This window comes from Chiloscyllium punctatum, chromosome 22 (assembly GCF_047496795.1).
Source record: "Chiloscyllium punctatum isolate Juve2018m chromosome 22, sChiPun1.3, whole genome shotgun sequence".
Classification (NCBI taxonomy): domain Eukaryota; kingdom Metazoa; phylum Chordata; class Chondrichthyes; order Orectolobiformes; family Hemiscylliidae; genus Chiloscyllium; species Chiloscyllium punctatum.
Genome location: NC_092760.1, coordinates 31839521 through 32852775, shown reverse-complemented (window position 1 = coordinate 32852775; position 1013255 = coordinate 31839521). Strand labels below are relative to the sequence as shown.

The following is a 1013255-nucleotide window of genomic DNA, read 5'->3' as shown; positions in this document are numbered from 1 at the left end:
CTCTCTCTCTCTTTCTCTCTCTCTTCCCCCCCCCTCCCCTTGCTGTCTCTCCCTGTCTCTGTGTTTCTGTCTCTCTCTCTCTCTCTCTCTCTGTGTCTCTGTATATATCCCTGTGTGTGTACGTGTGTGTCTCTCTCTGTCTCCCTCCCTCTCTGTCTCTGTCTCCGACCCTGTCTCTCTTTGTGTTCGTCTCTCTGTATATATCCCTCTGTGTGTGTGTGTGTGTCTGTCTTTGTCTCAGTCTCTCTCTCTCTGTGTCTCTGTACCTCTTTCTGTCTCTCTGTCTCCCTGTGTGTGTGTGTCTCTCTGTCTTTGTGTCTGTCTCTCTCTTTCCATGTCTCTCTCTCTCTCTCTTTATGTAATGTGACCGTAACCACCTTAATTGTTAATTGTGATGATAGTAACAGCAGTGTTCAGTATCATACTGTTAGAAGTGTACCTTTTGCCAACAATCGATTAAATTTCTTCAAAGCTAAAACAACACTGCTCTGTGTGCATGACAAATATCCTGAGTTCAGCAATTATGCCTTGGGCTGGAGTTGTACTGGATAAGCTCTGAACTTTCACTGGCATTGCTTCTTGAAGCAATGCCCTGATGCCTGACTGCTTCATTGAGGGTTCTTGTAGTCTGGTGAGGGGTACTGCTGCTTCTGCTCGAAGGCGTGTTAGCACAAAAGTGGCAGCCTCACCCTGTCCGTTTGTTCTGTGGGGGCTCTTTTGGACTGGCTGAGAAGGTAGGTTCAAAGAAAACAGATGGGCACAGCTAAAATTCCTGCTACAAAGTGCTGCAGTCACAACACGGCAATGCTTTCTGAAGGTCATGTGGAGTGTTAGCAAGATAACCGACCAAACACTGGATGGATTTGGCTTCAGACCAGTTAATGCAGTCATACCTTGGAGTGTTCTGGTGTGTAAAATACCAGAGAGAATGTATTGCTGGGGGTTGGAGCGAATGAAAAGAATCCAGGATTGCTTAACGTTCAAGAGGAATGTTAAAAGAACCAAATATGTAATTTAAGGAAGCTTCTGTCTGAGTGATATCAAGCGAAAGAACAGTCCAAAAAATAATCTCCTTATTGATACCAGAGTTTGCAGACTTACCAAGCTGATGGAATGTGAGCATCCTCGCCATGCTCTAATTTCAAACATCACTCTCTGTCAGAGCCGCTACTAAACGGACAACTTGAGTCTGGTCGGAGCTGGTTTCAGCTGGGCCTGAATTTAGTATGTTACATTTGAACACTGTATCTCACGAGAGATGTGAGGACCTTTGAGGAGATCATAGCAGCAACGGAGAAACCTGGGTGCAGAGCTTGCCAAACTCTGCTCAGCGTGTCCCTAATCCTGAGCCATCAGAGACCTCCACGAAGATGGTCAGTCTGGAATGGCAACAGAAGGAGTGTAAGGTTTTGCCCTTACTTCCAGAGGTGATGTGTGCCTTTTGAAAAGAGAGAGAGAGCAAGATATTGGAGGCTTCCATATCAAACATGAGAAGCCTCAGGCCTATACTCTAATGCTCAGTTCCCATGGAAAGAGTGAGCCACCACAGACCAGACAGAAAACAGAGGCCACGTTTGCCTTGACCCACCCTGCGCAGGGTGGAGACGACCCTCCATGTGGCTGTTCAGTGGCTCACTGAAATGCTGTCCAGCTTCTCGCTGGCATGGGATTGTCAGTGAGACCTTGAGAGGGAAGGTGATGAAAGGGCATAGGGGAGTGGGCATGCTGCTAAAAGGCATCCTGCACTTCCAACCTTCTCAGGAGACCTCTATCCTCTGGAAACCTATGCTGTATGGAGTGATGGGTGTCTCTGATCCTGAATCACACCTTCAGTAACTTTGCACCAACGTGGATTCTGTTTTATTGTAGCTCTCCATGAGCAATGTGGCTTCTTACAGGTGTCAAGAGCCATGTGCTTGGACAATAGCCCTTGACTTTAAGAGACTGACTCTGCTAGGAGTTGCAAAGACCCTTCCTGTGGTCACAATCCAACTGAAGATAGAAGGAGATTCTTTTGTCTTGACAAAGACTGCTGGTTGATCAGAGGTCACTTGGATTATCATGTGTTCAATCTATGACTCTGAACGTGATGGGAATTCAACCATTCCAAGCCCTGTCTGCTCTGCCTGGCCTTGACATTAACAGTTACCTTAGAGAGACACTTGTGCAAAGCAGATTGAAATCTGACAGCTATCAATCCCTTCAGATGAAAATCACGACTGTTGCGATCTTGGCAGCCAATGGCAAGATGTGTCCTCTGGGTGCAGTGGGATAGAGACCTAGTTCCAAAAGAACCCAAATGTTGCCCATGATCTTCCCTGAAACACTCAGACTGGACACATTGCTCGTCCATTATCTTGAGAAAGCTGATTTCTATCCACCCCTCCCCCACTCGCACCAATATAAAAGCCCAATATGTTGAAACTGGCAATCTGAAATCAAATACAAGATGCTGGAGAGCTCAGCCTTATGTGGAGAGAGATACTGAGTTCACATTTTTGAGTTTGATATGACCTCTTCAGAACCTGACTTTGTATATTGATTTAATTGTGACGTGTATCGAAGTACAGAGAAAAACCTTGTTTACAAGCAGTACAGGCAGACCATAGGAAGCAAGGATTTGCAAACCAAAAAATCTTGAACTGAGGCATACAGGTGTGCACTCAACGTGATCCACATTAGCAAGGTCAGCATTATTTGAGGCTAGAGAATCCATTCATCAGTCTAATAATGGCTGGAAGAAGCTGTTCCTGAACCCTGTGTGTGTGTGTGTGTGTGTGTGTGTGTGTGTGTGTGTGTGTGTGTGTGCGTTCGTTCGTTCAGGCTTCATTATCTTCCATCTGATGGAGGAGGTTATAGGAGAGCATTGCTGGGGAGCAATGGGTCTTTGATGATGATGATGGCAGCCTTTCTGTGGTAGCGAGCCATGTAAGTGGACTGCATGGATGGGACATTGGCTTCCATGATGGTCTGGGCTGTGCACACCACCTTCTGTAGTTTCTTACAGTCCTATGCAGAGCAGTTTCCATACCAGGCCAGGATGCACCTGGGCAGTGTGTTTTTCTATGGTGCACCTGAAGAAGTTGGTGAGGGTCCTTATGGACATATCAAACTTCCTCAGCTTCCTGAGGAGGAAGACTCTGTTTTTCTCTCTCTGCTACCTAACCTGCTGAGCTTCTCCAACAATTTTGTTTTGTGACCTCCAGTTCAGGGTCTCCCTCCCCTTGAGTTGGAGTTGTTTCCAGTCTTTTTGCAGTGCGGAGTAGTATGTTTCTGAATCTCTTGCTGTGCGTCGGAGCTTCAAGGGAGTGCTACATAGTTCCTGTGATGAAATGCAGACTGATAATTGGAACATGCATGTCAGTCTTAGTGACATCCAATGTAACAATCATAACGTCCAAAGTATTGAAAGCTCCAAACATGTTCTCTGAGTAACAGCCTGTCAAGTAGGTAGCGGTGGCTCAGTGGTTAACACTGCTACCTCACAATGCCAGGGACCCAGCCTCGGACAGGTGTCTGCGTGGAGTTTGTACGTTTTTTTCCTGTGTCTGCGTGGGATTGCTCTGGTTTCCTCCCACAGTCCAAAGATGTGCAGGTTAGGTGAATTGGCCATGCTAAATTGCCATAGTGCCCATGGATGTGTCGGTTAGGTTCATTAGTAATGGGAAATATAGGGGAATGGGTCTGGGTGGATTACTCTTCAGAGGGTCATTGTGGACTTATTGGGGTGAAGGGCCTGCTTCCTCACAGTAGGGATTCTAGGTACAAGGAACATTGCAGAATTGGTCTTTAACCTCCTTCCAGCCTGACTTTGGTAGAGCAATGATTTCCCACTCTGCTCTCATGGTTCCCCCCCCCCCCCAACAAATCCTGGCATGTTTTGCACAGTTTGTGAAACCCATACGCTGTGTTTAAACTCTGAATTGACTGTATCTTAGAATAATTGAATTAGAGATCTTGCAGATTCACTAGGGCTTCCTGTGCATTTCTGAACATGCCCCAACCAAGGCCAGACGTCAGCAGGACTAAGTCAGAGTTTTGACACATTGGCCCTCCTTTTTGACAGATAAAACTCTGCCTTTTTTTGTATCCCAAATCCTGACTCAAATATACCTGAGTGACCTATCGTCTAGTTGTTATTAATATAGATCTGATAAAATGTCTAGACTGGAATTAAACCATGCCCAGAGCAGACAGGAACCATCTATACTGGTGAGGTTCAGAAATACGGAATTTGTTTATTGTAATTTAAGATTGACCTCATGTGGGCCGGACAGGAACAACCAAAGGGCCGGATATGGCCCGTGGGCCGTAAAATGCCCAGGTCTGCTCTAAACCTTTTCCTATTCATATACCCATCCAGATGCCTTTTAAATGTTGTAATTGTACCAGCCTCTTCCACTTCCTCTGGCAGCTCATTCCATACATGTACATGTGTGAAAAAGTTGCCCCTTAGGTCCCTTTTAAATCTTTCCCCTCTCACCCTAAACCTATACCCTTTAGTTCTGGACTCCCTGACCCCAGGGAAAAGACTTTGCCTATTTATCCTATCCATGCCCCTCATAATTTTGTAAACCTCTACAAGGTCACCCCTCAGCCTCCGACGCTTCAGGGAAAACAGCCCCAGCCTATTCAGCCTTTCCCTATAGCTCAAATCCTTTCATAAAATTGCTCATTGAGGATATATTAGTAGACTTTGAACACACAACACTGAAATTACATTCATCTCCTTCGTCCCTGGGTGGGGTGTCACAAAGAAGGGCGAATTTGATTTTAATCTCCTCGTCGGTTTAATGCCAGGTGAGTCACCAATAATCTCAGGCTGCATCTGAAAGAGAGAAATGCCTGATTGTGTGGATGGTTCGTGCCTCATTGTGAGACATAATTTATAAGGCTTTGAAACTGGAAGGGAGAAACCAGGTTGAACAGAAAAATGAGTCAGCGTTGAGGTTTGGAGATTAAGAGCTCCATCTAAGCTTAAGAGTGATTTTTTTTTAGAAAATCTGCTGTAGTTTCCCTTTTCTGGTTTATGTAACTGAATTTACATTACTGCTTTGTCATCACAATTCTGCATAAACTCCTCCTTCTCAGGTTGTCTTTGGTTAACAGTTATATCAGCTCTTCTTTTTATTCTCCCACCATATGTTATCTCGAGCTTTCAAGTAGCACCTCTGCTACTGAGCAGCTAATTCTACAGATCAGGGATCCAAGTTTAACGCTTTCGATCTATTGGACTTGGTGCCACCCTGCAAGCTTCTTGCCTACTGAGACATCATAGTAACCTGTGGACCTTGCTCTAATTGTATGAATGGTATTAGGGGTTTGCATTATCAATCCAATACAATGGGGGAGGTGACAGCTTAGTGGTATTATCACTGGACTGTTAATCCAGAGAGGTAAAAACAATAACTGCAAATGCTGAAAACCAAATTCTGGATTAGTGGTGCTGGAAGAGCGCAGCAGTTCAGGCAGCATCCAAGGAACAGCGAAATCCTTGGATGCTGTTAATCCAGAGACTCCGGTAATGTTCTGGGAAGCTGAGTTCTAATTCCACTATAGCAGATGGTGGAATTTGAATTCAATGAGTATCTGGAATTCGGAGTCTAGTGATGACCATGAATCCATTGTCAATTGTCAGGGAAACCCATTTGATTCACTAATATCCTTTTAGGGAAGGAAACTGCCATTTATCTGGTCTGGCCTATATGTGACTCCAAACCCACAGCAATTAACAATTAGGGATGAGCAGGAAATGCTGCCCTAATTCCCACAAATTAATAAAAAAGCAACCAAAATGGCATAGCATTGGATTTACGTTAGGGAGTGTTCATACTCCATTTTTCCTCTCCCCCAACCTTCATTTATTAATCTGTTGTCAGTTGGCCACTAAGGACTAGATTTTCATGTCAGAGGTAAGGGTTTAAAGCAGTGTAGGCTCATCCAGTCTTCTGGAGCCCATCACAAGATTGTTGGGAAGTGGGATCTCCTTAGGAGAAGAAACCAGTTTTGCCAGGGGCAGGTCTGTTGTCTTGGATGGTAGACTTGAGGTGGGACGATCCTGCTAGAGAGCCAAGCTCAGCTGCCATTCTCCTTTGGTTCTCTGAAGGGATTGTGAAAATTCGATCACAATAGATAAACACCCAAAATTTGACCTTTTGCTGGAGTTGCCTCCATACCTCTAATCCCTCCTATTCTGAATTCCCCTTGATCTTAACCTCCCTCCAAATGGCACATGAAGTTCTGAAAATCCTCTGCTTTATTTCGTAGAAATCATAGAATCCCAACAGTGTGGAAACAGGCCATCTGGCCCAACTGGCCCACACCGACCCTCTGAAGAGCATTTCACTCTGACCCAATGTTTGCTCTGTATTTCCCGTGGCTAACCCACCTAGCCTGTACGTCCCTCAAACACTACGGGCAATTTAGCACTGCCAGTTCACCTAACCTGCACATCTTTGGACCGGGTCAAAGAGTGTGATGCTGGAAAAGCACAGCCAGTCAGACAGCATCTGAAGAGCAGGAGAGTCAACATTAGCTTCTCCTGGTCTCTGGACCCACCCAGACACCACCAGCCACGCGGCTGCTCCAGCAGTCAGCTGTGTCCGGGCAGTTCCAGAGGCTGGGAGAAGCTAACATCAACTCTCCTGCTGCTCAGATGCTGTCTGACCTGCTGTGCTTTTCCAGCACCACACTCTTCGACTTTGATCTCCAGTATCTGCAGTCCTCACTTTCTCCATCTTTGGACTGTGAGAGGAAACCAGAGCACCCGGAGGAAACCTCTGCAAACGCACACAGACAGTTGCCCGAGGCTGGAATCGAATCTGTGTCCCTGCTGCTGTGAGGCAGTAGTGTGAGCCACTGTGCTGCCCTTTGTTGGGCAGTTTCCTGGCTTTCTCACCATATATTAGTCTGTTCCCTACCGCTTCTCATTCATAGTGGTTCCTGACGTCTGGCTGCCCCTGTGAAAATCCTAAAGGCCTGAGGCTTTGCCTTTTAATAGGGGCACGTGGACCTTCTGCACCCTCATATTTCCTTCACCCTCCCAAAATGGCCACTGGTGATAACTGAGGCAAGGAATTTGTCCACACCAGTTGACAATCAGTTTTTGGGCACTGCCACCTCTATTTGATTCACTTCAGGATTCATGTATTCTTAGAAATGGATACTAGTGCAATTTTATTATACAATTTGACATCTTAGTACTTAGAATCCCTACAGTGTGGAAACAGGCCCTTCAGCCCCACAAGTCCACACTGTCCCTCTGAAGAGTAACCCACCCAGACCCTTTGCCCTCCCTATAATCCTGTATTTACTCCTGACTAATACATCTCACCTTCACATCCCTGAACACTATGGGCAACTTGGCATAGCCAATCTACTCTCAACTGCACATCCCTAGACATTACAGTCAATCTGGAGGAGAAACTGAGGATTGCAGATGCTGGAGGTCAAGAGTCGAAGAGTGTGGTGCTGGAAAAGCACAGCCGGTCAGGCAGCATCCGAGCAACAGGAGAGTCATCGCCCCGGGCATGAACCCCCCCCATCAGGAATGAACTCCTTCCTGATGAAGAGCCCATGCTTGAAACATCAACCCTCCTGCCCCCACCCCGGACGCTGCCCGACCGGCTGCGCCCCTCTAGCACCACACTCCTTGACTACAGCCAATCCACCCTGTCCTGCACACCTTTGGACTGTGGGAGGAAATTGGAGCACAGGGACGAAACCCACGCAGACACTGGGAGAATGTACAAACTTCACACAGTCAGTCGCCCGAGGGTGGAATCAACCCAGGTCCCTGGTGCTGTGAGACAGCAGTGCTTGATTCAATATATTTTCTAACTGTCAAGGCAGCTGTTTTATTACAAGTGTTTCTCAGTATCCCACTTACTGTCCAGTGTGTGCTTTAATTGTTTTAATTAAATCCATACATTGCCAGAAATAAAATATCAGTTCACAGTAGGTTTGGATTTTTCTGGGAAATCTACTGGAAATATAGTATTAGTGCCAATTAAGAACATAAAGTGTAACACGAAGATAATTCATAATTTGTACATACCCATATTGACTACTCAATCATGATTTGATATTTTGTTCTCCCATTTTATATTTTCCATTTCGAAAAGCTGTTGGTAGAGGCAAACATTTTGAGGTGGAAGTACAGATGCTAGGATAAGTTCAAATATAAAAATGTCCTTTGGCACTGACATGAAGAGGTTACCTCCTGTGACCTTCAAAATGTAACTTTTTCTCGATGCACCATCTAGGACTCATGGATTAGACTGCATTTATTGAGTATATTTAAGATTGAGATAGATAGATAGGTTCTTGATTGTAAAGGGAATAAAGGGTTACGGGGAGACAGTGGGAGAATGGGGTTAAGAACCTTATCAGCCACGATTTGAATGGTGAGGCAGACTCGTTAGGCTGAATGGCCTACTTTCTGCTGCGATGTCTTATTAAACGCATTTCTGACTCTGATGTAATCTTGAAGTGAAATGTTAAATCCGTTCCTCTCTCCAAATACTGACTAATCTGCTGAGTATGTTCAGCATTTTAACATTCCTGTTTCAGACTCCCAGCACCTGCAGTGTTTTCCTTTTCATAGTCAGTTGCTTAAATGGTACATTCCTTCCAGTTTCATGAGGAAGTGAACAGAGATAATACATATCTTCTAATCAAGCTGCTTAGAGATGTTTATTACACACCTTTGCAGCAGGCAGGTCTTGACTAGAAACAGTTGCGTTCTATTTTGCCTTTAAACCTCAAACTCAGAGTTGTTCAGGACAAATCCTGTGATGTTTTATAATGTTCATACATTACTGTGTCACTTTAAAAGAAAAGGTAACCTCAATGTCATAATATGAGCAAGGTGTGGTTCACATACTGGTTTCTAAAGCACCAAAGGGTGTGTGTGACTTGATAACTCCTGTGCTGTTTTAAATATGTAGTTTAATGTGGAGTTACTGCTGCTAGGATCCACCACACAGCATGAATAGGACCAACTCATAGAAGCACAGCAGGAAGGGGTACTTAGGCTATTAGTGCAGTGTTTCACAAGAATCTTTACAAGGGACTTGTGTTAATAAACCTAGTTATATTAATGTGGTTTGTTTTGAAGGGAGCTGGGTTAAACACAAGGCTACCATTTGATATTAATTTGAATATGAACTGGTCATCTGATGCCTCTTTTAACAGTTCTCTGTCACATTGTGTTTATAGATTTTGGATATGAATGTCAACATTAATAATTCACAATTCAGGAACAGATACCAATGCTGTGTGTCCACTTTTGTCATTTGTGTAATGCTTATATATTGTTGCATTTGCTACAATGACCAATCTGGGGGTAGAATAGTACTTCAGTCAACAAAAATCAGCCCAGGTCATTTGATGGGTTGAGGTATAAGTTGAGTTGCCACAACAGTGCCGGGATATCCCCAGAGAGACAGATAGTGTCTATCAGTCCAGTTGAGGCCTTCTGGAACCAGTGGACACCAGGGAGGACTGGAATGCATTAACAATCCTGTCAATGTCAACTTATTCAATTCCTTTGACCTTTACAGGTTGTTTTGTATTATAGGTACAAAAATGCCTGCTTAACCTGTTACAGGTACGGCAAAAGAATAATGACTAGGATTTTAAGCCCATGTGGCTCACTCCGTAGAACATCAGACTTCTAATCTGAGATTACATGTCTCAAATCAAGGTTCAGAGACTGCTTGTAAAATTTGAGTCCACAATTATTTTATTTCCTGTGATTGTTTGTTTGAAATTCCTGAGCAACTCGTACAGTGGCTCAGTGGTTAGCACTGCTGCCTCAAAGCACCAGGTTCGGTTCCAGCCTTGGGTGACTTTCTGTGTGGAGTTTGCACATTCTCCCAGTGTCTGCGTGGGTTTCCTCCCACAGTCCAGAGATGTGCGGGTCAGGTGAATTGGCCATGCTAAATTGCCCATAGTGCTAGGTGCATTAGTCAGAGGGAAATGGGTCTGGGTGGGTTCCTCTTTGGAGGGTTGGTGTGGACTGGTTGGGCTGAAGGGCCTGTTTCTACACTGTAGGGAATCTAATCTAACTCATGCTGACTTGTACAGAACGTTTTGTTTTTTGCAACATAGGTTTGAGCTGACTTGTCTAATAGACAGCTGAAGTTCCGCCTCTAAAACACAGAACAAAAATGCTCATTAAAAATAGAATCCCTAAGTGTGGAAGCAGGCCATTCAGCCCATCAAGTCTACACCGACCTTCCAGAAGAACATCCCAACCTGGTCCACCCCCTACCCTAAGCCTATAACCCTGCAGGATTTAGACTATGGGAGGAAACTGGAGCACCCAGAGGAAACCCACGCAGACACTGGAAGATTGTGCAGACTCCACACAGCCCTGGGGTGGTCCATAGTGTTGTTAGGCAGCAATGCTAACCATGGGACAACCTTCGCATAAAATTCTTAAAAAGTTCTTTCATTGTAACTCCTGTACTTAGTATCTATTGATTCATATCCTTACCTTAGGAAGGCTATTTCATTTACCTTAATTTACCCATCTCTGCAGTATCCTGTTAGACTATCCCATTGTTAACTAACCAATGCAGTGTGTTTACCTCCTTTACCTGACATCCAAACCCTTTGTAGAGGGAATCTCTGGATGTCAAACATATTCTGTCAGGCCAAGTTGGAATGTTTGGAGAATGATCAGAAAACTGGAAAGCTGTTTGATTGGGCACAAGTTAAGTGGATGTTATGAGTCTTGGCATTATTGGAAATAACGATGAGGCTAGTTGTGACTTCAGGGTGGCACACGGGATTGTCAAACGTGGAAGTGGAACTCAATGTAGGGAGTATGAACTGAGGCACTTTGTGAGGACTAATGCATTGAACTCTGCTTTCATCTCTGTTTAGGAATCCTGTGGAATTTGTCTTCCAATGAGAATCTGAAGAACACTCTTGCCCACGATACATTAGAGAGAATCACTGAAGAGATTCTTGCCCCATCCTCGGGCTGGAGTAGTAGTGTGAATGTCAAGCCATTAGCTTCAGAGGATGAGGTCTTCTACAATGCCACTGGCTACATTCGGTACTGCTTCATCTTTTGCATTTCTGCCTGAATATTTTGTGTAATTTTGTTACAACTTTCACTGCTAATATAAGTCGTTTTTATGTGTAAATCAATCACTTCAATTTGAACACTTTTATATCACTGCAAGTGAAATCAGAAACAATTAACGTTTCAGAAGAGGAGTCATTACCGGACTTGAAATATTAACTCTTTGACTCTCCAAAGATGCTGCCAGACAACTTGAGTTTCTACAGCACTTTGAAAAATAAACTGAATGAGTTAGAAGCATTGCCAATGCAGAATTTAAATCCCACTATCCTTTCTACTATTGAGGTTAGAGTCTTTCTGACAACTTATTGAAGAACCAAAGCCAAGTTGCATGGATCAGGAGGACATGTACCTTTAGTAATGGATAAGATGGGGTCAACATGCCACGGGCAGCACTGTTATCTCATAGCGCCAGGGACCCTGGTTTGATTCCACTGTCAGTTGATTGTGAAGAGTTTGCACATTCTGCCTATGTCTATGTGGGTTTCCTCCGGGTGCTCTAGTTTCCTCCCACAGTTGAAAGATATGCCGGTTAGGTGGATTGGCTGTGCTAAATCCCATAGTGTCCAGGGATGTGAAGTCAGGAGTTGGTATGGGCTTGATGGGCTGAATGGCCTGCTCCCACATTATAAGGATTCAATGAATTTGGATTGATTTAACATTACAATACAATCAATGGATGAACTTAAACAGCTTAAGATGAACAGTCCTGTACTACAAACTATTATGGGAATTCCATTGAGAACAGCTATGGAGAAATAAAAATGATAACTTCATTGCCAAGCTATCATTTTGCAAAAAATACTTCTGTATTATAATAAGAACAATGAGCCACTGAGTTTTTTTTAAAAGAAAAATATTACACGATGTGGATCTGGATGAGTACTGTGGCAATAATGGCTTTCCCAAGGACTAGTTCAGCCGATGCACTTTTTTCAATGTTGTTTCTCTCCCATTATTTACTTCAATGTGAACGATGCTCTTATTGTTCATCTCCTATTTTGTACAGAAATCTGAGCTCAGGAAAAGAAGAAACACGGCAGAAAATGCGGGAATGTAAAGGTTTAGTGGACTCTCTGGTCTACTACATCCAGCAATCTCTGGATCACAATGCAGCCAGCAAGGTAAGGATGCAATAAACAGAAGCAGGAGCTATCTTTAGGATGCATCCAATTGGGGCCAAACTTGAAAGTCCCCTTTTCTAGTGAATTCAAACCCGCTTCACTGTTGTGAATTGAGGTACTTGTCTACTGTTCATGCTTGTGGTTGAGAAATTGAGAGTAACAATATAAATGAAGCCATCCCCATGAGAGAGTTTCCCAGAGAATGGAAGGATGAAGACTTTCTCAAATTTCAAGGCTGGCCATCAATCCCATCCTGCTCACAATTTACATGGAGTGGGAGAGCCCTGGGGAGAGGTGTCCGCACTCGCTCCAATTGGCCACTTATTGACTGGATCCTGCCCACTTTCTGAGCAGATGCCTAGCAGATTGTCCTACTTGAGCCTCAGACAAGGAGGTGGTGAGGCAACTCTCAGAAAGGTCACTTTTGCCCCTTTAGACACCTCCCAAGGTCTGACCCTTGCAGATCCTTTACCATCTGGACAGCAAGACCCACTGTGAGGCTCATTACCTGCCAACCCACTTGGCTGATCCAGGCCACTAGTCCCAGTGTTCCCCAATATTCCTGTTGCTGGCCAGTCAGATAATGTTTCCTGAGGCAGGGCTTCCATGTGTGAGGTGGGGAAGTCCAGTCTCCAGCCAATTAATACTTCTCGGTGGGGGTGAAGTGCATCTACTGCCATTACTATTGAACAAACTGCATGTGTCTGGTTTTCTGTTTCAGCACTTCCATTCCACCTTTCCCTGTGTTTTGTGGAATTGCTGCGTATTGTAGTTGTTAGATATTTGCTGGATGTACACTTTGTACTTGCTGGAGCTATTTGTGGTATTTCTTCTTTCCAGTGTGACTATTCAGTGTTCAAGTGGGCTTTGTGTGTTATTAGCAATCAGGTCTGAAGGAGCTGCCTGCTTTGAATGATTAGCCATTGGAACATTGAAACATTGGAACATTATCCCATTGCTCAGTCTACGGTATTAATCAGTAACTACATCCCTGTTGATGAGTAACTCGGTTTAAAAAACTGAGAGGCATGATTTTTTTTCAGAAATACAGAGATCTACAAGTCTGAACTGAAGAAGCGTAGTTTTTGTTAAACTTGTAATTTCTAGCCCAGCTGCAGAACCGGTGGATTGTTAGGGTGTGAATTTGTAGCAAGAAAAGATTGTTTTAAAAATTCCCAAATCAATGAATTTATTAAATTGCCATCTGTAAAACGTTGTGTACCTATAAGTTCCAATTTATTGAAAAACAAACTGTATTCTTTGACCTTGGATAATGAATGCTGTGTTGATCACGTAATTGAAAATGACAAGCTTTTCTGAGAAAGCTGTGCTTCCCATGGTTCCTACTGAAACTAGTTTCTCCCCAGTCAAGTACTGAGGCACGGTTAAAAATGATCTGGAATAATACAATTGGGGAGTCTTGCCTTAAATAAAACAGTGCAGCACAGGAACTGACCCCTCCACAACTGGGCTGCCATCTGCCTGCCCTTGATCCATATGCCTCTATTCTCTGCCTGTTCACATGTCTGTCCAAATGCCTTTAAACTTTGCCCATGTTTCTGCTTTTACCACATCCTCCTGGCAGTGCATTCCAGGCATCTATCACTGGCTTTGTAAAAACAAAACTTTCCTCTCATATCTCTTTTTAGACTTTTACTCCTCTCACCAGTGACCCCTATTTCCGCCCTGGGAAAGAGACTCTGACTATCTACCTTATCCATGCCTCTGAAGTATTTTTAGTTTTTGAAAACATGCATACGAGTTTCATTCCTTCAAATTGCAACATTAGTATTTAACACAGAAGAGTACAGCACAGCACAGGCCCTTGGGCCCTCGATGATGTGCCAACCGTTTATCCTACTCTAAGATCTAACTAACCTACATACTCTTCATTTTGCTATCATCCATGTTTCTATCCAAGAGTTGTTTAACTGTCCCTAATGTCTCTGACTCTACTATCACCGTTGGCAGTGCATTCCACACACCCACCACTTTCTGTGTAAAAGAACTGACCTCTGACCTCTCCCCTAAACCTTCCTCCAATCAGCTTAAAATTATGCCCCCTCGTGATAGTCATTTCCGCCCTGGGGAAAGGTCTCTGGCTATCCACTCTATCTATGCCTCTCGCTGTCTTGTACATCTCCATAAAGTCACCACTCATCCTCCTTCGCTAACATTGCCCTGAATTGCACTGATACCCATATTGTAAGTCATAGAATTTATTAGGAGTTTTTAGGAAGACAATATCATCTTTTAGAGAAGGATTATACAAGTGAGCATTTACCCTATACACTAGCCCATGCAGATGATGAGAAATAGGGATACAGCACGTCATCCTATACAGATTGAGTTTTAGATTAGCTTGGAGAGAGACACGATTGGATTCAGTCTATTTTATCTGTTGATGATCCCAATTCATTAGAAACTAAGTTTGATTGGGAGTCCAGCTGCTTGATGTGTGTATGTAGCTGGGGGTCTGAAGACATTAGTGGTAGTCAGTATCCTTTCCCTGGGTGAAATCTCTCGGCTGAATTTCTTGCTGTCACTCGGTAAGCATGATGATGACCAGGGTCTTGTCTCATTCTGAGAGAGGCACCTGGTGGGGTTACAGACTGAGGTTTTTCAGTTCTCTCTGGAAGACAGTGATTGTCTTCAGACAGGGAGCTAATAATATTATGAAAGACCTTTCCCTCTGTTTGTAAACATAGATAACTAGTTGAGGAGCTGAGAAAGAACAGATGTTAACTATACAACAGGCAGCATTGTTTCCAGCCCTTCATGGTAAGTTGCATTTGTCATTTAAGCAAATATCTGAAAGCTGTATCACTATATAGATATAAATCCTATTTGACCTAATATTTCTGCTGTTCCTCCTCTCTCTCAACAGAGTGTAGAAAATTCAGCCTGCGTCCTGCGCAACTTGTCCTACCGGTTGTACGAAGAAATACCATCCTTTTATCAGAACCGACTGGAGGGCCCTGGCAGGAATGACCGAAATGTGAAGAAAGACGATGTTGTGGGATGTTTCACTCCTCAGAGTCGGAAGGTTAAAGAGGTGAGGGAATTGCATTTCCTATATCGTAGAGGTCAACAGACATTGTCTGGTCTACACAGTCTTTCACTGAAATATAATTCAATACTCTGTCCTTCAGAACTATTTGCTTCCCACAAGACCTGATGGTGGCAGAGAGGTTGGAGTGGGCAGGGGTATTATTCACGATCTTTTATTTTCAGTTGCTGCACAGTACACAAAATACTAACAAGTTTATCAAAAGCCATTTTTGTTTCACTTAGCACACAAGAGGAACCTGGATTCATCTGGACTATATTAGCAGGAGGCTGTCATACATTTGATGCCTCCATATTTTTATTTGTATAATGGTGAGCAGAGAGTTCCCCCACCCACACCAAGGGTAACTTCTGCTAAGTTTTACTGTTATGGTTTTTAAAACAAAAAAACGAGCTAAGTGTTAAACTGAAACATGCCCCCAGTTACTCATAAACGATGTAATCTTGTTTTCTTAGATCAATACAGATTCAACAATATTTTCAGAAGTTACAAAAGATCCCAAAGGAATGGAGTGGCTATGGAATCCCGCTATTGTCAGAGTCTACAGTGGGCTCCTGGACAAGAGTGAGGCCAATCAACAAACCGCTGAAGCTGCCTTGGGTGCACTACAAAATATTACAGCAGGGGACTTCAGGGTAAGTTGCATCCATGGCGTTCCCATTTAGCATCAAACCATTTGTTCTTTGGTGTGGCCATCATTTATTTGACTGTTGCTAATGATGTGGTCGTCTTGAACCGCTGCAGTCCATGTAATGTCGTGCTATTGTGTAGGGCCTTTCGGTTTTCTGACTTAGAAACATATTGGCTCTCCTTCATTGTCACTGTCAGAACGAGGAAGGACTTGGAGAAGAGCGTGCAGCCAGTGATGTTCTCACACATCTCTAGCTTTGTTCTACCACTAAGTTCAGAAAGTGTTGTCAAAGGAGCCATTAGTGAGTTGCTCCAATGCATTTTGTAAATGGTAGATACTCTTGTTGCTATGCACTGGCACAAGTAGTGAACATTTAAGGTGGTGGATGGATTGATAAAGCAGGTTGAATTTATCCTGCATGAGCTACTTGAATGTTTTGGAGCTGCACTCACCCAAAGTGGATAGTATTCCACCACAGTGGTGACTAATACTTTGTAAATGGTGGAACAAGCTGCGAAGACTCAGCAGGAGAGATCCTTACTTCAGAATTTACCTCTGATCTTCTCTTGTAGCCATGTATTTGATTGACATTCAACCACTTCATGATACCATGTGGATTGAATTGAATTTGGCTCAAGGGTGGGACTTGAGGTGCAGGGGAATTCAGAAGGAGGCTGAAGTAGATCTCCATCTCTGTGCTGTTGGCTGAAAAAACACGTACAAGCGCTCCGACCTTGCCTTGTGCAGTGTTGTGTTGGGTTCCCGTGACTGAGAATAAAGATTCTGTGGAGCCACTGTTCCTCCTTGAATTGTTCACCACCATTCCCAACAAGACATGACAGGACTGCAGAGCTTTGGTCTGAGTGTTTGCTTGCAGGATTGCTTGGCTCTGTTGCGACTTACTAATATGCTGCTGAATATGCATTTGGTCCTGATTTGTAACCTCGGTTGGTACTCATAGAATTTTAGAAAATCGACTGCATGGTAGCAGGCGATTCAGTTTGTCACATCTGTGCCAGTTAAGTGAAATCTCCCCAGCCCAATGTTGCCTTCCTATGTTAAATCTGTGGTTCTACAGGTCACAGTCCTTCAAGTGGACTTTCAAGAGCCTTTGAAAAATGGTGCAAATTTCAGCCTCTACCTTTTTTTTTCAGGCAGTGACATTAGATTGCTATCACGTTCTGATTAACAAAATATTTCCTCATCCCTCCTTTAATGCTTCGACAAATTACGTCTCCTGTGCTAAAGTAAATAGAGTAAATAAGAAAACAATCTATGGGCCCTCATTACTTTATGGATGTCAACTGTTTAATTGCAACATTTAAGAGGCATTTGGATGGGTACATGAATAGGAAGGGTTTGGAGGGATATGGACCGGGTGCTGGCAGATGGGACTAGATTGGGTTGGGATATCTGGTCGGCATGGACAGGTTGGACCGAAGGGTCTGTTCCCATGCTGTACATCTCTAAGTCTCTAATTTAGACACTCCTCTATTTTCCCTTTGTCCAAGGAAAACAAAGCCATCTTATCAAATCTTTTGCAATTTCAGTCAGGCAACAGCCTCATAAATCTCCTCTACGCTCTCTCCAGTGCAGTCATGGCTTTCCTGTAATCCAGTGACTAGGAAGATATGTAGTGTTTGAGCTGTGGTTTAATTATTGTTATATGCAGGAGTAAGTGAGGACTGCAGATCAGAGTCGAGAGTGTGCTGGAAAAGCACAGCCGGTGTATGCAGTTCTAGCCAAACATCCCTCATCTTGAATGCTGTGCCTCAGCTAATAAATGAATCCTTTTTACTGTTTCCTTTTATAAATTTCAGTGCTACAACTTTGGTTTAACAATCAAACCTTATTTAGTTTAAAAAAATATATTTATTGACCTGTCTTACCCTTAAGGACCTGCAGTCATAAAATCCAAGGACCTTCTATTCCCCTACATTACTCCATATTCTCCCATTTGTCCTATATTTCCTGGTCTTGTGCTATCCAAAATGCATTACCTCTCACTTCTTCATTTTTCATTCTTCTGCTAACCTGATCAAGCCTTTTTCCATCTTGAAGTCTAAAATCTCCCTCTTCACTGTCAACCATGTTGTATTCACACATTTTGTTAAAGGTGGCCCTGTATTTTCATCTAAATGATTAATATAAACTACAGGTTTACCTCTCTTATCCAGCATTCTGTGCGCAGTCCAGCAGCCATTGTGGTCTGGCAGCCACGGTAGTTCAGGTTTAAGGCATTCCCCCTGTCTACAATTCAATATTGACGTTCATTTTACAAAGACAGCACTAACTGGTCTTACTGCTGGTTACAAACAAGGTTTGTCAGTCAATGTCCTGACTGTCTTCTTTGCACTCTCCAAGCTATGGTAGTGGTATTTTGAAACACTTCTTCAAATTCATCTCTTCAGCACTGACACCTCATCTCAATTGGAATGTCAGTGGCCAAGTCTAACATGGCTAGAAAAAGCAGAAGATCAGGCCACATACTGGGCATCGGTCTTAGTGTGAGGGCACTGACTAGGCCGGAAGACCAGGAGGTGGGTGAATTGGACACACTGTCTGCTGTCTTGTGGTCCAGGAAATTGGCTACTCCAACAAAGGCCTGAGGCTGACAGGGATACAACCTGCACACAAAACAAGGAACTGAATATTGAGCCCAATGGAGCCAATTGCTAACAGATCATTGTGGCAAAAAATAACCTGTCAACTATTAATGTTTACTTTGTAAGTTTGCAGCAAGTCAGTCATAAACCAAGCTATATGATAGCCTTTATTGCACGAGAATTTGAGTACACATGCAAATAAGTCTTGCTTTGATTGCATAGACCATTGGTGAGATTGCACCTGGAGTATTGTGTGCAGTTCTGACCACCTTACCAAAGGAAAAATATTCTTGTCATAGAGGAAGCGTAGTAGAGGCTCACAAACACATTCCTGAGAGGCTGGGACTGTCCCATGAGGAGAGATTGAGGAGACTAGGCCTGTATTCTCTAGAGTTTTGAAGAAAGCCTCCTAGAAACCTACAAAATTCTTATTGGGGTTGACGTTAGACTCAAAGGTCATTTCTTCTTCCCATGGGGCCTTGAAGTGGGGGCTGTGGTCTCTAAAACATTTACAACAGAGATGAGGAGGAACTTCTACCCTGAGAAAGTGTTGAATCATTGGAATTCTTTACTGCAGAGGGCTGTGTAAACTCAATCAGTTTCAAAGCTGGGATAGTAGATTTCTAGTTGCCGGTGACGTTAAGGGATATGGGGTAGTGTGGGATTAGAGTTGAGTTAGGTGATTAGCCATGATCCAAGATGGTAGAGGAGGCTTGAGGGGCTGAATGGCCTATTCCTGCTACTGTGTTCAAACTCTGAGCCCAATTTGGATCCAAGTACCCATTCTCCCAGCATATGGAACCTTGTCAAAGGCCTGACTAAAATCTACGTAGATCACATCCACTGGCCCTGCCCTCACCATTCCAAATTTCCAGAAAACACAGATCAAGTTAGTCAGATATGATCTGCCTTTAAGAAATCCATGTTGACTTTCCTTGATTTATCTATGCCTTTCTACGTGAAGCTTTGTACTATGCCTGGGCATTCATGCCAATCATTTGCTCACAGCCAGAGTCAAGCTCACTGACCTATGATTACTCCGATGAGTTCTTCCTCCTTTTTAAAATAGTACAGCATTGGCAGTCTTCCAATCCTCTTGCATCACCATAACTGGGGGAGTTGACATCTGATTATACAGATATCATGCTTAAAAAAACTTGTCGCTGCTCTTGACACAGACATCAGTTTGTTTTTAGAAAAATTGAAACCTGTAACTATTTTCATTTGGAGTGTCATATTGTGGTCAGTCCATCACTTTCCCCCATGTAGCCACAAACCTGTTAATTGAATGTTGCGTATATTGGAGCATGCCCAATGGGAAAAAAACCATTCTAATCTTTTAAGAAAATATTTATTCTAGCTTGAATGTTTGCGTGGCATGGCCAGCATTTGTTGCTCATCATAAATTATCTAATTTCCCTTGAGTTGATTACCTTGCCAGACCATGTCAGAGTGCAGTTAAGAGTCAACCACATGGGCTTGATCAGGTCAAAATGGCAGATCTACTTCTCCAAAGAGTATTGGTAAAACAGATTAGTTTGCATTATGTCAATCATCAATAATTTGGTGGAACAAAAACAGGAGTTGCTGGAGAAATTCAGCAAGTCTGGCAGCATCAGTGGGGAGAAAGCAGAGTTAACATTATCCTCCTTCAGAGCTTATTGAAGCTGGGAAAAGGTAGGTGAATATGCTGAAAATTGGGTGGGAGCAAGCTGAAGGGGTAAACAATAGGTGCTGCTGGAGCCCAAAGAGAGCGAGAGAGAGAACAGCAAATGAGCAGACAGAGGAATGCATAAAGGTCAGCCTGGGTAAAGCAACAGCTGCTAATGGAGACCATTAGTGGCTGACAATGGGTGGTTAAGGTAGCAGCCCAAGTGATGACACGGTCTGGTGTGTGGGGTTGGGGGAAAGACATGGAAGAGGGTGCTAAGGCCCTAAAGTTATTGAACTTGACATTGAACCGCTAATAGTCCCCATGAATACCAGTATACACTGTCAGACAAAGATACATGTTTATCAATTGCACAATAGATTTTCCTTTAGAACATAAGACTACTTTTTGATTAGATTACTTAGTGTGGAAACAGGCCCTTTGGCCCAACAAGTTCACACCGACCCTCCGAAGAGAAACCCACCCAGACCCATTCTCCTACATCTAACACTATGGGCAAGTTAGTATGGCCAATTGACCTAACCTGCACATTTTTGGATTGTGGGAGGAAACCGGAGCACCCGGAGAAAACCCACGCAGACACTGGGAGAATGTGCAAACTCCACACAGACAGTTGCCTGAGGTGGGAATTGAACCCGGATCTCTGGCACTGTGAGGCAGCAGTGCTGACCACTATGCCGCTGTTCTGCCCAGATACGGTTTGTAATTCTTTCCAGCAGTTCACAATTTGATGTGCATGATAGAAGTTCTCTACAAAATGCTAGTCTCTAGTTGAGATATTACCTTCCCGATGTTTCTATTGGCTCTTAGCTCAGTTGACTGGTTCAATTCCCACACTGGCTGAGGTTACCATGAAGGTTCAACCTTCTCAAACTTGCCCCTTACCTGAGGTCTGTTGACTTTCTGGGTAAACTCCACTCACGTCTTCTCTCGAATGAGAGAGCAGCCCTATGGTCCTCTGAGACTATGTGAACTTCAGTTAATTTTGAAGTGACTTTATTGCCTGAACATTGATTTGAACATCTGTGTATGCTCACTCATAAATTTTTCATGATCTGTAAAGGCCATTTTTCTTCTCTGTTGTAGGTGCTTGAAGTGCATAACTGTTTTCTTGTCTTGTCCTGTGCTCCACCCAACAATGCTGGCTAAATCTATCATTATAGAGGTTAATTTGATGCTGAACATTAATATGCCTTCTGTTACTTCATTCTTTTTTATGGCTTTCTTTACTTCCTTCTTCCTAAGCTGTTAATGTACCTTTACCCGAACTGTTAATCGTGTGTTACAAGATTTGAAAACAAAAACAGATGAAAGATTCTTTTCTGAGTTCAGAGAGTTATTTTGCCTAATTTGAATAGCCCATGGCTCCTTCAGCCTCCAGAGTGTGATTATGTTTGTGTCCTTATCTTTTATTCAGTGGGCCTCTGTGATAAGTCGAATAGCAATGGATCAGGACAGAACATGGTACACTCTCATGAGTTATTTGAAGAGCAGCAATGACAATGTGCTAAAGTCATTGACTGGTCTGCTTCGAAATCTTACAGTCCATGCAAGGAACAAGGAAGATATTGGTGAGTAACCACATAACCGCCAATGGAAATCATAGTTCATTTGGATAAATAAGAGCATTTGATAATCTATCCAATAGCTCCAATATCAATGAGCAAGGCATTGGCCCAAGTTATCAATTTTGATACTGTGCCTGAGCTTCAGCAGATTGGTTTCCGTTTGCTGAAAGTGGTTTGGAGCCAGCAGGAGAAAGGAAGATAAATGTTACTCTTAAGATGAATGAAAGGCAGACTGAGGCAAACATGACAAGTTATGTCAGCTATATGAACCTTTTCCTGATTAGTAGGTTATCATTTGGAAGATTTATCTGAGAATGTTGCAAGGTATCAAATCTTTTCACCCACCCCACTCCCTTCCATTATATTGTTTTATAATATCTCTCTGTGTGCAGAACATAGTTTCCAGTGACCTCTCCCATGTAAGCAATCTGTGCCTCAAGTGCAATTCAAATGCAAATGTTACATCTTCAGTTTCCACTATTCTATATGATGGATCATTGCAATTATAAATTGATTTTAAAAAGAACTTCCAAGTTATGTCTTTTCCTCTCCATAGCAATCAAGATCATTGGACCTCTCCTGCAAAAGTTGCCAGAGGAAAGCAGTTCCTCTTCACCATCAAATGAGGTGGCAGCTAACATTTGCACGATACTTAACAATCTGGTGGTGGAAACCATTGAAGCTCCAAGACAAATTGTAAACCATAATGGATTAAGGAAACTCATGAACATCAAGCACAGAAGAGATATGTAAGTGGGTCACTTGCTGTGAAAATGTGAAGAATGAGTTTGTGGAACACGTACAAGATATTTTTATAGATCAGTTAATATTTATTTATGCGGGGATGTACTGGTACTGGCTCGGCCAGCATTTATTGTCCATCTCTAATTACCCATGAAGGTTGTAGAGAGTTGTCCTCTCTTGAACTGCTGCAGTCCACTTGGTATTGATACAGTGCTTTTCAGGATGGAGTTGCAGGGTTTTGACCAGTGACAGTCAAGTTGGTATGTTTTCAAGTGATGAGTGGCTTGAATCTTGATCAGATGGGCAAGTGGGCCAAGGAGTGGTAGATAGAGTTTAATTTAGATAAATGTGAGATGCAGCATTTTGGGAAAGCAAATCTTAGCAGGACTTATACACTTAATGGTAAGGCCCTAGGGAGTGTTGCTGAACAAAGGGACCTTGGAGTATAGGTTCATAGCTCCTAACTACCTGCAACTCTACTTTCAAGGATAGTGAAGAAGGCATTTGCTCTGCTTTCCGTTATTGGTCAGAGTGTTGAATTCAGGAGTTGGGAGGTCATGTTGCCGCTGTACAGGATATTGGTTAGGCCACTTTTGGAATATTGCGTGAATTCTGATCTGCTTCCTAGCAGAAGGATGTTGTGAAACTTGAAAGAGTTCAGAAAAGATTTACAAGGATGTTGTCAGGGTTGGAGGATCTGAGCTATAGGGAGAGGTTGAATAGGCCCTGGAGCGTCGGAGGCTGAGGGGTGACATTATGGAGGTTATAAAGTCATGAAGGGCCTGAATAGGATAAATAGACAAGGTCTTTTCCCTGGGATAGGAGAATCCAGAACTAGAGGGCATACGTTTAGGGTGAGAGGAGAAAGATATAAAACAGACCTAAGAGGCAATGTTTTCACACAGAGGGTGGTACGTGTATGGAATAAGCTGCCAGAGGAAGTGGTGGAGGCAAGTACAATTGCACCATTTAAAACACACTTGGATGGGTGTATGAATAGGAAGGGTTTGGAGGGATATGGGCTGGGTACTGGCAGGTGGGACTAGACTGGGTTGTGATATCTGGTCATCATGGACAAGTTGGACCGAAGGGTCTCTCACTGTGCTGTACATCTCTATGACTCTAAGAGGAATTTGCAGGTTATGGTGTTTCCAAGTATTTGCTGCCCTTCACATTCAAGGTAGTAGTGGTTGTGGGATGCTTCAAAGGAGCCCTTGGTAAGTATGACGAATATTTCTTCATTCATTCAGGGGATGAGGACATCGCTGGCTAGCCCAGCATTTATTGTCCATCCCTAATTGGCCAGAGGGCAGTTAAGAGTCAACCACACTGCTGTGGGCCAGACAAGGTAAGGATGGCAGTTCCCTCCCCTAAAGGGTATTAATGCCCCAGATGGGTTTTTCTGATGATTGACTGGTCATCATTAGGCTCTTAATTCTGGTATTTTCCACTGAATTCAAATTCCACCATCTGACCGTAATTCGAACCCGGGTTCCCGTAACGTTGCCGGAGTCTCTGGATTAACAGTCCAGCAGTAATGCCATTAGATCATCGCCTCTCCTGAATTGACTAGTGAACAAACTATTTAGGATGTATTATTATGTGCTAAGAGCTCATTGAAATGCTTGTTGTATAAGATGTTATGGGTGGCACGGTGGCACGGTGGCTCAGTGGTCCAGGCACCTGGGTTCAATTCCAGCCTCGGGCGACTGTCTGTGTGGCGTTTGCACTTCCATTTTGTGTCTGCGTGGGTTTCCTCTCACAGACCAAAGGTGTGCAGGTTGGATGGGTCACGATTACAACTCCATGAGAGGTCACCGAGATGGGGATGTTCTTTGGAGGGCCAGTGCAGAGTCAGTGGGCCGAATGGCCTCTTTCTGCTCCATAGGGATTCTATGGAAGAGTTTATTTAATAATTTACTGTTGCGTTTTACAATGACTTTTACATCCAAACCTTGGGCCTTCGCTCTAAACAAAAAAAAATCTAACTCAACGAGATGCAAGTTGATAAATTGGGAAACTATATTAAAACTACATTGAAACTATGTAAGAAAAGGCAAGCAATGGTTAAGCATTTAAAGAGTTAATAAATAATTTGCTATGAACATGTATTCATTTAAAATGCAAAGACTGCATGGAAAGCATAATTGATGTTAATGAGAGGAGTTAAAGATAGTATAGATCAAACAGAAAGGCTTATGATGTTGTCAAAAAGAATAGAAAGTCCAAGGATAGGAAGCTTGTTTTGGTAAGGCAAGAAGAAAGACAATATGCCAGCGTAAATGGTGGCTCAGTGGTTAGCACTGCTGCCTCACAGCACCAGGGTCCCAGGTTTGATTCCAGCCTCAGGCGATTGTCTGTGTGGGTTTCCTCCCACACTCCAAAGATGTGTAGATTATGGTGAATTGGCCATGCTAAATTGCCCATCGTGTTAGGTGCATTAGTCAGAGGGAAATGGGTCTGGGTGGGTTACTCTTCGGAGGGTCAGTGTGGACTGGTTGGGCCAAGGGCCTATTTCCGAACTGTAGGTAATCTAATCTCAACCTTTCATAAGAACATAAGATGAACGTACTTTCTATATGTATATGCTCAAGAAGAGATTGGTGAAAGTGAACCTGGGCCCATTAGTGGCCAAGCCAGAAGAATTTACAGTGGAGAATAAGAAAGTAGCAGGTACTTTGTCTGAGTTCACAGTTTAAGACAAAAAGCAATCGTGAAATAATGGAGAGTCAAGGGTCTGGTGAGAATGAAAATGTTAGTGTAAGGAAGGAAATAGTATAGGAGAAATTATCGAGATGAAGTGATGCTAAATCCGGTGGACCTGATGACTGACATCCTGGGGTTTTAAAAGAGAGACCTGTAGAGATAGTGGGTGTTATTGGTTTTCATCTTCGAGAATTCTGAATTGGAAGGTAGTAAGCCTATAACCCAACTGTTTAACAAAGGAGGGAGAGGAGAAACTGGGGACAGGTAGGCTGGTTAACCTAATCTCATTATAAGGCATGTAGAAAATCATGGTAAGATTGAGCAGAGTCAGCACAGGTTTATGAGGGGATATTATTTTTGATGAATTGAATATATGATGATTTTTTTTTGAGGATGCTACTGATGTGGGACCCTGGTGCTGTCCCATGCAGGAGTTGACAACACTAAAATTAGGAGGTTTTGGGATTGGAAGTAATACATTTGCATGACTTAAAGTTTGGCTAATGAGCCAAAGAAGCACAGAGTAGGAACAAATGGGACATTTTTGGGTTGCCAGCATGTAACTAGTGGGATAAGAATCACGTACTTTGACCTCATTACTTTATAAGCTGTATTATCAATATACACTTAGTCCCTTTAACTGAGTTTGCTGATGATATGAAGTTAGTTTGGAAAGTAAACAGTGAGGATGATACAAAGCACTGAACAGCTCTTTTGAGGCTGTGTGAGCACCACTGCGGACGGAATGCAATAAACTAAAGTGTAAAGTTATCCATAATAAAACTAAATTACTGCAGATGTTGAAGCTCTGCAATAAAAACAAAGTGCTGGCTCATACTCAGCAGGTTGGCAGCTCCTGTGGAGAGAGAAACAGAGTTAATGTATCACGTCCAATATGAGTCATTTTCAGGACAGCGTTCTAATCCAGGGCTGTATTACAAGGACAAATTGAATGAATAGACCTCAATTTCAACATTCCCTTGAATTTAGAAGAACAAGAGGTGAGACAAATGAGACATCAATTTGTTAAGGAGGTGGTATTGTGCAAATACCGTATATTAACTTTGCAATGATGTCACAGACTTGCACATTGCTGGGTATAAATACCACAGTGTGGGAGGGGTTAGCACACACTGGCAGTCATGTTCTGTAAGGCACACCAGAGTCTGACTGTTTGGAAGATTCCCAGAAAGCACATGGATCAACACTCAAAGAAGGATCAGTGAAAACTTATGGTGTGGCATAAAAACATATGACAAAAGACCAGGCCGGACAGATGTTGAGAAGATATATCTGTTAGTAGGGGGACTTTGGAACTAGGAGGCAGAAGAAGGGGACACTTACTTAAAACTGAAACGAGAAGAATTTCTTCTCAGAAGGTAATGAATATCTGAAATTGTCTACTCCATAAAGTCATGGAGGCGTGATCACTGAAAGTATTTAAAGAGGAGGAAATATTGGGAACTTGGTGGCTTAGCTGTGAGCTAACATAGAAGAGGAGTTGAGGCCTGGGTTGGATCAGCCATGACCTTGCTGAATGTCAAAGTGGGCTTGAGGAACCAAATGGCCTACTCCTGTTCAGAGTTCTTTTATTGTTAAGTTGCTTCTCTAGGCTGGGGAATCTAGAATGTTCAGCTCCTGAAAGGTATTGGCTGACTGGAACCGAGATATGAAATTTCTTCAATCAAAGGGCTATGGATGTTTGGAGTTGTTGCCCTCATAGTTGTGGATGCTCAGTTGAGTGTGTTTAAGACCAAAGCAAAATGGATTTTTGGATACCAAGAGATAGAGGGGGGTGGAGCAGACTGCAAGGACCAAATAATCTACTCTAGTTTTTGTTTTATTTGTTGAGTTCCTCTTCATTTTGAGAATACCAACCAGTGCATATACTTCAATTTTCCCATGAGTGAATCAATCTTAAATCAGAACCTCCTGATCTGTTGGTAATCAACAGCTTGAAAGATATGCAGATTAAAGGTGAGATTACATTAAATTTCTCAATCTCGTTTTAAACAAGCCCAGTTGTCCTACTTTCTCTTCAGGGTGCACAGTTTTGCGTGCACATAGAGCTCTTCAGCACGGAAACAGACCCTTCGGTCCAACTCGTCCATGCTGACCAGATATCCTAAATTAATCTAGTCCCATTTGCCAGCATTTGGCCCATATCCCCCATAACCTTTCCTATTCATGTACCCAAGCAGATGCTTTTTTAAAAGTTGCAATTGTACCAACCTCTGGCAGCTCATTCCATACACGCATTACCATCTGTGTGGAATAATTGCCCCTTAGGTGCCTTCTAAATTTTTCCCCTCTCACCCGAAACCTATACCCTCTAGTTCTGGATTTTCCCCCACTCCAGGGAAAAGACCTTGTCTATTTACCCTATCCATGCCCCTCATGATTTTATAAACCTCTATAAGGTCACTCGTCAGCCTTTAACGCTCCAGGGAAAGCATCCCCAACCTATTCAGCCTTGTACCCTCTAACTCTGTGGGAAGCTAGGGAAGTGATTGCTGGGCCTCTTGCTGAGATATTTGCATCAGTAATAGTCACAGGTGAGGTGCCAGAAGACTGGAGGTTGGCTAACGTGGTACCTCTACTTAAGAAAGGTGGTCAGGAAAAGCCTGGAGCTATTGACGGGTGAGCCTGACATCGATGGCAAGTTGTTGGAGTGAATCCTGTGGGACAGGATGTACATGTATTTGGGTAGGCAAGGACTGATAAGGGATAGTCAACATGGCTTTGTGCATGGAAAATCACGTCTCGAGTGACACATTAAGATGACGAGAGAGGCTCGGCCACTACACGTAGCTACTGGCTCAAGAAAGTAATTGGGGAACCTGAAATCCTGCTGTTTCCATGCTTTGGTGTCTCATTGGTATTCTGTGGTCAGCATTTATTTCATTGGGCACTTAGACAAAATAAGCTTGCACAATGATAAGAGTAATAAAAACAAATATGAATTTTGGCTAGCCCAGTTCATGTCTGCCTGCTTTTTGTTTTCAGTGAAGCTGAGAAAGCGGTAAAAGCTGCCTCCAATCTTTTGGGAAATATGTGGTATTACAAGTCCTTGCATCGCGACTACAAGTCAGTAAGTATTAATGCGATTAAAACTAACAACTACACCCAGACCAGTTCGACCAGCTCTGTTACTTCACTAAATATTTGCTGACAACAACAATCAGTGAGTTAATGGTAGATCTTTGCTTTGAAACAAAGTCATGTGCCCATGCATAATGATTTCCAATTGGTCTTAAAAGGCTACTGACCCTATTCACTTGAGATCAAAGATGATAAATCTACTCCAAGTCTGCTCCAGGCTTCATTTTTGTCAAACTGGGCCCTCCCCAAGTTGTACAACCCTCTGACAACTCCTTGCTTTTTTAAAACTAATTTTGGCTTTTTGTGCATCAACTTCTTCACTCTACCATTTGACCTTTTTAGATCTCGAATTATCTGGCTAATGCTCTTCTCTTCTGCTTCCTACTTACTCTCTAAAACTTTGTAGCCAAAGCTTATTGTCATTTGTTCTAATATTCTCCTCCTTTGTGTGTCATCAGTTTTGATTACGTCCCCGTGATGTACCTTCCAGCACTTTACTGCTTTAATGTTCCTAATGAATGCAGGTTGCCAACAGATGCTGAGAGTCTCCTTTAAAGCCGGGTTGAACAAGAGACATTTAGCCTATTGGCTGCTTTGTTTTTTCAGGAATGAATTATTTATTTTGGTTTCACTGGAAGTTCAAAATGCATAAAGGAAGGCTTTTGTGGTGATGGAGGAGCACTAATTTAAGAGCCGAACCTTGTGAATGCATCCAACAGACCCGTTATTGGCCCACCGACAACGATCCACTGAGCAAGATGAATCAAATGCGTGCAATAATTTTAAATGTCTGTCTGCCATTTTGTAGCTCTGAAACAACACTGCATCTGGTCGAATGCATTTTGAAACTGTTCTCCTGGTGCACAGCCTCTTACTCTTTATTGGATCAAGAAGTGCAATCTGAGTGCAGTTGAGGGTTAGCAGATTATGGCTGATGACCATTGTGGCCCAGGGGTCAGAACGTGGCTCACCATGCCTCATCCAAGACACGCATACAGAGCTGGCAAATGGATTGGAGATTTTGTTGAACAGCCGCCCATACAAACACTGGCCATTTCTGTCTTGTTTTGGCTGCTGATTTGCTCCAAGTGGTGAAGAGCAGTAAACGGTGAAGATCCGTGACTTCTCTTGAGTTTCTGCAGAGCCTTTAGTCTTTCCACAGTAGGTCATGCTTTTTCTCCAGTGCAGGCACAGCTCCCTGAGATGGCAGCCTACCTAGGGAAGCCACTAGGATGAGCAGTGGCCGCAAACACATGTAGAGTCATAGAGTTGTTCAGCACGTAAACAGACTCTTCGGTCCATATCGTTCATGCCGATTAGATATCCAAATCTGATCTAGTCCCATTTGCCAGCATTTGGCCCTTTATCCCTCTAATTCATAAACTCATCCAGATGCCTTTTGCATGTTGTAATTGTACCAGCCTCCACCACTTCCTCTGGCAACTCATAATACCCACTCACAATGGGTAGCTCGTGGGTTGAACCATGTACACCATGAACCATACACAAATGTACATCCTTGTGCCTTCACACCAACCCAAAGTTGGTAAAATGTACAAATCTCGAGCCCCAGCAGTGAGGCAGGGCAGGAGTGTAAGGGAGAGAAGTGAGGGAGTGGATCAATGTGGAAAGGTGGGAGGCTACGTGTGATCCTGAGACTGTATGAGACATGCACACACACATACACAACCTAACCCAAGAACAACTTGGGCTGAAAGTCCATATTCATGTCATTTCTGCTGAGGCCATCTCAGCAGATGAACCACTGGAGGCAAATGGGAAAGTTGGTATTAGTTTAAACCCCAAATCTAAGCTTTTCCTCAGTCCCTGTCTGCCTGGTGATCAGTGTTGTACAAAGTTCAACCTGTTCTGCTGATGTCTCACTGTGGGTGGAGACGAGGAGTTTTACTCTTGCTTTCAGAGGGAGCAGATGGATCTGTACTAGCTCTCATAAGGTTCCAGTAATGGTATCTGGCCAAATGGAGTTGTACTTATTGTTATCTTGCAATAAATGTTTTTGTTGTCTAAGAACAGTATAATAACTAAATTTCTATGGTATTGTATGATCTACAACTTATGGCTAGATATGCCCAAAGGCAAACAACGATTGGTGTTTGTGTATTATTTGAAGTGACCCTCACCCAGTACACATACTGGTAGAGATAACAAATATCACAAGGTACTCTGGTCATCTGGGACAATACCACAAGCAGGATTTGGGGTCTCGTCTGCCTCTTTCTCCTTAAGTGAAAAGAAAAGATTTAGTTATAACAAGGATAGAGACCCCCGGTCCTCACATGTCACCCCACTAATCTTCAAATCCAGCACACTATCCTCCACCATTTCCACCAGCTGCAGTCTGACCCCACTCCAAAAAGATATTTCCCTCCCAACCCTTATCCGCTTTCCGCAGGGACTGTTCCCTCTGCGACTCTCTCATTAGGTCTAGACTCCCCACCAACCTCTCCTCCACACCTGGCACCTTTCCCTGTGGCTGCAGGAGGTGCAAAGCCAGCTCTCTCAGCTCCCCTCCACCTCCGTCCATGGTCCCAAACAATCATTCCAGGTCCAGCATTTCCTGTAACCTGACTTATTGCATACGTGGCTCCCAATTTGGTCTACTCTACACTGGGGACTGCTTCAGGGAATAAATCTGGGTCTGTACACTCCAATCAACTCCACCTTCCAGTGGCCAACTTTTTCAACTCCCCTGACGACATGTCCACGCTGAGCCGCCATCACCATCAAATTAAGGCTACGTGCAAACTGAAGGAAGTACACCTTATCTTCTGCCTTGGGAACCTAGAATCATACGGCCTCAACATAGAATTCACCAGCTTTCAAACCTCTCCATGCCCCACCCCATCCCACTTCTAGCTATCCCCCTCCACCCCACCCCATTGACCTGACCTAACCTGTCCATCTTCTTTCCCACCCTTCCCACTGACCTATCCCAATCACCACCTACCTGCATCCACGTAGCACCATCCCATCCACCTTTCCTCCAGTCCCACCACCCCATTTGTTTCTCAGTACCCCCCCCCACACACTTTCCCTCATCCCGATGAAAGGTCCTGACCTGAAACGTCAATTCTCCTGCTCCTTTGATGCTGCTTGACCTGCTATGTTTTTTTTTCCAGCTCCACACTTTATCGACTCTGACTTTCCAGCATCTGCAGTCCTCACTATCTCCTAGTTCTGCTGCTTGGCATGTTTAAATGGTCATTTTTATCAGTTCCTCACCTTTTCAAATTGTCAATGTATTGTGTTGTTTTTTTTGAAATTCATGTTAATGCTGAACCTTTGAGATTTGCTCATCAACTCATTGAGTTGGGGGTGTGGGGAAGAAAAGTTGAAACATGGTCTCTCACGCAAAAAAGATTAGACAACTTTGCTATTGATTTAGGTCCTTCTCCTAGGTGTGGTGTACTTGCTTCTTGGTATGATGTAGTGCTGAATGATGCAGTCTACACAGGTCTTAGGCTTCTGCTGTCAAGGTGAATTCAAGTAGATGTAGGGATGCTATAGATTGCCTTAATATGAAGGAAAATAAAATAAGCGAGATGAGATTTACATTTTTGGGTCCCTTGATCAAATGGCATAATGATACTCACTAGTCAGCAACAAACATACAGATGGACAGAGCTTCAGAGTGACCATGCATGTAAGTCAGTGTCAGTCAGGAGAGGAATTAAAGGTGAGAAAATTGGCGGGAGAAGTAAGACTATTTGTAGTTCCTAATACTGTTTATTTCCAACAATAAATATGAGGAATGGCATTTACTTGTTCAATTCAGAAGTTGTCAAAGGCATTATTGGAGCATAAATTCACAAGTTATCCAATACGTCAGTGACCAGGGGAGCTATAAAGCTGCTCAGCATTTGCGAAATGTAGCAAGAAGCACAATGGACTGGTGAACAATCTAATCACAGAGTGGATACCAGACAGCACCTCAAAGAGCAGAGAGGAAAATTAGAAAGATAAATCCACGAGGCATTCTGCGATATGTTGCGGTGAGGAGTTCCAGACTGTCAAGCTGACCTATCCACCCAGCAAGGCCTATTGTATGCTCATCTGACAGAGCGGGGTATTTGGAAGCTTCTGAATGCAATCCCGTGCTGCAATATGTTGATTTCTTTTTTAATTTCCCCAAACTTTAAGCCTTTTTTTCCATTAACTTCAGCATCTTAATTTTCTGCGAACCTCTGCTCAATTGTTGAGATTTACAAGTTTAAAAGAAAGCTCGCTCGGAATTTCTTGCCAGCAAGCTCCCAGCCGTGTGCCCAATACTGCCTCCTGGGGGCTTTTAGATTTGGCACAACGCAGTGACTGGGTTGCGAATGCTCATTGGCAAGCGTGAGCACTTCTCCATGGCACAGAACTTTGAGCTGTGTGTCACAGCAATTGCTTAACAATGAATCACAAAATGTCCCAAGTTTGTGCAACAGGCATTTTTATTTTTGTTTTGAGGCAGTACTGAGGTTCTTTACTGTAAATGGAATGAAAATGGACTATTTATAACCCTCCACCTCCCATTTCTCTCCCTATTTAAGATACTTGGTCTTACCTGATAGATAAATGACACTGCTAATGGTGGAGAGAGAGGCGATTTGAGTTTCTTTCATTTTCCTCCCCTCTTGTCTGTAGGCAAAGATGATTTTTAAATTTCCTTCTCTTCCCTTTGAAATAGAGTGTGGCTTGCTTTCCCCAAACACTGTTCTGTGAAATCCAGTTTTTTTTTTCATGATTTGGAGATGCCGGTGTTGGACTGGGGTGTACAAAGTTAAAAAATCTCACAACACCAGGTTGTAGTCCAACAGGTTTAATTGAAAGCATAGTAGCTTTCGGAGCACCGCTCCTTCATCAGGTGATAGTCACCTAATGAAGGAGCGTCGCTCCGAAAGCTAGTGTGCTTCTAATTAAACCTATTGGACTATAACCTGGTATTGTGTCACTTTTAAGTTTTTTTTTTCAAATGATACTCAACAAACTCCCTTTGGGGTTTAAAGCAGAACTTTGGTTTATTCATGCATTCGAACCCAGAGATGACTATAATCTCTCTCACTCTCAATTTCTCACTTGTTCTCACGTGCGAAAGAAAAGTAAAAGGAGAGGAAAGAGGTTAATATTAAGACTAACTTGTACATCAAAGATACATGCTTTGATTTGTGTCTTAAGTGCAGAAAGTGAGTGTCCAGTGAAGGGCACTTGTTTCTGTGGGAGCTTGGGTTCAGGTGGGTGTAATTGGCTGAAATTACACAATTCCTTTTGATAGAGTAGAGTCGATTTTATTTGTCATTTCTGCCATATACAACTGATACAGTTAAAAACGAGACAGCATTCCTCCAGGACCAAGGTGCTACATGGACAGCACAAACTACACGATCATACAAAGGGTGGTATAAAGTGCATAAGAAGTGCATAATTAATAGACATTGTAGCAGCAATTCGAAGTCATGCAAAAAATTTCTGATAGAAAGATCATACCGTATTAAGGAGCCTGATGGCTTGGAGGAAGTAACAGTCACACAGTCTGGCTGTGAGAGACCAATTGTTCTGGTATCATCTGCCAAATGGCAGGAGGGAGAAAAGTTTGAGCGAGGGGTGTGTGGCGTCTTCCACAATGCTGTTAGCCTTTCGGATACAGCGTGTGCTGTTGATGTCTGGTATGGAGGGGAGAGAGACATCTTAGCTGTCCTCACAATCTGAGACAGTGCAATTCCTGATCCAAGCAATGATGCAGCCACTCCGGGTTGTAGAGCGTGCAGCAAAATGATAGTGATAACAGGATCTTCTAGAACACTAGGCTTTGAAACAGTATTGACTTGAAGCAGGCTAAGCTCAATCTAGATAAATGCAAAATACTGGCAATCTGAAATCAAAGGAAACAACGTGCTGGAGAAACTCAGCAGGTCTGGCAGCATCAATGGAGAGAAAACCACCATTCACATTTTGAGTCCATTAAAATCTCTGTCTCAACATTAACTCTGTTTCTCTTAGCCTTTCATAGATGCTCCAGAGCTGCTGAGTTTCTCCAGTAATTTCTGTTTTGATCTAGCTCAGCCTGGAGAATGGTTTCCTTCAAGGGTCTTGCAGGCAATTTCAATGTTAACAAGCAAACTAGATCCTTATTCATCTGTGATGTTGACCAGAGACAAAATTTCTACCAGTCTGATGTAATGGAGCCCAGAAATTACAGTAAACCTCTCAAGGCTGAGTGACAGGCTCATATAAGGATTTGAATTTCAATTTAGCAATTGATTCCTATCTCTCTCGCCACAAGTCCTGTATTCACCTTGGGACATAAATGGGATTATTAGCATCTCCACAAACATAGTTAAATATTTTCCAATCAAAACCCATCGATTATTGTACGAAGTAAATTGGGAGCAGTTTGTGTCCCTTGAAGCATAATGAGTTTCAATAGTTTTCCTTTATTCTTCGTCCCTATGGGGAGATGCAGTGGCTTCCATTCCTCGGAGTTGGGCGAAAGTGAGGATTGCAGATGCTGGAGATCAGAATCAAGATTAGTGTGGTGCTGGAAAAACACAGCAGGTCAGGCAGCATCCGAGTAGCAGGAAAACCGACGTTTCAGGCAAAAGCCCTTCCTCTAGGTGGCTCTAGAACAGGGGTTCTTAACCAGTGATCTATAAATCCACTAAAGAATTTTTCAAGTGGTCTTTCCTTCCAGTTGCTTTATATGCTGATCATCAACGATATTGCTGTCAATGCCACAGTTCCTCGTACTAATTGTCTTCGTATGGTGGATGTGGTGTTTAAAAGATTAAGAACCCTGTTGAGGATGAATGTCTCAGACAGTATTTTAGTCTGTGTATATAGAAGTTGTGAGGAAGTTTATTTGTCCAAAGGCGCCTTGCTGCCTGACTAGGAGAATGACTAAACTGATGGTCAGCACTACTTTACTTTTCAACACGCCATGAGAGACTCTTCAGGGTGCAGATAATGTCACTTTTGTAACTGACTTAGTAAAATAAAATGTTCAATTTGTGGGCGGCACAGTGGTTAGCACTGCTGCCTCACAGCGCCAGAGACCCGGGTTCAATTTCCACCTCAGGTGACTGACTGTGTGGAGTTTGCAATTTCTCCCCGTGTCTGTGTGGGTTTTCTCCAGGTGCTCTGGTTTCCTCTCACAGTCCAAAAATGTGCAGGTTAGGTGAAGTGGCCATGTAAATTGCCCATAGTGTTAAGTAAATGTAGGGGAATGGGTCTGGGTGGGTTGCGTTTCGGCGGGTTGGTGTGGGCTTGTTGGGCCGAAGGGCCTGTTTACACACTAAGTAATCTAATCTAATTCCTGAAAGTGCCAGAGCATTGTCAATGGAATCAGCAAGCATTTTGCTTGGATGATTTTGAAATGTTTCATTTAATTCTTAACACTACTTTAAAGTCCATGAATTCATTTGCCAGTCAGTTCATAATATGGTAGCAGATTGCTTGGGTTTAAATAAGAACAGCATCCAGGGAATTAGGAGGACAGCTTGATGTTCATTAGCATGTAAGCTATTTGAATGCAAAAATATGTAGCACCTGAAATAATGGCTTCACTTTTCCTGCCATCTATGCAGCAGTCAGTGGTCGTATGTTACAGGTTAAAACCATTTTAAAGCTTTTAAAACCACAAAACACCACCTCAAACAATGAGACCTCCTTTTACCTTGTACCGTTCAGCTATTAATGTTGAATGTTTGATTGGACTGGTTTACTGTTCACACCCAAGAAGGAGAATCCTAATATATCTTCTGAGAGTACCACAAAACATGAGCTTGAGTTGAGAGGGAAATTGGAAAGACATATGGCAATATCACCGAGTTGGGAGTTATTAATTTCCATGTACTTAATTTGTTTTAATACTGCTGTTAAATTTGTTTCATTTTATCAACTTATCGAAACATTTGTTGTTAGCTAACTAGTTCCTTAAATAACTGGTAAGAATCTTCGTTGGTTCAACCTTTTGCTTCGAATGTGGATTTGTAAGTAAAATCTGTAAGTATTAGGAATCTGAAACTTTTGGAGAATAAATGTGGTTCAGTGAGTGTATGCTGCAAGTAAATGGAGTGTATGCTCCGTACATCTCCAATATGCATATTTTCTTTTATTTGTTACTGGGACACGGGTCTTGCTAGTTAAACCAGCATTTGTGACCCATCCCTTATTGCCCTTGAGAAAATGGTGGTGATCTGGTATCTTGAATTGCTGCATTGTGGGTAAGACCACAGTACTGTTGACAGAGAGGCTTTTTGACCAAGCAATTATCATGATGTGAGATCTACACCCTTATGAACAAACAGCAACAGGCTTTATTTAATATAATTATATGCAGTCCCATGTGTGGATGTATCAGTCCCATGTGATCTGATGTCTCCATGACACAGGTCTTTTCACACATGAACTCTATGTTGGGTAAAAGCATAATTCCCTTCACAATGATTGTAAAGGTAGAATGATGGATGAGTTGGAGGGAAGCTTGCAGGTGATAGTAGTGTTCCCATCCCCACGTCTCTAGAGGTCACAAGTTTGGAAATTTGTTGTTGAAGGTACCTTGTTGTTACGATAACGTTTGTAGATGGTATACATTGCTAACAGTGCACTATTGGTAGAGACCGTGGATATTGAAGATGGTGGATGAGTTACCAGTCACACAAGCTTCTTTGATGCAGAGGATGTTGAGTTTCTTGGCTGTTGGAGATTCAGACATCTAGACAAGTGGAATGTATTCTATCACCCTCTTGACTTGTACCTTTTAAGATTGCTGGACTAAACATGGGGAGTCTGAAGATGAGCTGCATGCTGCAGTATTGCCAGTTTTTTGACCTGCTTTTGTAACCATTGGAACTTGCACAAAGCTTGAGCTCCAGCATCTGGTCAGATCCAGATCTTGAATAGGAACATAGGTCCAAGAGAAGGAAGCAGCAGGAAGAATAAGATTTAGCGAGATGGTCAGAAAAGAGGAAAGAGGGTTTGACACAAAAAGACGGTGTAAATTGTAGATCAGAAAGCAGGGTAGACCACACCAAAATGGGGAAGAATGACCTAATTAACAGTCAGGAAATGGTCTTAAATACTTTTGCAGTGTTTCAGGGGCCCGTAATCTCATTGAACAAGGGGCTTACTCTATCTGCTATCTGTCTGACCTCCAATTCACCCGGCCTACTCTAATCTCATATAACCTCTTCTCCTGTGTTGTCCACCTGGCAGAATACCTCAACTTACTTCCAGCTGGTGAGCTCTTTGTTAGTTCTTCTGAACATTTGAATAATATTCTTACTCCTATTTGCAAGTTGGGAAAATTGAACATTTTTGGACTTTGTCATCTTACAATTAGAACAAGGGATTCGCAACAGCTTGGAAAACATGTTTATTCAGGTTTCCAAAGTGCTGTGGAGGGGATCTGTTTCTGTGCTGAACAAGTCTGAACTTTTACCAGATTCCTTGCGTGACAACAAAATTAGCATTTCTGTCGAGCAAGTCCTCCTCTGTTTGTTTAATTTGGCAGATTTTTGATCTGAACACTTTCTTTTCAAAACAGTGACACTTATCCAATAGAAATGAAAAGGTTTGAACTGGAGAAGAGAATAGATATTCTCTGAAAATTTGTTGGAAGCCTGCAGGTGAAAACTTGTCATCTGAAATTTGAAGACAATTTAACCGTCTTACGACATGCAGTAGAGAGGCAGTACTCAGAAGCATGTCATTCAAAACTAAAAGCTGAACAGATTGCATTGAACAGTTCATCATAGTCAAAGGCATAGAAATCTCCTGTTGAATCCTGGCTTTGGTGAAATGTTGGAATGACCTTTCAATTCAGTGTGTATTTTATCTTGTTTATTTTGTGAATTCTTTCTGGAAGACCAAGGTTACCATCTGTGTAAAGTGGAATAGAATCAATACTGAGCCCACCGATCCTTTGTTTTCCAGTTAACTATCAAAATTAACATCCAAAATTAATATTGAATTAATACCCATTCCATTAATGCCCTAACTCCTGCTGTTTACATCCCATTGAGTTGCAAGTTGCCCTCACCCATCACTGCTTCTCTTCCTGGTGTTCCCTTCACATTTAACATTGGCATCCTCCTGTTATCCTCGCACCCCTCATGCACACAGACACATGCACCCCTCCAACCCACTGTTGTTGGCCAAGTTTCCAATATACACCCTACCATGTGAAATGGAATTCTTATAACCTCTCTGCTGCATCTCCTTTAAAGCTGTTTTCAAAATGAGACTACTTTGGCTCGGTGTCCCATTTTAGCTCGATTATGCCACTTCACAGGACCTTATAGCATGTTCTTAGAGGTACTTGGATGGTTTACTGTTTTTTGTTTTAAAAGTCAAAACAGTTTCTTCACGGAAGATTTTAGACCTGCTGAACTCAGTACGACTTCCTTTTTTCTTTCTGCAGAGAGGTTACCACAAAGATGCTTTTATGTCCAACTAAGGTCAAATCTGCTACTACATGCTACAATCAAAACTACAGACAGCTGGATCCTACTGAATGCTCCTCCCCAGGAAGGATAATTTAATCTCTATCTATTCCATTTCCTTTTGTATTTGTTGTAAACTGCTCTCGCGTTGATGGAGACCTGCCTCCCTAGGTCTGGATCTACTAAAACTACGTTAGGACGGACCATCACCACAAGGAGCGTAGATGTTCAATGACTCTGTGAAACTTGTATGTGCTACCAAAAGTTTGTATAATACTAAAGACTTTTTTGTGTCTATACTGTCCTTCAAAATGTAGCAGCAATCCAGATTTTAACTTTTCAAAGTAATACAAAAATTTTAATATTTTAATTGTAATCTCAAGTTCCTGTTTCAACTCCTAGCAGTCTGATACTGCAATAAGCTGTGCGACTTGATAGGATCTTGATTGATATGGGCCAAATTGTTAGCAACTGAATTGAAATGAGCATACCTAAAAGATATAAAATCTTATAACTTCCGAGGTGTCCAATCTATGTATACTACATTTGATTATATAACTATGCACTCAGCTGGTTTTCTGTTGATAAATTTATTTGCTGTGCTCTCTTCCTCACACCTATTTGTTTAAAAAATAGAATTATGATTTATCTGAGTAATTAAGTAATATGGAATGGGCCCTAATGGAGTCAGCAAGCTAGGGTTAATGAGAAGAGGCAATGTTAAAATGCCTAAAAGGCCAATATTAACAAGGTTCATGTGCTAACATAATAAAGGGTAATGATAAATTCTTGGAACAATCTGTGTGAATTAATTGATTTAGATAAGATGGGTGATAAACCTGGTCCAGCCAGCAACACCCACGGACCATGAGTGTTTTTTTTATAAACAGAGCAAATTGGCGGGATTTCAATTATATCAATTCTGACCCTGGTCTTTAACGAGGAGATTACAGGAGAGCAGCAGAACACTTTTCAGATCTAATGAAAGTATTCACGCTACAATTACTGAACAAAGAATCTTTGGGTCTGAAATAGTGTGACCACATATTGGAACAGAGAAACAAAAAATTTGGGATGTTGTAGAAGGTTTGGTGGTGGTTTTCCAATGTACATAATGTTTAGATATAATAGTCTGGGAATGGGATTTTAAATATAATTGTTTATTATCACTTTGAGTATAGTAAATCACAAACAATTAAAAATAAGCTTCTAAAAGAATGTTTCTTTATTTTAGTATGTACAATCTGTACATAAAATGTATATCTGTGTAATAATGTCTCCCTCCCACTGCCTTCCAGAAAGTCCATGGAAAACTTGCTAGGTTTTTTGTAGTGTAATAACTGCAGCAGGAACTTGAAATACATAATCCCATAGCGATTTGCAACTTTCCAAAAAGGTCATTGGCTTGGAGGAGAACCCAAGTCTGCTTTGCCAGTGGCAGATGTTCCACATCTTCTGTCAGGCACAGTGGGACCTAACACTGAGGCTGGGAAATGAGGAGACACCAAGTGAGCACAAGGTAGCAAAGGTAGGCCAGGGCCTGGTAGAGTGAAACCAGATCTGGAGGAAAATAGATGTGAGTGGAAACTGATGCGGACTGTGGAGTTAGACAATGAGGACTGGAACAGTCAGCAGGCGTGTTTACATTAGAGTGGTGCTGGAAGAGCACAGCAGGTCAGGCAGCATCTGAGGAGCAGGAAAATCAACATTTCGGGTAAAAGCCCTTCATCAAATTCCTGATGAAAGGCTTTTGCCCGAAACGTCAATTTTCCTGCTCCTCGGAGGCTGCCTGACCTGCTGTCCTTTTCCGTTCTAATCTCGACTCTAATCTCCAGCATCTGCAGTACCCATTTCAGCCTAGGAGTGTTTACAGTCAGGCTGGGGAGTGGCATAACAGGGCTTGGTCTGTAGTAATTGTGATAAGTTATATGATTCCTATAGACTAAGCAGATTACTAGCAGAAACATTTGTCAATTGTGCATATTTTCCAGATGGCCAGAAAATGACCATCTAAATGAGAGATGGTGATAAGACAAGAAGTGAACAATTCTAATACCATAGATGATTGGGTGAATAATTTTATTCTCTGTAAATGTCAGTATTTTTATAAAGAAACTGTGGTTGCCCTGATTTTATCTGTTAAGCGCCAACTTACTTCGCTTTTATAAAATTGTACTGATGCTTGCTTTATCATCAGCTCAAAAAACAAATAAAGTTTTTTTTATTTAATCAAAAGTTCCACTTTTATTTGTTCATGGGAAATGTCGAGGCAAGCATTCATTGCCTACTCTCATTGCCTTTTGAGATGGTAATGAGCAACTTTCTTGGGCCACTGTAGTCCAAGTGGTGAGATAGGGGGCCAGCGACCATAGTTCTTTTAGATTTAAAATAGTGATGGAAAAGGACAGACCAGACCCAAAAGTTGAAGTTCTAAATTGGAGAAAGGCCAATTTTGACGGTATTAGGCAAGAACTTTCAAAAGCTGATTGGGGGCAAATGTTTGCAGGTAAAGGGACGGCTGGAAAATGGGAAGCCTTCAGAAATGAGATAACGAGAATCCAGAGAAAGTATATTCCTGTTAGGGTGAAAGGAAAGGCTGGTAGGTATAGGAAATGCGGAATGACTAAAGAAATTGAGGGTTTGGTTAAGAAAAAGAAGGAAGCATATGTCATATATACATAGGATAGATCGAGTGAATCCTTAAGAGTATAAAGGCAGTCGGAGTACACTTAAGACAGAAATCAGGAGGCCAAAAAGGGGACATGAGATAGCTTTGGCACATAGAACTAAGGAGAATCCAAAGGGTTTTTACAAATACTTTAAGGATAAAAGGGTAACTAGGGAGACAATAGGGCCAGTCAAAGATCAGCAAGGTGACCTTTGTGTGGAGCTGCAGAAAATGGGGGCGATACTAAAGTATTTTACATCAGTACTTACTGTGGAAAAGGACATGGAAGATATAGAATGTAGGGAATAGATGATGACATCTTGAAAAATGTCCATATTTCCATTTTTTGCTGGATGTCTTGAAATGCAGGAAGGTGGATAAATCCCCAGGACCTGATCAGGTGGACCCTAGAACTCTGTGGGAAGCTAGAAAGATGATTGCTGGGCTTCTTGCTGAGATATTTGTATCATCGATAGTCACAGGTTAGTTGTCTGAAGACTGGAGGTTGGCGAACGTGGTGCCACTGTTTCAGAAGGGTGGTAAGGACAAGCCAGGAAATTCTAGACCAGTGAGCCTGACATTGGTGGTGGGCAAGTTGTTGGAGGGAATCCTGAGGGCAGAATGTACATGTATTTGGAAAGGTAAGGACTGATTATGAATAGTCAACATGGCTTTGTGCTTGGGAAAATCATGTCTCACAAACTTAATTGCGTTTTTTAAAGAAGTAACAAAGAGGATTGATGAGGGCAGAGCGGTAGACATGATCTATATGGACTTCAGTAAGGCGTTCGACAAGGTTCCCCATGGGAGACTGATTAGCAAGATTAGATCTCATGGAATACAGGGAGAACTAGCCATTTGGATACAGAACTGGCTCAAAGGTAGAAGACAGAGGGTGGTGGTGGAGGGTTGTTTTTCAGACTGGAGGCCTGTGACCAGTGGAGTGCCACAAGGATCAGTGCTGGGTCCATTACTTTTTGTCATTTGCATAAATGATTTGAATGTGAGCATAAGAGGTATAGTTTGTAAGTTTGCAGATGATACCAAAATTGGAGGTGTAGTGGACAACGAAGAGGGTTACCTCAGATTACAATAGGATCTTGATCAGATGGGCCCAAGGGCTGAGAAGTGGCAGATGGAGTTTAATTCAGATAAATGTGAGGTGCTGCATTTTGGGAAAGCAAATCTTAGCAGGACTTATGCACTTAATGATAAGGTCTTGCTGAACAAAGAGACCTTGGAGTGCAGGTTCATAGCTCCTTGAAAGTGGAGTCGCAGTAGATCGGCTAGCGAAGAAGGCATTTGGTATGCTTTCCTTTATTGGTCAGATTATTGAGTACAGAAGTTGGGAGGTCATGTTGCGGCTGTACAGGACATTGGTTAGACCACTGTTGGAATATTGTGTGCAATTCTGATCTCCTTCTTATTGGAATGATGGTGTGAAACTTGAAAGGGTTCAGAAAAGATTTACAAGGATGTTGCCAGGGTTGGAGGATTTGAGCGATAGGGTGAGGCTGAACAGGCTGGGGCAGTTTTCCCTGGAGCTTCGGAGGCTGAGGGGTGACTTTATAGAGGTTGACAAAATTATGAGTGGCATAGATAGGATAAATAGACAAAGTGTTTTCCCTGGGGTGTGGAAGTCCAGAACTAGAGGGCATAGGTTTAGGGTGAGAGGGGAAGATCTAAAAGGGACCTGAAGGGCAACATTTTCATGCAGAGGGTGGTCTGTGTATAGAATGAGCTGCCAGAGGAAGTGGTGGAGGCTGGTATAATTACAACATTTAAAAGGCATTTGGATGGGTATATGAATAGGAAGGGTTTGGAGGGATATGGGCCGGATGCTGGCTGGTGGGTCTAGATTGGGTTGGGATATCTGGCCGGCATGACGGGTTGGACCATAGGGTCCGTTTCCATACTGTACATCTCCGTGACTCTATGTTAAACTAGAATTTTGATACTGTAGCAGTGAAGGAAGTGGATATGGTCCCAAAACAGAATAGTTTGTTGTTCAAAGCTAAACTGTAGGTGGTGCTGCTCCAGGTGATAGAGGTTGCAGGTGTTGTTGAAAAAGCCTTGGTGTGTTGTTACAGTGCATCCCACAGAGTGTATGCACTTCTGTGCCATCCACTCATGGTAAGAATAAACGTTTAAAGTGTATGAGGTGTCAATCAAGCAGGCTGCTCTATCTTAGCTGGTGTAGAGCTTCAAGCTGCCCTTACCCAGGTCAGTAGGGAGTATTGCATCACACTCCTGACTGGTGCATTATAAGTGGTGGACAGAGTTTGAGGAGTGAGGGGATGGGTTACTCGGATGTTGACTGAGAAGAATGAATAGTGGTTATCCTATTGAATGACAAAGGGAGATTATTAAATTTTCTCTTGTTGGCGATGGTTAATGCTTGATATTTGATGTGGATGTAACTTGCTATTGATCAGTCCAAGCCTGAATATTGTCCAGTTCTTGCTGTGTAAGGGGCACAGTCTGCTTCATTATCTGGGGAAGTGTGAATGGGATAGAACACTGGAATTAGTAGTAAGCATCCTCACCCCTGATCTTTATGATAGAGGAAAGGCCAGTGAAACAATTAAAGATGGTTGGTTCTGGACACTGCATCAAGGAACTCTTGAAGTTATGAGATTGGGACTATTGCCTTTGAATCTTATCACCTTCCTTTTTATCAGGTAAGTGTGGAGCTTTTCTGCTTTTGGTGCACATGACATACCTGGCCAATCTTCCACATTGTTGGGCAGAAGCTAAATGCCAGGCTGACACAGTTAGACCTGGGAGCAGCTGTTACAGCTGAGATCTTATTGATGCTTAAACTCTTTGCTGTAGTCTCATGCAATCAGACATTTCTTGGTATCACATGGCTGATGACTGATATCTGTGATCTGGGCACCTCAGCAGGTAATTATGGTTGAAGAAATGAGAAAACACTTCAGCTTTGTCTTTTCCACTGTTATCCAGGGCTTCCCCATTATTATAAATGGGAATGAACACGGACATACTCCTTGATTAGTTGGTAAATTGATCACTGTCATTCATAACTAGATACATCAGGATAGCAAAGATTTGATCGGATTCATTGCTTGCAGGATTGCTTGACTTTGACCTTGTATGTTTGTAATTCCATATTGAAGCTTCACTCGGTCTGTATTTCATTTTAAGGTATGCCTTGTCGTTCTCGTGCTACCTCCTCCAACACAGTTCACTGAGCAATGGTTGATCCTATTACTGTGGGTTATGCTAGATTATAAAGTTACAGATCGTGATCGAATACAACTCTGCTGATGATGATGATCCATCGCTCCTCAAGAGTGCCTTGTTTTGAGCTACAAAATCAGTTCTGATCTAGCCCGTTTTACACAATGGTATTGCTACACAACTTGATGGTTAGTTTCCTCAGTATGAAGATGGGATTTCATCAAAATCATGGCAGTGTGACATGGCAATGTTTCTGAACACTTGTGGGTTTGGATGGTGCTGTAAATTGTTGACAATGATTGCACTGAGTAATGACTTCAGTTTTGTCCTTAGGACTTTCTAGAATCTATCTTTGATTTAAGTGACGAGCCATTTGGAACTTGCCAAATCATAGTCTGCCAAGTATTACACATACATTTGCATTTTAATACTGCTGCAATCACTCTTCATCTACTTGGACTAGAAATATTGATGTTCTCACTAAATGAATATTATACATGTGCTCCTATCTTTTCAATCATCTTAAATTAGCTCAATCTGTCATCATGACTTGCACCAAATGTTGTTCATCCATCACTCCTCTGTTGACCTATAAGGGTGGTAAAAACAATGACTGCAGATGCTGGAAACCAGATTCTGGATTAGTGGTGCTGGAAGAGCACAGCAGTTCAGGCAGCATCCAAGTAGCTTCGAAATCGACGTTTCGGGCAAAAGCCCTTCATCAGGAATAAAGGCAGGTCTGCCAATGCCTCAAATATCATATTCTCAACCTAGTTCTCAAACTCCTCCATCCAGCTCCACAACTCCTGAGATCTCTGATCCTCAATTCTAGCCTCGTGCAAATTCTCAATTTTTAATCCCATTAGAGGAGATTGAGCCTGTAACTGCATACTCCCTAACTCTCTATCCCTCTCTGTAAACTTCTGGCCCACAAGAGTCGGCCATTTTGCCCCGCCATTCAACAGGATTATGGTTGATCCAACATTCCTCATGTCACTTCCCTGCATTTTCCCCATAACCCTTAATTTCCTAACTGATCATGAAACTATCTATCTCAGTTTTAAATATATTTGAGCATTCTACCCCCTCAGCCCTCAATGGCAAGGAGTTCCAAAGACACTCAACCCTCCAAGAGAAGTAATTCCTCTTCATTTTATTCTGAAATTGCCATTTTATTCTGAGGCGATGCCCTCTGGTCCTAGACTCTCCGATGAGGGGAAACATCCTCTCAGTCATTAACCTGTCAAGCCCGTTACAAATTCTATATGTTTTAATGAGATCACCTCTCATGAGGTGATCTAAACCCCAATGAGGAGAGTCCTAACCCGTTTGCTTACAAGACAATCCACTGAAACCAAGGAACATTCTAGCGAGCTTTTCAGAACTGCCTCCAATGAAACCATAGATAATTTCTTAAACAAAGGGACCAAAATTGCTCAGAGTATTTCAAATGTGGTCTCACCATCACCTTGTGCAGTAAGACTTCCCTACTCTTATATTCCAAACCCCTTGAAATAAGCACCAATATTCCGTTAGCCTTCCTGATTACCTGCTGCACCTGTGTGCTAACTTTGTGTTTTGTGCGCAAGTCCCTTTGTGTTGCAGCTTTCTGCAGTGTTTGTTCATTTAAATAATATTTTGTTCTCCCTTCCAAAATACACATCCTTGCGTTTTCCCGTGTTATATTCCATTTGCCAATTTTGTGCCCATTTACTTTACCCATCAATGTCTCTCTCTAATTTGTTTGTATCCCTTTTGCCAATTGCCTTTCCACCTATTTTTGTGTCATCTGCAAATTTGGCTACAGTACATTCAGTTCCTTCCTCCAAGTCATTAACATATATTGTAACCAGTTGCAATCCAAGCACTTTGATCTGTGGAGCCCCATTGGTGATCAGTTGCCAACCTGAAAAAGAACCCTTTACCTCCACTCGCTGTTTCCTTCCCGATGAGCCAATTCTCTATCCCCACTAATGTACTATCTCCAGCAGCATAGGCTCTTATATTATGACTTAGTCTTTTGTGAGGGCTCTTGTCAAAAGCCTTCTGGAAGTCCAAATGCAATACTTCTACTGGTTCTCCTTTATTCACTCTGGTTGAAATTTGCTTGAAAAACTCTAATATATTAGTCCGAATCAGTTTCTTTTTCATGAAGCCATGCTGACTCTGCTTGGTTACCTTATAATTTCCCAAATGTGTTTCATTAATAATCGGTTCAAACAGTTATCCAACAATAGGTGTTAGGCTAATTGGCCAATAGTTTCCTGCTTTTTGCCTCCCTCCCTTTTTGAATGGGGTGTCACATTAGTTTTCCAATCCTATGATACTTCTCCCAAATCGAATGACTTTTGGTAAATTGCAACCAATCTATCTCTATAGCTACTTAGTTTACAATCCCAAGATGCGAGCCATCAGGCCCAGGGGTCTTACCTGCCTTGAGCTCTATTAGTTGTCCAATATTACCTCTCTAGTAATGGCCATGGTATTTAATTCCTCCCAATATTCTTTAAGGTTAAATGGGATGTTTGAAGTATCTTCTAATCTAAAGAGTGATGCAAAATATCTTTTGATCTCCCCTGATATTTTCTTATTCCCATAACTTTCACCCTCGATATATTTCCTAAGAGGCTGATGTTCTCTTTGGCCTCTTCCTTCCTTTTTAAATATATTTAAAGGAGCTCTAATTGTTGGTTTGTTTGTATCTTCCTTATTAGTTTGCCCTTGCAGTTATTTCGCCCTGTTAGGTTTTTATTCCTCATTTGTTGAATTTTGAATTTACATCAGTTTGAGGTTATCACTGACTTTTTACCGTCCTATGTGCTTTTTCTTTTAACTTTATACTCTCCTTAACTTCCTTGGCTAGCCATGGTTGGTTTATCCCTCTTTTAGAAACCTTCCATCTTACTGGGATGTATTTTTGCTGTGAGTCATGAATTACCTCCTTAAATGTCTGCCACTGCTGGCTCACTGTCACTCCTGCTAATCTATCTGCCCATTTCACTTCAGCCTACTCTATCCTCATTTCTTTGTAATTCTTTTTATACTGTCGTGGATTGTAGGTTTCACTGGCTGGGCCAGCATTTATTGCCCATCCCTTGTTGCCCTTGAGAAGGTGCTGGTGAGCTGCCATCTTGAACCGCTGCAGTCCATGTGTTGTGAGTAGATCCACAATGCCATCAGTGAGGGAATTTCAGGATCTTGACCCAGCGACACTGAAAGAATGGGGATATGTTTGCAAGTCAGGATGACTTGGAGGGGAACTTGCAGGTGGTGGTGTCCCCATGTCCCTGCTGCACTTGTCTTTCTTGATGAAAGTAGTCGTGGATTTGGAAGATGCTGTCTGAGGATTGGGGGTGGGGATGGGATGTGAACAGATGTGCTAGTCGAGCCAGCTGCTTTGTCCTGGATGGTGTCAAGCTTCTTAAACATTGTTAGAGTTGAATCCATCCAGCCAGGTGGGGAGTATTCCACCAAACTTCTGACTTGTTGCCTTGTCAATGGTGGACAGGCTTTGTGGAGTCAGGGGGTGAGTTTCTCATTGTATTAATCCTATTCCCTTTAAGTTAAACACAATGATTTCTGATCCATGTTTCTCACACAAATCAAATGTTCTATCATGTTATGATCACTACTTCCCGGGGCATCTTTTACTCTGAGGTCATTTATTCAACTTGCCTCATTATCCGTAACTAGATCCAGCATACCCTGTTTCCTGGTTATCTCTCTGAATCTGTCTCGCTCTCTCTAAACCTCTGTCTGTTTGTCTCTCTTTTTCTCTCCCTCTAAACCTCTGTCTCTTTCTACCCATCTCTCCTTTAGGGCATCCCATAGAAACCTATCTCTGACCATGCTGTTAGCCATCTGCTCTATTATCTCCTTACGTGAATTAATGTCAAGGTTTGTTTGACAATGTCCTTGTGAAGTGTCATAAAAATGTGGGTTATGGTGTACTGAAGAATGCAGCACACTTTTATGACAGCATTCAGTGTCTACATATGCACATTACAATCGCAAGCACTAGTGCCTAGCTTCTCATTGTATTCAGGTGGAGTCAGTTCCCCTTATTCAGACAAATCTTGTTCCAGAACTGGTGCACATATTTTCAGCTACTTAATCCTCTCATTCTTACTTTGTTTTTGAGCAGATAATATTCCATGGATGACTAACTTTTTAAGCTAATTTTGTTTTTGCTCCTGAAGAATGCTTCACCTGTCCTGCCAATATAGCTTGTTGCAATATAATCTACTTCAACCAGCACAAAAAAAATCTACTTTGCTCCAGGTGAATTCCAAGGGCTGAGTTTTCACTCCCAAGCACAAAGTTGGGCCAATTCCCAAATCTGACTGACCAGAACATGTCCTGAACAGTCGTTTCTTTGATCAAAGGGGCTGGGTGTTAACTGGAATTGGACTATCTTTGTAAACAGCCCTTAAATCTTCAACGTTCACTCTTCCTCACTCACCTACACACTCCCCACTTCCCAACTTATGCCAGCCACACACTTCCTGTCATATCTTTGATGCCAATACATGTACCTCGACACACGTCTTGGTGCCTCATTTCTTCCATACCAACTTATGACCATCCACTCATACCCATACATTAGTCATTTATATCCCTTATGCAGCTTAGATGTTTCCGGTATGTTGATATGACTTTACACTAAAACCAGATGGTTTTTCTGACAATCCAGTATGGTTTCATGATCACCATTATACCCTTAACTCCAGATTTTTTTATTGAGTTCAAATTCGACCATTTGGAACAAGGGAAGCATAGCCTCAAAATAAGGGGAAGCAGATTTAGGAATGAATTGAGGAGGAACTTCTTCAACCAAAGGGTTGCGAATCTGTAGAATTCCCCACCCATTGAAGCAAATGAAGCTACCTTGTTGAATGTGTTTAAGGCAAAGATAGACAGGTTTTTGAACTGTAAAGGAATTAAGGGCTATGATGAGCGGGCGGGTAAGTGGAGCTGAGTGCATGCAGAAGATAAACCATGATCTTATTGAATGGCGGGGCAGGCTCAATGGGCCAAATAGCCTACTTCTACTCCTATCTCATCTTCTTAGGTTCAACTACCACGGATTCTGCAATAATAGATTAGCAATAATACCACTGGGCTACCACCTTACCTCTGCTTTATCATTTACAGACTTCCGTGGAGTAAGCTTGAGTTTTATTGATTGTCCCACTCCTATCCCTTTTGCCTTGTTCTGGCATCTCTTCTGTTACTTAGTTGGTCCTGTCCACCACATTCACCGAACTTCCCTTGTGTTCTTTCATTCTGTCTTCCTTGTCTAACACCAGCAAACCGTGCTCCCAGTCATTCCCTTCACTGGCCCCATGCCTGGCTCTCTTCTTGCTTAAAATTTGTTTAAACCTCTAGCTTATTCCAGTTCTGAGGAAGCATCATTTGCCTGAACCATCAACATTGTCAGCCTCATCACAGATGCTGCCAAGACCAGCTGAATAGTTACAACATTTTCTATTTTTAGTTTTGATTGCTTAATGTGTTTGATGAGCCAAGTTGGTCTATCTTATTTGGTACTACCTTATGTTCTTATTCCTGAATGATCTGAGGGTGGAAATATTTGCTGATTTGGACAGCCCCTGCCATTGTTGCTGTAAGACTCTGAGGACAGTTCCTTTACATCAAAGGGAACCTTCTTTGGAGGCAAACTTCAAGAAGTTCAATTTTAAAAGGAGCTCTGCATCCCACTCGGACATTTGATCAGGTTTTCCAACACAGCATAGCAGTGGATATGGTCGAGCTTTCACAATGAATCGATTAGATAAATCAAGAAAAAGGACCAAATTTGTCTGTTGCCTCATATCACACAATGGTCGCAAGCAGCTCACAAATTGTGAACCCCAGCAGCCACCTAAACAACACATGCCAAGTTTTACCCCTACACAAAAAACTGTGGGTGAAACAAAAACAGAAATTACTGGTGAAACTCAGCAGGTCTGGCAGCATCTGTGGAGAGAAAGCAGTGTTAGCCTTTCTGAAAGAATGGTCACTGGTTGTGGTTCTGTTCGCCGAGCTGGGAATTTGTGTTGCAGACGTTTCGTCCCCTGTCTAGGTGACCTCCTCAGTGCTTGGGAGCCTCCCGTGAAGCGCTTCTGTGATCTTTCCTCCGGCATTTGTAGTGGTTTGAATCTGCCGCTTCAAATGCCGGAGGAAAGATCACAGAAGCGCTTCACAGGAGGCTACCAAGCACTGAGGATGTCACCTAGACAGGGGACGAAATGTCTGCAACACAAATTCCCAGCTCAGCGAACAGAACCACAACAACAAGCACCCGAGCTACAAATCTTTTCACAAACTTTGAAGGGTCACTGGGCTTGAAATGTTAACTCTGATTTCTCCACGTAAATGCTGACAGACCTACTGAGTTTCTCCACCAATTTCTGTTTCTGCTTTCATTTTCACCCCTGTTGTTTCTGGAGCAGTGTGAGCAGGATCATATTAAAGTGGTGTCACTTGACTTAAGGCAAACAAGAACCAGGTTTTCCCTGTTTAATCCTAGGTATTGAGATTGAGTAGTGACACAGTGGTACTACAGTGGAGGGTTGTATTCAAGTGTCTTCTACTCCAGAGCTGAAATCACAATACAGCTTAACAAGTTTGAATGGAAACAGATTTGGCCTCTCAAAGGTTATTTGGATCAATCTCAATTATAAGATGTCGGAAATACAGAAAACTTATGTCGCCTGTGGAAATTGTGAGAATATGAAAATGTTTTGGAAAGAATTCAAAACCTCACCTGGGAAATAATTGGGAAGCTGGAACTCATGAGCTGCTCCCATATAATGATAGGTAAATTGATGTGACTCAGTTTGCCATAAATCTGGGTCGACTGGATTATACTCTTGAGACTTTGAAACAAATTAATCTTCAGGCACAATGATACCCACCCACTCCTAAAGAAGGTATTTCACCAACATCAAGATATATCAATTCAGGATAGTCATGGTTTATTCACAGTCACGTTTTCTGATTCATTCATGGCTTGGGCAGCTTTTGTGGCCATCACTAACTGCCTTCAAGAAGGAGGTGGTGAGCTGTCTTCTTGAGATCCTACAGTCTACAGTACGTACACTCACAATGCAGTTACAGAGGGAGTTGCAGGATGTAAACCCAGTGACAACCTACTGTGACAACCCACAGTGACAATGGTGATACATTTCCAAGTCAGGATGATGTGAGGCTTGAAGGGGGTACTTGCAGGAAGTGATGTCCCTAAACCACTTCTATCCTTCCAGGTGACAGAGGTTACAGTTTGTAAACTGCTGTTGAAGGGGTTTATTGGTGAATGATTGATGTGGCGTTTTGGAGATGGGACACACTTAGAGTCTTAGAGTCATAGAAATGGGCATCACAGAAACAGACCCTTCGGGCCAACTCGTCCATGCTGACCAGATAGCCTAACCTAATCTAGTCCCATTGGCCAGCACTTGGCCCATATCCTTCTCAACCCTTCCTAATCATATACCCATCCAAATGCCATTTAAATGCTGTAATTGTACCAGCCTCCACTACTTCCTCTGGCAGCTTATTCCATACACAGACCACCCTCTGCGTGAAAAAGCTGCCCCTTAGGTCCGTTTTAAATTTTTCCCCCTCACCCTTAACCTATGCCCTCTAGTTGAGGACTCCTCCACCCCACAGAAAGGACCTGGTCTATTTATCTGATCCATGCCCCTCATGATTTTATAAACCTCTATAATGTTTATAAACACTCCAGGGAAAACAGCCCCAGCTTATTTAGTCTCTCCACGTAGCTCAAACCCTCCAACCCTGGCAACATCCTTGTAATTCGTTTCTGAACCCTTTCAAGTTTCACAACATCTTTCCAGTAGGAGGGAGACCAGAATCAATGTCCTGTACAGCTGCAACATGACCTGCCAACTCCTATACTCAATGTTCTGACCAATAAAGGAAAGCAAACCAAATGTCTTCTTCACTCTCCTATCTACTGCGACTCCACTTTCAAGGAGCTGAACCTGCACTCCAAGGTCTCTTTGTTCAGCAACTCTCCTCAGGATCTTACCATTCAGTAGGTAAGTCTTGCTCTGATTTGCCTTCCCAAAATGCACCTCTGCCACCTGAGCTAGAAGTAGGGGGAGCAGAAATTTGATGTGGTTGATGGGATGCCCATCAAGCCGATTGCTTTGTCCTGGATAGTTTCATGAATATTGTTGTCAGTGCAATCACCCAGGCACACAGCTGGCTTGTGCATTGGAGTTGGTGGTCAGGTTTTGGGAGTCAGTTGATTTTTTTTTGTGCAGAACTTCCAAATTTTGTTCTACTTTTAGAGGAACTATATTTATTTGACTGGCTGGCTTACCTAGTACAGCTTCTGGAGAAAATGGTAATCCCCAAGAGGTTGATAGTGGAGGATTGGAGATGCTGTGGCCATGGAGAGTCAAACAAAGATGGATAGATTCATGTTTGTTGGAAATGTGTTCATTTCTTGGCACTTGTGTGACATAAATGTCACTTTCCACTTATCAGCCCAATCCTGAATGGCTGTCTTCCAACATTTAGACACAAGATGATAAGTTAGATGGATTTGCCATGGGGAATGCAGTATTACTGGAAAAGGATCGTGGGATGGGTCTGTGTTAATTGCTTTTCGGAGGGTTGGTTTGGACTCAATGGGTTGAATGGCCTGTTTCGTCACTGTAGAGATTCTATGATTCCAAAAGTAGGAGCAGGATTCAAGCTCATTAGGTCTGCTCCAGATTGCTTCAGTATCTGAGGAGTCATGTATGGTGGTGAGCATCACCACTTCTGATCTTATACCGGTGGATAGATCATTGATGAAGCGGCTGAATATTTATTGGCCTCAGAAACTATGCTGAGGAATTCATGCAGTGATTATGTGGAACTCAATTTATTGGCTTTCTACAATCGCAATGATCTTCCTTTGTGCTCACAATCAACAATCAGCAGATTTTTTGTCAGCAGATTTTTTTTCCCCACGATTCACACTGACTTCAATTTTGTTCGGGCTCCTTGGTGCTCGACCCAGTCGAATGTGCCTTGTGTAATGTTCAGCCATTCTAATCTCTCCTGTTTGAGCTCTTATGTACATGCATTGAAGAATGCTATACCCAGGCCTGGAGCGCCACTGATCTTGGTGGAACAGTAAAGCAAACTTAGTGAGCAAGTAGTTGTTGAGCAAAGGTCATGAGATTGTACTGTCCACGACACTGTTCATCGTTGTGTTAATGGCTGAGAGTAGCTTGACTATCTCATAATTACTATTTCTCAGAGGGCTTATGTTTTGAAGGTTTGTGGACAAAAAAAAACACCAGTTTTGTGGAAATATATTGAGTAGTTCCTTTAAGAAATGATGATTGAAATGTCACTGTGGAAATTATTTTTAATAAAGTCTCCTAGAAACCACATGACTGGTACAGTTAGTAAGTTTGCAGATGACACCAAAATTGGAGGTGTAGCAGACAGCAAAGAGGGTTACCTCAGATTACAACAGGATCTGGACCAGATGGGCCAATGAGCTGAGAAGTGACAGATGGAGTTTAATTCAGATAAATGCGAGATGCTGCATTTTGGGAAAGCAAATCTTAGCAGGACTTATACACTTAATGGTAAGGTCCTGGGAAATGTTGCTGAACAAAGAGACCTTGGAGTGCAGGTTCATAGCTTCTTGAAAGTGGAGTTGCAGGGAGATAGGATAGTGAAGAAGGCATTTGGTATGCTTTCTTTTATTGGTCAGAGAATTGAGTACTGGAGTTGGGAGTCATGTTGCGGCTGTACAGGACATTGGTTAGGCCACTTTTGGAAGATTGCGCGCAATTTTCGTCTCCTTCCTATCAGAAAGATGTTGTGAAACTCAAAAGGGTTCAGAAAGGATTTACAAGGATTTTGCCAGGATTGGAGGATTTGAGCTATAGGGACAGGTTAAACAGGCTGGGCTGTTTTCCCTGGAGTGTCGGAGGCTGAGGGGTGACATTATAGAGGTTTACAAAATTGTGAGGGGAAGGAATAGGGCAAATAGGCAAAGTCTTTTCCCTGGGGTCGGGGAGTCCAGAACTAGAGGGCATAGGTTTAGGGTGAGAGTGGAAAGATATAAAAGAGACCTAAGGAGCAACTTTTTCACACAGAGGGTGGTACATGTATGGAATGAGCTGCCAGAGGAAGTGGTGGAAGCTTGTACAATTGCAACATTTAAGAGGTATTTGGATGGGTATATGAATAAGAAGGGTTTGGAAGGATATGGGTCAGGTGCTGGCAGGTAGGACTAGATTGGGTTGGGATATCTAGTCTGCATGGACGAGTTGGACTGAAGAGCCTGTTTCCATGCTGTACATCTCTATGACTCTATGACTCTATGACTGCTTGCTTTCCTATAGACCCTGCTGAGGCTGTTTAAATAGTGTCTGGGTGGAGAGTTCTTATTTTTATCTAATGTTTAACTGAGGGGGTGGCAGTAGGTGGGGGCAAGAAGTCTACAATGAAGGGCAACCCAATTGATCTCTCCCATTTCTGAAAAGAAAATTCTCTTAGAGTATGTACAGCACAGAAACAGACCCTTCGATCCAACTTGGCCATGCCGACCAGAAAACCCAGCCCATCACCTAGTCCCACCTGCCATCACCTGGTCCATATCCCTCCAAACCCTTGTATTCATATACCCATCCAGATGCTTTATAAATGTTGCAATTGTACCAGCCTCCACCACTTCCTCTGGCAGCTCATTCCATACACTTACCACCCTCTGTTTGAAAAAGTTGCCCCTTAAGTCACTTAATATCTTTCCCCTCTCGCTCTAAACCTATACACTCTAGTTCTGGATTCCCCCACCCCAGGAAAAGACCAGGGTAAAAGTCTAAACCCATGCCCCTCATGATTTTATAAACCTCTATAGGGTCAGTCCTCAGCCTCCGAAGCTCCAGGGAAAACAGCCCCAGCCTGTTCAACCTTTCCTTATAGCTCAAATCCTCCAATCCTGGCAACATCCTTGTAAATCTTTTTTTGAACCCTTCCAAGTTTCACAACATCTTTCCAATAGGAAGGAGACCAGAATTGCATGCAATATTCCAACAGTGGTCTAACCAATGTCGTGTATAGCCGCAAAATTACCTCCCAATTTCTGTACCCAATATTCCAACCAATAAAGGAAACGCCTTCTTCACTATCCTATCTACCTGCAACTCTACTTTCAAGGAGCTATGAACCTGCACTCACTTTGTTTAGCAACACTCCCTCGGACCTTACCATTAAGTGTATAAGTCCTGCTAAGATTTGCTTTCCCAAAATGCAGCACCTCGCATTTATCTGAATTAAACTCCATCTGCTACTTCTCAGATCATTGGCCCCTCTGATCAAGATCTTGTTGTATTCTGAGGTAACCTTCATGTTCAGTTCTGGGTGAAACCTTTATGTTCCTCTGAATTAATGAGTGCAGGAACTTCTCAATCTTGAATATCTGAGCAAGCTGTGTCTGCAAAGATAGAAAAGGCATTCCTGCGCAATTAGTTGCTTGTCTGTACCTGCCAGAATATCTGAGCAATAGACTCCACCACATTCTATACTTTATCCTTTTGCCTTCAAGAATACCCATTTGCCAAAACATTTTTATTGGAAAGACATTCTTTCTTGTGGAATTCATTACTTTTCTCTATTTCACTGAAGAGAATGTGTGCGTGTGTGTTCTGGCGATATTAAGAGGGATACATTTTCACACTTCTATACTGCTTACTGTTGATAATGACCAATATTTATTGAATAAGTTTTGTTTTGATAATAAATCCATAATTGTGCCTTTTAAAGAAACCTGATTTCAATATAAATAAAATTTTAATTGGTCTTCTAACTGGAAGTACAATCTTTTTATGTTGTGACTCGCATTCTATCTAATTTTTCTTTCCGGCTGCATGGACCACCAATATCTACGTGTGACAGAGACTTCAGAACCAGATGTCAGTGCTGCAATTGGTGTATCAATGCTGACCACCATGTGGAACATTTGAGTGACTGTATTTGTACATACCATGCAGCTTAGAGGGAGTCTTGGCTGTTCCCTGAAGAATTGTGGGATTAGAATGATTGTGTACCCTTTGGGTGTAACAATGATAATTGACCAGATTTGATCTGTCCTACTTTTTAGAGATGGAACATACTGGGCAGTTCTCCACATTGTCAGGTTATAGTAACTCACCTCATTCCTCACTGGATCAATCCATTCAATTCAATGTTTCATAGCATGAAATCATTCTGGGAACATTTTTTTTCTTTTTTTAATGGATCAGACAGGGTTTGGCATTTAATTTGAGCGAAATTACATTTCCTTGCCCTTCGTGTGTGATATCCTTCCATATATTACTCAAGAAGCTGTTAATATGAATCATTGCAATTTAGTTCCTGGAAGTGATCACCCCAAAGTACATCCTGCAGTCAGTCATCATTTAAAAGATCATTAAGATTTAAAGACCTGTCCCTTTATGCAGTACAGCCTACATCCATGCTCTGTCCCTCACACAATACTATGTGCACCTTTAGTTTCATGAAAGGAATATAGCCCATTCTCTACCACATGCTGTTCCTTGACCCATTAATCAATGTACTGTAACTCTGTACTCTCATTCAGAACTGGTGCTTGTTTATACAGCTGACATCTGGCATCATTCTGTATCTAGTCTCATTAAAATCTATACCTCAGCACCATTTGCCACCAACTCCTATGCATGGTAGTGGTACACAATTTTGACTGTTTGTTGTATTGAATACATATGACAATAAATGATGCAGTTCAATCCAATTCCTCTGCTTCAGTCCTGCCTGGATCAGTCTACCATTGAGTATTGTGTCTCTTCACACCTTACATTCTTACACCTCACCACCATACACTGTTAATTACAATTTTATTGCCTATATTCCATTGGCAACCTGGCCCTCCAATGCTGTCAGCCTACATCCAATCAACATTCAATGGATTGTTCTTTTAGAGGGTGTGGAGGTGCCAGTATTGGACGGAGGTGGACAAAGTCACAAGTCACGCGACACCAGGTTGTAGTCCAACAGGCTTATTTGGAAGTACAAGCCTTCGGAGCGCTGCTCCTTCATCAGGTGGAATAAGATCGTAGGACACAGAACCTATAGCAAAAATTATGACGTCATACATTGATGCGATACATTGAGCAAACCAAGATTGCTGTTAAGTCTTTCATCTATTAGAAGGGGTTGCAGGTTTTGATTCATTAATATGTAAATCCCAGAAGTTCTTTCAAGTCACATTCCTGAGATAATTTAAGATTTAATTTAAAAAAGGTGAAATCTCAGCTCAAACAATGCATTAAAGGTGTGAGGTTAGAGTCTGTATGTATTCCAGTCTTGAGTCAGTCTGGTTCTATTTCCAAAGTAGGAATTTCTACAACATCACATGGATTATAAAAAAGATTGTCTGCCTATAGATTGTGTGCTTTTTGAACAAAATAGAATGTATCTGCAAATACAAATCTGAAAATGCAAATTTGCCCCATAGACTTATATGTGTGTATGCGGGCATGTGAGGGGGGGAGAGAGAGAGAAAGAGAGAGAGAGAGAGAAAGAGAGAGAGTGTGTGTGTTTGTGTGTGTGTGTGTGTATTTGATAAAGTGTGTGCCTTGGATGTGACCTCAGATCTTCGGGTGACCATGCTCCAAGGCGGACTTCAGGATATGTAACAACGCAGAGTGGCCAAGCTGAGGTTGATAGCCAAGTTTGGTACCCACGAGGATGGCCTCAACCAGGACCTTGGATTCATGTCGCACTACACATGACCCCACTACACTATACACCAACACACAAGCACACATACACACATATGCACACACACTCTTATATACTCACACACCCATGCAGACCTTCTCAGGCGCACACACACACGCACACACACCATACTCACACCCATGTGCACACCTTCTCACAGGCATATTCTCCATCACACTCACGTACACATACTCACACTCTCTCTGTCCCTCACATGCACACACACACACACACCTACATGTCTAGGGGGTGAATTTGCATTTGCAAAATTGTATTTGCATATGCATTCTATTTTGTTCAAAAAGCACACAATCTGTAGCAATCTTTTTTTTATAATCCATGTGATATTTTAGAAGTTCCTACTTTGAAAATAGAATCAGTTTGACTTAAGATTGGAACACAGACAGACTAACCTCACACCTTTAATGCATTGTTTGAGTTGAGACGTCACTTTTTTAAATAAAATCTTAAATTATCTCGAGAATGTGACTTGAAGGAACTTCTGAGATTTACATCTTAATGAATTGATACTTGCAACTCATTCTAAAAGATGAAAGACTTAACAGCAATCTATGTTTGTTCTATATATCGCATCAGTGTATGACACAAGGAAATTCTGTATCCGAAGATCCTGCTCCACTAGCTACCTGACGAAGGAGCAGCGCTCTGAAAGGTTGCACTCCAAATAAACCTATTGGACTATGACCTGGTGTTATGTAATTTTTATCTTTTAGAGGAGACAGCCTAAATCCGATATGTAATCATTTAGCTGTCATTTACATGGTATACGTAAGCTGGCCAAATCTTGTCAATGGTTTCCTGGAGCCTACCACTCTGCCCTCACTCTCAGCATTGACTGTCTGACATCCCATTCACGTGGTGCCCTCCCCTTCTCACTGACTGGAAAGCAAATAGGTTTTGTTTTGCAGGATTGCTCACTTGACAGTCACAAAATAGCGAATCCGTTCATTATCAGCTGTGGATCAGTACCAGCACTCTTGCTTCCATGTTAAATGATTGTTGATTTAAGTCCATCAGACGTTGCTCTAACACATCAGTGGACGATTGCTTTGGATGAGATCCTAACTACTGTTGCAGGTGGATGTAAAAAATCCATGTTATTACTTGAAAATTCTCCCTATGGTTAAACAGGTGATCTGGCCGGTCCTTTGTTGTGAAAGCTGTGATACCTTGCTGGGCCCAAATTGTCCACTGCCTTTTGACATTGGAAAGGCCCCAGGAAAGTTACTCATTTACCACCTTTCAAGTCACATAGGACCAGAGCACAGAGAAAAGACCCTTCAGCCCATGAAGTCTGCACCAGTCAACATGATTACCGAACTATTCTCATCTAACTTCTGGCATGAGGCCCGTAAACATATATACCTTGGTATTTTTGTACTTTTGATTTCACTGAATAGCCAGGTGTCTGTAGGCCTTTTGGTCACATTAACATAGACTGATCTGCCTTTCTCACCTTGATAGCAGCTGCTTACACCCATGATTAATTTAATCCATGATTCTGCCAGTGATGTGTGATCTGGATTAAGCAGTGCAAATCTAGATAGCTTTGGCAAATAGAATTAAGGAGAATCCAAAGGATTTTTACAAATACAATAAGGACAAAAGGCTAACTAGGGAGAGAATAGAGACCCTCAAAAATCAGCAAGGCGGTCTTTGTGTGGAGCCGCAGGAGATGAGAGAGATACTAAACAAGTATTTTGCATTCTTACTTACAGTGGAATAGGACATGGGAGATATAGAATGTAGGGAAATAGACGATGACATCTTGAAACATGTTCATATTACAGAGGAGGAGGTGCTAGTTGTCTTGAAACGCATAAAAGTGGATAAATCTCTAGGACCTGATCAGGTGTACCCTAGAGCTCTGTAGGAAGCTCGGGAAGTGATTACTGGGCCTCTGACTGCGATATTTGGATCATCGATAGTCACAGGTAATGTGCTGGAAGACTGGAGGTTGGCTAACGTGGTGTCATTGTTTAAGAAGGGTGGTAATGACAAGCCAGGGAACTATAGACCAGTGAGCCTGATCTCAGTGGTGGGCAAGTTGTTGGAGGGAATCCTGAGGGACAGGATGTACATGTATTTGGAAAGGCAAGGACTGATTACGGATAGTCAACATGGCTTTGTGGGTGGGAAAATTATGTCTCAAAAACTTGATTGAGTTTTTTGAAAGAGTAACAAAGAGGATTGATGAGGGCAGAGCGGTGGACGTGATCTATATGGACTTCAGTAAGGCGTTTGACAAGGTTCCCCATTGGAGACTGGTTAGCAAGATTAGATCTCATGGGATACAAGGAGAATTAGCCATTTGGATACAGAACTGGCTCAACGATAGAAGACAGAGGGTAGCGGTGGAGGGTTGTTTTTCAGACTGGAGGCCTGTGACCAATGGAGTGCCACAGGATTAGTGCTGGGTGCACTGCTTTTCATCATTTATATAAATGATTTGGAGGTAAGCATGGTTAGTAAGTTTGCAGATGACACCAAAATTGGAGGTGTAGCGGACAACAAAGAAGGTTACCTCAGATTACAACGGGATCTTGATGAGATGGGCCAATGGGCTGAGAAGTGGCAGATGAAATTTAATTTAGATAAATGTGAGGTACTGCGTTTTGGGAAAGCAAATCTTAGCAGGACTTATACACTTAATGGTAAGGCCCTAGAGAGTGTTGATGAACAAAGAGACCTTGGAATGCAGGTTCATAGCTCCTTGAAAGTGGAGTCACAGGTAGATAGGATGGTGAAGATGGCGTTTGGTATGCTTTCCTTTATTGGTCAGAGTATTGAGTACAGGAGTTGGAAGGTCATGTTGCAGCTGTACAGGGCATTGGTTAGGCCACTGTTGGAATATCGTATGCAATTTTGGTCTCCTTCCTATCAGAAAGATGTTAGGGTGAGAGGGATAAGATATAAAAGAGACCTAAGGGTCATCTTTTTCATGCAGAATGTGGTATGTGTATGGAATGAGCTGCCAGAGGAAATGGTGGAGGCGAGTACAATTGCAACAGTTAAAAGGCATCTGCTTGGGTATATGAATAGGAAGGGTTTGGAGGGATATGGGCCAGGTGCTGGCACGTGAGACTAGATTGGGTTTGGATATCTGGTTGGCATGGATGAGTTGGACTATAGGGTCTGTTTCTCTATGACACTTATGACTCTATGAGGTTATGTTGCTCTTATTAATCTGAGGCAAAAGAACATTAAAGTAATAGTAGCAGAGGGGTTTGTTTGTGGGTTTTAGCTTAAAGGAGCACACTTCAAAAATGTTATAATTTGGAGGAGCCAGTGTTGGATTGTGGTGGATAAAGTTAAAAATTACACAACACCAGGTTATAGTCATAGAGTCGTAGAGATGTACAGCATGGAAACAGGTCCTTCAGTCCAACCCATCCATGAGCAACTTCTGTATCCAAATGGCTAGTTCTCCCTGTATTCCATGAGATCTAACCTTGTTAATCAGTCTCCCATGGGGAACCTTGTCGAATGCCTTACTGAAGTCCACATAGATCACATCTACTGCCCTGCCCTCATCAATCCTCTTTGTTACTTCTTCAAAAAGCTCAATCAAGTTTGTGAGACATGAATTCCCACACACAAATCCATGTTGACTATCCCTAATCAGTCCTTGCCTTTCCAAATGCATGTACATCCTGTCCCTCAGGATTCCATCCAACAACTTGCCCACCACTGAGATCAGGCTCACTGGTCTATAGTTCCCTGGCTTGTCATTACCACCCTTCTGAAACAGTGGCACCACATTTGCCAACCTCCAGTCTTCCGGCACCTCACCTGTGACTATCGATGATCCAAATATCGCAGTAAGAGGCCCAGCAATCACTTCTATAGCTTCCCACAGAGTTCTCAAGTACACCTGACCAGGTCCTGGGGATATATTCACCTTTACCTGTTTCAAGACATCCAGCACTTCCTCCTCTGTAATCTGGACATTTTGCAAGATGTCACCATCTATTTCCCTACAGTCTATATCCTTTTCCACAGTCTATATCCTTCTCCAATATCCTTTTCCACGGTAAATACTGATGCAAAATATGCATTTAGTATCTCCCCCATTTTCTGAGGCTCCACACAAAGGCTGCCTTGCTGATCTTTGAGGGGCCCTATTCTCTCCCTAGTTACCTTTTTGTCCTTAATGTATTTGTAAAAACCCTTTGGATCTCCTTAATTCTATTTGCCAAAGCTATCTCATGCCCCCGTTTTGCCCTCCTGATTTCCCTCTTCAGTATACTCCTACTTCCTTTATACTCTTCTAAGTATTCACTTGATCCATCCTGTCTATACCTGACATATGCTTCCTTCTTTTTCTTAACCAAACCCTCAATTCCTTTAGTCATCCAGCATTCCCTATACCTACCAGCCTTCCCTTTCACTCTAATAGGAATATACTTTTTCTGGATTCTCGTTATCTCATTTTCTGAAGGCTTCCCATTTTCCAGCCATCCCTTTATCTGCAAATATCTGCCCCCAATCAGCTTTCGAAAGTTCTTGCCTAATACCATCAAAATTGGCCTTTCTCCAATTTAGAACTTCAACTTTTAGAACTGGTCTATCCTTTTCCATTATTATTTTAAATCTAGTAGAATTAGGGTCGCTAGACCCAAGTGCTCCCCCACTGACACCTCAGCCACCTGCCCTGCCTTATTTCCCAAGAGTAGGTCAAGTTTTGCATTGTCTCTAGTAGGTACATCCACATACTGAATCAGAAAATTGTCTTATACGCACTTAACAAATTCCTCTCCATCTAAACCTTTAACACTATGGCAGTCTCAGTCTATGTTTGGAAAGTTAAAATCCCCTACCATAACCACTCTTATTCTTACAGATAGCTGAGATCAGCTTACAAGTTTGTTTCTCAATTTCCCTCTGACTATTAGGGGGTGTATAATACAATCCCAATAAGGTCATCATCCCTTTCTTATTTCTCAGTTTATTTGGAAGCACTAGCTTTCAAAGCACTCTTTCGTCATCAAGTGGTTGTGAAGCAGGGCCATAAGACACAGAACTTATAGCAAAAGATTACAGTGATACAATAATACATTGAACAAACCTGCATTGTTAAGTCTTTCATCTTTTGGAATGAATTTGCTGGTTTCGGTTCTTTAATATGTAAATCCCAGAACTTCTTCTAAGTCACATTCTCAAGATAATTTAAGGTTTTATAACAAAAGGTGACATCTCAACTCAGACAATGCCTTTAAGGTGTGGGTTAGAGACTGTCTGTAGCTCAGTCTTGGGTCAGACTGGTTCTATTTCCAAAGTGGAATTTACAAATATTACATGGATTGACTGCCTGCACTGACTGTCTGCAGATTCTGCATTTTTTGAGCAAAACAGAATGAATCTGCAAATATAATTCTGCAAATACAAAATCACCTCATAAATTTATATGGGTGGGCAGGAGAGAGAGAGAGAGAGAGAGATAGAGTGAGTGAGTGTGTGTGTGTGAGTGTTAGTACACATGAGAGTGTGTGTTTGTGTGTGTGTGTGAGTGATGGGGTATAAGTCTGTGAGGGGGGTGCGCGAGGATGTGAGTGTGGGAGGTGTATGTGTGTGTGTATGAGAGAAAACTTGTGTATGAGAGCGTCTGCATGAGTGTGTGAGTACATAAGAGTGTGTGTATGTGTGGGAGAGAGTGTATAGTGCAGTGGGGTCAACTGTAGCATGACATAAACCCAAGGTCCCAGTTGAAGCCATGCCAATGGGTACCGAACTTGGCTATCAGCCTCTGCTTAGCCACTCTTCGTTGTTGCCTGTCCCAAAGTCTGCCTTCAAAGATGGTCACCCAAAGGTCCGACGTCAAATGTCCCTGACCACTGAAGTGTTTCCCGGCTGAGAGGAAACACTCCTACCTGGTGATTGTTGTGTGGTGTCCATTCATCTGTTGTCATAGCATCTGCTTGGTCTTGCCAATGTACCATGCTTCAGGGCATTCTTGCCTGAGATAGACATCATAGGCCAGGTCACATGAGCACATGTCACATACCACCCACAATGTATGCAGCAGGTATTCATGTGACTCTGCCTATGTTGTCTATCTTATTCGCTGCAAGCAAGGATGCCCCAAGGCATGGTACATTGATGTGACCAAGCAGACGCTATGACAACGGACAAATGGACACTGCACAACAATCACCAGGCAGGAGTGTTCCCTCCCAGTCAGAGAACATTTCAGCAGCCCAGAACATTCAGTCACGGACCTTCAGGTGACCATCGTCCAAGGTGGACTTCGGGGCAGGCAACAACACAAAGTGGCCAAGCAGAGGCTGATAGCCAAGCTCAGTACCCATGAGGATGGCCTCAACTGGGACATTGGGTACATGTCACTGTACAGGTGACCCTACTGCACTTTCCCCTCTCTCACACACACTCTTACATACTCACACTCACGCAGACCCTCTCTCATACACAAGCTCTCTCTCATATGCACACACATACACTTCCCACACTCACACCCTCTCACAGCTCTCTCTCATACTCACACACACACTTTAGCAAGCTTGCACACATGCAAACACATACTCTCTCATGTGTACTAACACTCACATGCAGACACTCACTCTGTCTCTCTCTCCTGCACATTCACACACATATAAGTTTGTGGGTGAATTTGTATTTGCAGAATTATATTTGCAGGTTCATTCTATTTTGCTCAAAAATGCAAAATTAATGCAGACAGTCAATCCATATACTGCTTGTAAATTCCACTTTGGAAATAGATCCAGTCTGACTCAAGACTGAGGTACAGACAGTCTCTAACCCACACCTTTAAGGCATTGTTTGAGTTGGGATGTCACCTTTTGTCATAAAACCTTAAATTATCTCTAGAATGTGACCTAGAAGAAGTTCTGGGATTTACCTGATAAAGAATGGAAACCAGCAAATCCATTCTAAAAGATGAAAGACTCAACAATCTAGATTTGTTCAAAGTATTATTGTATCACTGTAATCTTTTGCTATAAATTCTGTGTCTTATGGTCCTGTTCCACAGCTACCTGATGAAGGAGCAGCGCTCTGAAAGGTAGTGCTTGCAAATAAATCTGTTGGGACTATAACCTGGTGTTGTGTGATTTTTTTAACTAAAAAATGTTATATCGAGTTCCATCTCTGAATATTGAGCATCAAATCGTTTTTAAAAAGTTATTGCGGGGAGATCAAGATGGCAGCGACCCAGCAAGTCTGAGTCTATAGTGCTCCTCCCAAGACTTGGGTAAAGTGGGTCACCCTCCTCCACCACACTTACCAAATAATTCAAAATAGTTTTTACTTAATGTAATTAGTTGCTCAGTACTAAATTTAAACAGTCTAGTCTCCTGTAAAAATGACTAGGGAGAAAGGAGCCCGCAGTTCTCAGCAGGCAGGAGCCCCTCCTCCACCCCCTCCAGCTGCAGCAGAGGCCATCTCAGCCGCCGCGGAGACCTACCAACCGTGGTGAGCCTCGTGGAAATAATCTCTAAACTCGATGTGAAGATCGATGCCTTCATCGAAGAGTCCCGGAGCAGATGGGACTCACTCTCGGCCGCGCTGCAAAAGCACGACTGAGACATCAAGGGAATTGAGCGCCGAGTCGGAGGGACGGAGCTATAGGCCGCGACTTCCGAGACTATAGCAGAATTGGCCATGGGTTGGGTCCGGACTGTTGAACAGCGAGTCCGGACCTTAGAGAATCACATCGACAACCTCGATTCTCCAGGCCGTTGAAAAAATATTCGTTTGCTGGGCCTTCCCGAACGGGAAGAGGAAGGCCAGCTTACAGTGTTCCTCAAGCAGTGGCTTCCACAGTTGTTAAATCTGGAGGCTGGATCAGGGTGGAATGGGCCTACCGGGTTGCAATACGCGGGCCCGGCTTGAACCATGCCCCCTGCCCAGTCCTGTTCCGGCTGCAGAGCTATAAGGAGAGGCAGATGCTCTTGGAAGCTTCCAGAAATCTTGGGAAAGATCCCCAAACCATGATTTATAAAGGATCCAAGATTATATTATTCCAGGACTTTTCCCCAGCTCTGGGTCCAAAAGAGGAAGGCGTTTGATGAGGTGAAGAAGTGTTTAAGGGACTTAAATATTCAGTACTCCTTGCGCTACCCAGCGACGCCACGCTTTAACCATGAAGGGTCCGTGTATAACTTTGGATCGCTGGAAAAGGCCAAGGAATTTTTGGACTCTCTTAGATAAATTGTAAGAGTAAATTGATGTTGTTTTGCTCTCCCCGAGTCCGGTTTACATCCCCTTTTTTTTAATATTAATCCTTTTTTTTAACCTTACTGTTTAATATTATCTTCGGGGGGTGAGGAGAGGGATTTATTTATTTGTTCTCTACTTAGCGATTTTCTCCCCTTTTTTTATATATATATACAGGCCGAGGGGTCTAGTTAATATTGGTGGGGGGCAGTGGTTACCTTATCCTATTTTGTTTTTATCTTTAGGAGCGGGGTTGTTTTCCCCTGTTATTTTGTATTATTATTTTTAATTATTACTTGTTGAGCTGTAATTTTATAGTTATATATGTTTATACATGGTATTAACATTACTAAATATATCCAGGTGTTGGTGTGGGTGGGGGGGGGGGTAGGGTGCTCACTGTTAACTCTAGCTCTGTAGTATATTTGAATTTTCTTCATCCTATCGAGGGGCGCCTGGGTCAAGGGTGGGGCACTGGTTGGGAGAGGATATGATGGGCTTTTGGAAAGGAAGTGATAACCCCGGGAACAAGGGGTAAAATCTCTATTTAAATACGTTTTTTAAAATTTCGAGATAGTTTTTTATTATATCGATGTGAGTGTATTAAAGAGCCTTTATTTTTGTGAATTTTATATGCTTTATGCTCGGGATGTTCTGGATAGGGTTTCCCCTCCCGAGGGATCTCGGATTTGCCTGGATGATTATGGTTGATCAGTCGGTTAAGTGGTGCACCTGGAATGTCAAGGGGAGTAATTCGCCAGTCAAAAGGAAGAAAATATTATCAAATCTCAAGAAAGAAAGGGTTGATATAGCTCTCCTACAGGAGACACACTTATTAGATAAAGAACACTTGAAATTATGACAGGGTGGATTTGATCAGGCCTTTTTCTCTTCTTTCAGCTCAAAAAGCAGGGGAGTTGTTATTCTTATTCGGAAGAATTTCCCTTTCAAAATCCTAAATCAGATAAAAGATAAATTTATAACGGAAGCCTTCTCAAAATTGATGGCTCTCGGTGCTCGTCATACAATTATAGGAGGAGATTTTAATTGTATTATGGATCCGGAAATAGATAGGATTCCCCAGAGTACTACAGTAGTATCTCCCAGATCTAGACAATTGATGGATGTGAACAAAGAATTAGGACTAGTAGGTGTACGGAGATGCCTTCATCCACAGGGCAGAGATTTTTCTTTTTACTCCAATCCACATAAATATCACACCAGAATCGATATGTTTTTTGCCCCCTAGATTTTTTAAAAATTCCATATCATCCTGTAAAATAGGTAGTATAGCAATTTCCGTTCACGTTTATATGGAAATCAAGGCGAGGAACAATGAGACATCCCCCCGGTTTTGGCGTATGGACCCCTTCCTGATGAAAGATAGTAAATTTTTAAAGTACTTTTCTCAAGAATTTTAAACTTTTTTAGAAATTAATTCAGGTATGGCTAGCAACCCATCAATGATGTGGGAGACCATCAAAGCTTACGCGCAAGGTTTGATCATCTTATACTCAGCAACCCAGAAAAAATTAAAGGGAGAACAACAGCATCTACTCGAAGCTCACTTAAAAGCGGCTGAACCAGCATATGCTGACAGACCTTCTATTATCAAATTACAAAGGATTACGGCCCTTAGGACAGCTCTAAACACTACACTTACCCAAACGGCTAAGAGGGAAATACTATTTGCAAAACAAAAGTTATATGAATTTGGCAATAAACCTGGTAGATACTTAGCATTTCTCGCAAAGAGAAAGAAGGCCCCTCAAACTATCATGTCTATCAAGGAAAGTACGGGTATTCATGATCATAAAAGGATTAACGCAATCTTTAGAAAATTTTATTCTGATTTATCTAAATTGCAGGATTGTGAAGACAGGACTAGGAAGATGCAATCATATTTTAAAAACCTAACCTTTCCAGACCTAACTCCGGAACAGGTATCAGTCTTGAATGTTCAAGAAATACTTGACACAATCAGGCAACTTCAGAGCGGTAAGGGGCCTGGCCCAGATGGCTTTCAAGCTGAATTCAATAAAGAATTTACAGGAATATTGACTGGTCCACTTATGGACATGTATAACTATTCATACAGTCAGGGCTGTCTCCCACCTTTGCTGAAAGAGGCGAATATCTCTCTTATCCTTAAAAAAGGAAAGGACCCAGAAGATTATGCTGGAAACCAGATTCTGGATTAGTGGTGCTGGAAGAGCACAGCAGTTCAGGCAGCATGTGAGGAGCAGGAGAATTGACGTTTTGGGCAAAAGCCCTTCATCAGGAATACAGGCAGAGAGCCTGAAGCATGGAGAGATAAGCTAGAGGAGGGTGGGGGTGGGGAGAAAGTAGATTCTTGTAGAGAGAGAAGGAAAACTTCTTCAAGGCAGGCATCCTTGCAAGAGGATTCGCAGTAGGGTTAAAATCAACTAGGTAAAAACAATGACTGCAGATGCTGGAAACCAGATTCTGGATTAGTGGTGCTGGAAGAGCACAGCAGTTCAGGCAGCTGCTCCTTGGATGCTGCCTGAACTGCTGTGCTCTTCCAGCACCACTAATCCAGAACCAGAAGATTGCATGTCATAGAGACCAATATCCTTGCTAAATGTAGATTTTAAAATCCTCTCTAAAACGTTAGCATTGAGGCTAGAAAGGGTATTGCCAGATATCATAAAAGAGGATCAGACAAGGTTTATTAAGGGCTGTAGATCATCCAATAATGTTAGAAGGGTTTTGAATGTGATTCAAGCCTGCCATCAGGGAAAGATACCAGGATTAGTAGTCTCATTAGATACGGAAAAGGCATTCGTTAGGGTTGAATGGTCATATTTGTTTTACACATTGGAAAGGTTTGGCGTTGGAAAGGTGTTTACCAAATGGGTCTCAACACTGTATAGTGATCCCAAAGCAGTTGTAATTACCAATGGATTAGACTCGGATAGCTTCAGTGTGGGTAGGGACTGCCGTCAGGGATGTCCTCTCTCGCCATTGCTATTTACGCTAATAATTGAACCACTAGCAGAAGCTATACGGGCTGATCCTAATGTAACGGCCCCAAGGATTGGTACAGGTAAACATAAAATGATCCTTTATGCAGATGATGTTCTTCTATTTCTCAGTAATCCTTTGATGTCCGTGCCTCGTTTAATTCAAGTTATTAATACATTTTCAGGCTATTTTCAGTGTATTTTCAGGCTATAAAATTAATTTCTCAAAATCAGAGGCTATGCCAATGGATGGCTTTGCTAGTATATCCCACTTATTGGACGGATTCCACTTTCTTTTTTGGTGGTCCCTGGAGGGTTTCTTATATTTAGGCATTTTTATTACCCCAGTATTTGGTCAGTTATACAAGGCTAACTTTGTGCATTTACTGGAGAGGATAAGGCAGGACCTCCAGCGATGGGGAGACCTTCCAATTTCCTGGCTGGGTACAATAGTACTAATTAAAATGAAGGTCCTGCCCCGTCTCCTATACCCTATGAGAATACTTCCAGTGATGCTGCCGAGGCTGGCACGATGTAAATTATATGGCTGGTTGGGTTCCTTTATCTGGAATCATAGACGGCCCCTCATTAAGCTCTAGAAGCTACAGCTTCCACAGGCAAGGGAAGGATTGGATTTCCCAGATTTCAGGAAATATCAGTTAAGTTCCCTATTAAGTTACATAGCTGATTGGGTCTTGTCTGACCTGCAATCAATCTGGCTGGACATCGAGGCTTCTCAAGTAAAATGCCCACTTATTAACCTCTTATTTTCAGACAAGAGGAAATCCATCACGGATCACTGTAAAAACCCTATAATACTAAACACAATTAAAGCTTGGAATATAATGCGGCAAAATGAGGGCAACTCACATAAAACATCCCCCTATGCTCCGATAGTGGGAGCATGGGGTTTTCAACCGGGGCTTACAGATGCCACTTTCAAACTCTGGAGATCCAGGGGTATCTCATGTTTAGGGGATCTGTTCAAAGAAGGGGTCCTGATGTCTTTTGAACAGCTGTGTCAGAAATTTGGATTACCTAATGGAGACCTCTTTCGATACTTCCAAATTCGAGATTACATACAGAAGAAGACTACGTTATTAGCTAGTCTTTATAAATCAGATAGAGAACGTAGAGTGCTATGGCCAATGGGGGTATCTTCCGTCAGCACAATTTATCATTTATTACATGATGAAGTATCAGGAGATATGGACAATCTGCTTAAAACATGGGATCAGGATTTGGGACTGCAAATCTCGACAGAAACGTGGAATGACATTTGGGAAAATGCCAGAAGAATCACCGTCTGCAACAGAACTCAGGCCATTCAGTTGAAGATTCTTCATAGGGCCCATATAGCACTGGACCGATTGGCAAAATTTAAGGCAGGAGCATCTCCAATGTATCCCAAATGTAAAATAGAGATGGGCACTCTTGTACATTGCCTATGGACCTGTCATAAAATCCGTAGATATTGGACTAAAGTAGCAAGTGCTCTGACAGAAATCTGAGGAATGGAAATTAGAGTGGACCCTGTATGTTTCATTTTGGGCTTTTCGAACCTTCCCTCCCTGGATATGCACGGGAAGAGATTATTTTCTATTCTCTCTTTCTGTGCAAAGAAAAATATTTTGGTAAACTGTGTGGCTGAGGGCCCCCCTGGACTTTCGAATTGGCACAGATTAATCATGGAATGTATTCCCCTTGACTTCCTTACAAATATAGTGCACCAAAAGACCGCATTATTCCATAATATATGGCAGCCCTTCTTGAATTACATACATACAGATATTTCGGCTATCCTAATAAGGGCTTTTATTTAATTGAGATGGCGAACCTGGCTGGTCCGGGGCCCCTTGGGAGAGGAATCCCGCATGAGTATGGGTTTTGCTATGATTTGATGTCAATTCATTCTGAGCATGTACCTCACTACCCAATTTCTGTGTTGTCCGTCAGGTTTTTTTTTTCTCTTCTTTGAATAATATAAGAGACTTAATTATACACTCTGGTTAGTTGTAGGTTAGATTAGTAAGTTGAGTTTTGTTTTTTTCTCTATCTTTTTTTGTTTGATAAATTTTGGTTATTATTTATTTAAGATTTAATTGTATATCAATGTTTATACTTGGGTTTTTTATTTGTAAACTTATAAAAATATGTTAAATTTTCAATAAAAAATCTATTTAAAAAAAAACGTTATTGCGTAACACGGTAAAGCCTGACTTTTTTTGTGACTGATCAGTGTTTATCAGTGTTGACTTCAGACATACCCAGACTTGCTCGGTCGTGTAACGCTGAATACTGCCTGCCACTCCCACGGCTACTAGAATAACCCTGCATCTGTTTGCCATCAAGCTGACACTCCCTTTTCGTTGCCATGGTCCCCAACTACATGCCCCGCGGGCTGAAATTCATACAAATTCTTCACGTTTTACGTGAAGGGAGTTTTGCAACTTACTCAGATTGAAAGAAAAGTGTTCACTCCCAGTCTCACAGCGGGAGAGGGGAAACATCTGTATATTGAACAGATTGTTCACTTTCGTTTTTTTAAAAATAAATGATAAGGTATATGCGCCTGGCTTTCATTATTCTCATTTCACTACATGATTCACACTTTTGAAGATGAATTTAAAATGCCTGTTCTTCCTGATTGCTTCCTCAGTAGTGAAGTTCAGTTCACTTCACTTGTTTCTTGAAGAACTGATAATAGACAAAACTCTTGCCCACCCAGAGCAAATCTTCACCATTTCTGTGCCCTGTCCCCGTAAAATCATAATACTGAAGACAGAATTAAAACCCAAACAGGAACATCTGTTTCGACTTCAATTATTAACTACAACAGGAGGTCCACCCAATGAGAATGCAGATGTCCCAGGCTTTCGAAGGGAAAATGTTTGTTGTGTTTTAACTGGCTGTGTGAGCTCAGCATAGTTACCGTTGCCAACTTATGTCTCAAATTCAAGTTAATTCACGGACAAGTTGTCGCCAGGGTAACGCACTTTGTTCAGCAGTTTATTGTATTTGCATGTAGAGGGCACTGCAATTTCGCAACTGCTGATTCACCGATATCACAGCCTTGGGTGTAATGCAGAATAATTATTGTGGTTTTTCAATAAGTACCGAGGAAGCAAAGTGGAAACACGTTTGTAAAAGTGCCACTTGTACATGTAAGTTCTCCCAGAAGCCACGTTTAGCAATCTCTCAGGATGTTCTGCTTTCCAATAAACCTGTAGACATCGATCGTGACAAATGGCTGCCACTATACGCTGCAACTCCACAACCCAGCTGGGCTCTGACTCCAATCTCATTTTCCCCATCTGCAGAAAGTAAACAGGACTGAAATTCTAGAGTCTGACAACCCTGTGTCCCGTGAATCTCAGCCATTGAAGCGCAGAGACCGAAGAACCATTGATAACATCTCCCACTACCACGTATTTCTACTGAAAAACTAATAGAATGTGAAAATAAAATGGGCAGTTTCAACTGCTGAAGGCAATTAAAAGCGAATTTGCAGCTAATTTAATCAGAATTATGGATTCGAAGAGGTTCCCTGCTATTGTTGATATTAATCAACTTTTTTTTTATTTGGAGATGCCGGGTGTTGGACTGGGGTGGACAAAGTTAAAAATAAAAAAAAAACAGGTTCTCGTCCAACAGGTTTATTTGGAGGCACCAATTTTCGGAGCACCGCTCCTTCATCAGGTGGTTGGCATATCTTGGACATTACAATATATCATTGATTCTATTTCAAAAGCACTTTATTGAGTATGACGAACGATGTAATGTCTCGAGTTTGTGAGAGGCGCTGAGGCAATTAATCTTTCTTAAATATCTGCTTTCTGAGTTTCATACGCACTCTGGGCATCATATATTTGAACCAGGTGTATTTTTGGTCTGTACTAGTCTATGATTGGAATTTCTTATTACTATAAGATGTAGGAGGAGAAGTAGGCTATTCTGCCCATCTGTTTCACCATTTGTTGTGATTGTGGCTGATGTGATTACTGTTATTTGTAAACACACTAGCTGTTAATGATAGTTTCCAAGAGCTTCCACTTGAAGCTGGAAAAGACAGATTTTGCTCAGGTTGACAAGGTCAATTAATGTGGCTTTTAGTTTGACTCTTAGTCAGAGAGTCATTCTTCAATGACTGAGCATATAATATCTTAACTGGTTCAATGTTTAAACTTGCATTTTGAACCATAAAAGGATTTCAGGTCAGTTCTTCAAATATTGAAACAAAACGCTGGAAATACTCAACAGATCAGGCAGCATCTGTGGATGGAAAATCATAAAAGTCATGAGTTTTTGAGGAGTCTTGCTGAGTCATTGGAATTTTATGCATTTGGTACACACCAGTGCTGCTCTGAATTGGCAGCAGAAGGAGCCAATGTTGCAGGTTTCAGATGAAGTGTCAATCAATGGGCTACTTCATCCTGGATGAATTCCACAGAGTAGTTGGAGCTGTGTTCATCCAGGCAAGTGGGAGTTTCACATCACACTCCTGATCTGGGGGTCTTGTAGATGGTGGACAAGCTATAGACAGCCAGGAGGTGAGTTGGTCATCACAGAATTCCCAACCTCTGATTCGCTATTGTGGTTGTTGTATTTGTATGGCTGATTCAGTTCAGTTTCTGGTACGTTGTATCCCCAGAATGTTGATAATTGGGAATTCAGCTTTGGAACATTAAAGAGAGATGGTTAGATGCTCCTGCTCTGAGGCCTTTTGTACCTGCCTGAACATTGCATGGAATTTGGTCAGATCTTGTTGCACATGGACACAGACTGCTTCAGTATCTGAGGAGTGGTGCTGAACATCCCCACTTCTGACCTTATGACAGGAGGAGGGTCAGTAATGAAGCAGCTGCAAATGACTGGGCCTAGAACACTTGCCTGAGGAACTCCTGCAGAGATGTTCTGGGAATTAGTTGATTAACCTCCAAAACCAATAACCTTCATCTTCTGCCTGGTAGGATGCCAAACAGGGAAGAGTTGGCATCCTGATTCCCATTGACACTAGTTTTGCAATGGTTCCTTGATACCACATTCAATCAAATGATTTGACAAAGCCAGGCACTCTAACCTTACCTCTGGCATTCAACTCTTTTGTTCATGTTTGAACCAAGACTGTAATGAGGGCAGAAACTGAATGGCTGTGGCAGAATCCAAATTGAGTATCAATGAGCAGTTTAATACTGAAAAGCTACCACTTAGTAACAACCCCTTCCTTCACTTTACTGAAGATCGAGTGTAGACTTGATGGGGTGATAGTTGACCGAATTATATTTGTCCTGCTTCTTGTGTACAGGAATTATCCTATTGTCAGGTAAACACCAGTGTCATAACTGCACTGGAATGGTTTGTTTAAGGGTATGGCTTGTTCTGGAACACAAATGCTGTCATTGGACCTGTAGTCTTTGCAATACCTAGAGCCTTTAGCTGCTTATGGATAAATCACATGGTATTTAATTGCCAGCCTTCAGCAAATTCAATTGCGATGCTGGTGAACTCGGGAGGGGACTGAGATGGATTTCCACTTGACATTTCTGGTGGAAGAGGAATGCAAATGTTCCAGCTTTACCTTTTTTTATACTAACATGCTGGTTTCCCTATTATTGAGCTTGCAGACATTTATGGAGCAGCCTCCTCCTGTTAGTTATTTAGTTATCTTTCACCATTAATAACTGTGGCAGGATTGCCAAGCTTAGGTCTGGTCCAATGGTTGTGGGTTCATTAAGCCTGGTCTGTCCCATGCTGTTTTTCTTGTTTGGTATGCATGCAGACCTGTTGTGTAGGTTAAGCAGATTGAAATCCCATTTTTAATACACTTGGCACTGCTCTTGGCATCTTCACTGAACTGGCACAGGTTTTGTGGCTTGATGGTAAGGTGTGTGGGGGGGGGAGGGTGTTTGCCATGCCATGAGTTTGCAAACTTTGGTTGAATACAATTCTGCTAATGGCCCGCAATACCTCATGTTGCATAGTTTTAAGTTGCTAGATCTGTTTGAAATCTGTGATTGAATCACACAACATGGTGGATAATACTGTCAATGTCAAGATGGGATTTTGTCTCCACAAGGTGGTTACTCCTAATCATACTGCCATTGACAGCTACATGAGTGAGGACAAGTCAAGTCAGCTCTTCCCTCTTATAGGCCTAGTCTAGTAGTTATTTCCTTGAACACTCAGCCAATTCAGTCACTCTTGGTTACCAAGCTGCTCTTGAACATATGTAATGAAAAGTGAAGTGCCCCCTCAGGGTGCATTCTTCTCTTGCCACCCTTGGTGCATCTTCCACTTGGTATTCAATATGGAGCAGTGCTAATTCATCATCAGAAGGAGTGGGTAGATGGTAATCATCAGCCCACAAGATGTAGGAGCAGAAGTAGTCTGTTCAGCTTTCAAGTTCATTCCTCCATTCAGTGAGATTATGGCTGATCTAATCGTCCTTCACTGCATTTTCCTGTTTTATCCCCATACCCTGATTCCCTAAGCAATTAAAAATCTATCTTAGCCTCTGACTTGATGTTGTGAGACTTCATGGACTTTGCAATAATTATTGAGGACTCCCAGGGCAACTCCCTCCAGACTTTATATCACTGTACTGCCATCTCCCATGGCTGTGTACTGCTAGTAGAACAGGGCATATCCAGAGATAGTGATGTATATTCATGTGTTATGTTACTTAACACTTAATGATTCTTGTACTAGATTGTTAAAGACCATTGGTTATTTATTATTTTTAAAATCAAGTTTACACTGACCTTTTTGGGGGCAACCTTAACTATTCTAAAGTTTGCTCACTTCTACCTCCCCCCACCCCAACCTCAGGAAAGAACATTGGAAATCTGCCCACTCCCCATACAAAATGGTTGGGCTCCACTAGTTTAGATTTGAGAAGAAGTAGATGCCTAGTTTAAGGAGCTTAGTAATAGTTCCACAAAAGCATTGTTGATTAGATTAGATTCCCTGCAGTGTGGAAACAGACCCTTCAGCTCAACAAGTCCACACCAACTCTCTGAAGAGTGACCCACCCAGATTCATTTCCCTACATTTACCCCTGACTAATGCACCGAACACTATGGGCAACTTAGCATGGCCAATTCACCTGACCTGCACATCATTTTGAAATGTGGGAGGAAACCAGAGCAAACACACCAGAGAAAGTGCAAACTCCACACAGACAGACGTCCAAGGCTGGGATCGAACCCAGGTCCTTGGTGCTGTGAGACAGCAGTGCTAACCACTGTGCCACTTTAAAACCTGGAAGAGGTTATTCAGGTCTGAGAAAACTTGAGTTTCATCACAGAAAATCTTCAAATTCTCCAGACTGGGAGCTGAAATCCCAGTTAAGTTTGGTAATAGGGAAAGAGATTCCCTGGTGTGTGTGCATATAGTAAAAGGATGCTTTTGGCATTTTGTAAAAGGATGTAAAGTTTCTGGGATTTATGGGATACATTTTTTTACCATGTTTTAAATGTAAATAGTTTGGTTAATTCATTTTATCTTATTTTACTTCTGCATGATAAACTTCTGTTTTATTGCTAAAACCTTGTTGAGATCAAAAGGAAAATATGATCTATCAAGCCAGATTTCAGTCAGGGGTCTGACCTGTCGACTCTCTGTGTAATATTGTTGCTCCACAACGTTCACAACCTCCAAGCCTTCTGTGGCAATGAATTCCATAAATTCACTACCCTCTGGCTTCTTACTGTTGCTGAACTCTCAAATGCACACTTTCCCTTTTTGGTAGCCTTCAACCCCAAGTCTCCACCAATTCAGCTACCTGAATCTTCATCTTCCCACTTTACCTCCTCAGCCCCAGGCACATGGAGTTAACATGCCAAATCAAGTTGTGCTCTGTACCCATCAAAGGAGGGGTGCTACTCATTGTTGATGACCACCCGGCTCACATTTATTTACTGACCTGCCTTAAACTTTGAGTTGACCCCTTCTCAATTACAAACCCCTCTGCATTGCAGTGTGTTGCCTCCAATCCCCATTATTAGCTTCCCCAGCTCAGCAGAAATGGCCCCTAATAATCCCTTCTTGACTTTTAGTGGATGGACATGCAAGACTGATGATAGATCACCCTCTTGAGAGAGTTTGGCCTGAACGATGAGTGACCAGAGCCCTGATTGATCTCTGGTCTGTCTTCCCATGACTCCCTGCATTGATTGCACTGAACCCACAGAACAGACTGTGACCCATTCCCAGCACGGTCGAGGTATGGAACCCCTTACCACCTAAGCATTCAATTGACTGTGCCCAAACTAACATCCGATGCTGACTTTTACTTACTCTGTTGGAAGCCTCTGACTGAAAGGTTTCCCCTTCAGATTGACTGAGGACTATCCATAGGCTTTGTGATGTGGCTATTGTATCCCAATCTTGAACCAGACTGATTCTATTTCCAAAGTAGGAATTTATAAAATGTTACATGGATTGACTGCTTGCATTCACTGCCTGCAGATTGTGTGCTTTTTGAACAAAATAGATACAGACAGAGTCTAAGCTCACACTTTTAATGCATTGTCTGAGCTGAGATGTCTCTTTTTTTTATATAAAACCTTAAGTTATTTCGAGAATGTGACTTAAAAGAAGTTCTGGGATTTACATATTAATGAACCAAAACCTGCAACCCATTCTAATAGCTGAAAGACTTAACAGCAATCTTGATTTGTTCAATATATTGTTTCAGTTGCATCATACTGAGATCTTTTGTAAATAATTCTGTGTTTTATTATCCTGCTGTACAGCTACCTGATGAAGGAGCAGTGGTCTGAAGGCTAGTACTTCCAAATAAACCTCTTGGACCATAACCTGGTGCTGTGTGATTTTTAACTTTGTCCACCCCAGTCCGACATCGGCACCTCCAGATCATTTTATTCCATTATTTCAAAACAACACGCGTCGTTCAGCACATTAACCTCCAGACAACTGAATTTGACCTGAAATCTATTAAATACAACAAATTTAAATGGATATTATTCTAACATGCTTTTTTAAAAAAGGAAGAAACTGCATTTATCATTCTTAATGCATCAGCCATTCTAAAGGATATCACAACCAATGGATTAGATTAGATTAGATTCCCTATAGTATGGAAACAAGCCCTTCTGCCTAACAAGTCCACACCAACCCTCCACAGATACCCCATCCAGACCCATTCTCCTACATTTACCCCTAACACTACGGGCAATTTAGCATGGCCAATTCACCTAACCTGCACATCTTTGGACTGTGGGAGGAAACCGGAGCACCTGGAGGAAACCCACGCAGACATGGGGAGAATGTGCAAACTCCACACGATCACCCATGGCTGGAATTGAACCTGGGACCTTGGTGCTGTGAGCCAGCAGTGCTAACCACTGAGCCACCAAAAACATTGCGGGTGCTGGAAATCAGAAACAAAAAATGGAAATTACAGGAAAACGTCAGGTCTGACAGGTTACTTTTATAGTTTAATCTCACTGATTGTGTTATACATTATTGTGCAAACAGTGACTGACCATATCATAGATTTTGGGTTGTTTGAAACTGTTGGTAGGCATAGAATCTTGTTATTTGCTTTTGAATAATTTCAGGAAAGTTTGTAGCCATGAAAGGTTCCTGGTTTAACATAACTTCTGACAATGCATGTAACTCTAGGTAGTTTAATGAGTCCAATGAAGTATTATTATACGTTATGGCCTCAGGCCTATTATGCAATCTAAACAAGCTAACCCCTGGTTTACAGGGGAAAAAACCTGACATAACTTGATAAACTTGTTTCTCCTAAGTTGAAATGTTTGACTTGTTTCTGCTGTCTAAATTATCCTTTTTTCCTAAAAGAAAGGCTTTAAAATTGAAAGAAACCAATTAATAAAGCCTCATATGAGTAGGTGGCATTCCATGTGTTTTATGCCTCAAAGAAATTTCACAGTCAAATGTAATTGTGAGAGATGTACATTTGATTTGCATTATCCCTGGTTAAACTTATATGTCTGACAATCTTGTTCAAGTGCATTAGTCCTTCTAAGGTCATTAAGATAGCAACTGAAGACACTGGAAGTGCATCAGAGCCTGTACGATTTATATTCAACCATAAGATACAGGAACAAGAGTAGGCTATCAGTCCCTCAAGCATTCTCTGCCATTTGATAGGACCATAGCTGATTTGGAGCTCTTCATATTCACTGCCCTGCATATTCCTCAAAACCTGTGAGTCTACAATTGATCAAGAATCTATCTCATTCTTAAGTCTGCCCCACAGCTCACTATGGTAAGGAGCTCCAAAGACTCTCAACCCTCTGAGAGAAAAAATTCCTTATGCTCATCTTAAATTAGCACCATTTTTATTCTGAGACTATGCCCTCTGGTCCTAGATTCTTCCACAAGGGGAAACATCCTCTCAGTCAAACCCTTTAAGAATCCTATATGTTTCAATGACATCATCACCTCTCATTCATCGAAATTCCAGTGAGTAGATTCCCGACCTGTTTAGCCTTTGCTCATAAGGCAATCCCTCCATACCGGAGACTATCCTAATGAATCTTCTCTGAACTGCCTCCAATGAAATAATATCTTCCCTTAGATATGGAGACCAAAACTGCTCACAGTACTCCAGATGTGGTCTCACCAGCACCTTGTACAGTTACAGTAAGACTTCCCTACTCTCTACTCCAACCCCTCTTGAAATAAGAGCCACTATTCCACTCATCTTCCTGATTACCTGCTGCAACTGTATGCTCACTTTGTGTGTTTCATGTATAGATACCCTCAAGTCCCTTTGTGTTGCAGCTTTCTGCAGTTTTTCTTCCATTATAAACAATCTGATTATTGTTCTTCCTTCCAAAATGAAAACTTTTGTGTTTTCCCATATTATACTCCATCTGCCAACTTTTTGCGCACTTATTTAGTCTACCAAAACCTTTCTGTAAACAATTTATAACCCCCTTGCATTACCAACTCTTACCAGGTTTAACATTATTAAGACAGTCAGAGAATAGATATGATGTCCAGGATGTTGCCTGGTATGGTAGGAAGATCGTATGAGGAAAGGCTGAGGCACTTGGGGCTGTTTTCATTGGAGAAAAGAAGGTTTAGGGGTGACTTGATAGAGGTATACAAGATGATTAGGGGTTTAGATAGGGGTGACCATGAGAACCTTTTTCCACGTATGGAGTCAGCTATTACGAGGGGGCATAGCTTTAAATTAAGGGGTGGTAGGTATAGGACAGGAGTTAGGGGTCGATTCTTTACTCAGCGAGTTGTGAGTTCATGGAATGCCCTGCCAGTAGCAGTGGTGGACTCTCCCTCTTTATGGGCATTTAAATGGGCATTGGATAGGCATATGGAGGATAGTGGGCTAGTGTAAGTTAGGTGGGCTTGGATTGGCGCAACATTGAGGGCCTAAGGGCCTGTACTGCGCTGTATTTTTCTATGTTCTATGTTCTATGTCTCATAAAGCTTTTAGATTCTGCAAAATACTGTACACTGCTGTATTGGCTGCTGTTGCTGTTATTTTTTTCTTCTAACAGATTTATTTTAGAGTAGGTCTTCTTTGAAAATCTAGACATTTTCAGGCAAACCCTTGATATTTCCATGATTTGGAGATGCCAGTGTTGGACTGGGGTGTATAAAGTTAAAAATCACACAACACCAGGTTATAGTCCAACAGGTTTAATTGGAAGCACACTAGCTTTCGGAGCCTTCATCAGGTGGTTGTCACCTGACTATCATCTGATGAAGGACTGTTGCTCCGAAAGCTAGTGTGCTTCCAATTAAACCTGTTGGACTATAACCTGGTGTTGTGTGATTTTTAACTTTGATATTTCCAGCAAGTTATATATAGCCCAATGGGTTATCTTCAAAGTAAAATTGTTATCATACAGAGGGAGGACATCTTAGAACATATCAAATCAGGGCTCATTTTCAGGTGTGACCCATAAGAAGGAACACTAAAGAAATTTCTGAGTAATATGCAAAACCATGAACGCCCTCATGACATTCCCTCACACAGCAATGATGACACTTGCTGTGGCTGGATCCAGTGGTAACTGTTCCAGTCAACCAATGAGGGGAATATCAGGATCAGAACAGGTTCTCAGTAATGTGAGCAGTTAGTATCCAAGTTATACTGAAAGGACAGTTTAGCGAAGTCCTCCATGCAATGGGATGAGGGGTGATCATGGACTATGTGTCCAGTGTGTACAGTACAAATCATATTGTGCAAACAGGGTAGGAGATCACAATTTCGTACAATCTTGTTTCCCCCACTCCTTCCGACACCCACATCACCTAATAAAGGCAGCATTACTTATAAGAGCATGTTGGCAAAGACTTTCTGCTCAAGTTGAGAGGACATCAACATCCTGCCCTTGTGCAGCCTATGGGACTTTAGATTGTTGTTGTGAATTGTGACCTGCAGCTGATGTTTTTCAAGCTGCCTGGGATCATCTCTGCCCTTCATCTGTAACAAGCAATCACATTAAGATTGCTTGTGACCAGGATTTAAGTTTCGCTGAGATGGATGCGGCATGCGTTTCACCTTTAGCGCAGTTCCCACCTCCATTGCACGTTTGCATTTTGGCTGAGAATCCAGTCAAAGTCAGGATGGGTGTGACCTTGGATAATATCCCCTCCTGAGTAGCCTGTGTCCCATTGGGCACTATCATCTCCCAACCTTAAATATTGAGTGTATTCCTCTCTTCATGGATGTTCTCACCTCTGTATCCTAGCATGCTGCCTTCAAGCCCTACAGTTGACTTCCAAAGCTTCTCTACTATGGCGGTGGCCCCTTACTTTCACTGAACAGAACCTCAGTACAGAACAAGGCCCACTCGACTCTCTGCCTTTTGAGTGACAGCCCTGAATGAGTGACCAGATCACTGATCCCTGTGCAGCTCCTTGACTGACTAACTTCAAGTGCCCAGACTAGCAGCAATGGAATTGCAGGGCTGACTGTGGCCCACTGCCTGAACATGTAGTGATTTAGACCCTCTGATACCGAACACCTCAAGTTGCCAACTGACTGTGATGAGATTGGATGCTGCTCTTGACTGATTGTGTCAGGACCCCCTTCCGATGATAGTCTTAATCAAGAATTACTTCATTTAGGCTTTGAGACATGGCCACTTGGTTGAAGCACATGCAGCGTGTTTACTGTGTAAGCGCCTGGCACATGCTGCAGGTGTGACATTAACATACTATGGTGTCGTATAACATTTTTATCCCTTTCACCAAAAGGCCAGGCAGGGTGGAGATGCTGCCAAATAGGGGTAGAGTGAGTGCTCACTAAAAAAGCAAGCTAAGAGCCCTGAGGTACACCTTGTTCTAATAATTGGTGGTGTCTGTCCCTGTACAAAAAATGACCTGGCAATCAATTACAATGCAAGGTGTCCACACATTCTCAAGTGCAGTATGGAAGTGGAGATCTGTACTTGCTGTGAGTGAGTTGGAGATTAGATTAGATTCCCTACAGTGTGGAAACAGGTCCTTCGGCCCAACCAGTCCACACTGACGCTCTGAAGAGTAACCCACCCAGACCCATTTCCCTCTGACTAATGCACCTAATACTATGGACACTATAGCATGGCCAATCTATCTAACCTGCACATCTTTGGACTGTGGGAGGAAACTGGAGCACCCGGAGGAAACCCACACAGACACGGGGACAATGTGCAAACTCTGCTCAGACAGTTGCCCAAGGCTGGAATCAAACCCAAGTCCCTGGTGCTGTGAGGCTGCAGTGCTAACCACTGAGTCACCATGCCGCCTTGAGCCATGATAATGTAGTGAGGCTCAGGTGTGTGGACAGGGACTGCAGGCATTAGCTCCCTATAGAGTGTGCCCTGAGATGTTGGGGAGAATGAAGACCTAGTAGAGCAAGCGTCAGACTAGACTTTCCTCCTGGGAATCACCTAGTTTCTATAGGAAATTGCATATGCATGAGGTGAGATTAGATATCAGTGAGATATAAGTTTCATGCAAATAGTCCTGGCATTGCCCATGAGCAAGATTCTCATTTGCAGAGGGTGGAAAAGTAGACTTTTCATTTCTCGATGTCGAGAATCTAATTTTTCCAATCTCGCCATATTCTTCCGATCGACTCACCATTCCCCTTATCACTCAGGAGACATTTCACCCTTCCTGTCTGTACTGTTTGTTTGTGGCTGTACACCTCTTCAGGCATGTTTAGGGTTTCTGGTCTGAGCTTTCAGCTGGCTTCTGCTGAGGTGAATGTCCTTAGCGTTGTGTGTAATACCTGGAATTCCAATCCTGCAGTCTTACCATTGCATTGGGCTCTCAAACTGAACTGTCCTCTTAGAGTGAGGATCATGCCATTGCAGAGATTCAGCTTTATCTTTGAAGATTTGACTTTTGGATAATTTTACACAGGGCTGCGAAGATTATAATGCTGCAGGAAGCAGCGATGTAAAGTGCCAATTATACATTCTTCTAATGCTCTCGCTCAGTTGTCTTGCTTGCATAGTTACAAGCCATTTTTACTCCTTTAGATATTGACAACCTGCTCTAGCTTGTAGAAGATATCATCCAAATCTTCATCGGACACCTTTAGTACTACTGGTGCATTTATCAGGATTGTCATTTGTAAGGCAATTGTTTCTATAGGCAGTATAGGCTTTTTATTTGCCTTCCTTGTTAAACATAGTATGAAAAATCATTCAGCTTCTTACAGTTAAAACACTTTCTCCCCCCTGTTAGAGCTGTTTTCTTTAGTTTTACATGATAATGTTTAGCAATATTCGGAACTTATCCTTCATCATGGATCTTTGCTAAGCCCAGAAATCAAAATTAATCGTTAATTTCATGCAGAAGAGTGGGAAGTGAAAAACAAAGCCTTTATTCACTGTGTAGAGAGAATAGACGAATAAAGAACATGATAATATTGGTGCATTTTGCTAAAGGTCAACATTCTCACAAACATTACAAGGTAATTTTTGGTTGGTGGTAATATTCTAGGTCAACAGTGCTCAAAGGGACAAAGCCAACATTTGAGTATGTATCTCTACCTTTTGGTCTGCATCTGAAAGAAGATGCAATGCGACCAATCAAATGGCAGTCTGCTCTCTTGCCAATGGAAAAAAGAAAATGCATTTCAAGACAATAATTCTATGGAACAAAAGAATGTGTTAAGAAAGATCTTGGAGATATTGGAGAGAAGGGTACATGATCAAATATTTGGACAATTTCTGGTACGATTCAGCCCAAAGTCTCGTCTTTGATGAATTTCATGGAAGCTTTCAATCTGTGAGCAATCTAGAATTTTCACCCACGATCTTCCCAACCTCATCTCATTTCCTATGCACCGTACCCATGTGGAAATCCATTCAGAGTTGTAATGGTGTACAGCATGGAAACAGGCCCTTCAGTCCAACTTGCCTATGCTGCCCAGTTTTCACAGTTCAAAACTTCCACTTGCCACAGGCCAGTGCTGGGACCAGCCAGGATCCCTGGTGTTGGCACTATCTTCAAAGCCCAACAGTGCGCCTGGTCCTTAACTGCCCATGCATGGTTTGTTTCATTTGCCCTGGGCATGTGAGACAGAGGGTAATTGACACCCCGCTCTGTAGGCGCTACCTGGAGGTCTTGCTAGGTGGGAAGTGGTTATATGCGGTTTCTGCCCATTGAGCATGCCCTGAGATATTGGGGACTGAAGGACATGTGAAGGCACAAGCAGCCAACTGGGGTCGCTGGGTTCTGGCTTTGTGTTGGGAATTATCATTGTTTGGTTTCTATCCAGTGAGTGAGAGATTGGGAAACTAGACATCAATGAAGTGAGATGATGTAATAATGATGATGTAAATGCAAAGAGGCCTCTCACTGCTCCCCAACATCTCAGCACCTCAACTCGCCATTCAGTATTAGTTAGAAAATAGGACTTAGTGAAATGAGACTCCTCCCTGCTAATCTTACACAATTCTCCCAGCTTTCTTGCCAATGCCTATCATCCAGTGCCTGGGAAAATGTATCAATGGTACTTTAAAATCTTCATTTTTATTACATGCTTTTAACTCACTACATTCCTTCTCCAGGGCTCTGTTGACTGAAAAATAGAGACCAATGAGCATATTTATACATTATGTTGAAATATGTAGATTTTGCAGCTTAATGGATAGTCACATTATTCATCTCTTTTCCTTGATCACAATAACAATTTGCAATTACTTATTGTCTGTAACATGAAGGAATGTTACAGAGTACTTCACAAAAATGTATTCAGACAAACACTGACCAGATATCAAAGAAAGTTGGAGGCAAAAATAGCACTTAAGGAGTATCTTAAAAAGGGAAAGAACAGGGAGATGAAGGGTTTAAGAACAATATTCCAGAATTGGAAGTCTGGACAGCTGAAGCTGCCTTTGGATGAAAGAAATTAAAGAGGGCAGATTTGGAGCAATGCACATTTCACATTGCAACTTGTGTTTCTACCATTATATCCTGGAGTCCCTATTAGTTACAACCCTATCAGGGTGACATCAACAGTGTGGGGGTTCAATTCTGCCCAGCTAAGGTTATCATGAAAGACCCTCCTTTTACCTAAGGCATGGTGACCCTCAGGTTAAACCACCACCAGTTGTCTCTCTGTAATGAGAGAGCAGCCCTACAATCTGGTTGGATTAGGGTGATTTTACCCCTAAAGACCTGCACAGTCTTGTTTTCTATTTCTCTACCTCTGAACAGAATTTGGTGCCATAACATACTTGATTTTTATCTATGTGACATTCCATGAATCTACGTTAATGAATATTTTAATAGAACTGCTGTGTTTCTGATACTTTCAAGATGTTATGCAAATGAAAATGAGCTCTGAGCTGGTGACAATATCCACAGGTTGATTGTATTCAGGTCTCAGGAATAGAAAATATTTTTGAGAGGACAGAAAATATTTCCTACTGCCTTTGAGGGACCCCAACAGTAACCTGTGTCAAATTTAAGACTGTAAATTTGAGGTTAGTAATTTTGAAGATTTCTGTCTATTTTACAGCTGTATCATGGAGTCCAGACCTAGAAGGCATAGATTTAGGGTGAGTGGGGAAAGATTTTAAAGGGACCTAAGGGGCAATCTTTTCACACAAACCATGGTGTATGTACGGAATGAGCTGCCAGAGTAAGTGGTGGAGACTGGTACATTACAACATTTAAGAGGCATCTGGATTGGTATATGAATAGGAAGAATTTAGAGGGATATGGGCCAAGTGCTGGCAAATGGGACTAGATTAATTTAGGATATCTGGTCGGCATGGACAAGTTGGACCGAAGGGTTTGTTTCCATGCTGTACATCTCGATGACTCGATAGCTTGGCAATTAATTACCTTCTAAATAAACTAATTTCTCATGAGCAATCTATATAAAATGTACGTTTTTTTAAAATCGTCGTTAGAATATAGACATTAGTAAAGACAGCATTTGTTGTCCCTTCCTTACTGCCCTTCAGAAAGTAGTCGTGAGCTTTCTTTTGAAGACCTGGTGTTCTTGGGGTGATGTGTAAATAGTGCAAAAACTTTAATGAGAGAAGCAAATTGTGTCCACATATAATGTGCAGCTTGGAGAGAAGACAAGAGATAGTAATGCTCCCAGACATTTGCTACTCTTGAGTTGAAGTTTGGAGTTTGCGAGGTATTTCACATTGTCACACTTGATTGCCTCTGTGAAAGGCAATCTCAGGTTTGAACCATGATTCACCTTTAGTGAATTAATCCACACAAAGAAGCCATCATGAAAGCCACACCTACAAACTGTCACACAGGATCGTTTTACCTATGCCCTGTTTAAAGTTGTGACGATAGTGTTAGTCACTGCTAAACCCACGCTCATTAGTCACTTATTCACAAATGCAATCATTTCTGGTGCAAAGTTTGGTTTAAAACTGTTCAATTTGCCAAACCATGTTGTATTCTATAACGCTATTTGATAGGTCATCAACTGGGTCAAAAAGACAATTTTAACATGAAACATTTTTGGTTGCTTTTAAAAATCCAGTTGACCATAGAATCATAGAAAGATGTTGTGCAGAAGGAAAGCATTGAGCCCATTGTGCAGTGCTCTTTGCTAGTGCTATCTAATGAGTCCCACTCCCCTGATAGGACCCATACTCTTTCCATCCCTACACCCCCAAAAGGTCCAAATTTCCTTTTAAAAGTTATTACTGAATCTGCTTCTACTGCCTTTCAGGAAGGTTATTTCAAATCACCATAACTATTTGTGTTTAAAAAAAAGTTTCCTTGTATTGCCTCTGGTTCTATTGTCATATATCTGTTTCCTCTCTTGCCAACCTTTGTCACTTATTCACTCTATCAAGCTTTCACTGTTGTTAATTGAGGCCCTGCACTTGTTTGAAGTCCCTAATCACTGGCATCATTCTGGCAAGTCTCTTCTCCATTGTCTATAGTCTTGATGTCCTTTTTCAAATATAATCCCCACAAAATTAAACACACTGCTTCAGCTGAATACTATTCCTATTCCTATTTTAGAAAAGTTCACAATAACCTTCCTTGCTCTTGCGCTTTATGCCTTTTTGTTTTCATAACAACAAGGATCACATTAATTTCTAACAGCCTTATCCTTGTCCTGCTGCCTTGGAAGATTCCTGCACACATACTCCCTCTCTGTTCTTTCCTTTAGAATTGTGTCATTTCGTTTCCATCTGATTTTCTTGCTTTGTTTTTAGCTGAGAAGATCACGTGGAGGGAATTGAACAAACATCAGTATATTCGCAGCTAATTAGCAAAAAAAGTAATTGTCTTTACTTGGACTATCAGAAAAAAACTAAGAACGCATAGAACTGTCGAATTTAAACTCGGAAATATGTAGATAATTTTTTTGGGCATCGTTAGCAGCTCCAGAGTTTGGAGGGGAAAATGTGTTTTTTGTTAAAAAAAGAGTTCAAATGGAGAAAAATGTTTGACTTTGAAAAAAAACAGTTACTTAAACATTTATTTAATAACATAACAATATGGGAAATGGAGCAGGCTATTTACTCTTTGGAGTCTGTTACACCATTCCACCCTTTGGTCAGATTGTTACTGATTTCTGACTGATTTCCACATACCCATTTTTGTCCTAAATTCCCTTTGGACATCTTAAAGTCAACAATTGATCAAGCATTAATTTGCTATTTGAAGAAGGAGGTTCTGGCCTTGTGTGTGGAAGTGTGGTCTAATTTGACTCCTGATTCTAATCTTAATGGTCTGCTCCAGATCCTGAACAGCTCAATAATTTGTTAATGAGTTTCAACCTTAGTTAGCAGACTGACATGGTGGACTTTGCCAAGTGCACTCTGAATAAAAATATTAATGGAAGGAGAAGAGCACCGGATTCTAGGAACATCACCACCTGCAGTGTCCTCTCCAAGTCACACAGTCATCCTGATTTGGAACTGTATCACTAGTCCTTTGCTCTCCTCAGTATAACATCCTGGAGCTCACTTCCTAAGAGTGCCCTTACACTCCAATGACTGCAGCAATTTTTAGGTTCTTTTCCCGAGGTTTCACACATGATATGCAATTCGCACTCACCAACTTCTGCAAACAGGTAACGTTTATTAAAGCTTGTACAAGCTAGGTGACCCCCTTTGACCCTCTTCATGGGCATGCGAAGTCAAGTCAAAGAGGCCCTGAACAAAGAGAACATCCCCTTTGTACAGATCAGTTGTTCACGCTCACAGATACTCTGGCCACTTCCCACAGTCACATGCCACTCAAGACAACTCCCAGCCGTTCCCTCACATCACATGTTACCCCAGGTACAATGGTAGGATGAGATCATCCTCAGAAATAATGCAAATGTAAATGCCGTAATCCTGGGGAATCGTTATGCAAACAACACCCTGACTCAGTTATTCCCCAAGACAATGCAGGTGTGACATACCTAGCTTCAGTGGATGGCTAGAAAGCATTTCTGAATGGAAGAGATTGATAGTTTGATTTGATAATAATACATATAATATAGAACAATAAAGCGCAGAACAGGCCCTTCAGCCCTTGATGTTGCACTAACCTGTGAACTAATCTAAGCCCATCCCCCTACACTATCCCATCATCATCCATATGCTTACCCAAGGATTGTTTAAATCTCCCTACTGTGGCTGAGTTAACTACATTGGCAGGCAGGGCATTCCACACCCTTACCACTCTCTGAGTAAAGAACCTGCCTCTGACATCTGTCTTAAATCTATCATCCCTCAATTTGTAGCTATGCCCCCTCGTACAAGCTGACGTCAACATCCTAGGAAAAGGACTTTCACTGTCTACCCTATCTAATCCTCTGATCATCTTGTATGTCTCTATTAAAATCCCCTTCTTCTTTCCAATGAGAACAGACCCAAGTCACTCAGCCATTCCTCATAAGACCTTCAGTCTAGACCAGGCAACATCCTGGTAAATCTCCTTTGCAACTTTTCCAATGCTTCCACATCCTTTCCTGTAATGGGGCGACCAGAATTGTACACAATATTCCAAGTGTGACTGCACTAGCATTTTGTATAGTTGCAGTATGACATTACAGCTCCGGAACTCAATCCCTCTACCAATAAAACCTAACAGACAGCACTATCAACCTGGGTGGCAACTTTCAGGGATCTATGTATATGGACTCCAAGACCCCTCTGCACATCCACAGTACCAAGAATCTTTCCATTGACTCAACATTCTGCCTTCCTGTTATTCTTCCCAAAGTGAATCACCTCACATTTATCTGCATTGAACTCCATTTGCCACCTCTCAGCCCAATTCTGCAGTTTATCCAAATCCCCGGCAACCTGCAACATTCTTCCACACTGTCCACTACTCCACCGAATTTAGTGTCATTTGCAAACTTACTAACCCATCCACCTATGTCTGCATCTAAGTCATTTATAAAAATGATAAACAGCAGTGGTCCCAAAACAGACCCTTGTGGCACATCACTAGTAACTGGACTCCAGGCTGAATATTTTCCATCAACCACCACTCGCTGCCTTCTTTTGGAAAGCCAATTTCTAATCCAAACTGCTAAGCCACCCTCAATTCCATGCCTCTGCATTTTCTCCAACAGCCTACCATGTGGAACCTTATCAAAGACCTTATGAAGTCCATGTACACCATGTTAACTACCCGACCCTCATCTACATGCTTGGTCACATTCTCAAAACACTCAATGAGGTTTGTGAGACATGACCTGCCCTTAACGAAACCATGTTGACTATCTGCAATCAAATTGTTGTATGCTAGATGATTATAAATCCTATCTCTCATAATCATTTCCAAAACTTTTCGTACAACTGACGTAAGGCTCACTGGTCTATAATTACCTGGGTCATCTCTACTGCCCTTCTTGAACAAGGGCAGATTTGCAATCCTCCAGTCCTCTGGTACTAAACTTGTGGACAATGACGACTCAAGCATCAAAGCCAAACACCTCCCTGGTTTCCCAAGGAATCCTTGAATAAATTCCCTCTGGCCCAGGGCACTTGTCCACTTTCATTCCTCCTAGAATTGATAATACCTCTTCCTTACTAACCTAAATCCTTTCTGGTCTAATATCTCGTATCTCATTCTTCTCCTCTACAACATTTTCCTTTTCCTGAGTGAAAACCGATAAGAAATATTGGCTTAGCACCTGTCCGATCTCCACAGGGTCAATACACAACTTCCTACTTCTGTCTTTGACTGGCCCTATTCCTACCCTAGTCATCCTTTTATTCCTCACATATCTATAGGAAGCTTTATGGTTCTGCTTTGTTCTACCTGCTAAAGACTGCTCATTTCCTCTCTTTGCTCTTCTTAAGTAGGGGGAGTAGTAGCAAATGATTGTCTAAATGGGGTGGGAGTCATCCGCATTTCTGCATGAATGTCGTCCCCACCTATTTTCAGAATGTTCACTCAGTGCAGTTTAACTCTTTAATATTATATTAATGTCTAGAGAGATATTCCCATTTAATCTTATATCATTACAAGTTTATCAGTACCCCCTCTGGGGCTATGCAGGTTGAGCATAAATTCAGGCTTAGCCAGTGATGCCTAAATTCACAGAAAGACAAAAACAAAATTGGCAATATCACCAGTTTGGAAAAACATCAAATTTGTTTTGACCAGTGGAGGAATGGGACCAGAACCAACCTTCTTTGTAACACTAGGGATGACACCAGTCAGTGTAATGGAGATTTTCCCTGGTTCCCATTGATTCCAACATTGCTAGGGCTTCTTATTGCCACACTCTGTCAAATGTGGCCTTGTTGTCAAGGGCCATTAGCTCTCACCTCATCTTTGTAGTTCAGTTGCTTTGTCCATGCTTCATCCAATTTTGCATTAAAGTCAGGAACTGATCAACCCTGGTGAAACACAAAGTGAGTGGCAGGGTATTGATGAGTATATGCCATTTGATTGCTTTGTTGATGACCCCTTCCATGAATTAGTTTTCTGCTGGTTGATAATAGACTGATGCATTGATAACTGGCTGAGTTGGATTTGCCCAGCTTCTTGTCCAGAACATACTTGGAGAATTTTCCACATTGCTTGTGTAATGCCAGTGCTGTGGCTGTACTGGACTGGTTAGACTAGGAGGACTCTATGCTACTTTCTCCCCACCCCCACCCTCCTCTCACTTATCTCTCCACCCTTCAGGCTCTCTGCCTGTATTCCTGATGAAGGGCATTTGCCCGAAACGCCGATTTTACTACTCTATGGATGCCAGCTGAACTGCTGTGCTTTTCCAGCACCACTCTAATCTAGACTCTGGTTTCCAGCATCTGCAGTCATTGTTTTTTACCTAGACTAGGAGGACAGCTATTCCTGGAGCACAAATCATCAGTACAGTTGCCAGAGTGTTGTTGGAACCAAAAAAGTGCAGATGCTGGAATCCAAGGTAGACAAGCAGGAGGCTGGAAGAGCTCAACAAGCCAGGCAACATCAGGAGGGGGTGAAGTCAACATTTCAAGTGTAATCCTTCTTCAGGACTGGGGGTGGGTGTAGGGGGAAGTTGAAGTTAAAGAGGGGTGTGGGTGGTGGAGGGGCAGGGTTGAGGTGGGGATAGGTGAACACAGGTAGAGGGTACAGCCTGATTGGTTGATGGGAGGAATGAATCCGGTTGGTAGTTGGAAGGAAGGGTCAGTAGGAAGAATGGAAGTGGGGGAGGGGCTGGGAAGGGAGTTGGCGATGAGAAGGAAGGTCATTTGAAATTGGAGAACTCAATGTTGAGTCCTCCGGACTGCTGGCTGCCCAGGCAGAAGATAAGGTGTTCCTCCAATTTGCGGTCTGATTCACTGTGGCATTGGAGAAGGCAAAGGATGGTCATATGAGAAAGGAAGTGGGAAGAGGAATTACAACGGGCAGTGACTGGGAGTTGGTCAGACCCTGTGGGCCCAGCTGAGATGCTCGGTGAAACGTGCCCTGAGTTTACGTTTGGTCTCATTGATATAGAGAGAGGATGAGAACATACTTGGATAATTTTCCACATTGCCTGTGTAATGCCAATGCTGTAGCTGTAATGGACTGGGTAGGCTAGGAGGATGGCTATTTCTGGGGCACAATTCGACATCATCGGAATGTTGTCAGAGGCAAAAAAAAACTGCAGATGCTTGAATCCAAGATCGACAAGTACGAGGCTAGAAGAATGCAGTAAGCCAGGCAGCATTAGGAGGTGGAGAAGTCGACGTTTCAGGTGTAACCCTTCTTCAGGACTGGGGGGGTGAGAGTAAAGGATGTTTCTTGATATCACATGGAGTGAATCAAATTGGTTAAATGTTGGCATTTAGGATGCTTGGTTTCTGAGGGGGAGGCCATGATGCTTCATCTACTCACCAGAGCTCAGGTGTGACCATTGGCTATGGAATTGCTTTGCTCTGTCTATCACATTCTCCTTCCTCTACTTGACAGAGTCATAGAGTCATAGAGATGTACAGCATAGAAATAGACCCTTCAATCCAACCCGTCCATGCCGACCAGATATCCCAACCCAATGTAGTCCCACCTGCCAGCACCCGGCCCATATCCCTCCAAACCCTTCCTATTCATATATCCATCCAAATGCCTCTTAAATGTTGCAATTGTACCAGCCTCCACCACATCCTCTGGCAGCTCATTCCATACACAGACCACCTTCTGCTTGAAAATGTTGCCCCTGAGATCTTTTATATCTTTCCCCTCTCACCCTAAACCTATGCCCTCTAGTTCTGGACTCCCTAACCCCAGGGAAAATACTTTGCCTATTTATCCTATCCATGCCCCTCATAATTTTGTAGACCTCTATAAGGTCACCCCTCAGCCTCCGATGCTCCAGGGAAAAAAGCCCTAGCCTGTTCAGCCTCTCCCTGTAGCTCAAATCCTCCAACCCTGGCAACACCCTTGTAAATCTTTTCTGAACCCTTTCAGGTTTCACAACATCTTTCCGATAGGAAGGAGACCAGAATTGTACGCAATATTCCAACAGTGGCCTAACCAATCCCTGTACAGCTGCAACATGACCTCCCAACTCCTATACTCAATACTCTTACCAATAAAGGAAAGCATACCAAACACCTTTTTCATTATCCTATCTACCTGCGACCCCACTTTCAAGGAGCTATGAACCTGCACTCCAAGGTCTCTTTGTTCAGCAACACTCCCTAGGGCCTTACCATTAAGTGTATAAGTCCAGCTAAGATTTGCTTTCCCAAAATGCAGCACTTCACATTTATCTGAATTAAACTCCATCTGCCACTTCTCAGCCCATTGGCCCAGCCGGTAGAGGTCCTGATGTAATCTGAGGTAACCCTCTTCACTGTCCACTACACCTCCAATTTTGGTGTCATCTGCAAACTTACCAACTGTACCTCTTATGCTCACATCCAAATTGTTTATGTAAATGACAAAAAGTAGAGGACACAGCACCGGTCCTTGTGGCACTCCACTGGTCACAGGCCTCCAGTCTGAAAAACAACCTTCCACCACCACCCTCTGTCTTCTACCTTTGAGCCAGTTCTGCATCCTGTGATTAAATCAGGGGCCCCACTTTATTGCTGACCATCCTCTCTAATATAACCTTAAAAATATTGTGTTGACTTTAATATTTCTTTTCTAGAATCCCTGCAGCATGGAAACAGGCCCTTTGACCCTACAAGTCCACAGTCAATCATTCCCCATTTCCCCACACAACACTATGGGCAATTTTGCATGGCCAATTCACCGAACCTAGACACATTTGGATTGTGGGAGGAACCCCATGCAGACACGGGGAAAACATACAAATTCCACACAGTCACTCAAAGCTGGAATTGAACCTGGGTTCCTGGCACCATGAGACCACAGTGCTAGCCACTGAGCCACCATGCCACCCTATTAGTAGCTCTGAACATGGTTTGTCATCCTTTTGGTGATTCTAACTTTCCAATTTGCCTGGATCCATGCTTTATTTTGCACTTTTCTATTTTTCTTTGTGTTGTGTAATGTTTACTTTATATACTCATGACTAGATGAACATGATGGTTAATTTTACTTTTTGTTTTAAAGAACTGTAGCAGAACAGGAATTAACAAAACTATGTCCAGGGATCAGGTGACTTATTTCATGGATTCTACAAAGGTGGGGATTGGCTCACATCTGCATGTATCTCTGGAAGGTAAACTAAATGTAAATGACCTTTTGAAACATCTTCCAGTAAAGAAATATTAGGATCCAGCAGATGACTGGCAGAAAATATGATGTACTCAAATACAATGGATACCACATATTTGCAAACTTGAAGTCCAAAGAAAGGGATATGAAGAAGCCTCTTTATTACAAGGAAGTGTGAATGGAGGTCATTAATTTCCATTGGGGGAATTTTGCTTTTGGACATAGATTATGTGGTCACATGACAGAGACCCCCACCTGTGAGAGCTGAGTTTCTTTATTCTAAGAACAGCTCAGAAAATTCAAAGTGGGCTGTGAAGATTGGTGGGAAGACGTCTTACCCAAAATAGAAAAGAACTCTGTCCCAAAATTTGTGAGGTAGGTGGAGGGGCATAGCTTGGCATGGTGAGTATGGGTAAATCTTTTGTACTTGCCTTTCAAAAGCTTCTGTCACCCACACTATAGTTCATGATATACCTGAGGGGCAGCAGTCAAGATTCTCTGAAAAATCAGCCTGACTCCATGAACATTACAGGCGACTAGGATGCGCTTAACCCCCACCGTGGAGTTAACCCAAGTCAGGAGTTCAGAACTCTTGGATTATAGTCTTGGCTGTAGGCAGCACAATGGCTTAGTGGTGAACACTGCTGTCTCACCTATGTAGAATCCATAAAGTAAGTCACCTGATCCCTGGACACAGTTTTGTCAATTCCCGTTCTGCTACAGTTCTTTAAAACAAAAAGTTCAGTTGGGTTCGATTCCAGCCTCGGGCCACTGTCTCAGTGGAGTTTGCACATTATTTTCTGTGCCTCTGGGTGCTCCGGTTTCCTCCCACATTCCAGAGGTGTGCAGATTAGGCGGATTGGCCGTGCTCAATTGCCCTGGAGTGTCCAGGGATGTGCAGGCTAAATGGATTAGCCATGGGAAATGCAGAGTTACAGGGATAGGGTAGTGGAGGGGTGCGTCTGGGTGGGATGCTGCTCAAAAGGGCATTGTGAACTCGATGGACTGAATGGCCTGCTTCCACACTTGTAGGGATTTTATGATTCCATGGAGTCTCTTCAACTTTGTGAGAATTTTGCATTGGATGGTCTTGTGCTGTTTCTCTGCCGTTTTTGCCATTGCTATGGAGGATTAAAAAAATCGCCATGGTGATTTTTATTCCCAAATCTATACATTTAAAACAAATCATATTGATAAAACACAACAGAGTTTGTCAATATTTAGAAAACAAATACTTGTTAGCAATTTTGGCTGAAGTTCCCCTGGGCTTCCAATAATTCTATTTAAATTGTCGATTTTCAGCATTTGTATGTTCTTTTCTGGCTTGAAACTCTTCCTTTTCAGCATTGTGCATAAGCCAAACCTCAGAAGGACTTCAGTTGCTGAACCGAAGTGGAATTGCTAATTCTTGAGTTGATTTGAAGATAAGCTCACACTTCTGCTCTACATTTGGGGTAACTGTCTGATGTAAGATTCTGCACCCTGAGATAGCCCCTCCCTATGTCACAGAGAAAATTGTTTTTCTCCATCTTGTCGCAAATTATTTTAAAGACATCATTCCCAGTACCTTCATTCTGCGATTATCAAGAAGCATGAGAAGATCAAGTTGGCATTAAAATTAGTAGAGAATGCAAACAGGCTGTCACTAAGGGCTCAGAATATTGACAATCTGCATAAGTCATAGGTAGTTGACGTTTGTTCAGTTTCTCCTATCTTGCTTAGCAAGCAATTATGTAAGTTAGAACAGTGACTGCATTTGTACATAATAGAAGCATGAGGAAGGCAATCCAATTCTTTCCAGCCTGCTTGGTCATTTGATAAGAATGTGGCTGATCTGACTGAGGTTTTGACTCAACTTTCCCATCCGTGCCTTTAACACCCTTGTTTGTCAAGAACCTGTCTACTGCTGCTTTAAAAGTATTCATTGCTCCTGCCTTCATTACTCACCTGTGAAGAGAGTTCAAAGTCTCAAGAATCTCTCAGAGAAAAGCTTTCTGCTGATTTCTGTCTTGAATGGGTGATCCCTTCATTTTAATTGGTTCTAATCTCTCCCACTGGGTCTTTCAGGATCTGCCCTGTCAATGCCTCTCAGGATCATATACATTTCATTAGGATCACTATTCGTTTTTCTAAATATCAGATGGCTATAGGCCCAGCCCGTGTAACCTTTTCGCATAAGGTAACCCATCCGCCCTCATCCCAGTTAACAATTGAGTGAAGGAGCAGGAAAATCGACGTTTCAGGCAAAAGGCCTTCTATTCCTGATGAAGGGCTTTTGCCTGAAATGTCGATTTTCCTGCTCCTCAGATGCTGCCTGACCTGCTGTGCTTTTCCAGCACCACACTGATCTAAACTCTGCTTTCTGGCATCTGCAGTCCTCACTTTTGCCGAAATGAGTGAAGGAGCAGATTACTGCAGATACTGGAATCTGAACTGAAAACAAAAAAAAGTGCTGGAGATCACAGATCACAGCAGGCCAGGCAGCATCCATGGAGAGACAGCAAGCTACCATTTTGAGTCTAGGTAAAAACTGAAAGGACTGCAGATGCTGTAAATCAGCAACAAAAACAGAACTTGCTAGAAAAGCTCAGCAGGTCGAGCAGCATCTGTGAAGGGAAATCAAAGTTATCGTTTCTGAGGAAGGGTCACTGGACCTGAAACATTAACTCTGAGTTCTCTGCATAGATGCAGCACGAGCTGCTGAGCTTTTCCAGCAACTTCTGTTTTCAAGTCTGGATGACTGCCCATCAGAGCTGACATGAAGTGTGGACGGAACAGCATTTTTACAATAGGTGGGGGTAGGGCAAGCTGGGGATGGAGGTGGAGTGCTGTGGGAGAAAGGGTGTTGATAGTGCAGATTAAGAGATTGGCATGTGAGAATGGCAGAACGACGGTGTGTCTAACTGGCAGACTGGAGAACAGACAGTCCCACTGGGCTAGGGGGGTGGTGGGGTGGGGGGAGAGGGGAGACAGGACATGGTGGCAGAGAATATAACCAGTAAAGCTGAAAGGAAGGGAAGGAATGGGAGTGGGTTCACAATCTGAAAGTGTTGCACTCAATTTTAAGTCCAGAAGGTTGCAAAGTGCTTAGTGTTTTGGCTCATCATATTTTCACCTGTTCCCTGAGCATTTTGACCTTGTTCCTTTTCCCTGTAACCCTGAATACTTTCTATTTAAATAACCACCTAACACTCTCTTGAATGCTTCAGTTGAACCTGCCTCCACCACAAGCAGCACCACAAAGGCTTGCTTTGTAAAAAGCTTCTGCTCACCTTGCATTTCCTTCTTTTGCAAAACAATTTAAAGTCTCTCCCCCGAACCTTCACCTCTCCAAGGTAAACAGTTGTTAATTTCTCCAATCTATCCTCAAACTCCAGTTTCTTATCCCTGGAACCTCTTCTACATTCTTGTAAACCTCTTCTACACTGTCTTCAGTGTATTCACTTTGCTTTGCCTTCTGGTGCTCAGAAACGTATGCAAGGCTCCAGTTGAGGTTTAACTAATGTATCCTTAATAAGTTCAGCAAAACATGCAAGCTCTCATACCCAATTTCCCTACTGATGAAGCCTAGAACACCATATGCTATTTTAACAGCTCTGTTTACGTATCCTCCTAGCTTTAATGAACTGTGCACATATAACACCCGGGTCTCTGCTCCTGCGCACCCTTAAGAATAGTACCTTTTATTTATACCAACTGTCCATGTTCTTTGCATTGAAATGTCCTATCTCTCTATTCTCTACATTGAACTCTCTTCATTTATCTCTCAGCCCCCTTGACACCAACCCCCCCACCACACACACACACACACACACACACACACACACACACACACACACTCCTGATGAAGGGTTTTTGCCCAAAGCATTGACATTGCTCTCAATGTGGTCTCTTCTACACTGGGGAGACAGGACACCAAATTGCGGAACATTTCAGAGAACATCTCTGGGACACACACAACAAACAACCCGACTGTCCTGTGGCCGACCACTTCAACTCCCTCTCCCACTCCACCAAGGACATACAAGCCGTCGGCCTCCTCCACCACCAAATCCTAGCCACCTGACGCCTGGAGGAAGAACGCCTCATCTTCCAAATTCGGGCCCTCCAACCACATGGCATCAATGTCGATGTCACCAGTTTCCTCATCTCTCCTTCCCCAACCTCATCCCAGTTCCAACCCTCCAACTCAGCAGCGTCCTCTTAAACTGTCTTACCTGTCCATCTTCCTTCCTACCTATCCATTGCATCTTCCGCTCCAACCTACCACCATCACTCCCCACCTTCACCTACCTATTGCCTTCCAAGCTACCTTGCCCCCAGCCCCACCCTCCTATTTATCTCTCAGCCCCCTTGGGCTGTTTCCACACTGTAGGGTTTCTATACAATACCTTTTATTTATCAATTGAACAAAGAACCATACAGCACAGAAACAGACTTTCGGTCCAACAAGACTGCGTTGACACATAAAGACTTTCTAAGCTTAAAAATCTTTTGCCTTTACACAGTCTATAACCCTCTACTTGTTGCCTGTTCATGGATCTGTCAAGATGTCTCTTAAACATTGCTATTGAATCTGCTTCTATTGCCTCCTTTGGCGATGCATTCCAGGCACTTATACTCTCTGTGTAAACAAAAAAAGCCTTGTCTCTTGCATTTTCTTTAAACCTTCCTCTTTTATCTTAAATCTCTGTCCCTCATAATTGACATTTCTACCCTGGAAAATGAATCTGACTATCTATGCCTCTCAAACTTTAATGAACTTCTGTTGGGTCACCACTCAGCCTCTACTGTTCAAAGGAAAACAAACCAAATTCTTCCCGTCTTTCCTTATAGCTAATACACTGCAATCCAGGCAACATCCTAGTATACCTTTTCTGTACCCTCTCTGAAGCCTCCACATTCTTCTGTTAGTGTGGTGACTGGATCTGTACACAATATTCCAAATGTGTCCTAAATAAGGTTCTATACAGCTGCATGATGGCTTGCCATGTACCCCGAATGATGAAGGCAAGTATACCATATGCCTTCTTGATCACCTCATTCACTTGTGTTAACACTTTCAGGCGACTGTAAACCTGTATGCCTAGATCCCTCTGTATGTTAATGCTTCTAAGGGTTCTGCCATTTACTGTATATTTCCCTTCAGCGTTAGACCTTCCAAAATCTATAGACAAGTATACAATTGCAAATCCTTCTAGTGACTGAGTTTCCATCCTCTTCACCCATGGACTATGTGGTAACTGCCTCACAGATAAAGGCAGATGTGCTTTCCTAATCACCTCATGCCAACTTTTAAATGATTCATTTACCAGGGAGCTCTGATTTTTCTGCATCTCAGAGTTCTGCCATCGCTTTCCATTTAAATAACATACTGCTGTTTTTTATTCTTCCTGTCAATTTGGATAATTTCACAATTTCTGAATGTGAGCCTATCTTGACACATCCATAGTAAAGTGCTATATAATAACAAGCCTTTTTATAAGAAGGATAAGATTTCACAATCTTCATACTGTGGAATGAATGCATTTATAGCTGAGTTGGAATCCCTCATTCATCTCTGTCAAGTTACCTGTCACTAAACACTGCAGGTTAATTCAGGAATAATTTTCACTTTTACCTCAGTTTTAAAGCCTCAGCAGTTACTACGTCAGGAGAGATGGAAAGAAATTGTCTACGTAATGAATCTGAAACTTCAAGTAGACAGTGGGCAATGTCCAAGAGTGAAGTTTTAACCCTTTAATATTTTTTAAACTCGGGTTGATCTTTCGACTGGAACTAGAAAGCCTGTCTTCCGAATGTGTGCAGGGTGGATTAGGTTGGAATTTAACCAGACTGCAAAATTGCACAATATGTCTTTCCCTACAATGCCTGTCTTCCTTTTGATATGAAGATAACATTTGAGTTAACTTGCCCTCTACACTGTTACTATGAGTGAAAGTGACCTCAAATAATGGTTTCCCTTGTCGTTGCGTTGATGGGAAAAACATAAGCAGTAAAGCCCATCTTCAAGTTGGTCTGAAGAGATTCAGAAACGATTTTCAGCTACATTGCAATGAGTAGACCCTTTTCATCATGCCGAGATTGATCTCTGATCTGGGAACAGAAACCATCATGCCTGTACAGCACCTCTGAATATTTGATTTGGGTCTGGTGTCTGTTATGTAATAGAGACTGTGAACCGTCACAAGCTTGGTGCTCCTTCTGTATTGTAGTTCAGCTCTTTCATCACTCTCACAGCAGAAACAGAGTGTCTATTGCCATGCTCACGATAACGATCTGAGCAATCACTCATCCGGGTTTATTTAAACCATTACAAGTTATGATGTAGATATTACAGCAAAGCACCAGATTTCTATCTGTGCAGCTTGCAAACGCAAAGCAGAGTAACTGGCAGGCTCAACTGCAGCACTGTGTACACAATGCACAAACTGCCCTTAGAAAGAGACCCTTAAAGGTGAGGTATGCATACATTATATATTACAGAAAGAGACACTAAGTGAATTGCTTGTTGGGAGAGCTGGTATAGCACTGATGGGACAAATGGACTCCTTTTCAATCTGTGAATACACCACATACATAGAACATAGAACATAGAAGAATACAGCGCAGTACAGGCCCTTTGGTCCTCGATGTTGCGCCGATCCAAGCCCACCTAACCTACACTAGCCCACTATCCTCCATATGCCTATCCAATGCCCGTTTAAATGCCCATAAAGAGGGAGAGTCCACCACTGCTACTGGCAGGGCATTCCATGAACTCACGACTCACTGAGTAAAGAATCTACCCCTAACATCTGTCCTATACCTACCACCCCTTAATTTAAAGCTATGCCCCCTTGTAATAGCTGACTCCATACGTGGAAAAAGGTTCTCATGGTCAACCCTATCTAAACCCCTAATCATCTTGTACACCTCTATCAAGTCACCCCTAAACCTTCTTTTCTCCAATGAAAACAGCCCCAAGTGCCTCAGCCTTTCCTCATACGATCTTCCTACCATACCAGGCAACATCCTGGTAAACCTCCTCTGCACCCGTTCCAGTGCCTCCACATCCTTCCTATAGTATGGCGACCAGAACTGTACACAATACCACAGATGCAGCCGCACCAGAGTCTTATACAACTGCAACATGACCTCAGGACTCCGGAACTCAATTCCTCTACCAATAAAAGCCAGTACGCCATATGCCTTCTTCACTGCACTATTTACCTGGGTGGCAACTTTCAAAGATCTGTGTACATGGACACCAAGATCCCTCTGCTCATCCACACTACCAAGTATCCAACCATTAGCCCAGTACCCCATCTTTTTGTTACTCTTACCAAAGTGAATCACCTCACACTTAGCTACATTGAACTCCATTTGCCACCTTCCTGCCCAGCTCTGCAGCTTATCTATATCCCGCTGTAACCTGACACATCCTTCCTCACTGTCAACAACTCCACCGACTTTTGTATCATCCACAAACTTGCTCACCCAACCTTCTAGCCCCTCCTCCAGGTCATTTATAAAAATGACAAACAGCAATGGTCCCAAAACAGATTCTTGCGGAACACCGCTAGTAACTGCACTCCAAGATTAACCTTTACCTCTGTCTTCTTCCAGCCAGCCAATTCCTAATCCAAATCTCCAACTCACCCTCAATGCCATACCTCCATATTTTTTGCAGTAGCCTACCATGGGGAACCTTATCAAATGCCTTACTAAAATCCATATACACCACATCTACCGCTTTACCCTCGTCCACCTCCTTAGTCACCTTCTCAAAGAATTCAATAAGGTTTGTGAGGCATGACCTGCCCTTCACAAAACTATGCTGACTATCCTTGATCACATTATTCCTATCCAGATGTTCATAAATCCTATCCCTTATAATTCTCTCTAAGACTCTGCCCACAACAGAAATGAGACTCACTGGCCTATAGTTACTAGGGTTATCCCAGCTCCCCTTCTTGAACAAGGGGACCACATTTGCTATCCACCAGTCTTCTGGCACTATTCCTGTCGACAACGAGGACATAAAAATCAAGGCCAATGGCTCTGCAATCTCCTCCCTTGCTTCCCAGAGAATCCTAGGATAAATGCCATCAGGCCCAGGGGACTTATCTATTTTCACCCTTTCCAGAATTTCCAACACCTCTTCCCTACATACCTCAAAGCCCTACATACATCTGCACCATTATAGAAAAAAAATCTTGTTGTAGTCTACAGATTGCATATATTAACATTTTATGAAATTCAAGTCGTCACCATAGTCTTACCAGGGCTACAGTCTCATTGGAGAGAGATGACGGGTGATGGTTTAGTCTGAGGCGCCACCATACCTCAGGCAAGGGGAGAGGTTGAGAAGGAGAGTCCTTCATGGTGACCTCAGTAACTGTGGGAATTGAACCTGTAATATCGGCATCACATTGCTCTGCAAACCAGCCCTCCACCCAGCAATCAATTGAACTATTAGACCCCAATTAGTTCGGGAACAGGGGAAGTCAATTTCTTGGGAAACCAAGTAACTCCCATTCAAGTAATGGATGGAACAAGATTTTAATGCATAAGAAATCTCCAGTCCATCCCCTCTTGGACAAAATGGAAGTGGCTTTTAATTCCTTCCAAACAAAATCTAAAAATGCAAAGACTGAAATCTTCCAATCGATGTCAAAACATTTTGTTTAGTATTCATTCATGTGGGTATTGTGAGCTGTGCCTGTATTTATTGTCTAAACCTAGTTGCCCTTAAGAAGATGGTGGTGAGCTGCCATCTTGAACCATATTTGTTGTAGGTACACCTGGAAAGTCATTAGGGAGGGAGTAATGCTCTCGAGTCACTCTGGGTGGTGGGCATGGAAATCCTCCACCCAGAGGATATTCTAGATGTTTGTCACCCTCTGTATTTTCTATAAGTGGTGCTCAACATGGAGGCATACTTACTTATTTAGCTGAGGGAGCATGGTATGTGGTAATCAGCAGGAGGTTACCTTGCCTGTGTTTCACTTGATGACATCAAGCCTCATGGGGATTAGAGGCAATGCTGAAGACTCTTGGGGCAACTCCCTCCTGACTGTATATCATTGTGTATAGTCAGTGGGACAGGACTTACCCAGAGATGCGGATTGATGTCATCTGCAAAATTTGAGTGTAAAGATATGACTTGCTGAGAATGGACATGTCAGGCTGTTGCTTGACTACTTTGTAAAACAGCTGCAATTCTAGCACTAGCCCCCAGATGGCAGTAGGAGTACTTCACAAGGCCAAGGGGCTGTTGTCATTCCCAGTGCCTTGGTCAGTGTCAGCTGTTCATCCGGCTTAAGTTTTATTTCGAGACTTTCTAACAATTTATGCAACTGTGTGATTTGCTTGACCATCTCAGAGGGCAATTCAGCGTCACCTGTATTGCTGTATGTTTTCAGTCACATGTAGGTCAGAAAAACTAAAGACAATGGGGGGGAAGAGGGAGAAAGAGCAAATGGACAGGTTTGGAGGAAGAGACACTGAGACAGCAGCGTGGTTAGAACAGGGAGAATGGCTGGGAAACCAGAGCACGCAACAGAAATGGGAAGAAAGAGCAAACTCCACACAGACAGTTGCCTGAGGTCGGACTCAAACCTAGGTCCCTGGTGTTGTGAGGCAGCAGTGCTAGCCACTGAACTGCTACAATGTCAGCCAAAAAGAATTAAAAGTGTTTGTTGTGACCAACCCAGGAGGTTGCAACAAGGGGAGGTGCAATTCACCTCTCCTCACCCGGTTATAACAAATTATTCAGAATAAACTGAGTGTTGTGTTAATTGCGCGTAACCATGAATTTCACAACTCCTGACAAACCCATTTGGAACAGATGGATAAATATCTGTATTGGAAGCAGAACAGGAATGCTTTGATAGATCAGTACATTCATATGTCTCAGCATACAAATCCACATTTTTGTATATCTGCTTAATTGCATAATTAATAATATGCAAAGCATAAACAATTGGGCAATGGCATGAAGTTTATCGTGTAGAATGGGTGGAGCTGGAGGCTCATCTGATTGATCCTCTGCCAACAGTTCTGATTGTACATTTTCAGTTGTACGTCAGAGTTACAATTTCTGTGACTTTCATTAGTTCTTGCCTTTTGTGTCTTTCCTTCCTCCCAGCCATCCCCAGTGTGTGCTGTTACGAAACAACTGGATTGTTGCTGGCCACTCCCAGAAACTAGCTGGAAAGACTTGTCAATGTGCTGTTCTGTGCAATGCTGCCTTTCTTGCAGGTGTGGGGAGTAGGTGAGCAGGTAGCAGTGATCATTCATCACATATAATCTCCCACTCGACTTGCATGACAGGACTTGCACTGCATCCATCAGAGTAAGTTTCCCATGTCAGCAATTCACATAGAGGCATCTTGTCGGAGTTCTTCAAGTCTCATTGTTTGGAGGGTTACACTGAACCTTCAGGGGCTGGATGCCTTATGAGGATGGGTTATTAGGAGACATTGGGGCCAGTTAGATCAGTTGGCTGGATGGCTGGTGTGCGATGCAAAGTTCAATTCTACTACTGGCTGAGGTCAATTTGAGGGTCTTGTCTCCTCAATGTCTCCCCTTGCCTGAGGTGTGGTGACCCTCATGTTAAACCACCATCAGTCACCTTTCTTTCTAATGAGAGAGCAGCCCTATGGGACTATGGTGACTGCTTCATTGGGTCAGCTCAGTGGTTAGCACAGCGCCAGGGACCCAGGTTCAATTCCAGCCTCAGGTGATTTTCCGGATGGAGTTTGTAGATTCTCACAATGTCTGCTTGGGTTTCCTCTGGGTGCTCTGGTTTCCTCCCACAGTCCAAAGATGTGAAGGTTAGGTGAATTGGCCATGCTAAATTGCCCCGTAGTGTCAAAGGATGTGAAGCCTAGGTGGGTTATCCATGGGGAATGTGGGGTTATGGTGGGTTTGGTGGGATGCTCTTCAGAGGTTGGTATGGGCTTGTTGGGCTGAATGGGCTGCATTCACACTGTAAGGATTCCATGGTTACCTGCTTGTAACTGACTGACTGGACCCACTACAGCTCTTAAGCAGTTTGGTCTAAGAGAAGAGGAGGTTTTTAGTGGATTTAAAAATAGACAAATCCTCAGCTCCAAATGAATTGTAATCCAGGCTGTTGTAGAAGACAAGGGAGGAAATTACAGGGAACTCGACCCAAATTTTTAAATCTTCTATGGCCACAGGAGAGGTCAGGGGACTGGAGGATAGCTAATGTGATTCCAATTTAAAAGAGGGATGATAGACATAGACCAGTGAGCTTAGCCTCAATGGGAAGGAAGCTACTCTGTATAAAATAGTGAAGGAGGAAATTATTATACATTTCAAGGGACACAGTTTGATCAGGGATTGCCAGCATGGCTTTGTCAGAGGGAGGTCATGCCAGCCAATCTGGTAGAGGTGACACAATGTTTGGATGAGGGTAGGGCAGTTGATGTAGTTTGTATGGATTTCAGCAAAAGCCTTTGGCAAAGTCTAACTTGGGAAACTGATAAAGAAGCTCATGGGAGGTAGGGTAACTCGGCAAGATAAATCCAAAGTTGGTTTAGTTACACAAGACAGAGGGTGGTGGTCGAAGGCTGTTTGTGTAACTGGAGCCCAGTGTGCAGTGGTGTACCACGGGGATCAGTGCCTGGGTCCCTTATTGTTTATAATATTGATAAATGGTGTGGTTGAGAATGTGGGAGGAAAGGTAAATAAATCTATGGATGACAGTAAGATAGTGGGATGATTGAGAGTGAGGAGGAATGTGTTAGGTTACAGGAGGATATAAACAGGGTGGTCAGATGGACAGATTGGTGGCAGATGGAATTTAATCCTGGTAAATGTGAGATGATGCAGTTTTGGAACAAGGAACAAGACATGGGAGTCCTCCATGAATGACAGGACACTAGGATGCATGGAGGAACAGAAGGATCTCGGGGTGCCTGTCCACAGATCCCTGAAGGGACAGGACAGATTAATAAAGTAGTTTAAGAAAGTATGCAGGATGCTAGACTTTATCAGTCGAGGCATAGATTATAAGAGCAGGGAGATTATGTTGGAGCTGTACAGAACTTGGGTTAGACCCACAGCTGGAGTACTGTGTGCAATTCTGCTCACCCACACGAGAGGAAGGATGTGATTTCACTGGAGGGGATGCAAAGGAGATTCACCACGATGTTAGAGTCGTAGAGATTATGGCATGAAACAGACCTTTCAATCCAACTAGTCCATGCCAACCATTTATCCTGTTAATCTAGTCCCATTTGCCAGCACTTCACCCATATCCCTCTAAATCCTTCTTATCCACATACCCACACAGCTGTCTTATAAAAGTTGTAACTGTACCAGCCTCCATCACTTTCTCTGACAGTTCATTCCATAGACGCACCACCCTCTGCCTGAAAAAAGTTGCCCCTTAGGTCCTTTTTAAATTTTTCCCCTCTCACCCTAAACCTATGCCGTCTAGTTTTGAACTCCCCTACCGTGGGGAAAGGACCTTGTCTATTTACCCTAACCATGCCCTTCATGATTTTATAAGGGCACCCCTCTATAAGGGCACCCCTCAGCCTTCAACACTCCAGGAAAAACAGCCCCAGCCTTATCAGAATCTCCCTTTCACTCAAACCCTTCAACCCTGGCAACATCCTTGCAAATCTTTTCTGAACTCTTTCAAGTTTAGCAACATCTTTCCTATAGAGGGAGAGCAGAATTGAACGCAGTATTCCAAAAGTGGCCTAACTCATGTCCTGTACATCCCAACTCCTGTACTCTGTGCACTGACCAATAAAGGCAAGCATGCCAAATGCTGCCTTCACCACCTGCGATGGAGCATTTTGTCTATGAAGAGAGAATTGATTAGTAGCCCAGTGGTCCTCTGGGAGTATGGTGTCTGTACTTACTAGGATGCAAGGACTACCTTCTGTGATCTTTGCTGATGAACTCCATTACAAAATCCTCTGACTGAGGCTGAATGTAGGGACACTGTGAGAGGGTTGGTTTAACTCAGCTGGCTGGATTGTGATGCAGAGTGAAACCAACAGCGTGGGCTCAATCTCTTCCTCTCCCGTTCACCTGAGGTTTGGTGACCTTCAGCTGAAACCACCAGCAGTTGTCTCTCTCTCTCTCTCTACCCCAGGAGAGAGCAGCACAATGAACGAGTTACTTTGCTTTAGACACACTGCCATCCATCCTTCCACCAGGGCCATTTTGGAGCCGACAGTCAGAAGGTGAGAATAATGCTTGGATCTGGGGGAGCCTGGCAGTACACATAGATTGCCACATAATTCTAGCATGTGAAACTGGAGCAGGCAACAAGAGGGCGTAATGGACAGGTAGAGCAACAGCAGCCTTCTGAGGAGGAGATAAGGGCATTAAACAGCAGGAGTACCACTTTCTGCATGAGAAAGCATCACAGTATCAAGCCTGACTGGATTTAACTGGCACACAGTAGATGAGAGCTGAGCGCAGTGGTCATTTGATAACATTGGATTTGTTGTTTTTTGAAAGACCAGCAGTTTCTGTCTCTTCCCAGAGGCAAAGGCAGGTTCTGGTTGTTTGTCGTCCACTTTGGCTGAATAAAGGTGAGTATTTTCCAATGTCTGAAGGCTTCCCAAAATGCCATTGCCTCATTAAACAAGGAGAAGGTGTTGAGCACCACTGGGCATTGAGGAAGGAGCAGCACTCCCTTCGACAGGGTTCTAAGCTGGAATGAGGTAACCTGTGTAACTTGGTTCTCAAATAGTAATATATTTACAAATGTGCACTTGTAATTGCAATAAAGTGTCAGCTGGACCACATCCAGACAGAAGATAGAGCTGGAACAAGCATGGTGCCACAGGGATGTGGTGCTTAAGGTTAGTCAAGAAATAGTGTGAGAAATCTCGTTCAGGCTCAAACAAAGAGGATACCCTCTCTGAACCCTGACAAAATTGGATACGTAGTCAATTTCTGGGTGAAATCCAGCCTTGGTGGCCTTACCTTTTTGAGATGCAGTCATTCCTACAATGCAGGGAAATGGCACAGCAATAAATTTCCACACACATTTACAACTGTCCATACAGTCTAACTTTAACTTTGTCAGTCCAGAGAGAAATTTTGGTCAGGAAATTGAGAAAAACTTTTGCACACGTTCATGGGAACTTTGGCCTGTACGCTCAAAGCAAACGGGGACTTGACAAAATGTTTCTTTCAAAACCCGACACCTCTGGCAGTGCAACAATTCCCCCGGCATTAAGGTGTCAGCCCAATCCTGTGGTCAATATACACTGGAGCGTGATCACAGACCTGGAGTTTCAGTTCTGTCACACACAGGGTCTGAGACATTGTCATGGAGCTACCTCAGGCATTACAGTGCAACCACACCTTCCTTTCCCACTCTGTCATCATCTCAGTTGATGGGGCCTAATTATTTCCCAAGCGCCCTATCACTCCGACTGATCCCGGGATCTAATTACCATCCTACTAACAACTTGGATACCATGCCAGAACAGCAACCTGCCACCATCGTGGATTCTGGATAATACTCCCTCAGATAATAGAGCATAACCACAGCTCCATTCCCTGCTAAGACATTGGGTCTAGGCCGAGGTTTGATTCTTCTACCGTGTAAAATAGCAGACCTAGTGTGCCAGCCCATCACCATGTAAAGTGTAGGACTGTCATCTCCTCAAGGTGCTACTGCACAGAGCTTTGACAAAGGGTCAGTTAGACTCGAAACGTCAGCTCTTTTCTCTCCTTACAGATGCTGCCAGACCTGCTGAGATTTTCCAGCATTTTCTCTCTTGGGGAAAAAAACAACCTGTTTTCACAAAAAGCAAGTAACAGCTAGAAATGATCATACTGATCCTTATTTTTAAAGTATACAAATCAAGTCGGTCCTTCTTGTCTCGTTCGCCAATTTTACTGGGGGCTTTCAAACAGAGCCTTATCAATCAACAGTGGAGGGAGCAATGGCATGACAGTATCATTGTTGCTTCCTTTTAATGATACACATTCTGTATATTCGGGCTGAGATTTGATCTTCTGACCAACACTAATCCCATAATAAATCACATTGTCTGATATTATCTCACTCCTGCTGTGGGCGATTGTACAGTGCGAAGTGGCTGCTGCATTTACTTGGCGCCGCATGAAAGACCGCTTCATCAGCTGTAAAGCATTTTGTGACTTCCTGAGCTTGTGAGAGCTGCTCTGTAAACATAAATCAACTTCTGAAAAAAATTCCCTTCGCCACAAATGCAAGAGTGAACTCTGCCTGGCAATCAGTCAGCTGTAGTTTCAGTTTGAGGTGGAGTTCCATCACATCAATTCAGTCAGCTTGAACCATTGGTGACAGAATTGACTCATTGTACTCAATCATAATGGAAAAAGCATTGTCGTTACCTGCGGGTTTATGCTAATCCTTGGGAGTGTCACATAGTGCAGCACAGTACTCAATTGTTAGATAATTGTATGCCTCTTAGATTAAGTGATCTGATACGTGAGTGTGAATCTGAGGAGCACAGTGCTTTAATATAGAAACGAGAAGCACTCCCCTCCAACTCACTGAGAGCCCCTCTTCTTATCTAAACCATGTAAAGAAATTGCTTTGCAGCAATTGTTTCTTTTTTTCTCAATAACTGGCAATTCTGGAGCCAACAGTGTTACAGCGGCAGCAGCATTACAAGAATAGCAACAGATTTTGTTAGAATCCTATTTCTGGGTCAGCAATAAATGACTACATTGTGAGAACAAATTTAAAAAGTGCTTACACCAATTATTTCAGCAAGTTGATGTCTTTTTGACCCCCTTGACAATATTGATCCTCAAATGCCCCACTCTGATACACCATCCAATAGTCATCCTTCAAAAGCAACTTCTAGAGTATTCAACTACAGGACACATCTGTACTGAGTCCCACGTTACCCTTGCCACTTACCAACAGATGGACAGCAGTCCAGCCAGAAATGTAATAAACTCAACTGGAGTATCAATTATTTCAGCACATAGTAGGAAAAGAAAAGTACAGCACAGGACCAGACCCTTTGGCCCATTGAGACCATGCTGATATATAATGCCTTTCTAAACTAAAACCCTCTTGTCGCTGCCCAGTCCATATCCCTCTATTCCCTGACTATTCATGAATCTGTCACAATGCCTCTTAAATGCTGCTATTGTATCTGCCAACACCTCTGGCAACGCATTCCAGGCACTTACTGCTTTCTGTGTCAGCAAACAAACTTGCCTTGTCACATCTCCTTTAAACTTACCCCATTTCACTTTAAACCTATTTCCCCAGTAATTGATGCTTCTGCCCTGGGGAAAAAGACTCCAACTCTACATTCTATACCTGCCTCTCATCATTTTGTAAACTCTTTAAATAAATTCCCCAATACTGTAGAAACAGGCCGTTCGACCCAACAAGTTCACACCAACCCTCTGAAGCAAAACCCATTCCCCCACCCTGTTACTCTATATTTACCCCTGACTAATACACCTAACCTGCACATGTTTGGACTGTGGGAGGAAACCCACACAGATACAGGGAGAATGTGCAAACTCCACACAGGGGGTCACCCAAGGCGGGAATCAAACCTGGATCCCTGGCACTGTGAGGTAACAGTGCTAACCACTGAGCCACTGTGCCGACCCAAACCAGGTCACCCTTCATCTGTCGTTCAAATGAAATCAAGTTAGGTTTGTCCAATCTTTCCTCCTAGCTTCTTCCCCTCTTCAATCCAGGCAACATCCTGGAAAACCTTTTCTGTACCCTCTCTGAAGCCTCCGAATCCTTCTGATTGTGTGGAGGCCAGAAATGTACACGATATTCCAAATGTGGCCTAACTAAAGTTCTATACGCTGCAAAATGGCTTGCCAACTTTTATACTTTGTCCCAACAGAGGAAAGCAAGCATGCTGTATGCCATCTTGACCACTTTATCCACTTGTGTTGCCACAAGGTCCTCACTCACTTCCTCCAGCTCTATGCATAAATTCCCTCTATTGTCCTTGATTCAACCTACCCTTTACCTTAGCTACTGTCCTTATATAGGTATGAAAAGCCTTAGCATTTTCCTTAATCCTATTTGCCAAAGATTCTTTCCGGCCCCTTTTAGCCTGCCTAATTCCTTGCTTGAGTTCCTCCCTGCTCTCTTTGTATTCTTCGATAGCTCTGTCTGTCTTCAGTTTCCCAAGACTTACATATGCCTAAACTTCCTTTTTGACTGAGCTCTCAAATTCTCTTGTCATCCAAGGTTCCTGAATGTTGCTATTCTTATCCTTCATTTTGATAGGAACATGCTGGTTTTGAACTCCTTATCAACTGGCTTTTAGAAGATTCCCATGGGCCAGATATGGATTTAGCCTCAAGCAGCTCCTTAATCTACATTCTCCAGTTCCTGCTTAATATTGTGGTGGGTATCCTTTCCCCAGTTTAGTGTTTTCACCCAAAAGCTACTCTTAACCTTATCCATAAGAAACTTAAAACTCACAGGATTATGGTCACTGTTGCTGAGATGTTCCCCAACTGAAACTTCTAATGCCTGGCGGAGTTCATTCTCCACATACCAGGTCTAGTACGGCCCCCACACTGAAGCTCAGTCTTCCTGCTCTGGAAGGTTCAGTAGCCAATGTCTTTACTTACTGAGCCTTTGGTGAGCTGAACTCGTTTAAACAATGGTTGTGGAGTCAGACTTTAATTATTCCACTATTGTAAGTGTCACAATTTCCAGTTACAGAATTGTCATGCTGAGAAAAATTAATTGAAACTAAACCATTTGTGGAAGAGAAGGTTGATTGATTATGTAACAGTGGTCCATCAAGAGAAGAAGCTGAACTGAACCTCAGCGATGCCAGGTTAAAATTGGAGGCAGTGGTGTAGTGCTAATGTTAGTGGACTCGCAATCTAGAGCCCCAGGTTAATGTTCTGAGAGTGTGGGTTCAAATCTTACCATGGCAGGTGGTGAATTTTGAAGTCAATTTATAAGCAAATTCTGTAATAAAAAGTTAGCTATTGACAAGCAGGTAACCATTATCAATTGTTGAAATGAACCAAATGGGCTTCTCATGCCCTGTAGAGAGGGAAATCAGTCAGTCTTACCTGGTCCAACCTCTATGTAACTATCCACAATGATGTTTGATTGACTCTTAACTATCCTTTGGGCAATAAGGGTTGGGCAATAAATTCTGGTCTAGCCAGTTATACCCAAATCCTGTGAATGAACACAATAATTAGGTTCTCTCAGACTAAGCCCCATTCTCTGTAACTAGATCCTCAGTTTCCTGACCCACAGGCCACAATCAGTGAAGACTGAGGATAATATTTCAACATCACTAACACTCAACACTGGAGCACCTCAGGAGTGTGTACTCAGCCCCCTACTGTACTCATTGTATACCCATGACTGCATTGCCAAATACCAGACTAATGCCATTTACTCGTTCGCTGATGACACCACCATAGTCGGTCGAATCTCAGATGGCGAAGAAACAGACCACAGAGGGGAGGTGGAAGACCTGGAAAAATGGTGCACTGAGAACAACCTAGCTCTCAATGCCAGCAAAACCAAGGAACAGATTATTGACTTTTGGCAGGATGTTACTCATGCTTCCCCTACACATCAACAGCACAAAGGTGGAACGAGTGGAGAATGTCAAGCTCCCAGAAGTGGTCATCCACAACAAGCTTTCTTGAACTCTTAATGTGGACACACTGGTTACAAAGGCCCAACCAGGTCTCTTCTTCCTCATGCAGCTGAGGAAATTTGGCATGACAGCAAATACCCTTGCCAACTTTTATAGGTGCGCCATCGAGAGTATTCTGTCTGGATGTATCACTACCTGATATGGCAACTGTACCATTCAAGATCAAAGATGGCTACAGAGAGTGGTTAATTCTGGAATTCCTGACCCCAGGGAAAAGACTTTGTCTATTTATCCTATCCACGCCCCTCATAATTTTGTAAACCTCTATAAGGTTAGCATCAGCCTCTGACACTCCAGGAAAAACAGCCCCAGCCTGTTCAGCCTCTTCCTATAGCTCAGATCCTCCAACCCTGGCAACATCCTTGTAAATCTTTTCTGAACCCTTTCAAGTTTCACAACATCTTTCTGATAGAAAGGAGACCAGAATTGCACGCAATATTCCTACAGTGGCCTAAACAATGATCTGTACAGCTGCAACATGACCTCCCAACTCCTGTACTCAATACTATGACCAACAAAGGAAAGCATACCGAACGCCTTCTTCACTATCCTATCTACCTCCGACTCCACTTTTAAGGAGCTATGAACCTGCACTCCAAGGTCTCTTTGTTCAGCAACATCTCCCTAGGACCTTACCATTAAGTGTATACGTCCTGCTAAGATTTGCTTTCCCAAAATGCAGCACCTCGCATTTATCTGAATTAAACTCCATCTGCCACTTCTCAGCCCATTGGCCTATCTGATCAACAGCCTATAGTAATCTGAGGTAACCTTCTTCGCTGTCCACTACGCCTCCAATTTTGGTGTCATCTGCAAACTTACTACATGTACCTCTTATGCTCGCATCCAAATCATTAATGTAAATGACAAAAAGTAGAGGACCCAGCACTGATCCTTGTGGCACTCCACTAGTCTCAGGCCTTCAGTTTGAAAAACAACCCTCCATCACCACCACCCTCTGTCTTCTACCTTTGAGCCAGTTCTGTATCCAAATGGCTAATTCTCCTTTTATTCCATGAGATCTAACCTTGCTAATCAGTCTCCCATGGGGAACCTTATCGAACGCCTTACAGGAGTCCGTATAGATCACATCTACCACTCTGCCCTCATCAATCCTCTTTGTTACTCCTTCAAAAAACTCAATCAAGTTTGTGAGACATGATTTTCCCACCCACAAAGCCGTGTTGACTATCCCTAATTAGTCTTTGCCTTTTCAAATACATGTACATCCTGTCCCTCAGGATTCCCTCCAATAACTTGCCCACCACCGAGGTCAGGCTCACTGGTCTATAGTTCCCTAGCTTGTCCTTACCACCCTTCTTAAACAGTGGCACCACGTTAACCAACCTCCAGTCTTCCGGCACCTCACCTGTGACTATTGATGATACAAATATCTCAGCAAGAGGCCCAGCAATCAATTCTCTAGCTTCCTACAGAGCTCTAGGGTACACCCGATCAGGTCCTGGCGATTTATCCACCTTTATGCGTTTCAAGACATCCAGCACTTCCTCCTCTGTAATCTGGACATTTTGCAAGATGTCACCATCTATTTTGCTACTTTCTATATCTTCCATATCCTTTTCCATAGTAAATACTGATGCAAAATACTTGTTTAGTATCTCCCCCATTTTCTGCAGCTCCACACAAAGGCTGTCTTGCGGATCGTTGAGGGGCCTTATTCTCTCTCCAGTTATCATTTTGTCCTTAATGTATTTGTAAAAATCCTTTGGATTCTCCTTAACTGTATTTGCCAAAGGTATTTCATGTCCTCTTTTTGCCCTCCTGATTTCCCTCTTACGTGTACCCCTACTGCCTTCATACTCTTCTAAAGATTGACTTGGTCTCTCCTGTCTTTACCTTACATATGCTTCCTTCTTTTTCTTAACCAAACCCTCAATTTCTTTAGTCATCCAGCATTCCCTATACCTACCAGCCTTTCCTTTCACCCGAACAGGAATATACTTTATTTGGATTCTCATTATCTCATTTCTGAAGGCTTCCCATTTTCCAGCCATCCCTTTACCTGCGAACATCTGCCCCCAATTCGCTTTTGAAAGTTCTTACCATCAAAATTAGCCTTTCTCCAATTGAGAACTTCAACTTTTAGATCTGGTCTGTCCTTTTCCATCACTATTTTAAATCTAAAAGAATTATGGTCGCTGGCCATAAAGTGCTACCCCTTATTTCCCAAGAGTAGGTCAAGTTTTGCACCTTCTCTAGTAGGTACATCTGCCTACTGAGTCAGAACATTTTCTTGTACACACTTAACAAATTCCTCTCCATCTAAACCCTTAACACTATGACAGTCCCAGTCTATGTTTGTAATGTTAAAACCGCCTACCATAACCACCCTATTATTCTTACAGGTAGCTGAGATGTTTGTTTCTCAATTTACAAGCTTGTTTCTCAATTTCCTTCTGACAATTAGGGGGTCTATAATACAATCCCAATAAGGTGATCATCCCGTTCTTATTTCTCAGTTCCACCCAAATAACTTCCCTGGATGTATTTCCAGGAATAACCTCCCGCAGCACAGCTATAATGCTATCCCTTATCAAAAATGCCACTCGCCCTCCTCTTCTGCCTCCCTTTCTATCCTTCCTGTAGCATTTGTATCCTGGACCATTAAGCTGCCAGTCCTGCCCATCCCTGAGCCATGTTTCTGTAAGTGCTATGATATCCCAGTCCCATGTTCCTAACCAAGCCCTGAGTTCATCTGTCTTCCCTGTTAGGCCCCTTGCATTGAAATAAATGCAGTTTAATTTATTAGTCCTACCTTGTCCCTGCCTGCCCTGACTGTTTGACTCACTTCTGTTCTCAACTGTACCCATCTCTGAATGATCTCTTTCTTCACTATCTCCCTGGGTCCCACCCCTCCCCACCCCACCACCACCTTACTAGTTTAAATCCTCCGAGCATCTCTAGCAAATCTCCCTGCCAGTATATTAGTCCCTTTCTAAGTTTGGGAGAAGATTTGTAGCTCGGGTGCTCGTTGTTGTGGTTCTGTTCGCTGAGCTGGGAATTTGTCTTGCAAACGTTTCGTCCCCTGTCTAGGTGACATCCTCAGTGCTTGGGAGCCTCCTGTGAAGTGCTTCTGTGCTGTTTCCTCCGGCATTTATAGTGGCCTGTCTCTGCCGCTTCCGGTTGTCAGTTCGAGCTGTTCGCTGTAGTGGCCGGTATATTGGGTCCAGGTATATTGGTACCAAAAGAGGGAGTTTGACCCCACCCCACAGCTCACCAATAGGATAAACAACACACTGAGGAGTCTACAAAAAAACGGACAGATAACCAGATCTGACCTACAAAGAATGAAACCTGAAAGCAACAACACCCCCAGATTCTATGAATTACCCAAAGTGCACAAACCAGACATCCCACTCAGACCCATAGTATCACTACCAGGGACACCATCACACAAACTGGCCAAAGAACTACAGCAGAAACTGAAACACCTGATCAGCGGATCCAGACAATCTATACAATCGACACAGGAATTCTTAGACATCATCAGAAATATACACATAGACAAGGAAGAAACTATGGTCTCATTCGATGTAACGGCACTGTTCACCTCCATCGACAAAACACTAGCCAATGAAACAATAGCCAACCTGCTAGACAGATATAACAGACAACAGGACGTTGAACCTATCAACAAAGACGGCATACTTAAACTACTGGACTTGTGCCTCACAACACACTTCACATTCAATAACCAAATATACGAACAAATCAACAGAACACCCATGGGCTCACCGATCTCTGGACTCATAGCAGAAGCAGTAATGCAAAGGTTAGAACAGTCTTACCACAACTTCAACCCAAACTCTGGGTCAGATACGTGGATGACACCTTTGTAATAATTAAAAACACAGAAATAGAGAACACACACCAGATCATCAACGCCAACTCACAGGAATCCGATTCACTAGAGAGGAAGAAAAGGACAACCAACTCCCATTCCGAGACGTGATGGTACAGAGAACACCGACCGGAGAATTCACCACAAAGGTTTACAGGAAAGCCACACACACAGACCAAGTCCTAAACTATGAAAGCAACCACCCCAACACACACAAACGAAGTTGCATCAAGGACACTATTCAAAAGGGCCACAACACACTGCAGTACACCAGAACTACAAAAAGAGGAAGAGGAACACCTATACAAAGTATTCGCCAAAAACGGATACCCTCGCAGTTTCATCAACAGATGCCTAAGGGAGAGACAACGGAACGAGGACATGCCGCAACCCAAAGGACTAGCCACACTACCATACATCAGGAGCATTTCTGAACTGACAGCCAGACTACTGCGACCACTAGGACTCATAACCGCACACAAACCAACAGCCACGCTCAGACATCAACTCACCAGAACAAAGGACCCGATACCCAACATGAGCAAAACCAATGTAGTGTACAAAATCCCATGCAAGGACTGCAGAAAACACTACATCGGACAAACAGGAAGACAGCTAACGATCCGTATACACGAACACCAACTAGCCACGAAACAACACGACCAGCTATCCTTAGTAGCCACACACAGACGACAAGCAACATGAATTCGATTGGGACAACACTACCATTATAGGGCAAGCCAAACAGAGAACAGCCAGGGAATTCCTAGAGACATGGCACTCATCCACAGACTCTATCAACAAACACATCGACCTGGACCCAATATACCGGCCACTACAGCGGACAGCTCGAACTGACAACCGGAAGCGGCAGAGACAGGCCACTATAAATGCCGGAGGAAACAGCACAGAAGCGCTTCACAGGAGGCTCCCAAGCACTGAGGATGTCACCTAGACAGGGGACGAAACGTTTGCAAGACAAATTCCCAGCTCGGCGAACAGAACCACAACAGTCCCTTTCTACTTTAGGTACAATCTGTCCTTCTTGTACAGGTCACTTCTACCTCAAAAGAGATTCCAATGATCCAAAATTGTGAATCCTTCTCCCATACACCAGCTCCTCAGCCATGCATTCATCTACTTTATCTCCTATTCCTGTCCTCACTAGCTTGTAGCACCGGGAGTAATCCAGATATTATTACTCTCGAGAACCTCCTTTTTAAATTCCTGCGTAACTCTCTGTAATCTCCCTTCAGAATCTCAACCTTTTCCCTTCCTATGTCATTGGTTCCAATGTGGGCAATGACCTCCTGCTGGCCCCTCTCCCCTGTGAGAACATTCTGCACCCTCTCTGAGACATCCTTGATCCTGGCACCAAGGAAGCCACACCATTCTGCTTTGTCGCTGCTAGCCACAGAAACATCTGTCTGTATGTTGGACTAGACAGTCCCCTAACACGTCCCCTTGGAAGCCGACGTACCCCTCATTCCATTAGAGCCAGTCTCAATACCAGAAATGTAGTTGTTTGTGTTACGTTCCCCTGAGAATCCATCACCCCTAAATTTTCCAAAACCACACTCTTGTTTGAAATGACTATAGCCACAGCAGGCTCCTGAACTAGCTGCCTACCTCTTTTACCCTTCCTGGAGTTAACCCATCTATGTGACTGCATCTGAGATACTCCCTCCTTCCTGTAACTGCCATCCATCACATACTGTTGCAGTTGCACATTCCTCATTGATTCTAACGTCTCTCCAACCGATCCATTCAATCTGATAAGATTCGCAATCAACAGCATTTATTGCAGATATAAACCACAGTAACCCTTAAACTCTCTTTAAGCTCCCACATCTGACAAGAAGCGCATTTCACTCTGCTGAAGGCCATTTTTGCTCCTTCACAATCTACAGATCCAGAAAATAACACCGTCTTATTCCTCTACAAAACACTGCCCCAGGTTAAATTAATAGTTATGACTTATATTTTAAGTGGTTGAGAAGGACTATCCTTCATGGTAACTTCAGCCAGTGTGGGGATGGAACCCATTCTGTTGACTTCACCCTTAAGTGTATAAGTCCTGCTCTGATTTGCTTTTCCAAAATACAGCATCTCACATTTATCTAAATTAAACTCCATCTTGATGAGAAGGACTTTACATGGTAGTGCAGCAGACTCTCTGTACCACATTGAGTGCCAACCTAATTATTGTGTTCATTCACAGGTTTTGGGCATCACTGGCTAGACCAGAGTTTATTGCCTAACTCTAATTTCCCAAAGGACAGTTAAGCGTCAATCAAACATTGATGTGGATAGTCACATAGAGGTTGGACCAGGTAAGACTGGCGGATTTCCCTCTCTACAGGGCATGAGAAACCCTTTTGGCTTTGCAAACCAACCATCCAGCCAACTGAGCTAGACCCACCCCTGCTGCCAGGTATATCAAGCTGGTGTCCAAGTGAGTCCCTGGGGGTGGCAAGACTGGCATACTTTATGTCCCCATCTCAGTCCAATGAAAGACCATCTGCCAATAATGGACTGCAGGAGCATGAAGGGGACTCACCAGCTCCTTTTCAAGGGCAACTCAGAATGTGCAGTAGGTGCAGGTTCGTAAGTAATGGCTGCACGTCACACAAAACGTGAAAGAAGCTGGTGTTGTCTCTCAGAGGAGAGGTTAATCCTGCACTCTCAGGTGAATGCCTATATTCTCATGGTGCCATTTTGAGAAAGGAGCTGGAAATTGACCTGTTTGTTCCAATCTCAGTTAGTGAGATGGCTGCTTTGTGATGCACAGTTTTGTTAACAACACGGATTCAATTCCCATCCAGCCTTCTCAACCTTGTCCCTCATCTGAGGCATGGTGACCCCCAAGTTAAACTCCCAACTGGTTGTCTTTCTCAGATTACAGCAGCTTTTATGGTCCTCTGGGACTTTTATGACTTTACCTTTAGCCCTTACTAAACACCAGTGAAACAGATCATCTGGTTATTGTCACATTGTTATTTGTTGCTGTTTCCAGATTGGCTCATAATTGCCCCTCCATTGCAGAAGTGGCAAAACTTAATACCTGTGGGCGGCACGGTGGCACAGTGGTTAGCACTGCTGCCTCGCAGCGCCTGAGACCTGGGTTCAAATCCCGCCTCAGGCGACTGACTGTGTGGAGTTTGCACGTTCTCCCCGTGTCTGCGTGGGTTTCCTCCGGGTGCTCCGGTTTCCTCCCCCAGTCCAAAGATGTGCAGGCCAGGTGAATTGGCCATGCTAAATTGCCCGTAGTGGTAGATGTAGATGTAGATGTAGGGGTATGGGTGGGTTACGCTTCGGCGGGGCGGTGTGGACTTGTTGGGCCGAAGGGCCTGTTTCCACACTGTAACTAATCTAATCTAAACTAATCTAATCTAATCTAATCTAATCTAAAGAACAGGCCTGTTTGGAAAGTGCTTTGAGACTTAAGGTTGCACAAGGTGCTGTTAGACTTACTCTGTTAATATCTTGAGGTGTGTAGGTGTGTTCATGGTCTAGAGAGAGCATGGGTTTGTGAAGGGCATGCTTTTCCATGTGTAAATGAGCAGATAGATAAAGAGTCCATAAATGACATGGTGTCTGTGGATTTTCAGCCAGCATTTGATAAGGAGAAATGGTAGAAAATTTCAAGAATATGATAGAAGAAGAGTGTAAAAGATATCCCGAGGATATAGATACATTATTAAAATAGGCTGATGGCTGGTGATTCAATTTCATTTGAGGTAATATATTTTATGAGTGAATCAAGTGATGGAATGTATATTTAATGGAAAGACACTGAAGAGAATGAATGATTTGGAGATTCTGGTGTTGGACTAGGGTGTACAAAGTTATAAATCACACAAATCCAGGTTATAGTCCAACAGGTTTAATTGGAAGCACTAGCTTTCGGAGCGACGCTCCTTCATCAGGTGGTTGTGGAGGACACAAATGTAAGACACTGAATTTATAGCAAAAGTTTACACTGTGATGTAACTGAAATTATACTTTGAAAAATACCTTGATTGTTTGTTAAATCTCTCATCTGTTAGAATGACCATGATAGTTTCACTTCTTTCATATGTAACTCACAAAACTTTTTTAAAAGGTTAACTGTAATAGATATAACTGTAACAATGATATCAATTTACAGTTAACCTGAGAATGTAACTTTTAAAAAAAGTTTTGTGATTTACATACGACAGAAGTGAAACTATCATGGTACAATTGTGTCCTCCACAACCACCCGATGAAGGAGCGACACTCTGAAAGCTAATACTTCCAATTAAACCTGTTGGACTATTACCTGGTGTTGTGTGATTTGTAACTCCAAATATGTTGGTTGAGTATATTAGCAGCAAGAGGATAAATTGATTAAAGGTGAACGACCAAAGTGGCAAATTATGTTGGGAGCTGGAAGGTGTAGATGATTTGAAGGATTTACATCTGTAATCATGATAAGGAAGAACAATGCAGATATAGAAATCAGGGAAAGGGACTAGTGATATGTTTGAGCCAATTATAATTCAGAGGAGGAGGTATAAGCAAGCTTAAAATTGGATAAGTCCCCAGGCCTTGCTCAGATGTATCCAAGCTATTGAAGGAGGCAAAGGAAGAGATTTCAGGGATCTGATGTAAATTTTCAAATCTTCACTGGATGCAGGAGAGGTGCCAGAGAACTGGAGGATAGCTAAGATGGTACCATTATTCAAGAAGGGTGGTTGGGATGAACCAGGGAACTACAGGCCAATAAGTCTACCATCCGTGGGAGGGAAATAATTGGAAAAAGTTTCGCAGGGATAACAGAATTAATTTCTGCTTCGAGAGGGAAGAATTAATCAAAGATAGTCAGCGTGATTTTTCCCAGGGGAGATCATGTCTGACAGGTTTGATGGAGTTTCTTGAGGATGGGTGAATGAGGGTAGTGTAGTGATTGTAGTCTACATGGACTTCAGTAAGACATTTGAAAAGGTTTCGTATGTGAGCCTGGTCAAGAAGGTAAGAACCCATGGGATGCAGGGCAATCTCGAAAATTGGATCCAAAATTGGCCGAGCGGCAGGAGCTTGCCTGGTGGTGTACCTCAGGGTTTGGTGCTGAGTTCATCACTGTTTGCCTTGTGCATTTAATGACCTCGGCCTGAATGTTGGAGGTCTGTTCAGTAATTTCACAGATGACATGCAAGCTGGTGATGTGTGCGAAGAGTTAAAAGGAAAACATTGGACTACAATGCGATAATGACGGGCCGATCAAATGGTCAGAACTCTGGTGAGTAGAACTTAATCCTGAAAAGATCCATTTTGGGAAGACTAACAAGGCAACTGAGTGTACAATGAATGAACAAGAACAAAGAACAATCCAGCACAGGAACAGGCCCTTCGGCCCAGCAAGCCTGCACCAACACCTTCTGTCCTTCCATACTAAAACTGTCTTCACTTACAGGATCTGTACCTCTCTATTCCCATCCTGTTCATGTATTCGACCAGATATTTCTTGAATGCTGCCATTGTATCTGCTTCCACCACCTCCTCCGGCAGCGTGTTCCAGGCAATCACCGCTTTTTGTGAAAAAAATGGCAGGACATTTGGAAGTATCCAAGAATCAGAGGGATCTTGGTCCATATGTTCATAAACCCTTGAAGGCAACAGAACAGATGGATAAGATGGGTAGGAAGGCATATGGGATTTGAGTTGAGACATTGACTATAGGAGAATATGATGAAGCTCTATAAGATGTTAGTTAGCCCAAAGCTGGAGTACTATGTGCATGTCTGTTTGCCATGTGATAATAAGCATATAGAGAGGGTGCAGGGGAGGTTCATCAAGATGTTGCCTGGGCTGGAGCATTTCAGCTATGAAGACAGACTAGATGGACTGGGTCTAAAGGGCACTGAGGGGCAAGTGTCACAGGTATACAAAATTGAAAGGCATAGGTAGGGTAGGTAGGAAGGAATGCTTCGCTTCAGTAGAGGGACCAGGTCACACAGCTTTAAGATACATGGCAGGAGGTTTAGAGGGCATTTAAAACACTTTTTTTTCACCAGAGGGTGGTGGTCATCTGGATCTTGCTGCCTAATAGGGTAGTAAAGACAGGAACCATCACAACATTTAAGAAGTACTTAAACTGATCCCTTGCAGCACAATAGCTTGCAAGACAATGGGCCACGTTCTGGAAAAATGGGACAAGAGTAGACGGGTGCTTGATTATTGGTTTGGAATGGATGGGCCAGAGGTCTTCTTTCTATACTGCAAAACGTGAAGACTGTACGTGCTCTGAGCTTGTAGAGAGTGAATAGTTTATGCTTGCTCCTACATCTAATGCTCTAATCAACATTTCGTAAATGAGAGGAAGAGATGTTTACGTCCACAGTGTTGGAGAAGTAGCGCGGACCTGTGCTTTGTTTTGATAAGCTGCTCGGTCTGATCCACTATGTCAAAAAGCAGCCTAAACCATTCAAGCACATCAGGTGGAGAAAAATAACAGGAATCCACAGGAAGGCCAGTAAGACAAGTAAGGCCAAAGGGCAAGTTGTAAATATTGCAGAAGTCAGCAAATAAAACAAAAAAAACATGTTCAGCATGGGGGAAGCAATGTTTTAGAAAGGATAAAAAAAATTATTTCTTGCAAATGTTTAGCCAGGATGAAGACAAACAAGCCTATAAAGGCTACCCAGACAATTGTTGATGCAAGGATATTGGACAGTGAATGTGACAAATCAAGCCTGGAACTTGGTAGATATAGGAAGATTCAGATAATTTACTGTGTAGCTGTTTGAAATATCAAATCTAAAGGAGAAAAGTGTTTGCAATGAGGGCTTCAGAAGATATCCGAACTAATTAGGCATGTGCCGATGTGTCCTGAAACATGAAGAGCTTTGCAGATCTTTAAGTTATACCAGACAGCAATGCAAACTCTCAAAGATACAGTTGAGGCTCTGGGATGGAAAGATTCTTGTCCCAAGTGGAAAAAGTACTCTGGAAGCCCATGGTTATGACAAGAAACAAGACTTAGAGTTTCAAATGTTACTCAAAGCAAAAGCATCTTGTCTCAGCAGAAGCAAGTTGAAAGCTCAGGGTAGAAATTCTAAATGTGAAACTCTTCTGACACAACATTCAGCACCCCACATCGACTGACAAACAGACAAACAAAACAGCATCGGACAAAGAGAATATGACTGCAGGACAGCAAAAGAAAACTTGACTAAAATAAAACCAAGGACTATGGATGCTGGGGATCTGAAACAGAAATAGAAGTTGCTGGAGAAATTCAACAGGTCTGACAGCATTTGTGGGAAGAAAGCAGAGTGAATGTTTCAATTCGAGTGACTCTTTATCAGAGCACTTGATGCTGCAATCATGTAACAAAAATACTGTCTTGCCAGGCACACTTAATCCAATGAAGGAAGTCAGCAGAGGGAAGACTTTGAAATGGAGCCAGAGAGCACATCATTCAAACCAGCATTCATGGACTAAAAAGTCAATAACCTATATGTGTACCATCACAAGGTACAAACACTAGTAAGACAATCGGTGCAGAGGCTGATGAGAATAACAAACTGTGAATGTATGAAAACAGTGTGCACAGCAGGTAACCTGAGGAACGCTCAATGGAGATGATAATGCATGCCATTTTCTTGTATAAAAACAGGAATGTCTGGGATGGAAATGCAATACTGTACTCATCAGGAGTCATTGAGAGCTCTGCCGTGAGGCACACTCACTGCAGGCATGCATCTTACAAGCAGTTCAATAAAGACACAGTACAAGCAATATCACACTTAATTAAACTTGTAGCAGCAGTCATTCTGCCCCCACTGAGGTCCCTTTAAGTAGATATCCGCTCATTGACAGGAGTGGCTTGCCACCATACCTGCGTTCTGTACCTGGGAAACCCAGAAGCTAGATGGTATTGACATTAGTGATGTTAAGCCAAACATCGAGGGAAGTCTGCATCTCTAACAATGGCTGTCTAACTCATAGCCAATTCAGGCTGTGAGCAGTTTGCTTTGGTCAAATCTCTGGTCTAGATTAAGTGTCATCATCTGTTGACTAAGAGAAGCAAGTTCAGGTTTTGTTGTCTAACTTTAATTACCCTTGTGCTTAGTGGTTTTCAAGACAGCAGTTAAAAGTCATCTGCATTTGGATTAGATTAGATTCCCTACAGCGTGGAAACAGGCCCTTCAGCCCAATCAGTCCACACTGACCCTCCAGAGGGTAACCCACTCAGACCCATTTCCCTCTGACTAATGCACCTAACACTATGGGCAATTTAGCATGGCCAATTCACCTGACCTGCACATCTTTGGACTGTGGGAGGAAACCGGAGTACCCAAAGGAAACCCACACTGACACGGGGAGAATGTGCAAACTCCACACAGACAGTCACCCGAGGTTGGAATCAAGCCAAGGACCCTGGTGCTGTGAGGCAGCAGTGCTAACCACTGAGCTACCATGCCACCCTGTGTATTTATAGTCACCTTGAGGCCAGGCCAGGTAAGAAGGAATTAGATTCATAAAATCATTTCCTTCTTTAATGGATATCAGTGAATTAGATTGTTTACAATAATTGAAGATCGTCATCATTACTGAGACTAGCTTCACATTCCAGATTTATTTGTGAATTTCGTTTCATCATAAACCGAAGTCATCAGAGCTAGACATCTGGGTTATTAGTCCAGTTAAGTTACCAATATATCACTATCTCCCACATTAGATTTCAAAAACATTCTCTTAAGTCTGTAACATTTTAGTTAATATATATTCCACATTAATTGGTTATACAAAATGCCACAGTGCCTCAAAATAGGACAAGTACTTTATTGCAAATAAAATCAGATTTCTGAGTATCCCTCAGAAACTTCCCAAAAGCCCTTTTCTTTCTCTTTCTCTGGTCTCTATAGCTGAATTGCTAACTGTGGCTGGCGATGTCCTTTTGACTCTCCTGAGAATTTCAAGAATTTGTACTATTTTTATTAGATGGGCAAGAGACGTACTTAACTACATGGGCAATCTGTAAAATATCAAGCGTAAAAGATAACTGTAGGGCCCTGCTCCAGAAGGGGATTAGTTGTGCTGTTGTGGTTATGCTTATGGACATACTGCACTAGCCCCTTAAGGAAGAAAATTATCTTGTGAATATTTCCTTTCATTGCTTTGTTATTAGATTTTAAGGCATCCATCTTATCCAAGTAACAATAGTCACTGATCAGTTAACTGATCGTCAGTGTGAAAAGCTCCTTTGGTGTAACATTCACATTTTGCAAAGGACGCTAAGGCTGAATTTTCCGCTGTTCTCTTGCCAGTGTGTTCTCAAGTGAGAATTTGTGGCAACTGTTCACCATGGCCCCTTTGCCTTTGCAGTCTCCCGCTCTTCATCTCATTAATTCTGCAACAATCCTCTTCAGCACATCTCTCATGAAGTCACACGGCAGGAGAGGGAGAAATGTTCTCTGCTGCCAGATCTTTGTGACGTTCACACCATGGGTACCTTATTCGAACCCCTTCCAGCTCTGTGAGTCAGGAGCTAATCCTTCACACTGTGGTCCTGCATGCCTTTCTGAAGATGATGGCCCATTGGTTGCTCCTTGGTTTACTGGAGGTCCTGATGGTTGGAGTGGTAGAGAAGAGGGCTGTGTTTTGTCCTGGTGACTATCCAAGGAGGACTGGCTACCAAACTCATCCTGACTGGAATAGCAGCTCAGGTCAGCGCAGTGTCCCAGTAAAATGCACAGCATTGCAGAGAAAGGTTTAATGATCCTCTCAAGAGTAAAGGCCAGCATCGTTTCTTTGCGATCTCACCCACACAAGTTCAGCAATCACTGTATAATTCTGTAACTGTGCATATCTCTCACCAAGGCTCATGGACTACAACTGCATCACATCCATTCAACAGTGCTCTCTCTCTCTCTCTCTCTCTCTCTCTCTCATCTCGTCTGTCCAAATACTACTTGCCTTTTGCACTTCCTCAGGATGTTCATCAGCATAACCACAGCATCACAGTTAATCCCCTTCTGGAGCAGGGCCCTCGAGTTCTCTTTCATGCTTGATATTTTACAGATTGCCCTTGTAATGCTTGACATCTCTTGTCCGCCCAATAAAAACAGTAGAAATTCTTGAAATTCTCTGCAGAGTCAAAAGGATGTCACGCCACAGTTAGCCATTCTGTCACAGGGATCAGGGATTGAAGGAAGGGGAAGAAAATGGATTTTGGATAGTTTCTGAGGTACAGCTCATTACCTGACCTGTTCCTACATCCCCCATCTACAGCCATCACACTCAGTCCCTACCTTTGTCTGAAGAAGTGACCCACCAGCCAGACAGGGGTCTCTTCAGCATTCCGACTGACTTCCCTATAATCCCCTGACAGGTTACACTTGACCTTCTAGACTAGAATTGGACAAGGCCTCTGCTTGGCTGTGGCGGTACCTCCTGGCTAACCATAGTCTCTCTTTGATGCCGCTAAGGACAGGTCCTCATTGATGTTCCCACACGGCTGTTTGGCTGAACCACATGCGTGTGTTTTCTATAAAAGTTTGCTGGCACAAGTTGGTGCGATGTTGACAAACCACAATGCCACAAAGCAATATGTCCACTCCCTTGACTACTGAGTGCACTGAACTGTGGACTTTCCCAGTGTGCTTAAAAAAAATGCATTAGCAGAGGCTGGAGGCCTGCCAATGACCACAAAGTCAGTGAGTGCTCAGAAACTAAGAGCCGTAAGAGCATCCTGTATAGATGCATAAGACATATGTATGGCCCAACCTTTGAAACATTTAGGAGAGTTATGCAAGTTGTACCGGTGTCTCTGAGCTAAAACATCAAACCCTGAAGGTCTGAAGTGGTGGGAGTCGATGTGAGAGCAAGTGTAATGATCTGGCAAGCCTGGTGATTTGCCATTGCTGACTTCCCTGGATACAGGGCCCACGGGGGAGGACGCAGTGTCTGGAGGATGCAGGGACATTGCAATGAGGACACAGTTCCTGAAGGCACAGAGAGGCAAGCAGCAAGCTGCAGCCACCCAGATAACCACTGACTATGAGATTTGGAACCGGCTTTGTCTGGGGAGGGAGGAGAATCACTAGCTGCATAGAAATGAAACAAGTTGGGCTACTGATGAGAATGCAAATGCATGGTCGTTGCTGCTCAGTAGTGAAATTCTGAACTCACTGTTTCAACGTTAAGGGGAAAATTGGAAACTTCTGTTTTGTGTTGAAATTTTTCAGTTTTCATATTGGCCCACATTTCCAGTCATTGTCCATCCTTCTCAAGGGAGTGGAAAATTCCACGCAGTATGTGACCATGTCAGTGACTTTGCAACATATGTGCATGCTGGTGAAAATGCTTCCCTCACTGTCTTCCTTCACATTAAAAGGTACTCATACAAAGTCGGAGAAACCATTCTGAATGCTATTATTAACCATTTAACTAATTGGAGTGAAATTTGCCATAACACAATGTTATGAACCCATTTATTTTTAAAAAGTCCCTTCATGAAACAGCAATGATATAATGTAAGCACTCTTGTCCCTGAATCAAAAGGCTGAGGAATCCTTGTAAAAGAACTATCAATGAGAGGGCATAAGTGTGACGTGCAAGGGATGCGGGGGATAAAAATCTTTTTCACGAAATGGAATGCAATGTGTGGAAATATGGTGGAAGCAGGTTCAAGAAGATATTGGATAGTTCTTTGGATTGGAATGGAATGCAAGGAAAAGGGGAAAAGGCAGGAGACTGACAACCAGTAATAGAACCAGAACTAGCACAATGGGCTGAATCACCTAAGTCTGCAGCATAATAATGAATAATAATTTCACTCCAGAGACAAGGATTGAAGTGCTGTCATTGGGTTAAAAGTCTAAACCCAAAACCCATTTACTTGCTAAGGTATATGCAAAAAAGTCTCAAGCAATGTCAGAAGAAGGATATGGGACTTTGCCCAGTAGCCTGGACAATTGTTATTGACGGTCATGCTGTTCTGTAATATAGCAAAAGTTTCAAAAATAATTGGTGCACCAAGGCGATGTGATGGGCAAGTATTTTTTCAATCATCAAGCAGGATCCTTTTCAAAGTGACTGACATGGTCACATACTGCGTGGAATTTTCCACTCCCTTGAGAAGGATGGACAATGACTGGAAATGTGGGCCAATATGAAAACTGAAAAATTTCAACACAAAACAGAAGTTTCCAATTTTCCCCTTAACGTTGAAACAGTGAGTTCAGAATTTCACTACTGAGCAGCAACGACCATGCATTTGCATTCTCATCAGTAGCCCAACTTGTTTCATTTCTATGCAGCTAGTGATTCTCCTCCCTCCCCAGACAAAGCCGGTTCCAAATCTCATAGTCAGTGGTTATCTGGGTGGCTGTAGCTTGCTGCTTGCCTCTCTGTGCCTTCAGGAACTGTGTCCTCATTGCAATGTCCCTGCATCCTCCAGACACTGCATCCTCCCGGCTACCTCACCAGGCTTTGAGCAACATTCAGCTAGTATTAAAGAATCTTTGCAAAGGGTCAAAGCTGACTGTTGGAAATCCCTGACATGCGACTAACCAAAATGGTGAAGCTCATTTGAGAAAGCACCCAGCACGCACAGAGACATAGGAAGGACAAGTATCGTTAGAGTCGGACCATCTGAAAGAATGCGGAAGCCTTCAAATACTTCACCTATCCAACCCCCTCCAGCTCCATGTCCACATTTGGGAGAGTCTGGAATTCCAAACGCATCAACCCGGAGTAGTAGCAATTCATCTTGCATTCTGACTGAAAAGACAAATTTCTCTGGGAATTGGCCACTTTCGAGAAACCTTTCTCGAAGTGAATTTTAAATTAGTCTGTTAACAGACTGTTCACATTGGTTACTACAGTTCAGAAGCTTATAATTTCACTCTGGCTGCCAACCTCACTCCTGGAATCTTCTCTGCATTTGGATGGTCAAAAATTGCATTTGGTGCACACTGGTAAATCTCAAGAGACCTTCTGTGATCTAGTATATCCCAGAACTTTGTGGGAAGTTAGGGAGGAAATTGCGGGGCTCCTTGCAGAAGTATTTGTATTGTCTACAAATATGGGTGAGATGCTGAATGACTGGAAATTGGCTAATGTTGTGCCTTTTGGTTAAGAAGGGATGTAAGGAGTAGCCTGAGAACTATAGGCCTGTGAGTCTGACTTTGGTGGTGGGTAGATTGTTCTGAAAGGTAGACTTATATGCATTTGGTGAGGCTAGGAATGATCAGGGATAGTTAGCATGGTTTTGTGTGCGGGAAATAAAACTTGATTGAGTTTTTTGAGAAAGTAGCCACGAAGATTGATGAGAGTAGAGTGGAAGACATTGTTTATTTGGGCTTTAGTGAAGCCTTTGACAAGGTTCCAAGTGGTGGACTAATAAGTAAAGTTAGATCATGTGGGATTTAAGGTAAGCTTGCCAATTTGATACTCAATTGGCTTAAAGGCAGGAGACGAAGGGTGATGGTGGAGAATTGTTTTTCAGATGGAGGCTTGTGAACAATGTTCCACAGGGATCAGTGCTGACTCCACTCCATGAGAATATAGGAGGTATGGTTAGTAAGTTTGTGGATGACACCAAAATTGGTGGCATAGTGGACAGTGAAGAAGGTTATCTAGGAATACAGTGAGATCTTGATCAATTGGGTCAATGGGCTGAGGAGTGGCAAATGGTGTTTCATTTGGAAAAATGTGAAGTATTATATTTTGGTAAAACAAACAAAGACAAGACTCATACAATAAAAGGTGTTGTAGTGTTGGGCAGTGTTGTAGAACAGAGAGACCTAGGGGTTCAGGTACATAACTCTTTGACACTTGCAGCACATTTAAATAGGGTGTTTAAAAAGGTGTTTAGCATACTTGCCTTTATTGCTCAGATCTTTGAGTATAGGAGTTGGGATGTTACGTTGAGGTAGTACAGCATGTTGGTGCAGACTGTTCTGTAGTACCATATCCAGTTCTGGTCGCCCCATTATAGGAAAGATATTATTAAGCTGGAGAGTGTTCAGAAAAGATCGACCAGGATGTTGCCACAAATGCAAGGTTTGAATTATATGCAGAGGTGAGGAGTTTTTTCCTGGAGTGCAGGAGGTTGAGGGGTGATTTTATAGACTTTATAAAATCATCAGGGGTACAGGTAAGGTGACTGGCAGGTGTCTTTTCCCTAGAGTGGGGGATTTCAAGACTAGGAGGCAAATTTGTAAGGTGAGAGGAGAAAGATTTAAAGAAAAGACATGAGGGGCATTTTTGTTACACAGAGTGTGGAATGAACCTCCAGAAGAAGTGTTGGATACGGGTACAGTTACCACATTTAAAAGATGTTTAAGTAAGTACATGAATAGGAAAGGTTTGGAGTGATATGGGCCAGGCAGGTGGGACTAGTTTAGTTTGTGCTTATGTTCGACATGGTCTGTTTGAACTGAAGGATGTGTTTTTGTTCTGTATGACTCTGATGTTATGGCTCTATGCACAGTGGGCTGGACTGTGAAGTGGAGACAGAATAATATTTTTCAGTTTCATAAGTTTACTAAGCTCTGGTTTCTTATTTGATGTGCTGTCTGGAAACGGGGCGATAATTGTTTAGTTTTGATTTCTAAAAAAAGAAGGCACTCGCTGCTCCCAAAACTGGGCTTGATTAAAACCACCGGACAACAGCTCACCGGTTATTAATTCAAACCTGCTGACATTGCACTGATTTGCTTCAGAAGAAAACATGGTTGTGTTTGGCTTGGCAGCTGCTGTTGGTGAGCCTGTACTCTTTACACTACAACTTCCTGAACACACACAGTGAGACAAACTTGCTGTAACGCTCTCTACAGATCAAACCCATACCTTCCAGTTTGTAACTATTGGGTTAAGATCAGCCGAGGCCGACAGTGGGGAGGTAGCAGTACTTTTGTTTTTACTTGAAAACCTGGTTTACGTTCTCTGCTGGAGAGTCCTGCCACACAACCAGCAAGCATCCCATGCCCAAAATATGGGACACATTGTTTCAGGACACCATTGTTCACTGGATAGAGATTTTCAGTGTTTTTTTTACTACCACATTTAGCTACAGTATCTAATGTAGATTAATATTCCCCACCAATCTTTTGAATGTTCTGGTTCCTAATGCAGATACTGGCCACTGACATGTTCTCCCTTGAATTCATGACAAGCAGAGCCATTTCATTAGCATTGAGGCTGTCCCTGTGGACTGTTTAATTGTCTACTTCTCTCCTCACCCATGCATTTGTTGGGGATAGCAGTCCTCACTGGTAATTTCCCTGGAGAAGCCTATTTCCTATAGAGAACAGCTAATATCGCAGGGTCCAAATGCTGAATTTGCCATCGGTATGCATACCATATTAAACATATACAGAGCTAATGTGGGGGCTGGGAGAGGGAGATTGGCGAGGGAGGAAGGAAACGTGTCTTTAACACTAGCCACCCAGTTCAGTCACAGTGACTGACAAATGATATTGTTACTTACAGTGGGCAGTGGCACCGGGCCAAGGGTCTAGCAGCATCAAGGAAGGCCACAGATGTTTTGACAGGAAGTGTGTCTGCCTAGAAACCCATCAGGTTAAATAACAACATGCTTCAACTTTAACGCAGTGAAAGGAGGCAGTTGGGATATCAGCATTATTAAACATTTAAAGAAAATGAGAAAACTTTATGAGGATGCTCTCACAAGGCTCACTATGGACTGCAGTGCCTCTGGGCCTCGTGAATTGTTCAGTCTGACCTGGAGGCACGTTTCACACATTGCACTCCAATCAGAATCTGTGTATGTAAACATCAACAACATTGTGGCGTATTCTCCAATTCTACCCCAAATGCTGCCAGTCTCTTCATTCACACTTCTACTAGTTTTGTACTCAAAAATGTCCTCCTTTTGACAATCTCCCATAAACTCAAATATATCTAACCCCCAGCTGAGGCAATGGGCCAACAAAAGCACCCCCCATTCCCCTCCCCATTCCCCTCCACAGAATGAAAGGCCAGGGAAAGTGAACAAAAAAACTTGGAAATGAACAGACTGGCTCTCCATTCTCAAGTATGTGAGTGGGCAAGTATATCAAATGGGTGTGGCATGGTGGCCCAGTGGTTAGCACTGCTGCTGCACAGTGCTAGGGACTTGGGTTTGATTCCAGCCTCAGACGACTGTCTGTGTGGAGCTTATACATTCTCCTCGTATCTGTGTGGATTTCCTCCCACAGTCCAAACACGTGCAGGTTAGGTGGAATGGCCATGCTAAAGTGTTCAGAGATGTGCAGGTTAGGTGCATTAGTCAGGGGTAAATGTAGGGGAATGGGTCTGGGTTGGTTACTCTTTGGAGGGTTCGTATGGACTTGTTGGGCCAATAATACTTGTTGCCACACTGTAGGTATTCTATGATCAAATGTTATACTTTTTTCTGTTCCTTCTGGGCCATCACCTCTTTTTGAAAAGGTTAGTTAAATTAAGTGGCACTTAGGCACTGAATTGGATGGTGGTCAGAGTGCCTCTGAATCAGCAAGCCCTGAGGCAGATATCCTGCCAATCGAGAGTTGGCAGAGGTCAGTCAAAGTCCAGTAGTTGGACTGGATGGCACTAAAGTGGTGACTGTAGCGAGGGTGATCCCACCTCTTCCCCTTATTCCTCCCATATCATTTCTCTCCTTCACCACAACCATGGTGTGGGAGAAGCAAGAGAGAGAGAGAGAGACAAAAGAGGAAACTGCGTGAAAATATCTGAATGGAGAAAGTGAGGCCAGAACAAAGGAGAGAGAAGCTGTAGTGAAGGGTGAGGAAAATATGTAAATGTAGAGAGAAAGGAGAAAGAAAGAAACAAATGAATAGCAAAGGAAATGAACATAAATGAAGGAGTTTCTGTTTTTGAAATGGACTCTTTCAGTTCCTAACCTACAGTGGCCAGTGGGACTAAACTTTTGAGAATGGAGCTCAGCTCAATATATTCCACAAACACTGATCAGGATCATCCCAGAGGAGAGGTTGGGGTTTGGGAGAACTGGGGAAGTCTTGACATGGAAGACTTTTTTTTTACAGGTGGCCAACAGGCTTGGTTAGGGATGTCGCTAGTGATATTGGCTGGAGGAGGCGATGTAGAGTAGGCAGGTGGGGGTGGGGGAAGGTTGCTATGGGTGGGATTTCCACCCTTCCCTCAGAGGCCTGACTGTTTTGCAGCTTCAACAGCACCACAGAGCTCGGTGGGCAACAGGGAAAACAGGAACAGGAGGCTTGCATTTTGGGTCTGCTTCATGGGGCAAGGTGACAGAGAGCTCTTCCCTTTGCTATGGTCAAGCAGATAGGTCCCGTCCAAAGAGTGACAGCCTTTGTCAAGTGGTTCAGGTTCCAATACTTCTGCCACTCCACGGGAGTCCACAGGGGGCTGCTGTCTCCCCATAGCTAACAACTGGGGCCTGTAGTGGCAGCTGGCAGGCCCAGGAAAATGGTTCTTCATTTGGTCTTTCCATTGCCTATCTTGGTCATCTATCTCCAGGAGATTTGTAAGTGGACCTCTGCTATTCCCATCATTAGGAAAGTTCCCAGGTGGAATGCAGTAGGGTCCAATTAGCTGACAACGCACCAGGTCATAGAGTTACACAGCGTGGAATCAGACCAACCAGTCCGTGCCAAGCATAATCCCAAACTAAATTAGTCCCACTTGCCTGCTCTTGGCCCAAATCCCTCCAAACCTTCCTTATTCATGTACTTATCCAAATGTCTTTTAAACATTGTACCTGTACCCACATCCACCACTTCCTGAGGAAGTCCATTCCACATGTGAACCACCCTCTGTGTAAAAACTTTACCCCTTGTCTTTTTAAAATCTATCTCCTCTCACCTTTAAATGTGGCCCATTCTAGGGAAAAGACAGCTACCATTATCTTTCCCCTTCATTATTTTATAAACTTCTACATTGTCGTCTCTCTAACCCCTACACTCCAGTGAAAAAAGTCGCAGCCTATCCAGCCTTTCTTTATAACTCAAACCTCCCATACCCAGCAATGTCCTGACAAACCTCTTCTGAACCCTCTCCAGCTTGATATCCTTCCTATAACTGGGCAACCAAAACTGGACACAATACTCCAGAGCAGGCCTCACCAATGTCCTGTAAGACCTCAGCATGACTTCTCAACTGCTAAACTCAAAGGTCTGAGCAATGAAGGCAAGTGTGTGAAATGCTTTTAACCTGCCTATAAGAGGCGCAACCTTCAAGGAATTATGTACCTGAACCCCGAGGTCCCTCTGTTCTACAGCACTATCCAGGGCCCTACCGCTAATTGTATAAGCCCTGCCCCTGTTTCTTGTATCAAAATGCAATACCTCGCATTTATCCAGATTGAACTCCATCTGCTTTTTTTCAGCTCATTGACCCATTTGATCAACATCCCTTTGTAATCTTAGAAAACCTTCTTCACTGTCTACTATACACACCAATTTTGGTGTCATCCACCAACTTACTAACCATGCCTTCTATACTCTCATCCAAATCATTTCTATATCACAGGCTTTCAGTCTGAAAAACAACCCTCCACCACCACATGTCGCCTGCCATTAAGGCAGTTATGCATCCAATTGGCAAGCTCACCCTGAATTCCTTGTGACCAAACTTTATTAATCAGTTTACTCTTGGAACCTTGTTGAAGGCCTTACTAAAGTCCTGGTATGGGTGGAACCCCCACAAAAAAAAGCCTCCTGGACAAACAGGGAGGCACTACATCATGACCATAACTTCCCCCTCTCTCCCTCCTCTCTTAAATAGTGGGGTTACATTTGCAGCTTTCAATCTGCAGGAACATTCTGTAGAGTTTTGAGGGATTGCCTATTGTCTCTAGCAATTTTTTAAAACTCTCTGGGATGTGGGTGAGTTCCTGGAGATTTGGCAGGAGGTGGGGTTTGCAGGGACTGTCGTTCAAGATAAGAAAATGAGGGTCCTAGGGTTCTGTGTAAAGATGGGCCCATCTCTGAGAACCAGCTGGCAAAGTGCTTACAGGACTTGAGATCATCTACACCATTTAAATGGCTCTCCATCGATCTCCAACAATGTCCGTTACAGTGCATAGGAGCAAGGAATTTCCTCATGGCATTGGGGGCCAACCTGCAGCACATGGACTGTCATGGTTTGAGGCACAGCTCACTGCCACCTTCTCAATGGCAACTAGGGACAGGCAGTAAATACAAGTCCAGCCACTAACACCTATGTTCCATGAGTACAAAAACAAGGAAACAGGTTCAGCCATATCCCATAGGGTGGTGAACATTTTTATTCATTCACAGGATGTGGGCACCATAGAGTCAAACAGCACGGAAACAGACCCTTCGGTCCAACTCGTCTGTGCCGACCAGATATCCTAAACCGGTCCAGTCCTATGTGCCAGCACTTGGCCCATATCCATCTCAACCCTTCCTATTCATGCACCCATCCAGTTGCCTTTTTCATGTAATTGTACTCACCTCTTCCGTACACACACCAGTCTCTGTGTGAAAAGGTTTCCCCTCAGGTCTCTTTTTTAAAACTTTCTCCTCTCACCTGAAACCTATTGCCCTCTAGTTTTGGACACCCCTCCCCTGGGAAAATTACCTTGGTTATTCACCCTATCCATGCCCCTCATGATTTTATAAACCTCTCTGAGGTCAGCCCTCAGCCTCTGACTATGAGAGTGAAATGATGTGTGACGAACCTGCTAGTGATTTTCCAGGATGTTACTAGATTAAGGGGAACCAGTGACACGGTGTATTTGGATTTTCTGAGCACGTTCTATATGGCCTGAACTTTGGAGATTGCTAAGTAAAATTTAGAGTGCATAGGACAGGTGAAAATACATGGGAATGGATTAGGGATTGGCTAATGGAAGAAAATTAAGAATCAAAATAAATGGATCATTTTCCAGTTGGCAAGCTGTGGGGCACTGCAAAGCTGCTTCTGAGCTTGGCTCCTTACCCATCTCTGATATGGGCACAGTAGCTCCGACAAGCGCCAACTCCCCCCCCCCAACCTAATCTGAACACTGGGGTCCTGCCCCTCACCTGATCACAATGGGCATGCCTCTGCCCTTTGACCTGAGCAATGTGGCACTTCCCCTGACCAAACGGGTCCCTTGAGCCCCAGGCCCTGATGTATACCTCCCCCGTTCCTGGCCTTGTTTGGGGCCCAACTGTTCTCCGTCCTCATGGGACTGACGTAAAGAGACGTCCTGGGAGTTTGGATGGACTGAATGCAGGGTCAAGAACAGTTGGCCTAGAATGTGGTTAACAGTGAGATTGACAACATTGGTAGGAGGAACAGAAGTACAGAGTGTTAAGAGATTAGGATTGACATGCAAAAGCAATTGGGTGCCTTGTTCAAATCTTGCTAAAGCTAACATGCACAGTGCAGTCAGCAGTTAAGAAGGAAAACAGCATTTTGGTCTTTATGACAAGACTATTGGAGTTCAAGAGCAAAGATGTCTTGCTTCAGTTGTACAGAGCCTTGATGAAACCACACCTGGAGCATCGTGTGAAGTTTTCATCCCTTTATCTAAGAAAGGAAAGATTTTCTGTGAACAGGAGGGAGCAGAGGTCAGAATTGTAATTTCGGGTATTTTGAAACTGTCTGATGAGAACAGATTGAGGAGACTTGGCCTGTATTCAATAAAGGCGAAAGTGAGGACTGCAGATGCCGGAGATCAGAGTCTAGATTAGAGTGGTGCTGGAAAAGCACAGCAGGTCAGGCAGCATCCGAGGAACAGGAATATCGACGTTTCGGGCAAAAGAATTCCTGATAAAGGGCTTTTGCCCTAAACGTCAATTTTCCTGCTCCTTGGATGTTGCCTGACCTGCAGTGCTTTACCAGCACCACTGTAATCTAGACTGTATTCAATAAAGCCAGAAGAAGAGGTGATTGCATTGTAACTTGCAAACTTCTTAAAAGGCTAGACAGGGAAGACTCAGGATGTTTCCCTGCAGTCGAGAGGGGACTGGGGGAAGGGATGTTTTAAAGCCAGGGAACACAGTCTTAAGAAGCAAGTCATTTAGGAAGGGAGTGAAGAGAAATCTCTTCAAACAGAGATTACTGAATCAATGGATTCATTGGATTGAATCTTTATCTCAAACAACTGTGGAAGTTGAGTCACGCAGTATGTTCAAGACAGAGATTGAGAGATCTTTAGCCATTAATGGTATCAAAGAATATGGGGTTAGCAGAAGATAGGATCTTTTGAGATAGATGGTCAACCATCATCATGGAAGGGATGCGAAGTTGTCGTGGTATTATTACTGGACTGTTCATCCAGAGACCCAGGTTCATCCAGAGACCCATCATGGCAGATGGTAGAATTTGAATTTAGTAAAAAAACCTGGCATTAAGAGTCTTATGATGACAATGCAACCATTGTTGGGAAAAAAAACCCACCTGGTTCATTAATGCCCTTTAGGGAAGGGAACCATGCTTACCTGGTCGGAGCTACATGTGACTCCAGACCGACAGCAATCTGGTTGATTCTCAAACAGCCAGTGACACCAACATCCCATGAACGAATAATAACTCAGGTTGTTGAATCATCAACTCTTGCTCCTATGGTCATAGTTGCCTATTTTTCTTTTAGATTGGACTACCTACAGTGTGGAAACAGGCCCTTAGGCCCAACAAGTTCACACCGACCCTCCGAAAGTAACCCACCCAGACCCATTTCCCTCTGACCTGTATAACTAGCACTATGGGCAATTTAGCATGGCCAATTCACCTAACCTGCACATCTTTGGACGGTGGGAGGAAACCGGACCACCCGGAGGAAACCCACACAGACACGAGGAGAATGTGCAAACTCCACACAGAATGTCGCCCAAGGCTGGAATCGAACCTGGGTCCCCTGGTGCTGTAAGGCAGCAGTGCTAACCACTGAGCCACCGTGCCACCCCTGTCACCTTTTCGATATTACAAGTGTGAATCCATCGTGGGATAGTCATGTCACAAAACAGCTGACTGAAATTCACCTCCTGCCTGATTAAGTTAGCCTAACTCCATAAAATTCCACGCCCGCACACCCCACCCCCCACCCCTCCCCAAATGTGGCATTTTACTGCCCTTCCCATCTCCTCACCATCTAACCACAAACCGGTAACATTTAAACTCATGACATTTTGTTCAAATGTATTATTTTAAATGTGAGTTGACTCAAGTGAGGCACAGACGTCTGGCCACGTTGTGAACTTTGCTGGTCTCTGCAGGGGACAGGACAGTGCAGTTAGTGCACCTACTCTGGACTACTTACGTTACACCGACATCTCTGATGTGAACACAGAGTACTGGTGCCACATGCTGGCCAGGTCAGGTATGTGCAACTTTTAAAGAGAGATTCTGAGACTGCTTTAACAAATTGTCAAAGAATGTCATAATCGTGGCTAAGAATTTATATCATGTAGGAGTATAGTTACACTAATGTGATAGGTAAGTAAACAGACCAAAAGTTCTGAGAATTTAAGTCAAATCACATCACAGGCCATTTGGTGTAAGTAGCAAATATAATGAGGGGATTCTGACAGACAGGATCTACATGCATTTGGAAAGGCAAGGACTCCTTTGGAATAGTCAGCATGGCTTTGTGTATGGAAAATTGTGTCTTATGAATTTGAATGACCTTTTTGAAGGGTATCAAGAAAGTAAATGAGGACAGTGCAGTAGACATTGTCTACATGGATTTCAGCAAGGTCTTTATCAAGATATCGCAAGGTTAAATCTCATGGGATCCAGGGAGAGCTAGACAATTGGAATCAGTGTGGAATCCACTATTATTTGTCATTTATATAAATGATTTGGACGAGAATTTGGGAGGTGTGGTTAGCAAGTTTGCAGATGGCACCAAGATTGACAGTGAAGAAGACTATCTGGGAATACAACGAGATCTTGATCAACTGGGCCAGTGGGCTGAGGAATGGCAGACGGAGTTTAATTTAGATAAATGAGAGGTGTTGATTTTGGTAGGTCAGACCATGGTGGGACTTACACAGTCAATGGTAAGGCTTGGGGAGTGTGAAAGAACAAAGAGATCTAGGAGTACAGGTTCATATCTCCATGCAAATGGAGTCACAGGTAGACAGGGTGGTGAAGAAGGCTTTCAGCATGCTCGCTCTCATCAGTTGGAGCACTGAGTATGGGAGTTGGGATGTCTTGTACAAGACCTTGGTGAGGCCACATTTGTGTGCAGTTCTGATCACAATATTATTAACCTAGAAAGAGAGCAGAAAAGCTTTGCTAGGATGTTACGTGGACTGGAAGGTTTGAGTTATAAGGAGAGGTTGGATAGACTGTGACTTATTTCCCCGAGCATAAGAGACTGAGGGGAATACTTATAGAGGTCTACAAAATCATGAGAGGCATAGATAATCAACAGCCTTTCACCATGGTAGGGAACTCTCAAACTAGAGGGCACAGGGGAGAGAGGAGAGATACAAAAGGATCCAGAGGGGCAAGTTTTTTCACGCACCCAGAAGTAATGGTGGAGATGAATATAATTTCGTCATTTAAGAAACATTTGGGCAGGTACATGGATGGGATAGGTATGGAGGGATATGGACCAGTTTAATTGTGAAAACTGGGCGCCACGGACAAGTTGGGCTGAAGGACCTGTTTCTGTATTGTAAACCTCTATGATTCTAAGAACTATAAGTAATAAATGATCCAGGAGCAGTTGAATTTATCATAAAGTTTCAACTGGTTAGCTCACGTCCTTTAGGATGATAACATAGCATCGTTATTCAGGCTGGTCCAAATGTGACTCAAATACTACATCGAAATCCCAACAGCACTTAACTGGTCCAGATTTTGTGGGGCTAAAGAGTGTCTTGTTCACCATTTGGAGAGTTGACAGGGAGCCACTGCCACATTTATGGGAGAGAATCAAAAGGCACTTAAGTGGTCACCTTTGACTCTTTCCCCTGCGATTGAGGACCCCAAAAGCAGATGCCCCAACCCCTGAGGGCTGGTGGTGATGCATTTAGTGGCACCACCATTGGGGGTGGAAGCTGAGGGCAGCCCCTGTACCCATCCGTAATGTCATTCGCACTCAGAGTGAACGAGGACAGATCGGGATAATGATGAGAATGTCAGGGATCAGGGGGCACATGGGTAGGAGACCAGGGCAGGATTCAGCATTCGGCAATCCTCTCTCTCTTTTTTGCTGGTTCCACTAGTGAAGCACAGAGTACCTTATAACAATCCCACCAGGAGGCAGCCTTGGGGTATGGGAAAGCTGAGAGGGCCATCCCTGGTGGATCCTGAGGCAGCACAAAACTGTGGCAGCCTCCAAGATAAGGATTGTCAAGTAGCTCATTAATGAGCTGAATTGACATCCACTGGTGGCAGCCATCTTGGTCTCTCCTGCCCACCACCTTAATCCAGGGTGGTTCCCCCACCAATAGCGATTCTTTGATCATTGAGTGGGCCTGACCCACCCTGGAAACTTTCATTAAATCTGGGCTAAGTCAAAACAGAGACTTATTTGATCTCAGACTACGTTCATAGACATATTAACTTACAGCCTCCTCAACCCAAAGTAGATGTCTCTTGCCTTCCCCATGAACAATGGTAATAAATGTCACTTGTCACTTCTGAACTAAGATAGTGATTTCACCGTGTTATTGTGAACATTGCCAGTCAACATAAAATGCTGGCTAACTATTGAGTGGCATGGTGGCTCAGTGGTTAGCACTACTGCCTCACAGCGGCAGGGGCCCAAGTTCAATTCCAGCCTCGAGCGACTGTGTGGTGTTTGCACATTCTTCCCGTATCTGTGTGGGTTTCCTCCCACTGTCCAAAGCTGTGCACGTTAGGTGAATTGACCATGCTAAATTGCCCATCGTGTTCAGGGATGTGTAGGTTAGGTGCTTTGTTCAAGGGTAAATATAGGATAGTAGGGAAGGGGAATGAGTTTGGGTGGGTTGCTCTTTGGAGGGTCAGTGTGGATTTGTTGGGTCAAAGGCTCTGTTTCCACACTGTTGGGATTCTATGATGCTATTGGACACACTGGCATTTCACCCCTGGGAATAGAATGAAAGTCTGGAGGAAATAGTGGTTGCAAAGGAGGTCAGAGTTGCATGTATAATTGGAAAAGATTTCACAGTTGAGGCCATTTGGAAATTGGTGGATTTGTACATAAAAATGTAACATGCAGAGAGATACTGGAATCCAGAGACTCCAGGATTAGTCAGTGATCAAGGCCTGTGGCAAGATTTGAATGGGGTATTGGAGATTTTGGATGAGGTGATTAATGATGTTATGGAGGTCCTGGAAGTCACAACAATGTGAATGGGAGTGTCAGGAGTAATATTTTGAAGATGACCTTGGTTAATTTATAAAAATGGGATTTGAAACTTGTCTCATGCAGTTGGATTTGGCACAAATGAGCAGATGGAGGAGGAGGTGGAGATGGGTCAAATTATGGTCTAGTTTTTTTGGGGGGTGGGGGTGGGGGTGCAGGAGCTGGCTTTGCCTTTTACTGATGCACAAGTCATTGCAACACAATGGGAGCTGAGGAGAGGTTGGACTGAGTGTCACTACATCGTATGTGAAAAGGCTATCGATGTCACCAAAGGGCAGCACAATTGAAACTGAGGGGGCAGGCTTACCTCGAGCCTCATGGCCATTCTGTGATCTATGTTCATGCCTTCTTGGCTGAACAAGGGAAATTGCTCAGATTGGAAGCTACTCTGACACCTTCTCACACCCAACTAATCGAGAAAGTCACACCCACTCAGCCTGGTGAAAATGCCACTGGACTGACACGGTGTAAACCAATATTATAATATCAGGAGGCAGTAATGTTGAGTACCTCACAAGTATGAACTGCTTTCTGTTAATGAGTAGGGTTAAAATTCACCCATTTAATCCTTCTTGTCGGGAATATCCACCACTAGCTCAGCGTGGCGAGCCTAGATTGGCAGAATTAAGCTCTATGAACCCACAACTACAGGATAGGCATAAGCTAATTTAAACCATGTCTGGCTAATTTATTTGTTTTTTGAGGAAGTCTCAACCAGAGTGGGAACCAATAGATGTATTGAATTTGGACTTCCAGAAGGTGTTCAACAAGGTATCTCGCAAAAAGTCATAAGTACCCACAGTGTTGGAGGTCACATCTTGGCATGGATAGAGAATTGGCTTTTGGGCAGGAAAGAGTGTTTGGGTTCTTTTTCAGGTTGGCAACATATACCAGTGGGGTTCCACATGGATTAGTGCTGGGACTGCAGCAGTTTATACAACATATATTTCTGACTTCGAGGAAGCAATTTAATATACTGTCGCCAAATTTGCAGACAACACAAAAATAATCGGGAAGGCAGGTTGCGAAAGGGGTACAAAGTTTGCAAAGAGATAGGTTAAGAGAGTGGGCAAAATGCAGTATAATATGGGAAAATGCAAAGTCATTCATTTTGGAAAGGAGAACAAAAGAACAGAATATTATTTAAATGGAGAAAAATTGCAGAAAGCCACAAGACAAAGGGACAGGGGTGGGGTGGGAATGTTAACCCTTGTTTCAAACAGATTGGAGTATAAGAGTAGGGAAGTCTTATTGCAACTGCTGATGAAATCACATCTGGAGTACAGTGAGCAGATTTGGTCCCCTTATTTAAGGAAAAATATCATTTCATTGGAGGCAGTTGAGAGAAAGTTCATAAAGATGATCCCTGGTAAAGACGGATTGTCTTGTGAGTAAAGGCTAAACAGGTTGGGACTCTATTCACTGGGATTTAGAAGAATGAGAGGTGATCTTATTGAAACATAAGGATTCTTAAGGGTCTTGACAGGGTAATGACTGAGATATTTCCCCTTGAGAGGAGAGTCTAGAACCAGAAGGTCTAGTCTCCGAATTAAGAGTGCCAATTTAAGACTGAGGTGAGGAGAAATTTCTTCCCTGAGGCTTCAGCACACCTTGCCACAAAGAGCTGTGGGGCAGAGTCCTCATGTATATTCAAGGCTGAGCTAGAAGGAGTCAAAGGTTATGGGGAATACGCAGCAAAGTGGATCTGAGGAAAGTAGGATTAGCTACCTTAATAGGTCTAGCTTTCCAGATGCCATACGTTGGCTAGACTAGGCAGTCAATTCATCAACTGAACTCTAACATATAGCCGACCTGCATCAATGAAAGATTGAGTCATTGATAACCAGAGTTCAGGGCCAGCATACTCCTGTTAGTGTGAAGGACAAGGCTGGTAGGAGTGGGGAGCACTGGATGACTTGAAATATTAAGGTCTGGTCAAGAAAAAGAGGGAGGCATAAGCCAGGTATACGCAGCTGGCATCAAGTGAATCCCTTGATGAATATAGGACATGTAGGAGTACACTTAAGAGGAACATCTGGAGGGCAAAAAGGGGACATGAGGTAGCTTTGGCAGATGAGATGAAGGAGAATACAAAGAGATTCTACAAATACATTGGGGGCAAAATAGAGACAAAATAGAGATTTAATAGAGACATACAAGATGATCAGAGGATTAGATAGGGTGGACAGTGACAGTCTTTTTCCTAGGACGATGATGTCAGCTTGTATGAGGGGGCATAGCTGCAAATTGAAGGGTAATAAATTTAAGACAGGTGTCAGAGGTAGATTCTTTACTCAGAGAGTGGTAAGGGCGTGGAATGCCCTGTCTGCTAATGTAGTTAATTCAACCACATTAGGGATATTTAAACAGTCCTTGGATAAGCATTTGGATAATGATGGGATGGTGAAGGGGGATGGGCTTAGATTAGTTCACAGGTTGGCACAATATCAAGGGCCAAAGGGTCTGTTTTGTGCTATGTTCTAAAGGAGTAACTAGGGAGAGAATAGGGACCCTTAGATCAATGAGGCTATCTATGTATGGAACCACAAGAGTTGGGTGAGATCCGAAACAGATGTTTCTCATCAGTATTTACAGTGGGTAAAGACATGGAAGCTAGGGAACTCAGGAAAGAAATAGTGATGACTTGAAAAGAGTCCTCATTACAAGAGTGGAGGTGCTGGAGGTCTTAAAATGCATAAAAGTAGATAAATCCCCAAGACCTGATCAAGTTGATTGCAGGAAATTGTGGGAAGGCTAGGGAAGAAATTTCAGGGCCCCGGGCAGATATTTGTATCATCGACAGCCACGGGTGAGGTGCTAGAAGCCTGGATGTTGACAAATGCCTTAAATTAAGAAAGGCCGCAAGAAAAAGCCAGGGGACTAAAGAACGGTGAGCCTGACGGCAGAAGTGGATAAGTTGTTGGAGAGGATTCTGAGGCAGGATCTCCATGCATTTGGAAAGGTAAAGACCTCCTCTTCCTTCCCACCCATCCGTTCCATCCACCCACTGACCTATTACAATAATCCCCTATTTGCATCTACCTATCATTCTCCCAGCTACATTCCCCCCCACCCCCACCCTGCTGTTGATCTCACAACCCCCTTCCACCCCCCACATTCCTGATGAAGGGCTTATGCCCAAAACATTGACTCTCCTGCTCCTCGGATGCTGCCTGACCTACTGTGCTTTTCCAGCGCCACACTTTTCAACTCTGACTCTCCAGCATCTGCAGACCTCACTTTCTCCTGATTAGGGATAGCATGGCTTTCTGTGTGGGAATCACTAACTTGATTCGACTTTTTGAAGAGGTGACAAAGAAGATGGATGAAGACAGAACAGTAAATGCTGTCTACATGGACTTTAGCAAGGCCGTTGACAAGGTACCGTATGGTAGACTTGTGAGTAACTTTACATCACTTGGGAAGGGGAGTGAGCCATTTTGAGACTAAATTTGGCTTGAGGGTAGGAGGCAGAGGGTTGTTTTTCAGACTGGAGATCTGTGACCAGACATATGTCACAAGGATCAGTGCTGGGTCCACTGTTTATCATGTATATAAACGATTTGAATGAGAACATGGACTGCATGGTTAATAAGTTTGAGGCCGACACCAAAGTTGGTCATATAGTGGGCGGTGAAGAAGATTTTCTACAATGGGATCTTGATCAATTGGGCCTGTGGGCTGAGGAATGGCAGATGGAGCTTAATTTAGATAAATGTGAGGTGTTGCATTTTGGTAAGACAGACCAGGGCAGGACTTGCAGTTAATGGTAGGGCCCAGAGGAGTGGTGTCGAACTGAGAGACCTAAGGGTGCAGGTACATAGTTGCTTGAAAGTGGTGTCACAGGTCGACAGGGTGGATTAGGTTACATTTGGCATACCTACCTTTACCGATCAGATCAGTGAGTACAGGGGTTGGAATGTCATGTTACAGCTGTACTGGACACTGGTAAAACCACAGTTGCAGTACTGTATACAATTCTGGTCACCCTGTTACAGGAAGGATGTTATTAAACTGGAGAGGGTTCAATAAAGATTTACAAGGATATTACCGAGACTAGAAGGTTTGAGTTACAAGGAGAGAGTGGATAGGCTAGGACATTTTTTCCTGAAGCGTAGGAGGGTGAGAGATTACCTTACAGAGTTTTCTAAAATCATGAGGGGCACACAAAAGCTGAATGGGAAAGGTCTTTACCTCAGGGAAGTGGAGTACAAAACCAGAGGGCATAAGTTTAAGGTGAGAGGGGAAAGATTGAAAAGGTTCTCAAGGGACAACTTTTTCATGCAGTGGGTGGTGCGTGTATGGAAATGAGATGCCAGAGGAAGTGGTGGAGGCGGGTACAATTACAGCATTTGGTCAGGTTCATGGATAGGAAAGGTTTAGCGGGATATGGGCCAAACACGGTCAAATGGCAGTAGTTCAGTTTAGGAATCCTGGTCGGCATGGACAAGTTGGACCGAAGGGCCTGCTTCCATGCTGGATGACTCTGAATTATATTCAGAGAGCTGACTTTGGCTCTGAGTTTGCAACACATGCGGCTGTGCCATCTCAAAGCTCCCTTGACCCCATGGAGGATGGTCAACAATTGACTTTCTGAACGGGAATGAAGACAGACGGCAAGTTCGTAAAAGGCATGTTTACTTTTCAATTTTATTCAAAACTAGTTCCACATACACAGGCCAATTTTAGTGTCCTATCAACACCTGACTATAATCTGCACCTAGGAGCATCAAGCTCAACATCCAGATGCATGGGGAAGCCCAACAATCTTTCTTCAGACTAGCCGTCAGCCATTTAAAAACAAAGACTAGAAAGAGACTTCTTTCAAATTCAACATTGTCAATTATGTAATCCGATTACAATTTGTCACTGACTATTTGCCAGTGACAACAGACAGAGATATTTTACCAATTCAATTGGAGGACTGTTATCTGAATAAATAATGTTTTTAATAAAAAATCCTTCATCCAGAATACTTAATAACAAAAGCAATTCTGCCGCCTGGAGTATTTTTGTAAACAATAAATCCTCCTGATGATGATATCAAACAGCAACATTCCTAACTAGCAGTGTGGATTAAAACTGATTTTTCCATTTTATAAGTTCAGAACACATCATTCTAAGAACATCCTAAAAGGTACCATCAATTCTCAACGCAACTAGTGTAACATTTAGTCTCAATGATTCGGTTTAAATATTAATTAAGATTCAATTCCATAAATTAGTTCCGAAAACTTCAAATTCCCCTCAACACCCTGTACCTCTACTCCATGTTTGATTTTCAAGGTGTTTTTTTTAAAAAAAATGAGACAAAGTTGCTTTCTGTAAGATTGGTCATAATCAAGTGAGATGGTGTTTCACAGAAGAAGCTGTGATACTGTCTTTAAAATCACCGTGCAGAACTGATCTAGCTTTTGACACAAAAAGTCCTTGGCATCAGTCCTTTGCTTGAGTTTACTCTTTCCTTGCATGTCACAGCAGATAACAGCTCAATGGGTATGATTACCAATACATGCGTTCAGTAACATGTATGTGTACCCTTGTTGGGGACTGATGATTCAGCTTGGCTTTTGTAATAACCAAAATGGGGATCCCTCTCCAGACCAGGGGCCTCCCTCAGAATAAGGCTTCATTAGGTCAGACCTGAAGTGGCTAGCTTCACTGAGTACATGCACTACCTTCTGAAGGTCAGATAAACCAACCGCCAATGCATCTGAATGGGATCCAGAAAGCCTAGGACAGTTTGTGTCACTGTTGCTTGAGTGAACATTCCCAACAAGCTTGGTCCAAGAAGTAATGATGTGTGAGAGTGAGCATGTGGAGTGTGTGTATTCTTTTTATGGTGAGCATGTGCTCAAAGGCCAGTGATGGTTCCCTTGAGCTGGAGAGGGATGTCATTTGCTCAGAGGAGGAACCAGCTGCATACACTTGTAATCCAATATATTATGCACCAAAAGGAAACCCTGGATAGACAAACCAATATTCTGGTGCTTGTGACCAATGGAAAAAAAAACAGCAACAACTGACTGGATCACAGAGCTGGATCAAGAGGATCAAACTTGCAACAAGGAGGCATACCACGATGTCTATGGATATGTCGCAATTCAAAATGATTCCAATATACAAACTCCTAATCCTTGCCTCTATTCTTCCTGGCTTCTGTCCACTTCTTTACTGGTTGAGGAATAACCAAAACACAAGACTTCTGGGAACGCCGAGAAGAGAAAACAAACAGCGGGGTTCGGAGAGAGAAATTCCATGTGGGGTCAAAAAGGAGAAACACGGTCTTCAATAGGGAATGCTCCTACATGGCTCAGTAATTGGCTGGTTTGCCTATGGAGCATATGTCTGCTGGTTTATGTCCTTTTTCTTAAAGTGCATAGACAAAGTTTCAACCCTCGTTCGGTTCCTTTGTGGTTTTCTTGGCCTGAGAATCCCACATCCCTCGCTTGGAGTGAAAATAATGGTAGAAGTTCCTGAGGCGCAATCGTTCAACCTCCAGGCCGCTCTGAAGAACCCTGGGAGATGGAAACACAAAGGGTTTCATTATGTCTTTGGAATTAATCTGTCTCATTGTTGCTCATTTGCAGACAATGACTGATGGTGCCTAAGAATTCTTTTAAATCGCACTGCTCCCTAAAATACTGTCACCATCACCTCAGTTTTAAAATGTCCTATCTTAGTGCATTATCTTGAGATTATCCTGACCCTCATACACACACACTCTCAGCCACATTTAAAACATATTCTCTCTTTCTGCACCAATGCTGGTGCCCACTCTTGCTCACTGTTACTCTGGACCTTTGCTGGCCCACAATTCTTGACCTAGGCCAATGTCATTGGCTTCATTCTCTCCATCTGTGTCTCTTCCCAGATGCTGTTAGTTCTTTATCCCCTTTTCCATGTTTTAATGCCAATACATATCTCCCAAAAAAACACTTTCTCTCTAGGCCCTACTTATCCACCCTCCCTCTCTCTTCCGATGCTGCTGGCATACACACTCTCTTTCTCCCTCTTCTTCTTGTTGCTTCTGCCGACGGGCTCAAGTCGCCGAGTAACAAAACAAATCATCATAGGAACAGTGAGAAAGGAGACGGCTATTTATCTCTTCAACCCTGTTATGTTGACAATGAGATCCTGGCTGATCTGTGAGCTCGTTCCCTACACTTGCCTTGGCCCCACGGCCCTTTGAAATCTTTGAACAAAAAAATCTAGCCATCTCAAATTTAAAATTAACCATCACTGCAAAATCAACTTCCACTTGCAGATGAAAATTCCAAACTTATCCCAAAGTTTTCATGAGAAACAGCTTCTCGGTTTCAGACCTGAGTGACTTGGCTCTAACCATATGGCTATGCACCATAATGCTCGAGTACCCAATCAGTAGAAATAGGTTACTCTAAACTGTTTTATCAGTTCCTCTGAATATCTTGAAACACTGATCAGGTCACCTCTCTAATTTCTGATGAATGTAACCTGATTTATATATTTGTTGTGAATTTGCAGTCCTCGTGACTTTGCCTCTGGTAAATCTATAGTACATTCCTTCTGATGTCAATATATCCTTTTATAAGAGTTGCGCCCCAGAACTAAACACTGCATTCTAGTTTCAGGGCTTTGCAGATCTATAGCATTATATCGAACCTGTTGTGTTCTAATTTCTAGATTAAAAAAAGGTCAACATTCCATAATGTATCCCTAAATTTCTGCAGTTCTCCACTTTTACTAGCTCTTTGCCACTAAAAATATCCCATTGGATCACTTGTCTAGGTCTGTATATGCCCTCCCACTTAGTGTCATACAGCATAGAAACAGACCCTTTGTTCGTGCTGACCAGATGTCCCAATCTCACCTATTCCCACTTACCAGCACTTGGCCCACATCCCTCTAAACCCTTCCTATTCATATACCCATCCAAATGGCCTTTAAATGCTGTAATTGTACCAGCCTCCATTACTTCCTAAGGCAGCTCATTCCATACATGCACCACCCTCTGCGTGAAAAAATAACCCCTCAGGTTCCTTTTATGTCCTTTCCCCTCTCACCCTAAATCTATGCCCTCTAGTTCTGGATTCCCCCACCCCAGGGAAAAGACCTTGTCTTTTCACCCTGTCACCCTCATGAATTTGTAAACTTCTACAAGGTCACCCCTCAGCCTCTGATGCTCTGGGGTAAAAAAGTGCCAGTCTATTTGGTCTCTCCCTATAACTCAAGCCCTCCAATCCCAGAAACATCCTTGCAAATCTTTTCTGCACCCTGTCAAGTTTCACAACATCCCTCCAGTAGAATGGTGACCATAATTGTACGCAGTATTCTAAAGGTGGCCTCCCCAATGTCCAGTGCTGCTGCAACAAGACCTCCCACATTTGCCTGTGTTAAACGTTTATTGCCATAAATTATCCCATTCACTTAATTTATCAATTTTTTTGTAATTTTAATACTTCCATCTACACTGCCACCATTTATTGCAATATTGCCAAACTTGGATATGTGGCTTTATCTAAGCAGTTAATAAATATTGTGAAAAGTTGATACAGATGTTGTTGGACTGTTTTAATCACTTTCCAATCAGTTAGAGTGTCTGCCTATTATCCCAACTCTGGTTCCCGCTTCTCAGTTAGTTTCTTAATGAGATCAAGAATATTTCTTCAAATGAGAGTTTCACCTTTAGCAAACAGACTTTGGGACTTTATTGAATGCCCTCTGAAAGTCCACTTAATATCCACGTGCATTCTCCTGCCCACTACTTTATGACTGTGAAAATGCTTGTCTCAATCAGTGGTGAAACTATGGAAGATTATTCTTCAAACACTTCCTTGGCTTTAGAGTTAGATCCCTAGAAAGGGCAATTTGTTCTATTGAATTCGAACGGCAATGGCACAAACCAATAAAAAGTGAAAAATATCAAATCTCAGCACAAAATGGAAGAAGCAAACCCATTTTCTCCTCCAATGTTACCTGTCCAGTAGCTCCCAATCCTCTCCACCCCAACGATCTCGGAACTCCTCAGTGTTCATTCCTCCGATCTTGTCGAAATCGCTTTTAAAGATACCAAACAGCCCAAATCCATTTACTTCCCAGTACCCTTGAGGATGTATTGGAAGAAAATGAAGAGTCAGTGTATGGGACACTCACCTTTGTAAACACAAACTGCTCAAAGAAAACCCACGAACCCATAACTATAACTGGTACACTATCAGCAGAGGACTTCAGGCCTGGCTGATCCTAGTCCGCCAGTGCCCTCAGTCAACCAGGTGGCAGCAAGTGAGCAATAAGAACTCTTTCCTATATTCAATCATGGGACGTGGGCATCCCTGGATGGCCAGCATTTATTGCCCAGGTAAAAACAATGACTGAAAATGCTGGAAACCAGATTCTGGATTAGTGGTGCTGGAAGAGCACAGCAGTTCAGGCAACATCCAAGGATCTTTGAAATCGGCGTTTCGGGCAAAAGCCCTTCATCAGGAATAAAGGCAGTGAGCCTGAAGCGTGGAGAGATAAGCTAAAGGAGGATGGGGATGGGAAGAAAGTAGCATAGAATACAATGGGTGAGTGGGGGAGGGGATGAAGGTGATAGGTCAGGGAGGAGAGGGTGGAGTGGATAGGTGGAAAAGGAGATAGGCAGGTAGGACAAGTCCGGACAAGTCATGGGGACAGTTACTGAGCTGGAAGTTTAGAACTAGGGTGAGGTGGGGGAAGGGGAAATGAGGAAACTGTTGAAGTCCACATTGATGCCCTGGGGTTGAAGTGTTCCGAGGAGGAAGATGAGGTGTTCTTCCTCCAGGCATCTGGTAGTGAGGGAGCGGTGGTGAAGGAGGCCCAGGACCTCCATGTCCTGGGCAGAGTGGGAGGGGGAGTTGAAATGTTTGGCCACGGGGCAGTGTGGTTGATTGGTGCAGGTGTTCCGGAGATGCTCTGCCCAACCTAGTTGTGCTTAAAGGTGGTGGTGAGCTGCCTTCTTGTACCAATGCAGTCCCTGTTATCCCTATATGTCAAGTAGACCTTCTATTTTTGTTTATTCCCTTGAAGGTTTATACAACAATAAAGATTCTATAAATGCCTTTAGCCCCATGATGCCTCACTCATCCTGTGTGGAAACCAAGGCCAAAGTGATCCTGCCCTACCCCAGTAACCACATAAGCACCTTTAAACAGAAGTCATTGGATGGCCATCAACATGGGTACCTTCAATCATCACTACATGCCCCCACCACCAATATAGATGAGGAAATCAAGCAGGATCCACTTCATTTTGTTGGGCTGGGTGTTACATCAGGCCTTTCCCAATGGGTTACGACTGGATAAACATTCTCAAAGCTCATTGCTGGAGACTTCATTTCAAGCTTTGAAAATAACTGAACTCATGCCATTCCCCCTTACATCTTTAGTCATTACCACAGGCATAAAGGTTAGGTGACACCAAATGGAGATCACGAGGCAACACAGCAACGAAATCAGTAATTTAATTGGAAAAGTACGTGAAGGAATTCTTCCCCACGACTGTGTCTAATCCTGTGACACTGAAAGAGCTTCAGAAAAATGGGCCTTTCACTTTAGCAATGTCTTCTGCCAACCTGCAATTAAAGCCACGAGGAGACCCCTGATCTGTCTGGTAATTCGAGAGTCGCAGGTCGCAACAGGAAGGTGGGAAAGTGTAGGGCAATAATCAGTGATCCTGTAAAACTGTTGCCTCACTGTAACGTGTAATGTAACAATTCTGCAGCTGGAATAAACACTACGTTACAAAGTGGCAGATCAGAGGATCATCAATCAACTATATCAACTTCTGTCGCTGGTGAACAATACTCTTGCTTTAGCAGAAATATTCCAAATTTGAAACATTACACTCAATCTAATAGGTGGGCTTAATGTGTCCTTGGGCTAATTTCCAGCATCATCCCTCAATAGTGGCATGATCAGTAAGCTAGGCCAGCTCTGTTTGCCACACATTCAGTTCCTATGGAGGCAAGATGCCTAATTACAGCAAGAACACAAACACACTCATGTATTATTATAAAGAATGACTGTAAGGGCTGTTATGATTACTAGGCCATTTAATAAATTGAGTCATGGAGGATTTCCACCAGCCAGGTCCTGATTGACTGCGAATGTGGTCACCACAATCAGTCCCAGAAAATATGGCATGGCTGGGATATTGTAAGAGTAAAACTAAGTCTCTTGATAGGAGCAAGTGGAAGACTGCAGCTGCTGGAGGTCAGAGTTAAGAGTGTAGTACTGGAAAAGCACAGCAGGTTGGGCAGCATCCGAGGAGCAGGAGAATTGACGTTTCGTGCATAAGCTCTTCATCAGGATGGTTGGAGTTTGATGAAGGGCTTATGCCCGAAATGTCGACTCTCTTGCTTCTCGGATGCTGCCTGACCTGCTGTGCTTTTCCAGCACTACACTTTCAACTAAGTCTCTTGATAGGCCCTGAACTGGTCAAACTTTCTGCTAGGGAAACTGTTTTAAGAAATGCTCCCCAGTGTAATTCAAGTAGAGATCACAGGGCCTTCCACACCTAATTGCTTCTTAAATAAGTCCAGAATTTTAACCTGTACTGGCCTACCCATGATTCTGAAGCAAAATATGCTCAGTGTCCAAATTAAAGTAAAATGTGTTCTCCAACCGTATGCTAATCACCATGTACTGCTTAAGACTGAAGGAGGGCTACTTGCCAGGATATCACTTACCATCAGGCTCAACAGGGGAGCTGCCACAGCCCAGTCTCATCACAATAGGGGCATATGCCAGTTTCCCTTCTATACAATGCTTTCTAATATTGTCAATGATGCTGATAGGGAAATGGATGTGCAGGTCACACAGGAAGAGAATTGTGTGGCTGTCCTGAAATTAGGAAACAGAAACAATGGTCACATTAATTATAAGAAAGTAGAAATAAGATGGAAGTATAAAATATCGTAAGTTCTTCCTTGGCTAAAAGCAGTCATTTATCCCTAACACAGCTGACAAAATGACAGCTTCAGCAGCTTCTGGTATGTGGAATAAAGAGCAAAGCCACAGCTCAATGGCTGGGATGCTCATTTTGGAGTTAAAGGATTGAGACCTGAGCACAAAATCCAGACTGAAACCTCAGTGCAATTCTGGGGCAATGATGCACTGTTGAAGGCTTGTCCCCATTACCCAATTCAACATCTAGCCTTCACACCCTAAAACGGATGATCTGGTAGTTTACTGCATGGTTATTTGTGGGAGTTTGCTATGCAGAAATGGACTGCTGTGTTTCCAACACTACTTAACTTCAAACTTAACTTCATTGGCTGAAAAGTGATTTGGAACACCCTTAAGTTATGAAGAGTGCTACAAAAATGCAGGTCTTTCCTTCTTTAAAGTAAGGCAAAAGATGAGGCATGTATTCAATTATGGTAAAAATGAAAACTGCTTTAGAAGATAAGTCTTATTTCATGTCAGAATGAAATTATTAAATGTCTCCTGTTTTTTCTTAAAACCTCATATGTTGTGAACTCCTCACTCACTAAAGACCTACAATTTTGTTTTGGCTCTGCCACCTTAAACCATAAAACCATAAGATATAGGAGCAAAAGTAGGCCATTTAGCCCACTGAATGAGACTATACTTAATCTGATAATCCTCAACTCCATTTTCCTGCCTTTTGCCCAGAAGCCCCTACTAATAAAAATCACTTTATCTCAACCTCTGATATTACTGAAGAATCCAGTCTTGACAGTCTTCTACAGTAAAGATTCACTCCCCTGAAAGAAGAAATTCCTCTTCATTTCTGACCTAACTAGGTGACCCTCACTCTGTGATTATGCCCTCTAGTCCTAGACTTTCCCAGAAGGGGAAACAACCTCTCTGCATCTACCCTGTCAAGCCCCTTGAGGATCTTATCTTTCAATAAGTCTCTTCTCATTTTTCTAAGTACTCCAGTGAGTACAAGCCAAACCTACTCAACCTCTCCTCATAAGAAAATACCTCCAAACCAAGGTTAACATTGTGAACCTTCTCCAGACTGTCTCCAATGCCAGAATATCTTTCCTTTAATAAGGTTATGAAAAGCTGTTCACAGTATTCCATATGTGGTCTAACTTGTGCCTAGTATAATATTTAGCAAGGCATCCCTATTTTTAGACTCCAGTCCCTTTGAAATCATAGAGTCATACAGAACAGAAACAGACCCTTGAATCCAACCAGTCCATGCCAACAATAATCCCAAACTAAACTAGTCCTACTTGCCTGCACTTGGCCCATATCCCTCCAAACATTTCTTATTGATATAAGTATCTAAATGTCTTTTAAATGTTGTAACTGTATCCACATCCACCACTTCTTCTGGATGTTCCTCATACCTCCTTCAACGTGATAAGGGTGACTCCATAGGATGGTAATGCATTATTTACATGTATACGTTAAAGCAGATAGTCAACAGACTACTTAACTGTACAGAAGGTCCTTGAAATATTGGACATACCCTCAGTGAACATTCGCACATTTATTTTCAATCAGGGTCACTGATGCACTAATCGAGGAAAGCAGACCAAATTGATCCTCTCTCCCCCTCCCTTCCATATCTAATTGTTTCTTAAATAAGTCCAGAGTTCTTCTAGCGTGGACTGGCCGACCCAGTGTTTTGAAGGAGTGCATACTCAGTGTCCAAATTAAAGTAAAATATGATCTCCAACCATATGATGACAACCATTAACTGCTGTGAAGTCTTAAGATGGAAAGAGGGCTATCAGCCAGACTATCACCTCCCAGCAGAAGTCACACAGCATCAGGTTATAGTTCAACACGTCTATTTGAAATGACAAGCTTTCAGAGCGTTGCTCCTCCATTGTGATTTCGAATAAACCCGTTGGACTATAACCTGGGTGTTGTGTGACTTCTGACTTAGTCCACCCCAGTCTAACATGAGCACCTCCACACCAAGATTTCCCATCAGCTTCAAAAGGGGAGGCTCCACAGCACAGTCTGTTGCAAAGCTGGCTTTAGTACCCACTGCTAACTCATCATAACGCAGGAATTGAATGTGGTAACTTTTGATATTATATGATGCAGTTGATGCAATATTTTTGACTTTTACTAAACAAGTCCTATTGAGCTACAATGAATGATAAATATCAATTGGCTAATTCCAGCCCATCCAGCTAGAGTTAACCTGCAGTGCTCCCATCACAACTTTCAACTTTTTCTTAACTACTTGTGTCCATCAACTTCAAAGTACATTTTACATACTTTCCAATGTGAAGAATTTGGTGTCTGTCTTTTGTCCGAACCTGTCACTCATAATCTGAAGTAGCCGTCCAGGTTTATGTTCTCTCCTCTATGTATCTCTACAAGATTATCTCCTCTCCAGACCAAAATAGAAAGCAAACACAAAGCTCCAACTATGCACAAAGGCTGCAGTATTAGCAAAAGGCACCATTTCCTGAAGGTTGAAATGGTCAAGAAATTTGTGAAAACCATTGAGAATTGACATTTGCCCATCATTCTCCAGTGATGTATTTTCCCTTTTAAGAGAGAGAGAAAAGGCACATGGATGTAGAGAGTGGTATAGTTAACCTTTTTAGTTCATTTCCTGAATCACAGAAATATTTTTGCTGCTATAGAAATTATAAATGAGAGATCAGAAACGGACACATGAATAAATGCACACTATTCTTTGCAGACTAAATCGATGGAAAGAGGATATTGAATAATTTTCCAGTGGTAACTGAAGAAGCAATGGCTTTTAACACAATACAGGAGCATTTGTGCTCACTGTCATTGGATAGACACACTCAATTTATAACAATTATTATTCACAACTAAACAACACCTTGTGAACAGTAAAGGTCCGTTTAAAAACTTGTTAATCTAGTCAAATAAAAGCAAAAAAATGAAAATAATGCATTTTAGTATTCTGAAAAGTCTCAGCAATTTGATGTTGATTTTATGCTTTAAGATAGAGAATATTACAGTGACTGCAATCCGGGAGTTTATGTACTTATCAAAATGAAGATTTTAAAACTAAAGGAGAAAATAGCAGAATAACGGGCGGCACAGTGGCTCAGTGGTTAGCACTGCTGCCTCACAGCACCAGGATCCCAGGTTTGATTCCAGCCTTAGGCGATTGTCTGTGTGGAGTTTGCACATTCTCCCCGTGTCTGCTCCGGTTTCCTCCCACAATCCAAAGATGTGCAGGTCAGGTAAAAATTGGCCATGCTAAATTGCCCATAGTGTTAGGTGCATTAGTCAGAGGGAAATGGGACTAGGTGGGTTACTCTTTGGAGGGTGAGTGTGGACTTGTTGGGCCGAAGGGCCTGTTTTCACCCTTTAGGGAATCTAATCTAAAAAAATATGCATCTATGTGAGAACTCTAGTTGTACAGTTAGTCTACAACTGAAAGACTCAGTAGAGAATCTGTGCTGAGGTGTGGAAACTGTGTGCAAAATCATCCCTGGGTGAGGAGACTAACTTCAGTTTTAGGTGAAGTAGACCTATAGAACTATTTGATAGTGATGACAGTTACGGTATTTTCCCAGATGACCACTTGTGATAACTTGTAGCTTTTACTGCCTCTCTTAAAAGTTTGCAGTACTGGAAGAAGATAGTTTGAGGCAGTTCACTGTCATCAATCTTCCTTTGACTTGGGCCATCTCATGATTAGTGGTAAAGAGTACACTGCCATAGAGCATCTAAAATAGAACAGTATTCTTAAGACAACAAGAAGGTGTATTGCATGATAAAAATAATATGGCTCCATTTAGACAAATATAATTACTAGGACTCTACAGAGCTGATGCAAATATATTGCTCCTTCTAAAAGGTAAGGTGGAACTCCTTAGGTAGAATCTTCCCAGGCCTGAAGGCTGTGGACATTGGTGAGAAAGTTGGGAAAATCGTGTGAGATGGCCAGAGAGCAAAAGCTCTACTTTCCAAACAAGTGTTGAACAGTGAGATGAGAGTCTCACTGGTGAGTGATGAGTGGCCCATTTGCATGTATTAGCCTCTCACTATTGCCATGTCTCCCCTCATTACTCCTCTATTGCCCATTCTCCCATCTTCTGGATAGAAACACGACAGTGATAATTGCCAAAATGAAAAGCAGAGAGGTAATCTGGTGACTCCAGTCAGTCAGTTGGGGAGCTGCACAGAGATTAGTCAGGGGTCCAAGTCACTCATCAGTTGGGACTGTTTCTCCAAATTGGTCACAGAATAGGTCGTGGTCAGTTCCAGCTCATTGAAATTCAATGGGGCTATCAAGGGACCTCTTGAGAATTTAAATTGGGAAATCAGTGGCAGCGAGCTGGGATGCAGAAGAGACCAAAGTTATGAATAGGGGATGGCTGGCACATAATGCGGGGAAATGATAGTGCATTGGAGAACATGGGCCACTATGGGCAAGAGAGATGACTTATAGATACCACCACTCTGATCTGAATGGGAGACTCTGCAGTGTGGCATTGGGCATGACTGAACTGCAAGGCTTCGACTCAGATAATGTTGAGAGTCCAAATGGCATGTGGGAACATGCCAGGAAGTGCCAGGCAGGAAAAATTATGGAGGCTCTGGCAGGGGGGTGGGGAATACCAGGCTGACCCTGAGACTTACTGCTCCTGGGACAACCTTTCTTGGTTTGTGGTTGTTCTCCTACTATGTGCATGAACAACTCTAGACTGCCAATGCTTGACCAGGGCACCAGAGTTTTTGGAATATTTCAGCAGTGGTGGGTATTTCATGTGTGAATATGATAGGCAGGTGGCATGGGGTGTGATCTTTAAGTAATGACGTGACTTTGGGACGATAGGCTTCACATTGAGAAACCTTCCATAAAACTCACACCAAAAAAAAGAGGCCAGTTTCTGGAAAGATTCAGCCCCCTATCTCCATCTGTAGACTGTGTAGTTTTTGGTGGAAACAATGTAACATGAACCCATTCAGAATACATTAGCTTGGGATTTGGAAGAATAGTAGTTTTCTGGATTGACAACAATTGACCTCAGCAGAGAGCTGGGAATCATTTCTCTGCTGGAAGAGTTTTTATTCCTCAGACAGCCTTCAGCACGTATATCTTTTTTTTGTCGGTGTTGGTCCATTGACTCATCTGAAGGAACTGTAATTTCATCAGTTTCCTTCCTGGAAGGCAGCTGCTCTGTTGAATCAATGCTTTCTTCCTTGTAGTGACCTGAATTCCTAGACCAGGCAAATTATTTCCTAATTGAAAGAGGTAAACTCTTATGTGGCAGTACCTTGGATGCCTAGACTAAGTATTTTCTTCTCCTTGATTCTGTTCTGGATCTGAGGATGGTGGACTAATTCCCATTGAGTCATATGCAGGTCATCTCTCTCAAGCTGTTGATCATATCACTTCTAAATTCTGGGAAAAGAACTTGTTTTCTTGCAATTTAACTTCTGAGAGTCAAAACATCAACTGTTGGATGTCAAGGCTGTATTAGTCCTCTTAGGTCTAATATGTTCTCCTCAAGGCATGGTGGTGCTAGGAATACTTCAGGAATAGACAAACCTTCCAACATGCCTGACGCATTTTGACTACCATACTCTGCATTAGGAATCAATGTTCAGGCATTGTCAGAAATTTGCAGTAACCCAACAGGTTTCTCACTATCATAATTCTGCATGATCAATCACTTAGTTATCTCAGGTGACAAAACGTCAACTAAGAATAGAATGAGCCACCAAACAGGAAAATCATTATATTTCTCATCGGACTTCTAAATGACAGCACACCCAACCACTGTTCCAAGTTTTTACAGCACAATAATATGTCAGTAAAGTTGAAGTATGAGATGGCATTCCCATGTTAAAAGTCATTGTCGATACTTAAAACTCCAATGGAAAAGTCATCATCAATGGAATGTGATAATTCACCGCACAGCCATGGTAATGCGGGGAACAGATTATCTGTTCTGCACTCTGCCTGCTTTCATTTAGAGAATTCTTGGCAGACTACCTCAGGGGAATGGTGGGGTCTCTTGTGGCACAGAGGTAGAGTTCATACCTCTGGACCAGGAGGCCTGGATTAAAGTTCTACCAGCTCCAGAGGTATGTAATAAAATCACTGAATAGGCTGGTAAGAAAATATTTACTTCATGAGAATGGTCAGCTCACTGGCAAGCCTTTCACAATAGTAGTTGAGATTCCAAATCTGGTCATTGAATCTGCTGAATTATTAATTACTTACAATCATACCCACATCATTCCCAGTGATCTGCAAGAGAAGTCATAGAGTCATCAGCACAGAAAAAGACCCTTCAGTCCAACCGGTCCACGCCGAACATAATCCCAAACTAAACTAGTCCCATCTGCCTGCTCATGGCCCAAATCTTTCCTTCTCATGTACTTATCCAAGTCTCTTTTAAATGTTGTAACTGTACCTACAGCCATCACTTTCTCTGGAAGTTCATTCCACCCATGAACCATTCTCTGTGTAAAGAATTTGTCCCTCATGTCTTTTTTTAAATCGTTCTGCCCTCACCTTAAAAATATGCCCCTTAGTCTTGAAATCCCCCATCCTAGGGAAAAGACACCTGCCATTAACCCCACCAAAACACCTCATGATTTTATAAACCTCTATCAGGTCACTTCGCAATGTCCTCTACTCGAGTGAGAAAAGTCCCAGTCTATCAAATCGTTCTTTATAACTCAAACCTTCTGGTAAATCACTCCTGAACCCTCTTCAGCTTAATAATGTCCTTACTAGAACAGGGTGACCAGAATTTTTGCGGATAAAGTGTTGTTGGACAGCCTTTTCATGAGAAGAGCATCATGGGACATTTTGATGATGGTGCATCATAACTGCATCACCTTCAGAATGAAAACGTACTAATCACAGCTAAAGCAGAAGATTAAACAAAGAGCTAAACTTTGTAGTATTTACCAGAAGTTGTATTTATCTGAAACTGAAAAATCAAGAACAAAGTCCAGGTTTGAATCTCGGACTAGCAGTATCGCAAAAATCAGAATCTTGCCAAATTGAGCTTTAAATGAGTTTAAATTGTAGAAAGGCAATAACTAAGGGCTAAGGGTGTTTTATGAGTCTGAGAGAGAAAGAATTACAATAGGAGGCTTGTTTCAATCACTGTTTCCATTTAAACATTTCTGATTAAAGCTCAAATGGTTTGGAAAAAAAATTCTGATTAATTAAGTACATCTTCAGTTGCTACCTCTATCTAGATTAGATTAGATTAGATTACTTACAGTGTGGAAACAGGCCCTTCGGCCCAACAAGTCCACACCGACCCGCCAAAGCTCAACCCACCCAGACCCATTCCCCTACATTTACCCCCTCACTTACCACTTTGGGCAATTTATATATTTCTGTTAGGTTTTTAAAAGTATTTTTGTTTTAATTAATCTCATTGGGAGCCTGAGTCGAGTTACTCAGTCAAAGGAATATGTTGGAGTTGAATTAATATCAGTACTAATCGTCTGAGCCACTACAGTTAGCAGAATTAGTAATCTTTATATAATAGGCCACTGACTGCATGTTAGCGCCCAGGGTAAATATTTATCAGTAGCAATGAAGGGCTTCTGATTTATTTTCACATCAATATTACATGCACATGATGAAACACTGCAATTTGTGTAATTTTTCACTAAGCTACCAGAGGGAGCACTTTTCAATGACTCCATTTCAAGTTTGAAAAACACATCAAGCTGGTCACCTTCTTCCTCTTCAGTTAAAGCTGATTTATATCTATCAACTTGTGATATCAAAATATGGAAAGGTAATGATATATTTCTTTGCCTTTGAAGTTGTTTGCATACACTTTTAAAGGTTCTCTGTTCCTTTCTCTCAGTTTCATCCAATTTCATGCTCACACTGCCTCACATTGAATCAAATTACTTTCCACCTTCTCTCAAGGTGAGATGGAATTTAGATTTATATTTGGTGGTGGAGCTTAATTCACCCGTGCCATCAGCGACAATAGCTGTGTAAGTTTGTGACACTTTCTAAGGCTGAACTAACTTGGTTTCCCATCTGGCCCTCAGCTGAGTTTGTGATCTCTTCTCCTGCCTCAACTCATCCACACTTTTCTTCCCTCCAGACTCGACTACTCTTCTGCTAGCCTCTGTGAACCTCAACATCTCCAAAATTCTGTGGCCTTTAACTTTGCCCACAAAAAGAAATGTACATTTCACTTTAAAATGCTTGTTTTCATATCAAATCTCTGTAATCTATTCTAGTGCTAACCCTCTAAGTTGTCTCTCTGCATCTTTAATTATTCTTCCGGTGGCGTCTTCCAAGATGGCAGCAGAGGAGGACTCGAGAGCTATTTTGCTCTGTCTGTTTCTTCCTAGCTCTTTCATTTCACTTTTCTTTCTTGTTTTATCTCCCATCCTCGAGCAGCATTGGAGATGTCTGGGGTGAAAACTAGCGTGAACCTGGACCCCCGGCCTCAGGGTAGACCCGAACTCCCTGCCTCAGTGCGGACCTGGACCCCCGACATCAGCGCAGACACGGACCCCCAGCCTCAGGGCGAACCCGGAACCCCAGCCTAAGTGTGGACCCAGACCCCCGGCCTCAGCGCGGACCCAGACCCCCGGCCTCAGCGCGGACCCAGACCCCCGGCCTCAGCGCGGACTCAGAACCCCGGCCTCAGCGCGGACTCAGAACCCCGGCCTCAGCGCGGACTCAGAACCCCGGCCTCAGCATGGACTCAGACCCACAGTCTCAGCGTGGACCCAGACCCCTGGCCTCAGCGTGGACCCAGACCCCCAGCCTCAGCATGGACACTGAACCCCAGCTTCAGCGTGGACCCAGACCCCTAGCCTCAGTGCGGACCCAGACCGCCAGCCTCAGCATGGACCCAGACCTCCAGCCTCAGCATAGACCCAGACCCCCAGCCTCAGCGTGGACCCAGACCCCTAGCCTCAATGCGGACCCAGACCCCCGGCCTCAGCATGCACCCAGACTGCCAGCCTCAGCGTAGACCCAGACCCCCAGCCTCAGTATGGACCCAGACCCCCGGCCTCAGTGCAGACCCAGACCCCCAACATCAGTGCAGACCCAGACCCCCGGCCTCAGTGTGGACCCAGACCCCCGGCCTCAGTATGGACCCAGACCCCCAGCCTCAGCAAGGACCCAGACCCCCGGTCTCAGCATGGACCCAGACCCCCAGCCTCGGTGCAGACCCAGACCCCCAACATCAGTGCAGACCCAGACCCCCGGCCTCAGTGTGGACCCAGACCCCCAGCCTCAGTGCAGACCCAGACCCCCAACATCAGTGCAGACCCAGACCCCCGGCCTCAGTGTGGACCCAGACCCCCAGCCTCAGCATGGACCCAGACCCCCGGCCTCAGTGCGGACCCAGACCCCCGGCCTCAGTGCGGACCCAGACCCCCGGCCTCAGCATGGAACCAGACTTCCAGCCTCAGCATGGACCCAAACCCCTGGACTCAGTGCGGACCCAGACCCCCGGCCTCAGTGTGGACCCAGACCCCCGGCCTCAGTGTGGACCCAGACCCCCGGGCTCAGTGCAGACCCAGACCCCCGGCTTCAGCATGGACTCAGACACCCGGCCTCAGTGCAGACCTGGACGTCCGGCCTCAGTGCGGACCTTGACCCCCGGCCTCAGCCTGGACTCAGATCCCCGGCCTCAGCATGGTCCCAGACCCCAGCGTCAGTGCGGACGCAGACCCCCAACATCAGTGCGGACCCGGACCCCCGACATCAGTGTACACCTGGACCCCTGTCCTCAGCGCGGACCCACATCTCTGGCCTCAGCGTGGACCCACATCTCCGGCCTCAGCGTGGACTCAGATCCCCGGCCTCAGCGTGGTCCCGGACCCCAGCATGGTCCCGGACCCCAGCATCAGTGCGGACCCAGACGCCCTGCCTCAGTGCGGACGCAGACCCCTGGACTCAGTGTGGACCTAGACTCCCGGCCTCAGGGTGGACTCGGACTCCCAGCCTCAGGGCGGACCCAGACCTCCGGCCTCAGAGTAGTCATGGACTCCCAGCCTCAGCATGGACCTGGACCTCTGGCCTCAGCATGGACCTGGACCCCCGGCCTCAGGGTAGACATGGACTCCCGGCTTCAGTGTGAACCTGGACCCCCGGCCTCAGCGTGAACTCAGACTCCCAGCCTCAGCATGGACCCAGACTCCCGGCCTCAGGGTGGACTCAGACCCCTGGCCTCAGCATGGCCCTGGAAGCTCAGTCTCAGGGTGGATCTGAACTTCTAGGTGGAGTATGGTGCATTCTGGGTTGGGAGGACTGTTGTTCTGAACTCTAATTCCTCTATGTTTTCTAATATTTTGCTTGACTTTTTTTTTGTACTTTTTTCTCCCTAAGAATTTGTACGTAATAATCTGTACCTTGGTACCTAAGATGGTGCCGTAAGGGGCGACTTGTAAATATTTCAGTGTACCGATGAGAACATGTGACAATAAAGCTGATTCTAAATTCTGCCCTCTTGTGCATCTCCAGTTTTGATCAATCCATCTTGAGTTAACAATGGTTTATTCATGAAGAGATGTTGTGTAGTTGAGTGACTTTAGCAGTAACATAAAAACAACTGCACATATGCTACACAACAACAAAAAAAGAGCAGTCCAGGCAGTTATAACCTCAGCATTTCAAACTCATGTCTTTCTCTATAATTTTTGTTATTCAGCAAACTTGCTACATTTAGACAATGGTCACTAGTGTTTAACTGCAGCACTGGTTGACCTATAAAAACATCTTACTGGTTTACAGCTAGGCAAGGAATGGGCTAATGAAAGAGCTTGTATTTGTATAGGAAGCTCAGGATAAAAATGTTATAACTCACAAAGCACTTCTGAAATATATCTGCTGTTTAAATATTAGGCAATGCATCACAGCAATGTGGTGATAGGGGAATAATCTGCTGGAATGACGTTGGTTGAGAGATAATCATTCAAAGATTCTCCTGCTCTGCAAATAGTGCTGCAGGATCTTTTACAGCCACTTGAGAAGGCAAAATTCCCTTCGTACCTGCTTGGATTGTGTGCTGAAGGACTGGAGTGGGATTAAACCCACAACCTGTTGACTCAGAACTAACAACTGAGTCACAGCTCACACTGAAGCAATGTAAGATGTTTGCTCCTGCCCTGGGTTGGATTAAGTCCAGGGCAAACCAAACACACAGAAGCCTCTCTCTCTGCTGTATGTGACAGGCTGGAAGTGGAATATGTTTGCGGGGTTTCAACTAAAATGTGAGTGCTCCATTCTTGTTACAGAAAACATGTTTCAATTCAGTGAAGAACATACACGTGTGCAAGCGCAGTGTGAAAGAGCTTGTTTTTTAAATTCTTTAATAGGACGTGGGCATTACCAGCAAGGTCACCATTTGCTGCCCACCACTAACTGCCCTCAGGCAGCCCGTCAGTGTAGGTATATCGAGAGCGCTGCAGGAAAGGGATTGCCAGGAACTTGTTCCTTCAAAAGAGACAGTGATGTATTTCTAATTTCAACTTCCACTCTCAGTCACTTGGATGGCAAGTGGCTTAGAGTGGAACTTGTAGGTGGTGGTAGTCTCACATATCTGCTGCTTTTGTTCCTTCCAGGTGTTGGATATTGTAGGTTTAGAATGCACTGTTGAATGAATCACGGTGAGCTGCAACAGTGCATCTTGTAAATATGTAATATCTACATGCTAATCTATGTTGGTGTTTATCAAATGCATTCTGAAAGTCCAAGTAAACCACATCCACTGGCTCCCCCTTATAAATTCTACCAGTTACATATTTGAAAGAAATCCAGTAAATTTATCAAGTAGTATTTCCCCTTTTTACATTTTTGATGACACTGACTTCCTTTGCATTAACTTCTCTCCCTCTCAGTCTCATGCTGTCTGTAAGTTTTGAAATGATGCTCCTGATTGCTGATTCCAACTGATTTTGAGTGAATGGTGAACAATAATGGTCCCAGCTCTGAGTTTTGTTTTGCAACATCACCTCCTATCATTTTGGTTATCTCTATGACTTAGCCTTGTCAGCTATATAACTCATTCCCTGATTCAACACATTCTGACCTTAATCATGATTCTACAATGTGGTGCCTTTATCAAAAACCTTTGAAAATCCAAGTACGTTAGGAGACTGTATCTCCTCTTTTACTGATTTATGCACAACACCATGATTCATGCACAATACCATGATTCTGCCAGCTCTATCGCATGCTTCATCTGCACCACTAAGCTTTGATAGTGGAGGAAGTAAATGTTTGTGGATGTGGCACCAATCGAGTGGGCTGCTTTGTGCTGGATACTGCTGAGCCCCTTGAACCTTGTCGAAGTTGTACTCATCCAGGCCAGTGTGGAATGTTCCAAGACTCTCCTGAATTGTGCGTTGTGGATGGTTTTGGGGAGTGAGGTGGTAAGATAGTTGCTGCGAAATTCACACCTGTTGTTGTAGCCACTGTAGCTATATAGTCAGTCCAGTTCAGTTCCAGGTCAACGGTAACCCCAAGGATGCGGACAGTCAGGGATTCAGTGATAGTAATGCTACTGAATGTCAAAGGGCAATGGTTAGAATTGATAAGGGGGAGCCAGTGGATGTGGTTTACTTGGACTTTCAGAAGGCATTTGATAAACACCAACATAGATTAGCATGTAAATATGTAACATCTACATTGCACTGTTGCAGCTTACCGTGATTCATTCAACAGTGCATTCTAAACCTACAATATCCAACACCTGGAAGGAACAAAAGCAGCAGAAGACAAAAGCAGCAGGTGTGAGACTACCACCACCTACAAGTTCCATTCTAAGCCACTTGCCATCCAAGTGACTGAGAGTGGAAGTTGAAATTAGAAATACATCACTGTCTCTTTTGAAGGAACAAGTTGGCACTTACCTGGCACTTTGTGGTTCGTATGTGATTAGCTGTTTATCAGTCCAGGCCTGAATTGAGGAAGTGAGGACTACAGATGCTTGTGATCAGAGTTGAGAGAGTGCTGCTGGAAAAGCACAGCAGTTCAGGCAGTATCCAAGGGCGCAGAAGAATTGACGTTTCGGACATAAGCCCTTCATCAGGAATGATGAAAGGCTTATGCCCGAAATGTTGATTCTTCTGCTCCTTGGATGCTGCCTGACCTGCTGTGCTTTTCCAGCAGCACTCTCTTGACTCTGAATATTATCCAGGGCTTGTTGCAAATGAATGCTGACTACTTTTGTATCTGAGGAGTTGATAATTGTGGTGGTGGTGAACATCATGGAATCATTAGTGAATTCTGTAGTGAGACTGAAGATAAACAGCTCAGTTGGAGAGTGGTGAATCCTAAAGATACCTTTCCACCCCAGAAAAAAAATCCTGTTTTTAAGAATCCATTAGCAACTACTCTGGGATCCATCACATAATATCATCTAATTGGAATATATCTGCTTAGATAACATAAGTGACAGGTTAATGACTGACCGAATGTCAGTGAGGTGAGAGTTGGATGGTCTTGCATGTTAGTTAGAGGTACTCTTCTTGGGGTTTGAACACAAAAAGCAGGTGCAGCATCAGTCAGTTGGCAGAAACAGCAGCAGCAAAAGTAGTACATCACAGTGGTGCAGATGAAGGCCTGAGATATAGCTGGCAGAATCATGGTGTTGTGCATAAATCAGTAAAAAGGGAAATACAGTCGATGTAATGTACTTGGATTTTCAAAGATTCCACAGTGTAGAATCATTATTAAGGTCAGAATGTGTTTGATCAGGGAATGAGTCGTATAGATGGCAAGGCCAAGTCATGGGGATAACCAATAGTGATGTAGACTAACAAAAACGATAGGAGGCGGTGTTGCAAAACAAAACTCAGTGCTGGGACCATTGTTGTTCACCATTCACTCAAAATCAGTTGGAATCAGCAATCAGGAGCATCATTTCAAAACTTACAGACAGCATGAAACTGAGTGGGAAAGTAGTTAATGCTAAGGAAGTCAGAGTCAGCAGAAATTTATGAAGGGGAAATACTGCCTCATAAATTTATTAGATTTCTTTCAAATATGTAACTTGTAGAATTGATAAGGGGGAGCCAGTGGATGTGGTTTACTTGGACTTACAGAATGCATTTGGTAAAGACCAACATAGATTAGATGTAAATTGCATAGGATTGAGGGTAGTATACTGACATGGATAGAGAACTGATTGACAGATAGGGAACAGACAGTAGGAATAAATGAGTTTGTTTCCAAGTCACAGGCAGTCAAAGTGGTGTCTTTCTTTGTCTGTATGTAAGAATACTAGTGATAGTAGGTCATGTCGTTTGGTGGCCAGTTGGTATTCGTGTATCTTGGTGGGACAGAACACCAACGCTTCACCAGAGGCTCACTGATGATGTTACTTAGCCTGGTAATGAAACGTCTGAAAATGAACCTTCCAGTTCAGTGAGCAAACTTACAACTGTGCTTCAGTGTGATTTGGAGACTGAGTGAGTGAGCAAGTGCATGAGAAATTAAATATTATGTGCATAAATGTAAGCACTTCAGCAAATACAGGAAGGCAGATGGTGATAGATTGGGAAAGAGGGAGCTGCAATAAGATCCGAGAGTCCTTGTATACCAATTGCTGAAAGTAAGCATGAAGGTACAGCAGACACTGAAGAAAGCAAACATTTGACAGCCTTCCTTGTAAAAGGATTCATGTGCAGGACCGTGAATGTCTTTACTGCATTTGCACAGGGATTTGATGGCACCATACCTGGAATCATGTGTGCAGCTTTTGTGTCCTTATCTGAGGGAAGGTGTTCCGGCTATGGAGTGAGTGCAATGAACCTTGACCAGACTGATGTAGGAGCAAATTACTGCAGATTCTGGCATCTGCGTTGAAAACAACAAATGCTGGAGGTCACAGCGGGTCAGGCAACATCCATGGAGAAAGAGCAAGTTAATGTTTCGAGTTCGGATGGCTCTTCATCAGAGCTTACCAGAATGATTCGTGGGATGCAGGACTGACACATGTAAAGTGATTGGATCAGGTAGAAACATATTTAATAAAGTTTAGAAGAATACAGAGAAGCTTATAGAAACTAACTAATAATATTTTAACAGGATTAGACAGGGGAAATGCAGGAAGAATATTCCAATGACTAGAGGGACCAGAACCAGAGGTCACAGGTTAAAGATACAAGGTAGGCCATTAAGGATTGAGGAATAGAATGACAAGCTTGAGGGTGTTTTTTTTTAGTCGGAAAGAGGAGGCCACATCTTCCTTTGAAGGTAAGAGTCCAAATAATTGGTCAAGTAATTGGCTGCTCACCTCTGGTGAAAACGTCCTGTGGCTCAAGGATATCATTGGACTTTACTTTGGACCCCTGTTGCTACTATTTTGCAATGTTTCCGCACCGCACCGGACCCCCCACCCCCAACCCAGACCTCCAAACCTGGGTTATCCCAGCCTTCTGAAATAGTGTGATGACGGAAGACAGGAAGGTATGATGAAGAAGCTGGAAGAATGATAAAATAGGAAGGAAGCAAAGATACCGAAAGGAAGCACTAATACCAAAAAAAGCAAGAGGCATAACTGTCAAGAGCACATGCCATATACTAAAGAAATACAAGTAAATGATCTGGAAAATACAGGGGAAACTGACAAATACAAGGACAGATGGATCACCATCTGTGAACACTTTTCCATTATTCATTGATGAACAAAGGAAATTTTCAACCATTCAAGCCTAGGAACAAGCCTAGCGCTAGGAACAAATCTACCATGCAGAAGGGAGTGATCTGCGTTTCATTGAGTGTTTGATTTGGTTAGTTCTTTGTTTAAAGATCCTAATTTTGTAATCTTAAGTATTTCTAGACGAATTGGATGAGATGGACTGAACGGCTAAGGTTACAACTTTAGTGGTAGACTTGATGGCTGAAGGGCCTCTTCTGTACTGTATGAGTTTATGAACTTGCTGTTATAGATATATATCATACTGATTCTAGAATGTTTCTGATAGACTACAAATGGAAATTATGGTTTTGTCCTTGGCTCATGAGTATATCTAGCTCTTAATGCAAAGTAAAAATAGAACATCCCCATTTTCCCCCAAGTCAGATTACTAAGTGTGAAACCTATAAACAAGAATTTAAAATATTTGAGAGTTTAAGAGTCTGTATTATGTACTGGTGGTACGAGAATCCCTTCAAAACCTGTTATCTTAACATTTCAGAGGTTTGGACTTCACGCTCGGATGTTTTGAACTTGTAGGTGTGTTAGAATCTTTCCTGTTGTTAGCAGGTTGACTGTCTGTCTGGTCTTCTGTATCTTCATTTTCCAAGCTTCATTCTATGAATATTTTGTGCAAAGTGGAAATATTGTACAATTCCTTGAGTTGGCTCCTATTTCTCCTCAATAATGTTCCATTGGATGTTGTGAATTCGTAGGATTTAGTCTCATTGTACATTTTGGAAATGTGTAAGATATATTACTCTGACCTCCTGTCCTGTGGACAGGGTTTGAGGAGAGGCAGGATAGGACGGGATGTTTTTCACTGGAGCATAGGAGGTTGAGGGGTAACTTTACAGAGGTTTATAAAATCACAAGGGGTATACATGAGGTGAATAGTAAAGGTCTTTTCCCTCGGGTAAGGAAGTTCAAAGCAAAGGGACAACATTTTAAAGTGAGAGGAGAAAGATTTAAAAAGGGCATAAGGGGCAATTTTTTCACACAGACAGTGGTTTGTATGTGGAATGAACTTCCAAGGAAGTGTTGGATGGCAGGTACAGTTACAACATTTAAAAGATATTGGGAAAGGTTTAGAGGGATATGGGCCAAAAGCAGACAAATGGGACTAGTTTAGTTTGTGAAAATTGGTCAGCATGGATGAGTTGGACTGCAGAGTCTGTTCCCGTACTGTATGAATTACAACGAGGAACTTTGAAGCTGAACACAATAGGTGACTGAGCAGAATTTCCACATCCAGCTCCTTACTTGTAGAGGACAGCACTCAGTCAAAGAAGTGATTCACTCAGTCATGGCTTGGGGCTGATGTGGCCGAGAATGCAAGGAGCAAATCATCTTAAAGGGGCACAACCTTGATGAGAAAGAGCTTTGGGGGATGGAGAAGGAGCAAGTGAACCATACAGCACTCAGCACAAGAATAGCATGCGCAAGTGTCACATGGTGGCTAATGATGTTTTGTGTACATAACCTCATAAAGGCAAGTATCCCAAATGCTAAAATGTAAGTAGTTCCAAAAGAAGAACAAACTGTGGTAACTAGCCTCGATTCCCAAGTTCTCGTGGTCTGCTTTGAATAAAACTCTTTACATCACTTTCTCTCTTTCTCTTCAAATGGCAGCAAAGTTTTTAATTGCTTTCCCATGCTCACTGGATCAGCCCCTCATATGACAGATTACAACCCTCCCTCCCTGGCTGCTTTTCCAATCTCAGATTCTCTCAGTGTAGAGGCTGGAGCAGTGAGCATGGGTATGGTGAATCTAAACCGTTCAGAAGACTCGAAACATTAACTCTGCTTTCTCTCCACAGATGCTGCCAGACCTGCAGAGTTTTTCCAGCAACTTCTGTTTTTGGTTTAGATTTCCTGCATTCACAGTTCTTTGCATTTATTTTTGTTTAGGGGTGAATCTGTGAGCAGGGGACGGGCAGAATGTGATTGGAGGAGCAGAAAAGAGAAAGAATATGATTGGAGGAGCAGTGAGCAGGAAGAGGCAGAAGGTGATTGGAGCAACAGTGAGCAGGGGGAGAGACAGAAGGTGATTGGAGGAGCAGTGAGCAGGGGAGAGACAGAAGATGATTGGAGGAGCAGTGAGCAGGGGAGAGACAGAATGTGATTGGAGCAGCAGTGAGAGACAGAAGGTGATTGGAGCACCAGTGAGTAGGGGGAGAGACAGAAGGTGATTGGAGCAGCAGTGAGTATGGGATTCTATCTTGCTCATTCTCACCCAATCAAACTTTGCATTCCTCCTGTCCACAACATACGCAGCTGCATGTGTGCAGGCCTATTTGTGTCACGAAGGAGCTATGACGTAAAGTGATATTATAAGAAAGTGAACTTTGTCGAAATTTTGTCCCTTTGTCATTTTGTGAGTCACTTGAAACATGTTCAGAGTGAGTTTGCCCATCGCCACTGTTTATTTTAACTCAGCTTGACACACTTACTTAATACCGGATTTCATGGAAAGCCCGCTAGCAGCCTGCTGATTGCCTGATTAGCTCACTATTCCCCAAGGAGCTGGAGCTGATGGCCAAGATTCTCTCATTGCCTCCCTGAAACTCCACCTCAAATGCCACAAGTTTATCTTCATGGGTTACCACCAGTTTTATCAGAAAGCCCACTTTGGTGCCACAACAATAAGGATCAATGATGTAACTGCTTGGCCTACCCATCAAATCTATCCTTGGTTATCATTATTTCCTCTGATCCAACTGCCTCTTAAATGCACCTGATATTTTGCCTGTAAGACACATGAGCACTTTGGCTATCACTCAGTCTGGAGGTATCGTTGGTATCAGTCCTGAAGTCACAGTTGAACAGTTTGATAACTTGTCCCTTTCTCCTGATACAGATACTGCTCAGATTCACTTTCTCTATTTGCTTCCATATCCTTATGGAACTGACAGGTTCTTTCTTCCATGAGGAACCATTGCATTGTACACAACACAATATGAAATTTTAGGTCTGACATATGTTTGACAGCTATATACCATTTTGATCAGGTGACACATACTATGTAAGTTGAAGAAAAACCAACCTACATTTGCAAACAATATGTTAGATATCTAATGTAAACTGCAGTTTGTCAATGGGGAAAGAAACACTGACAACTGACAAGAGGCTTCCGATGTCCAGAGTATTTCCATTGAAGACTAGGATGCCTGGTCAAGATAATGCATGGAGAAGTGTGACTCATCTAGTTCATTGGTTAAATGTGTACACTCACCTCGATAGCGTCTGCTCCTGCCTGAAGTCCCGCTGAGCGTTCAAAACTCCCTGTTCGTTTCAAATACTGATACCTAAAAAGTAGTTCAGAAACAAAAATTGTAAGGTAATTTATTTACATTAAGGGATCCCCTTCACTTGAAAACCCTCTTATGTCTTTCAACTTTACAGACTCACAGGTTGAATTTTACCTGGATTTACCTGGTAAACCTGATCAACCAAAGTAACTAACTTTAACAGAACAGACAGGGCTAAATATAACTTTTGTTTTGGCTGTGCACCAGTTTCTCACCATGAGGCCTCATGAGATACTTACCAAACTGTCTTCACTAACTACCTACTCCATCCCTACCTTGTCCCACGTGCCTAAGTCTAGCCCCGGCTTACCCATGTGTCATCCTGAGTACAGGGTATCACTGCTGGAATTGACTGACGTTCCTGTCACTGGCCGTTATACACCGTGCACTGTATGGTTCCTGACATTTGGCCTCCTCATGGGAAAGTTGGTGTTCTGCTTTGCGGACAGGGATCTGCAGGTCTTGATGGTTAGGATGGTGCAGACAAAGGATTTCTTCTCCACCCACACACACACCACCCCAAAAAAACCAGCAATGGAGGCCATGACACTAGACCATGCCAATCTTGACTGGATTTCCCACCCATGTAAGTGCAACCTGGGCTGATTGGAGGGATGCCGAACACCACACAACAAAGGTCAATGGCGTTCTTCACTTCGCTAATGTAAATGCAACCATCTTCTCTCTGAATATCGCACCTCCACTCTCTCTCTGCTCCTGCGCCCACCTCACGTCCAACCCCACTCTCACTATTACCTGCAACATCTTTCCTCACATGCTCTCACGCACCCCAAGCCCTGACAGCACCAACGCTGCATGCCCTTTGCACTGCCTACTCACTTGCTTGGGATACTTGCCCACTTGCACCAACAGTCATAGCTGTATCACCCACTTTCATTGCTCTTGATACTTGCCTCTATCACATTGGAGTCAAGATAGCTGAGGGGCTGTCTGGTACTTGGCTTCAAACCTGTCATGGGAATAGCATTCTGACTCTACCTGAACTGAGTGGCTGACTGACCATGTCCTTGCCCGTGGACTGGTATCAGAGGCTGCTCTTGACTTACTGTGCCAGCATCCTGAGTGGTAACTCTCCCACTTGACTGAGGTTTGTGTCTGTGCTAACCAGCACAGTAATGTGAGTCTGGTGTCTCTGGCAAATCTCAAAAAGCCAATGCAAGGCAGGGTTACCATGACTATCTGGGTAGGCTCAGAGTGAGTCAGCATTTGTAAAAACAAGCGAAGAGACCAGAGATTCAGCCTGGCCCAGCCCATGAGCTGTGTGCATATCCCTGAGTTCACAGTGTCCTTGCTGCAGCGTTCCAACGATAGTTGCTATTGGGTTTTCTCACCAAGCAGCTCTGCAAAATGGAAAGCTTTATTCATCTTTACTGTAACATATAAAAGCTGCAGCTATTTGCTGACTGAGTTTTTCAGAGAAGGAAGCAGAGCTTACACCCTGCCTTACATAAATTGATTGCACCGTCAAATGGATCATGTAGTAATTAGACTCCAAAATGTATAAAATGTTATAGCATAAACTATTTGCAGATTCTTCAAATAACTGAGGACTTACTTCTATTCTTCCAATTACTTGGGCAGCATGGTGGCTCAGTGGTTAGCACTACTGCCTCCCAGCACCAGGGAGCTGGGTTCCATTCCACTCTTGGGTGACTGTCTGTGTGGAGTTTGCACATTCTCCCTGTGTCTGTGTGGGTTCGCTCTGGTCTCCTCCACAGTCCAAAGATGTGCAAGTTAGGTGGCTTGACTGTGCTAAATTGCCCATGATATGGATTAGCAATGGGAAATGTGGGGTGGGTCTTGGGGGGAGGGATGCTCTTTGGAGGGTCAGTGTGAACTCAATGGGGTGAATGGCCTGCTTCCACTCTGTAGGGATTCTACCATATTCACATTGTCAAATAGGGACACTGATTTAGTATTAGATTTAGTGCAGTGGTCATAGGCAGTAGAACATCACAAATTACATTGAGAGAGGGTTTAGCAGCATAAGTGGGGCAACATTGGCAACAGACTGATAAACCAACTGGAAGCACATAGTGGGTGAACAGCTAGTAACATGCTAGGTTGAGTGATTCTTTTTGATTCAATGATTGCACTCAAATGTAGAAGGTGTCAGAAATCCTGTTATCTGGCATTATTATGTGTAATTTGTGGCTATTATTCCCTTAGAAGCTGACAAGAGTTATTAAACTGTACTCAGGCATTTTTAGACTACAGGGGAAAGAGATATAAACCAAAGAGGTAAAGTAATAATCAAGCCACCTCTATTAGACTGATGTCAATGTTCTGGAGCTGAATTTCAGATAGAACCAATTATCTTCATCGTGCTCTAGCACCAAGCCACATTTTCTCACTGCCATGCTAACCTCAGTAATGTTCGCTCCATCCCTCCTGCATCACTTCAATTTCTTACACATATTGTCAACTGGGATTGTTTCGCTCAGTTGGCTGGATTGTTGGTGCAGAGCAGTGTGATGTCCACAGCGTGGGTTCAATTCCCATCGCTGGTTTGAGGTTATCGTGAAGTATTCTCCTTCTCAACTTAAATCACCACCAGATGCTTCTCTTTCTAATAAGATAGCAGCCCCTATGCGCTGGTAAGACTAAGGCAACACAACAACTATGATACCAAGTCTCTCCTCAATTCCTCTCCAAATGGTCTTTAATGCTAGAAATCCAGCTGTTTCAAGAACCAAGCTAGATCTGATTAAGGCCCAATGATTGTTTGAAATCTTTAGCAATAATCTAAGCTGCATTTAATCTTCTTGGTTTTAGGTACACGAACGTAAAGGCTGTTCAGTTGGATTTGTTCCATTTTCAACTGTTGAATTTTAATTCCTTAAACGAAATATTACACACTAAAACACAAAAAGCATAAATTGGGTATTTGTAAATTTTCTAAATCATTTTTGTTTGTATGCTTGGCCACAAAGTTTCAAAATGTTCAAATGTTCGTGTTTAAGTTAGCCTGGTGTCAACAAAGCAAAACTACCAAGACATTAGTAATTGTTAAGGCAGTCTCAAGCTGGAGGGGCTTGAAAGGTTTTCCAAGGCTAGATCTTCAAAAGGAAAGAACTGGTGACCCACATTGTTACTTGTTTAGAATTGTAGAGTCATACAGCATGGAAACAGACCCTTCAGTCCAACCAGTCCATGCTGAGCATAATCCCAAACAAAACTCGTCCTACCTGCCTGCTCCTGGCTCATATCCCTCCAAACTTTTCCTTTTCATGTACTTATCCAAATGTCTTTTAAATGTTGTAATTGTATCCACATCCACCACTTCCTCAGGAAGTTCAATCCACACATGAACCACCCTCTGTGTAAAAAAAACTGCCCCTTGTCTTTTTTAAATCTCTCTCCTCTCACCTTAAAAATGTGCCCCTTCGTCTTGAAATCTCTAGAATAATTACTTTGTCTGTTTAGTAAAGCTCTTTGGTTATTATTGCTAATGTGTGTTTTGATCAAGTTTACAGAGTCATTTCTTTTGGCATTTCAATTAATCTCTGGAGTACTGATGCTTATTTTCATCCTTGGTTCTTAAATTATATTCTTAATAATGGTTTGGAGATGCCGGTGTGGGATTGGAGTATACAAAGTTAAAAATCACACAACACCAGGTAATAGTCCAACAGGTTTATTTGGAAGCACTAGCTTTCAGAACGCTGCTCCTTCATCAAGTGGTTGATGAACCTCTTGATGAAGGAGCAGCACTCTGAAGCTAATGCTTCCAAATAAACCTGTTGGACTATAATCTGGTGTTGTGTGATTTGTAACTTTATTCTTGACAAGATTGTCTAACAAACCAGATCTCAAAGTTCTGACATTCTCATATCTGTCCTGTTATAAACTCAGTTTTCAGTCTAACAACAGAGCAGAGGACAACAGTATCAATACATTCTGCTCCAATGTGTTTACTAATCATTGGTACAACACAAAACTCTGCATGATGGTATCTCCAAAAGCTAAATACAAAGCTGGCTGCTATCCTTCTGTTTTCATATGCAAATCATCACTTGGGAGCTTATGGGACAAAATTTGTTTCACAACAATTGACCCAACTTTATGCAAAGTGTGTTTTCATTTCGGCACAGAATGAATAACCAATTATGTCTGTTTAATTGTGGTGGAATTAAATTATCTTAGCTCGAATGTAATGAGTATGATTTTTAATTTCCATCAAAATGAATAGTTCTCCTCTTAGAAGGTGCATACACTTCATGCGCCAGATTAGGTCCATGACAGCAACATGCAATGTATGGGGTCCTTCACAAGTTGTTGGGAATGTTTCTGAATTGAGAGAATGAAGAGTTTAATTTCTGACTCAATGTTAGCACTTGGATTTGACATCCCAACAGGTGGCACCATATATTCAAATGTTCAATTTTTTACATGACTAATTTCCAATGTAGCATGCAACTGATAAATGCCAAACAACCACACACTGATCCTCTCCCAGGACTCAAATTCTCGGAATTCGAACTCCTAGCATCTTGCCTTCCTCTGACAAACACTTAAAAGCCCACCTGATTACAGTGGTTCAATTTAACTCATTGCCTTTACATCTTCTGACTTTACAGCTCAATGGGCTTTCCCTGGATTGGTCAAGGTAAACAAGTAACTCAGCAGATGAAAAAGACCAGCGAATCTCCTTGGCTCCTGCCAGACGATTGGTGCACAAAATCAGCAGACTTTGACAGACCTTGAGAGATAACATTGGAAAAGAAATGATGTATTTATTCTTCCTTTCCCCTGACAAGTAGATTGAATATTGGACTTGATCCTGCTGCCATCCACAGTTGAATTGGCTGAAGATTATTACAGTTTAGGCTGAGACAGAAAGATGAAATTGCAGCTGGTACTTGGGGCTACTTGAGTATCTCGAGTGTAGGACGCTAAGGCATCACCTTATAGAGGTTTATAAAATCACTAGGGAACATGGATAGGGTGAATAGCCAAGGTCTTTTTTCCCCCCAGTGTAGGCAGGTTCAAAACTAGAGGGCATAGATTTTGGGTGAGAGAGGAAAGAGATCAAAGGGACCTAAAGGGTAACATTTTCCACGCAGTAGGTGGTGCATGTATGGAATGAGCTGCCAGAAGAGGTGGTGGAGGCTGGTACAATTACGACATGTAAAAGGTATCTGGATGGATATATGAATAGGAGCATTTAGAGGGACATGGAACAAATGTTTGCAAATGGTGCTAGGTCAGATTAGGAGGTCTGGTTGCCACAGATGTGTTGGACTGAAGGGTCTGTCTCTGTGCTGTATGACTCTAGGAGAGGAAATTGGTAGTAGAGGAGAACAAACAGGCAATTCATAAATTACTTTAACCTCATCAATGTTCTTGTTCCAACTTTATATTTTTCTCTCTCACTCACAATCGTGCAATAAATTGATATCCTCATTACAAGCATGACTTCTGTGGTGTATTCAACAATTAAGTGTAAATGATAACTAAAAATAAGGACACTGAGTGAAAAAAATAGAAGCATAGAATCTCAACAGTGTAGAAAGAGGCCATTTGGCCCACGGAGTCTGCACTGACCTAGATATGGGGAGAACATGTAAACCCCACACGGTCAGTTACCCAAGGCTGGAATTGAATCCCTGACATTGTCAGACAGCAGTGCTAACTACTATACCACCTCAGTTTATGTCTAATCTAGGCTTGAAGGCTGTGATGGCAACTAGAATGTCTTTATACAATTTCCTCCAACACCACATAGCAAAGATGCTCATGTAAGCAAACTCCGAAAGCCTTACACAACACAAAATCAATTCCAGATTAATGACAAGTGATAGATGCTGAATGTACAAACATGGCAGAGTAATCTGCCTGATATGTAAACTGTCGTTTCCATTTTAAATCACAGTTAGGATCACAAAGGCAGACAATAGCTAATGATTAAGGTGAGAGACATCATTCCACTTTGGAGCCTCAATAATGCAATCAAATCAAACTCATTATCTTTGATGCTACTGCAGGGGAGAAAATTGAATTGCACTGATGGAGTTCCAACCACCTGGGCTTTAGTAACAATCCTGTAAGATTGTGCAGTACAAACACCTAAACCCTCAAATACATCCCGCTGAAAGAGTGCTGAAAATGACCAGCAAAATGTATATCATATTTGAGAAGGCTAAAGCTGCACTAAGGAGGTCATTACACATCAAGTTCATTTGATGAGAGGAAAAGCAATAACAGAAGATGAATACAACACAAAATACTTCACAATGAGGTAATCAGATAAAAAAGGTTATTGTAAATTCAGGAATGGATAGCTACCATTAAGCTGCCAGAAATAAAGTAGAAAGGAATTTGGTAAAATAAAAAGTAACATGTTAAGGGTTACATTTCAGTGCTGGTTCTTGATCAGTGAAATGCCCTTATAATTGCTTACTCCTCTGTGCAGTTAAATGTATCCCAGATATTGCATCACCTGAATCAGGGACATACATAGATCCAAAGATCACACCTCCTATACTAAGAACTTGTAATAACTATATCCCCAAGACAGCTTCATCAGTGACTGTATTGCCATTTTATTTATGCACATCAGATATTACATCTTCCCCTTTTGATCAATATAATTGCAAATCATTCAACATATTGCATACATTTCCTTTATGTAGCAATGTTATGTAACAATCTTTCAGTGAAACCTGTATGTAAACATTTATAATGGGGAAATCCCATGTCAACAATTTTTGGTCACTGTTGTCCAGTTTGCATATTATTGTTTTTAAATTCAATTTTTCTATTTTTGTTTTGTCAGTTTTCACTTGTTTTGTACTTCAGTGATATTTTTATTTCAGAGTCTTCCCAACTCACCCTGAGCTACCAGATTCTTATGTTGGATCTTCCATTATGCCCTCCTTTTTCCCATCCTTCTTCCTTCCATTTCAAGGTAACAGTCATTGAATCCTCACTGTGTGTAAGCAGGCCATTCAGCCCATCAAGTTCACACCAACCCTTCAAAGAGCATCCCACCCAGGCCCATCCCCTAACCTTATCCCCATAAGTCAAGAGTGTGGTGCTGGGAAAGCACAGCAAGTTAGGCAGCATCAGAGGAACAGGAAAATTGATATTTCGGGCATAAGCCCTTCCTGCCTGAAACATCGATTCTCCTGCTTCTCAGCTGCTGCCTGACCTGCTGTGCTTTTCCAGCACCACACTCTTGACTCTGATCTCCAGCACCTGAAGTCCTCACTTTCTACCCCCATCGCCATAACCCTACACTTCCCACAGCTAGCCCACTTATACTACACATCCCTGAACACAACGGGCAGTTTAGCATGGCCCAATCCACCTAACCTGCACATCTTTGGACTGTGGGAGGAAACCCACGCTGACACGGGGAGAATGTGCAAACTCCATCCAGACAGTCACCTGAAGGTGGAATCAAACCTGGGTCCCTGACCCTGTGAGGGAGCAGTGCTAACCACTGTGCCACCGTGCAGCCAAGTCAGCTAAATGAATAATCAATCTTAGACCCCTGTCTAATATCTGTCCAACAAAATGGCATTGGAGTCAACACTTTCTTACTCTGAGATGAGGGGCAGTTTTGGATTTCATATTTTTGTCTGTAGTGCCCAGGCCTAGAGGTTACCAGTTTTGATCCTACATCCCACTATGTTGCGGTGCAACACCACAACTTTCCACACACCTTTTTATTTTCTGCAACCCTCCTGTTGCAGACTAAACCACCAACAATTCTCAAGTATTTTTTGTGATTGTATGATGCAAATAAATTATTTAAACCTTTGGTGTCAAAAAGAAACAGACATCTCTTTTCACTTCAAGGTCCTCTTGATTGTGCAATGAAATTCAGCACTAGGGTCTTTACACCTAAAGTGATTCTACAAAATCAGGATCATAACAACTAAAACAAATGGCTACATGAATAGGAAGGGTTTCGAGGGATATGGGCCAAGTGCTGGCAAATGGGACTGGATTAGTTTAGGATATATAGTATATGGACTTCAGCAAGGCATTTGATAAGGTTCCCCATGGTAGGCTCATTCATAAAGTCAGGAAGTATGAGATACAGGGAGATTTGGCTATCTGGATTCAGAATTGGTTGGCTGACAGAAGGCAGAGAATGGTTGCAGATGGAAAGTATTCAGCCTGGAGGTCAGTGTTGAGTGGGGTCCCATAGGGCTCTGTTCTTGGGTCTCTGCTCTTTGTAGGTTTAATAAATGACTTGGACGAGGAGGTTGAGGAGTGGGTTAGTAAATTTTGCAGATGACACAAAGGTTGGAGGAGTCATCGATAGTATCGAGGGCTACTGCAGGCTGCAGCGCGACATAGACAGGGTGCAGAGCTGGGCTGAGAAATGGCAGATGGAGTTCAATCTGGATAAATGCGAAGTGATGCATTTTGGAAGGCTGAACTTGAATGCTGAATATAGGATTAAAGACAGGATTCTTGATAGTGTGGAGGAACAGAGGGATCTGGGTGTGCAAGTACATAGATCCCTCAAAGTTGCCAGCAAGTGGATAGAGTTGTTAAGAAAGCATATGGTATTTTGGCTTTCATTAACAGGGGGATCAAGTTTAATAGCCGTGAGATTTTGCTACAGCTCTACAAGTACCTGGTGAGATCATACTTGGAATATTGTGTCCAGTTCTGGTCGCCCTATTGTAGGAATGATACAGAGATTTTGAAGAGGGTGCAAAGAAGGTTTACCAGGATGCTGCCTGGACTGGAGGGCTTGCCTTATGAAGAACGGTTGAAGAGGCTCAGACTTTTCTCTCTGGAGAGAAGGAGGAAGATAGGAGACCTGATCGAGGTATACAAAATATTGAGAGGAATAGATAGAGTCAATAGCCAGAGACTTTTCCCCAGGGCAGGACTGACGGGTACGAGGGGTCATAGTTTTAAGATATTAGAGGAAAGGTATAGAGGAGACGTCAGAGATAGGTTCTTTATGCAGAGAGTTGTGAATGCATGGAATGAGTTGCCAGTGGTGGTGGTGGAAGCAGAGTCATTGGGGACATTTAAGCGATTGCAGGACATGCACATGGATAGCAGTGGGTTGAGGGGTGCGTAGGTTAAGTTATTATATTTTACATTAGGATTAAACCTCGGCACAAAATCGTGGGCCAAAGGGCCTGTTCTGTGCTGTACTTTTCTCTGTTCTATGATATCTGGTTGGCATGCACGAGTTACACTGAACGGTCTATTTCTGTGCTGTACATTTCTATGACTCTATAACTTACTCATAAAAAGTGTATTTAATATGAGAAACATAATTTTAAAAACGGACATCTGATTAAAGTAGATATTTGAAGAGATGCGCAAAAACCTGGCCTAGTAGGTGTGCTTTAATGGTGAGAGGGAGGCTGAAAGGTGGTGGAGTTTAGGGAGGATATTTTAGAACATGTGTCCTTGCAGTGGGATGATATTGAGAGGAACGACAAGCAGACAGGAACTGAAAGAACAAAGAGTTTGAGGAGAAACCATTTTGTGCACAAAACACCAAATGGTCATCTGACATATATCTTGGATGCAGGCTTGCACAAGCTTAGCTTGAGAACACACACATCCTTCCTGTCACTGATTGTGCACTTGCCATTTGTCTTATCCTGTACCAAACCTTGCTCTTCTTCACCCAGGGTGCTTGCTGATTGACTTCAGTCATCCAGTTTAAAAATTCACATCTTCATGTTCAAATCACTCCATAGACTTATTCATTTTGTCTTTAGGATCTTCCAGACCTATGTCTTTCAGTGGGTGGTGAGTATTTGGATTTCTCTATTCCAAATGCTGTGGAAGCTCAGTCACTAAGTAAGCTCCATACAGAGATTGATAGACTTTTAGTTATTAATGAAATAAAGGGATATGTGATAATCTGACATCGAGGTGGATAATTAGACCATGATGTGGAATGATGGAGTAAGCTCAATGGTTTAAACAGCTTACGCCTATTTCTAGTTCCGAGAGGGAGTTTGACATGATGTTCTTTCTATGAATGAACCAGATTTGGTCAACATAATGAGACCTTGGCATAATTGGCAGAAGCTTGCAGTTCACGTGCAGTACATTTGTTTTAACAATCTGAATACCAAAACAAAAATCAGTCATTGCCTGGCTCATGTTAGTGGCTGGATTGAAAGGAGAGTCTTGGAGATGCTGAAGGTTTTCCTGGAGAATATAATCAGGAATGTGGTCAGAGGGATACTGCTGTTTGTTCATGTTCTATCTCAAGTTGTATCTTCAAACAGTATTTATGTACATGACATATATGATGATTTTGTAGTGGACCTCCCTGTTCTAAGCTCCTGTAGATCCAACCTTCCAGCACAGTCTCTGTCACACTGTGATATTGCTTCTTCACTGCACAGCTCAGAGGCTTTTCTGAATATTCCTTTGATCATTTGTCTACAACTACTAATAATGAAGCATTAAGATTATAATCTGTACCGAGTTGCTGGTCAATCAACTTCATCCTTTAACAAACTTCAAAATCAAGGCTGGTAAGAGATGGGCAGTGGAACTGTTGTTAACTGTGTTTGATGATGGAAAAGTACTGGGGTCATTTGAGGATCTTTTACTCCTGCATGTATTGGGTTTATTTGGTCAATAACAAGGAGACTTTTCTGAAAGATAACCCTGCAGGTTTGCAACTCAGCAACCCTTCAACCCTGCTGATGCAAGATTCTGTGAAATGAATCATGAATAGAACTGGCATTTTAACTTGCTCTTCAAGTTAACTCAGTTAAATCTGCCAAACATCTCAAGGCACAAGGAAGCAATTGAAGTTTTCGTTTTAAAATTTATTGTGTGTTACTGAAACAAGTTTAAGGGCTGGGTTGCTTCACAACTGACACTCATGTCATAAGGCTGCAGCAATTAGATGGTTATTATTAATGTGAAAGCCATCATACACTAATAAGTTCAGATAAAAGATCAGCCATAATTAAACTGAATGGCAGAGTATGTTCAAAGGGCCAAATGCCTACTTCTGCTCCTATTTCTTAAAATTTTATGTTAGTTACCGAAAGGAAAAAGGTAATTATCATGATTTTTGGAAATAAAGTATTAAATAGAATTGTAATTTCAATGGTAAATGTTTAATGACTTGTGACACAATTCATATTATTTCTTCAAACTTTTGTTGAGTCCACCAATGATATATAATCTCGCAATAATCACGCTAGTTATTTTGAGTCAGCCAACAGAGGGCCTATTTTCCAAATCATTGCAGCAATTAAATTGACTAAATCAATGAGTGCAGAAAAAAAGTCAACATAACATGCACCCCAACCAACCCAGCACGGCCTTGCACGGTCACATGGCCATAGTATGTGCCAATATGTATTTCATTATTCACCCCCTTGGTCATCATTAAACGTAGGAAGGAAACAGACAAAGTCCACTTTAATTCATAGGGCTGATCACTGGTGACTAGTGCTAAAGCTTATTTTGATATGGGTGCATGATTTTCTAACAAAGTATCAGGCATTCCAGTTTAAGAGGTGATGCGTTTTTAATTTGTGCAATGACGGAAACTGCTTCTACCAAATGCATCAGCAGGCTAGTTATCCAGGCTATTACTAAGATTGAAATGACCCATGATTCCTAAGTGAAAAACCAACAACCAAGACAGGCCCGGTTGAATTCGCCACCATGAATCTTACTGTACCGAGGCAGTTTGCTGTTCTTCAAAGTTTGTTCCACATCCATGTCACTACTGTCAAAGTCAATGATGATAATATTGAAGCTTTCATCCCTTGTTGCATGGTAGAGGTCTTCCATATCCATAATGAACTGCTGCACCCACCGGGCCTGGTTCTTTACTGTACAGTCAAAAGATAAAGAAAGAATGATTGTTGATCACTTGCCCAATTGGCAGATAGGACCTTTTCACTTCTTTTCACTCCTCTCCGAGATTGTAAGTTATATCAAGTAAGAAATAGGCCAATTTTAGCTGATTATTTCCAAAAAGGAGCCCTCTTACCTAAGTTTTATTTATGCTAAACTTCCCAGTGGTTTATTTAATGTTCTGATTACTTCATATGATCTTCTTTCCTACACTAATTCAAACTATGCATCCTATTCAAATTTCAGTCGGCGTAAGGATTTTCTTTTTAATATTGTTTTATATATCGCACCATCAGATTACATCTTTTCAAGGTTAAGAAGAACCAGTTTCCCCAGTCATTACTCAGTTTGGTCACACTGAAAATGATCTCAATTCTTTATTCCATATAATTTCCATGAATTCAATATCCCCCCTTGTGTCTTTCACTGATGTATAGAAGAACTGGGAAGTTTAACACAAACAAAACTGTTAGGTATCCAGTTAAACAGGTACAACTAATTGAGGGTTTGCACCTGACCCAAGGATTTCCCAAAGTAGAAGCACCTTCCTCTAAAGTAGGTAGAGCATGTGATAAATACTTGGAGGCGATGGCCTATTGGTATTGTCGCGAGACTATTAGATCAGAAACTCAGTTTATGCTCTGGAGACCCAGGTTCAAATCTTCCATGGCAAATGATGGAATTTGAATTGAGTAAAGAATCTGGAATTAGATGTCTAAGGTGACCATAAAACCATTGTCAATTGTCAGGAAAAACCCATCTGGTTCACTCATGTCCTTTAGGGAAGGAAATCTGCTATCCTTACCTGGTCTGGCCTACATGCAACTCCAGACCCATAGCACTGTGGTTGACTCTTAACTGTGATAAGGTGAGGGGAGAGGAGATCAGGAAACAGGTGAAATCCACATTGATCCCGTGTGGTCGGAAGGTCCCAAGAGGGAAGAAGAGGTATTCTTCCTCCAGATGTCGGCTGTCTAGAATTTGGCAGAGGACACTGTGATTGGAGAGGTGGGGTTCAAGGGTGGAGGTATGGGAAAAGGAGGAGATATGTTGGAGGGCATTGTTGATCATGTGGGAGGTGAGACTGTGATCCTCAACCTGCACCCATGCAAATCCTGGGCCTCCTCCACCACCAAATTCTAGCCACCCAACGCCTGGAGGAAGAACATCTCATCTTCTGCCTTGGGACCCTCCAACCACATGGGATCAATGTCAATTTCACCTGTTTCCTCATCTCCCCTCCCCCCACCTTATCCCAGATCCAACCCTCCAACTTGGCACCACCCTCTTAAATGGTCCTACTTGTCCATCTTCTTTCCCATCTATCTGCTCCATCCTCCACTCTGATCTATCACCATTAACCCCTGCCTTCATCTACGTATCGCATTCCCAGCTACGTTCCCCCTGCCACACCCCCTTCCCATTTATCTCTCAGCCCCCTGGCACCCTAGCACCTCCACCCCACATTTCTGATGAAGAGCTTATGTTTATGCTTGAAACGTCGACTCGCCTGCTCCTTGGATGCTAGCCGACCTGCTGTGCTTTTCCAGCACCGCACGTTTTGACTCTGATCTCCAGCATCTGCAGTCCTCACCTTCTCCTCCACTGAACCATAACCCTCAGGCCTGTTTCAATGGAGAGTGCAGGAGGACATGGCAGGCACAGTATCAATCATACCTAAAAACAAGGTGTTTACCTGGTGAAACTGCCAAACAAGGGCTTTTTATGACACAGTTAGCCTGAATAAGAAGTGATAAATATCGATGCTACAATCAACAGATCAGATCTAAGCACTACAATTCTACCACATCCAGTTGTAAATGGTGGTGGAAAATTAAACACAATAGGAGGAAACTTCACAAATATCCCCATCCTCAACGATGGGGGAGCTCAGCACATCAAAGTAAAAGATAAGGCTGAAGCACTTGCAACAATCTTCAGCCAGAAGTGCTGAGTGGATGATCCATTTCAGCCTCTTCCAGATATCTTCAGCATCACAGATACCAGTCTTCAGCCAATTCAATTCATTCAACATAATATCAAGGAATGTTTGGAGGCACCGGATACTGGGCCCCGACAACAGTCTGGGAATATCACTGAAGACTTGTGCTCCAGAATTTGTTGAGACCTGACCAGATGTCGACCTAAAATATGGGAACTTGTCCAGTTATGTCCTTCATATCAAAAGGAGAACAGAACCAACTCAGTTAATTACAATCCCACCAGTCTACTCTCAATTGTCATTAAAGTGTTGAAGATGTCATCAACAGCACCATCAGGCAGCAGCTGCTTAACAATAAACTGCTCACTGACGTCCAGTTTGGGTTTCTCCCTGATGACTTAGTGCTGTCTAATTAATGCTGGCCCAGCCAGCAATGTCAACATTGCCATGAATGAAGAACAGTAAAGATCCTGGTGGGACCATCAGCTTGGACTACCATTGAGCCCTTTCTGGCAAGCAGCAAGTTTGGCTTCAACATGACTGAGCTCCCAGAGCCTTGCAATTCTTTTGCAGTCCTCAATGCATTGCAGGCATGCACTGCTGGAACAGAAAATCTGGGTCATTGCTTTTACTACTGAAGCTTAAGTTTTTCAGCACTGTACTACTGATAATTTGGCATGTTGTTCACTCAGAACTGAATACTCCCAACATAAAGTAACTTTAATGAAAACATGTTTTGCATTTTTGCTTTAATAGTGGAGTACAGGAGATGATTTGGAGTTTTACCCATAGCCTGAAATGACAGGTTGTCAGGGAGTTTCAGAACTGAACCTGTCCAAACAGGAGAGAGATCATTGTGGAAGGTAGAGAGATAAGGGGCTGTGTTCCTTGGAGGGACAGAGCACAGTCTGAGGGTGAAATGAAACAAATAAACAATAAAAGAATAATTTGGTATTGGTGTATAGGTTTAAGGTGGACGTCAATGGCACCAATGGCTTCAAGTCCCTTTTGTGGGGCAGGTGAAGTTGAAAGGAATTTTGAAATATGACCGAGAGATGTTTAATAAAAGACCCCTGTCTAAGGCTGAGAGAGGCCTACAGACTGGTAGGTAAACATGCCAAATTTAGGTTAACACCAAGAAGGGAACTATAACATAGATTGCAAACTCACTGCAAAGAAGGTAATGTAGTTCACCATTTTGCATCAGTATACAAATCCAGCAACTGAAATGCAAATGACAGTTGAACAGTCTAAATTCCTCAACTGAGTATTAAATGCAGCTGTACAATCTATTTTTATCAAATTTCATACTATGTTATTACAATTACTCTCAATATATGTTTTCATAGTTAGAGGGTTGTTGTGATTCACAATATAAATGAAAAGGTAAAAAGATGTAAGTGATCTCCATTTGCTTCACTGATTTAACTTTGATCCACCATATTGACTCCTATTCTTGTGAAGCAGTATACTGATAACCTTATTGTACAACAGTTACTTAATGGTATTTGCCAATCCTGCTGCTTTTCTTGTTATACGTCAGATGGTATGCCGTTTTAATAGGACAAAGTGTTAGAACATGTAAAATGCATGTTTTTTCTCAGCTGTGAAGATGGACCTATGATACTTTAAGGCCACACCACCTGCATGTTCAGTACAGTCAGACCCACATCAATTAACAGTTACCTGCTGTGAGCAGAATGGAAATTGTGTATAAATGCTAGGCTTCAAGAGCTGGTTCTCTGTTTTATAAAGAGGTTGTTTTTCAAGCAATGTTATGTCAGCAGACCAGCAGATGTGTACTAAAGGAAGGACTAATGTGTATTTATAAAATATATACACACATTATTATGGTGTTTGTCCATTTTTATGATATATGAAATTTTAGAGTATTTTGAAAATTGGATTCTGCAATTCTGTTAATTTATTCTATGCAAAATTCTATGGACCTGCTATCTCATATATGCTGTGAGTAATATGTGCTTCACTTTTGTTCTTTACTGCTTACAAATGGAGGATATGCTGTGCCAGTTATAGATAGCTATGTGGAGTTAAGCTGTCCTGGGGAGGAATGGGAATTGGAATATGATGTTTTAATTTTGCACTGTACCTTAATGACTTTGTCCCCCAGAGACATTAACAAACCCACAAAAATTCATTGAGAAAAAACAGACAGGGATTCTCTTAAGAAATGGTTTGAATAAAGGAAGTCGCAGTCGAGAGACAGCTGAGAACTTGCAGTTGAAACAGCGTTTGCCAATGACCACTAGGTGCCTCAAGCTTGTTTCACAAACACACAAATTGAACAGGAGTCCCTTAGCCTGTTTTGCCATTTAATAAGATCAAAGCTGATCTGGCTGTCACTCTACCCTGATAACTTCCCATAAAAAAAGCATCCATTTTTGCCTTAAAAATATTCAAAGATTCTGCTTCCACCACCTTTAAAAAAAAAGTTCCAAAGACTCATAAGCCCCTGAGAAAATTGTACCTCATCCCTGTTGTAAATGGACAATCGCTGATTCTTAAACAGTGAACCCTACCTTTATATTCTGCCAAAAGAGAAAATATCCTCTCCACATCGACCCAGTCAAGCTCTCTCAGCGTCTTGCATGTTTCAATCAAGTTATCGTTTACTCTTCTTAACACCAGTGGACACAAGTTGAGCTTGTCCAACCTTTCCACCTAGGCCAGGCCTCGCATTCCAGGTATTAGTCTCGGAAATCTTTCCTGACGTGCTGTCAACACATTTATATCCATCCTTAAGAAAGGAAGTCACTACTGTACACAGCACTCCAGATATGGCCTCACCAGTGCCCTGTATAATTCATGTGTAACCTCCATGGTTTTGCAGTTAGTTCCTCTCACAAAATATTCTAACATTCTATTAGATTTCCTAATTACAGGCTGCACCTGCATATTAACCTTTTGCCATCCATGCACTAGGACACTTAGATCTCTTTGCATTCTCTTTGTTTCCAGGGAATAAAGTGCAACAACTGTTGTAATATAGGAAACATTATTCCTCACCTGGAACTACAAAATGTACCATGACATCTGGTCTCACATGTAGTCCTACAGGTTGGCAGAGGAGAGGCTTGTGGTAAGGAACATTCAGCTGAGTGGGCTCCTTATCTTGCAATTGTGCAGTCGCTTCAATTCCATCATCTTGTTTGGTTCTGTGCAGCAAGAGGTAGATGTAATCTGTCAAACGGACCACTTTTCTGCCTTTCTCCATCAGTTCCAGTTCAATAAGGTATCTGTTTCCACGAGCTGAATCCCTTCGCTTCTCCACATTAACAATCCGCAGAAGTGTGTAAACTCTGTTGAGAGAGGAAGGAAGACCACATGACACAAGAGATTGGGGTTGTACAGGACATTGGTGAGGCGTCTTCTGGAGTACGGTGTCCAGTTCTGGTCACCCAGTTATAGGAAGGATATCATCAAGCTAGAGAAGGTTCAGAAGAGATTTGCCAGAATGTTACCGGTATGGAAGGTTTAGATTATAAAGAAAGGCCAGATTGGCTGGGCTCTTTCTGACTGGAGCATAGAAGGTTGAGATTGCAAAGGTTGGGGCTCATGATTTTATAAACCTTATAGAGGTTTATAAAATCATGAGCCATATAAATAGGATTAATGGAGGTGTCTGTTCTCTCAGATGGGGGATTTCAAGACTAGGGGCCATATTTTTAAGATGAGGAAGTGGTGGCTGTGGGCACAGTTACAATGTTTAAAAGACATTTAGGTAAGTATATGAATAGGAAGTGTATGGAGGGATAGGTAGGTGGGACTAGTTTAGTTTGGGATTATGTTCCACATGGAGTGGTTGGACCAAAGAGTCTGCTTCTGTGCCAAATGACTCTATGTACAGAACATATGGTATCCAAATCTGGTGCTTGCAATTGTAGAACAGTCACCAGTAGTTACAATGGGGAATTCAGGAGAATCTCCTTCACTCAAAGTGATCAGAATGTGGAACTGAAGTGAGGAGCATAGATGCAGTTAAGGGAAAGTTATAGAATTATATGACAAAGTAGAGAAGAGAAAGGCATGCTGATAGGGTGAGGTAAGGTTGGGTCGGTGAATCTTGAGTGCAGTGTAAATGCCAGTATCAACCAATAGGGCTGAATGGCCTGATACTGCATGATAAGTTCAATGCAATTCCATGTTTCATTTCAAATGAATTTGCCAAATTTATCAAAATATTTGCATCCAGTTAGCTTTCAACTAGTGCCCAGTAGGGTGGGGCTTAAAGTAATAAAGTGAATTTAAAAAAATGTTCTGTATGTATAGCAGGTTTCTCCTTTAAATAAGAAACCCAAGTGAAACTTCAAGGTCTACAATGTTAGAGACGAGCAAGACAGGAAATTAAGTGTGTCAAGAAGAAGCAGATAATTCATTGAAAGTAAGCAAAGAGTAAAGGAGGTTATGATCTACATAGTTTTGTGGCTCAGGAAAAGAAAGTCAGAATGGGAAACAATGGGAGTCAATTGAACCTGGTGTGATAGTGTAGAATTGGTGTTACTGCCTCAAGTCCAAGTGTTATATATTAATTACATGTAATATATATTATTGTATAATTATATATAATGTACATTACATATACTAAGAAGGCATTTAGCATGCTTGCCTTCATTGCTCAGACCTTTGAGTAACGGAGTTGGGATGTCATGTTGAGGTTGTACAGGACATTGGTGAGGCCTCTTCTGGAATACTGCATACAGTTCTGGTTGCCCTGTTACAGAAAGAATATTCCTAAGCTGGACAAGGTTCAGAAGTGATTTACCAAGCTGTTGCTGGGAATGGAGGGTTTGAGCTAGAAGGAAAGGCTTGATAGACTGAGACTTTTGCACTCAAGTGTAAGAGATTGAGGGGTGAACTTATAGAGGTTTATAAACTCATGAGGGGTATAGATAAGGTGATTAGCAGGCGTTTTTTTCTTTAGGGTGGGAAAGTTTCAAGATAAGGGGCTATATTTTGTTGATGAGAGGAGAGAAATTTGAAAAAGAAGTAAGGGGCAACTTTTTTACAGAGTGGTTTGTGTGTGGAATGAACTTCCAAAGAAAGTGATGGCTGTGGATACAGGTAAAATGTTTAAAAGACATTTAGGTAATTACATGAATAAGAAATGTTTGGAGGGATATGGTTCAAGCGCAGGCTGGTGGGTCAAGTTTAGTTTGGGATTATGGTCGGCATGGACTGGTTGGACCGTAGGGTCTATTTCTGTGCTGCATGAATCTAAGTGTCTGTTTTACCTCCCTTCTGATTTTTTTTTCCACTGAGGTCAATTCGTATTCCATGATGTCTACTGGAGCCAGCATCTCCAAATTCCTCACCATTAACACCCAGGGCTTTGGGGATGCAAACGTGGTGGCTCCAACAACAGAGCAGGGATTGAATGCGCAGCAACACACTGTTCACCTTAAGAATGCTCAAAGTCTCTCCTCTATCTACCATGCTCAAGCAGGAATGCGAAGAAGAATGCACTTGATTGGGTGCAGCTACAACGTTTAAGAAATTCAACAGCACAGAGAGTACGCTATTTCATTGCTGCTCTCAGGCTCAATATGCAGCTCTTCACCACTAGGGCACTGTATGTGCAAATGAGAAACTGCAACAAATTATCAACATTACTTTGCCAGTGTGACAAAAGCTAGTCTCAGAAGAGGTTATGTTTTAAATGGTGTCTTTTCATCCAAGCTAGCCTGGAGTGATGAGAGGAGTATGTGACCTCCGACCAGTTACAATAAGCCCATGTAAAATGACTGTCATGTGGATGAAGCCCAGATCAAACCTTATAAAAAACAAGCTTCCAATTATTAATGTGTAAAGGAATGGGCATGTGGTCTTAACACTGCCAGAATTCCTGACACATAGATGCTAGAGAGAGAGAGGGTTGCAGTGATAGAGAGGAAAAGGAGGTGAATGCAGGGGTTAGGGAGAGGAGACAGAAACATGGCTTTTGCTTTGGGCAGCAGAAGGAAAAGCTATTTTCTCTTAGCCATTGGGGATGATGTTGGTGGGAGCTCATTCTCTGGTTGAAGAATGAGGACCTGTGGAGATGAAAGGACACTGGAGAATTAGTCCAGATATGGCCTAGAGGGGATCTTGCAGCTAGAAGTTAGTTCAGGGATTCATCAGAAGATCAATGGAAACCACTTTCAACAGCCACTAGATGTTAGAATTTGGTGAAATGAGGAGAAATAAGCCTATTGGAAATTGGATGCAACTTTGGACTGGTTCCTGTGAAGTCTGAATTCTGTGGAAATTCCAGTGTAATGTATAAATGTGGTATTTTAAATTGTGTTAGGAAGTATAAGAGGATGTCTTTTCTGTAGTTTAGTCAATGTTAATTTTAGTTTGTTACTGTAAAAGCCTTAAAATGTGAAAATTTTGTAATATGATCCTTTGAGTTGGTCACTGGGAATTCAATCGTGTTTTTACAAAAACAGATCACTTCTTTGGGGATTTATAATAAATTGGCTACTTAAGAGTCATAAAGCATGGGAACAGACTCTTCGTTCCAATTAGTCCACACTGACCATGTTCCCAAACTAACCTAGTCCCACTTGTCTGCATTTGGCCCACATCCCCCCAAACCTTTCCAATTCATGTACTTATCCAAATGTTTTTTAAAATGTTGTAACTGTACCTGCATCCAACACTTCCTCTGGCAGTTTATTCCATGTACTAACCACGCTGTGTAAAGAAAGTTGCCCCTTATGTCCTTTGGAAAACTTTCTTCGCTTACCTTAAAATTATGCCCCCTCGTTTTGAACTCCCTTACCCTAGGGGGAAAAAAAACTCTTGCTAATCACCTTATTTATGCCACTCACGACACTTGTCCAGATTGGAGTTAAGAGGCTAAAAACTAGTTGCGGAATTTGAATAAATTCAGGAATTGCTCCTGTTATATAATTTGAAAATTTGCATGGTGCTTAAGTGCTTCTGGAAAGATGTAACCTTTTGACAGATGCTTTCCAACAGTGTCACAACAGTAGCAGAGCAGTTAGGAGTGGATTTAAAAGTAGGGGATAAAAATGCAGTAACTGTCAAGTGTTGCCAAACACCCGAACCTTGACAAAGAACAGAGTGATCTTAATGTCATTTATGTTGAATGGGCCAGAATTCAACTGTATATAAGGCAGCTTGAACTGAAAAAAGAGAACACTTGAATTTGACTTCCAAAGAGCAAATGAACAGAAAAGTCTTTGAAACAAAAACTGGAAGTGCTAGAAAAACTCAGGAGATCTGGCATCATCTGTGGTGGGAAAGCAGAGTTCCGGGTCCAGTGAGGAAGAGAAAGGGAGTTGAGCAAACAGAAGGACTTCAAAGGCTTCAGGACTCAATATTGAGTTCAAGAATTTTGGGGCCTGAACACCTTCTTCCATGTCTTTCCAACTCCAACCCCCCCACCAAACACCCCAGACCTTAATGTTTTCAGCACAGCCAACCATGGTCCCAAGTACAGCTTTCCTCCTTTCTGATTGTCCATCACAAACAGAAGCATATTTAAGACTGAGATAGGTTCTTGAGTATCAAGGTGATGAAGGGTTACAGGGAGAAAGTGGGAAAATGGGGATGAGGATGGTAGAGACTTAAACCTTCATTATATTTAAGAAGTATTTATGTGTGCACTTGCGATGCTAATGCATTCAAGTCAATGGACCAATTGCTGAACAATATTAGATTAGTTAGGCGTTTATTCATTGACCGCACAGACTCCATGGGCCAAAGAGCCTTTTTCTGTGCTGTAGACCTCTATGATTCCAAGTGTATTTGTCTCTTTTTAACCTACAGTCTAGTGCTTTTCATATAGTGAGAACTGCTGTTCCTAATTCATATGTGTTAGTGTCAGATGCGTACAGACAAAGGTTAAAAAATCTAATGAGGAATAAGAACCAGACTTCAATGGAAAAGGAAATTATATGTTTTAGGTGGTGTAGGTCTACAAATAATACCCAAAGTGAGGGAATGTTTAGGCAAAGATGTCAAACAAAACCTCTTCAGGAGTAAGGACCACCTGGAAAACTATAAGACTTCTAAGATGAAAAGTGGTTGTGATAATGTCCGATGCTATTTTTGTTTGCAAACCCTCACAGAAACTGAACAGGCATTAATAGAACATTGGTAATGATGAGGAAGTGTGGCTCTGCAGGGGTTGTTGTGTATATGAGTGAAAGAATTTGGCAGGAAATGTAAAGAAATGAAAGGTGCCCTAACACTCTGCTGTGTGACTTCCAGCCATGCCAATACAATGCTGTGTCCCCTCTCTCTGCTGGTGACTTCATCTATTGCTATCAGAGTTTGTAACCTGGCAGAATCTCCTTGTGTTCTTACACTATTCCTTCCTTTGAGGCAACATAGTACAGTGCATACGATGAGAAAAACAAGATGTGGGTGTGGAGAGGAAAGGGGAACATTGATTTCAGAAAAGCAGCTGATTCTGTGTGTGTACGTGGAGAGATGGAAATGTTGACCGTCCTGTTGGGGCAGAAGTTTGGAAATTGGCAGAATGGAAGGATTGACCCTGCTGTAGTGAAAATGTGCCAAAGCTGCACAGGAAAAAGAGAGAGTTGTGGAATGATGTCTCAACTTGGAAGCTATGGAGTTGCTGCCAACTTTGGCCAAGCTCATTCTGAGAGGGAACATCACGTGCCTCCAATGACTGCATTATATCAAATAGCATTTTTCAATGATGCTCGATATTTGGCTCAGCACTGTTGCCTCACAGGTTCAATTCCAGCCTCGGGTGACTGTGCGGAGTTTGCACGTTCTCCCCATGTCTGTGTAGGTTTCCTCCGGGTGCTCCAGTTTCCTCCCACAGTCCAAAGATGTGCAGGTCAGGTGAATTGGCCATGCTAAATTGCCCGTAGTGTTAGGTGCATGAGTCAGAGGGACATGGATCTGGGTGGGCTACTCTTCGGAGTGTCGGTGCGGACTGGTTGGGTCGAAGGGTCTGTTTCCACAATGTAGGGAATCTAGTCTAATGTAAAAACAAACTGAAAATATTTTTGTGCCTCTCTGATGTTCCTTCTGAGTTGCTCGCAACATAAATCTTTAACTTCTGAAGATTCTGTGACAACCCAGGAGGAGGTTGGAAGGGTGTGTGTGGGGTGGGGGGGGGGGGGGGGGGGGGGTGGAATGTGGAGTGGTTAGCCACCCTAAGCACTCATGAAGTTTATTGTTTCTTTAAGTTCTTGCAGTGCACCTTAGTCCTTAGAATAATGAGTCTGGCATTGACCTGCTTAGTAGGACTCTGGCCATTGGCTACTAACATGCTATTGGATGACAGGAGGTAAAACACAACAATCCTGTTTATGAGCATCTGCAAAGGGGCAGTGGTATCAGTAGAAGAAGGATCTAGGTAACGGCATTTTGCCTCTTGCTTCAATACTTTTCACAGTCTTTTGCCCTTTGGAGAATAACTTGGAATATTGAAAGGATTCACAACCTAATAGGCCACATCCTGATTGCGGTCACCTTTCAAGTCTTGTGGTGGAACTTGGACACAGAACCTTCTGGCTCAGAGGCAGGAATGCTACCAACCGACAGCCAAAGTTTTTCACTAACTGTCTTTGAATGGTGTGCCTCCCATTTAAAGGATTCTTTCAGTGCCAATCTAATTGGTTGAGATGCCATCTTTGCAATTGCCAAGTTGCATTCAAATGAAGTTTGAATATGAAAATTAACTGGGCCTCTGACCAATGTCACCGTTCAAGTAGAGCAGACACCCTATCGACAGTCAGTACATCCGTTTCCAGACATTGGCCCTTCAGAGTCTCTGGGCATCAGGCAATCACCTCTCTAAAGGAGAACACTTGGAGAATTGAATTTTCTCCCATTTTGTCCTCCCAACTAATTGAATGATTTTACTTTTAATTTAGAGCTAATTGTTGATGATATTTTCACTGGGAAGCTGTACAGGTATGATTTGAAGATATTACTACCATTGGATATTAGGAAGCTGAACAAACATACGTGGTTGATGTTGAAGAAGTTTCAAGGTTATGTATATGTATTCTCTGTTGATGCTGAAAAGAAATGCTCCAACAATTGTCTTAAAATTGTCTCAATATTTCCTTGCTAAACTTAGGTTAGCATCAATCCACTATTAAACAGTATGACGCCACATTGTTGAGCATAAGGTAAACACATAAATTCATTTAACAAAAAAAACCCAAAAGATGCTGGAAGTCAGAAATCAAAACAGAAATTGCTGGAGAAACTCAGCAGGTCTGGCAGCATTTATGTAGAAAACTCAAGAGTTAGTGCCTCGGGTCATGTGACCCTTTTTCAATTCTGCTACATACATTTGTTTTATTGTTTTGTGTCAGTTCCTACAAAGGGCATGGCTCCCTTTACAGAAGTTGACCTTTCACACCTTGTTGCTAAAATGAGCATCCAACACAAAGGCATGAGAGTGTGTTTTCCAGGAGCTTTCCCCCCCCTTTCTTTCCAATTTCCTTCACATCATTAACGCTCCAGCACTCATTTTACTCGTACTCTAGGAGGATGGTGTATTCCTTGGTGACAGAGGTGGGGGAACAATGTTCAAAAGGGGATATGTACTGATCCAGTTGGGGAATTCAAAGACAGAAGTTTATTTGCATCACCCTCTTACAGTATAAGCTCCAGGACAAAGTGCAGATCCATTGCACTCCTACATCTCCCATCCAGCCCAACAATAGATTGCAAAAATGGTCTTTCATCACTCCGACATGTAAGTAATACCAATTTGTTTCCTAGTGCCTAGAACATCAATCCATGACATGCTATTTTCCTCAGCAGTAAGACCATTTGCATTGCTGCACTTGGAGATCAGAGAAAGGCAGGAAAATAAATTCCATCAGGATTAAGGTACAGTGGCACGGTGGCTCAGTGGTTAGCACTGCTGCCTCAGGGACCTGGGTTCAATTCCAGGCTTGGGTGCCTGTGTGGAGTTAGCACATTCTCCCCGTGTCTGTATGGGTTTCCTTTGGGTGCACTGGTTTCCTCCCACAGTCCAAAGATGTTCGGGTTAGGTGGATTAGCATGGGAAATGCAGGGTTATGGGGATGGGATGGGTAGGGGTAGGATGCTCTTCAGAGGGTCAGTGCAGATGTGATGACCTGCTCCCATACTTTAGGGATTCTATGATTCTACATTTTTAGTAACAGAACTAGGATTATCATTTGGCAACCTTTAAGGAGAACATGGCAAGAAAGAACAAGAGTTTCCAACACATAAGATGTACATCAGAGCACTCTGAAAATATTTACCCGCCATTTTTCTCATTCAGCTTCTCCATGTACTGGGCGAGAACGTCCACCACCTCACTCTCGCTCAGTTGCAGGTTGCCTGAAACGTTGCACCGGAGGTCATTCCAGTCCGACCGCAGGAGCTCAAAATCCATGGCGCTGACGCTGAACGTCCGTTGCCAGTTTATGGTCTCCTCTGTCCAGCCTCTCTGTGGCTCAGGATCCTCATAACTGTAATCTGACATTCCATCATCGGTCACCTCAAACTGGTCGGTATAGGTTTGTTGTGACTCACTCAGATCGTCAGGCTTCCAGTAGGGCGTCTCTTCAGCGCCATCGCCAACAGCAACGCCGGGTGATTTGAGATCCTTTCCTTCATCATGCAGCGCGGCCTCTTCCTTGCCCAAGACCTCCTCACTCAGAAGGTGGATTTCGGGTGTTGCCACTACGCTGTCTCTGTTCCTGTCACCCTGAGGCTGCTCCAGATTTTCTTGCAGTGCCTTCCAATTTCTCTTTTGGGTGGTTGAACTGCGGAGTGCGCCATTATTGGTATCTGGCACCTCCCCCTCCTCCTGCGAGGTGTTGCTATTGAACCAAAAGATTTTATTCCTGAGGTACGGTGTTGTTTTCCTCCCCCTTGACATCAAGACCATTTTCCTCTCTGTACCTGTGTCTGGCAGTCCCACGATCTTTGTGCTGGGAAGAACGTTCATTCCGGGGAACAACTCCTTGGTCTTCTCAGCCTGCAGTGTCCTTTTCTTTTTCTCCTGGGGCCTGGTCACGTAGATTTTGTTCTGCAGCTTCTTGGGCTCGCCAAATCTTTTTTTATGGAGCCCAGCATGAGCCGAGTTACTCAAAAACTGCTTGGTTTTGCTGGGGACGAAAGGGATAGAAATCTGGGGCTGCAAGTTGAGCACGCTCCCTTTCCCCAGCTTGGACAGAGCTGACTGGTTGGCCGGCTTCTTACTCAACTCTTCCGGGATGAACTTTGCCCAGGTCAGGGACCTGCTCCGCCTGCTGCTTAGCTTGTGAAAGATGCCCGTTTCCTGACTGTCGTAGGCAGCCGCAGATGGGGGCACATTATCTCCCTGAGGAATTGGATTGAAGGCCTTCTTTTGCAATTGCACAGCATGATGCTTTCTGGACGTTGACCTTTTCTTATGGCCGAACGCGTCATCATCAAGGCCATTCCTGTTTTCCGCCGCCAACGGCAAAGGTTTCCTCTCGGCAGTCACTTGGTCCTGATCGAGGCTGCCATTTTCACGATCTCTCACATTACTCTTGCCCCACGTTACCTGACTATCACTGAGTATGGATTCAGTGTCTATGCCTTCCGATTCTTCTGGGAAATCTATAGAACCCAAATTACAGAGAGAAAAAGAAAATGACTGTTTGGAAGTGATAGAGCAGTACCACAATATAAAAGAACTGGATTCAAAATTACATTTGCATCCATTTCCAGACATCCAAGTCATGGATTACAATTGCGCTGTCTCCTAATTTGAACAGTTTAAGTGAACAGCTCAGGGCAGACTATGCTATGGGTTGACCATACTCTTGACACGTAGCCTAACAGTATTCTAAGGCACTGTCCAGTAAGTCCTCAGCTCCAAAAGGCAGTCTTTCTTTTCAAAGGGAAGATGCACTGAAGGAAAGCCAGTGCTACCATTGGAAAAGGAGTTAATGGAACAGGGAGAGAGAGAGAGAGAGAGAGAGAGAGTTCCCATTTTTCTTTCTTCTGTTATTCATTCACAGGATGAGGGCATCACTGGCTGGGCAAGCATTTATTTCCCATCCCTGATTGCCCAGAGAAGGTCAGTGACTGTGCACAGTGTTTGGATGGGATGTCTGCCAGTGGAGGCAGTGAAAGGTGGGTGTGAGGTGTGGGACCAATAGAGTCTCCGAAACATGGGGGTTTAGGGAAGGGAACTGCCATCCTTACCCAGTCGGGCCTACATCTAACTCCAGGCCCACAGCAACCTTTCACTGTCTCCATGTACCACTAGCAGACAAACACTCAAACACATGTAGGCCCGACTGGGTAAGGATGGCAGTTCCCTTCCCTAAAGGGCATTAGTCAACCAGATGGGTTTTTTAGACAATTGACAATGGATCCATGGTCATCACTAGACTCTGAATTTCAGATACTTACTGAATTCAAACTCCCCCAGCTGGACATTGTCTGGGTCTCTGGATGTGATTTTGCTGGCTTTAGTCATGCAGGGTGATGGTAGAAGAGAGGCCGTGTTTAGATTAGATTAGATTAGATTACTTACAGTGTGGAAACAGGCCCTTCGGCCCAACAAGTCCACACTGCCCCGCCGAAGCGCAACCCACCCATACCCCTATATCTACCCCTTACCTACACTACGGGCAATTTAGTATGGCCAATTCACCTGACCTGCACATCTTTGGATTGCACATTTTCTTCTGACGCAAATCACATTTTAGTTTAAGTTACATTCAGAACTGCTTTTGCTCTTTAAAAACAAGTGAACACGTTCTCTCCCCATCACCCGTATACTTTTTTTGGTCAGTTGAAGAAGTCAACTCTCTTCCCCCCCCCCACCCCCGCCGCATGACTTCACAAAACCCAGATGCATATTTTTATTTATTTTTTTCGCTGTTCAAGAAGCGCTCTTCCAAATGAACGGCTTCTATCCCCGTCACTCAAACAGCCGTGTTATTTTTATATTGATTAACACCCACTTGAGTTTTCCAACTGAGTCATTGAACACGCCAAACCCGTGTGCACACTCAAGGTAGATGTAGGACATCCAAATTCAATTTCTTACGTTTATAATTTTAACAACTGCTAACTCTGACCTACCGCTGAGGGAAAAAAAAATCTACAAAGGGGAACACCTTTCAAAGTGAGTGGAAACTGGCGCCGAAAGTGTAGAACCCCAGAAGTATGGCCATGAGGATTAGGCTGCAAGGCTGGAAGAAATTTAATGATCTCCCCATAGTCAATGAATGCACCTTCAAAGGGAATTTCAAATCCACCCCACCACTGACTGCCAGCTTGCTTAATTCACCACCATCCCCATCTGCCATTCACCAGCAGTTCGAAGCATTCAGGACTCACCCCTGCATTTCAGAGACTCTACTGGTCCCACATCTCACACCCACCTTTCACTGCCTCCACGTACCACTGGCAGACACCTTACCCAAACACCAAGCACAGTCATTGACCTTCTGCCCTCCATCGAGGAGAGGTGTCATAAGAACAAAGGTGCAATAGGTGGAGGCGAGGGACACAGTCAGCTTGACAGGAGACAGGCTTCTCTGTATAGCAGCTATGCTGTGGCACAGCCCTTATCATCCAGCAACACTGATATAAACCAGTGTAAGTTCCTGCAACTCAGTTCCCAGCTCAATCTCCCTCTGTTACCTGACTTGATGAGCTCGCTGTGCTGTGCCTCAGACTCTCTTGCCCTTCCCTGACATCGACGTTTCCTGTCTGATTTTCTATTTTCAGGTTCACAAGAACTGCCTTGTGTGCAGCAGGAGGAGGAGGAGGACAGAGAGCAGCGGCCCCTGAATGATGAAGTAAAAACAATAACTGCAGATGCTGGAAACCAAATTCTGGATTAGTGGTGCTGGAAGAGCACAGCAGTTCAGGCAGCATCCAACGAGCAGCGAAATCGACGTTTCGGGCAAGAGCCCTTCATCAGGAATCTGATGAAGGGCTCTTGCCCGAAACTTCGATTTCGCTGCTCGTTGGATGCTGCCTGAACTGCTGTGCTCTTCCAGCACCACTAATCCTGAATGATGAAGGCCTAGTCTCATCACTTGCAGCTCCCAGTTCAGACAGCAGCTTTGCTGAACCTTTAGAAGCTTGCGCAGAGTCCGGCCCTGCACATGATGGGTCACTACACCTGTGGGGAATGGATAGTGAGCACATCAGCTCCCCAGGGAGAGAGGTTAGGGACAGCTCTGACTGAGACAGATCCCAGGTGAGGACTCTGGTGGGACGGCCCATGTAGAGAATGCACAGCGAAACATTTGAGGCAGAAGCAGGACTGCCAGGCAGCTTTCTGTCAGTACAAAGGAAAATGGAAGCATCTGGATCCACTGTGGCACATGGAATAGCTAGAGCTTGGAACTCATCCTTTCCTGCATAGAAGTGATGGCCAACTCTGTACATAACTGGGCACAATGCAACAGCCCTAATGTATAGTGCAGCACAGCCAGAGGCCACCCAATGGCTCAGCACTGCAGCAGAAGGGCAGACTGGGGCCTCAGCTTCCACACTTACTGTCGCCCACACTCGGGTTACTGCTACCACTGACGTGGAGCACCCATCTGCAGCCCTTTCTCAGTGGGGGGCAGCATTTCTGCCAATGACCCTCTTGTCAACCAGTCAGCCCAGGCTGCAGATGCTGTCCAACCTACTGCTTACCCACTGAGGCAAAGTCCTCAGCACCGAGAGCTGGTCAAGGGCTCCTGCAAGGACATCTCAGTGAAAGTCAGTGGTCATGCTGAGAGAGCACTGCTTGAAAACACTAGGACAGGCAGGATTACTCACAAAACAGGTGCTAGGGAAACGTACTAGGAGAATCATTCACTTCATTTGGACAAACGAACATGTCTTTGGATAAGAATGTTACAGAGAGTTTGCTGCTGCCTGCCTTCATTGACGGTCTTGGCCAAGCGGACACTGTAAGGGAGATTCCCAGATTAGTGGTGAGGGGAAGTGTAGAGGAACAATGAGGCTAAAAGAATCTAGTTTAATGGAAGCAGAGGTTGAGCAAGAGCCCCTAGCACACTGAATACAGCATATGTCACCACGTCTCTTCCTTCGCCCAAGGTTGCTTCTGCGCTCCTGTGGTGATGGCTGCCCCTTCATGATGCAATGGAGTGAAGGACTGAGCAGCCTACCAGACACGTGGAGATATTGTCAGAAATGTACTGCAGGGATCCCTCAGAGCCACCCTGGCACCAGAAGTTGCTCAACAGCATGCAAATCAGCTGCATTAAGGTGTTTCTGATGGGTCTCAGTTTTTGCCCATTGCTATTGTCTAGTAGAGAGAAAACATGAGCACTGTGCAGAGTGGGTTGGGATGGGAGGATAGGTGGGGGGGAGGGGGGGGCCTTATTATTCATCCTCAAGCAACTTGTTCTTGGAGAAGCCATGAGAGTGAGAACTACAGACTTCCTCAGATTGAAGATATTATAGATGCCACTATTATAGCAGTTATTCAGGATGTGGTGTACTGTGCACGACTGCATACCAACTACACATTAGTAGAGCAATAACCCTTGAAGTTTCCATACCTCTACCCAAAGGAGCATGTCCATGTAATCAATGGTTCAGTCCACCATCAGCAATGTGGTAACTTCACATAGAGTCATAGGGATGTACAGCATGGAAACAGACTCTTCTTCCAACTCATCCAAGCTGACCAGATATCCTAAACAAATCCAGTGCCATTTGCCAGCACTTGGCCCATATCGCTCTAAACCCTTCCTATTCAAATACCCATCAAGATGCCTTTTAAATGTTATAATTCTACCAGCCTCCACCAATTCCTCTGGCAGCTCATTCCATACATGCACCACCTTCTGCGTGAAAACATTGCCCCTTAGGTCCCTTTAAATTTTTGCCCTCTCACCCTACTTACATTGTGTCTCTCCTGTTGGCTCCTGGATATGTCAATAGGTGGGATACTTGGAGATGTTGCCCACTTCTCGTCGACATGAAAGTTGTGGTGGGTAAAGCTTTCTGTGGAGGGCGCTGCTCCTCTGCCCGATTTGCAGAGCATTCCCACTCTGTTGCTGTAGTGTTTGTAATGAGATCGGCCAGGTGGACCTCATAGAATAGGAGTTCTCTGATTGGGGCAGTTAAGTCTGTCCAATCAGGGAGCCCGGGCTGACAGATATAAACAGGAGGGTCAGAAGTTTGGCTCACTCTGAGAGCTGGCTCTGAGGAAGCTGGATCAGTATCAAGGACTCTCCATGTGTAAATAAAGGGTGACAGGTTATTTTAGCTGCATTAGTTGGTCATCTTATAGACCCTGATGCTGCAACAACAATTCCCAAACACCTTGCAGACTACAGGTGACAAACCCCTCTGTCCTTCCTGAATGGATGCATAAACTCATCGACAAATCTCTGAAAACAATCTCCAGGACTTCCACCCCAACTTTCCAACAGCAGAATTAAGGAGAGGGCACCTTGCTTGCATCTGGATAACTGGCCCCTTAAAGAACGCCAGTCACAGGGACTGCACATAAATGCATGCTCAGCCTTTCCGGATCAGCACAGGTATCCTTCATGAGCTGTAGTAAAACTGGCTGGAAATCCATATTATTTTGTGGCTTTGCAGTTTCTATAGTGCTGTAATCAGTGATGGTACGGTGCCCACTTTGGTGGGGCATCTCTCTTTTGCATCCAGTTGTATGTAAAAACGGTGGGCATGATTTTACCATGGGTTTTGGGACCCCAGTAATGGCTGTAGATGGGGGGATAATTCAGCCATTTTTGTTCTTGCCCATTTCAATGGCTGATCATTCTGGCAGAATAAGAAATGCTCTTTAAGCAAGAAAATACTTTGAAATTATGTGAGTTCTGTGAATAAGTTAAACCATAATAAGTTTAAGAGACTGAGTCACAAGGATATCAAGTAAGTTTTCGCTGGTTTATAAATACTGAAATGCTTGCTAACAAATGTTAATGAGGTTGCGTTATCACAACAACGCCAATTTGCCTTTCAGTGTTTGCTTTTACATTTTTTTTGGTTTACTTTTTCTTTCTGGTAGAGTTTGGAGTTATTTGTTTTTTTTATAACTCAATATGAACCATTTTCCAATTAGTCATCAAATGAGAGAGCATCTACAACGCAGAAGAAGCAACTCACCCCGTCCTATGTCTCTCTCCCTTTTCTTTGTAGTTTTTCACTCTTCAGGTATTTATCCAAGTCTCTTTCAAAGGCTGCAAATGAATCTGCCCCCATCACTATTTTTTCTAGATTTTCCACATGTTGCCGATGGCTATTTTGCTAATTATTTTAGTTCGGTATATTATGGTTCACATTTTTCCACGAACAGCAACAGTTTCTTCCTACCTACTCTGTTTAGAACTCTCAGGATTGTAAATGCCTGGATTAAATTTCCTCCCAACCTTCCATTACCTAAAAAGAACAGCTTGTCCAATCTATCCATGTAGAGCGAGTTCTCATTCTCAAAACCTCAAACCCTTCAAAACCGCAGTGCACAGAATGGGACACAATACTTCAGCTGAAATACATTCATAATTCCATTTATATTTAAGATAACTTCCTGGCTTTTAATTACATTCTATCTCTATTCGTAAATCCGAGATCCTGTTTCTCCCATTTATCTTGACCAGCTGTGACTCCTGAAATTTTATTTTGAGGTTCTTCACAGATGACTGTATTGGAATTTGCAGCTATCTCTCTATTGAAAGTATTTAGACTTTATATCTGAATTATGATGGGGGCATTACAGAGAGATTTCTATTCTGTATTTGATCTAGGCTCTGTATAGTTTCATGCAAATGGTATATGATGCCACCAATAATGGACACATATCAATTAATTCAAAATGTCTCTCCTTTCGAGAGCAGACCAAAGAAGCATATCCAGTATTCCTTGTATTTACTTTGACGTTAGCTTAAGAAGTACATTGCAGGAGAAAGGAATCCAAGAATTTGTGGATAGGAATTGAAGTGGGAGTATACTCATGTGAAGCATAAACATCAACATTGACCCGTTGGCTGCCATACTCAGTTCTACTCAGTTCTGAGTAACCACTGGCTTACCCTCTGGATTGTCAAACATGAATGGCTTGTCTTCCTCTTCATCCATCTTCATGTACTTGTAAAATCCAAATCTATTGGGAGAGAAAGGACAGAAGTTTTGAATCAAAGTGTAGAGTAATTGAGATCTACAGCATGGAAACAGACCCTTCGGTCCAACCTGTCCATGCCGACCAGATATCCCAACCCAATCCAGTCCCACCTGCCAGCACCCGGCCCATATCCCTCCAAACCCTTCCTACCCATATTCCCATCCAAATGCCTTTTAAATGTTGCAATTGTACCAGCCGCCACCACTTCCTCTGACAACTCATTCCATACATGTACCACCCTCTGTGTGAAAAAGTTGCCCCTTAGGTCTCTTTTATATCTTCCCCTCTCACCCTAAACCTATGCCCTCTAGTTCTGGACTCCCTGACCCCAGGGAAAAGACTTTGTCTATTTATCCTATCCATGCCCCTCATGATTTTGTAAACCTCTATAAGGTCACCCCTCAACCTCTGACGTTCGAGGAAAAACAGCCCCAACCTGTTCAGCCTCTCCCTATAGCTCAAATCCTCCAAACCTGGCAACATCCTTGTAAATCTTTTCTGAACCCCTTTCAAGTTTCACAACATCTTTCCGATAGGAAGGAAACCAGAATTGCATGCAATATTCCAACTGTGGCCTAACCAATGTCCTGGACAGCTGCATCATGACCTCACTACACCTGTACTCAATACTCTGACCAATAAAGGAAAGCATACCAAACGTCTTCTTCACTATCCTATCTACCTGTGACTCCACTTTCAAGGAGCTATGAACTTGCACACTCCAAGGTCTGAGTTACAAAGCTTCAGTTGCTTGTGATGCAAATTCAATTGTGGAAAGAAATATATTTAAGGGACTAATCTCAAAAATATCAATATAACTGTGATATGATGGATAAGAATGAAGGAAGCTTGATAAGAGGAGAAATATTTCAATTTACTCTCTCTTGCAACATACCTACAGAACTTCATTTACACTTAAATCCTGCCACTATTTCATATCAAAGCTGCTACCATGTTGTTGAGATGATGACAGACAATGAAGAGGAAATATATTTATGTACAGTAAATAAATTCATCCACAGTGTTTCAAAAAAAATCCATACATCCATAATCTAATTAGCTATCCTCATGCTGCTGATTATTGATAAGAAATCTGTAATGCAAGTCACAGATCAGTGAGAAAGCGAGAGATGTGCAAACAAATTTAATCATCACTCTGTCCCCAAGTGAAAATCTTACACATTTATAGCTAATTATAAAATTTAATCTTCACTATTTTAATTTGCAGAAATGTTCAATTACGTTATGAGTTTCTGAGTGCCTTTGTTTGCATTTTTAGCTGTAGGATTTGAAGCAAAGATGAGGTTTTGATATTACTTTACTCAGGCAATTGTTTGATGGGAACTGCAGAATATACTTTGTGTATTTAATATATGCCAGTTTAAGTATAACATAGGAAAAACAGGTTGCAAAGTCTGATGGGGATAGGAGCACTCAGTAGAATATGGCTTGTGTGGGCAATGTTTGCTGTTGATACATTGCTGACAACATTACTAACCAAACACCCATACATCATAATTCAGAAAGGTTTCTGGGGAATGAAATGAACTTTTTTTTTATTTGAAGAGAAACAGACAGGCCTTGGCTTTCCAAAATGCCCTCCATCCTCTTGTTGGGCTGTCAGGCAGAGGAACAGATCATGGAATTATAGAATCCCTCCAGTGTAGAAGCAGGCTATTCGGCCCATTGAATCCACACGGACCCTCTGAAGTGCATTCCACACAGACCCATCCTATCCGTGTAACCCTGCATTTCTCATGACTAATCCACCTGGCCTGCACATCCCTGGACACTATGGGCAATTTAACATGGCCCAATCCACCGAACCTGCACAACCGCAGACTGTGAGAGGAATCAGGAGCACCCGGAGCAAACCCATGCAGACACGCGAGAGTATGCAAAATCCACATAGACAGTCGCCCAAGGCTGGAATTGAACCCGGGCCCCTGGTGCTGTGAGGCAGCAGTGTTAACCACTGAGCCGCTCCCAAAACCGATTTCACCCCAGATGAGTACTAGGAAGTGTGGTCCATGGCATCCCAGCCTTCCTGCCAATTTTGGGGGCCAGTTTAGTTACAAAAGAAACATATGGGTATTAACTGCATGCAAATAAAGGAACGACGGCTTCTACCATATCTATTCTATTGACTCTTGTTTGAAACAGGCATGAGGGGTCGCTGAAGGAGTGGTTGTGGCTAAAGGTTCACAATGCAGCTGCAGTTCTTTTTATACTAGTTGGGAGGCATCTTTAAAGATGGGGCTGCTCAGGAGTCAACCAAAGAAGTAGAAAGCACGTAGGCTGTGAAGTCAAGGTTACATTTTAGAATTTACTCACAGCCCAATTAAATACCAAAACCTACTCCAAAAGAGGACAGTTAGCAACTCAAATTATAAGGCCCTTGATGATTTTATTAAAGGGTGTCAGATTAATTGACACAAGCAGCACAAAAGCAGCAAAGACAGAATATTTTATGCATTTAAGGCAAAATAGAATGGGCTTGCAAACAACCTGAATTCCAGTTCAATGGATTAATCCTCAACTTTGCCTCAAAGCCAAATAATTCTTCCTATTCAATGCTTTATAAAATAAATACATGCTTTTCTGTTGCACTGTTGTTTCAATCTAATGCCTCTTGCATTCTCATTTTTAAACTTCACTAATGGGTCCTTACTTTTCCAAATACAAAGGGCTCTCCCGGTAGAAACACTTATTCTCTGTTTCCATATGAGTGAGCCTAGTGAAGTCATTTGGATAGACATAGGACAAGTAGACCTGCAAGAGAACACAAAAAACATGGTGAGGACTGTATTCATCCCTGGGATCGGTCTGGAAAACAATGTCTTCCAACTGTACACAATGGGAAAAGTGGAAATCTGTTTCTAAAACATTCTGGCTGTGAAGTTCTGTGAAGGTCTGACTGCAGTAACTCTGGTGGAATCTTCCCTGGAAACGGTGGTAGGTTTGATTATGTCAAGGCTCTGGTCGCCTTTCACCATTTCTATTGTAAGAAGACTGGAACAGCCTCTGGGAAAGTATTGTTATAAATGGAGGGCTTTTCTAATTGATGTCACTGTCAATTCAAAGACTTTATATTTCAACTTCCCTGCCTGTGTTCACTATGACAACTTGCCTTTACATTGAAGAACAGAATTGAATTTCTGTGGCTCATATCGTTGCTTCAGAATGTCCCAAAGCAAATAAAGTTAGTTTTGAAGCCATTGAAGTAGCATTGGGATTAAGTGGCCAATTTGCCCACACCAAGGTTATATAAATAGCAAGGAATAATTACTAAATCTGGTTTTAGAGATGAGGGTTGAGGGATAAATATCAGCCAGGACTCTGGGGAGAAATGTTTGTTCTTTTTTAAATAGTGCCATGGGGTCTTGCAAGATGGGGCTCAGTCTCATTCAAAAGATAGCCCCTCCAGCAGTGCTGTCAGTATTGCACTCCTCAGTACTCTACTGGGATACCAGCCGAGATTACGTGTTAGTCTCAGGAATGCAGCTTGAACACACAGTTCTCTCAGTTTGCTGCAGGGATGCTACCATCAAGCCATGGCTGGCATCTTACATTAAACCAACTGTGGAGGCTCAGCTCCGATTCCCCGAATATTTCCCGCTTGCTACTACACATGGCTTTAGAACCTGAAGAGTCGAAGTTCAATTTCTCATCGTTTTCACACCGATTGCCATTATTCTCAGGATGTGAGGTCACACAGCTATAAAACGGTTCATTGAGAATTTAAAGCTATTCATTTTCAACTGAATGAGCAAAATTGAGCTCTTCGAAGCCATGAAGGGATATGATCAAGATGAATAGTGGTAGCTTGTTTCCATTGGTCTGTGAGTCAGTGTCATAGAATCATATGGAGCAGAAGAGGTCCTTTGGCCCAGTGAGTCTGTACTGCCAAAATTACACTACTTCTTACACTAGTCCTACTTTCCTACATTTGGCTGATAACCTTGGATGTGCTCTTGAAGTGTCATCACATTCAAGTACTTATTAAAGTTTGTGAGGTTTTCCACCTCACCTAACTTCCCAGGCTGTGCATTCCAGACTCCCACCATCCTCTGACCGGAAAAGGTTTCTTTCACCTTAAAATTACGCCCCTTTGTTATTGACCTTTCACCTAAAATGAATAGCTGCTTTCTATCCACTCTGCCCATGCCCATGATAATCTTATACACCTCACTCAAGTCCTCTCTCAACCTTCTCTGCTCCAAAGAAAACAACCTGAGCTTATCCAAGCCTCTATTCATAGCTGAAACACTCCGTCCCAGGCAACATCCTGGTCAATCTTCTCTGCAACCAGTCGAGTGTAATCACATTCTTCCTCCAGTACGGTGACCATAGTACTGCACATAGTACTCCAGCTGGCACCTAACCAAAGTTCTGTATAGCTCCAACATGATCTCAGAGATAGCAAGGACTGTAGGTGCTGGAAGTCAGAGTTGACGAAATGTGGAGCTGGCAAAACACGGCAGGTCGGACAGCATCAGAGGAGCAGGAAAATCAACATTTCGGGGTCAGGACCCTTCACCAGGAAGGGTCCTGATCAGAAACGTCGACTTTCCTGCTACTCCAATGCTGTCTGACCTGCTGCGTTTTTTTCAGCTCAATATTTTATTGACTCCAACATGATCTCCCTGCTTTTATAATCTATGCCACAACTGATAAAGGCAAATGCTCTAGATGCCTTCTTTACTACCCTATTAACCTATCCTGTCATGTTCAGGGATCTTTCAATAAGCATCCCAAGATGACTGTGTTCCCCTGAGCTTCGTAGTGTCTTGCCATTCATTGAGTATTCCCTTGTGTTCCATCTTCCAAAGTGTCTTGCCCCACGTTGCTCAGGATTAAATTCCATTTGCCACTGATCTGCCCACCTGACCAAGCCGTTTATATCTTGCTGTTACCTAACATCTTCCTCCTCACTGACCATCACCCAGACAATCCGCAAACCAACTCATCATCCCCCCTCCCCAACATTCTCATCCATGTCATTTACGAATATCACAAACTCAATATTGTTCCCTGTGGTATGCCACTGCACACCAGGCTCCAATTACACAAACAGAAGTCACCATGGTTTTAAGAGACATCTCTCATTGGACCTCGCATGTTTAACCTGAGGGTCACCGCGCCTCAGGCAAGATCCAAGGTTGAAAAGGAGAGTCTCCCATGGTAACTTCAGTTGGTGTGGGAATTGAACCTACGCTGTTGGCATCACTCTGCATCACAAACCAGCAATTCAGCCAGCTAACCAACATCCTAATCAATTGAATGTTAGTACATAATGAGTTAAACAGGTTAGAAAAACATTGTATAAAAGACGGCTATTGTATCGCATTCCATTTCACAAACTAATGTTGCAACGGGCTCCATAACTTCCTTTAAAAACAAATTTGGTGTTCTTAACAAAGAAAAACATGGAGGTTAGCAGCAAACTGGAATTTAGTTCACAAGAAAAAAGCTACCAGCATAGACTTGATGGACCAAACGGTCTCAGTGTAATGGTTTACAATTCTTACTCACAAGAGATGTCCATTATAAAACTCCGATTTGGGTTTTATGGGGCTTGTCTCCACCAGTTGTTGACACACTGAGGACATCCTTAACAGGCTGAGGGTCAGTTCTGTGCACCTCCAGCTAGGTTTGTCAGCCACTCTTACAGTCCCAGCGTTGGCAGAACTCAATAGTGCCTGCTGCTGGAGCTTCCCGTAGTTGGACAAAGAAGTGTCACAGATATGACAGTCCTGTGCCTTTTTCATCGGGAGGGATTGGGCATGTTGAGGGTATGGGGGTATGGTCAGGGGAAATGTGCGACTGACACATGCAGTACACCCCCCTAAAAAAATGCATTACCACTTTCTTCCCAGCCTTTCATCGACTAGAATGAGAAAATGTTCTTCCCATTCCACTGCTTGGATTATTATGGCAATAGAAGCAGATTAAGGGCATTAAGTGGAGAACAGCTGGCCGCTTACTGGGCGCCTTACTCATCAGCCGCACCTCATGGGGATTGGGTCGAGGTTTGCGGGAAGGTGATGGGCTTGCTACCCGAGCAAAAGCTCGCCTGGCAGGATATCGTAAACTCGAAATCTTTTTTTTATTCAATTTATTTGTAAAAATAATTATCTTCGATGAATGACACAAACCAATGAAATGTGTCCACAGTGCTACATGCTTCTTAGCTGTGCAGAAATTGCCAACAAATAGCAGTGTCTCTATTGGCACCAGTTTATCAACTAATGAGCTGGAGGTGAGGCAAGATTTATGGCAGGGCTGAAACAAAGTCTATTTACTCAGCAAATAGAATCTATTTAAAGCAGTGCAAGGCCAGTAAACTGTCTAGACTGTCTGTCTATTTTAGAAGAGTTCTGCAAAATGCAGCCAACAGAACTCATAGCCAAAACTGCAGCACCTCCTCCCGACTAAAGCAAGTGAATTCTCCAGTAAAGTGTCACAAATGATGGATGGATACATACAAGTTTCGTAATATGAAGTGTGCCTGGAAGCTCTATATCAGTCACTCACAGATGTGCTGGAGTGAGTAATTAAATCATCTCATTCTGCTTGGGAATAGTGCTGTCAGTGTTCTAGCATCCTTCAAAACAGGAAGAAAGGACACCCATTCAGACTGACAATTAGATTGGGATGAATAGGAATAATCAACTACCAATAGGCAAGGCCTCCGTTCAGAAGGCATTTAAAACAGTTCACTTTGGGACGTGTTGGGTGGAGTCGTTGCACGTAGAACAAAGCTGCTACAAAATCCTGAATCATTGCACCTAGACCTTCTTAAGTTGGTCATTGTACAGCTGACAGGATATAGAGGCAACAATGATCATTTAAGGCACCCAGGGATTTAAATTATGAGGACAAGTTAACAACATTGGAGTTGTATCCTTTGAAAACGAGTTGAGCTGGAGACGAGCTCACTGAACCTTTCCAGACAATGATGGCAAATGCACAAGGTCAAGGCAGGCAAAATGTCAATTATATTTTACATGAATTACACATGAGGAGATCGGGATGAAAAGGAAAGTCAGGTAAAAAGAGAGTATTGAAATCTATTAACTAAAGGACATTGAAGCTACAAGTATAAATGGATTGAGCGGTTAATTAGTCACTGTGAGTGTCTGGAGAAAGACATTTAAAGGGTAATGTAAAATGTCCCAAGGGGCTCTACAGGAATATAATCAGATAAAAATTGACACGGAGATGAGGAAAAAGCCAATGAAGGATGATTGAATATTGGTCATTATCCAAACGACTGGAATACAAAGGGTGGAAGTTCTATTACTGTTGCAGAACTCTGGTTAAATTCCATCAGTAGGACTGCATTTGTTTGTACGGAGCACGCCTCATGAAGGATAACTATTAGCTTCAGACTGGTTTCACCTAGTGATACCGAGGCGAAAGGGATTAGATGATGACTTATTAATGACTTGGATGAGGGAGTCGATTAGATTAGATTAGATTAGATTACTTACAGTGTGGAAACAGGCCCTTCGGCCCAACAAGTCCACACCGCCCCGCCGAAGCGCAACCCACCCATACCCCTACATCTACCCCTTACCTAACACTACGGGCAATTTAGCATGGCCAATTCACCTGACCTGCACATCTTTGGACTGTGGGAGGAAACCGGAGCACCCGGAGGAAACCCACGCAGACAAAGGGAGAATGTGCAAACTCCACACAGTCAGTCACCTGAGGCGGGAATTGAACCCAGGTCCCTGGCGCTGTGAGGCAGCAGTGCTAACCACTGTGCCACCGTGCCGTCGAAGGGTGGGTCAGTAAATTTGCAGATGATACGAAGATAGGTGGAGTTGTGGACAGTGAGGAGGGCATTTGTCATTTGCAAAGGGACTTAGATATGATGCAGATCTGGGCTGAGGAGTGGCAGATGGAGTTCAACCCTGCCAAGTGTGAGGTTGTCCATTTTGGAAGAACAAATAAGAATGCGGAATACAGGGTTAATGGTAGGGTTCTTAGTCAGGTGGAGGAACAGAGGGATCTTGGGGTCTATGTACATAGATCTTTGAAAGTTGCCACTCAGGTGGATAGAGTTTGTAAGAAGGCCTATGGTGTATTATCGTTCATTAGCAGAGGGATTGAATTCAAGAGTCGTGAAGTGATGTTGCAGCTGTACAGGACTTTGGTTAGGCCACATTTGGAGTACTGTGTGTAGTTCTGGTCGCCTCACTTTAGGAAAGATGTGGAAGCTTTGGAGAGGGTGCAGAGAAGATTTACCAGGATGTTGCCAGGAATGGAGAATAGGTCGTACGAGGATAGGTTGAGAGTTCTCGGCCTTTTCTCGTTGGAACGGCGAAGGATGAGGGGTGACTTGATAGAGGTTTAGAAGATGATCAGGGGAATAGATAGAGTAGACAGTTAGAAACTTTTCCCCCGGGTACAACAGAGTGTTACAAGGGGACATAAATTTAAGGTGAAGGGTGGAAGGTATAGGGGAGATGTCAGGGGTGGGTTCTTTACCCAGAGAGTGGTGGGGACATGGAATGCGCTGCCCGTGGGAGTGGTAGAGTCAGAATCATTGGCGACTTTTAAGCGGCATTTGGATAGGTACATGGATGGGTGCTTAATCTAGGATAGAAGTTCGGCACAACATCGTGCTGTATTGTTCTATGTTTTCTATGAGGACAAGTTGCACAGGCTAAGTTCATTTTTCTTCAATACAGAAGATCTAAAGGAGGCATTTAAGTGTTTTGAGAAGTTAGAGAGAAAGAAATTCCATTTTTTGGTGGGAGAGTCTAGAATAAGCGGGATTAACTTTAAAATTAAATGCCAGGCCATTCAGATGTCAGGAAGCACATCATCATCAAATGGAAATCTGAATCTTTCATCTCCAAACATTTCTGAGATTGGGTCATTAAAAAAAAAATTTAGATATATGAATCAGTTTTTGTTAGATAAGAGCTTTATGAACTTGGGATGAAGTCGCTAGATTGAGTCACAATGAAGGGCTATCATGATTAACTGAATGGCAGAACAGGTTTGGATGATTAATGACTCACTCCCTTGTCTAATGTTTCTTCCTAGGTTCTAGCGGGAGGAATTACAATATGAGACCTTCCAACAAGTAGGTTTTCACCTGAAAGAAATGCAAACAGGAAGGTTGAGGGTGGAATCTGAGAGTTTAGAGTTTTAATGGCTGAAGGATTGTCTGCCCGTCACTCAGCAAAGAACATGATTGATGTCCAAGACGATGGAACTAGAAGAAATTCAATACTAATGGGGAAGGATGAAGATGCCAGACAGTATCTTTGCAATTAGGTCAATTGTATGTTTTGCGTATCAAATGTTGGAAATTATTATTCGAAGCACATCAGAAACAATAATGGAAGAGAACATTCCACAATGAAATTTAATGCTTTTCTTAATTTTCTTTCCTTATTTTTCCTATGCAGCCAAAACAGCCTCTACTCTTCTTGCAACATCATTCTAATGAGAAAAAATATAATTGTACCATCGCCTTCCTTAAAATCATTCCTTTCCAGACCCTTACAAATTTAGGATTTCATCAGTCTTCTTAGACAGTCCCTTGGACTTAAGAATGACTTGTTTTCACTCTGGTTCAATTGATCCTGACCCGACTGCTAAGTCCAATTCACTGATCTGCAGATTTGCTGCACGCAGGTCAGGTGATATCTGTAGGGCCAGGCAGATGAAACATTTGCAGGTTTGTGTGCTTTTTGCAGTACCTTCAGCTTTGCCTCTACATGTTCCCAATTCCATCTCTTGATGTGCTCAGTGCCTTACTGAACGAACCTCCTATGTTTCAGATGGTCATATGCCAAGGCCTTCTATTGGTCAGTGGGACATGACTGAGAAATTCCCAGACCATCCCTGCTGTTCCACTCATCCTCTTTCAATGAACTGATTGTAAAAACAACACAACTAAGAATTCCCTGATTGAATGTTTCATTTATTTTATTAATTTTAAAAAGCATTTGGTGTCTATTTTACACCACTAACGTGGAGATGAGCAGCTACTGTCACACTACAGTGTTACAGCAATCACCGTAAGAATTCAAAAGCCCTGGTCCAATCACTTCTAATGACTCAGCATTGTCATGATCTCAAAAAGGTTACTTTGATTATGTGGGATCATTAGGCTTTATTATACGTTTAACAGCGCACTGCCAGAGGGGGGCAGTAATGACTGTAACATGAAGAATAAATTAGTTATGGCTTTAATAGCAATGAATACTACACCAACTGCAGTGATTATTCCTCTATGCCCTGCAGTAAAACTCCAGTGCTGTCACTATTTAAAGTACAATAAAATCGTTAGTTAAATGGATGGAAAGAAAAGTTTGAATATATAATAAAAAGGTAGGTTCTGTTGGGATAGCTTAGTGTCAAAGCTGTAGGAAGGACAGGGATGTAACAATTCAGTAGAGTCTATTCATTTTGGCGCCTGTATTTATCCAAAGAAACCGGAATGACCTATGAGTGAAACATTTCAGCAAGGTCTGTTCATACTGCAATAAATCCAGAACAGTTAGATTATGTTTCCACTTTGTGCCAAAACCCATTTAATAGAACAGTTTCACGTAGATTAAAATTACTATTGTGATACAGAGTACTAGTGTCTCCCTATGGCAGTAATTTTTAAAAGGACACAAACTTATATTAAAAATAAAAATTGGTATGGTTGGAGAGTTCAAACAAAGGAATCCCAATTATCCGAATGACACGAGCCGGGAGTATTTTGTTCGGATAATCAAATGTTTGGATAATGGAATGCCGGATAACACTGTTGAGTCAAGTATCGGGACCTTGTGATCTTGTTTGAATAATCCGAAATTCAAATAATCGAAAGCCGGATAATCGAAGTCCCTCTGTATATGACAGAAATGTGAGCTGCATAGAATTTTACTCATATAAAACAGTGGCATATACATTTGGCAACACAGATTTTTTTTTACAAATATGAACCTTTCAAAGTCAAATCTCCAGTGAAGTATTGAAGGAGTGCAACATTGTCAGAGGTGCATTCCTTCAATTCTGTGACTTGGAGCTCCAATGAAAGATTAAGCTTTATTTGAAATGTAAACTGTTCAGGAAAACGCGAATGTGCTATTTTTGGGCCCAATGGGGAGGGGGAGTAGTGTAGACACCATATTAGTGGGCGTTTGGAATTTCAGTTGAATGGGACACATAGGCAGCTAAATTGATCCTGAATTAGCACACACTTTTATTTGCTGTTCTCAAACTGACATAGCCTCTCATTGACTGTGACTTATCAGCTGGTACAGTTTGATTTTGATGGTAGCCTGTGACTTTTATGGTCATAACCTTTCCCTTACACACTGCAGGTAGAGAAATACATTGTCTAATTTCCTCTTATATCACTGCATTAAATATAAACAAGCCTATGCATGAAAACTTTTACATTTTCATTATGAACTGGATGCTTGATCCATCTTGTATGTCATTGTTTTCTTGTCCCTCTTACTATTTTTCTCAGTAAACATGCATCTCTCCTTCTCTCCCATTTACACACACATGTAATTATACACAGACGTGGTTACAATATCCTCTTTAAAATATTTTCTTATTAGTCAGCTACAAGGGTGGTTTCATCAAAACAAAAACAACAAGCTGTTTAGAAAATAAGTACTCACCGAGGAATAACAAGTCACAGCTAACAGTGTGAAAGTTTACATTTATCTTATCCTTCTCGCCTAAACTAAAGTACGTAGACCAAGTCCATTTTTAAACAAGCAGTTTTAAGGATGCAAAATGCAGGGTTAAATGTTAATATTTGAGGATTTTTTCATGGATATCTATATAAAATGTCATGTTTTAATCAAAAGGACAAATTGCAATTTATTTCAAGATCTACAATATCTACAATATCAAAACCTTTACCATCTGCTGACATCCAGATGTTTATAATGGTAATTAAGAAATATAGAGCTGAGGAAAATACTTAATTAATTTATATCTTTCTATCTTGCTTTTCCAATAACTGACACCATATTTAAAGTTTCATAAAGGTTTCATTTATCTAAATACTTTCAAATTCTGCTCATCTATTCAGAACCACCGACTGCTCTAAACTTCCATAATACAGAATTTTTGCAATTTGTCCCACAGTTACATTTGATAAAGGAGAAAATGTTTCTTAAATGTGGTCATTTACATCGATCCCCTGTAAAGATTAGCTCAAATAGTATACGTTGTGTCCTGTTCTGATGATGTTATACAAAACAAACTTCGTTAAAATTATGCTAAATGATTCCAAGTGGCGATCACTGGAATATTATTGGTATCCTGAAAATGCTTTAAAAGTGTTAATCATTGGAAAATTCTCAATATCGACAAAATATTCATACAATCATATATTTTGAATGAACATTTATTAGATCTTGAACAATAGTCTACCTTAACATTTTCACAATAGTTAGTTAATAAATGTATCACTGTCTTTAAACAGATATAGTTTACAAGTCCATATTTTAACCATCAGTTTTATGGATGCAAAATGCATTTTGCTCAGGTTGAATAATACATTGGATGCAGATTGATGCAATTAGATTCAAGCAGCTGAAGTTTCCCAACATTGCCAGGTTCAAGGATTGGCATCAATTCTGGGTACCAACCTCACGCAATGTCACTGCAAAATGCCTGGCAGAATTTAGCAGGAGGCAAGCAATTAGCGTCTTACCTTTGGGATGAATATTCAATTAAGGAGAGTCAAGGCACTCAGAAGGCAGGAACTTGTCAGTCAACGTGTTTGCTTGCAGAGTGTATCATTACCATGAGTGGACTCATGAAGATCAACATCAAGGGCAGGCAGTCTGACAATTCAGCGCACCACCCTCCCAGGTTCTGTTGGAGTAGGTGAGTACCTGGAAGATGGTGTTATTTCCACATGGTGGCAGTAAGAGGCCTGCCACCCCCTTGTGATAAATTGCCAGTGTGCCCATCTCCAAGACAAAATCCTACGCATCATCTTTTTGATCACCAGCAGATTTAACTGAGAAATAAAACATGATTTTCTTACTGTCCCCTCAATAGCATTTAAGGCAATGTTTGCTCTGACTTTTGCTAGACTTAAGAAGTTTAATGGCGAGTGATTTGATGGATTACCAAATTTACGGAAGTTGTACTGAAACTGGTTTTTCACAAGCAGGGAAAACATTGAAATGGAAGTTAGAAGGCTAAGAAAGGTTAAGTGCTTATTTTAACTATAACTGCAATGTATATTGCGGCTGATGGATTAATAGCTTGAGTACAGAGAAAGAGAGGGCACAGTATAATTGTACAGGGAAAAAACACATTTCTACAGCTCCTTATCATGTCCTTAGGCTGTCCCAAAATGCATCACAGCCAGTTAATTGCTTTATAAAGTGCAGCCAGTATTGTAATGAAGCAAACCCAGTAGACAATGTGGATATAGCAAGGTTTCACAAACAGAATCTTGTTTCTGATGGTGTTGATGTGGGTAGATGTAAATGATCCCATGGATCTATTCTGGAAGATGAACAGGCTACTTATTCCTGAGGTCCTGGCCAATGTCTATCCTTCAAAGGATGTCACAGAAAAAAACCCAGATTATCACAATGATATTTAAAGTTAGAATTTGGTGCAGTGCTAATATTCTGGATGCAAGTTTGCTCGCTGAGCTGGAAGGTTTGCTTTCAGATGTTTCATCACCATACTAGGCAACATTATCAGTGAGCCTCTGGTGAAGCACTGGTGGCATGGCCGGCTTTTTATTTATGTGTTTAGGTTTCCTTGGTTTTGTGATGTCATTTCCTGTTCTTTTGTTAAGAACAGGAGATGATATCACCACTGGAAATGATGTCACCAAAGGAAATGACATCACTAATCCGAAGAAACCTAAACACCTAAATAAAAAGCTGGCCGTACCATCAATGCTTCACTGGAGGCTCACTGATGATGTTCGCTGAAAAATGTGTTGCTGGAAAAGCACAGCAGGTCAGGCAGCATCCAAGGAGCAGGGGAATCGACATTTCGGGCATAAGCCCTTCTTCAGGAATTCCTGAAGAAGGACTTATGCCCGAAACGTTGATTCTCCTGCTCCTTGGATGCTGCCTGACCTGCTGTGCTTTTCCAGCAACACATTTTTCAGCTCTGATCTCCAGCATCTGCAGGTCTCACTTTCTCCTCACTGATGATGTTGCCAATAATGGTGATGAAACGTCGAAAAGCAGACCTTCCGGCTCCGTGAGCAAACTTACATCCAGAACCCCAACCTGAGCTACAAATCTTCTCAAAATTTGGTACTGCTAATATCACTGGATAAGTAATTCAGTTAGGAGAAAGTGAGGACTGCAGACGCTGGAAATCAGAGTCGAAAAGGGCGGTGCTGGAAAAGCACAGCAGGTCAGGCAGCAGCCGAGCAGCAGGAGCAATTCAGAACCCCTGGTTTATGGTATACAAACATAGATTCAAATCCCAACACAGCCGATGGTGAAATTTGACTTCAACAAAGTTTGTAATTAAAAGCTAAGTTTAGTAGTGACTATGTAATCACTAGTTGTTGTTAAAGAAAAACCCATCATTTTCACTAATGTCCTTTACCTTTGCTGTTACTTGGCCTACATGTGACTCCAGTTTCTCGAAAAGTGGTCGACTCCAGCTGCTGCCCTTTGAAGTGGGCTAGACAGGAAATCAGCTCAAAGGCAATTTAGGATAAGTAACAAATGCTGGCCTTGCCACTGATGCCCATGGCTCACGTAAAAATAAAAACGAGTTGTGGAGAATTCTTTGTTTAAACAGTATCATGGGTTCTAACAGATTCATCTGAGGCGCGAATCTGTGAACTTTGATTGGAGAGGCTATGTCAAGGAAAATACACCAGATAATAACAATTGACAGTTAACTGCCAGATCCGATGATATTCACTGCTAACAGGATACTAATGTCAAGCCAAAATGCCATTCCGCTTAACATACAAAGGTTAAAAGGTAAATGAATTTCAGTGCTGGTGTGATCCCAGGTATATAGGCTGGATGTCCCAAAGACTGACAGATCATATCAAACAGCATATCCCTCTGATTGTGCATAACAAGCAAGTTATTGACCATACCCAACCAGCCAATGCTCGCAAAATTCACAAAACAGTATTCAATATTAGTTGTGTTTCCACAATTAGACAATTTTTTGGTTAATCCTGAATGTGCAAGCTGACGACCAATTTTGGATTGTGGAGTGGTGCATTGGCACCTAATGAAAGCTACATGCATCAATCCACAGGGTGCAGCTCTATGCAGATGGGTGCTAACAAAGAGCAGTTCAGCATTGGAAAAGGCCCTTCGAGCCTGCACTGACATGACATCTATCTAAACTAAAACCCTTTTGTCTCTATGTGCACCATATCCCTCCATTCCCTGCCAAGTTCTAATGCCTCTTAAACATTGCTATTGTATCTGCTTCTACCACCTCCTCAAGTAGCCCATTCCAGACACTTATAACTCTCTGTGTAAAAAAAACTTGCCTCTCACATCTCCTTTAAACTCATCCCTTTTCACCTTAAACCTATATCCACTACCCTGGGGAAAAAAAGAGTCTGACTATCCATTCTATTCATGTCTCTCATAATTTTGTAAATTTCTATCAGGTCTATGACCTTCAAGAGAAACAAAAATCAAACTTTTCTAATCTCTCCTCATAGTTAATACCCTCCAAACCAGGCAACATCCTTTTCTGTACCCTGTCCAAAGCCTCCACAATGTTATGCTACTGTGGTGATCAGAACTGTATGCAATTTTCCAAATGTGGCCCAACTAACATTCTAGACAGCTGCAACACAATTTCCCAATATTTATATTCTATACCAAAACGAGTGGTGCTGGAAAAGCACAGCAGGCCAGGCAGCATCTGAGGAGCAGGAAAATTGATGTTTCAGGCATAAACCCCAACCGATGAAGGCAAGCATGCCATACACCTTCTTGAACATCTCATCCACTTGTGTTGCCACTTTCAGGGAATTGTGGACCTGTATGCATATATCCCTGTGTAATGCTTGCTACTTACTGTATGCTTCCTTCTGGCGTGAGTGCTTCCAAAGTGCCTCACCTCACACTTGTCCCGATTAAATTCCATCTGCCATTTCTCAATCTGAGTTTCCAGTCTATCTATATCCTACTGTAGCCTCTGGCAATCTTCCTCATGATATACAGCTTTCTTAATCATTGTGTCATCTGCAAATGTACTAATCAGGCACTTACATTCTCCTGTAAATTTTATATATATATCTTACAAACAACAGGGGTTCCAGCGGAACACCACCGCTCACGAAACTTCAGTCAGAAAAACATCTTTCTACTGCTAGGATTTTCTGTGACCAAGCCAGCTCTGTATCCATCTTACCAGCTCACTGCAGATCTCATGTGACTTCTCCTTTTGTATCTGCCTGCCATAAGGGAGCTTGACAAAGACCTTACTAAAGTTCATAAAGACAAAATCTACTGCATTGTCCGCATCAATCATCTTTATCATTTCCTCAAAAAACTCAAAGTTTGTGAATCACGATCTCTCCCACACAAATCCATGTGACCCATCGCTAATAAGTCCATATTTTTCCAAATGTAAGTAAAAGAAAGTGCACATATTGCACCTGTTTCAACTCAACAAAATTGGTGACAGCATTATGCTGTACCATTTCTTTGGGCAATTACTTTTAACAAATTGGAGTCAACCTGCCTAGTTTAAAATTTGAACAAAGTTTGGTACTTAAATGTCAATGATCATTAACTGGTGCATTCTCTATGACAAAGCTTCCACCAATCAGACTCTACTTGCCAACCAATCATCAATATCCTCTTACACCGTAAACTGATCATAGAATCCCGACAGTGTGGAAACAGGCCCTCTGGCCCTACAAGTCCACACTGATCCTCCAAAGAGTAACCCTATCCAGTTCCATTTCCCTACCCTATTACTCTACATTTACCCCTGACTAATGCACCTACACATCCCAGAACACTATGGGCGATTTATTATGGCTAATCCGACTAACCTGCACATCTTTGGATTGTGGGAGGAAACCGGAGCACCTGGAGGAAAACGCAGACACGGGGAGAATGTGCAAAGTCCACACAGACAGTCACCTGAGGTTGGAATCGAACCCGTGTCCCTGGTGCTGTGAGGCAGCAGCGCTAACTATTGACCCACTGTGCCACCCTACATTATATAGTATTTCCCTCAAACTGGCATTCTTGTGAATTGTCCTGATTACTGCAAGATGAAAATTTTTGATAAAATCGACCCCTTTCAGTAATTAAGCAGAGGTTGGTTTGCATCTTTACATACAACTCCATTGTTGCAGCAGGCAAGTGTGAGCTAGGTTTAATTTCTGCCTGTTCCAATGCAGCTAATTTGGCTTGGTAGCCAGTGATAGCATTTGGTTAGGCTATTGTGAGAAGTTCAAAGGTGACCTAGAGGTAAACCAAGAAAACTTTAGCCATTATTGGCAGATCCCACATTAACTTTCTGATGTTGACATTCATGTGTGAGCCATGGCTCCAGTTGGTAGCAAGAACCTCTGAGTCACAAAGTCACAGGCTCAAGCGACCTGGGGTGGGGTGGGGGAATACGGGAGTGGGGAGAGTGTTTATAGGAGCACTGCACTGCTCCTGCTGCCATATTTTGGAGGTCCCATTTTCCTGTTCGGGTGGATGCCAAAGATTCCACGCCACTATTGCAAAGAAAAGCACGGGAGTTCTTCCTGGTGTCCTGGCCAATTCAATCACTATTTTTAGGGAAAAATATGGATTATCTTGTCACTATGACATTGCTGTTAGTGGGAGGTTTCTTTGTGAAAATTGGCTGCCACTTTCCCACATTTTGAAATACCTACACTTCAAACATAGTTCATTGGCTATAAAGTGCAAGATACTCAAGATCATAAAAGTAGCAAGGCAGACCGACAACAATGATCTCATGTTCACCTTCATATGTAACTTTTATCCTTGCTTTAATTTTTAGTTTCATTGCTTGTTACTGAAGTGACTTTCAGTGGTAGTAATTAATTCATGTTTTAATTTGTGTAATGAATTAAGCTTTTATTTTAAAGCATAAAGCTGTGCTGCTGCCTGTTTTTAAGAGTGAAATACTCAAAACTAAAAGCAGGCTACAAAGGAGCTTGTACAAGGAAGCCTCTCTGAAAATGCCTGGTGTGATTGTGTCACTTTGTTCATTAGAGATTTGCTGCATAGTAATCATACTCCCTTCTTTAGACCGTTGAACGCATATAGCAAACAAGTTGAATTGGAATCAATCTGTCTACTATACTGTATTGAGATTTCAAGCACAATTAATCTTTCCTCAAACTATTTCACTGAAGACGTACATATCTCCATTTCACACTTCAGCACCCAAATGAAAGCAGCTTATAAAACAAACTTAAATGTTTTTTGAAGAATTTTCAGATATGAAGGATTCTTTATAGATGCCATTTATATTTATTGACTTTTCTCTCCTTACTCACCTGGTACCCTCTGCTCCACTTGCACTCCCCCGTCTCCTTCAAAGTGTTTGACATTCACTGCCTTATCAAAACACTGTCCATAAGATCAGACAATGGAGTAGAAGTAGGCCATTCAGCCCATCAAGTCTGCCATTTAATGATATCATGGCTGGTCTGTTGATCCTCAACTCCACTTTCCTGCTTTTTCCCCATACCCTCCATTCCCTTACTGATTAAAAATGTGTCTGTCTCAGTCTTGAACTTACTTAAAGCCTCAACCTCAACAGTCCTCTTCAATAAAGAATTCCAGAAATTCAGTACCCTCACAGAGAAGAAATTCCTCCTCATCTCTGCCTTAAATGTGCAACTCCTTACTGCTGGCATGAAATTGCAATTCGCACAATGCTTGGCCTCAGTATTGTTCAGGGTCTTCCAACCCATTCCTGCCATTTGGCAGCTGAAAAATCCAACCCCTGATGTCTACCTTAAGCTGGTCTGGTCAAACTGACTAGTTATTCTGAAGCTATCCCTGGTTAGGGACTCTGTCAATGGTCAACAGTAATGTGTTATTTGAGATTGACAACTTCCTTTAAGTTTGGTTTTCCAGATTGTGTCCTTTTCCCATAAACTGAAGGGAATAATTAGGTCGATGTCTGTTGTAACTCAACAGTTTGCGCGTCCTGTCATTCATTCAGTTACTGCTTAATAAATCAGCCCAGTAGTTAACAATCTAATTGATCCTTTGATGGAGTGTTTACTTATCTGTCAGTTCCAGTTAGCATCTGCATATTCATTGTTCCAAAAGGCACATGTTTACTGGTTGATCTCTCAGCTCATTACAATCACAAAGAATTGGTGCAAACATGGATCTGCTCTGGTTCATTAAAAAAAAAGCCTGAAACCAAGAAACAAATCTAGCCCAAAACTCCAAACATGGCATATGAGAAAAAAGCATGGGACATATAAATTTGACAATGTGGGTACAAGTAGGACAATCAAAGCCAAAAACCTGCAATTTCCTTTTTGCAAATAAATAGGAAGAATTGCAGAAATTGCTCCCAAAATCACAACATTACATACTATGTACTAAAACAAAATGACTGATTCCATCATGATCAACATTCTGAGTGGTTATTTGTGAGCTCTTCCCATTCTGACATGATAGAGCCCTCAGAACCATTCTGAAAGAAGGAAAAAAAAATCCTCTGCGGGATTTTATGTCAGAGTTGACTTTGACTCCAATCTCATCAGAAGTAGTCTGAATCAATTGCACTTTTCACAACTGGATATCTGTACCCAATTGCAGCAATGGCCTATATTTATATAGTACTATAAACTTTTTTAAAAATCCTAAAGTAACTCATGGTATTGTAATAAGGCATCAATTCTATGCTTAGTCGATGAAGGAATGGCCAAAAACCTCATCTGAGACATGGACTTTTAGGAGCATCTTTGGGTGGCACTGTGGCACAGTGGTTAAGCACTGCTGCCTCACAGCGCCAGGGACACGGGTTCAATTCCAGCCTTGGGCGACTGTCTGTTTGCAATTTGCACATTCTCTCTATGTGTGGGTTTCCTCCAAGTGCTCCAGTTTCCAAAATATGCAGGATAGGTGGATTGGCCATGCTGAATTGCTCTATAGTATCGAGGGATGTGTAGGCTAGGTGGGTTAGCCATGCAGTGTTACGGGGTAGGGTGGGGGTTTGGGATGCTTTAAGAGGGTTGGTATGCACTCGATGGGCCGAATGGCCTGCGTCCACACTGTAGGGATTCTATGAGTGTCTCTGAAGATAACAATATTTATGATGAAATTCCAGAACATAGGTCCCAGAAGGCTGAAGACAAACCCATCAACTACAAAGCGAAGGCCAGCATCAGAGGGAAACAGAGTTTTTCCAGACTGGTGATTTGAAACAATTGGGAGGCAATCAGAAAAAAAAAAGAGAAAAATTACCTGACAATGATGTTATACTATCTCACTTCTGAGCTTCCCCAAGTGCCCTGGCCTAAATTCAGGATCAGCAGAGGGCCAGGAGCGCATCTCTCATCTTCCCCATCATCCAGAACATGTGATGCTCAAGACAAATTTTAGATGGGCAGAGAGAAGTCGTTACAAAGATCTCAAAATCCAGTCTGTCACTCATGTCTTACAACATGCTTTATTGTTTTGGCCATTTCCTGATTTCTGTGTATCGGCAAGTGAGTGTCAAAGGCTGTTCCTCATATTCACCATCACTCGCTTTTGCATTTGAAAGCAGCACTCTTGCGGTATGACAGGTTACTCGAAATACACGACGCGACCCTTTCCCGCTTGTCATTCACAAGACATACAGGTAAATCAATTCCCTAAACAACTCATTAAATGATCCTGATTTTAAATTCACGTCATATTATATTGTGTAAGTATTTATTCATTAGAATAATATAAATGCATTTTCTCCTGACAGCTCAAACCACAGCGGCAGATCGATAAATGAAACAGGCATGGAGGTACTGGGTAGGTAATGATTTACAAATCAATACAGTGAGTGCTGTAAGAAGAACCTGCAAATGGGCATTGATACCTTGAGATATTATTAAACATTGTGGACAACTAGAGTCTTTGGTCTGTTTTGTTACTGCTTGACCAAATCAAATTGTCTATCAGTCACAAGTTGACAAAATACTTTCATTTATCATTGCTTAACTGAGCAAAATTTATCAAGTAAATAGCTATTAGACTGCCTGAATGTGCCTTTTAAGCGTTGACATTGTCATCAGCATTCTTGTGTCCTCACAGTTGTTATTAGTTTCCAGCCATCACTAACTTCAATAGAAACTAGAGAGATGTCAGTGCTGTGTATGTGTGACTAAAACAGTACATATATAAAATTGCCATCTTTGCACTAATGACCTTTGCTATAACCATTATTCACAGCACTGCTTCCATCCAGCTGAATGAAGTTTATGGATCGCAGATCCCTGCTTTTCATGAAGGAACACTCTGAAGGATCATCCTTGCCTCCGTTCAAGACCAAAGCCGCAAGATTTCAAGATAATAAACAGCAGTAACAGAAGCTAAATGGATGTGTTGTTGTTTCTGTATCATCATGCTCTTCCCTTAGGGAATAGTGTGAAGCAATAGAAGGGTTTGCAGGTTGATTAACAGTCTGATAGACTGTGATGTGCTCATTCTTCTAACAGGATTTGTGTGGTAGATAAGAAGTCATCTTATCAACTGACAAACTATCGTGCCAGCCAAACAGCGAAAAGATTCACAGCCTGATTAACAGACCATCACCTTCCATGCCTGCTGATAGGTCAATCAGTCCTGTGTGGCAGCAACAGAGCATAAATCTCAGGAACTAATTCAAATTTTCCACATAGTCCTGCTCTAGCCCTGCTTACAGTTCCGTGCATAATCCTGTTCATTATGTTATGAGACCGAGTGAAAATGCAGCAAAAAGGCAACTAAACTGAAAGTTGGGATTAAACCGAGGCATGGACAAGCTGCAGAAGTGAATATATTTAGTCCAAAGAAGAGAAACTTAGAGGATCACCTAATGGAAGTAGTCCTAAATGTTGATGATAAATGAAAGTATTTTGTTAACTTGTGACTGATGAACAATTTGATTTGGTCAAGCAGTAACAAAACAGACCAAAGTCTCTAGTCCTCCACAATGTTTAACGATATCTCAAGGTATCAATGCCCATTTGCAGGTTCTTCTTACAACACTCACCTCTAAAGGGTGTCAATAAGATAAACATTGATAGGTTAATTATTATTATAGATGCTACAGTAACACTATAGGTTTCATATATAATTGAATGAATTTAATGACTTTGGAAATAAAATGATGAAGTATGGAATGGGCTAGCAGAAGAAGGCAGCCATTGTGTTAAATGATATAAAGTTGGATAAGTTCCTGGAGAAAAACTATTAGAGGGTTTGAGAGGCATCAAGGAATATGATGTTTTCTAGACACTGCGACTGGCCTGATAAACTGCCACAAATTTTTCTACCCTGCACATTTTTGAGAGAGAAATCTGAATATTTCTCAGGTATAATCTGAGAGATGGCTGCAATCACAGAATCAGGAGTAGCAGTTTGGAGAAAACTGAAGCAGGAGGACATTGTGGCGATATCAGAATCAGTGTATTCAGAGAAACCAGGCAACAACATGGCATAAAGGAAGCAGGAACAGGAGGAGGCATGGACATGAGAAATAACAGAGTCTGTGGAAGGTTGTTTCATTATGAAAGATAAAGGTGTCCAAAGAGAACACTGAAAATAAAATAAACTTTTCAAGTTGTTTCAGATTACATGGTGAACAATTCCCAGCTCTATCCAAATGCCAGTTAGATCATAGAATCCCTCCATTGTGGAAGTAGACCATTCAGTTCATTGAATCCACACCAATCCTCTGAAAAGCAATCCTACCCAGACCCATTTCCCATGCTAATCCTTCTAGCCTGCGCATCCCTAGGCACTATAGGCAATTTAGCATGGCCAATCCACCTAAGCTGCACACCTTTTGACTGTGGGGGGAGAAACCGGAGCACCGAAAGGAAACCCACGCAGACATGGGAAGAATGTGCAAACTCCACCTGAGGGTAGAATCAAACCTGGCTTCATTATGCTGAGGCAGCAGTGCTGACCACTGAGCCATTGGGCCACCCAGGTCTCTTAGCTGTCACCTGAAAACATTATAGATCCTGCCTGGAATTTTTGTGGAGTACGTATTCACTTTCTTCTTACTTTCCATCCCATATTCATCATCATTGGATACTTGTACAATTTCAGTAATATGATTCCCATATACCTGATAAATGGCAAGTAACATTCACATTACACAGTGTCACAGAATCGTCATCACCAATAATAGAGAAAGCTTACTCACCTCCCTTAAAAACTCAGTGAGATTACCTGAGGATGGCACAGTGGCTCAGTGGTTAGCACTGTTGCCTCGCTGCGCCAGGTACCCATGTTCGATTTCAACCTCAGGCGACTGTCTGTGTGGAGTTGCACATCTTCCCTGTGTCTGCATGGGTTTCCTCCCACAATCCAAAGATGTGCAGGTTAGGTATATTGGCCATGCTAAATTGCCCATAGTGTTCAGGGATGTGCAGGTTAGGTGCCTTAGTCAGGGACAAATGTAGAGTAATAGGGTAGGCGAATGGGTCTGGGTGGGTTACTTTTCAGGGGGTGAGTGTGGATTTGTTGGGCCAAATGGACTGTTTTCACACTGTATGGATTCTATGATGCTCCTAATATGGCTGATTCAACACCCCAGGGTTTACCTTTGACCAAAAATTCAAAGACCTAAAAGCCATAGGCATTAAAGCAGATCAGAGGCTTGATATTCTGTGGTCAGTGGCTTCCAGTTTGACTCCCCAAAGCCTCTCCAGCATCTACAAGGGACAAGTCAGTAGTGTGATGGAGTGCTCTACACTTGTACGGATAGTGCATTTGCAACAATACTCAAAGAAAAAGGGGACGGTTGTGGTTCTATGTTAATGCAAACTTACCAGTCTCACACTAGGACTGGTAAACTATTTGCAGGTTATATTTATTTGAAGCAATATTACAGAATTATTCAGCAGACAGATTCACTATAAAGATTCAGCAAATACTATTACAGGAAATGAGGAGGAATTGCTTGCCCTGGGGTTAGGGAATCTGTGGAATTCTTCACCACAGAGGACTGTTGAGTTAGTGTCTTCAAGGTGAAGCTAGATTTTCAATCAATAAGGGGATCAAGGGTTATAGGAACAAAGCAGGAAATTGGAGTTACGGATTATCAGAGCAGCTTTGATCTCACTGAATGGAAAGGCAGATTTGCTGGGCCAACTGGCCGACTTGTGTTTTGACATCTTAGGTTTTTTAGGTATCAGAGGCATAGAGATGTAGAGCATGGAAACAGACCCTTCGGTCCAACCCGTCTATGCCGACCAGATATCCCAACCCAAACTAGTCCCACCTGCCAGTACCCGGCCCATATCCCTCCAAACCCTTCCTATTCATATACCCATCTCAATGCCTCTTAAATGTTGCATCATGAGTCCTGTTTGCAGGAGGTACCCCTTGCCTCCCGAGCAGCCATCCCTATATGGCCCAAGAGCTGTGCACTTTGATGGAGTGGAAGGCTTCAGTGTTGACAAATGCAGCAGGTTATGATGGGGCAGTCTCTAAGTAATATGGGTTCAGTCGAAAGCACTCTTGCCTATGAGGAAAGCCGGTGATCATGGAGAATCCCAATGCTCAATGCTCCTCCCGTGAAAGGATATAAAAGAGCTGTGTTCTGGATAAAATGGCATTAGTCACATCCCAGAGTCAGTTATCTGTCAGGAATTGGGAGCGGCCATGCAAGTACCCAGTCTTTGTTCAATTCCATTTTTAAAAGTTATTTTTGAATAATTTAAAGACTGTTTTTTTTTATTTTTGTGCTGTGAAATGGAAGAAGAAAGAACTGCTTCAAAACAGGGTTGTAAAGGATTGCTGCATGCTCTGAAAAGCAAGTAACCTGATCCTTGTGGCAAGCATCATGTGAACGAGGAATAATTAGAGTCATCGAGTCATATAGATGTACAGCACAGAAACAGACTATTCAGTCCAACTTGTCCATGCTAACCACATATCCTAATCTAATCTAGTCCCATTTGCCAGCACTTGGCCCATATCCCTCTCAACGCTTCCTATTCATGTAACCACCCAGATACCCCTTAAATGCTATAATTGTACCATGCTCCACCACTTCCTCTGGCAGCCCATTCCATACACGCACCACCCTCTGCGTGAGAAAGTTGCCCCTTAGGTCCCTTTTATATCTTTCCCCTCTCACTCTGAACCCATGCCCTCGAGTTCTGGATTCCCCCAACCCAGGGAAAATACTTTGTTCTTTCCATGCCCCTCATGATTTTATAAACCTCGAATTGTGAGGAATTTCTCCTCTCACAAGGTCTTAAATGTTTGGAATTCTCTTCCACAGCGGATAATTGAAATGGTTCCAGATGAATTGGAGGGTTCTGTGTTTCGATGCAACTGGGTGGCAACAAGAAGTTCATTCTTCTATGGACTGCTGCCAGTTATCAATGACAAGAGTCTTTTGCCTGTCAATAACACATGATTAGTTCACAAGTAATTGAAGAGCTTGGGTTAGGAACGTGATGGAGAAAAGTGTTCTGATCTCCATCACAGGAGCTGTCTCTTCATTTACTGCAGTCATAAACCATTTAAACCCAAAGAGAAATAGCTCATCTTTCCTTCATCACATGCTGTAAGCTAGAACTTTTAATTGATAAGGCAGTGACCTCATAGCACTGCCCAAACCACCCATGTCTCCTGCAAAGCACTGGAAGTATCCAAAGAAAGATGACTGAGCAGCAGCATACTAATCAGCCTAAGGATCACCTCAGCAACCTCTGAATAGGGACCAGTGAGTTATCTTCCAAGTTTATCTTTGTCAATAACCTATTATTATGGGTGTGTGTGTATTTATAAGGGAATTAGAGTTTTAATTTGAATGTCATATGCCAATGGTTTACAATTGATTACCTATAATAAATAGTAGTTCTTGTAAGTATGGAAACCTGGTCTGTGCCTTCTATCAACCTGGATCTGGAAATCAGACTTGCCTTGTGTTCCCTGTGCCCTCCCATATGATATTAGCTCCTTATGTTTGGTGTTGACCCCCTTCCCAGCTATTGTCCTCTTTGTGTTCCAGCATACTGGCTCCAATCCCCTTACTTGAGTTTACCAATTATGCCAGCTCAGAATAGACCATCTCCTAATAACCCCTCCCCATTCCACTCCCCACTGACATTTACAGACCAAAATCCCAGAATTGACTGTGGCCCACTCTTGGACTGATTTGTGAGGACAGCCGTGGCTGAGAACAGCCCAGCCCTGACCAACATGTGTGCAACTCCTTGACTTATTGGTAATCCCTGGACTGATAATGAATTGAAGTGCACAACTGACTGAGTTCCAAGCACCAAAATGGAGGGGCACAAATCCCCAAACCATGACTGAGCGTGGCACCCCACTTTGACTGCCCGCAGTCCCCCTTGACTCTTCGAAGGACTACTTTCCTCAGCCTTTCATGCATGGTCATTTGGTTGAAGTACAGAACATGTCTGCCCCCATGACTGTTTGTTGTTGGCATGCTAGCCAAGCTGCCTGGCTTTCTGTATGTGCTAAAGGGCAAGGCCAAGGCAGGACTGTTGTCAGCTGATAGGTTGTACACAAAACAGTAATAAGTTAAAAGGCAAGGTGAGGGCAAATTAAGCACAAAGTGAATCAGTACGAAGAGAGCAAGCTAAGGGCTCTGATTCCGATGTATGAGATGGGCGTGTGCACCAGCATTGAAATGTAGAATGTCTAAGTGAAATGGTGAAGGGTTAAACTGTACTTAAAGCAACTTCAAGATATGCCACAATGACGTGGTGAGGCTGGTGTTTTGCCAATGCCAATAACTGTGGATGCTGTCTTTTGGTGGTGATGTTGACTACTCATGGAGTGTGCCCCGAGATGTTCGGGAATAATGACCAACATCAAGAAGTCGAGAAGGTACCAGTCAGCTGCAGCACTCTGACTTTCAGGTTCTTCACTGGCACCTGGGAGAACAACCACCTCCATTTAGTGAGGCAGGATTAGCCAGAAGGGATGTGCAAATAAAGAAATAGGCTCCTCGCCACTTCCTCATGAGAGTCTCATGCACGGCTGAAACCTTAAAGGGCAAGTCAGACTTCTCAGCCTGGAGAATCTCAATTTTTCATTCTCACCATATTTTCCCAAATTTCTCGTGATTCAAATGGTGGGAAAATTTCTGCCAAGGAATTCCCAATCACCGAGACTGAAGTCTGCCATCAACTTGAAATTTTATTCTTTCAGCTTCGCTATGAGTTGAAATGGTTTTAAATTGTTATCCATAATAATATATGGGCCATGTCCTCAGAAACCACCTCCTCCTCCTCATTCACACCCCCCACACTCGCTTCCCCCCCGCCCATCCCACTCCACCTTACCCCCCACCCCACCAACCCTTTGCTCCCCCAACCCACCCCAACATTTGCATGTGGGTCTTCTGATATTGTGGTTGATACTTTATGTGCCATTGAATCCCTATTTGCCCCAGGCACTCACACGTGAGGATCCTTTGAGCCCATGTTTGCACAGCATTGGTGATACTTGTGCACCCATGCTTTAATTCAAGGCAGGATGTTGGATCTTTTTGAATGCAGTCAATCACACTAAGTGCAGTCTTGTGTCTACAGCTCTGTTATAGTGGTGTGACTTCTCCAGCGCTGTGGCAACACACACGCTGTTTCTTTTTAATAGCAGGCAAAAAAACATGGGCTGTTATGAGTCCAAAGTTATGTGTTAGGTTGATAAACATGCTCCCCGGAAGCTGCCTGACCTGCTGTGCTTATCCAGCACCACACTCTTGACTCTAATCCACAGTCCTCACTTTCACTTGATAAGCATCCTGTGCAGTGGTTTTTCATACCTCGAGAGTTTGAGACATCCAAAGTGTAACAAGTCGCAAGACTGTATGCTCACTTTAAGACATGATTTGGAGATGCCAGTGTTGGACTGGGGTGTATAAACCTAAAAGTCACACAACACCAGGTTATAGTCTAACAGGTTTAATTGGAAGCTAGCTTTCGGAGCACCGCTCCTTCATCAGGTAGTTGTGATGAAGGTGCCGAACTGACCGGCTAAGAGATGGGCTGGTCCAACATTGATACATGTAACAATTAGCTGTTAAATGGATAGCTAAATTTTAGTTTCTATTTTGACAACAATTCAAATTTAACCAATTAATTTAAATTATACCCAGGATACTAAAACCTGGTTTGAATTTACTGTATTGACAACATCGGACCAGTGAGAGGGTACAATGTTGCCGGTATATCACCAGGGCATTTTGAAAATTTGGTCAGAGCAACTGCCACTGGCTTTCAAGCAAGAGAGCTAACTGCCCATCTAACATCTGGCTCTCAAAGTAATAAGAAGGCACTCTCTATTAAAAGGTATCTTATCCTGTAAAAATATTCACAGTAAACAGAAAGAAGATGACCCAAGGGGATTAGCAGATGGAAGATTGAAGACAGCGGAGAAGACAGAGACTGTGTGGACTTGAGATAATGTAATGTTTAACAATTGTGTTATTGAAGCAGCATTTTTGTAGAGTTGGGGTCAAATAGTAATTAGTTAAGAAAAGGGCAGCTTGGATTTGTTAATAGTTTTGTTTAGTTTTCATTATTAAAGTTAGAAAAATAAAGAGATCGATGAAGGAGCGACACTCTGAAAGCTAGTGTGCTTCCAATTAAACCTGTTGGACTATAACCTGGTGTTGTGTGATTTTTAACTTTTAGCAGATTAGGAGGTGAGGCGAGCTTTTATTGGTATTTGGCTTTAATTAACAGATGGGTTTGACGTCTGTGTTGTAACAAAGATCTTTGTGTTTGGATGTGAGGCCATCACAAGAGAATGAAATTGTTGATGGGAGCCATTTCACCTTTATCTAATACCCATTGAGTTTCCATGCTGCTTGTACCCTACTGAAACCTGGAGGAGACAATTGGTCTGTAAACTCCATTGCTTGGAGACTTTGATTCATCCTTAAACAATGAGTTGTATGAATTTCACAAGTGGCTGTGAGGCTCCTTCATTCAGGCATTGGCTGCAGATTCTATTGTTTACAGCTCAGATGCTGGAAGTCATAGAGTCCAAAGCAGAAACTCTACTCCAGTTCCCCTATACAGATAAATATCTCAAATCTGGAATAGTCTGACACTTCTATAGTATTCCATGCATCAATTTTAATTGCGCAGAACTAAAAATAAACTTACCTGGATAATTCAGGTCGTGTTCACCCATACTACTTATGGGTTTCATTGCTTTGCACACAGATCTCTCCTGCACTCCAAGCGACCCTTGACCTGAACTAAATGTAGCTCAAACTGTCAGATCCAAATTTGGCATGGCCTCAGTCCGGTGGTTGCTGATTTTGAGACACTGCCTGCATGTCTTTCTGTATAAAATTCCCTAATATGGCTAGGATGTAACTCCATTTTGTAAAAAAAGGGTATATTCACTCGTGTCCACAAAGGGGCTGTGCCTGTGGTGTGAAACTGTTGCACAGAGTTGTTACACCTCTCAGAAACATTCATCACACTAAAACATCATATTACTCTAAAATCACTGTAGAGAAAAACTGGCCACAATTACTTGTTTGAAGTCATGTCTTTTCCAATCGATGATGTGCAGTCCAAAGACAAATGTTGACAGAAAGAAAGTGTCCTTTTGGAGAATGAAAATGATTATTTGAAAGGTGAAGGCCTTTTTCTCAGTGATATAATTGATCTTTGCAATTAGAATTTAGATTACATGAACATAATAAGCAAGGCTTCAGTCACAAATTCCAGCCTGCACTATGGTCCACTTCTGGAGTTTCTTACTTTCTCTATTACAGGAACTGGATGTTAGGACTGGCAATCACAATTTCAATCTAAATTGATGTAAATCAGGATAAAATCGTAGTTGAAAATTTATTTTCTAAATATTTGTGCTTAAAAATAGCAACTTAATTTCTCTGAAGCCAACGCTGGAAAGCATCAGCCCAGTTTCAAAATTTCTTGGATGGATATAGAGGTGGAGAAAAGAAATGCGAATACAGAAGCGCATCGACTTAATCCGTTCTGGGACCCGGTTCGCGAACCGAAAAGTTCGCGAACCGAATCAATTTTCCCCATTGTTCGGATATTCAAACGCGCATAGCAAAGCAGAACAATTACAATGAAACCATGGGCTTTTGCGTTTGTACCTTCGTTCATACCTTGAATTTCGTATGTACGTTGAAGCAAACTTTTACGTACAATCCTGTTCGTAAACCGATTTGTTCGTGAACGGGGTCATTCGTATGTCGAGGCGCTACTGTGTTTAGGTTGCCAACTCATAGCCTAGACTGGGGCTCATCAAAGTGGGGGTCTGGACTCTACGTCTGCTCATGTTGAAAGTTTGGGCTCAGTTTGAAATTTCTGCATCAGTAATGGAGATCTGACAATACTTACTCTCTAACAGACCTCCACATCCATCCCAAACTACGTTCACCTTGCCATCCCCAATCTCTCAGTTCAGAGGAGTCATGGCAATTTTCAAGCCTCGGAATAGAGTCCAGTGGATTTAAATATTTGATAGCAATGGCTGACACTGACACTTTAATATAGGGTTGATGTTCTGTGCTTAATTAGAAATGCCATCACTCAAACTTTGGGTGTGACATTTATTTTTGGAGGCATTACAACATGGACAACAGCAAACTGGAAATATTTTGCTTTTCACAATGGAAAGTAATATTGACTGCAAGGTAATACATGCTCAATTTTACCCTTCGGCATTCCCAAAAGATAAATACCACCTCCATGAAATGGAAGTCCTATATCCCTCCTCCAGTGACACAAATTTTGGAAAAGTGTGTAAATTATGTGACGGTTAATGCTAAAATTCAGGAGGACATTGGCTGGTGGAATGGGCAGAGGCACTATGGAAGAATGAGAAGTTTAAACTGACTAGATAAGGAGAAACTGTTCCTTTTGCCATGAACCACAGGATACCACCAGTTTCCTCCCACAGTTCAAACATGTGTAGGTTAGGTGGGTTGGTCATGCTAAATTGGCTGGTAGTGTCCAAGAATGTGCAGGCGAGATGGATTAGCCATGGTAAAAACTACATGCGAGGTTACAGCAATGGTGTGGATCTGGATGGCTTGCTCTTTGGAGGGTCGGTGGACACTTGATGGGCTGAATGGCCTCTTTCTGCACTGGAGGGATTCCACGATTCTATATTATTTTGAGGTGACTGGCAAAAGAACCAAAAATGACATCATAATGCTATTTTTTTAATGTAGAGAGTGCTTAGGATTTGGAATGCATGTCTGAGGCAGTAGAGGAGAAATATTCATAATAATATATAGCGCGATGGGAAAGGGTGGGGAGTGGGTTGAGTTGAATCACTCTTGGAAAGACCCAATGTGGGTTTGCGGAACTGACTGGCTTATGTCTAAGCTTGGACTATTTTGTGATTCTAGTTGGATCTTTAAGGTTCTTTGAGGCTGTCTGTAGAGAAAGAGTGTCCTCCTAGGCTCATAACCCTCCTAAAACCTCTTCTTAGCACCACCAAAAACAGGCAGATAGCTCCATCATGCTGCTATTTGTTGGACCTTGCTGTCTCAAAATGGCAGCTTCATTCATCAGCAAAACAAGAATTCATTGCAGTTGGAAGCACAGCGTAGAATCATACAGCACAGAAACAGGCCCTTCAGCCCAACCCATCCATGCTGATCAGGTTTCCTGAACTGCACTAGTCCCATATCCCTCTAAACTTTACCTATCCATGTACCTGAAATCAATGCAACTGAAGTTGTAGACTCATAGAATCCCCAGAGAGTGGAAAGAGGCCATTCAGCCCATCGAGTTTTCACTGACCCTCTGTAGGGCATCCCACCCAGACCCAACCCCCTACCCTATCCTCATAGCCTTGCATCTATCATAGTTAATCTACTTAATCTTTGCATCATTGAACTGTGGGAGAACCCAGAGGGAACCCACACAAACACAGGGAGAATGTGCAAACTCCACACAGACAGTACCCGAGGATGGAATCAAAACCAGGTCTCTGGAGCCGTGAAGCAGTAGTACTAACCACTGAACCTCTGTACCACCCAAAGCAAGACAATCAATCCATCATACTGATATACCTTCCACAACTGTAAATAGATGTGTGCATGAAAGAAGTTATACCAGGAAAACTAAATTATGAATCTATATTCCTCTAAAACTTCATAAAAGGATTAGACTTTAAACAATGAAATGTGTTCTAAAATACTTTTAGTTCAATTCAGTAAAGGATGGGGTTAATGTTCATGTGAGCCAGGACAGAGAAACAGAAAATGGACAAAAAACTTACAAACTGCAGTCCTTGATATCGGGCGATGGGAAAATCCTTCACAATGTAAGTTGGTGAGTATGCACAGGGCGGAAGGATGTGTTGCACCCTCGATGGATCAATCGGTGGAGCTAGAGAGGGAAAGAAAGCCCCACCTAGATTAGAAAGTACCGTAAATAAAGACCAGCAACTTCACAGCAGTGACAATAAATACTGTCTGATGTAGCTAATTGCATTTCTGATCAACAAATAAAAGAATGACGGAGCATGTGTTCTCAATCCATACATCACATGAAACTGCATATTTACTTTGGCCTAGTCACATAGGCTGAAATGAATTATAATGTAGTTGAAGATGTCAGATATATTTAACTGTGGAAACTGCAGTTAATTGCGCAGAGCAGGGAACTGGCACATTGATCAGTTCAATCATTTGGAATAATCAATCCAAGCCAGTCAAAGTAAACAAGATGACCAATAATGGGCATCTTTCACAGACCACACAAAGGTAAAGGTCAGACAGCATCCAAATGCAGCCTGAATGGAGAGCAGGCACAGGGCTGACATGACTCATCTGAGTCAATAATCTCAGTAAACTGTCAGATAAAGTACACAACTAACAGACAAAAACTGAAAAGCCACACTAAGCTGTGTTGTTGCTGATAAATTTGTGGTTTGTGTACAAAATTAAGAAGAAAGACTGCAAAGTGTTGCACTGACTGGTGCTACACGCTAAGCAAATGTACAACTGAAGCACATTGACCTATTGTCTTGTGTACAGCATTTCCTACTAAACTGAGTGCACATTGCCAAATTCACACCTTTGGCTTGTGGACAGTTCCCAATGATGCTTCGCTGTCTTGGATAAGTAGTCCCCTCTGAGGTTTAGTGAGTCAATAGTAGGTTTGCTTTCCTTCAATCATTGGTGTAGCAGTGGTATAAATAAATAAATGAGTGAAAATAGACCCATACTGTTGAAACCTTTCATCTTGCACTCATCAGAACATTTCACAAAAATACAAACTCAAGGGAAAAAACAACATTTATATTCCATGAGAGGAGAGTAAAGATTGATTAGCAAAGTGGACTCTGATTGGCTGAAGTGTTGCCATGTGGATAGGCACCCATTAATGCTAATTGACAGTTAAAAGTTGGGCTTATTGAATTTAATTAATGTTAACAAAGCCTGGCAAAAAAACAGTTTATACAAAATGTACCTTCTTACAGCGATATTCAAGTTCTGTATGACCAAATGACTCAGTCAGGTAGAGTTGCCTTAGAACATGGAACATTACAGTGCAGTACAGGCCCTTCGGCCCCTAATATATGAAACCAATCTGAAGACCATCTAACCTACACTTTTCCATTCTCATCCGTATGTCTATCCAATGACCATTTAAATGCCCTTAAAGTTGACAAGCCTACTACTGTTGCAGGCAGTGCGTTCCATGTCCCTACTACTCTCTGAGTAAAGAAACTACCTCTGACATCTGTGCTATATCTATCACCCCTCAATTTAAAGCCACTTCCCCTCATGCTAGCCATCACCATCCGAGGAAAAAGGCTCTTACTGTCCAACCTATCTAACCCTCTGATTATCTTATATGACTCAATTAGGTCACCTCTCAAACTCTTCTAATGAAAACAGCCTCAAGTCCCTCAGCCTTTCCTCATAAGACCTTCCCTCCACACCAGGCAACATCCTAGTAAATCTCTGAACCCTTTACAAAGCTTCCACATCCTTCTTATAATGCGGTGACCAGAACTGTACACAATAAGTTTAGACAGTCAGTTTAATTAGATCAATTAAGTTTGTAAAGGAAGTCAGGTCTCCCACTGTCCTGTTCACGGCATAAATGAAAACAAAATTAACGCTAGTCCTACCAATGCAGGAGGGTTCTTGTGGGGCAGCAGTAGCATCCCCATCTCTGAGCCAGGGGTCCTGAGTTCAAGTCCACCTGTTCTGGAGATAGGTGTAATAACATCTCTGAACAGGTTGATGAGAAAGTATCAGAACATTGAAAAGCCTACCTAGTCCCTCCAGAGGGTACTGCTGAACAGGTGTCACATGTTAGCTAGATAGCTAGGCTAATTCTCTAAAATCTAATACCGCTGCATCCAGACAATCAAAGTTCACTTCATTAACACGTTTGTAGAAGAGTTGCAAATATTACACCCCTCTGTTCTAAGGAAGGGAGATGGATAAATCCTGCGATTATAACTTAACAGGACCACTGGAAAAAACAACTACCAACAGATTCTTATTGTCATGTCAAATGCCCCAACAGCAGGGCAGGTAAAGCCTGGACCTTCACTTGGAAGTGGGATGGCTGGCTACATGCAGTCAAAGGTTGTCCAGAGGTAGGTGGGGGCGGGAGGGCAAGAGATTGACGTCCCTGCTGTTGCCTCACAGCATTTGAGTCGGGGCACCACGTTTAAAAGGCAGCTGGACAGACAGACAGACAGACACTCCTGCTAATTCAGCAGCATCAGTCTGGCAGTGCGACCGGATGTATTGAAAGTTGTACTGCTGCACCACACAGCTGAGCTGATCCCTGGAAACTGTGGCCGCAACTGTCTGCTTTTTGTGAGGCATGTTTCAGAGTAAAGAAGAAGTAGTCATCCCATGGTTTATGTCTCCCTGAAGGTTACCCTCGATGTCGTGGTGCCCAGCAATAACAGCAAAAGGTGCTTCTACGTGACTGACGTGTCCAGGAGAGATATTTAAAAATTCATTCAGGGTGTGTGGCCTGGGCCAGCATTTATTGCCAATCCTTAATTGCCCTTGCAAGGGTGATGGTGAGCTGATTTCTTGAACAGCTGTAGTCCGTTTCATGCAGTTCCTCCATAAGTGCTGTCAAGGAGGCTGCTTTGACCCAGTGATACTGTGATGTATTTCCAAGTCAGTGTGGTGAGTGGCTTGGGAGGAAACTTGCAATTCGTGGTGTTCCCATGTGTCTGCTGTCCTTGTCCTTCAAGAGAGAAGAGGTCATGGGTTTGGAAGGTGCTGTCTGATGAGCCTTGGTGAATTTCTGCAGTACCTCTTGTAGATGGTGCACACTGCTGCTACTGAGCATCAGTGGTGGAGGGAGTCAATGTTGTGGATATGGTGCCAATCAAGTGGGCTGCTTTGTCCTGGATGGTGTCAAGGTCCTTGAGTGTTGTTGGAGTTGTACCCATTCAAACAAGTGAGGAATATTCCATCACACTCCTGACTTATGACTTGTAGATGACAGCTGGCTTTGGGGAGTCATGAGAAAAGTTACTTAATGCCTACCTCTCACCTGCTTTTGTCGTGATAGTACTTATAAAACTAATCCCATTCAGTTTCTGGTCAATGGTAACCCCCAGGATGTTGATAGGAACTCAACTATGGTAATGCCATTGAATATCAAGGAGTGATTGCTAGATTCTCTTTCGTTGGAGGTGGTCATAGCCTGGCATTTTTGTGGCATGAAAATTACTTGCTACTTGTCAGCCCAAGTCTGGATATTGCTCAGGTCTTGCTGCATTTGGTCATACACTGCTTCAGTGCCTGAAGAGTTGCAAATGGTGCTGAACGTTGTACAATCATTGGTGAACATCCTCACTTCTGACCTTATGATGGAGTGAAGGATCATTGATGTAGCAGCTGCAGGTGGTTCAGCCTTGGGCACTCCCCTGAGGAACTCCTGCAGAGATGGCTAAAGTTTATCATAAGATAGAACCCCTACAGTGTGGAAGCAGCAACTTGGCCCAACAAGTCCACACCAACCCAATTCCCCTACCCTATTTCTCTACATTTCCCCTTACTAATACCCCCAACCTACACATCCCTGAACACTATGTGCAATTTAGCATGGTCAATTCACCTTAACTGTGCGGGAGGTAACCTACGCAGATATGAGAAAAATACGCAAACTCCACACAAACTGTCGCCCGAAGCTGGAATCGAACCCAGGTCCCTGATGCTCCACCTCTTTGCACCTCTAACCTCCACCTAATCCCTTGCGCTCTCCACTACAGGACCTCTCGGTCAAGAGACTCATCTGCCACAGGTCTGAACTCCACCTCTCATCTTGATGACTCAACACTTATAATCATAGAATTATACAGTAAAGAGGCCCTTCAGCCCATCAAGTGTGTCCTGCCAAAACTACAATAAACTGACACAAGTCCCACTTTCCAGCCATTGTGTTGAATGTTATGACATTTCAAGTGCAAATCCATGCACTTTTTTTAAAGGTTGTGAGGTTTCCTACCTGAACTATCTTTCCAGGCAATGCATTCCAGCCTTGCAGAACAAAAGGGTTTCTTTCTCAAATCTCCTTGAAACCACATGCCTTTCACTTTAAAATTGCACCCCCTTATTATTCAACTGAGGGGAACAGCTGCTGTCTATCCACCCTGCCTATGCCCCTCCTAATCTTAGGCACCTCTAGCAGGTCCGCCCTAAACATTTTCTGCTCCAAAGAAAACAACTTGAGTTTATCCAGCCTCTCTTCATAGCTGAAATGCTCCATCCCAGGCAACATCTCTGTGAATCTCTTCCGCATCCTCTCCAGTGCAATCATATCCTTGAAGGACACATTCTCTACACACAGATAGTCAACCTGGTGGGAATCGTTTCACGATTAGGCTTGGGGTGATTATTTGGTGAATACGTCACAGCACTAAAAGAGGGTGTGACAGCCATGGTCCCTGACAGTCTGAGTTTCACACCGATGACATGCCTCTGAACGGGCCACAAGAAAAGCGATAGAAATGCAAAGAGGTGCAGTGGAACATCTGTCACAAGCTCTGTGTGGTCTTAAACAAATAGTGGAGGAGTTCATCTAAACTATAGGGGGGGGGGGGGGGGCACGGTTGCTCAGTAGTTAGCACCAGGGTCCCAGGTTCGATTCCGGCCTCAGGTGGCTGTCTGTGTGGAGTTTGCACATTCTCCCTGTGTCTGTGTGGGTTTCCTCTGGGTGCTCCAGTTTCCTCCCAGTCCAAAGATGCGCAGTTCTGGTGAATTGGCCATGCTAAATTGCCCATAGTGTTAGGTGGGTCTGGGTGGGTTACTCTTCGGAGGGTTGGTGTATACTTGTTGGGCCAAAGGGCCTGTTTCCACACTGTAGAGAATCTAATCTATGGGGTCTTCCATGATCAGGTTGGCAACCATTGCGGAGACTCAGGTCCAGCAGAAGTTATAATGGCTGCTGGATGTCACTTAGATCGGTATCTTCTCACTTTAGCCTTGGATATTGTACACCATTGGTGAAAGCGGTACATTCTACTCCTCAAGTAGGAGAGGCGAGATCATGCAGCAACAGGGAGGGAAAGCAGTCCAATACGTGAAGCCAACAGGAGTACAAATACATCTGCTCAGGACACCCTTAAGCAGGCCCCTTACCAGCAAAGGACGTACCTGGAAATGGGGCGTAAGAGGTCCACCTCAGTTTCTGGTTTTGAGGTGGATAGGAGAGGCACCAAAGGTATAGGAATAAAACAAAAACTCCTTCCAATGGCACTAATATGGCACAAGTGCCCAATCATTCCGTGATATTGTAGATTTGCCTTTAAATATCAAGTTTTGGGCACTTTATTATTCTGTGCTGAATGATCGTATTATTGGGACTTTTGAAACCACACGATGGCTCTTAAGGGCTTGGTACCTGTTTTAAATAATTAATGTCTGGCATGTGAGTTATCGAGATCCCACCTACTGTGGAGCCTCAGATGTTGTGACGAATTTGAACTGCTTGGAATATGATGGTCTCCAAGTTTGTTGACCATTATAAGCTGGTAGAATTGGAACAGATAAAACAAGCATCTCTCCTCTCAGTGAGTCAAGAGTCTTTGGAACATTCTTTGTCAAAAGTTGGTGGAAGTAGAGTCCTTGAGTATTTTAAATGGAGATGTAGATTAGTTCTTCATAAGCAAGGGGGTAACAGATTGTTTAGGTTAGACAGGATGGGTAAAGAATGACAGATTTCCTCCTACTGATAACACCATGAACGTATCTCTTTGAGGCGTACTGGTATACTGGCCATGAGGCATAACACAATTCAAAGAATCATTTAAAGCACAGATGGAGAAGATGGTGGTGCTTTGGTAATGTTACCAGACTGGCAATCTAGACACCCAGGCCAATGTCCCCACATGCATTCAAATCCCACCATGACAGATGGTGAAATTTGAGTTCAATAAAATCTTCAATTAAAAGCAACAGCAATCACTTAACCACTGTCATATAACAAAACATCGGCTCACTAATTTCTTTCTTCTGAAGGAGGAAATCTGTCATTCTTACCTGGTCTGGCCTACATCTGATTGTCCTCTGGGCAGTTAGGAATGGCCAATAAATACTGCCTCGTCAACCTTCCCTACACTCCATAAATGAAGAAAGAGAAATGGAGGATCTTTGGCCTAGCAAAACCAAGTTGCCTTCAATTTTACCTCGCTGTAAAGAGCAAAATATATTCTACACTGGAGAAAAAAAATCTTCTTCACTGCAATTTGAAATACGAGATGGTTATTTTATATTTTTGAGCACCTGCTTAGAGAAACCTGCTAATTATTTTTGATCAAAATTTTAGACAGTGAATGGTTGAAAGCAGACGTTTTAATGACAATGAGTCAAAGTTGCAATTATATTTAAATTATATGGTTCACTGACAGCTTCTAGTTTAGATATGTTTTTATTTTGATTCCTATTACGTTATCTTCTGATGGTTCTATTGCATTTGAGTGTTAAATTAGCAGTGTAGGAGTTATTCAAGAATGTTATACTGATCAATGTAAGACATCGTAGAGATGATTTAATGTGTAATGTGGGAAATATTACTGTACGCTACAATTGAAAAGCTTTGATGAAATTTTAAATGTGGCTGAATCTTAACACCAACAGTACTGAAATGGTTCATGTCATTTGTCTGGATATGGCAGATAAGGGGAAATGAACGCCCTGCTTTCTGGACAAGGACCTTCAGGTCCTGCTGGATAGGGGGATGGAGAGTGACTGGCAGAGGAGACCACAAGTCACTTCCAAGTCATTGCAGTCAGAGCTACCTGGAGGAACGCCCAGCAGTGTGGGAAGAAGGTCAATGACCTTCTCCACCTCACCAGGAGAGGTCCTACCATCTCTCTGCTATCTCAAACTCACTTTCTTTTTCTCTCTGTTGCTGTGTACACCTTCCACCAAGCCTAATGCTCTACCACTCCCACTTTCACATGCAACATCTTCCCTCACTCCCTCTCACCCACTGAACTGTCCCAAACTGTTAACTCCGAATGGTCTCTCTGCTGCCCACTCCCCATTCACTCGGGACTCCTCACAACCTTCTGCCCACCTGCCACCTGCATTCATAACTGTGCTTCTCACTCAATCCTCCCTTTCTCTCATTCCGGGAGAAAACAGCCCACAGTGAGATGGAAAGAGCCAAGGAGGGTGATGGAGTGCCTGACCTTTGCCCAACACCTCACCCCAATAAGGAGGATATCCTGACCTTGTGATGGATTAAATGGGAAGCAAGTTAGCCAAGGGAATATAATATGGGAAGATGCAACATTGTTAATTTTAGAGGGGAGAACAGAATTTTATTTAAATGGAGAAACACTGCAGAAAGCTGCAAGTCAAAGGGACTTGGAGGAACTTGTGTACAAAACGCAGAAAGCTACTGCACAGGGCCAGCAGCTACTCAGGAAGGCTAATGGAATGTTGACTCTTATTTCAAGTGGATTGGAGTATAAGAATAGGAAAGTCTTACAGCAACTGTACAAGATACCATTGAGACCACATCTGGAGTGCTATGAACAGTTTTGGTCCCTCTATTTAAGGCAAGATTTCATTTCATAAGAAGCTGTTCAGAGAACGTTGACTAGAGTGGTCCCTGGTATTGATGGATTGTCTTATGAGCAAAGGCGAAACAGCTTGGGACTCTACTCACTGGAGTTTAGAAGAATGAGAGGTGATCTCACTGAAACATACAGGATTCTTAAGGGTCTTGACAAGGTAAATGCTGAGAGGATGCTTTCCCTCATGGGAGAGTTTAGGACCAGATGGCAGACTCTCAGCATAAAGGGGTACCAATTTAAGACTGAAATGAGGAGGAATTTATTTTCTCAAAGGGTTGAGTGTCTTTGGAACTCCTTGCCATTGAGAGCTGTGGCAAGGCTGAGTCCTTGTGTACACTTAAAGCTGAGGTTGATTCTTGCTCAGTAGGGAAATGAAGTCTTATGGGGAAAGGGCAGGAAAGAGGACATGAGCAGTGTTGGATCAACCAGGATCCTACAGAATGGTGGAGCAGGCTCAAAGGGCAGAACGGCCTACTTGCATTCCTACTCACTATGGTCTTGACTGACCTGAGTAGCTGAATGACCATGCACTGACCAATGGGCTGGTATTGCATTGATTGATTTACTGTGTCTGGACCCCCTGTTTGAAGTGTATTCTCAATCTGGCTGAGAACTACTCCCCTTAAACATTGAAACATGGCTATTTGCTTAAAGCACCACAGATGCCACTGGCTGGTGGTACAGGTCTGAGACTGATATAGCAGAGCGCCATACAACAATATACCTACCTCTCTGACTGATGACTCCTGAAAACCATGACATGCCTCCTAGCTTTGTGTATGCGCTAAAAGGCAAGTCCAAGTTGGCAGAACTTGCCCCTGCTAGCTCTGGATAAGGGAAGGAAAAGCAAAGCAAGGCAGGGGTGCTGTGAGCATCCTGATGTATGGTAAGGAAGCGGCTGTGAGATGCAGTTTGTTCTAGTCTGTGAGCTGGGCATCCGTCCCTGTGCACAAAATGCCCTTGCATTTCAGTAATAGTTATCCTTGCGCTCCAAAGTGCAGAACTGCCCTGTAAGTGGATCAGCCATGGGTCATGAAGGTGTGGAAAGGCTTGCACATATCAGATGCTAGGGTCCATGGATGGAGTGTGCCTGTGGCCATTGCTCATGACATATACCCTGAGACATCTGTGCCCAGTGTCCAAGATGGTGGTCTGGAGAATTAGTGGTTAAATAGAGTCTTTCATGTTGAGAGTACCCAGCATCTAGTTTCTCTCCAATGGATGGCAACATGTGAACGTGCGTGTCGATGAGATGCGATTAGATAGTAATGAGGGTGATGATGAGCATTAATCCCTGTTAATAAGGCACTTGCTGCTCTCTAGCAAGAATCTTACCTCGACTTCTGGAATTTAGTTGGAAATGTCACTTGTTGCTCCCAATGTTGCGAAATGCCCTCGCTTGACATCTCACTCAATTTGGCGAAAGTAGGTACTGCAGATGCTGGAGATTAGACAATAGACTAAAGGTGCAGAAGTAGGCCCTTCAGCCCTTTGAGCCAGCACCACCATTCATTATGATCATGGCTGATCATCCACAATCCTGCCTTATCCCCATAACCCTTGATTCCACTATCTCTAAGAGCTCTACCCATCCCTTTCTTAAATGTATCCAGAGACTTGGCCTCCAGTGCCTTCTGGGCCAGAGCATTCCATATATCCACCACTCTCTGGGTGAAGAAGTTTCTCCTCAACTTTGTTCTAAATGGCCTACTCCTTATTTTTAAACTGTGTCCTCTGGTTCTGGACTGACCCATCATCAGAAACAAGCTTCCTGCCTCCAAAGTGTCCAATCCATTAATAATTTTATACATCTCAATCAGATACCCTCTCATCCTTCTAAACTCAAGTGTATACAAGCCCAGTCACTCCAATCTTTCACCATATGATAGTCCCGCCATTCTGGGAATTGACCTCGTGAACCTACGCTGCACTCCCTCAATAGCCAGAATGTCCTTCCTCAAATTTGGAGACCAAAACTGCACACAATACTCCAGGTGCGGTCTCACCCTGGAGTACAGCTGCAGAAGGACCTCTTTGCTCCTATACTCAATTCTTCTTGTTATGAAGGTCAGCATGCTGTTAGCTTTCTTCACTGCCTGCTGTACCTGCATGCTTGCTTTCATTGACTGATGTATAAAAACACCTGGACTGATGTACACCTAGAACACCTTTACCTAACTTGACTCCATTTAGATAGTAATCTGCCTTCCTATTCTTGCCACCAAAGTGGATAATCACACATTTATCCACATTAAACTGCATCTGCCATGCATCAGTCCACTCATCTAGCCTGTCCAAGTCACCCTGTATTCTCATAACATCCTCCTCACATTTCACCCTGCCACCCAGCTTTGTGTCATCAGCAAATTTGCCAATATTACTTTCAATGCCTTCATCTATATCATTGATGTATATTGTAAACAGCTGTGGTCCTAGCATCAAGCCTTGTGGTACTCCACTGGTCACCGCCTGCCATTCCGAAAGGGACCCGTTTATCAGTACTCTTTGCTTCCTGTCAGTCAGCCAATTTTCAATCCAAGTCAAAACCTTGGCCCTAATACCATGTGCTCTAACTTTGCTCACTAACAACACGGGCTATGCAGTGTGAAGTGTGGCCAAATTGAGTCAAGATTAGAGTAGTGCTGGAAAAGCACAGCAGGTCAGACAGCATCTGAGGAGCAGGGAAATCAACGTTTCAAGCAAAAGCCCTTCATCAGGGCTTTTACCCAAAACATCCTCAGATGCTGCCTGACCTGTGCTTTTCCAGCACTACTCTAATCTCACTCAATTTGGCCACACTTCACACTTCATAGCAAGCGTTGTTCAGGGCCTGGGAAGATTCCACCCTCTCTTCTTCTCTCCTCAAAAGCCAGACTTGCTAAGGTTTTCCAGCATTTTCAGTTTTTATTTCCAATTTTCATCATTCACAGTATTCTGCTCTTGCTTATCCATTTTAGCGTGTAAGGTGTATGACAGCATTTTACATTGAACAATGTAACATTGAGTATTTCAGTCAATAATTTGGATGTTATTAGTGAGCATTACAGTGAGCAGTGTAAGGTGCATTAGAGAATGTTGGATGAGTTGTGTAAGATCCATTAAAGAATGTTACAGTGAGTAATGTCGGATATATTAGAGAGTGCTACTGAAGTGTACAATAAATATATTGTAGATTTTATAGTGAGCATTGTAGTACATGAGAGCATGCAGTAATCAGTATACAGGATGATCTTGGTTATTCAAACGTCAATTATCCGAATTTCAGATTATCTGAACAAGATCTCAAGGTCCTGTAAAAACATTATCCGTGATCCGAACAAAATACTCCCCGCCTGTCTCATTTGGATAATCGAGGTTGTTTTGTATTAGCGATTTAAGTGGGCAGTGTAAGGCTTATTAGAGAAAACTACAGCAAGGATGCAAGATACACTAGGCTGTGTTACAATGAGCATCAGCAGTAATGCAAACGTTTAGTGCCCCATCCGTAATTGTCCTGAAGATGGTAGCGGCTGCCTTTTAAGCTGCCATAGTACCTGGGCTCTAGTCACAGCCATTGTGTTGTTAATGGGAGTAAGTTTAGGCTTTTGACCCATTGGGTACGAAGAATCAGTGATATTACTCCAGGTCAGAAAGGTGTCTGGGTGAGAAGGAGACTTACAGGTGGCAATGCTCCTATGTATCCGCTGTCCCTGTCCTAAGCCTAAACCTTCAAGGTATAAAGAATAGGGAGATTGGAAAGTATTATCAAAGAACAAGTTGCTGCACTGCATGATTATAGATGGTACACACTACTGCTGCCATGCATCCAGTAGTGAAGGAAATTCACCCCATGGACTTGTATATGTATAAGGGAGAGGAAAAGTGTGCACGTGGAGGAGTGGTGGGGCGAAGTGAGTGTGTGCAAGAAGTTGTGTGCATGTGTACTTGTGGGGTCAGCTGTCATGTGACATGAACCCATGATCCCGGATGGCCTCAACCAGGATCTTGGGTTCTTGTTACACTACAGGTGACCCCATAAGTACAAATACAGACATACTCTCACACATGATTACACTCACGTACTCCCTCTCTCATACACATGCTCTCTCTCTCTCTCTCTCTCTCTGTCTCTCTCTCACACACACACACACACACACACATACACACCATCTCATAGGCATATACTCGCTCACTTGCACACAAATTCTATCAAGGATATAGACACACACACTCACACACACTCTTTCCCTCTCCCTCACACGCATACACACATATGTACATACACATGTAACTCTATGGGGTGAATGAGCATTTGTAGATTTGTATTTGCAGATACATTCTATTTTGTTCAAAAAGCACCCAATCTGGAGACAGTCAGTCAATGTGATACTTTATAAATTCCTACTTTGGAAATAGAACCAATCTGACTCAAGGTTGGGATACAGACAGATTCTAACCTCACACCTTTAATGCATTGTCTGAACTGAGTGTCAATTTTTTCTATAGACTGATAAAACCTTAAGTTATCTTGGGCTGTGACTTGAAAGAAATTCTCTGATTTACATATTAATCAAATGAAACCTGCATTCTCATTCTAAGTGATTAAGGACTTAATCTAGGTTTGTTCAATACATTGCATCAGTTGTATGACACTTTGATTTTTACTATGACCCTGCCCCACTAGCTACCTGATAAAGGAGCAATGTGCCAAAAGCTTGTACTTTCGAATAAACCTGTTAGACTATAACCTGGTGTTGCGTGATTTTTAACTTTGTCCACCCTAGTCCAACACCGACACCTCCACATCCTGATAACAGAAAGTTAAATGACTTTGGAGAAAGGTTTCAGGTGGATCAGAGATGTTGTTTATGGCCCTCTGTTGATGAAAATCTTCAATTTAAAAAGACAATGGGGCCTCTGCATTGATTTCCTTGGATGCTGCCTGACCTGCTGCGCTTTTCCAGCAACACATTTTTCACCTCTGCATTGATTGCTCTGTTTCTGGCCTTGATTTTCTGTATCCACAGACTTAGGTGGTCAGAAGGAAGAAAAATTATGAGCATGGTCTGAGAGTGTTACGAAGAAGGACAAGGGTCTTTCAGTATTAGAGTGATCAGCACAAGGTATAGCAGAGAGTGTAGTAGTGATCCGAACAGGGTATGTCAGAGAGTGCTGCAGTAAGCATGTATGATGTCTAACAGTGTGTTGATGGGATGATTCAGATTACATCAGGCAGTAACACAGAGAGGGGTGTGTGACATTCAGTGAACTGAGCAGTTGGTGCATTTTTAAACAAAGCACACTTGCTGGAAGTGGAGATTCTTGTGTTATGACTCCTGTGTTATAGATTTTATGAGTTCTGTCTAGATCTTTTAATATACCTCTATAAATATAATATCACTGATTATATATTATTCATGAACTATTTTTAGCACCAGAGGACTTAGTAGCTCTCATTCGAGCTATTTATGGCTGTGCTTGGTGTCATTATGCACAATATAAAGGAAGTCTTCGCTTGGTAGCAGTTATTTACTGTAATATCTTGAGTAGATCCTCTCAATCTGCTATTTCTCATTAGAAACATGCTCAGGTTTTGACATCTAACAGATGTAAAGTAGTTTGTGATTTTGGTGGGTTCCAAGGACAACAGGCTGCTGACATAAACATTTATCCATGATCAACAATGGTATAATTTTTAAGACGCTGATCTCCTTCACTCAAAATCACTTTCAATATGAGAATTCATTTCTTAACCACAAATAATCGCAAGGCTGCCCAAAATGATTTCAACAAAGACAACCGAACCTGCAGAATGCATGTTCAGGACTGTTCGCAAAACTTTCTTTTGCAGTCGCAGGACTCAGTTGGCTGGTTAGCTCAGTTGGCTGATGGCTGGTTTGTAACGCAGCGTGCGTTCTATTCCTGCACTGGCTGACGTTACAATGAAAGACTCTCCTTCTCAATCTCTCCCCTCACCTGAGGCATGTTGACCCTCACGTTAAACCACCACCAGCGCCTCTCCCTCTCTAATGAGAGAGCAACCCTCTGGTCTAGTAAGTGTATAACAAACTTATGCTTGCCTTTATTAGCTCTGGGAAAATTGAACAATTTCTATTTTGCTGACGCCAGGTTAATGTCACCATTTTTGTTTCTTTGCACTAGGCATATCGTTCTGTTCACTGTCATCGGTCATATCCAATAGGCAACCTCATTCATCATGCTCTGGAGTGTGCTTTCTGTGGTCCAATAAGCGATAATACTCCTGAGAGATGTGGGCAGCCCACCTTTGTTTTGTAGACTGGCTACTGACACCACCTCATCATTTTAATTTTAGAAGACTCACTAAAAGCATGGAATGGAGATGATACACAACTTCAGCGAGTAATTAACTCTACACAGAATAAAGAAATGTAGGTCTCACAGTGAGAAACGCTAAATTGTTAAACTCTCCTGCAGTGGAAAGCAATAAATATGCAGCTTACAAAACCTCTGACTCACCTCCCCTCACTAAGCTCCTCAAACTAGCTCTCACACACATTCAGAACATAACAAATACAGCAACACCAACAACTTCTATTTACGTAGCACCTTTCATGTACCTCACAGGAGCATTACAAAGTAAGTCTGACACCAAATCACTTCAGGAGATATTAGTGTAGATGAACAAAGCTACGTTTAAGAAGCTCTGACAGAGGAAAGTGAGGATGAGGATTATTGCATTGAGTCTTATTTAGGGAATACTAGATGTAAGGGCCTCAGCAGCCGAAGGCAGGACAACATAAATTATATCAGGGATTCTTCAGAGGTCAATAGTAGAGAGCACAACTATCCTGGAGGGTTGCGAAGTTGGAGGTAATTACAGAGATAAGGAGAGGCAAAAGTCACTGTGGTTTCTGAATGGAAAAATTTATACCAAAGCATTGCTTAATCGATGAGAATGGGGTAATATCAGAATGGGTCAGAACTGAATTAGGACAAGGTCTGTAGAGTTTTAGATAGTCTCAAGATTAAAGCAGTGGATTTGGGAGGGAACAGTGGTGAAGGGCAGTGGTGAAGAATGGGGGGTTGGTTGGAGCTAGAGGTACCTCTTGTCACCCAGCAGCCATCCACTGTGAAGGTGTGGAGGCGTTCAGAACTAAGGCAGCTGAGGATGGCAGAGGATAACAGCATCATGACAGCTCCCTGGAAACTTTGCAGGATCCTCTTATGGCGGTTGCATACCAGCTGCAAGTCAAAGCAATTAGCTAATAGACTTGGCCAGTCCACAGGGACCTTGATCACCAAATGGATCCAGTCATTCAATACCCTGAACCTGAGGAAATCCAGTCATCAAAACAAAGCCTTCAGACTTCCAGGCTTGACTGGGTGCATCCTTTTTGACTTGATGGGATGTTCTTCAGTACAAAGCATTTGTGGCCCAGCTGTGGGCTCCTGAATGTCCACCACCTGGAGTAGTACAGCAGGCAGCTCCTGGACAATTCGGGATGGACAATAAATGATGCTGATATCCCATGAATGAATTTAAAAATAAAAGTTGTCTTCCATGAGGGTGCACACATTAGCGAATATCTGACCAACAAAATCTCCAAGATAACTGCTGCAAGAAGTTGCTCTCCTCAGCATTCGCCTCACCCTGTGACTGGCCCATTTACTGTCAGCTCTCCCTTTATACTATTACACCTCGAATGCTTATTGAAAATTTACCCACTTTTCTGAAATAGTCTGAATTACTGTGGTAAGGAGTAATCATTTTTAAATTCAGTCTTTAGCTAGCAAAACAGAGAGCAGTGAGGAAAAAATGACAACTAGTCATCAAAATCTATCAGAAAAGCAGTCGTAAAATGTCTAAATGGGTTCAAATCCATATCTAACGATGCAGAAAATGTAAACAGAACTCACTCAGAAAGAAGGTGTCCCTGGGATCTGGTTTGAGCATATCAGCCGCATGCAACTCTCGGCGTACTATCTTGTTACCTCCAGCATGACTTGCACGGGTTTGTGGGATATGATCAACACTGTTCATCTTCAGTGACGATTCATCTATGATTAAAAAATGAATTTGCACACTCAGTATGCACAGCTGGAAAAACAATATAGTATTAAGGACATGGGAAGCAGAAGTTATCTGCAATTAGCAAACACATAATTGTGCTGCAGACTTGTCAATCATAAAGAAATATTTCATTTTGATTTGATCTGATTTATTATTGCCACATGTACCAAGATTCAGTGAAAAGTGTTGTATTGCATGCTAACCAGACAAATCATATCTTACATAAGTACATCAAGGCAACAGAACAGAATGCAGAATGTAACATTACAGCTACAGAGAAAGAGCAGAGAGAGGTCAACTCTAATATATGAGAGGTCCAGTGAGGAAGGAAGTGTTCTTGAATCTGTTGGTATGTGTTTTCAAACTTTTGTATGTTTTTATGTGGAAGGTGGCGGAGAGAGTATAACCAGGGTGGGAGGGGTGTTTGATTGTGTTGGTTGCTTTCCCAAAGCAGCAGGAGGTGTAGATGGAGTCAATGGAAGGAGGTTTGGTTTTTGTGATGGACCTGGCTGCATTCACAACTTTCTGTAGCTTCTTGTGGTCTTGGGCAGAGCAGTTGCCAGACCAAGCCGTGATGCACCCGGATATGATGCTTTCTGTGGTGCATCGATAAAAATTGGTAAGAGTCTTTGCGGACATGCTGAATTTCCTGAGCCTTCTGAGGAAGTCGAGGGATTGGTGTGCTTTCTTGACTGTATCGTCGACATGGATGGACCAGGACAGACCGTTGGTGATATTTACTCCTAGGAGCTTGAAGCTCTTGACCATCTCCACCTCAGCACCATTGATACAGACAGGGTGTGTCCTGCCCTCCTTCCTGCTTCCTGAAGTCGATGACCAGCTCATTTGGTTAGCTGATATTGAGAGAGAAATTGGTCTTTGCACCAGACCACAAAGCAGTCTAGCTCCTTCCTGTACTCGGGTCTCCTCGCTACTTCAGATCCGACCCACTATGGTGGTGTCATCAGCAAATTTGTAAATGGAGTTAGAATTGGATTTGCTCATACAGCTGTGAGTACATAAGGAGTATAGTAAACATAAATCTGTCCTTTTGAGTACCTGCCATTCATAGAGAAAGATCAAAGCTGTTTGCTATCATTTAAGGGTCTCTGTTTAACTTGTGAATAGAAAGCAGAAATCATCAGCAGTATTTCGTTCAGAGGCTCAGTAAAGATGTTACCTAATATGCTGATGAAACGTCTGAAAATGAACCTTCCAGCTCAGCGAGTAAACCTACATCCAGTTCTGATCAGTGCTTAATTCTCTTTTGTCTTCTTTCCTGCTGGCAAGGATAGTGAGGTGCAGTTCCACAGGCATCTGCAGTTCTTTGTGAAATGGGTCAACAGCATCATGACTTGCTCACACCCAATACCAATGCAGGAGGGCATCCCAACACACTCGATTCTGTGATCATTCAAAGCAAAACTGAGAGTGACTGAGAAGTTATCAGGTGAGGGAATGGTGACTTCTATTCTGGTCAAGATGACAGGCATTCATTGTGGCAATTGGCTGTTGTTTGGTGATTGGGATGGGTAGGCTTTGGATGGTAAAGAAATTTTAATTTTTATTCACTCACCAAACAACCAGTCTGGTTTACTGATGTACATTTCGAATGATGTCAACGTGTAGTAGTTGGAGGTTCAGAGCAGGCTGAAGGAATGAGAGTGCTTCAAGGAGGGTGGTGAACATGCTGCAGACATGCTGACTGTCGGTGGTAAAGCATGGTTTGGCAGGAGCTGTGTTGGTATAAGCTGTGATTGAGATGGTCAGGTTGAAGTAGTTGGTGATCCTGGAAAGCCAGAGATTGAGGAGCTGGAGAATTCACTACATTACTGGGTGTCTTGCAGGATAGCTAACTTGGACCAGAGCAAAGACTCTTGCTACATCAGGCTCACAAACAATGTTCTAAAAAATTTACCCTACTGATCCCATACTCTTCACATCCTTTTACCTGCTTGACTTCCCAATTAAGGCCAGGAAATTCTGGACAACACCAGTTAAATATAAATAGCGTGCTGAAGTGAAGAAACATAGCCCTCTTTGGATTTTTTCTTCGTGATCAACACACCATACAATGATCAACTGGTAAACTCAGTTAAAACTGGAGGTGGGCTGATTCAATTACCAATTTTTCATTTGATGTTTTAAAAATGTTAACTTATCACACAATCCAAACCCTTCGGTTTCTGTGGTAAAAATTACTTACCTTGGTTTTACAGCCCATGGACTAAGTATATTGGCCCCCTGAGATTATCCAGCCCCAGTGTAGAATTGAGACTGAAAGTTGGTGTCTTAATGGCTGTGCATCACATCATGCCATTCATTTTTATTTAGTTTACCAATAATAGAGTTTGATTGGCTTTTAGCGACAGCAAAAAATGGGGTGCAACAGGAAAACATCTATCAGGGCTTTTTACTGAATTAATTAACAGATTATATTATTAACAGATGGAATGATTGACGGCACCTGAAATGTAATCTTTGGACATACGCTGAGGCGGGGAAATGTTACTTTTATGCCGGGGTCGCATTTATAACTGTGTTGAAATGTCAGCCTAGCTGTTGCCTGAGCTGCAGCCAGAGAGACGCAATGTGAGAGATTATATTTCCTGTTGGGACAGGGACTAACTCATTTCTTAAGCAGAAACAGAATCCTCTAACATACCTCCAAAAGTCTTTAACTTGGATTTCCTAATTTACCAGTGATAGGCCCATTATTCAATCAAGTGCAATGATATAAAATTTGACACAAATAAAACACAATACAACCCATGGTTTTAACTGTACATCTTTGCATGTAGTCGAGAGTGTGGTGCTGGAAAAGCACAGCAGGTCAGGCAGCATCCGAGGAGCAGGAGAATCAGGATTCCCGATGAAGGGCTTACGCCCGAAACGTCAATTCTCCTGCTCCTCCTCGGATGCTGCCTGACCTGCTGTACTTTTCCAGCACCACTCTAATCTTGACTCTGATCTCCAGCATCTGCAGTCCTCACTTTCTCCATCTTTACATGTACCATGATTTAACACAATATGTGCAGTCAAAACCATCAAAGAATAAAATGCCTGTTTCTGTAAGTATAAAATAATAGTAAAAACATCAACTAATCATCCGGTAGACAAAAAAATACTGATTTGAAAAGATGTAACTCGTATGCATAAGGCAGTAAAAAGCACTGACAACACACAATTAGTCCTATCCAATTAATGTGATCCAATAAAAAAAGCATATTGATGTCGGGGGTTGGTTAGCTCAGTTGGCTGGACAGCTGGTTTTACCATTAGTATAAGATACTCAGCTCAATGTGACTGATGTGTAAATTTTAAACAGAGTTCAGAAAAGGGAGGCACAGTGACATATTCCAAAACATCAGATGGTGAAGGGGAGAACTGGAGCCAATCTTTAAATTCTTTTATAAGCATTTTATTTGCAGAGATAAGCACACGCGTGCACTGCTTAACAAAACAACCACACTTCCAGTCTGTTTGTATCTGTAGGAGCACTCCGGCATCGTCAGTGAATGCTCATCACTTGCACATAATGAAACAAAATTAACGTATAATAATCAGATTTTCTTGTCCATCTTTAGTTCAAGACAACAATATATTAAACCAATTATCAAAACAAAGAACTCCATATTAAGTACAAAATATTCTTTTGTGAGATGTCCTTCCTATTGCAACAATTTCTTCATACATGCATTTCCTGTTGCAAAAACCACCCGTCAGTGCATGACTTACACCCTCTCAGATCATATTAGAAATTTTGGGCAGAATCTTAGAGGGGTCAGAGGAATGTGGGCAACAGAGAGATGTGTAGCACATTAGGCGAGGCCCATTTTGGAGGAGATCATCTCACTCTGTCTTCTATACTTTTGACAAGTGGGGTGGTAAGATTCTCGTTAGGCAGGGAATTAATGCTTCTTAAACACAACTCGCCTCATTGGTATTCACAATCCCATTTTTCCAAACTCACCAAACGAGGTGGACGATGGGAGAATTCAAGTCACAGGTAAGTATAGAATCCCTAGTGTGTGGAAGCAGGCCATTTGGCCCATCATGTCCACAGTGACCCTCCAAAGAGCATCCCACCCAGAACCACCTACCTACCCTATTCCTGTAACCCTGCATTTCCCATGGCTAATCCACCTAACCTACACATCACTGGACACTATGGGTAGTTTAGCATGGCCAATCCACCTAACCTACACATCACTGGACACTATGGGTAGTTTAGCATGGCCAATCCACCTAACCTACACATCACTGGACACAATGGGTAGCTTAGTCTGCACTGAAAGGGTGCAGCAGAAATACCTTGCACACAAGGAGAAGCCCTCAGTTCACCCCCGGACTTGGCTGCATTTCAGCCATGCTCGCTTGCTCTTTCAGCGCTTGCTCACGAAGCACCTACCAGATTGCTTGCAGAATTCCTGCCTTGTCTTGTCACGTCAATTAGCACAGTCACACAACCAGACAGGTAACCTTGTTGCTCCCCTTGACTTAGAGGGTTTGCATCCTGTTATGTGACAGTGTGCTATGTCAACCTCACACCTCCTCCATTTGCCAACTACCTACACAGCAAAGACAGCTTGTGCAAACTGTAAAGCAAAGGGAGAGGGGTGCAGTCAATGATCAGGAGCACCCTGGCTTCGAGGAGCAGGAGTGGGCAGTGAATGACCAACCCACACATGGTCACCTTGTACAGCAGAGTTTGGCTGGGAAGCCTAGGTGGGTGGAGGTGGATGTCAGCCTTGGTGGAAGTGTGAACCCTATGGAGTTGACAGGTATATGATGCTAGGAAGGGGAATGTAGATATTTGGGGAGCTCACCCTCAGGGTCAGCTGGGAGCTGCTGGGGGTTGGTGAGAATCGCTAACTGTTGCCTTCCATCATGCTAGAAATTGAAAGTGCGCAGGGGGGGAGGAGGGGATGGGGGGGGGGTTAAGAAAATGGCTGTGACAATTCTCAGAGTGGGTGGGGTGAGTGCCTCAGTGGGAGGATGACTGCAACACACACCTTTCATTGGGCTTTTTAAGGGGTCATGCAGAGGTCACAGGCAATCCCCACAGGTTCCAATCCTACTCCCTGGCAGTGTGACAGCATTGGCACCTCCCTGGCACAGTCACTGCTGGTGAACTCTTTGGCCACTACACCCAAGCACACAGAGGGAACCAGACATGAGGGATCATTACCCAGGAGGGTCCAAGGTGTTAGCAGCACACAGTGTTGTGTGGATGCATTGTTTGTCGCTGTTGTAATCTGCTCTCGGTGCAAACCTCGATCTCTGAAGTCTCTTTGTGGCCGTGAACTGCTGCTGGATGGGGTGAGAATGGAATGAAGTGCCTGGCCAGAGAGACTCACAAGCAGATCAATGGAAGTTGATTTGGCGCGGCACAGTGGCTCAGTGGTTAGCCCTGCTGCCTCACAGTGCCGGGTACCTGGGTTTGATTCCAGCCTCGGTCGACTGTCTGTGTGAGTTTGCACATTCTCACTCCGTCTGTGTGGGTTTCTTCCGGTTTTCTCCCACAGTCCAGGGATGTGGAGATTAGGTGGATTGGCCACGCTAAATTGCCCATAGTATTCAGGGACGTGCAAGTGAGATGGGTTAGCTGTGGGAAATGGAGCGTGACAGGGGGCGAGTCTGGGTGGGATGCTCTTCAGAGAGTTGGTATGGACTTGTTGGGCCAAATGGCCTGTTCCCACACGGTAGGAAAAATCTTCAACGTGCGATGAACAAGAAAGCCTTCTTCACCCGTGTCACCAAACTGCCCTCAACGAGTTTTCTTTTCTCTCCCCCTTACACTAGATCTAAGTGCACTCCTGGTTTTGCAGCTGGCATTGATAGAGGCTACTCTGGTGCAGAGGCCATTGACCATGGAGGTTTGGTTTGATGACCCTGGGAGGGGGTGGCTTCTGACTGGATGAGCCAGGCATCCCCTGAGTCTTCTTGCCAGAAGCAAGTTGACCTTCCTCATTTTGGATTTCCAAAGGTCAGAGGTGGGCAGGCAGGGTGGGGTGTCCCTGGTGGTCAAGGGGCTTGTGTGTGATTTCTCCTCTGACTGTGTTCCTCCTGGCACCATCCTGTCTCCTTGTGAGGAGGGAGGGGTGGGGGGGGCACGCCTGGTCTAGGGTCAAGGGCTTCCGTTTCCTTGTTGACATGCCAGTGGGTAGGGCAATGGAGTACAGGTGTTAGGTATCGCCAGCAGCTGAGGGTACTGGCCCAGGCTTCCAATGCCAGCCACCAACTTGTCAACGGAGCAGACAGACTGTTGTTTGAGGTGTTGTGTTGATTCTCAGAAAGGAGGGCTTTTGTATTCCAAAGCTCCTTGCCACTCCTCCTCGGGCATTTGCCTGAAAACACTCAGAGGTGAGAGCACAGGGGCATCTCATGCCCAGTGCCTGGTCTCTGGCAATCCTGTGAGTGCCAGTGGTCTGGGCTGTTTCTGCACTGGCCAGCTGTAGGCGAGTGGCAATGAGGCAACACACCAGCTGCATACCCACACTCTCTAACTCAACAATTCCCACCGAAGGGTCTGGATCGGAGCTGATGGGAGCTGCAGGGGGGATCCCCTGACACCTCGGTACTCTCGTCCTCAGTGGGCCAGGAGAGCAGTTCTTCCATGGCCTGCCATTTCTTCACAGGGTGTGATAGCAATGCTTGCAGAACCTGCTGGACAAATTCTGGCAGCCAGGGGTTAGAAGTGGTGTGCAATACTTGAGAGTGACAATGGGGTTTTAAAGGGGCAGTGAAAGTGCCATTCAGGACAGTACTCACTCATTAGACATGAGTGTTTCTGCATGCCCACAAGAACAGGCCCAGTCTTCTCCTGAGAGGACCAGGATTTTCCAGAGCCAGGGCACAGGAAGCTGATGTCAGTAACCCCCACCAGTTCCTGTGACCATATTGTGGCTTCATGATATATATGTTTTCCTTTTCTTTAATGAAGAGAGGTTGAAACAGAGGTCATGAGCGGTGTGTTCAAAGCCAATAAACTAAACAAGCCCTGGGTTTTTTATTAATTAAAAATGTTGAAACAATAAAAGCAGCATAAATGGGTGGAGTCAGGCTCCCACAGAACAAGGATTTTAGTTTAGCTTTCAGCAGTTACTGGGTTCTTCAGGCTGGTTGTCAAAGCTGCTACATATTTCTCTCTGTTACAGCTAAAAAAGCTGGGGTTCTCTTCCTGCTGCCAGAATCGCATGTGAGACAATCTATTTTACTGACATTGTCTGTGCCAAGGGTGTGTTTATGGGATGTTAATACATTGGAACAGTTGTTTTTTAACAGTTAAATACTCTATTGTTCTGTTAAGTTTTGCAGTAGGATTAGGTTATTCCAATGCTTCCATCTTTTGATTGCATTTTAACTGTAGAGCAAAAACAAAGTGTGTTTTGCTTAAAGCCGAATAGTGTAACCAATCAAAATACATCTGGATTGTAACACCTTACACCTGTCAGTTAGTAAGAAAAAGTTAGGGTCGAGGTTATCTCGATTTACTGAAAGGAGGTTTGGTCTGGTCCAAATCCACAATCGTACAGGGTCTCTCTCTCTTGACACTGGTATACAATGAGAAAAGGAGGTACAGTGATGGTGAAGGGAGTAAGATGACAGGTGAGTGCCACATTGGTTAGCACAGCTGCATGTGGGGCAAGGTGGTAAGGTGAAGTGGAGGACTAAGGAGGCAGCATTGAGGGCATGCACAGCTATTGGCGTGGGAGGTTGAGTGGGGAGAGGGGCTGTTGGAAGGTGTCTCAGGCAACATTGCGAGGGGTAGGGACTGACTCTTGGTGGAAGGTGTATGCAGTAGCAAAGATAGAGAGAATGTGACATGGCAGAGAGCAAGTTTTTCATCTGGAGTTTACTCAGTCAGGATGGTATTGCATCCCCTTAACAAAATCTCATGTGTTTCACAGATAATAAGAATGTGTGTGAGAGAAAGAAAAACAGTTCTGTTAAAGCTACATGGAAAATTTACTCAACTTCATAGTCAGTGGTCAACTATGGCAAAAAACGATGCAGTTTTCATGGATGAAAAGTATATGAGGCTTATAAAATAGATCAATGAGAATTGTCCAATCTGTAAAATAGTGTCTGATGATGCCACCATCTTCTCCAGCAAGCATTTGAGTGATTTTAATGAGTTTACAATATGGGACAAAGGTGGAAATATATTCTGTCTACATTTCAAAGACCTGACAACAGATTTAGCTTTTCTACAGTAATATGTAGTAAGCTCAAAAGGATCTCAAAATTCACAGAGAACTGGACAGTGACTGAATGTGGGATGCCAACTGAGTTAGTGGTTGATTATGGAGGGGAATTGTCCAATGTTTTAGTTCAGAGACATCTGTGGAAACATCATGGTCATGACCACAGCTGCTGAAAGCTCTTTGCTCGCAGTGGACTCTGTGGATGAAATCATGTGACTAGTGGAAGACTGCATAAAATTTCAGTTGAGCAGCTTCAGACTGCAAGTTACCAACCCTGGCATCGGAGCTGCATGCTAATGATTCACTCCAGAATGTTGGTGTGAATGGACCCTTTAACTGGTGAAACAGCAAAGTCCGAGGAAGCCTTCTGTGCTGTGTGGTACTTCTGCTTTCGAAGTTGTTGCAATTTTTCTGTAGATTTGATCATTGCGTGGAATTAGGTAGCCTTCCATCGGGACCGAAGAGTTGGAGAAAAGTTTGAAAGCACTGAGGTTTTGTATAAGACCATTTGAGGGAGATTTCAATTCAACAGATGTAGGAATTGTTATAGAAGAAGGCATCATAAAAAGGCGGCCAAATTCTAGTCCGGCAAAAGGCTCTGATGGTAAGACAGTAATTGTCAAACATGAGCAATCAAGCCATTCAGAATCATTGTCTTATCATCGGACTTAATTGCAAATTCTTGTCCTCTGAGCAGCTGATAGAAGTAAACAAGACATCTTTTACCTCAAATGCCAGTCTGTTGGTGATGAAAGCCCTAAGGAAAAGAATATGGTAAATCAAGGACTGGATAGAGATTGTGCGAGTGATTATGACACACATAGTAAAGCTGACACATCCACACACCATCATGAGTCTTCCTGGGTAATGTATCCTGGAAGGATGTGACATCTTGTGGGCCATACAGGAAAGCCTACAGCTTGTTTAAATGAGTGTGAATGGTCAGTCTGATGGCACCTCGCATGTCCGTTCTCTGCCCTATCTTATCACACATCACTCCCGGAACAACTTGCCGCTCAGTGAATCATCGCTGAAATACCTTTGCACCCCTGCGATCTTTACAATGCCACAGGACACCAGGACGTGTACTGGCGTTCCTAAACTACCCGGTTAGTCACAGACAGAGTTGCAACATGACACATCGCGATTCTTTGACAGGGACCCTGAGGTTCTGGTTGATGGTGTGGTACAGAGAAGAGGATTTCTGTTTCTGGAAAACTGCTACAGGAGGCCACAGCACCAGATCCTGCATTTTCATTTAGCAGAATGGAGGTAGTCATGGACATTGTTGCAGCATTGTTGGCCATTCCACTACATCCTAGTGCTGGCACTGACTTGGGCAGTGACCTTAGTCCAGGCTGCAGGATCTGGTGCTGTGGCCTCTTGTAGCAGTTTTCCAGAAACAGAAATCCTCTTCTCTGTACCACACCATCAACCAGAACCTCAGGGTCCCTGTCAAAGAATCGCGATGTGTCATGTTGCAACTCTGTCCGTGACTAACTGGGTAGTTTAGGAACGCCAGTACACGTCCTGGTGTCCTGTGGCATTGTAAAGATCGCAGGGGTGCAAAGGTATTTCAGCGATGATTCACTGAGCGGCAAGTTGTTCCGGGAGTGATGTGTGATAAGATAGGGCAGAGAACGGACATGCGAGGTGCCATCAGACTGACCATTCACACTCATTTAAACAAGCTGTAGGCTTTCCTGTATGGCCCACAAGATGTCACATCCTTCCAGGATACATTACCCAGGAAGACTCATGATGGTGTGTGGATGTGTCAGCTTTACTATGTGTGTCATAATCACTCGCACAATCTCTATCCAGTCCTTGATTTACCATATTCTTTTCCTTAGGGCTTTCATCACCAACAGACTGGCATTTGAGGTAAAAGATGTCTTGTTTACTTCTATCAGCTGCTCAGAGGACAAGAATTTGCAATTAAGTCCGATGATAAGACAATGATTCTGAATGGCTTGATTGCTCATGTTTGACAATTACTGTCTTACCATCAGAGCCTTTTGCCGGACTAGAATTTGGCCGCCTTTTTATGATGCTCTCTTCTATAACAATTCCTACATCTGTTGAATTGAAATCTCCCTCAAATGGTCTTATACAAAACCTCAGTGCTTTCAAACTTTTCTCCAACTCTTCGGTCCCGATGGAAGGCTACCTAATTCCACGCAATGATCAAATCTACAGAAAAATTGCAACAACTTCGAAAGCAGAAGTACCACACAGCACAGAAGGCTTCCTCGGACTTTGCTGTTTCACCAATTAAAGGGTCCATTCACACCAACATTCTGGAGTGAATCATTAGCATGCAGCTCCGATGCCAGGGTTGGTAACTTGCAGTCTGAAGCTGCTCAACTGAAGTTTTAATCAGTCTTCCACTAGTCACATGATTTCATCCACAGAGTCCACTGCGAGCAAAGAGCTTTCAGCAGCCGTGGTCATGACCATGATGTTTCCACAGATGTCTCTGAACTAAAACATTGGACAATTCCCCTCCATAATCAACCACTAACTCAGTTGGCATCCCACATTCAGTCACTGTCCAGTTCTCTGTGAATTTTGAGATCCTTTTGAGCTTACTACATATTACTGTAGAAAAGCTAAATCTGTTGTCAGGTCTTTGAAATGTAGACAGAATATATTTCCACCTTTGTCCCATATTGTAAACTCATTAAAATCACTCAAATGCTTGCTGGAGAAGATGGTGGCATCATCAGACACTATTTTACAGATTGGACAATTCTCATTGATCTATTTTATAAGCCTCATATACTTTTCATCCATGAAAACGGCATCGTTTTTTGCCATAGTTGACCACTGACTATGAAGTTGAGTAAATTTTCCATGTAGCTTTAACAGAACTGTTTTTCTTTCTCTCACACACATTCTTATTATCTGTGAAACACATGAGATTTTGTTAAGGGGATGCAATACCATCCTGACTGAGTAAACTCCAGATGAAAATGCTCTAAATCACGTTTCATTTGTACCTGTTTATTGATTAACTCAACAGCATAGGCATCTCAATGGAGACTATATCGATAAGTATTGTTAACACTTATAAAATGGCTTAGGTCAGGTGTTCTATCTGTGTGTTGTCATTGCCAAATCTAAAGCAGACAAATATTTATTCCTGAACCTTGCAATGACCTACAATGCTTAGACAATCAAGTTAATATTGTAACTAATCAGTCCAATGTATGAAAGAAGTGGAAGCATTATTGAGTTGTGCACAATTCAAGGACTCTTTGATTAAAATAATCATCACAGCAATAAAACTCATTGTGATCAGTATAATAGTCATTGCTATCGTCATCCTTTACCTCAGACTGTCTTCAATATGAGATATTTGTAGGGGAGAACGAAATCAGTAAAATTTCTCTCTAACCCATTCACTTTGGTGATTGAAACTAACTGAAGACACCATCCTCACAGGAAGATGATGTTTGAAATTTGTTATGTATCAGATTAACTTCTCTCAGCTGAGCAAATCTTTGCAGTCTGATTCAGAAGCAATAGGTGTATATGTTCAGCTGGTAATTTTAAAGAAATGTTAACAGAATGGCTATGTTAAATTACTTAATTATCGAATGAATCACCCCAAAATGACCAATTTAAAGGCACACACCTTGGTTGACTTGCAGCATGTTTGCCTCTGCAATCAAAAACTGTAGCTTTAAGTCCCTCACCTGAGTCTAGAGCATATACAGCATTGAGGGATTGACATGGTGCATTCTGACAAGTGATTGGATGTAATGTTAAACTGAAGACCTGTCTGTCCTCTGGAGTGAACATAAAACAATTCCATGGTATTATGTGAAAAAGAGCAGGAGAGTTGTCCTGATGGTCTGGCCACTATTTACTGTAAACAACCAAACCGAAAACATTCTGCTTCACACACATTGGCAAATATTTTCAGTGTGACATGAGAACTTTTAGATTAGTGAAAATGAAATAGCTACAAGGCCTGATCCTTTCACTACACAATCAATCAGTGACTGGGAAACATGTGGAGATCCACTGCTTTGATGGCTAACACATACTTATTCATGTGGAACCCTTTCCCATGAGAATTTATTGACTTCTTTTGATGTCTGTCCTATGACAGCTTAAGTGAAGGTCAGTCATCTAAATGATATTATTGAATGTGCCACCAGATGGCAGCAACATGAAAAGCAAATAACATTAAAAATAATCATTAAACTCATACATATCTGATAATTACTGTTTCAGGCATAAAAGCGATTGCAAATTTGAGTCGATATCTCTTGCAATGTGTATTTTGCTATTGTGCCAAGGGAAATTAAAAGCTTTGATGAGGGGTTTGGTGGGCAGGAGCATCCAAAGGATATGCCTTACAAAGTAGTCAGTCGATCAAGTTAGGGTTAGCCTGGCAATGACACCAAAGGATGGCAAGCAACAGTACCCTCTGGTTAACGGTAGGACTAGAAAGATTGCTTTAACTCACTTCATTTCAGAAACACTGCCGGCTAGGTGATACAATGGCTCAGTGGTTAGCACTGCTACCTCACACCCTTGGATGTCTGTCTGTGTGAAGATTGCACATTCTCCCCGTGTCTGCGTGAGTTTCCTCCAGTTTCCTCCCACAATCCAGAGATGTCCAGATTAGGTGGACTGGCCATGCCAAACTGCCCATAGTGCCCAGGGATGTGCTGGCTAGGAAGGTCAGCCATGGGAAATGTGGGGTTACGGGGATGGGGTAGGGGGAAGGTCTGGTTGGGATGCTCTTTGGAGGGTTAGTATGGTCAGGATGGACCAAATGGCCTGCTTCCACACTGTCGGGATTCTGTGATTCTGATTTTCTGAACGTGTTTGCAAGGTACAATGAGAAAATTATCTACAATGGCCAAGTCTTTTGCTTAAGACCCTGACATGGAGTAGGCAACAGGTGCAGAGTAAACCTGATACAAAGAATGGATTTGGATGTCCAGCATATCAAGACAGGTAGATGACATTACAGGCTATCTTGTGCAAGTTTTTCACCGCACTGAAAGCTGATTCTGTCATATAGCTGAAAGGAAACAGCCCATACTGTCCACCTAACTATAGTTTGGATCTGTGAGTAACCGTTGTTTAATGACTAACTCATGACAATCCTCCTTGTAGGCTGAGTATGATGGAGAATATTTTAGTTTTGTAAGAAATGAAGAAATGTGTTGTTTTTCAAGGGGGTATATGAGAGGTCTAGGCAAGTATTAGGGAAATGCATCTTTACTTTTAATGCGGATTAAAAGTACTAACTTTAATGTAGAATTATTAAAGAAATGTTTAAAACTGTAATTTCAGAAAAAAACTAAGATTGCTGAAACATATAAGCGAGGCATTAAAAGATACATTGTTAAGATGTATGTTCAAGAATGGAATGTACCTATGAACAATGAAAGATATTACAAAATAGAAGGGAACATGTTATCCTTATGTCAGCATGTAGAAGGGGGAAAATTGCCAATTTGGAAAGAAGGGGCAATGGGTGTGGAGTATAGATGAGCAGAGATGGGATGGTAAGAAAGATTGGGCAATGTAGGGATCGGAAGCGGTGACCTCACGTAACTCAAAAAGTATAACTGTGTAGTACTTTGAAATCTCTTCACTTCAGTTGCTTTCTGAGCAATTGGAGTCCTTACTTTAGATGGTCTCATCTAAATTTTATTGAATTTTGTTTCTAACAGATTTCAGGTGACTCCAGGGAGGCCCATTTGGGAATGGAACTCTGGAACTGAATTGCAAATTCAATAGTAAACCACATTTGGTTTGCTGAACTCCAGCCAACATTCAAACTAATCTCCCATAGCAGCAAGGTTTGGAAAGATAAAGCTGTCAGTGCACAATATCAGAAAGTCAGAGAAGGCAATGCTGGATCACATTTAGCTTGTTAGACTCCAGCAGTATTAGGAAATTCCTAAATTATGATCCTGTCATCCCCATGTATCTGTATATAGATAAGCAGAAGTGTCCTACTTGGCAGAATGTGTGCATTCCCTAACGTGAAAAAGAATGCTGTCATTTCACAATTATGTGGAATTCTCAATAGCTCAGTTTGTGGCAACTGACATCAGACAAAAAAATAAATCATGTCAAACTGTCTTTGTATAAACCAGTGCACTTCACCAATTTTGACATTGTTTCGCTTGGAGTTCAATTTTTTTTTGAGAGCACTGGAAAACTAGCTGTGATATATATCCATTTTGTTTTCATTATTCATTCACAAAATGTGGGAGTTGCTAACTGGGCCAGATTTATTGCCCACCCCTAATTGCCTTTAAGATAATGGTACTGAGCTGCCTGTTCCAGCTGCTAAATCCATGTGATGTAGGGACACCCATAGTGCCATTACGGAGTGAGTTCCAAGATTTTGTTCAGCAACAATGAAGAAACGGTAATACCTTTCTAGGTCAAGATGGTGAGTGGCTTGGAGGAGAATTAACAAGTAGTGGTTTTCCCATGTATATGCTGCCCTTTTCCTTCGAGATAGTAAAAGTTGCAGGATTGAAGGTGTTGTCAAAGGTCCCTTGGTGAATTATTACTTCTGGGTGAGAGGCCATTCTACATCGGTGATGGAAGGGGCAGATGCTGAAGATGGCATTCCTATCAAATGGCTGAATAGTCTTGGACTTCTTGAGTGTTGTTGGAATCGTGCTTATCACGGGAAGTGGAGAGCATTCCTTCACACTTCTGACCTGAGCCTTGGAGATGGTGGAGAAGCACTGGGGAGTCAGGAGGTGAGTCACCCATTACAGCATACCTGGCTTTTGACCTCCTCTTGTAGCCCCACAGTATTTATTTGTCTTGTCACAATTTACTTCCTGGTCCAAGACGTTAATAGTGGGGGAATTCAGTGATGGTAGTGCTATGTATGTTAAAGATTATCACTTGCTGAGGTAGTTAATGCCTACCATCTGTCTGGTACGAACATTACTTGGTTTTATGATGGAGGATAGGTCACTGATGAAGCTGCTGAAGATAGATAGGCCTAAGACACTAGTAGTCTGAGGAACTCTAGCAGTAAAGTCCTGTGGCTGAGATGACTGACCTCCAACATGCAAAATCATTTTCCTTTGTGCCAGGTATGACTCCAACCAGCAGGGTTTTTCCCTGCCATTCACAGATGAGTTTCTAAGAGCAGTTGAAGTTGCAATTTGAAGGGGCCTGAGTTTGAGTGAGTTTGAGAACCTTGCTTTAGAAGTGGGTGGCATGGTGGCACAGTGGTTAGCACTGCTGCCTCACAGCGCCAGAGACCCGGGTTCAATTCCCGCCTCAGGCGACTGACTGTGTGGAGTTTGCACATTCTCCCCGTGTCTGCGTGGGTTTCCTCCCACAGTCCAAAGATGTGCAGGTCAGGTGAATTGGCCATGCTAATTGCTCGTAGTGTTAGGTGAAGGGGTTGCGCTTCGACGGGTCGGTGTGGACTTGTTGGGCCGAAGAGCCAGTTTCCACAATATAATCTAATGACAATAGAATCCCTACAGTGTGGAAATAGGCCCTTCGGTCCAACAAGTCCACACCAACCCTCCGAAGAGTAACCTACCCAGACCCATTCCCCTACTACTCTACCCCAGACTAATGCGCCTAACCCACACATCCCTGAACACTACGGGCAATTTAGCATGGCCAATTCACCTTTGGATTGTGCAAAGAAAGCTACGCAGGCACAGAGAGAATGTGCAAACCCCACACAGACAGTCAGCCAAGATTGGAATCGAGCCTGGGTCCCTGGCGCTGCGGGGCAGCAGTGTTAACCACTCAGCCACCATGTTGCTTTAGTTCTGATTTGAATCCAATTCAAATTTATGGAGTGAAAGGCAACTCTCCATTACCTGATAGAATTGGACTTGAAATTAGATTGGGTCAGCATTAACTTGGTTCAATGGTATATGGCTCTATGGTCTAGGATTGCCATAATTTAGGCCACAATTAGCAATCACTCTCAGTCAGGTTATGAAGATGGACCATGTAATGAATGTTATAAATGTCAGAGTGCTCTTCTAAAAATGCAGTGAATGATTCACTTTCCGTCTGTGTGAGACCCTATTTGCGTTTAATGCTAACCTGGCTACTGAGGTAAACAAAGCTTTTGATAATACTGAAGTCGATTCTCTTGGTGAGTGTAAAAACGAGGGGACAAAATGGCACAAAATACAATATAAGGGCTCAATATTGGTGCAAGGTAATGCTTCTCTAATCAGAATGTTACCCCACAGAAGTCTCTCCATTAATGGTTCATCTTGAACTCACCACACAGGAGCCATAAGAATGACCCAGATCACTAGAGAAAAGAACCAATAGAAACATTAGGAATTAGAAGAAAGAGACCATTTTGGGCCTGTTCCATCATTCAATTGTATTGTAACTGTTCTGTCTCATCACTATTTTCACACCTTAGTTCTGTAATCTCATTAATATCCAGAAACCTATCAGTGTCAGCATTGACCCATTCTTTCTGGTTGGATGTATTCCAGCAGCATGTCCCATCTTCAACAGCTCTACCCAATCAAATAGCATTTTTCCCACCTCCAGTACTTTAATAGCTAATAAGAAAGTATTTGATGAAAAGGAAACAACTGTTTGTTTTAGGTTCGCTAAAACCTTCTCAAGTCAGTGTCCAATCTCTAATTTGAGCAGACTCCAATCCTGGAGGACTGACGGCCCTAAGAATCCATGCCAAAGATTTCCAAGAAACACAGTGATCAATTTATCCAAAGCTAACAAGACAGAAAGTTCTGCTCATTAATTTAAACTCAATTACTATTTGAAAGGAAAGTCCAGCCTTAAGTATTCACTTACATTGATATTCCAGCATTAACTACATCTTCAGTTGTTTCTGTTTTGATTTTAGGTTATGAACAATTGACATATTTTCTTCTAATCTGAAAATTAATTCCTTCCAATCATCACCACAGCAACAGCTGTGATGTTGCATTGATTAAATAAGCGATTCTTGCATAACCCTCCAATATTGCTCCCAGGCTATCCCAGAGGTGAAAGTTCATTAATTACAGAACAAGAATAGAATCTAATCACAAAAGGTAATAAAAGACAGCCACTTTTCAAATCAGGTAATAGCCACTGGGAGCTAACAGTAGACTAGGCTTGTAAATCGTAAGGGTCCTCAATCCAATGCTCTCACATATTTACCAGTAGGCAGCAAGAGTTTGTACTTAAAGGTGTCTTCAGTGTTATTAGTCACAGGCTCCCTCTGGGATCAATAGCTTGCCCACTACATTTCTGCATGTGCTTTCCCAGCCGTTATCAATAACAGACTGTGACACAAGGAGAGGATTGTTAATTACAAACATCTTGTCTATCGAGCGCCAATCTGAGAACTCGAAGCAAAACCTATTAATAATAATACCATCAGCTGCTGTGTTTAAGTTTTCGATCTATAATATCTATTAAAGCCTACAATATTAGAAAAGGGTGACATGATAGACTGTCAAGATTCATAAGCTAACAATAAGTGGATGAAACATGATTTCCTACTTAGCAGGAAGTTCCTTCAACAAGGTCTCAATTCATCAAACATCACAACCACCTGATGAAGGAACAGCGCTCCGAAAGCTAGTGCTTCCAAAAACACTTGTTGGACTATAACCTGGTTTTTAAATTCATCAAACATATAGCTTACATTTTTTTAAATAAGTAAACCTTTACCAGTGTGCAATATATTTCCAATGGAGAGCTAAGTCAGATAAGCACAATTCCAAGTTCAGAACGAGGACTGACTTCACTAATCTCAGGTGGGTTGTCAGTACAGGTACTTGTGTGAACTCACATGGACAGATTTTCACGACAGACACAGGAAAATAAATCTCCTGGCTCCTCTCAGACCCAGCTCCGTGGAGATGGTTCCTGCATGGATGACTTTTGCTCCAAGGGGACTGGGACATGATCAGGTTGGGCCTGTCACTTTAATAGGAGAAAGTGAGGACTGCAGATGCTGGAGATCAGAGCTGGAAAATGTGTTGCTAGAAAAGCGCAGCAGGTCAGGCAGCATCAAAGGAGCAGGAGAATCGACGTTTCGGGCATAAGCCCTTCTTCAGGAATGAGGAGGGTGTGCCAAGCAGGCTAAGATAAAAGGTAGGGAGGATGCACTTGGCGGAGGGGCATTGGGAATACGATAGGTGGAAGGAGGTTAAGGTGAGGGTGATAGGCTGGAGATGGGTTGGGGGCGGAGAGGTCGGGAAGAAGATTGCAGGTCAAGAAGGCGGTGCTGAGTCCGAGGGTTGGGACTGAGAAAAGGTGGGTGGAGGGGAAATGAGGAAGCTGGAGAAATCTGCATTCATCCCTTGTGGTTGTTGGGTTCCTAGGCAGAAGTTGAGGTGCTCTTGCTCCAGGCGTCATGTTGCCATGGTCTGGCGATGGAGGAGGCCAAGGACCTTGGTGGAGTGGAGGGGGAGTTAAAGTGTTCAGCCATGGGTTGGTTGGTGCGGGTGTCCCAGAGGTGTTCTCTGAAACATTCCACAAGTAGGCGGCCTGTCTCCCCAATGTATAGGAGGCCACATCGGGTGCAGCAGATGCAGTAAATGATGTGTGTGGAGGTGCAGGTGAATTTGTGACGGATATGGAAGGATCCCGAGGTGTGGGCGCAAGTTTTGCATTTCTTGCGGTTGCAGGGGAAGGTGCTGGGAGTGGAGGGTGGGTTGGTGGGGGGTGTGGACCTGACAAGGGAGTCGCGGAGGGAGTGGTCTTTCCAGAATGCTGCTAGGGGAGGGGAGGGAAATACATCCTTGGTGGTGGGGTCTGTTTGGAGGTTGCAGAAATGACGAAGGATGATCCGATGTATCTGGAGATTGATGGGGTGGTAGGTGAGGACCAGTGGGGTTCTGTCCTGGTGGCGATTGGGGGAGGGCGGGGTGCAAGGGCAGAGGAGCAGGAAGTGGAGGAGATGCGGTGGAGAGCATCGTCAACCACTGAGGGGAAATTGCGGTCTTTGAAGAAGGAGGCCATCTGGGTTGTTCAGTATTGGAATTGGTCCCCCTGGGAGTAGATGCAGCGGAGGCGAAGGAATTGGGAGGCATTTTTTACAGGAGGCAGGGTGGGAGGAGGTGTAATCTAGGTAGCTGTAGGAGTCAGTCGGTTTATAATAAACATCCATGTTGATTCGGTCATTCAAGATAGAAATGGAGAGGTCTAGGAAGGGGAGGAAGGAGTCTGAGACGGTCCAGGTAAATTTGAGGTCGGGTGGAAGGTGTTAGTAAAGTGGATGAACTGTTCAACCTCCTCATGGGAGCACGAGGTAGCGCCGATACAGTCATCAATGTAGTGGAGGAAAAGGTGGGGGGTGGTGCCAGTGTAGCTGCGGAAGATGGACTGTTCCACATATCCAACGAAGAAGCAGGCATAGCTGGGGCCCATTCGGGTGCCCATGGCTACTCCTTTGGCTTGGAGGAAGTGGGAGGATTGGAAAGAGAAGTTGTTCAGAGTGAGGACCAGTTCAGTCAGTCGAAGGAGGGTGTCAGTGGAAGGGTACTGGTTGGTTCAGCGGGAAAGGAAGAAGCGGAGGGCTTTGAGGCCTTCGTGATAGGAGATGGAGGTGTATAGGGACTGGATGTCCATGGTGAAGATAAGGCGTTGGGGACCGGGGAAGCGAAAATCATGGAGGAGGTGGAGGGCGTGGGTGGTGTCTGGAACGTAGGTGGGGAGTTCTTGGACTAAGGGGGACAGGACCGTGTCAAGGTATGCAGAGATGAGTTCGGTGGGGCAGGAGCAGGCTGAGACAATGGGTCAGCCGGGGCAGTCAGGTTTGTGGATTTTGGGCAGGAGGTAGAAATGGGCGGTGCGGGGTTGTGGGACTATGAGGTTGGAGGCGGTGGATGGGAGATCCCCTGAGGTGATGAGGTTATGGATGGTCTGGGAGATGATGGTTTGGTGGTGGGAGGTGGGGTCATGGTCAAGGGGGCAGTAGGAGGAAGTGTCCGTGAGCTGGCGTTTAGCCTCTGCAATGTAAAGATCGGTACGCCAAACTACCACCGCACCTCCTTTGTCTGCCGGTTTGATGGTGAGGTTGGGGTTGGAGCGGAGGGAGTGGAGGGCTGCACGTTGCGAAGGTGAGAGGTTGGAGTGGGTGAGGGGGTGGACAGGTTGAGGCGGTCAATGTCGTAGCGGCAGTTGGCTCTGAAGAGATCGAGGGTGGGTAAGAGGCCAGCACAGGGTGGATGGGGTGTGTTGGAGGCGGGAGAAGGGGTCGTCAGAGGGTGGGCGAGGATCCTGGTTGGAGAAGTAAGCGCGGAGGCGAAGGCGGTGGAAGAATTGTTCGATGTCTCGCCGTGTGTTGAACTCGTTAATCCGGGAGCGTAGGGGAATGAAGGTGAGGCCTCTGCTGAGGACTGATCTTTCATCCTCTGAGAGGGGGAGGTCTGGAGGGATGGTAAAAATACGGTAGGGCTGGGAGCTAGGACCTGGTGTGGGACTGGAGCTGGGAGTGGGGGTGGGGTTAGGCATGGGGGCGGAGATCGGCATGGGGGCGGGGTTAGGTGTGGGTGCGGAGATGGGCGTGGGGGTGGAGATCGGCGTGGAGGCATGGTTAGGTGTGGGGGCAGAGATCGGTGTGGGTCGGGGATTGGTGTGAGGGCGGGGATTGGCGTGGGGGCGGGGTTCGGCGCGGGGCGGAGATCGGCGCGGGGGCGGGGACGCATGCGATGTGGTCGTTGTGCAGGCATGTGACGTCACTGGGGGCGGACGGAGATGTGGCGATGGCAACTCTGGGGGCGGACGTGGCTGCGGCGAGTGCAGAAACGGTGTTGTTCCCGGTGATTGTGGACACCGCGGAGGCCGTCAATCTGTCACCGATGGTCTTCCTGGCGATCGCTGAGGCTGCAGATTTCTCCAGCTTCCTCATTTCCCCTTCCCGCACCTTATCTCAGTCCCAACCCTCGGACTCAGCACCGCCTTCTTGACCTGCAATCTTCTTCCCGACCTCTTCGTCCCCAACTCCTCTCCAGCCTATCACCCTCACCTTAACCTCCTTCCAGCTATCGCATTCCCAATGCCCCTCCCCCAAGTCCCTCCTCCCTACCTTTTATCTTAGCCTGCTTGGCACACCCTCCTCATTCCTGAAGAAGGGCTTATGCCCGAAATGTCGATTCTCCTGTTCCTTTGATGCTCCCTGACCTGCTGCGCTTTTCCAACAACACATTTTTCAGCCCTGTCACTTTTAAGAGGCTGCCATAGCGATGGTTGCCAAGAGGAGCTGGTCAAAAGGCCTGCCTCGGTGATCCGAGACCCTGGTGCAATTTCCCCAGCTACACAATCTATTCCCTGTTTCTCCCCCACACCCACCCTCATATCCCCATGCCATCTGCATTTAATCTTGTACCACTTATACCATCTCTGTTGTCACTTAATTTGACCATGCCTTCTCAATTGTCACTCATCTGGTATCCACTGCAGGCAGACCACAGGAGACACGTGGAGATGAAAAGAAACTAACCATCTAATAGAGATACACAATTGATACAGATCAAAAATAAATCGCATTCATGAAACCCATTTTAGGTATTAAGAACCCTCAAGTTCTACAACAAGCAAACCTCCAACTGATAACCGAATCAGTAACAGCTAATCCTTCAAAAACCATTTAAGACTTTCAATTAGAAGGTGAACTCAGCTTCCCCTGTCCCCCACCTTCACCCACGTTGTGAGATGTGCTTTGGAGATTTACTCAGTCAAGTGGTCAAAAAGCACTTAGCTCTAATAACAGCCATTGCTGCTGAAACTGTAGGAGCTGATGGTATTTTTAGAGTCATAGAGATGTACAGCACAGAAACAGGCCCTTTGCTCGAACTCATCCATGCCGACCAGATATTCCAAACTAATCTAGTCCAAATACAGCTCAAGATTGTTGGAACTAGTCACAGTCATGAAAATGTTAATAAGATTCTCACCTGATAAAATCCAGTTATTAGCTAACACTTCAAGGCACTGCTCATTGGAGGGAGAGAATTTTTTTCAATAATGTGTTAAGCTAAGTATGACATAAATGTAACACAAATCTTTCTTGATTGTGCTATAAACAGAGGCAGCAGGAGGTATTTGGCATTTCTTAAAAATTCAACTAACCTCATGGCATAAATTTGGTCACACAGATTTCAAAGATCGAGGAACAAGTCATCTGAATGATTTAGAACTTCTGATGTATGCATTACTCAGAATTAATTTTCTTAGACTAATTCAATTACATATTACAAAAGAGACTTGATTTGGCAGGAAGATGCCTGGTTTTAGCACACTCGCAAGAAATGGGCACATAGCCTTCTCCTTACATTCAAAATATAGAAGTATCAAATGTAAATAGATGATAAAATGAATGATAAATGTTATAAGTGGATAATTCTTTCATGCAACCTATGCCTAACAACAGGTCCTTGGCTCATTGTCTGCTAATTTTGTCAGTGGTAGTTGGTCACTGCCTTTTTGATTCAGAGGCAGGGCAAGGAGGCAAGCATTCATCTACCTCAACCAGAATAGGGATCCAACCCATACCATTGGCACTATTCTAGACAACATGCTAGCCATGAAGCCAACTGAGTCAAGAGTGTGTTGCTGGAAAAGCACAGCAGGTCAGACAGTGTCTGAGAAGCAGGAGAATCGATGTTTCGGGCAAAAGCCCTTCATCAGGAAAGAGACTTGTGAGTCGAGGGGGTGGGGCTGGGGGGGAGGTAGCTGAGAGTGCGATAGGTAGATGGAGGTAAGGGTAATGGTGATAGGTCGGAGGTGAGGGTGGAGCAAGCCAATTGAGCTTATTAGCCCCAGCATGAGGTAGGAAAAGAAAGATATTGACTTCAGACCCCACCCCCCGCCCTCCCCCAACCACCTCCCAAGCTCTGAATTATTTATGTGGCTGTGGTGTTCACGTTAGTCAACAGTGTCAGGTTTGCACCAGTATGAGTCCAGCTGCATAGGTCTGAACTTGACACTGAAAAACATCTCATCAAACCAATACTTCAATAAATCTGGCATTCTCAAGCCATTAAAACTCTCAGAACACGCAGTTGAGAATCGCAGTCGGGCACGCCCCAAGTAAAATTGTGGGAATTTTGGACACGTTTCACAACTAGCCTCAGAAGAGGCAACATATTATTGAAAGCTGTAGTATTGAAGATTTTTGGGACATTAAGGGAAATACTGTACTCAAGTGCCAATTTTATTGTCTATATTAAAGTCTGTCATCAGAACCTTACATAATGTAGTTTCAGAATACTCTTTAAAGAAATTCTGGCATATGAATTCTGACTGCATTGCAATGAGGCAATTGATGCAGTGCCGCTTTGCAAATCCGGGAGAGAAAAAATTATTTCACACATCTAAGACAGTTCTACAGATTTGGTGCATGTTTCCAGTATCCTAGGATTTCTCAAATTGGGCACAGAGCACAAGAGCAAGCAAGTTATGTGACACGTTTGTTTAAAAACTGATCCAGCCTCAATTGGAATACTGCATCGAATTCAAGGCGTCAATCCAAGAAGGACGTGAAAGTGTTAGAGAGAATGCAATAAAGTTTTACCAGAAGGGTTTCAGAGATAAAGAAATTCAGTTACACTGAAAAATTGGAGAAGTTATGAGTGCTTTTCTTGGAGAATGTTGGAATGAATTTGACAGAGGTAGTCAAAATAACATGGAAGCTGGACGGAGTAGATGGGGGAGAAAATCTGAAATATATTGCTTGCGTGCACCCGTAGTGTTAGGTGAAAGAGTAAATGGGTCTGCGTGGGTTGCGCTTCGGTGGGTCGGTGTGGACTTGTTGGGCCAAAGGGCCTGTTTCCCCATTGTAAGCAATCTAATCTAATCTAATACTATTGAAGAAAAGCTCTACAATGGGTAGAATCTTATAGTGTCCCGAAAAATGTAGACTACAATGTGAAATCTGGGAAAATCACAGGAGAAATGGGCACCAGAGTTCAGCAAAAATTGAGTTCCTCAGAAAGGGTATGGAGGAGTTTTATCGAGATGTTACAGCTGATGATGGATTCCAAGCCGTGCCAAGAGGTTGAAAGTCTAGGTCTGACCTTTTTGCAACAGAGAGGATCGAGATGTAACCTAATAGAGATTCCACATTGAAAGATATTGATAGGGTAAATGAAGATAAACCACCCCCACTCTCCAATGGTTAAAGATTAGAGAGTTAAAATAGTGGCAAACTATCGAGCAGGGGGGTGGGGGAAATTATTTTAACTCAGACACTTGCTGAGATCTGGTTTGAAAAGTGGTGGAAGCTTGTTCCATGAGAACTTTCAAAAGGAAATTGTGTGGAGATATTTAAGAAACAAAGTACGGATAAGTCAAGGCTAGACATGATGTTTCTTTCTAAGAGGTAGTTCAGACTTGTTGGGTTGAATGGCCTCATCATTAGGGTGTAGGTTTGCTCGCTGAGCTGTAGGTTTGATATCCAGACGTTTCATTATCTGGCTAGGTAACATCATCAGTGGCGACCTCCAATTGAAGCGAAGCTGTTGTCTCCTGCTTTCTATTTATATCTTTCTCCTGGATGGGGTTCCTGGGGTTTGTGGTGATATCATTTTCTGTTCGTTTTCTGAAGGATTGAATAATAGCATCTAGATCTAGATCTATGTGTTTGTTTATGGCGTTGTAGTTGGAGTGCCAGGCCTCGAGGAATTCTCTAGCATGCGTTTGCTTAGCCTGTCCCAGGATAGATGTGTTGCCCCAGTCGAATGGGTGGGTTTTTTTTTCAGCTACAAGGGAGAGAGGGTCATGTCTTTTTGTGGCTAGCTGGTGCTCGTGTATCCTGGTGGCTAACTTTCTTCCTGTTTGTCCTACGTCGTGTTTGTGGCAGTCCTTACATGGAATTTTGTAGATGACGTTGATTTTGTCCGTGGGATGTACTGGGTCTTTTAAGTTTGTTCGTTTTTGTTTGAGAGTGTTGGTGGGTTTGTGTGCTACTAGGATTCTGAGGGGTCTTAGTAGTCTGGCTGTCATTTCTGAAACTCCTTTGATGTATGGTAAGGTGGTTAGGGTTTCTGGCTGTGTTTGGTCTGCTTGTCATGGTTTGTTCTTGAGGGATCTGCGCACTGTATTTTTTGAGTATCTGTTCTTCTTGAATACGGTGGTTCTCCTCTGTTTTCTGAAGTTCATTCTGTGCTGCAGTGTGTGGTGGCTCGTTGGAATAGTGTTCTGATACAGCTTCGTTTGTGTGTGTTGGGATGGTTGCTGGTGTAGTTAGGTATTTGGTCAGTGTATGTCGGTTTTTTTTAGATTACTTACAGTGCGGAAACAGGCCCTTTGGCCCAACAAGTCCACACCGCCCCGCCGAAGCGCAACCCACCCATACCCCTACATTTACCCCTTACCTAACACTATTTAGCATGGCCAATTCACCTGACCTGCACATCTTTGGACTGTGGGAGGAAACCGGAGCACCCGGAGGAAATCCACGCAGACACGGGGAGAACGTGCAAACTCCACACAGTCAGTCGCCTGAGGCGGGAATTGAACCCGGGTCTCTGGCGCTGTGAGGCAGCAGTGCTAACCACTGTGCCGCCGTGCCGCCCACGGTTTTCTGTATACGTAGGTTTGTAGTTCTCCATTGTCCTTTCTTTCATCATGTGCTTTAAGTTTTTATTTTTTCATGGTTCTATAGTATTGCATCTCCAGGAGTGTTTTATACAGATTAGCTGCTTCCTGAAGCTTCTTTAAGAAAACAGCATATGACACACATAAACCCTTGCAGAGGGAACAGTCATATATCCACTCAGATGAGCCAACTCACAATGTGAGCAGCTTTCAACATTCCAGCAAGGAAATCAAAATTGAATTGAATAAAGAAAAGGTGAATAATTCAACAGGAGCAGTTTTTACCCCTGGGTTTAATTTGCCTCGACCACACACATATATCAACATATCTCAGTCGTTTATGGTGCTTGCATTTGGTTTTTCATTCTGAAATTGCCCACTAGCCATTCAAATCAAATTCACCTGCACATTATTAAATTGTGCAAAATATGTATTTTGTTCTGGAAGAGAAGTGATGTGTGAAAACATTTCGTTTTTTTTTAGTAATTTAGTTCAGGTTCACACTTCCGTGTAGGAGTCCTTGAGGCAGCAGTTACATTCACTCAAAGAGGTTTGTAAAGAGTTCAGGTTAAGGGTTTGCAAATTTACATTTCTCTCAAATCCTAGACAGCCATTTATCTTTTCAGTATGCAGGACCGTAAAGCTTCACAATAGCAATTAAGTGAAGCATTGACGCATTAATAAACTGATGGTCGCACTCCTGGAATGGACTGAAATTTGTACAGAATCCTTTAGAAATGCCAGTTGCTTTTTGTTTGCAGTGGTGGTTTTGAAATTATTTACATTTTCAAAGCTCCTTCAGATGGATATCCTTTACACCAACAATAAATACTGTACAGCCGAGCACTGCAATCCATTTGATAGAATTTTTAAAATTAAATAGAACCTCAGGTGAAAGAAGTTCTTTTTTAAAAAATGGTTAAATCTGAAGAACAAAAGCCGGTAGGTGGGGATGACATTATGGCTGAAAACAGTAGGCAAGAAGATTAAATAAATCCAATGATGCTAATTAGCTGATACCAAGCTTGGACCTTTGTTTTAAAAAGGGTACATGTAGAAACAAGGTAAGACTGATGGAAATGCCATGAATTTCAGATCCTGGGGAGAACTGAGACATTCCTGAAATGTCAATTCTCCTGCTCCTCGGATGCTGCCTGGCCTGCTGTGCTTTTCCAGCACCACACTCTCGACTCTGAGTCTCTCCAGCATCTGCAGTGCTCACTTTCTCCAAGACTGAGATAGAGTCAATCCTAAGCTCGATACTGTCAGGAAGTGCGGAGAAGGATTTCGAAAGCAAACATCAATCCAGGAGACGATCATATTGCAAGGCATCCTCTGATATAACTTGACACTAGAGTCTTCCATTGAGTACTCCAGTGAGTGACTCACACTGGTGTTCTGGACTGGGCAGTTACCAGCAAACAGCAACCAAATGTATTTAAAATGAGGTGCCAACTCTTCTTGTTGGCTGCAGTGCAAAATTGCTTCCCAGGCTGCCCTGTGGATTAGGTGAGTGAGGAGGCTTGGTGGATGGTCCATTCCTGTTGAAGCTTTACTCCTCAACAGCCTGAGCTGAGGATCCATACCTTGAGGTATGTCATCCACTCAGTCACAGTGTCTGAATTAATGGTCCATTTATAGACGTTTTGAAAGCTTCCGTAAAATTTATTTTCCATCTTTTAACTAATTTATCATTAAACACACTTATCCTTGACTCCTTTCTCCCAAAGGAGAAGGTGTGACTGCAGATTCTGGAAATCAGAGTCGAACAGGGTGGTGCTACAACAGGTCAGGCAGCATTGAGGACCAGGAGATTCGACGTTTCAAGCATAAGCCCTTCATCAGGAATTAGCTTATTCCTGATTACTGGCTTTTGCCTGAAACACCGACTGTCCTGCTCCGCAGATGCTGCCTGACCTGCTGTGCTTTTCCAACACCACATTCTCGATTCCTTTCTCCCAAACCCTATCACCCTGGGCTTCCTCGCAACCCTCTCCTTCCCCCAACTCTGCACACACCACCACAGTGTTATTCACAGCTTTACCTACAATCCTACCATCCCTGGCTCTCCACTCGAGATCGGCCCCTCCCCTCCCACCCTGGCTAGCCAAACATCACACAATGTTCAGCATGATTTGCATCTCCTCAGATACTGAAGCACTCCATGTTCAAATGCAACAAGATCTGGATAATATCCAGGCTTGAGCTGACAAGAGGCAAATAACCTTCACACCAAGCAAATGCCAGGCAATGAACATCTTTGGTAAGAGATAATCTAACCACTGCCCTTTAACATTCAATGGTGTTATCATCACTGAGTCACCCTCTATCAACATCCTGGAGTTACCATTGACCAGAAACTCAACTGAATTTGCCAAATAAAGCAGTGGCTGCAAGAGCAGGCTAGAGGCTAGACATACTGAGGCAGGTAACTCACCTCCTGAATCCCTAAAGCCCAATCATCATCTGCAAGTCAGGAGTGTGATGGAATATTCCCCACTTGCCTGGATGAGTGCTGTTCCAACAAGAAGCTTAACACCATCCAGGACAAAGCAGCCCACTTGATTGACAACACATCCGCAAGCATCCATTCCCTCCACCAGCTGCGCTCAGTAGTAGCAGTGTGTGCTATCTACAAAATGCACTGCAGAGATTCACCAAAGATCCTCAAACAGCACCTTCCAAACCCATGATCACTGCTACCTGGAAGGACAAGGGCAACAGAAACACGGGGACACCAGCATCTACAAATTCCTCTCCAAGCCACTCACCATCCTGTCTTTGAACCGTATCACTGTCCCTTCACTGTTGTTGGGTTAAAAACCTGAAATTCCCTCCCTAAAGGAATTGTGGGTCAACTTACAGCACATAAACTGCAGCAGTTCAAGAAGGCAGCTCAACACCACCTTCTCAAGGACAGTTAGGAATGGGCAATAAATGCTGGCCAGCCAGCAGTACTAATGTCCAGGAGTTAAAAATAAATCTGATTAATTTGCAGCAAATATCATGACTGAAAGCATTATTGATCTAATTTAGAAGTGCTTAGGATATATGCGTATAACACACTTATATACAGAGAGAAAGGTTTGGCAAACATGTTTTCTCAAAGGCAATATGGATAAATTTAATTCCTCACTGAAACAGGTGATGCTCGGGTCAGGTGGAAGTAAAAATGTTAAATATTTAAGATGAAAGTAAACCAATCTTGAACCAATCACTTCCAATTTTGATGGAGAAAAGACAAAGGTCAAGTCACTATTCCACTCACAGGGGTAGGTTGGATTATCAAGTTATTTTAAAGCGATTGCATGCCTTCATTTTAGTAAAGTTTCCATGTTCGACAAGCAATGGCCAGTTTTTCTGGACCTCTGGAAAAGTGACATATATAAGGTGGAGAGAAATGTTGGATCAATGATGTGGCTGCTTTTATAGCACTGCTTAAGGCCCAAAGGCAGCAGAGGAATTTTCTTCAGTCCAAGCAGCCTATCCTCAACATTACAATCTTCTGCTTCCACCCCTGGAAAACACCCTTGGCTCCCACATCACTAACTTTCCCTCCAAAAATCACCATCTCCTAAACCAAAGCTCCCTGAACCAATCTGCCTCATGACCTGTCACTTTTTTTTGACACTATCCATTTGCTCCTGGTTATTACCCCACTGCAAACCTTCCCTCTGCCATCTCTGTCCCGTGACTGCGTTCTTTTGTGAAGTCTTCCCTATCCAACAGGCAGCCAAGCTTACAATTAACGTTTCTGGGGAGCTGGAAGAAAAGCATTGGGCACACGTCGGGGTTTAAACTGAACAACCTTCAGGGAAAAGCACACTTCTGGGCTCCTCAAGCTTGATCCACATTGGATTCCGGCATCCGGCACTCTCTGAAACTCTGCCTTAAAGGGGCCAAAGTTAAATGTTTTTAAAAAAAATGGGGCAAAACAAAAGGAAGGGGTGTTGACAGCATACAGGTTACATAGCAATGGAGTCACTGAACGGATGATAATGGCAGTGTGGGCAGGGGTGAGCAGCAAGTGGAAACCTGCAGTGACAGTAACAGATAGGCAGGGCAAGCAGGAAAGGGAAGATTAACAAATACACTGCACCGAGCAAGGTAGAGACAATAGCACTGTATAAATAGTTAACATCTAGTCTATAAAAAGCTCTTAAATATGACCAATACCCAATCCCTGACGAGTGATTATTTGTATTTGCAAAGCTATTTAGTTTCTTACAATGGAAAAAATAGGCAAAGTAAGAGAGTGTTCACCTCATCACAGCACCACATAACCGAAACTACCTTCAGCCTGCGTTGGAAGCCCCATAACCAAGGTCCTAACAATGCCAGAAAGGTAGGGCAAAGAAAGTTGCACTGACTTAGAATCATAGAGATGTACAGCATCGGGAAATAGACCCTTCAGTCCAATTTGTCCATGCCGACCAGATGTCCTAAATTAATCTAGTCCCATTTGCCAGCATTTGGCCAATATCCCTCTAAACCTATCCTATTCATGTAACCATCAGATGCTTTTTAAATGTTGTAATTGTACCTTGCTCCACCACATCCCCTGGCAGCTCATTCCATACACCTACCATCCTCTGCGTGAAAAGGTTGCCCTTTTATATCCCATTTAAATTGAGCATATCTAAGACTGAGATAGAGAGGTTCTTGAGTATCAAGGGGATCAAGGCTTACAGGGAGAAAGCGGGAGAATGGGATTATCAGCCATGATTGAATGGCAGAGCAGAATCAATGGGCTGAATGGCCTAATTTCTGCTCCTATGTCTTATGGTCTAAATGTTTCTCCTCTCACCTTAAACCTATGTCCTCTAGTTCTGGACTCCCCTACCCTGAGGAAAAGACATTGACAATTCACCCTATCCATGCTCCTCATGATTTTATAAACATCGATAAGGTCACCTCTCAGCCTCCGACATTCTGGGGTAAGCAAACCCAGTGTATTCAGCCTCTCTCTATAGCTCAAACCCTCCAACCCCGGCAATCCCATAAAAGCAAAATACCACAGATGCTGAAAATCTGAAACAAACACAGAGAATGTTGGAGAAACTTAGCAGGAAACTTAGCAACTTAGCATTTGTGGAGACAGACACTGAGTTAACTTTTTGTGTCTGCATGTCTTCTTCAGAACACTGATTACATACTTGGTTTTATATTAAAACCAATCAAAGCTGAAAATGATTCACAATCTGCGATGATTTGGATAGGCAGGAACAATAATTTTTCTTTCTGGTCTAATTGTTCATTGCCAGTATTTTGTGTGGCATTTACCGCATTTGCATAGTTACCTTTCAACCTTTCTCCATTGAATTTGGCTATATAACAGGAAGGAAAATACAACAACTGTGTTCCAGTAATCATCATGATAAGGATCTGGAAGCTTTTGGATGGAGCCATTGTTATTTAATAGCAACAAAAACAGAAACTGCTGGAAAAGCTCAGACGGTCGGGCAGCATCGGTGAAGAGAAATCAGAGTTAACGTTTCACGTCCGGTGCCCTTCCTCAGAACCTTTCTCTCTTCACAGATGCCGCCAGATCTGCTGACCTTTTCCAGTAACTTCTGCTTTTGTTTCTGATTTACAGCATCCGCATTCTTTTGGGTTGTATTTAGTATTTAATTGCAATGTTGATGGTCACCAAAATCCACCTGGAATTCACACACCAAGAATTTCATGTAAATGAAACTGAATTGCGAAAGACTTACCGGTGTACAATGAGATGTGCGGTGAACTGATAATCTCAAACTTCACTCCAGGGAAAAATGGCCGCCACTAGAACAGAGACATATAATCAGTGAGCAGGTATAGCTAGTGAGAGATTTTTTGCCAGTGTGTCAATCACAAAGTGGGACCCCAGATGGTTACACAATTTATGATAGTAGAGGAAATTAATTCTCTCTGCAGAAGAAGTCAAAACACTTATTTTATAAGGAAAAACTTTAATTGTTCTTTTATTTGTACTCTGCCGTATAATTGACCTACTTTTTAAAAAGCATAATAAAGCCCCTTTGTCCCTTTCACCTGGACTCATCATGGGATTAGAATAATTTCAGAAGTCCTCTGCTGTCTCATCTAGGTAGTTATTTTTCATGTGTGACCCTAGCCACTAGCGTGGCAACATTATTAACTTGTGGAGGACCCCAGATAATTTAACCCTTGTCTTTATCCAATAGTCAGCTGCGTGTGCTTTCTATTAGGGGTTCAGAAGATAATTAGCAGGAGTGGAATCCCTGCCTTAGAGCATGGGGCCTGGCAGAAATGATTAACTCTGCCTATATTCAGAGAGCAAATGGTTAATCAAAACCTCAACACATTAGCCCATCAATCTCATCTACATACTACCAATCACCCATAACTCATATTAGCAATATTAGCAGGGTTAAAAATCAGATTTCTCACATCATACTTAGAAAGTAACTCTAGAAAATTGGCACGAGTCATTACAATTTGGAGACATTATTTTGCAAATGTTATTACAAAATAGAATAGGTAACTACATTTATACAGCATATCAACACGTTAAAATCCCAAGATGCTTCAAACTCAATGAAGCACTTTCGAAGTGTCATAACTAGTGTTATGTGGACAAACGCAGCAGTCTTTCACATTAGTATCCCATTCACAAAAGTGAGATAAATTGATAGTCTTGGAGCTCTTTTGGTAAAGTGGTAGCATCCCTATCTCTGAGCTGGAAAGTCCAGGTTCAAGTCCCATGTGCTCCAGAGTCAGATATATTCTGGGGAAGGAGCTGACAGGGATGGAATCTGGGGTAGGAAAGGCCAGAGATGGGGTAAATACCAAACTGATAACACTTTGTTGGATGTCCTCTGTTGAGGTACCTGAACCCAGCTTAAGCGACCATCAGTCCCTCCCAGTGAAACATGGAGGCTGGACACATGGTGCTGACCTCTCACCATCAGAGAGAAGATCCCAAGAATGGTGGGAGGAATCCTTTATAGTCGGCACCAATTTGCTCAAGGGTGGGTGGGCCAACCAATGCCATAAAAACGTAAGATACAGGAGCACATTTAGACTATTCGGTCCACCGAGTTTACTCCACGATTCGATCAGGCTGAAATGCCCTCACCAATACTGGATAGACTGTGCCAGGGAGGGCACAGGCATAACATCCATGGTATGCTGCAATTTTTAGAATCTTCCCCGCCTGTCAAACAGCTCCCCGGGACCATGAAATTCAACCCATTGTCATGAAGCCATTAACGTTAATGGGTTATTTATACATGAGAGGTAATGTTGCAATGTATCCTTTAACCAGCACTGCTTTCAGTTTCTTTACACAGTCATGGCAAAAGAAATCAATTGGTTCTACGTTTCTTAGAAATATTGTGTGGTCTTCAGAGGCATTTAATAATTGTGAAATTACTCCGTCCATGTATATTCACCAACTTGCCTTTACTGGTGTTGCCAGAAACCAGAGAAATGTAAGTGGCTCAGTCTGGTAAAGAAGCCCAGTTCACCTCACGCCCAATGTTTACCCATGACAGGAAACAGCCTGCCTGGCTCACCCACAATGGTGGGGCACTATCGATATTTACTAAAACATGCTACCTTCCTTGGAATATAGCACGCTGGCTTGCAATCAGCCTTCAGAACATCCTCTTTATAGCCATAAACACATTCAAAGAGAAACAGAAGCTCAGTCCAACAGCAACAACAAATATTGCACCACTCATCCGACAGCCATTTCAATGAAGTCTCCCTTTGAAAGCCTGTTCATACATTCCAACCAACAGTAAAGAAGTAGGGAACTTTACAAAGGCTTCCTTTGTGAAGAGAACGCAGTTTTGTAAACATTACAGTGCCAGACATCATTTGATTTCAAGTCCTTGCATTCTTCCTTCTGTATGGTTTAAATGTGACAACTTTGCTAGGGTACAACAGACTATCTGGAGCAGATTTCGAAGAGAGTCTCTAGGGGCAATGCTACAAATCAACAGCAAACACACTGTATCATTGCCAAACAAACAGCTTTTGAAAGGTGCACTTGATTTCTGACAGGTAAACCTAAACGCTGTATTGGAATTTGCCTTGACCCTTTAGGGAAAAAGAAACATATTTTCAGGGGAGGAGCACAGCTGAATGCCCCAACGGGAGAATGATAGCTTCAAAGTAAATGTCTTCACCCTAGAGAGAATGAAGACATGTCTATGTGCTGTTTGTCTAAAATTTTATTTCAGAAGATTTTCAGCAATTTTATTTGAAGCCTGTACTTTTAATAATTTGGTTTGAACCATTTGAGATCAAAATACAGCAAGGTCTAAGTACATGGAAAATGGGAAATATTTAGAATCCCTACAGAGTGACAGCAGGCCATTCAGCCTATCAAGTCCACACCAACCCTCTGAAGAGCATCAAGGAAACTGGAGCACCTGGAGGAAACCCATGCAGATAGGGGGACAATCTACAAACTCCACACAGACAGTCGCCTGAGGATGGAATCGAACCTAGGTCCCTGGTGCTATAAGGCACCAGTGCTAACCACAGAGCCACCATGTCCTTAAATACTAAAAGGCAGTGAACTATTTCCTGCCGAATTTTGCAATCTTTTGCCAAACTTATTAAAGGCAGCAAACATTCAAGTGGGTTATTATAAAATAATCCTGAGGTGTGTAAGTAGCAGCAGGGCCTCACAATATTTCCGAGAGGTAATAGTAACACAATGGCCAGATTTTAACTCCGTAAGTAAATGAGTAAGTTAAAATGTCTGAAGTTTTTTTAAAAGTATCACACACAAGGTAATCCTGAGGTACAAAAGTGAACTACAGCATTTGCCTTACTAGCCTGATTTCTATAAAGACAGAAATGTTACATAGTTGCCATTTGAACACATTGCTAATTAAAGAGTGGATAGGAAACTAAACATTTATAATGTCAAACTGAGGCCCTCTCTTAATCTTTCAAGAGCAGAAGAAAAGCAAGGAAACTACTGGTCAATTGGTCTTGACCAATCCCTCAAGTTAGATTCACCAAAACAGATTATTTGGTGGTTTATAAAACTCCTCTTTGTGGAGCCTTGTGGCTACCACATTTTTTACATTATAGCAGTGGTACTGTGTAAGCACATAATTGTCTATGAAGTGCTTCTAGCTATCCTGTTCATCATGACGGACGACATAATATAAATACAAGTCTTTTTCAAAACTGTAGGTCAAAGGAATCAATTATGGAAAGGGGCAGGCAGGAAAGGCCACAAGCAGGTCACCCATGAATGGTGGAATGGGCTTAATGAGTCCAATGGACTGTCCTGCTGCTTTTTCTTTTGTTATATTTGCATGTGGAAATCAGGAAATGGCTACTGTGCGGCTTATTTTCTGAGTGAGCATGTGCCAATCATATTGACATGAACATTGCCTTTGGTGGTGAAGGAACGAAGCTCGCTGTTCATTACCCTTACAGTTTCCTGGTTTTTGTATCAATTGTTGAGCGCATAGTCCATGATTACTACACATCCTGGAGTTCTATGGTGTGCACATATTAGAGTAAGTAGCTATGTATCTCTTCCAGCAGTCACATGGAAGAGTCCTCCCAGATACATTGTACATTAAAATAGGCTCAGTACTTTGGATGATCTCAAATTTGTGCAGGTATGCACAAATTTTTATTGCAACTTACACTGTGTGTCATCCTGGTGCAGATGATGTCACTAACAATTGCCCTAAATGTGTTCCTCAAAGCCCATGATTGTGATATATCAGCAAGGCAGATATATCCAAGTATACTCTCAATTAACCTGCTGGAATATGTCTTTGTGAACAGAGGCCCCAACTGATGACCATTGGAAACAATACTAACCGATGGCATCCTACATGTAATGGGGTTCTTCTACTAAATGAACAGACTAGTCTCCATTCTTCAAAGTGAACTTGGAAAAGAATCTTCTGACAGAAAAGGTAGTGTTTAATTCTTCTAGCAGTGATAATGTGTGTGGACATCTTTTAAAGGTTGAAGTGTCACGGATGCAAGTATTCTCTTGTAGTAGTTACATTTCATGTCAAGGTGAGATATAAACCAGTTCAGATTGCCCAACGTACACAAAGGTCACAATATTCCTCTTGAAGTAAATTTGCATTTACTGAGGCCCACCACCTTTCACGAAGTCCAGAAATAAAGCAAACAGCCAGTATAATCTTTCCAGAAAAGCATTAGAATCCAATTCAGATAATCCAGTGATGTAATGCCTAATACCATCTGTAGAGTCCTGGAGCATTGGAGTGCTGGGCTTGCATTTTCGTCAGTGGGTTTTTGAAATCTATAAGTCCTGAATTTTCTGAAGGCAAGGAAGGACTATATGATTACTGTTGGGCTCTAAGGAATGATCGAGCACTCTGGGATTGCTGGTAGATTCTATCAATGAAGATCCGGCACTGGGATTAGTGGCAAGCAGTCAGGATCCAGCGCTGGGAATATTATTGGCCTGTGAATGACAGTCCAGCACCAGCAGTATTGCTGGATTTCTCCAATAGAGAATAAGCACTCACATTATTGCTGACTGCGATCAATACAGACCCTGAATAGGAATACTGCTGACCTTAAAGTGAGGACCTGGCACTGGGAAGACTGCTTCCCTTTGAATGGGAAAAAAAGTACTCCGCATTGCTGGTCAGCTCTATGCCATTAAAGCTACAAAGTTTCCCAAAACTTTGTCTTTAAAAAGTTGAGAATTCTGCATGCTGTTCCCATCCTGGCAGGCTGGACTTTGGATAAAGCTTACACATTTCAGAAAGAGCTCATTCCATTCACACACATCATCAATCAAAAACAAAATCAGAACGGCCTTTCATTTCCTTCTACTGAGAATAAAAGTTCTGTAGTATATCACAGTGGAACACAATAAGGGTATGTGCAGGCTGAAAAGGAAAGAATCCCTGGTTGATTGTAAAATGCATTCTGCCTGAATACCTCACAGCATGGTTCAGTCTATAGATCATGCTGAAAGGTGTAACAACTGCATGCAAAATTCCTTTGCTAAATCCATATATCAAACATTTGTGCCTGCCATTCTCCAGGCACCAGAATTCAAACACTGCACTTTAATGACACAGGGAAAAATTAGTCAATTTGCAATTACGTTCCTGACAAAGATTTGCAGCAGCTTGTCAATTGAAAGAGAAACAATACTGCCTCAACTGACCTCAGGATATCCTCATTGATAGAAATTGAGTAGTCTGGCCTGAAACAGTCTCCCTTAGCAGCAGAGCATATTCTACATTATACTATACAATACTTTGGTTCTCACAAAACAGTGCACTCACTGATGAAAAAGACATGAGGGGCAACTATTTATTGCACAGAGAATGGTTTGGGTATTGAATGAACTTCCAGAGGAAGTGGTGGAAGTGGGTACAGTTACAATGCTTAAAAGACATTTAGATAAGTACATGATTAGAAGAAGGTTTAAAATCACACAACACCAGGTTACAGTCCAACAGGTTTATTCAGAGGCAGCTAGCTTTTAAGGTGCTGCTTCCTCATCAGGTGGTTGTGCAGTACAAACCCACCGACTCCCACAGCTACCTGGATTACACCTCTTCCCACCCTACCTCTTGCAAAAATGCCATCCCATATTCTCAATTCCTCCGCCTCCGCCGGATCTGCTCCCAGGAGGACCAGTTCCATCACAGAACACACCAGATGGACTCCTTCTTTAGAGACCGCAATTTCCCTTCCCACGTGGTTAAAGATGCCCTCCAACGCATCTCGTCTACATCCCGCACCTCCGCCCTCAGACCCCACCCCTCCAACCGTAACAAGGACAGATCGCCCCTGGTGCTCACCTTCCACCCTACCAACCTTCGCATAAACCAAGTCATCCGCCGACATTTCCGCCACCTCCAAACAGACCCCACTACCAGGGATATATTTCCCTCCCCACCCCTTTCCGCCTTCCACAAAGACCGTTCCCTCTGCGACTACCTGGTCAGGTCCACGCCCCCAAACAACCCACCCTCCAATCCTGGCACTTTCCCCTGCCACCACAGGAACTGTAAAACCTGCGCCCACACCTCCTCCCTCACCTCTATCCAAGGCCCTAAAGGAGCCTTCCACATCCATCAAAGTTTTACTTGCACATTCACTAATATCATTTATTGTATCCGTTGCTCCCGATGCGGACTCCTCTATATTGGGGAGACTGGGCGCCTCCTAGCAGAGCGCTTTAGGGAACATCTCCGGGACACCCACACCAATCAACCAAACCGCCCCGTGCCCCAACATTTCAACTCCCCCTCCCGCTCTGCCGAGGACATGGAGGTCCTGGGCCTCCTTCACCGCTGCTCCCTTACCACCAGACGCCTGGAGGAAGAACGCCTCATCTTCCGCCTCAGAACACTTCAACCCAGGGCATCAATGTGGACTTCAACAGTTTCCTCATTTCCCCTTCCCTCACTGACTTGCTAACGTATCTCCAAATTTTGTCATGTACAGGGGAAGCTTTCAGAATGCATTTAATGGATTTTTTTCTCAAGTTCAGAAAAGGTCTCCAGCTTACTCAGAACAACACCACAGCTGCAGTTCCAAAACTCCCACCCATGAACCCAGTGCCCACCATTTCTGTTAATGAGGTGGGGAGTGTGGTGAACAAACAAGGGTGCATCATAATTTACACATTTGATACTGACAGAGGCAGCTGAGAGTAGAGCTGCCTTCAAACTGAGTCAACTTTCATGACAGGATCCAAAACATGACCGGGGGGGCTTCAGATATTTGACTAAACATATAAAGCTTCAAGAGAGTAGGGTAACCTTTAAGATAGGTCCAAGGCACCTTTTGAAGAACCAAGGTGCACCCTGAGAATGGTAAACAGCCCTTTAGAAACCCTTTGATAAAAGTAGATATGAATGGTTTTTTTTAAGAAGTGAATAGGCTATGTAGACCTGTCATGATTTTGAAGCATTTAAATCTCCTGCCATTTAAATCTAAAAAGACTATGGTTAAGAAAAAAAAAATCATGCAATTTCATTGTCTGTTGCTATAAGTCTGAGTGTTATCATTGTATGATTAATTCTGCATAACTTATCCAGTGGGGAATCTGTCACTGAACCTTTTGATTGTCAGCTCTAAGTAGTGATAAAGGTTATAATGTGTGGTATGAATACAAGACAGCATCTTTCTAAAGTTTGTGGAGTTCTATAAAATGTTTGATTTTGTAAAGGATTAAAAGTAGTTGAAGGAATTTTCAGGCATTGAATGTGTCTTTGTGAATATTTAATTTACAAATAAAACGTTTGCAACAGACACTTAGAACGTTGTTTCATTTCAAGCTCAGCTTGGCTCCTGAGATCCGGCCATGAAGGAGTTGACATGCAAGATCTAAGGACAGTAAATGGTGGGTGTGGAACATGGGTTGGCATGAGTTGGCACTAATTTAGCATAGGGCTTAATAGGGTCATAGTTGGGTAGAGAAAAATTGTTTAGCACAGTGAGGATGAGGAGCAATGAGGGTTGAGTAGAGGGGTTTTGGTTGGTATGGGATATGTAGGGAAATGAGAGAAGGGTGGGTTGCACAACATGACAAGGATAGGGCATGGGCAGTACACGTAGGGAAATGAGTGAACTGAAATGATCTTAGTGTCGAAGAGTGGAGTTTCTTGCTTTAGCTTTTTCTTATACATCCAGGGCATTGGGGTTGACATGTAGCTGCCATCCACACTGTTTAGGCAAACCAGATTCCTGGTCATAGAGTCATAGAGATGTACAGCATGGAAACAGATCCTTTGGTCCAACCTGTCCATGCTGACCAGATATCCCAACCCAATCTACTTCCACCTACCAGCACTCAGCCCATGTCCCTCCAAACCCTTCCTATTCAAATACCCAACCAAATGCCTCTTAAATGTTGCAATTGTACCACCCTCCACCACTTCCTCTGGCAGCTCATTCCATACACATACCACCCTCTGTGTGAAAAGGTTGGCCCTTAGGTCTCTTTTATATCTTTCCCCTCTCATCCCAAACCTATGCTCTCTCGTTCTGGACTCCGCAACCCCAGGGAAAAGACTTTGCTTATTTAACCCTACACCCTCCTCAAATCAAAAATCAGATCACCCAGGTAGTTCCTCAGAAACAAGACTGGAGGAACCAGGAAAGTACTGGACCCTGTGTTCTTCACTTGAGAGTAAAAATCTATGCCTTAATTCAATTTCTGCTCACACAAAAATTTCTATTACGGCTGCATCCAGTACACAAATGTCTGCCTGGTTATTTATCTAAGTTCCCAATGAGCTACCTGTCCTGTGTCCCCAGTGATAATTGCTAGCTAAGTGCAACTACTGATCTGATTTAACAGGCATTCTGTTATCATACAACTTGCCAGCCACATTTTATGATACTTTGCAAAACTGTGGAATCAGTGAGATAACTGAACAGACAAATGGTTTTCAAGAGAGGTTGAAGAGTAATGAGATACAGGAGCTGTGCTTGTGCTGTTAGACTGTTGGCTAAGGATACATACATTTACCTGACCTGCTGTGCTTTTCCAGCGCCACACTTTTTGACTATAAACATTCACCGCCAACTCCCGAAAACCACCAACCTCCCACCTCAGGTACTTGGAGGCCAAGGTATACGTTAGAATATTCAGAAGACATACAAATCATAATGCATAGCTGCCCAAATCAGATCCACTGAATCCATAAATTAACAAGACCATATAGATGTGGCCATGCCTTCAAAATAAGGATGGCATTTGCTCTTGGTAAGAAACTGAGCATGGAGTCTTTTATCATGGGAATGTTGTTGCACTGCAGATACCATCTAGCTCTATCTGACCAGGAAAGTTTCTTACTTAATGCTCAGCACATTTAACTGATTATCAACCTACTTGACCGAGATGTGACTCAACTTCCACTACCCCTCAAGCTGAAACCCAAGCTTTCAACCCAGAGGTAGGGCCATTACCACTGTAGCAAAGGACCTTCCAGTCAGTACCCGTTTCAACCCTATTTGGTAAATGCATTCAGCTGTTGGACTTACTTGACGTCATCATAAAATCTTACACAACTCTTTGAAAGTGGTCAATTGTCACATCAAACCTCATTTAAATTACTGAATTGAATTGAATTTATTGTCACGTGTACCGAGGCACAGTGAAAAGCTTTGCCTTGCGAGCAATACAGGCAGATCACAAAGTTAAGTAGCATAGATAAGTAAATAATTGGCAAATAATTGGCAAACAGTGGCAAAAACAAAACCACAGGTACAGGCAAATGTTAAGAGTTTGTGAGTCCATTCAGTATTCTAAAAACAGTTGGTAGAAACTGTTGCGAAACCGGCTGGTGCCCGTGTTCAGGCTTCCGTACCTTCTCCCCGATGGTAGAGGTTGTAGAAAAACATTGCCAGGGTGGGATGGATCTTTGAGGCCTTTCCTTGACAACGGGCCTGGTAGATGGATTCTATAGATGGGAGGTTGGCCTTTGTGATTGTCCGGGCCGAGTTCACCACTCTCTGTAACCGTCTCCGATCTTGAATGGTACAGTTGCCATACCAGGTAGTGATACATCCAGACAGAATGGTCTCAATGGCACACCTATAAAAGTTGGCAAGGGTACTCACTGTCATACCAAATTTCCTCAGCTCTCTGAGGAAGAAAAGAAATTGTTGGGCCTTTGTAACCAATGCATCCACATGAAGAGTCCAAGAAAGCTTGTTGTGGATGACCACTCCTAGGAGCTTGACACTCTCCTCTCGTTCCACCTCTGTGCTGTTAATGTGTATATATATGTGTGTGTGTGTGGGGGGGTGCGCAGGAGTAACATCCCACCAGAAGTCAATAATGAGTTCCTCGGTTTTGTGGCATTGAGAGCTAGGTTGTTCTCAGTGCATCATTTTTCCACCTCTCATCTATATTCTGTTTTGTTGCCATCTGAGATAGGATCGACTTTGTAATTGGCATTGGTCTGGTATTTGGCAACGCAGTTATGGATATATAGTGAGCACAGTAGGGAGCTGAGTATGCACCCTGGGGGACTCCAGTGTTGAGTTGAGTGCTAGTGACAATGAAATATTGTCCCCAGTTTTCACTGATTGTGGCCTGTTGGTCAGGAAACTGAGGATCCAGTTGCAGAGAGTGGGGCTTAGTCCAATATCACTAAGTTTAGTAATCAGCCTCGGGAGGATAATAATGTTGAAGGCTGAACTGTAGTCAATGAGTCGGATTATTATGTAGCTGTTCTTGGTGTCATGATGTTCCAAGGAGGAGTGAAGGGCAAGCGATATGGCATCTGACGTGGATTGGTTGGTCCAATAGGCAAATTGGAGGGGATCAAGAGTAATGGGGAGGCTGGAATTGCTTAATGCCATGACCAGCCTTTCAAAGCACTTCATGACCACCGAAGTTAGGGCCACTGGGCGGTAGTCATTGAGACATTCTACATGAGCCTTCTTAGGCACAGGAATGATGTTGGCCCTCTTGAAACAGGCAGGGACAGTGGCCTGCTGCAGGGAGAGGTTGAAGATGTGTGAGAAGATTTCTGCCAGTTGATCTGCGCATGCTCTGAGTGCACGGCTTGGTACTCCGCCTGGTCCCATCGCTTTCCTTGGATTCACTCAAAGGAAAACTTATCTGACCGCTGATGCAGTGACTGTTGGGATAGGTTCATCAGGACTTGTCTTTATAGGTGTTACCTCTCTGCTGAAATTCTGCTCAAAATGAGCATAGAAGGCATTGAGACAATCTGGGAGGGATATGTCATCGTCTGCTATCTTGCACTTCCTCTTTTTAGAACCTGTGATGTCATTCAGTCCTTGCCATTGTTGCCGGGAGTCTGTCTGGGTCTCTAGCTTGGATCGGTATTGGTCCTCGGCTCTCTTAATGGCTCTGCAAAGGTCATATTTGGATTCCTTGTACTTGAGTGCTTCTCCTGATCTGAAGGCCTCATGCCTGGCTTTTAGCAGATTCTGTATGTCCTGATTCATCCAGGGTTTCCTGTTGGGGAACACACTGATTAGCTTGCTCGGTATGCAGCCCTCCACACACTTGCTGATAAAGTCAGTGATACTGGTGGCATACTCATTGAAGGTACCTGAACCATGAATATGGCCCAATCAACCGATTCCAGACAGCACTGCAGTTGGTCCTCTGCCTCCTCCGACCAGCACTGGACCTGTATCTGCGAGGGGGTCTCCTACTTGAGCTTTTGCTTGTAAGCTGGGAGAAGAAACATAGCATTGTGATCAGAGTTCCCGAAATGAGGGCAGGGGATGGAGCAGGCATCCTTCACTGTGGTGTAGCAGTGATCTATAATGTTTGAGCTCCTCGTGGGGCAGGTAATGCTCTGGTGGTACTTGGGCAACACCTTCTTAGATTGGCTTGATTGAAGTCACCAGTCACATTAAGCAGGGCCTCAGGGTATTCCGCCTCCAGGGTGTTAGTGGTCGAATACAGCACATCCAGAGCTTCCTCAACATTTCCTTGTGGCGGTATGTACACAGCAGTTAGTATAGCAGAGGTAAATTCCCTTGGTAGATAGAAGGGGCATTTGATGGTGAGAAGTTCAAGGCTTGGGGAGCAATGACTGCCCAGGGTTGCAATGCCCGTGCGCTACAAGTTGTTGATTAAAAAGCAAACCCCTCCACCCTTTGTCTTACCTGAGGACGCTGTACGGTCCATACGATGGATAGAAAAATCATCAGCCTGGTATTAAACAAATGTCAATGATAATACTATTGTATCTTCACGGTAAAATGTTCACAATTTAACTCCTTCAGTTTAAATACTTCACCTTTCCATCTCAGCATTTCCAGAAAGAACAACAGCCTACCAGCATATTCCTGGGAGTTGAACCGCTTTGCAGACTGTGCATGACTCAGTCGGGTATAGATATATGTCATATTTGAACAAACAGTCTTTCTTTCTCTGCATCAGAGCAAGCAGAGTGTTGGAGATTAAATGCATTACCCCTCACCTCTGCCCGACTAATTCACCAAATAATCAATGCTCCTCTAGGTGTGAACACCATTATTTATTTAAAGGGCTGAGATCATCGATAAGGGTATTCCAACAGAGTCCTTGAAATATTCTGTTGAAGAAACACAATCTACTTTGAATGCCTTATCACAACTTAGACATATTAGATCCCATTAGCCACTTCACTTTGCAGGAGTTCCTACACCTAATGGAACACAATGCTTCACATGATTGTTATTGAAACATTTCATCATTTGAAGACACAAGAAGAGTAAAATAATCTGAAAAAGACACCAGGTAGGCCAAAAGCTCACTTTGTTAAAAATAAGAAATTGCTTTTGACCCTAGTTGCATATAGTGCTTTTGAACTATACTATTGGAAAGAAAGAATTTGCATTCATGCAGCAAATTAGCATGTCCTCAGAATGACTGAAAAAAACAATGTGCAGCCAAAAGTTAGTTTTTGAAAATTTGGTTTGGTAGGTAAATATAGGAGCTGTTTTACATGCAGTGGGACCCTGCCATCAATAAATAAGAACAGGCGACCAGCTCATTAATCTCAATGCTTTTGTTTGGGGGATGAACGTTGGTCGAGACAGAATGTGAACTCCCTGCCATCTTTGAAAAAATCATTAAAACACAGATTAGGCCACAGCTAAAATGAAAAAAGGGAGTGTATTTATATTGTGCCTTTCACAATTTGAGGACAGCCCAAGGAATGAATTACTTTGCCATGTTTTTACTGTTTTTTTTCCCCTTTATTCGTTCACAGGATAAGGGTGTCACTGGCTAGGCAGCATTTAGTGTCTTTCCCTAGTTTCCCAGAGAGAAAAGCTCAAGGCTGTGGGCCTGGAGTTGCACGTTGGCCAGATGAGGTAAGGATGGTAGCTTACTTCCCTGAAGGTTTTTTTTCCTGACAAACAGCAATGGATTCATGATCACTATTAAACTCTTAATTCCAGATTTTTAAAACTTGAATTCTAATTCCATCATCTGCCATGGTGGCATTTGAATCTGGGTCCCCAGAACAATCATCTGGATCTCTGAATTAACAATCCTGCGATAAAACCACTAGACCATCACATTTCCTTTACGTTGCTGTATTGACAAACGACAGTCACTTTGAGCACAATGAACTCCCACAAACAGCAAAGGAGATAAATGAGAAATTAATCTGGTTTGCTGGTTTCACTGAAACTTTCTGCTCTTCTTTAAACAGTGTCAAACATTCTTTTGCATGAAGCTGCACAGACAGGTCGTGCCTCCTCAACATATCGTGCAAAAGACAACGCTGATGCCAGCATTCCCTCTGATGTACTGAAAAGCATTTGCCTGATATTATCCAGCAAAATTAATGATTAGATTACTTACAGTGTGGAAACAGGCCCTTCAGCCCAAACCAACCCTCTGAAGAGCAACCCACCCAGATCCATTCCCCTCCACCTAACACTACGGCAATTTAGCATGGCCAATTCACCTAACCTACACATCTTTGGACTGTGGGAGGAAACCGGAGCAAACCCACGCAGACACAGGGAGAATGTGCAAACTCCACACAGACAGTTGCCTGAGGTGGGAATTGAACCCGAGTGTCTGGTGCTATGAGGCAGCAGTGCCACCATGCCACCCAAATGAGAACATTTTCGATGGTATGGTTCCAATAAGTTTGTGATCAGACTGTGGGCTTGTTTCAGACATAAAGGAGTTAGTTTATATCCATGGAAGGTGTAAGGCAGGGAATGATGTAATTTGTGACATGAATTTTTTTAATATAAGTTTGCAGCTTGATCGAAACACCTCAATATTATCTTTTGCAGCAATACCTCACACAACTGGCAGAGTTGATCTTCGACCACAGTAAGGTTAAAGACTGAGATAGGTGGACCCTATACAAATTTGGTTGGAGATGCCTGCTTTATAAGGTCACCACTTCTTCGAGTGAAAAACCCAAACTTTCCCAGTGTTACTTCAATCTCTTAAAGTGTACAAAACCTCCACCTTAGAAAATACAGCTGCAGTGAGTCATTTTCTGGAGTTCCTGTGAATTTTTTCTTTCCACAGAATCAAAATCAACTTAACAATATGCTAATATACGATATGTTAACAACACCTTGAATGAGCTGCCTTGGATGAGGTGCCACCATGTGATTGCAAAATATTTTGAGCCAATTAGTGGGAAATAAAGGTAAAAATGTTCCAAAAGCTGCTGATAAACTTAGCCGCAAAGGAACACTTTACATAGTGACATACCAAAGTAAAAAGCATAGGTTGACGTTGCTCGGGGGTAACTCATCACCACAGCAGCAACCTTGCTCATGATAATGAATTCTCAACTAAATTGCAAATCCTGAGACATATCAGGTGGTTTTCTAGCTGATTGACTGCAGTGACAAACACTAGACAAACAACCAAATGTAACATTAGGTCAGTAGTGAGCTGCATGTAGCCTCTTACTGGACATGGTTGACAATGACCCATACTGTCACACAGTAGAAGTCCTATAGCCGATTAGCATAGAGTTATACAACAGAACCTTAGGACCAACTCATCCATGTCGACCAGATGTCCTAAGTCTCATTTGCCAGGATTTGGCCCATATCTCTCTAATCCTTCCTGTTCCTATACCAATCTAAATGCCTTTTTAATGTTGTAATTGTACCTGCCACGTCCTCTGGCAACTCATTCCAGACAAGCACCACCCTCTGCGTGAAACATTTTGCCACACAGGTCACTTTTAAATCTTTCCCCTCTCATCTTACAACCAATGAGTCAGAGCAAGCTGATTGTTTTTGTAACAAAATTGATGAAATAGCAGGAATAAAAGGGGTCAGGAGCACCCGCTCTGAAAATGGTACCCCCCCATATGGACTCCTCTACCCTGGGAAAAATACTTTAGCTATTCACCCTGTCCATGTAGTACCGTTCGAAGAATATTACAACCCAACTAAGCCAGACATTATCCCAGCTCATTCTGGGCAATTAGTGGGTAAGAAAGGTCAACCCTCTGACAACACCAAGTCTTCTACAGGGAAAAAATAAAATTGATATAATTTGCTGAGCACTTTGAGTTTTATACAGGCACACTTCACCACAGCCATAGCACGCTGAGAATGGGTTGTATTGTCTAATTGTGACCCTTGCTGGGGAGGGACTCCCACATACAGGGGCTGCATGGGCTCAGCAATGGGAACTGCCAGTACTGCAGGGAAGTCAGCACGTGTGAGGAAACTCCAGCTTTGAGTCTAGGGCATTTGGAAAGTTCAGGAGTGGGGGAGGCAGGTCAGGGGATGGGTGTTTTGGAGCAGGTGGGTGGGAAGAAAGAGTGGGGGGGGGTACTATTTTCAGAGCGGGTGCTCCTGACCCTTTTTATTCCTGCTATTTTATCAATTTTGTTACAAAAACAATCAGCTCGCTCTGACTCTGCTGCCAATGCCAACCGCAATTTGGCACGGGCAGTGTCTTTTTAGGGTCAATTGAGCTTTCAAACAAGATCTTGGTCATGAACCAGTTACATACATATGGAGTGCGGGCTGCCAATTTTGGCAGCCACCCAGCTGTATTATTCGGATGAGCTAGAAGGTGTTGGGAAGATGGTGAGCTAGCCATCTTGCCTAGATTACATTACGTGTTCACCAACTGCAAACAGGCACATAATATCCAGCCCTATAATTTGTTAACTCTATAAGACTCTTCTCATCCAGTCAGAAGCTGGCTACTGTTGCACACACTGGATCATATTCGCACCTAAGGAACCTACACACTTAAAAAACAATCTGATACACACCAAAAGGACTGCGGATGCTGGAAATCAGAAACAAGAACAGAATTTGCTGGAAAAGCTCAGCAACTCTGGCAGCATCTGCAGACAGTCATCAGAGTTAACATTTTGAGTCCAGTGAAATGTTCAGTCCAAGTTCGCTCTGCAGATGCTGCCAGACCTGCTGAATTTCTCCAGCAATTTCCATTTTTGTTTGTACAAAAGCTCTCATGCCAACTCCCACACACAACACTGGAGTGCTCCCTCATCTGCATCAAAAATGGCAGAGGCCTCAAAGCACATGACTTACTATTTTAACTGTAAATATCACAGAGAGATCATGTAAACACTAAAATATTATAAAAACTAGCATGAAATCCCATCAAATCTTATATCTCTTAGCACCATAAGTTTGGATTCTTTGTTTTTGAAACCCTCCACGGTCTTTCTCTATAAATGCTAGGATCTTCTTCTGAAGCAATGTACACCTCCTCTCTTGCTTCATTGTCCCACTGGTACCCATGTCACCAACTGCTTAGGGTTGCACTATTTGAGAATCCTTCTATTTCTCCATCGCAACAGTAACTACACTTCAAAACATACTTCATTAGCTGTACAGCCCCTTTGGGACATTTTGCGGTTGTGAAGAATACAGTGTAAATGCAAGATGCCCTTGTTTTATTTTCACTATGTTATTCCTGTTTAAAACCAATGCCTTCAAGTTGCATTCTGCTTCTGCAATGTTGGCAATTAGTTTCCTTCTGCTTCTATGATGAGCTTTGTTACGGCAAAAACACAAGCCAGTGGACGTGAGAAATGTGCGATCAGCCACACTCCTATTGATTGGCAGAATACACTTGAGGAGCCAAATGGTCTACTTCTGTTCCGATTTCTTACAGTATTATGGGACCCACTTAGTTGGAAAGGTGATACATAAATGCACATTGTGGATTTTGTTAAAACATGAAACAAACAACTGAGGAACAAACAAAGCAGTGGCAGTATGGTGGTTGAAAGGGTCTTGCAGACATCAGAAATTTTCAGTGCAACAGAGTGCAAATGTTCTGCATTAGTCAGCAATGCCCACATATTTCATGAATAAATTTTTAAAAAACCAAGGTATCCCAGCAAAAAAATTAAAATTGTGGATAGAGGCCCTTTGTAATTAAAATGTAAAAGACAGCATATGAGAAATGGTACAGCTGTACAAAAAAAATGCAGAGCTTTTGAAACCCAACTCTTTGGAATTTTTAATTGAAAGACCAATACTTCAATCTCCAGTTTCCAAGGATCAAGATGGATCTGGCTGCTTGATGAATGAGTTAATATTCTAACTGAATCCTAAAAGCCTCCAAGGGATTGGATTTGAATATTGAGTTTATTACAAAGTAAAATCAAACTGATTATTTGTTTCATTTTGCCTCCTCTGTTGTGCCTGTAATTGGTTGCCAGGAATGTTGCATTGCAAGCAGAAGTGAAACCTGCTGAAAATTCCACAATGAGGCTTTTGTGCAGTTTTATTACCTACTGATGAATACTTTAATTTCTGCCAAGACCTAGACTTAGCAGCCTAAAATATATCCTCACGTCAGACCACCAATTAAAAAGCAAGACAATGAAGAAGAAATTTGCTACGTGGACCTCTGCACACTCAAAATACTAGGTTAGATAAATTGGTCTTTTCAAATTTCCTTTCTTAAAAAAAGTCCTTATTTAAGACTTATTCTTCTTTCAATATTTACTTTCTAAGTCCATCTTTCCAGAAACTTTTGACCTTGCAAATCTTACCCCCCAGGCCAGGATGCTGAAAAAGCCTAGAAGAATTGCATTCAAAACAAAATATTTTAGGTTGATTGCACAGGTTATCTCTATCCACTTTCCATTAAGTCAGACAGGATGGCACTAATAGAATGTCTCAGAAATCGAGGCAAAGGTTGCAGCAAAGTCCAGCTCCCAGTGACATATCTGTTGATGCCAAATTGAAATGCTGTAAGGGAGAGTGATTGAGAGAACTGAACCAGCAAATGCAGTTGATAAAGCTATGTAAGAACACATATGTTTGGAATAGTAAAACAAACTCACATCACGAGTGTCTGGCATCCACCATGAGATTCCTTTGTGGCTTTATTTTTCTGTCTTAAGAACCTGAGATTGCGCAGTTTTTGAGGTATCACAATATTCCTTTGGGCAAAAGATCTATAGCAGACAGGTTTGCTTGACCTGCAAGAAGGCATCTCTAATGAGATAGCAGAGTGAAATCTAAGGAGACGGCCATCCTCAGATAATGCACCCTCCTTCACTGGTTTGCCTCAAATCACAGCATGTTGCAGTTCTCAAACCCGAAGACTATGTTGCTTATTAAAGTCATTCCGCTAAAGTCTTAATATCTGCCGAAGATATTAATATTTATTTTGCAGGCTGCACATAGCACTCTTCTTAAATCATCCAGGAACCTCAGCTAGGTGAAAGTAGGAATTACTGGCATTCAGTCAGACCCAAAACACACGCCAAGTCCTTTACTGAGAAACAAATGCAATACTCAGAACCAAATAAGATTGCTTTGACTTACAGATGGGTAGTAAATGCTAAGCTTGCCAATGATGTTCCTATTCCACAGACGAATAAAATACAAACATGCCAAATAGAATCTGCCTGCAATGGCAAAATTTGTCTTCAAAGTGAAAATGTCTTTGACAATGCTCCTTGATAGCAGCATGAAGGCAATCATTTATTAATATATGACCACAGGGTAATATTTCACCACTGACACACAGTGGCAGCAGTGTTTACTATTTACAAGATGCAAGGCAATAATTCACCAAAGATTCTCCAACAGCATCTTTCAAGTCCGTGACCTCTATAACCTATAAGCACAAGGACGGCAGATGCACAGGAGTGTCGCTACCGATAGGTTCCTCTCCAAACTGTACATGATCCTGACTGGGTCAAATCCTTAAACTCCCTTCCTAACGGTACAGTGGGTGTCCCTGCACCTCAAGGACTGCAGCAGTCCAAGAGGTCAGCTCACCACCCCCTTCTCCAGGGTAGGTAGAGATGGTCAATAAACGCTGTGGAGTCAATAATGCCCACATCCCATGACTGAATTTAAAAAAAGGATACACCACCTATTACACTTAAAAATGAATAGCTTTCAGAAAAATAAGTGAAGTTCCCAGATTTATAGTTCTCTATAGTGAGTACTCTCTTTTGTTACTAATGGGCGTCTGCTAGAATAAGACTTTAGTGGAATGACTTTAATGAGCAACATAGTCTTCGGGTTTGAGAACTGCAACATGTTGTGATTTGAGGCAAACCAGTGAAGGAGGGTGCATTATCTGAGGCCGTCTCCTTAGATTTCACTCTGCTATCTCATTAGAGCTGCCTTCTGGGCATTACGATGAACAAACATTCTGAGTGTTGCATCTATTTTTAACTTAGAAATAATATAAAAAGACCCAGTGATCGCCCTACAGCTGCATGCTGTTATTCCAACTTTTTTTTATTATCGTCGCATTCTGTTTCCCCATCCAGCAACTGTTCCATTTTGATGATTAGATGACAAATGTAGCAGCTATTATTATTCAGGAGAATTTGAATGAAGAATATCAGAAAGAGAAAAGGCAAATTGGCCTCTCAAACCCTTCAACTGGCTCCAGATTAAAGCACAATCTAACCATTATCTGTCTGTTTGTAAAATCCACTAACTAATGGTAATGATTTTTCATTAGTTAGCTTTCAAGTTTTGATAATCTCCACCAAATTGTCCTTTAACTCTGCTCTGAAAACTTCAATTTTTCAAGTGTTTCTGCAGGACTATGACATGGCAATCCTGACAAAACTTGAGTGGATTCTCATTCCAGCTATTCAATGGCTTCCTTGTCATTCTGGCAGAAATTTGAGTCTTTTTGTCAAGGATTCTCTCAGTATGACAGTCACCTCTGTGAGTGCATCTGATAGGATAAGTACACCTCTCATGATTCAACGACCCAGAAATGCAACAGCAAATCCTTGCTCCATCCGCCATATTCTGAATATCATACTGTGCCAAGTGATGAAGACAACTTCTACCAAATGTTAGTCCAAGGGCTTGTTCATTTTTACATAAATATTTTGAATTATTTCACAATGTAAATGATTATTTCTTACTTTTATTTATGCAGCTAATAAAGGTAACAGCTCAAATAGCTCTTCGAACACAGGTTCATTTTTTTCTGGATAAGCTATTTTAAAGTGCAGAAGTCTTCTATGGGGTGCAGTGGATATCTCTGAGCCAAATGTTCTTGGATAAATGTAAGGTATTGTATTTTGGTAAAATAAACAAGGGAGGTACTTACACAGTTAATGGTCAGGCCCATGGCAGTGTTGTAGATCACAGAGACCTAGGGGTTCAGGTGTATAGTTCATTGAAAGTTTCATAATAGGCAGACAGAGTGGTTAAGAAGGCATTGAGCATGCTTGCCGTCATTGCTCAGACCACTGAGTATGGGAGTCGAGAGTGTGGTGCTGGAAAAGCATCCAAGGAACAGGAAAATCGATGATTTGAGCAAAAGCTCTTCATCAGGAACCATTGAGTGTGGGAGTTGGGACTTCATGGTGAGAGTGTACAGGATGTTGGTGAGGCCACTTTTGGAGTACTGTGTCCAGTTCTGGTCACTCTGTTATAGGAAGGTAATATTAAACTGAAGAGAATTCAGAAGACATTTACCAGGATGTTGTTGGAACTGGGGGGTTTGAGATATAAGGAGAGTTTGGATTAGCTGGGCCTTGTTTTTTTTACTGGAAGTTGAAGGGTGACCTTATAGAGGTTTAAAAAATCATTAGGGACATGGACAAGATATTTGCAAAGATGTATTCCCTTGGGTAGGGGCGTTCAAAATGAGAGGACATAATTTTAAGGTGAGAGGAGAAAGATTTAAAAGGGACCTAAGGGGCAACATTTTCACACAGAAGGTGGTTTGTATGTGGAATGAATTGCCTAAGGAAGTGGTAGATGCAGGTACAGTTACAACATTGAAAAGACATTTGGATGAAAAACATTAACATGAAAGATTCAGAAGGATCTGAGCCAAATGCAGGCAAATTGGACTAGTTTAGCTTGGGAAACTTGGTTGCCAGGGATCAGTTGGACCAAAAGGGTCAGTTTTCATGTTGTATGATTCTAGTTACACTCCTAGACTGGAGGGCCATGGAAAGTATGTCCATGGTGCAGCCAAACAAGGTCTTTGTTAACCTGCAAATCTTTCTAACAGATCTAAAGCAGGCAGTTAATGTAGCATAGACTTTGGTCAGCCATGTTTGATGCAGAGTGATGCCCGTCAAGCTATTGTCTCTGGCTTCACTCAACTGAACTGCTCTAGGACAAGCAAATTATGGAAATAGTTGTAGAGGCTTCTGCTGTATGTGTCTCTATATGTGAGCAGTCTTCCAAGTCTATTCCAAGTCTATCCAAGTGACCCGGGTTCACTTCCCGCCTCAGGCGACTGACTGTGTGGAGTTTGCACATTCTCCCTGTGTCTGTGTGGTGCTCCGGGTGCTCCGGTTTCCTCCCACAGTCCAAAGATGTGCAGGGCAGGTGAATTGGCCATGCTAAATTGTCCGTAGCGTTAGGTAAGGGGTAGATGTAGGGGTATGGGTGGGTTGCGCTTCGGCAGGGCGGTGTGGACTTGTTGGGCCGAAGGGCCTGTTTCCACACTGTAAGTAATCTAATCTAATCTAATCTAATCTATTCTAAACCTTTCTGGAGCCGAACAACTTGGATGCTGCTCATTGACTTTGGGAGTTACATGAGAGACAGAGAGAATGTTTGTACTTTATGTCAGTGCGATGTGGTTTGGTCCACCAAATCAGCAATCCATGTCATCATTCTTATAAAATGCTTCCTCCTTTGTTCTGGGAATACAGAGCGACTAAATGGGTAGCACAGCTAAGGGTAGGGGGCATGGGGGAGAGAGACAACAAGGAAAGATAACAGGGAAGGGGTATTTGGAAGTAGATTGGAAGGGAAGGGAGTGTGGAAGGCAGCTGATAAGAAGAGGGAAGGGAAAAGTATCAAGTACCTTAATGGGGAGAGACTTGGAAATGTATTGCCTCAAAACCCTGATGACTTTCATCAATGGGGTTGAAGGAGGAAGTAATTTGGTAGGTCAGACATTGAAGGAAGGACATCAGTGGAAGGGGCACTGCAAAATTATCTCTGGTCCTGAGTGCCAAATTATATGCCACTTCTTCATATTTTTAGTAGTTAGGTAGATGCCTCCCTAGGTAGATACCAACATAACTGAGAAGGAAGAGAAAGGCTCATCACAGCTCCATCTCTGGGTATATCGGGTATTGCAGACAAAAAAACTTTTATAATAGGGTTTCCACAGAATCAGGTTGCTACTCTATCAGAGTTTTGAAAGCATTTTAAAATAGAATGCTACGGCCCACCTACGATTGATATAATAGATGTAACAACTATTACCTTCTTTAATCTCACTGCGGTTCATCAGTTTTGAGTACTTCATGGTCCATTACTGATTAAGTTGTGTTTTTTAAATCCATGATTCCAATTGTCACTATATAACAGCTCAAAACATGGCAAAAGAAACTGTGTGGCCCATCTACTGACATAATAAATTGGTACTGGATAATGAGACATTGGAAAATCTAGCTCATTTATTAAATCTGGTATAAGCTCATTTTTCAATCCTCAGTTTGCTTGATTTATAATATAAATTTAATTGGTGCAGTCATAGTAATTTGACTTGAAATAGAAACTGCAGCTGAGATGATAACATTTAAGGTATGATTAAATGTTCTTGGAGAGTTACCGTAAAGTCCATAATACAATTCAGAGAGAAGGGACCAATTAATTATATAATGAACTTAAAGTGTGACTCACCACAAGTCAGACACCCTAAACCATTGCCCTCAGAGTAAATACTAATTAATATGAAGCTGTAGTTTCAGAAGATTTAATTAAATACAAGGCATTTTACCTCTATTCATTTCACTTGAAGGTAGGTCATTGAATACTGATTAACTTCTGATCCACTCACCAGCATTGAGGTGATATTTTCATATTAAACATCAGACAATTCTCCTTATATTTTTCTAGTAGAGACATGTGACTGGGTTTAGAAGCACATTATCCTGCCACCTCTTTAAACTGGCATCAAATGCCCTCCTGATGGAATGGAAGTCTCTTCCCAGTGATGGACAGATTGTGCCCTGTCTGAATTGGGAAACTCTTGTGAAAACAAAGATGCACCAGGTCCAATATAGGTCTCTCCCACATTAATGAATGCAAGCTTCACCTCCAAACATTAATTAAAAAATAAATGTCATCTTTTATGACATCATTTTCCAACAAAAAAAGTACTGCCTCTTAACAGAGAAAAAGCTGAAAATTGAACTTAGAGAAAGCAATTGCCACTGAATATGGATGGCTTCATACATTTTAATGAGATCACCTCTCATTCTACTGTGTTTAAGAAACATAGATCCAATTTATTCAGTCTCTATTCAGGAAACAGTGTGGTGAATCCTTGTTGCAATGCTTCCAATGCAAATTATATTCTTCCTTAAATATGGACCAAAATTGCACATAGTACTCCAGATGTGGTCCCACTAAAGGTCCATATAATTATTATGTGATTTAATTTGTTCCTACTCCAATTCCCTTGCAACAATAGACAACAATCCATTTGCTTTCCTAACTGCTTACTATACATGCATGCAAACCTCTCATGTTCCCAAGTACACCCATGTTTTCCAAACAACATTTAAAAGATTCATACCTTTTAAGATTATTTCATATTTGTATAGCCAAAGCAAATAAACTCACACACCTCCCCACATTATACTCCATCGGCAACCATTTTGTCCACTCGCTTAACCTGTCCATATCTCTTTCAGCTCTTTGTGTCCTTCTCACAGCCTGCATTCCCACCCAGTTTTGTATCATCAGCAAACTTCAATAAATTTATTCCTTTCTTCGTCTAAATCATGAAGCTAGATTGTAAATAGCTGAAAACCCAACACTGATCTTTGTGGTACTGCATTAATAATGGACAGCCAACTTTAAAGTACTCCAATTATCTCTACTGTCATGACTCTTGTCCACTAACAAATTCTCTAGCCAGCTCCTTGGATGCTGCCTGAACTGCTGTGCTCTTCCAGCACCACTAATCCAAAATCTGGTTTGCAGCATCTGCAGTCATTGTTTTTACCATACTAGTATATCACCCCTAATCTTACCTACTAACCTGTTGTGTTGTACGCAATTTGTTGAACGCAATTTGGAAATCCAGGTATACTTCAACTATTGGTTCAACTTTATCAACTCTACTAGCTACATGCTCAAAAATGGAAATAAATTTATCAAACACGTTTTTTCTTTCATAAAATCACATCAACTTGTTCAAATCATTCTGGTATTTTCTTCTGAGTGCATTGTTAAGGTTTCCTTAATAATACATTTCCCAGCACTTTCCCAACGACTAGTGTAAAACTAACTGACCTGTAGTTCTCTAAAATTTCTAACTTTTAAGCTATTGGATCAATTCAAGAATCAAGAGTATTCTAGAAAATCATAGGCGGCATCAAATCTACATCCTTTAGGGTTCAAGCAGGTAGGGTATCAGATCCTAAACATTTGTTGGATTTACATCCCTTAGGTTTCTCCTGTTTGTCTTCACTGCTGATATTAATTACCTTTATTTCTTTAATCTTTAACAACCCCTAGTTGTCTCTATTTCTGATATGTAACATGTTTTTCTACTGTGAAGACAGGTACAAAAAACTTGTTCAATTTATGCCTCATGTCCTTTACAATTTCCCAGTCTCTGCTTCGAAGCAACTGACACTTACTTTAGCTACTTTCTTCCTTTATGTTTGTTTATAAAATCTGTTACAATCTATTTTCATATTCCTGACTACTCTCAAAGTATTTTTCCCCCTTTCCTGTTTGCAGGACCTTTGTTGATTTCTAAAACATTGCCAATCCTTAGCCATACTATTGTTCTTTGCAACATTATAAACCTCTTTGCTTAATCCAATACTTTTATTGTATTATAATATTTTCGAATATTATATATTTTGTAAAGAAAGTCAATTTGTGTTTAAAATTGACATAGCCATAAAAATGGTTCCCAGAAGTCACATGACTAACTTAGTGGACCTCAGCTGCTGCCAAGAGCAGACAATGCTTATCTCAGGAAGAAATCACAAGAGACTATTTGAAATTCAACAAACACTTTTAAAACCATCTTCAAGTTCCCTTTCCAAGCCACTCAGCATCCTGGCTCGGAAATATATCACCGTTCCTTCTCTGTCACAAAATATGGGAATTACCTCCCTCATGGTATTGTGGGTCAACCCACAGCAGGTGGACAGCAGCAGTTTGAGAAGGCAGCTCACCACCACCTTCTCAAGGGCAACTAGGGACGAGTAATAAATGCGGCCAACCAACGATGGCCCTTATCCCACAAATGAATACACTAAAAAATACCAGCAAGAAGAAACAGGAATTCTCTGTCAATAGTTCCCATGAACATTTAATAACTCTCCCCAAGAGGGGGAGTGTGGTACAGGGGTTGTGCCTCTATCTCTCAGCCAGAAGACACAGCTAGTGTTGTACCTCTGAACATGCTGCACTGAAAACATCTGCAGAAAAATAATAGCAAGTTAATGGAAAGGCACATACCACTCTCCTCATCACTGTAATGCAATAATGGAAGCCATCCAAGCTAATGGCTGAGATAGTTAAAAGTTAAACATCTCATCTAAAAACAAGCCCCGCATGGGTCAGCACCTGACTAGGAAGGATGATTTGTCAGTTTTAGTATAACAAACATTTTAAGTTGATCTTCACATCGTTGCCTACGAGTAATCAATTTACACAGCATTCCTGAAGAATGACTGACAGACATCCTCAAAGACAGAAATCTCAGATTAAGGTAGCAAAAGCAGAAGGGAGTTCAGAAAATCAACTCTTGGTCTGTTGAAAATGTCAACACAATCTCCATGACCGGAGAACAAAGCCTACTTTACCTACTGAAGCCATTGTATAAGCATCCTCCAACTATTCAGCTCCAAGGCCTTCACTGCTTCTGAATTCCAGCTTCAAGTTTACAATCCCTTCATCTTTGCAAGAGAAATCAAGCAAATTAGCCTTACACTGATGACAGAAGCTGATCTTATTTTCATTTCTACAATAATTTCTTTTTTACCTATTTAATTTCTGTATGGATATTTTAGCGAATGACTGTAGTGTTTTCAATTAGTAACTCTTAGCCATAGTTGTGTATCTAAACTAAACTTTATCGTGTTCAAAGCTATACTGCTAGTTCTTTTTAAAATGAAACACAAAAACTAAAAGGGAAAAAATGAGCTCTAAGATATTGTACTTAATGAATAACTCTGAAGAAGAATCAGGTGTGCTCAGGACAATATACTTTACTTCATTAGTAAGGCACCAATGGATCCTCCTGAATTTTGCCTGCATTTTCAAAATGTTATGGACCTTGGAATATATTTCTTTTACTCCCACTTGGTCACCTTGTAACTGTGTCTCTGTCATTGGCAGATAAACCTGAATCATTCATTTCTATTGGTGCTACCAGTTTTTTGAATTATTGCAGATACTTCACACAGTCAGATAAATTGAGTTACATTTATAATTTTTAACGACTCTTCCCTACATGGGCTTTACTGTCTGATGGACTATTACCATTAAACTCCCTGTTCCTTTCCATTCCAGTTGACTTGTTGTTACTTACATCAGTGTAAAAAGTGAAGTAAATTTGCCATAGTTGCAGAGAACATTGCAGCCAACTTAGAATAATAGACTTCCCTAAACATATTTCATCCTCACAATGAGGTGTCTGATACATTTTCTAATATGCAAAAGCTCCTGGACTCAAAGGAAATCAGGTAAGACTCTAGGACAGGAGCAAATTACTGCAGATACTGGAATCTGCACTGAAAAAAACAAATGCCAGAGATCACAGTGGGTCAGGCAGCATCCATGGAGAAAGAACAAGCTAATGTTTCGAATCCAGATGACTCATTTAGCAAAATGTTAGCTTGCTGCCTCTCCATGGACGCTGCCTGACCTGCTGTGATCTCTGGCATTTGTTGCTTTCAAAACTCTGGGATATATCCTACTCTTAGTCTTAAAGTTTACTCTTCCAACTTAGATGATGCAGTTCTGAACAACTTACAAATATTTTCACAAACAATGCTAAATGAGAATTTAATGCTGAAGTATGTCTCCTAATTTACCCAGTACTGGTGCCAATGTCTCATGAACCAACACCCATTTCTCACACACCTATCTATTTGAGCCACATATTAAGGTCAAGTAATAATTCACAGATTGTTACTTCTGTGGGGATTCTGCTCATTTACTTTATTTTCTGGTTGTTCACACTCCTTCAGCAGAATCTCTTTCTTAGTCCTACCCATACCTTAGGTACCTTGATAAATAGATCTTTCTGCACACACTCCACCTTCCTTTCCAGTCTAGTGGAGATATCTGAAACCGTGGTAAAAGCCAGGCAACACAGCTTTCAGAGCCCATGTTCTTGACTCTAGAGAACTGTATATATATATCTCCTTTCAGGAACAGGCAACTTGAGGAAAATAAATGCAGGCTTTGTAATAACTGAAATAAAATCGGTCCTTTGGATGCTATAGGGGATGCAAAGGACCTGCATCTCAAACAAGCTACATTCAGTTCAAAGTAATCCCAGCAAACTTATTGTCCATTATTTATGCAAATGCTAATGCACAAAATTCAACTAAGGCTGAACCGCAAGACAAAACAAATGATAAGATTCAAAATGTCACAGAATGCTTTGACCTTTGGCACATGTGAGGAAAAAGAAACTATTCATTAATGACTACTTAATGAAACAAAATCCAATTTTAGAAACCTAGGGAGAAATAAATAACTAGTAATTTCATTCATCAAGCTCACATTAGGAATTTTTTGTATCCAATTTTAACACATGAAAAGTTTTTCCAAACATTCCCTTTTTATGGCATGCTGGCAGTATGCTGCATTCATAAATTAATTTTCAGGCCTGTAATGTACATGTGCATTTTAGTCAGGCCGTGGAGACAAACTTTATCTGTATAGTGACCTAGTATAAGTATTGGACTCTCTGTTCAGTTAGAACACAAAGATACCTGGCAAATTGAAACTCTCCTTCCAAAGGATTGTGTCCAATTTTAACTGATATTCACTTCATAATTTTTAAACATTCATTCAAGAATGAGGGCATCACTGGCCAGAATTTACTGCCCATCCATAATTGCCCAGAAGCAATGGGTGGCACGGTGGCACAATGGTTAGCACTGCTGCCTCATCGCGCCAGAGACCAGGGTTCAATTCCCACCATAGGCGACTGACTGTGTGGAGTTTGCACATTCTCCCTGTGTCTGCGTTGGTTTCCTCTGGGTGCTCCGGTTTCTTCCCACAGTCCAAAAAATGTGCAGGTTAGGTGGATTGGCCATGCTAAATTGCCTGTAGTGTTAGGTGAAGGGGTAAAAATGTTGGGGAATGGTTTTGGGTGGGTTGCGCTTTGGTGGGTCGGTGTGGACTTGTTGGGCCTAAGGGCCTGTTTCCACACTAAGTAATCTAAACTAATCTATAAAGCAGTTACAAGTCAACCACATTGCTGTGGGTCTGATGTTATATGTAGGCCAGAGCAGGTAAGGATGGCCATTTCCTTCCTTAAATGATATTAGTAAACCGTAGGGAATTTTCCAACAATTGACAGTGGTAATCAGTAGACTCTAAATTCCAGATTTTTATTGAATTCACATTCCATCATCTGCCGTGATAGGATTCAAACTCAGGTGCCTAGAATGTTATTTGGCTCTCTGGATTAACAGTCCACTAGGCCATCTCCTCCCCCAGTGATGAAGCATCTAATAGAGTCATAGAGTCATAGAGATGTACAGCATGGAAACAGACCCTTCGGTCCGAACGCTTCCATGCCGACCAGATATGCCAACCTAATCTAGTCCCACCTGCCAGCACCCGACCCATATCCCTCCAAACCCTTCCTATTCATACACCCATCAAAATGCCTCTTAAATGTTGCAATTCACCACATCCTCTGGCAGCTCATTCTATACATGTACCACCCTCAGTGTGAAAAAGTTGCCCCTTAGGTCTCTTTTATATCTTTCCCCTCTCACCCTAAACCTATGTCCTCTAGTTCTGGACTCAGAAATCTAGGATCTATCCTACTCTTTACTCTTAGTCTTAAAGTTTACTCTTACAACTTATATCATGCAGTTTAGAACACCTGACAAAGATCTTTGCAAACACTGCTGAATGAGAATGCAATGCTGGAGTAAACTTTAGTTCAATGTCAAAAGTGACACACTCTGAACTTAGACTCACTCTTCACACCAGAGTAAAGCATTATAAGGCAGAATGTGGATGTTAATGCAGTACTGGGCATCATTCATCCTTAAGTGAGTGTGCGCTTATGAGACACAAAGGTACAATGTGCTTTTGCCCTCATTGAAATTCACAGTCATGAATGACAACATAAAATGGCCATACATGTGGAATATGAGTGAAGGAAAGGACTGATTAGAAGGTGCTCACATTAACTTTGATATTAGTAATCTCCTCCCAAGATACAAAGTCTTGGCTGCATCATGAACATAAAGTTTTGAAGAATGTACAAAATTTGTTGCTATCCAGGATACTTCTCAGAGATGAGCATCTCTTGATATTATAACTTTTACTCTCTTTGGCACGTGTCAACAGATTGTTTAACTCTGCACACATATCTTCAGATGCGCTATTTCATTTAACAATGCATTTATACCCAGGCCATCTGCTGCCCCTCAAAGAACTTTCATTCTCTTTGCCTTCCCATTATGTCGAGGTGCACAGCACAGGTTGAAAGAGCATTATCTGCTGTGGATGCTGGAAGATATTAATGGACGAGCCCTGGGAGTTTGTGGCGAGAGGGACCGGTCAGGCTGAGAGTGTCCTGCGCAGAGTCAGGCACACCCTTCCTGGCAGCAATGTCCCCAGGGTTGGGGCTTGCAGGTAGTGGGGCCAGGCACCTCTGGTGTCTCCTGAGAATTCTGGAGGATCTTGATGTGGCTCATCCTCTATTTTGCCGACTAATAGCACCAGCCTGTTCTCTGGAGAAGAAAGGACAACTGCACTGAGGTCCGGGTCTCTTACCCTCTGACGCTGTTTCTCTGCAGCGTGCTGCTGGACATAGCTCGCAATTATAACAGTTAATGGAGACAGTCATACACACGGACAATGGAGCCGACACTGGATCGGTAATGTTGGTGAACTCCTCAAACCTTCAATCCAGTTTGCTAAGTGTCTCATTGCTGTCCCTGGACCTGCCTGTGCATTTACATGAGGTTATTAAACACCGGTGCCCACTATGTCATCTTCTGCTGGGGCCTGAGCAGAGATGCCTGGTCTCCAGCCAAGTGGCCTTGGGTGCCTTTCAACCTTGACCAGTTGCAGAGGCTGGTCCAATCCTGAGTCCAATCCAGAGAACACTCCCATGGAGGTGAGTCTCAGAGCTGGTATAGGCCTGCAAGAGAAAAACTTGCCGGTGCACCCTTTGAGGGATTGTGACTTTCTCTCCAAAAGTCGCAGAGGAATTGATGCCTGGGGAGGCAAGTCGCTTTAGGGTGGAGGCACTGTTGGTGCCTGCCTAATATAAGAGACGGAATTAATTGTGCTACAGGGATAGAAGCTTGAAGAATAAGATCATGGTGGAGGTCATGGGAGAACAGCACAGTATAATGAGGCTTACTTGGTCACTTCAACATGGAGGTCTTAGCATCCCCACAGAAGCAGCCGCAACCACTCCAATAAGTTCAAACGTTTTCTCATTGAGGGGGACGAGGAGAAAAATGTCGACCACCCTAAACTCCACCCCCATGTTTGCCTTAATGACCTTCATTTGGGCTTGTACTCCTACAATGATACAAAGATATTGAGTGAGATTCAAGCGGTTGGAAGAGCTTGTTGGTGGTAATTCATGAGCAGGAGAGGCTGGGCAGTGCCCCAGTGAATGAGTTGGAAGGGCAGGAAGGCCTCATAGCTTGGAAAGGCAAGATAATGAAGGTCATTGACGTCTTATGGCAGCAGTTCAGTTCCTTCCGTTTGTGGAAATAGCACTGATTCCTGGGTGGTTTCACTGACTAAGCTGGCAATGACTGGTACTGTGGTCTTATTGGTAGTTCTGAGGCCTTCCCCTCCGTCCACCAGAATCTCCACAGCTCCTTCAGTGAAACAGTGTGGCAGCTTTCCTTTCTCAACTCTTTTAGAATTACATCGAGCAGCACACTTGCAATGGTATTTCCTGGCTGACAGCGTTTGAACTGGTCTGAAGCGGGAGTTTAGACATGGTGCCAACACCTACAGTGAGGACGCCTGTCTCTGTGACAGGATGGCCAAACAATATGGGCATCACGGAGCCTGAATGCATGAATAATGAGGCGAGTTGTGGAAGTTTGCATGAGCAAAGTCTGGATTGCCCATTGTTGGAAACTCCCTGCAAATCTCCACTTAGGCCAAAATACAGCACAATTCAGCCTTCTGTGTGTTCAAGTATGAAATGAGGTCGGTGTGTTCACTAAGTCTTAACCTGTGCCCGCTGACCCTGTCAGAACCATCACCTAGTCAGTTGCTGAGCGAAGCTAGCAAGAGATCAGATGTCCTCCATCATGATGCACTTTCCTTTAAATTAAAATTAAGAGACAGTACAAACAATAAACTGTTTATAACAATATTATGCTGCTAACATCTCTTCTTGAAAGATCTAAAATTATTAACTGTGTTTTAAATTCACTCGCGAGATGTGGACATGGCTGCCTCACCAGTATTTATAGCCCGTCTGTGGTTGCCCTTCAGAAGGTGATGGTGAGCTGCTACCTTAAGCCATGTAGATGCACAATGTCCTTGGGGGGGGCTTCTGGGATTTTGACGCTGCGGTAGTGAATTAACAGCAAGACATTTCCAATACAGGATGGTGAGAGTGGCTTAGAGGGTAACTTGCAGATGGTGGTACTCCCAAGTACCTGCTGCCCTTGTCCTTCTAGATGGAAGTGGTCATGGGTTTGGAAGATTCTGTCTAAGGATCTTGGCAAAGTAGTGATTTCTACAACAATGTCTGAATGTAGCGCTGCAAACATATTATGAACTAATTCACTCCATGTAGCACAAGTATCTCTCCCTTGTTGTCACATTTCATCATTAAACAGTCTGCCTTGACAGCATTATAAAACTCAATCCATGCAAATCTCAGTTGACAGTTAGAACTTGAAGTTCAATTTCTATGAATTTCAAGTTTCTTCCAAATTGAAGTGAATTTACTATATGTGACTTAATTTTCCATTATTTTCATAGTTAGCACCTTTCTCATTTACGGTGTATTTTACAGCTTTCCCACATTCTGGGTTGGGAAATTGGCTTGGTCTGGTTAACTTTGTCAAGAACAACATTGCTGACCTTTGATAATGTCTTGGGTTTGGTGTGGCTGGCAGGTGTGAAATGTAAACACAGAAGAAATTTTCTGAGTTTGTATTTCTTCCTCTCTGAATTCAATAGCATCTTTACTCCTCTTCAAAACCGGACACCATTTTATCATCAATGGTTATCTTTTAACATTAACTCTGAACAGGATGGTTCAATGACTAACTATGGATCTCTGTTCTCTTCCATAGCTGCGGGATTTGAATGACCAAGTCTGTGAAGGAACTCTCACGTAGCCATAACAGTTGAATTGTTCTCCTCCTGTTTAAATGCAGGTTTACTGTTCTTCAGTAGTTAAAAATCACACAGCATCAGGTTATAGTCCAACAGGTTTATTTGGAAGCACTAGCTTTCAGAGTGATGCTCCCTCATCAGGTAGTCTTCAGATGAAATATGGTTGGGTTGCAGGGGGTGGTAATTTTTCTAGGACCATGTAATTAATTCCACTACAATGTTACACACAAATATTACATACTTTAAATAATATACTAATTTATATTATTTCAAAATAAACCAGAAATCATAACAACTTGAGAAGAAGGTTTGTTTGGAGATTTGGCATGTTTCAGCACTGGTTCCTCAATTGCTGATACACGCCCTAGTGCACCAGTATATCCATGGACAGGAGGCTTATAGGTATCATTTTACCGAATTTAGTTTATGTAGTTTCCACGATAAATGGTACAGAAAGTACAGTTTAGATCTCTGTGAGAAATTCTGGGGATAGTGATAACACCACATCAGATGTATGACTTATTGCTCCTTACGATTTTAGGTGTAAAATCTAAAGCCAGTTCAGAGACAACATAAACTAAGGAAATGTGTGGGCGTTGCAAGAAACTGGAATTATGTCCATTAACAGCAGAGGGTACTAACTGAGCTTTGTGTAGAACTAACAGAAAAGATGGAGGAATTTTAGGCACCAGTCACTTATGTCTGAATTCCCTAAATTTTATGACTAAAATTTGGTAGTTTTGACACTGAGCTTTAAGAATGTTCGGAACCATGAGGCCGAAGCCATTAAATAACCTTTTAAAATGGTGATCAGGATCCGATTACAGGATTTCAGCCCCACTCCCAGCATTGGCAGTTTTGAAGCTTCGAGCTGTTCTGACATCCCAGCCTCACTGCAAGACCCTGACCAATTGACATGAAGCTGGGCTAACCTTGTGATTTATGTCAGCTCAGTGGCACCATGAACCATTGGAGAAGTGTGCTCTTAAATCAGGAACCTTTTAATTTAGATAAATGTGAGGTTCTGCATTTTGCTAAGGCAAACCAGGGCAGGACTTCTACAGTTAATGGTTAGTCCTTGGAGAGCGATGTCGAACAAAAGGACCTTGGGGTGTAGTTACTTGAAAGCGTAGTTGCAGGTAGACATGGGAGTGAAGATGATATTTGGCGCGCTTGCCTTCATTGGTCAGTGTATAGAGTATAGGAGTTGGGAGGTCATGTTGCGACTGTACGGACATTGGTGAGGCCACTTTTCAGATTACTGTGTACAATTCTGGTCATCCATCAGAAGGATGTTGTTAAACTTGAGAAGGCACAGAAAAGAGTTACAAGGATGATGCCAGGACTGGAGGGTTTGAGTTATAGGGAGAAGCTGAATAGGCTGGAACCTCTCCCCACCCCCATCCTGAATGCCAGAGGCTGAGGGGGTGACCTGACAGAGGTTTTTTAAATCATGAGGGGCATGAATATGGTGAACATTCAAGGTCTTTTTCCATGCTGGAGGAATCCAAAACTGGAGGCCACAGTTTTAAGTTGAGAGGTAAAAGATATAAAAGGGACCTGAGGGGTAACTTTTTCATGCAGAACAAACTGCTAGAGGAAGTGGTGAAGGCTCATACAATTACAACATTTAAAAGACATTTGGATGGGCATATAAATAGCAAGGGATTAGAGGGATATGGGCCAAATGCTGACAAATGGGACTAAGTCAGATTGGGATGATTGGTTAGGACAGATGAGTTGGACACAAGGATTTGTTTACAAGCTGTGTGACTCTATAGTTGTGATTAAGTAGCAAAATACAACTTTAATGCATTGATGATAGTGCTTTTTTTTAGAACATAGCCTGTTAAATAAATGAGTATTTTGAAACCAGAGATGTTTTACGATTTATAGAGAACATTATTTCCTTGATACAGTGCTTCTTCACATTAAATGTTGAGCTGATCTCCACAACCACTAATGAATTCAGGTCAGCAGGGGTTATTGAAATAATTACCAAGAGAACAATGAGTTTATTTATATCAACAGCTTTATAAGTTTCTGAGAGTAATTTTTAAAAGGTAGTTTTTAAATGGCTATTATTTGAATGGTTTTATAACTTCTTAATGAGGGTCTTTTGGCACACTGGTAGTGTCCATGCCTCTGGGTTAGAGACTCTGGGTTCAAGTATCACCTTCCCCAGACATATATCATAATATCTTAAAAATGTGTTGCTGGAAAAGCGCAGCAGGTCAGGCAACATCAAAGGAGAAGGAGAATCGCCGTTTCGGGCATAAGCCTATTCTTCCTGAAGAAGGGCTTATGCCTGAAACGTCGATTCTCCTTCTCCTTAGATGCTGCCTGACCTGCTGCGCTTTTCCAGCAACACATTTTTAAGCTCTGATCTCCAGCATCTGCAGTCCTCACTTTCTCCTACATATCATAATATGTCTGAATGAGTTGATCGTATTGGACATTCTGAAGTGATATTGGAATTAATGTCTATTTTTTGACAGTTTCATGAGCATCTCAAACCTTTCAATGATGTATTAGGGCTCCGGAGCATGGAGATAAGGGGGGCATGGAGGACTTGGGTGAGCACAGGACTGAGGGAGACATGGGAGGATGGAGAGGGTATTGGGATTGGTGGCAACTGAGGAGTGTGAGGGAAGTGAGGACTGAGGGGTATGGGCCCTAACACTCATCACATTGAATGGAGCTAGGCCTTTGAGACAGCCATCTTTACTAACTGCCAAACCTTTTGGAGGCAGGACTCCTATCTCTGCCATCCCAACATGAAATCAGCCTGGGCTGACAGAGGGCAGCACTATGACATTGAGGAATCTCCCAACTTCTGTTTCCCACCTCAAGGGGGACAATCTGGCCTGGGACCTTACTGAGATTCAGTTATGTTGGGCCTTAAAGCAGCCCTCATGTTTGATAGTCTTTTCAGCTGGATTAAAGTGAAATGTACACTGGCACAGAATTAGTTGTGGCAGCATAGTAAAATATACTGATCTGAAGGTGCCCAATAGACTATTAGCTCCTGCTAACACCAGCTGTGAACAATCACTCAATGAGCTGGAACTAAAAAGAATCTAAAATGTATCTAAAATCTTGTCACAATAATTTTACTCGTTTCTTTAGCAGGTTTAACAATGATTCATGATTCAAAGTTATTCATAGAGATGCACAGCACAGAAAGAGACCCTTCGGTCCAACTTGCTCATGCCAACCAGAAATCCTAAAATAATCTAGTCCCGTTTGCCAGCACCCAGCCCATATCCCTCCAAACCCCTTCCTATTCATATACCCATCCAAATGCCTTTTAAATGCTGTAATTGTACCAGCCTCCACCACTTCCTCTGGCAGCTCATTCCATACACGCAGCACCCTCTGCGTGTTAAAGTTGCCCCTTAGGTCCCTTTAAATCTTTCCCCTCTCACCCTAAACCCATTCCCTCTCGTTCTTGGCTCCCCCACCCCAGAGAAATTACCTTGTCTATTTACCCTATCCATGCCCCTCGTGATTTCATAAACCGCTATAAGGTCACCTCTCAGCCTCCAATGCTCCAGAGAAAACATCCCCAGCCTTTTCAACCTCTCCCTATTGCTTAAAGATGATAAATGAGCCCTGGTATTATACTGGGCTCTGAAAAGGTTAACAATGTCATAAACCCCAACCATTATCAGGAAATCATATGACTGTGGGCAGAAGAACTAAGGATGTTAAAGGAAGAAGACCTAACATCTGATCTTCCTCAAAGACTCTGAATAAGATCTATCACATCAATGTAACCTGTAACTAGCTGCTGAAATGCAGCAAAATACATTTTGCTCACTAGTTAGGTCTGTTCAAACACACTAGACCAAATAAGTCTTGCAGTTTCTGCACTTAAAGAGGATAGTGCCAATAACTTGTGCGATGAATAGCTGCTCATACAGCATGGTGAGCTGACATGTGCATACAACAGCAGAGAGGGGGACAATCTTTACTTGGATATTTTTGAATGTCAAAAAAAATACAATGATGAGAGACCAGGACAACTGGGATGACTCAGCTGAGAATTATACAAGCTGCATGACAATAATAAAATGTATCGGAGGGTTTCAATTTGCCCGGTCACATTACAGCAACATCTTCAATGAACCATTAAGCTGTTCTCCTCGTTTATAAAACTAGAGTCAAATAGTGGTTTCCAGTTCCATATCTGCCAATTATTTAATTCTTGATGAGGCTTTTCTAAATATTCTTTAAAGTTCTCATGCTTGCTTTTAGCTTCCACCATGGCCACCTTGTCTCTTGTAGATCTTTGTGCTATTGTCCATGTACCTCTTGTATATTCCTGATTTTAATTGCTCCCCATTGGCAGCCATGGCCTCATCTGCCCAGAGACTAAATGCTGGGATTCACTTTTTTAATTTCTTTGCCTGCTAATCTCACTTTCTCCTCCATTAAGATGTTGTTTGAAACCTTTTCTTAATTTTAGTTCCTTGTGGTAATAACTCCTTATGTGACTTGCTGTCACATTTTTGTTTGGCTTTCCTTCTGTGATGTACCATTTTACAACACTCAAGACAATATGTGAATGCAAATATCTGTTGTTTTAAAACAGTGGTCAACTGGAACTGAAATCCTTGGCTGAGGAAGCAAATTAGAAGTAGATATTTTACTTAATTTAATGTAAATTCTAATACATTTTCATTATCAAATTAAGTGCAAAGCTAATGCTACTTTCAAGTAATAATATTAGAATAAATGAGCAACTATATTGTAGTGGAGAAGTTAGGGCAGACAAATAGGGGCAGCACAGCACCAAGGTCCCAGGTTCGATTCCAGCCTCAGGTGACTGTCTGTGTAGTGTTTGTACACTCTCTCCGTGTCTGTGTGGGTTTCCAAAGATTGCACAGCCTCTTGTATCTTCGGCTCAGTGGTTAGTGCTGCTGCCTCAAATGCCAGGGACCTGGTTTCGATTCTCGCCAAGGGCAACTATCTGTGTGGAGTTTGCACATTCTCCCTGTGTCTGTGCGGGTTTCCTCTGGGTGCTCCAGTTTCCTCCCACAGTCCAAAGATGTGTGGGTCAGGCGAATTGGCCATGCTAAATTGCCCATAGTGTTAGGTGCATTAGTCGGAGGGAAATGTGTCTGGGTGGGTTACTCTTCGGAGGGTCGGTGTGGACTAGTTGGGCCGAAGGGCCTGTTTCCACACTGTAGGGAATCTAATCTAATCTAAAATAGAGCTCTTCATAATGCTGAGAGTAATAGTAGGTACAGCAGCCTATGTGGCTCACTGAGCTTTCTCCAGCACTCAACAACATTATGACTGATCTAATTGTAGCCTGCCAGATCCCTATAACCCTTCACTCCATCGGTGGTCAAAATTCTGCCCCTTCCCACCCTTGTGTAATTATGTGAAACAGATAGTTGCATGATGGGAAAACTGGCCAACCCCTGGTTGTAACATAACACAAGTTAAAACTATACTAAAGGTCAAAGCATTGCAGTACTGAAGTAGGCTAAGTCCACATAAATTCTTTAACCTTGGTAAACCTCAGTGGAGCTTGATTTGGCTGGCTTCACATAAATCCTGGGATACTGACTGAGCCCAAATAAAGACATTCCGCAAAATCCTCTGAGCCCCCAACAAGGATGATATTGAGATGATGTATGTGGCACAAGGTTTTGGGAAGTCAATATGATAAACCTTGGAAGTAATAACACAGATCATAATTCAATATCTAATGGATGACTAACCTCTCATGATAGCTACTGATTGCTATTGATAAGTTTCCAATTGCTAAGTGTAAAGCTTCCTGCTATTCTCTCTGTAAGCATGAACTTTTGAGAGAGACTCAGAGCTGTAATCAACTCTCTCTCTTTCCCAAGTTCAGCCACTCTGCCTGCAGTTTCCTTGTTAATAAAGACAGATTGTTTTGTTGGACCAGGTTTTATTGAACTTTTGTTGAATTTGTTTAGCTTTCAGGGTCCTATAGCTGTTCTTAATCCCTTCACCCCACTCTGACATTTCAAACTCAGTCTTGAATATGTCCCAATGACACAGCCTCCACTGTAGAAGAGAATTCTAGACTAATGGTTCTCTGAAAGAACAAATTACTCCTCATCTTCATTTTAACAGACCCTATTTTAACCTGAGTGCCCTAGTTCTGAATTCCATTAGGAGGGGAAACATAATGTCAGCAATTACTCTAACAAACCCCATCAGAACTTTGTTTTCAACAAGGTCACATCTCATAATTCTAAACTCCCAGGGTAGGGGCTCAAATTTTCATCAAAGATAACCCTTTATCCCAGTAATCAGCAAAGTAAATCTGCTTTGAACTGCTTTCAAGACAAGTAAATCCCCAGCTAGGTAACGAGACAAAACAGTACAGAATACCAATGCCACATTTGTGGCAAGACACCTTGACTTGTATAGTCCACCCATCTTGTAGTAGAAACCAATATTCCTTGTGCCTTCTTAATTATTTACTGTGCCTTCATGTGAGCGTTTTGTGATTCGTGTTCAACATACCCATATCTTTCTGCATTGCTACATTCTTGATATTAGAATTTAAATTGGATATGTATATTTTATACGTATTTATTTTTTATGGTCCTCTAAACTACTCAAACCAATGACATTTTTGCTTTATTTTTTTTCTTATCTTCCTCCCCAGCTCCATCCCCAAATTGATACCTTTTGAAGACTACATTCCCTACAGTGTGCAAATAGGCCATTTGGCCTAACAAGTCCACACTGACCCATTTCCCTCTGACTAAAGCACCTAACACTATAGGTAATTTTAGCATGGCCAATTCACCTGACACACACATCTTTGGATTGTGGAAGGAAACCGGAGCACCCAGAGGAAACCCGCAACAGACACGGGGAGAATGTGCAAACTCCACATAGATAGTTGCCCGTGGCGGGAATCAAAACCAGGTCCCTGGTGCGTGAGGCAGCAGCGCTAACCACTGAGCCATCATGCCGAAGATACAAGAGGCTGTGCAATCTTGTAGCTTTATTCTCTTAGTAAGTACTTGGGATCTCAACATTTGTCTACATTTAAAAAAGCTAACTGGTCCCTAGGCAGGCGATAAACATAAAGCCAGCAGCCTGGTCTGATATCATAATTAGGCTTCTGTAACTGCCATTATTTAAGTCCCTAGGTTTAGACTTACAATTCTCATATGTGAAATGCTACCTTGTTGTGAACTAAAACAGAAAGATAGAAATTGCTACGGAAACTAAGCAGTTCTAGCGGCATCAGTAGAGAGACATCAGAGTCAAACTTTTGGGTTCAGAGACCCTTCTTCAGAACTGTAGCTAGACAAAGGTCGATTTATATACACTACTGAAGATGGGGTGGGCGAAGTAGAGGGCGATAATGTAAAGGAGTAATTGATGAATGGAAATAGAGCCCAGATGGAGAGAAAAAGTTAGGCAGACAAAGGGATTAATAATGTAAGCCAAGGAGAAAGAAGAGCTGATAGTGGGCACAGTGAGTAGGGGAGAATGGGTTGGCTGTGCTGAAAGCAAACCACACCATCATTGGGTCTGGGATGTGGGGATGGGGAAAGGACTTGGAAGAAGCAGTCCAGGCCCAAAAATTATTGACCTTAATATTGAGTCCTGAAGGCTGCAAGGTACCCCACTGGCAAACGAGATTTGGTTCTTCCAGCTTGCATTGAACCTAGGTGCTGCAGGCCCGATATAGAAATGCTGGCATAGGAACACAGTGGTGCACTGATGGACAGGCAACAGGAAGCCAGGTCATTTTTAGGGACAGAATGTAGATATTCTACAAAGCTGTCGACCAGCATCCCGAAGTAAAGATCACATGGTGAGTGGCGAATCCAGAGGGCTAGATTGAGTTCAGAGCAGGTAAACAGCCTCCTCATCTGGAATGTGTGACAGGAGCCTTGGTGCCTGCTCTCTGCAGATGCTGAGTTTCTCCAGCAACTTCTGTTACTGCTTCAGATTTCCAGCATCCACAGTTCTTTGTTTTACTTTCATGTTATAATCACTTTTACCTAGAGGACCATTGACTGTGAGATTCTAAATTAATTCTTTACCGTTACACATTACTTAACTGTTCCCTGGTTGGTTCAAGGTGCATTGTTCTGAGGAACTGTTCCAAATACACCTGCTTGAGGTTCTTCACTAATATTGTCTAATCTATGAGGATTTAAATCACCATCAATCATTGCCATGCCTTTCATACAAATCCCAACTACTCCTTGATAGAAACAGCATGTAACTATCTATTGTTGGGGAATCTATAACCTACTTTCACAATTGACTTCTTTGATTTACAATTCCTTATCCATACCAAACTGGTTCTATAACTTGGTTTTTTTGTGCCAAGATCAGTTATCACTTATGGATTGATCTTATTTTTTTGTTCATAAAGTTAACCCAACACCCTTTCCTTCTTCCCTGTTGATCCAAAACATCAGATATCCACGAACAGTCAGGTCTCAGCCTTTCCTAGGACTTAGAATCCCTACAGTGTAGAAATGGGCCCTTCGGCCTAACAAATGTGGACAAGTGTGAGGTGATACACTTTGGACGGAGTAATCGGAATGCAAACTACTGGGCTAATGGTAAGATTCTTGGGAGTGCAGATGAGCAGAGAGATCACGGTGTCCATGTACATAGATCCCTGAAAGTTGCCACCCAGATTGACAGGGTTGTTAAGAAGGCATACAATGTTTTGGTCATTATTAATAGAGGGATTGAGTTCTGGAACCAGGAGGTTACGCTGCAGCTGTACGAAGCTCTGGTACGGCCACACTTGGAGTATTGTGAACAGTTCTGGTCACCGCATTATAAGAAGGATGTGGAAGCTTTGGAAAGGGTGCAGAGGAGATTTACTAGGATGTTGCCTGGTATGGAAGGAATGTCTTACGAGGAAAGGCTGAGGACCTTGAGGCTGTCCTCGTTAGAGAGAAGGTTGAGAGGTGACTTAATAGAGACATACAAGATAATCAGAGGAATAGATAGAGTGGACAGGGAGAGCCTTTTTCCAAGTATGGGGAGGCAAACACGAGGGGACACAACTTTAAAGTGAGGGGAGATAGGTATAAGACAGATGTCAGAGGTAGTTTCTTTACCCTGAGAGTAGTAAAGGTATGGAATGCTTTGCCTGCAACGGTAGTAGATTCGCCAAGTTTAAGTGCATTTAAGTCATCATTGGACAGGCATATATATGTACATGAAATAGTGTAGGTGGGATGGGCTTCAGATTAGTATGACAGGGCGGCACAACATTGAGAGCTGAAGGGCCTGTATTGCAGGGTAATATTCTATGCTCTATGTTCTATGTCCACATTGACCCTTCCTTATTTCTCTACATTTCCTCTGACTAATGCACCTAACACTATGGGCAATTTGGCATGGCCAACCAATCTAAGCTGCACATCTTTGGACTGTGGGAGGAAACCCACACAGACACGGGGAGAATGTACAAACTTTACACAGACAGTTGCTGAATGCTGGAATCAAATCTGGGTCCCTAGCACTGTGAGGCATTAGTGCTAACCACTGAGCCACCATGTTGCCCGTCTCTTTGCCTGTCATGAATCAGGTTGATGTCCTCAGTGCTGTCAGTGTGGCACTGTGTAGTTCTCAGAATTGACATTCCATTCTACCTTCTCCTTCTGGTTGACCCAGTATCTTGTTTCCATATTACTTTCTTTGAGTCAGCAAAAGTAAACTCTTCCTTCCACACCAGCCGTAAATTAGCAGAGCACTTTTCTTTGCTGCTACACAGTAATGTGGACAACAGATTGACAGTTACCATGTTGTCAAAAATATCCACAATGGAGTTGAAATGGGTGGTAAATCAGGCTATGATGAGCTGTGCACTTGGTGAAAAGTCTGTATTTTTTTCATGTATGATGTCCCTTTTAAGGCTAAAGTGAAACTGGGGAGTATTCTGAAACAGGGTTAATTAGTTCCCTGATTATGACATTGCTAGTTTCCAACAAATGCCCATGTGAAATTCAGAACACACATTTTGTGAGTGAAAGATCATAAGAGTTAGAAACAGGAATAGGTCAACTGGTCCATTGAGCCTGAACTTGATCAAAAGTTAAGCTACCAAAAGGTAATTAGCAAGGTAATTGAAACATTGATCCCAGCTTGTCTGGTGACTGGCAGTTCAGAATTACATGTGAAAGGGAGTTCGGAACAAGATCATAAGATATATGAGTAAATGTGGGCCATTTCACTCATTGAGCCTGTTCTTTCATTCAGTAACATCATGGCTGATGCGGCTGTGGACTTAGCTCCTCTCCTGCACCTTCCCCATAACTTTTAACTTCTGTATCAATCAAAAATCTATCTCACCCAGTGCCTAGAGCTATTTGTGGAAGAGAGCTCAAAAGACTAAAACCGTTTGAGAGAAGATATTTCTCGCCTAAATATTAAATGGAAGATTCTCTATTTTGATCTGTACTCTCCAATTCTAGACTCCCCAAGATAGGAAGAATCCTTGAAGTTTCTACTCCGAGAAGCTTCCTTACATGTTTCAAAAAGATCACGTCTCACTTTTCCAACCCAATTAATCTTTTCTTATAAGTAAACCTCTTCAACCCAGGGTTAGGCCCAGTCAACCTCCTCTAAAATGCTTCCAAAGCAATTATATCATTCCTTATGTAATGAGAACAAAACCGTACACAATACTCAAAAATAAGTTGCAAAATTGCTCTGAACAGTTTCACAAAGCCTTCCTTACATTTATACTTCATCCCCCGCACAATTAAGGTCAACATTCTGCTTGCCTTCCTAACCACTCTAGAGTAACGAGACATCAGCAGAATGTATGAAATTAATTAAGTTTACTAATAATGTTAGTGCTACATGTTGACATAGTTAGGACTGAAAGGCAACAAATGTTTTACCAAAATATCAATAGAATATTTGTGTCAATTAAGCTGTAAATAAAGTTTATTTTTAATGGAAAACACTCAGGACTTAAAAAACGGTACTGGGAGTACTACCAATCCTATTACAGTTAAATCCCATACACACAATAAAATGGCTGCTTGCTAACTTCTGTGATTCAATAACTTCTATAAAGCAAGCAATGATCTCCATGAATGGATCAGATTGGAGAAAGTGAGGACTGTAGATGCTAGAGATCAGAGTCGAACAGTATGGTGTTGGAAAAGCCCAGCCAGTCAGGCAGCATCCGAGGAGCAGGAGAGTCGACATTTCAGGTATAAGCCCTTCATCAGGAATAGATGTCTGTTTGATGACAAAGTTAAAAATCACACAAAACCAGGTTATAGTCCAACAGATTTAGTTGGAAGCTCTAGCTTTTGCAGCGCTGCTCCTTCAGGTGGTTGTGGTTAAAGAAGCAGCACTCCGAAAGCTAGTACTTCCAATTAAACCTGTTGGACTATAGCCTGGTGTTGTGTGATTTTTAACTTTGTAAACCCCAGTCCAACACCAGCATCTCCAAATCATTTTTGATGACAATATGACATGTCTCAGAATTGATCTCAGAATAGATCTTGGTACTGAAGCAGAACTCTGGGTACTGTTGTTATGATCCCAGCTGATATTATTACTGGATAAGTCAGATCCCAGATTGAAATCTGGTTTGATCGGCCATTTTTATTTCAGATTTACCAAGGGGATATCTCACTGAAACAAAGGCACACAATACTATAGGTTAGATTCTGACGATAAAACTAAAGCAACTGAAATGAAGATAAAATAGAATAATCCAAACTATTTTCATATAACACAAACCTACAGATTTAGAAATGCAATAAGAAACAATACCATTAATTCCAAAAAAAGTACCTACAGAGATATCTTCTCTGTCGCCTCTATAGGGCATCAAAGGTGACTTCAACTTTCGCTGCTCGTTGGATGCTGCCTGAACTGTTGTGCTCTTCCAGCACCACTAATCCAGTATTTCAGTCTCAAGAGTCTGATAGCCTCTTCCTGGAGCTTTCCTACCTGGAGGTTAAACTTTCTTAATTTCAAATAACTCCTTCAGCGCTTTAGCCAATCACTTCTGATTTGGAACTACTACTGTGCTCCTTATATTGAAGTAATGTATTGTTTAACAATTTTGAACAATCTTCTCCCTTTCTCATGATCAACTGCTTTGTACATTTTTTTTTCAGCTAAGAACCCTACAGAATTGCCTAAGCTGAAACAAAAACAGAAACATTTCTCTCAAAGTTATGGATGTTCCCCCGAAACTAAACAAAAACTCCAAAATCTTTCACCTGAAAGCTTAATGTGCTACACTGTACACTTTGTTTGCATGTAAACTCCCCCAATGTAAACAAAACTCCATTGGTTCCTGGAGGCTGTTTTAAAATAAGTCACCTTGGCTGCAGAAATACTTCGAAGTTAATAGGCCCCTTCGCAGAAAAGAGACCCCGATACACAGAAAATTCCATATGCTACTCATTAAAAGTTCATCTGAAAAATAAGTGGTACAAATACACCACACTTCATACAACACTGTGCATATTATGAAGTTGGAAAGGACAGAGAGCTGAAGACAGGAAAACAGGGCTGTGGATTAGACAAGAACCACTTTGCTCTTCCAGTTTGTCCAGAGCCCATCAGGTCATTTAAAGGAATCAAAGAAATGGGACTCTGGGATTCTTTCTCATCAGGACTGCCATTGCACGAGTGACATATGGCTCTTAGATGAACACCTTTTTGGTGTGAACCGTGCCCGTGGACTTTGGATGGAATACAATCACTGGTGAATGCAACTCAAGAGCTTAAACGATTGACTGAAAGTGAGAGATTCTACGTAGAGCAGGACAAGTGGAAAAATTGAGATTGCGTTTAGTGCCATGTTTGTGTGAGAAGGGATGCAATTGCTTGTGATAACATGAGGTGAACCTTTGATGTATCGCATGCTCAAAGTGAAAATAGACATTCTTATTTGAAATATCTTATGGCAGTTATTGAATGTTTGAATTATATTTATTTTTTGTTGTTCATTTCAGTATAAGTTTTAAAATGTGAAAACTTGTCCATTGAATTTTATTTCATTGGTGTCATGGGGATTGCTTTCTTATAAAGTTGTCAGTTTCTGTGAGGATCACATCACGAACTAATATCATTTCAAAACAAGTTATTAATACATTAGATTCTCCAGAAAAATTCTTCTCCATACATTTTATTTCAGTTCATTTGCCGCCGTTTTCGTTTAGTGTGTTGGTCTCATGTGCTTTGTTTGTATTCTCTTAGCAATATAGGAAGAACTCATTACTATACATCAATGCACTGTGTTATATCAATTGACATAGTTGCATAACACTACATGTTTTGAGAATAAAGACGTTTGTCATTGGTGGGGGGAAGGAAACAAGTGATCAAAGTTATCTTTGATATTATATGTTTCCTTTGGACCTTTGAAACCAATATCCTTTATAAAATGCTAGTGCAACCACGCGTGGAATATTGTGTACAGTTCTGGTCGCCCCTTTACAGGAAGGATGTGGAAGCATTGGAAAAGGTGCAGAGGAGATTTACCAGGATGTTGCCTGGTCTGGAGGGAAGGTCTTATGAGGAAGGGCTGAGAGACTTGGATCTGTTCTCATTGGAAAGAAGAAGGCTAAGGGGGGATTTGATAGAGGCATACAAGATGATCAGAGGATTAGATAGGGTAGACAGTGAAAACCTTTTTTCTAGGTTGATGACGTCAGCTTGTACAAGAGGGCATAACTACAAATTGAGGGGTGATAGATCTAAGACAGATGACAGAGGCAGGTTCTTTATGCAGAGAGTGGAAAGGGCTTGGAATGCTCTACCTGCTAATGTAGTCAACTCAGCCACATTAGGGAGATTTAAACAATCCTTAGATAAGCACATGGATGATTTTGGGATAGTGTAGGGGGACGAGCTGAGAATAGTTCACAGGTCATCACAGCATCGAGGGCCGAACGGCCTGTTCTGCACTGTATTATTCTATGTTCTATGTTCTATAACCTACTGATTCCTCAGTTGAATATGCTTCCACTCCCTTCATTTCTCATAAGAACTCTATTCGAATTTCCAAGTTGCTCCACCTCTACCTGTTCTAGAAATCCAATTTTCTAAACACGTAATGTTTTCTTTTGTCCTCAAACAAGAAACCTCCTCCACTATATATGACAGGATCCTCAACTATATACGTTCTATTTCCCATTCTCTGCTCTTAATCTTTCTTGCTCCTTCCAAGAATTACACTAGGATTCCCCTTATCCTCACCTTTCACCCACCACACTCCATATTCAACAGATTACACTCTGCTGTATCTGCCATCTCTAAAGTAATGCCACCAGCCCTTTGTTTTTCCTCTCATCACTTTGGAGGTGTTAGCTTCTTCACAGTACTCTTGCTGAATCCTAAATGACCACAATATCTCTCCCTTTGCATTGACATTTTCCCATAAATGTCCACCTCTCCCTTTGCAACACTCAAGGCTGCTGCTTCAGATTCAACACTTATTGCAAACACAAGGCTTTATAAGTTGACAATGTTTTGGACTCATGGTATAGTGGAGGAATGAAGCACATCATGTGTTCTGCTTCCAACAACAAGCCCCTGCGGTTTGGTTACGTGGGACAAAAGGACTGAGGTGCGAGGCAATGAAAATTCTTGCATCAGATCCTATATTGGAAAGAAATGGAATAGCAGCTGTTCTAATTGTAGCCATTCGGGTTATAAACAGAGAGAGATGGGAGGCTCTTACAGAGACAAAGACTGCAGTTGTTTGCAAAAATGAGAAGGCTGCAATCCTTTGCCAGCTATGAGGCTGAATGTGGGAGACATGATGGTCCCTGATTGAAGAGATATCCTACAGCATTATAAAGACGAAGCTAGGAGGAAGAAGGACCTTATTGCTGGTGATCAGTTTGAAAATCTTCCAAAAACAGAATGCGTTTTAGTGACCTCTTAACATTTTGACTTGTGAGACATGAACCATTTGGAAACTGGAGTGACTATGGATTATTTCCTATGATGATTTGAATCACAGGGAAGCATGCTGTAATGCAAGTGCCAGTAGAATGGGTGCAATGGTCATATTAAAAAGGGTCACTATTCTGTAATTTAAGTTGATAGCTGACTTTTTTAGATTAGATTAGATTACTTACAGTGTGGAAACAGGCCCTTCGGCCCAACAAGTCCACACCGCCCCGCCGAAGCGCAACCCACCCATACCCCTACATCTACCCCTTACCTAACACTACGGGCAATTTAGCATGGCCAATTCACCTGACCTGCACATCTTTGGAATGTGGGAGGAAACCGGAGCACCCGGAGGAAACCCACGCAGACACGGGGAGAACGTGCAAACTCCACACAGTCAGTTGCCTGAGGCGGGAATTGAACCCAGGTCTCTGGCGCTGTGAGGCAGCAGTGCTAACCACTGTGCCACCGTGCCGCCCACTGTGCCACCGTGCCGCCCACAACTTTGGGTGATGCTTAGTTGCTTTAGTCTGTTTGCTATAGAAAAATTCTTTACTTTGCAAATCATGTGCAGTTCTTTCAAGCTGATCATTGGGAATTCAAGTCTCTTTTTACAGGCCATTGGTTCCCACATGGATTGTAACTTACTGATTTGTAGGTACTACTTCCAATTTAGTAAACCTGTGCTCCTCACAGAATGGTTTCTTCCATAATGGGGAGACAACACAGACTGTGGGACTGATTTGCGGACCACCTGCCTTTACACTGCAAGCTTCCAATCACTTGTTATTTTAATTCTCCGTCTCAGTCGAACATTGATGGCTGTTATCAGTTTCCCAGTGTGTTCCAATGAATTTCAATATAAGTTTGAGGAACTGTCTCTTATCTTTCAGTTCAGACACCTTACTGCCTGACAGACTCAGAGCTGAGATTGACAATTCAGATCATAACATCTGCCTCCATTTTTGCAGGTGGCAACTGTTGGCATTGCCTCTGCTATTTCCCATTCATATTCCCTTTGAGTCATCTTTGTCACTTTATTTGTCCCATTACAATCACATTTTGTCTCACACCATCACCTCTTTTATCATTTAATCTCTCCTGCTTGCTACGCAGTTGTAGACCCTCCTTCTTTGTCCCTTATACCCAGCCATATTTTATCTCTGTTTCTTTCCACTTATGGCAAATGATCACTGGTTAGCACTGCTGCCTCACAATGTCAGGGAGTTGGGTTCGATTCCAGCCTCAGGCAACTATCTGCATGGAGTTTGCACACTCCCCCCCCCGCCGTATCTGCGTGGATTTCCTCTGGGTGCTCCGGTTTCCTCCCACAGTCCAAAGATGTGCAAGTTAGGTGGATTGGCCATCGTGTTCAGGGATGTCATAGAGTCATAGAATCACAGAGATGTACAGCAAGGAAACAGACCCTTCGGTCCAACCCGTCCATGCCGACCAGGTATCCCAGCCCAAGGGCAACCTTTTCACGCAGAGGGTGGTATGTGTATGGAATGATCTGCCAGAGGAAGTGGTGGAGGCAAGTACAATAGCAACATTTAAAAGGCATCTGGATGGGTATATGAATAGAGTCATAGAGATGTACAGCATGGAAACAGACTATCTGCATGGAGTTTGCACATTCTCCCCGTATCTGCGTGGGTTTCCTCTGGGTGCTCCGGTTTCCTCTCGCAATCCAAAGATGTTTGGTGAATTAGCCATTGTGTTCAGGGATGTCATAGAATCATAGAATCAGAGAGATGGAAACAGACCCTTCAGTCCAACCCGTCCATGCCGACCAGATATCCCAACCCTGGTAAAAACAATGACTGCAGATGCTGGAAACCAGATTCTAGATTAGTGGTGCTGGAAGAGCACAGCAGTTCAGGCAGCATCCAAGTAGCTTCTTGGATGCTGCCTGAACTGCTGTGCTCTTCCAGCACCACTAATCCAGATATCCCAACCCTATCTAGTCCCACCTGCCAGCACCCGGCCCATATCCCTCCAAACCCTTCCTATTCATATACCCATCCAAATGCCTTTTAAATGTTGCAATTGTACCAGCCTCCACCACTTCCTCTGGCATCTCATTCCATACACGCACCACTCTCTGTGTGAAAAAGTTGCCCCTTAGATCTCTTATGTCTTTCCCCTCTCACCCTAAACCTATGCCTTCTAGTTCTGGACTCCCCCACCCCAGGGAAAAGACTTTGTCTATTTATTCTATCTATACCCCTCATCATTTTGTAAACCTCTATAAGGTCACCTCTCAGCCTCCGACACTCCAGGGAAAACAGCCCCAGCCTGTTCACCCTCTCCCTATAGCTCAAATCCTCCAACCCTGGCAACATCCTTGTAAATTTTTTCTGAACCCTTTCAAGTTTCACAACATCTTTCCGATAGAAAGGAGACCAGAATTGCATGCAATATTCCAACAGTGGCCTAACCAATGTTCTGTACAGCTGCACATGACGTCCCAACTCCTGTACTCAATACTCTGACCAATTAAGGAAAGCATACCAAACACCTTCTTCACTATCCTATCTAACTGCTACTCCACTTTCAAGGAGCTATGAACCTGCACTCCAAGGTCTCTTTGTTCAGCAACATCTCCCTAGGACCTTACCATTAGGTGTATAAGCCCTGCTAAGATTTGCTTTTCCAAAATGCAGCACCTCACATTTATTTGAATTAAACTCTATCTGCCACTTCTCAGCCCATTGGCCCATCTGGTCCAGGTCCTGTTGCAATCTGAGGTAATCTTCTTCACTGTCCACTACACCTCCAATTTTTGTGTCATCTGCAAACTTACTAACTATACCTCATATGCTCACATCCAAATCATTTATATAAATGATGAAAAGTAGAGGCCCCAGCACTGATCCTTGTGGCACTCCACTGGTCACAGGCCTCCAGTCTGAAAAACAACCCTCCACCACCACCCTCTGTCTTCTACCTTTGAGCCAGTACCTTGTCAAATGCCTTACTGAAGTCCATACAGATCACATCTACCGCTCTGCCCTCATCAATCCTCTTTGTTACTTCTTCAAAAAACTCAATCAAGTTTGTGAGACATGATTTCCTTCTCTAATAGGTACATCCATATACAGAATCAGAAAATTTTCTAGCACACACTTAACAAATTCCTCTCCATCTAAATCCTTGACACTATGGCAGTTCCCAGTCTATGTTTGGAAAGTTAAAATCCCCTACCATAACCACCCTACTATTCTTACAGATAGCTGAGAACTCCTTACAAGTTTGTTTCTCAATTTCCCTCTGACTATTAGGGGGTCTACTATACAAGGTAAAAACAATGACTGCAGATGCTGAAAACCAAATACTGGATTAGTGGTGCTGGAAGAGCACAGCAGTTCAGACAGCATCCAACGAGCAGCGAAATCGACATTTCGGACAAAAGCCCTTAATCAGGAATAAAGGCAGTGAGCCTGAAGCGTGGACAGATAAGCTAGAGGAGGGTGGGGGTGGGGAGAGAGTAGCATAGCATACAATGGGTGAGTGGGGGAGGAGATGAAGGTGATAGGTCAAGGAGGAGAGGGTGGAGTGGATAGATGGAAAAGAAGATAGGCAGGTCGGACAAGTCCGGACAAGTCAAGTAGACAGTGCTGAGCTGGAAGTTTGAAACTAGGATGAGGTGGTGGAAGGGGAAATGAGGAAGCTGTTGAAGTCCACATTGATGCCCTGGGTTGAAGTGTTCTGAGGCGGAAGGTGAGGCGTTCTTCCTCCAGGCGTCTGGTGGTGAGGGAGCGGCGGTGAAGGAGGCCCAGGACCTCCATGTCCTCGGCAGAGTGGGAGGGGGAGTTGAAATGTTGGGCCACGGGGCGGTTTGGTTGATTGGTGCGGGTGTCTCGGAGATGTTCCTTTGGTCCCCCCTAGTCCAGGAACTCCCCACATACGTTCGAGACACCACCCACACCCTCCACCTCCTCCAAGACTTCCGTTTCCCCGGCCCCCAACACCTCATCTTCACCATGGATATCCAATCCCTCTACACCTCCATCCGCCATGACCAGGGCCTCCAAGCCCTCCGTTTTTTCCTCTCCAGACGTCCCCAACAGTACCGTTCCACTGACACTCTCATTCGTTTGGCCGAACTGGTCCTCACCCTTAACAATTTCTCCTTTGAATCCTCCCACTTCCTCCAGACCAAAGGCGTAGCCATGGGCACACGTATGGGCCCCAGCTATGGCTGTCTCTTTGTTGGCTATGTAGAACAGTTGATCTTCCGTAATTACACCGGCACCACTCCCCACCTCTTCCTCCGCTACATTAATGACTGCATTGGCGCCACCTCGTGCTCCCGCGAGGAAGTTGAGCAATTCATCAACTTCACCAACACATTCCACCCTGACCTTAAATTTACCTGGACCATCTCTGACACCTCGCTCCCCTTCCTGGACCTCTCCATCTACATTAGTGACGACCGACTTGACACTGACATTTTTTACAAACCCACCGACTCCCATAGCTACCTGGATTACACCTCTTCCCACCCTATCTCTTGCAAAAATGTCATCCCGTATTCCCAATTTCTCCGCCTCTGCCGTATCTGCTTCCAGGAGGACCAGTTCCACCATAGAACACACCAGATGGCTTCCTTCTTTAGAGACCGCAATTTCCCTTCCCACGTGGTTAAAGATGCCCTCCAACGCATCTCGTCTACATCCTGCACCTCCGCCCTCAGACCCCACCCCTCCAACCGTAACAAGGACAGAACGCCCCTGGTGCTCACCTTCCACCCTACAAACCTTCGCATAAACCAAATCATCCGCCGACATTTCCGCCACCTCCAAAAAGACCCCACCACCAGGGATATATTTCCCTCCCCACCCCTTTCCGCCTTCCGCAAAGACCGTTCCCTCTGTGACTACCTGGTCAGGTCCACACCCCCCTACAACCCACCCTCCCATTCTGGCACTTTCCCCTGCCACCGCAGGAACTGTAAAACCTGTGCCCACACCTCCTCCCTCACCTCTATCCAAGGCCCTAAAGGAGCCTTCCACATCCATCAAAGTTTTACCTGCACATCCACTAATATCATTTATTGTATCCGTTGCTCCCGATGTGGTCTCCTCTACATTGGGGAGACCGGGCGCCTCCTAGCAGAGCGCTTTGGGGAACATCTCCGAGACACCCGCACCAATCAACCAAACCGCCCTGTGGCCCAACATTTCAACTCCCCCTCCCACTCTGCCGAGGACATGGAGGTCCTGGGCCTCCTTCACCGCCGCTCCCTCACCACCAGACGCCTGGAGGAAGAATGCCTCATCTTCCGCCTCGGAACACTTCAACTCCAGGTCTACTATACAATCCCAATGAGGTGATCATCTCTTTCTTATTTCTCAGTTCCTCCCAAACAATTTCCCTGGCCATATTTCCAGGAATATCCTCCCTCAGCACAGCTGTAATGTTATCCCTTATCTAAAATGCCACTCCCCCTCCTCTCATGTTTCCCTTTCTATCGTTCCTTTAGCATTTGTATCCTGGAACATTAAGCTGCCCATCCCTGAGCCATGTTTCTGTAAGTGCTATGATATCCCAGTCCCATGTTCCTAACTATGCCCTGAGTTCATCTGCCTTCCCTGTTAGGCCCCTTGCATTGAAATAAATGCAGTTTAATTTATTAGTCCTACCTTGTCCCTGCCTGCCCTGACTGTTTGACTCACTTCTGTTCTCAGCTGTACCAGTCTCAAATTGATCTCTTTCCTCACTATCTCCCTGGGTCCCCCACCTTACCAGTTTCAATCCTCCTGAGCAGCTCTAGCAAATCTCCCTGCCAGTATATTAGTCCCCTTTCATTTTAGGTGCAATCCGTCCTTCTTGTACAGGTCACTTCTACCCCAAAAGAGTTCCAATGATCCAAAATTGTGAATCCTTCTCCCATACACCAGCTCCTCAGCCATGCATTCATCTGCTATGTCCTCCTATTCCTGCCCTCACTAGCTCATAACACCAGGAGTAATCCAGACATTACTACTCTTGAGGACCTCCTTTTTAAATTCCTGCCTAACTCTCTAATCTCCCTTTAGGATCTCAATCTTTTCCCTTCCTAAGTCATTGTTTCCAATGTGGACAATGACCTCTTGCTGACCCCTCTCCCCTGTGAGAACATTCTGCACGCTCTCTGAGACATCCTTGATCTTGGCACCAGGGAAGCAACACCCCATTCTGATTTTTCGCTGCTGGCCACAGAAACGTCTGTCTGTACCTCGGACTAGAGAATCCCCTAACACAATTGATCTCTTGGAACCCAATGTACCCCTCGTTGCATTAGAGCCATGTGTAGGTTAAGTGCATTAGTCATGGGAAATGTAAAGTAATAGGGTAGGCGAATGGGTTTGGATGGCGTACTCTTCAGAGGGTCAGTGTGGACTTGTTGGGCCAAATGGCCTGTTTCCACACTGTAGGGATTCTATGATCAAGTTGAAATGCTGACTCTATTTGACTCTGCGCAGAAGCTGGCTGACCTGCTGAGCATTTACTATTTTTTATTTCACGTTTCCAACAACAGCAGTTATTTGTTTTTTCTCTTTTAATGATGTTGCAATTGAGTATTGCCCTTTGACCCACCTCAAGAAAGCATGGATTTCTCTGAACATCTTCAGTTTGGCCATCTGTAGATGTGTTGTGATATGTATGTGAGGGTAGGCCACATTAAACCAGCTTCCAAGGATGAAGGTCCAGATTATTTTGTACTCTTCCAATCACAGAAGATGCTGTCACTTGTTCCAACTAGCAAATGGGACCCTTTATGGATATAATATGTGTTGTGGTAAATAGGACTTTGCCAAAAGAAGGCTCTCAGAAGCAAAGAAACCTGCATTTACTTCTTGACTCTTGAAAGTAACCCCAGTTGGCATGTGATGGAGTTACAATGATTTTAAGGTTGGTAGTGGCAATGGTTGACATCCTGGATGAGACATACCCAAATGCTCTAGCTTTATTCCCAGCCAGCCATGTCTTCTAACCTTGCAAGAAATCTGCAAATTCCAAACTTGGAACCAGTTCTGTGCTCAGCCATGGCACTAACGACCTGTATTCTAACACTTGGTGATATAAACTGTTACCATGGCAATGCACTGAGCCATCTCACTTACTGATCTTCCTGTCAATAATCAACTGGCAGTTTGCACATGTAAAGTAGTTAATGTATGAAGTGTGACACTAAAACCGCACAGAAAGATGAGACCATGTTAAAACAGGCATAAATTACTGACAAGCCTTGTCGCTCTCAGTTCTCTGTTTTAACCCATTCTAAAGGCCCTGCTCATTAGAACGAGTCACTCATTTCCAACATTGTCTTAAAAATCAATCTTGGCAATCCAACAATTAACTGACAACATTAATCTAAGCAGATGCAATGAATTAATTTGGCTCATCACTAATTACCCTGCTGATGAGCTCCTCCTCAAGAGAGTTAGCAAGTTATTGCCACTTACCCCAACTTCAACATGGTCTGACCCCTTGTCATCCTGCTTATGGAGTACCTCAAAGTAGTACCTTCTTGCAGAAATAACACTGTGGAGAAAGGAGAAGCATTGATGAGACAACATTTTAGAAGGATAAGCTGGATTTTCACTACTGAGGAGTGGCTAGCTCAGGTCACAGAAACTTCCTGATTGGGATGTTCCAGCACGGTTTAGAGACCTGACAAACTTTTCACTCGGGGGAAACTGGGCTGGGAAACAATCAGGCCAGCCAGAAGCAGAATATAAGCAACCACAGAGGTAGGCTAGTGCAGAGGCAGGGCTGTTTAGGAGGACTACGTCAGTTTTCTCTCAGGTTCTTTAGACATCACCTCTCACAACGCCATATCTCCCACCCATCTCTAAGGCTGTTCCATACCCACACCCCACCCCACTTGTTCCATCAGAATCCCTGGCCCCCTCATTTCGCTATACCACCTCCATATCCACGCATCCAGAATCTATTCTGGGCACAGCCATGTAGAAACAAAAGAAAACTTCTAATTTATGCAACTCTTACTCATGTGTGCCTGATAGTGAAAATCTCCCATTCATTAGACCCATTCAAAGCTTTTCAGTTTCAGGTTGTTAACCTCTTATAAAAACAAATCCTTCAGAACCCCATGCTGAGATAAGTGTAGCTTATGAAACTTATTGAAGCATTCACAATGACATAATAACAACCCTTTGGAAATGTCAATAAAGAACTGTATCAAAACTGCATGAACAGGTGGGAGGTTTTTTTCCCCCTGACTGATACAACGTGGCCAGTCACCATCCTCTGGCTCCTCCATTACCACCTGCTCCCCCCTCTTTATGTGCTGCTCCCCCTCCCCACAACCCCAATCCTGAAGAAGGGTTACACCCGAAAGGTTGACTTCTCCACCTCCTGATGCTGCCTGGCTTGCTGTGTTCTTCCAGCCTCCTGAGTGTCTGCTACAGCAACCTAGCAGAGGGTGTTTTTGTTTTAAACTCCGCTTGACAGTGTGAGCCCGTGTTAGTGGCCTGGATGGTCTGAACAGTGACACTGCCATGCAGACTGCAACTCTGCCCTTCTTTAAATGAGAGGAGGGTACTCTGTATTTCCGACAGAAGATTCTACTCAGCATTCCATAACTCCATTCTGATCATCCTTTGACAGAGCAGGACTGTCAGGGAAAGGCAAACCACACCCCCTGTTGTCACAGCAACTCAGTTGTCGTATTTTGTAAACTTCATGTCTGCCACTTTGATAGCTGCTAGGATAAGAGCGAGTAGATAAGTTAAAGTGTGACGTTAGGGTGCTAGAAGCGTGGGGTGCAGATGGGTAGGGACTAGGGTACCAGGAAGTAGGACCCTAGCTAAGGGAGTGGTAGGGTAACAGAGGTAGCATGTCAGCTGGGTACAGGGCAGGGTGCTTGCTGAGAAGGGTGCCAGCTGGATAGCGAGGAAGAGGGCCAAAGGGGAAGGATACCAGTTTAGTAGGATCTAGGGCACCAGGGGATAGGGTGTAAGCTGGTTAGGATGTCAAGTGGGAAGGGTTTAGTGAGCACCATGGGGAGCATGCTAGGATGCAAAGGTGGCCAAGGGTGCTAAGTGTAGAATAGACCAGGTGAGTGGAATAAATCAAGCAGTGGATGTTGGGTCCAGAAAGGCCAACTCTGGGGATGGGGAAAAGGTGATCAGGTGCAGAGCTGGGGCAGTTGGGTTGTTGGGCATGTTTCGTGGCAGGGAAATGGGGCAAGAGTGTCCAAGGGCAGGAGAAGGGGGTTGCGTACAGATCAGGGGTGGTCTAGTGCATATTGGGGTAAGGCGAAGTGTGTCCATTGGTGGGGGAAGGAGGGTTAGGTAGGCAGTTAGTCAGGTGCTGAAAGGTGTCAGGTCATGGTCTGGGGGGGGGCGGGGGGGGTGCAGCTGTAAATGGTCTGGGGGAGATGCATTTGGGCTGCATGTAGTCTAAGTATTGGGCTAGTTGAATAGTTACTGAGGAGTTTGACTATGTATGCAATAGCTTAACTTTTACTGCAGCAGAAGCCTCCAAATTCTCCACTCAAAATGAAGACTTCCAGAAAGTTCCAGGTGCAGGAAAATTGCCTAGTTGAATTTTCACCTTGCTGGGCAATTTCTTCAGAACATGCTCTGATGGGAATTCCACAGGAATAACAAGTGTCAGGCCAGCAGAAAACAAGGGCCATTGATATTTGAAGTGTGCAGGATATAACGTTAAAAATCACACAACACCAGGTTATAGTCTTGACAGATTTAATTGGAAGCACACTAGCTTTCGGAGCGACGCTCCTTCATCAGGTGATTGTGTTGATGAAGGAGCAGCGCTCCGAAAGCTAGTGTGTTTCCAATTAAACCTGTTGGACTATAACCTGGTGTTGTGTGATTTTTAACTTTGTACACCCCAGTCCAACACCGGCATCTCCAAATCATGCAGGATATAAAATAGCTTCAGTCCAAGAAACTTAAATGGTCTTTGTCTGCCCTATAAAGTGCTAACAACAACTCCATCTGTTGGTGACTTTTATACTGCGTGCCAAGGCCCTGGCAAAAGCTGAATGGTTTCAATGTCTCTGCAGGATTAGATTCCTCTCCTGTGAATCACTCATCCTCCACCATCCTCCCATGCCAGCAAAACTAGACCTGTTCCAAAAAGGGACACAACATCCAGATCTGGGTTTGCGCAACCCGTTTTAAAGGTTTGCAGAGTCAGGGAGACTCTGTGAAACTCCTGCCTTGCACTTCTGAGCTGCCGTTGAATGCCATGGTGCTGTTTCTTCAGGATGGTCTGATCCCAACTCTGATAGCTGCCCACTCATTACGTAGCATGACTAGATTGTCTCTTCCTCAACCTCGTGTGTCACTGCTGGGGTCTGTCACTGCTGGAGTCTGTCACTGCTGGGGTCTGTCACTGCTGGGGTCTGTCACTGCTGGGGTCTGTCACTGCTGGGGTCTGTCACTGCTGGAGTCTGTCACTGCTGGGGTCTGCCACTGCTACTTTTCCTGGCAACATGCCAAAAACAAAAAAAAAGCCAAGAATAGCCCATTGAGGAAACTGGGAAGCAAGATTCTACTGACTAGCCAGGCATGGTCTCATGATCAAAACAATCGGCCACATGCTCACGGTTCACTCGGTTTGAAAATGGATCTCTTCCACATTCCTTGCATGGTTCAGTGATCAATACATACCCCATGAAGGAAAAACAGGAGGAATTCTTACCCCTGGTCAGTTGTGCAGACACTGGGTGAGCTCAGCTATGTTATTGGCTGCATTTTCCTTCATGGTGGAGCAACCAGTTAAAGGAAAAGCATTGCCACTTGGGTGAGGTACCAAATGAATGCCAGAAAGAGGTGTCACCATGATGAAGAGAAAACAACAAATCTAGAGAACAAAGCATGGGACTGGTGAGGAGCAGAGGATTCAAGAGCACAAGTAATTCCCAGAGCTTTTGAGTCAGATGTCACACAAGTTAACACCCCACACACAATAGCACAATATGTGTCTCAACCGCAATTCTGAAAACTTGGAACTCAAGCTTTGGTTTTGCACTGGAAAAATAACTTGAAATTTGAAAACCAATGAGACTGCCATGTGAATATAACCATAACCTTTAAGAACATGACATTTGAGACAAAATCGATTACAATTTGGATAACTGCAACAGCCGACTGCACTGAAGTTTCTGCTGAGCACTGATAGTATTGGATTGTAGCTGTCAGCCAATCCATACTGCAATGTAGGCCTACCAGCGTCACGCTTTTAAACAGAAGGCCACTTTTGGAGCGGCAGCTTCTCAAAGACTAATCAACATCAAAGCAAGTTACTGATTGAAGTCTGAAGCCTACAGTCAATAAATCTGTTTCTCTAAGACGTCTGGCTGGCAGTGGGACAGGGCTGATTGCCCCCGTGTTCTCTCTTTCATTCAGCTCTCTGCCAGTGCCTGCATCAACTTCAAGTTAAAAATTGCTTATTATGCGCATCAGTGCAAGTGAACTTGAATTAATAGCAGTGAGAGCCATTTCACTGGGAACATCTTAAAGTCCCTGGATGCTGTTCTTTAACTCTGGATTTAATTGCGTTTGATGGTGAGAGAAATTAAAGTGTAATAAACAGGTGTAGTTTAATCACTGCACAATGCCTCTTAAACCAGCCTTCCCTTTTGAAAGAGACAAGGCGTAAACGAACCAAGCTATAAAAACTACGCCCTGTGTCTTTTGGTGGAATTGTAACGCTCTGAAATAGTGTTCTATTTACCTTCTTCTGAAGTGCAGACCAGGTTCATCGAAGAACGTAGGATACAAAATAACTTCCGTTCAGAAATTTAAATGGACCTTGTCTGCCCGAAAAGAGTGCTTTCATAAATAAAAGGAAGCTTTAAGTTTGTGCTGGGAGACAATGGCAGTTGTATAAAGCTTTTAAAAAAAAACGCTGCTCTCAAATTGGGCTTGCCATAGTTCACTGGAGAAAGAAAAAGGAGATTCGTTCTGTATATGGGTTGTGAAATAATTGACCTGAACCTGAAAACTACCTGTTAAATTATGAGGACAGTTTCTGTAAAATTTGCTTCTAATTGCTTAACTTTAGAAGGGCAATCTGATTGGTGATTTTAAAATATTAAATGGATTTGATAACGTAGATGCATGTCATATTCTTGTGCTCCTTTACACTCTCATACTGGATTGATAGTAGCATAGGTTCGAGTTACTTGGAAATCATCATCATTTTGAGTTACAAAGCAACTTATGTGCATACCTTCTGTCTAGCCTGCTGCTTCCTGGAGTGTTCATGGCTGCTGGTCAAGAGGTGTCACCCTGGTTCCTTGGTGGCATTGTAACTCATTGGTTAGCCTGTGGAGTTTGCATATTCTCCCTGTGTCTGCGTGGGTTTCCTCCCACAGTCCAAAGATGTGCATGTTAGGTGGAGTGGCCAGGTTAAAAGTTGCTGTGTAGTGCCTAGGGATGTGCAGGTTAGTTGGACTTGCCATGGTAAAAACATCACGTGGGATTGCTGGGTGTGTGTGGAATGCTCTTCGGAGTGTCGGTGCAGAATCAATGGGCCGAATGGCCTCTTTCTGCACTGTAGAAATTCTATGATTATTAACATACTCCACTCTTAACAGAGAACACATTTCCTCTGGTGGAGGAATCGAGAATGAGGGGATACAACATCCAAAATTAGAGCTAGGCCATTTAGCAGGGAAATCACATTCCCACACAAAGAGTAGCAGTAATCTGGAAACCTCTCCCAAAAATGCCTGCTGAGACAACTAAAGTTCACGAGACTGAGATTGATGTATTTTTGGTAGATAAGGCAAACGTGAGGACTGCAGATGCTGGAGATCAGAGTCAAGATCAGAGTGGTGCTGGAAAAACACAGCAGGTCAGGCAGCATCCAAGGAGCAGGAAAATCGACGTTTCGGGCTGGAGCCCTTCATCAGGAAGGTCTGATGAAGGGCTCCTGCCCAAAATGTTGACTTTCCTGCTCCTCGGATGCTGCCTGACCTGCTGTGCTTTTCCAGCACCACTCTGATCTTGATTTTTGGTAGATGTTGATATTCACTTTTTCTCCAAAAACGTACATCTTGTATTGTCCATCGTAGTTGGCACAGAATGTAAAGCTCTCTCCTCAAAATGTATCAAAGGTATCGAGCTGCACCCTTTATTACCAACTCCGATATATTTTATTAGGTGGAGGGAAGTGAAACTATTTTTTCACAGGAGCTATTATTTCAGCAATTTCTAAACTCAAGGATAGAGAAAGTTAAAAGCTTCCCTGCACATTGAGACCCCCAAGCCTGAAGAATGCTGTACATCACAGTCTCACATAACCCTCCACATAAGAATGTAAGAAACAGGAGCATCTCGGCCCTGAAGCCCACTCTGCCATTTAAGAAGATCATGGCTAATCTTTCACCTGGACTCAGCTCCACTTACCCACCTGCTCACCTGAACCCTTAATTCCTTTTCTTTAAAAACATTCAACGAAGTCGCCTCAATCACTTCTCTGGGCAAGGGACTTCCACAGATTCACAACCCTTTGGGTGAAGCAGTTCCTCCTCAGCTCAGTCCGAAATCTGCTCCCCCTTACTCTGAGGCTCTGCCCCTTAGTTCCAGTTTCACCTGCCTGTGGAAACAAACTCTATCGTTTTGATTCCCTTCATAACTGCATATGTTTCTGTGAGATCCCCCCTCATTCTTCTAAATTCCAATTAGTACAGTCCCAGTCTGCTCAATCTCTCCACATAAGCCAACCCTCTCAACTCTGGCGTCAGCGCAGTGACCCCCTTGAGCGCCAGTGCATCCTTTCTCGAGTAAGGAGACCAAAACTGTACGCAGTACTACACTAAACATGGCTGTGATTGATTTAGCATTATATTGTAGCAATATGTCGATGACATATTTTATCACTGACACACAGTAGCTTTAAAAAGAATGAAGCTTTACAAGTATCTTTCCTAATTGTTTTGAAGAAGGCACTTTAAGCACAAATATTGTTTTCTTTATGCTTTAAAACCTCTTATTCTCAAGTTAATAACACTGCTGCTTTATACAACCACTGGGGGAAGACTGTTTGTCGATGGGCTGGCGACAGGATCTGTGTACAAAGTAAGATGTTGCCCATAACAAGTTGCTGATTGGTTTGTGGAATTGTGACTAGTTGGGGATGCCAATGGCCCTCAACCTGATGACTACTCTGATTAGCTTCTGAGTAAATTAACTTCTGGGTGTGAATAATAGAGGCAGGAGCCTTCACACTGCTGTAAGGGTAGATGGCGTGTTTTTCTCTGCAGTGAAATACCTAAAGCCTGAAGAAAGCCAGTTTTTTTCCCCTCATCATTTGCTGTCAGCAGTAGGAGAAAGTGAGGATTGCAGATACTGGAGATCAGTCGAGAGTGAGGTGCTGGAAAAGCACAGCAGGTCAGGAAGCATCTGAGGAGCAGGACAATCGACATTTCGGGCATAACCCCTTCCTGATGAGAGGCTGCTGTGCTTTTCGAGCACCACACTCTTGACTCCAATAGTGGTAGAGAAGGACTCCTTACATAGATATGGATCTGGGAATACTTTAGAATTCATCAGTCACATTCTTAATCCTGAAGCATTTTCCATCCTGCTTCTGAGGTTTAGGAACACAAAAGCGCAAAGGTGAATCACTGACTTCAAAACTTGGAAAAGAGTTCACTCACAATTTGCCTGTGCCCAGAGATGAGCTCCATGTTACAGAAGCACTGCCATTTATAAAGCTCTTTTGATATAATAAAACATCCCAAAGTGCTTGATCACTTGATAATTCTGAAGCAAAATTAGTCACGGAAGGTCATAAAAAGACGTTAGAACAGACAACCGAAAGCTTAACCAAACAGGAGGCTTCTAAGGGGCAACTTAAATGAAAAGAGAAACCGAGAAGCTCAGCGAGAAAAAAAAATCTTGAGTTTAGGGCTCAGGAGGTGAAGACGCGTGCATTAATAATGTTGTGAGTAAAACTGGGGTGCTCAAGAGACCAGAGGTCAATGGGGTGCAGATGTTTCCAATGACTGGACAGGACAGTGATAGAATGGAATGAGATAATGGAGGAATTTGTAAACAAGCATGAGAATTTTAAAATTGAGGCATTGCCTAACAAGGGATCAGAGTTTCAGATGAGCTCAAGATTATGGACAGTGGGATATGAGAAACCAGCAGGAGTGCAATACAGTGGTCCAGTTAAGAGAGAACAAGGCCATGATTGAACATGTTTGCAGCTATGAACTGAAGCAGGGGTGAAATTATGTAATGGGGCTCAATAATGGCATGAATGTGTGGGTGGAAGCTCATTTATGATGGAGAAATTGAGGACTGCAGATGCTGGAGATCAGAGTTGAGAGCATGGAACTGGAAAAGCACAGCAGATCAGGAAGCATCCGAGGAGCAGGAGAATCGACGTTTTGAGTATAAGCTCTTCATCGCCAAACTCTTACCACCTGACGCCTGGAGGAAAAATGCCTCACCTTTCGGATCCCCCAACCACGTGGGATCAATGAGGATTTCAGCAGTTTCCCCTCCCCTCTCCTTATCCCAGATCCAACTTTCCAACTCAGCACCGCCTTCTTGAACTGTCCTAACTGTCCACCTTCCTTCTCGCCTATCCACTCCACCCTCCATCCGACCTATCACCATCACCCCCTTCATCTATCGCATTCTCAGCTACCTTCCCCCCAGCCCCAGATCCCTTCCAATTATCTCTCAGCTCATTTATGAGGTCAAACATGACACCAAAGTTGTGAACAGTTTGAATAGTCTTCTCCAGCTCTGAGGACAGTTTCCTGGAGTTGGGAGCTCAGCCATGGAGTTTTCTGAAAAGGGTGGAAGGAAGTGGAAGAGTCTTCTCAGTTTTTTATTGGGGGAAATTTCTGCTCATCCAACATTGGATATTGGATAAACATCGGATAATTTTACAAAGTGGAAGAATTAAAGAAGATGGGGGGAATGATTGAGTAGCTGTCCTGAGTGTGCGGGTAAATACTAATATTGTACTTTCTTCTATCTATTGATCAGTGAGTGATTCAAGAAAGACATTTCACGTATACATTTTTTCTATACACGTTGGATAGAAATAACATTAAAACGATCAGTTCGGTGAAGTGGGTTGTGGAGTGGGTCACAGTGTTAACCAACTCAAACACACAGAACGTGTCACTTTCTCCTGTTAATTGTTCCAATCCAAAGTGAATTGGTTGTGGTGATCTTAGCCCAATTTAATTGTGCAGTGGATAAAATGGAATTTGTTACTGAGTGCTCGCCTCCAACCTGTGGCTGTATCTTTGAAGTGAGAGGAACCTGGAGAAGAGAGCTTGAAGAATAGAAAATCCTAACAAGCAGAACTATTGTCTCAGAGAACCATTGAACTGTATTCCCTGTTGTTTACCTGTGGTTACAATCTGTTTATTTATTTGTAATAGATAACAGTTCATGTTGAGTGCAGAAACCTGGTCCCAAGCGTTCTGTTAACCTGGATTGATCTGACCTGAAAATTGGGGGCTTTGCACACTTTGAGACTTTTTTTTAACTTGCGTGATTTGCTTTCCAGTGCTTTACCCTGTGGCATAACAGCAAGCTGATGCCCATTCTACTTGGCTTTGTACACTACCTGTCTTTATTGCTGGTGCTCTATTCCTCCTGAATTTGGCCCCAAACCGTTTTCATCCATTCTATGCTTCCAACCTGTCCGGTCACAATGATGCTCAGTCACAACAGTCCCTGCACTCACTGCACGTAAGCCCTGTGGCCCACTGACTGTCTTACACTGAATTCTTTCTATGCCCATAAAGTAGAATTGGAAGCATATACACATTCACCTTACAGTCCTGCTGAGTTCTGTTTCTGTGATTAGGATGGGAAGTCTTGATGCAAATTTATTTGTTTCATTGAGAACGCAATCTGGATGACATTTATCTGAAAGCACAGGATTCATGTGTAAATTTATAGGGATTATTTTTATTGACACGCTAATGACTTTGGGAGTACACAATTTCTGCACCAGCATTTCAATATTTGTGGAAATGGATCTCAGAAATATTAATTTAATGAAATAGTTCTGGAGAAATTCAAATGCTTTCCAAACTAATAATCCATTTAAAGGAAGATATCATTTCTTGTAAGGGCTGATGGGAAATTACGTAATTTCCATGAAAAACGTGCATAATCTTGAGTGACATCTGTTGATGTTAAACTCTGAAAACATCTATCAGTCATTCACCTTGAGAGAAAGTCTAGGCAAACAGGAAACAGCAATAAAGCCAAGGTGTCAAGATCACTGAGAACACTTTTAAGAAAATGAGGACACAGTTTATAGAATCAGAGTTCATACAGCACAGAAAAGGACACTTCAGTTCAACCAGTCCACGCTGACCATGTTCCCAAACTAAATTAGTCCCACCTTCCTGCACTTGGCCCATATCCCTGCAAACCTTTCTTATTCATGTACTTATTCAAATGGCTTTTAAACATTGTAACTGTACCCACATCCACCACACCCTCTGGAAGTTTATTCCACACATGAGCCACTTGCTGTGTCAAAACGTTGCCCCTCATGCTCTTGTTAAATCTTTCTCCTCTCACTTTAAATTTAAGTCCCCCAGTCTTGAAATCCCTTACATTAGGGAAAAGCCACCTGCCTTTCGCCTTATATACACCACTCAGATTTTTATAAACCTCTGTAAGATCATGCTCCTACGATCTAGTGAACAAAGTCCCAGCCTATCCAGCCTCTCCTTATAAGTCAAACCCTTATAAGACAACACCCTGGTAAATCTTTTCTGAACCCTCTCCAGCTTGATCATATCCTTCTTACAACAGGGCAACCAGAACTTGGACACAGTACTCCAGGAGAGGCCTCACCAACATCCTCGGATAACCACAACATGTCGTACCAACCTGTTTACTCAAAGATCAGACCAATGAAGGCAAGCGTGCCTGGTTCACCCCTGACCTTTAGGGAAGGAAATGTGCTGTGCTGACCTGATCTGGACTAGATCCACATATGAATCTTAACTGCCCTTTGAAATGATCCATTAAGCCATGCAGTTTGCCAAATGGAGTGAAAACCTCCAAGGAATATGACTGGACAAATCAGAAAAACAAACCCAGGCACCAGATTTGTACTCTGGTTATACTTGCAGCAGTTCAATTATGCAACTATTCAAGTCCTTCTCAAAGGTAATTAACATGGGCAATAAATGATGGCCCAACTCTCAATAAGGAATAAACAAAAGGTGTATATGACCACCTGACCCACTTCAATCCATCTGAGGAGTGAATGAATTGGTGACTGAAATAAAATTGCTCATATCATGGAAATTGCTCATATTAGGAGTGAATGGGAATGTCTGGGCAGGAAGTTGAAGTGCTAGTTCTCTAAAGCTGGGAAGCATCAAGCTCACTGCAAGCAATGGAGAAACAGTGGGGCATCAAGGCTTTAGTAGCAATAGGAGAACCAAGGGAGTACTGGGTTAGGGTAGTAGGAAGGGAAACTGGCGAAGGCCAAACATATTTTCTTCAAGGAGAGGTAATTTCACACAACATTTCTGATTTATCCAGTCATATTCCTTGGAGGTTTTCACTCCATTTGGCAAACTGCATGGCTTAATGGATCATTTCAAAGGGCAGTTAAGATTCATATGTGGATCTAGTCCAGATCAGGTCAGCACAGCACATTTCCTTCCCTAAAGGACAGTGGTGAACCAGGCACGCTTGCCTTCATTGGTCTGACCTTTGAGTAAACAGGTTGGTATGACATGTTGTGGTTATCCGAGGATGTTGGTGAGGCCTCTCCTGGAGTACTGTGTTCATGTTCTGGTTGCCCTGTTGTAAGAAGGATATGATCAAGCTGGAGAGGGTTCAGAAAAGATTTACCAGGATGTTGCCTTATAAGGGTTTGACTTATAAGGAGAGGCTGGATAGGCTGGGACTTTGTTCACTAGATCATAGGAGCATGATGCCGATAAACTGGGTGCATGATAACACTGAGCACGGAGAACTTGAATAGTTACCAACTCACACGTTGATGAGCAGTTACACTTCCCGAAAGCAGCACAAGCGTGTTGATCAAAACTCTTCTGAAACAAAAAATAAACTGATTTCTAGCGCATATCAGCTATATTTAGATAATTGGAATTTTGTATTGAGTCCAGAAGGGTGTAGAGTTCCCAAGCGGAAAATCAGCTGCTGCTTCCCTCTCCCACCCAGAACTGGAAAAGTTTATCAATTTTGTTTCCAATTTCTATTCCAGCCTCACTTTCACCTGTTTCCATCTCTGTTTCCATCTCCGGGGATAGACTCGCTACCAATATCTGTTAGAAACTCAGCAACTCCCAGACTTACCTTGACTATACATCCTCTCACCCTACTTCTTGCAATAGCTCTATTCTATTCTCCCAGTTCCTCCATCTCCATTGCATGAGTTCCCATGATGCCAACTTTGACAAGGGAGCTTCCAAACTGTTCACTTTCTTCCTCAATCGAGGATTGCCCAGCACCATCGCTGACAGGGCCCTCAACCGGGTCTGACCCATCTCCCATACTCCAGCTCTCACCTCCTGTCTTCCCTCCCACAATAATGATAGGGTCCGCCTTGTCCTTACCTACCATCCCACCATCATCTACATCCAAATGATCGTTAGCTGCCAGTTCCGCCACCTCCAATATATACACTTAATGGTAAGGTCCTAGCGAGTGTTGCTGAACAAAGAGACCTTGGAGTGCAGGATCATAGCTCCTTGAAAGTGGAGTCGCAGGTAGATAGGATAGTGAAGAAAGCATTTGGTATGCTTTCTTTTATTGGCCAGAGTATTGAGTACAGGAGTTGGGAGGTCATGTTGCAGCTGTACAGGACATTGGTTAGGCCACTGTTGGAATATTGTGTGCAATTCTGGTCTCCTTCCTATTGGAAAGATGTTGTGAAACTTGAAAGGGTTCAGAAAAGATTTACAAGGATGTTGCCAGGGGTGGAGGATTTGAGCTACAGGGAGAGGCTGAACAGGCTGGGGCAGTTTTCCCTGGAGCTTCGGAGGATATGGGGTGACCTTATAGAGGTTTACAAAATTATGAGGGGCATGGGTAGGGTAAATAGGCAAAGTCTTTTCCCTGGGGTGGGGGAGTCCAGAACTAGAGGGCATAGGTCTAGGGTGAGAGGGGAAAGATATAAAAGAGACCTAAGGGGCAACGTTTTCACGCAGAGGGTGGTACACGTATGGAATGAGCTGCCAGAGCTGCAACATTTAAGAGGCATTTGGATGGGTTTATAAATAGGAAGGGTTTGGAGGGATATAGGCTGGGTGCTGACAGGTGGGAGTAGATTGGGTTGGAATATCTGGTCGGCATGGACGGGTTGGACCGAAGGGTCTGTTTCCATGTTGTAGATCTCTATGACTCTAAGATGCCATGACCAGACCTATATTCCCCTCCTGTCCCTTGTATGTCTTCCGCAGGGACCATTCCCTCTGGGACATCCTGCACCACTCCCACCACCAACCCGCGCTGCCCAACACCCCCCCCCCCCCCCCCCCCTCCCACCCCCACGGCTCCCTGAAGCTGCAGGTGCAATATTGCCCGTTTACTTCCTCCCTTTTCAGTATCCAAGGGCCCAAACATACTTCCAGGTGAAGTAGCACTTTACCTGACATCACACAATCTAGTCCACCATGTTTGCTGCATACAATGTGGTCTCCTCTACATTGGGGAAACAAAATGTAGACTGTGTGAGTACTTTACAGGACACCTACATCCTATCTGTAAAAAAAAAGACCCTGAGCTTCCTGTTGCCTACCACTTTAACACCCCACCCTGTTCCCTGGCCAACATCTCTATCTAAGGCTTGCTACAGTGCTCCAGTGAAGCTCAGTGCAGGCTGAAAGAACAGCACCTCATTTTCCATTTGGGGATCCTGCAGCCCTCTGGTCTCAATCTTAAGTTCAAACTTTAGGGCTTGAGCTCTCCCATGTCTTTACCCCAACCCTCACATCCCAGGCCTTATTATCACATGCTCTGCTATTACAAATAACCCATTGTTAGCCACCAACAGTCCCCATTAACAGCTATTCAACTTCCTAGCTGGATTGTTATCCACTCCTTTGTCTGTCTAACAGTTGTTCCCTCTCTTTGGGCTCTAAAACCTACCTATTATTTACTCCTTACCCCCTCCTTCCACCTAATCTTCTGCATATAAACTGACATTTTCCTAGCTACCATCAGTTCTGAGGAAGGATCACGTGACCTGAAACATTAACATTGATTTCTCTCCAGTTGCTGCCAGACCTATTGAGTTTTTCCAGCAATTGCAGTTTTTGTTTGTGTAAGGAATTGATAATGGTAAGCCAGAGACAAGTAAAGCTGATTATGGGGACCTACTAATGGGCTGTGCTGAAAGCAAACATTGCCATAACAGGGCCTAGGGTGTGGGGGTGGAGAAAGCACATGGATGAAGCTGTTCAGGCCCAAAAAGTATTGAACTCTATATTGACACCGGAAGGCTGCAGCATCCCCGGAACGGAAAACGTGTTGCTGTTCTTCCAGTCTCACTAAAGCACTGCAGCATGCCCCAGACAATGATGTTGGCCAGGGGAATATGGTGGTGTGTTGAAGTGACTGGGCGTTTTTGTGGACAGACATCAGTGTTCTGCAAAGAGGTTGTCCAGTCTATGTTTTGGCTCCTCAGTGTGGTTGAGACCACATTGTGATCAGCGGATATAGCCAGCTAAATGGAGTGAGGTGCAGGTAAATTGCTACATCGCCTGGAAAGTGTGCCTGGGCCCTTGGATAGTAAGGAGGGAGGACATGTATTGCACCTTCTGCCATTGCATGGGAAGGTGTCATGGGGATGTGGGGAGGTATTGGGGATGTGGGGAATAGAGGAGTGGACCAGGGTGTACTGGTGGGTATAGTCCCTGCTGAATGCTGTTGGTGGGCATTCCGCTGCAAGTGGCAGAAATGGTAACTAATCATCCTCTGGATATTGGTACTGGTGGCATGATAAGTGAGGGTCAGGGAATACTATCACTGCTGTAGGAGGGATAGGAAGGGGTGAAGGCCGAAGTGCGGGAGATGGGTCAGATATGACTGGCGTCCCTGTCAACCACAGTAGTGGGGGGGGGGGGGGGATCCTCAGTTGAGGAGAAACATGTTCTGAGGCCCCCTCTGCAGAAGATAGCTGCAACAGAATAGGTGTGAAGGAGATGGAGAAACTGGGAGACTGGGATGGAGTCCGTACAGGAATCAGGCTGTCAGGATATATAGTCCAGGTAACCGTGGGAGTCTGGAGGTTTGCAATGGATATTGGTGGCCAACCTATGGAATGGAATGGGAGATGTGGAGGAGGGGAAGGGAGGAGTGAGAGATGGACCAGGTGAAAGTGAGAGCATGGGTGGAAATTAGAAGTGAAATTGATAAATTCTTTCAATTCTGAGTAAGAGAGGGAAGCAGCACCGATGATGTCATTGATATACCAGAGAAAGAGCTGTGAGGAGTGGCCCTGTATAAAAGTGGAACAAGGAATGTTCCACGTACCTGACAAAGACAAGGCATAACTGGGGCCCACGTGGGTACCCATGGCCACACTTGACCTGACGAAAGTTAAAGAAGAAGTGGTTCTCAATGGGGAAATGAAACACAGACTGGGTGACTGCTTTGATGAACACATATGATCTGCCCACAAAAATGACCCTGAGTTTGCAGCTGCTTGCCACACCAACACACCACCATGCTCCCTGGCCAACATCTCCGTCTCAGGCTTGCTGCAGTGCACCAGTGAAGATCAGCGTTATCCTGCAACTTTCTGAGCTCAATATCAAGTGAACCCGAACAGCTTCATCCATGTGCTTTCCCCATCCCACACCCCAGGCCCTGTCATGGCATAGTTTGCTTTCAGCATTCCCACCTACTCCCCATCCCCATTTTCATCTCTTCTTTCTCCCTGGCTTACCATTATCAGTCCCTTTGACTGCCTAACTGCTGTTCTCTCCTTTAGGGCTCTGTCTGCACCTATCACTTACTCCTTTATCAGTCTCAGCCCCTTTCCTCAGCATCTTTTCATAGCTGCTATCAATTCTGAAGAAGGGCCACTGGACCTGAAACGTTAACTCTGCTTTGTGTCCAAGGATGCTGCCAGACTTGCTGAGTTTGTCCAACAGTTTCTGCTTTTCCTTCTGATTTTCAATATCTGCAGTTCTTTGTCTTTTATCATAAAGAAAATCAGTCTAACTGTTGCAGCAGTACATATTGCATTATTCATGTCAATAAGGCAACAGCGAGAAATGAAACTGCAAACCTTTAGATAACAGCAATACAACAGCGGTAGCTATAATTCTTGGGTACAGCAGCTGCTCCCAGGCACCAATAATGAAGTGAGGAATGCTACATGCCCTTTGTTGGTCTGACTGACAGCTGACATTAAAAGAAAGTTATTTTTCAAAAATGAAAAGAAATTATATCAAGAGACAAGAGATGGCAGCTGCCACACTAGAAAGGCCAGTTTGCTCGGTCCTAGTTTTGAAATGCCGAAGGTAGAGGAACAACTGATGAATACATCGCCTATTGAGAAATTAACTTTTGTTTCATCGAAGAATGTTAACCGCTGGCAGGGGAATTCAATTCTGTTTGAGGAGAAACACGAGTGAAGAAATTATCAACACCCAAACTGATTCAAGTGGATCAGAACAAAGGTCATTCAAACTTGCGTGAATGGAAGAATATTGTGCAAGTTCTGCAAATGCGTCAACATTAAGGCTCTCTGTGAGCAGGTCAGATTGTGTCGGACAGAGAGACGCGTGTCATTGGCAATACGCAAAGGTAATGAACTGTCAATCTAGTAAGCAGATTGGAATGAACTCTCGACTGTGACACATGGTCTCCGAGCTGTGCAAACACAGATCAGACAGCCAATGGCTCCATTGTTAGTGATGACTCGAACAGCATGGTGCTCAAAGAAGGTGTCTCAGTGGAGATACTAATGAATCTGCACACAGAGTTCAGCCGATTGCAACAAAATCTCTGCTGGCACTGCATCCCCTTCACTGAAACAGTTGCTGATGAAGGACTCCTGCCCGAAACGCCGATTTTCCGGCTCCTCGGAAGCTGCCTGATCTGCTGTGCATTTCCAACACCACTCTAATCTTGACTCTAATCTCCAGCATCTGCAGTCCTCACATTTGCCTCGAAATTGATACTTACAGAGGATGGGTGGACTGATTGACTTGCTTGCTTACATAATGGACATGACACCTGCCATATGCGTAAAGGAGGTTATGGAGTCTGCTCTTGTAGGCGAAAGCAAAGCTGTCTGGTGTTCTTAGGAGGAGCAAGTGGCAACATGGAGATGATTGGCATCAGCAGGCATGTGAATCCTATCGAATAAAATCAAAACTTGGGCTCAGTGCCATACGGCTGCTTCATTAGGACATGACAGGATAGGCCGATGAGTTGTAGGTAATATCTTTAAAAATACTGAGCTCTTGGTCATCTGACTTAATTTCCCTTACATGGCTCAGTGTTGTACTTCGTTTTACATTGCTCCTAGAAAGGATCTTGGCATGCTTCGTTACATTGAAGACCCTATACAACCACAAACCGATCAAGTCTCGGTTCACAAAGAGGATATTGAACTATTCATTCATGAAAACTCTCACTGGGTTTATAATGGGCACATTCATGGGGATGTTTTGGAATGCTGAACTATTCACATCCTTACACTGAGTTCAGCCGGGAATGTTGGTGGTGGGAATGGAGTGGTGATTGTTGATGGGTGTCGTCTCTCTTCCTCTTCTCTCAGTGGAGTCCACGCTCCCTAATGTTTGATGATGCAATAATCCAGGATTCTGGATGGACTAAATGATGGGAACCACATTGTATGGCATTGCATAGATTTTAAAGCACAGAAAATACCATTCTGTTTGGCTGGTCCATGCCAGTGGTTAGACTCCAAACAAGCCTCCCATTCTCTTTCAGCGAGTCCTATATACTAATCTAAGTTAACAAAGAACAGTAGAGCACAGGAACAGGCCCTTCGGCCACATCAAGACTGTACTGGCACATGATGCCTTTCTAAACTAAAGCATCTTTTGCCTCTAATTGGTCTGAATCCCTCTATTCGCTGCCTGTTCATATATCTACCAAGATACCTCCACCACCTCCTCTAGCAGCACATTCCAGTCACTTCCCACCCTCTATGTCAAAAAACCTACCTCTCACATCTCCTTTAAACTTTCCTCCTTTTACTTGTCCCATATTCATTGACATTTCTACTCTAGGAAATCCATTCTATCTATGTCTCTCATAATTCTGTAAACTTCTATCAGGTTACCCCTTACCCTTTGATATTCAAGTGAAAACAAAGCAAGTTTGTCCAGTCTCTCCTCATGGGTTTTACCCTCCAAACCAGGCAATATCCTGTTTCTATACCCTCTCCAAATGTGGCCTAACTGAAGTTGACTACAGCTGCAGCATGACTTACAAATGTTTAAACTCCCTGCCCCAGCTGATGAAGGCAAGCATGCTGTATGCCCTTTCTACCACTTTATCCACCTGTGTTGCCATTTTCAGGGAACTGTGGACCTGTCCATGGCGATCCCTCTCTGTTAGAACTGCTAATAGTTCAGCCATTGTATGTATACCTCCCTCCTGTATTAGATCTTCCAAAATGCATCACCTCACAGTTGTCTGGATTAAACTCTGTCTGTCGTTTCTCAGCCCAAGTCTCAAGACTTTCTATAACCTCTGGCAAACCTTCACTCAGTCTGTAGCTGCCCCAACCTTGTGTGTCATTCGCAAACTTACTAATCAGACCACTTGCATTCTCCTCCAAATCAATTATGTATATTCCAAACCACAGGGGTCCCAGCACTGGTCGTAGATCTTGAGTCAGAAAACACCTTTCCACTGTTACTTTGTTTTCTATGACCAATCGAGTGCTGTATCCATCCAAACAACTCATTGCGGATCCCATGTGACTTCATCTTCTGAATCAGCCTGTCATGAAGTACCCTGTCAAAGGCCTTGTTAAAGTCCATAAAGACAACATCTACCACCCTGTCCTCATCAATTAGTTTTGTCACTTCCTCAAAAAACATAAGGTTTGTGAGACATGACCTTCCCCGCACAATACCAGGCTGCCTATCGCTATATTTTTCTAATTGTGAGTAAATCTTATCCCTAAGAATCTTCTCCAATAATTTACCTACCACTGATATAAGGCTCACTGGCCTGTCATTTCCCAGGATACCACTGTTGTCCTTTTTAAACAAAGGAACAAAACGGGCTGCTCTCCAGTCCTCTCGGACTGCTCCTGTGACTAAAGAGGATTTAAAGATTTTGTACAAGGCCCCAGCAATTTCTTCGCTTGCTTCCCTCAGCATTCTGGGAAAATTCTCATCAGGTCCTGAGGATTTGTCTACCTTAATGCTTTTCAAAATACCCAACACCACCTCCTTTCTTACATTGACATGCCCCAGAACATCAACATATCCCTGTTTGGACTCACCATTCATCATGTCCTTCTCCTTTGTGAACACAATACAAAGAATCTGTTAAGGATCCCATCCACTTCTCTGGCTCTATGTATTAATTCCTTCCTTTATCCTTGAGTGGACCTATCCTTTCACCAGCCACCCTCTTGCTCCTTCTGTATACAATGCTTTCGGATTTTCCTTAACTCGGTTTACCAAAGACATTTCATGGCTCCTTTAAACCCTCCTAATTCCTTGTAAGGGTTCTTTCCTGGTATCTTTGTATTAAGTTGTGGCCTCTGTCTGTCTTCAGTTTCCTAAACCTTGCTTCCTTTATCTTTTTGTCTAAGCTCTCAAATTCTCATCTTCTGAGATTCCTGAATCTTGTCACCCTTATCTTTTATTTTCACAGGAACACGCTGGGACTGAACTCCAATCAATTGACCTTTAAAAGATTCCCATAGGCCAGATATGGATTTACCCTCAAACAGTTGCCCCCAATCTACATTCTCCAGTTCCTGTCTAATATTGTGGCAGGTAGTCTTCCCCCAATTTAGTGATTAATATTATAGATTAAAATTCGTCTTCGAAGTTATTATGCATGAAGGTGAATCAACCAAAAGTGGAATATCACACGGTTAAACCTGTACTTTGCGAATATTTGATTGAGTCTGTCTGATATTGTGAGGCCAGGAAGGTGGTGGCCTAGTGCTTTTATCACTACACTATTAATTCAGAAACCAAGGTAATGTTCTGGGGACACAGGTTCAAATCCCATCATGACAGATGGAAACTGAAGAAGGGCTCATGCCCAAAACGTCGATTCTCCTGCTCTTTGGGTGCTGCCTGACCTGCTGTGCATTTCCAGCAACACATTTTCAGATGGAAACTGAATCCAATAAAAATCTGGAATTAGAGAGTGATGATGACTGTGAAACAATTGTCAGGAACAACAAACTCACTCATGTCCTTTAGGGAAGGATATATGCTATCCTTATCTGGTCTGGCCTACATGTGACTCCAGACCCAACCAACGTTTTTGACACTTAGCCAGCCTCTGTGCCATTAGGAATTGACAATAAATGCTGGCAAGCCAGTGATGCCCTCATCGCTTGAATTATTTTTTTTACCAAGTAGAGACTTTGAGCAACTTTCTAGGGCCTTGAAAACAGATAAAAGGGATAGGCAGTGTTCAGAGGCATTACAATGATCTGATAGGTAATTAAATGTCTTCTAATGAAGTTAAAAGTTGACTGGTCTACTTAACGTGCTAGACATGTCCCTGTTGGATTTGAATTCAGTAGTAATCAGGAATGATTTGTATCCTTCGTCTAATGATGGTCTGTACTAATGTTAAACTGGGACAGATTGTGGAAGTGATGGGGACTGTAGTGGAACTAATTTTACCCATGAATTAAATCAGAATGTTGAAAGTTGAAACATTTTAAACTAATATGCCTCCATTCTCGGCTAATTAGCATTCACACTGACTCTGGCTGCATTAAAATCAAAGCACACAAGACTCATAGAGCACCATAAGGCCCATTATTTTTTAACCTCTCCACATAATTAATTTTTAATACAAGATATAAATGGAGTTCATTATAAAGACTATGGGAACTGACCTATACCCAAACCATCGTAATAATTCACAGATAACCGAGGTGTCAGGTCAAGCCAGTCTCAAGACAAAATACAGTTTATTGATCTTCACAATGTGGAAGCTATTAATTCCCCTACAATTGTAATCTATAATGTTAAATTATTTTCCTCACTCCATACTCCCGTGTGTTAGGCATTGTGGCACTCAACAGGGATTGAATATTTCAGGAATTTAAAAGGAAACACTGCACACAAAAATGTAAATGGAACGTCAGTTAAACAGCAAAATACTGGAACTATGTAATCTATGCTCTGTGTCCATCAGATTTCTACGAAACACACTCTGTTGTAAAGACCTTCACAGATAAATCACTAATTCCAGCATTTTGCTGTTTAACTGAAGTTCCGTTTATATTTTTGTGTGCAGTGTTTCCTGTTAGATTCCAGAAATGTGACATTCCTTAAGAAACATAAGAAATAATTACAAAAGACTCTCCAATCCCTCAAGCCTGCTCCAGTATGTAATAAGATTGGACCTCAATCAGAAATCCATGGATTCCCAACATTCCCTCAGTTCTCTAAAAGTTCAAAAGTCTTAACCTTGGAAAGATTCAATGAGTGACCACAGAATTTCAAAGATTCACAAGCCTTGAAATGAAGACATTTCATCCCATCTGATTCTGAAGTGGCTGGTCCCTGATAATCGTTCCTTCCAGACTCTTGAAACCAGAGGAAACAGCTTCCCAGCATTTATCCTGTCAAGGCTCTGACATATTTCAATGAAATCCTTTACAATTCGGCGTACTGCAGTGCTGCAAGGAACAGTCCTGGACATCGATGGGAGTCCAGGCACCATCCCCAAATGACTGACCTCCCGCGCTCTCTCTCTCTCTCCCCACACTTTCTCTGGAGTTCTACACAGAGGTGTATCCTAACTCTCTTCCTTCCCCAGATAATCTCACCAACATTGTCCTGTACAGTGCAAAAGTGGAACCTGTCAAAAAGTTGTGTGTGTGTGTGTGCGCGCGTGTGTGTGCGTGTCTGTCTGTGTATGTGTACACGCACACATGTGCGCTATTTTGAGACTCACCCCTCAGAGGAAGCAGCAGTTTTGCTGTTGGTGCCCAGTCTGGCTACCTTCTCCATTCCGGGGGCGGAGGTGTGCGAGCAGAGCAAGGAAAAAGGAAACTCCAGAGAATTCCAAGCCCCAGAGGAGAGACATTGAATCAGTTATCCGAATAATCAATTATCCGAATGAAACACTGCCCACCCATCTCGTTCGGATAATCAAGGTTCCTCTGTACATTGAGACAGCATGGGAGGGAGGGAACGAAGAAAGCTATTGAGGGCATCTTGGGGATGCAGTGACAATGAACCGTAAATGATTTCTCACGTTCGTATAAACATTATTATTTTGCCCCAGTAACTGTTTGTTCGAGTCTCTCTGTAACCCTGAATGTAAATGTGCCAGCACAATGCCACAGGATTGATGTCTGTGTTGAGATGCTGGTTAGTACGTTTGCAAATAACACCAAAATTGGAGGTGTGGTGGACAGAGAAGAAGGTTTCCTCAGAGTACAACAGGACTTTGATCAGTTGGACCAAGGAGTTTAATTTAGATAAGCTTCATTTTAGAAAGGCAAATCAACGCAGGACTTATACACTTAATGGTACCTGGGGAGTGTTGCCCAACAAAGAGACTTTGGTGTGTAGGTTCATAGTTCCTTGAAAGTGGAGTCCAGATTGACAGAGTATTGATACGTTTGGTACGCTTGGCTTTATTGGACAGTGAATTGAGTAAAGGAGCTGGGAGGTCATGTTGCAGCTGTATAGGACATTGGTTGGCCACCAGGTGAAAGTGAGGACTGCAGATGCTGGAGATCAGAGTCGAGAGTGTCGTGCTGGGAAAGCACATGCCCAAAATGTTGATTCTCCTGCTCCACGGATGCTGCCTGACCTGCTGTGCTTTTCCAGCACCACAGTCTCGACATTGGTTAGGCCTCTAGCAGAATACTGTATTCAATTCTGCTCTCCCTGCTATAGGAAGGATGTTGTGAAACTTGAAAGGGTTTCGAGAAGATTTATAAGGATGTTGCCAGGGTTGGAGAATTTGAGCTATAAGGAGGGGCTGAATAGGCTGGGGCTGTTTTCCCTGGAGCATTGGAGGCTGAGGGGGTGATCTTATAGAGGTTTACAAAATCACGGGGGGCATGGATAGGGTAAATAGACAAGGTCTTTTGCCTGGGTTAGGGGAGTCCAAAACTAGACGGTATAGGTTTAAGATGAGGGGTGACTTAAAAGAGACCAAAGGAGGAACTTTTTCATGCAGAGGGTGGTGTATGTGTGGAATGTGTTGCTAGAGGAGGTGGTGGAAGCTGGTACAATTACAACATTTAAAAGGCATCTGAAAGGGTATATGAATAGGGAGAATTTAGAGGGATATGGGCCAAGTGCTGGCAAATGGGACTAGATTAGGTTAGGATATCTGGTTGGCAAGGACATGTTGAACTGAAGGGTTTGTTTCCGTGCTTTATAGCTCTGTGACTCTGACTCTATGATTCAATACTGCTATAGCTTCTGGAAGCAAGAGGACCAAGGCAATGTGTCTGACGAACACATCACCTGTCATCCCTTTACTTCCCTGGCTTTTCTATCCAAGAGTGCTGGTGTGAATGAATGGGTACTGATATCCAGAGCAGGGAGGTGTACGGCACACAGTGAGTCAATGTATTAAGATCATCAGGGATTAGGGATCTGCAGGTCCATGTCCTGTACAGTTCCCTGGTCTGTGTGGAATGTTGTTTCCTTTTAACAGGCCTCACATTGTGGGTCCTGCAGTCCCATCCTTCACAGGTGAACACTTACCCTACCCACTCTGGGTGTGGACACAGCCATTTTCTTTCCCATTGCATACTCTGACCTATCTGGACGATGGAAGGCAGCAGTGAGCACTGTTCTGGCAGTGAATTCCAGCCTCCACCAGTGCGTTAATAAGGCCCTGAACATCCACATTCCCTGTCTTGACTAATTTTCCCATCAACCCGATTCCCTGCTCATTTCCCTGTCTTCCCAATCCTGGCATATGAGGTAACCCTTTCAAATGTAGTCATACCCTCAATTAAAGCCAGAGTGTTCCTGGCTGTGGATCCTGCCTGTGCTTTACCATATAGCCATTTACAAATACTGCCACTTTACTCACAACACAGTGAGTCCCCTCAGGATCTTATGCTACAAGTAAGTCATCTCAGATGCTTCAAGACTCCAGAGGATACAGTCCTAGCCTGGTCTTGCCTTTCCTCGTAAGGCAATCTGCTCTTTCCAGGTATTAGGAGGAAGTAAGGACTGCAGATGCTGGAGCATGTGATGTTGGAAAAGCACAACAGGTCAGGCAACATCCGAGGAGCAGCAGACTCAATGTTTTGGGCAAGGGCTTATGCCTGAAATATCAATTCTCTTATTCCAGGTATTAGTCAAGTAAAATTTTGTCTGAACGATTTCTAACATCCTTCCATAGGTACAGTGACTAGCACTGTAACAGTGTTCCAGATCCAGTCTCACCAATGCCCTGTAGAACTGGCACATAATCTCCCTACACTTGTATTCAATTATATAGATTATTTAATTGCTAAACAGCAACTGTTCCAATACAGTAACATCCACATAAACACGCCCTTGGCAAAGGCAAATTCACCAAATAGATCATCACACTCTGTGTTATAGATTCCTCATTCACATGAAACTAAGTACCGCAGAATCCTGCTGTCATAACTGTGCGCTTCACATTCAGTCTGCTTATTTGTTATTTAGTAGAAGATATCACCTTGCACAGGGATTGCTGTAACGAAAGCTTGCCCGATGATTACTGTAAGTATAATCCGCCTCTGAATAGCTTGATTTAGCAGACTGTAGGTTGCATGGAAAAAAATGGTGCCCATTTTGATGGTCTCATGCGATACATGCTTGCAAATTGTACAGGAAGCACTCTATTATTGGGCACTTTGTCAAACAAACTGCCTGAAAACAGCGATCATGCTGAGAAACAAATCGCTTGTTAAACTGTCAATCCTGATCTAAAGGTGACATTTTACATTCAAAATAGGCACAGCCAAATCATACAGTTGAAATGAAAAGCTCCAGACAGAGGCCCTACAGTTGTATTACAAGAAACACTATGTGTCACTGCAAATAAAATCTTCCCAATGCCATTTAATAGATGAAATCAGTCTTAATGGTTTAAGACCACAGCAAAACTCATTATGCTTGAAACTGTGATGGCGTTAACCATTGGACAAAAATCAGAGAATTTCTTGAATTTTAAAAAAGTATACAGAAAAAAAAATCATTCATCAGTTACAAACCAGGAGCTGACCATTACATCATCTGTGTTGTGTTGGTCGATTTTTAACATTTACGAGCGAGTTTCATCAAATGTAATTTCAACCTGAAACAAGGTTTCTCAACCTGCTGCTTTGTGAAGACTTTTTCCAGAGGTCAGTGAAATATGAGCCTGATCTATACGACAGCATTAAAACAATAACAGGACTGAGAAACAAACACAACATGCTTATTGCAGTTCTTCACACATATCCACCAGCTCAGGTAGACAGCGAAATGGAGCCTCCAGGCTCCAGAAAGTTTCTCTGTTATGCTACTCGAATACCACAGGGAAATTTTAGATACCATATGTACTCATGTAAAAGTCAAATGTTTCAGACTATTTTTTAAGGTTAAATTTATGGGGTGGACTCAATTAGATTAGATTACCTACAACGTGGAAACAGACCATTCGGCCCAACAAGGCCACACTGACCCTCCAAAGAGTAACTCATCCAGAACCATTCCCCCACCCTACATTTACCCCTGATTAATGCACCTAACACTATGAGCAATTTAGCATGGCCAATTCACCTATCTTGCACATCTTTGGATTGTGGGAGGAAACCAGAGCACCCTGAGGAAACCCACGCGGACATGGGGAGAATGTGCAAACTTCACAAAGACAGTCACCTGAGGTTAGAATCCAACATGGGTCCCTGGCACTGTGAGGCAACAGTGCTAACCACTGAGCCAGCGTGCCACCCAATGCTGACTATTACGTAGATACTACTTTTGAAGGGCTGGAATTCATGATACAGTCCGAAATACCATATTATTAGTAGAAACCTAATTGATTTCTAAACAAATCAAGAAAAAAACCACAAAGGAAGGTTGTCTTCTGACTCTGACCTGATGTGATATAAACTTTCACGCCAAATTCTTCCATTTCCCTCCATTTTCTCTCATTTTTTGTTGTTTTAGTTTAACAAATTAACAAATTAACTAAAAAAAATTCATTTCCACATCATATTTATGGACAGGATAATATCTTGACTCACAAATGTTGACCTGTTATCTGTGAAGACCTAGGGTTAATTTTTACACAAGGTATATGGAAAATTCCTGATTTTTTTTAGTCAAAAGTAGGGATCAACTTTTACTCGGGTATGTACAGTAGTTGGTGCTTTCCTGTATTAGCTCACCAATCCAAACAGGAGAATCATTATGCTTGGGACCCTCTCATTTTATTGTAATCTCAGGTCAAAGGATGGCTCACATCCCACCTGCTTCAGGCATGTATGATAACATCACTGACCAGGTTGATTAAAAATATCTATTTCAAATCAAATTGGAGGGTGTGGAACAAACAGTTACTGTGTGCCTGACTGGAGAAACAAGAAAGGAATTATAGATCAGAATGAAAAGCACATTCAAAGGAGAAAGCTTTAAAGAAATGGAGAAAAGGGGATTAAGGTGGCTAACAGTGAGCATTGTTCTCCCACCCTTTGTTGTGCTGGCTCCCTCCCAGAGGGAGTGGAAGGTGCAGGTACTGAGAAAAGGTAGAGGGTGCAGGTATACAGCTGGGGGAGAGTGACATTTTAAAAAAGGATATAGATTCTTTCATGGAATATGGGCATCACTGTCAAGGCCAGAATTCGTTGCCACCCCTAACTGCCACAGCTGAATAGTTTATTAAGCCGATTTCAGAAGGTCAGCTGCATTGGTGTGGACCTGGATTCAAATGCAGGTCAGACCGACTGAGGATGGCAGATTGAAGTGATATGGTGGCTCAGTGGTTAGCACTACCACCACACAGCACCAGGGACCTGGGTTCAATTCCACCCTCAAGCGAAATTTGCACAATCACCCAGTGTCTGCGTGGGCTTCCTCCAGGTGATCTGGTTTCCTTCCACAATCCAAGGATGTGCAGGTTAGGTGTATTTGCCATGCTAAATTGCTGACAGTGTGTAGGCTGGGTGGATTAGCCATGGTATGTGCAGAATTACAGGGACAGGTGTGGGTGGGATGCTCTTTGGATGGTCGGTGTGGACTCAATAGGCCAAATGGCCTGTTTCCACACTGTAGGGATTCTATGATTTCCTTCCCAACAACTGTATTCAGATTCCACCCTGCTGTGACAGGATATGAACCTATGCTTCCACAGCATTGTTATCGACATCTGAATTTACAATACAATATTATTACCAAAACAGAGCTGAAAAATGTGTTGCTGGAAAAGGAATTCCTGAAGAAGGGCTTATGCCCAAAACGTCGATTCTCCTGCTCCTTTGATGCTGCCTGACCTGCTGTGCTTTTCCAGCAACACACTTTTCAGCTCTGATCTCCAGCATCTGCAGTCCTCACTTTCTCCTATTACCAAAACAGCACCATCTTGGCAAAATGCTTAGGAAGACTCAAAGCATGATGGGATATAGACAATACCCATGTTGGCAATGATACAGTGCATACTGAATGGTAAAGTTAAAGTGACCAGTCCTGATGCTGAAATCAGAACTGTGCATGTTTCCAACCATTCAGTTTGTTGTGAGCAATGTGATTTGTCAGTGAAATTAAGTATCTCTCACAAAAGTGTTGTTAATGTCAGCAATTTCGGGTGGAAGAAACATTTTCAGTGTATACAACTCCAAGGGAATTGCCTTCAGGTCAGGGGCTTCCTGGGAAATACACATTAATCTCTGACTGCACTGTGTTAAATCAAAATTTAGGGATCATGTTCAAACTATTCTACGAACCAGAGGGGATTTGACAGTACAGAGTAGTTTGCTTTTTCTGGGAGGACAAAATTGTGGCAGTGTACAAGAGATGGGTGATCAGGGTTGGTTATGCCAACATAAAGTGAAAGAGTAAGGATAAAGTGTTCACTGAAAGAGAATTGTGGTTTATGAAGAATTGCCTCTGGGAATAACAATAATCTGTCATTATTTATCAGGTTTATCCTTACTTTTAAACTACCATAGTCTTAGCGTTAAAGATATAATTGCTTGAATATAGGTAGAGAATCTGTGGATATTGATACTGGAACAATTGTGTTTTACAGTCAAGATTAGAGTGGTGCTGGAAAAGCACAGCAGGTCAGGCCACATCCGAAGAGCAGGGAAATCGATGTTTTCGGGCAAGAGCCCTTCATCAGGAATGAGGCTGGGAGTCTCCGGAGTGGAGAGATATCTCTCCACCATGGAGGCTCCCAACCTCATTTCTGATGAAGGGCTCCTGCACGAAACATCGATTTTCCTACTCCTCGGATGCTGCCTGACCTGCTGTGCTTTTCCAGCACCACTCTAATCTTGACTCTGATCTCCAGCATCTGCAATCCTCACTTTCGCCTAATCGTATTTTACAGCACATTCAGATTGCAACCTAACCCTACCATGCATACTCCAGCTGTAAGTTTGGTCTCATGTCTTTTTCTATTACAAAGATAGTTTGCACTGTTGAGAATGGAGCCCCATTGTTGATTGTTTCATAGAAGTAACTGATTGAGTCTCCACACAATGAGTAGGAATTTAACAGAGCAATTGGGGAGCTCAGCACCATCTCTTTTTGAGAAGTTATATCTTTTGCCACTTAGGCATGAATAAGCTGGAAGTGTGCCTTCCTTGGGGACCAAGGACCCTCAGGGCAGAGGTCCTAGTTGGAAAAGGGGCTGCAAGGTGAGGAACATGGACTGGAGAACAGGGAGGGGGACAAATTGGCAGCAGCAAGATGAGGGGGAAGGCTTTCATCTCCCACCTCAGCCATATTTCTTGATGCTAAGTCCCTCACTCAGGCACTGAACAACTTTGAAGAAGGATCACCACTTAGATGCCCATTAGCACTCAAGGGTCTGTTTATTATGCTCCATGTATGAGCCCTATCCACCACCATGTTAATACCATGGGCCTTCCTGCCACAAATCTGATTGGGTGGAGAGGCCACCCTTCTAACTGATTGAATGCCGCCTTGGAGAGCATAAGTTCCTACCCAATAGCTTTGGAGATTGAGCTTGTCCTGAGTCTTAGTATTATCCTCAGGTCTCCATTTACAAATAAATGTGCTTTTATATATGGTTCTTTCACAGTTCTCATTATAGAAGAGTGACCTCTGTTGTTGGTCTCCTGTGTTTTGAATATAAGATGTATTGCTGTACCCCAGCAATAGAACCATCTTCCCGCCAAAACCTAATTTTACAGATCCGTTGACAGGGTAAGGGAGATAGTTCCAGCAATGTGACCCTGTCAAGGCATTGCACAGAGTCACTCTCCAGTGACCAAAACTCCAGAACTAGCAAATATAAAAAGCATGGATTCAATTCTATCTCTTAATCAGCCTTAATTTGGAATGCCCACAAAAGAAGGTACACATTTTAGTCAATGTGTATAGCAACAGACAAATTGTGGGACAGAGTGTAACTTGTTAGGGATTAAATAAGATTAATTAATGAGGCTTATAAACCAACTGTCAATCTATGTTGGTTTGTATTTCAGAAAAAAAATGCTCTTGAATTTTATTTTAAAAGTGCTTGCATTTGAAGAGTTTCCTGATTTACGAGATGCCTCGCTTAATGTGTCATTCAATGTATAGTCATAGGTAACAAGGTTAATTGAGTACTTGAGCGGGTTGAAAACTTGATTCCATGTTAAAATGAGTTATTTTAAACCTGTACGAGACATTGACCAGGGCTGTCCATGCACAATGATGTGCCTATAGTGACAGTCAGAGAAATGAATTGCAAGACTCAATACTGCAAGCCAAGAGAATAGGCTGACAGAATTGAACCTAGCTGCAGAAAATAACTCTGAGATTGCCCTTAAAAACGCTGAAATGTCACAGATGACATAGCCCCAGCTGCATATTTGATTAAAATACATTTCTCGGTGTAGAAGTATGTAGTAAAAAATTAACAAGACTAAGATGAGACTAGAAATGAGAAAATTACCCTTCGCTGTGTAGCAGATATTTGGCAGAGATTCCCAGAAGAGCTCTGCATTACAAATAGACAGAAGGTCTTTGTATAGATCTGAACAAAATGCTCAGCAGTCACCCCACATACAGTTTTGAGAATTGCTTGCCATTAGCAGGCTGCTTCAAAGGACCATTTACCTCAAGTTGAATAACTGCGACAATTCCTTTTATTGAATAGCAATATACAGATCTTCTTACAACCCGTCTAACAATGAATTACATAATCTAACATAAATTGCCTCTGCTTCCATATGCTTGCTTTTGCCATTCTTCGAATGACAATTTCTTTCTTGTGATGGAACTGCTTACCATTCCCTGTCTGTTTACTCCAGCACTTAACTGCTCAGCTCTTGTCAATTTTTCTTCAGACTAAAATAAAATATATACGTATCACCAACTCTTGTTGCATCTCCCAGAAATAAGAAACTTTGGCAATTACCCTCGAGGCATTGGTTCACTTCTCACCTGTATTACCATCTCACCTGGTTTGAGACCCACTTCCCAAAATCAAAGGGGTTTTCCAGTTAAAACGAGAAAGCTGACACCAAGTAGTTTGGTGTACCTGGGACACAGTATCTCTGGTGTATCTCTGCCAGGGGTACTTCTGGGAAAGGGCATGGCAGAGAAAATCGCCCAACATTTCTGGTTGGTCCTCAGTAACATGCTGATGTGAGACTACTAAACAAAATGGGTTGTACATTGGTGAAAATCAGTTGTCCTGAAAGCTAGCTCTTTTAAGGTTCTGGATTCAGACCTTCCACACAGAAGCAAACACAAAAATTAAAGCTGATGCCCCAGTGCAGTGCTGAGAGACCTCTGTGGCATTCCAGTGAGATATTCAAGTGAAGACACTGTTGCTTGCATGAATTCAGGTTCACTAGATAACGGTGGGAGAGGAATGCACTGCTGGTGCACATATTATGAGGCACTTATGGGCTCAGTGGTTGGCACTGCTGCCTCACAGCACCAGGGGTCCACGTTTGATTCCAGCCTTGGGCAACTGTCTGTGTGGAGTTTGCACATTCTCCCCATGTCTGTGTGGGTTTCCTCCCATAGTCCAAGACGTGCAGGTTAGGTGGACTGGCCATGCTAAATTACTGTATAATGTCCAGGGATGTACAGGTTAGATGAATTAATTGTGGTAAACGTGGGTCACAGGGAGATGCTTTTAGGAGGGTTGGTGAAGACTCAATGGACTGAATGGCCTCTCTCCACGCTGTAGGGATTCTATAACTATTGACAGCAGCTCTACAAATTGTACATTTTTATAATGTCTCAGTTTTTCAATAAATCGAAAACTGCGTATAGATCGACTTCTGTTCTCCTCCATCTCCAATTGGGCAACTGATGCATTTGCCTATTTGTTGGCCACAAATGGTCCCATGCATTATTTCAAATAACAGAGAGTTATCCCAGGTCTCCTGACCAACATTAATCCCTCAATCAATGTGAGAGAGGGCAGACTCCCTGTCGTGATTGCATTGCTGCTTGCAAGTGTTTGCTTGGTGTTAGCCGCTGTCTTTCCTGCATTAGAACAGTGACTACACTCTGAATTAAGTTAAAAATCACACAACACCAGGTTATAGTCCAACAGGTTTATTTGGAAGCACTAGCTTTTGGAGTGCTGCTCCTTCATCAGGTGGTTGTGGAGAATAAAACCATAAGATACAGAATTTATAGCAAAAGATTTCAGTGTATGTTGAAAGTATATGTTGAACAAACCTGGACTGTTGTTAAGTCTTTCATCTTTTAGAATGGGTTGCTGGTTTTGGCTTATTAATATGCAAATCCCAGAACTTCTTTTAAGTCACCTTCTCGACATAACTTAAGGTTTTATAACAAAAGGTGACATCTCAGCTCAGACAATGCAATAAAGGTGGGAGGTTAGAGTCTGCCTGTATCGAATCTTGAGTCAGACTGGTGCTATTTCCAAAGTGGTATTTACAAAATATTACAGGTTTTGACTGCCTGCAGATTGTGCATCTTTTGAGCAAAATATAATGTATCTGTATCATCCACTCTGGATATACTTCACTGGCTGAAAAGTGCATTGAGATATCCAGTGGCCATGTAAAGTGCTTATATAAATATTACTCTTTCTTTTCCTTTTTTTGCTGCTGGGAGCCAGGATAGCGAAAGCACGATCAAGGGGAAGATTCCCTGCTGAGCTCAGTGGGGGCATCCTGCTGCTGCCAAACCAGAAGGAAACCCAGTCGGAAACAAAGTTCTTCTTGTAACCCTTGGTCTGGATCCTGAGAGTTTGACAGTGTTTATAAATAGTATCCAAGGCCAGATGATGTGATTGAAGCATTTTAAAGGTGGCCCTCCTCGCTTGCAAAACATTTTTAAAAAGCGATATTTTCTAAGCAACCTGTTCAGATATGTTCTGACATATCTTGGAACAAGATAGGACTTAAACCCAAGCTTCCTCGCTCAGAAGCAGGGACACTATCACTGCACCACATGAGGCCAAACAGAGTCATAAAGTTGCAGAGATGTACAGCACAGAAACAGACCCTTCAGTCCCACTCATCCACGCTGACCAGATATCCTAAATAAATCTAGTCCCATTTACTATCATTTGGCCCATCACCCTCTAAACCTCTCCTATTCAAGTCCCCATCCAGATGCCATTTAAATGTTGTAATTGTACCAACCTCCACCACTTCCTCTGGCAGCTCATCCCACACACTCACAGCCCTCTGCGTGAAAATGTTGCCCCTTAGGTCCCTTTTAAATCTTTCCCCTCTCAACAACAGGGTCTATGATGCACACATGCTAACACCATGATCCGCATACAAACCAATTGCAAGATACAGTCTAAACTTGTCCTGATCAGGGAAGAAATAAAGATTGCATTGCACACCACCTCACCCACAACCAATATTGACTGCCTCTACTGCCTGATTTCTGTCAGGTGAACAGATGACCATTCTGACATAGATTTTCTTTCAGAGGATAAAGAATTTCTAACTAATAGGTGAAGCAAGCCTTTCATGCTGCTACAACTCAAAAGTAACATGAGTGGTATTGCCCTCTAACAGGATGCTACCATCAAGTCAATAAGAATTTCTGCTTATCACACATATGTACGATATGACCATCACTATTGGTGCATTGCCAAGTGGCACAGACCAATTGTAGGCAATGTCACATCCCTGTTTCTGTTTGCAGAGGCAGTAGACTCATCATACTCGACAAACCCTCAACTCAGAACATTGCATCTGACATTAGATTTGATTCTGCCATTATACAGCATTTCCTGAAGAATCGCAAGTGTGCCAAAAATTGCAACAACAATCAATTTAAGATTCTCAGTTGGGATAACTTCCACTTGCTAGAAGTTACATACACTTAAAATAGGGACCTGCCTTCTGTAGACAAAAGCAACATAGATGTGCAGAATAGGTGGCCTGGCCATGGGAAATGCAAGGTTACAGGAATAGGGCGTTAATGGGTCTGGGTAGGATACTCTTCAGAGGGTCAGTGTGGACTCGATGGGCTGATTAGCCTGCTTCCACACTGCTTCCATCTTATGATTCTATAACCTGTCCAGGCATTGTACCCTTTTTGACTGTAACAAAATTGTGGAGGCAATGCTTACCTAATTACTTGACTTGCCAACCAATCAGCACGCTTTCCTTATTCAATATAAATTATTCCTCCCTTTGAAATTTAGCATTTTGCATTTTTCTATTTTTCCCATGGGATTCCTTGGGTATCACTGGTCAGATCCTTGTTACACATTGCTAATTGCTCTTGAACTGAATGGCTTGCCAGGCCCAGTTTGAAGGGCATTTAAGAATCAATCACATGATGTAATAATGGAGACATGTGTCAGCCAGATTAGGTAAGGATGGCAGATTTTCCTCCCCGAAGGGCACAAGTGAACAAGATGGGCTTTTACAACAATCTATTATTGTTGTCATGGTCACCATTACTGAGGTGGGCTTTACATTTCTAGACTTATTAAACGGATTTTAATTCCATCAGCTGCTGCAGTGGGATTTGAACTCACAACCTCAAAGATGTAGCTAATGCCTACCAGATCACTAATTACAGTGATGCTACCGTTCTGCTAACACCTCCCCTAGTTAAGTGCAAGATGAAAACCTTTGCAGCAAGTCTGTCTTTTCAAAACTTTCAACACTTCTTTTTCATTCTAATTTTAACCTATTCTAATTATTTTTACAAGAACACAAGAGTGATAAAACATATCCTTGGGCCTGCCAAATCCTATTAGCAGAAACATTAACAGGGGAGCAGAAGGATTCCATTTTCCCTCTGCTGGTTATAACCTTTACTCTTCACAGCTGAAGACAAAGCATAAACAATCCACTTCCAAAAGTCCTCTGCTCTTTGTCCCATCAAATATCAGTGTATTACTGACAAGAAATTCTTTACATGCAGTTGCGTAAATCGACACAAGCTCCATAAGTCACAGCCAAACAACGTCCTCAGGCTGAAGTTTGCGATTTCATTTTCTGATGTAGCAAAAGAACTTCCTGCAGCAATCCATTATCACATGTTTATGTCAAGCACCCAGTTAACCCACAAGTCTGATGTTTTCAATAAACTCTTTTCCTTATGGAAGATTGATTGCCCGTCAGCATGGAGATGAAGTGCTGAGAAAATATTCAATACTCTCAGGTAATGTTTCGTCAGCTCAAACACAAGAACTTACCCGATTGGACCAAATGAGTTTCTCTTTACAAGCAACTTTTATATAAAATGCTCCCATTGCTTGCAAATTATATACTGTACAGAGTTATTGTTGTTCTGTTATCCATTATTATATTCAAATCCCTTCAACAGAAATGTGACAATAAAATCTAAATCTCAACTTAAATCTAAACTCACAAATCCCAACCACCTTCCAGCACATGAATTATAATTAATGACTTTGCAAAAGACAGCCATTTGGTGCATATATAAGATCCCATACATCCATTAACCTTCTTCTGAGTGTAAGTTCGGTGGGGGAATATTGGCTTGTACACTGACATCGCTCCTGCAATTGAGAAGCACCTTGGGATCTTTTGAATTCATCTCCCCAGCCCATGGAATCTTAATGAATGGCTCTTTGAAAGGACTGGACTTCAAGCAAAATATCAGCTTCTCTATACAGTCTTATACTAAAGTGCCTGGTTGATAGGTGCATGTGTCCTGGCGTGGGACAATGCCCCTCTTGTAACTCAATGGAATAATCCCTTGAGATCATCACTCGCCGTAACAATTGACATTTAAAAATACAATCCAGGCAAAGACACATTCCATGCCAATTTGTAAATACTATAGAATTTTACACAACTGAAAGATGTGGAGCAGCCAATGTTGGACTGGGTTGTTAAAAATCACACAACACCAGATTAGAGTCCAACAGGTTTATTTGGAAGCACTAGCTTTCGGAACTGGACCATAAGACGTAACTGAAAGAAATAATTCAGCTCATTGTGCTTTTGCCAGAGCCTGAAAGAGCTAAGCATTTATTTTTACTCTGCTTTTCTGTCCCTGCTGTGATCCAAACCTTCCCTTTCCAAATCTATTTCCAATTCCCTCTTAAAATTAACTATTAATGTGCTTCTGGCACCCTGTCAGGAGAGGCATTCCAGATCATCACAATCCTTTGCATGCAATTAATGTTGTCCTCATCTCCCATCTGCTGCTGTGCCATTTACCTTAACTGTATGAGCCCAGATTGACAACTCACCTGTGAGTGTGAACAGTGTCTCCTGGCCTGCTCTATAAAAGCCCTGCTGTATGTTCAATTACCGCTATTAAATCTCACCTTAACTTTCTCTTCACAAAGGAGAACAATTCCAGCTTCTCGTTTTGACTGAATTTCTGCATTATGGCATGATTCCAGTCAATGCCCTCTGCATCCCTTGGAGGACTTGTCTTTCTTTCCAAAATGGGCTTTGGATTTAAGAAGATGCAGGGGGGTTTCCAAAGGAGATCACTTGCCCTCCCCAATGCCTAACACCAGTGTACGCATCTAAAGCTGTCAGGATTCAGACATGGTGCAGGCAGCGATCAGGTAGGAGACCTTTGAGTGGTCATGTATTGGCCATTGGAGGGCTTCAATTGTCTGAAGGTGGGAATGACCCATTGACTCTATCAGCTCATGTATTATTGCAGGGTTAGCGACGTAGGCAGTGGATTCAGAGCCCACTTGATTTTTAAGTAGCCTCCCCACCTCCTCACTGGTGGCACAGTGAAACATCCAGCACCCAGGATGGTGGGCACCTTCCAACAAGTAACCAACTGCAGTGCCCCATGAGGAATAACATTCTCCACTGTCTCCAACAACATCAGGCATTGAGAATCCACTCTAAGGATAGAGATCAAGACTGGCAGATTTGCACCAGTGAGCCAACTATGGAACACATTCCGTCTGAAAATAAATGCGACTTCCTTCAGTCTGTTACAAAAGTGGTCCTGCAATTAAGACCTGGTGTTAAGAGGGACAGAATTTTGATGCTGGACTTTGGAGACAAGGTGCTGGAGGACTTAAAGCCACAGTATCCTTGTTTTTTTCAGCAGTTTCCTCATCCATACACTGGCGCGTTGAGAGACTTTATGTGCTATCAAGTAGAAAATAATTCCGAAGAAGAGACAGCCCGGAGGGGGAAATTAGGCAGTGGCTCGCAACGAGTACAACATTCTTTGGAGGGTCAGTGGATGATTATTATGGCGGCCAGATAGGGTGAGGGATAGAGTTAGGAAGGATACAGGGCAGCAATGGGAAGTGATCATTAAAGCAGTCAAGAGTTTAGAGAAGAAGCATTGGTATCACTTTGAGCGAGGAACAGGTTTGTCTGTAAGGAGCAAAGTTGGACAAAGCACTTTCCTGTCCATGTGTCTGAAGCAGTTCCCCTTCAACACTAAATTAAAGCTGGAAGGAAGTCATACCTGCCTCATTGAAATATTACATGACTCGTCTACTGGGCTTAACTGAAGTTTGAAGTGGGTGGGTTGAAGCGGGTTGCATTTGAGTTGGAGATTTAAAAGATCCTGTCTAAATTTCAACAGAATCGAGGCTGGGGAGGTGGGTTGTGCAGAAAGCACTTCCTGTTCTCAGCTCCTTTTCGTTCAATGAGGCTTCCTCACCCCAATGCAATATCAACGCAGCATTAATCATGGAAACTGGAAACTCACAAACAGACACCTTGCTGCAGAAACAGAATCCTCATTGGATTCGCTTCCAACTGAAATGGTCCGTGCAAATAGAACAAAGGAAAACTGCTAATGGGAGATGCTTGACAGCCTGCCGCCAAGCGTGAAGAGACCCTCATTAGAACTCTTCGCTCAGACACAAGTGCATTTACCCCACAGCAGCTGACACATCAATCTAGGTTGTCCCGCTGCATCTCTACAGATGGTCGGTACAATCTTCCTGTCACTGTAGCTATGGAAACAAGACTGATTCGGTGCCTCCCAAGGCTCTAGTGCCGCTTTGCTGCTGCTTCAGGGCTTAGTGAATATCCAAGTCATTTTAATTAGTACTGGAATTTGGAAAACTCGCAGTAAGTAATTCCTTCTGTGAACAAAGTAAGGAAAAGTTTTGCAGCAATGAAACATTTAAATCTTTAACAGTAACTAGTCAGTCACTTAACATGTACGCTGCTCAAACAAGAGAGGTGTTTTTGTCATCGTGCCAGTCTATCCTGAGACATGGTGTGTTTTTTTTTGACGACTGCCTGTCCCAAGATTCTGCACTTCTGGACCAGCATCACATCATCCTGAGGCCATGTCTTTATTGGAGGGGTACATCTCCATCTTGAGAACGGTACGTGTGCACTCCATCCTTACCCAGATTAATCTTACTAACTGAAGTAAGCTCTTTTCTGACAAACATCTAATCACATACTTGTTGCAAGTTTGAGGAAGAATAAAAAATTATCGCTAGTGCCTCTGCAATTGCCATTCACACTTCCATCGGTATTCTAGAATGCTTCCCTCTTAGTGCCATTGTCTCCTCCTCAGCCTTTCCAATATTTCCTTCTTATCAAATTTAAACCTTCTCGCAACTCAATTCCCCCTTTCTCACCAGGGCCTTATTACTTGGTAAAGACAGATACAACATATTGGCTTAATACCTCTGTCACACCTCGCCACGGTAGCCTTTCTTGGGGTTGTCACAGAAGTTAAAGACTTCATCAAAGCACGCAAAATTTCACAGTTTGCCTATCTTTTTAGACCCAGGTTGATACAAACCATGGGACAGTTTTCTGTCCTGAGGAAGAATGACCATTTACTAAGGGTTAAATAGATTCCAGCTTATAGATAAACGATTATGAATTGTCAAAATATAATTCTATTGGTTAAAATTCTAACCCCCTTATAAATTTTCCCTTACATACAGATAGACACTGACAAAAACATTGGTGTTATGGGTGGAGATAAAAACTGGGAAGGCACTTCAATGGTCCCTGTCCACAAGGGTTCATTGAGATCATCCTCTTGGCTTGCCAGGACTTGCCACTCCTTGATCTCTCTTCCTCAGGGATACATTTGCTTCCAGGAGGCACAGAGTTACTGATTCACAACTAATGAAGTCTCTCTACTTACTAACCAGAAACAACAAATCACATAGCACTGAGAACAAATATTCTGATACTATATTTGGAACAACTTTAAGTCTCGGGGCAGCTTTTGGCAAATGGGTAATAGTGTGGTGAAACTTACTTGATACTCAAAAGTTGAGACACATTGTATTCACTTCCTGTCTTCAGTGAAAATCCACTGCTCAATTTTACAGAAGACTGTAGCTAAGTGATACAATTGGCTGCACTGTTATCCATTGAAGCCTCTGCAAACAAATGGCAGATGGGGCAGGGGAATGATTATGGAGAATTAAGTATTCTTGCCTCACAAGAAAAATTTAACCAATTAAGAACATGCTTTCCAAGCTCCGTGTACCTTAATTCTTGTATCAACAACATTAGAGAGGAACTAACTCTCCTTCTGGCTACCCACCCCCAAATTACCATACGCTCGGAAGCATCCCCATTCCCACTTCTACAGGGTCAGTAGCTTCTCCCTGTGTCTGCTCTTACAGATATAGCAACAACTACTCATGCCAGGATCCTGAAGCAACCCTTAATTTAAGCCCTGAGAGTTGGTCACCTTTAGTACATGGCTAAGGTAACAACCCCATGAAAGTGGGAAAAGGGCTTTCCCCAAAGGTTTTTCAGTACAGGTGCACAATCCTTTATCCGAACCAGCTGGTTTTCGGAATTCAGAATTTTTCAAATTTCAGAACAAGTGATAGTTTGATGGTGAAATTTTTTAAAATCTTACTGAGAAACAGACTTACTGTGAGTAAAACGGGCCTTGAACAGAACTGAGGCCCACCAGTGCTGGGCCACACGCACCAACGTCACATCTGAGTGACACGCATGGAGTGGGTGTGGAGTTGCATTAACTGTTTGCATGCCAAACAGCCTTGTTAATGAGAAAAAAACTTCACAAAAAAACCTTCGTACTTTGGAACTTTTTGGATTTCAGATAAAGGGTTGTCCACCTCTACTACATTCAGCAGAAGGATGACCTCCTGGGAATCCACCATCAGGGAATTTTGCAGCTTATTGAGAATCCTTTGCTTTTCCAATACCTCTATTTCTAAAATATGAGTTCATCTAAGGAACTACAGGTCTACCAAAATACAACAGTTCTCACTTGTAGTCATGTTTTTTACTCTTCATCTGAGTCCAATCATTGTGTATGTGATAATGCACATGAGATGTGGTTTAAACCTCTAGGCAAGTGAATATTCTTTATTTTTAAATTTTAAAAAAAATACTGCTGCTAAGATAATTAAAATTGAGACAAACAATCATTTAGGGTGCACATTAATTTCACACATAAATCAACCTGTCAACAAAAACAATAAGGCACATGCCAAAAGTATCTTAGACAGTTTATGATTCTGGAATAATATTGTTTCTGCTTTGATCTCTGCAGGTCTGCCACCAATATTAATCAATGCAAGTTATTTAACACAAGCGCACACATAAATACATGATGAAGTAGCAGCTGGTGTCAGCATTATAGATATATATCTGCTCCAAGTCAGCTTGGACTAGACTATCAACAAAAGCTAGAGAAGTAGCCTCAAATCTTGTACTTCATTGAAACTCTGCAGTGTGGAAACAGGCTATATGACCCATTGAGTCCACACCACCCTTCCACCCAGATCCACACCTCGATCCTATCCCTGCACATCCCTGGACACTATGGAGCTATTTAATGTGGCCAGTCCACCTGACCTGCAACTCTCTGGATTGTGGGAGGAAACCAGAGCACCTGAAGAAAAACCATGCAGACACAGGGAGAATTTGCAAACTCCACACAGTCGCCTGAGGCTGGAGTCAAACCTGGGTCCGTAGTGCTGTGAGGCAGTGGTGCTAACCACTGAACCAACATGCCTCCTAGCTGTACTTGCACACAAGAGATATTGAGAGTGACCATACAAAGGTCACAATCTATCTACTGACTCAAACAATCCCATATTGAAAACAATGAGAACACAAGCATTTTTTAACTCCAAAGAGTAATAAACTTGCAAGTCAGCCACAGTTAATGGTGGTCTATTGGCTAACAGTGTTGTCGGGGAGAGGGGAGGGGGGAGGTGGCAGAATTTTCCACCAGACTTTAGGTAACAAAGTATGTCTGAGGTAGCCAAAGTGAAGTCTTAAATGGAAACAACAGTTTGTCTTAATAACATCTTGGTAAAGGAGTTGAAGCTTGTGCCAGGAACAGCTGACTGAAGGATCAAGGAGCAACTCACTTATAATGAGTGTTTGAACTCATTAATGAGATTGTAGGGTCTGTGGTTTGATGTAACTAGTCCCTAAATTGACCCCAGTTCATACAGTGAGCAGCTGATGGGGAGTAAACTATAACAGTGCCCACTGCATGATGATGTTTTCTCAGTGTGAGATGAGGTACCTCTGCCAGAACACCACCAACAAAACAAAAGCAACTTTTGTTCTGTGAAGTCAATGCTTATTTTGAAACTTGTCTGAGGATTTCACCAAAAGGCACTAATCGCTGAAATATCCATCTTACCAGACACCTTATAGAAATAACCAGAAGGAGAGAGAATGGTCAAAGACAACTGGCTAATAGTCTCCAAACTGGAAGACTGAGAGGAGAACCAGGAAGAGGAGCACCAATGCTGCAGGAAAGAGGGACATCTACCTCCTGCTAATCCTGCCCATATCATCCACTGTGGGCGTAGGACATTACTCTGACTCAGAATGTGCTCCTGAATGTCCTGTACTGCCTCTCACTCAGTCCCTGAGTCATCCCGAAACTGCCATTTTGCATTAGTTAATGCACGAACAACTTCAGTGCAAGTGGACGCGTGGATCCCATATACATTGCTCCGTAAAACTTGTGTCAAACAGCACTGGAGGGCTGAAACTTTAGATGTCTGTTTCAGAGTGTTGTGCAAAGACAAGTGATAGTAGCCTACATTTCAGCTCCAATTTGTGTATTAAAATCAGACTTGCAAACAGGCATGTCTCATTAGTACAGCATCGTTCCCAGCGACGGGATTTACTCTGCAGGCTTTTAACTCTGTTATCATGTTCAGAAGTATAGAAAACTTACAGCAGAGAAACAAGCCATTTGGCCCAACTGGTCAATGCTGATGTTTTAGTCTCCACACAAACGCCTCAGCACCTTACTTCATGTAAGCCTCTCAGTATTTCCTTTTATTCGTTTTTTTTCCCCGGTACACCTACCTAGACTCCCCTTAAACATACCTCTGCCATTCAATTGAAGCACTTGCTATAGTATCAGACCACATTCTGAACTTGAAAGTGTTCAGAAAAGATTTACAAGGATGTTGCCAGGGTTGGTGGGTTTGAGCCTCACGGAGCTGAATAGGCTGGGGCTGCTTTCCCTGGAGCGTCCCTGAGAGGTGACCTTAGTAGAAGTTTATAAAATCATGAGGGGCATAGATAGGGTGAATAGCAAGGTCTTTTTCCTTTTAAAAGGGACCTAAGTGGCAATCTTTTCACACAGAGGGTGGTGCGTGTATGGAACGGGGTGCCAAAGGAAGTGGTGGAGGCTGGTGCAGTTACAACATTTAAAAGGGACCTGGATGGGTATGTGAATAGGAAAGGTTTAGAGGGATATGGGCCAAATGTTGTCAAATGGAACTAGATTAATTTAGGATATCTGGTTGGCATGGATGAGTTGGACTGGAGGGTTTGTTTCCTTGTTGTACATCTCTATGACTCTATAAGGAAAATTCTGAGATCGTTATTTGGATACATGCTGACTTCTCTGAGATTGACACAGAAACTGCTGGAGAAAAAAATCTCAGCAGATCTGGTGACATTTGTGGAGAGTAAGCAGAATTAACTCTTTGGGTCTACTGACCCTTCTCCAGAAGGTTTTCAGGAACATTGATTCTGCTTTATCTCTCCACAGATGCTGCCAGAGCAGCCGAAAGATTTCCAGCAATTTTTGATTTTATTTCGGATTTCCAGCATCTTTAGTTTCTCCGAGAGGTTGTTGTTGAGGGAAAGCAAAATAAAGGCAGGAAAAAGTGAAGCACAGTCTATATATGCTGCACTGGCTATAATCTGAAGTGGCAAACTCGGATGACCGTGCTCTCTGATCTCTTGCGTTAAAATGTTCAAGAATCTTCAATCTTAAAATCTTTTTAAGATTTTAAAAAAGTGAGTTCTGTTTGCTACAATCTGTTGACACCATCTGTCATCAAAAACGCTAGTATTTAAACATGTAAAATCACATGCAGTATCAAATGAATCTGAATCTCCTTTGTAAGGTAACCCTCTGCTAACTGAATTTAACCATAAACCTTCCTGTAACTGTGCTAGCGCAGTGTTACTGTTTGAATGTGATTCATTGCTATAGTTTGGCTGCTAAGTCTACGGAGCTAGCAAAGTGTGACCACCATCCTCAAATGTCTGAACAGTATATCAAACACTGTGCAACTAGAGCATTGTCCCTTTGACAAATCCAAAACCCTCGCTGCTACAAATTGTTTTGCAGAATGTGGCACACCGTGACCATTCTGGAGAGTTTGGTTAGTGCCACCTGAACAGCGCCTCCAGAGATGCCTCGGTATCTTAAGGATATCTTCCATGTGCCAGTGTTGGAATCACACAATTGGTCAGATCTCATTCAGTGCAGTGCCGTCAAATATCATTGCCTGGCTAGTTTGACGTGGGTCTCTGTCATCTGCTAGCAGTCACCACTCAAGCATCCTTTTAGGTCTGACGGTAACAAATAGGGAGCTTAGACTACCACTGGATGAATGCATTATGCCAACTCCCTGGCAATCTTGGGTACAGCACCAGAGCTTTGTTGATGTCTCCATATCAGATACAGATTAATGGATTGGAAGCTCTTGTGATTGAGGAATGCTTCTGGCTGAAAGGGGATGCATGGATGGCTGTATTAGTAAAAGCTGATGGATGCCTTCTACTTTTGCATTCCACTGACTGGGTGCTCTTGGACATATCTTTGACAGTGTTCTGAAGGATTCAGAGGCTAAGACATTGCTGGTAGTGGTCACTTAGTTGCCTCTGATGACAGGTGAGTACCATGCCTTGCAGCCTTCAGACATCTGCCATCATCTAATGTTGTACAACCTGAAACGCTGGTCTTGCAATGTGCCAAGCAAATGCAGCTTCTGTACCCACATGCCCTCTTCTGAAAGCTGGACTCTTCTCCTGTTTATCTCTATGTTGTCTAGTAACAGGTTTCTCATAAGTAAGCTGCTGCTGGTCCCCTCTCTGACTCACAGCTTTTGAACTGCAAGATACTCATGTTGGTTTTCATCCAAAGTCCAAATTAAGACAGTCAAAATGTCTTGATGTTCATTGGAAAACTGACAAGGATAGAACTCCCTTGACATAAATACTGAGCCCATTGTCTTATAACAAGGAACAGACGTGGACACTCACCCAGGTATATCCTGCACAGCAAAACGCAGGATAAATCCAACCTGGCTAATTACTGCCCTGTCAGTCTCCTCTCAATCATCAGTAAAGTGATGGAAAGTGTCATCAACAGTGCTATCAAGCAGCACGTGCTCAGTGATGGCCAGTTTGGGTTCTACCAGGGCCACTCAGCTCCTGACCTCATTACAGCCTTAGTTCAAACATGGACAAAAGAGCTGAATTCCAGAGTGAGGTGAAAGTGGCAGCCCTTGACATCAAGGCAGCATCTGACCAAGCGTAGCTTCAAGGAGCCTGAGCAAAATTGAAATCAATGGGAATTGGAGGCAAACATTCTGCTGGTTGGAGTCATGCCTGGCACAAGTATAGATGGTCGTGGTTGCTGGAGGTCAGTCATCTCAGCTTCAGGACATCTCTGCAGGACTACTTAGGACAACCATCTTCAACTGATTCATCAATGACTCTCCCTCCAGCATAAGGTCAGAAGGGGGGATGTTCGCTGATGATTACACAATGTTCAGCACCATTCACGACTCCTCAGACACTGAAGCAGTTCATGTCCAAATGCAGCAAGGACTGAACAATGTCCAGGCTTGAGCTGAAGAGCCGAAAAGTGTGGTGCTGGAAACATACAGCAGGTCAGGCAACAGGAGTTGACTTTGAAGGGCTTATGCCCGAAGCATTGATTCTCCCATTCCTCAGATGCTGCCTGACCTGCTGTGCTTTTCCAGCGCCACACTTTTTGACCCTGACTCTCCAGCATCTGCAGTCCTTACTCTCTCCATGTGTTAAAGAGTAACAAGTAAACTTGTGCCACACAAATGTCAGACAATGACAATCACCAATAGGAAACAAACTAGCCACTTGCCCTTTCACATTCAATAATGTCACCGTCACTGAAACACCACGATCAACATCCTGAGGGTTACTATTGAACTGGAATTGCCATATAAATACAGTAACTACAAAAGTAGGTCAAAGGCTAGGAATACCACAATGGGTAATATGCCTCCTGACACCTGTTCATCATCTTCAAGGTACAAGTCAGAAGTGTGATGAAATACTACTCCCTACTTGTCTGGATGAGTGCAGATCTGACAATACTCAAAAAGCTTGACATCATCCAGGACAAAGCAGCCCACGTAACTGGAACCACATCCACAAACATTTACTCCCTCCAATTCTGACACTCAGTGGCAACAGCACGTACTATCTACAAAATGCACTGCAGAAATTCACTTGACATCCTTAGACAACACCTTCTAAGCCCACTTCCACCTAGCTCACCAGCACCTTTTCAAGGACAACTAGGGACAAAAATTTTAATAAAGAACTTAGTTAAAATCATTTCTGTCAGGGGGTTCAAATGTCTTTGGAACTTGCTTCATGAAAAGGTGGCAGAAAACAGAAACCTTGTATATTTTTAGGCTGAGGCAGATTGATACTTGATAAGGAAAGGGTTGATCAGTGCAAGGTGGGAATATGAATTTGGTGTTACATCCAATTCAGTCACTATCTCATTGAATGGTGGAGCAGGCTCAAGATTAAAAGAAATCTTCCTTCTAAACAATTCAGTTTTGGCAAATAAACTCTTTCAGTTTTCTCTGGAAATCTCAGGAAGGGAGCATGGTCAAAAATTCTTAAGCTTAATGACTGAGTCAAATTTTGAATAGAATTGGTAAAGATTGCCTGATTGGTTAAAAATGTATTTGTCCATAAAAAAGTCTTCTTTTTTGGGATGAAAGTAATTCAACTCAAAACAACTGTATGTTTTTGATCCATTTTGTTGATATTTTGTGTCAATGGAAGCAAATAAGAAAGGTTAACTAAACTTTATTTAGGATCTAAGGGAAAAATAGAGGCATAGTGGTCACATCACTAGTCTTTTAGATAAACCAAAGGATAATGCTCTGAAACATAGGTTCAGGTTCTACAATGGCAGCTAACGGAATTTAAATTTGATCCAAAAAAATGTGGAAAGTGCATTTTCAGTCACGATGAACACAAAGTTCTTATCGTTTATCATCAAAACTCAACAACTGTCATATAGGGAAGTCTGTGTCATCCTTATATAAACTGCAAAGCCAGAGCAATTTTGTTGAAACTTAATTGGCCTCTGAAATGGCCTTGCAAACTACCCAGTTCCAGGGCAATTAGGGTTGAACAACAAAAGGCAGGTGTGCTCACATCATGCCATGAAAGAAATAAAAAAACACTTCTTTCATTTGCATAATCCGAATAAAACAGATCATTAAATTTTACTGCAGCCCTTTAGTGATTAAAGTATCGTTTTGATTATTTTGGTTGATGACTGGGCCACTTGCCCCACACGAGAACATCCCTCAAACAATGCCATGCAACTATCCGCAGTACTTTCTCAGATGAATTACATAATTCTCACCAGCGTGCCCTCTGACAGCAAATCCAAGTTTAATCTGGCTTATTAACAAACTGCTGAGAAGATAAAACATACCCTTACGGGGTTACGCAGCCCACACCAGTGAGGACTTTCTGCTGGGTGTCAGAATTGTTTTCAAGCAGAACCTAATATGGGTGTTCCACCTCCACAAATCCTCTTCCACCACCACATTTAGAATATGGCATTGCAAGAAAGTACTCCTAAACTGATCAAAATCAGATTTGTTTTGTCCCGCCACTGTGGATTTTTTCCCCAAGTAACACTCGTGTTTCTCTGACCTTGTGGGATTTTGTTTTAATGCCCTCGACAAGTAAGCCTGCTGTTTCCTCATTTGTTTCTAAACAATCGTGTTCATAATCTGTCTTTACGTATTGGGTTGGTTAAATAACGCAAGCACGCAGAGTTAATCATGCTGAAGCTCAGAGGCTTCAAGAGACACCTGGCCTCAGCTATCAATCCATATGGAGAAATGCAAGCATTAAAAAATAATGTTTCTCCTGCATTTCCCAGGGACAATACCAGTGGCTTAAAGTATTCTTCCAAACATATAACACAAGAGAAAACCTTCCAATAATTAAATTCCATCATAAGTCTTAAAGATTCAAAATACCACATATATTTCAACTTTTGTCATCATTGTCTTTTCGGTTTTAATGAATCGAATTCCCTTAGCAATTTGAAGTAAGATTTTCAGCACAAGCAGACCATAATCATTTTATTAATACCCCTGACTCCCACATTATCTTTTAGTAGATGACATTAATGCATCTTAACTAGGCTGTGAATACAGACAAAGGAATCTTCCTGAATGTGGCTTGAATATGTATATACACACACACTCATAAAGCTATTTTACATAGATGTATTGCAGTTCCATTACTGACAAAGAAAATAACAAAATCTTTTGTGAAGCCCATTAACCTATTGACATAATTGGCATATGAGTAAACATTGGGAAGACTTAAACATTCTCAAATTTACTCACTTAAGTCATAGAATCATTGAGAGAAACAGCACAGAAACAGATTCTTTGGTCTAACTTGTCCATGTTGACCAGATATCCCAACCCAATCAAGTCCCACCTGCCAGCACCTGGCCCATATCCCTCCAAACCCTTCCCATTCATATACCCATCCAAATGCCTTTTAAGTGTTGCAATTGTACTAGCCTCCACCACTTCCTCTGACAGCTCATTCCATATACGTATCACCCTCTGCGTGAAAATGTTGCCCCTTAGGTCTCTTCTTTATCTTTCTCCTCTCACCCTAAACCTATGCCCTCTAGTTCTGGACTCCCCCACCCCAGGGAAAAGACTTTGTCTATTTACCTTATCCATGCCCCTCATGATTTTATAAACTTCTATAAGTTCACTCCTCAGCCTCCAACGCTCCAGGGAAAAAAGCCCCAGCCTTGCACAGTTACAATTGAGTCCATAAAGAACGTTAAAGATACACCATTTGTTTTTCCAGAATTCACACACACACGTAAATATATATATTATATATATTATACACATACATTAAAAATACACAAACAAATTTTGTCCATGCTTTAGTTTTCACAATGCAATGGACTCTTCCTGATTATGTGACTTTAGCTATTCACTGAGTATAATATACCAGTCTCCAACTTGGTTTATGGAAGAAGACGGAGATATTACTGCATTAGTCATCCGGAAACCAGGAATAACGCTTTGGGGGGGGGGGGGGGGGGGGGCAGCGCATAAGATCAAATCTCACCATAGCAGCTGGGAGTACTTCAATTACTTTGTAAATATGGGATACAAAAAAATTAGTTTCAGTGACTGCAATCATAGAGCCACTGACATCATAAAAACAACCATTGACCTCCAGGGAAAGAAATCTATTGCTCTTAGTCAGTCTGACCTACAATTGAGTCCATACCCACAGCAATGACTCTAATCTGCCCTCTAAGATGGTCTAGAAAGCTCTTCAGTTGTATCCAGAAAAGTGAGATTAGAACATAACTAGAAGGACCACTCAGCACCAATCCAGATACTACAAATATCAAAGATATTCCCTACCAAATCAACACTGAAAACCTCTCCTCATTATTATTTGGGGACTTGATTTAACTTACACTTGATTGTCCATTCTGAAAATTTCATAAGAAAATTCATTTAGGGAATGTTGCATGTTTATTAAAGGACTTACACATAAGCAAATAATAACAAGAGAGGAAAAGTTACTCTATCACAGAAATCTAACTTTAATTAAAATGTATATTAAATATCTTTAGAGAAGGGCATAGAACTTTTCAGAACCAAATTGTTCTTCACCTAAGGGGTTATAGGCTTATCCCTGAATACATCCAGAAATAATTCTAACTCGAGGGGTGATCCATACTGTTCATGACTTCCTTCAAAACTCTTCAAGAATAGATACTAACAAGGGAAAGCAGCTCATCAATTTATTAAATACCCTTCTTGTCTGGTTTAGTAATCTCTGTACACTGAAAGAGTCTTGCTTTCCTAAGAAAGCCATATCAGGTAGGTTTCCTAAAACGATCAAGTGCAGAAAACAGTTTTGTTGTGTAGAATCAACCTGAAAAGAGTTTTCTGAGACTGTAAAGTCATATATGGCCCTTGGCCATCACATCGATGATAGGTACTGTCCCTGACATTTGGGAATAATCTATCATCATCCCAGTTGCTAAAAAGACATAGCCTGCTGGACTGAATGATTAGTAACTAGTTGCTCTAAAGCCAACAGTGGTGAAGTGCTTGGTGTGGATAGTAGAAGACACCATTTGGACTGCAGCAATCTACGAAGGTGGCTCACCACCACCTTTTTAGGGGCAATTAGGGATGGTCAATAAATGCTGTCATTTTCAGTGGAGCTCATATCCACAGCTAAGCAGTAACAAATTTATTAATAAAGCAACTTTAATATAATAAAGCATCCTGAGGCAATTCTCTGCAACATTATAAAACAAAGCATGATGCAAAACTACACAGGGAAATATTAGGTCAGGTGACCAAATATTTGGTCAAATGACATTGCTCTTAGGGAGCACCTTAAAGTGGGAAAGTGAGAGGGAACAACATGACCTGGTGGCCTCCAGAATTTTAATTCCCTACTCTCACTTTGACATCTCTGTCCTTGATTTGCTGCACTGTTCCACGGAAGCTCAGTGTGAGCTTGAGGAACAAGAATTCCTCTTTCAATTGTGATGTGGAGGTGCCGATGTTGGTTTGGGGTGGACAAAGTCAGAAGTCACATCGCACTGGGTTATAGTCCAACAGGTTTATTTGAAAGCACAGGCTTTCGGGACACTGCTCCGTCGTCAGGTGCAGTGAATGTTAAGGTATGGCACAAAACTTGAAACAAACTTCACCAGTGAAGGAGCTTTGCTCCAAAATCTTGTGATTTCAAATAAACCTATTGGACAGTGTTTACTGTGGAAAACGACATGGAAGGTATAGAATGTAGGGAAATAGATGGTGATACCTTGAAAAATGTCCACATTACAGAGGAGGAAGTGTTGGATGTCTTGAAATGCATAAAAGTGGATAAATCCCAGGACCTGATCAGGTGTACCCTAGAACTATGTGGGAAACTAAGGAAGCGATTTCTGGGACCCTTGCAGAAATATTTCTATCATCGATAGTCACAGGTGAGGTGTTGGAAGAATGCAGGTTGGCTAATGTGGTGCCACTATTTAAGGAAGTAAGGACTATAGACCAGTGAGCCTGACATTAGGTGGGCAAGCTGTTGGAGGGAATCCTGAGGGACAGGATGTACATGTATTTGGAAAGGCAAGGACTGATTACGGATAGTCAACATGGCTTTGTGCATGGGAAATCATGTCTCACAAACTTGATTCAGTTTTTTGAAGAAGTCACAAAGTGGATTGATGAGGGCAGAGCAGTGGACGTGATCTAAATAGACTTCTGTAAGGCGTTCGACAAGGTTCCCCATGGAAGACTGATTAGCAAAGTCAGATCTCATGGAATACAGGGAGAACTAGCCATGTGGATACAGAACTGGCTCAAAGGTAGAAGACAGAGGGTGGTGGTGGATGGTTGTTTTTCAGACTGGAGGCCTGTGACCAGTGGAGTGCCACAAGGATAGGTGCTGGGTCCACTATTTTTCATCATTTATATAAATGATTTGGATGTGAGCTTAAGAGATAAAGTTAGTAGATGACACAAAAATTGGAGGTGTAGTGGACAGCGAAGAAGGTTACCTCAGATTACAACGGGATCTTGATCAGATAGGCCAATGGGCTGAGAAGTGGCAGATAGAGTTTAATTTAGATAAATGTAAGATGCTGCATTTTGGGAAAGCAAACCTGAGCAGCACTTAATAGTAAGGTCTTAGGGAATGTTGCTGAACAAAGAGACCTTGGAGTACAGGTTCATAACTCCTTGAAAGTGGAGTCGCAGGTAGATAGGATAATGAAGAAGGCGTTTGGTATGCTTTCCTTAATTGGTCAGAGTATTGAGTACAGGAGTTAGGAGGTCATGTTGCAGCTGTACACGATATTGGTTAGGCCACTTTTGGAATATTGCATGCAAATCTGGTCTCCTTCCTATCCGAAAGATGGTGTGAAACTTGAAAGGGTTCAGAAAAGATTTACAAGGATGTTGCCAGGGTTGGAGGATTTGAGCTACAGGGAGAGGCTGAAAAGGCTGGGGCTGCTTTCCCTGAAGCATCGTAGGCTGAGGAGTGACCTTATAGAGGTTCATAAAATCATGAGAAGCATCGATACGATAAATAGACAAAGTCTTTTTCCTGGGATGGGGAAGTCCAGAACTAGAGGGTATAGATTTAGGGTGAGAGGGGCAAGATATAAAAGGGACCTAAGGGGCAACTTTTTCACGCAGAGGGTGGTACGTGTATGGAATGAGCTGCCAGAGGAAATGGGGGAGGTAGTATGATTGCAACATTTAAAAGGCATATGGGTATATGAATAGGAAGGGTTTGGAGGGATATGGGCTGGGTGCTGGCAGGTGGGACTAGATTGGGTTGGGACATCTGGTTGGCATGGACGAGTTGGACTGAAGCGCCTGTTTCCGAGCTGTACATCTCTATGACTCTATAACCTGATGTTGTGTTCATTCTGACTTTTTCAATTAGACATTTCCTAGCCTTCTGCTTTCAACATTGAGTAATTGAGTTCATTTCAAGCTATAATCTCTGCTCCATCTTTCCTTTGTGTTTTTATTTAGACAGCAGCACATTGAGTATAGCAGTCCGCTGGTCATGTTAAGGCTGTAAAGAACATTGGTTAGGCCACGTTTGGGATACTATGTGCAATTCTGGTCTCCTTCCTATCGGGACAATGTAGTGAAAATTGAAAGGGTCCAGAAAAAATTACAAGGATGTTGCCAGGGTTGGAGGATTTGAGCTATAGGGAGAGGCTGAATCAGCTAGGGCTGTTTTCCCTGGAGCGTAGGAAGCTGAGGGGTGACCTTATTGATTTTTATAAAATCATGAGGGGCATGGATAGGGAACTAGAGGGAAGAGGTGTAGGGCGAGAGGGGAAACGTATGAAAGGGACCTAAGGGCAACTTTTCATGCAGAGGGTGGGGTATGTATGGAACGAGCTGCCAGAGGAAGTGGTGGAGGCTGGTACAATTACAGCATTTAAAAGGTATCTGGATGAGTATGTGAATAGGAAGGGTTTAGAGGGATATGGGCCAAGTGCTGACAAATGGGACTAGATTAGGTTATGACATCTGGTCAGCATGGATGAATTGAACCGAAGGGTCTGTTTCCGTACTGCACATCTCTATGACTCGATTGCTTTTTGTTTTGTTTCTTGTCTTGCCCTATCTCCACTCCCTTTGGCTTTGGAAGACTAACTCTTCTGCCACTCAATCTCTCCTGTTAATCATGCTATCATATGGCCTGACTATTCTTGGCCCATCCTCCCTCTGTTCAAAACCTTTTGTAGTGCTAATTTTCCCCAGGCTTGATAAAGGCTCATCAACCTGAAACATTAAGGTTAGATTAGGTTAGATTCCCTACAGTGTGGAAGCAGGCCCTTCAGCCCAACAAGTCCACATTGACCCTCCGAAGAGCAAACCACCCTGAGTAATGCACCTAACACTATGGGTAACTTAGCATGGCCAATTCACCTAATCTGCACATCTTTGGACTGTGGGAGGAAGCCGGAGCACTCGGAGGAAACTCAAGCAGACACGAGGAGAATGTGCAAACTCCACACAGACAGTTGCCCAAGGCGGGAATTGAACCTGGGACCCTGGTGCTGTGAGGTAGCAGTGTTAACCACTGAGCCACCATTCCGCCCCTTCTGCTGAACTCTGCTTCTCCGTCGGCAGGTGCTGCCAGAACTCCTCAGCATTTCCACATTTTCTGATTTTGTGCCATACCTTAAAATGCAACAAAGCAACTGGTTACATGAAGAAGAGAAACGCAGCAAATCAATTTCTTCGAAGCAAAAATCCTGACAAAATTAGGGACACAACGGTCCCTGCAATGCAAATGAATGGCTTTTGAAGCACAAGAAGCAGGCAGCTTGACAACAAGAGAACACTTGACAAAATAGCTTATCTTGTCCATAAAGAAAGTCAAGACTTTAGGATAGATGATTTGGGCTGGAAATCTGCCAATTTCAATGGGATGAAAGAGTAACTTTTCTCCAGCAGATTAACAGTTTGCAAAAACAAAATAAAATTGAATAGCAGGCCCACAATAGGAGATTTCTAAAGCGAGATCAATGATCTAAAAAGCTAATACAGTGATTACACTGAATGCCAAAATGGGCCGGTGAAACGCCCGAATGAGGCCTATGATGTCTGTGACAATGACAGGCTCCCGGATTTGCCTGCAATTGCCCTGCTGATGGTACCACACTCTGTGTGCGGTGAACATCTGTACAATTAATCAATGATCGAATCAACTTGATGATCTCCAAGTCACTTTATTGTTTTGACAGGGGTGGGCACTACAAAACGTTTTAAGAACGTTTTAATTTGCAGAAAAATTAGACACACATACTTGGCAGACGAACACCAAAATACTGGCAGTGTTTCACTCTGTTGCTGGGTAGTGGAGGTAATACCGGGTATTGGAGTTCACAATAAATATAACCAAAAATAAATGTTTTCCAATTAGAAGTACAGTGCTTAATGGGGTGTACACAACAGACTTTTAAATATACTGTCGCCACTTCCAGTAATCCTGAGATGTCGTGGCTGTGATGGGTTTTAACATTAGCGGCGGTTTGGAAAATAGGCTGAGGGAGTGCCACAGGGGTAATTTAATGCTCATGGTGGCGGGTTTGGGATGATGTTGCAAGAAACACACTCAACCTCGTGGAGAGCAACCCTCAATAAAATTCACTAATAATGACACTTATCTGATTTCTAGTTAAAAGCACTACTTAATCTCTCTCTCTTTCTGACATTGATCACCCTGTTGCAGAATTTAGGGCAGTTTTGGTTTTTATTTATGATTATGGAAGTAGTCAGCCAGGGGTTCACAGTGGTAAAGTCCCTGATAGTTAGCACATGTTTAAACTCTTAACTCTGCTACCGGTGGTGAGAGTTGATGGAGATGAGGCAATAGCAAGAGGTAGCGCAGCCCATGGGAAGGAATTTCCTGGGAAAGAAACCAAGGGAGTGGTTAAAGTGTGTTTGCTTTAATGCAAGGAGTATCAGGAGTAAAAGTGATGAGCTTAGAGCATGGATCAGTACCTGGTGCTATGATGTTGTGGCCATAACAGAGACGTGGGTTCCTCATGGGCAGGAATGATTGCTGGATGTTCCAGGGTTTAGAACATTTAAAAAGAATAGGGAGGAGGGAAAAAAGAGGAGGGGGTGTGGCACTGCTAATCAGAGAGGGTATCACAGCTACAGAAGTTACCATTGTCGAGGAGGGTCTGCCTACTGAGTCAGTATGGGTGGAAATTAGGAACAGTGAAGGAGCAGTCACCTCATTAGGGGTTTATTACAGGCCCCCCAATAGCAGCAGAGAGATTGAAGAAAGCATAGGTCGGCAGATTTTGGAAAAGTGTGAATGTAGTAGGGTTGTTGTAATGGGTGACTTTAACTTTCCCAATATTGATTGGAACCTCCTTCGAGCAGATGGCTTGGAAGGAGCTGTTTTTGTAAGGTGTGTTCAGGAGGGTTTCCTAGCTCAGTACGTTGACAGGCCGACGAGGGGAGAGGCCATTTTGGATTTGGTGCTCGGCAATGAGCCGGGGCAGGTGTCAGATCTTGCAGTGGGAGAGCATTTTGGTCATAGTGACCACAACTGCCTCATATTCTACATAGCTATGGAGAAGGAGAGGAGCAGGCACAATGGGAGGATATTTAACTGGGGAAAAGGAAACTGTGATGCTATCAGACGTGAGTTGGGAAGCATGGACTGGGAGCAATTGTTCCATGGAAAGGGCACTATAGACATGTGGAGACTGTTTAAGGAACAGTTGTTGTGAGTGATGCATAAATGTGTTCCTCTGAGACAGGCAAGAAGTGGTAAGATAAAGGAACCTTGGATGACGAGAGCGGTGGAGCTTCTCGTTAAAAGGAAGAAGGCAGCTTACGTAAGGTGGAGGAAGCTAGGGTCTTGCTCAGCTCTAGAGGATGACAGGCAGGCGAGGAAGGAGCTCAAAAATGGTCTGAGGAAAGCCAGGAGGGGGCACAAAAAAGGCTTGGCAGGAAGGATTAGGGAGAATCCAAAGGCATTTTACACTAATGTGAGGAATAAGAGAATGATCAAAGAAAGAGTAGGGCCGATCAGGGATAGCATAGGGAACTTGTGTATAGAGTCTGAGGAGGTCGGGGAAGCTCTAAATGAGTTTTTTGCTTCTGTCTTTACTAAAGAAAAGTGAATGAAACCATTGAGGAGCAGGTAAACATGCTGGAATGGATAGAGATTGAGGAAGCTGATGTGCTGAAAATTTTGACAAACATTAAGACTGATAAGTCGCCAGGGCCAGACCAGATTTGTCCTCGGCTGCTTTGGGAAATGTGATTGCTTCGTCGCTTGCGAAGATCTTTGCATCCTCGCTCTCCACCGGAGTCGTACCTGAGGACTGGAGGGAAGCAAATGTAATTCCTCTCTTCAAGAAAGGAAACAGGGAAATCCCCAGCAATTACAGACCAGTCACGTCGTCTGCAAGATGTTAGAAAGGATTCTGAGGGATAGGATTTATGACCATATGGAAGAGCATGGCTTGATTAAATGCACTCAGCACGACATTGTGAGGGGCAGGTCATGCCTCACAAATCTTATTGAGTTCTTTGAGGATGTTACTAGACAAGTTTGATGAGGGTCGAGCGGTGGATGTGGTGTATATAGACTTCAGCAAGGCATTTGATAAGGTTCCCCATGGTAGGCTCGTTCAGAAGGTCATGAGGAATGGGATACAGGGAAATTTAGCTGTCTGGATACAGAATTGGCTGGTCAACAGAACTCAGCGAGTGGCAGTGGAAGGAAAGCATTCTGCCTGGAAGTCAGTGGTGAGTGGTGTTCCACAGGGCTCTGTTCTTGGGCCTCTACTCTTTGTAATTTTTATTAATGACTTGGATGAGGAGATTGAAGGATGGATTAGCAACTTTGCAGATGACACAAAGATTGGAGGTGTCATTGACAGTATAGAGGACTGTTGTAGGCTGCAGCGTGACATTGACAGGATGCAGAGATGGGCTGAGAGATGGCAGATGGAGTTCAATCTGGATAAATGCGAGGTGGAGGGCTTATCTTACAAAAAGAGGTTGACTGAGCTCAGACATTTTTCATTGGAAAAAAGAAGGAAGAGAGGGGACCTAATTGAGGTGTACAAGATAATGAGAGGCATAGATAGAGTTGATAGCCAGAGACTTTTTCCCAGGGCAGAAATTGTTAACATGAGGGGTCATAGTTTTAAGCTGTTTGGCGGAAAGTATAGAGGGGATGTCAGGGGCGGGTTCTTTACACAGAGAGTTGTGGGAGCATGGAATGCGTTGCCAGCAGCAGTTGTGGAAGGGAGGTCACTGGGGACATTTAAGAGACTGCTGGACATGCATATGGTCACAGAAATTTGAGGGTTCGTACATTAGGTTTACCTTACATGAGGATCAAATGTCGGCACAACATCGTGGGCTGAAGGGCCTTTCTGTGCTGTACTGTTCTATGTTCTATGTCATGTTCTACTCACAATTCATAACCTCTGTCATGTTTCTGCCAGACAGAGTTGGATGACATTGTCACCACATAAAGCCTTCTATGATGCAGGTTTTAACCTCACTCAGAGACAGAAGTCAAGGTCAGATGAGATTGAGCTGATCTGGATTAATTCACTTCACATAAGCTCTTCTTGCACTGATGACGCACTAGCTCAATCGTGGTTATTAGGTCAAACTCAAAGCAATCTATAAACATATATGTTTGTGAAGAGAAGTAGTATTCCTTAAAATGAAACACTAATAAAAATGTAAACAAATGCAGACAATGAATTATACAGATACACAACGCAAGGAGCAGCACACAGTCAGACAATAAGAAACACGCAAATAGTTTCTGACAGATATACGTGGCTGACAGTGCAATAGTAATCGGTAGAAACATATCACTGTTGATATGGTATTGTTTTTACATTTGTTAAAAAAAAATTGCCAGGAGCTTAGGTTTGCTATGGCTCTCTCTCACTACGGAATTAATACACTTACAAACCTATTGTACGACTCAAGCAAACTCGACAGAGCTGCTAAGGTGACGGGGCACTTTGAAACTGCTCGTGTTTGATCTCATATTTAAACATGCTTTCCTCATTATCACTGAGTATGGCCGATTGTCACATTATGTGATCAATAACCAATCCAGAAACTAAAAGACAAGGGTCATCAACAGCACAAATAAATAAAAGAAGAATGAACCGAACTGGGACAGACACAGGAAAGCAGACCTAGTAATCTGGGGACACAAGTCCAAATCCCTAATCGCAGCTGGGGAATTTAAACTCGGTTAAACCGAATACATCTATTAAAAGGGTATTTTGAGTAACAGTGCTTATAAAATGAAAAATAAACAATCTGGTTCACTAATACCCTTTGGTGAATTCAACCTGCTGTTCTTACCTAGTCAGATGTGAGACTCCAGACCCACAGCAATGTAGTTGACTCTAAACTGCCCTCTGGTATGGACCATTAAGCCATTCTTTTGTATGAAAATCACTACAGAGAACACTAATAAAACCAGACAGATAACCTACTATTGAGATAGGCATCAGTCTGGACATTACAAAGGCACAACTGGCCCAGTCTAAGAGTCCTCCTCACTAATGTCTGGACGCATATTCCAAAGTGAGGAGAGATATCCTACAGACTAGTCAAGAAACAGCCTGGCATAATTGTACTCTCTGGATTATATCTGTGAGCCAACATCCCAGCCTCCTCCATCACTATTCCTAGGTATATCCTGTCCCACAGCAGGGCCCAGCAGAGTTAGCAGCACAGTTGCATACTGTCCCTACTGTTCAGGCGAGGGAATCAGTATTCCTCCAGGTTGAACACCATTTGGATGAAGCACGGTGGGACAGCCAGGATAAGAATGCACTCTGGCTCAACCAAGTGTGTGGCTTGGTGGCACCTCCTACTGATCGATGTGGCTGAGCCTGAAAGAACACCATTGCCAGGAGCTGGGCCAGCAGCACCAAGTGGTGAGAGAATCAGACAAGGGAAACACCTACTTCACTTCATCCTCAACAAGCTACTGTCAAATGTGCAGTTAAATTCTGTCTTCACAGTAAAGGCACCTTCACTACCATTTACTGGTGTAAATAGAAACACAGATCCAGTCTGGGCCCTGACAGTACCTCAGCTAGAGCGCTGACAATCTCGCAGATTTCCGGCCATTCTGTTCCAGTACAACATTGCCCTGTCCCCAACAATGTGGAAGGTTGTCCCGGTAAATCCTGTCCACAAAGGGCAGAACAAATGCAATTCAATTGCTCCTTCAGTCAACCCTTAAACTTCAAGCAATGTGTCATCACTACTGTTTTCAAACAGCACTTGTAGAAACTCTTCCCCTTGCTCCTTCAGCCTGGCTGCTACCAGAAATACACACGTCAACAACTTGGATCAAATGTGAACAAAATCGCTTAATTCTAGAGGTGCTGAGAGATAAAAGTGACTCCATCTGAAATCAAGGCAGCACTTGGTCCAATGGAAACTGAAGTCCATGGCAATCAAACTCTCCACCAATTGGAGTCATAGTTAGCACAAAGGTAGATGGTTATGATGGAGAAGGCTAATCATTTCAGCTTCAGCTGGAGTGCCTCAACATTATATTCTCAGGCCTGCCAATCTCAGCTGCTTCCTTAATAGCCTTTCCACCCTCATAAGGTTATAAGTGGGGAGGTTCATTAATTATTGCTGTGTTTCAGTTGCATTCGCAACTCCTTAGATAATGAAGCACTGCTTGACAACATTCAGACTTGGGATGATAAGTGCTAACTGACATTTATTCTGCACAAGGCAATGGCCATCTTCAACAAGATAGTGTCTATTTGCCTCCCCTTGACCTTCAACAACACTACCATTACAGAATTCTTCCATCATGAGAGTCAACCTGTAATATAGCTGGACCAGTGATGTATAAACTACAGCTACAAGAGCTGGTCAAAAGCTAGATGTTTTGTACAAGTAACTTGCCATCTCAGTCCTCAAAATCTTTCTGCTGCCTACAAGACAAATCAGGATCACGATGGAATACTCGCCACTTGTCTGCATCTCCAACAGCACTCAATGAGCTCTATACCAATCAAGGTAAAGCAGCCCATTTGATTTCCATCCTATCCATCACCTTAAAATACAATCTTCAGCAGCACATAATGATGGCAATAATGTAAAACTCCCCAAGGCTTCTTAGTGTTAAGACGACATTTTTTATTTCGGGATTTTGTTTTCAAAAGGTAAAAATACACTATTACAAGCCAAGGAAAATGTGGAAGGAGTATCATACCATCGTATAGTACAGAAAAGGCCCTTTGACCCATTGTGTCTACACTGATGAAAAAAGTGCTCTAGATCTACACCACACCCTCTTTTGCTGAGCCGTAGCATTGAACATTACAGTTTTAATCAAGTGACTGAACAGACTGAATTATATTTATGAGGTAAAAACAATGACTGCAGATGCTGGAAACCAGATTCTGGATTAGTGGTGCTGGAGTCCCCATAACTTGTCCGGACTTGTCCTACCTGCCTATCTTCTTTTCCACCTATCCACTCCACCCTCTCTTCCTTGACCTATCACCTTCATCCCCTCCCCCACTCACCCATTGTACTCTATGCTACTTTCTCCCCACCCCCACCCTCCTCTAGCTTATCTCTCCACGCTTCAGGCTCACTGCCTTTATTCCTGATGAAGGGCTTTTGCCCGAAACGTCGATTTCGAAGCTACTTGAATGCTGCCTGAACTGCTGTGCTCTTCCAGCACCACTAATCCATGAATTATATTTACACTGTTCGCTTGTGGGATTCATTGTCTGTGTGGGTGTTCAATGTAGTCCTGCTCAGAGACAGCCTCTTGATGATTTTTCAATTGCATGGGTCAGGGGTCGCCAGTATAACAATGACTCTCTGATTGGATCCTGGGTGGGTGGACAGCCTATGTGGGAGAAGACAGTCTTAAAAAAAAGCATCTCTCTCTATCCTTGCAGAGAAGTGAAGAAGAATTCAGATAGCTAGCCGTTCACAGTCACCATTTGCCGATTAGCTCGAGCCTCTAACCAGTGACTGACAGACTGAACAAGTTAGTGTGCCAATAGCCCAGTGTCTGCAGTAAGGAATTAAAAGGACTTGGAACAAAGAATATTGGAGATCAGAAGGATTCGGAAGAAGCAAAAGGAAAATTCATTAAATCCTGTGGAATGGTCCTATTAAAATGTGTTTCCCTAATTCTTTTTTTCTCTACAATAACACTGACTGTTGTTTCCTTGTCTGCATCCTCCTGTAAGTGCGTGTAGGGGTTTAAGACGGGGTAGTGTTTAATTTAGAACTACGACTCGATAATTCATATTTTGTTTGCCTGTGGTTAGAATTGATTTACTGACAATTGTAGTTGTTTCTTGTCAAGTACAGACATCTTGTCAGTGTTTTCCCTTAATCTAAGCTCACCAGACTGGAAAATGGTGGACTTTAAGTAATTTGAATAAATCTTTGATTTCTGCAATGTCTCTGGGGGCAGTAGGATTCGAGCATCCCTGCACTTCCCCAAGTGGGTGCCAATATTAACTTCTTAGAGAGCACTCTTCCAAATCCACGATCATGATCACAGAGAGAAACAATGCCAGCCAGGAGATGGAAAGAGTGCGACCTGCGAGATCCCCATTGAAATCATGCTTCATTCTGACTTCTCTTTTATTCACTCACGGGATGTGGGCGTCACTGGCAAGGCCAGCATTTATTGCCCATCTCTAATTGCCCAGAGGGCAGTTAAGAGTCAACCAAATTGCAGTGGGTCTGGAGTCACATGTTGGCTAGACCAAGTAAGGACGACAGATTTCCTTCCCTATAGGGCAGTAGAGAACCAGATGGGGTTTTCCAACAATTGGCAATGGTTTGATGGTCATCATTAGACTATTAATTCCAGATTCCTTATTGAATTTAAATTTCATTGTCTGCCATGGCAAGTTTCAAATCTGGTTTCCCAGAACATCTGTTGAGTTTCTGGATTCATATTCTATTGATAATATCACTAAGCCCTTGTCTTAGAAACATATCACCTGTATCCTCACTGTTGTTGGGATTAAATCTTGGAACCCGCTGCCTAACAATACTGTGGGTGCACACACCCCACATGACTGCAGTGGTACAAAAAGGTGGTTACTCACATTCCCACCAGTAACCCCCCGAACTCCTCCTCACCCACCTGCGAGGACAATTAAAGATGGGCAGTGTTCAGGTCTTTCCAGCAATTATCTCATTCCATTAAGAAATTTAGTAAACCAGATATGATGTGCAGAGTACTGATACACCACAGAGTGTGTGTTTTGTACTGGGCCAGGCTGCTGTTTGGGAGAAAGGGCAGCTGATTCTGAATCGGTGCAGATGAGAATACCAGGTGCTCAGTGGCTATGAGCCAATTAAATTTAAATTGACAGTATTGAAAAGTGTTGAGTGATTTGCATATAACAAGTGCTCCACACTGAAAGTTTCAAGTTAAAAGAAAACTACCAATCATGCATCATATTTGGAACAGTTGTTCTTGGTTGGAACCTGATCCCATTCATGCAGCTTTACCACAAGCAGATTCTGGAATAAATGCACTCAAACTTATTCATGGCTAAACCAATTTCAACTATCCTGGGAAATTAAATGTTCCTTAAGCCGATATTTAGCCCCAAAAACAACAAACATGTAACATTCACTCCACAAGATGGCTTTTTAACCACATGGAGTGCTCTCCTGAGGTACTTAGGTATGGACACATATTCTTTGCTACGTCTTTTTAGCAGTTACAGGGGTTCCCCAATTTACAAACGTCCAGCATACAAATGTTTGTATTTACGAATGCAATCCATTACAGGGGTGTAATTTTAAAGCTCAAACATACAACATTCTCATTTCTCACAAATGGTTATTTATATTGCGTTCCATTTTGTGTACAAAGTAACTTGCAAAAGGACATGAGAACAGGGCCCATTCACAATCCAGGGACTGCCTCTAGCTGCAAATACTGTCTTCCTGCGGGCAGATAACTTACAGAGAATTGAAGAAATCCCAGTGACTCAACCCAGATCGACAATACGTACCATTGAAAGGTTGCACCCAATCTTTGGACTCACTCCGAAGTTGAGTGAACAACGTTGCTCCAAAAAGGTGGTCCATCTTACTGCAGTTTGTGCAGAGAAACAGATCGTCTTTACACAAAAGGTTTTGAATTTTGTCTGATTTTATGACAATCGAGTGCCATACCAGGATAGTACTTTACACACATCAATGACAATTTTTTAAGAAGTTATTACTGTCGCTGTTTGGACAGGAAGAGTTCACTAAATCATTTCAATACCGTAAGGGCTAAGTAACTACCTGCCTCTAAATACAAAGATTCTCTCACTACTGTAACAGTAGATCGAAGAATTGAAGACTCCACTTTTACAGTCACAGAGTCATATGGCATGGAAACAGACTCTTCGCTCCAATCGGTCCCAAACTGAACTAGTCCCACCTGCCTGCGCTTGGCCCATATCCCTCCAAACATTTCTCATTCATGTACTTATCCAATTGTCTTTTAAATGTTATAACTATACCCACATCCACGAATTCCTCTGAAAGTTCATTCCACACATGAACCATTCTGTGTTAAAAAAGTTGCTCCTCATGTCTTTTTAAAAATCTTTTTCCTCCCATCTTAAAATATGCCTCTTTGTCTTGAAATCCTCCATCCTAGGTAGAAGACACCTGCCATTCACCTTCTGTATAACCCTCATGATTTTATAAGCCTCTATAAGGTCACCTGTCAACCTCCTAGGGTCCAAAGAAGAGTCCCAGCATATCCAGCGTCTCCTTATAACTCAACCCCTCCATTTCCAGCAACACCCTGGTAAATCTGTTCTGAACCCTCTCCAGCTTAATGATACCTTTTCTATAACAGGGCGACCAGAAATGGATGCAGTAACCCAGAAAAGGCCTCGCCAATGTCCTGTACAACTTCAACATGACATCCCAACCCCAATACTCGAAGATCAAGCAATGAATACAAGTGTGTTAAATGCCTTCTCAACCGCCCTGTCTACATGCGACACAAATTTCAAAGGATTATGTACCTGAACCCCTAGGTCTCTCTGTTCAACAACATTACCTAATGCCTTACTTTTACTTATATAAGTCCTACTGCTGTTTGTTTTAACAAAATACAATAGCTTGAATTTATCTTGGACAGATATGTTCTCCATCAATATCAACAAAAACAGAAGTTGCTGGAAAAGCTCAGCAGGTCTGGCAGCATCTGTGGACAGAAATCAGAATTAACGTTTTGGGTCGAGTGACCATTCCTCAGAACATGCTTCATCAAGCTGATGGTGTTTTGGAAGAATCACTCAATGTTCTAGAAAAAAATACCAGGATACACAGAAACTTCTTCACAAATTTAAACTTTAATCATGCAAAATCAAAGCTGTGACAGCCAGCAAAATGTCTTCCCTGACTGCCCCCAAGCTCTTCATCCTTCTGCAGTTTATACAGTTGTTCCCACACTTATCGGATAACATTAGCATATCCAATCATGCTGGCTTGCTTTGCCTTTCTAGACTAATCATTATCTGCCACACTGGTTCCCTCCATTACACTTAACCTATCACATTACAAAATCATCGTCTTCAGTATTAGCTCATCTATCAGTGATTTAACTAGCCTATCACAGTGCATTACCATTATCTGTTACTGGAGCCCTGGAATATGATCCCGGGCATACATTGCAACATTAAGTTAACTACATAACTGCCAGAATAACTTCCATAATGCTATTATCAATACAATAACAATAATAAGAGAATAGATATCTATTGTTGGGTATGGCATCATCACTTCTCTAGGTTTCAATTGTTTCGTCATTAGAAAAGCTAATAGAATGTTAATCATGAGTGGAACTGAATACCAAAGTGGGAAGGTTACACTTCAGTTATACAGGGCACTGATGAAACCAAGTCTGGAGTACTGTGCACAGTATTGTCCACCTAATGTAAATGCATCAAAGGTATTTCAGAGAATGTTTACTAAACTAATACTTGGAATGGGAAGGTTATCTTAAGAGGAAAGGCCAAACTAGGCTTCTAACTACTGAGGTTTAGAAGATTAAGATGCAGTGTTATTAAAATATGTAAGATCTTGCGAGGTCTTGACAAGGCAGAGGGAGAGAGAATACTTCCTTTCATGAGAAAATCCAGATACAGCAGTCACCGTTTAAAAAGTCCGGCTTCAAAACCGAGATGACACCATTTTTTACTCTCAGAATGTTGAGTGTCTTCAGCATCCTCTCGCTAAAAAGTTGTTGCAGCCTCAAACATTTCTAAAGCAGAGGTAGATGGATTCTCACTAAGCAAGGAGTAAAAGGTCATCAGGGATTAGTGGAAATGGAGTCTGAGGTTGCAATTAGATCAGTCATGATTCTATTGAAGAGCAGAGCAGAGCAAACTCGAGGGGCTGGATGGTCTACTCTTGCTCCTAATTCGTATGTTTGCATGTTCTTGTTGCAAAATTTTACCTTTCTCAAGGCTTCAAGGTAACTAATTACTTAGCTACTGTTCACCCCCTTCTTTAATACAATGACTGTTACATCCATTAAATGTTCTTTAACGACAGGCAGAAAGAATCCACGTCTGGCTACTTTTGCTGTTGCAGGCTTTCAACTCTAATATTTGAAAGGGGTACCTCCCACAGGTTTCAGCAGGAGGCCTTGACTTAACAGTGGAAGGGGAAAAGAAGACATTTACATCTGGGTTCAAACACATTAAATTCAAAGTGCTTTTATACCTGAGCAGTTCCATGGAATATCTGATTCCAAAGATGGACTTGCAAGTGATACTGACCCAGATATCACTGTGATAATGATGGCAAAATTGTCAACGGTTGCCATCATTATTCCAGCAACTGACAGCAACTTTGAAAGTGCAAGCATGGACAGAATATTGCAGAAATCTCTAAGTTGCTGTCAGCGGAGTTATAACAATCCTCTTGAAGAGTTGCAAAGATTCCCACATACTGCTATCTTCCCTCTATTCATGAAATGTCAAGAACTTCCATTCTAAAAACGGTTAGTCTCACTGCAAAATCCTGGAATAAGCTACAAGTTACAGATTTTTCAATGAGGTACAATCAAGTTTTTATCAACAGACCATTATTACTACACAGTCTGAATGAAACTGAAAAAAAAATTTGTTAGTATTGTTAAAAAAATCTACAAATATTAAATAACTTTTCTTTTTATTAGTAAGTTTGTCTAGCTTTATTTCAGCTTCTACCTGATTACAGTCACACTGTCTGAAAACTTTAAGTTATACGTGAAGGATTGTAAGTACTTTAAACTTCTGGATTTACTGTATGTGAACATTTAAATTTAACTGGTTGGCACAACACATCTTTATTTGGCAGCAGAATGTAACTCCTCTGGGGAAAGGGAAATTTTCACCACAGAGGTCACTACATCTTTCTTCAAGGTTGGCAGTGACTAACATTGTTTTGTCATGAAATGCAAATAGGAAATTAATTCCATAATTAGATTAGATTACCTACAGTGTGGAAACAGGCCCTTCAGCCCAACAAGTCCACACCGACCCTCTGAAGAGCAACCCACCCAGACCCATTCCCCTATATTTACCCCTGACTAATCCACTTAACACTATGGGAAATTTAGCATGGCCAATTCATCTAACCTACACATCTTTGGACTGTGGGAGGAAACCAGAGCACCCAGAGGAAACCCACGCAAACACAGAGAGAATGTGCAAACTCCACACAGTCACCCGAGGCGGGAATTCAACCTGGGTCCCTGGCGCTGTGAGGCAGCAGTGCTAACCACTGAGCTACCATGCCACCCATTATTAGAAACTAGTACAAAACTAAACTCGACTCACATTAACGTAAAAGTAAAAGGCCAGTAATTATACCAATAGCAAGATTTTCCCGCCAGCATAACACTGTCAACTTTGACTGTCTCTAAAATAGCTATTTTCTCAGTTACAGAAATCTTCATTAAGCGCACCGGGGAAAAGCTATTCTCACGTCCTAAAATGACAAAGTCGTTGATCTGAACCATTTTCCCAGCCCTGAATAATGTGGGCAATAGTGAGTCAGGTGGGAAAATATGGTGAGATCTGAAAAGAGAGGTTCTTGGATTTGAGAAGGCAGGTTGGATTTCACACACAAGGTTTTAATGGTGAGATGAGAATCACATTATTGAGCAACACAAGACCTATTTGCATGCATTGTTCTTATTCATTATTTCCTGATCTTCCTGTAGATCTTATTTGCTATTGAACCAGGCAGTAGGGAGAATCTAGACAATTTCCGAAATGAAAATCTGAGCAGGTACCTGGCTGCTCCAGCCTGGACTGATCCGAATGAGTGCTTTTACTTTTGGCTGACCATACAGGCTCAATTGCAAGCGATGTGAGGTGCTTCAAAGGGCAAGTGCATTTAATCAGGCACTTTCACAGTATGGGATGAAGGCATCTGTAATCACAATATCCTGCATGTGGAATGCATGCAGTATCTCACTGTGTGGGACTTATATCTCGCCATAAGTAATGTTGACCATGACCATTGGTCATGACATAGCGATCTCTATGAAGCGGAAGTAACCACAAGAGACTTAAAATATATCAACGGTGTGCCACAATTTGAGACAACTCAAAGATTCATAGAGTGCACATAGCGGCTGAATTCCTCTCACCTTACACTGTAAGCATTTGTCAATCAGCTCTAATACTGCTTTTCTTTGGGACTGGAGAGAATGGGGCTGGACAGGAACAAGATTTCAGTAATCCTACAGAATTTACAATGCCTTGCTCTAGCAATATACAAGACTGTCATTTGGGGTATTGTCAGCCTGTGCAATCTTTCAGCGGACAATGCAGAACATTTTACAAGGTCTACCCTGAGTCACTATTTATCTAGATGCCATGCTAATAAGAGGGAAGACCAATAAGGAACACTTAGAGAACTTGGACACAGTCTTTAAACATTTCTCCAATGTGGGCTTACAACCTTAGAGGGGAAAACCGTGGGTTCCAGGCACCCCAAGTGACTTACTTGGGTTACACAGCTGACATAACTGGGTAACACCCATTGGAAGATAAAGTGATGGCGATCAAAGGTGCCCCGGGTCCCACAACTGTACCGGAGCTTAGGTCTTTCCTTGGACTGGTGAATTATTATGGAAAGTTCATGCATAACCTGGCCTCCATCCAGGCACCTTTATGTCAACTCTTAAAACATGGTCAGCCTTGGAAATGGTCAAGTAGCCAAGCCATAACTTTCAGGGAATTGAAGAAGCAGCTATCATCCTCTAAAGGGTCAGTTAGACTCAAAACATCATATCTTTTCTCTCCTTACAGATGCGCCAGACCCGCTGAGATTTTCCAGCATTTTCTCTTTTGTTTACATATAAAGTTCGGGTAGGTGCAATGCTCCTGAAGAAGTAGACTACATAAAAGCTGCAAACTCGCAAAATGCCTTTGCTGGCTGAAGATGGGAATTAATTTCTTCTGAGACACTCCAGGTGGAAGAGGTGATTTACTGTGGATTACACAGCTCCTGCATCTGAGGCAGAGTTGGTGGAACCCGACCCATTGTTAAAACGCCCCAGGCGGAGCTACAACAAAAAGAAGCAACCTTCATCCCCCTCAGACACAAAGGGGGAGGGATGTAGTGATTGTAACAAGATCAGCCAGATGGATCACATAGAATCGGAGTTCCCTGGTTGGGGCTGTTATTCTGGTGCAATCAGGGAGCCCTGGCTGAGATATAAACAGAAATGTCAGACATCCTGTTCACTCTGAGGGAGCTGGACTAGTGTCAAGGACTAACCATGTGTAAATAAAGGGTGACTTAGTTACGGGATACCAGACTCTGAGGAGTTATTTCACTGCTGCGTTTGTGCAATGTGGCTGATCCTGCATTCATTGGAATAAGGACCACTATGTTGAAGGTCTAAGCACATGCATTCCAAAGCCCCCCTGGTGGAGTTATCCTTTCCTGCAGTAAGAAGTACTGGGCTATTCCATCATTTGGGTGTCATGTAAATACTGACTACTCCCATGACTAAGGAGCTGCTTTGCTTCTGACATTTCCCATGTACATTCAGAGGAAGCAAGACCAATGGGTCCAGCCAACACTAAGGTTACTTCCACTGCTGCCACAATGCAATGAAGGTGCAGAGAAACAGAAGGGGAATGCATGCACCAGCAAAACCAGGATCATCAGTAACCTCCAATGGCTGCTGAACAGTCTCCACACAAAAAACTCACCACTGAGGGGCCCTTCAGGAGAAGTGGCCTGCTGCCACTTCCTTCAGATGACTGAGGCACAGCACTGTCACAGACTGAGGATGTCCTGGGATAGTGTCATAGAACTCTGTCATTTGCTGCAGCAGTTCTGGATCATTAAGGGATGGACAGCCATCTTATCCCCACTCACTGGTGTGACGATGCCATTTTGTCCTGGTTTTACTTTTTGAAGAGTCTCTGTAAGGTAGACGCACCGAACTGTCTTTAAGACAGTAAACAATTTGTAAGGCCTTAGGGTTTTTTAAAAAAGTTGGAACAATGGAAGCAGTCTGAGTGCCAACCATCGCATACCAGGCTTTCTAGTTTTATTTCCGTTTTTAGGTTTAGTTTTAAGCAAAAACCTTTGAGGTCTCAAAAGAGTAGGAAGCTTCAGTGAATAGCTTGTAACTGCTGCTGCTCTCTGAATTTCCTCTTGCTGTTTTTTACTTCCTGTATTGGGGAGCTGCAGGTAAGAACCATTGTCTGAATTTGCATTTTTGCCAAGGGATGTGTTTATGGGATGTGAATATATCAGAACAGTTAATTAGTAATAGGCACTGTTATCTATTATTCGATTATGTTTTCCAATACAGTCATTTCTTCTGTAGCGCGATAGTCATGTTCCTGTGTGACCCCGTGCTATACAAGAAACGCGCAATCCAAATAACACTTAAAGTGGTGGTGATGTGATCGTGCTATAACCAACACAAGTTTAAAAGTTTGTGCTTTAGAAACAGTGTCCCCTATTCATCAATCATGTTACAGCAAATTGATGTTGACGGAATGTGCATTCTGGAAGAAAGATCTGTGGTTAAGTTATTCTAATTTCCTCTTTCTTTTAGAGTCATAGAGTCATAGAGATGTACAGCATGGAAACAGACCCTTCAGTCCAACCCATCCATGCCGATAGCTATCCCAACCCAATCTAGTCCCACCTGCCAGCACCCGGTCCATATCCCTCCAAACCCTTCCTATTCATATACCCATCCAAATGCCTCTTAAATATTGCAATTGTACCGACCTCCACCAGTTCCTCTGGCAGCTCATTCCATACACGTACCACCCTCTGTGTGAAAAAGTTGCCCCTTAAGTGTCTTTTATATCTTTCCCCTCTCACCCTAAACCTATGCCCTCTCGTTCTGGATTCCCCCACCCCAGGGAAAAGACTTTGTCTATTTACCCTATCCATGCCCCTCATAACTTTGTAAACCTCTATAAGGTCACCCCTCAGCCTCCGATGCACCAGGGAAAACAGCCCTAGCCTGTTCAGCCTCTCCCTGTAGCTCAAATCCAACCCTGGCAACATCCTTGTAAGTCTTTTCTGAACTCTTTCAAATTTCATAACATCTTTCCGTTTGGAAGGAGACAAGAATTCCACACAATATTCCAAAAGTGGCCTAACCAATGTCCTGTACAGCTGCAACATGACCTTCCAACTCCTGTACTCAACACTCTGACCAATAAAGGAAAGCATACCAAACACCTTCTTCACTATCCTATCTACCTGCGACTCCACTTTCAAGGAGCTATGAACCTGCACTCCAAGGTCTCTTTGTTCAGCAACACTCCCTAAGGCCTTACCATTAAGTGTATAAGTCCTGCTAAGATTTGTTTTCCCAAAATGCAGCACCTCGCATTTATCTGAATTAAACTCCATCTGCCCATTGGCCCATCTGGTCCAAATCCTGTTGTAATCTGAGGTAACCCTCTTCGCTGTCCAGTACACCTCCAATTTTGGTGTCATCTCCAAACTTACTAACTGTACCTCTTATGCTTGCATCCAAATCATTTATGTAAATGACAAAAAGTAGAGAACCCAGCACCGATCCTTGTGGCACTCCACTGGTCACAGACCTCCAGTCTGAAAAACAACCCTCCACCACCATCCTCTGTCTTCTACCTTTGAGCCAGTTCTGTATCCAAATGGGTGGTTCTTCCTGTATTCCATGAGATCTAACCTTGTTAATCAGTCTCCCATGGGGAACCTTGTTTGCGTTTTAACCACAATGTTTAAATTGTGTTTTGTTTAACCAGTCACATCACATCTGGAATACGCACTTCACATCTACCTTCAAAATAAGAACAAGTTCCGGTCTAGGCTACCTTCTTAAAATATTTTGAGGGGGTACTGGTCTAGTCCATAGCAGAGTCAAGATGGCAGTTTCTGCCACTGGCTGTCTCTGAGGAGCCACTGGGGACCTGTGTGGGATCAACTCATGGCTGTCACCAATACAGTTTGGCCCAATTCACAGTGCTTCACTTCCCTGCAACTGCTGCAGCCCCGGCAGTCGGCTTTGTCAACACGGATGTCTTTCCCTGGCTGTCAGCACCAATAGACTCTGCACACATCACGCAGAGAGGGCCAACTTCCTCAATAGGAAATGTTTCCATTCAATAAATGTACAAGTGATCATCAGTTCCACATCTTAAATATCTGGGCTGGGTGCCCTGGGAGCTGCCACAGTACCTGGAAAATACACCTATTCTTCCTGCCAGATTCCTTACAAGATGGTGACTGGGCTCTCCTCTCTAGCCAGGCTACATTGTTCAATTGCCAGAGTAAGGCCGAGTGTCAATAAAATGCAGACATTCTTCAGCCCTTTCTTTATTCATTCATGGGATTAACTGGGTCAGCATTTATTACCCATCCCTAATTAACCAGAGGGCAGTTAAGAGTCAACCACATTGCTGTGGCTCTATCATCACATGTAGGCCAGACCAGGTAAGGATGGCAGTTTCCTTCCCTAAAGGGCATTAGTGAATCAGATAGATTTTTCCAACAATCAATAAGGATTCATGGTCACCATTAGACACCTAACTCCAGGTTTACGCTGAGTTCAAATTCCATCATCTGTCGTGGTGGGATTCGAACCCAGGTCCCCAGAACATCACTTGGGCCTCTGGATTAACAGTCGAGCAATAATACCACTAGACTATTGCCTTCTCTGGGCCATTGTGGAAGATGGCTTGGTTCATTCTTTGGTGGGATGCCTTGCAGTAAACCCCAGACAAGTGTGGCACATAATCCTCACCCTGTACAAGAGAAACAGGCAACGGAGGGATGTGATGGGTGCTGGAGAGCTGGGAGAATAGCAGCATTATCCCAAGGAGGAAGGTGAGGACATTGAATGGGAGACATACCAACTTCACCACAATACAGCAGTGCAATATCAGGCATTTTAAAAAAAGGCAGACAAGACTTATTTGACACCCAATTCCATCTGATGTAAGCTGGATGAGATAATCCCTCAATTTTGTAAAACTGTAAATCTGTTGCCGCTCGAAAGGTGAGTGATCCCTGTGTATCCCCAGAGGCAACCTTTGTTTTCATAGAATCCTTATATCGTGGAAACAGGTCATTTGGGTCAATAACCCTCCAAAGTGTCTCCCACCCAGACCCATTCCCCTACCCTGTTACTCTACATTTATCCCTGACTAATGCACCTAACCTATACATCCCTGAACACTATGGGCAATTTAGCATGGCCGATTCACCTAACCTGCACGTCTTTGGATTGTGGGAGGAAACCAGAGCACCCAGAGAAAACCCACACAGATACAGGGAGAATGTGCAGATTCCACACAGATAGTCACCTGAGGCTCAAATTGAACCCGGGTCCCTGGCACCATGAAGCAACAGTGCTAACCCCTGAGGCACTTTTGCTGTTCTTCAATAAAAGCTTACATTTTCAACTCCTTGAACACTGTGCAACAGGTAGTGCTCCCACCATTGCATAGTGATAAGATGTGATGCTACATTGGGTGCTAAGGAAAGAGCAACACTCCTTCAGACAAGTTTTTAATCTAAACTACGATTGAGGGTAGCTTCATTCTCTCAGCTGCAGTTACTATGACAGTCAATCAGACATGTGCTGATGTAAAGTGGCCATACATTTTTGACTGTGATCATCCATTTCCACCTTTGACATCTATGTGCACTCAGAAGCTTTTCTTTTTCATTTCCCTCCCACTATATGTACTTCAAAGGGCTATAACTAGCTGGCAGCATTTGACCGCTGGGTTTCAAATATGGTGCTAACATGGCTGGGACCTCTCAGCAACAAGTTCTGCCGCTGCTGGAGTGTGAAAGACAGTGACAGCATTGTGCTGTAGAGGTGCAGTGCATACATAATGAGGTGAGCAGTGGGGTATTGTGCCAGATAGCTTGCCAGTGCTCACAGAATGCCACGCTCCAGGAAATGCCCCGATATTGACACGCAGCTAATGCTTGAATATTTCAGCCTATCAACTCATTTTCTCTCCACGGATGCGAGTTTGTCGTAGTTTTTGTGCTTATTTCAGGCTTACAGAATCAGCGATATTTTGCTTTCCGAATACTGCAAGGCTTGTCTATATGGGAGGGCACAGTGACTCAGTGGTTCGCACTGCTGCCTCACAATGCAAGGGACCTGGGTTCACTTCCATTGTCGGGAGACTGTGTGGAGTCTGCACATTTTCCCCGTGTCTGGGTGGGCTTCTTACAGGTGCTCTGGTTTTTTCCCACAGTTCAAAGTTAGTAGGTCGGCCATGCTAAATTGCCTATAGTGTTGGGGGAAGTGTAGGTTAGGTGGGATTGGCCATGGGAAATGCAGGGTAGAGTGGGATGCTGTTTGGAGGGTTGATGCCAACTAGATGGGCTGAAAGGCCTTCTTCCCTGATGTCGAGATTTTATGATTCTTACGATCTCCAAGCCGACTCTTGTACATGCCTTCAGCACACGAGAATTTAATAGCAAGACAGTCTGACTTCAGCTGGCTGACAGAATATTTCCTCAAGTCAGCGAGCCCAATTTGGCTTTCTGTGCCTTAGTCAGGATTATTTGCGAGCAAGGTTTGCACACGAGCAATCCGCATTGTTAAAGAGCCAGGAGGAAAGGATTATCAGAGCTTGAAATGGTTTTGGAGTTCTTATTGCAGCAAGTAAATGTTTCCAAATAAACCAGAGGCGAGAGAGAGAGAGAGAGGAGCTAGTTAGATTGGAAATGCACTGCAAGACTGTATGACTCCATGATCTATGAAAGTGAACCTGCCTCACATTCAGATACAAAATAACTCAAACTTCAAGACAAGGTCAAAAGGCTGACAGATAAATGATAAAAATGAATGAATGTGGTGCATACAGACTGAGGCATGCCGTGAGCGGCATATACTACAATGTACTGCCTAGCTAATAAGCTCACAGCACACAACAGAATACACCCTCTGCTATTAAAATATTGTAAAAGTGTAAGTGGAAAAAGGTTTGCCACTAAACCAAAATGACGTCATTTCCTTTGGTTTCTGTAGCAGGTAGACATTTTGGAAACCCAGCTGTAAAATTTATCCAAACCGATTGCTGATATGTTCCTATACACTACCTAAACTACTGTCACTGAGCGGATTACACACAAATATTTAGGTGGAAACGTCAGATTATTTTTTTCCAAAATATTAGCATTAGGAACCACAAATCTTAAATGCGCCCACCCATAAATATTTCATTATTAACTAGATAATTCAAGTCTTTATTGCTTCATTCATGCATCTGCTGAATCAACAGTCGCATTGATAAAACCAAATTCTTAATGATCTCGTCTTTATTAACAGGAAAATACCTCTGTCCCTTCAAGTTCCCATTCGGCTAACATTCATACTCTGTGTATGTCCACCACCTCTCACTTGGACGCCATCAAAAATAGTCACCTCGCTGAGTAATAACGGGTAGAATCTGCATCTCATGCTGATGGTGAGGTTGGAGGTAGGAGTTCAGTTGGGATGGAGCTGGAGCATACCTGACCTAGCTTTCTGCCCATGTCCACTCTGCCACCAGTTAAGCAAGACTTAAAGACATACTTCCTGTTGTCCCTGATGTAAACCCAGCAGTGGGTGACCCTGTTGCCATGCAGTGCGCATCACAGCTGAAATGCCAAGGACAGCTTGTCACCTCTCGGGGTCTTGGCACTTTGATCAAAAGCACTCAAGGCCTCGTCAAGGGACAGGAAACCCTCAGTCCTTGCTGCTGAAGTCCTTCACCTTTCTATGCATGAATCACTCTCGTAACCTTCCTGGCATTTCTGCGCTGTGGCCTGGCCCACATAGTGTTCTTTGCAAATGGGCTGCACTTCCCCACACCACTGCTGAGCACAAGAGCTTTAAGCCTCTGAATGCTCCTAGGATCACTAATCCAAGGGAAAGCTGACCTTTGGTCTCACTACAGTCTGATTCGTGTAGTGAGATTGGGAGTCTGACCTGCAGCTGTAGAGTTCGACAGAGGCTGCTGCTGCCTCTTTGCAAGACCCACAGAGCCATATGTCAATCAATGGCATGTGGCATAGAAACAATTTAACCAGGAGGTTGGACGTTACTAACCCCCTCTCAATGCCCCTTCACAGGGTATGTTTCTAGCAGGCGAGCACATACAATGTGATGGGTGCCCTGCCCATATCCTCCCCATCCATCCACAACCTGGCAGCCATAACATGGGTAAATCCCCCATTAGGCTGCCTGTTCTTCGTTCTACTGAGTTCTTTTAAATCAATTGACAATTAAACTGCTGACATTGTCATGATATATTTGGCCAACTGCAGCTAGGCCAGATTACAAACATGATTTTTAAAGAGGTTTTTTTTGTAGGTATTTTTCTAATCAACATGTTTAGACATGTTATTACACACCTCTGGGACTTGAACCCAAGGCCACTTGGTTCAAAGGGAGGGACACCACCCCAAAGGAGGGGTAAAGAAGGGGGCACATCAATGAGATGTGGCATCACCCCAAGAAGTCACCTGAACCATCTCCCCACACCCCTCCCCCCCACCCAACAAACTTCATTCCTTGCCATCTGCTCTCCAATATCTGGCCCCCACTATTTACCCCTCCCCAAGCTCTCCAATCTCTCCTCGTCGTCAAATCAGAATCTACCTTTCTCTGGTCAAAATCACACTTTACATGTGTCTTCTGACAGTCCCAGCAGTGCCCACTACAATGATCTGAGCTATTGGGACCACTAGCACTGTTGGTCAAACTCTTGAGGATAGGATATCTATTCACTGGGAGTCAGCAGACCCACCATGTGTCAGTTTAGCCCTCCCTATTAACACTGCTTCTTTGAAAGCCTCTTAGTTTGGGTCCAACTTACCTTTGAAGGGGGGTGCTAGGCCACGGGCAGATCTATTCCGTTAAAATACTGTCATGGGCCATGTTACAGGGCACCAGCAATTAACCTTTCGATCCTAAGCTTTGTTCATTGTGATTTAATTACAGTGTTCATTAGGCTTTACAAATGGAATAAAGTGCTTACTGGACTGGATTGGAGACTTGGGATCTGAACTTGGTAAACTCGCCTGGAGCAGCCCATTCTGTTCCCAGCTGAAAGATAAGCATGGGAAGAGTTAGTCATTTTACTAACATGGTCCAGCTGTGAAGGTAGGTGAGAGACTACAAATGATAAATTTTAAAAAGAAGCCATATTAGCTTGCACAATTAAAAGAACACTTGCCAAACAATCCCAAGTGTGCTAGGAATTACACTACCCTCTTGTTTCAGTTCAACAGTCAGGATTGCAAAGAGGCTCAATTCTGTGGCTATATATTTTCATATGTAATTTCCTGTCCACAACAGAAAAAAGGAATACGTGCAGATATTGTGCCTCTTATTGAATGAAACAAAGCATTGGTGTGTGTGGGGGGGTGGGAGCAAGAGTTTTCTGGTGCATTCCCCCAAGCAACACCTTGACCAATCAAATCAATTTGCAAACCAGATATTCCCATTTTCTTACTCAATAGAAATTGTTGCTCCCTCTAAAATTTGACACCCCCGTATCTCTCCCGGTGAGTGCAAGATGAAAAACGTCAGTGGCAGGTAACTTTACAGCAAACATGGATGGTCAGTGTTCAATATGCACGACTGATATGAACGGTTTTAAAATGGTATGATAAGGCTCATTAACACCTTACAGTAGATGTCTCCTAAGAGAAGAGTAATGAGTCAAGTGTTTTAAAAGAAACCTGCATAACAGGATATGACATTGACTAGAATATGAAGGAATTCCGTTTTCATGCTTAGAATGTGGACACACAGATCACACCCATCAACAAAATAAAATTGGTCTGATCACACAAGATGATGTTTCAGTTCCGCAGCAATGAAAAGCCCCAAATGTCTGTCAAACAAGATAAGTGAGACCCAATTAGAATTCTGTACCTTGCCTACGTGCATCAGGAGTCTGGCGTTTGCAGGACTTTCATCAGAACTGAGCCAAAACTCTGAATTATCATCTGACGCAATTGCAAACTGGAAATCACCTGGAGAAATAGAAATGAAGTAAATAAAGTTGGAAATGTACATAGATGATGATAATAATCTTCAGGACTATTCTGCCTTTAGACAGAGACTATATGATAACCAGGGAGAAAGGAAATCAAATTTTGTAGTACTTTTAACACACGCCAGCCTGCAGTCAATCTACTACCAAAATAATGCCAACATTCACGGTACATGGAAATCAAAACTTGCTGTCCGAGGTGAGTTTGAAAAATGATCAGCTTGTTAATCGATTCCCCTTTGAAAGGTATTGCAAGCTGTGTAATTGCCATGTTTGTTTGGTAGATGTGAATTACATAAAGATAAGACTTTTCAGTCCGTGTATCTTCTTACTGACGTGGTAATTATAAATTATTGCAAAACAACCTCAAATATCAACAATTACAAACCTGAAACCTCATTCCTTTAGGTCTTTAATTGTAGTTGGAGATTTTAAGACTGTTAAAAACTAAGTTTTCTTTCTTTTCTCTTTTATAACCAAACCTTACTTTCCAATTCTTCATTCTCTTTCCCTACCTAATGTACCATTGAACACATTGACTTTAAACCAGAATTTCCTTTCAATCCTTGCTGCGTTAATTTCACAATCCTTCAGTCTGACTTGCTTCTCCTTTTCACACTGGTCTCATCTACCTGGCTCCCTTTGCTACACCATTATCAATTCACAACATATCACTAAAGTTCCACCCAACTTTCTTTTGCTGTGCACTGCTAAATTGTGGGGGACATCAAATTCTCCCTGTGCAAAAAGACCAAGGATGACCAAGAATTCCTGGGCCAAACAACAACAACAAATGGACAAACCTGTGCTATCAGAAGGCAGCTGGAGACAGTGGCAGTGAGCACCACAGGAAGAACGCTGAAAGAGAAATTTAACTGGAGAAAAACTGGATAGAAATTTTAAAGTGACTGACTCGTATTTGTGCTATGTGAGAACTTCAGTGCTGCCTAAAGGAAACCTTGCTTCTCATGCAGCAAACAGAATCCAGCCTAAACACGTCAAGGCAAATTCGCTAAATGATGGACAGAATTAGATATACTTTTGCTGGAAATTACAGTCCATCATGTCAGATTACAAGGCCCATTTCGAATACTTGCTGGATTACTTGTACAACACCTGAGAGAAAAGTGACAAGTAATAAAATTTTTGCCCTGTGGTTTCTGAGCTTGGGGAAGATCTTTGACGTGCTGTGCTCAAAGTTGAATCAAGTGCAAATTAAGACAAAATCTACTGACCACCTGGGCAAAAATCCCAAAATTGTGAAAATCTGACAATTAATGGCCAGTGAAATGGCAAAGTAAGCCACCCATTATGAACGGTATTATAGCTAGACAGTAAATACAGCCTTGCCAATTTCACTCACATCCCCTGAATAGATTCAAAATCACTATACTTGATAATATCCTGCAGTTTGTCAGTCAACAGGGCTTTCAGTCTGGCTTTCATGGACAGAGTGGATAGTGCTCTTGGAGGCAATTGAGATGGCAGCAGTCAGTACGCAAAAATGCTTCCAAGTTACAAATGTTACAGCCCCATCATCAGCATATTTGAAGATTGGTAGGTGTTCTTAAAATGCAAGTGTCTCCCATTTCGTGCGCAGTAGAGGCACTGAGTGACCTGCCTGCTCTATTGGGACCGTTGGTAAAAGGTCTCACCCCAGCATCCCCCAACCCCACCACTCCTTTTTATTTATCTATGGCAAGGCGATGCCCAAGTCAGGTAGGTAGCAAGGCTGGGCAAGCTGGTGTCAGGCAGGAGGGTGCAGAGGGCAATGGCTTTGGAGGTCACCCTGGCCTTCGGAGGCATCCATCCCATATCTCCCCTTTACTTTTCCCCGTTCACACACCACCGTCCTCCACCATTCCCGTTTCATTCACTCAGAGTTGTTAGTTAAGCTCCACTGATATCCCAAACATAGAAAAGAAGGCTATTGAGCTCTTTGAAGCATTCTGCCATTCAATGCAATAATGGCTGATTGTCCCAACTCAGTATCCAGTTCCTGCATTCTCCCACTTGGATCCCTTTAGCTCCATGGACTATATCTAACTCCTTCTTGAAAACTTTCAACATTTTGGCCTCACCTGCTTTCTGTGGTGGAGAATTCCACAGGCTCACAACTCAATGGGTGAAGAAATGTCTCCTCACCTCAGTTCGAAATGGCCTTAGCATCTTTAGACTGTGGCTGCCTGGTTCTGGACTCCATTGTCCTTGAAAACATCTTTTCTGCGTTTACCCTGCCTAGTCCTGTGAGAATTTGAAAGGTGTCTACACAATGTGCCTTCATTCTGCTCACCTCCAGTGAATATAATCCCAAATGATCCAGTGTCCCTTCGTAACCTGATTCAACAAAGCATTGACAACGCTGTCAGACAGGTTTGATGACTTGGCCAACCTTGCCTCACCTATATCATTGATTGCTCAAACCATGAAAAGCTCATCAAATACTGCAGTGATCTCAGAAACTCTCGAGCATTATCGTGATGGCTTCACAGGGCACCAGATTTAAAGCATCACAAAAATAAATGGCAACAAAATAAAAGTGCCCCAGTGACCTAATGGATAAGGTGCTGGCCTCCTGAGCCAGGGATTGTGAGTTCAAGTCCCATCTGGTGTGAAAATTTGCTTTAGGGTGGCTCAGTGGTTATCACTGCTGTCTCACAGTGCCAGGGACCAAGGTTCAATTCCTGTCTCGGGTAACTCTGTGTGGAGTTTGCACATTCTCCCCGTGTCTGCGTGGGTTTCCTCCAGGTGCTTCGGTTTCCTCCCACAATCCAAAGATGTGCAGGTTAGGTGAATTGGCCATGCTAAAAAGCATGGTGCATTAGGTAGGAGTAAATACAGGGTAGGGAAACGGGTCTGGGTGAGTTACTCTTCAGAGGGTTGGTGTTGGACTTGTTGGGCCGAAGGGCCTGTTTCCATACTGTAGGGAATCTAATCTAAACTTGATATTCCACGAGTCTTGGAATGCAATCTTGAACAAGGTCATGATTAATCTGCACAATTCTCACAAAAGCAAAATCCAATCTATTCTGATTATTCCGTCTGTCTCTAAGGTACCCAAAATGTGGCCAGTAACATTCCAATACAGCATCTTAATTACCCACTATCAAACTCAGACATAAAATAGTGAACTACTTCTTTCCTGATTATTTGAACAGATTTCGAAGGTGAGAGAAATCTAGCTGAGAGTTCACTTCAATTATTCTTACCGCAAAATATTCATTGTTGTCACATTTCTTACAGAATATTACATATCTACTGTTATGATTGAAACCATCTCTGCAGGGAACTTTCAGGATTATCCATATATTTGGGCAGATCAGAAAGCAAAGCTCCTACCGAGTCGAATTTTGAATCTCTTTTTATACAATTTTCTGGTCCCTGCTGGATGCATCACAGTTCTGTATTTTATGTAGCTCCATCCCCTACCAACAAAATTGTCAAATAGTGATGAAAGACTTCAGCTCTGTTCACACTGTACTGTAGCTTCTCTATCATTGCTTGTCCCAAGCCATGGCTTGATCCGATAAAACCTTTGATGCATGCTGTGCAGTATCACTGCCACTTGATAGTGCCATAATCTCTGCGCTTCCACTTGCTTCTTCTGTGGGTCTGATTCATCGTAATTCTGACAACCAACTCCCACTTTGGTCCACATTGTCTACGTAACTTCTTTATGCACTTGTCCTTATGGTATGTTTAGTTCAACCCTGAAATACATCTGCCTCCAATGTTTTCACTATTTGGAGACGCCGGTGTTGGACTGGGGTGTACAAAGTTAAAAACACACAATACCAGGTTATAGTCCAACAGGTTTATTTGGAAGCAGCACTCCAAAAGCTAATGCTTCCAAATAAACCCATTAGACTATAATCTGGTGTTGTGTGATTTTTAACTCTGTTTTGATATAACCTGGGTTGGTTAAGAGATTGGACAGGGTCCTGAGGGGATCAGGTCAAAGCCTGGGGAGGGCAAAAGATCTGGTATTAGGATTGTTTCGATGGAGTCTTTCGGAGGTTCTCAACATAGAGGAATTGTCCAGGGTGCGCTAAGATGGGAATATTGCAGGTGCCCTTGTGCAACTCCAACTACGCTGGAATAATCACTACCTGGTAGCAGAAAATTTGCCCCAACAGGTGTATAGAACATACTGAACTAGAACCAAACTTTAAACCACACAACACAAGCATACATGGCAGGGAAAGAGTTGGTAATGTGATACAACCAGGGTGATGTTAAACAACATGATACAGATGCTGCGATACATGCATGGTGAGGTTGGTCAATGTGACACATGCAGGGTGAGGTTGTGCAATATGTTACAGGTCGGGTGAGATTGAAAGAAGTGATAAAGCCAGGGTGAGGTTGGTCAATGTGATACATGCAGGGCGTTGTTGGTCAATGTGATATAGGTAGGGGGAGGTTGGTCAATGTGATACAGGCATGGTGAGGTTGGTCAATGTTACACAAGCAGGGTGAGGCTGTTCAATATGTTACAGGTAGGGTGAGGTTGAAAGAAGTGATACAGCCAGGGTGAGGTTGGTCAATGTGATACAGGCAGGGGGAGGTTGGTCAATGTGATACAGCCAGGGTGAGGTTGGTCAATGTGTTACAGGCAGGGTGCGGTTGGTCAATATGTTACAGGCAGGTTGAGGTTGGTCAATGTGTTACAGGCAGGGTGAGGTTGGTCAAAGTGTTACAGGCAGGGGGAGGTTGGTAAATGTGATACAGGGCAGGTTGAGGTTGGTCAATGTGTTACAGGCAGGGTGCGGTTGGTCAATGTGATATAGGTAGGGGGAGGTTGGTCATTCTATTACAGGCAGGGTGAGGTTGGTCAATGTGTTACAGGCAGCAAGAGGTTGGTCAATATGATATAGGTAGGGTGAGGTTGATCATTCTATTACAGGCAGGGTGAGGTTGGTCAATGTGATATAGGCAGGGTAAGGTTGGTCAATGTGTTACAGGCAGGGTGAGGTTAGTCAATGTGTTACAGGCAGGGTGAGGTTGTTCAATGTGATACAGGCAAGTGGAGGTTGGTCGATGTGATACAGGCAGGGTGAGGTTGGTCAATGTGATATGGCTCACAATGAAGTAATTCAATCTGATTTGGGCAGTAGAGAGATTATGTAAAGTGGCACAGGCAGCAAAAATGTTTTATAAGCCAATAAAGGCAGGTACAAAGTTATAGAGTTAGGAACAAGTCATTGGACCTGACTGGGTTAGGGGCTGTCGATAGCACAAGCACATGAAGCATGATAGGTCATAGAGTCATACAGCATGGAAACAAGACTCTTCTATCTAACCAGTCCATGCCAACCATAATCCCAAACTAAATTATTCCCACCTGCCTGTGCTTGGCCCATATCCCTCCAAATGTTTCTTATTCATGGACTTATCAAAATGTCATTGAAACATTGTAACCCGTTCCCTTCAAGGAATTATGTACCTGAACCCTGAGGTCTCTCTGATCTATAATACTACCCAAGGCCCTAATTGTTTTAGTCCTGCCCTTATTTGTTTTACCAAAATGCAATAACTCGCATTTATCCAAATTAAACTCCATCAACCACTCTTCAGCCCAAGGACCCTCTGATCAAGATCTCTTTGTAATCTTAGATAGCCTTCTTCACTGTCCATTATACCACCGATTTTGGTGTCATATGCAAACTTACAAACCATGCCTTCTATATTCTTATCTAAATCATTTATATAAATGACAAACAAAAGTGAACCCAGGACCAATCCCTGTGGAACACTGCTGGGAACAGGCTTCCATTCCAGAGTCAACATCCCGCCACCACCCTCTGAATCTGACCATTAAGCCAATTTTGTATCCAATTGGCAAGCTCACTCTGAATCCCACGTAATCTGAAACAAAAACAGAAACTGTTGGAAAATCTCAGCAGGTCTGGCAGCATCTGTGGAGTGAAATTAGAGTTAATGTTTTGAGTCACATGACCCTTCCTCAGAACTGATGGTAGCTTGGAGAATGTCGGTATTAATGCAGAGAATAGGGTGGAGCGAGAGGGTAAGGAGTAAACAATAGGGGGATAGAGCCCAAAGAGAGAGAACAACAGTTGGACAGACAAGGGAGTGGATAACGATCCAGCTAGGAGGGTGAATAGCTGTTTATGGGGATGGTTAGTGGCTAACAATGGGTTGTGTGTAATAGCAGGCCATGTGATAACAAGGCCTAGGGTGTGGAGATTGGGGTAAGGACATGGGAGAAAGTTATTGAATTCGCTATGGAGTTCCAATTGTTGAATTCCCAAGTGGAAAAAGAGCTGCTCTTCCATGTTGTGCTGGTGCACTACAATAAGCATGAGATATGTTGGCCAGGGAACAAGGTGGCATGTTAAAGTGGCAGGAAACTAAAAACTCAGGGTCTTTCACCCCATATAATCTAATTTCACCAATTAGTCTACTGCTCTGGATATGATCCACATCCCTGCTCTGGATCTAAGCCACTTCCCCATTCTGGATCCAATCTACTTGCCTGCTCTGGACCCAATCTATTTGCCCACTCTGCACCCAATCTATTTGCCTGCTCTGGATCTGATCCTCTTGGCCCACTCTGCATCTGACCTGGCCTTCAACCCTGGAAGCCAGCTCCTGCCCTTCCTTGAATCCAGATAAGAGACCCCTACATCCACGGGAGCCATTCTCTCCTTCACTTGCTCCTGACCCACTCCCCATTCCCTCAGCCCCACTCACACTTTCAGCTCTGAGCTGGCTCCTTCCTTCTGTGACACCCCCTCCCATTTATGCGCTCCAAACCCAATCGGTTTCCATCCCCACACTGGACACACTCTTCGTCCACCTAGGAATGATCTACCTCAGTCCCTGCCCACCCTTGAGATTCTAACCCCCGACCCCCATACTGTACCCAGTATGTAGCTACCCATGACCTGACACCCACCCTTCTCTGTGTCACTGGAACGGATTTCTCCCATCCTCCCTGACCTACCCGAAACAATACATCGCTTCCTCAGCCCCTTCGTGACATTGTACATTTGAACCCTACCCTGCCCTCTGGCATCTTAACCACACAGACACACATAGAACTGCTTCCTTTCTTAAAAGCCATAGAACAGAGTGGCATTCTGCATGGGACTGGTATGTATTAACTTATTCTGGGAAGGTTCTGTGGTCATCAGAGGCTATGAAATGCACAACATCCCTGAATGTATCTGGATGAAGGAATCGCCTGGAGTAGCCTATGAGCTCACTTGAATGCATCCCCAGTTTCATTCACTTCAGTCCATCACCATCTCAAATGAATGGAATATAAATGTTATGAATGCTAATTTTCATGCTTGAAAATTACCCTCCTGTAATGTGAAAAGGCGACTTGTGATACCTCTCTTGAGATCCACCGAAAAGGTTGATGTGAGCAAAGTGATTAAATGTGCAATCTGTTCTTTTATTTTATAGCTATGAAACTTGGTGCACATTCTGTCTTGTCTGGATAAACAGAACAGCCAGACTCTTCTTGTCTGTATAAGGTTACTTGCATTAGTGTGGCTGCAGTTTTGGCAGACATCTTATTTGTGTTTTTAAAAAGAATCAGCTCTTGTTTGAGCAGCTGGTGTCAGTAGTCTTCACCAGGACGATATGGCCTCACACTGCCCCTATCTGATTACATGACCTGTTCCTGTTGCATCAGAATACAAAACATAGGGAATAATGGATGAATAAAGAATTAAGAAAAGAATCATATATTAGATACAGGCAACTGTATATCTTGAACTACATAAAGACTGTAGGGGCATTCTTAAAGAGGAAGATCAGGAATGCAAAGAGGAAATATGAGATAGCCCTGGCAGATAAGGTAAAGGATAATCCAAAGAGATTCTGCCAGCACATTAAGAGCAAAGAGAGCAACTGGAGAGAGAGAGAGTAGGGCCCTTAAAGATTAAAGACTTCATCTTTGTGCTGAACCTCAGGAGGTGGGAGGGGTACTAAGTGAATATTTTGTGTTAGTATTTACTTGGGAGAAAGAAATGGGGGCTACAGAACATGGGGAGATAAATGTTGATGTTTTGAAAACAGTTCACATTAAAGAAGAGGAAGTGCTGGAAGTCTTAGAAAATATAAAAGTTGATACGACTTCTGGACCTGATCTAGTGTATCCCATGACACTGTGGGGCGTTAGAATGGAAATTATGGGATCCCTTGCAGAAATATTTGTATCATCTATACCTACAGGTGAGATGCCAAGTGAGTGGCTAATGTTGTGTCTTTGATTGGTAGGGATATAAGGAGAAGCCTGGGAACTGTAGGCCTCGGAGTCTGATTTCAGTGATGGGTAAGCTAAAGGAGGTGATTCTGAAAGGTAAGATTAATATGCATTTGGAGAGGCAAGGAATGATTAGGAATAGTCAGCATGGTTTTGAGCAAGGGAAATCTTGTCTCACAACTTTTAAGGAAGTAACCAAGAAGATTCAAGAGGACAGAGTGGTAGATGTTGTCTACGTGGATTTTACTAAAGCCTTTGACAACGTTTCACACGGTGGACTAGTTAGTAAAGTTAGATCATATGGGATTCAGGGTGATCTTGCCATTTGGATACAAAATGGGCTTAATGGCAGGAGACAGAGAGTAATGATGGGCGGTTGTATTTTGGACTGAAGGCCTGTGACCTGGTGTTCACACAGGGATTGGTTCTGGTCCTCTTTTGTTTGCCATTTATATAAATGACTTGAATGAGAATATAGAAGGCATGGTTAGTAAGTTTGCAGATGACATTAAAAATGGTGGCATAGTGGAACTGACGAGGGAGTCACGGAGAGAACGCTGATAGGCGAGGGGAGGGAAATATATCCCTGGTGGTGGGGTCCGTTTGGAGGTGGCGGAAATGATGACGGATGATATGATGTATATGGAGGTTGGTGGGGTGGTAGGTGAGGGCCAGTGGGGTTCTGTCCTGGTAGCAATTGGATGAGCGGGGCTCAAGGGCGGAGGAGCGGGAAGTGGAGGAGATGCGGTGGAGAGCATCGTCAATCACGTCTGAGGGGAAATTGCGGTCTTTGAAGAAGGAGGCCATCTGGGTTGATCGGTATTGGAACTGGTCCTCCTGGGAGCAGATGCGGTGGAGACGAAGGAATTGGGAATATGGGATGGCATTCTTACAGGGGGCAGGGTGGGAGGAGGTGTAGTCTAGGTAGCTGTGGGAGTCGGTCGGTTTATAGTAAATGTCTGTGTTGATTTGGTTGCACGAGATAGAAATGGAGAGGTCTAGGAAGGGGAGGGAGGAGTCTGAGATGATCCATGTAAATTTGAGGTCAGGGTGGAAGGTGTTAGTAAAGTGGAGCAGCTTCTTTCAAGGTCAGTTAATGCCCAAGTCTGCATCCTGTCATCAAGCTTATTATTCAAGATTATATCAAGAAATTCAGCTTGTACACTCTGTTAACTGAGGAATTACCAAGCTGAAATTTGTTCATAACATGGATTAGTATTTAATGTCCGAAATTATTTGCGCCTAATTTCAGGCCATGGTTCTGCCTAATGCCCACAGTTTCAGTTGGAAATATCAGCCATTCTTCCAGGGTATGTTCCCTATTAGATGTGTAGCATCTGCACTTCTTCACCCTGCACATGTAGCACTACACACGCAAAGAATTTTTTGCCTTCGCTTTGCAAATCAGATAATGAGGCAGAAAGGGCCCAAGGTATTATAGCCTGTGTCTGCCGATTAGATTTTCATAAAACCCTGCATAGCAGCCTATGATACTTACACTGACATTCAACCCTTGTACACACTGTGCAGAACTGATGAACCTAGCTAAGCATGTAAAATGAAGTTTGATTTAAACTTTTCACTGTACTCTTGTACTTCTGTACTTGAGTATATGTGATAATAAAGGATATTCTATTTGATTTGATTATCTGAGAGCCAATAGAATGTTGAGAGAGCTACACCCCAGAGACTAAATTGCTTGATTGACAGCACTGACTCTGCAATATATACCACAAATTGTATAGTGTATATTTACACATACAATGAGGTATTACGACCATAAGATATAGGAGCAGAAATTAGGCCAGTCAGTCCATCGAAACTGTTCTGCCATTCAATCATGGCTGATAATGTTTTTCAATCCCATTCTCCCGCTTTCTCCCCATAATTTTTGATCCATTTGATAATCAAGAATCTATCTGTATTTTGAATATACTCAATGACTTGGTTGCTACAGCCTTCTGTGGCAATGAATTCCACAGATTCATCATTTTCTGGCTATACGAGTTTCTTCTTATCTTCATTCTAAAGAGTCATCCCTTTACTCTGTACTGTAAACAGAAGAGCCTTGGGAAGTTGATGAGCAGAGAGACCTGGGAGTTCAGGTCCATTGTACCCTGAAGGTGGCTGCACAGGTGGATATATTGGTCAAGAAGGCATTTGGTACGCTTGCCTTCATTGGACCGGTTATTGAGTATAAGAGCTGGCAGGTCATTTTAAAATTATACAAGACTATGATTTGACTGCATTTAGAATACTGTGTACAGTTCTGGTCGCCACATTATCATAAGGATGTGGACGCTTTGGAGAGAGTGCAAAAAAGGTTTACTTGGATGTTGCCTGGGATGGAAGGTGCTAGCTATGAAGAGAGGTTGAGTAGGTTAAGATTTTTCTCATTAGAGAAAAGGATATTGAGGGGGAACCTGATTGAGGTCTATAAAATCATGAAGGTTATAGACAGGTTGGATAGAGAGAACCTTTTTCCTAGGATGAGGGATTTAATAACAAGAAGTCACACGTTCAAGGTGAGAGTAGGAAAGTTTAAGGGGGATACACATGGCAAGTACTTTACACAGAGGATGGTAGGTGCCTGGAATGCATTGCCAGCAGAGGTGGTAGAGGCAGATATTTAAGGTGCATCTGGACATTTGCATGAGTAGGTGGGGAGCAGAGGGATACAGATCCTTAGGAATTAAGCGATAGGTTTAGACAGTGGATTTGGATCAGCACAGGCTTGGAGGGCCGGAGGGCCTATTCCTGGGCTGTAACGTTTCTTTGTTCTTTGTGTTCTAAGGCTGTGCCCTTGGGTCTTAGTCTCTCCTACCAATGGAAATATCCACTCTGTCCAAGCCTTTCAGTATTCTGTCAGTTGCAGTCCGATCCCCCCTCATCCTTCTGAATCCCATCAAGTATAGCCCCAGAGTCCTCAAACACAGTAAGTGCTTATAGTTTCTGCTATTATGACTTTAGAAGGTGCAGATGATCAAACCGTCACAACAGCTGTACGGAATGCAGGTTTTATTTTTAGGAAAATAGAAAGCTTCGAATGAATGACATTTTCTAAAAACAAAAATCATTTTCACACATTCTGTTATCATAGCATTCAGGGTTCTCTACAGGATAGATGAATGGGAATTGAAATGTTAAAGCTTGACATGGAGGGTACAGGGGAATATGGGGAATTTCAAGAGGGCCTAGATAACAGCCCTTAACAATAGAATGCCCATACTGCAATGGCTATGTGTTTATGGAGATGTAGGTTATGGTTTTCAAGCTGCTCGCACACATTCTTTATGCACCTGTGAAAAGCAGCTTGAACAAGAAGTTAGAAGCAACTGATCTTGAAACAGCATACGGAAGAAGCCTTAATTTACTGGTAGACTCTCTTACACAGCTTATGATGTTAGTAAAGTAAGATGGTGCTTACATTGGGAAGGGCATTAAAAGGGACACATGAGTCCGAACCTTTGGTATTGTGGACACAGTCAGTCAGTTAGCCAGAGCTGAGGCATTGAAAATGACAAGCTGATCAAGGACTGTAGATTCTGCAAAACTGTGGCAAGTCTTCAACATTAGCATCGAACTACAGCACAGGAAATCCACTGATAAGAACATTTCCTTTGGTTAAAGTGTACGAAGCTTCGTAGAGAGAAGATGTGGTTGATGAATCAAAGACAAGGGGGCATAATCTTAAGTTTAGACAGGGAATTTAGAATTGAAATCAGGAGGGAAAATCTGCAATTTCTTCCCGCCCAAAAAGACAGATGCATAGACGTTTGATCAGTAAGGATGTCGAGGGATATAGATGAAAGGGGAGTAAATGAAGTACAGATTGGTTGTGATCTAAATGAGCAAAGCATCAGGTTTGAAGGGCTGAATGATCTAGTCTGCCATCATATGTTCCTTTGCCTCCTTTATCGTTGACATGTGACATGGCTATCTACTTCATAATAAATCGCCTTTCACGTTTGATACTGCCACTGTTCTGAAGAGTTCTGAACTGATCAATAAACGTTTATTGTTCATTGACTTCTAATTTATTTTTGTTCATTGTTTGCTCGTGTTTAGCTTTACTCAGAAGGCAGCTGTCATGTGTGATGGTGCATGAAAGTGGATTTGCACGGCATCACACAGAGAAATTAATTCTAGATTTATGCTCCATTAAGGGTGGGAAAGGTGTCAGTTGATTTAAGTGGCTGAATAATTCACCCTGAAGTAATTCTGATCTGATGAACTTCAGGCTCATTAGTTGCAACTTCTAAAATCAAGTCAGTGGACTAGATTCCTTATCCCCGACACATCAGTTTTGCAAGTGGACCGCCGCTGAATGGAACCACAAAAGTGAAGCCAAAGTCATGAGCACTCTTTTAGGTGTTCCAGTAAGACAGACTGCATCTGGATACATTTTCATCTGCATTCCCTGGACACAAATCATTGATTGGACAGATGTACAGGGAGAAAAATCAGAGATAGTAACAGAGCCCACAGGACTGTTCGCTAATTGTACTCTGCTGTTGAAACAATATGAGGGCAAGTGGGAGAACTGAATTGAGAAACAGTGAGGTGGCAGTACATTAAAATTAAAATTCATTACAAGTTGCCAAGCATATTAGTTTAGGAAAACGAAAAACAAAAGGAGACTATCTAACCGCTACAGCCTTTTCTACGCTTTAATAAAATGTGGCTGATCAATGCTGAAACCCTATTTATCCTTGCTCGATCCCCTTAACCAACACAAATCAATTGATTGCAGTCCTGAAAGCTTCAATTGACCCATCAACCGCAGGCTTTCTGAGGAGCGAAACAGCAGTCAAAATCTGAACTCTCGAAATCTCTGGCAGTTGCCACTGTTTGGTAACATGGCTGACATCATTTCGACCCTGGCAGTTAAAGAACAACTCAGAGAGACGTTGAGGAATCAGGCAAAGAAAAAGATGGACAGCTGTCCAATCAAATATCAATGCCACAGTCACACTCCTTCCTCCTCTCCCATTATATTTTCAGACAGACAGAACAAGTCCAGCACAGTTAAGATAGAAAGGCTGGATACAATGGGCCAATGATGTCCCTGAAGAAGGACTTTCATTCCTGAAGAAGGGCTCATGCCCGAAATGTTGATTCTCCTGCTCCTTGGATGCTGCCTGACCTGCTGCACTTTTCCAGCAACACATTTTCAGCTCTGATCTCCAGTATCTGCAGTCCTCACTTTCTCCCAATGATGTCCCTGTCCACTTCAATGGAAAGCGGCAGCCATTTTCACAGACTTCAACGGGATTGAATAGCAATCACTCATCTGTTGTTTGGGATTCGGTGACCTTAAAGTTGCAGAACCAACTCTACCACAACCCCCACCTCACACTCCCCCTCCCCAATACTCCTGCACTCCATCAACTACCCCTCTCGCCCTCCAACCCAAAGAGTTGCTGGCCAATCAGCCCCAGCCATTCCATGAATGTACGTGTCCATAGCAGATACCACACCAGGCCCTGGAGATGCCACCACAGGAAAGACTCAGGGAGGTGGGGATCGTTCAACACAACCTGTCAAGCAGCAGCCAGCCCTACCCTGCACCCCCAGCCCAGCAGGTAACAGAAGGGAGGGTCGGGGTGATGAATGTACATCTCTGGCCCTTGGAGGACACCTTAGGAGAGGCCATCAGTTTTTTAGTGGGCAACCTCCTAATCTGGTCAATGACAACCACCACCCCCTCCTACCCCCAGCCCACCCTGCATTTCCCATGGCTAACCCACCGAGCCTACACATCCCTGGACACTATGGGCAGTTTAGCATGGCCAATTCACCTAACCTGCACATCTTTGGATTGTGGGAGGAAACCGGAGTACCTGGAAGAAACCCACGCAGATAGGGGGGGGAATGCACAAACTCCACACAGACAGTAGCTTGAGATGGAATCAGACCTGGGTCCCTGGCTCTATGAGGCAGCAGTGTGAACCAGTGAGTAAGCGTGCCACCCCAACTTTAAGTTTAGAAGACTGAAAATACAGGCTCTAACACTGGAAAAAGGACTGGGGAATACACAGTTAAAACCCAGGCCTGTTATTTCCCATTTCAACTTGCAATAAAGCACCACTCTATCCAGTTCTAACTCTTGCTGCGTTGGCCAGTCTTGCAAAGTGAGTCTGATCCACAGTTCACTCATGCACAAAAACAATGAACCGAATTTTCCAGTCGGTGTCAGAAATCTGGATAGTTTCCCAACCCTGATCCCATGATGCGAGCACGGGCAGGGCGAGGGGGTTTTGCTGGAGGTGGGCTTCTCACCCAGTTTATGGCTCTGAGTGTCACCGAGAGTCGGGAGCTCCCTGCCAGTGATAAAGCAGACAGCGGTTACGAGGGGGCTCACTGTTGCCTTGCGAAGAAGAACAGGCAGCATCTTAGAACATCAGCAGCCGCTCTGCATACACCATGGCTAAAATGCCAAATGCATTGCCATGCACAGGATCCTACAGCCCCTGAAAACAGTCAACTCTTTGAAAAGAAAAAAACTTATCAGCTTTGAAGATTACATCTTCACCCTCCCTGATCAGTTATAGACAGACAGGAGGCTGGAGGAACACAGCAAACCAGGTGGCATCAGGGTGTGGAGAAGTCGATATATCGGGTGTAACCCTTCTTCAGGACTGAGACTGGTTATGGGGGGAGCTGCAGACAAAGGGGGAGGCGGAGACAGGGTGGTGAAGTGGGCATAGGTGAAGACAGGTAGAGGGTACGACCTGGTTGGTCAATGGGAGCAATGAATCCGGGTGGTGGCAGGGAGCAGTAGAAGGGAGGGGGAGGGGCTGGGAAGGGAGTCAGGGGATTAGAAGGGTGGTTATTTGAAATTGGAGGACACTATGTCGGGTTCTCTGGGCTGTAGGCTGCCCAGGCGGAAGAAGAGATGTTCATACTCCAATTTGGTGTGTGGTTCGTTGCAGCAATGGAGGAGGCTAAGGATGGTCAAACTCCCAGGCAGGTTGTTTACTTGGAGGTGAGTGGGTTGTAGTCCCAAGGCGTCAGGAGCTCCTTTAAGAACACAGATTTTAAACTGTGCCTGAAAAACCACCCAGAACCTGTCGGTAAATCCCAGCTCCCAACACTATCAGTAATTTATTTTATCAATATGAATGAATCAATTTTTTTTGTCACGTGTATTTTACAGTGGGAAAAACGGTAAAATACAGTGAAAAGCTTTTCCACTGCCATCAGGATCTGGCGCCATCTTGAATAGCTTAAGAATCAGAGAAAAATTGAAAGATATAGCTTTAAGAGAGTGCATCAGCCCTGAGCCAGCTTATCATCAATGCTGTCTGCATCATCATCCCTTTACTGATTCATTGATATTGCAATTCTATCACAATGGGCAGGAACCAAAATGAAGCCAGTCCTTTTAGAACACTGAATACTGAGAATCTCCTCCAACCATACCATCTTTGTAGGGATGTATGTAGCCAAATATCCGAAGCCCATAATTCTTCCATTTTGGTGAAACAGCAATCTTATTCACCGAGGTACGCGTCTGAAACAAAAAGACAACTTTTCATTCCTCATATTTATCCACCGACCAGATGCAGGTACAGTAAAGCAAGACAACAGCCGATCGTGCGACCCAAATTTCGAATGAACCTCAATGTCTTTATTCTTAAAACACAATAATGTCGGAGATATATTTTGTTTACAATAGTGACCATTACTTAATTAACAAAAGACAAACAGCTATATTGTACATCCGTCCACCAACAAGCAAGACTGAAGCAAGAGAGCATGAGAAAATTCAACAATTAGTCTTTGCATTGCCTATCCACATACTCCCAACATGGTTTATGGAGGGGGCCTGGAGACAATTAAGTGGCTGATTAATGTTCATTTTAGGGTTTCATCACACTGCTCTATAATAAGCTTTAAAACTCAATGATCAATTAACACATGAAGGCGGTATTGTGGCTCAGTGGTTAGAACTGATGCCTCATAGCGCCAAGGACCCAGATTTGATTCCTCTCGTGCGACTGCCTGTGTCTACATGGGTTTCCTCCCACAGTTGAAAGCTGTGCGTATTGATCATGTTAAAATACCTAAAATGACCAGGGATCTGCAGGTTAGGTGGATTAACCATGGGAAATGCAAGGTTACTTGGATAAGGTCCCGGATTGGGTCTGGGTAGGATGCTCTTCAGAGGGCCAGTGTGGACTTGATGGGCTGAATGGTCTCCTCCCAGACTGTAGGGATTCTATGTATTCCAGCTCTGATGATGGGGAGGCCCATGGTCATTGGGACACTTGGCAACTTTAGCTGACCGAGCTGGTGTCAGCAAACGGGAAGATGTGAATCTCTTTTGTGGATTTTCTGGACCCATCGGAGGCATGTATCTCTGAAGGTCGTTTCTCCCCTTGGCCTCTCAAGCCCAGCTCTGCTCACTCACCTACCCACCACCGGCCCAAAAGCCCCACTTCCCCCTCCGCACCCAGACATCTCAAGACTTAATCTGGGCTCCTTGGCAGGAGGCGAACTTCCTGGAGTGCCAGTAATGGCCACCATGCCAAGTGATGCTCCTGGCACTACAGACCAGCTGGCATGTCTGAGAGATGGGCTTTCATGGAAGAAGAGGGCAAATCTTCACCTCAAAACAACGAACACTGCTCGCAGTATTAAACCTCAGTGGCACATTGTCGCAACAGAGCGGGCACCCATAACCTTTGAGTCTGGCAGAGCTGGTAGGGATGTGGGATCCTGTACATACCATCTGATTGAAATATAGGATTTTATGACAGTCAAGTAGTTAATTTTGCCTATTGCACCAGTTCTCTAAAGAACTAATGTCTCAGTCCCACACCTCTGGATGCTGCCTATATCCTTTACAATCTCATAAACCTCCTTAAGTGACTGATTTGCCCTTTGTGATCTTGGTTGAGGGATACATATTGACCCACCTCTTTCTCTCCATAATAGTGGCACTGGACTTTTACAAGCCCCTTAAGGTGGCTCTATTAGTACTGTTCTTCAAAATGTCAACACCTCTGGCAGTACTGCACTGGAACCTCAGGCTAAAGTCCAGGCCTTTCTGATCACTAGATAAGGTCACACCCAGTTACGAGGGGAACATGAGGAAAGTTATGCTTTTTGCATAGAGTGGAAGGAAAAACGGAGCAAGTTGCAACCAGGCACAAATATCAGGAGCTGACAGAAATGTAGCAGTGAGCTAACTGCCTCCACTCGTGACTGGGGAATTGTACACAGTGCAGGAGATATTACAAGAGGACTAAAATAGCACAGCACATTGGAATGAGGTTGCAAATCATTCAGAGAAGTTCAGTAATCCTCATGTTCTTACATTTTGAATTTTTGCCTCAAAACCATAAAAGAGATGGCATTGGTTGAAGGTCCAAATCTGCACGTTACTTACATGAGGGTAAAGTGGAAAATGAATATTCTTCCGAAGCTGATAAATGGAAGAGCCGCACCAATCCTCAAAAACATGAAGGTTCACTTTGCCTTTGTACTGCAAAATGAAAAGAAAGTCAACATTTATCATGGCATGCCAGTCTGAATGATCAAACGTACACGAGCATAGACAGAACTACTACTGTACTCAGTTTTTTTTATTCATTTGCGGGACTTGGGCATTGCTGGCTCACCAGCATTGCTAGCCCATCCTTTTTTGCCCTTGAGACGGTGGTGGTGAGCTGCCTTCTTGAATCACTGCAGTCCACTTGCTGGGGGTTGACTCACAATGTTGGTAGGGAGGGAATTCCAGGATTTTGACCCATTGACTGTGAAGGATTGGTGGTATATTTCCAAGTCAGGGTGGTGAGTGGCTTGGAGGGGAACTTGCAGGTGGTGATGTTCCCAAGTACCCGCTGCCCCAGTCCTTCGAGACAGAAGTGGTCGTGGGGTTGGAAGGTGCTGTCTAAGGATCTTTAGTGAATTTCCTTGTTGCTTTAGAGAATACCTAGGGAGCCATACTCTTTCTAAATTCGCTTTGCTGTGTGTGGCTGGGTTTCTTTTGAGATGGAAGGCGATGGTAAAGTTACTGGCTGAGAAATACAGAGGCCCAGGTTCATGTTGTGCAGATAGATTCAAATTCGATCACAGTAGCTGGTAGAACACAAATCAAATTGGAAGCTAGATTCAGTAATGCTGACTATGAAACCATTATCAATTATCATTAAAAAAAATCCCATCAGGTTCACTAATGTTCTTTGGCTAAGGAAATCTGCTGTCCACGTCACTCTAGACCCACTCTTAACTCCCCTTTGAAATGGTGGGGAAACCAATCAGTTCAACAGCAATTAGGAGTAGGCAATTGGCATGCCATCTTGATGGGGTTTCTTGAATCAACCAACAATATACTACTGTCTGAGTATTGTTCTATGTGTTAGCTTATGTAATATATGTCACAAATATAAGATTCTTGTTGAGTCAGATATCTTGAAGTTTATTAACAACAGGGAGGTGGGATCCTAGTGGTATCATCACTGAACTGTTAATCCAGGCAATGTTCTGGGGACCAAAGTTCAAACCCCATCATGGCAGATGGTGCAATTTGAATTCAATAAAAATACAAAATTAAAGGTCTAATGATGACCATGAATCCATTGCTGATCATCAAAAAAAACCTATCTGGTTCACTAATGTCCTTCAATGCCATGTTTACCTGGTTTGGCCCACAAGTGACTCCAAACCCACTGCAATGTGGTTGACTCTTAATTGTCCTCTGGGCAACTAGGGATGGGCAATAAATATTGGCCTAGCTGGCCCATATCCTTCTAAACCTATCCTATCCATGTATTTGTCCAAATGCCTTTTAAATGTTGTTAATGTACTCACCTCAACCATTTCCGCTGGCAGCATATTCCACATACATACCATCCTCTGTATAAAAATGCTGCCCCTCATGTTCCTTTTTATTCTTTCCCCTCTAACCTTAAGTTGATGCCCTCTAGTCCTTGATTCCCTAACCCTGGGAAAAAGACTGAGTGCATTCACGTGATCCATGCCTCTCATAATCTTACACACTTCTATAAGATCTCCCCTCAGTCTTCTGTGCTCTAAAGCAAAAAGTCCTAGTTGGTCCAACCTCTCCCTATAACCCAAACCCTTGAGTCCTGGCTACATCCTTGTAAATTTCTTCTGCACTCTTTTCAGTTTAGTAACATTCTTCCTCAAGCATAGTGACCAAAACTGAACACAATACTCCAAGTGCGGCCTCACCAACATCCTGTATAACTGCAACATAACTTCCCAACTTCTATACTCAATGCCCTGACTGATGAAGACCAATGTGCCAAAAGCCATCTTCACCTCCCTGTCTACCTGTGACTCTATTTTCAGAGAACCATGCACCTGAACTCCAAGGTGCCTCTGTCCCACTACATTCCTTAAGGCCCTACTATTCACCATGAACCTTCTACCTTGATTTGACTTTCCAAAATGCAAGACCTCACACTCACCTATATTAAACTCCATTTGCCATTTCTCGGCCCACTTCCCCAGCTGGTCAAAGTCCTGCTGCAATTTCTGATAACCTTCTTCACTATCCACGATACCACCTTTTTTAGTGTCATCTGCAAACTTACTAATCATGACTTGTACATTCTCATCCAAATCATTGATATAGATAACAAACAGCAATGGGCCCAGCACCGACTCCTGAGGCACTCCACGAGTCACAGGCCTCCAGTTCAACAGACATCCTTCCACTATTACCCTCTGCTTCCTACATTAAGCCGAAGTGTATCCAATTTGCCAGCCCCCCCTAGATTCCATACAGTCTAACTTCCAGAGCAGCTTACCATGTGGAACCTTATCAAAGGCCTTACTGAAATCCATATAGACTACATCTACCACCATGTTCCCTTCAACCTTCCTCGTTACTTCATCAAAAAATGCTAACAAATTTGTGAGGCATGATCTCCCATGCACAAAGCCATGCTGACTATTCCTAATCAAATCCTGTCTTTCCAAATGTATGCATATATTGTTTCTAAGAATCTTCTCAAGTAACTTACCTATCACAGATGTTAAGCTTACTGATCTATAGTTCCCAGGTTTTCTTTATAGTCCTTCCTGTATAAGGGCACAATATTCTCTACCGTCCAGTCTTCCAAGACCTTACCCATGCCTTAATGATGATGCAAAAATATCAGCCAGGGCTCCACAATTTCTTCTCTAGCCTCTTGCAATGTTCTTGGATATATCTGGTCAGGACCAGGAGATTTATCCACCTTCATAATTCTAATACATCCAACACCTCCTCTCCTGTGATATGAACTGTCCCCAAGATATGACCACTAACCTCCCCACGTTCCCAAGTTTTCATGTCTTTCTCCACTGTTAACATATTGGAGAAATATTCATTGAGGACCTCGCCCATCTCCTGCGGTTTCACACATACATATCCACTTTGGTCCTTGAAGGTTCCTATTCTCTCCCTAGTTTTATTTTCCTTTAATATACTTAAAGAACCTCTTTGAATTCACCCTAAGTTTCTCACCCAAGGCTATCTCGTGCCCCCTTTTCTCCCTCCTGATTTCCTTCTTCAGTAAACTTCATTATCCCTGATATATACAGGGATTCCCTTGATCCCAGCTGCCTGTACACGAGCCATGCCTCCTTTTTTCTGGTCAAAGCTTCACTATCTCATCATCCAGGGTTCCTTACTCCTGTCACCTTCACAGGAACATACAGACCTTGAACTCTAGCTACCTCACTTATAAAGACCTCCCACTTGCCAGAGATTCCTTTGCCTGCAAAAAACTATTCCAATCAACCCTGAAAGCTCCTTACTAACTTCATCAAAATTCACCTTGCCCCAGTTTAGAACTTGAACCTATGGACCAGTTTTGTCCCTCTCCATAACTATTTTAAATACAATAGAACTATGATCACTGGCCCCAAAGTGCTCTCTCATTGTCACCTCAGTCACCTGTTCTGCCCTATTTCCCAAGAGTAGGTCGGGTTTTGCCCCTGAGCAGGACCCTCTATATACTGCTTGAGGAAACTTTCCTGAAAACCCTTAACAAATTCCAATCCATCTAAACCCTAAGTCCCAGTCTATGGTAGGAAAATTAAAATACCCTACTATGACAACACTATTGCTTCTGCAAGTCTCCCCAGTCTCCCGTTTCTCTAATTCCCATTGACTATTTGGGGGCCTATAGTACAAACCCAATAATGTCACCATCCCATTGTTATTGCTTAGCTCCACCCACAAAGCCTCACTAGATGATTCTTTAGTTATTTCATCTCTGATTACTACTGTGATACTTGCCTTAATTAAAAATACAACTCCCCTCCCTTTTTCCCACCACCTCTGTCCCACCTAAAGCACCTGTACCCTGGCACATTAAGCTGTCAGTCCTGTCCCTCTCTTCGCAATGTTTCTGTAATGGCTATAATATTCCAGTCCCATTTACCTATCCATGCCCTGAGTTCATCGGCCTTACCTGAGAGCCCTCTTGCATTGAAATAGATGCAATTTAATCCGACACACATTCCTTGCTCCCTGTCGTGTTCCAGCCTGACCTATCTCTTCACCTTACTATTTCTGATTACCGTATCTCCTTCCAGCCTCACACTTGCCTCTCCGCTGTTAAGGATCCCGCCCCTACCAATCTAGTTTAAACCCTCCCTTGTAGCACTAGCAAAACAGGCCACCAAGATATTGGTCCCCCTCCAGTTCAGATGGAACCTGTCCCTTTTGAACAGGTCTCTTCTACCCCAGAAAAGATCCCAATGATCTAAAAATCTGAAGCCCTGCCCCCGCACCTTTTCTTTCGCCATGCATTTATCTGCCATATCCTCCTGTTCTTACCCTCACTAGCACGTGATACTGGATGTAATCTGGAAATTACCACCAATGAGGTCCTGGTTTTTAACTTTATTCCTAGCTCTACATAATTACTCCACAGGACCCCATCCCTTTTCTCTGACTGAAAAACAAAAAAACTATCTCAGCTGTATGTATAGTCTGGTTTCTGTGTTCACTGTGTACAATGCATACACGTAATTGACAATTGAACATATCACACTGACTGAGAGAGTGATTGAAGGCCTTTATACTGGAACCTCACATAGCAGGATGCTATGTCATTGCCTTATTTGGAATCCATGCAGCAATACATTCCCCTTTATCCTTTAAAGAATGGGACCACTTCTCCAATAAGCTGTACAAATCCTTGTTTAGGTACACAGTCATTGCGTATTTAGATAACACTCTGTTGGAGCATGGAATGGCCAAATTTCACCCTTATACAGTTATCACACTTGATTGTGCAGATTCACTCTGCAGTGGGCTGTCTGTCATAGGGGATAGGTGTATATCATTAGTCATGGATATGCTATTGTTTCCTGGCATGATATCTTCAGTACCTGAGTCATCATTTGTGTGACAAGAAACTGATTATATGCAGTTCAGATATTTTGCCTATTTCTCCACTGGCCTTAACCATTGATCATTACAATGGCATACAACCTCGGCTAGGTACAACAAAGCAAAACCATTCCATTAACCCTTGCTCATGTTAAAATCTGAAACTCTAATATCTTGTCCCGATTCAAGCCTGGTTCTTTCCAACAGCATATCCTGTACATGTGGTTGGGTTGTGACAGTGTGGGAGGGAAGGATTGTGCGAATCTCTGCTCCGCACTCTGGAGCTGCAAGGGTGAACCATTGTTTTAAGGTGTACCCCTTGAATTTAACATAGTTTTCTAAAGATTTTGACAAAACACTTTATAGTTGAGTATCAGGGGTTCGACTGTATGAATACTGCATTCTGTAAGATCACTCAACTGAAGGGAATGAGGAGAAGTGATAAATATACACCCCATTTATTATGCGTGTATTGGAAGGGTGCACCAAAGTGCTGCAGACAGCTGTCAGCCACAATTTCTTGAGGAACATCAAACATTACTAATATTGTTTGTTTATATATTTTTATTAATTCATGGGACACAGGTAATTGTGGCTGGGCCAACATTCATTGCCCGTCCCCGCATGCCCTTGAGAAGTGGTGGTGAGCTACCTTCCTGAACCACTGCAATCTACATGCTGTAGGTAGTCCCACAAGGTCCTTAAGGTGGGATTTCCAGGACTTTGACCCAGTGACAATGGATGCTGGGTAATCCAAGATGGAGGACTGGAAAAAAATTATGGCTGTGAGAGCTGCTGTTTTTTGAGGTATTTTAGATGTTGGAGGTGATTTCCTCGAATTCCAGGAGCAGTAATTACTGTTTTATATGCTGTTGCATTGTTTTGGAACTCTGGGGGAGAAAAGATCAAAACAAAGACACAATAAAAAGGAGGAAGAGACCAAAGACAGTGACCAAGTGGTCAGGTAGAGAGAGGAAGAATCCTATACTGCTTTCTGATGCAATAGTGGATCCCACTGCCTTTGCTGTTTTGAGCTCAAGTATTTCAGGACATCAGAGTGTGTCTAAGAAAAGATTAACATGCAGTGAAATTCACAGCTGACCTTGGAGAAACCTGTGTCGGAGAGCTCACTGCACAGGAACAGGTAAGTGCATGGTTTTTAATGTAACCTTGCTGTCTTCTTTTAATAGTGAGTAGAGTAGGTTGTTTTTGGTTATATATTTTATTGAGCTATGTCTCTTGATTAAAATTTAAAAATATAAAACATAGGTATTAAGTTAACCTGGAGCAGTGTTTTTTTTTACAGCAATAAGACTGTGCTATTTTCTATAGGTTGTTAAGGTGCAAAGCTGACCTTCAGGAGAGTGATATGCTCTTCCTGTCAGATGTGGGAGATTAGGGAGAGTTTCCATGTTACTGATGATTATGTCTGCAGTGAGTATGTTTGGTTGCAAATCTTATCAGATGGCATGGATTGGTTGGAGTGGCTGTCAGAGGCAATAAGGAATTTACAGGAGCTGGAGGGGATGGTTGATGGCAGTTATAGGGAGAGAGAACAACCATAGATACAGCCAGGTAGTTGGGACAGTGCCTGGAAAGGTAGGAGATGGAGGCAGGTAGTGCAGGAGTCTCCTGTGGCTATACCCATCTCAAACAAGTATGCTGTTTTGGAAACGTACGGGGTGATGGACTCTCAGATAAATGTGCAGCACAAACAGCCAAGTTTCTGGTACCAAGACTGGCTCTAATGTAACGAGGGGTATGTCAGGTTCCAAGTGATCGATTGTGATAGAGGACTCTCTGGTTAGAGGCACAGACATTCTTCTCTGTGGCAGACAGCGAGAAATCCAAATGGCGTGTTGCCTCCCTGGTATCAGGATCAAGGATAGCTCAGTGAAGGTGCAGAATGATCTCAAAGGGGAGAGGGCCCCAGCAGGAGGTCATTGTACATGTTGGAACTAATGACATAGGAAGAGAAAAGAAGGGAGAACATAGAAAGTTAGGCAAGAATTTAAAAAGGAGGTCCTCGAGAGTAGTAATATCTGGATTATTCCCAGTGCTATTAGCCAGTGTGGGTAGGAATAGGAGGATAGAGCAGATTAATGTGTGGCTGAGAAGGTGGTGCATGGGAGAAGGGTTCACCTTTCTGGATCACTGGAATGTCTTCTGGTAGTGAAGCGGCCTGTGTAAGGAGGAGAGATTGCACCTGAATTGGAAGGGAACGAATATACTGGCAGGGAGATTTGCTTGAGCTGCTCAGGAGGATTTAAACTAGTAAGGTGGGAGGGGAGTGGTGGGACTCAAGGCATTAGTGAGGAAAGAGATCAATCTGAGACTGGTATAGTTGGGCAAAGAAGCGAGTCAAACAGTCAGGGCAGGCAGGAAGAAAGCAGAGAATGAGGTAAGACTGATAAATTAAACTGCATTTATTTAAACTGCAAGAGGCATAACAGGACAGGCAGATGATCTGAGGGCATGGTCAGGAACATGGGACTGGGATATCATAGCAATTACAGAAACATGGCTCAGAGATGAACAGGACTGGCTGCTTAATGTTCCAAGATACAAATGCTACAGGAAGGATAGAAAGCGGAGCAAGAGAGGAGGGTGAGGGGTGTTTTTGATAAGGGATAGCATTACAGCTGTACTGACGGAGGATATTCCTGAGAATACATCCAGGGAACGTATTTGGTGGAACTGAGAAATAACAAAGGGCTGATAACTTTATTTAGATTGTACTATAGACCACCACCCCTATCCCCCACCCCATCCACACCTCCCCCTCCATTCCCCCCCCCCCCCCCCCCCCCCCCCCCCCACACACACACACACACACACACACACATTAGCGGGAAACTGAGAAACAAATTTGTAAGGAGATCTCAGTTATCTGTAAGAATAATAGGATGGTTATGGTAGGGGGTTTTAACTTTCCAAACATAGACTGACACTGCCATATTGTTAAGATTTTAGATGGAGAGGAATTTGTTAAGTGTGTACAAGAAATTTTTCTGATTCAGTACCCAATAGAGAAGGTGCAAGACTTGACCTACTCTTGGAAAATAAGGCAGGGCAAGTGACTGAGGTGACAGTGGGGGAGCACTTTGGGCTCAGTAACCATAATTCTATTAGTTTTAAAATACTGATGGAAAAGGATAGGCAGGATCTAAAAGTTGAAGTTCTAAATTGGGGAAAGGCCAATTCTGACAGTATTAGGCAAGAACTTTCAAAAGTTGATTGGGTACAGATGTTCACAGGTAAAAGGATGGCTGGAAAATGGGAAGCCTTAAAAAATGAGATAATGAGAGTTCAGAGACATTATGATCCTGTTAGGGTGAAAGGAAAGTCTGGTGGGTGCAGAGAATGCCAGATGATTAGAGAAATTGTGGTTTTGGTCAAGAAAAAAAAAGAAGCATATGTCAGATATTGACAGTAGAGACTGTGTGAATCCTTAGTAGAGTACAAAGGCAATAGGAGTATACTGAAGAGGGAAATCAGGAGGGCAAAAAGGGACATGAGATAGCTTTGGCAAATAAGTTAAGGAAAATACTAAGGGATTTTATGAATACATTAAGGACAAAAGGGTAACTAGGGAGAGAATAGGTCCCCACAAAGATCAGCAAGGCAGCCTATGTAAGCAACTGCAGGAAATGGAGGAGATACTAAACGAGCATTTTGTATCACTGTTCAATGTGGAGGAGGACATGAAAGATACAGAATGTGGAGAACTAGATGATGACATCTTGAAAAATGCCCAGATTACAGAGGAGGGAGTGCTGGATGTCTTAAAACGGATAAAAGTGGATAAATCCCCAGGTCCTGATCAGGTGTACTGTAGAACTCTGTGGGAAACTAGAAAAGTGATTGCTGGGCACCTTGCTGAGATATTTGGATCACTGATAGTCACAGGCAAGGTACTAGAAGACTGGAGGTTGACTAACGTGGTGCTACTATTTAAGAAAGGTGGCAAGAAAATCCAGAGAACTATAGATTGGTGAGCCTGACATCGGTGGTGGGCAAGTCGTTGGAGGGAATCCTAAGGGACATGATTTACATGTATTTGGAAAGGAAAGGCCTGAATAGGAATAGTCAGCATGGCTTTGTGCGTGGGAAATCATGTCTCATGAACTTAATTGAGGTTTTTGAAGAAGTAACAAAAAGGATTGATAAGGGCAGAGCAGTGAACGTGATCTATATGGTCGTCAGTAAGACATTTGACAAGGTTCCTCATGGGAGACTGGTTAACAAGATTAGATCACATGGAATACAGGGAGAACTAGCCATTTGGATACAGAACTGGCTCAAAGGTAGAAGACAGAGGATGGTAGTGGTGGTTGTTTTTCAGACAGGAGGCCTGTGTCCAGTGGAGTGCCACAAGGATCAGTGCTGGGTCCACTGCTTTTCATCATTTATATAAATGATTTGGATGTGAGCATAGGAGGTATTGTTAGTAAGTTTGCAGATGACACCAAAATTGGAGGTGTAGTGGACAGTGAAGAAGGTTACCTCAGATTACAATGGGATCTTGATCAGATGGGCCAATGGGCTGAGATGTGGCAGATGGAGTTTAATTTAGATAAATGCGAGGTGCTGCATTTTGGAATTGCAAAGCAGTGCAGGACTTATACACTTAATGGTAAAGTCCTAGGGAGTGTTGCTGAAAAAAGAGACCTTGGAGTGCAGGTTCATAGCTCCTTGAAAATGGAGTCTCAGGTGGATAGGATAGTGAAAGCGACATTTAGTATGCTTTCCTTTGATGGTTTGAGTATTGAGTATAGGAATTGGGATGTCATGTTGCAGCTATACAGGACTTTGGTTCAGCCACTTTTGGGATACTGTGTGCAATTCTGGTCTCCCTCCTGCAGGAAGGCTGTTGTGAAACTTGAAAGGGTTCAGAAAAGATTTCCAAGGAGATTGCCAGGGTTGGAGGGTTTGAGCTATAGGGAGAGGCTGAATAGGCTGGGGTTGTTTTCCTTGGAGCATCGGAGGCTGAGGGGTGGCCTTATAGAGTTTTATAAAATCATGAGGGGCACAGCTAGGGTAAGTACTCAAGGGTTTTTCCCTGAGGTGGAAGAGTCCAGAACTAGAGGGCATACGTTTAAGGTGAGAGGGGAAAGATTCAAAAGGAATGTTAGGGGCAACCTTTTCACACAGAGGGTGGTGCGTGTCTGGAATGAGCTGCCAGAGAAAGTAGTGAAGGCTGGTACAAAAGACATCTGGATGGGTACATGAATAAGAAGGGTTTAGAGGGATATGGCCCAATTGCTGACAAATGGGATAAGATTACTTTAGGATATCTGGTTGGAATGAATGTGTTGGACCATAGGGTCTGTTTCAGAGCTGTACATCTCTATGACTCTATGACAGTGAAGGAATGGTGACACATTTCCAAGTCAGGATGGTGAGTGGCTTAGAGGGAAACTTGAAGGTGGTGGTGTTCTCATGTGTCTGCTGCCATTGTCTTTCTAGATGGAAGTGGCCTTAAGTTTGGAAGGTGCTGTCTGAGGATCTTTTGGTGAATTTCTGCAGTGCATCTCATAGATAATGCACACTGCTGCTATTGGCAGAGGGAGTGGATGCTTGTGGAAATGGTACCAATCAAGCAGGCTGTTTTGTCCTGGATGGTGTCAAACTTCTTGAGTGTGGTAGGGGAGGCACCCATCCAGGCAAATGGGAAGTATTCCATCAAACTCCTGACTGGGCCCTTGTAAATGATGGAGAAAGTGAGCCCTGAAGAAGGGCTCATGCCCGAAACGTCGATTCTCCTGCTCCTTGGATGCTGCCTGACCTGCTGCGCTTTTCCAGCAACACATTTTTCAGCCTTGTAAATGATGGACAGGCTCTGGGGAGTCAGGAGGTGAGTATTCCTAGCCTCTGACTTGCTGTTGTATACACTGTGTTTTCATGGTAAGTCTAGTGGAGTTTATAGTTAATGATAATCCCTAGAATATTAATAGTGGGGAATTCCACAATGATAACACCATTGAATGTCAACAGGCAGTGGTTAGATTGTCTCTTATTGGCAGGCAATTATGTGGTGCGAATGTTACTTGCCACATGTCAGCTCAAGTCCGAATATTATCCAGATCTTGTTGCTTTTAATCATCGACTGCTTCAGTATCTGAGGAGTTGTGAATGGTGTTGAACATTGTGCAATCATTGTGAAAATACCTGAAGTACAGCTATCAAAGATCAACAAGGCCTGGCAAGTAAAAAGGATCATCTGTGTGAACCCTGTGGACAAAGAACATTGAACTGCCTTTCCAGTCTTTCCCTCCCTCCAAAACATCAATTTTTTTGTGCATCTATGTCAGTTTGTGTGTTAGTTCAGGGGGAGTTTCACAAGACGGTCAGAGTTTATCTAGCAGAGGTACATGGTGACAGTCCCCAGTTGATTATCTGAAGCAAGAATCTATTTACTTGTAATAAATAATAATTACTGTCATATGTTGAAGCCTGGTAAATGTTTTCTGTTAACCAGAATCTAGACTGAAACGCACATTTGGTATCCTTTGGATAATTCATTAAAACCTTTAACATTTGTGTCGGCTCCAGGAACAAGGAGGTTCAATTTCCAGTGCACTAACTCAGTTGGTTGGATTGTTAAAATATATTATTCTGGAATTCGAAGTCAGTTACTGTTTAATCTTTGCATTGAGAGCAGGCTTCAGGTTGCCTCAGGCACTCCATCTCTGCCTTCAAATTGCTGGATGGAATGCCTTTGCTGGCAAACCCGGTATCTGCTGTGCCCAGCTCACTGAGGAAGTTATTATTGGACAGTGACCATCCATTGACTCCATCTACACTTCTCGGAGGGCAGCCAACAAAGACTCCTCCCACTCCTGTTATAATCTTGTCCAACCTCTTCTGTCAAGCAGAAGATACAAACGCTCGAACACATGCCCCAACAGCTTCTTCCTCACTATTCTTAGACTGTTAATGTTGATCTTGCTCTTTGTGTATCTTCTCTGTGGCCTTAACATGGTCTTCCTCGCTCTGTTCTATCATCAGATGCACTTTGTTTGGTACTATCTGTCCGTACTGCGCACCAAACAAACCATTTCACAATAATAAATCTTATCAAAAAATCCAGGAACTCACTTGAACTCATATTTTACCAAAAACTGTAAGTTATAACCGATCACCTCTTTTCCGGTCTTCCTTAATTTCCTGAGTGCATGGGTGTGTTAACATAATAGGAAAGCAATGACCTGCATTTTGACTGTTTTGTTAATAAACCCTATCTTTGAATTTATGTCAAAGATCTTTGAAATAACTCACAATAAAGATTGGAATCCAAAAACGAGGGTTTGTGGAATATCTGTTGCCCTCTGTCAGTGAACAAAGAGTGAAGGGAGTAAATCAAACAATAATTAACTTTCTCACACCTAGGAGGGGAAAAGCAACTATTCTTTCCATCCCATTCGCACTTGGCCTGTGACATAAGGTACTTAAACATTCGGAACACCTTGGCTTGTAATTCAATTTTAGTATGCATTATATTGCTGTGCTTTTATTGCCTTTAAATGAAACGTTATTATTTATGGTTCGCTTCAGCTTTTCTTCAGTTCTTCTGTAACACACTGATAAAGTTCCCTGGCTTCCATCCCCCGAATCCCACCTTCAGTTCAATGACAATGAAGTTAGGATCAGATATAAGTACAGTGGAATTCTTCCCAGTGACTTGGTCAATATTAAACTCCTTTCTGGCATCACTGAAAACTGAATTAGCTGGTCACTTATTGCATTGCTGATTGTGGGATCTTGCTGTGTGCAATTTGGCTGTCACCTTTTTGACGCATTATAACAGTGACTGCACTTCTAAACAACTTTATGAGCTATGAAATGCTTGAATCACAGAATTCACACAATGCGCAAGCAGGCCTTTAGACCTATCAAGACCTTCTGAAGAGCATCCCACTGAGACTCAACCCATCCCCCCCAACTCTATTCCTTATATACCATGCCTAACCCAGGTTGTCTCTACATCCCTAGTCACTACAGGGCAATTTAGCATGACCAATTCACCTGACCTGCACAAGTTTGAATTGTGGGAGGAAACCCACGCAGACATGGGAAGAACGTGCAAACTCTACACAGCCAATGGCCAGAGACTGGAATCAAACCTGGGTTTCTAGCGCTGTGAGGCAGCTGTGCTAACCACTGAGCCACCATGCCGCCCTTTGGATAGCCAAAGACAGTGAATTGTGCTAATGTCGCCTTTCCAGTTTGAGGTCCAGGTAGAAACAAACCAACTTTGTATAACCTGGGTTTATCTCGGAGGTTAGTGCAGATTTCTGAAGGTTTTCACTCCGACGTATAAAAACAGCAACAAATACATGAGGTCAAAACACAAGAAAATTGAGATCAGTGCAGAACTGAGCCATTAAATGCCACCTGCTGTAGCAGCAACATAACAACATGTATTAAAGAGAAGTGGATGAACAAGGGCCTATATCGGATGGCATTCAGCTCACCACTGAGCAGAAGGCAAACAAATAAATTAATGAGCTTTGCAGAAGGCACAAGTCTTATACAGAAGCTATAGAGCATGTGCCTAATAATTTGAAGTCAATATGGCAGCACAGGCACAGCAGCGTGGTGCACAGAGTGAGGTAATTACTATTAGAGCCCCAACTAAGAACACAGCAGCTATTATATTTGAATGCACCACCAAGAGCTAATTAACGTGGGCAGGTGAAGCAGAGAAGTGGACAATTCTATTTATATGAATAAGCAAGATGTGGCTCCAGATGAGTGAATCTGCTATTATATAAGATCCTCATGGTTTATTTTTGGTGACGGTTCAAGTTTTTCTTTGAAACAGTAAATGTCTACAGCTCCTGAAATCACCTTAGTGGAGCCTACAAAACCTAGATATCATGTGTGGATGCTGGGATTAAATCTGCACCACCATTGTTACTGGTCAACCAGGTGGCTGATGTGCTTAGAAAGGCAACATAAGATGTTCCAAAGCAATCAACACAGGAGTAGTAAAACCAGAAATTGCTGGAGTAACTCAGAAGGTCTGGAAGCATCTGTGGAGAGAGAGAGAGAGAGAGAAAAGTTAATGTTGTGAGTTCAGTGACCCTTCTTCAGTACCCACAGTTCTTTGTTTTATTAATGCAGGAGTATCTTCTGTTCACCTGCTATGAAGCACACTTTCTAACTTAGTGGATGGATTTTCCAAGGAGTGTCAGTCTACTCCACCTTTATGAAACAATTAAGTTCTGCATTTCCGACAGGAATTTCCAATCGGGGCTCCATCGGAAATGCACAGCCGAACTTCCACTCTGAGAGGCTCCTTTATAGCAGAGAATAAGGAGGGTAGGGAAAGCCATTTCCCTTCTTCAAGCAGTCAGCTGCCGTATTCTGTAATTCAAAGGTCCAGCATCACAGAGAGTCACTGTGACTGCTCCTGTGACAAGTGTGAAAGTAGAGTACTGGGAGGGATCGGTAACAGGTAGATAAGGAGGCAGGATCCCAGGGTGCCTGGTGGGCAAAGTACTAAGTAAGGATATGTGCCAGCTAAATACATTTTCAGGTGGATAAGGTGGCAGGTACATAGGGTGACAAGCAGGTAGTATGGCAAGGTGGCAGCAGTAGGGTTCCAGGCTGCAAGATGGCAAAGAGGCCAGCTAAATGATGGCGTAATTAGCAAGGATCGGAGTTGGTGGGAGATCCATGTTAATATGGATCCACTGGTGGGAGGATGCTGTTGGGTCCAGTCAGGGGTGCATCAAGTCCCACAGTTTGTGGGTGTTGGGGTGCGGGGAGCGAAAGGTAGTTGTTAGGTCCAGTGGCAGGGCATATTGGTACAGGTTCGGCAGGTGGGGTGGTACTGGATCTGAAATAAAAAAGCTGTGTTAAGGTGACCACAGCCAATTGTGTTGAAAATCCATTTGGTTCCCTAATAGGCTTTAGGGAAGGAAATGTGTCATCCTTACCGGTCTGGCATACATGTGACTGCAGGGCCACAGTATCGTAATTAACTCTTAACTGCCCATTGGGCAATTGGGGATGGCCAACAAACACCCATCTAGCTGGTGCTGCCTAGGTCCCAAAAAAACAATTGTTTTAAAAAAAAGAGAAGCTGATGGAAAAGACTGAGCAAGTCTGGTAGCATCTATGGAGAGAGAAATAGTTATCGTTTCAGGTCAACAACCTTTCTTCAGAACAGAGCAGACTAAGCTGACTTCTGGGATTAAGCAGTTGCCTTAAAGGTTCAGCAGGCTGGATCTTTACTCACTGGAACGAAAGGCAAGTGAGTTTATTGAAACAAAGAATTCTGAAATGGTTTATTAGGGTATTTGCTGTAAGATGATTTCCCCTCATGGCTACAGGTCTTCCATTTAAAAGCAGGATGAGGAGGAAATCATTTTCTGAGGGCATCATTTGTCTTTTGAATTTTCTATCCCAGAAAGCAGTGGAGGTTGGGTCATTTAAAACATTCAAGGCTAAATGAGACAATGTTTCAACCCACATGTTCATCAAGGGTTATGGGGAGCAAGTAGAAAAATGAAATTAGAGTTCCTCACAGATCAGCCATATGAAGGACCAGGCTCAAGGGCCAAAGTTCTTACTCCTAATGTTTAACATTCCTACAAACTTATAGAAGACAGGAAATCCAACGAGAAAAGAGTTGGTGTTGCAGTATGAACATACATAAGAACACATCAGTTAGGAGCAGAAGGCAGCCATCGTGAGTGGTAATGGGAAAGTCAAGAAATATAAACTTGAGGAAATGCAGAAATAATAGGGTGATGAAAAGCTGCAGTCTGAAAGCAAAACCATAAGAAAGAAAACCTGCAAATGAATGGGAAACAAAACAGAGGCAGAGGTTACGATCTGAAGTTGAACTGAAGACTGGGTCCAAAAGACTGTATAGTGCCCAGTCAATAGATATGGGACTATGCCTCAAGGTTACACAAACCTTCGCTGCTGTAGGACAAGGCCAGAGAGGTCAGTGTGAGGGTATGACAGAGAATTAAAATGACAGATGGTTGAAAGGTCAGGATGTCACTTGTGCTCTGAAAGACACTGTTTGCCAAATTATATTCTATCTCACCTTCGTACAGCAGACGTCATGAGAGCAGTACACCAAACACAGAGTATCAAATTAAACACTGCATGTAGTGTATTGTTTCACCTGAAAGGAGGCTTAGATTAGATTACTTACAGTGTGGAAACAGACCCTTCGGCCCAACAAGTCCACACCAACCCGCCAAAGCGCACCCCACCCAGACCCATTCCCCTTGCACCTAACACTACGGGCAATTTAGCATGGCCAATTCACCTAACCTGCACATTTTTGGACTGTGGGAGGAAACCGGAGCACCCGGAGAAAACCCACGCAGACACGGGGAGAATGTGCAAACTCCACACAGTCAGTCGCCTGAGGGGGGAATTGAACCTGGGTCTCTGGCGCTGTGAGGCAGCAGTGCTAACCACTATGCCACCGTCCCGCTTGTATTACCATTGAACATGGTGACTCTAATTTTAGGACGTTGGCTTTCCAGAGCTCCAGTAACAAGTACATCTCTCCAAAATCTACAGGTCTGACCAAACAGTCCATCAGCTATATTCCATACTGGGCCTCCTTTAACTCAGATAATGGGTAAGAAATTATCAACTGAAAAAGCTGGCAGGAATCAGGGCAGGCAGAATTTTGTATCAATGACCTTTCATTATCAGAACTGTTCCGGTCTAAGGTTATAGATTGGCCAGAATCTTCTGAAGCTGGAGATGGCAGAGGCCTGAAGGTGGCATATCTAAAAACTAATGCCTTTGCACCTCCCCCAGAATTAAGTTCAGTGTGGAAAGGTCCACAGTTATCCCTTCTGCCCACTTGGCACTCCATGGCATTGTCAAATGGTTCTGGTCTCCAGCTGAGGGCGGCATCTCTGTTGATGGGGCCTTGATTCCAAGTGAGGGCCTTGCCACTGCCTGCTTGGAATTACATTTTATGCCAGGGTCAGTTTTAGTCTCTCATTGGCTCTCCAGCCAATTGGTGAGAACCCCACTGCTTCAACAAGATTAACCACGTCTTTCTTACCACAGATGCTGAACACCTGCAGCATTTTCGGCTTTTCACACATTTATAGCTGACTGACTGTTACCTATTCACTCCTACTGACCTACTTAAAGAGAACTTTTAAAGCAAGAAAAGAATGTTAAATTTCAGCTTAACAATACCCACTCTCACCAAATCCCAGATGCCTTTCTGCTCATAAGCCAATCTGATTAGTAGATACCGTCAGCTCCATGCAGAGATGTCAGACTGAAAGCCTTGAAAAAAAACATGAAAGCCACCTAAATGACTTTCCCCTTAGCTTTACAATGTCTCAAAATTTCAGAAAAAGCTACAATCAGTCCTGTATATTTCACACAACCGTAAAATACATCTCGCTCCTTTTTGAATACTCCACCAGCAAGAAAAGCATCCAATACATGTACCTTAATGACTGAAAAAATCATGCACAGACTAATCAACGCCCCTCAACCTTAAAATCTGCATATACAGCACCTTATGTTGGCATCTGTTCATAAACAACAGTTCCAACACAACTTCCCCCAAATAATTACATTTTTATGACCAAGTCTAGATAATAAGTTCAGTGAATAAACCCCATTTCTGTTCAACCCTACCACTGGTAAAAGAGTTTTTCAAACTTTTTAAAAGCTTGCAGGCCAGGTGCCTTTTGCAGCCATTTCATAACACAATGTATTGGATCACTTAAAGCTGTTTACTTTAAAAGAAAGTCCTAGGTTAATATTTTTTCAATTTAATGAGAATCAACAACATTGAAAATTATGAAGAAACAAAAAACGAGCCAGATTTTTTTTTGAGTGGAACAAAATTAGTGTCATTGTAAGGAGTTCGTGTCCAGTGAAGTATAAGACAAACATATAAAATAAGCTGAAGGGTGAGGGGAGATGGAATGGGAACTAACTTACAGTTCTTAAGTAAAAGAATTATATTTTCAAATTTTAGTTGCGCATGGAGTAGCTGGGAGCTGTGCATGGAGTCTCTGAGGAATTCCCATCTTGGAATACACTGAAGGAATAATCTGGGAAATTGAATTTTTCATAATGCAATTCTACTTTGCGAGCATTGCTTTGAAAATCTCCAATTAAATCGGAGACTTTGTATGGTACAGATGAAATTAAGAAAAATAATTACTCAGGAAAAATTAGACTTTTACACATGTAGTCCAACTTCAGAGGAACTATTAAACAGGTCCCATACATAGCTCACACACTCCAATTACAACTCTCCTACACTCTTGACACAATCCAGACACCAACCTGATCTCACCATCCACCCAGGGTTAGATTAGATTAGATTTTTTTTTAAGATTAGATTAGATTACATTACAGTGTAGAAACAGGCCTTTCGGCCCAACAAGTCCACACCGACCCGCTGAAGCGCAACCCACCCATACCCCTACATTTACCCCTTACCTAACACTACAGGCAATTTAGCATGGCCAATCCACCTAACCTGCACATTTTTGGACTATGGGAGGAAACCGGAGCAGCCGGAGGAAACCCACGCAGACACGGGGAGAACGTGCAAATTCCACACAGTCAGTCGCCTGAGGTGGGAATTGAACCCGGGTCTCTGGCACTGTGAGGCAGCAGTGCTAACCGCTGTGCCACCGTGCCGCCCACTGTGCCACTGTGCCACCCACTGAGACCCTGGACCTGACCATCCCTGTGTCTTCCCCCACCTCAGACCTTCCCACTGAATCTCTGACTGTCAACTACCCAGGACATGATTCCATTCCTCCACACAGGACCTGACCCCCTCCCTCCCCTGTCCAAACCAAGACCTTCTTCACCCCCTGCCCCAATGCCTGATGAAGGGCTTTTGCCTGAAACATCGATTTTGCTGCTCCTTGGATGCTGCCTGAACTGCTGTGCTCTTCCAGCATCACCAATCCAAAATCTGGTTTCCAGCATCTGAGGTCATTGTTTTTACCCAATGCCAATCCAAACCCACCGTTGGAACTGACTGCACCCCTACCCTCCCTGTCTCTGGACTCAACCATCTGTCCACCACTGCCTCTCTGTCAGATCTGACCCAATCCCTGCCCTAGCTCCTTGCTCCATCAGATCAGATCTATACACCTCTTGTCCCCACTCTCTTCACCTAACCAAATGTGACCTGATTCACACTCTCCACCCCCATGACCTCACTTCCTAGGCCAGGCAGGACCAAAACACAGCCCTTTGCCACGAGACCCTGCCCATTCCCCTCCCCCTCCACCCTCCAAAACCCCCCCACCCCCTCCTTCCTCACAACAAGAACCGAAACACCCCAGAGACAACACCCAACCCCACAGCCCCAACCTCCTGCTGCCCATTCTGAAGGAATTCTGAACACTGGATCACTTACCAGGCCCCCTTGCCACCTGACACCCCCCCCTTCCCATGTCACCCTACCCAGCTCATGCTCTGTCTCTGTCAAGCTTGCAGGCCAGGTGCCTTTTGCAGCCATTTCATAATACAATGTATTGGATCATTTAAAGCTGTTTACTTTAAAAGAAAGTCCTAGGTTAACACCTATGATAGGCTTAGGTTAAAAACACTTAACTGGGAGCCTATGGCACCCTAACCAGCTGGCTCCCTGCTTACCTGGCAATTTGGCACCTTACTTATTTGGCAACTTACTTACCTAGCACAATACCCCTCACCAACCTGGCTATCTACCATGTGACACCCTACCCCTTTCCCAGCTGGCACCCTACTTACCTGGCATGCTAAAGCCCTAACGACCTGGCACCCTATTCTCCCCGCACCCTAATACCACACTTACCTTCTATACTCACCACTTGACAGCAGCTGTCAGGACTTTAAGGTGTCAGAACACATCAGCTGACTACTGTGACAAGGGGATGCCTGGTTTACCTTCCCTGACAATTCCGTGCCACAATCAAGATGGGAGATTGGAATTGCAACTCTGCATTTCCCATAGAGTCCCAAGCTGGATCACCCCTCAGAAACACGGAGCACCCTTATTTCATAAAAACAAAGTACCGAAGTGGCAAAGTGCCACTGCCCAGAAAATTCTCTCTGGACATCTCTTTTGTAATTCCCTCTACAGCTTGCAGGTCAAGGTGGCTTTTGTAGCCATTTAAAAATCCAAGGTACTAGATCACTTAACATTGTTAAAAGAAAGTCCCAAGTATTAAATCAGTCAATGGTACAAAAGGTTAGTAGTCTACATTATTGTTTCATGACCACAACAGTTGTAAATGGGGAGTTTATGTACAAACCCAGAGCACTACAACTCATGGATAGGTTTATTCAAAACCTATAAAAGCCCAACACCTGTGTTGCATTGCAGAGTGCCAGTCCCTGACACAGCAATGCTGCAGTGACCTATCTGCAGTTGCACTTGTGATGTCACACCAGCATAATGTTACATTTTAAACTAATTGTAAGATCCGGGAAAACACAGCGACAATTACAATCAGTCTATTTTCTGTCAATGTCTTTATGAATTACCACTTCAGGTGACTGATGAACGACCTCTCGTTTACAATTTAACATTGTACTGCACCTGCACAGAGATCAGGCTATTTAACCGCTTGGTTTAAAGTTGAGTTTAAGAAACAGATGCAGTCTGGACACTCGTTTCCTGCAAGGAATGTATTTTGATGGAACAGACATGGTTGCCTTTGACAGTCAGATGCACATCTCAGCCTTCACACTCGGAGACTGCAAAACACTGGAATAAATGCAACCATCACTTTATGGTTTATATAATCTTAACCTTGATTCCTCACTCTGTAACAAAACATTGCTATAACTTTAAGGTATCTACTTAGCACCTGCAAACTTCTATGTTGTTCTTCAATGATACCATATACAGGTTCCTGGCCACAAACTACACATATAACTATATTCAGAAGCATACAGAATATGGAATATATGTCTAATTTGTTGAAAAATTAATTCAATTTGCTGAACTAATTTGTAGGCATGACTTATTCACAGGATTACCCCACTGGAAGTACTCTAGATGTATTGACTCATACATTCCTGTGGATTTCATTTGCTTTATCCAAAGTTTCCTTTCTATTATTTCCTGCAGTCTCTCTCTCTCTCCCTTTTACATTTCACCAGCTTCCTGACAGGTTCGGCTCTTTAATGAAAAAAATGACTCTCTTCATTCAAATCAATCACTCAGATCTGTTCTGTTCCCTTCAATATTTTTACCTTTGATGCATTAATTTGACTGACTTCGTTTCAACTAGGACTGATGCTTTGAATGCGAATAACAGGGGTTTTATTGCTTCATCACTGTCGAAAGCTATGGGTAGATTCCAACACATTCCTGACCAATCCTTTGACCTCTGATTCAGACAGCAAATTCGAATCCCTCCAAATCGATCCTTGAACCTGAACACTCATTTTATTAGTACTGCCTCTTTAATCTACAGTGGTTCTATTCATCAACTTCACTCATGTCATTCAATCTTGCAGCTGTCACACCCTGTTGAACGTGGGCCTTTCTTCAGTTGTAACGGCATGAGTTAACTCAACTGATTCCATACCCCAGACCTGTCCTCAATTCCAATTTGTTCCACAGCGTACACTGTATTAACAGGCTTCAGCTCACCAAATCAATTTACACTTTTAATTCCTGATTTCTTTCCCAACTGCATTTGACAGGTTTAATTTATTTTTTTTTGCGTGCAGTGTTTACCAATTACAGATTTTTAGTTTTGCGTAAACACCTCGATGGTTGTAGCTCACATATCTACTACTAATATTTAAGGAATGCAAAGGAGGCCATTTTGTACATTGCGGCCAGATCTCCATGGAGTTTAGCCAACTCCAAAGGCCTTTAAAAATGGCAGCCAGGACTTTCTCATTCCTAATGTTGGCTATTTTTACCAGTCTGGGATAAATATGTGAGCACACAGTGTGTACTCTCAGTGTAGAAATATTCTATCCCTATGGTTTTAAAGCAGGCCACTCAGCCCATCGAGTCCATATCAACCCTCCAAACAGCACCCCAGCCAGACCCACCCCCACGCTATACCTTTAACCCCACATTTCCCATGGCTAATCCACCTAACCTGCACATTCCTGGACACTGTGGGCAGTTGAGCATGGCCCAATCCACGTAAACTGCACACCTTTGGACGGTGGGAGAAAACTGGAGCACCCGGAAAATGTGTAAACTGCACACAGATGGTTGCCCAAGGGTAGAATCGAACCTGGGTCCCTAATGCTGTAAGGCCACAATGCTAACCACTAAGCCACCATATATACTAGCATGGCTAGTTTTGTCATGGAAGTCAGCATCTCATACCCACTCACCCACAATTTTCAGCAAATCAACTCAATGTCTTGAGGATGTGTGGTTGAAGCTGTTGAAGGGCACGTTTAAAAGGTCTCATCCCTGTCCCCTCCATTCTCCCTCTGTGTCCTCCAGACCAATTCACTACTAAACCAAATGAGCCATATAATTATAGAAAGTCTTGAATACACTTATTAACAAAAAACTTATTCAAAAATCTTCAAAAAAAAAGCAGAGTTCTTACAACCCCATAAAAATGTCAGTGTCATTACTTCAATAATAAAAACTTTACTTCACTTGACATTTTTTTAACCTGGTCCATTCAAACACATACACATTAAAAGAAACCATTTATTATAAACTTATAATCATAGAGTCCCTACAGTGCAGAAAAAAGCCATTCGGCCTATCGAGTTGCACTGACCCTCCAAAGAGCATCCTTCCCAAACACGGCCCCAAATCTATCCCCTAAACCCTGAATTTCCCAAGCTGAACTCACCTAACCTGCATATCCCTGGACATTATGGGCAATCTAGCATGGCCAGTCTACCTAACCTGCACATCTTTGGAGTGTGGGAGGAAATCATAGCAACCAGAGGAAACCTACACTGACACGGGCACAATGTGCAAACTCTAAATAGACTAAGGGTGGAATCGAATTTGAGTCCCTGGTGCTGTGAGGCAACAGTCAGATAAAGGAACAATAACAATAAATCAAATCAAACACTCCACTTCTGTGAATACTGTTCTCATGTTGAGCTAATCCATTAGTGAGTCTACTACATCAGCTAACTATTCATAATGATGCTATTTTGAGAAATAAATGTCTGCCACTGCTTCTGTTTATGAAGTTCACAAATGTCCTTGTTACGAATGCTTGGCTGAGCTCCAAGACTCACTTAGTGAATTAGCTCAGCAGTAGTTTGTTTTCACAAATTGGAGTAGACTGCTTATTTTGATGATAAAATTACATAATCAATAAAATTATTTCCTGTGATAGAGTTCAAATCCAACAGTGGCAATCAGAATCCCATTCTAAAAAGTGGATATTAGTGCAAGTGTTGGATTTTCATGGGAAAACTAACTGGTTCACTTCTGACCTTTAAGTCTGGTGAGTTCTAATTCATGTTAGAAAGAAAAACAAAGTGCTTCTGACAGGTAAAAGACAGAAAATACAATTGAGAACCAAGGCAAATACTAAAGATTTAAAGGGTACGTGAAAAAGCAAATAGGAGAAGCAAAAAGAATTGTGAGAAAGTACTATCAGCTTACTAACAGAGGAAAATACTAATATCTTCCAAAGACATATACAGAGTAGTTCAACAAGGAGTAGGGCCAGAGATCAAAAAGAGTATTCGCACATGGTGGTGGGGACCCATCTGAGATATTAATTGAATACTTTGCCACTCTTTTTACAGATGTGGAGGATGCTGCGAGGGTCAAGAGAAAACTGGCATTTGAAGGGTTCAAACTGAATAAAGGAAGCAATATTTGCATTGACTGTTAATACTTAAAGCTGTCAAGGAACCAGTAACAGATGAGATAAATCCAAGGATTCTGAAGGAAGTGAGAGTAGCAATTCACACACTGGCCTGAATCTATCAGTCCTTCCTGGAGTTGGGAGATGCCAGAGGATTGTAGAACTGGAAACCTTACAGACTTGGTCAAGGAACATTTTCAGGACAAACCCAGCTGTCAGTTTAACTGTGGCATTGGCGAAGCACCTGGAAGCAATTATTTAGGATGAAAGCAGTAGTCACATGAAAATATGCGGGTCAACTAGGAAAAGTCGGCATGGATCTTTAAGAAGGGAAATTATGTTCAACTTACTGAATTTTTTTGATGAAATTACAGAGAGGCTTTATGAAGCTTACGCTGTTAATGTGATCTACATGGATTTGATAAAATGTTACAAAACACACATGTATAAAAGGGACAGGGGCAATGTGAATACAAAATTGGCTAAGTAACAGATAACAGTAAATTAATGGTCAATGGATATTTTTTGGACTGGAAGGAGGTTTGGTAGTGGAATTCTCCAGAGGTCAATGCTATGATCCTTACTTTTCCTGAAACATATTAATGACTGAGATCTTGGCATGCAGGGACAACTTCAAAGCTTGCAGAGGACATGAATTTTAGAAGACTGCAGCGGAGGAGGATGTGCAGAGCTCCATAAGAACATTGACAAGTTGGTGGAATTGTGGATAGGTGGCAAATGAGGTAAGCCGAGCATAACAGACTTTGACATCAAGACTGCATTTAACCAAGGGTGGCATCAAGGAGCCCTCGCAAAACTGAAGTCAATAGGAATTGGGAGAAAGCTGTCCACTGGTTGTAGCTACACCTAGCATTCAGGAAGATGGCTGTTGGGGGTCAGTCATCTCAGTTCCAGGACAACTCTGCAGGAGCTCCTCAGCCCAACCTAGGCCCAACCATCTTCATCAATGACATTCCCTCCATCATAAAGTCTGAAGTGGGAATGTTTGCTGATGATTTTACAATGTTCATCACTATTCATGATTCCTCAGATACTGAAGCAGTCCGTGTTCAACTGCAACAAGATCTGACCAATATCCAGGCTTGGGCTGACAAATGACAAGAAACATGCATGCAACACAAATGCCAGGCATGACCATCTCCAATAAGAGATGATCTAACCACACCACTCCTTTTCATTGAATGGTGTCACCATCACTAAATTCCCCTACTGTCAACATCCATCACATCCCAGGGGTAACCATTGACCAGATGCTCAAATGGACTCACGATTTAAATGTTGTGGCTACAAGAGCAGGCTAAGAATCCTGCAGCAAGCAACTCACCTCCTGACTCCCCAAAGCCATTGACAATGCACAAGTTGGGCTGTGATGGAATACACCCCATTTGTCTGGATAGGTGCAGCTCCATCTCACAAGAAGCTTGACACCAACCAGGACAAAGCAGCATGCTTAATTGGCACCACACCCACAAGCATCACATCCTCCACCACTGTCACTCAGTATTTACAATAAGGCATACAGCACGGAAACAGGCCCTTCAGCCCAACTTGTCCAAGCTGACCAGGTTTCCTAAATTAAACTAGTCCCATTTGCCTGTGCTTGGCCCTATTCCCTCTAAACCCTGTCTATTCACGTACCCATCCAGATGCCTTTTAAATGTTGCAATGGTACCTGTCTCTACCACTTCCTCTGAAGCTTGTTCCACACATGCAACCCTCTCTTGCATGAGCAAGAAGCCCCTCAGGTCTCTTTTAAATCTTTCCCCTCTCAGCTTAAACCTATGCCTTCTAGTTTTGGACTCCCCTAGCCCAGGGAAAAGACCGTGGCTATTCACCTTATCTATCTATCTATTTGAGAGGGAGTGGGTACAATCTGAAGTGACAATATTTCAGTTGAATAAAGGGAAATATGGAGCTATGAGGGAGCAACTGGCCAAAGTTCAATGGTTTAATACCTTAACAGGGAAGACCGTGGAGGAACAATGGCGGATATTTCTGTGTATAATGCAGAAGATGCAGGATCAGTTCATTCCTAAAAGGAAGAAAGATCCCAGGAGGAGACATGGGCGGCCGTGGCTGACAAGGGAAGTAAAGAAACATATAAGGTTAAAAGAGAAAAAGTATAACTTAGCGAAGATAAGCGGGAAAACTGAGGACTGGGAAGCTTTTAAAGAACAACAGAGGATTAGTAAGAAGGAAATACGCAGAGAAAAAATGAGGTACGAAGGTAAACTGGCCAAGAATATAAAGGAGGATAGTAAAAGCTTTTTTAGGTATGTCCAAGGCAAAAAAATGGTTAGGACAAAAATTGGGCCCTTGAAGACAGAAGCACGGGAATATATTACTGGGAACGAAGAAATGGCAGAGGAATTAAATGGGTACTTCAGATCTGTGTTCACTGGGGAAGACACAAGCAATCTCCCTGAGGTAACAGTGGCTGAAGGACCTGAACTTAAGGGAATTTCTATTTGCCAGGATTTGGTGTTGGAGAGACTGTTAGGTCTGAAGGTTGATAAGTCTCCGGGACCTGATGGCCTGCATCCCAGGGTACTGAAGGAGGTGGCTCGGGAAATCGTGGATGCGCTGGTGATTATTTTCCAGAGTTCAATAGAATCGGGGTTGGTTCCTGAGGATTGGAGGGCGGCTAATGTTGTGCCACTTTTTAAGAAGGGTGGGCGGGAGAAAGCAGGAAATTATAGACCAGTTAGTCTGACCTCAGTGGTGGGAAAGATGCTGGAGTCTATTATAAAGGATGAAATTACGGCACATCTGGATAATAGTAACAGGATAGGACAGAGTCAGCATTGATTTATGAAGGGGAAATCATGCTTGACTAATCTTCTTGAATTTTTTGAGGATGTAACTCGGAAGATGGACGAGGGAGATCCAGTGGATGTAGTGTACCTGGACTTTCATAAAGCTTTTGATAAAGTCCCACACAAGAGGTTAGTGAGTAAAATTAGGGCGCACGGGATTGGGGGCAAAGTACTAGATTGGATAGAGAATTGGTTGGCTAATAGGAAACAAAGGGTAGTGATTAACGGCTCCATTTCGAAATGGCAGGCAGTGACCAGTGGGGTACCGCAGGGATCCGTGCTGGGACCGCAGCTTTTTACAATATATGTAAATGATATAGAAGATGGTATCAGCAATAACATTAGCAAATTTGCTGATGACACAAAGCTAGGTGGTAGGGTGAAATGTGATGAGGATGTTAGGGGATTACAGGGTGACCTGGACAAGTTAGGTGAGTGGGCAGATGCATGGCAGATGCAGTTTAATGTGGATAAATGTCTGGTTATCCACTTTGGTGGCAAGAACAGGAAGGCAGATTACTACCTCAATGGTATCAAATTAGGTAAAGGGGCTGTTCAGAGAGATCTGGGTGTTCTTGTCCACCAGTCAATGAAGGCAAGCATGCAGGTACAGCAGGTCGTGAAGAAGGCTAATAGCATGCTGGCCTTCATAACAAGAGGGATTGAGTATAGAAGCAAAGAGGTGCTTCTGCAGCTGTACAGGGCCCTGGTGAGACCACACCTGGAGTACTGTGTACAGTTCTGGTCTCCAAATTTGAGGAAAGACATTCTGGCTATTGAGGGAGTGCAGCGTAGGTTCACGAGGTCAATTCCTGGAATGGCAGGATTGCCTTACACCGAAAGACTGAAGCGACTGGGCTTGTATACCCTTGAGTTTCGAAGACTGAGAGGGGATCTGATTGAAATGTATAGGCTTATGAAAGGACTGGACACTCTGGCAGGAGGGAACATATTTCCGTTGATGGGGGAGTGCCGAACCAGAGGACACAACTTAAAAATACGGGGTAGACCATTTAGGACAGAGATGAGGAGAAACTACTTCACCCAGAGAGTGGTGGCTGTGTGGAATGCTCTGCCCCAGAGGGCAGTGGAGGCCCTGTCTCTGGATTCATTTAAGAAAGAATTGGATAGAGCTCTTAAAGATAGTGGAGTCAAGGGGTATGGAGATAAGGCTGGAACAGGATACTGATTAGGAATGATCAGCCATGATCATATTGAATGGCGGTGCAGGCTCGAAGGGCAGAATGGCCTACTCCTGCATCTATTGTCTATTGTCTTTTGTCTATTGTCTATTGTCTATGTCCCTCATGATTTTACAAACCTCTATAAAGTTACCCCTCAGCCTCCTACACTCCAGGGAAAAAAAATCCCAGCCTATCTAGCCTCTTCTTATAACTCTAATCGTCCATTCTCAGAAGATACACTGCAGAAATTCACTAAGGATCCTCAGGCAGCACCTTCCAAACCCACAGCCACTTCCATCTAGCCAGACACAGTGATGCTGCACAGTGGCTCAGTGGTTAGCACTGCTGCCTCACAGCACCTGGGACCTGGGTTCAATTCTAATCTCAGGTGACTGTCTGTGTGGACTTTGCACATTCTCCCAATGTCTGCTTGGGTTTCCTCCAGGTGCTCTGGTTTCCTCCCACAAACCAAAGATGTGCTGGTTAGGTGAATTGGCCATGCTAAATTGCCCATATGTTCAAGGATGCATAGGTTAGGTGCATTAGTAAGGGCTAAATATATGATAATGGGGTAGGGGAACAGGTCTGGGTGGATTACTCTTCAGAGGGTTGGTGTGGACTTGTTGGGCTGAAGGTCTTGTTTTCACACAGTAGGGATTTTATGACGAGCAGAGCTGATATATGGGAATACCACCAGCTGCAAGTTCCTCTCCAGGTCACTCACCATCCTGACATGGAAATATATTGCTGTTCCTTCACTGTCAGTGGGTCAAAATCCAATAATTCCCTCCCTAATAGCATTGTGTGTCTACCTATAGTACATGGACTGGAGTGGATCAAAAAGGCAGCTCACCACCACCTTTTTGGAGGTAACTGGGCAATAACTGTTGGCCAGCCAGCGAAGCCCGCATCCAATGAGAGAATAAAAAAGATGCCAAGTGTGAGATGATACACTTTGCTAGGAAGAATGTTGAATGACAATATAAAATAAGAAGTACAATTCGAAAGGGGGTGCAGGAGTAGAGGGACCAGTGTGTATATATGCATGCACAGATTATTGAAGGACTTATGGAGAGAGCAGTTAATAAAGCACCCAGTGTACTCAGTTTTAGTAAGAGGTATAGAGCACAAGAGCGAAGCAATGACATTTAACTTATAAAAGACACGTGTTAGACCTCAGCTAGAGTTTTGTGTACAGTTGAATAGGAAAGATTTGTATGCCTTGGAGAGAGTGTGCAGAAATGATTTACAAAAATATCTCCACGATTGAGAAATGTCAGTTCTGAGGATAGATTGAAGAAGTTGGGACAGTTCTGCGTGGAGAGAGGTAGACTGAAAGAAGATTTGGTAGTGGTGTTCAAGGAGGACTACATCGAAAATGTAGGGAGGACCTACTTACTTACTTACTTACAGTGTGGAAACAGGCCCTTCGGCCCACCAAGTCCACACCGCCCCGCCGAAGCGTAACCCACCCATACCCCTACATTTACCCCTTACCTAACACTACGGGCAATTTAGCATGGCCAATTCACCTGACCTGCACATCTTTGGATTGTGGGAGGAAACCGGAGCACCCACAGGAAACCCACGCAGACACGGGGGGAACGTGCAAACTCCACACAGTCAGTCGCCTGAGGCAGGAATTGAACCCAGGTCTCTGGCGCTGTGAGGCAGCAGTGCTAACCACTGTGCCACCGTGCCGCCTGTTCCCATTCATAAAACGAATGAGACTGAGAGGGCATAGAATTAAAATGAAGTGCAAAAGAGGCGAGGGCAATGTGAGACTAAACTGTTAGTCGTTTAATTCGGAGATGGAAAGCACTGCCTGGTAATGTTGTGGAGGCAGGTTCCAATGGGATGCTCAAGATGACACTGGATGATCATTTGGATAAAAGCATACGGGGAGAAAGCTGGAGATTGGCTCGCTTGAAGAGGCAGAACAGGCACTATGATCCAAGTGGCCTCCCTTGGCGCCGTAACAATTCTGAGACTCCGTAATTCATTCAGTTTCATCCAATCCTCGGCAGTGGTTCAAGATGGCTCACCACAACCTTCTGATGTCAACTCAGAACACAGCAAACCAGGCAGCATCAGGGGGTGGCGACATCGACACCTCGGGTGTTTCTTCACCTCCTGATACTGCCTGGCTTGCTGTGTTCTTCCAGCCTCCTGCCTGTCTACTTTGGATTCCAGCATCCGCAGCTTTTTGGGTCTCTAATAAATGCCTTGCTAGCAATGTCTGTAGTCTGATCATTATCTTTCTTTTCCTAAATATACAAATCAAAACATGCTTCAAAAATAACTGCAATAAAATGAAAGCAGCTTAAACATTATTATTCTTCAAACACTGTCTGCAACATTAGCCATGGTACAGAAGCTTTATTTCAGGTGCTAATCAAATTTTACCAGATAATAGATATGTCAGGCTTAGACAAGCAGCAAACAGATGCCTATGAAATGAGTCTATGAACTGGATGCATCATTCTTTCTTTGAGAAATCATTTCTGAAGCTTTTCAAACTATAGAGATATAGGGCAGAGCAGCTTTGTCATAGCTGCAGTTCAGTATGGTTCAGTTAGTGCAACTGGCACGTAGACTCTGCAATTGAGTTTTATATCTTCAGTGCCTGAGCATAAAACCTTTCCCCACAGGGAGCACGGAGAGATAATTCAGGCATAAACTGACCACAATCTTCCACCCATTCAAATTAATGATGAAGAACTGTGTTCAATTTCTTTGTGACAGGTGCTCCGTTCAAATACCTGGATACTGAAGACAAAATTCTGGACCTCAGTGGTTGATTTGGATCAAATTATGACGAGCAGAGCAGATACATGGGAATACCACCAGCTGCAAGTTCCCCTCTAGGTCACTCACCATCCTGACGTGGAAATATATTGCATCAGAAGTGTACAAACTGAATGTTAGCCCTAAGAATACTGCAGATTCTTGAACTGTCTCAGAATTAAGACCATAAAATGGAGAAGTAGAAGCAAGGCGTTAATCCCATTTATTCTGCTCAGCCGCACAGTGGCCACAGTGGTGAGCCAGAGACCCGGGTTCAATTCCCACCTCTGTGTGGAGTTTGCACATTCTCCCTGGGTCTGCGTGGGTTTCCTCTGGGTGCTCCGGTTTCCTCCCACAGTCCACAAAAAAATGTGCAGGTTAGGTGAATTGGCCATGCTAAATTGCCCGTAGTGTTAGGTGAAGGGGTAAATATAGGGGAATGGGTACGGGTGGGTTGGTTGCCCTTTGGAGGGTCGGTGTGGACTTGTTAGGCCGAAGAGCCTGTTTCCACACTGTAAGTAATCTAATCAGCTATTCAGTGAGATCATGGCTGATCTGAAAATCCACATTTTCCCCAGAATTCTTGATACCTTTACTGATGAAAAATCTGTCAATCTCATCCAGGAATACGCTTGAAGGCCTAGCCTCAATAGCTCTCTGTACTCAGGAATTTCACAAATAACTACCTTCTGAGACACAAAATTCCTCATCACTTCTTAAACGGGTAACCTCTCACCCTGGAATTAGACGTTGTGGTCAGAGGCTCTCCCATAGGGGAAAACAATCTGTCCATATGTCAAGTCCCCTAAGGATCTTACACGTTTCAATGAGCCTTCGTCTCATTCTTCTAAACTCCAATGAGTACAAGCCCAACCTACTCAACCTCTCCTCATAACAAAATCTCATCATGCGATTTTAGAGAAAATTTGCAGTTCAGGTTGTGGATCAGGTTGTAAGTTTGCTCACTGACCTGTTGAGAAAGGCTCCCTCCCAGTTGTGATCAGTTATACAGACTGTGTGCCCCGTTATCTCCCCTTAAATCTATGTGGTTCATTGGGTTTCTGGTATTTCCTTCTGAAAAAGTCAATTGGTTTCCCAATTGAGTAGGTGTGAATGAACTTCAATTGAAATCCAGCTCAGCGAGCAAACTTACAACCTGAACAAAATCTCATCATTCCAGAATCAACTTAATGAACCTTCTCTGGATTGCCTCCAAAACCAGAATATCTTTTCTTAGATACAGGGACCAAAATAGGTCACAGCACTAAAGCTATGCTCTGACTAGTGCCTTTTGTGGTTTTAGCAAAACCTCCCTATTTTTAGACTCAATCCTCTTTGAAGTAAAAGCCATCATTCCATTTGCTTGAATTGAATTGTATTGAATTTATTGTCACGTGTACCGAGGCACAGTGAAAAGCTTTGTCTTGTGAGCAATACAGGCAGGTCACATGGCTTTCCCTGTTACCCACTGAACTTGGATACTAGCTTTTTTATATTTGATTCATGCACAAATCCCTCTGTCCTGCAGCTCTCTGTAGTCTCTCCCCATTAAATAATATTCAGCTCCTCTATTCTTCCTGCCAAAGTGATTAACCATCACTTTATATTTTCCCACATTATATTCCATCCACATTTTTTTGCCCACTCAGCTAACCTGCTCGTATCCCTCTGTGGGCTCCTTATGTCATCTTCACTACTCATCTTTCCACCTAGTTTTGTGTCATTTGCAAAACTGTTGATATTTCCTCCACTTCTGCCATCCATGTCATTAACATACATTCTAAATAATTATAGCCCCACCACCGATCTCCATGCACTTCATGAGTTACAGCTTGCAATTCTGAAAATGTCCCTATGATTCAAACTCTGACTTCCATTAATTAGTCAATTCTCCAACCATGCTAATATACAATCTCGAACACCATGAGTTCTTAGTTTACTAGGTGTCTTCATCTGCAGTGTCTTATCAAACACCTTTTGGAAATCAAAATGTATTCCTTCTACAGGTTTCCCCTTTTCAATCTAGCTTGTTACCTTAAATTTGGCAGGCATAGAACATAGAACATAGAAAAATACAGCGCAGTACAGGCCTTCGGCCCTCGATGTTGCGCCGACCGAAGCCAACCTAACCTACACTAGCCCAATAACCTCCATGTGCTTGTCCAATGCCCGCTTAAATGACCATAAAGAGGGAGAGTCCACCACTGATTTTCCCTTCATGAAGCCATGCTGACCCTGCTTGTGTTATGAATTTTTGAAGACTCTGCTGTTACACCCTTTGTAAATAAACTCTAACATTTTCCCAGTGACAAACTTGTAGGGTGGCTCAATGGTTAGCACTGATACCTTACAGTGCTGGGGACCTGGGTTCAATTCCAGCCTTGGGCGACTGTCTACGTGGAGTTTGCACATTCTCCCCGTGTCTGTGTGGGTTACCTCCACAGCCCAAAGATGGGCAGGTTAGGTGGATTGGTCATGTTAAATGGCCTATAGTGTCTGAGTTAGCCATGGGAAATACAGGGATGGGATGGGATCCTCTTTAGACAGTCTGTGTGGACTTGTTGAGCCAAATGGCCTGTTTCCACACTGTAATGATTCTATTCCATAAATGTTAACACTAACTGACCTACATTGCTTTTGGGCGTCACATGTAACTTGTGGAAAGTACACCACGAATGCTGGAATTAAGTTGTGTATGTTTTAATATTATCACTATTAAATAATAGTATAAATGGACTAGTTTGGAGAGGGCAATGTGACCTCGAGGCTAAACTTCGAACCCATGTGACTGGATTGTGCTGGATCCAGAATCTCAAGTGAAAATGATTAGAAGGCACAAGTTGTAATACTTAAATAGGAGGTGGCTGGTCTTGTTATGTACAGACTCTCAAGACTCTATAGTCAGATTGAAATATTTGAAATATGTGGTATTTTAACAATCAGAAGAAGCACGGTGACTCAATGGTTAGCACTGCTGCCTCACAATGCCAGGGACCCAGGTTCAATTCCCGCCTCAGGCAACTGTCTGTGTGGAGTTTGCACATTCTCCTCGTGTCTGCGTGTGTTTCCTCCGGGTGCTCCAGTTTCCTCCCACAGTCCAAAGATGTGCAGGTTAGGTGAATTGGTCATGCTAAATTGCCCATAGTGTTAGGTGGATTAGTCAGGGTTAAATGTAGGGGAATGGGGTGGGTTGCTGTTCGGAAGGTGTGTGGACTTGTTGGGCCGAAGGACCTGTTTCCACACTCTAGGGAATCTAATCTAATCTAATCAAGAAAAGAACTGTTTATGGGTTAATCACCAAACAGAATGCTAGTGAGGAGAGATTGATCCCGTGTTTGAAGAAATGAAACTTAAGCAGAATTAATGACCAAGGAGTCACCAGAGTGTTTGTGGACTTCATTTGAAAAGTACCCTGGAAGACTCACCCTGATGGGACAGGGAGAAAGATCCTGTCAAAGTTGGGAGAAGCTTGACAATTTATACACAAGACTATATTTCTGTTGGGATTATGGTGTGATTTATAAATATGACATGTACCTTGTATTAAAACTTTAATGGGATTACTTTTTTTCTGCAGTGTAGTTTATTAGTTCTCTACTCTATTTAATAATATAATCAACTGTGATTTAAGTTTACTCGTATTACTAAAATTTTTATAATGCAAAATCCTTTTGTATGTTGATCACTTCAAAAGTTGTTTTTTTTATTGTCATCACGTCTTTGTGGAGATGGTGACAATATCATAGAATTCTTACAATATGGACACAGGCCATTCAACCCATCAAGTTCACACCAACCCTCCAAAGAGCATCCCATCCAGATCACCCCATTCCGTAACCCTGCATTTCCCATGGCTAATCAACCTAGCCTGCACATTATGGGCAATTTTGCATGACCAATCCACCTAACCTGCACATTTTTGGACTGTGGGAGGAAAGCGGAGTACCCGGAGGAGAACATGCAAACTCTACTCAGGCAATTGCCTGAGACTGGAATTGAACCAAGATCCCTAGGACTGTGAGGCAGCAGTGCTAACAACTGAACCACTGTGCTGCTGTCATATGGTAATTGATAATTGACTTTGAATAGCTTGCTGTGGAATAAATGCCATAGAGACCTGCATCACAGAAAAAGGCCCTTCTGCCCACCGTGACCACACCTATCAAAAACAACCATCTAAGTATTCTAATCCCATATTCCAGCATTCCATCCTGCCCAATATGTTAACATTGTGTGGCTCAATGCTGTTTGCAGTTAGTAATGTGTATGTCCGCCTTGCTTTCTTCATATCTAACATCTTAAAAAAAAACACTGACTGATATTGTTTCATCTTTCAACACCTCCAGATTAATATCCTCAACTTCATTTTGAACAGTGTCACATCTTTTATCTACTCTGCATCCAAATCCTCCTGCACCTTTGAATTTTCTCCTCCCCTGCCTTCAGCTTCTCATGTAGGGCCTCATTTTTTCTCCACTGCAAGCAACTGACTCTTGAGACATTGAGACTTCAAACTGATGCAGGGAGCCTAGTGATGGGAGATAAGGAAATAGCAGGAGAACTTAACAAGTACTTTGCGTCAGTTTTCACAGTGGAAGACATGAGTAATATCCCAAAAATTAAAGGGTGTCACGGGGCTGAGTTGAGTATGGTTGCCATTACGAAAGAGATAGTGCTAGAAAAGTTAAAAAGTCTTAAAATTGATAAATCTCCTGGCCCCGATGGGATACACCCTAGAGTTCTGAGAGAGGTTGCTGAGGAAATAGCAGAGGCATTGGTTGAGATCTTTCAAGAGTCACTGGAGTCAGGAAAGGTCCCGGATGATTGGAAGATGGCTGTAGTAACCCCCTTGTTCAAGAAAGGATCAAGGCAAAAGATGGAAAATTATAGGCCAATCAGCTTAACCTCGGTTGTTGGTAAAATTCTAGAATCCATCATTAAGGATGAGGTTTCTAAATTCTTGGAAGAGCAGAGTCTGATTAGAACAAGTCAACATGGATTTAGTAAAGGGAGGTCATGCCTGACAAACCTGTTGGAATTTTTTGAAGAGGTAACAAGTAGGTTAGACCAGGGGAACCCAGTGGATGTGGTCTATCTGGACTTTCAAAAGGCCTTTGATAAGGTGCCACACGGGAGACTGCTGAGCAAGGTGAGGGCCCATGGTGTTCGAGGTGAGCTGCTGGGATGGATTGAGGATTGGCTATCTAACAGAAGGCAGAGAGTTGGGATAAAAGGTTCTTTTTCAGAATGGCAGCCGGTGACGAGCGGTGTCCCGCAGGGTTCGGTGCTGGGGCCACAGCTGTTCGCATTATATATTAATGATTTGGATGAGGGAACCGGGGGCATTCTAGCGAAGTTTGCCGATGATACAAAGTTAGGTAGACAGGCAGGTAGTACTGAGGAAGTGGGGAGGCTACAGAAGGATCTAGACAGGTTGGGAGAGTGGTCCAGGAAATGGCTGATGGAATTTAACGTGAGCAAGTGCGAGGTCTTGCACTTTGGCAAAAAGAATATAGGAATGGACTACTTTCTAAATGGTGAGAAACTTAATAAAGCCAAAGCACAAAGGGATCTGGGAGTGCTAGTCGAGGATTCTCTAAAGGTAAACATGCAGGTTGAGTCTGTGATTAAGAAAGCGAATGCAATGTTGTCTCTTATCTCAAGAGGGTTGGAATATAAAAGCAGAGATGTACTACTAAGACTTTATAAAGCTCTGGTTAGGCCCCATTTGGAGTACTGTGTCTAGTTTTGGTCCCCACACCTCAGGAAGGACATACTGGCACTGGAACGTGTCCAGCGGAGATTCACACGGATGATCCCTGGAATGACAGGTCTAGCATATGAGGAACGGCTGAGGATACTGGGATTGTATTCGTTGGAGTTTAGAAGATTAAGGGGAGATCTAATAGAGACGTACAAAATAATACATGGCTTTGAAAAGGTGGATGCTAGAAAATTGTTTCTGTTAGGCGAGGAGACTAGGACCCATGGACACAGCCTTAGAATTAGAGGGGGTCATTTCAGAACGGAAATGCGGAGACATTTCTTCAGCCAGAGAGTGGTGGGCCTGTGGAATTCATTGCCACGGAGTGCAGTGGAAGCCGGGACGCTAAATGTCTTCAAGGCCGAGATTGATAGGTTCTTGTTGTCTAGAGGAATTAAGGGCTACGGGGAGAACGCTGGCAAGTGGAGCTGAAATGCGCATCAGCCATGATTGAATGGCGGAGTGGACTCGATGGGCCGAATGGCCTTACTTCCACTCCTATGTCTTATGGTCTTATGGTCTTATGGGATGCTAGTTTCTGGAATTCCCTCAGTAATATCCTCTTCCAGCACATCCCCCTCCCTTTCATGAGCCCTCAGAATGTGTTGGTTCTTAACTAATTGTTCCTTCATTTGTTCACCTTTCAATGAAGTGCATTGAGTATTTTCTTTTGACACTAAAGGCCTTTTCACTCATCACACTTGTTCTGTAGGCATCATACATTTAATTACTTGTTAGGTTCAGCCTTAAGATAATGGTCTGGTGTTTTGTAATTTACTCACTTTTAACCCTAACTCTTTGCTCTCCTTTAAGATGTCCTTTTGAATTTTGTTTGAAAATGCCCTTGAGATGCTATCATCTTATATTTCCCTACATTAAAGACACGGTATAAATATAAGTTGCTGCTATTGTTAAACAGCAGAGATTTGATATTCATAGCCAAGTTCGTATAACTGCACAGAGAGTGGAGGGGCACGGTGGGCCCGTTTTCTATTCCATCTGCATCTTCTTAAGAAGATTTTGGAATGTCATCAACATCTGATGTAGGCTTCATTGATAGGGAATAGTCCATACTCTCCATTGGATTGTAATCCTTTCACATCTCCATGTAAACGTCTGCTCATTTATCCTAACCTTTCTCCTAACGCACTGCTGGCTCTGCTCACCAATCTACATTGACTCCAGCAACTACTCAAATTTAAAATTCTCATTCTGGTGTTCAAATGCTTCCCATTACCTTTTGTCTATAACCTCATGTAGTCCTGCAACCCTTTGACATCTTTACAACCCTCTTAATGTGGCCTTTACACATCAACTCCCACCACCTAACCATCAGCAATCATGTCATCAACTTCATAGATTCTTCATTCCAGTGTTCCTCAACACCTCTAATTCTTTGCTCTCCTTTAAGATGTCCTTTTGAATTTTGTTTGAAAATGCTGCTGAAATGCTATCATCCTATATTTCCCTACATTAAGGACACTGTATAAATATATGTTGCTGCTATTGTTAAACAGCAGAGATTTTATATTCGTAGCCAAGTTCGTGTGATTGCAGATAGAGTGGAGAGGCACAGTGGGCCAGTTTTCTATTCCATCTGCATTTTCTTAATGGAAATTTTGTTAATCTCATTAAATGTCATTCATGCCATAATAATGAAGTCGAAGAGATCTTCTCCTACTTAATATAGCAGTGGAGAATGTTGTTGACGTGAGTGTCCTTTAGCTGAATACACTGATCCAGAAGCCTGGGCCAAACACAATTTGTTGTTCCATGGAAGGTCGGGTATTTAAACAAAGCCTTTTAGACCAGGGATCAGCAAACAATCAATAGGAGAAACATTGAGAATTCTGCATACTGCAATAGTGCATTCTAATTTACAGCACAGAATTAGAGAATTCAGTCACTATGTTGATGTTTATATTCCATCTGAGCCTCCACCCATTCCGTTTACTTCATCTTATCTCATCAATGTGCATTTATACTCCTTTCTGCCTTACTCCTTTCTACCTGACATCCCCTAGAATACTAGTTATCACATTGTAGTCATCTCCACAATGCAACAACTCTCTAACTAAATAAGAATCTCCTGAATTCCTTAGTGGATTTACATTTATGACATTAGTTTTGGATTCTTGAGCAAAAATTCTTGAGCACTTTCTAGTCAATATACTACATCTGGAGGGTATTCAATCTTGTGATGTACTGAATGTACCCAAGTGAACACAGTAAGCACTGAAAATGGCCAGATACTCTGTTTCTCTGGTAATGAATAAGCAGTAAATATTGGCCAGGGCATCAGAAATAATCATCCCTCTTCTTCATTGACATTATGTGATGAGATGTTTTACAACTAACTGAGAGGACAGACTGGTATCAATTTAACATTTCATCTAAACGACTGTACCTTCAACCGTGCAGCAGCCCCTCAATACTACACTGGACTGCCATGTACCACGTTTATGTTCAAGCCCTGAAGTCAGCTGTGAATTCATGGCCTTTTGACTCAAGGGCATAAGCGCTACAAAGTGACCCACGGTTTGCATAATGGTTCTTTATGTCCACTCTCACAATCTCCTTCATAATTTTAAAAATGTCTATCATGTCAATCCTCAGCCTTTTCGTTTGCGTCCTGGTTATAGGAATGGGTTTATTTATTCTACACAGCCTGCCACAAAGTTGTGGTAAATCACAAAGTTCCAAATGAGCAAGCTGGATCTTAGGGAGTCCCTCGGCATCTGGTGAAGGAGAAACAGCAAGCTATAAATAGCATCGGTTTTATAGTTTTGAGACAGAATGAGAAAAGAGAAAATGGAAGAGAGATCAGAGTCTATAACCAATTAAAAGTTTATTTGATCCTTATGGTAGGCAAAACATAAACAGATTGAGAGAATAATTCCCCCAAACTACCAGCTATTGACTGGCTTCTATAATTCATGTACTAGTTGTTAGATACATTTAAACAGTGTCAGTGGTTTGCACACTTGCTTCTACTTCACAACTTTATGGAACAGCATTTACAACTACAGGCTGTAGATGATTGCAAGAGAAGATATGATATTAATGTCCAAGAAAAAAATACTGCTTTGAATTTCACAGTTTATCGGACTGTACAAATTGTTGGAGGATGGGATGGGGAGGCATTGAGGAAAATGTCTTATTTCAATTGAAGCGTTCCTTCAGAAGCAACTGAACTAGTCCCTATGTGCTTTTCCTCTCTAATCCTCACCTCTGGTTTCCACAGCAAACACATCTGAGTCAAGTTCAAAGGCTGTCGGGATCCTCTTTGATAATCATCAGGCTCACCTTGCGAAGGTCCACCATATTTGTTTGGTGTGTCCAACTGTCAAATAAAACAGAATACAAGATTTACTACACCAGAGATCAGAACAGAGCAAACACGCGACTTTTTGATGCAATTTGGTAGTCATCAGATTGTGCCACTTCTTAAAAATGTTTCTTCTTTCAAGCAAGTTAGGTGCTCCTGCCAATGCCAGTGTTTATCATCCATCCCAAACTGCCCAGAATACTTTTCCGGTTTTTTAAATCATCATTGCCTCCTCTTCTGGATAATTTTGGATAGGCATCTGAAACCCAAAGTATGCAGATTACATAAGATAAGAGTTTTTTATCCATGATTCGGAGGTGCCGGTGTTGGACCGGGGTGTACAAAGTTAAAAATCACACAACACCAGGTTATAGTCCAACAGGTTTATTTGGAAGCACTAGCTTTCAGAGTGCCACTCCTTCATCAGGTGATTGTCATTAGGATTTATCCAAATAGCTGGGGTTGACTTTTAGACAGGTAAGGTCCCACTGTGAATCTGGACCCGAGATAAGCTGCCCCTCGGCGTAGATAAAGTACATTTTTTGGAAATGTCTGGCATCCTTCCTTATTGATATAAGTAAACATGCTTGTGCGTAAAAATAGATAAATACATTGGGACTGCCAGCTATCAGAGAATTGTCAAAGGGACCTGTCAATATGGTGAATGTATTCAAAACTCCAGCTGGTTAATCACTGGGGAACAGGATCTGAAGAGTTAAAAAAAAACCCTGCTTTCTATTTCCCTCCCTCTGTTGTGAGGAGCCACTTCGTTATGAGAAGGAGACAGACAGCCGAACCAAATCAGCTTTTCTACTTCTGTATTCCCAACACAGTAAAATCCAAACCTTGAAAGACCCTCAATAGTTACCCCAATGGTTACTAACTAGACTTTTGAATAACCAACCCCAGACTTTGTGAACAATTAATTCAAGGCATTGGTCCTGTATCTTAATAGAAAAGCCTTTAATACAAAATAACTTTAGCTGGAAAAAAAATTAAACAAAGTGATATAATTAACGTCTATACTTTAAACTCAAAAGGTTTGTATCCAGCTCCCCTTCACACAAAAGACAGACAGACAAACATGGTCATGGAATAAATAAAATAACAAAATTGGCCTGGTTATTTAAATGGTTTTCACAATGTGTTGTTTCACAGGCATAGATGACGACCCCTTGGTTGCTTTTCTGGACACATCAATCATCTGGGTTACCTTTTCAGTTCATTCAGGTACGGGTGATAATACTTCTCTTCTTTGAGCTTCTGAAAGCTGGTATGGGAGCTCGGCAAGGAACATTCAAAAACTTCATGCTGTGGCAGCAGCAGCCAAACTTATCTCCCAGAAAACACAGTTCAGAAGAACAACTTCAACTCTGGTACTGCCTGGATGCTTACTTATCAGTTAACATCTGCTATCTGCTTGAACTAGGGTCCCTCCCAGACGTGCTGGAATCAACTCACAGGTACTGACTTGGTTACTAGCCATGTTCTGTTTTCTGTTTAGAAACAGTGCTCTTCCTGGGTTTGTAGTATCTGTAGCAACCTTTCTGATAAAGAATCAGCCTGCAATTAACCTCAAAATCTAGTCTCACAAAATGATCTTTTCTCTGTACCACTTTCCCAAAAGCCAAAGTCATCTTCAGCTCCCAATTCTCAGTTCACAGCCTCAAATCAAAAGTGATAATCAAAATAAAAATAATTAGCGTGTATTCTTATACTCCTTTACTAGACTAGTGCTGCACAATTGACTTTATTACAGTCCATTATCATAGTGGTTGACATCCATTTCACAGTTTCTGATGAATCAAGTGGTTTCTGATGAATACTATGAATTCCAATACTTCTTGCATTTAAATTAAACTTTTAAAATAAGATATATAGAGGCAACGAAACGCAACTATAAACATTGCTAATAAACAACATAAAGTTGAAACTTAACTCTATTTTCATCTTGAGTTCGTTAGCATTGGCACACAACAAATCAAATTTGGAAAGGGTTCATCAGATTCTCATACTGCATAAACTGGTGTTCCTTTTGCTAGTGCGATTTCTTTTGTGTCAGTCCCCATGAGGGCAAGAAGAGAAAACTCAACATTGTGGCTCTTTTGAGTTTTTGATTCCTGTACTATTGGTCCCATGCTAAAAGGCAATTTAAACATAATAAATATGATTTCATGAATGAGAATGATTTGTGTGTATATGCCCCCTGCCAGCTGTGTTTTGGATAAACCGACACAATATTTGGAATACTGAGTGCAATTCTGGTCCCCCTCCTCAAGGAAGGATGTTGTGAAACTTGAAAAGGTTCAGAAAAGATTTACAAGCATGTTGCCAGGGTTGGAGGGTTTGTGTTATAGGGAGAGGCTGAATAGGCTGGGGTTGTTTTCCTGAGAGGTGACCTTATAAAGTTTTATATAATCATATGGGGCATTTATAGGGTAAATGGGCAAGGTCTTTTCTCTGGGGTGGGGGAATCCAGAACTAGAGGGCATAGGTTTAAGGTAAAAGGGACCTAAGGGGCAACGTTTTCACGCAGAGGGTAGTGTGTGTATGGAATGAGCTGCCAGAGGAAGTGGTGGAGGCTTGGACAATTACAACATTTAAAAGGCATCTGGATGCTTTTATGAATAGGAAGGGTTTGGAGGGATATGGGCCACGAGCAGGCAAATGGGACGAAATTAATATTGGATATCTAGTTGGTATGGATGAGTTGGACTGAAGGGTCTGCTTCTGTGCTGTACATCTCTATGACTCTAATATAGGAAAGGTGCCAAGCCAACAATGATCCCACTCATCTCAGGTCTCACAACCAAAATAGACAGAATTGGTAGCTGCCAAAACTGCCCATCATTTGTTGATAAATAACTAAATGACATTGGAGCTTGTTAAAGACCTAATTGACCAAATATTATATTGCCCAAAACATCAAGGTGAGCATTCAGGTGAGAGCAGAGCTGACAGCATCCAAGGAGCAGGTAAATCGACGTTTCGGGCAAAAGCCCTTCATCAGAGAAGCCCTGATGAAGGGCTTTTGCCCGAAACATTGCTTTTCCTGCTCCTCAGATGCTGCCTGACCTGCTGTGCTTTTCCAGCACCACTCTAATCTAGACTCTGGTTTCCAGCATCTGCAGTCCTTGTTTTTACCTATTTAAGTGGGAGCAAGCAGACAACTGTTTTTAAGTGTAAGTAAAACAGCAGGAAGAAAGACGTAGGTGCTATCACTAGAACGTGCCTCATGGCCATCAGGTTCACGCAACACCCCTCCCCCCCACATAAAAAAGCACCACCTCTTCCTTCCAGATGTACTAGACCCTGCTCCCCAACCTCTCACATCTCACTCCCAGAGGTATAGAACCACCAGAACTGTTAGTCTTACCTTCCTCCAGCATCACTAAGTCTGGGCCAGTCCTGGCAGTACTCAATGCAGAATGCTGGCACTGCCAGGGCTGCTGGGGCTGCCAACTATTTAGATTAGTGACTGCTTTCTCCAAGTGAGGGGCATATGTTCCACAGGAGCTTCGTTTAGTCTGGCACAGCACTTAATGGCTGTGAGGGGGTGACAATTGCCAACTTCTGTGTTGGATTGGAAAAGGGAGAGGTGATGGCCTAGTGGTATTGTTGCTAGACTATTAATCTGGGAACCTGGCATCAAATCCCATTAAAGATTTTGAATTCAATAAAAATCTGGAACCAAAAATCTAATGACGACCATGAAACTATTGTCAATTGTCAGGGAATAACCTGATGCCCTTTAGGGAAGGAAACTGCCATCCTTACTGGGTCTGGCCTACATGTGACTCCAGACAAACAGCTATGTGATTGACTCTCAACTGCCCTCTGGACAATTCATAGAATCCCTGCAGTGTGGAAACAGGCCATTTGGCCCATTGAGTCCACACTGATCCTCCGAAGAACTTCACACCTAGACCCAACCCACCCCACCCCATCCTGCATTTCCCATGGCTAATCTACCTAGCCTGGACACTATGGGCAATTTAGCATGGCCAGCCCACACAGACGCAGGCAGAATGCGTAAACTCCACACAGACAGGTCCCTGGTGCTGGGAGGCAGCAGTACTAACCACTGAGCCACTACACCACCCAGTTGTTGATGCAGTCTATGGTAGAGAAGCTCTTGATGGAGTTTCAAAGCAAGATCATAAAATGTGAAGAATTGAAATCCCTTCAGAATTTTTAATGAGATTTGGGTACCCAATGTGTCAGACATTTGTGGTGGTGGGGGAGGGGGTGGGGCGGGTGTCACTGAATAATCCATGGGAAAAAAACTTGACTGTGTTTGCTATTTGATGTGGTCTGTGGGATGTTCAACTACAGTGGGTCTGTTACTGTTAGTTGATTTTTAATTTTGCTTTTATTTTTATCAGTTTCGGCTTGGAGCTGTGAATTGTGAGCTGGGGGTGACCTCTGGACTGTGAGCAGCAGCTTGCTTCAAAAAAAAGGAGAACAAACAAATGGATATTTGTTTCTGAGGCCAGGTCTAGAAGTTAACTGCAGGTTGATTCCAAAATGCTGTAGATGTTTTGGTTTCGGAGATGCACTGTGCTCACATAGATGATGTATGGTATCAGAGGCCTCCGGGAGACAAACGTTTGAACAAAGAGAAAGCAAAGTTTGAACTGGCTTTTGAACTGTATTTAAGTCAGAAGCCCATGAAAGCTACAGGATGGACGTTTGAATGCTCCCCGGTCATCCTCTCATTGTCAACTGACTCAAAGCTCAGAGTGTATCATTTTATTTATAAATGAATATACCTCAGAGCCTACTGGAAGTGAGTTCCATTTATTGTTCACTTCAGAAACCAAGGGAGGTGCAAAATCTCATGTTGCTATGATGTTACAGATCGTGGAGCAATGGCAAGCAGCAGAAAGGCTTGAAACTGTTCCTTCCCTGGTGCCCTCAGTTAGGTATATTTTGCTTGCTTCTTTTCAGGAGTTGTTGAAGGAACGTGTACACTCCAACCTCAACCAAGGACTATAAATTACAATATTATATCAGGCAGATGTCAGGTCTTTTCTCCTTTCCCAAAACACCCCACTCAAGGAAGAGCCTGTTGTTAGTTCTCGAATCTTGCAAAGGTTTTGGCTGTGTTCATAGTAGGAATCCATACTCCCAATGAAATGTGCTTCCAAACGCTCACTGTGCTTTATTTTATATTGTTACAATGACTTTATCCTTCAAATTATTTAATTTCACTATTGCCCATTGTCTGAGCCTTGTCAAGAGCTTTCCTCTCTGCTCACTTGGCAGTGACAGCCTTTGTGACTGAGAATTTGAAATGTTTAAGTCATCGAACACAGAAAAAAGGAATGCAAATAACTTTTCATTTGAATCCTTGAAGTGATGCGATGCATTTGTGGTATCAATGCCTCCGAATAATTTGTCCTTGGTCCTGTATACTTCCCAGTTTACAGACTGCCTCTTGTTTCAGAGCTTCCTCTGAGGAGATTTCTCTCTCTTTAAAGGCATCTGTATGTCCATTCATTGTATTTGTATGATGAGAGTTGTTTTTTGCAAAGTCCAGTCTGTGATAAACAATTGTTTCCTGCTCCTACATTTTAATGTTTTTTGGCTCACGTGCAAACTCTTGTCCATCCGATGGCTACTCCATCTCCCCTGTCTGACCACTGCCTGTGGCTCAGTTAGACTGTTTTGTTAGTCGCTAAACTAAAGACCCAGTTGGTTACTCAAAAAACAGGGAATGTTCCTGGCTCCAAAGAGAAATAACTGGATTGGGGGTCAGAGAAGCCAACCCAAAAAAATTGGAAAAGGATTCCTGGTCCTGTATACGTTACTTAAAACACAAAAATTAACAGATATAACATCCTGCAGCCCTCACTCCTCACCCCCTTCACACTCAATGTCTCATCCTTACGAACCCATGCCACTGAATTCCCTATACAATAGTCCCCCCCCCGTACCCGCGGGGCATATGTTCTAGAACCTACTGCAGATAGGAGCAAACCCATTCATTTCCATGGTAAACATACCTTCCCAGCAGCCTCCTGGTCCCTGGTTCTGAAATGTTCCTTTTGTATGTTCGGGCCGTGGGTAAACGCGGAAAATGATACCGCGAATACGGGGGTCACCCTGGTTTCCCAGGATAGGGGAATCCAAACCTACAGGGCATAGGTTTAAGCTGAGGGAGAAAGATTTAAAAGGGACCTAAGGGGCAACTATTTCACACAGTGAGTGGTGTGTGTGTGGAATGTGCTGCCAGAGGAAGTGGTGGAGGCTGGTACAATTACAGCATTTAAAAGGCATCTGGATGGGTATATGAGTAGAAAGAGTTTAGAAGGATATGGGCCAAATGCTGGCAAACAGGACGAGATTCATTTAGGATATCTGGTCGGCATGGACAAGTTGGACCGAAAGCTCTGTTTCTCTGCTGTATGTTTCCATGACTTAGATCCAGCGTATATTCCGACATCCACCTTGACCCTTTGCATTCCCCATGTCAATTTAGTTGCAGTTCATGTTTCCCCCCACCCCTGACGTTTCTCCTTTCACTTTCCAACCAACTCACCTTGTATCCTTAAATGGGCAGATGTCCTGATCCATACACTGATGATTCAAAACAAAGAGTAAAGACCCATTAAACAAAATAGATGGATTGCAAACAGAAATTTAACATTGGGATGAACACTTTTTTTTAATCCTTGAACTATTATGAGTGACCCTGTTGAAAACCTTGCAACATGCCCCAACCCTGTTCCTAGGCAAAATTAAATGCAGCAGATACTGGAGCACCATACTCCCTGAATGTTACAATGTTCACAGATTGCTGGTTTCAGCAAAACAGATACAAAAAGAAATTGATTCCAACACAGAATTTAGAACCACGTGCTGTTCTCCTTTAATGGGTGAACTGTGTAAATTACTAATAATGGAGGCATAATTCTGAACATTTCAGTCGTATCAGAGTTGCCAGTGAATTAAATTGCCAGATGCATTGTCCCTCTTTTAAATTTCATGATATTCCCTGACACTGATTGATAAGGTCTGTAAGCAGGCAGTAGCAATGGATTGCTTCAATTAATTCCTGCTGATATAATCGTCAGGAGACTCACATATTTGTACAGGGAAGAAACTCTAAATTATTACCTGTGTTTCAAGGTTTCTATCAAACCTTCAATCATGTTATCTTTTCCATCAATGTTATGCAATGTTTTATCTCCGGTCCCTGATATTCAGACATAATTTGTTTGGCTAAGGGTTGAGCCCAGTCCACAACGGCATTTCTTCGGCAATAGTAAGGCTCTGGGCAGAGAGCCAGATAACCAATATTATTAAGCCTTTGAGACCAACAATGAACCGTACTTGCAACTAGATGCTGTTTTGCATGCCAAATGCCTAACACGCACAAAGCAAGTGTAAGAAAATAGTGTCAACAGAATTGAGAAAAGAAATGTTTTCCATTTTTCGGCAACCCACAACTTAGACAAGGCTGCTACCAACAAAGGTATAACTGACACGAACAAACCAACTCACTTTCCACTTTCTGTCTCCAAATAACCTCGTCTACAGTCACAAGGAAGAGTCATCCAGAAATCTAAATACAACATTCAAAATAATTACTCAAAGAACACTTAAAATGTTGCACTGGCCACATGCTCCAACTCTGATATTCAGGTAGATGATAGACGTAGCCATAGAAACATTCAAAGTCAGAGCAAGAGGAGGCCATTCGGCCCTTCAATACCATTCAATATGATCATGGCTGGTCATCCTACTCAGTACCCTGTTCCTGTTTTCTCCTTTTGTCTTCAGAAGTCTCCATCTCAATCTTTCTTGAACACAATCAGTATTTTGCCCGCAACTGTTTTCTGTGGCACTGAATTCCATCGCCTCATCAGTCTCTGGGAGCAGAAATTTCTCATCCCAGATCTCTAAGTTGTGAAGTGATGAGATGAAACACATGCAGCACAGGACAACAGGCATTTACCATGCCTGCGCTGAGATATTTTTTTCCCTGCACAGACAACTTTGGAAAGCATCCTTGAATAAAATTCCAAGCATATGTGCTAAGTTTGGAATTTCAACAATATAAACCCGTGATCCCATCATGATCTTCAACATTGGTTCCATCAGGAAACAACAGGCACCCCTGTTAGATGGGTGTGGTGAGGTGATTTGGAAACTCAACTGTTGTTGAGACACAAACTATTTTAACACCCAGGCTTCACATATATTCTACTGCCCAACTTGTGTGGTAATGAATTGGCCAAATCAAATAGAGCTTGCTGCTACAAAAGTGATTACAGTACTGGAATCTGCGTGTTTCTGTCATTGCCAGAGGGGGCTTTAACCTTCTTACCTTCCTCTGGTCTGGTTCACACTTGCTGCCTTCCTGATCAGCATGAGAATATGTGGTGGCTCAGTGCTGCCTCACAGTGCCAGAGACCCAGGTTCAATCCCACCCTTGGGTGACTGCCAGTGTGAAGTTTGCACATTCTCACCGTGTCTGTGTGGGTTTCCTCTGGGTGCTCCAGTTTCCTCCCTTAGTCCAAAGATATGCAGGCTAGGTGGATTGGCCATGCCCAATTGCCCCATAGTGTCCAGGGATGTGTCTGCTAGATAGATTAGTCATGAGAAATATAGGGTAAGGGGGTGGGATGCCCTTTAGAGGGTCAGTGTGGGTCAAATGGCTTACTTTCACACTATAGGGATTCTATGTTTTATTAACCAAAACAAAATGACCGCTATGTTAATTTCAAATGGTTCCACCAGGCAAACTAGTTAATTATGTTGAAATGCCCTGGGGTGTTCTTCCAGTCTTCTGTCCCCTCAGGAGTTTTGAATTCTCAATCCTTTAAAAGAAGCCATGTGTTGTCTAGGGGTTAATTAAATTCTAAGAGCCTCCTTTGGTAAGTTCCTTGGGCTTTGATCTCCCCCAGTGGAACAGACGGTTGTCAGCTGTAACTTCCAACTTAAAAAGGACTTTTGAAACTTAATTTAGAGAAGATTCTTCAAGGCTCAGATTTTAAAGCAGAAATGTTCTTTGAACAGGTGATTTTTCTTATAAAAAAAACCTGGCAATGTCAGAACTGCAGGGTCACGACAGGAGAACAACAAGCTGAAAAAGTCTGTCTACTGGAGCCGGCAGTGTATTTTGGGATCAAGTTTGAAATACTCAATGAGAAGTAATGAAAGATCATCAGCTTGAAGCATTGCCCTGAATTTATGGTGAGACTGCAGGACTCTGGGTGCTCCTGTGCGAAGCAGGTCCTGAACCCATGAGCGACCCACTCGTCGAGTGCACCACTGTAAGGGATGTCTGTAGGCCCCAATTTTGATGACCTGATGCTGCTGGCCTTGCACTCTAAAGCCTCAGCGGTATGCTACTCAGCCTCTAAAGCTATAACACACACTCGATGGAGCAGGCAGCAGCTTCGAATCCACACTCCTAGAATCCCTACAGTATGGAAGCAGGCCATTCTGCCCATCGAGTTCACACCAACCCTCTGAAGGGTATTCCTAACCCTGTAACCTCGCATTTCCCAAGGCAAACCCACCTAACCTGCATATCCCTAGACACTATGGAGGGAATTTAGCATGGCCAATCCACCTAACATGCCTTTGGTAAATGTGTTTTTAATATATGTTTTCATAGGATGTTGGTGCTGTTGCCCATTCCTAACTGTTCTGCTTACCTATTTCAGAGGGCAGTTAAGAGTCAATCAAGGGTCCGGTAGCTCAGAGGTTAGCACTGCTACCTTACAGCACCAGGGTCCCAGGTTCGATCCCAGCCTCGGGGGACTGACTGTATGGAGTTTACACATTCTCCCCGTGTCTGTTTGGGTTTCCTCCGGGTGCTCTGGCTTCCTCCCACTATCCAAAGATGTGCGGGCCAGGTGAATTGGCCATGCTAAATTGCCCATAGCGTCAGGTGTATTAGTCAGATGGAAATGGGATTGGGTGAATTACTCTTCAGAGGGTCAGTGTGGACTTGTTGTGCCGAAGGGCCTTTTTCCACAATGTAGGGAATCTAATCTAAAGTTATAAAGCTTTTTAGACATGTTTCATGGCCACCATCACTGCTACCAGCGTTATATTCCAGATGTATTTGCCAAATTTAAATTTCCACCAGCAGCTATGGAGGGATTTGAACTCATGGCCCCAGACCATTAGACTGGACACCTGGATTCTGAACTCAGTGATGTTACCAGTATACCTATTGTCTTCATGAGACTCTGGCCTTAGCTCCCTGTGCTTTTGTTGCTAAAAGTGCTAAATGGATGGAAATGCAGCATTTTCTAGTCACTCCAAAGTCAGATTGAGCTGAATAAACCTTCTTCCTCAAAACACGGGGTCTTCAAACCCAATCTCAGCACTGTCCAACCATACCAGGAAAGTGCTATTTCTGTTTCCAATGCCAACCATCTGTTTCAATTCAATTAGGAGTAAATTTTGTGCCACTAGCAAATGCATTCAGACTGCTCCATGTTCACTTCCATCAGGTAACAGAGAGATCTTCATCACCAATCTGCAATGGTTGGAAATTCATGTCCCTAATTAATAAAAGCCCAGTGTCTAACTGAATTGCCCCCTCCCCTTTACCTTACTGAATTGAAAAGTAGTCAAAGTCTGTTTGATACATTATTTACAGACAAGCAGATCCAAAATCACTACTTATGTTTAGCTCAGTGCATTAATTGACAGGTCTCTCACTACATATATTTCAGAGTGCAAGTGTTATATAAACGCAGAAGGAAAGTCCTGCTTAAAATCGCTCGTGCAACATGAATGTCACTGGCAAAGCCAACATTTTTCGCCGATCTTTGACCGACCTTAACAAAGCACATCTCAGAGGACGGCCAGAGGAAGCTTGATGGACAAGGAATCATCGAGGTAGACCCACAGTCATATTTAAAACATTAAGCTGTCACTCATTTTCAGGTGCTCACTGACTTGTGACTTTTATGGCTACACTTTTCTGGAAAAACATCATTATTCAGTGCAGAGGAAACATGTCCAATGCCTGCTCAAAATTAGATATATGTGGTGCTGAGACCAATTAATTAATTTCAGCAATTTCACCATTATTTGTAATTCCAGGTATGCAATGATTCCTGCCGTATACAACGGGATTCTCACACCAGGTCTCCGGATGATGATTAATCCACTTCTGGAATTTGGAATGAGGACTGGAAGAACATAACCTGGAGCAAAATTAAAACTTAGGATGTGAAGAATATTCCCTCATCCGCATACTGCTGCAGCTATTCACATCAGCTTGTCACTGCAATGTGAAATATGAGCATACTGGCCATACATTTTCAGATTACCATACACCTAGCTAAATCCATACTTTATAAGCTGAGAAACGCCAATGTGACAGGAACGTCACACAGAAATAGGACTAAAAATGCAATTTTAAAATTCCTGGCTCTCCCATCAGATTTGCAACCAGACACTCCATCTCTTCTAGTCCAACTGTATATTTGCATCTCCACTGCAAAGTTATGAACGTGCTACACCTTTTTGACACTTCTGATCTGAATTTCCCTGAATAACCTTCAACCCACCAAAGGTTACAGCAACTCCAACTCAGAATTTTATGTGAACTTTTCTTCTATTGCTAGAATCCTTTTCAAATAAAACACCCCACACACCTTTCTCAGGAAATAAATAAGTTCTCATTAATAAGGAGCCATGGCATGAAAAGCCTCTCAAATTCTTACATGATATTATAAGAACAGGTACCCAATGAACACAGTCCACCAATTTTTCAGTAGCAAACCCAAACAAAACATGTCCAGAAACCCTAGCCACTCTCCCCTACATCAAAGACATCTCGGAAATGACTGCCAGACTACTCAGACCTCTTGGCATCATGGTAACCCACCAACACACTAAAACAGCAGCTAATGAACTTGAAAAACCCCTTACAGACAACAAGCAAAACTAATTCCAGTTTTCAAATACCTTGCAAGAACTGTAACAAACACTGCATTGAACAAACAGGCAGAAAACTAGCCACCAGGATAAATGAACATCAACTAGTCACAAAAAGACATGACCCTCTCTCACTAGTACCCTCACATACAAATGAGGAAAGACACCACTTCGACTGGGACAACACATCCATCCTCGGACAAGCCAAACAGAGACACACATGAGAATTCCTTGAAGTATGGCATATCAACCAGAACTCTATCAATCAAACACATTGACTTGGACCCTGTTTACCACTCCCTGAGAAAAAGAATAGGAAATGACATTCCCACAGCCAATAACATCACCAACCCAAGGAAACCCAAACACAACGAGAAAGCAAGTCACTAATACCAATGCTTCAATGGAAGCTCACTGATTATGTTACCTAGTGTGGTGATGAAATATCTGAAAATGAACCTTCCAGCTCAGCGAGCAAACTTACATTCTGACATTATAAGTTTATAATATGTGAACTTCAGTTCTTGCATAAGATGCATAGTGTCAAAGAGCTGAATCTTACCAGAGGTTGACTCAGTATCAACTTCAATGAAGTTCACAGAGAGTCTCTCTCTGGGAGCTCTAGGAAGTTTTATCATGCTCTCTTTCCAAAGTGGTGACATTATCCATCTACCACAACCCCGATGGCACACCACTTGCTGCAGGTAGAAGTTACTAGGATATCCTGGCATCCCTGGCACGGGCATCACAGTTGAAAGAATTTGTTCACAGTCAGGATGGAGCTGCCCTGTATAATTTGTGACAATTGCTCTAACAAGAAAAAAAACAGTGCACTGCTTTATGGACAGGGAACAAGAGGCCTTAGTCAATGGGGAAGTGCAGAGGAAGGATGTCCTCTTCTCCCGGGGCTCCAGTTCAGAGCAGACTATATCTACCGGACTCTGCCAGAGCCTGGTTCGAATTTTGCCACCTGGGTCTGTGCTGTGTCCATGATCTGAAGAAATACTTAAGAGTGCAGGCAAGAAAGGTCAATGACCTTCTCCACTTCACAAGGGTAAGTGCTCCTCCAAGCCACTCACCATCCTGAAATACATCACCATTATTTCACTGTCACTGGGCTCAAAATCCTGGGATTCCCTCCCTAATGGCATTGTGGGTCAACCCACAGCAGGTGGACTGCAGCGGTTTAAGAAGGCAGCTCACCACCACCTTCTCAAGGGCAGCTAGGAATGGGCAATAAATGCTGGCCAGACAGCAGTGCCCATAGCCCACAAATGAATAAGTAAAAAATAAGACTCATGGTCCTCCACTCTCAATATTGCATGCAACATCTTTGTGGGCTCGCTCTCTCCCACAAAGCCCATGACATGATCAATCCCACAGGTTCTCTGCACTTGCTGCTCACTGACTGGGGACAGTTCACCCTTTTGCCCCACTTGCACCAGCACTAAGAGTCTTGACAGCCACTCGGATCCCACTCAATCCCTCCCTTTTTCACATTCCAGGAGGAAACAGCCCACAGTAGAGGTCAGGTGGAGAGTGGTAAGACGGGTGATGCTCTACTCGACATTTGTCCCCTCACAGCCGACACTCACCAGAGGATCCTGGCCCTTGCCAATGAAGATGGAGGCCACTTATGGCAATGTTGATAAATTTATACGCAGGCAACCAAGTGAGCAACTTCGACTCTCGCACTATTGCCACTGTATACACATTCCAACACGCCAGAGCTTATCAACACTCGAACAAGGAAATTGAGGCGGCAACTCAATCCTCCCAAGCATGCTATGGCTTGCAATATGAGTATGGCTAATCGGATTTTAATGTCACCTCTACATGATGTGAATGCCTAGCCTGCAGTGCATTCTCTCTATTCTGCCTCCTACAGACACAAATGGCAACTGCATGGTCTTGGCATTCAAAAGGCCTGCACCACCACCTCCTCCAGCCCTCAGGAAGAAGCCACAGATCCCTCAGAGGAAGCATTGGCAAAGCCGCCCACAGTATCCTCCACCAGCTTTCATTCTGACCCCTTGGTGGGGATTTGCACTGCATTAGTGCAGGGAGTGAAAACATTACCGCTACATATTCATAGCTAATTGTGGACAAGACACCCAAGTCACTGGCACTTGGAGGACTGCCAGAGACCTGGTACCATCTCAGCTGCAGGCAGGAGACCTCCGATGGTGTTGGCCATGAACAACTGTATTGAGCAGGCATTGGAGCAGCTGGCAGGTTTGGCTGAGGCACTGGACAAGTTGATACAAAGGTTGCAGAATTGCGCTAAAGCTGATTGGACTATGTTGCTGAAATAATTGCACAGAGGCCAGTATTCTGTCACCAAGTCACCCTTTATTTGAACTTGCAGCGTGGGTTGGTACCTGGGACTTCGATGTTGTGGCTATTACAGAGACGTGGGTAGAACAGGGACAGGAATGGCTATTGCAGGTTCCAGGGTTTAAATGTTTTAGTAGGGTCAGAGGTGGGGGTAAAAGAGGGGGAGGTGTGGCATTGCTTGTCAAGGATAGTATGACAGCGGTGGAAAGGACGATAGAGGAAGACTTGCCATCTGAGATAGTTTGGGCTGAGGTTAGAAATAGGAAAGGTGAGGTCACCCTGTTAGGAGTTTTCTACAGGCCTCCTAATAGTCTGAGAGACGTAGAGAAAAGTATTGCAAGGATGATTCAGGAGAAGAGTGAAAGTAATCGGGTGGTTGTTATGGGGGACTTTAACTTCCCAGATATTGACTGGGAAAGCTATAGTTCGAGTTTGTTAGATGGGTCGGTGTTTGCCCAATGTGTGCAGGAGGGTTTCCTGACACAATATGTAGACAGGCCAACAAGAGGTGAGGCCATACTGGATTTGGTGCTAGGTAATGAACCTGGCCAGGTGTTAGACTTGGAGGTAGGTGAGCACTTTGGGGACAGTGACCACAACTCGGTGACTTTTACTCTAGTGATGGAGAGGGATAAGTGTGTACTGCAGGGCAGGAGTTATAGCTGGGGGCAGGGAAATTATGATGCGGTGAGGCACGACTTAGGACGTGTGGTTTGGAAAAATAGGCTTCAAGGGAAGGACACAAACGATGCGTAGAGCTTGTTCAAGGAGCAGCTATTGGGTGTCCTTGATAAGTATGTACCAGTCAGGCAGGGAGGAAAGGGTCCTGTGAGGGAGCCGTGGTTTAGTAAGGAATTGGAATCCCTTGTAAAAGGGAAGAGGGTGGCCTTTGTAAAGATGAGGCGTGAAGGTTCAGTTGGAGCGATTGAGAGTTATAAGGTAGCCAGGAAGGATCTAAAGAGAGAGCTAAGAGCAGCGAGAAGGGGACATGAAAAGTCCTTGGTTGGTAGGATTAGGGAAAACCCTAAGGCTTTCTATAGGTATGTCAGGAATAAAAGGATGACTAGGGTAGGTATCGGTCCAGTCAAGGATAGTAGTGGGAAGTTGTGCATGGAGGCAGAGGAGATTGGAGAGACACTAAATCAATACTTTTCGTCAGTATTCACTCAGGAACAGGACGTTGTTGCTGATGTGAATATTGAGTCACAAGTGATTAGAATGGATGGCTTTGAGGTATTTAGGGAAGAGGTCCGGGGAATACTGGAAAGGGTGAAAATAGATGAGTCCCCTGGGCCTGATGGCATTTATCCTAGGATCCTCTGGGAAGCTAGGGAGGAGATAGCGGAGCCATTGGCCTTGATTTTTATGTCGTCGTTGTCTACAGGAATAGTGCCAGAAGAGTGGAGGATAGCAAATGTGGTCCCCTTGTTCAAGAAGGGGAGTAGGGACAGCCCTAGTAACTATAGGCCAGTGAGTCTCACTTCTGTTGTGGGCACAGTCTTAGAGAGGATTGTAAGGGATAGGATTTATGAACATCTGGATAGGAATAATGTGATCAAAGATAGTCAGCATGGTTTTGTGAAGGGCAGGTCGTGCCTCACAAACCTTATTGAGTTCTTTGAGAAGGTGACTAAGGAAGTGGACGAGGGTAAAGCAGTAGATGTGGTGTATATGGATTTTAGCAAGGCGTTCGATAAGGTACCCCATGGTAGGCTACTCCAAAAATTACGGAGGTGTGGCATTGAGGGTGCATTACAGGTTTGGATTAGGAATTGGCTGGCTGGAAGGAGACAGAGGGTAGTAGTTGATGGTAAAGGTTCACCTTGGAGTGCAGTTACTAGCGGTGTTCCACAAGGATCTGTTTTGGGACCATTGCTGTTTGTCATTTTTATAAATGACCTGGAGGAGGGGCTTGACGGCTGGGTGAGCAAGTTTGCGGATGATACAAAAGTCGGTGGAGTGGTGGACAGCGAAGAAGGATGTGGCAGGTTACAGCGGGATATAGATAAGTTGCAGAGCTGGGCAGAAAGGTGGCAAATGGAGTTCAATGTAGCTAAGTGTGAAGTCATTCACTTTGGTAGGAGTAACAAGAAGATGGATTACTGGGCTAATGGTAGGCTACTTGGTAGTGTGGATGAGCAGAGGGATCTTGGTGTCCATGTACTCTGAAAGTTGCCACCCAGGTAAATAGTGCTGTGAAGAAGGCATATGGCGTACTGGGCTTTATTGGTAGAGGAATTGAGTTCCGCATGTCCTGAGGTCATGTTGCAGTTGTATAAGACTCTGGTACGGCCCTATCTGGAGTATTGTGTACAGTTTTTTTCGCCATACTATAGGAAGGATGTGGAAGCACTGGAACGGGTGCAGAGGAGATTTACCAGGATGTTGCCTGGCATGGTAGGAAGATCATATGAGGAAAGGCTGAGGCACTTGGGGCTGTTCTCATTGGAGAAAAGAAGGTTTAGGGGAGATTTGATAGAGGTGTACAAGATGATTAGGGGTTTAGATAGGGTTGACAGTGAGAAACGTTTTCCGCGTATGGAGTCAGCTGTTACTAGGGGACACAGCTTTAAATTAAGGGGAGATTGGTATAGGACAGATGTTAGGAGTAGATTCTTTACTCAGTGGGTTGTGAGTTCATGGAATGCCCTGCCAGTATCAGTGGTGGACTCTCCCTCTTTATGGTCATTCAAGCGGGCATTGGATAAGCATATGGAGGTTATTGGGCTAGTGTAGGTTAGGTAGGCTTCGGTCGGCGCAACATCGAGGGCCGAAGGGCCTGTACTGCGCTGTATCTTTCTATGTTCTATGTTCTATTTACATGTGCACTGTACCCGGGCTTTGCCCAGCCAGCTTGGAGTCAGCCCCCGAAGTCAGGAGACTCTCTGAATCCCCAGTCTTTATCTGTCATCCAGGGCTCCCTGATTGGCCCAGGTTAACAACCTCAACCAAGGATCTCACTGTCAATAAGATCCACCAGTTCCAATCACTATATCTGCCTTTGGAATGCGAGCATCTGGCTGTCATGGAGAGCCAGGTCTTACAAACTTGGTGTCTACTGGATAATTGCAAAGACTAACACTGCATTGCTCCATCCATTGGGGCTCAGCGCCAACAGCAAGGTGACAGGTGGCATTGCCTTACACAATGACTGGGTAGTGCCAGTAGGCACCCAGTTGGAGGGGAACCATATACGGGCACTGCCTCACTCCAGAACATTGCTCTGGGCATGCTCCAGAGGAAACTGGCCCTGCCAAAGTCCACCCCTCAGCCACCCAGTGGGACTTCAGGTCCAGGAGGGTGCTCCTGCCTCTGGGCAGGACTTACTCAGCAACTGTGGGCCCTCTGCACACAAAGGCCACAGTGGTCACCCCATCAAAGCAACAGGTTCCACTGTACAGCAGGCTCACTGCACCCCAGCTGTGGACCCTAGGGCTTACCCAGAAGTATCAGGAGGGTAAGGATGTACCCTCTGAGTGAACATAACTGGCACGGACAATTCATTCATTGTAAACACGTTCTCACATTCATAAATGCATGTTCCCTTTCTATCATCAGCTGTGTGGGTGAATGACCATCCAGCAGTAATCACAACATTCAAGATACAAAGCCTAGCCATCCTTAGGGTTACACACATTTAACTTGAGGTGTGAAGCTTGAAGCTCCTGCCCAATAGCCAGGCTATGGGAATTGGAAAGGTGACCGCTACTTTGGCAACCTGGGTCAAACTTTCCAGGCCACAATACATTATATGTGGATCACGGTCATGACTGGGAATGATCAGGAGATAATGTACAAGAGATGGTAGCGCAGTGGCTGTTTTCCTGCATACGTGATCCCAAGGCCCAGGATAATGCTCTGGGGAGATGGGTTCAAAGCCAAGGCAGCTGCTGGCATTTAGGGGAAGTGATGGCCAAGTGGTATTAATGCTGGACTATTAATTTAGAGATCTAGGTAATGTTCTGGGCCCCCGAGTTCAAATCCCGCCATGGCAGATGGTGGAACTTGGATTTGATAAATGCCTGAAATTAAGAATCTAATGATGACCATAAGACATAGGAGCACAAATTAGGCTATTCATCCCATCGAGTCTGCTCCATCATTCAATCATGGCTGATAAATTTTTCAACCCTATTCTCCTACTTTCTCCCCATAACCCTTGACACTCAAGAATCTATATATCTCAGTCTTAAATATACTCAATTATTGATCATCAGGAAAAACCCACTAATGTCCTTTAGGGAAGGAAATGCCATCCTTTCCTGGACTGGACTACATGTAACTCCACACTCACAGCAAGACGGTTGACTCTTAACTGCCCTCTGGGGAATTAGGGATGGGTAATAAATGCTGGCATAGCCAGTAATGCCCTCATCCCATGAATCAAAAAAATCCCTGCATGATATAGAAACAAGTACTTTGAGCCAGAATTTATAGTCCACATAATATGTTAGCAGCTTACAAGCATGGTAGTTCAAAACCACCTTGCAAGTGAATCAGAGCAGAACTATGAAGATGTGGTAAGTCTGCTGCATGTTGGTTGCCAAGGTGATGCTGGAGGCCATTACCCGTGCAGTTTGAAAAAGGTGCGAGTGAGTGGTGTCCAAGATGGAGGCCCAGAGGAGCGAGCAGAGAGCCGGAGCCATCAGTTACCTGCTCTGACTTTCATATCTAGAAATTGTCACCTTCCAGTTTCTATCTGACAGTTGGGATACAGGGAAACTGCATATCAATGAGACATGCAGAGGTAATAATGAGATAGGAACTCACATAATGCATGAAAATAGGCCTCTGACTGCTCAGTGGTGACAATTTCATTTCACCACTCAGCGCTTGGTTAGAAAATGGGATTTTATTTTACTCTCGACGTCATGAAAATCCTGACTGGACATCTCACATGATTTTCCCAAACTTTTCACCAATGTTCATGTTGCTCAGTGCGTGGAGAAGGTTCAGCCCATATTTATGTATATTTCTAATACTGTAGTATATTCTGCATCAATCACAGGGTCAATCTCAATCTCGAGGGTCATCAGCAATTGGACAATGACAGAAACAATTCGAGCAGATGATTCCATTGGCCAGAAAGCATCAAAAATAGAGAGTGGAATTCATTTCATTGCATCATATGGGATTATACAGGAGTCCCTTCATAACATTCAAGCCACACAAGTGCCAGGCAATGACCACCTCCAATAACACAGAATCTAACCATTGCCTTGATATTCGATTGCATTACCATCATTGAATTTCCCGCAATGCACATCTGGAGGATAATCATTGACCAGAAAGTAATTCACCTTCTGACTTTGCAAAGCCTGTCCATCATCTGCAAGGCACAAGTCAGAAGTGTGATAGAATGCCCTCCACTTCTCCAAAAAAGTGGAGTCCAACAATACTCACGCCTGTTGACACCATCCAGGACAAAGCAGCCACTATTGGCACTACATCCAAAAACACCCACTCCCTCCACCCCCAACACTCAGCAGCAGCTGTACATAGGCAAAAGTGAGGACGGCAGATGCTGGAAATCAGAGTCTAGATTAGAGTGGTGCTGGAAAAGCACAGCTGGTCAGGCAGACTCTGAGGAGCAGGAAAATACCATTCTCAAAACACATTGCCAAAGTTCACCAGGGTTCCTTAGAAACCTTCTTCCAAACCCACAACAACTATCATCTGGAAGGACAGGATAGCAGATAAATGGGAACATCTGAAAGTTCTCTTCTGAGTCATGCACCATCCTGACTTGGAAATATAACACTGTGGTTGGGTCAAAATCTTGAAACTCACTCCCAACAACATTGTGGGTCTACCTTCACTAAATGTACTGCAGTGGTTCATGGAGGCAGCTCACAACCACTCTTGAGGGCAATGGAGTGGACAGCTAGCCCAACCACTAGTGGCCACTTCTGATGAGTGACTAAGATGGTTTTTGACCCCAAGTTTCTGACAAGTGTGAAGCCTACTGCAGTCAGTAAAGAAACCAAAGAATTCTTCTCTCAAAGGGATTGAGGGAAAACAGCCTTAAAACATGGTGGAGCATCTTTAAACATCTACTCAAACTATTTCTGCTTATTGGGAACAAATTATTTACTTGGTCTCTCAGCCAGAAAATAACCAAGATGTCACACAGGAAAGCACAAGAGAAAATAAAATGAAAATAGATTTTATGGTGAAATCATACGGAAAGCATTTTTATTAGGTACTGCACGTGCAACACAGGCAAGTGATAACAGGAGGGGAGAAAGGATTTAAAGGATTAAGAGTATAATTGATCAGCTGGAGTCAGTAAGTCAAACAGTCGGGTAGACTGAAGTTTAGAAGGGTGCTGAGGGAGGATAATGTGAGCAGACATAAGGGACTTGACTACAAACACAACAACAAGAGATGGGTTAAATATCTGCAATGTCACATCCAACGTAAGGATGACAATCAGAAGAAAATTGGAATTCAGCCGTGTTGCATTTTCCCTTTGACTGATGGACAGATGTTCACATATGACAAAGTGTAAAAGTCAAACACATTCTGAGCAATGTCTGATGACCAGATGTCACTTGAATATCAAGTCAATCAAAGATAAAGGTCACTCGCTGGGGATTGGATGGGAAAATGGAGGACAAAGGCTTTCGTCCTTTAAGTTCGAAAAATGTCACGCAGATACAGCTCCCTCCGAATCACTGTTCTGTAGTCACATATCAGCAAAAGCGCTGACCTTACAGATCAATTTACGAGAGATGAAAATAGATAAGCTCATTGCAACAGATTGCACTTTCATCTGTAAATATCAAATAAAATTGTCTACTCAGGTATTTTGCACCCTATTCCAGCACCAATGCTTTGACTGTCTCCAATCTGCTTTCTTTTTGTTCTTAAGAATCTGTACATGGGTACCTTTGTACTTCAGTTGGCACTATTAGTGGCAACTGTTAAATGTTTCACTACACTCATGCGAGTACATGTGACAATAAAGCTAATTTAATTTTCCATTTGTACTTCCTCTAACAACGTGTCAGATCAAACTAAGTGCACACACTGCCACAGCCCTGAGTTGCTTACCTTCTCTCCAAGTGCACTGCTTCTACCCAGGCTAGGTTTTTCCATTTTACCTTCTAAATACAGCTCTCTTCAAAAATTTCCAGCTTTAAACCGCCCCTCTTCAGCAATTGTATGCTGATAATCCAGCAGCAGGAAATCAGCACACAATTGGAAGTGCTATGTTTCACACGAGATATTAAACTGTCCATTCAAATAGACAAGAGAGAATATGTGGGACCATTCAAAGAAAATCAGGGAATTCTACTAATGCCCCAGCAAAACAGATTAAATAACCATGTGTACAAACTCACTGCTGTGATTACCTATATAACAAAGTTTCAATGTTATTCCTATGTTTCTGCATAGCTTCAGAACACGTCAAGGGTATTAAAGGTGCTAAATGAATGCAGGTTACTCCTTGTTATCTCAGTTCTTTGGTTTTGTCTATAAAGTGTGTTTGATTAAGGTTCCTGAATTTTTCAGTAAATTATTATTCACATTCCAGGCCTCTGTTCCTCACCCAGGCAGACTTTAAGCGTACCGTGTGAAGGACGTGAAAATGTCAGTATTGTATATTAACATCTCCTACTTTGAAGTTAAGAGCAAAAGCAATTTGTTGGATTTGAATGGAAAGAGCTTGCTGTCCATCCCAATCCCAAACAGAACTTGTGCACAGCATTTAAATTCAGTTGACTCTTCAGCACATTACTTAAGGAGTGCTGCCATGTCAGATGAGTTATGAAACCAGGGCACACCTGCTGGCAGTAATCAATGTTCTGGCCAATTTTTATTCCTCATAGGAAGAACATGGGAAAGTCAGGAGGCCATTCAGCCCCTTGTGTCTGTTCCACCATCAATAAGATCATGGTTGATCTGTAATCTAACTCCATACACATGTCTTTGCCCCATACCTCTCAAATTTCTTTTAAGCAAAGGTATTATCTATCGGAGATTTAACATTAACAACTGATTCAGCATCTTCTGCTATTTGTAGAAGAGTATTCCAAACATCTACCACACTTTGTATCTAGTAGCAATGCTTGCTAACATCTCTCCTGAAGTATGGTCCTAATTCTCAGACTATGCCTCCTAGTTCTAGAATCCCCAGCCAGTGGAAATAGTGCGTCTTTATTTACCCTGTTTTTTTCCTACTAACATCTTGAAGACTTTCATCAGATCACCCCTTGACCTTCTAATTTATATAGATAGCAGGTCTCATTTTTATAATCTCTCCTCATATACTCCCTCCAAGGACAACACATACTTCCTAAGGTATGGTGTCCAGATTTGCTCGCAGAACTCCAACTGGGGTCTAATCAGGGTTTTGCACTGCTCCAGTCTTCTAGAAACAAAAGCCAGCATTTCATTACCTTTCCTGGTAAGTTTTTGCACCTGTTAGTGACACTTTAAAGAGCATTGGACCTAAATACCCAAGTCACTCTGGACATGCACTATATTTGACTTCATACCATCTACAAACATTCCGATTTATCCTTTCTCAGTACAAAATGGATGACTTCACACTTGCTTGCGTAGAACTGCAGATGGAGTTTAGTTTGGATAAATACGAGGTATTGCATTTTGGTAAAACACGGACTTATACAATTAAAAAGTAGGGCCTTGGGTAGTGTTGTAGAACAGAGGAACTTAGGGATTCAGGAACATAATTTTTGGAAGTTTTCACTGCATATAAATGGAGCAGTTAAGAAGATGTTTAGCACGCTTACCTTTCTTGCTCCAACTTTGAAGTACCTGTACAGGAGTTGGGCCATTATGTTGAGGTTGTACAGGATGTTGGTGAGGCCTCTCCTGGTGGCCCTGTCATAGGAAAGATGTTATTAAGCCTGGAGAGGATTCAGAAGAGATTTACCAGGATGTTGCCAGGAATGGAGGGTTTGAGTTATAAGGAGAGGCTGGATGGTCTGGGATTTTTTTCACTGGTGCGTAGGAGGTTGAGAGGTGACCTTAGAACAGTTTATAAAACCATGAGGTGTCCAGATAAGGTGAATGGTAGGTGTCTTTTCTCTATGGAGGGGATTTTAAGACTAAGGGGCTTTTATTTTAGGTGAGAGGAGAAAGATTTAAAAAAGACATGAGGGGCACTTTTTTTTACACAAAGAGTGGTCTGAGTGTGGAATGAACTTCCTGAGGAGCTGGTGGATGCAGGTACAGTTGCGATGTTTTAAAGACATAGGTACATGAATAGGAAAGATTTGGAGGGATATGGGCCAAGCGCAGACAGGTGGGACTAGTTTAGTTTGGGATTATGGTTGGCAGGACTGGTTGGACCGAAGGGTCTGTTTCCAGGATGTATGACTCTATCTGCCACAGTTTTGCCTGTTCAAGTCGTCTATCAATATCCCTTTGTAGTTATATACCCTCGATCAGCATTGCAGAATCAATTCAGATTATCTGGTCATTATCACATTGATCATTTTGGGTGTTTGCTATTTGCATGTTTCTTCACTTACAACAATGACGTCACACAAAGGAAATGTCTCAATGGCTAAAAAACACTTTCGGATGACCACGTAAGGCATGATAAAAATCTCTCTTTCTTTTGCCTTACTCTTTACCATGCTATATCTGAGAAGCAGTGATGCTCGGTTAAAACATAAAACAAAATGTGTCCTTTCCTTCTACTGGAGTGCACAAAATTTCTCAGAACACTCAAAATCAACATCACAGCAGAAAGCAGCTAATACAAGATACTGGATTCAAGCAGACAATGTATGCAACAGCATGATGTGCTATTTGACAGAGGCAACCAAACAGAGTACTCAGGCATAGGATGAGAACCAATTTAACGCTGCCTCTATGTGTGTTCACAATCTGGAATTTACTAAATTTGCAGCATGGGAACACTGTCTGTTCAATTACTGTATTTATGAAACACATTGTTATCCGATGTGGGGTGATCAACAAGTGGGGTGGTGGAAGGGGAGATTAGCCTCAACACTTCGAGGGAGAAATTCATTTCACATATGGATAAGGCAATTCCAATGACAGGCACTAAAAGCATTTCAGTAGGCAGGATGCACCGCTGCGTGATAATCAGATATTCTATTGACCTGGCTTCTTTCTTAGCAAGGATTAGTACCTGCTGCATTGAAGGGACAAAAGAGGATCTAACAATGAAAATAGACAGTCAGGGTGATAATGTTCTGTGCTCAGCCTAAATTAACAGCAATGAAGAGAAAGAACGAACTTCCATTTAATGTTGCTTGATAGTCCATATTGTTCCTGTTCTACTCTTTCATTTCACATTAATATGATTATTTTGCAGCAAGCCACACCTCAGTTGGTTACACATTCAAAATAATTAGGAGTAGATCACTCAGTCCCTTGAGCTTGCATTCGTTAGGATCTTACACGATCCGATTACTCCACCTTCCTACCTACCCCCCAATTACTGTTCACCCCTTTGCTGATCAACTATCTATCAATCTATCCATCCAACACTTTAAAATATGTAAAGTCTCAATGAGATCACCTCTCATTCTTCACAGCTCTAAAGAATACAGACCCGGTTTGCTCAATATATCCTCATAGGACATGTTCTGCCATTCTGACAGCATTCTTTCGATAGCAACAGCATCGTTGCTAAGATAAAGAAACCAAAAGTGTGCGTGGTACATGAGCCCTCATTTTCTGCAATAACCTCTGATGTGGCACCTCATCAAATGCCTTCTGGAAATGGAGGTACATCACATCCATCAGGGTCCCTTTTGTTCACAGCACATGTTGCTTCTTCAAAGAACTCCAATGAATTGGTCCAACATGATTTCCCTTTCATAAAGCTTTTCGAAGTGGCCTGCAATAATGTCTTTCATAATAGCTTCCAACATCTTCCCAATGCTAACTGGCCTGTGATTTCCTGCTTTCTGTTCCTTTCCTATTTGACTATCCATTCACTATCTTCCAATCTAATAGAACCATCTCAAATCTAAGGGATCTATATGGACTTCTGTAAGGCGTTCGACAAGGTTCCCCATGGGAGACTGATTAGCAAGGTTAGATCTCGTGGAATACAGGGAGAACTAGCCATTTGGATACAGACTGGCTCAAAGGTAGAAGACAGAGGGTGGTGGTGGAGAGTTGTATTTCAGACTGGAGGCCTGTAACCAGTGGAGTGCCACAAGGATCAGTGCTGGGTCCTCGACTTTTTATCATTTACATATATGATTTGGATGCGAGCACAAGAGGTACAGTTAGTAAGTTTGCAGATGACACCAAAATTGGAGGTGTAGTGGACAGCGAAGAGGGTTACCTCAGATTACAACAGGATCTGGACCAGATGGGCCAATGGGCTGAGAAATGGCAGATGAAGTTTAATTCAGATAAATGCGAGGTGCTGCATTTTGGGAAAGCAAATCTTAGCAGGACTTATACACTTAATGGTAAGGTCCTAGGGAGTGTTGTTGAACAAAGACACCTTGCAGTGCAGGTTCATAGCTCCTTGACAGTGGAGTTGCAGGTAGATAGGATAGTGAAGAAGGCATTTGGTATGCTTTCCTTTATTGTCAGACTATTGAGTACAGGAGGTGGGAGGTCATGTTGCAGCTGTACAGGACATTGGTTAGGCCACTGTTGAAATATTGCATGCAATTCTGGTCTCCTTCTTATCGGAAAGATGTTGTGAAACTTGAAAGGGTTCAGAAAAGATTTACAAGGATGTTGCCAGGGTTGGAGGATTTGAGCTATAGAGAGAGGCTGATCAGACTGGGGCTGTTTTCCCTGGAGCGTTGGAGGCTGAGGGGTGACCTTATAGAGGTTTATACAATTATGAGGGGCATGGATTTTCCCTGGGGTCGGGGAGTCCAGAATGAGAGGGCATAGGTTTAGGGTGAGAGGGGAAAGATATAAAAGAGACCTAAGGGGCAACTTTTTCACACAGAGGGTGCTACGTGTATGGAATGAGCTGCCAGATGAAGTGGTGGAGGCTGGTACAATTGCAACATTTAAGAGGCATTTGGATGGGTATATGAACAGGAAGGGTCTGGAGGATATGGGCCGGGAGCTGGCAGGTGGGATTGATTGGGTTGGGGTATCTGGTCAGCATGGATGGGTTGAACCGAAGGGTCTGTTTCCATGCTGTACATCTCTATGACTCTATGAGTGTGGAAAATTAAAACTACTGTATCAACTAACTCACAAGGTATGCCCTTTAAGACTCTAGGATGAAGTCTATCAGGACCTGGGCACTTATCAGCCTGTAACCCCAACAATTTATTGAATCCTACTTCTCCTGTGATGAGAATTTTCTGGAGTTTCTCCCTCCCTTCCAATTCCTGATTTACAGCAATTTCTGGAACGTCACTTCATTACATCCATTACCACTCTCTTTCGCTATTGCCTCTTGAGTTTTTAAAATAATTTAATCTTCCCCAGTCTCCACAGATCACAGACTCCTGCGCCCTTCTGTTCTCTCCCCTTTCACTTCTGCTGTCTAAAAAAAACATACATTTCTCTTTTCCTTCAGTTCTGATGAAAGGCCATCGAGCTAAATCGTTAACTCTGCGCTGCCTGACCTGCTGAGAGTTTCCAGCTCCTTTTGATCTCCTGTCAGGTTTTGAGCAGCCACGGTGGTTTTGTTTCATCTAATAGCATACCTTGAAGCATCTTAAGTTCTCAGCCAATTTTAAGATGCTGTCACTGTTGCTTGTGTCAGCATCAATTAGAAAGACATAAAAGAAACGCCACATTTAACTGAATCAATAAGAAAAAACAAGCATCAATACTGACAAAGGTCAATCGAGGTTGAAATGTTCTTAATGTGCTTCAGCTAATAATAACCATTAGCCATTATCATGAGTATTTAATGCTACATTGAAAGTAGGGTAAGTGTTTGGCACTGATGAATTCTCTCTGCCACCTCCATTATAGCATGAGTAACTGATGAATTATTAGTACAAATTGGTTTGTTAATTTAACCATATGGGTAACTGGGAACTTTCCTGCCAATTCTGCAGTGAGAAGCACCTCACCCTAGTTCCAAACTTCCAGCTCAGCACTGTCCCCATGACTTGTCCTGACTTGTCCTACCTGCCTATCTCCTTTTCCACCTATCCACTCCACCCTCTCCTCCCTGACCTATCACCTTCATCCCCTCCCCCACTCACCTATTGTACTCTATGCTACTTTCTCCCCACCCCCACCCTCCTCTAGTTTATCTCTCCACGCTTCAGGCTCTCTGCCTTTATTCCTGATGAAGGGCTTTTGCCCGAAACGTCGATTTTACTGCTCCTCGGATGCTGCCTGAACTGCTGTGCTCTTCCAGCACCACTAATCCAGAATCTGGTTTCCAGCATCTGCAGTCATTGTTTTTACCTCGCACATTGGGAAGGTCCAGCTCTGCCAAACCTGAAAGGACTTAATATCGGCAAAGTAAACAAGGAAGGAAAAGAGTTGACACAAAATTGGTGCATTAAGATATGCAATGATGATTGTTTGACTGATAATATTTGGAACTGGGAAGTTAAAGGAGATGGAATTTCAGAGTGGCCCTAGCTACAACAGCACAGTAAAGAGACAGACAGTTCCCTGATGACGAAACTGGTTACAGCAATGAGCTTGAGCCATTGGGTACTATGCAAAGTGTGAGTTTCAGTTGCTGTGCTGCCCATAGTGGAGGTAAAAACAATGACTGCAGATGCTGGAAACCAGATTCTGGATTAGTGGTGCTGGAAGAGCACAGTAGTTCAGGCAGCATCCAAGGAGCAGTGAAATCGACGTTTCGGGCAAAAGCCCTTCATCAGGAATAAAGGCAGAGAGCCTGAAGCGTGGAGAGATAAGCTAGAGGAAGGTGGGAGTGGGGACAAAGTAGCATAGAGTACAATAGGTGCACGACACGGTTGAAGAGCTTCAGGGCAGAGGAAATGACCTGGGAGTTGCAGTGGGAGAGGGACTCCCTGAGATTCTTGTAGAGAGAGGAGGAAAACTTCTTCAAGGCAGGCATCCTTGCAAGAGGATTCACAGTAGGGTTAAAATCAAAGAGGTATAGTGGAGATGCAGCAGAGGTGCTACAAGTAACCTTGATTAAGAAGAGAGAAAGTGGAAAAAAAATACACAGGGTTTCTACTCTTTATCGACATATAGTGTGGGAGGACATAATCAATTTGAACTGTGATGTGCCCTATAATTTAATAGTCTATCAACACTCAAGGCTGAATTTTCAGGACAACAGGGAACCCAGTCCAAGGAAGAACTACGGATCCTCACATTCCACCCAACCATCGACATTTGCAAATGCTGGCCTCAGCCTCTCGCTTCTCACTTGGTTAAGTCAGGACTGCCGATGCTGGAGATTAGAGTCGAGAGAGTGGTGCTGGAAAAGCACAGTAGGTCAGGCAGCATCCGCGAAGCAGGAGAATCAATGTTTCAGGCAAAAACCCTTCATCAGCCCTTCCTGATCAAGGGCTTTTGCCTGAAACATCGATTTTCCTGTTCCTCGGATACTGCCTGACCTGCTGTGCTTTTCCAGCACCACTCTCTCGACTGTTAAAAGGAGATACAACAGAATGGTACAAGACAGCCCACTTCTGCTTCCTTCCCAAAACCCACAAACCAGACTGTCCCCGTAGGCCCATTGCATCAGCCTGTTTCTGCCCCATTGAGCTCATTTCCTCAGCTTGACTCCATCCTCTCTCCACTTGCCCAGACCCTGCCCATCTACATCTGTGGTTCCTCTGATGCCCTCCACCATACTGGCAATTTCTGGTTCCCTGGCTCTAACCGCCTCCTGGTCACCATGGAGGTCAAATCCCTCTTTCTTTTCATTGCCCACAAGGATGGTCTGAGAGCTCTTAGCTTCTTCCTTGACCAGAGGCCTGAACACTCCCCATCTACCACCACTCTCCTCCACCTGGCTGAACTTGTTCTCTCACTGAACAGTTTCTCCTTTAATCCATTTCACTTCTGTCAAGTCAAAGGAGAGGCTATGGGCACCTGCACATTTCCCAGTTCTGCCTGCCTCTTCATGGGGTATGTGGAACGATCCTTGTTCCAGTCTTACACTGACCTCCTCCCACAACTCTTTTTCTAGTACATCGATGATTGCTTCAGTGTCACTTCATGCTCCTGCCAGGACCTTGAAAACTTCATCCATTAATTTCCACCCCTCTATAACTTTCACATCATCCATTTCCATCATTGCCCCTCCATTCCTTGATCTCACTGTCTCCATTTCGGGGAATAAACTGTCCACTGCCATCCACTCCAAAGCCACCGACTCCCATTGCTACCTTCACTATAACTCGTCACACACCATGTCTGGCAAGGAATCCATCCCATTCTCCCAGTTCCCTCACCTACTTTGCATTCGGTCAAATGAGGCAACTTTCCAAAACAGTGCCACTGACAATGGCTTGCTTCTTCCATAACTGTGGTTGACAGGGACCTCAACCCGGAGCTGACCTATCAGCCGAGCTTCCACCCTTGTCCCTTCCCATCATTCACAATACCCATTGTCCTCACTTTCCATCCCACCAGCCTCCACATTCAAACAATCATTGTCTGCCATTTCAGACAGCTCCAGCAGAACACCACCACCAAACACATCTTCCCCTCTCTCCCCCATCTGCATTTCGCAGGGATTTTCCCCTCCAGGACACCCCAGTCCATTCCACAAACACCAACACCACGCCATCCCTCCAAAGCACGTTCCCATGTAACTGCAGACGGTGCAACACCTGCGCCTTCACCTTCTCCCTGCTCACCATCCAAGGGCTGAAACAGTCTTTCCAGGTGAAGCAGCATTTCACCGGTACCTCCCCCAATCCTGTGGATTGTATTCGCTGCATCCAATGTGGCCTACTGTACACTAGAGAAACCAAACGCAGACTGGGTGACCACTTTGAGGAACATTTCTGGTCTGTGTGCAATGACCCCGACCTTCCCATAGCCAGTCATTTTAGCACAGCACACTGCTCACATGTCCATGTGTCTGTCCTCGGGATACTGCAGTGTTCCAGTGAATCACAGTGCAAACTTCAGGAACAACATCTCAACTTCAGACTACACTTTACAGCCTTCTGGACTTAATATTGAATTCAATATCTTCAAACTGTGAAAATTTCTTTCCTTTCTGTTAGCTTGTTGTCACGTCACCTCCCCCCACCACCCCCCGTCCCACTTACTGTGCATTCATATCTGGCAGGAGACACAAACCATAGTTCTGCCATTCTCACATGCTGATCGCATTATCTGAACTCTCAACATCTTGCCTTCGCTGCAACCCTACACCCACTAACCCCAGCATCTCTCCCCTCCCCAAACTACAGCATAAATGCTGTCCCCTCTACACTTCAGCTCTAATGAAGAACTACTTAGACTCAAAACGTTAGCTTGCTCTCTCTCCATGGATGCTGCCTGACCCATTGTGATACCAGCATTTGTTGTTTTCAGTGCACATTTCACCAAGTGCAGGCATTTGCTCCTAGATATTGCTCCAGAAGTTGGGCAATTAGAGATGTGAGAGAGCCGAAGCGAGTGAGCAAGATTAACAGGTAGAGGGAGTGTGAGAGAGCGAGATCACGTCTCAAAACACCATATTTCTTGTATGATAGACAACTCGCAGAATTGGCTCCCAGAAGCCCACTTCCCTACTCTGTTCCAATCACATTTTAAGCCTGTCAGCTTCGTAGGGCTCTGTCAAAGTGCCTATATGTTGTCTGTCCTTCAAAAATATGAGCCCAGAAAGGACATTTAGCAGTGAACTTGTTGAACATTTAAAACATGAAATGTCATCATTTCAATAACTTTTTCTCAGAGGCAATGTCAGGGGTGTCCTCCATGTGGTCTGGGAACTGGTATAAATATAGTCTCCTTTTGATGCTTCAAGTGTTTCAATTTAGCCAAAATATATCCCTTAAACAAGACAAGAGGTTAATCTACTTCACAGCGATTGCTAAATATTGCTTAAATATGAAGTAACGAACATGTTGGCCAAAATACAGTACAAATGTTTATCATAAGTAAGGATAAAAATTACAAAAGATGATTATGTGCTGCAGGCCTGGCTTGTTTGAAGATTTTCTTTCCAATAATAAGGAGCTTGACATCTGGAGACTAGTTCAGAGGGTGTGATGACATCTGTAGTCGAACAGTCAGAGTTTTCCTTTGAAAGTGGACTCAACAGGCAGAGCAGCTTTGGTAAGGTAAGGTCCAATTTCTTTCCTGATTCTGCCAGCATGACACTTGAAAACTGCCTGGTCTTCAGTGAAACATGAAGAAAGGAGGTATTTGCACTTTCCTCTGTAATTCAAGGTATCAGAGGAAAAGAAAACAACTCTTTCATGCTCACAGTTAGTACAACTGACAGTTATGGCTGCAGGAGTTTTAACAGTTCTCTTGGAAATTCTGTACAAAATGGCTGCTCACAGCCAGACATTTATGCAGTTCAATGCTTCAAAATGTCTGCTATCCTTTTCCATTGAAATATGCTTTCATATTAGCTACCGGCTTAACCTAGGTCTGGACAACAGACTTACCCATTGTACATCAGCTGAAATAATTAACCTTTTGACTGTCTCAGCCATTGACATGAATGGCTTTCATTCTTTCAGGCTTTTCAATAAGATGATATGAAGAGGTATTCACCCCTCCAAGGAAGTCATTAGCAATAAGATTGTGTTTACCATTGAAAGTGTTCATCGAATGTCAAAGGTCTCTTATAGTCATACAGCACAGAAACAGACCTTGGGTCCAGCCAGTCAATGCCCTACATAATCCCAAACAAAGCCAGTCCCATCTACCTGCTCCTAACCTATATCCTTCCAAAGCTTTCCTGTTTAATCATTAATCCAAACGTCTTTTAAATATTAGAATTTCACCTGCATCTACCACTTCCTCAGGAAGATTCTTCTCAAGATAAATATACTTTGGTTCCAAATGCAGTCAAATTCATAAGGGAAGACATATGGCTTCTGGGAACCTTTTGTAAGACTGTTTCAACTTTAAAGGTAGATTGACAGTCTTTACAAAATACATAACATCATAATTGCATATTAATTATTAGTATAAACAACTAAACTGCTTTGTTCTGACAGCTTCCAGTCCCTCCTTAAAACTAATTTCATTGGTTGCCAGCATCCAATTATATAACATAGAATTTTATTCTGTTACATGATGTAAATTGCTGTGGGCTTGAAACAATCATTTCCATATGCAGCAAGACTTGGATAACATCTAGCTTTCGGTTGGTAACTGGCAATATTCATTTGGGTCACACAAGTGTAAAGCAATTTCCAACAAGAGAGAATGTAATCATTGCCCTTAAACATTCAATGGCATTACCATCTCTGAATCCTCACTAACCACATCCTGAGGGTTATTATTGATTTGTAGTTGAACTAGACTGTCCCTATAAAAACCGGGGTTACAAGGGTAAACCAGAGACTAGAAATACTGCAGTGAATAACTCACCTCCTGACTCCCCAAAGCCTAGTCACCATCTACAAGGTAAAAGTCAGGAGTGTGATGTATACTCTCAATTGCCTGGATGGGTGCAGCTCCAACAACACTCAAGAAGCTTGACACCATCCAAGACAAAGCAGCCCACTTGATTGAGACACTGTGCACCATCATCAACATTCATTCTTTTTGTCACCAATGTACAGTGGCAAAAGTGTACCACCCAAAATGAACTGCAGGATCTCATCAAGACTCTTTTGACAGCACCTTCCAAACCTGCAATTCCGAGAAGCAAAATTGCAGCAGATGCACGGGAAAACCTCCAAATCACTCACTATCTTGACTTGGCAGCCACAGCTGCCAGCGAAAGGTCAGGCTGTTCCAATGTAACAATTGGCTGTTAAAGGATAGGAATAATGTGAGTATCCTGGATAGGAATAATGTGATCAAGGATAATCAGCATGGTTTTGTGAAGGGCAGGTCGTGCCTTACAAACCTTATTGAGTTCTTCGAGAAGGTGACCAAGGAGGTGGACGAGGGTAAAGCAGTAGATGTGGTGTATATGGATTTTAGCAAGGCGTTCGATAAGGTACCCCATGGTAGGCTACTGCAGAAATTACGGAGGTATGGCATTGAGGGTGCATTACAGGTTTGGATTAGGAATTGGCTGGCTGGAAGGAGACAGAGGGTAGGAGATGATGGTAAAGGTTCATCTTGGAGTGCAGTTACTAGCGATGTTCCACAAGGATCTGTTTTGGGACCATTGCTGTTTGTCATTTTTATAAATGACCTGGAGGAGGGGCTTGACGGCTGGGTGAGCAAGTTTGCGGATGATACAAAAGTCGGTGGAGTGGTGGACAGCGAAGAAGGATGTGGCAGGTTACAGCGCGATATAGATAAGTTGCAGAGCTGGGCAGAAAGGTGGCAAATGGAGTTCAATGTAGCTAAGTGTGAAGTCATTCACTTTGGTAGGAGTAATAAGAAGATGGATTACTGGGCTAATGGTAGGATACTTGGGAGTGTGGATGAGCAGAGGGATCTTGGTGTCCATGTACACAGATCTCTGAAAGTTGCCACCCAGGTAAATAGTGCTGTGAAGAAGGCATATGGCGTACTGGGCTTTATTGGTAGAGGAATTGAGTTCCGGAGTCCTGAGGTCATGTTGCAGTTGTATAAGACTCTGGTGCGGCCTTATCTGGAGTATTGTGTACAGTTCTGGTCGCCATACTATAGGAAGGATGTGGAGGCACTGGAACAGGTGCAGAGGAGGTTTACCAGGATGCTGCCTGGCATGGTAGGAAGATCGTATGAGGAAAGGCTGAGGCACTTGGGGCTGTTCTCATCGGAGAAAAGAAAGTTTAGGGGAGATTTGATAGAGGTGTACAAGATGATTAGGGGTTTAGATAGGGTTAACAGTGAGAAACGTTTTCCGCGTATGGAGTCAGCTGTTACTAGGGAAAACACAGCTTTAAATTAAGGGGAGGTTAGTATAGGACAGATGTTAGGGGTAGATTCTTTACTCAGCGGGTTGAGAGTTCATGGAATGCCCTGCCAGTATCAGTGGTGGACTCTCCCTCTTTATGGTCATTCAAGCGGGCATTGGATAAGCATATGGAGGTTATTGGGCTAGTGTAGGTTAGGTAGGCTTCAGTCGGCGCAACATCGAGGGCCGAAGGGCCTGTACTGCGCTGTATTTTTCTATGTTCTGTGTTCTATGAGTTTTGGTTGTTGTTTTGACAACAATTCGAATTTAACCAATTAATTTAAATTATGCCCAGGATACTAGAAGCCAATGGAATTTGAATTTTATTGTTTTGACACCTGGAAACCAAAGAAATTATCAGAATTTGATGTATCATAGGGGTATATAAACCCAGTATTTTGGAATGTTAGAGGGAGAGTAACTGTCATCGAACAACAGAGCAACTACTATAGAGCTGGAGAGCGAACTGCCCATCTAACATCTTGCTCTCAAAAAAATTAGAAAACATGCTCTATCAAAAGTACCTTTTCATGTCAAACATACTCGCAGTAAAAGAAAGAGGACGACCCAGGGAGATCAGCAGACAGAAGTCTGAAGACCTCAGAGAAGACAGAGACTGCGTGGTCTTGAGATTTAGTTGATGTGTGTTATTGGAAAAGCATATTTTTATAGAGCTTGAGACAGATAGTAAGCAGTTTAGAAAAGAGGGGTTTAGAGTTGTGAATAGTTTTGTTTAGTGCTCACTGTTAGAGTTAGGAAAATAAATTGCTATTTTCTTTAAATAGTGGAAATTAGGAGTTCTCTGTCACTCACTCACAGTTTAACAGATTACGAGGCGAAGTGAGCTTTTCTGGGTGTTTGGTTTTAATTAACAGAGGGGTTCGACCTCCATGTCATAACAATTGCCATTCCTTCACAGTCCCTGGGTTAAAATCCCGAAACTCACTTCCTCAAGGCTTTACAGATCCACCTTCACCCCAAAGACTGCAGCTCACCACCATCTTCTCCTCAGCAACTAGGGATGGACAATAAATGCTGGTCTAGACAGCGACACCCACAAAATAAAGTAACTCACTTTGAAAAACTGACAGGTATCTATGAGCCTGTTCACCCATGATGGGGAAAATATCATTAAAAGTAAAATCAAGTAATACAACAGAAACAAAGCTATCGTTAAATTTATCCAAACAGTTTTCTTTTGAATTTGTGTTTGAAATATGTGCAATAATATTCTCTTTCAAAAAGCATGAAGCTGCAGTTCATAGATCCATTAGTTTAAGTGAAGAGATAAAAAGAACCAGACAGCAGACTACAACCAGTGTACCAGAATCTCAGTTTGGACTGAGAGATCAACATTGGGAGAAAAACGCAAACTCAGAATTACTGCTTCAGCCTTACAAAAGACAAACCAATTAGAATTTATTTAATGCCTTATCTTGAGGAGAGGTGAGGGCTAAGGGAGTGTATAATCAGACCACATGGCACCCAGGAAGGACCATGCTGCCCTCTTGCCTCGATTGATCAAGATTAGGAACAACCGTGCCCACCCTGGTGCTAACTGAGTCTTCTCAGTAGGCAATTAATACCCACGTCATGGCCTCAACCTATCATGCAGGTGAATTACCACACTGAGAAACCCAGGTGGCACAGTCGCTCAGTGGCTAACACTGCTGCCTCACAGCACCGGAGACCCAGGTTCGATTCCAACTTCAGCTGACTGTCTGTGTGGAGTTTACACATTCTCCATGTGTCAGCGTGAGTTTCCTCCGGATGCTCCGGTTTCCTCCCACAATCCAAAGATGTGCGGGTTAGGGAGATTGGCTGTGCAACATTGCCCATAGTGTTCAGGGATGTGTCAGTTGGGTGCATTAGCTATGGAAAATGCTGGGTTACAGGGATAGAGTAGGAGAATGAGTCTGGGTGGGATGCTCTTCAGAGGGTCGATGTGGAATTGTTGGACTGAATGGCCTGTTCCCACATTGTATGACTCAATGAGAAGCAAACACAGTGCATGATCAAAGAGTCCAATAGGGTTCACAGAACCCCTCAACCTTTCGGCCTGCATCCCTGCACCCCAATTGTCCTCACCACCCTCTATCTGCCCAACAATCAGTGGCCCCCTCCCCATGAATCCATCACAGCCTCACTCATCTCGAGCATGGGTTGCTCAATGATTCTGTATGCCTAGTGGATGCACTGTCAGCAATTAGCACCATTCCTTCCCAGAGACACTGGGGCCAATGAGGAGCTGTTGGCAGACCACTGCCTGCCAGCTTTGCATGGAGTGATTCGCAATGCTCATCACTTGAGTGCCCAAGAAGAACATAAAATGGCAGACCCCTCCACACCACCAAATGACACAGGCTCTTGCTAACAGGCAAGATTCTCATTGCCTGTGTTGAATTCTCCTCATTGAGTTGATGTACCAAAAAGCATTCTAGAAAATGATCAGACTGCAAGATCCATGAGATTAGACAAATGGGCGGTAATTGTTCATTCTACAGCTGATACTGTGATAGATCCAGAGGAATTTCAACTCGGACCCAAGGCCCCATTCTAATAAAATCTGGATTGCAATCATGATTATTTGTGAGTGAGTCCAAAGCTGGGCAGAGAAACATAAGATAGCTGTTAATAAATCAGAAAAAAACGTTCTCATGCAAAATGCAGTGGAAAACTGAAAGTCTCTCTTCAAAAGTGATAGACGCTATCTCACTGGAGTTTCAGAATGCATTAATCAACCTATAGAGAGATGTTATGACACACCTCTGGAGCAAGGCTCCTCAGCTGAGAGGCAGGGACACTACCACTGGATCACAAGAGCCCTCCCAATGGAGTTTTAAACAACAATCAATACATTTTGTTTCAGACAACAGTATGAAGAAAAATGGGGAAGTGGTGGGTGAAAGGAGTTGATGAAAAATAATGAACTAACTTGCTGACAGAGCAACATTGAGGGACTGAATGACTTAAGAGTCGAAGAGATGTACAGCACAGAAGCAAATCCTTCGGTCCAACTCGGACAAGGCAAACTAAATTAATCTAGTCCCGTTTGCCAGCATTTGACTCATATCCCTCCAAACCCTTCTTATTCCCGTTCAAGTGTCTTTTTTTTGTAGAAAAAGCTTGCCAATTAGAATGAACATCAGGATGACTAATTCTGTGTCTGTGTCATAATGAATTGTCTCCCCCTTTCCCCTTTCTCAAAAAGCTGGTCTAATACCCTTCAACTAAGCAATGATGTCTCTACTGTCACTTATGGTTCTAGGTCTGTCTATGCTTCAGCCCTAGAACATCAATCGTTCAAGGAATGTTCTACCTTATCTTTCCCACAACTTTACCACTTTCAGCTGCTCGCTATCAGATTACTGAGCTTGCTGCATTCCTACTTTATCTCAGCTCCAGCTTTTAAATGTTTTACTCCCTGATTCAACGTTTATTGTCTTCCTTGCTACGGTCTATTCCCTACCTTACAAATCCATTCCCCATCCTAACACTGGCTTCTTATTGTAATATGATAACAAAAACACTTTAATACCACTGTCTAATTTCTTTCCTGTCTCACAATCATCTACCATATCCATTGATTGAGAAGGCATATTATCTATGAATTATTGCTATGCTACACCATGTAATATTATCAGCAGGAAAGGAGAGAGAAAAGCCAATCAAAGGAACCTACTGGGCAAACTAAAGGGAATTAGTTTGGCTGGTAACTACAACGATGAAAAGACTTCTATAAGTGACAAAGAAAAGCGAATTATATTTGGACTACTGAAAGTCACAGAACAAATAGTCTATCTCACTGCGCAGCCTATAACTTATAGTGTCACATATTGATTGCTATTTGCTGACAAAGAAATGTGAACTGCCAAAAGGCTGTTAGTAATCAACAGGCCCACCTTACTTAATCCTCTCTGCAATTGGCAGTACACACTAACTATACCATCTGTAAATAGTGCCTGATTGCTTACAAAGGAATGGGTGCGGATTTTGAAACAGGAGTTAATAATTGGCCCAGATTATACTGAAGAAATAATTGTGCAGCATCCTTAAGACTCAATTCTCCAGTAGCTATTGTAACAGCATGTCACCAAGTGACTGAGCAATGGAACACACTGAATGGTGGTATACTCAGCTAACATCATCAGAAAACATTCGGGTGCGTCCAGTAAGAATAAACTTGCAAGTCGTGATCACTGTTAAACTTTGGCACAAAAAATTAAATGTATTCAATTGAACGTAGAGTCTAATTTCTTCAGATAAAAATTCTTGTTGGAGATCTAAAATAATAATTATTGCACTAACATACCTGATTTTACATTGAATTCGATATTGGCTGCACTGCTGATTAGCAATCTTCAAACTAATCTGCCAAAAAGACACAGCAAAACTTGTCCTATTCACAGTGCCCTATCATGGGTACCACACTGGTTTTGACTTTATAATAGACAGTGAAAAATGGTGTTTTCAGTCACTGCTGATGTGGAAGTCTGGCCCAATATTTCATATGACTGACCCAGCATTTTATTTTGTTTCCAAAAAGAGACTCGGATTGTTTTGGTTGAGAAGAGTATTGCAGAAGGGTGCATTTCTGAGATAGCTTTACTACAAAGCATTTGTCACCTTCGCATGTTAACCCAGAAGACAGATGCTTTTTGCATTGCGGTGTTGATTTGTACACTTTTGAGCATCATTTTGCAGCTGCACAGTCATGCAAGTATCCTCTTTGTACAGTAACATGGCAAAGAATCTTACAGGATGCTTTACCAGAAAACTCTGCAGACACTGCCTGATTTACTTTGAGAAGTGCCCTTTTGATTCTGTTGAAAATTTACAGTTCTTGATCACCTCAGCAAGCTATACTGACTTCATCTTCACCCTGGGCACTCCCTCAGGATGGGGATAGCTTGTTTCCACACTGGTCCGATGGGTTCACAGATGGCTGATCCATTCAATACATATAGTCTGTGGATCCTGCCACATATGGATGCTTCGGGGTTCAGGTGGATGACTTGTTGGGAGGTTTATGTGCTGTCTCTGACACCTCAGAGTCACTTGCACGCGGTCTCAAAATGAAACTTCTTGTTGCCTTCCCAAATGAACTTTTTCCATTGCAATCGGCCATAAGCCGGGGACTCCCATAGTCAGCGGGGGATGTTTGACTCCATCAGGGATGCACTGAGGCTGTCTATCTGCTCTTTCACATGGCAAAGCACAAAGTTCACAGAGTCTCAAGCTCTTTCAAGTCTCAAACTACCTTCAGGGTAGCCACTACAGCCAAGTGGAAATGAATCCAGTAAGACTTCCACTTCAATCAGTAGATCTACCTTATGAGCTTGTCTTCCAGCCCCAGAGCTCATACATGTTCAAGGTATCAATAACTCTTTGAGTACAAGGCCTGACATTTTAACAATAAAGCTGATAAACTCGTTCTTCAAGTTCCTTCCCTGGGCACCTCAATCCGATATTTTATCAGTGCAGCACAACACTGAAATACTTATTGCTACAAAGATCTCTTCTGCAAAGACTCTTCATCAAACCTGCTGCCAGTCAGCTTAAACTCAAAACCAATTGAGGACAACTTTCTTGACGACAGGCATTAATTGAACACGTCCAAGATAATTCATTACCTCCACAAAATCAAAAGACATGAACAGATTTCCTGAAGATAGCCTCAAATTCTCTTCATCTTGGCTCTTCGAGTTGATCATTATGCCAATTGCAAACGTAGGAATAAAAATACAATATTATCCACTGGTAAAGATGTAAACTACCATTTAACAAATGGCCAAATAGCTGCAAAAACATACAGTCCCATGCAGACATCCTTCCTTCTCTTCAACACAATCCAATCATCCAGCTTTCCACACAAACAAGATACAGTCTGCATTTATACCGAGTGCCATTATATACCTGCAATCGAATTTACATGTGAACATATCAGAACATTCAACAGCGGATCTATATACATCAGCATCATCAACAACAATATGTAACTTCCAGAGAAATGGCTCAATATCATTAAGCATTGAAGGCAGTTGCTCACTCACTAAATTGAATCATGTGTTCTTTCACTTTTTGATGAAATTAAACCTCTGCTTTTTAATGGCTCGTCTCCTCTCCTTGAACTACTGATTGCTGGCGTTATTGCAGTCTCAGTCATGCAGTTATTCTTCAGACTTGGGTACTAGCAAGTTATGCCAACACAAGTTGAAAGCTACAGGTCAGTACTGTGATATCCAGGGTTAAAGACTTTGGAAAGAAACAAAAACATATAGAGCTAAATCATCCCACATTTGAGCCAGGTGCCATTTCCTTTGAGCTTCATCAAGGGTTTTTCTCAATGAGGCATCTACATCAATGGAGCTGAGGTGGAGAGCATCAAGTTCCTCAGGGTAATGATCACCAACAGTCAGACCTGGACCACCCACATTGATGCGACGGTCAAGAAGGCACAAGGCATCTTCTTCCTCAGGAGGCTAAGGAAATTCAGCGTACCCAACTTTTACACATGCACTCTAGAAAGCATTCTATCTGGGTGCGTCACGGTTTGGTACGGCAACTGCTCTGCCCAGGAATATATGAAACTACAGAGAGTTGTGAACACAGTTCAGACATCACACAAGCCAACCTTCCATCCATTGACTCCACCTCTACTTCTTGCTGCTGCCACAGAAAAGCAGCCAACATCAAAGATCCCTCCCATCCCAGTTATTATCTCTTCCAACATCTTCCATCAGGCAGAAGACCCAAAAGCTTAAATATACATATCAACAGATTCAAAACCAGCTTCTTCCCTGCTGTTAATTGACTTCTGAACGGACCTCTCAAATTTCAAGTCTAATGCTGATCTTGCTTTTTGTGCACCTTCTTTGCAGCTGTAACTTTGTATTCCTCGATCTGTCCTATCACCCAATGATCATTGTATGGTGTGGTCTGCCTGTACTGCACATAAAGCAAAAACCTTCTCACTGTACTTAAAGCACATGTGACATAATAAATCAGATTGAAATGTTTTCTCATGAGATTGTCCCAAACTTATCTCATTAACTACTTATCACATCCCTGTGGTGCCCTTCTCATCTGATTCCGCATTCACACTGTCAGAATATCCTTGGTGCCACATCTAAAAGGCTATTGCACATGTGGAGAAGCACTGGCAATCCACAGCTGCCCTGCACATGTGCAGACCAGGGATAACTGGCATCCCATTTTACGGATAGGTCCTGATGGATGGGGTGAATGTACAGGAGGGGATGGCCTCATCCCTCGGGACTGACAGAAGAGGCCGTGACATCAAGCCTGGTCCAAGCTCACTACCTTGGTCATTGAGGCCTCCACAATGACCCACCCAGCAGCGAAGCAAGGAGGCAAATAAGCTTTTCTGCTCTATCAGGGGGAAATGCCAGCGCCTGCTTTCTGCGATACCACTGCTTCTCCAATACCACAACCTCCTCCCACTTGGGCTCGTGTATTTCCGTTCCCATAACTGCATGCTACGCCGTCCTTTGTGTGCTCTTGTACACACAAACCACCCCACCCCACCCCACCCCATGCCCTGTGTGCCCTCTGCACTGCTTACTCACTCAGGACAACTTGCCACCTTTCCCCAACCAGCACCAGCAGATGATACACATGCTTTAAGCTCACACAATCCCTCCCGTGACCAGAGAAAACAGCCCACAAAAAGGGTCAAAAGAGCCAGGATCGGTGGTAGGGTGCTGAGCATTCGCCTCCTATATCCCACGAGAAGAACATTTTGCCCTCAGTGGCAAGAATGTTAGCCTTAGAGATTTCAAGTGCAGGAGCAGGGATGTGTTATACAGGGCCTTAGTGAGGCCACACCTTGATATTGTGTGCAGCTTTGGTCTTCTTTCCTGAGGAAGGATCCTCTTGCTCTCGAGGGAGAGCAGTGAAGGTTTACCAGGCTGATTCCGGGGATTACGGGACTGACTATGAGGAGAAATTGACTAGGTTAGGATTGTTTTCACTGAAGTTCAGATGAGTGAGGGGGATCTCATAAAGACTTATAAAATTCTGACAGGACTAGACAGATTAGATGCAGGGAAGTTGTTCCCGATGGTGGGTGTGTCTAGAACCAGGGGTCACTGTCTGAGGATGCGGGTAGACTGTTTAGGGTGGAGTCGCAGAGACATTTCTTCACCCAAAGAGCGGTCAGCCTGTGGAATTCATGACCACAGGAAGTAATTGATGCCAAAACATTGAATGCATTCAAGAGGCAGCTAGATATAGCCCGAGGGGCAAATGAGATCAAAGGTTATGGGGGAGAAAGCAGGATTAGGCTGTTGAGTTGGATAATCAACCATGATTGAGATGAATGGTGGAGTAGGCTCAAAGGGCCGAATGGCCTCCTCCTGTTTCTATGAGAACCGAGATTGGTCTCATGTGGTGATGAGGAAACCTTCGGTTGCCAGCCAATAAGAAAGAGCTCAACATTGTGCTGCTCTCCCATTAGCCTGTGGTGAACTTGCTCACATGCCACAACCTCTAAACTTGGCTCACAACTCTTCCACCCTTTTGTCTCCTGCAGACACCAGAAGGATATCCACAGTGAATGTGGTCAAGATTGCTGAATCACAAGACATGCCCTCCTCCAACTCCATGATGGGCTGCATAGCTACCTCCTGTATCCCTCACTAACTCAGGCACTGTACTTCATCTCGATTAAAACTGGGAGCCCCTGGTGGTGAGCACATCACTGCCATAGACTCAGCAAACAACCAAGGCAGAAACAGCCCAGTGAAACCTGGAGGAATATTGTGTGCAGTTTTGGTCTCCCTCCCATAGGGAGGATGTTGTGAAACTTGAAAGGGTTCAGAAAAGATTTACAAGGAAGTTGCCAGGGTTGGAGGGTTTGAGCAATAAGGAGAGGCTGAATAGGCTGAGGTTATTTTCGTTGGATTGTCAGAGAATGAGGGGTGACCTTATAGTGGTTTATAAAATCATGAGGGGCATGGATAGGGTAAATAGACAAGGTCTGTTCCTTGGGCTGGGGGAATCCAGAACTAGAGGGCATCGGTTTAGGGTGAGAGGGGAAAGATATAAAAGGGACCTAAGAGGCAACCTTTTCACGCAGTGAATGGTACATGCATGGAATGCGCTGCCAGAGGAAGTGGTGGAGGCTGGTACAATTACAACATTTAAAAGGCATCTGGATGTGTATATGATTAGGAAGGGCTTAAAGGAATATGGGCCAAGTGCTGGCAAATGGGACTAGATTAGGTTGGGATACCTAGTTGGCATGGACAAGTTGGACCCAAGGGTCTGTTTCACTGTTGTACATCTCGATGACTCTATGACTGACTGGAGACCAGGCACCAGCTGCCTTAGGCATGTGACCAGCTGCCCAGCTCCATAGCTTGGTGGCTGCCAGGCCCACAGCACCAATGGCACGGTGACAGGTCAAGGAGACCTTGACCTCATTCCAACTGCCCCTTCCTCACCAGGAGACAGGGCGGTACCAGGAGGTTCCCAACCATACCCAGGTCCCCCAGAAGTCCCCTGCAAGGTCACTTCACAGGTGTCTAACTTCCCATCTTCACTCTGCGTGTGACACCCCTTGGCCCTGTGAGAGTTCAAGCCCAGGTGGGTGTGCCTCTCCTGGGCAGGAGACACTCCGTATGTTCGGACCTTCTAGACAGAAATGCCCCCGGGGTGGATCGATCAAACCTCCCAAATCAAGAGGCACCATTGGAGGACAAGCTCCAGTGTAGGACAGGCTCCCTCCACCCTAACTGTGGAACTCAGGAATACAATTAGACTGAGTGAGTGGGAAAGGCAGACAAAGATCTTCAAAGGCCACATGGTTAGAACGGGTGGCATATCAATGTAAATAAGTGTCCACTTTTAAAAATATATATTCACTTTTCACCATTAGCTGTATGTGCAAGTCTCTGTTGATCATAACTACCACAAAGATGTATAGCCCCCCATCCTTAGTGTTACACAGTGGTCTGCAATGTGAAGTGAACTGCTCCTGCTCCTGCTCCTGTCAGTGGGTATCTCACACTTTATGATTGCTACTTTGGCGACTGGGCTCAATCTCTCTAAGTGCACAAACATAGCTACTGTATCACAGGTATTAGTGGGATTCAGTCATTACTTTGCATGATGTGATCAGGAGCGACAAGGATATGGACTGCACACCGTAGGTGAATGTCAAAGATTCACAAAGCACTTATGGCTGACTGCTCTGTTTCAGCTCCATAGTGCGAGTGTCTGGGTGATGCCGTTACCCTCCGAGGGGCCTTTCATGGTTTGAAATTGATGTCCCCTCTCTCACAAAATGAAGCACTTCTCCGCCCCTCCCCCTCCCCCTCCACTCCAGCTGTGGTCACAACCATTTTCACTTCAATGGCGCCTTTGCCATTTCCAGTACGATGGAAGGCAACAGTGATAACTCATTACACAGCGAATCACAAGCTCAACTTCTTCAACTTGGTGAACCTTCAAACAAATATTCCCTTCCTGGTAGGCCCCTTCCTGTCATCCCCTTTAGCTTTTCACTTTCCCAAGTATTCACCCAACCCATCTAATTATATTGGGTCATCTGGCCAACATCTCTGTCTCAGGCTTGCTGCAATGCTCCAGTAAAGCTCAGTGCAAACTGGAAGAACAGCACTTCATTTTCTGCTTGGGGGCATGCAGCCTTCCTGACTCAATATCGAGTTCAATAACTTTAGGGCCTGCACTCCACCATGTCCTAGCCTTCTATCTCACACACCAGGCCTTGTTATCCTGTAGTCTGTCATTACACTTGACCTATTGTTGGCCACTAACAGTCTCCATTAACAGCTATTCACCCTCCCAGCCAGATCGTTATCCACTCTTTTGTCTGTCCAACTGTTCTTCTCTCTCTTTGGGCTCTATCCCCCATTGTTTACTCCTTACCCCTTACCCCTCACCCTATCTTCTGTAGACAAACTGACATTTCCTAGCTATCATCAGTTCTGAGGAAGGGTCACCAGACCCGAAACATTACTTTGATTTCTCTTCACAGATGCTACCAGACCTGCTGAGTTTTCCAGCAACCCCTGTTTTCCATTTAGTTATATCTTCACCTTCCCATTTTTACAACCCTCATCCAGCCACAGGCATATCAAGTAGACACAATTTCCTTTCCACTGAAACACATTGCCTCTGTTAGATTCAGTGGAACATTTGTCCAATGCTGGATGTTAGGCTAATTGGCCTATAGTTTCCTGCTTCCTGTCTCCCTCCCTTCTTCAACAGGGTGTCATATTAACAGTTTTCCAATCTGCAAGAAACCTACTGGAACACAATGGAGTTCTGGAATATTTTGATCGATGCCTCCACCATCTCTGCAGCCACTTCCTTTAAAACCCTTGGATGCAGACCATCAGGTCCTGATGACATGCCTGCCTGCGGACTCATTAATTTGTCAAATACTTGGTGATGGAAACTTTACAAGAGCTTTCCAGCCACTTGCACCTGGCTTATCTGAAAAGGCTTCGCAAAATCTCTTAAACATGCTTTTGGAGCAAATTTCATGTCTTCTTCAGTGTAATCACTGTGTGTTGTGCAAATGTGGGAGTCAGTTTATGTACAACACAAGCAACTGAGATAGTGACCAGAAGTCTTGCTTTAGTGACGCTGGTTGAATGGTAAATATTGGACATGACAAGCATGGTTTCTGAGTGACTGTGGCCAGCTACAGTGCCCTGTGAATGCCTTCATTGAAAAGAAACTAATTTATGAAAGGAACAAGAGAATTTCTTCAAAATCAAAACATATACAGAAGTGAATAATTCAGATAAGAAAATAAACAATTCTTCAAAACAAAAGGCAGGATTTATGCTCATTATTCTAACATTCACTGCTTATATGAGCAGCACAGGATAGGAAGAACAGTTGAGGACATTATTTTCAAATTGCAGAACAAGACTTGGCTGCATCAATCAGATCAGGGCAGAAATCCAATATCGGGATTCAGATAATATTAATAAAGCACTCGAGCATTGTGACTGGAGCTTATTTCCACAGAGTTACTTCCAACTGAATGACAGCTTAAAAGTTGACTGCCAGACATTTTTATCTGAGCTCAAATGAGAGTTTCACTGGTGAAGATACAGCCTAGGGGCTGGGCTGCATTGGATATTGCGCCCATTATTCTGAGACACTTGCCACTTGCTGGGAGCAAGGAATGTGGTTTTCAGCCCATCATGCTGTTTTCAAGTCAGAAATAATCTGTTGTTCAAGATTATAAAAGAGCTGGGTAACAGGATCTCAGAAGCAGAAGTTTGAGTAATGCGAGAGAAGCAATTGTCTGGGGACAACTCTGACGTTGGTTGGCTCAGGTTGGGCATGCATTATTCAGTTGCTATTAAAGTCTTTCCATCTCTCTTGCAGAGCTCTTCAAACCAATTCACTGTACAGGAAAACACATCTTTAGGATATTTTACAGGACAGCAGTCTTTATTAAAAGGTTTCGTAAATATTCTGTTCGAAAGCCTTCCAGCGTTTACACTGTAGTAATACGCAGAACGGGAGATCAAAATGCTGCAGATGGTTTCCAAACAGTTACACTATTAACTGCAACTCTCCATTGTTCAGTTTGTACATAAATAAAACATAGACTATTAATTTGGCACTCTACTCAGGGAATCAATTAAACCCATCACAGCACAGCATTACCTAACTATTTCTCATTCGGAATTGGCACTGGTTGAAATGTAAGCAGAACAGAAGAGAAAGGTATGAATTTCTGAAAAACAGCTTCAATTCTAGTTGGGAACCTGATTCAATTATTGCAGAGCTTCCCAAAGTACAGGGCATGAATCCAAGTTGGGTCACCTATGAAGATTTTAAGGTCACAAGTCTATAAGAGCAAGTTAGAGGCTAGGAATTCTGCAGCAAGTAGGCACTGTATTCATGTGGCTGGTCCAGCTCAGTTTCTTGCGAATGGTAATCTCCGGGGATGTTGATTAGGGGAGTATCAGCAATAGTGATGCCAACGAGGACAATGGTTATGTTCTCTTTTTTGCTTGGAAATGGTCATTGCTGAGCATTTATCAGACAAAGCCTCAATGTTACCCAGGTCTTGTTGTATATGCACACAGGGCAGCTTCATTCCCGAAGTATTGCGAATAGTGCTGAATATTGTGCAATCCTCAAACATCTCCAGTTTTGCCCAGATGATGGCAGGAAGGTCATTGATGAAACAACTGAAGATGGTTGTGTCGAGGACACTACCCGGAGGAATTCCTGCAGAGATATCCTGGATGATTGATCTTCAACAATCACAACCACTGATGTGTCAGTTCTAAATTGGAGAAAGGCTAGTTTTGAATGTATTAGGCAAGAACTTTCGAAAGCTGATTGGAGGCAGATGTTCGCAGGTAAAGGGACGGCTGGAAAATGGGAAGCCTTCAGAAATGAGATAACAAGAATCCAGGGAAAGTATATTCTTGTCAGGGTGAAAGAGAAGGCTGGTAGGTGGAGGGAATGTTGGATGACTAAAAATTAAGGGTTTGGTTAAGAAAAAGAAGGAAGCATATGTCAGGTATACACAGGATAGATCAGGTGAATCCTTAGAAGAGTATAAAAAAAGTAGGAGTATACTTAAGAGGGAAATCAGGAGGGCAAAACGGGGACATGAGATAGCTTTGGTAAATAGAATTAAGAAGAATCCAAAGAGTTTTTATAAATATATTAAGGACAAAAGGGTAACTAGGGAGAGAATACAGCCCCTCAAAGATCAGGAAGGCAGCCTTTGTGTGGAGCTGCAGAAAATGGGGGAAGATACTAAATAAATATTTTGCATCAGTATTTACTGTGGAAAAGGATATGGAAGATATAGACAGTAGGGAAATAGATGGTGACATCTTGCAAAATGTCTATATTACAGAGGAGGAAGTGCTGGATGTCTTGAAATGCATAAAGGTGAATAAATCCCCAGGACCAGATCAGGTGTACCCTAGAACTCTGTGGGAAGCTAGGGAAATGATTGCTGGGCCTCTTGCTGAGATATTTGTATCATCGATAGTCACAGGTCAGGTGCCGGAAGACTGGAGGTTGGCAAACGTGGTGCCACTGTATAAGAAGGGCATTAAAGACAAGCCAGGGAACTCTAGACCGGTGAGCCTGACCTCGGTGGTGGGCAAGTTGTTGGAGGGAATCCTGAGAGACAGGATGTACATGTACTTGGAAAGGTAAGGACTGATTCAGGATAGTCAACATGGCCTTGTGCGTGGGAAATCATGTCTCACAAACTTGATTGAGTTTTTTGAAGAAGTAACAAAGAAGATTGATGAGGGCAGAGCAGTAGATGTGATCTATATGGACTTCAGTAAGACATTCGACAAGGTTCCCCATGGGAGACTGATTAGCAATGTTAGACCTCATGGAATACAGGGAGAACTAGTCATTTGGATACAGAACTGGCTCAAAGGTAGAATACAGAGAGTGGTGGTGGAGGGTTGTTTTTCAGACTGGAGGTCTGTGACCAGTGGAGTGCCACAAGGATCGGTGCTGGGCCCTCTACTTTTTGTCATTTACATAAATGATTCGGTGCGAGCATAAGAGGTACAGTTAGTAAGTTTGCAGATGATACCAAAATTGCAGGTGTAGTGGACAGCGAAGAGGGTTACCTCAGATTACAACAAAATCTGGACCAGATGGGCCAATGGGCTGAGAAGTGGCAGATGGAGTTTAATTCAGATAAATGCGAGGGGCTGCATTTTGGGAAAGCAAATCTTAGCAGGACTTATACACTTAATGACAAGGTCCGAGGGAGTGTTGCTGAACAAAGAGACCTTGGAGTGCAGGTTCATAGCTCCTTGAAAGTGGAGTCGCAGGCAGATAGGATAGTGAAGAAGGCGTTTGGTATGCTTTCCTTTATTGGTCAGAGTATTGAGTACAGGAGTTGGGAGGTCATGTTGTGGCTGTATAGGACATTGGTTAGGCCACTGTTGGAATATTGCGTGCAATTCTAGTCTCCTTCTTATCGGAAAGATGTTGTGAAACTTAAAAGGGTTCAGAAAAGATTTACAAGGATTGGCGGATCTGAGCTACAGGGAGAGGCTGAACAGGCTGGGGCTGTTTTCCCTGGAGTGTCGGAAGCTGAGGGGTGACCTTCTAGAGGTTTACAAAATTATGAGGGGCATGGATAGGATAAATAGGCAAAATCTTTTCCCTGGGGTCGGGAGTCCAGAACTAGAGGGCATAGGTATAGGGTGAGAGGGGAAAGATGTAAAAGAGACCTAAGGGGCAACTTTTTCACGTGTATGAAATGAACTGCCAGAGGATGTGGTGGAGGCTAGTACAATTGCAGCATTTAAGAGGCATTTGGATGGGTATATGAATAGGAAGGGTTTGGAGGGATATGGGCCGGATGCTGGCAGGTGGGACTAGATTTGGTTGGGATATCTGGTCGGCGTGGACGGGTTGGACTGAAGGGTCTGTTTCCATGCTGTACATCTCTTTGACTCTATGACTCCAACTAGTAGACAGACCATTACCTTAACACATATGCAAGATATCATTTGTTTTGGCTAGATCAGCAATAATTGATGGTAAGATATTCATTTGATTGTATTCCTGTATTTTAAAAACTGAGTAAAACATGTTTCCAAGACACTATAATTATTCACTAGGCTGATAATATTCGTACATTGGTAACAGAGTTCAATCAGAAACAGTACAATGCAAATGTGGGTTTTCCACATTTAATAGCAGAAGCATTCAGGCAGTAGAACTGAATCAGTGAGTGTGACATCAAGGAGCCCTGGCAAAACTGGAATTAATGGGTAGACGGGAGCAAACTCTCTCCTGGTTAGAGTCATATCTGGCACATAGAAATATGATCAAGGTTGTTGAGGTCAGTCATCTCAGCTCCAAGACATCTCTGCTAATGTGCCTTGGGTAGTGTCCTCGGCCCTATCATCTTCAGCTGCTTTATCAACGACCTTCCCTCTATCGTAAGGTCAGAAGTGGGGATGTTCACCGATGATGGCACAATGTTCAGCACCATTTGTGATTCCTCAGATACTGAAGCAGACCACGTTCAAACACAACAAGAACTGGAGCATTGCTGAAAAATGTATTGCTGGAAAAGCGCAGCAGGTCAGACAGCATCCAAGGAGCAGGAGAATCGATATTTTGGGCATAAGCCCTTCTTCAGGACTTTTGCCCGAAACGTCGATTCTCCTGTTCCTTTGATGCTGCCTGACCTGCTGCGCTTTTCCAGCAACACATTTTTCAGCTCTGATCTCCAGCATCTGCAGTCCTCATTTTCTCCAAGAACTGGAGAATACCCAGGATAGGGCAGACATGTGGCAAGTAACAGTTGTACCACACAAATGCCAGGTAGTGATCATCTCTAACAAGACACGGTGGCACAGTGGTTAGCACTGCTGGCTCACAGCGCCAGAGACCCGGGTTCAATTCCCGCCTCAGGCGACTCTCTGTGTGGAGTTTGCATGTTCTCCCCGTGTCTGCGTGGGTTTCCTCCGGGTGCTCCGGTTTCCTCCCACACTCCAAAGATGTGCAGGTTAGGTGAATTGGCCATGCTAAATTGCCCGTAGTGTTAGTTAAGGGGTAGATGTGGGGGTATGGTTGGGTTGTGCTTCAGCGGGGCGGCGTGGACTTGTTGGGCTGAAGGGCCTGTTTCCACACTGGAAGTAATCTAAAAAAAATAATCACCACTCCTTAACATTCAATGGTGTTACCATCACTGGATTCCCCCACTATCAACATCCTGAGAGTTATTATGGACCAGAAACTCAACTGAACTTGCCATATAAACACAGTGGGAATAAGAGCAGGTCAGAGGCTAGGAAAACTGTGGCAAGTAACTCACCTCCTGACGCCCCCAAGCCTGTCTACCATCTACAAGGCATAAGTCAGGAGTGTGATGGAATACTCCCCACTTGCCTGAATAAGTATAAGAAGCTTGACACCATCCAAGACAAAGCATCTCGCTTGATTGGCATGACATTCACAAACATCTGCTTTCTCCACCACTCAGTAGCAGCAGTGTGCACCATCTACAAGATGTACTGCAGAAATTCACCAAAAATCCTCAGGCAGCACCTTTCAACCCACGATCACTTCCAACTGGAAGGACAAGGGCAGCAGATACATGGGTACACCTACACCTGCATGTTCCCCTCTAAGCCAATTATCATTGTGACTTGGAAATATATAAATCCTGCAACTTCCACGTCAAGGACATTGAGAATCAGCCTACAGCACGTGGACTGCAGCCGTTCAAGAAGGCAGCCCACCACCGGCTTTTCAAAGGCATCTAGAGACGAGCAATAAATGCTGGCCCAGTCAGCAATACTCATGTCTGAGTGAATATCAAAACATTACCACACCAGAATTGCCCTGAGGGATGTTGTAACGCTGATTCTCAAGCTAGTAGGTGTGGCTAGAAACTATAACAGAAATCCAGGATGCTTAGAATTCAACATAGCAGAAATTTTGATTGTCCTGACAGGTTGTTGAATAAGGGTCAAGATTAGCGTGGTGCTGGAAAAGCACAGCAGCTCAGGCAGCATCCGAGGTGCAGGAAAATTGATGTTTCGGGCAGGAGCCTTTCATGGTGATGGGCTCCTGCCCAAAACGTCAACTCTCCTGTTCCTCAGATGCTGCCTGACCTGCTGTGCTTTTCCAGCACCACGCTAATCTTGACTCTAATCTCTAGCATCTGTAGTCCTCACTTTCGCCAGGTTGTTTAACAAGCAATGTTAGGAAAGATGACCTGACTCCTCTCCTCAGTCCATCCCCAAGTTAGGGACAACAGAATTGGCATTGAAAAGAGAGACAATACTATATATAACTCAAGAGGAAAAAATTAGCTAGCTAAGTCCCTTAAGTTAACCAGTTAATTTATAAAACTTGCTCAAAACAAAAGTAGAAATTAACAACTATTGAGGCTGAATAGGCTGGGGCTGTTTTCCCTGCAGTGTCGGAGTCTGAGGGGTGACCTTGTGGAGGTTTATAAAATCATGAGAGGCATGGATAGGATATGTTTGGAAATGCCGGTGTTGGACTGGGGTGTACAAAGTTAAAGATCACACAACACCAGGTTATAGTCCAACAGGTTTAATTGGAAGTACTAGCTTTTTGCAGCGCTGCTCCTTCATTAAGTGATTGTGATAGGGTAAATAGACAAGGTCTTTTCCCTGGAGTGCGGGAGTCCACCTTTAATGGCCCCATGTGCTGTGTGTAAACAATGTTGCGTCTCTGCCTGGCTGTGAGTCTGCAAGCTGCAAGTTGGCTTGCTGTAACGTCCACTTCAAAACTTGTGGTGGGTTTTCAGTTACCTAACCTACAAAGTTAATCAATTCCTGATGAGCAATTGTTCATTTGATCATTATCGTTAACATAACCAAAGTCAGGGAAGAAAATTGCTCTCAGGTTGTACGAAAGCTTACTTCCAACTGAAGGGCCATTTGCCTTACAGTAGTTGTTGATACTGGAGTTTCTTATTGGAGGAGTTAGTCTGCAGTTTTGCCTGAAGTGATTTATGTGTTCTTTCGGAGACAGCTAGAGTGGTTTTGGAATTCTCCTGAAAGAGCTCCCTGCTTGCAGCAATGAGAACTTCAAGTAGGCCTTATATATCAGCAGTTCCGCTTTGGTGAGCGAGACTTTAAAGAGACTACGAGAGGGCACTCCCTTCCATGCTGTGACAGTTTCTCTTTCTCTCTTGACGCATAGTTCAAACTCCTGTAGCCTTTACATTCTCCTCAGCCAGGTCATGTAACCTCTCTGACAACTTCCCACCTCCCAAAAAGCTATTAGTGTCCTTCACCACTGTGGAATGTTCGCTACTGTCAGCAAGCGTCCCTTGCTTTGAAAAATGATCCTTTCAAGAGTTTCACAACATCTAGACGTTGTCATTAAAACTCAATATTTCAGTTAACACATCTTCATAACAGCAACATGAACTTCTATAGTGTAATGGACCGTGCTATGCAGAAAGGGAGCAACAACACACTTGAGGAATATCAGGACAACTATTAATTTTTAAGGTGGATGGTAGGGGCGAGATAGAAGGGAAGGTGGTTGCCTGAGGTGATCAATGAAAAGCAGGAAGGTAAGGGAAAGGAGGGGTGTGTGCCACTAAGTTGGTCCAAGTACTGTACTTCAGGAAGAAGCAACTGAGCTAACAGGAAGTAAAGATCAGAAGAGCAAATCTGTAACAGGATTGATATTTAAGTGCTAACAGAATAACTAATGAAAAACTAAGCTGGAGATTATTGTAGTTTCTTAATGTTACAACATAGTATGGAGATCAGAACCATAGCTGAAAGGTAGAAATATAGTACCAGAGGAGTATGGGTGGCACGGTGGCACAGTGGTTAGCACTGTTACCTCACAGCGTCAGAGACCCAGGTTCAATTCCCGCCTCAGGCGACTGTCTGTATGGAGTTTGCACATTCTCCCCGTGTCTGCGTCGGTTTCCTCAGAGTGCCCACAATCTAAAAATGTGCAAGTTTGGTGAATTGGCTATGCTAAATTGTCCATAGTGTTAGATGAAGTGTAGGGGAATGGGTCTGGGTGGATCGCGCTTCGGTGGGTCGGTGTGGACTTGTTGGGTCGAAGGGCCTGTTTCCACACTGTAAGTAATCTAATTTAATCTAAAAAAAAGTGCTGCTGTCTCATTAGACAGAGAGACAGAGAGATGACTAATGGGGATTTAACCTGAGGGTAATCGCACCTTAGCTGAGGGGAGAGGTTGGGAAGGAGAGTGTGTCATGGTAACCTCAGCTGGTGCAGGAATTGAACCCATGGCATCAAGTCAGTTGTCCGACTAACTGGATAGAATGAGCTGCCAGAGATAGTGGTGGAGGCTGGTACCATTAAAATACAGCTGGATGGCGACAAGAATTGAAAGGGTTGAGAGGGATATGGGCCAAATGCTGGCTAATGGGAAGAGATTAATTTAGGATATCTGGTCGGCATGGACAAGTTAAACTCTGTTTCCGGGCTGTAACTGTGATAACCAACCACACGGCTGAAAGAGCAAAGTGGAAAGTTCCACCGACAGCAAGGTGATAAATGAACTGTCTGTTTTAGTAGTGCTGCTTGGGATAAATATTGGCCCGGCCACTGGAACACCACCCTCTTCTTCAAACACTGGTGTAAGCTTTTATTGCCCTAGCAAAGAGGGTAGAATCACTGCTGGTTTATCATCTGAGCTGAAAGGTGGCAACTCTGACATTGCAGCGTTCTCGAAGTACTGAAACGTAACAACCTTGATTGTTCACTCAAATCTCTGGAATGAGACTTGAACCAACAACTAATCGACAACTCAAACCATTCTGATGTGTGCATCCAGGCTCCCATCAGATTTATACAGGAGAACAGCAAAGCACCTGGACCTGATCTTCAAAAGCCTCACGATAATCAGAATGGATTGATCAGACAGTAGAGGTAAAGTTGATCAGACAGAACATATTGATCATGCCAAGGTACACCTATTGATTTAACAACATGATTTGTCAGTGATTGATGCTTCACTCTTGCTGGTTGCACTTTGCCATCAATCACCATCTTTTTTTCCTGTTTCTCCACCTTCAGGCTACTCAGCCTTTCTGCAGAACTTCAAATTCCAGAAACTTCATCATCTTTGAAAAGTGAAACCACAGAACGAAAAGTAGCAACAGTTATTTATCAGCACCTTATTATAGAGGAGCACTTCCATGATTTGACGCCACATGCGAGTCTTAGCCCAGTCATTAGCACATTCGCTTCTGAATTAAAAAGCTCTACTCCAAATACATCAGAGCATAGAATATAGGAACAGGAGGCGGCCATTCAACTCTATGAGCCTATCCCAGCATTGATTAAGATCATGACTGATCTGTGGCCTAACTCCATATACCTGACTTTAGCCCATGTCCCTTAACTTGTTTGCTTAACAAAAAAGTTATGTATCAGAGATTTAAAATTAACAACTGATCCAGCATCCACTGCCATTTGCGGGAGAGTTCCAAACCTCTACCACCCTTTATGTACCAGAGTGCTTCCTAACATCTCTCCTGAAAGATCTGTCCCTAATTCTCAGACTATAACCCCTAATTTTAGAATCCCCAACCAGTGGAAATAGTTTAGTTTTATCTACTTTGACTTTTCCTATTAACATCTTGAAGACTTCCATCTGATCACCTTTTAACCTTCTAAATTCCAGAGAAAACAGGCCTAATTTGTATAATCTAGTCTCAAAACATAACCCTGAAGAATCAGATATCATTCTTGTAAACCTATGTTGTACTCCCTCCAATGCCAATATATCCTTCCACAGGAGTTTTGCCCAGATCTTCTCACTGAACTTCAAAGGGGGGTCTGAAGAACAATATTGACATCTTTCTTGAATGTCTTCAATGTTTTGGCCTCAACAGTTTCATATGGCAGAGAATTTCACAAGGTCACCACTCTCTAGCTGAAGAAAGTTCTCCTCATCTGGGTCCTAAAAGTCCTTTGCTATTTGCCTTCTTCACTGCCAGCTGCACCTGCCTGTTTACTTTCAGGTATACAAGGACACTCAGGTCTCATTGTACCTTCTCTTTTCCCAATCAATCTCCACTCAGAAACTGCTTTGACTATCAAATTGGACAACCTCACATTTAGCCACATTATACTGCATCTGCCATGTATTTGCCCACTTACTTGACTGGTCCAAATTACATTGAAGCTTCCTCACAGTATATCATCTGCAAACCTGGAGGTATTACATTGAGTTTCTGCATCTAAATCATCAATATAACACATTGTGAATAGCTGGGGTCTAAGCACTGAATTCTGCAGTACCCCACTCGTCACTGCCTGCCACTTGGTAAAAGACCCTACAAGCAGTTCTCAAATCCACTTCAGTACACAATCCTCAATAACAGGTGCTTTAATTTTGCATGCTAGTCTTTTATGTGGGGCCTTATCGAAAGTATTTCGAAATTCCAAGTAAACCACAGCCACTCACTGCATCCCATCCACTCTATCGGTTACATCCTCAAAAAATTCAGCAGATTTGCCAAGTTTGACTTCCCCTTCATAAATACATGCAGACTCTGAGAGATCCTGGCACTATCTTCTATCTACTTTGCCACAACATCTTTTGTAATGGACTGATACATTTTTCCCCCACTATTGATGTCAAACTAATCATTCTGGAATCCAACGTTTCTCCTTGCCTTCCTTATTAAATAGTGGAATTATATTAGCTACCCTCCAGTCCATAGGAACGGTTCCAAAGTCTACAGAATTTTAGAAAATGATGACTAGAATCTAAGTTAGACTGTGGGAATATTCTACGTCAAAGTTTTCATCCTGTGAATGAGGCAGCAAACTGAAACACCCTCTAATCCATGGCTTTAATTAAGGATTTCCTCTGGTACCTTGCTCAACATTTATACACCAATCAGCACCACTAAGCAAAATATCTTATCACTTATTGCTGTTTGTAGGGCCTTGTTCTGTAAATTAGATTTTCTCCATATTACCTCATTGACTGTGGGGTACTTTCAGTATGCACAGAATGCATGAGATGCAAGTTCCTTATTTGTTTTCCCTTTCTGCCTCTTTCAGTCCTTCTATCTGTGTTCTGCTTCTGCTGCTATGTCATTCAGCACCACCACAAGTTACAGGTGTTTCACTCCATTGTTAGCCCTGGTTCTCCTTTGCTTACCTCGACATTTGTTGTACCAGTGATTGGATATCACGAGTTTCTTTTTTTCCCCATTATTCAAACAGCTTTTGCAAAGGCCGAGGAATAAAGTATGCACGTTCAACCTGTATAAAAACTATCAATACTCTCATTTCCATTTATGGTAATTTTTCTCTTCCTGTTTGCCAAGCTCACAGCACCAAGTTCCATCTGGGGTAGCAGCTTACCCACACATTGTCAATGAAGCTGCCCATTAGATTAAACTCATCTATGGGTTTGAGATTGCTACATATGGAGAGTCTTCACTAATTAATGTTGATTATTGGGGCCAAGAAAGAGAGAGAGAGCAATTTGGTCATGAGAAATTACCCACATAACAACAGCTTTGAACAATATCGGTTCCAGATTTTTTAAAAAACATGTTTGACGTAGAAACCCCACAATGAAGCTAGAGGCCATTCAGCCCAGTGTCTGTGCCAACCCTCCGAAAAGCATCCCACCCAGACCCACCCCCCTGTAACCCTGCATTTCCCGTGGCTAATTCACCTGACCTGTACATCCCTGGACACTAAGGAAAATTTGGCATCGCCAATCCACCTAACACGCACAATGTTTGGACTGCGAGGAAACCGGAGCACCCGGAGGAAACCCACACAGATACAGGGAGAATGTGCAGACAGTCACCCAAGGATGGAATCGGATCAGAGTCCCTGGCGCTGTGAGGCAGCAATGCTAACCACTGAGTCACCATGTAGTCTGGTTCATGAATGTAAAATAACATTGGACATGAACCAGGATTCAGCATTGCTGTGAACTAACAGCCAGCGGCATGGGTTTGGAAAGGTCAACTGCAAGAGGACAAGTCGCATTATTTGGCAAATCAATTCCAGAGATTACATGACTAAGGCTTTGCTCAGCATTGAATTGAATGCCTTGGGCATATTTGCTGATGAGGTGCTAAGGTGTAATTGTTTTTCAGAGAAGCAAAGACCAAATCAAAGTCGCAACCATACTTTCAGAACCAGATTCAATCTGACCCCATGAAATGTGAGGCAGGTAAGAGGCAGAAGGCTGGCCATTGACATGGGAGGACTGATTCGGACAAAGACCAAAATAATATTGTGAGATTCAGCCCAGATAGGTGACAAGTATGAAACAACTTTATCAAGGAGGATAAGAGGATTGAAAATATTAATAGGGAATGCTACTTTAAGGTAACCATGACAGTACGACGGGGATTCAGCCTACAACCAGTGGGAAGCAGGTTTGGCAACAATACAAGCAGTTCTTCCCAACAGCGTGATTAAAACATAAATTTTACTCACCCCCCCCCCACCCAGAAAATAAATAAAGCCAACAAACAGTGTAACCCTTCCCCACCCAAAGGGGAAAAAAAGTGACATTGGTCCAAACATGGTAAAACAAAAACAGCTTGAAAATAAACTCACGACACGTTCAGAAGGTATTAAATCCAACTTGGAACATTAACGAGTAGCACAACCTGTCGGAATTCCTTGATACAAATTGGGGCCATGGTAAATACATAGCGCTAGCATCATTCTTCCTGAGGGTAAAGAAGGACACCAACTTAAACAAAGCCGAGTTGACAATCAGAAAACAGTGTGAGTGTAAATCAGAGTTAGAGGGAAAACCAGACCATTTTTTTTCACAACCACAGGACTCTTCAAATTATTTTACAATGAGGTATTCTTTCCATAATGGAAAAACAAACCCTGCAGCCAATATGCACGGAGCAAGTGAAGTGATAATGACAATCAATCATTCTAATCATAGAATCATTGCAGTGTTGAAGCAGGCCATTCAGCCCTTCAACTCCACACCAAACCTTCAAAGAGCATCCCACCCAGGTCCACACCCCTCTCCTCTCTCTGTAACCATGCATTTCCACCTAGCCTACTCGTACCTGGACACTACGGGACAATTTAGCTTGGCCATTCCACCTAACCCGAACATCATTGGACTGTGGGAGGAAACCAGTGTACCTGGAGGAAACCCACCCAGACATGGGGAGAATGTGCCTAGTCCACACAGACAGACACCCAAGGCTGGAATCGAACCCAGGTCCCTGGCGCTGTGAGGCAGCAGTACTAATCACTGTGCTGCCCCAGTTTTCAGTGGTGTTGATTGAGAGATACCTGTTTGCCAGGATATCCAGGTTCACTTCCTGCTCATCTTCAAAATCGGGCAGTGAAATAGTTCACAGCCAACTGACAGAGCAGACAGGACCTAACCTTAAATTCCTTTCTGAAAGGCAGCACCGCTGATTGAGTGTTGCACTATCAGTAGTGAATGAGACTGTCTGCTCAGATTCTTAGCACCAGGTGCAAGGGTGGGATTTGAACCAACAGCCTTCTGACTTGGCGATGAGAGCAAGACCAACTGAGCTGTAGTTGGAACAATGACCTGGACTACAGCAGAGAATTACGGCCATATAGGAGAAAGGAACAGTGGAGGGAAGAGGGTCAGCATGAACTTGATGGAGGGAGATAAAATTCAAAATTGACTGAACAGAAAAAGATGCCAAAAGTAAAGTAATAAAGGAGAGAAATGTAGCACAATAAAAATAGAATAGACAAGAGGGGGAGAAAAAGATTACAATTGTGAAAATAGAAACAAATTGCTTCTCCAGTTTGGGGTCGGGTGACCAACACAGGGCACATAAAATATCATCATCATCGGCAGCCCCTCACAGAGAAGGATGACTCTCTCCAATCTCAGGCTCAGTCTGTAGTGGCTGTACAGACAAACACAGCTACTGCAGGCTCTGTTACAGTTGGAGCCGGCAGTGGTCATGGGAAAGGGTGGGTGGGGCATTGGTGTGGTTGTACACTCCTCTTACTGCTTTTGGCTGGCTTTCGTTTCTTTTCCGCATGATGCCCTTCCCAGATGCTCCTCCTCCTTTAGGACGGTGTTGTGGGAATGCTGCACTTCGCCAGTGAGGCCTTGAGGGAATCCCTGAATCAAATCCTCTGTCCACCTGGGGCTTGCCTGCCGTTTCGGAACTGGGAGTAGAGCTGCTGCTTGGGGAGTCTCGTGTCGGTTATGCTGAAGATGCTGAAGATATTGCAGCCAATCAAGTGGGGAGGGTGTCACCACCTCGATGCTAGGGATGTTGACCTGGTGGAGGACGCTGGTGTCTGTCTTCCCAGTGGATTCACAGGACCCTGAGCAGGCAGCATTGGTTGGACTGCTCTACAGCCTTGACTTGTCTGCTGCAGACAGTCAATGTCCCAGAGCCATTTGGAGGGCAGGAAACACCACAGCCCTGCAAACCATGATCCTGATATTGGATCTGATGTTGTTGTCCTCAAACCCCCAATATAAATCCACTGGCCAGCAAACTTTCTTCAAGATAAAAGGGAACGTTCCTAACATTTTACTTCCAGTTGTTTGGTATGGAAATTATTTTACCTCAGACTGACCTCCACTGCACCACAAACCCCGCCTTTTTTAAATTGAGCAGCTAAAGATCTTTTCTTGGTTTTCCAACCTGGCATACAAAGGGCCAAATTATATAGATGTCTTTCTCCTTTTATCTCCCAATGTAACCTGTTGCATTTTATGTCAGTTATTCTGCCGTTCTACCTCAAAGGAATACAGGCAGCTCTGAAGAAGCTACTGAGTCTCAGAGCTTGAACAAAGGTTAAAAAATACTCATCAAAAGAAAGACCATAAATAAAATAAAAGCAGCAGGGAAAATAAATTTTAAATGTCTTGAATTCTCAAACATTATGTGTAACACAAACTACATCAGCACCAGGAACGACACCAGAGAATCTGAACTCCATGAGAAGTCTGTGTGTGTTTCACATAGTTATTAATGTAAAAAAAAACCCAACAACTGACTGGTAACATTTTTTTAATTTTCTGGTTCAGATTCACAAAGATCCTGAATCTTTCTCCATAAAGCATGAATAGTCTGACTGCAGACTTTTAATTAATGGGGAAAACACGACAAGGCAGCAGTGGAAATCTACAATACGATTCACTTAAATGAAATGAAATTGCAATACTACCTCTCCACTGAGACCAATTCAGTTGCTTTTGCACTGTGTTCTATTCTGATAAACATGTTCCAATCACCAGGAACGTTGCACACAGGAGGTGCGATGAATATAAATTTTTTAACAGCCCTGCTTCATGTAAGGAAATTTTGGGAAAATTGGCCGCATTACATTATCAGGGCAACGCTGGCAAATAATTCAAGAGCTTATAAAGTTATTTTAACTTTAATCGTTCAAGTAAAATCCAATTTTTCTTTCAACACACAATGTAGCTTTATTTGCAGAAATATATTTCAAACATTTCAGTGACAGATGAATAAAACAGCTACGAGGCTGGAACAGCTTTTGAGTTACAAGACTCAAATTGAGGAGTGGATAAGAGGGAAATAGGCCTGAAGGGCAACTTTAAAATTTTCCCTAGCCTCCACTCTATCATTGACCATTCATTTTATTCTTTCTATCTTTTTTTTTCCCCTTTCACTTCATCAAAGCCGATTATATCTTTGTGCGATGCCACCAGGCACATCCAGCCTGAGTAAGTTCCTATTATGCTGGAAAAGCCCAGCAGGTCAGGCAGTATCCAAGGAGCAGGAGAATCAGGATGCTGCCTGTTCTGCTGGGCTTTTCCAGCACTGCACTCTTGACTCTGATCTCCAGCATCTGCAGTTCTCATTTCTCATTTCCTATTATACCTATTCATAGAATCCCTACAGTGTGGGAACAGGCCCTCCGGTCCAACAAGTCCACACCGACCCTCTGAAGAGAAACCCACCCACACCCATTCCCCTACGACTTTACATTTACCCTTGACTAATGCACCTAACCTACACATCTCTGAACACAATGGGCAATTTAGCATGGCCAAACCACCTAACTTGCACAAGCTAAACCAGAACACCCAGAGGAAGCTCACGCAGACACAGAGAGAATGCGCAAATTCCACTCAGACAGTTGTCCAAGGTGGGAATCAAACCCAGGCCCTGGCACTGTGAGGCAACAGTGCTAACCACTGAGCCACCGTGCCATCCCAAAGTCTATTCTTGGCTTCCATCTACTCAGTAGGTCAATAATTTACTCTTAATTCAATGAGCTCACTTCAGCACCAGTCTCTTATGAGAGATTTTATCAAGTGCCATTTGGCCATCTAAATTACACCCATAGACATCCCACTGTGAACTGCATCTCACAAAAACATCTTTCAGGTTTGTCAACCATCCTTTAAACATCCATTTCTCTAATCGGCTGTCAATTTTCATGTTATTAAATCATGCTATCCTTGATTATAAATAAGCAATTTACTAATTATATCTGCTAGGCTAATAGGTTTATGATTCCCTGGTTTGCCTCTGCTATTTTTCATAAGTAATGGAGGAATTCGCACAAAGTTCCAAAATGGAGGACCAGTTCCCAAATCAATTGGACTATGGAAGATTATAGATAAAGCAACTACAATTATTTCATAATCTAGAATAATTGGGGTATACTTTTACAGTAGTAGTAGGCCATTTAGAAGCAAAATCAACTACTTCCTCTCACAAACTTTGCAATCCAAGTTGTGGTTGGTAGAACAACGAGAGACCATTGGATTTTTGATAGAATGTATATCAAGGTGTATGGGACAATGGGGGAAAAATGGGGTTAAGGTATGATTAGATTACTCACAGTGTGGAAACAGGCCCTTCAGCCCAACAAGTCCACACTGACCCTCTGAAGAACAACCCACCCATACCCATTCCCCTACATTTACCCCTTCACCTAACACTATGGGCACTATTAGAATGGCCAATTCACCTAACCTGCACATTTTTTGGACTGCGTGAGGAAACCAGAGCACCCGGAGGAAACCCACACAGACACGGGGAGAACATGCAAACTCCACACAGACAGTTGCCTGAGGCGGGAATTGAACCTGGGTCTCTGGTGCTGTGAGGTAGCAGTGCTAACCACTGTGCCACCGTGCATCAGTTAAGGTGTACATGAATTGTGGAACAGCACCAACGAACTGAATGTACTACCCCAATGCTTTCTTGAGATGCTAAGACTCCAGTATAATCGCTGATATTCAATGAATTAGCTCAATTCAGCCAGAGCAACAGCTGCAGTGGGAGCTTTTGTTTCTGGAATATTGGGGGTTTTCAGGGAAGTGAAGGGGATGCCATTTGGAGGAAAGGTGGCTGCAATTCACAGTTGCTACCCAGTGACTGTTGCTGAAGGAATGAGGACAGGATTCAACTTGGATGAAGCCTGCATTGAACATGACCTTCCAATCAAAGAGCGTGACCTGGGCCAGAAACCACAGCAAAATTTCAAATTAAAACAAAAAGTCTCAACGCAAGTGCAGACATTGCCCAGCAATCACTTGAACAAATATGACACTTGGAAGATACATGATGCTGTGTGTCTGTGTGTCTGTCTGTGTGTTTGTTTTAATCCTTTCATAATCTTCACACGCTATATCTAAATGCCATTTTTGTGATTATTCAGCTTAGAAAACTCAAGATCAAATGCAAATATAACAACATGGATTAATAAGGTTTGCAGGAAGGAATACTTAACACCACCAGTAATAACTGTTGTGGTTTTTAATGCAAACCATTTCAGAGTCAATAAAGCATCAATAGGTTAAGGGACACTTACAGCTCAATAAAGGAGACTGCAGGCTTCTATTTCTGAGTAGGTAAGTGGCATCCAATTTCCAAATACGCTCAGAAGGGATGAAAATGATTTATGTGACCGAGTTCCCTTACCTTGTTAGGATGCAACAGCAATAGCCAGTGAGAGCTTCTTGTCAGAATTAAATCAATTGTTTCTGAAACATATTTAGGCTAATAAACCATCTAGATTAAAACATCACAAACTCCAGTTGTCAAAAGGCCCTGGAGGTCTGCAAACTGCTGCACGCTCCAGCTCTCTCTCAATTTCCACCAGTTCAGGATTCTACTTCAGTACTGGAATCAGTGATAATGCTCCCTTTTCTCATGTGGTCTTTTATTTGACACTAAATAATTTTAATGTTCTTCATGATCCCTGCACACTTTCACAAATGAACAATGAGCTAATCTTTCACAGCCACTGAGCGTCATGGGGGATGGTGTGCCAGTCGGGAAAATGTGCTAAGTTTGGAAAAGGTAACATGCTTGACACTGAGAACAAATAGTCTGATTTTCCAACCCAGGTTAGAATGGGAAGGTGAGAAACTCTCTAATACAATGGAGAAAGGCCCATGTGTATGCATATACATCTCACCAGTCTCTGTTTCACCTCATTTATATTGAAGTTCCTCTTCACCGCCATGGCAGAGTGGGCCAGACAGCCACAATTCCTGATATGAAAGTCAGAGCAGACACCTGGTGGCTCCAGCTCACCACTTGGTTAGGCCTCCATTCTGTCCAGCACTCCCCAATATCTCAGGGTAAACTGCCCCATAGCGTCCCACGGATGTGCAGGCCAGGGGGAATCGGCTATAATTAATGCCGCATTATGGGGACAGGAGGTGGAGTGGGACTAGGTGGAATGCTCTGCAGTGTGTCAACACACACCCAGTGGGCCAAATAGCCTTGATCTAGGATCTGCAGGGATTCTACGGTACAGTTCATCGGCAGGAACTTACCATCCACAGAGGTTGGCATCAGCAAAGCTCTGGCGTCACTCTAGCTTGTCACATGTTGCCCTTACTTGGAATAGTTTACACACAGGGATGGGTACCCAGCTCATGCACTGGAGCAGGCTGCATTGCAGGGCTCTTTATTTCCTTTCTGAGCAATCACTCCAGATGCTCACAGCATCTCTGTTTTGTCTCGTCTTTTTAACTCTCATTGAGAACTTAAAGACTCTCAGTATTTCTGTCTTGCTTTGCCATTTAGTGCAGGCACAAAGCCAGGCAGCTAGTCTTGGTTGTCATCAAAGATCAGTCACAAGAATGGATATGTTACTGTACATCCCCGTGCTATGTCAATGTCACACCTACAGTATCTATTACCCAGTCAGCACACAGCATGGCCATGTCAGCCAAATGGCCATGTCTCACAGTCGAAGGGAAGTGCAGTCCTTGGTCAAATCAAGGGAGACTGTTGTCCCAGAGGCTGTCACCACAATCAGTGAAGGGCAGTGCCTGATCTCAGTCCAGCGGCTTGGACATCGTCAAGGACAGCTACATCAGACTCTAATTTATTGCCACAATTCAAACCAAACTCACCTCCAACTCTGAAACCTAGGTCTCTACTTGCATGTCTACAACTGGATCCTCGATTTCCTGACCCACAGACCGCATTCAGTAAGAACAGGCAACACCACCTCCTCCACAATAATCCTCAACACTGATACACTGCGCTCAGCCCCTTACTATAATCCTTATACACTGTGTGGCCAAATTCTGCTCTAACTCCATTGGTGATGACACCACCGTAGCAAGTTGGATCTTAAACAGAAAGGAGATAGATTGCTGAGGGGTATCGCTCCCTCAATGTCAGCTGGACACCAAGTAGACGACAAGCCTCTGTGTGTATCACTGATACTGAGGTGGAGATGGTTGAGGCCTTCAAGTTCCTAGGAGCAAATATCATCAATCTGTCCTGGTCCATCCATGTCAACCCTACGACTAGCAAAGCACACCAATGCTTCTACTTCCTCAGAAGGGTAAGGAAATTCAGCATGTCCACAGAAGCTCTCACCAACTTTTATTGATGCATCACAGAAATCATCCTATTCGGATGCAGCACAATGTGGTATGGCAACTGCTTTGTCCATGATTGCAAGAAATTACAGAAAACTGTGAACACAACCCAGTCCATCACACCAACCAGCCTTCCATGTATTGTTTCCATCTACACTTGCTGCTGCGTTGGGAAAGCATCCTACACAATCAAAGTCACCTCCCACCCTGTTTGTACTCTTTACCACCCTCTTCCATCAGTCATAAGATACAAAAGTTTGAAAACATGTACCAACAGATTCAAGAACAGCTTCTTCCTCGATGTTATCAGATTTGTAAATGGACCTCTCATATATTAAAGTTGACCTTTCTCTGCACCTTCTCTGTAGCTGTAACACTATATTCTGCATTCTGTCCTATTACCTTGATGTACTTTGCATGGTATGATTTGTCTGGTTAGCATGCAATACAACGCTTTTCACAGTGGCATTCCTGATGAAAAGCTTATGCCCGAAACGTCGATTCTCCTGCTCCTCGGATGCTGCCTGACCTGCTGTGCTTTTCCAGCACCACACTCTCAACAGTGACATGTGACAATAATAAATCAAGTCAGTCAGCACTTGGGGTGGTCAAGGTCAGGGGCTCTGCATCACTATAGGCAGGGGAGTGGACTACTATCTGTCCACTGCAACCAGTCGAGAGATTCATAGTTAGTCAGTTAGGATCTGCTCACTGAAAGGCAAGGGGGCAATCAGGGCTCACGCTATGAGACACAAGTTAGAGAAGTCAATTATAGGAATTGGAGGCAGCATGCTGGGATGCAGAGGAGGCAGCAACTGTGAAGAGAGGCAAGCAACATACAAGGATCAGAGATAATAGTGCACCCAAGGATTGGGATACTTCAGGAAGCAGGGTTGTAGACAGCCACCACCACCCCTGATTTCCATGGGGAGACAGTACACCATGATAGCTGGCATGATTAAGCTATAGGCCCAGTGCTCAACTGTAACGTCAATGATGAAGACAGAACCTAGAGAGGTGGGTGGGAATGTGAGGAAGCAGTGGGGTAGTGGTCATGTCACTGGACTAATAATCCAGTGCCTTTGACTGAGGGCATGGGTTTGAATCCCAGCATGACAGATGTAGAAATCGGAATCCGATAAAATCCTGGAATACAAATCTAGCATCAAAGGTGACCGTCAAACGTTGTAAAAACACCTCTCGTTCACCCGTGCCTTTTGGAAAGGAAATCCATATCTGGTTATATCCATATCCATGTGACTCCAGACCTACAGCAATGTGAGTGACTCTCTACTGCCTTTCTACATAATGAATGGCTACACTCCATGATGAAAAGACCTGGTCAATAGAGTTGACAAGACATGCAGGGAAGAAAGGAACATGAAGGATTGGCAGTGAGGGTCTAGGTAATCAGACTGAGCTGGTGACTCATTCTGTGCAGACCTCCAGTACCTTCCCCCTGCTCATGGACCACTCCAATTCCTCATTCACAGCCATCTAATTCATCAGTGACATTTCAACTGGGTGCTGCCTGGCCAAAGCCTCGGCACGGCTGTCTATGTCCTGCACTCCAGGACAAGGGGGAATGGAGCAGCCATTCAGGGGAGCAGTGAGTTGTTGCTTCGGGCAATGGGGTGGGTGGAGTGATTCACAGGGTAGTTGTTGCAGGGAAAGGAGCCAGGAGGTTTTGAAGCCAGGACGCTCAGCTGACCTCTACGATGGCAGTTTGATGGCCATCAGATTCTGCTACCTCACGGAATCAATCAATCAATCAATGCCTTCCCACCTCTTGGTTAGCCTTTGCCAGGTGAGGATTCGACCCATAGTCTCAATGTCATGAAACTATCACTATCACTGATGGTTGTCGTCAAAAGCCAACTTGTCCACTTTCCATTAGAAGGAGAACATTTGCTGCTTTGCGTGACCCCGAGCCCACAACAACGTGGTTTGCTCTCAAGAACAGACCTAGCGAGCCACTCAGTTGTCTCAAACCATGACAGAATAGCCTTCCCTGAGCCTTCCAACAATGCTGCTTTCTCAGAGTGATGCGTTGAAGTGTCAGTCTAGCGGTCATGTTCTGGCTGTACTGAAATATGCTGAGACCTAACGTGCTATTCTGCAAAACAGGGCTCCAGTGACCTTTTTATTCCTAGCTCTTTACAATCCTCCTAACATAATAATACATAATTACTTTGTGCTTTTTGTTGTGACAATCTTCCAAATTCATGCAAACAGCAGAAAGCGATTTAACCCTCTGAGTGGGCAAGCTGCCCCTTTTTCATTTCTTCTTCAACATTTTCAGATTAGTTCTGCAGCTGGTAAGCAGTCAATCCCATGGGGGAGGGGTTAAAGTATTTTAAAAGTTTGTTTTGGGATGTGAGTGGCATTTATTGCCCTGTCCCTAAACGTCTTTGAAAAGCTGGCGAAATGAGTGCAACTGAGTGGTTGGTTAGGCCATTTCAGAGGGCAGGTAAGAGTCAGCCATATTAGTGTGAAACTGGAGTCGCACACAGGAAAGCCAAGGTTAAAAACAATACAGCTTCTCCTCTGAAAGATATTCTCAATGGGCTCAGGACAACAATCCAGTGCTTTCCATGATCATTATTGACGAAACTAGCGTTGTGGTTCACATTTGTTCAATCCTTTTCTAATTACGCCAACTGCTGTGATGGGATTTGAACACGTATTTCTAAAGCGCTGGTCCAGTTTCTGGCTTGCTAATCTAATCACACTACTGTTAGACTTTGCCAATATAATTCAGTGATAGCCTGGACAAATTAACTTATTTTTAGTCTGTGCTCATTACTGGCAATTACGTGTGTTTAGTCATTGCTGACTAATACAATCACAGTGATGTTTCCATCGCTGCATACACCGGTGTGTTGGTGCTGCAAGATCACAGCCATGACATAACTGGGAACCACTGCTGTCACGTCTGCAGATGCCAATGCAACGACCACAACCAAGTACCAGCAATCTCTTTCATGTACCCAGAACTGCTACCCTCTCCAAATGCCAAAACTGAAAGGAAAAGGACAATGAAGATTAACCCATGAAGGTGAGATGAGACCTTTGTCAAAAAAGATGTCTTGAAATTTTTCTCCCTTCCCTTTATTTCCCAAAATCACTGGAAATGCATGGTCAAGTGCACTTCAGTGTTTGGCTCTCTCACACTCGAGCTGCCCAGCAAGATTTCACATGTTCCTCTCAGCGAAGTGGGTAATAGCAGCTTGGCTTCTTCCTGATCCAGAGTTCCATGTGTCCCACTTTCTCAAAAAGGATCTTTGTTTTGTCGAGATCAAGAACTGCCTAGCTCAAAGATGTTCCTACCTATTAAAGCACCATTAACAAACCCTTTTCATTTTTCGTAAAACTGAACTAGAGTTTCTACATTCCTGATGGCATCACTAAATAGGAATTGTTCAACATAAAGCTCAGAAATGATTTACAAGGATGTGGCCAGGGTTGGAGGATTTGAGCTTTAGGGAGAGGTTGAACAGGTTAGGGCTGTTTTCCCTGTAGCTTCGGAGGTTGAAGGATGACCTTATAGAGGTTTACAAATTCATGAGGGACATGACAAAGTCTTTTCCCTGGGATGGGGGAGTCCAGAACTAGAGGGCATAGGTTTAGGGTGAGAGGGGAAAGATATGAAAGAGACCTAAGGGACAACATTTTCACACAGAGGGTGGTACGTGTATGGAATGAGCTGCCAGAGGAAGTGGTGGAGGCTGGTACAATTGCAACATTTAAAATATATTTGGATGGGTATATGAATAGGAAGGGTTTGGAGGGATATGGGCCAGGTGCTGGCAAGTGGAACTAGATTGGGTTAGACCATAAGACCATAAGACATAGGAGTGGAAGTAAGGCCATTCGGCCCATCGAGTCCACTCCGCCATTCAATCATGGCTGCTGGGCACTTCAACTCCACTTACCCGCATTCTCCCCGTAGCCCTTAATTCCCCGAGACAACAAGAATCTATTAATCTCGGCCTTGAAGACATTTAGCGTCCCGGCCTCCACTGCACTCTGCGGCAATGAATTCCACAGGCCCACCACTCTCTGGCTGAAGAAATGTCTCCGCATTTCTGTTCTGAATTTACTCCCTCTAATTCTAAGGCTGTGTCCACGGGTCCTAGTCTCCTCACCTAACGGAAACAATTTCCGAGCATCCACCCTTTCGAAGCCATGTATTATCTTGTACATCTCTATTAAGTCTACCCCTAATCTTCTAAATTCTAATGAATACAATCCCAGGATCCTCAGCCGTTCCTCATATGTTAGACCTACCATTCCAGGGATCAACAGTGTGAATCTCCGCTGGACACGTTCCAGTGCCAGTATGTCCTTCCTGTGGTGTGGGGACCAAAACTGGACACAGTACTCCAAATGGGGCCTAACCAGAGCTTTATAAAGTCTCAGTAGCACAACGGTGTTTTTATATTCCAACCCTCTTGAGATAAGTGACAACATTGCATTCGCTTTCTTAATCACAGACTCAACCTGCATGTTGACCTTTAGAGAATCCTCGACTAGCACTCCCAGATCCCTTTGTACTTTGGCTTTACGAATTTTCTCACCGTTTAGAAAGTAGTCCGTGCTTGTATTCTTTTTTCCAAAGTGCAAGACCTCGCATTTGTTCACGTTGAATTCCATCAGCCATTTCCTGGACCACTCTCTCAAACTGTCTAGATCCTTCTGCAGCCTCCCCACTTCCTCAGTACTACCTGCCTGTCCACCTATCTTCGTATCATCGGCAAACTTCGCTAGAATGCCCCCATCCCTTCATCCAGATCATTAATATATAATGCGAACAGCTGTGGCCCCAACACTGAACCCTGCGGGACACCGCTCGTCACCGGCTGCCATTCTGAAAAAGAATCTTTTATCCCAACTCTCTGCCTTCTGTCAGACAGCCAATCCTCAATCCATCCCAGTAGCTCACCTCAAACACCATGGGCCCTCATCTTGCTCAGCAGCCTCCCGTGTGGCACCTTATCAAAGGCCTTTTGGAAGTCTAGATAGACCACATCCACTGGGTTTCCCTGGTCTAACCTACTTGTTGCCTCTTCAAAGAATACCAACAGGTTTGTCAGGCATGACCTCCCCTTAGTAAATCCATGTTGACTTGTTCTAATCAGACTCTGCTCTTCTAAGAATTTAGAAACCTCATCCTTAATGATGGATTCTAGAATTTTACCAACAACCGAGGTTAGGCTAATTGGCCTATAATTTTCCATCTTTTGTCTTGATCCTTTCTTGAACAATGGGGTTACAACCGCGATCTTCCAATCATCCGGGACTTTCCGTGACTCCAGTGACTCTTGAAAGATCTCAACCAATGTCTCCGCTATTTCCTCAGCCACCTCTCTCAGAACTCTAGGATGTATCCCATCGGGGCCAGGAGATTTATCAATTTTAAGACTTTTTAGCTTTTCTAGCACTATCTCTTTTGTAATGACAACCATACTCAACTCAGCCTCCTGACTCCCTTTAATTGTTGGGATATTACTCCTGTCTTCCACTGTGAAAACTAATTAGGATATCTAGTTGGCATGGACAAGTTGGACCAAAGGGTCTGTTTCCGTGCTGTACATCTCCATGACTCTAAAGCATTTCCACCCTGTGATTGGACAAGTCAGAGACTCACAGGAAGTTCAGCAAACCCTGCATTGAAGACATTGAATAACAAGATGTCTTGAGAAAGAACAAAAAAATCTTGATTCTTCAGATTAAATTTCTTCCAACATCAGGGGAATTTGTAATTTTCCAAAAATACACTTGAACAAGCAGGAAGTATTTCAAGATATCCATTATCTGTAACTTTAATAACTCTCCACAACTTTTGCGCCAGGGGAAGCTAGAGTTTCAAAATTGTAAGCACATAAATGATAACCTAGTCTCAAAACTCGATTAAATGTCATTCTTGGGAACACCTTCAAAGCAAATACTCTATCCTGTTTTTCTCCATAATTTTGCATCCGTCAAAGAGGTCTTAAAGGCCCTTTGGTCCATCGCATCTAGTGCTAGTCAAAAGAGATCACTTAACTAGTCTAATCCTACTTCCAGTACTTGGTCCATCACCTTGGCATCACAACTGCACATTTTAATACTTCTTCAATGTTATGAGGGTTTCTGCCTCACCTTTACATGGAGTTCCAGATTCCCATCACCCTCTGGGTGATGAATTTTTTTCTTCACATCTCCTCTCAACCTCTAACCTTTACCCTAAATCTATAGCCATTTATCTCTCCAAGGGGAAAAGTCCTTCTTGTCCACCCTATCTATACCCCCCCATAATTTTATACATCTCAATCATGTCCCTGCTCAATCTCCCCTGCTTGAAGGAAAACAAACCCCAGTCTGTCCAATCTCTCTTCATAACTGAAATTCTTCAGCCAAGGCAACATCCTGGCAAATCCCCTCTGTACCCTTTCCAGTGCTATCGCATCCCTCCTCTTGCATTGTTTCCAAAACTGCACTCAATAATCTAGCTGTGGACTAACCAAAGTTTTATACGGTTCCAGCATAATCTCCCTGTTCTTAAACTCTATGTGTCGACTAATAAAGGCAAATATCCCACATGCCACCTTAATGTATCCACCTGTCCTGATACCTTAAAGGACCAATGTCCTTCAAGCAAAGGCCCCTCTGATCCTCAGTACTTTCTAGTGTCCTACCATTCGTCATGTAGGTTCGTGGCATGGTGGCTCAGTGGTTAGCACTGCTGCCTCACAGTGTCAGGGACCCATGTTCGATTCCAACCTCGGTTGACTGTCGACATGGAGTTTGCACATTCTCAGTATCTGCGTGGGTTTCCTCCCACAGTCACAAAGATGTGTAGGTTAGGTGGACTGACTGCGATAAATCACCATGGTGTCCAGAGACATGCAGGCCAGATGAGATTGGCCATGGGAAGTGCAGGGTTGATCGAGGTGAGATCCAAATGTGTGCAGGTTAAGTGAATTGGTCATGCTAAATTATTCATAGTGTTCAGGGATGTATAGGTAAGGTGCATTAGTCAGGGGTGAATATAGAATAATAGGGTAGGGGAATGTGTTGGGGTGGGTTACTCTTCAGAGGGTCAGTGTGGACTTGTTGGGCTGAAGGGCCTGTTTCCTCACAGTAGGGATTCTATAACTAAAAAAAAGTAGTCCTTTTCCTCATTTGCCCTGCCCAAGTGCATCACATTACCTTTATCCAGATAGATGCGGATTATCGAAGTGAGGAATGTCACTGCTAGGGATTGGAGGATGATATCAATTTTGCAATAGAGTCAAGAACAGGTTCAGTAGAAAGGAAAGCTCTCTACCCCACCACTCTTCCAAATGCTCACTAGCCAAACACTGGCAAAGTTATAATAAAAAGAAATGTGGTGAATTTTCTTTTGCAATGCCTCCAGCAGAGAACCCCCCCAGATTCAAAACACAGATTAGAGATTAGGTCAATTTAACGAGTTGAAAACTGGGGGGTTCATGCGTTTTACAAAGCTGATTACAGTTCCCACAATTGCTGAAAGTGCCACTTTAGGAAGAAAATTGTTGAAGTAAAAGCTGCATGAAGCTGTAAGCTGGGGGTGGCCAGGATTAAAAAGAAAAGCATTAACCTGCTGCATTGCTATTAGCTAGTCTTTGATAAAGCTAGTGCTAAATTTGAGAGTCAAATGAAACGAGGCATGGAAGAGGTTAGGAAGAGGTTTCAAAACAGGATTCAGAATCGCTTTTTTCACCAGTACAGACTCAAAGGTCTGCTTCTGTACTGTATGATTGTAGGTTTTTGAGGCAGACCTCTGCAATATTTAAGATAGAAATATCAAATTTTGTTCATTTTTCAAAGCCACATTGAACCCTTTTTATTTTTCATAAAACTGAACTGGAATTTCTTCATTTCTGATGGCATCACTAAATCGGAATTGTTCAACAGAAAGCATTATGTTAATACCAGAATTAAATACTCTCAAACTTGTAGAAAGTGAGGACTGCAGATGCTGGAGATCAGATTCGAGAGTGTGGTGCTGGAAAAGCACAGCAGGTCAGGCAGCATCCGAGGAGCAGGAGAATCAACGTTTCAGGCATAAGCCCTCCATCACAAATGCTCAAGGGCTTATTCCCAAAATGTTGATTCACCTGCTCCTTGGCTGCTGCCTGACCTGCTGTACTTTTACAGCGCTATTCTTGAATTTACCTATCATTCCAAAGTTCTTCCGAAACTTTCGAAGCTGGATCCACAGAGTCAGAGAGTTATACAGCACGGAAACAGACGTTTTGGTTCAACTTGTCCATGCTGACCAGATAACCTAAATTAATCTAGTCCCATTTGCTAGCACTTGGCCCATATCACTTGAAAACCTTCCTATTTATATATCCATCCAGATGCCTTTCACATGTTATAATTGTACCAGCCTCCACCACTTCCTCTGCCAGCTCATTCCATACACGCACCACCCAGTGTGTGAAAATGTTGCTCCTTAGGTCCTTTTAAGCCGTTCTCTGTCGCCCTAAACCGATGGCCTCTAGTTTTGGACTCCCCTAACCTGGGGAAAGGACCTTGCCTATTTACCCTATCCATGCCACTCATGATTTTCTAAACTTATGTAAGGCCACCCCTCAGTCTCCGTTGCTCCATGGAAAGCAGCCCCAAAGTACTCAAACCCTCCAACCTTGGCAACATCCTTGTAAATCTTTTCTGAACCCATTCAAGTTTCACAACATCCTTCCTGTAGCAGGGAGACCAGAACTAAATGCAGTATTCCAAAAGTTGCCTAACCAATGTCCTGTAGAGCCGCAACAGAATCTCCCAACTCCTGTACTCAATGCTCTCACAACTAATGGCAAGCATACAAAATCAAGGATGCCAAATCTTGTTTCTCCTCTCTTTGAAAATAAATTCTTAATTCCTTTTTACTCACATTTATATTCTAGGGATTGTGGTTTAACCACTCACAACTTTGAATTCCGTTCCCTCTGTGCTTTACTTATTAATGGATTTCAATCCTTCAATAAGAAAGATTAAAAGCCATCCTTTCCACTCAATCACCTTGACTACTTCTGTTAGATCTACACAGTGCATCACCTGAAATACAGGATAAAGAATGCTGAGCTAAAGTTATACGCAATTACGTGATGATACAACCTTTTGCCATGGCTTTCAAAGAATCCCTACATAGAATCATACAGTGTGGAAACAGGCCCTTTGGCCCAACAAGTCCATACTGACCCTCTGAAGAGTAACCAACCCAGAGGTATTCCCCTACCCTAATACTCTACATTTCCCTTGATTAATGCACCCAACCTACACATCTCTGAACACTATGGGCAATTTGGCACGACCTGCACATCTTTGGACTGTGGGAGGAAACCGGAGCACCTGGAGGAAACCCACACAGACACAGGGAGAATGTACAAGCTCCACACGGACAGTCGCCCGAGGCTGGAACTGAACCCGGGTCTCTAGCGCTGTCAGGCATCAGTGCTAACCACTGAGCCACCAAGCCGCCCACACCGGCAATGAACTCTGGATTGTTTATCTGTTGTCCTCTCCACTCTTCCAGAAGTAGGATTCAAAAACTATTGACAAAAACTGAACAATTATCAATCTCATAATCATACAATTCCAGAATGCTCAGTGATATAAGGGGTGGACAATCGCTTAAATAAACAATCAGGAAACCTGAAGTCAGTTTTCAATTGGGTATTTGTTGTCATTAACAAGTTCTGAGCTGACTACTTCGTAAACCTTCCATAGGTAACTGACACTTTTATTTCAAAGCAAGGGGCACGTCTGCCTCACAACCAGCACCCAGAATGTAAATACATGAGGAGGGCAAGACTGCAGGTGAACATTGCAATGCTGACCATCCAGTAAATGCAGGATACTCGGTGGGAGAGGCATCATTTTTCCCCTGCTAGCCTTAAACATAACCTTGCTCAATACTCCCAATGGTAACTTTTATTTGATAGTAATTCTCAAGTTTCTTCGGAAATTTCACTAGATGAAAGGCATAATAATAATGCAAATTGAGTTTAACCTTTCAGTTCCATATGGATCAACACTCATCCCAGTGGATGTCAAGTGAACAACTGGACCAACTCAATTAGGGGTTGCAGGTCTTTCATCACTGAAATTTGGTCTTGTTGCACTCGTCTTACAGGTGCAGTGAGGCTAAATGTCTATCAAATAAACTACTAAAGCCAGTTTATAATCCATGGCAGTTCACACTCACCAACATATGAGAGAGAGAGAGGGAATGTGAGTACATGAATCTGAAAGAGTTAGAGAGTGTGTGTGTGTATGCTTGTGTGTGTATAAATGTGAGAGAGAGCGTGTGTGCATGTGAGAGGCGGAGTGTGCACGCGATAGAGAGCGAGAGTGTGAGAGACAGCACGTGTGAGTGAGTGAGCCGGAGTGTGCGCGTGAGATAGAATGACAGAGAGTGTGAGTGTATGTGGGAGTGAGTTTGTGCTAGAGAGAGAGAACGTGTAGGGGTGAGCTTGTGTGTGAGGGAGTGTGTGCATGAGAGAGTGTGTGCAAATGAGAGTGCATGAAAGAGATTACGAGAGAGTGAGTAAGTGAGTGTGTGGAAGTGAGTTTGTGTGAGAGAGACAGCATGTGAAAGAGAATGCATGTGAAAGTAGGTGAGAAAGTAAGAGTGCATGTGAGAGAGTGAGATTGTGCAAAAGAGAGGCAATGTCAGGTTGTGTGTGTGAGACAGAGTGGGAGTGAGTGTGTGAGAGAATGAGAGCATGTGAGAGTGTGTGTGGGTCTGAGAGTGTGAGAGAGAGTGTATGATGAGATTAGGTTAGACTAGATACCCTACAGTATGGAAACAGACCTTTCAGCCCAACAAGTCCACACCGACCCTCCAAATAGTAACCCACCCAGACCCATTCCCCTACCCAAGATGAACCTTGCTGCACTTGTTGTCTGAATTCTGCTGCACGTCTCACCGCAGCCCAATGTCGCTCAAACCCTGATAAGATTCCAACTATCATTTTCTGCTTCTTTCTTGATCGCTATTACCACTCCCTCTGGCCCCACTCTGCAAATCTTTTTGTCAATTAACTTCTTGCTGGTGTCAAGTCTACCACAGTCTCCATCTCTTCTCCCACGTTCTTTTTCACACTTGGCCCATTTCCTCTTGTTTAAGGCCGACGATATTTGAAACTTTTCCCTGTTCACCAATCTGAAATTTTAACTCTGTTTTTCTCTCTCTGTGGACGCTGCCTGATCTGCTGAGTATTTCCAACTTTCACTTCATATTAGCTCCCCAAGTTCATGGCAACTAGACATGGCCGAATGTAGCTATACTTACCACTGTCATTCTATAAACCCTCTTGTTATCTAAGAAGAGTATGATCTTCTAAGAAGAGGAGATACCAGAGCGTATGGTCTCTCAAGGCCAGACTGTACAACAGTTTCTTCCACCAAACCATCAGGCTTTTTAACATTGTCTAATCGGAATCTTTCTCATCTGAAATTATTTTGTATTGCTGCTAGAAAAGTGTCAATTATTCATCATTCTTCTGTTACTCTATAACTTGCATGTTTTGCACTTAATATGCACCTTATGCCATATATGATTGTGTAGTTTGTGCTGTCCATGTTGCACCCTCAGTCCTGGAGGAACACCGTCTCGTTTTTACAGTATCAGTTGTGTCTGGTAGAAATGACAAATAAAAGGCTTCTCTACTCTACTTCTCTGTGGACCTTGTGCAATAGACGATCCTCAGCCAGCCTCTGCAGTTTGCTTTTGTACGAACATTTCTGTTCTTGGCCAGAAAATTTCACAAAAGCAGAACTAAAACTAACTCAGTGGATAGCACTGCTGTCTCACAGCGCCAGGGGACCCAGGTTCAATTCCCACCTCGGACCACTGTTTGTGTGGAGTTTGCACATTCTCCCCGTGTCTGCGTGGGTTTCCTCCGGGTGCTTCGGTTTCCTCCCACAGTCCAAAAGATGTGCAGGTCAGATGAATTGGCCATGCTAAATTGTCCATAGTGTTAGGTGCATTGGTCAGGGGTAAATATAGGGTAGGGGAATGGGTCTAGGTGGGTTACTCTTCGGAGGGTGGTGTAGACTTGTTGGGCCGATGGGCCTGTTTCCATACTGTAGGGAATCTAATTTAATCTAATCTAATGAAACTGCAAACAATACAAGGCCTGGTATGCATTGCTCACCTTCCAATGTGTATCTAGTAAATGCAAATCTCTGTCTTGGTGTACACCTGTAATACTCCCCACCCCAGTCCCGATTACAGGGAACCTCCATGCTGCAACCATGACATTTATTTTATTTTCTAATGGTCTGATGGGTGTAATTTTTGCTCTGCTTGATAGTGAAGAAGTCAGCAGATGTCCCTGCTTTGTATTCATGTTTCCTCATGAATATTGACAAGTAGGACTGAATAAAATCCTGAATCTGAAGGAAAGAGCATAAGGGAAAATCAAGGTGACTGTACAAAGTGACACTGGTTGATCAGTCATCTAGATTCCCATTAGATATGAACTCTGAAAACTGTTATTAGTAATACGAGCTGCATTTAAAATCATCTACTGCAGAACGCTAAAGCAAGTGTCTCATGTGTCCATTACAAATTCTTAAAGCACAGTGTACATTTCAGATGAAACACTGGACACAAGCAAGATATTGTTTTTTCAGTTATAACAGAGACGTCTATTGTGTTCATCGGATTTATCAGCAAACAGGAAGGCAAATACAAAAATGTTCCTCCTCACTGTGATGACTTTGATCATTTCAGAGATAATGAACACATCAATAAACTCACATCCTGTTGACAATGTAAATGGTCTCCCTGTGAGATCTTTTCCCTGATAACCACTCCTGGTATCTCGCAGTATTTCTCACCTCTGACAATATGTGGTACTGGTCAAGAGCAGTTTAATGCCGCTAATCTTCCTAGGCCTTGGGCCTTTTATGATAAACACACATGGGACATGGGCATAACTGTATTTAATACCAATATTTATGGCCAGTATTTATTGCCAATCCCAAGTTGCACTTGAGAAGGTGGGAGAGAGCTGCTTGAACTCCTGCAGTCCATGCGATGAAGGTTGACCCATAACACCCTCAGGCTTTTGACCCAGCAACAGAGAATGAAGTCAACATATTTCCAAATCAAAATGGTGAGTGGCTTGGAGGAGAACTTGCAGGTGGTGGTGTTCCCATATATCTGCTGCCCTTGTCCAAGATCGAAGCGGTTATGAGTTCAGAAGGTGTTGTCTCAGGATTCTTGGTGAATTTCTGCAGTGCATTTGTACATAGTACACACTGCTGCTACTGAGCATTGGTGGTGGAGGGAGTGGATGCTTGTGGATATAGTGTCAGTCAAGCGGCTGCTTTGTTCTGAATGGCTTCAGGCTTCTGGAGCGTTGTTAGGACTGCACGCATCCAGGCAAGTGGGGAGTACTCCACCACACTCCTGACTTGTGACTTGTAGATGGTGGACAGACTCTGGGGAATCAGGAGTTGAGTTACTCGCCACAGCATTCCTAGCCTCTGACCTGCCCTCGTAGCCAGTGTATATGTGCCAAGTTCAGTTTAGTTTCCAGTCAGTAGTAACCTCCAGGTGTTAATAGTGGGGAATTCAGTGATGGCAACACCATTCAATGTCAAGGGGCAGTGGTTAGATTGTCTCTTGGTGATGGTCATAGCCTGGCATTTGTGTGGCGTGAATGTTACTTGCTACTTGTCAGCCCAAGCCTGGATATTATCCAGATCTTGTTGCATTAAAACTTGAAATGCTTCAGTATCTGAGGAGTCATAAATGCTGCTGAAGATTGTGCAATCATCGGTGAACATCCCCACTTCTGACCTTATGATGAAGGGAAGGTCATTGATGAAACAGCTGGAGATGATTGGGCCTAGGACACTACCCTGATGAACTCCTGCAGAGATGTCCTGAAGCTGAGAAGACTGACATCCAACAACCACAGCTATCTTTCTATGTGTCAGGCATCACTTCAACCAGTGGAGAGTTGGCTCGCTGATTCCCTTGGATTCTAGTTTTTCTAGGGCTCCTTGATGCCACACTTGGTTCAATGCAGCATTGATTTCAAGGGCTGTCACTCTCACCTCACCTTTTGAATTCAGCTCTTCTGTCCATGTTTGAACCAAGGCTGTGATGAAGTCAAGAGCTGAGTGGCCCTGCTGGAACCCAAAATGGGCATCACTGAGCCAGTTATTGCTTAGTAAATGCTGCTTGATAGCACTGATGACACCTTTCATCACTTTACTGATGATGCAGAGTAGACTGGTTGAACGGTAATTGGCCAGGTTGGATTTCTCCTGCTTTTTTTATGTACAGGACATGCTTGGGCAATTTTCCACATTTATTGTACTGTTATTGTACTGGAACAGCTTGGATAGGACAACAGTAAGTTCTGGAGCACAAGTCTTCAGTAATATTGCTAGAATTTTGTTAGGGCCCATAGTCTTTGCAATATCCAATGCCTCCAATCATATCTTGATATCACGAAGGGTGAATCAAATTGGCTGGAGACTGGAATCATCCACTTGATACATCTGGCTGAAGATTTCTGCAAGTGATTCAGCCTTATCTTTTGCACTCATGTGCTGGGCTCCTCCAACATTGAGGATGGAGATATTTGTGGAGCCTCCTCCTCCAGTGAGTTGTTTGGTTGTCCACCACCATTCATGAATGGGTACGGCAGGACTGCAGAGCTTAGACCTATTCCATTGGTTGCAGCATTGCTTAGCTCTGTCAATTCCTTGCTAATGATTAATGACTAGTTGTTAAGGGTATACCATTGCACAATATTGTGATGATACTGTGGTTTTAAGAGATGCATTTTGCTCTTTTGTTTGAAGAAAGGTTGTAACAGAGGTAATGAGCAATCTGCTTAAAGCCAGTAAACAGTTTATGAGGCCTTAAAGGTTTTTTTAAATGTTAGAATGATAGAAGCAGCCTGAATGGGTGGGGTCAAGCTCCCAGAGAACTGGGATTTTTAGTTTTAGCTTTCTGCAGTTGCTGGGGTCTTGAAGCTGGATGTGGAAGATCTTATTCTTCTCTCTGTTATGGCTAAAGGCTGGGGTTCTCCTCCCACAGCCAGAATTATATGTGAGACAATCTATTTTACTGAATTTGCCTTTGCAAATGTTCATGGGATATTACTATATTAGAACATTTAATTAGTACTAGTTAATATATATGTTATTTTGTTAAGTATTTCAATAGAGTTACAGTTAAGCCAATTCTTTTATTTTAGTTTTATCTTGTCTGCATTTTCACTGTAGTATAACAACAAAGTGCGTTTTGGTTAAGTTGAGTAGTTTGATCAATCAAATTGCATCTGGAATGCACTTACCTTTAAAACAAGGAAAAGTTAGGGGTCTTCTTAATATATTTTGGGGTGGGGTGGGGTTTGGTCTGGTCCAAAACAATATCCACAGAAGCAGCACTGTTCTTGGATAAAAGAAAGGTTTTATTATATCATTTAAGTTCAACTGTATTTGATAAGGCATAATCACGAGGCACCTGCTACTGATCCACATGTTCCCTCCAAAAGCTGGAGGGAACACACAAACATATAGATCCGAAATAAGAGAAGCCATTGGCCCCTTAAGCCTGCTGTCCCATTCAATAACATCATGGCTGAACTAAAATCATGGCACACTCCCACTTACTCCTGATAACCTTCAAATCTCTTGCTTATCAAGAATCTTGTTGTCTATCTCTGCCTTAACAATACACAAGGACACTGTTTCCACTGCTTTCTGTGGAAGAGAATTCCAAAGACACTCAACTGCGGGAAAAAAAACTCCACATCTCCTTCAGAAATGAGTGATATTTTATTTTAAAGTGATCCCTAGTTCTAATTTCTCCCAAAAGAAACATCCTTTCCGTATCTTTCCCGTCAATACCCCTCAAAATCTTCGATGTCTGAATTAGGTTGTCCTTAACCTCTCTAACTTCAGCTGATACATTCTAATCTGTCCAGCCTTTCCTCATCAAACAACATTCCCCTTCCAGGTATTAGTCTATTTTGCCTTCTCTGACCTGCTTTCTTCCAGACTGTTTTGTGACCTCAGTAGAAAGAGTTGAAGAAATGCAACATGAACATTAACTCCCTCAGAGCCATAACCTTACACCATGCCCTGCTAATTTGGTGTCAACTTTGTAAATATCTATTGAATTTCCCCACAATCAATAATTGGCTATCCATATTTCAAAGAATCCAGACAACTAAAGGCCTCAGTGCAGGGGGTACAGAGACAAATATGACCATCGTACTCTTCATAATTGAACATTGCACTCAAGAAGGAAACTTGTGTAAAATGAGTGACACACAATTGAGCTCAGAGAGGGTAACCATCTCTCATAGGACCAATTCCCCCACTCTGTCAACATCTTTGAGGGTGGTTGGCAGAAAGAAAGATCAGAGAAAGCAAAACAAGCGAGACCCAGAGAATTCAACTCTATTCAGTTCAGTTCTAAACTCCTTCTCAGAAGTGCATCAAAAATGATCGAGTTCGACATGCCACCTACAGTAACCCACTCATTTCATCCTGAATAATTTGACTTGAATGTAGTGGGAGTTACTACAGAGTCTGGTGACAAGCATGTCTACTTAATATTCCTGTCAGCATTGAAAGCATTTCCAATAAAATTGAAAATATGGTTTGAGATGGGCTCATTTTTTCTATTATTACAAATGAAGTCATCGTATTCCAATATCGAGTCTCATTACAATATCAGCCAAATGTTGATTCTAATTTACCTCTCAACAATGATTCTGACCACATGTTTGTCTCCCACAATAATCTGTCCCAGATCATTACATCAGCTTCCAAACGAAAGGGCACACCAGCTAGTGTTAGCTATGCCTTGACAGTGTCCTGCTTCTCAAAATATGCCAGCATATCATTCGGGAATGTATCTTTTTTTTGCTTTTTCATGTTACATTGTGATCAAACTGATGCCATGAAGTTAACTTTTAAAACAACAGTCACACAGTGTAGCTGTATGAACATCTTGTTTATTCACAAGGTACACACTGTAACAAGATTGTATCAACCTTCTACTGTGGTGATTATCAACCTTAATACTATCAAGCCACTTCTTAAAAATATAGTCAAAAAATGCAGTAATTTCAGAACTACAATGCTGTTACAAATACAAGTGATAAATAGAACAGAAACACATTTCTTCTTTGTAGCCATTTCAAACCCTCGAATTCTCAGTATTTTGAAAATTTAATTAATAAGTTGACCTGTACAGTATTACTGATGAATGTCACAAACCTTTGCTCCTTGTAACACAATTTTAAAAAGCTACAAAACAACCTCAAAATAAGAGCCAGCATTAGTTCCTTCATGAGTGTACATGCTTACAACAGCATATTAGTGGTTTGAATGTCTAGCAGACGATACATAAGCTGTTGGCTTGTGATGACCAAACAGGGCTTACATACCTTGTTTTATCTTTCGATCCTAGCAAGTTTCCAGTAGCATTTCAATGTTTTGTGATTAAACATGACTCAAGTTGTTGCGATTATCTATTAAAATATCAAACAATTTTTTTAAGAGGTCTGATATCATTAGGAACAAAAGCAGATAACGAATTTCTAAAAATCAATAGTGAGGAAAAAAAACTGAGCTTGATCAATCCAGGTTGGAACCTGCACAAGTCCTTAATGAGCTGTGAATTGTTAATTCCTGTCCTTAAGTATGAACCCTTCCTCAGAGAAGCCCTTGTTCACTCACAACCACTCGATGTTCTGAATTTGCAGTGTTTTCCTCAGAAATGCGAAAGATTCCTTTGCATGCTTCATGAGCGACAATGAGAAATTAAGATCTTTTACAAAACCAAATAAAAATCAAATGGAACTGGGTGCTTCAATTTGTTGTGAGTAACATATGCCCTACCAGCTATTTTTGAACCATTCTAAAACTTGGGAGATTTTGTTTAAGGAATCCTTGATATATCATAAAAATAATAAAGGATGTAAGTTGAAACATGCATTTTCAAAATTACAGGGCTCCCATTAATGGCTGTCCACTATTCAATGTTTTTCAATCCTTTAGTCTGTCACAGACCATATCCATTAAGTCATCATCCATTTTGATAGCCATTAAATTCTCCTAATGTAATCTAGTGAAAAGTCTTCTGAACGTACAAGTACATAAATTTAACTGAGCTAAGAAATGGCGGATAGATTTTTAATGCAGATTGCTGTTGAGTCACACACAGAGCAAATAACAGTAAACAAGTGTCTAAGTTGGAACCAACACTGTTGGGAGAGGGCATAAAGAAGATGACTTAGAAATAATCATTAATCACACACTGAATGTAGACAGTCAGTGTTTGACAGTTATTAATATGGAAATCAGACACGAGGGTGAATCTCAAGTGTGTTGAACTACAAGTCAGAATAAATCACTCAGACAGTATGCAGACTGATAGTGAGGCCAGTTCTGGAAGATAACCACCCTCGGGCGACTGTCTGTGTGAAGGTTACACATTCTCTCCATGGGTTTCTTCCAGATTCTCTGGTTTTCTCCCACAATCCAAAAATGTGCAGGTTAGGTGGATTGGCCACGCTAAATTACCCATAACATCCAGAGGTGTGAAGATTAGGTGGATTAGCCATACAAAGTGTGTGGTTATGGGGATGGGGATGAGAGGGTGGATATAGGTGGAGTGCTGTTTGGATGGTTGGTGTGGACTCGATGGGCTGAATAGCCGACTTCCACACTGTAGGGATTCTGTGATTCTATATTGTGCCATTTTGACCATCTTACCATAGAAGATGTAGAAAGGACTCAGAAAATGACAATGGGATTGTTGTAAAGAATAGCTCAACTAACAAAAATTATTTTCACCAAAGAAGTCATGATTTCAAAAAACAAATGAAGGGTCAAAGTAAACAGCCTGCTCGGCTTGCACAATAAGCATTCAATCCAAGGACACAAGAACAAGATTCATAACCTTCCAAGAAAATAAGGGATTAGAAGTAGCACTTCCCACAGTAGAATGGATGTGTAGGTGTAAAGCTCTCAGAATGCAGCTTCGTTAGGATTAAATGTCATGTTTAAAAAGGAGACCATTTGTTTGCTTTGAGGTGTGCGTTTGAGGATTGTGGAGATTTTTCAAAAGCGCTATTTGATGCATTCAGGAACATGTGAAGCAGACTAGGTGGTGTGTGAGGAACGTTGGGAACACTGGTGAAGTAGACCCTGAGGAGAGTGTGTGTGTGTTTGTGTGTGTAAGAGAGAGAGAGAGAGAGAGCTGTGAAGCAAACCTAGGGGAATGTGAAGCAAGACAGGATCACTGCGGAGCAGGTCAGGAGGAGCATGAGGTAGGTCTGGATCACTGGGAATCAGGCCAAGAGGAGCATTCAGGATGAAGCAGACGCAGAGCAGTGCTAAGCAGGTCAGGGTTCCTGTGAAGCAGACTGGGAGGAGCAAGAGGTAGGTCAGCATCACTGTGAAGCAGACCAGGAGGAGCAGTGTGCAGCAAGTCAAGATCCTATGAAACAGACTGGGAAAATTTAAGGAATAATGCAGAGAGACAATACAAATTAAAGGGCATATTTCTAAAAAGGGTATGGGAACAGAAGTTCTTTGTGTGTATACATGCAGAAATAATTAGGACAGGAAGAAAGCAAATAATAAAGCAATTGTTCATCTCTATGACTCTATGTGCCATCCTGAGCATTATCAATAATGATGTAGAGTACAAAACAAGGAAGTTATGTTAAACCCATATAATGCACTGGTTTAGCCTCAACTATTGACATAAATAATAGAATCAAATTACATTTTCTTGCAAAACTGTTCTAGGCGCCACATGAGAAAGGGTTTGAAGGCCATAGAGTAGGAGCGGGTAAGATTCACAAAATTGATTCCAGGGATGTGGAAATTCAGCGATATAGAAAGATGGGAACTGTTCTCCTGGGGGAAGTTTGAGCTGAGATTTGAAAATCATGAGGGGTCTAGACAGAGGAGAAATGGAGAAACTGTTGCAGCTGATAGAAGATCAAGAACTGTACGGTAGAGATTAAAATGAGTTGACAGCAATGTGTCAGGAGGAAAATCGTTTCCAAGTAGCCAATGGCTAGGATCTGCAATGTGATCATGGTGCAAGCAGTCAAAATGGAATTATTTGCAAAGATAATGTAAGACTGCAGGGAAAAAGCAAGGGAGGACTACGAGGAGATTTGCTACTCCAGTAGGCGAGCACAAATACGACAGACAGCTGTGAAGTCACCATTCAATGATTCTATGATAAACAAGGGAGGATGTAAGGAGAAAGTCAAGGTGCCTTTGATAATTATCTGAGACAAAACATACATATCAATGCCTTAGTAACCAATTAAATCTCAGAAAAATCTGGAGAAAGCACCGTAAATCAGGACGATAAAATTATCCCAAATTACATGAATCACAGTTTATACTTCAAAGATGCATTTGTTCAAAGACCCTTTTTTTAAAAAATACTTTCAAATGGGAAAACCATTTGAATACAGAAACACCAGCATTACTGCATCTAAAATTGATTTGCTGCTAGTGTCCTTGGCGCAGCAGCTCTAAGGGAATATAGATGCTCATTATCTGCTGAAACTTGGCTACAATGGGTAAGGTTCAACTTAGTCAAACAGGCAATTAAATTGGAAGAAGTTGCTGCCTGTCAATCAGCGCAGTCCTCTCTTAAAGTAAACGGCCATATTAATTATTTGCTAAATATGACTCTACATTCCACCAAGAAAATGTCACCTAGACAGATATTATAGTAGTGAGGAGGATGTAAATTATGAATCTGTAAATCCGTAGTCGATGCCATCAGTTTAAGCCCTTTATTCTACCAGGTTGTGGTCCAACAGGTACATTTGAAATCACAAGCTTGCGGAGTGCTGCTCCTTCATCAGCTAAAGTGAAGTCACTCTGAAAGCTTCAGATTCCAAATAAAGCTGTTTGACTATGACCTGGTGTCATGCGACTTTTGACTTTGTCCTCCCAAGTCCAACACCAGCAGCACCCTCACTTCATTTATTCCACCACCATCAGGTGTTAAAAATGGAATCGCCATCATGAGCTCGAAAGGTGGCTTGACAGTGGGCAATATCTCTGAAGATGCTGAGGCAACATAATACGGTAATACAGGTTCAAAATGCCCCATGCAGAACTTCCTTGAGCTGCCACAGCTCCGCACCATACCTTTGTTGGAATCGGAGCTGAAACCCCAAAACAGCAAAACCAGCCACTTGTCAGGAAAATATCTGAACTGCCTTAGATTATAAATTCATATCACAAATTTTCTGCATGTTATGCCATGTAAGGCTAAAAACTCCCCCAATGCTCAATAATGGATGCAAGGCTCATAATTAACCTGTGCCTATTATAGGTAATGCAGGCAGTAAGCAAACATCATGACCCCTTCTTATTTCCATAACAGTGGTATGCAACTCAATGAGAAATGTACTGCTGATGGACTTTCGCCTCAAACAGGAACCTCATGGTTCAGCCTCATGGTTAGTAATATCAGTATGCCTTAGTAAGTTGTAAGTAGGAAACCATAGTAGCCAGTCAACATCAATTGCATGCTGTACGTACAGCCAATATTATTGTTATGGTCAGCCAAGTGCACCAAGTCAAGCCGTGGATTCAGTCCCGATCCAGGGAAGATCAAAAATGTTAAGTAAATGCTGAGTGCAGAGGACAAAGGATATGCGATGTCATCTCAGACCTTTTTTTTTAAAAGTCCTCACACTATATAGTTCCAAACTCATGGTAAAGTATCTCCACAGAGATTTGTGTGGCAACGTGATCACTAAAATGCCTTTGATTCTCTCAAGGAGATTCTGACAGCCTCCTGCGATACTTCAACACCAAAGAAGACAGAGTTGTCCACGTGGGCGCATCACTAAAAGGCCTAGATGTGTTTATTTTGCAAGGTTAAAGACTGATTGCTGTTGGTTTGAAAATGCTGTCATTTGTGCAAGCCAACTATTCCCAAAACAGAGCGCAAAACATTAACTCTGGTACTTGCCATCACTCGTTGTCACACATACTTAATTTGCAACAAATACACTGTGGAAACAGAACATCAGCCACTGGAAATTATCTGCTTCAAACCACTAATGAATGCATTGCCACGTTGGTAGCATCGACTTGTCAGGGTGCGAGGGTATGACTTTGAATTGAGATGTAAACCAGGGTGACTAGGCCTGACCACGCTAAGCAAATGACCAACCCATACAAAGACTACGATGTTCTTCTTGATCTGCACATTGATGCTCCAGACTATGAAAGTGAAGATATCTGTTACACTTTGGCCAGAGTCAATGTCAAAAGTTGCAATCGGCAGATGAAAGTGAGCAACTGCAAGGGTTGTAGAAGACCATTACCCAGGGATAAAGTGACAGTATTGAAGAAATACCTGAGAAAACCTGTTCATTTGGCCATGCAAAGATGATCTTGGCACATTGTAAGTTATCTTCAAGGGCAAACATACACCAAAAGCACCACACCAAGGTTATAGGATGGACACAAGGGCATTGAGTGCACAAGACAGCTAGCACATGCCTGCCAGCCAGGGATGGATCAACATAAGTCAACAAATTGTGGAGCCATGCCAAACACACTGACCCTGGCAGGAGATGGAGCATATACATCCACATAGTGCTCCATCCATTCCTTGCAAAACAAAAGTAGAAACAGAGCAGATTTACAGTACATGGAGAAATCTAACACCACTTAAAGCTCAACTGAACTTCTTTAAGCGAACCACAACTCTCAAAGGGGAGGCAATTAGGCTATTGCAGGCTGTATTCAAGGCCTTAATTCTGGAGCTTGAAAAGAAGAGAGGAGTGTTCTATTTGCATTGGCCAGCTGACCCTCCAGACAAAATTCCTGAAGCCAATCGAAACAGTCAGAGAGGACAATGCCAGGAATCTGGCCCCATTGCTTTGGACACAGTGGTAGAAGAAGTTCAATGGCCTCACAAAGAGTGGTCAAAGTCAGCAAGGCCATCTTCAAATTCCATATCCCAAGGAACTGCACCACCAACCTCGCTCAGTGTTCAATGCAACACCTCTCCAAATTTCACATGCTTCATGTTCAGGGCTCCAGCATAGAATTAATATATTCTAGCTCACCCTCATACCACTGCTGCCAGCTTCATCTCACAGTTCCCACATACCACTGACAGTTTCAGCTATGACTGGCATAGAACCAAAACATACTAATCCATGCCCTCTCGCTTGAGGGCAAACTGGCACATATTCAACATCAGCAGCAGCAAAGTATTGGGGAGCAGACTGACTGGATAGCTACAGGGACCGGCACATGGTGGATCACCAGGCACAAGTATGCTGCAGCCAGGGGAAGTGATAACAAAAAGCATGTGTTGGGAAATTGCAGATCTGCCAATCAGCCCAAAGTCACTATCAATGAACATAGTGGAAGGTGGTCCTACTTTTGGCATGGGCTTCCTGCAGAGCACATTATCCATCCTTTCCAGAGTGAAATCCACTAGAAAGTTTGATGCACAGTTTGATGTTTAGAGTCATACCGCACTGAAACAGGCCCTTCAGTCCAACTCGTTCATGCTGACCAAGTTTCCCAAACCAAACCATTTACCAGCCTTTGGCTCATAACCCCATAAACCTGTCCCATTCATATACCGTCCATATGTTTTTTAAATGTTGTAACTATATCTGCATCTACCACTTCCCCCGGCAGTTCAATCCACATATGAACCATCCTATGTATGAAAAGGTTGCCCCTCAGGTCCCTTTTAAATCTTTCTCCTCTCACACTAAAACTGTGCCCTCTAGTATTGAACTCTGCAACCCTAGGGAAAACACCTTTGTTATTCATCTTATCTAACCCCCTCATGATTTCAAGGACTTCTATGAGGTCACCCTTCAACCTCCTATGCTCCAGCAAAAAAAGTCCCAGCCTGTCCTCATAACTCAAACCCTCAAGTCCCGGTAACATTCTGGTAAATCCTTTCTCCACCTTCTCCAATTTAGTAACATCTTCCTACAGCAGGGTGACCAGAACTGTATGCAGAACTCCAAAAAAATGGCCTTACCAACTTCCTGCAAGGTGACATCTCAACCTCAATGATCTGGCCAATGAAGGCAAGCCACTCAGCCTCCCAAACTTGCTCTGCCATTGAATAAGATGGTGGCTGATCTGCTTGTGTTTTGAATTCCACATTCCCAGTGACCCCACAATCTTTGATTTGCTTTACAAACAATGATCCAAGTACCTGCGCCTTAAGAGTATTTAATGAACCTGCCTCCATTACCTTCTGGATTGACAGCCCAATGACCTTATCACTACATCACTGCCTTGCCCAATTCTGAACTCTTTAATAGCTCACTGGGTCTTTAAGGAAAACATCCATACTTATATCTGTAAATTGTATTTCCTAATATATATAGTCTTCTATTAGCTCTCCACGTGAACGCTCAGCCAAAAACTAAGAAGAAAACTGCAACTGATGCCCTTTGTATTAATTCTGCCAGAAACTACAGAAGAAACGTAGAATCCCTCGTGTGGAAACAGGCCATTAGACCCATCAAGTTCATGCCGACCCTCTGAAGTGTAAACCACCCAGACTCATTAGCCAACCCTATTTTTTCCCCTGACGAATGAAAAATTGGTCTATTTACTGATTTCCTAAAAGTATCTGGACCCTTCTCAAAGGTTTCCTTTCACCCAAAGGCAAGCAAGCAAGAACTTGCTGTTTGCAAAGTTCCTATCACCAATTTATCCTCCAGGACATGGTCAAATTCAAATGAAAAGTTACAGAAGAAAGGACTATTTGAGCTTCCTTTATAAAAGCACATTAGTATTACATGCAATTTACCCATTGTCTTACTTTGCCAATCTTTAGACTATGAAAGATGTCATGATTAAAATCAATTTCAACAATAACTCTCCTGCTATTTCACTGTGCACTTGGCAGAGCTATAATTGTTCTTCAGAAATTTTCCATGGGCATCTGACATCTAAACTATCTGGCACGGAAGTTCATATTAGAAACTATTGTGCAAGGAAGAACTTCTGTTTATCTCATTCCTGACTGGCCTGTTGATAGGAAAGGTGGACAGCGAAAGTTATAATGGGGAACAAAGGGACTGCAGATCAGTTAAATACATATTTTGGCTCGGTTTTCATAGAAATCAGTATTAGTAGGGAACTACTGTTAGAAAAATTGATGGGATGAACAGCCAATAAATTCCCTGGGCCTGGTCATCTACACCCCAGGATTCTTAAAGAAGTAGCCGTAGAAATAATGGACTCATCTCAAGTGCCGAAAGACTCTGGAACAGTTTCTATGGATTGGAGGGCAACGTATTTAAAATGAGAGGAAAAGAGGAAACAGGCAATTACAGATCAGTAGTGGGGAAATGCTGCAGTCCATGATAAAAGACTTAATAGCAGAGCACTTGGAAAACAGTGGCAGGATCAAGAGTCAGCATGAATTTACAAAAGGAAAATCATGTTTGGCAAATCTGCTGGAATTTTTTGGGGATGCAACTAGTAGAGTGGTTAAGGGGGACCCAGTGGATGTGGTCTTTATGGACCTTAGGAAGACTTTGGATAAGATCCCATCTAAGAGATTAGCATGCAAAATTAAAGCACATGGCATTGAGGGTAATGCTCATGGATAGAGAACTAGTTGGCAGACAGGGAATAAAGTGTAGGAATAAATGGGTCTGTTTCTGAGTGACAGGCAGAGCCTAATGGGGTGCCACAGAGAGCAGTGTTTGAAGTCCAGCTATTCACAATTTATATTAACGATTTAAAGAAGGAAACTAAGTGTAATATCTCCAGGTTTGCAAATGACACAACGCTGGGTAGGAGGGTGACCTTTGAGGAGGACATAGAGATGCTACGGCATGATTTGGATGAGTTGAGTGAATGAGAAAGTGCATGGCAGATGCAGTGGTAATGTGAATAAATGTGGGGTTATCAACTTTGGTAACAGAAACAGCATGTCAGATTATCTAAATGGCAATAGATTGGGAAAGAGGGAGATGCAACAAGACCTGGGTGTCCAAGTACACCAGTCCCTGCAAACAGCCAAGAGCCAAATGGTACGTTTGCCTTCATAGCCAGAGGGTTTGAGTCGGATATGAGTCATAGAGACATAGAGAAGTACAGCACAGAAACAGACCAGTCGGTCTAACTCATCAATGTCGACCAGCTATCCTAACCTAATGTCATTTGCCAGCATTTGGCCCAAATCCCTCCAAACCCTTCCTATTCATATACCCATCCCGATGCCTTTTAAATGCTGTTATTGCACCAGTCTCCATCAGACTACATCAGGAATAGTTTGTGCAGTTTTAGTCTCCTCATCTGAGGAACAATTTTCTGGCTACACAGGAAATATAACAGAGATTTGTCAGACAGATTCCTGCGATGGTTGGACTTACACATGAATAGAGACTGGATTGGTTAGGACCATACTTACTGGAGTTGAGAAGAGTGGGGTGGGGGGTGAAATCTCATATAAACCTCTAAAATTCTAAAAGGACTAGATAGGATAAATGCAGGAAGGATGTTCTCATTGATGAGGATTCCAAAACCAGGGGTCACAGGTTAAAGTTTTGGGTGGGCCATTTAGGAATCAGATGAGGAAAGATTTCTTCACCCAGTGTTACGAACCTGTGAAATTCTCTATCACAGAAAGCAGTTGAAGCCAAAATATTGAAAGTTTTCAAGGACTTACATCTTGTTCTAGGGGCTAAAAGAATCCAAGGGGATGAAAGAAAGTGGGGAACAGTGTATGGAGTTAAATAATCAGCTATGATCATACTGAATAGTGGAGCAATTTGGCTGACTGGCCTAATCCTGCTTTTATTTTCTATGTTCCTATGACAGCAGAGCTGAGTCTGGCAGAATTTAAATTGTGTGTTCACTGTTCTACTTTTCAGACATCACAGCACAACATATTAACATACCTAATTAAAAATGCATCTGTACTGCATCCCATATCGAATTACTTCAACACAGAAAAGAAAAAGACTGAAATTGATCATCTTTCTGCTTTCTCTCAAGTCATTACTCTGCCTTCTTCACTATTCTGTTCCAGAGAAATAAATTTTCAAAATACTGAAGGGTGAATAAAGACAGTTTCAAATTAAGAACATTTATTGTCCTCAGATTTTGCTTTGAAAATGTATTTGTTTGTTCATGGATAACTGCATCGCTGACAAAGCCAGGATCTTTTGTCCATTGACATTGAGATGATTTCTTCAACTATTGCCGTCTGCGTGGTATAAGTGACAGCACTGTTGAATGGAGAGCCTAAAGATTTTGACCAGTGACAGATGTGCCAGTGAATACATTCAAGACTAAGTTCGACAGATTTTTGTTTGGTAAACAAGTCATTGGTTATAGGAAACACAACAAAAAGCTGTACAAGTTACCATAAGAATGGAGAGGCGATGGCCTAATGGCCTTATCACTGGACTGTTAATCCAGAGACCCAGGTAATGTTCGAGGGATCCAGGTTCAAATCCCACCACGGCAGATGGGGGGGCGTTTGAATTCAGTAAAAATCTGGAATTAAGAGTTTGGTGAAGACCATGAATCCATTGTCAGAAAACTCCATCTGGTTCACAAATGTCCTTTAATGAAGGAAGCTGCTAAACTTACTGGTTTGGCCTACATGCGAATCCAGACCCAAAGCAATGCAGTTGACTCTTAACCCTGCCCTCTGGGCAACTAAGGATGGGCAATGATTGCTGGCCTAGCCAGCGATGCCTTCATCCCGTGAAAGAATAACAAAAAAGATCAACAATAAGCTTGACTGAATGGAGGAGTAGAATCTATAAGCTAAATGGTCTACTGCTGCTCCCATTCATGAAGATTACTTTTCAGTGATCTCTGCTAAAAGCCTGATGAACACTGACTCAGGCTCAATTCTGTATGACCCTGTGGTTGAACCCCTCTTCAAAGTTCATTATTCAGTTTACGCTTGATCATCCACCGGGAAAGATCCAGAGAGAAACTCAGTATCTATTTAATGATATTCCAGTGAGGAATCAATGCCTTTGGGAGAGGAAGAAAGAACAGTGAGAAAATAAAGACTGCGCATCTAATTGGTGCCTTCCCTGAGCGAGAAGCAACTGATATCAATAATTGATGTAAAGTGGAAAAACACCTCAATCAAGTAGACAAGCTGGAAGAGATTTGGATGTGTGTTAACAGTTAATTCTTAGTGGAATGGAATCTCGGGCAACCCATTAAATACCCACTTTACATGATAGTTTGCAATCAAATAATTGCGCCTAATGTTACAATTGCTGGGTGGTGGAAAAACAATCAAATCTCAGTCCATTAGCATCGGGCTAACTTAGCGTCTGCTCAGGATGAAAGTTCTCTCCCATCCCCACCATGGTGAAGGGCTTCTGATAAAAAAAGTGGTGGAAAGACAAACACACAGAATGTTTCTGGTAGCTTCATTGCTCCATTATATGAAGTGTTGGTGGGAGGCACTGGTATATCAAGCTCCTAGTCCACATCCTGGTGCTCATCGTGTGTTTCGTCTATGCTAGAACAGGATCAACTCGTACTTTCCTTTGCTAGGTATGTAGCTCTGTGTATGAAAAAGTACCTGTTGCGTTCTAGTGTAAACATCACAACCATTCAAGGGTTGACAGAACAATAACGTGGCCTCTTAAATGAGAGGATATGTGTAACACATCAGGTCGATAAGAGCTACTGCTTAGTTTTTTGTAGAGAGCACGTGAAACTGTACATCACATTCAATGGATAATATTGGACAGCAGTTTGATATACTGGGAGAAAGTGGAGGACTGCAGATGCCACTTAAAAGGTAAATTAAGGCAGTGGCCACACTGAAAAGTCTAGAAATAGAAATGTGATTTCACTTATTATATGTTACATTAAGAGAAGAGAAAACCATTAAATTAGAAACTCGTAATAAAATTACATCAAATGAGTGATCACACAATATATTAGAATGCAAAGAGGTTAGGGGAGGTGATAGCCTAGTGGTATTATTGCCAGACTGTTAATCATGGTCATGATCTGGGGACCCAGGTTCAAAGTCCATCATGACAGATGGTAGAATTTGAATGAACTTTTTAAATATGTGGAATTAAGAGTCTAATGACCATGAGTCATTGTCAATTGTCAGGAAAACCCCCATCTGGTTCACTAATGTCCTTTCAGCAAGATAATATGTCATCCTTACCTGGTCTGGCCTACCTGTGACTCCAGACCTCACAGCAATGTGGTGGAGGCTTGACTGCCCTCTGGGTAATAAATGGCAGCCTCATTCCATGAATGAATAATAAAAAAGCAAAACCCCTTATTTATTGGCATACAAGCCTTTTTAAAAAAAAAGGCTTTCATTTTCAATAACCAATCATGAAATAGAGCTACATGCTTCTGTATGTGCACAGAAATCTAGAACACCACACCTATTCCTTCATGTTGCGCATTCTGGAGCATTTCCAAAGTGCCCAGTGAATGCAAGATTTGGAGTAGGAAGGGCAATTCTAATTGTCAACCGATAACAGGGTAGCTAGGGAGCAATGGGCAAATTGATGTCCTCTGGGTTCAGACTAAGCCCTTTAAACAACCAGAAGTGATGTGGGAAAAGCCAGTGGAAGAAAAACAACTGCCAAGGAAGGGGATGTCAGCCACATTATACTCAGAATCTCTGAATGCAAGAAAGGGAGAAATTCGAGCTGCGTTGTTGTACACACTGTCCATCCAAATTGTCTAAATGAGAAGCAAAGGTTTTCTTCCTTGGTTATGTAAATGCAGAAGAGGGAGGTGGACTGGGCTGTCATTTGCTGGTTAGAAAGGTAAGTGATAATCCCAGAAAACCGATACACAGGAGATGTGGGTTTTCTTTCCCTTCACATTAGCTGTTCGTTGGGAATGTATTATTCAGAGGAGTAATTTGCAAAGAGGTCTTCTGGCGAGGAAAAGATTAAAGAAAATAAATAAAAGAGCCACATTATTAACGCTCCCAGCTGAAACTGAGTTTCCAGTTTTTATAATAATTGCTAATGGATTTTCATTTTCGGGTTTGAACACAACTTTTCTGTGCAGCTGCCTGGAAGCTTTTAAAGTCTGACTGGGTCATTATATCCCTAATACAGTCTGTAATTGTATGGCATAAAGTATGAATAATTCTCCAAATTTGACAACGGAACGTCAACCAGCTCCAATTCTTCCCATGTACCCAGGAGGCTTGTGTACATTTGAGCATATCCTTACCTTCTCATCAGTCCTCGCGTAAGATATCAAACAAAAAGATTACTATTCATTAGGGAAACTATTTCCAAATGTTATTGAGTGAACTTCCAAATAGGACTCTACATTAGCTAAATAATGAAATCAAAATAAACCCTCTCCTCAGTCTGCTTTGTGCACCTTCCTTACAGCCATAACTTTGCATTCCTCGTTCTGCTCAATCATTGTTTGTATGTTATGATCTGCCTGTACTGTACACAAAACAAAAAAAAACTTTTCACGATACTTCAGTAAATGCGACAACAAGAAATCAAATCAAACATGCTCAGTTCTGGCGAAGAGTCATGATGAATCTGCTGGGTTTCTCCAGCATTCTGTTTGATTTCCAGCCTTGGCAGTATTTTGCTTTTATCAAACATTCTCTTCTCTCTTTTTAAGTGTGTGAACGCTATACAGTGGGCACATGGACAGCGATGTGTGATTAACCTGCACCAGTTGATTGCAATGCAGGTAGGGCGACCTGCTCACTTTCATCATTGCTCCAGCATTCTGGGCACTTCACTGGCTTCACGCATCAGTAGAAAGCCCAAAACTATGAGTAAAGGTACCCAATGCTACTTAAAAGGGTGACGGTATCATCGTTTCTGCTAATGCTGAGGTTATCCAGATGCTGTGCTTTGGAGGACCATGTTGACCATGCTGGATGTTGCGCACTGGCCTGAAAATCTAATGGCATATGTGGAAAGGAGATGGCCTGCATCCTCAGGATGGCCAGGAGCAAGAAAACAGTGACATGAAGTCATGGTGGGGTCAATGTCAGGAGTGCAATCCCAAGGACCTAATACAGTGCAAAATCTCACCTGAGTTGGTAAAATCTAAAATCCATTTTCAAGTGTTATAACTACATCACAGTGCTACTCTCCTGTTCAATTTATTGTACTCCATTATTTACCTAACAGCAATCTCTATTAGTCAGAACTCAATAGTTTCTTAGATCCAGCCAAACAGAATCCAAACGTTAAAGGACCATGGATGCTCTCCTGTTCTGACACAGAGTTCCTGAACCTGAAACATTAACTGTTTCTCTCTCCACAAGTGCTGTTGCACCTGCTTAGTTTCTCCATCTTTTGCTGTGTTTGTTTCAGAGTCCACCCATTTTTCTTCCAATCTCAGATGCTCCCTTCCTTCCTGACTCCCTGAAATCTGCTTTCAAGCCCTTATCCTGCTTCCCCACCGCCCAATATCGTCAGTACCAATGTGGGCTGTGACTTCCAGCTGATCACCTTCCTGCAGCTGCTCTGTGAAATTCTCAACCCCAGCACCAGGGAACAGCCACAGTGTCCTGAAGTCATAGTTAATGCTGTAAAAACGCCTGTCTGAATCCTTATCCCTTTTTCTCTTCCATTCACCTTCCTCCACCCAGCTAAACATGCCTCTGCTGCCAGGGACTTACTCTGACTGCACTCTCCTGAAGAACCATTCCCCTCTCCAGTTTCCAAAACAGCACACCATTTTTACAAGAGGGATTGACTTAAAGTGCTCCTGCGTGGCTCTCCTAAGCTCTCTCCTATGATCATCCCTTCCCTCTCTGCCTGGACGTTTCTCGCCTGCAGCGTACCACCTTCCTACATGTGCTAGTAACATGGATCTATACCTCGTCAACGCACAATAGAAACTTCAGTCATGGGATCCATAGAATCCCTACAGTGTGGAATCAGGCTACATGGCACATCGATTCCATACTGTCCCTCTAAACAGCATTGCACCTAGACCCCCATCCCCCCAATCCCTTAACCCTAGATTTCCCACAGCTAATCCACCTAGCCTGCACCTCCCTGGACACAACGGGGCAATTTAGCATGACCAGTACACCTAACATACACATCTTTGGACTGTGGGAGGAAACCACAGCACCGAAGGAAACCCACACAGACACGGGGAAAACGTGCAAACTCCACATAGACAGTCACCCGAGGCTGAAATCGAACCTGGGTCCCTGGTGCTGTTAGGTAGCAGTGCTAACCACTGAGCCACCTTACAGCCCAACTGAACAGCAGAACGACAGAAGTTGAGTGTATAATATTAGTAATCAGAAAAATGGAGCCTCTGCACAAAACAAAAACAGATGTTAAAGGCAACCAAAAATCAATGCATAGAATGGCACAGCATGAAAGAAACCATTCTTCCAAAGAAATCCCACAAGTTTTTAATTAACTTTAGGACTGGTAACTTAGCTTTAGGAATCCAATCAATGGACCAGCTAAGTGAATTAGTTCTGCAGGTTTGACAGAAATGTTTGTGCAGAGTTTACACAGTATCATGAAAATGGCTCCCTATCACAAACAAGCTGTTGTTGGCTAGCAACACAGCCTCATTCGGGTGCATCATCTGCCTGAATGCAATCACAGCATGTGGTGAGGCAAGTACACCTCCCCAACCCCAATCAACACTTTCTGGGATTCTCCAGAAAACCCTGTGCTAGAAGCCAGCACTTCAGAAGCTCCGGAATCCACTCAGCCAGCCTTTGCAAATCCCTGACAATGTTTCCTGACGCCAGACAGCAAGTGTACATTTGTCGTTCTTCACTGAAAACTGGGGTCCTCAGCGACAGTCATGAAATACGGCAGCGAAAGTTTAACTTGACACTCTTTCTTTCAAAAAAAAAGTGATTATTTATGAGGCCTATTGCTGTTTACAAACCCTCCTGGGCCAGAGCTCAAGGTGATCAGCTTCATCTCCTGAATTTTTGATGCTTTCATTCATGTGAATGCAGAACGTGAGCTCTTGATGTATTGTGCAAAGTAATCACAGACAGTTTTCTCATTATAGGTCATATCTCAAGAACAACTTTCAGCTTTTTGTAATTTCCAGTATGGTATTGCATGCTGTCATCATGCATCATACTACAATGTTAAGCAAAGTCAGAGAAATAATAATAAAAAAAACTATCTTCACCACTTCTGTCCCAATTCTTTGTCCAATCTGAGCTATTTCTTCCATCCCACCACGCCGTGTAATGTGCTTATTAATTTCCCCCACTCATACCCCGCTCCCTCAAAAAACAAACTCTACTGTCACCCAAGATGATTTGATCCTCTACTTAGCTCTACTGCAGACTCCAAGGCTGCTGCTCCCAAAATGCCTCTAACTAATATAGGTCACCTCTCAGTCGCAATGAGAATGGATGCAGCAGGGAGATGCCTATAACAGAACCTTATGCTAAGGGTACGAAGTACTGTAGAAGCAATAGTTGTGATTCAGTGTTAGCATTGTCAACACTCAGTCAGAAGCTGTGGATTCCGATCTCCTCCCCGCAGAGTCTAAATTTGAGGCTTACACTCTAGCGCAGTACTGTTGTGGGTGCACTCTCCCTGGATGAGATGTTCAGCCAAGACTCCGTCTGGCCTTCAAGTAGATCCAACATGGCTTGACAACATTGTGAAGGCAACCATGTGTCCTAGTCAATATTTATCCCTCAAACAGCACCTAACAAAGGGTCAACGCAAGGTTAAGGAGTCTGCTGAACTGTTCCAGTGAAGCTCAATGTGAACTGCAGGAGTGTAGCTCATCTTGTAATTAAGACACTTTCCAACTTGCTGGATTTAACATGGAGTTTAACAACTTCAGACCGTAACCTCTGCTCCATTTTCTTTCCCTTGTCCTGGCTACTTTTTTATTTCGTCTTTCAGGCCATAGCTTTTGTTTCTTTGCTTATTTTGTTGTTCCATCACCATTCCCTTTGATATCGGAAAACAAGCTCTTCCGTTTTTTAATCTATCCCATCACAGACCCTCCTTAATCTCCTTAATCCCTGTGACATCTCTAACTTGTCCGGTCCTACTGAAAGGTCATCGACTCCAAATGTTAACTTTTGTTTCTCACAACAGAGACTTTCATAATCTACTGAGTATTTCCAGCTTTTTGTGTTTTTTATCCCTAAAGGAAAATGATTTTGACATTATCACATTGGTATTGTTTAATACCTTACTGTGCTGAAATTACCTGCTGTAATTCCTATGCTACAACAGTTATAAAGGGTATAATTTAACCCACGTAGGAGCGAATTACTGAAGATGCTGGAACCTGTGCCAAAAACAACAAATACTGGAAAACACAGTGGGTCAGGCACCATCTGTGGGGAAGAGGGTCAAGAGTATGATGCTGGAAAAGCACAGCAGGTCAGGCAGCATCCGAGGGGCAGGAGAATTGACGTTTTGGACATAAGTCCTTTATCCATAAGGAAGCAAGCAGGCTAACATTTCACGTCTAGATGTCACTTCATCTGACTCGTCATGTAGACTGGAAATGTTAACTTGTTCTCTCTCCATGAATTCTGCCTGACCAGTTGTGATTTCCAGCATTTTCTTTTGTTATTTTCAGCGTGATTTACCACAGTTTATTGCAGCAAAACACATGGTGGCCCAGCCCATTTAATCTTGCGGCAAGGCCATAGGTCAAGACTTCCAGTGGTGCAAAAAGCCTCCCGCAATTAAGGTGGGAGTGGGAATAATCCCAGCAATTCGAGTTGACAGTCCAACACAGGAGGGAGGGAATACTGCAATGTCAAGGTGCCATCTTTCAGACATATTAAAATCTGGCCTGGTCCAGCCTCTTGGGGGTTTTAACTTAAGTAATTGCAACAAGGTCAGCCAGGTGGACCTCATAGAATCCGAGTACCCAGACTGAATCAGATTAACAGTCCCAATCAGGGAACCCTGGCTGACAGACATAAACAGGAGTGTCAGGGGTTCTGTACACTCAGAGCTGACTCTGATTAAGTGGGATCAGTATCAAAGACTTTCCATATGTGTTAAAGGGTGACTTGATGACAGGATACCAATCTCTGTGACATTATTTCACAAACAATCTTGCAGTAGTACTCAGAAGGGGGATGCATTACACCCTGTGAGCTGGCCAATATTTTTCCAATTAATCAACATCACATAAAGCAAATATTTGCTCATTATCACAGTTTTTTGTGGGTTTTCTTGTGCATGAATTGGTTGTCTTTTTCCTACATTGCAACAATGACTATACTCCTAAAATATTTAATTGGTTGCGGACATTCTCTCGTCATGGAAGATGATGCACAAACATGAAACTTTTTAATGACACGTTATGCATTTCTCCTCACTGAAGTTGTTGACATGGATTGTATCCAGTCAAGATTCGAACCATGGCCTCACTGATGACAAAAAAAACACCAAAGACCTTGAGCAATGCTGACAACACTGTCGGAAAGCCTAAGAATATCACACAGCTGCAAGATTACCTTCGGATGGAAATCAATAGATTTGATTGAAAAGCTGAAGCATCCAGCAAGTTACGAGTGGCACAAATGCTTCGGAAAAAAATAAAAACCAAGTCGTTTGAAAAATCCAATTTAGAATTTATTTCTTGCACTGCTCAGTAAATTGCAGGACCTTGGGATTAAAGGGCAAAGCATTGAATTAAGCCTGTTGATGGGAGTGGGATTGAGTTGTGGCAGCAGCATACAAACCTCATGCTGCCTGTTCATCAACAGGATTGTAGCCTGTTGTTCAGAGCAGAGCGTGTAGTTGACTGGCTGCATGCACAGCAGCAGGGGGGCAGCTACCAGATATACAACGAGTCTGCACTTCTTAGAAACATGACGTGAGGGCTACTCAGGCTGCAAAATCTGGTGGAAAGACTCTGCAGGAAGGAGGGCTTCCAATGGAGCATGGTAAAGAAGACCTCATGAAGGTGAAGTAGTTGTTGTATGCTCACTGTCAAAAGGTAATCCCTTATGTCTTAGCTGAATGGAAAACCAGCTGAGATCTGCCAAAGATACTGAGCAAAAGCATTGGCACTACTGTTTCTTTGGTGACCTTGCATATCCTGAAATACATCCTCACTCAGGGGTGCGGTGCTCTGATTTTGCTGTAAAACATTTCACTTGGTTGAAAGAGCTGTAGGATTTACACTCTCTAACCTCTTCCAAAACTATTCCACCTCTCTCTGCAATTAAGATCATCTGTAAAATCTCCCTGTACTATCTTGACTTCGCCTTACATGGTTCGGTGTCAAACTTTGCTTGATAATACTCCCATGAATTTCCTGGGAACATTTATGATGTTAAAGGCACTATATAAATGTAGCTTGTCCGATTGCTACAGCAGCATGCTGTCTTGGAGGCTTGCACTGATTTCTCAAATGGTAGGTTCACAAACTTGCTTTAAGGTTGGTGGAAGATGCCTAGAATTGTGTTTCTTGATGTACATTGCTTGATAGATTAGCAATTGTTGAATCCAACAATTATTCCTCTGCAGGAGAAGGTTGTTCTGCCCCTTATGTCTGCACTGGCTGTCTGACCATTTTAACTTAGGGCCAATCTCTGCCTTTTCATCATAAACCTATTAAAATAGGTTTATGATGAAAACCTATTAGGGTTATTAAAATATTCTTTCTATTTTAATAACCCTCCAATGCTTCTTGAATGCCTCAATTTAACCCATTTCCACCATGTTTCCAAGCAGTGCATTCCACACCCTGTTGTGGACCAGACCAGAGCCCCTCAAAATATTAAGTAGGTAGCCTGGACTTTAACTTTATTTTACTTTAAAAGTAAATGTGAGGTGCTGTGTTCCAGATGCAATTCGATTGGTCAAACTACCTGATGCTAAACGAAACACAATTTATTTCAAATACACTAGTTAAAATACTACCAAAGAAAGAGGAACTTGGAATAACTTAGCTCCTTTGGAAAACTTTACAGAATAATAGATGAGTTTACCACTAAATAGTAATTGTCCCAATGTAGTAATATCACCTCAATACCCCCTTGACAAATGGCAAATTCAGAAAACGGAATTGTCGAACATGCGCCTTCTGTAGCCCAGGAGGGAAACAAAATCCAGAGAAAACTCAGACAGGAAGTATAGCAGCTAGGAGAGATTCACTGCCCTCCAACCCTGCTGAGACCCCAGCAATTATTGCTGAAAGCTAAATCTAAAAATCCTGGTTCTGTGGGTGGGAGCTTGACCACACCCATTCAGGCTGCTTCTATTGTTCCAACTTCTTAAAAATGAAACACCCAAAGCTTCACAAGGTGTTTATCTTCTCATCGACTGCTGCCCCCCAATCTCTCTCAAAGAGACACCAGAACAAAGTGCACCTCTCAAAGCCACAGCATCGTCTCAATCCTAACTACTTGCCGAATGAAAAATAATTTCTCATTTTGCATTTGCTTCTTTTGCTAAACACTTTCAAGCCATGATTTATCATTTATGATTTATAATTTCGTGTTCTCCACTCTATTCCAGGCAGGGTCACTTGGGTATGACTGCTTCTCACTGGATAGTCTGCTCTGGCAGGAGCATGGAGCAGGCTGGAACTCAGTGAGGGCTGAAACTAGTAGAAAACATGGAGGCATTGTTAAAGGAGCGTGGGAGGGCAGCAGTACTAGAGAAGTACAGCACAGAGAGAGTCTGAACTTGAACTAGTACAGATTTAGGGAAGACCAAAGTACAGACAAAGCAGGAAGCCAGAGAGAGAGAGACCATGCAAGGAGCACAAAGAGACAAAACACCTCTCAGTCACCACTCTCTTACTCTTGACCATATCACCCTGGCTAATTACTGACTTGTGAAATTGCACCCTGCTTTGTGAATCTCTTCGAATGATTCTGGAGAGCCCAGATTGATCCTTTGGCCTACAGTAAATCCAGGCAGGCTGAGTGAAGGTGCCTTGAATTAGACTATTTGGTCAACCCCTCTTCCCAAAGAACTCTGAACAGTTAGCTATACAAGACACATTGGCAAAGCAGCTCACCTTACTAACTACCTCAGCAGGGTGGTTAAACGCATTAATCTCGTTTGATGTTCATTTCTCTCATCTCCGGACACAAAATTAACCAAACAAGAATGAAGATGTGGTTGTCAGGCTAAATTGATATAAATATTCTAGAGAAATTTAGCTGCCTGTCTTTGTTTTCATCAGAAAGCAAACGCAATCTTGCTTCCATTGTGAACAGCTAAATCGTACACAGCAGTGAGCAAAGTGGAAGCTAACAGCATAAGGCAACAATAAACAGCATTCCTCAAACGCAGCTTTAAGTGACAATAGAAAATGACTTCCAAACGCAGCCCTGTCAAATTGAAAATTTCTGCACTCAATGGAATAAGTTATAAATAAAGAAAGAACCATTATGTTCATTCTATTTATCTGCCAAAACTGCACTCTGCACAGACACCAGTTCACCTTTATTCTAAGTATTCTTATCCCAACACCCAAGCATTTGAACCAAAGCTTTCAACTCAGTGCATGATCAAGGAATTCCAGGTTCAACTTTTTTTCTGACAGCTTAATCCATAAATTCAAAACAGTGCTGGAATTTTAAAATATTGAATATTTTAAATCCCCTGCTGCTTCTTAGTTAATGAGTCTATACTTAACTTTTAGTTTTTCTACTTATTGAACCCAGTCCGAATAATAGCCCAATGATTTATTTTCGAATGCTCCATAATTTAAAGAATCTTCAACCAGATTTACCTTTGATCTCATTTTTTGCTATGCAAACTAACGTAGGTCCTCTGAGCTTTGTGCACCAAGGTTCTATTTCTTATTCTTCCCTTGCCTCTTATACTTTGTGTGAGTTCAACTGATCAAAACTGGATGCAGTAAGCCAAGCACAAATTCATAGATTCTTTGTTTCTCTGATAACATCAGTAACACTTCTCTTGATATACACACTTTGCACCTGGCAAAATCATGATGGATGGTCACTCACTCTTTTTCAGATTGAGTACAGGAGTTGATGTTGCATAGGACATTAGTGAGGCATCTTCTGGTGTTCTGTGCCCAGTTCTGGTTGCCTAGTTATAGGAAGGATATTATTAAGCTAGAAGGGGTTCGGAAGTGATCTACCAGAATGTTGCTGGGTATGGAAGACTTGACCTCTAAGGACAGACTAGATAGGCTGGGACTTTTTTCACTGGAGCATAGCAGGTTGAGAGGTAACCTGATAGAGGTTTATAAAATAATGAGGGGTATAGACAGTGTTAATGTTAGATGTCTTTTCCCTAGGATGGGGAAATTTCAAGACAAGTTGACACATTTTTAAGGTGAGAGGAGAGAGATTTTAAAATGACATAAGGGGCAATTTTGTTTTACACAGAAGGTGGTTCGCGTGTGGAATGATTTTCCTGCATCACTGATCAAGCGTATCAACAAAAACAGAAGTAAATCTGTTAGCTTCAGAAAAGGGGATTGAAGCTTATATTGAAGTGGTGGATGTGGGCACAGCTGCAATGTCTAAAAAGACATATAAATAAGAACATGAATAGGAAGGGTTTGGAGGGATATGGGCCAGAAACCAGCAGTTGGGACTAGTTTTGTTTTGGATGATGGTCGGCATGGACTGGTTGGACCAAGGGGATTGATTCTATGCTGTATGACTGTATAGCTAATTCCCCAATTAAAATTATTACACTTGCTAGATAGCAGAGATCCTAAACACTTCCCTAGTCCCTGTTGCCCAGCTCAACTTAATTCCAAATGTAGCTACCTTCCATTTTCTATTGCTAAATAAACTCCCTATTGAACCAAAAATGTCACTTTTTGAATTGCTGCCATTAAAAATCTCATCTAAAGCTTCCTGGGTGATACAGGGTTCCGTGCACCTCCCTGGGTGATACGGGTCTCTATGCCCCTCCCTGGGTGGTACAGGGCTCTGTGCACCTCCCTGGGTGATACAGGTCTCCATGCACCTCCCTGAGTGATAGAGGGCTCCATGCACATTCCTGGGTGATAGAGGTCTCCATGCACCTCCCTGAGTGATAGAGGGCTCTATGCACATTCCTGGGTGATAGAGGGCTCCATGCACCCTCCTGAGTGATACAGGTCTCCATGCACCTTCCAGGGTGATAGAGGGCACCATGTACCTTCCTGGGTGCTAGAGGACTCCGTGCACATTCCTGGGTGATACAGGTCTCCATGCACCTTCCAGGGTGATAGAGGGCACCATGTACCTTCCTGGGTGACAGAGGGCTCCATGCCTGGATGATAGAGGACTCCATGCACCTTCCTGGGTAGTACAGGGCTCCGTGCACCTTCCTGGGTGATAGAGGGCTCCATGCACCTTCCTGGGTGATAGTGGTCTCCATGCACCTCCCTGAGTGATAGAGGTCTCCGTGCACCTTCCTGGGTGATACAGGTCTCGGTGTGCCATCCTGAGTGATAGAGGTCTCCATGCACCTCCCTGGGTGATACAAGGCTCCATACACCTTCCTGAGTGATAGAGGTCTCCAGGCACCTTCCTGAGCGATAGAGGTCTCCATGCACCTCCCTGGGTAGTAGAGGGCTCCATGCACCTCCCTGGTGGTACAGGGTTCTGTGCACCTTCATTGGGTGATACAGGACTCCATGCAGCTTCCTGGGTGATAGAGGGCTCCATGCACCGTCCTGAGTGATACAGGGCTCCATGCACATTCCTGAGTGATAGAGGTCTCCATGCACCGTCCTGAGTGATACAGGGCTCCATGCACATTCCTGAGTGATAGAGGTCTCCATGCCTGGGTGATAGAGGGCTCCATGCCTGGGTGATAGAGGGCTCCATGCACCTTCCTGGGTGATACAGGTCTCCATGCACCTTCCTGGGTGATAGAGGGTTCCATGCACCTTCCTGGGTGATACAGGTCTCCATGCACCTTCCTGGGTGATAGAGGTCTCCATGCACCTTCCTGGGTGATACAGGTCTCCATGCACCTTCCTGGGTGATAGAGGGTTCCATGCACCTTCCTGGGTGATAGAGGGTTCCATGCACCTTCCTGGGTGATACAGGTCTCCATGCACCTTCCTGGGTGATACAGGTCTCCATGCACCTTCCTGGGTGATACAGGTCTCCATGCACCTTCCTGGGTGATAGAGGGTTCCATACACCTTCCTGGGTGATACAGGTCTCCATGCACCTTACTTCACTGATCAAGTGTATCAACAAAAACAGAAGTAAATCTGCTAGCTTCAAAAAAAGGGGATTGAAGCTTAAATTGACATCTGTCTTAACCTTCAGTCCCAAATTAATCGGAGTGTCATCGTAACCTCCAATCAGCCTTGTTTCTCTCCACCTCATTGATATAATGATGACTCTACAAAATTCCATAGCAAAATTTACAAAATGTAACCCAAGAATATAAGGAAGGAGTAGGCCACTCAGCCCTTATAATCTGCCCCGCCATTCCCAGGGCCTACTTGATTGAAAGCACATTAATTATTTCTTATCTTCTGATGTTATCTTCAAATCGCTTAAGAATTTCAGACCAAGTCGATCAATTTCTCACAAATATTATCAGTTCTTTTCTGTCCTACTCAATTTCGATCAGACAACTAAATAATTGCAATTATTAACAGTAACTTTTTTGCTAAGCTCTTCAATACTGAACGGAGGTATCCCTGACTGACATGGTCCCAGGATGAGAGAGAGAAAACAATTACAATCTATTGATGTGGATCCTGATGAGAAAAATATAAATAGCTACCAGTATTATTCTTATCTACAGTATTGTACACCCAACCCCGTATCCTGGAGGGCTCAATGTGCCACTTAATACCCAGTGAACCATTTTAATCACTCAAATGCCTCCAGCTGAACTTGCATTTTTACTCTTAATGTCCATTCATTAGCTCTTCATTTACATTTGGACTCTTTCCAAGGCACCTCGCCTTCATAAATCCCTAAAGCAGATAAAGCCAATGTGGGCAGTTAGCAAATGGATTTACCCATTTTATCCCATTTCAAATCTGTCATTCCAGTGAGAGATTATGCTAAAGGAACCAATTTGCTGTCACAAGGCTTCTTGTCTGGCTTCTTCTTGATACTGTTCTGGCGACCAATGAGAAAATTCTCTGCTGTCTGCCATGGACAGGAATTCCTGGACTTTCTGCCATGTCAGGAACTCTAACTTATCAGACTTGGAGGGAAGCAACAGCCCCAGATAAGAGTGCCCATGCAGATAAGGAAACTGGAGGGGCAAAGGTGCCTCTGTGAAGCAGAGATTGGGTGAAGAACGATTTTACTGTTCGAGGTGTGTGATAGTGGTAGCGTGTATTAATTGCACATTCCAAACTGTCTGAAATGGTAGTGGCAGAACCCTTTTACAAAACGATTACTGTATGGTGAACTCCTTTTGCCTTCAGAAGTTGTCAGGCCATTTTAAAGGGTGTTAATAGCATCAATGGAAATCACATGCATGTCAGCACTGGTGAAGCAAGATAGAAAGTGTTCTGATCTGAGGAATAATTGTGAACCAGTTGGGATTTCGCAACAACATGTCAACTTTCCTCAACATTTATTTTCACCAAGTCCCAGACGAGATATCAAAACATTCGTGATGACGGAACAAAAGAGGTGAAATAATTTTCAGATTAGGTGACTTGTTTGCCACACTCATCCAATCCTTAGAATCCCTACAGTGTGGAAACATGCCCTTTGACCCAACAAGTCCACACCAGCCCTCCAAAGAGCAACCCACCCAGACCCATTCCCCTACCCTATTATTCTATATTTACCCCTGACTAATGCACCTGACCTATACATCCCTGGCCACTATGGGCAATTTAACACGACCAATCCACCTAACCTGGACATCTTTGGTTTGTGGGAGGAAACCGGAGCTCCCGGAGGAAAGCCCCGCAGACATGACCATTGCCCGAGGCTGGAATTGAACTTGGTCCCTGGTGCTGTGAGGCAGTAGTGCTAACCATGCTGCCCCAATCTGGCTGCAAATCCATCCAGCTTCTCTAACAGCACCTCCCATTCACTTTCTGATGTCTGCCACTGGGCTCATACACTGCCTATGAAGCTCAATTCAAGTCACAAGAAAAATACTGTATATCTCTCTCAGATACTCTAACTCTCTCGCTTTTGGAGCACTGACCTCAAATAACTTCAAACTTTAATTACAGCATCAATTTCAAACCTTTTCGATATCATTCTTGATTCACAATCTAGATTTTCCATTTCCTAACATTTATCCCAGCCTCCCAAATCCATAGCTTCCCAGTGATTTTGCAATGTATTAACGTGTCTTTTACTTGACTGAGACCATAGTATTAAGAGATGGGGAAGAAATCAATGAAGTTAAAGAAAAACAAAAGTAATGGGCTGTGTGGGGGTTTGAGTGGTGGGACACAGACCGTGGGATTGTTCTTGTATTGGTAGTGGTTGGCCTTGTCTGCGTGAGGCACACTTGGAAGAGCTAAGCTCTAAGAATATTGGCAGCTAGTTGTGACCCCCCAACTTCTGCTCAGCAGCTCACCCTAGCTGCCAGTTTTCAGGCAATAGCGTAAAACCTTGTGCTTTATGCTGTTTCTGATGGAAAAACGCTTCTCAAAATAGGCTGACTTTGCAATGGCGATCAGATTCATGAGTCAGATTTGAGGAGTACAAAACGAAAGAACTGTGGTTGCTGTAAATCAGAAACAAAAATAGAAAGTTGCTGGAAAGCAGGTCTGGCAGCTTCCATGCAGAGAAATCACAATTAACATTGCAGGTTGAGTTTGTTTTTAAAGGACAAAACTCTTGCTTCCCATTACCCAGTGGAAGGAAGGCAGCTCAGTGGACTAGTGCATGATAAAGAAATGAAACGAGAACACTTACATTGCAACAGCACTTTTCATGATATCAGGAAACTGTGCAATATTTTGCACTTTTGCAGTGTCTCAACTGTTTGGAAATACAGCGCTAGTCAACCCACCCACTGCAAGGCCCCCCACACACAGAAGTGATCATGTTGCTTGAAAGGTAAGTGTGACCAGGAGACCAGCAGGAGTTAGTGAAAATAGTATAATAGAATATGCACTGGAAGGGAGATATTAAAGCAAGACCCAAACTCAACCAAAACTTTCACAAACTTGCCCGTATATATAAAAAAAGACATTTACAAAAAATAGAAAAGGGAAAAAAAAGTCCCTACAGTGTGGAAACAGGCCATTCAGCCCATAAAGTTCACACCGACTCTCCAAAAACCATCCCACCCATCACCCCGCCTCCGCCATCCTATCCCTGTAAGCCTGCATTCCCAATGACTAATCCATCTAATCTACACATCCCTGGAACTATGGGCAGTTTAGCATGGCCAGTCCACCTAACCAGCACATCTTTGGATTGTGGGAGGAAACCAGAGCACCCGCTGGAAACCCACATAGATTCATGGGGAGAGTGTGCAAATTCCACACAGACAGTCGGCTCGAGACTGGAAGTGAACATGGGTCCCTGGTGCTGTGAGGCAGCAGTGCCAATCACTGAACCACTTCCAGTGGTGAGCGACACGGATGTGCCAACAACAATTAGAAAGCTTGCATTCAACAGGCAACTCTTCCATTTTACCACTTGTCCCCTCTATGTGTGAGATCAATATGCTGTGTTGCTGAGCTACCCTGAACCTTTACTTGTCATACCCTCTTTTTTCTAATAACCATACTTGGTCTTAGACAAGTTTTCAACTTGCACAACAGACTGTGGATCGATAGCCTGGGAATTTAACTGTGTTCTGTTAGCTTGTTCTGACAGTCAGGTCATTGCAAGGTTGATCGCAGCCGACTGCTGTGCCAGTTAATTAGGCTGACTCAAACCATGCAAGTGGTGCCTGCAAGACCCCCCCCCCCCCCCCCCGCCCCGTTATAATCAGCACTCTCAGACAACCTGCACGATGGGAGTGTATATAATCCACATACCTGAAAACACTGCGCATGCTGAGGTTCAGTTAACTCCTGATCTGGTGCACTGCACCTTCTCAGTTACAAACCCTCAGCTACCAGGGACATTGTGAGAAGTTCAATTATTTGCTCGTGGGAACTGGCTGAGCACTTGGAACATGATAAGTTAGACGGTAAAACAGTCAGCAACTCAGAACTGCTGGACAGCGCATTGACTTGACTTGCCCCATTTTACAAAGCTGCAAGATAAGTTTTACCCACCCTCATCTCTTCATAGAGGACTCTTCAATATTTTGTCACATACTTAGAGATAACTCAAGAAGAGATATGGGCTGCACTCACTCAATTTCCCAGCCCCTTTATTGCCTTTGAGTTCGAAGCAGTGCCAGAAATGAACAAGCCCTGTCATTGACTGACTGCGAAATCAAGTTCAAGTGCAGGTGGTGAAGAGTATGTGTGGTAACACTTCCTCCCATCTACTCACAGGAAGAATTAAAACAGCTCTGGTGAGATACAAAATCTGCATCTAATTATAAGAGATATCATATATCATAGCCTGTAGACATTAATTAGCTTCTTTCAATAACTAAACACAGTTGCCTTACATCCTTCCAAATTCACTGCTGTTTCTAGTGATCCTCCTAGGAGCACCAGTCAATTTGTCCCTTTGTCAGTATGTTCTCCAAAACATCTAGATTAATTGGCAACTAATCTTATCTTTGAATCTCCGGTGGTTGCAATTCCTTCCAGTAACACGTTGGCTGAAGGGTTATGTAGGTCGTATAAAAGCAATTGTTTGAACGTGTTCATATTCCTGTTACATTGGTTCAACCCATTATGCTAATGTCACAGAACACAGCATGTGGACACAGACAGAAACCTGTACTTTAGATTGCAGAGGGAACAGACAGATCTGTACTTGCTCTTATATAATGCCAAATCAAATGCTTATTGTAATCACGCGATAAACTTCTTGTTTTCAAGAACAGTTCCTCTTCAGTAGATACTCTATGGTGATGGGTCTTCTGTCACTAACATGAGATACACCCAACACAAAGCAAAAGGATCAGGTAATGATCTATCTCAAAACACCTTTGCCCTGTACCATATATAGTTAGAGGTGAAAAGTCTCACCTGGGACTATGAGCAGTCATCTGGGAATATGCCACACTGCAACAGTGGTACAGATCTGACACTCACCATGACAAGATGACGTCAAGAGAAATAAGCAAAAAATGTAACTCATTATCACTTTAAGAAAACTACCACTTTAAGAAACAGCAGCTGAAATATGATTATTAAGGACAAACAACCATGGACACATCAAAACAGCAAGCTCACCACGACAAAGGCTAAGCTTTATTCAGAAGCTGGTAAGAAGATCTGATGCAAGAGTATGGGCTCGGAAGAGAGAGAAAAACTAGACACGTTTTGAACCTACAAAGAGCTTCATGAAAGTGGCTCTGAAGAAAGTTGAAGTGTCAAGGGGTAAGATTAGAAATCTCTATGCGAAAAGGAGTAATATTATGAAAAATGATACAAAAATCAGAAAGGGAAGACAAAGGATTATCAAACAGAATTCACACCTCTCCCAATAAGCTTTCCTACCATTGATATTAGGCCAGGAAGGAAATTCTACAGAATTGGAAAAATATCAGAAATTATTTATATTGAAACTGAGCAAATTCAAAGAAACCTAGTGAAAAAGTCTAAAAGAAGAAAAAGGTCGAAACAAGTTAAAGATTCATAAGGACCGATACTCAGTTATTAAGCTGCAATCCCAACAGGAAGATTTAAAATGGCTGCAGCTAGAGATCTTTTCTCTACACGGTTTTTTTAAATAAATGGTTTGGATTTTAAATTTGTGAAAAGAGGGTAAAGCATTCTTTTCACCTGGGAAGAAGTTGGGAAACATTATCCTGGTGACAGAGGCCAGGGAAACCCTAGAAAATGCACGCACCCATCATTACAAACAAAAAGTTAGGAAAACCCTGAAAATAATAGGGAAATCAAGTATCACAGTGAAACAGCACTGCAAAGAACAGAGCTTAAAAAGCTTAAAAAGCAGTAACTTACCACACAACAGCCAGTTCTGAAGATTTCAGTTCTCTATTACAGAAATACAGAATTGAAAAGACACGCAAATGAAGGGAATCGTACAGAGTCGAACAAGTTCTACAGTCCTTCAAGACAAAACATGAATTTTAAGATTACAAGAATAAATTGAAAGCAATAAGGGAATGATATGGACTTGCAAAACCTTTGCAGTAATAAGATTAATCAGCATATTGTGAAGATATGGAAAAAGATATACTTTCTAGAAGACTCAAAGACGGCAGACCATTCAGAATATAAGACTGGACTTCACAAAGGTGACAGTTCTTAAGGTATAACACTTCCTCAAAACTAAACACAAAGAGTGAAGCTGACAAAGTTAATATAGAATCGTATTCAGTGGGTCTGATTATAGTTGTTTCACTAACAAACAAAACAAAAAATGTACAGCCACCTGCAAAGATGCTCTCAAAGTTTTTGACACGCACTTCAATTTAAGAAAAAATAAAGTTCTTGAACAAAGCAGATTTAGAAGCGTTCACCTTCCAGGAGAATCCATAGACAATTTCATTAATGACCTCGACAGATCTGTGGAGAATATTGAGCTTTGCAATCAGAATTCATACAGGTCAGAATTGTTGTTGGCAGCCCCCACACTGCCAAGGGACACTAACCAAAAAGAATTATATTTAGATAACACCTTTCACGACCACAGGACTTCTCAAAATGCTTCACACCCCATGAAGTACTTTCACGGGTAATCCCTGACGTAACGTAGGTAAACATGGTAGATAATCTGTGCACAGCAAGACCCCACAAATAGCAACAAAATGACGACCTTGAAGGGTTTTACTTTTGTTAAATTATGCTAGGTGAGGAGCAAATATTGGCCAGATCACCAGGAAGACTTTGTGGAATGATACCATGGAATATTTGGCATCTACCAGAGATTCAGTTCAAAATCTCACCTGAAAAACTATAGCTTCGACAGTGCAGCATACCACCAGTGCTGCCTATGGAGCAGTCACCTGGATTAGGGGTTCAAATCTCCAGTCCTGAATCCACAGCATTTTGACTCAGAGGCATGAATGTGGCCAACTGAGACAGAGGCTAGTGTGTTTTGTACAAGAAATGTCTGCTGCAGATCAAGTGACATTACTGCAACACCAGGCTGTTTATGTTAGCTGCTCATGTGACCTATGGGAGTCTCAAAGCAGATCTCTACTATCCCTTTTTAACATTGCAACATCATCCCAGCAACCCCTGAAGCACTTGCACATTGGCAGGGCTGTTGACATCCAACTCTGAGAAAGAGAAACATTTTGAGCAAAGGTTGCCCAGGGACAGATTGGTCATCGAGAAAAAAGGGCAATTTCCTGAATGCCCAATCCCAAGCTTCCAAACAAACATAAAGAAAAAAAAAGACTTGCATCTTTCCTAACCTGAAGAGGCCCCAAAATACTTCAAGCAACGGAGCACTGTGTGACTAATGGCCAACCCTACTTTCCCAATAATCCACAGCCCTTTCTGGGCAGCCAATCCATGCCACTTGCACTTGTCAACAGATGTGGACTTTGAATACATTATGTGGAATTTTTAACAGAAGATACACACAAGTAGTAGGGAGGTTAGTAATGGATTAGATTCTGGACAGGTCCCAGAAGGTTTGGAAGACCAATGTAACATCCTTAATCAAAGAAGGGATAAAAACAATAAAACAAGTAACTATACGCCAGTTAGCTTTATGTCTGTCATTGAGAAGATGTTAAAGTCTATTTCAAAGAATGCAAGAGCAGAGCATTTGGAAATATGCAGGCTCCACAAATGGGAAACCATGCCAGACAGATGGTAGATTCTTTGAGGTGGTAACAAGCAGGCTAGACATAAGGGAAGCAGTGGAGTTGGGTGTAATATATTTGCATGAATAGAGGATGAACTAACAAATACTGGGATAAAGGTGATAACCTGCAGCAATTCGAGTACCACAGGGATCGATGCTCAGGACACAATTATTTAAAATACATATAAATATTAATGAATTGGATGAGGTACTTTAGTCAGGTTTGAAGATGATGCAGAAATAGATGAGAAGGCAAGTGGTGAGTGTGACTCAAAGAGGTTACAGATGGATGTGGACAGTTTGAATGATTAGGCAAAAATTTGGCAGATAGAATGTTATGTGGTAACGTAAGTATGTGGGAGGAAGCATAGAAGAGCAGGATATTATTTAAATGAAGAAAACTTCATTAAGGTGCAGCACAGAGGGGTTTGCAAGCTCTCATACAAAAATCACAAAAAGCTAGTGAATAAATTCAGCAGATAATAAGGAAGGTTTATAAAAATAGGGACGTTTTGGTAAAATCATACAGGGCACAGGCTAAAGCACAGCTGCAATACTGTGAAAACTTTTGGTCCCTTAATTAAGAAAAAATATATTGATATAGGAAGCAGACCAGAGAAGGTTCACCAGGCTGATAGTGAACAGCCTAGGGAGGGACTGTCTGAGGAGAAGTGGTGGAGTAGGTTGGGCCTGTACTTGTTTGAGATTAGAAAAGTGAAAGGTGATCTGATTGAAACATGGATGATTCTTAGGAACTTGACAGGGTAGATGTAGAAGGTTGTTTCCCCTTCTGGGAGATTCTTGAGCCAGAGGTATAATCTTAAGGTATAACACTTCCTCAAAATTAAGTGGTTGCAAATATAAAGACAGATGAGGAGGAATTTCTTTCTCTGAATGTACTAAACTTGTGGAATTATTTACTGCATAGGGCTGCCCAGGCTGGTTCATTAAGTACACACAAGGCTGAGATAGTCAGATTTCTAATCAGGAACGATTACGGTTATGAAGAAAAGGCAACAGAGTGGAGTTGAGGATTATCAAATCAGCTATGATTTCACTAAATGACAAAGTTGACTTGATGGGCTGAATAATCAACTTCTGTTCTTCCATCTTCTGGTCTTATCCTCTGCCCATGTGCATATTCTGCAGATCTCTGAGTCCATGTGCTTTTTCCTATGGTTGAGAAGGCGTCCCAGGCAGGTTTGCAGGTGATCGGTTGCTGTTGGGTAAGTTACTGAAATAGTTAAATCCTTAATTAAATCAGGATTTAATCCAAAACTCTGGTCTTAATAGCCAATACATGGGTGTCTCAAGTTGCACGGAACTGGTAGAGTTGATGGCCTACTGATATTATCACTACATTATTAATGCAGAGACTCAGCAAATGTTCCAGGAATCCGGGTTTGAATCCCACGATATATGAAATATAGAGGTTGGGGGGGGTGGGGAGGTGTGTGTGGGGGGTGTTGAGAGATAAATAGGATGGTAGGGGTGGGGCTGGGGTGAAGATTGTTGGGAAGGTGATAAGTATCTTAAGATGGGGTGAGATAGTGATAGGTCAGAGTGGAGGGTGGACCAGATAGGTGGAAAGGAAGATGGACGGGTAGGACAGTTTAAGAGGTAGGGGCCAAGTTGGCGGGTTGGATCTGGGATGAGGTGGGGGGAGGGGAAATGAGGAAACTGGTCAAGTCTATGTTGATGCTGTGCAGTTGGAGGGTCCCAAGGGGGAAGATGAGGCATTCTCCCTCCAAGCATCAGGTGGCTTAGATTTGGCAGCGGAGGCAGCTCAGGATTTGCATGTTCTTGGCAGAGTGGGAGAGAACACAAGCACCAAACAATCCCACCGTCCTGTGGCCAACCTCTTCAACTCCTCTTCCCACTCCGCCAAGGACATACAAGTCCTGGGCCTCCTCCGCCACCAAATCCTAGCCACCCAGCACCTGGAGGAAGAACGTCTCATCTTCTAACTTCAGACCCTCCAACAACATGGCATCAATGTCAAAGTCACCAGTTTCCTGATTGCCACTCCCCCCACCTCATCCCAGATCCAACTCGGTACAGCCCTCCAGAACTGTCCTATCCCTGTTCATCTTCCTTCCCACCTATCCACTTCACCCTCCCCTCCAACATCACCCCCAACCTGTATCTAGCTATTGCCCTCCAGCTATGTGTCCCCCAGCCCCACCCCCACCCCCACCCTCCTATTTATCCCTAAGCCCCCTTCCCATCCACCTCCACCTCCCAACATTCTTGATGAAGGGCTTCTGCCTGAAATGTCGACTGGCCTGCTCCTCGGATGCTGCCTGACCTGCTGTGTTTTTCCAGCGCCACGCTTTTCGACCCCGACCTCACTGCAATGAGAGCAGGTTACACAAATCCACCTTGGACCTCTGATGAGGAACAGGCAGAGCAGCAGCAGTAATGTCAGGAGCATCAGAAGAGACAGGAACAGGCCTGTCTAAAGGATACAAACAGATACTGGGCATTCTGTAAAGCATAGGAATAGTGGGTGGCACAGTTGGTTACAACAGCCCAGCTGAGTACACGACATACTTCCCCAGTTGCTTAAAAAACCTTCCAAATTGTTCAGGATGTTTCTTGGGCCTGTCTCATTAAGATTGCTTCATTTGAAAAGGTTTCAGGAGCTGACGTCCCCCTGCTATGCCAAATACATATAAACATTGGTGGAAACTATACGGAAGGTGCCCGAAAGATTGGGGTCTTCCTGATCCTATGCAGAGGTTGGCTTGAAGACGGAGTAAGTGGAGATTTCGATCAGAACCCAGGAGGCTTGCCAGTGCCCGGCTGAACGAACCCCACTGGCATGGTGGTAGTGTCCCTACCTCTGTACCAATAGCCCTGAATTCAAGTCCTCTACCAGGAGTTATTGGCAGTGCAAATTAGGTTCGTGGTGCAGTTCATCGGGCAGATAGTCAGCCCTGGAATACATCCACCCTTTGCTCTCTAATTTCCAAAGTGAAAAATAAAAGCATGTTTGTAAAGATACAGTTAATAAAAAAAGGAGATAGCACAAATTAGGGGGTCCTAGTGGTGATGTTCGGCCAACATGTGAACCGGGTAACTGTTTACTTTTTGTCTAAGGTCACACTTTTTCAGACAGTGCGAGATTGAAGCATGAAGGCCTTCCCTGATCATCCATCTCTGACTATAGCTTTACGGCGCCAAAAAGCTGCCCGCCATCTTGAACTGAGCCACGGAGACTGAGATAGCCCCTGAAATCAAAACGGAAAGTGCTGGAGAAACTTCACAGGCCTGGCACCATCTGTGGAATGAGAGTCAGTGTTATTGTGGATTCTTCATTGAATGCCTGCACTGCAGAAAGAAGCCATTTGGCCCGTTGAGTCTGCACCCACCCTCCGAAAAACTTCCCATTCAGACTCACCCTGTCCCTGTAATCCTGCATTTCCTAGGGCTAATCCATCTGGCCTGCAAATCCCTGGCCACTACAGGGCAATTTAGCATGGCCAATCTACCTTAACTGCACAGAGTTACAGGGACGAGCAGCATAGAGACTGACACTTTGGTCCAACTAGTCCATGCTGACCAGATATCCTAAATTAATCTAGTCCCATGTGCCAGCACTTGGCCCATATCCCTCTAAATCTTCCTATTCATACACCCGTCCATTTAGATGTTGCAATTGTACCAGCCTCCACTACTTCCTCTGGCAGCAAATTCCACACATGCACCACCCTCTGTGTGAAAGAATTGTCCCTTAGGTTCCCTTTTAAATCTTTCCCCTCTCACCTTAAACCTATGTCCTCTAGTTCAGGACCCCTCCCCCTCCAACCCTAGCCCAGGAAAAAGACCTTGTCTCTTTCCCCTATCCACGTCCCTCATGGTTTGATAAACCTCTATAAGGTCACCCCTGACTATCGCCTGTCAGCCGACCTGTCTGCCACACCTACCCAAACCACTTCCTTATTTCTCCTGTCTCACATCCAATGAGTTTGAGATTTGCTTCTGGCCTGGACTGTGTTCTTCCTGCTGAACCGCTGCTGTCTATACAAAAAGGAATACAGCTTAAATGAATGCTTTCCAGTTTCTGCACTCAGCGTATCAGTACAGTATCAGATGTAACCTCGAAGGGTTTTGTTCTCTCTCTCTCTTCCCCAGCCCGACGATATAAATTTCTGTAATTAAAACCCACATCTTGTTAATAAACAAGTAATTATGAAGGCCAACATAAAACTCATTATCGTTTCCAGTGATCAGCAGATATAAATTCTCCAACTGCCTATTCAGAGAGGCCTCTCCTCCGAGGCGAGATGTGAGGAGGGGGACAATTTTCTGACTCATTAATTCCAATTTGCATTGTCCGACTCCTGGAGGAGAAAGACGGACTGGGAAATTACTGAAAACACCAGTGGCCCCAGCGCGACACTATGCTGTAATTAACACATCTGCGAAAACTCTTTCAGGCAAGAGGGCAAATGGGACAGAATAAATGACATGGTAGGAGAGGCAGAATTGAAACTGCAATCAATGCTAATAAATTATTCCAGTTCACAGGAGTCCTATGTCAGCAAGGAGCTGTTAGTGAGGCATTTGAACAGAGATGAGAGAATGATCCACAGCAGGGACAGCCCCATGTAATAGGTTCGGAATTGTTTGATCGAGGGTTACAAATGCTTCCTGATTGATATTTCAGTACTGCAGAACAGTCTTTTGGACACTGTTGGTACATTTGCCCAATATGCCCAGGGACCCCTGGTCCCATTGGGTGAAAACGTTTCTCTTAGTTAGCTTGGTTGTACTTAGTAAATCTAAGTACAAGAGCTACTAATCAATCTGCTTTTGCATTCAAACGTTGCAGAAACCTACTGATAAAGCTTTCGCCTACAAAGAGAGGACTCAACTCTTGCCTGCTCAGCCTGGGAGTTAATACCCTCTCCAATGGAGGGTGAGGTGTCCACCAATACTTTTGAGTCCCACACACTCCGATTCCCATGACCCTGACCAAAATTACAGGGCATGTTTTCTTCAATTCTTCTCACTCGCAGGAGACTATCCTTCAGAATCACTGTAATTCATAAAACCGAACAGAATTCAGCTCCCACTCTGGTAACTGGTGCATGCATGGTTTCTCCCCTTCAATCTGCATCGCTGTTGTCACCATTGAGCATCCACAAGCTATCATCTGCTATCTGTGTCAAAAGTGTGGCGCTGGAAAAGCGCAGCAGGTCAAGCAGCATCCGAGGAGCAGGAGAGCTGACGTTTCGGCCATAAGCCCTTCATCAGTCCTCACTTTCTCCTATCATCTGCTATCTATCCTCTCCCGCTCACAAATACACATTCCTTACTCTTCCCCTTCTGTCTACTCCTTCCCTCACTGCAGCCTGCTCTCTATTACTCTGCTTCCTACTCCCCCGTCTGCTCCTTAATGCTGCCTCTGCAGCCTACTCCCCACCATTCAATTTCCCACACTGTTTCCTGTTTCTTTCCCCCCCACCTGCTCCCCGCTGTTACATTTCCTGTTTCTCTCCCCCCCACCTGCTCCTCGCGGTTACATTTCCTGTTTCTCTCCCCCCCACCTGCTCCCCGCTGTTATATTTCCTGTTTCTCTCCCCCCCCACCTGCTCCTCGCGGTTACATTTCCTGTTTCTCTCCCCCCCACCTGCTCCCCCCGTTACATTTCCTGTTTCTACCCCAACCTGCTCCTCGCTGTTACATTTCCTGTTTCTCTCCCCCCGACCTGCTCCTCGCTGTTACATTTCCTGTTTCTCCCCCCACCTGCTCCTCGCTGTTACATTTCCTGTTTCTCTCCCCCCGACCTGCTCCTCACTGTTACATTTCCTGTTTCTCCCACACCTGCTAAATGCTGCTACATTTCCTGTTTCTCTCCCCCCACCTGCTCCTCCAGTTATATTCCCTGTTCCCCCTGCCTGCTCCCTCAAGTTATATTTCCTGTTCCCCTGCCTGCTCCCCACTGTTATATTCCCTGTTCCCCCTGCCTGCTCCCCACTGTTATATTCCATGTACCCCTGCCTGTTCCCCCATGTTATATTTCCTGTTCCCCCTGCCTGATCCCCCTGTTATATTTACTGTTCCCCCTGCCTGCTCCCCACTGTTATATTTACTGTTCCCCTGCCTGCTCCCCACTGTTATATTTACTGTTCCCCTTGCCTGCTCCCCCCTGTTATATTCCATGTATCCCTGCCTGTTCCCCCATGTTATATTTCGTGTTCCCCCTGTTATATTTACTGTTCACACTGCCTGCTCCCCACTGTTATATTTCCTGTTCCCCCTGCCTGCTCCCCACTGTTATATTTCCTGTTCCCTCTGCCTGCTCCCCCAGGTTATATTTCCTGTTCTCCTGCCTGCTCCCCCCCTGTTATATTTCCTGTTCCCCCTACCTGCTCCCCACTGTTATATTTCCTGTTCCCCTGCCTGCTCCCCCCTGTTATATTTCCTGTTCCCCCTACCTGCTCCCCACTGTTATATTTCCTGTTCTCCTGCCTGATCCCCCCCCCCTGTTATATTTCCTGTTTCCCCTACCTGCTCCCCCCTGTTATATTTCCTGTTCCCCCTACCTGCTCCCCACTGTTATATTTCCTGTTCCCCTGCCTGCTCCCCCCTGTTATATTTCCCGTTCCCCTGCCTGCTCCCCACTGTTATATTTCCTGTTCCCCTTGCCTGCTCCCCAGTTATATTTCCTGTTCCCCTACCTGCTCCCCACTGTTATATTTCCTGTTCCCCTTGCCTGCTCCCCAGTTATATTTCCTGTTCCCCTTGCCTGCTCCCCAGTTATATTTCCTGTTCCCCTACCTGCTCCGCCCTGTTATATTTCCTGTTCCCCTGCCTGCTCCCCACTGTTATATTTCCCGTTCCCCTACCTGCTCCTCACTGATATATTTCCTGTTCCCCCTGCCTGCTCCCCACCGATATATTTCCTGATCCCCCTGCCTGCTCTCCACCGTTATATTTCCTGTTCCCCCTGCCTGCTCCCCCCTGTTATATTTCCTGTTCCCCCTGCCTGCTCCCCCCTGTTATATTTCCTGTTCACCCTGCCTGCTCCCCCCTGTTATATTTCCTGTTCCCCTGCCTGCTCCCTACAGTTATATTTCCTGTTCACCCTGCCTGCTCCCCCGTTATATTTCCTGTTCCCCCTGCCTGCTCCCCCCGTTATATTTCCTGTTCCCCTGCCTGCTCCCCACTGTTATATTTGCTGTTCCCCCTACCTGATCCCCACTGTTATATTTCCTGTTCCCCTGCCTTCTCCCCACTGTTATATTTCCTGTTCCCCCTGCTTGCTCCCCACTGTTATATTTCCAGTTCCCCCTGCCTGCTCCCCCCTGTTATATTTCCTGTTCCCCTGCCTGCTCCCCCCTGTTATATTTCCTGTTCCCCCTACCTGCTCCCCACTGTTATATTTCCTGTTCCCCCTGCCTGCTCCTCACTGATATATTTCTTGTTCCCCCTACCTGCTCTCCACTGTTATATTTCCTGTTCCCCCTGCCTGCTCCCCCTTGTTAAATTTCCTGTTCCCCTGCCTGCTCCCCCTGTTATTTTTCCTGTTCCCCCTACCTGCTCCCCACTGTTATTTTTCCTGTTCCCCTGCCTGCTCCCCACTGTTATATTTCCTGTTCCCCTGCCTGCTCCCCACTGTTATATTTCCTGTTCCCCTGCCTGCTCCCCACTGTTATATTTCCTGTTCCCCTGCCTGCTCCCTACTGTTATATTTCCTGTTCCCCCTACCTGCTCCCCACTGTTATTTTTCCTGTTCCCCTGCCTGCTCCCCACTGTTATATTTCCTGTTCCCCTGCCTGCTCCCCACTGTTATATTTCCTGTTCCCCTGCCTGCTCCCCACTGTTATATTTCCTGTTCCCCTGCCTGCTCCTCACTGCTGAGGTCTCCCACAGAGCGTGCTAAGCCAGGGACTCAAAGATTGCTGAACTTTTAACTTTAGTCTTTTATTTTCCTGCTTTGTATTAAGGAAGTCTTTAATGTTAACAATTACCTTATAATTCTATTCATTCTATGATAATGCTTCACTGTTTAAAACTCTATTTCTTTGTCCTGCTTTGCACCTGTGTTTTATGTAACCAGAAACCTTTGTACCTAAGATGGTGCCATATGTCGTGACATTCTACTCTTTTCACTCCTGGAATCAAGTGCACATCTCAATAAAATCTAAATCTAATATAAAATCCCACCCCTGATCGCCATTATTTCCCATAATCAGGTTGAGCAAATCCTTGTTTCTTGTGATATACCTATAAAGAAAACTCTCCTCAACCTACAGGGTTTTAAAAACTCTTCCTTTTCCCTGCCCTTTACTCAGTGAATGTGTAGATATAACTGGCTGCAGATTATTTGGCAAAACTCAGTAAATGGAATCGCAGAGGTTGATAAAGTGACTGTTTTTAGGTCCCAAAGTGAGACTAAGAGGATGAGAATTGTTTGATCCCACTGGCCATGGAATGCTGTACATTTTCAGGTGGAAGGCTTCACTAAATACTGGATAGCCCCAGGTTGGCTGCATCAGCACTGTTTCACCTCAAAATGACACATCATATTCGCCACGAGATTGCCAGCAGAAAAGAAATTTCAATTCACCAAAACGATTTTGAATTGTAAGAGACAGAAGTTTTATTTGGAAAGGTAATTTAGTTTTGAGACACAAATCCAAACACTCAATGTGGTCCAAATCGGGCTAGTTGGATTAATCCACCCTATTTTGGGGGTTAAGGAATGATGTTATTTATAACACCTATAACATATAGCATGTTAATTGTAACATAGGTTCAGAATGCAGTGAGGACATCATACAATGCAAGTGAATATCTGGTGAAAGTGTATAATCGTCTCCTGCAGACCATACAGTGAACAATAGAAATAACGCATTTAATAAAAAGCAATAGTCATATTCCATGACCTACTAATGCTGGCAACGCTGCTGTCTCAACCTGGTCTTTTCCTTCAAACTCAATGTCAGCAGTTAATATCCATGCCGTGATTATTTGTCTGCAACATCCCAATCTTCACCACAGGAACAAGTGGAATGAATATTAATAAGGTTTCACCTGAATTAATCTGAACATCATTTGTACTTTATTTGCTTTCAGCATCTAATAAGGTTTATGCATCTAATAGGATATTAACTGTTCCATCAAAATAACACACATTTGGTTCCCCTCCAAGCAATATCTCTGCACAAGTCATTCAAAAAATCTCCAATCAATGTCAAAACTCCTGAAAGAAGTTTACACTTAAGATATGTTAAAGCAAAGTTAACAATAAAAGTCGCTATGATACAGGGGTAATATTATTGCCTTTGGATCTATGGCTTCAAGCCACACTCAGAAAGGGTAAAGGGCAAATTCTGTTGCTTCAATATGGGGTATGCAGTGTATCGATTCCCAGACGGGCTGGGCTGTCATTTTGGCGCAAGTGCTAACATGGGGTCAGTAAGCAGCCATTCCCCAAAAACCAGAAGTGCAGAGGCAGTGACAGGGACTGCTATGATAGAGGTTAGCTGAATAAAGGGCCCACTTTGGTGCTCTGGGACAGGATCCAAATTTTAATTTTTAAAAAACTAAGGCCCTCTAGCCCCCAGCCGTTGCCCATCCTCACATCCAAACACTCATCATGCCTCTCATAGCTGCCAACTCATGTCATCACCTACTCTCCATTGTTCATAACCTCCCTGCCTCTCCCCGTTGGCTTTCCATACACTCCATACCAAACTATGCTCCTTGCCTCACTTCTCAATGGCCTCTCACACTGTCCATGCCAATACATGTCCCTCACTCAACCCCCATAGCCCTTTAGAGCCCCATGCTAACAGTACTAATTTCCATATACTCTAACAACCTTTTAAATTCCCTTTGCCAACTCATTAGGAATCCATGGTTCCTAGCCACCATCTTTTCTCTTGCACCTCCCATCCATCCATGTGCAGACTCAGAAGCCATGAAACAAAATAAAGTTCTATTTGTCTATTGCAGCCATCACTATATTATCTAAAACATGCTCATTGAAAAAAGCCCATCCAATACGTTTAAACTGCTTCACATACTTAAGCCCTAATAATAACAAACTTGTATTCAAATCCACTTACAGCCACTTAATGCTATCAACTAAATCACGAATTTACAATTAAACCGGCCACTGTGATAATGATAGGTTGTGGAAGCAGTCAAACAGCACAAATTCTATAATGATAACTCTCAGCTTTGTGTCAATAAGTACCTACTAAAATTGCAAAAACATTTTTTTTAAACTGAAAGCTTTTCATTCAGAATTTAAGCTTGGGGCATTTAAATGTTGTGGCATTTTGACAGACCCTATTCATTTTTATACACATTCATGTCTACTTGAAAAAAAATCCCAAAGAGGCATCTGACCTCTTGGAAAAGGTACTACATGGATATGTCAAAACTGGCAAATAATTGTCAGCTATGTAGAATGCAACTGTTTTCAAAACTGCTGAGCTAAAGGAATTTCAATGTTATGATTCTTTTTTAAACCAGTGTTTCTTTTCAAAACAAAGTAATATCATCAAGAGAATTTTTTATTAATGTCAGCATGGCTCGTGAAGCTATCCCCCGATTGTTACTCGGTGAGGAGGAGTGCAATGTGTGGGAGTGGGGAACATGGTTGCCCCGAGTTGGCACTAAATTGGCATCAGGGCATAAACAATCTGGTTAATGAATACAGGAGCAGAGGTTAGCATAGGGGCTATAAAGGCTCAGAACCAAAGACTGGTAAAGGAGGGATGAGGGGCAATGTGGGGTGAGTAGAGAGATATAGCCTGGCTTGAGATTCTAAATGACCATGGGTATGAGGGATCATTATGGAACGTGTACATGGGCATAGAATAGAATGGAAGATATGAGGTGGCATAGGTCAAACATAGATGGATCATGGGGATATGTGGGGCATGTGGATGAGTGGGGGCAGGTTGGAGGGAGAATGATGGTTTTAATTATTTAACTGTAGTACCGTGCCAGTGCACAGAGGTATGTTTCTATTCAACCAGCAACTGCAGCCTCCAGCCTCCATTCAGTGTGTTAGCCTGGTATCCTGCCATCCCAGAATGAAAATCCCACCTCCAGGGCACTTTTTACCCGGTCAGGTTTCTGACGATCACAACATGGGAATGTAAAATGTTCAGTTCAGTTCTGTATTTTGAGTCGGACATAAACAATCCTATGGCATTAGGAAAGCAGCAACTCCCTGGAGCTCAAAACAGCATTTGCCCCTCAATCGCCAATACCGAAGCAAAAAATCCTCGTTATTTTGTTGAAATGGCGTTTGTGGGATTTTTTAATCATTTTAATTATTAATTATCGAGGATTCAGCTTATTTCTTTAGATACATAGTTGTCCTGTCCAGTCATCCAGTTTAGTCAATATATTTCTTCAAGACAAAAATAGCTCACTTTTAGGAAGGGGACCAAGAACTGAATTGCAGTCTGAGTGCAAGGATCAAAAGGGTTCAATAAGATCAAGAATGAGTCTGATCAAAATGCTTCTCTAAAAGGTCAGCATTCAGCTAATCTAGGATTTCACTGCATTGCAATCAAGATTCTGTTGAAATGCGGTCAAATCTTGCTGCATCTACTGAGGGGTCATTAGTCAGTTGGATGGATGGCTGGCTTGCTTGCGATTCAGAATGACCCCAACAGGGTGGGTTCAATTCACTGAATGACGTTATTGCAAAGGACCCTCCTTCTCAAATACTTTCATGTTGCCCCTCAGGTTAATCCACCACCAGTCATCTTCCTAATGAGAGAGCAACCCGGGACAATGGGGACATTGCTTACTTAGAGTCATAGAGATGTATAACACAGAAACAGACCCTTCGGTCCTACTCATCCATGCCAACCAGATATTTTAACCTAATCTAGTCCTATTTTTCAGCACATGGCCCATATCCCTCTAAAACCTTCTTATTCATATACCCAGCCAAATGCCTTTTAAATGTAATTATCCCAGCTTCTGAGGGAGACCAGAATTGCACACAGTATTCCAAAAGTGTCCTAACTAATGTGCTGCAACATGATCTCCCAACTCCTACAGTCAGTGCTCTGTTCAACAAAGAAAAGCATACCAAATACCTTCTTCACTATCCTATCTACCTGTGACTCCACTTTCAAGGAGCCATGAACCTGCACTTACTGAGATATGAGGCTTTCAAACACACAGAGCTATAGAAATTTGATAGAAACTTTCATTTACATTGTGGATGAAAAGCAGAGGATTCAGCTATAGCATAAGACTTACTAGGTTTGCTGAGATGATTTGGAGATGACGGTGTTGGAGTGGGGTTTACAAAGTTAAAAATCGCACAACACCAGGTTATAGTCCAACAGGTTTAATTGGAAGCACACTGGCTTTCGGAGCGACTCTCCTTCATCAGGTGGTTGTCACCTGATGAAGGAGCGGCGCTCCGAAAGCTAATGCTTCCAATTAAACCTGTTGGACTATAACCTGGTGTTGTGTGATTTTTAACTTTAGGTTTGCTGAGGGTAAGGATATATCATTTTTCTTTTTGTCCTGTTGGGTCAGTTTTCCTGTGTTTGACATTACACTTGTGCTGTATTCAATCATGAATTCAAGAAAAATATTTATTACTTTCAAATGAATCCCCAAAAGACAGACAGTGTGTTTAGAAAGACAGCTAAGGAAATAGAGGTTAAAGTCTCAAGCAGTGTTATAACTTATTCATAACAAGTAGCATTCAGTACTCAAAAGACACTCAATTAGACTGCTTTTTGCTTGCTTGCCTCAAGACAGTGAGGTACAACACTCACTTTTATTCAAATACAAATTTCTTCGTTAAGGTATAATTGCATCAAACCTCAACTGGAGCATTTTCTCTATTCCCAACCAAACCAATCACTAGAAAGGTTCAGAAAAATCCAAATGTTCTCACGTGGGAGGAAAGGTTAACATGTATTACTTGATTTGTGCCTTCTGGCTGTGAAATTTAGAAATGAATTAAATGCAGCTGCAGGACCATTTCAAACATAAAACCCACTTTGCATTGTGCAGCCTCTTCTATCTGTTTGAAACAAAATTAGCAGCCATGTTCTATTTAAACCATCACAGAGTGAAATTGACTTCCTGTGGAGCTATTTATGATTGCGAAACGTTTGCAACAAAAAAAACCAATAGAAGTCTGTCAGTTCTTTAGTCCTAAAGAGTTACTTAATAAGATCATCTCCAATGTGTGTTTAAGGTGGCACAGTGGCACAGTGGCTTAGTGGCTTAGTGGTTAGCACTGTTGCCTCACAGCGCTAGGGACCTGGGTTCAATTCCTGCTTCAGATTCGATTCCAGCCTTGAGCGACTGTCTGTGTGGAGTTTGCATGTTCTCTCTGTGTCTGCATGGGTTTCCTCCGGGTGCTCCAGTTTCCTCCCACAATCCAAAGATGTGCAGGTTAGGTGAATTGGTCGTGCTAAATTGCCCATAATGTTAGGTGCATTAGTCAGGGGTAAATATAGGGGCATTCTCGGTGGGTTGCTCTTCAGAGGGTCGGTGTGGACTTGTTGGGCCAAAGGGCCAGTTTCCACACTGTAGGGAATCGAATCAAGTTCTATAAGCACATAGTAGTTTCCTGAGAGTAGAATTAACAGATAATAATAGGTTTCTAAAATTGGTGAGAAGTGAGAACTATAGATCACCAAAACTGAGTAAGAGGGGTTGCAGGAGTGAGTGAGAGTATAAGCTTTAATGAAAGTTTCAATATTGGTGCAAGTCATTTGAGAGTCATTCCCTGTTTACAACCACCAATTCAACCCCAAGGTTAATTAATTTATTGCTATGCTTTATATGAAACATGCACTCTATTGCTATTTTATATTGGTAAGGCCCTACTTTTAGAAACAGTTTTATAATTGTCAACACTTTGCGGTATAGTTTTGTTATGGTTGCTTACATCATTGCTGGACTTAGTCCCCAAGTACCATGTTTTACATTATTTGGTGACTTCAGATTATTGGGTTTGTCGGGACAAATGGCCTTTAAGCAGCTGAGAAAAAGTAATGAACACACACTGTCACTAAAATGTGTGGTCTATATTTCAATCTAAATCCTTGAGGTCAGCCATAAGATGGAAATTAGCATCTTTAACGCCGTCGATAAGTATTCGTGAGTATTACTGTTATGTGACTTGAATCGTGTACCTTGATTGTCTTATATATTTTGCAAAGTGCACTAGGTGGACTTTTTTCTTCCCCATACAGTTCAGGGGATATGAGGTATGCCAGCATTTATTGTCCATTCTTTAACTGCCCTTGAGGAGTGGTAGTGAGCTTAACCATTCAACCCTTCATGGTGGCAGTGGGGGGTATACCTACAGGATTGTTAGTGAGAGAATTCTAGGATTTTGACCCAGTGACAGTGAAGGAACAGTGATGTACTTCCAGTCAGGATGGTGTGTGGCTTGGCGAGGCATTTACCGATGGTTATGTTTCAAAAGCTAAAAATTACACAACACCAGATTATAGTCCAACAGGTTTAATTGGAAGCACTAGCTTTTGGAGCTTCCAATTAAACCTGTTGGACTATAACCTGGTGTTGTGTGATTTTTTTAACTTTGTACACCCCAGTCCAACACCGGCATCTCCAAATCATGACTTCCAAAAGCTGACAGCCTTGTTCTTCTAAATGGTAAAGGCCACAGGTTTGGAAGGTGCTGTCAAAAGACACCTAATAAATTACTGCATTTTGCAGATGGGACACACTACCATAATTGTGTGGAGGACTGAATATTTAAAGTGATGGAACAAACGCCAATTAAATGGGCTGCCTTGCATTGGTTTGTGTGAAGAAGTTTGCTCAACTCATCCAGACAGGCAGACTATATTCTATTACACATTTGACTTGTGCCTTGTAGAGTGCAGACATGCTTTGAGGAGGCAGGAGCTAAGTTATTCACATCAGAATTCACAGCCTCTGATCTCTGACTTGTAGCCACAGTGTTCATTTGGCTGGTCCAGGTAATATTCTGCTCAATGGCAACCTCCCCAGGATGTTAAAAGGTGAGAGATTCATCAATGATAATGCCATTGAGTGTCAAGGAGAGATGATTATAGTTGGAAATGGTCATTATCTGGCACCTGTCTGGTGTGAAAGTTACTCACCACTGATGAACCATGACCATTGGCTTGCTGCATTTGTCCGTAATTGCTTCACTATCTGAGATGTTATGAATGGATTTAGTACTGTGCAATCTTCAGCTAAGATTTTAAGTTCATGTTAGAAAATGTAAGGAATGCACAATAATTTGACCATCATTTTGTGTAAAAATATAAGCAAATGTTTTGGGTTCAATCTTTAGAAACTGTCTACTCTCATCCTGATCAAATCCCTGCATTTTGTGTGTTTACATTCAGATTTATCTCATTTTGTTAGAAAAAAATGGCTGGTTATTACTCGTGTGGCAGATCTTATTTAATAATCAAGATGGAGCAAACAAACAGACCAACGTCCTTGAGGGAAACAAGACATTCTGTTTATCATTATTCATATTTGGCATTCAATCAGCCTTATTAATATGTAAACTATGACATGTGACAATGGTATAAGTACCAACAAGTTACTCTTCATGCTTTATTATACATTAAACAGTTGAGAGATACGTATAAATGGAGGAAGATGTCCTACATTATCTTCCCTGTTCCTACCTTGAATCACAGTAGGCAACTAGACACCACAGGACATAAGAAGCTGTCATTCTCACATTCTTATTGGAAATGCTTTCAATCATACAATGTTCCAAACGCATTATGAAAACCAGGACAAGCAACAGGGAGTGATCAGAAGGAAGGCAACCTCACCCAGGGCAGAAGACTTAATCAAACAAAAAGTCAAACTCACTATTTGCGTGCTTTTGTTTTCTGGCAAAATAGCCTTATAAAAATATATTTAAACAGCAGTATTTATGCAAGTCCATGAGGGCATGAACCTGCTGGTTATTTGCAGAGATTTTGAATCGCACCAGCCAAGGGTTTAACTTAATTTAAAACTGCATTTGATTTTCAGAAATGCAATGTATAACAACTCAGATGCTTGTTCAGTCACAAACAACAATGAACGAATCAGCCTTTGGGTTTAACACTTTTCTAAATTCAATAAAAGAAATACTTAAGGTGTGAGGAAATTTTAGGTTGGAAAGGAAATAGTTCACAATCAGCCAACCTATGTGCAAAATCATGTTCACCAAATTCTGAGGAGATAAAGAATGTGTCTTTTTTATTTTTGTGCTTTTTAGGAACTGTGGACTCAAATAAAAAAGAAACACAGGGATTCAGAATGATAGCTGCATGCTTTGTGAATCCCATTTGTGTAACTATGGGTTCCAGCAAAGTGTACACAAACTGGAGATGAGGATTTGTTTACAAGTGAAGCTGATTGGATTGTAGATTAGGGACCAATTACCTACGACAATGATCCTCTGCTTGAAAATAATTGGATTGGCTGTCAGTTAGCTGGACAGCTTGGGCTGGGATCAAGACAGAGAAACAGTAGTCAAAGCAAACCAGTAGTTCTCAGCAAGTAAAAACTCTCAGTTCTCTGCAGTAAGCCACTTTAAACCAGAAAAAGAAACACCTCATCTTTCCTTCAGCTGATGCTGCATGTTGTGACTTTGGATTTTAAAAATCAGAGGCGTTCTCACTCTGTGCTTCTTGGAAACATTTGGAAAGAGGAAATTCGAGGAAAAGCCTTTGGATCAGCAGGAAACAACCCATCAGATTTTGTGATTAGACAGTTTTCTTACGTATTTTTTTTTCTCGATTGTGTTTGTCATTATGTATATGACACAAAGTTTATAAGGGATTTAGAGATTTAATTTGTAGAGTTTAATGAAATTAGTTTAACCATTTACTAGTAGCTACAATTTTTAAGAATTAGGCTAAAAATCACACAACACCAGGTTATAGTCCAACAGATTTATAACCTGGTGTTGTGTGATTTTTAACTTGGTACACCCCAGTCCAACACCGACATCTCCAAATTATAACAATTAGTGATTCTTGTTGAATACAGAAACGCAGTCAGTGCTTTCTGTCAAAGGTTGTGCATTTCTTTGAAAAACTTTAACTTGTGTGACGATCAAAAGTAGTGAAGCTTGATTCCCAGGGCACTATCCCAGTGGGTTGTGACCCTGCAGAGATAGGGCAGATAGCAAAAGGTTTTTCTCCTTAATGCAGGGTCAATAATCAGGAGATATAGACTGAAGGGAAAGTACAGGAGACTTAGAGGGAGATTTACAGAAGGATTATTTCACACAAAGTGTAGTGGGTATCTAGAACTCACTGCCCGAGAGACAGGAATCATCAGAACACTTACAGGAAACTGGTCAGTATAACCTCAAAAAGGTGGTCAGCTTCAGATTACTCCCAGTGCCATATGCTAATGAATATAAGAATGGAAGGGTACAGCAAATGAATGCATAGTTGGAAAGATAGTGCAGGCGAGAGGGCTTTAAATTCCTAAGACATTGGGCCAGGTTCGGAGGCAGACTAAGCCTATCGAGGTCGGATAGGTGGCACTAAAGCAGAGACAAGAACAATGTCCTGCTGTTGTGGAGGATTTAACCTAACTTGACAGCAGAATGATGCTAGAATGACGCATTAGACATTAGAACAAGAAAAAAACAAAGGGATTGGTGAGACAAATAATGGTAGAGCAAGAAATAGAAACCATAGAATCTCTTTTGTGCAGATAGAGGCCATCTGGCCCATCATGTCTGCACCGATCCTCTGAAGAGCATCCCATCCTAAGCCCATAACCCCTCATTTACCATGGCTTACCCACCTAGCCTGCACATCCCTGAACACTGTGAGCAATCCACCTAACCTGCATATCTGTGGCAAGAAGCTGGAGCACCCGCAGCAAACCCACACAGACACGGGGAGAACGTGCAAACTCCACACAGAGTGTCACCCGAGGCTGGAATCGTACCTGGGTGCTGTGAGGCAGCAGTGCTAACCACTGAGCCACGGTGGTATATTAGATAGTCTCAGAGTAAGAGGGAATGCACCAAGAGCTAAGATAGGTTTAGCATAGTGGACGTGGCAGTAGTGGAGTACTGGATGGGTTAAAAATTGATAATGAGGTATATTATAAAGGCTAATAGAAAATGAGGACTGCAGATGCTGGAGATCAAAGTCAAGAGTGTGGTGCTGGAAAAGGACAGCAGGTCAGGCAGAATATGAGGACAGGAAAATCAACATTTTGGGCACAAGCCCTTCATGAGGAATGAGACTTGTGAGCCGGGTGTTGAGAGATAAATGAAAGGAGTGGGGTGCGGTGAGGGATGGCAGGGAAGGTAGTTTAGAATGCAATAGGTAGATGAAGGTGGGGGAAAAGGTCATTGGTCAGAGAGGAAGGTGGAGCCGATAGATGGGAAAGATGATGGGCAGGTCAGGAGGATGGTGCCGAGTTGGAGGCTTGGGACAGGGATAATGTGGGGGATGGGGAAATGAGAAAATTGTTGAAATCCATAAAGGCTATTATAAAGGCTATCTGCGCTTGAAGATACTAAGTCTCCAGGACTCAAAAGGAAAGTGGATCTGAGGATGCTGAGGGCAGGAAGAGTGAAAGTTACAGAAGCCTGGACCATAATCTTCTAATCAACTGTAGATACAGAGTTGATGCCAGAGGTCTGGAAAATTGATAACACTGTCACAAAACTTTGCAAAAATGTTATAGCACAATGTTAATCCAAAAACCTATAAAGATAACCCCAACAACAGCAAGCCAGTCAGTTTGTCTTGGTGGTGGGGGAGCTTTGAAAAACAGGATAAATTAATAATCACTAGGGCAAATGTCGGTTAATTGTGGAAAGCCAGTGTTAATTTGTTATTTTTTGACAAGGTAACAAAGAATGTGACCAAGGCTTAAGGTTAATGTAGGTAAAGTCGCTATCGTCATACCAGACCATGGGCTTGCTTTGGTGGTGGTTTAACCTGAGGGTCACCACACCTTCGGTGAGGGGAGAGGTTGAGAAGGAGAGTCCCTTATGGTAACCTCAGTCAGTGCAGGAATCGAACACACACTGTTGGCATCACACTGCATTGCGAACCTGCTAACTGACGCATTGGTGTGATGTATAATGAACTTGGAAAAAAAGACATTTGATATAGTGCCATACAAAAGACTTGCCAACAATGTTGAAGTCAATGTAATAAAGGGTTATAAAATGGCAGCATGGACTCAAAGATGGCCGAATGACAGGAAATAAGAAATAGGGGTCAAAACTTTGGTTGCTTCTCGAATGGGAAGGTTTCCGGTGTTCCATTTTAGCATCTGTTTTTTCTTGTTACATATCAAGTGACTTGCTTCAAGAAGAACATGGAGATGCAACATTAACTAACAGATGTAATTCTAAAAGGGTGTAGGAATAGAGAGACATGAGATGCACGTGTATGTATAAAATCAGCAAAGGTGACCGAGCAGGTTGAGAAAAAGACATACAGGATTCCGGGCTTTATGAACAGAGGCCTACGGCAGAATTCTCTCTGTGAAAATGGAGCATCAGGAGTGAAGCCTGCAAGTCACTCACTGCACTGTATCCCATTTCATGAAATTTCTGTCCAGGCTGACTGGGTTTGCTTGGCGTGGCCTCCTGTGGCAGTTATCAGGGAAGGACGTTGATCCCCTCTCCTTCATCAGCACCTCCAGATCCGTGAAACAGGGAATGAGCATCATTTTCTCCTGTGCCTTCTCCTCAATGGTTAGGCTTAAGTACCACACACAGTGTCATTCCTGGATTGCAGGGACTGAGGCGCTCCCCCAACTGGGCAAAAACATTGACGCTAGTGGGGGCTCCCAGCAACCCAATATCTCCCAATAAAGGTAGTAAAAAGCACAAGATGGTGAGAGAAAACTCACGTCACCCAGTCCGTGGTGGAATTGACACTTGCCATGATACCGCCTGCAAATGGGAAGATTTATCCAATAGACTATAGACGCAATGAATCTATACCAAACCTTTGGTCTTAATGGAGTATGTGGCCATTTTGGGCATTGAACTTTAGAAAAGATGTGTAGGCAATCGCAAAGATGCAAATAAAAACGACTTGATGGAATGATACAAGGGTCGAGTGCCTTCAGGTTTGTGGTTAGATTGGATAAACTGGGAAGATTTGGCATTCAGAATAGAAGCTTGAGATGAGATCCAGCAGCACGGTGGGTTAGCGGTTAGCACTGCTGCCTCGCAGTACCAGGGACCCGGGTTCAATCCCAGCTTCAGGTGACTGTCTGCATGGAGTTTGCACGTTCTGCCTGTGTCTGCGTGAGTTTCCTCCGGGTGCTCTGGTTTTCTCCCACAATTCAAAGGTATGCAGGTCAGGTGAATTGGCCATGCTAAATTGCCCATAGTGATAGGTGCATTAGTGGGGAGTAGGGGAATGGGTCTGGATGGGTGACTCTTTGGAGGGCTGGTGTAGACATGTTGGACCAAAGGGTCTGTTTCCGCACTGTAAGGAATCTAATCTAAATGCATGACAAGTTAGAGGGAAATCGTTCTCACTGGCAGAAGCATTGGGAACCAGAAGCTCTTGATTTCAGATAACTTGCAAACAAACTAATGGCTACATGAATGTGAACCTTTTAAGAGAGTGAGTACTTTGGATCTTGGATGGAATTCATGCCCCTTTCTACATCAGTGGTGCTGAGATGGAGATGGTCAAGAACATCACGTCCCGAGGAGTGGACGATCACCAACAATCTGTCCTGGCCCACCCATGTTGGTGGGACGGTCAAGGCACAACAATGCCTCTTCTCCTTCAGGAAGCTTAGAAAATCAGCATGCCCATAAGGACCCTTACTAATTTTTACAGATACACAATAGAAAGCATTCTATTCGTACAGCAACTGCAATGCCCAGTAGTGTGAGAAACTACAGCAAGTTGGGAACACAGCCCTGACTATAATGGAAGCCAACCTTCCATCCTTTAACTCCATCCATACTTCACATTGCCATGGAAAGACAGCCAACATTAAAGACCCTTCCCACCCCAGTTATAATCTCTTTCAACAGGCAGAAGATACAAAAGCTTAAACAAACACACTAAAAGGTTCAAGAACTGCTTCTTCCCTGCTGTTATTAGTCTTCTGAATGGACCTCTCAAATTTCAAATCTAATGTTGACCTTGCTTGTTATGCACGTTCTCTGCAGGTGTAACTTTGTATTCCTCACTCTGCTCTAGTGTGTGACCTTTACATGTTACAATCTGCCTGTACTGAAGGCAAAACAGAACTTTTCACTGTACCTAGCTACATGTGATAATAATAAATAATAAATCAAATCAAGGGTGCTGGAGACAGGCACAATCGTGATTTTCAAAAGGAAATTGCAAAAGTACTCATAGAGTCATAGAGTCATAAAGATGTACAGCAAGGAAACAGACCCTTTGGTCCAACCCGTTCATGCCGACCAGATATACCAACCCAATCTAGTCCCACCTGCCAGCACCCGGTCCATATCCCTCCAAACCCTTCCTATTCATATACCCATCCAAATGCCTCTTAAATGTTGCCATTGTATCAGCCTACACCACATCCCCTGGCAGCTCATTCCATACACGTACCACCCTCTGCCCCTTAGGTCTCTTTTATATCTTTCCCCTCTCACCCTAAACCTATGCCCTCTAGTTTTGGACTCCCGACCCCAGGGAAAAGACTTTTGCCTATTTATCCTATCCATGCCCCTCATAATTTTGTAAACCTCTATAAGGTCACCCCTCAGCCTCCGACACTCCAGGGAAAGCAGCCCCAGCCTGTTCAGCCTCTCCCTGTAGTTCAGATCCTCCAACTCTGGCAACATCTTTGTAAATCTTTTCTGAACCCTTTCAAGTTTCACAACATCTTTCCAATAAGAAGGAGACCAGAATTGCACGCAATATTCCAACAGTGGTCTAACCAATGTCCTGTACAGCCGTAACATGACCTCCCAACTCTTGTACTCAATACTCTGACCAATAAAGGAAAGCATACCAAACGCCTTCTTCACTATCCTATCTACCTGTGACTCCACTTTCAAGGAGCTATGAACCTGCACTCCAAGGTCTCTTTGTTCAGCAACATTCCCTAAGACCTTACTATTAAGTGCTGCTAAGGTTTGCTTTCCCAAAATACCACACCTTACATTTATGAGGTCTAACATTGTTAATCAGACTCCCATGGGGAACCTTGTCGAATGTCTTACTGAAGTCCATATAGATCACATCTACTACTCTGACCTCATCAATCTTTTTTGTTACTTCTTCAAAAAACTCAATCAAGTTTGTGCGACATGATTTCCCACGCACAAAGCCATGTTGACTATCCTGAATCAGTCCTATCTACCTGCAACTCCACTTTCAAGGAGCTATGAACCTGCACTCCAAGGTCTCTTTGTTCAGCAACACTCCCTCAGACCTTACCATTAAGTGTATAAGTCCTGCTAAGATTTGCTTTCCCAAAATGCAGCACCTCGCATTTATCTGAATTAAACTTCATCTGCCACTTCTCCGCCCATTAGCCCATCTGGTCAAGATCCTGTTGTAATCTGAGGTAACCCTCTTCGCTGTCCACTACACTTCCAATTTTGGTGTCATCTGCAAACTTACTAACTATACCTCATATGCTCACATCCAAATCATTTATATAAATGATGAAAAGTAGAGGACCCAGCACTGATCCTTCTGGCACTCCACTGGTCACAGGCCTCCTGTCTGAAAAACAACCCTCCACCACCACCCTCTGTCTTCTACCTTTGAGGCAGTTCTGTATCCAAATGGATAGTTCTCCCTGTATTCCATGAGATATAACCTTGCTAATCAGTCTCCCTTGGGGAACCTTGTTGAACGCCTTACTGAAGTCCATATAGATCACATCTACTGCTCTGCCCTCATCAATCTTCTTTGTTACTTCTTCAAAAAACTACATCAAATTTGTGAGACATGATTTCCCACGCACAAAGCCATGTTGACTATCCCTAATCAGTCCTTGCCTTTCCAAATACATGTACGTCCTGTCCCTCAGGATTCCCTCTAACGACTTGCCAAACACCGAGGTCAGGCTCACCGGTCTATAGTTCCCTGGCTTGTCTTTACTGCCCTTCTTAAACAGTGGCACCACGTTTGCCAACCTCCAGTCTTCCGGCACCTCACCGGTGACAATCGATGATACAAATATCTCAGCAAGAGGCCCAGCAATCACTTCTCTAGCTTCCCACAGAGCTCTCGGGTACACCTGATCAGGTCCTGGGGCTTTATCCACCTTTAACCGTTTCAAGACATCCAGCACTTCCTCCTCTGTAATCACTCAGAGAAAACAACTGCAAGGTTATGGAAAATGACAGGGAAGTGGAACTAGCTAAATCATTCTTTGAGTCAGCATGGAAACAAAAAGCCAAATATTCTCCTCGTATGCCATAACCAATTTATAACTCAATAATTCAACCAAATCTTTTAGGCATGCCTCTGCCTCACTGGTGATATCAGATATGGAGGCCTCCAGTCAATCAATACATCAGTTTTAGTTTTGTAAGGAATACACAGTTGCCCTAAAATCTTAGAAGCACACTTGCTTTTATAAAGTTAGAAGTATTTCAATTCAAACCTTAGTTTGCTCTTTTTAAACACTGATTATTAAATTGCATTATTATATGCTAACTGTTTCCAAACTGGATTCATTACCATCATTCTGAGGTGATTTTTTTCCCCTGTACCCATCAATCTAATTTAGTGCTGTGACTGAATTCTATTGGAATCAAAAGGAAGTTACAATGTGATTATTTCACAGACCAAATGTAGCTTGACGGGAGCTGGGACTTGAATCTCAAAATGGAATAAGCACAAGACAGACAAAGAGAGATGAACAAAGTCCATGCAAAGAAGCTCCAAGCTAAACTTGATATATTTAATTCCCTATAAAATGACTGGTTAGGGAAGTATTGCTGTTTTCTTAAAACTAAATGGCAATTGTATTTCACTTCTGCAGACAATTTGACCATATGATAAGGAACAAACACTCCTTTGTGTTCTTGCAAGCAGTCAGCATTTTGTCAATGTCATCTGTGCATTAGTGGATGAAGGAAATCACCTCTTTAGTTGCCTCCAGCATTTCAGGTAAAGATGCATCCCAAAAGGAGGTCTATTTGCATACCTGACTTGATGCATATAAAGGGGGTTCAAGAGCTGCCAATGCATACTGTCAAACAGCGTGATTTTTATTTGCACTGATAGAAGAGATGGCTGATTGGCTTTATTGATTTTTTTTTAAAACCTAGACTTGCTTGAAAAGTAGCCAAAGTGATACAAGTACTGCAGTTGAAGGGAGCGTGGACTCAATTGTAATAATGGAAATTGTGGACTTCTACATAAGTCAGCCAAACAAAATGTAATGCAATATTGAAGGGGCCGTGATTTCCATCAAACAGTATAGTTAGGTCTGAATGAAATGCAATAACATAACCATAAAATCCAGCTGCAGTGCTACCACATATATTGCAAAGCCAACAACATCATAAAACCGCAATATAAAACAAACCATTATTTTACCAAAGAAATACTTCAAAACAAAAAAAATCCAACAGCAATATTGTAAGAGCACAGTATAAACATATCAATACCATAAACATATCAATACCATTACCTTAGAGTAAAGCACCAATACTACATCGCAATAATACCATCAAATCGCTATAAAAAGTAAAAGTAAAATCTAACATCAGAGCCATAAACTGTGCTGTAAAACCCAATACTGACATAAAAGTGGACTCTAATATCCAACTGAATAGATGCCAACTGTCAACACATCAAGCTGACAGCATATCTGTCGTACTTACATAGGCAAGCATTTACTGATGAAGACCTGCTTTCTTGTTGTCAGAAGCAAATTGAGCCACTCCAGAATGCCCCAATGATCATTGTGTGTGCATGAGCGTCGAGGAACATTCAATTATGATCAAATGGGAAAGCTATAGCTCAAGTTCGTTAGATGGGTCAGTGTTTGTGCAATGTGTGCAGGAGAGTTTCCTGACACAATATGTAGATAAGCCAACAAGAGGTGAGGCCATACTGGATTTGGTTCTGGGTAACGAACCAGGCCAGGTATTAGAACTAGAGGTAGGTGAGCACTTTGGGGACAGTGACCACAATTCGGTGATTTTTAGTCTCGTGATGGGGAGGGATAAGTGTGTACTACAGGGCAAGAGTTATAGCTGGGGGCAGGGAAATTATGATGCGTTGAGGCATGACTTAGGATGTGTGGATTGGAAAAGTAGATTCCAAGGCAAGAGCGTAATTGATATGTGGAACTTGTTCAAGGAGCAACTATTGAGTGTCCTTGATAAGTACGTACCTATCAGGCAGGGAGGAAAGGGTCGTGTGAAGGAGCCGTGGTTTAATAAGGAGTTGGAATCCCTTGTTAAATGGAAGAGGGCGGCCTTTGTAAAGATGAGGCGTGAAGGTTCAATAGGGGCAATTGAGAGTTATAAGGTAGCCCGGAAGGACCTGAAGAGAGAGCTAAGAGCAGCAAGGAGGGGACATGAAAGGTCCTTAGTTGGTAGGATTAGGGAAAACCCTAAGGCTTTCTATAGGTATGTTAGGAATAAAAGAATGACTAGGGAAGGAATAGGTCCAATCAAGGATAGTAATGGGAAGTTGCGTGTGGAGGCTGAAGAGATTGGGGAGGCGCTGAATGAATACTTTTCGTCAGTATTCACTCAGGAACAGGACATTGTTGTCGATACGAATACTGGGGCACGAATAAGTAGAATGGATGGCTTTGAGATATGTAGAGAAGAGGTGTTGGAAATTCTGGCAAGGGTGAAAATAGATAAGTCCCCTGGGCCTGATGGCATTTATCCTAGGATTCTCTGGGAAGCAAGGGAGGAGATTGCAGAGCCATTGGCCTTGATTTTTGTGTCCTCTTTGTCTACAGGAGTAGTGCCAGAGGACTGGAGGCTAGCAAACGTGGTTCCCTTGTTCAAGAAGGGGAGTAGGGATAATCCTAGTAACTATAGGCCAGTGAGTCTCACTTCTGTTGTGGGCAAAGTCTTAGAGAGAATTATAAGGGATAGGATTTATGCACATCTGGATAAGAATGATGTGATCAAGGATAGTCAGCATGGTTTTGTGAAGGGCAGGTCGTGCCTCACAAACCTTATTGAATTCTTTGAGAAGGTGACGAAGGAGGTAGATGAGGGGAAAGCGGTAGATGTAGTATATATGGATTTTAGTAAGGCGTTTGATAAGGTCCCCCATGGTAGGCTACTGCAGAAAATACAGAGATATGGCATTGAGGGTGAGTTGGAGGTTTGGATTAGGAATTGGCTCTCTGGAAGAAGACAGAGGGTAGTAGTTGATGGCAAAGGTTCATCTTGGAGTGCCGTCACTAGTGGTGTTCCGCAAGGATCTGTTTTGGGACCATTGCTGTTTGTCATTTTTATAAATGACCTGGAGGAAGGGTTAGAAGGTTGGGTGAGCAAGTTTGCGGATGATACGAAAGTCGGAGGAGTTGTAGACAGTGAGGAAGGATATGGCAGGTTACAGCGGGATATAGAGAAGCTGCAGAGCTGGGCAGAAAGGTGGCAAATGGAGTTCAATGTAGCTAAGTGTGAAGTGATTCACTTTGGTAAGAGTAATAAAAAGATGGATTACTGGGCTAATGGTAGACTACTTGGTAGTGTGGAAGAGCAGAGGGATCTTGGTGTCCATGTACACAGATCTCTGAAAGTTGCCACCCAGGTAAATAGTGCAGTGAAGAAGGCATATGGCGTACTGGCTTTTATTGGTAGAGGAATTGAGTTCCGGAGTCCTGAGGTCATGCTGCAGTTGTATAAGACTCTGGTGCGGCCGCTTCTGGAATATTGTGTGCAGTTTTGGTCGCCATACTATAGGAAGGATGTGGAGGCACTGGAACGGGTGCAGAGGAAGTTTACCAGGATGTTGCCTGGTATGGTAGGAAGATCCTATGAGGAAAGGCTGAGGCACTTGGGGTTGTTTTCTTTGGAGAAAAGAAGGTTTAGGGGTGATTTGATAGAGGTGTACAAGATGATTAGGGGGTTAGATAGGGTTGACAGTGAGAACCTTTTTCCGCGTATGGAGTCAGCTATTACAAGGGGGCATAGCTTTAAATTAAGGGGGGGTAGATATAGGACTGATGTTAGGGGTAGGTTCTTCACTCAGCGAGTCGTAAGATCATGGAATGCCCTGCCAGTAGCAGTAGTGGACTCTCCCTCTTTATGGGTATTTAAGCGGGCATTGGATAGGTATATGGAGGATAGTGGGTTAGTGTAGGTTAGGTGGGCTTTGATCGGCGCAACATCGAGGGCCGAAGGGCCTGTACTGCGCTGTATTGTTCTATGTTCTATGTTCTAAAATTGTGGCTCAACTCTACAGCATCACGCCTTTTCCTCTTTAATACAAGTGATAATAATATGGGGCTTGCGAGCAGCTTTATTCACAATGACCCCACTGCACTCCCATTGTAATTAGGTATTTCATTTTATGCCATGAATGAGACTTCATTGGTCGCAAAAACAAAAATGAACTGCAACTCCCACATACCAATATGAATCCTGAAATCCACTGTCATAAAAAGGAATTTCACTTATTCCATTACCTTGACGCAATATCAATTTCTCAGGGGTTTGTCACAGCAGAAGCTCTGTACATCAGCATTTCTGGACTCCAGTCGTTTAACCCAGACTTTAAAACTCATGATTAGGATTAATTACTGAACTCCATGTCGCTGGAGGATGGAAAGAAAGCAAGGAAATAAATGGATGCTTCTCAGATGAGTACCCTGCCAGGTGGGGTTATGGGGATTGGGTAGGGGTCAGGTTGAGATGCTTTATAGAGAATCAGCGCAGACTTGATGGGCCAAACGGCCTCTTTTTGCGCTGCAGGGATTCTATGTTTCTGTAAGTGAGCTTGCTCATTCTTCATTTTGATCATCGATTGGGAACAGACATCAGAATTTGGGGCCAAAATCAAATTAGCGAGGTGTAGTAAATTGTGAGGCAGTTTATTCAAGGAAGGGCAGAGAATAGATGTGTGGCAATTGCTGTCTGATGTATAAATGTGAAGCAGTATAAAATAGCTAATGGAATTAGATCAAACAAGACAAATCATTAAATGGAGTATTGTAAATGAACCACATACAAGACATTAGTTAGACTACTGAAGAAAAGACATTGGAGCCATTGACAGATGCTGTTATGGATGTAAAGACTGCATCATTTTATTTTCTCCTGTTTTTGTTTGTGGATTGAAAATGTAAAAAGAGTTTAAAAACCTTGGATTGTGGAAGAAAAAGTTGCACTTTTAAGAAGTTACTGAAACTCATTGAGTGCAATGTTTACATTGTTGCTGTGTTGAACAAAGTAAGGGAAGTGGCTTGCAGATAGCCTGGCTCAGGGTATGTTTGAAGAGTGAGATTTGGCTCATAACAAGTTGCTGATTGGTTTCTGCAATTTCAGCTGGTTGTGAATGTCACATGTCATCAGCCTGAAAACTCCGATTAGTTCTTGTGTAGCTGAACAGCTGATGAATAATGCAGTGGAAAAGCCTTTGGACTCACGGAAGGAGTCTCTCTCTCTCTCTCTCACTCACAATTAAAATACCCAGAGTCTGATGAAAGCCTGTTTCTTTTTTTTCCGCCCATTGCTGTAAGATATTGCCCTTAGCCAGTAACTAAAGAGACTTTATAGTCAGTGTACCAATCACTCCGTGCCTCCCACCTAGAAATGAAGGAAGCTGAAGAAAAAGAGACTGAAGAATGGTAGTCCTGACAAGGCAATCTCTAGTGTGGAAGCAGGTCATTTGGCCCATCAAGTCCACACCAATCCTTCACAGAGCTCCCACAACCCTGCATCTCCCATGGCTAATCCACCTATCCTGCACATCCATGGACACTGTGGGGCAATTTAGCATGGCCAATCCACCTATGTCCAAGGGTGGAATCGAATCCGGATGCGTGCCACTGATGTGAACCTTGGGGACTGTGGTTCCCGGTTTAATCTCTCCACCCATAAAAACAATGCTTCATTTGTTTGGCTCTGCCTTTCTGTAAGTATGTGTGTGTTGGTGATTTAAAAAGGGCTACAGCTTTAACTAGTAAAGCCATATGGTGATAGTTCACAGTGGCTTATTTGTTATAGAATTTACTTGTTTGTAATAAACAGTAGTTCTTGTTAAGTACCAGAACATGGTCAGTGTTTCCTGTTACCTTGATTCCAATAGATAGGTAAATTGGGGATTATTGCATGCACTGATGAAATCATTAACTCATGTGACAATTTGGGAATAATGGACTTTGTGAGTCAATCTGATTTCCGAACTGGGTAATAGCATCTCGCATATGAACTACAATTATAATCCAAGATCTGAAAACTGGAGCATTATTCACAGGAGCAGAGAACTTTATCTGACAGAAAATTTCAAAATTTTGAGAGTTTAAAAGGGCAGATTATTAAAATTGACTATACACTAGTGATGAATGTTTAAATTAGGGTGGTGCTGGAAAAGCACAGCAGGTCAGGCAGCATCTGAGGAGCAGGAAAATCGACGTTTCGGGCAAAAGCCCTTCATCAGGAATGAAGGCAGGGAGCCTCCTGGGTGGAGAGATAAGTGTGGAGGGAGGGGGTGGGCTGGGGAGAAGGTAGCAAAGAATACAATAGGTGAATGGGGGTGGGGATGGAGGTGATAGGTCAGAGGGGAGGGGAGGTGGGCAGGGAGATTGGCAGATAGGACAGGTCTTGAGGATGGTGCTGAGCTGGAAGGTTGGAACTGGGGTAAGGTGGGGGGAGGGGAAATGAGGAAACTGTTGAAGTCCACATTGATGCCCTGGGGTTGAAGTGTTCCGAGGCGGAAGATGAGCCGTTCTTCCTCCAGGCGTCGGGTGGTGAGGGAGCGGCGGTGAAGGAGGCCCAGGACCTCTATGTCCTCGGCAGAGTGGGAGGGGGAGTTGAAATGTTGGGCCACAGGGCAGTGGGGTTGATTGGGGCAGGTGTCTCAGAGATGTTCCCTAAAGCGCTCTGCGAGGAGGCATCCAGTCTCCCCAATGTAGAGGAGACCGCATCGGGAGCAACGGTAACAATAAATGATATTGGTGGATGTGCAGGTGAAACTTTGATGGATGTGGAAGGCTCCTTTGGGGCCTTGGATAGAGGTGAGGGAGGAGGTGTGGGCACAGGTTTTACAGTTCCTGCGGTGGCAGGGGAAAGTGCCAGAATGGGAGGGTGGGTTGTTTGGTGGGGGGGGAGACGTGGACCTGACCAGGTAGTCACGGATGGAACCGTCTTTGCGGAAAGCGGAAAGGAGTGGGGAGGGAAATATATCCCTGGTGGTGGGGTCCGTTTGGAGATGGTGGAAATGTTGGCGGATGATGCAAGTGAGCCTGCATTGTTTCATAAGCAGACTCTACTGAAACACCTACAATTATGAGATAAATTCTAGCAATTACACATTTTAACCAACATTATACAATTTTTTGAAACTGAACATGCCTTTCCAAAAAAAACATCATGAGAGTTTTGAATCAATGATTGTTTTTAAAACCATTTTTTGATGTTGAGTAGGTGGACGTATGAACAAATTTCTCAGTAACCTCACTTAACACATTATAATTGAATATAATGTGTTCTAAACGCTATGTTCCAAAATATTTAGCATTCATAGACCACTGTGGTTAATGCTGCTTCTCACACCATAATTGTAATGAGATCAACACAGTGATGCTGCTGAGTCATCACTGATCTGCCTTTTCTTTCTAGAAGTCATCAAACACATAACTTCAACTCAACTGCATTCTAGAAGCCTCGCCTCTTAAAATGAAAGAAAAACAAATTTTGCAAAACCAAATTTAAAGTGGATCTCTCAGCACATTATTCATATTACAGAAAGCATGAAGACTGTTGTCACCAACGACGATTCAGTGCAATGATACTTCCTCTCTGTCCTTCCTTAATATCATCACTATCCTTGACACCATTCTTGCATGTTCATCTCTTCTCTCTTTTTATTTAACCTCAGAGCACTGAGTTCTCATTATTCAAGCATTCTCTCTATGTTTTTTTAATCTTCTGGTATCTGACAATGTACCCAAGCAGGAGAAGGTGAGGACTGCAGATGCTGGAGATCAGAGCTTAAAAATGTGTTGCTGGAAAAGCTGATTCCTGAAGAAGGGCTTATGCCCGAAACATCGATTCTCCTGTTCCTTTGATGCTGCCTGACATGCTGCGCTTTTCCAGCAATACATTTTTCAGCAATGTACCCAAGCTGCACACTACAGTTATCCTTCACTATCTGAAAGTACAGTGCTCCTATGAAACCTCGTGTAAGCCGAAATGGCATGAAGCAAAGAAGCATTAATTTATATGGGGAAAATATCACCTGTTTTCATAAAAGCGAAAATCCTCTTTACATCTTTTTCAGTTAGCGAAAGCAGGTACTAATGTAGGTTTTTCATAAAAGCAAAGTGGCGTAAAGCGAACTTTCAAGAAGCAGGGGATACTTGTATTTTTGATCCCCTTGGCTTATACAGTACCCCTGGAGTGATATCATTGGCAACCACAAGGTCAATCAAATCATGGATACTCACAAAACCTGGTATCATCTCTCAACCCCGTTGATTGCAAGGTGATTAAGCCGATCTTTTTTTAAATAATGGTGAAGTCACCATAGTCCTACCAGAGCACAGGGTGCTGTACAATTGGGGGGGGGGGGGGGGGGGGGGAAAGAGTTTGAAAAGGAAGAGTCCTTCATGGTAACCTCAAACAGGGAACTGAACCCACACTGTTAGCATCAGGCTGTATTCAAAACTGACTATCCAGTCTACAGAGCGAACCAACTCCCTCTAAATTAACAGCTCCCTCTACTCAGGCAATTTTGGCCGTCTGAAAACTGAAATGTGCAGATTAGACCGAGTAAAAGCAGGGCAAATCTTGTGGATGTATTTGCGTAGCCAAGTTACTCTGTCAAAGACATGAAGGGGAAGCAATGGCCTAATGGTATTATCACTAGACTATTAATCTACAAAATCAGCCAATGTTCTGGAGATCTGAGTTCAAATCCTGCCACGGCTAATGGTAGAATTTGAATTCAACGAAAGAATCCTGGGATTAGGGATTTAATCATGACCAGAAAACCAGCACTTATTGTCAGAAAAGACCCACCTGGTTAAATAATGCCCTTTAGGGAAGGAAATCTGTCATCTTTACCTGGTGTCCTACATGTGGCTCCACAATCATAGCAATGTAGTTTGCTCTTAACTGTCTTCTGGGCAATTAGAGATGGGCGATAGACACTGGCCTAGCTAGATGCATTCACATCCTGTTTGTGAATGAAAAAAAAACCCTTTGGATACAGTCCCAGTACATCTTTAGGATTTGGCAGCTAGACTCTGGGGTAAGTTGCCTGTTGGGAGAGTTCAAGTATCTTGTCAGAGAGATGCCCTCTATCTTGTTAAAGGTAGACATGCATGTGTGCAAAAAACACATGAGCTCATCAAAGCAGTCAAAGAACTGTCAAGAGATTTAGCTCAGCCAAGTTTTAATTCTTAAACAAATTATGGAGTTCTAAAAAAAATGCTTTCTTTCCAGTGTGTTGTCAGAAACCTGAGGGCAAATCATTATAAGTAGCTCAAGATTACAGTGGTGCTGGAAAAGCACAGCAAATCAGGCAGCATCCGAGGAGCAGAAAAATCTATGCTTCGGGCAAGAGCCCTTCATCAGGAATGACGAAGGGCTCCTGCCCGAAACATCGATTTTCCTGCTCCTCGGATGCTGCCTGACCTGCTGTGCTTTTCCAGCACCATGCTAATCTTGACTCTGATCTCCAGCATCTGCAGTTCTCAGTTTTGCCCTATTATAAGTAGGTGCTGATTTTACTCCCTGACATATCATAGCAGCACACAGTATATGTTAAGTAAAATCTGTTTGACACCTCCAAGAGTTTGAAGAGTGGAAATGCTTGTTTACATAAAGGAAATGCCTAAGCAAAAGATAGGGTTTCTTAAGAGATTAGTTGAAGAAATTCCAATGTAATTAATGTTTATTTTATCAGTAAGATTTTTATTGAAATAGTGGAATCATTTGTTTTATTTTTTGCCAGGATGGACAGTAGGTGAGTTGGCATGGAGGAGATAAGGCCAAAGATGCTGAATAGGGGCATGGGTTGACATGGCTTGATACAAGAGCTATACGTGGGGCCATGGAGAGGAATTGTGGGCATTGGGTAGCATGATGGGCCGTGAGTGGTTCATTTGAAGCATGGCAAGGAAGTATGGGGAGCACAGGAGAGGTGAATGTAGACAAAATTGGGATATAGATGTTTATGTAATGTAACCTGTAAAATATATTCCCACTGGTCAATAATTCAGTTATTTGGAACCCTAAATAATTGATTGAATAACAAAGAACAAGAAGGTTAATACACTATAAAATGAATTATCAGAAATGGTGATTAGAGCCAAACTGCCAATAACTTTTAAAGAGTATATAAATATTTTTTAAAATGGATGGAGACAGGGTAGAGCCTGCATAAGTGCATGAGGCAACATGGTCTCCTTCTGCGCTGAACAGGTATACTGTCGGCTTGCTGCTTCTCAATGCATCTGAAATACCTGAATTTTGATTCAAGTTGAGATCCATAAAGTTAAGAGAGTCCTTAAAATCCAGTGAATAAAGCTAAGATTTAATCTCGCATTGCACAGATGAAAGGCAGTGCTGTGATACATTGCAGTCCAAAGTCCCCTATTTTGACAAACCCTTTAACAAAGGGAAGTTAGATTAGACAGGACTTTGGATTTTCCTCCACAGAGATTCAGATCTGTAAAAGAAAAGCATTATGGTTGGGCCTTTACAAAGTTAACAAATTATTACTTACTGACTCGTATTTACAAACATATTTTAAAACTTGCAATCATCCCTATTTTCTGAAGAATAAAAATCCACAAAAGCCACATACTACATAGCACATTCATTCAAGATTTATTGTACAAGTTACAAAGCTGCATCCTGTCCTTAAAAAAAACTGCAAGGAGAAAACAAAGCTATGTGTGCTTTTCAAAAACAGATATTAGATTTAGCAGTCAGTAGCAATGGTCTTGGGAAGATTAGCTTCAGATTTATGACAGGACTCAATGTGAAGGAGTGTTGCAAGAGACACTACAATCACTTTTAATTTAGGTCAATACTATCTCAAGGCCTATTACTGCCTAAATGATTGACATAGCTTGCCTGCATAAACTTTCTCAGACATTTCAATGTATGCCTCTTGTTGTTACATTCACTCTACTTATTGCAGAATGTTTAACAAAATGCTGACAAGTTAACGCTATACATTCGTGTGTGCTTGAAGAATCAAACAAAAACAAGCTTGCAACCCTCCACATAGGAAATGAGCAAGCCAATCTCAAATCCAGCCAGATGGGGTGCCATGGTGGCTCAGTGGTTAGCACTATTGCCTCACAGTGCCAGGGACCTGGGTTTGATTCCCAACTTGAGTGACTGTCTATGAGGAGTTTGCACATTTTCTATGTGTCTGTGTCCTCCAGTTTTCTCCCACATCCAAAGATGTGCAGGTCAGGTGAATTGACCATAGTGTTAGGTGCATTAGTCAGGGATAAATATAGGGTAGGGGAATGGGTCTTGGTGCATTACTCTTCAGAGGGTTGGTGTGGACTTATTGGGTCAAATGGCCTGTTTGGAATCCCTTTATTACTGTAGGGAATCTAATCTAATCTCTTGGTAACTATGATAGATATTATCCTCTGTGCTTGGTTCCAAACATTCTATTTCATTCTATTTGCATTGCATCATCGGCAAACAAAGCTGAAAAAGTTTAATTTCATCTCTGCTTGTCTTCTACACACCAATCCTTCTTGCTGCCATTTTTTGTGCTGTCTAACACAGGAATATCACAAGTACACATCACAGTTGTATAGGGACATTGATCCAAAGAAGATAGTAGGAGCATTTTAACAGGTGTCTGAAACGGAGAGGAAATAAAGAGACAAGAACATTTTAGAAGATAAGTATCAGAGTGTAACATCGAGAAGGCTGCACGTACAGCCTGAATGGCTTGACAAAGTGAAAGGCTCTTCAATAAATGGCTAGTGTCAAAGGAATATAAGAGATAGGATTTATAATCATCTAGAAAGGAATAAGTTGATTAGGGATAGTCAACACAGTTTCGTGAAAGGTAGGCCATGCCTCACAAACCTTATTGAGTTCTTTGAGAAGGTGACCAAACAGGTGGATGAGGGTAAAGTGGTTGATGTGGTGTATATGGATTTCAGTAAAGTGATAAGGTTCCCCATGGTAGCCTATTACACAAATACAGAGGCATGGTATTGAGTGTGACTTAGTAGTTTGGATCAGAAATTGGCTAGCTAAAAGAAGACAGAGGATGGGAAATATTCATCCTGGAATTCAGTTATGAGTGGTGTACTGCAAGGATCTGCTTTGGTTCCACTGCTGTTTGCCATTTATATAAATAACATGGATGAGAGCACAGAAGCATGGGTTAGTAAATTTGTGGATGACACTAAGGTCAGTGAAGTTGTGGATAGTGACGAAGGATGTTGTAGGTTACAGAGGGACATAGATAAGTTGCAGGCTGGGCTGTGAGGTGGCAAATGGAGTTTAATGCTGAAAAGGGTGAGGTGATTCACTTTGGAAGGAGCAACAGGAATACAGAGTATTGGGCCAATGGTAAGATTCTTGGTAGTGCAGATGAGCAGAGAGATCTGTGTCCAGGGACATAGATCCCTGAAAGTTGCCACCAAGGTTAATAAGGTTATTAAGAAGGCATATGGTGTGTTAGCTTTTAATGGTAGAGAGATTCAGTTTCGGAACTGTGAGGTCATGTCGCAGCTGTACAAAAATCTGCTAAGGCTGCACTTGGAGTATTGCATACTGTTCTGGTCACCATATTATAGGAAGGATGTGGAAGCTTTGGAAAGGGTTCAGAGGAGGTTTAGTAGGATGTTGGCTGGTATGTAGAGAAGGTCTTCTGAGGGACTTGAGGCTGTTTTTGTTAGAGAGAAGTAGTTTGAGAGGTGAATTAATTACGCCATATAAGATGATCAGAGGATTAGATAGGGTGGACAGTGAGAGCCTTTTTCCTCGGAAGGTGATGGCTAGGAGCGAGGGGACATAGCTTTAAATTTGATATTGGACAGATGTCAGAGGTAGGTTCTTTACTCAGAGAGTAGTAGGGGTGTGGAAAGCACTGACTGCAACAGGAGTAGACTCGTCAACTTTAAGGGCATTTAAATGGTCATTGGATAGGAATATGAACGAGAATGAATAGTGTATGTTAGATGGGCTCCAGATTGGTTTCACAAGTCGGTGCAACATCGAGGGCCGAAGGGCCTGTACTGCGCTGTAATGTTCTATGTTTTATGAATAGAAATTTCGGGCGAAAATTGCAGTCCAGGAGGATATCACAGAGAGGGTTGAGTCCACAGAGGAAGTTAAACACAGTGAATGTTTGAGGCATTATATGAGCATTACAAAAAGGGGACAAAGGATAGATCCCTGTGGATATCCAAGGTAACAGTGCAGTGGCAGGAAGTGAAATCTGGTTGGAGATGCTCTGGCTATGATTGTACAGTTAAAGAACAGAAGCAAGCAATGTCAGTGCTAACAACCTAGGCAATGTAGGAAGGGTCTGATCGGAGGAAGGGTCACTCAACGCGAAATGTTAACTCTGATTTCGATCCACAGACACTGCTAGGCCTGCTGAGCTTTTCCAGCAATTTCTGTTTTTGTTTCAATGTAGGAGATTGTCTGTTTCCTGGCGCTGAGCTAATTCTGCATTCATACTGTCAACTATTTCTCCTTAATTAAGGCTTTCTAAAAAGCTAGGCCTTTAAGGAAGAAGGTATTTGCAATGGTCTTTCCAAATTTTTTTTTTACAAATTTCTGAGAACATCCCTTTAATTACATTTCCTGCATATTTATCACATATTTTATGTCTCTCTCTCTCAGAGTTCCTGTTTATTTACTTTGGCATGTCCCTGTCTTGCTTTCTTTCTTTGTCTCTCCCATTTTCTTCTCACCTCGCCCAGTTGCCAGAATCAGGGTTCCAAACTTGTCAGAGCTACAGAAATGATCCATGTGCCCTTTTTGTTGTGAAGGTAAGAGATAGGCTCTCAAAACAGCCATCCCGAAGGACCAAACAAACACAAACTGATACACACAAGTAATTCAAAACTCAAGTCAACTGGTAATAATGCAGATGGAATGTTAGCACAATACCGAATGTTGGATGGAACAATCCAAAGGATTGTCAATGTCAGATGCCAAAAGGCAGTTGAAATTAGCTGATGCTAAGGCACAATTCAGATGGCAATAACGGATGATTTCACATTGGTAAGGATGAGCTGTCAGCCACACGGTTAGAAATTGAGAAACAGCTCAATATTAGCAAAGGGATCAGCTTAGAAGTAGGAGCAGAGAGGTTAATGCTTCACGGTCACCAGCATCCATGAAACATGGGTTATTATGGCCCTAAAAGAAAAGTTAACAATTAAAAAAATTGTGACTCTTGTATTTACAGTAAAGGCAACCTAGATAGGTAAATAAATAAGAGAAAAAGAAAAATACAATTACATTTCCCTGCATTTCTTTTTAATTTCTTCATAGATTACTAGCATTTCTTATTTCTTTATTTATTTTCATTTACATACAAGGCCAGTGACATGTAGAAACTGTTCTAGCTATCAGAACGCTTAGAAAACGAAATATTCCGTAGGGAGATGTCTTAGAATAATGGAAGTTTAGAAAAGAGGAGGCTATTTCATCCATCATAGTTATGCCAGAGTTAACTACCCTGCTGTAATCACACTTCCTTGGCTATGATGCTTTTCTTTAAGTGCTTACCTGATTACTGATAAATGTAGGTGGTTCAGTTTCATTAACCATTTGCCAACTGAATTCCAACTATCTTTTGAACGGAAACAGGTGCTGAATTTACTCGGGGCATCGTGATACCCTCCCTCGAGTTAGAAGTCACAACCACAGAAAAACTGTTTTACTGGAAACTGTTCCAGCTGAGAACTGAGATTCAATGGATATAAGAGTGGGTCTCACACTCACCCTCCACAAAAGTTCACAAAGGTCAATGAGTGGGCAATTGTGCATCGGGTCAGGGCGTGGGGATGTGAGGAGGTGAGTGGGTCACTTTCAGCATTCTATGTGATCCCCTCCTTCCTTCAAACACACCATCAGCAGGGTAGTGTAAACTCCAGGCCCCATTTTTACAGTTCTGACCCCCATTTTGTTTCCTTTTCATTGCTTATTCCCTTGTTTTTGAGAAGATTTGGAAAGCGCTCTAATAGGGGCTTTGGTAATTTGCTGCAATGCATCTTGAAGATAGTACACACTGCAGTCACAGTGGTGAAAAGAACTGAAACAGGTTGTGCATGCTGCTTTGTGCTGGAAGGAGATGAGTTTTCTTGTGTTGTTGTCAGAGCTACACTCAACCAGGCAAGTGAAGAGTATTCCATCGCACTCCTGACTTTGCCTTGTTGATGGTGGAAAGCATTAGACCATCAGGAAGTGAATTACTTACTACAGAATACCCATTTGCTCTTGTAGCCACAGGATTTATGCAGCTACTGCAGTTAAGTACTTGTGTAATGGTATCCCCTAGCATGTCGGCAGTGGGAGGTTTCAGCAGTAAGTCAAGAGAAAAATAAATTAGATTCTCTCCTGTTGGCGACAGTCATTGCCTGGCACCCATGTGACACAAGTCTTATTTGGTCAGCCCAAACTTGATCATTGTCCAGATTTTGCTACATATGGAAACAAATTATTTTCAAACACAAGTTGCTAATAGCGTTGAACATTACGCAATGTTTAGCGAATTAGGGATGAGCAATAAATGCTGGCCCAATCAGCAATGCACTCATCCAGTGAAAGAATAAAAGAAAAATTCCACTGAATTAGTCATCTGGATACAAAATTAGTTCAAAAAAGTAGAAGACAGAGGGTGGTGGTGGAGGGTTGCTTTTCAGACTGGAGGCCTGTGACCAGCAGTATGCTACAAGGATCAGCGCAGAGTCTACTGCTTTTTGTCATTTACATAAATGTTTCGATGTGAACATGGGATGTACATTTAGTAAATTTGCAGAGGATACCAAAATTGGGGGAATAGTGGAATGCGAAGGAGGTTACCTCAGAGTACAACGGGATCTTGATCAGATGGGCCAATGGGCCAAGGAGTGGCAGATGGAGTTTAACTTAGATAAGTGTGAGGGGCTGCATTTTGGAAAGACAAATCAGGGCAGGACTTACAAAACTTAATGGTAAGGTAATGGGGAGTGTTGTCGAACAAAGAGAACTTGGGGAGTAGGTTCCTTCATAGTTTCTTTGAAAGTGAAGTCACATGTAGGTGGTGGTGTTTGAACATTTGCCTTTATTGGTCAGTGCACTGAGTATAGGACTTGAGATGTCATGGTATGGCTGGACAGGGCAATGGGGAGGCCACTTTTGGAATACTGTGTACAATTCTGACCTCCCTGCCATAGGAAAGATGTTGCAAAACTTGAAAGGGTGTGGAAAAGATTTACAGAGCAGGAAGAAGCCATTTGGTTCAGTGTCACTGCACTAGCTCTTTCAACGATGATGGAGGGAATGGCATCGATAATTCAGCTGAAGAAAGTTGGGCCGAGAACACTGCCCTCAGGACCGCAGCAGTGATGTCTAGGACTGAGATGATTGACCTCCGACAATCACAACTATCTTCTTTTGTGTTTACTTTGACCCCAGCCAGGAAAGATATTTCCTCCAAGGTTTCATTAACAGACCAAATTTTACTGGCGGCCCCTGATGCTACACTCAGTCAAAGGTTACCTCAATGTCAGGGGCAGTAACCCTCAATTTACCACTGGAGTTCAACTCTTTTGTCCATGTTTGGACCAAGTCTGCAGTGAAATCAGGAAGCTAAGTATCGGTGAACAGGTTATTGCTCAGCAATAGTGGTTTAGCAGCACTGTTGACGACACCTTCCATCAGTTTGCTGATGATTGAGAGTAAACTGATGGGGCAATAACTGGTCACATTGGAAATGTCCTGCTTTTTGTGGACACGATATCACAGGTCAGCTTTCCTCTCTGTTGGATCGAGGCCATTTGTTGTGCTGAAACATCTTGGCTCAAGGATTTGTGGATAGTTCTTGAACTCACACCCTCAGCTAGATTAGTGTTGGGGCCCTCTAGCTTTGCTAGGCCCCACGTGAACAGCCATTTGGGGCATAATGGTGGCTCAGGGGTTAGCATTGCTGCCTCACAGCACCAGGGACCCGGGTTCGATTCCAGCCTTGGGCAACTGTCTGTGTGGAGTTTGCACATTCTCCCCGTGTCTGCGTGGGTTTCCTCCGGGTGCTCTGGTTTCTCCCCACAGTCCAAAGATGTGCAAGGTCAGGTGAATTGGCCATGCTAAAGTGTCCATCGTGTTAGGTGCATCAATCAGTGGGAAATGGATCTGGGTGGGTTACTCTGCAGAGGGCTGGTGTGGACTGGTTGGGCGAGGGGTCTGTTTCCACACTGTAGGGAATTAATCTAATCATTCTGAATAGCACGTGAAACAAATCAGATTAACGTCTGTAATGCTGGGGGCCTTGCAATGAGGCCAAGATGGATGGACCACACACTTGGCTAAAAGGATGGTTGCAAATGCTTCAGCCTGGTCTTTTGCTCACACTTGCTGGGCTCCGCCATTGCTGAAGATGGCCGGGGAACCTCTTTCTCCCATTACTGGCTCGATTGTTTACCACCATTCACAACTGGACATGGCTGGACTGCAGAGCTTTGGTCTGTTGGTTCTGGCATCACTTGACTCTCTCTCTCTCTCTCTCTCCACAGAACGCTGCTTCCACCATTTAGCATGTACGCTGTCTTCTTGCAAATTATACATTGAAAAAGGAGCACGAAAACTCACAAACAAGAAATCTCCAGTCTCAGTAAACCAGTCTTGCTTTATTTAAATAGATACCTCAATCTCACCTCCTCAGCTTATTCCTCAATTCCCTCGACAGATTCTTGCAGCATTTAAATCACTAGCTTTAAATCTGAGAGGCTGAAAAAAGGATGCAAATGTTGACTCTGCTCGGTGGCGTAATCTGAAATATTGCTGTCAATGGAATTAAAGCTGGGTTGCGATATGGCATCGAGTACAAAAATACATGTTAATGGGGTAGAAAACAGAAATCTTCACTTCTAAGCACACTCATGTGGGGTTTTGGTGGGCACTAGAATCTGACCTGTTAGGTATTCTAAAAAGACGAGAGACTTCCCTTATGATTATGCTAATATAGGAGAGGAAGCAATCAATGTCCTTGTTTAATTCACTCGTAATGGAGCCGAAGACTGATAAATTTCCCCCTTGTGGTCTTCAGTCAGTAGCTAATGGGAATACCTGCCTGGCAGTAGGATAACGGATGCTGCTCCAGCATCATACTAATGAAACGTGGGGAGTGAATCCAAATGCGAATAATTAACAGCATCGAGGAGAGGGGGAACCTGCAGACTCCTGGCACACAGCCCAAAAAGTAACTGAGCAACAACAGATTCAGGAGCTGCAGAACACATCCAATAGTGTTCACTGGAATATTCTACCGATGAGGAAGGATAGGAGGCTGTACATCGCATCACTTAAAATGAGCAGGTCCTTGTTTCAAACATAATTCAGATTGCAACTCATCCAGGAACAGTGCCATCACGTTAAACACTAGCAAGCAGGAGAAACGGATTGCTGTAAAACCTGTGATAAAATTTCACTAAGAAAACAACAACACTCAGGCCAAGAGCCATCTCTTAGGTTAATGTATTTGTCTTTACATGTCATAAAAATTATAAGGCATGACGATGATTTCTGACAGAGTCAATATACTGCTGCCATGGACAGACATTAATTCATATTTTAACAGGATGCCGAGGAATACCCAGAGATTGGTCTGAGCAAAATAAACCCATTCTTTCCTTGACGTGAAAAGGAGATAGATGTTACAAAAGCTTTTTCAATGGTTGGTTATGACTTGTCAAACCTCACAAGCTATACACTTTGTTAAAAGACCTGCAGCAGCTAACAATTGTGATGACTCCTGCTCTATGTCATTTTTACTTCAAGAGCAATGCATATAATCTGCCCGGAACGGAATATCCTGTGGCCTTCATTATTCAATGTTTTAACTGTGCCTGGAGATGTGGTTTAGCTAATTAAAATGGTGAATGACAGAATTTTATGAGAACACTGCAGTTTATTGGATTTGGTTCAACTACAAAGTGAATTTGGCTGATTAGGTTGACAGCCTGGATTCATGGATAGGCCAATCCCAGGCTATATTGACAGCACAGCATAAGCCATTTGTCCCAGACTGAGCTCAATACGTCTTACAGATTCATGGGAGTGAGCAGTCATACACATTATGGCTGTACATGTACTACCTCTCTATCAAGGCCCAAAATATTGAGCTCCATGTTAAACCATCTGGACAAAAATCTATGCACATCTTTTCATTTTTCTTTCAGACTTTCATCATATTTGCCCCCCCACCTCCCCCCCATTTAATGAGTGTATCAGCTGATAACCGTCTTGAAACTCAAGTCCAAGATCCCAGCCGGTGCAAAATGCTCTTACCCACAAACACAAAACTGGTGTTATGAAAATGCAATGTTCCTAAATTAATCCTGCACTGAAAACAGAGATCGGCTCCATCTTCGTTTACCTTGGGCTGACACCAGTTTAGGTTTGACTCCAAATTCAGGCTGCAGTTACACTATTGAGTAGCTTTTCCACAACCCGGCTGGTACCAAAAAGGCAGAGTGCCGCACCCAGGGGAAGACACTGTGTGCCTTTGCTGGGCTGTTCGCCAGAAAGCAACAATCGTAAGTCCTGTAGGTCGTAACGCCATTCTGGTGTGGCTCATTGCAAATCTTCCCTATTCCTCAATGGTTTGCTTCCTCCCTCCTTCACAGGACTCTTGCAAAACCTCTGCTTTCTGGGAATCTGGGACTGACTATTTCACCAGAATCGACGTTTCAAGCATGAGCCCTTCAACAGGAAGCCAGCCCTGATGTAGGGCTTATGCCCGAAATGCCGATTCTCCTGCTCCAGCACCAAATTCTTGACTCTGATCTCTAGCATTTGCAGTCCTCACTTTCTCCTATCTCACCAGACGTTCCAGTGGCAGTAGAGATCTGAAACGTGAGTAGTTGGCCATGACTGCCTGCTCCCAGTTAAACCACTGTCCACAACAGAAGGCGGCCAAATGGAGTTGCTGAAAAAAATGCAGCATCGCGGAAGTGGATACTTCACATGGTTTCTGCTAGTGGATTTCCCTCTGCGCAGCTGCTGGGAAACACTGGTAGCCCTGGTGTAGCAAAGAGGGAAATCACCCATTGTAAAAATTCACTGTCGGTCCTCAATGGAAACCACTTCACTTCAATGCTACTTTTGAATTGCAAGCACATCCTTTTTCCAGCATTTGTAAGCTTGATTATTAGAGCTTTGGGCACATAGTTCCAAGATGGCGGCAGAGTAGGATACTTTGGCTGGGCACATCTGCTCCGTATGTCCCTTTTTCAGTTTCGTTTCCCACTTTTTTGCTCTTTTACGCGTTCCCCCGCTTCTTTTCTTTCTTCTCAGTGATGCCCTGAGAGATGGCTACCTCAGCACTGACCAGGACTCCAGGTCTGTGAGACATCCTCTCAACCTGTCACGGCAGCCTCTTGGCCTGGCATGGTAGTCTCCCAGCCTGGCATGCTGGCCTCTCGCCCTGGTATTGTGGTCTCATGGCCCAGCATAGCAACCTCTCGGCCTGGCATGGTGGTCTCCCGGCATGGCGGCCTCTCACCCTAGCATGGTGGTCTTCTGCCGAAAATGTGTTGCTGGAAAAGCGCAGCAGGTCAGGCAGCATCCAAGGAGCAGGAGAATCGACGTTTTGGGCATGAGCCCTTCTTCAGGAATGGTGGTCTCCTGGCCTGGTATGGGAGCCTCTCAGCCCAGCAGTTGGTGTCTTGGCAGCATGTGGCCATCTCAGCATGAAGCTCCTGCTTCGAGGTGATTCCAGAGGGGTCTCCCAGCCTCAAGGTGAAGCCTGCATGGTCTGGAGTCCAGACCCAGTGCAGACCGGAGGTTAGGTGCCAGCAAGGAGTGAGTTTAAAGGACTTTTTAAATTTCTGAACTTTTTAAATTTCTCTGTTTTCTACTTTATTCCCACAATCTATAATGCTGGACTTCTTATTTCTTTATTTTTCTAATTTTGCTTTTCCTAGAAACTCGTACTGAAGAAGCTGTACCTAGGTACCTTGTACCTAAGATGGCACCAAAGTGGTGATTTGTAAATGTTTCACTGTACTCATGTGAGAACATGTGACAATGAAGCCAATTTAATTCAGTTCAATTCAATAGCTATTACCTTCATCTGCCCCAACTCTACTTTTCCAGCACTGGTAATCCTTACAGTATGCAGCCTTCCCTTGTCAATCACAAAACAAACTGGATGATTCTTTTCCATCAGTCAAAACAATCTATTTTCCCCATTTTCAATATTCAAAGGAACATTTAAGAAATCCCATCTTTTGGAATACCCTGATCCATTTCCATCTGGGATGCTTACAACAGTAGTGATTAATCAAGAACAAACCAGATCAGCTCTACAAGGTTAGCAGCTCAACCTAAGCAATATGTTAACTTCCAAAGAGAAGATCAATGTTGCAACAGCTCTACTGAAGTGTGATTTTGGCAAGACTTTTTCCTGTATTGACTTCACCATGAAACCAGTAGCTGGCAGCAATAACTGCTAGATTTTCACACAGAAGAGTAGGAAACAGTTTCATTAAGGAGGCTATGTCAGTCTCCAGTTAGCAAAAGCAGTGAATTACTGTGTAATGCAGACCAGAGATTCCTGGATTCCAGACACATGCTGAGCTAACTCATTTCAGCCTGGACAGCAGACATTTGAAATCCAGGCTCGATTGACATAAAACAATTGAGAACTGGTCACTTTGACCAATTACTGAAAATAGTTTTCATGCAATAAGTTGTCATGCTTTAGATTGCACGACTTGAAACTTGAGAGCAAATTTAGCAATGTTGAGAAGGGAATTGAATAAATATTTCAAGGGAAAATTTACAGCAGTACTGGGAAAAAGCAAGAGCTGGAACTAATGAGCAAGCTCTATCAAAGCGCCTGAGACAAAATGGGTGTAATTTTCTGCTCCCGTCAGTGGCAAATTTGGAGGCAGAAAGAGCACTTAATACGCAAAGAGATTAATGAATAACATGAAAGGAACCCAAAAATCTCACTGTAACATATGAAAAGTGAAAAGAAAACTATTTGCAGAGTGCCTTTAAGCAATAACTGACATTTCTAATTGCAAGATAACCATTAGTTTAATAAGCAATGAACTAGGGTGGCATGGTGACACAGCAGGTAGCATTGCTGCCTCACAGCGCCAAGACTCAGGTTCAATTCCACCCTCTGGTGACTGTACGGACTTTGCATATAGGTTTCTTCCAGTTTCCTTCCACAGTCCAAAGGTGTGCAGGTTAAGTGGGTTGGCCATGCTAAATTGCCCATAGTGTCCAGGGATGTGTAGGCTAGTTAGGTTAGCCATGGAAAATGCAGGGTCACAGGGATAGGGGTAAGATGCTTGTCAGAGGGTCAGTGTGGACCCGATGTGTTTCCACACAGTAGGGATTCTATGATTCCTGCCCTGAATCTTCCAATCTGGGACAGAATCCCCATTCTAACCCAGTGAGACAACAATTCATCTAGTTACCTCCCCAGGGCATTTCCAGTGGAACCAGCAAGTAAATGGGTCAGGACGAAAGTGTTCAAGTGGGCGTGGGTTGAGTGCCAGGAGGTTAAGGATGTAGAATGCTACGTGGGTAGAGGAGGGTGTAAAGGTGGCTTGATTGACAAGACATCCACAAGCATCCACTCCCTCCAGCACTGACACACAGTTGCAGCAGTCTGTGCTATCCACAAGATGTACTGCAGAAATTCACCTGAAATCCTTCGGCAGCATCTTCCAAACCCAAACCACTTCCATCTGGAAGGACAAGGGCAGCAGACACATAGGAATGCCACCACCTGCAAGTTCCCCTCCAAGCTACTCACCAGTCTGACTTGGAAATATATTGGTGTTCCCTCACTGTCATTCGGTCAAAATCCTGAAATTCCCTCTCTAAGGGCATTGTGGGTCTACCTATAGCACATGGATTGGAACAGCTTACCACTACTTGCTCAAGGGCAACTAGGGACAGACAATATATACTGGGGGGTGTTTTGTTCAGATAATTGAGTTCAGATAACGGATTGCTCAGATAATTGATAGGTTTTTACAGGACCTTGAGATCTTGTTTGGACAATCCAAAATTCGGATAATTGATGTTCGGATAATCGAGGTTGTTCTGTACAAGATTTTAAAATTAGCGCTATCACTTAAGTTTTCTGCCACTGTGACCAATGGAGCAGTGGAACAACTAAGTAATCTGGTCACCCCTCCCAACTTGGTCATAAAATATGTCAGCACTTTAGCCGCAACTTTACAGGCACGGAGTTTCCACTTCATATAATCTACCAACATGTGTTTTATTAAAGTCTCTCACCCAGCAAGACTGGGTCATGTTTCCAAATACAAAACAGGCAAAGTTTGTTCTGTAAATCAATGTTATGATAATCAAAAACCTAAAAGAAAATTATTATTCACTGAACAGTAGGAATTGTCAAAAAAAAATTAATGAACAGGGAGAAATCCACAAGCAACCAGCAGATATGAAATGAATCACTCACTGCCGCAGGAAGTAACTACAAAACAAACAACTAGCAAAGTGAAAGGAGCAAACCAGTAGCAGCAACTGACAGTTTTGTCGGGTTTCCAATTTCCTCCTTTAGTCAGGTATGCAACCAACATACTTAACCTCAAAATTCAACCTCAAAAAAATGCTTCCTTTTAAAAATACCTAAGATTGGCATCTACACCCACCCAACCCAATACTCTCACTGTCCTCACCAAAGTTCTGATTTAGTCCATGAGTGTGATATTTCATGTGGGTTTTGATCGCAATTTCTAATCGTTATGAAGAATCTGTGCATGCTTGAGATGCTGTCTGAAAGTCATAATAGAAGATTGTCCAGGCCATGTACTGGATGTACTGGAATGGAAAAAATGAATAAAATTATGCTTGATCAGCTCCCTTCAGTTTTTCCATGGTCAAGTGGTAGGAATATCACTTTCCCAAAAAGCAGTCCCATGCTATGGCCTGCGTCAGGACATTTCTCATTCCAACCATAACTCCTCCTTCCTTCCTGCTCTGTGATGCCACTCCAGTGAATACCAGTGCCAAACTTATCAAGCAACCCCAATGCCTGACGCACAAGAACACCACAAGACACACTGTCTTAAGGACAAGAAGATCATCAGAGGGAGAAAAAAGCACCATTTTAATCTATCTCAGCCTCTGCGAAGAATACACCATCAAATTGACATCCCATTGACATCAAAGGGAAGTAAAATCGGGCAATGTTTAACGCTGGTAGCCAATCTATTAACGCCTGTTCTCTGTTAGCCTGTCAGTTAAAACTCCCCCCCAAATTATTTAAATCTCTCTTCAGTGGAAGGTCCTTTGGGTAGCGAAAAGGCAAAAGGTTGACCTTATGTTTTGGAAATGTAAAGCCAACTTTCAGTGCAATGATATACAAAATCCATTCCTCTGTTGACAGAGGTGTCTCACTGCCTGGTGGTTTGCATGAATCTAAACTAGGAGGATTCTATCATTCAGATCAGCTTGCCAGCCTCACTCAGGGAAACTTTAAGGAGGCTACTGCAGGAAAAGATGCAATAGGGCAGCACAGGGCGCAATGTTAACATAGCAGAGCTTAAAGAGCTTTACAGTATATATGACCTGTATTATATCAAAACTGTTAGTGTCCAAGGCTAATAGATGAAAACTAGATCTTTCTCCCACCTTTCAACTTCACAAACACAAGGTTCACTATAATGAAAACCAAAGTCAGCTAAACATTTAACAAAACAACTTGGCCGTACCCAATTGCAGGGACAACTTTCTGTTTCTTACGCAGCTGAGATCATTGTCTGCATTTGCATTTATGGCACTAACACCACTGTTCATTATGCTACAGTCCTGACTCAACACTTGTGGTCAAATGAGCTAGGAATGCTGTGATAGTGAATGCCGCTGAGAAAGAGAGAGTTTTGTTATTACTGAATACATTGTAAGTTACTGCAGACTGATGACCTGTCACTGTAACTTGGCTTTGATAATGTACCTTGCCAACACTATAAAGATGCAACACCACCGCCAATCCCTCCACCCCCACCCCCACCCCCCAGCCCCCACTGACATTCGTCTGTGCACTGAAAAGTATTATGATCAGTAACAGATAGAAAGCTCCAAACGGTAGAAAAGGTATGTTTTCTGTCCACTTACTACAGCTTAGTATTTTCAGTTGGTACAGTTAAGTGGAAATATTTATCTTTGATATTAATAGGAGTGTTTCAATTAATGGGCAGCATCTTCCCAGGTAATGAACAATATGGATATTGGTGAGAAATTTGCATCAGGTGGGCAATGTGGGGCTTCTTGATGTCAAGAGCAAAAAGACCAATTTTCCAACTGTAGTGATTGGAATCAGGGCCTGGTGAATCTTATCATCTATCAGATCCTGATTGGGACTGTTAACCTGTGCCAATCAGAGAGCCCTGATTGACAGATATAAACAAGGGATTCAAAAAGTCTCCTCAGTTGAGGGACAGGTTTTGAGCTGACTGGTCAGAACCCGTATACTGTGCACTTATTAATAATGGGTGACTTGGTGATATTTGCCTCTGTGCAGCTATTTCACTAACCAAAAGTTGAGTAGAGAAATAGGCCTCTCACCCTTCTTCACAGGCAAGAACCTTATTTGCAAGAAGTAAAATCCCTTTATTACTAATATGCAGTTTTCCTTTCACCCACCCAGCCACCCAGCAAAGATGGAAAGTAGATGGTGATAATTTTCAGTATGAACGTCAGTGTAGGCACCTATTGACTGCAGCTCATTTGCTTGCTCCTCTGTATGTGTACCTTGGGCTTCAGACCTCCAACATGTCAGGGCATACGCCATGGGCAGTGACCGCATGTGACTCCCTTTCCATGAACATTGGCATCCAACAAATACCAGCCTCACCACATCCTCATGGCACCACTCAGACCTACTTACACCATGGTTCTCCACTTCAATGCTGCATTTTGGAGCTTACTGGCACCTATCATTAGAACGGCGCTGCCAGCTCACTTTCCCCACAGGGAAAAGCAATAATCTCATGGATTCAGCCACAATGGATTCTAGAGCTTCTCACACACTGTGTAAGAAACCTACTTGCTTTGTACCTACTTTGTTGCTCACAGTTTCTTGGCATTGCCTTGTTGCACTTTGCTTCCTCAGCCAGAGGTCAAAGGCTGTCTTGCCTTGCTGCATAGTGCAAACATAAAGCTTTTTGTGGTAGGCAATGCAGGTATCCTCTACTTTTCAAAAGTTCACTTTACACCACTTCGCTTTCACGAAAGATGTACATTAGTTCCTGTTTTTGCTAACCGAAAGAAATCCAAAGAGGATTTTGGTTTTTACGAAGAAATTTTTCCCATATTAATTAATGCTTCTTCGCTTTACACCATTTTGGCTTATGAAAGGTTTCATAGGAACGCTCCACTTTTGGACAGCGGGGGACACCTGTGGTCATACGAGTTGCTGCACGGCACCATGCTACATCAACATTACACCTACAGGATGTGCCAGCAACCCACGTGCAGCAAACACAATGCATGTGCATCAAACAAATGGACGCATCTCAAATCTAATAGTAGTAGGATACATTCAGCCCAATATATAATTGACCCTGCTGGTCATTCAGTTGTTATTCCATCTCACTTGTTACATTACAAATGTACATTAAGTATATTTAACTGGCTGGAAAGCATTTTGGAACACCCTCGATTTGTGGAGCACAAAATGGAAACAAGAATTCTTCTTTTAAAGTGGTCACCTTGGAATTGGTTGGACAAATGTACCTTTTAATAGGTGTTATGAACCTCAAATACACAGGAGCCTTCACCCCACAAACGCCAGTTATCATTTATAACCTACATTAAAAATCAAAACTTGTGGTTGCAATCCTTTGAGGAGTCCAGGAGGGCCTTTTCTCTGATGCAATAATAAACAAGAAGATAACAGGTGGATTTTATTCAGAGAGCACAGTCAGACAAAAGAATCAATGTCTCCCTCTTTCCAGAACTGGCCTCCCACCTTGGAGGTTATTGTGCTTGCCTGTCTACTTTGTCAGCATTAATCAGTCACGCTGGAGGTTATTGCATTTGCTTGACTGCCTCCCTTCTCCCCCTCCATACACTGAGGTTTCCAACCTCGAAGTGACAGCTCTGACTGCAACAATCACTTCCACTCAGGCTGAAGATGAGCCAATTACACTTCAGGCAGGAATCAATGATTAGTGTCAAAGACACAACAATTTTATGTTTAGAAATACCAGCATGACGGAGACAAAACTTTCTCAATTCCCAAGTATTTGCAAACATGTGTGAATGTGGTCTCAGAGAGTACACATACAATAAAATGAAACAGTGTGTAGAGACCAGATTCCCAGCCACAGCCTGGATCACCCAATTGGAGTAAGATACCCTTTACAAAAATCATTGGTGATAGGCACAGGACAAACAGTTAAATATAACGGTTCAAGTTTTGGAATACTGTGTTCAATTCTGGTCTCCTTCCTATAGGAAGGATGTTGTGAAACTTTAAAGGGTTCAGACAAGATTTATGAGGATGTTGCCAAGATTCGAAGACTTGAGCTATAGGGAGAGGCTGAATAGAGTGGTGTGTTTTCCCTGGAGCGTCGGAGGCTGAGAGGTTGACCGTACAGAGGTTTTTTTAAAATCATGAGGGGCATGGGTAGAGTGAACAGTCAAGGTCTTTTCACTGAGTTGGGGAGTCCAAAGTTGGAGGGCATAGGTTTAAGATGAGAGGGAAAAGATTTAAAAGGGACCTAATTGGAAACTTCTTCATGCAGGAGGGTGATGCATGTATGGAATGAGCTGCCAGAGAAGTGAAGTGCAGGCTGGTGCGATTACAATGTTTCAAAGGCACGATGGGTAGAGGAATAGGAAGGGTTTAGAGGGATGTGGGCTAAATGCTGGCAAATGGAATTAGATTAATTTAGGACGTCTGGTTGGTGTGGACAGGTTGGACCGCAGGGTCTGGTTCTGTGCTGTAGAGCTCTACGACTCCTCCCACCTCACCAATGCAATCTTTGTTGTTTTTCCCATTTCTTCGATATTATTTGATACTTTTATTTCTCTCCAATGTTTCAGACTTTAAGGAAGCCTCTAAGTTCCTTCTGCCTGCACTTTCTCTATTTTGAAATGAGGAGTCACTACCCATTCCCTCACAGCTATACTGCCCTCAGAATCACGATTGTCCAAACCTTTGGCTCCCACGTTTCCTCTCTTCCGACAGATTACAAGGTGAACATCAGAAGAGGTCTGTTTTTGGACATGAGGATTGCAATGGATAACATCATATACCAATCCTATGGAGGTTAGGCAGCACATACCATTTGAAATCATCATTAAAATTAAAATTGAGTCTGAAGGGCACCTCTCCAAAACATTACAGAGAATTGTACAGATAATGAAATACTCTATAATTCAGTCACTTGCTTTGGAAGTCGACAAATTGCACTTAGCAGGATTCCATAAATGGTAACTGGATTAATAATTAGGTAATTATTATATCAATTATTAAATGATTCTTTATTAATTACACCCCAAAGATTGCAGCAGCTCAAGAACGCAGCTCATCACTTTCTGCAGTGCAATTAGAATCGGGCAGTATATACAGGCCCAGAGACAGAGCAACCTACATCCTCAGAACAAATCAAATAAAAGTTGTATATTGATCAAAATTTCTAGTTATTTCATTAAAATTGTCATTGAGTCATACAACTATTTTTGTCAAAGTCAAGCCAACTCCCAATCAACACTTACCAGAGTCTCATAAAGGGGGCTGGTCAAAAATGATTATCCTTTCACAAAAGCCTGTTGCCTCTGCCAGATCGTCTTGAATTTCTTTAATAATAGCTTCTAACATTTTCCCAATAACAGATGGTAGTTTAACACGTCTGCAGTTTCCTGCTTTTTCTCTCCCTCTCTTTTTGAATAAAGCATCTCTATTTATTATTTTCCAAACTAAAGGGACCATCCTTGAATCAAAGCAGCTTCGGGAAATTAAAAGGAAATCATCAACCGTCTCAGTCAGCCCACAGCTCTGACAATTTACTCAGTCCCATTTCTCTGGTGATTGCCATTTTCCTGAGTTCCTCTCACCCTTTCAATTCTTGAGGTATCGATGCAGCTTATCCACTCTATAGTGAAGATTGAAGCTAAATATCTGTTAAATTCATCAAGGCAAACGTGAGGACTGCAGCTGCCGTAGATCAGAGTCAAGATTCGAGTGGTGCTGGAAAAGCACAGCAGGTCAGGCAGCATCTGAGGAGCAGGAAAATCAACGTTTCGGGCAGGAGCCCTTCCTGATGAAGGGCTTTTTGCCCGAAACGTCAGTTTTCGTGCTCCTCGGATGCTGCCTGACCTCCTGTGCTTTTCCAGCACCACTCGAATCTTGACTGTTAAATTCATCTGTCTGTCCCTTATTTTCAATTATTCATTCTCTTCTCTCCCTTTCTTATAGGACCAATGCTCACTTTGTTAACTATTTTCTTCTTTAAATATTCCCCAAAAGTTCTTTTTTAAATAGAATCCCTACAGTATGGAAACAGGCCATTCTTGAAAGAGAATCCCAACCAGACCCATCCCCAACCCTGCATTTTCATGGCTAACCCACCTAAGCCTGCACATCCTTGAACCTTATGAGCAATCTAGCATGGGCAATTCACCTAATCTTCACACTGTGGAAGGAAAACGGACCACCCAGAACAAACACAGGGAGAATGTGCAAACTCCATACAGTCGCCCAAGGCTGAAGCCGAACCTGGGTCTCTGGTACTGTGAGGCAGCACTGCTAACCACTGAGTCACTCTTAATATATTTCCAGTTGGCAGTCTAATTTATCCTTGTTTCTTTTTTTTCCACTTTTAGTTTTTTAAAAAAACTTTTAATCTTTTAAACTTACTTGGAGACGAATGCAGAAGGTGAGGCGTAGGCCAGAGGCCAGCGTAGGGAAGGGGAGGCCCTGACAGGAGGCCGGTGCAGGGGGATTGATCCTGGACCAGAAGTCGGCGCGCAGTGATGAGAGGCCTGGACAGGTGGCTGGTGCAGGAGGAGGTGAGGCCTAGGTGCAGTCTGCAGGCAGGCACAGGGTGTGGTGAGGCGAGGCCCAGGCTGCAGGCTAGCTTGGGGGTGAGGCGAGGGCCAGACAGATGGCCAGCACGGGGTCGGGGGGGAGGGGAACAATGGCCAGGCTGGCGCAGTGGGTGGGGGGGGAGGCAAGGTGAGGCCTAGGCTAGAGGCCGGCGTGTGGAGGAGGGGCCTTGACCGGAGGCCAGTGCGGGGGGAGTGATCCTGGACCAGAGGCCAGAACGGAGTGATGTGAGGCCTGGACCGGAGGCTGGCATGGGGGAGGGCAGGCTGGATAGGAGGAAGAAGCAGGGGGAGGCGAGGCCCAGACCAGAGGCCGGCGCGGGAGGAGGCGAGGCCCAGACTAGAGTCCAGCGCAATGGGAGGCCAGTCCCTTCCAGACAGGTGGCAATGTCTGGTGTTTTGAAGTCCGGTATGGTCTATTGGCTTGGCCCGGTGCAGTCCGGAGGCAATGTGCTGGGTGGTGTTTTCATTGGGGTAAAACAACCGTTATTCTTTTATTCTTATACTGGACCATTAATTTATTACTCTTCCAATTTTGTACCAAATACTTAAACATCTGTACCAAGGTATCTTGTGCCTAAGATGGCGCCATAAGCAGTGACATCACAGACTTTTCATTGCACTCTAATGCACATAAAGCAAATTCAATTCAATTCAAAGTTTTTGGTCCACCTTTGCTGTATTTTACTTTTCTGACCTACCATCTGTCCTTGCACAATTATACATTAATCTATCAGTTTGATACTACCTTTAACATTTCTCATTAATCAGGATAGGTGGATCCATACCTTTGGATTTTTCATATGCATACAGGCTGTGAAAGGTCAGCGTGTGGGAGGCCGAGAGACTCAGCACACTGTTGGGACACTGTGCTGGTGATTCATGAACAGGGCTGGTGTACTGCCTATCCATCACCAGTCAAACCAATGGTCCGAATGGTATCCACACTGATCTATGACAGACTGCTTTCTTTTATTTCACCGCTCACATGGATTTTGAGCTGTGACAATATGTTTAAGGCTCAGCAACAACATGACTAATTCTCTGTCTCCTAAACGTTTCTCACACACACACACTATATATCAGAGACATGGCCAAAGGTTGAAGCAGAAACCCCATGCATCAGCTGAATTTGTGAAGAAACGTTACAGTTGATGTTCATTTTGTCAATAATTCTTGAAATAGTGGTTACATTAATCCCTGCACATAAATTGCATTTTGTGTTTTGGAGCTTTTTATCTTCTCCCGAGTTGCTCAATGCAAGTTTAACTTTGAGCGATTGTCTTTGCCTCATCAAGATCTTATGGCTGAGATCCTTAACTTTTCACCAAGTTCACTCTCCAATAAAGTGTTAAATCCACCACATCAACATCAAAAGACACATATGTTTCAAATCAGCACATTGGGAAAGCAATCACATTGAAACCAAAGGCTGCGCACTCTCAGTGACAGCAGGAAGGGCAAGCAGAAAGCACCAGTATGAGTAGGTCATCACAACCTGCCATCCAAGCGACATACATTTCCAACTGCTGGAAGCAAGGAGATTGCTACCAGCACCTACATCCCACTCCCTTCGTCAAAACCAGGAACAGATCTATCAATAGCTAACCAGGATTTACCATTCTCTGATGATCCCAGTTACCGGTGGGTTACCAGCCCCTCAAAACTGTGTCTTCCCCTCTGTCCTAACTCCAGTGAATAGGTTAATATCTATTGTCTCCAGGGCAACTCAGATGAACAATAAATATTGTACTGTCTGTGAGTACGACTTTATATTCTAACAGACAATAAAATGAGAAAATAATACGAAATTTATAATCACAAAGATCCAGTTGCATAGCTTACAGTCCCATGCCACTAACCATTGCTGTTTCATTCATTTTCCACCCTTGCCATGTTCTCAAATTAATTGGAACCCAGGAGGGAAGAGCACACTTACCTGTCAATAGACCTCTGCTAGAAAAAGCTCAATACCACTCTGATGAATGGGAAGGTTCAACTTCAGAAACTGCTTGTAATTCTCTACTTCCTATCTATGCATCTGGGAGCTGGAGAGGCAGTTTACCTGACTCTGGATAGGGAAATGATTTGTAATGACTTTGGGCCACTTTAGACACAGATAAAGAAGCATAGTTCAACCTTGATTTCTTTCTCTCTAAAGAAATTGTTCAAAAGTCATTTACCATCTGTTCATCTTCCTGACTGTCACTGGAGTCATCAATCTTCCTTTTGTTGGATGCAGCGTGGATAGAGCCAGCTTTCCTTCCAGTATCAGTAGCTTCACTCAGTTTCCCTGCATCTGCAAGGCAATCAGTGATGGAGATAATTAGCAGCCTTACACAGAAACCCCACTCATGTGTGGAATCAGGGCTTCAATGAACTTCAGACTGGTCAATTCTTCTGTTGGATGAATTAAAAAATATTAGAACTTTACTTCCAAATTTTCTTGTAATTAAACATACCAAGATAGCATTTGACCTATCAACATTTACTGTAGGTATGAAATGCTGCAATCTAATGCATCATTCACTCCAACCACCGGGAAGCAAATATCAAAAAAAAGCTGTAAAACAAAACCTGGTTGATTTCAAGAAAACATCAACTCACTAAGGAAATCATTAAAGCTCATCATTTTCACAATCACCAGCGACACATCCCAAGGAGGTATAACTATAAACGGGTGGGAGAGGTCAAGAGCAGGGGTGTAAGGTTGTGAACAGAACACTGAAAGTGGTGGGACAGGTAGAGAGACCAGCATACAGATAAAGCGTAAAAGATCCTCAGTTTAATTAACACAGGCATAACGTACAAGAGCAAGGAGTTGATATTAATCTGGGACATTGCTGAAAACAAATGTAGAATTTGAAGCATAACTTCTGACCTCACCATAGAAGTTGAGCACTGACATTCTGCACTGCCATAGTAGTTTTGATGTTTCTTAATAAAACAAAATCCCTTCAGTACAATGTTAAAGAATAATTAGCTCTGCACAGCTTTGTTATTAAAATGCATTGGTGAATAACTGGGAAGGTGCAAACAAGGGAATTAATTCTTATTCAAAAATAATAAAGCAATGTTACCTTGAAGAGAAAACTGCACAAAATGATTCCTTTGCCTTCATCATAGTGTTTAAATAATGCCATTGTTGTTGTGCAATTCAATGAAAAATCTTGCTGAAGAATCTCTGCAAATAGTGCAGGACACAGAGTCAGAAACAGGAGCAGAAAAGATAAGGGAAATCAACAAGGGATGATTAGATGGTGCTAAACCTGAGTTTTGAAAGCTTCTGAGTTATGAGAAGAACAAAAAAATGAAGGAAGCAAAGAGATCTGAAATCCTGAGAGACAGAACTCTTTTCCCTTATTGCAGGAAACTGCCAAAAGGATGTAATTAAGGCTTCAGTTGCCTAATGAGGCTAGTTCTTCCATACTGTATATATAATTCACATAGTCCTAGGTGCAATATAGCCACTGTCAGATTAAGTGATCAGAGAAATCTTCCTGGAACAGAAATTTCTGAATTTTATACCTTATTATGTGAAAGAAATTGACCCTCCACAGGCAGAAGCATGTGATACCAGACTTGGTAAGACAGGAGGCGGAAGGACATCAGCTGGGTGGGATGGTGACACACCCATTCCCCCGCCGCTTTCCAGCTTCTTCTAGAATTAAGCTCATGGCTGGAAGTGCCCCACCATGAGCTGAGGCCACTGTGGGACTTGGTGGACCCCAGTGTGATCTGCAGTGACCGCATCTACAGCTCGTGTTGGTTGGGTGAGGAATTTCAACCTGGGGTCGACAAGCTGGAGTCAGAACTGCGGAACATGCGGCTGCAGGACAGTTCCCAGGTCTCTGTGTTTCAGGAGATAATCATCGCTTTTGGATTAATTGCATCAAACCTGGTCAGCGGTCAGGGCAGGAGGGTGCCAGGCAAATGCAGAGGAGACTGAGTCAGTGCTCTTGTCCAAAGATATGAGGTTCGTGCTCCCAGTGTGGGCAAGCACAGAGATTGCAGGGAGAAACTTTTTAAAAATTCAATCAGATGTAGATGTCACTGAACGGACCAGCATTTATTGCCATCACTGGCACGCTTATGAAGTCTGTGGTGATGTTCAGAAGGGAATTTCAGGATTTTGACCGAGTTATAGTGAAGGAATGGAGATGCATTTCCAAGTCAGGATGGTGTGTGATGTAGAGGGAAACTTGTACGTAAGTGGTTCCCATGTATCTGCAACCTTTGTCGTTTGGATGGAAGCAGTTGTGGGTTTGAAAGGTGCTAAGGATTGTTGGGGAATTTCTGCAGTTAGTCTTGTAGATAGTACACACTGCTGTCACAGAGTGTTGGTGATGGAGGGAGTGAATGTTTGAGTGAACTGACCAAAGCACAGTGATGCAGAGTGCCATTCAAGTCATGGGGTGGTGGATATTGTCGTAATGGGAAATTGTGCAATTAGGAGAAGAGATCCCATTATCTACAGCAAAGACAGACAACCTCTAACGCTCTGTTTTCTACATAGTGACAAGGTTAGGGGTTCCTCTTCTGTGCTGGAGAGGAACTTGGAATTTGGGGAGTGGGTGGGAATTCACTTGCTGCAGTCCACACAGTTATCAACGATATAAGACAGACAAGGAAAGAGGTTCTGGTGAAGGATTATGAGCAAAAATTTAAAAACATACAAAGGTAACACTCTCAGAATTATCACCGGAGACATATGCTAAGGTTAGAGAGCTAAACGTATGGCTCAAAGAGTGACAGGGAAGAAATGGGTTACAATGGGCACTGGGAGTAGGGGAAAATAGAGAATGCTATTCTACTGGGGCTAGGCTTCATTTGAACCAGGTGTTGATGAACTGTATAACTACGGTTGCAGATATAAATTGATGCTTGGATCAGGTTCAATTGAAGGGAAATTTAAAAATTCAAAAAGGAAACAAGACTGCTGATGTTGCTGATTAGTGAAGACATGAACAAAACCGAAAAGAGAATCTTGAAGGGGCAGGTGTTGCGAACATGTTGCAAAGAATGGGCGTGGCCTCGTTGCCCCAGTACGCTCCAAGTCATTGGACCGCTCCATATCACCTGTCATTCATGGAGAAATTTGCAAAGGAAAACACGTTTAACCACAAGTTCATCAGGAAGTGGTCAGCATATTGCGTCCTGGAGACCTTGAGGGAAAAGGAGAGAGTGGATCCTGTCAGATCGTACCCTGAGCAGACTGTCAAAGGCATTTGGCAGAACGCCTCATTGCCAGAACTTTCTAACAAGCTTCACTTGGCTGGTGATGAGAAGGGCACTACCTGGAAGGTCCTTCATGGACGCCCAGTCTGTCTATGCCCCCGTACGCTGCCCTCGAAGGAGCTGTGAGGGGGGTTAGAGCCTGTCACATATCTCCTGTTGGAATGTGCCTTTGTGAAGGAAGCTTGGAGAGAGATGCAGTGGTTTTAGTGGAAGTTCGCCCCGAGCTGCTCCGTGACACAGGACTCTGTCCTCTACGGTCTGTTCCAGGGAGGCACACTGAGACAAACATCAACTGTGCCTGGAAGGCCACCAACTGAGTGAAAGATGCTCTTTGGTCTTCCAGAGCAAGGAGTGGACCTCGACTAAGGTCCACTCGACTGGCATCTTCCAGACCTTTCTCAGCACCAGCCGGGCTACATCTTGTTAACAGCTTGTTTAAAACTTCTCGCAATGAAGAACTCTGCCAATTAACTTTGACAGCCTGCTCAAGCAACCATCTGAAAGGATCACGTTGGGCTGTACAAGACATTGGTAAGGCCACTGTTGGAGTATTGCATACAATTCTGGTCACCCTGCCATTGAAAGGATGTTAGTTAAATGCAATGGGTGCAAAAAAGGATGTTACCAGGACTGGAAGGTTGGAGTTAGAAGGAGATGCTGGATAAGCTGGAAGTTTCTTTTCCTCTGGAGCCTTACAGAGGTTTATAAAATCATGAGGAGCATAGATAAGGTGAATAGCCCAGTTCTTTTCCCCAGGGAATTCAAAACTAGAGAGCGTAGGTTTAAGGTGAGAGGGGAAGATTTAAAAGGGACCTAAAAGAGGTAACTTTTTCATGCAGAGGATGATAGGTATATGGAATAAGCTGGTAGACGTGGGCACAATTACAACAGTTATAAGACATCTGGACAGGTGACATCAAATAGGAAAGGGATGTGGACTAAATACAGGCAAGTGTGACAAGTTCAGTTTGGGAAACCTGGATGGCATGGACAAGTTGGGCCGAAGGGTCTGTTTATGTGCTGTATGACTATGATTCACTTTCTCCGTCACCCACGGGGACCTTGATAACGTGACATGTGAACAACTGCCTTATTAACATGTGGTCAAAGGGGTTTCTCTGTATACACTTTGCTGCTAGAGGCAGTTAATACAGCTTGACTGAAACATTCAGTGTCAACGTGGCCAGACTTAACCTTAGCAGATGAGAAGCTGCGTGCCAGGAACCTATTTTTGTCTCTCATTGTCAGAATCAAACAGTTCCAGGCCAAGTACACCACATTTTGGTTACAAACACTTCCTCTATAAACATCCAAAGCTATGAATAATTTAAAACACTTCTGGTCATTTTATATCAATACTTAGACTTTTAGTCCAAATAGGTTTCAGAATATACACGGTGCAAATTTGTTTTAAATGGGCATTGCCATTTTGAAGTCTTCCAATTTATTCTGCATGTTTTTAAAATTAGCTGAAAAGCTTGGCCGACCCTGTTTTTGATTTTGTAAAGCAATTGGATCTTTCTGAAGTTTTCACGCACACAATGTACCGTCTGTTCCCTCAGGGCTTTCGAAGTCTTTGAGTGGTCTTTCATTTCTCCTGCCAGGCTGAGCAAACATGAAACAGCAGCCCCTGGACTAAAGCCGAGTCAACTTCTTTTCTTTTCCCTTCTATATTCTCAACCATGATAATGAGCTGTTTGCACCAAACCTCGAGAGTAACATTGGAGGATTATAATGTATTACAACAGAGAGAGCCCCATTTTCTAATGCATTGCAACAAAACCTTTCATCTGGTTTATCAGCGTGCGTCATGAACTGAATGTGCAATGCAACATCTCACATTTATCAAAATAATCAGCGGGGGGTTGGGGTGGGGGGAACACAAGTGATTCACAATGATTAGAATGCAATGCAAATCTATTACTTTTCACTGGGACAGGAAGTGAATTCATCAGCACTATCCAGCTACTGTTAACAGTAACACAAGAGTCCTTCAGCTACTCGATGGACCAGTTTAGTGTAAGGTGGTTTGAGAGTTAAAATTAATTAACATTGGCAAGTCTCACTGTGCTTCAATCTTCAGAGCAGTGAGCCAGTAGATAGGGAATGTTTCTGAGGAATAAATGTCACCCAGGCAGATCTCTATTTTAAACTGGGAGCAGAAAATCAGGCAACGAGGTAATTAAAAGAGGTGTTATAAAAAGGGGTAGTTAAAAATTGTTGGAAAAATATTGGAATCAATTATTTAGGAAATAACAGCAGGACATTTTGAAAATCATAATCAAGCAGAGTCAGAAAGGGAAATTTTGTCAAACTAATTTATTTAAACTTTAAACAAGTCTTGACTAGAGTGGATGGAGGGGAACCAGGAGATGTGGTATATTTGGGCTTCCAGAAGGCGTTCAACAAGGTATCTCATAAGATAAAGTCATAAGATAAGACCCCATGGTGTTGAAGGTAGTAATTTGGCATGTGTAGAGAATTGGTTAATGGGCAGGAAACAGTACATGGTGACAAGGTTTTTTTCAGGTTGATGACCTTTGGGACCACAGGGATCAGTGATGGGAACACAACTGTTTACAATATATATTAATGACTTGGAGGAAGGAAGCAAATGTACTGTAGCCAAAATTTCAAACTATACAAAAAAAAGCTGGAAAGGCTGGCTGTGAGAGAGATACCGACAGTTTACAAAGAGACATTAAGAGGCTGAATAAGTGGGCAAATGGAGTATATCATGGGAAAATTGCTCACTTTGAAAGGGAGAACAAAATAATATGATTTAAATGGAGAAAAACTGCAGAAAGTTGCAACACAAAGGGACTTAGGCAGACTTGAAACACAGAAGGCAAGCACACAGGGGCCGCAGGTAATCAGGAAGACTAATATTTCAAGGCCCTTATTTCAAGGGGATTGGAGTCTGAAAGTAGGGAAGTCCGACTGCATCTGTACAACGTGCTGATGAGACCACACTGGAGTACAGTGAGCAGTCTTGGTCCCCTTATTTAAGGATATATATTATTTCATTGGAGGCAGTTCAGAGAAGTTTCACTGGGATGACCCCTGGTATAGTGGGACTGTCTTATGAGCAAAGGCTAAACAGGTTGGGAATCTACTCACTGGGGTTCAGAAGAATGAGGTGATCACATTGGAACACAGAAGATTCTTAAGGTGTATGGCAGGGTAAATGCTGAGAGGATGTTTTCCCTCACGGGAGAGTCAAAGACCAGAGGGCGTAGTCTAAGAATAAAGAGATGCCAAATTCTTTCTGAGGTGAAGAGGGGTTTCATCTGAGGGTTCACTATCTTGGAAGCACCTTGCCACAGAGAGGTAGGGGGGCACAGTTCTTGTTTATATTTAAGGCTGAGATTGATTCCTCAAGTATACAAGAGACTAAATGAATATTTTGCATCAGAGTTTACTGTGGAGAAGGACATGGAAGATACTGAAATAGATGGTGACACCTTGAAAAATGTCCATATTACAGAGGAGGAAGTGCTGGATGTCTTGAAATGCATTAAAGTGGATACATCCCTAGGACCTCATCAGGTATACCCTAGAACTCTGTGGGAAGCTAGCGAAGTGATTGCAGGACCCCTCTCTGAGATATTTGCATCATCAATAGTCACAGGTGACATGCCGGAAGACTGGAGGTTGGCTAAAATGGTACCACTACTTAAGAAAGTTGTTAAGGACAAGCCAGGGAACTATAAACTGGTGAGCCTGACATCAGTGGTGGGCAAGTTGGGCCAGCGGACATAATTCCTTTAGATTTAAAATAATGATGGAAAAGGATAGACCAGATCTAAAAGTTGAAGTTCTAAATTGGAGAAAAGCCAATTTTGACCGTATTAGGCAAGAACTTTCAAAAGCTGATTGGGAGCAGATGTTCGCAGGTAAAAGGATGGCTGGAAAATGGGAAGCCTTCAGAAATGAGATAACGAGAATCCAGGAAAAGTATATTCCTGTTCGGGTGAAAGGAAAGGCTGGTAGGTATAGGGAATGCTGGATGACTAAAGAAATTGACGATTTGGTTAAGAAAAGAAGGAAGCATGTGAAAGGTATAGACAGGATAGATTGAGTGAATCCTTAGAAGAGTATAAAGGCAGTAGGAGTATACTTAAGAGGGAAATCAGGAGGGCAAAAAGGGAACATGAGATAGCTTTGGCAAATAGAATTAAGGAGAATCCAAAGAGTTTTTATAAATACATTAAGGACAAAAGGGTAACCAAGGAGAGAATAGGGCCCCTCAAAGATCAGCAAGGCGGCCTTTGTGTGGAGCCGCAGAAAATGGGGGAGATACTAAATGACTATTTACTGTGTAGTCAGTATTTACTGTGGAAAAGGATATGGAAGATATAGACTGTAGGGAAATAGATGGTGACTTCTTGCAAAATGTTCAGATTACAGAGGAGGATGTGCTGGATATCTTAAAACGGGTAAACGTGGATAAATCCGCAGGACCTGATCAAGTGTACCTGAGAACTCTGTGAGAAGCTACAGAAGTGATTGCTGGGCCTCTTGCTGAGATATTTGTTTCACAGGTGAGGTGCCAGAGACTGGAGGTTGGTTAACGCGGTGCCACTGTTTAAGAAGGGTGGTAAGGGCAAGCCAGGGAACTATAGACCGGTGAGCCTGACGTCGGTGGTGGGCAAGTTGTTGGAGGGAATCCTGAGGGACAGGATGTACATATATTTGGAAAAGCAAGGACTGATTAGGGATAGTCAACATGGCTTTGTGCATGGGAAATCATGTCTCACAAGTTTTTTGAGGAAGTAACAAAGAGGATTGATGAGGGCAGAGCAGTAGATGTGATCTGTATGGACTTCAGTAAGGCGTTCGACAAGGTTCCCCATGGGAGACTGATTAGCAAGGCTAGATCTCACAGAATACAGGGAGAACTAGCCATTTGGATACAGAACTGGCTCAAAGGTAGAAGACAGAGGGTGGTGGTGGAGGGTTGTTTTTCAGACTGGAGGCCTGTGACCAGTGGAGTGCCACAAGGAGCGGTGCTGGGTCGTCTACTTTTTGTCATTTACATAAATGATTGGGATGCGAGCATAAGAGGTATAGTTAGTAACTTTGCAGATGACACCAAAATTGGAGGTGTAGTGGACAGCGAAGAGGGTTACCTCAGATTACAACAGGATCTGGACCAGATGGGCCAATGGGCTGAGAAGTGGCAGATGGAGTTTAATTTAGATAAATGCGAGGTGCAGCATTTTGGGAAAGCAAATCTTAGCAGGACTTATACACTTAATGGTAAGGTCCTAGGGAGTATTGCTGAACAAAGAGGACCTTGGACTGCAGGTTCATAGCTCCTCGAAACTGAAGTCACAGTTAGTTAGGATAGTGAAGAAGACGTTTGGTATGCTTTCCTTTATTGGTCAGAGTATTGAGTACAAGAGTTGGGACTGTTGCGGCTGTACAGGACATTGGTTCGGCCACTGTTGGAATATTGCGTACAATTCTGGTCTCCTTCCTATCGGAAAGATGTTGTGAAATTTGAAAGTGTTCAGAAAAGATTTACAAGGATCTTGCCAGGTTTGGAGGATTTGAGCTATAGGAAGAAGCTGAACAGGCTGGGCCTGTTTTCCCTGGAGCGTCGGAGACTGAGGGGTGACCTGATAGAGGTTTACAAAATTATGAGGGGCCTGGATAGGATAAATGGACAAAGTCTTTTCCCTGGGCTGGCGGAGTCCAGAACGAGAGGGCATAGGTGTAGGGCGAGAGGGGAAAGATATAAAAGGGACCTAAGGGGCAACCTTTTCATGCAGAGGGTGGTACGTGTATGAAACGAGCTGCCAGAGGAAGTGGTGGAGGCTGGTACAACTGCAACATTTAAAAGACATCCGGATGAATAGGAAGGGTTTGGAGGGATATGGGCTGGGTGCTGGCAAATGGGACTAGATCAGGTTGGGATATCAAGTCGGCATGGAATTGGACCAAAGGGTCTGTTTCTGTGCTGTACATCTCTATGACTCTACTGACCAAGAATTCAAGGTTACAGGGACAATTCAGAAAAGTGGATATAGGGGACTGTTGAACAGCGGAGCAGTTTCAAGGGGTCAAATGGCTTACTCCTGTTCCTAGTTTGTACGATCGTATAGTCTTACATTGCAAGTCACATCCCCATTGATTCCACATCCTTTCTGCTGTGTCCCAGTAGCAACCTGAGCTGAGATCCCATAGGTGCTCAGTTGCTGCCTCCAGTTGAAAGGACACTGCATGTTTTCACTTTAATTTGCCCATATACTTTCAGAGCACAGCGCCTCTAACTCCCTGGCATTGCCAGGATTTTTGCCCACTACTGGCCTCCCGTACACTCAGTCCATCTCCTTGTTAACATTGGGACCACAGAAGCTGTGCTGGGGTAAAGGATGACAGATTAAGCGAGTGGGTAAAGAAAACATGGCAGATGGAATGTAAAGTGGGGAAATGTGAGGTTACGCAGTTTGGCAGGAAGAATCACCTCAGAAATGAATCTGTTTAGTTTGGTTTGCCTTTTTGCTTCTCTGACTATATTGACTCCTTGGAGCTTGGAGCTGCACAGGCAAAGGCATGTCATGCCTTTCTGTATTCACGAGACTCAACTGCATATTGTCAATGCGAAACTTTGCCTCATATGGCATTACATTAGAACCCTTAAGTTTCAGAAGCATGTCTTTCTGCCAGTTGGCAGCGAATTGTGGGAAGAAGCAGGAATTACTGAATTTATTCTCCTTAATGGGCTGCAGTACTTCTAAAGTGTGAACAAAGTAGGCCTGAATTTGGCCATTGCTAAACCAATGACTTTTCTAGATAAAGACCTTTGGGTATTTTTGACCTGGAGAGATAATGTGAAATGGGTGTTAGAGTGTCTGCAGCTTGTTAAATAGTTATCTTTGACCCCCATTAAATTCTGTACACCGTGGTAGCATGAGGGCACAAGTCATTTGATTGATAAAAAAAAGAGTTGGAGAAGAATGGTCACATGTTCTGCGAGACATTCAGTAGGCCTTCGGTACCTTTAACTTCTCAGACTGCTCCAAGGAACATCATGAAATTGCCTCTAACTCAATGACAGGGACATTTGGAAGCTGACCCAAAAAAAGACAAAGTTTTATGAGACTTTGTGAAAGAGAGACCGGGAGCGTGAGAGAGAGAGGGGGGGCGTGAAAGAGAGAGGGGGAGGTGAAAGACCTAGGAGAGGATTGCAGAGCTTCAAACCAAATTGGCTGGAAATGTCAATGTTGGGTTGAAAGGAATGGGAAGTTGGTAGAGATTTGGCATTGAGAACACAGCAGAACTGGAAGAACACGGAGCTCAGAGAAAGTGTGGGGCTGAGGATATCAAGAGATATTAAGGGAGGATTTATGGTCATGGAGGGATTGAAACATAAAAATGAAAATTCTGCAAGACATTCAAGTCTTCCCTTCAACTCTAGAGTTAATGAATTAGTGCTGGCCCAGATTAGTTCAGCAGGGTCATATTCCATTTCACCTCCTGAATAGCATTGGTATTCACAATTGGGCACAGAGAAAAGAGATTTGGAAACAGAAACAAGAGAGAGAGGTTACAAAACCAAAAATTGCTAGAAAAACTCAGCAGGTCTGGTAGCATCTGTGGACAGAAATCAGAGACCCTTCCTCAGAACCAAGAGGTTTACTCTTAAATACATTTATAACACTTGAATGAGCAGAGAGTAAATTTCTCTCGAGAAGAAACAGAGACCTTAAAAGTTCCAGGTTGGCTGGAATAATGAAACACTTATTCTTTTTAGCTGGAGATTTGTCCAGCTCTCAAGCAGTCTTAAACTCACAGGTCAGCACCTGAGAAGGGTCTGTGTCAGAGGCTCCACTGTGTTGACTGCGCAGAAATGACAGGTAAGCTGAAAAATTTGCATGTGCGCTCACAAGCAGCTTTTTGCCTCATCCAAAGAAGTGACCTTGCATTGTAAACTAAAAGAGTTATCCCAGAGTTTCTGCATGTATTGCGTGTTTGTTGGAACATGGGGTGGGAGAACAGCTGTATCAAAATAACAATATTTCCCACTTGCGTCAGAATTTTACACCTGCCATTGGGGTTTTCTGCCAACACAGTACTACTCCAGTACCATCTGCAAGGTGTGATGAATAAAGTGAACTGGATATGGCATTTAAATGAAAATAATTAAATAGTGGATTTATCATTTTATCAAATGAGAGATTTGTTTGATATTGGGATCCTTTCCAAGCTGAATTTTCCATGTATATACCCGTACCATGAGATTTTGCTTGAGAGCAGTTACAGCAGTCATTAGTTTTCCAAAGTTCCAGTAGAATTAAAACAGAGGAATGAATTACAGAACAAAAATGAAGGTCACAGTGCCTCATGAATAAGCATCAACAACATACTTACAAAACGGTGGCAAACAAAATCTATTATCAATGTCTTGTTTTTGAAAATAAGGTTTGTACTGAGAAAGAACAGAAAATAAAACCTTTGACGAAAAGGTGGTGAAGGGGATATCAGTCAGTGACATCATAAGGAGCTTTCCCTTCTCCCCTAGAAATATGATACAAGCAGAAGTGCTTGGGCAGAGGACTGAAAAACCCTCAGAGACGGTGGTTAGGAGGTGGATCTTGTAGGCAGCAGTTCCCATCGGTGGTCGCCCGAGAACGGTCCACATCAGGCAGGTGGAAGATAGACCAGCAGAAGGGGACTGCATTGACGTGCGATGCCTTTCTCAACTACAAAATGTTTTGCCCAGGAGCATCACTCAACCACTGCTCAGCACCTCCACATAGCCCAGGAAGATGTCAGAGACCAGGCAAAAGGCGATGCTGTGCTTTGGTAATGTGATACCAGAGGATCGACTGAGGCCATCCAGGAGATGAGGGACCTTCTTTACCCTGTGGATGGCAACAAGAGGCGATGCCAACTGATCAGGGCAACCTGGACAGCGGTGCTTCAAGAGATCATTTCCCCATGGATACCTCATGAGAATGCAGTTCCAATGCTACAAGTGGACTAATGATCTCATGCAATCCACCACTGTCTACTTAATGCTTCATGCTGTCATGAGAAAGAGTAGCATTGTAAGGTTGCCATTGTGGAAGACTGTCCCACACAAGACATCTCTACCAGATGCCACACTCAAAATCATTGTCTGACGCTTCACTGCAGCTATCAACGTACCACGAGTGGCACCATTTCTCTCTCTTTCACACTGCAAGGGTTCACACTTAATGCATAAATGGAACCACATGACTCAGCACCTTCAGCTCACTGACCTTTCATCACAATAGAGGGGGGGGGGGGGGGGGGGGGAAGTACAAACAAAAGCTTAGTACTGCGGTACTGGAGATCTGAAACCAATTCAGACAGTGTGGTGGTACCAGTGGAAAGTGAAATGGATGAAGAATGAGTGTTCAATTGGACTCTTCTTTGGAAGTTAACAGCAGTCAAATTTTTATGCAGGACAGCATTCACATCTGCCTTTCACCAGAGACTTGCATGGCCAGAAGAGATGGCCATTCAGGTTGTTGAGCCATATAATAAGCAGTCGTCTGCTCACCTGCCTGCTCTGGTGAGTTTTGCTGGTGCCACCCAGTGCCACCCTGTTCCCTGGCCAACATGTCTCAGGCTTGCTGCAGTGCTCCAGTGAAGCTCAGCGCAAACTGGAAAAACAGCACCTAATTTTCCGCTTGGGGATCCTGCAGCCCTCTGGCCTCAATATTGAGTTCAATAACTTTAGGGCTTGAGCTCTCCTGTGCCCTTATCCCAAACTCCCCACCCCACACACATAGTCTGCTATTACACACAACCCCATTGTTAGCCACTAACAGTCTCCATTGACAGCTATTCACCCTCCCAGCCATATCATTATCCACTCCGTTGTCAGTCTAACTGTTCTCTTTCTTTGGATTCTAACCGCACCTATCATCTACTCTTTACACCCTCACCTCCACCCTATCTTCTGCGTCTAAACTATAATTTCCAAGCTACCATTCACTTAACCCAAAACGTTGGCTCTGATTTCTCCCCACAGATGCTGCCAGACCTGCTGAGCTGTTCCAGCAATTTCTGCGTTTGTGTCTGATTTACAGCATCCACAATTCTTTCAGTTTTTAATTAATGTAACAAGTTTTGATAGGCTTGTTGAACGAGTCAATACTCAGCACTGACACCAAAAGCCTCAAACAGAAACAAGGCTGACTGCATGTGACTGAGCTTCTGAAGAATAGGGGAGGCTTCAACTCTGACACTAAGTGTAGGAGAGAAAACAAAGTGCTTTCTGAAGGTGACAAGTTAGTGAAGATATTTGTAGGCACCAGATCATAGAATCCCTACAGTGTGGAAGCAGGCCATTCGGCCCATTGAGTCCACATCGTCTCTCACATATCCATTGCCTCTGCCCTATCCCAGTAACCCGGCATTTCCCAATGGCTAATCCATGCCTGCACAACTCTGGACACTATGGACAATCTAGCATGGTCAATCTACCCAAACTGCACTGTGGGAGGAAACTGGATCACCCAGAAGATACCCAAACAGACAGGTAGAATGTGCAAACTCCACACAGTTACCCAAGTGTGGAATTGAACACGGGTCACTGGCGCTGTGAGACAGCAGCAATAACCACTGAGCTTCCTCCAAGAATTGCACAGTGCAAGTCTCCTCTACCAGGTTCATACTTCCTATATATAGTTAGACTTGTGATCATGTTTCTAAATTTTTGGTAACAAGATTGAGCCCTTGAATGAACCTGCAGCAGGCTGAGGTTTTAATGAATATTCATGACAGATTAATAAATGAGGATGGTTGACTCGGTTAGGAGTATTTTCGCTGGAGTTCAGAAAAATAAGGGGAAGGAATCTCACAGAGACTTATAAAATTCTAACAGGACTAGTCAGGGTAGGCAATAGGGAGCATGTTCCTGATGGTGAATGCATCCAGAATTAGGGGTCATGGTCTGAGGATTCGGGCTAGACCATTTAGGGTGGAGATGAGGAGATACTTCTTCACCCAAAGAGCAGCGAGGCTGTAGAATTCATTACCACAGAAGTAGGTGATGCCAAATCATTGAATGTATTCAAGAGGCGGCTAGATATAGCACTTGGGGTGAACGAGATCAAAGGTTATGGGAAGAAAGCAGGGTTAGGCTGTTGAGTTGGAAAATCAGCCATGATGGTGGTGAATAGCAGACATGACTCGATGGACCAAATGGCCTCCTCCTGCTCCTATGTTTCTAAACCAAGGCTCATTGATTATGGCTGGGTAACAAGACCCAGCTGGCAGGTTCTGAGAACTTAATACTCAAAGTCTGACTCAAGGGCTCTCCCGTGGCGCAGCAGTACTGTCCCTCATTCTAGACTCAGAGGCCCAGGTTCACTTGCTCCAGAGGTGTTTAACAACATCCCTGAACAAGCTGTTTAGAAAAATAGGATAAGTGAAACAAAACCTATAAGTTTAACCCATCATCCGGAAATCCCAGTTTTGCCTGCCACCCTGCTAAGTCTGAAAATGTGTTGCTGGAAAAGCGCAGCAGGTCAGGCAGCATCCAAGGAACAGGAGAATCGACGTTTCGGGCATGAGCCCTTCTTCAGGAATGAGGAAAGTGTGTCCAGCAGGCTAAGATAAAAGGTAGGGAGGAGGGACTTGGGGGAGGGGCATTGGAAATGCGATAGATGGAGGGAGGTAAAGGTGAGGGTGATAGGCCGGAGTGGGGTGGAGGCGGAGAGGTCAGGAAGAAGATTGCAGGTTAGGAAGGTGGTGCTGAGTTCGAGGGATTTGACTGAGACAAGGTGGGGGGAGGGGAAATGAGGAAACTGGAGAAATCTGAGTTCATCCCTTGTGGTTGGAGGGTTCCTAGGTGGAAGACGAGGCGCTCTTCCTCCAACTGTCGTGTTGCTATGGTCTGGCGATGGAGGAGTCCAAGGACCTGCATGTCCTTGGTGGAGTGGGAGGGGGAGTTGAAGTGTTGAGCTACGGGGTGGTTGGGTTGGTTGGTCCAGGTGTCCCAGAGGTGTTCTCTGAAACGTTCCGCAATATAGAGACGGCCACATCGGGTGCAGCGGATGCAATAGATGATGTGTGTGGAGGTGCAGTGAATTTGTGGCGGATATGGAAGTATCCCTTGGGGCCTTGGAGGGAGGTAAGGGGGGAGGTGTGGGCGCAAGTTTTGCATTTCTTGCGGTTGCAGGGGCAAGTGCCAGGAGTGGAGGTTGGGTTGGTGGGGGGTGTGGACCTGACGAGGGAGTCACGGAGGGAATAGTCTGTTTGGAATGCTGATAGGGGAGGGAAGGGAAATATATCCCTGGTGGTGGGGTCCATTTGGATGTGGCAGAAATGACGGCGGATGATACGCTGTACATGGAGGTTGGTGGGGTGGTAGGTGAGGACCAGTGGGGTTCCGTCCTGGTGGCGGTTAGAGGGGCAGGGCTCAAGTGCGGAGGAGCGGGAAGTGGAAGAGATGCGCTGGAGGGCATCATCGACCACGTCTGAGGGGAAATTGCAGTCCTTGAAGAAGGAGGCCATCTGGGTTGTACGGTTTTGGAACTGGTCCTCCTGGGAGTAGATGCAGCGGAGACGAAGGAATTGGGAATATGGGATGACGTTTTTACAGGGGGCAGGGTGGGAGGAGGTGTAGTCTAGGTAGCTGACCTTATGGCATACAACTTACCCTGGTCGACAGTAGGGAATTAACCGATTCTGTGGCTTCTTCAAAAGGATACAGTCAACCAAGAAGGAAAAAAACCTGGGACTTCTGATTTCGTACACAATGTTGTCTAACCTTCCAGATATTTGAAAGAATGGAAACACCTGTGTTTATATGGCACTTTTGATAACCATAATACTAAAAGACTTCACAATTAACGAAACACTTTTAAAGTAGTCACTGTTGAAATATTTGCAGATAATTGTTCATCTTAATTCCAGAGTTTCAACACTTGAAGTGTCATTTTATTTAAATTAATTATTAATATAAAACAAAGAACTGTGGAGGCTGGAGATCTGAAACAAAAACAGAAATTGCTGGAGAAACTTAGGTCTGGCAGAGCATTCTGATGAAGAGTCATCAGACACAGAGTACTGCTTTCTTCCCACAGGTGCTGACAGACCTGCAGAATTCCTCCAGCAAATTCTATTTTTGTTAAGTTAATAATTGTTCAGCGATTAAAGGAATTAGAAGAACTGTTTTCTCACTTTGCTATTGTTTCCATGGTAGCCCATCTTGTTAAATGAGTACAACAGTAGTGTTTATTGGAATTTTATTTATTTAATTCTTGTATAGCCTCTTCAAAGGCACGGTATCAGGCCCTTTCCTCCAGTTACGAAGCGAAACTTTTTTCCCTCAGCTGTTTTCATCTACATGTCAAAGCCAACTAATAACCATTTCAGTCTTGCTCAGAGTCCTGCTCACCTCATCAAATGCTCAAGTACTTCAGGCAATGAAAGTGAAGTGAAAAATGCTGCTGTTTATATGTGGAAAACCACCTCATCAGGTGATAATGTTCAAACTCTGAGAAGTTGGCTTTCAACTTAACTCCATTTGAATGCCTTGGTGACAAAATACAACCAAAACTCTGCAGGAAATTGTAACGATTTGTACCAGAGCCGGAAGTTGCTGGAAAAGCTCAGCATGTCTGGTAGCATCTGTGAAGAGAAATAGGAGTTAATGTTTCAGGTCCAGTGACCCTTCCTCAGAAGTGTAATGATTGTACATTGGTGCCTGTTGCATTGTCTCCAGTTTACATTTCAAATAGTAACACTGCCTTGTTTAATCACGATTTGGAGATGCCGGTGTTGGACTGGGGTGTACAAAATTAAAAATCACACAACACCAGGTTAGAGTCCAACAGCTTTAATTGGAAGCACACTAGCTTTCGGAGCGTCGCTCCTTCATCAGGTGGTAGTGGAGGGCTCAATCCTAACACACAGAATTAATAGCAAAAATTTACAATGTGATGTAATTGAAATTATACATTGAAATATTGATTGTCTGTTAAGCCTTTCATCTGTTAGAATACCATGATAGTTTCACTTCTTTCATGTGTAAATCATAAAACCCATTTTTAAAAAGTTGCATTCTCAGGTTAGCTGTTAACAATGGTGATAGCTAGACAATATGTTGAAGGTGTTAGCCCCCTGTGTTCTCTGTCTATGCCATGATGTTTAGATTGATTCTAATCTAAAAAGTGAGACAACGGAGTTTTACATGAATTCATGCTGTTTTTGAGCTCAGAGTTCTACATGAATGCATGCAGTTTTTGAGCAAAGTACAATGTAATCCTGCAAATACAAATTCACCCCACAAAATATATGTGTGCACGTGGGTCTTTGTCTGTCTGTGTGTGTGTCTGTCTGGGTTGGGGGTTATGAGTGTGAGAAAGCGTATGTGTGTGTGTAGTGAGTACAGAGTGTCTTAAGTCTGTGAGGGGGTGCATGTGAGAGTGTGGGTGTATGTGTGTCTGTAGGGTGTGTGTGGGTGTCCGTGTGCGCGTCTGTGTATATGTGTGTATGTGTGTATAGGAGTGCCTGTGTGTGAGAGTGTGTGTGTATAGTGCAATGGTGGTCACCTGTAATGCCACTTTTCACTGCTGCCTGTCCCAAAGTTCGCCTTGGAGGATGGTCACATGAAGGTCCGAGGTCGAATGTCCTGGACCACTGAAGTGTTCCCCAACTGGGAGGGAACCCACCTGTCTGTTGATTGTTGTGCGGTGCCCATTCATTCGTTGTCATAGCCTTTGCTCGGTTTCCCCAATGTACCATGCCTCCAGACATCCTTGCCTGCAACATATCAGATAGACAATGTTGGCTGAGTCACATGAGTACCTGCCATGTACAAGGTGGAAGGTGTCCCCACGTGTAATAGTGGTATCTATGTCCACACTCTGACACGTCTTGCAGCGCCTACCGTGACAGGGTCGTATGGAGTTGTCCTGAGAGCCGGGCAGCTTGCTACAAACAACGGTCTGTTTAAGGTTTGGCAGTTGTTTAAAAGCAAGTATGGAGGTACAGGGAAGGTCTTGGTGAGGTGCTCATCCTCATTGATAATGTGTTGCAGGTCACAAAGAACATGGCGATGTTTTTCAGCTCCTGGGAAGTACTGAACAACGAAGGGTACTTTATCGGTTGCAGCATGTGTCTGTCTCCTGAGGAGGTCATTACGGTTCCTTGCTGTGGCAGGTCGGAACTGGCGCTCGATGAGTTGGGCATTGTACCTCATTCTTGTGAGGGCATCCCTGGATACTTCCAGGTATCCGTCACATTCTTCCTTATCTGAGCAGATCCAGTGTACGCGTAGGGTTTGTCGATAGGGAATGGCTGTTTTAATATATTTTGGTTGGAAGCTGGAGAAGTGTAGCATTGTGAGGTTGTCTGTGGGTTTGCAGTAGAGTGTGGTGCTGAGGTGTCTGTCCTGGATGGAGATGCATGTGTCCAAAAATGAGACAGATAGTAGAGAGTAGTCTATGGTGAGTTTGATGGTGGGATGAAACTTATTGATATCACTGTGTAGTTTTATCATTGACTCCTCGCCATGAATCCAGGGGAAGAAAATGTCGTCAATCTACCTGGTGTATAATGTTGGTTGGGGATCCTGCATAGAGAAGAAGTCTTGTTTGAACCTGTGCATAGAAATGTTGGCATATTGGGGTGCAAATTTGGTCTCCATGGTTTCCATCCAAAACATATTAAAACAGCCATCCCTTATGGACAAGCCCTACACGTACACCGGATCTGCTCAGATGAGGAGGAACGTGACAGACACCTGGAAGTACTCAGGGATGCCCTCAAGAACGAGGTACAATGCCCAACTCATCGACCGCCATTTCCGACGTTCCACAGCAAGCAACCGTAATTACCTCCTCAGAAGACAGACACGTCCTGCAACCGACAGGGTACCCTTCGTTGTTCAGTATTTCCCAGGAGCTGAAAAACATCGCCATGTTCTTCATGACCTGCAACACATTATCAATGAGGATGAGCACCTCACCAAGACCTTCCCCACACCTCCACTACTTGCTTTTTAAACAACTGCCTAACCTCAAACAGATCGTTGTTCGGTGCTAGCTGCCTGGCACTCAGGACAACTCCATACAACCCTGTCACGGTAGGCGTTGCAAGATGTGTCAGAGTGTGGACATAGATACCACCATTACGCGTGGGGACACCTCCCACCTTGTACATGGCAAATACTCATGTGACTCAGCCAACGTTGTCTATCTTATGCGTTGCAAGCAAGGATGCCCGGAGGCATGGTACATTGGGGAAACCGAGCAAAGGCTTACGACAACGGATGAATGGGCACCGCACAACAATCAACACACAGGAGGGTTCCCTCCCAGTTGGGGAACACTTCAGTGGTCCAGGACATTCAACCTCAGACCTTCGGGTGACCATCCTCCAAGGTGAACTTTGGGACAGGCAGCAGCGAAAAGTGGCCGAGCAGAGGCTGATAGCTAAGTTCGGTACCCATAGGGAGGGCTTCAACTGGGATCTTGAGTTCTTGTCACATTACAGGTGACCACCATTGTACTATACACACACACACACACACACACAGGCACTCCTATACACACATACACAAGGACACACATATACACAGACGCGCGCACACAGACACCCACACACACCCTTACAGACACACACACTCCCACACTCACGCATGCATCCCCTCACAGATATAAGACACTCTGCACTTACTACACACACACATACACATTCTCACACTCACAACCCCCAACGCGAAGACACACACACAGACAAAGACCCACCTGCACACATATATGTTTGTGGAGTGAATTTGTACTTGCAGGGTTACATTGTACTTTGCTCAAAAACTGCATGCATTCATGTGGAACTCTGAGCTCAAAAACTGCATGAACTCATGTAAAACTCCATTATCTCACTTTTTAGATTAGAATCAATCTAAACATCATGGTATAGACAGAGAACACAGGGGGCTAACACCTTCAACATATTGTCTAGCTATCACCATTGTTAACAGCTAACCTGAGAATGCAACTTTTTAAAAAAGGGTTTTGTGATTTACACATGAAAGAAGTGAAACTATCATGGCAATCTAACAGATGAAAGGCTTAACAGACAATCAATATTTCAATGTATAATTTCAGGTACATCACACTGTAAATTTTTGCGATTAATTCTGTGTGTTAGGATTGAGCCCTCCTCTACCATCTGATGAAGGAGCGACGCTCCGAAAGCTAGTGTGCTTCCAATTAAAGCTGTTGGACTCTAACCTGGTGTTGTGTGATTTTTAACTTTGTTTAATCACAGAATCCTTGTAGTGTAGGAGCAGGCCATTTGGCCTATCAAGTCTGCACTGACCCTCCATAGAGCATCCCACCCAGACACCAACCCTCCCCCCCAACCTTATTCCTGATAATCCGGCCTTTTCCCACAACTAATTCGCTGAACCTGCATATCTTTGGACTGTAGGGGGAAACCCACGCAGGCAGTTGGAAGAATGTGCAAACTCCATATAGATAGTCGACCAAGTGTGGAATTGAACCCAGGTCCCTGTCACTGTGAGGCAGCTGTGCTAACCACTGAGCCATCATGCCACCCCAGAGATCTCAACTGAAGGCCTCAAAGATCAGGCACAACCACCTGATGAAGGAGCAGCACTCCGAAAGCTAGTGCTTCCAATTAAAGCTGTTGGACTCTAACCTGGTGTTGTGTGATTTTTAACTTCAATAGAGGTGGTCTGGACATGTGCACATCCCTGTGTAATTTCAGCACATAGTCCTTTTTGGGGCAAGTGAAAATGGGGAACGTGAAAAGTGTTGCTGTCGAAATACACCTTTAATATTTTTTGAAGGCAAGTGACAACAGAGTATAACCATAAGTATAGATCAATTGAAAGGTTGACACTTATAAAAGTTGTGCTTTAAAGTAGGGAGGTTAGCATCATTTAATTAGGGCTTGAGAAGGTTAAAAAGATCCATAGCATGTGAGGGCATGGAGGAATTGAGCATGATCAGAATGTTAAAATAGTTCTGTAGACTGAAAGCCAACATAAGTGTGCAAGGTAATAGACACGTTTTAATGCGTGTTAGGATACAGGCAGCAAAGTTTTGGGTGTGCTAAAACTAAACAGGATAGAAGATGAGATATCAGTCAGGAAAGTATTAAGATAATTGAATCTGGAGGTAACAAAAAGAAGTTAACCTGAGGTAAGAGTGCAGACTGGACTGAGCTTGTCTTACAGATATGAGATTCTTACTCCGTGTGGATGACTGTGGGGACTGTAGGAAGGCTCAGCAAACTGACTACAGCACAGTGATACAGGGAGCCATTTAAGGAGGGGGAGAAAAGAGAAACGTAGCTTTAATCGGGGATGGTATAGTCAGGAGACTAGACACGGTTCTCTGGCAGAATTGAGAATCCCGAAAGCTGCGCCAACTGGATATCTCAGTTGGGATGCAGAGAAACTTGGGAGTGATGGGGGTAAGATCCAGTTTTTGTGGTCCACGAAGATACCAATGATATAGGTAGAAAGAGTAAAGAGGGAACAGGGAACATGAGCAGGTAGGCGCTAAATTTAAAAGCAGAACCAAGGTGGTAATGACATCCAGACCACTACCTGAGCCAGCAGCAAATTGACACCAGGTCAACAAGATTAAATGCACGGCTCAAAAACTGGTGTGGAAGAAATGGGTTCAAATTGAGACCAGATTAGAGAGGTGCTGGAAAAGCACAGCTGGTCAGGCAGCATCCCAGGAGCAGGAAAATTGATGTTTTGGGCAAAAGCCCCATCCTGATGAAGGACTTTTGCCCAAAGCATCAATTTCCCTGCTCCTTGGATGCTGCCTGACCTGCTGTGCTTTTCCAGCACCACTCTAATCTAGACTCTGATCTCCAGCATCTGCAGTCCTCACTTTCGTCAAATTGGGACCAGTACTGGGGAAGGAGGGGGCTGTTCTGATGCACTAAAAGCTTATTTACATTGTTTCATATAAGCCCTCAGATCTAGTCTCACCTCTGGCCACTGATTCCCTTGAAGTTCTGGTGCTTTTCATTGTGTAAACTGATCGCAATTCCATTCCTCCACTATTTCTTGGATTCCCCATTACTACTTCTCCACCCTCATTGTCCATCATCAATAAGGAGAAGGTGCTGGGGATGCTGAAAAGTGTCAAGGTGGATATATCACCCAGATCAGTTGGCCCAGAGTTCTGAGGTGATAGCTGAGCAGATTTGGGAGGTATTGGTGGTGATCTTTCAGGAATCACTAGAATCAGAGAGGGTCTCAAAGTTCTGGAAATTGGCTAATGTAACATCCCTGTTTGAGGGCGGGAGGGAGGGAGGCAGAAGACAGGAAACCATAGGGTGGCTAGCCTGACCTTTGTCATTGCTAAGATTTGAGAGTCCATTATGAAGAATGAGATTGCAGAGTACTAGGAAGTGCATGGTAAAATACTGCTGAGTCAGCACAGCTTGGTCAAGGGGAGGTCATGCCTGACAAATCTTTTACAATTCTTTGAGGTGATAACAAGCAAGTCAGACAAAGGACAGCCAGTCAACATGATTTCTTGGGATTTCCAAAACGCCTTTGGCAAGGTGCCATACAGGAGGCTGCTGAGTAAGATAACAGCCCATGATGTTAAGGGCAAGGTACTGACATGAAGGGAGGAGTGGATGACTGGCAGAAGGCAGAGAGCGGGGATAAAGGAGTCTTTTTCAAAATGGCAGCCAGTGATTAGTGGAGCTCCAGAGAGGTTAGTGTAGGGACAACAACTACTCGCATTCTTCATTCTAGACGAAGGAACTGAGGGCATTGTGTCATCTGCAAACTTAGCAACAAAGATAGACTGAGGGGCAGATAGTGTTGAGGAAATCTGGAGGGGGTGTGGGCAGGGTGAAGGTTGCGAAAAGACTTGGACAGGCGAGGAGAGTAGTCAATGAAGCTGCAATGGAATACAATTTAGGAAGTGGTGGTGGATGTAGACTACCCCTTGATCCACTGCACTCCATGTATTGCAGGTTCCCCACAGCATTGATAGGGGGAGAGTTCCAGGGCTTTGACCCAAATGATAGTGAAAGAACACAGATATATTTTCAGATCAGGATGGTGAGTGGCTTGGAGGGGAAATTGCAAGTGGTGGTGTTCTGATGCATATGCTGCCTTTCTCCTTCGAGGTGGTAGCACACTTACACTGAGACGATGCAGAGAGGATCCTTGCTGAATTATTGCAGTATGTATTGGAGACGATGCACACTACTGTCACTGTGCATCAGTGGCGAGTAGAGCGAATGCTCGAGGTAATAGATAGGGTGTTAATCAAGAGGACTGCTTTGTCCTGGATGATGTCAAGCTTCAAAGACTTTAAACTGATTGAGGAAGATATAGAGTTTTAACATGAGTTACATTCGCAACAAGTATAACTTATGACTTTGTTCAGGTTAGGGTGCTGTGAAAATGCAACAAAAACGTACAATTCCCAACAATGAAAAAAAGACTTATTTAGTCAATATTATTCGAATTAGATTGCCTGGCAGAATTCAAACAGATGAGAAAAAGTCCCTGAATCACAGGTAATAAGGTTGGAATTTCACTTCATCTAGCAGAGGTTGGCTCATTGAAATTATTCAGCGCTGAGTTTGACAGATTTTGATTGACAAGGGAGTCACGGCATATGGGGGATTGCTGGGAAAGTGGAATCATAGAATCCCTACAGTGTAGAAATAGGCCCTTCAGCCCAATAAGTCCACACCGACCCTCCAAAGAGTAACCCACCCAGACCTATTACTCTACATTTACCCCTGACTAATGCACCTAACCAACACATCCCTGGCCACTATGGGCAATTTAGCATGACTAATTCACCTAACCTGCACATCTTTGGATTGTGGGAGGAAACCGGAGCACCCAGAGGAAATCCACGCAGACATGGGAAGAATATGCAAACTCCACACAGACAGTCACCCGAGGCTGGAATCGAAACTGGGCCTTTGGCGCTGTGAGGCAGTAGTGCTAAACACTGAGCCCCGCGTGGTCATTTTCAGTTAAGTAGATTCAAAGTTTCAATGGCTCGGTCCTGCTCATTTTTCTTATGGCCTTATGACATTAAATGGGACAGAAAGTTTAAATATTACATGTGCTAGGATGAGGATACCCAGACTGGAAACTGATAAACTGGGTAAGGAAGCCTTGATACAAGGTTTGTGAGAAGATTTGTAGCTCGGGTGCTCATTGTTGTGGTTCTGTTCGCCAAGCTGGGAATTTGTGTTGCAGACGTTTCGTCCCCTGTCTAGGTGACATCCTCAGTGCTTGGGAGCCTTCTGTGAAGCGCTTCTGGGATCTTTCCTCCGGCATTTGTAGTGGTTTGTCTCTGCCACTTCCGGGTTGTCAGTTCCAGCTGTCTGCTGCAGTGGCCAGTATATTGGGTCCAGGTCGATGTGTTTGTTGATAGAATCTGTGGATGAGCACACAAACCAACAGCCACTCTCAGACAACAACTCACCAGGACAAAGGACCTGATACCCAGCATGAGCAAAACAAACGTAGTGTACAAACTCCCATGCAAGGACTGTACAAAACACTACATAGGACAAACAGGAAGACAGCTAACGATCCGTATCCATGAACACCAACTAGCCATGAAACGACACGACCAGCTATCCTTAGTAGCCACACACACAGATGACAAGCAACATGAGTTCGACTGGCACAACACTACTATTATAGGACAAGCCAAACAGAGAACAGTCAGGGAATTCCTAGAGGCATGGCACTCATCCACAGACTCTATCAACAAACACATCGACCTGGACCCAATATACCGGCCACTACAGCGGACAGCTGGAACTGACAACCGGAAGCGGCAGAGACAAACCACTATAAATGCCGGAGGAAAGATCCCAGAAGCGCTTCACAGGAGGCTCCCAAGCACTGAGGATGTCACCTAGACAGGGGACGAAACGTCTGCAACACAAATTCCCAGCTCGGCGAACAGAACCACAACAACTCACAGACGTTTTTGGTTCCAAATTTCTGTAGAAAGTGCCGAAACTATAAAGTATGACTCATCTAGTTGAAACGAGTCTGAACTGTTGCCATTCAACATACTGAACAATACAAGCTTACTTTATTTATTTTGTTGATGAATAAAAACATTGTAACACTATTTACTGTGAAGCAGCGATGCACTTTCCACTTCTCTGCCTTATCACTGCTAAGGAAATGGCAAAAAAAGTCTTGTAAATTTGCTCCAAATGTAATGATTATGCAGTTGCGACTGTGACAAGAAGTCAACACATGTCTGGCTGAGATAACATTAATAAACCACTTGTTTCACTCCCCCACTTCACAATGTGCTATTGTCTTCTAACAGCGCAGAATCCAAATGAGGTAAGCGTTCAGTGCGTTTCTGTGTCACCTCAACACCCTGAGGTGTTGACGCCTTGTCAAGCAGACAATGTGCACAAGATTGACTGAAGAAAGGTTACTATTATTACTGTTACTTCATTGAGATAGTGGCTTATTATTTTCCTGTAAAATCGGTTTCCTGTCAGCTGACCCCATCATTGTTTGGCATTGTCAAAGTGGCAAAGCAACAAGCAATCAACTTCCATCAGGAAATTCTAGTTCATCCTCGTTCTCCTTCCCTTTGTTTCTGTGCAGAATCTGCAAAGGCTCTTTAAACAGCAATGGAGTAAATCAAATTGAGGAAAGGTAGATAGAAATGGTAGCTAGCTATTTTCTCATCAAACTGCTCTGAGAAATGTTATTACACACCTCTGCAGCAGGTGGGATTTGAACGCAGGTCTCCTGGCTCAGAGATCAGGACACTGCCGCTGCACCACAAGAATCCCAGTTTATGCATTCTTATATTCACTAAAGTAAATAGTGCTGCTGCAAGTAACAGAATCAGGGGATTCCGATTGTATTCCTTCCAATTACAGGCATCGCAAATCCCAAGATTGTTGGAAGGACCTCAGGCTTTTCACACACCTACCAACCTGCCTCTGTAGATGCTGACATTATCTCAGGATGTTGTCTGCCCATCTCCCTCCAGCTTGTGGTTTTGTGGTCCAGGGTATTATTGCAGCGACAGTGATTCTCATTGTGCAGATTGCCACAGCCACTAAATACTGACAAACACAAAATTTGCAAATCCCAAGCATTAGCAGCAGCGAGAGACTCAATTTCTTCCCTCTGCCCAAACCGATTCCTGCTCCAATGAAAAATATGCTGAAGTGCACCAATCTGCTACACGTACTTGAGAACAGGATTATCCAAATGCTGTTCTGAGCAGCCTCGACATTTCCCAAACCAGAAATCATTCAAGCCATTGCTGTCTGCGTCCTAACACGATAATTAATGCCATAGTGAGGAAGAATATTAGCTCTGACAATGTGGAATCTACATGAGTAGAGCTGAGAAACATGAAGTGACCAAAACATTAGTGCAAGTTGTACCTAGACCCTCCAAACTGTAAGGGTGATGTTGGGAATGGCATTAAACAGGAAATTAGAGACACATGGAATAGAGGAACATCTGTAATAATGGGCGACTTTAATCTGCATAGAGATTGGGCAAATCAAACTAGCAACATACTGCAGAGAATTCCTGGGGTGTATATTGGATAGTTTTTCTGGTTACCCTAGACCCAGTATTGTTTAATGATAAATAATTGGCAATCTAGAGACACAAATTATTCCCGAGAGAATAATTCTTCATCAAAATGGAATGTGATGCAGTTGATTGTGTGACTAGAGTCATGAATCTAAATAGAGGAAACTATGGATGCAAAAAGAGACCTTGGAGTGCAGGTTCATAACTCCTTGAAAGTGGAGTCGCAGGTAGTTAGGATAGTGAAGAAAGCGTTTGGTATGCTTTCCTTTATTTGTCAGGGTATTGAGTGCGGGAGTTGGGAGGTCATGTTGTGGCTGTACAGGACATTGGTTAGGCCACTGTTGGAATATTGCGTGCAATTCTGGTCTCCTTCCTATCGGAAAGATGTTGTGAAACTTGAAAGGGTTCAGAAAGGATTTACAAGGATGTTGCCAGGGTTGGAGGATTTGAGCTATAGAAAGAGGCTGAACAAGCTGGGGCTGTTTTCCCTGGAGTGTCGGAGGCTAAAGGGTGACCTTATAGAGGTTTATAAAATGATGAGGGGCATGGATAGGATAAATAGATGAAGTCTTTTCCCTGGGGTCAGGGAGTCCAGGACTCGAGGGCATAGGTTTAGGATGAGAGGGGAAAGATATAAAATGGACCTAAGGGGCAACTTTTTCATGCAGAGGGTGGTACGTGTATGGAATGAGCTGCCAGAGGAAGTGGTGGAGGCTGGTACAATTGCAACATTTAAGTAGCATTTGGATGGGTATATGAATAGGAAGGGTTTGGAGGGATATGGGCTGGGTGCTGGCAGGTGGGACTAGATTGGATTGGGATATCTGGTCGGTATGGATGGGTTGGACCAAAGGGTCTGTTTCCATGCTGTACATCTCTGACTCTGACTCTAAGTTGACCATGGGTGGGTTGGGGAAAGTTGAAGGGATGACAGCGGAAAGGCTAAAATTCAAAAACCACAAAGGTAACCTGCAAAAATTGTTCATTCCTGCCTAAAGTAAAACAATGAAGATAGCCAAACCGTAGCTCGCAAGGCAAGTTAGAGATCATACTAGACCCAAGGATGAGGCCTACAAATTAGCCAGAAATGACAGGTCTGAGGAGCAGGAGCAGCTTAGAATTCGAGAAAGGGACTGATTAAGAATGGGAAAATAGATTAGATTATGAGAGCAAGCTTGCAGGAAACAAAATCCCACTGTAAATATCTCCATGTAAAGAGAAAAAAGATTGCTGAAAACTAATATAGGTCCCCTATGGTCAGAAATGGGGAAATGTGCAGTGGGGAACAGAGAGATGGCTGACCAACTAAATACACGCATTGGTTCATGTTCACAAGAATAACAAATGCTGGAGAACACAAGGTTTACTGAGAGGGAGGAGCTGAAGGAAATCAGTACTAGTAGGGGAATGGTATTGGGAATTGGATGAGATTGAAAGCTAATAAATCCCCAGGGATTGATTAGTTACATCCCAGACCACTTCTTAGGGAAGTGATCCTCAAAATAATGAATACATTGGCAGACATCTTCAAAGGTTCTGGATACTTTGGAAGAGTTTCTAAGATTGGAGAGTGGCTAGAGCAATCCTTCTATTTAAAAAGCAATCCTTCTATCTAGACCAGTCAGCCTGATGTCTGTAATGGGGAAAATGCTGGAGTCCAATATTTAACAGCAGAGCACTTGAAAACAGTGACAGGAGCAGACAGAGTCAGCGCTGCTTTATAAAAGGGGCATCATGCTTACCAACCTACTGGAATTCTTTGAAAATGTAACAGATGGAGTTATGAAGGAGAGCCAGTGGATATGGCTGACTTGGACTTTCAGAAGGCTTCTGCCAAAGTCCCACATAAAAGATTAGCATAATGTTACCAAGCAAGGGATTGGGGTTAGAGTATTGAGATGGACAGATCACTGGTTGGCACACAGGAAACAAAGTCTATGAATAAACATGTCTTTTTCTGAACGACAGTGACTAGTGGGGTACCACAGGGGTCAGTGCTTGGACCCCAGCTATTTACATAATATATCAATGATTTAGATAAGAGAACAAAACAGAATACCACCAAATTTTCAGATGGCACAAAGCTGGGTGAGCTGAGAGGACGATGCAGAAATGCCTCGGTGTGACTTGGACGAGTTGAATCAGTGGGTAAATTCATGGCAGATATAGTATAGTGTGATTAAACATGATGTTGTCCATTTTGGTAGCAAAAACAGGAAGGGCAGATTATTATCTGAATGGGGATAATTAGAGGAAAGGGAATTTACAATGAGACCTGGGTGTCCTCATAAAGCAGCCACTTAAGGTAAGCATACAGGTGCAGCAGGCAATGAGGGAAGCTAAAGGCACATTGGCCTTCATAGCGAGAGAATTGCAGTATGGTGCAGGGGTGTCTTGCTGTAATTATACAGAACCTTGTTGAGACCATACCTGGAATATGGTGCACAGTTTTAGTCTCTTTATTTGAGAAAAGGTATTCTTGCGATAGAGGGAGCACAGTCAAGGTTTACTAGTCAGATTTCTGGGATGGTGGGACTGACATATGAGGAGAGGTTGAATTAGTTAGAATTACATTCATTGGAGTTAAGAATGAGGGAGATCTACCAGAAATGTATAAAACTCTAACACGACTAGTCAGGGCAAATGCAGGAAATATGTTCCAAATAGTGAGGAGTTCAGAAACTGGGATCACATTTAAGACTGAGATAAGAAGACCTTTTTCCCCTCACATTGGTGAGCCTGTGAAATTCTTTACTGCAGAGGCCACAATACTGTACAACTTCAAGAAGGATATGGCACTTGGGGGCTAAAGGGATCAAAGGATTTGGGGGGAAGCAGGAACAGGGTATTGGATTAGATAATCAGCGATGACCATATTGAATTGTGAAGCAGGCTCAAAAAAGGCCAAATGGCCTACTCCTGCTTTTGTGCTGTGCATTTCTAACTCTCACCAAATCCACTCACTGATCCATCGTCATCATCCTTTGGTTCACTATACGACATCAGCTTCCAGTCCAACAAATGAGTTGATTTTTTAGGATTCCCATTCTCACGTTTAGATCACTCGTGAATTCACCTCTGTCTAGCTCAACAGCCTCTGCTAGCCTTAGCAAATCACAAAGAGTTCCTCATTTCCCCAGCTCCGTCTTTCTGTGCATTGCCCACATTCTTCATGCTACCTCTAGCAGCTATATGTTTACGCTTATAGTATTTACATTCTGGAATTCGAGTCCCAAACCTCTTCCCCTACGAGAGTGACCAACCGTCCCAGATTTTCTGGGACCATCACATAATTTGAGCATGTGTTCCGAGTCACGGATCAGATCTTCCAGTGCTGCGGTTGTGCCTGGATCTGTTATCCTGCAGGAGACTCCTATCCTCTGCTTGCATCAAAAGTGCCTTTTACATTTTTTGCCAAGAGCTGGTCTACCCCCTACTTTAAGACTCTATTCCAATCTTGTGATCATTGGCCTCAATCAAAAACAGCAGCACCAGATGCAAGTTCCCGTCCATGCCTCTCAGATACCTCATTCAGAACAACATTCTGTCGTTGGGTTAAAATCCTGGAACTGCATCCCTAGCAACACTCCAAATGTTCCTACACCACATGGACTGCAGGGGTTGCTCATCCCCACCCCTTGGTGACACCCATATCATAGAATCCCTACAATGCGGAAGCAGGCCATTCAGTCCATCAAGTCCTCACCGACCCTCTAAAGAGCATCCCACCCAGACTCAACTCCCCTACCCTATCCCTGTAATCCTACATTTCCCATGGCTAACCCACTTAGCCTGCACATCCTAGACAATATGGGCAATTTGGCATGGCCAATTCACCTAACCTGCACATCTTCGGACAATGGAATGAAACCGGAGCACCCGGAGGAACCCCAAGCAGACATGGGGGAGAATGTGCAAACTCTACAAAAACAGAGTCACCCAAGGGTGGAATTGAATCCAGGTTCCTGGTGCTGTGAGGCAGCAGTACTAACCACTGAGCCATCATGCTGCCCCTCAAGTGAGTGAATCAATTTTTTTAAAATCTGCAGCCTGAGCTTTTGTTTTAAAATCAGACTTTCACGAAGGGTGACTGTGAAGGATAATAGAACAAGAGCCAGCAACAAGCTCTGAATCATTTTGCATCATTCCACTACACAAACTACCAACACAAAGTAACTGGAAGCAACAGAGATCAGAGCCTGAAGTCTGTGCCATATACTCTGCCCGTGTAGTGTCACAAAATGTTGCAGAAGTTGGACGATATGGCACCATCCCCGGGATTTGCCATGTAATAATTAGCAAGTGCAAGTGACATCTCCGGGGAATTAAAAAAAAGGGTAGTTTCTTTCTTCCTCCCCTCCCTGCTCGACAGTAACAATCAGGCAGTTTCCATCCTCTAACCTACATAAAAGAAAAGCATGCATCTATCTTGATAGATTATCCACGGTAAAGACACAAGCTCCCAGGTGATTAATTAATCCTGTCAGACTGTGGCACTGATCACTGGCTGCCTACCAGCAACTCGAGATTCTCTCCTGAAAATGCCAATTGCTCCTCTTGCACTAACCCAGAGAACTCAATTGGAAATTATCTTTGCACAGATAAGCTTGGCAGCTTGGCCATTATTCTTTGCCATTAATACTCTAGCAGTCTCCCCCTTTTAATTACAAACAGAAAAGTTGCATCTCATGAAAACAGGGCCACTTATCGACTCGCTCCCTACCCAGTCCTCAGCCATTTCAAAGAGGGAATTGAGGTCAGGTTAATTTTCTCCCTGAATCCAGTCATCTTTTACTCCAGCATGGTAGGTCTGGCAGAAATGGATACTTGACAATGATGCAATGTGGCCAGACCTTGGTCAAGGAAAGAAATAAACACATCATTAGATCCAATAAAACCTTCACTTTTAAGGCCAGCAGTCAGTGAAGCGTGGTAATAGCTGGTTCTTTGTGAAAAAAAAACCAGGTCATAAAACATTTTACTTAACAGCGTGAAGAACCTCCCACTGATTTTGCAGAAAGCTGACCTTTCAATTCACACAGAACGGCACTACAACATGCAACACTACCCAGACAGCAGTCATTTCATAACCCTCCCCACTCCACTAGATTGCAGTTTGAATGACTCGAGTATAATTTCACGTGTGAATAATTCAAAAGCGAGCAAGGCAGGTGTCACTGGTAGCACTTCCATCTCTGAATCAGCTGGTTGCAGGCTAAAGTCCCACTACAGAGATTTCCAGTGCATAATAAAACAATGGCAGCCAGTGCAGCACTTTAGTTTGTGCAGAAATTTGGAGGTGCCGTTGCAGGACAGTTCAGTTACATGATTGTGAAAGCAAGTTTGCCCTGGTGTCCCGATTAATATTTGTCCTTCAAACAAGACCAATGAAACACATTGCCCGTTATTTTTCCTCACTGTTGACCGTGTGCACAAATCTTAAATCACAATACTTCAAATATTTTCCTGAGATCACAAAATTATTACAGTATAGATGGAAGCCATTTGGTCCAATTTAGCGCCGATATCCTGATTTTTACTCCTATCCAAATAACCATCCAATTGCACTCTTGAATGCTTTTATCAAATTTGCCTCTCCTACATTTCCAGACAATGCATTCCATATCTTGACAGTTCCTTGTGCAAAAAATTTCCATTTCACATAGCCTTAAAATGACATGCAAGGGTTATATCCTTGCAAGCAGAAACAGCTTCACTCGATCCTTGAATCCAGGCATGATTTTGAATCATGAAACATGTTATACAAATGTGATTTCTGACTTCAATTTCAAATACACTGAGGATATAATAACCAAAAGGAGATAACAGAAGGAGTTAGAATAAATGCAAATTGGCAGAATAATCCTGGGTGACACAAATGCAGACAGATGCAACGTACCACACATAAGATGGTAAAACAAACATCGCCCGTCTAATCTGAGGTATCTTAATAGACTCACTGTTCAAATGGCCAACCAATATGGAGCAGTAATTGACCGAGTCTATAAAATGTAAACCGACATAGCTAAAGAGTTGAACACAAGTCAAACAAAATGGTGTTGAATTTGGATGAGTCGTCTGGCAGAGCTCACCTTCCAGCCTGGAGAAGATCAGAAGTCACACAACACCAGGTTATAGTCTAGCAGGTTTATTTGAAATCACAAACTTTGGGAGCACTGCTCCATCATCACATGATAAAGGCGCAGTGCTCCAAAATGTTGTGATTTCAAATAATGGACTATGACCTGGTGTCGTGTGACTTTTGACCTTGTCCACCCCAGTCCAACACTGCCATTTCCAAATCCAAGTTGGAGAGACCAAGAAAGGTGACCTTCAAGGTACATGACAGTTCAGGGAATTTAGAACAACTTTCAATTAAAGTACAAGAAAATGGAAAGGGGCAGAGTTAAATTAATATACTTAAGACTGGTATATGAAAGTCCGTCTATACAAAAAAAAGGTGATAAACAGATTTAACCTTCCAGGTTTAACCTTGAAATAACTGCAGCATAATGAATTGATTCTGAAATGTGTGAACTGTAAGATCGCTCTAGATAGATGAATAAGGTGGGCCAAATGGACTTCTCCATCCCGTTTTCCTCTGATATCAACTGGGCTGATTGACAGTCTCAGACAAAAGAAACAGAAGATGAAAGCTCTCACAGTATCTTTCAGGAAGTTCTTGGAAGCCTGTTTTCTAACAGTGAATACTAAATCCCGATAAAACAAATAGAAAATCAAGATCTCAGATTGATCTAAAATGTCTTGAGTTTTTTTATCTTCTGATACAGAAACACAGGTTTAAGTAACACCCTGAAAACAATGTGGCTGTGCAGGATATTGGTTAGGCTACTTTCAGAATATTGCATTCAATTCTGGTCTCCTTGCTGTGGTAAAGATGTTGTGAAACTTGAACGGGTGCAAAAAAGACTTAAGGAATGTTGGAAGATTTGAACTATAGGGAGAGGCTAAACAGGCTGGGACTATTTTCCTTGGAACATCAGAAGCTGAGGGATGGCTTTATAGAGCTTTATAAAATCATTAGGGACATGGATAGGGTGAACAGCTAAAGTCTTTTTTCCCAGGGTAAGGGGAGTCCTAAACTAGAGAGTATAGGTTTAAGGTCAAAGGGGCAAGATTTAAAAAGGGACCTAAGGGGCAACTTTTTCACACAGAAGGTGGTGCACGTATGGAATGAGCTGCCAGGGAAGGTGGTGGAGGCTGGTACAATTACACATTTAGAAGACATTTAGATGAGTACATGAATAGGAGGAGTTTAGAGAGATATAGTTCAAATGCTGGCAAATGAGACTAGATTTATTTAGGATATATGGTTGGAATGGATGAGTTGGACCAAAGGGTCTGTATTCATGCTGTACATCAATGACTCTAAAAATCAAAAGGTGATGGAAAATGAATTCTGGAACTAGAAATGTTGAACTGTCAGAGATTAATACACCTTGGAAGGATTCATGTTCTGCCAATGTATAAAGGGCCTATTGTAGAGAAAAGAAAATGGTTGGATTTAAGCAATGGCAGGTGTGGGTTGAAAGAAAATTAAAACTTCAGTTATGAGAGGGATTACCTTTGAATAAGTTGACATGATTAAGTTGGAATAGAGCCAACCTTACATATCAGCTACAAACCTATTAATTTTAAACCAGAACAAAAGCAATCTTGCATATATATGTGGACACACAACTGACAGAAGTAATTTTTACTGGACAGTTGTCCATATAAAAATCACCCTGAAATTGCATCATACTCACCCTAATCCTCCAAAAAGTAAGGGTCCAAAAAACATTGGCTGAATGAGATGAAAAGTACTATTTCTCTGGAGGTTCCCATAGAATTAGGATGAGAAAATCCAGAATTATTCTCACCACAAACCTTTCAATGTCTCTGAATATCACATATTACGTGGAGTTTTGCACCTCTGATTAGCGCAGAGTAGACAAAAAGAGAACAATTTAAGATTGATGCCTATATGATGAAGTACAGACATGGTGAGATTTGGCAATGCAGGCATTGATGTTACAATCTCTATGTTCAATGATAGCCATCAGTTGACCACAAAAACGTAGCACATACTTAAAATATCGAATGACCGAAAGTGCTGCAAAAAGTACAATCTGCAAAATCTGATGCCTAGACAAAGGGGATATCAGATATCAAGACTTAGTGTCTTGGTCAAAAGCCAAATTGTAAGCAGCATCTCAAAAGCAGGAGAATGGAGAGGCAGAGAGATTTAGGGAGGGGATTCCAGATATTAGGGCAATGAAACTAAAGATACAGACACCACAGGGCAGCAGATAAAATCTTGAACACAAGCTGCCAGGATTAAGCACAGAGATCTCAAAGGCTAATGGAGCTGGAGGTGGTTACAGGGATTGGAAAGAATGAAGCAACGAAATAATTTGGAAACCCCAGTTATAAAAAAACTATGCACGAAATGATTTGTCTAAAATAAATGAAGTATCAATAATGTTTTATCATTGACATTATACACGATCATAGTGTTGAATTGAAATGAGTTTGGACCAGGATTGATTATTAGCTCCAACATACGTATGCTGAGTAAAATCATAGAATCCCTACTGTGTGGAAAAAGACCCTTCAGCCCAACAAGCCCACACCGACACTCCAAATAGTAATCCACCGAGACCCATTCTATATTTACCCCTAACTAATGTACCTAACAATGTACACATTGCTGAACACAATGGGCAATTTAACACGTCCAATTCACATCTTTGGCTGTTGGAGGAAACTGGAACACCGGAGGAAACCCGCACAGACACGGGGAGAATGTGCAAAGTCCATGCAGACAGTTGCCTGGAGGCTGGGATCAAATCCAGATCCCTGGCACAGTGAGGCAGCAGTGCCAACCACTGAGCCATTGTGCCAACCCCCATTGTGAGTCGATTCCTCTCACAATCACTTCTTTAAAACAGATGCAATGCAACCAATGTGGGATGTATTTGTCATTTTGCTTTGTAATATCATACAGCTGATGGGATAACATAAAAGCTGTAAAAAATAGCCCCTATGTGCAGTCTGGACAAGCTGGGCGGAGGTTATGGTTCAGTAAAACACAGAGATAAGCATCTTTCCATTGAAAACAAGCAATTGTCTTAATGAGAGAAAGATGAATTGGACAAGGTTAGACATGACATGACCATTGCGATGTTTGCAAGCGGTCAAACCAATCAATAGCTGAAGACCAGACAGGGTCAAGGTTTGATAACATGGTCTGCTTGCATGCAAAAGGAGTATAAGAAAGTGTGCCTCAGACCAATGACCAGAGAATAATAGTTAGCTAGCTCGTGGGTAGTGTTGTGGAAGAATCACTCAATGTTCTATAAGAAAATTACCAGGAGACACAGAAAATCCTTCACGAACTTAAACTTAATCTTGCAAAATCAAAGCTGTGGGAGCCAGCAAAATGTCTTCCCTGACTCCCCTCCACAAGCTTTGTTCTTCTGAAATTTATATAGTTGTTGTTCCCGCGTTTATCAGATAACATTAGCATAACCAATCATACTGGCTTGCTTTGTCTTTCTAAACTAATCATCGTCTGTCACACTTGTTCTCTCCATCACACTGAACCTATTGCATTACAACACTATCATCTTCAGCATTTGCTCATCTCCCAGTGATTTAATTGACCTATCACAATGCACTAACATTATCGGTTACTGGAGCCCTGTAACATGATCCTGGGCATACATTGCAACGCTAGGTTAACTACATAACTGCCATAATAACTTCCATAGTAGACATGATTTGGTGATGCCGGTGTTGGACTGGGGTGTACAAAGTTAAAAATCACACAACACCAGGTTATAGTCCAACAGGTTTAATTGGAAGCACACTAGCTTTCGGAGCGTCGCTCCTTCATCAGCTGGTAGTGGGCCACTACCACCTGATGAAGGAGCAGCGCTCTGAAAGCTAGTGCTTCCAATTAAACCTGTTTGACTATAACCTGGTGTTGTGTGATTTTTAACTTCCATAGTAGAAGTTGTCTGATCAATGACTGGAGGTTGACATGGAGCAGGCTGATCACCTATTTCGGTCCGATCGCTGGTCAAGTCCATAAATCTAGGGCACTTGCAAACGTAAGTACTATATGTGTAAGCTTGTGATATTACCATATTTGCAGTATTTTGTAGCATCCACTAAAGAACAATTGGGTATCCCAATTTGTTAGAACTGCTTCCAGTTACTGATTTCCAGAGTAAACCTGAAGGACCAGGGAAAGTAGGAATAAGAGCCTACAGGGCAAAGCAGAGAGCATTGTCATTAGTGGTGACATATGCCGAGGAAATCTGTTACTCTGCAAAGGATTATCTAGGCTGGATTTAATGGAGGTGACAGGGTCGCACCCTGTCTGGATGGCTGGTGGAAGTGCCACATCGTCTGTTTTAGCAAAGGCTTATTGGTCAACCACCACTTGGGCATCAAACTGGACAGTGGCAGTATCAAGTACCTCCGGTGAGATACTGGCAGCCAATTAATGACTGGCAGTTCTGTTAAATAGCAACATAAACTGGGTAAAGTAAAACATCTGCAGTTTAGGTCTCTGAACAAAATAACAATGATGCTTCCGCTAAGCGGTTAGTCAGATTGAGATTTTGAACTGCTGACTTGAGAGGAGAAAATCGATTTTATACATAACAGACCCCATTAAGAGGTTCAGTTAAACTGAATGCATGCCAATTATTTTGAATCTGATTGTTAGTCACAAAAGAAAATCCAAGGAAACGGTGGACAGGTAAATCAAGTGGCTGGTCTGATGATTAAGTTAAGACATCAGACGATAATCAAAAATTATTCTTGGGATGTCAATACCACTGGTAAAGTGTGGCATTTACTTCCGATCCCTCATTACCCTTGAGAAGGGGATGATGAGCTTCCATTTGAACCACGATAGTCTTTACGGTGAATGTCTTCACACATACCAATAAAGTAGGAAATCCCATGATACTGACCTGGTATTTTCTCTCAAGAAAGGATGGACACTAAAAACAGGAAACTTCAGATCAGTTAATGTAATAATTGGTCATTGCGAAAATCCATTATTGAGGTAGTAGCGGCTAGTCATTTAGAAAATCATAATGGAACCAGAGGGAAAAAACTGCATTTGCCAAATTGATCAGGATTCTTGAAGGATGTGACAAGCAGAATGGATAAGAAATCAGTAGATGTTGTAGATTTGGATTTCCAAAAGACATGCCACATAAAAGGCAGTGAGACAAGATAAGAGCTAATTGTTTTGAGAGTGATATTATTGGCAATGGATAGGTTACTTAATGAACAGAAAGCAGAGAGCCAGGAAAATGGGTGTTTTTCAGGTTGACAAACTGTAACTATATGGAGCACCAGAGGGAACAATGCTGGGACCTCAACAATTTAGAACAATCTGGATGAAGTGACAGAACGTGTTGTACCCAAATGTGATGGAAAAATAGGTAGCAAAGCACATTTCGTGGAGCACACCGAGTCTGAAAAGGAACATACTGAGCTAAGTGGCAGAATGGACAGAGATCTGGAGAGTAATGTGAGAAAATTGAAGTTGTCCACCCAAGTGGACAGAAAAGATAAGCAGAACATTATCGAAATCATGAGACTGTAGAATGTATCCTTATATATATATCATAAAAATTTAGCATACAAGTGTTGGAAGTGATTAGGGAAGGAAAATGGAAGGTTCACCTTTATGTAAGAGAAAATAAATAGGGAAGTATTGCTCTAATTAAATAGAACATTAGTGAGACCACGCCTACGGTACTGCAGAGCGCTCTGTTCTCCTTATTTGAAGGATAAGGGATCGCACTGGAGCTCATCCAGAGAGGTTCATTAGATTGATTCCAGGGATCAATGTGTTGTCACACAAAAATCTATAGGGTAGAGTGTACATGCTGGAGAGTTTCACAGGAGGAGATATGGCCTTATGGAAACACGTAGGGTGCTGATGGGAGTTGAGAGGGTGGTAGCTGAGAAAATATTTCCATTCAAGGGGGAATCTAGAAGTAGGGGGTAGAGTGTAAACAGCAGTAGGCATCTCCCATTTAAGATGGAGATGAAGAGGAATTTCTTCTCGGAAGGATTGCTCACTTTTGGAGTTCTATTCCCCATAGAGCAGTGATGGTCAGTGAACAAACTCATAACCAAGTTAGATCAAAGAAAACCTAAAGGTAGTTAAAGGTAATGGAGAGTAGATGGAAAAATGGAACTGAGGCCACAATCAGGTCTTTATGAATGACTAATCAGGTCCTTATGAATGACTAATCAGGTCCCGAATGCTAAATGGCCTACTTAATTCTTAAATTCAATTGGTGATACATGGCCAAGTTGGGGTGGTGACAGACTTGGAGGTGATGGTGTTCCCATGCAGGTGTTTATTTATGTCCTTGCTCATGGAAGCAATCATGGGTTTGGAAGGTTCTGTAAGATACCTGGAAATTAGTCTTATAGTACAGAGGAACCTCAATTATCCAAATATCGTATTATCCGAAGGAGATCTCAAGGTCCCAATAGAGACATTACATCAAAGATGTGTTTCCAAGACTGATCATGTCTTTTGTTTACAGTGAACTCCACTTTCTGAAATGCTGCCAAGAACAGTCCTAGACTGATGGGAGCCCAGGCACTGTCCCCAAATGACTGACCTCCCACCTTCTCTCTCTCTCCCACCACACTTTCCCTGGAGTTCTACACAGGGTTGTACCCTAAACCCCTCTTCCCCAGATAATCTCTCCAATATTGTCCTGTACAGTGCAAAGCTGGAATCTGTCAAAAAGTTACAGTAAAATGTTTTGTGTGTGTGCACATGCATGCACATGTTATTTGGAGACTCAGCCCCCAAAAGGCAGCAGCAGTCTTATTGTTGGTTTCCAGTCCAGCTGCCCCGGAGAGGGGGTAAGGGGGCGGGGACTCACACGCAGTGTACTGCTGTCTCATCTCCTGAACGGAGAGTGGAATTATCAGAAAACTCTGAGCCCCAGAGGAAAGGCATTTAATCAATTAATTGAATAATCAATTATCCGAACAAAATAGTGCCTACCCATCTCACTCAGATAATCAAGGTTCCTCTGTATGTCCTGTAGATTGTATGCACTACAGCCAATTGAAACCCTCATAGGAAAAGATACTGAAGGCCAGTTAACTCCCATTGTCATATAAGATTACAGAAAAGAAAATTTTATTGGTATCTATAAAAGAATTATTTTTAACTGTATTTTAATGGTTGATTTCTTTATCTGCTTGATGAGATTGATAAAAAGACTTGATTGCTCTTCAATTTCCTATACACATTAACAAAAACATACCTAAATACTGAAGCAAGAACCAAGTTTCACAATTGCCTAAAGCTGAAACTTTGACTTTCATGTTCAGTCACTCTGAAGGCAAAGTTATCTAGAGAAAGGAGGTGTAAAAGGACCAGAAATGAAACAATTGTCAGCAAACCATGGGAATAAGTAACTTGGATGTGGTGTCAGCCAATACAAGAGTGAATTTCTATTGTTATTAATAGTCAAAGTATTAGACTATTATCCCTTTATATAGTAGTGATGCAGAGGTCAGTGTGGTTGTGAGATAGGGAGAGGGACAGGTGATGGCTCTTGCCACCAATTAATCACGACACGTTCGATCAGTGAGCATTTTTAGGGAGCAATTCAAATGTTAGTTAATGCAGAAGCAAGAATGGATCAGTCCTTGAAAACATATACCTTCGTGGGAGATTACATATGAGAGCAAGAGCAGAGTCAGGGCAACCATTTCCCTAAATGGATTGACAACAACATCATCTCACCACATATTGCCCCAACAAGTTTATTCAAGCTTCATTGCAATGTGACACTTAAAACTCAGTACCACCAGCAAAATTGGACAAAGTTATTTGGGATAGAAATACAACCCGTGCCTCCTGGCTTGCTGTAGTCTTGTGATTTCTAGCATGGGGCACTGACTGGAGCTTGCCACCTTGCAGCCACTTTCAATAAAGTCACAGTACTGCTGTTGGCTTCAGAGCTCAGCTGAAAAATAATCCTGGTTTTGACTATTTGACTCGGATGAGCTTCAATAAGTCTTTTGTTCTTTTTTTAAAATTTATTTTTGCAGCATCCACTGACTTGGATGGTTTGTGTTTTATCGATGAGCCCATGTTGTTGACATTCCAATGACTCCATAGTGGAGCCATATAAGTTTCAGCCCTCTAAACAAGACCAAAAGCATAAAGTAATCATGTATTAATAAGAGTGTCAAACAATACCAGCTACAACAAATACCACCTTCAATCATTGTGGTTAGAATAAAAGCTTAAGTCTTCAAAACAGCACTGGTAGATTTTCTACTAAGGAGGGCATTCCCAGCTACTTAATTTTACATGTCCTTAAATACATTTTTGTAATGGGCTCTTTTTACTTAAGGGTTGGAAATAAATTGATTAAAGCTTTTAAACAACATTAGCTGGTTTTATGAGTAATATAGGAGAATAATGTGTTTCTTGGCCTAAATTACAAGATGATTTTAACTCCGCAAGGCTCTCAATGTTTTATGGGGCAGCAAGAATTCAGTATTCCATCACTTGGCAGTCAGGGCTTTGTCAAACACTTACGTAGCCCTTTGCCTCAAAATTACAGTAGTACACAAATTCACAATGAACTGTCACTTTGTAGTCCAAACCTTCAATACAGATACTCCCTGCTATCCAAAAGTAGAGCATTCCCAGGAAATCTTTCGTAAGCTGAAAATTGCGTAAAGCAAAGATGCATGATTTATATGGGAAAAATATTGCCGTTTTTCGTCAAAGCGAAAATCCTCTTTGGATTTGTAAAAGCAAGTACAAATGTAGGTAAAAGCGAAGTGGCGTAACGCAGACGTTCGAAAAGTGTGGGATACCTGTACTGCTGAAGGAAGAGACTTATTGCTGGAGTACTCCACCTTGCAATGATCAGGACAAATGCAAGAATGAGTGATTTTAAATGATCACATCAACGTATACTACATGAGAAAAGGGTGCTCTCATTGGTTGGCAAGTTAAAACTGATCAGCATAAACTTGCCAGAAGAGTTCTATTTGAATTGTCAGACTCCCAAAGTTTGAGGCACAAGCCTGGGGGGGTAGTGCCCACTAGCATGGATAAGTACAGCCCCAACAATAATCAAGCAACTTGACAAGCACATCCACAAACATTGGCCCCTTTACCACTGGCATAGTGGTAGTGGTGTGTACCATTTACAAGATGCACTTCAAAAATTCACCAGGTTTCTTCAGACAGCACTTTCACAACCATTTAGAAAGGCAAGGAACATGACCATCTGCACGTTCCTCTCCAAGCCACTCATCATTGCCATGCCTTCGACATCCCTGGGTCAAAACCTTGGAACTTTCTCCCCAACAGGGAGAATTTCCAGCCTCGAGAGACAGTGCATGGAGTTTGCACATTTTCCCCCTGTCTGTGTGGGTTTCCTCCGGGTGCTCCGGTTTCCTCCCACAGTCCAAAAGATGGGCAGTTTAGGTTGATTGGCTGTGCTAAATTGCTCATGGTGTCAAGGTATGTGTTGGCTAGGATGGGATAGGAACAGAAATGGGATCGAAACTGAAAAACTTCTGAGGGAGGATTGTGCAGCAGTGGTTACACTGTCGGCAAATAGTAGGATACTGTTTGGAAGGTCAATGCAGACTCAATAGGCCCAATGATCTGCTTTTGCACTGTAGGGAATCTATGATTCTATGAAGACAGCTCTCCACCACCTTCCCAAGGGCAATTAGAGATGGACATTCAATACTGATTCAGCTAGCAAAGGCTACATCCCAGAATAAATTTAGAAAATGCCAAACCATGTACGGAAAATTCAATAGAGAGAGACAGGAAACTTCGCTCATACATGGGAAGAAAGTCAGAAATTAAAAAGTTAAGATGTGTAAATATCTAAATTTCTGACGGTGAAAATCTGAAACCAAATGATTTCAGAGGAAAAAGGTTAATCTCAGACCTGGACTCTTCTTTTTAAAATCTTTTAGCAAGACTATCAGCATCCTCACTACAAAATGAGCTTTACCCATTGACAAAATATACATAAATCTCCATAAGTAGAAATAAGTAGAAATGGAATAAAACTTGCTTTCCCTTGAGCAATTTTGTAATGAAGACTGACAGATGAGCTACCTAAAGGAGGTCAGGTCCCCGATTTTGAAATTAGGGATGATACATGGGCTTTGTTATAGCTGCTAATTAAAAAAAATACATGGCCAAGGCATTAGCTGATACTCAAAACCAAGACTACTTACCAGCATCTGCTTATTAAAGTTCAGTGCAATAATTGCTGCCTTTGTCTTTAATCACAAGTGAACGCCACTCGAGACCTGGGGGTAAGACTCGCAGTCTGGAATTCTACAAAATAAGTAAGTCAGACTGACTTGTTTTTATGTCATTATATTTCTCAAATCATTTCCTGCATTATTTTGAAGCAGAGACAATTGTTACCTCTGAATTCCCTGAATAGCATGAGGTTTGCACTGTCCCACTGACAGTAGTGCTTGTGAAAGGTTAGAAGCCCAAATCCAAACTCAATGGCTTCATACAACACCTCACTTAAGTAAACTTCAGAAATACATTCCAAAAAGCCGTTAAACCCTCTTACAGACCAATTCTTACTGGTTTCATATCATTTGCTTTCTCTATTGTCACCAAATAGATCCCATTTCTCTAACCATACTCTAGTTAACTCGTTTTCAGACAGGCAAGAGAATGCTTTGTGCATCCCACATGATCTTCAGCAAACTATAAATCGCTATACGACACAAACTAGAAGAATGGATTAAATGAGACACCCTGGAAACAATGACAATGACAACTTCAACAACAACCCAAATGACCAACCACCTTAATGCTTCAATCCCAATTTCAAAGAGAGCATCAACAATGACTACATCAACAACACCGCCAATATTAACCACAGGTCCAGGAGAAACAAATATCTTTAAGTGCAAATAAAAGCAAAGTGCTTGACTGGAAATCTGAAATTAAAAAGAGAAGTAACTGAAAACACCCAGCACATTTATGGAGATAGCAAAAACACATGAGGGAGGAAGGCACAACAATTATTATACTGTCTGCAAATGGTTCCTCTGAATTTAGATCTAATGCTGAAAGGGGTAAACCTCCCAGTTCATTGTGAGCTAGAAGGCAGGTATATGTGACTTTTGTGGGAGGAGTGTTGGGAGGTCCATTGTAGATCATGAGTGAAAACACTGAACTATTACAAAAGGTTATAAATCTTATCTGACAGCATATTTGGGGCGGCATGGCGACTCAGTGGTTAGCACCACTGCCTCACAGTGCCGTGGACCTGAGCTCAATTTCACCCTCCAGCAACTGTCTGTGTGGCATGTGCACATTCTCACCGTGTCTGCGTGGGTTTCCTCCTAGTGCTCCGGTTTCCTCCCACAGTATAAAGATACGCAGGTTAGATGGATTGGCCATGCCAAATTGCCAGGGACATGTTGGTTAGGTGAACTAGCCATGGGAAATGCAGGGTTACAGGGATAGGACAGGGAGGGTGGGTCTGGGTGGGATGCCCTTCTGAGGATCAGTGTACATTCAATGGGCTGAATGGCCTGCTTCCAACACTGTGGAAATTCTATGATCGAGAAGTGAAGAGCTTGGATCACTGGGTACTTGCTCAGCTTATGGAGGATTTCTGTAACATCATGAACAGTGAAGGTTTGGGGGCAAGTCTGAATCTCAATCAGCTGAGGGCTTCACCCTGCAGCTTCTAGCTTTACATTACAGACGGGAGTGGGATTAAAGGCAGGAGTGATAGCACCAAATTGCTCTTGTAGCCTACAAAAACTACAAGGGTATTAACCACTAAAAAATGTATTAAAAGCCCTCATAAAAAAAACATAAACTGCGTTCACAAACAACAACAAGTTTATTTTCCTGAGCACACTATAAAAGTGTCACCATAAACCTACTGCTGGCACATTGTAAAATTTGAATACAGCCAAATTAAATGTGACATATTTTTTGCCTTTTACAATTTATTCACTCCACATTAAGCCTGCTGCAGTATATTACATTTCATTAGGGGAGAGAGTTGCAAAAATAGCATTAGTTGACTGGTGAGCCTGGACACTAATCCCAAGGCAGTCCAACAATCTGAGAACTTCATCTGCCATCCAGAAAAATAATGGTAAAGAAATCTATGCACATTCTGAGACTGCGTGCGTGGAATTGCTAATAGCTTCTTCGGAAATCTAGCCCAGCTAACTAGTCACACAAGATTCCGAATCCTCACTTCATCCATTACATTTCAAAAGAAACTCTCACACTACAGGGTGGAGGTGGGTATTGAAGTTGGAAATAAAACTAGAAAATGTCAGAAAACACTCAGCAGGTTGGGTAGCATTCATGGAGAGAGAGAAGCAGAGCCTCAGGCTGGTGACCTTTGAGCCAGATTGGAACAAGTTCGAAACACAACAGTCATGAAGAAGCTAGAAATTGGGGAGGCAATGGTCTAGTGGTATGATCACTGGACTGTTAATCCAGAGACCCAGGCTCAAAACCCACCACGGCAGAATGTGGAAATTTGAACTCAATAAATATCTGGAATTAAGAGTCTAGTGATGACCATGAATCCATAGTCAATTGTCCAAAGGGAAAAAAAATCTACTGCCCTTTAGGGAAGGAAACTGCCATCCTTACCTGGTCTGGCCTACATTTAACTCTAGTCCCACAGCAATGTAGTTGCTGTTCAACTGCCCTCTGGGCAATTAGGGATGGGCAATAAATGCTGGGCTCGCCAGCAACACCCTCATCCTGTGTATGAATTTTAAAAACAGGCAAGATAAAAACGGAGAAGGAAGAAATGCACAGAGGGAAAGATCCAATAGAGGATTAAAAGGAAGAATTATTAAATGATTAAGCAAGATAAGACAGGGTGGAAATAAGGCAAGAAATTTAAAAATGACGTGATTGCTGATAAGGCTTGCTCACCATAAAAGACAAGCCCAACATCTTTACAGGGATGTGGCAAGCAGAATTTGAGTATTCATTGCTGCTTTCCAGATGCTGATAATCTAGAATGGTTGCACCAGAGATACTGGGAGTAAAGAAGATACTTGATATCACTTTTCAATCCATAACTGGGAGGTCTTCTATATTTCTTGAGGTCTATCTGCTTTCCTTTGAGGCTGTGAAAACATTTTTGATCAGATTTGCGATCCTCCATCTCACCTCTGCTATTTCATGGGAGCAAGTTATGCCTCTGCTGGACTAACCTTCTATCCCTACACTTTGACTCAATACCAGCCCCTCTTGTCTTATTACATCTGTCATCTATTCCAGATCTGTCTCTTTCCCTTATTCACCCCTTAACTTCACTCCCGACATCGTCATTTCTCCCACTTCTCAATGGCTCAGTACTGCATTAAAAAATGGTTACTCTCTAATGACTTCCAGTTCTGTTAAAAGGTCATCAATCTGAAACGTGAGCTCTGTTTCTCATTCCAACAACACTGCCTCTGTTTTCAAGCCTTTTCGTTTTGATTTCATGCTAAGCTGGTGCTGTAGTCCCTGCGGCAGCATGGAATCACTTATGCCCTGTCCATACTGTACAAACACAAGAACCCAGAAGTGGCAGGGCAAAGCAAGGTGTTAGGGAGTGTGGTTGTAGAGAAATTTCTCTCTAACACCAACACTCTGAAAAAAGTCTGTGTGAAATATGAATCCACTTTAATGTCTGGGATGTCCTTAGAGTCATACAGCATGGAAACAGACCCTTTGGTTCAACTCGACCATGCTGGTCAGGTTTCCCAAAGTAAACTAAACCCACTTGTCTGCATTTGGCCCATATCCCTCTAAACCTTTCCCATTCATGTACCTGTCCAAATGTCTGTTAAATGTTCTAACTGTACCTGCAGCTACCACTTCCTCTGGCACCCTCTGTGAGAAAAAGTTGACCCATGGGTCCCTTTTAAATCTTTCGCCTCTCCCTTAAAAAAACTCCTACTTATGAACCCACCCGCCCTAGGAAGAAGACCTCTGCTATTTACCTTACCTATATCCCTCATGATTTTGATTTTATAAACCTCTATAAGGTCACCCTGCAACCTCCTATGCTCTAGTGTTCCACCTGGTAGACTACTGAGTAAAGTTAGATTACATGGGATTGAGGGAGGACTTGCCAATTTGTTACAAAATTAGCTTGACAGTAGGAGACTGAGGAGGGTGGTGGAGAGTTGTTTTACTGACTAGAAGCCTATGGCCAATGGTCTTCCACAGGGATAGGTGCTGAGTCTACTTTTGCTTGTCATTTATATAAACAGTTTGCATGAGAAGTTGGGAGGCACAGTTATCAAGTTTGTGGATGACATCAAAAGTGATGGTATAGTTGACAAGTAAAGAATGTTATCTAAGATTACAGAGGAATCTGGATAAATGGGCTGAGGAGTGTCAGATGGAGTTTAATTTGCATAAATGAGAGGTATGCATTTTGGTAAAGCAAACAAGGGCTGGTCTTATACAATTAATGGTACTCCCTTGTGTAGTATTGTTGAACCTAGGGGTTTGGGCATACAGTTCCTTGAAAGTTGCATCACAGAATGGGTGGTTAGGAATGTGGTTAGCATGCTTGCCTTTTTTGCTCAGACCAGTGTGTATAGGAGTTGAGACGTCATGTTGAGATTGTACTGTGTACAGTTCTGGGTCGCCCTGTTATAGGAAAGATATTAGGCTAAAGTGAAGGCTGCAGATGCTGGAGAGTCAGAGTCAAAAAAGGTGGAGCTGGAAAAGCACAGCAGATCACGCAGCATCCAAGCAGCAGGAGAGTCGATGTTTCAGGCATTAGTCCTTCATCAGAAATATGGAGGGGGAAGGGGGGTGATAGATAAATGGTAGATAGGGGTGGGGTTAGAGGGAAGGCAATAGGTCAATGCAGGCAGGAGGTGATTGTGATCGGTCAGGGGGGAGGGTGGAGTGGAAAGGTGGGAAGTAAGATGGTCAGGTAAGGCAGGTCAAGAGGGTGACACCAAGTTGGAGGATTTGATCTGCGATGAGGTGGGGGGAGGGGAGATTTGGAAACTGATGAAGTTGATGTTGATGCCGCATGGTTGGAGGGTCCCAAGGTGGAAGATGAGATGTTCTTCCTCCAGTTGGCAGGTGGCTCGGATTTGGCTGTGGAGGGAACCCAGGACTTGTATGTGCCTCGGGGGAGTGGGGCGGCGGGGGGAGTTGAACTGGTCGGCTACAGGGTGATGGGGTTATTTGGTGCCTGTGTCCCAGAGACGTTCCCTGATTTGCTATGCAAATTAGCACACTGTCTCCATGATGAAGAAGAGACCACACAGAGAGCAACGGACTCAGTAGATGAGGTGGGAGGATCCCACATAGATCTCTCCTCCAACTCGACCCCGCCCTCTTGACCTGTCCATTTTCCTTCCCAAATACCTATCACAATTAGCCTCCACCTTATCCACCTACTGCCTTCCCAGCTACCTTCACCACTCTCCCAACCCCCTACATTCCTGATCAAGGGCTTAGGCCTGAAACGTTAACTCTCCTGCTCCTCGGATGCTGCCTGACCTGCTGTGCTTTTCCAATGCCACGCTTTTTGACTATAGGAAGGATATTATGAATTTGGAGAGGGTTCAAGAGAGATTTACCAGGATGTTGTTGGGACTGGAAGGTTTGAATTATAAGGAGAGGCAGTACAGCCTTGGACATTGATTGCGTTCATGGTACAAAATATCCAACTCCAATATGGAGCTATTGCAACTACAATAACTTAGTTATATGTGCCATTAATAGAGTAAAATACTGCACAGCACTAAATAAGAATAATTACAGGCAACCTATATATACCACATACATTTTCTAAGATCTAAACATTTAAATAACATTTGAAACATTCTTCAGTGCATCTACAGGTCACTAGTCACAAGTCTGGCACTGAACCTTGAGACCACCATCTCCAATTGGTATAGATGTGATCCATATGTACAGAATTGCCCTTAAATTTAGGTATCACTTCCAAACTTCAGTTAGGTTTTTCAGGCAACACTTGACAAGACAAAACAACACAAGTCAGAGCTGTCAAAATACAAGCAGGATTTTCAAAGCAGGTTATTGCATGTGAGTCAACTTCAAGATTCCAAAGAGATGGAAGCTCAAGAGTTCTCTCGTAGCATTTTAGTCACAGAGCATTGACCAGATAGCAAAAAGACTCAAGGGAGAATAATAATGTTGAGTTAACACAGAGGTACAAGTGCCCTCTTCTCCTTTTCTGTTAAAATGTTTTCAATTTAGTGTCCCCCATCCCTGTTATTCAATTACTTATGCACCAGGTTTTTAATTTATTGTAATTCATTTCATTATATGGTGGTGTCCCTACATAATTCATTTTTTTTTGTTATAATATATTTTTATTAAGAAAAAATAGATTTTTAAATATTACAACAAATACAAAACAATGTAATCCAAAACAGTACAAAAATAGTACAAAACTAAACCCAAATAATAAAGAAATCCCCTAGCCCACCCTCCAATACGAATGTATAAATATATATAGAGAAGTATAAAATTTAAAAAAAAACTAAACTAGCTATTTAACTAACTAAATAAATACCTAACAACAAACAAATAAATAGTAATAACTCAGCCCAGCCAAACAAAACACTCATACGTTCACAGTTTCTCCTCCCTGGATATTGGACTCATGAAACACAATCGTTACGGCTATATAAAAGCCCTTGTTAGTGTGGCAGATAAATCTGTGTCCAGGTATTTCAAAAAGGGTTGCCATGTCTTGTAAAAATTCTCAGTTTTGTGGTGTACCATATTTGTGAGAAAATCCAGGGGAATATGCTCTATAACAATCTTCCGCCAACCTGACCGGCCTGGGGGGTTTTCTGATATTCAACCTAGCAAGATATTCTTCCTTGCACAGAATGTAAGAATATTGAAACGTTTTGCCTTATGCGAGTCTGCAGGAAATACAAAAGGAGCGAAATAGGGTCCTTCTCCACCCCTACACCTAAAATCCTCTCCATTGCACCCACCACAACACTCCAATATGTTTGAAGCCTGTCACAAGACCAAAGACAATGGGTAAGAGTACCCGTACAGACCTTGCACTTGGGACATGCTGAAGATATCCCTGGTTTAAATTTTGACAAACTGTCTGGGGCTAAGTGGACCCTGTGGAGAATCTTCAACTGTAAAGCATGGGTCCTATTGCAAATTGATATCTTCCTTGCATTCTCCCAAGTATCCTCCCATGCCTCTGAAGAAACTTCAACACCCAGCTCTCTTTCCCACATCTTGCACAGTCGATCAGACTCATCTGAGGTGGCACCCCCCCAATTGGTGATATAGAGTAGTGACAGAGAGTGTACTCTTAGCCCTTAGTACCCCTCTTTCTATGTCAGATTTGTAGGGACCAGTCAAAAGTGTGGTCCTTTTTTGAATAAAATCCCTAACTTGAAAAAAACGAAAGAGGTCTCTATTAGGTAACTCGTACTTCTGTACTAACTGATCGAAGGACATCATTAAATCTCTCTCAAATAAATGACCCATGCAAGATATACCTCTAGCTGCCCAATGTTTAAATCCTGAATCTATCATACCTGATTGAAAACTCAGCCTGCCCACTAAAGGTGTAAACAAAGATGTTTTGCCAATATTACCTTCCCTCTGCCGAATTGCCCTCCATGCTTTAACAGTATTGATGACTATTGAGTTATGGCAATATTGCCTAACTGTCCTCACCTTGTCCAAAAACAGCAAATAATTTTCAAATAATTAAGTAAAATTGGCTTTGCACAGCCATTCCAGAACTGGAGTAATGAATATGCCCAAATACACAAAACCCCCCTGTGACCACCTAAATGGGAATCTATAGTTACTCTCAAGAACCAACTCTTTCGTAAGACCACCCATAGGCATAGCTTCTGATTTAGCAAAATTAAGCTTATACCCTGAAAAAGTGCCAAACGTGTGAATGCATTGTATCAGGCAAGGCATTGAAACTGCTGGATTTGTCAAGAAAATTAGAACATCATCTGCATACAGCGAGATCTTCTGTAATTTTGACCCCACTTCTGGAGCTGATATACTGAGATCCCCACGAATGGCCTCTGCCAACGGTTCAATCACCAACGTAAAAAGTAATGGTGGAAGGGAACAGCCCTGCCAGCTGCTCCTAGAAATATTAACATTGCTTGATCATACCCCGTTGGTAATGACCGCAGCAAGAGGTACACTGTAGAGAACCTTTACCCATCTTATGAAAACTTTGCCCAGACCAAATCGGTCTAGAGTATAGAAAAGGTACGGCCACTCAACTCGGTCAAATGCCTTCTCTGCATCTAAAGAAATCACCAATCCCTGTATTGACTGCTGTTGGCATGCTTGAATTACGTTAAGTAGCCTCCTAACGTTATTGGAGGATCTGCGACCCTTTATGAAGCCCGTCTGATCCTCTTTAATAATAGAAGGTAACACAGTCTCCAGCCTTAACACAAGAGCCTTAGAGAGGATCTTAAAGTCCACATTTAAGAGCGAGATGGGCCTGTAGGAAGCACATTCTTCTGGATCCTTCCCTTTTTTGAGGATAAATATTGGCCTCTCTCAGAGATGGTGGGAGACAAACATGACTGCATGAATCATTAAACATATTCAGCATTGGGCCTGACAGTATACTTATAAATTCCTTATAGAATTCACTGGGATATCCATCAGGACTAGGCACCTTCCCACTCTGAAGCTGCCTCACAGCTTCCTGCACTTCTTGCTCTGATAATGGGGCATTGAGAAAGGACTGTTGTTCGGGAGTCACACCCGGGAGCTTCAGATCTCTAAAAAAGGATTCCATTTTGGCCTGCCCCTCTTCACAATTCTCAGACTGATATAATTTAGAGTAGAATCTCTGGAATGCCACATTAATCTTTTTAGAATCACATGTTAGGTTTCCAGACCCTTCCCTAATCGCTGTAATGGTTTGTAGGGCACTTCTCTTTCTGGCAAGGGATGCTAAGTATTTGTCTGGCTTGTCACCATGCTTGTATAACCTTTGCTTTGCAAAAGCCATCTCCTTCTTTGCTGTCTGCATGAGCACGGAATTTAGTGCAGACCGCAGTGCCGTAATCCTCTGTAGTTTGACCAACGTGGGTCTGTCAAAATAGGCCTTCTTGGCTGCCTTCAACCGTGCTTCAAGGAGACGTTGCTGCTCACCCTTCTGCTGCTCCCTACTTGTGGAATATGAAATAACTAACCCTCTGGCATAAGCTTTGGCAGTTTCCAGAGAACAGATGAGCTATCAACCGAGCCTATGTTGATGTCTAGGAATGCCCAAAATTCCCGAGAGAAATGCTCCGCAAACTTGTTATCCATGAGAATAAAGGGGTCCATTCGCCAGTACCTTGAATCCACTGTAACATCTTAATTTTAACCATGAGGTACACTGGAGCATGATCAGAGATGGCAATATTACCAATCGTACAGGATTACACCAGATCCAGGGTTACCGCAGGGGTCAGAAAAAAATCAATTTTCATATGACATCTGTGCGGATTGGAGAAAAACGTGAAATCCCTACCTGTAGAGTGGAGATACCTCCAGACGTCCACCAATCCTAATTCCCCACACAAACCCAATAACTGTTTAGTTTGTGCAGAGGGTATCAAGGGACCTTTAGGCAACCTGTCTACTGTGGGGTCCATGAGGAAGTTAAAATCTCCCCCTATAATGATGTGCCAAGACTTGAGACTTATCAGTTTAGAAAAAGCATCCACCAAGAATTTAAGAGGATGAGCTGGGGGACAATAAACATTTAAAATGCCATATTCTTCCCCATTTATCAAGGCTTTAAGAATTACAAACCACCCATATGTGTCTTTAACACATTCCAACAATTTAAATTAGAGATTTTTCCTCACCAATATAGCCACTCCCCTACTTCTGGTATTAAATGATGAAAAATAAAATCGGTCAAAGTCATTCTGCTGTAATTTCAGATGCTCCTTGTCATCCAAATGTGTCTCCTGTACCAAAGCAATATCCACCTTCTCCTTTCTAAGACTCAAGAGTACCTTCTTCCTCTTAATTGGTGAGTGACTTCCCTTGATATTCCAGGTACACCATTTAATCAAATCATTAGCCATAATCTTCTGCAATTACATTTAAATTCCAGAGAGAAGGAACCCGAACCACAAATTGCTGAGCCTTAGTGTCGCATGATCCACCAAATATAAAACAACATAAACTAAAACCACTACATTTAACAAACATACAAAATAATAAAAAATAAAAAAAACAACAAAAACCAGAAAACAAACCAACATATAAAGCGCCAATAGCGCTGAGTAGGGGAACTCACCCCCTGCCTGGAGGGGGCAACTTCCCGTCCCGAACTGCCCATAAATAGGCATCTAACCATTTCAACCACCTTCACTTCTCCCAGCTAGAGCCGCATCACAAGCACAAACTAAAAAGAATAAACACCCCATAGAATATCAATATGAATTAAAAAAACATTATTTTATAAGAAAAGGGGGAATAAATACCCCACCCATCCTTTGGTATGTCCTAACTTAGAAATTTAAAATGTACATCTTAACCACTGTCAGACATAGTTTGAACCAAATTATTATCAATAGAGGTAAAAAAAAAGGGGGAGAAACAAAGCTCCAACTGGATTTCCTCCATTTCTTTTACAGAATAATAAACGCATACCCAAGCAATGATATTTATACATACTACAATTGTTTAACTTAGGTTAGTTTGTCCACAAAGTCTCTTGTCTTCTCCAATGTGTCAAAGAGATGCATGGATCCATCTAAAATCATCCGAAGCACTACCGGATATCTCAGAGTACTGAAACCCAAGCTCCTTCAATTTTCTCTTGACACCATCATACGATTTTCGTTTCTGGATCACCGCCGCTGAAAAGTCCTGAAAAAACATGATCTTAGACCCCTCTTAAATTAGGGCCTTTGGATCCTTCCCCTTGAGTCTGGAAGCCTCCATGATTCTCCCCTTATCCCAGTAATGATGGAACCGCACCAGGAGAGGACGAGGGCGTTGACCCAGACCCGACCTCCTTGCTGCGACCCGGTGAGCCCTATCTTCAATTCTCTCATGCCAGTCTCCAAGTCAAGGAATTTCAGAAGCCAATCTTCCACAAATTCCACAGGCCGCTCACCTTCCTTACCCTCAGGCAGACTGATGATCCGAATGTTTTTTTCTCCTGACCCTGTTTTCAAGATCATCCACTTGGTCACGCAAATTACAAGCTTGGATCTCTTCCTTGAATGAACTGGCATCAGCTTCCACCACTGTGACCCTGTGCTCCACCTCATCCGTCCTCTTCTCCAGGTCTCCCAGCTGCTGCTCATGTTTCTGCAGCATGAGAGAGACTGGAGCCAGCTTCTCTTCAATCTGTTTCCCCAACATCTCGCGAGAGTTCGAGAGCTGGTTCACCAGGTCCTGGAGAGTAATCTGCTCTGAGGCTGCTGCAGGCTGAGCTGCAGGCCCGGACTCAGATGCTCCTCCTCCCTCTTTAGGCATTTCTGGACAGCTGAAAATACAGGTAAGTCAATTTTTAAATGTTTCTTGGGGCTCCACAATCTTTCCAACACCCCAAGAAATCCTGATGACCTGGGTTGGGTGGGTTAAAGGACTGTCCTGCTCCCACTGCGATGCGAAGCTCTGCAGTGTGATCTTCTCAGATCGCCGCCATCTTAAATCCCCCTATTTTGTTTTATCCACATAGGTGTTTTGATGATGTGCTGTTGTCTCTTGGTTTAAATTACCTAGTAGCTCTTTCCCCACTCCCCGTACAGAGTTTCACTCTCTATATAATTTCCATCATCACTGCATAGCAAAGTCACCCGGCCCTGTTCGCAAGCTGGATGTGTCAGATCCCCTTTAAAATGTATATATTTTAGAAATACGTTAGTTACAATTAGTCAGTCAACCACAGTAATTAACATTTAGTCAGGGACGTACTTTTGGTTGACTGAGAGTTAACTGTCACTGACTCAGTTTTCATACTAACATTTTCACGAGGCAAAAAACCTAGGTTACATTTTATTTTGATAACAATACACCCATTTCCCAGTGAATTTTTATGTTCTGAAAATTCCCATTAAACAGTATTTTGATTTACCCAGATATGTGCATATCGCTCACGTGGAGATAAGTTATAATCTAGAATTGCATATTAAAGTTGACTAATTATATAAAAGTGAAGACATTAAAAGACTTTAGCAAGATAATCAGTTTGGCCTCATGGTAGATATATATCAGCTGAAATTTAATGTTGAGAAATGAGAAAAAATGCATCTTGAAGCTTGATTGAATGTGGGTAAAATTAATTCACTCTGCTTTGTGGAAGCAGAGACTACAATTCACAGCAGCTGCTTGCCAGAGAACCTTCAGATCAAAAACAAAAACAAATTGGTAGGTCTGGCAGTATCTGTGGAGGGAACTCAGAATTAATGCTTCGGGTTGAGTGACCCTTCCTCAGAACTGTCCCCTGAGGAACTTATCCCTGCTGATCAAGGTGGGCAAGACAAAACTCTTCTGGCAGATTTCAGCATAGGCTCATGCACTACGAGGAACTGTGGTCACCTTCTCAATGCTGCCACAGCAGGAGGAGTCAGTCTGCAGTGCCACAGACAATAGGTTGGGTTACTCTATGGCAAGTAACTCACCACCTGACTCCCCAAAGCCTGTCAGCTATCTACAAGGCAAAAGTCAGGAGTATGATGGAATACTCCCTATTTATTCCATTCCAACAACACTGGACAAGCTGGGCACCATCCAAGGCTCCAATGGCACACCCCTCCAGCACCAATGTTTACTCCTGCCATTTTTTGATTTGACTTGATTATTGTCATATGTTCCTAGGTGCAGTGAAAAGGTTTGTTTTGCTTATAGTACAGGCAGATCATACCATACAAAAAGGCAATTGAACAGAGCAAGGAATATGATGTTGTGGCTGCACAGAAGGGGCACAAAGAGCGAGATCAACGTTATATTTGAAATTTGAGAGGTCCCTTCAGAAGTCTAATAACAGCAGGGAAGAAGCTGTAGCAGTGTGCACCAACAAGACAAACTGCAATAGCTGACCAGGATCCTTACTGAGCATCTTTCCCATCCATAACCACTCCTATCTTGAAGGACAAAATGGATGGGAACACCATTATCTGCAAGTTCTCCCCCAAGCCATTCACCATCCTAATTTGGAAATATATTGTCGTTCCTTCACAGTTGCTGGATTATGATCCTGGAATTCCCTTCCAAACAGCATTGTGGGTATTCCCACCACCCAATGTCTGCAGCAATTCAAGGCCAGCAGCTCACAACCACCATCTCATAAATGTTAGTCCAGTCAGTGGTGCCCACATCCCATGACAGAGTTTACGAAAAGGCTCTTTAATAAATTAGCGGGGATGCAGGTGGCCATGAAGGTCAATTCTCAGCATTTGGATCGGAGGCCTTGGCTGGAGAGCATTAAGAGGTCAAATGACCTCTTCTCATGATAATTCACAGCCACCATAACACCAGTTCCTCATGCTACTCAAAGTACCCACTATTCATTCCTGTAGCACTCCCTAACACTCAAGACAGTTGTCTAACAACCAGATATTTCACACTATGCTTAAGCATCTACCAACATTGCTATACTACATTCACCTCCAAGAATATAATAGTCCTCTTAATACAAGCAGCAGCACAGAAAACATTCAGGAGGGATCACAGTCTCTATGGACTTGCAACTACTGAGATATGGGTGCACTACCACTTTCACAGGACAAGGTGGCACAGAACAGACAGAACCTGTGGAGAGCTGACAGGGGACAAGGAAGACTGCAGAGAAGCTAACTCCCAACATTGTTAGTTGCAACAGATTCGGCATCACTGAGACCGTGGAGAAGTTGTTCTTTCAAACCCAGCTCTCCTCCATTCCATCATCTGACACGGTGAACAAGCTGCAGATGGAGCTCTGGCATCCGACACCATTCCCAAGTCCCTCATTTTAACCTTTCCACTCAGCCGGTTTTCAGTTACCAAGAACCATTGCATGCACAGTTTTGAAAAATATTCCTACAGGCTCCACCTTGCTGCTTCCTGCTCCTGTTTTCAGATAGATAATCAAATTAAGTACTTCTCAGACTCGGGCTGTCCCAGTCTGAAATCTTAGAGTCACATTTTGCCTCTAAAGAGAGAAGGCTGTGGATTCAAGCCCTATTCCAGAGGCCTTAGCATGATAATCTAGACTGACAAGTGAGTGCAGTACTGAGGGAGTGATGTGTCAGCTTTTGGATGTGATCTTAAATCTAGCCCTCTCTCTGGTGAACATTACAAGTCCTTGGATGCTTTTTGAATCGAGTAGAGGAGGTTGCCCCAAAATGCTGTCCAATATTTATCCATTGAAGAACATAAAAGGTTAACTGGTCATTTTCACACTGTTATCTGTGGTACCTTGCACTGATTAGCAGTCTGATTACTGTGCTACATGACAATAGTAATGACATTTCACAGCTACAATTTTGAATGTCAAGTAATTGAGTATATCCAACAATTTTGAAAAGCACTATATAAATGCAAGCTTTTGTTTCTCCGTAATAACTATACTCCCACCCCAAGCGGTTTTGCAAGCTCTCAGTTCGAATGAAGCTAATTCAGAGCTTTCAACCTGACATGCCCTCTAATTATTGTGCAATAGGTGGAGGGTTTCTTTAAGTGCGTGGGCCCTTTAAATCTTTCATCCACTGCCGTACATATGCAACATCTTGATGGTGCAATTTGTGTGAAATCTTCTTGTGAAATTTCAGGGTTTTCTGACAAACTGCAGAGTTCACAGGAAGCATTGCTTGCAAGCCCATATCATCTGCATCACCAATGTCACCTACTTCCATCTTTTTAATATTGCATCGTTCAGCCCATGTATCATTGAAACTCTTCCATGCCTTTGACACCTCTAATCTTGTGACCAATTAGGACTCATGCTCTGTAATTCCCTTCTGTTACTTTTGCCAGCTAGTCTTATTAATAGACAAGCCAGACCCCAAAACAGAAATCTGATCGATCATATCTTGTACATTTTTGTTATAATGAGATGGTCTTTCATGGAGACACAAGCTCACAATGCTACAGATTTCTGTTTAACAATAAAACTGAAGTGGATTATAACAAAAGAAAAATAGAATAAACCAAATGTTTTACGCAACAAATTTAAAAGATTTCAAATCTCACAGTAAATATGAGCCCAGTAATTCCAACAGCACTCATTTACAGTACTCATAAAAGAAAGACTTACTTTCCCTTTCATATCTATAGGGCTTAACCTGTCATTTCAAATTCTGTTTTTGGAATCTGATTACCACTTTCTGGAGTCTTGATGCAAGTGAGCCTAGACTTCCTAGTTTCAAATAACCTCTTCAAGATTTTAACCAAACACAGCTGAAACTAAACTGCCTACATTTCATTAGTGTCCTAAACTATCTCCCCTTTTTCAGGGACAACTTTTTTACACACCCACTTTCAGCCAAGACTTCTGCAAAAAAACAAAAACCATGCAATGGATGTTTTCCCCAAGCCAAAACAATTCCAAACTCTTCTACCTGAAATCTACTGGGCAACTATTTACTCCATTACTTCAGAAAACTCACCCAAAAAGACCCTATTAATCTTCACGAAGTTCCAATCTCTTACTATGTTTTAAAAGAAATCACCATGGTTATAGAAACACTTACAAGTTAATCATTAAGCCCTTTCATAGATGCAGGCCAAACCACGTCACTAGTTTAAAATCCAACGGTAAAATAAATCATATGAATGTGTGATACAAATCACATCTTATATCGCACTTCATAAACCTCTCTGCCTCTTTTTCCTTTGTTAAAACGCCCCTAAACTTCTCTTATGATCAACATTGTTGGTCATTTTTATCAATTGGGAGGATGATTTCTTTATGTAAGTGACCCCTTTAAATTTTATTATCCAATTACACACAATAACTTAAGGTGGCCAACTTGTTCACAGCCCGCAGAGGGGTTTTTAGGATACCATATCATTATATGGTCATGTAATCTAGAAGAAATATTGCCTGTGATCAACCATTCTAATCTGTCTTCCTTTGTTAGATCTCTGCTTTTGCCTGATTATAGTTCTGAGAAGCACTTTGGAACATTCTTCAATATTAAATGTTACATAAAATGCAACATGTTATTGTTATCATTTAGATATCCTCAATAGTGAGATAGTTCACAGTCAAAGAGCAGAAGCGTTGAATTGTGTATCTTTGTTTTGCTACTTTTTAAATAACCAACCACAATGTTTAACATTTTAAACTTTGTTTTCTTATTTTTCTGCTTTGTACCAAGATTCTGTACTGAGGTACCTTTGTACCTAAAATGGTGCAGTAAGTGGCAACATGTAAACTTTTCACTATACTCAGGTGAGTATATATGACAATAAACCTAAGTCAAACCCTTACACAGCTCCAGATTCTTCTTCATGTCTCTGACATAAAACCATTCCAATCGTAAAGAACTTCAGCTCCTTGATAGGCTTAACAACCTTGGTTTATATATAGCAACATAGATTTAGAGGTGACATAACATTGTTCAAGCTCCTGCCTAATCTTTTTTGACCACCCAAATTTCCTTTTGTAATCAGGTTTAATCACTGACAAAAATGCTCCTAATCACACCCTTAACCATCAAAATATGAATATGTAAACAATTTACCTCACAGGAAATATTTTTGCAAGTTATATAAACAAAGAACAGAGTCGATAATTCCAATTAAGTCAGCTTTAATGAACATTTCTGCACAGCATCTTCAGATGTTGCTATTTATTGTTTTACATGTGAGTACCACATCACTGATAAACACAAATATCTCTTTCTGCTTCATAGAAAATAAATAACTGAGCTCAGCTTGTAGAGGAGTATAGAAGGGGTCCAAATTTATTTCCATCCCTTTATTAAAACATTTGTCAAAATTAAAAAAAAACACAATAATCAATACCTTGAAGGTCATTGATTAATCAGCTCAAAAGGATCGAACTTTTCAGCAAACACACTGCAGACTACCTCACTTAAATGTTGCTGGTACTCTGTTTTCCCTTACTGGAAAATCTTAGTCATGAACCAAGGCACATCATTAAGGCATCCAAAAGGCTGAAAAGAACAGTCAGAGTTAGATCAAAGACAAATGAATAAATGACAGGCATTGGCCTTGGAGAGCTTGTAAAACAAAGCCTGTTGCAGAAAGTGAATATTGTCTGGTACAACACTGCAGGGTTCAATTGATTAATAAAAGTTTGTAATGTTGGATTGATAACCTGGAGTTCCACTTTGCCCTCAGCGTGGGTCAGAATAAATGACACAGAGCATTATCATTTTGGAAATGTCAGCTTCGGGTCTTACAACTTGGACGTGCACCGTATATCACTCCTGTTTTTGTCTGTTGTCCTTTTAACCATGCAGGTCAGCCTCCAACACAACAATGTTAACAAAATATTTATGAAGTAGGATTAATAAACAAGTAATATTTCAAAATAAACAATCCGAGACATAAGTAATCAGAGGAGTAGGCCATCTGGCCCTTCAAGCCTAATCCGCCATTCCATAAGATCAAGGCTGATCTTTTCGTTGACTCAGCTCCACTCACCATATCCCTTAATTCTTTTACTGCTCAAAAATCTATCTTTGCCTCAAAAACATTCAACGAGGTAGCCTCAACTGGGCAGGGAATTCCACAGATTCACAACCCTTTGGATGAAGAAGTTCCTCCTCAGTTCAATCCTAAATCTGCTCCACCTTAGTTTGAGGCTACACCCCCTAGTTCTGGATTCACCAACTCCACCCCCCCTCCACCCCCCACCCCCGCCACCGGTGGAAACAATTTATTTGTTTCTATTTTATCTATTCCCTTCGTCATTTTATATTTCTAGAAGATCCTCCCTCAATCTTCTAAATTCCCAGTCCACTCAATCTTTCCTCATAAGCCAAACCTTCAATTCCAGAAACAACCGAGTGACCCTCCTCTGCACCCCTTCCAGTGCCACTACCCACTCACAAGTCAGGTTCATTGGCATGGCTGAAGGTACAACAGAAGTAAAGGAACTTTTTAGTAGGGTGATCTGTGGGGGTTGCAATTTATGCATTTCAAATAAAAAGAGATGGATGCACACAGATGGGCAAGACCAGTTCAAATTTTTCAGGTCAAACTGGAAACTAAATTTTGGGAAGTAAGTGCTGTCAGAACGGAGAATGTGTTACACCAACCACTGGGAGCCGATGGGGGTGGTTGTTCAAGTTCTAAATCAACAGCAGATTGAGCTGAATTTTGGTTAGCGGATGCTGCTGGCTCAGTGGGAAATTTTGAGAGTTGTCCAATGCTCTTTGGTAAAAGGTATACTGGAGAGAGTGTGGTTTTTGTTCTGGATGCCATGTACACAGGAGAGAGAGTCAAGCATGCCAAACATAGAAGCAGATGTGCACTGTCATAGAGACAGGAAGTTGTCAAGATGGGCACCACCAGATCATCCTCCCCTTAGCCCCCTCTCACCTACCATGGCAACTTGTGCCCCCAGCCAACCTCATGCCCTATCGAACCCTCCATGCCAATTCAATGCCAACTCCTCTCTCCCTATCCGTTATAATCCCTCATACCTTACATGTACTTCCATACCCCACATCCACTCACCGTGGGGAGGCCTTATGTGCCATGTAAAAATGGAAGTAAACTTCCCTATCAATCTAATACAGTTCTCACTCCTACACCTCAATAGCGGGAAGACCATAAAACCGTTTATAGAGCTTTTAGATCTCAAAGAATTATTTAATTTTCACAAATTTCTGTTCAGAACCCACATCAAGGAGAAATAATCATTTGATAGACTCTTTAAACTGTCAATTGAGTGCCACTGTAACACTAGGGGGAGCACATGTTTAGCTGCAGTTCTAGATATCAAAGCCAATTAAAGAGAGTACACTGGCTAGAGCTGCACTTACAAGGTCAGGAGGTGATTTGTTTGAAATTATCAAGACACTGAGATGAACAAATCAGGCTTTAAACTATTGCCTCTGATTGGAGACTTTAGAAGCAGGAACCTAATTTAGAAGCAGATATTTCAGGAGTATTTTGAGGAAACATTTCGACACAAAAAGGGTGAATGTCGTTTCGAACTCTTTCCCATAAAAGGCAATTGATGCCAGATCAATTGCGACTTTTAAATCTGACATTTTTACTTTTAGGTGCAAAGGCAGGTTCTCGAAACAAAACTTAGTAATAGATTAGACATGACTTCATTTAACAGAACCATCTCAAGCAGCTGAATGGTTGACTCTAAGTGTCAACAATCTAATGACCAGTAATTGTTCCCACGCTGGTGAAACATCTTTAAATTCACTGAAACTCTTCAAATACCAGATCAAAGATTAGATTCCAGCAATATTATTGCAACTCTCATTTAGGCACTGTGTAAATTGTATTAGAAATGACAACTAAATTAAGACAAATGGAAGTGTACTTTTTGATTTATAATTCCTAAATTGTGACATGAGTATGCCAGCTCAGGATTAATTCTTTTTCAAAAAAATGAACGTTCCAGGATCTCTGTGAAATGAATCCAATGACTATTTGCAAGCTCAGTATATACGCAGGACATCATTGGCAGGATTACTGATCTGTTGTGAAGGGAGTGCTGTGACTTTGAGAAAGCATCAGATATTGACTTTCTAATCTAGTTTAAATGAATCTGTACCTCCCTAACCATGTGTGTATGAAGCAATGAGACAACACAAAAACCATGGCTACTTTGTCAATATTCAGTCAGCCACATTTATCCTTGATCTGCCTTATATGTTTTTATAGGTGGACACATGCCAATTGTTAAACTTCATAAATAGCACATAATGATTATCTGAGATTGAAGGGGAGAGGCAGAGTGATGAGGGTTGGGAGGGAATGGATGGAGGTGTACTGGGGAGACAAACCTCTTGATTTTTCAATGTTTCTCAATTCTATAGAAAAACAATTGAGGATATTAAAAAGAGTCAAATACACTTAACAAAAGCATGGGCGGCATGGTGGCACAGCAGTTAGCACTGCTGCCTCACAGCGCCAGAGACCCGGGTTCAATTCTCACCTCAGGCGACTGTGTGGAGTTTGCACATTCTCCCCGTGTCTGCGTGGGTTTGCTCCAGTTTCCTCCCACAGTCCAAAACAAAATGTGCAGGTTAGGCGAATTGGCCATGTTAAATTGCCCATAGCGTCCAGGCTCAGTGGATTAGAGTGTGGGGGGGTGGGTCTGGGTGGATGCTGTTCATAGGGTTGGTCCTACCCTATGGGCTGAATAGCCTCGTTCCACACCAAAGGGATTCTGTTCTTACTTGGAACTGTATCAGTGTTGCTTGATCGAAATCCTGGATCTCTCTCTCTGCCTAACAGCAGTTCAGGCATACCTACACACAGGGACTGCAGTACTCAAGAAGGCAGCTCACCAATACCTTCTCTGGAATTAGGGAGGAGCAATAAATGCTCGTCTTACCAACCATCTCTACATCCCATGAAAGAATTTTAAAAACTAGATAAATTCATTACCATCATTTTTAACCACCCTTATCATTTCCCCCTATCACCTTCCAGATGGATCTCCTCCACTCAGAATTGATCTCCTTGGCCTATGGTTCAACAATTATAGAAAAGCAGATGGACTGCTCCTAGTCTTTGTCACTGCTGATCAGCTTGTGTACTATGAACTCTGGGCAAAAAGACAACTTTGAAGACAAGCTTGGATTTTCTTTCTTTACGCTTTTGGAATTTACCCCCCTCCCCACCTCCCCCCCCCCCCCCACCCCCCACCACGCTAATGTGGAATAGTGCAGCATTCTACAAAGTGGGGTAGTGGAATTGCTTTTCCTAGTTAACTTCAAAGAAATTGAACTCTAGCTTTCGATAGTGTACGGAGATGAAAATGGTTAAAAAGGATCTAATTAAAATTTGGTCGGTGTCCAGTCAAGGTTCTGATCGGTTCTGCTGTGGCAGGTCCACTGGCAAAATACAGACAGGGACCTTATTGTATAGCTTTTATCTTCCTGACAGGGTGGGCGGGTGGGATTGTGACAGAGGATTACATCGGTAAAAACAGGGACTGCAGATGCTGGAAACCAGATTCTATCAGAGTGGTGCTGGAAAAGCACAGCAGTTCAGGCAGCATCCGAGGAACAGGAAAATCGACGTTTCGGGCAAAAGCCCTTCATCAGGAATAGAGGCCGGGAGTTGGGCATGTGCAATGAAAATGAAGAGAACAAGAGAGCAGGGAAAGCTGGGTTTTGCGACTGGAATAGGTCTACTGCTGCTGTTTTTCTTTGCCCAGTGTAACTTGACCATTCAAAAGGGTCAAATAAAGGAGTCTCAGGGAAACTGTGCCATCAAGAATCTAATTAATGCAGTTCTGCAAGTGTGTGCTGTAGGGGTGTCAACGGTATCTAGGGCCGCAGTTGGAAAACAGTGCCAATTAACATAGCTCTGGGATTCAACTCATTGAATGCGGAAGTGAGAAAGTGTACATTCTCATGGTTGAGATAGAGAACTATGGAACTGCATGAGGTTCCACACATGATGCAAGAACGATGCAGCTACTCGCAGTATCTTTGTTGTATCTTTATTTGAAATGGAATTGAGTATCATTTACCTGTTTATTAATGTTTGAATTATGCTGGTTTTGGTTTGAATGTTACAGTAAAAGTTACTCTCTTTCCTTTACTGAGGCCTAGGGCACAGAGATCATAGAGTTTAGGATGGTGGGAGAAAATGGCATTGGTTAATCCAGAGTAAGAAGAATCAATGGCAGAAGCCGGACTTCAAAAGGGAAAAGAACCGAGCTGGGCCAAAATGTTTCTCCCGCCATCATTTCATTTCAAGGCAATCACTGAGCAATGGGCTACTTTCAAAGTGGATATGGCATGGGGTAACTTAAGGTATATCCCCTCAAAAGGGAAAGGTAAGGTAATCAACTCCAGAGGTCACCAGCGAAGATGAAAAAAAGTTCAAGATGACAAGGTATTCCTTATAACTGGGTGCTCTGGTTTCCTCCAACAGTTCACAGATGGTGGCTCAGTGGTTAGCACTGCTGCCTCACAGCACCAGGGTCCCAGGTTCGATTCCAGCCTTGGATGACTGTCTGTGTGGAGTTTGCATTCTCCCCGTGTCTGCGTGGGTTTCCTCTGGATGCTCCGGTTTCCTCCCACAATCCAAAGATGTGCAGGTCAGGTGAATTGGTCATGCTAAATTGCCCATAGTATTAGATGCATTAGTCAGAGGGAAATGGGTCTGGGTGGGTTATTCATCAGAGGGTCAGTGTGGACTGATTGGGCCAAAGGGCCTGTTTCCACACTGTAGGGAATCTAATCTAGGTTAGGTGGACTAGCCATGCTAAATTGCCCCATAATGTCCAGGGATGTGTAGGTTAGTTGGATTAGCAATGGGAAATGGAGAATTATAATGATGGGGTAGGGGGATGGGATGCTCTTCAGACTCTATGGGCTTGAATAGTCTGCTTCCACACTGTAGGGAGTCTATGAACCCTATGTGGAAAATACAATTGAGAACTAAGCTGAATACAAAAGGTTCAGAAAGGAGGTGGAAAAGCAAATAGGAAAAGCAAGGAGAGTTTATGGAGAAGGACTGGCAGTGAACAAAGGGAAATCCTAAAGTCTTCTATAGACATGTCAATAGGCAAAAGAGGAGCAGGGTCAATTAGGAACCAAAAACAGTATTTACAAATGTGGGCAAGAGCATGACAGATGTGTTAATTAAACGCTTTATATCTGTCTTTACCAAGGAGGCAGATGCTGCCTAGAATAAGGTGACAAAAGAAGAAATTCGAGTCACACGAGGGATTTAGATTTGATAAGGAAGATGTATTGGATAAGCTGTTGATAATAAACTATCAAGTTAATAAATATACCACAACTAGAGGATAAACGTTCAAGGATATGAAAGGAACTGATTTAAGTTTTCAAAACCATGAGGAGACTGTGAGACGATATTGGCTTTAAAAGGTGTATTTTGTTCTTTTGTTTGGAGAGGTACCGAGCAGCCTACCAGAGTAGGAGGTGCCTTGGGGTTTTTCTTACACAAGTTGGAACAATAGAAGCAGCCTGAGTGGGGGTGGTCAAGCTCCCACCGATCCAGGATTTTTAATTTTACCTTTCAGCAGATGGTGTCTTGAAGTGGATACTATTTTTCCCCTCTCTGTTACAGCTCTAAGTTGGGGTTCTCTTCCAGCTATTGGAGTTGCATGTGAGATAAGTGTGTATCTAAATTTGCCTTTTGCTAAGGGGCGTGTTTATGGGATGCTACTATATTGGAACAGTTGATTAGTAATAATTACTGCATCTATTATTCTGTTAAGTTTTCCAATAGAATTAAGTTATTCCAATTCCTTCTTTCCTTTCTTGTATTTTTAACTGCAGTGGATGAATAAAGTGCATTTTTCTTTAAATCCAGTAGTTTAACCAATCCAGTTGCACCGGGAATGCAACACCTTAGAATTAAAATAGGAAAGAATTAGGGTCTAACTTCTGACTATTTTGAGGGAGTTTGGTCTGGTCAATAACACCTGTACAGAGTACATAGGGAGAAACTGTTCTTGCTTGTAAGAAGATCGAGAAGCAAAGGACACAGTTTCAAAGCATTCTGCAAAATAAGCAAATTGGACATGAGTAAAGCTTTTCTCTCGCAATGCAAATGTTTAGAGTTTGAAATGCACCACCTACAAATTTGATGGAGGCAGGAAAAGGCACGTAATTGGTTCTAGTCAAAATGCTCAGAGAGACCGTGCAGTCACAATGGGCTGAATTGCCTACTTCTACACTGTTGCAATTTTGATTGTTTGATTATTTTCTTTTAAAATTAATTGGGCTCTACAGGGATTGTAACACAACATCTTGGCTTGGCTTTGAAATCACTTGGCCACATGCCACTAGTAATGAATGAAACCAGAGATCACTCTCTCCCATTCCCCTCTTAAAATACAATAAAATTAAAAGAATTGAATTGACGGGAGATTTCAACTTTTAAGCAGTAGTGAATTACGTAACTAGTCTTCCAGCCATTCTGTCTGTGTTAGAGAAGGCTGAGAGGTGATTTTCTATACTGGTGGTTTATTTAAGTCTTGTCCAATTTTAAATCACTCATCGTTTCACTTTCTTGTTGTTTAGTCTGCCCAGGGCCTTGCTGGAGTGTGGAGTATTAAACTCCTTTGAAGTGACCCTGTTTATCACACTCTTATTAAATGGTTGACAGGCGGCACTGCATTCTGGGCAGGCCTGGCAGAGGCAGCCAGCTTTGCCACACAGCCTACGACAGAGATAGAGGACAGGGTTTGGCTTCCATTCACCTTTGAACGCTGCAGAAACTTCATGCTCTATCTTTGAACGCAACATCAAAGCGTCTGCTGCCAATGAAATCATTGCAGACAGAACGTGTCAACAGCTTAAAACTTCCACAGCAGCCGAACAGGATACTTTGCACAAAGAAAATGCATGATATGTTCTTCCATAGCCTTCGCTGCCAGCCCCAACAGTGATACATGCTCTTGGCATGGAGTTCATGGGTTGGCTGCAGCCATAGCCAAACAAAAAAGTGCAGACTTCACGCAATTGATGTCAAGCCCAATAGAGCCAGCATCCACAACCGAGATCAATTGAATTCCACCCAAAAACAAAACCAAAAGACTTGCAACTCAGACTAAATGGTTGTCACACCCTTGATTTTAGTCACAAATCCTCAAAGCAACTAAATACCCAGCAAACCCCTGTTATTTAATCAAACAGCTCCTCTGCCTTTTCATCCTGTTCAGCAATAAGGTGTCCTTTGAAGAAGCATAAGAATATAGTCTTGAAAAGGTGGGGCAGCATTAAAATAGAATGGGCTGAGTATCACATCTCTCTTCAATTAGGAGCTAAAAGAGTGGTTTTGATACAACTAATATTAGATGACAAATATCTCTCTGAGCTCTTGATTTCAACAACAATTACTCCCATTACTGAAACTGTAGCAGCTCAAAGTTATTATGAAATTGATCCGCTTGTACTCAAAACACTAGATTCACCCTTTTTCATATTCCCATCAATGCAATTATCTACATGTTAGACAAACTTTGTAAAGGAACTAAAAGATGTCCCGAGAGGCTGCTAAATAAATGGTAAGGCATTGTGAACAAAAGCATCCAATAAATTCATGAATAACTTCCATTCTTCCATCTATTCATTCTCGCACATTGCAATAATATACTATTAGAAATGAATGCTTTGTCTAAATCTCATCAATGGCTGACCATGTATATCCAAAGAACAGCTCTCAAGGTTGATCTCAGTGTCTCCAATTTGGGAACGAAAAATAATTGGTCCCCATCTTTGCACAGAGCCCAGAGAACACACCTGCACCCGCTCCCCCTCATCTAACTGACCTTAAGGATAAAAAGGTTTTAAGGTTGGGATCCATGATTGAGATCTCATAGTCAAGTAACTTGCCAGAGTCTGCTGTGAGGTTTATTATGAAGAGTAAAAATTTGAAGAACACAAGTATCTGATAAAGATGGATGAATAACGAACAAATTCTTTCTCCCACATTAAAACTCATACTTCTCCATTACATAATCGCTTTTTCACAGCTGAGGTTTTCAGCCATTTTATTGACTTGATCACCAAATTCATGATAAACTGCTGAAAATTACATTGCTTTATTAAATTGTGGAACCATGTGACGTATGCGCTGGTTGGTTGTGACAAAATTGCTTTACCTTCCTAGATCCACATGGGGACATAGTTAGAGAATAAGAGATACTAAGAAGCAAAAGGATTTTTTTCCCTCCCAGAGGGTAGTGAATGTTTGGAATTTTCTACTACAGGATGTAGAAGTTAGGTCAGTGAAAGTATTTACAGAGGACATAGGTAGATGTTTGAAATATCGGAGGGTTGAGGGTGATGAGGAGCTGGCACAAGACAGGAGTTGAGACCTTTGGCAGGTCAGCCATGATTTTATTGCATGATGGAGGGGCCAAATGACTTCCTCCTGTTTTGTGTGTTCTTATGAAATCTCCTTATATGTAGGTACCAGGGGATTGGAAAAGTTCAAACCTGAACAAATAAGTGAACAGGGAACAAGGGTGGCCATTCCACCTGCGCCTCCATTCGATAGAATCATGCTGATCTGGTTGTGGCCTCACCTCAACCACCCTGTTGACCCCAAAAACCTCCAACATACTTGTTAGTCGAGAATCTACCTCCCTCTACCTTGAAAATATTCAATGACACTGCTTCCACCGCTTTTCACAAACTCATGAAGCATTCAGAAAAATCTCATCCGTCTTAAGTGAGAGACTCCTTATTTTTAAACTGTATCTTCCTAAACCTGGTCCCTTCTACAAGGGCAAAACTCCTTTCAACATCCATAGTATCAAGTTCCCTCAGCAACCTGTGTGTTTCAATAAGATTGACCCTCAGTCTTCCATAACAATGGATACTGACCCAACCTTTTCTCATAACTTAAACCCCTCAGTTGAGGATTGACCAATAAAATGAATCCAATAGCACATGAGACTGAAGGGATCCCAATGCGCCTATTGACTAGTGAAGTTAGGTTTGCAGCAGGAAGTAATACTGGACTCTCATTTCTAAATGAGGACATTAAAGAAAAGGAACTCTTTTTACTGTTCTGTTTCTAGCATAAATTCCATCACAGAATGGTTCTCTAAGACATGTAAGAAAATTCTTACATCAGCTATGATTTAAATATAGCAAACATATCATGTATATATTAGAACTATGAAATGAGAAGTGGATAGGGCTCATTCTATTGGCAACATTTCACTTGGAATCCAAAGATATTTGCAAAAACTGGGCCTAGCAGGGATCGCGTAGCAACACCATCTATCGGGCCAAACATGGCACTATTCCAACCACTCCAAGCAAAATACTGCAGGAAAACTCAAATGAAAACAGAAAGTGCTAGAGAAACTCAACAGGTCTGGCATCTGTAGACAGAGAAAAACAGAGTTACCTTTTCAAGTCCACGATCACCAGTTTCAGGATCAGAACTGAAGGGAGCTAGAACACTGAGGTGTTCACACTGTTGACAGCAAACAAGCAGCAGCAGCAAGTGGAACAGATGGTGAGGGCACCCAAAACAAAAGACAAAGGCAGTGATGACAGTGGCAAGGAAGGAATAGAGAGGTGAAACGGGTGAAAAATGAAGGTGGTGAGAAACAAAACAAAAAGACTCCTGTGTTGAGAATGAGGTCAACAAGACACAACTGGGGGAGGGTGGAGATACAAGAATGGAGGACAGGGGTCATACTCTGCAGTTGTGGAACTCAATATTGAATCTTACACACTAAAGTTCCTAAGCACAAGACAAGGTATTGTTCATCCTGCTTGCCTTGAGCTTCAATGAAATATATACAGAAATGAGAGTGTGTGGATCTGAGGTGGTTTATTGAAACAGCAAGCTGCTGGAAGGTCAGGTCATTCATACAGACACATTCCACAAAACAGTCAGCTAGTCAGTGTTAAAACAGAACTTAACTACGCGAGTCACTGAGTTCAAGAAGTTCGATGAATACTGATTCACACATGGTGGCAGATCAAGGTCTTCTCTGGCTTCCTGGATTGGTACGTTGATGAATAGACTACCAATGTCAAATTAACACAGACACAGTATTGTTATCGATGTACAGGTGGCGTTTTCACAAATGGGAAGCAATCCTTCACTGTGTAAGTGGAAAACTTGCTCAAATCTAGTCATAGCAAATCACCCAATCATCGGGCCAGTGCATGTCATGAAGAACAGGCTGCAGAAAAGACAGGGCTGGTCAATATACACGTAGGGATACCTAAATTCTTACAGCCCCTTACAGTTGTAAGATTGACCTTATTTGCAACCTGATAAATAGCAGCCTGAGTCTCTGTTTATTGTGAAACTTTGAGTTGAAAAATGCCACAAGGTGATGGCTAGTCTGGTCAGGTCATTTATCACCATATATTGCACTTACTCATGAAAGACCCTAAGGCAATCGATTCTGATCCTGAAAAAAAGGGTCCAATCTATCTTGGATTATTGGTAAAGTATCCTGAAACTCACTGAGCAAGCGTACAATAGCAACATGTTCATGACTAACAGAATATTGATGTCAAGCCAAAATGATGTTCTGTCTATTACTCAAATGAGTCATTGTTGTGGTTCTGTTCGCCGAGCTGGGAATTTGTCTTGCAAACGTTTCGTCCCCTGTCTAGGTGACATCCTCAGTGCTTGGGAGCCTCCTGTGAAGCGCTTCTGTGCTGTTTCCTCCGGCATTTATAGTGGCCTGTCTCTGACACTTCAGGTTGTCAGTTCCAGCTGTCCGCTGTAGTGGCCGGTATATTGGGTCCAGGTTGATGTGTTTGTTGCTAGAGTCTGTGGATGAGTGCCATGCCTCTAGGAATTCCCTGGCTGTTCTCTGTTTGGCTTGCCCTATAATGGTAGTGTTGTCCCAGTCGAATTCATGTTGCTTGTCGTCTGTGTGTGTGGCTACTAAGGATAGCTGGTCATGTCGTTTCGTGGCTAGCAAAACTAATGTAGTGTACAAAATCCCATGCAAGGACTGCACAAAACACTACATCGGACAAACAGGAAGACAGTTAACGATCCGTATACACGAACACCAACTAGCCACGAAACGACACGACCGGCTATCCTTAGTTGCCACACACTCAGACGACAAGCAACATGAATTAGACTGGGACAACACTACCATTATAGGGCAAGCCAAACAGAGAACAGCCAGGGAATTCCTAAAGGCATGGCACTCATCCACAGACTCTATCAACAAACACCTGGACCCAATATACCGGTCACTACAGCGGACAGCTCGAACTTACAACCGGAAGCGGCAGAGACAGGCCACTATAAATGCCAGAGAAAACAGCACAGAAGCGCTTCACAGGAGGCTCCCAAGCACTGAGGATGTCACCTAGACAGGGGACGAAACGTTTGCAAGACAAATTCCCAGCTCGGCGAACAGAACCACAACAACGAGCACCCGAGCTACAAATCTTCTCCCAAACTCAAATGAGTCATGCATTACATGAATTTCAGTGCCAGTATGATGCCAGCTGTAAATCCCCAAAGACTGAGATTCAAACAGCATATCCTTCAGCTGTTCACAACAGGCAAGTCCTGACTGTAATCAATCAATCAATCAGTTCACATTTACAAAGCTTGCAACATAGTGGCCAGTATTTGATGTAATTTTGCAATTGGCCATTTACCAGATAATCCTGAGTGCGCATAGAATTATACTGACAACCAATTTTGTCTCGTCCATTGGGCCTGCAGTGTAGTACACTTGCTTGTCGAGTACGTTAACACATATTAACCCAGAGCCCTGATTTTGAAAGGCAAAAAAAAAAGTGCCTATTGCAACTCAACAAAATAGGTGACGGCCACTCTCTGCTTAATTTCTCAGGGCAATGTCTTGACCACAGTCAACCCATTAGATTTAAAATTTGGGGAAAGCCTGACAGTTAACTGTCAATTATTATTAAGTGATGAATTTCCCCTTGGCAACACCTCTACCAGAGTCAATTTGCCACCCAAACAGCACTCTGCTCTCAAACGATATAAAATGCTGGTACTCCCCCAAAACTGATATCCTTATGAATTGTTCCAATCAATACAAGATACACAAAATGTTATTTTTTCACCATTCCTGAAACATTGCAATCTTTTTCGATACATGCCGCAAGAAGAAGCCCTGCTGTTTTGGGCCCATCCATTTAGCCTCAACAGGGGCAACTAGGAAAAGATTTTCAAACTGGTAATCCAGGACAAAGAGTTATCAGTCACCCGGCACAAGTGAATGAGTTCAGGAAACCCCAAATGGATTTGTTAACTGTAATCATGTTTAACTGATCAGACTGACTTTGACGCAGTTGATGCATCGCTCATGGATTTCCAAATTTGCTGAGTGTCACTTAAGTAACTTATCAACAAAGATGAAACCTTTGGAAGTAAGTGTCCCTTGAACCCAAACTTTGGGCTTAGAACAAGTCCTACCTGTTCCAGAAGTGTTACAGCTCACCCGAACAAATTGATTAAAAATATTCATAATGTCAGCATGATAAATTGAACAGCTTTTTTTAATATTCATTCACAGGACGAGGATGTCCCTGGCTACTCCAGCATTTATTGCCCATCCCAAATTGCCTAGAGGGCAATTGAGAGTCAACCACATGGCTGAGGGTCACATGTAGGCCAGACCGGGTGAGGACAGCAGTTTTCTTTCGGAAAGGATATTAGTGAACCAAGTAGGTTTTACTGACAATCGACAATGGATTCATGGTCACCAGACTCTGAATTCTAGTTTTATAAATGGGATTCAAATTCAACCATCTGCCGTGGCACAATTCAAACCCAAGTCCCCAGGCCATGAGCTAGATTGCTGGATTATCAGATTAACAGTGATAATATCACTAGGCCATCATCTCCCCTATGACAGAAAACAACTTGCTTCCCTCTCCAGCCTGGAAAGGTGGTATATGGTGGGTTTCCCAGATCATTATTAGGACTTGTTGTTCTTAATTATCTGAACACAAGTACAAACTTACATGACACCAACTCAGAAATCCATGAACAATTAAGAACACACAGTGATTGACCAAGAAAACAGAGAAGCTGGTGGAATTGCTAGGTATATGACAGATTACATTTAAGAGTCATACAGATGTACAGCATGAAAACAGACCCTTCCATGCTGATCAGATATCCTTTCCTAATCTAGTCCCATTTGCCAGTACTTGGCCCATAAACCCTTCCTATTCATATACCCCTCCTATTCATTTAAAAGATGTCTTTTAAATGCTGTAATTGTACCAGCCTCCACCACTTCCTCTGGCAGCCCATTCCATACACCACCCTCTGCGTGAAAAAGTTGTCCCTTAGGTTTAGGGTGAGAAGGGAAAGATTTAAAAGAGACCTATGTCCTCTAGTTCTGGACTCCCCCATCCCAGCAGAAAGACCTTGTCTATTTACCCTATCCATGCCCCTCATGATTTTTATAAACCTGTATTAAAGCAGAGAAGTATAAAGTGACATATTTTGCAGGGGAGAATGTTGAAAGACAATATAAAAATGATTTATAAAATTCAAATGGGGATGCAGAAGCAGAGAGAACTGGAGGCATATGTGATAGCAGGAGACATCGAGACAGTATTATTATAGCATAAAGAACAGTGGGCTTTATAAATAGAGACATGGAGTAAAAGAACAAGGAAGCTATGGTGAACCTTTATGCTATTTCAGCCTCATCTGGGGATTGTCCTCAATACTGGGCTTCATCCTTTAAAGGAGGATATAAAGACATTGAAGAAAGCGCAGTAAAGATTTATGAGAATAGCTCCAGATATGAAAGACTGCACTTACAAGAATAACTTGACAAAGCTAGAGCTGTTCTCTTTAGGAAATAGAATGTTCGGAGGAGATTTGATTGAAGTGTTCAAAATTTTGATAGATACGGACAATATAGATGGAATGTAACTGTTCCTTTTGTCAGAAAGTATGATGACCAGAGGAAACCTACTTAAGTGGCTGAAGTGAAGCAACAGTGAGATGAGGAGAAGCCATTTCACTCAGCCAATGGATTAAAATGTGGAAATCTCTGCCCGAGATTTCCTAAGCAGTGCTCCATACAGTGCAATATCTCTAACACTTGTATTCTTACATATCGGTCAGAGAAACAGTTGCAAATCAGTATCTCTCACTGAAAATGTAGGCGATAGAGCTTTAGTGAAGGTGATTCAAATGCTCAAGATGCTCAAATATTGGGTCAGCATTCGACATCAGATTTTGAAACAGAAACTATGATGGCACTGAAGTGGCCATTGAGCCTTTACCATCTCAATAAAAGGAGCTATTTAAATTTTACCCACCCCTCTTGCTCTATGAAAACAATAACATCTCCTTTGCATGTAGCTATCTACTTCCCCATTACTAATGTTGCTGTCCCATCCTCTTAGGCACTGCATTATATTAAGTAATTCTCAGCCACTCCTTGGTTTTAGAATAGATTAGATTACTTACAGTGTGGAAACTGGCCTTTCGGCCCAACAAGTCCACACCAACCCGCCGAAGCGCAACCCACCCATACCCATTCCCTTACATTTACCCCTTCACCTAACACTAGCATGGCCAATTCACCTAACCTGCACATTTTTGGACTGTGGGAGGAAACCAGAGCACCCGGAGGAAACCCACACAGACACGGGGAGAATGTGCAAACTCCACACAGTCAGTCACCTAAGGCAGGAAATTAACCTGGGTCTCTGGCGCTGTGAGACAGTAGTGCTAACTACTGTGTCACCGTGCCGCCCGTTTTGTTGCCAATTAGTTTAAATCGGTGTTCGCCTTCCTGCCAGCGGAAACAATTTCTCCTCATTAACTTTCCAAAACCGTCTGGAAGCTTCTCTTCTTCAAGGAGAACAATTCCAGCTTCTCTTGTCTCTCCCCTTCAAACAAAGCTTTCCTCCGGAGAGGGGAACTGGATCCCAAAGAGGAATCTCTTCAGCAGACAAGATGAGAGGAAAATTAACACAAAATAATGAAAACGAGTCATACAGCACCCAAACAGACCCTTCGGGCCAACCTGTCCATGCCGACCATAATGCCAAACTAAACTAGTCCCACCTAAATGCGCTTGACCCATATCCCTCCAAACCTTTTTTTCCAAGAACTTACCCAAAGGTTTTTAAAATATTATAACTACACCCACATCCATCTTTTCCTCTGGAAGTTATTTCCACACTGTAAAAAAATTATGGTTTTTAAAAATCTTTCTCCTCTCACCCCAGTCCTGAAATGCTCTATCTTAGGAAAAAGACACCTTATCTGTACCCCTCATGATTTTATAAACCTCGAAAAGGTCACCTCTCAACCTTCTATGATCCAGTGAAAAATAATCCCAGCCCAACCAGCCCCCCCCTTTCCACCTCAACCTCTCCATTCCTGGCAATATCATGGTAAATCTCTTTTAAACCCCCCAGCTTAATAATATCCTTCCAATAAAAGTCATTAACTTAAATAAAGAAAAGCCCCCAATGACCATGCAAATATCTTTTTCTCCCCCAATCACTAGACTGACAGTAAAAGAAAGAACTCCAGCAGTTATTTATTGTAAGCAACTGGTGCACCTAAACCTTTTCAGTTTTAGATTAAACGTTTGCAAGACAGAACATTATGTCTTGCTATTAATGGTCTCATTTCAGATACTTTATCTCAGATTTGAATACAACATAATAGACCATTCTGGGAGACTTTAAACAATGGTCTGGAAAGGTCATCAGGACAGCCAGTGCTTTTCACAAGAAAGGAGCTAATCATCAGTGTCCTAACTGAATGAAACTGCACAGTTTGTATGAAAATCCTCATTCAGAGCCTGTCAAATAGAACATTACATGATCTTCATCTTGCACAAATTTGTCCTGTTTGCACAAATCCAGTACACTTTTTGTAAAAAAAAGTGTTAAAACAGAGCAATAAGCTTAATGATGCCAGACAGACAGGCTCTCACTTATCTAAGAGTGGTTCAGTTTCAAAGGGAGAGGAATGATAGTTAATTGAGCTTCATAGCAAGAGAGATATGGAATCAGTACGCACAGGGATATCAATGCATGTAATACACCAAACCACATGCAAGCTAAAATGACAGGGTTCTGCAGCATCTCACATTTAGCTGCATTAGTTCACATTTCCAATAGACGCAAAAAAAGTAGCATTTGCCATAAGATCGATTACTGATAGGAATATCCTCAATTACAATGTCAAATTAAAACTCAATTAACTAAATGTTTAAAATGTTATTCTGTTTTGACAATTATGCGCAACACTATTCACATTTTAAAAGATTGTTTTTGTATAGCGAGTGCATTTGAGCAATGCCTCAAATTAAAATGCCCATCTTGGTTTTCAAATTTTTCCATGGCTTTAGTTCTCACAGTTAATGATATTAGATAATTGCAAGTTGGTGTTATTTCCTACAGTTCTGATCTTCTGAACCTAGCAATAGGTAGCAGTGCAGGCCAGCTACCACTCTTGCCTGTGTTGCAGTGGCTAAGGAAAACCATTAGTGAGTCTCAATGAGAAGAGAGTCTCATCTTAAACAATATATAGTTAATTACAACAATAGCAATAAGCACAAGCTACATTAAGTATGTCAATATTGCTAAGGCTGTTGGGAGGCTGCTGGAGAAAATTCTTCACTGAAAATGAGCCTAAAATGTTCTGCCTTCTCCCAAAGTCCTGATTTCATCAGCTATTTAGTTGAAGCTTGATACAACCTCCAACATTGACCATTTTACGAACATTACCAAAGGAACAAACAATATCGAACCTCCAAAGCCATGGCGTAATAATGCAGTAGTCCATTCCCAGATCATTTTGCTTTGTTGTGGAATTTGAATTCAAAACATTTTGCAATTAAAAGTCTAATAATGATCACAAATTCATTGTCAATTGTCAGGAAAAGCCCATCTGGTTCAGTAATGTCATTGAGGGAAGGAAACTGTCACCTTTACCTGGGCTGACATTTTAAAAATTAGAAAGGACTAGAAAGGTTTCCACTTAATAACCAAAACAAATTCTGAGAACTCCCTTCCAGTGTTGCATTGGAGCATTTTCATAGATTTTGTTGGCAAGAATCTAGAATAGGATTTAAATGGACAACAACAGTGTGATCCAAAGACCCGCACACAACTTGCAAGCAACGACTAACACCTATACCCATCCAATCCAAGGACTGGCAATATGCTTCAATATTGTACAATTAATAGCAGCAACTTCTTAAATCCCTACAGTATGGAAGCTAGCCATTTGGCCCATCAAGTCCACCCAACCCTCCAAACAGCATCCCACCCAGACCCCTACCCTATTAACCTGCATTTCCCATGGCTAACCCACCTAGCCTGCACCTCCCTGGACACTACAGGCAATTTAGCATGGCCAAACCACCTAACCTGCACATCTTTGGATGCTGGGAGGGAACTGAAGCATTTGGAGGAAACCCACGCAGACACAGGGAGACTGTGTAGAAGTTGTACAGTCTCCTGAGGGTGAAATCTAAAGTGGGTCTCTGGACTTGTGAGGCAGCAGTGCTAACCATCAAGCACCATCCCACCCCATGCCTTCTTCTAATAAAACTTGCTTATATTCTATCAAACACTGTGTTCTATATTATTAACAATGGGTTAAATTAATTGAAACGAGGAACATTTTGCAAGCCCAGACAATTCAGCAACATTGGTGCAAGACTGTTCCAACACTTCTAGCAGATGCTAACTGCTGAGTCATCCATCAAAAGCTGACGATGCTTTAAGCAGTCCTTCCAGATACACACACACACACACACACACACACACAATATCACTAAGTTAAACACAACTGCTAAGGACATTTTGAATCACAGATTATTGGCATCAAATAGTATTTCCATTGTGAGCCCATTAGCTCTTAATGAATATATCCATTACCTCCTCACTGTTGGAAAATATTAGGAATCATTTACTCCGACAAATTGGAACCACACAGGCAAGTTTTGATTCAAAGTTCAGTCTTCCCAACCTCCACTGACAGACAATATTGCACATCCAGTTAGTGCCCTGCATCATTGTACCAGGAAGACCAGAACAGTTCTAGTGTTTTGGAAACATTGCAATCTACACAGTGAAAGCACTTTCCATTATCATTGGATTATAAGGGCTCCTCTAGCACAACAGCCAAAGAATGGCTCATTGGGCAAAGTACATAAGAGTCATCAATGCCAATGCAACATGACTGCTGCATTCAAATAATGCATTTCTGAAAAGTTTCAGTACAAGCATCTACTTTTAAAATGCATAATTTGGCAAAGCAAAACATATTCCTGATCGGAGGAGCAGCGATGCGTAGTCTCAGTTGTCCAATATATAGCATATGCACGCCAAGGAGAACAGCATTTCAAGCAGTAGTTTACCACCACCTTCAAGGGTAATTAGGGAGACACAATAATGCCCGTAACGCTCACACCCCCTGAACAAATTTTCAAAGCGGCAGCCCCGAACGATGACCATAACAGCCAGGAACAGGAATAGGCCATTCAGCCCCCTGAGCCTGCTCTACCATTCAATAGATCATGGCTGATCCGACATTCCTCATATCCACCTTTTTCCGCTCCATAACCCTTGATTTCCCTACAGATCAAGGATCTATCTCACACAGTCTTAAATATACACAAAGACTCTGCCCCCATGATTCTTGATGAAGGGCTTATGCTCGAATCGTCGATTTTCCTGCTCCTCAGATGCTGCCTGACCTGCTGTGCTTTTCCAGCACCACTCTAATCTAGACTCTGACCCCATAGCTTTCTGTGGCAAGGAACTCCAAAGACACTGAACCCTCAGAGAAGAAATTTCTCCACATTTCAGTCTTAAATTGGTGCCCATTTATTCTGAGATGATGCCATCTGGTCACGGACTCTCCCATCAGGGAGAAACATCCTCTCAGTATTTTCTTTGTCAAGTCCCAAACGAATTCTATATGTTTCAACGAGATCACCTCGCATTCTTCTTAACTCCATGATAATGCTTCCCGAGCGTTGCCACCTTGCTGAGGGTGACAGGACCTCAGCATTTTCTCAATCCTGAGAGAGGCGCCGTTGGGAGTTCGCATCTCCTGGCAAGGTCACCCACGATGGTGAGGTCAGGGGGGAAGAACCGCAGAAAAGAGGCATTCCAAAACAAGGCTTCAATGGTGATTAGGCAGAAGATACACGTGTGATACCAACGCCAGCAAATCCAAGCTTCAGCAGTATGGAGATCCCCAGGTGTCGAGGTTTCCTTGCCACTGGAACTGGATCTACTTCTATCAAGTACCACGCGTCTGCTGATGTGCAGCACATTCTATTGTTAGACAATGTCTCACACAAGGCACCTACTAACAGACAGGATCATAAAAGTTCAGGAGAGGGTGGAAAGTTGGATGGAGTAACAAATTGTATGGGATACAAAGACTTGAACTTCATTGGCATAATACTTTATTTAGCAGTGTCTCTCACTGTTACAATATCTACAATGGGAAATGCCCCCGTAACTCTGCATTGTTCATTTAATCATTTAGCAAATTTGTTCATAAATTGACTCAATGTTCAATACATCGAGATTCTGCAATGCTGAAAAGATTTACAAATTCTTCAGAGAGGTCACTCGTGTTTCAGATGCAATCAAGCCATACGTGCTCTACAAGATGCTAATTAAAAGTTTTTTTAAAGATTTAGCACATTTACTTGCTAGATTGCTTTCGGTGAACATGCTTCACTATGTTTGGCTGTTCACCCTGCCTGGTGAGGTTATTGTGGCTCAATCCTCTGGACTGAACTCCACAATCAAACTTGTTGAAAAGGGGAGACCAAAATCACAGAGATCACTATATTGGTCAGGGGAGCTTTCACTGAGATCATGACAAACACTATTACTTTATCCATGACTATGTAATCCAGGCCACTGTCCAATTAGTTTTAGCCAACAAAATATATGGCCTAGATTAATTTCCTTGACAGACAGACCCCCTTCCACTTAACACGGTTTCACACTTCCAATATACAGTATATTCAGGTGGTTTGTATTATTTTTACTTTGTTCATGGGATGTGGGGGTCACTGGCTAGGTCAGCATTTATTGCCAATGTTTAATAACCTTAAAAATGGTAGTGAGCCACCTTCTTTATCCGCTGCAGTCCTTTGGGCATATGGGCACTCACAGTATCAATGAAAGACGGCAGTGTATTTCCAAGTCAGGACGGACATATGGCTTGGAGGGAAAATGTCAGGTGATCTATCTACGGTCCATGTCCTTTTAATTGGTGGAGGTCATGGGTTTGGAAGGTGTTGTGGAGGGAGCCCTGGTGAATTGCTGCAGTCAACCCAGTACTCAGTTCATGCCCTCCAGTAGCAGCGTGCATGTTTTTACTGTATCAGTTGTATATGGTAGAAATGACAAATGAAAGCTACTCTGCTGTTGAAGATGATGGATAGAGTGTTAATCAAGCGAGCTGCTTTGTCGTGGACAGTGTCAAGTTTCTTGAGTGTGTTGTTGGACAGTGGACAGACCCGGGGAGTCAGGTGGTGAGAGTTACTCACTGCATAATTCCTGGCTTCGGGTTTGCTTTTGTAACTACAGTATTTATGAGGTAAAAACAATGACTGCAGATGCTGGAAACCAGATTCTGGATTAGTGGTGCTGGAAGAGCACAGCAGTTCAGGCAGCATCCAAGGAGCTTCGAAATCAACGTTTTGGTCATGAAGGGCTTTTGCCTGAAATGTCGATTTTGAAGCTCCTTGGATGCTGCCTGAACTGCTACGCTCTTCCAGCACCACTAATCCAGAATACAGTATTTATGGTCAGTCCAGTTCAGCTTCCAAATAGCTAGCACCCCTGGGGTGCTCATAATTGGGGAATCAACAATGGGTTATGCCATTGAATTTCAAAGGGGGTGGGAGGGGGCAATTTGATCCTCTTTTATTGGAGACAGCCATTGTCTGACACGTATGTGGCACACAATTTACTTGACACTTAGCAACACAAAGCTGAATGTGGTCCAGGATTTTCTGCATACGGACATGAATTTGTTTTCATAATTCTCAAAGCATAGCAAGTGGCAAATAAGCTGCATCCAGCACTGCTGCAAAGTATCAATCAATTTGTGCCAGGAAACATGAGCTATTTACTGCTGATCTTCCAGTAATCCAGCTTCCTCATTGTAACAGGGTAAATACTCCAAAATATTTTGTCTGTCAGGTTATTTCAATTTTTGAAAAGAATGCTCACAAAACTTTAAATTGGACTTTTTTTTTCCTTTATAAATGGCAACCACGTATTGTTACCTATGGCGTTACATTTATAGCTCATTTATGTAGGGCGTTGGTGAGAGAGACCACATCTCGAACACTGGGTAGTTTCAGTCTGTTTATTTAGCGGAGGATATAAATGCATTGGAGGCAGTTCAGAGGAGTGCTACATGGAATGGTCACTTAATCTACTGAAGACATGTTGGACAGACTGGACTTGCTGCCACTGAAGTTTAACTGAATGAGGGCTCACTTGATTGAAGAGAACAAGCTCCTGAAAAAGTGTCTCGACAAGATGGATGGTGAAACTGTTTCCTCAATGGGGTGAGTCCAGAAATAGAGGGCACAGTTCAAAAACTGGAAGTCAACCTTTTAAACACAGAATTTCATCTGAGGATTTGGAAGTTGGTATTTTGGAATTCTGCCACAGAAGGTAGCAGCACAGAATCGCTGCATGGTTTTAAGACGGGCGAGATAGACTCTTGTAAGGCAGGGTTCCTGAAGAAGGGCTGATGCCCGAAACGTCGATTCTCCTGTTCCTTGGATGCTGCCTGACCTGCTGCGCTTTTCCAGCAACACATTTTCAGTTTTTAAAAAATAATACCAGTAGGTGTGAACCTGAAATTCAATATACAAACCAAATCAGCCACAACCTTATTGAATGGTAGAAGAGGCAGGAGGGCTCAGATGGCCTACTAAATGATTCACATCCTCGTGATGGACAGAATTTCATTTCACAGTAACTGGGCAAACCAACTCTGAGATATGACCCACACGGCTACTGTGATCTGGTCATGCCACAATGAAGGTAGGGGGTAGGGGGACTTTCTATGGTTGAGCTTGAAATGAGGTGCTAATGATGTCCTGTGATTCATTGTTTTCAAAGTTTAAACTGCCCAGTAGTTGTGTCCTCCTTGAGGTAAAGTGTCGCAAAGAGACCGCTGATCACAGTTGTGCCATCAAAACTTAATCAAGCTGCAAAGAGCTTCTCAGCGTGAAGTAACAACAAAAATGCAAAGCGCTCAATAAAGCCCCCTTTGCCTTCACAGCGCGGTTCTGATTTATAAATTTTGCCTTTTAAAATTCTGTGAAGAACAGAAATCTCAAAGTGCCCTTGACATATGAGGAGGGGGACATTGCCTTGGTGCTTGTTTTTATGAAATCAATTTTATGGAAATTTACTGCACACCAACCCTTTTTTTTGTCAGAAAAGCAACAGCCTTCTCAGAGGGCAGTGAGGAAACAGAGGTTAAAACAGCCTCATGCTGAGAATATTCTGCCAGCATTTCTTACGCAGCTGAATTGTCAAATAACCCATGGAAATTCTGCAGGAGACTCTCTGTGGGGAGTGCAACATGCTAGACACCTCTTTAACCTTCGAGGAGAAAGTGAGGACTGCAAATGCTGGAGATCAGAGCTGAAAATGTGTTGCTGGAAAAGCGCAGCAGGTCAGGCAGCATCCAAGGAACAGGAGAATCGACGTTTCGGGCATAAGCCCTTGAAGACGGGCTTCTTCAAGGGCTTATGCCCGAAACGTCGATTCTCCTGTTCCTTGGGTGCTGCCTGACCTGCTGCGCTTTTCCAGCAACACATTTTCACCTCTTTAACTTTGGCAAATAAAATTTCTTCGGCTCACTAAAGACCTTTCCCTTTGCGATTGCCAACTTAATACTCTTCTCTCCACTTCTCCTTCAAGATGTCCCACAAAACTTGGATCTTTGGTCAAAATTTTCATTAGTTACTCCAGGATCATCTTATTCACTCATGGGATGAGGGCATTGCTGACTGGACCAGCATTTATTTCCCATTCCCAATTGTTTACTAGTAGACAGTAGTGAGCTGCCTTTTCAAACATGGGATGTAGGAACACCCACACAGGGCTGTGAGGAATGTGGCTCCAGGATTTTTATCCAGCAATAATGAAAGTACAGTGGTGTAGCCAGGATGGGGAGTGACTTGGAGGGGAACTTGAAGCAGCTTTGGTCATATGCATGTACTGCCCTTGCCCTTCTTTCTAGTTGGTAGAGGTCGCAGACTTGAAAGGCATTGTCAAAAGGAGCTTTGGCCTGTTGTTCAGTGCATTTTGTAGATAGTACCCACTGCTGCTACTGAGTGAATGGTGAAGGTTTGGAATGCTCTGTCAACCAAGCTGTTTTGTCCTGGATGGACAATCTTCCAAGTATTGTGGGAGCTACACTCATCCGGGCAAGTGAAGGGTATTGCATCTCTCTCCAGATTTGTGCTTTGTAGTTAGCACTTGTGAGAGACGAGATAAATTGTTTGCTGCAGTATTCCTAGCCTCTAACCTGCTCTGGTAGACAAAGCATTTATATGGCTGATCCAGTCAGGTCCTCGTGGATGATGACCCCAGGCTGTTAATCATGGAGGATTCAACAATAGTAATGTTGTTGCATGCCAAGGTGTCAACAGTTTACTTCCCCTTAAAGCAGAAGGTCATTGACTGGCCCTTGAGTAAAGCAAGTGTTACTTGCAACGTACTCCAAGCTGAGAGATCATGTTCCTGTAACCACATGAAGGGTGTTATGTAATGCAACCTTATATAATTGTTGAATTCTGTAGACAGTATGGAAAGTCCACTGAGATGGGACAGGCAAAAACATGATATCCAATGACTGGATGACATTATGTGTATTACTAGCACATGCCCTTGTCTCACTTGCCGCTCTTAATCTCTGAAGAGTATTATTAACTGGGCACTATATTGCCCAACACATTGAAATTTACAGAGCACCAGGAAAGCCATGACCTCGTAGCATTATCGTTGGACTATTAATTGAGAGACTCAAATAATGTTCTGGGAACCTGGATTCAAATCCCACCACTGCAGATGGAATTTGAATTCAATTAAAACAAATTCTGGAGTTAAGAGTCTAATGATGACCATGAATCCATTGTTGGAAAAACCAATCTGGATCACTAATGTCCTTTAGGGAAGGAAATTGCCATCCTTATTTGGGTATGGTCTCCATGCAACTCTCAGCCCACACCAATGCAGTTGTCTCAAATGCTCTCTGGGCAAGTAGGGATGGACCATAAATGCTGCCTAACAGCAATGCCCTCATCCCGTGAATAATTTTTAAAAGAAATTAAGCTGACCAAGAGAATAATCTCGGAGGGAATTCAGGTTTAATTAATCTCTTTAGATGGACAGGACATCCACAGGGCTTAGCTATGCTCAAGTCACTTTGCTTTCCCGCAGAGAAATTGTGAAAGAGGTGTGCAGATGTCACAGCACACTCTCTAGTGCTGAGCCCATGTTCTTAGTTTGAGTTTGAATGTATTCAAGTTTTCAGCACATTCTACCTCCATCTGTCCCAATGAATTTAAATAGCCTTTCCTCCATTGCCAATATTTTGAACCCAGCAGCTGTTTGGCTTTAAAAACAAGAAAATAAAAGCTATTCTCAGAGAATGTCTGCTACCATTTTTCTCCTGGGTTGCTCACTAAAGTATGTTAATACTAATTCCCAAACCCTGGAGATCCTAGGACAGGCTCGGAGGGTTGGCAATGACTGTGGGGTGACCTTCAAGGTTTATAAAATCATGAGAGGTGGGGCAAATCATTTACATAGAGGATGGTTCACATGTGGAATGTACTTCCTGAGGAAGTGGTGGATACAGTCACAACATTTAAAAAGACATTTGGATAAGTACATGAATAGGAACAATTCGAAGAGATATGGGCCAGCAGCAGGCAGACAGGACTAGTTTAGCTTGGGATTATGTTCAACATGGACTGGTTGGACCGAAGGGTCTGTTTCATGCTGTATGACTCAGAGGATTGTGGATAGAGTGAATAGCCAAGGCTCTCTCTCCCAGGAGAAGGGAGTCCAAAAGTTTAAAAAGTGAGAGGCGAAAAATTTAAAAGGAACCTGAGGGACAACATTTTCATGCAGAGCATGATGTGTGTATGGAATGAGCTGCCAGAGGAAGAAGGTGAAGGCAGGTACAATTACAACATTTAAAAGGCATCTGAATGGGTGTATGAATAGGAAGGGTTTGGAGGGATATGGGCCAGGTGGGACTAGATTGGGTTGGGGTATCTGGTCAGCATGGACAAGTAGGACCAAAAGGTCTGTTTCCTTGCTGTACATCTCTATGAATCTATGACTCTGCCCATTGACAACGAAGCCTAATAGAAAACCCTACCAAAATATTGAGGATCCAGTGCTAGCTACAGTTTAGTACCCTTCCACATTAGAATGCATAGTTAAGGCCCAAAATTGCAGCCATCTAAACACCACTTTTTCCTTTGTTTCATATTCTCTACTTCCCACTCTTTTGAATTTGGTTGGTATCACTTAACCTTACGACATGGCTTGGCTTTGCATCAGATTTTTTTTTAAAAAGCCTCTGGTTTATTTTGTGATGCATATTAGTCATTTGGCAAAAGGAGGGAAAAAAATCTGTCTCCTCACGAAATCTACGGCAAAGGTCGTGTGGCTCATGTCATCAGGTTGACATTACATCAAAGAGGTCACAATGGACTGCTTTGCTTGCCCAGCAACAGCTAAAGAAAACAAGAAAATTGACATACTTCTGGCTGAGATTAGAATAAATTACTTCACTCAAATGAATTACAAATGCTCACAAAAAAAAGCTATAATTTTAAAAAATAATCTGCATTGGTCATTTTTTTTTGCAATTTTGTTTTGATCAAGCACACTAAGTAGTACAGAGCTCGCATAAAATTAGCTTCACAAATGAATAACTAATTCAACTCCTTCTGGTAAAAATCCCCTTGTGTGTTCTACACTCAGCTCTCATGTCATGTATGCAACAACACAATTACCATGCACAAAGCTCACAGTCTATCACTGGAAACAAGAAGAGAGAGGCAAGGTTAAAATAAACCAGCCGCATAATGAATATATACTAGCTGCTCCTGAGTGGAAGTGAAATTACCCAACACTTACAAATCATTTAACTCTCTCAAGGGTTGCTGCATTAAAATATTTACCTTAACAAACAGTTTAGTGATTATTCTTTCAAATCTAAGTTTAACACAAGGCATCCATAGTTATGCACAGAATTACTCCCACCAGATGCAAAAATAGTTGGCTTGTCATCAGAGAGCAAGCAGCAAGTCGAAGCAAGGGGAATGTCGCACCAGGAGTAACTTGAGCTGCCCACAGTTAACAGGCAATTGAAAAGCTTCACTAATACATGACCCAACTACGTCTTTAAATGTAACGAAAGCAGACTCTATTCAATAAATAAGTGGAAATGGGCATCAAGCTTTTAGCATTTCAATGCAATCAAGTATAACTTGTGCCTGTTTTCCCAATGAATGGAGCAGTTCAGTGCCATTACCCATCCCTTCAGCCTCTGGTACACAGACACAGAGCTCGTTCTAGCTACCTTTCAAGAGGTTACACATCCAGCAGCTTTTCCAAGCAACGTCCAATCTATTTCCTGCCCAGGGAATCGTCATCTTTTGTCAACAGCATTCCAGAGTAGTACTGGCTCCAACAACCACAATGTCACCCATGTCAGGTGCCAAGTTCAATCCTCAACTGGCAAACTCCCTGCCAGAAATCAATGGGCCAAGAGGAAAACAAACAACACATTTGGTGGCAAAAGGGAGCGATTTCAAATCAGTCTGCATTCTGAAACTGGGCATTTTAGATTGATCTGCATGTGTACAAGTTCACTTCACAAATATTGAATTTTGCAATTAGCCTTTACTTCTTTGCATGATTATGACTGGCATGAGAACAATGGCAGGATAAATATATTTAAGTATCATTCTTTTGGTGATAAATGAAACCAAGATGTTAACATTCTGATGGAAAGCAGGGATGGTTAAACACAGAGCTACACTTTCAGCAACCATTCTGCCTGCTTTAACTACTCGCTCCCAGCTTTTAAAAGGTACTCCTTGATACCGACCACTTTAACCAAGCTTTTGGTCATGGGTCCCAAGATATCCCTACATTGCTTGGTGTGAAATATTGTTTGACATTCACTTGTAAAGTACCTCAGAACATTTTACTATGATAACAGCACTGTGAAAACGTCACCAAGATAGTTGCACATTGCTGAAATTGATGCACACTTCTGGTTTCATCACCTGAATAAAATATGCAAAGCATTGCTAAGCTTGGTGAGGGTTTTCTTCAAGCTGGTCTCTGCAAACAGTCTCAACATACGATCGTGAATATTTACTTGCATACACCACACTGCACATGTTACTGCAATGTCAACATGGAGTGACACTCAACTGAGTGCTGGGACAAGCTTGTTTTACTGTGAGGAGCTTCATTGTTGCCGTGCATTGTTGTCGAATTCCTGCCTTCAGCACTCTATGTGACAGCTGTATTTCTCTGGAGAACTGGGGAAATAGTAGCTTTCATACCAGTGTGCTCACCGCAGAGTTGGGAGAGAATAAAAGGCTTAAATGAAAAGGGAGAAAAACAAAGATAGGCAGAATCTGCACGTGACTACATAAAGGGAACGAGATTATAAATGGAGGAAAGGAGAGCAAGGAGAGAAAAAGGAGAGAAAAAGGACAATAAAATCAAAAATTTTTCTCTTTCCATGTCATGAAAAAGACATTCAATGGGCTGCAGTAGAAGTTGGTTCTGGGAACAAAAAAGAATAAGCTGTCACAAATGAGCAATTTGTTATGTTTTGCACATCTCATATCCACATAGCATGAATGGCCTCAGCCCTGTTACTCTCTTATTCATTTGTGAATACAAGTTTGGATCCATGTCCTCTATTTCTCTTTATCCAGGCTAGAAAATGCCTAGCAATGTGCTTTGTAACAAACTTAGACATCCATGGAGACCAGGCTGGAGTGTTGAACATAAAATATTTTCAAATGGTGACCAATTACCACTGTACATAACTAATCTCTACCACCTCACCCCACTAAAAAATTAATCTGTATTTATGTAGCATCTTTACAGTAGCAGTTAAGTTTCTAGAGGAAAGCGAAACCACGAGGCAGAGAAGGTCATCGAGGGAATTGAAGTGTCATTAGATTCAGAGATGTACAAGCATGGAAACAGACCCTTCAGTCAAACCCGTCCATGCCGACCAGATATCCCAACCCAATCCAGTCCCACCTGACAGCACCTGGCCCATATCCCTCCAAACCTTTCTTATTCATATACCCATCCAAATGCCTCTTAAATGCTGCAATTGTACCAGCCTCCACCACTTCCTCTGGCAGCTCATTCCATACACGTACCACCCTCTGTGTGAAAAGGTTACCCCTTAGGTCTCTTTTATGTCTTTCCCCTTTCACCCTAAACCTATGCCCTCTAGTTCTGGGCTCCCCGACACCAGGGAAAAGACTTTGTCTATTTACCCTATCCATGCCCCTCATAATTTTGTAAACCTCTATAAGGTCACCCCTCAGCCTCCGACTCTCCAGGGAAAACAGCCCCAGCCTGTTCAGCCTCTCCCTGTAGCTCAGATCCTCCAACCCTGGCAACATCCTTGTAAATCTTTTCTGAACACTTTTAAGTTTCACAACATCTTTCCGATAGGAAGGAGACTAGAATTGCACGCAATATTCCAACAGTGGCCTAACCAATGTCCTGTACAGCTGCATCATGACCTCCCCATTCCAGTACTCAATACTCTGACCAATAAAGGAAAGCATACCAAATGCCTTCTTCACTATCCTATCTACCTGCAACTCCATTTTCAAGGCGCTATGAACCTGCACTCCAAGGTCTCTTTGTTCAGCAACACTCCCTAGGACCTTACCAATAAGTGTATAAGTCCTGCTAAGATTTGCTTTCCCAAAATGCAGCACCTCGCATTTATCTGAATTAAACTCCATCTGCCACTTCTCAGCCCATTGGCCCATCTGGTCCAGATCCTGTTGTAATCTGAGGTAACCTTCTTCGCTGTCCACTACACCTGCAATTTTGGTGTCAGCTGCAAACTTACTAACTATACCTCTTATGCTCGCATCCAAATCATCTATGCAAATGACAAAAAGTAGAGGACCCATCACCGATCCTTGTGGCACTCCACTGGTCACAGGCCTCCTGTCTGAAAAACAACCCTCCACCACCACCCTCTGTCTTCTATCTTTGAGCCAGTTCTGTATCCAAATGGATAGTTCTCCCTGTATTCCATGAGATATAACCTTGTTAATCAGTGTCCCATGGGGAACCTTGTCGAACGCCTTACTGAAGTCCATATAGATCATATCTACTGCTCTGCTCTCATCAATCTTCTTTGTTACTTCTTCAAAAAACTCAATCAAGTTTGTGAGACATGATTTCCCACGCACAAAGCCATGTTGACTATCCCGAATCAGTCCTTGCCTTTCCAAATACATGTACATCCTGTCCCTCAGGATTCCGTCCAACAACTTGCCCACCACCGAGGTCAGGCTCACCGGTCTATAGTTCCCTGGCTTGTCTTTACTGCCCTTCTTAAACAGTGGCACCACATTTGCCAACCTCGTCTTCCGGCACCTCACCTCTGACTATCGATAATACAAATATCTCAGCAAGAGGTCCAGCAATCACTTCTCTAGCTTCCCACAGAGTTCTCGGGTACACCTGATCAGGTCCTGGGGATTTATCCACCTTTAACCATTTCAAGACATCCAGCACTTCCTCCTCTGTAATCTGGACATTTTGCAAGATGTCACCATCTATTTCCCTACAGTCTATATCTTCCATATCCTTTTCCACAGTAAATACTGATGCAAAATAGTCATTTAGTATCTCCCCCATTTTCTGTGGCTCCACACAAAGACCGCCTAGCTGATCTTTGAGCGCCCCTATTCTCTCCCTAGTTACCCTTTTGTCCTTAATATATTTGTAAAAACCCTTTGGATTCTCCTTAATTCTATTTGCCAAAGCTATCTCATGTCCCCGTTTTGCCCTCCTGATTTCCCTCTTAAGTATACTCCTACTTTCCTAATACTCTTCTAAGGATTCCACTCTATCTATCCTGTCTATACCTGACATATGCTTCCTTCTTTTTCCTTAACCAAACCCTCAATTTCTTTAGTCATCCAGCATTCCCTATACCTACCAGCCTTCCCTTAGGGACGAGGCAGCTGTATGGCTTCCAAATCTTCAACGATGTAGACTTGGTTTCATAATTGCCTCAAAAGCTGTTCTGTCACAGACTGCCAAACAAATGTTCACGGACCTCATCATTCACCACTCCCCCAACTGGGACTGTGCAACCCTGGATTCTGGAATCAGAAAAAGCCTGATTTTCTGATGAAGGGCTTTTGCCCGAAACGTCGATTTTACTGCTCCTCGGATGCTGCCTGAACTGCTGTGCTCTTCCAGCACCACTAATCCAGAATCTAGTATTCAGTTTTAGCCTAGCCACAGTTCTGGCAATATCAAGTACTCCCCATTATTTTACTGACAACACACAGTTCTCCAAGAGTTAGTTTTTGCACCATGCAACACCATCTCTACTCATTGCGGCTGTTTTCAGTTTGATGTTATCACTGTAGCAGCCTGCTCCCCTTTCACACCAGTGACCATTAAGCAATAACTGCTTTGTGTAAAAATTACTAAATTGCCTCACAGTTATCAACTGACAAAGCATGAGGTAACTGGAAGAGGAGAAAGGACCAATCTCATTTACATCAAGTCTTTGTAGGCAGATGATGTTTAGCAGTGCTTATCTGTCACATCAATATTAGAATATAAAACTTCAAAATACTAGTTTTATTTAGTTTGCATTCCACAAATGCCAGGTGGAAATTGTTATAAAAGGATTCCAAATGGTTTTTAAAAAGAATTAAAGCCAAAACAGTGATGTTTGCTACACCATATAATGAGGTGGCCCCACCACAGTAGATCTATGGTTCGTATTTGTACTGTGGCTTGTGACAACAACACTCCAACAATTGCACACACCATTATTGACTACTTAAGTTAATACTGCGCTGAAAAGGATTTTCACTGCAGCAGACCTTTCGTATACATTAGAATCAACTTGTAAGAGCAGGGACACTGCAGGAGCTTACACGGTAGGTCATTTTGTTGTTATTTCAGGGAATAAGCCTGTCTGACAGGGTCTCATTATCCTGATAACGTACAAGGACCAAACCCAAATTACTCACTGTTCTTTCCATTCAATTATTGCAAATCATTTTTATTGCTTTATGTTTATATTCATAGCAGATTGCAATCAATTGTTTGTCCTGTCAAACTTTGTAAGCACCGCAGTTTTATTGCAAATCTACCAATCTTGACCTTTTTCAGCTTTGCCCTTCATGATAAAAATGTATTAGCTTCAGACTTGCGAGATCCGTGACTTGTATCATTCCTTGCTCAAGTAGCACTTTAGCAAGTAGGTCATCTATTACTTTGACCTCATCATCGGGCAGGTTTCCATTTTGTATTTAATGCCTCCTTCATTGACAACACCAGGCTTGCTCACTGAACGGAAAGACAATGTGCACTAAAAACAGATTTTGGTACAGCCATTGCAAGGCTGCAAGCGTGTATCCAGCAACTGAGGCGATCATATGCATTTTGTGTTGTGCAGTAACATGAATTAAAGGTGGAAACCATTTTTCCTTAAACAAAGAACAGTGGAGAAACCTTGCAAATCTAGCAGTATCTGTGGAGAGAGAAATACATAGATAATGATTGGAGACCAATATGACTCTTTAGATGGTGTAGTCATACCAGACTCAAAGTGTTAACTTAGCTTCTTTGTCCAGAAATAATACCAGACCTGTTACGTTTTGCCAGCACTGTGCGCTTGTTTCAGATTTCCCAGCATCTGCAGCATTTTGCCTTGAACTGGTTTCTCTTGTCCAGTTTCAAGGCTAAAACCTGAAAATGAACTGGCCATAGGAGAAGAGATATTTGAACTGTAGCTTAGTTGTCATACTGAAGTCCTATGTACTAATTGACACGAAAAAAGTTCAAATAGCAAGGGGGGACTTGAACTGTGCAAGAACACTTCTTGTCGAGAGATGTTAATAAGGCAATGCAGTCATCTGCCATGGTGGGATTTGAACTTGTATCCCCAGAACATCACCTGGGCCTACTGTTAAATAGCAAAGTGATAATACCACAAGGCCATTGCTTCACCATTATGGCTAATAGAAGACTGTGTTATCTATATGAAGAACCCAAATTAAGTCATATGTATGGAGTGAGAAACTGAGCAAAACCCAGTCATAACATAGTTAAATGAGCAATAGTGGACCACTATTTTGAGGTTTAAACCCTCCACCTCTTCTAAAATGATAGCACTCCATAAATCTAAAGTTTATATCCAAGATATGACACATATAAGGTTATTCAGAATTCACACATACTCATTTTATATAGACATGTGTCATGTGTGCAAAATCACAGGAAAGCCCAATGTTTTTATTTATTAGCCATTCTGATTCTGTGAAGATCATTTTGCTACTTGTTAGAACACAATCACACAATCACACTTTCTGCTAAAGTTTCATGGTCACATAACTTTGTACCAAGTGCTACTGACAGAGTGAGGAAGAGGTGGGTCAAGGTCAGAGGTGTGCAGGTGGTCTGGGGAGGCTTCGATAGTAAGGGGCTCTGTTCAATAGTTTGTCATGAGTGAGACTGCATCACAAATCATCCAATGTTTGTCGAGTACTTAGATTAGATTACTTACAGTGTGGAAACAGGCCCTTCAGCCCAAAAAGTCCGCACCGACCCTCCGAACAGCAGCGCACCCAGACCCATTCTCCTACAATTACCCCTTCACCTAACACCACGGGCAATTTAGCATGGCCAATTCACCTAACATGCACATGGGAGGAAACCGGAGCATCCCCACACAGACACAGGGAGAATTTGCAGACTCCACACAGACAGATGCCTGAGGCAGGGATTGAACCCGGGTCTCTGGAGCTGCGAGGCAGCAGTGCTAACCACTATGCCACCATGAAATTGCTTACTGTACTTCATCTGAACCCTCCCAAGTGTCCACTTGGAATGGAGACGTTCTGAGGGTCCAAGGTACTGAGGAATTGCCCAAATGGAAAATTTAATCTCCCAGACAATTTCTTTAGAGAGTGTGCTACAATGGGGATTCCACAGGGTAACCATGCGTAGCTCCCATCCATGTTGAAATAATGACCATCAGGGCCTTTTCCTCTCCCCCAAAAAAGAAATGCCGATCACTTTATGAATGTCAGCAAGAGAACGACAACAAGGGAAACTGTTCAAAATTCAGCTGATGCTCAACACAGGATATTAGAGGGTAGGACATATGGCAATATACTGAAACCTCAAAGTGGAGAGACAGCATGTCGTTTAAATGAATAATTCAGCTAAAGGCTACGGAGAGTTCAGGTTCAGTAGCAGCACACACTGGGTACTCCCACCTATGAGCACCCAACCAAGTTAGAAAGAACATTGTGCACCATCTGGACATGGTCTTTATCCTCAGCACAGCAGCTTAACATTCTTGCAAGTTTGCAGCGTATGTCATCGGCAGCTGGGCTCTCAGAGGGCTTGGGGAGGGGGAATTCTCATGAAATATGACCGCAGCAGCCAAATGCAGACTGCCCTCTCTCACTCTCTTGGCTAAACAAAAGCGAGAGGAAGACTTGAATTTCCACTGGGACTTGAACAACTTAGAATATCTTAAAGCACTTTGAAGTCTGTTTAAGTCGATTTTTCTGAAGGGTGTTGGATAATTCAGGAAAGACTAGCGACGTTTGCAGATCTAGTTCCCACAAACGACAATACAACCTTTGTCAGTGTACCCGGTCCCAGAATATCAGCCTAGGTTTTGTGCTCAGTCCCCAAGGGGGGGACTCAAGCCTGTTGACTCAGGGGTGACCAGTGAGCCACAGCAAACATTATATTCAGGGTCTCGTGATGCAGCCTGGGTTCAAGTCTCACTTCAGCGTATAAGGGTCACTGAGGTGTTGTCATATCACATCCAAACAGGTTGTTTAATAACAAAGAACAAAGGAGTATCCTGTTCTGTAACATATTCCGCACTCAAAACTAGATGTTTTCAGAGCAAAGACAGTGAGAACCACCTTAAGCCAGTCAGCCCAGATCTATGACCAAGCTGTGCTATCAAGTGAGATTCATGGTTCACCATAGCTTGCAGTGGCTTTTCTCTCTTAATCTTTCGGTCTCAGGCACCCTTCTTGTGAAATCATGAGGTAGGAGATGTGAAAGCATCAAGCAATACTGAGACCCACCAACTGCATCTGTTGGCACCATTTTTCCAAGTCCATCCACTGCTCCAAGCCAGGAATTGGCCCTCACTGTGGTGCTATCTGTCTGTCGGGTCCAGAGCACATCAGTGTTGGACCGGTTAGGTCACACCCTTGAGAGAGAGAGAGAGAGAGATGAGCAATCACCTCCTTGATTACAAATAGTTTAAGATGTCAAGGCATACTACAGTCAAGGTACGTAGCAATGCAATTTAATGCAAACAACACTGCGGCCTAACACAGTGTGCATAGATTGTGCTATGGCCTGGCCTACATATTATTCTACACTCGTGCCCAGCTTTTCTATCGGAGTTCATGGTTCAGTGATGATATGTCTGTAGAGAAAAGTACAATCGATGTATCTGATTTTCCAGGGGGCGCACTACCATTCAAGGCTAGGAAATGTACAATTGGCAGTTCACCCGTCCAATCTCCCTCAACGCAGTGAGGGGCTGAGAAAAGCAGCATGAAGCATTACCCTTGAGCATGTTCAATAAAGTATCAGTGCAACCTTTCAGTCCACATGGACTCTGAAACATGAAGGATTACTGATGCTGGAAAATGTCTAAAGGAAGATTCTTCAGTATTCCATTCAAGCAGAAGGGACTTCACTGCACAACACTCACGATCTGACTTACTCTACTGGCTTTAACAATCACTGGGAGAATGTAATGTTTCAGTACTTGTAAGTGGGATCACCAGAAGATATCAATCATACATTCAGGTGGATAACAAGAAATTTATTCACAACAGAGAAAGGAAGTAACAGTAGTGAGGTCATTGCTTGTTGCAATAAACAGAAGCTGCTTGCCGTATTGCCAACAGAATGTTAAATAATTAAAAGTCATCCAAACACAGCTCATTCATCTCAGAGTAGGATTCAACGAGCTTCTTTCTGGACTCTCGGGCTCGATGACACATTCTCTGACAGCCTTCCTAGTCAATGCCACAATCCTTATTCTCAGCATGAGCTTTCGGTCTTCCATTTTATCTCCATCCAGGACACCGTCACCTCCCGCCCACCTCTTGATTTCTTGTGAGCAAGTTGCAGGCTCCACCCAGTGTAAGATAGAACACAGAACAGTACAGCACAGGAACGGGCCCTTCCTGTTTACCTCCACCATCACCCCAGCAGTGCATTCCAGACTCCTCCCACATATGTAAAAGAAAACTTGTCCCTCAGATCTCCTTTGAACTTTTCCCCCTATCACCTTAAAAGCATGTCTATTATTAGTATTACTCTCACCTAGAATTAGATATTTCAACTCTGGGAAAAAGATTCCCGATCTATGCACCTCTTTCAAGTCTCCCCTCAGCCTCCACTGCTCCATAGAAAACAAGCAGACATTTTTCAGCCTCTCCTTGTAATGCATACCCTCTAATCCAGGCCACATCCTGGTAAACCTCTTCTGCACCCTCTCCAAAGCCGCCACATCCTTCCTGTAATGCAGCAACCAGAAATTAAAGCAATGCTCCAAAGCGTGGCCTAACCAAAGTCTTAGAAAGAAGAGTTGTCTCTTTTTCCCCACCTCAATGCCACCACTGGGCGCACCCCCCCCCCCACCCCACCACCCATAGCAGAGTGCCATATAGTGACATATCCATCCTCTCCTCCTTAACTGTTCACTTCTTCCCACCATGAAACTACCCAGCCTTTGCACTAAAAAGCATCACAAGCCAGAGAGGCTGGCAAATTCCTGCTAACCACAATGCACACAAGCGTGTGAACAGCAAGCTAAGAGCTACAAGATTCAGCATGTGCACAGGCGCAAGATGGCTGTGGGTCTCTGTGAGCAAAGTGACTTGGCAGAAGCACACAAATCATGCTGCCCCTAAGCTCCAATGCAAAGTGTAAGTAAAATGAGGAGAGAATTGGAAGTGGCATAAAGGGGAGTTGGGCTAATATTGTTTGGAAATGAGAGAGTCACTGTTCAACAATGAGATTTTGAAGCTGCCATTCAAAGCTTAAGGGGAAAAAAATCAAAGCATTTTCTTGACGTGGAGATCCTGATCTTTCCATTCACATCCTATTTTACCAACTTCTTCACCAAAGAAAGGAGGTGGAATTTCTACACACACTCCCCCAAATTCCCCCCAAATTCCCCCCGTAAGGTTACATTTTCTTGGCTTTTTCTTTTCAGTGCTGCAGTCAAGGAAACAGTATTGCCTTTCACTCAGAAATGCATCTTATACGCAAGCAAATTATTCTGTTGGATGTTCACATCACGGAGGATTTTATGGTGAACAACATGTTCTAAAATTGTACCCTATCAGTTGTTGGAAGTAAAACAATTATTAACCACCTTTTAGCTACTGTACTACAGGATACCAGTGTAACCTCCTGTTCAGAGTTTCTTTTTTGTTAACAGTTTAATAAACCAGGATGCTTGCATTCATTCATGTGAAGTCTTATTTTAGCAATGGCTAGTGCATGGGGTCATATTTAAGTGCACCAGCCTACAAAGCAACACAATAAGCAACTGAAGACCTATATTAACTCTAGCTGTCACATCTAATTAGATGCAATATCGAGCCAAGAAGAAAGGCAACAACTGCCTTGAAAACTAGGCAGCACTTAGTTAGATCCACTGCGGAAAGCAACAGTGCTGTTTCCTCTATTGTTAAGCCTTAGTTTCCACACTTTAATTGGATCATCACAAGCCACCTCTCCCCTCTCCCAGCCAGCTCACCTGAAAATAAACCTCTTCCAACAAAGCAGTACTTCCTCAAAGCTGCACTGGAGTGTGAGCTCAAATTTTCTAAAACGTTTGCCACAACCCTGACACTCCAAAGACAAGAATGCGACTAACAGACCCCCTTGAGGTGATGGAATGACTTGCCTTCTACATTATGATTCAACAATTCTGTGATTTTTACGAAGAAGAAACACAAGCATACCATGAGCAACAAACAGAAAATAAGACAGAGAAAAAGAAAACTGACCTCTCAGAAGAGGCTGAATAGGCTGGGGCTATTTTCCCTGGAAGGTCAGAGACTGAAGTGTGACCTTATAGAATCATGAGAGGCATGGATAAGATAAATAAATATGGGAGTCGGGGAGTCCAGAACTAGAGGGCATAAGTTTAGGGTGAGAGGGGAAAGATATAAAAAGGACCAAAGGGGCAATGTTTTCACACAGAGGGTGGTGCGTGTATGGAATGAGCTGCCAGAGGAAGTGATAGACGCTGGTACAATTGCAACATTTAAAAAAGTTATCTGGATGGGTATATGAATTGTAAGGGTTTAGAGAGTTATGGGCCAACTGCTGGCAAATAGGACCAGATGAGTTTGGGATATCTGGTGTCGGTGTGGACGAGTTGGACTGAAGAGTCTGTTTCATGCTGTATGTTGCTATGACTCTAAATTAAACAAAGCAGGTTGTTAATCAGTTGCCATTTCACATGCAGTTGTCAAACACAGTCCTTCCCTGCAATCTCACAGGACAAACTGAATGAGCGAAACCATAAAATATCACATTTTTGCGTGATATCATGACAACACAGACTCAGCTCACATCTTACATTCACACTTATTAGCCTTCCCTGTTAACACCCAGCTTCCTCATCGCTCTAGTGTTTGGAGCCATGAGCTGTCTGAATGAGATACGCTGAAGCACAGGCAATCGTACCGATCGAAAGTTCAGCTTAATTAGATTTTCTGGAAGAATAGCTCAATATGCTTGGCTGTGTTACATCATAACATTACTTAAGATAAATTTTTATTTCCTTGCGTTAACATTTAATGCCACTAATCTGGAAACAGTCCTCTCCTGAGTCACCCTATTCTTTTTTGTTTAAAATGAAGTTAAAATCACCCAAACTAAATTAAAGGTCACTTGGCAATTCAGCTATTAGCTCTCCCTATGCTAGCCATAATGGAGGAGGTTGAACCAACTTCGCTTTGATTGCTGCACACTGTCACTCTCCATAGACTTCCTCATTAATGATGTCACAGGTGGCTCAGCAACACTCCCAGCAAACCACAGCAGCTTCCTCGGGAACGTGAGCTTTCTGCATATGCAGTGCACGCTCACAAAAAAAAATTCACACTCGGGATTAAAGAGGGCTCATTTGCTTCTTGGACTTTGCACAAAGAGAAAAAAAAGCTCCACTAGCTTGGGAAAATGCTTTTTTTTAATTTGAAAACCAATCAGCGACTACTCCATATGGTGTTGCTGCAGCTAAGTGCAGTGAAAGCTGGATGGGATGGAAATCCCTTCTGTCCATTGGTTTTGCAAGTCTTGATTGAAACATGCTGAAGCAAGTCTAAATTCAGTCCCTGTTTCAGAGCAACCAAAATTAGCTTGGAGATGAAAGTGAAGCTAAACATTGTACTGATGTAATAGGAATCTTCCTTACCGTTATGCTTAGTACTCCAGTAGTGCACGCTTTATATAATAATTGATCGGAGTTTGATCTGGAGACAGCATCCTTCACATTATAAAGAAAACACTTAAAAGTACTGCATAGAAGGATATTAGGTTTAAAAAAAAAATCACAATGGATTAAAGGGCAAGCTCTACTAATGTGAATACTCACCATTCACCTGATTGAATGCAGTGAGAACAATGCACAAGAAACTGGTCACCATCCACAATAGAGCAATTCACTGGATCAGTACTTAGTCACTCAATTCAGTATCAACCCTGTTGCACTGCAGTAACTTGCCAAGTCCTTCTGAAAGAAAATTGCGATCCTCAACCTGAACATGAATGCAATAAAAAGTCATGGGCACACCATCACCTCCAGATGCATATGAATATATAAGAAGTGTAATGGACAGGAAAAGACTAAATGGTTCATTCATGCTTGAGATTCCATTAGCTCAACAAACTAAGTGCTACCCAGCTACGCTTGGACAGATATCACATTCCCTATAGAATCATGAAGTGTAGAAGAGTCCCTTTGGCCCATCGAGTCCATATTGTGCCTGGGTCCATATTCAGGAATTTCTTCCCTACACAAGTGCCACAAAAAACGCACTGATCTCAGAGAAGATACACCACTATCCTCCCAGTTCACATTGGGAAATACCTTTGATGTGACCTTGTCAGCATTGTGTATAAATTAAGATTATAGGAAAAGAAATGGAAGCAGAGGGTCATCATCAAATGATAGAGATCGAGTTTGGGCCTGTAGAATTGTGGATATTTGTATCAGGACCACCATACTCCTAAATGGGTCTATTTGAACAGTTTCAGATCAGTCTGAACTTTGAAGATACTACAAGAATTTATACGAAAAGCATAGCAATGGTTCGTGAATAAATGGAGAAGTTGGGAAAATGGCCTTCAAATGTTGATGCGCGGGATATAGGAAACTTCAGAAATGCCTACACCAGGAATGAGAACCCTTTATAGTTAATGGATCAAGAAAACTGTTGCCTTCAGACTTGCTACCATTCAGAAACACTTTGTCAATAGCTAGAGGCACCTATAGAGGAAAAGGAAGAAAAAGGCTGAGATACGATTGTTAGCTCTATTAGTTTCAAAGTGTATTTTGAAGCAGAGTTTCAGGCACTATCTGATGCAAAATTCTGACCAAGCTGTAGATGTTTTAAATTATCCTTCATCGTCAGTCCCCATATTTCCATACAAACAAACTCTAGAAGTTCAAATATAAAATCTGCCATTTAAATATCCATTGTAACAGTCTCAATAATGAGAAGTAAAGCATTTGACAGAATAATAAAACTAAAGACAGAAACATCACCAAAGCCTGATGGCTTGCTTCTAAAGATTTCCAAGAAAATAGTTGCAGAGATACTAGGAGCATTGGTCAAAATATTGCAGAATTCACAGGATTCCATGTCAGTTTCAGAAGATTGGAAAACCACGAACATTGGAAAACCCTTGTTCAAGAAGGGAAGGAGTTGGAATGCAGTGGACCACAGGCCAGTTAGCCTAATATTTGTTGTTGAGAAATTGTTAGAATTGATTAAGGAAAAATGGCAGGATATTTAGAAAGGTTTAATGCAATCAGAGTCAACATGGTTTTACGAAAGGGCAATCATGTTTAATGAATTTGCTAGAGTGCTTTAAGGCTATCCCAAATAGAGTTGGTAAAGGCAAAATGGTAAATGCTGCACATTCAGATTTTCAAAAGGCTTCCAATAAAGGTGCTATGTAAGTGGTAAACATACAAAATAGAGGTCACAGTATTGAATACAACGCATTACTATCAATTAAGGATTGGTTAACGCACAAGACAGAGCCAGGATTAACAAATTTATTCAGGTTGGAAAGATGCAACTGATGGAGTCCCACAAGGGTCAGTCTTAGGATGTCAATTATTTACAATCCACATTAAAGATTTGGCAGAGGGTAGATAGGTTAAGTGAATGGGCAAAAGCGTAGTATGTGGAGGTTAAAATAAGGATGTAAGAGGTCATGAACATTGGTAGGAAGAATAAAAAAAAACAGACCACTATTTAAACAGTTAAAGACTCCAGAAAAGTGCAACAGCGAGGGATCTGGGTGATCCTGTGCCTGAAACACAAAACATCAGTATGCAGGTGCAACAAATAGTTAAGGTGGCAAATGGAATTTTGGTTTTTATTGCTAGGTTGGAGTTTAAAATAGGGAAGTCTTGTTACAACTATAAAGGGGGTTGGTGAGTGTTTACCAGAAGATGGGCACCACTGTACTGCTTCCCCAACTTTCCCTCCATCCGCATCCCCCATCCTCCCACTCTGTCACTCCCCCTGCCAACAACATGAAGCACTAATCACATCAATATCAGGAAAGTTGCACTAAAATATAGTGCCTTATTTAGAAGGAGCTGCAGGTTACTTGGTTTACATCTGCACTTGATTACTGAGCCTAGATTTTCCTGCCTTTTGCTGAAGGATATTGAGGCTTTTAAACTGGTGCGGGGGTGTGACCAGATTGATAACAAATCTTAGAACTCTGTTAATAGGATAAATCCTAAGAGTTGGGGGGGGGGGGGTCTCATGTTTAAAACTAGAGCTTATATCAAAAGATACTCAAATAGTCAGGTGGATTATTTAAAATAATTCAGTATAATTGGACTAAGTACTAGATTAGAACCAGAGAAGTGCACCACAGTTCTTTGTAGTGAACTGATGAGACTGGATGGTCTAAGGAATGATCAGCGCCTTGGCTACCACAGTCTCAAACAACAGTTTGATAGCCATGTTCTCCACTTGCAGGAAGTGGCGTGCTTAACTTGCATTATTGACTCCTCCTCACATCTTTACATATTCCAAAGGCAAAGGCAGAGAATAAAAGCAATTTGGGCCTTTCCCCAACTTGTGTCACTTTCCAGACATGGAGTTCATCCCATCCACTTCATCTACAATAATACTTCTTGAACCCCAGAGATATTGAAGCAAACCTCACGATGTCCCATGGGTTTATTATAGAAGCATGTGGAAAATGATTAAGTTTTTCCATCTGCCTGAATGAAGAAACAATTGTGATCAGCTCAGCCTATATTGATCCACTTAACTTTCAATACCACTCCTCACCAGATCATTATCCAATTGTAAATAGCAGTTAAATCAATGCAACATTAACTGCCTGCATTGCAAATATATTCCATATATCCAGTCATCCATTGTCCAAACCAATCTTTGAATCACTTGAAGCACTTAATTTTCAATTTCTGTCCTCTACTCTAGCTGTGTGTAGCCACTCAATGTACAATTCCTCTCAGGATCTTTCTTTGATTCCAGCTCAAATCCCCAAGGCTGTTTTTTTATATCTAGCTACTGCTTAAAACCTTCCAGATATATTAAATATCCCTTTGAAGTCAAAAGCACACAATGGGCTAAGTTTTCAGCTTAATGAGCGGCCGACATCAGTGATGGCTTGTCCGGTTTGAAAGCGGCCCATTTTACAGCAATACTGCCTTCCCTGCTGCTTCTGACTCCACCATCCCTCCCTCCCGCACTCACTCAGCAATAGATCACACAGTGCCAGGGGTCTACCAACAAAACTGGATTGGAGTTGACACAAGTAAATTTGATAGGCCAAGCAGAGTTGAAACACTGCTGTCAGGAAACTTACCACGGATGTAAGCTTAGGCCCACACCCCTCCAAGTTCAATTTTCTTTTTGATCCAAGTTATCCAATCCCCTGTGTCATTTTGAATCTCTTGTGATATTTAATCATTGAATTGGGTCTGATAAGACTTCTGAAACTTGAAGCAAACTGGGACATCCCCACACCAGCTCCAACAACTTTCTTTTCCCCAGTCAGTTTTGTCTCACCAATGGGATGAAGTGCAGGTATTTCAGCAGTCTCCTCTTCAGAGTTCAATGTGAACAGGGACTCAATAATGGTCTCTTACCTCTGAATCAGCAGGTTAGGAGTTCAAGACAATGACAGAGACTTCGGCGTGTTATCTATGCTATCACTACAATGGAGTGCTTAGAGTGCTGCATTATTGGAGGTGCTGTCACCGAGATGGCACTGTGGGCGTTCCTATACCCCAAGGACTGCAACAGTTCAAGAAGGTAATGCATCCAAGGCCATTAGGAATGGGTAATAAATAATGGCCTAGCCAGTGATACCCAAATCCCATGTACGAATTTTTAAAAATCAAGGCACAGTTCAAAGAAAAGTAAGAGAGTCCTCCCCAGTGTACTCATCCATATTAATCCTTCAATCAACATCCCTGAAACAAATTATATCGTTATTTACCACATTATTCTTGCAGTGTGCAAATTAGCTGCCAGTTTAGCAACAGTGAAAGACTTCATTTACTGTGAAGCATTTTAGGATTGGCCTGAGGCCACAGAAATACATTAAAGAAATGCAACTTTTCTTTCGAATGGCTTCTACTATAAATGGGAGGTTAATGAGACTGCCACAGCCTGACAGATTCTCCTTTTCAAACCCTGTTGAAGCGCTCAGTTTGCCCTTTGCATTTAGTTCTCAATGATTCCTTCCAGTTCCCAACACAGTTACTTATCTTGGAACTGAACTCCATATCTATCACAGGAAGATCACTTTGCATGGTTTGCAGTAACTGGAGCTTACAGAAGTGCCATGGGAACTCCATTAAATCCAGTGAATGCTGAGATCCAAAGGGGTTGGATTTTATTTAGCATTCAGGACAGAGCAAGATGCCACACTCCCATCAAACACCGTCACTTCTTGGATTTTCCCTCAGGAAGTAACAGGCTAAAATATCCATACCCAAATATTTAAAATACATGGTACCAATCCTTTTATTATTACTAAGCAGCAACAGAGCATAAAGTTGCCAGTATGTAAATGGTGCCCAATATTTCAAAGGAGACTGGGGTAAGGTGAATGTAGACGTTTACAATACAAATCCATCCCAAAGTGAATGGAATTGCCCAAATTTAAATTCCAGTCTTTAAAAAAATGTCTTTCTCATGTCTCTCAAATGAAGACAGCAAGTTTCCAATAAGCCCAAATTTCCCAAATTCAGCCGAAATCCCACCGGAATTAGTTAATATAGCTGATCTCAAGCAACCTACCAGAACCTACCACTACTGATTCAACAGCAAATCAGGACTGGGCAACAAATGTCAGCCCTACCCACTCTGCCCACAATCCCAGAATCAAAAAAGGTTTCAATTATGTGCCAATGCTTTGGGATTCTTGAACTATTTTGTAGTGCAAGGGCTCCTCAAGAAGCCAGCAGTGTCAATAAAGTTGAAGTGTCCATATTTCAGCTAGAATCTCATTGCAAAAATCAAAATCCTGAATCCTACACAATGGCATTACGGAAGCACTTCCACCTCAGACTATAGCAGATGACGACCATTTCTGACTAGCAGTTTCTCATGGTTGACTGCAAAGTGCAATAAAGGTCAGCTTTATAGCAGGTCCTACATCTCAGGTGTCAGTGAAAGCAATAACTGGTGTCAGAAAGTGAAATATTCACACAAAAGCAACAGGTATGCTCCTTAAATCGACCTGGTCAGTAGCTTAAAAAGTGTAAAACAGGTGGAGATTCTTAACAGCTCGATGAATCCATAGCACTACTGATGTTAGAAAGCTCAACCTGGACAATGGGAGTTGAGAGTTAATGCTGATGTGCTGAACTTAATTCACCAAAAAATAAATGAGAAGTAATGTAGGCTTGACAGACCTTCATGTAAGCCATGTGAAATAGCCTAATAGGTTTTAAAATAAACAAACAAGGATTTCTTCAAAACCAATGGTGACTTCCTACTCAAAGTCTAATCAGTCAGCTTCAGCCTTAGAAGGAGCTGTTGCTGCAGTCAAAGCTGTGACCATAAGGTAAGAATTTTAAAGTTATATTTCATAATAGAGTCTAATCAACCATCCAGACGAAAGGTTAATGTGGATAAATAAGTATGCAATCACCTTCAAGGGGACAAATGATTGTCATATGAAATCCTTTGCAACCATGTACAGAAAACTTTCTCTCTCTAAGAGACACACAGAGAAGTCATAAAAAAGCAAAAGGGAGGCCTCTATCTCTTCAGAAAGGGAAATGCTATTTGCTTCCCCTGTGACAACAGTAAATGTTGTCATCACAGGATAATTATTTATTCTCTGACTAAATTTAGGGATCAGAAGAACAGAAACATCTGATTGATAACCAAAACACGATATAACTCACTAGATTGACTCCAACGCATATTCATGACCAATTGACTCACTGCACATCCATAAGTGCAACATGCTGTTGAAGGGGCCTTGCTGCATTACTGCAGTTCACTTTGCATCATAAAATACCCAATGTACACTCGATAGTGTTGAACTTTGAGTGTTATTGGAATGCACTCATGCAGACAAGTGGAAACTTGGCATCACTCTTGATTGGTGCCCAGCAGAAGGAGGACAGATTTCAGTGTGTCAGAAGGTGAGTTACTGGCTACAGAATTCCCAGCCTCTGATTTGATCTTGCAACCACAATATTGATGTCGCTGAACCAGTTCAAGTCAAAGTTTTTTGATGGTGGGCAAGCTGTTCCCTTTTTTGCTGTACGCTAGGACTTACAGTCTAGTCACAGTCTAGCTTTACAAGCTGTGAAATCACTCCCAACTGTGACTTTTCTACCTCTGCCATTTCTTATTCTATCCTCTTCTATATCTTGACCTTTAAAACCAAAATCATTTCATTTTTGTACGAGCATCATTGTTAATTAATAGGCTGAGTCCAATACAACACAGTGGCTTGCTCAACCTTTTTTGGGGGCAGTTAAGGGTCATCCACAATGTTGTGGATCTGGAGTTATGTTGTAGGCTAGTCTGAGTAGGTTTTAAATGACAATTTATTGAGTAGTTTTAAAATTAATTTTGGATAATTAATAAACCTATAAAGTCCCCCAGCTGCTGTTTCTAGAGTGAAATCATGCTTTTGGAAGACTGTCTGAGATTCCAGAGTACCAGTCCAGCAAAAATATCATTCCCAAAATTCTTTCAAAGCAAGATCAGCACATATACATGTTCACCTTCAAAAGTAGATCTTGAGTTGGAACGAGAACACCATCTTTCACTTCTCCTGGACTAAAGGCTTGGATCTCCCTCCCTAAAAGGATGGTTGATATACCCACATTGTGTACGCATCAGTGCCTCGCCACCAATTTCAAGGACAATTAGGGATTAGAAACTGGAGCTGGCCTGGTCACTGATACTGTTGGCCAGGTCTGGAATGGTTTAAAGCTTGAATGGAGAGACAGAGTTGGTCAAGCTGAACAAGTGGTCATGCCAAACAGTCCGTTAAACAATGGTGGCTATTTGGACTAATCAAGGAGAAGGAGCACAGTTCTGGTACCTAAGTGGAAGGATCGGTGCTTCAAAGCATGATATGGACATTGGATTGGACAGAAGCTGATAAGAGGATCGGGATAAAACCCAACATGGAAGGTGAGGCAAAAAGAGAGCACAGGAACCATGCAGCCTGAGCACCTAAGCATTCTGGAGAACATGTTTCAATTTAAGTACAGTATTGAGTTAGCAGGAGGATGACTAGTGAGGTCATCTTTGACTGTTTACAGTTTGTATTTGGATATTTTTGATACTTTTGAGACTTTTGATAATAAAAGGGTGAATTATGTTAAGGAATATACTGTTGCCTTCTAAACTCATTTTCACAGAGGCAGTTAACAATGTCTACATCACATGAATTAAAAAGTATCATCCTAACTGTTAAAGTACCAGCATAGATTTTTTAAATACATTAATCTTATACTATATCCTCAATATAACTTTACTGCATAAGCACATTCCGATGTGCTGTTAGTACACACATAAATTGGTCTGATGTGACCAGGCCTCATGACGTTACTGCTCTCAAATGGCATGAACAATATCCTTAGCCTCTGGTCAATTGTGCTGCAATATAGCTACTCATGGTTGTTTGGCATTTAATGACTTATCAACCTTTTTTTTTGTTTAAGGTAGCTATTCATCACTCACTTTCTTCCTACATCCTGATTAGTTGGCATAATTCCTGCTCCTGAAAATTTCTCACATGGCTGGTTAATGTCTATACATTTTTGTACAAGTTCAATATGCTCATGCCTCTAAAAGAAGATATATGAATATGTTAGTCCAACAGCCCAGTGAAACCTGGAAGAGTTAGTGGAGGAAATGGTGTTAAAGTGATGACTTATAGCCTATCAAAAACATGGTTTGTCTTGCTGAGTTTGTAGATTCTTTCCATATCTTTATCACATGGCAGCCATTAAAATTTTGCTTGAAACAACAAGTTGGAAGTCTTAGCTGCCTACTTCCTCATCTGACAACTTGGAACAAAAGTGCACAGAGTGGTCTGGCTTTGATGGGGTTCAGAACTATGTAACTCAAATGATTTATTTCGAATTACTTTTGTAGAGCACTTGGTGATACAACTCCATGCTGATCACTGCACTGCAACACATTTCGGCCTAACAACTTTGCTCTCATGGCCACCCGTAGTTTTCGCAATTCTCAACAGTACTTTTCCATTGAATGTTTCTATTTATTTGTGCCAGTCCTCAACAGTAATTCTCTTCAAGACAGAACAGCAAAATACAAAGTCCTCTTGGATTTCAAACAAGCTTATGTATTGACCCATTACTGCGCTGTATTACCAGAGTCAGCATTTCGGTCAGTCGTACAGGGTAAGAGTGTGTCATTTCCTATTGCTTGAAGTGGCTACTCCTGAATGTCTCCTGCCATATCAACAATCCTGCTGTTATGCAGGCTAGCAATGATGTAACAAAGCTTAATTGGTCAGCAACTTCCCTTCCAATGCACTAATGATGCCATGTCAATTGCTATTGGCAGTACAAGACTTTCACCAATCATGGAACACTTTATTGCTTTCTGATACCAGTCAGCATGTGATGTTTCAATACTTTTGGTTTGGTCACACACTACATTCTTCGATTAATCTATCCTTTCCATGGAAACAGCCTTCAAAGAAAAACCATCTTGTGATTTCCCTTTGAGGAAAAAGTAGTGGATCTCCAAGTGTCAGCTTACTTCCCTAGTTTCATGCTACCCTGAACAAGATCCTCAGCACAAACAATATATTGTTTTTTTCTGATTTTCTTTGGAATTGTAAATGTAAACAAAAGGAAACTCTATGCAGTATCTTTTTTGCCCATTTCTACTTGGTCCATACAAGAGGTCAATATCCTCTTTTGTTCCAAGTTGTCAGATGAGGAAGTAGGCTCCTAAGACTTCCAACTTGTTGTTTCAAGCAAAATTTTGATGCCACCATGTGGATGGCACGGTGGCACAGTGGTTAGCACTGCTGCCTCACAGCGCCAGAGACCCGGGTAAAATTCCCGCCTCAGGCGACTGACTGTGTGGAGTTTGCACGTTCTCCCTGTGTCTGCGTGGGTTTGCTCCGGTTTCCTCTCACAGTCCAAAGATGTGCAGGTCAGGTGAATTGGCCATGCTAAATTGCCCGTAGTGTTAGGTAAGGGGTAGATGTAGATGTAGGGGTATGGGTGGGTTATGCTTCGGCGGGGCGGTGTGGACTTGTTGGGCTGAAGGGCCTGTTTCCACACTGTAAGTAATCTAATCCTGAAGTTTCACTTTGAAAATCACAGCACTTTTTCAAAATTAAGACAAGGTCCATCTTAAATAATAAATTTTTAAAAACTGAACTATACCTTCAGTTATTCATATCGAACATACAAAAATACAGCACAGAACAGGCCCTTTGGTCCACAATATTGTGCCAAGGATTAATCCTAATGTAAAATAAAATAACTTAACCTACGCACCCCTCAATTCACTGCTGTCCATGTGCATGTCCAGCAGTCGCTTAAATGTCCCTAATGACTCTGCTTCCACCACCACCACTGGAAACTCATTCCATGCATTCACAACTCTGCGTAAAGAACCTTCCTGTGACGTCCCCTCTATACCCTTCCCCTAATATCTTCAAACTATGACCCCCTCATGCCAGTCAATCCTGCCCTGGGGAAAAGTCTCTGGCTATTGACTCCATCCATATCTCTCATTACCTTGTATACCTTGATCAAGTCACCTCTCTTCCTCCTTCTCTCCAGAGAGAAAGGTCCAAGCTTAGCTAACCCCTCTTCATAAGGCAATTCCTCCAGTCCAGGCACCATCCTGGTAAACCTGCTTTTCACCCTCTCCAAAGCCTCTGTATCTTTTCTACAGTAGGGCGACCAGAACCGGACACAATATTCCAAGTGTGGTCTCACCAGGGACTTGTACAGCTGTAGAAAAACCTTGCGGCTCTTAAACTCGATCCCCCTATTAATGAAAACCAAAACACCATATGCTTTCTTAACAACCATATCCACTTGGGTGGCAACTTTGAGGGATCTATGTACTTGATCCCTCTGTTCCTCTACACTGCCAAGAATCCTGTCTTTAATCCTATATTCAGCATTCAAGTTCGACCTTCCAAAATGCATCGCTTCACAATTATCCAGGTTGAACTCCATCTGCCATTTCTCAGCCCAGCTCTGCATCCTGTCTGTGTCACACTGCAGCCTGCAATAGCCCTCAATACTATCAACGGCACCTCCAACCTTTGTCATCTGCAAATTTGCTAATCCACCACTCAACCTCCTTATCCAAGTCATTTATAAAAACTACAAAGAACAGAGGCCCAAGGACAGAGTCCTGTGGGACCCCAATCAACACTGACCTCCAGGCAGAATACTTTCTGTCTACAACCACTCTCTGCCTTCTGTCAATAAAATAATTCTGAATCCAGATAGCCAAATTTCCCTGTATCCCACACCTCCTGACTTTATGAATGACCCTACTATGGGGAACCTTATCAAATGCCTTGGTGAAGTCCATATACACCACATTAGGGCGGCACGGTGGCACAGAAACCTGGGTTCAATTCCCGCCTCAGGCGACTCTCTGTGTGGAGTTTGCACATTCTCCCCGTGTCTGCGTGGGTTTCCTCCGGGTGCTCCGGTTTCCTCCCACAATCCAAAAATGTGCAGGTTAGGTGAATTGACCATGCTAAATTGTCCGTAGTGTTAGGTGAAGGGGTAAATGTAGGAGTATGGGTCTGGGTGGTATACGCTTCGGCGGGTCGGTGTGGACTTGTTGGGCCGAAGGACCTGTTTCCACACTGTAAGTAATCTAATCCACAGCTCGATCTTTACTCACCTGTCTTATCTTATCGCCTCCTCAAAGAACTCAATAAGATTTGTGAGGCATGACTTGTCCATCACAAAGCGATGCTGACTGCTCTTAATCACGCTATACTTTTCCAAATAGTCATAAATCCTATCCCACAGAATTATTTTCAAAATCTTGTTGACCACAGACATAAGGCTGACTGGTCTGTAATTGCCAGGGATTTCCCTATTACCCTTCTTGAAAAGAGGAACAACATTCGTCTCCTTCCAATCCTCCAGTACAACTCCCGTGGAAAGTGAGGAAGCAAAGATCTTCGCCAGCGGCTTAGCAACTTCCTTTCTCGCTTCCCGGAACGACCTAGGATAAGTCTGGTCTGACCCTGGGACTTATCAATCTTAATGTTTTCCAATATTTCTAGCACATTAACTTCATCAATCTTGATCTGTTCCAGCTCTTCAAAGTTCTCATTCACAACAAGGTCCCTTTCCTTAGTGAAAACTGAAGCAAAAAACTCATTTAGAGCTTCCCTTTTCTGCTCAGACTCCACACACAAGTTCCCTACACTATCCCTGATTGGCCCTACCTTCTCCCTGAATCATTCTCTTATTCCTCACATGAGTAAAATGCCCTTGAGTTCTCCTTAATCCTTCCTGCCAAGCCTTTCTCATGCTCCCTCCTGGCTCTCCTTAGTCCATTTCTGAGCTCCTTTCTAGCAAGCCTGTAATCCTCTAAAGCTGTGCTCGATCCTTGCTTCCTCAACCTTACGTAAGCTGCCTCCTTCCTTTTGATGAGAAGCTCCTCTGTTTTCGTCATCCAAGGCTCGTTAATCTTACCCCTTCTTACCTGTCTCAGAGGAACAAATTTGTACATCACTTACAACAACAGCTCCTTAAACAGTCTCCACATGTCTGCTGTGCCCTTTCTGTGGAACAATTGCTCCCAGTCTGTACTTCCCAACTCCTGTCTGCTAGAGTCATAAATTTCCTTTCCCCCAATTAAATATCTTCCCTTGCTAACTGCTCCTTTCCCTCTCCTAGGTTATGGTGCAATGATATAGTGACTTAAACATTTTTCACTATATTTTCTATTGTTTAAAAATAAGCAAGTGATAATAAACTACTCTATATTATCTAATTAAAAACTACACAGTCATTTGTATATGAGTTGCGAGGACTGATATGTTCAGAATTCTATCTTGAGTTGGCAGATCAATGCAGTTATTGGATGTTTGTAATGAATATACCAAATCAGATTAGGTTAAAAAATCACAACACTAGGTTATAGTCCAACAGGTTTATTTGGAAACACTAGCTTTCAAAGTGCTGTTTCTGAATGAGATGGTTGTGGAACAGGACCATAAGACACAGAAGTTATAGCAAAGGTTACAGTGTCATGCGGCTAAAATATATTAAACAAACTTAAATTAAGTCTTTCATCTTATAGAATGGTTTTGCTAGTTTTGTTTCGGTCCTGCTCCACAACCACCTGATGAAGGAGCAGCGCTCCAAAAGCTAGTGCTTCCAAGTAAACCTGTTGGATTATAACCTGGTGTTGTGTGATTTTTAAACTTTGGACACCCCAGTCCAACACCGGCATCTCCAAATCAGTTCAGAAAAAGGTTTTCCGTACTGAGAGAAAACAGCAACATGGTCAAAAGACACTGTTTACCTGATGTACACCACTCAGCTAGCACTCACGCAGCCATTCCCCGCTTTATTTACTATTTTCGTCAAAAATCTGCATTTCTTTACATCTGAAGAAATTGGGACAATTTAACTTTGAAAATCTATACAACAATACAGCAAACAAAGGAAGATCTCAGTGCAGCTGATGAAATTTCCACCGCCTAATACAAAGGGACATTAGACCAGCTCAAGATGTCTCTATACATACAGCATAATGAAACTTCAATCAACCTGATAGAAATTGACTCTGAACCACTTGCATTTTCCCCAGTGTTGAGAGGTACAGGATTTTTGACTGAATAGTTCAGACGTCTCATGCCACAACACTAACCTTAATCTGGTACATTAGATGACGCAGAACTGAACAAAAGATAGGAGATGCAGCCCCCGAGGGGAGAGCAACCACAAAAAGTGGCAAAGGTGAAAAATTGATGAAAATCTGGCAGTGTAGGAAACAGCAGTACTCCTGAGAAGAGTATCAAGTGGAAAAACATCAAGGTTCAGTGCTGCCCTGGATGTTAATTCACTGAAAATATGGACTTACCCCTAAGTAATTCTCATTCTTTGCTGGTTTAAATGTAAACTTTGAACATGGAACTAGGAAGTGTTTGGGGGCTCTGGTTTTAATGCCCCAAAATTTCTCGTACTGCTCCTGATTGTATTTTGGCCCCCTTGGCATTGGAGGTCCACTTCCCACATGCACCCATCTCCTCATCATCAAGGAGTATTCTATTTTAAATTGTGATGCTTCAAAATGAGCTGAATTGCCCTTGCTGAACCAAATGATTTTCTTATTGTCTTGGGAGTGTAGAAACATCCTTCATATAATTTGGAAACCACAGAATAGAGAGTCAATCAGTTGCATTCCTCCCAGCTTTCCTCTGGTTTGTAGAGATGGAGTCATTTTATGGGGTGGCAAGTTAGATGGAATGGAATTTAGGTGTTTTGCATTGCAATATAATGGAAGCATGACCATAATTCTCCCATAACAATATCTTAAGACTGCAGACTTTATTCAGTCCATCAACGGAGAGAAGACTAATTTTTTTTTGTTTATGTTTCAGAAAGAAAGAGACAGACATCATGACAGGAAATTTAGCATGACATTGGGGAGGCAGGGTTACAGGCACAGAAGGTGGCAGAAGAAAAGTCCCAAGGATGACTCATGTGGGAAATTAAGAAGTCACTCCGTGCAGTTGGGTGTACATTTGATTTGAAAGCAATATTGAAACAACAGAGTAAGCTTTTTCCAGTAGCAGTCTTTGCTCGATGGTGACGGCCGATGCCCAAAGCAGAGTGCTCCTTTCGCCTGCGGTGACATATTTCATCTTAATGAGGAGAAAATTCAGAAAAATTATTTCACAATTAAATCCTGGAGTGGCACAAATGGGAACAGTCTGAAATTTGAGAGAAATTGATTTGGTGTCACGAAGGGATCATTCATTAGTGAACGCCTGGGCATCTCACTGTGTTTAAGATAAACGTTTGTCAAGTGTAGGAATGGTTGCTTAGTAACAGATGCAATGTGGAGTTGTATGGGTGCTGGCTTTATTTGAATTGTGCAATCATAACCATTGAAAAACGAATCTATTCGATTGCTTGTGTATATTTATAATGCATGACTCAAAAGGGTGCCTCACAGTAACCCTCTTCTCTATAGGCAGCAGGAATTGGACCAAAGTAGGGACCTCAGTGTTCTTTGATTTGTGTTGCTGCATTATACCAACAGACCTGACAACAAGCAACAGCAACAAGCTGTACCACAAAACATCTTCAACAGACCCTGATTTTAGACTTTTGGGAGTGTCATACATGCATCAAACTCGGTGGGAATAACCATTTTTATCACTGGACCATCAGTTAGTCACTTGATTGGAAGGTCCCAATACAAAGAACCCACCCAAACTGGAAAGGAAGGTTGTGTTTTTAAATCATGCCAAACATATTAAGATTTGCCTTATATGCATTGTTTTCGAAACAACACAGTCTTTTTTTCATTAAAATCTGTTCCCAGAATTTGGGTGACTCTGGTAAGATAGACCATTATTACTTACTCCGGATGATCTTGAGAAGGCAATGGCAAGCCACATTTTGTTTTTAAAAAGAATTCTCTCAGGAGATGGTGGTCTCACTGGCTGGGCCAACATTTGTTGCCTGCTCTTAATTGCCCAGAGGGCAGTTAAGAGTCAATCACATTGCTGTGGGTCTGGAGTCATACATAGGCCAGACCAGGTAAGTATGGCAGTTTCCTTCACTAAAAGGGCATTACTGAACCAGATGGATTTTTCTGAAAATTGACATGGTCATGATTAGACACTCACTTCCAGAGTTTCTATTGAAGTCAAATTCCAACAGCTACCGTGGCAGAATTTGAACCCCAATGTCCAGAATATTACCTAGGTCTCTGGATTCACAGTTGAGCAATAATACCACTAGGCCAATGCCTCCCCTATAGTTGAACATTGCTGAACTGCTGCTGTCTGTTTGTTCGTATTTGGTCTGAGAATTTTGGCTGTTCATTTTGATAGGAAGCATCCTGTTAGTCAAATGTACAACTCATATGATTATTCCGTACTAGAAACATTAAATGACTAACATGACCAGCTGTTTGAATAGAGATTCCTGTTACAATTTGAGGAAAATTGGATATTTTTCACATCCAATATGGAATCCATAGACCTATTCGTGAGTAGGTGTGAAACACAGAAGTAGTTATCTACTCAGGGTCGGCATTATCCTAGAGTATAGTATTGATGCATCCTAATCCAGCATCAAATATTCATCATGGATAAGTAGCTCAGGTCCAAATGTATGAAGTGCGGAATGGAGACTAATCTGATAGTGAATGAAACAGCAAAAATCCCAAAAGCTATAGTAAAGCTAAGCTTGCAACAAGAGATGAATTTCATGCCAGTTACGTAAACCATAATCTCAAAAGATTAGTTGATCATAACAAACTGCATCTTTTCCTTTTTTTTGCAACAGACAGATGGTAGCTGAATCAATAAGCCTCCACTTACGAACATAAAGTCTACTATTAGATGTAACTCTGTTACTGGACAGCACTTTCTAAACAATCTAGAGAGTGTTGAGAATTATGCTAACTAATTTAAAATAATCAGTCAGCTTTGCAACGTGGCTCACTTATGCTTCATAAGCAGGATCTTGTTATATGCAAAAGGAAGGAACATGACCAGACATTATGCATTTTCCTTCATCTAAAAATGGTGTAAAGAATAAGTCACCGACAGCTTCTTCATGACAAGATCTCAGAGTAGGCTTACCAATCAATCATTCTCTTCTTCTACAATAAATTGCTGTTCCCTTTAACATTCTTACATCTGTCCTGACAAGTACACAACAGAAAATTACAACAGCAGGTCTCTCTTGTTCAGCAATTTGAAAATTCAGTGGGAACATTAAGCTAATTTTCCTTGCACTGCTCATTTACCCAGCATTTCTAACGTTTTCCACTTGTGCCAGTGAAACATAATTAATACTTTTGGGGAATTGTTAGCAAACATTAAAAACATCGCATTCTGATTTATTTTAACCAATATTTAGTTACTGTAATCAATTACATGCTGAATAGAGAATGCATGCTTAGACCACTCTTCCTCGGACTATCCTATCGGCCACCTAATCTCTCCATTCTCAATTATCAATTCAGCACAGCCCTGGGCTGACAACGCTCACAAACAAGCATTCTTTTACAGCAGTTCAATAATAGATTAACAACAATGTGCATAGGATGGGGCTTTAGAAGGAGCCTAATTAAAATGGAAAGCCTTCTTTGGACACTGCTTTATACAGGAAATGAAATTAAACTGGTCTGCAACATGACGGGTAATTGGGCATGTTGGCTAATCAGATACAAAGTGGGACAGTTTGCATGCAGATATTACTTGAATTTATAGGCATGCTAACTGGTGCAGTCACAGAGGTAATGATTAATTCATCACATTTACACACAAATTGAGAGGTGGATTTTTGATCTCTGGAAAACTCACTGGGGGATCTACATCCACTTTTTTCCTGCACTAATTTGGCCACCGCTCCCTGTACTCATGCCCTGTCACAAGGTTTTGCATCGTAGCATCTTCCACTCCACATTCTGTAAACAATATTGGACAAGAAGTGAACTTTCCTTTCACATTCTTTATTGACTGCGATTCCATAAGATTGAAAGGATACATCACACTGGAATTCTGTGGCACGATGTCAGATAGATTTGTCACAAGATACTTAGGTGACAACATTGGTCTCCATTTGAAACCAGGGTGTTTGGTTGAAGATATAGGGTAAGAACAGTCATTCAAAATATTCAGGGGAGGTGGACACATTCCATTTCTCAGTCACTGCTCCACTGCTGGCTCCAATCAATATTGCCAAAAGGACTTTTGCTGATAAAGCAGCAAGAAATCACCGGTTGTCTGACTGGGGTAAAAAAAAGGATTGGAAGGATTGGAAAGACATTTTCTAAAACTATTGCAAACACTAAATTTTTCTGAAGCAGCCCCAGCAATATTCTTGTTGTAGCTCACCATCTAAATACGAAGCAGATTATCACACAAACAGCTCATTTGCCTGATCACTGGCTGACACTGGATGTAAAGTATACCCGAGCATTTTGGTGTGCCAGTGGCTTATTTAAATAATTCTGCTCTTTTTCAAAGAAAGGTTAGAGATGCACATGACTCCTGATATGGCCAAATTACAGTGCAACCAGATGACAAAAAATGCTCCGAGTGGTTAGTCCCTCAGTTTGCCTTTCCTTCACCAGTTAAAGAAATGGCACTGTAAGAAAGGAATACAAGGCATGGGCCTCTAGATAAAAGAGAGTGAGACCCAAGATAGTCAGCAGATTTCATTTTTTTGCTTATTCTATGTAACAAATAAAAACCTGCCGTAAACCAAACGGGAAACATGAAATATGATGACAAAAAAGTAGAGAATGCAGTCTGGCTTTGAGAATATAGAAAGCCCCGAAGTCCTCTAGATCCGTGAACCAATGAATAGCTGTCTCAGAAGCTAACAACAGTGAGAACGCTGCTCATCAAGGCAAAAAAGGTGACAGTATTTTAGATTAATAAGCTCAGGAGGTGGTGGTTACTCACAGTTGCGCTGCACCTAAATCAAAGGCCAATGATGAAGTGGAGAAATCAAGATCAAATAATAGTTGGATGATAAAAAGGAATTATGAATGAATAACCCTCAGACTGGAAATAACAGCTCGCAACAAAATGCATGACTGGGAAGCATAGTGACATGATACATGATATTTGCATTCATTGTACTTACAGGCAGAAACCCAAGTAATAACAACAACAACCTTTATTTATACAGTGACTTAACCATAGTAAATCACACAACACCATATTATAGTCCAACAGGTTTATTTGGAAGCGCTAGCTTTTGGAGTACGGCTCCTTCATCAGGTGGTTGTGGAGGTTGAAGAAGGAGCGGTTCTCCAAAAGCTAGCGATAACCTCCACAACCACCTAATGAAGGAGCAACACTAGTGCTTCCAAATAAACCTGTTGGATTATAACCTGGTGTTGAGAGATTTTTAAACTTTGTCCACCCCAGTCCAACACTGGCTCCTCCAAATCATAGTAAAGCATTGTCAAGATGCATCACAGGGCTTTAAATCAAACAAAATTCAAAGATTTTGCCATGTATTTTAATCCCTCTACCTTTGGCAGCATCAACACAAATGAACCAATGATGGAGGGGATTAAAATTGGTGATGCACAAGAGGCCAGAATGGGAGGAATATAAATACCTCAATGTTGTGGGGATGATTCCAGAAATAGACAGGGTGGGGAGATTTGAAGAAGAGAATTTTAAAGTGATGGCTTTGTTTCATTAAGGAGCCAAAGCAGGTCACCAAACAGGGGTAAATGGCTCAACTGGACTTGACAGAACTTACGACATGGGAACAGAGTTTGAAGATGGGATTTTAGGGGAGATGATGGTGTAGCAGTATTGTCACTGGCCTAGCAATCCAGAGAACAAGCTAATGTTCTGAGGAACCAATTTTGAATCCCAGCAAGTTTGAAAGGGAAGCTGAATTCAATAAAAATCTGGAATGAGAAATGGTCTAACAATGACCATGAAACCATGGTCTCTGATCATAACATTACATCTGATTCATTAAGTGTCCTTTAAAAGGACGAAAACTATCATCATTCTCAACTTATTAGGCCAATTTGTGACTCCAGACCCACAGTAATTGGTTGATGCTTAACAGCCCTCTGAAATGAAACTACTAGAAATATGAAATATGAAACTACTAGAAAGTCAAAAAGCATTGAAAACAGGCCAAGGCAACAGAAACATCAATGGCAAATAAAACTTCATTGATCCTCCAAGCTCATCTTCTTAACATTTGGGGAGTAGTGCCAAAATTAAAGAGAGCTGTCTCACAGACTAGTCAAGCAACAGACCTACGCAGTCATACTCATTGTGTCTGGCAACATATAATTCAATGTGCCAGACACAGAGACATCGACAAGGTCCCTTAAAAGGTTAAGCCATAAGTACCCACAGTGTTGGAAGCAGTATATCGGCATGGGTAGAGAATTGGCTCCTGAGCAGGAAACTCCAAGTGGGGATAAGGGGGTTCTTTCTTAGATTGCCAACCCACAACCAGTGGGGTTCCATCGGGATCAGTGCTGGGACTGCAGCAGTTTATAATATTTATTAAGGACTTAGAGGAAGGAAACGAATGCACTGCAGCCAAATTCATAGAGAACACAAAAACAGGTGGAAAGACAGGTTGCAAGAAGGATACCAACAGTTTACTGAGTGATGTTGATAGGTTAAGTCAGTGGGCAAAAGTTTGATAAATGCAGTATAATATAGGAAAATGTGAAGTTGTTCATTTGAGGGGAGAGCAAAAGAACAGGTGAATTACTCAGGGTAGAAAAGATTTATAAGGATGTTGCCAAGGTTGGAGGATCTGAGCTACAGGGAGATGCTGAACAGGCTGGGGCTGTTTTCCCTAGAGCATCGGAGGCTGAGGAGTGACCTTATAGAGGTTTACAAAATTATGAGGGGCATGGATAGGATAAATAGACAAAGTCTTTTCCCTGGTGTCGGGGAGTCCAGAACTAGAGGGCATAGGTTTAGGGTGAGAGGGGAAAGATATAAAAGAGACCCAAGGGGCAACCTTTTCACGCAGAGGGTGGTACGTGTATGGAATGAGCTGCCAGAGGATGTGGTGGAGGCTGGTACAATTGCAACATTTCAAAGGCATTTGGATGGGTATATGAATAGGAAGGGTTTGGAGGGATATGGGTTGGGTGCTGGCAGGTGGGTCTAGATTGGGTTGGGATATTTGGTCGGTATGGATGGGTTGGACCGAAGGGTCTGTTTACATGCTGTACATCTCTATGACTCTAAATATAGGGTAGTAGGAATGGGTCTCGGTTGGTTACTTTTCGGACGGTCAGTGTGGACTTGTTGGGCCGAAGGGCCTGTTTCCACTCTGTAGGGATTGTGTTCTGAGTCTATGATGAAATCTAGAACCCCTTATCTTATTGTATCTCCAGAGCTCTGATCTAATATCAAGGCCAGTGCTGGTTTGTATTTAAGCCAAATTTGACCAGCTTAGCATAAGGTGCAGTCTAATTTTTGTAAAACCATGAGTGGGCAGTGGAAAGTTTCCTCTTCCTCAGCCTCAATTCTGTTGTCCGCAAACATCCTGAAACACGTTCTCATCTCAGCACTCATCATTTGTCTGATTCTTACCCATCCCATTCTTTGAGTTACTCTGCTGTTGTCTCCAATGGATAAAAAGGTACGTGAATAATCGTATTGTGCAAGAAAATCACTTAAAAATCAATTGTTTAAAAATAATCCTTTTTTTTTCAGATTTCATCGAGCATGATAATATTATTTGGTGTTTAAATTCTATTTTCTATTATTTATTGCAATCTACGAATTTCTCACTGAACTAAATGGAAGATAGCAAGACAACTATTAACTAGAAACCTCTGCAGAATAATCTGATAAAAAACGTATGTACTAGCTGGTATCAGATGGCCCCATCTCCTAGAGTTCTCGTTTCTCAGAAAAACAAAACAAAAGATAATAATTCAGTTTTGGATCTTGTCTGGTTCTTACCACCACAAATCCTGTGCTAATTTCTGTGCAAGCAGTGAGTAATGGACACACAGAGATAATTAAGTGTTCCAAATGGCAATTTATATTGATCTGGAAAGCATGTCAATGTAGCTACACTGTTGTACATTCAAATGCTAACACCATGGAGCATCTTTGTTCAGGAAGACAGCTTGATTAACATTGTTTGCATCAATACATGGTAAATAGCTGACACCCTCATTCAAAATCAGGAGAAGGAACCAGTGTATAGCTGCCAGAGGAACTTCATTGATACAGCACACTCACGCTGAACAGCATCCTCTCCTGATGTTTCTGTTCAGAAAGATGAGACGAGGCAATAGAGTAAACTAGTAACCCAGGAGAATTGTTCTGGGGACATGGATTCGAATCACTCCTTACCAGGTAGTGAAACTCAAAATTCATAAAAGTCTGGACCAAAATCCTGGCCTAAAATGGTGACCATACCACCATTGTCAATGGTCATTGAAAACATCCAGTTCACTCCTGTCCTTTAGGGACAGAAAGCTGCTGTCTTTATGTTTTTTGACTTACATCTGACTGCAGTCCCAATGCAATGTGATTAACTATGAGCCACCCTCTGGGCCATTAGGCAAGGGCGATAAATGTTGGTCAACCCCATGAGTAAAAATCCATGAAATGAGCAGAAAAGTAGTGTTCAAGGGACTGCTGGTCTTCCAAATGTAAAAGACTGCCTTTAGAAAACACAAGTATGGCCCAACACAAAAAAATAGAAATTAACACAACAGAGGTACAGAATGTTTCATAAAACTTGGGTAAAGATGGGCAGCATAGAAAACAAAAATGTATGAGAAATAAACTAAAAGTGAGTGGAGTCAACGACACTTGCAATGATTGAAACTGGCCATTCTGTAATGCAATTCAAATCGGAGGCATGAAACAGCCAAAACAAAGTGGAGGGGACAGCATTTCTGCGAATAATTTAGGGGGAGCTGGTTGGAGTGCTGGGAGAGAAAGGATGTTGATAGTTCAGATTAAGTGATTGGAATGTGAGAATGGCAGAACAACGGGTGTCTAAGTGCCAACTGGAAAGAACAGACAGTCCTACAGGAGTGAGGAGACGGGAGAGAGGATATGGTGACAGAGAATGTAAAGCTAGAAGATAGGGAATGAATGGGTTCTCCACCTGAAGGTGTTGAACTCCATATTGAAACCAGAAGGCTGTAAAGTGCCTGGTCTGAAGATGAGATTTGTTCCTCCAGTTTGCGCTGTGATTCAGTGGAACATTGCAGCATGCCGAGGCCAGGCAGGGGGCATACAAGCAGGACACGGTGTTAAAATGACCAGCATTTTCTTGTTTTCAGTCATGAACTGAGTGAGACTCTGTTCAGCTCCAGGCAGTCCCAGAGTTGCAAATGTGTTTGGACCTTTAATCAGTTCACAATTCGATTTGTACACAAGTCGAAGCACATTGCTGGGACAGTAATAAACAGCCATTAATAAATTTCAAACTCCAACATTTAAGAGACAATTACAACATCTAAAAGGTATCTGGATGGGTATATGAATAGGAAGGGTTTCGAGGGATATAGGTTGAGTGCGTGTTGCTGGAAAAGCACAGGTCAGGCAGCATCTGAGGAGCAGGAAAATGGAGGTTACAGGCTGGTACTCTTCATCAGGAATCAGGAATCAGGAATATGGGTCAAGTGCTGACAAATGAAACTAGATTAGGTTAGGATAGCTGGTCAGCATGGATGAGTTGGACCGAGGTGTCTTTTTCCATGCTGTACATCTCTATGACTCTACAGGAAATGTTCCTGTTGAATATTTAAAATGACCATCCCTGTCCAGCATCACATTAAGCTGTAAATCATAAATTAAGGACCCCTTATACAGGGATTACATTTTAATCTAGTACCAGTATGCCACAGATTAAAAACAGATATGAAAAGAACTAAAATAGTAAAGGTGGCACTCATAGGACAAAACATAGCAATCTTCATGGATCTTTTCACAAGTAAAGCGGAGATCCGCTGGTGACAATGTTTAAAAATGAAAGGGTGTTATACCACATATTATTCCACTACAAAGGCTAAATTTGCATCCATTTAAGTTTAGTTGCAACTATCATGAAGTAGGCTGCTCTTGATTTAAACTTGACAAAATTGATCAACCATTTTAAAACCACTATTGTTTCACAGCAAATATATTTCCGTTAAGTGTGAAACAAGGAGAGGAAGATTATAATTGAAATGCAAACTTCTGAAAGGTTTGTGTAAACATTAACCACAGGAACTAAATGTACAATAGGCAGAGCCCAAGAAAAGCAGGAGTGTGTGTGGGTCAGATTTAACAAGAACATGATAGCTAAAGTTCAAGTGGAGCTACAGTTCAAGTGGAGCACAAAATCAGAGTTAGGACTGAAAAAGTGAGGTGGATATTATTTTTGTCAGATGAGTTGTTTTGTCTTTTCTTAAAAAAAGTTAAGGGGCTTTGAAATCAAAGTCAAGATATTGTGGACTAGAACTTATTTCTCAAACAACATTGTTAAAGCAGATCATCTGGTAATTTATCTTCTTTCTTTTTGAGAGACACTGCTGTGTGCAAATTAGCTTCATATTTCCTACAATACAAAACTACCTTGCACTCATTTATGTCAGAGCTATGTAAATCAAAATTGGAAAGCAGCCAATGGTAGATTTGGAGTCCATTCAAAGTAATGCGCAGCATGAGAAGAGAGGCTTAAGTGAGTCATTCTCTGACTAGAGGAGAGAAAATAATAGCAACAGCAAACTTCAGGCCCACCCTACTGGATTAGAAGGGGAAAATGGGGGAGGAGGAAGGCACATAATAATTAATTATTTCCTAGTATTCACCTTCACCCTCAGCAAAAAGAGGGTAGAATGGGCCAGTTGGCAGTGCTGCCCAGAGGGAGGCAGAGATAGGTGCTTCATGCCCTTTTGAGGATATCAAAAATAGCACAAAGGGAAACTTCTGCCTTATCAAAGAGGAACTCAAGCCCAGGATGACAAGAGAAAATAGAAAGGCTTTGGAGTGCTGAGGGATTGAGCTAAAGATTCAGAGGGCAGTTCATCCAAGAGTTGAGAAATTCGAGGAAGCATGAAGAATAGGAGAGAGCAGTGTTTCAGTGACAGAAGGGAAGAAAAGGGAAATTGGAAGTCCAAAGCAGCAGCCAAATGCACAGACAAATTGCCACAGGGTCACTAATGTTAATTATTGAGGTTACACAAGGTTGGAATAGATACTCCCAGGCTTTACAACAGAGTGCATTTCAAAATGCATTATATTGGCGATAAGCGTGTTGGCATGTATTGGAAGTCAGAAGTGCAAGAGCACCGTGGTTAAGCACTTGAGGAGGACTGCAATGTTGAACTTTTAACTATATTTCATTATTTTTCTACTTTGTGTTCCTTGTACTTAAGTACAAGTGACAATAAAATCTCATTCCAATGAGAATTTTGGATTTTTTTTCTTTCTTAGTGTTTCTAAAGATACAATCATTATCCTAGTTCTCACATTGTAATTGTCACATGGTATTGCGTGCAGAGAACCCTACTGCTACTAGCTTAATGTTCCATGCACTTGTGTCGGTCGAGTTTAAACCTTCCTGATTAAATTAATTTATCCTTCTGACTGAACCAAAAGGTGAAGGTATGTATTGCTTCCAAGCTGAATTTATCTAAATATTTTAGAAAATGCAAAAGGGGTAAAACTGTTTTTTGATAGCAACGTGTAGAAAACTAGGCAAGGTGCTTCAGGGCAGCTGATGTTTGATGTCAGCAACCACCCAGTGAATTATGCAATAATGTAAATGTTAGTGATGTGGCTGAGGGATAATTAAAAAGGCCAGGATACTAAGGAGAGCTCCCTGCTCATCTTTGACAATGATACCATGGGACCTTTACATGTCTACCTGAGTAAGTTAAGTGTTTCAAGTTCAACATCTCATGAGAAAGATCAGCACCTCCAATAATCCAGCACTTCCACCAGTGTCTCAGATTAAATGTTTGTGCTCAATTTACAACCTAACTCAGATGACAGTGCTACCATTCAAACAATTCACACATTCTTGATGGACTTCAATATTGTCTTAAATGGGTGCAAATTTTGAGAAAATGTTTACCTTGTATCCTATTTTACACACTGCAAATGAATTGCTATCTTCCTTGACATGGTATTTTTGGAATATCACATCTAGAACCAGCAGTCTCATTCTATTTCAGAACTAAGGAAGTAGGAGTATACTTAAGAGGGAAATCAGGTTGGCAAAAAGGGGACATGAGATATCTTTGGCAAATAGAATTAAGGAGAATCCAAAAGGTTTTTACAAATATATTAAGGACAAAAGGGAACTTGGGAGAGGATACGGCCCCTCAAAGATCAGCAAGGCAGCCTTTGTGTGGAGCCACAGAAAATGGGGGAGATACTAAATGAATATTTTGTATCAGTATTTACTGTGGAAAAGGATATAGAAGATATAGACTGTAGGGAAATAGATGGTGACAGATTACAGAGGAGGAAGTGCTGGATGTCTTGAAACGGTTAAAGGTGGATAAAGCCCCAGGACCTGATCAGGTGTACCCGAGAACTCTGTGGGAAGCTAGAGAATTGATTGCTGGGCCTCTTGCTGGGATATTTGTATCATCGATAGTCACAGGTGAAATGCCAGAAGACTGGAGGTTGGCAAATGTGGTGCCACTGTTTAAGAAGGGCGGTAAAGACAAGCTAGGAAACTATAGACCGGTGAGCCTGACCTCGGTGGTGGGCAAGTTGTTGGAGGGAATCCTGAGGGACAGGATGTACATGTATTTGGAAAGGCAAGGACTGATTAGGGATAGTCAACATGGCTTTGTGCATGGGAAATCATGTCTCACAAACTTGATTGAGTTTTTTGAAGAAGTAACAAAGACGATTGATGAGGGCAGAGCAGTAGATGTGATCTATATGGACTTCAGTAAGGCATTCGACAAGGATACCCATGGGAGACTGATTGGCAAGGTTAGATCTCATGGAATACAGGGAGAACTATCCATTTGCATACAAAACTGGCTCAAAGATAGAAGACAGAGGGTGGTAGTGGAGGGTTGTTTTTCAGACAGGAGGCCTGTGACCAGTGGAGTGCCACAAGGACTTTTTGTCTACTTTTTGTCATTTACATAAATGATTTGGATGTGAGCATAAGAGGTACAGTTAGTAAGTTTGCAGATGACACCAAAATTGGAGGTGTAGTGGACAGCGAAGAAGGTTACCTCAGATTACGACAGGATCTTGACCAGATGGGCCAATGGGCTGAGAAGTGGCAGATGGAGTTTAATTCAGATAAATGCGAGGTGCTGCATTAGGGGAAAGCAAATCTTAGCAGGACTTATACACTTAATGGTAAGGTCCGAAGGAGTGTTACTGAACAAAGAGACCTTGGAGTGCAAGTTCATAGCTCCTTGAAAATGGAGTCGCAGGTAGATAGGATAGTCAAGGCAATGTTTGGTATGCTTTCCTTTATTGGTCAGAGTATTGAGTACAGGAGTTGGGAGATCATGTTGCAGCTGTACAGGACATTGGTTAGGCCTCTGTTGGAATATTGCGTGCAATTCTGGTCTCCTTCCTATCTGAAAGATGTTGTGAAACTTGAAAGGGTTCAGAAAAGATTTACAAGGATGTTGCCAGGGTTGGAGGATTTGAGCTATAGGGAGAGGCTGAACAGGTTGGGGCTGTTTTCCCTGGAGCGTCGGAGGCTGAGGAGTGACCTTATAGAGGTTTACAAAATTATGAGGGGCATGGATAGGATAAATAGACAAAGGCTTATCCCTGGAGTCAGGGAGTCCAGAACTAGACGGCATAGGTTTAGGGTGAGAGGGGAAAGATATAAAAGAGACCTAAGGGGCAACTTTTTCACAGAGGGTGGTATGTGTATGGAATGAGCTGCCAGAGGAAGTGGTGGAGGCTGGTACAATTACAATATTTAAGAGGCATTTGGATGGGTATATGAATAGGATGGGTGCTGTCCGGTGGGACTGGATTGGGTTGGGATATCTGGTCAGCATGGACAGGTTGGACTGAAGGGTCTGTTTCCGTGCTGTACATCTCTATGACTCTATGATAACTTCAACCTTTTCTTTCTACAAAACGTATCCAGTGATAGACTATTAACTGCTTTATATATATACACACACACACATTTATTTTTAAGAAAAGCAAGAACATGGTCAGCATATAAACAGAAAAGGAGGATTCATTGCAAAAATAAACTTATGGCGAGGCTAAAATCCACTCATTCATTGTCAACACACAGGCAGAAAATCTATCCCAAAGTTTCAACACCATCTAGCTTTTTCACTGGATCATCCAATACCCAGTAACAGTTTAAGAAATAGAAACAAACAAAAATAAACATGATGGATGAAGTTTAGGACTGAATTCTTTGCAGGTCACCTCATGTGAGGACTGCTGACAGGAAGACGCCCCTTTTCAATCTCGTAAGAAAACTGCTGTTGAACAAAATATTTTTGCAGGCTTGAAATGCATGAAGGTTATGAGAAAGCCAAAGTGGGAAAGAGACATTGCTGTCTCCTTGTAATACAACAACTTCTGTCTTTATGATGTCTTTAACAGGGGAAAACTTTCTAAGATGCTCCAGACAGGCACAACCAAAGCAAGTGATTGCAGTGAACAGGTTCAGGTTACGTGTACACTTCCTAAGACAAGACTGGTCCTCGGGTGAAAGTGCTAAATTGGGCGAATGCTAATAGCAACAGAATTCATCAGGAACTAGACAAACTAGATTGGGGGTTGGCTGTTTGACAGTAAATCCACATTTGACATGTGGGAGCCTTTTAGAGACTAGTTGATCAGAGTTCAGGACCAGCATGTTCCTGTGACGGTACAAGATAAAGATGGCAAGAGAGATACAGATTATGTACTGGCAGATAGGATTAGGTTAGAAATGGCAACATGGTCAGTACAGACATGGTGGGCAAAAGGGTCTGTTCCTATGCTGAAATGTTCTATGTTGTATGGTCTATCATTATATTAATGCTTTGATTGGCAGAGTGGTCAGTGAAGATTACTGTGATATGAAGCAACTCCCTTGAAAGGCCAAAAGGAACTCAGATTTTTTTGATCGCTGTCAATACAATTCCAACACTGCATCTTCCCAACCACATGGAAAATTGCCCAGGTATGCCTTGTACAAAAATCCAACCCAGCTAATTACTGCTCTGTCAGTCTACTCTCGATTATCAGTAAAAAGTGATGGAAGGTGTCATCAATGGTGCTGTCAAGCAGCACCTGCTCAGCAATAACCTGTTCAGTGACGCCCAGTTTGGATTCTGCCAGGGTCACTCAGCTCCTGACCTAACGACAGCCTTGGCTCAAACATGGACAAAAGATGAATTCCAGAGGTGAGGTGAGAGTGAGTCTTTGAACTCAAGGCTGTATTCATCAGAGTGTGGCATCAAGGATCCCTGGCAAAACTGGGATCAATAGGAATTGGAGGCAAACTTTCCACTGGTCAGAGTCATACCTGGCACATAGGAAGATGGTTGCTGAAGGTCAGTAACCTTAGCTCCAGGATATTGCTACAGGAGTTCACCAATGATTGCACAATGTTCAGTGCAATTTGCGACACCTCAGATACTGAAGCAGTCACTGTTCAACTGGAACAAGATTGGACCGTATCCAGACTGGAGCTGACAGGTAACTTTCACACTACATAAATGCCAGGCAATGACTATTTCCAAAAAAGAGATAACCGCCATCCCTTAAAATTCAACAGTGTTGCCATCACTAAATCCCACATTAACAACATCCTTCGGGTTACCATTGACCAGAAATTAAACTGGACTCACCACATGAGCAGTGTCTGCAAGAGCAGGTCAGAGACTCAGGACACTGAGGCAAGTAACTCACCTGACTTCCCAAAGCATGTCCACCATCTACAAGGCACAAATCAAGAATGCGATGGAATACTCCCCACTTGCCTGGATGATTACAGCTCCAACAACACTCAAGCAACATGAACATCATCCAAGATAAAAGCAACCTGCTCCACTGGCACCACGTTTCATAAGCATCACTTCCTCCAACATCAATGCTCAGTAGCAGCAGTATGTCCAAGATGCACTGCAGAAATTCACCAGAGATCATTAGGCAGCACCTTCCAAACCCACAACCACTTCCATCTAGAAGGACAAGGGCAGCAAGTACATGGGAACACCACTTTCAAAGTTCCCCTCCAAGCCACTCACCATCCTGACTTGGAAATATGTCAGCATTTCTTCGCTGGGTCAGAATCCTGGAATCCCCCCTTTTGACCCATTGTGAATCAACCTTCAGCACGTGGACTGCAGCGGTTCAAGAAGGCAGTTCATCACCAACAGCAATGCAGAATGGACAATAAATGTTCAGCAGCCAGTGATACCAGTGTTCCATGATTGTACAATCAGAAAAAAAAACAATACTGTCAGCTTTTCACTTCAGCATCAAATGCTATGATTAAAGCCAAAAACAAAAAGAAATGGACAGTATTCTGGAGAGACTCTTAACACTAGCTCAGTTTTTCCAAAGTGTGTGAAGATTTTAGTGGCAAACACTTGAAATGGCCAAACAGCTCTAGTGGAATCCATGTCATAAAGTTGAAGCAGCTTTGAAAAGCTTTCAATTTACTAGAGGGAGTTTGTTTTTAGTAATTCTCAAAACAGTTGGTGCTGGACAATGGAAATTTTTTTTCAGTGCAGTCAATGAGTTCTCAACTATTCATGCCCGGGTCAAAGAAAGGGAAAAGGGTTGCAGATTGCCTCTGCAACTCTGACCCAAGTGGCAACAATCACTGAAGATTTCAATCCCATTTCTTGGAAAATGCACATATTCAAGTACACTTTTCAGTATGTTGCATGGATACTTTTTCAACAATCTACAATCCCTGTGCCCTCAAATAACATGACCTTCTGGCTGCATGTGGAAACACTACCTCGCAGATTGAAAATGAATTTACACTTTCAATGATTTACGCAACACTTTCAAAGACCAAATTAGTTTATTAATTGTTTTTCTTTTTTTTTATATATAGGCAGCAGCTGTTCATAATACTTCCGCTATGCCCATTTACATCTCCTCTAGGCCGGTTTTGTCCAATCAGATTTTGACGTTAGCTCAACTTATGGCGATCACATTCTCCACATAATATAAAATAAGCAAAAACACTAGCACTGTATTTATCTGTAATCTTTTGAAAACAAGTTTGGGATTTTAACTTATCTACAGTCAAGATTACTACCAAAAGCCTGAAGAGTTTTGCATCCACCAGTTCTGTAAAATAATTCTGCAGCATATACACACTGGGAGGGAAGCAACAATCTGTTAGCTGAAGTTTTGTTTCTGATCACACTCTCCAGTTAATTTCAAAATAAGATTATTTTGTTTAAACATAATTTATTTGTAAAGAAATTATTTTATCAAAATTAATACATCAAGAGGTGGGGTAGGGCAGGTGGAAAGAACGAGTCTCTATTTATTGCTGAAAGGACATTTTGTCAAATCATAACGCAGGACTCTGAATAACTTATCTGATCTTCATAAGTAAGATGAATACATGGCAGCTTTACGATGTCTCAAGGCCAGCCCTTACAATATAAATCAAACAGACTGGAGAAGTCATCCTTAATAAACATGATTGCAGCAATATAATACATGCCATTCTTAATGATGGGTCCAACAATTCCCATCTCTTGGATGAGCCACTCAGCATAACCGAACAGTCTGGCTTGAAACCAAAACAGAAAAAAACACCACACACACTTGCTGGACTTTTGTTTGAGCAATGAGCGACCGGGTTGTAGAACAGCTTTGCAACAACAGCCAGCTCTAAGTCAGACAAAACTGGGAGTTCAGTCACATCACTATCCTTCTGAAGACTGGTCCCGTTTTCACAATATTGCACCAAACAGTCCCACAAACGTAAATATCTCATTCTTTTGAGGCACCCACAAGGGAATAGAAAAAGAGAACAAATGATGACTTGTTTAATTGAGCATGCTACCCTTCAACTTCCAAGTGACCAGGTAATAACGTCCTGAAAAACATAGTCATGCTCTGACCAACGTGCTGCTCCTGCCTAATTGCAATGCCATTCTTTCACCGTCATTTAAGGGAAAATTGATAAATAGTAGTCAGTTGCAACATTAACACAATTCAGTATTATCAGAGTCTAAATATGAACAACTCCAATTCACCACAGGTCAGTTTCCAATTCACCGTGTGGCAAATGATGAGTATTTTACCCAGCCCTGCTCTGGGCCCAGCTTTTTTATTTATTGTCTTGCCTCACTAACCCATACGAACATCTTTTGTCTCACTTAATCCCTGTCTCAAACCTTCCCTTGTTTTTCTAGACCCCTCTCCCTAGCTCTGTACTCACTTAAAACCTGTTACACATCATATCCTTTTTCCAGTTATGATGAAAGATTATTGACCTGAAACATTATCTTGGTTGCTCTTTCAGCAGACATGACCTGACCTGATGACTATTTGCAGCATTTTCTACTTCCATACTCGGTGAGCACTGTTCAATTTTCTATTTGGTCAGTCATTAGTGCAACTATCAAAACAAAGCTGGGAGCAGTTGGAATACCATTAGCTTAACAAAACAACACATAGAATTTTTAAATTGCATCCATCTTGGGTTTTCTATGAACAAAGACAGCTATAAATGCAGTGAGTTTATTGTTAGTGTGATTACGAACAGCTACAAAATACATATTGGAGAGATTGACTGAGTAGCAACACATAACACATTCACAAGCTCAGTAAGCAGACTAGGCTTCCTCTAAGGCACGGTGGTCCAGTGGTTAGCACTGCTGCCTCACAGCGCCAGGGAATAGGGTTTGATTCCAGCCTTGGGCAGCTGTCTGTGTGGAGTTTGCACATTCTCCCTGTGTCTGCACGGGTCTCCTCCCAAAATCCAAAGACGTACAGGTTAAGTGAAGTGGCCATGCGAAATTGTCCACTGTTCAGGGATGTGTAGGTTGGGTGCATTAGTCAGGGGTTAAACATAGGGGAATGGGTCTGGATGGGTTGCTCTTCGGAGGGTCTGTGGACTTGTTGGGCCAAAGGGCCTATTTCCACACTGTCGAGATTCTAATTCTAATTTTAAACCAAAGACAGAAATTGCTGAAAATATCCAACAATTCTGGCAGCATCTGTGGAAATGGAGAATTAACACCTTGGTCCTGATCTTTCAGCAGAATTCCATACGAAAATGTTGCCTCACTGAAATCTCAAGTCTCAGTCTTGAAAGTTCCAACAGTCGGCACATTAATGCTTTCTATAAACTGAATGTGAAACAAAGGTTACTCTACAAAGATGTCACCTCACGTGACTGCAGACGAAACTACACAAAAAGGTAGTGAACATCAATAGGACATGCACAACACAGAATTATTAAGGTGATTACGAACAGCCACAAAATACATATTGCAACAGAGATTGACTAAGCAGCAACACATAACACGTTCACAAGCTCGGTAAGCATTTACAAAGAATGGTGCACAGAACGTTTGAAAAGTTCCATGCTTTGACTATGAGCAGTCAAAAGCCATCTTGATATACTTTGTGCTCTTAAGCAAAATGATCTACCATTAAAATATGCTGCGAAAGACCAACTTATTGCTTAAGGTCATCTATGTAGTCAGACATTGTATTACACAGATAATGAAAAATATGTTGAAACACAAAAGCATGCATAAAGGACAGTATTTAGTTAGCGAAGGTATTCATGGCAAAAAAACCTACAATTACAGAGCACTGTGAAAAGATACATTATGTAATTTGAGGCTGGAAGTGTTACATTTCCAGAGAGAGGTCTGTACTCAGCTGCCTAGCAGCTAATGAATCAATCATCATAATTAACTGGCACCAATAGTAATTTTGTTCTGTGATTAGATTTATTTTTTAGCTGTGATATTTCTGAAAGTTACGTAATGGGCAAGAATAAACCATACATTAAAAGTAAGCTTGCCTGTAACGCACATAAAGAGCTGTTGAAATGTTACAATTAATTCCATACCACATTTGACTTCATTTCAAGGGGAAATGAAGTGTAAATAAAGGTCACGTGCATGAGTCATGACAAAATTATTTTCTCTCCCTTCCTCCTGCTGGGTCAGACTCCAGGGTAATGCTCAATGAGGAGCTTTGGCAAGTCCTGCCTGTCTTGTTGCACTCTTGGTGTTGAACGCATAACATGTGGATGTTAGAGCCAGTGTTATTAACTCGCTACGATTTCAGATGGCATTGAGGAATGGGCAATTGGTTAACAACCAGGTGGAACCATATTAGGTCACACTACTGGCGCTGGTAATAGAGGGACAAAACTGCAGATGCTGGAATCCAAGGTAGACAAGCAGGAGGCTGGAAGAACACAGCAAACCAGGCAGCATCAGGAGGTGGAGAAGTCAACGTTTCGGGTATAACCATTCCTGAAGAAGAGGTGTACCAAAATCATCAACTTCTCCACCTCCTGATGCTGCCTGGCTTGCTGTGTTCTTCCAGCCTCCTGCTTGTCTACCTTGGATTCCAGCATCTGCAGTTTTTTTGTCCCTCTATTACCAGGGCCAGTAGTGTGACCTAATATGTTTCCACCTGGTTGTCAACAGTGGTGGTGATAAAGGGAGCAGCTTAGAGTGCACATGGGACAACTTATTTGGTGGGGGGGGGGGGGGGCAAGAAAGGCTTAACAGGAACTGGTTAAAAATTTGTGCATACCCGAATTCTCCCCTTTATTACATTTGGTAAGTGAGGCGTCAGCCCTCCCACCTGTCCTCAGGGCCATATCAAACCTTGGAAGCCACTTAAGGGCCTCTTTCCAACTCTACTCCCATAATGTACACAACTGGCAAAGCTGGAAGGAAAGTGGTCATCCCACAATGTTCCCACCTTGAGCAGCGAGGCAGGAAACAAGGGACTGTACCCCATTTTGTGACCTCCCTGCGCCCACCGAAAACAACCATTCCCCTCTCAAAAAAATGGAACCTTCGGCCCCACCCCCATCCTTGAACCTCCCCCACTACATCAAGACTCTCAGACCTACCTCCTACCCCCACATATTTCCAAGCTGGGGTCCACAGCCCTTCCTGGAACAAAAGTTCAGCGTTTCCCCAAATCCAATGTCTATGTTCTCTTCTGTTTGGTACTCTCTTGTACTCCAGCAGTGGCCACTACTACATGCGAGCACTGGCCAGCATCTGAGTTGCTCCAGCTAATCAGATCAACCTACTGAAGGGTGAATGGAGATGCGCAATAAATGCTGGCCCAGCCAGCAATGCTGACATAAGGACAAGGAGCAGGAGAAGTCATTTCAGCCCTCAAACCTGCTCTGCCATTTAAAACTATCATGGTTGATCTCATCTTGGTCTTAACTACACATTCCTGACCATTCCCATAACCCTTTACTCATTTAAAATCTACCTCCTCCTTACATTTACTCAATACTGCAGCATCTGCCACACTCTGGGGGTAGTGAATTCCACAGATTCATGACCAAGTGATGTAATTTCTCATCCGTTTTAAATCTGCTCCCCCTTATCCTATAGCTGTGACCTCTCATTCTAAATTAACCCACAAGGGGAAACATTCTCCCTGTGTCTACTTTCTCAAACCCAGTTAGCATCATATATACCTCAACTATATCTGCTCAAAGCCTACACTCTCTCTAGAGTTTAGAATAATTGAACAGGTCAATCTCTCTTCCTAAGACAACCCCTTCATCTCTGGAATCAATCTAATGAACCTCCTCGGAATGGCCCCTGATGCACTGCATTCCTCCTCCATGACAGGGATCAAACCCTACACTATACCCTGGGTGCAGTCTCATTCATGCCTTACACAGCTGCACCAACACTTTGCTACTTTTACACTCTACTGCTCCAGCAATAAATGCCAAACTTTTTAAGGGTCTCCCTTATTACATGCTGTACCTGCTTACTACTGCTCTACAATTCATGCATGAGGACTCCCAGACCCACTGCACTGAAGCACACTCCATTTCCATTCCCCAAGTTTCTCTGCAGTTGAATAAGAAGTTGCCTTTCTGATCAAAATGGATAACCTCCCATATATCCATGTTAAGCTCCATCTGCCCAATTTTGACCCATTCACATAACCTCTCCATTTGTATGTTTCTTATTTCTTTATTGCAACTTGCTTTCTCACCTACTTGAGTGTCATCTGCAAAAGTGGCAACAGTAGCTCTATCCCTACATCTAAGGCATTAGATTGTAAGTAATTGGTACCTGGAACCAAAGGCTGTGGCCTCCCTCTCGTTATCTCTTGTCAACCAGAAAAAGACCCATTTATCCAGGCGCTCAGCTTTCGGTTGATTAGCCAGTCTTCTACCTAAGCTAAAAAATTATCCCTGACTCCATGTGATCTTACCTAGTGGGTTAACCTTTTGTGCAGCACCATATCAAATGCCTTCTGGAAGTACATCGCTTGAATAAATTTTTAAAAACTTTGTCAAATGCTTTCCTCTGGCATATCCCCTGTACCTAGGAAAACCTGGAAAGATCATGGCAAGCCCTTCAACCATCTCAAGCTGCATATCTTAACAATGTGAGGTTCAAGCCATTGGAACCTGATGACTGATCCATTGTAAGCCGAGGCAACCTTTCCAGTGCCCGCTGCCTCTCAATCTTCACTCCAACCAGTACCGTGACCATCTGTACTTCGACCAATATTTGTCAGGTTTCTCTTCTTCAGCAAACACCAATATAAAGCATTCGTTAAATATTTTCAGTGCATTCTGAAACATTGGCCATTGGGAATAAGATCAACACTTGAATTGATGAAGAGAATGCAAATGTTTCCTTTCAGTGTGAGCTAGAAGAGGAGCCATCAACTGCAGCCCTTTGACATACCAACCTAGCCACTAGGAGCAAAACAGCTCATGTTGGCTTCAGCAACAGGCCATTGAGTCCAGTGATTCAATACAGGAATTGTGATGGCTGACGGCCTGGCAAGATAATGGCAGGAGTCCAGGCCTCAGTTATGTGAAGACAGGATGGGGTGGTGTCAGAGGTGGCTACTTTCAGCAGCCATCCCCTTCCTGATTGAGGGACCAGGCAAAGTGCTCAATAGAGACAGGATATCATCCTGGGAAGCCACTGGCAAGCCCAACAGGCCTTCCAAGGTCTGCAAGATCTGTGCCATCTCCATTTAATCCCTGCTAAATTGTGGTAGGGTCAGGAATAATGGGTGTGTCACTTGGCCATAAATCACAAGGTTATCCCTTCCAGTCTCTCACTTACTTGGGTATGCTTTCCCAGTCACCAAGGAGATTGTAGTGGGGCCTATACCATGGTTAAGTGGGCATGGTTACCATGGTTTCTATATCAGTCCCAGATTTGCTAAGGATTTCCAGCATGCTGTGAAATGCTGTAACATGTATATTTTTAAGGTAGTTTCTAATCAACCTAGATTAGATTAGATTTCCTACAGTGTGGAAACAGGCTCTTGGCCCAACCAGTCCACACCGACTCTCCGAGTAACCCACCCAGACCCATTTCCCTCTGACTAATGCACCTAACACTATGGGCAATTTAACATGGCCAATTCACCTGACCTGTACATCTTTGGACTGTAGGAGGAAAGCAGAACACCCGGAGGAAACCCATGCAGACACAAGGAGAAAGTGCAAACCCCACACAGACAGTTGCCAGAGTCCACACAGGCAATCACCCAAGGCTGGAATTGAACCTGGGACCCTGCGCTGTGAGGCAGCAGTGCTAACCACTGTGCCGACCCGACTTCTTTCAGATTGCCAACATCCACATTTTATTTTTACAACTCTTTTAGAAGATATATTGTGTTTTGTCAAATCAAAGCAATGTACCAGGTACTTATCTTTCAGGACAATATTGGAGAAATACTGTTTGAAATTAAGCCATGCCATATTCTTTACCCTTACATCTTGCTACTTCTTTAGCTGTTGCTTTGATTTCTAAATGAAATGTGTTGAATGAGTTGCACAAATTTGTGCTCCACAAAAGGCAATTATATTCAGACATGCAGCAAAACTATTTGCAGCAACCTGTGCAACCAGTAGTACGTTGTCACAGGTTTAAAGATACATAAGGAGGCCTGTGGCATAGTGTTAGTGTTCCTCAGCTAGGAGGCCTGGGTTCAAGTCCCATCTGTTTCAGATGTCTAATGTCAGATGTTGATCAGAAACTACCTTAAAAAGATACATGATCAACTCTCCAGAAATATATCCAACCAGAGATAGCACTGCTGGTCAGAGCTGCAAGACAGTTGAGCACAATTTAAATTGATACCTCAGTGCTATCCTTTAGATGAGAGATTTTAAAGCCTGGTTCTGCATCCTCTCTGGAGGTTAACGTAAAAAGATGCAAGGCACTAATCAAGGAAGAGCAGGGAAGAGTTCTGTACATTCCTGCGTAGACTTTGATCCCTCAAACATCATTAAAAACAAACTCTTAAGCATTGTTTAAAGGAGACTTGAAGTTGAAGATTTTCATCTTGCTTTCATCAGAATTACGACACAAGACAGATGATTGGAAAAAGACACAATCTTAAAGAGAATGAGAAGAAGCGGCTGATTGGTTGGGAAATCATTGGCAGGTAGGTGCAGCAACAGTTAACTGGCAATCTGAATTCTCAGACTAGAGACTTAGATTCTGATTGGTCAGATTATCGTCACAGAGGTGTATGCATCTGTGTGTAGCTTCAAGCATGTACAAATTGCACTGAGAGTCCAGCTGATTATCTTAAATTGATAACTCTTACCACTGCCCAAGTTAGTTAATACGTTGCTCCCAACAGCAGAATTATATACAATAGGGGATACACCGGAGGCTGAAGCATAGTCTAGTTGAGCATCAATGGCCTCCTGCCTTCTGCAAAGTCATCAGGCATGTTTGATGTTAGCTTGATCCTGTTAGTGGAGAAACCCCACCCCGTTATAGATTTACTGCATAGCAGAAAGCTTAAGACAGCCAGCTTCACTTTGTTCAAAGAGAGATAGCTTCCACCTTCCAGGGTAATCTAAAAAGGTAGCTGAAAATGTGTTGCCGGAAAAGCGCAGCAGGTCAGGCAGCATCCAAGGAGCAGGAGAATCAACGTTCCGGCATGAGCCTGAAGAAGGGCTCATGCCTGAAACGTCGATTCTCCTGCTCCTTGGATGCTGCCTGACCTGCTGCGCTTTTTCAGCAACACATTTTCAGCTCTGATCTCCAGCATCTGCAGTCCTCACTTTCTCCCCTAATCTAAAAAGGTAGACCTGGCACTACTCAGGGCCAAAAGAGGGGTAGGCCCAGGGCCTTTCATGCATTTTCCAAACTAAAAGCTTCACCTTCTCATCTCCTTCTGGCAATGTTTAAGTTTGGTATTACCAAACAAATTATCTGGTAATGTATCTAATTGATGCTTGTGAGATCATATTGTGCACAAGCCAACTGCCACAGATGTTAACATGACAAGTGACTACACTTCAAAAATACTTACTGCCTGTGAAGCACTTTGCCGAAATGAAGAGCACTGGTGTAAATATGAGTGACTTCTATAAAATGTGGGAGCACTGTAGCTCAGAGAATGTCACGAATCCCTGCACAAAATTTCCACTGAGGGTCATCAGATAGCAATAAGATGCAGTTTGATCCTTCCCTGGTTAATCTAGTCAATGTGAAGTAAAAACAAACTGTCCAAGGAAAGAAGGTGATGTCCTCACAGACGACATAGCTCAGATGTTCATTGTTGTACAAATATCCATGCATAACAAGTGGGTTTCCCATTTGACTGGTGGATCCCAATCAGTGCTGTTCGAGATTCAGAACAATGTCCACATACTATCAACGGCACGCGGGTTGAATATCAAACTTGCATACTATTGATATACTCAAAACACTCTTTCCACTTTGTAAATTCCAAAATAAAAGAACACAACATTTACATTATGCATTACAGCATGCTTCATTTGAGGCCTGATGCTTCTCAGATATTTCTGTGACCTTTCATCACAGCTTGTCTTTTGTTTTTCCCTGATCACACTGTTCAGCAATTCTATGACCTACCTCTGGACTTGAAACTAGACTTCTCACTCAGGAGGTAGAGAGACTGCCACTGCACCACAATAACTCTTTGATTATGGTGTCCCACAATCCTGCCCGCTATAGAATTGATCTGACGTTCAATCCATTGAAGTCAATGAGGATGAAAATCTGTCCCAAATGGGAACTTGAAAACCAGTGTTTATTTTTTCTTTTGTCATTGCGCCAAGTAATATCTCAAAGTGACACCATTTTCCTTGATCCTTCCCTGCTGCAACAATGTTTATTGATACTCAATTGAATAAATATGCAAGTCAGGGCGTATCAAATCCATTACAGCGTTTTGATCGCACACCATCTGCTTAGCTTTTAAGTATCTGTCAATCTCTCAGGATTACATTCTTCTTAGAACACCTAACTCAAAACCCTAGTCAGATATTGTATTGATAACATTCAAATTATAAATAAACATTACAAACTGCTGTGATCCCAGAACTGATCACGGGGAATTTGGTAATAGCAACCATCCAATTAGCACCATTGCCATTTGTAACCTTCCTCCCATAACTGTTGGGTGTAAATACTGCAATTAACAATCTGATTTACCACTGTCTATTGGAACCCAGGAGATTCCACTTCAGATAAGTCTTTTGTGAAGGATATCATCAGATGCATTGAGAGGAAAGTTAGGTCAACCAGCTACTGATTAAATCCTGAGTCCGATCAATTATCATGATGTATAGATTGCAGTGAGCAACATACACCACCAATTTACATCTGTAAAACAAATTTAATTAGGCCAAATTAAAAACATTTCCACTATTTTCAGTATATAATACACAACATAAATTAGCCGATAACTCAGTACTAATTGGCACAAATTGCCAGTCTCACTCAGAGATCATAAGGATCATTGGTGTGAGAAATAGAAGTGTCATACTTTCACAGTAGGAGAGGCTTCACTTTGGTTGGTATTAAAGAACACTGTTAGACAGCATTGAGTTTTATACTGTGCGTGTTGGAGCACTGGGTATGCAAACATGGAAAGATGTCCCACTTCTGCAGTGAGCATCGATCTCACGATATAACAAAAATACAGAAAACTTGCGAGATCTGTATCTTCACAATTTCAAGACCATGGCAACTTGACAATGCAACTAATTTTCCATTCAGAGAAAATATATAGACAGGCCATATGCCAGGAGAAAAGAAAACATATGCCCAGTCCAATTGTCATGCTCTCTCTCTGTAGGAGGAGTGATTCTTACTGGGACGCATCTCACATGCAACACAAGCTTGTACAGTCAGTCAGTCAGTTTCCAAGACTGATAGTTGCTGTTGGTGGACCTGTCTGCTATTTGTCCTTACCCATGCCAAATCCATACCCCACGCTGGGCTCACTTCTACATTACCCACTGAATAGTAATCAGGAATTAAAAGCTCCTTCAGAACACAGACACGGAGGTCAAGTACACTGATTCCACAATGACCATGGTGGAGTTTAACTAAGTTTGAGTTCAAACTTGGCATCTTGTCAGGGATAGAGACAGAGAATGACAATGGAGACAATGAGGCTGGCAAAACACAGCAAGCCAGGTAGCATCAGGAGATGGAGAAGTCAACGTTTCAGGTGTAACCTCAAAACATTGATGTCTCCACCTCCTGATGCTACCTGGCTTGCTGTGTTCTTCCAGCCTCCTGTTTATCTAATTTGTCCTGGATGGCTTAGCAGTTGCTGACAGCATAATTCCCCACTGGACTATATACAAACACATGAATTAATATCAGGAGTAGGCCCATTCAGCCTCTCTGCAGAGATTCTAATCATCTACCTCTGGAGTAGGTGGGACTTAAAACTAGCCCCCTTGCTCCACTATTGGATCTTAGTTTATTACTTCAAATCCACATTCCTACCTAGTCCTGATAAGCTTTCTCACCAAGCATCTATCGGCATCTGCCTTAAAAATATTCAAGGACACTCTTTCCATCACTTTTCAGGAAAAATAGTTCCAAAGACTCATTACTCTCAGAAAATACATTGCCTAATCTCTATTTGAAATAGCCGCTCCCTGATCCCTGTTCTAGATTCTCCCACGACAGGAAATATCCTCTCCACATCTACCCTGTCAGGACTTCTCAGGAGGTAAAAACAATGACTGCAGATGCTGGAAACCAGATTCTGGATTAATGGTGCTGGAAGAGCACAGCAGTTCAGGCAGCATCCAAGTAGCTTCGAAATCGACGTTTCGGGCAAAAGCCCGGAACACAATTCAGTGGTAAACACCATTGTTTGACAGTGTTAAATATTAATGGAGAGAGGTTAAAAGAACAGTCAATTTAAACACTCACAACATAAAATATCGATTTCGAAGCTACTTGGATGCTGCCTGAACTGCTGTGCTCTTCCAGCACCACTAATCCAGGACATCTGAGGATCACTTGCTTAAATTCAAGCCAACGCTTACTCTTCAAAAATCTAGGGGATACAAAAGAGTGATTTTCCTCATCAGAGTACACATTAGTTCAGAGTAAGGTTACTCGGCTAATATCTGGACCTGCCTCCAATGCATTTACATCCTTCCTCCAATAAAGGAACCAATACTGTGCACAGTACTCCAAACGTTAAGCTGAAGTCCATTAGGGCCTCAGCATTTCTTTGCCTACAGTTCTAATTTACTCAGCAGGACTTTTCTGGTGACTGTAATGTTACAGAGTTCCATACACCATTTCATTTGCTGATTTATCACTGCCTCTGAGATATTACGTATAACCTCTATGGTGAAAAGGGATGCAAAACACTTATCCAGTTTAGCTGCCTTTTTTTTAATATTCCATCATTAGAGAATCAACCTCACTTTGTTCACTCTCTTTTAAAGAGATGAACAGAAACTTTTTACTATTTTTATATTTCTGAACAGTTTTCACTCATTGTTTTCCACTTAATCTTTTGGTCATTCTTTCCTTTTTGTAAAAAAAATTATCCGATCTTCTGACCTGCCACATCTCTTTCAAGAATGATATGTCTTTTTATTTAGTTTGATACTTTAACACAGATCAACATTAGTTAATCACAAGGGGTGGGTCCATCCCCTGGAATTTTTCTTACTCATTGGATGGTCTTTATTCAGTTCTGAAATACCTCTTTAAATATCTGCCACTGCATTACTATTGGTCTGTCCTTTAATCTAATTTGCCACTTCATGTCAGCAAGCCCTCATAATTAAACTTACTAAATAAAAAATAATTTCAGACTACTCTGTTTTACCTCCAACTGAAATAAAATTTAACCATATTATGGTGGCTGCTACCTGGGAGGTCTTCACCAAGATCAGTAATTAGTTCCCTCTCATCATATTAGCGTTGGTTTTGTGCAGTGTGCTTGCTGGGCAGTTCCAAGATGTGCTTTTCTTTGAAACTATCCGGAAAGCATTCGCTGAATTCCTCAGCCCATCTGATTATGCCCATCCATATGTAAATTAAAATTTCCCATGATTACTGCCATGCTTTTCCGACAAGCTTGCATTACTGCTTCTTCATACGCAGCCTGATGTGATTATTGTTAGGGGACCTGTACATCACTCCCGCAACTGACTTCTGCCCAATGTTTCCACATCTACTGTCCCTTGTTCCCACTATCTTTCTTCTTATCTGTCCCTTGGTTGGATCCCAGTCCCACAGTACCATGCTCAGTTCACTTATCTACCCTGCAGTCCACACTTCATCTTAGAAAGAATCTCTGTTGAAATGTTGCAAAGGCTGAAGCTCCTGCCATTCGGTTTCCTTATCTGTGTCACTCACAGTCACACACTCCTGTCTCTGAATGCTGATACATCGGGAAATCCAACTTTAAGAGAAGAGATTGCCATGAGTACAAAGAACCCAAATAACTTTGCCAGTCTCTGACTGGTCACAGATTCTGCGGTTCAGTCTCTAAGCTAAAGCTGCTTGAACTTCGAACTCTTGTCACATGTGTTTGCTCTGGACCAACATGGCATCCAGGAACTCCCACATGCTGCAACTGTGACACGCCACCTGTCCCACCATCCTTAAGTAGGTCCTTAGAACACATCTTAACTATGTTGATCAATTACATTTTCAGTGATCGTATTGATCTTAGTAACCTTACCATCAGCTACTATATTATGGTGAACCTTAGGAAAAGAATACATTCTAGTCAATTACCAGATACTCACTGAATAGCCAGCTTCTTCTCCTAAAGCAGAGTAAAAATTAAAAATCTTTTCTCAGTCTCAGGAATTACGTAAAGCAAAACTAACGAAAACCCCCATTTCCTTTCTCCTCCTCCATACCCATAATCTTCAACTCCGGCACTCTGTCACATTGTCATACACAACTGCCAAGTTGCACTACATTGTCCAGTTTTAAACACTCAGACAGAGGCCTAGCTGATGCAATTAATGAGGACCTAGTCTGAGCTGGCACTTAATTTAGCTGCCATGTGACTAGATTCTTTGGGGGGTGGGGGAAGAAAAACAACTTAAGGCTGGCAACGATAGAATATAAACTGTAGCTTTCAGTTTAATGCCAACTACAAACTAATTAGGTTTGCACAAAATGAACATGTAGACTTTTGTACCCAACAGCTGCATGCATTCAGTCCACGCAGACGAACTGGTACAGGGATGGTGCAGGGGAAACAGTACCTTTATTAATATTAAAGCAGAGCTCAGTCAGCTCTCAAATAAACAAACCTTGTTCTTCCATCGAGATCTCTGTTCTGACTTGAGCCTCTTGGGACTCTGGATTCAGTCAGCACAGCAAGTAAGCAATGCATTAAAGAATGCAGCAGCTGTTCTGTTCTCAAATTAATCTCAAACCTTTATATGTATAATGTGTCTCTATAATGGCCCAAGTCCTCTTAGAATTCAGATAACACAGGAAACAAAACAACAAGTAAATGAAATTCAGAGACATATGATTTGTGTATTATAATGAAAGGGACAACTATTACTGTGCAACCTTCTGCAACCTTCGTGAATACAATTATTTTTAGTGCACAGGACTGAAAACCTATTAAGAAATAATAATCCATTTTCATGCCTCTCTCATAACACTTTCATTAACTTGGAACAGGCGTGAAGTACTTTTCACCATAATCACATGGTACTGCAAATCACAGGTTGTTGTCCAAGGCTAATACACCACCACATGGAACACAATTCAGTGGTAAACACCATTGTTTGACAGTGTTAAATATTAATGGAGAGAGGTTAAAAGAACAGTCAATTTAAACACTCACAACATAAAACGACAGGAAGGAGTTGCTTCAATTCTTGTTTGCGCTGTGGTTAAGGTTTGTTTTAAAAAAACTCTTTGGGGTCTACATTTCCCTGAACCTAATTCAGTTGTGAACAAGGGTACCAAATTCTTTTCATACCAAAGTTTTGCAGATGTAAGTCATAAGTAACCTAACTTACCAACAAATGGCAATATGAGACATAGCAAATAGCAAACGCCAAAGCCTACGCTGCAAACACATTGGGGTAGGTATTAGGGAGCATCATGATTCTCATCAACCCCTCTCAATGCCTCCACCACCACTCTACTCACCCCCCCCCCCCCCCACCCCCACCGCTGCTGCTGAACCATTGGCAGGGAGCCTGCTCGGGTGAAGAATGGCCAATTTATTTGGCCATGGGACAAATTGTCTCACTTCAGAGAGCAGACCAGAGTCTGACAGCCCTTATATAGCTGTGGTCACTGCCAGTACTGCCTTTAGGCATTGGAATGCTAAGGCTGGATTATGTTCTAAGTGTTTGGGGGTCTCACCAGATGCCCAGCTGGGTGTCATACAAAGGCGGGAACCAGGGTTTGGGGTCAGAGGTGGGGGGAGGGGTTGAGAAAGAGTTTAATGTAGAGGATGTTTCCTCAAACTGGCTTAAAGAGCCTATATATAAAAAAAGGAGCCATCTTGACTAACAGATTGTATGCTCACTGGATTTCCTACCCACTTTAACTTCAAGCCCACCAGCTGGTAGGGGAAGGCCAATGAGATGCCTGTAATAAAACAACTATACATTTAGACATGAAATCTCAGGTCCCATCTCTTTGAAGAACCACCTGTTAACCTGTCCTTCAAAAGATATGAGCAAACACCCTCTGCCTTGCTCACAATGTAAAATTATATAAATTTAGCTTGTATGATCTCTACTCATCCTTCCTATCAAAATGTAACCACCTCAATTCTGTGCATTGAATTTTATCTGCCATGTGTCACTGATCCCAGTAGCTTATGTCTTCCTGAATTGTATTACTATGTGTTTCATGCTTACCACCTGCAGACATCAAAGTTGTGCTCTGTACCCTATGTTACAAATTGATAACATATCCAAAAAAAAAGTGACTGTGGTCTGATACTACACTTTGAGCACTCACCTTCTACCTTGCTGTATCTCCGTTTTTTCTCCCTTTGCTGACTTGGTATCTATTTGGCTGTTTTATTCCAAGCACTTCAATTGTCTGGTATGTGCTAGTTTATCAAGTGCCCTTTGAAAGTCTACATGCACCACCTCAATTCTGTTGTCCTCGTCCACCCTCTGTGTGACCTCATTAACAATCACAATCAAGTTATTAGCTCTGTACTCAATTAATTTTTGTCTGTGGACTTCACAGACCAAGATTTGTTTTAATAGATTCTTTCATACATTTGTTAAATGAAAATCACAGAAATTCCCGATATGGAATGTTATGGTTGGCATCTAATTTTTCTTCTCTGCTTTTCAGTCAATAATGTTTCCTAAGTCTCGATAGGGAAATGTTTTTGGTCATTTCTATTCATAACCTCTTTCAGGTCTTTCCTGAACAAAAAAAATCAGTAATTAAAATCATGCCAAAAATTCAAATCTGCATCTTCACTTTTTATTAGATTAGATTACTTACAGTGTGGAAAGAGGCCCTTCAGCCCAACAAGTCCACACTGACCTGCCGAAGCACAACCCACCCAGACCCATTCCCCTACACCCAATTTAGCATAGCCAATTCATCTAACCTGCACATCTTTGGACTGTGGGAGGAAACCAAAGCACCCAGAGGACACTGGGAGAATGTGCAAACTCCACACAGACAGTTGCCTGAGGCAGGAATTGAACCCAAGTGTCTGGCCCTGTGAGGCAGCAGTGCTAACCACTGAGCCACCTGCCACCACTTTAAAGGTGGTTGAACTACAGATCTTGCTATTTTTCCCCAAAGTGAGATCAGACTCTCTAAATACCTTCCTTTAACTATATTTCATTTTCCAGGTGTGTAGAACTTCATGCACTTACAGCTGTAGGCTCAAAAATTACATTTGTGTCTTTTCAGCAGTACATATCCTACTATCATTTGTCTTCCTTCTGTTAAATTAATCCAGACTTCTTGCTGTCATGTTCAATGAAATACATCTTTCTTCCTGTCGATGCACAGATTACCAAAATCATCTACAGCGTGTAATTTTTGTTTATAATCCAGATAGCTAAAAATACGTTTTATTACATGCAAAAGAAACGCTTAATTCTCTGGTGAAATATGAGCAACACTGCATATATGATTCAGAGAGTTTGGTAATTAATTGGATCAGTCTTCGCAGTGAAATGATGCAGCTCATTATGTCACTGAAACTTCCTGGCTTTGAAAAAAAATCTATCTGTCCTAGAATCAAAACAACATTAAAGTCTTGTATACAAACAATACAGTAGTGACTCTTCCGCGTATTGTTTAGTTTAATTGTGAGAAATGGGATCCAGAACTAGCATCATCTCTTTACATCAGTGGATACATACTGTGCTTTCCTACAACGTTTAGAGAATTTTTGTTTACCTGTGGCACATTGAGCTCCTTTCTGCTGACTTCAATTCTGGACAAGACACCTTGCTATGTTGTACACAGAGCAAGCAATTCTTTGTCACCCATCACACTGTGCACTACAGACAGTTTAGTAAAGATCACTTTTGGAGAAAATAATTCTATGGGAACACAATTTGAACGGATGTCTCTCAAACAAAAACTGTGATTCAAAATCCTCATGATTTTGACGCTTGAACACTTCACCCTCTCTTCAGCTGACCCAAGGTAAGCCTCCCTGTCATGTTATTCTGAAGTTTAGCTTCTCATTCTGACTCCCTTCAGTTCAGTTCCTTATCCCCTGGAAACCTGAAAAAAAATGTCCGCCCTAATTAGCCCAACAAAGCAGACATGGTCTCACAAGGACAAAACTTAGAAACTTGTGATAATAGTGCACTTGGTTGTTTTAAGTGATTCAGAATCTTTCATTCATATGACGAGAGATGTATTTACTCCATGATGGAGACCATACACAATCTGAGAAAAGCTCAAGCATTTATGTTTGGTTTAGCAGGGGGCGAGTTGATATTTCCATTTCAGTTACTGGTATATCTTGAGCTTTGCCACCCAATGCCAACTGAAGTGAGCCAGCACTGATATGGAGAGCTAGACTCAAACCTAGAAACGACAACATGAATTTGTCCAAACTAGGATCTTTATGACAATAGCCTGGATTGACATGATAATTAGTATTCATGCTATACAATTGATAAGACCTATTTGGAAACAGAATGCACCTATAAAACTGGGAAAAGGACTCATTCTTTTCTTTCGGGAGTGCCGGGGGGAAGCTTTGTCTGAATTCAACATGAGCAACAGCTACAAACAGCCTTTCAGAGGAAATCAAACTGTTGCAATGGTGCAAGTGCTACTCTTTTATAGATTCCTAATGCCATTGTGTATCATGGTGACACTAATGTCAAATGCAGATCAGCCAGAATCTGAATATATTTTGCCTCATCTAATAGGGAGAATACTTAAATGAACAATAAATGTTTTAAAATATTCAGACATTGCAGACATTTACAAATGGTGCTTATATAGCGCAGTGTGTGTATAAATTTCTTCTTTCTTTGCTAGGTGATAACATAGGAAGCTATTTCATTATAGTTTCAGCATTTCGTATTTCACAAACCAGTTTAGAAGCTGGTGTAAGATTGTAAATGACAAATAGAATTACACACCGCATCAATCAGCCACCAAGTGAAAAATTGGACTTGGATCAACAAGTCCCAGCATAACAGCATAAAGGATGTGCTCTTGATACAACTGCAACAATTGCCCATTCCTGACAACTCCCAGGTTTTCACATTTAGTTTTTGTTCCTTCGGATCCATGCAAAGTTTTATAGCAATCATTTTCTCCAAACAAAAAAAAGGACAACAGCAGTGATATGAATTTATATAGCACCTTTAACTTTTTAAAGTCAGAAGTCACTGACAGCAGGCTATAGTCGAACAGGTTTATTTGAAATCACAAGCTTTCGGAGTGCTGCTCCTTCATCAGATGAAATCTAGTGAAGACTTCACCTGAGAAGGAACAGTGCTTTGAAAGCTTGTGACTTCAAACAAATCTGTCAGACTATAACCGGCTGTCGCGTGACTTCTGATTTTGCCCACCCTAGTCCAACATCAGCATTAACTTTGTAAGATACAGTAAAGTTCCAAGGCCTTTCACAGGAGCACTGTCAACCCATATCTGACACTGAACGACAGAACGAGTTGGAAAGAAGATGGCCAAAAACCTGGTGAAACTTGAAGGTTTGAAGAATGATCTTAAAAAGGAGAAGAATGGAGGCAGAAAGAGACACAAGGAGGGAATTTCAGAGCTGAAGGCCTATGGAGCTGAAAGCACAGAAGGGAATGGTTCAGAAATGGAGTCGCAGCATGTGCAAAGAGTCCAGCAGGTGGGGAGTACAGCGATCTCAGGGTGTTGTGGAGCTAGAGGAAGTTATGGAGATAGGAAATGGTGGAGGCTATGGAGGGACTTTTAAACAAGCCTCAGAATTAAAAAAAAAATTTCCACAACCAGCAACTAATACAGGTCAGCGAGCCCAACAATGATGGGTGAACAGTGACATTGTACTGGTTAAATAAAGGGAGCAATTTTGGGTCAGGTCAAGTTAACAGGAGATACAAGAATGAAAGGCCATGCAGTCAGGAGTACACTGGAATAGCCAGGTCTACTGGCAACAAAGCATTGGATAAGGGTTCATATTCAATCTCTCTCTCCACAGCTGGTGCCTGATCTGATATATTTCTCCTGTATTTTCAGGGTTTGAATCTTTAAAAAGGAGTGGCAGATATCAGAAATTTAAAAGAAAAAACAACTTTAATGTTTTCCTGTTGCTCAACCATAAAGAGGGGAACTTGCAATGGAATGTATGCTTCTTTTATTGCTTACTGGAATTGTTAGTTACAAGGCCAGGAGAGAATGCTTATTACATGCCTACTCAGTATTGCACCTGGTATATGAACTAGTCACTGCAAACTCAGCGTCTGAAGGTCCCTGGAGCAAGGCTACAGCAAGGACAGCATCAGCACAAACTATTAATTCAACCTGGGAATTAAGTGAGAGGAAAATATGCCCTTTAAAATCATGTAGCAAACCAAGATGACAGGTTTGAGAGATGAAAGGAATAACAAATATATATGTATACATGTGTAAATGGATGGGATTGTGTGTTGGTGGCAAACATAGGATACTAGGCATTCATTATGTAGCAACCCACAATCCTTGAGCTCTCAAACAGCAAGCTGCTCCCTACATGAAATATATCAGAGCCAACATCTGAGTATCTCTTTAAACAAGCAGGCTTAAACTACTCACTGAAGTATGCAGAGTTTAGACGAAGACATGTTGGTTCAAATATTTATTGCAGTGTAAAATCACATGCAGAAAGTAAAATAAAGAGGAAAAAATGGAACTAAGAAAGTGAGAGAAAAGAAAGCAAAAAGAGGAGAAAGCTTAATTTTGTTTTTAAGTTTAAATAAATCAAACTAATTAAAACCTGACAGAAGACAACTCTGCACAGTGCCTCAGCAGTTAGCACTGTTGCCTCACAGCACCAGCAACCTGGATTTGATTCCACCCTTGGGTGACTGTGCAAACTCCAAGCACATTCTCCCCGTGCCTGCGTGGGTTTCCTTCAGATGCTCCGGTTTCCTCCCACAGTCCAAAGACGTACAGGTTCAGTGGATTGGTCATGCCAAATTGCCTCGGTAAAAACAATGACTGCAGATGCTGGAAACCGGATTCTGGATTAGAGTGGTGCTGGAAAAGCACAGCAGTTCAGGCAGCATCTGAGGAGCAGGAAAATCGATGTTTCGGGCAAAAGCCCTTCATCAGGAATAGAGGCAGAGTGCCTCCAGGGTGGAGAGATAAATGAGAGGAGGGTGGGGGTGGGGAGAAAGTAAACTTACACTTGGCACTGACACCAGCAAGTACCAAAACGTCAGACTTTTTCCTAGATTGGGAATGCCAAGTCGCTGGACTGTAGCAGTGAAGTTTTTGGAAAAGCAGACACAACTACCTGATTTGTGTTTAAATACTGACAACAGAATTCACTGTCTGCTTCTTTCCCAACAATGCTGAACAGTGGCAACTTTGTTGTTATTCTGAAGACAAAAATCTTGACCAATATAATTAATTGTTAGTTTTTTAAAAAAAATGCATGGTTTACCAAAACTGTTTGCATATTAAACAAATGTTTTAAGTGATAGGTAGGCTCTATGTATTTTACTTCTTTCTATATCTGCAACACGCATAATGATTTTAACCTCGTGACAGCCACAGTGGGGAAGAAATTTCTTTTGCATCAGGAACCATTGCAATCTCAGCACCAAGAGTGAAGAAGACAGTGGACTGCAGGCTCTTGCCATTTGCAGTTCACCGGTATTATGGACACCTAGCTCCTTCGTTCAGCTCAGACTGTGCCCTGCCTGCATAAAAGTCAGTGTTAAGAGTTGGGAGGTGAATAAGAAGGGCAAGGTAGGTTAGCATAATTTCCAGCACATGCCATTTCAAGCCTGTTTGTCACGCTGAAATCTGAGCCAACGTTATCCACTTCCAACCTTTCCCATATTCATAAAACTCTGGACTTCAAATATTACACTTTTAATATTTAAAGTAGCATAAAATGTTTAGCTCATTGCCTTGTTTACTTTTTAATACGGATCCTTCCCTGCAACATTTCCCCCGCCTGCTCTCTCCACAGCAGCCTGTGCCATCTCGTCCTCTCCGGATAGAGGCTTCCATTGTTCTGAGGGAGAGCAATCAGCAAAAGGTACTAGAAAGGATGAGTACATCCAACTCTGAACAGATCTATTCTCCTGTACAGAGTCAGATGCATTGCCTTAAGGTCCAAATCTCAGTTTTGAAAGAGTCAAACTAGCGTCAAAACATTAAATCGGTGTCTCTCTCCACACTGATGCTGCCAAATCTGTGGAGTTTCTCTATGCTTGTTTCCATTTCCTGGCATTATGCAGAACAAGAGGATCTCAATCCAGTTTGATGGCATAGTTGAAATATTGATATAGGGTTTTCATCTATCTCAAAAAAACAGATATTCTGCCCTTTGACAGAATATTTTAAAACAAAACAGAAATGTAGTAATCCAAACCAAAACACTCTCACAAGAGAGAGCTGCAATGGAACACAACAATACAATTGTTTTATCACAGATGATGGACAGTATAAATAGAACTGGTTTCTGCTTTTATTAACTGATCAATGGTATTTAGATGCTGTACTGAGATATCAATCTTTTCCTGTTTAGTTGCACGTTTGTGATTTATATAGAAAATAAGTTCAGAAATTTCAGCTGACATAGTTGAGGTATTTCTAATCTCTTATTTGCAATTCACAATTTTTCTGAAAGACAACTCTTATCTCGAAATTATCCAGGATTTTCATTTCCCTGCTGACTTGTACCAAAATAGATTGCGTAAAAAGTGTGTTTAAGGCACATCTCCACCCTCACTTTCTGCCACATCGAACATTTCAACACAGTAACTGGATACAAAAAAAGTGCATGCTGTTCACAACTTTAATCTCAATAATATTGTGGCAAATCCAATTTGCTACCCATCTTAGATCTACATGTCTAGTTAGTCAGCAGTTCAACATGCATAAGGCAGAGAAAACTGCACTACCCCAAAAAAATTAAGAAATATTGGAGTCATTTTAACTTAAATAGTCCAGTGGGACACTGGCTCAGATCAAACCAGACATCCATTGTATATGTCACTTTGTTATTCTGTATTAAAGTCAATGAAAAGGCAAAGTGGCATTGAACAGTTTACCTCCCCATCAGTTGGCCTCATTTCAACTGGTGTGTGGAAGCAGAACCCAAATAACTAACTGGACTGAGATTTGGGATGCTTTATAAATTCAAAAAGAAAAAAAAAATCAGAAAAAGGATGGTGATGTGGTTTAGAGTTACAGTCAACATCCAAATTTAGATCACATCATACCTGTAACTTGTCTGGAAGTAAAGTTTGAATAACTAAATAATAAGCTAGAATATTAAGCTCCAGTTAGTCAAAGTTGCCATTTTGGTAGCACAGCTGGGATTTGGTTAGAGCAGACAGGTGACTGAGGAGAAAGTTGCAGAATTCTAAAGCAAGTATCTTATCCACAACGTAACAAACCTGTCCGACATCCGCATGGCACAAGTTAGGTGCATGACAAAATCTTTGTTATTTAGCTCAATGCTGTCCAGGTCTGCACCACACTCATCCTCCCCAACACTCAAGCACAATAGCAGTGTCTACCATCGACAAGATACTCTATAAAAGATCAGAGTAGCTGAGACGGCACCTTCCAAAACCATGACCATTTTAAAAGGACAAGGACAGCAGGCATTTGGAAATACCACCACCTGCAAGTTCCCCTCCTGGCCACTCACCATCCTGACTTGGAAGTATATCATTGTTTCTGGACTGTCACTGGAATTGCCCCTCTCTGGGCATTGTGGGTCTACCTATAGCAAGTAGGTCGTTACAGTTCGAGGCAGCTCACCATCACCTCAACAGCAATGAAGGGTGTGCAATAAATATTGGCCATGTCCCATGAGTGGGTAAAATAAAAAGCACAGAGCTCTACCATCTAGAAGAACAAGGACAGCAGATGCTTCAGCAGGAAGTTCTCTTCCAGGTCTCTCGCTGTTGGAACTATAGCACTATTCCTTAATTGAAAAAAAAATTGAAGAGCCCCCAACAGTATTTTATTTTCCATTTCACCTCAATACTTGAAAAGGCCCTGGTGCAAAGCTTGATGCGAGACGTTATACAAGTCTAGTGAAGCAAGCTCACACTCTGCAGTCATACTTTAGAACACAATAGGTAAAATCTCTGGCTTCCTAGTTTTGAATGGTGTTTTAAAAAATAAACCTTAGATTAATGGGCCCATTTGAGGTAAATAAGTATCTTTAAGTTTTGATATACAATATCCATCCGTGCAATGAACTGATTTAATGTTAAATGTCAGACTGCACACTCTAAAGCGGTGCTTAATGATTTATTAGCAACAGACTGAGGTGTCCCCAAGGTGTCAGCACTGATAGGTAGTTCCAAGAAATATAACAAAATCAAAGCCTGTGTTCACTTGCCAAAATCATGTTTTATCAATGTTTCTGTAGCCAAAGGCTCGATAGAGTGATCAGCATCTCACAGCTATTCACAGCAGCTAGGATTTGGACAGTGAAAAGGGGCAAAGTGGTGGCTCGCTCACTCCTCGAAAGGAAGGAGAAATATGAAATTCTAATCATTTGTCTCCATCGTCATCTCCCTCGTCAGCAAAGCTTTAATAACATTAGAAGTAGACTTCATGGAACCACACAACTCTCAAAAGCAAAACAATATTTTAAAGTGTGCACTGGTGATAAAAACAAATCCAGAAAAATATCAAAGGTCACACATTTAATCCTATGGTACCTCTAGTGGGAAGTTCATTTCCTGCAGAAGGTTTGGGACCAATAAGAGTCAGGCTTAGGTTGGTAGATAAGGTTACACTCTAGAGACGCGAGTGCACAGTTGAGACTAACACACCATTGCAATGCTGATGGAGCACTGTACTGTCAGAGGTGCTGTGGTTTGGTTGAACATTAAACTGGTGACTCATCAACTCCCTCATCTCTGAAGAAGATCTGCCACACCCAGAAATGCAGAGAGGATAATTATATTTAACCCCCAGTATTTATCACGCAAGCGACGTGAAATTATTGACTTTAGGGCTACACTCAACACTTCATACTTGTGCATTACAGGCAAAAGGTGATGGGATTTTAACACAAATTTATAACATAAGACACACAGCAATGAAAAGGACCTCTTTCTGATTGGCTTCACACCCCAAATAGGTGAACTTGAAAAAGAATCTTGTACAAATGTTCTCAGATTCATTTCAAGCCATTTATCACGAACAACATGATTCTTTTTCAAGTTTACTAAGAAGATGTGAGCATTACTGACATTTATTTCCCCATCCCAAATTGCCCCTCAGAAGGTGGTAGTGAGACCCCCTCTTCAAATACTTTAGTCCAGATGCTGGAGATAGACCCACCAAGCCATTCAGGATGGAGTTACAAGATTTCGATCCAGCAGTGAAGCAACAATGCTATATGTTCCCAAGTCAAGATGGTGGGTGGTTTTGCTAGAAACTTACATCTGCCAACCATGTCACTCTCTACTGTCAAAGTCAGTGGCTTAGAGGGGGCCCCAAGCAGTTTTGATACAAAGTGCATTGCAGCATTTTAAATAGGCACATGTGACCAGTAATGGAGAGATGAAGTTTAAATTTGAACAATGGCATGTCAATTGAGCTTGCTATTTTGCCCTGCATGGTGTCAAGTTTCTCAGGTGTCTTTAGGGCTACACTCAACACTTCATACTTGTGCATTACAGGCAAAACCTTGAGAAGTCAGGTAGTAAATACTTGCCATAAAATTCCCAGCCTTTGATTTGCTCTGATACCCACAGAATTTACATGATTGGTCCAATTAAGTTTCTGGTGCATGGACATACCCAGGATATTGATGGTGAGGCATTCAAAGTTAACGCCATTGAATGTTAAAGGTAGTGTTTAGATTCTCACTACCTGGAACCCAAGCAGCAAGTAACATGAGGTTAATGGCCAGGTCTTGCTGTATACATCTGTGGATTGCTTTAGCAGTTCAGAAATCAAACAATTCTGAACACTGTATAATTGTGAAAATTCACAATATATTATTTAAAAACTTGGGTTCTGTAATGGAAAGAATCATAGTCATCAAGGTGTAAAGCACAGAAACAGACCTTTCAGTCCAATTCATCCATCCCAACCAGATATCTAAATATCACACATAGCTTTAACATAGATTATAGATTGGTGCTTGCATACGGTGTATGAGAGAAAATCATTTTGTTTAATTTTAGATTTATTCTGAGTGTGGCATTAGGACTGGAGATATATGCATTTTAATGAAGAGTTTACAGCCTAGAAATAGAAACTTGAGGTGAACAGTTCAGTACATTAGAAGCAAGGCTAGAAATAAAAGCTGTTACCCAGCAACAGAAGTCTATTGTATCAAAGACAGAACCATCCAGAAGCTCAGGCAGTGTGTATATATGTGTGTGTAAAGAACGTCAGGACTACTGGTTTGCAAAAAACCAAAGAAAGTGTGTCAGGGAAGGGAACAATTGAGTAGTTCTGAAGTGAACTTCAGAAGCATAAAACTGCTGGAAGTGGAGTATAGAAAATCTCTCATTGCTCTGAAAAAGTATTTAGAAATCAATAAGAAGATCCAGAAACCAATCACAGCTATGCCAACTCATCAAGAGCCTTCACAAATTGAAACGATGTAACTTTTACTAAGGTTTGAGTATCCATTAGGTTATTGTTTAAAGGTAGCAAGAAAACAAATTGCATTTGCATTTCTAATGTGTTGCAAATGAATCTTTCACAGAGTAATCTTTCAGACTCTTTTATCATAAAGTGCATTGGTAGCCTTTTGTGAAAATGTTCAGCGACTAAACATCACAGTAAACAAATGGAAAGGAAATATTTATTAAACTTGGATCTGTCAAATCAGATTTCACTCTGACTTGTCTAATATTAGCAAAAATGGGATCAAAACTGAAGGCACTTGGGCAATTTCCCAAATTGTTACCTGCATTGGATCAACTTAGTTAGGGAACAAATTACAGGTGGAGCATAAGTCTTCAACACTACTGCTGGGAGGTTGTCAGGGTCCTTTAAGTTTATTGTGTCCAGAGTCTTGCGCCATTTGATATCGTAGAACGATCTGAATTGGCTGAACTGGCATCTGTGATGTAGAGACCCTGAAGAACTGGCAATGATGGAATGGCTACAGGTGATGATGACTGCAAATGTTGCAACCTTGTATTTGTACTGAGACGCAAAGTTTTGTAAAGCCTCTAGTTGGTCACTTTTTTGCTTGCTGCTAGTCACAGGTGGGTATGGTGGAACTGCAGAGCCCTGGTTGGATCTGTTTGTTTTGAGGTTACTTCGATATCTAAGGCATGCTTATCCTGCTGGTTAGAATGAATGCTACATCCATGTTGTAGCTGAGCAGGCTGAACTTTCATTTTTAAAGTATGCCATTGTACTTACATTTCTCATTGGCATCAAGGTGGGAAATCAACCTCCGTTCAGCAGCAGAGTGAGTTAATATTCTGGTGCATGAAGTTATAGATTGTGATGATGCTACTGATAACTGAAAGTGTCTTGTTGATGCCCAGTTTTTGAGTTACTAGATTTATTTTGTATCTATCCCATTTATTAGTGTTTTAAAATGATTCTGGAAACTAGTGCCACTCTTCATAAGCATCTCAACAATCTGTCTCGAGGCATCACATGGCATCTGGATAGTTCCAGTTCAAGCCAACTAGAAAATTGCAGGCAGGTATCTATTCAGTGCCCAATCTAGCTTTCAGGAAGATTTTGGAGCTGGTCCTTTGACAGAGAACCTACAAGCCCGTCAACACAGGGCAATTCCACACCAGTCCGCCTCCGTTCCTGCCTCCTATGGTAGCACCAAATTCCTGCTTCTACCATTGGATCACCAATCCAGCAAGTACACCACTGTGTAACCAGTTCCATGAGTGAATAAAAGCACACCCTCCGCTGAACATCAAGGTCACTTTGCTATTTTGATGGCATTTGATGGGACTAGATTAATTTAGGATATCTGGTCAGTATGGATTAGTTGGACTGAAGGGTCTGTTTCCATGCTATACATCTCTATGGCCACATTGCTGATGGCAGTGATACGGAACACTGTTTCCAAAGTCAGCTGAGGCACAGCTATTCCGTAACAGATGGATTTCAAACTTATCCAATTGGCCATTTTTCACTCATCAAGCTGATTGATCTGATGATTGCGGTGGTGTTTATTGAACTCCACCCATGAGAATAATTGTGAAACTGAATGGAATTCTTGTTCAGTTACCAGACAGAAGATGAGTTTAAAGTGCTCCCACCTTTCTATCATCTATGTCGATTTAAGGCTGCTTGGAAAATGGGGACTTTCTTTCCATAGGCTGTCGTGCAGTTTGTAAATGTATCTGTGAGTACCAGTAGTGATTGATTGGACCGAGGGCCAGGTGGATCTTATTGAGTACAAGATCCCTGATTGGGATTGTTAACCTGGGCCAATTAGGGAGCCGACAGATATAAACCAAAGATTCCCAGCCCAACTGCTTGTTCTGTGGCGCTGTGGAGTCCGTGGACCATGTATATATTGGGTGTGGGCGTTTGCACTCCCTTTTTGATTTTCTTAAGAACCTTCTCCTCTGTTTCTGGCTGCACTTCAGTCCCACGCTCCTGATCTTCGGGCACCCGGTACGGAGGAGGGAGGGCAGGTCCGAGGACCTCCTCGTGGGTCTGCTCCTGGGCCTGGCCAAACTGGCCATCAACAGGTCCAGGCAGCGGGCCGTGGAGGGGGTCGTTAGGGCTGACTGCCTGCCCCTCTTCCGGGGTTACGTTAGAGCCCGGGTGTCCTTGGAGAAGGAGCACGCGGTGTCCACCAACACCCTGGAGTTGTTCAGGGAGAGGTGGGCGCCGCAGGGAGTGGAGTGCATCATTTCTCCCTCCAACTCTATTTTGATTTAGTCCCTACCCTCCCCTTCACTGTTTTGCTCACACAGCATTGCCCTGTGGTTTGAAGGGCAGTGCTTGTCACTGGCCACTCGGGTGTCTTTCCTATCTTCCTGGTGGTGGAAATTGAATAAAGATTCGTGCACTTTGTGTCTTTTCACTGTGTCTCACACCTGCACACACACACACTATGGGTGCTGGGGAATAAAAATAAGCACTACCGCACTTAGGCGGTAGTGTGGGGGTTAAAAAGAAAAAAAAAGAAAAAAGGAAAAAAAAAAGAAAAAAAAAATAAACCAAAGATTCCCAGCCCAACTGCTTGTTCTGTGGTGCTGTGGAGTCCGTGGACCATGTATATATTGGGTGTGGGCGTTTGCACTCCCTTTTTGATTTTCTTAAGAACCTTCTCCTCTGTTTCTGGCTGCACTTCAGTCCCACGCTCCTGATCTTCGGGCACCCGGTACGGAGGAGGGAGGGCAGGTCCGAGGACCTCCTCGTGGGTCTGCTCCTGGGCCTGGCCAAGCTGGCCATCAACAGGTCCAGGCAGCGGGCCGTGGAGGGGGTCGTTAGGGACGACTGCCTGCCCCTGTTCCGGGGTTACGTTAGAGCCCGGGTGTCCTTGGAGAAGGAGCACGCGGTGTCCACCAACACCCTGGAGTTGTTCAGGGAGAGGTGGGCGCCGCAGGGAGTGGAGTGCATCATTTCTCCCTCCAACTCTATTTTGATTTAGTCCCTACCCTCCCCTTCACTGTTTTGCTCACACAGCATTGCCCTTTGGTTTGAAGGGCAGTGCTTGTCACTGGCCACTTGGGTATTTTTCATATCTTCCTGGTGGTGGAAATTGAATAAAGATTGGTGCACTTTGTGTCCTTCACTGTGTCTCACACCTGCACACACACACCATGGGTGCTGGGGAAAAAAATAAGCACTACCGCGATTAGGCTGTAGTGTGGGGGTTAATTTTAAAAAAAAAGAAAAGATAAAAAAAAATATAAACCAAAGATTCCCAGCCCAACTGTTTGTTCTGTGGCGCTGTGGAGTCCGTGGACCACGTATATATTGGGTGTGGGCGTTTGCACTCCCTTTTTGATTTTCTCAAAAACCTTCTCCTCTGTTTCTGGCTATTTTGTTTTAGTCCCTACCCTCCCCTTCACTGTTTTGCTCACACAGCATTGCCCTTTGATGTGAAGGGCAGTGCTTGTCACTGGCCACTCAGGTGTTTTTCATATCTTCCTGGTGGTGGAAATTGAATAAAGATTCGTGCACTTTGTGTCCTTCACTGTGTTTTACACCTGCACACACACACCATGGGTGCTGGGGAATAAAAAACAAAAAAAAAACAAACAGGAAATTAGCACTACAAAAAAAAGAAAAAACCAAGAGTGTTTTGATCACACAGCATTGCCCTTTGGTTTGAAGGGCAGTGCTTGTCACTGACCACTCGGGTGTTTTGCCTATCTTGGGAAAAGAAAAAAAAATATAAACCAAAGATGGAATTTCACATTGGCCCCAAGGTCCCGTACTTCCCGCGGGAGCCTGTGCCCCACAACCTGAGCCGCCTCCGGAATTTTAATTTTGTCCCTTTCAAAGATGTGAAAAGAAAGGCCCTGTATAGACTGCTGCTGCACACCGTCCACCTCTTCTCCCTCATCCACCGCCCGGACACGCCTTGGCGTGCCCATTTGCCACCAGGCGGTGGAGATCCCCAGTGGAGGGCTCTCTACGCGGGAGTCCTCCCCCTTTCTCTCGAGATCTGGGGTGGAGGGTGCTGCACGCAGCAGTCCCCTGCAACCGCAGATTGCGGTGGTTCACGGACTCCCAGCCCAACTGCATGTTCTGTGGCGCTGTGGAGTCCGTGGACCATGTATATATTGGGTGTGGGCGTTTGCACTCCCTTTTTGATTTTCTTAAAAACCTTCTCCTCTGTTTTTGGTTGCACTTCAGTCCCACGCTCCTGATCTTCGGGCACCCGGTACGGAGGAGGGAGGGCAGGTCCGAAGACCTCCTCGTGGGTCTGCTCCTGGGCCTGGCCAAACTGGCCATCAACAGGTCCAGACAGCGGGCCGTGGAGGGGGTCGTTAGGGCCGACTGCCTGCCCCTCTTCCGGGGTTAAGTTAGAGCCCGGGTGTCCTTGGAGAAGGAGCACGCGGTGTCCACCAACACCCTGGAGTCGTTCAGGGAGAGGTGGGCGCAGCAGGGAGTGGAGTGCATCATTTCCCCGTCCAACTCTATTTTGATTTAATCCCTACCCTCCCCTTCACCTTTTTGATCACACAGCAATGCCCTTTGATGTGAAGGGCAGTGCTTGTCACTGGCCACTCGGGAAAAAAAGAAAAAGAAAAAATGAAGAAAAAAATTTTAAAAATAAACCAAAGATTCAGAGGGTCTCCACACTTTAAGGACTGGCTCTGTGCCAGCTGGTCAGAGTCCAGATATCATGCACGTGTAAATAAAGGGGTGACTTGGTGATGGGATACTGCCCTCGGTGCAGTTATTTCAGTAACTCATTCCAAAACACAAGGAGCTCACTTGCTAACTGTGTATGTGGATGCATGGAATACAGAGCCTCACCCACATGCACTGAAGTGTCATTATTGCTGGTTTCATTGAGCTTGCAGTACAACTACACCCCAAGCATCCCGAAGCTACAGTAGTGGAGTTGAAAATAAAACTGAATTTACTCAGGATTTATACTTGTAAACAGCACCTAGTAACTCCTGGTGCAACACTAAAGGCTGTAACAATAAGACAAATCATCCAGGATCCATGCTCGTAAGGGGAGATGGTAATGTGGTGGCAATGTTGCTGGACTCAATCCAAAGGCCCAGGGTTAATGCTATGGAAACACATATTCAAAACCCAACATGGCAGCTGGTGTGGACTTCAAATTCACTTAATTAAATCTAGGATAGAAAGCTAGTATCAGGTAGAAACAACCATCGATTGTTGTTTAAAAACTCACCTGGAAAGGAAAAATAGGTTAAATTTTAAAAAATGAAAATCTCATCTGGTTTTTCTGGTCATGCTTAATAGATGGGGAAAAAACATGGGTGATTTGGTGATAGGGATAAAAGCACATTCAAAACATTCAGAATGTAGTAAAACAAAACTCATCTGGAAGAGTCTCTTGCGGTGCAGTGGTAATATACTTATCTCTGAGCCTAGAGATCCAGCATCATTTCCCATCTGCTCCAAATTTGCCATCATAGTATTTTGCTGAGTTCAATAAACTCAGCAATTTGCTGTGGTCAACAGGTGACTGAGCTTTTGTGAAATTTCTCTTTCGAGATGATTTTGGTTTTTATGAAATTGTAAATGCAGTGTAGCTTATAGCTTTGGTGTTATAAATCAATGTCATTAAATGATAGGATATGAATATCAGATTCCCAGAGTGCGAAACTATGGAGTGATGTGGGTTTCTGCAACACTGTTGTGGTATGGAATAATGGGATTTGTGTACTATATTGAAAAATGTTCTCCGTAGGTTCAAGTCCCATCTGCTCCAGAGGTATGCAAGGATGTCTTTGAAGAGATTGATTAGCAATTATCAAAAACCCATCTGGTTCACAAGTATCCCTTTGAGAAAGAAATCTGCCATTCTTACCCGAGCTTGCCTACAACTTATTCCAGACCTACATCAATGTGGTTGACTCTTAACTGCCTTCTGAAGCAGGCCAGTCAGTTCAAGGAAAATTAGCAACAGCCAATAAATGCTGACCTTGCCAGCGACACCCACGTCCCAACAAAGACTACGATGATAAAAAATTCTTGACACTGATCAGGTAACCATCTAGAAGCACAAAGACAGTAGATACATGCAACCACTACCACTTTCAAGTTCCCCTCCAAGCCACTCACCATCCTGACTTGGAAATATATCGCCATTCCTTCACTGTCACTGGGTCAAATCCTGGAATTCCCTCTGTAAGGGCATTGTGGGTCAACCCACAGCATGTGCACTGCAGTGAGCCAAGAAGGCACCTCACCACCACCTTCTTAAAGGCAACCAGAGCCCGGCAATAAATGCTGGCCAACCAGCAATGCTCGCATCCCACAAACAAGCAAATCAAAACCGCAAAGAGGAAGTGGACATCAGAGGATGGGTCCAGGTCCTTTATTTCCTTTCAATGCTCCCAACATCAAATAGATCACAATATTTATCAACTGGGATTGTGGATGAAGAATACACTGAAGTAACAAAGACCCAAAGGTAACCGTGGAACATCATCTTAGCACGTCATTCAATTCTTTGAGATTGCTAGGTTTGATGGTATGCTAACAGAATTAAAACTGGAAAAAGCAGCCTGTGACGTGGGGAGAGGGATTATAGCATCCAGCATTCGAAAAGTAATTAATTCAGGTTCAATATCGTTGTTCATCTTCTGCACATATTTAGCTACTTAGTGAGGATTAGCAAATGATTTAACACGGTTTTATTCAATTAAAAATATATAAAATGATAACCTGATTTCAATAGATGCAATCAGACAAAATCTCCTTATTAAGCAAACCTGAAGAGATAGCAAGTATCCAATTAAACACCGCGACTGAGATAAGCAGTCGGAACTGGTCCATAAATACACTTCACCAGAGATTACATGCGGATGCCATTGTGTGTCTCTCTCTGTTCTCTGTTCTCTGCTCCAATGATTTCCTCACTCTTCTGATTACAACATATATAACTACATCAGTTCAAAACTGGTCACATGGCCATGGACTGAAATGGAGTTCTCCCTCCTTCTAACCAAAACCAATGCTTGGATTGGGAACCCAATCAATGGTCAATATTTACAAGTATTCACATCCTATCATTCAAGCAGAGTGAAATGTGTATACCATACTTCCTATTTTTCATATAGCACATCACAAACATTAATATCTTACTGTTATACAGCACACAAAGCTACAGAGAACATTATGCAATACACATGTCTCATTGTTCCACACCACATTACAGAAACCCACAGTATCATAGAATGCCTATGGTGCAGAATCAGGCCATTCAACCTATCAAGTCCACACCAGGCCTCCAAAGAGCATGCCACACAGATCACACACCCCTACCCTATCCCCGTAACTCTGCATGCCCACTGGCTCACCCACCTAACCTACAGATCGATGGATACTATAGGGTAAGTTAGTGTAGCCAATCCACCTATGCTGCACAGGTTTGGACTACGGGAGGGAACCCACGCAGACACGGAGATAATGTGCAAACGCCACACAGACAGTCGTCCAAAGGTGAGATTGAACCTAGGTCCCTTGCGCTGTGAGGCAGCAGTGCTAACCACTGAGCCACGATGTCACCCACTATAGCAAACCAGGAATCAAATATACATATCCTATCATTTGATGACATATTATATAACCAGACTACGTGCCTGTGCCACATTCACAATTTCATTTCATGAAAACCAAAATCATTTAGATGAGGAATTTCACAAAAGCTTACAATCAGCTTGTCGCACACAGCTGAATGTTGAGTTTAACTCAGTAAAACTCAGTAAAAGACTTTAGTAATGCTTTGATGTAATATCTCTACTGAATATTCCAAGTTACATATTTATGGGTAACGTGATCATTGGTACTGGTCAGAGACCCTGGAAAATTTAATGCCTCCAGACCTTCTTTCATCCAACATTTTTCTTACAACAGAAGAAGCCACTCCTGCACTTAATCACAAGACCAAGCTACTGAGAAATTTGAACTGATAATGATTTTGTCGCGTACTGTGGAACACATGCCCAAATCCTATTGGGAAACAAACACTTGTTCTAAACTCCTATGATATAGGTGCAAGCCAGTGATTCAAATTAGATGTGGAAGTCTCCACAGAAATACAACTCCCAACGGACTCACCAATGATAAATTGTTGTCGACAGAAAGATTTGCTCACTTTCACTAAGAAAAATTGTTAATACTCATTCAGGTTACAACAAATTGCTGGTAATTTATTGGTTTCAATAACAATATTCTGGTTGAAAACAAGCACATAATTAAAATCTTTGACTGTAACTATGTAATACAGGAAAAAATATGGTTTATTATGTATGGATCAACCATAGATTTGCAATGTTAGAATTACAAAGCCTCTAACAAAATAGAATACATTGAAAATTACTTATGGACTTTCTTTCCTCTTGGCTTAATCATAGATTCTCTGAAGCAAACTGCATGATGGGAGAATTATTCCTATTCTTTTGACTCAGCTTGAAATATATTTTAAGAAGCTGTTCAAGACAATACCATTGATTAGCAGCAGATTCATGCGTGGGGACACTGGCATTAGTGCAAGGAGACTGTTTAACTGCTCAGGTTTGTTCTGTTCCATGAAACTAATCCATAACCCATCTCCTACACCTGCCTTTGCCTTGCATCCCTTACTACTGTGGGTTAACCAAAATCTATCAGTCTCAAATACAAAGTTTAAAAACTGATCAGTGCAAGTTGTCTTTCACGGTAGAGCTTTTAACTTTGACTGGTCTCCAATATGTAAACGTGTTCCCTACCTTCACTCAAAGGTCTGGCTCATTTCATTTTACATCAGAGATTTACAGCATTGTTTGTATTCGTTAGTGCTGTGCTCCCTCCCAGTCAAATGCATCCTTCCCAAGGAGTGCCCCCTGAAATAATCAACCCACTAACTGAACAGGATGTGGTCATTGCTTGCAAGGCCAGATCCAAGTTAAAATCCCACTGTGACAGAATTTGAATTGAAACGAAAACGTGGAATGAAGAGTGTAACGATAACCATGAAACCCTTGTCAGGAAAAAACCCTTCTGGTTCACTAACATCCTTTCATGAAGAAAACAGCCATCCTTACCTGGTCTGGTCTACTTGTGACTCCAGACCCACAGCAATGTGGCTGACTTTTAACTGCCCTCTGGGCCAATTGGGATAGGCAATAAATGCTTGCCTCGCCAGTGATGTCCTCATCCCATGAGTGAATTTAAATAACAATGATGGATTTCTTTCCCTAAGGGACATGAATGAACCAGATGGAGTTCCTGACAATTGATAGTAGGGAGACAAGCTTTCAATTCCAGATTTATAAATAGAGTTTAAACTCTACCATGGTGGGATTTGAACCCATCTGCCCTGGGATATTAGCCTGGGTTTCTGGATTACTAGTCCAGTGACATTACCTGAAATCACCAACACCCATCAAAAACACGGATCCCTTAGGATTGAGGATGAGCTTATGCAGGATGTATTTATCTAACAACAGACAGGCAAACAAGAAGCTGCTCAGCTGTCTTTGGAAAACAGTTTGCTGTCTAATATTTGAGTTAAATTCATTGGATTCACACAATGAGTACAAGAATCTAACACTGTTAAACTAACGCTTTTTGCTGTTAGACCAGCAACTGGAAAAGAGACAAAATGCAGGTCTATAGGTGGCCTACGTGATTGAGAAAACTTGGAGCGAACACAGATCAGGTGAGCAGTTTCATTCCACAAAAACATGCATTTTCTTATCTGAATAACTTTCAGAGAAAAATCAACCCTGGAAGCATAACTGACAGGGTTATCCGAAGAAATATTTCGAGAAAAGTTCAACATGCTGCCTAATTTGTTACTATTTGCTTCTCCAAATTGCTCTGTGATTACAGTTGGCTAATAGTCTAGTGTGGTAAAATTATTGTGTACCAAATTCATAATCGTTGGGTCACAGAACTCAACGCTCAATTCAGAGACAATGGTCAGGTCTAGTATTCATTCTGCCAGACTTGCCCGAGCTCAAAAGATCCTAAAGTACTTTGCATTGAGTTTCTTAGCTCAAAGGAATCACAGCGTTTCAATGGCCTTTTCTTCATGCTATGTACAAGAACCGTAGAGTGTCACATTTAAAGTAAGTAGGAGTTGGGGCAGTGTAGCATACAGTCAAAGATAAGATACAAGGGCTAGGCCTTGAGCAATACCAAAGTGAGGTTTGTCCAGATGGAAAGACAGAGGAAACTGATCATATGGTCTCGATCATCAATGACAAAAGTGCTCAGGAGTTCCTCACACTCCTCACTTGGAAGTGGAGGTTCAAGGGAATAAAGGTAAGGAGAACAAGTTGCAGTGGAGAAAATATGCTATCTCTGCGAAATCTGCATTCTCCATTGATCCTAGAATAAACGAGCAGTTTTAGCAAAAGAGAATGTGTCTTGATATGTTTTAAGCAGTCCAACCAATGTTGTGATTAGATGGCACAGCAGTTCAGTGGTTAGCACTGCTGCCTCACAGCGCCAAGGACCCAGATTCAATCCTGACTTCAGGAGACTGTGCAGAGTGTTGTCTGCGTGGCTTTCCTCCAGTTTCCTCCCACAGTCCAAAGATGTGCACGTGAGGTGGGTTGAACATGCTAAATTGCCCATCGTGTTTAGGAATGTAGAGGCTACATGGGTTAGCCATAGTAAATGCAGGGATAGGGGATATTTTTCTGAGGATCAGTGTAGACTCCACGGGCTGAATGGCCTGCTTCCAGGAATTCTCAGCTTGCTTGGAATTAAGGGAGTGGAGATGAGGACTATATCAAGCAAACAGCCAATGGGAAAGCGTAATGGTTTTATTGGGAACTACAATAACTGGGAGGCAAGGGAGAGTAAATCACTATTTGCAGAAAAGAATGTGCAATGATACCTCAAACATACTCAGTAGGCATATGCAAATGCACATGGGCAGTAATGTCAGTGATGTCAACTCAACCTGTTTGCTCATATTTCTGGTGCTTATTTGAGTATCACCAAGTTTATGTCTAAACAGGACAGCATTTTGAAGTGTGCATCACAGAACTTCCCACATGCAATGCAAACACTTCCGGGTTGTCAGGAGACACAGCCTTTGCAGAAATAATAACCTGAGTATTGCTGAGATAAATAGGGACATGCTGTTGAGGTTTTTCATCCTGTATCCATCAGCTCAGATGCAAGAATGCCAGTTCATAAAGGGAACAACAAACTAAACTGCGTGAAGAGAGTGCCAATTGGTCAGGAAGTCAACACTGATTGGGGTGTTGCTAGGGAGATTATACTAGGGTGCTAACACCCATTTACACAGTACATGTATACAGAAAGGTGCAACACTTTTGCCTTTCGGGGGCAGGACCCTGCTTTTGAACATTTTGTCAAAGGGACTTTCCTTTAGCCGTTTGAATATAGCGCGATGCCGACTGCAATCAGCCATGCTTGGAAAACTCAAATTACAATATAAGACTGATTCTGCAATTGGATAGCAGTGGTGAACTAGCAACAGGGTGTGAAGAATTGTTGAAATTTTACTTTTGTGCTCCAGTAGAATGTTGTGGAAAAGGGAAAGACAAAGAGTATAAAGTTGAAAGTACAAGGAGTGAGTTCAGTATAATTTATTTTTCCCCAAAGGATGGATACAGAAATGGTATAGTAGCGGTGTGGATGGGGATATGGGTAGAGAATGATAGAACAAAGTGATCAATCTGAACAAGATGGCGGAGTAGGGGGTCCTGTGCCAGAGCGCACCCACTCCAACCACTTGCCTTCTTTTTAAATTTTTCTCTTTTCTTTGGCTTAGCTGCTGTCCTGAGCTCAGATGGCACTGGAGACAGCGACAGCCCAGCACGTGGACCTGGAGTGGGTCGAGCAAATGAACAAAATCGGGCTCAGCACAGACCTCAAGTGACCCCTGGTTTACCTCTCCAGGGCCAACACAGGACCTGGCATTGGAATTTGTGGAAGTGAGGTCAGCCCAGCAGCAGGAAAGCATTGGAGGAGAGGTGGTGGTGCAGACGTCATTGATGGTAAGCAGGCTCAGGACTGACGGACGCTCTTTAAGCTATATTTTTACTTGCCATTATTCTTAAATTATTCAAAATAGCACCAAGTCGTGGCAACAAATGAAAGCCTTTCACTGTATTTTATTGTCTTCTTACTGTAAAATACACACAACAATAAATCATTCATTCAATGATGGTTTCATCGGTGAGAGTAGACCATGAGACAACAGGTCAACGGGGGAGTCATTACTCATGGTTGGGAAGTGAAGCATGAAGGGAGGATAGAGGGTAGTGAACTCAGAAGATGTTGAGTTGAAATGGAGTGGAATTCACAGAGAACAAGTAGTATTTCAGTTCAGAGGCTAAAAGATGAAATTAAAGAAGACATCAGTGTCAGAATTGCTTTATTGTTTTTGGAAGCACAGTACAGAATGACGAATTGCAAAAAAAAAGGGAGAAGGATAGAGCAAGGCAATGCGCTCAAAGGGGGAGGAAGTGCCTGTGGAAGAGCAGTCGGGCTAAAGTGTGATTGGGTGGTAAGTGCCATTCCCTCATTGGGACAGTGCCCATGAGAGAGGATCTACTTGCACAAAAGAGAAGAGGATATGTCAACAGGAAGAGCATAAGTGGGAAAACATTGATGGACTTGGGTCTGGAGCAGAAGATAAAAATACAAGCGAACAGATGCACTACCAAATACAAAAGTACAAATAATTGTACCATTGTGTGCTTCTGGTCCCATCTCAGTCCCTTTGCCACTAAAACTCTCATCCATTCATTTCTCACCTATACACAAATCAAGAAACAGTTCAGAAACTGGTTGACCTCAATATGGAAGTCTGATATAAGCAGTCGATTCACGTCCATCGGTTCATGGACTTTCCCCCTCTGGGGTTTCATCAATTCTAAAAAGTTCAAAACTCTTCCGCCTATAATTGTGCCCAACATCAAAACCTACACCTCCATCACTGCCACCCAACCAACTTACATTAAATTAAAAATCCTCACAATGGCTTAAGTCCTCTAAGCTTACATTCCTTCCTGTACCTTTCTGGCCTCTCACCTCTACTGGACATCCCTCCATCCTTTGTTCCCATCAAATGGCGAATTGGCCTACATTATTATCCAAATTTCTCTTTACAAAACTCTCTCTACTTCTCACCTGCTTTAGAAACTTATTCAAAGCCACCATTATCAAACCTCCCCATTGGTGCACATCCTTCATTCTATCCAACATCACAGATTATCTCGGACTATGTCTTACACTGAAAACGTGACATAGATACAAGATGTTTTTGAGGGGCACAAAGATGCGTTAGCACAACCTTCTCTCACACAGGGGGTGTGACACTGTTTTTGAAAGAACATTGGCTTTTGAAAGGCATGACCTTTAAAGGGACACATGCACTTTCTCTTTCATGTCTGTTTATATTCTCATCAGAGGAGTGGTCTATGCATTGTGGTTAGAAATGTTCCAAATTGTAATAAAATAGATGCAAATTTTCATTAAGCTTACTTTTTGCAGCATATTATATAATTAGATTCCTTACAGTGTGGAAACAGGTCCCTCGGCCCCACAAGTCCACACCCACCCTCCAAAGAGTAACCCACCCAGATCCATTTTTCTCTGAATGATGTACCTAACACTATGGGCAATTTACCCGATCTGCAAATCTTTGGACTGTGGGAAGAAACCAGAGCACCCAGAGAAAACCAATGCAGACATGGGGAGAATGTGCAAACTGCACAGAGACATTTGCCCGAGGTTGGGATTGAACCTAAGACCCTGGTACTGTAAGGCAGCAGTGCTAACCACTGAGCCACTGTGCCACCCTAATCCAAGTGGATGATATAAATGTCTGAAGAAAAGCAGCCATAAGAATCTGACTCATCACCAAAATAGGTTTTCAAATCCGTCTTCAAAGTACTGGCAATCTTATTCCAGTCAGTTTAATTCAGATTGAAAGCAAAATGTTCCAGAATCCCTCACTTGCCTGCATTTGGGACCCAGCAAGGAAATGCATACTGGATTTCTTTTCTTATTATTAAACACATTGCAACACTCAGTATTTCAATTGCTTTTAACTGCAGCTTTCAACAGATCTTGTGATTGAGTTCATTATTTCAGTGTCATCCAGCATGAAAATCAATGATAGGTCGAGTTGTTGAACAGCCAATTTAAAGATTTCAAAATCCATTTGTGCATACACCTTTTCAAAATTATTTTCCAGTAGTAATGTTATCAAAACCATCAGATCAATGCACAAAGCTCCAAATGAATCATAAAAATTACTCACAAAATGAAGTTCTTGGAGCCAAATTAACACATTCTCTGGCTATGAAGGAAAATTGACACACAACACTCTTGAAACATCGAACACATTTCGGATTCGTAAGATTTCCATCTTTCTACCATGGAGTATCATGTCCTCGTACAGCTACATACCAAGTAAGATATTAATGGGAGGGAGAGAAAAGAAAAGCAAATATTACCAAAAACTGGTGTCAATTTTGGGAATTTTCATGAAGAATTTTTGCGAGTTCGGTCAAGTTATCTCAAGCAGGTCTCTGCACCTCGCTCCATTATATACGTATCACATCTCTATAGTACCACAATATCTTGCTCCTGACAGTGGTAGGTGTACTCAGTACTGCCAGGATCCCCAGCACAGGAACCATATTTATAGTCAATTCCACTAGTCGATCACTGCGAGCCAGAAATAAACCTTCACTGTACATATAGTGGGAGGGAAACTAAAGAGAAAAGCTTCTGAGGGCACAGCTTCTACAGGTGACAATGCATTGCAAACAGAAGTTCACTTTCATAATTCCTAACCGCCAGTTTACATCATTATCTGTCTGATTGAATGTGATTAGAAATGCAGCTCCAAGGATCAAGCTACACATCCCAAAAACCATACTACATCAGTAGATGTTGTGTATCTAGAGTTTCAATGTTTTGACAAGGTTCCAGGCGAGTGATTAGTAACGAACGTTAAAGCTCAGGGAATCGGAGGGAATGCATTGACATGGATAGACAACTGGTTGGCAGACAGGAAGTAGACAGTTGGATTAAATGAGTACTTTTCAGAGTGGGGCGCCGCAGGGTTCAGTGCTGGGATCCGAGCTGTTCGCAATAAATGTTGACGATTTGGACGAATTTAATGAAATATGTCCAAATTTGCAGACGACACTAAGCTGGGTGGCAGTGCATGCTGGGAGGAGGATGCTAAGGGGCTGCAGGGTGACTTGGACAAATTTGCTGAGTGGGCAAATACTTGGCAAATGCAATATAATGTGGATAAATATGAGGTTATCCTCTTTGGTCACAAAAACAGGAAGACAGTTTGTTAACTGAATGGTGGCAGTTCAAGAAAAGGTGAGTTGCAACAAGACCTTGGTGTCATGTTGGAACACTTGCTGAAGGTTGGCATGCAGGTGCAGCAGGCAGTGAGGAAAGCTAATGGTGTGCTGGCCTTCATAGTGAGAGGATTTGAGTATAGGAGTAAGGATATCTTCCTGCAGGGTCTTGGTGAGGCCACACCTTGAGTACTGTGTGCAGTTGTAGTCTCCTAGTCCGAGGAAGGACATGCTTGCTATTCAGAGAGTCCAGCAAAGGTTCACCAGACTGATTCTTGGGATGGTAGGACTGACATATGAGGAAAGACTGGAGCTTGTACTCACTTTGGAAGGATAAGGGAGGAATCTCATAAAAACGTATAAAATCCTGATGGGACTGGACAGGCTAGATGCGGGAAGAATGTTCATAATATTGGGGAAGTCCAGAACTGGGATCATAAAATAAAAATAAGGGATAGGCCAGGACTGAGATGAGGAAGAATTTCTTTATTCAGTTGTGAAGTGCAGAATTCTCTCCCACAAGAAGCTGTTGGGGCCAGTTCGTTCGATATATTCAAGAGGGAGCTGGACGTGGCTCTTGCAGCTAAAGGGATCAAGAGGCACAGGGAGAAAGCGGGAATGGGAAACTGAGATTGCAAGATCAGCCATAATCATATTGAATGGCAGCGCAGGCTTGCAGGGCTGAAAGGCCTACTCTTGCAGCTGTTTTCTATATTTCTATGTTTGTAACACTGTCTAACATCTGGCAGAACATAACATCCAGTCAGTTTAAGACTTACTATGACCCAATCGATGACCAACATGGAAGATAGCCCTAACTTGTGACTGATGAGACTTCCAATTGATCTCAATGCACCTCCCTAAAATGACTTGCCACTAAACACCCTGTTCCATTGCATTCGACCTGCAGGACAGACTGTGTAATGAACTGGAACACCTATTCCTAACCACCACATATGCCCCAACTGTTTACATCCAAGCTTCTGGACCGATATCAGACAACGCCCTTTACTGACTGCTGCATCAATATTTCCTAACCGACAACAGTTCCCTGCACTTAGATTAGGGACTACTCTAGACTTTCAGCCATGGCCTCAGGTTTAAAGCACAGAGTGGGTTTGGTGTGCAGGCTGTTGGTACATGCATGAATTACACTGATGTAGTATACCATCTCGTGACTGGTCATTGCTGGCAAACAGGTCAAGCCACCTGGCTTTGCCTCTGCACAAAGAGGCAAGGCAAGACAACGTGCAAATGGACAGGGGAGAGATGTTGTCAGCATGCAGATAGGCTCAGAGAGTGAGTGTATGCTATAAGAGCAAGCTGCTCCAGTGCACTCTTCCTGTGTCCAAAGTGGCCTGACATCAGCTTTACAATGAAAGGGGTTGGTGCACACAAAAGTGCAGCATTGAGGTGTATAACTGTATTCAAAGGGAGCTCAATGATACTGTGGTGACCTGTGCCACATATCAGATGCCAGCCTCCATGAACAGGGGTACAGCTGGTGGCTACCCATGCAGTCTACCACAAGACCAACAGTGTGGGATCAATTACTGCACTATCTGAGATTACCAATGAAATGTTGTGTTCAGTTCAGGTCTCCCTTCTATAGAAAAGGTGTTGTGAAACTGGAGAGGGTGCAGAAAAGATTTAGAAGAATGTTGCTAGGATTGTAGGGTTTGAGCTTCAGAGAGAGGCTGAATAGGCTGGGGCTGTTTACCCTGGAAGATCGGAGGCTGAGGGGTGACTTTTTACAGGTTTATAAAATCATGAGGGGTGTGGATAGGTCTTTTTCCCACTGTAGGGGAGTCCAAAACTAGAGGTCATCAGTTTAAGGTGAGAGGGGAAAGATATAAAAGGGACCTAAGAGGTAACATTTTCACACATATATAGAATAAGCTTCTAGAGAAAGTGGTGGAGGCTGGTCCAATTACAGTAATTAAAATGCATTTGGATGGGTACATGAATATGAAGGTTCAAAGTTTGAGAGAAGACTTGTAGCTCGGGTGCTCGTTGTTGTGGTTCTGTTCGCCGAGCTGGGAATTTGTGTTGCAGACGTTTCGTCCCCTGTCTAGGTGACATCCTCAGTGCTTGGGAGCCTCCTGTGAAGCGCTTCTGTGATGTTTCCTCCGGCATTGGAGGAAACATCACAGAAGCACTTTACAAGAGGCTCCCAAGCACTGAGGATGTCACTTAGACAGGGGACGAAACGTCTGCAACACAAATTCCCAGCTCGGTGAACAGAACCACAACAATGATTATGAAGGGTTTAGAGGGATATCAGTGAAGTGCTGGCAAATGAGGCTAAATCAGTTTAGGATATCTGGCTGGCATGGCCGGGTTAGACCGAAGAATCTGTTTCTGTGCTGCATGTCTCTGACTATATTGAAAACAACTGACCAAGATGGAGGCCTCAAGGATCAAGCAGAGAGTCTGTTCCACCAGCTAACCACTAACTTTCATTTCGAGAATTGTTACCCTCTAGTTTCTCTGTGCCATTTGAGAGAAAAGGTATTTGCCTTTAATTGATGAAGATTAGATACCAATGAGAAGTAAATGCATGTAAACAGACCTCTCAAGTCACTAGCAAACTTCTCATCATCCTGTTAAAACCTTGTGTGTCCAAATTGGGTTTTGGTTGTTCCCTAGAGCAGGAATCCCATTCTTCTATATTGCTGTATATTCCCAGCTGACTCACCAAACCCCACACCCTTCAGGGTGTGAGAAAATTTAGCTCAGAAACAGTTTCCACTGCCAGGAAGGTTGGTAACCAAAGGGTACGGATTCAACATTATTCTCAGAATGGCTGAGAAAAGATTCTGTGGGTTGTATAGTCCGGAATCCAAGGCCAGAAAGGATGATGGAGGTTGATTCAAAAGCTTTCAGAAAGGAATTGAAACCATACATGGAAAGTAAAGATCAAGAGTGCTGTTCGGAACAAGAAGGGATTTGGTTTAATTGGTAACATTTTCCAAGAGTCTCCGAGTGTACGTTGCCACTCCATTTAATTACACTTAAAAGTATTTACTAGTTGTACTGACTTTTGAGACATCTTGATGTAATTAGAGACATTATATAAATGGAATTCCCTTTTTTCCTGACTCGATTCATACTTTAAGAAAGTGAAACATACCAAACAAAGCTGGTTAGAGAATTCCGAAAGACCTGCTCTCACATGTCCTCACACGAGGTCAGACTAGGTTAGAATGGTAGATTACTTTCCCTAAAGGTTTTTAAATGGCAATTGTCATGAAGTTGCTTTACATTGGATTTTTTTTAAGAACCTGAAGTTTGAAGGATTGCGAAATGCTTGGATTTTGCTCTTATATTAAAAAAACAAAAACCATTGAATTTTGTTTTAAAAACACAAAACCTTCTTAGAAATCAAGACTTGAAAGACGACTATTGGCCTGAAGTACTATTATTGTATTTCCTAAGCAAGCTATGTCTGCCAAGAATCCAGAGATGTCGGTGTGTAATTAGTGACTTGACCATGGGTACAAGCCGACTAGATCAACAGATTTCAGAACATTCTCTGCCTTACCGTCTTTGCCTGCAAGAATAATCACACTTGGCCAGCAAGTGTTTTGTTTCTGAAGTGCAGCACTGTAGAGAGAAATCCATTCAGAGAGGGGTGAAGAGGGGAATTGTACAGGTGCATTGTACAAATTGTGTGCTAACCATTCTGCACCTTCATCAGACAGTATTTAACAAAAAACCAATAAAATCAATATTTGGGTATTTTCTAAAGAAACCTGGTTAATGGATCTTTTCATTCTAAGATTAATAGATAGAAAGAATGCACTTATCTGTATCAGGAACTGAAGTAAAACATAATTAGATTTAAGTTGTGACCAGTGGGACTAATGACACTGCACTCCTCCCAGTGGCTCATAACAATGGATGATAGTTGTCCTGGTCATTACAACTGATACTAGCTTTATTTATTAATTGAATTTAAATCCCACGAGCTGCCACAAGAGGATTATAACCCACTTTCCCCAAACGTTATCTTAGACCAGTCAGTAATTAGTCCAGTGACATTAACATTAAGCTAGCGTTCTCCTTCTGGATCTTACTAGAATAGGCAAGTTGAACAAATGTATCCTACCTTGGCAGATTCGGACTAATGTAATCTCCCGTTCTCCTGGTTGTCCATTTGTTTGTTTTCTCTGTTTTCTCAGGACTGTTTAGAAGACGTTAAACTTGCACTTTCTGCCATTTATCCGAGCTCCTTGTGCCCAGGAAAATGCCCACAGGCAATGCCAAAGTCAGGTACCCTGAAGAACGTCTACACGCTGCAGACAAACAGCCTTCAATTCAGAGTCAGTTCAAAGGTGTGAGATTAAGGTTAGCTAATCGTACTTTATCATGATGACTGATAAGAGGAGACCAGTTGTAGGAAGAAAGCATTTATTCCCCCTGTGGTGGAGGTGATGGCCTAGTGGTATCATCACTGGACTGTTAATACAGAGACTCAGATAACATTCTGGGGACCTGGGTTCAAATCCTGTCATGGCATACAGTAGAATTAAGAAGCTAACGATATAACCATGAATCGATTGTTGATTGTGGAAAAACTAATGTCCATTAGGGAAGGAAATTGCTGTCCTTACTTGGTCTGGCCTACTCGTGACTCCTGACCCACAGTTATGTGACTGATTCTTAACTGGCAATAAATGCTGCCTAGCCAGTGACACCCACAGCCTATGAATATAGGAAAAGTTCAGGAACAGATTAAAATTCAAGTATTCTCACAATACACTTCAACAGAGAGAAAATATCCCAATATGAAGTGTAGTCACTGTTTTAATGTAGACAAATGCCAACATCAGAAGTCGACACTTCACTGCGCATGATATTTCCATTTCCCGGGCATTCTTATGACAATACCAAACTACCTCTAAATGCTGAATTAGGAACAACATATGGTGTGGAAGCACAGTGACTGGGAGCAGGGCGTAGTCAGTCCAAAATTGTTTAATATAGGAAGCAGTCTTCCTTGATCTGTTGGGAAGAAATTAAACCCAGAAGTCCCAATGGTGAAGCTTCAGTTGTTACTAACACCAATTCAGTGCCTATACTCATCAGCATTACAAATTGCTAGTTACACTTCCAACAAAATTATCCCACAATGTCAAACAGCAGCAAAACTCGTTTACGAACCCCTTGCCTTTTAAGCTATAATGTCCTTCCTGTCTATTACTGCTGTATAACATTAGCCATTCTAAGGCAGGGATTTTAATTAAGGCTTTAGTCATTTCTGCTGTAGCTAATTCATCAAAGCATCCCTCAGACTCATTGTGGTTTCATAATTAATACAGCACATTGCCTAGCTAGCATTGTGCTATGGTATTAACATTCTAGTTTAGATTCAGTAACTATCCAACTTACACACTGTGAATGCCAGTCACACACTTGCCCACTGCTTTACAGCTCACTAATTGGGCTTTTATCCTCTTTGCACTGGGCGGGGGTGGAGAATGAAAGAGAGTGGAGCCTCATGCTCAGACGGGCAATTAAGAATGGAGTTGACTCACACCCTCTGTGAGGGATAGCAACATTGTTCCAGAGCAGGAGTGTGAGTGACCAAACTCGCATCTGTCTCCCCCACCCTTCTGCACTGTCCAAGCTTTCAAAACTCAAGTCTGACAACACTTGGCCCCTGGTTAATATCTCATCCTCACTGCTACTTCTTTTTACCCGTTAGCATCTTGTATGACAACTGCCAACCTTTCCCTTTACATTTTACCAAGGGATAAGGATGTAGTGATTGCAATGAGATCAGCCAGGAGTACCTCAGAATATGAGTTCCCTGATTGGCCCAGATTAACAGCCCCAATCAGGGAGCCTTGGCTGACAGACATAAACAGGAATAAAGAGTACTGGGCTAATGGTTAAGATTCTTGGTAGTGCAGACGAGCAGAGATATCTCGGTGTCCATGTACATAGATCCCGCAAAGTTACCACCCAGGTTGATAGGGTTGTTAAGAAGGCATACAGTGTGTAAGCTTTTATTAGAAGAGGGATTGAATTTCAGAGCGACGAGGTCATGCTGCAGCTGTACAAACTCTGGTGCAGCCATACTTGGAGTATTGTGTAGAGTTCTGATCACAGCATTACAGGAAGGATGTGGAAGCTTTTGGCAAGGGTGCAAAGGAGATTTAAGAGGATGTTGCCTGGTACAGAGGGAGGTTCTTATGAGGAAAGGCTAAAGGACTTGAGGCTGTTTTTGATAGAGAAGGTTGAGAGATGACTTAATTGAGACATAAGATAATCAGAGGGGTAGATAGGGTTCCTCAGATGCTGATGGCAAGCACAAAGGGACATAGCTTTAAATTGAGGGGTGATAGATATAGGACAGATGTCAGAGATAGTTTCCTTATGCAGAGAGTAGTAGCGGCGTGGAACACACTGCCTGCTACAGTAGTAGACTTGTCAACTTTAAGGGCATTTAAATGGCTACTGGATAAACATACGGATGAAAATGGAATAGTGTAGGTTAGATGGGCTTCAGATTGTTGCACCAACCTGTGGAACCATCGAGGGCCAAAGGGCCTGTACTGCATTGTAATGTTCTATGTTCTAAATAGGAGTGTCAGACATCCTGTTCACTCTGAGAGCTGGCTCTGAGGGAGCTGGATCAGAGTCAAGGACACTCCACATGTAAATGAAGGGAGACTTGGAGACAGGATACCGGCCTCTGTAGAAGTATTTCAGAGGACAATAAAGGGGCAACATTTTGGCTCCTCTCATATTTGTTAGTCAGAGAGGGAGCAGCAGACTCCTAATGTGTGACAGAGAGCAAGCAAAACAGCAAGCAGAGAGAGGGGGAGACAGAGAGAGGGGGCACATGAAGTAAGTGAGTGCAAACAATGAGAGGAAGAAAGAGACCAACACACATAACGTTAGAGAATGAAAAACAGTCAGAGAGACACACAAGGTCACCATTGGCAAGCAAGCATGAGAGCGACTGTAGGAGAGGGGGAAGAGTGTTTGCAAGTGAAAGAGAGAGAGCATGACTGTAGGGGAGTGAGCAAGCGAGAGACAGTGACTATAGGGGAGAGCGCGAGTGCACAAATGGAGGGGAGTGAGCGAGAGTGAGAGAGACAGACAGAGACAGAGCAGGACTGTAGGGGAGCTAGCAAGAGCGTGAGGGAGAGACTGTAGTGAGCAGTCTGTAGGGGAGAGAGAGGGACTGTAGAACAGTGGCAAAGTTAGATCAAGGAAGGGACAGCATCGGAGAAACAGTCCCCCCTCTTTTGCTCTCCCTCTCTCTTGAGAACGAGAGAGCCTGTGAGTGCACTTGCGAGGGAGGCAAAGCTCGACAGAGGGAACACAAGGGAGAGCACAACAGAGACAGTGACAGAACAAATAGCAAGGGGTGCTTGGAGGATCTGCAAACATTGCATTCAAAACGTGGGGACTGCAGCGTGTCAGCGTGATGGCGAGTAGGAGCTTGGATAGGTCAGCGGAATGGACAAGAGATTCAGTTACAATGCAGTCAGAAGGGAAGCAGTAATGCTGTTAGGTGAGAGCAGGCAGCGCAGACATCAAATGTGAAAAGTAGTTCCAACTTCTACTTGGTCTCGCATCAATGCTCCTGGTCATTTGGTTCTGCCTGAGTAAACAGCTAAGACTGGAGGGAACCAAAGTGCTGAATAGCTTGATTTTGATCTTCCCAATGTTCTACCATGGACTTGAGATTGGATATCCATACTGACAGCACAGAGTAATGAAAGACCGGTATATAAACAGCATATTATAAATAGTTCATAGACCTGATAGCATCCTTAGGCAGCACATTCTGAAAGAATGATCATTACTGTGTAATATGAACTCCCTTATTCTACACACACAAAAATATATATAAGTCTCTCCATAGACACATGCTCCCACAATGACTTGGCAATTCCAGTTTTTAATTTCAGATTTCCAGCATCAGTAGGTATTTTGCTCTTGTGCAGTAAAGTAAACATTGGGTGTTGTTAGCGTTAACATGGGAACAACTGCAAGCAGGGAAATAATTATGTTGAGGGGGAAGCATTCAAACAATGAAAAAAAGAGAGAAACAAACAGATGGGGTCTTCAGTTGAGCCCTAGAAAGCAGCAAGAAGCCATCACAGAAATGTGCTGATCGCCTTGCCACATGCAGGATCAAAACCATATGATGTAATGTCAGTGGCTGGAGGGCAGATGACAGTGAGGAATAAATGGTCTAATAGAACATAGAACATAGAAAAATACAGCGCAGTACAGGCCCTTAGGCCCTCGATGTTGCACCGATCCAAGCCCACCTAACCTACACTAGCCCACTATCCTCCATATGCCTATCCAATGCCCGTTTAAATGCCCATAAAGAGGGAAAGTCCACCACTGCTACTGGCAGGGCATTCCATGAACTCACGCCTCGCTGAGTAAAGAATCTACCCCTAACATCTGTCCTATACCTACCACCCCTTAATTTAAAGCTATGCCCCCTCGTAATAGCTGACTCCAGACATGGAAAAAGGTTCTCATGGTCAACCCTACCTAAACCCCTAATCATCTTGAAATGCATTTGGAACTAAAGGGTAAGGAAGTATTGTGAATGAAACCAAGTGGATCTTGTTGACTATGAGATCCTTGATTAGGGTTGTTAAACTGGGCATATCAGGGAGCCCTGACAACCAATATAACCAGGGACTTAGACCCAGGATGTCTCGGGAGAAGGAGCACACACTGTCCACCAACACCCTCGAGATTTTCAGGGAGAGGTGGGCACCGCAGGGAGTGGAGTGTATTATTTTCCCCTCCAACTCTATTTTGATTTAATCCTTGCCCTCCCCTTCACACAGCATTGCCCTTTGAGAAAGGCACTGCTCGTCATTGGTCACGGTGGCACAGTGGTTAGCACTGCTGCCTCGCAGCGCCGGAGACCCGGGTTCAATTCCCGCCTCAGGCGACTGACTGTGTGGAGTTTGCACGTTCTCCCCGTGTCTGCGTGGGTTTTCTCCGGGTGCTCCGGTTTCCTCCCACACTCCAAAGATGTGCAGGTCAGGTGAATTGGCCATGCTAAATTGCCCGTAGTGTTAGGTAAGGGGTAGATGTAGATGTAGGGGTATGGGTGGGTTACGCTTCGGCGGGGCGGTGCGGACTTGTTGGGCCGGAGGGCCTGTTTCCACACTGTAAGTAATCTAATCTAATCTAATCACTTGGATGTTTCGTTTCTTCCTGGTGGTGGAATATAAATAAAGATGTACACACTTGTTATTTTTCACTCTGTCTGACACCTGGACACACACGATGTGAGTGCTGGGGAGTGGAGTGTTCGGTTTCCCCCTGCAACTCTATTTTGGTTTAATCCCTGCCGTCCCCTTCACTTTTTGATCATGCAGCATTGCCCTTTGTCAAGAAGGGCATTGCTTGTCACTGGCCAAAACAACAAAAAAGCCAGGGGACTTGTCACTGGCCATCTGAATGTTTTTTTTCTTCCTGGTGGTGGAATATGAATAAAGTTTTCTGCACTCGATATTTCTTTACTGTGTCCTGCACCGACACGCACATGACATGGGTGCTGGGGAGAAATAAGCACTACTACTGTTTGGCAGTAGAGTGGGTGAATATAACCAGGGGATTCAGAATCTCCTCCGTTCAGAGACTGATTCTGAGCTAGCTGGCCATTGCCAGTGTACTGTGCAAGGGAGACTTGGTGATGGGACAGCAGCCTCTGTGCAGTTATTTCAGGAAGGAAGCCAATCACATGGCTGTAATCACAAAGAAAGCTGGTGATATCTTTCACGGTTCCAGTCTACCGTGACATGACCAGGATGGGGGACAGAAACCATAATGTCGAGATTTTAATGGAGTTGCAATCTGGGAATGCACAAAGAGGTATGCATTAATGGTTTTAGCATTTCTTTTCATTCATTCATGGAACATGGGTGACGCTGACTGAGTCAGCATTAATGCCCATCCTTTATTGCCCTTGAAAAGGATTTCCCTAGTAAACATCTTCACTATTTTTACCTCCAGCAAAATACTCCTTAATTTGATTTATGATTGTAACATGCACCTAGATACAGTGAAAGGTTTGTTGTGTGTGCAGTACAGGCAGATTGTACCATACAAAGATCATTAGGATTAGATTAGATTCCCGACAGCGTGGAAACAGGCCTTTCAGCCCAACCAGTCCACATCAACCCTCTGCAGAGTAGCCCACCCAGACCCATTTCCCTCTGACTAATGCACCTAGCACTATGGGTAATTTAGCACGGCCAATTCACCTGACCTGCACATCTTTGGACTGTGGGAGGAAACCAGAGCACCCAGAGGAAACCCACGCAGACACGGGGAGAATGAGCAAACTCCACACAGGCAGTGACCCCAGGCTGGAATCAAACCTGGGACCTTGGTGCTGTGAAGCAGCACTGCTAACCACTGAGCCACCATGCCACTCTATAATAAAGTGGTTGCGGAGAAGGTGCATAACGAGTGAGATCAACATTAAATTTAAAATTTGAGAGGTCTATTCAGAAGTCTATTAACAGCGGAGAAGAAGCTGTTCTTGAATCTATTCATCTGTGTATACAAACTTTTATATCCTCTGCCCCTTGGAAGAGAGTACAACTGAGTGGGAGGGGCCTTTGATTATGTTAGTTGCTTCTTTGAGGCACCAGGAAGTATAGACCGAGTCAATGAATGGAAGGCTGGTTTGTATGAAGGACTGGGCTGTGTTCACAGAGCAGTGACCATATCACGCTGTGATGCATACAGATAGGATGCTTCCCATTGTGCATCTATATAAATTGGTCAGAGAATTTTTATCTTAAAAAAATTGGTAAAACCTCTCTCTTCGACAGAATTCTATTTATCTGGCTTTAATATCTTCTCACATGACCTGGTGTCAAACGCTGATTAATAACGCTCCTGTGAAGCAAGCTGGGTCTGTTAAAGGAGCCTTGCAAAGACAAAATATATTCAATAATAAAGAAACATCCCAAGGCACTTGTTAGAAAGGGGAATCAGGTTGAAGAACAAAGAAATTGCAGTAAAAGGCTAAGATGATTATAGGGTGTTGAGAAGGTTTTTATAGACTGAGAGAGAAGCAAAGGGGTGAGTGCATTTGAGGGAAAGTTAAGACAGATGAAGGTTGTCTCACCAACGGTGTGGCAGAATTGACTCAATGTCATGAACATCATATTCTTAAGTTTGATGCAAAAATCGTTTTCATGATGTGATCTCGCTTCTAGCCGGCAGTGCCTGCCAGCAATATTTTCAGCCAGAAAAAGCAGGAGGAGCCTGGAGCCCTGAGTCAGAAATTGAGATGGGTCAGTGTGGAGACAGCCAGAGCCAAAGGACTTGCCTTCATTTGCTTAGATGTCAGCTGGCTTCAATCTCTCCCAGTGCTGGAGATCATTGGAACCTCTCTCATACTCATCTCCTACTCCTCCCTTGTGACCACTGCCCCTCCTTCCTTATCATTTCCCTCACCCTTTGTTCATTCATTATATCCCCTTCCAGTGCCCATAAACCCCCACTTCTTTCAGTGCTCCAATCCCACTCGTCCTGATAAACATCCTCATCCTCCAATGCTCCAACTCACTCACCAATTGTCCACTAATTACTGAAACCACATGTCCTAACGTGGCATTTGGTAACCTGGGAAAAGCTTTTGCATCTATCACAATGAATCAACATGACTTGAATGCTGCTTAAAAATATCTTGGGAACTTTGTCAGGTTAACCAAGCAATTCTTGAATTGCCACTTCATAAGACATTTGACATGGGACAGCTCAGAGATCTGTCAAAGTTGCAGTGTCGCCTGTGAGCAGCTGTGTCAACAATCCATGCTGAGCAGAACCTCAGTGGTTAAAAGGCAGTCAAATATTCCTAATGATATTTCACTGAACCAGGATGTCAATAAATCCCCCTGAGAGGATTCCATTAAAGCCCTGGAACACAGTCAGGGTCTCAGTCATCTGTCAAAGCCTTTGAAGCACCTGAATGGACATGCATTGGGGTGTCAAAACAATGGAAGCATAAAATAATTGCCTGTACAATTAAAGTGTGATGACCTCTTTAGTTGAATAGCCTAGCAAGAAGAAATAATTACAGCATGCCCAGTGAATTTCCATTGTAAATGTACATATTATAATTATTCTGGAAATATAAATTTACTCCAGCAGCATAAAAACAAAAAAAAATGCAATCTCTGTCCTTAAAATGGAACCAAGGTTATGTTTACATGGCCTGGTGCTCATCACCGCTCCCGATTCTAACCTGCATTCTTCACAAGATTACAAGAGATATGGTGCCATGCTAGATTCACAATCTGCATATGTAGAATCATAGAAAGCTTACAGTATGGAAGGATCACTGTGTCTGCATTGAGCCACAAAAAAGCATCCCAAACTATTCCTGTAACCGAGCATTTACCATGGCTAATCCATCTAGTCTACACATCCCTGGACATTACAGGGCAAAATACCATGGCTAACCCACCTAACCTGCACGATATTAGATATTATGGGCAATTTACCATGGGCAGTCCATCTAACCTGTACAGCTTTGGACACTATGGGACAATGTACCATTGCCAATCCACCTAGCTTGTACAGGTTTAGACTGACCTACTTTCAATGCTGTTTGGCAGGACTTGCTTTGGGACTCAATGAAATGAGCAAATTTGGTGGTTGAATGTATTTGCTTACATAGTACTGCCTTTTGAGAAATAACTTGTATGGGCATATCAAGCATATATTTTAACTACAGCAGCGCCTACCTTGTTGCCTGAAGTGTTCAGAATCAAAATAATTGGATGAAATCACTACCTTGAAATCATGTTCTTGGCAGTGAATGTGTAAGAATTAAACAACCAGGGATAGACTAACATGTGATCAGAGTACAATATTTTTGCCAAGTCTGATTTCATGGTTGGCCACAAGGCAGAGTCACCTAAACAATCTGTTACTCAAAAGCATTTTTAATTGGTTATCGATGTTCAATTAATATTTTATTCTCAAGCCTAGATTATTCCACAAATCTAACAATACTGCTGAGGGATCCTTTTAAAACAAAAGATTTACAAGGCTGTTGCCAGGGTTGGAGGATTTGAGTGATAGGGAGAGGCTGAACAGGCTGGAGCTGTTTTTCCTGGAGTGTTGGAGGCTGAGGTATGACCTTATAAAGGTTTATAAAATCATGAGGGGCATGGATAGGATAAATAGGCAAAGTGGAGAAAGTGAGGACTGTAGATGCTGGATGATGAATAGCTTATGCTCGAAATGTTGATCCTCCTGCTGTATGGATGCTGCCTGACCAGCTGTACTTTTCCAGCACCACACTCTCGATTCTAAATAGATAAGGTGTTTATTCCCAGGGTAGGGGAGTCCAAACCGAGAGGACAGAGATTCAAGCTGAGAGAGAAAACATTTAAAAGGGACCTAAGGAGCAACTTTCTCACACAGAGGGTGGTGCGTGTATGGAATGAGCTTCCAGAGGAAGTGGTGGAGGCTGTTACCATGATGACATTTAAAAGGCATCTGGATGGGTATATGAATAGGAAGGGTTTAGAGGGATATGGGCCAAGTGCTGGCAAATGGGACTTGATAAATTTAGGATATCCAGTCGACATGGACGAATTAGGCCGAAGGGTCTGTTTGTGGGCTGCACAGCTCTATGACTATGTTCCAATTAGGTTTTGCAATGAAACGTGACAGAGGTAATTAAATATCCCAATCCAGTGATTGCAAAAGTGCCAGATACCACTGAACCTGAGATAGTGCCTGCTAAAGAAACAAAAACGTAACAACGACAGAACAGTGTGAATGCTGGAAATTTGAACTTTAAGGTAAAAAAAGAACAGGAAGGGCTGAATAAACTCAACAGGAATGGCAACCTCTGTGGAGAGAGAAACTGAGTTAATGTTTTCAACTCGGTCTGACTCTGGTTCAGAGCTGCTCTTTGCTTCTGAAGGCGTGCAGCTTTGGGCTCGCATCATAAACTCGCTCTCTCTCCAAAGGTGCTGTCAAACCTGCTGAGTTTCTCCAGCGTTTTCTGTTTTTGAAAATGGTGCGTCACCTGTGAGCGCAGAATGAAAGCTTAAAAAGGGAATGAGGCGGTTTAGGACCAGACACTCCACACATTCAAAGAGTCAGGAGCAAATTACTGTGGATGCTGGAATCTGTACTGAAAACAACAAATGCTGGAGATCACAGCGGGTCAGAGAGCTCTCTCTTCATGGATGCTGCCTGACCCACTGAGATCTCCAGCATTTGGTGTTTTCAAAGCAGAAAGACAACCCGGACTGCATAGTAACAAAGCAGCAACAACATTGTTATACATGGGGAAGCAGGATAGAAGGTGAACATCAAAGAAATTACGCATAAGGTCCGCTGTAAAAAGCAGATGGGATGAGAAGGGTAGCAAACACAAAAGAGAAATCAAAATAACAGTGAGATCAACGATGGGATCCTGACAGTGGGAGCTAAAAACAGTGAAATTGCTTAAAGGGGAAATTACCACAGAAAAGAATAGAAATATTCATGAAGAACTCGAATCAGACAGACGTAAATCCAATTGAGGACCCAGACTTTGTGGGATTTGTAAATAAAATGTATACACAAGCGGAAAGCATGTTAGGGTAAAAGCATGCAAATCACACAGCAGTGATAAAAAAACAAGGGGATGCTGAGTAGGTAGCAGGGAGTTTATAAAGCTGAGAGAAGAGAAGGACATTTTGTTGCACAAACACGAAGCTAGGGTGCATGGCCATGGTGTTAGTTTGTTGTAAAACGCCATCGAATTGAGTACTATTCCTCAGAGAAGTAACTCTGCCTCTCACAGTCTGGAATGAGAGAGCACGAGAGAGAGAGCATGTGCGTGAGTCAGAGGAGAGACTGTGTGAGAGTATGAGTGTGTGTGCGTGTGTTGGACAGACAGTGTAAGTGGAGAGAGAGATTGCATATACTTATGAGAGAGAGTGAGGGGTGTGAGAGAGACAGAGAGAGGGTGTGTGTGTCATAGAGAGAGGGACGGGTGTGTGAGAGAGAGAGGGGAGTGTGTGTGTGAGAGAGAGGGGCGTATGTGTGAGAGAGAGGGGCGTGTGTGAGAGAGATAGAGAAGGGACTGTGTGTGTGAAAGAGAGAGCGGGGCGTGTGTATGAGAGAGAGAGGGGTGTGTGAGAGATAGAGAAGGGACTGTGTGTGTGAGAGAGCGGGGTGTGTGTGTGAGAGAGAGGGGCGTGAGAGAGAGCGGGGCGTGTGTGTGTGAGAGAGGGGCGCATGTGTGAGAGATAGAGAAGGGACTGTGTGAGAGAGGGGCGTGTGAGAGAGAGAGGGGCGTGTGAGAGAGAGCGGGGGGTGTGTGTGAGAGAGGGGCGTGTGAGAGAGAGCGGGGTGTGTGTGAGAGAGAGAGGGGCGTGTGAGAGAGAGCGGGGGGGGTGTGAGAGAGAGAGGGGCGTGTGAGAGAGAGCGGGGGGTGTGTGTGTGAGAGAGGGGCGTGTGTGAGAGAGAGAGGGTGTGTGTGAGAGAGGGGGGGTGTGTGCGAGGGGTGTGTGTGAGAGAGAGTGGGGGGTGTGAGAGAGAGTGGGGTGTGTGTGTGAGAGAGAGAGGAGTGTGCGTGAGAGAGGGAGGAGTGTGCGTGAGAGAGAGGGGTGTGCTTGAGGGAGAGAGGGGAATGTGCGTGAGGGAGAGAGGGGGGAGTGCTTGAGGGAGAGAGGGGGGAGTGTGTGTCAGAGAGAGGAGTGCGTGAGAGAGGGGTGTGAGAGAGAGGCATGTGAGCGAGAGAGTGTGAGAGAGAGGGGTGCATGAGACAGAAGGAAAGAGGGTGTGTGTGTGAGAGAGGTGTGCGTGAGAGAGAGAGAGACAGAGGGGTGTGCGTGAGAGAGAGAGAGGGGTTGTGCATGAGCGAGAGAGGGGGTGTGCATGAGAGAGAGAGATGGAGCATGTGAGGGAGAGAGGTGTGTGACAGAGACAGAGAGGGTATGGGTGTGTGTGAGAGAGAGAGACAGATGGTGTGTGTGTGTGCTTGTGTGAGAAAGAGAGGATGTCTGTAAGAGAAAGGGAGGGGGGTGGCATGTGTGAGAGAGAGGGAGAGGGAGCATGGGAGAGATGGAGGAGGCATGTGTGAGAGAGAGAGGAAGAGGGGGGTGTGTAAGAGAAAGGGGGGGCGTGTGAGAGAGGGGGTGGGTTGTGTATAAGGGACAGGAGTGTGTGTGTGTGAGAGAGAGGGAGGGAGAGGGCGTGTGTGTGAGAGAGAGGGAGGGGTGCCTGTGTATAAGGGACAGGGATGTGTGTGTGAGAGAGAGAGGGAGAGGGTGCATGTGTATAAGGGACAGGAGTGTGTGTGAGAGAGAGAGGGAGAGGGTGCATGTGTGAGAGAGAGAGGGAGAGGGGGCCTGTGTATAAGGGACAGGAGTGTGTGTGTATGTGAGTGAGAGAGGGAGAGGGCACATTTATGAGAGAGAGGGAGAGGGGGGCCTGTGTATAAGGGACAAGGGTGTGAGAGAGAGGGGGGGTGTAAGTGTGGAGGAGAGGGGGCGTGTGAGAGAGAGGGAGAGGGGACTTGTGTGTGAGGGAAGGGTGTGTGTGAGAGAGAGGATGTGATAGAAAAAGAGTGAATGAGTGTTTCTAAGAAAGGCTGTGTGTGTATGTGTGCGCGTGTGTGTGTCTGTATGAGAGGAGAGATGCGAGATGAGAGGAGGTGACTACCCTTCCCTATCATTTGGCTGTCTCTGACCCTTCCCTTGCAGTGGCCCAGCAGGTAACCAGGCTGGGAACGGGGAATCCCGGATGTCTTTACCACTCACACCCACATCCCAGTGAGGAATCAATCATTCAGTTAAGAACATGAACTAAAGTATGATGTCAGAGCAAAACTGGAAGTGTCACCAACCAGACCAAACCTGGGAGAGGCCTGTGTGAGGCGAGAGAGAAACTGGGAAGTGAGGGTGGGGGTGGGAATGGAGCAGGAATCTAACTGTACCAAATGGTAGGCTGCTGCCTCTGAAATCTCAGCCCAGAATTAAATACAATGCTCTGGTTCCTAGACAGTCCCCCCACCCAACCAGACACTTCCAATCTGCAATCCCCACACACAAACATGCATCGCCATCAGCTGTAGCCAATGCCAAAGAGGGGGAGTGGGTTGACGGAGAGAGAGAGAGAAGCTGTTCCCACTTTGTCAATGATCCAGAGATAAGGTGATCTCGGCAGGTCTGCAATGGGAGGGCATACGGAGCGCGCACTGTGTTAGGGTGTGTGGTGACTGACCAAGGCTGGCACACATATCCGGGAGGGTCTGTCCCAGCCGTAGGGGGGGGGGGGGGGTGCTCCCAGGTTGTGGGTGTTGTTCAAGAATCTGTTTGAATTCAGGACCTCCGCTGTTGTCCGTCCTCCCCTGGTGCTGCCAACAGCGTGTGTGTTTGTTTACCAGTCTCAGCATTCACTGGGGTGGTCTCACTGTCAACCACAGAGCTGGCCTCTGCACCTTGGTGGGAGGGAAACTGTTGAGCGGGGCAGGGTCCCCTGATGAACGTGGAGTGAGCCCTCCTTTCTGAGGGGAGTCCAGAGTGAGGAGAGATCTGGTGTTCTATGCTCCCACCTTCCCCAGCCCCTGCAACCCACAGAATAGCGACCACTCCCCTCCTGGGGCTTCACATATCTTACACTCAGCGGCTTGCTTATCCAGAGAGCGCCCGGAGCCGGCCGGTGAGGAGGGCGTGGGTCAAACTCCTGAAATTATAACCGACACAACCCTACCCACTCGTCAATAAGAAGCGTTTGGAAACGAATTAAAACCCGGGCATTTAAAACAAAACTCACAACGTGACACTCTGAAGATCAACAACTTGATATGATTTGGAGATTAGTGGTTGATATCAACTTGATATAGAGGGATGCTACACTTTTTTTTATTGTAAACTTCCAATCACCGACAGCACAAAACAAATCTCCCCATTACCTTAAAAAAAAACCCCTTCTTCCCGTTTCTCGGGCCCAACGGTCACACATTCAAAAAGGCGAGTTTTGTTTCTCATATAAACTTGGCTGCAAATATTATTCCGCATTCTAGACACTCTCCAAACCCTGACATTCTGCAGAGTTTCAAACGGGAGCCCAGTTACACTTGTCAACCTGAGTTCCCCGATGTTGCTAATCGAGCTCTCGACAGAGTTGTTTCTGTCAGGCTGGAGTATGGTTTCTACTTTGGCTTGGACGCTATCTTTCTCGATAGGTCTATTCAATGCACAACTCTGTGGATGTGATACCATTGATGGTACAATACACAGCAAGCATCTCATCCATTCCCAAACACACAGACGCAAATTTACACACCCTCCTGTTACAAAATCGCATCTGCCCAAATACCCAATTCCAACGGCCCTTTAAATGTTTTTTTTTCCAAAAGGGGGAAAAAAATCAAAAGAACTGCTGGAAAAGAACTGTCCTGAGTAAGGGTCGCTGGACGTTAGTTTTTGATTTCTCGCCCCTTCGATGTTGCCAGACCTGCTGAGCTTTTCCAGCAATTTCCGTCTTTGTAACATCAAATAAGAAACAAGTTCGTTTTGTATTCAATATTCAAGCAATATTCTGTGAGAGGGGCTTACACTTAATTATAGTGAAAAAGTAACCTGCCCCAGATTTTTCAGCCAGTTGTTTTGATAGACCGGTCCATCTCCGAGCCACTAAAACAAACAAACAGCTTTTATTTAAAACCGAAATAACCGCGGATGCTGTAAATTAGATACAATAAAAACCCCAGAAATTGCTGGAAAAGCTCAGAAGGTCTGGCAGCATCCGTAGACAGAAATCAAGAGTTAACGTTTCGGGTCGAGTGGACCTTTGTCCGCACAGATTGCTGAGCTTTTCCAGCAATTCCTATCTTTGTAACTTCAGAAAACAACACTCGTTCGCTCGTACTCCAGTCAAGAAATAACCTGGGAGAGGCGCTTAATTAGAATGAGGAGAAACCTGTCCCAGATTTGTAGCCAGCTGTTCGGCAGACCGGTCCATTTCAGAGTAACTTAAAACAAACAAACAACTTTTATTTTCATGAGCAGCTTTTGGTGGTGAAGTTTACTTCCAGCCAGCGGTGCTCGTTCAAGAGGTTTCAGCGCAGCGAGGGCTGAGGAGTTGTGTGAATGAATGAATGAACGTCTTTAGGCAATGCACGGACAGCTCAAGAGTAGGGGGAAACTCACCGCGTCCATAGGCGATGTGCAGCTTAAGCGCCCGGCCACTCTTGAGCACGGCGACGTGCAGGTACGTGAACCAGATGCCGAAGGTGAGCAGGACCAGCACCAGCAGCAGTTTGAACTGTTTGCGGATCTTCTTGACGGGGAAGCGCCACATCCTTTTCTTCTTCAGTGGGGGTGCAGCAGCAGCAGCCGCCGCCGGGAGCCCATCTCCCTCTGCACTGCCGGTGGAGGGAGAAAGACACACACTCACAAGAGAGACCCAGAGAAGGGAAGGCAGCGGCGGAGCTTCCAACCCCCTCCGCTCTCTCTCTCTCTCTCTGGCAGCAGCCGCCCTTCTGTATTCAAACACACACACCCCTCCCCACCCCACCCCCCTGCTCACTTTGCTCACGGCCGCCACCACATCTTTCAAAGCGGTGCCCGCCCTGTCATTCACTCGGAGAAAGCGGATGGGTAAGTCATTGGTCTGCCAGGCGGGGCTGTGTGTGCATCCCTCTCTCCACTAACCCCCTGCTCTAACCTCTTACTGTGCGTATGTGTGTCTCCGCCCGGCGGCCCTCTACCAAACCTTGCCGAAAAATGCTACATCTTCGGCTCCTCGCGCCCACCAACCGCGCGTCACCGCCCGCTCACGGCCAATAGAACGCCAGAGACGACCGAACAGGCAGCGGCCCGCACCAATCGGAGTGAGGGGGAAGGCGGGACCTGACGGTGCCATCAGGTTAGGTTGCATCCTCCCACTTTCAGCACGGTGACAGCTACTCGCGGACTGGACCATTACAGCGGGTAGGGGGGAAATCAGTCGCAGAATGTGAACTCAGTTGTCCCTGTTGGAAGAGAACGAAGGTTTAATTTCAAAACTACCTATTCGTACTTTTTATGTTTATGTCGTTAGGAATAGGGTTCATTTTTTAAAATGATAGTTGCAGTTCCTTTTGTTCTCCTGCAAGAAACTCCCCCAAAACGCACTGTTTAAAGTACCAGGTAAATCCGAGGACAATGCAGCATTCATCAGGCAGGACGTTTACTTGAAAGTAAACTTCAGTTTCTTCTGCAAAAAGTTAAAAAGAAAACCCAAAATATGAAAGTGCGCAAGTTCAACAAAATAAAACTTTAACGTTCTTCCCTCCCTATTACTTTTATCTATTCTCTTTTGTGGAACGCAGATATACCGTTCGCTTTTTAACTTTTGGGACAAAATTTGCAAGAAAACGGACTTGTGTTTATGTAGCCCCCTTCACCAGCGCAGGATGGCTCCTGCCAGTCGAAGAAGTTACTTTTGAAGTGTTCTAATGTGCCAGTTTTGCACACAACAAAGCTTCACAAACAGCAATGTCATAATGAGAAAGACGCATATTCAAATCAGAATAAGACAGAAATTGCTGGAGGAGCAATATTTTAGTCACGTTGAAAGAAATGGAGGTACACACTTGTTCTTCAAAATCCTTCCACAGTACATTTGAAGACCATCTGAGAGAAAAGTCGGAGCCTGAGGGTTACATTAAGAAGAGGATATTTGTGACAGTGTGTCTTTGTGGATGGACGTGCTCAACTTCTGAGCCTACCCGGTTGGACTGGAAGAGGCAATGAGCCACGGCTGATATTTAAACTATTTCAGTCTCTAAATTGGCAAAAAGAAAAGCAGAGCTTTGGGTTGTGGGAGTGGGCGCTTGGAATTAGAAAGGTGTGGTATCACCTTCACGAAAGTTGAAGGAGGGTGAAGAAAGGAGGAAGGCCTGGGGCAGCTGTTGATCATTTCCGCCCGTTGCAAGGTGGACTAGGATAAATATAAAATAACTTCATCAAAGAACTGCACAATTAAAGTGCCACCATCTATTAGTTAAAAAAAACGCAGCAGCGTGGTGTTAGTCAGCCTTTGGAAACTACAGTCAGTCTCTGCAGTGAGAAAGGGGCTGAAACTCATACTTTAAATCCAATGCTCACAGGCCTACAACCTACCAAGAACAGCGTGAAAGCTGCAACTCAGACGTTAGAACCCAAAATGTTCACCTTAAAAGACCCAGGATAGCCTCCTTCTGAGCTGCACACAGTTGGAATTTTTTTTGGTGAGGAATACTTGAGCGAATTCTGCTTCATTATTGATTCTGTCTTCCGCCTACAAATAAAACAACGTGTGATATTTAAGAGTTGCAAACATAGTTTCTGATTTAAGTGCTTACTGTTAAAAAAAAACTGGCCTATTTCCTCCACGGTAACATGCTGGTCCGGATGTTACAAGCTTATTAACCCCCAGGGTAACCTTTCCTCATATTGAAGCGGATCTCTCACCTATTTTGAGGTTAAAATGTAAAAGAATGTAGGAAACCTGTCGCGTGTCTTAACGCACACAGCTGTACATTTCGGAATCTCATTCCCACAAAGTCCGCATGGTTCATGACCCAGAGTGCACTCTTTATTTCCTCTTGGCTGACCGGCAGAAAGTGAAATCCAATTCTGGAGAAAACGTGTTGCTGGCTGAAGGGGAGTCAGGGTTCAGCGTTGAGAAAGTGGCTTGTTTCCTTCTTACAAAACGCGGCGTACAAACTGCACACCTCCGCTGGTATAAAACCACAAGGTTAATGTAAACCAGCGGCTCCAACTCGCCGCCGGGTTCAGTTCTCAACGCCTCCCCGCTTAAGAACATGCCTGCACTGGAGTGGCGCCTCACAAAGTCATTTCAAGCGATTGAGTTCTGAGGCAGGGTCACTGGACCCGAAATGTTAACTCTGCTTCCTCTCCGTAGATGCTACCAAGACCTGCTGAGCTTTTCCAGCAATTGCTGTCCCTGTTTCTGATTTCCAGCACCCGCAGTTCTTTCGGTTTTGATGAAGTAATTCTCTGGCCTTTTTCTCTAGCTGCTGTGGGACTGGCTAGCTTTCGGAGCTGGACGGAAGTGGGTACGGCAGATGCTGGAGACCAGAGTCAAAATTAGAGTGGCGCTGGAAAAGCGCAGCAGGTCAGGCAGCATCCGAGGAGCAGGAAAATCGATATTTTCGGCAAAGGCCTTTCATCAGGAACTAGCTTTCGGAGCTAGTGAAGGAGCTCCTGATGAAGGAGCAGCGCCCCGAAAGCCTTTGCTTCCAAATAAAGCCGTTGGACTATAACCTGGTATTGTGTGATTTTTAACATGGTTGTGGTAGACAAAATTACGAAGGGTACAACTAGAGTAGACAGGAGAGTTGGTAGAGAGTTTAAAACCCAGAGGCTAAGTGTCATAGAGTCATAGAGTTGTACAGCATGGAAACAGACCCTTCGGTCCAACCCGTCAATACTGACCGGATATCCCAACCCAATCTAGTCCCACCTGCCAACACCCCGCCCATATCCCTCCAAGCCCTTCCTATTCATATACCCATCCAAATGCCTCTTAAATGTTGCAATTGTACCAGCCTCCACCACTTCCTCTGGCAGCTCATTCCATACATGTACCATCCTCTGCGTGAAAATGTTGCCCTTAGGTCTCTTTTATATCTTTCCCCTCTCACCCTAAACCTCCATTCAGTCCACTCCGCCACTCAATCATGGCTAATGGATATTTCAACTCCACTGACCCGCACTTTCCATAGCCCTTAATTCCTTGCGAGATCAAGAATTTATCAATCTCTGCCTTGAAGACATTTAACATCCCAGCCTCCACTGCGCCCACTGGCAATGAATTCCACAGGCCCACCAGTCTCTCTGGCTGAAGAAATGTCTCCTCATTTCCGTTCTAAATTGACCCCCTCTCTAATTCTAATGCTGTGCCTAAGAGTACTAGTCTCCCCGCCTGACGGAAACAACTTCTCAGCCATGCATTATCTTGGAACATTGGAAGGAAGATTAGCATTTGGGTCAGCACGGACAAGATGGAGCAAATAGCTACCGTTTGTGCTTTTATTGTTTCGATGGTTCTGTCTACAGGTCCTGAAGTGTGTATTAAAAGAAGCTGCGGACTATGTACTCGCGTTGATAAGACCCTCGTCAGTTTATCCTATTCTCCCTCCTGTACTGACCGCCTACCTACAAAAAAAATACAAGCCCCTTCTGCTGTCACCAAGTGGGACCAGAGAGGGGTTGCAACTTGGATTTTCTATCCACGCGATTTCCAACCTTCCACCCCCCACCCCCGTTATATCTGAATAAAAAAGACCAAGGCGCAACAGGCTGAGAGAACCGAAGCGGAACTCTGCAGTGAAGTGTTGCTGTCAATGCTTGTGTGACACCTGCCGGCGATCTCGCTCTGAGCTGAAGTGAATTATTTGCACCAGTCCACTCTTGCCCCCCCCCCCCCCCCCCCCCACTCCAGCTCGGCTCTTGGTGCACGCGTTTGAAAAGTTCCGTTAAAAAAAGATCTACGCGGTGAATAAAGTTGGAGTGAGCTGTCACGTAGTCTCGCGTCTTTGCAGAAATGTGACCAGTTGGCAGCAAAGTCAAAGTTGTTTCCATCTCTAACCTCTTCCTGACACGCCACTGCCCGCTCTGCCCACAGACGCCCGCGGAGTATTTCCAGCATCTCCCTTCATACTTTGGGACCCAGCGATAATAAAATCAGACTCTTCCAGGCTCTATTGAAACCGCAGAACTCAGCTGATCGAAACTAGTCCTCCCCGCCCAGGGTTTGCCCCAAGTACCTTCCCTGCCTGCCCTCTGCCATCCAAATTATTCCGAAAACCTCCAAGGTTCTCGAAATGTAAAGGAATCCGTCCCGCTGAATCTGTTTGTGAACGTGAAGCGAACAGAAATGAATGAGTAGACAGCACACGCTGTTCCGGATGCAGGCTATGTGCAGTTTTACTTGTCAAATTAAAAGCGTTGCTGCACAGTGACACGGAGAGATTGCCACAGCTGGGGGGGTTTTGTTGCTGGGTTTAAGCTTATCCAAAGGCAACATCGTCCACCTCCCATTATCAACATTTTCCAGCTTCCTCCTGTTGAAAGGCAGTTCAGAAAGCGGGCAGTGTAAGTTTTGAGAGGGTTAATTTTGCGAGCTTGGTGATTGTGATTGGAAGAGTGCCTGAATGCATCTTATCCCCCACATCATTGGGGTGAGCAAAAACTACCCTCGAGAAACTCGAAGATTTAAAGCAATTAAAGCAACGCTCCCGCATGTCATCGGAAGACTCATTTTAATTGATGATAGAAAGGAAAAGCCCTCTTTATGACTCTAAACACAATTGGAGGCAACATTGGGGCGGCATGGGGGCTCAGTGGTTAGCACTGCTGCCTCACTAGTTCCAGGATCGATTCCAGCCTCCGCAGACTGTCTCCCTGCGTCTGATCCGGTTTCCTCCCACAGTCACAAAAGATGTGCCGGGGAATTGGCCATGCTAAATTGCCCATAGTGATAGTCAGAAGGAAGTGGGTCTGGGTGGGTTACTCTTCGGAGGGGTGGTGTGGACTGGTTGGGCTGAAGGGCCTGTTTCCACACTGTAGGGAATCTAATCTAAAGGCCTTGGCGTCTCCTCCATTTACTGATTCTCGAATGGCTTATTCCTGCATCTATTGACTAAGACTATGCCCTCTCATTCTAGAGCCTCCTATGAGGGGATACACTGTCAAGTCCCTTAAGAATCTAATATGTTTCTTTGAGATCAGCTCTCTGATAAGCATAAATTAAATTCCCTCCAGTATGGAAACAGGCCCTTCAGCCCAACAAGTCCACACTGACCCTCCAAAAAGCATCCCACCCAGACCCATTCCCCTACCCTATATTTACCTCTGACTAATGTAACTAACACTACAGGTAATTTAGCACAGCCAATTCACCTGACCTACACATCTTTTGGATTGTGGGAGGAAGCCCACACAGACAGACATGGGGAGAATGTGTAAACTCCACACAGCCAGTCGTCCGAGGCTGGAATTGAACCTGGGTCCCTAGTGCTGTGAGGCAACTGTGCTAACCACTGAGCCACTCTAACAAACAGTCTTCCAGGGATCTCTGAAATCACCCTATCAGCCATGTTATTCCACACCTTTGGAGCAGCTTGGAGTTGAACCCAGACCTTCTGGTCCAGAGGAAGGGACACTAGCATTGCACCACAAGGTCCAACTGTTGACAATGAATCTATCTGCATTTTGATTGCATCCTGACATATATTGGACACAGTCAAAGTTATAGACTTGTATAGCACGGAAACAGAAGCTTCTGTCTAACTATTCCATGCCAAACATAACCCCAAACTAAGATAGTTCCACGTGCCTGCCCCTGCAATATATCCCTCCAAATCTTTCCTAATCATGAACTTATCCAAATGCCTTTTAAACATTGTAACTTTGCCTGCATCCAGCACTGCCTCAGGAATTTCATTCCACACTATCACCTCCAGTGGATTTGGTTCGTATGTGGTACACACCCGGGGACAAAATTCTAATGAGATTCAAGATGCACAAAATCACCCTTTCTGGTCTGCATCTTCCAGTCAGTGTATCCTTGCTTTTCAGAACTCTTTCTGAACCATTTACCTCATTACCTTTTGTCCTTCCATTAAAAACTACTTAAAAGCTATCTCTTTGACCAAGTGCAACTCCTCCAATTTTCCCAAGTTTGACCCAATCCTGCACAAAGCAGACCACTTGATTGAAGATAACAAAGGGACCTTGATCAAATGGGCCAGTGGGTTGAAAAATAGCAGATGGAGTTCAATTTGGATAAATGTGAGGTATTGCATTTTGGTGCAACAAACAGGGACAGGGCTTATACAATTAATGGTATGGCCCTGGGAAATGTTGTATAACAGAGGGACCTAAGGGTTCAGGTACATAATTCTTTGGAGTTTGTGTCACATATAGACAGGGAGGAGAAAGTGAGGAGGTTAAAAAAGCATTTGGCGTGCTTGCTTTCATTGCTCAGTGTTTTGAGTATAGCAGTTGGGAAGTCATGTTGAGGTTGTACAGAACATTAGTGAGGCCTCTTCTGGAGTACTGTGTTCAGTTCTGGTCGCCCTGTTATAAGAAGGATATCATTAAGTGAGAGAGGGTTCAGAAGAGATTGACAAGGATATTGCCAGGTATCTGTGCTGGAAAAGCACAGCAGTTCAGGCAGCATCCGAGGAGCGGTAAAATCGATGTTTTGGGCAAAAGCCCTTCATCAGGAATACATTGCCAGGTATGGAAGGTTTGAGTTATAAAGAAAAGCTGGATGGGCTGGGATGTCTTTCACCGGAGTGTAGGAGATTGAGAGATGACCTTATGGAGATTTATAAAATCATGAAGGGTATAGGTAAGGTTAATGGTAGGTGTCTTTTCCCTTGGATGGGGATTTCAAGATCAGGAGGGGCATTTTTTAAGGTGAAAGGAGAGAGATTTTAAAAAAGAGCGTGAGAGGCATTTTATTTACACAGAGGGTGGTGCGCATGTGGAATGTACTTCTTGAGGAAGTGGGTAGATACAGGTATAGTTATAATATTTGATAGACAAGTATAAGATAAGTTAATGAATAGGAAAGATTCAGAGGGATTTGGGCCAGGAGGAGGCAGGTGGGATGAGTTTGGTTTGGAATTATGTTCAGCGTGGACTGGTTGAGCCAAAGCGTCTGTTTCAGTGCTATATGACTGTATGACATTATGATAGCCCATCCATTCCTTCCACCTCTGATGCATAGTAGCAGCAGTGTGTATCATCTACAAAATGCACTGCAGAAATCCCCAAAGCATCTTAGAAACAATCTTCCCAACTCACAACCACTACTTGCCAGAAGGACAAGGCCACAGATATTTGGGAACACAACCACCTGCAAGTTCCTTTCCAAGCCAATCACCATCCTGACTTGGAAATATGTCCTTCAGTGTCACTGGATCAAAGTCCACCGTAATAGTATTGTACGTGTACCTACACCAAATGGACTGCAACAGTTCAAGATGATAGTTCATCACCACCTTCTCAGGGTAACTAGAGCTGGGAAATAAATGCTCACCCCAATGCCCTGAATGGATTAAGAGAAATAAGTAGTCTAGAATTCTGACTCATGACTTTGCAGTTTTGTGATCAAACAAAAGATTTAGATTTTGGTTGATGTGTCATAAAAAGAAACAACCAAAATTTTTATCTGTACCCTTCATTCCATTTTCAAGACTTTCTATCACTATATATACTTTATCCAAGATGTGCTTTACATTTATGTAATGCAATCTCCAACAGTACTGAATACGATTTGGATTCCTAGCATTTCCTGTATTGCAACTGAGATCCCACTTTAAAATCCTTCTTTGGCTATACAGTGCTTTGAGATTACTCACATTTCTAAATGGTGCTATATGAATGCAAGTTTTACTTTTTGCATAAAATAAATCAGTGATGTTTTCTTGCTGCCTGAGGGTTATTAGTAAACATAATAAAAAATCAAAATAAATTATTAAAATGTAGCCTGAAAAATGCATAATTCCTCCTCTAAGAAGTAAAGTTCAGTCAGGAATATGCTTTCATTAGACATTCTGTAAATTGAAGAATTAAATGGTGAATTGATTTAAATAAAAGTAGAAACTGTCAAATATACACAACATTTCAATCAACATTTGAAGAGACGTGGGACAGACATTTCTTTTCCCCATTGAAATTCTATCCACTAAATTTCTAATGCTACTATTTTAAATGGTTCACAACTTGTACTGACCTTTCACCCAAATCTCTACATTAATTTGATTGCCTGTTGCCAACTTGCAAACATTATTCCAACACGGAAACTCCTTTCACTATCTGCTTCCTGAAAGAGCCATTACCTTTTCAAACGGTCAATCACCGTTTAATCGCTCCTACTATCAGATGTTCTTCCCTAACAATTGTATCAAGTAATTGCCCATGCATTTTCTCCCCCATACTATTATCTGGGCTTTCTAAAGGTTGTTTCTATGTAATAGAGCAGTTTACATTTATTCCTTCTAATCTAATGCAGTCACAGTGATGTCTCCTCAATGTAAAATAGGAATACAAATTGGATGATCACTTTTCTAAACATCTAATTTCCGTCTCTCAAAACCATTTCAATTTGCCCGCCTGCTCAATTGTTTCATATTTTGTCTACTGAACAGTTCCAGTCAATTCAATGCAAAGTTCTACAACAGCTTCTAATCTTTCTCCCAGCCACGTTGCAACACACCAGCCAAAACAGATTTTGGCAACTTAACAGCATTCTCAATTCTCCTGTCAGATTCTCCCACTCTCCTGTAACCATGTTCCCTTCCATTTTAGACCTCTTCCTTGCTTCAGTTATCAAATGAAAACAATCCAAATAAATATGGAAAACTGTTCCCTCCAGGGCACAAAAGATACGCGTGGTATGGCAACCAGTCAACGGATTTAACCTTTTATTGTTTGGGACTACAGAATGTAACTCTTTTCAACCTAGAACCATGATGGAAAGAGGAATGGCCCCCTTAGGCAAGGCCAACTGTTTGAGATCTCCACCACTGATATCACTGGATGTAAAGATCTGTCTTGGAATGGTAAAGGATAAACCACCCATGCATCTTATTAGAAAGGGACATTTGACTTAATCAAGACAGTAGTAGGTGCAACTTAGATTGGCTAGTTAGACATAATTTCTAAATGAAACAGAAGATGGACATGACATATCTAATGAAATCTAGAGCTGGATTCTTTGATTCTCACCCAGGACTGCATGATATCATCAGAATTGGTTGGAGCCTAATACAGTATCCAACATCAGTCCTTTTAGAACTATTACCTTATACAATACTGAAAGTCAGTAAACATTAACCAAACCCCCAGGGGACTGCTTTCTTGTTTGAGAGACTCAATTGGTGGTAAATTTAATCTGTGTATCACCGTGCCTCCAGACAGGGGTGAGGGTAATAGGATGGGACCTTCATATACAACACCAGAAGCCTAACTAGTCCTTTGACACCAGATATGTTTTTAGAATCTCCTGATACATAGAGCCAAAGAGCAAGGAAACAGACCTTTGATCCAACCAGTCTATGCCGAACATAATCTCAAACGTAGTCCCACCTGCCTGCACTTAGCCCACATCCCTCCAAACTGTTCCTGTTCATGCACTTATCCAAATGTCTTTTAAACATTGTAATTATGTCCAAATCCACCACTTTCTCAGGAACTTCATTCCACAGGCTTCATTCCATCTGCTGTGTAAAAAAAAATTTCCCCTTACGTCTTTTTAAAATCTAAGTCCACTCACCTTAAAAATGATCCCCTTTGTCTTGAAATCCTTCATCGTAGGGAAAGACACCTACCATTAACTCTATCTACACCTCTCGTGATTTTATACACTTCTATAAGGTTACCTCTCAAGCCCTTAAGCTCCATTGAAAAATAAATTACTGGTTAAGCAACTAAATGCGCCTTCATGTTCTTTACAACATGCAAAAGGATCTAATTTCCAACCTTCACCACCCTCAACATCCCCATTGACTGAGCTGCCTATTTTGAACGCTTAATCCTGTCTCCCACCACAAAATAGAAACGGATGGGTGAATCCAGATTATTGGATTAGTGGTGCTGGAAGAGCACAGCAGTTCAGGCAGCATCCAACGAGCAGCGAAATCGACGTTTCGGGGATGAAGGGCTTTTGCCCGAAACATCGATTTCGCTGCTCGTTGGATGCTGCCTGAACTGCTGTGCTCTTCCAGCACCACTAATCCAGTATTTGCTTTCCAGCATCTGCAGTCATCGTTTTTACCTCATTGAATCCAGATTATTGTCCAGGTTTACTTATGGGCCAGAGAGAAATAGGCACGTGTTATTCCAAACATCCAGCATATGTTACAAACCTGAGAACCAGAATTGGCCCCTTAGTTGTTCATTTTTATTTCCTGCAACTTGTATTCTCAATCTCTCCTGTCTTGGATTTTTGAACTAATCTTCTCTTTTCAAATGCTGATAGATCTGATCTGATTTTCTCCCAATTTCTTCTCTTTATATCAGCTTTTCAGTATCTGTGAGTTTTTTCACAATCTCTCAAGACAAGCATACGTTTTTACACAAAAGCATCTTTATCTTCAAGTGTTAATTTCCAGCAGTTTACTCTGAATAATGTACCTACCTTTAAAACTTGCAGAACTGATATCATTTAATGTGTCAAGATTGTGCAATTAAGGTTTCGCTTTGACAATCAGTTTTATAGAGCGGAAAGCAGTTCAATGTCATTGTACTGTCATACAATGAGTCTGAATACAAAGGGTTTGATTCATTGAAAATCTGTATTATGGGAAATTCTCTATCAAGGTCCATTTTATTGGAGTGATGTGGAGGTGCCTTTTTGGCGGGGTGGACAAAGTCAGATGTCACACAACACCAGATTATGTTGGACTAGATCCTCATGTCATGTGACTTTAATTTATTGGAATTCCATACAATGCAAATAATTGGATAAAATAATGTCACTAATGTTCCCTTCATTGGAATGAATGGGAAGGAGTTGCCATTGGAATGTAAGCTGAATGTTCATCATGCAGAAACTAAGTACCATATATTTAAATAGGCATATAAACAATTAGTATTGCATTTTATAGAGGTAAACTCAACATGCAAGTTCATCAAAACATATTTTATTCTTTTTAACATTTAGAGCCTGCTTCTTTGTCAAGTGAGCAATGGTCTTTTGTTCAAAATGTTAAAAATGGCCCGATGGAAATTAATGGCAGTGAGTCTGTGGATCAGGTCTGGGAAAAGAGGCCATTGGCCAGGGCTGCAAAGGGTTAAAGCCTGAAGACAGCCACCTGATGAAGGAGCGGCGTTCTGAAAGCTAGTGCTTGCAATTAAACCTTTTGGACTATAACCTGGTGTTGTGTGATTTTTAACTTTGGACACTCCAGTCCAACACCAGCACCTCCAAATCAAAGTTTGAAGAGGGAGACTGAGAGTTGGTCAAGCTGCACGAGTGGACACATTACAGTCATGTAGGCAATGGGTACTGCTCAGACCAATCAAGCAGAAGGGAAGCAATTCTGGTACCTGATTGGAAGGACCGGTGCTTCAAAACATGACATGGACGCCTCTGAATCAATGTACAACCAATAAGAGATCAGGGATAAAACTCAACGTCATCTAAGATCTCTAGCATAACTCCCTGAATGAAACAGCACATGAACAACCTGAACTTGTCCTGAGGTGAGGTGAGGTAAGGTGAGGTGAGGGAACTATGCAACCTGGCCAGCCAAGCATTCTTGGGTAATATGTTTCGATATAAATACAATATTAGGTTACCAGAAGGGTGACTTAGTGTGGTTTCTTTTGACTGTTTACAATTCGTATTTGGGAACAATTTGATTTTGGATATTTTTGAGACTTTTGAGAATAAAAGAGTGAATTGGTTAAGTTAAAGACTACTCTGTGGTCTTCTAAACTCACTTACACTGAGCTTAACTGTTGTCTGAGATAGGGACAGTCAACAAGACTTTCAGGAAGACTTTGACTTGGGGAGGTCGTGTAGGAGATGAGGGTCGCATACCCGGAGATGATAATGAGAATCAAATGGCAGACAGGGACTGCAAGTTGGGTGTGATGATGAGGAGATGAACAATAATCAGACTGTCAGTTCACTTCTAATTTTTCATTCATTTCATTTATTAAAAAAACAAATTGCCTTTTAACATTTAAGTCCCTTCAGAAAATAATTTGTTTTGATGTGAAATGTTTGTTGCTGAGGTAATGGTGGGGACAAGTTCAGAATGGATTTTGATTTTGAAGTTAGACAGAGGGGCAGTGAAAGATGGGAGGATGGGGAGGGGGGCGTGCAAGGGTAGGAGGTGAGAAAGTGGGAACGGGATAAGAGTGGGAGAGGGGAGAAAGGAACAGCACGCTGTGAGAGGTGGAGACCCCAGGCTGAAAGTTAGCTCAAGTTCAACCCACACTTTGATGTCAAGCTCAGTGTAGTGTGCCCAACCACAGGCAACATTAGTTGAAATTGACCTCCGTAGCTCAAGCCTCATTGTGACCCACATTTCTGGTGATCAGCAATTGGGGCTGCTTGTTTTTTCTTCTTTCTCTAGTTCTGCATTTTAACCAAAAAGGCAAAATATGGCTCTATTATTAAACTTTACACTTATCAGTTTTAATGGTCACAAGTCTTCATTACTATTGATGGAATATTGTCAGGGGCCATAGCCTTTGCACTAACCCTTACTTCCAACTGTTTCGATATCACGTGGAGTGAGTCAAATTGGCTGAAGACTGGTATCTGTGATGCTGAGGGCCTCTGGCGGAGGGCGAGAACGATCATAGACTCGACACGTCTGGCTCAAGCGTGTTGCGAAAACCAAAACCTTATCTTTTGCACTGATGTACTTGGTTCCCCATATTCGAGGATGGGGAAATTTGTGGAACCTCCTCCTCCAGTGTGTTATTTTACTGTCCACCACTCTTCATGACTGGATGTGGCAGGACCGCAGATCTTAGATCTGAATCTATTAGTTGTGGAATCACTTGGCTCTATATATCACTTGCTGCTTATTCTGTTTGACATGTAAGTATTCCTATTTGGAAACTTCAGGCTGCCACCTTAATTTTAGGTATGCATGATGTTGCTCCTTCTGTGGTCTCCATTGAACCAGGGTTGATCCCCTGGCATGATGGTAATGGTTGAGTGGGAGATATACCAGTCAAGAGGTTACAGACGGTGCTCGAGTACAATTCTGTTGCTGTTGATGCCCCAGAGTGTCTCATGGATGCCCAGTCTTGAGTTGCTCAGTTTGTTCGAAGTCTGTCCCATTCAGCATAGTGATAGTGCCACACAACACCATGATACAACATATGATTCTACTTAAATGGCATAACAAGTGAAGAGGAAAAAGTAGCAAGAGATGAAATGCTGTGTTTACTATTTAATGAAAAGAAATGATGAAACTAAATTATATTTTAACATAGAATCTTGACCAGATGGGCCAATGGGCTGAGAAGTGACAGATGGAGTTTAATTCAGATAAATGCGAGGTGCTGCATTTTGGGAAAGCAAATCTTACCAGAACTTGCACACTTAATGGTAAGGTCCTAGGGAGTGTTGCTGAACAAAGAGACCTTGGAGTGCAGGTTCATAGCTCCTTGAAAGTGGAGTTGCAGACAGATAGGATAGTGAAGAAGGCATTTGGTATGCTTTCCATGCTGTACATCTCTATGACTCTATGACAACACAAATGGATGTTCTTCTCAATGTGAAGGTGGGACTCTATCTCCATATGAACTGTGTGGTAGTCATTCTTACCAACACTGAGATGCACCTGCAGAAGGCAGATTGGTGAAGATGAGGTTAAGTATTCTTTTCCTCTTCTTGACCAGCTGCTGCAGACCCAGTTTAGCAGCTATCTCCTTTCGGACCCAACCAGTTCGGTCAAGAGTGCTGCTGCTGAGTCATGTTTGGTAATAGGCATTGAAGTCTCCCAGCTAGAGTACATTCTTTGCCCTTGCCACCCTCAATGCATCCTCCAAGTGTTATCTTATGTGGAGGAATTCTGATTCATCAACCAAGGGACAGCAGTATGTGGTAATCAGCAGGAGATTTCCTTCCTCATGTTTGACCTGGTGCCATGAAACCTCATGGTGTCCGGAGTCAATGCTGAGGCCTCCCTTCCAACTGTCCACTATGGTGCTGCCACCTCTACAAGGCCTTTCCTACCAGAGAGTGGACATATCCAGGGATGGCGATGGTGGTGTCTGGGACATTGCTTCTGTGTATAGTGGCTGTGGAGCAGGTTATGTGCTTGTCCTTTCAACTGGGCATTGTGTTGGAGGCAAGCTTAGAAGGGAAGAAGAAAATATCCTGAAAAGCAGTTTTCTTGATGAACCAACTTCTCGCTTGTATATCTACAAAACAAATTCAGCCAGCATTTCATTTGGTCACGGAACAGTACACCACCAAAGAAGATAATTCAACCTATTATGCTTGTGCTGGCTGTTGAAAAAGAACTACCTATTCAGTCACAATCCTATCTTTTCTTTACAGCCCTGAAAATTTCTTACCCTTCAATTCATTGTCAAATTTCCTTTTGAATGTTACCATTGAATTTTCTTCCATGGGTCTTTCAGTGAGACAGGTTGCATTTCAAACAAAATTCTTAGAATCCCAACAGTGGGGAAACAGGCCATTTGGCCCAACAAGTCCATATCGACTCTCCAAGGAGTATCCCACCCAGATCCATCCCCGACTTCTTTACATTTACCCATGACTAATGCACCTAGCCTACGCAACCCTCAACAATTTGGGCAATTCAGCATGGCCAATTCACCTATCCTGCACATCCTTTGTCTGTGGGAGGAAGCCAACGCACCCAGAGGAAACCCACGCAGACACCAGGAGAATGTGCAAACTCCACACAGTCACCCAATGCTGGAATTGAACCCAGGTCCCTGGCGCTGTGAAGCAGCAGTGCTGACCACTGAGCCATCATGCCACCTGTCTTCACAGCTCTCCTCTGGTTATTTTGTTACGTACCTTAAAATTGCACTGTCTGATTAATGACCTTCTATCAGAAGCTCCCGTAATTTTGCAAAATTCTAATGAATTACACGTTGACCCTCTTTGTTCTGAAAACAGCCCTGATTTCTTCAATCCCAGTTGATAACAAATCTCTCATCCCACGTCTTCAAAGTGAATCTCCTTGGGGTACATTCCAGAGTGAATACATCCTTCTGATAATGTGATACCAGGAGTTGAGCACATTTCAGCTGAGACCGAGCCAGGGATTTATGAAATTTGAACATAAACAGCTTCATGTCTCCGAAACTTATAGGGAAGCAATGAGGGAGAGTAGTTGTTGAGCAGCCCAGAAATGTGGGGAACATGGATACATTGGCATGATTGCCGTTGTACCTTTTCTTCACAGTCATGGGTTGAATCTTGCATTTTCTTCGGCTAAGTGTCAGTTTTGTTTCAGGGGTAGTCTCTCTCCATGAAACCGAGCTAACTGTCTCACCCTGTCATCCCAAACTCACCTCATTAACTGCCCCGCCTCCTTGGTGACCATTTGTCCAATGCCAGCCCAATTCTGTTGCCCAGAAGGATAGACCACTCCTGGAATTGACTGCATCCCTGACACCCTGCCTTTTCTAAAAGGCTGTGTGCACCCAGATGCACGTCAGTCCGAAGTTGCTCTGCATGGTTTATGGCTTTTGCCCTGCACTTGGCAAAATAAAATGAAAATTGCTGCCTACTTTGTGGGTAGGCACCTGGCAGTCTAGTGCAAAGGAAGGATGTCCTCCTCTCCCAGGACTAGCTGAGGGGTTCACTCCATCCAATCCTGTCAGCCTGCTCCAAGGGTGCCAACTGGGTTATTGTGATGTCAGCTGTCTTGAGGAATGCCCATCAGTGAAGGAAGACAGTCCAGGCCCCCTCACTCAGTCATATTAAGTGTCACCCTCTTCTCTCTACTACCTCACACTTACTCTATCCCTGCTTCGGGGCCCACCTCTTCCCAAAGCTTATGCTCTACCATTCAATATTGCATACACTGTCCTCCCTCACTCACTCTCACCCATCCAAACACTCTGCCTTCTGCACTTTGCTTTGCCAACATTCTCTCACAAGAACGAATAGCTGTGCCACCTATTTTCATTTCACTTGAAGCCTCCCTATCTCTCATTCCAGGAGAAAACAACCCACAGTAAGGCCAGAGATTAGACTGTGGTAGCCTGCTTCTTATTTGACTGTTCACCTCATTATAAGAAATGGATCTTGATCCTGACCACCCTGGGTGGCTGACTGACTGACTGTGCTCAGGCCTCTGGACTGATATTGGAATTTGCCCTTCACGCATTGGGCCAGGACCTCCCACCTGAAAGTTGTCTCCCTGAGGACTTGATTGAGGACTACTGACAACCAAGCCAATTTCTTGACTTTGTGTCAGGATTTATTGGTGTTTATTTGGTGGTAATGACAGAGGAAGCTGCATATTAATAAGGTGAGATGTGCAGTTCATGATACCGATAACAAGAATGATCCCAGTTAATAGGCACCTCGCTACCGCCTATCGAGAATCCCATCTCAATGTCTGACACTTTGTTAGAAAATGAGGTTAATTATGTCGAGAAAGGTCCTCCCTGAACTGTCACCCACATGGTTCAGGGTTCTATAAGACTCTGCCCATTACTTTCCTCTCAGATGGATGTAAAAGCTCCCAGAGTATTATTGCAGAAGAAATATTGCATTCTCCCTGCAGCCTTGGTCAATATTTATCCCTCAACCAACTTCACTGAGAAAGATTATTAGGTCAATTATCTCATAATTGCTGTGGGGTTTTGGTGTGTACAACTTGTGTGTTGCATTTCCTTATAACAGCGACTCTTCTTTACTAATACCTCATTGACTGAAAACTCTTCTGGGTCATTCTCAGGACATGAAACAAGAAATGTAATTTCCTTGTCCCAGCTCTTCTGACGCTGTTCAACAGTGGCAATAAAATCCCTGCAGTGTGGAAGCAAGCCATTTAGCCCATCAAGTATAGACTTACTCTCCAAAGAACATTGAACCCAGACCCATCCCCTACCCCCATAACCCTGCATTTCCTATGGCTAATCCATGCCTGCACGTCCCTGGACACTATAGGCAATTTAGCATGGCAAAGTCACCCAAACTGCACATTTTTGGGTGTGGGAGGAAACCCATACAGACATGGAGAGAATGTGCATCTTCACACAGACAGATGCCCAAGGGTGACATCGAATCTGGGTCCTGGGATGCTATGAGGCAGCAATGCCACCTTAATAATTGGCTTGATAAGATCCAACTGCAGTTGGATTGATGTTTCTGGACCTGGATTTTTACATATAATTGACACTCATGCCTGACTGGAGCAAGGATCCTCCAAAAACCTCAGAGTTAAAACTGGAGCTCTGTGTTGTAGTGGTAATCGAAAGGAAGGATGCTGATGTGTTCCCATTGCAAAGTGCTCTCATCAGGGAGAAGAAGTAGGATCTATCAGGCCAGAATGAAATATTTTCCTTCAGCTTTTAAATGTAAGAAAAGGCATCAAAACTATATTTGTAAATTTCCTAATACCATCTTCCCTACAAAAGGCTCTCTGAAGAAAGACACATAAGTGACAAGCTAAAATTCACTAGGAAAGTAGACAGAGCAATTTCTTTAACTGGGAGTACATTCTGAGCAAGAGGTTTTCCATAGTGTGCCCCTGGCATTGCTGATAGGCATTAAAGACAGGGTTTGAACGTAAGTGTAAAGAAATAATTGATCAGTGATGCATTCTACTCAGAAATGTCATTCAGATTACTGTTTCCAAGTAGGAACTGTTGCAACTGTTGTAAGAATTTGTGAAGTTGTGGTTACTGGACATATTGAACAGAAAATGTAAAAATGTAATCATGTTCCAGCCCATTACCCTGAAGGCATTGTGTATTCATTTCAGTTCTTTGGCATTCTGGAGCTGTTGAGGTACGTCTGCACAGGGTGAACATGGAGAAACGATTCGCAACTCTGAGGTTACTGTACATCTGTCAAAACCACCTGCTGATGACTATCCGACAACTGTTTTGGAAACATTGGACAAAAGGGAATTAATTTTCTCTTAGATCTGTGTTTATACTACAAAAGGGTTTGTGATACATAAAGTGGAATACTTGAAAGTTGATTCAATTAAATTTTATATTATTATATCTTGGCAAGGAAGAACATACAGAAATTATATGGCAAAAAAAGGTAAAAGCTCTGCATTTCATACATATAGCCATTTAATTTATTAAATGTAGTGATGATTTCTGCCTCGACCACTTTTATCATGCCATGAATTCAAGACCTCAACCACTCTGACTGAATAAGGTTCTCAATTCTTCTCTCATCCTTCTACCATTTAGTTGAAATGTAACTCTATGCTTAATGAGTTTCCCCTATGTGAAATAGGCCCTTCCTATCCACTCTATCTAAAGGGGGAATGTGTGTGTATGTCAGAAGAGGACAGGGTACTGGCTGGTGGAGAACAAGTATAAATATGATGGGTCAAACGGTCTTCGTCTGGACTGTCATGATGTAGACTTTTAATTTTATGTACAGCAATTAAATCCTCCTGCAATCTTTGCTATTCTAAAGAAAACAGCCTCCAGCCACTATAAGGGAATGGAATTAACATTCTTTGTTTTAAGATTAGATTCCCTACAGCGTGGAAACAGGCCCTTCAGCTCAAACTGACCCTCCAAAGAATAACCCACCCAGACCCATTTCTCTCTGACTAACACACCTAACACTATGGGCAATTTAGCAAGGCCAATTCACCTGATCTGTACATCTTTGGACTGTGGGAGGAAACCCAGACAGACACAGGGAGAATGTGCAACCTCCACACAGACAGTCACCCAAGGCTGGAATTGAACCTGGGACCCTGGTGCTGTGAAGCAGCAGTGCTAACCACTGAGCCACCATGCCATCCAGATTATCTTTACTCTTCACATATACCAGTAAGATATATAAAAATACACAATGGTTTGCGATTATCACGCAAATGAAAGAGGATGCGTCTTGTACCTAAACAAATAAAGGTATCCAAGGATAGCAGAGCTAAAGAACAAATTTTAGAAATTTAACGCAAACATTGTTGGAGAATAACTAACAAGGGAGCTTGACCCATTAGGGTCAATAGAGCTAATCGCTATGTGGACTCAAAAGACATAGGCACAGCTCTCAATGAATACTTTACATCTGCCTTAACAATGGAAAAGCACAACATAGATATAGACTTCACAATGGAGACTGTGAAATAGTAGAAAAAATTAACATAGAGAGAGAGGAGGTACTAGAGGGTTTGGAAGCTTTGAAAGTTAGATGAGTTACAGGGCTAGATGAGATGTATCGCAGGCTGTTGAGGAAGGCAAGGGAGGAGACATCAGAGATCCTATCATTGATTTTCAAGTTCTCTCTGGCTGGTGGAGAGCCAAAGTTGTCCCACTGCTTGAAAAAGGATGATGGGATAGACCAGGAAATTACAAGCCAGTCAGTCTAACCTGAGGACATTATTAGAAAGAATTCTGAGGGACAGAATATATCAGCATAATTAGCATGGAATTGTTAAGGGACAGTCATTTTTGACAAATTTGTTTGAATGTTTTGTGCAAGTAACCAGGAGTGTTGATGAGGGACATGCATCTGACGTGGATTATATGGATTTAGCAAAGCTTTTGATAAAGTTCTTTGTGGCAGACTGGTCAAGAAAATAAGAGCCCGTGGGATCTAAGTGTAAATTAGATTCAAGGTTTAATGAGACAAGAGGCAGAGGGTAATGGCAGAGAGATGCAAGTTTGTTACCATTGGGGTTATGGTGTACATTAATGACTTGAAGTTAAATATAAGGGGTATGATCATGAAGTTCATGGATGAAAATTGTTAGGGCAGTAAATAGTGAGGAGGATAGCTGTAAAATACAGGAGGATATCAATGGACTGGTCAGATCAACAAAATGGTGGCAAATAGAATTGAAATCCAGCAAGGCATTGGTATGTGGTTGGGAAGTGCTAACAAGACAGGAACTATACAAAAATGGTAGGACCCAAGAAAGCACTGAAGGTCAGAAGTATCTTGATGTGCGTAGGCACAAATTCCTGAAGCTAGCAGGACAGGTAGATAAAGTGGTTAAAAAGTTACCTGGGGGATACTTGCCTTTATTAGCCAAGGCATAATATATAACAGCAAGGGGCATGTTTAATATATAAAATGGCCACATGAAAGTATTGCATGCAGTTCTGGTCACCACATTATAGGTAGGATGTGATCGCACTAGACAGAGTGCAGAGGAATTTTATGCTGCTATGAGGAACACGTGGGTAGGCTTGACTTGCTTTCTTTAGAGCAGCAAAGGTTAGGAGGGGGTCTAATAAAGATGTATAAGGTTTTGATAGACATAGATGAGGTGGATAGGAAGGCACATCTTCCATTCACAGAGGGATCAATGACCAGGGGCATAGAATTAAGTTAAGAAGTGGAAAGCAAAAAGGAGAGTTGGAGAGAAATCGTTCCATTCAGAGTGGCAGTCTCACCGCCTGAAAGGGTGGCTGAGTCAGAAACGCTAGTAACGTTTAAGCAATATTTAGATATTGACTTCCGTTGCCATAGCCTCTAAATCTATGGCGCAAGTGCTGGAAAATAGGATTTGTGTAGTCAGGTTTTTGTTGAGCAGTGCAGAGTTGATGAGCCAAATGGCCATACTGTGTGCTGTAAACTGTGTGTTATGAACCTACAATGCATTAATCACAAAATGAATACATCGTTCATTCGGAGCTGCGTTTTCCTTTAATATATAGAATGGAAAGCCTAAATATATGATTGTAAAAATGGACTTCTGTTTTCAATTCTCATCATCCGATTCTAAATGGATTTAAAAAGGATACAATGTTAACCTAAAATGGTCATAGCAATCACCTGACAACATGAGTTAGCCAAACTATATCAAATCAATGTGGACTAACAAAAATATTTGAACTAAAATTGACCTTAACAGCAAACTGAAAACTAGTGTGGCATTAAGAAACCTCGTTTCCAATACACTGTATTCCTGCATGATAAGTATCTACATTCAAGATCAACAACATTGCCTACAATTATCATGCTTAGAAACAAGAAACTCAGACATTGGAATACAAAGAAACAGTTTGTATTTTAGGTAGCTGCTTTTGACAGAGCAGGGTGAGATGGATTTGGGACTGGAGGAAATGCTCTCTTAGCCACTCCAGAAGGAAAAGTGCTCAATGACAGAACTGAATAACAGAAAATGTCAGAACATCAAGAACTCAAAGGACAATTGAAATATTTCCATCACTGAAGATACAAGACATCGATTCAATGATTGTCGTCTCAGGTTGAAATACCTTAAGGACACACTAAGTACTTTAAACCATATATTCTATCCATCTTTTCAAGTGGACACATTTTCAGTTTTGCACTTGTCATGCTGGACATCATAGCTCTAAATTTTGCGTTGGGATTAATAAATAATAAAATTGCTCTTTCTTCTATTCAAGGAAATCTTGTAAAAGACTCCTTATGGTTTCTGGTGAACTATTTAAAGACATCTTAATTGGAAAGAGGTATATAATTGTACTAAAAAGAATGCATACCTTTGCAGCTAACTGAGGAGATTGAAAAGAGGAGAGCTGATTCACCCCCCTTCACCTGGTCATAAGAATAATTAACTTGGATTAATTTACTAATAATAGTTCACTTTTCTTTAATGTTATGTCATAACCTGATTTTTAAAAATATTTTAGAAGCACAGTGGCTTGAGTAACTCTAAAATGTAAAGTTATGCATCTCAGCAGACCCTCCCATTGGAACAGGGCCAGGTCTCAGTAAAAGTAATTGACAACTGAAACTTGCGAGCAAAGTCATCTTTTCTGTTGTTTGTAAAGAAAAGAACAGTAACAAAAATAGCAATAGTGGCTTTTCTTTCAATCTGGAGAGGGCCTGGAAAAACAGCTTGTATTTGCAAAATGTTGAATAGGAGAGGGAACTATCTATATAATATCAAACTCATGGTACAGTAAGCTCTATATATAAACTGAGCACAAGGGGAAAGAGCTTGAGCTCGTGTGGATGAAAATTTTCAGTCTTTCTGAGTAAGATGATGAACAACTTTGACAATAAAAGAAAAGTTGAGGTAGTCAAATATAGGAGTTGACACCTTAACTTACGTGGGTGGATTTTGATGCTGGCTGAAATCTAATGTCTATTTTGTTCAAGAAATTGATCAAACTCATGATACTCTGTCCGTTAACCTCATAGATGATAAATGATCAGTTTGGAACATTGAATACATTGTCATATGTTGAGACTTTGACATATATCAATATCTGGTAAAAACAATGACTGCAGATGCTGGAAACCAGATTCTGGATTAGTGGTGCTGGAACAGCACAGCAGCTCAGGCAGCAGAAGAGTTGAAGAAAGGTCAGCAGACCTGGCAGCATCTGTGAAGAGAAATCAGAGTCAATGTTTTGGGTCTGGGGACCCTTCCTTAGACCTGCTGAGCTTTTCCAGCAAGCTCTGCTTTTGTTTTAGATTTACAGCATCAGCAATTCTTTCAGTTTTCAGTCAGATACAGCCTTCCCTTAACAAATCCATGCTGACTGTCCTTAATTAATTCTTTAATTTTATAAACTGATGGTTTATAAAATTACTACTTTCCATTAATTTACCCACCACTGAAGTTTTGGTGACTGGCCTGCGCTTACTCAGTCTCTCCCTTTCCCACCTTTTGAAACACTGGTGCAACATTAATGGATGTCTGTAGCTAGAGAATGAGAATATGATGATCAGAACCTTCAATATTTCTCCCTTTGCTTCTATTTCCAATCTAGTGATATATCTGCCTTCAATGCTGCTAAACTCATTTTTTCTCCCTTATTTTCTTCAGAAATATTTTCTCCCTTATTATGTCTAGTTTGCCCAGTATTTCATCTGTTTCCTTCTTAACTACAATTTCCATTTCAAACTTCATTTGTGAAATGCAAATACTTCATTAAGAACTAACCCAATTCTTCTCCTTCCCTGGTAAGATACTATTTCATCCCTAATCAGCCCTATTCTCTTGTTATTTATGGAAAAAGGTGGATTTTTTTTGTGATTTTACTTGCATTTTTATGCCCCCACTTTGTTTTCCTAATTTCCTTTTCATGTTCCTTTTCACTTCTGCACTTTTCTCCTAAATTTTCTAATTTATTGAGCACTTGGTATCTAACATAAGCTGCCTCTTTTTGTTTTACCCATTTTACTCTTTGATGTGTAAGTGGTTATTTGGAAGGGGAGAGTTTAGTTTTTTTTCCTTTCATAACAGCATAGAAATATAGGAACAAGAATAGATCATTCGGTCTGTCAAGCTGGCGCTTCTATTTATTACAGTCATGGCTAATCAAACACTTCAATGCCACCAAGATTCTGTTGGGCTATGCCTCTACGCTTATAACCTTCTGAAGGTCTCCACTGAATTGGAGAAATAAATAAATAATTTCTGAGGAAATGTCGGACAATTAAATACATGGGGTCTGACTCCTGGCTAACAATTAAACTGATCATATCATTACTCCCACACCACAACTACACTTCCACCTGACTGTGGACACTGCATTCTGTCAGATACTTATTTTACACACTCCTTTCTTCCCACAGAACCTGATGCTCCAGACCCCTTCCCCATCCCATTATTGGCTTCTCTTTACCCCTGCCACCACTCTGGACTTGTTGCCCCGTCCCTCCCCTGCTTCAGTCCTGATCTCCCTCAGATTTCTCCATTTTCCTCACACCAGACCCACTTTTAGATCTGACCACCTCTTCATCAAACCCCCCCCCCCCCCCCCAGCCTCCACCCACTTTCTGGACACAATCTGCCGGACCTGGCTCCCCTCTTCCCCTCAGCAGGCTTCCCGTTGCCTATTCTAGACCCTGAACACCTTTCTTTGTGCCAGAGTTCTGACACCTTTGCAATCCCAATCCCTGAGTCTGTTCCACAGCCAGCCCCCGTGCCATTCTCCAGACGTCCAACCCTTCCCCCACGCCCAATAGATCTGCCTCCACCTCCATTCAAGATCCAGCCCATCTATCTCTGAGAGTCATAGATTCATACAGCATGGAAACAGACCATTCAGTCCAACCAGTCCATGCTGAACATAATCCCAAACTAATCCCTCCAAACCTCTCCTATTCATGTACTTATCCAAATGTATTTTAAACCTTGTGATTGTGCCCAAATCCACTACTTCCTCAGGAAGTTCATTCCACACACAAACCACAGTCCATGTAAAGAATTTGCCCCTCGTGTCTTTTTTAAATCTCTCTCCTCTCACCTTAAAAACATGTACCCGAGTTTTGAAATCCCCCATTTGTTCCGCAGGGATCAGTTCTGGGTCCTCTGCTGTTTGTAATTTTTATTAATGACTTAGATGAGGGAGTCGAAGGGTGGGTCAGTAAATTTGCAGATGATATGAAGATAGGTGGAGTTGTGGACAGTGAGGAGGGCATTTGTCATTTGCAAAGGGACTTAGATATGATGCAGAACTGGGCTGAGGAGTGGCAGATGGAGTTCAACCCTGCCAAGTGTGAGGTTGTCCATTTTGGAAGAACAAATAAGAATGCGGAATACAGGGTTAATGGCAGGGTTCCTAGTCAGGTGGAGGAACAGAGGGATCTTGGGGTCTATGTACATAGATCTTTGAAAGTTGCCACTCAGGTGGATAGAGTTTGTAAGAAGGCCTATGGAGTATTATCGTTCATTGGCAGAGGGATTGAATTCAAGAGTCGTGAAGTGATGTTGCAGCTGTACAGGACTTTGGTTAGGTCACATTTGGAGTACTGTGTGCAGTTCTGGTCGCCTCACTTTAGGAAAGATGTGGAAGCTTTGGAGAGGGTGCAGAGAAGATTTACCAGGATTTTGCCTGGAATGGAGAATAGGTCGTACGTGGATAGGTTGAGAGTTCTCGGCCTTTTCTCGTTGGAACGGCGAAGGATGAGGGGTGACTTGATAGAGGTTTATAAGATGATCAGAGGAATAGATAGAGTAGACAGTCAGAAACTTTTTTCCCGGGTACAACAGAGTGTTACAAGGGGACATAAATTTAAGGTGAAGGGTGGAAGGTATAGGGAAGATGTCAGGGGTGGGTTCTTTACCCAGAGAGTGGTGGGGGCATGGAATGCGCTGCCTGTGGGAGTGGTAGAGTCAGAATCATTGGCGATCTTTAAGCGGCATTTGGATAGGTACATGGATGGGTGCTTAATCTAGGTTAGAAGTTTGGCACAACATCGTGGGCCGAAGGGCCTGTTCTGTGCTGTATTGTTCTATGTTCTATGTTCTAAGGAAAAGACAACTACCATTCGCTGGACATGGCACCATCCAGCTGACCAGGCATCCACCCTCTACGATAAATGTCCTAGAGTTTCTACGTGGCTGGATTAGTTGCCCTCCTGTGCCTCCAGCTACTGGACTACTTAGCAGAGATAGATTTAGAGCTCATTTGGACTTGATTGTGCTTAAAATTAACTGAATGCAAAATATTTTAGACCACTGACTAATTATCTTAGTTTAACCCACTGTCCTTGTTTTATATAAAGATAACACTAACAACATCACTTCACGACTGTCCTGTCAACTTCTGGTGAAATTAAAGCTGCCACCAGTCCTCTTCCTGTCTTTGTTCAGGTCCATGGTATCACTCTTAAAAGGATATATTCTACTTTCTAGTATTCTATTGATTAACCAACTTTCCTTCTTTCAATATTCTTTTCCCCACCTCTTCCATTTTAGGTACAGATCCTTGCATGTAGCCTTCATGTATAAGCTTGACACATTTACTCACAAACTGATGGCTGTTGTTCCCAGACCTATGATGGCAGTTTCTGGCCTTGGGTCAGTGGTCGTACACTCTGATCCACAGATCATATGTTTAGAGATCTCAACACATAAACCGAGGTAAGCATTTCAGGTCAGACTGAGAAAGCTAGAGATGAATGAACAATTCAGCTAAGATTCCATCTGTCTTTTCATTTTTCTTAACATAGCTTTTGAACCGCAAGAAAAGGAATTCCATTGCTTTCTGACAGTATTTGCTTTTTAACCAAAAACACTAAATTCTGATTATCAATACATTATCCCATTGTTGTTTATTGAATTTTGCTGTGCACAATTTGTCTGACACATTTCCTTCCTCACACTAGTGACTGTACTTCAGAAGTGTTCCATTGGCTGTAAGATGCACTTGGAAATCCTGCTGTATAAATCAAATCACCAACTTTGAAAATTATGCAACTTCTGGGCACTAACAACATTGTGGACACACATGAATGATTAGAGACTTAACAATTTTTCGAAGTTATGTGTTTCTGAGTCACAATATGGTACATGAACTACTGAGCTATTAGGAAGTTCCAAGCAAGGATGGAAATTTAAATTTGATTTCTACAATTCCAGAATTCCAAGCTCGTAAAAATTCTATTTTCAGTCTGTAACCTTATTTCCTTTCTGCCTTGCTTTATTAAATTTTATGTTTCATCTGGTGTATTGAAAGCAATTTGTTTCAGTGTGGAGTCTCCTTTAGGGTTGATTTGACCTACAGGTACTAAGGAAGTGCTTGCAATTACGTGGTGATTAAATGAAAGTTTCAGCATGCAAGACCCAAAATTACAGCATTACACAAATGTTGATGGATGAGCTCGTATGCACATTGCTTAAATTTTTGTTGTGTTATTTGATATGTTTTGCCCTAAAGTGTTGCTACTTGTTCTGTACACACAGAGAGTAAGAGGCTATAACCCTAATAGAAGTATACTTCATGTTATCTATTACAGCAATTAGATATTTTTGTAAGCTTTTTATGGTCTTTTCTTGGTCACTGGACATGTCAAAACAGGTCACAGTGAAATAACTTACTGAAATGTTATCATTGCTGTACTATAGGAGATGCAGAAGGCAATTTACACACAGTAACCTCTCACAAACACCAGCAAGTTACCTTAGTGATGTTCATTGAAGTATATACACATAGGACACGAGGGATAATTCACCATCCTTCTTCAAATTAGTGCCAGAGAATGTAACACACACACTTAAAAGGGAATGAGATCGTACCTTATCAAAAGACAGACATCTCTGACAATGCAGCTCTCATTAAACACTGCACTGTAGTGTCAGCCTTGAATTTTGTGCTTAAGTCCTGGAGTGAGAATTGAACTTGCAATGCCAAGGCCAGAATGCTACCGACTGTGCCACAGCTGTCATAGGAAGTTTAATTTGAAGTTATGATTGTGATTTTAAGAAATGAAACTATTTCAAAGGAAGTCAAAATGATGGATTTATATGGCTTGCAATCTATTTTCCAATAAATGACAGTCATGCTTATTACTGCACACCAACAAGATGGTGTTCTAGGTTGATGTTGAATAATAAAGGAGTAAGGGTTTGAAAGGGCTAACACTGAAGAGTGCCTTCAGCACTAGTCATGATGGTGATGCCAAATGGACTCAACATCAATGGTGTGTAGGAACAGTCCTGAGCCAGAGTCCAGCCAAAGAGCAAAAGGACATTGGAAACTCCCTGAGTAAGGTTAAAATCCCTGGGGGAAAGGGGAAAACATTAAGAAATGGAGCAAGCTTGGAAAACTCAAAGTAAACAAAGTAGTTATAGCTCATACAGAGCGTCACCATCATAATGAATAGGTGCTGTGAGGCACGGTTACAGTAAGGGAAATAAGCGTTTTCGGAAGCAATTTAAAAATGAAGTTATAGACCCTGGAACATTGAAAATCTTGAACTAAAATGATAAAGAGGCAATTTAGAAGCCGAAGCAAAATCTAATGAAAAAGTAAGTTAGGAGACTATTGAGGCTGCAGAAAAGGCAGGAGTTTCATTATTTACAGATGGCACGTATTTACTTAAGATTAAAGAAAAAGTAATGATCCAGAAAAAAGCTGATAAAGGAACGAGATTCTTCTTCTAGATTGGCAGAGAGTGGGATTCAATCAGTAAAACCCTCCAACACAGCAATCCAAAGTAGCAGCATTGCTATATCACAGAATTAAAAGCCTTCAAAGCAAAAATAAATCAATTATCATATTGGGAAGACATAACAGCAGAAATGATATTGTTCAAGAAGATTTAAATTCATACATGAGTCAAATATTGGAGAAAATAATTCTTAATTTACACATTGGCTTTCAGAGGCAAGGTAGAAGAGAGCTGAATGCCAATGTTGGTGGATTTATGTTGCAAAGTTATTTTCTGAATACATCCATCATTCAATAAACTTAGTTCCTTTTAAAATAATTATTTTCTGAAGGTTTTAATGGATGTAGAGGCAATGGCCAATTCCATAAAATTAATACATCAAGGAGCAAGATTATTTGTGTGCTTTTTCTTATAATATAAATAGCAAAGAGAGGAAGTCTCCCACAGACTGAGTAAGACTTGCTTGGAAGAAAGGGATGGCAGTAAGTAAATGAATGGTTTAAATATACATGTATCTACAAGCACTGTAAAGAATGTTATGTTGCTGCCTAACTTTCTTGAATACTACCTGTTGCAACAGTCTAGATCCCCTAAGTTCTGCTCTTACTGATGTTATTGCACATTATGTGCACAGAACTACCTGACTGAACACACTACACTGACAGACTCCATAGCACTGAGAGTGTGACTGAAGGCAAGGCAGATACTGTATACCAGAATGATCACAGGTTGTGATACAAATACTGTTTTAAGACGCAGACCTGTATGATCTGGAATCTGTGCAACAACCCAAATTCAAACGAGAACAGTGAAAAGTTTGTACGTCACCACTTATAGCGCCATCTTCGGTCCAATGATACCTTGATACAATCCTTAGTTACAGAATAGAGAAATGAAGAAAACACTGCCCTCTTTCTCTTTAAAGTTTGGGATTCTCTTTCTGTTACCATGTGCAACAATGAATTTCAAGCACTGTCTCTACTTACTTTGTGGATATGCAACTCAACCATGTCTAGTCATAGAGTCATAGAGTCATAGAGATGTACAGCATGGAAACAGACCCTTCGGTCCAACCCATCCATGCCGACCAGATATCCCAATCCAATCTAGTCCCACTTGCCAACACAGGCCCATATCCCCCCAAACCCTTCCTGTTCATATACCCATTCAAATGCCTTTTAAATGTTGCAGTTGTAACAGCCTCCACCACTTCCTCCAGCAGCTCATTCTATAGCATACCACCCTCTGCGTGAAAAAGTTGCCCCTTAGGTCTCTTTTATATCTTTCCCTTCTCATCCTAAACCTATGCCCTCTAGTTCTGGACTCCCTGACCCCAGAGAAAAGACTTTGCCTATTTGCCCTATCCATGCCCCTCATAATTTTGTAAACCTCTATAAGGTCACCCCTCAGCCTCCAACGCTTCAGGGAAAACAGCCCCAGCCTGTTCAGCCTCTTCCTGTAGCTCAGATCCTCCAACTCTGGCAACATCCTTGTAAATCTTTTCTGAAGCCTTTCAAGTTTCACAATATCTTTCTGATAGGAAGGAGACCAGAATTGCACGCAATATTTCAACAGTGGGCTAACCAATGCCCTGTACAGCCACAACTCCTGCACTCAATACTCTGACCAATAAAGGAAAGCATACCAAACGCCTTCTTCACTATCCTATCTACCTACGACTCCACTTTCAAGGAGCTATGAACCTGCACTTCAAGGTCTCTTTGTTCAGCAACACTCCCTGGGACTTTACCATTAAGTGTGTAAGTCCTGCTAAGATTTGCTTTCCCAAAATGCAGCACCTCGCATTCATCTGAATTAAACTCCATTTGCCAATTCTCAGACCATTGGCCCATCTGATCAAAATCCTGTTGTAATCTGAGGTAACCCTCTTCGCTGTCCACTACACCTACAATTTAGTGTCATCTGCAAACTTACTAACTGTATCTCTTATGCTCGTAACCAAATCATTTATGTAAATGACAAAAAGTAGAAGGCCCAGCACCGATCCTTGTGGCACTCCACTGGTCACAGGCCTCCAGTAAAGGACCCAGTTCTTCTATAGTCATTAAGACTTGGCTATGTCACTTCACTTGTAGTTTGCTATCAGTCATAGTGTCATTGAGATGTACAGCACAGAAACAGACCCTTCAGTCCAACTCATCCATTCCATCGTGAACAAATGTGTATCACTTATTGTGGATGTGTGACTATTATCCGGCAGAATTCTCTCAGTATCCAAGGCATTATCCTTTGCGATGAGTAGTTGATTATACATCTTTTTCTTTGTTTGTGTCTGCCCAGGTGCAAGATACAGTGAAAACACCAAGTGAAAATAACTTTATTAACATTCCACTACTAAAAAGTTACCGGTGCGGCCAATGACAAGCAAAGTCCAGAGCGAGCAATGCACACGTGAAAAAGGTGAAGGGTGGGTAGGGACTAAATCAAAATAGAATTGGAGGGGGAAATAAAGCACTCCATTCCTGACGAGGGGTCGATGATATACAGTTTAGATATATCATCTATGTCTTTGCAGGCTTGACCATTTCTCATTACAACATCATATGATCTCAGGTGGGCACACATTTATGGGCACATATCTTTATATGAACCCATGTGTTTGAATGAAAACCTCAAACTCTTATGTTGTGTCATGGCTCAAGTTTGGACACTGACCATGCCTCTGGACCCATTTCGGTTGGGAGGTGGGGATGTTTGAGGGAAGAACTGAGTTGGTTTGACTTTCAAACAGGAGGACTGCCAGTGAGGTTAAGTCACTGCTTTAAGGAGCAAAACAGAAATTTGGCATAGCTACACAAAAATCTTGGCCAGTTTCTTTTCGCTTGAATATCCTGAATTTAACTGAGCAGTGGATTCTGTGGGATCATTCAACTGAGGGGAGGAAGAAAAGAGTTAAAAATGTTGAACACTCCATTCCTACATGTCTTACAAGGGTGCACCAGAATGTTGCAGACTGCTATCTAACAGTTTGTTGATGCCTATTGAATACATTGATTATGGTGATCAATGTAACAATGGTTGCACTAGGGATATCATTGATTTGTTGCACAAAAAAATACCTTAAATCAGTCAGCAGGATGAAAGCATGTCCTTGGAGATGGAAAATATCAGTGGAAATCTTGTACTGAGACTCAAAAACACTCTCATGTAGGAGAGGTTCCCTCTATTGTTGATGGATAAACTCCAACAATTTGGGGCTGCACAGTGGCTCCATAGTTAGCACTTTTACCTCATAGTGCCAGGGGCCCGGGTTAAATTCCAGCCTTGATTGGCGGTTTGTGTGGAGTTTGCCCATTCTCCCCTTGTCTGCATGTGTTTCTTCCTACAGTCCAAAGATGTGCAGGTTAAGTGCATTGGCTGTGCTAAATTGCCCATAATTGGGGATCCAAGATGGTGGCACTCTGAGTGGTCTGCTGTGCTTGGCTCTGTGCCATACCCCTGGGCAAGGTGAGCCTTTACCCAGCTCATCAACCACTTCAGGACATAAAAGTATTAATTTAAACTTGCTAACTATTGGAGCTGCTGAAATCGTGTGGGACAGCTTTAAGGCCAGGATGAAGTTGAATAAGGTAAGGGGCCTAAAGGAGCACAGCAGACACAGCACTCCCTTACTGCATCGGGGGTGCCTGCAAACAGTGTTCAAACTCCCAAAGCGGCCCCTTTGGATCCAGTAGGACAGCAGGATTTACTCTCAGAGTTTGCCAAGCTCCGAGAGTGGATTCAAGCTGCAGTTGAGTCACTATCTGCCATGCTGAAACTGCATGAACAGTAAATCCAGCTGCTGGATTGAAGAATGGAGGCAGTGGAGGAGGAGAGGACCGTGGCATCAGAGACCGTGACGGAGGTCTCGGAAGGAAGGATCCGAACCCTTCAGGGTCAAGTCGATGGCCTAGAAAATAAAAGTAAAAGGAAAAACTTACAGATTGTGGGTCTCCTGCAACTGGAGGAGCTCATCAGCTTTTTGCAGGGGTGGCTCCCGAAGTTCCTGGGGCTGGCGTTGGAGTCGGGCCTAGCAAGCATGGAATGGGCCCACTGGATCGCAATGCACAGGTCCGGGCTGGACCCACGCAGTCCTACTGCGGCTCCTATATTATAAAGAAAAACAATTAATCGTTGAAACAGCAAGAAGATTGGGATGGAATTCACAAGCTTTAATGTACAAAGGCTCAAAGATAATGTTTTTTCAGGACTTTTCAGGAGCTCTAATTAAGAAGAGAAGGACATTTGATGATTTTGAGAAAGAATTAAGGGACCTGAACATTCAGTACTCTTTGAGGTACTCAGCCGTGTTGCGTTTCGCATGGCCTCAGCGAGAGTTAAGATGGCAGTAAGGATTGGGAGGGGTGCCCCCTATGGGCAAGGGGAAAGATCTCAAGATCTTTGAGAATTGGGGGTTTGCTTCAGTTAAATGCAGTATATTTTTAGTTGTAGTTGTTTTTATAGGAATAGTTTTTAGATCTCATAGAGTTAATATCTTTGTAGCTCATCACGCCTCAGATAAGCTCCCTCCTCCTGGGAAACCATGGGCTGTCCTAGATGACCATGGCTAGTGATTTGTTCAGGTGATGCACCTGGAATATAAAAGGGAGCCATTCTCCTACTAAAAGAAAGAAGGTGTTATCAAACCTTCAAAAGAAAAGGGTGGACATCGCAGGAGAAGCATCTAACTGATAAGAAACATCTGAAACTGCAGCAGGGGGGTTATGACAGGGTATTTTTCTCACCATTCAGCTCTAAGAGTAAAGGAGTGGCTATACTGATAAGAAGGAACCTCCCTTTCCAGGTAACAGAGCAGATTAAGGATGAACATGGTCAGTTTACCATTCTTAAAGCCCTAATACATGGAGATGAGTATGGTATTTTGAATGTATATTGTCCCTCGGGCACACCCTCTTAAATTTCTAATTGATTCAGTGACTAAATTAATGAACCTTGGGGTACGCCGTATGCTTATAGGGGGAGGGGGTTTAGTTGCCTCATAGATCCAGAGATTGACAGGGTGCCAAAAGGCCTGGCAGGTACGCCCACGCAATCTAAACAGTTGGTGGACATGTGCGATAAGTTGGGATTAGTGGATGTTTGGAGGTACCTGCACCATAATGGAAGAGACTTCATGTTCTATTCCAACCCACAGAAGGTCCATACGTGAATTGACATGTTTTTTATGCCAACTGACGGTTTAGACAGAACATTGGCATGCAAAATTGGGAATATAGCTGTTTCGGATCATGTGCCAGTGTATTTAGGGTAGTGGAATGGATGCACGTCACTGGTGCATTTTTGTTAGGGGAGAGCAAATTTGTTGAGTATATTAGAAGAGAGTTCAGGGCCTTTTGGGATATTAACTCAGGTCCGGCCAGTAATCCGGCAATACTTTGGGAGGCAACGAAGGCATATTTAAGAGGCCTGATTATCTCGTATTTGATGACTAGAAGGAGGCAAACGGTGGAGTGGCAATGGATGCTGGAGGCCCGGCTGAAGGTAGCTGAGAAAACATTATAATAGGCCGTCACTGGTTAAGCTGCAGCGGGTCACTGCTCTCTGGGCTGCTCTTGACTAATTGCACACACAAGTGGCTAAAAAGGAGGTCTCCTTTGCCAAACAAAGATTGTTTGAATTTGGAAATAAGATTAGATTAGATTCCCTACAGTGTGGAAACAGACCCTTCAGCCCAACAAGTACACACTGACCCTCCAGAGAGTAACCCACCCAGACCCATTTCCTTCTGACTAATGCACCTAATACGATGGACAATTTAGTATGGCTAATTCACCTAACCTACACATCTTTGGACTGTGGGTGGAAACCCACACAGACACGGGGAAAATGTGCCAACTCCACACAGACAGTCACCCGAGGCTGGGATCAAACCTGGGACACTGGTGCTGTGAGGTAGTAGTACTAACCACTGATCCACCATGTCACCCCTAAAGGCCATGTAGATTTGACTCGGAGGAAAGAACCTTCCCAATCTATTATGTCTGTTAGGGAGAAGGCTGATATGATTACTCCTGAATTGAAGAAGATCAATGTTAGGTTTAGGGAATACTTTGAACAGCTATATCAGTCAGTTGAACATGGTATAATGGGAATGCAGTCCTTTTTGAAAATCTGGACCTCTCCAGTATAAACACGGAACAGGCTTCCCTTTTTATCGTGGAAATGCAGGAAGCAATAAGGCATCTCTAGGGTGGCAAAGCACCGGGGCCAGATGGATTCCCAACTGAATTCTAGAAGGAACGCATAAACATGTTAGTGGAGCCACGTCTGGGGATGTACAACTATTGTTATACACAGGATTGTCTGCCGCTTTCCCCTGGGGAGGCTAATATCTCCCTCATTTTAAAGAAAGGGAAACACCCTGAAGAATGTGCTTCATATAGACTAATTTCACTGTTGAATGTAGATTTTAGAATTCTATCCAAATGCTGGCTCTAAGGTTTGAGAAGGTCCCACCCCATTTTGTTAAGGAATATCAGGCGGATTTTGTTAAGGGCCGTAGCTCCTCCAACAATATCAGGAGAGTACTGAACACAGTGCGGGTATGCATTCCGGGTTTAGCGGCCTCCCTAGATGCAGAAAAGGCATTTGATCGTATCTATTTGAGGTCCTAGAGCGCTTTGATCTGGGGGGATCCTTTGCCAGATGGGTAGGGTAGCAGTACTGTATAATGATCCCAAGGCGGTAGTCATTACAAACAGTATTAAGTCAAATAACTTTAATATTAGAAGAAGTGGTTGACAGGGGTGTCCTTTATCACTGCTGTTATTTACCTTGGAGATTGAACCGTTAGCCAAAGCTATCAGGAGAGATCTTGAAATAGGAGCGCCAAAGGGGGAATGGGGATTGGGGGAACCATAAGATCATCCTAAATGCTGATGACATCCTTTTATTTTTGGCCAATCCGAAGAAGACTGTTCCTCGACTGATTCAAACAATTAATTTATTTGGTGGTTTCTCGGGTTACAGGATCAATTTTACAAAATCGGAAGCCATGCCGATAGAGGGATTAGTGGAAGTGCCTCATCTGAAGGATGGAGCGCAGTTTCCGCCTAGATGGTCATCAAAAGGTTTTTTGTATTTTTATTACCCCTTCCTTCCACCAGCTGTATAAAGCTAACTAAGTACAACTACTAAAGAGGACAAAACAGGATTTGCAGCAGTGGGAGGGGTTACCGTTATCATGGTTGGGCGGAATAGCCCTGATTAAAATGAATGTTCTTCCTCAACTGCTGTACCCTATAAGAATGCTCCCATCGTTGTTACCTAGACAAGTGTTACAGAGGTTCAATGGTTGGCTAGAGTCCTTTATTTGGTGCCACAGGCACCCGCTAATTAAATTCACTAAATTGCAGCTTTCATAGGATGAGGGAGGAATGGATCTTCCAGATTTGAAGAAATACCACATAAGCACCCTCTTAACATATGTTGGTGAATGGGTACGGGGCAGTTGGGAGTTGATATTGAAACCTCATGATCAAGATGTCCTTTAATTAATTTATTATTCATGGACAAGATAAAATCAGTGACCCAGCAGTGTGAAAGTCAAATTATTTTAAATACAGTGAAAGCCTGGAGAATAATGAGGCAAACCAAGGGCAATTGGTCTAAGACTTCACCACTTATCCCAGTCGTAGGAGCCCAAGGATTCGAACCTGGGGCAATAGACTCCAGCTTTAAGGAATGGGAGAATAAGGGAATCTCCTATCTGGGAAATTAGGAGGGGGGAAGGGGGAAGGTCCTGATGTCATTTAGTCAGCTAAGTCAGAAACATAGATTGTCTAAGAGGGACCTTTCCCCATACTTCCAGATAAGGAACTATATACAGAGGAAAACCATGCTCTTGGTCCAGTGTTGCAAATCAGACATGGAGAAAAGAATACTCCAGTGTAATGGTACTCTTTCACTCAGTACTTTATATCACTTACAGAAAGGTCGCGCCCTGGGGTACATGGAAGGACTCTGTAGGACGTGGAATCGAGAGTTAGGAGAGGATTTTTCATCGGAGGTATGGGAAGACATTTGCGGAAATGTCAAGAAAATCTCAGTCTGTAACAGGCCATGCAATTGAAGATCTTACACAGGCTCATATGGTGCCAGAGAGGCGAGCTAAATTCAAGAAAGGAGTGTCATCAGGGTATCGCAAATGTAACATTAATATAGGTACTCTCACACACTGCCCCTGGTCATGTAAGATTCAGAGATACTGGAGTGCTATAGTAAGGGAGCTAAAGGACATCCTGGGGATTGAAATTAATGTGGATCTGGTAATTCTTCTTTTGGGGTTGCCAAATTTGCCCTCTCTGGGGGAACACGGGAAGAGATTGTGTAACATTCTTACCCATTGTGCGAGGAAGAACATTCTGCTGAATTGGACATCAGAAAAACCACCAGGTCTTATGGGGTGGCGTAGGCTGGTGATGGAGCATCTCCCCCAAGACTACCTCACAAATATGGTGCACCACAAAATGGAATGGTTTTACAAGATGTGGTGGCCCTCTCTAAATTATATTGAAGCTGACTTATCAGCAATATTAATTAGGGCCGTGGTATAGCCGTGGGAATCAGTATGGGTGCCTGTAGGGCCCCAGGAGGAGGAGACTGGGGGAGAAAGTACACTTGTACTGTAGATGGTGCTCCCAGGGATCGGAGCCTCAGTGGAGGTGTGATGAGTGAGATAGAATAAAATAGTGAGATATTATTTAAGTTTTTTGAATTTGGTTTAAATAGTATTTATTTAATATGTTTGTAGTTTAGTTTAAGTAGATACATTTCTTCTGGTAGAATAGTAGATCATTCATTAACAATAGCACTGTGTTATAGCTTTTTGTACTGTCGTTTTTTCTGTTTAGATGGTTTTTTTTGTATATAAATGTTTTGTAGAAGATTTAAAAAGGTTTTGAATAAAAATATTTATTTTAAAAATTGCCCAAGGTTAGATCTCATGGAATACAGGGAGAACTAGCCATTTGGACACAGAACTGGCTCAAAGGTAGAAGACAGAGGGTGGTGGTGGAGGGTTGTTTTTCAGACTGGTATCCTGTGACCAGTGGAGTGCCACAAGGATCGATGCTGGGTCCTCTACTTTTCGTCATTTATATAAATGATTTGGATGTGAGCATTAGAGGTATCATTAGTAAGTTTGCAGCTGACACCAAAATTGGAGGTGTAATGGACAGCGAAGAGGGTTACCTCAGATTACAACAGGATCTGGACCAGATTGGCCAATGGGCTGAGAAGTGGCAGATGGAGTTTAATTCAGATAAATGCGAGATGCTGCATTTTGGGAAAGCAAATCTTAGTAGGACTTATACACTTAATGGTTCAGTCCTTGGGAGTGTTGTTGATCAAAGAGACCTTGGAGTGCAGGTTCATTGCTCCTTGAAAGTGGAGTCGCAGGTAGATAGGATAGTGAAGAAGGCGTTTGGTATGCTTTCCTTTATTGGTCAGAGTATTGAGTACAGGAGTTGGGAGGTCATGTTGCAGCTGTACAGGACATTGGTTAGGCCACTGTTGGAAATTGCGTGCAATTCTGGTCTCCATCCTAACGGAAAGATGTTGTGAAACTTGAAAGGCTTCAGAAAAGATTTACAAGGATGTTGCCAGGAGGATTTGAGCTATAGGGAGAGGCTGAATAGGCTGGGGCTGTTTTCCCTGGAGCATCGGAGGCTGAGGGGTGACCTGATAGAGGTTTACAAAATTATAAGGGGCATGGATAGGATAAATAGACAAAGTCTTTTCCTTGTGGTGACGTAGTCCAGAACTAGAGGGCATAGGTTTAAGGTGATAGGGGGAAGATATAAAAGAGACCTAAGGGGCAAAGTTTTCATGCAGAGGGTGGTACGTGTATGGAATGAGCTGCCAGAAGAAGTGGTGGAGGCTGGTACAATTGCAACATTTAAAAGGCATTTAAAAGGCATATGAATAGGAAAGGTTTGGAGGGATATGGGCCGGGTGCTGGCAAGTGAGACTAGATTGGGTTGAGATATCTGGTCGGCGTGGACGGGTTGGACCGAAGGGTCTGTTTCCATGCTGTACATCTCTATGACTCTATGGCTCTAGTGTTCAGGGATATGTGAATTAGGTGTATTAGTCAAGGGTAAATATAGGGTAGGGGGAATGGGTCTGGGTGGGTTACTTTTCAGAGAGCAGGGGTGGACTTGTTAGGCCAAAGGGCCTAGTTCCACACTGTAGGGATTCTAAAAAGATTATTCTAAAAAATCTGAATGTAATTCTTCGATGTTGCAACTGATGGATTTGTTACCTTACGCATGCTTGTAGACCAATACTGATAGATCCTGCTGTATCAATGGTGTAAAAGGTTTCAGGTATCAATCCTGAGGAGCTATACTTACAGGAATTGCAAGGATTACCAAATGCCTTGCAAGCTGTTCACTGGTTATGTGGGAACGCACCACATTGCACCAGTTTCCTAAGCATATTTCTTGTAAGGTGCATATAGAGGTGTCACTTGCACTTTCACTCGAGTCAATCTTGAAGTTTCATGTATATTGGATTAGTGGTGCTGGAAGAGCACAGCAGTTCAAGCAGCATCCAACGAGCAGCGAAATCGACGTTTCGGGCAAAAGCCCTTCATCGGTTTCATGTATATTATCCATTTCTTTTGGAGGATAGAGGTAAAAGAATTCTTTTTTTCCAGTGGCAACTATATGGTGTGTCATATTGGCCATACATTCTAGCTGTCTGGGGTCTGTAAATTGTGACTTTGCAGATAACTCACGGACTTTGTTGACATGCTTACATACAATGGATGGAACTTGGAGACAGGTTCCTTGTACTTTCTTTCACACTTCTTCACATGTTGCAGTGAAACACAGAAACTCTGTTGCATATGAATGAATGAGATGGACTTCTCCAGTCACTTACAATATTCAAGTATTGATAACTTCTTGATTCTAAGGATTAGTTCACAGCATATCCATACGTAGTGCATCCAAGAATGTGACCTCAAAAGGAGTAACCCTGGACAGGTTTAATGTGAAGTAACAGCTCTTTAACATCAGGCTTAAGCCCTTCGTGATGAAGGGCTTATGCCCAAAACATCGATTCTCCTGGTCTTCGGATGCTGCCTGACCTGCTGTGCTTTTCTAGCACTCCACTCTTGACTTTAAGATCTGCTGACTCATCAAATATCCCTGCCTACTGGACTGCGACATTTCCTGCATATCTTACCAAATTGCATTAACCCAAAAGAATATCTGCTGTAAGCATCCCTACAGTGGAGAAACCGACCATTCGGTCCATTAAGTCCACACTGACCCTCTGAAGAGCATCCCACCTCGTCCACCCGCCCTACCCTATCCCTGTAAACCTGCATTTCCCATGGCTTATCCATTTAGCCCACACCTCCCTGGATACTATGGGCAATTTAACATGGCCAATCCACCTACCCTGCACATCTTTGGACTGTGGGAGGAAACCAGAGCACCCAGAGAAACCCCACACAAACACAGGGAGAACATGCAAATTCCACAGAGTCACCCATAGGTGGAATTGAGTCCAGGTCTCTGGTGCTATCAGCAGCAGTGTTCACTAGTGAGCCAGCTTTCCACCCATTGTGTCCGCAATGTGTAATGGTTTCACCCCTACTTCAACAGGCATGTTATATCATGTCCCACCTGACTGAACTACCTGGAGCTAAAATAGCTACAGAGATTGCATGAATTCTGCCGTGATAATTATTATCCATGAGTTCACTAAATTTCATTATTGGATAAGAATAATCCGGGTTACATCGGTTGGTTATTCTAGTCACATCTAAAGGAAAAATAAAAGTAGCATTAACTATCTTTGTTGTGGTTCTATTTTAAAAGGCAATGTTAGACAAACCACAAGCTAATCTGTCCTACTTTTAGTCGTACTATCTTATAATTGACTACCTTTTTATACGAATCCTGCAGGAAATCAATGAATTGAATCATTATCTTGTTAGAAATTGTTCTGCAGCTCTTGAACTATGAGGATTTCCAGGGATTTCTGGTTCTGCTCCAGCAACTTCATTCCTCAAATAGATAATGCTGATCATGCTATACTGTCAGGATCCCAGAGACTGCAGCTTTCTGATATTTATACACCCCGTTAAACAGGAAGAGCTAAATTGGTCAACATAGCTTGTTTTGGAAGGGAGTTTAACACAGCAATGAAGATTCGTCCAGACCAAGTGAGAGCTTTTGTCTCTGGGGCCAATATAAATTCATCACATGCTCACCAGTATATCTGTTTTAAATACCTCTTTATTTTATGTATATGTCTTCTTACCTCTCTCTCTCTCTCTGTCAATTCATGCTTTAGTTTTAGTTCAGAACATTTAATTTAAGACATTTAATGGAATAATTCAGAATACATGAAATGCAAAAAAGTACATTCCAAGAAGAAATTTAAAAAATTCAAAGGTTCCTTCCATCCACAGTTAACTAAACAAATTAAATATAATATCAAAGTTAAAAGCAAAAAACACATAATCATAGAAAGTTGGATGACAGATCAGAAGCTTTGACAAAATCTAAAACAGTGAAGAATGATTAAAATATTAATAAGGGGAAACGCTATGGTATCAGAGAAAGCTAGCTAGAAATATACAAATTGATAGTAAGAGTTTCTTTGATGTTTTTTTTTAAAAAGGAGTGATGGCTTCATAGGCAGTTGGTCTGGGGAATTAATCATGGAAAATAAGAAGATGGCAGATAGATTGATCTATTTTCCATTGGTCTTAACTTTTGAGGAAGCAAGTAAATCACAGAAATACCTGTAAATCAGTAAATGGAAGGAAGTAAGTTATTTGAGGGAATAATTTGTGGTATGGATAAAGGAGAACTGGTGATTGATATTTCCAGAAAACATTTGGTAAGGCCACACACCAAAGATTATTATGGAAAATAAATGCTCATGATGTAAGGAAGAGTGTATAGACATAGATAGGTGATTGGTTGGTTGACAGGAAGCAGACGGTAGGTATAAAGTGGTCTTTTTCTGCTTGCCTTGATGCAACAAGTGGGATTCCACAGAAATTAATACTGGCAATCTACATGAATGACTTGGATGAAGGGTTGGAAGGCATGGTTGCCAAATTTGCCAATGATACAAAGATAGGTCAGAAAATAACTTCTGAATAGGACATATAAGGCCATAAAATTATACAGGGAGTGGGTAAAGATCTTAAAATGGAGTCTAATGTGGAAACATGTGAAATTGTCAATTTGACAGGAAGAATAAAAAAGAAGCGTGTTGTCTAAGTGGTCATAGTTCTGAGATTTTTTTGCTGTTTGTAATTTTTATTAATGACTTGGATGAGGGAGTCGAAGGGTGGGTCAGTAAATTTGCAGATGATACGAAGATAGGTGGAGTTGTGGACAGTGAGGAGAGCATTTGTCATTTGCAAAGGGACTTAGATATGATGCAGAGCTGGGCTGAGGAGTGGCAGATGGAGTTCAACCCTGCCAAGTGTGAGGTTGTCCATTTTGGAAGAACAAATAAGAATGCGGAATACAGGGTTAATGGTAGGGTTCTTAGTCAGCTGGAGGAACAGAGGGATCTTGGGGTCTATGTACATAGATCTTTGAAAGTTGCCACTCAGGTGGATAGAGTTTGTAAGAAGACCTATGGAGTATTATCGTTCATTAGCAGAGGGATTGAATTCAAGAGTCGTGAAGTGATGTTGCAGCTGTACAGGACTTTGGTTAGGCCACATTTGGAGTACTGTGTGCAGTTCTGGTCGCCTCACTTTAGGAAAGATGTGGAAGCTTTGGAGAGGGTGCAGAGAAGATTTACCAGGATGTTGCCTGGAATGGAGAATAGGTCGTACGAGGATAGGTTGAGAGTTCTCAGCCTTTTCTCGTTGGAACGGCGAAGGATGAGGGGTGACTTGATAGAGGTTTATAAGATGATCAGAGGAATAGATAGAGTAGACAGTCAGAAACTTTTTCCCCGGGTACAACAGAGTGTTACAAGGGGACATAAATTTAAGGTGAAGGGTGGAAGGTATAGGGGAGATGTCAAGGGTGGGTTCTTTACCCGGAGAGTGGTGGGGGCATGGAATGCGCTGCCCGTGGGAGTGGTAGAGTCAGAATCATTGGCGACCTTTAAGCGGCATTTGGATAGGTACATGGATGGGTGCTTAATCTAGGATAGAAGTTCGGCACAACATCGTGGGCCGAAGGGCCTGTTCTGTGCTGCTGTATTGTTCTATTGTTCTATTCTATTGTTCTATATCAAGAAAAATGGGTATCCTAGTGCATGTATCAGAAAAGGCTAGCATGCAGGCACAACAAGTAATAAGCAAAGTTAATAGAATGTTCTTGTTTAATGTGATGGGAATGAACACAAAAACAGAAAGGTTATACTTCAGTTATACAGGTGTAGGTGAGACCATTCCAGAATTATTGTGTCCAGTTCTGATCACCATTATTTAGTGAATAAGTAAATGGGTTAGAAGCAATTCAGAGAACATTTACCAGACTGATACCGAGGATGTGTTGGTTTCCTATGGGGAAAAGTTGGTCAGGCTAGACTTGTGTTTCTTGACGGTTAGGAGAGTTAGAGGTGACTTGATTGAAACATTTAAGATCCTGAAGGGTCTTGGTGGGGGTAAATGTGGAGAGAATATTTCCTCTTATGGGAGAACCTAGAACTAGAGATCACTGTTTAAGAATAAGAGTTCATCCTTTTAAGACAGAGATGAGAAGTCTTTTTTCTAAAAGGGTTATCAAACTATGAAACTCTCTTTCTGAACAGATAGTGGATACAGAATATTTCCATGTTTTTAAGGCACAGTTGGATCGATACTTTGGAGTTGTAACGTTATCAGGAGTTGACAGGAATGTGGAGCAATCAGATCAGCCATGATCTTATTGAATGGCAGAGCAGGTTCGAGGGGCTGAATGGCCTACTCCTGCTCTTAGTTTATATGTAAAGGTGGCATGGTGGCTCAGTGGTTAGCACTGCTGCCTCACAGCGCCAGAGATTCGGGTTCAATTCCCGCCTCAGGTGACTAACTGTGTGGAGTTTGCACGTTCTCCCCGTGTCTGCGTGGGTTTCCTCCGGGTGCTCTGTTTTCCTCCCACAGTCCAAAGATGTGCAGGTCAGGTGAATTGGCCATGCTAAATTGCCCGTAGTGTTAGGTAAGGGGTAAATGTTAGGTAAGGGGTTGCGCTTCGGCGGGGCGGTGTGGACTTGTTGGGCCAAAGGGCCTGTTTCCACACTGTAAGTAATCTAAGCTAATCTAATCTTTGCAAGGGTTTCCTCTGAGTGTTCCGCTTTTCTCTCACAGTCCAAAGGTGTGCCAGGTAGGTAGATTGACTATGCCTATCGTGTCCAGGGATGTGCAGGCTAGGTGGGTTAGTTGTGGGAAATGCAGGGATACAGGGATAGGATAGGTCTGGGTGGGATGCTATAAAGAGGGTTGATGTGGACTCAATGGCATGCTTCCACACTGTGTGGATTCTATATGTGTGTATGTACATAAATCAGGTCTTAAATGGCAGTATGGTAGTGAGAAATACTACACTGTCAAACTTTCCGATGAAATATTAAATTGATGCCCTCTCTATTGTCTGCAACGTAAAGGATTTCATGGCAATAGTTCAATTGAGTGCAGTGGTGATGTACTGCCAATATTTACTCCTTAAGCAACATATCAAATGTACAGGTTATCTGACTGTTACCATACATTATCTAGTACTGTAATTATCACATTCCTGTATATGTGGGCAATTACTGTACTGGCTACCATGTTTCCTACATTACAATAGTGATTACACTTCAAAAGTACTTCAATGGATGTAAAGTGCTGGGAGACATCCAGTAGTCAGGCAAAATGTTGTGTAAATATAAACTTGTGTTTCTTCTTTACATCAATCTCTCTCTGATCTTATTTTCATTAAATTGTTTCCAGCCCACCATTCACCCTCTATGAGGTCTTCCCCAGTTGCATTTAGTAATTTAGTAATCAGACTGATACTGTCGAGAAATGGTTCTAATCCCACTGTGACATCTGGTGGAATCTAAATTCAATTAATAAGTCTGGAATATTGCAATACAGGCGACTGGAACAACCATCATTTATTTTCCGTAAAAGGCCATTTGCTTTACTAATGAACTTCCTGGGAAGAATCTGCTATCCTAACAGAGCCTGGCCTACATGTGACTCCAGACCCTCAGTGGTTGACTGTTAACTGCCCTCCAAAATGGCCTAGCAAGCCACTCAATTCAAGGGCAATTAGGAATAGGCAACAAACACTGGCCTTGCCAAGGCTGCCCACATCCCATGCGAGAAGAAATAAAAACCAACACCAAGTCAGAGTAACTTGCAATTCAAAGTCAGACATTGCTGGAAAATCTCAGCAGGTCTGGCAGCTTCTGTAGAGAGAAATCAGAGTTAACGTTTCAAGTCCAGTGACCATGCTACAGAACTGATAGTAGTTCAGAAAAATCAGAAAATATGCTGATGACAGGGGAAGAGCAAACAGGTGGATAGGAGAAGATGGAGCCTACAGAGAGAGACTGACACTGAGGCAGACAAAGGGATGGATAATGGTAAACCAGGGAGGAAGAAAAGCCGATAATGGGGACCGTGAGTAGGTGAGAATGGGTTGGCTGTGAAGGAAGCAACCATGTGATAACAGGCTGGGGTAAAGCACATGGAAGAGGTTCTAAAGTGATTGAACTGAGTTTTTTGCTTGTAGCATCCTATCCATAATCAGAAAGACATAACTCAGGAATGTGGAGAAACATTGCCTGGTTGCCTGGAAGAGTTCAGCTCCAAAAACACTCTCGAAGCTTTGTAACATCCAGAACAAAGCAGCCAGCTTAACTGGGGTCCTATCCAGCACCAAAAACATTCACAACTCCAGATGTATGTAAAGTATTAATTTCATTTCCATGAATATCACGTTTGTTTTATTGGTGCCATACAAAACTTATGCAAAAATTATAACAAATTCCTTCACTCAACACGCAAATTCTTCCTCAACCTCTGTACTTAACCCACACTGCATCATCTCAGTTTACCCTGGAACGGAATAATCTCTGACTCACGAGAAATTCCATGAGGATCTGTGGTATATGTTCTTAAAGTGTTTGTGAATTGGAAATATTTATTCACGTTTTTTTCTTAGTCACGTTATGAAAGGGCAAAATGATTTCAGAAGACTGTAAAGATGTGAAAGTCTTCATGAATATTTAAATCCTATCAGGAAAGCTGTGAGCTAAATTAATATTTATGGCCTGTACAACACATAGGGTAACACGGAAGAAGAAAAGCCATCAAGCCTTTTTTTTGTGAACTCTGTTCCGATTGTATATCATAAATTATTGAGATAATTTTCACTGAAAAATCTTAAAAATTGAAATTCCAGGGGTACATCAGCAGCCCATATCTTAACTGTTTAACCTCAGGCACGTCATGTTGAGATTGAGCAGGACATTAGTGAGTCCTCTTCTGGAGTACTGAGTGCAGTTCTCATTGCCCAGTTATAGGAAGGATATTGTTAAACTGGTGAGGGTTCAGAAAAGATTCACCAAGATTGCGGGGAATGGAGAGTTTCAGATATAAAAATGGACCGGAAAGCCTGGAACATTTTTCACTGGAACAATAAAGGTTGAGGGGTGACCTTATTGAGGTTTATGAAATCATGAGGGACACAGATAAGGTGAATAACAAGGGTCATTTCCCAAGGGTGGGGTTTTCAAAACAAGGGGCGGATGATTTTAAGGTGAGAGGAGAAAGATTTAAAAAGGACATGAGGGGCAACCTTTTTACACAGAGAGTGGTTCATGTGTGGAATGAACTGCCAGAGGAAGTAGTGGACGCAGATACAGTTACAATGTTTATACGATGTTGTGTAAGTTCATAAATAGGAAAGGTTTGGAGGAATATATGGGCTAAATGCAGGCAGGTGGGACTAGTTTAGTTTGGGAATATGTTTGGCATGGACTGGTTGAACTGAAGGGTCTATTTCCATGCTGTATGACTCTATGACTCAGCATGTGTGCTTTTTGTAAAAGAACCATTAAACATCTTAATCGTAAGCATGTTCCCATCAACCAATGTATCCAGCCCTCCACTCCTGTACCCTGCACCTGAATCCAAAAACCTATCCTGTGGTAGAAGTACCATTGTGTTTTCTGGGATATTAAGTCACCTTTTTCAATTCTATTCCCAAAACCAAATGTTTTCAAACAATGGAACTCTTACTACTTTTGTTGAGAAGCTATTCATCTTAACTACTGCTATTTTAAAATTTCTAACAGTGTTTTATCATTTTTTACCTGTTGGCCTTCAACCTGTATCCACCAGAAAGTCTGTTCGCTGGGCTATGGTGAGTGGGCTAACCTCAGCAGGGGCAACAATTAACCTGGAGGGGAACGGGTTTTGAGGGAAACATTCAAAATGATCACTCTTGATGGACATCCAATAGTCTGGAAATGAAGTAAGTTAACTTTGAGCGAGAACAGACTTGAGTGTGATGCGCACAGGCGTTAAATAGCTTCTCACGCTCAAAGGTCATGTGTGAAGGCTATGATGATGGTACATGATATTCTATTATTGGAAACTTGGGGTTCTAACGTGGATAGAGCCACTTGTAGCTTTAAGCTCCAAAGACAGTCCAGACTGGGGAAGGATTCCCGAATTGCTTGGAAAAAAATAACAGAACGTGAAAACTGCCACAAGGTAGGTGCATGAAAAGCCCATGCATTTGCTCTGACATCTTTTAGAAATCAGTAAGAACAAAGCTGCAGGAATTGGGGTGGCATGGTGGTTCGGTGGTTAGCACTGCTGCCTCACAGCACCAGGGACCTGGGTTTTATTTCAGTGAAACTAATGATCTGTTTTAGGAGCTTGTTGAGAAACATTAGTTGGCACACGGGAAGAATTCTCCAGCCCTTCTTCAACTAATTGCATTGGATCTTTTAGATCCATCTGAGAAGGCAGTCAATATTTAGCATTTCATTTGAAGTGCAACATTCCGTCAGGAATCACCCAAGTTCCATAATCAATTCTCTGGAGGGGGTTTTGAACCTGAAATCTCCTGCAGTGGTCTTAGCCAACGATGGCATCCTTTACATTTCACATTTGAATGGTGTTGCCATGAGTAGGGTCAGTGTCTCTGAGCCACGAGCTGGGGATTCAAACTCAACAACAGAAATTCTCAGCCAAGGAAAGTGTATTCAAATCACAGCCAAACAGGTTGAGCACTCACTTGAAAATGCTTCCAATTTACATCACTGGAAATCAGTAAGGGGTGGGGGGGGGGAAGATTCCAAATCAGACGCCTCAGTTGCCCACTTGATTGGGTGGATGATGTGGCTGATGCCAACAGCACGGGGTTTGATCCCCATTTCAACAGGAGAGCAAACTGTCACCCGCCCTACCCCTGGTGAAGGCTGTGGTGACAAGGGTTGAACCTGCCTTTTAGCAGTGAACAGAAGATCATTCTGATTCACATTGCCTTGCCTACGTTAAAATCCATTTACTATTCCACAGCCCATGGTGTGAATTGATCCAAATCCTTCGCACATTATTAGCATTGCTTATATTTAACATCAACTGACCTAGCATTACCAACCTTGCAATCCCTAAAGGATTTCCAACAGTATTACTGAGAGTAAATTCAAGCTGCTTTGTAATGCAGGCCAATGCAGGCTGATCTCAACACTATCATGTGTATCTGAGGAACTGCGGATATCTCTCATCCAGTAATAGCATAATTATGAATATCCTGACATTGCTAGTGTAAGATATAAGGAGTGAGCATTATCTAGCTGATATTGTCTCCATTCCCAACAAAGCAATTTGTCGGTGAGAAATCACAGCAAAGGAAAATAGCCCACAGATTTCAACTTGCTGCCTGAGTGGTTGAGCTGGAATGGAAAGAAAAGAAACTGTGCCTGATGCTCTGGCATTGTCTCACGGAATAAAACAGAAATTACTGGAGAAGCTCAGCAGGTGGGGAGGGATAAACTGAGTTAATGTTTCGAGTCCAGTGAGCCTCTTCCAAAACTGACAGCACCCAGGAAAAAAGTGGGATGTAACTCGATGACAGAGGGTTGGGGAGAAAGGAGTGATAGGTGGAGACACAGCCCAGTAAGAGAGAGAAAGGGGAAATGTTAGACCTCCAAAGGGGTTGAGATAATAAGCCAGGAAAGAAGAAAATCTAGACAGGGGATAATGGGGACGATGAGAGGGTGGTCATGGGTTGGCTGTGCTGAAAGCACCTATGTCAAGAGTGTGGCGCTGGAAAAGCACAGCAGGTCAGGCAACATCCGAGGAGCAGGAGAATCGACATTTCAGGCATAAGCCTTTCATCAGGCTAATGACCGAAACGTTGATTCTCCTGCGCCTCGGATGATGCCTGGTCTGCTGTGCTTTTCCAGCGCCACTCTTTTTGACTCTGATCTTCAGCATCTGCAGTCCTCGTTTCTCCTGAAAACACCCATGTCATGACCAGTCCCTAGGTGAGTAATAGATAGGGAAGGAGGTGTTTGGGCTCTAAAATATTGACAGGAGGATGCTCATAGAGCGTGCCCCAAGATGTTGATGACTGGACTCCAAGATGGAGGGTTATCAGAGCAAGTGGTGAGCTGAATCCATCCACTGCTTCCTCTGGTTCTCTTATTGAGCTTTCCCAACATCTAACTGGTTTGGTAAGGTGAGAGGCTCAAAGTTAACGAGGTTTCATGCAGATAAGAAAGCATCAAATGAGTATTAATCACCGTCATAGAGTCATACAGCATGGAGACAACCCCTCTGTCCAACCAGTCCATGCCAAACATAATCCCAAACTAAACTAGTCCCACCTGCCTGCTTCTAGCCCATATCTCTCCAAACCTTTTCTATTCATGTACTTATCCAAATATCTTTCAAACATTGTAATTGTACCCACATCCACCAGTTCCCCAGGAAGTTCATTTCACGTGCGAACCACCCTCAATGTGAAAAAATTGACCCCCATGCCTTTTTAAAATCTTTCTCCCCTCACCTTAAAAATGTGCCCTCTCATCTTAAAATAGGGAAAAGACACTTACATCAACTCTATCTGTGCTCCTCATATTTTATAAACTTCAATAAGGTCATCTCTCAACCTCCTACGCTCTGGTGGGAAAAGTCCCAGCCTGTCCAGCCTTTCTTTACAACTCAAATCCTCCACACTCGGCGAGATCCTGGGAAATATCTTCTGAACCCTCTCCAGCTTAATAATATCCTTGCTAATAATGGGCAGCCAGATTTACCCTCACTGCTGAGCAAGGCATTCGCCATTCTGCTAGTGAAACGCACAACCAAGATCAACTGTTGCCCTGTGTGACCTCCAACTGTGCCAACCAGGAATATCCATGAAACAAATCCAGATATCCCACTCAACCTGGAGAATTCCAGTAATGTTATAAACTGTGCCTGCTCAGAGGAGAGGCGTCTTATTGAAGTGGAGTTTAGTTGGGGGACAGAGGGAGTGAGGGAGTGGTTGAGTGAGGACAGGAATGAGGATAGGGTGGTGGGGGGAAGGGTGGAATTGAACCTGTTTAAATGCACATGCACTGGTTCCTGTAAATACTCATGTGTATTGTGCGCACGTGCGGGTGGTATCAATGTGTGATGACGCTGTGTCTTTCAAAGGTTATTTGCCCTTTTTTGTTTGAAGGGAGATTGTAAGGCAGAGGCACTGAGCAATCTATCAAAATCACTTGTTAAATCACTTGGGTCTATGTTTAACATCATCAACGGGTGTGCCCAGCTCTCTCAGATCCAGATTTCTGGATTTGGGTTTTTCAGCAGCACCAGAAGCTACTGGGGTCTCAACAGATTTGGAAGCGCCAGTAAATGTCTCCCACCTGCTACTCTGTCTGAATTTTCTCTTGATGACTTTTCCTCCTGGATTGAAGAACTGCATGTGAGAATCTACGTTTGAATTTGCCTTTTTGCCAAGGGGTGCGTTTATGGGATGTTACTGTATTGGAACAATTAATGAGTAATAGTACTGTATCTATTATTCTTTGGATTTTCCAACAGACTTAAGTTATTCTAAGTTCTTCTTTCTTTTGTTTGTATTTTAACTGTAGTTAAAAATCACACAACACCAGGTTATTGTCCAACAATAACCTGGAAATTGGAAATCAACTAGCTTTTGGAGTGCTGCTCCTTCATCAGGTGGTTATCAAATTTTAACTATAGCTGGCTCAAATTTTAACTATAGTATTTACATAAATGGTAATTTTGCTTACCGTTGACTGGTTTGACCAGTTACATTGCATCTGGAACACAGCACTTCACATCTGCCTTCAAAAATACGAAAAGGTTAGGGTCTAGGTTACCTTCTTAAAATACTTTGAGGGGTTACAGTCTGGTCCATAACACAAGAGACATGGTCAACAGCATAAAAGATGGCGCATGTTGTCTCTGAAGTTGATATGGTCCTCACTGGACTTCTCATCAGACTCTGCCATGACTATTGCCCTCTAGAAGATTCTGCCACATAGCTTGTCTATTCAAATGCCAGCAACAGGGAGAGACTTTGGGGGAGAACAAATGAAACAAATGTAAGTCTTCATTACTCCCAAACAACCTCTCTCGCAATTTAAGAGTGTTGTATATCATACCTTCAGATTTCATTTATCATTGCAAATTTACAAAAAAAATCTTAAAACTGTAAATGTATAAAATTTGTGAAAAAGAAAACATACTGTTGAAGCTTTTTATCTTGCATTCATTCAGGAAGGTGCAAGTATGTCAAGGACAACATAAATTTCTATTGCAAAATGAGAGAGTGGACTGGGCAACTAGCAAGTCAGGGAACTATTTTCCTACAAACTTTTGTTTAAGTCAAAAAGTCACAATTCTTTTGTCCCGTGGAAAACTAGTCCCTCTTTGTGAATATATATAAAAATTAGTAAATGCAGACTTTGCAAATCTGACTAATAATCTTAAATTGGTTGTTAGTGTCATCTTTTCACACTCGCAAGATTGGATAGCACTTGCTGAACAATCACACTATATTCTGCCAACAGGGCTGTAAGTGCACCTACACCAGATGGACTTCAATGATTTAAGGAGGTGATGAGGTGAGCTACAAATTCTGGAATTGTCAGTGATGTCCTTATTCCATAGAAAAAATATAAAGAAAAATCAACACAGCCACAGAAGATATTTAAGAAATAAATAGATTTCCAAAGGCTAAATTGAGGGATTTGGGAGAGAGTGAGAGTATGGTGTTGATGGACAGAGTCTGGAAACAGACCCTTCAGTCCAACCAGTCCATTGCCAAACATAATCCCAAACTAAACTAGTCTCACCTGTTTATGTTGAATGGTGAATGGCTTGATGGGCCAAATTGCCTACTACTGCCTTTTTAAAAAAATATTTCAATGTTTCATTGCATAGATACGTTTATAAACATGAAATACTTTGGCAAGCAGAAGCTGATGAATCATTTGTTGTAATAAATATTTGGATTTTGCAGCTTGTAGTTTCTCTAATCCTGGAAAATACACAACAAATGGGCACTGGAACAACATAAATCATGATAGATTATACTATTATTGAGATAGATATTCCAACATTCACTGTAATAGGAGTTCCAATTATCTTACTGACTCTCCATCTATCTTATGACTGCTAGAAAACTGTACTGGTAAGAAAAGATTGTCATTGTGATCTTCAGTTGTAATAGATATCCATTAGACAGTGCCTAGTAAATTGATCTCTCTGTTTGTTGTCTGATATACACATTACAGAGGATCAGCTATCTGATTGTGAAACTACTTCAGGCTAACAATAAGCATCTCTCCTCTCACCCCCATTTTGCTTTTCTTCAACTCATGAAGATTCCTCTCATCACATACCATTACCTGGGTCAAACGTACAGCCAAAGAAGCTGTTCCTCATCTTCTGTTTTCTTGGTCTGTTCAGGTAAGATACCCAAGAGTAGGCAATGCTAATTTGTAATGATTTCATGTCTCTCTCTTTGCGAATGGAAGCATCCTGATCCATTCTGCATTTCTTATACCATATCTGGGTCTGGGACCCTATTCGTGGTGAGTAAAGTAGGTGAACGTCAATATATGGAGCCGTTAGTACAATAACACAGTAGGTCAGAGGTTAGGAAGACTGCAGTGAGTAACTCCCCTCTTGACTCCCCAGAGCCTGTCCACCATCTACAAGGCACAAGTCAGAAGTGTGATAGAATATTCCCTACTTGCTTGGATGGGTATAGTGCCAGCAACTCTCAAAAAGCTTAACACTATCCAGGACAAAGCAGCCTGCTTGACTGGCACTGCATCTATACACATCCACTCCCTCTATCATAGTCGGTCAGTAGTGGCATGTGTGTATTATTTAAAAGATGCACTGCAGAAATTCACCAAAGATCCATAGACAGCACCTTCCAAACCCATGGTTACTTCCACCTAGAAGGAACAAGGGCAACAGATATATGGAAACATCACCTTCTTTAAGTTCCTTCCAAGCCACTCACTATCCTGACTTGGAAATATATCACCATTCCCTCACTGTCGCTGGATCAAAATCATGGAATTCCCTCCCTAATGGCATCGTGGGCCAACCCACAGCAGGTGGACTGCAGTGGTTTGAGAAGGCAGCTAACCACCACCTTCTCAAGGGCAACTAGAGATGGGCAGTAAATGCTGGCGAGCCAGTGATGTCCACATCCTATAAATGAATGAATTTAAAAAGAAAATCAATTTATTCACCACTTTGTGTAGAAGATATGTGACTGAATATGAATATAAAAATATGAATATTAAAATTGTTCCAAATTTGACACAAGTATAACGTGTACATGCAACAATCATGCACAGAACTTTGGGTAGGCAACAAGTTGAATCTTTTTCACGGTCAATAATCTTTCAAAAAATGTACTTCAGTGCTATACCTTTCAAGAATATTTTCTCTGCAAGACTGAATGTAACAGAGAAGTGGATGATAAAAAGAAAACTTTTTTGATAGTTTACTAAATATCTGAGTGGGGTTCTCTCCATGACTCTTTAGAGAGTCTAATGTGATTTTTTTCTAATCTCTCTCCATGGCTGACACATCCAGTTTACATTTGGGAATGGCACTATTTTATACTTTTCACCCTCTCCAATGCACACAGCTGTCGTTTCTAAATACTTCAAGTGTGGTCTGTTTAGTATAATGCAAATCTTAGCCTAATCTCTGTGCACTGAAACATTGAATGGATTGACATTCTTTAACCTCAGTGTTACTGAGCAGTAATTTCAGCACTGCCATGTAAAGCACATTTCTTGCAAATCACCAAACTCCTGTTCGGGAAAGTAGATATGCCATACAAGATGGAAACTGCATGTTCAAGTAAATTAATCTCATTGTTTCTGTCATGATAACCAGTAAACAGATAAGTGCACAGACAATGTGTTTTCAGTCTCGTATCCAATTGATATTTAGAACATAAGAACTAAACAATTCAGCCTTCCCCTCCCTGGGTGTGCTCTGTCATTCAATACAATCATGGCTGATCTCATCTCCTGCCTGCTCTCCTTAACCCTTCAATCCCACTACTAATTAAACATTTGTCTATCTCCTTCCTTACTCAATGGCCTCGCACCCACCACACTCTGGGTTAGTAAATTCCACACATTCACAAACCTTTGAGAGATGTAATTTCTCCTCATCTCTATTTTAAATTTGCAGCCCCTTGTTCTAAAACCATGAACTCTCATTCTACATTGTCCTACATGGGACAACATCCATTTTACGTCGACTTTGTCAATCCCCTTTAGCATCTTTGAAAACTCAATTAGATTGTTGTGGGGAAAATCACCAGCCTCAGAGTCAGAGTTGGGTTCAATGACAGAGTTTATTGTACAAGGAAATACCGGCGCTCCGGGGAGAGAAAGACACCAACAGCACAGAAGTCAGCTGTGAGTCTTCTCTTGGCCCGGAGCTCATGTCGAGAAATTTTTGTACATCTTGTGATACAACAGGTCAGTGATGAGATTATTGTCATTGTACATGGTTTGTTTATAGTAATTGTTCCAGAATCATTGATAGTTTTGATGCAGTCTTTGTCAGTCCCAGCGTAGCCTTTGTTAATTTCCGTGCGGTCATTGTCAGTTCTAGTGTAAACAATGTCAGGTTCAATGCCTGCATGGAAATCCATTGCTGTAGTAGTGGGTGCTAATCGCTCTTCCTGAGAAGGATAATTACTGCAGACCTGACTATTAATGTTTCGTATTGAGTCTGTATCAAGTTGTTGGCGTTTCTGTAAAAGGTGCTGGCTAAACACAGACACTTCGGCGGGCAATGTTCGTTACTCACGTATATTCTCTCCCCCACCCGCCTTAAACTAATCAAGTGCATTGTGCTGGTGGCCTCAGGCTGTGTCTATATCTGCTCTGCCGTTTTGCTCCATGTTGTGATCAGGCAGCCATCTTATGTGTCAAGTTGGCCAACTGATGGCTCAGCGGCCATCTTGTGTGTCTGTGGGCCTAGTGTCACCCTGCCCCATGCCATCTCCCTCTTCAAGATCTCCTCTCATTGTTCTAAACTCTGGATGGTATAGGCCTAAACTGCTCAATCTCTCTCAATAACGCAAAGTCCTCATCTCTGGAATCAAACTATTGAACCACCTCCAATGCAACTATATCCATCTCAAGAAAGAGGACCAAAACTGCGTGCTATACTCCAGGTATGGTCTCACTAATACCTTGTACAGTTGCAACAGCATTTCCCTACTTTTACACACTATTCTGTTTGCAATAAATGCTTAAATTTCATTTACCTTCCTTATTTTCTGCAATTCATTCACCCAGATCTCTCTGCATCGAAGTGCTCTGACATTTCTCTGTATTTAGATAATAAGATGACAATAATGTTCCAGAGGCAGCTATAATTGTCTGTTAACTGCAAAATGCACTGCTGAGTCTTGAAATGTTAGTATGTGTGTCACTGGATTCAACACTCTGCTAGCATTGCAATTGGCTGAGATGACCAACAAGTGGAGATGTGTTAGCAAGTCTCACAAATACGCTCTCAGTTTTCATGTATCTGGCTCCTGGTACCACTGGGGCCTCTTACATTATCAGCTGGTTTGCTGTACACAGATATACCATCCTGCATTATTCAGCAGCAGAGCAAAAGTTTCATATTCGCCATTGACAATAGGCAGCAAAATTCTACAGTCTACTTGATTTAACAGACTCCAAATAATCATTGACTGCTTTCATATTATTATTATTCAATCCATTTGCTAAATCCTACAGGACCTGAAAAGGATTTTATTCCCTAGACCCAGATGATATGCCAGTAATAAAGAGAAAGCAAAAGGCTTGCTTTTATCTCGGATTTTTTAAGTCCTCAGGACATCCTAAAGCACTCTTCAGCCAATGTGCATTTTTAAAGTGGAGTAAATATTGTAATGTAGGAAATATAGCAGCCAATCTGCACACGGCAAGTTCCCACAAACTTAAGATAATAGTAATCAGTTTTCAATATCGATTGAAGATAAATATCGAACATGTGAGGAGACAATGGTCTGGTGGTACTATCGCTGTAAATCTAATTCAGAGACCCAAGCAGTTTTCTGGAGATCCAGGTTTGACAGATTTGACAGATGGTAGAATTTAAATCCAACAAAAATCTGGAATTAAGAGTCTAATGATGACCATGGTCGATCGTCAGAGAAAACTGTCTGGTTTGCTAATGTCCTTTAGGAAAGGAAACTGTCATTCTTACCCAGTCTACGTGTGACCCCAGACCCATAGCAATGTGGTTAAAATCTTTACTGCCTTCTAGGTAATTAAGGATGGGCAATAAATGCTGGTCTAGCCAGTGACACTCTCATCTTGTAAATGAATAAAGAAAATTGAACTGCACCAGCGTTTCTGCAGAATAGTACCATGGATAATGTCATGTGACAGTACGTAGACCCCAAAGGACAGCAACAGTTCCAGAAGGCAACTCATCCCCGCTTTCTCAAGGGCAATTGGGGATGGGCAATAAATGCCACTGCCACTGCCAACCTCATCTTGTAAATGAAGATGCAATTGAACGACAGCACGTAAGACATTGCAGCACTTTCTAAAACTGTACTGCACTAAATGTCAGCACGCTCAGCTTCCTGGAGCACCAGTTTGAAAAAATGCAAGGAAATGGCAATAACGCATTGACTTAAAAGGCACCTTTTACGAGAAGGAGACGTGGGAGAATGTCTGCTGGAAGATGACTTCGATTCCACCTACAGGCAATGTCTCATGTCATCTGCATACCAGCCGTAGACAAAGGCAGAGGAAAAATGTGATAAAGTTCGCATTAAAGCTATAATGATCATCAAATGCATCATTGGAAGCTGGAGTCAGTTTTTCCAATGAGTACATTCACATTTCTTCAAGCTGAAATCGACATCTGCAAAGTAACTGTGCCCAAACTGACTTCTCCTTGGTTTCCTAACCAGTTCCTCAAAGACCATCTGTTCCTGTCATTTGTTGGTTTCTTTCTTCGTTCCAACCAATGAAAGCGTGAAGTTCAAATTGAGCACACTATACTTGCTGCATCCAATGCACGGGGTGTGAATGTTGTGAGCCTAATTTGTTACAGTGCTTCCTCTTCCTGCTGGTGCTTTGTATCAATGTGTGAAACATAACTTACCATCTCTCCTGAGCAATCCTCTTGTCGAATGATTAAATGTGCTGCCTGGCTGCAAGAGTTTGCTGGAAATCTGGTTGCATCAGAAGACCCTGGATAATTTTCTAATGTCCATTGTGAGGGTGCTGCATGTGAGTGGTCCATGCAGTTATGTTTGGACCTACCTTTTTATTTAAGCATGCCTTCTTGTCGCTAACACAAATGAACTGCCCATGACACAATTGCTTCTGTCCTGGGAGTTTCCATGCACTCCGTGATAGCCTACAGTGTAAAGAATGATTCACCATGATGGCTCAGAAGTTGCTAGTTCTCCAACGTTGCCTTGTATTTAGCATGGGCACAAAGAACTCAAGTAGATGACCATTTGTGAGAATGGTCCTTTTGAGGACTTATCTTTTACATCCTGTATCAGAGATGTGATCCAACAATAATGGGGGTGATTTATTTTTTGCTCTCACTGCAACCTTCTGTCCTTCATCTTATTGCTGGGACAATAGTTTTATTTTAGTTCCAGATAAATGATTTGGGTCTTTAGACCATAGAGTAAAGTTTCGAAACTTGCCAATGACACCAGGAGTGGCAAATAACAAAGATGAAACAAATCACATGCAACAGAACCTAGATAGGATAGCAGAATAGGCATACAAGTGGTTGATGGAATTTAAAACAATGAGGAGTGAGGTGAAACTTGAGAAACACCACAATCTACCGCCCTCCAAGTGAAAAATGACCAGCTACCACAACTTGCTTTTTTAGGCCTCAATTCTATCATTCAATTCTTATATATTTGAGTTGATCTTTCTCTGCACCTTCTCTGTAGCTGTAACCATGGGTGGCACGGTGGCACAGTGGTTAGCACTGCTGCCTCAGAGACCCAGGTTCAATTCCCGCCTCAGGCGACTCTCTGTGTGGAGTTTGCACATTCTCCCCATGTCTGCATGGATTTCCTCCGGGTGCTCCGGTTTCCTCCCACAATCCAAAATGAAATGTGCAGGTTAGGTGAATTGGCCATGCTAAATTGCCCGTAGTGTTAGGTGAAGGGGTAAATATAGGGGAATTGGTCTGGTTGGTTGACGGGTCGGTGTGGACTTGTTGGGCCGAAGGGCCTGCTTCCCACTGTAAGTAATCTAATCTCGTCACTATATTCTGCATTCTGTTCTATTACCTTGATGTACTTTCGTACGCTATGATTTGTTTTCTCAATGCATGTGGCAATAATAAATCAAATCAAATCAATTGAACACTGACCCTCTTCTACCCTTCAAAAACTTTCTCTGTTACACCAACAAACAATTCACTCGATCAGTTACACATGATCTTGCCTTTTGTAAATCCACGCTCACTCTCCTTAATGAACTCGAACTTCTTCAAATATCTGTGGATACTTTTCTCTGATAAGCAAAGTTTTATCCAGGACAGACATTAAACCAATTTCGTTGTGTTTGTTGGGATGTCTTTACACCCTTTCTTGAATAATAATGTTACTTATGGCATTTTGCCTATGTCAATGGAAGGCTGGAAGATTATGCCAAATCTTTCTCCTAATGCTGCCCCCACTTCCCTTAGCAACCTGGAATTCAAGCCATTCGGAACAGTGAACTCACTACCAGAATATCACTGTTTCTTCAGTGTCGCTTGGGCAAAATCCTAGATATCTCATTCTAACAGCACTTTTGGTGTCCCTGCACCCCAAGGACTGCAGTGATCAAGAACTCACTCTCTGCAGGACAATTAGAGTTGGACAGTAAATGCTGTCCCAGCCAATGACGTACACATCTCATGAATGAATTAAAATATAATCAGAACAGGTTGTTGGATATTCTCTACCTTTCCATTCAAAGGGAGTTCTGGAAATTCTCAAATGACTGTTTTATGCTGATTCATAATATTTGCAGCTCCTGTCAAGTATTAATTTTTCAACCTGGCTTTAGCTGCCCATCCTGGCCTAACAGGAGTGGTGTGGGGAGAGCCGAGCTAGAATGCCGCACACTTGAGAATGCCTTGGAGTGGGTGTACTCAGAGGAATGTCCTTCAGGAGGGCCCAGGTATGTATGGGGTGGGACAATGGGAAAGACCAGTGTTTGAGCTGAAAAAGGAGGAGGCAATGATTCAGCGATAGTAGCTTTAAGGAGTTGCTATCTGATCACAGTTCCAGTGGGTACCAGGGGCTCAAGACTTTTTTCCCCCAGAGAGACTCACCTGCTCATAACCATGCTGCTGGGATTTCATGATGTCAAGGTCTCCCTGAATAGATCCAGCTGGAGCTGCCAACTTTATCCACTCCATCTCCCTCCTTGGGTGTTCACCAGGTCATGCCTTTTACCATTCAGACCTACAAACTTGACATCTTATCCATTGTCAACACTGCTTATTTCCATCTTTACAGTACTGCACTCACCTGCCCCAATCATGTCTTAACTCCTCCACTCACACCCTTTCATTCTTTAGTTGTGTTCAAAGACGAGTATTGCAAAGTTGGCATCTCACATTCCACCATTTACAAATGTCAACTTGCCCAAAATGAAGCTGTTTGTGTTCACTCGCTCCCAGACTAAATCTTTCTACCCACCAGTGCCTATGCTCATCAACTGTGACTGGCTTCCTGTACCTCACCACATCAAATTTATAATTCTCATTCTCCTCTTCAAGAACATAGAACATAGAAGAATACAGCGCAGTACAGGCCCTTCAGCCCTCGATGTTGCGCCGATCAAAGCCCACCTAACCTACACTAACCCACTATCCTCCATATACCTATCCAATGCCCATTTAAATGCCCATAAAGAGGGAGAGTCCACTACTGCTACTGGCAGGGCATTCCATGAACTTACGACTCACTGAGTGAAGAACCTACCCCTAACATCAGTCCTATATCTACCCCCCCTTAATTTAAAGCTATGCCCCCTTGTAATAGCTGACTCCATACGTGGAAAAAGGTTCTCACTGTCAACCCTATCTAACCCCCTAATCATCTCTATCAAATCACCCCTAAACCTTCTTTTCTCCAATGAAAACAACCCTAAGTGCCTCAGCCTTTCCTCATAGGATTTTCCTACCATACCAGGCAACATCCTGGTAAACTTCCTCTGCACCCGTTCCAGTGCCTCCACATCCTTCCTATAGTATGGCGACCAAAACTGCACACAATATTCCAGATGCGGCCGCACCAGAGTCTTATACAACTGCAGCATGACCTCAGGACTCCGGAACTCAATTCCTCTACCAATAAAAGCCAGTACGCCATATGCCTTCTTCACTGCACTATTTACCTGGGTGGCAACTTTCAGAGATCTGTGTACATGGACACCAAGATCCCTCTGCTCTTCCACACTACCAAGTAGTCTACCATTAGCCCAGTAATCCATCTTTTTATTACTCTTACCAAAGTGAATCACTTCACACTTAGCTACATTGAACTCCATTTGCCACCTTTCTGCCCAGCTCTGCAGCTTCTCTATATCCCGCTGTAACCTGCCATATCCTTCCTCACTGTCTACAACTCCTCCGACTTTCGTATCATCCGCAAACTTGCTCACCCAACCTTCTAACCCTTCCTCCAGGTCATTTATAAAAATGACAAACAGCAATGGTCCCAAAACAGATCCTTGCGGAACACCGCTAGTGACGGCACTCCAAGATGAACCTTTGCCATCAACTACTACCCTCTGTCTTCTTCCAGAGAGCCAATTCCTAATCCAAACCTCCAACTCACCCTCAATGCCATATCTCTGTATTTTCTGCAGTAGCCTACCATGGGGGACCTTATCAAACGCCTTACTAAAATCCATATATACCACATCTACCGCTTTCCCCTCATCTACCTCCTTAGTCACCTTCTCAAAGAATTCAATAAGGTTTGTGAGGCACGACCTGCCCTTCACAAAACCATGCTGACTATCCTTGATCACATCATTCTTATCCAGATGTGCATAAATCCTATCCCTTACAATTCTCTCTAAGACTTTGCCCACAACAGAAGTGAGACTCACTGGCCTATAGTTACTAGGATTATCCCTACTCCCCTTCTTGAACAAGGGAACCACGTTTGCTAGCCTCCAGTCCTCTGGCACTACTCCTGTAGACAAAGAGGACACAAAAATCAAGGCCAATGGCTCTGCAATCTCCTCCCTTGCTTCCCAGAGAATCCTAGGATAAATGCCATCAGGCCCAGGGGACTTATCTATTTTCACCCTTGCCAGAATTTCCAACACCTCTTCTCTACATATCTCAAAGCCATCCATTCTACTTATTCGTGCCTCAGTATTCATATCGACAACAATGTCCTGTTCCTGAGTGAATACTGACGAAAAGTATTCATTCAGCGCCTCCCCAATCTCTTCAGCCTCCACACGCAACTTCCCATTACTATCCTTGATTGGACCTATTCCTTCCCTAGTCATTCTTTTATTCCTAACATACCTATAGAAAGCCTTAGGGTTTTCCCTAATCCTACCAACTAAGGACCTTTCATGTCCCCTCCTTGCTGCTCTTAGCTCTCTCTTCAGGTCCTTCCGGGCTACCTTATAACTCTCAATTGCCCCTATTGAACCTTCACGCCTCATCTTTACAAAGGCCGCCCTCTTCCATTTAACAAGGGATTCCAACTCCTTATTAAATCAAGGCTTAGCTTCACCCTATCTCTGTCATCTTCTTCTCTGATTTAGCCCTGTGACTCGATCTGGCCCACTGTGTGGTCTACTCGATGCCATTTCTCTGACATGATAGGACCTTCAGTCATCTTGACACCACTGTCTAACATTACCTTTCTCCCACAACCAAAATGCTTTCACATCTTGACTCTTTCCACCCTTAAAATGCTTCTCATAACACATCTTTCCAACCAAATGTTTGGTCCCTCTTTTCTTTTATGTCCCCCAATGGCTTGCCATCTTTTTCCCTACTCATTTCCATTTGTGACACTTTTAAATTCAAGGAATCAAGTAAATGCAATTATTGCAGCAAGAGGGAGAGGAGATGGGAAGTACTTTCCAAGCTGTTTTGCTGATCTGTAAACTCTGTGTATGATTCATGATTAAAATGGACCTTTCTGTTCTATAACTGGGCACAACAGATGAATCAATCCCCTCTGGCTTGGATTGAATGCTAGACCCTAGAAAGATTTGTCATCTTGTCATCTACTCCAGAAAGTAAAGGGCCAGTGCAAATGGAGCAGAATCCTAGTGCAAACAGGTTTTGTTTTAACTCATTAGTGGGATATGGGCATCACTGGCTGGGTCAGTATTTATTACCCGTCACTAGTTGCCCCCTTGAGAAGGTGGTGATGATCTGCTTTCTTGAACTGCTATGCCTAATTGTTGTAGGTTGACCCACAATACCAATAGGGAGGAAATTCCAGGAATTTGACCCAGCGGCCGTGAAGGAACAGCAATATATTTCCAAATCAGGATAGTGCATGGATTAGAGAAGGAAGTGCAAATGATGGTGTACCTATGTTCACATGACCTTGTCCTTCTAGATGGAATTGGTCATGGGTTTGAAAGACGCTGTCTAAGGATGTTTGATGAAATTCTGCAGGGCATCTGATAGATGTCAGACAATACTGGTACTGACTATCAGTGATGGAGGGAGTGGATGCTTGTGGATGTGATGCCAATAATTTGGGTTGCTTTGTCCTGGATGGTGTCAAGTTTCTTCAGGACTGTTGGAGCTGCAACCATCCAGGCACTGGGGATTATTACATCACCCTCCTGAATTGTGCCTTGCAGATGATGGACAGACTTTGGGAAGTCAGGAGGTGAGTTACTCGCTGAAGAATTCCTAGGCTCTGACCTGGTTTTGTAGCTAGTGCTTATCTGCCGAGTCCGCTTGAGTTTTTGATCAATGGTAACCCCCGGAGTTTTGACAGTAGAGCATTCAGTGATGGTAACATCATTGAATGTCAAGGGACTGTGGTTAGATGATCTTTTATTGGTGATGGCCTTAGCTAGGGAATTTGTGTGGTGCATTATTGCATCCCAATTCCTGGATCTGGATACACAGAATTGAGACATTCTCTCTTGTTCCTGGAATTTGGGGCAATGGCTCGACTGTCAGTGCAAATATGATCAATCATTCAATGCAAACAGTGAAACTGAAGCCTACCTGGAGAGAAGAGAATATAAGACACAGAAGCAATTGGTTTCCTAAATAATAGTCTCTCTGCATCAGTTTAAAATGTTCACATTAAAGATTTGTGCATGTTTGTCTAATGAAATATTCTGCCTTGCTGTGTTTACATTGCTTTTTGAGATTGCATATGCAGTAGGCATAGTATTAAAGTTGACACTCTGTATATTAAACGTAAATTAATGGGGACAGTGAAATTTGTACAGGAGAAATAGATTATCCAAGATTGTGTATAAATAAATATCTGGCATCCAATCAATCTATGGTACTATTACCTACTTAATCACTGGCACAATGTAACCCACTCTCAAATGCATGCTCCTTTGCATTGTACTAATAAAATGAACATAAATAAGAAGCACAAAGTTTTGCAGCATTTAACAACCCTTGCTCTTCTGTTTTGGTAGAGGCATACCAGGTTCTATGCGTGGGGGACTGGGTCAAGGTCAGGCAAGCAATCTGGGCCCCCTGAGAAAATTGCAATATACTTGTGAAATTTCAAAAGGAACAAGGTTGTGGTTAAGACAGCAGCCCTCCCTCCAGCCAACATCCCACTGCCATGACTCCCACCCCTACAACTCGCATGCTCCTGGTGCAGATGGATGCTACCTTTCAGCTGAGTGAAGCAGGCAGGCGTTGGAGATACACCCATTGTAATGTTTGGACATAACTGCCCTATGAAAATCAGTTGCCCTCCTACTGAACCCATGAGCCCCAGCATATCAACATTTGAAGGAACCAGCAGGGCTCTAGGACCTTGAGGAACAGTATCCATTTGGCTAGCTATGTTTCTTTATGCGTGAGGATGTAGGAAGTCAAAATACAGATAGAAATTGCAGATTGAAATCAGATGTTAAAAGATCTTTGATCTAACAACACCACTATTGTAGTCTTCAATATAAAAGAGCAACATTCCAATGAGATGGAGGCCCTTTTCCTGTCATTGTATGTACAACAAATTGGTTTTAATACCACCATCTTTCAGCGATCTACACAGCACGGTTCCTCAGTGGTTAGCACTGCTGCCTCACAGCGCCAGGGACACCCTTGGGCAACTGTCTGTGTGGAGTTTGCATATTCTCTCTATGTCTGCACAGGTTTCCTCTGGATGCTCTGGTTTCCTCTCACAGTCCAAAGATGTGCAGGTTAGCTGAATTGGTCATGCTAAATTGCCTGTAGCGTTCAGGGTTAGATGCATCAGTCAGGGGAAATGTACAGTCATAGGGTAGGGGAATAGGTCTTGGTGGGTTACTCTTCAGAGAGTTGGTGTGGACTTGTTGGGCCAAATGGCCTGTTTTCACACTGAAGGGATTCTATGATCTGGTGATGAGGCCGCAAATCCTTCCATAGCAGCTGATGGAATTGAAATTTGAGTCAGAAATCTGGAATATAAAGATAGGTTCAGTATTATTTTTGCTTTTTAATTAATTTGTGGGATGTGGACATTGTATGGCTGGGTCGACATTTATTGCCAATCCCTAATTGTCCTTGAGAAGGGAGTTTGTGAGTCATTTTCTTGAATGGCTACAGACAATTTGATACAGGCTCTACACCATCAGAGGAGAGTTCCAGGATTTTGACCCAGCCCATTGTCCAGACCTTGTTGTATTTGGAAATGGACTGGTTGACCACCTGAGGAGTCACGAATTGTGCTAAACATTATGCAATGATTGACGAAGATCCCCACTTCTGACCTTATGATGGAGGGAAGGTCATTGATGAAACAGCTGAAGATGGTTGGGCTGAGGACACGACCCTGAGGAACTCCTGCTGGGGTATCTGGGAGCTGAGATGACTGACCTCCAACAACCACAACCATCTCCCTTTGGCTCAGATATTACTCCAACCAGAAGGGGTTTTTTCCCAATTCCCATTGACTCCAATTTTGCTCGGGCTCCTTGATGCTACACCCAATCAGGTGAAGCCTTGACATTAAGGGCGGTTACTCTCACCCCACCTCTGGAATTCAGCTTTTTTATCCATGCTTGACACAAGGTCATAATGAGGTCAGGAGCTAAGTGGCACTGATGGAACTCAAATTGAGCATTAGCGAGCAGGTTATTGTGAAGCAAGTGCTGCTTGAAAGCATCATTATAACACCTTCTCCCATTGGTTTGGTGACCACCATCAATCAGTGTAAAGTTCTACTTGATTCGTAGTGGTCTTTAGGGAAGGTAATCAGTTATCCTTACCAGTCGGGCCTACATGTGACTTCACAGTATCTTTGACTCTTAACTGCTCTCTGAAATAGCCTGGTGCACAGTACTCAGTTGAAGGGGAATTAAGAATGAACAATAACTGCTAGTCTTGCCAGTGACACCCACATTTCATTATGATGATTATGTTTCCTAATTTGTTGTAGTGATGGGAAGTGGGAACCCTGAATTGATAAGTTCCCAGTAAGGACAGGGAAATTGGCTTCCTTTGGTCATTCACCCTCCTATTCACAAGATTATTTTAAAAAGGATCTCTTCCCTTGTGGATACATTTCTCCCAGTCAAAATGAACTTAGGTTTTAAAAAGAAACCAATGTGTCCAGAATTTCTTGAACTAACAAAAGGAGTATTTTAATAATTACTAAAAATGAGAACACACAAGAATGGATATAAGAGATGAGTCCTAACAGATAAATGTTAAGAAAAGATATATGAATGAATCTCCAAATAGTTTGTGAAGATCAGGTAAGGTGAGGTTGTGATCATTATGGAATGGCATTGGTAGCCTTGATACTGGCAGCTAAGCAATTGATTTTGAGATTCTTGATTTTTCCGGTGTCAGAAATGCTGTTGTTTTGATTCCTTTTGAACGTAACTGAATTCCAACATTCAGAGTGAAAGAAGCTCCTTTCCTGTTATTTTACCTGCAGTGCAGAATTACTTAAAATGGCTCTGCAGCATCTCACAGTTCTCTAATTTACTCAGTAGAATGTCCAGCCAATAACACATACAGACTAGTATTGCAGTTAGCTTTTTACCCCTTTCTTTCAAATACTTGGGCGGCATGGTGGCTCAGTGGTTAACACTGCTGCTTCACAGCACCAGGGATCTGGATTTAATTCCAGCCTCGGGCGATTGTCTGTGTGGAGTTTGCACATTCTTCCCAGTGCCTGTGTGGATTTCCTCCCACAGTCCAAAGATGTGCAGCTTAGGTGAACTGGCCATGCTAAATTGCCCATAGAGTTCAGGGATGTGTAGGTTAGGTGCATTAATCAGAGGCAAATGTAGGATACTAGGGTAGGGGAATGCGTATGGGTGGGTTACTCTCTGGAGGGTCGCTGTGGACTTGTTGGGCTGAAGGGCCTGTTTCCACATTGTAGGGATTCTACGAATTTGTGGAGGTTAAAGCAGAAACATCTACAAAAGCTGGCTTTCTGCTAAGGGGATGGTGTGGGAGGATTGTCAGCCCTCTCAATATCCCTTTTGTTCAGACTATCTCTGCTTGAAGTTTGCCTGGCACTGTATAGGTGCAATTTTCCATGGATTTCACACAAGACCTTGCCAGTGAAGACACTGAATTTACATCTGTGGTTTTCCTTGTTTCCATAGTGGTCCTTAAAACACATTTGGAATTAAAAGTAAAAAATGTCTATGAATGCTTTGAGATTTTGATCTATTGTTATAACATCATAAATGAATTTTTTAAAAAACGCTGCATCATGGTAATCTTCTTTAGATACACGACAACAATTGATGACTGCTGCTGAAACAATCAGGAAAAGAGCTTGTAAGTGATATTAGCTGGAGAAATCCAAAAAAGGAGTTTTGTCTGAATGTCTTTCAATAGTTGCAAATAACACCGGTTAAGGTGAGCAGATAAAGCATCAGTTATTCCAGTCTCGGGACAATAATATACATGCATCATTCTTTGTGTCTTGTACTTGGCTAGATTCTACATTTATACAAAAACCTAAAAGATCAAAACAAAGACATGGGACCAGTTTTTAATATTTACGTTACTAAAATCATCTCCGTTATCCTAACTGCTGACTGAAATTTGGTCTGGGTCTGCACTGCGTCCACGGTAGGTGGAGAAATATCAGTGCGGACCAGGTGGGTCAAAATGACTCATTTTTTGCAATGTGGATCCTGATTTTATTTAATAATTTGTTCAATAATTGCGTGTCAGATAGAACAATATGGCCCATACTTTGAACACAGTCTGTGCAATTGTCAAATATCAACTGGAGCTCTGCCATGGGAATCAGTGGAGGGGCACTACAGGAGGGATCCCTGTGTCAAACACTAAGGTAGGAAGTGTGTTCACATGGAGAAGATGAGATCAGGCTGAGGTGTGATGCACTCCACTGTCCACAATCACCGTTTCAGTGTCACACATGGAGGAAAACAACTTGAGACGCCTTTTGCCTGTGTAGATCCATATTCCAGGCAAGACATGATCTCTTCAAGGGAGAAGGAGTAAAATCTTTCAGTGCCCCATATCTCAACTGCCAAATTCTGGATGTGCCTTCCCAGCTCTCAATGTACTGTGTCGGAATGGTAAATTATTATAGTCTGGCCCCTCAGTTGTATCTAAACATAATGAGAACAGGAACTGACTTGAGTAGACTGCCTCAGAAATGCTCCACAGACTCCTTCAGTGTTTGCAATATCTCCCTCAGTGAAGATTAGCTGTTGCCAAGCTTTTTGTTTGCATCATGCAACCAGAGCAATCCTTTGGTATACAAGGTGGGGGGAAGGGAGTGCACTGGGAAAAGTGTGGAACTGCAGCTTTGAAGGTTCAGGTTGTGCTGTAACACATGAGCAGTTCACTAATGGGAGCATAAAATGACATCTCCGCAGTTGTACTGGAAAATTCCGTCTCCTGAGGTTTGCAACACCCAGGCATTCTCAACCACGATCCTTTTAGCAAACTTATTATATTTAGCATGCTGAAGAATAGCAAGATTGCCTTTCTCAGTATCAGAGTCCAGATTTGTGATGGACAGTTAAAGAGTGCAGTCATATCACCATTCAAAGGACAAGCCCTCAGAGGAACCATCTTTGGTTTATTATTCATGTCACAATCCTTTTGTTTACTGCTGGCTAAACAGGACACCACCTCCAAGCAAGTAGAACCTTGTAGTGTTTTTCTGTTTTTTTTAGAGAGTGTACTGTGACATTTCCATCTGGGGACAAAAGGTCCTTTCCCTGCTTAATGACAGGCTGCACAACTCCAAATCAACATTTCATTCTTAATTCTTCTGTAGGAATGTTTTATTTAAGCACTGTGATGTGGTGTTACTCTCTCTGTATGTGTGTCTTCCATCGCTGAAAAATTGGATTCTTTGACTTTCATCTCATTTTCTGTTTATGGGATCTTGCTGTGCAAAAATTAGCTCCCCAAGTTTCCTTCGGTTACCACAGTTGCTACACTTCAGAAGAACCTCATTGATAGTAAACAGCTCTGGGACACTTTGAGGTTTTTGACTTTCCTGTCATAGTGACACCATCCTGTAAGCAGCTGCCAACATTGTCCACTGTACGTCTTTCTAAGTTCCACCATCTGCTCTCCTGAATGTGAGATTTACATGATGATATGGGCCAATAGTTGTCAGTCACCTTTCCCAAATGATTGCTTGTAGATTTAAACAGAAGAGTGGGAACATATAGTCAATTGTGTGGGCTGGCAACTGTATACAATTTCCCATGTTGCCTGGATGAGAGTTATTTTAATTCCTCCCACAACGCCCCACATCTCCTTCTGATACTAAAGTTAGAGCAACAGAAATAACAAAAACAGCTGGGAGCCTGACCTGATCAACTGATGCAGTGGCACAGTGGTTAGCATTGCTGCCTTGTAGCACCAGGGATCTTGGTTTGATCCCAGTCTTGGGTGACTAGACAGTGGAGTTGGCACATTCTCTCTGTGTCTACATGGGTTTTCTCCAGGAGCTCTGGTTTCCTCCCACAGTCCAAAGATGTTCAGGTTAGGTGGATTGGCCATGCTAAATTGCCCATACTTGTTGGGGTGAATGGCCTGTGTCCACATTATCGAGATTCTAAGATCAGCTGCCTGTTTTACACCTTGTCTGACTGTCTTCTCCACTGGTTTTCAATAGGCACCTTCTGTTATTAAACAAATAAATAATCATGTCAGGTATACCCTACATCACTGACATATGTTTCTCATCTGTTCCGCACCACTCCCAACACAGCACACGTGCAAACCACAGCACAGACACAAATACTGCACATATGCAAATACATACCACACAATGTACACACACACACAAACTAAGATATCGATTCCAAACGTTTTGTTATATAAAGTACAAAGGTCAGGGATTTCACATGATGATTTGATAACTTCACTTCTCCATATCCTGTCTGAACTGCTGAGTCTTTCCTTTCTGCTCTTTGCTTTTCAGATTTCCACTGTATTTGCAGCAATAGCTCCAAAGTCAATAGATATACACAGACTCTTAATCGAACCAGCATAATAAAATTCTTTCATACTATCGCATTTCTCACTGCAAAGGTCAGTAAATAATTTATGTCATTTTGCCATCCCTTTGTCTCACTCAATCCCCTTAAGTGTTGTTTGTATGAAGTAATGGCTAATTCTTTATTTAACTGTTAGCTAATTTAAGGATATCAACCTTTTTATTCATTCATGAAATGGATGACACTGGCTAGTCCAGCATTTCTTGCCCATAACTAATTGCTCTTGAGAAGGTGGTGGTGGTCTTCTCGAACAGCTTTGTCCATTTCATATGGGTAGACCTACAATGCTGTTTTAGGTAGGGAATTCCAGGATTTTGACCCAGTGACAGTGAAGGAACAGCGATATATTTCCAAGTCAGGATGGTGAGTGACTTGGAGGGGGAGGTGCACTGGTGGTGTTCCCATGTATCTGTTGCCCTTGTACTTCTAGATGGAAGTGGTAGATATTTGGAAGGTGCTGTCTCAGGATTTTATGTGACTTGCTACAGTGCATCTTGTAGGTGTTACACACTGGTACTACTGAGTGTCAGTATTGGAGGCAGTGGATGCTTGTGGATGTGGCGCCAATAAAGTGGGCTACTTTATCCTGGATGGTGTCAAGTTTCTCAAGTATTGTTTAAACTGCACCAATCCAGTCAAGTGGAGAATATTCCATCACATTCCTGATGTGTGCCTGATAGATGGTTGACAGGCACTAGGGGGTCTGTTACTTGTTACAAAATCCCTCAACTCAGACCTTCTCTTGTAGCCAGAGTATGCATCTGGCTAGACCACATCAGTTTGTGGTTGATGGTAATCCCTGGGATGTTGATAGTGGGGGATTCACTGATGGTAATTTTAAAGCCAAGGGGTAATGGGTAGATTCTGTCTTGTTGGAGATGGTCATTGACTGGCTTGAATTTTCTTGTCACCTGTCAGCCCAAACTTAAATATAGTCTAGGTCTTACTGATTCTGGATATGGACTTTCCTGTTTCAGTATATGAGGAGTCATGAATGGTGATGAACATTGTGCAGTCATTGGCAAACATCCCACTTCTGACCTTATGACGGAGGGAGGGTCATTGATGAAGCAGCTGAAGATGGTTGGGCCTAGGACATTATCCTGAGGAACTCCTGCAGAGATGTCCTGGAGCTGAGATGACTGACTTTCAACAATCACAACCATCTTCCTATGTGTCAGGTGTGATTCCAACCAGTAGGGTTTTACCCCATGAATCTCATTGACTCTGGATTTGCTAGGGCCTCTTTGATGCCGCGCTGAGTTGAAGGAGGATTTGATGTTAAGGGCTGTTAGTCTCAACTCATCTATGCAATTCAGCTTTTTTCCCAGGTTTGGACCAGGTTATAATGAAGTCTTGAGCTGGGTGGCTCTGACAGAATTTAAACTGGCTATCATTGAGCAGCTTATTGCTGAGCAAGTGCTGCCGGATAGCACTGTTGGTGGCACCTTCCATCCCTTTACTGATGCTCAAGAGTAAATTGATGGGACACTATTTGGCCAGGTTGGGTTTCCATACAAACATAACTGGGTAATTTTTCATGCTGTTAGGTAGATGCCAGTGTTGTCGCTTGTGCTGAAACTGTATCTTTAAAAGATGTTCTCTCCTGCTTCTCTTGAAGAAGGGTATTGACAACATGGTGCTGACATGTCTGTTTCAGAAACAATTAGTAAACAGCTTTGAGCTCCCTAAGAGTTTTCTTTAGGTGAGACAAAAGAAGCACGAGTGAGTAAAGTCAGGTTCACACAGACCTAGGATTTTAGTTTTGCTTTCATTTGAAGTTTGGCATTGGCTGTTGAAGCTGATAGATATATATTTCTCTCTGCTCCAGCAAAATGCTTGAGCTCTCTCTCTGCTGTGAGATTGTTTCTTTCAGTGTTCCTTTCTCCTGGACCGGAAGGGAGATGGCGCGTGAGGAAAACCGGTTTTGCTGAATTTGCCTTTGCCTAGGATAGATTTATGGGATGCTGCTATATTGGAACAGTTGATGATTAATAATTAAATAATATATTATTGTATTAAGCATTTCAACAGAGTTAAAGTTATGGTAATTCTTCTCTTTTTTAATTTATATTTTAACTGTTAGACTAAGTTAGGTTCCCTACAGTTTGGAAAGACCCTTTGCCCCAACAAGTCCACATCGACCCTCTGAAGAGTAACTCACTCAGACCCATTTCCCTCTGACTAATGCATTGAACACTATGGGCAATTTAGCCTGGCCAATTCACTTGACCTGCTCATCTTTGGATTGTGGGTGGAAACCAGAGCACCCGGAGGAAACCAACGCAGACACAGGGAGAATGCACAAATACCACACAGACAGTCACCCAAGGCTGGAATCAAACACCGGTTCTTGGCACTGTGAGGCAGCAGTGCTAACCACTGAGCAACTGTGCCACCCCGTGTTGCTTAAAGCCAAGTAGTGGATTAATCAAATCTCATCTGGAACTCAGCATTTGACACTTACCTTTAAATAAAATAAAAAGTTACAGTCAAGGCTATCTCCTTGATACATGTTGAGGGGGTTTGGTCCGGTCCATAACACTAGGGGAGCAGCAGGTTCTGGAGCACAACTCTTTAGTACTATTGTCAGAAGGTTGTGACAGTCCGTAGATGTTGCTGTATCCAGTGACTCTGACCATTTCTTGATATTACACGGAGTGGATCGAATTGACTGAAGATTGGCAGGTGGATCATCAGCTCAGTATTTCTGGCTGAAGATTGTTGCAAGTCCTTCAGCCTTACATTTTTGTACTGATACAGTATGGTCTCCTATCATGGGGATATCAATGGAGCCCCATGCTTCAGTGAATCATTTAATTGTCCAATGGCCCTATCAAAGAAAAAGACAACAACCCTTCAAAGCAAAAAGAAGGCACTGAGTTCCTGTCAATGTGAACATTGAATCAGGGAGTGATATCAGCAGAAACACAGATCTGTAAATGACTCCTTGGATAGTGAAGCAGTCTGTGTTCGTGTGCAGCAAGACCCTGGCAACATTCAGGCTTGGGCTTACAAGCAATAAGTAATTCACACCACAAGCGTACCACCTCAAAGTACCATCTCAAACAGGAGAATCAATCTATCCCTCCTTGGCATTCAATGGCATTACCAATACTGAATCCCTCACTATCATAGAATCCCTGTAGTGTGAAACCAGATCAATTCACCCATCAAGTCCACACTGATCATCCAGAGAGCATCCCACCCAGACCCAACACCTTCCAATCTTAACCCTCTAACCCCACATTTACCATGCTCATCCACGTAACCTACAAATCCCTGGACACTATGTGGCAATTTAACATGGCCAATCCACCTAACCTGGACATCTTTAGACTGTGGGACGAAGCCAGAACATCTGGAGGAAACCCAAGCAGACATGGGGCGAACTTGCAAACTCTACAGTGACCCAAGGGTGGAACTGATTAGATTAGATTAGATTCCCTACAGTGTGGAAGCAGGCCCTTCGGCCCAACCAGTCCACACTGACCCTCCGAAGAGTAACCCACCCAGACCCATTTCCCTCTGACTAATGTACCTAACTCTATGGGGCAATTTAGCATGGCCAATTCACCTAACCTGCACATCTTTGGATTGTGGGAGGAAACCAGTGCACCAGGAGGAAACCCACGCAGACACGGGGAGAATGTGCAAACTCCACACAGTCATCCGCAGCTAGAATCGAACCCAGGTCCCTGGCGATGTGAGGCAGCAGTGCTAATCACTGAGCCACCATGCTGCCCCAAACATCTTATAAGCTACTACTGCCCAGAAACTGAACTGGACAAGCATCATTTATACACTGTGTCTACAAGAGCAGGCCAGAATTTGGGAATTTGGAAGCAAGTAAGTCACCTTCTGTCTCCCTAATGCTTGTTCACCATCTACAAGGCACAAATAAGGGGTAAGAGGAAATATTCGCTATTTGCTTGTAACTCCAACAGCACTCAAAAATATCAGCACCTCCAGGCCAAAGCAGCCTCCTTGAACGTCACCTCATCCACCACTTTCACTATTCACTCCCTCATTACCAATGCATACTGGCATATTCCTGATGAAGGGCTTTTGCCCGAAACGTTGATTTTACTGCTCCTCAGATGCTGCCTGAACTGCTGTGCTCTTCCAGCACCACTAATCCAGAAATAAGTGTACGTCATGTACAGGGTGCAACACAGCTCCATTACTCATTAAGGGTTCTTCAACAACATCTTCCTATATCACCTACTGCAATGGAAGCATGTAGAAGTAAACCACCACCTGCAAGTTTCCCTATAAACCACACACCATCCACAGTTGGAATTATATCCTTGTTCCTTCAATGTTTCTCTGTCAACGTCTTGTAGCTCATTCCCAAATAGCACTGTGGGTGTCCCTACATCTTATGGTCTGTAGCAGTTCAAGAAGGCTGCTCACTATCGAGAGTGAGGGATGGGCAATAAACATCAAACTTGACAGCATTGCCCACATTCCCATGAAAGAATTTTTAAAATGTACGGTACAAAAGCAAAATACTGTGGATGCTGTCAATCTGAAATAAAACCAAAGTAGTAACCTGATGGTTTTTTCACATTACATTTTATCGACTGTGTTCTTTCACAATCATTAAGGCTGTCCAAATCCTCCTGAAAATGTTTAATATCTTTTCCCACATAAGCATTCCTCTTTAGCTGTGGGTAACCTTATCAAAAGCCTTCTGAAAATCCAAATGTACGCATCCACCAATTCCTTATCAATTTTGTTGATAATATACGCAAAAGAACTTTAACAGATTCATCAGATATGGTTTCCCATTCACAAATCCATGCTAATTATGCCCAATTGGATCATTGTATGAAAATGTTCATTTATCAGGTTCTTTATGGTAGCTTCTAGCATTTTCCCGACTACTGGAGTAAAACATATTTTGCTTTCTTTTCCACTGTGACTTTCTTAAACATGGGATGATGTGCTTCCAATCTGCAGGAATCATTCTAGACTCTGTGGAATTTTGGACGATGTTGACTAACGCATTGATTAGCTCTATAGCCACCTCATTCAACACTCAGAGATGCAGACAAGCAAGTGTAGGGACTTAATCAACCATCAGACCTGTTGGATAAGGATGAAGATGAGAAGTCTGATAAGATGCTTTTGTGACTGGAATTACACTGAGTCATTCAGGTCTGCAAAGAGTTAAAATTGCAGGAAATCAGTGACTGCTGTCTCTACCAAATAAGGCATCCATTTGGACAAAACATCCCGAATCGGTCATGCTTACAGATAATTCTAAATAAGTCATATACTTGGCATAGAGACCTCTTGATTTTTCAGCAGAACTTCGAAGATTAACACTGCCAGAGGTACCCTACATCAGGAGGCATGTGAAGACATAGGGAAGAGGTTCAGCTTAGCCAGCTACCAGCTTTCTTGGGTAATAATGTTTGGATTTAGTTACAGAAATCAGGGTAGTGAAAGACTGTGATTGAGATATCTCTAATAGTTAAAAGTGTATGTTATTCATTTAAGTACTTAATAAATTAATTGAGTTTTAGAGAGCTCTAAGTATCTCCGCTGTATCTACATCTATGTATATGCTGTTATCTCTCAGAGATGGGCAACAGACACATTAATTTCTACAGTACAACCTTCTGACTAATAGTAACTTCCTTCAACTCCTCATTCTTCCGAGTCAATTGGATCTCTATTTTTGGGAGAGCTCTGATACTTTCTTCATGGAAGCACATACAAAGCAATCATTTAACTTCTCTGTCATTTCTCTATTCACCATTATAAACTCTCCTGGCTCTACTTTAAGTGGGCCTTTATTTGTCTTGGCCAAACATTTCCTTTATTCGTGCCTTTCAAATGTTTCACAGTCCAGTCTTTATTTTTTTCCTTGATTACTGCATCATTTGTGTTCTGTTCTTTTCTGATCAGTTTCTTCTTTGCTGATTCTAAACCACCACCTCCCCCCCCCCCCCCCCCCCACCCCCAATCCTCAGATTTATCAGGGCACTTTATAAGCCTTTTAAAAACCTTGTACAACCCTTAACCTCTTTTCTCACCCACAGTTGACTGACCTTGGTTTAGTTTTCACAGAGGAAGGGCTGTTTCGTTATTGTAAGTGATGTAATAGTTCTTGAAAGACTGTTAATTGCCTACATACAGTCATGCCTTTTAATATATTTTCCCATTCCACTTTAGGCAGCCTCTGCCTTACACCTTCAGGATTTTCCTTCATCAAATCTAACACCCTTGCTTCAAATTGAACTATCTCATTTTCAAACAATGTCAAACTCTATCATATTGTGGTCACTCATCCATAAAGGTTGCTTCATAGTAAGATTATTAATCAGCCCTTTCTCATTACACACATAAGATCCAAAATAACCCAGCCTCTAGTTGGGTCCACAATATGCTGCTCTAGAAAACCATCCCTAAGACATTCCGGAAACCTGCCCTCCACAGGTTTAATTTTCATTTATGTTATCCAATCTACATGCAGATTGAAGTCACCCATGATTAGTGTGGCGTGCAAGCTACAAGCTTCTCTAATCTATTGATTTGCACCATACACCACACCATTACTGCTATTTACAGGACCATAAGTAACTCCAACCTTCTTCTTCAGATCCCCATTTGTTCCTTGAAAATAGCCACTGGCGATTCAGGTCAGCTCTGAACTTGATGGCCATTGGAAATGGGACTCGATAAAGAACAGGTCACGATAAGATAATTGTAGGGTCTGAGGCAAAAGGGGAGAAATGACAAGAAAAGAATCAGACTCCTATAAAACATGGCAAACAGTAGAGAGTAGGGCCAAGAGCAAAATATATCCACATGTGGATAGAGTAGGTGTAGTTTCGACAGTATACTCACATAACTGCAGCAGAAGAGGAATCAGCATGTTCACACAGCTCAGAGGCCATGAAGCAAATACAGTTACTCACATAGTATCACCCTGCCCAAAGAAACCTAGGATTCAGGTCAGAGATAGTGCGAACTGGATACCTGCATCATACTCCTACACATCGACTACAGCTCTGCCTTCAACACCACTACCCTCTCCAGACAGTTCGTAAAACTCCAAGGCCTGGGTCACAGCTCTACCCTCTACAACTGGATCATCAGCTTCCTGACCCACAGTTCACAATCAATGAAGGTAGACTTCCTCCATGATAACCCTCAACACTGGAGCCACCAAAGATGTGTTCTCAGGCCCCGATTGTACTCCCTGTAGACCCATGACTGTGTAACCAAATTCTGGACAAACAGTATCTACAGGTTTGCTGACAACACCACCATGGTAGGATGGCTATCTAACAATGATGAGTCAGAATACAGAAAGGAGATAGAGGGCTTGGTGCAATGATAACAATCTCTCTTAATGTCGGCAAAACTAAAGGACCGATCATTGACTTCAGGAAGAAAGGAGGAGGAACACCCCCCCCCCCCCCCCACCCCCTCTGCCCCATCCATATCACGGAGTGGAGTTTGACAGGGTTAAGAGCATCACTTTCGTAGGAGTGACGATAATCGACAATCTGTCCTGGACTTCCCACATAGATACAACAGTCGAGAAGCACAACAATGCCTCTTCTTCCTCAGGCGGCTTAGGAAATTCAGCATGTCCATAAGCATCCTCACCAACGTTGACAGAAGCATCACAGAAAGCATACTGTCTGGGTGCATAATGGCCTGGTACGGCAACTGCTCTGCCCAGAGCTGTAAGAAACTACAGAAGGTGGTGTGCACAGCCCAGACCATCACGAAAGCCAACCTCCCATCCACGGATCCATTTACACGGGGCTCGCTCCTGCAGAAAGGCTGCTAACATCATCAAAGACCTATCACACCCTGGTAATGCTCTCCTACAACCTCTTCCATCAGACAGAAGATACAGAAGCTTGAACACACGGATCAACAGGTCTTCCCTGCCGTTATTAGACTGATGAATGGACCCTCTAACTTCAAATAATGTTGCTCTTGTTAACATTGATCTTGCTTTGTGTCGGAGAAGTTAGCCCAATAAATTAGAGATCACAAAGCACAGTTCGAAGTGAAATTGACAAAGTTTATTAGTACGGCGATATCACGAAAAAGAAATTGACAGCACAGACAATCTTTCCAGCTAGCCGAGAACTCTGTTCCTCGAGCTAAGGATGAAGCCAGGTTTTATAGGAATCTTATACAATAAGGTTAATTAAAATGGGGAAAGATACAATGTATTTGGGAATTAAGTAATCCAGTTACAATGATGATAATTGAAAAACAGTTATCAGAAGAATGTCCTGACTGTCAATACAATGTAATATCCTGACAGTATCAATGAGTTTTTGATGGGATCAGGAGATTCCAGCTCTCTTTGCAGGTAGGTGAGAATGTCTCTTTTGAAACATGATTTGGAGATACCGGTGTTGGACTGGGTTGTACAAAGTTACAAATCACACAACATCAGGTTATAGTCCAACAGGTTTAATTGGAAGCACTAGCTTTCAGAGCCTTGTATACTCCACTCTGTCTAAGCACCCTATGATCTGTATGTCCTTGCTTGCTATGACTCATACGTGATTACAATAAATCATATCAAATCAGATAACCATGTAAGAAGCACAAAAAAGCAAGAGGTTCTGACAAAATTGTAAGGGGTTTGCAAGAGCCACACAGATTGTGACATCCAAGACTTGCAATGATAGTTGACAGGAGCTGGGGGGGGGATGTGTCAGGGAGGAATGACTCAATGGGCTGATTGGCCTCTAACCTGCAGAGTAGGGATTCTACAATTCTATACTGGGATGGTGAGACTGTGGCTTTGCTGATGCCAACTTGAGTGTATAACCTGCGGAGGAGGATTTTTGGCCATGCAGCATGCAGGGACATCTGAAGGAAGCACTTGGCTGTTAGTCAGGACAAGCAGTCAGTGAGCTACAGCCCCCTTGTTCCTGCTCTAATTTGCACAATTTGTGCAGTCCAGTTCCTTGGTGGAGGAGAGCAGAATTGGAAACGATGCATCTATAGAACATAGAACATAGAATTACGACACTAAGGTTGGTGGAGTGCGACACTAAGGTCGGTGGAGTTGTGGATAGTGACGAAGGATGTAGTAGGTTACAGAGAGACATAGATAGGATACAGAGCTGGGCTGAGAAGTGGCAAATGAAGTTTAATGTGGACAAGTGCGAGGTGATACACTTTGGATGGAGTAATAGGAATGCAAAGTATCGGGCTAATGGTAAGATTCCTGGGAGTGCAGATGAGCAGAGAGATCTTGGTGTCCATGTATGCAGATCCTTGAAAGTCGCCACCCAGATTGACAGGGTTGTTAAGAAGGCATACAGTGTTTTGGCCTGTATTAATAGAGGGATTGAGTTCTGGAACCAGGAGGTTATGCTGCAGCTGTACAAAGCTCTGGTACGGCCACACTTGGAGTATTGTGTACAGTTCTGGTCACCGCATTATAAGAAGGATGTGGAAGCTTTGGAAATGGTGCAGAGGAGATTTACTAGGATGTTGCCTGGTATGGAAGGAATGTCTTATAAGGAAAGGCTGAGGACCTTGAGGCTGTCCTCATGGAATGCTTTGCGTGCAACAGTAGTAGATTCGCCAAGTTTAAGTCATCATTGGACAGGCACATGGATGTACATGGAATAGTGTAGGTGGGATGGGCTTCAGATTAGTATGACAGGGCGGCACAACATCGAGAGCCGAACGGCCTGTACTGCGCTGTAATGTTCTATGTTCTGTGTTCTATAGGAAGAGCTGGGGGGGGTTTACGGAGATGCAAATACATGGAAATAAGGGAGTCAATGGATAGCAGTTTCAGAAAGGTGGAGACACTGCAGATAGACGGGAGCAGAATAGAGTCAGGTAGATAGTAGACACTGCAGATAGAGTCAGGTAGATAGTTGGCCACTAGGATTGCTAGGAGAGGTAGCCAGGTAGTGCAGGAGTCTTCTGTTTAGGGTACTGTGGAGGGAATGGCTCTCAGGGGAGTAGAGCACTGACAACAAGACTTCTGGAATGGTGACTGGCTCTACAGTAATGAGGGATATGTCAGGTTCCAAACAATCAACTGCAATAGGGGACTTTGTAGTGAGAGGCACAGACAGATGTTTCTGTGGTCGTCAGCATGACATCAGAATGGTATGTTACCTCCCTGCTTCCAAGTTCAAGGATGTCTTGGAAAGGGTGTATGGAATCCAGGGGGAGTTAGCCTATTGTATAAAAAAAATGGCTTGAAGGTAAGAGACAGAAGGTGGTAGTGGAGTGTTGCTTTTTGGACTGGAGGCCTGTAACCAGTGGTGTGCCACAAGATCGGGGATGGTTCTATTGCTTTTTGTCATTTATATAAATTATTTGGATGTGAACATAGGAGGTATGGTGAGTAAGTTCGCAGATGACACCAAAATGGGTGGTGCAGTGGACAGCTCAGATTATCTCAGAGTACAACCTGATCAGTTGGGCCGATGGGCCAAGGAATGGCATATGGAATTTGATTTAGATAAATGTGAGTTGCTGCATTTTGGTAAGGCAAGCCAGGAGAGGACTTAGGTAATTAATACAAATGGACCTGGGGAGTGTTGCAAAACAAAGAGACCTAAGGTTGGAGGTGCATCACTTTCTGAAAGTGGAGTCACATGTGGACAGGAGGGTGAAGGAGGCATTTGACACACTTGCCTTCAGTAGTTGGAACATTGAGAAAAGGAGCTGGGACATCATGTTGCGGTTGTAACATTGGTCATTGGACATTGGTGAGGCCATCTTTAGAGTACTGTATCCAATTCTGGTCATCCTTCTGTAGGAAGGATGTTGTTAAATTTGAGAAAGTGCAGAAAAGATTTACTAGGACGTTGCCAGGATTGGAGGGTTTGAGTTATAGGGAGAGGTTGTACAGGCTGGGGCTTTTTCCCCTGGAGCATTGGAAGCTGAGGGGTGACTTTATAAATGTTTATAAAATCATGAGGGACCTGAATAGAGTGAACAGCCAAAGTCTTTTTCCTAAGTTGGGGGAGCCCAAAGCTATAGGGCATAGGTTTAAGTGCGAGGGGAAAGATTTTAAAAGGATCTGAAGGGTAACATTTTCACAGAGGGTGGTGCGGGCATGGAATGAGCTGCCAGAGAAAGTAGTGGAGGTTGGTACAATTACAACATTTAAAATTGTTGCATGGATGGATATATGAATAGGAAGGGTTCCGAGGGATATAGGCCAAATGCTGGCAAATGGGACGAGGTCACATTGGGATGTCTGGTCAGCATGGTTGAATTGGATTGAAGGGTCTGTTTGCATACTGCATGATTCTGAGTCACTAGTCAAGGGTGAAATTTTGAAGCTTAAGTCTTGAGGGGAAAATAGTGAGCATTTTTCTCAATGTTAAGAATCTTAATGCTTTTTCATTTTCATTGTATTTCTGACCTTTCTTGTTGTTAGTCTCACTGTATCAAGGAAAAGGAAATTTACACCACATCAAACAGTTCTTTCCTGCATGTCACTGATAGGTCCGTGATTGTGTACATTAGTGCTGTGATTAACTAGTTCTTCCTCATCTACCTCTGATCGCAGAATATCTAATTTCCATTGAGCCATAACAATTTAAGAATGATTAGTGAGGCCATTAATTCACAGGCAGTCTTTAGTTGTCGGGGGTTCCAATGAATCATTCAGCTATCCATTTAACATTGTCTCATGAGATGATTTATTGAAATACAGAAATTTCCTGAAGTCTGAGTGCTCATACTTTCTGAGGCAGCAATCCAAGATCCCACAGCCGAATGAATCATGCAAAAGAGGGGATAGCATCAATTTGCCGCCTGACAGCTCTTGTGAGACAGTTACATTAACACTGACTGGCATCCACAGCGATCACTGTAAACTACTAACATGTGGCTTTCGCAACTGACTGAGACTGTGCTTTTCTTGAACTGGAGCCACTGAGAAAGCAGGGTCGCTTTTGCAGTAGCAGTCGGCCTTCCTGTAGTACTGGGGCAATGTCTATTTCACAACAAAGCCAAGCTTAAATGTCGAGCAGGAGTGGACAGTCAACAGGTATCAGAGATGGAGAGGGAGGGAATGAGCAGGCAGGAGTGCTTCACTCCAGAATTACACTGCACTTTCTAAAATAGCTTTGCCTCTGTTTAATAAAAGAAGGACATTTCAAACAGGACCAAGCCCCTTACTGTAAGCATCACCATTCAGAGAAGTTGCCACATACACAGGTTAAAGGTCAATGAGTCATAGAGTCATAGAGATGTACAGCATGGAAACAGACCCTTCGGTCCAACCCGTCCATGCCTACCAGATATCCCAACCCAATCTAGTTCCACCTGCCAGCACCTGGCCCATATCCCTCCAAACCCTTCTCATTCATAGACCCATCCAAATGCCTCTTAAACGGGCAGCATGGTGGCTCAGTGGTTAGCACTGCAGTCTCACAGCACCAGGGTCCCAGGTTCGATTCCAGCCTCTGGCGACTGCCTGTGTGGAGATTGCACATTCTCCCCGTGTCTGCGTAGGTTTCCTCCGGGTGCTCCGGTTTCCTCCCACTGTCCAAAGATGAGCAGGCCAGGTGAATTGGCCATCCTAAATTGCCCATAATGCTAGGTGCATTAGTCAGAGGGAAAATGGGTCTGGGTGGGTTACTCTTAGGAGGGTCGGTGTGGACTTGTTGGGCTGAAGGGCCTGTTTCCACACTGTAGGTAATCTAACCTAATCAAAATGTTGCAATTGTACCACTTCCTCTGGCAGCTCATTCCATACCTGTACCACCCTCTGTGTAAAAAAGTTGTCCCTTAGGTCTCTTTTATATCTTTTCCCCCTCACCCTAAACCTATGCCCTCTAGTTCTGGACTCCCCCACCCCAGGGAAAAGACTTTACCTATTTACCCTATCTATGCAGGTGACACTATCTGATTAGATAGGATAGACAGTGAAAGTCTTTTTCCTAGGATGTTGACGTCAGCTTGTACGAGGGGGCATAGCTACAAATTGAGGGATGGTAGATTTAAGACAGATGTCAGAGGCAGGTTCTTTACTCAGAGAGTGGTAAGGGTGTGGAATGCCCTGCCTGCCAATGTAGTTAACTCAGCCACATTAGGGAGATTTAAACAATCCTTGGATAAGCACATGAATGATGATGGGATAGTGTAGGGGGACGAGTTGAGAATAGTTCACAGGTCAGCGCAACATTGAGGGCCTGTTCTGCGCTGTATTGTTCTATGTTCTATCCTTCATAATCTCTATATGCTTGGGTCTTGGACATTCTAGCCTGCATTTTGTGTGCCTTTGATGGACAAGTGTTTGGCAAGCATTACTTACATCCTCTCGTGGTTTATTGCTTCAGTTCTGTGGTTTTAAAGCCACAGTGTGTGAAGTCTCATACTCAAAAATTGTTAATGTCATTATAAAGAAAACACTGTCCATTCAGACAGCACATTTCCTGATCCTAGGATGGCCCAAAGCACTTGACAGCCAATTAAGGGTTTTTTTTAAGCATTTATACCGGTGAACCATTGGAAAGGCAGTGACAGTAATGAGATAGTGAGGATCATTAATATTGTGATGGTGTTGATGGAGGGATAAACATTGGCCTGAACACCCACCTACCCTACCCCAACCTCCAATTTCTCTGTCAAACAGTGATTGGGCCTTTTTACATTCACCCAAGAAAGCAGAGAGAGCCTCGGTTTAATGTCTTGTTCAAAAAGCAGCATGCCCAAAAGTGTGGCACTCTAAATTATATGCTACAGTGAGTCCTTGAACCCACAGCCTTCTCAGCCAGAGGCAAGAATGCTACCAATGAGCCAAAGCTGACACAGTATAGGTACTATAGATTCAAGTCCTCTGCAATACATTATGACTCACTAGAAGCTGGCTGGATGGAATGAAATGATTAAAATGTAACTAAATAAATATTTTGAGTAGAAAAATCTTTTAAAGTCTTGTAACACTCAGCTTTTCGCCCTTTGGGAAGCAAGTAAATTGATTTGGGACAATGGATGCCTGTTTTTGCAGCCAAGACATATGCATTTTCCAATGGCCACTGAACCGCTCAAGAAGTTCTGAATTGGGGCTCACTGCATGTGAACGGAAGCCAAGCAGATTTAAACCAGACGAAAAGGCAAATAGCAAAGCCACTGCAAAACTGAACGAAAACCAGAAGGCGCCAGAAATGTGCAAGCCCTTCCACAGCAAAAACAACTTAGATTTCTATAATGCGCAGCAGCAGCAGCAGCGTCACCAAACAAAATTCAACACGGAACCACATTGTGGGATTTTTGTAGCACATGAGTGAATGAGTGAGAAGTAGTTGAGAGACAGAGAGCTATAGACAATCATTCCAGAACTGAGGGCTATGGAATGCTGAAAGCATGCCCTCTGACAGTGGAGCAAAGCAAATCAGAATTGTAGGGTCAGAGGAGGAAACGCAGGGAAAACTATGGAGGAGTTTGAAAACATCCAATGTGGAACCATTCAAGTCTCTGCACCATTGACAATGCCTGCAATGTCCATTTCCTTCCACTACTCTGCCTTCCCCAGCCATATCACAGACCAACCTGTTTTTAAAATAACACAATAATGTGTACACTATGCAAGTTTGCATTCAAGGTTATGAAGTAGAAGAAGGACCTGAGGGTTACAATGCATAAGTCAATGATGATCCATCAACAGTCTCACAAAGCTATTGTGAAAATTAGATTTTAGCATGTATTGTATGTCAATTAAATATAAAATAAGAAAACCTATTCTGTCCCAGCATGTCGCCATTTCAAACATTGTCTTCCCTTTTGGTCTCAACACTCACTGGATGATATCGCGGCTCTGAAAAAGAATTCAAAGGAGGGCAGCAAACTGATAAAACAGTTTAAGATACCTCAGTTACTAGAATAAGCAAAGAGATTTGGAGCTTTCTGACTTTAGAAAATAATCGACATATTTGATTAAGGTATTAAAAATAGTGAGAATATTAAGCATATTCAACATTGAATATGACCCACTGGGGTACTCCATCCTAAACCAAGACCCACTACTCCTGTAGTCATACCAAATGTTACAGTCTTTTTTTAAAGACACGCACAGTCCCTCAATTTGCTCAACTTGTAGACCAAGGTTGATCGGAAGTACAGGCTGGATTTGTGTGGTAAATCAGAATGGTGTTTTACACACACACACACACACACACACAGTTATTTCAATGCTTCTTCCTTTCTGGTTCTGATGATGAGAAAGATCTTTCATCAGCCAGTTGAGCCCATAGTGTTCAGTTATCTATGTCTGGAAACTTCCATTGGTTTTTAAGGAGTACAAAGCAAGGGATTTACTTGCAAAATGTCTCCGGTTTATCAATTCAAAAGTCACAACTGACAGCAACTGCTACAGGAAGGCTACGAACACAGTTATTTTAGAAAGTGTAATTCTGGAGTGAAACATCCCTGCCTTCTCATTCCCTACCCATCGATCATTGATACCCCTCGATTGCTCACTCCTGCTAGACTTTAAGCCTGGCTTTGTTGTAAAATAGACATTGTCTTCCTATTAAGATAAAGACTGACTGCCATTGCAGGGCATCAAGCTGTTTGCAAAAGTGACCCTGCATTTTCAGTGGCTCCAATCAAGAAAAGCACAGTTTCGGTCACTTCCGAAACTCACATGTTAGTAGCTTACTAACAGAGAGCTAATCTTGTATCCAAGTAGCTAGCTTCCTCTGAATCCCATGTGATCTAACCAGTCTACCATGCAGTATCGAGTCAACCACCTTGCTGAAGTCCATACAGGTAATGTCCACTGCTCTGCCTTCGTCAACCTTCTTTGTCACTTCTTCAAAAAACTCAGTCAAGTTAGTGTGGTATGATTTCCCACACACAAAGCCATGTTGACTATCCCGAATCAGTCCTTGCCCTTCCAAATACATGTAAATCTTGTCCCTCAGAATCCCCTCCAACAACTTACCCACCACTGACGTCAGGCTTACCGGTCAATAGTTCCTAGCTTTTCCTTATCATCTTTCTTAAATAATGGCACCACATTAGCCACCTTCCAGTCTTTCGGCACCTCAATGACTATCAATGATACAAATATCTCAGCAAAGGGCCCAGCAATCATTTCCCTAGCTTTCCACAAAGTTCTGGGATGCATCTGATCAGGTCCCAGAGATTTGTCTATCTTTATGTATTTTAAGATGTTTAGCACCTCCTCCTCTCTAATATGGACACTTTGCAAGATTGAATTGATTTGAATTGAATTGGATTTCTTGTCATCTGTACTGAGGCATAGTGAAAAGCTTTGTCTTGTGAGCAATACAGGCAGATCACAGAGTTAAATAGCATAGATGAGTAAATAATAGGTAAACAGCAGCAAAAACCAAACCACAGGTACAGGCAAATGTTAAGATTTTGTGAGTCCGTGTAGTATTCTAACAACAGTAGAGTAGAAACTGTTTCAAAGCCAGCTGGAGCGTGTGTTCAGGCTTCTGTTCCCTTTCCCCGATGGTGGGGGTTGCGGAAAAGCATTGCCAGGGTGGGATGGATCTTTGAGAATGCTAACGGCTTTTCCTTGATGGCAGGCCTGGTAGATGGATTGGTTTGACGGGAGGTTGGCCTTTGTGATTGTCCGGGCTGAATTCACCACTTTATGTAACCGTCTCTGATCTTGAATGGTACAGTTACCATACCAGGTAGTGATACATCCAGACAGAATTCACTATTTCACCAAGTTCGCTAGCTCCCATATCATTCTCTACAGTAAATGTGCATTCATAAAGCACCATTCACAGCCTCACCACACTCCAGTGGCCTTCTCAACCAAAAAAAAGTACTTTAGACATGTTGACAAAACTGTGATAAAAGAAACACAACAGCAAGATGCCACGAACAGCAAATGATGATTGTTATACCTCATTGCAGTAACACATTGAAAATAAAGCCCTGCTATTCTCAGAATCATCACAAAAGTTAAATATTTTCAAAAGTGTTCAGAATTCCTTAATTTACTTGTCTTTTAATCTGAAGTTGACAGAAAGCCTGGACTGTGTTCCTGCACTTAACACAAATTAATATTTATTACAGGCAAATATACTGTAACTGCAGGTAAGAGGGCACAGGTTTTGGGTGAGATGGGAAAGATGTAAAAGAGACCTAAGGGGTAAACTTTTTCACATAGAGGGTGGTATGTGTATGAAATGAGCTGCCAGAGGAAGTGGTGGAGGCTGGTACAATTGCAACATTTAAGAGGCATTTGGATGGGTATATGAATAGGAAGGGTTTGGAGGGATATGGGCCGGGTGCTGGCAGGTTGGACTAGATTGAGTTGGGATATCTGGTCGGCATGGATGGGTTGGACTGAAGGTCTGTTTCCATACTGCACATCTCTATGACTCTATCTATGTCTCAACTGATAAAGCCATGATGTGGAGGTGCTGGTATTGGATTGGTGCAGACAAAGTCAGAAGCCACATGACACCAGGTGATAGTCCAACAGGTTTATTTGAAATCACAAGCTTTCAGAGCCCTGTGCCTTCATTAGGTGAAGCCACTGGTGGGATATCTGGTTGGCATGGACGGGTTGGATCGAAGGGTCTGTTTCCATGCTGTACATCTCTATGACTCTAAGCATCAAAATATAACTGTACTAGTCAAAACTCTGACTTCTTTACAAACTATTCCTTACAAACATACACACAGAAAGAAAAAGAACAATGAATGTTACTGATGGAGACTGGTTCAGCAGTTCCTGTTCACAGACTTGCTGAGATGATTCTTATGACTTTTGTGTTGATGAGAATACTGCTTTTCAGTTGTCCTTCTCTAGATGTTTCCACTGGTTTGTAAGAGGCATAGGGTGGCTCATTCATTTTTAGAAGGTCGCTGACTCTGATTAATGAAAAGTCACCACTTACAGCAATTGTTGAGGGGAAGGTAAACTGGTTTTCTTCAGGTTTATTGAGGCTTTTACTACACAGAACAGAGACAGAGCCAGAGGAGAAACTTTTCCCTAGCTTGTTCACAGCCACCAACTATTCAGTTACCCAAGAACCAATCAAAGAGTTTGATTAGATTACTTACAGTGTGGAAACAGGCCCTTCGGCCCAACAAGTCCACACCACCCCGCCGAAGCGCAACCCACCCATACCCCCACATCTACATCTACCCCTTACCTAACACTATGGGCAATTTAGCATGGCCAATTCACCTGACCTGCACATCTTTGTGACTGTGAGAGGAAACCGGAGCACCCGGAGGAAACCCACGCAGACACGGGGAGAATGTGCAAACTCCACACAGTCAGTCGCCTGAGGCGGGAATTGAACCCGGGTCTCTGGTGCTGTGAGGCAGTAGTGCTAACCACTGTGCCACCGTGCCGCCCAAATTGTTGGCAAGCAGAAGGCCAGTGTCATAGTGACTGGTCCATAGACCAATTCAGTTGCTGGCTGAATCTCCATTTGTACACACTCTTTGGTTCCAATTTGTCTGCAAAACTTCAATGTCTGCTTGTTAAAGCAGCTGTGCAATCAATGCCTGCAATGAGTGTTAGGTTACTTGCTTTCAAAACGTACTTCATTCCTTGCAATCCTTGATTTTAAAACAGCTCTTTTCATAATTCAGTTCGCAAGTAAAGAAACATAAAATTACAAACTCCTGAGCTTTATACAATGAACAGATTATATGTAATGATTGAGGGACAATAATTGCCCAGTAATTTCCCCCACATGGGACAATTCTTACTATTCTTTTTTCTCCAGAACTATAGCACAGTATCTATTGTATCTGTATGTGAGGATGGATAAAAGCATGGTTTATCATTTTGTCTGGACGTTAATGCCTTCAACAGTGCAGCATTCTCTCACCACTGCATTATCAGCCTAGACTTTGTACTCAAATCTCTGAATAGCCTAATAACCCAGAACCAAAACTGAACCATGGCTGTCAGTTGGCTAGGAGTGAGGAATGGAATTAACGGTAGGGAGGTTGGAAGTAGATGGATGTGGAACCCTTTGCTTATATCTTTTTACCCCCACATTACCGACTAACTGCAGTAGTGCTTATCTTTCCCCAGCACCCATGTTGTGTGTGTGCAGGTGTGAGACACAGTGACAGACACAAGGTGTACAAATCTTTATTCAATTTCCACCACCAGGAAGAAAGGAAAGACCCAAGTGGCCAGTGACAAGCAGTGCCCTTCACATCAAAGGGCAATGCTTTGTGATCAGACAGTGAAGGGGAGGGCAGGGATTAAATCAAAATAGAGTTGGAGAGGGAAATAATATACTCCCCTCTCTGCGGTGCCCACCTCTCCCTGAACAGCTCAAGGGTGAACCCTTTGCTTATATTCTGTGTTACTCTCTCTGTTTATTTGCATTGAAAACCACTTAGCAGGAAGACTAATGGATCATCAGTTAGATGCTGCTGCTCGTCTACTACTTTGTAAAAAATAGCTTATTAGGCCTTTGTTTTATAATTGCTTTGCTAAACATTTTGAGCCTGTGTGGTCTACAATGCTCCCTTTCCTGATAATACAGGTCTTCACACAGTGTCACTGACCTTCTGTAAACGAAAGGTAGGATGGGAATGAATGGATGCAGAATGATAGAACAGAATTGGACAAAAAGCAGTAAAGTTGGGGTGAAGATTAAGTTAACAACTCTGCTGAAAAATAAAAATTAGATTGATTTTGACAGACAAAAACTGGCTATTTAGCCCGACCAATCCATTCTGGTGTTTAACTGGCATGTGAGCAGCTGTTCTCAATCCCATGTTCATCTCTTGTTCCTATAACCCCTTTACTCCCATTTACTCTACACATTCATCAAACGTTGCCCTGCCACGTCTTCTTCGTGATAACTTTTATTTCTTGCTTATCAAGGTTTGGGATGCCAATATTGTGGCAATATTGTCAGCTGCCCTTTATCACCACTGTGCACTGGCATGCAGAGGACATTAGAGAGAAATAAAAAGTGCTTCAGTCTCCACATCAGGGCAATATCATCCCCTGTCTGAGCTATTCCATCTTCCATATTAACCAGCCAGCAATCTCTCTGAACTTCAATTTAGTGCTAATTATAGGAATTTAGCAACAAGAATAGGATGACCAGCCAGTCCCACCATTCAATGGGATCATGGCTGATCTGTGGCCTAATTCCATATACCTACCATTGGTCCATATTAATACTTTTGTTTAACATAAATTTATCCATCTCTGATTTAAAATTAACAACTGTTCAGCATCCAATGTCATCCAAATCTTCTTCCACCCTTTATGTGTAAAAGTGCTTCCTAACATCTCTCCTGAATAGTCTGACCCTAAGTCTTGCACTATGCCCCTCAGTTCTAGAATCCCTGATGGAAATAGTTTATCTCGATCTACCCCATCCTTTCCTGTTCATATCTTGAAGACTTCAATCAGATCACCTGTTAGCATTCATGAGGAAACAGGTCTAATTTGTAATAATCTCTCCCAATAACTTAATTCCTGAATCAACACTGATGTCATTGAGGAGCTTCATTCTGTGGGCCTATTCTCACTATAGTGTCAATACTACACAAATGACATTGCCACTTCTAGCTGGTTGGATTCCAGGAATAAAGTGAGGCTCATGTTGTGACATTTTGTCACCCGCATTCAGCAAATCCTCCAGTGTATGAAAGGGATATGCAATCTGGGACTCTCTGACCACGCTGTGCCAAATTGCTCACACTGCTGCCATTGACATGTTTGTCTGGAGCTTAAAAACAGAAATCACCTTTCACACCAGCAAGTGAAATGAAACAGAAAGCAAAAGGGATGGATAAAGATGCAAACTTCTGCAACAAGCAAAGTGTACAAAATCTTACCGAGTTGATTTAGATTTTAGATTTAAATTTAGGTTTTATTGTCACATGCAGTCAAGTACGGGCTACGAGAGTACAGTGAAAAGTGTTAAATGTTGCCACACACGGTGCTATCTTAGGTACAAAGTACAGAGTGACAAATCCTCAGTTGCAGAAATAGAAAAATAAATAAGTTGAAAAGTTCAGCACTAGTCTACTTGGAATAAGAGTGGAAAAAATAAAGAAGTAAAGTTAAAAAGTCAAACATTACAGTCCTTTTTTTAAGGCAGGGCCCATAGATGCTCCAAGCTGGACTTTCCCCATGAGGGCTTGCTCTCTCCTGCACTGGGCATGCTTTCACCCACACAGGGCTGAGAATCGCCCATGCCCACCAGCCACCTTCACCACTGCTGTCCTCCACTGCGCACACCAGGCTTCACTGCCACTCACAAGGCTTCAGCCCTGATCACCTGCCACCGCCATCATTCACCACCACTGACCACCGCTGCCACCATACTTCACTGCCAACTGATCCTATGCCATTGCTGCCAGCCAGGCACGATCTGGGACCCAGCCGTTGCAATGCTCCATAGCCGTGTCAGCTGCCTCGCTGCAGAGCCCTGCCCCAGACATCAGTGAAATGACGCCCACGCCCACCACCAGCCGTCTCATGGCTGTCCATCAAAGTCCCCTGGCTGCTGCCTCCATGACAAAGCTTTCTCCTCAAGGTAAGTAGGGCAAAGAAAAGAAATAACATGCAATAACTTCAAGAAAGAAGGAAATAAATGTGAGAAAAGCAGAAAGAAATGTGGTTGGAGCGGACAAGCTCTGGTGAGGAGCTCTACTCCACCGCCATCTTGCGTGTTCCCTGGCCATTGTAAGGGGAACAATAGCGTTTCTCCGAACTCCAAATCCAATTACTCCAGTCTGCAAACTTATTTTCCTGGGAATTTAAAATTGTAAGGAGCTTACTAAGTAAGCAGTCCATGAAGATGCCTACTTGGTAATTGTACTAAGTGAGAGGCACAATGTTTTGTTAAAAAATAAAAAATCTCCCATTACTTGGAAACTAATTATCCAAATAAGGAAGAGGACCTAAGGGATCTGAGGGTGTAAACACACAAAAAAAACCTAAAAATAACAAAGCAGGTTGGTACAGTAATGAAATAGAAGCAACCGCAGGATTAGATTTTATTTCTAGATGGATAGAAATCAAAAGGAAAGAGTATTTCAAAGCTTGTATTGAACATTGGTGGGGGGGGGGGGGGGGTGGAATCTTACAGGGACTTCATTGTAGGTTATTATGGGAAACATAGCAGAATCAGAGGAAAGGTTCTATCTTGACATTGGGAGCAACTTGCTAAATCTTTTAAGCAAGTTCCAAGCATCAAAGTGAGATTCTCACTAGGGAGCGGTGAATTGCCTATTAAGGAGGATTGTTACTTGTTAAAGACCTTATTAATTGCACACCTCACCTCATTAATGCGCAGCTTCCATTCAAGCAACCGATGCGATCAAACTAGATGATGAGAATTTTCCACATAGAAGTCAAAGCAGGGACCTGAAGATTGAAGTTGAAAAGCCCCAATGGCCAGACAGTGGGTTGGAGCCAGTCCTCAGTCAAGGGGAGGGGGCTGTCAGTCAGGGGGTTCCTGGTATGGTCAGTCATGGGCACAACCTGCACAAAGTTCAGGAACTTGGCCACAATCAGTGGTCCATTCGGATCAGTCAAAGTCGGAGAATTGAGCAATGGTTCATCCCATAGGAACATCACAAGCAATTGTCAGTCGGAGTGATGCAATGACAATGTCTGGGGTCTGGCCAACCATATCCAGCAATTGCTTGTCAAAGTCAATCAGAACTCTTAGACAAATACAGTGGGATCCTTACGTTGATCGTTGGTGCGGGTGCAAAGGGGTCTGTAGGGGGAAAAGAAGGCTGATTGCCAAAAAGCAGATGGGGCAGTCAAATTTTAGTGGGGAAAAAGCAGAGGCATGTGTTGAGGTAGGGAAAAGAGAAATGACTGAGAAAGGGATAAGGGAGTATGGGGAACAGGCTACAGGTTGGGGGGCATTGAATATTAACAGTGGCCACCATCGTAGCCTGCACAATGGGTGTGTTGAGGACCAGGATGGGTATCAATCAGGTGTAATGTCAGGGCTCAGAGAGGTTAGGGAGAACAGTTAGAGACAAAGTTGACTCTGGTGGATCTCCACATGGCAGAATGGGTGAAAATTGTTTTTTTGGGGTATTGCAAGATAAAAGGGGTCATGGTTCAGGGGTATCCAGTGACCAAGCAGAGCCCGATGCTGTGTTCACTGCCACTATTTGTCATTTAGAGTATGCTCTTGCAACTGGAAAATAGCTGCCATGATGCCCAGGGCAGAGTGAGTGTTGGTTTGATAGGCAAAAGAGAAGGATCCTCAAATGCTGGACTGTGGGACATTGAAGAAGCAAATATGTGAAACATTGGCTTGCAAACTGCAGCTATATTTAGTCATCTCATTACCCATGTGTAATGGATGCGGAGTAAACTCACTTCGGGTTTAAATGCTGGTCAACGGCAATTGAGGCCTTCAAATTGTACACTGACATCTCAATGGTACAGAAGTTAGCAGCATTGAGTTAAAGAGGCAGGAATGTTAGCCAAAAGTGACCCATCACATGTGAATCTTCCACGGATGTTGTAGGAGGTGAAGACCACCACTTCACCCTTAGTCATGTTTTATGATGGATTCCATTGAATTCAATAAGTTTCATGTTGATGTGGGTCTGGGATGGGAAGTCTAGCAGGCACTCCCTTATTCACATGATGCATTGGTCACTCTACTGACATGGTCCCTTGCTACCAATGCTGAGGCTGAAGGGGAACGACTGATGGAGCGATGGCCTTGTTCTCAGGGTGCCGCATGGCTGAGTGAATGGGGTAATGTGTTCAGCCCTCATCTGCATGGTGTGCCACCACTGACTGTTCTTAGAGAGCTAAGAACCGATTTTGCTCTTTATGTTCCCAACAAAGGTCTTTTCATGAAAGGAATTGGTGAGGGCTGGGAGAGAGAGTGAGAGTAATGCTATGGATGTGGTAATATTCACATGGTAATGTGGATGTGAGATCAGAAGCTTAGCTTGGATTTTTTAAAATTCGCTTGTGGGGCTTGGGCGTTGGTGGCTGGGCAGCATTTATTGCCCGTCCCTAGTTGCCTCTGAGAAGGTGGTGGTGAACTGCCTTCTTAAAATATATCAATAATGAGGGAACACACTATTGCAATCAGCCTTGCTGCAACTAAATATGGAAACATGGTTTTAAAAGAAAGCAGTAAACTACATTTCAGATCAACTCATTCCATTGAATTGATCTGATAAATAGTGGTCTCTAGACTAAGCTTTCTGTTCTCATGTTACATAGGTTACCATCCCTGCGAAAATAGAATTGGCAGGAATTTCATACAGGTGTATTAAAGATTCATATCAGAGTATCGTGTGGCAAAATTTCAAAGTTCAGAGCTTTCCATCCCTTAACAATTCATAGACATTAATCCTGTTGACTCTCTCTTGACCTAATTATAATTGCTGTTTCACCTCAACATTCTTTTAAAAGGCCCACTGACATGTAAGTTTCACCTTGTGATAAACTCTTTACCAGCTGAAGGATAATAGACATGCTCTTTAAATGATTACTTCATATAAATCCCATATGACACACATTTACTTGAATCCTTAGTTTATATGATATTTTCCATTCTCCAGCAATGTCAATGACTGACAACACCAGGTTATAGTCCAACAGGTTTATTTACAATGTGGAGGTCCAGTGTTGAACTGGCGTGGACAAAGTTAAAAATCACACACCAGGTTATATTTGGAAGGTTGATTTGGAAATACTAGCTTTCAGAGCACTGCTGCTTCAATCAGGTAGCTGTGGAGCAGGATCATGAGACACAAAAATTCTATGTCTTATGATCCTGCTCCACAGCTACCTGATGAAGGAGCAACACTCTGAAAACTTGTGATTTTAAGTTGGACTACAACCTGGTGTCATGAGATTTTTGACTTTGTCCACCCCAGTTCAACACTAGTCTCTCCACATCATGATTATGACTGAACCATCCTTACTTATTCTGTTACCGAGGAGAAAGTGAGGACTGCAGATGCTGTAGATCAGAGTTGAGAGTGTGGTGCTGGAAAAGCACAGCAGGTCAGGCAGCATCCAAGGAGCAGGAGAAGCAACGTTTTGGGTATAAGCACTTCATCAGGAATGAGACTTGTGGGCTGGGGGGGGCTGAGAGATAAATGGGAGGAGGTGGGTGGAAGGGGAAGGTAGCTGAGAAGGCAATCAATAGATGAACGTGAGGGAGAAGGTGATAGGGCAGAGAGGAGGGTGCAGTGGATAGATGGGAAAGGTGATGGACAGATCAGGAGGGAGGTGTAGGGTTGGGACTGGAATGATGTGGGGTGCGGGGAAATGAGGAAAGGAAAATGCTGAAACTCCTTTAAAAAAACATAAAACCCTGAACACGCACAGGCTTCTCATCTGCCATTGTAACTTTGACAGAAGATCAGTGGAAATCTTGAGGAATAGACCTTTAAAAAAATCAATGCTGCTTTGACAGATTTTGCTAAGTTTCTACCAAGGCTCCAGGGGAGTATAAGCATAAATTCCAGACAAATAGGTAGATATTCAGAAAGTAATGACAAGTTTTATTTTTACCTGCCCCATTTTAGGAGCTGTTTTGATGCCAGCTTGGTTTAGTGGTAACATACTTGCCTCTGAATTGGATACACAGGTGTATACAAGCCCCATTCTGAGAATTTGAATTCAGGCTGACACTCTGATCTAGTTAAGGAGAAATGTTGCCCAGTCAGAGGTGGTGCCTGCTAAGTAACAAGTTCAACTAAGGTATAGTCTTCCTATTTGCACAGATATAATCAGGAGACGGTGGAATCAATTGCTCGACTATTAATCCAGAGACCCAGGTAATGTTCTGAGGATCTGTGTTCAAATCCTATCAAGGCAGATAGTGAAATTTGAATGTAGTACAAAAGGGAATTAAGGGTCTAATGATGAACCATGAAACTGTTGCCAATTGTTGGTGGTGGGTGGTTCGCTAATGTTCTTTCGGGAAAGAAATCTATTATTCTTACATGGTCAGGCCTACATGTCACTCCAGACCCTCTGGGCAATTAGGGATGGGCAATAATTGCGAGCCTAGCCAGTGACTCCACCATCCAGTATATCAATGAATGTGAATAAAATGTCCTGACCAATGTTAATTTTTGACCAAGAGCATATTACCCCCTTGTGGGATCTTATTGTGCAGAACTGGATGAATGATCTGTCACTGAGCAACATTTTCAAATGCTTCCTTGGCTACAAATATTCAAGGTTCTATAGAAATGAAAGCTCTCTCATTCTTGACATTTCTTCTTAGTTCTTCCAGATTCTGCCCAGTGCTTTCTACTATTGAAGGGAAGTATTTTGCAAAATTGGCTCTTGACATGTTCAAAGACCAAACCTTCTTGATCCCCTCTAATTTCTCCACCTGCTCGATGGAATTTAATGTCCTCAGCCCATGGTGTAACTGTGGGCAGTGGGAATTTAATTAGGTGAGAGGTTGGCGGGTAGAAACTCAGATTAATTCTACACTAGGAAAATCTGTGGCTAACCTTTCTGCCCTTCTGTCCATTGAAGTCCTTCAGTGAGAAACTAAAGTCTACTAAAGGACCTCATCCTGCTTGCCCTGAGGTTTCTTAGGGATGGTGTACACTGTGACAATAGTGTAGCTTTAAGAGGTGTGTTTTCTCCTGATTTCTTTTAAAGAGAGACTAGGGAACAGGTGACCAGCAGTCTATGAGAGGATAACAACTTGTGAGGCCTTGGATTTTTTTAAAAGTTGGAACAATAGAAGCAGCCTGGATGGGTGTGGCCAAACTCCCACTGAACCAGGATCTTTAGTTAGCTTTCAACAGTTGCTGTTGGGGTCTTGAAGAAGTGGAAGCTATTTTTTCTCCCTTTCTTGGTTACAGCCACAAGTTGGGGGCCTCACTGCTTGCTACTGGAGTTGCATGTGAGACAATCTGTGTCTGAATTTGCCTTTTGCCAAGGGGTGAGTTTATGGGATGTTGCTGTATGGGAAGAGTTAATTAGTAATGGTTACTGCTTCTATTATCCTGTTAAATTTTCTAATTAAGTTATTTCCAGTTCCTTTATTCTTCTGGTGTATTTTAACTAAAGTGGGTGGAATATCATGAGTTTTGCTTTAAATCCAATAGTTAGACCAATCAAATTGCATCTGCAATGCAACACCTTATATTTATCCTGAATAAAGAAAAAAAGCTCAGGTCCAGACTATCTTCTGAATATTTTGAGAGGGTTTGGTCTGGTCCATAACAGTAGTCAATTCAAAGACACAGTTTCTGACCGCGAGGCCCAGCATCTGGGGGGGGAGTGTCCTGAGAGCCAGCCACTTACTGCTGCTCTTCTCTTACCCTCTGTTGCTAACTTCCCACCAAGCTTGCCACAGCTATCATTCACCTGTGTCTGGGGATCCAGCAATGAAACTGGGCCTCAAGGTCTTAAGAAGGTGTCATATTAGTAGCAGCCACTCACCTTCTGCCACTGTATGGTTAAAGGCCCGAACAGCGATTCGTTCAGCTGTCCTCAGTGAAAAGAGGTAACACAGGTCTTTTGCAGCTCTGAAGCCAGTGGACAAATTGCCCTCGTTGCTTCCAATTAAAACAACCTTTTTCTATCTCAGTTGATGTCAGGAACGTTTTGAATCACAAGCGCCAAAGTGAAGCTCGATTGCGAGCCTGGTTGAATTGCCTGAGTTACACCAAAAGGCCCATCCAACGGCATATCATTCCCAACATATGTAAGTCACCAAAATGCAAGAAACTAATGCAGCCACATATATGCCGACAGCATGATCCGCTTCAAGGGCATTCCATTAGCAGGAGATCTGATCACATCCCTCTGACCCCGACTTTCATCAGCCTCAGAAACGTCAACATCTAATGTGGGCCTTGCTAAGGAAATCCAGAGCCTAAGGAATAGAAAACCCAGGAGATTTTAAGAAGACTGGAATGACGTTACTTAGAAATTTTCCTTATTTTGATTCATTCATGGGATGAGGGTGTCACTAGCTAGGCAGCATTTATTGCCCAAGCCTAATTGCCCAGAGGCCAGTTGAGAGTCAACCAGATTACTATGGATCTGGAGTCACATGTAGGCCTGACCAGGTAAGAATGGCAGATTCCTTTCCCTAAAGGACATTTGTGAATCAGATGGGTTTTTCCTGACAATTGACAATAGCTTCTTGATCATCATTAGATTCTTAATTCCAGTTTTCTATTGGATTCAAATTCCACCATCTGCCAAGGCAGCATTTAAACCCGAGTTCCCAGAATATTAGCTGGGTCTCTGGATTAACAGTCCGACGATAATACCATTATGCCATCGCTTCCCCTGGGAGCCAGGAATAGGAAGAGTCCTTCTGTACGGCTCACAAGAAATCTTTGGCCCTCCATACCATTGTCAGTGAACTAGGACCCTGGAGCAACATTATGATGATGTCATGGAGCTGGGCATCACTGAGCACAAAGATCACAGTGTGGGTGGAACTCGAACAGACAAGAGGAAATACACTGGAAGGCATACCAGGGTGAGACTCTTTAGGAGGACAGAGTTTAGAGGGACATGAAAACATGCCTGCTCTAAACTATTTTGTGAAATTGTGAGGCAAATATAAGACCATAAGACACAGTAGCAGAAATTAGGCCATTCAGCCCATTGAGACTGCTCCACCATGGCTGATACGCTTCTCAATGCCACTCTCCTGCCTTCTCCCCATAACCCTTGATATGGAAGGAGATCTCAGATAGCTGTAAGAGTAATAGGGTTGCAATAGTAGTGGATTTTCCAAACATACACTAGCACTGTCATAGTGTTAGGGGCTTAGGTGAGGATGAATTTGTTAGGTATATACAAGAAAACTTTCTTATTCAATATCTGGATGTATCTTCCAGAGAAAAAGCAATACTTGACCTTCTGTTGGGAAATGAGGCAGGGCAAGTGATCATAATTCTATTAGTTTTAAAATAATTACAGAAACGTACACAACTCATCAAAAAATTAAAGTTCTAAATTGGAGCAAGGCCAATTTTCACAGTATTTGGAACTTTCAAAAGTTGATTGGGGGTGGATATTCACAAGTAATGGTATGGTTGGAAAGTGGGAGACCTTTAAAAAATGAGAGACCAGAGTTCAGGAACAGTACGGTCCGGTTAATGCAAAGGGCAACGTTGGTAGGTATAGGGAATGCTGGATGACCTGAGAAATTGAAGTTCTGATCAAGAAAAAGAAGGAGGCATATGACAGGCACAGACAACTGGGATCAAGTGAATCCCTAGAGGAGTATGAGGGCACAAGCAGTATACTTAGGGGTGACAGCTGGAGGACAAAAAGGTTACATGAGATAGCTTTGGCAAATAGAGCTCAGGAAAATGCAAAGAGATTCTATAAGTACGTTAAGGACAAATGAGTAACTAGGGAGAGAATAGCCCCCCCAGAAGATCAACGGCCAAGTATGTATGGAACCACAGGAGATACTAAATGAATAGTTTGCGTCAATATTCACTGTGGAAAAGGCATGGAAGCTGGAGAACTTAGTGAAATAAATAGTGATGTTTTGAAAAGAGTTCATAATACAGAAAACAAGGTGCTGGAGGTCTTATAACACATAAAAATAGACAAATCCCTGGGATCTGATCAGGTGATTCTCAGAACTTTGCGGAAAGCTAGGTAAGAGATTGCTGGGACCCATAATGAGGCAATTGTATCATCGATAGTCATGGGTGAATTGTGGGAAGGCTGGGGGTTGGCTATCGTGGTGCCATTATTTAAGAAAGGCTGTAAGGAAAAGTCAGGGAACCACAAACCAGTGAGCCTGACGTCAGTGGTGGGTAAGCTGTCGGAGGAGATTCTGAGGTACAAGATTTACATATATTTGGAAAGGCAAAGATTGATTAGAGATAGTCAACGTTACTTTGTGTGTGGGAAATCATGTCTTGCTAACTTGATTGAGTTTTTTGAAGAGGTGACAAAGAAGCACGATTAAGATAGAGCGGTAGACATTGCCTGCATGGATTTCAGCAAAGTGCTGACTGGGACAACACATCCATCCTAGAACAAGCCAAACAGAGACTCGCATGAGAATTCCCAGAAGTATGGCATTCCAACCAGAACTCTATCAACAAACACATTAATTTGGACCCCATTTACCACCCCGTGAAAAAAAAAGGGAAATGACATCACCATAGGAAATGACATCACCACAGGAGATGACACCACCAACCCAAGGAATCCCAAACATAAAAATAGAAAGCAGGAAACATCAGCAGTGCTTTGTCTAGAGGCTCACTGAAGAGGTTACCTAGTATGGTGATGAAATGGCTGAAAATGAACCTTCCAGCTCAGCGAGCAAACCTACATCCAGGAGTTTTGAAGTCTGGGGAGTTGAGGGCTATGAGGAGCTGGCATGGAAGAGGAATTGTGATCTGGGGTGGATCAGCCATGATCTTACAGAATGGTCGGACAGACTTGTGGGGATGAATGTGCTCCATCCTTATGACCAAATAGCCACAACGATCAATGAGGATTACAAAGACATGTATCCTTTACAGCATGCTCTATTTCTAATGATAACCCAGGCTGCAGGGAATTGAAGTGGGAAGAACTAAGGATAGGTTTCAAAATACTTAATACTTAACCCCCTCCCCCCCATGTCATTCAAGTGTGCAGCACTTCAAAGAATCCTTCTTTGAATTAGTGTTTGTTCTTTTCAGGCTACTTTGATTAATAACATACAAGCACTCCAACTGGATACTTTTCTGTGATGCGATGTGATGCAAAACACCAAGGAAAAGCAAAATCCAAAGGGGAGAGCTGGGGAGTCATTGAATCATAGGGTCATACTGCATGAAAACAGACCCTTTGCCCCAACTCATCCATGCTGACCACAAATCCCAACCTGACCTAATCCAATTTGCCAATATTTGGCCAATACCCCTCTAAATTCTTCCCATTCATATACCCATCCAGATGCCTTTTAAACATTGTATTTGTACCTGCCTCCACCATTTCCTCTGGCAGCTCGTTCCATATGCACACCACCCTTTACATGAAAAAGGACCCTTTTTTTAAATCTTTCCCCTCCCACTTAAACCTATGCCCTCTAGTTTTGGACTCCCACACCCCAGAGAAACGACCCTGGCTTTCACCCTATCTATACCCCTCATAATTTTATAAACCTCTGTAAGGTCACCCTTTAGCCTCCGATGCTCCAGAGAAAACAGTCCCAGCTTATTCAACCTCTCTCTATAGCTCACATCCTCCAACCCTGGAAGCACCCTTGTATATCTTTTCTGAACCCAATAGAAGGACGGCCAGAACTGTATACAGTATTCCAAAAGTGGCCTAACCAATGTCCTCTACGGCTGCAACATGACCTCTGAACTCCTATACTCAATGTTCTGATTAATGAAAGCAAGCATACCAAATGCCTTCTTCACCGCGCTGACTGCCCACAATTCCACTTTCAAGAAAATATGCACCTGCACCCCAAGGTGTCTTTGTTCAGCAACACTCCCATTAACTGTACAAGTCCTGCCCTGGTTTGCCTTTCCAAAATGCAGCACCTCACATTTGTCTACATTAAACTCCATCTGCCCCTCCTTAGCCTTTTGGTCCATCTGATCAAGATCCCGTTGTAATCCGAGGTAACCTTCTTCGCTGTCCACTACACCTCCAATTTTGGTGTCATCTGCTTAACTGTACCTCTTATATTTGTATCCAAATCATTTATATAAATGACGAAAAGCACTGGACCCAGCACCAGTCAGATATCCTAGATTAGTCATCACCTTATTATTTATATGTCAGCGCTTAGTAAATCAATGATTGTCATATACGTATATATCGTATTTGACTCTTCCTTTATATTCTGATTTCTACTCAACGAGTCAGGAAAGAAATCAAACTCATAGCATGGCATCAAACCACATGCTAAAAGACATACTGTTTGAGGTTTCCATCTCAATTCTCCCTTGCTGGGATCTGTTTCCATAGTTTCCTAGATGTGGCCTCCTGCTGTGCTCACCTGACTCCCACTCCTTCGCTTGCTGTTGTTGATCTTGGATTGAGTTGAGAAGTTGGCTCTGGTCTCTTTAAATCAGACACCAAATCAGGATAAATTTGACTCCTGTCCTGCCAGCCCAGAGCTTGGCTTAACATCAGGATTGTTGCATTCCAAAGAACGTAGGTAATGTAATACATTTAATGTAAAGTTCTGACATCTAGTGGTTAGCTTTGTCTTTGCAACATTAGCTGGAAACGGCCGTAGCTGCCACACACTGGTCAGATGTTAGCATTTCAGGACCTAGCAAATAAAAGCTTTCGATGTTGCTGGTAAATCATGAAGTGATTTTCTCAATAAGGCAATGGTCTTAAGGCAATGCTTCATTCCAACCATTAGGATTTCAACACTGTAATATTTAACATTTTTTCATAATTTATATAAATAATTTGGATGTGAACATAAGAGGTATAGTTAGTACATTTGTGGATGACACCAAAATGGAGGTGTAATGAACAGCAAAAGAATGTCACCTCAGATTACAATGGGATCTTCATCAAATGGGCCAGTGGGCTGAGGAGTGATAGATGGAGTTTAATTGGGATAACTATAAGGTGTTGCATTTTGGAAAAGCAAATCAGAGCAGGGTTTATACACTTAATGGTAAGGTCCTAGTGAGTGTTGCTGAACAAAGAGACCTCGGAGTGCAGGTTCATAGCTCCGTGAAAGTGGAGTCGCAGGTAGATAGGATAATGAAGAATGTGTTTGGTATGCTTTCCTTTATTGGTCAGAGTATTCAGTAGAGGAGTTGGGAGGTCATGTTGCGGCTGTACAGGACATTGGTTAGGCCACTGTTGGAATATTGCGTGCAATTCTAGTCTCCTTCCTATCGGAAATATGTTGTGAAACTTGAAAGGATTCAGAAAAGATTTACAAGGATGTTGCCAAGGTTGGAGGATCTGAGCTACAGGGAGAGGTTGAACAGGCTGGGGCTGTTTTCCCTGGAGAGTCGGAGGCTGAGGGGTGACCTTATAGGGGTTTACAAAGTTATGAGGGGCATGGATAGGGCAAATAGGCAAAGTCTTTTCCCTGGGGTCGGGGAGTCCAGAACTAGAGGGCATAGGTTTAGGGTGAGAGGGGAAAGGTATAAAAGAGACCTAAGGGGCAACTTTTTCACGCAGAGGGTGGTATGCTATAGAGTGAGCTGCTGGAGGAAGTGGTGGAGGTGGCACAACTGCAACATTTAAAGGCATTTGGATGGGTATATGGACAGGAAGGGTTTGGAGGGATATGGGCCTGTGTTGGCAAATGGGACTAGATTAGGTTAGAATATCTGGTCGGCATGGACAAGTTGGACCGAAGGGTCTCTTTCCATGCTGTACATCTCTATGACTCTATGTCTTCTCGAGTTCCTCAGGGAAGAAGGAAATTTGCCATATTTAGTGCTCTAAATGCAAAATGTATCCTGGAACAGAAGACTACTCAAGAAAGGGAAAGAATTAAAACCTGACAAAAGGCAGATACCCTTGCTGCTGTAAGAGAAACAGAAAATCCTAGAAATCTTCAAGGCGTCAGGCAGCATCTACTCAGAGAGGGAAAAGGCAATGACTTGGATTTTAGCTTCATGGATAGCAGCGGTTGTGAGGTAAGGAAATCCAAAGGAACAAGCTTCTAGAAGAACCTACATAATTTATTTCCTATTAGTTTCCTGTCTACAGCGTGCCCTGATTAACGCACTAGAGTCAAATCTTGTTATGGGTCTGGATTCTACAATTCTTCCGAGGTGAGCATAAGATTCCGAGTGATGGGAATATTTCATGGAAGAGCTAGATTCCTTGGGATGATGAGGTTCTATGCACTATTCTGAGCATTGCGTTTGATTGAAGGAATCATCAAATAAATTTCTTGGAATTCCTCATCTCCTTCAATGCCTTATGCGACTAGGCAAGAGCCAGTGTTGCAAATGTCTGCACCACAATTAGATAGTTAAAAATCACACAACACCAGGTTATAGTCCAACAGGTTTAATTGGAAGCACACTAGCTTTCGGAGCGTCGCTCCTTCATCGGGTGGTTGTGGAATATAACCATCTGGTAAAGGAGCAGCACTCCGAAAGCTAGTGCTTTCAATTAAACCTATTGGACTATAACCTGGTGTTGTATGATTTTTAACTTTGTACACCCCAGTCCAACACCAGCACCTCCAAATCATGACCACAATTCGACAGGGCAGCTCTCTGTTCTACCCGGTAAAGTTGTATTTCATTTGTAACAATAATGTGAATGCCAACAAAGGCATAATATGAATCAGTGAATGTATTAAATACTGTAGAGGACAAATGGAACAGATAGAAATCATAAGAAGTGTGCATGGTGTGGGTCACATCTTAGCAATTTTGAAATGACAGGAGTTACACACAACAACTGGAGATGAATGTTAATACCTCATTCGTAAATGATAGTCTTGCTCCACTTTATCAATGCAACCTCCTCCAAACAGATAATCCCTCCCTCCCAACTACCGCCCCACTAGAACTCTTCATTCCTTCACCTCTTGTCCATTGCTCCCCCTCCCTCCACCTCGGATAGCTATATCTTAAACCAAGGTCTGGAAGGCCTTCCTTAAAGCATTCTGCCTCTCTACCCCTCCCTCTGGATTTTGCTTTTCCTTGTCTAATCACAGAAAGGTATCCAGTTGGAATGCTCATACATTATTAAATAAAAGATCAAAATCATATGCTATGAGCAAACACTAAGTCAAAATGGAATGCAGGGTCATTCAAGAACTGCAAAGTAATTTGTAATCCATTCTTAGCTTAGCCCACTGGCAGCTTTAGGAGTCAATAACCATGTTCAGTTACACATCTTGGGAGCAGGTAGGATTTGGGCATAGTCAGCTGTATTAAGGTATGTGGTCCATTGGTCACAAAGTGCCACATAAAGACCTTTTTCATATTCATTCATAGAATGTGGCATCAGTAGCTGGACCAGCATTTATTGCCCATCCCTACCTGAGAGCAGTTAAGAGTCATCCACATTGCTGTGGGTCTAGAGTCACATGTATGCAAGGACAGCAGTTTCCTTCCCCGAAGGACATTGGTGAACCAAACGGGTTTTTCCAATAATTGATAGTGATTGTCATTAGATTCTTAATGCCCGAGATTTTTTTGAATTCAAACTCCACCATCTGCCATGGTGGGATTTGAACCCAGGTCCTCAGAACATTATCTGGGTCTCTGAATTAATAATTACAGAATATAATTCAGTACTTTAATTCCAGAGGGGAGAAAACTGAGATGGAGGACACTTTAAAATGTTACTGGATATTTGACTTGATTTGATTTACTTTCCTTGCTTTCTCAACATAACATCTGATCTCATTGGACTGTTCTCCCACAGATCGCTAGGTCATAACTGGTAACATAGAGCGCCTAGGAGTTCTGTTCAACCTACTGTATCTCGAACCCAGTATGCCTGTTTAACCCACTTGGGCACCTGTATGCCTGTAACATTGGAGCTATGACCCAGTGTCTAACCCCCTGTGACTTATGTAAATCTGTATCACTATGGCAATGACAAAGTGTCTGACACATTATGATTCCTGTATACTCGTAACATTAGGGTGGCTCAGTGGTTAGCACTGCTGCCTCATAGCGCCAGGGACCCGGCTTCGATTCCAGCCTTGGGCGATTGTCTGTGTGGAGTTTGTACATGCTCCCCAAGTCTGCGGAAGTTTCCTCTGGGTGGTCTGGTCTCCTCCCACAATCCAAAGATGTGCAGGTTAGGTGAATTGGCCATGTTAAATTGCCCATAGTGTTCAGGCATGTGCGACTTAGGTGCATTAGTCAGGGGTAAATATAGGGTAGGGGAATGGGTCTGGGTGGGTTACTCTTCAGAGGGCTGGTGTGGACTTGTTGGGCCAAAGGGCCTGTTTCCACTCTGTAAGGATTCTAATTCTAGCTATGGCCCTGTGTCTAATACACTTGGACTCCCGTAAACTCGTAACATTGTAGCTATGGCTCAGTGTATGATACACTGGGACTCTGGTATACCTCTATCATTGTAGCTATGACCCTGTATCTAATAAACTGGGACTCTTGTATACCTGAATCATTGTAGCTGTGACCTACTGTTTAACCGGGGTGTCCAGAAATCCTGCAAATCCCACTGTAACCAGGACTCTTGGGTCATCAATTCTAATCTGCAGTCAATATGCACAAGTCATCAATCGGTATTGGCATAGCTTTTGATCATGCCCTTCGTAAAAGTAGTCTTTCCAGATAGTACCACTAAGGGGAGCTCCCAGCTAAGGTCAGAGAGATAAAAAGAAAGCTAACTGCCTTAGATGAGAAATAAAATCCAGCACAGAAAACCAGCAAGAGCTCAGTATGATGGACTTAATTTTATCAAGATGATTAAACTGTGAAGATTGAGCACAGTGACCTGACAGAAAGATTCCTCAGGTTTGGCATTTCCTTGGCATTCAGGAAGTTGATAGAATAAACACGATATGTGTGATCTGAACATTCAGGGCATGGGACGGGAGAGGACAACCTTCAGTATGAAGATCACAAAGCCCCATACTTAAGGAAAGCAAGAACAATATTTATATAGCACCACTTGTTTACATGAGTGCTTTGAAGCCAACAAATTCTTTACAGGGCAGAATTTTACGCTCCATTGTGAGTGATTTGGTGGGCAGGCAGGGGCATAGAATTGGGTATAACATCAAGGACGCTGTGCCTACCACCTACCCTATATTTCCTGACCACACTGCACTTTTACATACAGCAGAGGAGATGCCAAGTGGCCCACCTACCAAATGAAACTTTTTAATGGGCAATTAATTTCCACTTAAGGGGCTCTTCTCAGCTTGCTGCAAGTTTTGCCAAGGTGAAAAGACTTTGTATTTGTTTATGTATGATGGACTGTCACTTTAACAGCCTGACAATGGGATGTAATGATGATGCCATTGGCCATTTTGTGGCAAGAAACGGCTTAGTCTAACCTTGCTGCTTGTAGAGTGGACACCTCCTTCATAAAGCCCCTGCTGTTCAACACTTCAGCATCCTGGTCCTTCTTGGAACTTAACAGACAGGAGACTTGTTGAAGCATGTCAAGTTGCATTTCTTGGACTATTTACAGGAGAGAACAGGGATCATCTACTGGACTGCTCATTATTCCCCCTGCCCTCCACAGATTGCCTGCACCATGTTTCCAATCCCCTTGGATAATTTCCTTTCTCCATTGTTCCTTGCCAGGATTCCAAGCCTGGCCACACCAAGATCTCCTGCCCACCCAGTCAACGTCCTTCTCTGGCTCCAGTGACAAGTCTGTTGGGGATGGGTGCAATCCCGTCAGTGGCCACCAATCCTGGTGGCACTGCCGAAACCTAAGAGTAGCTGCCTATTTGATTGGCCAGTAGCAATTGGAAGTGGGGCTTCCTCCCAAATTGGGAGCAGAAATCTTGACATTGGCTTGTCACCTTCGAAAGTCAGATGTCTGCAGCAAAGCCTAGCAGGGCATGGTCCAACTTGGCACTAGCCTTTTCCCCAGGAGGCAGGAAATGGCATCATGTGAAATGCTGCCATTGCTGAGTAGTTAATACGTGACACAAAATTAAATTTACAAAGTTCTTTAACCCCCTGCCAAGTCATCAAGACAGCCATCCACTATGCCTCCTACATTCCCTGCTCCACTACTGTAAACACTTCCCCCACATCCAAAGCCTCCGCATCCAAAGTATTACCCTTAAACAATTCCGCCAACTCCATATAGAGTCTACCCCTCTCCACCTTCGCAAGGACTGTTCCCTTCGCCAATCCTTGGTTCACGCCACACTACCACCAACCCCCCTGAACCTTCAGGTACCTTCCACTGTAACTAAAAAAGATGCAACACCTGCTCATACACAACCTCCCTCATATCTGTCCAGGGCCCCAAACAGTCCTTCCAGAGGAGACAGAGATTCATGTGCATCTCCTGCAATCTAGTTTACCACATGAGGTGCTCCCAATCTGGTCTTCCCTACGTCGATGAGACCCAACGCAGACTAGGTGACTGTTTCACCCAGCATCACTGTCAGGCCCTGAACAGCCAGGCCTGACCTCCCAGTCACCTCCCATTTCAATTCCCCCTCCCACTCCCTTTCCAATGTGACTATCGTCATTCTCCGCTATTGCCACAGTGAATCAGACCGTAAATTGGAGGAACAACACCTCACCTTCTGCCTGGGCAGCCTACAGCCCAGAGGACTCAACACTGAGTTCTCCAATTTCAAGTAACCTTCCCACCCATCCCCCGACTCCCTTTCTAGACCTGCCTCTTCCCTTCCATTCTACCTCCTGCCTCACTAGCTTCACTATCTCCCCAACCTCAAGCTAATCCCATGTCCAGCCCTTACTCTCCTCCCCACCACCTTGACCTGACCTTACCTGTCCATCTTCCTTCCCACCTATCCTGTCCACTCTTCCCACTGACCTATCACAATAACCCCCATCTGCATCCACCTATTGCTGTGCCACCTATCTTTCCCCCAGCCCTACCCTCTCCCTCTATTTATTGCTGAGCTCCCTTCCCCCTCCCCCATCCTTAAGAAGGGTTATACCCTAAACGTTGATTTCTCCACCTCCTGATGCCGCCTGGCTTGCCGTGTTCTCCCAGCCTCCTGCTTGTCTGCTAAGTTCTCACAGGGAGCAAGGACAGAAGTGATCCAAGCATTTCTTTTTAGTGTCAGTGGCTGAAAGATAAATATTGGCCAGAAAGCAATCCCCAAGCCTTCATCAGAAATGCCTTGGGATCTTTAATGTTTCCTCGAAGTCTCAGTTTGATATCTCAACCTAGATTATGACTCAAGTTCTTATCTTGAATAAGACATCTCTGCTGACTTGGAGATAAGCTTACTCCCGGCTACATCATCACTGACCCATCCTTCCCAATAATAATATTTCCTTATTCTCCCTGGCTCCAGAATTGGCTATCACCTAATTAGAGTGGTTCATTGTCCTGTTTGAGTCAAGGCAAGGCTACTTTGACTGTGGAAGACAGATTCAATCTGATCTTCACATAATAGTCACATCTCGCCATAAGCAAGTAATGTCCTCAATAATCATTGCCTAATGACTCTGGTTGTCCACCCGGGGAATTTAATCTCATTGGTCATGCTGTGGATCCTTGAGTGGCTGATGAGTTCAATCCTAGAACTACATCTCCCACCACACAGTTGGAAGGTGTTTCCAGGAGATGAAATTGATCTTCAGTGTTGAGATTATTGGCTTTCCCTTGTTCCTTTTCCATACTTCCTCTTGCCATTCTCAAAGAATCATGTCTCTTCATACAGGAGTTTTCGCCAAATGAGTTCCCTCAGAACGAGGATCTCCCACACGTTGATGTTGATGTTATGTTGCTTGATGGGAAGCCCTCAGGAGGTCTTTGAAATGCTTCCTTTGTCCTCTTCTTGAGTGCCTGCCTTGAGCTGGGCAAAGATGATTTGCGTTGGTGATGAGTTGTTGGACGAGGAGCCAAAGCAAGAATTCTTGTTATTTCTCCTGCCTCGTGTCTCCCAGGGCTATGGATGTTAATGTTTCCTATCCTCTCCCAACATACTACACACCCATCAGCAGGTCATTCAATATGTGTTTGAACATGGGGTCTTGCTGCTCATGTGCTGTGCCTAGATCAAGGTCATATGGTCCATCCAGTTTTGTATTTCATAATTCTCTGTAATGATTTGATAGGCCATGAACTTCCTTCCATTATATAGAATGTTTGACATTGAAACAGGCAATTCAGCCCAACCAGTCCATTCTGTGTGGTATACACTCAACCCTGCTACCATTGCCTATGAAGTAAATCTACCTTCATAACATTCTGCTTCCTTTTCCCTCAAATGCTTATCCATCATTCTGTTAAATGTATCTATATTATTCACCTCAACCACTGCTTATCACCATAAGACCATAAGACCATAAGACATAGGAGTGGAAGTAAGGCCATTCGGCCCATCGAGTCCACTCCGCCATTCAATCATGGCTGATGCGCATTTCAGCTCCACTTGCCAGCATTCTCCCCGTAGCCCTTAATTCCTCTAGACAACAAGAACCTATCAATCTCGGCCTTGAAGACATTTAGCGTCCCGGCTTCCACTGCACTCCGTGGCAATGAATTCCACAGGCCCACCACTCTCTGGCTGAAGAAATGTCTCCGCATTTCCGTTCTGAAATGACCCCCTCTAATTCTAAGGCTGTGTCCACGGGTCCTAGTCTCCTCGCCTAACAGAAACAATTTTCTAGCATCCACCTTTTCAAAGCCATGTTCATTCCACTTTTTAATTTAAAGAGATTTCTTCTGAATTCTCTGTAGTATTTCTTGTGAATTGTCTTATACTGATGATCTCTAAGTATGGTCTTCCCCACAACTGGAAACCCTCTCTAAATTCCACTCATAATACTATAAGAATCTATTAATAATATTAAGAACATACCCTTTCATAATTTTAAAGCTGTCAAGGAAGTCCTCCCTCAGGGTTTTATAACAGTCCAGTAGCTTCATGGCTACCATGACTGAGTCTTGATTTTTATTGCATTGGTTCAGGGCTCTCATTCAGGACTAAACCAGAAACATAACCACTGTCCCACAGCTCGCAGCCTTCAAAACATGCAGACTCTACCGTTTAGAAGGACAAGGCCAGGAGATACATGGGAATGTCAACACTTCCTAGTGTCTCTCCAAGCCACCCACCATTCTGACTTGGAAGTATATCGCTGTTCCTTTGCTATTGCTGGGATCATTCTTGAAAGTGTTTCATCACCACTTTCTTAAAGGTGGTTAGGGACGGGCAAAAAAATGCTGGCGAGGCCGGCAATGCCCGTATACAATAAATAATAAAAAAACCGTGCTGGGCAGGTGAGGAGCAAGTGTAGGAATCCCAACAGGCATAGACAATAAATTGATGTCAGTGAGGCAGGCATTAGCCCTCACTCTTCTCACATCCAATTCCTGCTGCTATTCCACTTGATTTCAGTCAGGATAACAGAAAAATACTCCCTTATTCTCAAGTGATTGTGAGTCAGCAACTCATCTCCCTCACTCTTAAATTAACGTCTACTCTCCTGCCCTCAGTCTGTTCTCAATTTAGTTTTTTTTTGCCTGTGATTGGGAAGAAGAAATCAGACATTTTTATGTACAGTTGGACTTCTAATCTCCATTCTCTTGCTGTTGCTAGGTCAAAACCCAGAAATACCCTCCCCAACAAACACTGTGGGTATCCTGCTTCTGGCCCAGAGGCAGGGACACTGCCACTGCACCATGCAGGTCTCAGCCAGCAGCATGTACACTCATGATTGTAGGAGCTGAAACTGTACCCCAGAAGCAGGTATTAGCGCAAGTTTGGAAAGTTAACATCTGCCAAGTCAAAGTCATTTTAACTGCTCGTTACATGGTTTGGGAGTCTGCGTGGCTCACAGCTACTGGCCTCATTGAAACATCATTAACATGTAAATCATAATATTCCCACATCCCATTTACCAGAGGCATGAGTGTAGATTGATTCACTAAAATCCCTGTTGAGCCTGGACTTGCACCCTCATCACTGAGAGGGTCCTTTAAAGCATTTAAAGTCTCAAAATTTGCCAGGGAGCTTTTCTCTCCTACTCAGATGGTGTCCTCTCTGTTTCATTGCCAATAGTGTCTGCTGTGCCTCTTTTCTTGTCTTCTCCCCTGCTCTTATCTTTTTATTAATCTCCTTCTCTCATTTCAACCTGTCTCCCTCACCCTCCTGCTTTCTTTGTCCCTCCTTCCTCTCTCCTCTCTGCCAACTGTGAATAAAATGGGAGGGACAGAGTACAAACTACTAGCTGGAATCAGATTGGAGAATTAAAGTGGTTACTGGTGTAAAGACCACTTTTATTTTTCTGGACAGTGGAAAATGGGAAAAGTTGAAGCAAGGGAGTATGGAAAAAGATTAGATTCTGTACGGTATGGAAACAGGCCCTTCGACCCAACAAGTCCACACTGACCCTCTGAAGAGTAGCCCACCCAGACTCATTCCCCTACCCTATATTTACTCCTGACTAATACACCTAACACTATGGGCAATTTAACATGGCCAATTCACCTGACCTGCACATCTTTGGATTATGGGAGGAAACCAGATCACCCGGAGGAAACCCACGCAGACACTGGGAGAATGTGCAAACTCCACACAGACAGTCATCAGAGGTGGAAATTGAACTCGGGTTTCTGGAGCTGTGATGCTGCAGTTTGTTTTAAGAAAAGTTACAAGGTTCATTATTCAAGTAGGGGTGGATGGTAGTAAACACCTTGGCTCTCTGGGTTTGTGTTTACGTCAACTTCACCCATGACAGGCTTTGGATTGATTTTTCAACCAGGATGAGTTGCGTCTATTCAAAGTTACTCAGCATAGTAACAACTCCTTGATTGGTTCCTTGGTGGGTGGATACAACTCTGTGTTTGGACAATACAAAGGAGATAGCTACTCTCTCCCTCGCTTTGCGCATCCACTTCCTGAAAGAAAAACAAAGGGAATAATCACCTTCAGAGACGTTAAATGTGCAGCTCCTCAACCGGTGTATAGAATATTGTGAATCGCCTACAATCTCATGTCCTCAGCAAGGAGATAAAAGGGTTCAGCAGGGAACTGATCCCGATACATATGCAATGTGTTTCAACTCAGCTCAAGAGTGCACTGTTAATTAAGCTGTCCTATTTTCAAAGCCATAACAAATGTGTTAATGCACAATTGATTTACGAAGAAAGTTGGGATCGATTGGGCTTGTGCTCACTGGAATTTAGAAGAATGAGGCAGGATCTCTTTTAAACATGTAAAATCCTGATGGGTCTGGACCGGCGAGATGTGGGAAGAATGTTCTCGATGTTGGGAAAGTCTAGAACTAGGGGTCACAGTCTAAGAGTAAGGGGTAAGCCGTTCTGGACAGAGATGAGGAAGAATTTCTTCACTCAGAGTTCTGAATCTGTGGAATTCTCTCCCACAGAAGGTGCTGGCGGCAGTTTGTTAGATATATTCAAGAGGGAGCTGGACATGGCTCTGTGACTAAAAGGATCAAGGGGTATAGAGAGAGAGCAGGAATAAGATATTGAATCAGCTATGATCATATTGAATAGTGACATAGGCTCAAAGGGACAAATAGCCTATTCCTACCACTATTTTCAATGTTTCTACTTAAACCACCAAGCTGATCCATTTGCCTGACTGACTAACTGCTATTCAAGACAAAAGAAATTCACATTAGATTTTATCATTAAAAAGAAAATAACTGCGTATTGTACACAAATATATCCTTGAATGAGCAAAAATAATGACTAATTCACACTTTGCAACTTAACTCTCTTCCTTTAAAATCCTGAGCATTTATTCATGAATAAGTCATCTCACCAGGTCTGCAATAAACCACATCAGGACCAATTTGAAGGCTGCTGCTAAACGGTCCTTCTCTTCCCGAATGACATCCAGTGCCCCAAAATCGATCCACCTTGCTGCTGAGAAAAGTCGAGCTAAAGTATATGTTACGCAATCCCATTCGATCATCAAAGTTGCAGGAAAATGTTTGTTTTAGCTGCACGACAAAGCCCAACTTCCATTTTCCACGCTATAGTCCAAAGGGAAAAATATATGATCCATTACATGCTTTCAACCTTAGAGCTAGAGTGGAGGGGAGCTGCCTGAATGTGGAAGGTTTGTTTGGATAATGCTTCATGTTTGTGTCTTGTAGGCCCAGAGATGCTGAGAGTCTCCTTAACAAAGGCAAGCTGGCAGTCTTCGGGTCATACTTCCAAAGGTTGGATTTGGGCAGGCAGGGTGGAAATGGAGGGCTTGGCCATCTTTGGTGTGTCCTGAGAGAAGGACGCTGTGTATTTGGGCACTGCCTGGCACCACCCTGTCTCCCTTGTGGGGAAGGGACACCTAGAGTGAGTGCCATTCTCCATGAGGACCTGCAGCTGAGGTGATGGAGTCCAGCTCTGTGTCAGCATGCTGCAGAACCTGTAGGTGCTGGAGCTGACTGTCCAAACTATCCATGGAGGCAACTGCATGTATGAGGCATCTTCTCAGAGATCTTCATGATGACTGTCAGTCACCAAGAAGGGCAGCTTAAGAATTCATCAGCATACAGTCCCCTTTTCAAGGTGGCACAGGCATGAGAGTTACTCGACGTCCAGCAGAGACCTATTGTTTTAAAATTCATTTGCAGGGTGTGGACTTCACTAGCTAGGCCAGCATTCATCGCTCAACCCTAATTGCCCAGAAGGCAGTTAAGAGTCAACTACAATGCTGTAGATGTGGAGTCACCTACAGGCCAGACCTGGTAAAGATGGCAGTTTCCTTCCCTAAAGGGCATTGGTGAACCATAGAACATAGAACATAGAAGAATACAGCGCAGTACAGGCCCTTCGGCCCTCGATGTTGCGCCGATCAAAGCCCACCTAACCTACACTAACCCACTATCCTCCATATACCTATCCAATGCCCGCTTAAATACCCATAAAGAGGGAGAGTCCACTACTGCTACTGGCAGGATGAACTTACGACTCGCTGAGTGAAGAACCTACCCCTAACATCAGTCCTATATCTACCCCCCCTTAATTTAAAGCTATGCCCCCTTGTAATCGCTGACTCCATACGTGGAAAAAGGTTCTCACTGTCAACCCTATCTAACCCCCTAATCATCTTGTACACCTCTATCAAGTCACCCCTAAACCTTCTTTTCTCCAATGAAAACAACCCCAAGTGCCTCAGCCTTTCCTCATAGGATCTTCCTACCATACCAGGCAACATCCTGGTAAACTTCCTCTGCACCCGTTCCAGTGCCTCCACATCCTTCCTATAGTATGGCGACCAAAACTGCACACAATATTCCAGATGCGGCCGCACCAGAGTCTTATACAACTGCAGCATGACCTCAGGACTCCGGAACTCAATTCCTCTACCAATAAAAGCCAGTACGCCATATGCCTTCTTCACTGCACTATTTACCTGGGTGGCAACTTTCAGAGATCTGTGTACATGGACACCAAGATCCCTCTGCTCTTCCACACTACCAAGTAGTCTACCATTAGCCCAGTAATCCATCTTTTTATTACTCTTACCAAAGTGAATCACCTCACACTTAGCTACATTGAACTCCATTTGCCACCTTTCTGCCCAGCTCTGCAGCTTCTCTATATCCCGCTGTAACCTGCCATATCCTTCCTCACTGTCTACAACTCCTCCGACTTTCGTATCATCCGCAAACTTGCTCACCCAACCTTCTAACCCTTCCTCCAGGTCATTTATAAAAATGACAAACAGCAATGGTCCCAAAACAGATCCTTGCGGAACACCGCTAGTGACGGCACTCCAAGATGAACCTTTGCCATCAACTACTACCCTCTGTCTTCTTCCAGCCAGCCAATTCCTAATCCAAACCTCCAACTCACCCTCAATGCCATATCTCTGTATTTTCTGCAGTAGCCTACCATGGGGGACCTTATCAAACGCCTTACTAACATCCATATATACCACATCTACCGCTTTCCCCTCATCTACCTCCTTAGTCACCTTCTCAAAGAATTCAATAAGGTTTGTGAGGCACGACCTGCCCTTCACAAAACCATGCTGACTATCCTTGATCACATCATTCTTATCCAGATGTGCATAAATCCTATCCCTTACAATTCTCTCTAAGACTTTGCCCACAACAGAAGTGAGACTCGCTGGCCTATAGTTACTAGGATTATCCCTACTCCCCTTCTTGAACAAGGGAACCACGTTTGCTAGCCTCCAGTCCTCTGGCACTACTCCTGTAGACAAAGAGGACACAAAAATCAAGGCCAATGGCTCTGCAATCTCCTCCCTTGCTTCCCGGAGAATCCTAGGATAAATGCCATCAGGCCCAGGGGACTTATCTATTTTCACCCTTGCCAGAATTTCCAACACCTCTTCTCTACATATCTCAAAGCCATCCATTCTACTTATTCATGCCTCAGTATTCATATCGACAACAATGTCCTGTTCCTGAGTGAATACTGACGAAAAGTATTCATTCAGTGCCTCCCCAATCTCTTCAGCCTCCACACGCAACTTCCCATTACTATCCTTGATTGGACCTATTCCTACCCTAGTCATTCTTTTATTCCTAACATACCTATAGAAAGCCTTAGGGTTTTCCCTAATCCTACCAACTAAGGACCTTTCATGTCCCCTCCTTGCTGCTCTTAGCTCTCTCTTCAGGTCCTTCCGGGCTACCTTATAACTCTCAATCGCCCCTATTGAACCTTCACGCCTCATCTTTACAAAGGTCGCCCTCTTCCATTTAACAAGGGATTCCAACTCCTTATTAAACCACGGCTCCCTCACACGACCCTTTCCTCCCTGCCTGATAGGTACGTACTTATCAAGGACACTCAATAGTTGCTCCTTGAACAAGTTCCACATATCAATTACGCTCTTGCCTTGGAATCTACTTTTCCAATCCACACATCCTAAGTCATGCCTCAACGCATCATAATTTCCCTGCCCCCAGCTATAACTCTTGCCCTGTAGTACACACTTATCCCTCTCCATCACTAGAGTAAAAATCACCGAATTGTGGTCACTGTCCCCAAAGTGCTCACCTACCTCTAGTTCTAATACCTGGCCTGGTTCGTTACCCAGAACCAAATCCAGTATGGCCTCACCTCTTGTTGGCTTATCTACATATTGTGTCAGGAAGCTCTCCTGCACACATTGCACAAACACTGACCCATCTAACGAACTTGAGCTATAGCTTTCCCAATCAATATCAGGAAAGTTAAAGTCTCCCATAACAATCACCCTATTACTGTCACTCTTCTCCTGAATCATCTTCGCAATCCTTTCTTCAATGATTCTAGGACTATTAGGAGGCCTGTAAAAGACTCCTAACAGGGTGACCTCACCTCTCCTATTCCTAACCTCAACCCAAACTACCTCAGATGGCAAATCTTCGTCCATCTTCCTTTCCACCGCTGTAATACTATCTTTGACAAGCAAAGCCACACCCCCCCCCTTTTACCCCCACCTCTGACCCTACTAAAACATTTAAACCCTGGAACCTGCAACAGCCAATCCTGTCCCTGATCTACCCATGTCTCCGTAATAGCCACAACATCGAAGTCCCAGGTACCAACCCACGCTGCGAGTTCACCTACCTTATTTCGTATACTTCTGGCATTAAAGTACACACACTTCAAGCCAGTTGGAGTTTTCAATGCACTTGGCAATGGTCATCATCAGACTTTTAATTCCACAATTTTATTGAATTCAAATTCCACCACCTACAATGGTAGGATTCAAACCCAGGTCCACAGTGTAGTGATTGTAACAAGGTCAGGCAGGTGGACGTAATAGAATATGAGTTCCCTGTATGGGCTGTTAACCTGGTCCAATCAGGGGAGCCCTAGCTGACAGATATAAACAGGATGGTCAAAGGTTCTGTTCACTCTGAGTCTAGATTAGAGTGTTGCTGGAAAAGCATAGCAGTTCAGGCAGCATCCAAGGAGCAGTAAAATCGATGTTTCGGGCAAAAGCCCTTCATCAGGAATACAGGCAGAGAGCCTGAACCCTTCATGCTCTCTGCCTGTATTCCTGATGAAGGGCTTTTGCCCGAAATGTCGATGTTACTGCTCCTTGGATGCTGCCTGAACTGCTGTGCTTTTCCAGCACCACTCTAATCTAGACTCTAGTTTCCAGCATCTGCAGTCATTGTTTTTACCTTGTTCACTCTGAGCGCTGGCTCTGAGGGAGCTGGATCAGTGTGAAGGACTCTCCACGTGTAAATAAAGGGTGACTTGGTGATGGGATATCAGCTTCTGTGGAGTTCTTTCACCCAAAACATGACCTGGGTCTTTGAATTAATAGTCTAGAGATAATACCATTCAGCTATTACCTGACATTTGCTGTCATTAATTCAGTTGGAGATGATTCAGGAGGATACCTGAGGACTAAGAGGAGATTCAGTAACTTAACCTGGTTGGGAACAGTAAACAGAGTTGATCATATTCCACACCCTGCCTTGTCAAATTTACTCCAGCACATCACTCCTTGTGTCAATTTACTTTGCAATGCACCCACCTTGTCTGTCACATCCATATCTACCCATTAACTGACTGTCACTTTAACTTCTCAAATTGCTGGAGAGAGGTTGGAGCAGGAGAGAGATGGAAATGATCTAGTAGAGACTTCCCAACTAATACCTTCATGGGAGGAACTGCTGGAGAGTAGTGATATTCCAAAACAGAGATATGAGGGCAGGTTACATGGTAATGGTACTAAATACCAGAAACCCCATGTAATGTTAAACTTGGTTATGCTGACTTGATTTCAACTGCAAGTGAACAATGATCTTCTGCATGTTGATCAGTTGAGGATCCTTACCTTGCCATTCTTGACTCATAGCATTTCTGTCTGACACCGTATATAACTGGAGTCCACGTTTGATCAAATCTTAAAGGAGCTGACTCTTTCTGAGGGTGCAGATGACTCATACTTTTCATGCATCAGGGACGACACTTGCACTTCAGACCAAAGGTTGACTTTCAACCCAAAGACTCATTATTCACAACAACAATGTTGATGGTCAGGAGTGGAACATACCATATCAGAGGGGATTGGCTTCTTTGCCAAACACAGGCCCTGAAACATTGGTGGCCATTAATAAAAAGAGTAATCTTTGAGCATTAGCAGAGAATGTGCAACATACTGACAGACCTCCCAAACATATTGGCAATGACTGCAGAAAGAATAGAGCAGTCTGTCTCAAGCTTGAGCATCAGAGGACATTGCCACTCTGTCCGCTCACATGAACAGGGTGGCCAGCTTGGCAAAACATTAAACACATTGCTGCATGTTGGCTGTAGACCATATCAATCCCCTGCATCAAAATAATCTCCTTCAGAGTGGAGACAGTCAAGTGCGGCTGGTCCATGAAAGAAGGGAGGTGCTGTAAGGGGAGAAATGGATGTTCAGATCAGAGAACAACCATTTCTCCCTTGTTGTACCCACTACCTTCACCTGCCCCTCCCCAATGCCAAATAGTAGCCGACTTGCCACCTTGTGCCCTAAAACATCTGTGATGATACTAATTACTTTAAGAGGTGTATTTTGTCTTGTATTTTTTGTGAAGGAAGGTTGAGACAGAATTGTAGACCAGTCTGCTCAAAGCCAAACAAGTAAACAGCATGCGAGGCTGTGGTTTTTTTTAAGCTAGAACAATAGGAGCAGCCTGGATGGGTGGGGTCAAGCTCCCACAGAACCAGGATGTTTAGCTTTAACTTTTTGCAGTTGCTGGGGTCTTGAAGCTGGATATAAAAGCCTTACTCCTCTCTCTCTGTTACAGCTAAAAGCTGGGGTTGTCCTCCCGCAACTAGAATTACATGTGAGACAATCTATTCTACTGAATTTTCCTTGGCCAAGGGTGTGTACATAGGATGTTACTATATTGGAACAGTGATTGGTAGTTATATATTATTAAGAATTTCAATAGAGTTACAGTTGAACCAATTCTTTTATTTTTTTTCTGTATTTTAACTGCACTGTAAAAATAAGGTGATTAAAGTTGAGTAGTTTGACCAATCAAACTGTATCTGGAAGGCAATGCCTTACCTTTTAGATAAAAGAAAGTTGGTTTTAGGCTAGCTTCTTAATATATTTTGAGGGAGTTTAGTCTGGTCTATAACAGTGCCCCAGTACATAAATCACAGAAGTATGCAGGAAAGCTAACAGCATGCTATCGCTTATTGTGAGGGGAGGGGAATTGAATTCAAAAGTAGGGAAGCTATGCTTCAATTATAGGACACTGGTGAGACTATATCTGCAGAGTACTATGCACAATATTGATCTTCTTGCTTACAGAAGGATGCAAATGTGTTGGAAACAGTTCAGGGAAGGTTAACTGGATTATCATCTGGAATGGTGGGGATGGGTTGTCTTATAAGGCAAGGTTGAAATAGGTTTTGATCCACTGAAGTTTAGTAGAGTAAGAATTGACCTGACTGAAACTTAACAAAATCCTAAGGGGGCATATTCAGTTTGAAAGTTTGCCTTCAAGTCATGCACCATCCTGACGAGGACACATATTCCTGCTTCTTTATTAACTTTAAAATGCTGGAATTCTCCAGCAAGAAGTACTGCGGGAGCACTTCCACCACATCTCCTCCTGTGATTCCAGAAGGTAGCTCAACACCTTTGCGGGCAAGCAGGAGCAGACAATAAATGGTTGGCTTGCCAGCAATACTCATACGCTGAAAATGCATCTTACGTAAAATTGAATCACTCTGAGTCTCAGTACAAACTCAGAATCAGTGCCTCATACAGATGGGTGTTGCATTCGATTTTCAAAGCTGAGACTAACATTTCTCTTTCCTTCGTTTGCAAACATCTAGACAGTGTGAAAGCAGTAAGTTCTCCAGGCCACCTGGTTTGCAACTTACTGCGTGATGCCTGGTTTTCACTTCCAGATCCTGTCCAGTTTGCGCATTATTGGGGTGCTGATCCAGCAGCGGAGGCCCCGGGAGAGGGAAGAGAAGGCACCAACATTACATCACCTCTTGCATGACTTCATATAATCTCAATAATAGAACCAGCAGCAGGAGCACAGACGCCAGTGGGAGGCCCCCTAGTAGCAAAGTGATTTATAATTACCGAAAGAGCAGGCACATTGCAAACTCATTTAGAACAGTTCCCGAGCACTATGTTAATTTACAAGTGAGATGTTTTGATAAAGGTCATTCTTTAAACTGTATTTTATAACTCAAGTGTAAATGATTCTTACTACACGAGAGAGTCTGGCTTGACTGGTTTCCAGCAGGGAAAGGGGAGGCAGGCAGTCACCCTGAGGTTAAGTAATCTCAGGTGGACATTCAGCTGAATCTCTAGGGAAAGGCCTCTGTTAGAACCATTTGGTTCAATTATCAATGGAGAAAGTAAGCGCGCTTTAGTGTGTTCTGTCACTGGTAGCTTGAGGTTCAAGGTTCAGCTCTTCATTAAGGGAAGAACAGATGTGTTACAGCATCAAGAGGAATTTTTACAAAATGAGTCAATTCTTTACCAGTGAGATACTGCGGGGAGTATTAAAAGTAAAGAGCACACAAAGTTTAGATCCAAGTAGTTTGTTAAAATCAGCGAAAATCCCAGCCCCTCAGGAGAGGCAGTGTATAAAGGAGGTAATTTGAATGAGATTTTTATTGCGATTTCAATTAACCACGACGCGTATAGGTTTTGCATACTCACCAGTGAGAGGGCTAACTGGCAGATTCATGAGGTTCATGAAAAGTTGACATCAGGAAATACTTAATGATTACTGCGTTTTTCCTCCGTGTGACTGGGAAAGGGTTTGCTGAGAATAAAGCTAAACGGTATCGTTTGGGGTTGTTTTTGTGATTAAAGATCAGGACGGGTAACACAATTAGTACCTTAAATGAGACCTCAGTCCTGGAGCACCATCAGCTAGCAATGGAGTAACCAGCCGATGGTCAACAGTTGAAGGAAGGATGAGCAGGGTCAAGATTTAAAACAAAACAGAAATTGCTGGACAAGCTCAACAGATCAAGCAACATCTGTGAAGAGAAATCTGAGTTAAGGTTTCGGGTCCAGTGACCCTTCCTCAGCAGTGAGACTCAGGAGGGGGTTTAAACAGTGAGTCTGGGAGGGAACAGTTAGACTGAGGGAGGAGTTCAACTGATGCCTTTATTTTAAAGATTTGAAGAGCATAAATTTAGAGAATTAAATAGCAAGTTCAAGGTCAAGCAGAGAGACATTGGCAACAGTTTAAACTACAAATTTAGGAAGGAGCAATGAGACTGAGGGGGAGTTTAAACAGTGAGTTTGGGAGGAGGGACTGAGACTGAGGGAAGAGTTTAAAGAGTGGATTGGAGGTGTCAGTGACACTGAGGGGGGAGTTTAAACAGTGGGTTGGAGGAGGCAGTGAGACTGGATGGAGAGTTTAAACAGTGAGTCTGGGAAGAAGCAGTGAGACAGAGGGGGGAATTCAAACAGTGAATCTGGGAGGGGGCAGTGATACTGAGGGGAGAGATTAAACAATGAGACTGTGAAGGAACAATGAGGCCGGGGAGGGAGTTTAAACAGTGAGTCTGGGAGGGAACAGTTAGACTGAGGGGGGAGTTTTAACACTAAGTCTGGGAGGGAGCAGTGATACTAGGGGGAGACAATGAGGGAACAGTGAGACTGAGGGAGGAGTTTAAACAGTGGGTTGGAGGATTCAATGAGACTGGAAGGAGAGTTTAAACAGTGAGTCTGGGAAGAAGCAATGAGACTCAGGAGGGGGTTTAAACAGTGAGTCTGGGAGGGAACAGTTAGACTGAGGGGGGAGTTCAAAAAGTGTATCTGGGAGGGGGCAGTGATACTGAGGGGAGAGATTAAACAGTGAGACTGTGAAGGAACAGTGAGACCGAGGGGAGAGATTAAACAGTGAGACTATGAGGGAACAGTGAGACCGAGGGGGGAGTTTAAATAGTGAGTCTGGGAGGGAACGGTTAGACTGAGGGGGGAGTTTAAACAGTGAAATTATTAGGGAACTGTGACACTGAGGGGAGAGTTTAAACAGTGAGTCTGGGAGGGGACAGTGAGACTGTGGGGTAGATTAAACAGTGAGTCTGGGAGGGAACTGTGAGACTGTGGGGAGAGATTAAGTAGTGTGTCTGGGAGGGAACAGTGAGACTGTGGGGGGAGATTAAACAGTGTCTGGGAGGGAACAGTGAGACTGTGGGGTAGATTAAACAGTGAGTCTGGGAGGGAACAGTGAGACTATGGGGGGAGATTAAACAGTGTGTCTGGGAGGGAACAGTGAGACTGTGGGGTAGATTAAACAGTGAGTCTGGGAGGGAACAGAGAGACTGTGGGGGGAGATTAAACAGTGTGTCTGGGAGGGAACAGTGAGACTGTGGAGGGAGATTAAACAGTGTGTCTGGGAGGGAACAGTGAGACTGTGGGGGGAGATTAAACAGTGTGTCTGGGAGGGAACAGTGAGACTGTGGGGGGACTTTAAACAGCTTGACAGTCAGTTTGTGTGTTTGGAGCAGACTGTTTGCAGTCTGAAAAAAAAATCCATATGTAAAGCCATGGGAACAAAGCTTAAATGATTGGTTGGTGATCACTTTCTACGTGTTTTCTACCTCTAAATATGTCAGCCATACATCCCAAAGAGTCGAGTGGAGTATTAAACAGCCTATCCCTTTGCTGTTTACCACAAGCAAGGTGCTGACTATACCCAAACAGCCCACATTTGCAAAACATGCAACACAGTTTCTGACATATGGTGTGATTCTGCAATTTGAAAACATCTGCTGAAAAATCCTGAACGTATGAGGAATGATGCTGACAATTTACAATTGTCAGTCCGACGCACAATGTATTGTATTTGTATGTACTGGAAGCTGTGTATATTAATATACCAAGCAGACAGAAAAAATATTCTCACAGGGTGTAGTGATTGTAATGAAGTCAGCCACGTGGACCTCATAGAATCTGAGTTCCCTGATTGGGGCTTTTAATCTGATCCGATCAGGGGGCCCTGGCTGACAGATATAAACAGGAGTGCTTACCTTTAACGGTACCTTTACAGAAATTTGAATATTTTCTGATTTTATGCTAGATATTCATGCACTATTAAACATTAGTTGCAAAATTTATCCCTGAGAGTAGCAGACAGACAGCAATACAATTATAGATGCACATAAACACAAACCTGGGCCAGACAGCATCTGTGGGAAAAAAAGATAAACTGGGCTGTCAGAGTTGCTGCTCACTCTGGGAGCTGGTACTGAGGGAGCTGGATCAGTGTCGAAGAATGTGGTGCTGGAAAAGCACAGCCAGTCAGGCAGCATCCGAGCAGCAAGAGAGTTGATGCTTCGAGAATGAACCCTTCATCAGGAATTCTGATCTCCAGCATCTGCAGTCCTCACTTTCTCAGAGATGGATCAGTATCAAGGACTCTCTGCATGTTAATGAAGGGTAACTTGGTGATGGGTTACAAGCCTCTGTGGAGTTACTTCACAATGTGCCTGCTTCAGCTCAACAAAATAGGTGACAGCTGATCTCTGAATCATTCCTCAGGAGAATTGGACAGGTGCTTGCTTTAAAATTTAACAAAACCTGGCTATTGTTTGTCAAATAGGTGAATTCTCCATGGTGAAGAGTGGGGTGCTGAAAAGGCACAGCAGGTCAGGCAGCATCTGAGGAGCAGGAGTGTCGACATTTCGGGCAAAAGCCCTTCATCAGGAATGAGGGTTGTGAGCCAAGGGGCTGGAGAGTTAAATGGGAGGGGAGTGGGGCTGGGGGAAGGTGGCTGAGAGAGTGATAGGTAGACGGAGGTGGGGGGAATGGTAATAGGTTGGAGAGCAGGGTGGAACAGATAGGTGGGAAGGAAGATGGACAGGTAGGACAGGTCATGAGGGCGGTGCTGAGTTGGAAGGTTGGAACTGGGATAAAGTGGGGAGGGGAAATGAGGAAGCTGGTGAAGTCCACATTGATGCGTGTAGTTGCAGGGTCCCAAGATAGAAGATGAGGTGATCTTCTTCCAGGCATTGGGGGGTTAGGGTGTGGTGATGGAGGAAGCCCATGACCTGCATGTTCTCGGCAGAGTGGGAGGGGGAGTTGAAGTGTTCGGCCATGGGGCGGTGGGGTTGGTTGGTGCAGGTGTCCTGGAGATGTTCTCTGAAGCACTCTGTGAGTAGGCGTTCTGTCTTCCCAGTGTAGAGGAGACCGCACTGGAAGCAATGGATACAGTAAATGACATGTGTGGAAGTGCAGGTGAAACTTTGATGGATGTGGAAGGCTCCTTTGGAGTCTTGGATGGAGGTTGGGAGAAGAATTGCAAAACTTGCGCTAATAACTTCCCCCCTCCACCCTAACCCTTCACCAAATCACCCTTTATTAACATGCAGAGAGTCCTTGACACTGATCCAGCTCTGAGAAAGTGAGGACTGCAGATGCTGAAGATCAGAATTCCTGATGAAGGGCTCGTGCCCAAAACGTCAACTCTCTTGCTGCTTGGATGCTGCCTGACTGGCTCTGCTTTTCCAGCACCACACTCCCTTACCAACTGATGCCTGGAGGAAGAACGCCTCATATTCTGCCTCAGGATCCTCCAAAAACAGCATCAATGTGAACTTCATCAGTTTCCTCATTTCCCCTCCCCTATCTTAACCCACTTCCAATCTTCATACTCGGTGCCGCCCTCATGACCTGTCCTATCTGTCCATCTTCCTTCCCCTATCTGCTCCACCCTCTTCTCTGACTTATCATCATTCCCCCCACCTCCGTCTACCTATCACTCTCTCAGCCACCTTCCCCCAGCCCCACCCCCCCTCCCATTTATCTCTCCAGCCCGTTGGCTCACAACCCTCATTCCTGATGATGGGCTTTTGCCTGAAATGTCGACACTCCTGCTCCTCGGATGCTGCCTGACCTGCCATGCTTTTCCAGAACCTCACTCTCGACTCTGATCTCCAGCACCTGCAGCCCTCACTTTCTCCTAGTGAACTCTCCATGGCACTGCCTCTACCAATCAGAATCCACCTGCCTAGCAGTCTCCTACCATATCCTATCAGTTATAGCTTTCCTCTGGAGTTTGTTTTCTTGTGAAATGTCCTGATGTCTGAAAGATTAAAAGCTCTGACAACATGTGTCTTTTTTTAGCAATGTTAAAGAGAGAGAAAGAACGGTTGGGTAACTATGTTGATGAAGGATGAGATTAGTACAGTTATGAGAAATGCCCTTGGTTCAGAAGAGCAAGCTGTCGGCTCTGTTTGGATGCTGATAAGTAAGCACTGGAAAATAGTAACCTGTGAGAGTACTTTATAGGCCCTTGATTGTAGCTACATTATAGCACAGAGTAGATATGAAAATATAATGGGGGCTTGTAGGAAGGGTTTAGTAGTAATCATGTGTGACTTTAATTTCCATATAAATTGAATGAATCAGTTTGCCAAAGGTACCTGAAAGATGAGTTTATTGAATTGATTTGGGATAATTTCTTACAGGAACATATTCTACTGCCCCAGGGATCTGGCTATTTTAGACCTTGCATTGTGCAATGAGACAGGATTAATTAATGACTCAAAAGTCTCGAGGCAACAGAGCTCATAAATTGATAGTGCTATGATCCCAGTTGATGTCCTTACCAGACAAGTCAGATCCCAGACTGAAATCTAGCTTGATGGATCATATTTGTTTTGTTTTTATTTGCTGAAGTGACCTTTCACAGAAACACAATTTATTTTATTATGGCAGGTTTGGTTTTAATAGCAAATGCTACGCAAAAAACGGTAAAATCACATTGACCAAGCTATTTACTATAATACAACTGGAAAGATTTCAAAGCATGGTAAAAATATAATAAGCCATCCATCCCAACAACATCCCTTCACAGTACTGGGACAGCAGAGAGAATTCCCTTCTCTGTTTTATATTAAAGACTTGACTGCACTGCTGCTTTCTATTTCCTGCCTTGAGATTCTGATAGCCTCTTCCTTGACTAGTCATACAACCGAGTTTAAACTTTCTTAGCTCCAAATGACCCCTTAAAAGTTCTAATCAAAAATGTTCTGGTCTGGAACATTCAAATCAAATGCTATACTTTGAGGTAAGATATCAGCATCGGTGGTCCCTCGCAGGTGAGGATGACTGTTTCCACTCTCAGGGCGAGTCTGTAGATGACTGTAGAATCCGATGTGGCTACTGCAGGTTCTATGGTCACAGGAAGGGGAGGCTGGAGCAATGGTGTGGCTGTCTGCTCCTTTCTTTGTTTGCTCCTGGCTTCCATTTTTTCCTGATGGCCGGTCTCGAGGTGCTCCTGAATGCTCCTCCTCCACTTTGGACGGTGTTGGCCCAGTGATTCCCAGGTGTCTGTGGGAATGCCGCATTTCACCAGTGAGGCCTTGAGGGTATCCCTGAAGCACTTCCTCTGTCCTACCTGGGGCTCGTCTGCTGATTTGGAGCTGGGAATAGATCTCCTGCTTGGGGAGTCTCGTGTTGGTCATGTGAATGACATGTCCAGCCCATCGCAGCCGATCAAGGGGGGGTCTGTGTCTCGATGTTGGCCAGGTCGAGAAAGCGGATGTGGTGTGTCTTTCTTCCCAGCTGACTTGCAGGATATTGAACAGGCAGCATTGGTGATGATGCTCCGTGCCTTGAGGTTTGTGCCATTGACAATCCAGGTCTCAGAGGCATATAAGAGGGCGGGATCCCCCACAGCTCTGTAAACCATGATCTTGAGGTCGGATCTGATGTTGTTGACCTCGAGCACCCTTTCCCTCAGGCAGCTGAAGGCTGCATTAGCACAGACTAGAGGACATGTGGGACCTCTTCATCAAGAGCTGCTTCGGCCAACAGGATATTCCAAGGTATTGGAAATGGTCAACGTTCCCTAAGGCCTCCTTGTGAACTTTAATGATTGGTGTTTTCTCCACAATGCTGGGCCAAGTTGATGGAGGACCTTCATCTTGCAGATATTCAGGCTAAGACCCATGTTCTGACATGCCTCCCTAAAGGTGCTGATGATGGCCTGGAGTACAGCCTCAGAGATTGTACATATGCAGGAATCATCTGCTTACTGCAGCTTGATGATACAGGTTGGGGTAACTTTGGTTTTAGCTTGAAGGCAGCAGAGGTTGAATAATGCCCCACAGGTTCCATACTCCAGCGGGGAGCTTGTTGGCGGTGAAGTGAAGCATTGCAGCGAGGTAGATCAAGAACAGTGTTGGGACGATAACACAGCCCTGCTTGATGCTGATCCAAATGGGGAATCAGTCATTTGTCCTTACCATGACCTCCATGTCATCGTGCTGCAGGCGAAGTATAGTGAGGTAAGTTATAAAGTCATAGAGTCTTATAGCACGGAAGCAGATCCTTTGGTCCACCAGTCCATGCTGACCATAGTCCCAAACTAAATTAGTCCCACCTGCCTGCGCTTAGCCCATTTCCCTCCATGTATTTTATGTACTTAACTAAATGCCTCTTAAATGTTGTAACTGTATCCACATCTGCCACCTACTCTGGAATTTCAAACCATACACAAGCCATTCTCTGTGTAAAAAAAAATTGCCCTCATGTCTTTTATAAATCTTTCTCCTCTCACCTTAAAATATGCCCCCCTAATGTTGAAATCTCCTGCCCTATCAAAAAGACACCTGCCATTCACCTTATTTTTACCCCTTATGATATTGTAAACATTTATAAAGTCACCTCTCAACCTCCCACACTCCAGTGCAAAACGTCCCAGCCTATCCAGCATCTCCTTATAACTCACACCTTTCTTTCCTGACAACATCTTGTAAATCTCTTTTGAAGCCTTGCCAGCTTAATAATATCCATCCTATAACAAGGCGACCAGAACTGGACACAGTACTCCAGACGAGGCCTCACCAACATCCTGTACAACCTCAACATGACATCCCAACTCTCACATTCAAAGGTCTGAGCAATGAAGGCAAGTGTTCTAGGTGCCTTCTTAACCAACCTATCTACACCCGATGCAAACTTCAAAGAATTATGTACCTGAACCCTTAGGTTTCTCTGTTAACGCTACTCAAGGTCCTACTACTAATTGCATAAGTACTGCCCTTGTTTATTTTTACTAAAGTGCAATACCTCGCTTTTATCCAAACTAAACTCCATCCCAATGACCCAATTGATCACGATCAAGTTATTTCCTAATTGCCTCCTTTAGAAGAAACTGTTTCAAACATTCAATTTGAACCAGAACTCTCAGGCACACACATACTCTTACACACAATAACACTCACAGACTCACGCAGACCCTCTCTCATACACACGCTCTCTCTCAGATTCACAAACTTCATGCGCACACTCTCTCACATATATTCCATCACACTCGCATGCACACTCTATCAAACACACACACACACACTCCCTCACACGCATGCACACATATAAGTCTATGGGTTGAATTTGCATTTGCAGATGTATATTTGCAAATACATTCTATTTAGCTCCAAAAGCACACAATTTGTAGGTAGTCAGTCCATGTGACATTTTATAAATTCCTACTTTAGAAATAGAACCGGTCTGACTCAAGGTTGGAATGCATACAGACTCCAATCTCACATCTTTAATTCACTGTCTGAGCTGAGATGTCACTTTTTTTATAAAATCTTAAATTATCTCAAGAATGTGACTTGAAAGAAGTTGTGGAATTTACATATTATTGAATTGAAACCTGCAAACAATTCTAAGTTATTACAGACTTAACAGCAATCTCACTTTTTTCAATTCATTGCATTTTTCACTATAAATTTTGTGTCCAATGATCCTGTCCCACTAGCTACCTGATGAAGGAGCAGTGCTCTGAAAGCTTGTACTTCCAAATAAACCTGTTGGATTATATTGTGTGATTTTTAACTTTGTCCTCACTCGTGGCTGACCAAGTAAGTTAAGGATATTTTTGAAAATTGGAAGAAAGCACATAAAATTGCCATAATGATCAGTGGTAGCTCAGAATAGTGGGCAAATGTTACAAATTAGCCAAGAATGTGTGAAAAAAGGAGGAATTGGCATATGAGAGAAATCTAGCTAGAAATATGAAATCAAGCAGTAAGAGTTTCCGCAAAGGAAAATGTAGCTAAATTGAGCATTTGTCTCCTCAATGAAAAATAGGGTAACTAGTGATGGGAAAAAAGTATGAGCAGGGCATTTGAAAAATGATGCTACAAACAGACAGAGGCAGAGTCAATGTGATTTTGCTAAAGGAGCTTAACTTGCCTGTACTTAGAAAAATCAGAATTCAGTGTCCAACATTAGGCTTGATTCCATTATTGGACAGAACTTACTGAAGAACCCAAATTGTGCAAAGAATTAGACGGACAACTAATTTAAGATTATTAGTCAGATTTGCAATATGATACACTTTTGCTTTTCAGAAGCTATATCTTTTCATTACTGAGAAAAAGAAAATGTCCAGGCATTGCACCATTTTGAATTGACTAAAAGCTAGGGACAGAATTGTTCCTTGATGCATTCTCCAGAGCAACAACTTGATCAACCAGGAACATTTTACTCATGGTGGTTCCCTTTGAAATATTGTATTCTTGGTGTCTGCTCTAATGATCGCAAGATGAAAACTGTAATAGCATATCTCCGTGGTTCTGAACAAAAACTCACCCAATTGAGAATCAGTGAAATATTGCATTTTATTACCAAACCTTTACTATTGCACCCAATAATTATACCACACCCAATAGTTGAAATAATTGATTTACAGTTGATGTTACATATCTGTCCCGAGTCAGTCACGTTCCAGTGACATTGAAGAAAACATTTTCGGAATGCAGTCACTCGATGTTGAATAATGTTTATTGTACTGTTAAACGAGGAAGAAAGATATTGGATATGTGGATAACATTGAGGCAGGGGCTGACGCAGGCATGAAGGAAGTCAGAGAAGAAGGAAGATGATGTCAAAACAGCTCCATTCAGGTTACGATGTAGATGGATAAATGATTGTTACATTCAAATCCCAGAGCTTTTAATCATTCAACATTAGGGTCATGGAGCCAACTCTACCCCACCCACAGAAATTGCATTGGATGTTTCCAGAGATTTTTCACCTCTGGGGACAGGTCAATGACAATTCAACAGTATGTGGCCTGTTGATAGGAATAGACTCAATTATCAGCATATCATTTTTGTCATTCCAGGACTGTGCTTCATTTAATCTATTCATCAGTCTCACTCTAGATTGTACTACTATGCAAATGTGATCAGAAATGAACTAACACCACACCAAAGAAGGAGGCAGTTGTACAATAATTAGTAACTAGTTCCACTATCCAAGACTCCTTCATGCCAACATCGCCAGCATTGATGCACTCCATCAATCAGTTGGGTTGGGCAGGCCACACTTGCCTGACACAAGACATTCCAAACACATTGTTTACTCCAGGCTTCATTACAACAAGCCATTATTAGGAGGGCAGAGAAAATGCTTCAAGGGTGTCCTCAAAGTTTCTCCATTGAACCTTTGGAAACACTTGCCCCGCTGGTGAAGAACCACCTGCAATGGTGCCAGGCATCTTGAGTATCTCTGACAGATTCACATGGAGGTCAACAGTGGAAGGAGAGTGTGAAAACCCAAGGATCTCACCCAGATAGACCTCGGCCAGTGTAAATGGATCCTTCATCGGACTGATTAGTCACCTCAGGACCACCAACTCTCAAATGGAAGGAAGCCATCCTCAGAAAGGACTGTCTAAGAAGAAAAGGAGTACATTGGCCCCAATTTTTTGTCAGAGGAGGTTTGAAAGAGCACAGGGTGAGGGTAGTGGAGTGGGTACTGTGGGTAATAAGGAAATGATGCATACTTTTTGTTGCCTCCATTAGTTGGTGAGGGTCTCTCATTTAAATGTTATGTTTCTTTCTGTTAAGTTAATTTATTTTTAACCCTTTGTGAGATGTGGGTGTTGCTACCTAGGTCAGCATTTATTGTCCATCCCTAAATGCCTGGAGGGCAGTTAAGAGACAACCAGTTTGTTGTGAGCCTGGAGTTACATGTAGGCCAGATAGAATAGAATTAATAGTCAGGTGGGAAAAGGCGGATTGATTTGGAAGACTTGGCTTGGATTTGTTAAAGGAAAATTGTGTCAAACTGACTTGCTAGAGCGTTTTGAAGAGGTAGCAGAGCGGATTGATGAGGGCAAAGCATTTGATGTAGTGTACATAGAAGTTGTACAAACGTAAGAGGTAAATTATAGATCATGTTATAAAAGGGATAGTAACGATCTGGATAAAGAAAATGTGGTGGAAAGACAGGAAGCAGAGCTGGTAGAAGGTTTTTGCAGTGAAATTCCTCAGGGGTCAGTATTGTTACCTTTGTTTTTCCTGATATATGTAAATGATCTAGATCTTGGCATGTAAGGGACAATTTCAAAGTGGGCTGTGAAGAGGAAAGTGTAGAACTTCTATAGGACATTGTCAAGGTGGTGGAGTGGGCAGAGACTTGGCAGATGAAGTTCCATGCAGCGAAGTATGAGGTGGTATACTCCAAGGACAGGTAGTTTGCTCCAAGGACAGACAGTATGAAATAAAGGATGCTACTCTGAAAGTTTGCAGGAGCAGAGAGAACTCAGTGTATATGGACAGGCATCAGTAAAGGTGGAAGGACGCATTGAGACACCTGTTAATAAAGCATACAGTAGTTTAGGCTTCATCAATAGGAGTTGCAGTACCTAAGTAGGAAGCTTATGGTGAAGTAGGATAAATATTGGTTAGCTCTCAGCTGGAGTATTGTATACAGTTCTGGACATCACACTATATAAGGATATGAAGGCATTGGACAGAATGCCAAAGATGTTTGTAGGGATGAACCATTTCTGTTATGAAGAAAGATTGGCCAAGTAGGAATTGTTTTCCTTGGACAGTAAAAGGGTAAGAGGAAACTTCCAAAATCCTGAGGGGTCTGGACAGAATAGATAGGGAGGAACTATTCAGGGTTATATGGAAAAGGTGGGAAAAGTACTCAGTAGGCATGATGGACCGAATACACTCCTCCTGTGCCATAACAATTCTGTGACTCAGTGATTCAAGGCAACTTAGTTAGAATGAACTCACACCAGTTACCTTGGGAAATCCAGGACACTTCCCATGTCCTGGCTTGAAAAGAGTGGTGCTGGAAAAGCACAGCCATTCATGCAGCATCTGAGGAGCAGGAAAACCAATGTTTCGAGCATAAGCTCTTCATTTCTGATGAAGAGCTTATGCTCGAAACATTGACTCTCCTGTTCCTCGGTTGCTGCCTGACCTGCTGTGCTTTCCCAGCACTACTCTTTTCAACTCTGATCTCTAGCATCTGCAGTCCTCACTTTCTCCTAGTTGATTACTTCCCATGTCCTGGACTACCACACGTGTAGGTTCAACTGGAGGATTTAGCTCTGGGTTTCAGAGCTTGCACAGTAACCCATGTCACTGCTGTGCATCTGCAAGACTGACACCTATATGGATGACGCATTTCTCAAGATGTTCACATTTCAGTTCATGCCTGTACAAGCAGAGAAGAATGGGTGACCACCAGACAATCAAGGAGCAGGGATCCAGTGCATCCATTGTGCCTTCTACCTTCTGCATACTAATGAGGGTGATAGTTCCTCAGGAAGCTTGCAACCAGAGTCAAGTACACAGTGCCATTAGTGACTTTGGCAGGAGAAAGACAACGAAACAATAATTGTGTGTGTGTTGGGGGGGGGAGGGTGGAGGTTAATTATGGGAACTGATAGACTTTTCTACATCAGCAATAGGTCTCCAGGGTGCTCTGGGTCCAGGATGTTACTAAGCAACTAAAGAACATTCTAGGTGGAGAGGGAGGAAGGAAGAGTGCATGGCCAGAAGTAGTACCAATACTACAGAGGTAGAAGGAGGAATGTGACCCTAAAAGTAGTTATTAGGGATCTAGAAAAATGTCAACACGCAGATGATCAAATCTCCAGATTATTCCCAGTGTCTGCGCAGTAGTGAGTGTAGGAATGGGAAAAGAGAGCAGATGAATGCTGGAATGGAGAAATGTTACAGGAGTAAAGCTTTTCAGGTCATCAGAACTAGGCTGGGGAAGTTGTGACCTGCACTAGCTAGATCTAGTGTGCCTTCTCTTGCATTCATCTTCCAGGATAAGTTTGATATCTTAGAGTGAACTCTGCAAGGTATTCTGGTAGCAGGGAGTCCTGACTCTGTCCTATCACAATTTCTCCACTTGTCCACTTTCAAGCCAGGGCTGTGATAAAAGTGTGACCCTTTCCTAACTCAAGACAGTCAATTCAACTTAAAACACTCTTACAATACAGCTTTAAGCTCCTTTACTACTGCCCTTTTTAATAAAGTTTCCTCAGTGGTTTCTGATAATTGTTTCCCAGTGGCTTTGCTGCAGACATGCCCTTTGCATTAGTCATATAATGTGTCTTTAAGGTTAACGCTATGTGCCTTCATTTAATGGCGGAGGTGTACAAGCTTGGTGCCATGTTGTCTGGTTGCCTTATGTCAAGCATTGTCTGAATGGCTGTATTAAGAAGTCAAAATATTGTGGTGCACAGTAACTGCAGCCCAGGTTGCAACAGATTAGTCCCTTTGGCAGTACTTAGTGAAATTGATATCCAGGTCATTTTATGTCTTTACTATGGTCCAGTGGAAGAATTGCCATTGCAGCCTAGAACACCAAAAAGCTGAGGAAGAAATTTTATTGTACACTTGAACTGAGTAAATCCCTCAGAGGAGCCCTTGGAAAGAAAAAATGCAAACCAAGGAGCAAGACCGTAAATTGGCAAATTAATTTTTGAATCCTATAAGATGTTTCCTCAAACAGTTTCTTTATCTTGCCAAGAGAAACTGGCTTGGAATTTCCATGATATAGATAGTGAGCATCAGCCCATCATTCCGTTATATTCAACATCATATCTAAGTGAAAGCTTGTCTTTGGCTGTTAATGATTTAGGCTACCATTGCTGTAGCATTTCATTGAATAGTGATTAGGCTGAATTTCTTCCTCCATAGTGAAGGATTACTGAAGGTTAATAGTATTGACAGCCAGCTAAGATCAGCTGACTTGTTTCTTAGTCTCAGTGCAGGTGGCAGTTAGAATAGAATGACTATTGAGGCATTGACCACAATATCTTTTCAAAAAGACAATTGGATAAATACATGACAGTATAGGAAGAATATGTGCAAAGGGAAAAGAAGTGGGATTGGATCTCAAGATCATGCTGGGAAATAGGTTATAATTATTTTCCCTTTTAACCAACACCAGGCACTAACTGCCTTAACAAATTCTCTTTGGAAAATACAATGTGTCTGTAAAAGTTACAAATGAAAGTCCCCTTTTCAAAACAAAAAAAAATGTTGTTAAATATCTACAAAAACAACAACTGAAGGTTTGGATGTTAGGATAACTACGTCTCCAATTGGAAAACTCAAAGTTAGGCTACTCAGCAGAGTAGGCTCCACAGATACCCCCATCCTCAATGATGGAGCACCCCATACTTTAATGCAAAAGATAATGCTGAGGCATTTGCAACCATTTCAAGCCAAAAAGGACATTTTAATGTAGCCGGGTTGGAGATATTGTCAGTTATGTAGATTTGTGTTAGGTTTAATAAAAGTCAGTCAAGAAAGAAGTTTATTGAAAAACTAGTTTATTACAAATAATACTTGCTTAACAAAGGTACGAAGACAAACAGTTTGAAATTGCAAATAAATATAACATTACTTTCTCCAAAACTAACAAATACAAGTCTGAGGATAAACAGCAAAACTGAAAACTCTGCAAAATGTTAACGTAAAAGCACTTTGGTCAGGTCACAGTTAAACTCAGGAGAAAGGGAGATTCGGAAGGATGATGTGAAACTTGAAAAGGTTCAGGAAAGATTTCCTATTCATATACCCATCCAGATGCCTTTTAAATGCTGTCATTGTACCAGCCTCCACCACTTCCTCTGGCAGCTCATTCCATACAACACCACCTTCTGTGTGAAAAAGTTGCCCCTTAGGTCTCTTTTATATCTTTCCTCTCTCACCCTAAACCTAGGCCCTCTTGTTTTGGACTCCCTACGCCAGGGAAAAGACTTTGTCTATTTACCCTATCTATACCTCTCATGATTTTATAAACCTCTATAAGGTCACCCCTCCCTCAGCCCCTGACACTCCAGGGAAAACAGCCCCAGCCTATTCAGCCTCTCCCTATGGCACAAATCCTCCAACCTTGGTAACATCCTTGTAAATCTTAGAGGGATAAAGACCGAGTGGTGGCAAATGGGACTGGATGAGGTTAGGATATCTGGTCGGCATGGACGAGTTGGACCAAAGGGTCTGTTCCCGTGCTGTACATCTTATGACTCTAAGAGTGCCAAGTGGATGAATCATATCAAATTTTTCCTTAGGTCTCCAGCATCATAGGCATCAGTCTTGAGCAATTTTAAACAGTCTATCTAACACCAAGTATAGTTGATTGCAGTTGATACATAAAAGGCTATGAGACCTGCTAGCAGGCCTGTTGTGCTGAAGACCTGTGCTTCAGAATGAAATGCATACCCAGTCAAGCCATTCCAATACATGTACAGCAATGGCAGGTATCTAACAATGTGGAAAGTCTTCCACATATGTCTTATCCACAAAAAGTACTACAAATCCAGCCTGATCAATTGCCATTTCATTAGTCTACTCTCAATCATCAGTCAAATAATGAAAGGTATCATTGACAACGCTGTCTAATTACATTTATGCAGAAATAATCTGCTCACTGATGCTCAGTTTGGGTTCTGCCAGGACCAATTGACTCCAGATCTCTTGGTCCAACCATGGACAAAATAGCTGTATTCAACCTGTGATTTTCTATACACTCATCACAATGTCAAAGATCCTACAATTCTCAGTTCTATTCTCAACTCATATTAATGATTCGTCTGTCTCCCTGTGCAACAAGGTCTGGAAAGCATTCAGGTTTGATCTGATAAGGGGCAAGTAACATTTGCATTTACACGAGTGTTAGGCAATGACTATGCCTAACGAAAGAGCATCTAACCACCTATTCTCAGCATTCAACAGCATATAATTCCCACTCATAGGCAAAAGCTGAGATGGATGAGCCACGTCAATACTGTCAGTATAAGAGTTAGTTGGAAATTATGCAGTGCTCAAATTTCACCATCTACATGGCACAAATCAGGAATTTGTTTGAATACACTCCATTTACCTGGATGTGTAAAAGTATAACAACACTCAAGAAGCTTGATACCATACAGGACAATTCATCCCTCCACAATAAGCATACTGTGGCTGAAGTGTACATGATGCAGTACAGCACCTTTGAGTCATAGAGTGAAAGAGATGTGCAGCATGGAAACAGACCCTTCGGTCCAACCCATCCATGCCGACCAGATACCCCAACCCAATCTACTCCCACCTGCCAGAACCCGGCCCATATCCCTCCAAACCCTTCCTATTCATATACCCATCCAAATGCCTCTTAAATGTTGCAATTGTACCAGCCTCCACCACTTCCTCTGGCAGCTCATTCCATACACGTACCACCCTCTGTGTGGAAAAGTTGCCCATTAGATCCCTTTTATATCTTTCCCCTCTCACCCTAAACCTATGCCCTCTAGTTCTGGACTCCCCGACCCCTATCCATGCCCCTCATAATTTTGGAAACGTCTGTAAGGTCACCTCTCAGTCTGCGACGCTCCAGGGAAAACAGCCCCAGCCTGTTCAGCCTCTCCCTGTAGCCCAAATCCTCCAACCCTGGCAACATCCTTGTAAATCTTTTCTGAACCCTTTCAAGTTTCACAACATCTTTCCGATAGGAAGGAGACCAGAATTGCACTCAATATTCCAACAGTGGCCTAACCAATGTCCTGTACAGCCACAACATGACCTCCCAACTCCTGTACCTAATACTCTGACCAAAAAAGGAAAGCATACCAAACACCTTCTTCACTATCCTATCTACCTGCGACTCCACTTTCAAGGAGCTATTAATCTGCACTCCAAGGTCTCTTTGTTCAGCAACACTCCCTAGGACCTTACCAATAAGTGTATAAGTCCTGCTAAGGATTGCATTTCCCAAAATGCAGCCCCTCGCATTTATCTGAATTAAACTCCATCTACCACTTCTCAGCCCATTGGCCCATCTGGTCCAGATCCTGTTGTAATCTGAGGTAACCCTCTTTGCTGTCCACTACACCTGCAATTTTGGTATCATCTGCAAACTTACTAACTGTACCTCTTATGCTCGCACCAAATCGTTTATGTACATGACAAAAAGTAGAGGACCCAGCACCGATCCACTGGTCACAGGCCTCCAGTCTGAAAAACAACCCTGCACCACCAGCCTCTGTCTTCTATCTTTGAGCCAGTTCTGTATCCAAATGACTAGTTCTCCCTGTATTCCATGAGCTATAACCTTGCTAATCAGTCTCCCATGGGGAACCTTGTCGAACGCCTTACTGAAGTCCATATTGATCACATTTACTGCTCTGCCCTCATCAATCTTCTTTCTTACTTCTTCAAAAAACTCAATCAAGTTTGTGAGACATGATTTCCCACACACAAAGCAATGCTGACTATCCCGAATCAGTCCTTGCCTTTCCAAATACATGTACATCCTGTCCCTCAGGATTCCCTCCAACAACTTGCCCACCACTGAGGTCAGACTCACCGGTCTATAGTTCCCTGGCTTGTCTTTACCACCCTTCTTAAACTGTGGCACCACGTTTGCCAACCTCCAGTCTTCCAGCACCTCACCTGTGACTATCGATGATACAAATATCTCAGCAAGAGGCCCAGCAATCCCTTCTCTAGCTTCCCACAGAGTTCTCGGGTACACCTGGTCAGGTCCTGGGGATTTATCCACCTTTAACCGTTTCAAGACATCCAGCACTTCCTCCTCTGTAATCTGGACATTTTGCAAGATGTCACCATCTATTTCTCTACAGTCTATATCTTCCATGTCCTTTTCCACAGTAAATACTGAACGCAAAATATTCGTTTAGTATCTCTCCCATTTTCTGTGACTCTACACAAAGTCCACCTTGCTGATCTTTGAGAGGCCCTATTCTCTCCCTAGTTACCCTTTTGTCCTTAATATATTTGTAAAAACCCTTTGGATCCTCCTTAATTCTATTTGCCAAAGCTATCTCATGTCCCCTTTTTGCCCTCCTGATTTCCCTCTTAAGTATACTCCTACTTTCTTTATACTCTTCTAAGGATTCACTCGATCTATCCTGTCTATACCTGACATATGCTTCCTTCTTTTTTCTTAACCAAACCCTCAATTTCTTTAGTCATCCAGCATTCCCTATACCTACCAGCCTTCCCTTTCACCCTAACAGGAATATACTTTCTCTGGATTCTCGTTATCTCATTTCTGAAGGCTTCCCATTTTCCAGCCGTCCCTTTACCTGCAATATCTGCCTCCAATCAGCTTTCGAAAGTTCTTGCCTAATACCATCAAAATTGGCCTTTCTCCAATTTAGAACTTCAACTTTTAGATCTGGTCTATCCTTTTCCATCACTATTTTAAAACGAATAGAATTATAGTCGCTGGCCCCAAAGTGCTCCCCCACTGACACCTCAGTCAGCCGCCCTGCCTTATTTCCCAAGAGTAGGTCAAGTTTTGCACCTTTTCTAGTAGGTACATCCACATACTGAATCAGGACATTGTCTTGTACACACTTAAGAAATTCCTCTCCATCTAAACCTTTAACACTATGGGAGTCCCAGTCAATGTTTGGAATGTTAAAATCCCCTACCAAAACAGATAGCTGAGATCTCCTTACAAGTTTGTTTTGCAATTTCCTTCTGACTATTAGGGGGTCTATAATGCAATCCGAATAAGGTGATCATCCCTTTCTTATTTCTGAGTTCCACCCAAATAACTTCCCTGGATGTATTTCCGGGAATATCCTCCCTCAGCTCAGCTGTAATGCTATCCCTTATCAAAAACGCCACTCCCCCTACTGTCTTGCCTCCCTTTCTATCCTTCCTGTAGCATTTCTATCCTGGAACATTAAGCTGCCAGTCCTGCCCATCCCTGAGCCATGTTTCCGTAACTGCTATGATATCCCAGTCCCATGTTTCTAACCATGCCCTGAGTTCATCTGCCTTCCCTGTTAGGCCCCTTGCATTGAAATCAATGCAGTTTAATTTATTAGTCCTACCTTGTCCCTGCCTGCCCTGACTGTTTGACTCACTTCTGTTCTCAGCCATACCCGAGTCAATTGATCTCTTTCCTCACTATCTCCCTGGGTCCCACCCACCCCCCCCCCCCCCACCCCACCCCACCTTACTAGTTTAAATCCTCCCAAGCAGTTGTAGCAAATTTCCCCACCAGTATATTAGTCTCCTTCCAATTTAGGTCCAATCCATCCTCCTTGTACAGGTCATTTCTACCCCAAAAGAGATTCCAATTATCCAAAAATGTGAATCCTTCTCCCATACACCAGCTCCTGAGCCATGCATTCATCTGCTCTATCCTCCTATTCCTGCCCTCACTAGCTCGTAGCACTGGGAGTAATCCAGATATTACTACCCTTGAGGACCTCCTTTTTAAATTTCTGCCTAACTCTCTGTAATCTCCCTTCAGAGTTTCAACCTCTTCCCTTCCAATGTCGTTGGTTCCAATGGGGACAATGACCTCTTGCTGGCCCCTCTCCCCCGTGAGAACATTCTGCACCCTCTCTGAGACATCCTTGATCCTGGCACTAGGGAAACAACACACCATTCTGCTTTTTCTCTGCTGGCCACAGAAACGTCTGTCTGTACCTCTGACTACAGAATCCCCTAATACAATTGATCTCTTTGAAGCCGATGTACCCCTCGTTGCATTAGAGCCAGTCTCAATACCAGAAACTTGGCTGTATGTGCTACATTCCCCTGAGAATCCATCACCCCCGACATTTTCCAAAACAGCATACCTGTTTGAAATGGGTATATCCACAAAAGAGTCCTGCCCTAGATGCTGACCTCTCTCACCCTTCCTGGAGTTAACCCAAGTATGTGACTGTATCTGAGACTTTCCCCCCTTCCTATAACTGCCATCCATCACATATTGTTGCTGTTGCAAATTCCTCATCGCTTTCAAGGCTCCTTTGGTAATTCCTTCCAAATCTGCAAACTCTATTGTCCAGAAGAACAAGGGCAAAAGATACCGTCACCTGCAAGTTTCACTCCAAGTCACACATCAACCTGAATTAGATATGTATTGCTACTCCTTCATATCACTTGAGCAAAGTCCTGGAACTCCTTGTCAAACAATTACCCGTGAATGTGTATAGACCACCCATGTGAATTCTATATTAATTGGTTTGATTACAGGAATGTTGTGGGTATTATTTGGGGAGTCACTCCTGTCTGTATAAATTAATATTGACTGAAGTTTTAGTGGTTGACTCAGGAAATATTTCTTTGTAATTTCTAACTGTGTAAATCAAACACTTATTAAATTGTGAAAAGATAGACTCCAGTTATGGCTTTCAACAATAAATGTTTGGCAATATAAAATGCTGTAAGAGGATAATTATCTGATTTTGAAAGTTGGAAGCTGCCAAAATTATTTTCAGACATACAACTACTATCATTTCATTTGATTTGCTTCATTGTTGTCACATGTACCTAAGTACAGTGAAATGTTTTGTTTTGCATGCAGCACAGGCAGATCATAACATACAAGGATATACAGATCATAGGGTGAAGAGAGCAAGGCATACAAAGTTACAGTTGCACAAGAGGTATTGCAGTTTTTAAATCTTACTTTTGTCTATCTCTGGAATTATAATGTAAAAATGTTTGCAGGAGATGACTTCCTATGTGGATGGGGAGTTGGTGGACATGGGTAAACAACCTCTCATCAACTCTTCCTTTTTAATCTCTCTGCTTGTCATTTCTGTGACTCTGTACAGGTTGTTATTCCATAGCTCCATGTAGTACCCTGCCAGACAGTCACTGAATGTACATGCATGGTCACCCTTTAGCTGTGCATCATCTTTCTTGTAAATTTCAACCAAGAACTCTATTAGAACGCCCAGACTTGCTTCACGATCCTATCACTGACCATCGAGATCATGAAATACTTTATTTCTTATTCTATTTCCTGTAGGAAATAATGACACCAAAGCCATAGCTAGGAACATAATCTCTGCCTACGTAATTGTTTAATTCTTCATTTGTTATGTAGCTCCAATAATTCAAGTAGGGGCGATTATCACTGCCCACTACAGGTAGCTCAGAATGAGTAAAAAATATTGACCTTGCTAGTGATGCCCTATCTCATGAAACAAGTAAGAATGAAAACAGCCAGTTATTGAATAAAACTATTTCAAATAAAAGGAAATTCAGCAAAAGTTGTTCCACATTGGGACTAACAACATACACAAGGCCAGGATGGAAGACCTGTTTGGGGATTATCAAGCACATAGGTTCTTGAGAATCATAATCCGGAGATTACTGCTTGAACCATAGACAAATTGGCTTAGGGATAAGAAAATTAGGGAAGTAAACACGTGCCTAAGGAAGTGGTGTGGAAAGGAGGAGTTCCATTTCATGGGGCATTGACATCAGTTTTGGAACTGGGGGCTTCAGTACCGATGGGATGGTCTCCACCTGAACCGATCTGGAGCCAGTGTTCCAGAGGAAAGGATAAATAGGTTGGTCATTAGGACTTTAAACTAGTGAGTCAGGGGAAGGGAAAGGAAAAACGACAGAGAGTATGGTGGTAAATAAAAAGGCAAGCAGCAGGTTAGCATGTGTGCAGGAGGGTTTAAGTTCAAGGCAGACAATGACAGAAGTAAAAAAGAAGGATAAGTCAGGAGATATTAATTGAGCTGTTGGAAATCATGAGGGTAAGAAAGCTAGCATAAAGGCACTTTATGAATGCTCATAGCATTCGTAACAAGGTTGATGAGTTAATGGCACAATCATCATGAATGAATATGATTTAATAGCCATTGTGGTGACATGGTTACAGGATGGTCATGACTGGGAATAAATATCCAGGGGTATCAGACTATTTGGAAGGACAGACAGGAAGGTAAGGGAGGTGGTGTAGCTCTAATATTCAAGGACGACAACAGGCCGGTGCTGAGAGATGATATAGGTTCTACGGAGAATAAGGTTGAATCCATTTGGGTAGAAATGAATAAATCTAAGAGGAAAAGGTCAATGATAGGCAAAGTCTATAGGCCACCAAATAATTGCTTCGCGAGCAATAAACACAGAAATAGCTAATGCCTATAAAAATGGTTCAGCAATTATCAAGGGGGATTTTAGTCAACCTGTAGATTTGTCGAGCCAGCTCGGTCAGGGTAGCCTTGAGGAGGAGTTCATTGAATGTATCAGCGATGGTTTTCTTGGACAGTATGTAATGGAATCAATGTGGGAGCAAGCTATCTCAGATCTGGTCCTGCATAATGAGACAGGAATAATTAATGATGTCATAGTTAGGGATCATCTTGGAAGGAGCGATCACAGTATAGTTGAATTTAGAATACAGATGGAACATATGAAGATAAAATCTAATACCAGGGTCCTGTGCTTAAACAAGGGAGACTACAATAGAATGAGGGAGGACTTGGCTAAAGTAGACTGGAAGCAAAGATGTTATGGTGGGATAGTTGACGAGCAGTGGAGGAGCAATTTTTCAAAGTGCTCAGCAAAGTGGGCGGCACTGTGGCACAGTGGTTAGCACTGCTGCCTCATAGCGCTGGAGACCCGGGTTCAATTCCCGCCTCAGGCGACTGACTGTGTGGAGTTTGCACGTTCTCCCCGTGTCTGCGTGGGTTTCCTCCGGGTGCTCCGGTTTCCTCCCACAGTCCAAAGATGTGCAGGTCAGGTGAATTGGCCATGCTAAATTGCCCGTAGTGTTAGGTAAGGGGTAGATGTAGATGTAGATGTAGATGTAGGGGTATGGGTGGGTTACGCTTCGGCGGGGTGGTGTGGACTTGTTGGGCCGAAGGGCCTGTTTCCACACTGTAAGGAATCTAATCTAATCTAAAAGTATATTCCAGTGAAAAGGAAGGACTGTAAGAAAAGGGGTAATCTGCCACGGGTGTCTTAAGGAAATAAGGGAGGCTATCAAGTTGAAAGAAAAGGCATACAAAGTGGCCAAAAACAGCAGGGAAATAGAAGATGAGGAAAACTTCAAAGGTCAACAGAAAGCCACAAAAGGAGCTATTTAAAGTTTCTTTAAATATATAAAACAAAAAAATAGTGGCTAAGGTAAATTTTGGCCCTTTAGAGGATGAGAAGGGAAATTTAGTTGTGGGACATGATGAAATAGCCGAGGCATTGAACAGGTATTTTGTATCGATCTTCACAGTGGAGGACACTAATAACATAGGCAAAAGGTGAGGACTGCAGATGCTGGAGATTAGAGTCGAGAGTGTGCTGTTGCAAAAGCGTAGCAGGTCAGGCAGCAGGACAATCGATGTTTCGGGCAAAAGCCCTTCTTGATGAAGGGCTTTGCCCAAAACATCGATTCTCCTGTTCCTTGGATGCTGCCTGTCCTGCTGTGTTTTTCCAGCACCACACTGTCGTCTCTGATAACATGCCAGCAATTAACAAAGAGACGAAGGTAGGTGAGGACCTTGCAGCAATCATTATTACAAAAGAGGTGGTGTTGGGCAAGCTAATAGAGCTAAGGATTGATAAGCTTCCTGGCCTTCATAGAATGCATCTCAGGGTACTAAAAGAGATGATGGGAGAAATAACAGGTACACTTTGTGGTAATATTCCAAAATTCGCTGGACTCTGGGGCAATCCCAGCAGAATGGAAAATAGCAAATGTGACGCCACTGTTTAAAAAGGAAGGTAGACAAAAGATGGGGAATTATAGACTGGTTAGCTGAAACTCTGTAGTGGGGAAGATGCTTGAGTCTATTATCAAGGAAGAAATAACAGGGCAACTTAATAGAAATTGTCACGTTGGGAAGATGCAGTATGGATTCAAGAAGGGCAGGTTATGCTTGACAAATCTTTTGGAACTCGATAAAGACATTACAAGCAAGGTAGGCAATGGGGACCCAGTAGGTATGGTGTACCTAGACTTCCAAAAGGTCTTCGACAAGGTGCCGCAGAAGAGGCTGCTGTATAAGATAAAGATGCATGGCATTACGGGTAATGTGTTAGCATGGATAGTGGATTGGTTGACTGACAGGAAGCAAAGAGTGGGGATGAATAAGTACTATTCTGGCTGGCAATCAGTGACTAGTGCTGTGCCTCAGGGATCAGTGTTGGGACCACAAGTGCTTACAATTTATATAGATGATTTGCAGTTGGGGACCATGTGTAAGGTGTCAAAGTTTGCAGATGTCATTGAAATGAGTGGCAGACCAAATTGTGCAGTGGACTGTGAAACTTTGCAGAGGGACATAGATACATTGACTGAGTGGGCAAAGGTCTGGCAGATGGAATACAATGTTAATAAATGTGATGTCATCCATTTTGGTAGGAGTAACAAAAAAAAATGATTATTACTTGAATGGTTAAAAAGTTCCAGAATGCTGCTATACAGAGTGTCCTGGGTGACCTTGTGCGTGAATCACAGAAGGTTGGTCTACAGGTACAACAAGTAATTAGGAAGGCAAATGGAATTTTGTCCTTCATTGCTAAAGGGATTGAGTTTAAAAGCAGAGAGGTAATGTTGCAGCTGTACAAAGTGCTGGTGAGGCCACACCTGCAGTACTGTGTGCAGATTTGGTCTCCTTACTTGAGAAAGAATGCACTAGCACTGGGGAGGGGGTGCAGAGGAGGTTCACTGGATTGATTCCAGAGTTGAGGTGGTTGGTTTATGAGGACAGACTGAGTAGATTTGGATTATATTCATTGGAATTCAGAAAAATGAGAGGGGATTTTATAGAAACATATAAAATTATGAAGGGGATAGATCAGATAGAAGTAGAGAGGATGTTTCCTGTGGTAGGTGAAGCTAAGACAACAGGGCATAGTATCAATATTAGAGGGAGCAGATTTAGGACTGAATTGAGAAGGAACTTCTTCACCAAAACAGTTGTTAATCTATGGGATTCCTTGCCCAGTGAAGTAGGTGACGCTACTTCAGTAAATGTTTTTAAAGCTAAGGTAGACTTTGAACAATAAAGGAATTAAGGGATACAGTGTGAGGGTGGGTAAATGGAGCTGAGGCCACAAAAAGATCAGCCATGATCTTATTGAATGGTGGAATGGGCTCAAAAGGCCAGATGGCCAACTCCTGCTCCTATTTTCATGTGTTCTTATGTAAAAGGAGCCACAACTATGTATCAGACTACTTGAAAATTTCAAAGTTAAAGTAATAGATCTTTGTTCAAAAAGGACAATAAGGGAGAATGAAAGGTGAGAATGAAATAAGTTTGTAACATATATCACACTCATGTTTGTGTTTTTAATTTCTAATTCTTTTCTCGCTATCAGTTATTGTTTAACTTTAGAATTGGCCAAACAATTTCATAAAATTTGCAAGGACATCCATTGTCTTAGTACAACTTCCCTCTATGACTTAAATCAACTTGCATCCTCTCTGAGTCTGGTCTCAACTTCTCCAGCATCATTAGTGTCATCACCAGCATACCTTTTTTTTATGATTTGGAGGTGCCTGTGTTGGACTGGGGTGTACAAAGTTAAAAATCACACAACACCAGGTTATAGTCCAACAGGTTTATTTGGAAGCACTAGATTAGATTCCCTTCAGTATGGAAACAGGCCCTTCAGCCCACTAAGTCAACACCCATCCTCCAAAGAGTAACTCACCCAGACCCATTCTCCTACATTTACCCTGACTAATGTACCTAAAACTAGGGGCAATATAGCATAGCCAATTCACTTGACCTGCACATCTTTGGATTGTGGGAGGAAGCCGGAACAAACCCACATAGATACGGGGAGAATGTGCAAACTCTGCACAGACAGTCGCCCAAGGCTGGAATCAAACCCAGGTCTCTGGCACTGTGAGGCAGCAATGCTAACCACTGAGCCACCATGCCACCCTGATGACAACAACCTGATGAGGGAGTAGTGCTCCGAAAGCTAGTGCTTCTAAATAAGCTTGTTGGACAATAATCTGGTGTTGTGTGATTTTTAGCCATTTTTTGCAATCTGCATACCAGGCTATTAGAATATGTTTATACGTGGATATATATGTTTTATTCACCAGGCGTGTAACAATAATTTATCATATTGAATGTAAAAGTTAAAATAGCAAACCTACATGTTTGAATTGGGCCAGAGTTTTCTCAAATCTGTGTTACATATTAACCAAGTAGCTTGCTATAACCCAGCCACGATGTATGGTTTATTTCAGTAACTCCCCTAAGAGGGACTGTTAATCACAGACCTCTCACTCTCACTGAATAATCTGTGTATCCCTGCTGTCACTATGAGTTATTTTTTATTTCCCCAATATCCAAGGGTAAATACGCTGCTAAGTAAATGGAATGCAAATGGGACTTTAATGCTGCCCAAAGACAGGCCAGGTTGAATCCCTGGAGAATTTTCAGAATCATTTCTCCACCTGGCATTTGTTCAAAGTGCACACTTCATGGAGAATGATAGATTACCCAATGAAAGGCAGTTCTAAACTGTACAACAAATGTGTGTGCCTTAGTGAATTCCCAAACTCTGAGCGCCGCACTCCTGGGATTAGATCTTCTGCCCCCTGTTCGCCTTCCTTTTCCTTGTTCATGAAGTGCCATTCGCCTGAGATCACAGAGATTGTCATATCCCAGATCACTGCTGCTGCCTTAGCATTTCGCTTTAACTTATTATTCTGTTTTACTTTGTTTGTAAGATTGAAAATTCAATGCTGCTTCTAACCCAATAATATATCACAAGGAGAAACTAATTATCCCTGAACTGCACATCGGTGAAGATTTAACATTTCAAGATGGGCAAATGTTTTGCCATTTCTTGGCATCAGTTCAGAGTCATAGTGAAAGAATTCTCGAATGCTATTATTGAAATGTTTAACGAATTTCACACAGTGCCAAGGGTCAGGCTTATGCCCGAAATATTGATTCTCTTGCTCCTTGGATACTGCTGTGCTTTTCTAGCACCACACTCTTGATCTTGAAAGAATCTATCACCAGAAATGCCCACTGATGACATGTGATATTAATTTTAGTGTATCTTGCATCAGAACTTCATAATAATTAGAAAGAATAACAATAATAATGAATTGTCTCATGGCTCCATTATCATAAATCCTACATTTTAATCATACAAAAGACAGCAAATTCATTTTCCAGCCCAAGGGTCTCCATAATGGGGTATGTGACGTATGACAAAAGGCATTGTGTGTACAACATCACAGTATGGAAGCAGTATGGAACGGAAACAGTACATGAAGGAAGATTTGTAAATTTAAGGTCTGTGAAATAACTTTTTAAAAAAGATTAAAAAGGATCTTTAAGAATTGACATCTATTTTAGAAGGATCAATTGTAATTTTCTTAGATAATAAAAATAATGTCTGGACAACCATTAACTCGGAAGTAGTATTAATCAGAATGAAGTTCAGAAAGTTGCCACAGGCAAAAAAAAGGAAGTTATCATGTTGCTGTGGAAGTTACAAGCAGAGGAGCTAGAGACTATAGGCAATCAATTCACAGATAAAAACACAAAGAGAAAGTAGACAGAGACAGAAAACCACAATACACATAATTTTTGAGAGAAGCAGAGGAAGTAACTCTCAGAAAGAGGGCAATTTTTCTGTTTAGCATTAAAGGAGATATAAGCTCTTGGATGTACAGTCTGATCTAGCTAAAATAGCCCAAAATCTGGCAAGTTATGTGAATAACTTGAATTGAACAAAATTCCTGGGAAGCTATAGTATAAGACTGTCATGAGCCACTGTGAGAGAACTCACAGAAATGTTCCTTCCTGATGGTCATCATACCTGTGAAACCGAAATTGAAAGCTGCTGTCATATCGAACTCTTGATCCACCCTGTGTGAATAACAAACAGCAGTGTAGCTGAATAGAGCCATAGTTTTGCAGGTGTTGATGTGGATGCACACGTTTGAATATGATGTGTGTTTATTACAATGCCGATTTAAAATGAGCTCAGAAGTCACACGACACCAGGTTATGATCCAACAGGTTTATTTGAAACTACAAGCTTTCGGAGCTCCTTCACCTGACAAAGCAGCAGCTCTCTGAAAGCTTGTGATTTCAAATAAACCTGTTGGAACCATAACCTGGTTTTGTGTGACGTCTGACCTTGCCCACCCCAGTCCAACACCAGAACGTGCACATCATACTTAAAATGAAATCTATACTTTTGCTTGAAGTATCATATGTCTGTCAATTCACATGCAATTTGCATTTGTTCTATTTTGTATTAAAGTAAAAGTGAAGTCTTGTTTGTAATTCCTTCTTTTCGGCATCATTTGGAAAATTTGCGTAGTTTTGTTTAAGGTTCACCCACATGGATTATAACATGTGGAATCTCACTGTATGACACCCATACAACTAAGTCAATGAGATGAAGTCCACTTGGATGTTGAGTTGTGTAAAAAGCATTCTTATGTTAGACCATCAATCTCATGTTCTTCCTGATTTCTTCTTTTACCTTGCATTTAGATGGCTGTTAACCAACTCATCATCCCTCTTCGAAATCCGGTTTTTTACCCATTTTCATTTCCTTAGCTCCTTGCCCCAGGGAACCTTTCATTGTTTAATCTCTCCTATCCACCCTAACACAAAATGTTCTCTTTGTTCTTTCTTCCCCTTTTAACTTGCACAAAAGTTATTACATTTTGCTCTTTCCTCAATTCTTAAAATGGTTCATCAACTCGTAACATTAACTTTGCTTCTCTCCACAGATGTCGCCTTAGCTGCTGATCAAATGTTTGGATAATAGATTTTCAGTACTTTGCATTTTGCTGAAAAAAGGGAAAGGACTTGCATTTACATAGCACCTTTTGTGAATTCAGGACATTCCAAAGCACTTTACAATCAATAAATATACTCTTGTAATGCAGGAATCACACAGTCAATTTGTACATAACAAGGTGTGACAAACACAGTTTTAAAAAAAATGGAACAAATCATATCTTTTAATTGATGTTTGTTGAGGCATTCAATGATGACTAGGACTCAAAAGCTCATCTCCCATTTCTCTATATAATGTCACTGGATCTTTTATATCTATCTGAAAAGATGGACCTCAAACTTACAAACAAATAAGTTGCCTTTTTATCCGTCTAATTTTCCCAAGTTGCTACCTACAAATGATATTATAAAATGCCATGAATATGCTGAATTGTTTGGCAGGTTTCTATGCATATGGAACTGATGTTTGGTTACAAGAATTCTGTAATATACACACCATAAGAAGGAAATTCAAAGAAAGAACCTTATAAACCATGGGAATAAAGTGTGAGTATTCACTATACATTATAGGAAATTTGAAATCGTAAGTTCATGGATTTGTTCTTCATAAATGTAATCATGGTACAGAGTCAAAAATGTGTGGTGCTGGAAAAGCACAGCTAGTTAGGCAGCTTCCAAGGAGCAGGAGAGTTGACGTTTCAAGCATAAGTTCTTCATCAGGAATGTGGTAGCTGGGGGATGGTGCGCTGAGGGGGGTTGAGAGACAAATGGGAGGGGGATAGTCTAGGGGGAAGGTAGCTGGTAATGCAATAGGTAGATGAAGGTGGGGGTATGAAGGTGATAGTTGGGGAGGAGGTTGGACCAGATAGGTGGGAAGAAAGATGGATAGCTAGGACAGTTCAAGAAGGCGGTGCCGAGTTAGATGTTTGGATCGAAGAGAAGGTGGGGAGAGGGGAGATGAAGAAATTGGTGGAATTGACATTGATCCCGTATGATCTTTTCCTGGCCCTCATACAGACAGTAGCACCAACACTAAGCAGGTAGAAAGAAGGGAACAGCTCAACACACAGGAAAGGAAAGCCCTAGAAGAGTCACAGTTAGATAGGATAGTGAAGAAGGTGTCTGATATGCTTTCCTTTATTGGTCAGAGTATTGAGTACAGGAGCTGGGAGGTCATGTTGCGGCTGTACAGGACATTGATTAGGCCACTGTTGGAATATTGCATGCAACTCTGGTCTCCCTCCTATTCGAAAGACGTTGTGAAACTTGAAAGGGTTCAGAAAAGATTTACAAGGATATTACCAGGGTTGGAGGATTTGAGCCACAGGGAGAGGCTGAACAGGCTGGGGCTGATTTCTCTGGAGCATTGGTGGCTGAGGGGTGACCTTATAGAGTTTACAAAATTATGAGGGGCATGGATAGGGTAAATAGACAAAGTCTTTTCCCTGGGGTCGGGGAGTCCAGAACTAGAGGCCATAGGTTTAGGGTGAGAGGGGAAAGATATAAATGAGACCTAAGGGGCAACTTTTTCACACAGAGGGTGGTACGTGTATGGAATGAGCTGCCAGAGGAAGTGGTGGAGGCTAGTACAATTGCAACATTTAAGAGGCATTTGGATGGGTATATGAATAGGAAGGGCTTGGAGGGATATGGACCGGGTGCTGGCAGGTGGAAGCAGATTGGGTTGGGATATCTGGTTGGCATGGACAGGTTGGGCCGAAGGGTCTGTTTCCATGCTGCACATCTCTATGACTCTATGACTCAGAAAAGATGGAAATATTGTAATCCTACTGGCAGACAAAGGGCGCAGGACTGTCACCCTGAACAGAACACAATACGTTGAAAAGACAAACTCACTCCTCACAGACACTGACACCTACTAACATGTTATGATGGACCCAATTCCACAGCTAGAAAACCGCATCATAGCATAACTGAAGACACTCCATAAAACAGCCAAAATTAACAAGACAGCTCTCCAAAAATGAAACCTGATGAATCCAACACTCTACGTTTCTACAGATTAATTACACAAGCCAAAAGCCCTCCTCAGACCAATAGTCTCACTTCCTGGTACAATGGCCTATAGACTAGCAAAGGAATTACACCATAAACTGAAATATCCAGTAGGAATCTCATGCTACTCCATCTACTCCATCCAGGAATTCCTTATCATCGTCAAAGGCACGAAGGTAGAGGACGACAAGGTCATGGTTTCCTGAGACATGACAGCCCTATTCACATCAATAAACATCAACCTTGGCAAAGGAACACTGGCCTCACTGCGAGACAAACCAAGGACACAAACACCAGACAGCACCAACTCCATGAGCAAGGACAACAGCCTCAAACTAGTAGATCTGTGCCTCACTACCAACTTCACCTTCAATGACAAGACCAACAAACAAATCAATGGGGCAGCCATGGAATCACCAATAGCAGGATCTTTTGCAGAAGCAGTGATGCAGAACGATTAGCCCACCTCACGATCCAACTCAAGTGTTGGGTCCGCTATGTGAATGACATTTTTGTCATCACCAAATGGAACAAATTAGAAAAAACCTACAATATCATAAACAGCATCCTTACTGACATACATTTCACCAAAGAGGAAGAGAACAACTAACTCCTCTTCCTTGATGCCACAGTGGAACGAACAGTCAATGGAGAGCTGCAGACTAGCATCTACAGGAAAGCAATACACACAGATCTGATACTAAAATACAAGAGCAATCATCCCAACATCCACAAACAGGGCTACATAAGGTCATTATTTAAATTGGCCACAACACACTGCAGCACCAAGGAACTATGAGCAGCAGAAGAAAAATATTCAAGAACAATGGGTACTGGATAAGCACAGTCCGCCAATTATTAAACAACAAACTCAAGCAAGAAAACACAACACGCCCAGAGACTCTAAGCCACCCTACCATACATCAAAGACATCTTGGAGATGATGACCAGACTACTCTGACCCCTTAGCATCATGGTAGCCCACAAACCTACCAACACACTGAAACAGCTACTGATGAACCTAAAGGCCCCTGTACCAACAGCCAGTAAAGCAAATGTCATATGTAAAATACCCTGCAAGGACTGCAAAAAACACAACATCAGACAGACAGGCTGAAAACTAGCTACCAGGATACACGAGCACCAACTAGTCACCAGAAGACATGACCAACTATCACTAGTATCCTTACACACAGATGAAGAAGGACACCACTTCAACTGGGACAACACATCCATCCTGGGACAAAGACAGGTACGGGAATTCCTAGCGGCCTGGAATTCAAACCAGAACTCCATCAAAAAATACATTGATTTGGACCCATTTACCAACTTCTGAGAAAAAGAACTGGAAATGATATCACCCACCCTAACAGACCAAGACACACAAATAGAAAGCTGGACAGAACATCAGTGCTTCACCGGAGGCTCAGTGATGATGTTATCTAGCATGGTGATGAAACATCTGAGAACAAACCTACTGGCTTAGTGAGCAAACTTACAACCTGATCCACAACCTAAACTACAAATCTTCTCAAAAATCATAAACACTTTAGCCACTAAGCCACAGCCTAGAGCCATGTATGGATGAGTTAGTTTATTGGCGTGACAGTCTTCAATTGCATCAATGGCTGTTTCTCAATCTTGACTTACATTATGTTCCTGTTTAATTCATAAGTTCATCCATTTAGTTTGCTCTACCATTCGATCGTGGCTGATTTGCTCCTCTCCCCCATTTTCCTGCCTTCTCTCCATATCCCTTCAACACATTACCAATTTAAAAATTGTCTAACTCCTCCTTAAGTTTACTCACTGTCCCAGCATCCACCACAACTTGGGGTAGCAAATGCCACAGAATCACATCCCTTTGGGAGACGTAGTTTCTCCTGAACTCAGTTTTAAATTTGCTACCCCTTATTGTAAGACTATGACCTCTAGTCCCAGAATGCCCCACAAGAGGAAGCATCCACTCCACGTCTATTTTATCTATACCCTTTATTATCTTGAATACCTCAATTTGATCTCTCCTCATTCTATGAAATTCTGAAGAGTATAGGCCTAAACTGTTCAATCTGTCTTCAAATGACAAACCCCTCACCTATGGGATCATTCTAGTGAACCTTCTCTGAACTGCTTCCAATGCCACTACATCTTTCTTCAGATAAGGGGACCAAAACTGTGCAAATTACTCCAGGTGCTGTCTCAACAATGTCTTATACAGTTGCAACAATGCTTCCTTACCTTTATATCCTATTCCTTTAGCTATCAAAGCCAACATTTCATTTGCATTCTTTATTATCTGCTGTACCTGCATGCCAGTTTTCTGTGAATTACTGTTTAAAATTGTTCTTCTTCATGTGTTAAGGCATGACCATTGTGAAGTACTAATAATATTTCACATCTGATGTTGAAAAAGTTTCGCTCTTGGCAAAAATATGGGAAATGTTCATTCCCATGGGTTAAACCTGGAGATATTGCATATTGAACATCATATATTGCTTACAAAGCCCAGCATATTTTCATAGAATCCCTCCAATGTGGAAACAGGCCATTTGGCCCAACAAGTCCACACCAACCCTCTGAAGAGTAACACCCCCCCCCGACCCATTCCCCATCACCTATCCTATTACTCTACACTTGCCCCAACTAATGCCCCTAACCTATTTATATTTATTCATGGGATGAGCATGTTACTGACTAGGCTAGCATTTATTGCCTAGGGGGCAGTTAAGTGTTAACCACATTGCTGTGGGTCTGGAGTCACATATAGGCCAGACCAGGTTAGGATGGCAGCTTCCTTCCCTAAAGGGCATTAGCAAACCAGATGGGTTTTTCCAACAATTAAGCGTCATTAGACGCTTAATTCCAGATTCTGGCTGAATTCAAAGTTCACTATCTGCCATAGCAGGATTTGAACCCAGGTCCCCAGAACATGACTTGGATCTCTGAGTTAACAGTACAGTGATAATACCATTAGGCCATTAACTTCCACAGCACTGGGTAGTATGGGCAATTTAGCATGGCTAATTCATCTAACCTGCACATCTCTGGACTGTGGGAAGAAACCAGAGCACCCGGAGGAAACTCACACAGACACAGGGAGAACATGCAAACTCCACACAGATAGTCGCCCGAGGCTAGAATCGAACCCACGTCCTTGATGCTGTGAGACAGCAGTGCTAACCCCGAGCAACCATGCTGTGAAGTAACAAATGAAAGATCCAGAGTGAAATTGCAAGGAAGCATAAAAAAGCTTCAGAAGCTGAAAATGTGAAAGAAGAAATAAGCCACTCATAATGTTCAGCAAGTCAGGATGCATCTGCAACGACAGGTAAAGCATGAATGTATTAAATATAACCTTCTGTCAGAACTGATGAAGGGTTCTGCCTGAAATATTTATAAATCTCCTGCCTTTGCAGATACCTGACCCGCTGAATGTTTCCAGCAGTTTCTGCTTTTGTTTTTGTAATGTGAGCAGAGTATTATAATTCTTCCCCCTAGTGGTGCTGTGAAGTATGTTAGAATTGCTCTACACTGCCACCTATACAGATCTGGTGGGTACTGTAATTTGGGAACATATGAATTGGCCATTTAGCTCCTTCAGACAGATCTGTTGTCCTCTTAGAGTCATTAAGTCATAGAGATGTACAGCACGGAAACAGACCCTTTGGTCCAACTTGTCCATGCCAACCCGAAATCCCAACCTAATCTAGTCCCATTTGCCAGTACATGGCCCATATCCCTCTAAACCCTTCCTATTCATGTACCCATCAGATGCCTTTTCAATGCTGTTATTGTACCAGTCTCCACCATTTCCTCTGGCGTCTCATTCCATACACGCACCACCCTATGTGTGAAAAATTTGCCCCTTAGCTCCCTTTTATATCTTTTCCCTCTCACCATAAACCTAGACCCTCTAGTTCTGGACTCCCCCACCTCAGGGAAAAGACTTTGTCTATTTATTCTATCCATGCCCCTTATGATTTTATAAACTTCTATAAGGTCACCCCTCAGCCTCCAGTGTTAAGGGATATGGGGCAAAGGTTAATATATGGAGTTAGGCCACAGATCAGAAATCTATTGCTCTCAGCTAAAAAAAATCAACAATTCATCCAACAGCATCTGCGTTTTAAGGTAAAGGGTTCCAAACATTTACCACTCTTTGCATGTAGAAAAGTTTCATAACTTCACCTGAAAAGATTCGCATGGATTTTAGGAAATGCCCTTCAGTCCTAGATTTCCCAATCAGTGGAATTTTTTTTCCCAATTTATGTTATCTGTTCCCTTAATATTTTGAATTTGTCAATCAAAGCACCATTTAATTCTCATTTTCCCTTTTACACCTCTTTATAACTTTTCAATATCCAGTTGTCATTTTGTCTTAGCTCTCCTAGTCCACTGGGTTTTCACCTTTTCTTCCATTTGTGTAATCATGTTATTCGTTTGATACTGTCTATTACATCATTTGTTGATAACTGCACAAGTGAACTGTTTAATGTATGAAGACATGGAGTTTCACCTAGAGACTGTCATAAGGTAAGCTATCAACGTAGCCTTGTGACATGAATCAATGTCATTGCAGTTTGGAGCTAACAGCAAGAGCTGTTGAGTTAATTGCAGGCCATTGCTAATTCTGCTCTTAACCTCCAGATATGGAGTCATGAGAGAGTTCTAACCTCCCCTCCGATCTCACTGATGTTCACTGTGAAACAGCAGCCTGTTGAATGGCGTTGGTCATAGTCCAGTGAATCGCAAATGTTACCCTGCAGTCCACTGTGGGATGCATTTGCATGATTCAATCCTACTGCTTTAGCACCATGAAACTGCAACAAAGTGCTCCACAGGTTCCCTCAGAAACACATAATCCCTTCACAAAACCTCTGTTGCTATACCTGAAAACAGAGGTGAAACATGTCGGCCCATTTTGCACTCATCGAGACTTACTACACTTATTTGGAAATTAATGGAGGAAGGTTGCTGCAAGTGGTGATAGCATGACTTGTGTGTTATGGAGAAGGGTCTGAGAGCATTGCAGACCAAACATGAATGAGTATTGGGAGAAAGTGAGGACTGCAGATGCTGGAGATCAGAGCTTAAAAATGTGTTGCTGGAAAAGCGCAGCAGGTCAGGCAGCATCCAAGGAGAAGGAGAATCGACGTTTCGGGCATAAGCCCTTCCTCAAAGGGTTTATGCCCGAAACGTCGATTCTCCTTCTCCTTGGATGCTGCCTGACCTGCTGTGCTTTTCCAGCAACACATAAATGAGTATTGGTAATAACTTAGAACATACTCTGCCACTTTTGTATCCATCATTGTTCTGAGCTTAGATCTCCAAGTAATTCCATTTTACATCCCAAATCTGACAGTTCTGTAAGGCTCATAAATAATAGCTGACCACTTGGCAATGGCCATTCAATATGTTGCTCTCATGCAGCTGGAGGTCTGAATCAATCAGCAAACTGTCAGCAAGAAAAGCATGGTAAATGGTGATGGACATTTTCCCCAATAGCCTTGCTAGTAGCTTTATTCTCATTGGACTCACCATCCCAACTTCAAGTGAGGAATGCCACTGGTGCTTCATAATAGTCACTTGTATCATACCCTGATGTACTAATTGTACCGTAAAGTGAAAGCGCATGGATTTATGGTCAATATTCTATTTTCATTTCAGACCAGATCTCAACAATCAATAGGACTAACACTAATAAGATAGGGTAAACAGCCAAGGTCATTTTGCTTGACTAGGGGAGTCCAAAACTAGAGGGAAAAGATTTAAAGTGAGAGGAGAAAGATTTAAAAGGAACCTAAAGGGCATCTTCTTACACAGAGGATGATGTAAGTTCTGTGGCTACAAGAGCAAGGCAGAGGCTTGGAATTCTGTGGTGAGTACCACATTACATCCTCTTAACGCCTGTCTAGCATGATGCCAGAGGCAGTGGTGGAAGCTGGTATATTTGCAACATTTAAAAGCCATCTGAACAGGTATATGAATAGGAAGGATTCAGAGGGATATGGGCCAAATGCTGGCAAATGAAACTAGATAAATTTAGGCCCAGGCTCAGTAATCCAGCAATCTGTCCAGGATGGAGCACTGTGCAGACCAGGCCCAGCATAACACAGCAATCTGTCCAGGATGGAATACTGTTCAGATCAGGCACAGTAGAACCCAGGAATCCACTCTGAATGGACCACTCTACAGTTAGATTGAAAGGTCTGTTTCTGTGCTGTACATTATTCTGACTCCATGTCTCTAAGTGATCAAATATTTTTTTTAGTGTGGGACAGTGATAACTTAGACAGACATAATTGCTTTCAGCTTTTTTCTACAGCCATAGGATGTGAGCATTATTGGTTAGGCCAGCATCTATAATTCCTCTGAGAAGATGGTGGTGATTGCCTTCTTGAACTGTGAATGTTCTTAGCTATGTGTACACCCCCAAAGCTTTACAGAAAGTGTTCCAGGATCTTTATCTAGCAACAGTGAGCCAATGGTGGATGCTAAACTGGCATCCAACTCAGGGTGGCATGCTATTTCAAGGATGATGGTATATGCAGATGGTATCTGCATCATCTGCAAGGATGATGGTATCTGCTGCTTCTAAAGAGTGGAGGTCACCAGTTGTTGAAGGACCCATGGTGTGTTACTGCATGATAGCTACAGTACCAAAAAAGCAGACTGCTTTATCCTGGAGGTGTCAAGCTTCTTGAGTGTTGTTGATGCTGTACCCATCCAGGTAAATGGAAAATATTCCATCGCACACCTGGCTAGTGTTGTGTGGATGCTAGATAGGCATTAATAAGATGTAATGTGGTACTCACCACTGAATTCCAAGCATCTGCCTTGCACTTGTAGCCACAGAACTTACATGACTGGTTCAGTTGAGTTTCTGGTCAATGTTGATTGTGGGTGATTCAGTAAGGGTAATGCCAATGAATGTCAAAGGATGATGGTTACACTCTTTTTTGTTGGGATGGGCATTGCCTGGCATGAATGTTATTTGCCCAAACCCCTGGAAATTGCATAGGGCTGGCTGCATTTGGATGCAGACTGTTTCAATATCTGGGAAGTTTGTGAATAGTGCTGAACATTGTGCAATCATAGCAACTGTCCCCACTTATGACCTTATGATGGAGGTTATTGATGAAGCAGCTAAAGATGGTTGGGACTAGAACATTCCCTCACTGATAAAGAGAAGGTATAGAGAATGACATATGCTAATCTGCCAGAAGAAAAGGAGGAGAACTGAAAAATAATTTTAAATTAACATAAAATAATTCAACACCAGGTTATAATCCAACAGGTTTATTTGGAAGCACTAGCTTTCGGAGAACTGCTCCCTTATCAGAAGGACCAGCGCTGTGAAAGCTGGTGCTTCCAAATAAACCTGTTGGATTATAACCTGGTATTGTGTGATTTTTAACTTTGTACAGCTTAGTCCAACCCTGGCATCTCCAAACCATAAAATAATTGATCTTCAGAAGATTAGAATTAAAATTCTACCTTGGCAAACTTGTGTATTAATGAGCATAAAGATTGTTGCAATAACCAGCTCTTTCCTCCATGGTGATATAGCTGAAGATGTCACTGGATTAGTAATCCATGCTCTGGGAATGCAGGTTCAAATCCCATTACAGCTAGGTAGGAGGCTGGAAGGACACAGCGAGCCAGGTCGCCTCAGGAGGTGGACATGTCGGCATGGCAGGTGTAACTTTGTTCTTCCAGCCTCCTGCCTGTCTATTTTGCATTCCAGCATCTGCAGTTTTTTTTGTCTCAAATCCCATTACAGCAGCTTTAAATTATTAAATTTAGAATGTAGGATAATAGTGACCATGACGATTACCTTTAATTGTTGTAAACATCCACTTTAGATTAGATTAGATTAGATTAGATTAGATTAGATTAGATTACTTACAGTGTGGAAACAGGCCCTTCGGCCCAACAAGTCCACACCGCCCCGCCGAAGCGCAACCCACCCAGACCCCTACCCCTACATCTACATCTACCCCTTACCTAATACTACGGGCAATTTAGCATGGCCAATTCACCTGACCTGCACATCTTTGGACTGTGGGAGGAAACCGGAGCACCCGGAGGAAACCCACGCAGACACGGGGAGAGCGTGCAAACTCCACACAGTCAGTCGCCTGAGGTGGGAATTGAACCCAGGTCTCTGGCGCTGTGAGGCAGCAGTGCTAACCACTGTGCCACCGTGCCGCCCATGGTTCACTCATGCAGATTTGGGAAGGAAATCTGCCATCCTTACCCGACATGAGACTTTGGACCCAGAATAATGTGGTTTGTGGTTAACCATTTACTGAATTGACCTAGTAAGCCATTCAATTCAAGGCAATTGAGATTGGCAACAAATAGGGGCCTTACTGCTCACGCCCTCATTCAATGTTATAATAAAAAAGTGATGATTTTTTTAAAATCCAGACATCTCACAAACAACTTATAACTTGAAATCCCCACTTCAGATGTGAGGGTTTTTTTCGGATTCACTTCCCTTTATGTGCCCAAACTATCTGGCTAAGACAGAACTGCATTGCCCATAGGTGTTCCATGGCAAAGTTTCATTTGAATGGATCTCTATGAGCTCTTGATGAAATAACCAGTTTGTGAGTCTCTGCAAGGCCAGAAATTGAATTTTTCAACAATCAAAACAAGAATGACAACAGAAAATAGATATAGGGAAACAGTAATCGGGGAAGATGTGTTTCTGTTGCTTGTATGTCGAGAAATAATAAATCTGTTTACAACAAATACGTTTTGAATGCCCAAAATATATCCTGTTGTCTCCACACCAATGATTTATTTTTCAAAAACATGTTGGGCTTCAAGTTAAATTGACATAGGGCAAATCATATGTATTGTGTAATCAGCTAGGAATGGATTTGTCCTCTGGCCTGAAATTCACCCCACTATAGCCAATGCTAAAGGATTTATTGCATCATGATTCAATACAATGATCATGAATTTGAAATTATTTGCTTCAAACTATTTTATGCATTGGCAGTAAATGGGAATGAGGATCCCTCAACTGGAATTCAACAAATTGATTGTGAATATAATGTGACAAAAACCAAAACTTCCAGGCATGCCCACCGCTCTCTGATGGGATCTCCATTCCAATCTTTCTTCTTGTCCACTGACATTAATTTCACTGTCACTCCTGGTGTTTGACCAGGTATTTGCTAAATTTTTCACAGATGCTGCCAGAACTGAGCTTTTCCAGCAACTTTTGTTTTTGTTGTGAATGTAATGAGATTTGATCCATTGTAATTTTTTGCTCAGTGGTAAGAAGTTTGTTCACTTTGTTTAGATGAGGGTAGAATGCATGAGCTAAATATTCAGGCAGGAGAAAGTGAGGACTGCAGACGCTGGAGATCAGAGCTGAAAATGTGTTGCTGGAAAAGTGCAGCAGGTCAGGCAGCATCCAAGGAACAGGAGAATCGACGTTTCGGGCATCAGCCCTTCTTTTTTTTTTCGACGTTTCGGGCATCAGCCCTTCTTCAGGAAGAAGGGCTGATGCCCGAAACATCGATTCTCCTGTTCCTTGGATGCTGCCTGACCTGCTGCGCTTTTCCAGCAACACATTTTCAGCTCTAAATATTCAGGCACCATGGTACAGGAGGTCATTCAACTGACAGGAACAAATAAATAATAGATAGTAAAACATACCATTGTCAAGGATAGATGCTGTGTGGATAGACTTCAGTTCTGAAGAAGGGACACTGGACTCGAAACATTAACTTTACTTTCTCTCCACAGATACTGTCAGATCTGCGATGTTTCTCCAACAATTTGTTATTGTTTCCAATCCTCATCCACTGTTCTTTGTTTTATTTTACAATAGACACAGTTGTCTACAGTCAAGAACAAGCGTCCAGATGGCTGTGATGACCGCCCAGTGCCAATGCTCAGAACATCTGCTCTGATCTGGCATGGAGCTTGTAGTGGGAGGGAGAGAATCCAGCCTCATGTTCCATGTAAGTACCAACAACAGAGATAGGGTGAGGAAAGAGGTTTCTTCTAAGGGAATATGAGCCACTGGGGTCTAATAATAATCTCAGAATAACTACTTGAACTGCATGTTAATTGGTGTAGGACAAATCAAATTGGAGAGATGAATGCGTGGATATTTTCAGTTGTGGAGAGATTAAACTGGGAGACACCATTTAACCACAAGAAGTCTCCCTTTTAAGGTAGAGATGAAGAAAATGTGTTTTGTCTCAATATAGATAGTCTGTGGAATTCTGTTCCCCAGAAATTATTGGAAGCTGGTGCTTATTTTATTTTAAGACTGAGTTAGCTAAAGTTTTCATAAGCAAGGAGGTCAAGGTGAACACTGGATAGACAGGAAAGTGGTGACTAGAACATAACCAAAATGGCCATGTTATTATTGTCTAGAGGTACATTCTTGAAGGGCTAGATGACCTACTCCTGCCCTTAAATCTTATGTTCTAATTAATTCAAGGGGTTTGGTCCACTAATGATTTAGACAGTCAGAATGAATATGTTTGTATCATTTACTCTAATTCCTTCATTTGACTGGAGAACACTGTGTTGTAACAGGCTTATCAGGAAAAGTGGAGTTACCCTTTAAAAATAATGTTTATAATAAGGTAAAAGGCAAGAACAAGACAGTGCCATTTCACCTAATTAGTTGTGCAAAACACTGTGAAACATCAGACCACTTTTAGTCCTCCCCACCACATTATTGAATCCATGTCCCATTTTAACATATTGATTAATAAATCTGCCCAGAGAGTACTTGGGAAACTTCAATTCTGCAGCGTTTGATTTCACATCCACTGACATTAATTCACATGAAACTCACAGGATGTCCAACCACAATTCCCAACAATGCATTTCCACCAACTGCTGGTTTCCCATTCTCCATACTCCATGACTTTATAAGCATCGGACTTTTTTCATTGGAGAAAAGGAGGAGGAGAGGGGACCTAATTGAGGTATACAAGATAATGAGAGGCATAGATAGAGTCGATAGCCAGAGACTGTTTCCCAGGGCAGAAATGACTAACACAAGGGGTCATAGTTTTAAGCTGGTTGGAGGAAAGTATAGAGGGGATGTCAGAGGTGGGTTCTTTACACAGAGAGTTGTGAGAGCATGGAACGTGTTGCCAGCAACAGTTGTGGAAGCAAGGTCATTGGGAATATTTAAGAGATGACTGGACATGCATATGGTCACAGAAATTTGAGGGTGCATACATGAGGATCAGTGGTCAGCACAACATCGTGGGCTGAAGGGCCTGTTCTGTGCTGTACTGTTCTATGTTCTATGTTCTAAATACTGCACAAACTCTTAATTATCTAATTTTCTTTCTTCACTGATCCTTATTGTCTCTGACTTCAACAACATTCCCATTTCAAAATGTCTCCTTCTTTGTGTTCTAAACCATCCATGGTGAGCAGTCCCCCATATATCTGTTGCCATCTCTGACCTTGCAATCTTCGGAGATCTCTGCATACCTCCAACTCTGTCCTCTTGAAAATCCTCCACTTACTTCAACACACCATTGCAGACCCTCTCATCTTAACTCTTAATTCTTTAATTCCTTCCCTGAACCTCTTTATCCCTTCTTGGCCCTCTTTCAGAAGATCCAGAAAACATAACTCTGCGTCCAAGCCCTTGGTTACTTAGCCTCTTTCTTTGACTGAGTTTTGTTTTAATTGTCATTCTATAAACTCTTTAATTTCAAATTGTCATTCTGCTTTGAAAGTGGAACTTGCCCAAAGATGTGCAGGTCAGGTGAATTGGCCATTTTAAATTGCTCGTAGTATTAGGTAAAGGGGTAAATGTAGGGGAATGGGTGGGTTGCGCTTCGGCGGGTCAGTGTGGACTTGTTGGGCAGAAGGGCCTGTTTCCACACTGTCAGTAATCTAATCTAATTGTGGAATTACCCCTTCACGATATCCACTGATTCATTTTCATTTACTAACTCAATTACATCTTAGTTGTGATCTTCCTCTCACAATCTGACAGTGACTTAAAAGTTGTTACAGAAGTTATGCCTGACTAATTCACCTAACCTACACATCCCTGAACACTATGGGCAATTTAGCATGGCCAATTCACCTCAGCTGCACAGATTTGGACAGGAGGAGGAAACCCATGCAGACACAAGGAGAATGTACAAACTCCACACAGACAGTTGCTGAAGGCTGGAATCAAACCCAGGTTCCTGGCACTGTCAGGCAGCAGTGCTAACCACTGAGCCACCCTGCCATGATGAGGGAAAGACAGGAGAGTGAAACCAGCTGAGTAGTTTTTACAGAGAATCAGGATGCTAGGGGCTGAGTGGCCTCCTGTAATTCTCTGAATTTAGAAAGCTTTAGATAGCAAACTTTGAGCAAAACTAAAAATGTATTCCATTCTTTCCTCCTTGCTCACAATGCTTTAATGCAGCATCATATTTTTAACGTCTCCTTCTCATTTATATTCATCCCAATTAAAGGTACAAAATTGCTTATTTGGCTGGGTATTTTTTCCAAACCCTCTCATTCCTGCACCCCATTGTATCCATGATCTTTTCCGAGTGCTTTCAACACCCTGCTGTTGAAATCTGCTCATTCCCTTCATTTTCTTTTCCTCTGTCTTGCTTCATGGGGGTCTGCTTTAATGGTATTTTGATAACTGGTACATAAAAGGTTTCCAATGACCACCGTCTCACACTCATTGCTATTAAAACACACGGCTTGTTTCCTGGTTGCTTTACAACCAAAACAGTTGTCCACTAAACCGTAAATTGTTCCTTTTGGAAAATCTTAATTGTCATTTTCATTTAATTTCTGGGCAATTAAAGCTAACCATAATTAGTGCATTCATTTTTTTTGTTCAACTTAATTCAGTTTCTTACTTTGTGCTGCCTGGGAGTGCAACAGTTACTAATACAAAATCCCTACAGCGTGGAAGCAGGCTAATCAGCCCATCAAGTCCACACCGAACCCCTGAAGAGAAGTCACCTGTTTCCTTGGAGTCGAAAAGGGTGGCGATGGAAAAGCACAGCTAAGCGGGCCACCCCCCTCATTCCTGATGAAGAGTTCATGCTCGAAACGTCAACTACTGCCCGTCGGATGCAGCCTGACTGGCTGTGCTTTTCCACCGCCACACTTTTCGACTCTGATCTCCTGCATCTGCAGTTCTCACTCTCTCCACCCTATCCTTGTAACTCACATTCCTCACGGCTAATCCACCTCACCTGCACATCCCTGGAACTATGAGCAATTTAGCATGGCCCAATCCACCTAACCTACACATCTTTGGACTGGGAGTGGAAACCCGAGCACCCAGAGGAAACCCACACGGACACATTGGGAATGTGCAAACTCCACAGACAGTGTCACCGAAGGGTGGAATCAAACCTGGGTACCTGGTGCTAATAGGCAGCAGTGCTAACACTGAGACACTGTGCCACACTGTGGTACTAATATGGTACATTCACTGTCACAAATTTCCACTTGAATGGATTGTAACCTCAGCTAAAGTGCAACGGTCTTTTTATATTACCACCAGATCCTCTCTTATTAGCAACACTATCTGTCCCTGATTTACTTTATATCTTCTCTGTATTTTTAATATGGACTGAAATCGGAAAATAGCTGTTTAAAGCATGTATTGCTGGAGGATTACAGAATGTTTTTGGAAGTAAATAATCTGATACTCATTGTAAGTATTGTTTACACAGCTACTGGCTCCAGTTGTAGCAGACAGGCTGGATATGAAGAGTTGTGGCAACAAATGCTGATTGGTCTGTAAACTAGTGACCAGTTATGGATACCAATTCCTGCCAACTACTATGTGATGGCTTCTTAAGGAGCTGAAAGGCTTGGCTGTGAACAAAACACAAAGGATTCATCATCAGCTCAGGAACTGAATCTATTCGTTGCAGCAAAGCCCACTTTAAGCCTAAGGAAAATCAATTCACGCTTCCTTCAGCAATTACTGTATACTGTGACCTTTAACTAAGCAAGTCAGAGACCTTTTCATAAACCTGAATTGGTCCCCCATGCTTCCTATAAGCCACTGAAAGACTCCAGAGAAGAAGGACCATTGGGCAGCATTCTGAACAGCACAAGAAACATTTTTAAAAATTCCTATCAACAGTAATCTCCGAGCTGCCATTCCATAAAACCTGTTATTTTTATTTCCTACCTTTATTTGTGTGTGTGTTTTTGAGAGAGAGAGTAAGTCTATTACTTACAGTGTGGAAACAGGCCTTTCTGCCCAACAAGTCCACACCAACCCTCCAAAGAGCAACCACCCAGACCCATTCCCCTACACCTAACACTACAGGCAATTTAGCATGGCCAATTCACCTGACCTGCACATCTTTGGACTGTGGGAGGAAACCGGAGCACCCGGAGGAAACCCACACAGACACAGGGAGACTGTGCAAACTCCACACAGACAGATGCCCGAGGTGGGAATTGAACCCAGGTCTCTGGCACTGTGAGGCAGCAGTGCTAACCACTGTGCCACCGTGCATAATTGTTTATCTGCTGCTAAAATTTATTTAATTGTAATAAGTTATTATTGGGCACAGAACCCTTTTTTTCTCTTTCCGTCAAACTGGGTTTGAAATGCAGGTAGACTGGGGAATTTACATACTTTGATAAAATATTTAACTTTTGTGACAACTCCAGGAATAAGAGACTTTATTTCCCACATGCTACCTCAGCAAGGTGTAACACTTTCCCAAAGAATTTGAAAACTTGTGATAGACAATCACAAATGAGTCATCTGAGCCAGATCCTATTTGCCCATGATATCTGCACCAGTGCCCTTTCTCCTGCCTAGAACAAAGCACCTTGGATAGGTCTGGCACCTGCAGTGTTGCAAAATGTCCTGAAGTGCTTCGTAGAAATCATAACCTGTGAAGAATGAACGCCAAACTAAGGGAAGTAATTTGAGAACTACTAACAAAGTGATCAAAGGGTTAGGTTCAAAAGGAGAATAAACATGAGCTAATCTTTTTCTTTCTTTTCCTTTCATATATTATTGTGGAAGGACTGTTATTTTGAACTTTATATTTCTTTATCTTTCAAATTTATTCCCGTGATTTTGTACTTTTGAAGGTTTGTAATGCAGGACTTTTTATTGCCTCATTTTTCTTTTTTTTTCCCTTACGAACCTGTACTCAAGAAGCTGTACCTAGGTACCTTGTATCTAAGATGGCGCTGTAAGTGGGGACCCATGTGAGTACATGTAACAAGAAAGCTAATTGAATTCAATACCAACTGTGGGCAAAGGAAGAGGGGGCTTAAGAGAAACCTAAGGATGAAGAATGATAGAATTCACTAAGGAGTGTCAAAACATTCTCATCAACCTGAGGAAAATGTCCAAAATGCATAAGGGAATATCTATCAACAATAATAGCATAAAATATTGGGAAAATGTCCACTGAACATGGGAATTGTCCATCAACAATAGGTACAATGCCCTCCTTTGCACAAGGAACAGTATCAATTACACATGGAACAAATGTCAAAAATATAACGGAGGTGGGCGGGGTGCATGAAGAAGAAGTTGTAATTCAGCTCTGATTGCAAACAGACCGATTCTGCCTGAAACATTGGGCCCGAAGACATTAAAGAAAGACCTGAGTTCATGATGGGATCAACCATGATGGCTGCAGTGCTCCCAAAACTGACCTGGAGAAAGTGGTCAACTTGCTGAGGATTTATGATCTGATCAGCAACTGGAAAGCTTATGCCAGCTCCAATGGCTGGAAATCATCCAGGCAACTCATGATAAGTTATAGAGAGTTATGGCTGCTTATTATGACATGGAATTATGACCTGTACTTGCAGCCAATAGTCACTATGGGGTAGTAATTAGCTAAGGATGAGGAGAGGGGTATCGACATTTCCAGTGTAAAAGATGTAGGCAATGCCTTTGCTGCAGAAATACTGGCTGTAGTCAGAACGTTGGGAATAAGACCCTGCTAGGGAACTGTACATGGATAAGAATTTGTGGTCAACTCTGTCAAATTATGCAGAGGATCAAGGGAGGCTGAGGATGTGTATTGATCACAATTATAAAGGATACCATATGTGACTTTGACCATAAACTAAAATTAGAGTTGGAATCAAATTGACAACTGCATCGGGAATGAAAGCTAATTATGGCATAGCAGTAACATAATTGGTGGTTATGGCACAACTTTTAAACATTAAGTAAGTACGAAACAGAAATGGAATGTGCATTACGTAAACAGAATAGTTACTGACAACATGAACCTAATAATCAGATTAAAAGGAGTGGAGAATACTTACAATCAAGATCTGGCAATGATAAAAATTAGGATGTATCCAAAATCAGTTCTGTAATGTTTGTTGCATGATTCATTCTGCTGCAGTTCCAGTGTACCCAGAACATCATCCCGCCGACAACCCAGCCCTGCCCCACCCGAAAACTCTGTGCTGCCATGCACTTTCAAACTGCCAATGGCCTCGTGTTCAAAGACCTCACACACAAGCCCAGCAAACCCCAAGATGACACCAGAATAATCTAGCCCATCCTGTCACTTCCAATATCCACCTGTCTGAGCTGTTTACACTATTTAACTGAATAATCCTGGGGCACAGCTCCTTGCAATTCCCATCCTTCCCAAATACAAATTCCTTGTTCCTTTCATATGCCTTAGGCACACACTATCTGGCTCCTTTATTCCAGGCTCCACTTCCCTGCAGGCCCAATAGCTCAACCCATCTGCACTTTGAATCTCCAAGTGTTCAGAGAGTCATAGAAATGTACAGCATGGAACCAGACCTTGACGTCCAATCGTCCATGCCAACCAGACATCTAAATTAACCTAGTCCCATTTGCCAGCACTTAGCCCATATCTTTCCTATTCATATACCCATCCAGATGCCTTTTAAATGCTGTACTTGTACCAGCCTCGAACACTTCCTTTGGCAGCTCATTCCATACACTTACCACCCACTGTGTGAAAAAGTTGCCACTTAGGTTTCTTCTATCTTGGATTAGTGGTGCTGGAAGAGCACAGCAGTTCAGGCAGCGAAATCGCTGCTCGTTGGATGCTGCCTGAACTGCTGTGCTCTTCCAGCACCACTAATCCAGTATTTGGTTTTCAGCATCTGCAGTCATTGTTTTTACCTTCTTTATATCTTGCCCTCTCACGTTAAATCTATGCGCTCTAATTTTGGATTTCCCTACCCTGGGAGTCATCCTATCCATGCCCTTCATGATTTTATAAACCTCTATAAGGTCACCTCTCAGTTTCCAATGCTCCATGGAAAATAGCCTCAGCCTATTCAACCTTTTCCTATGGCTCAAACCCCCCAACTCTAGCAACATGCACCCTGTCAAATTTAACAACATCTTTCCCAAAGCAGGAGACCAGAATTGGATGCAGTATTCCAAAAGTGGCCTAACCAATGTCCTGTACAACCACAACATAACCTCCCAACTCTTGTACTCAATGCGCTGATCAATTAAAGACAAGAATACCAAAACCTTTTTCACTATCCTGTCTACCTGTGATTCCATCTTCAATGAACTATGAACCTGCACCCCAAGGTCTCTTTGTTCAGCAACAGTTCCCAGGATCCTCCCATTAAGTATATGAGTCCTACTTTGATCTACCTTGGCAAAATTCAACACCTCACTTTCCCTTCCACCCTCTCTCTTTCTCTGGGCTTTGGGTATATTCTACCTGTATCTTGCCAGCTCCTCAGATCCCAATACCTTGGAACATATTAGATGCCATCCTACCTTATAACTGGCGTGGGAGAATTGAACTCCGGTTGGTTCTTTGTCCCTGAACCATGCAAGAGCCAGTGTTCTGGCAAATCATATAACAAGGGAAGTAGAGAGGGCTGCATGATCAACAATGATAGTGAACGATATTCTCTGTAAGTGGCTGCACAGCTATTGGGAAGCTCCACACACATTGATCAATGTACTTGTGCATCACTTTACAGTAGGCACTGCCATGCAGCAAACAATATAATCGGAAGATCGATGGTGAGGAATCAAATGAGGTCGATGTAACAAATTAAGAGATAGAGTCAAAGCAGGAGAGCAAAATATTAATGTGGGGACTGCAGGGCAGGGAATGATAGGAAGTGACAGAAAGAATAAACCTAAGACTAGACCATCAGTCAAGACTAGACATTACAAAGATGACAAAAAGTCAAAACTAAAAGCTATTTATCTGAATGCTGTGTGTAGCATTCTTAACAAAGTAAATCATTTGAAAGCCCACATTGAAGTAAACAAGTCTGGTCTGATAACCATTATGGAGATGTGATGACATGATAGCAAGGATTGGCTTCTGAATATTGAGGGGTATATGACATCTAAGAAGAATAGAAAGCTAGGTTAAGGTAGTAGGGGAGCACTGATAATTAATAATGCCATTGATGTGATTGATAGAGGTGACCTTGGATCAGGAGATCAGGATGTAGCACCTTTTCAGTGGAGATGAGGAACAGCAGGGCAAAGCAGGAACCATTAGGGATGGTTGAGATCCCGTACCAGCTATTGCAAAGTAGAACAAAACATACAAAATGAAATATTGGAAACTAATGACAGAAGGATGACAATAATGGGATGGGTAATTTTCATCTGTATATAGACTGGAAAAATAAAATTGGCAATGGCAGCCTGGGTGAAGAACTCATAGTATACTTTTAAGATCGCTTCTTAGAGCAACATGTTCGAGAACCAACCAGAGAGCAGGTTATACAAGATGATGTAACAAGAGGATGAATGAATGAATTTAGAGTAAAGATAACCCTAAGAAGCTACACCCACACTGTGACTGAATTTTTAAATGCCATTTGACAGGGAGAAGAGTGGGTCTTTGATTAGTATTGTAAACTTGAATATGGACAACTATGTGGGCATGTTACTGAAAAAAAATAAGAGCCTGAAATCTGGATCTGTGACACCTAGCCACATCCATTCTGCTGCTGAAAAATCCCAAGGCCTCCCAAGCTGTTTACTCAAATCATCGTCAGTAGCTAGTTTAGCACCTCTGCCTTACTATCTCTCTTGAAGAAAAAACCAGGACAAAATAACCTCTTAAAATGACAGCATCGTCACAAGGTACAAATAAAATTCCAGTAACTACTATACATCCCGAGGTGGAAGGTGAACAGAACTTAGTGAAATTATGAAGTAATTACAAAGTTAATGAATTAACAGCAGAATTTGAAGCTAATTGGTCTGATCTTAAAGCCGTGGACCTTCTGCAGACATGGTTACAAGGAGGTCAAGGCTAGAAACTAAAAAATTAGGGACTTGACTTTTTAAAAGGGCTTGCAGTAAAGGAAGGCTGGTGGAGTAACTTTGGTAGTATAAGATGGAATAAATTTAAAGCATCAAATGATCTATGATTGGTTGGTATAGAATTCAAAAGAGTGGGAGTAACAAATAACAGGAAGAAGAGATTGGTGAAGTAATCCATAGGTGCAGATAGAAAATAAATCAGTAAGTAATAAGGGCATGTGAAAAAGATGGTACATTGATAAAATTAATTTTCATATAGTTAAAAATAACACAACACCAGGTTATAGTCCAACAGGTTTAATTGGAAGTACTGTACTAGCTTTCAGAGCGCTGCTCCTTCATCAGGTGGTTGTGGAGTACACAATTGTAAGACACAGAATTTATAACAAAAGTTTACAGTGTGATGTAACTGAAATTATACATTGAAAAATACCTTGATTGTTTGTTAAGTCTCTCATCTGTTAGAATGACCATGTTAGTTTCACTTCTTTCATATGTAATTCAGAAACTTTTTTTAAAAGTTACATTCTCAGGTTTACTATAACAATTAGTGTCAGCCCAGATAAGATGTTAAGATGTTGAAGGTGTTAGCTCCCTGTGTTCCCTATCTGTGCCATAATGTTTAGACTGATTCTAATCTAAAAAGTGAGTTAACAGAGTCTTACATGGATTCATGCAGTTTTTGAGCAATGTACAAGTACAAACTCACCCCACAAACATATATGTGTATGTGTGCATGTGGATTTTTATGTGTGTGTCTGGGGTGAGTGTTTTTGAGAGAGAGTGGACATGTGTGTGTGAGTGTAAAGTGTCTAAGCCTGTGAGAGGGTGCATTTGTGAGTGTGGGAGTATGTGCATGTCTGTAGTAGGAGTGTGTGCGTGTCTGTGTATAGGTGTATAGGACCAGTTGAACCGGGGACATTCCTCGTCACAATGGATGTTTCAGCACTCTACACCAGCATCCCCCACAATGACGGCATTGCAACAACAGCCTCAGTACTCAACATCAGCAACTGCCAATCTCCGAACAGCGCCCTACAACTCATCCGCTTTATCTTCGATCACAATGTCTTCACCTTTGACAAACATTTCTTCATCCAGACACATGGAACAGCCATGGGAGCCACATTTGCACTCCAATATGGCAACATCTTCATGCACGGGTTTGAACAAGACTTCTTCTCTATGCAGAACCTCCAACCAACATTATATACCAGGTACATTGACAACGTTTTCTTCCTCTGGACCCATGGCGAGGAATCACTGATAAAACTACACAGTGACATCAATAAGTTTCATCTCACCATCAAACTCACCATAGACTACTCTCTACTATCTGTCTCATTCTTGGACACATGCATCTCCATCAAGGATGGACACCTCAGCACCACACTCTACCGCAAACCCACAGATAACCTCATAATGCTACACTTCTCCAGCTTCCACCCAAAACTTATTAAAACAGCCATCCCCTATGGACAAGCCCTGCGCATACACCGAATCTGCTCAGATGAGGAGGAACATGACGGACACCTGGAAGTATCCAGGGATGCCCTCATAACAATGGGGTATGATGCTCAATTCATCGATCGCCAGTTCCGACGAGTCACAGCAAGGAATCGTAATGACCTCCTCAGGAGATAGAAACATGCTGCAACCAACAGGATACCCTTCATTGTCCAGTGCTTCCCAGGAGCTGAAAAACTATGCCATGTTCTTTGCGACCTGCAACACATTATCAATGAGGATGAGCACCTTGCCAAGATGTTCCTCCACATCCCCACTGCTCGCCTTTAAACAACCGCCAAACCTCAAACAGATTGTAGCAAACTGCCCAGCTTTCAGGACAACTCCATACAACCCTGTCACGGTAGGTGCTGCAAGACGTGTCAGAGTGTGGGCATGGATATCACCATTACGCGTGGAGACACCTCCCACCTTGTACGTGGCAGGTACTCATGTGACTCAGCCAATATTGTCTATCTTATACGCTGCAGGCAAGAATGCCCTGAGCATGGTACGTTGGGGAAACTGAGCAAAGGCTACGACAATGGATGAATGGGCACCGCACAACAATCAACAGACAGGGGTGTTCCCTCCCAGTTGGGGAACACTTCAGTGGTCCAGGACATTTGACTTCGAACCTTTGGGTGACCATCCTCCAAAGCGGACTTTGGGACAGGTAGCAGCGAAAAGTGGCCGAGCAGAGGCTGATAGCTAAGTTCGGTACCCAGAGGGAGAGCCTCAACCGGTACCTTGGGTTCAGTCACATTACAGGTGACCACCATTACACTATACACACACAGGCACACACACGCACATACACCTGTACACAGCCACACACACACACTCCTACAGACACACACACTCCCACACTCACACATGCACGCTCTCACAGACTTAGACACCTTTACGCTCACACACACATATACACTCTCTCTCACAGACACTCACAACCCCCCACCCCAGACACACACACATACACACTCCTACAGACACACACACTCACACATGCACCCTCTCACAGACTTAGACCCCTTTACACTCTCACACACACACATATACAGTCTCCCTCCCAGACACTCACAACCTCCCACCCCAGACACACACACACACACACACATACACACACACGTGGACGCGGACAGATACACACACACAAACCCACATGCATACATACACATATATGTAAAATTGTACTTGCAGAGTTAGATTGTACTTGGCTCAAAAATGGCATGAATCCATGTAAGACTCTGTCAACTCACCTTTTAGATTAGAATCAGTCTAAACATTATGGCACAGACAGGGAACACAGAGGGACTAACACCTTCAACATCTTAAAATCTTATCTGGGCTGACACTAATTGTTATATTAACCTGAGAATGTAACGTTTTAAAAAAGTTTTATGAATTACATATGAAAGACGTGAAATTCTCATGGTCATTCTAACAGATGAGAGACTTAACAATCAAGGTATTTTTCAATGTATAATTTCAGTTACATCACACTGTAAACTTTTGCTATAAATTCTGTGTCTTACAATTGCATACTCCACAACCACCTGATGAAGGAGCAGCGCTCCAAAATCTAGTGCTTCCAATTAAACCTGTTGGACTATAACCTGGTGTTGTGTGATTTTTAACTTTGTATACCTTAGTCCAACACTGGCATCTCCAAATTTTCATGTAGAATGAGAAAATCAAATTTGCAAAAGTAACGAGAAAAAATTCATAGGGTGTATATCAGACAGCTTTCTATGACAATACATTATGGATTCAAATAGGGATCAGGCTATCATTGATCTGGTATTGTGTACTGGTGCAGATTTTTAATAAATAATCTGTGTGAAAGATCCCATAGGGAACAGTGACCATAACGTGATAGAATGGAACACTACATTTGTGAATTCGAAACTTGGGTTGGAAACAAATGTGCTAAGCTTGAATAAAAGTAATTACATATGGATGAGGACAGAGTTGGGTGGAGTAAAGAGTTTAGTGGAAAATGTGGTTGAGAAACAATGGCAGACATTTTAAAAAAAAGTTCATGACTCACGACAAAGATATATCTCAGTAAGGAAGAAGGATTTGATGGAGGGAGATAAGGTGACCATAAGTAACCAAGGAAGTGAAAGATAATATCAAACTGAATGAAAAAAATACAGTGTGCAAAGGTTAAAGGTAAACCGGAGAGTTGAGAATGTTTTAAAAGACAATAAAGGACGACTAATATAAAAGAAGGGTGAAAATAAATTATGAGGGCAAATTAGCAAATAATATAAAAACAGACAGAAACAGCTCCGTTAAATATATAATAAGGGAGCAGTGAATGTAGGACCCTTAGAGGATGAGGCTGAGAAATAACAATGGGGAGCCAGGAAATGGTTGAGTGGTTGAACAATTGCTTCCTCACACTCTTAAAGGTGTAGAGCATGAATAACATTCCATAATTACTAAATAATCAAGCGAATAATGTAGGAAAGGGAATAAACAGGATAGCTATCATTACAAAAAAAAGTCTGAGGGAAGCAAATGGAGCTCAAGGCAGGTAAATCCCCTGATGGACTGTGACCTGGAATTTTAAAACATCTAGCTCCAGATATTGGATTTACTAGTAAAAACCTTCCAAGAATACTGCAATTCAGGAAGTCCCCAAGATTTCAGAACTGCCAGAGTCATTGTCTCATTCAAAAAGAGAGAGACGCAGTCAAATTGGTAATTATAGACCGCTGCCATTGAGAAAATGTTAGATTCCATTATAAAGAATAACACAGTAGAGCATTTAGAAATGCAGAATAAGATCAAACAGAGTCTTCACACTTCATACAATCAAGCCAGATGAAATTAATAGGGTGCTTTGACAAGGTAACAAGCAGAGTAGATAAAGGGAAACTAATACATATATATTTGGATTTTCAAAAGATAGGTTACCATCTATAAGGTTACTTAGTAAGATTAGAACCCATGGTGTTAGAGAGGTTCTGAGGAAGGGTCATTGAACCCAAAGTGTTAACTCTGATTTCTCTTCACAGATACTGCCAGACCTGCTGAGCCTTTCCTGCAATTTGCGTTTTTATTGTTGTTCTTGAACATGGATGGAGGATCGGCTAATTATTAGACGATAGAAAGTTGGGAGAAAGGGACTTTTTTCTGCATGGCATCCTATGACTAGGCATAATGTCAGAGCACATTTAAGGCAAATAAGGAGGATTTTTCTCTCTCGGAGCATAGTGGATTTGTGGAATTCTTTCGCTTGCAGCACTGTCAAGACTGGTTCATTATTTGCATTCAAGATGGACATAGATACATTTGTTATCAGTGAGGGGATTGAGGGTTATGGGAATAAGGCAGGAAAACAGAGTTGAGGATTATCAGGTAAGTGATGATATCATTGATTGGTGAATCAGTCTCAGTGGACCTAATGCCCTACTTTTGCTCCAACATCTTATGGTTCTGGTCTTTTTAAGTTCAAGAATGCACTTGGATGGTAGGTCACTGGAGCGTGTCTGCTCCAGGCTGGGTCAATCATTTTCTCCACATGCTGATTGTCTCTTTCTCTTTCTGTTTGTCCTTTTTTCTACATCTGTGAGGTTGGACTGCTGTCGGTGAAATAATGGCTGTGGTATGAATCTGGCACTGGTGACGGTAGGCCTGGAGCCTGGACTCTTTGCAGTGGAAGGCCCAGAGCCTGGACTCTTGGCAAGGGTGGTACTTGGAGTGGGGAATCCTGCAGAGGGCTTGGAGCCTGGCATCTTGGTGGGTGGCAGTAGGCGCGGAGCCTTGACTCTTGATGGCGGTCGGCCCGGAATCTGGATTCTTGGCAGCAGCGGTGCCTGGAGTGGGGAATCCTTGCGGCCCAGAGTCTTGGTAGTGGTGGCGATGCAACAATGGCGGTACCAGAGCTGTGATCTCCTGGGGCATCAGCATCATCACTGCTGTTCCCAGAGTGGGACTTCTTGAAGATCAGAACACCTTACAGATACCTCGCAGAAGCCCTGAAGCCATGCTTGACACAACAAGTTGAACAGACGATGAACTGTTATTTAAGTAATTTCCTTTTATCCTTATTATAACTCAAAATGGCGTTAGATTGTGCTGACAAAACACGTTTTACTATATCTTCAGGATATATGTGACAATAAATCACTCATTCATTCATTATGGTACAATTATTAGAAATCTGGTACCAACCGATGGAGCTGTGGGCTAATACATCTCCAGGCCCAAAACTGCTATCAGACTGTAAAATAGAAAATGTAAACCTTCTATTCAAGAAAGGAGGGAGGCAGAAAACTTGAGGTTAGTTAGCTTGACACCTGCTGTGGAGAGTATGTTAATCAGTGGAAAAACCCAAAGTCAGAAAGAGTCAGCATAGTTTTGTCAAAAAGAAATCATTTTGCTTGATGACAGAGTAACATTCACTGTGGATATAGGAGAGCCTGTAGTCAAACTGGACTTAGATTTCCAAAAGTCATTTGACAAAGTGTCACATAAAATATTATTCCACAAAGTAGGAACTCATTGTGTAGAAGAAAACATCTGTGGATCTTTTTCTGATTAGCAGAATATGACAAGTGGCATCCCACAGAGGTCTTTGCTGGAGCATTAATACTTACAGTTTACATCAATGACTGAAGGGAGAGGAGAAAAGGCATAATAACTAAATTTGCAGATGACTCAAAGATAGATAGGAAATTATGACTTGGAGAGCACACAAAGAGGATGAAGATGGATATAGATAGGATGAGTGAAAGGACAAAAATTGAGCATGAAGTTCTCTGACAGGAACAATCTAAAAGCAATGTCTTATTTAAACAGAGGGCTGCAGAATACTGAGATGCAGAGAGATACAGGTGTTTGAGTGTGTGAGTCATTTGTAGCAGATACTAAAACTAAGTACGGAAGTAATTGAATACTACCTTTTATAAAAAAAGAAAATGAACATAAAAGTAAGGATATTACGCTTAAGTTATTTTGGTCATTAGTGAGACCACATGTTAAATACTGCATATAATTTTAGCTTTCTTATGCAGGAAATGTGTTTGAGATAGTTCAGTTGAGGTTTACTAGACTACTACCTGGAATAATCAGGGGGTCTTATGAGAAAACGTTGGACATACTGGGCTTGCTTCCACTGAAATTTAGAAGAGTGACAGGTGACTTTGATGTCACCATACCTCGTAAGAAGTCCTAAAGTACTTCACATCTAACGAATGTTCTTTTGAAGTGCAGACGATATTATCAAGTTAGTTAATGAAATGCAGAAAGTCGTATATAGCACTCGTGGTCTACTCTGATGCTGTATTTAGGGAGTGGTGGGGAGTCAGAACTAGAGCACACTGCTTAGCAATTAAGTGTCACCCTTTTAGGACAGAGATGAGGAGAATGTTTTTCTCTCAGCTGGTTGTGAGACTATCTCCAAAGGTGGTTGAAATAACTGTAGAGGAGCAGGGATCCCATCACCAAGTCACCTTTTATTTACATGTGCACAGTAGGTGACCAGCTAGCTCAAAGCCAGTCCATAGACTGAGGAGACTATCTGAATCTCCTATTTATATCTGTCAGCTAGGGCTCCCTGATTGATTCCCCAATCAGGGAACTCATAGTCAATGAGATTCACCCATTCCAAGCACTTCATTGGTGGACTTTGGGTCATTGAACATTTTAAGGTGACTGTAAGTAGATTCCTGCTGGGCAGGGGAATCAAAGATTATCAAGCAAATTTGAATTTAACACACAAACAGATCACCCATTATCTTTCTGAAGGTGGAGCAAGCTCGAGGGACTGAATAGTTGACTTCTGTTCCTAATTCGTGCATCTATATATATAACCACTTCTTGCCTATAAAATCTTAGATCCTGCTGTCACATTGTTGTGTCAAAACTTTCTATTCTAAATTCTTGCGTCTCTATTTCTAATGGGTACTGCCTCTGTAAATGGGTTGGATTGTAATTCCAGCCTCCTGCCATTGGGGGTGCCAAACTCCTCCCTCTTGGCTGTCTCAGCTGCGTGTAAGAGAAACGCATCTGTTTTTATGAATTCATCTGTTTGCAAAATTGCAGCCAGTTATCCCATTTGCCACATCACAACAGTGACTCCACTTTCTTAGTTGTGAAGAATGAGCTGTCCTCAGAATGTGAAAGATGCTACAGAAATTCAAATTCTTTCTTAACAACGAATCATAACTAAAATCAGACTATAAAATAAGGACATGATGTATGATCTTAAAAATGCAAAAGAGAGTCCAGGTTTGATATTATGTACCCGACTGAAACTTTGTGTTTGCAGTCTGGACCAATTATGCTCCACCATTGAACCATGTTTCTCTTCAGAAGTAGGCTTGGTCTCAAGTCCCCAAATATAGTACGGCATCATGGTAGTTCACTAGACGTGCTGCATTTCATTAGTCCAATTAATAATAATGTCTACATTTCAAAACGTCATTCATTGATATTAAGTATTTTAGGACATCCTACAAGTATGATCAAGTGGTGTATAAAAATAAGTTCTTTCTTCATATGGTTTTGAGTTTCCATGACAGACAAACACCATATCCTTTAACATACTGTAAGGTCACAGGAAATGTACTTGCATAAATAGCATCTAGAAAACCACCCAGAAATGCATTATGTTTACTTTAGGCCTCTGGAAACCTAAACTTTGATGCATTTGGGTGGCAGCAACTAAAGTTAGTCCCTGCACCCCCGCCCCCTGGTCTTCTGGTTGGCAACGTCACAGGCTGACTCAGCCCCGAGGATTGTACCTCAGGTCAGTCCCCATGGAGCCTTACTGGGAAACGACTAATGACGACATCGTCTGTCCTTTCCATCACGCTGAACTGAATGCTTTGTCTGGAATCAGGGCAGATTTAGCAACCTGGTAAGATCTCT

At 42.8% G+C, this 1013255-nt stretch overlaps 2 protein-coding genes across 6 annotated transcripts in view; one reads left to right on the top strand and one right to left on the bottom strand.

Annotated features, from left to right (window-relative positions):
* The window catches only part of LOC140493484 (plakophilin-3-like), a 52821-nt gene extending 13272 nt beyond the window's left edge, over positions 1–39549 (top strand). Inside the window, exons 6-13 of the mRNA XM_072591970.1 lie at positions 10894–11068; positions 12108–12222; positions 15110–15277; positions 15748–15927; positions 21619–21772; positions 22326–22518; positions 28226–28310; positions 38742–39549. Coding sequence (XP_072448071.1) covers positions 10894–11068; positions 12108–12222; positions 15110–15277; positions 15748–15927; positions 21619–21772; positions 22326–22518; positions 28226–28310; positions 38742–38777 — 1106 coding nt within the window. The 3' untranslated portion in view covers positions 38778–39549. The remainder of the gene's footprint in view (positions 1–10893; positions 11069–12107; positions 12223–15109; positions 15278–15747; positions 15928–21618; positions 21773–22325; positions 22519–28225; positions 28311–38741) is intronic.
* Positions 39550–147618: 108069 nt separating this feature from the next.
* On the bottom strand, positions 147619–835219 carry LOC140493483 (N-acetyl-beta-glucosaminyl-glycoprotein 4-beta-N-acetylgalactosaminyltransferase 1-like). Of its 5 annotated transcripts, XM_072591965.1 has the most exons (21): positions 834721–834846; positions 662942–663152; positions 645344–645459; positions 475343–475456; positions 435777–435872; positions 433805–433895; positions 418020–418120; positions 417118–417185; positions 341648–341726; positions 286538–286604; positions 254901–255041; positions 239226–239335; positions 209471–209571; positions 206711–206781; positions 198947–200276; positions 190716–191008; positions 185568–185721; positions 173821–173893; positions 154683–154836; positions 151952–152078; positions 147619–149511 (listed from the first exon to the last, which is right to left on the bottom strand). In XM_072591965.1, the coding sequence occupies exons 1-21, from the start codon at positions 834727–834729 to the stop codon at positions 149385–149387; spliced, it is 3633 nt and encodes a 1210-aa protein (XP_072448066.1). In that variant the 5' UTR covers positions 834730–834846; the 3' UTR covers positions 147619–149384. The 5 variants fall into 5 exon arrangements, with proteins under 5 accessions (XP_072448066.1, XP_072448068.1, XP_072448067.1 ...); XM_072591967.1 differs by lacking the exon at positions 662942–663152 and having other exon boundaries at positions 834721–835219; XM_072591966.1 differs by lacking the exons at positions 662942–663152; positions 834721–834846 and adding an exon at positions 740082–740204.
* Positions 835220–1013255: the final 178036 nt, after the last annotated feature.

Bases quoted from the DNA above. Each gene is read 5' to 3' on its own strand.
- LOC140493483 (XM_072591965.1), bottom strand. The intron at 418,121-433,804 runs GTATGGTTGGAG...CTATTTCTCCAG, and splicing joins CATACATCCCTACAAAGATG to GTGATTTCCAGTTTGCAATT. The intron at 341,727-417,117 runs GTAAGCACTTTA...CTTTCTCCACAG, and splicing joins CAAGTCTCCAATCCAGTCCA to TGTTATTTCTGCAAGAAGGT.